This window comes from Pelodiscus sinensis, chromosome 6 (genome assembly GCF_052426305.1).
Source record: "Pelodiscus sinensis isolate ZL-2025 chromosome 6, ASM5242630v1, whole genome shotgun sequence".
NCBI lineage: Eukaryota > Metazoa > Chordata > Testudines > Trionychidae > Pelodiscus > Pelodiscus sinensis.
In genome coordinates, this window is record NC_143057.1 from 81967381 (window position 1) to 83107876 (window position 1140496).

The window sequence follows — 1140496 nt, forward strand, 5'->3', positions numbered from 1 at the left end:
CTTCTGGGGCACCTGGTACTGGCCACTGTTAGAAGACAGGATACTGGTCTAGATGGACCTTTGGTCTGACCCAGTACGGCCGTTCTTATGTTCTTATATTTTTAGAAAAATTACTTTAGTCTCAAGATGTGAAAATTGAATTTTTTTATTCAGAGATCTGAGCCTTTCCATCTGCTTTGTTTCACACACAAACAAAAACTGAGAAAAGACAACAAGACTTTCACATTAGTACCAATAACAAAATGGATTAAACTACTCATTACTGAAACCTAATAGGATGATTGTGTATACCATGTCCTCATATGAATAAGGACTCATTTATGGCATAGAAAAAGATTTACTAACGTAGAAATCTGTAAAGCAAAGGAATAAAGTACCTGACATGTTTTCAATTAAGTATTAATTTTTCCAATCCAACTGAACAGAAGCTATTTGAATCCTATTGTATGATGAATCCTATTGTGTGCAGAGCCCTTTGAATAATATTTCCAATATTTTAAAAAACATAAGAGCAGCCATACTGAGTCAGACCAAAGTTCCATCTAGCCCAGTATCCAGTCTTCCAACTGTGGTCAATGCCAGGTGTGAAGGAATGGAGGAAATGAACAAAACTGGTAATTACAGTATGATCCAGCCTCTCTTGCCCATTCCCAGATTCTGGCAATTAGCAGTTAGGGACATCATCGCTGTCCATCCTGGCTGATAGCCACCGGTGGACCTATCCTCCATGAATTTATCTAGCTCTTCTTTTAACTCTCTTATAATCTGTGGCCTTCACAACATTCTCTGGCAAAGAATTCCATAGATTGTGCATTGCACAAAGAAATACTTCCTTCTGGTTTAAACCTCCTACCTATTCATTTCACCTGGTGACTCCTAGTTCTTGTGTTACAGGAAGGAGTAAATAACACTTCCTTATCTATATAAACAATGAGAAGTCCTGTGGCACCTTATCGACTAACAGATTTATTGGAGCATAAGCTTTCGTGGGCAAAGACCCACTTCGTCAAATACAAAGTGGGTCTTTGCCCACGAAAGCTTATGCTCTAATAAATCTGTTAGTCTATAAGGTGCCACAGGACTTCTTGTTTATGCAGATTCAGACGAACGTGGCTACTCCTCTGATACTTCCTTATCTACTTTTTCCACATGAGTAATGATTTTATAGACCTCTGTCATATCCCCCCTTTGTCATCCCTTTTTCAAGTTGAAAAGTTTCAATCTTATTAATCTCTCCTCATACAAAAGCTGTTCCATACACCTAATCATTTTTGTTGCCCATTTCACGATCTTTTTCAATTCCAATATATATTGGACCACATCTGCATGCAGTTTCACAATGTGGACGTAACATGGATTTGTATAGAAGCAGTATCTTGTTTTTTCATCCCTGACATCATGTAGCTGCTTTGCACATTCTTGAGACAGTATCTGGTCATTTGATTTCCGCATACCAACCAATCTGGATTTTCTTCCCAAATTACTTTGACTGGGGAAGTGTTGGAGTTCTTTTCCTTCACACTTTTAGGCTTGGGCAAAACACATCTAGGATTAAAACTAAGGAAAGAGATTTCAATGAGAGTGTCTCAGCATAAAGATTCCATGAATTGTACTGGGACCTCCTGCTATATACACACAGCAGCAGGGGGAAAATACTGGAATCTAGATTGGTAGAGCTAATCTGAAGAAACAATTGGAATTGCTATTTCTTTATCATAATATCCATGAGTCATAATTAATTACTATAACTTCAATTCTCTTTATCCCTTTATAGTCCTTACTGTTTGGTTAGAAGATGTTAAGAGACACAGAATAGGACAGAACTGAAACTGAGGAAGTCTGACCTAATTGAAATGCAGATTTTATTGTTCTCTCTAAACTTTTTTCAATGTTCTAAGAAGGCTTTTCAGTCTTGGAGAAGAATGTATGTCCATTTGGCTGCTAGTTTGAAGCCATGGTACACTGTAGCTATTGTACATATAGGTGGAGAAAAAAAGAGAGAAGTTCTAATTAAATAAATCTTAATGTGAAGGAGGCAGCATAAGCTAAACCACATTTTTATACCTGACTCCTGACCTACATGCAGTGAGGGTCTCTGAAATAAACCCAGAGTTGTGTGGTTAGGGCCCCCACCACCATTAAGGGTACGTCTAGACTACAAGCTTCTGTCGACAAAGAGCGTCTAGACTACATTCAGTTCTGTCGACAAAGCAAGCTGCTTTGTCGACAAAACCCTGTAGTCTAGACACAACCCTACAGGCAATAACACCTTCTGTCGACAGAACTCTGTCGACAGAAGGCGTTATGCCTCGTAAAATGAGGTTTACCAGCGGCGACAAAACTGCTGAGTTCTGTCGACGTTATGTCAACAGAACTCAGCGGTAGTGTAGACGCAGGTATAGTTTTGTCGACAAAAGTCCACTTTTGTCGACAAAACTCTGTAGTCTAGACACACCCTAAGTGTCAATCAATACACAAACCATTCTGACATTGAAAAGATCAGATATGGGATAAAGATTTCCCTTAAATGATAAGAGAATACTTCACAGGATATTCTGTGTAACCAAGTGTCAGCCTGAAGTGTTTACCTGATAACACCTACCAACACACATACACACTGGAGCTATATTTAGATAAGAATATTTTTGCCTTTCATCTGAGGTTCTAAAAGCAATTTATCAACATTAACATACTAAGCCTTGTAACACCACTGTGAGGTAGGAAAGAAGCATCTCCATTTATTGCTCAGCCTGGACCATTCCACACAAGAGGTCCATTTCCTGGACACCACAGTACAAATCAACAATGGAAAATTAGACACCACCCTCTACAGAAAACCCACTGACTCATACAGTTACCTACATGCTGCCAGCTCCCATCCAGCACACACCATATGATCCATCATCTATAGCCAAGCCCTTCGATACAACCGCATCTGCTCTAATCCCACTGACAGAGACCAGAAACTTCAGGATCTCTACCAAGCATTTATAAACCTCATCTACCCACCCGGGGAAATAAAAAAGCAAATTGAAAGAGCCAAACGAATACCTAGAAACCATCTACTACAAGACAGACCCAAGAAAACCAACAATAGAACACCACTTGTCATCACCTACAGCCCCCAACTTAAACCTGTCCAACACATTATCAATAAATTACAGCCTATACTGGAACAGGATACTAAACTCCAAGAAGCTCTGGGAGACAGACCCATAGTCTCCTATAGACAACCACCTAACCTCAGGATGATTCTTACCCACCACCACAGGACATACCACACTAATACCAAACCTGGTACTTTCCCTTGCAACAAACCCTGTTGCCAGCTTTGTCCACATATTCACTCTGCTAATACCATTATTGGGCCTAACCAAGTGAGTTATAAGATCAGGAATACATATTCCTGCGCATCCAGAAATATAATTTATGCTATCATGTGCCGAAAGTGTCCGTCTGCTATGTACATTGGACAAACGTCTCAGACACTTCGCCAAAGGATCAATGCTCACAAAACAGATATCAGACAGGATCACAAAGAAAAAAAACAGTTTCTTGCCATTTCAACCAGAAAGGACACTGTCTCAACGACCTAATCACCTGCATCCTGCTCCAGAAGACTTTCAAATCTGCACTTGAAAGGGAATCCTCTGAACTGTCATTCATGCTAAAATTCGACACTCACCGCGGGGGGCTCAACAAAGACACCAATTACCTCACTCATTACAAAGATAGCTTCCCCAATTATCACCTCTAATACCATTAACTCTCAGACATTTACCTTCCCCCCCCCCCGCCCACATCCCTCTTCTGTTCTGAAATGTGATTTGTCCTTTTCATATGTGTTCATTTTTTTAATTGTATCCTTTGGTATATATGGTTGTGACTATTTTCTTCCACTATTTGATCTGAGGAAGTGGGTCTGACCCACGAAAGCTCATCATCTAATAAACCATCTTGTTAGTCTTTAAAGTGCTACATAGTCCTGTATTTTGTTTCAGCTACACCAGACTAACACGGCTACATTTCTATCACTATTCTCCATTTATTGATGAGGAAACTAAGGCACAGTGAGGCCAAAGATGACAACATATCAAGGAAAGTGCTGAGGAAAGAGTCCTGATTTCTGACAGTAACAGCTAGATTCTAACAAGAAGGTAATATTTGTTCAAACATTAATAGTATGTGGCTGAAAGAGTTATGCTGACAAGTTTGCACAAACATAAAATTGGGGCCACTGCCATCCAAAAACTATCAAATGATTGGCAGAGATTGTTACCTGGCTATTATAGATGTGTAAGGTGAAGGATTCTGCCAGCTGTTAACTTTTATAAAGCTGCAGAGTATATAAACAACACCCTCAGATCAAGATGCATTGGTTTTATAATTCTGTGAAGGTTACATTAAAGTGCCCTTATAAAAGCTTTCTTTGTGAACATAGCAACAGATTGCTGGCCATTCAGAATAGAAGATTCATGAAGTATATTTCATTTATAGTGAGGTAAAGATTTCTGGTGAATGGGAAAAACAGCATCCTTGGCAACAATCAAAATAGACTGCCAACCTTTCGATGAGTATTATTGTTAATCTTGTTCAAGATGCAGCAAGGACCTTGGGCTTGTAAAACCAAGGAATGAATAGTGTCCGTGATGGTGCTTAACACAGACAGCCTTGTTCAAAAATAGTGTGTACCACACACATACACACACACACTCTTTCAGAGTTTACAACCTGTGGCCCACAGGCCCCGAGGGTCTGTAGACTATAGCTAAGACTTCCAAAAGGGTCATCACCTCAGCTTAAAATGTTTAGGGATCCGCAAACGTAAAAAAGTTGAAAACTACAGGTTTAAACAGATAGCAATAAAGTTAACAAAGAGAAACTGCTGAGCTACAGTTCATCTGCAAATTTGACACCATCAGTTTAGGATTAAACAAAGACTGTGAATGGCTAGCCAACTACAAAAGCAGTTTCTCCTCTCTTGGTGTTCACACCTCCATATCAGCTGCTAGAAGTGGGCCTCACCCTCCCTGACTGAATTAACCTCATTATCTGTAGCCTTATTCTAGCCTGCATATTTATACCTGCCTCTGGAAATGTCCTCTAAATGCATCTGATGAAATGGGTCTTTGCCCACGAAAGCTTATGCTCCAAAAAATCTGTTAGTCTATAAGGTGCCACAGGACTTCTTGTCACTTTGAATAAAAATGTATGATTGTTAAATCTTTCCAACGTCTGGTTGACATGACATGTTACAACACTGGAACAAAGCTTAAGAGTCTTCTGGAATGAAAATATCCTTTTAAGTTGTGACAAATCCAACAATACAACCTAATGCCATTTATCACCTTGCAATACAAATATCCCCAGACATTTTGAAAGACGCATGAGAACTTCTAAAAGGAGGGTTAGAAAGGAGAGTCAATGTTAGGGTGCATCTACAAATTGAGCTAATTCAATTGCATAGTTTATTTCAAAATAGATTATTTTGAAATTGGGAGCGTCTACACAGCACGTATTTCAAAATAGAGCACTCTTCCTCTGACTTCCCTTACTCCTCGTACAATGAGGGTTACAGGAGTCAGACTAAGAAGCCCTCCAGCTTGACAGTATTTCAATGTTATTTCGATATAACTGCCTACTGTGTTGATGCGGACTAAGTTATTTAGAAATAATGCTAGTTATTTTGAAATAATGTTGCTGTGTAGACTTACCCTTAGAGACATTTTGTAAGGGCTTCATTGCATTTAATCGGTTGTATTCTGGAAGTATTAGTTTGCCAATGTCCTATTTCAATAGTATAAAAGAAAGCCTAAGGGAACAAAAACAAAAAATTAAAAATGAGTAGTCCTGAGGCATCTTAGAAACTATATATATATATATATATATATATATATATATATATATATATAGAGAGAGAGAGAGAGAGAGAGAGAGAGAGAGAGAGAGAGAGAGAGAGAGAGAGAGAGACAGACAGACAGACAGACAGACAGACAGGAGTGTTTGTGGGCAAAACCCACTTCTTCAGATAAATCTTGATTCTAGATTAGAAGACCTAAAATCTACTGGAAACTTAAGGAAAAAGTTGATCTGATAAGGTGATGCAAGACCATAAAGAATCAGATAGAAAAGGGTCAAAAGTGACTTAAGTAGGAACTTAGTTTTCAAAATCTTTAAAAACCACCAAACATGCCATCTTCAGAAGAATCAGCACATTTACGGAAGACATTTCCCAGGAAAAATGGGTTCTTTAAGTCAATAACCTACAGTAACTCGCCTATGGTTAAAGAATAAATGAATGTCACAATATTGACCTGAATAGGAGAATGCCATAGCTTGGCATGAGTTAGGAAGTGATTGAAAGATCATCAAGATTTTCAGTTTAAAAGAAAAGATTATCAGTTTAAAAGAAATGTTGGTGTCTATTATGCACCCACTATTAAAAGACAAAGGGCCTGATTCTAATTGCAGTTTCACAAGCTTTAAACCAACATTATTCCATATATTTCAGCTGAATCACTATTGATTTGCAGAGGTGTAAGATCACAATTAGTTAAAAATCTTTATTTATATGCCAGCTTCTTTATGAGGGCAAAATGAAGGTCAGAGTAATTAAGAATCAGTTATAGTTTAGCTAATCAAAAAGCACCTAACAAAACACACAGTCCTTAATTTTTCAAACTAACATGCAGGTAGCTTCCAAAATCCTCCAAACTGTGGCCAGGGAACAATTATGGGGAGGACTGTTTCACTGTATCCAAAGAATAAAATAAATGGAAATAGTAATAAATATAAATCACAACTTCTTGCAGTGAATCTTTCAAGAGTTTAGGGAAATCAACTCTGAGCTACTGATGTAGGATCTCATCTGTAATAAAGTCACCAAACACAACTATACATTTAATTTTAGTTGATCAACAATTATGTTTCTAATACATAATTAAGCTGATTCAGAAGAGCTAGTCAAAGTTTAATTTATTCATTTTTTGAAATTTGTGGCATTTCTAATAGAAAAATGGAAGGAGGCTCCTGTACAATTTGGGGAAGCCTCTATATGAGGAAAGGAATAAGTATTTCAGTATTTTGTCCAGTTCAAATACTGCCAATACAATTACCATCAGCACTCTGAACCAGTGTGCCCTCTAATTTTTTCATCCATGCCAGAATAAATTTTATTACATTTACCACAACACGTGTGTCCCACCAGAAGAACCATTTGGGGTTCTGTTAGTCAGCTGAGTAGCATTTGAATCTCTCCAGGGTAGTTGCCTAAGCGATTAGCTAAGAGGGAATACTGCTTGAGTTTTTAAAAAAATCTCCCATCCAAATGCTGGCCAATTCTAACTACAGCTGCACATCTATAAACTGGAATTCTCTGGTCCAGAACATCTGTAGTCTGAAAGGACCACAGATGTTCCAGGATCAGAGTGTCCCAGTGCACTGGTGGAGGAGGGACAGAAGTCCAGCGTGATGCAGAGAGAGGGTGATGTGTAGCCCTGCTGGGCTGAAAGGGCTGGAGGGCAAGAGCGGGAGCTGAGCTGTGGGGGGAGGGGAAGTGGGAGCTATCACATGACTTAACTGAGCTGTGCAGGGGTGGGGAGAAGCAAGAGCTGGTGGGCTGCAGGGGAGCCAGGAGCCAATGTGCAGCTCATCTGGGCTGCAGGGGGAGCCAGCAGCACGGGGGCCAAAAATGACCTCCCCTGGTCTAGCAAAATCCCTTATCTGGGACCAGTCACATCCCAAAGGTGCTGGAACAGGGAGGTCCAACCTCTATATACTGCGCATATGATACAGAGCCTAAGCTGTTATGGCTGCAGATACAACACCAATCCTTGAATTTGATTCAGAGAATTTGTCTGATATCTCTGTGTACTATTATAGAATCTCAGTATAACCTCTCTATCAGATTCAAATTAACAAACATCACAAACTCAAGCTCCCACCCAGGAACTTTGCGGAAAAATTAATTACCTTCCCAGGGTGCCCTTAGCAGACAATACTTTCCTGTTCATACTCACTGACTCTGAATATATAACAAGAAAGATTTCATTAAGTGACATTGCTGTTTTCCCCAGTTAGTGCTATTATTTTATATATAATTAGAAGATTTACCTGGCATTGCTTGGGTCCTTAACTCAATTTTTGTTTTTCTTCATTTGAATCATTGCTCTGGGATGGGGCTGAGGATGAGGAGTTCAGTATTCAGTCTTACCTGTGGAGAGGGCACTACCACAGTCCTCTCTTATTGCAGCAGCTTGGAACCAGATGAGAAGCACCTCTCCATAGCTGCTGCAGCTCCAGGGGGCACAGCAAGGGAAGGGGTGCATGTCCTCTGGCCGGGGCGGGTCCAGGTTCATCTACCCCCTGTGCTCCTCAGCAACACACTCGGGAATTAAGCAAACTGTGCATTTTTCCCTCACTCCCTGATGAAAGCGAACAGCTAGTAATGTTCCTGTATGAAATCAGTGGAATAGTCAATTAGCAAACGTCCTTTTAAAACACCATTCTGCCCTTTCCCCGTCAATACACCCTACTTAGCTTGGTGTCAGTGGTTAATGTAGTCCAAGAAAGAGAACCTGGGAAGGCCTGTCTCTGAAAATGAAAAAGGAGGACTTAGAACAGTTGATTGTTAACAGAGACTCATGAAGCAGGTTAGGAGGAAGTAAACAGCATTCTGTACCATTTTACCATCAACAGCAATCCTGCTTTAATAGTTAACAAAACTCAAACTGAGAGACCAATAGGAGTGAGGCAAAAACAGAGATTCATATTAAAAAGAAAGTTGCTCTAAGTGGGAGTTAGGAACTAAGTAAAATAGGATATGAAATATTTCTGACACTCTGGTACCATGGTGATGAGCCTGATATAAATGACTACGGTAGAAAGACTGAACTAGAGGAAAAAAAGAAAAGTGAGGAGCTACTTGAAGTGTGAGTTGAAAACAAAACAACACTAGATTAGTTCTCAGTGAAGGGTTGGGAAAGTAAACAGCCAATCAATAGGACAAAAAAAAACCCCACAATTATTTCTGAAGGCAATGGAAATCTTTCTCCTGGCTTTACTGGTAGCCAGAACAGATCTTTAGAAACCAGGTGGTATTAGGAAATATGCACATAGACAGAAGCCTGTACTTGTGAGGAAGACAGTTAGGTCCAGTCCATCTTTACTGCGTTTGCCAAGCTGTAGCAGAGAGTTTCAAACACTAACACAGTTGGTTTCAAATACTAACACAGATCAGTGTTGGATCTTATTCTGAGACAAGTAGAATTTAGTCATGGCACATACGGATACAAACAACATAAGGAATTGCCGAATACAGGATAGATCCTGAACCGCACATTTAGAGCAGCGTTGGGTATATGGAACCTAGAGCAGCTGTTCTCAACTGTGGGTTGGGACCTCGAAACAGCTCACAACCCTGTTTTAACAGAGTAACTGAGGCTGGTTTAGAATTGCTGGGGCCAGGAGTCAAAGCCTGAGCCCCACCTCAGAGCCAAAGCCAAAGCTTTGGGGCTTCCACCCTTGGTGATAGGGCTCAGGTTGTAGGCTACCTGCCTAGGACTTGGGCTTTGTCCCATCCCACCACCCAAGCAGTGGAGCTCAGGCTTCAATCCCCCTTCCTAGGGCCACGTGTAACCCTTCTACTGGGTAGGTCCAGCAGCAGCCAGGGCCAGGTTCAATGTCTAGGGGTCCATCTCACACACAGAACAGGCTCGAGCCCCCACCCAGTAGCCTGGGAAATTCACACATCCCTGGGCACCTCTGAGAGGCAATGCTTCCCCACTCGCAAGCACAGAGTCTGAGTGTGGAAAATAAACTTCTAATGAAAGAAAGAGAGAAGTCACATGGCATTATCTTGGGAAAATACCGCAGAGTTCATAACCCCCCATGAGTAACCATCTGAGCTCAAAGGGATTGAGCAATGTCCTTTGCCCCTCAGGCTCACCAGTCCAACAAAGTAAGGGTTCCATTCACTTAAACTTCCTCTGTACCCCACTTCAAATGTCCCACTTACAGCTCTTGTCCAGTCAGTGTGGACCCTGACATATCACCCTGATGACTCCACTCATTGAGCCTGAGGCCATGCCAACTTTGAGCTGCTCCTGTGCTCCACTTGCTCCGCCAGCCACTGTGCCTACCAGCCGCTCGCCGGTCATTCCCGCCAGTTGCTCTGCTGGCTGCCTGCCGCTGCTCCTACCGGCCGCCCGCCGGTTGTTCCCACCAGCCGCTCCGCTGGCTGCAATGGGTCTGGCTCCAGGCCAAACCAGTGACTTCAGCTCTTAGTGATTTCAACTCTTTAGCCACCATCTAGGCTGGCAAGAGATTCCAGCTTCCACTGGACTAGCAAAAAGACTCCTGATGCAGTCTGCTTTAGGTCTATCCTCAGACCAAGGGGGGAAAAAGCAGGTTGAACCAGTCTTACAGCTCACACCTGGAAGGCATGATGCCAGCTGGGTCAAGCCCTTTCCCTCCAACCCCTTTCACTCAACTCTAGAATGGGGAGGCTTGTTCATCTGAGACCTCTTACACTGATGGTGTCTCTCCTGCAAGCACTAGTGTCATATTTTACAGTTCCCGCATTTAAGGGCAGCATGATTTGTGACCTCCACAACAGCCCAAATTAGTTATAATACATCACATTCCATTCTAACAACTGATCCTCCATCAGCCCTGGCTGAATTGGATTTACATAACCACACCTCGGATTCCTTCCCGATCTTGGCACGAGCTGTATTTACATATCTTACGGAGCTAACCCATTTGAGTGAGCATTCCCACCTCCAGGGCAGCTCTCTCCTTTTAGCTGGCTGATAGCAAGCAGTAGTTTGGCCTCTGCTTACACACGTAGTAATTTTTGTGGTTTGAAGGGTGTTGCAGTTCAATGAAGTTTGAGAACCCCTGAACTAGAGCCCGTCCAGCAACTTTTTCTGAAAAAAGTTTTTCAATTCCATAGATTAATTTACCCCTAGCTAATCTAAGTGTCTCAAGCTGTGGATGCAAAGCTGTCATACAGAAGTCAAGTTTAAACTGATGAGGCTTTAGGGAATCTTTACCGAAAGGGAACCAAACTGCTGGCAATCACAGAGAGGATTTTAGGGAATGCAAGATGAGGACCTGGCAGATCACTGAGGGCAAATAATGAATTTGGCTAGAGCCATCACAGCAAGTTAAATTATGTACACAGGAGTAGAAAATAACACAATTAGAGGCTATAACTAAGGCAAAATGTAGGTTGGCAGAGATTCTAGAAAGAATTAAATATTCCTAAAAATAAGAGGAGGCTTTGTGGTTACACTTGGCAGGATAAAATAGTGAGAGCCATCATGCCTCATGGTCCATGCACAAACTGATCACCGGCTCGGAATTAGGTTGTGATCTCTTCCAATAATACTGCAAAATTAAATATATTACAGCATTTTTAGGCTTGTTGTCATCAGGCACTTTTACTGACAAAATACAGTATAATACCAAATGGACTATTGGACTGGGTTGGTCTATTCAGGCCTACAAGTTGTTTTTCAAAAATGTGTGAAAGACTTATGCTGTCTTAAAACAGCAAATTTAATGATAAAAAGAATTGAATTTTGGTTCCTACTTAAAAGCTTTCAAGAATTGGAATTTGTATATGGAAATATGTGCACAGTGAGTGACATATGGTGAAATTAGATTAATATAAATCCAGGATATGTACAATTGTACATCTGGTGACAAAACAGACACTACAAATATGAACTGGGGGTAGAAATGTCAAAGCAACAAATCTGAGGAAAAAATGTTGTTTAAACCTTTTTCAGTATGATAGCCTGTGAAAAAAGCCTGAGATACTCTCTGATGTACAAGGGAGTCATATATAAAACTGGGGAGGTTTCAAGCACCCCTGGAGGCCGGTCTTACATGACTGCACGTAGAAAACATTACAGTTCCATACTTAAAGCCCTTTCCCTAAGGAACAACAATTTTATATTATTTATTTGTTTATCAGATGTTGGTGCTGATGATGTACTTGTTGGATAAGCTGACAAAAGTCCTATGCATCCCGCCCCCCCCAGCTCGAGAGGACAGCTGTCTAACCTCCTCACGTGTCCTCTCCCATGCTAACCCCACTGGCCTATCCACTTCAAATTCATTTTCCAGTTATTAGCACAGAGATTTTATACTTTCAGGGCTCATCAGTTCCCTATGTTATATCTAGAGAGCTGGTGGAAGCTGTTCTTTAAATCATGGTGAGTAGATGGATGAAATCTTCCACCACTGTGATGGGATAAGTGTTCTGGTAGCATCAACTTGAATTTTGGGTTTATTTCTATGGTTTTTCACATGGAAAGAAGTCTGATCCAGTCACATATCTTGCAAGTCTAGTTATTGTTGGGGAAGAAAGAGTTACTCACCTTATGCAGTAATGGTGGTTCTTCGAGATGTGTCCCCATGGGCGCTCCACTCTGGGTGCTTGTGCGTCCTTGCGCCGGCGACCAGATACTTTTCTAGCAGTTTCCACCACACCGCACACGCCCCATAGCGCCTCCTTGTGTTGTTGGAATCTGTTAGGCGTGTGCACGGCGCAGCTCCTCCGTTCCTTCTCTACCCATTGGAGCATAAGGCTCCAAATCAGGGGAAGGAGGGAGGGTAGTGGAGCACCCACGGGGACACATCTTGAAGAACCACTGTTACTGCACAAGGTGAGTAACTCTTTCTTCTCCTTCGAGTGGTCCCCGTGGGTGCTCCACTCTGGGTGACTACAGAGCAGTTGTTGGCTCGTAGAGGTGGGTTTGGAGCTGTGTGGTAGTCACTCTGGATAGTACTGCTTGTCCCACCACCCCATTCGAGATGCAGTTGAAGAGAAGAGAGCGTAATGTTGCATGAATGTGTGGTCAGATGACCAGGTGGCAGCGTTGCAGATGTCTTGAAGAGGAACGTTGCTAAGGAAGGCAGTTGTGGAAGACATCGCTCTGGTGGAATGAGCTGTGATAGTTTCAGGTAAGTCTTTGTCATATAATGTATAACATGTTCGAATACAGGAGATGATCCATTTCAAAATCCTCCGAGATGAAACTGCTTGTCCTTTGGATCATTCAGTGTAGGACAAGAACAGCCTAGGGGAGACTCGCCAGGGTATGGTTCGGTCCACATAAAACGCCAGTGCTCTACGGACATCGAGAGTGTGCCATGCGTCCTGAACTGGATCGGCATGTGGTTTAGGAAAAAAGGCAGGTAAGTGTATGAGTTCGTTGACGTGGAAGGGAGAAGGGACTTTGGGGAGGAACTTCAGGTGGGGTCGGAGTATCACTGTGTCCTTCATGAACACTGTGTATGGGGGTTTAGCCATCAAGGCAGCGAGTTTGCTCACCCTCCTACTGGAGGTTATCACGACCAGGAAGGACACCTTCATGGAAAGATGAGACCAACAACAGGTGGCTAGAGGCTCAAATGGTGGCTTTGTCAGTCTTTTTAGAATGTGGTTCAGATCCCAGACAGGGACCGGAGGGCGGATGGGTGGGAAAGTGTTTTGCAGGCCCTTCAGGAACCGTTTTGTTATCGGATTAGCAAGAAAGGAAACCAGATCAGAGGGATGATGAAAAGCTGCTATGGCAGCAGCATGGACCTTGATGGTGCTAAGAGTGAGGCCTGACTGTTTCAGGGATAATAAGTAATCCAACAAAATAGGGAGGGGAGTGGACTCTGGACGTGTTATGTGCAAATGATTAAACCAGTGAGAAAATCTATTCCATTTATATAGGTATGTTTTCCTGGTGGATTGTCTTCTACTGTTGATCAGTATCTCTTTCGCCGGCTCTGAACAGGTATTTTCAGCATCCTGGAGTCAGGCATGGAGATGAAGCTTGTAGAGTTCTGGATGGAGAGTCCTCCCATAATTCTGTGACAGGAGGTCATGATGGAGTGGCAAGGGATACAGGTCTATCATTGCCATCTTGTGAAGGTAAGGATACCATGTCTGTCTGGGCCACGCCGGAGCCACTAATATGACCCGAGCTTGGTCTGTCCTGATCTTGTTGAGGACTCTGTGTAGGAGGGGAAAGGAAGGGAAGGCATAGAGGAGAGGAGCGTCCCACCTGATGGAAAAGGCATCTCTGAGGGAGTGTTTCCCTAAGGCTGCTCTGGAGCAGTAGAGGTGGCACTTCCTGTTGTTTTTTGTGGCTAAAAGGTCTATGTCTGGTTGGCTCCACTGAGAGAACAGTGGAGCAAGAGCATGCCTGTCTATCTCCCATTTGTGTTGATCGTAGAATGTACAGCTAATGGCATCCGCTGTGACGTTGAGTACCCCAGGAAGGTAAGAAGCTATTGGGGTGACTTGATGTGCCAGACACCAATTCCATAATTTGATGTCTTCCATGCAAAGGGATGGGGACCGTGCCCCCCCCCCCCATGCTGGTTGATGTAGTACATGCAGGTGGTGTTGTCTGTCATGATGGTAATGGACTTGTGAGCTATATACGGTTCAAAGTGTTGGCATGCATATCTGATGGCTCGTAATTCGAGGAGGTTGATATGAAAGGTTTGTTCCATGAAGAACCATTTGCCTTGGGCTGTGATGTTCCCTAAATGGGCTCTCCAACCCATAAGTGAGGCATCTGTCATCACTGTGAGCATGGGGGGAGGACGCTGGAATGGTACACTGTCTAGCATGTTTTGAAGAATTGTCCACCAATGAAGGGAATTGAGGATGCATGGTGGAATAGACACTATTTTGGAGAGTTGGTCCCTGGAAGGCTTGTAGGTTGTGACCAACCATGACTGCAGCCCCTCATGAGGAGTCTGGCCAACTTGATGACATATGTTGTAGAGGCCATGTGTCCAAGGATTTTGAGGCATTCGCGTACCGTCAGGGTAGGAGCTGATTGCGCACTCATGATAAGGTCACGAATACTGTTGAATCTGTGTTCGGGCAGAGTAGCTTTTGCTGCTACCGTGTCAATGAGGGCCCCTATAAACTCCAATTGGGTTGGAAGTAACATAGATTTTGCGAGGTTTATAGAAAAGCCCAGGTTGACCAGAAGGTACATAGTGGTGTCGGTCATGGCTTTAGTTTCCTGAAGGGACAAATCTTTTATGAGACAGTCGTCCAAATATGGGAATATCATGACCCCTTGACGCTGAAGTGAGGCCATTACGACTGCCAGAGTTTTGGAAAACACCCTGGGGGTAGTTGAGAGGCCAAAGGGGGAGCACTCAGTACTGGTAATGTTGGGTGCCCACCGTAAACTGTAAAAAACATCTGTGAGCAGGATTAATCGTGATGTGGAAGTAGGCATCCTGGAGGTTGAGAGCCGAAATCCAGTCCCCTTGATCCAATGCGGGGATGATTGTTGCTAAGGTCACCATCTTGAAACAGTGGTAGGCAATGTACTTGTTGAGTCTCCTCAAATCCAATATAGGTCACCATCTTCCACTTTTTTTCTGGATTAGGAAGTAAGTTGAATAGAAGCCTCCACCTTGGAATTCTGGTGGCACTTGTTCTATGACACCCAGTTGTAGAAGGTGCGAAACTCTTGTTGGAGAAGGGTTTCGTGAGATGGGACCTTGAAGAGGGATGGGGTGGGAGGGTGGGTAGGAGGCAAGGAAGTGAAAGGGATGGCATAACCATATTGGATCAGTTCCAGGACCCATTTGTCTGATGTGATTTGGGTCCATTGATGGAAAAAGGCCCGGAGAGGGTGGTTGAATTGAGAAAGACTGGGTGCAAGTGTTGGAGGAGTGGCTTTCTGGATCTCGACATTTTTCAAATCTGTTGTTTGGTTGCAGGTGGGTGGGTTGCGGAGGACTGTTGTTGGTGTTGTCGTCGGGGTCTGCGACATTGGAGTCTTTGTTTCTGATGGAAGTCATATCTGGTCTGTTGTCCGAAGGGCTCTCTGGGCCTCTGGTAAGTTGAGTACCTTGTTCTTTTAAAGGGGGGAGTGTACATTCCCAGGGTCCTGGGGGTGGTACGGGAGTCTTCATAACATGTAACACTTGTCCGTCTTGGCTGTGAAGAGGTTGGTCTTGTCGAAGGGTAAGTCTTTGACTTCCTGCTGGAAGTCTCTCGGGACTCCTGATGCCTGAAGCCACGAGATCCTTCGGAGTACAACTGCGGATGCTGTAATACGAGCCGCAGTGTCTGCTATATCCATCGTGGACTGAAGGGCAGTACAGGAGATGGTGTGACCCTCCTACATGATATTGAATAAAGTTGGTCTCTTGTGTTCTGGAAGGTGTTGAACCAGATCTTGCAGTTTGGAGTAGTTGGCATGGTTATAGTCCGCTAACATCACCATGTAATTTGCCGCTCTAAGGAGCAAGGTGGTGGAAGAGTAGACCTTGTGGCCCATGATGTCGACTTTTTCATGGTCTCTGTCCTGTGGAGTGGTCCTGAGGTTAGGCTGTCTTCCCTTATGTCGAACAGAGTCCACAACTCATGAGTTTGGAGGGGGATGAGTGAAAAGAAAGACCATGTCCTTAGGGGCTATAAAGTATTTGTGGTCAGCCCTTTTGTTTGTTGGGGTAATGGATGCAGGAGTTTGCCAGATGTTATCCGCAGGGTCCATAATAGCCATGGGGTCCATGGGGACTGCTATTCGGAAGTAGTGAGAGGTTGTAGTGTGCGTAAAAGTTGATATTGCTTTACTTGCACCTCTTGAAGGTCTCGCTCCTGCGCCAAGGCTACTCTTTTGAAAAGGTCTTGGAATTTTCTCGTGTGGTCGCTGAATGGAGGAGCTTAGGTTGTGACTGCCTCATCAGGAGATGATAAGGAATTGTGTAAGGGGGATCTATCCTCCACTTCTGGAAGAGAGTCCTATATTTTGGAATGAGCTGGAGAATTTGGCTCAGTCACCGAAGTAGTGATAGGAGGCGAGGCCAGTGGTGGTCTATAGATGGTAGAAGGGGCAAGATGGTGGCTCTTCTTGGGATGTGGTTCCCATGGCTGCTACTGAGTGGTGTATGGTGGTGGTGGGTAAGCATACTGTTGTGCATACCACAGTGATGGAGGAGGAGGGTCTGCATATTGTACCAGGTTGCCAAGAGGGAAGTCTGTGGGCAGTGTTGGGAAGAAAACCTACTCCTTGATTCCGTGCCCCCTTGCTGGGAGACCGAGAAACATTTGATGACCTACAGGACCGCACCGACTGTATGGAAGAACCTGGTGAAATCGGTGCCGTTGACGTGTGGCTTCGCACTGGGGATCGGTAACGCTCTTGTCTTTCCATTGGTGCCGAGGCGTGTGGCTTAGTCAGTGCCGGAGGCGGCACTGGTGCCAAGCGATCTGATGGAGGCATGTCAGTGTGGGGCTTTTTTGGCACGGATACCAGTGCCGTTTTGGTATGGTGCTTCGGTGTCAAGCGGTCCTTATGTTGGCCTGCCAGTCCGTCCGGTGCGGCTGGTGCCGTAGGTGTATCTGGTGCCGTAGTTGTGGGCGGTGCCGATGGTCTCTGTTTCAGCTCCGAGTGGGCTTTCTTGTGCGGTGCTGACATTTTGGATGGTGCCGTACCAGATGTGCTAGGCCTATCCTCAGTGCTGACCCATGCGGCAGTCAGTGCCGAGGGTAGCGAACTGGCTGGGGAAAGACCAGTTTTCGATGTCGTGAGGTCAGAGTGGGTAGAGGGATAAGCCTTATCCATACCCTTACTTTGGAAGGCCAGTTTTGGAGCCGCGGCCAAGTCCTCTGACGATGGTCGAAGGGACTTCTCGTAGAGGAGTGTCTTAAGCCTATTAGCGCAATCACGGTGTGTTCTTGCCGTGAGTTTAGAATAGTGGGGGCACTTGTGTGTCTAATGTGACTCCCCCAGACACTTTATGCACTTGGAGTGCCCGTCAGAAACAGGCATAGCATCACGGCACATCTTGCACCTCTTAAAGCCAGGGGAACAGGCCATGAGGCATGCTGTAACAAAAAACTTTTTTTTTCTTCAAACTTCTGACTAGGATGAAGAATGGGATTGAAAGAACTTGGATGATGAGTTAACTGTAGGGATTAACATGGCTTTTTATCTATTATTTTCACAGAAGTCAAAGAGAAAAGAGAGGCTCCATCTGCTGCCGAGGACGGTAGAGAAGGAACTGAGGAGCCGTGCCATGCACGCACCTAACGGATTCCAATGACACAAGGGGGTGCTGCGGAGTGTGCGCGGCACAGAAGAAACTGCTAGAAAAGTCTCTGGTCACCAACACAAGGACACACCAGCACCCAGAATGGTGCACCCACGGGGACCACTCAAAGGAGAAAGGATTTTCTCCTGCAAAGATCTCATGTGCCATTCCTCAAAAGCAGTTATGTCTGGGTCTCTCCAGTGCTCAAGTTCCCAGGTTTTTAATGTTTATCTGGCATGTCTTGAAGTTGGCCCTCCAGGTATCTTTATACGTGAAAGATGGTCAACCTCAAAAGGGGATTTCCATGTTCACTTGGCAGTTGACCACCATTTTCAATATACAGGACCACATGTTCAACCCTATGAGCATGCTCTCAGTGCCAAGAATTTGGCATCTCTCCAGAACATCAGTGTTGGGGAGCCTGTCCTGCTACTTGATGTTGCAGATAGATCTTAGGCAGTAAAGATGCAAGTTCTTCATATAGGAGCAAGGTGAATATAGCAGTGTGATAGATTTTTATCTTGGTTCTGAGGCAGACCACACATCTTTCAGAGCCTGTGAGTGTGCCTGCTGAATGCTAAGCTGGCCTCTGCCAGGCAATAAAGCATTACAAGTATGCACATCATCCATTCTTTGAAAGGTGCCACTCCTGTTCTGGAATCATGTTTGTGGCTAATGTCTCCAGACTCTGCAGTTACATAGTCCAGCAGGTGCCCCTGCTTTGACCTGGGATGCATGCATGTTTTCTTCTGTGCGCTGGGCTGTTGGAAGACTGTATTGTACTGTATAATGTAGGTTGTTAAGCTTTAGCTCATTTTAAACCATTATAAACGAGGTGAACAAATTCACTCTCACTTCAAGGACTGACCTGTATTCCTTACTGTGACTTGCCTCATTCAGTGGATCAATTCAAGCTAACTAGAGAATAGGTCTCTCTTTTTCTTATAATCTCCACCCAAATGACTCACCAGGCACATCTGGCCTTTTGAAGGAGTCCCTCTTTCTCTCTCTCTGTCTGGCAGGATCCTGCAACATTGCTATGCCTTTTGTCTAGAAAATGGGAGTGATTTTCTCTTTAAGAAAGGCACAGATCTCTACCACCACTATCAACACTAGTTACTTGTGCCATGCTGTGGAAGAAGAGGTTACTCACCTTCGGTGCAGTAACGATGGTTCTTCGAGGTGTGTCCCCGTGGGTGCTCCACGTCTGGTGTCGGGCTGGTCCCGGCGCCGCGAATCGGAGCTTGCCATAGCTGTAGCCGACCGGGTCGCGCATGCGCGAGTAGCGTTCGCGCCTTTGAACAGCCGCGCGCGACCCGGTCTCCGCCAGTTCCTCTCACCGCCATCTGAAAAAGATAATAAAGAAGATTCCGTAGCGGGGAGGAGGGCGGGTCGTGGAGCACCCACGGGGACACACCTCGAAGAACCATCGTTACTGCACCGAAGGTGAGTAACCTCTTCTTCTTCTTCGGGTAGTCCCCGTGGGTGCTCCACGTCTGGTGACTCCGGAGCAGTAATCCACTAAACGTGGGCTACGGAATCACTAGCATCGTGGCTTGGCAACACTGCTGAGGCTAGGGCCGAATCGGAAGCCAAGCGCTGTACTATTGCATAATGTCTTGCGAACGTCATGTTGGAAGACCATGTAGCAGCACGACATATGTCGCGTAAAGGTACCCCTCTGACGAAGGCTGTTGATGTAGCCATCGCCCGTGTCGAATGGGCTCTAGGGTGTGATAGAAGCGGTTTCTTAACCATGCTGTAGCAGGTAGTGATACACGACACGATAATCTTCGAGATACGTTGGGCAGATAGGGCTTGACCTTTAGAGTGCCCCATGGTGGAGACCATCAGACGGTCCGTTTTTCTAAAAGCACGAGTTCTATCTATATAGAAGGCTAGAGCCCTGCGGACGTCCAGAGTGTGCAAGAGGGCGTCCCGTCTCGACGTGTGAGGTTTTGGATAGAAGCATGTCAGAACGATCGGTTCATTGATGTGGAACTCAGTACAGACCTTCGGTAGGAAGGCTGGGTGTGATCTCAATGTTACCGCCTCCTTAGAAAAAACCGTATATGGGGGCGATGCCATCAGTGCTGCGAGCTCACTCACCCTTCGTGCCGACGTTATAGCAAGGAGAAAAAGTACTTTCATTGTAAGGTGGTGCAGCAGAGCGGTTGCTAGAGGCTCAAACGGGGTTTTTGTTAGAACATCGAGGACCAAGTCCAGACTCCACTCAGGAGGCGGGGGCCTAACCGGTGGATTGAGGTTAACTAGGCCTTTAAAGAATCTCGCCACCATAGGATGGGAAAAAACTGACTTCCCCTCGATGGGCATGTGGAAGGCCGCAATCGCCGCTGCATGAACTCGAAGTGATGATATAGATAAACCATCCATCTGCAGCTGGAGAATATAGTCCAATATGATATTCAGTGGTGAAAGAAAGGGGTCGAGATCTTTAGGAGCGCACCAATGAGTGAATCTCGACCATTTTGAAAGATAGGTCTTTCTAGTCGATTCTTTCCTGCTATACAGCAAGATGCGCTTTACTTGGTCTGAACAACGCATCTCCGATGAGCTGAACCATCTATCATCCTTGCTGTTAGGTGAAGGGTGTCCAGCCTCGGATGGAGAAGGGAGCCGTTCTGTTGCGACAGCAGGTCCGGTAGATGAGGGAATCGGTAAGGTATCCGAGTCGAGAGCTGCAGGAGGGTCGAATACCATGGTTGTCTGGGCCAAGCCGGGGCTATGAGCAGCACTCGTGCGCTGTCCATTATGGCCTTCTCTAGCACCCTGGGAATGAGCACAACAGGAGGGAATGCATATAACCGTGACGTTCCCCAGTGAAGGAGAAACGCATCTCCCAGAGAGTGTATGCCCACTCCCGCTCTGGAGCAGTAAGCTCTGCATTTCGCGTTGGTCCTTGTGGCAAAGAGGTCTATGTCCGGTTGACCCCAGCTGTGGAAAAGGGGCCTGAGGACATCCATACGAATTTCCCACTTGTGGTCCTGATAAAAATGTCTGCTTAGTGCATCTGCGATAGTGTTTTGTGCACCAGGTAAGTATGCAGCGACGAGAGAAATGTTGTTCCGAATGCACCATTTCCACAGTCGAACTGCCTCTGCACAAAGGGATCTGGAGCGAGCACCGCCTTGTCTGTTCACATAGTACATCGCTACGATGTTGTCTGTGAGAATCCTTGTGGTTGTGCCTTTTATGTGCCGTTTGAACCGCCTGCATGCATGAAATATTGCCCGCAGCTCGAGGAGGTTGATGTGCAACAACATCTCAGCTGGGGACCAGAGGCCTTGCGCCTTTTGGGTACCCATGTGGGCGCCCCAACCCAGGAGAGACGCGTCCGTGGTTATCTCTCTTGCTGGTTGCGTAGCGTGAAACGGAACCCCTACTAGCATGTTGCTGGGGTCGGTCCACCAGTGGAGTGACTGCTTGACCTGCACGGGTATCACCACCGTTTTGTGAACGCTGTGCCTGGCAGGATTGTACACAGTGGCCAGCCAGTGTTGCAGGCACCTCAAATTTAGTCTTGCGTGCCGCACGATGATTGTGGTAGCCGCCATATGACCGAGGAGCTGCAGGTATACACGGACTGGTAGCATAGGAGACTGCAAAACCGTTGTCACTAGGTCCTTTATGACCTGGAAGCGCTCTACCGGCAAATGTACTCTTTCCTCGAGAGAGTTTAGCCGCGCTCCTATGAAAGTAAGGGTCTGCGCCGGCTGCAGTCGGGATTTTTCTATGTTTACCACAAGGCCGAGGGATTTGAACAGAGCTAGCGTGACCCTCACCATGTGGGAGGTCTCTGCGTGGGTGCGCCCCTTGATCAGACAATCGTCCAGGTAAGGAAAAATTGCGACTCCTATTCTGCGTAGATGGGCCGCTACCACCGCTAGTGTCTTGGAGAACACCCTCGGTGCTGATATAAGGCCAAACGGGAGTACTTTGAACTGGAAGTGATCGTTTCCTACCACAAAGCGGAGAAATCGCCTGTGTGCCACATGGATCGAAATGTGGAAATAAGCGTCCTGTAGATCTAGGACTGCGAACCAGTCTCCTTTGTTTAGTGCTGGCATGATCTTGACCAGCGTGGTCATTTTGAAGCGCTGTTTGCGGATGAAGCGATTTAGACCTCTTAGGTCGAGGATTGGCCTCCACCCCCCTGATTTCTTGGTGACCAGGAAGTACCTGGAGTAAAACCCTTTCCCGCAAAACTCCTTTGGGACCCGCTCTATGGCACCTATGTTTAAAAGGTGGAGGATTTCTTCCCGAAGAATGGTCTCGTGGGACGGGTTCCGAATCAGAGCTAAGGTGGGGGGGGTGGGGGGGGAAGTGAACTGAATGGGATGGAGAGGCCCTTTGTTATTACTTCTATGACCCATCGGTCCGATGTAATGCTGGCCCATTGATGTATGTAGGGCTTCAGCCGGTGGTTGAATGTGATGGAAACACGCTTCTGTATACTGACCACTGGAGGCATGTTCGCGTCCTCTGCATGCGAGTCAAACCTGCTGCCAGGAGCAGGTCTGGTTGATGGACGATTTTGTTGTTGTTGTCGTTTGCGCTGCGGGCGCTGTCGAAATTTGGGTTGCTCAGGTACACGCTGCTGTTGCCTATACGAGGGATACCTTCTTTGGAATGAATAATATCTCCTCTGTCTGAAAGGTGGCGTGTACATCCCCAGAGTTCTGAGGGTAGTACGTGAGTCCTTCCCCGAGTGTAAAATTTCGTCGGTTGAGGAGGCAAATAGCTTTTGCTTATCGAAGGGCATGTCCTCAACCTTGGTCTGCAACTCCCTAGGAGCTCCCGCTGACAGTAGCCATGAGGCCCTACGCATAGCAATGCCTGAAGCCATGGCCCGGGCCGCGGTGTCCGCTACATCAACAGCGATTTGTAGGGATGTTCTGCACGCCGCGAATCCCTCTTGAACTACAGCTTTCAGAAGATGTTTCTTACTGTCCGGAAGATGTTGCATAAGTTCAGGAAGCTTGGAATAGTTATCAAAATTATGATTTGAGAGGAGCGCAGCATAGTTAGCGATGCGAAGAAGTAGGGTTGAGGAAGAATCCAGTTTCTTAGAGTCATTATCCGGAAGTGAATTTTTAAAATGCGAAGTCTTTGCCTTATGGCGGACAGCATCTACGATCAACGAATTAGGCTGTGGGTGGTTGAAAAGAAAGTCCAATCCTTTTGATGGTACGAAATACTTTTTGTCCACTCTTTTATTAGTAGGTGGCACTGAGGTTGGCGTTTGCCAGATATCCTCGGCCACCTCCATAATGGCTTCATCTATTGGTAGGGCGATCCTTCTCTGTTGTTTCGGATGCAAATTCTTGAACAACTTATGCTGTTTCCCTTCGGTCTCAGTAATCTGTACCTCTTGCGATTGTGCTACCCGGCGAAACAGATCCTGGAACACTTTTAGATCATCAGGGAGTGACGATTCGTTCGGAGTTATGGCTTTAACAGCCGAAGATATTGAAGAATTAGCATTAGGAGACTTGTCTGGTTCTGACTCAGAAAGTTGCCCCTCCTCCAGGTCTGATAGTTGCGACCTAGGGGTCGGAGATCGTGGGGGCCTCACAGATCTCCGGGAAGGCTGTCCCTGGCGTCTAGAATGTGTGGAACCTGGACTTATTGAGCGACAGGAGCATGGTGACCTACATCGAGATCGTGACTGACTACAGCGTGAAAATTCGTCACAGTAGCGGCTATGATAATGTGAGCCATGCCGAGCAGAGTGCGCAGGTGACGAGTGTTTAGAAGATCTAGCGCTGCCATGCCTGTCATAGTACGAATGCTGTGATGAGTACGTGGAGTGTCTGGAAGGGGACCGAGACCTAGAGCGCCTGTGATGCGAACAACTACGGTCCCTATGGTGATGGTGAGAAGACACACTACGACTGTAATGCTTCCTATTACCCAGAGCATGATCAACCTGAGAAGGAAGGTGAGGAGATGCTTCCGGAGAGGGTGAGAGCGAGACCACCTGAGCACCTGGCTTGGATGGTGCCATAGAGATCTGAGGTGGGAGCTGCTCCTGAGAGGAGGGCTGCAGGGTCACAGGCTCAGTAGAACGTGAGGCAGGCATTTCCATAGGCTGCACCGCCGGTGCGCACGGTGCTGAGGACAGCTCCCTGCGAGGAGAGCTGCGTGAGGAGGCTGGAGTGGTCGGCACCGGGAGCGTGGGTGCCGACGGAGCTGGCCCTTTAAGGGACTCCTGCGGTGCCGGCTGCGGCCGCAGCTTTGATGTGCCGGGCGGCTTTTTTCCTGCCGGTGCACGGGCTGCCCTGGAACCAGAGGCACCCGGCTTTCCTCCTGCGCTGCCCCGCGGTTGTGGGGCTATTGGCAGGGACTTTGCGGGAGAGGCTCTCTTCCTACTCGGGGAAGGTGAATTCGGGGAAGGAGCCCTCCGCTTCTCCAGAGTGGGGTCTGAGGCAGAGGATCCTGCCGTAGCAGAAGGCATCAATGCCTTATCAAATAAAATTTCCTTCAGGCGCCTTTCGCACTCCTTACGAGCTCTGGAAGTGAGCTTGGCACAGTGCCCACACTTTTGGGGAATATGTGCCTCCCCGAGACAGCGAACACAGGCAGAGTGGCCGTCCGAGAGTGGCATAGAGTCCCTGCACACCGAGCATTTCTTGAAACCGGGGGAGCCCGGCATTTTGAACGGCTGAGAGGGCTTGCCTGGCGCTCCTCTCCCTGACAGAATTTCTGTTCCCGTTTCCTTATTTGTATATTTTGTGTACCCCTACGTATCCATTACTATTTGTTTATCTATATCTCTTTCTTTTTCTTTTTCTTTTTTTTTTTTTTTTCAAATAAGCCGGTAGGGCTAGAGCCGCGGAGAAAGTGACCGGAGCCGCGGCTTGAGCCGCCGGTTTTAAAGTTAATTACGCCGTTGTTAATTAGTTCTCTTCTATTGTTAAATGTTATTTTACAGTATTTCTTTAATTTTCCCTGAGGTAGGGAGAAGACAAGTTGGAGCCCCGTCCGCGACCAGGGGCGGATGAGAGGAACTGGCGGAGACCGGGTCGCGCGCGGCTGTTCAAAGGCGCGAACGCTACTCGCGCATGCGCGACCCGGTCGGCTACAGCTATGGCAAGCTCCGATTTGCGGCGCTGGGACCAGCCCGACACCAGACGTGGAGCACCCACGGGGACTACCCGAAGAAGAACTAGACACTGTTTTTGGCATTCAGACCCCGATTTCCTGCATTGCATTGTAAATACAACTACTGGTCCATCATGCTGACAAGTGTTACAGTGAAAGGAAGTTCTAAATGATAAATTTAGTATCTCTTACCTCTAGTGATTTTCATCATGGTACAGTATAATTTTTCCCATATGGGAAGAGTTATTAATAGGCACTCGAAGTATATGAACTATTCGGTATTCTCCAAGATGATCATTGTTTTCTAATGCTTCATGTATAGAGGAGTCAATCTACTTCAATATGTAGGCAGAAAGAAGGGGCTGAGTACTTCTTTGAAACTTTGTTACATAAGACTAGCAGATATTTATATCTAGTTATCTCCTTGATATTGAAGATGCTATCAGATGTAAGTATGTAGATTATTATAAGGAAAAACAAGAAGGGTTATTGCTTCCTTGTTAACAACTATGCGTCTGTGCAGCCAGAACTTGATAGGTATTTTTCTGGATTTTTCATTTCCAGAGGGGTTGCGCTCTTCTTGTAGAATCTTACACATACCCTTAATATATTGGTTGTTTAAAAATAAGTGTTTGGCCTTTATAAAAAAAGATGATCTTCAGTTACAGTTCTATTACAGTACAATCATATCACTGACCATGAAAAAAAATGTTTCTGGATTTTAATAGCTTTCACTTATTTTAATATGCTTAGTGGAAACCAAACTTCTAGAAAGAGAGGTCAGAATATTAGTACAGTTCACCAACAGACTTCCTGAGAGCTCATCAAAGCAACACAAGGCTATGCATGTGACTGTTTAGAAGCAATTATTCTTATTTGGAGCTGGTCTATATAATCTGTGGTTAACAATATTAGCTAACTTCTAAGATCTACATTTATGAGCTAGTCTTGATTTCTACTACATTTATATGGGGGGAGGGAGGTGCAGAAGTGATGGCTCACCAAATCTTTTCTCCTTAGTGATCACATAAGGCAAGATACCTCTGTAGCTCATAAGGATGAACTGGGAATTATGGTCAAGTAACTTGCCATCCTGCATATATATTCCTCAGCAAATGTGGTGTGTAAGTTAGGAGGCCATCCATTTGGTTCTTACGTTTGCTAGCAAGTACCAATAGATGGAAGATGCGAACAGTGGCTCCAATTCATAGTGTGTTGCACAGTTCACTTTCCAAAAGATTGCCTTGCACTGATAGGATTCCTGCTGCACAGAATGCACCAGCTAACATCCATGCTTTCCTTCTTTACACCAGTCAAGCACTTGTGGATCACATTTCTTAATATTTATCACTCAGATAAATATTCTGACTGATAAAAATTCAGGCGTGATGCCCAAAAACACTACATAATCTTACGCTACGTCTACACTATAAGCCTCTTCCACAAGAGAAAATGCAAATGGAGTGCTCATTTGCATATGTTGTGCTCTCATTTGCATTTCCTCCTCTGATCCCTTTTCCACAAGAGGTTTTTGCGCAAAAAAGTGCTGTGTAGACGGCTCCTTTTTGCGCAAAAAACCCTTTTGTGCAAGAGCCGTTATTCCTCAAAAAATGAAGAGGAATGGCTCTTGTGCAAACGGGGGGGGGGGGGGGTTGCACAAAAAGCAGCCATCTACACAGCACTTTTTTTGCACAAAATCCTCTTGCGCAAAAGGAATCAGAGGAGGAAATGTAAATTAGCGCGCGACATATGCAAATGAGCGCTCAGTTTGCATTTCCTCCTGCGGAAGAGGCTCGTAGTGTAGATATAGCCTTAGCTTTGACCAGTCATCTGAAGAAATGGGCTGTGTCCATGAAACCTCATGATGCAATCTACATATTTTGTTAGTCTTTAAAGTGCTACCAGACCATTTGTTGTTTTTTAAGTTTTTCCTGCTACAGACTAACTGGGCTACCCCTCTGAAACTTATTTCCGTGTATGTCTTCCATCTGCACAGAAACATAAAAAGTTATGCAGATTCTAAATTAGTTATTGTTTCACTTCCTTGTGTTTCGCTTCTCATTTGTGTGTAGGCAGGACATAGAGCACCAACCATAATTAAGATTGCCCAAAATTTCCTGTTAGAAAACCCGGATTTCAGTTGCTTACAGATTTATTTAAATTGGACCGACATCTTTCATGCTCCCACTGGCTTAGCATGATTACATTAGAGATCTGACAGTGGCGTAGCTGCACCTCTGCTACTGTAAACTCTATAATGTAGCCATAGCCTAAGAGGAATGGCGGCATTGAAGTTTCTGCACTAACTCAATACTAACCAAGGATTTCTTTATGGTTATGGATCCTAAGAGGGCTGCTTAAGACAGAGTTATGGCTATTTTGTGTAACAGAGAGCATCAAAAGACAGAACTATGTATCACTTTAAAGACTAACTTTTTGTGGATCACTTTTTTTTTTTATTGTATCATCTTTGGTATATATGGTTGTGCCAATTTTCTTTCACATATTGATCTGAGGAAGTGGGTCTGGCCCACGAAAGCTCATCACCTAATAAACTATCTAGTTAGTCTTTAAAGTGATACATAGTTCTGTCTTTTGTTTCAGCTACACCAGACTAACATGGCTGCATCTCTATCACTAGAGAGCACCAAAAGCAGGCTCGAGGGTCAGAACCAGAAATACTGTCTTAATGCAACAAATAAGCAACAACTCTAGTACAACCTGCGAAACCAAGTGGTTCATCAGAGAGCAGCATCTTTGAGTTGCAAATACTTAGAGAATTGATTGCAAATGTACATTGAAAGAAAGAAAATCATTGTGAGTCAACCAATTTCCAGTTATCCATCCTCAGGCAATGATTCAGAAAAAGCAGCTGGCCCCCAGTTTTCTTTGTTAAACAAACACCTTCATTTCCTCTGGGTTCCAGAAAACAAACACTGATGGGTGAAATTCACCTTCAGCTTTACTCTGTGTAACACAATACTATCCATTTTCAGCTCTCATAGTAGTTTCTATCAGTAAAAAGCCTTGGAAGGTGAAAATGATCTGGGCATCTCTCAGCTTTAGAGATCAGTACCTTTTGCAACAGTTAAAATTTTGTTTCTGACAGCTAGTAATTCACATAATATGACTATGGTTCAGAACGAATAAAATTTCCCCCATTAATGTCCTATCTGAAATAAATCTAATTAGTGCCAGTGATGGGGTATAGAAATCCCACACTGGGCTAAAAGGCACTGCCCATCCAACCCTGCAGAACATGCTCCAGCTGAAGAAAGGGTTAAAAAGGAAGAAACCCAGCTCAGCAGGGACAGGCTGGGGGAGGGCCAAACCTACCAGGGAGGCTCCTGCCAATCATAGAATACTAGGAATCATAGAATACTGGAAGGGACCTCGAGAGGTCATCAAGTCCAGTCCCCTGCCCTCCTGGTCAATGGTCCTGCAGAAGCCTCCCTGAGGGAAGTGAGACTATATTTTCAGCTGCTTGCAGATGACAGTCTGGTTACCTTTCTGTAAAACTAGTCATTAAAGAAGTGGCAAGTATTCTCTTGGGGGCATTCTTTTTTATGCATGCTCTGCACTGGCATGGACACTCTCCAGGACATCATACATATATTCATGTAGAGCTGAAGAGTAGGAAAGTTTATTCAAAGTTACACAGCTTGGAAGATAACACATTTTTACTCCTGGTAGACTGTTGATAACTTGCATAATCAATTGCTTCTGAGTAAATTTCATAAAGAAATAATGAACCAGGGACCAAATAACCAATGTCAGTTAGCTTTATTAATATGGTACAGCACGAGGCAAACCTACAGCCAAACCAGGTTTGGTTCCTCGGCTGCCCCTCCAATACAGTTGCAATGAGGCAATCCTCAGGCATGTGGAGACACCTCAGCTACGCTGACATACTCTTCCCACAGATCCTGCAGTGACTCAGCCTTCAGGCATATCGCAGTAGTCTATAATGGAGCAGAGCCTGGGTCAGATGACCTCCAGGTTCAAGTATTTCTCCAACCACACCAGATCTGGAGAGTTATGAACAGCCTCCCTTTCCTTGGTGATAGCAATTGTGAGATTCTATTGTAATTAGGTTTTTAAACAATCATAGAATACTACAACTGGAAGGGATCTCAAGAGGTCATCAAGTCCAATCCCCTGCCACCACAGCAGGACCAAACGCCATTTGGATCATCACTCTCAAATGTCTGTATAACTTGCTCTTAACTATCTCCAGTAATGGAGATTCCACAAACTCCCTAGGTAATTTATTCCAGTGCTTAACCACCCTGACAGGTAGGAAGCTTTTCCCAATCTCCAATCTAAACGTCCCTTGCTGTAGTTTAAGCCCATTGCTTCTTTTCATAACGGAGGTTAAAGTGAACAATTTTTCTCCTCCTGTGACGGGCCGGCAGCGGCCTGCACTAACACAGACAGGTGGGCAGCGCCTGCCCCGGCAAACGGCCCGGGGAGGGCAGCGTCAGGGGCAGCCAGCTTGGAAGGGCAGTCCCGCCCGTCCCGGGAGAACAGGAGCCAGGCTGCCAGGGCCGACGGAGACGGCCCGGGTGAGCACGCCGCTTGTCGGGACCGCGGGGGCGGGGCCTCCACCCGAGCGCCCCACTGGCAGGATGCCGAGCGGGGGGGCGGGGCCAAGGACGCAGCCTCCCTGAGGAGGCTCAAAAGCAGCCTCCAAGGGATCCAGGAAGTGGGGAAGCAGCCGAGGCGGTTCCTCCCTCCGCAGTGGCAACGGACGACCCCCCCCACCAGGGGAGAGACTGGGAGAACACCGGCAGAACCTCCAGGAGAAGGTAAGGGGCAGCACCCCGGATGAGGAGGGGGCAAACGAGAGGGTGGCTAGGAAGCAGCCCGGGGCGGGGCCATTTTGGAGGCTGTGGGCTGACGCATTACGGGGTGGGACCCCGTCATCCGGGTAAGGGTGTTCACCTGAACCCTTAGGGCCCCGGGCTGGGACCCGGTGGAGAGGGCAGACCCAGGTCCCCCTAGCCCTCAGGCCGCCCTGGAAAGGCCTCTGGCAAGTAATAGGCAGGGGAAGTAAAGGAAACACGAACAACAAGCTGACAGAGGGGCGAAGGTAAACTGAGGCTCCCGGGACTAGCAGCCAGGAATTGGGGGCTCGCTGAGCACCTTCCACCCTAAGGTTGGGTCCGGACGGTTGCTCGCGCCCAGTCTTAGAGTCCGTACAGTCGATACAGGGGGCTTGCTGGGCCAGGGTCCTGCTCGGTGGAGAGGTCCCGGGCTCGTGCCTGGACAAAACCTGTCAGACCTTCCTTCTCGTAACACACTTTTAGGTCCTTAAAAGCTGCTATCATGTTCCCTCTCAGTTTTCTCTTTTCCAAACTAAACAAACCCAGTTTTTTCGGTCTTCCCTCATAGCTCATGTCTTCTTGATATTTAATCATTTTTATTGCTCTTCTCTGGACCCTCTCCAATTTCTCCATATGTTTCCCGAAAAGTGATACCCAGAACTGGACACAGTACTCCAGTTGATGCCTAATCAGTGCAAAGTAGAGGGTAAGAAATACTTCTCATGTCTTGCTCACAACACTCCTGTTAATGCATCCTAGAATGATTGTTTTTGTTTTTTTTTTTTTGCAATAGTGCCAAACACTATTGACTTATGTTTAACTTGTAGTCCACAATGACCCCTAAATCTCTTTCAGCAGTACTCCTTCCTAGACAATCACTTCCTGTTCTGTATGTGCAAAACTGATTGTTCCTTCCTAAGTGGAGTACTTTGCATTTGTCCTTAGTGAACTTCATCCTATTTACTTGAGACCATTTCTCCAGATCATTCTGAATTATGACACTATCCTCCAAAGCACTTGCAATCCCTCCCAGTTTGGTATCATCTGCAGACTTTATAAGCATACTCTCTATACCACCATCTAAAACATTGGAAAATATGGAACAGAACTGGTCCTAAAACTGATCTCTGCAGAACCCCACTTTTTATATCCTTCCAGCATGACTATGAACCCCACTTCTGGGTGGCAGTCTCTCCCCTAGGCTGCTCCCGGATACCGCATCTGCTGGACCCCCGCCTGAGCAGGGGAACCTGATTGTGGGTGCAGCAATTAGGACTGCTACTGTGAACTGTTTGCATATTTGCTGCCCCACCCTCAACCAGGGCCAGGCCTAAGAACTGTTTATTGTTGCCCTGCCCTGAACCAGGACTGGGGCTGAGAACTGTTGGTTACTGACTGCTATCTGTGCCTGTGAACTAACATATAGTTAAAGCCAAGCACAGCTAATTCCCCAAAGAACTGAGCAAGTGGGTAGTGAGCCAGCGTGGGAGGACCCCCTAGCAGAGCCCTGGTGGGCAGTGCCTACTGGGCAGTGCCTACTGGGCTACCATGTCCCTTTGAAAAACTGCCAACTCTCCAATTGTTTTTCCTCTTAATCTTGCTTCTAATGGGACCTTGCCTACCAGCTCCCTGAGTTTACTATAGTTGTGTTCTTGAAATCTGTTGTCTTTATTTTGCTGTTATAAGAACGTAAGAATGACCATACTTGATCAGACCAAAAGGTCCATCAAGCTCAGTATCCTGTTTTCTGACAATGGCCAGTACCAGATTGGGAGGGAGTGAACAGAACAGGTAATCATCAAGTGATCCCTCTCCTGTCATCCATTTCCAGCCTCTGGCAGACCGAGGCTAAGGACATCATTCCTACCCATCCTGGCTAATAAGTATCGATGGACCTAACCTCCATGAATTTATCTAGTTCTTTTTTAACTCTGTTAATGTTCTGGTCTTTACAACGTCCTCTGGTAAGGAGTTCCACAGGTTGACTGTGCTGACCACTAGTTCTTATATTATGGGAACACGTAAATAACTTTTCCTTATTCACTTTCTCCATACCTGCCATGATTTTATAGAACTCTATCATATCCCACTTTTGTCTCCTCTTTTCTAAGACATAAAGTTTGAGTCTTTTTAATCTCTCTTCACATGGCACCAATCCCAAACCCCTCATAATTTTTCTTGCTCTTTTCTGAACCATTTCCAATGCCAATATATCTTTTTTGGGATGAGGTGACCACATCTGTACGCAGTATTCAAGATGTGGGCATACCATGGATTTATACACAGGCAGTAAGATATTCTCTGTCTTATTCTCTGTTCCTTTTAAAATTATTCCTAACATTGTTTGCTTTTTTGACTGCTGCTGCACACTGAGTGGATATTTTCAGAGAACTGTTCACAATGACTCCAAGATCTCTCATGTGATAATAGCTTAATTAGTTTCTCTCTACCATTCCTTAGAGATCTATCATTTCATGATCATTTTCACCCAAGCTGCCTTCCACTTTCAAATTCTCAACCTGTTCCTCCCTATTTGTTAAAATCAAATCTAGAAGTTGCCCTCTAGTAGCTTTCTCAACCTTCCGAAATAAAAATGATCTTCAATACATTCCAAGAACTTGTTGAATAATCTGTGCCCTGCTGTGTTATTTTTCCAACAGATATCTGGATAGTTGAAGTCCCCCATCACCACCAAGTCCCATGCTTTGGATTTTGTTAGTTGTTTCAAAAAAGCCTCATCCATATCTTCTTCCTGTTTAGGTGGCCTGTAATAGACCCCACATCATGACATCACCCTTGTTTTTACCCCTTTTAACATTACTCAGAGATTCTCAAAAAGTCTGTCTCCTATGTCCATCTCAAACTCAGTCCAAGTATATACATTTTTAATATATAAGGCAATACCTCCTCCTTTTTTCCCTACCTTTCCCGAGCAAGCCATACCCTTCTATACCAATATTCCAATGTGTATTTTACCATCAAGTCTGTCATAGTTTATTTACTAGCTTTTCAAGTATTCTCCACACTTCTTTCATTTTATACAGACAACGAAGATACTGATTTGATTTTGTACTCCCCCTGCCCCATTCTGACGTGTCTACCTTTTATCTCTGCTATTAGAGATCATGCTTCCTGCCCCCCACAATTTCTGCCCCCTTCCCAGGTCTCCATGTTTTTCACTTACCTGTGGGCTTGGGTCATCTGCTCCCGTCAAACCTAGTTTAAAGCACTTCTCACTAGGTTAGCCACTCTGTATCCAAATACTCTCTTCCTCTTCTTTGATAGGTTGTGGATCCCTTCTCTGCTTAGCAGTCCTTCTTCCTTTACCAAGATAGTAACAAATATAAACTGCTCAGACACTACAGGCTTAACATGGAGTTCCAAACAGGCTCCTTGTGCATTCCAATCTATTTTGCCACCCAGACTCTCTGATATTTAGTCACTTTAGACAACAGATTACAGTACAAAATATTCAGAATACTCCCAGTCCCCCCCAAAAATCAGTCACTTACTGCAGGTCAATTTTCACCTTAGATTTCACTCCAAAGACATGTTATCAGCTGATCCTGAAGCAATCTAAGGCAAAGCTTAACAACTAGGAAAAGAATTAGGAAAGTTACTTACAAAAGCAGGTAAGCATACACACACAAATAAAAATCATTCTTAACTTTGAAATGTAATAAAAGCTTCTATAAGTAAGCTTTTATGTCTTTTGGGGTTAACATGCCACACTTGGCTATTTCTTGCTTATATTAAGATATATTTGCCCTTTAGCATCCAAACAACATAAAATGCCCTAATTCCTTCTGGTCAGGGATTTTTATCACCACTTCCCCTAGAATTCAAGCAGATGGGATCAGAACTTCTGCATGTCACCTTTCCACGGGTGGCTGGACAGAACAAAGTCTTTGTTCCATAATGGCCCATTTGGATTCAATAATCCTTCCAAATAGCCAGGTGCCACTGCCTTCTATAGAAATCCAGCATTTTGCAGTATGTGTAATTGTTTCCTTTGTTTGGTGAGTTACAGAGTTTCAGAGCAAACATTTTAGTTATACAGCTGACACTTAAGTATTATCTCAAGGCATGGGATACAGAGATAAGTAGGATTAATACATGCAGCATCCTACAAGAATTTCATAAAGCTTAAACATTGAAGACATTCTTATTGCACTAATTTCTATTTTAAACACACTAACCCTCAGGTAAGGCAGACTGGATTTTCAACTATATATTGTCAGTATTCAATAAGACTTGGACCTTGGCATGAGCGGACACTTGGTTTGCCAATGTCACAGACAGTGACTGGGTAACTTTAACAACTTTGGCCCACTTATTCCATCTAAATTAATACAATAGTGTACACATACATATTTCCAAAACAGTGCACATGGTTTCCTGGGGAGAGGATGAAAGGAGAAACATATGAGAAATGTGTCCGGTTGCTTAACGCACTACTGGAAAGCATTCAGATATTATGGGAATGAGTGCAGTATAAGCAACTAAAACAGAATACATATTCAACTCATTCCTCCCCTGCACTAAGCTTCAAATCAAGAACTCAAATTTCAGAGTCTATATAAAGATCTTTGGGACTTAACTTCCTCTTGCAGCCCCAGAGGAAGAGGTAAGGGCAGCTTTTCACTTTTTTGACTTAAACAGTTTTATTGAAAATTTATTTTTAATCCATTTAAAATGAAGATGGGTGAAGTATACAGAGACTCGATTAATTGAAAACACATGTCCTTTGCATATCCTTAAAGGAGATTACCCAGCCTTTCCTCATTCAGTCATTTGTAAAGGATCTTGTCATGAGAACCACATTAGCCAAGTATGTACATCACCCGGACACTTTATCAAAGGAAAGGAAAAACTCACTCATGCTGAATTAACACTTTCTTCTTTGTCTCCCAGTGTATCTGGTGTTTGGTTTTTTTGGAAGGTGCAGGAGGGGGTTGTCTGTATTTTAGATTGTAAGCTCTCAAAGGTCAGGGACAGGATAACTCCTTACCCAATAATTGCCTGTCTGCTAGCAATGTCTCCCACATTTCTGCTATATATAGGCTATTCCCCACTGCCTGTAGTTTCTAGAGGCACTTCAAAGCTGTTACACAGCTGCACTAACCGCACCCTTCTTCCACCTACTGACAGATGATTCATTTCCAAGCTGTGTAAAATTTTGTAGAAAATAATTAGTAACCAATTGCAATCAAGTATCCATACACAGTAAACCTTGCTATTACAGTAACTATCAAAATAAAAAAAAAACCCTTGGCTGGAGAACTACCCATGCAGTGTAGAAATGTAGGAGACACACTGCTGGCAGAAAGAAAATTATTGGATCAGAAATATTCTATAACCCGGCATCTCCCATAATTCTGCTATGTATAGGAAAGAGTGAGCAGCAGACAAGAGTAGGGAAGGATAACAGAACCAAGGAAAAGAAAATGAACCACTGGACCAACAACTGCAGCACTGTCCTGCTGAAGACAGCCTCTCTGGAAGGTAGAAAGTCCATTCCATGGTGTCTCAAAAAAATCTCTCATAGAATCATAGCACTGGAAGGGACCTTGAGAGGTTATCGAGTCCAGTCCTCTGCCCTCACAACAGGACCAAGCACTGTCTAGATGATCCCTGACAGGTGTGTATCCAACTTGCTCTTAAATATCTCCAATAATGGAGATTTCACAACCTCCCTTGGCAATTTAACCACCCTGACAGTTAGGAACTTTTTTCTAATGTCCAACCTAAACCTCCCTTGCTAAGCCCAGTGCTTCTTGTCCTATTATCAAAGGCCAAGAAGAACAATTTTTCTCCCTCTCTCAGCAACACCCTTTTAAATATTTGAAAACTGCTATCATGTCGCCTCTCAGTCTCCTTTTTTCTAAATTAAACCAGCCCAATTCTTTCAGTCTTCCCTCATAGCTCATGTTTTCTAGATCTTAAACCATTTTTGTTGTTCTTCTCTGGACCTTTTCCCATTTCTCCACATCTTTCTTGAAATGTGGTGCCCAGATCTGGACAGAATACTCCAACTTAGGCCTAATCAGCACAGAGTAGAGCGGAAGAATGACTTCTCATGTCTTGCTCACAACACTCCTGTTAATGCATCCCAGAATTATGTTTGTGTTTTTGCAACAATGTCACAATGTTTAACTCATGTTTAACTTGTGGTCCACTCTGACCCCTAAATCCCTTTCAGCAGTACTCCTTCCTAGATAACTACTTCCCATTCTGTGTGTCAAACTATTATTAAACTTAATCCTATTTACTTAAGTCAATTTCTCTAGTTTGTCCAGATCATTTTGAATTTTGACCCTATCCTGCAAAGCACATGCAACCCCTACCAGCTTGGTATCATCTGCAAACTTAATAATCATATTCTCTATGCCATCATGCAAATCGTTAATGAAGATACTGAACAGAACTGATCCAAAAACAGACCCCAGTGGAACCCCACTTGTTATGCCCTTTCATTGTGAACCGCTAATAACTACTCTCAGAGAACGATTATCCAGCCAGTTATGCACCCATCTTAGCCCCATCTAGGTTGTATTTTCCTAGTTTTATTGATAAGAAAGTCATACGAGACTATGTCAAATGCCTTACTAAAGTCTAGGTATGCCACATCTACTGCTTCTCCTTTATCTACAAGGCTTGATATCCTATCAAAGGAAGCTACCAGATTGGTTTGACATGATTTGTTCTTTACAAATCCATGCTGGCGGTTACCTATCACCTTATCTTCCAGATGTTTGCAGAGGAATTCCTTAATTACTTGCTCCATTGTCTTCCCTGGCACAGAAGTTAAACTGACTGGTCTGTAGTTTCCAGGGTTGTTCTTATTTCCCTTTTTATAGATGGGCATGGTATTTTCCCTTTTCCAGTCTTCTGAAATCTCTCTCGACTTCCATGATTTTTCAAAGATGATTGCTAAAGGCTCAGATACCTCCTCTATCAGCTCCTTGAGAATTCTAGGATGCATTTCATCAGGCCCTGGTGACTTGCAGGCATCTAACTTTTCTAAGAAATTTTAACTTGTTTTTTTAATTTAACTTCTAAATCTCCCCCATTTTCACTATGTTAGGCATCCTGTCATCATCCACCTTCTTGCTGAAAACTGAAACATACAACTCATTAAGCGCCTCTGCCATTGCCATGTTTCCTGTTATTGTTTCTCCCTCTTCACGGAATCTATGTTGCTTATCTAAAGATCTCTGCAGCAGAAGCACATTCTGATTCCCCCTATGAGATACCAAGGATCTTTGTGAAATATGCCTTGATTCCTTCTAGTACAAGTGTGCCAGATGCCTTCTCTGCCATCTGGCCAGGGATACTAGCTTGGATAATTTAAGGCCTGATACCTTGGGTGAAAGGAAGTAAACAGAGCGCCCTCTCTCTTTGTGGATTCTGTATGCTTGATAAAAGTCTTTAGTGCTCTTCTGGCATCCATTTATCCCTTGTTGCAGAGACTCTCCAGTTTTGCCAATATACATGACAGAGGGGCATTGCTGGCACTTGATGACATGTATTAATGGATGTGCAGTTGTACAAGCCACTGATGTTGTGGCTTATGTGGTTAGGTCCTGTGATGTTGTTACTTTATATAGATATTTGGACAGAGTTGGCAATGGGAGTTATTGCAGGGTAGATTCCTAGGTGAGTGACACATGGACACAAATCAGACATCAGTAATAGTAACACATAAACCTGTGGGGAACATTTTAATCTCCCAGGGCATTCAACAGTGGATTTAAAAGTAAACAATCTTCTACAAAGGAATTTTATCACCTAATTACAAAGGGAGACAGCTGAACTGGAGTTCATTTACAAGTTCGACACTATCGAACATGGCCTTGAATAAAGATATTAACTGGTTAATGAACTACAAAAGCAATTTCCCCCACCTTTGAGATTAGCATTTGTACATCAAATAGTATGGATGGGACACATCCAGACTGATTGTTAGCATCATTAACACTTGTCCTGCAATTGACAAATAACTGCTTTTGCTGTATGACAACGTTCCTATGAAAACTCTGTGGGTCCAGCACTTCCTGGTGGATTTGCTTGCCTGAGAGGCTCATAACAGCCCACAATTTTAGGCATGACATCCAGGGCTTTAATTTACTGTTTGTTGACTACTTTTCATCATTGGCTAGCGTATGGTAAGACAGAGAATAAACTCCATAGACCATAGTTGTAAACTCCATAGACCTTTTCCCCAAATTGAAATGGGGAGGTAGGTGTTGGGGGCAACTTGGGCCCACCCTCTATTCCATGTTGCAGCCCAGGACCCTCTGATAGTAGCTGCTTATGTGAATCCCAAACACCTGATATAAGACAGCTCCAAGGCCCCTGGATTACTTCCTGACACCTTCCCCAACACCTTCCTTCTCTCTAGTTTGTCCTCCTAGTTGCGATCTTCTTTCTTCCTACTCCCAGCGGTGGTTTCTGCCTTCCTCCCCTACAACTGCCAGCAAGCTTCTTTTATAGCCAGTCTGAACTGGTTTTCTTAATTACCTCCAGGTGTCACTCTGCAGGCCTGATCAGTTAGCCCCAGGTGTTCCACTGCCTGATTGCCTATGCTGGTTCTAAACCAGCCCCTCCCTGTTACTCTGGGAGCAGGGATCTCTTCAGTCTGAGGTCTATGTATCTCCTCTCCTCTACTTCTTTATAACCTTCTGTTCTGACCCTGTCACAGTTGTTATATATACCCTGGATTCTGTACTTTCCACTCCAACTCATTTGATGAAGTGGTTTTACCCATGAAAGCTCATGACCTAATATATTTGTTAGTCTTTAAGGTGTCAAAATGACTGCTCATTATTTTTAGTTACAGTTTAACATGGCTACCTTGGTAAGATCTGTTGTTTGTTTCATCAGGTCATTGAAGATCTCTTGGTTAAGCTAGCATAGCCTCTTACATACTTTCAAAGTGTAGGGAAAATAGGTATAATTTGCTCTTCTACCCTTAAATGTGATTCTTTAAAAGAACTGCCAAATCTCCTGAGCTCTTTTTGGTCTTGGTTCCACAAGATCTTACCTACCAGTTCTTCGAGTTTGCTAGAGTTTGACTTCTTAACGTCCACTCTTTTATTGTTATTTTCCCTTCTTCCATTCTTTAGAATCACAAACTATAGTTTCATGACCACTTTCACCCACACTGCCTTCCATCTTCAGATCCTCCTTGTTTGTCAGAGCCAAATCCAGAAGTGTCTGTACTCTAAATTGCTTTGTCCATCTTCTTTAATAAATTGTATCCAATACATTCAAAGAACTTGCCTTGCTGTACTGTTTATACAACAGATAATCTGGATGGTTGACGGCTTCCATCATCACTGAGTCCTGCGTTTTGGATGCTTTTGTTGGGCTTTTTTCTTGGTTAGGTGGTCTATAGTGGATTCCTGCTATAACATCCCACTAACCACTAGAAAAAACTATGATGGAAAGTGTGCGTTAGTTTTCTGATATCTACTAATAAGACCTGGAAGACATGCTTTGAACAAAACAAGTTAGTGGGCTCAACATGTAGGTAACTGAGTAAAATGTAATGGCCTATGACATCCAGGAGGTTAGACTAGATACCTAATGGTAACTTCTGGTTCTAAACTCTATGGCTACATCTACACTGGTCCCTTCTTCAGAAGGGGCATGCTAATTTTGAACTTGGGAATAGGGAAATCTGCGGGAGATTTAAATATCCCCCGTGAGATTTAAATAAACATGGCCGCCGCTTTTTTTCTGGCTTGGGGAAAAGCCGGAAAAAAGCATCTAGACTGGCGCGATCCTCCGGAATAAAGCCCTTTTCCAGAGGATCTCTTATTCCTACTTCAAAGTAGGAAATGCTGAGGGAGATTAGAGAGGCTACCAAAATAAAGAACTCTATAATAATGGGGGATTTTAATTACCCCCATATTGACTGGATACATGTCACCTCAGGAAGAGAAGCGGAGATAAAATTTCTCAATGGCTTAAATGACTGCTTCTTGGAGCAGCTGGTGCAGGAACCCACAAGGGGAGAGGCAATTCTCGATTTAGTCCTCAGTGGAGTGCAGGATCAGGTCCAGGATATAACCGTTACAGGACCACTTGGGAATAGTAACCATAATATAACAACATTCAACATTCCTGTGGTGGGAAGAACACCTCAGCAGTCCAGCACCCTGGCATTTAATTTCAAAAAGGGGAATTACAGAAAAATGAGGAGGTTAATTAAACAGAAATTAAAAGGCACAGAGACTAGAGCCAAATCCCTGAAAGCTGCATGGAAACTTTTTAAAGACACCATAATAGAGGCCCAACTTAAATGTATACCCCAAATTAAAAAACATAGCAAGAGACCTAAAGAAGAGGCACCGTGGCTTAACCACCATGTAAAAGAAGCAGTGAGGGACAAAAAGGTATCTTTTAAGAAGTGGAAGTCCAATCCTAGTGAGATAAATAGAAAGGAGCATAAACACTGTCAAATCAAGTGTAAACATGTACTGAGAAAAGCAAAAAAAGATTTTGAGGAACAGCTAGCCAAAAACTCAAAAAGAAATAAAATGTTTTTTAAGTACATTAGAAGCAGGAAGCCTGCTAAAAAACCTGTGGGTCCCCTAGATGATCGAGCTATAAAAGGAGCAATCAAGGACGATAAAGCCATTGCAGAGAAACTAAATGATTTCTTTGCTTCAGTCTTCACGGCTGAGGACGTTTGGGAGATTCCTGAATCTGCACCATCCTTTGTGGGTGATGAATCTTAGGAACTGTCCCGGATTGAAGTGTCATTAGAGGAGGTTTTGGAACAAATAGAAAAACTTAATGTTAACAAATCTCCGGGACCGGATGGCATTCATCCAAGGGTTCTAAAAGAACTTAAATGGGAAATTGCTGAGCTATTATCTGTGGTTTGTAACCTATCCTTTAAATCGGCTTCCGTACCTAATGACTGGAAGGTAGCCAACGTGACACCAATATTTAAAAAGGGCTCTAGAGGCGATCCTGGCAATTACAGACCAGTAAGTCTAACTTCAGTACTGGACAAATTAGTCGAAACAATAGTAAAGAATAAAATTGGGAAGCATGTAGAAGAACATAATTTGTTGGACAAAAGTCAACATGGTTTCTGTAAAGGGAAATCCTGTCTTACTAATGTTAGAGTTCTTTGAAGGGGTTAACAAACATGCGGACAAGGGGGATCCAGTAGATATAGTATACTTGGATTTTCAGAAAGCCTTTGACAAGGTCCCTCACCAAAGGCTCTTGTGTAAATTACATGGCCATGGGATAAGAGGGAAGGTCCTTTCTTGGATTGAGAACTGGTTAAAAGACAGGAAACAAAGGGTAGGAATAAATGGTAAATTTTCAGATTGGAGAGGGGTAACTAGTGGAGTACCCCAAAGGTCAGTCCTGGGACCAATCCTTTTCAACTTATTCATAAATGATCTGGAGAAAGGGGTAAGCAGTGACGTAGTAAAGTTTGCAGATGATACCAAACTGTTTAGGATAGTCAAGACAGAAGCAGACTGTGAGGGACTCCAAGAAGATCTCACCAAACTGAGTGATTGGGCAACAAAATGGCAAATGAAATTTTATGTGGATAAGTGTAAAGTAATGCACATCGGGAAAAATAACCCCAACTATATGTACAGTATGATGGGGGCTAATTTGGCTATGACAAATCAGGAAAGAGATCTTGGAGTTATCGTGGACAGTTCTCTGAAAGCTTCCACACAGAGTGCAGCGACGGTCAAAAAGGCAAATAGGATGCTAGGAATTATTGGGAAAGGGATAGAAAATAAGACCCAGAATATCTTACTGCCCCTGTATAAAACTATGGTACGCCCACATCTTGAATACTGTGTACAGATGTGGTCTCCTCACCTCAAAAAAGATATTTTGGCCTTGGAAAGAGTTCAGAAAAGGGCAACTAAAATCATTAGGGGGTTTGGAACGGGTCCCATATGAAGAGAGGTTAAAGCGACTGGGACTTTTCAGTTTAGAAAAGAGGAGACCGAGGGGGGATATGATAGAGGTATATAAAATCATGAGTAGTGTGGAGAGGGCTGATAAAGCAAAGTTATTTATTAGTTCCCATAATATAAGAACTAGAGGACACCAAAAGAAATTAATCGGTAGCAGGTTTAAAACTAATAAAAGAAAGTTCTTCCTCACACAGCGTGTAGTCAACCTGTGGAACTCCTTGCCAGAGGAGGCTGTGAAGGCTAGGACTATAATAGAGTTTAAAGAGAAGCTAGATAATTTCATGGAGGTTAGGTCCATAAAAGGCTATTAGCCAGGGGATAGAAATGGTGTCCTTGGCCTCTGTTTGTCAGAGGCTGGAGAAGGATGGCAGGAGACAAATTGCTTGATCATTGTCTTCGGCCCACCCTCTCTGGGGCACCTGGTGCTGGCCACTGTCGGTAGTCAGGATACTGGGCTAGATGGATCTTTGGTCTGACCCAGTACGGCCGGTCTTATGTTCTTATGTTCCGGCTTTTCCCCAAGATTTAAATCCCCCGCAGATTTCCCTATTCCCAAATTCAAAATTAGCATGCCCCTTCCGAAGAAGGGGCCAGTGTAGACGTAGCCATCGAACAAGCTATCTTCCTGTAACAGAGAGAGTCTGCAGACTGGTAACAATTAAGAACGGCCATACTGGGTCAGACCTAAGGTCCATCTCACCCAGTATACTACGAGTATACTGTCTTCCAACAGTGGCCAATGCCAGGGACCTCAAAGGGAAAGAACAGAACAGTAATCATCAACTCATCCTTCCTCTTTGCCCATTCCTAATTTCTGGCAAGCAGAGGCTAGAGACACCATCCCTGACTAACCTGGCTAATAGCCATTGATGGACTTAACCTCCACGAATTTATCTTTTTTTTTAAACCCTGTTATAGTCCTGACCTTCACATCATCATCTGGCAAGTAATCCACAAGTTGACTGTCCATTATGTGAAAAAATATTACTTTTGTTTATTTAAAACCTGCTACCTATTAATTTAATGTGGTGAGCCTTAGGCCTTGTGTTATGGGAAAGAATAACTAAGTCTTCTTTATTCGCTTTTGCCACATCAGAGCTTCCATAGTATGATTCCTGAGATAGTTGCAGTGCTTTCCGAGTAGGCAGAGTTCCTTTTGGCTTTGTCTACCACAGTGGGGACCAATGGAGAGGATACTGGCAGGTGGTGCTATTTGTGGATTAAAATTTCAGTCTTCTAAATAAGAGTGGAAATAAAATTGTTTTGCTCCCTAATGCACCTAAGTCATCTCTGTTAGCACGATATTCCAGAGTCTTGGGCCTGCATTCTGACAGTTGTTTTTCTGGCTTCTGATGATTTTACCTATTATTAGTCAACATGTGCCAGCTGATTGTAACTGTCATGATGGGTCCTAGATGGAGAAATGAACTTTGACATAGTTTGAGTCAATTCATAAATGGCTTTATTGATCAAGACCAGAACACTGAAGTAGATCAAGAAGCCAAAGGGAAACCATGTTCAGATTATGGAACTCTGGCACAAATATACTTTCTTTAGCACATCCTGTTTCCAAGACAAGCTATTGTACATTCTGTTATGCAACATATGTAAGCTTACTTATGAACATCTTTATCCAGACCTAGGTAAACAGTCCAGTTGAGATGTGATAAGGACATGGGCTACTGTAGCAATTGTTTGTGAGGAAGGGATGGGATCCCCTTGTTTAGCCACAGATGAGGGGTACCCTTATGTTGACTATTGCTATTTCAGTATTCAAACTCAGCAATGCTTCTGTAATACCTTTGGGGGATGCTTTGTAAGCTGCAGAACGATTCAACACTAAAAAAAAAAAAAAATCTTTCATGAGTTATGTTGACAGTTGCTTTTAAATGTACAAAAATCTATGTGCATCTTGGGATTAAATTAGTTCTTTACAGTGTAAGAACCATAATGTTCACTGACAAGATGGTACAATTTCAGTCATTTTAAGATACATTTAAAATGTATTATTTAAAAAAAAACCATGGATTCTTTTTTATTCTTGCGACTATAATCAGGCAGGTTCTCAGCAGCAGTTTTTACAATTGAGAAAATGCATTTTGTTCTTTTTCTCACAGCAAATGTTCAAAATAATAAGATGTTTAACAAAATTAGTGGAGATTTATAGAAATAAAATAGCTTTATAAGTACAGTAAATATGCATATTTTACTAAATCTTAAATGAACTTTATCTGGATTCATGTACTTTATTTTCACAGTGGCAATAACTTTTTTTTCCAAAACCGACACCAACTCAAATCATATTTCTATCTGTAAACTTATTCTTATATCTGAAACATCTAAGATCATTGTAACTCAAAAAGCTTAAAAGATTTTTTTTTCTTTTTCAGTTTTGCTCTGTCCAATCAACAGGACTTTATGGATTGCTACTTGCACACTTTTGGACTTGGTTGCTCCCTCACTATCTTATGCATTAACATGCTAATACCACTCTCACACAATGCTCTGGGAGAAACTTAGATGTAGTCTTTTCAAAGACTCTGCCAGAAAGAGTCAATAGCAGCAGTAAAACTGAAGTACAGTAAAACTCTGGTGGTCCGGCATCCACTGGTCCGTTACGCCTGATGGTCCGGCACCAACTGCAACCCGGAAGTGCTCCAGCAGCTGCTTCAAGTTGTTAATCAATTACACTAACTGCGGCTGGATCTGCAGGCGACAGGCTTGCAATTTATCTTTGCTCTATCTATTGCCTCTGGGGGGCGGAAGGGGACCGAGGTCGGCGATAGGTGCAGAGGCGGGGGCGCCAAACTCTCCGTCATGTTGCAGGGTGGTGAAGAGGGGGCAAGAGGCAGGCAGCTACTTCAGGAATTTCTAGTCAATTATACTGCCCCGGGCTGGATCCACAGCCGACAGGCTCTCAATCTACCTTTCCTCTCTACTGCCTGGAGGGGAGAAGGGTGGGGTGGGGTGGTGGGGGTGTGCCAAACCCTCCCTCCTCTTGCAGGGAGGCAAAGCCTGCGAGCGGCAGAAGGGGAGAGGCGGCGAGAGGCAGGCAGCCGCATTCAGGAAGTTCTAGTCAGTTACACTTACTCTAGCTGGATCCACAGCCAACAGGCTCTCAATCTACCTTTCTTCTCTATTGCCCGGGGGGGGGGGGGGCAGGAGAGGGTGGGGGTCGGCGGGGGTGTGCTGAACCCTCCCTCCTGTTGCAGGGAGGCAAAGCCTCTGGCTCTGGCAAGCTGCAGAGCCAGAGAGGGGGGCGAGAGGCAGTAGAGAGGAAAGGTAGATTGCGAGCCCGTTGCCAGGGCAGTGTAATTGACTAGAACTTCTTGAAACAGCTGCCTGCCTCTCCCTCCCTCTCTGGTTCTGCCGCTTGCAGGCTTTGCCTCCCTGCAGCAGGAGGGAGGGTTTGGCACCCCCCCGCCCCCTCCCCCGCCAACCCCTACCTTCCCCTGCCCCCCTCCCTCCTCCTTCTCCAGGCAGTGGAGAGGAAAGGTAGATTGAGAGCCTGTCGGCTGTGGATCTAACCTGGGGCAGTGTAATTGACTAGAACTTCCCGAACGTGGCTGTCTGCCTCTTGCCCACTCTCTGGTTCTGCCCCTTGCAGGCTTTGCCTCTCTGCAACAGGAGGGAGGGTTCAGCACCCCCGCCCGCCGACCCCCTCCCCACGCAGTAGAGGGGAAAGGTAGATTGAGAGCCTGTTGATCCAGCAGAGGCAGTGTAATTGACTAGAACTTCTTGAAGCGGCTGCCTGCCTCTCTCCCCTCTCTGCTTCCGTGGCTCGCAGGCTTTGCCTTCTAAAATGGTGGAGGGTTCTGCCCTTGCGGCGCTGTTCCCCTCCGACGAGACCCGCCCCTGCCAGAGTACCTCCTGATAGTCCGGCATAGTCCCAAAGGTGCCGGATTATCGGAAGTCTACTGTAGATACTGAAGAGGCAACAAACCATTGGGAGAATGGAAAAGAAAAAAGTGAGCACATCTGGCACAGTTGTTTTTTGTCTGCTGATAACACTTTTACAAGCACGAGAAGCAGAAAAATTCCCTTATATCCGTACCCAATGCACACTTTTTCTAAAAAATTAATGTTTAAACATTGCTTAAAGGGTGCTTTACCAGAATCATGAGCGGTGAGGAGTCCTGTGGCACCTTATAGACTAACTTCAGTTAGTCTATAAGGTGCCACAGGACTCCTCACCGCTTTTGCAGATTCAGATTAACACGGCTACCCCTCTGATACTTGACTCCAGAATCATGAATAATTTAAAAAATTAGCCAGTATAAAAATAATCCAATTGACAACGACCTTTATACAACTGAATCAAAAGTAAAAGCAAAATAACGTTGTGTGTTAATATGAAGATATGCCTATCACTACAATCAGATACACAGAATGAACATCTGAATTAAAATTTCGCAGAACACACACACACACACACACACACACACACCAATATTTAATTTCTTCAGAAATCAAAGCACAAAAACCTTTAAAGCCATAATTTTATTTGTAATAAAAGAATTTTCTAACAATTACAAACATAATTATTTGTATTTTCCAATCACACTGTAAATTATCAAATGCAAATAGTCAGCACACTTTATTTATTTTTTAAATATAATTAAGGGATAGGGTAGAGAGAATCCATAAAATGATCCTGCCTTTAAAAACTAAATATGGAGTACATTATGATGTTTATCATCAAAGGGTAAACACCATATAGATTTACAGTCCACTTAATGTATATGAAATTGCACGTTGTCCAAATACATTACTCTGTACAGTAGTATTTTGAAGTGCTCATATTTTGTTAATTATTTCAGACCTCAATTACGCAGGATCTGACGCATTAAAATGGTCTATTCAATCATCTCCAGTTTCATGCATACTCCATTTTTGTAGTTCCTGGGAATCACATATAGTCCATATTTTGGCAAAAGATTTTAGTCTTTTTCTGAAAAACAAAAATCAAAATGACACTAACATTTATAAATTTAAATACATTAGCCACTGAAAACACTGAGGAGCAAGCCTTCTGAACTCAAAAGTAAAATAGTCCAATAGGTAAAAATGCTGTGTTAACTATCACCATTTAAATATATGGCCAAAATATTCTACAGTACATATTTAATATTTTTGGTCACTACTATAAGTGCATGAAATGCTACAAATTATTTTCATGAGGCTGCTAAGGTACAGAAAGCAACAAACACATGGAACTAAGGACTGTCTGAACACAATATAAGTTAATGAAGAGAAGAGAAATAAGAATTTGTTTTACATAGCTAAGAATGTTAAAAACAAATACCAACAGTCATTCAGCAGCAGTACTTTCATTGCTGAAATATGCACTTGTTAGAGACTGGAAGAAATTTGAGATTTAGTCTCATAATTTGTAAGAAAACAAATACATCCAATTATTTTTTCTTTAATTTTTTGATGCCCCAGAAAGACAGTAAGAGGAAACCAATTAATAGCAGCAAGATATTTTAAATGAGCGAGAAAGGATTTCTGATATTTCACATGAATATGAAAAGCTAGTGAAGTCCTTAGTGGAAAGTTTGGATAGACAATATCCGATTCATTTTCACACACAGCATACTAGGAGATATAGAAAAAAATGACGAGTCAGCTGACTGTGTAAATCTAGTGGTAGCACAATACAGTGACATATAAGGATCTAATTTTGATCTTCAAGTTCATATCCACATTTCCATATAGGAAGCAGCTGGGAGCATACTAAACTTCACTGGGAAGAAACCACTTCTTGTCAATTGCCCATGACCCTATATGGCAGGTAAGAGTTATATTAACAGAAGAAGATGTATCTAACAACAAATAAAATATGCATATTTGATATTACTCTATTTTAGAAAAATCTATCAAAAATATGAGTGCTTTCTTTTATTTAACGTTTCATTTTAAAATGTAAATATTCACAATATTAAATATTACTATTAGAAACAGAGATGGAGGGGGTTTTTTTGGTCAGAAAATGCTGCTATAACCCACATACCTTCTGGGTGTGCTGTACTATCGCATCTAGTATCACCTAGGCCACTTACAGAGAGAAAGAATGAGTTTCCTCTACAACCTTAGATGAGAGCAAGCTTTTAGCAAGCAAGTGGTAGAGATCAAGCACTAAGCTCCAAAGGTCCCAGGTTTGGTTCCACTTGTTGATGTTATACCGATTCATGAAAAAGTCTCAGTTTTGTTCTGACACGTAATGGAAAAATTTTGAAATCTCAGAAACTATCATAGGAAAGGAAAACCATTTCCTAAGATCTAATTACTATCCATTCATTAATGGTTTTTTTTTTTTTTTTACACAAAGTAATGCTGCAGATCAAATAATAGGGATATTTAATATAGGTTTCTCAACTCAGACCAATAACTGGAACCTGAGTCTCATCCTAGATGTACGCTCTAACCACTAGGACATAGAGTTACTTTCTTTTCTGGCCCAATTAACATTTAACTACAAGAAGGAAAAACAGATCCAACAGGGGACACTGAGAACAGGGAACAGCATGGTAGATCAAGGCACCAGCCGAAGAAATCTCAAAAGTGTTCATAGGACAGGAAACCTATTTCCCATGCCGTACTAATTACTATCAGTCCAATAAAGCTTTTGTACCTGACAAAGAGCGTACACATAATGTTGCAAATTAAAGAAATGGGGATACTATAGTGAATCATCAATTTTCATATAATTCTAAGAATTATATAACAACAAAACTATCACTAAAAATGGTTAGCGTTTCATTTCTCGGTAGGAGCATTTGCAAAATACTATGATACTAGTAGGATTATAAAACTGAAATGAAAGGCATGAATAGATATATCTGGAAGAAAATGTTTTTATCAAAAAGTAAAAACTGGAAGAAAGAATTACATTCTATACTAATGGAAAACTTCTTATGGTATGCAATCAAATGACATTTTGGTAATTTTGGCTGAGATTATACACATTACTTCAGACCCCAAATTTTTGAAGGAATGAAATAAAAGGGAAGTTACCTGCAAAGTATATGCAAGAGAGATACATCAACATGTGTACTCACTCCCTAGAAGTTTGCACAATAAGGTTCTTCGTTGTTTTAAAATAGGTGATGTTGATGAAACATCATAAACATCAAAACAATGACTGAACATTTTACAAAAATTATAATACTATGTACATCTTCCTAAATTAGGAAGAGTCCAAATTATACAGCAGTACAGCATGCGGACTGTATGTAATACAGAATAGCGAAACTTCCATATTGCAGTTTATTAATATTATTAATTATTCTATCATTTGACAAAAACAATGCTATACAATATCAAGAAAAAAATGCTAAAACATATACATAACACTGCAGTATTAAGGTTCAGCTTTCAATTATTACTCTACGTCTCCTAATATATGGCTACTTGATCTCTCAACTTTTTAACACCTCCTTCCAGAGGGAAAGGTCTAAAACAAGGCTTGTGACATTTTTTGAAGAACTCTGATGTCCCAGTGGTTTACAGAAAAACTTTTGACATTTAGCAGAGAAATAATTCTGGAGGCAAAAAGGAGCCTTTTGCTGTCACCATGTAATTCCATACAGATTAGGCAGAGATGCAAATTGTTGAATATCACTATTTTCTATCTGTAGTTCCCATGGTTGAGCTGGTTTTTGGCAGCATACCAAAATCCCACAACATTATGGCAGTGTACATCCAATGCCCTATTGTCTCACTTGAACATTTACCATTAGCACAAAATCCAAACAGACAAATGGATTATCTGGAGGTTGACACTAATTTATATACTCCTTTGATTAGGAGGCTGGGCATTGCATCAGAAAGCATAAGTCTGAGTCCAAGACTCACTACTGGTGCTAATTTTGTACCTTTCACAAGCAAAACCTCATACCTCACTGAAAGGTTTCATAAGTTGGGAGCAGGAACCTGATCTCTAATATGGGAACCCAACTCCCACCTGATTAGACTCATAGACTTTAAGGTCAGAAGGGACCAATATGATCATCTAGTCTGACCCCCTTCACAATGCAGGCCACAGAATCTCACCCACCCACTCCTGGAATAATCCTCTCACCTATATCTCAAATATTGAAGTCCTCAAATGATGGTTTGAAGACCCCAAGATGCAGAGAATCCTCCAGCAAGTTATCTGTGCCCCATGCTACAGAGGAAGGTGAAAAACCTACAGGGCCTCAGCCAATCTACACTGTAGGAAAATTCCTTCCCAACCCCAATTATGGTGATCAGCTGAATCCTGAGCATGTGGGCAAGACTCTCCAGCCAGTCACCCAGGAAAAAGTTCTCTATAGTAACTCCTATTATCCCACCATCGGCCTATTTACCACTGATAGTGAAAGGTCAATTAGTTGCCAAGATCATGTTATCCCATCAAACCATCCCCTTCATAAACCCATCTAGCTTTATCTTGAAGCCAGATAGGTCTTTTGCTCCCACTACTTCCCTTGGAAGGCTGTTCCAGAACTTCACTCCTGTAAGGGTTAGAAACCTTCATCTAATTTCTAGTCTAAACTTCCTGGTAGGCAGTTTATATCCATTTGTTCTTGTGTCCACACTGATACTGAGCTTAAATAATTCCTCTCCTTCCTTGGTATTTATCCCTCTAATATATTTAAAGAGAGCAATCATGTCTCCCCTCAGCCTTCTTTTGGGTAAGATAATCAAGCCAAGCTTGATTAGCCACACTGCCTCACAGAAAGAGTCCACTGTGATTCTCTTTTTGTCTAGGCTGTCTGTAAATGAGGTCACTCGGATATTTCCATTTCTTAGATTGCTGTTGTCTAGGGGCTGCTCAATATCAGATAACAATTTTCCCCTGATGACAGCTAGTATAGTTAGTTCTGGAATTCAGGTGGTAGAATGCTGTGGTGTGCTGGAGTACTGAAGGAGCATGGCTCAACTCTTGGTGGTAATGCATGCTGACGGGTTTAAAACAAATAAACCCTTACTTTTGCTTTTCCTTTTTAAAAAATCCTACATATGCAAAGCTCTCTTAAAATGATGACTATGTAAGCTTAATTATGTGAACTGGGAAAATTCAGATGAGGCAGAATTAACATTACCAACTCCAACTAAGGTTAGGTCAAAACACCTGTGTTGCTACTTTAAACTGTCTTCTCTTTACACAGTAGTCTTTAATCAAATTCACAGCCATGAAAAATGCAATGCAGCTCACAAAATCTTGTTTCCCCCATGACATCTGGCATTTTGTGTAATTTTGCCCTATACTAGACATATTTTGGGGGGAGATCAGCATTTCTCAAAATGCAACTGCTAACCCAAAAGAGGGGTCTCAACGTCTATGTTCTCTCTAACCTGCCTGGTACGGCTACTGCCCAAGAGTGATTCAAGTGCCATGTGCTTGATTAGCAGAGCCACGCACATTGGCACCGTGTGTTCAGGCACCCCTCCCCCATTTTGAACCACATTTCTCAGGAAGCTTCTGGGATCCTCCTCCTGGCTGTGCAGTGTGGGGAGAGGAAAATGCTGATATCACGATGTTCCCCTCCCCTAAACACCGTCGCCACAGAGCAAGGAAGAGCGGAGAGCCTGTCACAGGACTCAGAGCAGGAGTATACTGCTGTGGTCTGAACTAGCCTTTCCTTCCCAGTCAAGGGCTGAAACCCAGTCTCCCTTGTTCCAGTGCAGGTATTATCGTGCCAAGAGTGACCATCCTGAATCTTTGGGAGTGTATGGATATGTTGAGTCATCACAGATCTACGATGGGTCACCATCCTCCATTTTTATTTTGGGTCAGGAAATAGTGGAAGTAGAACCCTTTCCCTATGTCTTGCGGTGGAACTGTTGGAGCAAGGTCAGGACCTCTGTTCAGAACAGGTATTTGTTAGAAGGGTTTCTGAAGAGGGATGGGGAAGGGTGAAGGGAAAGCTTGAGTGAGATTAATGGGATAGAGTACCTAGAATGCACTATCTTGAGTACACAACAATCTTGTGTGATGTTGTGCCATGCTTGGAGGAAGTGTTTCAGGCAAAAACCTGTTGGAGAACACTTGAATCTTCCTGGACACTCATTAATGGATCTCCAAATCATCGTTTTGTTTCAGACCAATTCCACAAGCCAAATACACAGAGACGGATTGGAACTTAACTTCATTCACAAGTTTAATTCTTATGCTAATGGTTTGAACCTGGATAGAGGATAGCTCACACACTATCTTCCACCTTTTAATGACTTAAACCAGTGTTTCTCTACCCCTCAGGGGTACTCGAGAGAAGTCTGGGGAGTATGCCAACACAACTGAAATTTGGGGAAAACTGAACTTTTGTTTTAAGTTTTACAGCGCTTTATTATTTTTGTACTTTTTACACCCAAAAATTTCATCACCCGCCCATGATTAAGTTGTTTAAATAAATGTGTTGCAATGATAAAAAAAAAAATTGTGTGTCTGAAAACTGTAGGTACTGGGGATACTTATTTTTTTTTGAAAAAGGGGTCCTTTATATATATATAAAAAAAAAAAAGGTTGATAAACACTGACAAACAGTGGAGGTGCTAATGGTTCTTAATAGGTCAGATAGTTATATGAGGCTATCTACTCACTGTTTCTCTTTTGCTTCCTCCTCTACCCTCCCCTCCCCTCCCCTTTTTCCTTCTTTATCTCTCCCCCCCTTCTCTTATTTATTCTTGGATCTGGACTTACTATACTCCAGTCATCTGAAGTGGGTTTTGCCCACGAAAGCTCATACCACCATCTACATGTTTTGTTAGTCTATAAGGTTCTACTAGACTATTTGTTGTTTTTTAAGATTTTCTTCTTAAAGGCTCAGTCCTACAGAATGTACTATTTACATATGGGCTGTGTCTACACTGGCATGAATTTCCGGAAATGCTTAAAACGGAATACTATTCCGTTTTCAGTTTTTCCGGAAAAGGAGCGTCTACATTAGCAGGCCGCTTTTCCGGAAAAGCCCTTTTTCCGGAAAAGCGTCTGTGGCCAACGTAGACGCGCTTTTCCAAAAAAGAGCCCCGATCGCCATTTTCGCAATTGGGGCTTTTTTCCGGAAAAGACTACTGGGATGTCTACACTGTTCCAGAATAAGGACTTATGCCCGAGCAGGAGCAGAATAGTTTTTCCGGAATAGCGGCTGATTTTGTACAGTAGAACATCGTTGCTTTTCCGGAAATTCAAGGGCCAGTGTAGACAGCTCGCAGCTTATTCTGGAAAAGTGGCTGATTTTCCGGAATAAGTGGCCCAGTGTAGACACAACCATGGTGTATATAAAGTTTATATTTGAAGTTCAATATTAGCAAAATCATTAAAGTTCCTAAATTTTTGGAAAATGTAAAGTTTTGAGGTTTCTCAAAGCTAATTCAAAGATTTACTTTTAATTAAGTAACAAAGCTCACCAGGGTCCTTCTCTATTTTTATAAACAGCTAGCAAATGTGGTTTACGTGTCAAGTAAACAAATTGAAATTACTTTCTAAATTAAAAATATCTGGATTAAACATTTCAAAACATCAACCAATCATTTTGGTACCTGTTAATAAATAAGAAAGTTATATAAGTAGACATCGCATTACATATTTTTTTTCCTGAAGAAAATGTAAAAATATATGTTTCAGAACAAGTTAGCTTTTTAAAAGTCGCTGTAAAAATTCAAAATTGTTCCTGCTCATACTAGTTCAAATTGTTAAAAAAAAAAAACAAAAAAACCCCAAATATACCGCATATTTTAGTTAGTATAATTTTTTGATAGTGACTGAATACATAACTAATATCAATTATTTAATTTATAAAGCTTTGAATTAAGAGGACAGCATAATTTCATACATTTTTCAAGACTATTTTCATTTTTTAATTATTTTAGTGTGTCTACTGTAGCTTTTAATGCTCTTTTTGATACCCCATTTACTGGGGAAAAACTCCCCTACTCACATCTCAAGGTTTAATACACACAGAAAAATACATCACAATTATTCTGACCTTTTCATATTCACTAATCCCTCAAGCTCTTTTGATTTGTGAGCTGCTTTCTTTAAGATTTCTTCAGGAACATCTGCTAGTTTAGCAACATTTAGTCCATAACTCCTTGCAGCAACTCCTCTAGTTATCTGATAAAGAAAAGTGATAAATTCAGGATTCTCTTCATCTTCAGTTCCTAGAGAATAAATTTAAAAAAATCACTATTGTATCAATAGAATACAAAATCCTTAAGATTAAGTTGACATAACTTATCTCTGCAATTCGTGTTTCTTCCTTAATATCTACTCTACAAGGAACATTAGCCAAAAGATGATGGATTATATCAAGTACCAAATGTCTCTTACCTAGTTAGTATACTTTGCATAGCCCCTTTCCAACAGCTTTATTTTCACTTGGGGCTTGATAAGGGAGAAATTATGTGGGGGGAGAGACTGCAGAATTGGGCTCTATCTCTTTATAAGGCTGGTAAGGATACCAATAATAACTCAGGCTACATTTACACTGAAAACTGTACCTGGCAACATACAGGGTATATGTAGCTACAGATCACAATGAAAAGCAGGCTTCATCTCACAGGGTATGTCTAGACTACAGGGTTTTGTTGACAGAAGTTTTGTCGACAGATATTGTTGACAAAACTTCTGTCGACAAAGAGCGTCTAGACTACATCCAGTTCTGTCGACAAAGCAAGCCGCTTTGTCGACATAACAGTGTGGACGCAAAGGACAGTGTAGATGCAATAATGCCTTCTATCGACAGAACTCTGTCAACAAAAGGCGTTATTCCTCGTAGAATGAGGTTTACATACGTCGACAAAACTGCTGAGTTTTGTCGATGTTATGTCGACATAACTCAAAGGCAGTGTGGACGCAGGTACAGTTTTGTCGACAGAAGTCCACTTTTGTCGACAAAACCCTGTAGGTCCAGACACACCCACAGTGGTGTATCTTCACATACATCAGTAAAATGCTGTGACAGGGGAATGCATTTGCTAAAAACAGCAGTGTAAACAGAGAAGGCAATGCTTGGGCATGCAGAGTTGTGTACAATATGTACTCTAAAGGTTCAGACGTGTCTTTATCCAGCTACTCAGCTACATTTTCATGGGCTAGTGGAATATGCAATGTACTTACTTGACATGCTGCCATAAGTAATAAGCAGCGCAGACATACCCTTAGTGTACAATTTAAATGGATAAAACTAAATAGTTCTCTGAACCATAATATCACATCTCTTCAATATCCCTGAACAGATACTGAAGGAGTGGAGAAAGTGCCAGGATCTGTCCACAAAGGGCTCTCACACCAAAAGGCTCTCTGGACACCAATGGGCTTAATTTGAGGAAGAGCAGAGTGTGGGGATGGTGGAATTAAAATTACAGTTATAACTCTATCTATGTATTTTAGAAATGTGCATCTGTCTATCCATGAGTCTGTTTGTTCAAGAACTCCTCATAAACAGTAATAACTAAGACCACCAAATTTGGTATGTAGCTTCCTCTTATCCTAACTTAAAGCAAAGTCAGGGTTTGGTTATGCCAGGAAAATGGCAAGTGCCAGTAATGGGACTGTTTTCAATAACATTGAAAGGGAAGGGGCATACAATAGTGAGAGTGGCTACTGGGGGCAGGGAGCACAGGGTACACACACTACTGGGGACAGCCACACCACCAAGACAATGGCCAGCTGAGGATAAGTTAAGGATGTTAGATATTGGTTATTTTAGTAATCGTGCAGCCACAACAATTTTTAGTGGTTACAGAGTTACTAAAATTCTCCCTGAGCAGACTGGCTCCTGCCTGCCACCCATACTGCCTGCTGCATTTTATACAGAGGCCACGGGGGAGGGGATGTTCATGTAGTCATTTGGATTAATTGATAAGCCCAGGTTTAGCGGTACATCGTTTAAACTACATCGCTAGGATGAGGCTCATCATCCTTCCTGCCACCAGACTGGGTAAATAGCCCCCCGCCCCAAACCCTTCACCATCACCCTGGCCCTGGCTGCATTGAGGGGGCGAGGAGGCCCTTGCTGGTTAGGATGAGGCTTCCGGAGGGGAGAGAGAAGGCCCCTGCTGGCCAGAGGGAATTGGGAGGAGGAGAGAAGGCCCCTGACAGTCAGGTGAGGGGGAGAAAAGACCCCTGCCACATGGGAGCCCCTGCCCTGAAATCCTCCTCACCCGCTCAAACCTTATTCTCACCCCCCCACAGCCTTAGCCCCATTTACTGAGCTCCTCCTTAACCTCCCAACCCCACTCCTGTAACCCTCATGCCCCAGCCTCCTGCCCTGCCCTAGTATCTTTACTAGTAATCTCAGACACATTTAATACTGTACCTTTTTGCTGTTCACTTTCTTCTTCATTCACCAGGAAGGCCATATGGTAGTTCCCAACCTGTTCTGGGTATATCTTTTCTAGATCACATATTGAGGGGTAGTGAGTAACAAAAAGTGTCAACGGTCCCACCTACAGCAAAAGATACACACGTATGATATTTTACAACATCCATTTACTACGGTTGTCCTCTCTTCCACAGTTCTTCATTTTAAAGCTGAATACATGCACACTGCTCCACAAAGGAAAAAAAATATCCTTCCAGATGTGCATAGCATACCATTCAGTGTTCCCTAGAATACAGATACAAATATATTTAAAAGTGCATGACAGATTAAACACTTACATCTCTAATAAAATGTTCAAGTGTAGCATTAGCAATAGCAATTCCATCATGTGTGCTAGTCCCTCTCCCCAATTCATCCAATATTACTAGTGAACTTGAGGTTGCTTTTCTTATTATCTCTGCTGTATCTGTCAGTTCCTCCATGAAAGTGCTCCGACCCTTGTATATGTTGTCTGAAGCACCCATTCTGCAACAGAAAACAAGGTAGATAGTTTAAATTATTAAATTCAAATGAAAACAATCTGTGCTTTGGAAAACAAGCATAAAAATTCAATACTTTGAAAAATCAAATCAGCTTCCCATAAAACTTTTCTTGCAGTTCCAAGGACAGACATAAGGCTTGAATTATTATTGAACATCTGTAAAAACACAAGAGCCCATCTCTTCCAATTCTAAATCTCTTCTTTTAAAAGTTACAATAATACAAATATCCCAAAACAAAGATATTCTAAAAGAAAGAAAGAATCTGCAGTATAATGATGTAAGTAACAAATGTGCCCTAGAGTGATGGCATGTACTGACCTAATAGGATTTTAGGGAGAACCTTTCCAGGTCACCAGTAATCTGGTTTGTTCGAAGGCAAGTAAACCCATTATCTCTGTATCTGCTTCAGGATTTCTATAAAACCAGCAGGGGTTTAAACAAGTGAGTCTATTTGGCATCTGATCCTTGTTATTTTGACAACAAACCCTGCTGGAAAACCATAACCTGCAGGCCCTGGGAATTCATGAGATCTGCCAGCTCATAGTAAGGACTCTAGTGAAGATAAGCTGTAATGAAAACAATTTCTTCTATGCTCTGGACAGTTTGTTCCTCTTTCTTGTAAGTGTTTTTATTAACGTCAAGCAGAAGCAGCACAGATAGGACCTGAAGAAGAGATCTTTGGTGTTTTTTGGTTACTTCTGTTCTGCTAAGTGAGTCAAATAAATGTCACATTCCAGAAAATGGGTAAGACTTCATCAAACAAAGTGTCTGGATGACTCCTTTATGGCAGGAAAATCTAGGCTTTGTTTCAGAGCTTAATACTCAGAACAGAAGAGGAATAAAGGCATAACAGCCAGTGGAAGTTACTGGCATTCCCAAATGTAGGTGCAGAATCAATACATGGACTTATGGGAAAATCTGTGCACCCAAGCAGTGTTTCACTATGAAGAGCCCTCTGGACAATTATAGTCAGGGCTGGATAAACTCTTCTGGGGGTCTGGGGCTATGAGATTTTGTGAGGCCCTCTAGGCTCTGTAGTAGGGCTCAAAATGACGGGTCCAGAGTGCGGGAGGAGGCTGAGAGTTGATGCAGGGGGACTGGGTGTGGGAGGAATGAATTTCCTATACTTAACCTATGTTTCCAAACATAGGTTTTTTCTTTTCTTTTTCTTTCTATAATATGGATTTTTCTTACTCTTGAATGGACTATCTGTATCTCTCTCAGTTCTACCTACCATTCTCTTAACTACTGTTTACATAGTTTCCATGAAGCCCTCCCATCCATCTAGAAATTTGTTAATCTAATCTGTGTTCACAGAAATAGATTTTCAGGATTTCATGACTAAATGCTCAAGCTACAAATAGAAGTGAAATAGCTGTAAAATACATCTGTTTTTACTATCTTAAACACTGAAGTCTACTTCAATCTAATCCAACAGACAAAATAAAAACCTGATAAAGTTTAAAAATTCCATAAAAACAATTAATGTAATCAACAAACCAGTATGGATCTAATTTTCTGAAATTGTTCAGGAATGTTAAACTTTTGGAATTCTTTCAGCTCATTTTAAACCAATACATTCTCAAGAATGCTTAGAAACGAGTCTCAGAGGGATAGCTTTTTAGTCTGTAACTTTAAAAATGAGTAGCCAGCGGCACCTTACAGACTAACAAAAATATATATACTCACTGGGTTTTGCCAATGAAAGCTCATGATACTATATTTGTTAGAATCTCTAAGGTGCCACAGGTAAAAGAGGTGTAGTAGGTAAAACTGTTTAGTACTGCAAGTAGTTTAATTAAAATCGAGGAGTATTTAAAATCTAGATATTTTTATCTGCATGCCCACAGCATAGAGGGCCACATTTTTATATTTTATAAATAAAATGAATAATAAATATACCAAACTATATTTTATACGTATACTACACCCATTACAATGGTAGAAAACACTAGATAGACAGAAAAATGTAGTGTGACTGGGGGAGTACTAGCGATAAGAGAATGGAGGTATCCAGATAGCCTATGGATTATCTATGGTAGCTTTTACTCAATGCTAGATAAAGACCACCATGCACACAAAGGAAATGCATTAAAGAGCAGAATGTAATATTTCAGATTGCAGTAGGAACTTTACCAGCTCCATATAATGTGCTACTCCTGCCAAAAGCAATCTAATGTTAAACTTCCAATTCTGTAGGATTTGTTATTAAAATATTTACAATATATAAACCCAATAGTATTATATTTTGAAAAATATATTGTGTAAACATGTAGCATGATTATAAGCTCCTCTTAAGTGCTGGTGAGAGATTCGTCAGTGTTGAGAAAATGGAGTTTGGCTAGAAACAAAATAAAGCAATTTTTGTACAATTAAAAGCTCTTTGTATCACTTTAGTCAGTATACAAAGTAATATCTTTTCAGTGAAAAGTTCCAAATGTTAAATATTTTAAGATACAGACTGTATCAGAAGTATAATATTATTTCAAGACTATTTCAGAATATATGAACTGACATGCAATTGTAGGTAGTGCCATGTAAATCAGTAGCAATGAGCGTTTATGTGCTTTTCACTCAGATAACAGATAAATAAAAGCCCACAGCGAGAATGATTTTTTTCCTGCAGCACCTTATAGTCTAACAGATTTATTAGAGCATGAGCTCTGGTGAGGGGGAAGGGAGCAAGGGCAAGAGGCGTATTACAATCTCCCTGTTCAGCAATCACAGACATGGAAATGATAGCTTCTGTTCTAAGAGACATCCTTGGGAGTTGAGTGCAAGGCTGATCTTGACTCCCCCTCACCCCTGGCATCCTAGGGCACCTGGAAGAAGAGGCTATGGGACTTGGTGAGGAAGATAGGTGCTTCAGCACGGGATGCGGTGGGGAGGGGGCATCTCTGTGCTCCAGATGCTTTTTCTGGGCCTCTACCAGGTACACCAGCAGCTCTGTTTGCTGTCTCATGAGCCTCAATCTCATCCTGGGTCTTGTGTTTGTGTTCCCTGCATGCTCTCCACATGGTCTGTTTGTGGCATTTGCAGTATCATTCTCCACCATGCATTTAGTTGCACCCTGTCAGTAAGAACAGATTGCATTTGCTCATTAAACATGGCATACCTAATATTTTTTCAACTTCTGATCTGTAATAGCTCAAGTGCTGGAGGAGCTAGGGGAGTGTGCAACAATCTCACTGTTGCACCTGCTGTAATGAAAAAAGTAAAGGGCAGACTTTAGAGAAGATACATTGTAGAATTCAGAATCTGATCTTTTACTATGAAAGAACGTTTGTCCTACACAATAGGCATCTGTTATGCACAAGGCCAAAGTTATGCTTTTAAACACCCACTAGGCATATACAACACACAGCTCTGAAGGGAGCAGCTGGACTCGGTTTGGTGGCACTCATGGTAAACAACAGGTTGGGGGTCTTGTTTCCGCTTTGAAAGCATGTGCGACACAGTGGCTGCAAATTGTAGCTTTCACGGCTAGATGTGCATCTGCATTTGCAATAGGGGTCCGATGTTGTGAAGGGTTGTGCTGGAGAGTGGGGGATAGGTTTTGCAGGGTCTCGACTGGTCACCTTTCCTGTGTATGCCACCCCATTTGCCAGGAGAATGTAACTTGGCCTTCCCATTGGGGCCTGCTGGGAGGAGATGAGGCCAGGCATGGTGGCATGAGCTCCTATGGTCACTGTGTTTGCCACCCATTATTTTTCGGGAAAGTGCAACTTCCTCTTCCCACAGGTGCCTGCCTAGGGAAGGCAGGGCCTGGCAGAGTGGCAGGAGCTCAGGTGGTCAGCAGGAATGAGCAAACAGAGATTTATTGCCTCAGTGGTATCAACTTAAAGCTTTGCTTGCTTCATCCAGGTTGCAATGCACAGCATCAGTCTTCTGTGAATCACGCAGAGTGTTACGGAGCAGATGCTGACTGAATGTGGCCAGAAATCTGGACCTTAAAGTGCAATGCTTTGTGCTGCAATGATGCCAGATCACTTACTGCTGGCTTGGCAAGGTGTCCTACCATCAAGGGGCGATAAGGCAGGTTTCCCCAGACACTTTGTGAGATGGATGAAAGAGTGTCTTTATGAGAGCTTTGCAGAAATGTGTAGGAAGGATTCCTGCTCTGATTCCAGACACCTTAACCAACTGTTCCGGCGAGCCCCTGCTATGTAGGCAGAGTGGCCACCACAGCAATATGTCCTGGGAAGAGGGGACAGGCTTCAAAATTATAGAAAGGTCCTGGCTGTTAGTGAGATCAGATGCTCCATTTACCTGTTGAGCATTCTCTTCCTCCTCTTCTATAATATCCTCTTTGTTGTTGCCAAAGGCTGCCTGAAGAATCACCTGAGACGTATCCAGACACCTGTGGGACACTGGGTGGGTCCCTCTAGAATCCCATGCAGCTGGTCATAGAAGCGGCATGTTTGTGGCTCTTACCCAGACGGTTTGTTTGCTTCCTTTGTCTTCTGGTACACCTGCCTAAGCTCCTTTATTTTCATGTGGCACTGCTGGTGTATCCTTTTTCACTATGCCCCATGTGATTTTGGCACAGATATCAGCAAGTCTTCTGCTGCTTTGGAGTTCTGCCTACAGAGTTTCCTCTTCCTGAGCAGCAGTCAGATACAAGATGTCCTGCATGTTCCACACTGGAGCTCATTTGTGACCCTGGGCATTCATGGTCAGGGTATGCTGCTGAGGTGTGCTCCCGTGCTCACCATACTGGCCAAACAGGAAATGAAATTCAAATTTTCCCGGGACTTTTCTTGTATATCTGGGAGAGCAGTTGAGCTAAAAGTGCTGGCCAAAATGGTCACACTGGGGCCCGTGGCACACCTCTGAGAGTCCAAGAACATCTACATGCACAGCGCTGCATTTGCATTACCCAAAAGTCCATCACGCAAGGTTGAATTTAGTGTTACTCCTCTTAACAAGCAGAAATATTTTAACAGCCCTTAAAGTTGGCGGAACGGGCTTCCTGGTGTAGACACATTGTTTAGAAAATTGACCTAATGCAGCTAAATTCAACCTAAATTCATAGTGAAGACCAAGCCTCAGATTTTAACTCAGGTTAAGAGCTCAAGTTTAACCCCAGGCTTAAAATAACCAGTTATATTAATCTGGGTTAGCTAAAACAGTTTAAGAATACTTTGATGGTTTGGTGTGAAGACATATCTTCAGGGGACGTTTATATGGCAATGAGGCTAGCCTGTATCAGCCAATTCAGGCTTGTGGTGCTCAGAAGGGAAGCTGAAAGGCCAGACCTATACTAGACCTGGAAGTTCATCTTAAGGTATTCTATTCCAGCAGCGTAAATAACTTAGCTGGAATGGACATACCTTAAGCCAAGCTATGTGCAGTCATCACAGCAGGAGGCTGATGGGAGTAAACGCTCCTTTTGGCTTCCCTTATGCCTTGCAACCATGGGCGCTCTCAACATTCAATTTAGTGGGTCCTTACTATCCCAGCTGAATTGAATGCCAGAAGATCAATCTCCAGCATGGCAAGTGGAGATGTGGCCAAAAACTGCAGAATAGTCACTCAGTTTCAGGTTAGAGTCCAGGCTCTGTGACCTTTCCTCTTGCAGGATCTTAGGGTATGTCTACACTACAGAGTTAGTTCGAACTAACGGACGTTAGTTCGAACTAACTTTCATAGGCGCTACACTAGCGCTCCGCTAGTTCGAACTTAATTCGAACTAGCGGAGCGCTTAGTTCGAACTAAGGGGTGTGTAGCCCCTTAATTCGAACTAGTGGGAGGCTAGCCCTCCCCAGGTTTCCCTGGTGGCCACTCTGGCCAACACCAGGGAAACTCTATGCTCCCCTCCCGGCCCCGGACCACTTAAAGGGGCACGGGCTGGCTACGGTGCCCGTGCCAGGTGCAAGCCTGCCAGCACCCAGCCAGCAGACTCCGCACCTGGCACGGATCGAGCCAGCCACCCGATGCCCCCCAGCCCTCCCCCTCTTCCCGGGACCAAGCTGGTGGCTCCCGGGAGCTTGCCCGAGACCACAAGAGGCGGGCACCCGCCTGGGCTAGTGCGGACATCGTGGACCTCATCCACAATCTCCGCACTAGGCACAGGAAAGTGGCCGTCTAGGGCAGGAGAGCTGCCAGCCTGGCCACCCAGGAGCAGGTGTGCATGAAAATCAAGGGGGTCCACTGAGACCCCCCCGACCCTGAGCCCTGAGCTTACAATGGCCGTCCTGGGTCAGACCAAAGGTCCATCTAGCCCAGAAGCCGGTCTGCCGACAGCGGCCAACCCTAGGGACCCTGGAGGGGATGGACCGAAGACAGTGACCAAGCCATTTGTCTCGTGCCATCCCTCTCCAGCCTTCCACAAACCTTGAGCAGGGACACCACTCCTACCCCCTGGCTAATAGCACTCCATGGACCCAACCTTCATCACTTGATTTCACGTCCCTTTAAACTCTGTTCTAGTTCTAGCCTTCACAGCCTCCTGCAGCAAGGAGTTCCACAGATTGACTCTTTGCTTTGTGAAGAACTTTCTGTTACTAGTTTGAAGCCTGTTACCCATTCCTTTCCTTTGGTGTCCTCTAGTCCTTCTTTATGGGAACTAATGAAGAACTTTTCTGTATGCTCCCTCTCCACCCAACTCCTGCTTTTAGAGACCTCTATCCTGTCCCCCCTCCGTCTCCTCTTTTCTAAGCTGAAAAGTCCCAGTCTCTTTAGCCTCTCTTCATATGGGACCTGTTCCCAACCCCTGATCATTTTAGTTGCCCTCCCCCTCTCTTCCCCTCTCCCACCTCCTTTTCCCAGTCTCTCCCAGTTTTGTTCAATAAAGACAGATTCCATTTTTGAACACAATTGTCCTTTATTTTGTACATCAAGAAAAGGGGCTAGGGAAGGGTAAGTGGAAGGAGGTGAGGGAGGAATGGGGTACACGCCCCCGATGGGGAGGACTGGGCTTTTGGGGTGGAACCTCTCCTGCAGCCCCCCAATTGTCCCCTCTCCCCAGATGGCAGCCTGCGGCAAGTGCAGCCAGTCTGATGGCTGAGTGCTGTGATGTGCCCAGTGTGGGTACTCCGGGCACTCCAAGCCAGGACTGGTTTGCAAGCAGGGCACCCCTGAGAACTGTCTGTCCGGGGTGGGAGTCGGGTCCCTTTAAGCACAGCCCTCGGCTAGCCTGAGACAGCATCTCCACGCTCTAAGTCCTCCTCTGATGCCCTGCCAGCACTGCTTCCGGCCATCCTTAAGCCCGGTTCAGGGTCCACTTAATGTGGACATGCTAGTTCGAATTAGCAAAACGCTAATTCGAACTAGTTTTTAGTTCTAGACGCATTAGTTCGAATTAGCTTAGTTCGAATTAACTAATTCGAACTAAGTTAGTTCGAATTAGCGCTGTAGTATAGACGTACCCTTAGAGCCTGAGGTACAGCCTGAGCCAAAAGATTACACATCAACTTTATAGCCCTGCTGCCCCAGCAAGCTGACACACACCAGCTAGGGGTGCTTACAGACATACCCTTAGAGACAAACAGGGGGATTCCACCGCCACATCATGTTAACATGAATTTTCTCACTGATACCTGAAAACATAAAACTCTGAAAAATTAGATTAGCAAAAACAAAAGCATTTGGAAAATCCTTTTTTCCAGACAGCTCATCATTTGTATATAATGAATGACATGTTCATTTCCAGTTTATACAACATTTAATGCTAATCCAACTGGACAGTTCAATCAAACTTTAACATTTCACACTTTTATGTTGGCAAAATTAAATTTGGTGTTAAAGCCCATATGTCTAAAATAAATATTAGAAAAATGGAAATTGGTTCCTATTGCAGAGGGATGACCTGTCTGCAGATTGTCTTTACAATCTGACTAGATCATCAAACAAGATATTCACGTGTCCTAGAATGCTTCGTATTCCCATGCACCACAGAAGACCCACCGTGACAAGGCACCCTCTTTGCCACGCCAGGATTACCATTTCTGCCTCTGGTGATCCTGATGTAAATCAGTCTCTCTGCAAAGATTTTATTCTTCACTGAATTTTATTTTCTAATATTTACAAGCTGAGCCTCAGAGTAGGCTCAAGCTGTACTCTTCAGCCATGCAAACAAACAGAAGACAAACATGTTACACAAGAGACAAGAGAGTTACTCACCCTGTGCAGTAACGTCTGTTCTTCGAGATGTGTCCCCCCGTGGGTGCTCCACTCGAGGTGCTGGGCTCGTTCCAGCGCCGCAAACCGGAGACATTTTTATTAGCAGTAGCCCCCCTGCCGGACCACGCATGCATGACTGCCTCTTCGCCCCTCTCAGCTGAGCGCAGTCCGGTCCTGTCAGCTTCCTCCCAACCGGAAGCATCTGAAAGATATAAACAGGAGCTCCGAAGCAGGGAGGAGGGTGGAACGTGGAGCACCCATGGGGACACACATCTCGAAGAACAGACGTTACTGCACAGGGTGAGTAATTCTCTTTTCTTCATCGAGTAGTGTCGCCGAGGGTGCTCCACTCGAGGTGAGCACACAGCAGTGGTCCAACATTACATGAGTGCTTCGGACCTATCACCCCCGTGCTGTAGACAAGACAGCCTGGGCCACCCTTGAATCAGAGGTAAGTATGTTCGCGAGGGCATAGTGTCTAGCGAATGTGAGGGCAGACGACCAGGTTGCCGCACAGCATATGTCCTGCAACGGTACTCCGCGAAGATAGGCAATAGATGTTGCTATGCCCCGGGTGGAATGAGCACGAAGTCTACTTGGAAGAGATTTATTGCACAAGGCATAACATCGTGTGATGCAAGCGATGACCAAGCGGGAAATACGCTGTGCAGAGAGTTGGTTGCCCTTGGAGCATTCGGCTGTGGAAAGGAAAAGTCGCTGAGACTTCCTAAAGACCTGAGTTTTGTCAACGTAAAAGGCCAGTGCTTGCCTGACATCCAGAGTGTGCAGACATACATCTTCCAATGATGAGTGAGGCTTTGGGTGGAAAGTCGGCAGGGTTATGGGCTCATTTATGTGAAAAGTGGAGTTGATCTTTGGCAAAAACACTGGTTGGACACACAGTACTGCCGGATGACTGAAGAATTGCATGTACGGCGGATCAGTCGAAAGAGCTGCCAATTCACTTACTCGACGTGCCGACGTAATGGCAAGTAAGAACACTGCCTTCATCGTGAGCATTCGAAGATCACATGTTGCCAGCGGCTCAAACGGCGAGCGAATTAGAGTGTCCAATACCAAAGGCAAGTCGCAAGGCTCCAGCGGGATCCTGTGGGCTGGATATAGATTGCCTAGTCCCTTCAAAAATCTTTTGGTGATAGGATGGGCAAACACCGAATGGCTGTCAACCAGAAAGCCAAAATTGCTGCTAAATGCACTCTTAGGGAAGAAATAGCCATTCCTGTCCCCTTTAGATGCATCACATAATCTAGGATCTGCTGTATAGACAGCGAAAGAGGGTCAAAATCTTTTGCCAAGCACCATGACTGAAAATGACGCCACTTGTGGAGGTAGGATTTGCGCGTCATATGTCGCCTACTGTTAATCAACACATGCCTCACGTCTTGAGAGCAGGAGAGCTCGGATGCTTGGAGCCAGCTAGGAGCCACGCTGTCAGGTGCATGTGGTCGATGGCTGGGTGAAGCATTATGCCGTGTTGCTGAGACAGTAAATTGAACTGTTCCGGTAGTTGTCGTGGTTTGGCAACTGACATTTTTGACAGCTGTGTTAGCCAGACCTGACGGGGTATCAGAATTACTGTTGCGCCGTCCGATGCTATCTTCTCCAAAACTCTTGGGATGAGTGGAAGAGGAGGAAAGGTGTACAGCAATTGGTGATGACTCCAGTCTAGGAGGAAGTCATCCCCCAGAGAGTCTGTGCCAATGCCCGCTCATGAGCAACACTGATGACATTTCCTGTTGTGTTGAGTGGAGAACAAGTCCACATTGGGGAAGCCCCAGAGTTGGAAGAGGTCGCGGAGCACCTTGGTGTGTAACTTCCACTCGTGTTGTGAGAGGAAATGCCTGCTCAGAGTAGCGGTGATCACATTGTCTTTGCCGGGAAGGTATGCTGCTGTTATGGTGATACCTTGCCGAATTGCCCAATTCCACAGGCATACAGCCTCTGCGCAAAGAGAGCGGGAGCGTGCCTTTCCTTGTCTGTTGATGTAATACACCGTGCATATGTTGTCGGTGAGAATCTGTATGGAGTGACTTCGAATGATGGGTAGGAAATGTTTGCAAGTATTGAAGACTGCTCTCAGCTTGAGAAAATTTTTGTTGTAGCGACTCCTGGGGCGTCCAGAGACCTTGCGCCCGGTGCTCCTGTAGGTGAGCGTCCCAGCTGAGCAGGGAGGCATCTGTAGTGATTTGTAGTGATGGTTTGCGGGCATGAAAGGGGACCCCTGTTAGCATATTGTTGGGACTGTCCCACCATGCCAAGGAAACCCAGACCTGGCTGGGCATAGAAACCCTGTTTGTACTGTGCACATGTACACGGTGAACAATCAATGCTGAAGACTGAGCAGATGGAGCCTGGCTTGCGGAATCACATACGTGGTGGCCGCCATGTGTCCCAACAGCTGTAGACAAGTAAGTATTCGGGACTTGGGAGAAAATGATACTGACTGCACCAAGTCCTGTATGAGTTGAAACCTCTTTACAGGCAAGTATGCCCTCGCAGTCAGGGAGTCGAGTCTTGCTCCAATAAACTCCTGGTCGCGAGTAGGTGTCAGGAAGGACTTCTCAAGATTGATTATGAGTCCGAGGACTGTAAACAGAGTGGTAGTTGTGGACACTACCCTCGTGGCCCTGTCGACAGTGGAAGCTTTTAGCAGGCAATCGTCTAGGTACAGAAAAACTGTGATGTCGAGGCGCCGCAGATAGGCCGCCACTATCACAAGGGTCTTAGAAAAAAAACTTGTGGGGCCACCGACAGTCCAAAAGGTAGTATGCGGTACTGATAGTGGTCGGACCCCACTACGAACCGCAGGAACCTTTTGTGAGCCGGGTGTATTGTTATGTGAAAGTAAGCATCCTGACAATTGAGGGACGTGAAACAATCCCCTTTGTCGAGAGCAGGAATGATTGAAAATAATGTGACCATCTTGAATTTTTGCCTTCTCAGAGGACGGTTGAGCAGACATAAGTCCAGGATAGGCCTCCAACCTCCTGACTTTTTCTGGGTGAGGAAGTAGCGAGAATAGAATCTTCTCCCCAAAAAGCGTGTCAGTACCCTCTCCACTGCCACTAATGTGAGTAGGCAAGAGACCTCTTGATGGAGAAGAGTCTCGTGAGAGTGGTCCCTGAAAAGGGATGGGGAAGGGGGGGTAGGGAGAAGGAAGAGAAGTGAAGGGAATGACATATCCTGAAGTGATTACATCATGAACCCACCAGTCGGTGGATATGAAAGCCCAACGATGCTGATAAGGCCTGAGACGATGATGGAATACACCTTCTGTGATGCCTGGAGTCTCTATCAACGGGGTGGTCCAAAGTCCCTCGATCATCACATCAAACCTGCTGCCGGCCCTGCTGCTGGACAGGTGGCTTGTTAGGCTGTTGGCATCGCTTTTGGGGACGTTGCTTTGGTCTCTGTTGATCATATGGCTTGGTCTGAGGCGTCGCATAAGAGAATGGCCTTTGCCTGTTGTAGGGAATGTATCTTCTGCGCTTGTAGGGAGGTGTGTACATCCCCAGTGTCTTCAAGGTTGTATGTGTATCCTTGCCTGAGTGAAAGACCTGATCGGTTGACTGAGCGAAGAGTGACTGACTATCGAAAGGCTCACTAACTCGCCTTGCTGATGTGATGGCCAGTAGAAACACCGTCTTTACTGTTAACAGGAGTAGTGTGCATTTGGAAAGTGTCTTTAAAAAAACAATTCCAAATCCCAGGTGGGTGCTATAGGTCTATGTGGTGGATTGAGATTATGTAGGCCTTTGATAAATCTTTTAGAGGCAGGGTGAGCAAATACAGAGAAACTCAATCTGAGGGTGAAACACTGCAAGCGTAGCTAGGTGCACCCTGAGTGTTGAAACTGACAAACCTTGTTGTTTCAGGAACATAATATAGTCAAGGTAAGTACTGTGAGTGGTGTGACATCTACTGTAAAGTAAGACATTCTTTACTTGTTGCAAACATCTCTGCTCTGTTTCAGAGCCAGAGAGAAACCATGCCATCAAATGTAGTGTTTGTGGCTGCAGGTGGAGAAGAGTGCCCCTGTTTTGTGATAGGAGATCTGGAAGGTTCAAAAGTGGGTAAGGAAGTTGGAATGATATCTGATAGAGATAGGGAAACCAGTTCTGCCTGGCCCACTCTGGGGCTATGAGGATGACTACGGCATTGTCTGACTGTAACTTTTGCAGGACTCTGTAAATGAGCAGGATGGAAGGTAAAGTGTAAAGGAGGTGAGTATTCCATGAGACAAGGAAGGCGTCTCCTCGCGATCTGGGTCCTATGCTCACTCTGGAACAGTACTTTGGACACCTGGGCTGTGTCTACACTGGGCCACTTATTCTGGAAAATCAGCCGCTTTTCCGGAATAAGCTGCGAGCTGTCTACACTGGCCCTTGAATTTCCGGAAAAGCAACGATGCTCTACTGTACAAAATCAGCTGCTATTCCGGAAAAACTATTCTGCTCCCACTCAGGCATAAGTCCTTATTCTGGAACACTGTTCCGGAAAAGGGCCAGTGTAGACAACCCAGTAGTCTTTTCCGGAAAAAAGCCCCGATCGCGAAAATGGCGATCGGGGCTCTTTTCCGGAAAAGCGCATCTACATTGGCCACAGACGCTTTTCCGGAAAAAGGGTTTTTCCGGAAAAGCAGCCTGCCAATGTAGACGCTCCTTTTTCAGAAAAACTGAAAACGGAATAGTATTCCGTTTTAAGCATTTCCGGAAATTCATGCCAGTGTAGACAGAGCCCTGGTGTTTCGGCAAGTTGCAGAGATCTTCCCATTGGTGGAAGATGTTGTGTAGGACCAGGGTTTAGATTTCCCATTCGTGGTCCACTGCAAACTGGAAATGAGAGTATCTACAATAGTATTCTTGACTACAGGTAGGTATGATTTGATGATGTTGATGTTGTGTTTACACAGGTTCCACAGACACATCGCATCTATACAAAGGGATCAAGTTCGGGCGCCTCCCTGCCAGTGGATGTAACATATGTCGCTGAGGATGTGATGGACAAAATGTTTGCAGGCATTGCGGACCTCACGGAGTTTCAAGAGATTGATATGGAGCGCAGACTTGTGGGTGGACCATTTGCCCTGAACATGGTAAGGGCTGACGCCTCTGTGGCAATAAGGATGGCTGGCTGCATCTGATGGAATGGGACACGAGCAAGAAGGTTCTGAGGATTGGTCCACCAACATAACAATGATAGGATCCTCTGAGGAATCAATACTTGACCGTGCACATAGTGTTTGGCCACTGTGTACACCGAGGTAAGCCAGTGCTGAAGACAGTGGAAGTGCAGGCATGCATGTGGGACCACATATGTGGTAGCAGCCATGTGGCCCATGAGACAAAGTCAGGTTAGTATTGAGATTGTTGGACTCAACATCATGCTTGAGATCAAACTTTTTATGCTGTTGAAGAGCTGATTTGGCAGGTATGCTCATGTTGTTGTGGAATCAAGATAAGCTCCTATAAATTCTATGGATTGGACAGGACACAGGGTAGACTTTTGTTTGTTGATAACGAATCCGAGGGATTTGAAAACCACTTTTGTGAAAAGAATTATATCCTTTGTGGCTTGCTCAGATGGGGCACAAATGAGGCAACTGTTCAGGTAAGAAAAAATCATGACACCTTTGCAGCATAGGTATGCTGTGATTACCGCCAGGGTCTTGGAAAAACCTCTTGAGGGCAGATGAAAGACCAAACGGAAGAACTCTGTATTGCAAATGGTCTGATGCTTCTGTAAAGTGGTGGAAGCCGCGTATATGGTTAAATGAAAATAAGCATCTTGGAGGTCAAGGGCTACAAACCAGTCTCCTTCATCCAGTGCCAGGATGATTGTTGCCAGTGTGACCATCTTGAATTGCTGTTTGCGGAAATATTTGTTTAGATGACAAAAGTTGAGGATGGGCCTCCAACCACTCATCTGTTTTTCTATAAGAAAGTAGTTTGAGTAAAATCCCTAAATTATGCAAGGTGGGCTTTCAAGTAGGAATAAGAAATCCTCCGGAAAAGGGCTTATTTTCCGGAGAATCGCGTCTAGACTGGCGCTTTTCTCCGGCTTATCCCCAAGCTGGAAAAAAGCGGCAGCCATGTAAATGCAAATGCCGCAGGGGATATTTAAATCCCCCACGGATTTGCAATTCCGACTGGTCTAATCTGCATCCCTTTTCCGGAAAAGGGGTGCAGTGTAGACACAGCTCAACAGTGGAGCACCCTGGGGATATCACCAAAAGAACAACCTATGATCCTTTGAATGTGTATATTCTGTTTGTGTGCATATATTATTCTTATATGCACAGTAGAAATAGGAAGTGTAAACCTGCTTATTAATCTAGCATGTCTAGTGAAAGCCAGTGTTGGTGTTTAAGGAACTTAATAATCTGTAAATAGTTTCCTTTTCCTGTAAGTCCAAACTGTGGTTGGTCCTCCAAAGACATGTGACCATGCCACCTGGTGCTGGAATCCCTCTTGAATTTAGTATTTTTTCTGTGGGACAGAAAGGATTAATCAAAGGATTCCTGCCTGAGGGCAAATTCTATTTAAGGGATTTTGAAACGGTCTCCCCTGCCCTAAGAGGATACCCATGAAGAGACCTGAAAACAGAGAACTCTAATGACTCAAGAAGCTGTTAGATCCAGGCCAGAGAAAATATCAGCTCTGACTTGAAGGATTTTACCTGAAATTTCTCACCAGTAGTGTGAGAAATATGATCTCTAAAAAATCTCTCAGGGTGCATCTACATAGTTCATTAGTTTGAGCTAGGTAGGGCAATGAGGGCAAGTGGAGTTGCAAATGAAGCCCGAGATTTAAATATCCCAGGCTTCATTTGCATGTTCCTGGGTGCCGCCATTTTTAAATCCCCCTTAGTCCGAACTCAGTGCCCGTGGCTACACGCAGCATGGAGTAGGTAGTTCGAATTAAAGATCCTAATTCGAACTACCGTTACTCCTCATTCCAATTACTTCCAATGAGGAGTAATAGTAGTTCGAATTAGAATCTTTAATTTGAACTACCTACTCCGTGCCACATGTACCCGCTGGCACGGAGTTCGGACTAAGGATGATTTAAATATGGCGGCGCCCAGGAACATGCAAATGAAGCCCGGGATATTTAAATCCCGGGCTTCATTTGCAACTCCGCTTGCCCTCATTACCCTACCTAGCTCGAACTAACAAGCTAGTGTAGACGTACCCTCAGTGTTTTAGGCTTAACTGGCATGTTTTATTTATTTTAGTAACTTACTTTGATTGTCTATTTTCACTTGCAATCATTTAAATCCTACTTTTTATACTTAATATAAACATTTTGTTTTTTATTAAACCTGGTGTAAATAATTGTTACCTCGTATTTGGGGTAGGGTGGGGGGAACAACTACTGAGAATATTGGCTAAACACTGGACTAAATTCCCTTGGTACAATCTCCATTACTGGAGATTTTTAAGAGCAGGTTTATAAGAACATAAGAATGGGCATATTGAGTCAGACCAAAGGTCCATCTAGCCCAGTAGCCTGTCTGCAAACAACAGCCAGTGCCAGGTGCCCCAGACGGGGTGGACCGAAGATATTGTCTCTTGACTTCCTTCTCCAGCCTTTGACAAACAGAGGCTAGGGGCACCATTCCTTACCCCCTGGCTAATAGCCTCTTATGGACCTAACCTCCATGAATTTATCTAGCTCTTTTTAAACTCTATAATAGTCCTAGCCTTCACAGCCTCCTCTAGCAAGGAGTTCCACAGGTTGACTGTGCACTGTGTGAAGAAGAACTTTTTTTTATTAGTTTAAAACCAGCTACCCATTAATTTCATTTGGTGTCCTCTAGTTCTTACATTATGGGAACACGTAAATAACTTTTCTTTATTCACTCTCTCCACACCACTCATGATTTTATATGCCTCTATCATATGCCCCCTCAGTCTCCTCTCTTCTAAACTGAAGAGTCCCAGTCTCTTTAGCCTCTCCTCATATGGGACCCGTTCCAAACCCCTAATAATTTTAGTTGCTCTTTTCTGAACCTTTTCTAATGCCAAAATATCTTCTTTGGGGTGAGGAGACCACATCTGTACGCAGTATTCAACATGTGGAGGTACTATAGTTTTATATAGGGGCAGTAAGATATTCTTTGTCTTATTTTCCATTCCTTTTTTAATAATTCCTAGCATCCTATTTGCTATTTTGACTGCCGCTGCACGCTGTGTGGACTTTTCAGAGAACTATCCACGATGACTCCAAGATCTCTTTCCTGATTAGTTGTAGCTAAATTAGCCCCTATCGTATTGTATGTATAGTTGGAGTTATATTTTCCAATGTGCATTACTTTACACTTATCCACATTAAATTTCATTTGCCATTTTGTTGCCCAATCTCAGTTTGGTGAGATCTTTTTGACATTCTTTACAGTCTGCTTTGGTCTTGACTATCTTAAACTGTTTAGTATCATCCGCAAAATGATTGTTAGACAAACACCTGTGAGGGATGGTCTAGATAGTGCTTGGCCCTGCCATGAGTGCAGGGGACTGGATTCAATGACCTCTTAAGTTTTCTTCCAGAGCTAGTATTCTATGATTCTGTGATAGCAGACAGATGAGCTCTCTCTTTATGACGCTTGTATACAGAATAAGATGGACTTATTTTGGGTTTTGGTCCCTCCTGAGATTTGTCCTAGGTGCTGTCAAGTCCCCATAATCCATGCCCCAGAGCTGAGGTGGTTCATCCTCTGTTACTTTAATGGGGGCTGTTACCCCAACTCTGGGATTTTGCTGGGCGACCAGAGCTTCTGGCCCAGTAAGACATGATGGTGGGACATGCTGGACAGCAGATAAGAGGACTTGTCTTTTGAAGATACTGTGTAAGTCAGATATGGAGTGATTGCTTTTTGAAAATCACTTTGAAAATCATCTTTGAAAATGTCCAAAGATTATAGGGTGTTTTCATCTTTTATCATTTTTCTCTGTGAATTCATTTCAGAATATAGTGATTGTCTGGATTCACCCACAGAGTTTGTTATTAGGACATCTGATGCACTGGATGAGGTATACCACATGTAGGACCTACGGATATCTGAGTTCTCATTATGTTATGTGAGGACTTAGATATGAGGTAGCCTTATAACCTGCCCACTTCACTCCTCCTTACAACAACAAATGGAGAAATTCACTGGTATCCATACATCAAACAATACATTCTCAGACTCCCATTACAGTGAATGTGCCAACTGGAAGGCTGAATTATTAACCTAACTGTGAAGAAAATGAAGCTCACCTTCCAGAAAGAAAATGATCTGACAGTCCAGAGAAATAAAATTGAGAACTGGACACCCTGAACAATCTACTTTCTCTCCTACTGTAGTCAAATATCTGTGCATTATATTTCTTTAATAGGGTTAGTTTTACTGCTTTGTGCACAAAGGAAAGATGAAAGCTAGCATGTATTAGGACATTTACATCTGACTGTCAACATGAATTTTTTAGTTTAAAATTAGGACACTAGGTCTGAGGTTTATAACCTTAGATTATTTTTAATATTTACTGAACTATTATCAAGTTGGCAGATTATTACAAAAGTCATGTCAAGAAATTAATATGTAATACATCTACTACTGAAAATAAAGCAACATTTTTGATGAATGAAAGAGCATCTACAATTTAGCAAGTATTACACTAATTAGTAAATGGCTGAAAAACCTCACTTGCTGATAATTCAGCTACTTTATTATCAATAGGCAATTTCTTTCCTAATTCAAATCAAATTCATGACAAGTAAAATAGTTTACACAGACAAAAATAATGTTTATACTAAATAGCAGAATGCATTACTCTTACTATAGTTTGAATAACACCATATTTATTTTCCTATTATTTATGAAGAATGTCCTACCTATAAACATTTAGAAGTTTACATGGATGATATGCACTCAGAACAGAATTTCAATACAACTAAAGAAAATCCCTTTTTTGAAAAACATACATCATCAGAACTATTTTACACTTAATACACACATTCTAACTGAAGAAATATACACAGCATGGTAATTGCACCTCCATTCATTTAGAGTTATACAGCATGGTAGGAATTTCAATTTTCAATCCTATTTTTATTTTTTATAGTTCAGAATTGTGGAATTATTGATATTCCCAAGGACTGATAGTCTGATGTTACATCTTTTACAACTGGAAATCCTAATCCGCCAGCCAGCCAGATTTTGTATGCAATGTATCCCATGTAATTTTAACACCCACTCTTCCAATCCTACTGTTTAGTACATTTCTCTCATACCACACAGACAAATTGAAGTGGCAAGTGGAAATTACATCTTAAATTTATTACTTTATAGGCATGGTCAAGAGAAAGATATTAAACAAGTGTAATACATCAGGTAACTTGCAAGCAACTTATGTAATGATTACCTTAACCTTCAGGATCTGTACTGCGCTGATTTTTGCAAGCACAAGTTACAGTGTTCAACATCCAGTATTTAAAAACCTCAACCTAAACTAACAGAACTGGATAGGATTGTGTTTAAAATCTATAAAACCATTCAAATCAGTACAGTCTCAGAATAAAAAAGGAGTTGCCAACTTCAAAATATTCCTACGGTGCGTCTAGACTGGCAAGATTTTGCACAAAAGCGGCCGCTTTTGCGCAAAATCTTACCAGCTGTCTAAACTGGCCGTGAGAATTTGCATAAGAACACTGACGATCTAATGTAAGATTGTCAGTGTTCTTGCACAAGAACTCTGACGCTCCCACTCGGGAAAAAGCCCTCTTATGTAAGTGTTCTTGCGCAAGAGGGCCAGTGTAGACAGGGACAGGAATTTTTTGCGTAAGAAAGCCCCGATGGCGAAAATGGCTGCCGGAGCTTTCTTGCGCAAAACCACGTCTATACTGGGCACAGATGCTTTTCCGCAAAAGCATATCTTTTGCGCAAAGGCACTTGTCAATAGAGACACTCTTTTGTGGAAATACTTTTAACGGAAAAACTTTTCCGTTTAAAGTATTTCTGCAAAATCATGCCAGTCTAGACGCAGCCCTAGTGTTTTACATGGCAGCAAAAAAGATTTCCATTCTCCCATCAGCAGTTCAGCCACCACTCAAAAATCATAGAATCCTAAGACTGGGAAGGGATCTCAAGAGTTCATTAGTCCAGTCTCCTGAACTCATGGCAGGGCTAAATATTATCTAGACCAGTGGATCTCAAACTACAGCAAACAGAGAAACATTTTGATGGTTTTTTGGGGTGGGATCCCCTTACCTCTTCACCAAAGCCCAGCTCCCCCATCTGCTCCATGCCCCTCCCTTTGTTGATCACTCTCCCCCACTGCACTCATTTCACCTGCTTAGTGCTGGGGGTGGAATATGGGATGTGCGATTAGGGATGAGGAGTGTGGAGCAAAGGAGGGAGTCCAGGCTGAGAGGGTGTGGACTCCAGAATGGAATTTTGAGTGTGAGAGAATCTGGGCTGAGGGTTGAGGTACAGGCTCTGTGATGGGGCTGGGGTCAAGAGTAATGGTGTCTGGGGGTATGAGTTTGGGGTGGTTAGGTGTAGGAAAGAACTCTGGGAAGGGTAGGAAGGTTGCAGGATACTGGCAACACTTACAATGGCTTCTGGAAGCAGCCAGCAGCTCCCAGCAGGGATCAGACGCCGACCCTGCAGCTCCCATTGCAGTTCCCAGCCAATGGAAGCTGTGGAGCCTGCATGCTGCTTCCAGGCACTACACACAGAAGAAGGGCAGATAGGGAGCCTGCCTTAGGCTTAGAAAGCACTGGGAGGGAGGAGTTGAGGGAGAGAGGGAAATGAAGAAGTTGATTAGGACCTACAGAACTCCTAGATTTCCCACGCAGATCCCAGTTTAGAAACGCTGATCTAGATCATCCCTAACAGCTGTTTCTCTCACATGCTCTTAAAAATCCACAATCTCCCTGAGCCATTTACTCCAGTGCTTAACTAATTAGGAAGTTTCTCTTCACATCCAATCTAAACTGCCCTTGCTGCAATTTAAGCCCATTGCTTCTTGTCCTATCTTCAGAGGAAAAGGACAAAACATTTTCTCCCTCTTCCTTGCAACCAACTTCTTATGTACTTAAAAAGTTATGACCCCTCAGTAGACTCTTCTCTTGATTAAACAAGTCCAATTTTTTCCATCTTCCCTCACAGGTCTTGTTTTTTTAATATTTAAATAATTTTTGTTCTTCTCTGGACCTTCTCTAGTTTTTCCACATCTTTCTTGAAATGTGGCAACCCAGAACTGGATACAATACACCAGCTGAGGCCTAATTACTGTGCAGTAGAGTTGAAGAATTACTTACTGTGTCTTGCTTACAACACTCCAGCTAATACATCCTGGAATGATGTTGGCTTTTTTTGCAACAGAACTAAACTGTTGACTCATATTTAGCTTGCAGTCCACTATGACCCCTGCAGTACTACTTAGGCAGTCATTTCCCATTTTGTATGTGTGAAACTAATTGTTTCTTCCTAAGTGGAGTGCTTTGCATTTGTTCTTATTGAATTTTATCCAATTTACCTCAGACCATTTCTCCAGTTTGTCCAAATCATTTTCAATTTTAATCCTATCCTCCAAAGCACTATCAACCCCTCCAAGCTTGGCATCAACCACAAACTTTATAAGTGCACCATCTATGCTATTATCTAAATCACTGAAGAAGACACTGAACAGATCTGGACCCAGAATTGATCCCTGCAGGATCCTACTCAGTATGACCAGTTTGACTGTGAACCACTAATAAACTACTCTCTCTGAATGGTTTTCCAAGCAGTTATGCACCCCATCTAGCATAGTAGCTCCATCTAGATCAGGGTGGGTAAGAATCTGCCCACGGGCTGCATTCAGCCCGCCAAGCCACTGGATCTGGCCCACGACTGCCTCGCTGGGACCCTTAAGGCACAGTGTAGTGGCAGCCGCTTTAAATGTGGCTGTTCTATTTTGGGAGTGAAGAGAGAGGCTTTGTGCTCTGTCCCATCCCCTCACCGAAATATCTCAGCTCCCACTGGTCAGTTTCTGACTAATAGCAGCTGAAATATTTTGCTGGTGGCAGGGGCAGCCAATGAAGCCTCCTCCCTACCACTCCTTCACCCTGCCTGGAGCAGAGCACATTCCTGCAGGACTGGCAGCTGCCTAGGTAAGCATCTCCTAACCAGAGCCTGTCTCTTGCACCCCCACACTCTTCCCTCCCTCCACAGCCATCTGCACCAGGCCACCACCCAAACTCTCTGTAACCCTTCCCCCCCACATCACAACTTCCTCCCAGACCCTGAACCCTTCCTAGATCCCCTCCCTCAGGCTAGAATCCTCTCCTGCACCCATATCCCCTCCTGGACTCTGCACCCCAAGCCTCTGCCCCAGATCATCACCCCCTCCTTCATCCACACACCCTCTCAGAATCCACACCTCCTCTTGCATCCAATCTCCTACCCCAAGCTCCCTTCTGCATCTAATCTCTGTCCCAGACCCCAAGCCCCCTTGGTAGAAATGTGGCCCTTGACCAATCACCAAAATATTGGAATGACCCCCCATTAAAAATTATTACCCGCCCTGATGTAGGTTTTATTTCCCTATACTTACCTTATGCAAGGAAAGATTAGACATTGAGTTAAAGTTTCCCTACCTCAACAGAGGTAACTCAATAACACAAATATTTGCCAGAATATTCTTTTACATTTGTTTTGTGCAAATAAATTATTTGCCATTAAAACAACTCTGTTGGAGCCTCACTGCTTTCAAAAGCCTGTTCAAAATTATTATTATTTTTTTAGAACTTTACATGGATTTGGTCAATCATACCTACAAGGCCACATCTCTTGCTACTCTCCTCAGAAAACTAGCTGGCCACTAACACCACCATGGGTGCTTGAAACCCATAAGCATAGATAAAACCAAAAGAACAAAAAAAAAGACTAAGTAGTAATAAGAATCTTTGTCACCTTTCCTCTGGAGGAAATGGAAATACAATACTTTTTCCTTTAAAGGACTCAGAGGGGAAAAAAGTTAGCCTATAACTTTAAATACAACAGTATTACTTGTATTTTTCCCCTAAATACTTTAATCATAAACCTCCTTGCCCAAAGCTAGAAATAACTCAGGGCCCCACAGCCAAGACAGAAGGACTGATCTAAGTAAGATAAGCAAAAGATAAGAGATGTGAGTATTTATCTGCTAAAGAGTGTTGACAACTCCTGTGACCCAGTCATGTCATGGAACAACTTCAGTGTGGAACTCCAACACTGAATTTTAGAGTTGCTCAGTAGAAAAGGTGACTTGAATGTGACTCAAAAGACCCTTTCTGTTGACACTTTTTGAACAAAGAATCTAGCAAACACTGTTCATTAGCGATAATCATAGTCATTAATCCAAAAAGTCACTATGCTTAGTGCTATTGTATTTCTGTCAAAATGGACAGCCCATTTCAAAGTTTCCTGGAAGTTAAGGAATGAAAGTGTATGGTTGGCTGTAAGTTCTATGAGGTTTTAAAGTATTTTAAATAGTCATCAAGTTTTCAGAAACTTGACAGGACTAAATGCAATGACTTACTGATACAAAAGCAAAATTATAATAGGCAGTTATAAGAACATTTCTGGGAACACTCTTTTATGCATGGACGCATAAGATATCAAATCTCTTGTATTTTTAAGATTTTCGGTAGTATTTATAACTTGAAAATAATTTGATTAGAACAAGTTAATCTGCATTCCTTTATCCTATTACACCAAAATTGTGGACAACAATTCAAGAATTTGAGATGTATTCAGTTGACTTGGATTCTATAAGCAATTGTGGATTGGACAGTGCTAAAGCAATTTGTATAGATATGCAACTAAAATGTGACTAGAATGCTTTAAAACACTGTTTTGGTTTATATTTTATAATTATTTTCAATTTAATACAAATGAAACATTTAAAAATGTTTAAAATTTGAGCTTTTTCCTCTGTATAATACTGCTGGGCTTAAATAATATTTTCACTCAAGTTCCTTGTTCTGGATGCAAGAGGTATACAAATTGACACAATATGTATAGAAAAGCAAGTATGAGATGCCAGAGATGTTATGAAGTGTATATTAATCTGTAGTTTTGAAAATATGCTATCATCACCCTGATTTTCTATTTAAAAGTTAATAACTAAAGAAGCCATATAATTAGGGTAGACAGTAATGAAAAAACTAGTTAATATATAATTGTCTTCTATTAATATATAATATATAAAAAACAGTTTTAAAATCTGTTTTTGATGCTGAAATTTTAGTGCTGAGGAAATTACAATAGCAAGAAACAATATTGCTTCGCTCCAAAATTAAAGGGTAAGAAGAATAAAATACAGATATTCTGATTCGTATAGCATCAAGGAAGGATGAGGTCATATTTTTGGTATCAGTGAGTATATAATATCCTCATTCTAGAAGAATGCTTAAAATAACGTTAAGCAATGTTTAGTTAAGGGAAAGTTAAACAAAAAGTACAGTTCCTAACTAGATTCACTGAGGAAGATGGTCACTATGGTTTCCACCTGAGAGGAAGGGGGTAGCCATTTAACTGCTATGTAGACATTCACACCTGAAGTGTACTTTAGGACACAGGCAAGCCCAAACATTCATACTGTAATCATCACAGCTCCTCAACTCAAGCCTCATGAGCCTGAGTCAGCAGGCACAGGCAAGGTGTTCATTTTTAATGGCAGCATAGACATACATTCCAGGAAAGCTGACCAGGAGGAAAATGATGGGTCAGGATCCTTAAATACTTGCACACATGCTCAACATTGTTATCATAAGTACTGTAGTCTCACTGAAATGAGTGGGACAACTCGTGGTAAAAAAATGTTAAGTACGTGCTCAAGTGTTTGCGGGATCAGGACCAAAGAAAGGCATGCAATGCAGCAGCAGAATAAGGAAGATAACTGGAGTATTCAGCATGATAGATAAAGCTTTCTATTTGCCGATGGGTAAAGTAGTGGACAGTCAGAAGCCCAGTCCAAATGGTGGTGAGGTTAAATCAAGGCTAGAAAAACTCCATAAAGACCATGGAAGAGAATGAGTTTCACTTTAAAGGACTATTCCAATGTTACTGCAACAAAAACTGTTAGCTCCCCAAGCAAATGTTGCTCTGTCTTAATGATCTTCTCAACTCTTTTCCAGATACAGGCTAACCTATTGTACATAGGGTATTTTGTTACAAATCTCACTGTAACTTCTGGCACCTTTGCATTTTCTGCGTATCATTCCTAACATTAGTAACTAGATTAAAAAAAATTAATGAGTGTTAATCACTGCTGAGCATATATGAATTATTTTTCCTTTGAGATTTTCTACACTAGCCCACATGGTGGTTATGGTTTTTCCATTAGGAGATGAAAGTAGTACACTGACTATTTTTGCTAAAGTCATTTCCTTATTTATAGAGAGCTTGCCATTTTCCTGAACGCAACTGAATTTTTAAAAGCAATTTATATAATGTCTATATGTGACACTATGTCCCCATACTTTATGGAAATGTGTTTTTGAATATGAATATGCATAACTCCAATCGGCTTTATGCAAAATGGACCACGTAACCTATCATTCAAGAGCTTGCAATCCCATTAATGTATACATTCTATTTGTGTGCATGTATCTTTCTTATATATGAAGTTAGAAATATGAAGTTTAAATCTGCTTATGAAGCTAAGTCTTTTAGTGAAAGCCATTAGTGGTTCTTAAGAAACTTAATGGCCCGGTGCTCCAGGCAATGACCTGTGTGTGAATGGTTTTTTTTCTTTTATGAGCCTAACTTGTGGTTGGTCATCAAAAACGTGTAACCATGCCACCTGATGCTGGAAGCCATCTTGATTTTGGTACTTTTCCACTGGGGTAGGGCGAATGGAACAAAGACTCAGACTCATAGACTTTAAGGTCAGAAGGGACCATTATGATCATCTAGTCTGACCCCCTGCACAGTGCAGGCCACAGAATCTCACCCACCCCCTCCTAGAATAATCCTCTCACCTATATCTCAGATATTGAAGCCTTCAAATACTTTGAAGACCCCAAGATGCAGAGAATCCTCCAGCTGTGATCTGTACCCCATGCTACAGAGGAAGGCGAAAAACCTCCAGGATCTCTGCCAATCTATCCTGGAGGAAAATTCCTTCCCGACCCCAAATATGGCGATCAGCTAAACCCTGAGCATGTGGGCATGTGAGCCAGACACCCAGAAAGTATTCTATAGTAACTCCTATCATCCCTCCATTGATGTATTTACCACTGATAATGAATGGTCAATTAGTTACCAAGATCATGTTATCTCATCAAACCATCCCCTTCATAAACCCATCTAGTTTAATCTTGAAGCCAGATAGATCTTTTGCTCCCCACTACTTCCCTTGGAAGGCCGTTCCAGAACCTCACTCCTCTAATGGTTAGAAACCTTCGTCTAATCTCAAGTCTAAACTTCCTATTAGCCAGCTTATATCTATTTGTTCTTGTGTCCACATTGGTATTAAGCTTAAATAATTCCTCTCCCTCCCTGGTATTTATCCCTCTAATATATTTAAAGAGTGCAATCATGTCCCCCCTCAGCCTTCTTTTGGCTGACATCCTGCCCTGAGGAAATTCTATATAAGGAATGGACAGCAAACAACACAAACCAGTCCAGTGTCATCTGAAAGACTAACAATTTTATTGTAAAACAATAAAATTGTTAGTCTTCAAGGTGCCACCGGACTCCTTGTTGCTTTTGCTGAAAAAGACTAACATAGCTATCTCTCTGAAGCAAACAATGATCGTCTTCAGCTGGCTTCACAGGCTGCCCGGCATTGTAAGAGGATACATGGAAAAACCTGGAAACAAAGAACTCCAATGAAAGACGGGGGAGATGCAATGGGGCCCAAGTAAGAAAAAGGTCAGCTTTGGCCTGAAGGCCATTACCTGAAATAAGGATTAGGGTGAGAAACCTTGATGTCTAACAATTTATCTTGGTGTATTAGACTTAGCTGGCATGTTTTGTTTTAGCTTAGTAACTTACTTTCATCTGTCTATCATCACTTTCAAACCACTTAAATCCTACTTTTTATTCTTAATAAAAATCACTTTTATTTATTATCTAACCCATTGTAAATAATTGTTACCTGGAAGGGGGGAGGGGAAAACAGCTGTGCATATCTCGCTTTCATTTATAAAGAGAAACAACTCTATATGCTTTGTGTGTGTAAACCTTTTATACAGAGTAAAATAGATTAATTTGAGGTTTTGGAGGGCTGTGCTCCTGGGTGCTGTCAAGTCCTAGAACTGAGCCACCCCAGAGCTGAGACGCTGTCAGTGCCTGTGTTAATTTGCTGGGAGAATGTTACCCCAACTCTGTGCCTTTGCTGGGACAGTCTAGAGCTTCTGACCCAGCAGGACAGGGTGGTGGGGAAGACTCAATGGTATGAGCAGCACTACAGGTGACATCTCAAAGGGATCTCCATCATCCAACCTATCACACGATGTACTTTAGGGTAGTCACACCAGATCAAACCAGTTGTTCATCTAGACAACTCACTACCCTGTTGCCAAGACCAGTTGATCCAAGGCAGGTACAAGATCATTTCATATACAATCAAATGTAGTGCACATGCACTAAATTTCAAATGTAAAAATATTGTTGAAGGGAGGGAGTGGTTTTTAACCTCTTTGATACCACGGTTACTAGCCCCACTTCTCTAGATGGGACTCCTCTTGCACTTGTCATTAAGGGAAGGGCTGGATGGCCACCTGCCCTCAAGTTTCATTGCTTCACAGTTTAAGGCAGAAGGGTCATTGGATCATTTAGTCTCACCTCTTGAACACCACAAGATATTAATTTCATAAATCACCTCTATGTTGAGCTCAATCATTAAACTAAAATATTTAAAAGCTTCAGAGGGGTAGCCAAGTTAGTCTGTACAGGATAAACTTAAAAAAACAACAAATAGTATGGTAGCACTTTATAGACTAACAAAACATGCAGATGGTATCATGAGCTTTCATGGGCACAGCCCATTTCTTCAGATGACCAGAGTGTTGGATGTCCAGAACCAAAATTAAATAGGGGAGAAGGGGCAGGGGAGGGGGAAAATGGGAGGGAGGAACAAAGAGGCAGTGGGTATATAAATATCAAGGGGAAAACCGAGCTGGTATGTAACAGGCAAAACTGATAGTCTATGAGCACCTAAAGATCGGATAGTTAAAAGAAACAGATAAGGACCATTAATTGGCATTTACAGAGGAAGAGTACTAACACAAGAATCTACACAAAGAACCATCAGCACCTTCATTGTTTGGTTGGTTGATAATGTCCCGGCCATCCTGTATCTCAATTCAAACCACTGACATGAGAATTGAACTTGTGAATGAATTGTAGTTCCAACCCTTCCCTGTATATTTGGCTTATTGAATTGGTATATAACAAAACTGCAACTTGAAGATCTCTTAATGAGTGACCAGGTATTTCAGTTTTAGGAATGCTATATATAGATCCTGTAGGTGTTTGTGTCTGTCTGCGGGATTGGAGCAAATCCGGTTGTATTTCAGGGCTTGATTGTATACAATGGATTGACAAATGTGTCCGGGATGGAAGCTGGAGGCATGAAGGTAAGTGTAGTGGTTAGTAGGTTACCAGTATAGGGTGGTAGAAATTTGTCCAAAATATATTTAAGTCATCCAAAATATATTTAAGACAAAAATATTTAAGTCATCAGGAAACAGCCAGAGAGAGAGAACAGGAGGGACTGAGATGCCACCAATGCCAGAGGCCCCTGCAGTAGCAGTAACTGCTTAGGTGAGATATACCTAGATGATCAGAGCAGGTGAACCATGGCCCATACTACACAAGTGGGTGAAAAATCCTTTAAGTCCCTACTAGTCTGATTTGGGGGAAACTTCCTTCCTGATTCCAAATCAAGCAATCAGTTTAACCCCGAGCTTATGAGCAAGAGATGCTGCCAGGCACCTAAATAATATGACTGTCTATACTGTGTCAAAGCACTGGTCATCTCCCTCCACAGTTCTATATGCAGCTGTGGCCAAACTCTGATGCCTTAGAGCAAGACAAAACAAAATCTCAGGATATTTCTGGACAAGTGTGCAGTGCGAGAAAAATTCTTTGACTCCTGCTGAAGCCCTGAAAATAAAATTTGATTATAGTCACTGTCTTAATGCAGAACTACAAGTGTTATGAGCATACTGAGGATAATGCAGGCAATCCCATTCTCCTCAGGGCCCATGAAAAAAAGGGGATGAATAGGAGGATTCATAGATTCACAAACTCCAAGGCCAGAGAGATCATCACCTTCCAGCTTGAACACACAGGCCACAGCATTTCTCCCAAAAGCTTGATTAACATATATATTTTAGAAAGATCTCTATTCTTTACAGACACCAAGGGATGGTGAGTAAACGGTTCCATTTCTACAAAATTGTGTCTTATTTCAAGGTTGAATTTGTCTAACAGCAAGTTCTAGCTGAACCTTATTATGCTTTTCAAAAAATGTGGAGTAATGTTAGTTCGAACCCAGGGGTTTGATTTGAACCAACGTATCCCGGAGTTCACTTCCTGGTTCGAATCAGCTGGCGAGCAGAATAACGCGCGGGTGAGATTATGCTAATGAAGCATGGGATATTTAAGTCCCCGCTTCATTAGCGATTTCAGTTGCCTACATTTGCATCCCTAGCTTGAGCTAGGGGGCAAGTGTAGACGTACCCTGATAGAATAAATAAATATAGTGTTATGGTTACTGAGAGAATAAATGCCAAGCATCTATAACTGTGCCGGCCACCCTTCTTGGTTAGCAGGGAGGAACGATCTTTTAGGCCATTGGTAAAGATGCATTAAGGCGGACTGCTTGTGTCTGTATCTGAAATTAAGTTTATTCAGCATGATCACTATTGCTTTTAGGAATAATTAGAATATAGGTTGTGTATAAAGAAAATATGAGAAATGATTAAAAGTTTGTACTAACAGAAGCTTTGAATTAGAAATAGATTGGATACCTTACAAAGATGATTATATCCCTTTGTCCATGTGAAACAATTATTTAGTTCTTGGAGGGAATGAATGAGTGAGGAATGTGGGTGTTTGAAGAGAGATAAAAACTTGAAGGCTACCTCAGAGTCCCAATGGCCAAAGAAGAAGCTGGAGATTTGGGGGTGCCAACACACTATCAAATGGGACCTTTATAAAAAGAGACTGGTGCAGGACAGATAGATAGCCTTGAAGATAAAAGTAAGCACCAACCAAGACAGAGAATGCAGTTCAAAATAACACCAAGGAGGAGGCACCAACATACTGATAATAGATGACAATACAAAAAAAACACCTTATAGATAAACAGGTGTTCCAAGAACTGATTGTGACTGATTAAGAGCTAACAGAGCAAAATATATAGACCTAAATGGTCTCAAATCTCTTCCTCTCTTTCTCCTATATTATATTGGTTAAACAGTGGAATAAATTGCCTAGGGAGGTTGTAGAATCTCCATCTCTGGAGATATTTAAGAGTAGGTTATATAAATGTCCATCAGAGATGGTCTAGACAGTACTAGGTCCTGCCCTGAGGGCAGGGGACTGGACTCAATGACCTCTCTAGGTCCCTTCCAGTCCTAGTATTCTATGATACTATATGCATATTGTTACATTATCAATAAATATGTCATTTTCCTTATCCCTCTGAAAAAGATCCCATGTAATGCTTTCAGGTATAACATTTTCTGTCATTGCTTAGATATGATCAGTGCAAACATAAAATATTCTAACTCAGCTGCAAAAACAGATTTTTGGAAAGCTTCACAGAGTTTTCCTACATATAGCACATCCTGTCGGTTGATAGCAAAACAGGAAGTCCTCAGGAAATGGATCTTTCCAACTTATACTAGACAACTCTTGAAATCTGAGCAAAAATAAAAATACATATCTATAGTGTCATTTATATGGTAATGAAAAGGTCTGGTGTCACCTAAACTCTTCTAAAATTGTTCATTAAAATATGTGCAGTCATCTCATGAAGTTATTGGCGGATAGCATCACTGCAGAGGGGAATTTGGCAGCAGCAGATCCCAACATAACTTTACCACCACCCAAGTGAAGGTTGCAATCAATGTTTCTCCAACTATAGGAGGCTTGACAGCTTTTAGTATTTGCAGTAACATCAAGTATTCATTCTCCACATTCATCTTTCACAGTATCTCTGCTGATTCTCACAGTCTCTATGCCTTCTCCCAGCCCCCTGAATTACAAAGAGGCAGCCATTCTGCCTGTGGATGTTGCTTCAATCTCATTGAAAACCATGGGAAGTACCAGGTGACTTTAAAACATCACTTCCACATGAAGATAAATTGTAGGGAAGTGGTGGCAATATTGCTAACTTCAGCCTCATAACTGAACTCTTTGGTAAGAAATGGCAATTACTTGCAACCAAAAGGAAAGGCCTGGTGTCAACTTGCATTTGAGGAAGGATGAATAAGGACAAGCTGCACAAAGGTGATGAAGATGAAGCTGTAGTAAGATAAAGGCCTAAAACATAAGTCAATATAGCAGAGGCCTGTGGCCTACCTAACAATGGACAAAACATGGCTTACATAAAGCAAAGCTAAGCTATGAGCAAGAGACAGCCTCTTGCCCACAGAACTTGGCACAAACAGGTCTGAGAGTGCAAAACACTAACTGGTAATAGTCCCAGGTGCAGAACAATAATTGGTCATAAGTTGAAAATACATGGCATCACCAGCTCATCAAAAAAGACCTTGGTACCTAATCCTCACAGATACAGACCCAGGTTCAGGAAAGGGTCTAAAATGACAGCACAATTAATAGAGATGATCTAATCAAACCACCAGGTACAGGGTGATCGGTGGTATCTAAATAGCATCAGAGGGTGGCAACTTGATACGTCAGCAGTGATGTGTGATTTGTTTGTACCTGTATATAAAGTAGTGTCTTGGGGAGGGACAGTCTTTATATGACCTGAGAGCAGTGGAAATTTCCCACTGACTGAGTCATTCCACTGGGGCAAGTACATATGCATAGTGGTTCAGTAGAATCTACTGACAACTATTACTGTACTTCGCTTAACAATGAACATGGCCTGGCACCTTCGATCCTTATCTGGTTTGTTATCGTTGGGGGCTCTCTGAGAGTCTTCTGTGGTCATTGGGCCAGATCATTGAGCACACAAGCAAGCAGCCTTCTGGTTATCATCATCAATGGAGCCAAAGACCTATGAGGACACCTTAGCAGTAAGTCCTCCTAACTACAAAGTGACTTTGGAGCATTTTTCTGAAAATATCCTGAGAGATTTTTTCCTGACACCATACTCCTAGACAGGAAGGTGACAGGCCATCACTGACCTACAACTCATTACTCAATACAATTTTAGGTAATTATTTGTGATGTTTTAAACCTATTGCTTATGTCTCAGTGTGCTTAAATCTAATAAAGAAGAATAGATAAAAGTGCAGTTACTTGTATCAATCATTCATCAGCCAAAAACACTGCGTCCCCATGGATGTATTTCTGACATGCCATGGAGTGTTTAAAGAAACAGGTAACAGTTCCACTTGACAGTAATGGGAGATAGTGGCCATTTTGAATAAGACAAAAGCCAGCTCCCCATGAGCACCAGCTCCCACCTTCCCCTGCTCCCCGCTGATACAGAGGCAGCAGTGAGGGTAGAGAGGAAGGCCAGGCTCCAGGGGAGAAGGTACGCATGGGGATCTAGCTTAAAAGCAGTCTCCCCGCATGCACCTCGCCCTGGTTGTAAATGTGTAACTGTTGAAATTTTCAGCAGTTATAAGTTCATCTAAATAAATGCATTTTAACATCCCTAATAGACAATTCATCCTTAAGCCCTCTGCCCTCATAAAAAAAAACGACAGCTGTTTATAGCGCCAAGCTGAGAGTCAGTGGAAGGAAACATAAGTTACTATTGACGATAGTGCCTGCGCAGGTCTGCACCAAGAATTTCATTCCCACCCACCGCCTCAGCAGAGCTGTGCAGCTGCGGCATCAGATGCTCCCAGGGGCAGAGCTGTGTGGCAGGTGACTGCCCACCCCATGGGAAGCCACAGTGCGGCCTGTATGGCAGCTGCCAGAGCTGGAGCCTAGACCACGGTAGTAAAAACAATACTGTGGCCTGGCTCCAGTTCCGGCACATGGGGCAGCCACCCGACATGTGGCCCAGCTGGGACTGTGGCTGCGTGGTGACTGCTGGGGCTGGGACCATGATACTAAAAAGAACACCACGGCCCCTGCTCGAGTCCCCATGGTGCAGCTGCTCCTGGGCCAGGGATGAAATACTAAAAATAGCACCACAGTCCTGGCTCCAGCTCCGGCATACAAGGCAGCCAACCACCCTGCTGCCCCACCTAGAAGGTGCAGGTGTCAGGATGGCAGAAGGTAAGGGAAGGGGCAAGGGTGGATAACTAAAGGGAAGATGGGATGAGGAGAGGAAGGGACTGAGTGGAGTGGAGGGGGACAGGGCAGGATAAGAAAGGGGAAGGCACCAAGGGGCAGAGTGGAAGAGACACAAATGACAGGGGGCCAAGAGGAGACAGCAAGGGGAAAGGGCAGAAGGAAAGCGGGTGGAGAGAAATGGGAAGCTGTCAGTGGTAGGGATGTTAAGTTTAGATTAATTGGCTAATTGAATAGTTGATGAAATTTTATCAATTCTTCGAATTGTGGATAAGAATTCTGCCTTTGAAGTGTAGCAACAGCCCCAGGCAAAAGCGCTGTGGAAAGCATGGGGCCAGTGGGGGTTTCAAGGTGGCAGTGCCGCATGGAGCCCGGGATCAGCGGGGGAGCCCCTAACTGACCCTGGACTCCATGAGGTGCTGCCGCTTTGAAGCACTCCCTTCTCTTCCCCCACCATTGCTGCTTCTTTCTGATAGAGGCAGCTAGGGGGAGGGGAGCGACTACTCAACTAGTGTGTCGACTAGTCGTTCACATCCCTAGTCAGTGGGGGTAGGACAGGGGAGGGGACAGGGTGATGCTGGGAGTGGAGAAGAGAGGGTAGGGGAGGGCAGGAGTAGGTGTCGGGAAAAGAGGGGTGGGCATGAATAAGGCGGGGGATGGAGCAAGTCATGTGTGAGGGCACAAAGGGGCATGAGGACAACTGAGCCAGAGGGTGGTGAGGGGGTGGACACCAGAGAGGAAGAGGGCAGGGGGGCAGATGCTGGGAAGGAAGGGGCAATAAGGGAAGGGGGAGGCACCAGGAGGATGCAGGGGGAAGGTAAGGTGCAGGTGGGATTGTGAGCAGATATGAGGAGGGGTGTGGAGGGACAGACACCAGAGGGCAGAGGAGAGAGGCAGGGCAGGTGGGTAGAGGGAGGTGTTAGGAGAGGGGATGACAACGGGAACTAGAGGAGGGGAGGGAGGGCAGGGCAGTTGCAGGGGTCAGAGAGGATGGGGAGGGGGACAAGTCCCAGGAGGGCTGAGGGGAGAGAAAAGGGCAGGAGCCAGGACAGCAGAGGAGGGCAGGAGAAGGAGGATAGCAGCAGGCACCAGGGGAGCAGATGGGTCGAGGGGAGGATGGGAGACACGGCAACAAAAGGAAAAAGAGAGAAGTTTGTAACTTGGGTGCCATAGTGGCACACATCTTAACAAAAGCACATGACCTCAATATTGGTGCACAAGACAAAACAGACTCCGCTCGTGGATGGAAAAATCATAGAGGGAACACTGCTCACAGATACCCATTTTTGTTCCACCATCTCAAAAGCATTGAGTTAGCCATTCTGTAATAGGCAGTCTTCAGATCCACCAGTGGTAAGTTGATTTAAAGTGTCTCTTCATTAATTTTTGTATTTGGGAGTTGCCTTTCCTATGTTGCAATCCACTGTGAGTGGCACTGTACTGAGGATGTTACATTTTGATTAATTGACTAATCAATTGCAAATGGCATTGACTATTCGATTAGTAGATAAGGGCACCTCCACCTTTGAAGTGGGGAAACAGCCCCACCCCCACTGGCCCCGTGCTCCTCATGGCATTTCAAAGCGGCAGTCTCCAGAGTGGGGACTCTCCTGCTGACCCAGGGCTCCATGTAGTGCTGCCGCTTTGAAACACAGCAGGGAGCTCAGCATCAGGCTCCACATGGTGTTTCAAAGTGGCAGCACTGAATGGAGCCTGGGGTCAGCAGGGAGGTCCCCAGCTAAACCTGGGCTCCACGCGGTGCTGCTGCTTTGAAATGCCACGTGCAACCTGGGGATTCCCCAGCTGGCCCCAGCTGCACACGGTGTTTCAAAACAGCAGCACTGCGTGGAGCCAGAGGTCTGGCAAGGGAGTGAGGGGAAATGACTAGTTGACTTGTGTGTTGACTATCCGATAATCATCTGCTTATTGGATAGTCGACTACTCAACTAGTCATTCATATCCCTATATATCCCCACCAGAACACAAAAACCTATTTATTTCAGTGATTAGAAATTCCTATTTACAGTATGTCTATCAATGAAATAAATCCAATGGAATTTATTTGAACATGGAAATAGATAGGTGATTTATTTATTTGTTTAATTTATTTAAATATGTTTGCCCCGCCTTTCTATTTAAAATATTCAAGGTGGCTTAGAGGGGAAAGATTTTTTTATCCCTTTACCAGTCCCCAGAGTCATACATTCCATTTGGATTATTCCTCACGTTGGTAAGAAATACACCGAAAACACATTTTTAATTTAAAATTTCCACTCGAGGGCCTTCAGTAATTGGAACTATTAATTGGATTGTTTACTTGAGCATACTCTTACCTTTAAACCATTACTCTCAAATTTTGTGACTTGAATCTTGATCAGGTTGATAATAATTACAAGACTGTCTGACAGCCATTCAATCATCTGAGACAAATGGATTGGATATCTTACTCGAGGTCCTGGCAGACAGTGTCTACATCACAACCATAATTCTTGACCATGGATACTGATCTAAATTCTAACCCCTATGGGATGATCTTTGACGGTGTTGTGGCACATATGCTGGAGAAGTGTTGGGATCCTTACAACGGATGTTACATTTCAATTAATCAGCCAAATGTATAGCCATAGGCGGTTCTTGCACATTTCAAAGAGAGAAGCACAGCAGTCAGAATCCTGTGCGAGCGGGGGCTGCTTCAGTCCTGGCTGCGCCTCTTCCTTTGAAATATACAAGAGCCCCAGGGAACTCCTTTTAAGCTGGCTCCTCCCAGCACTGGCTCCTGCTCTCTCTACCCCCTTTGTGCCTCTGATACAGAGGCAGCAAGGAAGGGAGATGGGGAAGCGACTAATCGAGCAGTGACTCGACTACCCGATAACCCTAGGCTTATTGTGTAGTTGACTAGTCGCTCACATCCCTAATCCTTACAAAGCTGATTTTACTGTATCTTTCTCTGTAAGTAAATAGAATACTTTAGTTTCTGCTGCTTTGAGTAGGATACCTTTCATATTGACACACGCACACTGTTACTCTTAAAAATATCTTGCAGTTTCAACATCTGAATGACCAGTGCTTAAAAGCATACATTAATCTTAGAAAGACCAATATGAATCAAGGGTTATTTTGAACCAAAAATTAATGAATTTGCTACAAAAAAGACTACAGACTGGGATTTTCAAACACACCTCAGGGATTTAACTACTCGCACTTCTCATTGAAGTCAATGGAAGTTGACTAAATTTCCTAAGAATCCTCTGGAAACCTTATCCTCAATACAACATATTTTGTTTTACACTATGATCACTTGAAAGTATTCCCCTTTGCATTGCACAAGTGAAAAATAAAAAAAAAGCAATCATTAAAATATCCTCAATATTTTTATTTATTCACCTTTCCAATAATAAAGCTGTGTTAACCAATTCAGAAGAAATTAAAGTTACCGAAACTACATTTTAAATGCACGTGCCTTCTCTGGGTCATGCACAAATTGTGTGGACATACAAGTGAAGACTGTTTTACACATGCACCTTAATAAATGTAAGCCATAAAATCCATGTCTTCTACAAATACTTTTTATAGGAAATGATTATTTTTAGTGTCTCACTTCATGCAACAACTGATGCATAACCAGCAAGGTAAGTGCTCTAAAACATGGAGTGCTCACTGTATTTTGCACTTCACGTGGCAAATGCTGCATCCTCCTCTGAGAATGAGGATTACAATATAGTAGTGAAACTGGCACAGTTTTACTGGACAGGATTTGAGGAGTCTACCCAGAGGAATTTTCTCAGGGTATTCCACAGTAGCCACCTAAAATATATTGTGAATGAGATCAAGTAGGGGAATTGAGGACATGCTACTCTAGCTCTCTGTGGATCAGCATTTCTCCTGATGTATTATCTGGAGGAAGTATCAGAGGGGTAGCCGTGTTAGTCTGGAGGAAGGATTCTTTCCCCTCCCTCTTCCAATGAGGAAATTACAAGCACACGTGTGAAATGCTTGGGTTGGGTACCGAGCACACGTTTTGTGTCTATATGCCCAATAATGCATAAGAACTGCTCATATTCCCATTTTATTTATAAGCAAATATTTGCTTTATTGTATAATCCTCCCTCTACAGATCTACAATTCTGAATATAATGCAGTATTTAAAGTCAATTCGGAGAAGCTATAATACATAACCGCTAAATATAACCAAAAGAATAACTGTAGTAACAACCTTTCAATTTCCATGGAAACACTACTTAGAATACAAGACAGGAAATCTAGGTAAGCGTTAATGTAATAAACCTATATAAATTCACACGCCAAAGTGAAATCTACAAGAAGGAATTCTACTAAAAAAGCTCTTATTTTTAAAGATAGCAAGGAGCACCAATGTTGCTCCTCTTCTTATATATTAACCTTCAAACAGTCATCCTAACAAACAACCCCTACCGCAACTTAGCTTTTTTTTAGTAGCACCGCCTATTAAAGACGAATCAACTAAGGCGGTCACAAAAATTATATTGCACTGGATATATGCCTATGGCAATAATTTTTCTCCAAAAGATTAAAAATCTATCTAGTTAGCAAAATAAATTATATTCCCACTTTCCAGCTATATTACTGACTGTAGTTCAGGCTGTGAAATGCAGACGTGGCTTATGGATAGCAGTATTCTCTGAAAAAACAGTCTATAGAGGAACAACAAGATATCTGAGGCCAAACTAAAACAGAAAGCCTAAGAGTGAGGTAGGGGAAAGGAGAAATATAAACAGAAACCTCTGACCCTTTCCATCAACCAATACCTGTGCAGACATATCTTCTTGCATAAGCCCACTTCTAAGAAATCTGCTGTAATGGGCTGTGTCCACAAATGCTTGTACACACAGTTGCAATAGTGTCTAGTGAAAGAATGAAAGGAACACCAAGTGGCAACTTTGCAAAGCATGTCTGCTAATGATTCCTCTCTCTCCACTCCAGCCCAAAAAATGGCAAAGGCTGTGGTGAAACAAGATCTTAGTCTCTTTTCTGCAGGAGGTTCATTTGATTTGGAGTAGTAAGGCTGCTGGAGACATTTCCCTAAATCCTAAGAGAGAAAAATGTGGAACAGTTTCTAATCTGTAAAAGTACACTTTCAGGGCACTCCTGAAATCCAAGATATGTTATGTCTCTGCCTTTCCTAGTTTAGGACAGGGAAATTGGTGAGTTGGTTAGGTAAAAGAGAAGTAGGCGAGGTGGTCAGGGACCACCTTGTGGCTATTGAAGGCCAAATGTGGAGGATTTCAGGAAAGTACTAAGAGCTCTCCTATTCATCTTACAGAGGTGATTGCTAGTTATTACTTTCAGGAACTGCAATTGCTGTATGATTAGCATGACGACTGCAGCACAACTGTGCAGTTATTCACATAACTGGCCATATGTGAACAAATATACCTAATTTCTGCATAAAATTTCAGAAAGACAAGTTGGGTGACAATTTGTATGCACAAACCTTTGAAATCAGGCCTCAAAGACACATATCCAGACACAAAAATTAGACAAATGCAAAATTTCAAACAACTGCTGGGAAACATATTAGTTTCATTACTGAACTACTACTACTATTTCAGGAAATCAGTTGAAGGCAACTTTTCTTTAGCTTAACACTTCCAAAAACTCCAACTGTACAGTACACTAAACTAGCTGGAGTTACCTGGTGTTGCTCAGTCCTGCTCCCCACTGGTCAATTTGCTTCCCCCCGTCCCCCGCCAGCCCTACTTCCTGCTGGCCAGTTCTCCTCCTCCTGATCTCCCCTGGCCAGCCCCCCCCCCCCACTCTGATCTCCCCCGACCAGCTCTGCTTCCAGCCGGCGGCCCCCCAATCATCCCTGGCCAGCCCTGCTGCCCCCTTCTCCTCTCTCCAACCAGCTCTGCTTTCTACTGGCCGCCCCTCCCCTGATCTCCCTCAGCCAGCCCCGCTGCCTTCAGTCCTCCCTCCCACCCCCCCCCCCCCATCAGCTCTGCTTCCCGCCGGCAACCCCTCCCCTGATTTCCCCCGGCTAGCTCCATTGCCCCCGGCCCACCCCCGTCAGCTGTGCTTCCCAGCCCCTCCCCCTTCCTCCCGGGCAGCTCCGCTACTCTGCCAGCCGGTTCTTCCCCCCCACCCCTGATCAAGTTTGTCCGGATTTTTTTTAAGACTACCTGGTAACCATAGCTGTGGGGGGCAGGGTCAGTGTCTGAGCCATTGTGTGCATGGGAGTGGGGCAAGTCCTGGACAGCGCTGGGGGCCGTAGGTGGCAGGCACGCAGCGTGGAGGGCTATTTTTTATTTTTACAGGTTGAGATTGGGCCCGATTGAGTCCAAAAGTACCTTAAAATCTTCTCCTGGAGGAAAGGTTATCCCATGGAAAGTTTGGTTGCAGTAGGTTTTATATTATCCAACTTATTAGAGCACAAACATACAAACATTCTCCTTTATATCTCTCTGGAGATATTTAAGAACAGCTTAGATAGACATCTGTCAGGGATGGTGTAGACAGAATTGGTCCTGCCTTGAGGGCAGGGGGGCTGGACTCGATGACCTCTTGAGGTCCCTTCGAGTCCTATGATTCTATGATATATTAGATAATTAGCCCAATTTCCCAACATATCTGAAGTTGCCTACAGCCTTAGAATACAATTAGGTCCCATCCGCATTACAAATTGTAGTAGTATTTTACAAGATCATTGGATTTTGCCTTTGAAGCTGAAAAACAGGAGAGAAGGAAGAAAAAAAAGGAAGAACTTTCTCTTAGCCAAGAGTTAGCTTGCCAGAAATGTCTGTACATATCACAGATTTGCAGACTTGAGAATCATTTCAGGACACATATGTAAACCCATAACAGAGATCATCCTCAAGTTGAGGGATCACTGATGAATGCATGAATATTTCTAAGTGCAAAAGTGTACATCTAGGAACAAAGAATACTTAGAGGATTGGGTACTTCATCCTGGGAATTACTCTAAAAAGAATTTTGGGACTGGTGTAGATAATCAACTAAACACAAGATCCCAGTCCAATAATGTAGCCAAAAGGACTAGTATGAGCCTTGCTGGCATAAGCAGAGGAATCTTGAGTAGGAGCATAAAGGCTATTTTAGTTCTGTTTTATTGCTGCTGGAATACTGTGCCCCATTCAGGAAAGATGTTGAAAAATTGGAGAATTTTCCAAGAAGAGCCATAAGAATAATTAAAAGATTAGAAAACATATCTTGCAATAAGAGACTCAAGGACCTCAGTCTGTTTATCTTAATAGATGGAAAGTTAAGGGGTGACTTGGCTATAATCTTGAAGTACGTCCATGGAGAACAAATAGTTAATTATGGGCTCTTCAGTCTAGCAAAGAAAGGTAAAACACAAATAGATGAGCTAGAAGTTGAAGGTGGACAAATTAGATTAGATGTATATTTTTGACAGCAATATTTAATACTCAACCAAGGGTCATGGTAGATTCTCTATTCCTGACAATTTTCAATTCAAGACAGGATTTTTTAAGCCATTTGTTCTACCCATTATTTTAGGTATAATATAGGTCAGACTAGATGATCACAAGGGTCCCATAAGGGTTCTTGAGCACTTGGGCGAGGATTAACCATTTTCATTCATGGTCTTCCTCAATTCGAAATGTCTAACTTTCAGTTTTGGATCCGGAGTCTCTATTAAGTGAACTAGCTTTAAAAAAAAAAAAATCCCCACCACTTAAGGTTAATGATCATTTCTCCCAGAAATTATTTTGAATGTTGTTTGTTTACATGTTTTGCTTGATTAATTTTGACTCATTTAGTTAGCTCTTAAGTACGAGCATTAAGGATGTTAAAATTAGGTAATTTTAGAATTTTGATTGACTAGTCAATTACTCAATAGGGGAAGGCAGCCAGCCCCTAAATTTAGTAGGAACCAGGTGGGCAGTTACCTGATCTGGACACCAACAACATCTAGGGTTGCCAGGTATCTGGTATTGAACCAGACAGCCCAGTATTTGTGCCTTCTGTCTGGTAAAAAAATTCAGAAAATACCGGACACATAAAATGGCTTGGGCATCCGACAGAAGGGCGGTTGGGACATGTGGCACAAGTTGGGCTGGCTGGGGCCGGGGAAAGATGGAGTGGGCCAGGAATTAAAGGGGCCGTGACTGTATTTCTGCCCCAGTCAGTCCTTCCGCCCCCCCCCTCGTCCCCACCCTTTTTCTTTTTTTGCTCAACAACTCTTGCTTTTTTTTTTTTGGTTGGTTGTCTTTTTGCTCAACAAGTTTAGCTGGGTTTTTTTGGGGGGGGGGAGAGGACGGGGGTTTTGATATTATTTGTTAAATCATCTGGCAATAACATCTCTAAAAATTCCATAGTTCCCTTTTGTAAGATTAATTACAACAACTGATCAGAATATCAGATGAGTGTCTTCTGTGAAACATAGTATCAGAGTACTTCCCAATACTATGCAATAATGGAGCATTGGTTCAGCATTGACCCAAGAGGGAAAAGAGTCAACTAGTGAATCACTAGTTTTGTTTCCTTTAGCATCTAAGTCTTAGAGACCTTGGAGACCTTTCCTCAAAGGACTGACTTGGTCCAATCCTGTTTAGCTTGAAAAATCTAACTGAAAGCAGCACATGGCATGGTTGACATGATTGCAGGGAAAAATTGTGATAAAGATCTATGCAAAAATATAAATCATGCTAAAGGAAATATTTAGTGTCACAGCAATGAATAATAAAAGAACACCTGCAACTCAGACACACAGAATGTGAGTTCAGACTGTGAAAGAAAGGATGCATAATACACTGACACCCTAATAACCATATAACCAAATGCCATTAATAGAGACACTGATGAGACATAAATTTGTCAAACTCTCTGAAGAAACAAACTTTCACAAGTGGCAGCTGAATATAGTGAAGAAATGGGAGTAAAGAAAGTATCCGAGTAATAGGAGGAAAGTAGAAAGCACACTTTATTGGACCAGTCTTGAGTTATTTTCAAATGATAATCCGTAATCATCCCACACACAGCAAGAAGCATACTATCTACAGTCAGGAACTTACATACCACGGACTTTCTACCTCCAAGTAGAAAGTCCAGCATAGATGCTCAAAACTACCTTCACTAAACAAGGACACTCCACCAGAAGTATATCACATCATGGAATGGGTCATCTAAATATCCCAAGAAAACCTGCTTCAATTCAGAAGAAGAAGTTACTCACCTTTGTGCAGTGTGTCCCCGTGGGTGCTCCACGTCTGGTGTCGGGCTGGTCCCGGCGCCGCAAATCGGAGCTTGCCAGAGCTGTGTTCAGCTGGACCGCGCGTGCGTGACCCAGTTTCGCGCCTTTCACCTTCCACACGCGGTCCGGCGCCCGCCAGTTCCTCCCGCTGCCTATCTGCAAGACAGAAAGAGACGAGATTCCGAAGCGGGGAGGAGGGCGGGTCGTGGAGCACTCACGAGGACACACCTTGAAGAACCGTTGTTACTGCATGAAGGTAAGTAACTACTACTTCTTCTTCGGGTAGTCCCCGTGGGTGCTCCACGTCTGGTGACTCCGAAGCAGTAATCCCAGGCAGACGTGGGCTTCTGAATCATGATTCTAATAACTAGGCAGTACTGCTAAAGCTACCGCTGAATTGGAGGCGAGGTGCTGCACGATTGCATAATGTCTTGAAAAAGTGGTACTAGAAGACCTGGTCGCCACCCAGCAGATGTCACGCAGAGAGACTACTCTCACGAAGGCTACTGACGCAGCAACTGCTCGTGTCGAGTGAGACCTAGGCTGCGATGGGAGTGGCTTCTTACAAATAGCGTAACAAGTTGTGATACAAGAGACAACAAGTTTAGAAATACACTGGGCCGATAGGGGCTCGCCCCTAGAAGGCCCTGATGTCGAAACAATGAGGCAATCCGTCTTTCGAAGAATGCGGGTTCTATCTATATAGAATGCCAAGGCTCGGCAGACATCCAGAGTATGCAGGAGAGCATCACGCTGAGAGGCATGAGGTTTTGGATAGAAACATGGCAAAACGATTGGCTCATTTATATGAAATTCTGTGCAGACTTTAGGTAGAAAGGCTGGATGAGATCTCAATATTACGAATTCATTATTAAAGACTGTATGGGGGATGTTGACATCAATGCAGCTAATTCGCTCACCCTACAGCAAGGAGGAAGAGTACTTTCATTGTAAGCATTGGCATAGGTACCATAGCCAATGGTTCAAATGGTGGCCGAGTTAGGACATCCAGCACCAGGTCAAGACTCCATGTAGGTGGCGGAGGCCTACGTGGTGGGTTAAGGTTAGCCAGGTCTTTGAGAAATCTAGTCATTATGGGATGGGAGAAAACTGACCTCCCATCGATGGGGTAGTGAAAAGCAGCAATTGCTGCCACATGGACTTTAAGTGATGACATGGAGAGTCCAGTCGCCTGTAGGTGGAGGACATAATCCAGTAAAACATGTAGTGGTGAAATAACGGGGTCTAGATGCGTGAATCTAGACCACTTGGACAGGTAGGTTTTCCTGGTGCAGTCCTTTCTGCTGTGTAGCGGGACACGCTTCACCTGGTTTGAGCAAAGATTCTCAGACGTGCTGAACCATCTATCATCCACGCGGTTAGGTGCAGAGTGTCCAGCTTCGGATGAAGAAGGGACCCCTTCTGTTGTGTCAGCAAGTCTGGTAGGAAAGGAAATCGGTACGGTGCTCAGACGGAGAACTGTAGGAGAGCTGAGTACCATGGCTGTCTGGGCCATGCTGGGGCTATGAGTATCAATCGTGCCTTGTCCATCATGAGCTTCTTGAGTACTCTGGGAATGAGCACAACAGGGGGGAATGCATATAAAACTGATGTCCCCCAGTGGAGGAGAAAATGCATCTCCCAGGGAGTGACCGCCCACTCCTGCTCTGGAACAGTAAGCTCTGCATTTCGCATTGGCATATGTGGCAAACAGATCTATCGCCGGATGATCCCACCGATGGAAGAGAGGTAAGAGGACGTCCGTGCGGATCACCCACTCATGGTCCTGATGAAAATGTCCGCTCAGCGCATCCGCAATGGTATTGTTCACACCGGGAAAGTATGACGCGACGATAAAAATGTCATTTCGAATGCACCAGTTCCAAAAGCCGGATCGCTTCTGTACAAAGGGAGCGGGAGCGGGCACCTTCCTGCCTGTTCACATAATACATCGCCACAATGTTGTCGGTGAGAATTCTGGTGACAGTGCCTCTTATGTGCAACTTGAAGTGTTCGCAGGCATGAAACACCATTCGGAGTTTGAGAAGGTTGATATCGAGCATCATTTCCGTCGTGGACCAATGGCCTTGGACTGTTTCTGTGCCCAGATGGGCACCCCAGTCGATAAGAGAAGCATCCATGGTAATCTCCCTTGGCAATATGACCCAAGAGTTGCAGGCATACGCGTACTGGGAGCATTGGAGATTGCAAGACCGTTTTTATCAAGTCTTGTATGAGTTGAAAACGCTCGGCTGGCAGATGAACTCTCTCTGACCGAGAGTTGAGTGGTGCTCCTATGAAGGTTAGGGTTTGCGTCGGTTGCAGACGTGATTTTTGAATGTTTACAATAAGGCCAAGGGAGTCGAATAGATCTCGAGTTGCAACTACCATGTGATGAGTCTCTGACTGAGTGTGGCCCTTGATAAGGCAGTCGTCCAGATAGGGGAAAATTGAGACCCCTTTTCTGCGTAGATGGGCAGCCACTACCGCCAGCGTTTTGGAGAACACTCTTGGGGCTGAGATAAGGCCAAACGGAAGTACCCTGTACTGAAAGTGGTCGTCACCCACTACGAATCGCAGAAATCGTCTGTGAGCTATGTGTATTGTCACATGAAAATATGCGTCTTGTAAATCTAGGACTGCGAACCAGTCTCCTCTGTTTAGTGTTGGTATGATCTTGGCCAGCGTGGTCATTTTGAAGCGCTGCATCCGGATTAAATGATTTAGCCCTCTCAGATCGAGGATAGGTCTCCACCCCCCGGACTTCTTGGGAACTAGGAAATACCTGGAGTAAAAACCTTTCCCCCGGAATTCCGCGGGTACTCGCTCTATGGCTCCGATCTCTAGGAGGTGAAGGACTTCTCCTTGAAGAGCGACCCCGTGAGATGGGTCCCTGAGCAGGGACAGGGTGAGAGGGGTAGTGGGAGGAACTGAGGTAAAAGGGATAGTTAGGCCTGATGATATGACCTCTAGGACCCATCGGTCCGAGGTAATGCTGGCCCATTGATGAAGATATGGCCTCAGCCGGTGATAGAACAGGCCGGTGGCAGGCTTTTGTGTGTTGACCACTGGAGACGTGTTTGAGTCCTTCGCACAGAAGTCAAACCTGCTGTTTCTGAGCAGGCTGAGCTGATGGGCTATTCTGCTGCTCATGTTTGCGTTGAGGATGCTGTCTAAACCTAAATTGGTCAGATCCGCATTGCTGTTGCTGCTTGTAGGATGAGTAATCGTATCTCCTTTGAAAGGAGTAGTATCGCCTGTGTTTGAAAGGCGGCGTGTACATCCCTAGGCTACGTCTACACTGGCCCCTTTTCCGAAAGGGGCATGCTAATTTTCCAGGTCGTAATAGGGAAATCCGCGGGGGATTTAAATCCCCCGCGGCATTTAAATAAAAATGTCCGCCGCTTTTTTCCGGCTTGTAGAAAAGCCGGAAAAGAGCGTCTACACTGGCCCCGATCCTCCGGAAAAAAGCCCTTTTCCGGAGGATCTCTTATTCCTACTTATTCCTACTTCAAGAATAAGTAGGAATAAGAGATCCTCCGGAAAAGGGCTTTTTTCCGGAGGATCGGGGCCAGTGTAGACGCTCTTTTCCGGCTTTTCTACAAGCCGGACAAAAGCGGCGGACATTTTTATTTAAATGCCGCGGGGGATATTTAAATCCCCCGCGGATTTCCCTATTACGACCTGGAAAATTAGCATGCCCCTTTCGGAAAAGGGGCCAGTGTAGACGTAGCCCTAGAGTCCGGAGGGTAGTACGAGAGTCCTTCCCAGAATGGAGAATCTCATCAGTAGTGGAGGCAAACAGCTTTTGACGGTGAAAGGGTAAATCTTCCAGTTTAGACTGCAACTCCTTAGGGGCTCCCACCGACAATAGCCAGGCGGCTCTTCGCATCGCAATACCTGTAGCCATGGCCCGTGCAGCCGTGTCCGCGACGTCAGCGGCGATTTGAAGCTATGTTCTGCATGCCGTGAACCCCTCTTGGACAACTGCTTTAAGAAGAGGTCTCTTGTTGTCGGGAAGGTGTTGCATAAGTTCCGGAAGCTAGGAGTAATTGTCAAAGTTATGGTTTGACAAAAGGGCAGCATAATTGGCAATTCGTAGGAGCAAGGTTGAGGAAGAGTAAATCTTACGCCCGAAAAGGTCTAATTTCTTAGTATCCCTATCCGGTAGGGAGTTTTTGAAGTGGGGCATCTTACTCTTATGGCGAACCACATCCACTATCAGTGAGTTAGGCTGTGGGTGATTGAAAAGAAAGTCCAACCCCTTGGACGGAACGAAATACTTCTTATCCGCTTTTTTGTTGGTAGGCAGTATTGATGTTGGCGTTTGCCAGATTTCCTCTGCTACATCCATGATAGCATCGTCTATCGGGAGGGTGTAAATTCTTGAACAGCTTATGTTGTTTCACCTGGGCCTCAGTAAGTTGTACCTCCTGGGATTGCGTGACGCATTTAAAGAGATCTTGAAATTCCTTGAGGTCGTCAGGAGGTGTCATCTCGACGAGAGTTACTGGTTCATCCCTCAGGGGTATGGACGAGCAGGCATTAGGAGAAATGTCTGGGTCGGTTTCTGAGAGTTGCCCTTCCTCAAGGTCTGACATTTGTGATTGAGGGACCGGAGAACGTGGAGGTAGTGTATCCCGGAGCAGAGACTGCTTCTGAAGCTCTGAATGTACAGAACATGGGCTGATCAACCGACAGGAACATGGTGATCTGTGGTGAGATCGAGAGTGACTGTGATAACATGATTCAGTGTAGTAAGGTCAGAGCCTGCAGATGACGAATGACTAGAAGACCTAGTGCTGCTATGCTTGACCTAGGAAGCGCTCTGTGGCGAACGGATTGGTGAGCGTGAGCGTCTTGATGGAAAACGAAATCTAGAGAATCTGTGGTGTGAGCAGCTGCGCTCCCTATAATAATGGTGGCGAGATGACACGCTTCGCCCATGATATTCCCTCTGAGCCCTTGTATGGTGTGCAGAAGTAGAAGGGTGAGGGGATGATTCCGGAGAGAAAACCGGGGAGGGAGAAAGAGATCTCCTGGACATTTGATTTAGGTGCTGCTTTAGTAGAGGCTGCTGGAAGCTGCTCCGAGCATGCAGAGTCATCAGCTGGCTGCAGTGAAGGAATCACCTGGGCAGCAGCATGCCCCTCGGGTGCCGGTGCTGAGGACAGCTCCTTGTGAGGAGGAGTGACTGCAGGGATCTCAGAGGCCCGTGCGGAGACCCTCGGTGCCGTTGTAACTGGCCCTTTAAGAAGCTCTGCTGTAGGCTGCGGTGCCGAGGGCTGCCGGGACCGGGAAGTGCCGGCCAGCTTTTTTGAAGTAGGTGCACGGGTCATCCTCGAGCCCGAGGTACCCGGCTTATCACCTGTGCTCACCCGCGATTGAGGAGCAACTGGCAGGGAACGAGCAGGAGAGGCTCTCTTCCCTTTAGGAGATGGCACAGCTGGGGAAGGAGCTCTCCGCTTTTCTGGCGTAGGGTCCAAGGCAGAGGAGCCTGTTACATTGGAAGGCATGAGAGCCTTATTAAACAGGATCTCCTTTAGATGTCGCTCCCGCTCCTTGCGAGCTCTCGTCGTCAGCCTGGCACAATGTGTGTACTTTTGGGGAATATGTGCCTCCCCCAGGCAACGGACACAAGCAGAGTGCCCGTCAGAGACCGGCATTGGCTCCCCGCACATAGAACATTTTTTAAACCCGGGGGAGTCCGGCATTTTGGCACCCTGAGAGGAGTGTGAGTTCGCACCTCCTATGTGCCGCCGCTTTTGACTCTGACCGTGGTGTTTTGTTTTGTTTTTTTTTTTAAACAAAGAGCCCACAACCAAGGGCTAAACAAGAAACGGGATATAAAGCTAAAGAAAATATTATCTAAATGTTTCTAAACTTCCACTCAGGTAACCGTCTGAGGAGAAAGGGGGAGCTCTGTGTGCGACCCAAGGCGGATGAGAGGAAACTGGCGGGCGCCGGACCGCGCACAGCAGATGAAAGGTGCGAAACTGGCTCGCGCACGCGCGGTCCGGCCAAACACAGCTCTGGCAAGCTTTGATTTGCGGTGCTGGGACCAGCCCGACACCAGACGTGGAGTACTCACGGGGACTACCCGAAGAAGAAATAAAATAACTTCTGTCTGCACGTGTTGTCATTCTCTCTCCCCCACCCCCCGAATGCATACTGACTGTCATTGAACTGCTATAACCCATATTTAAAATTTTTCTTGAATTCCCCCTTTTCTAACCCTCAATCAACTCTCCTACCTCTCCAAGCTAATAATCAGAAGGCACAATCCCCACAACTCCTCAAAGGAGCACCAGACTCTGCCAAAGCAATCGATACAAAACCTGTAGACACAGTTACAACAATCAACAATCCAACAACACACCTTTCAAGATCAATGGGCCCTACACATGTTTAGCATGTGGTGTGTCTCATGCCATGTACTAAATTCCCCCACTAACAACTCTGAGGGTAAAACCAGACTGTCACTACATTCTCAAATGAATTCACACAAGAAAAGAAGGCAGGGTTTGTCTGGGATTTGAGCCCAGGATCTCTCTCACACAAAACAAGAATCATGTCCCTGGATCAGCAAGCCACATTTTTACAGGACACAAGAAAATTATAAGAGAAAAACAACCACATCACCTGTAGGTGAAAATTTTCCACAGAATGATCCCTCTATATTAATTTTCATCCTCAAAAGAAACCTGCATAACATTTTCAAGAACCTGAGCTTTGGAACTTAAAGTAATAAATGTATTAGACACTAAAAATCATGGACTGAAAAGACATACTGGATTTATGGCTTCTCACAACAATCTATAACCCATTAACAACCCCCTTTACTGGTCCTCCAATCCCCCCCACCCCCGCCACAAACACCTTCCTTTTCCCCTTACTGTAAATAGATCACATGAGATGCTGTTCCTTCTAACTATGAAAACAAAGAGATAAAAATGCAACATTTTTAAGCTATAAAAAATTACTAATGGACAACACAGGCTCCTTGTTTTCGCTAACTCTAAAAAGCATTTGAATACCACAGTACCTGGCACCGTATGAGAATTTATATAGAAGACCTCTACCAGAGGAATATGATCTGCTCAAAATTTAAATTCAAATGGTTTCAGAAATATGACATTTCCGCAGGGCCGGCCCACAATATTTTGGCACCAGAGGTAGGGAGCTCAAATGACACCCCCATGCCTGCTCGCTGCACCAGCAGCGGACACAATTTTCTACACTCTGGGTCCTAGTGGCGTCCCCCAGAGTCTGGCACCTGAGGTGGCCGCCTCAGTTCACCTCATGGTAAGGCCAGCTCTGCATTTCTGCAGTGAGAAAGAGGAGACCAGAAAGAGGAAGGTATGGGATGGGAGAGGGGAGAAATTACAGCAGGACATTTTCTAGAATTCATTATAGCTACAAAATACAAAAAATTGGAGTTTGTTAATACTTATTCTGAACTGTTTTTCTGAACACATCTATGACATTTCATGCAAGTTGAACTGTAATGACTAATTTTTTTAAATGAAGTAAGGGATAATATGCTCAAAGATAAGGCATAAAATATGTGGGCCACACAGACATCAATGTACTTGGTATGATTTTCAGATATGCCTAGCATTTCCTGATACCATTCACTTCTGTGCAAGTAGCAACTGCATCTTTTAAAATTAATCCAGAAAGATTCTGTTTAAAGATTCAAATGCCTAACTTTAGGAATAGAGGTTTAGACATTTTGGCTGGATGTTATATTGAGGGGTGAGAAGCCAGAAAGCGGATAGTTCATTTATAAGCAACATAATTTTGAAAAATATATAATTGTACATGTAGTCCTAAATTAAAAAATGAAACTGCTCTCAGCAATGAAAAAAAATGTGTTACAGTAATTCCATTCCACCCTCCACCACATTAAGAAAAGTTTTGATAGATTACCTGGTAAAAATACCATCTACAACACCAACTGTAGACTCCTCTGCGGGAACATAGGAACCTATCTGTGCCATGATCGTGATCAGTGCAACTTGTTTTATGTAGGAGCTCTTTCCACCCATGTTGGGTCCAGTAATTATCATTACCCTTTCTTTGTCCGCCTGAAAAATGCAAAACAACTGGTAAAAATACAGTACTAAGATAGAGTGCATATTTAATTTACAGTATGTTTTACAATGATTTACATATGAGATATATGTACAAAAGATACGCTCTCCGTATTTAATATGTCGTCTACACCATAAATGTCTTTTCCTGAGAGAAAGAGGAAGCAGCTTCAAAGAATTATTAGCAGAAGTAAATAACTGTCATTTTAAGAAACCATTTAACAGGACCACCCACTTTTGTTGCTCCATGTATAGTGTAACACTAGTGAGAATTCCCTTAATTTCATAAGAATGCTTGGCCAGCTTTTGAAAGGGTTGTATTTTCTAATATGGTCAGAAATGTATCCTTCAACCACATAAAAAAGTGCTACTATAAGGTTGCAACGCCCAATGTTTTACAAATTACTACTGCAGCATTAGAACAGGCATACTGGGTCAGACTAATGTTCTATCTGGCTAAGTGTCCTGTCTTTCGACAGTGGCCAGTACCAGATTCAGCAGAGGAAATGTATAGAACAAGACAATCATCAAGTGGGCCAGTCTTGGTTTCTACCTATCAGAGATTTAGGGACACCCAGTGCATTGGGTTGTATCCCTGACCATACTGGCTGACAACCACTGATTTGCCTATCCTCCACAAATGTACCTAATTCTTTTTTGAACCCAGTTACTTTTGGTCTTCACTACACCCTTTGACAATCAATACCACAGAATGATTGTGCGTAGTGTGAATAAGTGCTTCCTGCTGTTTTAAACCTGCTGCCTGTTAATTTCATTGGGTGATCCAGGGTTCTTTTGTTACATCACTTCCTTATTTCCCTTCTTCCATACCATTCATGATCTCATAGAACTCTATCATATTCCCCCTTTGGCTTCCTTCTATTCAAAATAAACAATCCCAGTGTTTTTAATCCTCCTTACATGGAAGCTGTTCCATATCCCCATTTATTTTTGTTGCCTTTCTCTGTAGGTTTTCCAATTCTAATTTTTTTTTTTAGATGAAATGACCAGAATTGTATCCAGGTGTGGGCATACTATGGATTTATATTTATATTTTCTGTCTTATTATCGATCTCATTCTGTTACTTTTTTGACTGCTACTGGACATTAAGTGGATGCCTTCAGAGAATCCACAATTACTCCAAGATCTCTTTTGTGAATGGTAACTGCCAATTTAGAATGAATAATTTTGTATGGCTAGTTGGGATTATTTTTTTTTCAAATTTTGCACTTATCAATACTGAATTTCATTTGCCATTTTGTTGCCCAGTCACCAAGTTTGTAGAGAAGTTGAAAAGACATCTCACAATCAGTTTTGGATTTAACTATCTTGGGTAATTCTGTATTATCTGAAAACTTTGCCATGTTACTGTTTACCCCCTTTTCCAGATCATTTATAAATATACTGAACAGCACTGGTTTGGGTATGGATCCTTGAGGACCACACTATCTACCTCACTTTACTATGAAAAACTGATGGCTTATTCCTATCTTTTCCCCCCTATTTTTTAACCAATTTGTGATCCATGAGAGGACCTACCCCTTTATCCCACAACTACTTAGTCTGCTTAATAGCCTTTGGTGTGAGACATTTACAAAAGATTTTTGAAAATCCAAGTACACTACATCCCCTGACTAATCCTATTCCACATTCTTACTGATCCCTCAAGACTGTTGACTCCTCCCAAACATACTATGTTCATCTATGTGTCTCAGAATTATCTTTTTTACTGGGATAAATCTGGCCCACCAAGAGGATTGATTTAGCTCATGGAGGCCCTGCCGCTGCCTCAAACCCACACCAATTAGGGTGTGGAGACAGGGGGGAAGCGCATGAAGTTTCCTCTGCACTGGCGGAAGATTTTGTGCACTCCCCCTGATTGACCTAGGGGCGGGGAGCACATGAAGTTTCCTCCTCCCTGCACCCGCCCTGCAATGAGCATGCTGCGCTTTGAAACGCTACATGCTCATGGAAAGGTGGGAGGACACTTTGTACACTCCCCCACTTCCAAGCCTTTATTAGCCTGGGGGCAGAACAGGGAGTGTACAAAGTCTCCTCCCACTGCCAGGAGCATGGGCACCTAGGGGAAACCTCTGGGGAGCGGCAAAGGCACTTCCCCACCCCCAGACCAATCATGGGGGAGGAATAGCTCAGTGGTTTGAGCATTGGCCTGCTAAACCCAGGGTTGTGAGGGGGCCATTAAGGGATCTAGGGCAAATCTGTCAGGGATGGTATTTGGTCCTGCCATGAGGGCAGGGGACTGGACTCTCAAAGACCTCCCAAGGTCCCTTCCAGCTCTATGAGACAGATAGATAGGTATATCTCCATGTATTAGGGTCTGTGGGTGAGGAAGCAGGGAAGTATCCTGGCTCTGCCCTGCCCCTTCTACTTGAGGCCCCACCCCTTACAGTGCAACCCGGGGCCACTTTCCCTGGTACTGATGTTAGGATCAATGGCCTGTTATTGTCAGGATCACCACAAGAACCTTTTTAAGAAAATCTGCAATTTTGTATTTGAGTTTCTTCAGAATCAGAATTCTTGGGTGAATACCATATGGGCCTTATGACTTATTGTTTAATTTATCAATTTGTTTCAAAATCTCCTTTATTGAAACTTCAGTCTAGGATAGTTCCTTAGATCTGTAACCCAAAAGAATGGGTCAGGTGTGCTAATCTCCCCCCGCCTCCCCAATCCTTTGCAGTGAACATGAATGTAAAACATGTATTTATTTCTCTAATGGCCTTGTCTTCCTTGAGAGCACCGTTAGCATCTTGATAATCCAGAGGCCTCACTGACCATTTATAATTTGTATACAAGAATTTATCAAATGTATACATATCTAGTTGTTTACCTTCATGTGATATAATTGAAGGGGATTCTTTTTTGTTTGGCAGTTTCTCTTCAGTTCTGACTTGTATTTCATCAAGTTCTAGCCTCTCCTTTTACTAAGATCTAAAATAGCCCCTTTAATAAAGCCTCCCTAAGGAATGTTTCTGTCCAGGCCATCTACTCCGCTGCATCTGTCAGCTCCCTCGCAGTCCTTATTTGGACTGACTGTTGTGTAACATCAATATTTTTTTCCCTTCAAAAGGGCTATCATGATAACACTTTAAAAGGTGTTGCAAATGTACCAATATTAACTGCCAATATATTTAAAGATTCACAGTTCCATAACTTAGTATTTTTAAAATGGGTCCAAGTGATTAACACTTAGATCTAATTCTCATAATTTCTATTTTTAATTCCAATTAATTAAGTTATATTATTTAAGTTATTTCTGTACACAAAAAAAGAATAAAGGAAATACAGTAATTCCTCATTTAACACTATAAACGTGTTATGCGGGGTCAATTTTCCCATTGAAAATAATGGAAAAGGTGGGGGTTGCGTTTCAAGTGGTGGTGTCTGTTGGGACCGTGACATAAGGTTGGGGGAGAAAGGAGACTGAGTTACAGCAGGGAGGGGAGGTGTTTGGCTCTGGGGAAGGGAAAGGGAGGCGAGGGGAGTGGGATTGGGTTGGAAGAATGCCCCTGTGACGGGTCTGCCAGGACCCGCACTGTGTCCAGCGAGGGGGGGGTCGCCGGGGAATGGCACGGCGAGCAGCTAACCCTCCGCCGCTTTGCAGGGAGGCAGGGGAAGCCCCGTGCAGCCGCTGGCAATGGTGGGGAAATCGTGTTATTCTGCGGACGGTCGTGTAATTCAAAAAACATTCCCTAAAAAAAAAAAATTGTGCTATCGCGAAAACCTGTTCAGCGGGCAAGTGTTAAATGAGGAATTACTGTATAATACTTAGCATGGTACTTATAGGACTCCCACAATCATAATATCTGACCACCACCAAAACATTTGAAAATGGAAATCTATTTCTTATTTCCCAGCATATGGAAGAGATAGCTTAGTTATATAAATATGCTTTGAAATAATAAAACCAATTGTTAGGTTTAAAGTCTCATCATAAACTTGATATAAACGAAGAATAATTTCTGAATACAGGCAGTCCCCGGGTTACGTACAAGATAGGGCCGCTGCTGAAACTGACCGCCAGTTCTGACTTACATACAGATTCAACTTAAGAACCCCAAGCTTCCCCAAGTCAGCTGCTGCTGAAACTGATGAGCGCTGATTCCAAGAAGCCTGGGGCAGAGCAACTCTGCCTCGGGCTTCCTGTAGTCAGCGCTGGTCAGTTTCAGCAGCGGCTGACTTGGGGACGCCTGGGGCAGAGCAGCTGGGGTGCTGCTGGGTTGCTCCAGTAGCACCCCTCGGCACTACTGGACCAACCCAGCAGCACCCCAGCTGCTCTGCCCCAGGCGTCCTGATTCAGCCACCGCTGAAACTGACCAGCAGCGGCTGAATCAGGACCTGGGGCAGAGCAGCTGGGGTGCTGCCGGGTTGGTCCAGTAGTGCCCAGAGCGGGTGCTGCAGGACCAATCCGCAGCGCCCCAGCTGCTCTGCTCCAGGGTCCAAAACAAAACCCTGGTCTGCTGGGGGGGGGCACACTATCTGCGCCCTCCCGCCCCCCCAGCAGACCAGGGACACGGGGAGCAGAGCAGCAGCGGCAGCGGGGTGCCGCGCCTCTGAGGCTTTGCTCTGGCAAAGTCTCTGAGGCGCGGGACCCCCCCCGCGGCTGCGGCTTCAGTCCCGGTGCCTGTGGTCTGCTGGTGACGGTCCCCAGCAGACCACAGGCACCGGGTCTCAAGCAGCAGCAGCAGCGGTTCCCGCGCTTCTGAGCCTTTGCTCTGGCAAAGCCTCAGAAGCGCGGGAACCCGCCCGGTGCTCCTGGTCTGCTGGAGCAGCTTACGAATGGGGCTCTCTCGCCCCGGAGCTCGCAGGTACCAATCCGCTACTTCGACCTCTGGGGCGAGAAAGCCGCGTTCGTAAGTGCGGATCCGACGTAAGTCGGATCTGCGTAAGTCGGGGACTGCCTGTACTTTTAAAAGGAGATCAAGGGAGAAGGGGGACATGCTCATGTTATGGCCCTAACAGAAAGACTCTAGCAATTGTTTCAGGCAAATTTAAAAAAAAAAAAAAAAGCACATTGAAAGGCATAGTCCACTGATGATTCAAACTTATATTTGAAATTAGAAGCATTTTGAAGAAAGAGGTTCCTACCTACCATCCACAGAAAAGTAAAGAGCTGAAAACACCACTAGAATTAACACTGACTATACCAACATCACCCAGATTTTATCTATTGCTTCTGTAACAAATGAGTTGCTAAATTACAAAATTAGAACACGGCTAACAGAAAAAACACAGGATAATTATTGAATTAATGTCAGATCTTTTAAAAATACCGTTTGCAATGAGTTTTGAGTTGCAGAAATTTTTAATGTTCATTTTGCACTGAAGTCACATAAAATACTTTTATATCAACATTCTAGAATAGCTTTGAAAAATAATTCACATGTAAATGTATGCAATACAAAGTCGATTATACTTTACCATAGCAACAGCTCCATATCTACACCTATAGTAAACTTAGAAAAATATATTTTTAACCTACTTCTGAACATCAGTTGCCTTTGCACACTATTTTTTTTCCCTGTTTGTACAAACCAGAAGTATAATATTACAAAAAAAAAAAAAAATCAAGCTGAATAGTTAGTAGCAAGGCTTAAAAGATTTTGCAATTCATGAGAGATTTCAAGTTTCTTAGAACAACTTAACACATCTCTCCCCCCCCAAAAATCATATTACATATGTTTGTCAGAAATATGCATATAAAATAAGAATATAGGACAATATTTTACTGCATTAGTTATATGATTATATAAATCTTTTATAGTAATGCATGTGCAGTCTACCGAATCATTCTGTGATATTACCGAGAGAACAGTAATCAGAGCTCCAAGATTATAAGGTGGGTTCAATTAGTGCCATACACATTTTTAAAGTACAAAAATGCTTTTAATCTAGTAAGAAGTAAAGAAAATTTAGAGTACAAATACTACCTAAAAGGACTGAGAAAACTGAAAACTTAATGAGAAAACTGTTATGATGCAATTCATGCAATTTTGTATACAGGCAGTCCCCGAGTTACGCGGATTCGACTTATGTCGGATCCGCAGTTACAAACAGGGCTTTTCTCGCCCTGGAGGATGGGAGCGGCGGGACGCCCAGATGCGCCGCAGTCCGCCGCCCCCATCCTCCGGGGCGAGAAAAGCTGCTCCCCGTCTCCCTGGTCTGCAGGGAGACGGGGAGCAAAGCCTTGGAGCACGCCCACAGCGGGACAGCCCGGGCGCGCTTGAGCTGTCCCCCTGCGGGCGTGCTCCGCGGCTTTGCTCCCCGTCTCCCAGGTCAGTAGACCAGGGAGACGAAGCAAAGCCGTGGAGGACTTGGGCGGTCCCGCCACCCCCGTCTCCCTGGTCTGCTGGGGGGGAGGGTGCAGCTAGGGCTCCCCCCCCCCAGCAGACCAGGCTTTTCTTGCCTACCCCTGGGGTAGAGCAGCTGGGGGCTGCCGGGTTGGTCCCGCAGCGCCGCTCCGGACCAACCCGGCAGCACCCCAGCTGCTCTGCCCCAGGCGTCCCCAAGTCAGCCGCTGCTGAAACTGACCAGCGGCTGACTACAGGAAGCCCGAGGCAGAGTTGCTCTGACCCAGGCTTCCTGGAATCAGCCGCTGATCAGTTTCAGCAGCAGCTGACTTGGGGAAGCTTGGGTTTCTTAAGTTGAATCTGTATGTAAGTCAGAACTGGCGTCCAGATTCAGCTGCGGTTGAAACTGATCAGTTTCAGCAGCGGCTGACACCAGTTCCGACTTACATACAGATTCAACTTAAGAACAAACCTACAGTCCCTATCTTGTACGTAACCCGGGGACTGCCTGTATTGTCCACTTTAAGTTTGTAAATAACAGTAATAAGGGGGAAAAAAAACACATAAAAAGTTTTGAAATGCAGCTACCACCTCTATATAGTCACTGGGTACTAAAGTAAGTACACCTAACTATGGCAATAACATTTAAGATAATTAGCAGATAGCCATCATATCTTCCTTAGAATAAATAACTTACATTCCAGTTTTCCTAACCCTAAACGTACTGAATTTTGATTTCACTTCTTCAATTTGTTTGTGCCACTAGTCAGAATGATATTGTAAAAGTGTGCAACTGGCCTTCTGAAACCTGAAAAAATGCAGACATCAAACAATGTGGCAAAATAGATGTGGACACGGATTCAAGTGATATCCTTCTGAAATGCAATCAAGCTGCCAACTGTATAATTAAATGATTTAATTTCTTGGGTTAGAAGCAAATTCTAGAATCCTTCCCGTGATTGATATTCAATCCCTCATTATACCCCATACTTACTGATAGGTTGGTGCTGTTCGGAACATACTGATCTTGTTCTCCTAGGAGTACATCAATCACAGGATGTCTGCCATTTTTTATAATTATTTTTTTCCCTTTATCTTGTACAACTGGTCTGCACAAAGAAGTAGACATCAATACATTTTTCATTACATTAATGATTTAGATGTATCATGAGGAAATCTTAAGAGGGTATAAGGAAGGAAAGTATTACAGCAAACTGATATCTTTTCAATAAGCCAGAAACAAAATGCAAAAATAATTTGAGCTTTAAGTTTCTCATGTAATACTATACTGAAGAGAATGTGAGATATAAATGTCATTTTCTGTTATAAATTGGTATTTTTTATTCTCTTCTGTATTTTTTCTTGGAATGAGGAAACTCCTTGATCTGTAAATACATTGTCTAGATATGAAAAGGACTTTAAAAACTGATATGGGTCACAAGGAGAAGAGAGATCCCTTTCATTTTCCAATCCACATATAGGCTGTGCAATATTCAAAGGTTTACTGCTTCACATAAAATTATTCCTATTAGCCTTAATTTTCAGAATGATGGATTTGATGAATAGGTCAATCTGCCATCAAGTGAAAGTCTAAGCTGTTAGGAAAAAAGCAAGAATATCATGACGGAGGTGCTCGTATTTATACATATAAACCAGAGACTTCAGTAAAACAGTTATGCTCCTAATGTAAAAATTAACAATGGATACGTCTGAAAGCTGTTCCCAAACAGGTTTAATATTCCTTACAACAAATAATCTACATATACAGGAAACGATGGTGATTATTTAAAAGATCACTGTCAAAGATGGGAAATGAAAATAGAAATGAAAATATATTAAAAATTTTAAAATATAATCCGAACTCCCCAATCTGTTTATATTCTTTTTACCCATAGAAGGCCATTTAAAAAAAACAAAACAAAAACAGAAAATATATTTTATTGTACAAACTTTTTTTGATGAAAAACACAGGTTTTGGAGCTTAAACAGAACTCTTCTTCAGGTCTAGGAAAGGTACTCAAGGCCAAGCTTACAGAGTTAGGTTGACATAATGCAGCTGACATCAATCTAAGGGTATGTCTAGACTACATGCCTCTGTCGCCAGAGGCATGTAGATTAGGCTACCCGGCATAGGAAAATGAAGTGGCGATTTAAATAATCGCCACTTCATTTACATTTAAATGGCTGCCGTGTGGAGCCTATCAGCTGTTTGTCGGTTCAGCGTGGTAGTCTGGACGCTCTGCGGTCGACATCAAAGGAATTTGTCGACCTCCCTGGTATTGAATGGCCATTTAAATCGCCGCTTCATTTTGCTATGTCTAGTAAACTCATCTACATGGCTCCATCGATGAAGCCATGTAGTCTAGACACACCCCAAGAGACATAGCACTTAAATCAATGTAGTTAGGTCGACAAAGTGTCTATGTAGACATTGGCTTGCTTACATTGCCTGTTACTGCCTGGTGCTGAAAGCTGGAACCCCGCACCCCCAGGGCTGACTGCTAGTGAAGCAAACCTCCAGCTGTCAGCCCTGGGATGATGTGGTTCCAGCTATCAGTGGCCTACATTTAAGTCAGTGTAAGCGTTCCTTGTGAGGACTCAGCCCACAAATAGAAGGATCAAAGTGTGGACATGAAGAGCCTATTTTATTATACCCCGCATCCTCAGCCCCCTCACTCACCACCCACTGAGACCTCGAACACCCCAGGCCCCTCACTTACCCCTTCCACTGAGATCTCACACTCCCAGACTGCTCCTGCTCCCTCCCCTGCTCTTGCACCCTCCCCCCCATGGCCAGACACCTACCCCAGAAAGAGGGGGGTTGGCCAGCCCCCTGGGGTATTCTAAACATAAAAAAAAAATCTTATATGAATAAGCAAAAAAAATTCTCTCTTCATATTTATCCCACTTTATACCAATATTGATAGTTTAAGAAGAGATTTTATATGGTACATCAGCTGAGAACTACCAAATTGAAACAAACTTAAAACTCATCAACACTGCAGACATTTCAGGACCTGTTCACTAGGAGCATAAAGTTTTGGCCCCAAACCTATACAGATTTCCACAAATTTAATATGAAACAGTGTGAGCAGCCCCTATGCATGTATGAGTAAACTGTTGATTACAAAATGCATGACTGTCTAAAAACTTAGTTTTGTCTTTGAATTATATAATTCCAGTTATAAGCTCACCAGGGCTAAGACCATGCCTTACTTTACATTTGTAAAACACTGTTAAAGCTTACAATACAGTCAACATATTTAACATTACATTTTCCTGTACGAAGTCAAATAAAAGCTTATTTTAATATTCTGTGCCTTTTAAATCAATAAGCAACAGTTTAAAACTGATTACCTGCAATAGTCCCCTTGTTTAGGAACCTTGGCCAATGAGAAAATGCAGTCAATAGTTGCTAGGTGACCAACCGCTTTCAACACAGAGTGATAATGTTCACTAAAATTACTATACATGTATAGAAGAGGGAAAATAATGGATGAATAAATAACTAAATGCATAAATAAAGCAAACTTCATATGAATCCACATATACTGTCAAAATGTAGCCTTTGCTTGGCTCGGACATGGCTCTTGTGATATTCAAATTACGCTAAAATAAAATTGCCCAGCAGTTTGTTAAATTTATAAAGTCAGAACTCAGCCTTATTCATGATGTACTTTGTATTCACAGTGTAACCCTGGATTTTTTCTGTACATTAGAAAGACCATAAAACTAAATTACTCAGCTAGTATACAAAAGGTCTGCAGCTGATCCTTGCAGCCTAATGGACTCTACAAAAATGCTCCAGTTTATCACAGTGGCCAACAGGATGCTTTTGCTCACTCAAATTGTAAGTAAGTTACCATAAGGAAAAATTCAAAAAAGTGTCCTGCCACAGGAGCTCTCCAGGATCTCTTAGAAAACAATCATAATTCCATTTCCTTGAGTATGCATGTATGAAGTTAACAGAAGTAAAAAAGTTTTCAGTAAACTCATGCCCTTAATCTTAATACACACATGCCCTTAATCCTCCCTTTCCTGTTAATTTACAGTAGAAACATTTAAAGGTATCTTTTGTTTCACTTGAAAAATTGGAAGCACAAAGGATATACAGAACGTGCTGAGGAAACAAGAAGTTCAAAATATGTAAGATGGTTTTCTACAAAGTAACCCTCCTTCCCCCATCTCTATACTGCTCTTAAAACAAAATCAGGGAAATTCACTCAAGTGGAAGGCAGTTTGAAGGGGAAGAACTCAAAACATTAAAAATGGATCATAAAAGAAAATACCTGAAGACCAAAGATGAGAACCAAAGTTTAGAGGCTTTAGGCAAAAAGAATGTGAGTCTAATCAGTATCTGAAGAGGTGTAAGCCAAGAAGTTGGAAGAATAACTTTTAAACTCCTATGAAATTCAAAACTCACTTCTGATTAACTAAGAACAATTTGAGTAAACTCTACTTAGATGCAGACTTCCAGCATACGTAAATAGGGAGGGGCAATTTATTAAATTATTTTTCAAATGAAAGCACAATTATAGATGATAAGATGGCTAAAATCCAAGATGTATATCTGCAGAGACTCTGAACAGTTATATGAAACATTAACTCTGGATATTCTTCGCATCCTCAACAACAACAACAAAAAAACAACCCTTATCAGTATTATTATATTAGAAGATTTACCCAGCATTGTTCGGGTTCTTAGCTCAATTAAGTTTTGTTTTTCTTCATTTAAATCATTGCTCTTGGTTGGGGTTAGGACTAAGGGGCTCAGGATGCAGGCTACCCTGAGCAGAGAGGACACTCCAGCCCCCCTCTCACTTCAGCTGCTTGGGCCCAGGTGAGAGGCGCCTGTCCATGGCTACTGCAGCTGCTGTTTTTCAGTTATTTTGAACTTGAACAATAAAATCACTGACATCAGTTTCACTTTCCTTTATAAGCAGTTTTACCTTTCAGGTTCTTAAGGCTGCAATATTTAGGTTTAAACATAACTCACCATTATTTGTTTGTTAAAAACTGATTTCACTGGCATTTTAAAATACCAAGAAACATTCCTGTCTTAGGTTTGATAAACCTTATTTAAGAGCTTTAAATTTAGGACCATATTTTATAGTTTTTCATATGGCAGTCTACAAGAAATCTGATGAGCAATTTCTTCTTTTCATTTTGATAAACGTTTTCTTGTCTTCCTTTCAAAACTAGCAAAAAAAAAAAACAAAAACAAAAAAAAACAAAAAAAACCCACCACCCCAAAACAAAAAGCCATCAAATTCTAGTTTTCATTGTAAACTCACTCTAAAAAATTTAGCCATTCAGCATTGCAGTCAAGGACTAGCTGCTCCCGGAGCTGATTCAGATGTCTGTAATTTTCTACAATAAAAGGAGAGTGGAAACGGCTGACAGCTTTTGTGCTAGAAGAGAGAAAAAAAGCCAAATAGGAAATCAAGGTTACTAAGCAATCAGTTATGCCATCAACGTGGAAAATTAGACTGTGAGCCTTGAAAACAAACAGATGTAAAAAAAAATGAATGTTCTATTATTGTAGTATTGAACTCTGCTGATTTAAAATATTTTTTATTGTAAATATAGTACATGGTTACTATGGTGCAGTCAGTGTAGAAAGCTTTTGAAATACATTTAAGAATGTAATATTAATAGCTAAAGAGAATGGTATACAATATTCTGCTTAACAGAGGTTTATCAGCTTTTAAAAAGCACAAATGGGTGACTTTTTTGGATTATACATATAACGAACATCAAACAATTTCACAATTATAACTTCACTGAGAAAGACTTATTGGTAGCCATAGCAAAGTTAGTAAAAACAGACCGGCTTGCATGAATGCTAGTTTGATCTTGGACACTTATTTAAAACTGAAAATATCTTTTTTTCACATTAGCACACATTTTGCAAGTTATAGAGTAAATATAATTTATTGTGCAAACCTTAGTTATAGGCTGCTGTATATACTATTGTGGCTCTTCTATAAACCAAAGTACACATACCTAGTGCATGCTTTATGATGCCCATTACTGTACTAAATATTAAATATTATCCCTCTCTTAATAACATTGACCATTCAAGTGCTCAGTGACCTTGTTAGTCATCTTTGCAGGAAAAAAAACAATTAGATCATCCAGTCCAACCTCGTCACATCTAGCAGAATTCTTCTTTCCACAAAAATATCTAAAGCAATTCTTATGTAACCTAATCAACAAAGCAAGGACAGTTTGCATGCATGAGTATAAAATGACATTTAATAACAATGAATTCATTCAGATATACAAATGTCACATCTTTAGATGGCTAAGGTTATAGCCTGTGAATATATATAAAATCATCATAATTAAGTTAACACACATACACCTACACACCCCAAAGTTCCTTCTAAAGTGTGCGCCTGCACCGTCGTTCACAAAAAATTTGAGTCCTACTCAACTCCTCAGCAGAGCCATAGTGGCTGCTCAGCTGCTCCTGAGTGGGGCTGTGTGGTGGTCTGATGCCCTGCACCAGGAGCAGCTGAGCAGCCACCACGCGGCCCTGGTCCCAGCTTCAGCTCTTCTTATTTGAAGAAGCCCAGATGGGAAAGAATCTGGGAGAGGACTATAAAACAGAGGAAGTTGACTAATACGGAAACATTTTCAATATTACTTTTCTTTTTATTTAACTTCATATTGAACAAACATTTAAAGTCATGCACCTTGTTAATTATTCCTTGTTTTACTATTCTTTCTTCCGTACCATTTTTAAATATATTTTTTAAGATATTTGTTAATAACCACGGTGGCACACAACCGAACAAGCACACATGACTTCAACACTGGTGCACAATACAAATCTCACTCCACTCATGGATGGAAAATCTTACAGGGAACAATGACACATACCTATATATATTATGGAATACAGATTATTTTTCTGTTAAATATTTTTTCCAGGAATTCAACTTGCCAGTACTTTACAGAATTTACTATAACAGTTTAAATTAGAGGCTTTTAAAATTGCTTTCAAAAACTCTTTAAAGGTAGGGCAAACAAAGATACACACGACCTATTTTTTAATCATAAAATAATTATATTATAGTTCTGTCTATGTGCTGGACTAAAACAAAAAAATTAAGACACTTTTACATACCTGCCAACCTTAATCCAATCAGAGGGTATAGAAGATATAAGTGAATTCTTGACTTCTATCATAAACTGAAATAAATAAAAAAGTTACACATTAAAGATGTGATTATTAGACAGACTATTTAATAAAGTTTTTCATACACAAAAACATCTGTGTGCAAGAAACATTATTTGACTCTTGATACAGGTTGGACCTCCCTGGTGAGACCCAGATGAGGGATTTTGCCAGACAGGGGAGGTTATTTCTTGCTCCTCTGCTATCAGCTCCCTCTAACCCTGGACCAGCCATCAGCTTCCTTCCCATTTCCCCCATGGCACCAGCCTCGCTGGCCTGTTGGTTCCCCCACGTCCTTCCCTGCTATGCTAGGCAGCCTAGCTCCCTGAGTTCCTGGCCCCGCGGGGCAGCCATACTGCGGAGGACTGACCTCCTGGCACTGAGGGGGAGCCCTGTTGGGTTGTGCCTGGCTGCCCCGTTGTGATGCACCGGGCAGCCCAGCAGCGGGGAGCCCAGCCCTCCACCGTGACTCTCTGGTTCTGGAACACCCGTGGTCCTGCCGGACAACAGATGTTCAACCTGTAGTGTTCACAATATGTTGAACTGAGTCTACATGTTTAGGAAAAAAACAACCCAGCCCTGAACACATTCAAACTGGGGAGATTTTGAAGAAAACATCCTTTGAGCCTGTGAGAGCTCTGCACCAAAAATTGATCTTTTTAGTAGTGATATATACTGAATATATATATTAAGACATGTAGTTGGAGTAGATTAAATAATGCCCCATGCATAAAACCTTTTAGGTTTTGTGATGGATAGGAGTCATGCTGGCTAGGACACAGTGACGAAAGAGTTAAAACTCAGGTAGCTAGGGAGTATTGCAAGGGAGCCAGAAGAACCAATGGGATACAGTTCTGAAATTTGAATTGTAAGGATATGCCTGCCTGCCTATTCTCTTTTGTGTGAGTTTCTTAAGCCAGGAGATGGGAGAAACAGGATGTTTTAAATCAAGGCAGGATTACCATGCCTCCAAGGAATATTGGGCATAGAAATGGACTGGACTTTGAAGTGGATCATGAGTAATAGGGAAAAATGCATATTTAGTCACAATCAGGTTGTTTCCTTTGTTATGTTGTTGGTTAATTTCTCTGTGCTAATCCATGTGCACCCATTCCCCTTTTCATTGTATCTAAGATGAAACCCAGAGAGACTATGTTTCTCTGTGTTTTAATTTGTTTTTCTTAGTTGCTCTGTATCATTTAGCAACCAAGTATGCGCTTCATCAGTCTGTTTTGTTGAGTTAATAAAATCACCTTTTTTAAGGCATTGATGATTCAATTCTTGTGTCCTGGAAGGTAACATTAGGTCTGTGGGTATGTTTGCCTAGACTGAGAGATCAGCTATCAGAGATTGCAGGGATGTTTGGATTTTTGTTCGTTTTGTCGTCTTTTTCCAGCTTTCTTGTGGTAAAAGAGCTTGGGATGCTCCCTAGAGGTGTTTAAGTCTCGGCTTGACAAAGCCCTGGCCGGGTTGATTTAGTTGGAATTGGTCCTGCCTAGAGCAGGGGGCTGGACTTGATGAACTTCTGAGGTCTCTTCCAGTTCTATGATTCTATGATTTTATGATTCTATGCTCCTCTGGAAGAAATTCAAGTGATTCTTTCTGGATTACAGAAGAAGTTTTTACACTTGATGATGGCAGCCTATGTCCCAGGGCCATGGAATCTGTGACCTTGGGGAACCTTTTTTAAGCAGAAGCCTATTGAAGCAAAGTATTTTAAGGCCTCTTGCAGGCCCCCACCTCCTGCACTCAGACCGCCAGAGTGGGGAACTGCCCTGACAGGTTTCTTCCCAGTAACAGAGTTAATCCTTGCCACCATGGATGTAGAAGCTCTGTACACCAACACTCCACACGAAGATGGATTATTAGCTGTCAAGAAATACTATCCCTGATACTATCCCAAGAAATACTATCCACTACACGTCTGGTTACAGAGCTCTGCAACCACGATAAGGTGGGTGCATAATTGGCTGGATAACCGTAGTCAGAGAGTTGTTGTTAACGGTGCTAAATCCTGCTGGAAAGGGATAACAAGTGGAGTTCCGCAAGGGTCTGTTTTGGGACCCGTACTGTTCAATATCTTCATCAATCATGTAGATATTGGGATAGAGAGTACGCTTATTAAGTTTGCAGATGATACCAAACTGGGTGGGGTTGCAACTTCTTTGGAGGATAGGGACGTAATTCAAAATGACCTTAGCAAGTTAGAGAAATGGTCAGAGGTAAACAGGATGAAGTTTAATAAAGAGAAATGCAAAGTGCTCCACTTAGGAAGGAACAATCAGTTCCATACATACAAGATGGGAAGCGACTGTCTAGGAAGGAGCATGGCGGAAAGGGATCTAGGGGTCATAGTGGACCACAAGTTGAATATGAGTCAACAGTGTGATGCTGTTGCAAAAAAAGCAAATATGATTCTAGGTTGTATCAACAGGTGTGTTGTAAGCAAAACTCGTGAAGTCATTCTGCCGCTCTACTCTGCACTAGTTAGGCCTCAGCTGGAGTACTGTGTCCAGTTCTGGGCGCCACATTTCAAGAAAGATGTGGAGAAATTGGAAAGGGTACAGAGAAGAGCGACAAGAATGATTAAAGTTCTAGAGAACATGACCTATGAAGCCAGGCTTCATGAACTGGGCTTGTTTAGTTTGGAAAAAAGAAGATTAAGGGGGGACATGATAGCGGTTTTCAAATATCTAAAAGGGTGTCACAAGGAGGAAGGAGAAAATTTGTTCCTCTTGGTTTCTGAGGACAGGACAAGGAGTAATGGGCTTAAAGTGCAGCAAGGGAGGTTTAGATTGGACATTAGGAAAAAATTCCTAACTGTCAGGGTGGTCAAATATTGGAATAAATTGCCAAGGGAGGTGGTGGAATCTCCCTCTCTGGAGATATTTAAGAACAGGTTAGATAGACATCTGTCAGGGATGGTGTAGACGGAGCTTGGTCCTGCCTTGAGGGTGGGGGGGCTGGACTTGATGACCTCTCGAGGTCCCTTCCAGTCCTATGATTCTATGATTCTATGAACTTTGTTCTCATCAACAACTATTTCCAATTTGGAGACAATTTAGATCTTCAAATCAGTGGCACAGCTATGTGCACATGCATGGCCTCACAATATGCCAACATCTTTATGGCTGACCTTGAACAATGTTTCCTCAGCTCTTGCTCTCTATTACCCTTACTTTACTTACGGCACATTGACAATATTTTCATTAAATGGACCCACAGGAAGGAAACCATTGAAGAATTTCACAGGGATTTCAACACCTTCCGCCCCACCACCAACCTGAGCCTGGACCAGACCATTCAAGAGATCTACTTCCTTGACACTTCAGCACAATTACACGACAGACACATTTCCATCACCTTATACCAGAAACCTACTGACCGTTACACTTACCTACATGCTCCAGCTTCCATTCAAGACACATTTCCCAATTAATTGTTTACAGACAGACCCTAAGACAACCAGATTTGCTTCAATCCCTCAGAGACAAATAGCTACAGGTTTTATGTAAAGCATTCTTAAAACTGAAATACCCACTCAGAGAAGTGAAAAAACCAGAGTGACAGAGCCAGATGAACACCCTGTCATTAGGTACTTCAAGATAGGCCCTACAAAGTAAACAACAGGACATCATTTGTCATCACCTACAGCCCCCAACTTAAACCCCAATGCATTATCAACAGTCTACAACCTATTCTGGAAAATGACCCCTCACTCTCACAAGCCTTGGGGAAAGAGAAGTTATTCACTCTGTGTAGTAACAATGGTTCTTCGAGATGTGTGTCCTCACGGGAGTTAATGACACTGTTGGTGTCGGGCACCACGTATAGGAGACTTTTACAGCAATGTCCAGTCGGGCTACACACGCACGAAAGGTGTGTGGTGTTCCCTCCTTTGAAGTTAGCGCATGAAGCCCAACTCCTGTCTGTTTCTTCTTTGACCCCCTTCTGGAAAGTTGTTAGTACCCAAAGAAGTCAGGGGCAGTGGAGTACCACGGGGACACACTTCTCAAAGAACCATCATTACTGCACAGAGTGAGTAACTTCTCTTTCTTCTTCGAGTGATGTCCCCGTGGGTGCTCCACTGTCGGTAGCTGTGTAGCAGTGCCCAGTTAGATGGTAGTTGGGCTTTGTCTAATTGTTGCAGGCTGTGGAGAGGACTGTGGGAGCTACTGCGGTGTCTGTTGTCGAGCATAATGGAATCACATAGTGCTTCATAAATGTGTGGTTAGACGACCATGTGGCTGATCGACATATTTCATGGAGCAACATTCCCCGGAGGAAGGCCACTGACGTTGCCATAGTTCTGGAGGAATGAGCTTTGGGAGTCACTGGTAATACAGGATGTTATCAATTTTGACATGCGCTGGGAAGAAAGTGGTTTTCCCTTGGACCTTTCAGCTATAGATATCAGTAGTCTCTCTGATAGTCGAAAAGACTGCATCCTATCTAAGTAGAAGGCAATAGCCATTCTCATATGTAGCATGTGCAATATGGCTTCATCCCTGGAGCAATTCAATTTTGGGTAGGAAGTGGGAAGGAGTGTGGGTTCATTGATTTGAAATTTGGAACAAACTTTGGGTAAGACGTAGGAGTCGGATTGCAGAATAACTTTGTGTGTGAAAGGTCATATATCGAGAAGACGACGTGAGAGGCACGAGTTCACTAATTCTCCTTGCAGACGTGACTGCCAAGAAGATCATCATTTTCATGTCTTAGCTAAGTCTTTAAGGTGCTACTAGACTCTCTGTTGTTTTTTTAAGTTTTTACCATTTTCATGGTGAGAAAGGTAAGTGATGAAGTTGCCCTTGGTTCGAAGGCTAGTTTTGTGAGTGAGTGGAAAACCAATTCTAATTCCCACGTGATAGGTACGGGTGTCTATAGTGGGTGAAAGTTCTCTAGGCCCTTCCAAAACCTCTTAGAGATGGGGTGGGCAAATATGGGGAATCCATCTATAGGGTGGTGAAAGGCCATAATCACAGCCAGGTGAACTCGTAGTGATTAAAGAGATAAATTTTGTTGTTTTAGGTGTATGTATTCCAGGATGAAATGGAGCAGAGCTGTAGATGGTTGGACTCCTTTCTGGGTGCACTGTGAAAATCGTTGCCATTTATACAGGTAAGTATTACATGTAGTTTGTCTTCTGCTATGTCGTAGTACAGTTCTTAGTTTTTCTGAGCACTGTTGCTCAGCTTCTGAGAACCAGATAGGTACCATGGTGAAAGGTGCAGTGTTTGTGGCTGGGGATGAAGCATCACACCCTTGTTCCAAGAAAAGAGGTCAGGGCAGGTCGGAAGCAGGCAGGGAGGTCATAAAGACAGATGATAAACACGTGGTACCATGTCTGCCGAGGCCAAGCTGTCGTTACTGGAATTAAACGGGCCCCATCCATCTGTATCTTCCAGAGAACTCTGGGGACCAGATGGATAGGAGAAAAGGCATGTAACAGGTGAGTATTCCATGGGTACAGCATTGCGCCTCTTAAGGAGTTGTGTCTTAGGCCTGCACTCAAACAGTATTGGTGGCATTTGGAGTTTTGGCTGCTTGCAAAGAGGTCTATCTTCAGTCACCCGCAAGATTGGAATAGATTTTGGGTGACCTCAAAGTGCATTCCCCATTTGTGCTTTGAGACAAAGTGGCAGCTGAGAGTATCAGCCATCGTATCCTTGTCCCCAGGTAGGTATGCCACCATGATGGTTATACTGTGAAAGATACACCAATTTCAGAGTCAAATCGCCTTCGCACATAGAGAAGGAGATCTGGCGCCCTCTTGGCGGTTGATGTAGAACATCATGGTCATATTGTCAGCGAGGATATGCATTGAGGATCCCTGAATGTGTGCAAGGAAGTGTTTGCAGGTGTTGTGAACTGCTCAAAGCTTGAGCAGGTTGATGTGGAGCCTGGACTCATCGTTGGACCACTTTCCTTGGGCCTATTGTTGCCATAAGTGTGCACCTCAACCTAGAAGTGATTCATCTGTCGTGATTTGTTTGAATGGCTGATCATGGTGAAAGGGTAACCTGCTGCAGTGGTTCTGTGCCTGGTTCCATCACTGTAAAGAGGTAAAGACTTTCTGAGGAGGCAAAACGTGCCTGTGGACGAGGTGTCTGGTTGGTGTATAAACTGAGGCAATCCAGTGTTGGAAACATCGAAATCATAGTCTGGCAGGAGGGACAACATATGTGGTAGCTGCCATGTACCCCCATGAGTTTGAGACAGATAGGAATGGGAATAGTTGGGCTGGTGGTCATGATTGTGACAAGGTTTTTTATAGTTTCAAAATGTTGATAGGCACATACTGTCACAGAAACTATTGGAGCCCCTATAAACTCTAAGGACTGTGTGGGGCATAGAGTGCATTTTTTTTTTGATGGTTGATGATAAATCCTAGAGACTGAAGGAAGGCCTTTGTGAATCTGATCATGCCCCTTGTGGTCTGTTGGAAGGGACCTCGAACAAGGCAATCATCCAAATAAGGAAAGACTCACGCCTTTTCATCAGAGATGTGCTGCTGCAACTGACAGGGTCTTGGAGAACACTCTGGAGGAAGAGCAGAGTCTGAACAGAAGGATTCTGTATTGAAAATGGTCTGACACTACTGAAAGTGCAGGAAACATCTGTGCGCAGGATATATCATGATATGGAAATAAGCATCTTGGAGGTAGAGGGCTGCAAACCAATCCCCTCTGTCCAGTGCAGGAATAATCATGGCAAGTATAACCATTCTGAAGTGCTGCTCATGCACGTATCTGTTCAACTGACGGAGGTCTAAGATAGGCCTCCCAACCCCCATTCTCTTTTTGGTGAGAAAGTAGTTTGAGTAAAAACCTCTCCCTTGGTATTGTTTGGGGACTGATTCTATAGGTTCTATGTTGAGACGGTGTTGGACTTCTTGGCAGAGCAAGGTTTTGTGAGAAGGGTCCCTGAAAAGGGAGGGAGAAGGTGGGGAGGCTGGGGGGGATAGATATGAAAGGAATAGAGTGCTTGCAACTGATGACTTCTAAAACCCACAGATCTATGGTGATTGCTGCCTACTGGTTGTAAAAAGGGTGCAAGCAGTGATGGAAGATGTTGGACCTGGCACTGGTATGGAGGGGAGGTCGGGCAGACCTTCAGCCAAATTCTCACACCTGTTGCTTAGAGACCTGACTCGTGGAAGAGTGTGTATTTGGCTCTCTTCTCTGATGGTTTCATGGTTGGAATCATCTGTGGTCAAATGGTTGATGCTGCTGCTGTCTGCCAAAGGTTGTGTCCCTATGTCTTTGGTAGGAATGATAGCGCTTCCTTCAGTATACATCCCCAATGTGCACAAGATAGTGTATGAGTCTTTGCTAGAATGCAAAGCTTCATCAGTCTTTGCAGCAAACAAATAATCCTTATTGAATGATAAGTCTTCTACCATAGCCTAGAGGTCCTTAGGAACTCCAGCTGCTTGAAGCCAAGACGAGTGTCTCATTACTATGGATATTGCTGTAGCTCTTGCTGCAGTCTTGAGGGCCACCTGCAGAGCTATACAAGATATAGTATACCCCTCTTTAATAATGGCTTTGAGGATAGGTCTCATCATCTGGGAGACGCTGCATGAACTCTGTTAGTTTTGCATAATTGTCAAAGTTGTGATTAGTGAGTAGGGCTCTGTAGTTAGCAGTACGAAGTTGGAGGGTTGAGGAGGAATACATTTTCCTCCCAAACAAGTCCAGGAGTTGTGGTCTTTGTCTTATATATTTGTTTTGTATTGAGGATTTTTAGACCTTTGATTTCCAGCATCAACCACTAAGGAATTGGGGTAAGAGTGTAAGAATAAAAAAATCCATGCCTGTGGATGGAACCAAGTATTTTCTATCTGCTTTTGTTGGTAGGCGAGAGGGGCTGCAACTGGTGTTTGCCATACTTTCTCTGCTGCTTCAAGTACAGGCATTCCCCGAGTTATGTGGATCCGACTTATGTCGGATCCGCAGTTATGAACGGGGTTTTTCTTGCCCCGGAGGACGGGAGCGGCGGGATGCCCAGATGCGCCGCGGTCCCGCAGTCTGCGTCCTCCAGGGCGAGAAAAGCTTCTCCGCGTCTCCCTGGTCTGCTGGGAGGGAAGCCCCCCCCCAGCAGACCAGGGAGAAGCAGAGCACAGCCGCGGAGCACAGCCGTGGAGCACGCGGGCAGCGGGACAGCCCAGACGTGCCACGGCTGTCCCACTGCCTGCATGCTCCGCGGCTTTGCTCCCCGTCTCCCTGGTCTGCTGGTCTCCCAGCAGACCAGGGAGACGGGGAGCAAAGCCGCGGAGCACTCGGGCAGCGGGACAGCTGCGGCGCGTCTGGGCTGTCCCGCTGCCCCCGTGCTCCGCGTCTCCCTGGTCTGCTGGAGACCAGAAGACCAGGGAGACGGGGAGCAAAGCCGCGGAGGACCCGAGCGGCGGGACCGCGGTGCGTCTCCATCTGCCGCCCGCGTCTCCCTGGTCTGCTGGGGGGAGGGGATGCAGCTAGTGCGCCCCCCCCCCCCCAGCAGAACAGGCTTTTCTCGTGGACGCCTGTGGTAGAGCAGCTGGGGCGCTGCCGGTTGGTCCCGTAGTGCTGCTCTGGGCGCTACTGTATCAACCCGGCAGTATCCCAGCTGCTCTGCCCCAGGCGTCCTGATTCAGCCGCTGCTGGTCAGTTTCAGCAGCAGCTGAATCAGGACGCCTGGGGCAGAGCAGCTGGGGTACTGCTGGGTTGGTCCAGTAGCACCGAGGAGCGGCGCTACTGGAGCAACCCAGCAGCACCCCAGCTGCTCTGCCCCAGGTGTCCCCAAGTCAGCCGCTGCTGAAACTGACCAGCGCTGACTACAGGAAGCCCGAGGCAGAGTTGCTCTGCCCCGGGCTTCCTGGAATCAGCCGCTGATCAGTTTCAGCAGCGGCTGACTTGGGGACGCCTGGGGTTCTTAAGTTGAATCTGTATGTAAGAACTGGCATCCAGATTCAGCCTGTTAAAACTGATCAGCGGCTGATTCCAGGAAGCCAGGGGCAGAGCAACTCTGCCTCGGGCTTCCTGTAGTCAGCCGCTGGTCAGTTTCAGCAGCTGCTGAATCTGGATGCCAGTTCCGACTTACATACAGATTCAACTTAAGAACAAACCTACAGTCCCTATCTTGTATGTAACCCGGGGACTGCCTGTATTGCCTTGTCTAGAGGCAGCATAATTTTGGATTTTGTAAAGGGTTGGAGGTTCTATAGAAGCTTATGCTGCTTTTCCTGCACATCAGATATCACAACCTCCTGACTGACAGCCACCCTTTTGAATAAATCTTGAAATTGTTTTAGATCATCACTAGGTGAGGAATCATCTGGGATAACTGCTTCATCAGGTGCAGAAGATGTGTTATCATTTGGTGGCATGTCTCCTTGCTGGATGGTCAGATCAGCCTCAGTCTGCTCTTCTTCGTGGTCAATGCCCTCTGCAGAGAGCGTGGTGGGTTAAAGTGTGTAGATGACAGTGTGGTGTGACAGGTGTTGGTTCTCGGTTCGGTAAAATGGCGGGAGTCCCAGAGGCTTAAGGCCAAATACCCAGTGAAAATACAGAATGATGTCTAGACAATAAGTTTTAACAAAGAAGGAATGATGTATTAAACTGAACAACTTAAAATGAGCAATTACCCAGTATTTGCCACAAAACAATTGAACCACAACAATTTTTAAAACTCTACCTAAGTTACAGCTAAGTCAAATATCTACACATTTCAAAAACTGTTTCTTTAAACACACTGACAATAGCAAAGGTAAAAGTTACAACTGAGCAATATATTTTCTAACCTGTCTCTTTTAAACCTCTTAAACAGTGATGGTAAATTAGTTACCTACGAACTCAGCAACAACAACAACAGCACAAAGACATACAAGGAATCGGAGCATGCTCGAGATTCATACACCCCTTTTTAAATTCGGTGGGTGGGGGGCAGCCTTTGGGTGATCAGTCCTAAGCCAGACTCAGATTCTGTCTTTCAGGAGTAGTCCCCGAGCTTAGGGCTCAGGGGGTTTTATGTTATTGCCTATTACCATATTTGGTATTTTTTGTCTTCTGGGAGTGGCATGGGCGTGGTCTGGGTGCAGTGTGATGCCCATATATGGTGTTGAGTGCTGGACTCTGACAAGCTCCATTTTATTGGTAGATATGCCTTGTTGCTATCCATGTGACGTGCTGAGGTAGATCTCGGCTATGCGCGCGAGACCTGGCCAAGAGAACCCATACTTGACTGCCGGGACAATGGAGCTGTGTCTTTGTGCACAATAATGATAGGGGGACCAGCGGCTATGATGCTCAGGGTAGTATTTCCAGTCGGGGTGCCATGGGAGGTATTGATACTGTTGTAGCCTGTGTGCCTCATATGATGCACGTGCTCTCTCTTGGGATGAGTATTGTAAGGAGAGACTTATTTATGAGTAAAAGTTCCCCTCCCCCTTTTTTTTTTTTTGTAGTTTGCTGCAGCTTGGACTGCACTAAACTGTCTAACTATATAGAAACTGAAATAAGAGAACTGTTTTGTTTTGTTTTTTAAACTATCAACTCGTTAACCAGTGAAAAATTAAGAGGAACGGGTAAGGCTACACTATCTAGCCAATTTTCTTTTTTTCCTTCACAAAATTGACACAAGAAGTAGAGAGGTTGGAGCTCTGTCCATAGGCGAGGATGGTGAAGGAGGCACTGAAAGGAGTTGGGCTGTGTGTGCTAACTTAAAAAGTAGGAACACCATGCGCCTCTTCTGCATGCATAGCCCAAGTGGACATCTCTGTAAAAGTCTCAGATCCATGGCACTGGGACGAGCCCAACACCAACAGTGGAGCACCCATGGGGACATCAGTCCAAGAACAGACCAATCCGCACCTACAGACAACCCTCTAACCTCAAACAAATCCTTTCCAAAATTACGCAGCACACCTCCATCATACTCATCCAGGAACCCACCCTTGCAATCAACCCCAATGCCAACTCTGTCCAAACATCTATACAGGCAATATGACAGGACCTAAGCATGTAAACCACCACATTACAGGCTCGTACAACTGCATATCCACTGTTATCTATGCCATCAAGTGCCAGCAATGCCCTAATGCCATGTATATTGGCCAAACTAGACAGTGTCTACAAGAATTAGTGGACACAAATCGGATTTCCGAAAAAGAAACACACAGACCCCATTGGGGAATATTTTAACTTGCCTGGGCACTCACTCAATCTCAAAGTCACTGTATTATTTCAAACCAATTCCAAAAATCAACTCGACAGGGAAACTGTAGAACTTAATTTCATTTACAAATTTGATTTGTACAACAGAAGTCTAAATAAAGACATCGTCTGGACAGCCTTCTACATTCCACTCCTAATGACATAAAAAAACAAACAAACAAAGGGTGCTTAAAGTGGGTACGAAGTATTCTTATCAGCTTCATTTAGCGTGGACACTGACAATTTCTTTCCCCTTTTTTTTCTTTTTCTTCCTCTCTCCCCACATACTCTCTCTGGGCTATGTATTTGAAAACTGCATCCATCCCTTAAACTCCATTCATCTGAAGAACTGAGTTGTGCCCACAAAAGGTCATGATACTATCTATATTTTTAGTTAGTCTCCAAGATGCTGCAAGACGATTTATTGTTTTATAAGTTAATGTGAATTGTTATATAGACAGCTAGGAATTGTCTTAACCACAATGCCAGCTCTTTTTTCAAATAGCCATATAGAGAAAAAAAATCCCTTTTCTCTGGATAGCTGATTGCCATTAACTAGCCAGAGGCTAACATCCTGCATAATCCATGAACAAACTATTTTCTGTGACTAGCTACTCTGCAAGTGCCTCTTGACTGGATACTGAAATTCTCAGTGATAGGTCTACAACTAACAGGGATGAATGACCATATTCCCATCCACTCTAACCTAAAGTATCAAATACAATCCAATTTGAAGAGAGATTACTTTCTAAGTAAGAGTCTTCCACCAGGGTAAATGAGGAACTGGAGAAACAATGCATTCAGATGACTCAAGTATGGGTAACAAGGTAAGGAGAGTCAAAGATGAACAGCTATATTTGCTGTGGGCATAGTGACTAAGAATTGGAGGCAGTGACCAATTAGCGTGCAGAAATTCATAGAAATCAAGTAGAACATGTGGTAAAAGGAGGAAGAGAACATTTAAGTAACAGCTGGAGCTGATAGGACATTTTAAAAGGAATGTTTTTCCATTGGAAAACAATTAGTTGAAACCAAACTATTGCTAATTTGGGAAGGAGTGATGTGGCCAGTGTCCCTGCTGTGTCCCTCCCTAGCCACCACCACTGACTATAACTGCTATGATTTAGACTTAGTCTACACTTCAAACTTTAAAGTTCAGCTACAACTGGCTTTAATGTGGCAGTGTGGTCATGGCACCAGAGCTACGAGAAAGCTCTCCCAGCATTCTAGGTAAACCACTTTCATGGGGGAGTAACTAACAGAACTGGGTTCCTGTTTATACTGGCACTTTACAGCACTGTAACTTGCTGCACTCAGAGATGTGGTTTTTTTACACTCCCGAGCAAGAAAGTAACAGTGCAATAAAGTGTCAATGCAGACAAATCCCTAGGTAAACAGCCTTCCTCCCTCACAAACTCAACCTAGTCAACACCCTAAACATAGTCTTTTGTAATAAGGGAAAGAAGAACAGCAAGAACAAAAGATTCCATAAAGTCCACTATGGACACTATGCAGCTGTTGATCTGGGAAGCATTTAGATGTCACAATGCCCGGCCTTATAAAATTCCTAAAACTGATAAATTACATAATGAGATAGATGCAGGTTGGAGCAAAGCCACACAGGGGCTTTAAAGCGAGGAGAGTAAACGGTTTCTAACAATAATAGGATTGCTGGTAGATTTATTTTTACAGCTTACCTCCTGATTAACTTATGATAGGATGGAGCACTGCAACCCATACATACTCTATATTTATTATCTAATGAATTTGAACCAAATTAGTCAGTTTGTTCTGCTAACACCTGTAGCAAAAAGTGAATGTAGAGATTTCAACATCACCTAGAAAATACTGAATGGTAATGCTTTTTCATCCTTTAATTCTTAGTACTATCAGATAAGCACTTGTTATATTTTTATTAAATGGTGACTGAAGCACGGCTTATGCCATAAAGGAAGCAAACCATTGCCAGATGCATCAGGAATTTTCCAATCCTTGCACAGAACAAATAGTGCTGCTATCACTAACTAGACAAACCTCTCTTCTGTTTAATATCTAAAATGAACGGCATTAGAGGTCCGGAAACAAAAGATTAGACAGACATGGGTGTAGCTTCATATGTTGTAGAACAATCCATCTGCCAAAATGGAGTGGAATTATCTGAATTCCAAGAGGAAATTAACACAAAATTTAAGTCAATATGAGTTGTAGGTGTTACCCGTCTGAAAATTATGCCCCATGCTTAGATTCTTAAGTTTGGCTTTAACAGTCACTCTTTAGGCAACTGGTTTATAAAATTTTGGCCCATGGTTCTTTGCATGATTACATGTTTTCTACCCAGAGTTTCCTGACTGGAAAGGTGAACTGCTCAAGTCTTTCCTACAGATTTCCAGATTATACCCCTATTCCTCAACCAACTCCAGTGAAGAAATATTAAACTAAAGGTGAACAGTCAAGAAAAACAGAAAATAATTTAAGCAAAGATTTCTAGGGTGCATCCATTACAGACAGAAACAGTACTTATTAGTAATTTACTGTCAGAGTACTTCCTCTTCTCCCATCCTGTGATAATTCCAAACAGCAAGTTACATAGCACCCTTTACTAGCATGAGGGGAAGGCAAATGATGAAAAACGTAGTAAAGTTATAAGAATACACTCCATTTCCCACCTACAGTAAATTTTTAAGGCATCAATTCCCAGCCAAAAAGAGTCCCCCACAGCACAAGGTGAGGATGAAGGAATTCAGGGTGGAAGACAAGTAGGGATTATGACAATAAATTACTAGTAAGTAATTTGTCTTTGCCACTTATTCCCTTCTTCTCCCATCTTTCCAATAAATGTAGGCCCAACCAATAGGTATAGAAAGCAGACTCAAAAGAGATGGGCTTCCATGAAAGATGACTTGAATAATCTTTCAGCGTTAACTCTGCCCCGTCACCTATATTCTCCTAAGAAAGTATCATGACATTTGAGGATCACTCAGAATTTCTGCCTCACAGTTTTCCAGTTTCTGGACCTCAGCCTTCTTAGCCAAGAACGTAGAAATGCATCTTTTCTAACAAAAGGTGGAGTCCTGAGTAACTGTCTACAAGTCAGGTTCACAAGTCATGAACATAAGAACAGCTGTACTGGGTCAGACCAAAGGTCCATCTAGCCCAGTATCCTGTCTGCCGACAGTGGCCAGCATCAAGTGCCCCAGAGAGGGTGGACCGAAAACAATGATCAAGCGATTTGTCTCCTGCCATCCCTCTCCAGCCTATGACAGACAGAGGCCAAGAACACCATTTTATCCCCTGGCTAATAGCCTTTTATGGACCTAACCGCCATGAAACTATCTAGCTTCTCTTTAAACTCTATTATAGTCCTAGCCTTCACAGCCTCCTCTGGCAAAGAGTTCCACAGGCTGACTACGCGCTGTGTGAAGAAGAACTTTCTTTTAATAGTTTTAAACCTGCTCCCCATTAATTTCATTTGGTGTCCTCTAGTTCTTCTATTTAGGGAACTAATAAATAACTTTTCTTTATCGGCCCTCTCCACACCACTCATGATTTTATAGACCTCTATCATATCCCCCCCTCAGTCTCCTCTTTTCTAAACTGAAAAGTCCCAGTCTCCTTAACCTCTCCTCATATGGGACCCGTTCCAAACCCCTAATCATTTTAGTTGCCCTTTTCTAAACCCTTTCCAAGGCGAAAATATCTTTTTTGAGGTGAGGAGACCACATCTGTACACAGTATTCAAGATGTGGGCGTACCATAGTTTTATACAGGGGCAGTAAGATATTCTGGGTCTTATTTTCTATCCCTTTCTTAATAATTCCTAGCATCCTATTTGCCTTTTTGACCGCCGCTGCACACTGTGTGGAAGTTTTCAGAGAACTGTCCACGATAATTCCAAGATCTCTTTCCTGATTTGTCGTAGCCAAATTTGCCCCCATCATACTGTACGTATAGTTGGGGTTATTTTTCCCCGATGTGCATTACTTTATACTTATCCACATTAAATTTCATTTGCCATTTTGTTGCCCGATCACTCAGTTTGATGAGATCTTCTTGGAGTCCCTCACAGTCTGCTTCTGTCTTGACTATCCTAAACAGTTTGGTATCATCTGCAAACTTTACCACCTCACTGCTTACCCATTTCTCCAGATCATTTATGAATAAGTTGAAAAGGATTGGTCCCAGGCCTGACCCTTGGGAGACACCATTAGTTACCCCTCTCCATTATGAAAATGTACCATTTATTCCTACCCTTTGTTTACTGTCTTTTAACCAGTTCTCAATCCAAGAAAGGACCTTCCCTCTTAGCCCATGGCCATGTAATTTATACAAGAGCCTTTGGTGAGGGACCTTGTCAAAGGCTTTCTGAAAATCTAAGTATACGATATCTACTGGAACCCCCTTGTCCACATGTTTGTTAACCCCTTCAAAGAACTCTAATAGATTAGTAAAACAGGATTTCCCTTTATAGAAACCATGTTGACTTTAGTCCAACAAATTATGTTCTTCTTCATGCTTCACAATTTTATTCTTTACTATTGTTTCGACTAATTTGCCCGGTACTGAAGTTAGACTTACCAGTCTGCAATTGCCAGGATTGCCTCTAGAGCCCTTTTTAAATATTGGTGTCGCATTGGCTGCCTTCCAGTTAGTAGGCACGGAAGCCGATTTAAAGGATAGGTTACAAACCACAGATAATAGCTCAGCAATTTCGCATTTGAGTTCTTTTAGAACCCTTGGGTGAATGCCACCCGGTCCCGGAGATTTGTTAACATTAAGTTTTTCTATTTGTTCCAAAACCTCCTCTAATGACACTTCAATCCGGGACAGTTCCTCAGATTCATCACCCACAAGGGACGGTGCAGATTTGGGAATCTCCCCAACGTCCTCAGCCATGAAGACTGAAGCAAAGAAATCATTTAGTTTCTCCGCAATGGCTTTATCGTCCTTGATTGCTCCTTTTATAGCTCGATCATCTAGGGGACCCACAGGTTTTTTTAGCAGGCTTCCTGCTTCTAATGTACTTAAAAAAAAATTTGTTATTTCTTTTTGAGTTTTTGGCTAGCTGTTTCTCAAAATCTTTTTTTGCTTTTCTCAGTACATTTTTACACTTGGTTTGACAGTGTTTATGTTCCTTTCTATTTATCTCACTAGGATTGGACTTCCACTTCTTAAAAGATACCTTTTTGTCCCTTACTGTTTCTTTTAAACAGTGGTTAAGCCACGGTGACTCTTTTTTAGGTCTCTTGCTATGTTTTTTAATTTGGGCTATACATTTAAGTTGGGCCTCTATTACGGTGTCTTTAAAAAGTTTCCATGCAGCTTTCAGGGATTTGGCTCTAGTCTCTGTGCCTTTTAATTTCTGTTTAACTAACCTCCTCATTTTTGTGTAATTCCCCTTTTTGAAATTAAATGCCAGGGTGCTGGACTGCTGAGGTGTTCTTCCCACCACAGGAGTGTTGAATGTTATTATATTATGGTCACTATTCCCAAGCGGTCCTGTAACAGTTATTTCCTGGACCTGATCCTGTGCTCCACTCAGGAGTGAATTGAGAATTGCCTCTGTCCCTGTGGGTTCCTGCACCAGCTGCTCCAAGAAGCAGTCATTTAAACCACTGAGAAATTTTATCTCTGCTTCTCTTCCTGAGGTGACATGTATCCAGTCAATATGGGGGTAATTAAAATCCCCCATTATTATAGAGTTCTCTATTTTGGTAGCCTCTCTAATCTCCCTCAACATTTCAATGTCAGTATCGCTGTCCTGGTCAGGTGGTCGGTAATATATCCCTACTGCTAATTTCTTATTATTGGAGCATGGAGTTACTATCCATAGCGATTCTGAACAAACAAGAAGGGTGCTTGTGACTCATCATCACCCTTTTACCCATAAGATTGTTTTATTCTTTAAGGCTACAGCTACACTGCACGCTTTTTGCGCAAGAATGGCTGTTCTTGAGCAGAAACTTGTGGAGCATCTACACTGAACGCGCGTTCTTGCACAAGTAAATTTACAGTAAAGCATCAAAAGAGAGGGCTTCTTACCCAAGAGATATTCCTCTCCCCATGAGGAAGAAGCCCTCTTGCACAAGAGCTCTTGTGCAAGAAGGCAGTGTGGACAGGCAACAAGGGTTTCTTGCACAAGAAACTGCTATGGCTAAAATGGCCATCAGAGCTTTCTTGTGCAAGAGAGAGTCCACACTGCTGTGGATGCTCTTGCGCAAAAGCACATGGCAGTGTGGACGTGCTCTTGCGCAAGACATTTCATGCAACAACTCTTGCACAAAACAGTTCTTGCACAAAAAGCCTGCAGTGTAGAGGTAGCCCTAGGAGTGTAATAATGCTTTTAGTATTATGGAAGAACTTGTAATATTTACTTTAATCTTACAATATTTTGTACTAGATCTGTTTTTATAAAAGCAACTATGTAATTTTTGTTTGTGTGAATGTTATTAGTCTGAAAACCAGCCCAGCATACAGATGATCAGAAGAGGGGTCGGAGACTTGGGAGTGCAAAGGAACTATTAAATGATTCCACAGTATGCTGTGACATATGAGGGGCAGACTGGCAACTCTGATCTTAGAAGCCAGCACTCCCAACAAATCCCATCAAAGCCAGGGTGGGGCAACATCCAGAAAAATCAGCAGCAGACTGATATTAAACAACAATGAAAACTATCTCCAGATAAATAAATACATGGTGCAAACTGACTGATTACAACATAGATTTGCATGAGAAGAGATTCCCATAAAAGATGTGGTGTCCTTGCTTGGTTCTTCAGGTTCCGTCCTGCCAATATTCTGGTGCATTGGTCTACTGACAGAGCCTGGCTCCTCCCTTGCACTCAGGCTAACCAGCCACTAGGTTGATGCAAGCAACAGACTGGGAACTATAACAAAGTTAGTAGGACTGGGATGTGTGTGTATACACATGCACATCTGAGGACGGATGCATATGCTTTATTTTGTATTCTCAATGAACACAGCATATTGCCTTTTCCTTTAAAAAGATGTGTGCTTCTTATAAGCATAGCATGCACCCTTATGAAACACACCATGAGCACTGGGGTTGGAATGTAAGCCAGTTCATAGCAGGTGTGGGTGCAGGGGGTAATCCTGGTTCTTGATGCACACCCTTTCAACTCTCACTACAGTATTACCCAGCATGCTAGAGATAATACAGTTTTCAGAAGAGCAGTGCTCCAGTCTGTGATTCTATAACTGTGACTCCACCTCTGGGGTAAGGCTTTGCAATCACCTAAGTAGAATCAATATAAGCAAGCACTCAAAAAAAACCAGTTACTCAAAATCTTGTGGTTATTCTTTAAAAAGGTGTTGCTAATATCTATGAGCAGATGTAGATGAGATCCTTTGCAATGAGACCAGAAGACCTTTCATTCAGTCTGCCATCACCATAAACAGTTCAAGTTTCATACGTTTTGTGCACTCAAAGTAAAAGACGAGCGCCCATCAAGCGTCCAGTAAATGGCATATTTGTTCCCAGCTGCTCATACGAGGTTTAGGGTCAACAGAGAGGACAATATTCTGTTTGGAGTGAAATTCCAACACAACCTTTGGAAGGAACTCCAGGTGAGGTCTAAGCTGTACTTTGTCCTTAAAGAAAACCCATATAGCAGGGTTCCCAAATGCTTGGCCCATGATTGCACAAAAAGGCTGGCTGGGGGGAGGACATTTCTGTTACTTCCCCCAAGCTCCATCCCTTCGCGTTCCACCCTCTTCCCCCCATGGCACCCTATCTCTTCAGGACATGGCTTCAGGGATCACCGGGAGGGCCTCGCATGGCACAGCACCAGCAGTCAGGACTCCCTCTCCTTCCCTGCCCACACTCTCCATGCAGCAAGGGCTGAAGGGAAGCAGAGCACAGTGGGGCATGGGCCAGGAGTGTGAGATCCTCATCATAAAGGGAGGGTTGGAATTGAGGGCCTTAAGTTCCGAGACCCTCCTCACTAAAGGAATGGTAACTTGAAAGGTAACCTTCCATGATGGATAGAGAAGTGACCAAGTAGTAGTACGGCTCTGCTCAGTGGTGGTTAGACCTCAGCTGAAGTACTATGCCTAATTTTGATCAGCACTGTATAGAAAAGACAGAAAGAAACTGGAAAGGATCCAGAGGCAAGCAACAAAGATGATCAAAGGGATGAAATACAAGCCATATGAACAAAGGCCAAAGGAATTGGCACATTTAGTTTGGAAAAGAAACTTAATAGTGATCTTCAAATACTTGAAATGCTGCTGCTAAGAAGAAGAAAAGTTGTTCTCTTTTGCCACAGGATAAGAGGCAATGACGTCAAGCTACAGGGCAACAGATTTAAATTAAATCTCCGGAAAAATTTTGTAACTGTACAAACAGTAGGATAATGGAACAAACTGCCTAGGGAGTTTGTGGAAGCTCTTTCACAGGAGATTTTCAAAAAGAGGCTGGATAGACATCTGTCTTGGAGGATTTAGACACAACAAATCCTGCATCTTAAAAGGGGATTAGACTAGATGTTCTTTCTAACCCAGGCCTGGGCAAAATATGGCCCGTGGGCCAGATCCAGCCTGCCAAGCCACCAGATCCAGATCCAGATCCAGCCCATGGAGCCAACAAGGGAGCCCCAGGCAGGCTCTCTAGCTTGCCCTGCAGCCCTGCTCACCGTGAAGAAAAGTGGCTGCAGGGTTCTGTTTCTGTTTTGATACAAACTGGAGAGAAAAAGTTTCAGGATCCCCCCCCAGCACATTTCCATTGGCCAGTTTCTCACAGAAACCGGCTAATGGGAGCCGTTTGTTAGAATAACAGGCAGCTAAGAAGAATCACACCCTCTCTCCTGAGCTCAGTTATTCATGAAACAAATAGCCAGGCAGGCTGGCTGGCAAACATTTTAAGCTCTGCAGGCAGCTGACAAGATTCTTGGCCCCAACCTGTTTCTGGCACCGCAGTCCTTTCCTGACTCAACTCTTGCCCCCCCAATCTATCTTCTAGAACTGGAAGGAACCTTGAAAGATCATCGAGTCCAGACCCTTGCCCTCACGGCAGGACCAAGTACCATCCCCGACAGATTTACCCCAGATCCCTAACTATCGCCCTCATGGATTGAACTCACAACCTTGGGTTTAGCAGGCCAATGCTCAAACCGCTGAGCTATCCCTCCCCCCTTACACCTGCTGTCTCCCTGTTACAACCATACCCCCTCCCAGATCTGGCACCCAATCTCCTGCCCCAGATCATAAACTCCTCCCATCGTAGGTCACATCCCAAAGCCCTGCACTCCAGTCCCCTACCCTAGGTCACAACCTCCGGCTGCATCCCAACTCCCTCCCAGACTCCGGTCTCCCTTCTGCACCCCAGTCCCTTACCCCAAGCTCCCTTCTGCACCCAACCTCCATTCCAGACCCCACATCTCTATTAATATCATGTAAGAGTGCGGTCCTTGACCACTTTCCAAAATTAATGCCCACCCCTGTTCTAACTCTATGACTCTACTCCTTCACTGGTCTCTGTATAACCATCTGTTTTATACTTTGATTGCAAGCGCTTTGGGACAGAGATCATATTTTTGTTTTGTGTTCGTATAGAATCTATCACAAGGAGTCCTGGTCAGGGTAGGACTCCTGAATACTATAGAAATAGAAATAAATTTAAAAATGAGAGAAGAGAAAGACAAATTAAAATAATTGTACAGAAAAGAAAAATATTTTAAAAAACTGGTTAAAATTTCTAACTGTACTTCCTGGTTCAATAAAGATCTCAGAATATTATATCAGAAATATTTTACCGACAGTCTCAATTCAACCACATTAACAGTCTTTGGAAGCAAATTACCAATGGAAGCAAAATATTGATGAACCTAACTGAACCACACTAAAATGAATTCCAGTCTCTCAAAAACCCTAAAGTAACTGCCAAGATAGAATACCCATGGTGAAGTAAATAAAAAAGCAGTAAGAATAATATAACTGAAAATAACAAGACAGTACAACAATGTATCCTAACAGGCCTCTTCTCACAGACAGAATTGCTTTTATTTAGAGACATAATTTAAATAATCTTTCAGGTAAACCTAAGCTATTTGATTGTGCAAATCCAGGTAGGTGCATACACAAAATGACCTGTGAGATATTTATATTACCTCTTGTCCTGATACCGTAACATACTCGGCATATGGGTTCTTTATCAGTTGTCGTATTTCTTGCAGATGAAATTGGATCTGAGAAATCACCGTCTGAATGTCATCCTTCCGCCTTCTGATAGTAGGGAAGTCTGTAAGATCCTTGAACAATTGGGTTTTATCTCCAGTTCTATTTACAGGAAACAGAAAAAGTGGTGAATTCCATAATTTGACTGTTCCAGCACAATTGTTTATTTCCATCATAAACACAAATTATCTGGTGCCCACAAAGTTTTGAGTGCACCATATTATGCATTTGCCTCTTGCTCGCTCGCTCAAAATGCACAAAACATGTAACTTCACAAGGAGAAAAACATACATTCTGCAGATATGATCTCACTTATTTTGGGCCCCCATGTACATATGAACTTTGATTACATGATCACACAATATTTTTCTACCTTAACAGTAAGGCACTACCATCCCCACCTATAATAGAAATATTTTTATTTTAGAATAAATACAAAAATGTAATCTTTCTGCTGCCACATTGTAATCTATTAAGTGATAAAAAAGTGGACACCAATAGGATAGCTTCTTGGTTTTCATAATTCTAGGAAAGACATAATAAACTGGACAAAGATGCTCTCATCAATTTGTCAAGATTGTTCTCAATTCTAATCCTGTTCACCAAAGTGTTTGCAAATCTGCCCAGCTTTGTGTCATCTGTAAATTTTATAAGCATATTTTCCATTCCGTTATCGAAGTCATTAACAAAGTGGACAAGCAACTGAACATAAGCTCCCAGCCAGTGTTCGCTCTACGCTGCACAGCAGCATAGCTTCATGGGTGATCAATCAGCCCTACCCAGTCAGAGGCTCAGGGCTAAGTGGACAGATCTGACTGACTGGTTGGGGCTGACTGTGAAGCTGTGCTGCACAGTTTAGAGGGAACACTGCTCCCGGTGTACAGTCCCCCGCTGGCCCCGCTCCCAGTGGCACTTGCTCCTGAAATGTACAAAAGCTCTCCCAGACCTATAATTAACAGGTACTTCTTTTACTGTTATACCTATCTATCTATCTTGATTTCTGTTATTTCCACTCCAACTCATCTGATCAGGTGGGTTTTACCCACGATAGCTCATGATTTTATATATTTTTTATTAGTCTCCAAGGTGTCACAGGACTACTCATTTTTAAAGTTACAGACTACCATAGCTACCCCTTTGAGGCTTATTATGAACAAGAAGCAGGTAGCATTATCTCCTGAAAATGTAAACAAATGTATTTGTCTGAGTGACTGTCTGAACAAAAAAACAGGGCTGTGGGCATTTGTAGGCTGTACAGTTTTACATTCTTTGAATTCTAAATTAAATATAGCCGCATTCAATTTTACATTTGGAAGTTTAACTTTCATAATAAAGAAATTGCCCTATAGTATTTGTATTAGCTGCATTGAAAACTACTGTTTCTTTTATTTTTTACAGTGCAAACCAATAAAAATAAAGTGAGCACGGTATACTTTTTTTCTGTGTTGTAATTGATAAATAGAATACAATTTAAATATTTGTGGGTGTTTTCTACATTTTCAAATGTATTTATTTCAATCTGTTGAATTGCATTATTAATTTTTAACCATGATTAATTTTTATCACTGACAGTTCTAGTTGAAGTTAGACTAGAGATTTAATGGCTCCTTTTGGCCTGAAAAACTCATAATCTATGGAACACTTACTGAACTTGTTGAACATACAGCTTTATAAGTTTTCTGTACCTAGAAGTTTGTTGCAGCAGTATGTTGTGTCAGGATTACAGACAACAAAAACCTCCTTATGGAGAGGCAGACAGCACCAAATCATCAGTAATTCTATGCAGAAATTTATGAAGAAACTTTTTTTTTTGCACAAAAGAGGGTCTTAATACATAAATCTTTAGGAATACTTAAATAAGGTATTACTGCTGATCACTGATTACAAGAGCAACAATTGCTCAATTAAAATATTTGATAAAAAATAGTAATTTATTTTATAATTTTATGGTCAAAGTGAACACATGTAATATATTACATCAATTAATTACATGTCATTTCATTAATGGGGAAGTATACATTTTTCTCTTTAGGTATGTCTACACAGAAGTGTTATTTCGGAATAACGTTATTCCGAAATAACAATGTCAAAATAACTAATTGCTTGTAGTGTAGACACGAACTATGTCAAAATAATGTCGAGCTGGAGGACTTCTTACTCTGACTCCTATAACCCTCATTTTACCAGGTGTAAGGGAAGTTGGAGGAAGATGCTCTACCTCACCGCCAAAATCCAAAATAAGGTACTTAAACTACGCAATTGATGTAGCTCAAGTTGGGGACTTATTTCAGCTTTAGCCCTGCTGTGTAGACATGTCCATACTTTCAATAAAATATGAACAAAAAGATTAAAAGATGTGACCCTGAGCTATTTCCATCAGAAGTTTCTGTTCACAGTAAGTTGAAGAAAAGAAGATGCATTTTGATGGATGCATCTCAGAATAGCGAACTTCCTCTTTTCAAATACTGTTCAATTTCCATTCAAGTGAAACTTCCATTTCCTTGAAATCTTTCATTCTGCCCTCCCTGTAAGCTCTTTTCCAGGTGATTTAAAACAATGTTTGAATGTTTGGGTCAATGGAAATCACTGAAAACATTTGCATAAACAGTAAAATGTAATTCAAGCAAAGGTGTAGTCATTTCAGCTACAAATTTGTTGAGATAACATACAATACCAGGAAATATTCAGGAATAAAATACAACACTGGAACCATTTTGTATGTTTCTACTAACTCAGACAAACTGAGGGCTGGAATTTCTGTGATGGAATTTGTGAATTAATTGCATGATTAATTGTGGTTAAATTTTCATAACATTAATTTTATCATCTGACAGCCCTAGTTAATAATGGGCTCAATATAGGAGCAACTAAACAAAATTCTATGGTAATATATAGAAACTCTGACTGGATGATCTAATGGTTGCCCGTGGCTTGAAAATCTCTGAATATATCAAACACTGAGGTGGAGATATTTCAGCCACAAACAAACAGTTCTACAAATTCCATTGAAGTATACAACACTACATTGCTGCTCTGTGAATCTCATAGTAACACAAATGATCTAAATGGTTTACCTAAGTGGCTCTCAAAACTTTTCAGACTATTGTACACTCTTCAGGAGTCTGATTTGTCTTGACTACCACCAAGTTTTGCCTCACTTAGCCCTGGTCTACACTTGGTCCATAGTCTGAAATAACCCCCCAACTTTGCATTAATAAATTGTGTGTCCACACCACCAAGCCCATTATTTCAGAATAATGGGCCACAGAATTCAAACTCTGTACTCCTGCTTTTCATCAGGAATAACGCTAATTCCAAATTGTAAGTTTGAAATAACGTTAGCATGGACACTCCGGTGCCACTAATTTCAACTAATTTGCTTTCAGGGGCCTCCTGCAGCTGTCAGCTCTGACTGCTATGGCCACACCTGGTGTCTCCACTGCTCTCCTCCTCCTGCAGAGCTGTAAAAGTCCGAGGAACAGGAGAAGAGCTGGTCTCACATGGCCAGCTTCATGAGCCCTGGGTGAGAAAGCACCATGGTGAGACATGAGTGCCCCCAATTCCCCCTAGGACTCTCCGACAGCTGCTAGCACGTCTGTTGATCCTACAGCTCCACTCCCCAGTGATGCAAAAGAGCTCTGGCCTGGACTGGATGTGGAGATCCTGAACCTCACTGAGATGTGGGGGGAGGAGTCCAACCTCCAGGATCGCCACACCAAGAAAAAGAACATAGACATCTACAATAGGATCGCCACCAGCCAGGCAGAGAAAGGCCACAGCAGGAGCCTGGAGCAGGGCAGGCTCAAAATAAAAAAGCTGTGCCAGGCCTACCATAAGGCCATGGAGCAGAGAGAACACCCTGGAGCAGCACTTCAGATTGCTGCTATTATGAGCAGTTGAATGCCATCCTGGGGGTGGGGGAGGAGGCTGGTTCTCTCTCCCACTGTGGTCATTGAGTCTGGCCAAGACATGCCTGGCATCAGCCTGCAGAAGGGCAGGTTGGCAAAGGATGACGACGACACGGAGGTAGCGGCAGCCAGCCAGGCAACAATGTCCAAGAGCCAGGAGCTGCTCCTGATCTTGGAGTTGGTCTCCTCTCCCCCCCCATACCAGGGCATCTTTCAGGCTTCCTATTACTCTGGGAAGGGCACTGCTGGTGAGTTCTCTAGCTTTCCCTAGCTACAAGCAGGGTCAGGTGACTGGCTGCAAGCTCCTCTCAGCGTACTCAGTGTGGGGGTTGCACAACAGCTTCTTCACGTATGTACATGGAGCACCAGTCCGGAGCACTCAGCTTCATGACGCTCTCACACAAGAACTACTTGATCCTTCTCACCAGGTTCCTGGAGAGGCCTGCCTTATTCCAGCCTCCTTGGTGGGACACCTTCCCACAGCAAGCCACCACTAAGGTGGCAGCCAGAGCATACAGGCCACCCAGAGGCAGGCACCAGTCTCAGTCCCTCCCTGAGCCCTCTCCGCCATTCCAGATTCTTTTCCCATTCCCTCCCGTTGTATGTCCCTCAAATAAAGATTCCTGTTTTTAAAGAACAACGTATTTATTGTTTGCTCTGGAGGGAAGGGGGAGATGGGAGAAGGTGGGACAGGGGAAGGGAGAGAGGAGAAGGGAGGGGTGGGGGTTGAAAGGCACACACAGGGAATACAGGGGCCCTTTGTGGACAGCCATGAGGGAGAGTATCAGAACTGGCCTTGCATAAAACTGTCCTTCAAGGCTTCTCTGATGAGCACAGCCCCTTGTTATGCTCTCCTGATGCCATTGGTGTTCTGATAAGGTGTTCTGCCTCAGCCATCCACCCTGGCAGAAAAGTCTCCCCTTTGTTTTCACACAGGTTGCAGAAACATCACAAAGGAGACGTTGCACTCGCTGAGGTCCAGGTGAGTGAGGAGACTCCTGAACCTCTCCTTTACATGCCCGAATGCACATTCTGCCACCATTCTACACCTGCTCATCCTGGTGTTGCAGTCTTTCTTACTGGGGTCCAGGCTTCCCATGTAGGGCATCACAAGCCAAGGGTAGGCTGCGTCACCTAGGATCATGATGGGAAGGTCTATCTCTCTAACTCTGATGTTGTCATCTGGGAAAAAAGTGTCTGTGTGCATCTTTCAAAAGAGGCAGGAGTTCCAAAAGATGAGAGTATCGTACACCTTTCCTGACCATCCAACACTGATGTTGATGCAGCATCTCTTGTGGTATGTAAGTGCCTGCAGCATCATGGAGAAGTATCCCTTTTGGTTGATGAACTCCAAGACACAGTTGGGGGCCAGGATGAGGATGTGTGTGCTGTCTATTCCCACCTCTTCCCTCTCACCCCCACAGCTGGAGGAGCCCACGGTGGCAAAGATGCTATTCACGTTGCCCAGAGTGACGACCCTCAGTAGCAGCACATGATTGATGGCCTTGGCTACTTCTATGAGCACACAAGCAATATGGATTTCCCCATCCCTAACTGGTTCCTGACTAAACAGTAGCAGTCCGACATATTGAGCTTCCAGAGGATGATGGTGTGAAAGCAGAACTAAGGGAGAGGAGATTTGGGTGGCCACTTCAGGTTTTGTCAGCAGCAGAGCAAGAGTCTGGTTCACTCTGACTCCTGCTAACGCGAGAGCTAGAAGAGACGCTGCGTTCGCCTCTCTGTCTCGCTCTCCAAGATAAGAGTGGAATGCTGACCTCAGTGAGAACCTTGGAGATAAGACAGTGTCCGATGGGAACTGAGTGGGCAGGGAAGTAATTGTTTAATGTTATATGTAACTGAAAGGTATATATATATTGGTTTTTAATTGTTTTGTATTTGAAGATCCGCTTATGCTGTCTTCCCTTGCAATACTGCTCGAATAAACTGCCTCTGGCAACTTGTTGCTTAAACACAACACAGAGTGAAGGCTCGGTATCTTCCACAATGGCCATGCACTTCTGCATGGGGATGGTGGGTCTCATGCAGGTGTCCTGTTGCCGGAGGGGCAAGCCACCTCGTAACTCCAAGAAGGTGGCCTTGTGCATGCGACAGTTGTTCATCCACTGCTGATCATCCAATCCCTGCATGATGGAACAGACTGAGCTCAACTCCCAACACCAGAAGCAGCATTCAACTGCGTCTAGGGGATTGAGGGGCATGCGCAGCAGAAGCACTGGGACTTGGTTGAGAAGGGACTGCAGGCCACACCAGGGTTCATGCTCCTCCTCCTCCTCCTCCTCCTGCTGGAACAACATGCTGGGGGGTCCGGAGTCCAGTGGGGAGCCCTGAGGGATCTGCTGTTGGACATCTTGAGGCGCAGCACAGGAGCCATGAGCATGGCACTGCTTTAAAGCTGCTTTGTCCAGCTCCATGGTGGCAGTGCTATGGTGTCCGCATGGGCAACTGCAGCACGAGAAGGGGCGTGCTCACCATGCCCTTTTCTGTCTCACAACTGGGGAGGTGTGCCTGGCAAGATGCAAGCATAGAGAGGAGCTTGTGTAAGCAGTTGGTGCAATTTGTTGGACTGAGCAGACACAGGAAGTATCCCTCCTGGCACACTCCCCATAGTGCTTCTGGGGGCTCTAAGTCCAAGGCAGGCTCCATTAAATGTGGATGCGCTATTTTGGGCTAATTTTGAGGCTTCCTCATAATGAGGACATGCAAGTTCGAATTTATTAAATCAGGTGCCCAAAAGTAAAAATTAGTTATTTCTAAATAGTTTTCTAGTGTAGACATGGCCTTAAAAATTATTTGCTTACAAAATCAGACAAAAATATGAAAGTGGCACAAAATGCTGTTACTAAAAAATGCTTACTGTTCTCATTTTACCATATCATTTATAAATCAACTGGAGTCTAAATCTTGTACTTATTTCAGTACATAGTATATAGAGCAGTATAAACAAATCACTGTCTTTATGAAATTTTAGTTTGCATTGACTTTGCCAGTGCTTTTAATATGTAGTCTGTTGAGAAGCTAGGCAAGTATATAGATATGTTAATGTACCTCCTCAGAGAACTCTATGTATTCCCAGGGGTAATGCAACCCTGGTTGAGAATCACAGATTTAACTAATTGTATTATACAGAAATAGTGTAGTCATTTAAGTAGTTTGTGAGCATTGTAGTGGTTCTCAATGTTTTCTGTTCTAGAAGTCATCAGAACCCATTCAAAGGAACAGTATGCATTAGGCTAGCCCTTGTATCTAATATATATTTTAGAAACTATGTGTGTCTATCCATCCAAGTTTCTGTTTGTTCATGAACTCCTCCTAAAAGGTAATAGCTAGGGCCACCAAATTTGCTATGCAGCTACCTCTTATGCTAACTTATAGCAAGGTAAAGATTTGATTGTGCCAGGATAATGGGATGTACCTGGAATTCAACTGTTTTTCATACAATGGAAAAGGAGGGGTCTGGGAGGAGGGACAGTTATACTGTAGAAGGACCATAGAAAGGCAACAAGACAGTAGAGATGGGAACCAGGACAGCTATAACCCCAATGAGTCAGCAGGAGGCAGGGATGGAGACAGGGACAGCTATCTGCTATATATTTAAGAGTTTGTCTGCGTGTGTCTGACCCCAAGCCAGGGAAAAATGCATCCCTCCACAAGGTGTGCCCCCTGCAGCTGCAGTGGCCATGGAAAGGCACTTCTCACCTGGCCCCAAGCTGCTGCACTTAGAGAGGACTGGGGTTCTCCTCTCTCCCTGGATCAGCCTGCATACTGAAGCCCACGTGTCCAGCCCCACTCACAACAATTATTTCAATGAAGAAAAACTAAACTTATTTGAGTTAAGGACCCAAGCAACACAGGGTAATTCTTCTGGTATTTACATATAGTAAATTAACAGGATTATCTGAGAGTCACCTGTACCAAATTAGTGTATTTTTGTTGCATAGGAAGAAAAAGACCATAATAGAGGTTTTATATCTGCAACAGAAAAGGCAACTCTTAATAAATTTAGTCTTTTTTTCCTGTTCTTAGTTCATGTAGCAGTCCTATAGACTTTTTTATTTGTAACTATTACACCATTTCCGATAAAACATTGCAGCTAGATTAGCAACAAATTGGCTGAATATTGATTTTTGTTGATTTTACATGCATATTTACTAAAAAGACCATGATGCATAATAAGAAAGTGGGGTGGAAGTGTGGTATTTGGCAGCATACTACACATCTGGTCACCCCAGGGACAGCAAGTGGCATATCCTGGCTCCTGAAAAACAGTTGGACAGTGATAGGAGTGACATTTGGGGTGACACCAGACTTATTTTGTAATGTAGTATCAGCCAAATCCCACCTCCTTACTCAATCACCATGTACAAAAAAGGGCAGTGTAGGGACGGGTATGACATTTGGCAATTTATTGCATAGGAACGAAGCTTCAGGTCAATGAATGGAACATCTCCACACCTTCAGGACAGTCTGTCAGTGGAGCATGTCATTTAACGTTACTGAAATGTATTTTGTCATATACATCCCAAATCTCTATAAGATTATTTAATAAATAAGTGTAAGCTAAATTTTCAAGCATATTACTGTGATATTTCTAAAAATTTTGACTTCTGAATGAGGAACTACAAACCATCAACAACAACCTGGTACCAAAAGCAAGAATTGGGAATAAGGAACAACTTCAGCCTCATGGCCAGCCTTTGGAACAATCCTGTTTTTCATATTCATGGACTCCATCAACAGGAATAATTCAAATGGAAAAGCTAAGACATTTGTACATGCAGATGACACAGCAATGTAGGCGACCCCAAAAGACAACGCTAAAGGAAATAACAAACCAGTGATATGGCCACCTAGACAGGCATGGGATGAAAACAAGCATTACTAAGATACAGGTCATGTGGCTCATTAGAGGTGCCACATAAATCAGACATAATAGTACTTACATAAAGAGATACATTTTGAAATGCAAGTTTTAGAACAAACGTCAAAGTCCCTGATACAGCTGATAAAATACAAGAAGCATTACTTTGCTGATTTGGATACATAGAGGGGATGAATGGAGGGGACCTTTTGAAGACAGCAAGGTAGAAGTAGTTACTAGGAAAGAGTGTTAGGAAAGCCAAAAAAGTGATGGATGGACTGCCTCAAAAAATACAGAAAGCAGATGGACCTTAGTAACATGGTGAACAAACGAAGATGCCTGATGTTTGCATGCAACCAGACTCTAGTCAACAGGATAAGGAGAAGAAGATTATTATGTATTAGCTGTGATATCTGATACCTGAAGAGGAAAAAAATCCAAGCCTGTTAAAAATAAGGTAGGAAAAAAACCTTACTAATTGTACCCGATCCAACCTCACTTTTCACAAAGCTAAAACTTGAACTACAGTTAGTAGTCAAGAGCATAACACTGATATAAGCTCTCACTCAGAGAACTTAATATAGATATTATACAAGAGAAATTAAAGCCAGCATTTTATAAAAGTGTATTTTTCAGAAATAATTTAACTGCCGATTAGTCTCATTTCCAGGGGAACTGTAGGAGAGAGACAGCTGCTAGCCAGCAGTTGATTATTAAAACTCTGTCATTGTCTCATGCTAGCTGTCTACTGAAAACAAAAATGGCAAATTTCAAAAAATGGCAACTTCAGATATTTAGACATTTTAGAGTTTTAAAGTCAGTAGTCCTTTTCAAAATATAATACAATATAAAATACAATGACAAAATATAATACAATATAAAATACAATGACAAAACCAACATCACTTATAGAATATCTATAGATATACAAAATACATGATGAAATGGGATAAAATACATATTTTTACTGACACAAGTATGAAACTCCTGCACTAGTTAAAATGTATAACAAAGCCAAGAGTGAGTTCTCCTGGTAAACACAAACAAATTCAAATAAACAATTTGCATTATGGTGATGATATTTTCTATTTATACTCTTTTAAACAAATGAAAAAATAGGCTAGCATTTTCCTTAGAACTATTTTTGTATTACTCTATCTACAACAGTGGTCTCCAATCTTTTTAAGCACAAGATCATTTTTTGAATAAGTTAGCCCAGGATCTCTCTCAAACCACAATAACTCTGCCCTGCACCTTCTCTAAGACCCTGTCCCTGTACCACCCCTTCACCGAGGCTATGCCCTTCTCACTCTGTGAAGATGGGGACTCGGCGCCTTCCTGCCTCTGTCTCACCCACCCTTCACAACAAGCAGGAGGCTCCAAAGGGGTAGCTCTGAGGCTCTGGGCAGGAGCAACAGGGAAGTGTGGGGAAAGGGCAGCTGAAGTGCTGGTACTTGATAGTCTCCCAGCCAAACTAGTCAGGATCACCTGTCAGAGGCTTCAAGATTACCAGTAGATCCTGATCTACTGGTTGGTGACCACTAATCTACAATATCAAGCTCTCTTAGATACCATGTGCAGTACATAGTGACTAATATTTTTAAAACTTTTAAGATGTAGCTATAGTAGAGCTTTTCCAAAGATCAGGTATTATAATGATGAGGTCTTCTATCTCACACCCTGCCAAAGCTTTAACTGAATGCTGTATATCAACAGGAAACCTATAATCCCCTCTATCCAATAGCACACAGCAAGTGTTTCTAACCTTTTAATTCTCTAATAACCCTTAAATCTGTCACTAGTCCAAGAGCAAATATTGGCAGTTCTAGATGCTGGCTCAGTTAACTTTTCAATCCCTGCTGTGGAGACAGATGAAAACATTTTTCTGTCAATTATTTTAAAATAAACATGTATTTTAAAAGTGCTCAGAGATTTAGAATATGAAATGTAATCCTGTTAAAGACAGATTAGAAGGCAAAGCATGAGGAGAAGGTCAAGAGACAGAAGGTGGAAAATAAATAAAATTAATTTCAGGGCAGCTTATTTTGTTTGAACCAAAGGATTTACTGTATTACTATGCAGCCCAAATATGGTGTAAATATTTATATAGTACCTTTCATCAAAGGATCTCAAAGCACTTGACAAACTAAACCTCTAACACCCCTATGAGGTTAGTCTTTTGCAGATATGGAACCATTGCAGAAAAGTTCAGTGAAATTTGCCCAAGGATATACAGGAAGTTGTGGAAGAACTAGACACAACGCTTGGAGGAGACACAGTTCTGGGCTCGTAATGTCTGTTCTATAAATATTACACACAAAAATCTACACTGAAAGAATATAAAGGCTTCAAAGTCAAGCTCTCAAAACTACTGAGGAGAGCAAAGGGAGAGCATTGGGAACACAAAAGAGACTGTCTTCCTTCTCTCAGTTCCTGTGCCTGACATAACAGTGCTTCTGGAAACCAAGAGGAGTAATTGCAGGGAAGGTCCTGCTGAGCCCCTGCAGTCCTAAGCAGGAGTGCGTTCTATTGTTTGTGGGGCTGATGCTTAAACATTCAGTCAACACTGGAGCTGTGAGGGGAAAGAGCATGATTAACACAGGCAGTATTTTCAGAAATGTTAATGCTGCCATGCTCAAAAAAGTTGCTATTAAACACTTGTGAACTAAGAAAAGGCTCATAACCTGATATTATTTGGATGAATTTTCACATGGACGGGAAACAGCTACTTCTTGACTCCACAGCAACCCCTCACCACATCTCCTGTCAAATATAATGTCCCTTTCCCAATATATGAAACTTCTCTGCAAAATGGCTTTAAGAATTTTTTTCTTACATGGGCAAACAATGCACTCTTCTTCCATCCTCATTCTCAGAAACAGCTGAACAATTCTCGGTGAAACTTTCAAAAAATAATGAGACTGAAATATTCATCCAACATGGAAAATTTCAGCCTGAAAGGCAGAAGAGATGATAGCATCTGTTGGTGAGACACACAAGCTTTTGAGCTCACCAACAGATCTGGAAAATACACTAGGCATGTCACAGCTCAATACAAGATGGAACAGATTGTTTAGCGTAAGTGGCTCACATCTATGTCAATCAGTTCCGTCTTACACCCTGAGTGTCACAACTCAGTGTGACTACACTGCACCATAGTTTGAAATAAGATTCACAATTTGAGCTACGTAAATTGTGTATCTTATTTCAATCTTATTTCAAAATAGCTTATTTTGTATTTTGGTGCTGTCTACACAGCGCCAAATTTCAAAATAACCTCTGCTATTCCTAAATGTTCCTTACTCCTCATGGAATGAGGTTTACAGGGACATCGGAATAGCGAGCCCATTATATTTTGAAACAACAGGCTTGCTGTGAAGACATGGGATCGCTATTTCGGGTTACTCCGGTATCCCAAAATAGCACTGCAGTATAGCTGTAGCTTCAGTGACAGTCGGCCCACTGAAAGAGATTACCTCACCCTTCTTGTATCTAATATCCTGAGAGCTACACAGTTACAACATTGCATACGTAGCCTGAATGGTTTAAGTTTGGCAAAATTATAAGCAACCAAAATCGTGGACTTTCAATGGCAAGTGTCAGGCAACCTTAAATATAAATAAGCCTATCTATGTCATCTATAATATACATTTTGTATTTATGTATTACATAAATGACGTAGATTAACCAATGTATAAAATTAATTCATCAAGTAAATTTATTAAAGACTTACAAGGCATGCAAACAGTTTTTATTACTTACTTGGCTGCTTCTTCATTAAGTATCTTTAAGTAATGTTTCACTGGGCAGAGGAGCTCAGGAATTTCCAAGAGGGCAATCTGTAGTAAAGGAGCTTTCACTTGGGAACGTATAGCTGGGACCAAAATTTGGAGTTCTGTCTCCAAGCGAGAGAGCGTGCTGACTATCAAGAAGAACTCTTGAGTTGAACACTGAAAGTGTAATACGTTTTAGTTTAAATTGTTACAACATTATATGTTCCACGATTCCCATATTACAACCTATTTAAATTAGACAAACTACATAGTTAATTTTTAAGTATTAAAATACTATTTGATAATCTGATATTCAAAAGATAAACCGGATGATTAACGTATTTATTAGTAACTTATTACAGTAGTGCCAAGGAACTGACTTAAAATGGGCGCTGGCAGTGAGGCCTGGCAGTGGAGATGATGGGGCTGGGAAGTACTGGCAGGGGAAGTAGGGCAGGGAGTCCCAAGAAGAGGAGTCAGCAGCCAGCAGGGGAGTATTGATGTCCCCTGGTCCAGCAAAACTCCCTGGTCTGTCCTGTTCAGGTCCCAGGGATTCTGGACCACGGAGGTCCAACTTGCAGAACATGATTCAACATCTGGAAATTAAAGCTAGACAAATTCAGGCTGCAAATGTGCAAGTTACTGATCATGAGGCTGGAACAACTTATCAGTGATCATGGTGGATTCTCTGGCACTGAATTTTTAAATTCAAATTGGAGATTTTTTCCCTAAAAGTTCTGCTCTAGGAATTATTCTGGGGAAGTTTTAAGGGCTCTGCTACATAGGGGGACAGACTAAATGGTCATAGTGATCCCTTCTGGCTTCGAATCTATGAATCTAGATTCCTGCCTGGTCACACACTGTCCCGCATGTGACTCCGTTATGATTAGTATCTTTGAAGAATTGAACTTTTAGGGGCTATTTTATTGCTAGAAACCTCATAAAGGGAATAGGTGAACAGTTTCTGAGAGATAATGAAAATGCCCTTTATTTACTTACTCACATCATGGCATACTCAGGTTTTATTTTAGCAAGCGCTGAAAACCGACAGTTAAATTTGACACCTTTGAAAAACTGGATCATTTAGATTACAAATTGGAACGGAAATGTAAATGTAACACTGAAGAGAAATTAAATCTCACCAGATTTTTTTTAAAATCAAAGGTAACACTCATCTTTATTATAAATGAGAAGCTTTGAGAAAAGTACGAAAAAAATCATAATTCACATGAAGTAAGTATGGCAGAGATAAAAATCTCTTAAAGATCCTCTCAGCTTTAACCAGTAATATTTTAAAACTAACTTTGAACCACCTCGAGTATTAACTAGAAATCCTTTCAACATGAGAACAATAACTCATAGCTGGCAATTGCTGATGAGCAGAAAGTATGCAAGACACCATATTGATGTGCAATGTTTAGTGCTGTTTCTTGAATAGCATTAAAGAAGTACACTACCAGCCAAACTGTTTTCAGCAAACCCTGAAAGAGGGTCACGAAGATTTGCTGTTCACAGCCACCGTCAACAGTAGATTGAGGAAGGGGCTTGTGCTGAGGGGAGACTAGGGGGCTAGGGCAGGAGAAGAAAGGGGCAGGCTCCAAGCAGCAGGGTAGAGGAGAGATAAATGCCAGGGGATCAAGAGGAAACAATGAGGAAAAGGCGGGGGAGAGGGGAGAAGGTGTCAGTGGGCGGTGCGAGAAGGGAAGGGACAGGGAGATGCTGGAAGAGGAAAGGGGAGGACCAATGAGGGCAAGAGGGGGGAAGCGAAAGGGGAGGAGTGGGTGCCGGGAAAAGAGGGGTTGAAAGGAGGGATGGATATGAGGAAGGCAAGGGATGGAGCAAGTCATGTGTGAGGGCATATGGGGAACTGGGACAGAGAGTGCTAAGGGGGTGGGCACTAGGGAGAAAGAGGGCAAGGAGGGCAGGGATAGTGAGGGAAAGGGGAGGCACCAGAAGGATGCAGGGGTAAGGGAAGGTGCAGGTGCCAGGAGTATTGTGGAGGTTAAGCAAAAAGGCAGACACATGGAGTGGGGGGACAGCCACCAGAGGACAGAGGCAGGGCAGGTGAGTAGAAAGAGGTGTTAGGAGAGGTGATGAGGAGGGATAGCTACAGATGATCAGAGTGGGGCTAGAGGAAGAGGAGGCACGGGGGAAGAGAAGGGTGGGTGCAAGGGTCAAACAGAATGGGGAGGGGGGGCAGGTCCCCAAAGGGCTGAGGGGAGTGAGAAGGACAGGAGCCAGGACAGCAGAGGAGGGTGAGGGATGGGGGGGGCAGGACCAGCAGCAAACACCATCTACTGAAATGATAGTTTTGCTATCCCTCTGCACACCTATTTTTATCCAAAATGAATTACCAACGTATTAAATATAACAGGAAATAAAAGAACATAAGGTACAGCATACATGATATTAGCACATTAATCTGCTTCAACTAAGAATCAGCAGTGTCTCATTAAAAGTAATTTTTATTAAAATGTTCAAATAAGTTTATAAATTACAGAATTTATGCACATTAACATTAAACTGCAAACAGTAACAGTTAACTACAGCAAAGTTATTTTCACTTGGGCTATGTCTAGACTATGCAGAAGATTCGAAAGAGGATATGCAAATTCTGCGGGATATTCAGCAGAGCTTTCGAAAGTGAAAGTAGTCGGGACGCAGCTTTTTTGGCAACCCCAACCCTTTTTTTGAAAAGCCTCTCTTCCTCAAAAAATTAGGTTTACACAGTTTTTTGAAAAAGGGAGGGGTGCCGAAAAAGCCACATCCCAACTACTTTCACTTTCGAAAGCTAGGCTTCCAACTTTTGAAGCAATGCTTTCGAAAGTGATATCGGAAGGAGATATACAAATTCCTGCAGAATCTTTTGAATCTTCTGCATAGTCTAGATGAGCTCTTTTTGAAGATATTTTTAGATAAAAATACACAATTTAAATGTGCTGCTTTAGGGAACAACTGAATGCATACCAATCTATAGGATTCCTCATCTGCTAAGAGACCCAATAGATATTATGTGACTACAGAGATCTATATATTTTGCATCAGTTATAAGAACAAAATTTTGAATTGTCATCTAATACTGCTATGGCTTTTTTTTTCTCAAACTTAAAACAATATATTATTGGCCCTATTGGTGTTAAACTTGGACTCTACTGCAAGAAAAAAAATGTTTGTGATTTCATCTTCTACCCTCTTATTAAGTAAAATTTAACTTTAACTAAAGTTAAGAAAAAGTAAATTGAAATAAATATGTTTAAGTATTTCCTATAAAAAGTATGAAAGCACATTTAAGCATGCTGACACACAGTGCCAACTCTTTGTTTCCTAGACAGATTTGTTAGATAACTATTTACCTTTTTGTGATAAATACTACAGAGTCCTCTCTCTATGTCTGGCATCTTACACAGGTGATTTTGAATTTCACCAAACACACTGGATTCCGACAGGAGAATTTCAGACACAGCATCAAGTCGGGCATTTATGTCACTGGAAAACAACAACAAATCATGAGATCTGTAACTAAAATTTCAACTTCTTTAAAGAAGGGAACATGGCTGTCCAACATTTTGGACTATGGTTAAACCCATGCTATCATATATAAAGTAATATTAAATGTTAAGACATTGTTTATATTTGAGCATGATTAAAATTATCAAAAACCTCAAACGCATTCTTGAAATAATTTTCTCAGAGCTCCAGGGGGTAAAGTTGCCACCGTTGTAGGGCCTTTACTGTTTTGACTACACTGAAGAAACAAAGAGCAGAATGTACAGTGGTCCCGACTGGATTCTTTGTGTTCTAATTTGAAGTGCACCAGCTAGCACACTTACAACCATGCCAAGTTCCATAGACTATGGTGGTAGGGTTTATAACTTTACCAAAACCTAAAATATGCACCTGCATACCACCTAGATTTTATCAGTTTATCTTATTAGTTCAATGAAGGCTCAAATATGGTACTACTCAAACTGGATAATAGCTTGTAATCCTCCCCGACTACTGAAGAACCACATTTGAGACTTTCCATAAAAGTTCTACGTTCCTCCAACACAACCTTCAAAAGTTGTGCTCTCTGAAGTAGTAATGAAGAGATACACGTCTCAGAAGTTACAGACAAACTATTCATTTTCTTGAGTTTTAAGGGATTGAAAATGGTGTGCACAAACAATAAGGACATTCTCAGGAAAAATAAATTTAATGAACACTAATTATTGAGATTATAATTCCCTTTAAAATGTTTCTAGATGCTTAGTTAAAAAAAAAAGAAACTCTGGAAAGTAAGGAAAGTTTCAGTTTCCAGCTCTTTTCCCATATCCCCAACTATTCTCCACATGTGTGTTATATATCTTATTAGCTAACCTTATCCACCAACCTTATCCACATTTCCAAATGAGTGACCCACAATACACATATCTGTATCAGTGGCACATATCTGTATCAGTGGCACATGGCAGGCACACTGACAACTTGCCAGGATTCTGAACATTTCACCTAATTTGCATGCAAGTCTGTATGGAGCAAGATACAGGTCTTCAAAAACAAAACAAAACAAAACATGCTAGCTAACATGTTTTAGTTTATTGGTGTTTAACACTTAGTAGCATCTCATCTTTAGGGGTGACCTCAACCAGTCTTCCACAATTACAACTAACAGAATAAATCTGAGGGTTTTTTTTTTAAAGTATGGATGTAAACCAATATGTTTCATGGTATGAGCCTAACTAATGGGGCTGTAGTTTCTTGTACCTTTCTCCATATCACCTAGATCAGAGAGACTACTGGTGTAATCCAACGCCTAGGTTCCAATTAATATTAATATTTTTGAACTATGGGGCTATCCGCCACAGCTGGATCATAGCCTCTCCTCCTACCTGTGCCATAGCAGGAGGGGGACCATCACTAGCCCTTTCTGTGGACCTGGATCAGGATCAGGACTGGGGACAAGATGCTGCAGCCAGGTATGGGTTGAGCTCCAATTGGGGGCTTGTAGGACAGGCTTCATTTTTAATGTAAGTAAAATATTAAGTTAAAAAAAAGATTTCAACATTGTATTTATTAATAGCAAAGGTGGGAACCCTTTTTTGGGTTGGGAGCCTACAGAAAAGTCAGTTGGGGACTACACAAGAAAGAAGGGGAAAAAAGCCCCTTCAAAACCTCCCAACCCTCAATGATGTGGCCAGCCAACTGAAACTTCCCTGGTGCTCCATCCCCAGGGTAAGGTGGGGAAAGGACTGAGGTTCAAGGCCTCAGGCCAGATTAATTCCAGTGTTAGTGGATTTTGTGGGCCCTCTAGGCTATGTGGGGGAACCAAAAATGAGGGGTTCAGTGTGTAGGTCAGGGCTGCCAGTAAGTGAGATAGGAACTGGCCAGGAGGTGGGGTGTAGGAGAGGCTAAGGGTGCAAGGTCTGGGTGGAAGCTAGGGGGCAAGAGTGATCTGGGAGCAGGGCGTCTGACCGGAGAGAGGGGGCAGGAGCTGTCTGGGGGGAAGAGTGTCTGGCCGGGTGGAGGGGGGCAGGAGTAGGTTGGGGCAGGGTCTTAGTAGGGGATTGAGTGAAGGACTGGGGGTGCAGGGTCTGGGCATGAGGGGGTGGGGGCACTTGTCTTCAGGCCCCACATGGATCCCAGGCTTGGTCTTCCACTGCTCCCATTAGGTGGGATCTGGCCAATGAGAGCACAGGAAAAGGCTTCAGACAGCACGCTGCTGTTTCCCCAGCCTAGTAGGGGGAGTGCTCCCCCCAACACAGCAAGAGTGGGGGCTTTCTCTCCCTCCTGCCTTGCTGTGTGGGGAGAGAAGGGCAGACTCGGGGCTTTCTCTTCCTCCTGCTTCCCCTGCTGCAAAGCTCAGGGCTTCATCCCCCAAACCCAGTGAGGTTCAGGGATTTCTCTCCTCCACCCCACAGTGGGAAGCCAGTGCCAGTGCTCCAGTCATCCAAAGAAGGAGGAAGGGCGAGGGGCTGCAGCACCAAGCAAAGGGGGCCCAGACCACTCAGGTCAGTGCTGCCAGGTGCCTCCTCACCTGCCTTGCACATGTGCCACTCGCTGCTGCAGTCCCGCGCATGGCTGGGAGGAATGGAGGCAGTCTGGGGGCTGGGCTTGGGTCTCAACGGAGCGGCTCAGCATTGGGGTGAGGACGCAGCCACTCAGTGTGCGGTGGAGAATGGAGCGCTGGGACACTGGGAACCTCTCCCTGCACCTGGCACTTCCCTTGAGCCTGCTGGCCCAGCAGCGCCAAAAACAACAGTGGCCCAAGCAAGCAGCCCTGGAGCAAGTCCCTAAACAGTGTCCAGGGAACGGAGCCTGTGAGACGCCAGAGTGATGTGCTAATATTACTCTGTTGTTCCACAGGAAAAGTTGTTTTGTTTTCCAGATAGCTAGTGAGAGAGAGCAAGCAAGAGCAAGAGAGCGAGAGAATAGCCCACAACAAATGTGAAGGCTAAAGGGAGAAATACACCAAAAGAGAAGACTGGCATTATTTCTGTGAATCCAGTTTCTTCATATCTGTCTTTATCGCTGTAGTATATGTAAGCATGACAGTCAAGTTCATGACAGACAACATATCCTCATGACCATACATTCTCCCAAAGAGTCATGCATAAGTAAACAGTGGCTATTACAAAAATCAGTGTACAGGTCATTTGGAAAGCACTTAAAATTCAGAAAGATTCTTTCATGAAACCTGGATAATACGATAATATGCCAATCAGTTCTACAATCTTCAATTTACTGTCATTTTCCAGCTAAAACCACATTGATTTCTTCCCAAAAAACAAACCTTTATTGTCCCTTCTCTTTGCTGAGCCATGAAAACTCAGAGCACAAGAAGATATATAGTGATGAAAACTTAATCATAAAATGTAAAGAAGTGTGCGATTGTAATGAAAGCAGGAATAAACAGGACTAGATCTTCCATAGATAAGCTTTACTGGTGATAGGATGCAGCAGCACTAAAGTATTTTTTTCTTTACAATCATCCAGAACAGAGGAAAAGGAATTTCTACACATACTGTTATATGCAGTATTGCTGTTACTGAATTGGTCCCAGGATATTAGAAAGAAAAGGTAGGTGAGGTAATATTTTGTATTGCACCTGTATTACACTCTGTATAAGCTCAAAACTTGTCTCTTACCAACAGAATTTGGTCCAGCAAAAGATAATACTTCACCCACCTTGTCCACTGAGAATGTAACTTTTTGGGAAAGGGACCTACCTTTTTTCTTTGTAAAGCACATCAACAACCCGCACATACATCACTGAAATAATTATCATCCCTTGTTGGTAGATAATTATGAGAGTTCAATTTGTAGACCTTGCAGCTGACTGTCTGATTTGCATCCACCATACAAATGTAAAAAAGGCTCCTCAGGTGAAGGGGAGAAAACCCAAATGCACAAATACAGAATGGGGGATAACTAGCTTGGCAGCACTGCTAAAAAGGATCTGGAAAGGAACTGGAATGGATCCGGAAGTTAGCAACAAAGACAATAAAAATGAATGGAATTCAAGCCATAGGCTGAAGGAACTATGTTTAGTTTGGAATATGTTTAGTTTGGAAGAGGAAATTAAGGTTGGATGTGATACCAATTTTTAGACACTTGAAAGGCTGCCATAAAAAGATGGAGAAAAGTTGTCCTCTCTTGCCATAGAACCAGGGGCACTGGCATTCAACTACAGCATAGCAAATTCAGATTGTATCTCTGGAAAAACTCTAACTGTACGAACAGTAGGACAATGGAAGAAAAACAGCCCAGGAAAGTTGTGGAATCTCCTTCACAGGAGGTTTTCAAAAAGTCTGGATAGCCATCTGTCTTGGATGTTGAAACACAACAAATCCTACAACTTAGCAGTGGGTTAGACACGAGACCACCTTTGGGAGGAATGATGGTGTGAGCGTAACTAGATTTTGTCCCCGAAGAATACTATATACGGAGGCTACGATGTGATGGTCTAGATCTCTGGCACTCATCTGGCTGAAATGATGGCCAGAAAAGAGGGTAATTTTTCAAGAAAGGTGCAGCAATGAGCATGTTGCTAGTGACTCAGATGGGGTTCAGTATATTTTGAAAGGACACAGTATAGATCCCAGAGCAGAATTGGACTTATCTGGGGATAATACCTCTCCAGGCCTTTGAGAAAACCGATCACATCTTGTGTGAAAAAACCAAAACTGATTGTTGACCTGGGGATAAAAGGCCAAGATGGACCTTAACTGAAGAGAGCTTGTTTCAGCTGCAGAGAGGACTACAAAGGTGCAATTTCCCATTGTGAATACCAGATGGAGAACCACTTCCATTCTGCAAACTAGGTGTTCCTGGGGGAGGGCTTTCAATTGATCAGTAAGACCTTGAAGATCTGCTCTGAATAAGCTTGATCCTCCGGATTCATCCATGGAGCTTCTATACTATCATATGAAGAAAGCTGAAATTCAGGTGGACCAGCTGACCATGGACTCAGAAGAGCTTTAGACGCTATAGTAGTGGCTCTACCAACAAGTGTAAGAGGATAGTTAAAGACAGCCTGGTCCATGCCAGGGCTATGAGAATGATCTGGATTTGATCCTGGTTGATCTTCATGAGAACTGTACGAATCAGCAGGATAGAAGGAAAAAGCATAATACAAGTGCTTTGTCTATGGCAACAGGAACACATCAGCAAGGGACATTGCAGAGTGCAGAACTGATAACTTTTCCTGTTATTAAGGGTGATCAACAGGTCTATAGAAGGAGACACTCACCATTGAAAGATGTCCCTCATGATGTCCAGTTGGAGAGAACTCTCATGATGAGAAGACAAATACCTGCAGAAGTGATCTGCTAGTTGGTTCTATGTTCCCCAAAGGTAAGATGCCTTTAGACCAGGGTTTCCCAACCTATGGGTTGCCATTACATTTCAAAAGGGTCGCCAAGTGTCTCCCCAGGTAGCTCTGCCCCCATCATCCCCCCATTTTTGAATTGCCTTGGGTCACCAAGTTTTCCTGAATTGTCAAAATGGGTCCCCATCTAGAAGAAGTTGGGAACCGCTCCTCTAGACCAGGGGTCTCAACACTACGGCCCGCGGGCCGGATGCGGCCCGCGAGGCCCTCTCATCCGGCCCGTGGAGACCGTCCCTGGGGCGCCGCCGAATGGGCCCTTCTTGCCGCGGGGGGGGGGGGCCCTGTCAGGGGTGTGCGGCGTGTACTCACGCCGCGCCGGGGCAGGAGAAGCGGGCCGCTCCGCTGACAAGCGGCCGCGCGGCGGCAAACGGCGCAGGGGGCGGGGGTTAGCACGGGCGGCGTTCCCCCGCCCAGACTGACAGGGCAGCCGGCCAATCAGGGGGCAGGATGGGCGGTGGTGGTAACGCCCGCCCGGCGACGTGCGGGGGGAACGTGAACCCCGGCGGGAACTTTAAAAAGGTGACCCCTTCCGCCCGGGGGGGGGGAAGGAGTGAGCGGTGGCAAGCAGGAGGGGAGGACAGCGTGCAGAGGAAGGGGAGAGCAGGGGGAAAAGCCCCCCCCCCTTCCGGGAGAAACGGATTCGCAGGCGAATATTCTGAAGAGGAAACATTAAAAGCAACAATCTCTCTACCATAAGTGGATATATTTGCACACTATATTCAGGTAAGTTTAACTTAAGAAATCATAAGAATTTTTAAAAATTGTTTCGGGTCATTTGCAGCTATTATTGCGACAAAATTAGTTCGCATAATCAGGTTTTTTGAGCGATATTGTGTGCAAGATACTTTCAGTTTCATTATTTATTCATGTTGAATTCACTTTATTTTAGTGCCCAGCGATGGCCGAGAAGAGGAAAAGAAAAATAGACGATGAGTGTCGGCAATTTCAAGAAGAATGGAGTTTGAAATACTTCTTCATCAAATCCGGCGAGAAAGCATTGTGTGTGATTTGCAACGAAACCGTGGCTGTGATGAAAGAATACAACCTGCGCCGTCATCATCAAAGCAAACATCAGGAGAAATATGTACAGTTGAAGGGTAAAGTCCGTGCCGAAAAATTTTCTAAATTACAAAATCAACTCACATCTCAGAGGACATTGTTCAGTAAATCCTCAAATGAAAATGAATCCTTAACTAAGGCCAGTTATAAAGTTGCCTACGTCCTGGCTAAAAGTGGCAAACCCTTTACAGATGGTGAAGTAGTGAAGGAATGTTTGTTGGAAGTGGCTGAGGAACTTTGCCCAGAAAAGTCAAAACAATTTGAAAATGTAGCTTTGGGTGCGAATACCATTGCCCGCCGTGTTGCAGACATGGGTGAAAACATTGTGACTCAAATAGCGAAAAATGCAAGCAAGTTTCGCCATTTTTCAATTGCAATGGATGAATCGCTGGACAGCTGCTCCACCTCTCAACTGCTTGTGTTCATTAGAGGTGTGGATGAAGACATGAACATAACACAAGAGCTGGCTTCCCTACATAGCATGTATGGCACTGTTACCGGAGAGGATATATTCAATGAGTTGAAAAAAACATTTGCTGATTATAACTTGGACTGGACTAACCTCAGTTGCCTGACTGTTGATGGAGGAAAGAACATGAGTGGCATAAAGAAAGGCTTGGTTGGACAAGTGAAGCAGATGTGTAATGAGAAAAACATTATACAACCAATGTTCCTGCACTGTATTATTCACCAGCAAGCTTTGTGTGCTAAATATGTGGACATTAGCAGTGTACTGAATCCTGTGGTGAAGATGGTGAATTTAATAAGGTCACATGGGCTCAACCATAGACAGTTCAGAGACATGTTGAAAGATACAGACACAGAATCGCAAGATTTGCCATATTACAAAGCAGTAAGATGGCTAAGTTGTGAGAAAGTTCTGAGCAGAGTATTTAAGTTAAGAAAGGAAATAGGTGACTTCCTGGAAAGTAAAGGCAAGCCACAGCCATTACTGTCTGATGAAGAGTGGGTATGGAAATTGGCTTTTGCTGCAGACATAACTAGTCATTTAAATTTTCTGAACCTAAAACTACAAGGAGAGCAAAATCTAGTTTCTGATCTATACACCCACCTAAAGGCCTTCAGATCCAAACTTGTCTTGTTTTTGGAACAAGTACAAGCCAACAACTTGACGCACTTTCAGCAGTGCAAGGTCTTCATGGCTGAAGCAACAGCTGAGTTCCCCACGTCATTTGCATGCGAGATCATCAAAGACCTCCAGCTGCAGTTTCAGCAGCGGTTTTCTGACTTGGATTCAAAGGCAGAAGAAGTGAGATTGTTTCAAAACCCATTTGAAGCAGATGTGGCCAGTTGCCCAGATGAACTGCAGCTGGAAGTCATTGAGTTGCAAGCAAATGACCTCCTTAGGGACAAGTTCAAAATAGGACTGGTGGGTTTTTACCAGTTTTTGCCCAAGGAAGACTTTCCTAATGTCAAAACTTTTGCATCAAGGTACCTTTCAATCTTTGGAACAACATACCTGTGTGAACAAACATTTTCAAGAATGAAATATGTGAAGAACAATTTGAGAACAAACTTGTCCGATGATAATCTCAGGTCACTGTTGATGTTAGGGACATCAAATCTAAAGCCAGAAATGTCTGCTATTTTGGCATCCAGGAAACAATTTCACCATTCACACTAATACAGGTGTTCATGTGTAGTGTATCAATGTGTTATTAAATAATAACTGAATAAAATAATATTAAATAAATAATTAAAAACAACATCCATGTTTTGATTGTTTTTTTATTTGGACCTCAAGTGTGTAGTCGGCCCCCGAACTGCTGTTTGATAGTTAATGCGGCCCTCGGGCTGAAAAGTTTGGAGACCCCTGCTCTAGACTAATGGAATAAGGAATGCTGAACTTTCACACTTGAACTGTTTCCTGTCACGGGGGGGAAAAAACACACACTCCTGTCTCATTATGCAGAACACGGCTGTCACATGTCCTGAGGGGCACCTGTTAGCATTTTTCCACCAATTTAGATGAGTGCTGGATGGTGGCTGCGGTTCACCAGAGCCTTTTGTTCCACTCTTATATGCCCTCATTTTAAGAACAAGCAATCTTGACTGGGGTTGAAGCAGTCAAGCGGTCAAAGAAATTTTGCCATGTCTTTTCTTTGATCATTGTTTCAATACTCAAGGTGTTCATAATGCAAGCTAGAAGATCCTGAAATGTCTTTAAAAGATCATTGACCACTGGGGTAAGGGCTGGTGTGACCTACAAGGTGACAATGGTGACTCCTTCAGCAGAAACTAGGTATGCAGTTATTTCTCCATTGCTCCCAGCCTCTTCCATGCCATCTGCTCTAGAGTCAGTGGCCTGGGAAGAAATGACATGAGGGAGTATGATCTCCTCCCCTTCCTAGACCTAGAGGATGGGAACCTGCCATAGGACACTTGAAATAATTATTCTCAACAGAGTCACCATGGCCTGGTGTTATGTGTGGTGGCCTTGTTGCAGCTAGGGGGTCCAATGCCACTTGTCTCATTTGTGGTGGTGCCCTGTGAGAAAGATCTCACATACTGGCTCTAGGTTCATAAAAATATAAATAGCCAGCTTTGTGATAGTAAAGAGAACCCCACAGTGAATTGCCTGCTGGGTGCCCAGGTTATTAATCTCTCGAGGCATATAAGACTTCTAAGGAAGCATTCTCCAAAACACTTTCAGTTTCAGGTGCAGAACTACAGAGTCTCGGTGCATGGATAAGACAATAGGATAGAGAGGAAGGTTCACTAAGAACTGGAGAACACTTTGAGAAAGGAGGAATCTTTTCAGGAAACAGGTTGCTGGCATGTAAAAGGTCATAAAGGAGCTTTGGAAGGACTTGGGGAAAAGGTCATCAGACAGACAAAGACTTGATGACCTCTCAAGATTCCTTCCAGTTCTAGTATTCTATAAAAGATATTCCACAAGAAAAGGCCTGTTAAAGGGTATTCTCGATATCTGTGGTGTCCAAACAGTTCTGAAGCAGTAGCCACCATAGTAGTTCACTAAGTGAACAAGCCACACTCAACTGGCCAAATAGCCACATTATTCAAGCCAACTAGCAACATTCAGACCAAATAGCCACATTTGGCTAGCAGCTAGCATGTTGGACACCCTGGCTCTAGGATCCTAGTGAAAAGGAAAGAACAGAAGTTGATCAAGTCGTCAGGGATTAGAGCTAAGGCTCAGTACCAGGTTATCTGGAGTGCGGCAAGATAAGGGCACAAAGGGGGAAATAAAGAAGGAGCAAGGTTTGAAATAAACAAGAGCAGAGCAAGGCTTAAAATAAACAAGAGCAGAGGCTACTGCAGTCATAGGCAAATGTTCTGAGCAGCTTCTTGGCTGCTGCTTCTGGGCATACGGGCCAGTCTGCTGACTCTTCCAACCAATCAGGCAGTCTACTATAGGCCAGCTGTGTTTATTAAGTTGCCTAGAGACTGGCTGTGCAGCATGTGTGATTTCTGACACATCCTGTACAAACAAAGCTGGACAATAATTACTCTATGCATTCTGCCGAGAAGTGAGATCGCATCACCCATATACAGTCAAGAAAAAGATCTTATCCCATACAAAAAACACAACAGCAGCAGATCCCAAAGTATTCCATAATCCTAAGAGGGAGCTTTATTTCTTCCCTCTCTCTCCTTAGAGGAATAAAGAGAGAAAGTTTGTGGCCATATTTGATGCAGCATCAGAATGTCAGTTTCAAACTATTCACCCTCCACTTGTGTCAGCTCTGTTACCATATCATGAGAGGCTTTCCCCCTAATATATCAGATGTTGGCCATTCTGGTAGATTCAAATAAATTCACATCAGATTTACTTGAACAGCTTTGAAACAAACCAATCTGAATGGAGTTATAACTTGATACGTAACATTTTAAACATTGCAAGCCTTCCTTATTATCACTGCTAGAATTATAGGTATAAGAAAATTCAATCACATTTTGCTCATGAATTAACAGATTAAAAAAGGCTTGTCTATAAGAGAATTTTTGAACAAGGTATGTACCTGGTTACATTTACATTTACATTTAAAGAAAAGAAACAACTGGGCCAACTTTCAAAATCAAAAAGTAAAGTAAAAATCAAATGTAATAGAGTGGCATCCACTTCTCACAAGTGCTCTTTCTAGTTGGGCACAGCTGTAGTGTTAAACAGTCCCAGCCCTGGTACAGGGCCATAACCCCAAAGTTTCTTCTTTGGGGATGATGGTTTTGCCCTCTTGGTCTGTTCTGGCTCTGGTTCCAGCTCTCCAACTGGTCATCTTGGCAGTTTAGTTCCCCTTTGAGGGTATAATCACAGTTCAACTGTAGGCCACTTACCCAGCTGTCTACAGAAAGGATCTGGATCTGCCCACTATTCTGGATCCCAGTCTAGGAACACGAAGAACAGCCGCCATGTGCCATCATATCCCTTCAACAAAACTGCCTTCAATCTCCTGGGGCCACATCCCCAGCCTTCAACAATGCTGCACCCTTACCTCAGAAATCTTTTATAGTCAGACTTAGCAGCCAGCCAGAAGCTCTTTGGAATTCCCCTGGGCCCTGCTAGCACTGAGCTGTCCATGGTGCTGCAGTTCCCTTTGGCCAACCAGGAGCAGCCCTGAGCTCCTGATTCCAGCAAGGAAGCAACTATCTCTGGCTCTGCAGCTCTATTTTTTTTTTAAATACAGCCCTCCTAAGCCCTGATTGGCTGCTCCTTCTAGCCTCTGTGACTGGTTGCTTCCTCTACAGCCATTGTAGACTGCTTGGAAGACTCCTCTGTTGCTCCCTTCCAAGTAAAGGTGTGGCAGAACACTGATGTCTCTATCAGGTGGGCCTATTGGCCTTATTCACTCTGTCACAAGTTATATCTTTTTGTGCAGCAACAGTTTCAAACAGTTTATCACCTAAATTACAAAGGGAAGTGGTGGATTCTCCCGCACCTAACATCAAATAAAAGTGACTGCTTCTACAGAAGATGTACTTCAGCCAAACAAGTTTTTGAGCTTAATATAGGGATAAGTGGGTGAAATGTAATGGCTTCTGATGCACAGGAGGTCACACTAGATGATCTAATTGTCTCCTCTGGCCTTAAATTCTATGAACTTATGTGCCTCCTCTTCCTTCTCACCATCCAGTGTCAACTCTGCATGTAATACTAGCAGAACACAGCTATCATCAACAGTGCAGTATCTGCTCACAAATGTAGGGACCATTTTCAACAAATGAAATCTCAAGGATGTATCTGACATGTAACAAAAGCATGTACCTAGTGTAGAGTGGATGGGTTGATAAAGGTTATGCAGCAACAAAAACCAAAGAGAACATAGAATTAAATTTAGATTAATTGGCTAATCAAATCAATGCAATTTGCATTAACTATTTGATTAGTCAAGAAGGACACCTCTGCCTTTGAGTGTAGCAACAGCCCCAGAGCTAGTGTGTCAACTATCCGATAAGCATTTGCTTATCAAATAGTCAACTAGTCATTCACACCCCTAGTTAGAATCCACACAGAAGACTCAAGAGAACAAGCTTAACATTTACAGAGCAACTGGTGAGAATTTCTAAACAACTAACAGATGAGGAAGGACATTAGATTTTGTTCATGACAGTGATGAAATAATTGAATATTTTAGTTTTACAGGTCTGAAGCCTTATTTACAAGTCTAAAAACTTTAATGGACAGTAATATCAACCGAAATTCCATTTTAATGAAGAATAAATGAAAGTATAACATAACATGCGACTCCTTTCTGAATTAAAGTTGTATTGCAAAAATACACTACTTTAAAACAAAAATAAAGTTTTATTAAATCAATGTATTTTAGAGGGATATGTAAGCAAAAAGAACTGCATTTTGAAACATACTGTCTATTAATAATATAAGCTCTTCTGGTAATTGTATGGTTTCAATGTGTAAATTAGATGCAGATATTTAAAAACAACCCATTTTTCAAAGGTTAATCTGGACTTTCATCATCCTCACATATAGGTACGTTACTGTTGTACCGGTAAACTATCACAAAATAAGCATCCATACAGTTTGCTTGGTGTTATCCTTCAAATAAAAAAGGACCAGGACAACATCATCAAACAACTTAGCATCTTTACCTGTAAATAAAACATGTGTTGCTAGATTTCTATTTCAAGAATCAAAGAAAAATAGGACTGGCACTAGTCTAGCCCTTTACACACAAGGCAGAACTAATTAGTATATAGATTATCCCTGACAAGTGTTTAGCCTGCTCTTAAAAACTCCTAATGACAGAGATTCCAAAATCTCTCTTGGCAATTTGTTTCAATGCATAACTAACCTAACAGGAAATTTTTCCTAATGTCCAACATATACTGTCTTTGCTACAATCTAAGCCCATTGCTTCTTGTCCTCTCCTCAGAGGTTAACAAGAACAATTTTTCTTGCTCCTCTTTGTAACATTTTATGTACTTGAAAAAACTGTTAATACCTTCCACCCTCAGTCTTCCCCAGACCAAACAAACCTACTTTTTCCCCAATTTTTCCATGTTTTCTAGACCTTTTTTTCCCCTCTTCTCTGGACTGCAATGTGGCACCCAGAACTGAATACACTACTTCAGTTGAAGCCTTATCAGTGCTGAAAACAGTAGAAAAAATTACTTCTTGCATCTTACTTAAAATTCTCCTGCTAATACATTCTAGAGTGGTTTTTGCTTTTTTTATAACAATGTTACACTGTTGACTCATAATTAGTTTGTGATCTGCTATGACCCCCAGATCCCACAGTGCTGCTTTTTATGCAGTTATTTCCCATTTTGTATGTGTGTAACTGATTGTTCCTTCCTAAGTGGAGTGCTTTACATTTGAACTTGAATCATCTACTATATATTTTAGTTTGTCTCTGTTTGAGTGTTTGTTCAAGAACTCCTCCTAAATGGTAAGAGCTAGGACCACCAAATTCAGTATACAGCTTCCTCTTATCAGACCTTAAAGAAATGTAAGGGTTTGGTTGTGCTGGGGGAAAGCTGCTGGAATCCCCTTCATTACTGTCAAAACGTGGAGGTGAAGGTCCAGTGTGCTGAATTCCTCATTCTGGCTCAGGAGAACAGAGGGCAGGTAAATTGTGCAGTTTGCTCTTGCTCCCTGACATGGATAGGAAGGGGAACAGCAGATTCGAACCCCTCTTCCCCACATTCCTCCCCTACACACACCACCAACAACACCCTGTATTGAGCCACACATCCAGACCCCTGCCTTGACTACTGTTCCCCTCCACATTCCCACCCATGCACAATAGTTTGTGGGGTTAAAGATAGTGGGATGCTACTCCATTTCAGAAAGAAATAAGGATCAAAATGTTTCCAAGAAATGCTTCTTCATTTTTCTTAGTGGAAGAAAACTACAGGTTGGACCTCCCTTGTCCGGCATCCTCAGGACCTAATGAGTCCCAAATGAGGGAATTTGCTGGACCAGGGGAGGTCCCTCTTCTGATGGCCCATGCCGCCCTGGTACCCCCAGACTAGAGCAGCCTGGCCCCGCTGCTGCCCCAGCCTGGGGCTTTCTAGCTGCTGCCAGCCCCACTGCTGCTATGGCTGGAGGGGCATGGCTGCAGCTCCACAGCTAGGGCTGGCACTCTGCAGCCACTTGGCTCCGTGGATGTGACTCTGCAGCCCTAGCAGGGGCTGAGGCAAGAAATCCACAGCTGTTGCTGGGGTTGCAGCTCTCTGCCCATGGCCAGAGCTCCACAGTTGACACTGGGGTCACAGATCCCTGGCTGAGGCTGGAACTCCACAGCTGCCACTGAGTCATAGTTCCTGCTCCGACTGCCGCTCAAATTACAGCTCCCTGGCCATGGCTGGAGCTCCCTACTGCTGAGGCTACAACTCCCCGCCATGCCACGTCCCCAAGTCCCAACACTGGGCTCCCGGCTGATTTCCCAGTCCCCTCTACCACGCTCCTACCCTACCATGCGACCTCCCTGTTGTCAGACCAGAGGTTCCCAGTTAAGGGAGGTACAACTTGTAGTTCAAATTGTCCTGTGGTTTATTCTGTTTGCTGTTTGAACAAAATAGGTTTGCTTACATATTTTCTTATTCTTGTGTGAAATTCACAAAAAAGAGTTTTCTATTAATTTAAGACCACTAGAAGTTAGACATCTAAAGCTCATTTTCATAATATGTGCATAGCAAATAATAGCTTTATAATTCAATGATTCATTACACCCAAATGTTTCCCAAATGGTGTTCCACGGAACCCTGGGGTTCTGCGAAGTGAAAATTAGGGTTCCACGAGAAAACTCCATTACAATAACATTTTTGTTTTTAAATATGCGCAATTAAACTAAATGTTGATCTCATGTCCTTGTTAAGCATTTATTTATTATCATCCTTACTTATTTGTCATCTACTTTTTCAGCTCCATATATTAGACTGTTATTAGAGGTTCCACAAAATTCTTTCGAATTTAAAAGGGTTCCATGGCCAAATAAAATTGGGAAACACTGTATTATACTATAGGTACATAGCAATTCCTGTGTAATTACAATGTGGTTATGAAGTTTGATACTTGCAATTATCACTAATTCAAACAACTAGGTATTTAATTATGTGAGCGAATTACTATAACCACCACTCTAGTTTGATATTTAATACAAGTGTCTTTGAACCCAGGTATATGAACTGCATTGCATTTTATGCTGTAATTACTTTAAATTACTAGTGAACATTTACATTATATGCAATACTGAAAATGTCAGGTATCAAGAAGTATAATGAAAGTGGGATTGCACTATAATTACTATGCATCTTCAGTGTAAATAATTATACTGTCATCTAATAATAAATTAATCCCTTCCTTTCAGGTTCTGTTCCCCTGTTCTTCTTACACAGAAAGACAAACTAATACATCTCTCAATCTAACAATTATTCTTTTTTTTTTAAATGCACTTTTACCCTAAATAACTGAAACATGAAGCCTATGGAAACAGTGTTCTTGAATGGATCTAAAATGATTACTAGTAGTACGCAAGTTTTATGAATTTCTATTGCCACATCTGTTAAAAGAATGTGCAAAATATCCAAATGATAATCAAGCTTTTTTGTTTATATTCAAAAATAAAATGCATTTCTGCCATTTGTGCCGATCAAGGGACTTGTTAGCTATGTTAGTATGAATGAATGAATGAATGCTGCATTTGCATGGGGATAAAAAGTGTATACAATGGTACCAAAAACACAGCTAGCAAACTGAATAATTCGTGTAAGCATGATGCAATCCTTTACTTTACTAACAAACTTTAAGATCTAAGAAATATGTTATAAACCTTCACTTATGCAGTTAATACTGATAGTGACGCCATAGAATCTTTCATTTTAGGAGGAAAAATTAGTTCATTATAGCCTATCGTAAGATTGAAGTATTAAGCCAAAATCATTCCTAGAAATGAACTCTATGATTGAAATGGGTTTTCAGTGAGCTTTGGATTAAGGTGAATCCTCAAATTCACTCAGATAACTTGTTCTGCTTGGCTATCTTACTGTGGAGGCCTGGGAGCAATAATGTAGTTAAGTTTAAAAAAAATGTCCATGATAATTTTAAATTTGGACTCCCACTTTCCTCCTTCTTCTCTACTCACTCACTACATTTAATTTGAAACACCTGTTTTGGTATCTTGGCCACACTGTAATTTTAGATGGGAAGAATCTGAATTTGCTTTTATTTGAAGAGACTTTAATATAAATATATTATAATATATGGATATATACCTATTTCATAGAACTGGAAGGGACCTTCAGGGGGTCAATCAAGTCTAGTCCCCTGCCCTCAGGGCAGGACCAACTACCATCCCTGACAGATTTGCCCCAAATCCCTAAATGGCCCCCTTGAGGATTGAACTCACAACCCTGGGTTTAGCAGACCAATGCTCAAACCACTGAGCTATCCCTCCAGTTACTATGGAACTGTAACAACAGTTTTCTACAGAAGAATAACCTTACAGTTTTTCTAAAGTGCCCTAGCTCAAAAACTAAGCAATCTTACTTTACTAACTTCAAATGTCTTCTATGCATCAGTGTTTGGTGAAGGCTTGTGTATATTTCTGATTTTGCTATTTCAAAACTCAGGGCATTAGTATTATCTATCACAATATTAGTCATTTCTCTCTCCAGTCTGCTCACTAGTATCAACGCTATTCAAGTACAGTTTTGATTCATTCCAAAGTATCTAGGCAGTATTTCCAACTGAGACAAACATAGGCAAGGGAACTAGGGGTGCGCTCCGGGGCTCCTGGCCTAACATCCATGGTCCTGATTATGCCCCAGCAGCTGCTCCACATGCCCAGGCTCTGCTCCTAGCCACAGATGGTGGGCAGGGGCAGCACAGGGTAAAGGGGGGGGGGGAGATGTCAGCACCACACTCTTAAAAATGTTCCTGTGTCACTGAACTCTAATGACAAAATCATTGTGAATGCCACATTTATGAAATTCAGATATCACAAATTTATACTTTACAATTTTCATCCACTTATACCAACATGTCCTACAAAACTTGTAAAGCTCACAACTAACCCCAGTTGAAAAAATAGAGGGATCACTAAAGATTTTAAAAAACAGTTGGGGCCACTGTGAAAACTCCATCTGTGCTTGGTTCCTGTTCTAGCTCTCAGTCCACTTCTGCTTCCAGTTTAGGCCTTGATTCTGATATTAAATCTTGCAACGTTAAAGACTGCAAATGGATGAGGATAATGCAAATCACAAAATCTAGAACACAAAAACATTTCAGAACACACAGCACATTCTCAATCAATCAGATCCAGCCATGGAACAAATTTTCAAAAGATATTAGACTAATGCAGAGAGTCTGTAAGGTCATGTTACAAAATCATTCTCTTTGATGGTGCTTTCCTACCATAACCAGAATGGTATTTACAACAAACACCAGCACTCTCTCAGAAAATCCTACCCTACCATCCTATAACTTAGGCACAAAGAAAAGCCAAAGACTCCACAAAGCCCACTTTGGACCCAACTATGCCAATCTATTAACCTGGTAGGCACTCAGTGCCATGGCAAGGGACACTAAAATAAAACCCTTAGATAAATAAAGTAAATATATTTTAGTTATGTTTCTAAAATGTATCATGCCTATAGTTTGTCCACTCTTCATCTGCTCACCACTATGACCTATTCATTCATCCATTATTCTTTTCCACATTTGCCTACGAATACACTCTCATTTATGGCATAGGCTTGAACAAGCATCTTTCAATTCATCCTCCATTTACATACCAAAGATGTTATCTTTCCTGTGCCCAGATTCCTGGACCACGTTATCTTGTACATACTCGTGAAATCTAGAATCCCTTCAATTCTTCCAGAATCAAACAAAACAACCACTTTAATGCAATGCTCCAGATTCTATAAGTATCCCAATAAAACTCAGGTCATCTGAAGAAGTGGGCTGTGCCCACAGAAGTTCATGATACCATCTACATGTTTTGTTAGTGCTACAAGATCATTTGTTGTTTTTTAAGTTTACCCAATAAAATAGGCATATTAAGTGACAAATTTCTTAATATTGTATATTAATCTTAATTTCTAGTTTAAGCACCTACTCACAGTTCTAAGTGTTATATACACTTAAATTATACAACAAAAATAATATATTCGTTGTACAATAGATTTTTGCACAAGTTATGCCAGACGCATTTCTAGACCTAATATGATCTTATATTTGACTTCCCTCTAGAACTGTTGAGAGGATGACAATTCCATTTTGGGGTAACTTTTAAGATTTTGAAATTTATTTTTGTTCCTTTGAATTACAACATATAGTAAAAAAACAAGAGAGTTCCAGATATATTTTCTCTGCATATACCTGAGTGCATGTTAAAAATAGTGCAGAATCGAATGGAATTAATACAGACAGACAGAAATGGAGAAACTAAGGAAAAATTAATTACTTTTGTGGCTTCACTTGAAAAGAGAAATGTGAACAACTGGTTTGAGCAGAGGACGACTTCTTACACTGAGAGGAAAGTCCTGGGAGGGAAAAGACTCTCAGTGCTAGTTCTCTTCCTGTCTCAAATCAAAGACCACCTGGGAGAAGTGCAGAGACTAGGATTGCAGTCTACTAAATTTGGTTTTGCTGGAGTGTAGGAGAGAACGTGGTTGGCTTCAGAATGTTAAGCTGGTCTTTAAACTTCTAAACAGCTGCACACCCCAACTTGTCCTACTAGTTCCATCACTATCAAGCTATTGTGAATATATGACAGATGTGTCTTTCTTTCCCCTCTTCAATGCTTAGGACTGCAGTGGGGCCAGCGCCTTAGCCCTGGCACCTTTTGCTGAAAACAACCCAAGCAGTTTCAAACAGGCTGTATGGTTCCAGAAGTGTCACAAAAGAAATTAAGTAAATGTTTTAAAATTATTTTAATAAAATATGATATGACTGATATATAAAGATGGTCATACACCAGGATTCATTTTTACACCAAATGAGTTCCAGAAGTTGCATCAACCTTTTATAATCAGAAAAGGTCAGGCATATAATATTTAGCTCATTAAAATCATATGATAGATTGAAAGATGGGAGCATATCAAATGTTAAGTTTAATTTAAAAAAAAAAGCATTCAGGGTGACCTTAGGAATTACCGACAAACGAGAGCCTTACTTTAGTATCAGAAAAACTGATTCAACTAAAAAAAGTTATATAAATACTCATAAGGAATATGATATTATACAGACTCATTAGCATGGCTCTATAAAAGAAAACAGTAACTCATCAGTATATTGCTTCAGTAACTCATCAGTATATTATGTTTTCTGAGTACGCAAACAAAACAGTGGAGAACCAGAAGATGCAATTTAGTTGGATTTTTAAAGAGTCCCTGACAAAACCATATGAATTTGGATCTACAGACTAGGAAACTAAGCACTTATGAATTAGGAGGTGAATAGCTTTAATGGATTAGAAACTGACTGAGATAAAAAACAAAGAATACAGTAGGAATAATGATTAATGAGGAAAAAAGCAGAAAGATAACAGTGGGATACCCCAAGATTCCATTCTAAATGGGTAAAAGATGGCAAATGGATGGAAATTTTTAAGGTAAAATAATATTTCAGATAGCCTTGTCAAAACAGATCAGTGAAGGCAACTGTTCAATTTTCAGCTGTAGTCAAAAAAGCACGCAGAATGTTAGACTGTACAAATAATGGGATAGAAAATAGCAACGTTATATTTGATGGTAGGTCCGCCTCTGGACTACCAGGTTCAATTCCCATATCCTCGTCTCACTAGATAAAAGAAATAGGGAAGTTCACAGAAAGGAACTAAAAATAGTTAAAGGAATGGGAAGACTTCATTATTACTACTAATTATTTGTATTGTAGGACTGCTATAGAAGCCCCACACAGGATTTATGAAGGCAAATTAGAAAGATGAACACCGTTCAGTTCAAAGAGGAGAGGAACAACAAGGAACATAATCGAGGTAGTGCCAAAAAATGCATTTTCAAAGAAATTAAATCAAGTGTTCCTATTTACTCTGCCATATAATTACAAGAACAAGGAAACATTCAATGAAATTCAAGGCAACAAATTTAAAACTGATAAAAGGAAATATTTTTCCTATATGACACATGATTTACAGAGATAATAAAAATAAAGTAAAATAAAATAAAATAAAGTAAAATAAAATAGGGATCAGCAATGTTAATGGTAAACCGGGTGAGGCTTACTGTGTGAGGCTTATCAGTTACGGTTAACTGGTGTGGGCTGGAGCAGCCCCTAGGTCTGACATAGGCAGAGGGCTGTTCCACTCCTGTGGGGCCCACCACAGGTGGGGGGCCACTTCAGCCCAGTCAGAAGCAGGAGCCTCCCCAGCCCAGCTCACTCCTGTTTAGTCAGTTAACAAGTTAACTGATTAACTAATGAAAAAGGATTTTACATCCCTATTATGGATATTAAGCCCTTACATTTCAAGGAATAGGCCAAGCTATAAATGGCAGAGAAAAAAAAACTTCCCCTACGAGCTGTTTATTCTTTAAAGTTTCCGATATTGGTCTCTGTCAAATAAAAAGATTCTGGTCCACATGAACCACTGCTCTGATTCTGTAAGATAATTTCTGAATTCCTATGAGACCACTGTTACCAAAACTTAGTAATGTGTACTATGGCAAAAGAGAAATTGACAGATTTCTCATGTTTACAATATAACAAAACATGAAGATTACACTTTTACCAGTTAATTATGTATCTTAATTTTGCTTTGGATCTCAGATCTTATGAAAAAATAAAGTGTTTCTTAGCAAACACTATGATTCAGAAAGCACAGACTAATTCTAAGATAAAGAGTTACTTTACCTGGATTTCATGAGAGGTTGTGTCACCCATTTCTTTAGCTTCCGACGTCCAAAAGAAGTTTTAGTATGATCCAAGACCCACAATAGGCTGCCTTTTGTTTTCATATCTGTCTAAGGTAAAAATAGCAACTGTTCTTTATTAATTTAATTGAATAATCGCACATATATCTAAAATAATTCTACCAATCCAAGTATTAAATAAAAAACATTAAGTTTAGTTTTTCCATAAAATAAACAAGTCCCTCTATTTTCACTTGTATGCAAAAGTGTTATATAAAGAGCATCAGAAGATATTTAAGATTTTTTTCCCTCTTTTTTAAAGCATGTTTTCTCACAATATGGCCTCACAAATTAATTGCAATGAATTCTACAAACTAAATTATATTTGTAAGCATGATCAGTGACACAGAGTTTAGGTAAAACAACCTCCACAGTAAAATAATCTAAATCAAGTTCCTCAAGAGCTTCCAGACATAAGGGCCGATTTTCAAAAGCACTTGTGGCAGTGGCAGCCTTAACTCCCATTCAAAGTCAATGAACGTTGAGGCCTAACTGCCATTTGTGGCTCTGAAAATTCTCTCCCTTTATAATGTTCCATTTAAAAGCATTTAAAGTTACCGGGTGAAATTTCTGAATGGCCATAGGGGAATTTAGATGCATGGTTTCTATTAACTTCAATAGAATTAGTGTATCTTAATTCTATGGGCAGCTTTGAAAATAATTCAGCCTTTATCAATAAATAATTATATTTTTACCTGATTCTGTAAGATTTCCAGATTTTTCAGTGTTGTCCCATTAATTGTCATGTATTCAGCTTCACTTGATAATTGTTTAAAATTACTGTGAAAAATATTTCATAGGTCAAATTGCAAGTGCAGAAAGAGACATCAGTGAAACACAAATATCTTGCATCAAACATCAGCTGTATGGTGGAAAAAAATCAAGTAAAGATGGAAAGCAAATAAAAAAAACTACAGGTTGATCCTCTCTAGTCCAGAACACTCTGCCCCAGAAACATCCGCCCTCTGGAATGATTTTAGGTAGCGCCAGACATCCACTTTTCACGGGTGTGGCTAAGTTTTCCACAGTCCTATAATGTTTGTTTACAGCCACCAGTCCTAGATCTCTGTGTTCTGTGCTGTTATTTAGCTCTTCTTTACCCCTAAATGTCCTCTAACAGCCCACTAAGCAATGGATGTGTTGGTAATGCTGCTAGACAATACTCCCGTGGTCAAGAAAATTCTCTGGGTCAGAACCAATAAGTTCCCAAGGGTGCCAAACTATAGAGGTTCAACCTGTACCAATAAAATATCTATCAAATAAGGATCTTCATCATGTGACTGATAGGGAAAATAAGGAACAGAATATCTGAGCAACTAATCCAAGGTTGCATAATGATTTAATAAGGGAGCTCAAATAAAACCAATTCTCACATTTCTAGTCCAGCACACCAATTCCTAAGCACCCTCCCATCTGCAGGCCAGCAGGAAAATGAATGACTGGCATTTCACTGGGGTCCAGAAAGATTTTATGATGTTTCAACGGGAGAAGAGATTTACTTCTCTCCATCTAAACAACACGTGTAATACAAATAATACAGATATGCGGAATTCTAAGGATAGATTTTATCATAGTCTGCTATCACAATTATTAGGGAGGAAACAACTATCAGAATGTGTTTAATGATTCCATCCAATATTTAATATGATGTTATCATGGATCAAAGTAATATCGCCTTGACTTCTTGACACAAAAATCCTGCACCTCCATTGTTATTGGTACCAAGAAGGTCCCTTGCTGCTGCTGCGTCATAGGGGCAGTGGCTGCAGACTGCCTCAATAGCAGCCTGAGTGCTGGAGTTGACAACTCTATATTAGGTGCAATCAGCTCTGGGGAACACCTCTTCTCCGGTGACCCTTTATCCCACATGCTTGCTAGTTGACAGTGCCAAAGAACATGACCATTTGGATGAGTCCTTGGAATCCCTTTGTCGGTTTCTTTTTTGGCACCAGAGAAGCAGATCAACACCATGACATGTCAATGTCTGCAGAAGCACTCCTACTCAGAGTTGATGGACTTAATACCCACTCCAAGCGGGAAGGCTTGGAAGGCAGACACAGAGAAACCTCCATGAGAAAATGACACAGTCTCACCTCTCTATCCTTTGTTCTGGACTTAAAGTTCCTGCAGATGTGATAACTGTCAGAGACATAACCCTTTCTAAAGCACTAAAATAAGAATGAGGGTGAGTCACCATCTGGATTTTCTGCAATTACTACAAGGCTTAAAGCTTATAGACAAAGCATTCCCTAGCACTGGACATCAGTACCCAGAACCAGTAACTGACTGAACTTCCAATCATATTAACTAAATAATGTAAAATTAGATAAATACAAAAAACCTCATTAGGGCTGTCATGCATAGGATTTGTATTGGTCCTCCGCACAAAGGGGTGAATTTCAACTTTGAGAGTAAAATTATTGAGAATAACCCAACAAATTTTCTCCCTTAAAACTCTTCTTTTTTAGTTTATGAAGGTAAAACTATTTTCAGATGATATCCAAAAGGCATACATATGATTTATTTCTGACTGCAGATCCTAAAAGGAGAAGTTGCATCACCTACTAACCAACAGCCCCCACTGTACTCTCTAAATTACTCAAATTGGATATTTCTTCAGAGGTTGATGAATTCCCTCAAAGTAGCTGACATTAGACTCGAGAAAATGGTGCTATAAGAACTAAATCAATATGAAGACTACAACCAGCATACCCTTTAACTGTTGAAAGTACTAAAGATAAAGGGGGGAGAATTTAAAATGTGCTAATGGGAACTAGGCACCCAACTCCCACAGTTTTTCAATTAAAATTCAGTATCTAACTGCCCTTTATGCCTCTGACAATCTCCCACTAGATGTTACTCATCCTTTTTGTAAAAATCTCACAGAAATAAACGATCATCTAATCTTACAATATTATAATAAGAAAATATTCGTAATATAGAAGCATATTCTTATTCGCAGTTGAATTTAAAAGCCTCTCCTGAAGAGTAATAACAAAATCTGGAGTACTTACTCAGACTTTAAGGTCACAAGGGACCATTATGATCATCTAGTCTGACCCCCTGCACAGTGCAGGCCACAGAATCTCACCCACTCCCTCCTAGAATAATCCTCTTACCTATATCTCAGATATTGAAGCCTTCAAATACTTTGAAGACCCCAAGATGCAGGTAGAATCCTCCAGCTGTGATCTGTACTCCATGCTACAGAGGAAGGCGAAAAACCTCCAGGACCTCTGCCAATCTACCCTGGAGGAAAATTCCTTCCCAACCCCAAATATGGCGATCAGCTAAACCCTGAGCATGTGGGCAAGACTCACGAGCCAGACACCCAGAAAGTTCTCTATAGTAACTCCTATCATCCCTCCATTGATGTATTTACCACTGATAATGAATGGTCAATTAGTTACCAAGATCATGTTATCTCATCAAACCATCCCCTTCATAAACCCATCTAGTTTAATCTTGAAACCAGATGGATCTTTTGCCCCCACTACTTACCTTGGAAGGCCGTTCCAGAACCTCACTCCTCTAATGGTTAGAAACCTTCGTCTAATCTCAAGTCTAAACTTCCTACTAGCCAGCTTATATCTGTTTGTTCTTGTGTCCACATTGGTATTAAGCTTAAATAATTCCTCTCCCTCTCTGGTATTTATCCCTCGAATATATTTACAGAGTGCAATCATGTCCCCCCTCAGCCTTCTTTTGGTTAAGGTAAACAAGCCAAGCTCCTTGAGTCTCCTTTCATAAGACAGGTTTTCCATTCCTCGGATCATCCTAGTGGCCCTTCTTTGTACCTGTTCCAGTTTGAATTCATCCTTCTTAAACATGGGAGACCAGAACTGCACACAGTATTCCAAATGGGGTCTCACCAGTGCCTTGTATAATGGCACTAACACCTTCTTATCCCTACTGGAAATACCTCGCCTAATACATCCCAAGACTGCATTAGCCTTTTTCACAGTGGTGGCTCACAGTCATCCTATAATCAACCTGGACTCCGAGGTCCTTCTCCTCCTCCGTTACTTCCAACTGATGTGTCCCTAGCTTATAACTAAAATTCTTGTTGTTAATCCCTAAATGCATAACCTTACACTTCTCACTATTAAATTTCATCCTATTGCTATCACTCCAATTTACAAGATCATCCAGATCTTCCTGTATGATATCCCGATCCTTTTCTGAATTGGCAATAGCTCCCAACTTTGTATCATCCGCAAATTTTATTAGGACACTTCCACTTTTGGTGCCAAGATCAGCAATAAAAAGATTAAATAAAATTGGCCCCAAAACTGATCCCTGAGGAACTCCGCTAGTAACCTTCCTCCAACCTGACAGTTCGCCTTTCAATATGACCCGCTGTAGTCTCCCCTTTAACCAGTTGCTTATCCACCTCTCAACTTTCATATTAATCCCTATCTTTTCCAATGTAACCAATAATTCCCCATGTGGTACTGAATCAAATGCCTTACTAAAGTCGAGGTAGATTAGATCCACTGCATTTCCTTTATCTAAAAAACCTGTTACTTTCTCAAAAAAGAAGATTGGGTTGGTTTGGCACGATCTACCTTTTGTAAAACCATGTTGTAATTTGTCCCAATTGCCATTAGCCTCAATGTCTCTAACTACTTTCTCCTTCAAAAATGTTTCCAAGATCTTGCATACTACAGATGTCAAACTAACAGGCCAATAGTTACCCGGGTCGCGTTTTTTCCCTTTCTTAAAAATAGGAACTATATTAGCAATTCTCCAGTCAAATGGTACAACCCCTGAGTATAGAGATTTATTAAAAAATGTTGCTAATCGACTTGCAAGTTCATGTGCCAGTTCCTTTAATATTCTTGGATGAAGATTATCTGGGGCCCCCGATTTACTCCCATTAAGCTGTCCAAGTTTAGCTTTTACCTCGGATATGGTAATATCTACCTCCATATCCTTAGTCCCATTTGTTATGTTGCCATTATCCCTAAGCTCTTCATTAGCCTCATTAAAGACTGAAGCAAAGTATTTGTTTAGATATTGGGCCATTCCTAGATTATCCTTAACCTCCACTCCATCCTTAGTAATTAGCGGTCCTACTTCTTTTTTTGTTTTTTTCCTATTTCTATGGCTACAAAACCTTTTACTATTGGTTTTAATTCCCTTTGCAAGGTCCAACTCTACCTGACTTTTAGCCTCTCTCACTTTGTCCCTACATGCTCTAACCTCAATAAGGTAGCTTTCTTTACTGATCCCTCCCATTTTCCACTCCTTACATGCTTTCTCCTTTTTCTTAATCACCTCTCTGAGATGCTTGCTCATCCAGCTTGGTCTAACACACCTGCCTATAAATTTTTTCCCCTTTTCTTGGGATACAGGCTTCTGACAGCTTCTGCAACTTTAACTTAAAATAATTCCAGGCCTCCTCCACCTCAAGAGCACTTCATGCAAGAGCATTATCTCTTTAATTATGTGGGGAAAAGTTATCTTGACAACTAGTTCCACTATTCTCTAAGCAGTCTGAACTGATGTTTAACAGTTTGCAGGCACTCTTTATAATTCAAATGAATGTCTTTTTGTCCACACCTGCTTCCATTAGATCTATAAACTTCTTAGACCAGAAGTTGTTTCTCACAGCACATGGTATGTTCATTAACTCATCAATACATGCTCATTGACCTGAATTCTTTCTGCATTTTTAAGCTGTCTGTCAGTGTGGAAGAATCATTTATCTGCTTTATGTAGAATTGTCATTTTCTGCTATCTGATACTAACCACATAAAATGGATTTCTTTTCCAGAAATTAACCTTGTGTAATATTGTACTGATATCTTTAATGTTTATTTTTAATATGATGGAAGTTGTAAGTTGGCCCAATACTTTTTTTTATATAACAGGTTACTAATAATGAGCAGAGTTCCAGGAAACAAGTAGCTACACATGTCCTTCCAAATCTAAAGAGAAAGTACATACAATGTGTTTGTGAAAAACAAAACAACATCAGAAAGGCTCATTGTCATGTAAAAATGTATAAAAAGCAGAAGCAGATTTTTGTCCACAAAACAAATGAGAAGTTGAGAATGAGATGTCTAGGATTTATTAACAAACTTTTTCATTTCCCCTGACAGTAGCCATTTCCGCAGCTTGTTTGTTAATTACTTTTGGCTGTAGTACAAGCCAATTTAAATAGAGCTGGTACTGACTACAAGTGAATTCTTTCCTATTTCTAAAGATTTTTATTGAATATCACTTGGTGTTTTGTTGGTGTTAATTAGGAACTCAACTGTAGAACATCATGTATACAAAGACCAGGTTTATCACAGAAGCAGGTGGATTAAATTTGAAGAAAGGGAAGTTGCCAGCTAGCATTTACAAAATGGCAGATGGCTAAGGCCCTACTTCATTCACAATACTGAGGAAATTACAGAACCCATAATATTAGGCTTCAAACCACAATTCTGATTCTAGTTAGATTACTTTGTACATTTCACAATTTTGCATATATTTTGAGTATGCAATTAGCAGTGCACTAACATTCAATACCCTGTAAAATATCTAAGGCTTAAGTGACTGGACTTGCTTTCTACAGTAATTGTGTTAAGACTTTTAGTCTTTTGAATGTTAAATTATAGGTGTTTTAAAAATTAATAATATTATAGCTGCAGCAAAATGTCTGATTACCCAAAAAAAATTAGCAAGCATAATATATTATTTAAGTATTTGTATCATTCCAGACAATTTTACTTAAACAAATACGTCTACTCTGGCTTTTCTAAATTACCACTATTAAAGGCTCATTATTACTTTTCCACAATTTTCCATGTCTTGTTCGCAATTCAGACACATTTATTTGAAGACCATCCTGCAATTCAAATAGAAGTTTATTATCTATAAGGCCCTATCATTATTTTGATTTTCTGTGAATTATATAAAACCACTTACCTAGGGTTGTATAGTATCTTTTCCAAATTAAATTCTTTGAGGTACATGATTACTGCTGCCAAAGAGCAAATCACAGGCTTATCCAAGTTAAGGATTACAGATAGTTTCTGAGAACCTGCAAAAATATTATTTCCTTTATTAAATAAGTGTTTGCCACTAAAACATTAGACAAGATAATCTATTTTCCAATTAAGTGAAGCAGAAATCGAAGATTAATTGTGAAAGTGTTAAAAACATTGCTGGTAAAACAACAAAAAAACCTTTTAAATTAACATTTACAAACTAGGACAACAGTTTACGTACTTCTATGTTGTTCCAATGCAAGTGGAGATATAAAATACTGCCATCTTGATATAGCCAATTGCAGGATTGAAGCCTTAATCTGTAAATCCATAAACCATACGGATTGATAATCAGCAATTTCTAGGGGATGGCACTGGCTTTGTGGGGTGCACATGTTTGCCCATGTAAATCAGATCCTATTCTGTAAAGTTGCTTTATGAAAGTGGAATTTTGCTCTTTCACTATTACGCTCTACTATAGCCTCTACCCCAATACCAATACTGTAAAATGTTGTAACAAAAGGAACATTTTACCAGACTTTGAAAGTGTAACAAGAATAACTGAGCTTTTTATAAAATGTTTTCTTATTAGAGTGTTAATGAAGAAACATTTACATAGGTTTTTGACAAATTTTCTTCATTGTTTTTACACAAAATTTAGAATTTAAGTTTTCAAAATAAGCATCTTCAGATGGGAAAAAATATTAAGAATTCTTTACTACTAGCTCACTTCTCCAGATCACATCAGCACTCGGAGTTTTACAAATTTTAAGATCTGCTCTCATTCCACTCCAAATTTAGTCATAGATGTAGATGTTTTTGAGATGTTACCTCTTTTACAATACTACACAGCTTTACATTTCTGCCTTTCTCCAGCTACTGGTACTTGCTTTGCAACTACGTACCAGTCCAGATTATAGTTATTATTAAATATTACTAATAATTCTAAATCCAGGTCCAAGTTCCATTGTACTAACAACCAGGTCCATATTTGTCTATACAGAAGCTAATCAGCACCTGTGTTCCCTGTAAGCTGAGTGAGTGGCCTGATGGTTCACATTTGCACATACCTTGGTGCATGTAACCAATGTTATTCCACACATGTACAGAAAAAATTAAAGGGAACATTGATCAGCATTACAAATGTCAAAGACTTTCTCAATGAAGTACCTGTAGTATCAAGCATTCCTCTTGCATAAAAATCAGTAATTAACTGGAAAGCATGGCTGTATTCAAAATAAACACTTTCCATTCTTTCTATTCGAATTCTGTCATCTTGTAAACTGCAAAGAAAATAATGAAAATGTTAACGGGTTTTCAATTCCTAATCTCCTTTTATGAACAAGAGTAAAGGCGGCTCAAATATCAACTCTCGGGGGGGGGGGCTCCCCCTTCTTTCCTCTCTTTACATTGCTAAGAAGCCAGGGGATAGTAAATGAAGACATCCATTACTGCATCTAATTTAATAAAGATTCTAAAACAATTTTAACTTTTTAATTAAAAACTCATCTTCTCTCTGACACACTGCATGATTAAAATGTTACTTTCAAAAGCGACCATGTAAAAACAGCACCTTTCTACTCACCAGATTAGTTTCCTGAGTGTTTTCAGAACTATATCTGCTTTTACTGATAAAACCAATTTTATACTGCTTTTTACACCTCTCAAAGTCAACATAGCTAAGAAAGAAGGAGATGATTTCTTGACTATGGATTTATCTGGAGCTCCCACTACTAATTGAGCTGGTCCACTGTCATGAACATACATGCATACCTATAACCATTAAGCCTGGACATTCACACCATGCTTTGTCAGAAATAAACCTGACCACCAAGTTCCTTTGCTAAAAATCAAGTCTGTGAATTGAATGGAGAGTTCAATCATAGTCTACTGTCTCCACTATCTGTGCAGAGCTGGGGCAGCATACAAAGAGAACACAAACCCTATCAATAATCGCATGTGTATTTATTGTTATATAAATTAGGACAAACATCACTGGCTCTCCAACATTATTTGGAACCTATAGCACACATGCATAACATTTAGTATCTTTTCACAAAAAAATTTTTTTAGGTGAGACTACTGAAGTAAAACATGTAAAATTAAACACATAGCTACAAAATACAACCATCTTTCTGGAAAAGGTCACTATTTAAGGTGGGTAAACACCTCTACAATCCAAAAGTTAAAGCATATATTGATTAATACTATAGCCCTATCATAGATGGACAAAGCATTCATATTTCACCCTTGAAAAGAGAAGAAGAGTTCAGCTCACTGAGATGCTCAAATGTCAGCTAGACAAGCTGTGCATGCCTTCCAAGGTAAACTACTGAGAGTGTCACCTTCAATGTAAGCCCAACTAGTGAGTCATGGCTACTTTAGCGGCCATCTCTGAAGTACTGGAGAGAAAGCATTCCTGATGTGGCAGGGAAGGTGGGAAAGCAGCCATTCCCCCTCAACAGTTTTATGCATTATTTTAATGAGTTAAAACAGGGAAGGGATTGGGAGTAGACAAGAAAGGAGGAAGAGAAGTACTAATGAATGTTGGAGCCACAAAAGTTACACACAACTTCAGTTATGTAACACTCCCAACTACTGAAACAGCACATTCTGTCTTCCTAACTGTTGGTATTATGTAATAACGAGGCCTCAGTGCTAGTTAACAGCTTAATCTGTCTCCATCCTACACAGAGAAAGGACATACCCACAAGTATTGACTGACCAGAATGCCTTGAACTGAGAATTTATAGTTTACAGCAAACTACTTGAGGAGAATCTGGCATAGGCTGTTTTCCATGTGTTGGGGAAAAAAAGTTACCTAACATTTGTTTTGCCATATTTTTAACAGAAATATCTGGACTGAAAACGGGACAGCTGGTGACTCAATTACTGTTCTAATTTGCATTCCCTTTGATAAGCTGCTACAGATTTAAAAATCCATTAAGTGTGATGAAAATGGACTTGTTGATTTTCTAACTAATTATTTTAGGCTTCTCTTGAAGATTTACAAAAATGCTAAAATACATCCACTTTCCTAAAGTATGTATTAAAACTTCATAATAAAATGTTTCAGTAACTATCCATATTTATATTGTTCCTTTTAAAAAATCCCATGATTAAAAACATTTTAAATCAAAGAGCAAAAGGAACATATCCTAACAATAGGCTGCCCAGCTTGATTTCAGATTCTAAGAATAACCAACACTGGAAAAGAAACACAAATGTCATCAGTACAAAACATTAATCAAGGTCTCTTCTTTGTCATATTTGCCTTTATTATGTGACTAAGCAAGGAGCATCCAATTCTAATGCACAGAAAGCATTTTGCTAATCTGCATTTCCCCACCAAGATCTGAATGTTCATCAAAGTTCAAGAAACTTAAATGGGTGATGTTGCCTAGAAAGCTCCTCAGAAGATTATACAACACCAATTGTTTCAAAAACTATTTCCAGCGTGGAAAATTCTGACATTTTCTCTCTCAAAAATCCCTGCAAAAAATTAACAGTCAATGCTGCAGGCTCAAATACACTTTCATGTAATTCTTTCCACCTTCACATCCAAAAAAAAGCTAACTATACTTGTTTAAAAAGAGGGACACTCCAAATCATCTACAAATGACTGGTACCAAAATACCTGGTTCCTAAAAGCAATTGGGATTCAGCTTCATTTATTATAGCATTTTATATGTCTTTGCCAAAGAAAACTAATTTGAAGAATAACCCTGTTACCCATGAATTTGGAAATCCAGGAGCCCACAGCGTACTCTATGATTTTACACGTGTCAGAAAAGAAACCAAGGATTTATCCTTTCCTTTCATTCAGTTCCTATGCTTTTAAAATATGCTATGACTCAGCAATTTATAAACTCTCAGAGAGGTAGCTATATAAGTCGGTAACTAAAAATGAGTAGTCCTGTGGCACCTTAGAAACTAACCAATATAATATATGATGAACTATGTGGATAAAATCAACTTAATCAGATGACGTGGAATGGAAGTTACAGAATCCAGAGTATAACATAACAGCAAAAGCAGTTGCCCATCAATTGTAGGACCGGTATTAAACTAATCGAGTCGGGCTGAATGTGTCCCATTCATAGCTTTTGATGTGTAAATGTGAATTTCAAAGGCAGGGGAAATTGCCTTTGTAGTGAGTTAACCAGTTAGTATCTTTATTCAAGCCCAAAATTCATAGTGTCAAACTTGTATATGAATTTTAGTTACAACTACAGTTACAATTCATTTACTGTCCTTTGAAATTGGATTAACCCACCAGTAACAATCACATTATAGTTTTCTACCACTATGAAGCTCGACTGGATTTGAACTGGCAACTTGCAATATCTACTGTATAATTAGCATGTGATAAAGTTAAGATTGGTTAATTAAAATTATATTTTAGTTGTTTAATACACTGTAGAATAGATTCTCATTACTACAGTAACTATAAATCCATTGCTATATTCAAGTCAAAATTATGGAGAGAAACATTTCTCCTCATTTTAATCCTCCTGAAGGTCCGTTTCTGCCTGGGCATACAAAAAGAGTAATCAAAACAAAAATCAAACTTCTGTAAACCCTGTAGGTTTTATTTATATTTTGAAAAGTCCTCTAACTAGTGTACCCATAATTCACTATTTAGCCACATAATTCTTTAATTATAATTTCCTCTCTGGTTCCCGCATGTATTATGTCTAAATTAAACTGTTAAACCTTCAGGAAAGGTACTGTATCTTTTTATTCATACTATGATATGTCTAGCACACCTCTGAGTATTGCAATACAATATTAGTGTACAATATTATTATAAAATATAATAATGATGAGCTAATCAAAATGTGTTACGCCCTTTCCAAAGAAGAAGTGACTATATCAAATACCATGACCACCACATTTGATATCCTTATTGTAATCTCATCAAAGGATTGAATTGGCAGGGAGATTTAATTAACCTTCCAAGTAACAGTTGAGAAAACTGTATCACTTATCTTTTCACATCTGTTTAGTACAGGACTTCAGCCTTCAACAACTCCCTCCCATTCTTTTGATGGGTATTAAATTTACATTTTCTTAAAGTTACAGTGCTGTATTCTGCATTCCAGTTACAAACAAGTTTCCCACCAAATAATCCAAGATACCACTGAAACCAAGCCCAGTTCAATGGGAATAAAGCTAGCATCTGCTGACTGTAAGGAATTCAACATTGTACCGATAATGTGATCCTATTGTAAGTGCATGTTCAAAGTATAGCCAAGAAAAGTAAGTGAAGCACATTTATTTTTTCACCTACATAATAACAGCTATAGTGGGTCAGACCAAAGGTCCATCTAGTCCACTGTCCTGTCTTCTGACAGTGACCAATGCCAGATGCCCCAGAGGAAGGGAACAAAACAGGCAATCATGAAGTGATCCCTCTCCTGTTATCCATTTCCAGCCTCTGACAAACAGAGAAATCCTGGAAACCTAGATTGGCTCAAAACAATAATTCTGATGTTCTCAGCCAACATATTCTATTCTGCCTGGCTCAAACCAGGTCTATTTGTCACTTACTAACATAAGTAGTAAATTAAATTTGAGAGTGAATTTCAACACAGAGAGAAACCAAATAATATTTTAACATCATTAAATCATAATTGCATTTTAATACAGTAATTACAAATTATTTCTGTAGGTAGGCAAGCTCAAAGCACCAGCATCCACACACTGACATCAGCTACAGCCTCAGGACTGATCCTGACTGTGTATGAAATCTGTTGGGCCACATTTAATTCCATAAACTGATTAAACAGCTTGAAATTTAAAATACAGGGTGTGCATGCTATTTTTTCAGTCATTTATAGCTCAGGCCTCAAGTCTCATTGTCCATATGTTAATTCTAGAACTTTGTGCCAGTAACACAATACCAAAATGTTACCAAGGTGTTCCCTCAGACCTGTAAGCAATACAAGATCTTATACTGCTAGTCAGTGGGAAAATGTGTCCCTTATAGCTCTTGAGATGTACAGGTCTCCACTAACTGGTGACAGTGCTCTAGGCTGGTATGAGGGGACCAGTAAGTGAGCAAGACTTTTTAAGTTGGAGGGAAGAAGAGAGTGTTGATAGCAGAACAGAACTCCATATCCCCTCTAAGTACCAACCCGTCAAACTAAATCCATAGTGTCCAACATGCTAGCTACTAGCCACATGTGGCTAGTTGGTTTGAACGATGTGGCTATTTGGCTGGCTGAGTGAGGCTAGTTCACTAGAACAGTAGACACTGCTTCAGAACTGGTTGGACACCACAGAATTAAATGGTAGGCCTGGGGCAGATAGTCAAAAGGGGAAGGTGACAGCAGGACACCCCATCTGGCACATGAACAGAAGGTCTCTAGCCTTTCAGGCGGCACAGCCATTTCTGTTGCCCATTCCAAACACAACTGTGTTTATACTGCAGAGCCTGCAGCATGTGTAACAATGTAACCACTAAGTTTTTTTAGCAGTTACATGACTACCTTATCGTAAAACCTTTATATCCTCATTAGAAACTTACAAAAAATTCCCTGAAGTCCATCAATATATTTCTTGCAATGCACCACAAAGTTTAAAAAACTGTTATATTAATCCTGTATAGACCCATGTAGCAAAAATGTATCATTTTAGTATAGGTATATAAATGTATAATGATTTCCTTATGAGATCTGTATGCTTCTATTTCACCTTGTTTCTCATGAGTAGACAACAATGTCTGCATTGTAAACTAAGTTGTGTCTTCTAGTAACTATGTAATCCTTATCTGGAATGCTCTGTAAATTGTTTGGTATGAATGGAGACTGTGTCAAAGTCATCACAGAAGCCCAATTGGTCAAGAAGTGGAAACCTTGAAAATAAGCAGGAAAAACCCACTGTAACAAAGGCTGAATTAAACTAGCAGAATTGACAAACCCCTGGAGACAGGCAGACACCCCCAAGAGTGAGACACAATTGACAGGGATGGAAAAACTGACAATAGCCATCAAAGGATAACTGTGGAAAACTGAGATTAACACCTTTTAAGGATGAATGATTGCAGCATGACACAGCAATACCTACAGACTCCAATGGGAACTTACATGTGCAAGAACCCAGAATTATAAGAAGCTGTGCTCAGGCCTCAGAGGAGCCTCGAATAGCAATCAAAAGACCCCGATTCTTCACTCAGTTAGTCTTGCCTGGCCAGACAGACTGACTTGAGCCACAAAAGACTGGTAACTATACACCATCTGCAGGACCTCTGTGAGTATGTGTGTGTGGGGAGGAGGGGCTTTACGAAGCCTATGCTAACTGCTAATTGCTTTGACGTACAGTAATTCCTCATTTAACACTATAGATATGTTTCAGAAAATGATCTTATTAAGTGAAAACATGTTATGCGGGGTCAATTTTCCCATTGCAAATAATGAAAAAGGTGGGGGTTGCGTTTCAAGCAGCGGTGTCCGTTGGGACCGGGACATAAGGTTGAGGGAGAAAGGGGACTGGGTTACAGCAGGGAGGAGAGATGTTTGGCTCTGGGGAAGAGGAGAAGAGAGAAGTGGGATTGGGTTGGGAGTATGCCCCTGTGATGGGTTTGCCGGGACCTGTACTGCGTCCGGCGAGAGGGGGCGGGAGGGGGGGTGTCGCTGGTGAACCCTCCGCAGCTTTGCAGTGAGGTGAGGGAAGCCCCGCGCAGCCACGGGCGATGGGCCAACTGGGGAAATCATGTTATTCCGGGGACAGTCGTATAATTCAAAAAACGTTCCCTAACAAAAAATTGTGCTAATCGCGAAAAATGTGTTAAGCAGGCACGTGTTAAATGAGGAATTACTGTATTCTTAATAAATGTGGCATCTTGCCTTTTCTCCTAAAAAGATCCTGTGTGCTTTTGATAAGACTAACACATAGATGCAAATTCCAATCCTACTCTTATTTAAAAATCAACTATTCTTTCATTAGGGAAATGAAGAAAAATAAGCAAGCTGTATGTAAAACATGTTTTATGTTGTATAAAGTCTCTTAACTTCTTCAGCTTTGTACATAATTCCATTTAGTATCTAGCCAAGCCCTTCCGGCCTTCCCAGAAAATTAGAACAGCTTAACACATAGATTCACACTGCAAATCTGGGTTTTAGGTATTTATTTACATGATTAATTAAATTCTTCTGTTATCCTTAAATTTAAAGCTCCAGTTCTAGCTTCTGCCTCTTATCCCATATCCTTTCCCCCCTCCCTCCTTGTTAGCCACAATTGGAGTTTATTTTAAATAAATAGTTCAGCATACACTAATTTGCTCTTTATAGTGTTTTCTTGCTCTGCTACAAGACTTGGCAGGAGGGAGTTCAGTAGCAAGTCAATCACAAGGCTCAGGAGAAAAAGGATCTGGCATGTGAATCCTGCTACCTGGCAAAAACGGGCTGAGAAGCAAATGACTAATTATGTGCTTTTTACAAAGGCTTATTAATTATTATTATTATTATGTCTAAAGGGAAAGTCTGCACCCAACAGGATTTACTGAAATCATCTTACCAGCACTACAGATAGAGTACAAGCTGTAAACTAGAGACAAACATTACAAGCTATGGATGTTAAATACTGAGTAATTGACTAATCTCATAGTCAATGATGCATTTTGCATCAGCTATTCGATTAGTCGATAGGGAGCCTAAGGCTGTTGCTACACTTCTAAGGTGAAAGCGCCATGTGTAGCCCAGGATCAGCTTGGGGACTCCCTTGCTGATCCCATTCTCCATGCAGCGCTACCACTTTGAAAAACAGCGGGGAGCCCAGCATCAGGCTGCACGCGGCATTTCAAAACAGTAGCGCTGCACAGAGCCCAGGGTCAGTGGGGAAGTCCCCAACTGATCCCGGGCTCCACATGGTGCTGCCACTTTGAAATGCTGTGTGCAGCCTGGGGACACCCCAGCTGGCCCTCGGCTGTATGCGACATTTCAAAGTGGCAGTGCCACATAGAGCCAGTGTCTGACCACTGGCTCCTCGCTGTGCTGCTGCGTTGAAGAACTCTCACCACTTCTCCCCGTTGCTGCCTCTGAGGCTGTGTCTAGACTACATTCCTCTTTCAAAAGAGGAATGTAAATTAGGCAAATCAAGAGTGCAAATGAAGTGCAGGTTTAAATATCCCATGCTTCATTTGTATATTCACGTCCGAACGTTTTTTCGAAAAAGTTTTTCAAAAGTGAAAGCACAGTCTAAACGCAGTTCTTTCAGAAAAAAACCATTTTCGAAAGAACTGGTATTCCTCATTTTTTTCATCACTTCTATCTGCATGCCAAGCAGCTGCAAGTAGCATTGCCTGTTTCATTCACAATATATTTACCAAGATTTTCAAAATTAAACCTAACGCCTAAGTAACCTAAATCCATAGTAAGAGGACTTAAATAATTGACCTGATTTTCACAAGAGCTAGGAACTCACTACCTCCCAGTAAGGTTAATGGTAGGTGTTGGATGAAAAAATTCAGATTTTTAGGTGCCTAATGTGGACATAGAATCCTAATTTCCAGCCTTTTATAAAAAAAAAATATTTTGACCATTAGATATTTTGATCATTGGTCTTAGCCAGTTTTTCTACTGCTTTTCAAAAAGTTTCATACCACTGTATAATAAATCTACTAATGTCCTTCAAGACTCACAAAGTGACACTTTCTCTTTGAACAAATGCCAAATGTGTATCTATATATGTTTATAAATGACAGTATCAATTAGGGATGTTAACAACTAGTCAACTATCCGATACACAAATGCTTATCGGATAGTCAACACACTAGTTGCTTGCCTCCCTCCTCCCCCCTGCTTGCTGCTTCTATCAGAAAAAGGGAGGAAGGTGGGGGGGGAGAAGCGGAGGGCATGCTTCAAAGTGGTAGCGCTGCATGGAGCCCAGGGTCATCTGGGCACTCCCCCGCTGACCCTGGGCTCCCTGCAGCATTTCAAAGCAACAGTGACACAGAGCCTGGGGTCCCCAGCTGACCCCAAGCTCCATGTGGCGCTGCCACTTTGAAACACCATGGGGAGCACGGAGACAGCAGGGGACTGGCCAGACACCCTGCCCCAAGACCCTCCTGTACCCTCCCTCCTGGCCAGACACTCTGCCCCAAGTTTTCTCCTGTACTCTTCCTCCTGGCCAGGACATTGCAGATCATCTTTGTGATTTATACACAAAGATCATGAAGTATTTTCCAACCATAAATGACAACAATAACTGGATTTTAAATCCAGAGAGTATAACAGGAAACAGTCAGTTTTTCTATGCAAGATTATGAAAACCTAATCGAAATCACTTCAGATGGCCAATTAATACAAAAATTTTAAAAAGTTTCTATGATTACATTTTGGGGTGGCTTATGTCAAGAATATTCAGCTTTATCGAGACGTGCAATTCATCAGTTGTTACCCTTCACCAGCACATACTTGTGGTAAACGGGGTTCTCAAATTACGCAGCAACAAAAACAAAATACAGAAATCAACTGACTATAGCACCAGATATGCAAATCCAACTTTTTAGTATTAAACAAAGTATAAAAAGAATTTGCCAAGAAAAGAAAAACCACTCTTCACCACTCTTCGCCAATATAATTCATATTAGTTTTTGAGCTTTATTTTTTTGTACACTTTAAATATGTGCAATTAAACTAAATGTTGATCTCATGACCTTATTTAACATTTGTTCATTATTATCATCCTTACTTATTTGGTCTACTTTTTCAGCTCCAGACTGTCTTCCTTGGGGGAGTCGTGGAGCCCAGATCCAGAGGCTCTTTTTTTTCCCTTCTTCTTTGCTTGATAAATTTTCTCCTGGGTACCCTAGGCCTGGCTATAGGGGTTCCTCGAAATTCTTCCGAGTTTAAAAGGGTTCCATGGCCAAACAAAATTGGGAAACACTGCTCTAGGCCCTTTCCCCAAGAGACATGGCCTCAGGGATTACTAGGAGACCTGGTGCAGGGTTGCAGCAAAGACTCAGAGAGCACATCTTCAGTGGTGGCAGTGGAGCAACACGGCAGCCTCTGCTCTGTGGACATCTCCCAGGCCTGCCCAATTGCTCCACTTCTCTGTGGCAGAACTGGGCTAGATGGACCTTTGGTCTGACCCAGGATGACCATCCGGTTATTCGTATATAGAATCCATCTGTCTCTCTCCCTCCCCCCTTTTATAACCCACTAAACCCCACTCCACTCCTTGAGCTAAGCTAGAATGCAGGAGATCTGATGGGGTGTCTTCCTTAGCAAAGTTAGTAACAAAGCAAGAATGCACATTTACATTTTTAAATCTAACTTTGCTCTTTAAGTGACTTGCCAGAAGATGTCAGAACATATTATTAGAGCTGATTTTTAGATGCCACTTGAGTACAAGTTAAATATCTAAAAAGTGCACCTTGTCACATAGTAGGGGGAAATACCCAGGTTTGGACTGAAAGGAGAACAAATTACAGATCAAGTTGAAAAGCTACCTTTCTAGTAAGAATTGAAGGTATAGAAGAGACTCCAATATATTACAGGCAAGCTTGTCTAGTCTTCTGTTCCTCAGACAAATCATAGCATCTTCTTGACTCCTCAGTAGAAAGATGCAGTTTGTCTCTATCCCTGCAGTTATAGTCCAACAACCCATTGTCTTACTTTGCATATGGATAAGCTTCACTGCTTCCCTTGTCCTGTATAGAACCTCCCCTGAAGATTTTGTGATCACTTGATTAGCATTTTGCTGAGACTGCTGTTAGGTGTTTGTTTTGAACTATACTATACTCAATTTACATGTAGACAAACTAGGGATGTAAACAACCAGTCAACTTCCAATAAGCACAAGCTTATTGGATAGTCAATTGGTGATGCGACTAGTCACTTCCCCCCTGCTTGCTGCCACTATTAGAGAGAGGCAGCACGAGGTGGGGGGAACAGGAGCTGGTGCTTGAGGGAGCCTGCTTAAAAGCCAATTCTCCTCTAATACCATCTTCGCAGGGGGCAGGAGAGGTGGAGGCACAGTGGGAAACAGCACGAGTGAGGACTGAAGCAGTCTCCACTTGCACCAGTTCTGCTGAGAGTCTGCTTCTGAAATGGGACTCTTGTGCATTTCAAAGGCTGAAGCACTTCAGGGAGCGTGGGGCCAGCGGGAAGGCAGAGGCGTCCTTATTGACTAATCTAATAGTCGATGGAAATCCCATTGACTATTCAATTTGTTAATTAATCTCAATTTAACAAATGTGGAAGCTACTCATGAGTCACTTGTTAATGATTCCTCCAGCATGGGGAATTCCAAGAGAACCATAATGCTGCCATTTAAGCTCATTCTTCGCAAATGATGGCATAGGAGGCACATTAAGTGAAGAGACAAAAAGTGGCAGGAGACTCCTGTGTTCTAGTTATTCCCAGATAACAATTTGGAAACTAGCTAGCTGACAGAAGTAACAACAGAATTCCACACAAGGGTGGAAAAAATTTCCAGGAACATTGTCTTTGACCTCCTGATGTGTGGATGGCCCCAAAACACAATTTAACATACTTCAACTCCAGCTACATAATTAACATAGCTGGAGTTGTGTATCTTAAGTCAATTGTCCTCTTTAGTGTAGGCCAGGCCATAGTGAGTCTACTCTTTTCGGCAGCAGAGCAAGTGGCCTGAGAAAAGGCAGCAAGGAATCAACCAAAAATTGCTTCAAGTGTCCCTTGATCATAACAGACATATTATGTAGGTCGCAGAGATGTAGGAGGCCATACTCCTTTCTTCTTACCACCTTCCCATTGTGACAAGACTGATTAAAATATTTCAGCTGAAAAATTATAGCGTGAAGCTCAGAGAGCACATCTTCAGTTAATAATCAAATACAACATTTCTTTTCAACATAGTCACCCTCAAGAGCCGCAGATTAGACAACAATGCTATCATGTTACTGGCATAGTGGAAGTTAGTGCATGAGTTGTCATTCAGCGAGGAGTATTTAGCTTCTCACATTTGGCAATTAACAGCATTTTAGTTCAGTGTACATAGATACATTTAGTCAAGTTACACACCTCTTCCTTTCATAGTTCATTTAACAAAAGACTTGCAGTTCCCATTTTAAGGCAAATAAAATAAAGTGCTGAAAAAAGTTTATGCACAAAACATTTATGTTATTTGAAAAAGCACAAATCCATTTTCTCCTGCCAATTGCTAGTGTAGGCATGGATAGATCACTAAGGAGGAGAAGCGTGCTACCCCAGACCCGCCAATTGAAAGATGAACAAAAAAAAAGCAAAACATGCAACTGTTATGTGATGTCGCCAGATCATTTCTTACATTTCCTTTGCTCATGCCAACTTATGCCAGCTGGTTGAGAGACAGTGTTTGTCATCTACTCCCACAACAGCCCTGGGCACCAGCTATTTACCTCCTCTTCAAGAATAAATTACAATGCATCTTCCACTTCTTAAACATGGTATTTATGCAACCACATATTTAACAGTGCTGATATTCAAACAGTGTTCCTACTCACACAGACTCATGATCTTTGGCATCACGTGTTCTGTATGCTCAAATCTATATATTATTTAGTACCACCTAGAGACTCTAATAAGCACAATCTCATTACACTACAGATGTGCCCGACTGTCTGTCTGTTCAAGAACTCCTCCTAAATGGTAAGAGCTAGGACCACCAAATGCAAGGTAAGGGTTGTGCACCATCCTACCTCTCCTGCCTCAACTGGTACAGGAACATTACTGGCTGCTGCCCTTCCTTTGGGAGCGAGTGGAAAGTGCACAGTTTGCTACATTCTTGAATCTAGCTGGGGAGCACAGGAGGCAGACGAATGTGGACCTGCCCTGCCAAGAGACATGCATCTCCCTCCCCTGGCTGTTCCCAAGGGAGCTACAGCTGTCATGGAGAGGAACTTCTCACGTGACCCCAAGCTACTGTGGTGAGAGGGCTGGTGTAGCTGTCTCTCCCCAGGATAGCCTACATACTGAACCCTTCATTCCCAGTACCACTCCAAAGCAATGATTCAAATGAAGAAAAAAATTGAGTTAAGGACCTGAGCAACACTGGGTAAATCTTTAATCTAATATATATATTTTAGAGAGCTTGTCTCTCTGTTTGATCAAGAACTCCTCCTAAATAGTAAGAGTAAATTTGGTAAACAACTTCCTCTTATTATAACTTAAAACAAGGTAAGGCTTTGGTTGTGCCAGGAAAACAAGATGTGCCCACAATGGGATTGCTTCTCATAAAACCAAACTGAAGAAAAATAGAACCACCCAATCAAGTAGAGTCCTCAACATTGACATAATTGAATGAGTGATGATACAGACTGAATCGAGAAGAGCCACAAAAAATAGAATGGACCTGGAATAGGATTGCTTATCAATAAATGCTACAGAAAAAAGAGATAAAACAGAAAATTTGGAGTAGTGCTGCATAGCATAGGCATAGGCATAACTATATCAATGCCTAAGGTATGAAAACTAGAAAATAATGTTTAGAAACCAAATTGACTATAGCCCTTTTTTTGTTAAAACACAGGAAATAAGAGTTTATAGAGATGATGAAATAAAATACCCTTAATGGAGTTCCCAAATTACGGACCCAAGAAATGCCAGGAAATCTGCTAGAATGATAGAACTACAACCTATGAGTTTACAATTATAGTATGTGATAGACCACAAAAAGGTGGGAGAAACAGATGAAAGGCCATGGTAATAATAAAACAAGCACATTTTTAACCATAAGCAGTACTCACTGACCATCTCTTACCTACCACAGTCACAGCAATTTTAACAGGACAATCTGAAAGAGGGATTTGGGAGAAGATTAGATAATTGCTTTCCTGATTTTTTTTCCATGCTTCACAGACAGCACATGCAGAAACGAAGGTTTTTGGGAGATCACCACTGGTAGATGGAAAATGAGGAGCTAATGTAAGGTTATTTTGGTCAGAACTATGAGCCATAAAGATCGTAGCAGCTGCATTATGAATAGATTTGAGGGGGTCATGGTTATTAGAGTCTAGGGTAAAGATGATAATGATGCAATAGTGACAAGATGACAATATCCTGGATAACAGTTCTGGTCATGTGATCAGAGAAAAGGCCTCACAACCTACTTGGGTAGAGAGAGGACTGAGTCCAAGGTGACTCTCAGATTACAGGCTCAAATAGGTGAGAAAAAGATGGTTGTATCCTATTCCACAATAACGGAACAAGTAAGGAAATTCCAAGGCTTAGAGGCAAAGATCACAAACTTTGCTTTGGCTATGTGGAATTTAAGTTGACATCTGGAATATCCAAAAGGAGATGTCAAAGAAACAGGCCAATATATGGTTTTAAGCAAAATTAATAGTTTAAAATGGAGAGGTAGACTTGTGAGTCATCATTATAAAATGATATATGGCTTTCACAGTACCCTGGGATAACATACAGAAGGAGAAAAATGGACCAAGGAAGGAGCCCTATGGGATCCTTATCAAGAGTTAGCAATACCCCTCTTAATGAAACACTGAAAGTACAATTAAAGAAGAAAGAAGAGAATTAGGAGAGGAGAGTATCACTAAAGTCAAGGAAGGACATGCTTTCAAGAGGAGCCAGCAAGGGGGGGGGGGTGAGAGGGGAGCTGAAGAAGTTGTGTACTGACTCTTTGACTTGGCCCACAATTAGTCACAGACTGTTCAGTACATGAAAACTGTCCATATTTCTGCAAGAAGGCTCTCTGTTACAGAAAATTATTTTCTTGGGTCTAATGAATCAGAGAAATTAGTTACAAATCTCTCCTCTCCATCTGAGACAACGTACTACTTGCCAGCAAGGACCACACTCATCTGTCCAATGGAAGCAGCATGCTTCTGTTAAGACACGTTTTGTTTGTTTCTTTTAAATGTTTACCTGATAGAATATAAAAAAATTGCTGGAAAAAAATGAAACCAATTAATTACATTTTATATGGATTTCAGTGCATTTCCTTCAGAGAGTTTGAGAGAAATACTAAAGGATATAGCTTACCAAGAAGAGACATCAACCAGTACTGAAAAGCTGGGCAGCTAAGTAACATGCTGCACCCAATAATTTAACAGTAAATAGATAACCAGTTTCACTGAATTATGCTAACTCTTCTAAAGGCTCTAGGATGAAAATCCTGGCTTCAATGAAGTCAATGGCAAAACTTCTAGGCTGTGTCTACATTGGCATCCCTTTCCGGAAAAGGGATGCTAATGAGACACTTCGGAACTGCAAATCCGCGGGGGATTTAAATATCCCCTGTGGCATTTGTGTTTACATGGCTGCCGCTTTTTTCCGGCTCGGGGTTTTTGCCGGAGGAAAGCGCCAGTCTAGACGCGATTCTCCGGAAAATAAGCCCTTTTCCAGAGGAACCCTTATTCCTACTTGAAAGGGCTTATTTTCCAGAGAATCACGTCTAGACTGGCGCTTTTCTCCAGCAAAAACCCCGAGCCGGAAAAAGCGGTAGCCATGTAAACGCAAATGCCGCGGGGGATATTTAAATCCCCCACAGATTTGCAATTCCGAAGTGTCTCATTAGCATCCCTTTTCCGGAAAGGGATGCCAATGTAGACACAGCCCTAATGACTTCAATAGGGCCAGCATTTCACCTTCAATATTCAGAAAGTGCAACCTTAACTATTTTCGTGTTGTCACATGCACATATTAAAACAAAAAAGTCAATTAACCACTATGATAAACATATATGCTGAGCAACCAAGTCATTTTATTTTTGTAGAAATCAGCTTTCTTCACCATGTCTATTCACTTACTGTTTGTTACTGTCACTGTCATGCCTAAATTTATACTTTAAGCCCTTTGAGCCTGGGACCACATCTTCCTGTTTATTCTGCAGCATATACAGCACTGCACCACTAGTATGCATCTCCACAAGAATAATTATCAAGCACATTTTATTCAAGATCACCCATAAGACAAATGTAAAGTAACACTGTTGGCTTATTTGCTATTTATTTCAAAGAGTTTGTCTGTCTGTTTATTCAAGAACTCGTCCCTCAATGGTAAGAGCTAGGACAAATCAAATTTGGTATACAGTTTCTTCTGTCATAAATGAAAGCAAGATAAGGGTTTGGTTATGCCAGGAAAATGGGATGTGCCTGGAATAAGACTGCTTCCCAGAAAACCATTCAGAAGAGACATACAATATCCAGGCAGATGTAAGAGGTTGGCCTCCCATCTGGGACAGCCTTGGCCCTAAGCTTCCCACCACCCAGCAAGCACCCTTGGAGGGGGGGGGCAGAAGCTCTGCCCCACCTCCCAATTCTTATGGTAATATTGCTGACTGTTTCCCTTTGTCAGGGAGAGAAGAGGGAAGAGAACAATTTATTTCTCGCTTCGGCTGGGGAGCCCAGGTGACAGGTGAACCTGGATCTGCCCCCATCGGGGGACATGCACCCTTCCCACAGCTGTACCCAGTGGAGCTGCAGCATCCATGGAAAGGTACTTTGCACCTGGCCATCAGCAGCTGCAGTGAGAGGGGGCTACGGCAGTCCTCTCTCCCTGGGGCAGCTTGAATGCTGAACCCAACCCCATCCTAGAGCAAACCCATCCTAGATTTAAATGAAGCATGTATACTGTATTCTCATTTTATTAAAAAAAATGAGTTAGGGGCCTGAGCAACACCAAGTAAATCTAGTATACTGTCTTTTAAAAAAAATAATTTTCCTTACGTGTATTATAAACAGCACAGGTAGCAACTCTATAGTTCAGTTTCACCAACTCTTCCCATTATAAAGACTGTCCAGTTTATAGCTTTAACAAGCATTAACCATTTAAGATAAAAATCTTCCATGCCACATGTATGCCTCAAGCAAAAAAATTTTTATTTAATTTTGGCATAAATTGTAAAGCCATTTTTGAGGGTGGAGAGATGTGCCTTTTCCCCTTGTGTTAATTTTTTTAATTTTTCTTAAGAAGTTCTGCACCTCCATGTTTTGAAGCAGGGACTTAAAATTTAGTACAGGCATTACCCGTAGTGTCTTAGATGTGCCTTTTGCTGTTCCTCTGGAAAAATGTCAAGTTATGAGGCCTCCAAAAAAAATGTCCATTTACACATTATCAGCAGAGGGGTTTGTATAGTTTGCAATCTAAATCTCCAAAGAATTCCTCTGCATTAAGCATGCTGTAACCACCAGAGTCTGACTAAACAGCACTTAATATAAAGGATAAACATAATGGAGCTGCATAAAGGATGCACACACAACCTTCAGTCTGCCATTTCTTAACTTTGTGTTAGATTTGACAGCATGAACATACTTTTAACATAGATTTTGGATTTATTTACCAATTTGCCTTAGATTTAAAACTGAAAGAGGTTTAAAATGTAATATAATCAATTTTTTTTATCTTTTTTACTTTATTCAACTTAGAAAATGAAAACAAACTCATCAGTCTACAGAGAGTTTCATTTTATGATTTAAATGCACTAACATACTGATTTAAATTAATCTGTGGAAATTCTTTCGCTATAACCACAAAGCATCCATCTTTAAGCAGTAGTGCTTCTTGCTGATTGCAGGCCCATCTAGGACTTGAGGAAGGATTTTCTGTGGACTGTTTTGTTTTTTGACAAAGTAATCTTAAAAAAGTACCTCTTTATATAGCTGCTTCATGTCTTTGTTGAGCATTTCATTGTGGAAAATTTAACTGTGATAAAATTTGTGGGTGTAATAGGATGGCTTTTAAGGGCAGGAAGCCTGGAGCTAGCCAGACCCATATAATTAGCCCTGAACTACTAGGAAAGGTACAGAAAATAAGACTGAAAATATCATAATCATATAAATTCATATAGCAAAACCTGAAAAAAAAAATCAGGGTCTAGCGCAGTGAGGGGACACAGCTCTGGCCAGGCATGACTGGTGGAGGGCTGGAGGCAGCGGCAGGCAGCAGGGAGTACAGCCCCATCTGGCAGCCTACAGCCGGGTAGGGAGCCTTAACCTCCCCTCATCCAACAAACCCCATTGTTCAGGATGACTCAGGTCCCAAAGGTGTGGACAAAAGAGGTCTGACCTGAATATTGATTCAGGAGTTCACATTTGTTACTGGCTCAGTGAAACCTAATTATAGGACGTCAGCAGTTTGGGATATCTGCCCTTTCTTTCTGACAGTATATCCCAATACTCACAGTTGTAAGACACGCTAGACAGCGTGACAGGGCCCAGATGAGGGAAATAAAAACAGAACATTACAAAGCAATTATAGCCACGAGCAGGTGTGTGTGTGTGTGAGAGAGTCTGATTTCTCACAGTAAGCAACACCAAAATTAAGTGGGCAGTTAACACTCAGAAGAATGGAACCCAACTGAATAGCCTGGAGATACTACAGACTTTGTAGCAACCGGCAGAAAAGGAAAATGAGGTACTCATCTCCAAAATGAGAAGTCCAACATTCAACAAATTGGAGAAGGGGAGAATAGGGTAAAAATAAAATGGCAGAGCTTATCTAAACAGCTACACCCATAATATTAAAGTGAGTTTATTTTCACATTCCTAATGTTGTCCTATTTACTTTTTCCATATACACAAGTATAAATAAATTAATATTAGTAAGAGTTAAATCAGTTTATGTGCATCTAAATAAGGGGACTGCATCATTTTCACTATGAGTTTATTAATTTACTCCAATAATAAGTGTACTTTTCTAGACAAGTCCTAAATTAAAACAACTCAACTCTTCACTACAGTAAGTTTTAACACCAGAAAGCCACAAGTTCTGACAGAAGTTTCTTTGAATACAAGATAAACGCAGTGCTTGGTCCTGCCATGAGAGCAGAGGACTGGACTTGATGACCTCTCAAAGTCCCTTCCAGTTCTAGGATTCTAAACCAAAAGTCTGTTTCATTCCCAGGGCTCCACTGCAGCAGCTCTCACAAGATTATCATCTCTTGATGGATCCTTGTCATTGTTATATTTGCTGAAACAGTACTTCAAAGAAAAAGGTGTCTCAGATGGTGGTATAAGAAAAAAAGGCACTAGCAGTTCCTAAGGCAAAGGGTAAGTAAAGATGATAGAGAAAAATCTCTGTCTGAGAAAACTGTCACTCTTACAAATTAGCCACTATAAAGTTACCCAAATATGCACTACAGATTCTACCTCTATAAACCGGAACTCTCTGGCCCAGCAACATCCATGGTCTGGCAGAACCACAGATGTTCTAGGATCAGAGAACCCCAGCGCACTGCAGGGGGCTATCAGCACAATCCAGGTGAGTTGGCGGGATACCAGTGCACAGCCCACTGGGCTGCAGCTCATCTGGCCAGGAAGGCAAGAGTCAGGAAGCCTGACCCAGGGCTCTGCTGGTCTGGTGGATGCAGGGAAAGAGGGAAAGGTGAGCACGTGACCCAGCTGGGCTGCTGGGAGAGCTGAGAATCCCAGTGGGTCACCACAGCAAGGGGTTGGGCTGCAGCAGGGGGGCCAAAAATAGCCTCCCTTGGTCTGGAAAAAATCTCTCATCTGGGACTAGTCAGGCCTCAAGTGTGCCAGACCAGGGAGGTCCAACTTGTAATGTAATGCATACACACTCTTGGGAAAAGGCTGCATTGTGACTCTTTCCCACTCCTGACAAGCCCGTGGTGTCCAACATGCTAGCCACTAGCCACATGTGGCTGTGTGATCAGGTGAATGTGGCTAGTTCACTATGATCAGGTGAATGTGGCTAGTTCACCTTCAGAAATGGCTGGACACCACAGTGACAACCCCTAAATGGAGGTGCCTCAATCTACCATTCAATACTTCAAAGTGTTTTGGTACATTTTCCTGCCACATATACGTTCTACAAAATTTCTTATTAGTGCCATCCAGAGTCTCAAAAACAACCCGGACATTATAATCAAACCAGCTGACAAAGGGGGTGCTGTGGTCATTATGAATAAGGCCGACTATAACCAGGAGGCAACCAGACAACTCTCCAAAACCACATTTTACAAACCTTTCTCCTCTCATCTTACCTCGGAATACCAAAAGAAACTACATTGTCTCCTTAAAAGCCTCCCCACAGCTACTTGGGAACGAATCCACACAGAAACACCTTCTGAACCCCGACCAGGATTGTTCTATCTGCTTCCCAAAATCCATAAACCTTGACACCCCGGACATCCCACCATCTCAGGTATTGGCATGCTGACTACTGGTTTATCCAGTTATGTAGACTCTTCTCAAACCCTACACAACCAATACCCTCAGCTATCTCCGAGATACTACTGACTTCCTAAGGAAACTACAAAACATCGATAATCTCCCCGATAACACCATCCTTGCTATCATGGATGTAGAAGCTCTATACACCAACATCCCACATGAAGACGGATTATAAGCAATTAGAAACACTATCCCAGAGGACAGCACTGCCAATCTGATGGCAGACCTATATAACTTTGTTCTCACCCACAATTATTTCCAGTTTGAGAACAACTTATACCTCCAGATCAGCGGCACAGCCATGGATACATGCATGGCCCCACAGTACGCTAACATCTTTATGGCTGACTTAGAACGTTTCCTCAGCTCCCGTCCCCTCTTATCCCTTCTCTACTTACGCTACATCGATGACATCTTTATGATCTGGACACATGGCCAAGAAACATTGGAGACATTCCACAGAGATTTTAACAACCTACACCCCACCATCAATCTCAGCCTGGACCATTCTACACGAGAGATCCATTTCCTGGACACCACCGTACAAATTATCAATGGAAAATTAGACATCACTCTCTCCAGAAAACCCACCGACTCATACAGTTTCCTACATGCCTTCAGCTCCCATCCAGAACACAGCATACGATCCATCGTCTCTAGCCAAACCCTTCGATACAACCATATCTGCTCTAATCCCACTGACAGAGACCAGAAACTTCAGGATCTCTACCAAGCACTTATAAACCTCAACTACCCACCTGGAGAAATAAAAAAAACAAATTGAAAGAGCCAGACGAATACCTAGAAACCATCTACTTCAAGACAGACACAAGAAAACCAACAATAGAATACCACTTGTCGTCACCTACAGCCCCCAACTTAAACCTGTCCAACACATTATCAATAAACTACAATTGGAACAGGATACTAACCTCCAAGAGGCTCTGGGAGACAGACCCATAGTCTCCTATAGACAATCTCCTCATCACAAGATGATTCTTACAACAACCACAGGACATACCACACTAATACCAACCCTGGAACCTTCCCTTGCAACAAACCCCGTTGCCAGCTTTGTCCACATATTCACTCTGCTGATACCATTATTGGACCTAACCAATTGAGTTATAAGATCAAGAACACATATTCCTGCACATCCAGAAATATAATTTATGCTACCATGTGCCGAAAGTGTCCGTCTGCTATGTACATTGGACAAACATATCAGGCACTTCGCCAAAGAATCAGTGCCCACAAAACAGATATTAGACAGGATCACAAAGAAAAAGCAGTTTCTTGCCATTTCAACCAGAAAAGGCATTGTCTCAATGACTTGATTACCTGCATCCTGCTTCAAAGACATTTTAACACCAGACTTGAAAGAGAATCCTCTGAACTGTCATTCATGCTTAAATTTGACAGTTTACACCTAGGTCTTAACAAAGACATTAATTACCTTACCCATTACAAAGATAGCTTCCCCAATTATCACCTCTAATATCATTAGCTCACAGACATTTACCTTCCCCCCCTTACCCCGCCCTTCTGTTCTGAAATTTGATTTGTCCTTTTCATATGTGTTCATTTTTTTTTTTTATTGTATCCTTTGGTATATATGGTCATGCCAATTTTCTTCCACTATTTGATCTGAGGAACTGCATCTAGCCCACGAAAGCTAATAAATCTAATAAATCATCTTGTTAGTCTTTAAAGTGCTACATAGTCCTGTTTCTTATTAGTGGCTTTCACATACTGTGCCCAGACAAACGTATTTGGGGAGGATGATATTACATAGTATGCAAAGGGAAACAGATTGCAGCTTTTTTGGCCTACATGCCAAGCAATGATCTTGTATCCACCCCACCCCAACCCCCCCAAAAAAGGCAACACAAGGTTTCATGAAAGAATCACATCTTACCATGGAATATCAGCAAAGCAGCAGGCACAGAGCACTCCACTGTTAGGTATATATTCCATACATTAAATATTTAAATAAAATGTTGCTTAAAAAGCAATTAAATTATATAAAAAGCTGGAATATGAGAAAGCAAGGTGACAGCATATTGGAAACAATGATCTTATATGAAATACAGCGAGGCCCTCTACTGTTAACATTTTCTTACGCTAAGAATATAAATTGAAGGGAGTTGGTTTTTTGCTTTTCAAAGAGGCTGCTGAAACAAAGTGAAGCTCTGGATTTTATTTCTATCACTCCAAAGCAATTAAGTAAATTTAGTCTGGAGAATTGCCTAGTTAATATACTTTTACCTACTACAAAGTGAAATATCTTACTACCATCTGTTCACAAAATCAGCCAAAGTATTTTAATATAAATAGTAAGCCACTTACTAGCATCAGATGTGTCTATGAAAGAAAAATAAAATGTATTTCATTAAACGGTCCCACAGCTTAATACATTAATTTAAGTCGCTTTTTTGTAAAATGCATTTGTTTTGCTAACAATTACTACTACAAACTCAAAACCAATTTTTAACTGGCTACCGATTTTGACAAATCCTGCTTAAGAATCAAGGGATAATGAAGTAGAATCTTTATCTGAAGTACCCACAGCATACTAGGCACTTTAAAAACAAATAATCAAATAAAGATATGCCCTGGGCCCTGTCTATAAGTTGACACAACACAAATGCTGGTAACAAATAAAAGAGGAAAAAATAAGTCAAAAGGAAGATCATGTGATTTTCTATATACATACATATACAGTCCCAACTTTCAAAACAAGAAAAAAAACACTTTGTAATATCAAAGAATAATTGTATAGAAAACATGAATTTACTTTTCTGGCAAATGGAAATTTCTATGAATTTACAAATCACTACTTCTATTTCTCTTAGTCCTAGCAAACCAGTTTTATATCAAGGAACGTGTTGGTATCAGTTATTGCATATTCAGTCTATTTAAAAAAATAAATCAACATTTTTGATTCCTGATTTCTATACATTCCCTCAAACACACTATTTTAACAGAAAAGTCTAATATGTCATATGATTTCATAATATAGGAAGTATTCATGCTCAAAATATTTAATATGCTGTAACTCTTGATTGTCACCTTCAACTTAAAATCACTAATTGCACTCCTTCATGAAGTCACATTTTAAAAAGATCCCTAAACCATAAAGTAGGGATGTAAACAACTACTCGACGATCAATAAGCAAATGCTTATCGGATAGTTGACACTACTCAACTAGTTATTTCCCCTCCCCCTTGCTGCCTCTATCAGAAAGAGGAAGCAAACGGGGGGGGAGACAAGGTACTGCTTCAAAGACCCTGGGCTCCATGCACTGCTGTCAGTTTGAGACTCCAAGTGCAGCTCCTGGCCAGCTGAGGAGTCCCCAGCTGACCAAGGGCTCCATTAGGCACTGCCACTTTGAAATGCCATGGGAAGCATGGGGCTGGGGAGGACTGCTTGAGTCCCCTGCTGGCCCTGTGCTCCCCACAGCACTTTCACCCTTGAAGTGTAGCAACAGCCCTGGGACTGTTGCTACACTTCAAAGGTGGAGGTACCCTTATTCACTCATTGAATAGTCGATGAAAATTGCATCGACTATTCGATTAGCCAGCTTATCTAAATTTAACATCCCTAACATAAACAGAAGCTTTTATTCTCTGGTCTGAGAATCTTGCCTCTCCCAAGATAGTCTACACTTCAATTCAGCATGCTCAAGCTAAAGTGCTAAAAAGAGCAAAAACAGCAGCGTAGCCATGGTAACACAGGCAGCAGTTAGTTGCCACAGTACAAATCCACCCAGATTCCTCAGCACCCATGCCACGCCGGTTGCACTGTTGTTTTTCCACACACTAACGCAAATAGAACCAGTGTGTGTCTGTCTACTGACATCAGGAAACACTCAAAGTAGGCGTGTAGATATAACCTAAAACAGTTTGCCTTTGAAAACCTGATTTTTTAGTACAACATCTTTGGCGCCATCCATTTCCCCAGATGTGTTATAGGAAATGATTAGGGGGCTGGAGCATATGATTTATGAGGAAAGGCTGAGGGACTTGGGTCTGTTTAGTCTGCAGAAGTGAAGAGTGAGGGGAGATTTGATAGCAGCCTTCAATTTCCTGAAGGGAGGTTCCAAAGAGGATGGAGAGAGGCTGTTCTCAGTAGCGACAGATGGCAGAACAAGGAGCAATGGTCTCAAGTTGTGGTGGGAGAGGTCCAGGTTGGATATTAGGAAAAACTATTTCACTAGGAGGCTGGTAGAGCACTGGAATGGGTTACCTAGCGAAGTAGTGGAGTCTCCATCCCTAGAGGTGTTTAAGTCTCGGCTTGACAAAGCTCTGGCCGGGTTGATTTAGTTGGAATTGGTCCTGCCTAGAGCAGGGGGCTGGACTTGATGACCTTCTGAGGTCTCTTCCAGTTCTATGATTCTATGAAATCAGAATTTTAAACTGTCTTCTGCCCAAGCTAGGTAACTGCCTGTCCTGTCTCTCAGACCTAAGTAATGTTTAGGGATGACAATGGAAGCATAACCCTTTTGGGGTAACAAAGAGACATTCTTCTGGCAAATTCATTTTTTTAAAAGGCAGATGTTTGAAGCTGCTGCATAATTTAGAATATCAGAACAAGCCATAAAGGAGATGGATAAGTAAGTAGCATTCAGGTGAGGCGTCAAAAGTGCTGGATAAATGCAATTTACAAAAAGGATATCACCAAAGCACATATGATAGATTTAAACAACAAGATATCAATTGCATTAGAGAGATACTTCCTTCTTATCTGTTTTTTAAAATGTAGGTTTCAAAAAGATCTTTAGATTTTTCTGATTATGTATGTTTACTGGGTCATGCTAGTCTATTTTTGCTTTCTACGTTTGAACAAATTTCTAAACATAAAACCAAAAAACATGTTTGAATGAAAAATAAAAATGTCAGTCAAGAGCTTTTTGTAAAAGAAATAGCATTCCTCTGCATCATTTGCAACCTAAACACTGTGACCAAATATTGTGCTTTTCCATGAAAATCTTTAAGTGTAACAAAGTACAGATGTATTTAACAAAAATTAAATCAATCGACATGGATAACATTTGATTATTGAAATAAGAGGGGAAGATATTTTAACATGAGCTGTCTTTTATATAAATGCATTATTATTTAAAAAACTGTTTAAATTATTAAAATCTGATGACAGCTCATTGATGCAGCATATTCACTTTATTGAAATTATTTTGATTGATTATAGTAAGTTCATGCCTTAACATAGGTTATCATCATTTCAAATTTAAATGGAGCTTCTTTCTAATTATATACCTAACTAAAAGATTTACCTGGCATTACTTGGCCCTTAACAGAAATATTTTTGTTTTTCTTCATTTAAATAATTGCTCTGGGGTGGGGCTGGAGATGAGGGGGTCAGTAATTCAGGTTGCTTTAGGGAGAGAGGACTACCCCATACCTCTCTCACTGCAGCAGCTTGGGGTCAGGTGGAAAGTGCCACTCCACAGCTGCTGCAGCAAACAGAGCTGAGGGAGGGATGCATGTTCCCTGGCTGGGATAGGTCCAGGTTCCTTTGCTGCATTCCTCATTTTGGCTGTAGAGCGCAGGAGGCAAACTGTGCACTTTACCCTTGCTTCCTGACAAAGGGGAATAACCAGCAATGTTTCCATACCGATCGGGGGAAATAGAGGGGAGCCTCCTCCCTAAAAGGTGCCTGGGGTGTGGGAGGCTTGGGACTAGGGATAGGCCCAGAGGTGTGGGCACCCACAGCTAGCCCCTTTCACCTGTCTGGTGATTCTGTCTCTTTTCTGTATGGTTTTAGTAAAGGACTTATCCCGCGTTGCTCAGGTCCTGAACTGAAATAATTTTTTTTGTCTTCATTCCAATCATTCCTCTCTAGCTAGCTGGGGATGATGGAGTACAGTACGCAAACTGTCCCAGGGAGAGAGGACAAACCAATCATTCCAATCATTCCTCTCTAGCTAGCTGGGGATGATGGAGTACAGTACGCTAACTGTCCCAGGGAGAGAGGACAAACCCAGGCCTCTGAAACCGCAGCAGCTTGCACCAGGTGAGAAGCACCTGTCCATGGCTTACCTTGTTTTAAATTATGTTAAGAGTAACCTATATACAAGGGCTGTCAAGTGATTAAAACATTTAATCACAATTCATCGTGTGCACCTTTCCTTTGAAACGCTGCCATGGTGTTTCAACGGGGCAGCGCTGCACTATGCTCCCTTTCCCCTTCCTGCCAGAGGGAGAGGGTCAGGCCAGCCTCGGCACAGGCCAACCACAGCCTCCCCCCACCACAGGCCATATAGTGTGCCAGGCCAGCTGCAGCCTCTGTCCGGGCCCAACCCCCCACCCCCCACTGGTGGCTGTGTAGCCAAACATGAACCCCATCTTGTTTTCCCCCCACCCCCAGAGAGCAAGAGAAAGGCAGTCAGCCTTTGATGCCCTGGGAACGCAGGTGTGCTGCCTGTCCCTGACTCTACCATAAACAGAAACCAGACAGTAAACGGACTAGCTGACGACTGGGAGGCCTCCCGTCGCCATGATGGCTAGTATCAGTAATTGACACACCTGCACTGTCCCAGGAGAGGAATCTTCGCCCATCACATACCAGAGATGCCCATTGTCTGCATTTTCCCAGGTGTGAATTATGCTTTGTACCCTTCATGGGAAACTTGGCGTTCAAAGCCATTTTTCCTAATTGGCCACTTGAGACCAGGAAGAAGCCTACATGACCCAAGGAGTATAAAGAGGGGTTTAGTAGCCCACCCCATTTGAGCTCCAGTCACCTACACCTGCTGGCAGGTATTGATTGTCTCCCGAGGTCTGTGGGACACCCAACCTCGCCCTACTTCTTCCCGAGAGATTGAGAGAAAGACGCTGGCCACGCCAAGTCTGGAACGAGGGGTGAGAATTGTACCTACAATGTGTTTTCTTTATGTGTACACTTTAATTGTCACTCTGTTGTAAGTTTAGTTACTTTATTATAGTTTCTTAAGTCAAACTGCTTCATTTCTATTGTAAACTGCCTTTGGTAAGGTGATTTAGCTAAAAACTTTGGAAATAAGTGGGTGCCCTCATTCACTTATAAATATATATATATTGAACCAAGTTTCTTTTATTTTATTTTCTTTTTCTTTCTCCTATAAATAAGCCAGTGTGTGTCAAGCTTCTGACTTGAACCCGTGCTGCTATACCCGAACCGAACACAAACAAAAGAACTTCAGCCGGTCAAAAGGGACAGGTATAGGAAGAGCTTGGGTGTTTTGGATCGTGTCACTCCCAGGTGACAGATCCGTTGGGGCATCTCTCAGTCTTTCCTAGACTGACCGCTGCGAAGGGATCCTGTATCCTAGCAGCTAAAATCTGAGGTGTAATAAGCTCTTCCTATAAACTCGGGGCATCTGAGAGCCTGTTGGCTGCCCTCTGCGACAGAACCCTGGTCCTAGCAGTAAAGTCACAGACGTTAAACTATTTTTCGGGGTGCCCTCCAGCCTCCTAGGCTGCCCACTGTGACGAGACCTTGCGTCTCAGCAGTTGAAGACTTGGGTGTAACACACACGCACACACTGCCCTGACAATCGGCTGACAGGCTGGGAGGGAGGCAGGCCAGCCTTGGTCTGGCACAAACCCCTGGTGGCCAGAGAGGGGACAGCTGGGTCAGACTAGGTCCACCTCCACTTCACCGACAGCCTGAAGGGGGAGAGCCGGAAAAGACCAAGGTTGCCACACGTTGGGCTGGCCCTCCCCAGCGGCCTGGGGGAGAGCTGGGACTGCCTATCCCCAGAGAGGGGTGTTAGCAAGTGTAGCAGGTGGGGTACCTCCCCGTAATTTAGCCATAATGAATATTATGTAACCTATCTGCAGAAAGATCACAAGTTGTAAAGGCTCATGTACACTGTGAGATATATGTAAGGTAGTATTTACAGATAACATATTTATACTAAAAGCATGTTTTATAGGCTTAAAATAAAAATTATTACCAAGGCACATCACCCCTGGTGATTAAACTGTCAAAGGAAGAGGGAGTTGTCACTCCACCCTATTCAGCTGGAGAAGTAATGTGAAGTTCTTGTCTTCCTTTTTCACATCCCTGTACGGTCAATGGAAAACCATCGACAACTTCAAACTCAAAGCCATTTGCAAATGAAAAAGAACATGACTGGAATCAGGAGATCACTCTGGCTATGAATAAAGACAAAAGACTGTTTTCAGTTTAACAGAATGTATGGGAATGGATTCTGGATCCATTCATTGAGGAAAACCCCTGGCCATGAAACCAGCCAGCTTTGAAACAGACTGGAATTTCTGCAAGTAACCAGGGTCCTAGGCTAAATCTCACAGGGGGAACAAAGAAACTCAGAATTAACCAACCTACAAGGAGAAATTAGGGCTGGCATAGCCCAGTAGAGTGCTTGAATGGCTGACACACAGCTATCTTTTGCTGGAGGCAAGGGGTTACAAGGTGATTCACAGTCCTGGGTACTCTGACAACCATCACAAATTACTTACCATATCTTCTGCATAGAAAAGCTTTTGCCTTAATTTTCATTTAGCTAGCCTATTTTATGCGAAGTTGAGAAGTCACCCATGAGCGCAAAATGCAAGAAAGTATCTTTTGCTCTAGCTATTTTTGAGTAAAATCAAGATGCAGAGGATGTGACCTACTAATTTTAAAACCTTCCAAGACAAGAGCATGCACATTTCAAACAGTGTAACCAAGAAATGCAAGGCCTGGTTGCCTGAATGAAACATTGTCATAAGAGATGTTCCTTTTCAGGAGGAAGCTGTGTTGATGATGATGAAGAAAAGAACGTGTCTGTATATAGAGGATCTTCAGGTTGGTAAACTTATTTTATTTCACACTTCTTTCTTAAGGACTGCCTATGTTCCTTCTGGACTATTCTTAAATTCTCATGTTTGAGCAAAAAAAATCTAGTTGTTATTTTATGGAACTACCATGTTTTATACAATTGTGATAAAAATCAGTAGTTGAAACAGGCAGCAGGTCTTCCTTTTACAGTTTCACCTTTAAAGTAGTAGCGAGTGTCAGTGAATGCAGTAAGCAATACTAAGTGAGCAGTATGACAATAATAAATAATTCCATTGGCCTTATTTTGTTTAGGAGAATCCATCAACATATAGGATTCTGAAGACTATCCACCTTCAAGATCACCATAATTTTCTATAGTTTCAGAGTCATCTGACAATGATAGGTTTTCAGGTCATACCATGTATGTGACATAGCCACAGTATATCACCTTTAGCAAAAAGAAAAAAAAATCTATCCTCCAGAAACAACTATAGATAAGTTTGTAGTAAGAACCAGATTACAAAAAGAAGTGATGAAAAAATTGCAATAAACTCTCTTTTTTCATATGATAGAAAACCCACACTTCATTAACATGATTCAGTCATTAAGACCAGGATACAGTCTACCCAACAGAGCAAACGTTGCAGGCAAATTGCTGGATAAAGTGTATGAAAGAGAAATTAAGCAGTGTGCAAAAATTCTAGAGGAGAAAGTTGTTAACCTGAGTCTTGATGGATGGAGCAATGTCCAGGATGATCCTGTTCAATGCGCTTGTGTGACAACAGAATAAGGGAATGTCTTCCTTACAAATACAGCTGATAGATCTGGAAATGCTCACACAGCAGAATACTTATAAGAAGGAGCCGTAAAAGCTATAACAAACTGAAAAAAAATCAAATGTCTAGTATGCACAATGTTGCAAATATATCCAAAATAAGAAGAAACTTAGAAGAGAGCCCCAAGCTAATACCATACAGTTGCAGTGTTCATTTGATGCACCTTCTAGCCAAAAACTTCAGTGTTCCAGATATAAAGGCTAATGTTGTTGAAATTGCAAAATGTGTCTGTAACAATCACTTTGCAGCAGCTGCTCAGAAAAAAAAAATGGGAGGAACCAAGTTAATTCTCCCACACAACATGTGATGGAACTTAGTGGTGGACCGCTGAACAATTTTGAGCACTATATCAGGTGGATATAGCTTTGAGCACTATATCAAGAACTGGCCTAATCTGATGATAGGTTGTGAACAAAATCATGAAAAAATAAATGGCACTGTCACAGCCAAGGTTCTCAACACTGGGCTTAAGAGAAATATTCAACACATGCTGAGTACCCTGAAGCCTATTTCTGTAGCTTTGAACAAAATGAGGGGAAATAGCTGTTTTACTGCTTATGCTGTTGAAATTTTGAAAGAACTGAGATCTTTAAACAGAGAAATATGAAATGACAGAGTTGACTATGACATGGGCATCCAGTGATCATCCCTCCATAATGCCAATTATAACAAACTTCAGAACTAAAGGTGAACCATTCAAGAAATACGTGTTTGCTGATGAGGTTTTAAAAGAAAGTCACGCCAGTAAACTAGTGGAAGTCACTTAAGCAGTTGGATTCAGAGACTGTTGAAGTAATAATCCCACTTAACAGCAGTAGCTTCTTCAGCCAATATAGAAAGAATATTTTCTTCCTTTGGACTAATTCATTTCAAATTGAGCAATCATTTGGGACCTGAAAAAATAGGAATGCTTGTTTTTTTTTCTTTTCCAGGTTATGGACAAACAAGAAAATGAAGATGACACAGTTAACTCCAGAAGCCAAAATTTTAAGTTTCTTACGCTGACCTGGCTGATGCAGTCAATTTAATTTTGTTTTGTTTTTTTTAATATTTAACTATTTTAGTTAAAAAACAAAAACAAACCTGATTTAAAAAAAACTTGCATATTTCACTAAATTCAATCAATCATGTTTGTTTTGTTAAAAAATGTTAATATATGTTAACATATATTTATGTTAATGTAGGTTCGCTGTTGAAGAAAAAAATCTAGACTACGTAACAATGTTTTAGTTAAAAAAAACTAATTTAAATAACTGTCTGGTGAGGTTTTCCTCCTAATATAGCATGACAAGAAAATCCTCCAAATATTAATGATTAACTGGTTGAATTGGAGATATTTATGAAGTCATTGAGAGGTGAACTATCTGCTTCAATTAGCTTTGGTAAATGAAATAACCAAACCATCATTCATTTTCTGATATAGCTGTAAAACCCATCTGAAAAGTTTTCAAAATAAATCACTGTTTAAAAATGTATACTGTGTACCTTCTCAAAATGAAACCTACATCTATGAATTGTGAAGAATATGTATTAAGGTTATAACAACCAACAAGAATGCACTTTTATCTAGAAAACTGTGATTAAATCGAGTCTTCCTGACTAGTGATTTAAATAATAATTTAAATCAATTTGATTTAAATCATATCCACCCTGGGTGTGACTAGTTTTGCCTCAGAACGGAGAGATGGACTTGATGATCTGTTAAAGTCCCTATATTTTTATGATTAAAATCACTGATTTAAATCAATCCACCTGGAAACTAAACAGTGTATGTCCATGGTCCAAGAAAATCAAATAATAGATGGCTGAGGCCCTCTTTCTTACTTTCAAAGGCAAAGCTAGAATCTGAGCCAGTTCTACGTACAGTAGTCTTCCAATAATCCAGCACCTTTGGGACCCATGTGGTGCTGGATTATCGGATATGCTGGACTATCGGGAGGCACTCCGGCGGGGGGCTGTGATGGGTCTGCCAGGACCTGCACTGCATCTGGTGGGGGCGGGAGAGCGGAGACTCGGCGGGGAACGGCACAGTGAGGACCAAACCCTCCACCATTTTGCAGGGAGGCAAAGCTTGCAAGCAGTGGCAGCAGAGAGGGGGCGAGAGGCAGGCAACTGCTTCAAGAAGTTGTTAGTCAATTACACTACCGCGGGCTGGATCCGCAGGTGACAGGCTCACAATTTATCTTTCCTCTACTGCCTTTGGCAGGGGTGGGAGGGGTGGAGGCAGCAGCGAACGGCACGGTGGGGGCTGAACCCTCCACCGTTTTGCAGGGAGGCAAAGCCTGCAAGCAGTGGCAGCAGAGAGGGGGCGAGAGGCAGGCAACTGCTTCAACAAGTTGTTAGTCAATTACACCACCACGGAGCCAGCCCCGATGATGTCGGTCTTGGAGCAGAATGCGGCTCATTCGGTGCCGCTTCAGCTCGTGGTGCCACCAGCGCCGGTGCCGCTTCAGCTCGCAGTGCTGCCAACACTAGTGTCGATTCAGGCCATGGTGCCATGCGGGCCGTCAGCACCAGTATGAAAGAAATTGCAGGGCTAAGCGCAGAAGTACTACGGGCTTTAGATGTCTTGCCCGCGGCATGCTTAGGTAGAAATCCTGATGTGCTCAGTGCATCCCCTGCACTAACACCCCTGGCTGGGGGGGGGGGGGTCTTCTCTTCATGGGACTTATACGCCACATTTCCCTGTCCTGTCTGGCACGGGCAGTTAATTTGGAGCAATGAGTGCACTTTTGGGGGATATGGCCTTCCTCCAAGCACCTATTTACACCGGGAATGACTGTCTGACGCTGGCATGGCGTCTCCACATGACGCACACTTCTTAAACCCGGGGGAGCTGGGAATGATGACTAGAGAAAGTCCGTCAAACTCAGTCAGTATGAGTTGGTCAACTGGCCAAATAACTATATACAAAAACAGCATTTTTTTTTAAAGTATAACAAAGTAACTAACTAGAACTATAGGGTAGAGGCTAAATTGGGACAAAAACCAAGCTTTCTATCTTTTAACTGCTATACTATGTTTCTCCTCAGGGCGGAGGTAGGAGCTCGTCCCAACTCCGTCTGCAGCCAGGGACGGATAGGAGGAATTGGTGGGCCAGACCGCGCGACACAGAAAAGGCGCGAATGGCACGAGACAGCTTCTGCGCATGCATGGTCCACCGGGGCTACTGCTACAGAAAATGCTTTGAGCTACAGCGCCAGGACAAGCCCGACACCTTTGGTGGAGCACCTACGGAAACACTACTCAAAGAAGAATCACTTCTTCCAGGGGGCCAGGGCTGCACTACCCAGGCCCCTGGCCAGCCGTTTTTGGGTTGCCTTCAGTCCAACACCACAGGCTAGCTAGCCTGCCCGACACCCCAGTGGCACCCTAGGAGGGACGGGGTGGGACCAGACTGCAGTTCCCAACACTCACCAGCCTCTACTCATGGGAGGGGCCTGGGCTGTGGTTCCCAGCACCCTGGCTTCTACTTGCAGAGAAGGGGGCTGTGGTTCTGGCCCCTGGACGTCTCTTCATGGGAGGGCCATATCACAGTTTCTGGAGGAGTGTCCCCCTGGAGGGACAGGCCATGATAGTCCCAGGGGGGTGGCACGGCCCCAGGGCTGGTGGGAGGCAGGTCTCTCCTCCCCCATCCCGGTCTGATGGCCAGTAAGATCATAGAATCCCAGAACTGGAATGGACCTCAAGAGGTCATCAAGTCCAGTCCCCTGCCCTCACAGCAGGACCAAACACTGTCTAGATCATCCCTGACAGGTGTCGGTCTAACCTGTTCTTAAATATCTCCAGTGATTGAGATTCCACAACCTCCCTAGGCAATTTATTCCAGTGTTTAACCACCCTGATAATTCAGAAGCTTTGCCTAATGTCCAACCTCAATCTCCCTTGCTGCAATTTAACCCCATTGCTTCTTGTCCGATCATCAGAGGCCAAAGAGAACAATTTATCTCCCTCTTCTTTGTAAACATCCTTTTAGATACTTGACAACTGCTATCATGTCCCCTCTCCGTTTTCTCTTTCATAAACTAAACAAGTCCAGTTCTTTCAGTCTTCCCTCACAGATGATGTTTTCTAAATCTTTAATTTTTTGTTACTCTTCTCTAGATCATCTCCCATTTCTCCACATTTCTTGAAATGTAGCTCCCAGAACTAGGCACAATACTCCAATTGAGGCCTAATCAGTGCAGAGTAGAGCGGAATAATGACTTATTGTGTCTTGCTCACAAGACTCCTGTTAATACATCCCAGAATCATGTTTGCTTGTTTTGCAACAGTGTCACACTGCTGACTCATGCTTAACTTGTGGTCCACTATGACCCCTAAATCCCTGTCAGTAGTACTCCTTCCTAGACAGTCACTTCCCATTCATTATGTGTGAAACTGATTGTTCCTTCCTAAGTGGAGTACAGTAAAACTCCATTAGTCCGGCATCCAATGCTCCGGGACTCCTGATGGTCCGGCACCATCAGGAACCCGGAAGTGCTGGGGCAGCCGGACAGGCTTCCCCCATTCAGCTGCTGCTGAAACTGACCAGCAGCTGAATCGGGGAAGCCGGGAGCAGAGCAGCTGGGGTGCTGCCGAGTTGGTCCCGTAGCGCTGCCCCTTGGGGCTGCAGGACCAACCCGGCAGCACCCCAGCTGCTCTTGGGGACGCCTGGGGCAGAGCAGCTGGAGTGCTGCTGGGTTGGTCCCGCAGCGCCAAAGGACGGCGCTGCGGGACCAACCCGGCAGGACCCCAGCTGCTCTGCCCCAGGGGTCCCCAACTCAGCCGCTGCTGAAACAGATCAGCGGCTAATTCCAGGAAGCCAGGGGCAGAGCTGCGCTGCCCAGGGCTTCCTGGAATCAGCCGCTGATCTGTTTCAGCAGCGGCTGACTTGGGGACCCCTGGGGCAGAGCAGCTGGGGTGCTGCCAGGTTGGTCCCGCAGCCCCGAGGGGCAGCGCTACGGGACCAACTGGGCAGTGTCATTGCAGGCATCCCCGATTCAGCTGCTGCTGAAACTCAGCAGCAGAGCCGGACTATCGTAAGGGGGGGCTATGAGGGGTCTGGGGTGGCATCCCCTCCCACCCCACTCCAGACCCCTCATAGCCCCCCTTCCTGATAGTCCGGCATATCTGATAATCCGGCACCCCTTGGGTCCTAAAGGTGCCGGATTATCAGAAGTTTACTGTACTTTGCATTTGTCCTTATTAAGCTTAATTCTATTTACCTCAGAACATTTCTCTTGATTGTTCAGATCTTTTTATTTGTTACCCTATCCTCCAATGCACTTGCAACCCCTGCCAGCTTGATATCATCAGCAAACTTATTAATCGTACTCTCCATATCATCGTCTAAATCACTGATAAAGATATTCAACAGAACCTGTCCCAAAACAGAACCCCTGAGGTATGCCACTTGGTATGCCTTTCCAGAATGATTGTGAACCATTCTTCTGTGAGAATGGTTATCCAGCCAGTTATGCACCTTATAGGAGCAAGATGGTGAGCCCTGGCCCAGCTGGCCATTGTCTTGCTGGAGCGGCCATCCTCCCTGTGCTCACTCTGCAGTACATATGCCCCCTCATACACACACACACTCACTGCCTCGCAGTGGCCACTCTGCAGGATAGCTTGCCCTCCATTCAGCCCCATAGGATGGAAATCAATTGAATTCCAGACACATCCCATTTTCCTGGCACAACCAAACCCTGACCTTCCCTTAAGTTAGGATAAAGAAGAAGGTGCATACAAAATTTGGTGGTCCTTCTTCTTAGCATTTAAGAGGAGTTCTTAAACAAATGGGTCCACAGATGGACATAAAGACAGACACACATTTCTAAAAGATATATATATATGCTGGCTGCCCTAACACATAAGAAGGATGATTATTTTTTCAGATAATGAAGCACCACTTTCTCTTAGACAATTCAGAACTCCTGAAGTCACAAAACTGTTCATTTTAGCTGCACGGTAAGTCATATTGAGGACACCTTTTTTTCAAGATTATAAATACAGGCAACATCCAAATATAACTAATCTGAAATAAAATTATAACAAAATGTAAAACTGAATACTGCAAAACTAATGCTGAAATATTTTGGAAAAAACTCACAAGCAACTATTTGCAAAATGTAGAGTCCTCTTTAATTCTGAGGAATTTTCCAGAGCACCTGACCTCAACAATTTTATCAACACTCAGTCAACTGAGAAATTTGCTATCCAAGGTAAGTAATATAAACTTGAAGTGTTACTAACTGAACTAGCCGCTACATAATTTTAAAGCAAAGGTATCTTCATTTTACTAATTGGAACCCTATACACTGTTAAAAATTGTCATTAAACTCTTCTGAAGAGAGCTCTGTTAAACAGGACATTGTTTTTAATTAATAATTGTTATATATTATACACACACACAAAAACTGGTTTTTCCCCTTCAAAGTATCTGCTAATCTATTTTTCCATTTGGACAAAGAATAAGTGTTGTACCCAGCTACCAACAATTCCAAAGTTCTACAAGTTGGCTAATTTGTTCAAATACTATTATACAACTCTTTCCCATGATTAAGTATCTCTCATATACTGTGTCTTGAACACAACCAATAATGTTTCCATCTAGAAGAGCAGAACTACATTTCAAGTTCATTTATTCCTGTTTTCACAATTCCTGTATAAATACAGGAAAGCTGCCACTATAAACCAATCAGTTGAACAGCATGGCAGTCCTGCAAGATAGAGTTCAGGAACTCACTGGGGCCTGTCAAGTTCCAGCATAATTTTTTAATCCTGCTGTGTAAGGGAAAAATTGTATGGCTTCTTTAAAAACTAAGAAAAACAGTTCCTTCAATATTGACAATTTTTTTAATTGTTTATAAAAAGTGACACTACCTTCTCAGAAAAATAGTGGCAACCATAAAAAGTGTCAGCAGAACTTTGAGAGTTCACAAGCCATATTTAGAAGGATGAAGTGTTCTTGTCCTATTGTCAAATAGCTATGCTACCAAGCTACAGATTTATAATCTATTTTTATCTCAGCTTGAAAGCCACAATAAATTTGCTACTGAAAAGGACCTCCAATTGTCTTTTGAGTTACTTGTCATTAAAAATATAATGCTGAAATATAAATGATGGAACAGACATAATACTTCTGTACCAGCAGTTTTAAGAGACTCTAATAGAATAGGAAGTACCAAAACTTTCCATAGGTACGTATTTCACTCTCCAGCTTTAATTAAGTGCTGTAGAGAAAAAGGCTTCACATCATTCAAAGATATTAAAAGCATAAAACCCAAGTGGCTCAACATGATATTCAGATACCACAGTGATGGACACATTAGAAATACTTACATTCAAAAGATAGACCATGTCAGTTGAGGGGATAGTTATGCAAAGTGAACTGTGAAAATGTTAAAGATGATATTAGCTTAGAAAACTATGTATCACTGCTAGTTTCCTGAGGCAAATTTGCAACATAATATAACAAATACCTTAAAGAGGTTATACTGCTGATAAGCCTCTCAGAACAATCCGACAATACTGATGGAAGCAGTAGTTCAACTGGCTGCAGGCGCAAAACTCGACTCTCTAATTCTAAGCGAGATGCTGAGTCTTGAAAACTGTCAAAAATTACTTCTCCAGTAGTGGGTTGGACCGCCTGTCAAAGACAAAAATATATCAATAGAGTTTTTGCCCTGTCACTGACAATCATATTTTGTTCGGGCAGCAGAAGCCAAAATAAATCAATTATTCTTGCTTCTGAGCGTGTACAACAATTATTGCGTATCTGTGAGCAGACACATAAAAAGCTGAGAATAGCTTTGGTTAGTCAACCACTGTAGGTTTTAACTAATTAGTAAAGAAATTTCACAAACATGTAATGGTGTGTTATGCAAAAAGATGACGCCACCAGTCCCACAATTTCTTGGTGACATTACAAAATTAAAAACTACACATTTCAAATGAGAACAAGGTCCTAGCCTAATTTTAAAAGCCCAAATATCAGTCTACACAAGGTAATGATGTCTTTTAAAATGTTAAGATAGCATTGGTTCATTTATATGACATTGTGAAGAAAATTACTTACCTCGTAACTGTTGTTCTTCGAGATGTGCTGCTCATGTCCATTCGAATGAGGTGTGCGCTTGCCACGTGCACGGATTCCAGAGCTTTCTCCCCCCCGGCGGTACTTATTGGGCCAGCAGGGAGTCCCCTGGAGTGGCGGTACTATATTGTTGCATATATACCACTGCTGGCCCTCCCCACCCTCAGTTTCTTCTTGCTGGAACTCTTCAACCAAGGGGAGGTGGATAGGATTTTGAATGGACATGAGCAACGCATCTCGAAGAACAACAGTTACAGGGCAAGTAACTGTTTCTTCTTTAAGTGCTTATGTCCATTTGAATTAGATGACTCTGTAGCTGAAACATAGGGGGCAGGGGCAGACACTAGTGGTTCCTTTATGCAGAAATTAATTGCAGCACTGCCCTATCAAGAGCAGCAGAATGCCTGGCCGGCTGAGCAATGGCGTAATGTGCTGCAAAAGTGTGCACAGAAGACCACCTAACTGCCCTGCAAATGTCCAGTACGGGCACCTGTGTCAAGAAGGCCAATGACGAGGCGTGCACCCGAGTGGAATGAACCATGATAAGGGTAGGGGTGCTGCCTTACCAGCAAGGCCATAGCACTCCTTAATACAGGAAGTGATTCATGATGATAAGCACAGGGCTGATCCTGGCAGGCCTTTCATCCTCTCCACTATTGAAATAAAGAGCTGTGGTGATTTCCAAAACCCTCTTGTCCTGTCTACATAAAAGGCCAGTGCCCTCCTGGCCTCCAAAGAGTGCAAGGTATGCTCTCTAGGTGACAAGTGGGGTTTGGAAAAAAATACTGGGAGTTAATTATCTTGTGACGTGAAAGGTGGAGATCACCTTAGAGAGAAAGTCAGGGTGGAGGCAAAGCTGGACCTTGAAGAAGACAGTACAAGGGAGTCTGCTGCTAGCACCCTCAGTTCTGACACTCTCCTAGCCAACATAACAGCCATTATCAAGGTGACCTTATATGGTAAGTGCTTTAAGGAGCATGTAGCCAAAGGCTCAAATGGGAGGCTCATGAGCCTGGTGAGTACCGGACTGAGACCCAAAGAGGCACCTGTTGCCATACATAAGGAAACAATCTGTCCACACCCCTGAGGAACTTCTCAACCATTGGGACAACAAACATCCTGGTCCCCTCCCCCAGTGGAAGGCTGCTATGGCCACTAGGTGCACCCTGAAGGAGAACGTGGAAAGGCCTCTATCTCATATCAACAAGATAGTCCAGGATAACCAGGATGGGTGCCTGTAAGGGTTGTAAACCCCTCTGCAAGGTCCACACAGAAAATCGCCTCCACTTAGCAGAGTACATGCCGGCCTGGTTGAGGGATTCCTGCTTTACAGCGGAACCCTCCTCACTACCTCTGAGCACGCCTGCTCCGCCCAGTCAGACATGAACATTCCATGCCACCAGATGAAGAGACAGAAGGTCTGGGTGGCATAGTTGGACCTCCCCCAGGTCCTGACACCAGCGGTTGGACAATGTGTCCCTCTCGTACCAAGTCAAGGAGGGTTGTGAACCAGTGTTGATGAGGCCATTCTGGTGCTATCTGAATGACCACAGCCATTCTGGTGATATCACAATGACCATATCCCTGAACCTCTTTACCCTTATGAAAGCTTTGTCTATCAAGGGGAAGGGCAGGAACACACAGCAGGACTGGGGGCCACCTGGCCTGCACTGCATCCCCTGGGACCCTCGTCCATCACCTAGGTAGGAATAGTATTCCTGGCATGTCTTCTTACTGTGGCAGGCAAAGAGGTCCATTTAGGACAACCTCACCTCCGGAAGATGTCCGCCAGCACATTATTCTTGAGGGACAACTCGTGGACAGCAAAGGACTGGCTTAGCATGTCTGCCAGGACATTCCTGTTCCCCACTAGGAATGCAGCCTTCAGATGGATGTGGTGGGCAATACAGAACTCCCAAAGGAGCAGAGCTTCGCAGCACAGAGAAGAACGAGCTCCCCCTATCTGTTGATATAGAAGATTGCTGCCATGTTGTCTATCTGAACAGAGACCACCTTGCATTTCAGGTCAGACAAAAACACCCCACATTCCAACCGGACTGCCCTTAGCTCACTGACGTTTATATGAAGGCCCCATTCCTCAGGAAACCACATACTTCAAGTCTGGTGATCGAAAAGATGTGCACCCCATCTTGTGTCTGAGGCATCAGTGACCAGCCACACTGAAGTGCTCTAGCTGGTGAATGGGGCCCCAGCACATACCACTGCCTCCTGCAGCCACCATTCAATGGAGTGGAGGATACCCTGAGGGTCTGTGAGAACCACATCCCTGAGGGCATGGACCTGGTTGTGAGTGCGTGCCAGCCAGGCTTGCATAAGTCTAAGCCTCAGATGGGCATGACAGACCGTATAAGCGCAAACTGACATGAGGCCCAGCAGCTTCATGCAATTCCTCGCCATATTGAGAGGCGAGATCCTGAGGTCTTGTATAGTAAGTCTCATCGTTATAAACCTAGCTCTGGGGAGCAAGGCCATGTCTGTGGTTGAATCCAAGTGGATCTCCACAAAGTCTATCACCTGGGTTGGCATAAGAGTGGACTTCTCATTTTTGAGGAGACCAAGTCTGCGGAATGGACTTCTGACTAGATTTGGGTGTTTTAACACCTGGTCCCTTGAGTGGTCCTTGATTAGTCAATTGTCCAGGTAAAGAAATACTTGAACTCTGCGCCTCCTTAGGAAGGCAGCTATGATGGCCATACACTTTGTGAAAACCCTTGGTGCTGTGGATAGACCAAAGAGGAAGACCTAACACTTGAAATAGTCTTGTCCTATCATAAACCTGAGAAACCTCTTCTGGGCCAGTATAATGGAGATATGAAAATACGCATCTTTCAGATCGAGAGCAGCGGACCAGTCTCCTTTCTCTAGTGAAAGGTGTAGCCAGCTAAGATATATTTTCCTTATCCTATTCTTAATATATTTTTAGTAATAGTATGCTAGTAATGCAAGTTGCCTACAGGATTAAATTTACTATATGGCCCAGCTTTAGCAGAAGTATAGTAGTATGGTGATAAGTCTAAGATTTATTTCTTGTTATTGTCCGAGATAAGTAGTGTGTCAAGATTATGAAGGCCTTTGCGGTTAGTTTTATGGATATTTGGAAACCATTACTCAATTTTGACAGGGACAACATGATCAAAATCTACAAAATTCAACCAACTGACTTTACCATTCTAACAGAAACAAAGCACCCAGATTTTCTCCACCTACCCACAATGCTTCCCATTTTCTCCTCTGTTACGGAAGCCGGTCCAAGAAGTCATGTCTTCTCATTAATATATATTAGACACACACACACCCAATATTCTGCCCAATCAGCTGTAGGTACCTACAGAAATCTTAGGGTACCAGGCACAACTTTGGGTAAGGTATTGGACATCCAGGACGTTTTAGCACCGAAAGGGAAACATAGGCCCAGGGATTAAGGAAGTCAGGACTGCTGCAGCCATCGCTGCCAGGGCCCACTCCGGAGTGCAACCTGTCTTCTCTTGAGGTCAGAAACCAAGTTTTCCTCTCTCTTCTACTTTTATATTTCTATCTTGCTTCATTTATTTTAAGTCTTGCTCCTAAGTATCTCATACTCCACCTGCACCAAGACCTCGCAGGTGAAGGGAGGCTGCTCCTTCCACACCTTTGTGGGAAGACTAAGATTCTGTGAGTATGAAATGCTGTTAGGTAGGTAATCAAGATCTGTATACTTAAATAAATCTAGTTTGTGTTAATGCCATTTACAGAAGAAATTAAATTAATCTGTGTGCTCAGTGCCATATTTTTGTAGTTTTTGTGAGTTATTCCCGGGGCAATAAAACTAATTTTTATTTCATTTCCTGATTTGCAGTATGACTGTCAATCGGCGCTTGCAGACCCTTACGAGGGAGAATCTAATGGTTCCACCCACTTGTAACCTGGGATAGGGAGGACAAACTTCAAAACTCTGATCAGATCGCCTAGTCTTACCCAACTAAATTCCACTATAATTCCTTCCCAAGCTACAAGGGATAATGGAGGCCAATGTGATCATCTTGAACCTTGTCTTTGTTATGAAGGTGTTAAGGCCTTTGAGGTCCAACACAGGTCTGAGGCTTCCTTTTGATTTCGGGATAAGGAAGTAATGTGAATAGAAACCCCTCGCCCTGCAATTGTGAGGGACCTCTTCCACAGCTCCCAACGGTAGAAGTGAGGACACTTCTTGATGTAAGAGATGCTGGTGAGAGGGATTCCTGAAGAGGGACGGGGTTGGAAAGTGGAAAGGGATAGTATATCCCATTGCCACTAGGCTCAGCACCCAACGGTTGGTTTTAATCTGAGGCCATGCCTGGTAAAAATGGAAGAGCCTGTCTCCAAAGGACGGAACTGGTATTCTGTCCTCACTCATATCTCAAAATAAAGACTTGGGATACCGAGGAGGGGGTAGCCCATTGTCCCTTTCCGAATCAAAGCATGACCTCCACCTTCTATTGCACCCACAAGTGTTATTATTGGCATTATTCCTGCCCCTACATCTTCCTTGGTCTGACCTATAAGGGTATGTCTACACTAGAAAGTTAGTTCGAACTAACGTCTGTTAGTTCGAACTAACTTTCATAGGCGCTACACTAGCGCTCCGTTAGTTCGAATTAAATTCGAACTAACGGAGCACTTAGTTCGAACTAGGTAATCCTCATTCCACGAGGATTAAGCCTAGTTCGAACTTACTAGTTCGAATTAAGGGGTGTGTAGCCCCTTAATTTGAACTAGTGGGAGGCTAGCCCTCCCCAGGTTTCTCTGGTGGCCACTCTGGCCAACACCAGGGAAACTCTACTGCCCCCCTTCCCGACCCCGGACCCCTTAAAGGGGCACGGGCTGGCTACGGTGCCCATGCCAGGTGCAAGCCTGCCAGCACCCAGCCAGAAGACCCTGCACCTGGCACGGATCGAGCCACCCACCCGATGCCCCCCAGCCCTCCCCCTCTTCCCGGGACCAGGCTGGCGGCTCCCGGGAGCTTGCCCAGGACCGCAAGAGGCGGGCACCCGCCTGGGCTAGTGCGGACATCGTGGACCTCGTCCACGATCTCCGCACTAGGCACAGGAAAGTGGCCAGCTAGGGCAGGAGAGCTGCCAGCCTGGCCACCCAGGAGCAGGTGTGCATGAAAAGCAAGGGGGTCCAGTGAGACCCCCGACCCTGAGCCCAGAGCTTACAATGGCCGTCCTGGGTCTGACCAAAGGTCCATCTAGCCCAGTAGCCTGTCTGCCGACAGCAGCCAACCCTAGGGACCCTGGAGGGGATGGACCGAAGACAGTGACCAAGCAGGGACACCACTCCTACTCCCTGGCTAATACCACTCCATGGACCCAACCTCCATCACTTTATCTCACTTCTCTTTAAACTCTGTTCTAGTTCTAGCCTTAACAGCCTCCTGCAGCAAGGAGTTCCACAGGTTGACTCTTTGCTTTGTGAAGAACAACTTTCTGTTACTAGTTTGAAGCCTGCTACCCATTCCTTTCCTTTGTTGTCCTCTAGTCCTTCTTTATGGGAACTAATGAAGAACTTTTCTGTATGCACCCTCTCCACCCCACTCCTGCTTTTAGAGACCTCTATCTTGTCCCCCCTCCGTCTCCTCTTTTCTAAGCTGAGAAGTCCCAGTTTCTTTAGCCTCTCTTCATATGGGACCTGTTCCCAACCCCTGATCATTGTAGTTGCCCTCCCCTCTCCCAGCCTCTCTCTTCCCCTCTCCCACCTCCTTTTCCCAGTCTCCCCCAGTTTTGTTCAATAAAGACAGATTCCATTTTGGAACACAATTGTCCTTTATTTTGTACATCAAGAAAAGGGGCTAGGGAAGGGTAAGTGGAAGGAGGTGAGGGAGGAATGGGGTACGAGCCCCCGATGGGGAGGACTGGGCTGGCTCTGCGGGCTTCTGGGGATGGAAGCTCTCCTGCAGCCCCCCAATTGCCCGCTCTTCCCAGATGGCAGCCTGCGGCAAGTGCAGCCGGGCTGATGGCCGAGTGGTGTGATGTGCTCAGTGTGGGTAGTCCGGGCACTCCAAGCCAGGACTGCTTTGCAAGCGGGGCACCCCTGAGAACTGTCTGTCCGGGGTGGGGATCGGGACCCTTTAAGCGCAGCCCTCGGCTAGCCTGAGACAGCATCTCCACGCTCTAAGTCCTCCTCTGATGCCCTGCTGGCACTGTTTCCGGCAATCCTTAAGCCCGGTTCAGGGTCCACTTAATGTGGACATGCTAGTTCGAATTAGCTTAGTTCGAATTAACTAATTTGAACTAAATTAGTTCGAATTAGCGCTGTAGTGTAGACGTACCCCAACTTTGGTAGATCAGTCTCACGGAGGGCCTAAGGGTATACGTACCTCTTTGTGGTGCGGGGGTATGGATACCTAGGGATCTCAAGGTGGCCCTAGAGGCCTTCAAACTATGAAGCTTGTTATCTGTCAGTTGTGAAAAGAGGCCTGTCCCCTCAATCAGTAGGTCCAGCAACATGTTCCGGACCTGTGGAGGTATGCCTGACACTTGTAACCAGGCACTATAGCGCATTACAATACCAGTGGCCATAGTACCCGCTGCTGAATCCACCGCGTGTAGCGCAGCCTGTAACGCCATATGGGAGATCACTCTAACCTCCTCCAACAGTGTGGCAAACATTTGACGGGAATCCTGAGGGAGACGCTCCCTGAACGTCTCCATTGTCAACCACTTGTTGTACATGTACCGGCTTAGCATCGCCTGTTGGTTGGTGATGCATAGCTTCAGGCCCTACATACCATATGCCTTCCTATCCAGTCTCTTTGGCTCCCTACTCTTTGGCATTGACCCCGGCTGACCTTACCTTTCCTTCTGCTTGGCTGCCTGCACCACAAGGGAGCCCAGGCGTGGGTGGGAGTATAAACATTTGTTCCTCATCTGGGGGATAAAATAACGTCTCTCCACTTCCTTCTGGTGGGATAGATGCTGTTGTCTGCCACAAATTATTGGCGATCTTTAACACCATCTAGTAGGCGTGTCCACATTAAAATGTCCACCATAAGGTAGTCTTCATTAACCATCTCTACTTGATCACTCCAAGTGGCTGCCAGCTTGCGGAGCAGGTCCTGATATCCATAGACTGCATAAACAGGGCAGAGCCACCAAAGCCTTATCGGGGAGGATGACGACGACTCCCTGAATATGGGTTGGTCCTGAGGTAGTTCCCACTGCCTACGATGCTGGAAGCTGTTTGTCTTTTTTCAGGATTCCCCTATCCTCAGATATGGGGGCCCTCGTTAAGTGGGGGGGGGGGTCACCAACAGTATGCCTCAGTGAAACGTTACCAAGCCCTGGGTTGAAGATACGGGGCCCTGCATCTGATGGCAGGGGCAAGGGGTCCAGAAAGGCCAGTGCAACTGTAGTGCAGGATCAATGTGTGTTCGTTGGCACCATGCCATGAACTGTTCACCCTTTTGCAGGTAAGTCTTTCGAATGGATGGCCTCCTAATATGAAGGACGATGGTTCTCACTTATTCTGAACATCGGGATTCAGTGCCTTGGAACCATAAAGAAGCCAGATGTGAAAGTGTAGCATATGCGGTTGGAGGTGAAGTAGTTTTCCCCCATTTTGAAACAGAAGGTCGCATCGATATGGTAGTGGGAGAGGTGGCTTGACTGACATGCGCTGAAGGTACAGGAACAAAGTTTGTCTGGACCATGATGGGGCTATTAAGATGACTCGAGCCATGTCTGATTTTTTACAGATCCTGGGGATCAGCGGGACTGGGGGAAATGCATAGTGTATAGTGTAAAGATTTGTTCTAGACAATCTGGTATGTATCGCCCATAGATCCCTTGCCCAGTCCTGCTCAAGAACAAAATCAGCAACACTTAGAATTATCCTTGGTTGCGAAAAGGTCTATTACTGGGTAGCCCCACCTGCAAAAGATAGATTCCCTAAGCATTGGGTGCACTTCCCACTCGTGATCTGTGGTAGAACTCAAAGTATCAGCCATGATGTTGACGACTCCGGGTAGGTAAGACCCTTTGAGGACAACCCAGTGCTGTACCAATTCCAGAGGTGAATAGCTTCAGCACAAAGTGATCAAGAACAAGCACCACCCTACCTGTTTATGTAGAACATGGTTGTTGTATTGTCCGTTAGGATCTGGACAGTGTGGTTCATAATGGTGGAACCAAAGCGTCTGCACGTACTTCCTGACCGCTCTGAGTTCAAGAAGATTGATGTGCAACGTAGCTTAGTGTGGTGACCACCTTCCCTGTACTGTGTGGTGTTGCAAGTGTGCTCCCTATCCTATTACTGAGGCGTCTATGGTAATTTGTACTGATGAAGCACGTTGTAGGAAAGGGACTCCCCATATGTAGGTTGTGATGTGAAGTCCACCATCTGAGAGAATCTAGTACACTTGCCGGGACGACGACTCTTTTCCCGACAGAGTGACAGGAAAGTTTGTAGAACGAAGTCAGACAAAGCTGCGCATAGCGTGGAAATGGAGATGCGCATACTGGACAAGGTACATAGTAGCTGCCATATGGCCAAACAATTGAAGGCAGGTATGGACAGTAGTCAATCGGTTCATGGTCAGGGTAGTCGCTAAGTCCCGAAGTGCATTGAATCGTTGGTTTGATAAATATGCCCGGGCTGATATAGAATAGAAGCAAGCTCTGATGATTTAAATGTTTTGAGCTAGCTTGCAAATTGACATCTGTTCGTTTATGAGAAGTCCAAGATAGTGGAATAATCATGTGGTCTTGGAGACTCTCTCAGATGTCTTTGCCTGTGGTCAGCCCTTGATGAGGCAATTGCTGAGATACGGGAAGATAATGACCCCTCGTTGCTGGAGGTAGGCTGCCACCACTGCAAGCACCTTCGAGAAGATGTGGGGGGGCTGCAGAAAGGCCAAAGGGGAGAAACGTCTACAAAAAGTGGTCATCCCCAACCGTGAACCGGAGGTAACATCTGTGAGAGGGATATATTGTGACATGGACGTATACATCTTGCAGGTCGAAGGCTGCGATCAAGTCTCCCTTGTCCAGTGCTGGAATTATTGAAGCAGGTGTGATCTTGAAATGCTGTTTGCATAGGAATTTGTTTAGTTTGCGAAGATCCAAAATGGGCCTCCAACCTCCTGTCCACTTTTGGATGACAAAGTAGGTTGACTAGAACGCTCTCCCTATGTAAGATTTGGATAACCTCTTTATTGTGCCTATTTGGAGGAGGTTGTCAATTTCCTGCCTGAGAAGGGTCTCATGAGAGGGGTCCCTGAAGAGGGACGGGAAAGAGGGGGGGAAAGGTAGGGGGAAGCAACATGAAGAGTATGGAGTATCCCATATGGATGACCTCTAGTACCCATCAGTCTGATGTTATCGACTCACAGTGATGGAAAGAGGGACATGCCTGTTTACCCACAGGTATTTCTGGCTCATTATCACTGGATGGTTGGGGAGGTCAGGCAGACCCTTGACTAAGTTCTCAAATTTGCTGCTTGGTGGCCTGTGATCCGGAGGAGCATGCTTGAGGTGGGTGCTTCCTCTGGGACCGCTGCCAGGATTGGTTGTACTTGTATGGTCTTTGCTGGGGATAGTTACAGTAGCTGTTTCTATTTCTGTTATAAGGAGTGTCTCTCTTTCTCCAATATGGTGGCGTGTACATATCAAGCATGCGGAGCGTGGTGCGGGATTTCTTCCTGCTACGCAGGATCTCATCTGTGCTCACAGCAAACAGCTTTTGTTTGTCGAAAGGGAGATCTTCCATTTTCATTTGGAGATCTTTAGGCACCCCTGCTGCATGTAACCAGGAGGCTCTCCTCATCACCACAGCTGTGGCCGTCGCTCTAGCCACTGAGTCAGCAATGTCTGTGGCTGCTAGTAGAGCAGTACGGGCGATAATGTCCCCCTCGTGGATGGATGACCACCCTGAGAACGGGCCTCTTGGAATCGGGCAGATGTTCCATGAGTTCAGCCAGCTTTGAATAATGGTCGAAATCATGGTTAGCCACTAGTTTGCTATTCTAAGCTGCAATGTGACTGATGAATAGGTCTTCCTGTCAAAGATATCTAGCTTCTTGTACTCTTTTTCACTGTTCACAGACTTGATCTGGGGAGCTTTGGAGTGTTGATTCACTGTATCCAGCATCAGTGAGTTTGGCTGGGGGTGGGGGAAAAAAGTCCAGGTCCTTGATAAGGACAAAGTACTTTCTATCTGTTTTTGCAGGTTGGTTGGGTGGAGGTGGTTATCCGCCAAGCGTCGTCAGATATCTCCATTATTGCCTCATCAATAGGAAGAGTGATCCTTCCTTGAGAGGACAGGCAAATGTTCTTTAAGAGGTGATGTTGTTTCTCTTTCTCTTCCTGGAGTTGAACCTCTTGGCTAGTGGCTACTCTTTTAAAAAGCTTTTGGAATTGTTTGAGCTCGTCTGTAGAGTTTGATACTTCGGGTACAATAGCATCATCGGGGGTGGGAATGAATGATCCCCAATTGTCTGCTGGACTTGTGAAACACTATCCCAGTCAGGAATTTGACCTTCTTCCTCCTCTTCGAGTCTACCAAAGCTGGAAGGGTATGAGATGGAGAGGCTGGTGGGAGCCTCCAGTGTGAGACAGATATGCTCCTGGACTGGCATCTATGGGGCTTCCAACAGTCCCACGAAGTCCACCAGGGAGGAGATAAGTAGGGAGGGGGATATTGCCATTCTGGGTACCAGTTAGAATAGTGAGGTCTTTCATGGTAATAATGAAACTGACAAGATGTAGTTGGAGATGAATGTTGTGAAGAGAAAGTACTCCTCTGATCGTCTTCATCAACTGCAACATTCCCTTGTACCAGTGGAGGTCTGGCACAACATGGGGATGGACCTGGAGAGTCAGTTGACAATAAGAGGACACCCCCCCCAGTGAGGGAAGGAGAAGCTCAACTGAATATTGTATGTTTCAGCTGTTAATGCAGCATTGTTCTCTATTAGCGCTGACTTCTTTTCCTTGCGCTTGTGCTTCAGCCTCCGGTGGAGAGGGTCTTCTTCTGGGTGACGGCTCAGGAAAAGGTGGTGCCGAGGATTTGCAAGGTCATTTGGTCAGTGGTTCCATGCTCCATCGCGGCACCAAATGGTATGGTGCCAATTGCAGTGGTCTGCCAGCACAGCGCCTGCGGTACTGCTAATGAGCGTGCCAACACAGAACTAGAGGGGCTTGCAGCTTCAGCCGTGTGTGGTAAAGATTTTGCCACTGGTCCCACTGATACATGTACTGCGTCTCCCCTAGTCAGTCTGGGGGACAGCTTTGTTGGTAGTGATCTGGCTGGAGAGACTTTGCCCTGCGATGTTTGTGGGATAATGGAGACACAGACCTGTGTTTCAGGTTTCTGTGTTTCACAGCTGGTTCCTGCTCATCTGAAGGTTGCAACGCCCTTTCAAACAAGATCATGCAGAGCTGCATTTCACAGTCCTGCCTGGCCCTACCCATCAGGCTCCTGCAATGATCACATTTTTGGGGGGCATGTGCCTCCCCCCCCAAGCATCTAATGCACAAATCATGCCCATCCAAGGCTGGCATGGGCTCTTTACATTGTAGGCACTCCTTAAACCCTGGGGGGCTGGGCATGGCTGAGTACTGTTTAAGCTCAGGCTGCCTTCTTTTCCTTTGGTGGGTTTTTTTTTGGGGGGGGGAGGAAAAGGTCTTTGAAGTTGTAAGAAGTAATCAATTAAGGGCAATAGCCAAGAAACAAAGAAAAAAAAAGTAACAAGAGTGTGTGAAGAGACAAATGCCTGAGGTGAAAGAGAGATCAGAGCTCCATCCGCAACCAAGGGCAGCTCAAGAGGAACTGAAGGGGAGAGGATCAGGCTGCCACGCGAGGTGCCAAACTATCAGTGGCCTCCTGCACATGCACAGCCCAACTCCTATGAAAAGCTGTGAACAGCGGTTCTGAAGATCGCCCATCACCAACAGTGGAGCAGCCACAGGGACATCACCCAAAGGCGGCGGCCATATTTGCTGCATCTGGTAACCCTGGTGCCAGGACCAGTGCTGCAAACTGGACCAGTGCATAGAGGCTCTCAACCATACCCAATCAGCATCAGACTCTGATGAATAGCCTGACGCTGACCAGGAAGGCATCAATAATGAGGGTGTCAAGCCATTGCCTCCAGCTTGCCTCAATGGATCGGTGCTGGTGGTCCCATCGGTACCAGAGGGGGCCTTTCCACTACATGCTGTACCGGTGCCACCATGGCTCCTGGTGCTATAGGTCGTGCAGTCAGGTCTGCCGGTACCAATAACGCTGGTATAATGGACACAGTTGGTACTGCAAGTGTTACCCACACCATCGATGTTGCTGGTGCCATCGATGCCACCAGTGGGCCCATCTGTGGTGCCACATCTGGCCTGCTGCAGCTTGGAGTCTGGTGAGGCTGTGATCTCTGCAAGCTTTCTGGCAGCGTCGAAAGCATCAAGAGTCAACGGTGGCCTAACATCCTGCGGTACCATGTCCAACACTGGACTCCTTGGACACACCATGCTCAACCGGTGTCTAGATGGATCGGGGGCCTCGAGATGATGAGGGGACAGTTCTTCCAAAGGACCCTTGCTTGGTGCTACCCTCTATGTGCCTGCTTCAAGGGGGACCTCCCTCTATGCGGTCTCCCCTTGGCACTGAAAATTGCAATCAGTGCTTCAGAGCCGAGCTCTTCTGTGGAGCCACGGAGTACCTCAGTGCTGTTGAGGTCTTGTGCACTAATACCGGCGCACTTTGCACCACTGCTGCAGATTCCAGTGCTGACTGCAGTGCAGACTCCATGAGCAGCTGTTTTAAACAGCAATTGTGTTCCCATTTAATGCGCAGCTTGAAGCTTCTGCAGATTTTGCAGGAATCTGTGAGGTAACCTCCCCCAGATACTTCAGACAAGAGTCATGGGGGTCCCCACAGGGCATTAACTTTGGACAAGTCGCACAAGGCTTAAAACCGTGTGGCCCTGTTATCCCCTCCCCAGGAAGGGAGAGATAAACATAGCCTTAACTATTTACGCTACAAGAACAATCAAAACTACAAAGCTAACTATATATATATCCTAGGTAGTTGAGAAAGCACAAAGATGCTCCAGCTATCATCACAGGTGGTAAGAAGAAAATGAGGGTGGGGAGTGCCTGCAAGGATATATATGCACTGTTAAAGCAGTGCCACTCCAGAGGGCTCCATGCTGGCCCAATGGGTACCGCTGGGGGAAAAAAGCTCTGGAATCTGTGCACACACAGACTTCATTTGAATGGACATGAGCAAGCACTCAAAGAAGAAATTGTCACTATTAAAGGGAAAACAAATCCTATGAAACCTGTGGAATTTAGACAGGATTCTCCCTAAAGATGAGATGTCTTTCAAAATGTGCTTTTACACTTGAGAAGGGACAAAGTCATTGAGGTAATATCTTTTATTGTTTGTTGGTGAGAGAGACAAGTTTTCAAGTGAAAGTATCTGTAATATCTTCATACTGACAGGATATGTCACCACGTATAATTGAGACAGATACTCAGTGGGGTAGTCAGACATCACAATGATAAAGTGCAATAAAAAAGCTGGAAAATAAAATGAATGAAACGATCATTAGACTGAGTGTCAGTTCTCATTTTAGTCTCCTCACTGTTTTCGCAGTTACATTGTTCTCATTTCACAATCCCCAAAGAAAATCAGCAATTAAAGTCTAAGAAGACTGTTAATCTTTCATTACTAAACTTATGTGAAGAAAGAGCAATCTACTGAGGAAACTGATCCAGTTAGCAATAAGTGTAAGTGTTTTGAACATATAGAAAGGATAACATTTTAAAAATAAATTTACAAAACATATTTTAACTAATATTGTCTTTTTTGGTCTTTGTTTAAAACAGTACTATGTTTTCAAGCAAACATGTATAAGCAAAAGTGGTAGATCTTGTATATCTGATATACAAATCTGGCTATCCACTCAAGTGGTTCTGAATATTTTTAAACATACAGGCTGTCTCTACACTGGGCCACTTATTCCGGAAAATCAGCCGCTTTTCCGGAATAAGCTGCGAGCTGTCTACACTGGCCCTTGAATTTCCAGAAAAGCAACGATGCTCTACTGTACAAAATCAGCCGCTATTCCGGAAAAACTATTCTGCTCCCGCTCGGGCGTAAGTCCTTATTCCGGAACACTGTTCCGGAAAAGGGCCAGTGTAGACAGCCCAGTAGTCTTTTCTGGAAAAAAGCCCGGATCGCGAAAATGGCGATTGGGGCTCTTTTCCGGAAAAGCGCGTCTACATTGGCCACAGACGCTTTTCCGGAAAAGCAGCCTGCCAATGTAGACGCTCCTTTTCCGGAAAAACTGAAAACGGAATAGTATTCCATTTTAAGCAGTTCCGGAAATTCATGCCAGTGTAGACACAGCCACAATGTAATAAGGCATAATGCAAACACTGTTGCTGTCAGAGAGACAACCACAAAAAATTTTTTAGAAGTGAGAGAAATCACAAAATTAGCCCTAGCCATAAACTCAAATTCCTCAAGGAAGACAACTTACCACTATGCCTATGACAGCATCTCCTTTCTTCTTGTCTCTTAAGCTTTCTTTATTTTCACAGATGCAAAGAAGATAGTTATCAGAGACATCAAGTGTTATTTCTTCAACTTCTACAGAATCATCTAGCTTCAGCAAAGGGTTCACATTTGATAAGTATTAAAAAAAACAATGGTTCACATGGATAAAACCAGTGACAGTTCCTGAAAACAATTTTCTTTCTGGCATAAACATGGCAGCATTCCATATTTCCAACACAAACATCAACTTAACAGAGGACAACCTCCTTCCTACCTAAAATTGACTCATATGGTATGACAATTTCTTATTGCTGACCACACCAAAATCAAAAAGTCAGTGGTGGCTTTAGGACCATGTCCACTAGAGCCTCACAGTGAATACATACATATGATCATTCCAACAACAGAAAAGGTATTTATCGTATGTCTGAAGACTTCCATTCAGCAAGCTGCTGCAGGTACTAAATTGTAGTCTAGTAGACAGCTTATAAACCTTGTGCAATTGATAGTAAAGAGCAAAATTTGCTGATGAGCATCGTAGTCCAACAAGCTAGGACCTGATGTAGTAGCAAAATGTGCAATGAAAACCACTACCATCCTAGCAACAGTAGTGGAGAGCAAATTAATTCCTGCACTTGTTTATTCCATTCAGACTACACAAGGTGCCAGTCATTCAGTGTTGTTCCTCATTCAGCTTGCTTTTACCTAAGCCTTCCAATACATTTCAAGAATAACTAGAGTCACAATGGTGTCTCCAAGAAAAAAAAATATTTTATTATAATGCCCTTGCTCCATTAAGCAACTGTACAGCAAAGTCACTCCCCTGATATATGGGTTTTAACATCTAGTATCCCTTTCGCTAACTGCAGTTTTAGGGTGACTTGAACATGAAATAAATAGAAGATGTGTTTTCTCTTATCTCTTGTCTCCCTCCTGGCACATAGGGCCTCACAAAGAGGGCAAGTGTACCAAACCTGAAGAATGATTTTGGCAGGAAATAGAAAGAATGAGTTTAGACACAAGAGGTGGCAAGTGGATGAGACCACACATCTTACTTGTATATGGCTAGCTCATCCTAAAATAGTGAGCTCATGTTAGGGATACTAAAATGCATTTATTTTGGTATATATGAAATTTTCAGAAGTTACATTTTTAAACGGGCGGAGGCTGCACAAAGAGCCGATGTGTGTAGAGAGCTGGCTTATAAGTCAGCTCCTGCAAACACTGGCTCCTGCCTGCTCCTCCCACCATGCTGCTGCCTCTGATACAGGTACAATACAGTCAGAACCTTTCCAATGATGAGGGGGGCAAGAAAACAAACAGTCAGCACTTCCCACCCACCTCAGTTACTGAACATGCTCTCTTACACTGACAGATTATAGCAAAAAGTCTCAAACACACACAACACACACAGAACATTGAACAACACAGAGCACAAAGAAGGCTGGTATAAAAACAAAATAATTAACACCAAAAAAAGATATCTTCTCCAATAAGTGTAGATTTGGTATAGAGAGAGGTCAATTTTCGAGTAAATAGAGCGCTTTTGTTTTCTCCAGCAGCCTTCAGGGCTGCAGTTTCTGTTTGTTTTATAACGCCTACCTGTAATGTACACAAACAGAAAACGTTAACTGTTGAAAGAAAAAAGGATAACCAAGTTTAAACAGCAAAATTTTAAATTATGATATGCAAATATTAAATCATAATTTTTTGATGAGGGGGGGAAGGGCTAGAACCAAACCTGCTAATTCAGCCTATCAAGTATGACAGAAATTCATCTTACCTGGAACTTCCTTTCTGCACTTGCCCTTACTGTCTCATGTTCTATATTGAAACATAGCTTGAAAGGTTGGCTACCTCTCAGGGAAGAAGTGCTGCAACAATTCTCTTTCACTGTAGACAGTAAAGTTCACCAAAACATCAGGCAATAAGAGGTACAAAAAAAAATTAAAAAAAAAACGAGGATGAGCATAAAGGGGAAGGGAAGGGAAAGAGATTAGCAACAGAGAACAACAAGAGAAAAAAAACCCATGGGAAAAAAGCAGAAAACAGAAAGAGGTGGGGGAAAGAAACTGAGAGTTTTCTGTCCCACTTTCTCACTGACAGGCAGAACTGCTTCCAGAAAAGTCAAAGGGACCCTGAAATTATGTGAGAATAACTAAAAAAAAAATCCTAAAACATTATATACAGAAAGCACTGAATGAAAGTGAGTTAGTCTGTTATGTTTTTCCAGTAAAATATTAAACTGTTTCATATTTTATATTTCAAAAAAGTGACACAACATCCATATAACATCAACTAATTCTTTCCGTAAGAAATGAGACTATTTTGTTTTAAAAAATATATATAATTAAATCCAAAGATGACCTTATATCCTTTTGCTACAAGCCGCCGTACGTGAACAAATAATCTGTGAGTTGGTATACTGGCAGTCATAAAATTGTGATCCTGATGACAGTAAATGTTTAGCTCTTTAGCTGCAATCTGCGAAGTATTAAAAAAAACATTCTTAGCATATTAACTGGAACAGAGGCTCCACTCCCACAGGTTAACTTATCAACGTAGATAAAAATCAATGTTTTTTTTTAAAAAACGAGATTTTGATTTAAAATGGATTTAAACGCCAGGGTGGCATTTCAAAGGGGCAGCACGCGCGATTAATCACTATTACATTTTTTAATCGTGTGATTAATCGCAATTTTTTTTAATTGCTTAGCAGCCCTAAAATGAACCTGTTTAAATGGTTACCAAGCAATGAGAATGAACTTTTCTTTACAGAGGTGAATAAAAAGTACAGAAACAAGCTTAAAATTGTTAATTTAAACCACTGATGTAAATCAATCCCCTTTGCAATTTATCCCATGGTATCTTGAATGAATATAGCCAAAGAATTACCCTTGAAGTCCAGAGCAAGAAGGCATTCTTAAGTCATGTTACCTTGATAAGCTACCTGGCCCTTGAAACTGCACTTATCACAGTAGCATACAAAAGAAGATTACTCACCTTTAGCAGTAACTGATTTTCTTCAAGATGAGCGCCCCTGTTGGTGCTCCACAGCAGGTGTTGGTGCATCCCAACACCATAGACCAGAGCTTTCATAGCAGTGCCTGGGGAAGGGCCATGCATGTATGGCAACTACAGCATGCCATGCGCTGAGACTGCACATGTGCAACTTCCCTCCCCTCAGTTCCTTCTCTACCCAGAAACACGGCCAGTAGAAGATTTCTGAAGTAGAAGGGAAGAAGAGAGGGTAGTGGAGCACTCACAGGGACTCTCATCTTAAAGAATGTCAGTTACTGCTAAAGGCGAGTAACTTCCTCTTTGAGAGAGACATGCCCCTTTGGGTGCTCCACAGCAGGTGACTACAAAGCAATGTGTCCTACAGAGGTAGGGACTTTGGATCAGGCAAGTACTCTGTAGACAACACAGACTTGGCCACTTTGGTTGTTGATAGCAGGCCTTGAGAGAGTGCATAATGTTTGACGAATATCTGAGCAAAGGCCCATGTAGCTGCCGCACATATGTCCACAACAGGAAACTTGTGAAGAAAAGCCACTGATGTGGTCACAGCTCTGGTGGGAGTGAGCACATATTGAAGTAGATGGCATTACTTGGTTATGTTCATAACAGTCTGAGGCAGTGTGAAATCCAATGACAGAGCTTCTAGGATGATATAGCCTTTCCCTTATTATGTTCTGCTAGTAAAACAAACAGCTTTGTGATGATCTGAAGGGCCTTGTTCTGTGTATGTAAATGGATAGTGCCCTGCGGACATCAAGCATGTGCATTTTTACTTCAAATTGATTGGAGTGAAACTCAGGGAAAAAGATATAGTAAGGTGAACTGTCTGATTTATGTGAAAGGAAGAGTCCATTTTGGGCAGGAATTTGGAATGGATGCAAAGGGTTACCTTATCCTTAAAAAAATATGGTGTATAGAAGGTCAGCTACTAGCGCCACTATTTCTCCCACACATCTGGCCAAGGTAATGGCCTCTAAGAAGGCAGTCTTCATCAACAGGTAGAGTAAGGAACATTTGGCTATGGGCTCGAAAGGTCCTCTGGTGAGCACGCTGAATACCAAATGGAAATCCCATGGTTCAGTCATAGGAGCTACGCCGGGGTATAGGAGCTGGAGACCCTTGAGGAACCATTTTGTCAGTGGGTGGGCAAATATGGCAGTATTATCAATTTTTATGTGGAAACTTACAATTGCTGCCAGGTGGACCTTGATAGAGATCATGGAAAGATGAGACTGTTTCAAGTGTAAGAGTCATTCTAGAATAGAAGGTAATTGAACCACCTCAGGTGGAATGTTTTGTGATGTGGCCCATTGGGCAAATTGGGTCCATTTGTGTGCATATGCTTTTTGAGTAGACTCAGCTCTACTATGTAGTAATAGGCTCTGTACTTGTTTGAAGAACTGCAGCTCTAACCCTGAGAGTCATCTAGGTGCCAAGCTTCCAGTGAAGCCTGTATAACTGGGGATGCTGAATTTGGAGCCCTGGCTGGTGTAACGGAGCAAAATAGGAAGCAATTTTTGTTGCTGCTTGTGGCAAAAAGGTCTGTCCCAGGATAGCCACAGTGATGGAAGATTGTTGACAGTACTCTGTAGTTCATCTGCCACTCAGGTTCTTGAGGTAGGGTTGTGGTATTTAGAATGCCCGGGAGGTAGCAGACACTTACAGTAATCCCATGTCTGAGGCACCAGTTCCCAAGGGTAATAAGCTTCCATACACAGAACATGGGAGCATGCATTGCTCTGTCTATTTGTATATAAACATGCATGTGATGTTGTCGGTGTAGACCAGGGGTCTCCAAACTACGGCCCGCGGGCCGGATGCGGCCCGCGAGGCCCTCTCATCCGGCCCGTGGAGACCTTTTTGTCTACGGAAAAAAAATTACGGAAATTTACGTGTATCCTGCCAAGATCAGCCGCCGCTTACGTGGACGTTATGTTTTTACCGAATTAAAATAGAGGCACGCAGTAGTGCGTTATGTTTTCCAACCGATCATTACATTGCAAAAACCTTATTCGCTGCTTACTTTTTCTACTTCCGTTCACAGTCAATGAGATGATATAACGCCATCTAGTGGCGGAGTTTTTAAATGGTTTGCTGCTGGTTCAAGACTTGATTATTTTGATCACAGTTTGCCAGTTGCGGTTGACTGTTGCAATGAGGAGGTGTTGGTGTCAATTAGCGTCTGATTTCGAAACATGTTGCACTCTATTTTATTTAGTGATAATTTCCTTCGCGTAATTACTTATCAGTGTGTTTAAAGTATTGGGAATGTCGTTAGTTTAGTAAGAATTTTTCGAATATTCTGAAGAGGAAACATTAAAAGCAACAATCTCTCTACCATAAGTGGATATATTTGCACACTATATTCAGGTAAGTTTAACTTAAGAAATCATAAGAATCAATGTGTTATTAAATAATAACTGAATAAAATAATATTAAATAAATAATTAAAAACAACATCCATGTTTTGATTGTTTTTTATTTGGACCTCAAGTGTGTAGTCGGCCCCCGAACTGCTGTTTGATAGTTAATGCGGCCCTCGGGCTGAAAAGTTTGGAGACCCCTGGTGTAGACTGATACATCTGCCCAACAATGCTGGGAGAAAATGGTGGCATGTGAGTCTGATGGCTCTGAGCTCCAGAACATTTATGTGCAGGGTCCTCTCTGCTGAGAGCCAAAGACCCTGAGGAGTTGTATTTCCCATGTGCACTCCCCATCCTACGAGGGAAGCATCTGTATGATGAGGACAGAGGATTCTGGAGTTAAGAAAGGAATTCCTGTGCATAGATGTTTAGGTTTTGTCAACCATGGTATTGCACTTTTCACACTTAAGGGGACGGAGAGAGTCTTGGTCAAGGGGTGGCTGTTTGGTTTGTATACTGTCCTGAGCCATCCCTGGAGGCAACACATGAAAAGGTGTATTTGGTACTACAGGATTACCAAGGTTGAGCAGTCTCCTGCCACCACTGCGAGGAAGAAACGTAGGGTAGTGGTGGTTGGAGAGTCTTCTGAGGGGAACGGAGGCGCCCATTTGTCACCCTGACAGTTCATCTCGAGAGGTATGCTGTCTGCCAGGGGCCCATATCCGAGATGTTACGGAAGCATTGTCGAGGATTATCCGGCCCTCTGACTACTACCCCATGCTACTCATCCATGTGGGCACAAATGATACTGCCAGGTGTGACACTGAGCGGATCAAGCGTGACTACAGGGCTTTGGGAGTACAGGTGAGGGAGTTTGGGGCGCAGGTGGTATTCTCTTCGATCCTTCCTGTCAAAGGTAGGGGCCCGGGCAGAGAGACGTGCATCCTGGAGGTGAATGCCTGGCTGCAAGGATGGTGTCGCCAGGAGGGCTTCGGCTTCCTTGACCACAGGGTGCTCTTCCAAGAAGGACTGCTTGGCAGAGATGGAGTTCACCTTTCCAGGAGCGGGAAAGCCTTGTTTGGACACAGACTGGCTAACCTTGTGAGGAGGGCTTTAAACTAGGTTCGACGGGGACAGGTGAGCAAAGCCCACGGGTAAGTGCTGAATGTGCGGGACTGGGAAATGGGTTGGAAATGGGGGGGGAACACTACGGCCTATAATGGCAAGGAGAAAGGAGGGTCAGGGGACATCAGGGAGGCAAGATCAAATCAGTATCTTAGATGCCTATATACAAATGCAAGAAGTATGGGTAATAAGCAGGAAGAACTGGAATTGCTAACAAATAAATACAACTATGATATCATTGGTATTACAGAAACCTGGTGGGATGGGACGCACGATTGGAATGTTGGTATGGAAGGGTACGGCTAGCTCAGGAAGGACAGACAAGGAAAAAAGGGAGGAGGGGTTGCCTTGTATATTAAAAATGTACACACTTGGACTGAAGTGGAGATGAACGTAGGAGATAGCTGTGTAGAGAGTCTCTGGGTTAAGCTAAAAGGGGTAAAAAATGAGGGTGATGTCATGCTAGGAGTCTACTACAGGCCACCTAGCAAGGTGGAAGAGGTGGCTGAAGCCTTTTTTAAACAATTAACAAAGCTATCCAAAGCCCAAGATTTGGTGGTGATGGGGGACTTCAACTATCCAGACATATGTTGGGAAACTAACACAGCGGGGCACAGGCTATCCAATAAGTTTCTGGACTGCACTGGAGACAACTTTCTGTTTCAGAAGGCTGAAAAAGCTACCAGAGGAGAAGCTGTTCTGGATTTGATTTTAACAAATAGGGAGGAACTAGTTGAGAACTTGAAAGTGGAAGACAGTATGGGGGACAATGATCATGAAATAATAGAGTTCATGATCTTAAGGAAAGGTAGAAGGGAGACCAGCACAATTGAGGTAATGGATTTCAGGAAGGCAGATTTTGATAAGCTCAGAGAACTTGTAGGTAAGGTCCCATGGGAAGCAAGACTGAAGGGAAAAACAACTGAGGAGAGTTGGAAGTATTTCAAAGGGACGTTGTTAAGGGCCCAAAAGCAAACAATTCCGCTGTGTAGGAAAGATAGAAAATATGGCAAAAGACCAGCTTGGCTTAATAAGGAGATCTTGCATGATCTCAAAATAAAAAAGGAGTACTATAAAAAATGGAAACTAGGACAAATAAAGGATGAATATAGGCAAGCAACACGGGAATGCAGGGGCAAGATTAGAAAGGCAAAGGCACAAAATGAGATCAAACTAGCTACAGGCATAAAGGGAAACAAGAAGACCTTTTATAAATACATTAGAAGCAAGAGGAAGACCAAGGACAGGGTAGGCCCACTGCTCAGTGAGGAGGGAGAAGCAGTAACAGGAAACTTGGAAATGGCGGAGATGCTCAATGACTTCTTTGTTTCGGTCTTCACCGAGAAGTCTGGAGGCATGCCTAACATAGTGAATACAAGCAGCGAGAGGGTAAGTTTAGAAGATAGGATACACAAAGAACAAGTTAAAAATTACTTAGGAAAGTTAGATGTCAGCAAGTCCCAGGTCCTGATGAAATGCATCCCAGGATACTCAAGGAGCTGATAGAGGAGGTATCTGAGCCTTTAGCTATGATCTTTGAAAAATCATGGCAGACAGGGAAGATTCCAGAAGACTGGAAAAGGGCAAATATTGTGCCCATCTATAAAAAGGGGAATAAGAACAACCCAGGAAACTACAGACCGGTCAGTTTAACGTCTGTCCCAGGGAAGATAATGGAGCAGGTAATTAAGGAAATCATATGCAAACACTTGGAAGGTAATAAAGTGATAGGGAATAGCCAGCATGGGTTTGTGAAGAACAAGTCATGCCAAACTAATCTGATAGCTTTCTTTGATAAGATAACGAGCCTTGTGGATAAGGGAGAAGCGGTGGATGTCATATACCTAGACTTTAGTAAGGCATTTGATACGGTCTCGCATGATATTCTTATTGATAAACTAGGCAAATATAACTTAGATAGGGCCACCATAAGGTGGGTGCATAATTGGCTGGATAACCCTAGTCAGAGAGTTGTTGTTAACGGTGCTAAATCCTGCTGGAAAGGGTTATCAAGTGGAGTTCCTCAAGGGTCTGTTTTGGGACCCGTACTGTTCAATATCTTCATCAATGATGTAGATATTGGGATAGAGAGTACGCTTATTAAGTTTGCAGATGATACCAAACTGGGTGGGGTTGCGACTTCTTTGGAGGATAGGGACATAATTCAAAATGACCTTAGCAAGTTAGAGAAATGGTCAGAGGTAAACAGGATGAGGTTTAATAAAGAGAAATGCAAAGTGCTCCACTTAGGAAGGAACAATCAGTTCCATACATACAAGATGGGAAGCGACTGTCTAGGAAGGGGCATGGCGGAAAGGGATCTAGGGGTCATAGAGGACCACAAGTTGAATATGAGTCAACAGTGTGATGCTGTTGCAAAAAAAGCAAATATGATTCTAGGTTGTATCAACAGGTGTGTTGTAAGCAAAACTCGTGAAGTCATTCTGCTGCTCTACTCTGCACTAGTTAGGCCTCAGCTGGAGTACTGTGTCCAGTTCTGGGCGCCACATTTCAAGAAAGATGTGGAGAAATTGGAAAGGGTACAGAGAAGAGCGACAAGAATGATTAAAGGTCTAGAGAACATGACCTATGAAGCCAGGCTTCATGAACTGGGCTTGTTTAGTTTGGAAAAAAGACGATTAAGGGGGGACATGATAGCGGTTTTCAAATATCTAAAAGGGTGTCACAAGGAGGAAGGAGAAAATTTGTTCCTCTTGGTTTCTGAGGACAGGACAAGGAGTAATGGGCTTAAAGTGCAGCAGGGGAGGTTTAGATTGGACATTAGGAAAAAGTTCCTAACTGTCAGGGTGGTCAAATATTGGAATAAATTGCCAAGGGAGGTGGTGGAATCTCCCTCTCTGGAGATATTTAAGAACAGGTTAGATAGACAGCTGTCAGGAATGGTGTAGACGGAGCTTGGTCCTGCCTTGAGGGCGGGGGGCTGGACTCGATGACCTTTCAAGGTCCCTTCCAGTCCTATGATTCTATGATGCCATGTGTCCCAGCAGTTGTAGGCAACTGTGGGCTGTGACTCAAGGCATGACCCGTCATTTGAAGACTAGGTCCCTGATTCTTTCAAACCTGTCGGCTGGTAGAAAGGCTATGGTCATTTTTGCATTTCGTTGCACTCCTATGAACTGTATTGATTGCTATGGAGTGAGCACTGACTTAGTCTCTTATTAGCAGATCCAGGGAGTTAATGTATGCTATGACCAGGGACGTACTGCAGTGGGAGTCTAGTTCAGATTTTGCCTTGATCAAGCCATCGTCCAGGTAAGGAAAGACTATGTCTGGCTTCCTTAGGTAAGCGACAACTACTGCCTGCATTTTAAAAAAGGCTCTTAGTGCTGTGGAGAGTCCAAATGGCAGGACCATATACCGATAGTGATCAGTACTTAGGACAAAGTGGAGCAGGGTAAATCGTTACATGTAAACAGGCATCCTGGACATCGACACACAAAAAACAATGCCCTTCTTCCAATGCTGGGATGATAGTGGCTAATGTCACCATCTTGAATCTTTGCCTCTTTACATATCTTTTGAGAGCTCTAAGGTCTAGAATTAAGTGCCAACCTCCCTTCTTTTTCTGTGTAAGTAATGTGACTAAAACTTCCCTCATATTCATGGGGGACAGCTTCTGTGGCGCCTATCTGGAGGGGTTCAAACTCCTGCATTAGCGTAAGATCATGAGAGTGGTCCCTGAAGAAGGGTGGGGTGGGTAGATGGATGGGAAGGAGGGAGACAGATGAAGGGATAAAGGTGAAGGGAATGGGGTACCCTGACTGGATCGTTTGGAACAGTGGTTTCCAACTATTGGCCTGCAAACCGGTGCCAGGCCATGAACCTCTGGCTGCTAGACTACGGCACACTACACACTCTGGGACCAGGGGTGGAGTATACTCCTGGGACGTCATTATTTATTAAATGATTTGTAACTGAGTAATGACACTGGAGTGGATGATAGTATTTTCTGTCCCTCAACAAAGGCCTTAAATTTGCTTATTTTGCTGTGGTGGATGATTTGTAGAATGGTTTCATGTAGACATCTACCTTGTCTATTATAAACACACTGTTGTTGTGAGGGTGGTCTTGTCTTTGGTGCTAAGTATATTGTGGGTACCTTGGTCTGGGGTATGTCTGGTATCTATATTGTCTTCTTCGGCTCTGAGCAGGGTCCTTTCTGCTGGAGACCAAAGACTCTGAGTATGTATTCCCAGAGAATGAAGTGTCTCTCTGGAGTCTTTAATGGAATGATCTCATTGGTCTTGGTTGAAAACAGTTTCTCACCCTCAAATGGAAGGTTGTCCACGGTCAATTGTATCTTGCAGAAAAAAGCTGCTGAGTTGAACCACAAGGTTCGTCTCAGGACTACAGTACTTTACTTGCTGTAGATTTTGTAGTCTTGTCTGCAGCATCAAGAGGACTGTTTGAGAAATTGTGTGGCCTTAGCAAAGGCAGCTTTAAACTGTTGTTTCTTTGCTCTGGTATGTCGTCAATATAAATATTAAACTTGGAATAGTTGTTAAAGTTGTATTTGCTGAGTAACTACACTGAACTGTAGAGTGGATGATGTATAAACTTTCCTCACAAACAGATCTAACCTCTTGCTGTCTGTCAGCCAGGGCAGAATGATGTTGCTGCTGTTTATTCCTCTGAGCCGCTTGTACCACCAAGGAGTGGTGGATAGGGGGGTAAAAAGAAATTCAGAGCCCTTGACTTGGTGTCTAGAGATGTATCTGGTCCTGACCGGAGAGAGGTGGTTCCAGCAACTCTCCATCACCACAACGAATGGAAGACTTGTGGTGGCAGGGAGGGAGCAGGATATATGTTGCGCTTCTTCGTATTTTTTTTCCTTAGGATTATAGGACTGTGACGGCGCGTTGGGGGTCCCCCGTCTCCTGCACCCCGAAATGGCACGAACTGACTGCACCAGCCGGTGGAATAGAGGAAGTTTATTGCCTCTCCAGGATACAGCACAGCACAGATGTCATCTGGTCACAGAGCTGGGCTAGGATGCCTCAGGCCCCCTTGAGATGGGGGGAGAGGGAGACTGGGCCCCTAAACTCCAGCCCCTTTCCCTAGGCTGTCTCCTCCATGCTCCCAGACAGCAACTAACTCACACTCTTCCAGCCCTGCCCCCCAGCCAGGGCAGCATTGCCCCTTCCTTTGTTCCTCTCCATGGGGGGGGTATCTGGTTCAACAGGTTTGGCGTCACCTGTGCATAGTAAGGTTTTCCCTGCTGGGTGTGGCCAGACAGCCTGCCTCCATATCATCCATCTTATTTGCCTCTCTGAAGCACAGGGCAGAGAAGGAGCAATAATATCAGCATAGTCTATGCTGGCTCATCTGATCCTGAGAAGCTGAAACACAGATATGTGGATAGAGAAGCAGCTAAGTCAATAAGCTGGCCTCGAGGCTGCGGCTGGCATCTATGTTGATTCGAACACACACAGTCCCAGGAAGAGGAATTTCCCACTGAGAAAACAATGTCCTGTACTTCAAAATTTAATCACCTCAATTCTCTCTTACAAGTGTAAATTAAGTTCACAACTCCCTTGTAAGAACTGGTCTCACAGCAGACAGACCAGCATCAATTGGCAATTAAGATAAGAAAGAGAAATACGTGACCCCATGATTATAAAGATGGGCCCAGCACACACTCACTTTGAGTGTCATTCTACCCTCTACCTGCTGGTCGGGTTAGGTGTTTGACCTCCCGAGGTTCTATGGGGACGCCCACCTCGTATTTTCGTCTTTCCTAGGAATTGAGGGACCGGCCCTGGCCTGACATGCTGGAGTCGAGAGGCACAGAAGGGGGTAAAAATGGTACCTGGATGTGGTCCTCTGTCTTAAGTGTACACATAGAAAGAGTAAGCTGTTACTTGGTACCATTATTTCTATTTTTCTATCTTTATCTTCTTTGTAACCATTTTTAAGACCTATATTCTGCTAATAGTTAAGAAATAGAGCAATAGCCATTGTAACCATATGATTTATAAGCTTCCTCAAATAAACCTGTAACTGTTTAAGCTTTAACCTGCCTCCTTCAGTTGCTGTAACAGAACCAAACACAATTTAAAAGAACTTCAGCCGGTCTAAAGGGACAGTTATAGGAAGAGCTTGGGCGTTTGGATCTGTGTCACTCCCAGGTGACAGGACCCACTGGGGCATCTTTCAGTCTTTCCTCAAGGCTGCCCGCTGCGAAGGAATTATGAAATTCTAGCAGCTGAAATCTAAGATGTAATAAGCTCTTCCTATATAACGGGGCGTCTGTTGGCCTGCTGGCCACCCTCTGCGATGGGACCCCGGTCCTAGCAGTAAAGGCACGGACGTTAAACCTTTTCTCGGAAACATACACACACACACTGCCCTGACCGTCGGCTGACACTGGGTCTTGCTCCAGACAGCAGAGGTCACCACAGCCCAGCAAGTACCCCCACTACGTCACAAGGACCATGGGCTCCAATATTGCCAATGCACCAAATATGGCCTGGGTGGTGGCAGCCACGAGTGTGTCCCTTTTGTGGGATAACACTGCTCAGTGGAGGTCTTAGACTGGGATAAACAGATGGTATGGCGACCTCGGTGCCAGGTGACAGTTGGGGTGACAAAGTTACATCCCCATCATCATCGGATAATTCCATGGGCGACATGAAGTTTTGGAACTGCTGTGGCGGGTGAAGTATCGGTGCTGAGCAAAAAAGAACTGAATGTGGAGGAAACCAGGTAACTCAGTGCTGAGATAGATGGTACCATTGTAGTCTGAACCACAACTGGCACTGATGCCAGCAGCAACGTTGTTGGTGCAGATGTACGCTTTGGTGCTGCGGCGGTCATGGTGCTGGCATTCAGTGCGGATAACTATTGCAGTGCCTTTGCCTCCAGTTCTCTGCACCAAGGTGGCAGCATCCTGATTGCTCAGTACTATGCTGGTTCCTGAGCTTGTTGTCTCAATACGGCTTCTGCGTGCACCATGCTTGATAACATTGTGATCGGTGCCAGAGATGCCTATTGTACCATATGTACTGAGGAGCGGTGCTATTTTGACCCTAGGCGCCAATTTCATACTTCTGTGCCGTTTGGGTGACTGTGCTTTATGAGGCATGGATGAGGCGCATTTCCTGGGGGACTTCTTCCCCTTATCAATTTGTTGGTTTGTTTGTTTTTTACTCATTCAATACTTGGAATTTCTCCAGCATGATCATTTTTACGCAGAGGATGTCTATCTTTGCGGCTTCACGCTTTCAGCTTAGCACAGTCATGGCAGTCCTGCTGGACATCGGATTCCCCGAAACACTGAGCGCATTTGGAGTGCCCATCAGATACAGACATGTAATTGTTGCAACTCAAGCAACTTTTTAAGCCTCATGACCCCAACATAAGTAACCGAAAACTTAGATAGCCCAAACAACAGCAGAAAAAAACTTCAGGAAGGAAAGTTTTCGGGGGTTTTTTTTGTTTGAGAGAGATCTTGGATCAAACGGGGAATTAAAGAGGAAAGAAAACTAGAACTATCTACTTACCTACAGGATTAACAACAGTGAGTGAAGAGCACTGCCGAGCTCCTTCTCAAGTTAGGGATGCAAAGAAGGAACTGAGAGGAAGTGAGCTGTGCATGCAGTCGTGGGACGCATGCACCACAGTTGCTGCGCATGCATGGCCACCTCCCCAGGCACTGCTGTGAAACCGCCCGTCTACAGCACTGGGACGCACCAACACCTGCTATGGAACACCCACAGGGACCTCTCTCCAAGAAGCAGCACCTTTAAAAGTATACAATCACAGCAGCTGCTAGAAACATGACATTACACAATATCTCAAAGACATTTTTCTTTCCAGATGCCAGCCCTGTGTCTGGACAAGCAGATGCGTGTTAACCAACCTGAACAGGCATATTTCAAGTCAGTAAATCTGTTAGCTAACTGGAAGACCAAATGCCCAGTACAAAGACAACTAGAAAAATGAAGCCTCCAGTGGCTAAGCCTCCAGTTGCTCCAAATGAAACATGGAAATAGCTCTGAACAAAGGCTAACTCAGTATTAATGATTTAGTTAAAATGAAGGAAAGATTGTTTATGCTTATTTGAGGTGTGCAAACTATAATCCAACTTCCTTTGAAATTTTTGCCTATTTATTTAGATTATAGTCATGCAGATAAATAGTAGATAGAATTTTACACCTGCTTCTGTCAAGTATCCCCCATTAATTTCTATATAACTACTACCATCATTAATAGAGGGCCATTTACACACAAGAGAATCAGTTAGAACACTTGGACATTGCATTTTTAGAAGTCATCAAGTTAAGCTAAATATTTTTATTCTGCCCATTAGTTCTATGCCATAACACCATTCACCCTTAATTTTTTTCAGTTTAACTTTGGTGACCAAGATAATGCTACTCTAAGTATCTAGTATTTGCTGATGTGTCAATAGTTAAAAATAGGACATATTGAAAATATTGGTGCACCTTTATTGTAGTACTAAGACAATTTGTAACTGATACTTTTACATTTAAAGTGTGTACATCTTTTGTATCTTGATTACAAGGGTTAGAAAAAGATTTTTTATATTGAGGCTATCAATGACAATGGTCTGTCCTTACAATTTAACAGAGTAATATAAGGCGAGAACCATTAAGTGCTCTTGGTAAAAATTACTTACTTCTGCATCTTCTCCAAAGAATCGATATTTATATCCACATTCCACACACAAAATAGCATCTTTATACTGTTCTTTCAATTCTATGAACTGGAGTTCTAGTGGAGTGTAAATGCTTTTGGTTCTTTTATTAAAGAAGCTTGTATTAGAAATATTTTGAGAGCCTTCATAACTCTTGCATGATGCTGAAAACTGAGTAAAACTAAAGCATGATTGTTCCTGTGAATAAAAAATAATATTACAATAATTATGGAAGAATACTTAAATTACACTTGTCATAAAATACAATTCCAGTTTCCAGAATTGGCTGTCAGATTAAAATAATTCTAATGCCGGTAGCGTAATATATATATGCAAGCAAAAGCACAATAAACTGAGAGCACAGTTCATGAAAATAAAATACAAGTCAATAAAGAAAAATTCTGTGACTGATCACAACTGCACACACTCAATCCCACTCCACCCAAGAACACTTCAATTGACCTCTCCTCCTTCCATCAGTTGTCCATGTTAGTGTCACATTTTATCAAATTTGGTATCTTTCCTTCAGCCAAAAATGCAACTTAACTTATCTAAAACGGGCAAAATAAGTATAGAATATAGAAGCGATGAAAATAAACCTCCCCTCTACTGAACAATAACCAGCCAAGAGATCAGAAGCAGCACATCAACCAAGCATTTATGTGCCTCAGTCTCTAAGGCTCCAACGCCACAATTTGATCCAGGTGAAAGTTTATTGTGCCCATATGGAGCTCCATGGAAATCAGTGAAGTACCAGGCGGACAAAGTTCACCTACTTCAGGGTTTCCCAACCTGTGGATTAGGACCCAAATATGGGTAGCCACTACACTTCAAAAGGGTCCCCAGGTGGCTTTTAAGGAGCCATTCACACTTTTTTTGAATTGCCCTGGGTCACCAAGTTTTCCTATATCGTCAATATGGGTCCGCATCTGGAAAAGGTTGAGAACCACTGACCTACTTTATTCAAATTGCAGGATTGGGGCGAAACTAGTTAGCAAGTACTCCTTATATAGCCTGCTTTGAGAGTACAAGGCCACTGTGTTTAACTATTTTTGTTATTGTGCAGATGTCATTCCGATGTTTTTTCAGTGTAAGTCTAACCACATCTTCCCTAGTGCAGAATGCAACCAAGTGCTCCAACAACCTTGAGTTCTGCTGGAATACATTACATTACAGTAATAATTTTGTACTACTTCTAAGGTGAGAAAACTATGAGAATTTTTGCAATCATTATTATAATGCCTGAACTAAATAAGAACTCAGTTGAAAATCAAATTGGAAAGGATGTGAATAACCTCACCCGCATCCTGTAGTTGGGATATTTTACCACCATTTTCTATCTTTTAATCTTTAAGCATTTCTTATTTAAAACAACATTTAATTAGAACTTCAGCTGCACAATTTTTAAGAATGTCACTGAAGAACAGCAAGAGATATTTTGCTTACTGTGTTAAGAGCTCTGTAAAATATTGTAATATGAATGTCAGATTCTTTCATTGGTATGACATTGCATAATTTCATGCTGCATTCTGTCATGTTGAACTTAAAAGAAACCTAACAACAAAGCCTGTATTTTAATCATAAAAAGCAATCCAAACTGCACTAATTCAGTGATCCCTGGAACACAAGCACTGCATACCTTGTGATTGCTCTGAGAGCCTGAATCCTGAGAATCAAGAGCGCTATGCAATTCTGGGGTCCTTCCCACAAAACCATGACATTTTTCCAAATTGACGAGTTGATTCCCTTGAGAAGTATCCACCTGGACTTTGTTACATGGGTGTTTTGAATCACTGCAGAATTCCCTCAGTTTGTTTAATGTTTCCATACATACACGGGGACTGTCACATTTCTTAGGCTCCTCTTCATTAGTAAAAATACACAAGGAAAATTTATTAGCAATTAGGATAACCTTGCAATTAGGATTTCAATTAGACTGGCATCAAAGATGAGAGAAACAAGATAGATAAGGTGATATATTTTATTGGACCAACTTCTTTTGGTGGAAGATACAAGCTTTTGAGGTACAAAGAGCTCTACTTCAAGTGAGAGAAGGATGCATAGTGCCTGGACTACATATAAATTGAGACAGGTGGTTATGCAAAAATAGTAATTCATGTTGGAGACAGTCACTAGAAGTGGAAACTGGGAGTAGATCATTATGAATAAAGTATCTAAAGTGGGCAATTAAGGGTACCAAACAGTGCAATGTGTTACTAAAGAAGGCTACGTCTAGACTATGGGTTTTTTCCGGGATACATCCTCCTGCCACATCCAGGGAGCATGTTTGCTCTTCAGCTTTTCTCCCCTGAAAGAGTAAATGCGTTCTTTCAGGGAACCCTGTATGCCCCTTTCTAGGAGGGATAAGGGCTCTGCCAAAAGAGGCGGATTTTCTAGACAGGGCCAAATGGTGGAATAGCATTTTCTGAAAAAGCGATCAGAAAAAACTATGCAAATTGTGAACCACAATTTGCATAGCTTTTTCCAATAAAGCCCAGTAGTCTAGATCTAGCCAAAGACAGCACTCAGTTTCTTACTCAACCTCATTAGCCCAGGATAAATATGCTTTTAGATTACTACAATTAGTTGTTTATAATTCTAGTTAAGATTACATTCACATTAACATTAAACTATAATCAACTATAGTCGCAGCCTAACACAACTCATGTTTACGTGGATGCATAAAGAAATAGGGTCAACCGTTAAAAAAAAAAATCACACTTCTGACTTTTAATCTATTATTGCTACAATTTACACCTATCTGAGACTGGTCTACGTTGCAAGTTTATACAGGCATAACTACATCTATCAGGGAAGTAAAAAAACTCAACAATCAGGAGAGATGTAGCTATTCTGACCTAACCTCTAGTGTGGAAAGCTCTAGGTCAATTAAAGACGTCTTCCACAATCTAGTTACTTGCCTCTGCGGGAGGCGGATTACAGTGATGGGAGAACCCCTCCCACTGCTGCAGTATCTACACTGAAGCACTACAATGGCACAGCTGCATTATACCACTGTAACATTTTAAGAGCAAACACAGCACATACTACCCATGCCAATGTGATGATTCTTCTATCACCACAGGTAATTCACTACCCCGAGGCGCTGGAGCTAGGTCAATGGAAGAATTTTTTCTACTGACCTAGCACGGTGTACAGCAGGGATTGAGCTGACAACTACACCACTCAGGAATGTTGCTTTTTCACACACTTGAACCATGTCACTAGGGATACGTCTACACTGCAGAGTTTTCCCAGAAAAACAGCTTTTTTTCTGGAAAAACTACACTTATGTCCACACTGCAATTGCGTTCTTTAACAGACAGTCAAAAGAATGCAGGTGTTTTTCCAACAGCAGTAAACCTCTTTCTATGAAGAAGCAGCCTTTTTCCAAAAGAGCTCTTTCGAAAAAGGCGTATTTGGCCATGGAAGAGGTTTGGTTTTTTTTCCCCAAAAGAGGAGGCCTCCAGGAAAAAGCAAAGGTGCCCTAGTAGCCACTCCGTCCACAGTAATCACAACTTAAATGTGAGATAGTGTCCAATCAATGTGGATGCTTTTACTGTGTGGACGCTCTCTTCCGGAAAAACTTCTTTTGAAAGAAGCCTGCAGTCTAGATGTAGCCTGCGTTAATCCAGCCTTTTAGTGTCAATCAGGCTCTACATTATGTCTTTAAAGACAGAGAAAAAAAATCCTATTTATTTTGTGAATGTGAGAGAACTGTATGTATGAACAGCTTCACTATTTCCTCTGTATAATCTGCGAGGTCCAGGTCACAAAGACCAAAAAAAAAAAAAAAAAAATCTGTGGAACAGTGGAATTGCAAAGCCTGAGCTAGGTGCCTACCCTCATTATACAAAGGAAGGTGGGAAGGTGAGAGTCAGGCACCTAAGAAAGGGATCCACAAAAGCCAGCATTCTAAGTGAGGAGCCATCTTAGGGAAATGCCAAAGAAAAGGGAGTATCCAGGCTGCCAGGAGGTAATAATCCTTGAGGGAGGAGACTAGATCTCTTACTTCCCACATGAATACCCTAACCACAAGGATACAGAACCATTCTCAGCCACACTCTCTGGCCTAATGACTAATAATTTATCCAAGGAAGAACAGCTTCAACCTGACAGACTGAAGGATACTCTTGAGTCTTCAGTAACGCAGTGGTTGCCTGAGAGATAGCAAATGCCTGTTTAAATCCTCTCTCCCCCCATCAGACAAAGGGAGATGAGTGCTCTAACCACTGGGATGCACCTCCTCTTCCATCTGGAGGACCAGCTCAGCATGCACACACGAAAAATGTCTGCTGTACCATGTTCCGCAGGAACACCTATCTTCCCCTGGTATGAAGATCACATTGCCTAGAATGAAATAGCAGTGCACAAGCCCAGAATCAGGAATTTAAGCATCTAGGGAACTAGCCAAGTGGGTGTTGATGGATCGCAGAAAAACCTAAATCTAGGATTGAGATGCCTAAATACCCTTTTTGATCTGAGACTTAGTTTCACTTGTTTGTGTGTGTCTCACGCAGAAGGCAAAAAAAAAAAAGCCGCTTTTATTTTTAATAGAGCCAAGTAACAGAGCAGGACAAGAACCTCTCGACTTCTAATCAAGAGAAGAAAGTGGGGATGGCTAGCCCACGCTCTCAGAAAACCATTATCCAACATAGGCCGTCAAGCTTTCACATAGAACCCGCAACAAAAATGCAAAAGGGGAAGACCTTGGACAATGTGGAGAAGATCTACTGAGACTGAAGAACAACAACTGGGGTATTCCTGGAGTCAGCTAGAAGTTGTGTCTCAAGACACAGTGAAGTGGAGGAGACTTGTAGATGACCTGTGCTCCACTGAGAGTACAAGGGTTTAAGAAGAAGAATTGTAAAGCTATAAAATGAGTAGGGCATCTCAGAGTCCAATGTATAGAGCCCTGGACAAATACAACATTTGTATCCACATCTGCAAAAATGAACTGTGGATATCAACATCCACATCTGTGGATGCGGATACCCACAGACATAAAGCAGATATTTGTAGATTTGCAGGGATCACATAAAACTACTTCAGCTATTTTTTAAACCAGAGTGTATTCCAAGTTAGTGTGTCTCAACGTTTTTTCACTCTTATTTCTGATGGTCTTTCAAGCAGTATAAAAGTGTTGTTTTGATATCACTACAGTCCCTTTCTACTATGAAAATTGATTCTTTCCCAAAAATCTGAGTTAATGAACCTTTTTATTTACTGCTTTGTTTTTCTACCAGCATTAATTTATTAATTAAATGCTTGGTGTAAAAACGGATAATGCAGAAACTTTTTCTTGAAATAGTTTCAACATAATTAGCAGTCATAATTGCTCAACAAAAATGGAACTTTAAAATATATATATAGAGAGAGAATTCAAAAGCCAGTGTCTAAAGTATACAACAAAGTTGTCAAAAAAATAAAATTACAATTTACTCAGTGTAGATGCCTGCAAGTTTTTGTTTTACAATGAGCTCACCGAAGTCAAGAATCTTCACTGTATCCTGGTCTTCCTCTCTATTACCTTCAATGGGTTTCGTCCTCTTTTCACTAGGCTCATTGTTTTCAACAGCTCTTCTCTTAGATTTTGAAGTCTAAAACATTAATTTAAAAAATTAGTTTATTTTCTTCCCTTGTCATATGCTGAAAGAATTTTAAAAAAAAAGAGACACCCACAGAACAAACTTTATCCCTGCACAATAAAGCAAACACTAACTCTGCTATTTTAACTTACTACATGAATGTATACAATGGTTTTTATAACTGGCTAGATTTCTTCAAAAGAGAAACAAAAATCAGTTACTCCGAGGGGAATTATGTGCCATTATGCATATGTCTAATCAACGAGCTATGCATATTTTTAATTTGTTGTGCAGAAAAAAAGCTTCTGCCAAAAAATTGATGAAGTTTCACCTTTTTCCCCACCAGAGGGTGCTGTGGCACTAGAAAAAGGCAGCAGCTCCCAACCAGCTAGGGAAAAGAAAGAGCCTGCCTTCTTCACAGCACCTGTAACACCAGGTCAGGAGTACAGGGAGACAGTCAGCATGGAGCTGCAGGGGGCAGACACAGAGATTCATAAGGGTTTGTGGGGGAGGACAGACTGAGACAGGGGCTGAATGGGAGTGGAGGCACAGAAACACAGGAGGAAGGGAGGTGCAAGACCACGAGGAGTAGGTGTGCGGGAGTGGTGGATGGACACATGGTGACAGAGGGTGCAAGGACAGATGGTCGTAAGGGGATACCAGAGGACAGGGGCAGATGTACCTGACTGAATGGGAGAGGCTAAGGGGTCAGCCAGGTTCTGCATGAGGGAAGCTCTGTAATAATCCCTTCCCACCTCCCAAAAAAAATCCCTGATCCATACTCTTCCCAACCACACCCAACAACCCTCAAGTTCACACCAGGCTCCTTCCCAGCAGTTAACTTCATGTTCTTAAGCTCTTCCACTATACATGATTGCCCCCAAGCCACTGCACTGCTTCTGAGGGTACAGGAAATACAGTCCTGTGGTGCAGCTTAAATTAATATTGCAACTTAAATTATTACTCAGAATTCTGTGTTAATATGCGTAGTAAGAAATCTATGCGTCAAAAAACATTTCCTGAATCTTTGCAGAATTTTGCAGAATCCAAGAATACTGTGTGCAGAGCTTTTAAATTTTTGGTACAGAATTCCTCTAGAAGTAACTAGTGTACTCTACCAACAGTAGACACATCAAGGTATAATTACAACATGGCTCCCCTCCAGCTCACAGGCTTGACTAAATCCACAAGTAGGGATGTGTGGGTTCCAGAACAGTAATGACAAATTTATCACGTCCAGGACTGATCCATCACTTCCCAGACTGACCAAAAGGGTCCCAGAGCAATCACCCCAATTCACTGTACCTGAGGATTTTGTCAAATATATAGATGTCCTTATCCCAATAAAGTAATTGGCGAAACTTCCATTGACTTCAATGGAACTAGGATTTAACTCTTTGTAACAAACATTATCATTAGAAAATGTTTAACTTCCCTAACTGAAGTGACTTGGGCCTTCACTCTGCACTCTCAGGCTTTCAGAAAGCTCATTAATTTAGGCCACCAAAGACCTAGTTTGTATAGTGCCATAGGTTAACACTTTACAAGCTGAAAAAAAATGCCTTTGATCCCCTTAAAGCTCACAGTGAACAAACATCCACATTATAAACTTCCCCACAAGTAATCACTCATTCTTTGAGAAAGATGACAAGAATTAATAATGCATGTAAATGGAACAGGATGAAGGTACACCGATGCAAGTAATGTGACATCTGCTATGAGGAGAGAGACTATTTCAGTTACCAGGTCTATCCATCTAGCATCTTCCACCCATAATTAATTCACCTTCAAAATTATCTTTTCTGTATTCATGAAGTTTGTACATTGAAATGTATATTTCATCATACTTTCTATGTTAATTTATCAAAAATTATTTCAACTGTAATTGCTACTCATAACGATTTTTTCCCCCCTTTAAAAAGTATTTTAACCACAAGTTCTTAAATGATGGAATCAGGTAAAATGATTCTTTACCTTTCTATGGTCAGTAAATTAGTCAGAATATTCTAATTTCATCATTAAAATAGTCTGATCAATAAAGATTACATGTGTATACCAACGTCAGTTACTTCTTTATATTTGACTATTTCTTTTAATATACAACATGTGCCAAGTCATTCTACAGTTCCATATACATATAAAATCACATATGGTTTTGTGGCATTTCTAACAGTAGTAGCATTTTACATGAGAGGTGGTTTGTAAATATCACTAGGGAAATTGAAACTTCATCTAACCCTGTACCCAGTTCAAGATCTACTACAAAAAGAGAGTCATTTGCCATGATATTGGTGGTTGAATTTCCAGTATGGGATGTGCCCTTTCCCACCCTGCACAGATGAGCATATATAATTTTCTGAAAAATATTGCCCAATTAGGCTGCACAAACACCATCTTATGAAATGCTCTAAGCCAGGACTGGGCAACGTGTGGCCCAAGGACCATATGTGTTTGCCAGCATTAGCCCCTAGCAGGCTACCGGTGCTTTACTTAACTGCACACCCTCAGGTATGGCTGCTTGCAGCTCCCGTTGGCCGCAGATCACTGTTCCCAGCCAATGGAAGTTGTGGAAGCTCAAACGCCACTTCCCACAACTCACATTGGCCAGGAAGAGCAATCAGCAGCCAACAGGAGCTACAAGCAGACGTACCTGCAGATGCACAGGTAAATAAAGTGCCAACAGCATACCATGGGCTAACACTAGCAAACTACATCTGGCCCACAGGTTGCTTATTGTTTACCCGTTCTAAACAAAGGATATATCATGGCCACAGAACCTCAGTTGCTTCACTTCTTGCTAAATTTCAGACTCCTACAAGAAAGGATAACCAAGGAAAAAAGACAGCGGGCTGATAGCATGAAATATGCAGAAGCAACACTTTCAAAACAACATTGTTTCTTCACTAAATAGAGCTCTTCACAATTCCACTAGCGGGTCTCTCACAAACACCACAACTCTTAAAATGGGTTGAGGAGACATAGTTTAAAAAACTGTAAAATTGCCTTCCCAAAGTAACCATCAGTTCCAGATGTCATGTTCAGAGTAATCACGTAAATGTGTATAGAACATAAGATAGCAGCGCTGCGCTGCACGTTTTTGCGGAGAAAACATCATGAAGGTATAAATGTTGGCTTAGCCCTGACAGTCCCTGCGGCTCACAGACACTGTAGCTAATGCAGAACACGTCTCAATGGACAGCCTAATCCACTTAAACAGAAGCAGAAATAGAATTCCCTTTACACAGACTTCCTAAAACCCTTAGAACAGGGTTTCCCAATAAAAAGCCCTCTTCATCAATGGTAGGGAGATTCTCCAAAGAGAAATTAACTATAAAATTTAATGGTCTGATTCACATGGATCTTGGATAGTATTTCTTATTTAAATTTTGGATGAGAACACAGGACAACTTTGTCTCTATAATACAAAATGAATGAAAACCTGTAACTCATTCTTCTCGTAAATATAACTGATTAAAAATTCTATCTTTAATTATAAAGAATAAAGAACACTTTTCCAAAAAGTAAAAAGGTGATTGTCATCTCAGCGGCAGCAGACTCATGTTTATCGCAGAAGATCTCTGATTGCTACAAAGGTTATAACCACAAAGACTCTTTTGAGATTAGGAGAACTAAACGCAGTAGAAAAGCTATGTTGAGGTAATACTGAAAATGCTGACATAAGAAAGCTCAAAGACTAAAATATAACCATGACTCTAAAATACATTTTATGAGCATGGAACGCCAAAAATGTTTTTCTAGACTATAGCAGAAATCGTATACATTTCAATAGAGCATGCCACATGATATTCCATACTTCAGGGTAAAGTGATTCTAGATTAGAGGACATGACTTGAGAAAGAAAGTTTGATGATATTCAAAGAAAGGCTCCTGAGAAACAGAGGGTCAGATCTGCATAGAAATATTGTCGGAGTGACATGCTTTACTCCTTCAGGAATTCTGTGCCACTGTACCCATGTAGAATTCATGTCCTCTGAAGACTGTTTTTTCTCTGCAGAAAACTTTCTTCTGAAGAGATGCTGTAGTGACACCTTTTACCTACAAGGGGGTAATGTGGTACCAAAATAGAAAGCAACCAGTTCATCAGCTGTAGTAGTCAGTAGGTAATAGGGAGGAGAAGATGCAGCATCCCTCACAGTACCCCATTAGAAAACATGGGATATGAGGGAACACAGAGTGGTTGAGAGGGTCAGGCTGGGTTTCAGAAGTTTAATAATCTAATAGATAGTCAATGGATTTTCCATCAACTAGTTGATAAGTGGGGGAGAGGTAGTAGGGTTAGCTCCCGGCCCCAGGAGCTAATACCACTGGGGCTCAGCCTTTTAAATGTATTAAGAGGATGACTCTTAATACATTTAAAAGGCTGAAGCATAGCAGGAGGACCTGGTGCAAGCTGGGCCAGCTGATGTCCAGCTCATGCCGAGTTCCACCACTGCCCACCAATCTTAAATGTGAAAAGGCTGGAACGCAGCAAGGAGACCTGGTGCAAGGCTGGAATCAGCCGATTCCCAGCTTGCACCGGGTCCCCTCTATTGCACATCTGATTTTTAAATGTATTAAGAGACAGCAGGATCTTAATACATTCAAAAAGAAGAGGCGCAGCATCTAAGACTGGGTACGAACCGGGAATCAGTGGATTCCAGTCTCGCTCTCAGTCCTCACTAGCCTCCTGCCTCCCATGCACTCTGAAGAGATGGTGCTGGGGGGAGCTGGCTTAAAAGCACCAGCTCCTGCTCCCTGCCTCCTGGCTGCCTCTGATACAGGCAGCAAAAAGGGGGCAGAGGGGAGACTGACTAGTAGTTTACATCCCTAGCAGAGCCACCTAGTAATGGCTGTCTGTATTGTAGTTTAAATTAATTATTACTCAAAGTCATCTGTTAATATGTAAAGAACCTGTCAAAACATTTCCTGAATCATTTTTGTTGTCTTTATTGTTACAGACATACCTGTGGACAGGTATTTTTAAATAAGTTACCAAAACAATTGAAACTGGCATGATTATAATGTGGTATTTTGAAAAATACACAGAATTTTGCACAATTTTAAATATTGTATGCAAAATTTTTTTTGTTTGTTTTGGTATAGCATTCCAAAAGCAATGCTTGAGCAACACCAGTTTATACTTTCCAACAATGATAATGGACCTGCTCTGCTGGTTTCTTGAGAGTTTACACTTCCCTTGCCATTAATAAAGTTCTAGTATTACAAATCTCAATTCTCAGGTCTCAATTGTCATTGCCAGCAAGCCACTGACCCCACTATTGCTGTTTCCAGTTACTGAGTCTGAAAGCTCTTCTAATTAAGAAAGGCACTGTACTAGTGCTCTTTGTTGATGTAGGTTTAATAATAGTACAGCAAATAAGCAGCAATCTGAGGAACAGAAAGAGAGAACCAAGAATTCCTGCCTCCAGATACATCAAAAGGCAAAATACTCATGACTTAAATCTGCCTTTCTTATCTGGTTCTTTGGAGGTCTGATCGGTAATAACCAAAAATATCATAGGACAGTGGGTCAAGAATAGAAACATAATTGTGCAGTCAAGCAAACTTCATAACACTTCCTATGTACAATACAATTTATAAATTTAGGGAAATTTAATTTAAAAAAAGACTCTAAAAGCACTCCAGACACAAAGGTCCTTATATGCTCACCTGACTTTGGAAAAGAAAAGCATTAGATACTTGGTGTAACACCATGCTTTTATAATCTCAACTACAAATATCTGATGCTGCAAAGGTAATACTACGATGGGCCCAAAAAAGCATTGCTTTCCAAAAAAGTGTCCAAAGCCTAGGTGAACTGCAGAAAGGGGGTGCCATCCAATGAATGGGAATCTGCAATAGCCACTTCGGAGAATGTTTGAGTTTTACATGGTATAACTCTCAGAACATAAATTTAAAGAAACCTTCCCAAATCCTGAACACTCACTGAGCCAAGGCAAATAATTTTTCTTAATATATTTTTGTAATTATCATTAATCACCAAAACTGACAGATTTGTATAATTTGGCAAAGTTGATTTTAAATTTAGTTCCTTTTAATTGCAGCTTTATAAAAACTAAATATAAGCTAACACACAACACAGACGCTTGAGTTCCAATGGTAGGTGTGTCTGCTGAACTGCATTTCCTGGCTATTTTGAGTTCTCATTCAAACCTAACATTATCTAGATTTGAATTAGGAAGTAAAGAGATTATTACTGCTTCCTGTGCCCTTAATAATATGCAGAAAAGGAACAAAATTTCATATGTTTAGGGTTTACTAAGTAAACATTGTACATAAAAGTCTCATCCATCTGAAGTAGGTTATGCCCATAAAAGCTCATCTTTTTTGTTACTCTTAAAGATGCTGCAAGACTATTTGTTGCTTAAGGTTCTATCAAAGAAGTTTAATCCAGGCTACTGCCCTACAAATTACTTCAGTATAATTTACATAATTCAAGGTTGTGTGTAAACTACACTCCAAGGCAACGTAAATTACACTAAGCACCCATGCAGACAGCACTGTATTGGCAAAACAGTTTGTGTCACTGACATAGCTACCGTTTCTTATTGAGGCAAGGGTTAGTAAACAAACGGGTTCTCTCTTGCACATCACCAAAAGTCTGATACACACTACATCTTACTTTGCAAGGGGCTCAGGCACGTGGAAAAGCTGCTCTCAGGAGCAACATAAATTACACTGACCTAAGCATTAGTGTGGACAGTACTATGTTGGCTAGAAACACTCTCCCACTGACATACCAACTGCCAGGGAATGGAATAACTATGCCAACAGGAAAGCTGTCACCCATCAGCACAAAGCAGTGGTGCCCAACAAGTTCTAAAGCAACAGCCACTACAGTGGCTACTACTATAGCAAACGGCAGCTAAGTGGAGGGGGCATGAGACCGAGGCTTAGCAGCCCGGTGGGACAGGACGGGACGTGGCGCTGACAGGGGTTTGTTTGTTACAGGAGAGCCACGCACACGGCGCGCTAGGAAAAATCCGCCCCAGGAGCCGCGCGGCCCGCCCCGCTCCCTGCACCCGACACGCCGGACCGGCTGCTGCTGCGCCCTTCCCCGCGCACCGTGTGCGGAGCCTGGAGCCCCGCGTCACCGCTCGCCCTGGAGCAGGCTGCTGAGCTGGCTACGCGCAGGGACCCCGCTGGCCGGAAGAATTTACTCAGCACCGACCGTCCGGGGCCGCTGGGCGCCCGCCCGCGCGGCATCGCAAAGGCAGGAACCTGCAGCCCAGACGCCGCAAGCGCCGCCGAACACAACAGTGATGTAATCACGTCACCACGTGCAGCCTCGAGAGGCGAAGCTGGAAGGAAAAGGGATGGGGCCTGGAGAGGGGGAGAGAGGTAATTGGTGCTTTCCCGGTCACGTGAAGGGCAAGTAGGCCAGGCGTCTGTCTCTCTGCGCATGCCCAGTGCTCTAAGGCTGGGACTGTGGCGCGCTAGTTCCAAAGTCCGAACGAAGCGGGAAGCTGGAGAGAGAGCAGGATCCGACCGCACAAAGGAAGCGCCATGGTCCGCTCCTTAAACTCCATAGTGGCCGTGTGCCAGAACATGGGTATCGGGAAGAACGGAGACCTCCCCTGGCCGCCGCTCAGGTAGTGCAACCCGGGTCCTTTCAGCCTCTGGCGGGAGCTGCGCAAACGGCCTACAAATCCCAGGGTGCCACGCTCTCCATGCCTAGGGGTCGGTTGCCTCTGTAGGGGGCGTTGCATGCTGGGGGGCGTAGTCTGCAAGGAGGAGGCTGTCGGCGCTGCGTTGTAGGACGGAGGTTTAGCGGGTCTGGCCGCTGGTCACTTGGCTGCATGTGAGGCCTTTCTCTGTCCGGTGTCCGAAGCCAGGCGGATCAGTAGTAGCGAGCAGCATCTTCTGATCTCCTGTAGGAAACGAGCGTGAGCGGTCCCAGCCCAGGCTCGGTCCCAGCAGCCTGCATTGGGCGCTGGATCACTCTCTTCACATGAACGTAGGAGGGAACGTTGAGATTTCAGGCGGGTTCTCAGCACTGTAGCTTTCGATACTACAGCATCTGTGGCAGAGCTAGATGAATCGAGGACTTCAGGCTCCAGGGCATTCAGCATGACACCTCAGCGGCTATAAACTTGCTTACATTTATTTAAAATGTATTTAAATTATATTTTTCTTTATCATTAAAAAATCCATACACCCAGTACATTGTGATTTTTTTCTTTTTCTTTTGCTAGGAATGAGTTTAAATATTTTCAAAGAATGACTATGATGACCACTGCAGAAGGTAATATTTGGGTTTTAGGCTTCTACTTATTAAAAATGTCTTTCTGTGATGTAACTAAATTGAAAATATTAGTAACTTTTCCCTGATTACATTGATTTTATTGCTGTTTTAGTATAAAATAAGTTTACAAGTGTATCTTTTCACCTTCTAGTTACAAAGTTTTTTTACACTGATAACCTCTCTGCTGCACTGAACTATCTGTGTAGCTCACATGCTCTATTCAATTATGTTTTCATAATGGGTTTATTTTAGAATGTAATTTGACCAGCCGAATGAAAGTCTAATAATTTACAAATTACATAGACCTAATTAAGATGTAGAAATTGTTTTTTATCATGTTTTCACCTGTCAATGTAAGTAGAAATTGAACTATTGAGTTTACTTCAGACAGTAACTCTTTTTATATTCTGAAAAAGGTTTTTTATTTTCTCTAAATCAAAACATAGAACTTTAAACCAAATGTTTAAAAAATCTATATACTAATGGTAGGAATAGTATAACTCTTCAGAATAAATGCAAACTGCACAGATTTTTTATATATATTTTTAGGGCTTAATTTTTTAAAAAATGTTCTACTTGACATTCCTTCTCTCCCCCCCCCCCCATCCCCGCTACTCTGGGGTGTCCTCACTGTCTTGGTTCAGATATGACCTTAAGAAACTTTAGCTCCTTTAGAGTGTGTATGCCAGCAAAATCATATAGACCCATGAGCAATGCCAGCTATCTTATTATTGGGAAACTTTCAACCTTTTTAACTGGATAAACCTCAATATATTGATTTATTAGCATATGTCTTAACTGACCTGCCATAAAATTGTCTAGTGTATTTTATGTATTTTTATATACCCCATTGAAACTGTGTAGAATACCAGCAGCTGCCACACACAGCAGCGCAGAATTAAAGTGGTAGTACCACCACACACACCCCATAATAACCTTGTGAGCCCCACACACACAATTCCTTTTTTGGGTCAGGACCCCTACAATTAAAACACCATGAAACTTCAGATTTAAAAAACTCAAATACATTATTTTTAAAATCCTACTACGGGACCTCACCCCTGCTCGCTACATTCACCAACCCCCCCCTCTTGGATGGGGAGGGCCTGGGGCTGAGGCCACCTGGCCCCAGCTCTCTCCCCACCACAAGTAGGGAGGGTCAGAGGCTGCCCTGGACCCGGCTCTTCCCACTTGGCACTGGGGGAGGGCCCAGCCTCAAGACCTCCCCACACAGCCCTGGCTCTCCTGGGGGCTCCCCCAGCCGCCAGGAGGGGCTGAACCAAGGTTCTTTCCCTTCCCCCACTACCAGGGAGAGTCCGAGGCCACCCTAACCTGGCTCTTCCTTCCTGCCCCCGGTCACCACGGAGGGCCCAGCCACAAGGCCACCCTAGCTCGTGGGAGTTCTTTGACTCTCCCAGCCCCAGATTTTTGCATTCTTCCCCCACCCCCAAGGCTGGGGTAAGGTGATGCCCAGCTCTGCCCCAAGCCACCAGGGAGGGCGGAGTGTGGGCCAAAGCCCTGCTGTGCTCTCCCCCCAGCCACCGGGAGATGCTGGGATGGGCTCTTCCTCGGCCATGGGGAGGGGCAGGCCAGGCTTTCCGCCCTCCCCCAGCCATCAGGAGGGACTGGGTCAAGGTCCTTCCCACCACCACCAGGGAAGATCTGAGGCTGCCCTAGCCCCCTCCCCCTACCCCCGGTCACTGGGAAGGGTCGAGCTCCAAGGTCGCCTCAGTTCTTGCCCCATCCCAAGGCCCCTTGCCCCAGCTCTCTCCTCCTGGATGCTGGGGGCAGGCTAGACTCTACCTTCCCCCCTCCCCCAATCTCACCAAACCTGGCTCTACCCACTTCACATCTCTCCCTGCTCCAGCGGCCAGAGGAATTGGGCAGTGGTGAGCCCGGGTCGCTCCCCCTGGCCCTAAGCACCAGGGAGGCAGGAGGCTGCACGACTACTAGAGCACTAGGGACGAGGCCATACGTCCTGAGAGCCACAAGACTCGCAGCTCCCACACTCCTCCAGCACAGGGGAGAGCAGAGTGGGGAGGCTGCATGGCTGCAGCTCCTGCAAAGCATAGGGGAAAGGGGAGGCCACGTGGCTGATGGCAGAGGGAGGGGCTGTGGGACATGGAGTGATGCATGACTTCACTCTGTCATTCTGCAGGAAACTTTCTTTTATTTTTATACATATACATATACAGAGAGAGAGAGAGAGAGAGACCCATGAAATTGACCAAAATAGAGCATGAATTTGATAGGACCCTATTCATAAAATTGAAGATGTCATGAATCCTGCCTTATGTTTACCTTGCATCCAAGATTTTAATGTAAACCTTTCTGAACTGTGCACTCTTTATTCAGCACTGGTAGGCATTCCATTGATGACCCCTCACAGACATCTTCTTTGCAGTGTCCACACTTCCATTGATGACCCCTCACAGACATCTTCTTTGCAGTGTCCACACACAGGTCTTTATTACAGTAGCGGGCCACAAGATCTTCCTGCACTGATGCTGCTCCCCAAATTGCTGCGAGAGCTGCAGCATTTTGTGATGTTTGTGGAGTAGAATCTCTGTAATATCACAAGAATGCTGAAACACTCAAACCCAGGAGTAAATGGGCAAAATCCGGCTCCATGTGTCAGTTGCTCAAAGGAGAACGGTTTACTCTATGAACTTGACACCAGAGCAGGTGAAGGCACACATGTAAATGGAGAAGTCCGTATAAGTCAACCTCAGAGTGATGTGGAATAGCCATTGGAGGCATGCAAAAGTGATGTGCAGCTGTTTCATGTACACAAACAACAGACCAAACAAAGTCAATTTGCAGCAGACTTGGTCCACTTTGCAAGAGCATTCCAGAATACAGTAAGTACAGCGTCATTGCATGATGCGTTATCACGTGCATGCTCGTGTTTTAGGTGCCCAGTAACTCAACTTAAACCAGTGCACAACCTCCATGTAGTCAAGTCCTAATTTACTCATTTAGAAGCATCCTAATACCTAATGTTAATCTAATTTGAACATGTAGCTACAATTTTATCTGAGGTTTTAATTCTTGCAAATTTGCCCCAACTATGACAGTGTTCTTGAACAACATCCCTTTTAAAGTTATAATGCTTGACCACAACCCTAAATCACTCCTTCCCTTTCACCTCAGTGCAATAGGTGCACATCTTTGGCATGACATTTATATGCATATTGGTATGTAGCTTTCAATTTTGTTGTTATTGCTGCAAAGAGAAATGAATGGCTTATTAAATTAGATCTCAAAATGAAATAATTATTGAATGTGGGAGGAGAGAAGCAGGCTCCAGGCTGAACCTCCCAAATCCAGGACTCTCTGGTCCAGCAACATCCCTATGGCCTTGCCCAAGAGCCGCAGAGGCTGGGAAGGGGAGCCAGCTGGGAGAAAGTGAGGGCTGAGGAATCCCAGCCAGGTCAGCAACAGCTGGACTAAGGAACTGCAGGGCCATGTGGGTCAGAGAGCCCAGGCCATGGCTGGGGAACCTCCCAGTGGCAATGGGGCCAGGCAACCGGAGAATCCACAGCAGCATCAGGTCCAGCCCAACAGGGGAACCCCAGGAAACCCCTGGTGGCTGGGATACCTTGATGGCTGGAGAGTCCTGGCCCTGGCAAGGGACTCCCCAGTGGCAACAAGGCAAGGTGGCAGCTGGAGAACCCCTAGAGGCAGCAGGACCGGCGGTGGCAGAGAGGCCCCACAGGAGAGCTCCAGGGAACCCTGGCACTAGCAGCCAAGTGGTCCCAGCTGGGAATCCTGACAATGACAGGAGCCCCACCTGGGTCAGAGTTGGCAGGGTGGGGAGCCCTAGCCTTTGAGGCCCCAGGGAAAGGAGCCAGAAACAGGACAGCCAGCAGGGGAGCATTAACCACCCCTGGTCTGGCAAACTCCCTGATCTGGGATTGCTCAGGTCCCCAGGGTGCTGGATCAGGGAGGTCCAATCTGCAATTCAAGAGTTTATACAAGGTATCATCACTTAAAAGTTTCTAAATAAGCTTCCAAAAGCTTTATCTTTACCAGCATTATTGTGCTTGTGTGTAGCTTCAGTTTACACCTAATTCTATGCATGATTGTCAGTGCTTTCATTTGTACACTTTGGGTTCACACAGTGCATCATGTAGTGGTAGTGGTCTACTAAACTAGTACACTGAATAGTAGTGTGACTATTCTTATTTTTTTCACTAACATTTTAAAATAGTTAAGTTTGAGACAAAGTACAGCTTTGTAAAACAGTCCCGTTCATTTCATGTAGGTGAGTTTGTTTCCTGGGTTTGCATTAGCTTCCTGGAAATGTTTGCAATGGCAGAATTGTTTTTCTATAAGTTTGTGAGATCTTGGTTGTATATTTTTGTGAAAAAGATATTTGAAATGCTTTTGAGTTTCAATAGCAGATACTGAACATGTTGTAATTTGGTTCTAGTGAAAAGAAACAGGGTTTCAGGAACTTAGGGCCAGATCAAAGCAGCTGTGAAGCTATTTTCTTTTGGATAGTGAAGGTAGTACTGTTAATTATAAAGTATATAGTTATATTAAAACGTATGTTTTTGTTTGACTTGAAGAGTGCCTAGCAAGGCCCAGATCCTAAAAACACTTTATGTATGTTGCTATTTTAGTCATAGAAGTAATCACAGGATCTGGGCCTAAGCTTGATGTTTTATTTGCATTTAGTCTTGCTAAGGTTTTCAATTTGCACTTAAACTTATTAACCCCATTTTTCTTTGAATTTATTTAAACAGTTGAGTCCTCTAGATGTCACTAAACCACCAACTTTGATCGTGTATTAAGTTACAACTCTTTATTTTTTTTATATTACACAGGTAAACAGAATGTGTTGATAATGGGTAGGAGGACTTGGTTCTCGATTCCTGAGAAGAATCGCCCTTTAAAAGATAGAATTAATATAGTGCTTAGTAGAGAGCTCAAGTAAGTACTAATCTTGATGATCTCATAAGTACATGATGATGAAGAAACATTCAAATTTAACTTTGATTATGTAGTGTGTTAACTTTGGAGTAAACACAGCTATGAAATGCCAGTCTTAAATTACCTGGAATCATTTGTAAAATAATATTTTGTGGAGAGGGATTGGGTAAGGAGGTGAAGGACTAGTTGACAGGATAGTCAACTAGTCACTCTCCTCCCTTCCTCCCCCCCCCCCCCCTTTGCTGCCTCTTATCATATAAAGGTAGCAAAGGGTGGGGGAGAAGGAGGAGTACTTCAAAGCTGCAGTGGATCCTGGGGCCAGACCCCAGGCTCCATGCGGTTCTGCCACTTTGAAATGCCACATGGAGCCCAAGCCAGCTGGGGTGTCCCCAGGCTGCACACGGCATTTCAAAGTGGCAGCACTGCATGGAGCCCAGGATCAGCTGGGGAGTCCCCGGCTGACTCCAGGCTCCGAGCGGCGCTGCCGCTTTGAAATGCTGCAGGCAGCCCAGTGTTGGGTTCCTCACGGCATTCAAAGTGGCAGCATTGCAGGGAGCCCAGGGCCAGCAGGGGAGTCCACAGCTGACTTGAGGCTCCACCCAGCGCTTTGGCCTTTGAACTGTAGCAACAGTTGTAGGGCTGTTGCTACACTTCAAAGGCAGAGGTGCCCTATCGACTAATTGAATAGTCAATGCAAAATGCATTGACTATTCAGTCAGTATACCCGATACTTAACATCTTTAGGGTTGGAGATAAACAGAACATGCATCCTGTCTCTTATGTTTCTCCTTAAAAAAAAAAAAATCAACTTCTACTAGATTACCTGCTTTCAATCTTGTTGATTTTGTATAGAAAATCCTTTTTGTGTTTGCCTGTCTATCAATCCTAAAAGTCTGTGCTTCCTGAGTCAGGGAACACCCATTCAAGTGTGTCTGGAAACAGCTCTAGATACAAAATGTGTATCTGCAAAAATGAGTGGATGCAGGTACATGTGGATATTAAGCAGAGATTGTATATTAGTAGGGCTCTGCAAACGTACTGAGGAGAGGGGGGAAATCTCTGGGTATGTCTACACTACCCCGCTAGTTCGAACTAGCGGGGTAATGTAGGCATACCGCACTTGCTAATGAAGCCCGGGATTTGAATTTCCCGGGCTTCATTAGCATAAGCGGGGAGCCGCCATTTTTAAATCCCCGCTGCTTCGAACCCCGTGTAGCGCGGCTACACGGGGCTCGAACTAGGTAGTTCGGACTAGGGTGCCTATTCCGAACTACCGGTACACCTCGTTTCACGAGGTGTACCGGTAGTTCGGAATAGGCACCCTAGTCCGAACTACCTAGTTCGAACCCCGTGTAGCCGCGCTACACGGGGTTCGAAGCAGCGGGGATTTAAAAATGGCGGCTCCCCGCTTATGCTAATGAAGCCCGGGAAATTCAAATCCCGGGCTTCATTAGCAAGTGCGGTATGCCTACATTACCCTCCTAGTTCGAACTAGGAGGGTAGTGTAGACATACCCACAGACACTCATCAGCTAGGCACACACTCACTAGCAGTAGAATGATTGTGTGCAATACCTATCAAAAAATCTCTAGTAATAATTTATTACCCGACATAACCTAGTTATTCAAGAACATGAAATAACAGCCTAATCGTTGTCCATAATATTTCTTTATATAAAGGGGAAAGATTAGGTTATTTCCAGGAAAGAAGGAAACTAATTTTATTCCCAGACATTTATGAATCATCGTAACGGCTACTGGATGGCTTAATGAGATGGAGGTGAAATGCTTGCCTGTGTCAACAGTTCAAATCCAGTCCCAACTGCAAAGAACCCTGTGCTGCAGTGTGTAATATACAAGCAGACTGCTTTGCTCACATGGAGCACTATTGAAATCAATGGGTATCCATATGAGTTTGGCAGTCCTTCCTCATATTATACAGGGATAGTGGGATTGGCATAAAAAAGTGTTATCCTCTGAAATTTATTAATGTCCCATGTAATATAATCCAGTTCTCAGGGAACTGTTATTCCATTCACATACACATTACAATTGGAATTAATTAGCCAACTTGTTAGCCAGGTCTGGGTCTGGAAATTGTTTTACCCTCTTACCTTTGGAGCTGATGCCTCTAGAACATTACTGGGAGACAATCGTGGTTTGTTCTAAACCTGTTCCATGGATGACCCCAAAAATCACATTTCTGCAGTTTCTTGACTGCTTAGTAATTTCATTGCTTATGTTGCTTTGGGGTGAGGAGGGGGTTCTCTTTAGCTCTGTTTTAATTTTGGGTATTAATAGCCTTTAAGGGGAAACATATAATTCCAGTTTCTTAGAGCCTTGCTCCATGCTTTTCTTAAGCTACATACTCCCTAGTCACAAGCAACTCCCCTTTTAAATTATTAAATGTTAACTTGTACACATCCATAACCAGAAGCTAACAAATGTAAATGTCTTGCAAGTTAAATAATTCCTACTTACTCTTTCTCCATTCTCCCCTATTTTGAGATGAGAAATTGACTCCTCCTATCCTGCTCAGTAGAAACAAATACAGTTAAATTGTAATCCATCCAAATTACATACTTCACCTGATTAATTCATAGTAAATTGGAGCCAAAATAAAAGTAGAAAGGAATCTCACTTGAGAAGAGTGAAATGCAGATTAGAGCTTTTCTTAAAGTGGTGAGGGTGTTTGTTTATTTTACATATAGTAGTTGGTGAAGTTAATATTCATAGCTTCTAGAGCAGCGCTTTTCATGCAAAGGTTGTTGGGTTTGGGTGATATAATTGTTTTCATTACTAAGGAGACAAGAAGCGCATTAAACGCGTCAGAAGCCAAAATTGTTAAATGGTTCGAGAGAATGTTTGAGAGAACAGACTGATTACCGGAAATCTGGTGGAGCAGGCACCCAAACAGTAAAGAGGAACAGCAGGGCAGAAGTATGTTTTTATCTAATTATAGCTACATTACATCGTGCGGCCCATAATTGGGTTAAGCAATGTCACACATCTGTTCCTAAATCTACAGCATTTAAAATTTTATGCAGTTATCCAAAATATGAACTTTTGTAAGAGAAAACCCTATTAGGGACACTAGATATTGTTTATTTTAACAATCATATAACTGCAACAATTTTTAGTGGTTACACAGTTACTAAAATGTTCTCCCCACCTCCCCAGGGGACAGGACCAGCAGCCAATACACTCTCAGCTCCTGGCCCCACTCCTGAGGAGCCCCATGCCACCTCACCCTGCTACCTCTGATACAGAGGCAGCATTGTGGGGCAGCAAGAGCCCCTGTCCAGAGGGGACCCAATCTCCCTGTGTCAGAGGCAGCAGTGTGGGGTGGCAGGCAGCTCTCCTGCATGCTCTTCATTTAGAAGTCATACCGACAGTCTGAGACTGAGCCAGCCTGAGTTTAAAATGCCGAGCATGCGGGGATGGGGGGGGATGTTGCAACTAACCGGGACTATTAACTGATAAGCAATTGCTTATCCGTGAAACAGCTGACTAGCCGCTAACATCCTTATAACCCGTTCAGCATTGCATCACCATTACCCAGTGCTATTTTTGTGACAGTACTGCCCAGTATGCAGTACCGGCACCTCCAGTCAGAGCTCAACAACTTTTCCCCTGGAGTACCGGCACTTTTTCTTTTTTTTTAAAACACAAAAAAGCACTGCCATTACCCATTGTATTGGTCTATAAAGGGAAGGCCTAATTCTGCTCCTCTTAAAAAGAAACAAAATACCTGGACATAAACATGCAGCCTTCATGTCATACATAGTACTGTAGAGGGTTTATGGGCATTTGACTAGAACATAAAAAATGGCTGAAAACATTTTATATTGAAATAAATTTTACAAATCTTTTTCTTGAAATAGCCAAAGACCCACACAAACCTAATTTATTGTTAAGAGTTGTGTTCGTTGACAGAAGTTTAGTTCACCTAAAGTGATTTAAATATTGAATTGTTTGAGCATACTTTCTAATCTGACATTCAAATTAGTATAGTCCTCTTCAAGGAGAGGGAAGAATTAAAATAACTTGTTTTTATTTTGGATAGGGAGAGGATTGTTGTGTGTCTAGTTTCATTATGAAAAGTGTGATTTGTAGTAGAGGTCAAGTTGAAACAGAAGTCTAGTTGCTTGATTAGATTTATCAATCTAAGTCTCTTGCGTTAGATAAATAAACAACCCATACAAAATGTAAATCCCATAATTTATAATACAATGTAATTAATTACATTTATTAAAATAAAATGCTGATTTGTAATGCAGAAGATTCTATTCCATTGTATGATGGGAATTTTTAAACTTATTTAAAAAAACCTACCTTCTTCAAGATGGTGCTAAATGTGAAATGTATTTGGATGTGTTTATAAACAAATTTAGACAAAATATAAAATATCTATTTAAATTACACTAATTGTTGTGTTGAACATACACTACAGATATTAAACAATAAAATTTTATTTTTCTAGGGAAACCCCAAAAGGAGCACATTGTCTTGCCAAAAGTCTGGATGATGCTTTAGTTCTTCTCGACTCTCCAGAGTTAAAAAGTAAGATAGACGTAGTTTGGATCATTGGAGGCAGTTCCGTTTATAAGGTACAGTTGGAACTCCAAATTAATACTCTTTAAATGGTATTGTGAAAACATGAAGGCAGGAGCTAGGTGGCCAAGCGGTTATCCCATGCATACAATCACATGCAGTTGTAAGTGTATGGCAGAACTAGCACTGGGTACGCTTGAGCCCATATTGCCAAGTTCCCAGTGGACAGGCAGTTACTAGCAACAGTCTCTCAATATTTTACCTTTTACTACCTTATTTTTCAGAACTATGACTGTGACTGTTATTTCCTGAATCCTTTTCTTTGCTAAAACTGGTTAGAAACAATTTCAATAACTGGGACTTCTAAAATGACTTTTCTCCTATCAGTCACAGTCCAGGTCCAGTATTTGCAATCAAACATACCATCTTTCAAGGCCTTTCCACAACTGCTATACACATGCTTCGCATTTTGTGTAAAGTGCATATATACGATTTTGGCTAAACTAATTTAACCCTTTACATATACTTATTTAAGCTATAACTGGGCTTCAGGAATGGCCCTGCAATTGCAGTTCATGGCTACTAGAAACTGTATGTGTGAGCAAAAGGGAATCTGGGAGGAGCAGGTAAGCCATAAGGTGGCAGCAGTAGCAAGCAGAGAGTCGGAGACAGAAAGTGAGGGGTGTACCTATTGGTTCTAACTTCCATCACCTGCCAGTCAGCCATGCCTCATGAAGGCAGTCCTATCCCAAACCATTCATCTTCCACCACCCACACCACAGAGTCCAGCTACCCCTGACACCATCCCCACAAGTCACTTTAAATTGTCATTGCTTCCTTCTCAGCTATAGAGACACCAAACCCCATTAAAGAGACAAGGTGAGGACCAGCACAGCTACAACTACACTGCACACCACAATCCCTATTCTCAGGAAACTTTGGCGTAGGAAAGAGTACTTCCTTTCCCTTTCAGAAATTAGAAGGGGAGGCACTTGATAATTTTTAGGTGCTCCTTTAACCAGATTATGTGGACGATGACCCCACTCCCTTCAGACCTTTTTACACCCAAGATTACTTCTTAAATGATAGAACAAGCCAAGATCTACCGCCCCCCCCTTCTTGAAGCCCCACCCTCTCTATTCTCCTCTGCTCCATCACTTGCTATCCCCAACCCTTATACTGCTGCTTTTTTCCTCAATTCTTCTGTAGGAAGAGGTTTTTCCAACATTTGGCCTGTCTAGACTGGACCAAATGTCAGAAAAATCTTTTCTTTTGGAAGCTCCCTTATTCCTTGTGTAAAGAGGAATATAGGGGTGACCGAAAGATCATGTTTGCTGTTCCACTAAAAGAAGTGGAAGAACAAACGCATCCCTGGATGCAGAAGAGTTTTTCTGGGATATCTCCGGGATCCTGAAAAACTCCTGCAGTCTAGCCATACCCTCGCTGGGCTGAGACAGTATGTCTGGGGTGGGAATGAGGGATTTGGGTGTGGGAAGGGGTGAGAGGAAGCTCTGGGAGGAAATCTGGATGCAGGAGGAGGTGGATAAGGGGACACTGGCTCAGGGAGGGGGCTCCAGGCCAGGCAGTATTGGGGTCAGATATCGGGTTAGGGTACTAAGCAAGCCACAGACTTGTGGATGTGAGGGTTCAGGAATTTGGTTTGGGGTATGTGAGGGACTCAGAGCAGGGGGTTACAGTGTATGATAGGCTCCAATGTAGGGTCTGGGGGAAAGGGGAGTGCAGGAGTGTTATGATGCTGTGGCCAGATGGGGGCTTGGCCCCAATTGGGGGTTTGTTGGCCAGGCTTCATTTTTAAATAAAATACTATGTCAAACACAAAGTTTCTGCATTGTCTTTATTTCTGAGAAGGGCAGGGAACCTGTTTTGAGTCAAGGGTCACTGACCCACAGAAAAGTCAGTTGGGGCCACACAAGTGAGATGCAAAAAAACCCTCTTCCAGCCCCCCCTACCCCCCAAGCTTCACTAATGTGGCCCCAATTGTGTTGGTGGAAGCAGGGGACATAGTACTGGAGAAGGGTGCTAGTGGGTGCTTTGGCAGGGGATAGGGTGCCAGTGGGGACAGAGTTCTGTGGCTGGGGAGAGGGAACAGGGCGCAGGAGAGAGGGAACAGGGTGCCAGGAGGGCAGGGAACGGGGCCAGTGGGGCAGAGTCCTCTGCACCCGCCTCCTCCCAGGATTCCCCCCCCCCCATGGGAAGCCGGCACGTGCCTCCTATGGGCCCAACTCCTCACTCCCCCGTCGCACGCCTGCTCCACGCCAACACCCTCCCATCCCCCTCCAGCGCAGGGAAGCCCCCGCACACACCTCCTCCCGGGCCAACCCTTCCTCACGTGGCACAGGGAAACCCCCGCGTTCCTCCGGGGCCGACTCACCCCTCCTGCAGCGCAGGAAAGTCGCTGTACTTCTCCTCCGGGGCCGACACCCCCACCACACCACAGACCTGGTGATCACGGGTATAGGGACATCTGCCTCTTAAGAGTCACGACATTCTTCCCTTTCCCAGAAGTTATGATTGATTAAAAGTTGGGCTTCCCGCAAGGTATTTGCCTCAGGATTTCTGGTAGCTCACACACACACATTCAGGGTTTTTTTTTATTTATTCCTAGCTAGTAGATTTGGTAATATTTTTTAGCATGGAAAAATGATCACTGATCATCAATTCTAGATGATCCATCCTCATTGTATACTTTACAAAAAGGTAAGATTTTTGAATCCCTTTGCTAGGACTGATTAAGGTAAATTTATATATTTTCCCTGTAAAGGACAATAAGGTGTCCTTACATTCATTTAATAGTTGTAAGAAACACATTATTTTAAAAATATTTTTATCTTTCATATTACTGTAATACTCCTAATTTGCAATCTTAAAGGAAAATGTAGAAATAGTAGTTACCCTTCATCACCCAACATCTGAACCCTCTGCTTCCATTTTTAAAGGAGATGCCTTTTTTGGTGCTGAACTCTCTTCTGATTTGATATAGTTACACATGAGAATAAGAGTGGTTGACTTGGCTTCTGTCTGAATTTCAGAAGGAGGAGCAACTTAAGCAGATGTAATTTCTTCTTGCACATCCATTGGTTCAAAATGGGCATTTTAATGTTCCCTTCTCTTACAGTGAATTAATTTTACATTGTAGACTTCTTACTTAGTAAACTTTTATCTTACCCTTATTTAGAAAAATTAAAAATTGCAATATGAAGACTTGATCAAAAGTGGCTTCACGGCATCTTAACGGTACTGCTCAACCGAATCTTCTTTTAAATTGAACCCTTTCCATTATTTGAAGTATCTAATCCAGACATCTTGTGAAAGTTTTTAACTTACTGGAAATAATATGACAATTGTGTACAGATTTCTGTATTTAATTAACATTATAATTTTAATTGTAAGGATTTGATTAAATATGTAGGTATATTTTTAGTGCTCACATCAGGTGTGTACTGTAGTTGGATGGTAAGACTATCTGGAACATTAGCTACCAACACAGCACTACATGGTAATCACCTGTGAATACTAAATACTTTTGGATAATTTAAATAATTTTATCCACCGACAGTAGGTATCTGCTTTTTAAAGCTTTGTTTTGATTGTACTGCTGTGTGTGAGCCAGCATTACTTCTTAGATGCAGACCTATGTTGGAGGCAGTAATGAGTCACCACCTCTTCAGTAGGAGATTCAGAAGACAATGGGTCTCAAATACAGTGCTGCCTAGAGATCCTGAGAACAGCCATTGCATCACCCTGTATAATAATGTAGCCTGTGCTCTTCTCAGCTTGTCATCAAGGGGAAAGGGATGCCTGGCCGTATCTCCTTCTGCCTGTTTTGATGTTTGGACACGTAGATGAGCTCATGGACTACAGCTGTTTTTGTTCTCTGAATCAATGTGCAAACAAGAGAATTAGGAGAAGTCTTGTCACTAAGATGGCTTAGAGATGTAACTCTAGAGAAAACATTTTCCAGAGCATTCTGGCGTGTCCTCTCTTTGCTTCAGTAGATCCTTAAAGAAGTAAGATTTTTCACGTTCTTATAGAGCCAGCAGCAGCGTATTAAAAACAACCAGGAAAGAAGCTCTCAGAATCTACTTCTGATCCAAACATCATCTTTGATTTTGTCAGAGAATTGTGCTGCAGGGACAACTATCAGCATAAATTATTTATTTACGTTCAGATTCATCCAGACAAATGGGAACTTCATCCTTCTGCTTTATTGATCCATTTCATTAGACACAATTTCTGGCCTTTGGTTTCAGAAGTATTGTTCAGCAGGTTCAAGAATCTCTGGGATATTAATGGTAAATATCCTGTCTAACCACTGGACTTTAAACCAGGGGTAAGGAGTCATCTATTGATTTACGTCCTTCCCATCTGTAATGTGTGGGGCTATGTCTAAGCAGCATCATTATTTCGGAATAACGGATGTTATTCCAAAATAGCACAGTCTGTGTCTACGCAGCAAGCAGTTATTTAGACATAGTATCGAAATTATGTTGAGGTGGAGGACTTCTTACTCCAACTCCTGTAGCCCTTGTTTCATAAGGAGTTAGGGAAGTCAGAGGAAGAATGCTGTAACTCAGCTTGAGTATAAAGCTTCCTTGATCACAGGATGCTGTTTCAAGAAGGAGGATTGCTAAGCAGGGATGGGGTTCACCTTTCGAGGAAAGGGAAAATTTGGATGCAGACTTACTAACCTAGTGAGAAGGGCTTTAAACTAGGTTTGATGGGGCAGGTGACCAAAGCCCACAGGTAAGTGAAAAATATGGCGCCTGGAAGATGGCTCGAAATGGAAGGGAGTATGGGCTATTATAGCTGAGATAAAGGAGGGATAAAACAGAATTGGGAAGCAAAAATCAAATCAGTATCTTAGATGCCTGTACACAAATGCAAAGAGTATGGTAAATAAACAGGAAAAACCTGAAGTGTTAATAAACAAACACAAGTATGACATACTTGGTATCACAGAGACTAGGTGGGATAGTAAACATTATTGGAATATTGGTACCACATTATTGGAATATTGGTACAGAAGTGTGCAGCTTGCTCAGGAAGGATAGGTGGGGGAAAAAAAGGGAGGAGGTGTTGTCTTATATATTCAAAATGTTTATACTTGGTCTGAGGCGGAGACGGATGTAGGAGATAGACTTGTTGAGAGTCTCTCAGGTAAAAAAGGGGTAAAAAAACAAGGCTGATGATGCTACGGGTCTACTACAGACCACCTACACAGGCAGAAGAGCTGGATGAGGCTTTTTTTAAAACAATTAACAAAATCATCCGTAGTGCAGAATTTGGTGGTGATGGGGAACTTCAACTGTCCAAACATATGTTGGGAAACTAACATAGTAGGGCACAGATTATCCAATAAGTTCTTGGACTTCATGGGAGACAATTTTTTATTTCAGATGGTAGAGAAAGCTAATAGGGAAGAAGCTGTTCTAGATTTAATTTTAACAAATAGGGAGGAACTGGTTGAGAATTTGAAAGTGGAGGGCAGTTTGAGTGAAAGTGATCATGAAATCATAGAGTTCATGATTTTAAGAAATGGTAGAAGAGAGAACAGCAAAATGGAGACAACTGATTTCAGGAAGGCTGATTTTAGTCAACTCAGAGAGCTAGTAGGTAAGGTCCACGGGAAGCAAGATTAAAAGGAAAAACAACTGAAGAGAGTTGGCAGCTTTTGAAAGGGACATTACTAAGGGAACTATTCCACTGCGTACGAAAGATAGGAAGTATGGCAACAGACCGCCATAGCTTAACCAGAAGATCTCGCATGATCTAAAAATAAAAAGGAGTCAAATAAAAAGTGGAAACTAAGTCAAATTACAAAAGACGAATACAAGCAAACAACACAGGTAAGCAGGGTCAAGATTAGAAAGGCAAAGGCACAAAATGAGCTCAATCTAGCAATAGACATAAAGGGTAACAAGACATTCTAATGTATTAGAAGCAAGAGGAAAACCAAGGGCAGGGTAGGCCCATTGCTCAGTGAAAAGGGAGAAACAGTAACAGGAAATTTGGAAGTAGCAGAGATGCTTAATGATCTCTTTCTTTCCATCTTCACCAAGAAGTTTGATGATGAAGGGATGCATAACATAGTGAATGCTAGTGGAAATCATTATTAAGTTTACAGATGATACCAAGCTGGGAGGGGCTGTAACTGCTTGGGAGGACAATGTCATAATTCAAAATGATCTGAACAAATTGGAGAAATGTTCTTAGGTAATTTTGTGAAGCTTAATAAGGACAAATGCAAACTATTCCACTTAGGAAGGAACAATCCATTTCACACATACAAAAAGGAAGTGACTGTCTAAGAAAAAAGTACTGCGGTAATGGTTCTAGGGGTCATAGTGGACCACAAGCTAAATATGAGTCACTGTGATGCTGCTGCAAAAAAAGCAAACATTCTGGGGTACATTAACAGAAGTGTTGGAGCAAGACATGAGAAGTGGATTTTGCCCATAGGTGCAGCAATTCAAAGGGTCTTTGCAACGCGGAGCGGGGGATCAGCTGGAGTCCTCAGCTGATCCCAGGCTCCAAATGTACTGCCCCTTTAAAGCGCCAAAACAGCATTTCAAAGGGGCAGTGCAAGGAGAACCCGGGGTCAGCTGGGGACTCCATCTAATCCGCAGATCCACTGTTGCAAAGTCCCTTTGAATTTTTTAATCACTTGACAGCCCTAAAATTATTCACCCATTAAGAACCTCAATTTCAGTGTATGCTTATTGGCAGGGCTTGACGAACGGCGGTGAAAGCCGCTCACTAGCCCCGTGCTGCGCATGCGCAAGACCCGCATTGCGCATGTGTGTGCCTCAAATGAACGGGGTGCACGGCTGAAAACTACTCGCCACGAGCGAGTAGATTCAATACTTTGTCAAGCCCTGCTTATTAGCAGCAGCTAAAGTCTTAGGCAAAGAAATAAGATTATACCCAACTGCCTTCCTCTTATCTTTGCAGTACCACTAAATCTCTCTCATGCACACACACAGATACTTTATTTTAAATAACAATATTTTTAATGTCAAGCTGACATTGATTGTTCATGGATCAGTTTCCTTTTTCAACCTAATGACTGAATCTGAGGCACACACAGTTCAAATAGCAATGCCATCCTAACTCCACTACAAAAACAGATTTCTAGAAAGCTTCAGGTATTACCCCCCCCAATACATACACACTTTAGCACATCTTGTCAGTAAGCTGAAAAATAGGAAGTATTTACATATGGATCCTTCCCACTCACACTGGGCAAATGATAAAGATGACTGCAGACATCTGTGGTTTCATTCATTTCTTCGGTGAAATGGTGGTATTGCTCATCTGAACTCCTACGAACAGCTGCTATGAACACTGGAAGCCATGTCTTTAATTTTTCAGTTGATTGCATCATTGGAGGGGAAGTGCTTTAACTTGACTAGCATCAGCAGATTCCAACATAATATTAGTTACATTGAGAAACATGTTGCAGTCAGTCTTTTCTTGCTTATGAGGTTTGGCAGCTTTAATTATTCATAAAAATTCTAAGCCTGATAGAGGATTTCATATTTATAAGATATCCACGTATTTAAATAAGTCTTATTTTACAAACCCATAAGCCTTTATTTGAGGAATTAAGTGGATTCCTTTCCTATAGATAGATGTGTGGTCTCCTTATGGCTCAGTGTTCCCTCTTTTCAATGCTGTATGCACACCCACAATCAATTGTTCATTATTATAGTGCACCTTTTCAATTTGTCAGCTAGTGCAATATGCTTTGATTTGTTTCCACTAGAGAAGAAAGTAAATCTGGAAGTGATGTATCTAGAAGAACAGGAAAAGACAGAAAAGGGGGATGGAGGATGTTTGATTCTTTAAGACAATAGTAGCAATTTGACTGTATATCAAAGGCTTCACATGCTAAATTGCAGTGTGAAAGTCTAAATAAATTATTCACCCAATAAGAAACTCAATTTCAGTGTATGATTATTGGCAGTAACAGCTGAAGTCCTAGGCAAAGATATAGTGTACTTAGATCTCCAGAATACCTTTGTCAATGTCCCTCATTAAAGGCTCTTAAGCAAAGTAAGTTGTGAGAGGATAAGAGGGAAGGTCCTCTCATGAATTGATAACTGGCTGAAAAACAGGAAACAAAGGGTAGGAATAAGTCATCAGTTTTCAAAATTAGTTTTCCTCCAACGGTCCATACTGGAACTAGTCCTCTTCAGCATATTTATAAATTATCTGGAGAAAGGGATAAACAGTGAGGTGGCAAAATTTGCAGATGATACTAAACTGCTTAAGATAGTGAAGACCAAACCAGACTGTAAAGGGTTTCAAAAGGATCTCACAAAACTAGGTGATTGGGCAACAAAATGTCAAATGAATTTTAATGTTGACAAATGCAAAGTGATACTTATTGGAAAAACTAATCCCAACTGTACATATAAAATGATGGGGACTAATTTAGCTATTAGGACTCAATAGAGATCTTGTAGTCTTTGTGGCTAGTTCTCTGAAAACATCCCCTCAGAAAAAGCAAACAATGTTGGGAATCATTTAAAAAGGGATAGAGAAAATCTTATTGCTTCTATATAGATCCATGGTACGTCCTCATTTTGAATACTGCATACTGATGTGGTCATTTCATCCCAAAAAAGATATAGTGGCATTGGAAAAGGTTTAAAAAAAAGGGCAATAAAAGGAATTAGGGATTTGGAACATGTGCCATATGAAGACAGATAAAAGATTGGGACTTTTCAGCATAGAAAAGAGGAGACTAAGAGGGGGTATGATACAGATCTATTAAAATCATGACGGGTATGTACAGTAGACTTCCGATAATCCGGCATCCTTGGGACCCAGGTGGTGCCGGATTATCAGAAATGCCGGACTATCGGGAGGTACTCTGGCAGGGGCGGGTCTCGTCGGAGGGGAAGCGGGGGAGGAGGCGGGGGTGTGCCAAACCCTCCCTCCTGCTGCAGGGAGGCAGAGCCTACGAGCGGTGGAAGAGAAGAGGCGGTGACAGGCAGGCAGCCGCATTCAGGACGTTCTGGTCAGTTACAGTCACTCCGGCTGGATCCACAGCCGACACGTAGTTCATGTAACTTTCCTCTCTACTGCCGGGAGGAGGGGGGGGCAAGGGAAGGTAGGGGTCGGTGGGGTGGGGGTGTGCGGATATATACACTGCTGATATATATACAGTCTGTTAATTATTCACTTAAACACTAAAAAATGCAAATTTTAACAAACCCCTGAAACTTAAATCTGTAACTTTATTTTGCCATGCTGCACAATTACTCATCATCAGATGAAACCAGTGCTGCTTCATCCCTGTTATCATCCCCCTCTTCAATATCCTCCTCTGCTTCTATGGAAGTGTCAACAACAGTAGGCTCTGGTGGTGGTGGTGGTGAAGAAAAAGGCTGAACTGTCTTCTGTGCCCTTGCAAACATATCCCTGAGATCAGCTTGCTTAGAGGACTGTGACTTCTTAGCATAAAAGTTATTCAGAATAATATGAAGGTTCATCACTTCAGCTGCATTATATTGGCTGCAAGACTCTGCAAATTCTATAAATTTGGAAATAAATTCAGTTGCCTCTCGCCAGGTATATTTTGCTCTCTCCATCACTTCCTCTTCTTCTTCTTCTTGAGGTTTTTGTGGATTCAAAACACTTTCAATGATCGTAGCATCACTCAAAATTTCTACAACTGGTTCATCTTTGTCCATGGCAAGCCATTGTTCAATGTCATTTTCTGAGAGCTTTGCAACAGCATTCTTCTCAGAGACATTTTCAATTATTTCTTGTATGTTACTAATGTGCTTAGGCCTAACATTAAATCCACAAAATTCCTCTTCATCAGAAGAATCCTCACAAAACATGATGCTAGGCCAAAGTTTCCTCCAACATTTTCGTACAGTAACCTTCTTTACGTCTTTCCAAGCCAATGCAGCAGCATACACAGCGTCCTTAAGGTTGAAATCAGATTGAAATTCAGAAACACTGCAGGCTGAGTTTACCAACTTTTGGACAAAAGTCCCCCTGTAGAAACACTTAAAGTTCTGTATCACACCTTGATCCATCGGTTGGATCAAAGATGTCACATTTGGTGGCAAATATGTAGCGAAGATATTTCCACTTACAAGCTCTGAAGCGGGCGGATGTGTTCAACAGTTATCGAGCAAAAGAACAGCTTTACTATCCTCCGGTAGACCCTCCTTTCTAAAATTCTCCTTAACTGCGAGCACAAAATGGTTAAAAAAAACAGTCCTTAAAGATTTCTGACGTCATCCAAGCATTCCCCTGTGCCTCAAATCACTGGCAAACTCGTAAGAGTTTTAAATGCCCTTGGTTTTTTGTACTTCCCTATGACAAGAAGCTTAAGTTTATGCGTGTCAGATGCATTTGCGCATACCAGAACTGTAATGCGGTCTTTGTTCATTTTGAAGCCATGAGCAGCCTTTTCACCACCGCCAACTAGAGTAGAGTTTGGCAAACAATGCCATAAGAGCCCAGTTTTATCAGCATTGTACATTTGACAAGGTGACAACCTGTGTTCCTCCACCAACTGCTCAAAAATAGCACTATACTCCTCAGCAGCTACATGATTGGCAGACTTTTGCTCACCACTGATATCTAATTTTCGGATCCCATGCCGATCCTTAAAATTACGCAACCAACCTTCTGAAAACACACATGATTTGCTAATATTCATTTGACTGTGAAACTGTTTTGCTTTTTCTATGAGCACTCGCCCAGTAATGGGCTTACCTTCAGAACGCTTTGCACTAAACCACTTAAAGCTACATCCAACTGTGCCATCTTAGGCATTTTCAGGGTTTGCCGTAGCGCAGTACGTTTAGTAGGTGCTTTACTTTCAGCAACAAATGCTCGCAATTTATCCTTCTGTTTCTTTGTCATAGATTGTCGAAGATCCAACATTAAATTTACTCATGATAACATTCCGATTTATGCTTCTTTCTAGCATCTTTATAATTTCTAATTTCTTGTTCAGTGTCAGGGTTATATGCTTCCTTTTTAAAGTTTTCTTACCACTACTACTAGCACCTTCATTCACTTTTGACTTCATCACTATGTACACTCTGATGGGCAAAAATATTCAAAAGTCAAAACAGCACTCTCCAGTGGGTCACAATGCTAATGGCAGACTGACTCAATGCCTTCCGGTTCACTGGGTTCAACTGCTGCCTCTGTTTTTTTGCGCAAGCTCACTCACTTGATCTTTTGATCCTGAACTATCAGTCTACTGGTAAAAGCAGCAGGGACAGGGAGGGGAGATGATCTCTTGTGAGTTTCAGCAGCAGCCTGTCACCTGCGGATCTACCTGTTCCCACCGCCCCCGCTCCCCCCGCAGTAGAGAGGAAAATTACATTAACTGCGTGTCGGCTGTGAATCCAGCCGGAGTGACTGGAACTGACCAGAATGTCCTGAATGCGGCTGCTTTGGCACACCCTCGCCCCCTCCTCCTCTCCCTCCCCCTCTCCCAATGACCCCTACCTTCCCCTGCCCCCCCTCCTCCCAGCAGTAGAGAGGAAAGTTACATTAACTGCGTGTCGGCTGTGGATCCAGCCGCAGTTAATCAATTACTCTAACAACTTGAAGCAGCTGCCGGAGCACTTCCGGGTTGCAGTTGGTGCCGGACCATCAGGCGTACCGGACCACTGGATGCTGGACCACCAGAGTTTTACTGTAGAAAGTGAATAAGGAAAAGTTATTTACTTGTTCCCCTAACATAAGAACTAGGGGTCACCAAATGAAATTAATAGGTAGCAGGTTTAAAACAAACAAAAGGAAGTTTTTCTTCATGCAGCACAAAGCCTGTGAAACTCCTTGCTAGAAGATGTTGTGAAGACCAGGACTTTAACAGGGTTTAAAAAAAAAGCTAGATAAATTAATGACGATTAGGTTCATCAATACTTATTAGCCAAGATGGGTAGGAATGGTGTCCTTAGCCTCTGTTTGTCAGAGGCTGGAAATGGATGACAGGAGAGGGATCACTTGCTGATTACCTATTCTATTCGCTTCCTCCAGGGCATCTGGTATCAGACACTGTTGAAAGACAGGATACTGGGCTACATAGACCTTTGACCTGACCTAGTATGGCCATTCTTATGACTTCTTGAAAATCTTAGCCAAAATGTTCAGCCCTTAGCCCAAACATTAAGTATTCTGGGGGAAATAATCAGTAGTTGGGGTATATATGTGCACTCAGGATGCCATGGTTCAATACCCTGCTTACTAGGATGGCTCTGATCACTCTGCTGCATGGAACACTACAGCAAGTATGCATTATACTCTAATTATCTTCTCCTTAAGGGGAAGTTGCAGACAGTGCCTAGCAGATACCTGGCTGTAGCAAATTCTGAGGGTAAAAAAGGCCATGCCATACTGAGAAAAATACCAGTTTCTATAGCTGTGGAGTTCATAGAGCTTTTAAGCAGAATATAGAAAATAACACCTTAGTTATTGTTTCTAGCTATCCGCTAATCTAAACAGGGACCACTGTCTCACTTAACGCGGTTTTAATTTCTATCATGAAAGAGAAACTTTTTTTTTTTCTGTCTAAAAACCATTTTTAAAATGGAGGAAAAGGTAGGATAGTTGTGATGTTCCTGAAATTTGTTCATGTTCCCTTTGGGGTTTGTCATACATGTGGTAAGAACCACTGGTTAATCAAGTTGTAGTGTTTCTCACAACTTGCTCAGCAGATAATTGATTAATCAGTAGACCTAAAGACTAAATGGAAGGAGCTGGTCAAAGGATGACTGTCTAATAACCATGCAGACCCCGAAAGGTCAGGGGTGGGCAATAATTTTTAATGGTGGGGCCACACCAAGATTTTGGAAAGTGGTCAAGGGCCACATTTCTATGGAGGGGGTGCAAGGTCTGGGTTGGAAGTCGGGTACAGAAGGGAGCTTGGGGTAAGGGACTGGTGTGGGGGGGGGTGGAGGTTTGAGAGGGAGTATGGGTGAAGGAGGGGTTGTAATCTGAGGTAGAGGCTTGAGGTGCAGAGCAGTGTTCTCTCCAAGATGCACTGCAGCACAGTTTCACAGATGATTGATCAGCCCCACCCAGTCAGTCAGCTTTGTGCATGGATCCCTGAACGGGCAGGGCTGATTAATCACCTGTGAAGCTATACTGCTGCACAGTTTAGAGGGAACCCTGGTGCAAGGTCCAGGAGGGGCTATGGGTGCAGGAGAGGATTCTGGCTTGGGGGAGGGGACTAAGAGGAGTGCAGTATCTGGGAGAGAGTTGTGACCTGGGGAAAAGGGGTTCACAGGGTTTGAGTGGTGGCCTGGAGCAGGTAGCTGGGGGGCGAAAAGGGGATGCCAGATGCAGGCTCTGGCTGGGAGGTACTTACCTAGGCAGCTCCCAGCCAGTAGCCGTGCAGGAACCTGAGCTGTAGTCCCAGACTGCTGCTCCTCAACATAGCTCTGCTCTAGGTATGGGAGGGAGGCTTCACAAGCTGCCTTTACTCCTCAGGAAAATTTTTCAGCTCCTATTGGCCAGAAACTGGCCAATGGGAGCTGAGAGATTTTGCTGGGGGTGGGAGCAGCATGTGAAGTCTCCCTCCTCTCTCCCCAGCCATATAGAGCAGAGAGCAGCCAACTGTTTAATGAGCAGGTCTCTACCTAAGGGTTCTGCCTAATGGTAGCCACGTGCTGAATCCAGTGGCTTGGCAGGCCGGATCAAGCCCACTGCCAGCCTCTTGCCCATCCATGCCAAAGATTCTGAAGCAGTGTTACTTATTAAAAGAAATGTGACTCCATGTCTTCATAAATGTTGTTTAACACACATAAGCCAAAAATAAAATCAAGAAAATATCAAAGTAGTTGTTAATAATAAACTAAAAATAAAGTAAGACAGCTACAAATCCAGGTCAAATCAACAAATTAGTCAATACCAGACTGGAATTAAATCATAAAATGAGGTAAGCCATCAATATTCTAGAAATAAACAGCCTTTATGTTGTAAAGGGGCCTCTAAGAAAATGACTATCCATTGAATTATAAACCCCAACTAAATATTTTTATAAACTTCAGTAAAATCTGTGCTTTACAGCTGATTTAAAATCTTAATGCTCAGACCGAATTAGGTTATGTCTAAAGCAAAAACTCAGAGCTGGTAAAGCTTTCTTAGAATTCTGTTCATTTGTGGTGATTAACTTTTTCCTTCAGCCCAAAGAAAGGTGATATAATTGTGATTGTAATAACCAGGGTTGCGAGGCACCACACTACCACCTGCCCTTAGCATGAGAGAGCCTTGTCTGTGTCTGCCAATGGTCAGTTTCTGAACTCAATCAGCCACAGGCAACACAAGTACTCCCCTCTATGTCTAAACAGGTCTTGCTCTCTCACTAGAGTTTAGCGATAGGCACACTCCAAATCTCAAGTCCTTAGATAATCTCCATGAAATGTAACCCCCCGTTCCATGGGAATCTGATAGTATTCATAAATTTGCTGCTCCCAGTGAAGCAGTACACACCAGCTTACCAGTTACATGACAAATCACTACTCTGCTTAACACACAGCGCTTAGATAAGTTTACGGTGAACATTTATTTAACAAACAAAGATTCACGTGACAGCAAGTAGAACTATTGGAAACAAATGGTTACATATAAAATCAAAGCAAGTATTGCCTGGAGTTATTCTCAAATATTGTTTACCAGCATTTTTCAACCAGGGAAGTTGCAATCCCTTTTTTATAAGCCAAGATAAGCAATCAACTTGTCTGTAGCATGAAGGATCTAGACTGTGCTTCTGTACTCCCAGACATGCCTCCACAATCTATTACTAAAAACTGATTTCTTAGGGAGGAAAGATATGGACAAATTAGAGAAAGTCCAGAGGAAGGCAACAAAGGTGATTAAAGATCTAGAAACTATGATCTATGAGGAAAGATTGAAAAAATATGGGTTTATGTAGTCTAGAGAAGAAGACTGAATAGGGACATAATAGTTTAAATGCATAAAAAGTTATAATATGGTAAAAAATTGCTCCCATTTATCTTTGAGGATAGAACAAGAAGCAGTGTGCTTAAATTGAAGTAAGGTTGGTTTAGGTTGGACATTATGAAAAGCTTCCTAAGCGTCCATCTAATTAAGCACTGGAACTAATTGCCTAGAAAAGTTATGGAATCTCCATAATTGGAGGTTTTTAAAAACAGGTTAGATAAATACATGTCTGAAATGATCTAGTTATTTTTTAGTCCTGCCTTGAGTTCAGGGGACAGGACTATATGACCAATTGAAGTCTCTTGTTTTACCTATGATTTTATTGACAGAATTCCCTCCCGCTGTTTCACTCTTCCTGTAAATTTCTTGTTGACATAGCAGTCTTTTGATGGGTGTTAGGCTTCTCCTATGAGACATACAATGCCCAATACACACAAGGTAGAGAGAGAAGTATCTGCAATCTCCTGCTTGAAAGGAACCTGTTTAAGACATGTCACCTCTTGGTTACCTGCCTTAACTCCAAGGCTTTTGAGACCATAATTTCCACTATAGAGATGTAGCTCCTTAAATCATGGGTGGCATGTAATAAGAGACAGGGGAAGGCAATGCCTTCCCACACTGCTTGGCTGGCCCTGTTCACACTTGGCCAAGAGCTTTCCCCCACCTTCAGCGTGGCTTCCCTCCATCTCTTGGAGCTGCCTGGGCTTCAGTCATGTACTGTCAGTCCTCCCTGTGCTCCTGGACTGGACTGGATGTTCCAGAAGGGCTTGGGAAGGCTATGGGCTGGCCGCGGTCTGGGGGAGGGGAAAGCAGATAAGGTCACGGGACTGGCCATGCTCAGAGGGGGAGAATTTATCTCTACAGTCAAGGCGGGACTTGACTACCATGGGCAGAAGGAGCAGCCCTAGGTTCACCAACTGCTCATGCCTTAAATATTATCTCTCACATATTATCCTACTTCCAAACCTTAAGATTAAAAAGGATGTATCAACTTCCAGATAATAAGAAATAAAAATAGACAAAAGAGACAAGATTCAGATTTTCAGACTGTTGTTCTCACTGTCTTCTGGATTCTTAGAGGAGATGGAACTTCTATGAAGGATAAAGCTAATGATGTTCTTTTTGATTCAGTGCGTGCTTCCTTCAGGGATGGATGGCAATTTTTAAATTGTCGTTCGAACAGGAAATCATCCAATGAAGTCCCATGGATTTTTGCTATTTGGGAGGTCAGCTAAGATCACAGTGGTCACTTCTGGTCTTCTGATTATGAAACGGCTGGAGTGGATTGTTTGTCAGTGTTGTAACTTTCTCTCCCAAGGTGGTCAGTCTTAGTCTTTGTCTGCACAAAGCAACTTTTAGTGACACAGTTGCGTCAACACAGTTGTGACACAAAGTTGGATAGTGTAGCCACTATTTCTCCGCTCTTTTGCTGACAAAATACTTCCAACCCCAACAAGCAGCATTCACATTGCCAGTACACTGGTCACTCTGGTACTTGTTATGGTAAAATCTTTGGGTTTCTGGGTGTGGAGGGAGTGTTAGCACCTCTCATTTGCCAGTGTAAACAGAGACTTAGGAAGACTGATATTCCAGAATTTTTTCAGATTGCCTGCTGTGCTGAAAGGCAAGCTTCTCAGCTTTGTTCTTGATTCTCAGAGCTTGCAAACTTTACTGAATCTTGCAACACCACCCTTCACATTCTTTGAAACAAAAATTAGGCATCAGGCTTACTTTGGAGCATGAGATTTGGTACAATCAGAGATCAAATTGTCATCATTAGCTAGAAAAGTCTCTCTTAAACTAACAATTGCAAACATTTGAGGTTTCATATACCATAGAGACTAAAAATCCAACGTAAAACAACTTTTGAAGAAGCAGACAGTCTTGTGGGGGTGAAAGATCTTATGATGGCATTATGTGACCCGTTTATGAAAAGTCCAATACAAATATCTTCACCTTAGAGTGATTGCTCATGTGCATTCCAATTAGGTGTGTGCACGCAGCGTGCGTGTGTCGTCGAAAGTTTTTCCCTCAGCAGTACCCTTAGGGTCAGCAGGGAGCCCCCTGGAGTAGTGCCAGTATATCAGCCCATATATACCCTTGGTGGCCCCCTCACCTACTCAGTTCCTTCTTACCACCATGACAGTTGTTGAAACAACCCTCAGCACTTCTAGCGATAGTTCTCTTCAGTATTGTTTCCGTGTCTTCAGTTAGCTTAAGTACCCGCAGTTAAGTTAAAAACTCTTTTGTTGTTCTTTGTTCTTTTCATTGCTGTTCCTGCCACCGCACGCAAGTTTTAAGTCCTGCAAAAAGTGCCACAAGCCTATGCCCCGAGGTGACCCTCATTCCTCATGTTTAAAGTACTTGGGAGAGATGCACTTCGCTGAAGCTGCAAAATCTGCAAGGTGTTCAAGCCACGAACGAAACATGAGAGAGTGTCACATCTTAAGATCATCCTTATAGAGGCAGCTCTCTGGCCGTTATCAATGCCGGAGTCAGCACCAGGTCCTCAAAGCGCACCATCATCAGTGCGGGATTCCTCCCTGCACTGTGTCTCACCAGCACTGCAGAGACCTTGACACGGGTCTCCGTCTCCAGCACTGCAGAAGAGGAGGAGGCCTAACAGGGGACGGTCCCTTGCTAGGTACACATCCTCCGTGCGCCCTTCAGTGGGGCACGCAGGGCCGGCAAGTCCGGAGCCTGGACTTTCCATGTCAGGCGGACCTTCCTCCCAGCCTACGAAGCCGAGCCCCTTGGAGGACTTTCCCGAACTCTCCACACCGGAGGCCTTAGAAGTAGCAAGGGGGCTCATACACTCTTCCTCCTCGCCACCGCCTACTCCAATGCCTTCCAGGCAGCATGGGACATCCCGGCACCAGAGGCCCACACTCACCGCCCTCCCCTCCTCGCTCCACCGGTGCCACCCGCTGCACCGCCCAGCGGTGCATCCCTACCTGCAGTGCCCCATCAGGATGCGGTACCGAATACATCGTGGTACCATACCCCGGCACCAGCTCCCACTGCCCCAGCACCTACCTCTGCACCATATGCCCACACCACTATGCTGCCGCTGCTGCCTCGGCACCGTGGGAAGCTGGAATCTATGGCCAGGCACGTAGCTGCTCCGCAGGTGTCTGTGTCGGCTCCTCCCTGGTCCGCCTTGGACTACATGTCTGATTCCAAGGCGGAATCCACCTGATTTTCTCGGGGTTCCCGGTCACAGTTGTGTCACCGCTCCCGTTCGCAGCACTGCTCCCAGCACCATAGTCTGCCTCATCCATACCAGCAGCAATGGACACAACCAGTCCCGGTACCAGTGCTCCAACAATCGTGGCCTCCTCGACCTCCGGCCCAGTGGTCTTTTTGGACTTGATGGGCATATCACCAAGCCCAGGGAAACCCCCCTTCCAGGTCGACTTGGGTCGCATCAAGTCCTCAGGCCCCTCCTCCGGTGACCCCACTGGTCAGATCGCCAACCTCTGTTTCCTACTTAATAACGTTCATGTATTATTTTATTACATTTTGGAAAATGAATTATTAATTTGGCAACACAAGAAAATAGAAAGTCATATTTGTTGGGAAGACTGTATTTTTGTGTTTTTAATTAAGCTGTGATAAATTAAAATAAAACTTTAAGTATATAACACCTTTTGCAACAGTCGATATTTTTCTGCAGTGAGCTTTGAACAAGAAAAGTCTACATTTGTGCTTTTTTCTTGTATTTATTTTAAACCATAAAATGAATCCGTTGTGTTTTGTTTTAATTAAAGTGTGTCTTTTGTAATGCTCTTAGACTTGAATTCTGGTCACATTTCGCAAAGATTTGTTATCAAATATATATCCAGGTGTCTAATGTAAATATTTAAATAATAAGTACTAATAATTCAAAATAGCAAATATATTTATGGGTTTGTGGGTCTTTTTCTTCCTCTTAGTCTTATTTTTTAATTAAGAAGCATAAATTTACACTTGCTTGTTGTAAAAAAGTCTCTTGCATATGATTAACTACCCTCTTTAATTGAGTGAGCACTTGTTGACGAGCTATTGTATATGCAGGTTGGCAGTTTCTGAAGCTAAGCTTCAATATGCAATAAAGCCCCCCTTTCCTTTGGGGGAAAAAAAAGCTTAATAACTTGCATCACTACATTTATGGATACTTTAGAGAGTTTTTCCTTATCCTATTAAAATTCTAAGATGAAAATTACCTTTTCTTTCTAGGGTTTTACACCATGTAGCACCATAATATCTGAGCATCTTACACATTTTAAAAAAAGAAATACATGGCCCTTCAATTTTTTTCTCAATTCTCTGTGTGGTCAGAAACTTGCGTAGTTTTGCTGCTTATTGAGGTTGGCAAAACTAGGTTCTAAAAGTGTGATTTGCTTTTTGTTTTTCAACTAGAGAGGTTTGGGGGGGGTTGTTTGTTTGTGTGTCTAATATATCCCAGCAGTGATATCCACAGTTATTGGACAGCTGCAGAGAGAGCACTGTTTCCTATGTCCATTAGCCACACTTCAGTGGTTGAAAATTCTGTTGTTCAAGTAGGATTTTTTTCAGATAACATTATCCAGAGGTTGATATTGTCCAGAGGTTGGGCCATTTACAAAGAGGCTGAGCCATTCACAGAGAGGGCTTCAAAATTCAAGTCTGAAGTCTCAGGCCTTAGACTGCCTCCCCACTAAGTAGTATAAAAAGCAGAGCATTGAGGTCTTGTATCCTCCATAGATTCTGTTGCTAAGCAAATGGACTGGTATAGCTTGAACTCTTTCTAAGACAGCAATTCCATCTTTAGGTATATTGCATTATAGCAGTCAAACCCATAGATCATGAATATATGATTCACAATAGCCAGTCTGCTAAAGCATTTTGTTCTTTTTATCTAGGCATAGATGGAAGAATACCTTTAGCATAGCTATTTGTTTGTCCATTATCAGTGAGGAATGGAAATTTTATGTCCTGTGTAATACAGATCTGTCTGGATGATTATAATAGTTCCTTCTGCCTTTCGTAATCTATAGAAAAACTTGAGATTGTATGCAACTAATCTGAAGCTAGACAAATTTGTTATGGTGGCACTGTTTGTTTGGGTTTCCCCTAGAATTACCTTTGTCTTACCTAAGGTTAGATGCTTCTTATACAGATGCTGATGAATCTAGGTGCTTGAATTTCTGAATAAATATTATTATTTATTTCTTTTTAATTTTATTTCTGGCGTCTGAATTCATGTGGACATAACTTCCCCTTGTGGCTTCAAGTACAATGTATTAGGATGAATGAGATGATGGAGGTGCAAGACCCATTTTCTCCCTTCCTCTTGACCCTCATGTGTTGTGAGAGAAGGGATAGAAACCATTTTAGGTAAATCCCCCTCACATCTCTTCTACATAAAGCAAGATAGCGTCATTCCAAGTAATGGCACTAAATATCACAAAGAGCTCCAATAAGAATTGTGTCTGAACTGGGGTACAGATCCAAAGTAGCTTGTGTATCAGCATAAGTGTTGCTGTGGTCTTGTCTCAGCCACAAACTAGAGTGGGAGAGGAATTACAATATTAACAGTGAGCAGATGGAGTTATTAATTACTGTTTAAAAATCTAATGTTTTCTTTTATAGGCATGTCTGTTTAAATAGTTGAGATTTTTTTCCAGGATTCTTTGGTGGTGGATTTTAGATGAGTAATTGAATCCTTTCACACTCTTTAGAGAAAGAGGGTGAAACCTTGCAGTAAATTTTTTTTGAACGAGACAGAAAAGCAACCTTTTAACATGGGAAAGAATCACAGCTGTATAGGTCTGGAAGAGACCTTGATAGAAATGTAGTGTTATATTCTTGTTAGTCCAAAACAGCATGCCAGTGTTTATTCTTATAAATGAACATACTGATTTGACATTCTCCTGGAAAACATTATGAAGGCAAAGGTTAACATGAGTCAGAAATGCAATTGCAAATCATGTAAATAAAGTTCCTTTTCAAAGGTGCTTGCTGCAACAGTAAGGATACTTCTACACAGCAACATTATTTTGAAATACCTAGCGTTATTTCAAAATAACAGTCTGCATCTACACTGCAGGCAGTTATTTCAAAATAATGTCGAAATACTGTCAAGATGGAGGAACTTCTTGCTCCAATTCCTGTAACCCTCATTGTATGAGGGGTTGAGGGAATTTGGAGGAAGAATGCTCTATTTCGAATTAAGTGCTATGTAGATACTCCCAATTTCAAAATAAGCTACGTAATTGATGTAGCTCAATTTGCGTAGCTTATTTCAAGTTAAGCCCTGATCTGTAAAAACCCCTTTAGGGAGGATATAGAAGACTTTTCTCTGATAAGTAGAGAGGGGAACTTGAATAAGTGTACCAATATTTCTGTTTTGGCAGAATGAGCAGCTTTCTAGCAATGGATAATTGTCCAATTAATTATAGAATTGTTATGTGAGATATAGGGCTTTTGCAAATTCATGGTCCATTTTCATAAATTTCTCAGTCATAGCACTTTAAAAATCTGGAAATTCATGGCTTCACATATTTAAATCTTAAATTTCAGTGGTTTTGTAACAAAACCTGCGTATGTATTTTTAAAATGGGTAAATTTAAGCATGTAAAGTCCTTAAAATTCAGTTTTTCCTCATACTGGGGGTTGCAACTCTTTTGGGTTGAGACTCCAAATTTGAGAAATGCTATGTATTTTTGTATATCTTTGCCCTGTATTGTAGGCTATTCTTTGAGTGTACGATAAAAGTACACAAAACACCAGATTTCACAGTGCATGGGTGGGTGGGCGGGCGGGCAAGAGTAACGTTATTGGATATGCTGGTGTATACTGTCTTTTGTCCCTAGTGAAGCAGAAGCAATACAACTTAGTGCAGAATTACACTTTTCACTTTGGGTATGTCTACACTGCATCCCTCTTTCAAGAGAGGAATGCAAATGCAGCTGAGTGAAATTGCAGAGGAAGCGCAAATTTACAGGCAGGGTTATTTGAAGAAAAAAACACTTCTTTCAAAATGACCCTTAAACCTCATTTTTTAAGGAGTAAGGGTTATTTCAAAAGAAGGGTTTTTTCTCGAAATAACCCCATCTAGACAGCACTTTTTTTTTTTTTCAAAATAGGGTATTTCAAAAAAGCGCCCGGATGACATTATGCAAATGAAGTGCGAGATTTGTAAATTCACCCTGCATTTGCATTCCTCTCTTGAAAGAGCAATGCAGTGTATACATACCCTAAGTTCAGTTACTACAGCTTCATAGGAGGGTTGTACGGTATCAACTCACATTTGTTATCACAAGTATTGTCATTGATGGTTTCTAAAATTTCCAGCTTTTGCACAGACTTACATGAGAATTCAATATTTCATGTATTTTCAGTTATTTTCAAGCTCTTACTGGTTCAGAGAACAGTTTGAAAATGTAACCCAACTATACCTTACAAGCTCAAAAATGAGAAGGCAAATGAAAAGAACCCAATTTTTTATTTTTTAAGATTTAATTATTAGGAAGGTTAACTCAAGAAGAAGCATGTAAGATCGTTACCTATACAAGAACCAGTAAAGAAACCCTCACCATTCACAAATACTAGGAGCCATGGCTCCTGGCCCCCGCAGTGAGCTCCTCACAGCTCCTAAACTCACTGCGGGGGCGGGGGAGGGCAGGTAGCTGCGGGGAACTCATTGCGATGACTGGCAGGGGGAGAGGGGACTGATGTGAATTCCCTGTGGCTCCTGGCCTCTGCCCTCACCCCAGGCCAGAACAAGAAACCCACAAATATGTGGAACCATGAATTGCGATTCCTTGAATCACAAGGGTTGTCTTTATTTTATCTTACACCATTAGCAGAAGTAAGGGAGGTAGATGCTTTCTGGAAGACCTGCTTTACGTATACCTTTCTGAAATCAAGAATTCTAACACTGCTAATGAAAAATGGCCTCTTCTGAAGCAATTTGTATCTAATGCTTCTAAAATACTGTGATGCAGTGAGTCATTTTCTGCAAGTGAAAAAGGCAGATCAAAGTGAATTAAGCCAAAATAAACAAAACATACCAATTAAGCCTAATACACAAAAAAACTTGTTAGATGCAAATTCTTACCCAAATTAGTAATTCTAATAATCTTTTTTACAAGCTAGGCAGCCTCCTTCCCCTTGTTCAGTCTTAGATATTTCCAGCGGGCATCTTGGGTGATAAGTGGGGGTCTCCTGGCATCTGCATATCACCGCTATTGCTGTAATGTTGCTCAAATGGGCTCCCCAGCCCATAAGAGAAGCATCTATTGCAATTGTCAGCACAGGAGGAGGGTTCTGGCAGGGAACTCCTGCTAGCATGTTCTGCAGATCTGTCTACCAGCGGAGGGAATTGAGAATGCGGGGTGGGATAGCCACCACTTTGGAGAGTGGGTCTCTGGAAGGCTTGTAGGATGTTGCCAGCCATGATTGTAGACTCCTCATATAGAGTCTGGCGAGCCTGACTACATATGTCGTAGAGGCCATACGTCCGAGAATTTTGAGGCATTGGTGTACCGTCATGGTAAGAGTTAGACATGCCGTATTAATCAGGTCTCAGATGGTAGCGAACCTGTGCTCGGGTAGGGTAGCCTTTGCTACTACCATGTTAATGTAAGCACCTATGAACTCTAACCTCTGTGTTGAAAGTACAGAGGATTTTGCGTGGTTTATATGAAAACCCAAGTTGACCAGAAGGTGCTTCGTGGTATCAGTCATGGCCTTGGTTTCATGGAAAGAGGAACCTTTTATGAGGCAATCATCCAAGTACGGGTATATCATGACCCCTTGATGACGAAGTGCAGCCATTATCACTGCTATGGTTTTTGAGCGGTTGAAAGGTCAAAGGGGAGCACTCGGTACTGATAGTGCTGGGTACCTATGGTAAAACGCAGAAAACTTCTGAGCAGGATGGATCATGATATGGAAGGAGGCATCCTGGAGGTCGAGAGCCAAAAACCAATCTCCTTGATCAAGTGCAGGGATTATTGTCGCTACAGTTATCATCTTAAAACGTTGGTAGGCGATACACTTGTTGAGTTGCCTCAAATCCAAAATGGGTTGCCATCCTCCACTCTCTTTTTCTAGGTTAGGAAGTAAATTGAGTAGAATCCTCGACCTTGGAACTCTGGTAGAACTGGTTCTATGGTGCCCAGTTGTAGAAGGTGTGAAACCTCTTAATTGAGAAGGGTCCCTAAAAAGGGATAGGATGGGTGGGAGGTAGGGAAGTGAATGGGATAGCATAGCCATATTGAATCAATTCCAGGACCCATTTGTCTGATGTAATGAGGTCCCATGGGTGGTAGAAGACCCGGAGGGGGTGGTGGAATTGAAGAATACCAGTTTTCAGAGTTGGAGGAGTGGCTTTCTAGCCCTCGACTTAATTTTCAAATCTGCTGCGTAACAGGGTGCTGTTGCTGCTGACGTTGAGACCTACGACGCTGTGGCCTTTGTCAGCGGTGGGAGTCATATTTCATATGCTGTCTGAAAGGCTCTCTGGGGCATTGGTAAGGCTGGTACCTGGTCCTCTTAAAGGGGGAAGTGTACATCCCCAGAGTTCTGAGGGTATTCCAAGAGTCTTTCATAGAGTGTAACACTTCATCCGTTTTGGCCGAGAATAGGTTGGTCTTGTCAAATGGTAGATCTTCTTCCTTTTGCTGCAGGTCTCTTGGAACCCCGATGCCTGTAGCCAGGATAATCTTTGCAGGACAATGGCGGAGGCAGTGATATGAGCCGCAGTGTCCGCTACGTCCATAGCGAACTGTAGGGCGGTACGGGAGATATTATGACCCTCCTGCATGATATCCAACAGGACTGGCCGCTTATGTTCAGGGAGGTGTGGAAGAAGGTCCTGCAGCTAGGAATAATTAGTATGGTCGTAATCTGCGAGCATGGCAGTGTAGTTTGATGCTCTAAGGAGCAAAGTAGCAGAGGAATAAACTTTACGACCCATGATGTCAACTTTTTTGTGATCTCTGTCCTGTGGGGTATTTCTGAAATTAGGCTGTTTACCCTTAGGCCGAGCAGAGTCCACCACTAATGAATTCAGAGGGGGATGAGTAAAAAGAAAATCCTTGTCTTTGGGAGCGATGAAATATTTGCAATCAGCTCTTTTATTTGTCAGTGCAATAGAAGCCGAGGTTTGCCAAATGACATTGGACGGGTTCATAATGGCTTCATCCATGGGGTTTGCTATCCTGGAGGCAGTTGGAGGTTGCAACGTGCACAGAAGCAGATAGTGCTTCACCTGGACCTCCTGAAGGTCTCGTTGTTGTGCCACAGCCACTCTCTTGAACAGGTCTTGAAATTTCTTAGCATCATCGCCTGGTGGTGGGGCTTTTGTTGTGACTGCGTCATCTGGAGATGACGACGAATTATGCAAAGGCGACCTATCTCCCCCTCGGAAAGGGAGTCTTGTATGTCAGAATGAGGTGGGGAGGCCGGTTCAATAATGAGAGCGAGGCTGGTGGTAGCCTAGAAACAGTAGAAAGAGTGGTTCTTTTTAGGATGTGGCTTCCAAGGTTGCCATTGGGTGGCATACAGTGGTGGTGGGTAGGCGTACTGTTGTACATACCATAGTGGTAGAGGAGGAGAGTATGCGTACTGCACTGTGGCAGGTTGCCAGGATGGTGGTCTAGGTGTCAGACTGGAATGTTGGGAGGAAAATCTGCTTCTAGATCCAGTGCCTATTTCACTTGGGGAATGAGACACCACAGAGGATCGTCGAGACGATACGGACTGAACAGAAGAGCCCGGTGAAGGCAGTGCCATAGGAGTATGACTCCGCACAGGTGAATGGTACTGACTGCCGCCCTCTCTGTGCTGAATGGTGGTGTCTAGATGGTGCCGAGGATGGCAACGGTGCCGAGGTCATTGTAGACGCCGGGGGCACTGTAGGTACCGAAGGTGACAGCGGCATGGCAATCTGCTCTGGTGCTGAACATTCAGGTGACGGAGCATCGGTGCAGGGTTTCTTCGGTGCAGGCATCGGTGGTGGTTTAGGATGTTGTTTCGGTGCCATTCGATCTGAACCCTGGCCAGTTGGTACGGTCCAAGTCTCATGTGGCCCCGGTGCCGTAGGTTGCAGTGCTGCTGGCCTCTGCTTTGGCTCCGAGTGGACTCTCTTATGAGTCAGCACCGACTTACGTGGCACCGTGCCTGAGGTCCCCGGTCTCTCTACGCTGCTGACCTGTGCAGTCGTTGGTGCTGAGGGTAGCGAGGGAATTGGGGAAAGGCCTGTTTTCGAGGCTGTATGGCTGGAGTGGGTAGAGGGATGATTTTTATCCATAACCTTACTCTGTGCTGCTGGTTTAGGAGCCGCGGGAGAGTCCTCAGAAGAAGGGCGAAGGGACTTCTTGTAAAGTAGCGTCTTGAGCCTATTGGCTCGGTCACGGCGCGCTCTCGTGGTGAGTTTAAGGCAGTGGGAGCACTTTTGTGTCTGGTGTGCCTCTCCTAAGCACTTTATGCACTTAGAGTGCTGTTAGAGACGGGCATAGCATCGCTGCATGCCTCACATCTCTTAAAGCTGGGCGAACCGGGCATGAGGCGCCCGGGGCAAAAGCGGTGGACCGCAACTGAAGAAAAAAAATTATTATTCTTTTCAACAGATTAGGTAAGGAAAAGAGGAAACTAGGGAGTTTGTGTATTTTTAAACAGAAATGAGGAGAACTCAGTGGCGCCGTCTGCTGCCGAGGACTGTAGAGAAGGAACTGAGGAGTTGCACTGTGCAGGTGCTTTAGGATTCCAACAGCACTAGAGGGCACTCTGGCACCTGCGTGGAGTGGCAGAAACTGCTGGAAAAAGTCGCCGGCGTGAGGACGCACCAGCACCCAGAGTGGAGCACCCACAGGGACCACTCAAAGAAGAATCTTTTTTACAAGCTAGGCAGCCTCCTTCCCCTTGTTCAGTTGTAGATATTTCCAGCAGGTATTTTGGGTGATAAATGGGGGTCTCCTGGCATCTGCATACCACCCCTATTGTTTGGCTTCCTACCTTGATTCCCCTTTTTCCCCAAGGTGGGAATTCTGTGCCGTCAGTTCAGACTTTTCTCACCGTGAGTGGAAAAGTACAAGATCCCAAATGAGTTTCAGCATCTGGTGGCCTGATTACATGTCTTTGTAGGATCAATCACAGTTTGGGCTTACAGAAAAAATGTATGTGGAATATTATTAATTTATTAATTACCCTTATTAGTACATCTAAAATTATGAAGAGCTCCACACTTCACATTTCTAATTTTATGTACAGGAATAATATGCACACATATAAAATATCCACATTTGCAGATTTTAACTTTAAAAATGTCACATGATGCACTTTGCCTAAAGCGTCTTCAAGTTATGAAAATTGTCTTATGAACAGGAATATGCATAAAACATGGGGGAAATGACACACTTCCTCTTTCTGCCCAGAGTCCTGCAGCCCGTATTCCCCCCCCCCCCAGAACCCGAGGATCCAGAGAGAAAGAGAGGCAGCCTAATGCTGAATCCTGGGCATGTCAGGAGTTTCCTGCAAGCCAACTCCTTCCTTCAGGATACACCGGGAACTGTAACTATCTGGAACCTTTCAGGTCTCCTCCTTCTTGCCCCCTAGCAGTGTCCTGTATTTGCAAGCTGAAGACCCAGTTTTTGCTGGATCCAGAAGCTCCTACAGGCCAGCATCAACTGCAGCACCAGTTCTGTCGGGGAAAATGAAATTCTGAGCAGACTTACTTACTATTCTGTGGAATTCCCCCAGGAGTAACAGTATGTGCTTGTGTACACTGTTAACTGCTCAATTTTCAGGAAGGTTTAACCCTCAAATGCTATTTTTTCCAAAGAGATTGTAATAAGGTAGTGGTCCTGGAAATGCAAGTAGCCCAGTGCTGTGTTACAAGGCCTCCTGTAGAATATTTAAGGGACACTTTTTTAGTGAACCAGGATAACTGCAGAGAGAGCATGCTGTGTGGAGTGTCTTTCTATAGAGATCGGAAGATTTGGTTGGGCTAATAGAACTGGAATTGGTTCTCTTGTCATCAGAGGAGAAAGACAGTTATTGAAGGCCTGTGTGGTTATGGAGGCAGTTGGGAATGGCGCCCATGGGGCCTATCAGGCCTTTGAAAAAAGCAGCAGAGTCCAGAAGTGAAAACTGTTCTCTGGCCCTTAATGCAAAAAGAAAGAAAACCCCTCTGCTCTGGATTATGACACGCACATTTAAATTCAAAAGAATTCACAGTCCTGATACAAAGATGAAGGATTTTACTGAATAATGTTAATAAGCCTGACCCCTGAAGCAGAGACTTAATTTGTAAAGCCATTTGTGTAACATGCATTTACATCAGTGGTACATAAAGAGCAGGAACACAGCAGTGCTCTTAGATGGAGAGAGTATCTGATTGGGACACACTGATTGCCTAAAACACATAAAGAGGACCATGTGCTCTATCTAAAACCTCATTCCTCTGTTTTGATAGTCTACCAGTCTATTCCTACTGCCCTGATACAGCAATCACTGGCAACAAGGCAGCCAGCCAGTTCCATACTCCCATATCATTCTTCCATCACTCACACTCCTAATATTTGCAAAAAAAAAAAAATGGAAGAGTCAAAATACATTATTAGATTATAACGTTTCATTGTATATTCAAGGCACAATCCATTTCCAGTGAAATATAGCATTAATATATTATAGTATTTCCAAGTAAGTACAAAAAACCCTGTTAGTTGCTATGCAATAGAAGACTCAAGTTCTACTTACATTCATACGATGGTCTTCACCACCATCATTCATAAAATCAAACAATCATCCCAATTCTGTTAATAAAAATAGCCTACTCCACTAATTCATTATGCTGAGAAATTGCTCAGAACTCACATAGCTGACAGTACCCTTTGAAAATGTTGTTATATATTACTAGAGGGCTGTGTCCCCACTCGTTGCACTCCCCAATCCTCATTTTTTTTCAAGAAGACAGCTCCTTTTTGTGCAAAAGTCTCTTCTACAAAAACGCCCCCTAATTAATGATGCAAATGAAGTGCATCAATATGCTAATCTGTGCTTCATTTGCATAGGCTTTTGTGCAAGAGAGGCGCAATGTAGACATAGCGTGAGATTGTCACAATTCAGGGCAACTGCACCTGTATTTCCTCCTCATGGCTCAGCAAAGGCACTCACTAGGGCAGCTTCCAGATTCTCAGCCATGACCTCTTTAGAGCAGAGGCTCACATCTCTCTCTCTCTTTTTCACCCACCTTATTAGTTACATGACAACAAGATCAAAGGCACAAACTGTAACGGAGTGACTCATAGGTGTATTTGTTCTGAGCCAGAGTGGCTATGAATTTGTAACCATAGAAAACTGATTTGAATGGCTACTTTACCAAGACCTTGTTGACGCTGGAGTGATTGCTGGTAATCTTATTAGCATGTTATCACGTTTTACTAGTGAATCAAATTTCTTAATTTTCACTAGTTTACAATTGAAAAAAATGTTGTTCTTCCCTCGTCTTCTCCACTCCATACTCTCCCTTTCTTTTAAGCTATTGGTGTTTACATAATTGCCAGAAGAATTCTAGTTGAGTGCAAGGGCACTGTGATTTATCCTTTTCACATTAAAGCATTGACTAACAATAGAGCAGTTTGAGAAACTCTTTCCTCAGTAGTGCTGTCTGTTAAAAGTAATAGATGAAATTTGCATAAACAAGTTAACAAGCATTTGTCAGAGATGAGGCAGTAGTTAGTAGCATGGTACAACATGAATGACCTTTAGAAAAAGGAGCATTGTCCAGTGAAAAAAGATTAAGGGAAGAGGAAGAAAACTGAAAATATTTGTATTGTGTATATTGTATCTAGACAATGATACGGATTTTAACGGTGTAAATCCAAGAAAGTCAGAAAGATGAAAGTGTTTCTATAGAACCATGGGGACAAATTCATCCTTGGTGTAACTCGAGCTTGCATGAATTTATGTTTGGGATGAATTTGACCCCAAAGATTTTGTAACTTTGGTCATGCTTTAAAAAAAAAAATCAAAGCTTGACTTTTTTTCTGGCACATTGCTCTGTGGTACTATAATGATGTGACAATCAAAAAAGGCATGTCTCATTATGATCAATGGCTTAACAACTTAAACACTGGTTGCAATAAGGAATACAGACTAGAAATGCAAATGCTTAACAATAAGGCTAATTAACCATTGGAGCAACTTACCTAGAAGTGTGGATGATTTTCCATTATTTGAAGTCTTAATATCAAGTCTAGATGTGGTGGAATCTCCCTCTCTGGAGATATTTAAGAACAGGTTAGATAGACATCTGTCAGGGATGGTGTAGACGGAGCTTGGTCCTGCCTTGAGGGCGGGGGGCTGGACTCGATGACCTCTCGAGGTCCCTTCCAGTCCTATTATTCTATGTCTTTCTAAAATACATGCTAGATCTAGACTCAGCCAGAAAGTGTATGCTTAATGCAGAAAACATCTGGTGAAATTCTGTGACATGCAGAAGGTCAAACTAAATAATCACAGAAGTCCCTTCTGGCCTTGATCCATGAATACCTTGCACTTCTTCTATAGTGGCATATCAGATGACATAAAATTCTTAGCAACCCAAGAAGTAGGGATGTAATATCCCATTTAAATGGCTAAATGGTAAAACATATTGTTAAACTGGTTAGCTCATTAAAGAGGAGAGCAAGAGGAGGCACCTGGCCTACCACTGGGCTGGAATGCTTCCCCCCACCAGGAACAGCTCTTACCTACAAGGCACCTGGGCCACAGGCAGGGGCTGCTCCAGCATCCCAATCAGAGCAGCTCCTGCCTATTGGACACCCAGACTTGCCGCAGGCAAGGGCTATGCTGAAGCAGTCTCTGTCCATGGTGGGCCCTCCACAGAGCTGGAGCAGCTCCACCGGTTAACAGCTTAGACCTTCGCATCCCTACTAGGAAGTACATGTGATGGTCCGTTCCCTCTCAGGGTGTCACGTGGAACTGAGGTACCACTGAGTCCTCTGTATTATCAGCGTAGATTCCCCCTCACATTGTGCTGCTGTGACAAGCTGAAAAGCCTTCCAAGCTTGCCCTCACCCCCAAACATCCACAGGAAGGGGCCATTCTTCTCTACGAGCTATATTGCATAACTAACAGAGAAGCTCCTGTCAAAGTACCCCCAGCTCTTCACCATCCTGCCCTTATCAAAAAACTGATCAGTATGAATTTATTACCCAGTTTGTCAGTTCTATAAAGTTCAGTGAACACACCCTAACCCTTGTCCCTTACCTGAGATTTTTTCCCCCTAGCACTTCACCCAAACCACACTGTTTTAGGTTGAAAAAAAAAACCCAGATATATTAACTGTAGAAAGATGGATTTTAAGGGATTATAACTGATAACCAATAGATCAAAGTAGACTGCCAAAGAAAAGCAGTCTAAGCCTAATATACTAAATTGGAATTGAACCAAGCAGTGTCTCTCCCTGTTATATAGTACAAGCAATTTGCTGATGTTTCATACACGACAGGGCTTTCTTCCTTCCTTTTTGGAACCAGCACTCCTCTGCTTCCCAACACTGGTCAGTCTTTTTTTCTTCCAGTATTTTCAGTGTTGTTTTGGGAAAGTAAGATCCCTTCATGATGTCACTTTCCACTTTTATACCTTCTTCCAACTTTCTGGAAATCAATTGTGCTATGACCTGGGTCAGTCTTCAATGAGTAGTGCTATCTCTCAGAGGTTCCTATTGTATTCAGTTTCTGAGATACGCACTCTCACAAGGATTATGTCCTTAATTAGGCCGTCAACATTAACAATGAGGAGTCTTGTGGCACTTCTCAGGATATTCCCATTTCCACACCAAATGCTGTGAATGACCCGCCTCCACAGTGACTTGATTAGCTTCATAAATACAGGCAACTTCTTCCTAATATATATTCCTGCTTCTGTAACTTCCACTCCAGTTCATCTGATCAAATGTGTTTTACCCGTGAAAGCTTATGCCCTAATAAATCTGTTAGTCTCTAAAGTGCAACAGGACTCCTCATTGCTTTTGCAGATACAGATGAATACTGTTATCCCTCTAAGACTTCTTGCCCAGGCTTGCTGCAGACAAAGGCTGCTTTGCAGCAGCAGCCCCTATCTGTGGGCATTCCAAGCTCTCAGTGGACTGGGGTTGTTGCCACGGAGCAGCCTCTGTCCAGGGGGAGCTCAGACTTTTCCTCCTTTTCCCACCATGGACAGGGACTGCTGCCGGGGAGCAGCCTCTGTCTGTGGGGAGCTCAAGCACCACATGGATAGGGGCTGTTGCCACCCCGCACTACTGCCTCTACATCAGAGGTAGCAGCATGTGGTGGCAGGTGGAGCCAGTCTGCCTAGGAAGCTGATTTTTAAATTGGTTCCCCTTGCAGACTGCGCCCCCCCGTTTCCCCACCACCACCACCCCTGCCCCTTCACTCCATGCTGCTACCTCTGATAGAGAGGCTACAGTACCTGGTGATGGGAGGCTCCCCAGGAGTGGGGTCAGGAGCACACTGGCTGCTGGCCCCGCCTTCGTGAACTATCAAATAGTCGTGTAACCGCTGAAATTTTATGCAGTTACACACTAATATCTCTATACCTCACAAAGCATACTTTGTACAAAACATGGTGAATATTGAGTGTAGGTGCTGAGTGTCTCCTTGGGGCATGCACAGAGTGCCATGGTAGATGGTATCACCATTTAAAAGATGAGATTTGGATGAAAAAATTAACTTACCTAAGATCCCACTCTAATTGGATGGAGCCAGAAATAGAATCAGAATCTCCTGACTACCAGTCCCATGCGATAATCAAGGTACATAGAAGACTCTCTAAATTTCAGCTGAATACATAGTGTCAGTCTTTTCACAATAACTGTATAGGGAACCATAAATGTTTCCATCCTAAAACTCTGATCTCTAGGGGCTTTGGGGCATTTCACTAGGGATATTTAGTGCAGATAATGAGGTCAAGAATGGGGGGGAATGGCAAAGAAAAATAGCATTTGAAATGATAAATCTATTGGATGTTTTTTAAAGTTTGACTAAAAATATTTCTGAATCAAAATATACTTTAAAAATCTCCATGACAAAAATAATTCTCCATGTTGACTAGTTTGGTGTTGTAGAAAGAAACTAATCAATTTTAACCCTTTATTTTGATTTTTCAGGCAGCAATGGCAAAACCAGTTCACCAGCGATTGTTTGTGACAAGAATTTTGCATGAGTTTGAAAGTGATACATTTTTTCCAGAAATTGATTTAGAGAAATACAAACTTCTCCCAGAGTAAGTATAAAGATGTATTTATCTGAAATGATGTGCTACAGTTCAGTTTCAAATAGCAGAAAAATGAAAAACTTCAGAATCAACTTTGAATTATTTTTAATACTAGTTAGGGCCATATTCTGCTCTCCTTTACTGGTATGTAAGTTTTCAAGAAAAAAAATCATTTGAATAATATGGATCAGAGCTAATATGCCATCCTTGAAGAAAAATGTAGCTTAATTAAAAACTAATGGAGTCTCTGTCCAATATAATAAAACAAATTAAGGCTCCAATATTATAGCCAAAAATGTAAGCCTAATGAGACTGCTCACATAAGTAAAATTACACACGTATAAATCTGTGCAAAATCAGAATCTTAATTTGTTTCACCCTCCCACCCCCCATTTGACAGAAAACACCCTACATGTGTCTCTAAGGGCTTGTCTTCACTGCAGCCTTAGCTTGAGCAATAACTCAAGTTTTGCCAAGTCTTGTCCACAAGGTCACATCTCACTCAGTATAAGCTGTTCTTTAAACTTGATCTACCTGGATTGTTTGGAGGGAATTTGCTAATGATGGGGCTAGTGTTGCAGCTGAGGTTCCCCATTTCAAAATATATCAGCAGATAAATCCAATCATTCTGGTACTAATGAAATCTATGTAGCATCACAGTGTGATTGCTTTCCCTCAAGGTAGGCTAGCTTGAGTGGGGAAACTGAAGACAATTCCCCTACAGTTCCTACTCCTAACCACCTCAAATTTTCTAGTGCTAGTTTTTCAGATAGGCGATTTCCTCTTCCTCTACAGTCTACACCATTTGCAGCCCCGTCAGCACGCAGCTACAACCCACGAGACATCTTTCGGGCCATATGGGTAGTATATATGTGTGTGGCTGCAGCCCACGTAACACACACAAAGCTGCAGTGGTAAATAGGTTGAAAATCGTTACTCCAATCACAGTCCCACTTACATATCCCAGCTAGTATGGTGCAGCTGGTCTTTAGAGCCCTCAAATCCACATATATCTGCTGATGTGAATAATGATATCCATGGGTGTAAATGCAGCTATCCACAGCTCATTTTTGCAAATATGGATGTGGATATAAATTTTTTTATCCCGAATCCTGCAAATGTGCAGATATCCATTTTATATCCAGGGGTTTCTGCATCCGTGGACATCAACATAGATATCCACAGCTAATTTTTCAGATAGAGACAGTTCAAGCACCTCCCATGGCTGCTTCCCAGGGTGCAGAGGAATTGGTATCTATCTCCTCTTATACATTCTCCCACTGCTCTGTGACTCTTGGAGGCAAATTAGTGATTTAGTTTTCTTTAGTGAAAAATGTCGTATGTAGAGCAGCAAAATATTTGAGAATTAATAAGTACATTTGCCCTGTTCTAACATTTACTGCTTCTATAGGAAGAAATAAAAGTTTTGGTAACATTATCTATGCTCCCTTTTTAAGAAATATATATAGTATGTCACGCGTTAGGTTTTGCTCAATTAAATTGCATAGACTTTAATTAGATTGTCTTCTATGAAGTGATGACAACTGTTATGTGAAAAAAATCTTAAATATTTTAGCACAATGTGCATTTATGGGCTTTTTCCTTTCCAGACTAGGGGTATTTTAGCTGGCTTAATGTCCTAAGCAGACAATTAAAGTACCATATGCAACTGATTTCAGAAACAGATGACGATAAAGCAGTGTTTCTCAGTGTGGGCCACAGGCCCACTTTGGGAAAGCGGCTAGCAGACCACACTGCTTTGTTTACTCATGGGTCTGCAGCCACGGAGCCTCGTGGCTCCCATTGACTTCAGTTTGGCTGTTTCCATCCAAAAAGATCCGTGAAAAGCAGCGGCCTGGGCCAGGTGCTCTCCTTGACTGGAAACAATGAATTGGAGCCAACGGAACCATGAGGCTCCGTAACTACCAACCCTTTGGGTAAACAAAGCAGCTGCGGGCCCACGGCCCACTTTGAGGAACACTGCAATAAATCTTAAAATAATTTACAAAGGTGTCATAAAACTTACAGAAATTCTGTCTTCATATAAAAGTAACCAAAGAGCTGTTTGGCTAAAGTTGCACAACTGTGGGTTTAACTTAGTCTGTGTCTAAACTACGAATTTTCTTGGCAAACAATATGCTAATGAGGGACTCATTTGCATGAGTCGCGATCTCAGTTGCATATATTCTGCCGATCCGTTTTTGCGCTGGGATTTTTGTGCCAAAAACAAGCAGTGTGGATGTTTTCTTTTTGCGCAAAAACCTCTTTTTCCACAAGTTTGGTATACCTCCTTTTTTGGGGCATAAAGATCTTGCGGAAAAAGGGGGTTTTGCGCAAAAAGAAAACGTCCACTCTGCTTGTTTTTGCACAAAAAGAAAATGTCCACTCTGCTTGTTTTTGCACAAAAACCCTAGCGCAAAAACAGATCAGCAGAATATGCAAATGATATAGTGACTCTGCAAATGAGTCCATCATTAGCATATTTTTTGCCAAGAAAACTCATAGTGTAGATGTAGCATTAGAGAAAACAAGTACAGCAATCTTCTGATAATCCAGCCCCTTTAGGACCCAGGGGTGCCGGATTATCAAATATTTTGGACCATCGGAAGGGGGGGCTATGAGGAGTCTGGGGTGGAGTGGGGGGGGGGAATGTGCCCCTCAGCACTATGGGACCAACCTGGCAGCACCCCCAGCTGCTCTGCCCCAGACTTCCCAAGTCAGCCGCTGCTGAAACTGACCAGCGGCTGACTCCGAAGGGCGGCGCTAGGGGACCAACCCAGCAGCACCTCAGCTGCTTTGCCCTGGGCTTCCCAGAGTCAGCTGCTGGTCAGTTTCAGCCCACAGCTGGGGTGGCACTCTTGCTGTGCAGTCGGGGGGGGGCACACTCCAGCCTAGCCCATCCCCATTTAATCAGTTAATGGGTTAATATTAACATTTAACCAGTTAACTAATTAAATGGGATGTTACATCCCTAGTAATAAATACCAGAACCAGATGGCATTCACCCAAGAGTTCTGAAAGAACTCAGATGCGAAATTTCAGAACTACTAACTGTGGTTTGTAACATATCCTTTAAATCAGGTTCTGTACCAAATGACTGGAAGATAGCTAATGTGACATCAGTTTTCAAAAAGGGCTCTAGAGGTCATCCTGGTAAATACAGACCAGTAAGTCTAACTTCAGTACTGGGCATATTGGTTGAAAGAACAGTCAAGAACAGATTTGTCAGACACATCATGGACATAATTTGTTGGGGAAAGTCAACATGGTTTTTGTAAAGAAAAATTATGCCTCGCTCTACTAGAATTCTTTGAGAGGGTCAACAAGCATGTGGACAAGGGGGATCCAGTGGATATAATGTACTTTAATTTCCAGAAAGCCTTTGAGAAGGTGCCTCATCAAAGGCTCTTAAGTAAAGTTAGTTATCATTGGTGGGGAAGGTCCTCTCATGGACTGATAACTAGTTAAAAGATAGGAAACAAAGCATAGGAATAAATAGTAATTTTTCAGAATGGAGAGAGGTAACTAGTGGTGTCCTGCAGGAGTCTTTACTGGGACCAAACCTATTCAACATATTTATAAATGACCTGTCAAGTGGGATAAACAGTGAGTTGATAAAATTTGCACATGGTACTAAACTGCTCAAAATAGTTAAGACCAAAGCAGATGTGAAGAGCTTCAAAAGGATTTCATGAAATTAGGCAACAAATGGAAGATGAATTTTAATGTTCATAAATACAAAGTAATACATATTGGAAAACATAATCCCAACTATATGTATAAAATGATAGCTGTTACCGCTCAAAAGAGAGGTCTTGGGATCATTGTGGATAATTCTCTGAAAACATCAACTCACTATGCAGCAGCAGTCAAAAAAACAAACAGTGTAATTTAAAAAGGGGATAGAGAATAAGACCAAGAATATCTTATTGCCTCTATATAAATCTATGGTACACCTACATCTTGAATACTGTGTGCAGATGTGGTTTCCTCAAGTCAAAAAGATATTTTAGTGTTTGGAAAAAGTTCAGAAAAGGGCAACAAAACTTATTAAGGGTGTCGAAGTGCTGCCATATCAGGAGAAATTAATAAAACTGTGACTTTTCATCTAGAAAAGAAGAGACTCAGACGGGATATGATAGAAGTCTATAAAATCACGACCGGTATGAAGAAAGCAGATAGGGGTAAAATTATTTACTTGCTCCCATAACACAAGAACTAGGGGTCACCAAATAAAATTATTAGGAAGCAGATTTAAAACAAACAGTAGCAAGTATTTCTTCACACAATGCACAGTCAACCCGTGGAACTCCTTGCCAGAGAATGTTGTGAAGACCAAGACTTTAACAGGGTTCAAAAAAGAACTACATGAATTCATGGAGGATAGGTCCATCAATGACTATTAGCTAGGATGGGTAGAAATGGTGCCTATAGCCTCTGTTTGTCAGAAGCTGGAAATAAGTGACAGGGAGGGATCACTTGATGATTACAAGTTCTGTTCATTCCCTCTAGTGCACCTGGCATTGGCCACTGTCAGAAGACCAGATAAACTGGGCTAAATGGACTTTTGATCTGATCCAGTATGGCTATTCTTATGTTCTTATCTCTCTTGCTATGTACAGAACTACCATAAAATTTGTGAAAAATTCAAGATGCCTTTATAGTTGCAGTTTTTTCTGAGCTTCTGAGAAACAAACAATGCAAAGTATCTTATGCTTTAAAAAGTGATTTTTAAACAATTAAAATTTATCAGAATGTATATACAGATTTTGCTTATACTCATTATTTTGGATTGGTTTGATTCCTCTTGTCATATGCTTTCTTGATAATGACTTAAGACTAGGGTTAGCTGCTATTATACATACTTGCTAAAATATTGATATGTAATCCACATTCCCATGTTATGAATGGTGTTTTGGTTTTCAGACCTTTCCAGTTTGTTTGATTTGTTGCAGACACCATTCTATTAAACTATAAGGTTTTCTTCTTTTTCCTCTCCTTCCCAGATACCCAGGAGTCCCTGCTGATATCCAGGAAGAGAATGGCATCCAGTACAAATACGAAGTGTATGAAAAAACTGTTTAGATATAATTAATGTGAGGGTTATTGAACTAATGCATACTGTGGACATATATTAAAGTTTAATTATTTATACTTTTTTTATAGTTACCAGAGAAACCATGATTATTTCGGAGTTTAGAATGTTTTGATCAGCTGTCAAGTTAATGGAAAGACACTCGCTTGACCTCAGGGAGATTTGATCTGGTCCAAAGCATAGGGAAATAACTGTGGTATTTCCCACTTTGTGTGGTAACTAAAAATAAATTTTAATTTTAAGTGTCATCCACAGTGCTATATCACATAATAAATATTCTATATCTGTTTACAAAACCTTCTGGCCTCAAGAGGGGTGCTTTCTGCCATAGCCTTATCTTACTTGAATGCTGCTGCAAGAGGTAGACAATCTAACTCTTTTGGGTCCATGCAAAACTCCACACACAAAGCCACCTCTGAGAATTAGCACTGGTCAGCAGACGAGCAGCTGCCATGTTACAATAGTAGATAATTCCATTGTATACTGTAGATATTGATTTGGCAGAAAACAGTTATGGGTGCTGTTCACCCCTCCTAACTCTGAAGTTAATGAGAGTTTTGTTGGGTAAGAAATATTAACTAAAAGTCTAATCCAAAACCCATTGCAGTCTATGTAAAGACTACCTTTGACTTCAATGGGACTTTGTCTCCGTTCCTATCACTTTTAGAGATAGCATTTATGCTTGTGATTTTAAGTTGCAAGTACCATATATATTCTTTGGTAAACAGGATCTTACCATAAAGGTAGTGAGTTCAAGAATGAAATTTTGAGACTGCTATTCTCTGTGGCAAACCTTTAATGTAGGTGATCAGGAGATATGTAGAACCTAAATATGAAACAAAAATGTACATATCAAAACCAGGATGGGTGACAGTACTAGAAACTAACCTAAAGAAGCCCAACTATACAATATCATTTCACTGGCATGCCTATGTCACATATTAGGAAAGTGTAGGTTTGTTTTAAAATATTGACGCCCTTTCTTACTGACAGAAGTGGCATATATCCTTATCTATTGTAAAGTAGCTAACAGTGTCTTCAGTAATATACTTGAAACTCTCTTTAATCCAGTAGCTCTGGGAAACAGGGAATGCCGGATTAAAGAAATTGCCAGGTGAGGGGTCTGGATGTGAGGGGGATGGGGATTGGGTGATTAGCTGGTGCCCTGCTCCCAGGGGCACACTTGGTTCCACGCCCCCCACTCCTATGGGAGTGGCGGGGAAAAGCCTCAGTGGAAGCACGTCACAGTACCACCATGAGTGTTCCTAGATTAGAGACACCCTGAGTACAGAGGTTCTTGTGTATTACAAACCCTGACAAATTTCAAATATGTGATGACCATACCACTATCAATTAAAAAAATATGCTAATCTCTATTAGATGCTGGGTTAGATATAAACTTTACAAAAGCAACATATACACCATTTTTCCACTCACGATTTATGTAATTACCAAAAATCTCAGTGGAAAAAATATAGTCTTGGTTTTGTGTAATTGGGTATAATTTTTAAAGGCCAAAAGCCTGATGATTCAGTTATTTCTTTTTTCTTTTAGCTGGGGATATTCTGGAGTAAATACATACTAAACAGAATTACATGTGCCAATACAGGAAAACTAATGTTGGTAAGAAAGTGTCAGTAAATCAGTGGTCCCCAACCTTTTGGGGCTGCCAGGCGTCCGGGGGCGGGGCTGGCCATGCCCCCGGGCTGGCACCGCACCTGGGGGCGGGGTCGCCCACGCACCGCGGGCCCAGGACAGGGGCCGCCCATGCACTGTGCACTGGCGGCAGGGCCAGCCCAGATGATAAATGCCCCGGTGGGCGCCATGGCACCATAGGCACCATGTTGGGGACCATTGCAGTAAACTATCAAACCAAAGTTGAATAGTATTTTTCAGGTTTTTTTTTTTCCCCCAGAACTTAAAACATGAGCATGAAAAGTCAAATGATGGTCAAAATAACTTCCATAATTAGATTTGGTCCTGCTTAAGGAAAGAGATTCATCTTGTAAAAGTAATTTAGTATTCAGGTCTGCATATTCAGTACAACTAAGGCTTTGTCTAATTCCCTTGTTCATGTATTTATGCTAGCTTTTATCAAGCTAGTATAAATAAAAATAGGAGTATAACCATGGTGGCAGCAACAGGGATGGTGGAGCAATGCCAAGCACTTACTCATGAGTTTCAGACAAGTCTATACTCAGCACAGCTCAGCCACTCTTCCACTGCTACTATCAGTACTGTTATGACTAGTTTGACATTTATATTCACACTCATTTGATGAGAACTAGCACAAGTATGTTTATATAAGCAGAGGAATCTCACTGAGAATGCCGTATAAACATAGTCTAACCCAACCTAATATCCCTTTTGAGATCGTGGATAAAATTGGTTGTATAAAAACATTTTATATTCTGCTACCCTGGGGACTGAAAGTATAGAATTACCAACTATTTTAAAAGCACAAATTTTCTGTTTTGTACTAATCCATGTACCATTTTAAATAAGTCTTAATAGCGTTGGAACAAATACAAACTATGCCTATGTCTAGACTGCCCAGTCTTGTGGAAGAGAATATGCAAATGAGGCGAAGCGGTGAATATCGCGGCACGTCATTTGCATACTTAATGAGCTGCCATTCTGTGCAAGGGGCTTTTTCGCAAAAAGGAGCCCCCCTCCTCCCGTGCAGAGCCATTCTTCCTAAAAAAAAGTGGCATAAGAGGGGGGTTTTGCGCAAAAGCCCCTTGCACAAAAATGGCAACTTGAGAGTGCAAATGAGGCGCAGTGATATTCACCGCTTCGCCTCATTTGCATTTTTTCTTGTGCAAGAGGGGGCCGTCTAGACATAGCCTAAAAGTGCTTTAAATACTATATCCTGACAATGTATGGTTGCAGTTAATCATCTTCTATTTGTTAACTCCATCTCCCAATGATCATCTGTTGATAAATGTATACTGATGATCACCATGAAAAAGCTAGTTTACTATTGTGGCAATAATGGTACCATGTTTTCACCCGTAAACTCCCTCTATACTCTTTGTTATTTTGCTGATATTTCATGCATGCTGTGTTCTAGGCAGTATTTTCTGCTGTTCTCAAAAACCACTTTAATTATTTTGGTGATTTTTTTTCCTGTTGACCGAAAATTAGTTGCATCAACAGATTAAATCAGAAAAATAGGGGCTGTTTTGATAATATTTCTTGAATTAACTTTGTGGGAGGAAGGCTATTCATGGTTTATGAAAATGTCCCCATCCTATTAACTGAAGTTTAATAATTTTTACATCTGAATTTTTCCGTTCAATTTAGTATGAATACTGCTTTTTTATAATGCATTTAATTGTGAGTATTCAACAGTACCTCAAATAACGGTTTGAACAATGTACCATGGGGAAATTATTATAGTTTTTCATTTATTTTTAAACCAATTTTTAAATTAAACTCTAGGTTATTGGGGCCCTACCTATCCATTCTCTAACATCAGAAACCATAATTACACACTTCATGCAAAGTTATAAAGTTTACTTCAGATATCTTTCACTACTGCAGTCTCCTCCTTTTTGGCACAGAAGACTAATTTGACACACCTTTTAACCTGCTCAAAATGCCAGTGAAAACTAAGCATCTGACTCACTTTTCTGACTACATCTAGCCTTTCTTTCCTTCTCCTCACTAGCTTCACCTTCACTTTGTATCTTATTGACGCTCCTTTTCCTAGCCATCAAGGCCCCACTTAGCCTTGCTTCTCTCTCTCTCACTCTCACACACACCCACCCACCCACCCGTTTACTTAATCAACTGAATCCTTCATGACTTTTCTCACTCATCTCCATGCCTTGTTCCATACAATGTGGAACTTCCTTCCATGACCTGGTCTCCTTTTCTTCCTTTGAGTCAGAGTTTGATATCTTTCTTCCAAATGGCCTATATAAGCCATGTTGCTACACTCAGAATGAAATATGGGCTAATCAATCTGATAAAAGAAAACCAAAATGTTAAGTTAGAATAATATACCCAATCAAGAAACTAACAAGTCTCATCTTATGTATGATGGTCAACTATAGGGCTTTTAAGATACAAGCTTTTAATCTTTTATGATTGGAACACCAGCCTCCTCATCTACCCCAGGTATGCCAAACAATGTGGGAGAGACCCAAAGTGAAGTACACCAAGATAAAAGATGTACAGAAAATATTAAATGGTTTGTAGCTGACATAAGCAAATCTCTATAATTGCACCCCCTTCTCCATTCATGAAAACAATTATGAAAATAATTAAAGGGCAGAATTGATAAGTAATAAAACGGAGTCCAAAGTGAATGCTTATCACAATGAAAGACAGAGTAATCTCCTATATTTTTTCTCTTAACTGTTCAAAGAAGATGGATGTGTAAATGTTGATCTGTTCAGGAACCATGTTCAGAAAACGAGAAAGTTGCTTGGTTCTTTGACAGGTTTTATTTTTTAGACAGTAGGTACTCAGTACTTTCTAAAATCAAGGTTTTTATTACTATGTCTAAAATTAGGCAGCAAAAAAGTGAGGCATAGAAAATTCACTAGTTTCTTTTGAAAATCAATAGCTGGAATTTACATAGGACATTCTTCAAGTTTGTACCTGTAAACTACATTTTACTGCTTTCTCCAAAGAGCAATAGGATACAGTTGTCACATTTGTCAGATACACTTAAGTAGGAGCTTAGTCCCATAAGTCTCTCACTCCCTCACAGTGGAGGAGAGAGGGCTTTTTGGTTGCTTGAAGAAAAAAATAACATCCAAAATACAACTTTACGATATTGTTTACTCATGGATATTATTCCCAGGATTGCTACATGATACTGTAAAAAGCCAAAGATTTTCACCATGTTTCAATACACAGGGAGGGGAAATTTCCCTGAGCTCTATGCAGTTAAATGCAATGAATAGTGTAGCATGGTAAGTGACAGTATAATTACCAGTCACCAAGAAAAGTATATAATTTAATCCCCCTCATTCATGCTTTGCTGAGAACAAAGTGTTCTAAACATGTTAAAAATTAAATATCAAAGAATAATAAGTGCTAGCAAGAGATCTAAAATCAGAGGGTCTGTACAATAGGTGAAAAAAGCAGACCATTGACATTACTGTAACTTTCTTGTTTTTATTAAAAATGCACAATTTAGTTGAGGCCGTTTTTGCATCCAAAATGGGGGGGGGGAGAGAGAGAGAGAGAGAGAGAGTGAGTGTGTGTGTTCTAATATACTTCCACAATCAGAATGGGCCTTTATGAGCAATATCAGGCACATTCTTGCAATAGATCACCATGAAATATCTGTGCAGAATGAGGGAGAGATAAGTATTTTGTATGGCTGTTATATATAATTCAGTTTACCTATTTGAAATTATTCTGTGTGATTCTGTGGAGTTAAATCGAAGGAAGTAGTTAGGGGAGAACAAACTGGAAAGAAAATAATGACAAGTAAGGTTTCTCCATGGAAAATATGAAGGGCCCTTAAGGGATCAATGAGTGAACTTTTAATTGGGATATGCGTGTCTGTCTCTAGTGAGGTTAACAAGCTGTTTTTTCCAGGCCAGAACCTAAAGCCACGTCTCCACTGACCGGAGTATCTACACTCTGGAGATCAATCTTCTGGGGTTGGATTTAGTGGGTCTAGTAAAAACACACTAAATCCAATGCTGAGGGTGCCCCCATTGGCCCACAAGGAGTAAGGGAAGTTGATGGAAGCATTTCTCCTGTTGACTTCCCACTCTGGAGACAGCACCAAGCTCGGCTTAAGATACGCAACTCCAGCTACATATTTAAGCAACTCCAGCTGTGTACCTTAAGCCAACCTTCATCCTGCCATGTAGTCCTGGCCTAAGAGAAAGAGAGCAGTAAGTTGTTAAAAATCCTTTCCCAGAGAAAGGGTGTGAATAGGCAACAGCTGCTGTGTGAGAAACTGAGCTGTCTGTTTCTCCCAACCCAGGGTTATTATAACCTTCTTTGAATTCTGGAGCAGTCCTCTTTCTAAGCTAGGCATCCAGAGTGGAGTATATCAGCTGAAGCAAATGTCTGATTAAGTCAAGCCTGCAATTTAGACAGACTTTCACAGCTGGAACAGACCTTTCTATAGGAAATCCTCCTAGGCTGGACCTGGCCTCTGTCAACCCTAAGGACATGCATACACTACAGTATTAGGTTGAATTTATTAATGTCAATTTTTTTAGTACCCAATTTTGTAAAGCTGAAGGGGCATGTCCTCACTGTGCAAATGAGGTCATCAGAGTGCATCCCCAGTAAGGTGGTACCTTCAACTTTGACAGTGGTACACTGTGGGTCGCTATCCCACCAGTTCCTGCTGCCCCATTGCATTCTGAGTTAAGCTACCAGTGCCTGATGGGACAAAACCATTGTAGCATGTGAGTCTGGGTACTTGTGGTCGGCATCCCATAATGCACTCATCTCTCATCTCCTCTCTTTCTCTCACTTGAAAGCAATGGCAAACAATTTTTTCATACCCTTTTTTTCCCCTGGTTAACCATGCAAATGCTATAATGGACCCCATTCAGCTTCAAACTGCTGTGGCAAGCATTGTAAACACCACGCACATTGTTTCAATGTGTCCAGGGCTGAGCCCAGGAGCCACTAGAGTGAGGAAGACTGTGAAGAGGCCCTGAACACATGTGCATGAAACCATTGATTGGAGCAATTGGAATATACTGGCAGCAGTCAATCCTGTTGATACAGTAGAATGCCGATTCTGATGCTGTGAGACAAGCACAGACTGGTGGGACCACATAGTTATGCAGTTATAGGACAATCGGCAGGGGCTGCAAAACTTTTGCATGTGTAAGGCCACTTTCATGGAAGTTTGCGAATTGCTTTCCCCTCTCCCTAAAGCACAGGAATACCAGAATGAGACCTGCTCTGACAGTTGAGAAGCGAGTGGCAATAGCCCTGTGGAAGCTTGCAATACTAGACAGCTACTACAGTAAAACTCCAATGGTCCGGCATCTGACGGTCCGGCACTCCTGATGGTCCGGCACCATCAGGAACCTGGAAGTGCTCCGGGCAGCCGGACCATTGGAACTGCTCTGCCCCCAGCTTCCCCGATTCAGCTGCTGCTAAAAGTGACCAGCGCTGAATCTGGGAAGCAGGGGGCAGAACAGCTGGAGTGCTGCCGGGTAGGTCCAGTAGCGCTGCCCCTAGGAGCTGCGGGACCAACCCAGCAGCACCCCATCTGTCCCGGATTCAGCCGCTGCTGAAATTGACCAGCAGCTGACTCCAGGAAGCCCGAGACAGAGCTGCTCTGCCCTAGCTTCCTGGAATCAGCCACTGGTCAGTTTCAGCAGCAGCTGACTTGGGGACACCTGGGGCAGAGCAGCTGGGGTGCTGCTGGGTTGGTCCCCGCAGCGCCGAGGTTTGGCGCTACCAGACCAACCCAGCAGCGCCGTCCCAGGCGTCCCAATTCAGCCGCTGCTGAAACTGACCAGGGCTGACTCCAGGAAGCCCGGTGCAGAGCAGCTCTGCCTCTGGCTTTCTGGAGTCAGCCACTGATAAGTTTCAGCAGCAGCTGACTTGGGGACACCTGGGGCAGAGCAGCTGGGGTGCTGCTGGGTTGGTCCAGTAGCGCCGAGGAGCAGCGCTGCGGGACCAACCCGTCAGCACCACAGCTGCTCTGCCCCAGGCGTCCCCAAGAGTAGCTGGGGTGCTGATGGGTTGGTCTCGCGGTGCCAAAGGTCGGCTCTACCGGACCAACCCAGCAGCACCCCAGCTGCTCTGCTGCAGGCGTCCCCGATTCAGCCGCTGCTGAAACTGACCAGCAGCGGCTGAATCGGGGACTCCTGGGGCAGAGCCGGACTATCAGAAGGGAGAGCTATGAGGGGGTCTGGGGTAGCTTCCCCCCACCCCACCCCAGACCTCTCATAGCCCCCCCTTCTGATAGTCCGGCCTATCTGATAATCCGGCACCCCCTGGGTCCTAAAGGTGCCAGATTATCAGAAGTTTACTGTAGTTAGTTGGGAATCAGTTGAGAGAGAGTAAATCTACAATGGGGGCTGCTGTGATCCAGGTAACTCAGACAATCAATACCCTTTTGCTAGGATGGATAGTGACTCTGGAAAACATGCAAGACATAATGGAGGACTTTACTGCAATGGGGTTCCCTAACTATTGTGGGCATTAGAAGGAAAGCACCTATCCCTATCTTGTCACCTGACTACTTTGCCAAAGAGTACATAAACTGCAAGGGGTACTTCTCGATGGTGTTACAGGTACTGGTAGATCACAAGGGCCATTTCACTGACATCAAAGTGAGATATCCAGGAAAGGTGCATGATGTGTACATCTTTAGGATCTCTGGCATTGTCAGAAAGCTTAAGATGGTACTTTTCAGAGGTGGGAAGAAAATTTAAGTGGCGATGTTGAAATGCCAATAGTTATCCTTGGAGGCCCAGCCCACCACTTGCTCCCATGGCTCATAAAGCCATAAACAGGCAGCCTGGACAGCAGTAAGGAGCAATTCAACTACAGGCTGAGCAAGTGCAAAATGGTGGAAGAATGTGCTTTGGATGTTTAAAGGGAAGATTTGCCAATTTATTGACTAGGTTAGACCTCAGAAGCAGCAACATTCCCGTTGTACCCCAGGGGTATGCATACCCTAGGTTGAGAATCACTGGATTAGAGCAAGAAAGTTCCACAGAAAATAACAAAAGGATAAAAATCACTCACTACAGTAGTATATGCATAGATGACCTGGACCTCTCAGGTGGAATTATACTCAGGTGGTGAGCCTGACTGGTCACTCATGCTAAGACTGTCACACTGCTAGTTTTAGACATTAGCTCAAGCAGAGCTAGTGTGTATAAATCTGCCCAAATTGGGAACTACATCTCCCAGTTATTGTGTAGATATACAGTGATTAAAGAATCTTTCCCCTTTTTAAATTCCCATTTTAGTAATTAAAACAATGCCTGAGACTTATGGATATTTAGGGAATTGTTCTGATCAAAGAGAATACAGGGATTTAAGCCCCTCTAGTCAGGAATGTGCTTAACTTTCATTGATTAAACTGAATGCAACCATGGGATGTTCTTGAGTGCATTCCAGAATAAAGATGCTTTCCTGAAATGGGATTAAATACTTTGCTTAACAGAGATTGATTTAAGCACATGCTTAAGTACTGTGCTGAATTAGGGCTGTCTTAAAAAGGCAGCTGGCATGAAAAATCTAAAATATGTAAATTGAGATGGAAGAATTTTAAAAGTGCATAGCTAATTTGACAAAGCTAGTGCAAAGTATTTTCCTTAGCAATTAAACAATGAGCTACTGACACCAAATAGTAATTTTTTAAAAATCAACCAAACCTTTATTTAGAAATTACTCTGCCTATAAGTTAGTTTAGTAATTTTCTGTTTTCTTCTTTAATTTTTATTACCAAAGACATTTGCATGAAAACAGTATTTGATGCTTAGTTCATCTCTTTTTACTAAATATTCTTCCCCTGAAATCACAGAACCTGTTTTGTCCACAGAGATAAATTTTCTGGTGGAGAAAAAGGTATTTAAAAATACAAGTGACATCCTTCCATGGTGTCAGTTACATTGAATTACAGTCAGGACAGCTCTTATTGCAGCCATAGAAGAGAAAGTGCTGCTTAAATGGAAGAACCACAAGATATGGGAGACCCTATCCCATAGATCCTCCACCTTAACAGCTCCTGTGCTGTCCTGTGCTGTGCTGCTATTGATTCCTTAATTGCACCTTACCACTGGTGTTCCCTCTTCAGTGAGTACAGCTGTGATAGGGAATTTAATGCTTGTCTGAGAAGCATTAACATCTGTGACAATGAGTTATGAATTTTCCACTTTTTAGGAACTACCACTGCTTTGTGTGTATGTGTGTGTGTGTGTTAACAATCTTCAGTATTCAGGGATCCCACAGGGTGCTCTGCTCTATTGAAAGTGAAGAGTCATTGTATCTCACTGTGGTGAAGTGCACAGTTAAAAGACTGTAGGGTGGACATATATCTTGTTACCATGTTCAACCATCTAATTACTGCATCAATGTAGATACTGACTTATAACACACAAAAAGGCTGCTTCTCACATTGTCCTATCATAAGGTGACAGAATAGCAGGTAGCCCACTGTAACACTGGTCACACAACCAATTTTTTACAGTGTTATGAGCATTTTCACAGCTACCGATAGCGAACTCAGCAAACAAAAGATTAGTCTGGGACTTCAGATGAAGAAAAAACAGCAAAAGCTGATGATCTCTTAAGAAACAAATACTAGTTCAATGCAAATACTAATGTTTTTTAAAAAGTGAAAAAATACAAAGATTGTGTCTTATATAAGTACAACTGACTCTAAATAGAATGGATCAATTTAATCTGTAGAGTAACTTCATTTAAAAGAAGTGACGTTATATTGGGCTAAATTAAATTCCCAGTATATTTCAAAGCTTTCTGTGAGCAGCAGCAATCCTTTAAAGTGTTGCACAGAAAAGCCAATAAATTATTTTTGTAGGGCCTTCTTGAAAGAAACTCCCAATTTTACGAAGTATATGGATACAATATATAGTGATTTAATCTTTTCCTATCCTTTTTGTCATATTTTGATTTTGAGAAATTCTCAAGTATAGACCAGAATCTCCTTTCAATGGAGAGTTCAGGATGTCAAGAAAATGCTCATCAATTTAAAGATATTCCACTTCAAACAGAACAAACATCAGTGTTTCTAATTTTTGGCTTCTGATTAGATCATTAACTGCACAGAAGGTTATCTTGCAATGGCATGATTGTTTTATTAAAAAATACTTTGGGGCTTCCTGCTATTTCAATCAATTAAACTGACTTCTATGCAATATTGAGACTCAGTGTCTTTCATCAAATAATTGTCTTCAAATTCTTCAAATGTGCTCATATAAAATTGTGATTTTTTACCTCACTAATTCTTTTTTGTCAGCAGGAACATGTCTATTGCACAACTGATTATTTACTTCTCTACTATACATTTTTCAGCTTTCCTTAAAAAGTCTTTGTGTGCTATTTCTGCACAATAATTTCTTCCACTATTTTATTTTTCTTATAAAATAAATCCATATTCTTTCTTTGTTCATTCTGGCATTTGGCAAGATGCTAAGGGGCTGAAAAAATAGCTTTACAGGAAAATCTTGAGCATGTTTCTGTGTATAGATTTTAAATATGAGCCTTTAAATACAGAAAAGAACTGCTGATGTCTTGACTTGATATATACCTGTTTTGTATTACCAAAAAAACCCCAACAGAATCCTTGATCAAAATGTATTATATAGGAAACAGGTATTTTATATAACATGGGCTAAAAGGAGGTCTTTGGTACAGTCTGTTTATGCTGATTGGTCCTGATTATGCCTAGGGCTATAATGTCAAACTGTCTGGACACATATTCTTTCATAATCTTTATTTTTGGTGCCACTGCACAAACCTCAAGAGAAAAAAACCCTCTAGATATTAATACTGGGGCACAGGGGCACTGAAACTATTTTTATGGTTAGGGTTCTCAGCTGTGCCCCCTTAAACACTTGTTCACACCCCTGACTTCACTAGGCTGAGGTCATTCCTAAGGTTGCCATTGCCACAAATGCCATCTGATCCACAAGAGTTGGCTACCTAGCCACAGCTAGAGGCAGCTGTGAAGCCAAAGGCTGGCAGCTGGACCCTGATCAGCAACAGAGACTGCAGAGCTGGTGGCCTTCACCCCAGGGACAACAGGCTGCAGAGCTGGCAGTGATGGTGGGCGGCAGGATCCTAGAGAGTGCTGAAGCTGGCAGGACCCCAGAAGAGCTGCTTGGAGGTGGAAATCCCCAGGGCTGCTGGGTTGGTAGCAGAGCTGGTCCCTGGGCACAAAGAAGCTTGGTATAAAACCTGGCAGTGCTGCAGCACCTTTCACCCCCCCTACTTCCCACATGGTCTACTCAACAAGAAGCAAAACTCTGACAAGAATTAAAAAATGCTACAAGTCAGATACTTAACTAGTGTAAAGCCATGTAGCTCCAGTAACTTAGCTTAGGCTCTTGAAGCCCTATCATTTTGCTTATAGTAAAGGAAATGTAGAGGTAAATTCTCCCAACAGATATGTCAAGGGAACAAGATTTTTTTTCATTTTTGTTGGTGTGACATACTCTATAATATTGTTTGAAAGACCTATGTGCCTGCACTTGTGGCTATTACTCATACAAGTAATCCCACTGTCTTCAATAGGGTAGAGAGACAAGGTGGGTGAACCAGTATCTTTTATCAGACCAACTTTCACTGGTGAAAGAGACAAGCTTTCAAGCTTAAAATAGAGCTCTTCTTTAAGTCTAGGAAGTGTATTCAGAGGATACTAGTTTTTTAAGTATTTTGGGGTTGGGTTATTTTTTATTTAAGCTACTAAAAACATGCACCAAACACCATAGAGAAAATATTAGTCCTGAAAGCATAAACTAAAAATGTTACATATATTTAAAAAACACATGGGCTGTGTCTACATTGGCGCGATCTTGCGCCAAAGCAGCCGCTTTTGTGCAAAAACATGCTGCCTGTCTACACTGGCGGGGAGTTCTTGCACAAGAACACTGACATTCTAATGTGTGAAATCAGTGCTTCTTGCACAAGAACTATGATGCTCTCGCTCAGGAATAAGCCCTCTTGCGCAACTGTTCTTGCACAAGAAGCCAGTGTAGACAGGCAACATTAATTTCTTGCGCAAGAAAGCCCAATGGTTAAAATGGCCATCAGAGCTTTCTTGCGCAAGAGAGCATTTACACTGGCACGGATGCTCTTGCGCAAAAGCACATGCCAGTATAGACGCTCTCTTGCGCAAATACTTTAATGCAAGAACTCCTGCATTAAAGAGTATTTGCACAAGATCATGCCAATGGAGACGTAGCCATGGGGTGAAGTTCATGCCCTATGTCACTCCATTGAAGTAAATAAAAAATACCAGTGTAAATGAAAAGAGAATCAGGCCCAAAAGTTTCACTTGATACACTCAACATTACAGAAATTGTGTAATCAAAGACATAGTATAATTTACATAAATTACATGGCAAATGAAAAACTTGATGTTTATAAACAGAGAGTACCCATATAATTCTACATAAACGTTCTAATGATTTTGTACTCCAAACAGTAGTAGCTTATCATCAGGACTCTATTACCTTTTATTCTGTTTTGGTTCTTTGTGTTCAAGACATGTTTTTCTGTATTGTTACTGCTCTTTTCTCTTTAGCCTTCTCAAATGCTATCTATAGTTCTTCATACATCTTTTCACTTTATTTTTTAAGCAAAGTTAATTCTGTGTAAAAACTGATTCTTGAAAATAGCTGCTTATTGTTAACAGTTTATTAATTCATGACCATTATCAAATGTTCTATTACAGTAAAAATGTATTTATACATAAGTTTGTTCTAAGCAAATAAGCAATTAACAGTTTTGCAATGAAATTTCAGATCTTTTTATTCACCCATAACAAACAAAATAAGGAGCAACATTAAGAATGGTTTTTTTTTTTCAAATAATTTGTATTTATGTGTTTATATGCTGATTTCTAAAGCATGATGAATATGTGGAAAGGATGCAAAATATTTTTGTCTAATTTTAATAGTTGTTTATAAATTCTCTAACTATACAAAAGAAGAATGTTTCTTTGAAGTAGCTTTTGGTACTGGGTGGTTAGTATTAAAAGGAGTTTAAAATGGTAGGGGTGCTATTTATCATCCAAAAAACAAACAAGTGAAATGCAACATGGACTCATAATAAACTTTGACCTCACCTTTAAAATAATATGTATACTTATAGTAACTTAACAAGTACTTGATCAGTGCTGCTATACTGTATTTCCTTCTCTGATGTCACCCTTTCTTGATTTTAAATGTAACAAACAACATACTATAAATTATTATATTTATATTAAAATGTAGCGAAACTGTAACAAAAATATGTAATATGAACTCCTAGCATAAAGCCAACAGTATACCTGAAAGTTTGCTTTTCCAAACGATTGAGATAGTTGGATTTTTTTTTTTTCGTTTGAAAAGACTCTTGAACATCTGCTATCCTAAGCACACTAATTTAATGAGCAAGGCATACAAGGACAGGAGCCAGAACAAGTGGGTGTTTATAAGAGCTGCACTAGCTACAGTGGGGAAAATGCTTCCAGCAGCAGCACTGATGAACCATCCAGAAGTGTACACCACCCCCACATCTTATATAATGCACACAATAACAGGTCTGAGAAGAGCAGTAACCTTTCCAAAGAGTGTGTTCTGTGCTTATGCTTTCTCCAGCATGTTCAATAAAAAACTGATATTAACAATGGAAGGATATGTGGGATGGTAGAAGCAGAAATCATTAAAGAGTCAGCGCTCAACAACAAGCATGTCCTTGGACAGGCTTAAAACTTGGGTTTTCAGCCATCAACATTACAAAGAAACGAAGCTTCCCCCGCCCAACCTTGGGATGGTTGTTAGCACAGGTGCGTTATTCACAACAATTCACCCGGCTCTTAGTCATGATATTGACCTAACATCATGCACGTTAAAAGATAACATAACACGATTCGCCTCCACAGCCCTCCTTAAAACTCACCTCTGAAAACACTGGCGAGGCAGTGGGTGCGCGGTGACTGCTGCTGCGGCTTCTGCCCAGGCTGCTTCACTGTTCTCTGGCTTTCTCGCCTCCTAGTCCCACCTGTGCCTATTCTATGCACCTGCTGGCTTTTGTCATCTGCCAGGGAGGCTGTAAAGGCTTTGAGTCAATGGCTGCCTTTTGCAGGGGAGAAGGGCACAGCCCCTAGGGCCACTGGCCTTGATCCCCGAGGGGGCTCTCCCCGCTCCCCCAGTCCAGAGAGAGCGCGGGAAGAGAAGCTGCCCGCCGTGGGGAGCTGCCCGTTAACCATGCCGCTGTGTGGTTAATAAAGTTCCTGCTTTGTGTTTCTGCACCGGACCACCCCCAGGGAGCTGCGAGGGGGTGCGGCGAGGCGGGAGGTCCCGGGGCAGTCGAGACGGCGGGTGGGCAACGGGGCGCTGGGGTCAGTAGTGAGGGGGCATGGCGGGACAGCTGCCCAGTGGCGACTGAGGAGGAAGCGCTGCCAGGTGGCCGTTTGGACAGGGCGGGTGCGTGCAGCGGGGTAGGTGGAAGGGAAGGTGGGTGGCCCATGGAGGCGGCCTTTCATAATGCCGGCGAGGGAGGGGCAGGTTGCCGACGGCAAGTGGCGGGTTAGAAGGCGGCGGGCAGAGAGGTGAGCTCTGGCCGTTAAAATGCGAGGGGGGAGGGGTGACAGGTGTCGATTGGGGCGCTGGGCTGGAAAGCCCGTAGCAAAAGCCAGGGGGCCGTTCAGTGAGCTTGGGGGGGTGTCACAGCGGTGCTAGGCGCCAGGGGGAGGTAGGTCGGCGCGCGTAGCCGCCGCCGAGAGGTGTCCGCTTAGAGGGCGGGAGCGGGAGCGAGAGCGGGGGCGGTTAGCCCGCTGGAGGAGCTGCAGGGACCGTTAGGAAACGGCGGGAAGCTGGGGAAGGGTTGGGGCGGCGATGCCAGCCCGCTCTTTCCGCGCGTTGCCCGCTCCAGCCCCGGGCCTGCCCGCTGGCGTCTGAGGGGCTAGTGCTGCCCTTGGCGGCCGCCGCCTCAGACACCTGCTCGCAGCCATCCCAGCGCGCACGCATCGCCTGGCTGGGCTCCGGCCACAGGGCGGGGGCGGCCAGAGGAGGAAACGTCGCCGCTGGTCCTCTCGCCAAGGGCTGGGCGCGCTGCGCAGAGCGCGGGGGCGGCAGCCGCGGAGGCAGCGAGGGGCAGGGGCGGCAAGTGGCAAAGCAGCAGCAGCATCGTGAGGCGTCTGCGGCGCCGGGGCTCTAGTGCCGCGCTGAATTCCTGTGCACTGAGGCGCCCGCGGCAACCGGCGACCTGCCTCATCCTCCGCCGGGCTCCAGTGGAGACGCGCCTGTCTCGCAGGTAAGAGCCGCGAGGATGCGCCGGTTCTTCTCCGCGGCCAATCTCTCCTCTCTTACCAAGCCGCCCGCGCCGGGCACTGTTGCTCTGGTTTGCGGACTTGTCTCGCTGCGTTTGTCCAGCTGGGGCCAGTCCCTTTCTCCAGCGCGTTTGCAACTTTCTCCCTTTCTCTTCTGCGTCTGCATTGGCGCCGGGACAAAATGACATAAAGTTAGTGCCTAGCCGCTCGCTGCCCAGCCACGAAAGGGAAAGTGGCTGAGATAAAGCATCGGATTTTAAACAACTTCCCCCACCTCCCGCTGGAAGGCAGTTATTGGAGAAAGTTCCTGGTGACTAACTGGCCCTTGACATAGTCTTTAAGTACATGCTTTTGTCCCGCACCCAAAATGCATAGCCCTAAGGAATTTCCTCATATTGGTACATCTAAATTAATTCTACCCTTCAATCTTAAGGTCACGTATTAAATCCCTCTCTGGGAGCAACTTTCTCTCCGCCACAGACTTTACCACGAACTTTATAGGAGACAGGATAGTTTGTTGCTCTTTAAAAAACAAGATCGGGTTTGCTTCCACGTTAATTACCTTGTGGGATCCAGTGGCGATAAGAAGCTAATGCGGAAGTGGGGAAAAATGAGATGGTTTCCCACGTTTCAGCTGAGTTTTCTGGAAAAAGTCATCTTTATATATTTATTTCAGTAGCAAGATAGAGGTCTATGCTCTGCCAATTTGTGGAATTTATTTAAAGTAATATTTATTTTGCACGTCCATTCTGATGTTTTTGCAGAGTTCTTTTGACTCAAGTGATGATCAATGGAAATGCTATTCAAGAGCACAGACAGCTTCCATTGTAGCCGACAGGCTGTTATCGGAAAAAAGCATGCAACTTTAATCCAAATATCTCTGTCGCTAGAGGAGCTACACGTGCATTACTGTTATTTCTTCCAGCATGAGGTAACAGGGAAAAATCAAGAATTAGAACACTATAGAGTAAAAACTATTCTCACACTCTAAAATAAGAGATGTGCTTAGCTGTTAATATAGCTCATTTTTGGGTTACAATTAGTCTTATTTCCCGTTTCAAAATCTTGTTAGGTATGGTAGATTTAAATGTAAGTGGTGCCACAAACCTGTTCAAGTCAGACTATTGATTTTTGTCTTGCTTGGTTAGCTTGTCTTGCAGCTGCCTGTGTTTAAAGGTTACTGAGGTTAAAGAATCCAGTATGTTTTGGGATATTTGTGTTGAAACAAGATTCTGTTAGGAACCTCAGAGATTAAGAGGAGTCCTGGTCACTGGCCTTTCAGTGGAGAGGCAAGAAATTTGTAATGGAAGGATTTAAAATGTTTGTTCTAGACTTCCTTTATACCTTCCGTCATATTTTCTATGGACTTCTAAAGATCAGCTGAACTCTGGTTAGGTAGGGAGATTGGATGCCATGCTACAAGTGCAAACCACAGCAAGCATAACATGCTGCAGCACCCCACACCACCTTCTCTCTCCAGTGCAGATTTTCTCTCCCATTGTTCCTTTCCATACCTGAGTCAACAGTTCTCAGAAAAAGAGAAAATTAATTTGTTATATAAAACCAATTCTGGAAAACTCAAGTTGTGATTCAAATTATATACAGGTAATAGAATGTGATAGAGGAGACTGTGGTAAATGAAGTGGTTGGAACACAAGCTCTCTCAAACAGACAATAAATCTTTAAGCCTGATGTAAATTAGATCTGTTCAACCTACAGGAGTTCGATTAAACAAAGCAGCTCTCATTGAACCAGTTCTACAGTGGTGCTCCTGTCAATGTAAGTTGCCTACTACATAGACTTTGGTTATGGTTACACTGTACTCTAAGGCTGTGTCTACATTGGCATGATCTTGCACCAACATGTTTTGCATGTTGTGCAAAAACATGCTGCCTGTCTACACTGGTGGGGAGTTCCTGCACAAGAACACTGACGTTCTAATGTGTGAAATCAGTGCTTCTTGTTCAAGAACTATGATGCTCCCGCTCAGGAATAAGCCCTCTTGCGCAACTGTTCTTGTGGAAGAGCCCAGTGTAGATAGGCAACATGAATTTCTTGCGCAAGAAAGCCCGATGGTTAAAATGGCCATCAGAGCTTTCTTGCGCAAGAGAGTGTCTACACTGGCACGGATGCTCTTGCGCAAAAGCACATCTCTTGCGCAAAGGCACATGCCAGTACAGACGCGCTCTTGCGCAAATACTTTAACACAAGAACTCTTGCATTAAAGAGTATTTGCGCAAGATCATGCCAATGTAGACGTAGCCTTTGATGGGAGAGAGCTCTCCTATAGATTTAATTATTCCAACCCCCACAAACTGCTATAGCTATGTCGGTGGGAGAAGCATAGGTCTATGTAATTTACCACTCCAGGGTGGCTTATTCACACCCCTGTGCAAAAAAACTTATATTGATGTGTGTGGTAATGTGTCTTAATAAATCCACATCCATGAGAAACATAATGCTTTAGTCCAGAGATGAGCAATACAATGGCAGCAGTTCACCAGGGTTACTGCCTCTAGATTTACCTGTGCTTCCTCAGGTATGGGCAATCACAGTTCTCATTGGCTGAAAATGGCAATCCATTGCCAACGGGAGCTGTGATCCCCTGTACCTGTGGAGGTTTCGGTAAATATGTCAGTGTGGAGGCCTACCAGAGGCTAACCCTGGTGAACTGGATCCACCCTGCAAGTCAGTATTTGCACACCCCTGCTTTAGTTGATGTCATTAGGGTGATGCAATATCTGTGACGACACTATTATGTTCATTGCCTGTTGGCTGTCAGCATCCCAGGGAGGCTGACAGCTGGAGGTCTTCCACCCTCTTCCCCATTTGTGAGCCTGAGGAACCCAGGTGCAGGTCCTCCAGTTGTGAGCCTGGTGCCCAGCAGATAATTCAGGTTATTATTTCTGGGGTAAGGAGGCTCCAGCTTTGAGCCCTATGCCTGGGTGGGGAGGGCAGGTGTTCCACTTATTAGTTCCACAATGCCCCTCTTCATTTGGTGGAAGTACTCCTAGCAAGGATGCACATTGCTGACAGAAGAATCATTGTGTGCATGGGATGTTAAGAGGTTGATATTTAATTAATGGAATAGTGTTGATAGAATTTTTATCAACTACTTGGTTAGTCAATAGGCAGCTGGGCTCAGTTCCAGCTCATGCCAGGTGCGGGACCAAACCCCACTGCAGCTCTGTAATTTAGAAGGCAGTAGGAGTTGGGCAGCCTGCCCCCTGATTCCTACTTCTTTTTAAATTGCAGCTCCACAAAGGGGTTTGGTCCCACACACAACACAAGCTTGGACTGAGCCAGGCTGCCTGCCCAGCCAGCAGCAGCTCCTGCCTGTGGGGGTAGAATGGGGGATGGGCAGCACTATGGAGATGGTGCTGGGGGAACCAGCTTTTAAGCCACCCAAACTGGCTCCTGCTCCCCCCCCACCCCAACTTGCTGCCTCTGGGTATGTCTACACTACCCCGCTAGTTCGAACTAGCGGGGTAATGTAGGCATACCGCACTTGCAAATGAAGCCTGGGATTTGAATTTCCCGGGCTTCTTTTGCTGGTTCGAACCCCGAACTAGGTGGAATGAGGAGTAACGGTAGTTCGAACTAGGAAGCCTAGTTCGAACTACCTAGTTCGTGCCCCGTGTAGCCGCAATGCACGGGGTTCGAACCAGCGGGGTTTTAAAAATGGCGGCGCCCAGCTTATGCAAATGAAGCCTGGGAAATTCAAATCCCGGGCTTCATTTGCAAGTGCGGTATGCCTACATTACCCTCCTAGTTCGAACTTGGAGGGTAGTGTAGACATACCCTCTGATACAGAGGCAGCAAGGAAGGGGACAGCTGCCTCAACGGCATTGTGAGTGCTATCATGGCATCCATATTATAAAATTCATAGTATATCACTGTAATATTTTCTATTACATTGTGCTTGATTTTGAAATTCCATACTTATTGCTTCTCAGGATCAGGTTTTATTTCCTCCCTCCACCCCCTCAAATGAGAAAATGTAATGTGCTAGTTAGCATAGTCATCAACTGAACAATCCTTCTTTACAACAGGCAGTGCAGGCCAGTATTAGTGCAGAGTCCATATTCATAATTCCACATACAAACATCACACAAGTATATGAGTCCAGTCCTACTTGTTTGACTCACAGGGGTATTCTAAATTATGTGTAATGAGGAAATATGTTTGAGTGGGTAAGTCAGGAGACTTAGTCTTGGTTGACACTGGGAATTTAGGTTGTTTTTTCTAAACAAGTCCACACCAGCAAACCTGTTCCATCGACTTTGAGGGCTGTTACAGTTGATTTCTGTACTCCTGCTTTCATGAGGAATAACTTCTAAATTTGATCTTGAAAGGTCACTTTATAAGTTGATTTTTGGCCTCCGGGAGGTATGATGGACTGGGCTGGATCTGGGCACCGCTGAGGGCGTCCACTCAGGGCGAATTGCTCAAAACCAGGGCTGCTTACAGCCCCAGGCTGGAGACCTTTCCCAAACAGGTCACAAACCAGTCACACAGAGCGCTTCAGCTGCCAGTCCAGCCAGCAGAAAGCCTCATGAGCAAAACCCCTCAGACACACCAGCTCTCCCTGTACCACAATCAGCCCCCAGCTTTACGCACAGGTGAGGGGTTATAGAACCCAATCTCACCTACCCTAAATGGGTCCTCCCAATTCCAAAGAACCAGCCACAGATTCCTGGTCAGTTTACACTTTGCATCTTACCTACAAGATCATGCTGGGCCAATTCTTTAGAATCTAAAATCTAAAGGTTTATTAATGAAAGAAAGAAAAGCTTGAGAGTAAGGTTATTAGGGAGAATATATTACATGTACCAATCACCAAGTTCTTGATGCAGGCTCTCAGCAGAGATGTTATAAACTGCTAGCTTTAAAGTCTCTGATGTACATCCTATGTCAGGATGGGTCAGCAACCCTTCTTGGCTCTCTGTTCCTTGAAAGGCTGCATCTAGGATCAGTAGCAAAATTGAAGACAAAATGGAGTCCGCCTCGTGGCACTTTATATCCTTTCCTGGTACCTTCCAAGGTGGAGCGGGTCACATGGTCAAGTGACCTATCCTTATACCCCATGACAGCAGCCATGATATTGACTGGTTTGCAGGTTTCCAGACACATTCCTCAGGTGTGTATTGGCCACCTTGAGAGCCATTGTCCTTGGGGACTGTGCTAGTTAGCATAGTCATCAACTGAACAATCCTTCTTTACAACAGGCAGTGCAGGCCAGTATTAGTGCAGAGTCCATATTCATAATTCCACATACAAACATCACACAAGTATATGAGTATCATACATAGAATCAATAGAACATAAGCTTTCATTTGACACCCCACATGGCCCCCTTTGTATGGACTTCGGGGCAAACACAGCCCCCATGGGCGCAGCAGTGATCTGGCTGCTCCCCTTAAAATCCAGTAACGTTACAGGAGGTGTCCCACAGTGTTCTGTGTGGTAACCCCTATGACCATGACTTTCAACTCTGCTGCTCTCCAGGTGAACAGGAAAAGCCCTAGGAAAATTGGAATTTCACTTCCTGTGTTACCAATATGGAGAGCAGACCTAAGAACAGACAGCACACATGAGCAGCACACTGACCATGAGATCCATGAGTTGTTCTTCGAGTGATTGCTCATGTGCATTCCAACATAGATGTGCATGCGTAGTGTGCACGTGTCGTCGGAAGATTTTCCCTCAGCAGTACCCTTAGAGCCAGAAGGGAGCCCCCTACAGTGGCACCCTGCTGGCTTCCTCCCCACTCCAGTTCCTTCTTACTGACGGTCGGTCTTTGGATCAAGCTCAGCTCTCCTCGAGTTGTGCTTTCACTTGCTAATTCTCCATTACTTATCTCAGTACTTCAGTTAATTACCTTAAAGATTCTCTTTGTTGTCCTCTCCACCCAGCCGCGGCACTTGAGGTGGACGATGCCAAGCCATAAGGGCTTCAAACCCTGTAAGAAGTGTGGTAAGCCCATGCTCTGCAGAGACCCACACTCTTCCTGTCTGAAGTGCTTGGGAGAATCGCGCACAACATCAGCGTGCAAAATCTGCAAAGCCTCCCAGCCCAGCACTAAGCGAGAGCGTGAGTCTTGCCTCCGGGCACTCCTAATGGAGTCAGCTCTACGGCCGGCACCAGCACCGGCCACAGCACCAGACACTGGAAGTGCACCGGCCTCGGTGTGGGACACGTCGTCCTTCCTCAGCACCGCGGAGGGCCTGGCACCGATCCCACTCGCCGGTGCCGCCTAGGAAGAGGCGAATGAACAGGGGCCAGTCTCCGATTGGGCACGCGCCCTTCGTACGCTCCTCGGTGGGGCACGTGGCGCCTGACAGCCCACATCCTAGCTTTCAAGGTCGGACGCTTATTTGTCCCGGTGGTGGGCCGAAAGACACGAGGGCCATGCTTAAATCGCTGGGCCTGCACACCCTGGCCACGCAAAGGCATTCCTTCGTGGGTAGGAGTGCCACTAGGGTGCCTTAGTATGTAAGGACCTCACAGCTATGTGGGGAGAGTAATGTGTTCTTGCAGAACTATGACCCAGCAAAAGAAGCACAGAGATCTATGCCAAGATTGCAAAGGGCATGAAGGGGAAAGGATATGCCAGGGACACCGAGCAGTGCAGAGTGAAAATAAAGGAGCGGAGGCAGTCGTACCAAAAGACAAAGGAGATGAACAGATGGTCCGGAGCATTGCTGCAAACATGCCACTTCAATGAGCAGCTGCATGCAATCCTTGGGGAAGACCCAACCAGCTTGCCTAGCAGGTCCATGGATTCCTCCCAAAACACTCAGGCAGCAGCATGGGGAAAAAAGGGCATAAAAGACTGCTTGCTGTTGCTCTGAAACAGGAGGGTAGAAAGGAAATCAGTGCATTATGGGATGCTGAGGATATGTACCAGAGCCACCTGCTGCACAGTTTTCGTCTCAGCATGCACTAGGAACATAACCTAGAAATCAAAGGGGCATAGGCACTGTGAGATTGATGCACTGTGGGTAGCTGTCTCAAACTTGAGGATAGCCAGCCTACTGGGGCTGTGCTATTTTAAACTACATTGAATTTTTGCACACTGTGGGGACATGAACCCGCAACTTTACAAAACTGGGTGCTAAAAAGTCAACCTTAATAAATTCAACTTTATCTCATAGTGAAGACATGGCCTTAGGTGCTGTTCCTGGCTCGGGCAGCTGACCTGTTCATGAGAGTGCTTTCCCTTTTTGTGCTTCAATTTGGTGCTTTTAGCAGAGTGCTTTGATATCTACTATGGCTGTCAAACAATTAAATACATCATTAATTGTGCTGTTAAAAATAATAGTAAACCATTTATTTAAATATTTTCAATGCTTTCTATATTTTCAATTACAATACAGAATACAAAGTGCACAGTGCTCACTTGATATTTTTATTACAGATATTTGCGTGATAAACAAAAGATAGTATTTTAATTCACCTAATACAAGTACTGTAGTGCAATCTCTTTATCATGAACACTAAACTTACAAATGTAGAATTAGGTACAAAATGTAGAATTAGGTACAAAAGTAACTTAATTAAAATATAAAACAATGTAAAATGTTAGTGCCTAGAAAGGGAATCCACTCAGTCCTATGTGTGCAGCCAATCACTCGAACAAATTTGTTTACATTTGCAAGATATAATGCTGTAATCTTATTGTTTACAATCTTATCTGAAAGTGAGAACCAGCTTTCCTATAGACCTTTTTAGTAGACTTGGCAAGATATTTACATGCCAGATTCAATTAAGATTCGTGCTTCTGTTACCCCAGAGTCTCAGTAAAAAGCATAATCTTTTGAATTAATTTAGAATTTAGGATAAGGGATCTGATTGATGATGTTAAATGCTCTGGTTACCAGAAGGGAGGCCCTTGATACCGTATCTGATCACCGGTGATTTCTCCCCCCCCCCAAAAAACCACGCTTGGAGTCCAGATTAGAGTTCACTAATATTGTAGAATTTAATTTGACAAGTGCATGAACAAGAACAAAAAACAACAACTAACAAATCCAACCCCCACTCCAAAACAGAAGAGAATGAAGACAGAAAGACCCCAATACAGGTAAGGTATTTGTACGTTACAACAGTCTCTGTGTTGCCAATCGTGGTACTGGTGCTTGTGATCTGCTACTTTTGGGCTCAGGTTAGCCCTTAGGGAGGAACCGCAAGTGATCCTTCGCAGTTCTGGGATGATTTTCGTTTGGCCTTCACCACAACGGAGTGTTTCACGGATGGTGATGATGTGATGGTCCGAGACAGGTAGAGATCAAACACCTCTGCTTGGTGTATCCCAGATCACCAGTGCTGAGCCTCCACCACAGCATGGTGTGGGAATCCACCGCAGTTGGGAATGATCCCTCTGTGGTGCTGTGCTGCCTTCACAGACACAGACCGGAACACTGCCCACCCACACCTGGGGGCAGGACTTTTTTTTCCTTTTAGAACCTTTGGCAGGTAAACTGTAAACTTGTGTAGGGTGGTGTGCACAATTCCGGGTTGGGTGCAAAGGATCTTGTGTGCCTAGTGCAATTTTGGTACTGAGTGCAGACACTCAAGGGCTACGTCTACATTGGCCCCTTCTCCGGAAGAGGCATGTTAATTTCCAACTTCAGAATAGGGAAATCCGCGGGGGATTTAAATATCCCCCGCGGGATTTAAATAAACATGGCCGCCGCTTTTTTTCCGGCTTGGGGAAAAGCCGGAAAAAAGCGTCTAGACTGGCGCGATCCTCCGGAATAAAGCCCTTTTCCAGAGGATCTCTTATTCCTACTTCAAAGAATAAGAGATCCTCCGGAAAAGGGCTTTTTTCCGGAGGATCGCGCCAGTCTAGACGCTTTTTTCCGGCTTTTCCCCAAGCCGGAAAAAAAGCGGCGGCCATGTTTATTTAAATCCCGCGGGGGATATTTAAATCCCCCGCGGATTTCCCTATTCTGAAGTTGGAAATTAACATGCCTCTTCCGGAGAAGGGGCCAAAGTAGACGTAGCCAAGGTGGGAGAAGTTTAACTGACTTTCCAGAAACTCCATTTTGTTTTCCAAAACTCCATTTTGTTTTTACTTACTGATGGCATCAACCGCTCCTCTAAGTGTGCACGTTACCTACATCCTATTTACAACAATTACATTACATTATAAACATTATAAACAAATCAACATTATAATACCACTCTAACATTTCAACCACCATCCTAGAGGACACGTGTCCATGCTAAAAAAGGGATCTGCTCAATAATCATCCAAAGCTGTTCAGCCCATGTTAAGTTTCATTGTCTGAGGACCCTAGCAAAACCTTATTATTTTTTTCTTTTTGGTAGTTCAGATTCTGTAGTTTCTGCATCACAGAAGTTTATGCAACTTCTTAAGCACTTTTAAAACTTCTGAAAGCATGCTCCACACTTCATTCCTCTTAGATTTTGGAAGGCACTTCAGATTCTTAAACCTTGGGTAGAGTGCTGCAGCTACCTCTAGAAATCTCACATTGGTACCCACTTTGTGTTTTGTCAACTCTGCAGTGAATGTTCTTAAAATGACATGTGCCACATCATCTTCTGAGACTGCTGTAACATGAAACATATGGCAGAATGAACATAAAACAGCAGAAGACATGCAATTCTGCCCCTTAATTTATGCATTTTTAAAGAAGCATTAGCAGCATGGAATCATGTCTTCTGGAATGGTGGCTGAAGCATAAAGAGGTATATGAACGTATACAATATCTTACATGTAAATACCTTGCAATGCCAGCTACAAAAAGGCCATGCAAATGCCTGTTCTTGCTTTTAGGTGACATTGCAGATAAGAAGTGGGCAGCATTATCTCCCATAATGCAAATAAACTCGTTTGTCTTAGCGACTGGCTGAGCAAGTAAGACTGAGTGGACCTGTAGGTGCTAAAAGTTTTACATTGTTTCATTTTTTAATACAGTTATGTAACAAAAATTCTTTTCAGGTAGTCCCCATGAGTGCTCCACATCTGGTGTCGGGCTGGTCGCAGCGCCGCAAATCGGAGCTTGCCAGAGCTGTATTCAGTCAGACCGCACATGCGCGAGCAGCTTTCACGCCTTTCGTCTGCCGCACGCGGTCCGGCACCGGCTAGTTCCTCTCATCCGCCCCTGGTCACAGACGGAGCACCCTTCAACTCTCATGTTACCTGAGTGAAAGTTTAAGAAAGACTTAGAAAATAATTTCTTTAGCCTTGCTGTTAATTACTTGGGTCCTCCATTACTATTAAGTAACAATAATAACCCGTTACTTAATGTTTATAGTTATAAACTTGGGTCTCAGCTACTGTTGCTGCTATAGCCCTTAGTCCAACCAGAAGAGAAACAGTTACTAATTGTATATAGTTATAGTGTCTGTTCCTAGCTACTGTTGCTGTTACAACCCTTAGTTCAGGGCTTCTTCTTAAAAAACAAAAACAAAAAACCCCACACACACCAGAGGAAAAAGAAACATTTCTTCAAGTTAAACATTTTTAGACCCTGTTTTAGTTACTGTTAAGCTCATTAGTTTCCCGGACTTCTTATCTTAAAAAAAAAAAAAAAAAAAAAAGAGACAGAAGGGAAGAAGGAGAAGCAAAGCAAGGACACATAAAGAGGGGCAAAGAGAGGCCCCTCTCAAAAGGTCAAAATGCCAGGCTCCCCTGGCTTTAAGAAATGTTCCATGTGCAGGGAGTCAATGCTGATCTCCGACGACACTCTGCTTGTGTCCGTTGCCTTGAGGAGGCACATATCCCTCAGAAATGCAGTCACTGTGCTAAGCTGACGACCAGAGCCTGCAAGGAGCGGGAGCGACGTTTGAAGGAGATCCTGTTTGATAAGGCTCCTCTGCCTTCTAATAAAACAGGCTCCTCTGCATCGGACCCCACTCCAGAAAAGCGGAGGGCTCCTTCCCTGGCTATGGCTTCCCCAAAAAGGAAGAGAGCCTCTCCTGCTCATTCCCTGCCAGTTGCCCCGCAGTCGCGGGTGAGAGCAGATGATAAGCCTGGCTCCAGGATAGCCTGTGCACCCATTTCAAAAAAGCTGACCGGCACTTCCCGGTCCTGGCCGCCTGCAGCACCACACGCAGCAGAAGGGCTTCTTAAAGGGACAGCTCCATTGGCACCAACGCTCCAGGCGCCAGTTTCTCCGATACCTGCAGTCACTCCTCCTCACAAGGAGCTGTCTTCAGTACCACTGGCACCCGCAGTACCTATTATTGAACAGATGCCTGCATCATCGCAGTCAGCTGAGCCTCCAAGCTCGCAGCCTGCATGCTCTGAGCAGCTAGCAGCAGCTTCTACTAAATCAAATTCCCAGGCAATTTCTCTCTCCTCCTCCCCTGTCTTCTCTCCAGAGCCATCCCCTCACCCTTCTACTTCTGCATACCATACAGAATATCATAGGCAAAGTATATCATCTCGCCACCATTACTACAGGGAACGTAGCTGCTCACATCACAGATACTCTAGATCTCAATCCCCTTCAAGATGCTCGCGCTCACCGATCTGCTCACTATGGAGTACTTACTACATCAGGCACAGCAGCGCTAGGTCCTTACTTGCAGGCTCAGTGCATGTAACGTCGATCAATCATAGACCCTACTACTGTGAGTCATCTCATCATAGCCGCTTGTGATCTCACTGCAGATTACCATGCTCCTGTTGGTCGATCAGCCCACGCTCAGTACATTCTGAACTTCAGAAGCAGTCTCCACTCCGAGCCATGCTACCTCCACATTCTCCAGCCCCTCAGTCACAACAATCAGACCTGGAGGAGGGGCAACTGTCAAATGGAACCAGACCTGTCTCCTAATGCCCGCTCCTCCGTGCCCTCGCCGGGTGAAGCAGTAACTCTGGCCAAGACGTCACTTCCCAACGACCTCAAGGAGTTCCAAGACCTCTTTAAACGTGTTGCGCAATCCCAGGAGGTACAACTTACTGAGACCCAGGTGAAACAGCATAAGCTGTTCAAGAATTTACACCCTAACCATCAGCGAAAGATTGCCCTCTCAATAGATGAGGCTATCATGGAGGTATCTGAGGAAATCTGGCAAACGCCAACATCGATACCATCTACCAACAAAAAAGCAGACAAGAAATATTTTGTTCCATCCAAAGGGTTAGACTTTCTTTTCAATCACCCACAGCCTAACTCCCTGATAGTGGATGTGGTCTGCCATAAGGGTAAGACACCCTGCTTCAAAAACTCCCTCCCTGAAAAGGATTCTAAGAAATTAGACTTATTCGGTCATAAGATCTACTCTTCCTCAACCTTACTCCTCCAAATTGCCAACTACGCTGCCCTCTTATCAAACCATAATTTTGACACCTATTCCAAGCTTCCGGAACTTATGCAACACCTCCCCGACAACAAGAGTCCTTTTCTAAAAGCTGTTATCCAAGAGGGGTACATTGCATGCAGAACATCGCTTCAAATCGCTGTCGATGTGGCAGACACGGCTGCACACGAGCCATGGCAACAGGTCTGGTTCCATGCGGAGAGCCTCCTGGCTATTGTCAGCGGGAACCCCTAGAGAATTGCAGTCTAAGGTTGAGGATCTACCGTTTGACTGACAGAAGCTGTTTGCCTCCACTGCCAATGAGATTCTCCATTCTGAGAAGGACTCTCGTACTACTCTCCGAACTCTGGGTATGTACATGCCGCCTTTCAGGCACAGGCGATACTACCCCTTTCAAAGGAGGTACGATTACTCATCCTATAAGCAACAGCAACACGGACCTGACCAATCTAGATTTAGATAGTGTCCTAAATGCAAACGCCAGCAGCAGAACCGTCCATCAACTCGACCTGCTCCTAAACAGCAGGTTTGACTTCTGTGCCAAGGACTCAAACACGTCTCCTGTGGTCAACACACAAAAGTCTGCCACCAGCCTGTTCCATCATCGGCTAAGGCCATACTTTCATCAGTGGGTCAGCATTACCTGGGACCGATGGCTTCTACAGGTGATAACATCAGGCCTCACAATCCCATTTACCTCAGTTCCCCCCACGTGGAATTTCGGGGGAAAGGCTTTTACTCCAGGTATTTCCTAGTCCTCAAAAAGTCCAGGGGTTGGAGACCTATCCTCAACCTGATAGGCCTAAATAATTTCACTTGAAAGCAGCGCTTCAAGATGACCACGCTGGCCAAGATCATACCAGCATTAAACAAGGGAGACTGGTTTGCAGTCCTAGATTTACAGGACGCATACTTCCAGGTCACAATACACGTCGCTCACAGACGATTCCTACGGTTCGTAGTGGGGGACGAGCACTTTCAATACAAGGTACTTCCGTTCGGCCTTGCCTCGGCACCAAGAGTGTTCTCCAAAACACTGGCAGTAGTGGCTGCTCATCTATGCAGAACAGGGGTCTCAATTTTCCCCTATCTCGACAATTGCCTGATCAAAGGTCACACTCAGTCAGAGACTCACCACATGGTAACTGCAAATTGGGCTCTATTCAACTCCCTCGGCCTCATTGTAAACATGCAAAAGTCGCGGCTAAAACTGACGCAAACCCTAACCTTCATAGGAGCTCGACTTGACTCCCTGTCAGAGAGAGTTCATTTGCCAGCCAAGCATTTTCAAGTCATAAAAGACTTAATAAGAACGGTCCTGCAATCTCCAACACTCCCAATACGTGTATACCTGCAGCTCTTGGGTCATAGGCAGCTACTACAATCATCGTGCATCATGCAAGGTTACATCAGCGGTGCCTGCAGCACTGGCTGAGCACGGTATACAATCCCGTCAGACACAGTACCCGCAAAACCGTGGTGCTGCCCGCACACGTCAAGGAGTCTCGGCATTAGTGGACCAACTCCAACAACACGTTGTCAGGAGTTCTTTTCACGTGGCACAGCCATCAAGGGAGATAACCACAGACGCTTCTCTCATCGGCTGCGGTACCCACATGGGTATGGAAACAGCTCAAGGCCATTGGTCCATGGCGGACATGATGCTGCATATCAACCTCCTCGAGCTGCGAGCGGTGTTCCATGCCTGCAGACAGTTCAGGATGCACATAAAAGGCACGACAACCAGAATTCTCACCGACAACATCATTACGATGTATTATGTGAGCAGTCAAGGAGGTGTCTGGTCCCCGGTCCCTTTGTACAGAGGTGGTCCTCTTGTGGAGGTGGTGCATTCGAAACAACATTTTTATCATGGCATCATACTTACCCAGTGTGAACAATACCATTGCGGATGCACTGAGCAGACACTTTCATCAGGTTCACGAGTGGGTGATCCGCACGGATGTCCTCCTACCTCTCTTCCATCGCTGGGGTTGTCCAGTGATAGATCTGTTTGCCACACGTGCCAATGTGAAATGCAGAGCATACTGCTCCAGAGCAGGAGTGGGCACCCACTCCCTAGGAGACGCATTTCTCCTCCACTGGGGGACATCACTATTATATGCATTCCCCCCAGTTGTGCTCATTCCCAGGGTACTCGAAGATCATCATGGACAAGGCACGATTGCTACTCATAGCCCCAGCCTGGCCCAGGCAGCCATGGTACTCAACTCTCCTGCAGCTGTCCATATGAGCACCGTACCAATTTCTTTATCTACCAGACTTGGTGACTCAACAGAGCGGCTTCCTTCTTCATCTGAAGCTAGACACTCTGCACCCAACGGCGTGAATGATAGATGGTTCAGCACATCTGAGAATCTTTGCTCAGACCAGATGAAGCGCATCTTGCTAAACAGCAGGAAAGACTCTACTAGGAAAACCTATCTGTCCAAATGGTCTAGATTCACGCGCTGGTGCGCTCCTAAGGACCTAGACACTCTTATCTCACCACTGCATGCCTTACTGGACTATATCCTCCAGCTACAGGCGACTGGACTCTCCATATCATCACTTAGAGTCCACGTGGCAATTGCGGCTTTTCACCACCCCGTCTGCTGTGTTCTGAAACTTTACCAGCATTTTCATTGTATAGGTCATACTAAACATTAAATTATGAGTTTTTGAACTTTAATATTGTCTCCTGAAGTTCTCTATGAAAAATAGCATTTCATCTATGAAATAGTACAAATTGCAATGTTACGCATATACAGTTAATAGTCCTTTGTTTGAAGAAACACTGTGCTACAGATGGAACTGAATTCCATTTCTATTAGGACAACACAGTAAAATTATCTTCACTATATATTTTAGAAATGTGCATGTCTGTCCATCTGAGGGTACGTCTAGACTACATGCCTCTGTTGTCAGAGGCATGTAGATTAGGCTACCAGACATAGTAAAATGAAGTGGTGATTTAAATAATCGCCGCTTCATTTAAATTTACATGGCTGCCGCGCTGAGCCGACAAACAGCTGATCAACTGTTTGTCGGCTCAGCGCGATAGTCTGGATGCGCAGGTGTTGACATCAAAGGTATTTGTCGACCACCCAGGTAAACCTCATCCCAGGAGGCATACCTGGGTGGTCGACAAATACCTTTGATGTCGACACCCGCGCATCCAGACTATCGCGCTGAGCCGACAAACAGCTGATTAGCTGTTTGTTGGCCCAGCGCGGCAGCCATGTAAATTTAAATGAAGCGGCGATTATTTAAATCACCGCTTCATTTTACTATGTCTGGTAGCCTAATCTATGTGCCTCTGGCGGCAGAGGCATGTAGTCTAGACTACCCCAAGAGTGAGTTTGTTCAAGAACGCCTCCTAAATGGTAAGAGCTAGGACCACTAAATTAGGTATGCGGCTTCTTCTAATCATAACTTAAAGAAAGGTCAGGGTTTAGTTGTACAAGGGGGATGTGCATGCAATGAAATTTTCATATAAAACAGAAAGGGAGGAGTGTTATAGGAGGGATAATTATAATCACAAATGACTACGGGAGGGAGGGGGCAGCAAGTACTCCAGTGAGCAATCGCAGGCTGGCAGCACAGCTCCCACCAGCCCAGCCTGCACTGGGAAGCAGCTGCTAGCCACCGCACAACCCCCACCACTCTGGGCTGGCCCCAGGGAGTGCCAGCAGGTGGCCTGTGTGGCCCCTGCTGTGCCTAGGCTGCCCCCAGGGAGAAGCCAGTGGGCAGCCTGTGCAGCTCCCCACTGTTCCAGGCCAGTTCCTGGGAGAAGACAGAGGAGAGGTGTGCGCCTCCCCAACCCCCATCCCGCCCTAGACCAAACCTGGACCCAGACAATGCCAGGTAACTCTTTTAGTTAAGAGCATGATTGTAATATTACAAAGTTACTAGTCTTGGTATTCAGCAAAAATAAAGAAAGTTTCTTTCAATATTATTTAGCAATCAGCTTCTTTGTATTACGGTAACTAGTACATTAGTATTTTTCCCTGTGCTTTTACAAGAGGAGAGGAGTCAAAATTATATAAAACTACTAAAAGGTTTCTTTGTATGTTTCCTCCTGACTTCTAATATCTAGGAAAGACTTCCCCAAGAGCTCCATGCAGTTAGAGAAGGAAAGGTAGAGCCGGACATTATCTATGACAGATAATCTGACCAGAAGTAGAGTTGCTTGAGCTAAAGGCCTAGAAATCAGTTGTCTTCAAATGAACTTGAAAAAGAAGCATATGCAGCTAGACCTGTATTACCATTAGGAGCTAGTTTACAGTCCTATTGTAATTTAAAATTACCGTCATATTAAATACATCAGTTAATACCATAATTTGATGCCACTATTAGGTCCCTACTAAATTCATGCTCCATTTTGGTCCATTTCATTATCATAGAATTTTTAAAATGGTAAACTTCATGATTTAAGCTATTTAAATCTGAAATTTCATGTTGTTTGTAGGGATCCTGACCCAAAAAGGAGTTCTGTGCGGCTGCTGGCAGCTGCACTGCCTTCAGAGCAGGAAGGCCAGGAATCCTGGCCTAAAGAAATCCAAAGGTAGGTTCAAATCAGGCTCTGAAGGCAGTGCTATAGACAACAGCAGCACAGAAGTAAGGATAACATGGTACAGTATTGCCACTATTACTGCCTGCAAAGCTGGTCACTCAGTAGTCACCACTCTCTGGCCACCCAGCTCTGAAAGCAGCAGTACAGAAGTAAGGGAGAAATAGACATGGTATTGCCATGCTTACTTCTGCACTGCTGCTGGTAGGTGCTGCCTTCAGAGCCGGATGCCTGGCCAGCATTACAACCGCTGCTCTCCAGTTGCCCAACTATGAAAGCAGCACAGAAATAAGGGTACCACTATCATGATCCTCATAAAATAACTTTGTGATTCTCTTGCAACTCCCTTTTTCAGAAACACTGGTCTCCCCCCGTAAAAACTGTATAGTATAGTATAGTAAAAGCAAACAAAAGGCCAGATTTCAAGGTGTATAATGCATTTTGCATGGCTTTGAATTTGCTTGGGTTCTAATCATTATATAGAAAACAATGTAATCCAAGTTATGTCAGCTGCAACAAATCAAATCCGTTATTGTAAAAATGAAAAAGGACACATTTGAGAATTTTTATTTCTCTTACATTATAAATACACTATTTTAATTGTTTTAAAAATTGTCTGTGTTAAATGTATATTGATTCTTTTTTAATATTTTGAAGTAATTCACATCTTCTGGGTTAAACAAAAAATTACTTTTAGTTGTATCTTAAATCTAAATAAAACATTTTTCACTTACAGGAGACATTGTTTTTATTTAATCTTACATTGAACTTATATCCAACTCATGAAGTAAATCACAAATGTTTTACTTTTGTTCTTATCAGGTTTTTCTTTCTTTTAGAGTTGATGATATATGTTGAAGCACTTGATCCTTCTCAGCCCACTGAGCCCCAAGATGGATAAGACATACTGTATGTCACCCAATTATTGCTATTTCAGCCTAAGAAGTGTATTTTCAAAGCAGCACAAGGAAGGTAATGTACACTCAGAATTACTGTTTTGTATTACATGTGTTTACAAAAGGGTATGTCTACACTACATGGCTCCATCAACGGAGTCATGTAGATGAGCTTTGTAGACATAGCAAAATGAAGTGGCAATTTAAATAATTGCCGCTTCACTTACATAAAAATGGCTGCCGCGCTGTGCCGATCAGCTGTTTGGCAGCACAGTGCGGTGGTCTGGACGCTCCGCAGTTGACATCAAAAGCCTTTGTCGACCACCCCAGTAAACCTCATCCCATGAGGCATAACGGGGCGGTCAACAAAGGCTTTAGATGTCAACCGCAGAGCGTCCAGACCACCGTGCTGTGCCGCCAAACAGCTGATTGGCACAGCGCGGCAGCCATTTTGATGTAAATGAAGTAGCGATTATTTAAATCGCCGCTTCATTTTCCTATGTCTACAAAGCTCATCTACATGGCTCTGTCGATGGTAGTGTAGACATACCCTGATTTTCATAAGTCTTTAATGTCTAGTTCTTAATATAGAAATATTTATTAGTATTTGATTGGTGTTCCATTAATTTTTATATACATTCTTGATTAATTGAAGTTTTTTTGGCATTGTGGTCTTCTTAAAAAGTTTGTGAAATGTGATATTGTATCTAATACTAATATGACAAAATACTGTAGGATTACTTCTGATCTTGTTTCCACTGATATATACTAGGAATAGTTCCCATCTGACTAGAACTGTCAAATGAGTGAAATCAGTGAAAATCTCATGTACTGAGTTTAGAATCACTTTTGTATACTGTATGTACGCTGATCATACATCCTGATTTTTCTGGGACTGTCCTGATTTTAAGTACTCTGTCGCGGTGCCCCATGAAGTAGTGAAATGTCCTGGAAAGCCATCGGACATTTCACTACTTAATGGGGACACGGATTTGCGGGAAGAAGTGACTGAGTCCATTGCTCCTGGCATGGCATGGCATGGCATGGCATGGCATGGCGCAGCGCAGCAGCAGAGTCCTCCCTCCCCCCTGCAGAGCTCAAAGATTGGAGCTTTGCCAACTGCGGTGGGCTTCTGGTGGCATAAAATTCTGCCACTCCACCATCCACTGCCCCACCACCATGCAGCCCCCTCTCTACTCCACAGGACTGCCTCTGTCTCACAGGGCCTCCGGTCCGGCCACACGGCCTCCTTCTCCACATTTGCAGGTAGTGGCTTGTTACAGTGGCCACTGCTGCTGGAGAGAGGTGTGGTCAGGTCCAAGGCAAAAGGTGCTGAGTAGCTGCTCCTGGACCTCAGTGCTTTTGAATTGTTTTTTGAGCGCTGGCAGGGGCTGCGCAGAACCCAGGAGAGGCACTGCCACCCCTTCAGGGCGTGCTTGGGTTTGGTGCCCCCCGGTGTGCTGCCGCTCTCTCTCCCCTGTGCACCTCTCCACCCTGCTGGTATAATGGCAGCAAGCCTGGTCTGGTGGGGAAGATGGGGTTTCTTCACACACCCCTACGCCCTCTCAGGAGGAAGCCTAAACTGGTGCTGCAGGTCCATGGCTTTGCTGGGATCCCCACTGCATGGGGCGAGGGGGACTGTCATTGCCTGCTGGGGGAATGACAGTATGTTGCCTGGAGGCTTTCCTTGCTGCAATGGGGTGCCAAGCCAGGTAAGTGTCCCTCCTCATGCCCAGACCTTGTACCAAAATCCCCTTCGCTCACTCCCCTCCCCCTGCCAAGACCCCACCCTTCCAGCTTGCTCTGATACCCACCCTTGCTCCTGCACTCTCCCGCCTGGCCAGACTCCCTACCCCAAACCTCCTCCTGCATCCTCCCTTCTGTCCAGAGACCCTATCCGCAACCTGTCTCTGCTCCCTACCTCTGACCCAGACCTCACAACCTCATCCTCTTCTGCACACCCCCTGCTGCCCATATCCTGCACTCCATCCCTATCCCACACACTGGCAGCCCTGTCCTGCACACTGAACCCCATTTTTTCTCCCCACATCAGAGACTAAGGGGGGGCATAAAATCCACTAACTCTGGAACGTCAGAAAAGTAAATCTTGCATATGGAAAGCTCTGAACTAGGGATATTAGGAAGTACTCGACTACCCAATAAGCAAAAGCTTATTGAGTAGTCAAGTAGAGTATCAAATACTTGCTCTTCCCCCACCCCCTTGCTGCCTCTGAGAGGCAACAAGGAGGGGGAAATAGCTGGTGCTGGGGGAAGCCAGCTTAAAAGCTGGTTCCACCCGTAACATCTCAGTGGTGCTACCTGCCCCAGCACCTGCTGCAGGGGAGGCTGCTACGAAGCAGCTTCTGTCTGCCGCAGGCTGAGGCTCATCATGGGCAGAGGCTGCTTGGGCAACAGCCCCATCCATGGTGGTTCCAACAGGGAGCTGGGGCTCCCACGGACAGGGGCTGTTGCTGCCAAGCAGCCCCTATTCATGGTGGTCTAGGCTACCTGCTGTGAACAGGGGCCGCTGGTCACTGCGTCTCTGCATTTTAAATATAGTAAGAGTAAGGGTGGCTCCCAGAGCTGGCACAAGCCAGGACTGCTGAGTCCCAGCTCGAGCTGGCTTCTGAAGCTACCCCACTGTGGCATGGCACTACAGAGCGACACTTATCGACTAATCACAATTAGCCCGATAACCGCAATTTAACATCCTTATCTTGAACCTCATTCCTCTCTGTCCCATCCCCTTGCCCTGTAGGGTTAGGATGCAAGAGGAGTGAGGTGTCGTAGTTGGGGGCCAGATAAGTGAGGGTTGGGGTTTTTTGGAGTCTTTTTGCTTCTCACTTGTGTGGTCCCCAGCTGATTTTTCTGCGGGTCAGTGGCCCCCAACCCAAAAAAAGATTCCTCACCCCTGCAATAAATAACACATTGAAGCTTTCTGTGTTGGTCATAAATTCATATTTTACTTTATTTAAAATGAAGTTTGATAAACTAATACAAGAATGTTAAATCACTTAATTTAATAATTTGAATTAAACCATTCTCCCTAGCTAAAGCACTAGCAAAATTACTCAAGCATAATTATATAATTAACAGTGAGTTTCCATTAGCAACTGGCGGTCCACAGAAAGGTTTACATTGAGCCAGGTGGTTCACGGGCCAAAAAGTTTGAGAACTACTGAATAGAGGCATCCCCAGCCTCTCCCCTGAATTAATGCAATGCAAGATTGATTAATGCAACTGCAGTATAGTTGTATGGGAGGATCCTGTGGGGTCCAAACCCCCATCCCTATTAACAGAGGATAGTGGGAGGACTTCTTAGAGGGGGGTCACACAACACCCTTTACTTCCAGTCACATGTCCATCTTAGCCCCAGAGGTACTACCTCCAGGGTTGGGACTTTGTGACTGGTGAGTGGGGCCTAAGGGATGAGGGGTGTGTGGCTAATGAGTCTGGGGGCATGGCTAAAGGGTCCCTATTTTTGGTTCAGAAAATATGATAACAGTAACTATATGGGATGTAATGCAGTCTGCTTAATAAGCATGAACATTAAAAAGAGAACAATTGTTCATTAAAAATGTAAATCAATGATGACTTAATACGGCAATGTTATTTAATGCAAAGCTTTGTACTTGTTTATGAAAATGGAGAAATTATATTTTAATATATTTTTTCACAAAATTACTATTAAATAGGGAAATTATAGGCTGGTTAACTTTTTTCTATCCATTCTCTCTGAAAATTAGGTGTTATTTTCACCAGCTAGGAAAGAACAAGGGCAAGATTGGTACGATGGATGAATCTACAGAGGTATCAATTGATGGGAACTCTCTTATAAAAGCTGTCTATCAAAGCAGACTTCGTCTCACAAGACTGTTATTGGAAGGTGGAGCATACATTAATGAGAGTAATGACCGAGGTGAAACACCTTTAATGATTGCTTGTAAGACACAGCATGTTGACCAACAGAGTGTTAGCAAAGCAAAAATGGTTAAATATCTGCTGGAAAATAAGGCAGATCCAAATATACAGGACAAGTCTGGAAAGACAGCTTTGATGCATGCATGCTTGGAAAAGGCTGGCTCTGAAGTGGTTACTTTGTTGCTGAAAAATGGAGCTGACTTAAGTCTACAAGACCATTCTGGTTACTCTGCACTTGTTTATGCAGTAAATTCTGAAGACAAAGAGACCTTGAAAGTTCTCCTAAATGCTTGTAAAGCAAGAGGAAAAGAAGTAATCATCATTACAACAGACAAATCTCCATCTGGAAGGCAGACAACTAAACAGTACTTAAATGTGCCTCCTACTGACACTGAAGACTGCCATTCTCCAACTGCTTGCACTTCTCCATCAGAAATAGAACTCAAGTCATCTTTATCTCCACTTTCAAATTCATGTGAAACAGAAAATCCTCTTTTTAGCTTTAAAGAACTAGATCAGCCTGGAAGCATTGAAAATATATCTGAACCACTTTCTCCTACTGGAAAACCAAATTTAACACATGTAGGACCCAAGTTGGCACAAGTGCAGCGTCTGCATTCTGAGACTTGGATAAAAAGTTCATCTTTGTTCCATCAGAATAAAATTTCCTCTTTACAAGAACTTCAGGATATAACTCCAGAGGAAGAACTGTCTCTGAAAATCAATGGTCTAGCCTTATCCAAGAGATATATTACTAGACACCAAAGCATTGATGTAAAAGACACTGCACAATTGTTGAAAATATTTGATCAAACTGGCTCAAGAAAGTTGTCATGTGAAGAGATAAATTCTCAATCACTGTATGCTGAGGGAAACCATAGCCAGAGTGAAATTCCTGTGGATCAGGATTTGGATTCAGTCCAAATGAGATTTGTTTCAACCTTGAGAAGTATTTTTCAAAAAAGAAGTTTAGGGGCAAATCACTACAGCTCTGATTCTCAGCTAACAAGTAGTTTAAGTCCTGCTATTACAGAAGATGGTAAATCATTTCTAGGAAAGAAAAAGATTCTCTCTCCTTCTTCATCCTTGTTATCAAGTTCCAGAGAATTACTAGAGAACATGCCTCCTGGTCCTCTGAATAGGAGAAGCCATGCTATTTTAGAGAGACGAGGGTCAGGAGCTCTCTCGTTGGATCATATTGCTCATACCAGGCCAGGTTTCCTTCCACCTTTAAATGTGAATCCTCATCCTCCAATTCCAGATATTAGTTTTAGCAACAGGATTTCTGGAATTGTTTCTTTAGGACAAAAAAACCTAATTCCTACAGCACCCACTTTTCCCAAGGAGTTTAAAAGTAACAAAATGTTGGTAAGGAGACAATCATTACAAACTGAACAGATTAAGCAATTAGTGAATTTTTAACAGGTTACTAACGTGTTAACAGATCTTCAGGGGGTAGCCGAGTTAGTGTGTACAGGTAAACTGAAAAAACCACAAGTAGTCTGGTAGCACTTTATTGACTAACAAAACATGCAGATGGTGTCATGAGCTTTCGTGGGCACGGCCCACATCTTTACAGATGTATTCATTTAGCATAAATATACCCAAAAACACATGACCCATGCATAATGCTTAACATGGGACTCTTAGATGGACTCAGATTAGATTCATCTTAGATTTAGCAGATAAGTGTGCTCAGATAAATTTACACTGATTCTATAGTCTGAAAAATGACAAATATTTATAATAGAAAAAATACTAAGGGCCTGTCTGAGTCCCTGTGACCCAATACTTTGAGTCATTGACACAAGATTTGATAGAATTTCACACCGTTAGTACTCATTTTTCACAAATGTAAATGACTACATAAAGTGCAGAGAAATGGAGAATTAAGTTATATGATAGCTATTCTCTACCTACAGTGATGGAATTATTATCAGGAGTTGATATTAGAAGAAGTTACAAACCCATAAAGAGCAGAATAGTTTTAATGTGGGAAAATTATACAACGTAGCTACAATTCTAAAGTAAAACAGACTACAAAACTGATTCAAAATAATGTACAATTCATGTGTTTATTAAGCAACAGCTTCAGTTTAATTCAATCAATGTAGTGCATTTCTCAATCATCTGAATTATTTTAAACACTGCATATTAGATAATGGAGTAACTTATTGCTAAACAAATAAATGGATAACTGTTTCAGCATGAGCTGGACTAAATTGTCATAATTTAAGATTTCCAAAACGTGTGCTGCTTTTTCACTTAAAGTTCAGATTCTGCCTTTGTTAACATTAATTCTATGGCTACTCTAGGATTTGGCTCTTAGTGTCATTTTTATCACCTTACTTCTAAGAATCTGTACATTATTGTTTTATTTTCACATTTTATACAAATGAATCTTTTATTCTTATGGAACATGGTGATTGTGAATTACACTGAAACTAGATCCTTCTAGAATAATCAGTAGATATTTGTGGTGTTGCAGCTTTAGTCCTAATGCACATAGAATCAATGTTTTCTAAAAATATTTAATGTTAGTTATTTTTGCCATCTGTATTAAGTTTCAAATAGATGATAAACATACATTCCCTATCATCTCCTTTGATGCAAAAACACTTGCTCCCCTGGACAAAGAAATATTAGTCACATGGAAAAGATAGGGGTATAGTTTGCATTCATGCAGAATCTAACAGTCTGTAGCAAATGCTGGCCTCAAACCCCACAGATTTTAGAGCATAGCATCAGCTTTTCTACACTCTGAGCCTGGGCCCTCTAATCCATGGCAGCATGACTGCCTGGGTGGCCAAGTGATATTGTCATGGATTCCTATTCCTTGGCTATATCCTAGCCTTCCTAAGAGCAGCTAGGATGAGAACTGTGATTGGTATAAGTACTGGTGACTGAGGAGAGTATACATTGTAGAAATCTGATCCCTTCTTTCTACCATATCTAACTGTATTCAAGAATGATTGCCACATTTGTCCTTAACTTTGCACAAATGACTTCTGCTCTGAAAAATGTGTGTGTGTTTTAACAGCTTTTTTCAAAGCCAGTGTTTTGATCCAGACCATTCTTCCAATGAAAAGCTCGTCACTTGCAGTTTGGTAAGTCAAGCACTCCACTATTAGGCAACTATAATTCTGAAATTTCCCATGGATTTCATAGCATTGGCTAACACCTGAGGACTCAGAAATCAGAATAAGAAGACTGGAAGGGACCTTGAGTGCAGTCTCCTGCACTCATGACAGGGCCAAGCAACATCTAGACCATTCCTGACAGGTGTTTGTCTAACTTGCTCTTAAAAATCTCCCATGATGGAGATTTCACAACCTCCCTGGGTAACTTATTCCAGTGCTTAACTACCCTAATAAGGATATTTTTCTTAATGTCCAACGTAAACTACCCTTGCTGCAATTTAAGCCCATTGCTTGATTTCTTCTCCATATCTTTCCTGAAATTTTTGCCCAAGTTGGATGCAATACTCTAATTGAGGTCTAATCAGCCCAAAGTGAAGACGACTTACTTGTCATGATCTGTGGAACGGGACTTCTGGGTCCGATTTATTTTGCATGGGCCCATCCTGGGTGGGTGCTCAGCATGATGGAATTGCATGGCCCAAATTATCACTTTTGGCTGCTGTTTGATCTCTAGTCTCCTTGTTGGGGAAGAAATAATAAAGGGTTCTTATCCATGTGAGAATTGAGGTAGCAAAACTGTACTGGGCATACCCGGATGGAGGGATTCACCCTCAACTAAACAGCACTCACTAGGCACAGGACCTGGTTTTCAAAGCCCCAGTAGGTTGAAAAAATTGTGGCGACAGGTGTTTGTACCTGGAGATGTTAGGTTAGGCACTATTTGACCCTTTCTCTCTATATAGTATGATAACCGTTAATTTAGACTCAAAGTATCTTGTTTACATTCGGCAGAGCTGAAATCACTGATGCCTAGGTTGTAGGTATAGTCCAATGTCTTTGATGCAAGAAGACTGCCAAGTGAGGTTCCCCCAACAACAGCTGAGAACACTCAGAGCAGTGCTATAAGTAAGGTGTCCTGAAGACATCTTGGTGAATGGCCAGCTGAGTGGTTGGTGGAGAGGCATGACCAGCAGGGCAGCTGACAGGGAGGTAGGTCTGGCAAGGAGCAGCACAGCCAGCAGCAGGGCAACTGGTGATCCATGATCTGCAAGTCGTCCAGTGGCACTGGAGGCTGCATATGTCATCAGTTGGTTTGTATTTATTGTGGATATTTATTAAAAGATGGGGTCCATCAGTAATCTATACTATGGCGGCATTCTCTATTTAGATCAACAGCCCAAACATAGATTTAGTTCATAATAATTGTTGAAAGGTATTCTCAAGAAATCCGTTGAGAGCCCAAAAGTTTCATTCTCAAGGTTAGAACTGAGATGAGAGTGGCTCTGACTCCCCTTCCAATGGGAGATGATAATGGTTCTAGAAGCAGGGAGAAATATCTAAGTAGGGAACTTAATTGTGTTTTACATGCACGTAAAATAAGTGAAACTTTTTCACATTTTTTCATAGAAACAGTTTAAGCTGAAAACACTTTTTTTCTTCCTAGAGTCAATAATTCTCAAATGTAAACATGGAGGAAGCATTGGATTTGATGCAATACAATACTTCAGATGTGGGCTCACCAGTGCCAAATACAAGGCAATAATCACTTCCCTCAATCCATTGACAATGCTCCTACTAATGTAGCCCAATAAACCATTGGCCTCATCCACCATTATTGCTAAGTCCTTCCCTGCAGAACTGACCCATAGCCAGCCTGTAGCAGTGCATAGGATTCTTCAGTCCAAAGTGCATTTGTGCTTGTTGAACCTCATCAGATTTTTTTGGCTGTCCTCCAATTTGTCTACATCACACTGGACCCTATCCCTACCCTGCAGCATCTCTACCTCTCTCCCCAGTTAAGTGTCCTCTGTGACCTTGCTGAAGGTGCATTCCAACCCATCATCCAGATCATTAATGAAAGTGTTGAAACAAAATTAGCCCCAGGAACAACCCCTAGGGCACTCTACTTGATACCGGCTGCACTATGGACTTTAAGTCAGATGATCTATCCACCTCATAGTCCGTCCATCCATCCAATGCATACTACTTTAACTTGCTGCCAAAAATACTGTGGGACACTATCAAAAGCTTTGCTATAGTCAAGATACATCATGTTCACCACTTTCCCCAATTCACAGAACCAATTAAGTCACAGAAGGCAATCATTTTGCTTAGGCATGACTGGACTGTTCCTAATCACCTTCTTTCTCCTCCAAGTGCTTAAAAATGGTTTCCTTGAGGACATGCTCCATGATTTTTCCATGGACCAAGGTGAGGCTAATTGGTCTGTAGTTCCCCAGTTTCTCCTTCTTCCCTTTTTTAAAGATGGGCACTATTCTTCTCTTTTTCCAATCATCTGGGACCTCTCTCAATCACCAAGGCTGTGTCTAGACTTCATCCCTCTTCTGTAAAAGGGATGCAAATTAGACATCGCAATTGCAAATGAAATGGGGATTTAACCCCCCCCCCCCCCCGCTTCATTAGCATAAAAATGGCTGTTGCTTTTTTCCGGCTCGGAGCTTTTCTGGAAAAAAGTGCCAGACTAGACGCGGATCTTTCAGAAAATAAAGCCTTTTCCGAAAGATCTCTTATCCCTTATTTTAAGAGGAATAAGGGATCTTTCGGAAAAGGCTTTATTTTCCGAAAGATCCGCGTCTAGACTGGCGCTTTCTTCCGGCAAAGCTCCGAGCCGGAAAAAAGTGGGAGCCATTTTTAAGCTAATGAAGCGGGGGGGGGGGGGGATTTAAATCCCTGCTTCATTTGCAATTGCGATATGTCTAATTTGCATCCCTTTTACGGAAAAGGGATGCAGTCTAGACACAGCCCAAGAGTTTTCAAAGATAATGGCCAGTGGCTCTGCAAAAACATTAGCCAACTCCCTCAGCACCCTCCAATACACCCTCATGGATTTGTGCATGTCCAGCTTCCTACGTGGCCCTTTAACCTGTTCTTTAATCATTGAGGGCTGCTCATTTCCTCCCCATACTGTGCTGCTCAGTGCAGGAGTCTAGGAGCTGTCCTTGTTTGTGAAGACCAAGACAAAAAAAGCATTGAGTACTTCTGCTTTTTCCAAATCATCTGTTCGTAGGTTGCCTCCCCACATTCAGTAAGGGTCCTACACTTCCCAACATCACCTCCTTCTTACTGACATACCTTAAAAAACCCTTCTTGTTACCCTTTACATCCCTTGCTAACTGCAATTCCAATTGCATTTTGACTTTTCTGATTTCATACTGCATGCTTGAGCAACATTTTTATACTTCTCCCTTGTCATCTGTCCAAGTTTCAACTTTTTGCAAGCTTCCTTTTTATGTGTAAGGTCTCCAGAGTTTTCTGTTAGGCCAAGCTGGTCACTTACCATAGTTGCTCTTTTTGCACATCAGGATGGTTATGTTCCTACACCCTCAGTAAGGCTTTTTTAAAATACAGCCAGCTCTCCTGGGCTCCTTTCCTCCTTATATTAAATTCCCAGGGGAGCCTGCTCATTAGTTCCATGGTGGAGTCAAAGTCTGCTTTTCTGAAGTCCAAATTCTGGTTCAAATTCTGCTGCTCTCCTTTCTTCCTTTTATCAGGATCCTGAACTCAGCCATCTCATGGCCATTGCTACCCGCTTCTATTTCCCCTACCAACGTACCCTGTTTGTTAAGAGCAGGTCAAGATGATCCAGGAGATTACATGGGTGCTCGTCATGTGGTGGTAACAAGGGTTGCTTCCTCCCCTGTCCCATGCATGCATCAGTAGCAGGAACCAGAACAGTCCAGCAGCCTGTTCCTTTCTGCCTCTGCACTCTTCTGGCCCACTGCACTCAGCTTCACAGAGGTAATAGGAAGGAGAGTGCCCAGGTGGGGCCTGTAGCAGAAGTGTTGCCTCTGGCCCTGCAACATCCTAAGGATGGCCCTTGGTACAGAACGAGGATTCATCACAGAATTTGGTCTACAGGCTGATCATTAGCTAGGCCAGATACTGACAGGCAGCATAAAACATGGGACTGCAAAAAGGGACCTAAAAGATGCTAATCTGGCCTGTTGTTGCAAAAACAATGTTGATATGAAACAGAAAACATGCAACAGGAATTTGAATTACATTTTCCAGTCTCCAAATATAACATAATAAAAATCAAAAGTGAAAGCTTTGTGTGCATGAGCTTGATGAGATAACATCAAACAGGTTTAATGGAAAGTTACGTGCAGAAATAAATCTATTACAACCATAACAAAGGGCCTGTGATCAGAGACAGCTGGGTGATAAAGACAACAAAAAGGGTTATAATTAAGATGGAAGAAAATTACATTTTAAAAATATATAAAATAATTCAGCAGCTATATATTGAAGATGACCAGAGGAAAATACTGTTTTTTAAAATGTGGTGGTAGCATCTGCTTTCATTCAAAAGTAAATTTTAAGCAGTGGCAAGCTCAGAAAGATTGTTTCTGCTTTGCTTTAATTATAATACATACTGCTATGGGCCATTTACTATTTGAATGGTCATAAAATATATAGCATGGCAGCTCTAAACTACAAAGTGTTGTATTATCAGTTGTGAAAATTATATTAAGTACATATAAATATGAATAAAAAACTGCTACACTTGCAATGTAAGCCTTTTAAAATGTATATATTAAAGAGTTTTCATCCAATCTGTTACTTCATATGACTATCCTTGCAAAGTTTTAAATGGAGTTACTAAACACAAAAAAACCATTGATGAAAGCCTAGTTCCACAGAATTCAATGGAAAAACTACCTTTGACTTCAGTGGAGCCAAGATTTTACCCACTGTGTCTAAAGAGCAAGGAAGAAGAAAAGTCCTAAGATTTGACTGAAACTTATAAGCAAACACTGAGCAATACAATACAAGAAAAGGATTATACAAAGAGGAGGCATAGTACACAAAGGCTGTGTCTAGACTGGCAAGTTTTTCCGCAAAGAAAAACTTGCCAGCTGTCTACACTGGCTGCTTGAATTTCTGCAAGAACACTGACAATCTCATATAAGAAATCAGTGCTTCTTGCGGAAATACTATGCTGCTCCCGTTCGGGCAAAAGTCCTTTTGCGCAAAAGGGCCAGTGTAGACAGCTCAGATTTGTTTTGCGCAAAAAAGCCCAGATCGCGAAAATGGCGATCGGGACTTTTTTGCACAAAAGCGCGTCTAGATTGGCACGGACGCTTTTCCGCAAAAAGTGCTTTTGCGGAAAAGCATCCGTGCCAATCTAGATGCTCTTTTCCGCAAATGCTTTTAACAGAAAACTTTTCCGTTAAAAGCATTTGCGGAAAATCATGCCAGTCTAGACGTAGCCAAAGAGTTAAACTCCCAAACAAAGAATTTCTCAACACAGGAAAGACTGGTCAGGAGCAGAACAGAAGTGAGATAGCAGAGAAGTAAACTGTTAGGATTGGTCTACATACAAGTTTCCACCAAAATAACATTCACACCTTTTATTACATCAACGCAAGTCTGTGCACATATCCTGGGGAGTCATCTGAAGGGCAGACCACCTCCTGTTCCCATTAAGATGGATTAAATTGACAGCTGGTTTACAGTTATAGGTAGGCTATTTCTGGTGTGCTTCAGGTCCAAATTTGTGGGTAACAACATGATATCCATAGGTAGGCTCACAGCGCTATTTCTTATTTTGAAGCCTAAGGGAAGGTACAGCACTGCATACCAGGTCAATGGATGACACCAACCAGTACGTTTTTGTTTATCTTAATGAATTGTCTTGCAAACTGATGTCACAAAGTTCACTAAGGATATGGAGTCCAAGGTAAGTAAGAGCCTTTTTGTCATAATTTTTAAAGGGTATTTGCTAGAAATTGCTGTTATACTGATGTTTGAGCTGAAATCTAAACAAAAAACATTTTTTAGGCTGATAATCAGTAGTTTCTGAAGCTGGAGCCAATCACCCCAAGAAGATCAGGGAGTTTAGATTAAGGCTGGTGAAAGGGTCAGTTTAGAAGTCAGTGAGACAAGGGCAAGACGACCCACGAGAAACAGAATTAGGTATGGAAGGCAGAGGCTGGAAGGAGGCAGATTCCAGAGACCAACACTGAAGGTTAAAGAGCCCAGGAGGCAGACATCTGAAACTTTTGAATAAACATCCTTTTTAGAAAATAAGGTGTAATCAAGAATCATAACCTAGATTTCCCCCTAAAGTGTCAATAAAAATTTAGTAGGATAGCAACAAGGAAACAGTAGCACAATATCTCATTAGAAACAACGTTGAGAGGTAACTTAGGATTTGATTCTTGGAAGGAAGGCATGTTCATTGGGCCTGATGCATACCATCAACTGTGTAGCAATGAGAATAATGGGTTCAACCTTAGGAGGGAAAAAGAATGTCTTCAGGAAAACCCAGGAAAAGGAGGAAAAGTAAGCTGCTTTATAAGGGCTACAAAATGTAGCTAGTACCCTGGATTTAGAAATAAACAAACACAAGAAATACAAGAATTTTTAAAAGTGAGACAAAGGATAAATAGTTAACTTAAAGCAGAAATTAATACAGTAGGAGCAACTAGGTTAACTCAGACGTTTCAAATTGAGTCACAAAATGAACTAAATGAAATTTAAAAAAAGCAGGAAATATCGGTACAGGAAATTGAGGAATGGAAACAAAAAGCAAAAGACAGGCAAGTTGCCATGACAGTTGCAGGTAAAAAGAGAAAAGAAAGAAATCATGCATTTTGCAAAAGGCAAATAAATACACGAAAGGAAGAATTAAGAACAAGTAAAGGGCTAATAGTAGTAATAAAAACTGGAAGCGGTGAAGAAACAGTCAACATGAGGAGGATTTATACCATCCTTGTTGTTATTCAAAGAACTTCTCCCAGGACATTATAGTCCCATTGGTATGAATTCCTAGAGTTTATAGAATAAGTCCTCAGTGACTTGTTCTTGGAAAGTCTACCCATTAGAGAAACTATTAATCCAAATCTGACAGTAGAACCATCAACCCAAACAGTAAAACCACTAAGTCATACGGTGGAACAACCATCCTAAGTTATAATATCACTGTGGAAAGGCAGACATGAAAGACAGCTAGTAGACGTAAATAAAGATAAAAATTGACAACTATTGTCAATATATGTAATTCAACACACTTTCTTCTACATACTTCTTCAGAAATACCAGGAATATGGAGGCACAGGGAATAACAAGCAAAATTCCATAGAGTGTTCCACTGATAGTTGGCACAAGAAACAAAAAATAATGTGTATTTTGGAATCATGAAACTAAGCATAAATGGACCTAGAATAGTAGGGACTGATACTCTCCAAGTGATGCAATGCTCAATAGATCCTGTAAAAAGTATTCTATGGACAATACATTAATGAAATACAAGTCCTAAAAAGGCAGGGGGAAAAACGTGAAAGGAAAAAAAACAAAGTAACAAAAAGATCTGAGGACCTCCCAGAATTAAGTGACCAGGAGATACTTAAAAAACAACAAATAGTCTTGCAGCGCCTTAGAAACTAACAAAAAATGTGGATGGTATCATGAGCTTTCGTGGGCACAACCCACTTCTTCATGAGATGTTAGAGATGCCCAAGAAGGACTATTAGAATTAATAGCAGCTGCAGAAGATGAGGATAATGGCATACACAAAGAGCTAGAAGAGGAAGAGATGCCAGCTATAGGGACAATCCACACCTATTTTTGCACTCATGTGGAAGACTTTTGGTCTCAATAGTGTTAATCCAGAGGAGGTGAAAATGCCAATGTTCCTAACTAGCCCAATATCAATTAATATAAAATTCCAACAACTAAATAATGTCTAGCTTGACTTGATGAATGGAGGGCAGGGTCATATGGAATAATCAGGGTGAATATTAGTGTAGAACACCAATTGTTACTGGTCATAGTTGAAAGCACATGGTACACAAGCTCCTTACAAAAAAAGATGGTACCCAACATTCCCCACAGATACAGACTCAGGTTCAGGAAAGGGTCTCAAATGGATAATATGATGTATATAGCTGATTTAATCAAACTATGAGGTACAAGGTGATGGGTGGTATCTAAGTAGTGTCAGAGGGTGGTATCCTGACACGTCATGAGTAATGTGTAACTTGTTTGTACCTGTATATAAAGTGGTGTGTTGGGGGGACTTTGTCCAGCCAGGGGACAGTGGGGGTGCATCTAGACTGGAAAGATTTTGCGCAAAAGCGGCTGCTTTTGTGTAAAAACTTGCCAGCTGTCTACACTGGCTGCTTGAATTTGCGCAAGAACACTGACATTGTAATGTACAAAATCAGCGCTTCTTGCGCTAATACTTTCACGCTCCTGCTCGGGAAAAAGCCCTCTTGCACAAGAATCCTTGTGCAAGAGGGCCAGTGTAGACAGAGAAGAACTGTTTTGCGCCAAAAAGCCCTGATGGCTAAAATGGCAATCGGGGCTTTCTTGCGCAAAATCGCATCTAGACTGGCCATGGATGCTTTTGCGCAAAAGTATCCATGCCAATCTAGATGCGCTTTTGCGGAAATACTTTTAACAGAAAAACTTTTCCGTTAGAAGTATTTCCGCAAAATCATGCCAGTCTAGATGCAGCCTGGGAGTTTCCCCACTGGTTGAGTGGAGTCCATTGTTACAATACCATGTGTGTAGTGACCCTGTGACCCCAAACCCTTTATCCCTAATTCCAGAGCCTGCACCCTAATCCTCAGCACAAGCCCTGAATCCGCTCCAGCACCATGAATGCCTCATCTTTGACCTTCCCCTTACAAGGCAGGTGGGCAGGGCAGGACTTGGACCTATTCTGGGCATCAACAAAAATTATACAAACCTGATGCCCCTGCATGAGAGATCATAGAAATGAATAGAGATTACTTCCTATGAAGAATGACTCAGCAAAATCCCATAGGAATACACTGTAGCCCACAGAGATCAATGGGACTTTCAGACAGGAAAAAGCTAGGGTTCATCTTAAGGACAGATGAAAAGAACATCATAGGAATGCATTGAGCCCCTAGAAGTCTATGGAACAGGGGAGAAGCTCTCAGTACATATGACTAATTAGTAAATGATAAGTGGTAAATAGCATAGGCTAATCCCTGGAAAGTGATTAATTCAGATGGCACGTCACATATGACAAATTAGCACGTGCAAATTCATGGAAGAGGATTGGATGGATTATAATAATAAATGAATAGCTAATAAACTGAAATCATATATAAAGGCATCAGCCAGCAGGCTACAACTCTGTAGGTGACCAGGAAGAGAGTGAAGCTCTGCTGGACACCTGGAAGGAAGAAAACACTTATGGGACAGTGGCAGCAGCTCCAATGGAACCCAGCCAAGGAAGAGTGGGTTGAAAACCAACAACTGAAACAGCAACTCATCCAAAGTCCCAGGTTACCTTAACAATGTCTGCTTCTGGCACTTGGCCATCAGGAGGCCTTTGCACCAGTCCAGCAGCAGCAACCAACAGGCTTCTATCTCTGCTGCCAAAGAGCAGTGCTCATGTCAGCAACAGCTCCTCACTTCAGCAGTAGCCTGCTGTGAACCCACCAGGAAACCTGCTCCCTGAAAATACACCAGGCCATAATTGGGGATTCTCTGCTACAAATTTTGGAGTAATGTGAACTTAGGAATAAGTGTTCTATTTCAATGTTTTTATTCCAAAGTAAGTGTTCCCCTACAGACTTGCACTGAAATAACGAAAGTAACAATATTACAACAGATTTTTGTATTATGGTGTAAATGTTTTGAGGAAGGACAGCTTTGCGCAAAAGGGGGCTTTTGCCCAAAAAGGAGCTGTCTATACAGCTCTTTTTTGCGCAAAAACCTCTTGCACAAAAGGGATCCAAAGAAGAAATACAAATGAGAGTGTGACCTATGCAAATGAGTACTTCATTTGCATTTCCTCTTGTAGAAAAGGCTTGCAGTATAGACGCCGCCACAGTCAACCTGTGGAACTCCTTGTCAGAGGATGTTATGAAGAACTTTAACAGGGTTCAAAAAAGGGGTAGATAAATTCTTGGAGGTTAGATCCATCAATGGTTATTAGCCAGGATGGGTAGGAATTGTGTCCCTAGCCTCTGTTTGTCTGGAAACAGATGACAGGAGAGGGATCACATGATGATTACCCGTAGTTTACTTCCTCTGGCACATCTCTCATTGTCCACTGTCAGCAGACAGGATACAGGGCTAGATGGACCTTTGGTATGACCCACTATGGCCATTCGTATGTTCAGGAGCCAAATTAGCAATCAATATTACCCAAAAGCACCACAGCAGTGTGAATTCATTGTTTCATTTACTGTTTACAGTGTGAGCGTATTTCCTTTGTATTCAGGCTTCTAGTCCTATGGCCTTTCTGAATTCAGATTTTTGTGGTTCCAAAATATCATAGTAAACCCTACTTTTATCAAAGGTGTCTCTGATGTAAAGCAGGTCTTCTATGAAGTACTCATCTTGCCTTCCTGTCCAAACAGTCAGACTGTACCTGTTTTAACAGAGTTATTAAAATTACTTAGAGCACAAAACACACAGAAAAGACTACTAGGACTTGTATCTTAATGTCAGATACAATTACATATAAAACACTGACAGATGGTAAAGTTAGAAATTCAAGCACTGAAGTTAGGAAATAACAGAATTAGGGTTGTTTGGGCACTGTTAATACTTGCGCACTTGTGCCTGTGCAATTTGATGCAGTCTTTAATTACATGATCACATACTATTTTTCCCACCGGACCACAAATACAGATGATGCTCAATGGTAGCTAGTCAATATTTCTTTTTGTGCTAACCATTCTATCCCTGCTAAGTAATTCAAACCAAACATTTAATAAGTGATTAATGATAGTGTTGGGACAGTTTCTGGAAGTTTATCTTGAGATACCTGGAGCTGTATTTGCCATACTCCTGATGCTTACTGGGAAAACTGAATCCAATTGGCGTTATGCATTATTCATATATAGTGCCATAAAATGCTACATACTATGAAAAAAAGATCAGCTCCTTTAAAAACTACTTGCTTGCAAAATCAGAAATAAAAATACAAGAGTGTCAAAGAATACTATTACTGAAAAAATGCCTACTTTCTTATTTTTAGTATGTCATTATAAAATAAATCAACTGGAATAAACACATTTTACTTTCATTTCAGTGTATATCACACAGAGCAGTTTAAACAAATCATTGTATGAAATTTTAGTTTATACTGACTTTTCTAATGCTTTTTCTATAGTCTATTGTAAAACCAGGCAAATGGTTATACGAGCTGATGTACTGATTAGTTAAAGTTTAACAAAGCAATAAATAATTAAAACAAAGTATTATGAAAAAGGTTATGCAATCTTAACTATAGTGGTTTTAATCGCACAAGAACTGCAAAGCTATATGATTAATTGAATTTATTATCCACCTGGACCACCTCACCAATACTTTTGTCTGTCCTGAATTTATTCTAACCTTTAAAAGAAGACACACACACAAAACCATTATATATATAAAAAAAAAAGTGAAATATATTTTTCTTCTACACCAGGGATGGGGAACCTTTTTAGGGTCACGGGGCACTGAAAAATCAGTCAGCGGCTGGAGGGTTGGGGGAAGGTGACAGTGTGTGCTCTTCAATGCTGGGGGAGGCCCTAAGCCTCAGGAGCCAGATTCAGGCAATCCAGAAGCTGCATCTGGGCCCCCAGGCCTTAGATTCCTCACCCCTGTTCTACACCTATAAATGTGTAAATCTTTACCCTCCCACCACTCTCCAAAATTATATTGGCCAAACACCCAAGATGGTCAATATTCTGTCCTGTATCAAATGACAGATTTAAGATTTGTTATCTTGTGACACTGAAGAGCTCTTCAAGGCAGAGCAAAGTTAAATAAAGAATTAGCAAATAAAAACCCACCAGGTGAACTGTTAAAAAGTTATAAGAATTGAAGAAAATGGCATGTGTTGAATCATGGCGACATGCCCAGAACTGTTCCTTTGGAATTGGGTGAGTAAAAGGCAACAAAAACAAAAAGACTAATAACATCAACGTTAATAATAATGAAACTTCACACATTTGCAAGTTGGAGTCTTTCAACAATCCAAAGTCCTGTTTACATATGGTGTGGTATTTGTTGACTTCCTGCACCTTGTAACTGAACTAAACCCCAACTAAACATCGGAACTCCTGACAACAAACTCTGATGTAATGTTATTTGGGATATAAATGTGAAGTAAATAAGGTTCATTTTATAAGCAATAAAATGTACTTAGAGTATTGTACAGTAAAAATCCGATAATCCGGCCCTTTAGGACCCAGGGGGTGCCGGATTATCAGATATGCCGGACTATCAGAAGGGGGGGCTATGAGGGGTCTGGAGTGCGGTGGGAGGGGATGCCACCCCCAGATCCCTCATAGCCCCCCCCTTACGATAGTCAGGCTCTGCCCCAGGAGTCCCTGATTCAGCCGCTGCTGGTCAGTTTCAGCAGCAGCTGAATCGGGGATACCTGCAATAGAGCAGCTGGGGTGCTGCCGGGTTGGTCCCGCAGCGCCGAGGGACGGCGCTACGGCACCAACCCAGCAGCACTCCAGCTGCTCTTGGGGACGCCTGGGACAGAGCAGCTGGGGTACTGCCCTGGTTGGTCCCGTAGTGCTGCCCCTCGGGGCTGCAGGACCAACCCGGCAGCACCCCAGCTGCTCTTGGGGACGCCTGGGGCAGAGCAGCTGGGGTCCTGCCGGGTTGGTCCCAAAGCGCCAAAGGACGGAGATGCGGGACCAACCCAGCAGGACCCCAGCTGCTCTGCCCCAGGCATCCAGATTCAGCCTGCTGGTGAAACTGACGCTGCTGGTCAGTTTCAGCAGCGGCTGAATCCCAACGCCTGGGGCAAGGCAGCACCTGCTGGGTTGGTCCCGTAGCGCCGCCCCTCGGCGCTGTGGGACCAACCCGGCAGCACCCTAGCTGCTCTGCCCCAGGGGTCCCCAAGTCAGCCGCTGCTGAAACAGATCAGCGGCTGATTCCAGGAAGCCCGGGGCAGAGCAGCTCTGCCCCGGGCTTCCTGGAATCAGCCGCTGATCTGTTTCAGCAGCGGCTGACTTGGGGACCCCTGGGGCAGAGCAGCTGGGGTCCTGCCGGGTTGGTCCCGCATCGCCGTCCTTTGGCGCTGCGGGACCAACCCTGCAGCACTCCAGCTGCTCTGCCCAGGCATCCCCAAGAGCAGCTGGGGTGCTGCAGGGTTGGTCCCGCAGCCCCGAGGGGCAGCGCTACCGGACCAACTCGGCAGCACCCCAGCTGCTCTGCTCCCGGCTTCCCCGATTCAGCTGCTGGTCAGTTTCAGCAGGAGCTGAATGGGGGAAGCCTGTCTGGCTGTCCCAGCACTTCCGGGTTCCTGATGGTGCTGGACCATCAGGAGTCCCGGAGCATTGGATGCCGGACTAATGGAGTTTTACTATATATCATTTCTGTGTTTGGTATCTGCCTGTTCCCCCATCCCATAAGAAGGCCCCTGTAGCAAGTCTAACAGTCATTTGTACAGTATTGGTACTGTGCCTAGCATACTGAGGCCCTGATCATGCTTGGAATTTGTAGGAACCACTGTAGTAAACTAAAATAGTAAATGTACACCAGTAGAATATGCATAGGCCTACCAAGGATTAGATAAAAAAGGAAAGTAATTGAAAAAATCGTCATTGTACCGTATTTCTTTTCCTATACTATGAATTTCTAAGAATCAGTTGGAAATTGAAATATGAATCAATGTTTCAAAAACAATAAAAATAATATCTTTCGGGTATCTACACAAAACTCACTGACTTAGAGCAATTGCTTGAACTTCCATTTAAACATCCTCATATTTGAAGTATTTATGTCAAATGATCATGAAATGTATACACAATTTAGTATGAAGTACATACAAAATGTGACAAATTGGTTTGAACTGATTTAAAATCATGAAATTAAACTACTTAGTATACTCACTAAAGTAGAGTTGAGAAGTCTTTGTGATGGAACTTAGTGCAATGTGCCTTAGTTTCAAGCCTTTAAAGATTCAGTTAGTAAGGAATTTGAAAAATAAGTTTTGTAGATTTTTAATACTTTATACACATATAAATTGTGCCTACTTTATTTCAGCAGACAGAATATCTTTAATCCATATATTTTATGGGGAAAATTTCCATGTAAAAATAATTTCATTTTTCTCTTTTATTGATAATGTAGTATCTATCTTGAATGTAAATGACAAAACAAATTTAAAAAGTTAAAAAATATTTTTAAAGCTTAAAATATGGCGCATACACTTATTATGTGCAAAAATGTTAAAGGGCTGACTAGTATCTGTCTTTATCATGCAAATGACTAAATTAGAAATCCTCAGACTCACCTGTTTGACTTCTGTAATAACCAGAGCAACTCAGATTTTGACTGTTGTAACAAAGATGCTCTTACAGGAAATGTTACAGGTTGAGTAAGTGCTCCACATATCTCAGCCATCTCTTTCACCATTGCCCAACTGTATCCTATTGAAAAGATCATTTGATATGGTATTATGAAACTCTCCAAATTCCTGTCAGATTATAAAGTTTTCATGATTCATAAAATAATTAGGTTTAACAATATACCCCACTGTTCCATACTGTCAATATGTGGATTTCGTAACATCAACCATTTAAAAAAAAAAAAACTCTTTGAAAAAAGAAGAAAAAGGTCATTCTAAGACTTTTAGACTAAAAAAAACCCAATAGAAATGTAGACTAAAAAACAACTGATATTAAGTTATACAGATATGAGTTGACAACAATTGTTAGGGCTTGGAGAAAGTATATTTAAAAGAAAGCAATTTAACACTTAAAATTGCTTGTTTTTAACATCTATTTTTGCAAGCTTCAAAGCTAGTAAAATTGTTTTTTTGTTTGTTCATTAAGTTCTATATGCAATAGAAAATCTTCCCTGAAGCTACTAGGGTAATATTTTTCTACGTGGTTAATTAATCACAGCATGATGAATACAATGAATACCAACTGATTTAAAAAAAAAATTAGATAAAGCTGTGTGTGTGTGTGATACACACACGCATGCACGCACACACACACACACCCACCCCTATACCCTGCACAGATACTGAAGTTACAATTGGCCATACCAGCTGCTTTTCTTAGCTCTTGTATATACTACTGGACAATATCGTATATTAAAAACTTCCAGGTGGCTAGAACATCATCTGAATAATTTTTGCATCACAAATTGAAATTAAATAATAACTTGGTAGTAACTATAATGCTTCCTTCTAGCAACATTTCACCCCATCCACAATAAAAGTTTCAGTAAACGTTTTGAACATATCACTGCAAGGTGTGATTATACCACAATGAAACATAGGTATGTGCAGTTATCAGTTCTGATCCTTTTTTTTATTTTGTCTCTACAATTACAGTTGACTTCAACGGGGCTATTTAGGTGCTGCAAGTTAAATACAGATGTTTGTGGAACTGGAGCCTCAGATCAAAATGGATGTGATTTTCATACATGCACAATCTCTGAGGGGCACAAATGAATACAAAATAATCATCATATATTCAGGATTTTGTATGAGAACTTATTAAAGGAGGAGGAATGGTCTTGTGCTTGAAGCAAAGAGCAAGGAATTGGGTATCTTTGTTCTTTTTCCAGGTTAACCACACATCTCCTACACGACCATAAGCACATAACTACATTATAGAAAATTAAAGAATAAAAAACCACAATCCCAGGTGCCCATGTAAAGACAATTTTGCAAATGCAGTCATTCAAAAGTTAAATAAAAGCAAGAATTAATGTTGCGGCTAGAACCTTAATCTGGCTCCTCTGTGACTATGTATTGTAATTATTTCAATCGCTATTTTTTCCATAGAAAAACCTAACTCAGTGCGTAGTATGCAAGATGCTCAACAAACATGTAGCTATTAAATTTCTTTTTATCTTCCAATACGAGAACTCAGACAGCATTTACTGTATATCATCCAAATCCTGCACTGAATACCAAGAATTCACTTTGTTGTGGGCTTTTCTATGGTGTTTTCATTATATCTTAGTTCCTTACAAATACTAGCCAATTTATTTTCACAGCACTCTTGTGATATTAGATGACAATATCCTCATTTTACACATGGAGAATGGATGAACAGAGATTAAACTGTCAGAAGTGTACATTTATTTTAGGTATCCAATTTAAGAAGCCTAGGCCCTGGCTTTTCAGAGTACATAGCATTATATAGCTCTTTTAGAACAGAGACATCCCCTCTCCATCCCCCCAGTTACAGCTCTAGTGTTTAAAGTACCCAGAAAAGGCATACAAAAATACCTATCTGTGACCATTTTTATTTCAGTCAAACATGAACTCTGTAGCATAGGTAGAATCTCCAAGGCAGCATTCAACCATACCTTAACCATGGTATCATCTTTCTTTTCCTGCAATTCCCTGCTTCATTCTCTAATCTGCAACACATGAAAAAGGGACCTACACAAACAATACTGCCATCCATACTGAACAAAATATGAGTGTTTGTGGAAAAAATAGTACATGATAATATGTAACCCTTCTGCCAGGTAGGCCTGGCAGTAACCAGGGCTGGGTTCAATATCTGGGGGTCAATCTCACAAAGAACCGTCTCGAGCCCCCACCCAGTGATCTGGGAAATTCACGCACCCCTGGGCGCCTCTGAGAGGCAATGCTTCCCCACTCGCAAGCACTGAGTCTGAGTGTAGGAAAAGAACATTTAATGAAACAGAAAGAGAATTCATACGGCATTAGCTTGGGGAAAACACCACAGAGTTCATAACCCAAACATGAGCCAAGCCCCCACCCCAGCCAAGAATCGCCCGAAGTCCACAGAGTCCGACTCCCCAAAAGTCTCTGTCCCTGGTCCGTGCCACCCAGAGTCTCAAAGTTCACCCGCAGGGTTTCACCTCCCAACCTGGGTAGAAATGGGGGTGGGGGAGATAGATAGGGGGCACCTTATATGAAACTCCGCCACGCTTCACCAGCTGTCTCGTCCCACACCTCTGGATGCTCCGCTGGGCACCTGTCGCCACTCCTCGTCTGCTGCCGCCACTGGTCGCCGCTTCTCACCTGCTGCCGCTCCACGCCACACTGCCGCTGGTCACTGCTCCTCGCCTGCCGCCGCTCCACGCCATGCCGCTGATGGCCGCTCCTCACCCACCACTGCTCCACGCCACACCGCTGATGGCCGCTCCTCACCCGCCGCTGCTCCACACCACACCGCTGATGGCCGCTCCTCGCCTGCTGCCGCTCCACGCCACAGGACTGGTCCACCACCACTTCACTGGCTGCAATAGGTCTGGCTCTCAGCCAAACCAGTGATTTCAGCTCAGTGATTTCAACTCTCAGCCAAACCAGTGATTTCAACTCTCAGTGATTTCAACTCTTTAGCCACCAGCTGGGCTGCCAAATGAATCCAGCTTTCACTGGACTAGCAAACGAAAAAACTCCTCAGGGAGTCTGCTTTAGGTCTGTCCTTAAAACAAAGGGGGAAAGGTGCAGGCTGGGCCAGTCTGAAGCAGGCTGACTCAAGTCCTTTAACCCTTTCCCCCAGCTCTGTCTACTCAACTCTGGAAGGGGGGAGGCTTGTTCTTCCGAGATCTCTTACCATGATGGTGGTGTCTCTCCTGCAAGCACTGGTGGCATGTTTTACAGTTCCCACATTTACGGGTAGCATGATTAGTTACCCCCACAACAGTCCCAAATTATACACAATTCTCCACATTCCATTCCAACACTGACCCTCCATCAGCCCTGGCTGAATGGGATTTACATAACCACACCTTGGATTCTCTCCTGAGAAGTATTTACATGTCAACAGTTAACAGTTAATTACCTTGCAGAGCTAAACAATTGTAGTGGGCACACCCACCCCTCCGTTTAGCTGGCTGATAGCAAGCAGCAGTTCAGCCCCTGCTTACAAATATGTTGTTGTTGTTGTTCGTCCATCGTATTCGAAGAGGACCTTGACATCTAACAGGTTGTGGACTGTCCACGGTGTGTCCGCAAATGGCTGATAAGGCCAATACGGGCACGGAATGTTCTACCACATGTCGGGCAGACATGTGTGGGCACCACAGTTGCAGCTTTTGCAACTCTGGCTTTACGGAGTGCTCGCTTCTCTTGTGCTATGGCTGTCCTTCTGGCTTCAGATGTTTGACAGCCTTGGTAGATCAGCGTGTGCCATGTTGATCAGTCTTGTGCCAGGGTCTCCCAGGAGGTGGTGTCAATATCCAGGGACTTGAGAGAGGCTTTAAGCGTATCTTTGTATCGCTTCTTCTGTCCCCCGTGCAATCGCTTCCCTTGAAACAGCTCACCATAGAAGAGCTGTTTAGGGATGCGATGATCTGACATCCTTGCAACATGGCCTGCCCAGCGTGTCTGAGCTTTCATCAGCAGGGTGTAAACTGACGGCAGACCTGCTCTAGAAAGGACGTCTGTGTCTGGCACCTTATCCTGCCACCGGATCCTCAGAAGTCAGATGGTGCAACTCTCATTACTGAGAAGACTCTGATTTTACAGCGTTGGGCTGAGCACTTCCAATCCGTACTGAACTGCCCATCTTCCATCAATAACGAGGCAATTGATAGAATGCCCCAGGCGGATATCAACCACAGCATGGATGTCTCACCATCAGAGACTGAAACCTTACAGGCCATCAGCCAGCTGTCCAGTGGCAAGGCCCCAGGATCTGATGCGATCCCAGTGGAAGTCTATAAGGGTGGTGGTGCAGTGCTTGTCGACAAACTCACTCAGCTGTTCCAGTCCTTCTGGAATCAAGGATCTATTCCTCAGGAACTGAAAGACGCGTCCATCGTACACCTCTACAAGAGGAAAGGAAATCGACAAGTTTGCGATAATCATAGAGGAATATCACTGCTTTCCATCGCAGGTAAGATCCTTGCACGAGTGTTGCTGAATCGTCTGATTGACCACCTGGAACAGGGTTTATTACCCGAGACACAGTGCGGTTTCCGCAAAGAGCGTGGCACGGTGGATATGATCTTTGCAGCCTGACAGCTCCAAGAGAAGTGTCAAGAGCAGAATCGTGAACTGTACACCATCTTCGTGGATATCACCAAGGCTTTTGACACTGTCAGTCGCGAAGGTCTGTGGCGCATCATGTCGAAGTTTGGGTGCCCTGACAGATTCATCTTGATGGTACGTCAGTTCCACGAAGGCATGACAGCTCGTGTTCTGGATGATGGAGAAGCTTCAGAGGCCTTTCCCGTCACAAACGGCGTCAAGCAAGGGTGTGTGCTGGCACCGACCTTGTTCAGCATGATGTTTTCAGCCGTGCTGTCAGACGCCTTTCAGAACAGTTCCTTGGGAATTAGACTGAGATACAGGACCGATGGGAAACTGTTTAACCTGCGAAGACTCCAGGCTGTCACCAAGATAAAGGAGACTGTGCTACGAGATCTCCTTTTTGCTGATGACTGCACCCTGAATGCTGGATCAGAGCAGGAAATGCAAGCCAGCATGGACAAATTCGCAGCAGCATGCGACAACTTCAGCCTTCTCATCAACAAAAAGAAAACCGAAGTGATGCACCAGCCAGCTCCGAAAGCTAAACATCAAGTGCCCACCATCACAGTGAAGGGACAAAAGCTGCAAGCAGTGGACCAATTTACATATCTTGGCAGCACCCTCTCCCACTCAGTGACAATTGACATCGAGGTCAACTGCGGAGTCGCCAAGGCAAGCTCTGCATTCGGCAGACTGCTGACCAAAGTGTGGGACCGCCGTGGAATAAGCCTTGCTACAAAGCTTAAAGTCTATCGAGCAGTAGTGTTAACTACCCTGATGTATGCCAGTGAGACTTACAAATATAATCAAAGACTGAATCATAATAAAGTGGATGAAGGGTCCCAAATCACCATAGGGTCGCAGGAAGGGTCTCGGTATGCTGCACATGCCCATAAGCATTCCACCCACACCCACACTTCTCTTAGGAAGCTGAAATCAGGCAAAAGAGGGAAGGAAGTAGCAAGGGCCAGAAAAGTGCAGTCAGCAGACTGTCCTGCACAAAGCTCCATGTTGCCGCTGTCTGGAGCCCAAGGGAAGGGAGAGCACTTGCGGGGGAGGGGAGAAAGGAAGAAGAAGTAAATTGAGAACTTGTGGGCACACACAGGGCAGGGATAGGAAGCTGTTTGCTTGCTTACTCCAGCCACTTCATCTGGGCTACCACTGCCCAGATCCCTGGCTCACTTCTAGTGGACAACAGGATATGGCAGGGCTGGGCAAAATTCAGCCTGGGAACTGGATCTGGCCCCCTTAACATTTTGATCTAGGCCGCAGACTGCATCTGGCCACTTTCTATTTATATCCTGCTAACTGTGCCACCCAATTTTCAGGCCGTGGCTCAGGCAGCAGGATCTTATTTAAATGGCTCATAGATCCTGGTCGTGGCACTACCCCAGCAGGGGCTGGAGTCAAAAGCCTTTTTTCATTGTTGCTATTTAAACAGCTTCCAGCTCCCAGCACCGCTGCTACCATGTTACCTGGGAGCCACCCAAAGTTGCTGCAGCTATTTAAAGGGCTCACCGGTTATGGTGCTACCCCAGCAGGGGATGGAGGTGTGAGCCCTTTAAATAACTGCAGCAACCCTGGGCAGCTGCCAGACAATGTAGTAGCAGCTGGGCCAGGATCTGCAAGCCCTTTGGTCTGTTTTTACTTCAAAGACTCCAACCCCAGACTACTCGGGGGGGCGGGGGAGACTAGTCCCCAGCCCAGCCCCTTCTACCATATGCCCCGCCCCTTCCAGAGGTGGAGCTGACCTCTGCCCACGTACTAAAATATACTAAGTGGCCGCCCTGTGAAAATTCTTGCCTGCCCTTGGGATATGGGCAGCAGTAAGGCTGAGCAAGTGGCCAGGGCCAGCAGATAGACAGCAGCCTGGTAGCTATTACAGCCCTGCCACAGAAAGAGAGGAGCCATCTGGAGCTGCAGAAAGAGGCAAGGCTGAAAGAGCAACAGAAAGGGGGATCTAAGCAGAAGATCTGGGGACGGGGATAGGTTGCATGGGGGGGTGGGAACAGGGAGCTGACGGGCTGAGAAAGGGAACAAGGAGGAGGATTAATGGTGGATCCTTAAAAGATAAAATGCAGTCCGTGGGTCTCATTGAGTAGGTAATTTGTGAACCCCTGTCATAATGTGTATGTCCATTGTGCATATACAATCCTAATTTTGCCATTTCCTAGCTTCTGAGGGCTTGGATTTGCAAAGATAATTCATTTTTAATATAGTTTTTGAGATATAATTTCCAGTGCTTATTTTTCAATTTACGTTTTTATTATCATATGAAACAAGACTGATCTCTCAATATGGCTTAGCAGGAAGGTTGGGACATTTAGATCCACAGCATAGTCCTCTGCCACTGGAGGTGAGTAACTGGTAACAGCAGAAAGCTATGTGGACCTGCCACTTGAGGGAAAAGGAGACACACTTTGCCAGCAGATTGCACAGAAAATGAATATGGAGACTCAAGATAACGGAGTTAATTCTAGGGTCTGTAGGGTCAGTGATTACAGACCCATTTCCCCTCCATCATCCTTCCACACCTTTACTTCTATTCTTATTTGCACTTCCTGCCTCTGTACCCCAGTGCTATCCCCCTGGCTCCTGCCAATCCCCTGTCCCTCCTACTACTCCTATCCTCCCAGGCAGTGTAGATGGCACACACTTAATGCAGATAGAATCTTTGCAGAACTTGAAAGCCAAACTCTAACATATCTCTATTAAACATGTGCAACCAGTGATTTGCAAGTCATCCCTGTCCCAAAGTTCAAGTTTATGTTTCAAAGCACAGAGATACTAGTTGAGCATTACGGTTAAAACTCCTCCCTCAAAAAATAAATCTTCCTGAGGCAGAAACCCAGCACAGAAAAGTTCAGCTTGAATGGCTGAAGTATGTCAAAATTATAGATCAGGTGAAAACGTTATAATGGAAAGCGTAAAGTAACCTTAACTACAGGCATTGTTATTTGTACCACCTATAACATCACAATGGTAAAAACACTAGAGGCCAGCAGCATCTTGTTTACATCAGTGGTTTCACTGTTGCTGTCACTGGTGAAGATGCATCAGTGTTTGTAAACATTTTGGGGAAAGTGTGATGTAATATGTAGGTAATAACCACTTCAAATATCTAGTTGCAGTATATCCATACAATCACATTTTGCACAAACAGCCATGCATCATCCACTGTGTTTGTGTCTTCACAACTATCACACTGCTCTTTTGTTTGAACAAGGTACTCTGAGGCTACGTCTACACTGCAGTCTTTATCAGTAGAGACAATGCAAATGAAGTGCTCATTAGCATTTCTCGCACTCTCATTTGCATAGTCTCATCTGATACATTTTGTGGAAAATGCAGTGTAGACAGCGCAGAAAAATCCTTTTGTGCAAGATCCTCTATACTTGCTTTTTTGAGGAATAAGGGTTCTTGTGCAAAAGGTTTTTTTTGTGCAGAATGGCCCCATCTACACTACTTTTTTGCGCAAAAACCTCTTCCACAAAACAGATCGGAAGAGACTATGCAAATGAGATTGAGAGAAATGCTAATTACTGCTTCATTTGCATTGTCTCTGCCAACAAAAGCTGCAGTGTACACGTAGCCTGAGGGAAAAAATCTGGGTTGATATCCCATAGTGCCCAAGGAAGGAATTAAATGTCCAGGTAAAGTACCAACATCACCTCTTGGGGCAATGCACTCTGGGATGCTGTGCTGCAGAGAGTGGGAGAGAGAAGTATCAAACAGTCTTGTTACTCAAGCATAAATAGCTGCTCCTGCCTAAACATCACAACAGGATGTGATGTTTACTGGATTACAGGAAGATAAAAACCAACCTAGGCTACTGGCAAGGGCAATACATAGTTAACTGTCACCTTATCTCACTGTAACATTCCTCTTTCTAACATATTATGCCACTTCTGAAAAGGAAGTTACACGATAATCATATATCTCCACAAAAGCAGAAACAATCCGTTAGAATCTGTGTCCAGTACTAGTTATGTTTTACCTATCCCGTACACCTGTGTTAAATTGGCCGAATTAAATGTTATCTTTGGTGTCTTAGGCTGCTCAGTATTGGTTTTGCTGGTTTTTATAAGTGCACACATCATAAGCCTTCAGTTTCCATTTGTCAGCTTATAAAAAAGGCTTCCTACTATCTTTGAAGGAAAGGTCATTTGGTGTGAAAATAAACAGATGCATACATAGAAGATCAACTATTTTTTTATATTCATTACAAAGTGAGGTAAGAGTGAAACAAAATCTCCTGTCTTAGTAGTATCAGTATGCATAAAATGAACTGTAATTAAATACTTAAACTTGTCTTACACTTCCTTAGATAGTCAGATTTGTTTTCACTTTTTTAAATTTCATGGATAATTGGAATGCTGGAGTGAACATGACCTGATTTACAAAACCCTTGCAAAGTATTTAGATTCACAAAATTAAAACAATTAGAAAGCAGGTCATATACTAGGACCTTGTTTGAACTATGTTTAGCACCATCTCATTATTCCAAAATATTGCAGAAGTCTAAACCAGGATTAATTTCTTGGAACATTCATAACTAAGGGCTTGATCTTGCAGTAATTCAGTGGGAGTTTTGTCCAAACTGAGACTGAATATTGACAGCTGAAAGGATTGACCTCAGCACTATAAAAACCCTGAAGGTCAAATAAATAAATAGTGAACTTCAGCAATAGAAATACAGTGGATCTATACACATTCATAAACCATATTTTCCACCTCTATACAAAATAAATTGCAAAATGACATACATTTAGTAAAATTGTCTGTTAGTCTATTTATATGAATTACGGTTTTTAAAAACTAACACTGAAGACAAAACAATTTGCATGTTATTGAGGCAAATGAGAAAACTAAGCCTTGTAGCGTGTACATCTTCCATATTTACCTTTATTGCATTGATGAGGGTGCCATCCAGTTGTCCAGCCCAAAGATAAGGTCACATCTGGGAAGAATGAAGTTACAGTGTCTAGAAATGTTTTTGCATCCACAACAGCATTACTTCCGTTAGGTCCGGGTAGTATGTCTGCATTAATCCAGACAGGTCGCTTCAGATGCAACTTTATGCCTTCAAGAAGCCTCATAGATGGCTGAACTGCTGCTAAACTATAAAGATAAATGCACAGATTTCTAGTGATATGACAAAAAAAATACGATACATACATACTCTATTGAAACTTGGGTTAGTTTAGGCAATGCTGTTAATCAGCTGCCAGGGACCTCATTTATAAAGCCTCATCCCATTCATATCTAAATTACAAACCTCATGTGGGTAAATCTTATACTGAACTGTTGCATGATATGGATTATTAAATACTTCATTCTCACTGAGAGTTCTAGGGAAGGGCTACTCAACTCTGAAAGGCCCAGGGACCACAATTATACTCACAGTATATGGCGAGGGCTGCACCTTAAGGCTGTGTCTAGACTCAGGGGTTTTTTCGAAAAAAGTAGCCTTTTTTCGAAAAAACTTCACCTGCGTCTAGACTGCAGCCGCATTCTTTCAAAATTAAATCGAAAGAATGCGGCTTTTCTTTCGACGGTGGTAAACCTAATTCCACGAGGAAGAACGCCTTCTTTCGAAAGTGCTCTTTCGAAAGAAGGCGTTCTTGAAAGCAAACAGGCTTTTTAGAAAGAGAGCATCCAGACTCACTGGGTGCTTTCTTTCGAAAAAGCGGCTTGCTTTTTCGAAATTCCGCGTGCAGTCTAGACGCTCTCTTTCGAAAGAGGCTCTTTCGAAAGTATCTTTCGAAAGAGCCTCTTTCGAAAGAGGCTTGCAGTCTAGACATAGCCTAAGTGTGGTTGCATATACATGCAAATATATATGCGAATAGCTTTTCACACTGACGGGCATGAATATAAAAATTAAGGCAAGACTACACAAGACGCAGGTGCCATTTAAGTCAGTTCTGCCGATATTAATAAAATGCAGTATTTACCCAATTTCTACCCATATGACAGCACTTTAAATGAGCAAAGACAATCCAGGGATTTAACTACTAAAACACGTATCAACAGAACTACTTTTTTGTTTTGGCTTCTCAATTTTAACAAATCAAACAAAAAATTGCCAATACAGTATTGGAATTTACTGGAGTATAAGTACAATCAATGGCTACGTCTAGACTACATCCCTTTTTCGTAAAAGGGATGTAAATTAGACGTATCGCAATTGCTAATGAAGCGGGGATTTAAATCTCCCCCGCTTCATTAGCATAAAAATGGTTGCCGCTTTTTTTTCACACGGAGCTTTGTCGGCAAAGGAGGGTTTTAAGGAGGTATTTTCAGAAGGAGTTGATTTTTGTGGATGCTTACCAGGACCATCTCCCAAATAGGAGGGGCAGCAAGGGAAAAAGCATGAATGTTCTTGTGCGAAAATTTTACAAGTGGAAGATGGAGATAAGCATTATGTGAAGAACTCTTCTGTAAGCCTAGCTACTATCTCTTGGTGAGGTGGATTAATTACAACTACAGAAAAAAAAATCCTTCAGTTGATCTAGAAAGCATCGACATTACAGCAAGTGCAGCACTGTAGCAGCTGTACTATAGACAGCTCAATGTATAAGAAACTTATCTAAGCAAAAGGAAAGTATCCTATTGATTCCTAATGAAAGCACGTTATATGCAAGCAGAAAAAAAGCTAAAATATTAACCAAGAAAGAAAACTATATCCATTAAAGATCTAAAACAACTCCTCTTAAGTGAACTGAGTATATATAACAGCATGTTTTTATTACTTAAATAGTAGGTATATTTTAAAAAACACCCAAACCCTTCCTGAACAGAGTGGGAATCTGCCTCAATTATGCCCAGTGTCCAAAGCCAGCATATAAAAAGTGGAACTACATGATCAATCACACTGCTGGCAAAGATTACAGAAATAACCAACAGGAGAAATATACAAAAGGTTCCAGTATATCTCTCCAATATTTGAACAACTGTATCCAAAGAACTACTGTCCAAAAGAGCAGCATCTCTCAGGTTACTCTCCCAGCAGGACATAGAGCCAGCAGCAACGGATTACAGCCAGCCCCCCAAGAGTGGGGCAGACTGGAAGCCTGTGTGTAACCAGGATTATCGGTTAACCGTATATACGGTTATCCTATTACATCCATAGTATGTAGCTAGCAATCAGAAGCAAAGCCACAGTGTGATGGGTTGGATCACACAGGTCCTCTTGGAACTGTCAGCCGGTGTACTGATTATGCCGATACCTATCTTCCTGCCCTCTGGGTACAGTGACCATATTTTCTGAACCAAAATTAGGGACACCTTGGCCACACCCCCTGAAACCATTGGCCACCCCCCTTGCCCCTTACACCTCACCGATCTGGCACAGGAAGTCCTACCCCTAGGAAAGTATTTCCGGAGTCAAGATGAACACATGACCAGAAGTTAAGGGTGCCATGTGACCCCCCCCCCCAAGAACTCCTCCCACCATCCTCTGCCTATAGGGATGGATTTGGACCCCACAGAAGCCCCCCATGCAACTACACTGCAATTGCATTAACCCAGGGTCCAGACCTAGGGTCCCATGACAGTGCAATGCTATCGGTCAAACCTCGATTCAAGATGAGATCCAAGATCTAAGACCTATTACTCTGCAGTGTAGATGCAGCCCCATTTGACTCAAGAGTCTGGGAATCATCCAGAACTATCCCACAATTTCATGGGACAACTTCCATAGTCCTCTTAATGGATGTTGCCTACTGGTTCCAATTAACTGGTAATCAGAGGGGGCTGGAGCAAATCCCCACCTACTTCAGGAAGGGGGCTGCTCCAGGGTCACAGAGGGCCTGCTGCCAACAGGGGTTGTGCTCATCCAGATCAGCCCCTGTCTCTGGGGAACTCAGGGGCCCCACAGGCACGAACTGCGCCAGTATCCAGAGCAGCCTCTCTCCCTGGGAACTCCAGCTTGCTATGGACAAGGGCAGCTCCGGAAGGGGCTGGGAGCCAGTGGCAGCCCCAGTGTGACCTAACATTAACCAGTTAACTGATTAATGGGATTTTACATCCCCAATGAGATGTATTGCAACTGCATTTTTTGAAGTTACTGCAAAATTATCAAATGTCCTCAATTTCCACAAGTCAGAATGACAATACTGAACCATGACAATTACAGCGTGGAGAAGACCAGGTCACTAACCCTCACTACCACTGGTTGAAAGGTATATTGCCCATGGAGATCAATGGGGCTGGGTTATTTTATATATAAAGCTACTGAGAAATGTATATGTCAATACCATGATGGCAATGCCTATATTATGTAAATAACAGCTAATAATAATTGCCAAATGAGACCACTTCCCGACCTGCTTCCAAAGCGCCTTATCCTATTTAATTTTAAGCTAGGATTGGGTACAAAGCAATCTGTTGATATTACCCAAGAAGATCCAGGCAATATTTAGTCATCCTTCAAAAATATAAGGGACCAATCAGTCAAAGCCCCAGTGCCTGGCAGAGATGATCTTTCAAGATATTTGGAGAAACTTTGAATTTACTTCTGACAACAGTGTTTTCTCTCACTGAATGTGGAGTCTTCAGCACAAATTTCACTTTGTGTCAGAATAACTCAGAAATGTGTTGTCCCAGCTAAGTCCACTCAAGTCTAGGCAATGTGCAGCCCAAAGACAGAACAAATTCCTCTGAAGTTGGAAGTCAAAACATCTCACCTCTTCACATAGCTCACAAAGGGCTTTTTCACCATGACACAACCCTCTCTGGAGAGAGACAATACATCCTGCATCTCTATGGATGCACCAAGTGTCTTCATCTGGCATCTTAACACATTTAAAAAATCATAAACTGCTTAGATGAGGAAGACTCACAAAAAGTCTGCCCATCATCCACACCTAAGTGACAGTGATTTCACCACTATGGTAACAGACCCGATCTCTCTGTGGGCTCTTTTGGAGGAACAGAGAGCATGGGGAGGTCATCTCTGGGGGAGAGACTAAGGGTACCTCTATTTCAGTGATTCTCAACCTTATTGAGCCAGGGGGTCCACAGGCCAATGCAAACTTCTCCATGGACCACCAGTTGCTAATTATAACTCACCATTAATTACATTTCACCTGAGCCATTTTTCTAGTGTTGCAGCTAGAGAGAATGGTTTAATTTAAATTATTAAATAAAGCATTTTGACTCTAACTCAAACTTCATTTTAAGTAAAATAAAATATTAATTTATGTCCAGCACAAAAAGGTTTCAATGTTTTCTTCATTTATCAGCTTCAGAGGGGTAGCTGAGTTAATCTGTTCAGGATAAACTTTAAAAACAAGTAGGCTATGTCTAGACTGACATGATTTTCCGCAAATGCTTTTAACGGAAATGTTTTTCCGTTAAAAGCATTTGTAGAAAAGAGCATCTAGATTTGCACGGACGCTTTTCCGCAAAAGCAATCTAGACGCGGTTTTGCGCAAGAAAGCCCCGATCACCATTTTCGCGATCGGGGCTTTTTTGTGCAAAACAATACTGCGCAAAACAATACTGCCAGGGTCTACACTGGCCCTCTTGCGCAAAAGCATTTGCGCAAGAGGGCTTTTGCCCGAACGGGAGCAGCATAGTATTTCCACAAGAACACTGACAATCTTACATGAGATCGTCAGTGTTCTTGCGGAAATTCAAGCGGCCAGTGTAGTCAGCTAGCAAGTTTTTCCGCAGATTTTAAAGTTAAAAATGATATGTTATAATGATTTAACACCTGTTCTGCATAAAGCATCTTTGAGTTATGCATATTCATGAGCCAGTTTTCATAAAACATGGGGGGGCATGATACATAGTTCAAGCTGGAAGTCAGGAATGGGATAACAGGCAAGAAGGGGTCCAAGGCAGCAGCAGAACAGAGGAAAGACAGGGGAGCAGAAACACAGTAAGGGTGTGTCTAGACTACAGGGTTTGGTCGACAAAAGTGGACTTTTGTCGACAAAACTATACCTGTGTCTACGCTACCGCATAACGTCAACAGAACTCAGTAGTTTTGTCGACGCGGGTAAACCTCATTTTACGAGGCATAACGCCTTTGTCGACAGAGTTCTGTGGACAAAAAGGGCAGTCTGGACGCGGGGGTCTTTTATCAACAGAAAAATACCTCCAAGGAAACCCCCTGCTGGACAGCCCTTCTTCAGGAAAAACCTCTTCTTGTTCCTGTCTGTAGCCATGTTTTAAAGGCACAGACATCCCTGGCAGGCATTGTGACAGGAAGCTGGCCACAGAGGAAGCCTGTCAGCACACAGCTCTCCCAGCTTCACTTGCATGTGGCCATGTGTGCAGCTCCAGAGCCACGAGGCCCCCCAAGGACCTTCGAGGGAGCCAGCCCTTGTGCCCACAGCCGAGAAAAGAGAGCCCCAGCCTCATCAGGGCCAGAGGTCCTGACACTGCTCGAACTGTGGGGGGAGGAGGAAGCGGTCCAGGCCCTGCACACCCGGCGCAGGAACACCAACATCTACAACCACATGGCTCAGGGGCTGGCTGATAAAGAGCACCACCCAAGGACACTGCAACAAGTTCGGGCGAAAGTCAAAGAGCTTCGGCAGGGATACACGAAGGCCCGAGAACAGAGGTCAGCATCAGGTGCAGCCCCGGTGCACTGAGCCTATTATAATGAACTGGACCGCATCCCGGGAGGCCAGGAACCTACGTCTGCACCGGTGCTCGTGGAGACAGGGTTGCACACACGGGTGCAGCAGAGCCGGCAGGAGGTTCCCAGGGAAGATGTGGAGGAGGAGCAGACAGAGGACACCCTGACCCTGACTCTGCAGCCTGTCCCAGAGACCCAGCAAGCCTCGCAAGCATCCTCTGACGCTGGTGAAGGAACATCAGAGGAGTGCAGTCAGGGTCACAGACACAGAACAGGGGAGGTGGGAGCAGAAAGGATGCAGAGCAATGTTCACATCTTGGTCCTCCTGGACAGCTTGCATCTCTCTGTGCATGTGCAAGCAGGCGGACAGGTGTTGGGTATGTGGGTGGAGGCCATGGGAGATCCAAGGTGCTGCAGGCCCCTGTCCTGCACACTGATCTGTCCTGGACAGCCACGGTGGAGGGGGGGATGTAGGGAGTGGAGGTGGACATTGTCCTAGCCACAACGGGGGCCCTGTGCAGCCGAGGTGGCTGGCAGGGCCAGATGTGGCCTACCAGTAACAACATTCACATCCCTTGTTGTAAGGACTTGTGTGTGAATTGCTAACACTGATCGGTTCTCCCTCTTCTCCTCCACAGCCGGACCTGCTGCTGCTGACCGCCGAGCGACACCTGTGCCACCACTCACCCGGTTCCACAGCACCTGCAGGCATTGGAGGGCCTATAATGACCTCTTGCGGAGGCATGTGGAGGTGATGGAGAACATTGAGGGGACTATGGCCAAAATGCAGGAGACCATGGCTGAAAGACCCAGGGAGGAGGCTCACTGGCATACTCGCCTGCTTGAGGACTTCCTCCAGCAGTGGAGCGCAATGTGTGCCACCGTCCGGGAGGCCCTGGGTGTGCCAGGTCCTCTCCCCCTGGGGACTCCTCCTGCCCATCCAGCTCCAGCCCCCTCTGACCCCCCTTCCTCCTCCCCGGCTAGAGCAGAGTCATTTTCAGCCCCAACTCGAGCCCGAGGACGGCAGGGTCCACGGACAAGAGGTGGCAAAGTCTTGCAGCCCAGGCGATACCGCCATTACCCTTAAGTTGTCTGCCCTTCCTCCCTCCCTCCAGGTTGAAATCCCCCCTCCTACCACAGGTTAATAGTTCCAAAAAAAGTTTATTTTTTAACAGTTGTTGAACAATACTATGTTTTATAACAGTTCCGAATTCTAACTTTACTTGTTAATAAACATTATATTTTTCATATTTAACATGATGTGTGTGTCTTAACTGCTTGGAGGCTGATGCAGGGATGGATTATGGGAGGAAAGGTTTTGGGACAGGGGGGCCCAGGGCCACAGACCCCATTGGGGATACCCTGGGGAGTCACTGGGCTCCAGCTGAGAAGCGTTCACGCAGAGCCTCCCGGATGCGAACCCACACCTGATGGGCTTGGCAAACGGCAGCTGTCTGAGGCTGAGCAAACCGCCTCTCCTTCACTTCAGCCATTGGCCCCCAACCTGGGAGGAAGGCCTCCCCTTTGCTCTCCATCAGGTTGTGGAGGATGCAACATGCTGCCACCACCTCTGGGATATTGTGTTCCCCCATGTCAAGGCAAGTTAGCAGACACCTAAACCTTCCCTTCAGCCGGCCAAATGTGCATTCCACCTGTAAAAGTGCGTGTCAGGTGCGCGTTAAACACTTCCCTGCTAGGGGTCAGATGCCCTGTGTATGGCTTCATAAGCCAGGGCATGAGGGTACGCTGCATAGGCCACAATGCAGACCGGCATCTCTCCATCCCGAATAGCAAAGGTTCGCTGTGGGAAGAAGGTTCCTGTCTGCAGCCTTTCGTACAGGTGCGAATTGCGGAAGATCCAAGCATCATGTGCCCGGCTTGACCACCCCACACAAAGGTCCATAAATAGTCCATGGTGGTCAACCAGGGCCTGCAGCACAATAGAAAAGTACCCTTTTCTGTTGATATACCGGGCGGCTCGATGGAGTGGTGCACAGATGGGAATGTGTGTTCCATCAAGCGCTCCTCCGCAGTTTGGGAATCCTAGCCCTGCAAAACCGGCCATGATGGTGTCTAGGTCTCCAAGGTGGACAATCCGATTCAGCAGCTGAGAGTTGATGGCCCTCACCACCTGCAGAAATAAACACATACAAACACACACAGAATATGAAGTAAGAGGGGTTGCCCAAGTCCTTGGGAGACCGTCCCCCCCCCAAAGCCCCAGTATCCCTCCCCCTCCAGTGATTGCTCCCAATAGTATGATGGTGTAAGGCACAGGAGCCCTCCACCACCTCCCCTCCATTGCCCCCCACCCACCCTTTTTCTGTTACAGTCCCCTTACGGACTGCACCCCCTTCGACCCAAGGGACTTACCTCCATCAATAAAGCACCAACAGTAGATCTCCCCACACCAAACTGGTGTCCCACTGACCGGTAGCTATCAGGAGCGGCCAGCTTCCAGAGGGTAATAGCTACCCTCTTGTCCAGCGGGATGGCAGGGCGCAGGTGGGTATCCTGTCATTTCAGGGTGGGGGCAAGCCAGTTGCAGAGCTCCAGGAAGGTGGACTTCTGCATCTTGACGTTTCGGAGCCAAGCCTGATCATCCCACTGCTCCATTACGAGCCAGTCCCACCAGTCCATACTTGTTTCCATCCTCCAAAATTGCCTCTCCAGGAAAAAGTTCGGAGGCAGGAACAGTGCTGCTGCATTCTGAAGGAGCGGCTCCAGTCTGGGTTCAGCATCCGGACCAGGCATTAACAGCATGAAAGTCTCATGCAGTTGCAGCAGCATTTGAAGCACCGTGGAGCGGGGCCAGCGCCTGCCCAGGGGAAGCTCTCGCTCCATGGCAAACAAAGGTTTGGAAAAACCTCCCCCCCCCCCCAAAAAAAAAACCCCCACTGCTGTGCTGTGCCAGGAAGCAGGGCACTCCAAGCAAGCATTACAGAAACTTTGCTGTCCCTCTAGGAGATAAGCAAGGCAGCTGCAGCAGCAGAGCAACGGCTAGTCGGGGGGGAGGGGGAGTTCCTTTTAGCACGTTTCTCTGCAAAGGGCAGGCAGCAGCACCAGGAAGTACATGCTGCCCCTGTGACCTGGAAGAAGCAGTTCCGGGTACTTTCTTCTGTCGACAGAGTGTCCTGCAGTCTGGACACTCTCTGTCGACAAAGCAAATAGTTTTGTCTATCTGCTTGATGTAGTCTAGTCAAAACTTCTGTCGACAAAAGCCTGTAGTCTATACGTACCCTAACACAGGAACAGGTACATATACATGAGCACTAAATAGCAGCAAACTGCTGGTGGTGGTGGTGAGTCTGCTGGCCCTTGCAGCCAGGCACTGTGGCTAATCAGGCTACCTGCTGCAGACCAGCTGTACTAATCAGGTTACCCAGAGATGAGCTCTGCTGCAGGTCACGATTCCTGACAAAATGTTCCAGAGTGAATCACAATAGAAACCGTCAAATGCAGTTAAATGGTAGAATGATTAATGGTTTTTGCCATTCGGTGCCCTCTTCAATTAATCTAGGGTGAAAATCTGGACTACACATGATCTTCTCAGTCAAAATTCAATCTGCTCTTCCCTTAGCTTTACATTAGCTGTTTCTTTTAGTATTTTTGGGAGAATTCTGTGCCACTATGCACATACAGAATTCATTCCTGTGAAGAATTTTTTTTTCTCTGAAGAAAATGCATAACTGCAGCAGAATTTCTTTGGACCACCAGAGGCTGCTGTGCTGCCAGAACAGAGAGCATCAGAGCAGCCCCAGCTACAGACAGGAAAGAAAAGAGGTTGTGTTCTTCGTAGTGTCCTGCTCTTGGTGCCAGGTCAGGAGGCCTGGGACATGGGAGGATGGACAGCATGGGACACATGGGTCTGCTGGATGATCTCACAGACTAATGTTCAGAAGGGCTAGTTGGGGAGAGAGATTGGGGTGAGGGCTGAATGGGAATAGTGGTGCAAGGATACATGGGGATGAGGGAGGCGGTTGCACAGGGATACATGGGAACAGCAGCAAATGTGCCCGACTGAATGAGAGAAGCTAGGCATTACACAGGATCTGCATAGAAGAGGCTCTGTAACAAACCTCCCCCCCCAAAAAAAATTCCATATTTCTCCCACCCACACCCAACAACCCTCCAGGCTCTCATCCAGACTCCTTCCCAGCAATTACTTGCCTGTCCATATGCGCCTCTCTTACTTCTGGACTCCCCTCAACCTTTTGTACTATTTCTGAGTGGTATGAGAAATATATATTCCCGTATTGTAGTTTAAATGAATTATTACTCAAAATACTATATTAATATGCCGAATATGAAATCTATTAGTCAAAAAATACTTCTTGAATTTTTTTTATTTTCTGTATTATTACAGACATACTTGCTGACAGATTTTTTGAAATACATTACCAAAATAAATTAAACTGGTCTGATTATGTGTTATTTTTACAACTAAAATATGCAAAACTTTAAAATACTGAGAGTAGACTATTTAAATTTTGGACACTGAATTCTTCCAGAAATACTGTAGTCTGCTTTAAAGATACTGCAAAAGACTTTACCTGTCACTGAAAGGAGTATAACATCTCACCAGTTATAGCAATCATTTTAGGTCACTTTTTTTTTTTTTTTTTTTTGTATTTTGACTACAATGCCTTTTTCCTCGTTGTTCTGCAACCTCGTTGTTGGTCTCAAATTTTACTGAAAAGTTTGTTGATTTTATGATCTGTCTTATCACAAATTTTCTGTATTTTCCCAGTGACTTGGTGCTCACCTGCATCTTTTCCCGTTTTTAATGTTTGTATGGCATCTTTCACTTCCTTTTGTTTTATACGAGATGTTACAATGACTCACGCCAGTTATTTAATGTTTTGTCAAAGTAAAACAATTCTGATGGCATTGGTCTGATTTTTTTAGAGCACTAAACTTTCTGATAACATATTAAATATTCAAAGCACATCTACAAAAGACTTCACTTGCAGCTAGGAGAATTCAAGGTAACAGTCCCTGGGTAGGCTCCCTGTCAAAGACCCTTTTCCAGCCCCCCAAGTACATACACCTTTTAAGGGGCAAGCCTCCATCTCCTGCCCCTCCCTGTGCCTGGTCCCTGCAGTGCCCCCCTCTTGCTGCTTCCTGCCAGCCCCATCCTGTGCCTGCCTGGTCTCTGCTACATTCCCCACCCCATGCACCGCGCCAGCCCCTTCCCTTACCCACCTCCGGCAGCACCCCTCGTCCTCTGTCCGCCTAACCCCTTCCCAGCTACTGCAGCATCCTTCCTGGCCAAAGTAGGGTGGGGGTGTCTTTGCACAGCTACCCTGCACCCAACATCCCCTTTTCCCGTAGCATCCCGCTCAGTGAGCATAGGGCGTAGCCCCCTAATAAAGTTAATAAATGTTCTGTAAACAGAAGTTTGCCCTACTATTAATAAATAACAATAATGCAGAGTCCTTGTGAATCTTTTTACATACCTCTTAAAATCCAGCTTAATGCCTTTTTTAGTGTTTACAATCTCATTTAGCCACTCCTGTAATGTGTTGTCACTGTTTGTTTCAGGAGGATGAGCCATGATTGGTTCACCATTTCCTTCTTCCTCACCACAAAGAAGAATATCTGCTTCTACCATATGAGCAGCACCTGTTTATTTAAAACATTAATATGATGACATGTCCAGGTCTAACTTTGCAGATTTTGTGTTTGTACATTACATATTACTCACAAAAAACTACATTAAAAGAACATTATAAGGTTACAAAGTCAAGCACTCCAAAGTTAGGAAATGCCAGTATTAAGATTGCCTATGCAATCTTAATTCAACCTCTTTCTACGTATGCATTATGATAGTGTTTAATTATATGATTACGTATTATTTTTTCCATATTCAGTGCACAGGACTGATGGTGCTCACTTGGGCTGTGTCTAGATTGCACCTCTTTTCCGTAAAAGGGATGCAAATTAGACACAGCACAATTGCAAATGAAGCAGGGATTTAAATCTTCCCCGCTTTGTTTGCATAAACATGGCTGCCGCTTTTTTCCGGCTCGGGGCTTCGTCGGCAAAAAGCGCCAGTCTAGACGGGGATCTTTCGGAAAATAAAGCCTTTTCCGAAAGATCCCTTATTCCTCTTAAAATCAGGAATAAGAGATCTTTTGGAAAAGGCTTTATTTTCCGAAAGATCCCCGTCTAGACTGGCGCTTTTTGCCGGCGAAGCCCCGAGCCGGAAAAAAGCGGCAGCCATGTTTATGCAAATGAAGCGGGGAAGATTTAAATCCCCGCTTCATTTGCAATTGCGCTGTGTCTAATTTGCATCCCTTTTACAGAAAAGAGGTGCAATCTAGACACAGCCTTGATGAACAGCTATTCAATATTTAGCTATATCCCCATTGTGCTACATGTGACCCTAGTCTTTATTTACTTCACACTATCCAACTGTACTCTGAATATGGGCTTTTCTACAGGACTCATCACTACAAAATCCAAATGCTTCACAAACATTAACTGATTTATCTTAACACTCCTGTCAAGTGACAGAGGTGGATTACACACACTTTAAAGTGCAGAGCTGAGGTAGAGATAAATTAAGTCAAAAGTGTCCACCAATGCTGGGTGTCCAATTTGAGATGCCTAAGATCTGATTTTTCATAGTAGCAAGGATTTATATGTTCAAAGCACAGCATTCATGTACTTCAGTTACAGTTGTGAATGTGCAACACTTCCACAAGTCAAACCATAGGGTTTCAAGTTAGCCACCCAGAAGTAAGGAGCACACAATTAATGGCCACCTGTGAATGGTAAGATTTAAACAATTTGGAGGAGCACTTTAACTGGAACACTTTACTTAAGAAAAAGGAAAACCTATAGCTGAATACACACTTTGGTATATAAAAAGGATAAAAGGTGTGGTAAGCACTAATCAACCCAAATGGTTGGAATGGAGTGCATGGTATAGAAGTCACAGCAGGTGTGTTTAGTTTATTTTGGTTTAGTAACTTACTTTGATCTGTCTGTTTTCACTTGTAATCACTTAAATGTTACTTTTTATTCTACATAAAAATACTTTTGTTTGTTATCAAGCTCAGTGAAAATAATTGTTACCTGAAGGAGAGCAACCACTGGGCCTATCTCTCTTCCACTGATAAAGAGGGTGAATTTATAAATTTTCTCTGTGTAAAATTTTCATTCGGCATAAGATTATTTATTTGGGGTTTTGGTCCTTGTCAAAAATACACAAAGAGTACTTACTTTGAATTGCTTCTTTCATTTGTGACTTATTGTTTGCTGCATGGTACCAGATGATTTCTGCTCCATCTTTGGTTTTAATCTGGTTAGTATTCAGAAAATAATCCAATATATTTTCACTCCAAGCTCCTATGTCAATAATAATATATAAAGTAAGTACTCCATACACGAAGAAAAGTTTTAAGTAATTTCTTACCATTGCAACGGAAAAAAGAAAGATATCGGGCAAGAGTAACCAGATGCCTTTCCAAACCTGCTCTAAAAACGTAATCTACACAATACATGAAGTCCAAATTAGGGATGTAAAAACCCATTTACAGTGTTAACCTATTAAACTATTAAACCAGTGAGCTGGCATGCCATGTTGCATGTGGGAGGATGGGGGGGGCAACTGGAGCAGCCCTGCAGGGCAGTGGGCCCAGCTGGGCTGGAGCAGCCCCCTGTCTGCAGCTGCTGCCCCTCGCTACAGGCTCCAGCCCAACCAGGCACCAGTTAATTGGTTACCCCAGTAAGCATGCCGGTAAGGTAATGCTTATTGGGTAACCCTTTACATCCTTAGTCCAAATTCAAATTCTTCCTGGGGATTTAGTTTACTAGTTAAAAAAAAAAAAGATAAAAATCTCCTAGTCTTGGCTGTTCTTAAGGTTATCCCCAAAAGACTACTGAAGAGGAATGGTGAGGAGGGATAGAGAGGAATTGGAGGATATATCCCTGAAAGATAGTACTCAACCTCTAAACATATGGGCTACGTCTACACTGGCATGATTTTCCGAAAATGTTTTTAACGGAAAAGTTTTCCGTTAAAAGCATTTTCGGAAAAGCACGTCTAGATTGGCAGGATGCTTTTCCGCAAAAGCACTTTTTGCGGAAAAGCATCCGTGGCCAATCTAGACGCGGTTTTCCGCAAAAAAGCCCCGATCGCCATTTTCGTGATCGGGGCTTTTTTGCGGAAAACACTACTGTGCTGTTTACACTGGCCAAAAGTCTTTCGGAAAAAGACTTTTGCCCAAACGGGAGCAGCATAGTATTTCCAGAAAAGCACTGACGATCTTACATGAGATCATCAGTGCTTTTCCGGAAATTCAAGCGGCCAGTGTAGACAGCTAGCAAGTTTTTCTGCAAAATCAGATGATTTTGCGGAAAAACTTGCCAGTCTAGACACAGCCATGCCATCATACTTTAGTCATTTCTTTTCCAAGATGAAAAGGCCAGTCTTTAATTTCTCCTCACTTCGAAGCTGTTCATTACTCCTAATTATTTGTTGCCCTATTCTTTTTCCAAATTAGGGATGTAAAAGGTTAACCATTAACCAGTTACCTGGTAAGCATTAGGCTTACTGGAATGCTTCCCAGTTTCATTTTGTGGGACAGGCGGGCTCTAACCCCTGCTGGATCAGAGGCAGCAAGGGTAGGGGGAGACAGGAGCCAGTGCCATGAGGAGCCAGCTTTTAAGCCAGCTCCCCACAAACACTGTATCAGCGGCAGCAACATGGAGGGTGAGGGGGGACAGGTGGAAGCCAAAACGTGTGGGGAGCTGGCTTCCAAGACAGCTCTCCGCACGTGCCGGCTGTGCAGAGCTGCCTGGCCCCATCTTGCTGCTTAAGGCCAGGGAAGCTGCCCTGGAGCAGCTTCTGTCTGCAGGGAGCTTGCACCTTGTAGCCTTGTAATTGTGTAGGTAATAATTGTGTAGGTTATAATGAATGTATGTTATAGCATAAGGTTTGGATTAAACTTAAACACAAGATGTAGGCCTCAGACACGCCAGGCAGCTTTGTTAACTTATCTCCAGCTCTGTTTGATGTTAGCATGTTCTGATATTAAAGTGAAGGGATAAAATAATGTAATGCATAGTGATGTCAGTATTAGAGAAAGCCTTGTAATAGAAAGAAGTTTAATATTGAAAGACTTTGTAACTTTGTTAAAGTGACCAGAAGTACCCTTTTGTCCCATGCTAAAATTGTGTAAATGTATTATTTGTGTGAATGAGAGAGAGAATGTTTTAGGAGAGATAAGTGTGAAAGCCACTGCACACCCAAATGGTCAGAGGAGGGGCTGGAGACTCAGAAACACCAAATAATTATCAACTAAGCTAAAGCACACTGAAGACGCAAACTGGATCTAGGCAGATTGATGAGCCCTGAAGTTAGTGGCAAGCACCCCTTGATAGGGAGCCAATAACAAATTTTGCCAGAAGACAACACCCAGGAGGGGTCATCAGCATACTGATATCAGATGACTGTCAAAACAACCTCCAGATAAAACATATGTCGCAGAAAAACTGATTTGTGATGCTCAACAACTGACTAAGGCCTGACAAAGCAAAATGCATAGACTCGCATGGAAGAAAAATCCTATAAAGAATGAGGTGTCTTGTATGGTTCTTCAGATTCTGTCCTGCTAAGTCTATGGAGCATCAGTCCAGACTGACAAGAACCTGGCTCCTTCCTTGCACCCAACCTCTCTGGCCAATAGGTTGAGCCGAGCAACAGACTGGTAACTATTCCATCAGCAAGGCATGCGTGTATGTGTGTGTATGAATGCATATGCTATTTTGTTATATTATCAATAAATGCGGTGTGTTGCCTTATACCCTTGAAAAAAATCCCGTGTACTTCTTTTAAGCGTAACAACCCCCCTGTGAACAGGGTTGGTGCCATGGAGTGGCTTCTGTTTGCGGTGGACCCTGGCTCACTGAGGACAGAGACTCCTCTGTGGGATGCTGGTGCAGCCTCTGTCCCCAGGAAGCTTAGCCCACTGTGGGCAGGAGCTGCTGCTGCCCCACACTACTGCCTCTGTATCACTGGCTGCCAGCCTTGCCCCTAGGGACTATCAAATAGTTATGTAACTGCTAAAATGTAATGTGGTTATACAATTATTCAATTACACAGCATCTAACATCCCTATCCACCCAAGTTGTGTCAGAGAGGCAGAGGCTAAGCACACGGCTAACTGTTCAAATGACTAATATTTTAGTCATTTAACCAGCTGACTATTTAAACTCTTTTGTACATCCCTGTTCCAAATCATCAATATATTTAATTAATTGGGACGACCAGATCTGCATGCAGTATTCAAGATGTGGGCATACCATGACTTTACATCAAGACAATATTATATTTTCTGCTTTATCATCTATTTCTTTCCTAACAATTCCAAATATTCTATTAGATTTTTTATTGCTACTGAAGACTGAGCAGATGTTTTCAGGGAACTATCAATAATGATTCCAAGATCTCTTTCTTGAGTGGTAACAGCTATTTTACACTCCATCATTTTTGTATGTATAATTGGGATTATATTTTTCCACTTGCTTTACTCTGCATACATCAACAATAAATTCCATCTACCCTTGTGTTGCCCAACAACTCAGTTCAGTGAGACTCCTTTGTAAATCTCTGCAGTCAGCTTTGGACTTAATATTTTGAGTAATTTTGTATAATTTGCAAATTTTGCCATTTCACTGTTTACCACTTTTCCAGGATCTTTTAGGAGTAAATTGAATAGGTTCAAATGCAGATCCATGGATTATACCACTATTCATTCATGTACATCTAAGGATCCTTCAATTACTTGAATGACAAGCCTTTTGTTATCTTAATCACTCTGCTTCCCTCTGTTTATAAACAAACTCCCTGCCCAAAAGGTAAAGCTGGGAGCAGGGCAAGCTCTGATGCAGTTAAGAGCTGTCTCTGGAGCTAGGGCAAGTGCTTTAAGCCAGTGGTTCCCAGCCTTTTTTATACCAGGGACAAGCAAACCCATTTACAAACTTTTGGTGGACTGGTAACATTTTATTTGCATATTCATATTTTGTTATCAGTCCACCAAAAGCTTTGGCCCCCAGAGCCATCTGTAACCCCTAGAGCCCCCATCCCTCCACTACCCCCCAGCACCAGCCACTGACCCCAGCCCCACCTCATCCAACCCCCCCAGTGCCAGCCCCCAATATTAAACCTGTTCCCAAGAGCCCCTTAGCGCCAGCCCCCCACCCCAGATGCCCCAGCCCTAACCCCGCCCCCTCAACTAGTCCTGCGCTGCCTCGGGGTGGTGGCTGCCCCGCCGCGCTCACAGGGAACCGTTCTTCTGTGTCCGCGAGGAGCCCCCAACCCCGCCCGGCGCTGGTTGGCAGAGAGGCGGGGTAGGACACGCCTCTCCCACCGGCCATTGCGGAAGCGCCGTACCCCAACCGCCGCGGCCTAGCAGTTGGGAACCGCTGCTTTAAGCGGACCTCAAGTGTGAAACCCAACGGTTCAAACGTGAGGGAGACGACAGACGCCTGAGTGCGCCCCTAAACGGTGCCCTGGCGAGCTCTCTCGAGCAGCCCTGACTCGCGATGTGCTGAGACCCTTTGCCCCTCCTCCCCCTCTATGGTTGGGGACACGTGACCCTCGTGCACATTCCCACCCTCCACTGCGCAAAGCAACCGGCTTTGTAGGTGGGTCTGAGTGAGACTCGAAGCCGAGAGCAACCGACCTAGGAACGAAGGGCGGCGCACGGCTGGAGAGAGAACACGGCCAGGCCCGGGAGAAGGAGGGAGGGTTAATTGTGCCCCGCGGGTGACGAGACGCAAACGCGCTCGTGCATGACGTCACATCAGTAGCAGCGATGACGTAACGAAGTGGCCATTCGAAGCTCCTCCTCCCACATCTAGGCCTGTTTTCCGGCCGGCTGCGCTGCTCTCGTGTGCCACAGACCCCGCCCCCGAACCGCTAGGCAGCGCCTCCCGCCCGCCACACCTCATGGAAACAGCGTGACGGGAGTGGCAGGGCTGGGCGCAGACTTTGCCTCCGCTCCCTCACCCCTCTCCTATCCCGGCCTCGTCGCCCTCGGGCTGAGCCGGACCCCAGAACTTCCCCCGCGCCCGGTTCTTACCGCGCTCCGCCCGCTCCATGGCCGCGCCCAGGCGCCTGGGGCTCTGCTGGCTTAGCTCCGCCTGCAGGCCGCAGCCCAGCCCTCGAGGAGCCGAGATTTCGGGCTCTTTCTAGGAAGGCAGCGGAGCGTCTCATGGCCGCCCGGCCCTTTCCTGGGCGGGGCCCCCCGGAGCTGCGCCGGGGGGACGGACCCATCTCCCCGCACGAGAGGAGCAGCGCTTGCCCAAGAATCACAGCCGGGGAGGGGGAGGTTGGGCCGGGTCCGGCCCGTAGCAGCTAGAGGGGGGATGGTGGCGGGATCATCCCCCCCCGTCCATGGCCGCGCGGGGGAAGACGAAAGCGGTTCAGCCTGACGAATCCAGCACGTGCTGCCGCTGCTGCCCTTACGTCATCGCAGTGAACTGTGACGCCATCACCGCCCAGGCTTCAGTGTCTTGCCCAGTCCCCTTCTGGCCGGGCAGCAGCTCTGGGGGCACGAGCTCTGTGATGAGTGTGGGGTGAAGCTGGTTAACGCTCAACGCTAAGACATTTTTTTCCATCTAAGTATTTTGATGTTTTTAAACAAGCAACATGGGGCCTGATGTAATGCCCAAGCACTGCAGCATTAAAAATAAACGAGAAACCAGTTTCCACGCTGATCATTGGCAAAGTGGAATGCAATGACTGTCAGGTGTACCAAGTATCACAGGCTTTTTATTTTAAGGAGTTTTAATACCTGTACAAAACATGTAAATAGAAATAAAACAATTACAGCAAAAGAAACGAAGTAATATCAAATCTCTGTGGAAGGTGCTAGCCTAAATATTGTAGAGACTAGACCAGTGGTTCCCTATCTTTTTGAGCATATGGACCCCTTTTCAATCTGTTAAAATGTTATAGACTCTCCCCCTCCCCCCGCAAGGGGAGCTAGAAGCCAACATGTCCCTTGGCCCGTGCTGCTTCTTCGGCTCCCACTCCCTCCATCCACTGAGGATATGGCAAGGAGGCTCTTGTGGCCAAAGGTAGCTCCTGCCCCTGCATTCCAACCTTGGCTGGGCCCAGTGCCCTGGGGGAGGAAAAAAAAAGGAAAGTAAGGATCAGGCCCACTCTGGGACTGGGAGGAGGGAGAGGACTGGAGTGTAAATGGAAGTTCAGCTAGCGGTGGAAGGATAGATGGTGCCTCCGGGGGTATCAAGATCCCATCCCCAGGACAGGAGATAACTTGTGTGCAGCTGGTTGCAAACAGCAAGTCCAGGGCAAGAGTCACCTGATAGAAAGTTCCAGTCCCACGATGGGCCAGATCCTTACTTTCTCTTTTCTTTCCTCAACTTTCTGTAGACCCCCCCCCCCCCCCAGTACAATTCTGGACACCTAGAGGTCTGTGGACTCCGCATCGGGAAACACTGGACTAGCACTTCTGATGTCCAGGTAAAATTGAGAAATTATAAAACATTAATATTTAAAATTGGACCTATGTAAATATGTTCTGTGATTATGGAATAAATTCTAACTAAATCTATTGGTGGTGGTGGTTTTGCTGGATGATGCATTAATTTTTCCATAACTTCCTAATTTTGTTGTAATCGCCATTGTCAGGTTTGAACAATTTTTCATTTGTTAGTAAGAGGCCGTCAGTAGTACAGCTAATAGTAGATAAAAAATAATTAATTTAAATGTCCATTTCCATGAGGAAGTCCTGGCAAATACAGTAATATCCAGTCATTTGTAAAATTTGTTTATGAATAGCAGCCCAGTATTCAGCATAGGTATGATCATCATATCTGCCTAAAACCTCTTAAACTTTATCCAGTATTCATCCCCATTCACTATTTTTAACATGACGGGTATGAACTATATGTTAAATAAATATTATTTTTATCATATACAACATGATTATTGCTGGTCCTCTTTTCCAAATAAAAACTCATTCTTCATCTATCCAAATCATATTTTGACCATGTGGATATGATAGGAAAGTTGTCTGCAAAGACAAATTAGTTATGTTTCTACCAGAAGCCATCAATTCTATTAAAGTTAGTTTTCTTGATAAAACAGCTACTTAGAAAAGTTGGGAAACAATACATCCGGAAACTCTGAACAGTAAATGGAATGCTTGGAGATGAGCACGCAGACAGGATATCACATGAGGTGTACGTGAATCTTCAAATCATGATTTTTCAGCAGCAGGTCTCAGTTGGTCTGCATAGCTGCTTTAGCAATTCTTATGACCCATAGAAAGGGATCATATGATTTCAAAGTCCCATGGAGATGAGATTCTGAAGCAAAGGGAAAGGAGGGTAGGTAGTAAGGGATGTTAGAATGTGTTTAATCAACTAAATGTGTAACTGCTAAAAATTTCAGCTGTTACAGGGGGGGTGGGTAAAGGGGAAGAGGGGCAGGTGGCTTCCCAGAAGCTGGTGTTTAAACTGGCTTCTTGTGCATACCAGGAGCCTGCATGTAACACTGAAGGTTAACGAATGAGCCCAGGTACATCAGTTAATTATGTACAGTTACACTTTCAAAACCCTAGTAGGTAGTGGAACACACACAGAAACATCTCAAAAGTACAAGGTAAATACCTTCTCTTCATTTGAGTAGTGGCCCTGGGGGTGCTCTGCTGGAGATGATGCTCATGTAGAACCCTCTGAATGAGGCTGGAACTTCAGAAACTGGTCTAGAAACTTTACAGAATGAAAGGTAGAATCCAGTGGGGGCAGGAACTCCATGTGGAGTGGAGGGGAGATACCTAGACTTAGCTAGGGTGGTAGACCCAGTTTTATTCTGGGAAAGAGACTCTGGGGAATTCTTGTTTCAGCTCTTCCAAGTCTTACTTAAGAGCCTGAGCAGCATGGAGGTCATTCTAATTCCATCTCTGTGGCTAGATCCCAGTCACTCCAGCTCTCACTTTCTATTGCAGAGGCACTTTTACTAGAGGTATGCACAAAGGAATAGTGCCTTGAGGAGATGTGAACCAAGGCCCATATAGCAGCTTTGCAAATTTCCACAAGAGGAATATTAGGACAGAAGTTTCCACCCTCTGGAGTATGTCCCCTTATGGGGGTGCCAAAAAACATTTGAGAGGCTTTGATCGTGCCTGTGAGGCAGTTCCAAGCCCCACCCCTTACAGTGTTGCCTCAGAGTAGGAGAGGGGCACGAGCTCTTCTAACTGCTTCTATTTAAAAGGCTCACATCTTTCCTACGTCTTGCCTAGCAGTCACAAGGAAGGCACAAGCACTTGAGACAGCAAGCCCTTTTTTCTCTCTAGCAATGTCCTAGAGGCATGGGGAGCTGTGAGCCCTTTTAAGTGCTTCTATTTAAAGGGCTCGTGCCCTCCCTGTGCCTGTCAGGCAGCATTGCCTAGCACCCATAGGGCACAGGAGAGCACTTTAAATATAAACAGTTGAAAGGGATTGTGCATCTCTGGCCATAGGCTAGAGGCTCAGAGAGCTGCATGTCTTTTCAGCTGTTTCTGTTTAAAGGGCTCTCATTATCCTCAAGGCTGCTAAGTAACACATTGCGTGAAAGGCACAAGGAAAGTCCAATCCCTTTAAATAGAAGCACTTAAAAGGGCTCTCAGCTCCCCTCATCACTAGTGTGTTCCTAGGGAGCCCGGGACATGAGCCTTTTCAACTGCTTCTATTCAAAGGGCTTGTGGATGCTGGGCAGCTGTCAGACAACAGGTTAGCAATGGGGGCCAGGAGCTGAGAGTCTGTTGCATGAAATCAAAATATCCATCCCAGACAACTCTGGGAGGAGGCTAACCCCCAGCACCCTCCCCTCTGCTCCAGGTCCCTTCCATTGGCCAGAAGTCAGGGGCCCCAGGCCCAGGAAAGCTCCTGATAGGGTAGCTCTCAACCCCGCCCCTTCCAGATTGGCCCACAGCCACTTCTGAAATGTATGAAGTAGCCTCCCCACATTCAAAAATTATTGCTCACCGTTGGTCTATCAGAAGTGAAATAGGTTGAAGGGTTACCATTTTGAATTTTTGTACTTTCACAAATATATTTAGCATCCTAAGATATAGATTGCTATACATTTCTCCCTGCCCTTTTTTGGAATAACAAAGTATCTGGAATGGTACAGAGGAAGAAGATTTTTAAGTGGGAGCTGATTCCATGGCTCCTGTGCAGAGGAGGAAGAAAAATTGTCTGTCTTGAGGTGTGTGACTGCCTTCAAAAGGGATGGAGGGGGAGTGATGGAGTAGAAATGGATATAGAAGCCCAATGTTATCACCTCCAATAGATGGTTTTTGGAGTTTATGTGCTTCTATGAGATGTGGAAATGAGAGAAATCACCACCAAAAAGACTGGAGGATGAAAAGGGCAGAATGATACAACAGCAGACTCAGATTGTGGGACGGCAATGATCATGGGCCTCAGCTGCCATGTGAAAATGAACACTGTACATGATGGCTGCTGTTTCGATCCAAAAGCAGTAGCAATAACTTTCCTCTCTGCATTCCGTGGGGCAGAGAGGTTCAGGTGGCTCAGATGCTCTATGGTATATGGTGGGGGGAGGGCGGAAAACAGTTGCTTACCTGTACACCAGGCAAGATGAGTAGTGCACAATGTGTCATCTTCAGTGGGAGACTTTTGCCAGAAATATTGATAGGCAATATGTATGCCTCTATTTTCTGCATGATTCAGGGAGGGGCATAGGGAGGAGTTCAGTCGGTCATGGAACGTACATGAACAAAATCTCTCTCAAAGGACAAACAGTTATGATGTGGGTTAGTAACCATTTCCCCTCTTTTCAGTGATTGTGCATGTACACCTTCCACTGTAGGTGACTCATCAGCAGTTCCCTTATAGGTGGAGGGGCTATGGCTCATTAAGCAGCAATTGTAACACTCATTTGCTAAAGCCAGATGATCATGAGTTGAAAAGATATGGATAGGACTGTGTCATTGCCTTGCATATATCAGTAATTGAAACACTGCTCAGAAAAAGTGATTGAGCAAGCCCTTATTCTCACTGGAGGAGAGATTTAAGCAACATTGTCAAAGAGCTTAATGCAGTCGGAAATCCAGTGTGAGAGTCAAGATTGACCTTTAATTGTCTCAATATAGGCTACAAGAAGTCTGAAGGAAGTCCTGAATTACTTAATGTAATCCAAATAAAATGCCTAGGCTACACAAATATCCAAAGTATGAAATGTTCTCATTCATCTCCAGGTGAGAGGTTTCAGGAAAAAAACCACACAAATATAAATTGTTTGGTTTAGATGGAATACTGACATTACCTACAGCATAAACTTAGGGTGTGGCCTCAGGGAAGCCATATCCTTATGGAATACCATAAAGAGAGTCAATAAGACAGCCCTAAGTTCTAAAACCATTCTTATGGAAGTGACAGCATTTCTGGAGGCTATCTGCATAAACGATGAAGACAATTAAATTGTAGCCATAAGTTCAAAAGGGGATCTCTGAGTCTGGAAGGGACTAGAGAGATGTAAATCCCATACAGGTAAAGTAGCAGACACAGGAAGGTAAATGGGGATGAGGCTTTTCAGAAATTTAGAAATGAGAATGAAAAAAATGGAAAAATCAATCTATTAGTAGATACAGTGCAGAAACAGAAGCCCAGAGAACTTCCACAGAATTTATTGGAAGGTCTGTTGACTTTAGATATAAAGATAACATAGCATGTGTGTAATCTCTATGTGATAAGGAAATAAATGCTGAGATAATTAATCCAAACCAAAATCTCTTCTTCACTCTATACGTGGCTCCAATGGTCTCTCTTCTTCTACTCACTATGATGGTCTGGACCATTCAGGAGCACAAATTCTCAAGTATTCAAACAGCAATCTTCCATGTTGTAAAATGGTGAGTTGAAGCTGAGATGTGGATACTTATTCTCATTCTGAGACAAGATTAGAAGTAAAATTATCAGCGGCTGGATGGAACACTGATATAGGTCCATAAACTAGTATTGTCTCACAGCAGCTTCTTGAGTACCCTCAGAATGAGAAATTAGAGGAAACATATAGGACAAGATTAGACCATAGAAGATAAGCACTTGTGATGGAACCTGGGCTGTGGCCTGCCCTGGAACAGTGTTTCATGTAGTAGTTCAGATTGGCAGTGAATTGCTTTTATTGAACTGCTTGTATTGGTTTAAAAAACATCCTGAGGGAATACGCGCTTGTGTTTCTGATTCAAGAAGATGAAAGGGGACTGGAGAGCTGTTTTCCTATAAGCTATGCATTTGTGTGGTCACGCAGGAGAGATTCTAAAGGCACTTAGCTGATTAGCACAGAACTCACAGCTTGGTTTGTGTTTCCTCTGGTGGTGCATATTTGCATGTCTTTTGGGGTGCACATATAAATTTATTCCACATATGGACAGAAAACATTAGAGGGAACATTGCTGATGAGCACTTAGATTTATAAAGTCTTGAACCAGTAATGGAGGACTTACTAGGAGATTTTTTGGGAGAAGAAATTTCAGAAAGTTTGAGTGCTTCAAAACTGGCAAAGACGAAGCATGATGTAGGGCACCGGACGTGTGCTTTGAATGAAAAACAGCTGGAGAGGTCCGTCAGGTAGATTCCCATGTCTCCTGTGTTGTGATCGAGCTCAGCTTCACTGTGGGTTGCATCACCTTTTTTATATGAAGCAAATCTGTTAGTCTATTTTTTAAGTCATGATGGAGAGTGGGGGGTACAAAAATAGCATTTATCCTCATCAGTCCCTCACCAAGACAGATCAGACCACTCATGCCAGTCTTGCATGGAAAAGAACCCAGCATACGGCACATTGTTTAAAACAGCTTTTTTTCATAATAAAATTCTCCAGGAAATTACTGAGATATAATTAACTGAACTACTGAATACTTACTATAACTGGATGTACTAAAGCTATAAAAAATAGCTAAATTAAGCAATTTCTGTGGGGAGAAAGTAAACTATCCTCACAGGCAGTGAGAAGAAAGAGGTGACAGACATCTATGTTATGCTTTTGTCAGAAACCAGGTGCACATATGCTGGCTAGTGATACTGCAGGCAAAAGTCCAATTGATTGCTCTGGATGCACATATACCTACTGTGGAATGTACTCATGCATAATCACTCCAACTAGAACTGAACTGGGTTCTAGTGCTATCTGAGGCATATTTACACTTTAAAGCCATTTTTCCCCCAGTCATGAATTGTCTAAGATAATTGTAGGGAAATGCATTTGTTTAACAATATACATTTAGCATGTAAAGCTATTTTCTGAACGTTTTATTATTCTAAAGTTCATTTCTTAGCCTCTTTGTAAAAAGCTACACACCCACTACAAAAAGTAAAGGAGATACGGGACAATACTGCCTGTCTCTCCTGTGTAATTCAAACAGCAGATTTAACCCCAGTTGAGGCTCTCAGCTGCTTTTTGCCTGGTATAATTGGTGCTATGGCTTGGTCACAGAAATCACGAGCTCTGTAGTATCCTCCTGAAGGGTTGTAGCAGACATGGTCTGCTCAGCAGTTGGGGTTGTAGTCATGGTTACCTTGGTGATGATCTGGACAGACTGATCCTGTGATGTCAATGATTCCAATCCCTTAGAGGCTGGATGATATTTAACTGGCTGAGCATTCGAGTTTGAGACCACCAACCTGAAGCCCCGGGAAAACTAGTTTTGGTCCTCATGATAACCCCGCGGGGGGCGGGGGGAGGAGAAGAGAGCCATTGCGCTGCCAGGACAGAGGCCATGTTACCAGTGCCTCACTTCTGTACTATGAGAATAGCATTAACTATGGTGGGAATAAAAGGAGTCCAATGACCGTGATCTGGACCAAGACTATCATTGTGGTGCTGACAACCAGTATTGGGGATTAGTGCCAGAAACCTAGACTCTTGTCTAGACAGTGCCAGTTGGATGCCAGTGCCTTGGTGATAGCATGTGATCAGTGCTGAACTGGCCAAGGAGATCACCACATCATAGACAGTTTTCTTCTAGATGGGACTGAGCTCAGAGGCACCAGAGGCTTGTCCTGACAGCCAAAAGTTGGGGTGCTGTCACTTCTATTAACTTCTTGTCAGCTTTAAAAGTGTCCAGAGTGCAAGCTAAACTCAACTCCACCACCTTCCACTATTTGAGCAATTGCTGGGCACCAGACTGAATGGTCCCCTCCAGGGAACTAACATCAATAGTGCTGACTCCTGCTTCTTAGGTGTCAAGTGCTCCTTCTTGGGATGCACTGCTATTGAGCCTGGCAGCTGGACAGCCTTCAGCCCTGGGTAATCACGACATCAGTATTCTTTACTTGTATGGTACTGGTGAATGGGACTGTGCTGGGATGCCTCATCTTCTTCCAGTGCCAGGGACCAGTAGTGTCAACAGTTTGAATCCTTCCTCAGTGCCATGTTGTACACTGAGGCCAGAGCGCTCTGCACAAATATGCACAGCACTGGGGCCCGGTGTGCCGAGGTGGGCTGAGGATAGAGCAGACTTCATCAAAAGATGAAAGTCCCACTCCTTCATCCTTGAGTGGAAAGACCTGCAGATTTTTCACTAATCTGTCTGGTGCTCTTCTCTCAGACACTTCAGGCAGGGACTTGCTGCATGCCCAAGAGCTATGGGGAGGTAAGGGATAGGGCAAAGCCCTACTCCCTAACCTTAACATAACACTAAAACTAAATTCACTATGAACTGAAACATATATAAAAGCAGAAACTAGAGAACAAGCTTACGGAAGCACTTGCGAGGCAAGTGAACATTGTTCAAATGACCATTACAAGCAGTAGGAAGGAACTGAAAGTGGGGGTTGAGTCAGCAAAGTCATATATTAAGAAGGTGCCAGTTCACAGAGCCTCAGAGCCAACCCCAGGGGTGCTGCCAAGGGAAAAACTTTCCAACCACTGTGCATGTAGCGCACACGTACTGGATTGAAATTGACAGGAACAAGCATTAAGAAGATATAAAGCAGATCAGTGGTTCTCAAACTGTGGATCAAGATTGCACGGGCTGGCTTACAACTTGCTGGGGGCCAGGGTCAAGCCCCAGACCTACCACCTGGGGCTGAAGCCCGAGCCTGAAGGCTGCCCCCCCCCAAGCAGTGGGGCTCAGCTTACAGGCCCTCTTCCTACAGTTGAAACCTTAGGGTGTCTGCTTTGACCCATCTCCACCCAAGGCAGTAGCACTCAGGTAGGCTCAGGCTTTGGTTTCCGTCTCAAAGAGTCAAGTATAGGTGGCCCCCGACTTGCGACGCCATCAGTTTCTGGAGAAGCATCGCAAGTCAGGGGCATCTTAACTCAAACCCTCATTTACAATAGGTGTCATGCGCCGTTGTAAATGTGGGCCAAGGATGTAAGTTAGGGGTTTCTGGCCCCTTCCACACTTACAAAAATGGTTGGGGGGAAGGGGGCCATAACTCCGACGGTTGCATCTCGGGGGTTTCCTGTAGTAATTTTTGTTGTGAGAAAGAGGTTGTGGTGTAATGAAGTTTGAGAACCCCTGGCATAGATTGATATTGGAGAGCAGGTGGCCCCTTCTGTGCCATCCATGTGCAATCCATTTATGTTCATCACTAACTGTACTACTGCACCTTTTTTAAGATTTTTAGATTTTGGCCAAAGCCAGATCTTCAGAACCAGAAAAGTATCTGAAACATTTCATGCTGGTCCATTTATTTGTCAGTATTATTTACAGCCTATTGCCGAAAGCTGTATTTGGAAATAAACAACAATTTCTGTGGTAAGAATAGTCTATAACTCCAAGTACAACAGCAGAATTAAGCAAAAAAACAAACTTTAAAGACAGAAAAAATATGGGAAACTTGTGTCCAAGAAGTACTTTTTGCTTTAATAGAACAATGTTATTTTACCTCATCTGTTAAGCATTTAAATCAGTTTTATTTGTTAGTGATAATTATTAAATGAAATTGAAACATTAAATGGTAAGAGTTTAAAGACATGAATCTGATTTCCCAAATTACCAATATGGCAACACCAAAAAAGAGAAAATAATTAGTTTGCAAATTGTTTTCATCTGGTGTAACTGAACTTAACATTGAGAAACATGACAATGGTCATTTGTCTATTGTTCATGTTTCTAATACTGCTTGCCCCTGCTGTCTTCTTGTTAGCCACTTTCAGAAGACTACACATCCATTTTGTTCATGCTACCTAACTTAATGTCTCTGGCTGGTCCACAGAACTGCAATTTTTCTCTGAACAAAAAATTGTCTGCATTACTACAATGAAATACCTAGTTTCTTTAACCTAAGACCTTAAATCCTGTACATTTCCATTATTATGGGTCTTCAAGGTGTGGGTAATAGGACTGGTGACTTTTTTTAAGTTACAAGCTATGTTTTTGATACAAAAAATATATATAAATATCTCCTATGAGAATGAAGAAGGCATCTAGATATTTAGGTTTTTAATGATCTGTCAGTCTAAAACTCAACATTTTATTCAATTTTGGTTTTAGATATAGCGTGTTAAGATGCTCTTCAAAATGAACAGGTTAATTACACAATAGTTATACCTGATCAGTGTTATCTAAATCTCTGCACTCAGGCACAAATTACAAACCTCCTCTTAGTTTTTAATTGCTAATACCCCAGTATCAAAAATACGTACTATACAAAGAACCTCAAAAATGCAATCTAATCATGAAAATTCACACTTAATACATTTTCTTCCTGAAAAATAAATAGGGCTACGAAGAGGTTTCAGAAGTTAGAGATAGAAGCAGAAAAGGTATTACAGGTTTCATGCCCGGCTTATTGCTACATGACAACTACTCAGGGTCACCTGGGCTGTTCTTTATCACTCTTGGAAGTCCCAAATTACAAAGGTATATTTTAAGCACAGGAAAACAAAAATCAGTGTAATACAAAAATAATACCCAACAAAGTTAGATAAGTCATTATAAATACATAAGGAAACCAGCTACTCTATAAAGAGACTCAGCTTAAAAGCACAAGTTCCAAAAGCACCACCAAACATACTAATTCTCTTGATTTTTAAGCCAGAACAAGGCCAATTAAGAAATCTTAAAAAACCCAGATATCCACAACATATTGGACAAAGTTCTGTTCTCTATTCTTCCCACACAATAAATATCCCATTGTGTAGGCAGATTCTACATATTACAAGTACATAAGTATCCACTGTTTGGGGTCAACCCTTAGATTTTATACTGGATCTCAATAGCAACAAACAGTTCTGTACCAATTAAATATACAAGATTTAAAAAAAATTTAAATACAACTCATTTGCACATCCACATGGAGTGTCCCAGATTTATGCTACATCTAATTATAAGGACTGTTACTAAATCATTTGCTTGGGTTTAAGAGGTATATGGCTTACCCTTACAACAAGTATAGTAGATGCTACAGATTGCTTAGAGGTAAGAAGTCTTTGCCTTTTTTTCCAGTGACTATATTAAGTGTAAAGTTTCACAACCATAGGAAAGCTTAAACTCTAAAATAAAAAGTTATTTTTTATACTAGGGTTAGAGGACTTGGTTCATTTTTAGAAACTAAACCCAGTATAAAAATCTATTACTCAATTATATTTTTGAAATAAACCTTAACTTCTTTAGTGTTGATAGGATTACAGCTTTGGTGCTGGGTTAATTCTAGCAAATCAGAACATTATACATAGTATAATATATATTGTCATTTATATTAAAAGAGGTATTCTGTAATAAAAAATATTAATTCAACTTCTAATGGTACACTTGTGGTGTCTGATGTCCCACCATGGATCACAGGAATCAGAGCACTGTCAAGGTCCTTTAGATAATGCTGTGGAAGAAGCTGGCCTCCAGATCCTAACTGATACTCAACCTAAAATAAAAATAGTTATTTTAAGTTGGTATATCACATGAGATGTTAATACAAGCCCAAATTAGAAGAGCAATAGATACAGTGTGCAATCATCAATATAAAACAAATTTCAGGTAAAGTCTTCTATTCTAACAAGTAGCATTGACCAGGGATTGGAGACTGGAAGAGACTCTGGGAAAGTTAACACATTAACTGGCCAGAAGACCGTGTATTCAGAATTGAGACACACTGCCTTCTCCTCAGAGTGATGAATTCAGGATGCAAGCAACCAGATCTTTTGTATATTCGTTACTTAATGACAGACCTTTGAAAACTATTTAACTTGAAAACAAAATTTGAAGTTTAAATTGTGGTGAGTGTAAATAAACTCCTGCATCTCTCTCAGCTAATGATCTTAAAACATGACCTACACAGTTTCTCTAGGAACAATAAGGATTGAGTCTAATTCTCAGACTCGTGTTCTGAATTTTTTCCAGTAACATCCATTGCTGGCAACTGACTTTGCATTTGGCCATGTGCAAAGGTTTAAAAGGGCTACAGACATTATATCTAAATATCATTATTTTAAGATGGTAATATTACATATTGTGTGTGTGCAGTAAACAAAAATTACCATATCAGTATCAATGGAGACTCTGAGGCCTATCTTATTCATTCCATTATTTTTCAGTGTTTTGAGATGCGGGCAAAGAGCAGCACTGCTGGCTACAGCAATCTCTTTAGCAAACTGGTAAGGCATTGCACTGGATATCTCATGGTCCTTTAGGATATAGAATACCTGAAAGTATAGTAAGGACAAAACATGATAAGTGGCTTTTTAAATAAGAATTTCAAAGTTGTCAAAATGGCTCAACGTACAGTATGACTGATTAAGATTGAGTAAAAATATCTACCTACACTTCCTTACTGCCAAAAGACATTCAACTTTGGAACTGGGTAATTTATCAGTAGCAAAGCAGTTCTGATACAAGTTGTCCATTTTTATCATATTTATTATCGGGGTCGACAAATTATGGAAAACCCTACTAGTCAGACAAAAAAGGGATTCGCCATCCTCCCCCCGCAAAGTGTTTTTTAATGGCATAAATTCCTAATAAGAATAAGAACAATAATTACTAATAAGTCATTAATAAATATCACCCAGGTTATTAATAAATATCTTATAAACCTCTACCTTTTCTCTCTGCTGCCATGTCGCCTCCCGTTCTGCCATCAGCTCCCCTGGTTGCCTGCTGCCCCCCAACCCCTCATCCTCTGCTGTCCTGACTCTTGCCCTTCTCACTGCCCTCAGCCTTCCTGAGACCTACCCCCTCCACCAGCCCTTCTCTCCGCCCTGTGCCCACTCCTCCAGTAACCCCACTCTGATCATCTGAGCTACCCCTCCTCATCCCCTCTCCTAAAACCTCCCTCTACACACCTGCCCTGCCTCTCTCCTCTAGTGCTGGTCCCTCCCCTGCAGGTGTCTGCCCTTCTGCTTCACCCCCAGAATCTCCTGGCACCTGCACCCTCCTGATGCCTCCCCCTTCTCTCACTGGCCCTGCCCCCTTTGCTCTCTTTTTCCCAGATACCCACCCCCTCACTACCCTCTGCCCCTGTTCCCCCACAGATGCCTTGCTCCATCCCCGCCTTCCTCATGCCCACCCCCACTTCTTTCAAGCCTTCTCCCAGCACCTCCCCCTCTAGCCCCCAGTGCCCTTACCCTCTCCTCTCCCAGCATCACCCTGTCCCTCCTCCCACTGACACCTACCCTCCTGCCCTTTTCCTCATTGTCTGCACTTGGCCCCCTGGCATTTGTCTCTCCTGCACCCCTGTCCCTTGGTGCCTTCCCCTTTCTTCTTCTTCTCCTGACCACCTCCCCTCAGCACAAGCCCCTTCCCCATATTTTTCCCCTCCCTTCCCCACAGTCCAGCCCAGCCCAGCCCAGCCCAGCCCCACCACTTCCCCTCCCCAGAGGCCAGCTCTAGGTTTTTGCTGCCCCAAGCAAAACATTTCCCCCCCCCGCCCCTTTGTTGTTGTCTTTTACACATCTCTGCATTTTGCAATGGTTTTTTTTGGTTTTCTCTTTTGTCCCGGCATTTTAGCTCTATAAATAACGAATAGCATTTTCATTCTTTTTTTTCCATAAAGGCAAAGGCGCTTCAATTGAACTCCCCCTTTCACTCGCTGCTGGGTCACAGCAGCCTTTTCCCTGCCCTGTCCAGCCCCTCCCTATGGGCAAGCACCCTTTGTTCCCGACCCACAGGGGGATCAGGATGCAGAGACAGCACAGAGCCAGAGGGGTGCAGGGATCGGGAGTAGCAGGGTGCGGTGGAGGCACGGGAAATGGGACACAGGGAACGGGAGGGGCAGAGGGATCGGGGTCTAGAGCAGTGCAGGGAATGGGCAGCACAGAGCTGGGGGGGCAAGGATCAGGGGGAGCAGGGTGCGGTGGAGGCACGGAGAATAGGAGGGGCAGAGGGATCAGGGTCTGGGGCAGTGCAGGGAAGGGGCAGTACAGAGCTGGGGGGGCAGGGATCGGGGGGTGCAGGGTGTAAGGGCTGCGCAGAGCCAAAGGGTCACAGGGAAGAGGGAGAGCAGGGGATCCAGGGTGCAGGGGAGGTGTGGCGAACAGGCGGCGCGGAGACAAAGGTGGGCTGGGGACGTGGCAGGACTGGAGCCGGCGGGGCGGGCCCTGGCTGTGCTACGCGCCGCAGCCAGCTCCCAGGGAGGGACACACAGCCAGAGCAGAGCTGCCGTGGCTCTTTAAAATCAGCGGGGCCAGGTCATGCCAGCGTCCCGGCGTCCCACCCCGCCTCCTCACGCCGGAACTGCACACAAGCAGCCGGGTGGGAAGAATTGCAGCACTTCCCCCTTCCCAGTGGCGTTGTGCTTTTCCGCCGGCGGATCGGATGGGGCCTACCGGGCCAGTCCGCCCCTGCACTCGCCAGCTGGAAAAATGTACTCACCATGGGCGAGTGCATTTGTTAAGCCCCGTTTATTATGATTATAGCACATTTGGGCACTAGTGATAGAAATGTAGCCGTGTTAGTCTGGTGTAGCTGAAACAAAATACAGGACTATGTAGCACTTTAAAGACTAACAAGATGGTTTATTAGATGATGAGCTTTCATGGGCCAGACCCACTTCCTCAGATCAAATAGTGGAAGAAAATAGTCACAGCCATATATACCAAAGGATACGATTAAAAAAAAAAAAAAAAAAAGGTGAACACATATGAAAAGGACAAATCACATTTCAGAACAGAAGGGGGATGCGGCGGGGGGGGGGGGGAGGAGGAAGGTAAATGTCTGAGCGCTAATGGTATTAGAGGTGATAATTAGGGAAGCTCTCTTCATAATGGGTAAGATAGTTAGTGTCTTTGTTGAGACCGACATGTAGAGTGTCGAATTTTAGCATGAATGACAGTTCAAAGGATTCCCTTTCGAGTGCAGATTTAAAAGGCTTCTGGAGCAGGATGCAGGTAATTAAGTCGTTGAGGCAGTGTCCTTTCTGGTTGAAATGGCAAGAAACTGTTTTTTCTTTGTGATCCTGTCTAATATCTGTTTTGTGGGCATTGATCCTTTGGCGAAGTGTCTTGAGACGTTTGTCCAATGTACATAGCAGACGGACACTTTTGGCACATGATAGCATAAATTATATTTCTGGATGCGCAGGAATATGTATTCTTGATCTTATAACTCACTTGGTTAGGCTCAATAATGGTATCAGCAGAGTGACTATGTGGACAAAGCTGGCAATGGGGTTTGTTGCAAGGGAAGGTACCAGGGTTGGTATTAGTGTGGTATGTCCTGGGCTTGTTGGTAAGAATCATCTTGAGGTTAGGTGGTTGTCTATACGAGACTATGGGTCTGTCTCCCAGAGCTTCTTGGAGTTTAGTATCCTGTTCTGAAATGTGATTTGTCCTTTTTTTAAAATTGTATCCTTTGGTATATATGGTTGTGACTATTTTCTTCCACTATTTGATCTGAGCAAATGGGCTAGGTATTTTCCAAAAGTAGGAAAAAATAACAGGTCCCCAACAGTAAATACTGTGTTAGTACTGTTGGAAAATATCCTTACAATTAAAACTTGTAGTGAATTAACAAGTACCAGGAGAATAAATGGATTCGAAGTTTCATAATTAAGGCTACAATTTAATCCCAGATATTTTAAATACAAATTATCAACAGGACATGGGCAATAAAAAAATTTTTTACGGCCTTTGACCTGCCTTTTAATCAGAGGTATTCTTAGTATATTGGGGGATAAAGGGGTGGCTGAGACCAATAGCACCAGTTGCTATGGTGGCAGCTGGTCTGGCCAACTAGGAACCACTGCCCAGAGGTGCCAAACCAATAGCTGATGTAGCTGTCCCCAGGGCTGCTCCAGCAGTGGCTGATGTGAGAATGTCCTGAGGGCCAGCTGCTTGGTCAGCCACACAGGTGGATGAAGAAATCACCCAAGCCATGGAAAAAGGTGACAGAATCCACTACTTCCATGACAGAGAGCCCTCGTTCATAATTACATCAAAAGTTTCTAAAAGGAAAATGTAACACCTCTACTTTAAAAAAAAATAAAAATATCACTCCTATCCACATATTTGATATGAAAATCAAAGAGAACTGCAGTAATGTAGCCGGCATGTTCCTATAGCTACATGCCAAAAAGGTGGCTATTTCTGTGGTAGTGCCTTCCCTTATCAATGCTATTTAGAATAGCAACTGGTATCAATATGATATTTTAATAAACTATTTACTAGTATTCATTTACTTACTTCAGTACACTTCATAAGCTTTTCCTCAGTTTCAAAATCTTCTCCCTGTAGTATTCTTTCACTTTGAATCCCTTCCATTGACTTTCCATCTACTGGGCTTATAACTCTATAAAATAAGTGTATAGTACATTACAACTGCATCAGAGCATTCTTCCATCTAAAAATAAACTGTTCAGCGGAAAACACATTGCTTTAAATTAAATCAAATGTCAGAGAGTGTTAAATTTTGGCTCATCTTTAATGATCTCTCTATATAAACAAAATGTGTAGTATCAAAATACATATAAGAAGGGAGTCTATGGTATGTGTATATTTTACACTAAACATTTGCTATTTTCATTCTATATAAAATTTAACCCTTACCATATTCTAGGTAAACACATACACTTTACAGAACAGTACCTAACAGACTAACCAGGGGTATGTCTACACTACCACCCTAGTTGGAACTAGGGTGGTAATGTAGGCAACCGGAGTTGCAAATGAAGCCCGGGATTTGAATTCCCCGGGCTTCATTTGCATCTCGCCGGGCGCCGCCATTTTTAAATGTCCGCTAGTGTGGACTCCGTGCCGCACTGCTACACGCGGCACGTACTAGGTAGTTTGGACTAGGCTTCCGAGTAACTACCGTTACTCCTCGTGAAGCCTAGTCCGAACTGCCTAGTCCATGCCGTGTATAGCCGCGCGGCACGGAGTCCGCACTAGCGGACATTTAAAAATGGTGGCGCCCGGAGAGATGCAAATGAAGCCCGGAAAATTCAAATCCCGGGCTTCATTTGCAACTCCGGTTGCCTACATTACCACCCTAGTTCGAACAAGGGTGGTAGTGTAGACCTACCACAGATTAGTAGAGCGCCATCTTTTCCTTATTTAAGAGAAGCTCTTCTACTCTAGGGATGTGAATGACTAGTTGATAGGCTAGTCAACTAGTCCCTTCCCCTCTCTTGCTGCCTCTATCAGAAAGAGGCAGCTGGGGTTGGGGGAAAAAGGAGGGGGCACTTCAAAGCAGCAGTGCTGCGTGGAGCCTGGGGCCAGATCTAGAGCTCCACGCAGCGCTGCTGCTTTGCAATGCCATGTGCAGCCCAGGGCCAGCTGGGTATCCCCAAGCTGCACTTCAAAGGCAGAAGCACCCTATCGACTATTGGATTAGTCAATTATGTGATATTTAGCATCACAATTATATACTACTTTCCTGTGTATGCACTTGTTGATTCTGTGAGCCATTAGAAGGAGGATTAAGTCAAGCCCATAATTTGAGAACCACTTGTTTTGGGGTATTTAATTACAATACAAGAGACTAATTTTGAACATTAATCATGATCAGGGCTCGACAATCTATGTAATCTACTCACCTGTGGCGAGCAGATTACAACCCGGAAGAGCCGGGTTCGGGCGATCTAAGCATGCGCAGATCGCCGAACAGCGCAGCTGGTGAGCAGGGCTTGCCATGGCTGAGCAAGCCCTGATCATGATATTCAAGCACACACTAACAAAAATGTTTCTGTATGCTACCTAAAATGAAACTTAAACCAATGGTTTTAAACTTGCAGTCTGTAGACCCATGGGTCTAGGATTTTCCAAGTTGCCCACATCTCCATTTGAAATGTTGAAGTCCACAGATGAAAAAAGTCTGAAAGCTACTGTGTTAATATTAATTCATACGTTATACAGGTTGAACCTCTCTAGTCTGGCATCCCTGGGACCTGACCATTGCCAAACCAGAGAATTTGCCAAACCATGGGAGATCAATATTGTCTCATAGTATTACCAATACTTCTACTGCGACACTTGGGGGTAAAATGGAGCTAAATAACTTCACAGAACAGAGCCAGGACTGGTGGCCATAAACAAACTTTATGGGACTACAGGAACCTTAGCCAGACATCCACTTATCATGGGCATGGTCATCTAAAATCATGCTGGGCCACAGACATTGTCAGACTACAGAGTACTAAAACAGAGTACTAAACCAGAGAGATTCATCCTGTAGTACTGATTGTGCCTGGACAGTCACAGGCATGGGGGCGGGAAAGAATCTTGTAGCACTCACTGCACAACCCCTCTATCTTATTAATGACACTGTTGAACTCTGAAGGGAGCCAATCTCTCTCTCAGATTTACTGTGGCTAAAAACAAGTGTCCCCATAAAGAAGACCCTCTTTTCCACCATTCCCAAATCATGCACTTGCTTAAAAATCTCACAAGACCATTGTAGTCTTAAGTGGTTCTCACTATGTATCTCTAGAGATGCACAGGTAGTTTTCTCTCCTATTCACTCAGCAACTTTAATAGCAAGACATTAGTTTTAATTACAAATACTTCACTTTCCATTCTTTAAATATTTACCCTTCATTTCATGAGAGACAGGAAGAAAAGAGAAAAGCCCAACAACACACCGCTTTAGAAAACAAATATTCATACCCCTGGTTTACTTTGTCTTCACTGTCTACCCAGAAAATATCTACATATTCTCTTTGTTCTGCTGCATCCATTTTGCCACATGTAATTTTAAAGTCCTTTTTGTCCCTTAAAGCTTGACGTAAACCTTCCATCGTCTCTGGAGTTATCTGTACCATTAGTCCATCTGAAAGAAAAACAATACAATTTTCCACTTTCCTTTAGAGAATAAAAAAGGAAGAATATTTTAATAGAACCTTGGCTAGTCAATTCATCTTCAGTTGTTTAGGAAATGGAATTTCACAAGCCTGTGCACTGAATATTAACTTCTTTCCTCATCATAAATGAAATGCTATATGAAAAATTGCTAATTGAATTTTCATTTTTTTTGGTGAACAATAAGGTAAACTAAGGGACCCAATGTTCTATCTGGTCAAAAAGTTTATTCCATGAAGCTTGAACAACATAGTGAGCCACAAAATATCATACAAGAAGTATAGGTAAACACTTAAGCATACAGGAAACAATTAGAGTTAAATTCTCTTATAAGCCTCTCATTTTGAAATTCTTTACAAAGTGACAGGTGTTAAGTGAAGAGGTCCAAAAAAAGCCACATAGTACAAGTATGCTTAAAAAAAAAAATCTATATCCTAAACTGGGAATTTACATATCATGATTTATTACAAGTTTTTTTTAAGTCACAAACCTTAAGAAAAAGCTTAGTTTACAATGGGACAGACTTAATCACATCAATATTACACAGAATAGTGTTTCAACACCAATTCTTTTCCTCTTAATAAGGGACCATTTGATGCAATTCATACCTTCAACTATACTTGATTTAGCAAGAAATCCAGAAGATGTTTTTAGGGCTCCATTGAATACTACAAAACTTGCACCTGTAACTGAACACAAAAGTAAACACATGAAGTACTTCATATTCCACCTTTAAACTTAGTGAGTTGTTAATCCTCACTTTGAAAATGTAAAAGCACTCCAGATCAAATGCTAAATATTATCTTACATTCAAAGTGCACATAAATTTCCTCATTTAGAGGAAGATAATGCTGATGTGGCTCTTGCTACAGTCAAGAGAATTCACTCCTTGAAACAAGGATAGAGAAAGGCATTGATTTTGCTACTTTTTGTAGTTTTAAGAAAACATTCAGCATCCCAACGGGGTGCTGGCAGTCATACAGGCACAACAGCAGTCAAAGGAAAAAACAGAAAGAATAAAAAATATGTAGGACCTAAAACTTATTTCTTCCTTATACATGAACTTCTCTCTAAAATTAGGTTTTAATATCTGGAACATTCTATTAAGAAAAATAATAAATCAATCTGTAAATGGCACTAAACCCTGTGAAAACCCATTTACTTCACCATTAATACCCTCCTTTGAAAACAATTAGTACTGAGTACTTTTACAGAATGAGTCTGTAGTGACAAAGGACTATACAAACAGTTTGATACTGCTAATTTCTCTTAGTCTCTAGTCTAGGTCGTAAGTAGACAAATGTAAAAGATGTGTATCGGTTTAGAATCTGAAAGATATTCCACAATTTACGGCAATTTTAAGAGTGTCAAAGTAATGGAGCAGAAGCTATTCCACAGTACCCTTTTAAAAATATAAACTGAATTAATCTAAGAACTGTAACAAACATAAAGCTTTGGAAAAGGGACAAGTAACAGGTCAAAAGTTAGTGAAAGTTGAATAATTCAGTATAAATGAAGCAAAATACAGGACTATGTAGCACTTTAAAGACTAACAAGATGGTTTATTAGATGATGAGCTTTCATGGGCCAGACCCACTTCCTCAGATCAAATAGTGGAAGAAAATAGTCACAACCATGTATACCAAAGGATACAATTTAAAAAAATGAACACATATGAAAAGGACAAATCACATTTCAGAACAGGAGGGGGATGCAGAGGGGGGAGGGGGAGGAAGGAAGGTAAGTGTCTGTGAATTAATTATATTAGAGGTGGGGAGAGTTAGATGTCTGTGAGCTAATGGTATTAGAGGTGATAATTGGGGAAGCTAGTTTGAGCCTTTGTTCATTCCAGCCATAAAGATGTTAGCATACTGTGGGGCCATGCGTGTACCCATGGCTGTGCTGCTGATCTGGAGGTATAAGTTGTTCTCAAACTGGAAATAATTGTGGGTGAGAACAAAGTTACATAGGTCTGCTATCAGATTGGCAGTGGTGTCCTCTGGGATAGTGTTTCTAATTGCTTGTAATCCGTCTTCATGTGGGATGTTGGGGTGGCAAGGATGGTGTTATTGGGGAGGTTACTGATGTTTTGTAGTTTCCTTAGGAAGTCAGTAGTGTCTCTGAGATAGCTGGGGGTGTTGGTTGCGTAGGGTTTGAGGAGAGAGTCTACATAGCTGGATAGACCAGTAGTGAGCGTGCCAATACCAGAGATGATGGGACGTCCGGGGTGCCCAGGTTTATGGATCTTGGGAAACAGATAGAACAATCCTGGTCAGGGGTCAGAAGGTGTTTCTGTGTGGATTTGTTCCCGAGTAGCTGTGGGGAGGCTTTTAAGGAGACAGTGTAGTTTCTTTTGGTATTCCAAGGTGGGATCGGAGGGGAGAAGTTTGTAAAATGTGGTATTCGAGACTTAATGACAACCACCTGCATTCTGCTACAAAGACCTTTTACATCTGCACTTGAAAGGGAATCCTCTGAACTGTCATTCATGTTAAAATTCGACACTCTCCAAAAAGGAATGAACAAAGGCTCAAACTATCTTACCCATTACCAAGATAGCTTCCCCAATTATCACCTCTAATACCATTAGCTCACAGACATCTAACTCTCCCCACCTCTAATGTAATTAATTCACAGACACTTACCTTCCACCCCCCCCCGCAACCCGCTCCTGTTCTGAAATGTGATTTGTCCTTTTCATATGTGTTCATTTTTTTAAATTGTATCCTTTGGTATATATGGTTGTGACTATTTTCTTCCACTATTTGATCTGAGGAAGTGGGTCTGGCCCACGAAAGCTCATCATCTAATAAACCATCTTGTTAGTCTTTAAAGTGCTACATAGTCCTGTATTTTGCTTCAGCTACACCAGACTAACATGGCTACATTTCTATTACTATTCAGTATAAATGGAATATTAAGAGAAGGCTGTCAAACACTGCTTTATGAAGTATTTTTGCTAGCTACTGAATATCATACATATATGTAATATACACTGCTTAATTGTTCCACTCCTTTGTACTGTGGTCCAGGCACTTGGAATTATATAGGATCTGCCCACACAAAACTACAAGAATATGCACCTTGTAGCTACCTAAATCATTACAGCAGGGGTCTCCAGCCTTTTAAGCACAAAATCACTTTTTGAATTTAAGTGCAATCCAGAATCTACCTCAACCCAATACCCTTACCCCACCTCCTTTGTGCCCCTTCTCTGAGGCCCCACCCCTGCTCACTCTGTACTCCCTCCCTCCCTCCTTCCAACCAGCCAGGGGGTTGGGATGCAGGAGAGGGTTCAGAGTACAAGCTCTGTAAGGGAGTTTGGGTCCAGGGGGCTCAGGGCTAGGGCAGGGGCTTGGGGTACAGGAGGGGGTTCATGACTGAGACAGGGGTTTGGAGCTGGCTCCAGCTAGCAACTGCTTACCTTAGGTGCTTCCTGGGTGGTGGTGCAGTGGAGCTAAGGCAGACTCACCCCTGCCCTGTCCCTGCACCACTCTCAAAACCAGCCAGCAAACCCCCTCCATCTCAAGTCCTATTGTACCCCCCTCCATTCTGTGGAGACAGAATACAGGATGGGAGAGGGGGAATGCTGACATCAGCACCCCCTCCTCTGCCTTCCCTGCTCTGCACAGCAAGCAGGAGGCTGTTGGGTGGGGAAGCTGTAAGGCAAAGGGCAGGAGATGTGCGGCAGTGGGGGGAAGGGCAGTTGACACACTGGCACTTGATAGCCTCTTGGCCAAACTTGTCAGGATCACCTATCAGGGGCTTCAAAGATCTAACAGTAGTTCCCGAGCTACTGGTTGGTGCACATACAAACTTCAGAGATTTGATGGAACATTAAAAATATAATAAACCTCTTACCTCTCCTAGGATGGCCAGTAGCACTATTTGCTTGTGTCTGATAAACTCCATCACTCTGTACACAAACTAAGTGAGAATCTGCTTCAGTGCTAAAACTGGCTCCAATGCTAACAACATGCTCATTGGAAGAATTTATCACTTTCATGATCTGCAAATATGAAATGTTGATTTAGACACTGACATTTCTGCATCAAAACTTTGCTCTTTTGTTGAGGCCTCTGTGGACTCTAGTGGTGTAACAGCAAAATAGCATTGTTTCAGATGAAATGCTACATGGGTTGAACTCTCAACCTCTGGTTCAGACCTGAGCAGTGTGGAACCAGAGAATTTGCCAAACCATGGGAGATCAATATTGTCTTGCAGCATTACTAGCACTTCCACTGCTTACTTGGCTCTTAGAAGACATTTAGGGGGTAAATTAGAGCTAAATTTCAGCACAGAACACAGAGCCAGGATTCGCAGCCGTAAACAAACGTTATGGGACTGCGAGGAAACTTGGCCACACTCTTAAGTGGATATCTGGCTAACTAAAATCATGCCAGATCAGAATGTGCCGGAGTTGAAAATTTCAGCCTGGATTAGGAAAATAACTGCTTCTCTAGTGTAAGCACAGGGATGTCCCGGGCAGGAGGGCTGGGGGCCACAGGCCATGCCCTGCCTCCACCTCTTCCCCCAAGCCCCATCCCTTCGCCCTTCCTCTGAGCAATGGGAGAGCCAGGGGATTTACCAGAGGCTGGGCATGGGACAGAAAGCAGGGTTTGCCCCCCCCCATCCCCTGCACTCATGGTGACAGGAGTCAGAGCAACCTAGCAGCCTGCTTTACTCCTCCCTGCCTTCATCTCCCGTCCGGCTGTGCTCCACTTTTCCACAGTGAAGGGAAGCCTAGGATGCTCTACTTCCTGCTGCCATGGAGAAGTGGGGCACAGCTAGATGGCAAAGGCTGGTGGGGAGGGAGGAGCAGAGCAGGCTGTTGGGACACTCTGGCTCTCACCATCACGTGAGTGCATTGGACCAGTGGGGGTGAACCCTGCTGCCTCCCCGCACCAGCCTCCTTCCGCCCTCAAGTAATTCCTTGGGTCCCACCCAAAGGATGGTTGAAGTAGTCGCTAGGGGGACTCCCTAAATCATGGGGCTTGAGGCAACCACCCTAAATCATCCTATGGATAAGATAGTTCTGTGTAAGCATTAGCTTTTTCTATATAAAGCTGAAGTATCATTTACATTTTTACATCTTGTTTTTTAGAATTAACAACTTATCAGGATACATTTTTATGAACTTATGACCATAACTTCAATGTTTGACTGATTGGGAAGAGTTGATGTAAGTTAATCCTCTCACAAAGTATACTACCAAACATTAAGGACCTCCAAAGACACCTTTTTATCACAAATAGTTTCTAAAGTGCAACAGGACTAACAAAAATATATATGGTATCATGAGCTTTCGTGGGCAAAACCCACTGAAGAGCTCATGATACTATATTATTTATATGTATTTTGTTAGTCTTTAAGGTGCCACAGGACTATTCATTTTTAAAGTTACACGTTACATTTTTTTTTATGTATAGGTCAACCCAGTTTGCAAAATTTGCAAAGCCCAATAGGGTCCCCTAAAACCAGAAAACAGTTACCTGTTCCACAACTAGTGCTCTTCAAGTCTATTCCTCATTAGGAGTGTGTGCTTCCAACATACACCAGTGCCAGAAGCTTTTCCCTCAGCAGTATCTGTAGGGGAACAGCTCTGGTGACCTCTGGAGCGATGCCGCCATGGCACAGTATAAGGGACAATGTGCTCTGTGCCTCCCACTACCACACTCAGTTCCTTCTTGCCAGAAACTATGACAGTGGGAAAGGACGATTGGTCATGAAACAAACACGAGCAACACATCTCAAAGAACACCAGTTACAGAAGCTTTGAGTGCTTGCCCACGTCTGTTCCACATTAGGTGACCCCAGGCACTACGTGTGGAGGCATGTAGGAGTTTACAGCTGTGTAGATCAGGCCTGGGCAAAATACAGCCCATCAAGCCACCAGATCCAGCCTGCAGATGCTGTGGAGAGGCAGTTTCACTTTAAAAACTGAGCCTGGAGGGGAGGAAGGAAAGTTTTAGGAGCTGCTCCTGTCCCTAGCACAATCCCACTGGCTGGCTTCTGGCCAGAAACTGGCCACTGGGAGCTGCCTGTTTCAACAACAGGCAGCCATGAAGCACAAGAGGCTCATAGTTATACACAAAGCACATGGCTGCAGCCTATAGGGAGGCTGATACAGGAATGGGCTGCTGGCTGTTAAGTCTCCTGGCTAGACCCTGCCTCTGGTACTCCAGCTCCTCCCTTCCCCAGCCCTCTGCCCCCCCATTCCACATAGCTAAATCCTCTGCCCCCATATCCCCTTCCAGATCTGGCATGCCCCAGATCACAGTACCCTCCTGCCCTAGTTCACAACCCAAACCCCTGCACGCGCACGCACACACCCCTTACCCTAATTCGCTGTCCTAGGTCACAATCCAACCCCCTGCATCCTAGTCTAGTGCCCCAGGTCATAACTGCCTCCTTCACCTAAATTACCTCCCTTCCTCAAGCTCCCTTCTGCACCTAACCTCCGTCCCAGTCTCTGCAACTCCTCCATTAATATCATGAAGAGCGCAGCCTTCGACCACTTTCCAAATTCTCCGAGTGGCCCCCCTGTCAAAAATTATTGCCCACCTCTGCTCTTGACTGCTCCACAGCAAAAGGAAGATATCCAAGAAAGTGCCCTTGTCCAGCCCCCGGCAGGAGCAAAAGTGATGGCATTTCCTGTTCTACCTGGTAGCGAACAGATCAAGTTGGGGAATGCCCCACCTCTGAAAGAGCAAGGAGGCCACCTCCGGGTGGAGGAAGCACTCATGGGTAAGAGAAGAAATCCCTCGAGATGATCCATCAAGATATTTCTGGTACCAGATGGATGTCATGGCTGATGTAGAAGTCCTCCCTAACTGTTAAATGTAGAACTAGAGATGTTAGATATTGTGTAATTGAACAGTCGTGTAACCACTTGAAATATTAGCAGTTTCACGACTATTCAATAGTCCCTGGGGAAGGGGCCCACAGCCAGTACACGCCTGAGGAGGCCCCTTCCACCTTGTACTGCTGCCTCTACATCAGTCAGAGCCATTCCATGAGGGGAGTCACTTAAAAACCAGTTCTCATCATGGAATGGCTGCCTGGCACCCTGCGCTGCTGCCTTTGCTACAGAGGCAGCAGTGCAGGGAAGCAGGGCCTGCGGTGGGCCCAAGCTCACGGCGGGCTTCTGGAGCAGGAATTGCTGCTACTAAACAGCCTCTGTTGGTGGTGGGTCTGTGCTCCCTGTGGACAGAGGCTGCTTTGCAGCACCCTCCCCTGCACATCCCCATGCTGATGCCTTTCAGAGGCATCACTGTGTGGGAGGGGGCAGGTGTTACAGTGGAATTGGTGCTGGGGGGAACTGGCTTTTAAGCCCACTCCCCCAGCACTGGCTCCTTCCTGATTCCGCCCCCCAGCTACCTCTGTAGCAGATCTGGTGCTTGTGGGAAGCTGGCTTTTTATCATCACGGGCACTGGTTCCCGCTCCCTGCCACCTTGCTGCCTCTGATAGAGGTAGCAAAGTGTGTGTTTGGGAGGGTATGCATGCAGTTGACAAGATTACCCAATAAGCCTAGGCTTATCAGTTAATTGTGTAGTTATCCACACAATGACATCCCTAGTAGAATACTGAGGATATGTTATCCATCACGACCCTCACCAGTTTGCCCAACAGACGGAGCAGGAATACTCATCAGGCCCACTGGATTGCCCTTAGCTTTTTGATGTTTATGTGCAACAAGATCTCATCCAGGGACAGTCTCCCATAGTCTTCAGACCTACCAGTTGTGCTCACCTACTGAGGTTCAAGGCATCTGACACCAGTTCAGTAGGGTGAGTGAGACCACTGAACAGGACTCCATCCAGGACATTTTTGGCTCCAGTCCACTACTGAAGTGAGGCAAGGACTGCTGGAGAGATGAGGATAACTGTTTCCAGGTGGTCCCTAGACTAGGAGTAGGTCAAAGCTAGACAGCGCTGGGGCAGTTGCATGTGGTGTCTAGCATGGTGCACTACATACTGCATTCTGTCATGTGGCTCAACAGGCATACACAGACCCTGGCTGTCATCAGGGGAAATGTGGACACCTCGGTGATGAGGCTCAATAGAACTTGAAATGTGTACAATGGCAGGAAAGCTCTTGCCTGGGCAGAGTCCAATACTACTTTCATAAATTCTATCTTCTGTACAGAGATAATTATGGACTTCCTGGTGTTCACAAAGACGCTGAGAGTCCTGCAAATGATCAGTAGCTCCTGAGCACCCCATCAAACCTTGGATGAGGAGCAGGCCTTGACAAGCCAGTTGAGATACGGGAATAGATGCAGCTTTCGGTATCTTAGGTTAGTAGGACCAGCCATACACTTGGTGAACGCCCTCAGTGTGGTCACCAGGCCAAAGGGAGGACTGAACTGGTAGTGTCCAGGTCTCATTGAGAACCAGAGGAATCACCTGTGTCCTGGGAATATCGCTATATAAAAATACAAATCCTTTAAGTTGAGGGCAATGAAAAAGAGTAGAAACAAAATGCACGGTGTATACTCCTGCCATCGTCTGAGGGACCCACTTGAGCAAAGTGGTATGTGTCCAGGCATGGAGGAGCTGGGAAAGACAGTTGGATCCCAGAAACAGTCTGGTAAGGTCATCCTTGGGCATACCCTCAAAATAGATGCTTGGTTCCCTGTCTGGTTCCCATCCTAAGGCAAAGTCCTGTTTGAGCCCAACTACTAACACTAGCTATACTAAAACTATTAAAGGATAACAAATAGCTAACAACTATAACTTTTTACAGGAAAAAAGGTTGAGCGTAACACTAACAGTAGCTGCACAAGGCAGCAAAAGGTTCCAGCACCATCACTGGCAGCAAGAAGGAATGGAGGGTAAGGGAGCAAGCAAACCATGCCAAGGAGGTGCCACTTTACAGGTTAACTCAACTGCTCACCTATGGATACTGCTAAAGGAAAAGCTTCTGGCATCGATACATGTGGGTAGCACACACCCTTAAGGTAGAATGGACACAAGCAAACACTTGAAGAACAAGTGCTTATTATTGGTTTCTGTCATAGTTCCAAGCAGATTTACTGTGAATGTGCAAAAACAGTATGAATTTTAAGGCTGAAATTGGCAAAAAATTATTTAAAATAACTTCCGGGGAAAAAAACTCATGCGCTGCTTGATTATACATACAATTCTATGTTTCTGTCAAGCCACCTTTTAAACAAGAACAAACTTCACAGTTCAAGAAACTGAATGTATAAACATTCTTGAAAGAAATTTCAGTGAAATCTTCCTCCACATTTCTATTATCAAATAGCACCTATACTCATCACCCATCTTCCTGCTTAACTTTACCATCCTAGAGTGATCTTGTCAATCTTGCTAAACTATTAGCACTGAAGCAGGTAGTCAATCCAATGAAAATATATTGTTTGGGGGAAGGGAGGAGTACTTGACACTTAAGTTTAAAAACTAAAAAATTAGTCCACTGAACAGTTAATAAAACAATCATAGGCCACTCAATTTGGACAAGACAGTAACCTCTAATGAGGTCTTTTGAATTTTGCAGCTTCTAGTTAAATTGGTTCACAGTATTTTTGTCAATTTCTCATCTTCAAGATTTCAGAGATATTATAGGAGGAAAATGGAAGAGTTAGATTTCCTGAATATATTAGTATGATCTACGCATTTTTACTCACTTCATTATATCTCTTCAGAGGGATTTTAATGCAGCTTTTACCCATTTCCATATGAATAAATAAGTTATCTATGGTATGCAAGGTATATTGGTAATTTCTGAGATCCTGTAACAAACAAATACTTTATTAACTAACTGTTTAAGTGTCAAAGTTTTAACCTGACATACCATCATTTTAAAAAAAATAAAAAAGCACTACATCACTTAACATTTACCCATAGGACATCTTCACATAACTCTTCAGAAGTTTACTTGAGCTAAAGGAATCTCAATTAGCTGCAGCAGTATTGTTACTGGTGAGCGTGCCCATACAAGGGAAAAAAACTTTTTGAACGTGTTTACACATGGTCACTCGCATGATAAATTCCTGTTGTGGTCAAGGCAGTTACAGTTTCATGTGGCATTTACAAGAGTTTACCTTAACTGGTTAACATGTTAAAATTACACCTGCTTTGTCTACAGTAGGATTTTACCATGTATTAGCTAACTCATGGTAAAAACCCTTTTTTTTGGGTAGATCAGTTATTACAAGGCAACAATCAAAATTAGCCATGTAATAGATCATAAGCTTCAGTTGTACTGTATCATTTCAGCAATACTACAGATGTGCATGGCAAATGATTTCTTCAAACAGAAATCTAGTGATCACCTTAAAGGACACTGCCATCTCTGTATCATGTTGAGTTTTATAACAAAATTGTTTAAAATATAATACTTTGTAATTCTAATCACTCCACCACTCCCCTGGCACTCTTACAGAACAAATACTTTTATTTCCATTTTACAGAAAAGGAAACATGCTAAATGACTTGCTAATAAGTACCATGGTGTAATGCAGTGTTTCTCAACCTTTTTTTTTATAAAGTACCCCTTTAAAAAAAATTATAAATACCCCCAGTATCTATAGTTTCCAGACACAAATTTTTTCCCCCATCATTGCAACACATTTGTTTAAACTACTTAATCGTAGCCAGGCAGGCAATGAAATGTTTGGGTAGAAAAAGTACAAAAATAAGACGACGCTGTAAAATTTAAAACAAAAATTCAGTTTCCTCCAAATTTCAGTTGTGTTGATGTACCCCCCAGACTTCTCTCAAGTACCCTAAGGGTACTCGTACCACTGGTTGATAAACACTGGTCTAATGAATTGAACAGTGTAACAAAGTAAGTAACCTAATCATCTCATCATCCTAGTCAGAGGCTCCAGATTTTGTCAAAACCAACAACTAAAACAAAGCAAGTATTTATAAACAAGCCAAAAAAAGGGGTAGGAATGGTTTTTAAAAAGGGAACTTTGCCCAAAACACTTGTTCTAATTTCAACTAACCAGAAAAATTCAACCCTGGGCCAAGAAACTGTAATTTAACATACTTCATATACAGGCAGTCCCCGAGTTACGCGGATCCGACTTATGTCGGATCTGCAGTTACGAACGGGGCTTTTCTTGCCCCAGAGGACGGGAGCGGCGGGACGCCCAGATGAGCCGCGGTCCCGCCACTCGCGTCCTCCGGGGCGAGAAAAGCTGCTCCCCGTCTCCCTGGTCTGCTGGTCAGACCAGGGAGACGGGGAGCAAAGCCGTGGAGGGCGCCCGCAGCGGGACAGCCCAGGCGCGCTGCGGCTGTCCCGCTGCGGGCGTCCTCCGAGGCTTTGCTCCCCGTCTCCCTGGTCTGACCAGCAGACCAGGGAAACGGGGAGCAAAGCCGCGGAGGCCACCCGCAGCGGGACAGCCCAGGCGTGCCGCGGCTGTCCCACTGTGGGCAGCCTCCGCAGCTTTGCTCCGCGTCTCCTGGTCTGCTGGGGGGGGGGCGCAGCTAGTGCCCCCTCCTCCCCAGCAGACCAGGCTTTTCTGCCCACGAAGCCTGGGGTAGAGAAGCTGGGGCGCTGCTGGGTTGGTCCCGCAGCGCCGCTCCTCGGCGCTACTGGACCAACCCGGCAGCACCCCAGCTGCTCTGCCCCAGGCATCCTGATTCAGCCGCTGCTGGTCAGTTTCAGCAGCGGCTGAATCAGGACGCCTAGGGCAGAGCAGCTGGGGTGCTGCTGGGTTGCTCCAGTAGCGCCGAGGAGCAGCACTACTGGTGCAACCCAGCAGCACCCCAGCTGCTCTGCCCCAGGTGTCCCCAAGTCAGCCGCTACTGAAACTGACCAGCGGCTGACTACAGGAAGCCCGAGGCAGAGTTGCTCTGCCCCCGGCTTCCTGGAATCAGCCGCTGACCAGTTTCAGCAGCAGCTGACTTGGGGACGCCTGGGGTTCTTAAGTTGAATCTGTATGTAAGTCAGAACTGGCATCCAGATTCAGCCGCTGTTGAAAATGATCAGTTTCAGCAGCGGCTGAATCTGGACGCCAGTTCCAACTTACATACAGATTCAACGTAAGAACAAACCTACAGTCCCTATCTTGTACGTAACCCGGGGACTGCCTGTAGAACCAATTTGGTTACGTTAAAGAGTATCAAGCCAGCATCAACCTGTCTACTTAAACATCTTTCCAGCAATAGCTATCACCAATTCACCTGAAAAAGTTGGTGTCCCTTCTGGGCATGCACACCAAGTAGTTTTAACCCTGTAAGATCTAGTTTGGATTAACTAGGTACAAATCATAACGGATAAAAGTCCGATGTTATGGAGAACAAAAGATCTAATTGCCTAAAGCTGTGTTACCGAAAGCGCTAATTAATATTGACTACTTATAACTTTGATTTATTCCTTTAAAATATTAGTATATTTCAATATCAGTAACTAACTTTAAGTACTTAACACTATTTTAATAGACCATTTCATTGTGTAAACAGACTCAAGTCTAATATGTCCTTCACACCCAAGTAAATTAAAACACATTAGAACAGTTTTTGCAAGATGACAAATAGTTTAACTTCAAGGAGCCATACCAAAACTGAGAGAGGTTAGCTTCACATTCATCTGAAGTATAATTAGGAGGGTAACAAAAATTTTTACTCACAACAAGTAAATTCATGATTGTGTGTCCTATCTCCCCAAAGAGAGGCTTTCGGTGTCTGATACTTATTACAGGAGTTGGGTACACTTTTAAAGGAAGAAAGAACATTGTGACAAAGACCATTGCAAAATAATCTAAACCAATTAAAATGTGAAGCCAGCTGCAGCCTTTCTTTCTTTACCGCATGCAAAATGATACACTTCATTACTTATTGCAGGGAAATGACATCAGGAAACTGATAAAGTCTGTGCTTATTCTGGTTCAGCAGCACAAAATGTCTGTATAGCAAAATGTAAAAGAACAGCACTCTGTACAAGTAGGAAGACTGCCACCGAAAAGTTGCATTGCAGTGGCACAGCCAGCCTATCAACTGGGGTGAAGTTCATGCCCACCTGGACTATGAAAAAGGCGTCACTTTTATTCTAATGCCATGTTTCCACTTAGCAGAGGAATGACACTTTGGCGATCAGTCTTCTGGGTTCAGTTTAGAGAGAGTCAAGTAAAAACTGGCTAAATTGAATGCTGAGGGCACTCCCGTCGACTGCAGTACTCCTCACTGTCACCAGGAGTAAGGGAAGTCAGCAGGGGAGAGTTTCTTCTGTTGACTTCCCACTGTGGGGCCACCACCGAAAATCAATATAAGGTACACAGACTCCAGCTATGCAATTCACATACTGGAGTTGCACAACTTCCATGATTTTCTCCGCCAGTTTAGACCTGGCCTAAGTTTCCACACATTTCAGATAAATTAAACACACAACTAATTATCAATGAGATTTGTGTATTTTGCTCCTTTTACTCCATTTTGAACAGCCACAACCCTTATTTTCAATGGAATAAATGACAATTAACAGTGTCAATTTTATGGGGAAATCTGCTTATTAATGACCTATATGGAGTTAAAGAATTTAGTCCATAAAGTATTAGACACTAGCATTAAGTTTACATTAATAAGATCAAAGCTCTGTTTTCAGTACACTTCACAAGTATTACATCTGATAATTCAGAAAAGTTTCAATATACTATGGTACATACACAATCAAAAATCCGTCAGCACGCTCAGATTTCATATCACAGGTTGGGTTAGCAAACATTTATCTTTGTTTCTCATGAAACAAAATTGGAAGAATCAATATTTTATGGTCAAAACTGATATTTTAAGTACATCTACCCTGACTAAATTGATACCGTTTTAAGAGGTGTTCAAGCAGCATGAAATCTGAACCACATTTACAAAACTTTAAAACAAAACAAAAACAAACAAAAGCAGGTTTGATGTAAAAAATACAAATTTAAGGCCCAAGCCTTTGGAGAATCACACTCATGTTTAATTTTTGAAAGGAATAGCATTCACAGTGCACAAAGTTACATGTGCGTATGTCTTTGCAGGATTGGGCCTTAACATACACACTTAATGTTAAAACTTACCCCCATATTCTGCTCCCAATCTCAACATTAAACGAATTGGAAAAACCTTTGCCCATGGTATTTCCAGTTTCTGAATGAGAATGCCACAAAGAAAAGGATTATTTGGTAACAGGAGACTGTCAAGTTTCTGCAAAGTTGGTGCAACAAATAGGAATCCTCCATGATCCTTGCTACCAAGAAAGCTTTCAGTGAAGGTAACATTTTCCAAGTTTCCTATGTACTTTCCTAGTAAAAGAAAAGTGTAGTTAAAGTCTTAACATTTAAGGGTTTTTTCCATGGTGAAGTATGCATTCTTACACATGTTGGTATCTGGAAGAAATCCACCCGTTACTATGTCAACTAAGGATGTTAAGGACTAGTAGGCTATCCGATAAGCAACTGCCTTGCTTATCGAATAGTCTGTCGACTAACCTATCCCCCCCACCCTTGCTGTCTCTATAAGATAGAGCAGCAAAGGGGAAGATGTGGGGGACAAAAGGGGTACTTCAAAGCGACGGGGCCACACAGCAGAGCCAGGGATCAGCTGTGCAGCGGCTGCTCCTTTGAAATACTACCTCCGTGTTTCAAAGGGGCAGCTGTGGAGCCCGGGAGCATTTCCACAGGATGCCACGTGGAACCCGGCTCTATGGCTTTGAAATGCACAAGACACCCTACTGGGGACTGTTGTACATTTCAAAGCAGGCACCCATGTGCAGCCCAGAGTCAGCAGGGTAAGAGCTCTTAGGCACTTCCGCATTCCTCCTTTGAAATGCACATCGACTAGTCAATAGAAATTCCATCGACTACTCAACTAGTCAGTTCTCCACATTTTAACATCCCTAATGTGATCATCATCTCGCTTGTGCATTTTTACAACAACAGGGTGCATATTGCAGCTTTTCAGGACAACAGGATACAGACCTTCTTCACCCTTTCCTCTTATTTAAGTCCTTTATAGTTTTGTACATTAAAAATTGGCTGTTTTTAGAAGCCAAATGCACTAAAAATATTGTGTTTGAGCTTTGGTACTATCAACATGGTATTGCATTTTGTTTTTATCACTTTTATCAGTTTCACAACATTTTTTTCCAACTCAGATCTTTTTAATAAAACATTCACAAAACTATTCATATTTCACAAAAATTCTGTTCAGCAAGTCTATGTACATAATATTAGTTAAGTTTTTCCAATCAAGCTCTAATTCAAGAAACCATTTAAGCATGTACTTAACTATTTAAAGTTAGGGATGTAAAACCCTGTTTAATCAGTTAGCTAGTTAAACATTATGTTTAACCAGTTAATCACAAAGAGTACAGGTAGGGGGCCCACTCCAGCTTGGTCGCTGGTTAACCACATCCAGAAAAGCATTCACATCCCTATTCAGGACAGCTCTTGTCTTGCTGGACCAGGGCTCAAAGCATTTACATCTACAACCCATCATACCAAAGTTTGTTTTTTTTTAAAACGGATGAGACAAAAATGCAGTGTGGTAGCTTATAGTATAGTGAAAAAAAATGAAACATTCCTAAATTAAATCGCCTGTATAACTTTGACAGAAGCTGAGAAAATAGTTATGAGTGCTGAGAACTTTCAAACAAAATTGGTAGGAACCTTCTTAGAATATGTCAGCAATAAGATATCTTAAGCTACAAATTAAAACTCCATACCTTTCACTGCATCCTTATATATGTTAACAAACAACGTGAATATTTCTTTAGGAATAACATCTTCATTTGGCAAACACAACAACATAATGATAATTTCTGCCTGACCCAAGCCATGTAATCCGTTTGTTGCGAAGTACCAGCATTCTTCTGAAGAATCTTAGTGATAAGAAAAAAAAAGTTTTTTTTGTTTTTTTTTTTAAAAGATTCACCTATTTGGTATTCGATTTTAGAATCCAAATTACAAGTTGGAATAAATAACCTGTGGACCTCTATCCCTTTAATCCTTTCAGTGCAATATTGCTCTCTACAACTTTAAAAACAATTACCTGAAATTTCAGAAAGCACTGGATAACCCACTGCACAGGAAAGAGTAGCTCTCATACGGACACTTTTCTCACGCCGTATCATCTAGAGCAGCAGTTCTCAAACTTTTTGGGCTCCAGAGCCCTTTACATGCATAAAAATTTATGCAGAGCCCCAGCGGTCCACTCATAGTATGTGTTGTACCTATCGATGTTTCCAGTTTGTCAACCTCGCGGAGCCCCTGGAGATGTCTTGCAGAGCCCTTGGGCTCCGCGGAGCACAGTTTGAGAAAAACTGATCTAAAGACTCAGGGGAAACATCACAAATCAGAAACACTGAACAAGATAGTTGACTAATGGGCATCAACAAAACTGACAGGATACAGATTCTGAAGAAATGGTACACACTTGCTTCCTCACTGAATCAAAGTGCAAATTAAAGTTTTAATTGCAAAGGCAAATTTCACTGTGGAAGCCTAGGCATAGGCTTGTATATTTGAATGAAACAAGTAGTACATATTAGGGATGTTAAAAATGTGTTAATTGACGTAAACGTGTAACCACTAACAAATTCAAACCATGCTGCTTCCTTTGGGGGGCGGGGAGAAGGAGGAGAAGAGATGGCTCTGCGGAATCAGTATGCGTGGGGACCTAGCTTAAAAAGCTAGCTCCCCATACATACTGGCTCCCACCTGATGCCCCCTCCTGGCGCTGTTGCCTCTCTAGCAGAGGCAATAGAGCTGGAGAGGGGCCTTGCATGTAAACGTGTACACATTTCCTCTTCCACATCATTGATAGGTCTTCATTTATCATAACTTCTTGGATAAATAAGTATGCTACACATAGGTGCTACATTTCTGTTTAAGTTACTAATGAACAGGACATCAAAAACTCATTTTAATAATAAAGGTCAGATAGGACCACTGTGATTATCTAGTCTGACATCCTCTGTAATACAGGCCATAGGACTTTGCCAAATTAATTCCTAGAGCATCTCTCAGAAAAAAAAAAATCCAATCTTCATTTAAAAATGGTCAGTCATAGAGAATCTGCCAGTACCTTGATAAGTTGTTCTAATGGGTTTTTTTAGCCTTACTATCAAAAATTTACCTTATTTCCAGCCTGAATTTGTCTAGCTTCAACTTCTAGCCACTACATCATGTTATACCTTCTTCTGCTAGACTAGAAAGTCCATATTATTAAAAATTTGTTCCCTATATGGGTAGTTACCAACTGTATTTTATGTCACCCTTGAACCTTCTCATTTTTGAACTAAATAATTGAGCACCCTAATACAGTCTGCCTATAAAGGCATGTTTTCTAGTCCCTTAATCATTCTTGTGGATCTTCTCTGATCCCTCTCCATTTATCAACATCATTCTTAAATTGTGAATGCTGGAACTGAGCAGTGTTCCAGCCACAGTCACACCAGTTCCAAATACAAAGGTAAAATAACTTCTCCACTTCTACTCAACATGCCCCGATTTATACATCCCACAAATTTACATTGGCTCTTTTGTCCACAACATCTTATAGAGTCATAATCATAGAGCTGGAAGAAACCTCAGAAGGTCATCAAGCCCAGCCCTCTGCCAAAGGCAGGACCAATCTAACATATAAAGGAAAATGTTTGTATGTTTGTGCTCTAATATCTTGGACACTATAAGAGCTACCGCAATCAAATTTTGCAGGGGATAACCTTTCCTCCAGGAGAAGGTTTTAAGGTACTTTTGGACCTCATCGGGCCCGATCTCAACCTGTAAAAATATAAAATAACCCGCTGCACTGCGCTGCCCAACCTAGGTCACGAGCTTGCCACCTGCGGCCCCCAGCTCTGTCCGGGACTAACTCCAACCCGACACGCACAACAGCTTGGGCAGCTGTCCTGCCCCCCACAGCTACAGTTACCAGGCAGTCTTTAAATAAAAAAATAAAAATAAAATAAAAAAAACCACACGGACACACTTGACAAGGGCGGGGGGAAGGGGAGAGGAATCGACCGAGAAGTGAGCAGGACTGACCAGGAGGAAGGGGGGGGAGACCGGGAAGCAGAGTTGGCGGGGAGGAGGGGGGCCAGGGGAGATTGGGAGAAGGGCGGCCAGCGGGAAGCAGAGCTGGTTGGGGGGGAGAAAGGGTGGCCGGCGGGAAGCAGAGCTGGTCGGGAGAGATTGAGGTGGGGGTGGGGGGCGGCTGACGGGAGTGGGGCTGGCCGGGGGAGATTGGGAGGAGGAGAACCAGCCAGCAGGAGGCAGGACTGGCAGGGGAGGGGGGGAAGCAAACTGGCTTGTGGGGAGTAGGACCGAGCAACGCCAGGTAACTCCAGCTAGTCCCAACCAAATCAACCCAGCCAGTGCTTTGTCAAGCCGAGACTTAAAAACCTCTAGGGATGGAGATTCCAGCACCTCCCTAGGAAACCCATTCCAGTACTTCTCCAGCCTCCTAGTGAAATAGTTTTTCCTAATATCCAACCTAGACCTCTCCCACTGTAACTTGAGACCACTACTCCTTGTTCTGCCATCCATCACGACAGTGAACAGCCTTTCTCCATCCTCTTTGGAACCTCCGTTCAGGAAGTTGAAGGCTGCTATCAAATCCCCCCTGACTCTTCTCTTTTGCAAACTAAACAAATCCAAATCCCTCAGTCTTTCCTCATCTGTCATGCGCTCCAGCCCCCTAATCATTTTGGTCAACCTCCGCTGGACCCTCTCCAATGCGTCGTCATTCTTTCTATAGTGCAGGGCCCAGAACTGGACACAATATTGTAGATGTGGCCTCACCAAAGCTGAATAAAGGGGAATAATCACTTCTCTGGATCTGCTGGCAATGCTCCTCCTAATGTACCCTAATATGCCATTAGCCTTCTTGGCTACAAGCGCAGACTGTTGACTCATATTCAGCTTCTCATCCACTGTAATCCCCAGGTCCTTTTCTGCAGAACTGCTACTTAACCAGTTGGTCCCCAGCTTGTAACTATGCTTGGGATTCTTCCGTCCCAAGTGCAGGACTCTACACTTGTCCTTGTTGAACCTCATCAGATTTCTTTTGTCCCAATCCTCTAATCTGTCCAGGTCACTCTGGACCCTCTCCCTGCCCTCCAGCATATCTATCTCTCCCCCTAGCTTAGTGTCATCTGCGAACTTGCTGAGGGTGCAATCTATCCTCTCATCCAGGTCATTAATAAAGATGTTGAACAAAACCGGTCCAAGGAAAGATCCTTGGGGCACTCCACTAGAAACCGACCGCCAACCTGAGATTGAGCCATTGATCACTACCTGTTAGGCCCGACAGTCTAGCCAGCGTTCTATCCATTTTACAGTTCATTTATCCAATCCATATTCCCTTAACTTGCTGGCAAGAATATTGTGGGAGATTGTATTAAAAGCTTTGCTAAAGTCAAGGTATATCACATCCACTGACTTTCCCATATCACAGAGCCAGTTACCTCATCACAGAAGCTAATCAGATTGGTCAGGCACGACTTGCCCTTCGTGAATCCATGTTGACTATTCCTGATCAGTTTCCCCTCTTCCAAGTGCTTCAAAATGGACTCCTTGAGGATCCCCCCCATCATTTTTCTGGGGACTTAGGTAAGGCTGACTGGTCTGTAGTTCCCTGGATCCATCCTTCTTCCCTTTTTTAAAGATGGGCACTACCATTTGGTGTTTTTCCAATCATCCGGGATCTCTCTCGATCTCGACGAGTTTTTGAAGATAATGACCAAAGTCTCTGCAATGACATTTGCCAACTCCCTCAGTATCCTTGGATGCATTAAATCCGGGCTCATGGATTTGTGTATGTTTAGCTTTACTAAATAGTTCCTAACGTGTTCTTTCCCCACCAAAAGCTGTCCACCTCTTTTCCCATACTGCGTTGCCTAGAGCATTTGTCTGGGAGCTGACCTTGTCTGTGAAGACAGAGGCAAAGAAAACATCGAGTACTTGAACTTTTCCTACATCATCTGTCACTAGATTACCTCCCTCATCCAGTAAGGGCCCCAAACCCTCTCTCATCACCCTCTTATTGCTAACATGCCTGTGGAAACCTGTCTTGTTACCCTTCACATCCCTTGCTAGCTGCAATTCCAATTGTGCTTTCACCTTCCTGTTTACTCCCCTGCATTCTCGAGCAATATATTTATACTCCTCCCTAGACATCTGTCCCATTTTCCTCTTCTTATAAGCTTCCTTTTTGTGTTTAAGCTCACCAAGAATTTCCCTGATAAGCCAATCAGGTCACCTACCATATTTGCTTTTCTTGCTGCATATCAGTATCATTTGTTCCTGTGCCTTTAATAAGGCTTCTTTAAAATACTGCCAGCTCTCCTGGCCTCCTTTCCCCTTCATGTTAGCATCCCAGGGAATCTTGCCCATCAGTTCTCTGAGGGAGTCAAAGTCTGCTTTTCTGAAGTCCAAGGTGTGTATTTTACTACCCTCCTTTCTTCCTTTGGTCAGGATCCTGAAATCTAGCATCTCATGATCACTGCTTCCCAGGCTGTCACCCACCTCTACTTCCCCTATTAGTTCCTCCCTATTTGTGAGCAGCAGGTCAAGCTGCGCACGGCCCCTGGTTGGTTTCTTCAGCACTTGTAGCAAGAAGTTATCATCCCCCACATTCTCCAAAATCTTCCTGGATTGTCTGTGTACTGCTGTACTGGTGTCTCAATGGATGTCAGGGTGATTAAAGGACCCCATGAAAACCAGGGCCTGTGATCTGGAAGCTTCTCTCAGTTGTCCGAAGAAAGCCTCGTCTACTTCATCCACCTGATCTGGTGGTCTATAGCAGACACCAACTACAACATCACCCCTGTTGCTTCCACCTCTAGACTTAACCCATACACTCTAGACTTAACCCAAGTCTTTTCTCCCTCTATATACTGGAGCTCTGAGCAATCATACTGCTCTCTTATGTACAACGCAACTCCTCCTCCTTGTCTCCTTCGCCTGTTCTTCCTGAACAGTTTATATCCTTCCATGACAGTGCTCCAGTCTTGCGAGTCATCCCACCAAGTCTCTGTTATTCCAATCACAGTTCTTTGACAGGACTTCTAATTCTTCCTGTTTCCCAAGCTTCTGGCATTTGTGTACAAACACCTTAGATAACCAGTTGATGGCCCTACCATCTCCATCCGAATCGAGGTCCTCCCTTGTTGCTCATTCCTTCTCATGTTTCTTCCCGGTATCCAACTTCCCCACTTACTTCAGGGTTTTGGTCACCATCCCCCAACAAATCTAGTTTAAGCCCTCCTCACTAGGTTTGCAAGCCTGTCCGCGAAAATGCTCTTTCCTCTCTTGGTTAGGTGGATCCCATCTCTTCCTAACAATCGTTGTGCCCGGAACAGAGTCCCATGGTTGAAGAAACCAAAGTCCTCTCTCTGACATCACCTGCGCATCCACGCATTTACTTCCTCAATTTGACGATCCATACCCAGACCTTTTCCTTCAACAGGGAGGACAGACGAGAACGCTACTTGCGCTTCAAATGCTTTGATCCTTCTTCCCAGCACTACATAATCTGCTGTGACCTGCTCAAGGTTATTCTTGGCCGTATAGTTAGTTCTGACATGGAGAAGCAGGAAGAAGTAGCGATCCGAAGGTTTGATCAGTTTGGGAACTTTTGGTCACATCCTAAATGCGAGCTCCTGGTAGGCAGCACACTTCTTGAGATTCCAGGTCTGGACAGCAGATGGATGACTCCGTGCGTCTTAGGAGGGAGTCCCCAACCACTACCACCCATCATCTTCCTTTTGGGGGTGGTGGTCATGGAACCCCCATCGCTAGGACTATGCATCCCGTGCCTTCTGCTAGATGGTGTTATCTTCGGATTTCTTCCCTGAGAGATCCCTACCAAAGCCTTCTCTACCGCAGTGCCTATTGAGAGAGCTTGAAAGCGGTTACTTACCTCTACAGCAATGGGGGATACCTGAGTTGGCCGCCTCCTTCTTCTAAAGATTACATGCTGCCAGTTTTCTTCCTTGTCCTTCACTGCCCTCACTGGCTCTTCAGTCTGCTGTGCCTGCAGGATTAAACACTGCCTGCTATTGAGCAAGTCTTCATCCTCTCTGATGGAACGTAGGATCAATACTTGGACCTCAAGTCCTCTAATTTTTTCTTCCAAAATGGTGACCAGCTTGCATTTACTACGAAATCCCTTCTTTCTTCCAGGAGGAAGACAAACATGGCACATGCTTTGCATGTCTGCTGTTGTTACCTATCACTATTAATATCTGCATTCCTTCTGAGAGATTCCTCAGATGTTATTAAATGCCTCCTTGCAGGGCAGGAGTGTAGTGAAAAGATTTTCAAGAACAGTGAGTGTACCTCGTCCCCTTCTCAACTCTCTCTCAAAACTCCCTGTTTGCAGTCCCTGTTCGCAAGCTCCCTGGTCTCTGACTCACTCCTTTATAACGCCCTGGACTTCCTGATAATCAGGGGGAGGGGCTAAGGCTCAACCAAGGAGCAGAGGCTTCTAGATTTCAAACCCTGATTAGAAGCTCACAGCTTCCACCTGTCAGCCACAGTACACGATCTGTGGGGGTGGGATGTGTGGGGGGAAGTAAAAGGGGAAAAAAAAACCAAACAGCCAAACACAAGCTCAGCACACAGCAAGAAACCCCCAAACACATACACTATAGACAGTCCTAATAAAAGCTAACGTTCATTTGAGTATCAATCACAACCCTCAAATCTGAAATTGCTGTAATAGGAACAGAAGTATCCTTTCATTAATTTACACAGCAAGGTCTCCTGAGCTTTATTAAAACCTAGAGATAAAAGAATCCCAGTTAGACAGCACCTTACATAAATAAGTATTCAAGCTGTGTACAAAGTGCATACAAAATACAGAACACATTTATCGGGAAAGCATTCATATAGAAAAGAATTTTTATTCCTTTCCTATGAAAGATATTGTTATGGTGAATATAGCCCAGGGTTTATTCTACAAAGGATATGACAACCAAGTAGGCACATGAATTACAAAAGGGGTTTAAAGATTCTTGGAAGCACATTGGATAAGTTACTTTAAAAACCTTAAAATTTACAGAGGGGATAAAATAAGGAAGCACATCTCTCAACTGTGAGAATGTATGAACATCTGCTCATCACCCAGATAAGTAAATTCAGTGTTTTCACATTTCAAACAATGAACCACAGAACATACATAAATAAAGGGAAAGAATGTATACTGCCTACTTACAAGATACTAACTTGACATTCACAAGGAGGTTTGCATTTAGGATGAATGTTAATGGATTAGGTCCATCTTCTCCAAGAAGCAAGATGACCTGCTGATGAGATGGGTGTTCTTCCACCAGAGGATCTAAATAAGATAAGGCCTGGATTAATTCAACATACCAGCCAATATCCATTTCTTCTCCATCTATAAAAGACATTACAGACTACAGGCAATCCCCGGGTTACGTACAAGATAGGAACTGTAGGTTTGTTCTTAAGTTGAATCTGTATGTAAGTCGGAACTGGCGTCCAGATTCAGCCGCTGTTGAAACAGACCAACAGTTCTGACTTACATACAGAATCAACTTAAGAACCCCAGGCGTCCCCAAGTCAGCTGCTGCTGAAACTGATCAGCAGCTGATTCCAGGAAGCCCGGGGCAGAGCAACTCTGCCTCGGGCTTCCTGTAGTCAGCGCTGGTCAATTTCAGCAGAAGCTGACTTGGGGACGCCTGGGGCAGAGCAGCTGGGGTGCTGCTGGGTTGCTCCAGTAGCGCCGCTCCTCGGTGCTACTGGACCAACCCGGCAGCACCCCATCTGCTCTGCCCCAGGCGTCCTGATTCAGCCGCTGCTGAAACTGACCAGCAGCGGCTGAATCAGGACCTGGGGCAGAGCACCTGGGGTACTGCCAGGTTGGTCCAGTAGTGCCCAGAGCGGCGCTGCAGGACCAATCGGCAGCGCCCCAGCTGCTCTGCCCCAGGGTCGAAAACAAAAGCCTGGTCTGCTGGGGGGGGGGGGCACACTAGCTGCGCCCCTCCCCCCCCAGCAGACCAGGGACACGGGGAGCAGAGCCGCAGCGGCAGCGGGGTGCCGCGCCTCTGAGGCTTTGCTCTGGCAAAGTCTCAGAGGCGCGGGACCCCGCCGTGGCTGCTGCTTCAGTCCCGGTGCCTGTGGTCTGCTGGGGATGGTCCCCAGCAGACCACAGGCACCGGGACTGAAGCCGCAGAAGCGCGGGAACCCGCCCGGTGCCCCATGTCTGCTGGAGACGGTCTCCAGCAGACCAGGGGCACCGGAGCAGCTTACTAACGGGCCTTTCTCGCCCCGGAGCTCGCAGGTAGCAATCCGCCACCTCGACCTCCGGGGCGAGAAAGCCCCGTTCGTAAGTGCGGATCCGACGTAAGTCGGATCCGCGTAAGTCGGGGACTGCCTGTATAATATATGAAATATGGTACTTGAAACATCAATCTTTTTACTTACAGTAACTGCTAAAACACATTTTCTTAAGCCCGAGGCATATATATAGCAACCAATGAACAGTGATATCGCATTTGTTTAGAAGATGACTGGACCATATTACATTCATAAAGTCAGAAAGTAGTATGTTCTGAAGTCATAACGAACATACTGGGATCTTGCCAGCAGCTTCAGAGTCACAATTAGTTTGCTAAACATAAGCCTAGCTTGACATGAATAACTGAACATGGATTAGGCCTTGGATTGCCAGATGGCTGAAAAAAAAAAAAATACCCAACACCCTCCTCCCCCAAAAAAAACCCCACCAGGAAAAAATTTTGTTGAAGGGGAAAAAAAAGGGGGGGGGGGGGGAGAGACCAAAGTTGTTGAGGGAGGGGGAGGGGGGAAAACACACATCCGAACATGTTTCATTGGGGGGGAGGGGCGCATCCAGGAAGGGAGCGGTGCTGGCCGGGAAGGGGGGGGCTGGAAACAGCTAATGGGGGGCAGCAACAGGGCTGGCCGGAGGAGATGGGGGGGCAACAGGAAGCAGGGCTAGTCGGGTGGAACGGGGCTGGCCGCAGGATATCGGGGGAGTAGGAGACCGGCCGGAAGGGGGCGGGGCTGGCCTGGAGTAAGGGGGGGGTGCGGGAAGCACAGCTGAGGATGGGGGAGCCGCGAGGAAGGGGGAGCAGGAAGCTAAGCTGGCAGGGGGCGGGGGATCAGGAAGCACAGCTGGTGGGGAAAGAAAGCACAGCTGGCCTTTAAGAGGAATAAGGGATCTTTCGGAAAAGGCTTTATTTTCTGAAAGATCCCCGTCTAGACTGGCGCTTTTTTCTGGCAAAGCTCCAAGCCAGAAAAAAGCGGCAGCCATTTTTACGCAAATGAAGAGGGGGGGATTTAAATCCCCGCTTCATTTGCAATTGCAATGTATCTATTTTGCATCCCTTTTACGTAAAAGGGATGCAGTCTAGACACAGCCATCTAGTATTTTCTAATTTTTTTTTTTTTTTTTAAACCAGAGCACACAAATACCGGACTGTCTGGTACAATACCGGAAACCTGGCAACCTTAATTAGGCCTCATTACTTGGAAAACAGGATTAGGGAGGCAAATCAATCAGTGGACTGGAAATAAAGAGTCTATACAGGAGACTCTTGCAATTCATTAAAAAAAATTGCTACTCAAAGTTCCTCGTATTCCCAGGTCTCCTGTCCCAGAAGGGAGGAAGAAGGGGATTGGAGTTTGGGATTACCTGTGCAGTTCTATGCGAAGGATGTTAAATTGTGCTCATCTGGGTAATCATTTAGTAGATACAATTTGTATGAACTACATGATTAGTCGGTAAGGGTAGCACTGCAGAGTTGCAGCAGGGGTAGCTCCAGGAGCCATGACTAAGTAGTCCCAGCTCATGCCAGCTCCAGGAGCCACCCGCACCATAATTCTGAATTTGTAGTAAGAGCTGCCAGGGTCTTACTACATTTAAAATGCAGAGGTGCAACATATTGCACCAGAGTGAGCAGACTGCTTCAGTAGCAGCCTCCCCGTTCTCTCCCCCACTGCCTCTGATAGAAGCAGCAGGCGGGGGAAAGGGGAGAGCAGGCAGTACTAAAGAGATTGTTTTGGCAGGAATCAGCTTTTGAGCTGGCTCCTCCAGCACCAGCTCCTGTTTCCCCCACCTTGCTGTGACAAGGTGGCAAATTATTAAAGTGCTTATACACAAATGCTAGAAATCTAAATAGTAAAATGGGTAACCGGAATGACTAGTTTTAAAGGAAGATACTGATATACTAGGCATCATGAAAACTTGGTGGAATGAGGACAATGGATGGGACACAGTCATACCAGAGTACAAAATATATTGGAAGGACAGAGCAGGTCATGCTGGTGGGCAAGTGGCACTATATGTAAAAGACCATGAAGTAAAAATCTTAAATAAGTCAAAATGTTCCATAGAATCTTTATGGATAGTAATTCCATGCTCCAAGATTAAGAATATAGCTGTAGGGCTATATTATCAACCTCCTGATCACGACAGTGATAGTGACTATGAAATGCTAAGGGAGATTAGAGAGGCTATCAAACTAAAACACTCAATAGTGGGGCATTTCAACTATCCCCATATTGACTGGGTACACATCACCTCAGGACACAATGCAGAGATAAAATTTCTTGATACATTAAATGACTGCTTCTTGGAGCAGCTGGTTCTGGAATCCACAAGGAGAGAGGCTATTCTTGATTTAGCCCTAAGTGGAGTGCAGGATCTGGTACAAGAGGTCAATCTAACTGGACTGCTTGGAAATAGTGACCATAATGTAATAAAATTTAACATCCCTGTGATGGGAAAAAACACCTCAGCAGCCCAGCACTGTGGCATTTAATTTCAGAAAGGGGAACTACACAAAAATGAGGAAGTTAAACAGAAATTAAAAGGAACAGAGACAAAAGTAAAATCTCTGCAACTTGCATGGAAACTTTTCAAAGACACTATACTAAAGGCCCAACTTAAATGTATATCCCAAATTTAAAAAAAATAAAACAGTAAACCAACCAAACAAATGCCACTGTGGCTTAACAACCAGGTAAAAGAAGCAGTGGCAGATAAAAAGACCTCTTTTAAAAAGTGGAAGTCAAATCTTAGGGTACGTCTAGACTACATGCCTCTGTCGCCAGAGGCATGTAGATTAGGCTACCAGACATAGTAAAATGAAGCGGCGATTTAAATAATCGCCGCTTCATTTAAATTTACATGGCTGCCGCGCTGAGCCGACAAACAGCTAGTCAGCTGTTTGTCGGCTCAGCGCGATAGTCTGGACGCGCAGGTGTCGACATCAAAGGTATTTGTCGACCACCCAGGTAAATCTCATCCCAGGAGGCATACCTGGGTGGTCGACAAATACCTTTGATGTCGACACCCGCGCGTCCAGACTATCGCGCTGAGCCGACAAACAGCTGATTTAAATCGCCGCTTCGTTTTACTATGTCTGGTAGCCTAATCTACATGCCTCTGGCGACAGAGGCATGTAGTCTAGACGTACCCTTAGTGAGGAAAATAGAAAGGAGCATAAACTGTGTCAAGGCAAGTGTAAAAATATCATAAGAAAAGCCAACAAAAAAGAGTTTGAAGAACAGCTAGCCAAAAAACTCAGAAAGTAATAGTAAAATGTTTAAGTACATCAGAAGCAGAAAGACTGCTAAACAACCAGTGGGGCTCTTAGACAATCGAGATGCTAAAGGAGCCCTCAAATATGATGAAGTCATAGCGGAGAAGCCAAATGAATTCTTTACTTCAGTCTTTACAGCTGAGGATATTGGGGAGATTCCCAAACCTGAGCCCTTCTTTTTATTTGACAAATCTGAGGAATTGTCCCAGATTGAGGTGTCATTAGAAGAGGTTTTGGAACAAATTGATAAACTTAACTGTAACAAGTCACCAGGACTAGATGGCACTCACCCAAGAGTTCTAAAAACTCAAATGGGAAGTTGTAAAACTATTAACTGTGCTTTGTAACCTATCCTTTAAATCAGCTTCTGTACCTAATGATTGGAAGATAGCAAACTGACACCAACATTTAAAAAGGGCTCTAGAGATGATCCTGGCAATTACAGGCCAATAAGTCTAATGTCAGTACCGGGCAAATTAGCTGAAATTATAGTAAAGAATAAAATTGTCAGATAAATGGATGAATATAATTTGTTGGGGGGGAAGTCAACATGGTTTCTGTAATGGGAAATCATGCCTTACTAATCTGCTAGAGTTCTTTGAGGGGGTCAACATACATATGGACAAGGGGGATGCAGTGGATGTAGTATACTTATTTTCCAGAAAGCCTTTGACAAAGTCCCTCACCAAAAGCTTTTAAGTAAAGTAAGCTGTCATGGGATAAGAGGGAAGGTCCTTTCGTTGATTGATAACTGGTTAAAAGATAGGAAACAAAGGACAGGAACAAATGGTAAGTTTTTCGAGTGGAGAGAGGTAACTAGTGGGGTCCCCCAAGGGTCTGTCCTGGGACCCATCCTATTATAAATGATCTAGAGAAAGGGGTAAATAGTAAGGTGGCAAAATTTGCAGATGATACCAAACTGCTCAAGATAGTTAAGACCAAAGCAGACGGTAAAGAGCTTCAAAAAGACTTCACCAAGTGATTGGGCAACAAAATGGCAAATGAAATTTAATGTTGATAAATATGAAGTAAAGCACATTTGAAAACATAATCTTAACTATATATACACAATATGAGAACTAATTTGGCTACAAGTACTCAATCATAGAATCATAGAATAATAGGACTGGAAGGGACCTCGAGAGGTCATCGAGTCCAGCCCCCCGCCCTCAAGGCAGGACCAAGCTCCACCTACACCATCCCTGACAGATGTCTATCTAACCTGTTCTTAAATATCTCCAGAGAGGGAGATTCCACCACCTCCCTTGAAAATTTATTCCAATATTTGACCACCCTGACAGTTAGGATTTTTTTCCTTATGTCCAATCTAAACCTCCCCTGCTGCACTTTAAGCCCATTACTCCTTGTCCTGTCCTCAGAAACCTAGAGGAACACATTTTCTCCTTCCTCCTTGTGACACCCTTTTAGATATTTGAAAACCGCTATCATGTCCCCCCTTAATCTTCTTTTTTCCAAACTAAACAAGCCCAGTTCATGAAGCATGGCTTCATAGGTCATGTTCTCTAGACCTTTAATCATTCTTGTCACTCTTCTCTGTACCCTTTCCAATTTCTCCACATCTTTCTTGAAATGTGGCGCCCAGAACTGGACACAGTACTCCAGCTGAGGCCTAACTAGTGCAGAGTAGAGGGCCGGAATGACTTCACGAGTTTTGCTTACAACACACCTGTTGATACAACCTAGAATCATATTTGCTTTTTTTGCAACAGCATCACACTGTTGACTCATATTCAACTTGTGGTCCACTATGACCCCTAGATCCCTTTCTGCCATGCTCCTTCCTAGACAGTCGCTTCCCATCTTGTACGTATGGAACTGATTGTTCCTTCCTAAGTGGAGCACTTTGCATTTCTCTTTATTAAACCTCATCCTGTTTACCTCTGACCATTTCTCTAACTTGCTACGGTCATTTTGAATTATGTCCCTATCCTCCAAAGAAGTCGCAACCCCACCCAGTTTGGTATCATCTGCAAACTTAATAAGCGTACTCTGTATCCCAATATCTACATCATTGATGAAGATATTGAACAGTACGGGTCCCAAAACAGACCCTTGCGGAACTCCATTTGTTATCCCTTTCCAGCAGGATTTAGCACGGTTAACAACTCCTCTCTGACTACAGTTATCCAGCCAATTATGCACCCACCTTATCGTGGCCCTATCTAAGTTATATTTGCCTAGTTTATCAATAAGAATATCATGCGAGACCGTATCAAATGCCTTACTAAAGTCTAGGTATATGACATCCACCGCTTCTCCCTTATCCACAAGGCTCGTTATCCTATCAAAGAAAGCTATCAGATTAGTTTGGCATGACTTGTTCTTCACAAACCCATGCTGGCTATTCCCTATCACTTTATTACCTTCCAAGTGTTTGCATATGATTTCCTTAATTATCTTCCCTGGGACAGACGTTAAACTGACCGGTCTGTAGTTTCCTGGGTTGTTCTTATTCGCCTTTTTATAGATGGGCACAATATTTGCCCTTTTCCAGTCTTCTGGAATCAACCCTGTCTGCCATGATTTTTCAAAGATCATAGCTAAAGGCTCAGATACCTCCTCTATCAGCTCCTTGAGTATCCTGGGATGCATTTCATCAGGACCTGGTGACTTGCTGACATCTAACTTTCCTAAGTGATTTTTAACTTGTTCTTTGTGTATCCTATCTTCTAAACTTACCCTCTCTCTGCTTGTATTCACTACGTTAGGCACGCCTCCAGACTTCTCGGTGAAGACCGAAACAAAGAAGTCATTGAGCATCTCCGCCATTTCCAAGTTTCCTGTTACTGCTTCTCCCTTCTCACTAAGCAGTGGGCCTACCCTGTCCTTGGTCTTCCTCTTCCTTTTAATGTATTTATAAAAGGTCTTCTTGTTTCCCTTTATGCCTGTAGCTAGTTTGATCTCATTTTGTGCCTTTGCCTTTCTAATCTTGCCCCTGCATTCCCGTGTTGCTTGCCTATATTCATCCTTTCTTATTTGTCCTAGTTTCCATTTTTTATAGGACTCCTTTTTTATTTTGAGATCATGCAAGATCTCCTTGTTAAGCCAAGCTGGTCTTTTGCCATATTTGCTATCTTTCCTACACAGCGGAATTGTTTGCTTTTGGGCCCTTAACAAAGTCCCTTTGAAATACTTCCAACTCTCCTCAGTTGTTTTTCCCTTCAGTCTTGCTTCCCATGGGACCTTACCTACAAGTTCTCTGAGCTTATCAAAATCTGCCTTCCTGAAATCCATTACCTCAATTGTGCTGGTCTCCCTTCTACCTTTCCTTAAGATCATGAACTCTATTATTTCATGATCACTGTCCCCTATACTGTTACTTGCTAACAACCCTACTCTGTGCTAGGGCAAGCAGGGAAGGGCTCCCTCCCACTGCCTCTGGCAGCATCAGGGCTTCTGGAGCACACTCTCACCCATACAGCCCTTAGTGCTTGCATGGGGCATAATGAGAAACTGTGCAGCCCCACACCTGTAGGGGAAACTTAGCTGCCAACCCGATCCCCCTTCAGTTCCTTCTTCCTGCCCGTGATTCTCTGTTTGTCCCTAGAGTTGTTTCTCCATAGCTGTACTTAGTGTTAAACATCCTTAGTTAGTTGCAGTTTGTTAGCAGTGGGGATGAGGGATTTCTTCTCTTCCCATCAGGACTTAGGGAAGGGGTGGCTAACCCGTTCCAGACAAAGAGCCAAGATCCAGCTAGATCCAGCGCAAAGAGCCGGGGCAAAACAATGGCAGAGAAAAAAAAAACTGGACCTTTAAGAAACATTTTGGATCCAACAGCTTTTTTGCCTCAGTCGACTCTGTGGCTGCCATTTTTGATCCACCATTTTGGATACGGACAGCTCCCCTGCCCCGGCGAGCACAGGGGAGCCGGGAGGCAGGGGCAGCTTTGCAAGCCACAGTGATTGGGGGGGAAGAGGGCGGAAGAGTCACATGCAGCTCACAAGCTACAGGTTGGCCATGCCTGACTTAGGGCATGCCCAAGTCTCAAGGATTCAAGCCCTGCAGTTCCTGCACAAAGCCTATGCCCACGTGCTCAAAGGTGTTCTTGAATAGCAGATGCTGATCCTGCTCAAGGTCGTCAGATCCCGATCTACGACTCCTGTCTTTGGTGTCTGGGGTAGCGATTAAACAGAGTAGCTGATTAACCGATTACAGACTACACGCATTTCTCTTCCCCTCCCAACCAGTAAATTTTTTTGCAGGCTGACCAGCAGCCTGGCTAGCAGCCTGGCTCAGTTCTGGCTCATTTCGGGTCCAGAACGTACCCTTGCTGTGGCTCTGCATTTAAAGTGTATTAGGAGCTAGGCAGGCAGGCAACCTGTCAGTTCTGGTTCATGCTAGGTCTGGGAGCTCAGACCCACCATCCCATCCCCACGACAGGGGCTGCTGCTGCCCCGCACTACTGCCTCTTTGGTCGTCCTGTGCTGCTACCTCTGATAATCAGCTAGTCTGCAAGAGGAACTGGTTTTTAAACTGACTCCCCTCATGGACTAGCTCTCGCCTGACACCCCACGCTGCTAACGGCCCCACCCCCAGGGACTACAGAATAGTCAACTAACCTATAAGAATTCATGAGGTTACTCAACTATTCAGTTAACCAATATTTAACATTCCTAATCTGGGGGAGGGTCCTAAATTTAAGAAGTGCAGGATCTGCAAGAGTTTTAAGCCTCTGACAAAAAAGGAGCAGGACTTTTGCTTAAAGCAGCTCTTTAAGGAGTCAGCACTCCATCTCCAGCAGAGGCAGGACCTGACACCAGGGTGCCTGGGTGTGGAGCACTCCTCTGGCAGTTTCCAATATGGTGCCAAAATAAAATTTGGTATGGCAACCTAGGCACTATCACACGCCAGCACCCAAGCTACCAGGTTTCTTGTACTGCTCCCATTCCCATGCCTGTCATAGTAAGCATGCAAACTATCAGCAATGGTTGCTCCTGCACCCACGTCTCCTGGCAGGCACAGTGCAGGTGAAGGTACCTCGGGTCACGTATTATCAACCATGTGAGTTCCCAACCCTCTAGTAGGCCCCATCCTCCTGGACTCCTGCAACTGCAGGTGAAGGTGGCGGCCAAGCTCTTCACCCTTGACACTTTTGAGGCTGCCAGGGGCCTCATCAAAATGACAATGAAGAAGTCTCTTCCTGTTCGAGGCAAGCCACCACTTGCTCATTGCCAGACACCATCCACAGGCAAACCAGACATGCTGGGTCTGTTGGCACCCCGACCTGCATCGCAGTGCAGCTCTGAGTTCCATCACCACTCCCATGTGTACCTCTGAATAGCAGCACTGGTCCCACTGTCTTGACCGTGAGGGCCAGTCACACACAAACTATGTGCAAGGACAGCAGATGCTGGCCCTGATTCCTGACCTCATGGCACTGTTCAGAGTCTCCACAGTGCTTTCTGCGACTGCTCACCATAGGCCTGCTGTCCAGGCTCATGGCATCACCCTTTGATTGACATTTTTCAGACTTCCAGTACTAGTTTGTCTCCTTGCACTATTCCACTCAAGACCACGGGCACTATCCCACTCAAGACCACAAGACTTTGTGGCACCAATCTCAATCACAGCTCTCCCCACATCTATACAGTACTGTCAGGCCAACACACTCCACTCCAACTTGGCCATCCCATTCCAGGTCATCCTCTGCAGTCTGAAGGGCCTCTGACAGGTCTTGAGCCAGGAAGACAAGATCTGGACAGCATACTGCAGCATCCCAACAGCCACCCCATTGGCAATTCTGGGCCGTAGGGCTTTCCACCTGGCCCAGGATGGCAACTCCTTGGCCTCAATCCTTTAATTTAAGGAACTTTTGCTACCTCAGTCCTGTGCTGAGTTTGAACAGCTCTTCAGGCTTTCCTCAGTGCAGCAGACTCTGCTGCACATGTACTGTCCTCTGGGATAGCTATATGCTGCAATGCTTGACTTCTGTCTTCCAGCCTGCCTCCAAAGGTCAAAATGATCCAGGACCTTCCATTCAATGGAACTGGGCTGTTGGTGGAGCAGATGGATTCTAGGCTCCACAGCCTGAAGGACCCCTACAAATCCTTGGGTGTGCATACTCTAGCTACTCAGCAGAAGCCTTTTAAGCTGCAGGACCCTCGGCAGCAGCCATATCCTTCCAAGCCCAGACAGAATTTATTGCAGAAATGTAATAGATAAGACAGACATCCCATCTTCTATCTGGGCAAGGTGAAGGACAGACTAAGCTTTTGTTGGGGTCTAAAACATTTAGAAGGTGCACCTGAGGATGGATTACTAGTCAATTCACCAGAACCCCTCAGTGCCCTTCTGAACTACCCCATTTCTACTGGGCATGGCCGCAGATCAACTCAGACCGCTGGGTGCTTCACACAGTAATGGTGAGCTATTTTATTCAGTTGTGCTCCTTCCCACCCCGTTGCCTGTCCCTCTTCAGGAATCCTTCTCAGGAGCAACTCTTACCGGAGATGCAGGTGCTTGTAGCCTTAGGAAAAGTAGAGGTGGTTCTTTAGGAGCTGAGTAGCAAGGGATTCTACTCCAGATACTTGCTCATCCCCAAAGCAAAGAGGGTCTCAGAGCCATCCTAGATCTGTGTGCATACTTCCCCATCACCATCAAATCTTCCCTCAAACACTACTTTCACTTTATTGTGAACAATGCACACTACCAGTACATAGATCTTCCATTAACTGTCTATGGTACTCCATGTTAGCAACTTTTCCTTGCCATCATCAGTTACAGGTTTATCCTTACCTAGGTGACTGGTTTCTCAGAGGCCACTCTCACCAAAAAATAGAGGCACAGGTCCTCATGATCAGGTCCACATTTGCCCTGTTGGACCTCATGCTCAATACCAGCTAATCTATCCTCATTTCATATCAGACAAGAGTTCATTGGAACAGTCCTGGACATGACTCAAGCAAGAGTTGACAACTACATTTCATGGCAATATCACAAATAATTCTAGGCTTTATCAAATTTCCCACCACCACAGCAAGGCAGTGCCTGAAGTTCCCCAGGCACATGGCAGCCTGCCTGTATATGGTCCCGCATGTCAGACTGACTCAGACCCATGTAAGTGTGGCTCAGGTCAGCATATCACCCAAGCTTTGACAACCTTGACACAGTGACCAGGCCTCATCAGATCTTCAAGTTGCTTTGGTGGTGGTTAAATCCATAAATAGTGCGTGCAGAAGTCCCATTCCACTCACCACAACCTGTTCTGGCTCTGGCCAGACGTGTCCCCTTTGGGATGGGAGGCACATGTCAGTGATCTGACAACTCAGGATCTATGGAAAGTGGGAGAGATATCCTTCCACATCAAAGTCAGGCAACTCAGAGCAGTTCGATCTGTATGCCAATCATTCCTATCTCACCTTCAAGGACATTGTTTAGCAGTAATGCCAGACAATAAACCACCATGTTTTATATAAAACAAACAAGGCAGTGCCTGGTCACACCCCCTTTGTGAGAAAGCCCTCCAGCTGTAGGAGGTCTGTGTGGCCCGCTTCACTCACCTGGAGGCTAACTTCTATGGAATCAGAATGAACTGACTAATTAGCTGAGTACACTTTTCTTCAGACACAAATGGTTGATCCACCCTGATATTTTATACATGATCTTCAAAAAGTGGATCTCATTGAGCTTACATTCATCTATTTTTTCATAATATATAAGTTCATATCAGTGCCGGTTCAGTTACCAGCTTGATCCAAAATACAGCAAAATAATGTGAATATTAAAACAATTTGGCATCTGGAATGCCATAATGTATACAAGAAGGTTGATAAAGATCAGGTATGCAGGGGCAAGATTAAAAAGGCAAAGGCACAAAATCTAGCTAGAGACAAAGGGTAACAAAAAGACATTCTATAAATATATTACTAGCAAAAGGAAGACCAAGGACAGGGTAAGGCCCATTGCTCATTGAAGAGGGAGGAACAGTAACAAGGAACTTGGAAATGGCAGAGATGCTTAATGACTTCATTTCAGTCTTCACCAAGAAGTTTGATAATGAAGGAATGCCTAACATAGTGAATGCTAGTGGAAATGGGGTAGGTTTAGAAGATACAATAAGAAAACAATAAGTTAAAAATTACTTGGAAAGGTTAGATGTCTGCAAGTCACCAGGGCCTGATGAAATGCATCCTAGAATACTCAAGGAGCTGAGAGAGAAGGTATCTGAGCCTTTAGCTATCTTTGAAAAATAATACAAGTCGGGAGAGATTGCAGAAGACTGGTTAAGGGCAAATATAGTGCCTATCTATAAAAAGGGAAATAAAAACAACTCAGGAAACTACAGACCAGTCAGTTTAACTTCTGTGCCAGGGAAGATAATGGAATAAGAAATTCATCTGCAAATATCTGGAAGAAGAAAAAATTTACTCATCTTACGCAGTAACCATGGTTCTTCGAGACGGGTGTCCCTGTGGGTGCTCCACTTGGGTCTCGGTGCGTCCTTGTGCCACTGAGCCGAGATTTTTGCATAGCAGTGCTTCCCACACCACGCATTTGCAGTTGCCATCTCACGCTGTTTATGTCTGTTAAGTATGCACACAATGCAAGCCTCCCTCTGTTCCTTTTCTACTGGAAATCCGATAAAAGGACTCCAAGTAGAGGAGAGGAAGAGAGGATAGTGGAGCACCCACAGGAATACACATCTTGAAGAACCATTGTTACTGCACAGGGTGAGTAACTTCTCCCTCGAGTGGTGTCCCTCTGGGTGCTCCACTCAGGTGACTTAGCCTCACTGCCGTACACGGTGATAAGCATTGGAGTCATTTGTGTGTAGAAGAATGGACAGCATCTGCTGGAGTGGTAGTAGGTGTGGGTCCTTTCTGTAGAGCATAATGTTGTGTGAAAGTATGATAGGAAGACCATGTGGCTGCTCTACAAATTCCCGCTAGTGGCACATGATGTAGGAAAGCAGTTTATGTGGCTATCGCACGTGTGGAGTGTGCTCTAAAGATCTGTAGTGGTTCTTTTCCATGAAGCTGATAGGACATGTATATGCAACTCGCAATACACTTGGAAATCCATTGTGCAAAGACAGCTGTTCCCTTGTGGGGACCAGACCAAAAGATGAAGAATCTGTCTGATTTCTTGGACTCATGGACTTCCTGGTCCTCTCTAAATACAAGGCTATGGCTCACCTGGCATCTAGTGTGTGCAAAATTGATTCTCTCAGAAAGGCATGAGGTTTAGGAAAGCACATGGGTAAATACATGGGTTTATTCAGATGGAAGTCCGATATAACTTTAGGGAGAAACCTGTGATGATGTCCGAGCATGACCCTATCCTTAGTAAAGGTAATGTATGGTAGCCATGAGGGCTGCAATTTCACCCACTTGTTTACAGATGTTATTGCCACTACAAAAGCCACTTTCAAGGATAGGTATTGTGGTGGGATAGTGGCTAATGGTTCAAAGAGTGGCCCTAGTGAGTGTGTCAAGTACGAGGTTTAGTTCTCAAGGTCTCTTCCAGTTCTAGTATTCTTTGATTCTATGATATATTTTTAGAAAGCTTGCATACAACAAATACCAATATCCCAAGCCCAAATTTTACCTTTTCCTTTTTCTCCAGTTGCAAGTAAGAGAGGTGGCAGTCCATCACCATCAGGAATAAGGCTGAATTCTTTGCTAACACAGTTTTCAATACCACACAACATTCTGTAGTCTGAAGGACTAACAGGAGAATCATGAATAGCTTGGTCCACTATGCCAAGGCTAGGAGATTTCTCAACTTTTGTAAACTGTTTTGCAGCAGCAGTTGGATTTGCAGCAGCAGTTGGAATTGCAGAGTCAGGACTATGCAACATCTCAGTTTGCCCTGTAGTGGGCAACTGGTCATCATCCAGAGCAACATATAAGGAACAGTGGAATTTCTCAGTTCCTGCAGTAACTGAAGTTTCATCCTTTGTTTTTAAATCAGTCACACAAATGTCATCTACAGGACCTGCAACCTATGAGAAACAAAATAGATTGATAATTAGATTTGTTATTTACTGTCCCCCAGGCAACACTAGTAGTCTCCTGTTTTAGTGTTTCAAATGCAAAAGCAGCCAAAGGGGCTACACAGTAGGGATGTTAAAACATGTTTAATCAAGAAAACATGTAACTACTGAAAATATCAGCTGTACATAGTTACACACAGAAACAGTATCAGAGGCAGCAGCATCAGGGGAGGGGAAAAGGGGGCAAGGGAGACAGCTCCCTGGGAGCTGGTGTGTGCCAGGAGCCTGCATGTAACTGTGTACATGGTTACATTTTCATATCCCTATTATACATCCCTACTATGGAGAATCTCAGGGAATATTTCCCTAAAATAGAAAGTAAGACATCTCTGAAAATCACAGTACTTTTGCATCTTTAACACATATTAGTCTCTATTATGGAACAGACAAATATCTGAGTGTAAAATAATTGGCATATTTAGTCTGCCATTTTCTTGTATTATAGTAATTCATATTAAAAATGGAGCAGCCACCATTTTAGAGTATGACACAGGTCACTGTGCAGCATTGTGAGTAAAACTAGATCTTGCAAAGCTCCTGAGTACTGGAATGTGCCATAATTTGGACCTGGAGTTCCAAAACTTCAGGCAGTTTTTATGTTTATACAATTTACTAATAGCAGCTTACTTCAGCAATTAATAGTATTGCTCACTTCTGCTTTAGGGTTATATATATGTTGACACCCCTCCCCCCCCAAGTCAATTATGTAAACCAGTCAACGTGGGGAGATACAGGTTGAATCTCCCAAATCCGGGACTCTCTGGTTGGCAAAATCCATGCTCTGGCAGGGCTAGGGATGTTGCTGGACCAAAGAGCCCTGTGCAACGCAGGGGTTGGGAATCCCTGGCTAAGCCAGATGGCACTTGGGGAGTCCCTGGCCTGGCCTGGAACCCCCAGCAATAACAGGCCTGGAATCCCCAGCAATAACAGAGCTAGGCGGTGGCCTGGGAGCTCCCACCCAGCCCGGGGAACCCCTGACTGCAGCTGGGCAGCCCTGGCCAGGAACCCCGGGAAACCCCTGTGGCAGCTGAGCTGGGATGACCGGGTAGCCTCCATCAGGAAACCCCCAGCAGTAGTGGGGCTGGCGGAGGCGGGTGGTTAGAAATCCCCAGCAGTGCAGTGGCTGGGCAACCCCAGCTGAGGAACCCCTGGAGGCAGCAGGGCCAGCAGCAGGAACCCCAGAGAACACCCTGTGGCAGCATGACCAGCAGCAGCCAAGCACTGGGAACCCTGAGGCAACGGACAGGCAGCAAGGTGGGAAACCGTGGAGAGCCAGCTTTAGTGGGGCAAGCAGCAGGGCAGGGAGCCCCAGCAAGAGGAGCCCAAAAGCGGGGCAGCCAACAGGGGAGCACTGACCTCCCCTGGTCTGGCAAACTCCCTGGTCCAAGACAGCTCAAGTCCTAAGGGTGCTGGACCAGGGAGGTCCAACTTGTATGAAGCATTACAAAAAGGATATCAGTTTTTTTCAAATGACTGAAGTAAAGCTAAAATCCCATGACATCACCATGACATCAGCCCAGATCCATTTCCCTTCTCCCTTCTTTTTTCCATTTTATCAGTGCAGCTCTCCTGCAATTGGCAGTTTCCTTATATGCACTATATACATCCTCTTAAAGTTTCAAAGGAGACACAGTATACTGCATACTCTTATTCACGTGGTTTCTGTTGAAAGGTGGTCTCATCTACTACTTCAACCTAAAAACTGATTAGCTACCCAAAACCCTCATCAGAAAGCAGGATAAATAAAAAAGACCCTTTTTAAATAAATTAGATATTTATTTTAACCTGCATTTTTATTATTTCTTGTTAAAAATAAACCTGTTTAAAATTAGAGTGGAATAAAAATGTGTTTAAACTTCAACTTATCATAATCTCAAACAAGAAATAAATATGTTGAATTCATGAGCCTCTACCAATAACTTTGAGTTCAAGGCTGCTTTTCTATATACAGAAAGCAGAGGAAAATTAACTTTTGAGGCCAAACTTTATAAAGATGGCACAGTAAGTCATATATACCTTAAGAGCTTGATCTTTTGGGGATCCAGGGCTGTGCTAATGGATACAAGAGACGAACAAAGACATCACAAATGCTGGAATCCAATTTCTGGCTCCAGGAATTATCATCATGTATCTCATCAGGATCACCACTGAACCTACCTGTCTAGTCTCATACTCTATTTTATCATTTCACTACCTGAGTTCTGACTGGTTCAGGTTTTCAAATTCTGAATATTTATAATTCCACCCAGACTCAAGCTCAGAGGTGGGCAATAATTTCAGAAATTTTTCAAGTGGTCCTGGGCCGCCCCGGAAGGGACGGGGCCTCGGGTGAAAGGGGCAAGGCCAGGACACTTAAGTGCTTCCCCACCTACAGACCCTAATTGATCTGGGGATAGGGCGCATGCAAAGTCTTTGCCCCATCTCAGAGAACTGCCAGCTGTTACGAACAGCTGGCAGTTCCCTCTCAGTACCCTTACCCCTGCCAGTGTGAGGAGACTTCACATGCTCTCCCCTTGCTGCCCCCAGGCTCCACAGCAGCTGGCGGTTTGACTTAAAGTGCTGAGCCCCTTGCAAGGCAAGAGCAGATTTCACAGGCTTCCCCCACCCCCAAGCCCTGACTGGCCTGGGGGCAGGGGAGCGCGTGCAAAGTCTTCTCCCACCCTGCCCCTGTCCTGCAAGGAATGTGCAGCACTTAGAAGCACCATGCCCCTTGCAAGGCGGAAGAAGACTACGTGCTCCCTCTCCACCCCCAAGTCAATCAGGAACTCTTCCCACCCTGCCATGAGCATGCAGTCCTTGCAAGGAAGGGGCAGGGCGGGAGGAGACTTTACACACTCCCCCCGTTCCCAGGCCCTGGTAAATGGAGGAAAAACAGTCATAGCTGAAGAGAAATTTAGATCTCTCTGGATAATAAGAAACATCTGTCAAATGTAAACAGTGCAACAAAGATGCAAGGCTTGGTTTTCAGAAAGAAACACTATGAATTTGAAGAGGACAACACGTACATGTCTGAATGGCATCTTTGGAACTGGTTAGTCAACTTTTTCTGTACCATTCTGACGGACTCCCTGCAATGTCTTAATATGCTAGTAAATGGAAATTTTAATTATGGGTGGATTACTTAATTTCAAAGCATGTTCATAATACAGTTGTCTTCGTTTGTTATGGGAGTATTTTTTTATTTAATTTTTACTATTACTACTGGACTACTGAATTACTTTTATTGCTCAATATAATCAAACATTCTAGGTGAAGACTTCCTGTTAAAAAGTAACATTTGTATATAAAGATGGATATAGATGACATATTTAAACATCCATCATCTGTAAAATCTGCTGGTGTCACCAGTAGGGCTGCAACTAAGTGTATGTCAGGCAGTAAACTACCTCTTAATAAAAGATTCTTTATCAACAACCGTGGATGAGGTCATTATCAGAACCAGCAAATTCCAGCAAGGATCCATAGATTAAAAAGCTATTTGGTTCATTTATGCAACACATTCCCTTTTCATCTTGTTCAAAAGAAGAACGTCATTGACACAGTTCAGTCATTACAGCCAGACTACACTCCACCCAACAGAGCACACATTGCTGGGATGTGGTATATGAGAAGGAAATCGAACAATGTGGCAAAAACTGATGGAAAATTCATTAATCTGAGTCTTGATAAATAGAACAATATACACAATGATCCAGTAATATCTTACAGAAAGAATTGATTTATCAGAAAATCCCTATATAGCAGACTACTTAAAAGTAGCAGTAAAAGCCATAAACTAGCTACAAATATAAGTGTGAAGAGTGTAGCTTTGTCAGACAATGCTTCAAATATAGCAGAGATGAGAGGAAATCTAGAAGATAATAAAGGAAAACTGAAACATATATGGGAGTTAAGCTAGCTAACACATCTTTTAGACAGATTTAAGTACAACTTCAGGAATAAATAAAAGTGTTCACATTGCAAAAGCCTTCTGTAAACAATCCACTCTGCTTAAACAGTACTGAGTAGAGCTGAAGAATCCAGACTATTTCTCCCAACATGTTAATGGAATTTAGTGGTTGACTATTTTCAGCTATTAATCAAGAACTAGATGTTTCTGATAAAAATCGTGAAGGAATTTGTGACAAAAACAGATGGAACAAAAGCAATTAACTACTAACTAAAGCAAAATGTAGACAATATGCTGAATATGCTAAACCCACATCCATAGCCTTGGACAATTGGCAGAAAGATTGCTACTGTATTACTGATGCTGCTAACATTTTCAAAGACTTCAAAGAGACATTGCAGAAAAAAATACCGAATGACAAAGTTAAATTTCTGCAAGTAAAGAAATGGATGATCAAACATTTACTCCGTCTCATTTTCTTGCCAATATTTTCAACACAAACTCCTACAGTAGATGCCTAACTCCCAAGAAAAGGAGACACTGCTATGGCATGGACATCAAATAATCATCCACCAATTATGATAACCATGAGAAGTTTCAGGGCTGGAGGAGAATCAGGTTTGCTGACATGACATGTTGCTGGGTTTTTTTTTTTTTTAAACTCACACCATTGAACTGACAGAAGTCATCGAGCACTTGGAAACAGTTTGCTTAAATGCTAAATAAACTTTTTTGTTTTGACATCAGAAGACAAATATATTTTTATTTGGACTAATTCGAAATTGAGAAATCTACTGGGAATGGAAGAAGCAGGAAAACTCATCTCAATTATGAAGAAAAATTAAGAAAAAGGGGATGAGAGTTACTAGTTTTAAAAGTCTGAAAAACAACTACTGTATAAAGCAGGAGACTGCTGTCTCATTTTTAAGAGACTTCGGTGAATGGGAATTTAAGCTTCAGTGAGTCACTTTCACTTACTGATATATATAACGTTTTTCGAAAGCTAACCTGAAATAACCTGTTTAATCCACTGACTACAATTAATCACTATTCCTTTATTAAATCATTTAATTTTAAATATGAAACCTGTTTTGACATAAGTTTATTAAACAAAACAACCTTAATGTTTTGGATATATAAGTTTTATACGTTGTTTTGTTTTGAATTTAATTCCATTTACCATCCTAATTACAGCTTGACACAAATAATGAGCAAAAAGTTATTTATATAGGCAATATATGATTAAACATATTTTAACACACTAAACATGTATAATTAAAAATAACTGAAAACATTAAACTAGATAATTACTTAAATAAATGTATATAGTTACAGCATACCCACTAAGGCAGCAAAAAAGAGGTATCAAATCTAGTGCAACTAAATAAAATATACTGAATTTATAACAATTCTAATGGCTCTATCAGCCAGTGACTGTGCACCTTTCTTTACAGAACTCAAGTACAAGGAAAACATTTATTAAATTTGATTATTTAAATCAATTCAACCACCCAGAAAGAAGTCAAAGCCACATAACACTGCAGTTATGAGGGTGTCATTTTAAATAGGCAAACAAAGTTGTTTGAAGACAATCAACTTTTTATTGGTGAAAAATCATGCATCAGTGTATACTTTTGAGAACATAACATATGCACCTCTGGTAAGTCAGGGCTTTCTGGACTCAAATCTAGTGAAGACCTCTTGACTCCAGATGATAGTTTTGTTGTGTCTGCAACTTCACCATTAGGCAAAATACCATCTGCAAACCAGACTCTCCTCTGTTCTCTGGGGCACAGCCCTAAAAAAATGGGTTAAAAAAATAACACTAATTTGGTATTTACCACAGTTTTCCAGCAGCAAAAAGGGACATATAAGGTTTCTGGCTTTTTCCCCCCCCCCAAATTAAGTTATTACATTAAGCATGTTGGATTTAGCATGAACCACAATGATAGTTCAGAGATTTTTTTTTTTTTTTGAGGGCAAATGATGCTTTTTTCTGCATATATTTCTCCACATCATAGGATTGTTCTAATTTAGAAGTAGAAAACATTATTGGTCCTTAACAGCCACCGTACACACAAAACTGTTGTTCTCGCCAATCAGAGCATCGAGACAACAGGCCCTCGTGCTATACCTTGGGCACAGTAAGAGACAGTCCCTATAGTGAAAAGCTTACTATCAAATAGACAAGATAAAGGCAGTATTACTCCCTTGCTATTTTACAAATGAAGAATGAAGACAAGGAGATGGTACGACTCTCCCAAACTCACACAAGGATCCTGAGTCCATGGCAGAGCTCAGAAATGAATGTAAGTTCCCCTGAATCCTAGTCCAGTATCTTAATCATTATAGTATCTTTGTTCTCAACCCACAGTGTTCTTTGATCAACTGATTAAAGAAACCAAACTATTCTGCAAAATCATCTATGTATGTGCTGAAAGAGTACAAGCTAAATAGCTTAGAAACAGATAATAGATAGCAACCCATAAAATTACTTAACTTACCATCAACACCTGGTTGTTTCAGGACAGAGATAGGTAACAAAACAGAAGATGGAGAATTAGGGGTGCCAAGTGTCTGCGCTTCCTGCAAAGGTGGAACAGTAGAACAACATTCAAAGGAGATACTGGAATTAGGGATAGGACCAGTTGGACTCATCATCCTTTCAAATGCCTGTGCTAAAAGGAAAAAAATGCACTTAAGTTTTGAAGATCCTGCCATTTATTAAATATTTACAGCTGCCTCAAATTGTACATTAAATATTCCTGTCTGCTATTCGTCTTCAAAATGTAGACATGGACACTCATTGTACAGCCTGTTGTTTCAGCAATTACCATACAAACCATGCAATTCCTGTAACCACAACTGACTCACAACAGTAATCAAACGGAAAAGGATATTCACAGAGATAGTGAGGAAAAAAAAAGTTACTTTAAGTATGATTTAAAGAGTAATGATTTCCCAAACGAACGACATGCAGTAGTTTTTCAACTTAGACTCCACACTAGCCAACCAAATAGCAGCTCTCTAGCCTCATCAGAACTCCCATGCCTTTCCATCACGTGTACTCATAATTACTATGGCGGAGGATGAAGGAGGAAGATTGAAGTCACTGAGATGTATTAGCTAGGCAAAATTTAAATCAACATTCCAGTCATTGTCTTAGAAAGGAAAAGCTTCCTCCTGAGTGCACAGATTCATTCTTCTGTCCTAAAATAACAATTCTGATTAATTCCCCCCCCCAATTGATGGAAGTAGTAACTAAAAGTATATAAAACCACAATCACAACTTTTTACCTTTATTAATAGATGTGTAACAGTCAATACAGACTCTTGCTTCCTTTTCAGCATACTGCAGCTTGCACTTCCGATTGCAACAGACACCACAGAACACCTGAGTCAGAACAAAATTGATTTTAAACAGTTATGTGGAGATGACAGTGCCACCTATAGTTAACGCTGCCTGACACTTTTCATCATCAGACTGTTTTTAGTTACTTATATCATTACCATGCTAACATTTTTCATGCTAGGTATCTGCTTCATGCTGAAAATTTTACATTTCAGGAAAAAAAATGGTGCAGACCAGTGTTCGCTGAGCACTTGGGCAGACACCCAGGAGAGATTTAAATGTTTCCAGCTGTTTAGCAGAGCACCCACAGCCAGTAGTACGTGTTTCTACTGATGGTGCACATTTGCACCTCCCTCTGTGCACATAAAATGTATTTCACACATGGACAGAAAGAACTAGAAGGAATATTGGTATAAAGAGCTCAAAATGTGGTTGGGGGTATTTTGCCCTTTTCCCTAAATACATACTTACAACCACTTCTCAATGAGAAACCATACTTAGTCATGCTTTGAAACAGGAAATTTGAAATTCTTTTTTTTGGGGGGGGGGCATTGCCTTTATGCCCAGGATGCACTTTTTACTGTTCCTATGAAACACCACCTAAACATTTGGCCAAGTTATAAATCTTTGAGAAAAATATTTTAGGTCTCATTAATATGGTCATTTCTTAAATGGAAAAAAATGTTTTTACTAAAAATGCATAAGAAACCAAAAAGTATAGAATGAGAAAAGATGTGTTTGACTTCAATATAACTTCTGAGCAGACAAGGCTGATATATAGAACTTTAGAGAAGTTAATGGTAAGCCCCAAGACTTTAAGACAGCAGGGTTTCCAGCCTTCCACTGAATAAAACTTTTATTCAGTGGCCTAGATAGTAAACTCACCTGCATTTCTTTTTTCTTTATTGGGGGGGGGGGGAAGAAAAGGGGTGTCATACTTTAGACTGGAGGCCTCTTGGATTGGAATAAGGATGGTGTGAACCTTCAGAGAACAACTCCATTGTCCAGAAAATTATGCTCCATACCCGCCAAAGGTTAAGTCCTACTTCCACCCTAGGTTGTGTGGCAGAATCCTTCCCCTTAATCATGGGACAAGCAGTAAGTAAGGATATTCCCTGACTACCAGTAGAAGACCTGTATACTGGTACTGTCAAGGTTCAATGTTGGCTCTGTTGAGCCTCATCTTTAAGATTCTGGGCATCAAGAGAATGGAACTGAAAGTATATTGATGATAGCTCTAATCCACAAGAAATACATCTGAGAGCTTTTGCCTGTGTGCTCTTGTCTGGTGCTCTGTCCCAACTCTAAGGTCTCTGAGTGATCCCATTTACAAAATATTGCAATGTCCTCCACTCATTTCAAGGGTCATTTGTGTTGATGCTTAATCCTGAAACCTCTTAGTGAGCTAATAGGCTTTCACATTTTCTTACTGGGCGAGTCAAACAACTTTGGGCAGATTTGGTTCTGAATATACTAAACCTAAAGTTTTCTTGTATCTGAAGATAGGAGATGGAAAATGTGCTCCTCCCTGCTTGCTGATTTAATGCATGACCATGCTGCTGTCAAGCACCTGTACTATACATAGCTGTAGGAATGAGCAAAAGACTTTCACAGCTCATTACACTGCCTTGAGCGCCAGCACAATGATACGATGTCTGGACTCCAGCTGTTCCTTAGATCATATATTTGATACACAACCCAGCCAACACTGGATGCATCTAAGGCAATGATGCTAGCAGGTGAAGGGAAAACAAAAGGTCCCCCACCCTGAAAATTGTGTCTGTTTTCCTCATAATTCAACTCTTGGAGCACAGGAGAAGGGATGGTCAATTTCATCTATACATTTACTGTGTCATTATCTACCACCCAGGGTCAGATAACCAAAGATCATGGTATAGGTTGATGAGGAAACAGGCCCACTAATCAATGGAACTGCTTGGTTTGTACCAGTTTTTGCCTGGGACTGTCAAGGATGAAATTGTTGCTCACCTTGTGCAGTAACATCCGTTCTTCGAGATATGTGTCCCCGTGGGTGCTCCACTACAGGTGTCGGGCTCGTCCCGGCGCCGCAAACTGGAAAGTTTTTGCTAGCAGTAGCCCCCTCCGGAAGACCGCGCATGTGCAGAGCGTCCCGCGGTGTTCGCGCCTTTTCTGTGTCGCGCGGTCCGACCCACCAGTTCCTCCTAGCCGGAACATCTGAAAGATACAAAACAGAGCTCCGAAGCAGGGAGGAGGGCGGGTCGTGGAGCACCCACGGGGACACACATTTCGAAGAACGGATGTTACTGCACAAGGTGAGTAACAATTTCTTCTTCTTCGAGTGACGTCCCCGTGGGTGCTCCACTACAGGTGAGTATGAAGCAGTCATCTAACCGCTAGTCGTGCTTCGGAAGTACTTGTGCACAGAAGAAAGAACTGCTTGAGCGACGGCTATGTCTGCTGCTTTGAGACGGTCAAGGGCATAATGTCGAGCAAACGTGGATGAAGACGACCATGTAGCTGCACGGCATATGTCCCGTAGCGGTACGTTCTTCATGAAAGCCGTGGAGGCGGCCATACTCCTAGTTGAATGTGCTGTTGGTGGACAGGGTAGAGACCTGCCCCTGAGGGTGTAGCAACGAGTGATACAGTTAACGATGTGCCGAAATACATTGTGACGACAGTTGATGACCTTTAGAACGATTCGCCAGTGACAACAGTAATCGTGGGGACTTCCGGAAGGGACGCGTTCTGTCTAAATAGAATGCCAACGCCCTTCTGAAGTCTAATGTGTGCCAGCGGGCTTCCTCAGGTGTAGCATGTGGCTTGGGGTAGAAAGTAGGAAAGACTATAGGCTCATTGACGTGAAATGACGAATTAACCTTTGACAGGAAAGCTGGATGACATCTCAGTGAGACTCCCTGCTGAGTGAATACTGTGTAGGGAGGATCGGCAGAGAGTGCCGCGAGCTCGGAGACTCGTCGAGCCGAGGCGATCGCAAGGAGAAAGGTAACTTTAATTGTGAGGGTCTGTAAATCACAAGTTGCAAGTGGTTCAAATGGTGGGTAGGTAAGAGTGTCCAGGACGAGGGTAAGGTCCCATGGTTGTGAGATAGGTCTATGCGGTGGGTAGAGATTCGAAATACCCTTGAGGAACTTCTTCGTGAGTGGATGAGAGAAGACGGAAAAACCCTCTATTGGAGCGTGAAAGGCCGAAATTGCTGCCAAGTGTACTCTTAGGGAAGCAGCAGCCAAGCCTTGCGAATGTAAATGAAGTACATAGTCTAGGATGCACTGAATATGTGCTTTGAGAGGATCGATGGTCTGTGATTGGCACCACGCGAAGAAGCGACGCCACTTGTAGAGGTAAGATCATTGAGTGCTGTGGCGTCTGCTCTGTACTAGTACGTCCCTGACTGCTTGGGAGCAAGTTAGCTCTAGGCCTTGGAGCCAGTTAGGAGCCAAGCCGTCAGGTGCAAACGGTCGATGTCCAGATGGAGAAGATGGCCGTTTTTCTGCGAGATCAAGTTGCTGATCCGTGGAAGTCGTCGAGGTCTGGACACCGACATCTGCATGAGTTGCGTGATCCATGTCTGGCGAGGCCAGAAGGGGGCCACCAGGATTACTGTCGCTGAGTCGGATAGTATCTTCTCTGTTACTCGGGGTATCAGTGGAATTGGGGGAAAGGCGTATAAGAGATGGTATGTTCCCCACCTGAGCAGGAAGGCATCCCCCATCGATTGGGTGCCTATGCCCGCTCTTGAGCAGTAAGCGCGACATTTCTTGTTGTCGCGAGTAGCAAAGAGGTCGATCTCTGGGTAGCCCCATAGCTGGAACAGATTGCGAGCTACGGAGTGAAGGAGTTCCCATTCGTGTTGGGAATGGAAGGATCTGCTGAGTGCATCCGCAATTGTATTGGTTTTGCCGGGGAGATAGGAGGCTGTGAGTGTGACATTGTGATGAATTGCCCAGTTCCAAAGGCGCACTGATTCCGCACACAGGGTCCTGGACCTGGCTCCGCCCTGTCGATTGATGTAGTATACAGTGCATATGTTGTCCATAAGGACCTGTAGAGTGGTTCCCTGTATTTGGTGGACGAAGTGGCGACAAGCGTTGAAAACTGCCCTGAGTTCCAGGAAGTTTATGTGAAGTAGGGATTCTTGGTGGGACCATAATCCTTGGACTCAATATGCAGCATATGTGCCCCCCAGCCTACGAGGGACGCATCCGTGGTAAGTTGAATTGACGGGGATTGGATCCGGAAGGGAACACCCGCCAGAGTATTGGCCGGTTGGAGCCACCATGCGAGCGATTCCTTGACACGGCAGGGACAGGTGTGAGACTGTTGATATTGGTAATGCCCGGTTTGTAGGCTACAAGGAACCAATGTTGTAGACAATCGCATGCAGAGGCGAGCGTAGGTTATGACATACATGGTGGAGGCCATGTGGCCTAACAGCTTCAGGCAGGTAAAGTATGAGACTGTCGGGGCCGTAAGCAAGATGCTTGATAGGTCCCGTATGGAGTCGGCTCTGTCTGTAGGTAGGTACGCCATAGCGGTGGTAGAGTCTAGTTTGGCTCCAATAAAAACGATGGACTGGGCAGGAATCAGAGTAGATTTTGGAAGATTGATAATTAGTCCAAGAGTCTCGAAGATACCATTTGTAGTGGTAACTGCAGTCTCGGCCTCTTGTCTCGAAGGGGCCGTGAGGAGGTAGTCGTCGAGATAAGGAAAGATGGTGATGCGGCTCGACGGAGGTACGCAGCTACGACTGCCATGGTCTTTGAAAACACTCTTGGGGCTGCGGATAGGCCAAAGGGGAGCACCGTGTATTGGTAATGATCGTCTCCCACGGTAAAGCGTAGAAATCTCCTGTGAGCTGGATGGATGGCAATATGGAAGTATGCGTCCTGTAAATCGAGGGACACGAACCAATCCCCTCTGTGTAGTGTTGGGATGATGGAACCCAGAGTAACCATCTTGAATCTGTGTCTTCGCAGGTGGCGGTTGAGGCCGCGAAGATTTAGGATCGGTCTCCATCCCCCCGACTTCTTCTCGGTGAGAAAGTACCGGGAATAGAACCCTCTGCCTCGGAACTCGGGAGGAACTATTTCCACCGCACCCATGGTAAGCAGGTGCATGACCTCCTGACGTAACAGGGATTCGTCAGAGGGGTCCCTGAAAAGGGACAGGGATGGGGGGTTGGTGGGAGGTAAAGTGGAGAACGGAATGGTGAGCCCAGAGGTTACGATCTCCCTGACCCAACGGTCCGTGGTGATGGCGAACCAACGAAGGGAGTAAGGGTTCAGACGGCGGTGGAAGAGCTTGGTTACTCGTGTTGGGGATTCCAGTAAGGGGATGGTACGCAGACCCTCGACAAGTCCGTCAAACCTGCTGCCGAGGTTGCTGCTGGTTGTGATTTTTGTTAGGCTGCTGGCGGCGGCGTTGGGGGCGCTGCCTTTGTTTATGTTGGTCGTAAGGTCTAAAGCTTTGGTTGGAATAAAAAGAAGAAGTAGAAGGGGGAGGCCTTTGTCTGTTATACGGCCACGCTCTCCTGCGCCTGAAAGGCGGAGTGTACATCCCGAGAATTCTTAACGTGGTTCGGGAGTCTTTTCCGGAGTGAAACAGTTGATCCGTGTTTTGGGCAAACAGGGACGCTCGGTCGAACGGAAGGTCTTCCACCTTAGGCTGTAGATCTTTTGGCACAGAAGCCAGGTGGAGCCAAGAGTCACGTCGCATGACAATCGATGTCGCCGTAGTGCGAGAAGCTGAGTCGGCAATATCCAGAGATATCTGGAGTGCATTACAGGCCACTGTGTAACCCTCCTGCACGATGGATTTCAGTACGTCCCTTTTGGAATGAGGAAGATGTTGTATCAACGGCACCAACTTCGAGTAGTTATCGAAGTCATGGTTAGCAAGATGGGCGGAGTAGTTTGCCATCCTTAATGTGGCTGTTGCCGACGAATATACCTTCCTGCCAAGCAAGTCCAGACGCTTGGCTTCTTTGTCCGCGGTGGAATTTCTCGCTTGTGCGGACCTTGCCTTTTGTTGCGCTGCGTCGACAACGATGGAATTTGGTACGGGGTGAGTAAAAAGAAATTCTACGTCTTTGGCATCAATAAAGTATTTTCTGTCTGTGCGTTTATTGGTAGGGGGCATAGATGCCGGGGTTTGCCAGATGTCATTAGCTACTTCCAGGATAGCGGCATCGAAAGGGAGAGCTAGTTTAAATTTGCTGGACTGCTGTAAGTTTCTAAGGAGGGCATGGTGTTTTGGTGGTGCCCCAGAGGTGCCTAAGTTTTGTGAATGCGCTACCCATTTGAAAAGTTCATGAAATTGCTTGTAGTCATCCGCAAGAGGAGGTTCGTCGTTAAAAACCGCGTTGTCCGGGGAAGAAGAAGCGGCATCTGTCGGAGAGGCCACGGGCTGGTGCTCTGCCACCGGCGACTGAGTGGTATCGTCATGCGGGGCAGAGGTTGTTGACGCATCCCCGGTAGGTGTTGGTGGGCGTTGAGCCGGCGGAAGAGAGTCCTGGGTAGTCGGCCGTGGCGAATATAATTGTTGCCGGTCTTGGGACAAGGTTGAGCGCCTTGTGACTGAACGTGAATGATCAGAATGAGGCGAGGTGTGCATACGATGGCGAGAACCACGGTGTGAATACTGCGGAGAGTAAGAAGCGGCGCTCCTGTGGCGATAGTAACGGGAGCGAGGAGGAGATCGCGGGGATCGTGAGCAGTATGAGTAACGATACGGAGATCTCGAGTAGTATGTGCGGTGATAGTGAGGCGGTGTAATGGATCGCCTTGGGGATCTGTAATAGCGATGTGTAGGGGAATAATCATAATAGTGGTCCCGCCGTCTTTGAAGTGGTGAAAGCGATGGTCCAGGAGAGAAGGTCACCCTATCTGAACCTGGAGAAGGTGTGCGAGGATGGTGGGTCTTCCTTCGCGCCTTAGTCGGCACCGCCGTGGATGGTAGAGCCTGGGGGACTGGGCTACCCGGAATGGAGGCAACTGAGGCAACTTCAGAGACTTCTCCCAGAAGGTGTGGTGACCGAGGCACCGAAGATGGAGATGGTGGGGCCGTGTCACTCCCAGAGACATGGGGTTGTAGGGCCTTAAGGGCCAGTGCTGAGACCACACACGGAGCCGGCTCAGCCGCGCACAATGGTTGGTCGGTGCGGGTTGGTGCAGACGTGCCCCGAGTGTGTGGGATAGCTGCATCACTAGGTCTTGAGTGGGATGACCTAGGTGCCGAGTGTTTCCTCGGTGCCGTATCCGGTGCCTTAGGTGGTTGCGGCTTGGTCTTCGGTGCCTGCTTAGGCTTCGGTGCCGGGTCGACTCCCGGTGCCGGCTTGGCCTGGGAGCGATCATGAGGCAACAGTGCCGAGTGCCTCGGTGCCGAGGACCGCACCGTATCTGGCTGCGGTGCCGCTCGGAGACTCGGTGCTGCCGATGATGGTGCCGATTCCGGGCGGCCTGGCGGGACCGATATCACTGAGAGCGCGGGACTCGGCGCTGATGTGCTGCGGGCTTTCGATAATTTGTCGGCTCCCTGTGTGGGAGGGTGGCCCGACGAGCCTCGTGCGTCTGTTGCACTTAGGCTCTTGGACGGAGCGGAGCCTCTTCCGTCCTTAGACTTATGCGCACCCGGATCCTCTCGTTCTGTTGCTGACGGAGGCTGGAGAGCCTTATTGAAAAGCAGCATTTTCAGGCGCATTTCTCTGTCGCGCCTTGTGCGTGTGGTTAACTTGGCACAGTGACCACATTTCTGGGGGATGTGGCCTTCTCCTAGGCAGCGAATGCAACGGGAGTGGCCATCAGAGACAGGCATGGCTTCTCCACACGAAGCACATTTCTTAAATCCCGGAGAGCCGGGCATGTCTGCTGAGGAGGTCTCCGGGAACAGACCAACTTGAGGGCTCGCCGGAGCGTCCCTCAGGGTTTATAACGGGAGAGGAAAATTTTTTTTTTTTAAACTATCAACTACTAACTAACTAATCTAAAAGAATAACTGACTAACACTAAGTAGGAAGGGGCTAACTGGGAAAGAATATAGAAATACAAGAATAACAATTTCTCCTCAGGAGAGGAGCGTGTTCCAAATCCGTCTGCGGCCGTGGACGGTTAGGAGGAACTGGCGGGTCGGACCGCGTGACGCAGAAAAGGCGCGAACGCCGCGGGACGCTCTGAACATGCGCGGTCCTCCGGAGGGGGCTACTGCTAGCAAAATCTTTCCGGTTTGCGGCGCCGGGACGAGCCCGACACCTGTAGTGGAGCACCCACGGGGACATCACTCGAAGAAGAACTTGAATGTTCTATGTTCTTTTATTCGTCTGTGATACATCTGGTCTTCTCTTAGGGTACGTCTAGACTACATGTCTCTGTCGCCAGAGGCATGTAGATTAGGCTACCAGACACAGTAAAATGAAGCAGCGATTTAAATAATCGCCACTTCATTTAAATTTACATGGCTGCCGCGCTGAGCCGACAAACAGCTGATCAGCTGTTTGTCGGCTCAGCGTGATAGTCTGGACGCGCGGGTGGCGACATAAGAGGTATTTGTCGACCATCGTGCTGAGCCATGTAAATTTAAATGAAGAGGCGATTATTTAAATCGCCGCTTCATTTTACTGTGTCTGGTAGCCTAATCTACATGCCTCTGGCGAAAGAGGCACGTAGTCTAGACGTACCCTTAGAGACAGGGGATTAAAAGGAATAAGCCAGATATCCTTGGCTGGACTGAAAATCAGAGCAAGCTTCTCCCTGGTCTTCATCTGCAACATGTCCAATAAGGTATCAGATGTCTCTGATGAAACTGTGCAATTTGAGTGTATTTGCCTACCTCCAAGAGTTTCTGAAATGATCAGTTTATCAGGAGGGGAAAACAGATGATGCACCAATCTGTATGTTCCACTAAAGGAGTCTCATCCCATTCATCAGATATAGGCAGCTACCCCTGCAGTTGTGAGGAGTCCAGAGTCAGCAAGAAAGAGTGAATCAGGGCCAGGTGAATAGGCAGCTTAGAGATGAGCAGTGCCAAAGGAGGAATGGTATAGGTGTCAGCGCACAGGTCAGTGCCAGATGTGGTCTTGTTGACTCCAAAGTCCTATACTTCAGGCCACATGAGGAACTCAAGAGGGCCCTGAATGAAATGTTTCCACGATGTCTGAAGCAAGAGCAGATATGCAGAATATCAAGGTCAAAGCAGGGTACCCTAAAGGTTCATTTCCAGAAAGATTCAAAGTCTCTGAGATGGTTCCAGATCAAGACCAGAGAATTTGGTACAAGAACAGAATCAGTCAGCAGAAAAGCATGCGGTAGGTGTAAGAAGGTCTAGTAGTCTCAGTGGTGTTCCCTCACTCAGGCCCAAAGAGATTAAAGGGGTTTTCAGAATCCAAATCAATGAGGGCGTCCAAGCTGGTTGAGGACCATATGCTGGCTCCAGAGGAACTCACGAGATGACAGCTGTGCCATTTGAGACTTCAAGGCTTGTGTGTTCCAGGAAATACAAAGAATAGCACTTGTACTCTCCTGTGTTTACCCTGTTGTCCTGGTCTCCTCCTTTTAATCCTAATGGGAATCTACATACACTCACTATGCCAAGACAGAAGTGTCAGTACTGGAGGAAAGGTGTGGTAACGGGGCCAAGGGAAATCATGTCAGAAGTGAGCACCAAGATGGCTGCTTCCAACAGCATCACATCAATATACATTTTGTAGCACTTATAAGGCTCCAAGCCCAATATAGAACCAATAAAGGCCCTGAAGATTCCTGGAACAAGTCAGACTATGTACAGATTTCCTCCACACCTCTTAATTACAACAAATAGGTAAGTTAGACTGAAGGAAAACCTAGCCTGACTATATGGGAGCAGATTCCATTCATTTTCTGCAATAACAGTGAAGCAACTGCATTTACACCCTTATAAAAAGGGCTATGACATCTCCCCAGATTTCCTTTTTTAAAAAAAGCTCCACAAATTACACACAAAAAGAGGGGGGGGGGGGAGAGAAATAAGTTTGTGAAGTCTAGTACTCAAAAGTTTGGCAATATCAGAATTAATGTTACCTATAAACTCATATATTCACCCTGCAAGTATGCATTATGATACAAATCTCCATTACATACTATTTTTTTCTATAGACTCCTACTGTAGCCAGGCACAGAGTAGATCAGCTCTGAGGATGAAACAGGATGGCATAACAAAGGACATGTGTGTAAGGCTTCTGTCTCATTTAATGAGGAAGTTAGAAGGTATGTGATGAATATGGCTGGGGACAGCAGGAAAAGAAAAGATGGTCCCATGGTAACAGCAGTTCAATGTGCCTCTGAAGAACCAAGTTCTCTCTCTGCCTGACACTGAGCCTCCATATGATTCTGGACTACTTGCTTAAATCCCACAGGTAGTCATTAACAATATGTTTCTCATTTTCTGGAGGTTTGATCATTTTCTGAAGCACCTGTTGTGGTATATGCAGAAGTGCTGAGCATTCAGCTCTAACTAAAATCAGTGCAGATGTGCTTTGGCCATGTGAAATGATAAAAATAAATTTACTTCAAGTACTTTGAAGAAAATCAGGTATTAGGCATCTCGAATTGAGCACCCAAAATTAGTTTACACTCTTGACCTTAATGCCTGGGCCACAGCTTCCTGTGTGTAAAATGGGAATAATACTATCACTTCACAGGAGTAATATAACAGTAAAATGTATTCCTATTTATGAAGCACTCACCCTCTATAGTGATGGAGTGGCACAGAAAAGCCTATGGAGAAATTAATTATGTATTCAGACCAGGCTTTAAATGATGTGCAATAAATAAAGTATAGGGCCACCCACTGAACCAAGATAAAATAAAATATTCAATAGCAGCTTGCTGCTTAGTAAGTGAATGCTATTCATTTTTTATACTGAATGAGGCAGGGGATCCCTGATATAAAATATGTAATCATATAATTAAAAATGATTTTAAAGTATATGCACTAAGGCTCCAATTAATGTGACACAGGCTTAGACTAAGCTCTTTGTGGCACGGATCTTTTGTTCTATGTTGGTCCATCACCTAGCACAGTGAGATACTCATTCAAGATGAGGGGTACCAGGTGTTAGGATAATATCCTGAATTCTAGCATCTCAACTTTGGAGTGCTTGACTCTGCAATCTTAATAATCTTTTAACTCAATGATTTTGCATAATATATTAGCTCCAAAGCACATTACTCACATACAGTGGAAAATAGCAGCTGAAAATAGCAAACCTTATTCCTTACGCCAACCACTTCACAGATTACCACGATTAAGAGTAATTCTGAGTTGTCTCCACATAGCCCTGAGTTTCATATATTTCATTAAGATGTAATAGTTTTGAAAAATCTTTAACATCATTTAGAAGGTAAAGAAAAAGTTGGTATACCAAAAGAAAAAAAATCTTAATAATCAGCTTAAGTTGACAAATAATAGGTCACAGGCAAGGTCCCCTTTAATATGAGCAGTTTGGCATCTGCCCAGGAGAAATACAAATGCCACCCATCAGATTAGCAGAGGGCCTACAGCCTCCCCCTAGGAATGTTAAATTTAGTTGATTAAACTTATTGACTAGTCAATGGATTTTCCATCGCCTTGTCGGTAAGCGAGGAGCCACAGTGGGGTTAGCTCCCAGCCTTGAGCTAACCGTGTTGTGGCTCTGTCTTTTGGATGTATTAAGAGCTGACAGACTCTTTATCCATTTAAAAAACTAAAGCACAGGAGGAGGGATCCAGCACGAGCCGGGACAGCTGATTCCCAGTTCTTGCAAGGTCCCCCCGCTGCATACCAGCCTTTTAAATGGATTAAGAGCCTGTCCCCTTTTAAAATACATTTTAAAAGGTTAATGCGCATCAGGGTGGACCCTGCACAAGTCTGTCGGCTCTTCATACCTTTAAAAAGCAGAGGCGCATCTGGGATGAGGCACGAGCTGGGAATCAGCCAGTCTCCACTAACCCCCCTGCGTCCTCTGCCCCTAAGGAGACAGTGCTGGGGGGAACTGGCTTTTAAGCAGACTCCCCCCAGCACCAGCTCCTGCTCCCCCCATTGCTGCCTCTGACAGAAGTAAGGATGTTAAATAGCGATTAATTTACTAGTCGAGTAGCCAATGGAATATCCATTGACTAGTCGATAGGCACTTCTGCATTGCTCCTTTGAAATGTACAAAAGGCCCAGTGGGGGGGTCTTGTGCATTTCAAAGTTGGAACTCTGCATGCAGCCTGGGAGCAGAAGGAAGTCCTGATGACTCTGGGTTCCACATGGGTGCTGCCACTTTGAAATGCACAAGATGAAGTGCACTACCGCTTTGAAATGCTGCACCTATGAGGCTCCCCAGCTGATCCAGGTTCTGTGGAAATAATGAGTGGAGACCATGGTCAGCTGAGGAGTCCCCAGCTGACTTCAGGTTCTGCGGAAATGCCGCGCAGAGCCCAGGGTCAGCTATGTGGTGCTACCCCTTTGAAACGCCGCCATGGCACTACACTGAGCCTGTACTCTGGGTAGTGCTGCTGCTTTGAAGGCCCCTATCTCTGCCTTCCCCGCATTTGCTGCCTCTAGCAGAGGGGAGGGAGGGGCAAGTGACTAGTCAAGGAACAAGTCAACTATCAAATGAGCTTTTGCTCATTTCTATTAGTGGTGCACATCTGCACATGCCTCAGTGCACATAACATTTATTCCACCCTTAGATGGAAAAATTAGATGGAACACTGGTCATAGGGTAAGATTTTTACCCCTCAGTTCTATTTTCACAGTAAAATCTTATATCTCTGCTTAATACTTCATATTTTACAATCTGTAACTCGTTATAAAATATAGTATTAAATTTAATTTAAAAAAGTTTACTAATGACAGGTTGATATAGCCTAAAAAACAAATAGCACTAATTATAAGGCAAAGTCAAAATATTAAAAGAAGGAAACTAAGTCAGAATGGTCTTATGATTCCATACAGTGGTTTTCATCTTTTTTTCCATTTGCAGATCCCTAAATAATTCTGAATGGAGATACAGACCTCTTTGGAAATCTTAAGACAGTCAGACCCAGGGGTCCACAGACACAGGCTAAATACCCCTGCTGTAACAATACATGGTAAAAAATTGAATAATACAAAGCATTTTTTCATAACTTACTTTCCCACATGCACGACAGTGGTGTCTTCTTTTTGTAAATGTGAACTTGACTTGGCAGTTCATGCAGTTGGGTGCCTTTGAATCGGGAACCCAGGCTGGTTGTTTTTGTCCCAGAACTAGAGGAACTTTAACAGGTTCTACATTTGCATGCACACAACTTCCTCCTGCTTCCAAACTGTTTTCTGTATCAGACTGATTACAATTGGAGCTTATGTCAGTACTAATTTTGGTTTCACACAAAGGGGCCTTTATGGGTGTGGTATTCACTTCCTGGAATTCAGTGCTAGGCATATTTGTCTTGCTGATCTCTCTCTCAGGTATATTTCTTTGAGGAAGATTAAGCAATTGTTTAGGTCTAGCACCTCCAATATGTACATTCTGATGACTAAGAGCAGACACAGGTATTTCAATACTAGTCTCAGTTATATGGCTAGAGACCTCTTGCTGAATAGGATATGTACTTTTTTCTGGTGGCGTCTCTAATTTATAGTCAATATCAGCTACCCTGCAAGTACTATTAATCTCGTCTCTCCGATCTCTGATCTCCAGTTTTGCTTTTGTTTGTGATTCATTGACCTTTTTGAAATCCAGCTTATTTACATTTACTAAGTTCACTTGATTTGTATCAGTCTGCGGCAATTCATCCATTTCTTCTCCAAATGGCTTTGAATTATTGGGCTGAAGACACTGTCCAGATAAGAAAGCATCAAGCTCTGCATCACTAATTAGACTTTTAGTGAAGTCTTCCTCAAAAGTTAAGTCAGCTAAAGCTGGACAAGTAATACTTTCATCATGAATGTCAACTGGCTGAAAACCATCACTGCACAGTTCAATTTTAGATTCTGGAACAGGGCCATCAGCACCTGTGTGTATTTGGGGAGAATCATCTTTATTAATTTCATCAGATTCCCCCTTCTCTCCCTCTAAAGTTATAATTTCTTCCACAAAGCACTGATTGATTTGTTTTAGGTATTCTTCCGGTTCAGAAGCTTTCATCTTTCCAAAGGATTCCATACTAGGGAATCCATGCTTAGATTTTCCTGCATGCATAGTCACAGTATCACTGATGACATCTGCTATTTCGTTGTGAGGTATATGACCAATTTTGTCTTCTGTTACAACTACTGGACCACATATGGATACAGGAAGTGGAAGACACGACAATGAGGTTTGAACATCTTCAGCAGTTACATATGAAGTTGAAACATTGTGCAATATTTCATTGGTATGAAGGGCTGGATTGCACAAGTTTTGTTCTGTATTTTTTATATTATCTAATACTATCCTATCCTCTATTTGAGATGTAAAGTCTGGTGAAATGCATTTTCCAGATAATTTTAAACTGATTTTGTTTAACTCAGAACTCTTTGGCAGATCAGAAAGCAAGGATTCCCCATTACCTTCATCTTTTGAATCTACATTTTCAACAACACTCTCTTCAGGTGCCTCTTGACTTATCATACCACAAGGACTTTCATCTTTCAATGATTCACAAGGCAGCTTTTCAAATGTTAGGTCATCTTTGGAAATAACTGTATTTGAAGTCTGTGATTTTACAAAGGCAGATGTAGCATTAAGGCCTGTAATTTGTTCCACCTGATCAAATACTCTATTATCCTTTAAAGTTTCTGTCTTATTTTGACCATCACATGAATCGGAGAGCTTTGTTTTACTCCAATTATGTGTTTTAAAATCTAATTGGCTTAACTCTTTTGTTGGCAGATGTCCTGCATCTTGTAGTGCTGAGTCCCCACCATTCTGTTGCTCTGTGTTTGAAACACTGTTGAAACCCATTGAAGAACTACAAACTGTACCTGGTACTAAAGATAAATCAAAGCCAACCAAAGAGTTCTCATTGCACTGGAAGTCATCTGGCTGCAGCTTCTGAATATCTTCATGACTACTTGTTGCAAGGATCGAATTACCTGTGTCACTGATGAGATCACATATGGGTATACTACACCTCCCCAGGCTCAAAGGTTGAATTTCATTTGAGACCCCACCATCCACAGTAGACAGAAGATCGAGTCCAGTAACATTTTTCTCATTTTGTGCTGCGGAACTCAGTTCAAAGTTTGCTATATTTGTTGTAGCTTGACTGTCTAGAGAGAGTTCTTGTAACGTATTACAACTGCTAACATATTCTTGCACTTTGGAAACTAGGGATACAGGTTGTAAATGATCCAATTCTGAAGAGAATGAATGCTGTATTGACTCGCACTGGTCTGCAGCTGTTCTGTAGCAGTCAAGTTCATCTATTTGAAAACAGAAGGAGATCAAAAACAAAACTTATAAAACAGGTTCCTCCTACTGCCCTCCCACCTAGCAAAAGTTTTATTTAAAACAAAAGCCAGCACCACTTATAAACAACAGACCAAAGTATTTTCACTTCCTCTTGTTCTTAATGATTTACATTTTTTTTAAATGAGGAAAACAAAACACACACACAACCAAAAAAAAAAAAAAGTGTACCACGAAGATCTAACTAACCTGTATTTTGCTCAAATTCATCAAGTAGTTTGTCCAGGTCACAGACTGCTGCTTTAAAATAATTATCCATTCTAGTTATGGCTCTAGTGAAACGTTAGCCCTCTTGGACCTATAAAGAAGAATGTGCTGTTTTATTTAATTGAAGGACCAGGTGGCAAACTGTTTACACAATTACCATATAATAATCTTTTGAGAATTAAAATGGTTTATATTTTACAATGAAATATTTCCTTGAAAATTTTAGAATAACTTCTTCTCTTGTCCCCACATACAGAGTCCAAGATTATAAATACTGCATTGTAAAATCCCTGATGTTCAATATGCTCGCAAGAATCTTCACAAAGATAGAAAAAACAAAGGGATTTAAATGGTCTTCCCAAACAATCATTTGAGTATCAGAGGGGTAGCCGTGTTAGTCTGAATCTGCAAAAGCGGCAAGGAGTCCTGTGGCACCTCAACCTCCTTGATTGGATCCACCTCGTCATCTCCAGCCTGATTCCGGCCTGCACATTTATACCTGCCTCCGGAAATTTCCACTACATGCATCTGACGAAGTGGGTCTTTGCCCACGAAAGCTTATGCTCCAACTCTTCAGTTAGTCTATAAGGTGCCACAGGACTCCTCGCCGCTTTTGAATCATTTGAAGGCATTTACTGTAATGTAAAAGTTAAATAGTTTCAAAAAGATTAAGGCAGGAATGAACAATTAAGAACAGACACCACTTGATCATTTAATCCAGTGGTCTCCAACCTTTCTAACCACAAGATCACTTTTTCAATTTAAGTGCAATGTAAGATCTATCCTTGTCCCACTTCCTTCCCACCCCTTCTGATGCCCTGCCACTGCTCCACCCCTTCTCCGAAGCCTCACCCTGTTCACTCCATCCTCTTTCCTCCCCCAGCCTCATTCACTTTCACCAGGCTGGGGTAGGGGTTTGGAGTGCAGGCTCTGGTCTTGGACCAAAGGGTTCAGAGTGTGGGTGGGGCTCCAGGTGAAGGATTGGGTTCTAGGAGGGGTTTCAGGGTGCAAGCTCTGGGTAGGAGTTTGGGTATGGGGGGGGACTCACGTCTGAGGCAGGAGGTTGAGTGTAGGACGAGGTTCAGGGCTGGGACAGGGGTTGAGGAAGCATAGACTGCTTCTGCATGGTGAAGCAGTGGAGTTAAGTCAGGCTTACTCCTGCCCTGGCCCTGTACTACTCCTGAAAGCAGCTGGCATGTATAGGAATGGCTCCATGGCACCATGTACTGCCCCTCATCTATTGGCACTGAGCCCACAGCTCCTACTGGCCATGGTTCCCCATTATTGATCAATAGGAGCTGCAGGAGTGGTGTCTGCAAGCAAGGACAATATGTGAAGAGATCCTTTGCTTCGCCTTTCTCAGGGACCACAAGTATATTCCAGCCACTTCCAGGAGCAGCAATTACCACAAGGATAATTACTACAGCCACAACAGGCTAGGCAATTTAGAACTCACTACTCAAAGAATTAAATTTAAGTGTAAGAGAGAAATGAAAATTATGAAACGCACAGACCAGTCAAAAATAAACACACTTTGCAAGCAGTAAAAGTAGTAACAACAACCCCCCACATACGTGTTGGGTCAGGAGATGAGCATACAGGACAGTGTGTGTTTGTGAGAATAAGAGAGACATACAGTGTAAGAGTGACAGATTTGCATTGTCAAGCTCCCTCCATCCCCTTCTCGGTGTGAAAATAGGGTACAGAAGTGGGCGGGAGGGACACCCTGACATTAGCAGGCCCCCCTCTTTTCCCTCCCGCATCCTGCGTAGCAAGCAGGAGGCTTCCAGGGGAGCAGCTCCAAGGCAGAGGGCAGGAGCAGCACGACAGTGGGTGAAGGGGCAACTGAAGTGTCAGCGCCTGATAGCTTCCCAGTCAAATTAGTCAGGATCATCTGTCAGAAGCTCCAAGATCTACTGTTAGATCCCGATCTACTGGTTGGTGACCACTGATCTAATCTGACCTCCTATGTATCACGGGACATTGAATTTCACCAAATAACCCTTATATTGTACCCAAACACTTCAGCCCTCTGGAAGCTAAACTGAAGTGTGCCATGGGCAGAAGACAGAAGAATGTGGAGGTACCACCAGGGTTTTTGCTGGATATTTGCAGGGATCAGGAGAGGCAGAACACAATTGGCCAATTGTGTACTGGATGGAAAATTTCCCCCCTGATCCCTGCAAGTAATCAGCCAAAACACTGAAGCATGATATCTGATTACAGTTGTTATCTTAGTGTAAGCTGCAAGTGTTATGAGTATGCACAGCACAACGCAGAGCTTCTTGGTGTTCTCCATCACGTGAAGGGAAAGAATTAACAGGGAGAATCACAGATTATAAAACCTAACTCCTGACCATCTAGAGTACATAGAATTCCTCCAACAAATGGATTAAAGTATATTTTTGAAAGATTTCTAATCAATTTTAATGTTTCCAAGTGAAATTGAATCCACAACCTCCCCTGGTAGTGTTCCAATGCTTAATTATCTCCACAGCTAGGAAGCTGCATCTTATATCAAGGATGAAGTTATCCAACTTCAACATCGAGCAATTGGATTTTGTTTTGTCTTAGTCTGCAAGACTGAAAATCCCCATACAATCAAATGTCTTTTCCATGTTTATATATACACACCTATGCACACTGATCAAGTCACCCTTTCAACCATCTTTTCAGTAAGTTGAAAACTGAGTAAACAGTATATATTGAGCTCATTCAAACTTTGTCTTACAAGACTTGCTTGTCAGCCCTGGATTATTTTTGTAGCCCTTCTGTGTACAGAGGGAGGTGATTTGATAGTGCAATGCTATAGTCAAAAAAGCCTCAGTGTGATATCTGGATGTATAAAAGGAAACTGAGTGCTCATGCGGATATGGTAATCTACAATTTAATGTAAAGTAATGCACACTGGAAAAAATAATCCCAACTAGATATACAATATGATTGGGACTAATTTAGCTGTAACTACTCAAGAGAGAGATCTTGGAGTCATTGTGGATAGGTGCTGAAAGCACCCACTTCATGTGCAGCGGCAGTGAAAAAAGCAAACAATGTTCGGAATCATTAAAAAGGGACAGAGAAGAAGAGAGAGAACATCTTACTGCCTCTATATAAAACCATGGTACGCCCATATCTTGACTGCTGTGTACACATGTGGTCGCCTCATCTCAAACAGATATATTGGCATTGGAAAAGGTTCAGAGAAGGGCAACAGAAATGATTAGGGGTTTGGAATGGGTGCCATATGAAGAGAGATTAAAAACACTGGGACTTTTCCATTTGGAAAAGAGAAGACTAAAGGGGGATATGTTAGAAGTCTATACAGTCGTGACTGGTGTGGAAAAAGTGAATAAGGAAACTTATTTACTTGTTCCCATAACTTAAGAACCAGGGGTCACCAAATGAAAGTAATAGGTAGCAGGTTTAAAATAAACAAAAGGATTTATTTCCTTCACACGACACACCCTCAGCCTGTGGAACTTCTTGCAGAGGAGGTTGTGAAGACCAGAACTGTAATAGGGTTCAAGATAACTAGATACATTCATGGAGGTTAGCTGCTGACAGACCTGTTAGCCAGGACATATAGGAATGGTGTCCCTAGACTTTGTCAGAGGCTGGTAATGGGTGATGGGAGAGGGATTGCTTGATAATTCCCTGTTATGTTCACTACCTCTGGGGCATCTGGCATTGGCCACTGTTGGAAGACATGATAATGGGCTAGCTGGACCTTTGGTCTGACCCAGTATGGACATTCTTATCTTCCCATCTATAGTCCTTCTATAAATCACAGCTTTCCAAGACTGAGGTCAGCCAGCAGTCTACATTCCCAGATGCATTACTTGCATTTACCTGTATTAAAGACATTTTGTTGGATGTGATTATTTACCCAGGCTATTCGTATCACTGTAGAAATCTGCTATCCTTACTATTTAGTATTTTACCAATCTTAGTGTTATCTACCAATTTTGACAACAAAGATTTTATAATTAAATGGAAGTTAAATGGAAGCATGAGGAAAATGAAATATAACTGCTGTATGCATTTCACTGCACTCTGCAAATATATACAAGAGGCGGCAAGACTCACCAACTTAATTATGCTTGAATACAACAGCTACGAAACTTTTTGAATACATAATGTCTCCTTTGGGTTACTATGCTCCCAGATTTATATTAGTTACTTCAACTGATATGCAGTCTTTAGTGAGCTGTATGACTTGTCAACAAAATCCTTGATTTGCCTATAAAAAAGAGGTATAACAGAGAAGTGGTTCTCAAATTGTGGGTTAAGACCCTCGAATGGATCCCACTTTAATGTAGTTGCCAGGACTGATTTGATGGGAGCCCACAGCTGAAGCCAAAGCCCAAGGGTTTCAACACTAGGCAGTAGGGAATCAGCTTATAGGTTTCCAATGCTTTTACTCCTATCCTGGGGCAGCAGAGCTCTGGGGGGCTCAACTTCAGTCCCCCCTCCTGGGGTCCTGTAGTAATTTGTGTCAGAAGATCATGTTGCAATGAAGTTGGAGAATCCCTGAAACAGACAGAGCAGTGTAAACATCCTAAACTGTTTTAACCTCATTCTTCTCCTGTCTTGCCTTTCACATGTATTCAATCATCTATACCTAATGCTGCAAAAAATTACAACCATAAGAACAAAATAACCACTACATTTAATAGGTGGTTTCCTTGCAAGTGAGAATTTGACTGAGACCACAAACTCATTTTGTATAGGCAATAAAGAGCCTTCATATGGCAGCAACTTTCAGTTATTACCCATTTGATATAATTTGGGCTAATGTTTTACTGCATAAAGATTATTTATATTAATATCTTGAGAAATAAGTCCAAAAAATTACTTTCAATATATTTTATGCATAAAGTTACAAGTATTGAGTGGAAATGATGCTACCAATACTAGAGACGTAAGCAACTACTTGACACTGCTCACTTTCCCCCACCCCGCTGCCTCTGTATCAGAGGCACTAAAGAAGGATGGGAGGAACCAGGAACCGTGCTGGGGGGAATCAATTTAGAAGCCGGTTCCCCCCAGCACCATCTCCATGTTGCTTGGAGGGAAGGCAGAGGAGGCAGAGCTACAGTGGGGGACCTAGCGTGAGCCGGGACTGCTGAGTCCCAGCTCAAACCAGTCCTGGACCTACCCCCACTGTGGCTACGTCTAGACTGCAAGTCTCTTTCAAAAGAGTCTTTTTTAAAAGATACTTTCGAAAAAGCTTCTTTCAAAAAAAGAGCATCTAGACTACAATCAGTACTTGCGAAAAAGCAAGCTGCTTTTTTGAAAGAGAACACCCAGGCAGTCTGGATGCTCTCTTTCGAAAAAGCAGTTTGCATTACATAGAGCCTTTTTTTGAAAGAGCACTTTCGAAAAAAGGTGTTGTTCCTCATGAAATGAAGAGTACCGCCGTCGAAAGAAAAGCTGCGTTTTCGATTTAATTTTGAAAGAACGCAGCTGTAGTCTAGAAGCAGGTGGAGTTTTTTTGAAAAAAAGTAGCCTTTTTTCGAAAAAACCCTACACTCTAGACACAGTCTGTGGCTCTGCAGTTTAAATGTACAGTAAACTTCCGATAATCCGGCACCTTCTGATAATCCGGCACCAGGGGGTGCCGGATTATCAGATATGCCAGACTATCGGAAGGGGGAGCTATGAGGGGTCTGGGGGGGTGCCACCCCAGACCCCTCATAGCCCCCCCCTTCCGATAGTCCGGCTCTGCCCCAAGCGTCCCTGATTCAGCCGCTGCTGAAACTGACCAGCAGCGGCTGAATTGGAGACGCCTGGGGCAGAGCAGCTGGAGTGCTGCCGGGTTGGTCGGGGTAACGCCGACCCTTGGCGCGCGAGACCAACCAGGCAGCACCCCAGCTGCTCTTGGGGACTCCTGGGGCAGAGCAGCTGGGGTGCTGCTGGGTTGGTCCCGCAGCGCCGCTCCTTGACGCTACTGGATCAACCCGGCAGCACCCCAGCTGCTCTGCCTCAGGCGTCCCCAAGTCAGACGTTGCTGATACCGATCAGCAGCTGACTCCAGGAAGCCCGAAGCAGAGCTGCTCTGCCCCGGGCTTCCTGGAGTCAGCTCTTGGTCAATTTCAGCAGCAGCTGACTTGGGGACGCCTGGGGCAGAGCAGCTGGGGTGCTGCCGGGTTGATCCAGTAGCGCCGAGGAGCGGCGGTGAGGGACCAACCCAGCAGCACCCCAGCTGCTCTGCCCCAAGCGTCCCCGATTCAGCCGCTGCTGAAATTGACCAAGAGCTGACTCCAGGAAGCCTGAGGCAGAGCAGCTCTGCCCCGGGCTTCCCGGAATCAGCCGCTGGTCAATTTCAGCAGCAGCTGAATTGGGGATGCCTGGGGTGCTGCCAGGTTGGTCCCGCAGCCCCCAGGGGCAGCGCTAGGGAACCTACCCTGCAGCACCCCAGCTGCTCTGCCTCCGGCTTCCCCGATTCAGCCGCTGGTCAGTTTTAGCAGCGGCTGAATAGGGGAAGCTGGAGGCAGAGCAGCTCCAATGGTCCGGCTGCGGAGCACTTCCGGGTTCCTGATGGTGCTGGACCATCAGGAGTGCCGGACCGTCAGATACCGGACCAATTGAGTTTTACTGTAGTAGGTTGCCTGTACACCCAGCTCCTACTACATTTAAACTGCAGAGCTGCATTTTATTGACTAACCCTGTACTCAATACAATTTGAGTACAGGATTAGTCAATTACCCACTTAACATCCTTAAGCAATACTAGACTAGGGATGTACATACAGATCAAAAGAGTTCACCAGTTAATTAACATTCGATCGTTTAACCAGTTCAACCATTGGTGGGCCAACACAAGGCAACCAGGGAGGCCCAACTTGGACTTGCGGCTCGGAGATCTACCACAGGATGTTCTTGATCTCTTCGGTGCCAGGGAGTGAGAACGGTGCCGAGCCCTCAATACCGAGGCCCGCTCCCGAGATGGAGTGTCACGTGAGGATGCCGGTGCACTGCACACCACAGAGTGTCCAGCCAGTGCCAGCTGGAAAGCTGCCTCCATGAGGAGAAGTTTTAAACGGGAGTCCCACTCCCTCTTAGTGCGCGGCTTAAACGACCTGCAGATCTTACAGGCATCTGTTAGGTGGCTCTCACCCAGACACTTCAGACAACTATCATGAGGGTCTCCTTTGGGCATAAACTTCACGCACACAGCACACGCCCTAAAGCCTTGCGGCCCTGGCATTCCTCACCCCTGAAGGGGGAGAAGAAAAAACAAAGAGCTACTAACTATCTAACTAATTTGAACTTTTTAGAACTATTTACAATGCTAAGAGAAAACATGAACCATTAACTGCTCTAACAGAGAGACATGCTCCAACGACCATCACGGGCGGTAAGAAGGAACTAAGATGGGGTCGCGCCAGCAGGGGTACTTATGCCCTGCCATGGCAGCGCCACTCCAGGGGGTGCCCTGCTGGCGCTATGGGTACTGCTAGGAAAACGCTCCAGAACACACGGTGCGCACACCTGATTCGAATGGACATGAGCAACCACTCGAAGAAGAACTATTGTAATCAGCTGTACAAATTTGGCCTAACTTTGAACATAGTGAGCAGTGTAGGGATGTGAATGATTAACCGGTTTACCCATTACTGTTAGTTAATCCAAATTGTTGTGTGAATAATTAAATCTAACCCTTGGATAAATTGTCAAAAGGTTGGGCTATTCCACCCATCACTCCCCTTTTGGCTGAATCCCAGTCACCATCTAGGATGCAAGACTGTGTAAAACTCCCCACTCCTTTGTGTTTTCTTCTCCTTCCCAGATGATTTCTCTTTCATAACCTTCACCTTTTTCCTTCTTTTTAAAGTCTGTATTTTGCAACCTTGCTGTGACCAGAACAAGGCATGTAAAAGCACTGTCCTAAATTCATACCAATATCGTGCTATTTACAAGTCCCAGAGTGGCTGTACCATTTTTTTTTCTCCCAGCAGCGGGGTTGCAAGTGAGTCCACATCAGAGACAGAACATGAATTTTCTACCTCTGCTGGTCTTTACTCCTCTCTTGTATGTGCGTTTGTTGTGTTTTGACTCAAAGGAAATGGGATCAGACTTAGTAACAACAACAGTGCCAGTTATTTCAACTAACTTCTCTTTTCTTTAGAGAGACAGTTACCACCATATATACTACCATCTAACAGACAGTCAAACAAGGGGTTCTGCACTTCTGAAAACTCTTCAGTTAAAGGGAAAGGCAAGAAGAGATGTTGTTAGAAGCTAGTCTTCATAAAAGAGATATAAAATCCCATAAAATTGGTTAACTGGCTAAACATTAAGGCAGAGGCTGGGCTGAAGGAGCCTTCCCTGCCTGCAGAGTGCCCAGAGTCCAGAGCAATCCTTGTCTGTAGTGGGTGCTCTGAAGAGCTGGAGCAGCCCCCTGCCCATGGCAGGCAAGGAGCTGCCCCAGCCCCCCCCCCCCCCCCATCAGCTGAACAGTCAACCAATTCTGGTTTGCATCACCCAACTGTTCACATCCCTACTTCATATTTTACATTTCAAATGCTATAACTGCTTTCCTTCTTATCTATATTTTTAACAAAGGATTGCAAGGATTTTTAATTTGTTTGAATCATAGTAATAAACAGGTCTCTTGTTACTAACCCTGAACCTTGTTTAAAACTATTGATTTATGCTGGTCAGTAATTTATGCTATCACCTCTCATTCCTTGGGCCTATTTATTCCATCTAAATTAACGTAACAGCACTTATATGGTACATATGGTAGATAAAGGTGTTTGCTAATGTATTACAGAAAAGAGTACTAAAAGTGTATTTGACTTGAGGTAAAATTTGGTCTACTTGGAAATAAATCCACCATAAAACCTTGAACTCGCGTTCTTGTTTTAACTTACCCAAATATTTTAGAATGAGCTTTCAATTTACCATCTTACTCAAATTTATGTAGTAGAAATTCATCATACAAAAACAACTGCAAAATCAGCAAGTACGTGATATATAGTGTAATTACCATGTACTTGTAATACACCTATATAGTGTAAACCAAGAGTCAGTACATGTAGAATCTACTACATATTTGAGAGAGTTAGTGTATGTGTGTCTGTCCCTCTATCAGAGTGATTTTTGTTGAAGAACTCCTCCTAAACAGGAAGAGCTAGGACACCAAATTTGGTATGCAGCTTCCTCTTGTAATTTAAAGCCAAGTAAGGATTTTGCTGTGCTAGGAAAATGCCTGGAATGCAACTTTCTCTCATAAAATGGAAAGGGAGGAGATCTGTTGGCAGAGACAGTTAAACTATATACTGACCTCAGCAATGAGAGATGGTGACCCAGACAGCTATAACCCCACTGGGGCAGCAAGGGGTAGGGGGTGGAGAAAGGACAACTATGCACTATCAGAGTTTGTTCATGTCTGTCTGGCTCCCAGCCTGGGAACCTGCACTCCTCCCTCAGCTGTGCCCAGTGCATGGGACAGGCTCTTCTCATCTGGCCCCAACCTGCTAGCGTCAGAGAGGTCTGGGTTGTCCTCTCTCTCTAGGACAGCCTGCATACTGAATCCCTCATCCCCAAGCCCACCCCAGAGCAATGATTTAAATTAAGAAAAACAAAAATTATTTCAGTTAAGGACTCTAACAATGCCAGCTAAATCCTCTAGTACTCTATACTCTTCATCTTTAAGGAAGGCCTTAGAAAAAAGTAAACCTTTAATAACATCTTAGAATATACTAATATGCTGATCACCCTTTTTTCCAACCAAAATGAATATTAAAGAAAGCTTTATCCAAACAATACCAGCAGTGTGAATTTCAGCCATATCACATGACAAAGCCATATCTTAGATTCCTGCTACAGCACTTAATATTCCACAGATAAAAAGATTAAAGAAATATTAAGCAAGTGTTTTACCCAGTTCAACCTGACATGTAAAGAACTCACACTGTACACAGCGTTATGTTCATCTAAAATATAAAGAGCATGATAACTGGGGTCCTATGAATTTCACACCCCTGAAAAACATATCAGGGACCATCTGATTGCTCAGAAATCAGACTAGGGAGGGATAGGACGTCTCCTTCCTCTACAGCAGGGGTGGGCAAGATACAATTGGAGGGCCAGATGCAGCCCACCAAGCCATCTGACCCAGCCCACGGCTGCCCTGCCACTTCCCTGCCTACAGACAGCTTGAGAACTGAGGACAGGGAAGCACACAAAGTCTCCTCCCGCCACTAAAGGCATGAGACACCTAGAGAGGGGGGCCATCAGTTGTTCAAAACAGCTGGTGGTTCTCTCTAGGTGCCATGTGCCCTTTAAAGGGCAGGGGGCGAGAGACTTCACGTGGTCCCCCACCCCTCAGGCCAATCAGGGTCTGGGGTAGGGATGTTAAATTGCAGGTAACTGACTAATTGAATAGTTAATGTATTTTGCATTGACTAGCCCATAGGGTGTGTCTGCCTCTGAACTGTAGAAGCAGACCTAGGCCTGTTGCTACACTTTAATGCCAAAAGCACCACTTGGAGCCTGGGATTAGCTGGAGACTCCCTGCTGACCCTGGGCTCCAAATGGTGCTGCTGCTTTGAAACATTGCCACAGGAGCCCAGCTTCAGGTTCCTCCCAGCATTTTAAAGCCACAGCACCGTTTGGAGCCCAGGATCAGCTGGGGACTCCCCAGCTGATTCCCAGTTCCACATGGCACTTTTGCCTTTAAAGTGTAGCAACAACCCTAGGACCATTTCTACACTTCAAAGGCGGAGACACCCTAGCAACTAGTCTCCTCAGCTCTCAGGACACCCCAGCTGATCCCGGGCTCCACAAAGGTCTGCTGCTTTGAAATGCCAGGAGGAGCCTTTAAAATGCCACTGCAGGAGCCCAGTGTAAGAGGCAGTGCTGCTTAGAGCCCAGAGTCTGGCTCCAGGCTCCATGCAGCGCTGCCACTTTGAAATACCCCTTCCTTCACTTCCCCCGCTGCCTCTTTCTGATAGAGGCATCAACTGGGGGGGAGGGTGGGAAAGACAACTAGTCAACAAGCTTGTCCACTATTTGATAAGCATTTGCTTATTAGATAGTCGACTAGTCCTTCACAACCCTAGTCTGGGGACAGGGGAGCACCCAATTTCCTCCCCCTGCCAAGAGTAGGCCACACCTAGAGGGATATGCCGATTTCTGCCCGAAGCCCTGCCCCTTCAAGGGGCAGCCCACAATCACTTCCAAAATTCATGAAGTGGCCCCCCTTCAAAAATTATAGCCTGTGGGGCAGAGGTGAGCTATTATGGGCAGAAATCAGACCCCCCTCCACAAGAAGCTCAGGTTGTTGCCCCTATCAAGATGGTGATTAGTCCTACTGCAAGTGCAGAGGACTGGACTTGATGACCTCTTGATAACCTCTTCTAGCATTCTGATTGTATGAAATCATGAAATTGACCAATTTTAAGTTAGTGAAACTGACCCAAATGAACCGTGAATTTGGTAGGGCCCCCACTAGCAACACTTGAAAAATAGCTGTAAACAGCTTATTTAAATTCTAATTATTGATGTTATATTTTAGTAGAAGACTTAACCAGCATTGCGTGGGTCCTTCAGGGGGGCTGGCAGTGTGGGGGGAGGAGGAGTGCAGGAATCAGGGCAGGGCCTTGGGGATGTGGAAGAATGATAAAGGACAGAGTAGGAGGGTCCCATCCAGCAGGGATTTCTTCCCCCCTTAACACCTCCCCAGCACCCAGGGGCTTCCTCCCTCCCGAAGCTGTAGCCAAGGGCTGGGGGAAGAGGGGATTAGAGTGGGGGGGCTACTTACCTGGTCTAGTGGCAGGCAAGATGGCATGCCCCAGTCCTGCTGGCCATTCTCTTGATGATGCAGCTGCCCTCAGTGGACTCTATATAGTATAGCTTTCCCCTGCATGCTTACTGCCCTCAGTATTGCAGCCCCCTCTCTGTGCCGCTCCCTTTCTAAATATGGAACAGTCCCATTCCCAGCACTTCCCATTTTTTGGCACTACCAAACCCTGACCCTGTTTCAACTTACAGTAGGAGAAAGCTGCATAGCAAGCTCAGTGGTCCTAGTTCTTACCATTTAGGAGTTCTTGAACAGACGAAGACAGATGCACAAATCTCTTAGACACAGATATTTTTAGTTTTCAGGAAGTAGCCTCTTATGATCTTGCTAGTCCACCCCTTAACAACAACAACAACAGGAATGTCTTCACTTTGAGTTTTGTAAACTTACAGACTTAACCATAGGTCAAAATTACTAAGTATCTATCCACTTAATCTAGAGATCAAAATAATGTTTTAGGGTTTAATAGTAACTAATGGTACTTGCTTCCACTGCAAAGTTCATAGCTCAGGGTATGTCTACATTGCATTCCTCCTTCGAGAAAGGAAGGCAAATGCAGACAAACCAAATTGCAAATGAAGCGCAGATTTGAATTTCCCGTGCTTCATTTGCATCATGACCAGAGGCTTTTCCAAAATACCATATATTGAGAAAAATGGGGTTATTTCGGAAAGAAACCCTTCCTTCGAAATAACCCTTAAACCTCATTTTTAAGGAGTATTTTGAAGAAGGGTTTCTTTTCAAAATAACCCCGTGTGGACCACTTTTTTGTCCCCCCTCAAATATGGTATTTCAGAAAAGCAGCTGGACGCAATTATGCACATGAAGCGCAGGACATTCAAATCCGCGCTTCATTTGCAATTTTGTTTGTCTGCATTTACATTCTTCTCTTAAAGGAGGAATGCAATCTAGACATACCCTCAGTCAGGGAGTTAAGCCAGTGATTCCCAACCTTTTTCCCCATGAAGGAACCCCTAAAATAGTTTTTCATATCCCGAGGAACCCCTACCTATGAAAATGTTTGCTTGGCCAGAAAAAGTTGACAGCGGGGAGCGCAAATCAATTACTGCTAAATTATTGTCAAGAAAATTTATTTGTAAAGAGCTGTTATATTTATACGTCAGCTTTATTTATTCCATGGTTTCTCACAGAACCCCTGACAATGGTCTGCGGAACCCCAGGGTTTTGCAGGACCCAGGTTGGGAAACACTGAGTTAAGCTATGGAAATGCTTTCAAACATACAACACACATGAGCACTTAACTGTAGGAATATGGCCTTGCTTGGATGAAGTATTGCTCCATATTTAAGAACATACAAATGCCACTGACAGAGATTCAACTCAAATTAGGGATGTAAAATCCCATTCAAGTTTTTAACTGGTTCATCAATTTAAGAGGGTTGGCAGGTTGCTGCAAAAACTGGCCAATGGGAGCCACCTGGGCCATGCTTGAGGGTGCATGCAACACATGACTCCCTGCTCCATCCTCACGGTGTATGTGGGGCCGACACGCACATGCTGGCTCCAGCATCCAGCCTCTTTGAGTGATATGTGGGAGCACAGCAAGCACTGAACCTGCCCAAGGGTCCCACTCTGCTACTAGCCGGGAGACACCTATGGTAAATGCTTACCAACCATAGCATACACTTTGCACCCCACCTCCTCTGGCACCCCACCCTTGTCACAACTCCTCCTGCACCCAAACCCCTTGCACCCATCCAGAACCTCCGCCCCACATCAGAATCCAACCCTGCACACCCTCTTCTGCACTCCCACCCTGATCACAAATCCCTCCCTCAAGTCAAATCCACTCCTGAACCCAAATAATCTCCCAGACTCTGTACCCCAATCCACTGCCCCAAATCACAATCTCCCTCCTTCACAACTCCCTCCCAGACCCCACAGCCCTTCCTGCATCCCCATCCCCTACCCCAAGCTCCTTTCTGCACCCACTCCTGAGGATAATAAATTACGGTTGTGTGACTAATCGTGCAGTTGATAAAATTTACATCAACCACATGATTAGTTGATAAGGTCCTCTCTGAAGAGCTACAGTGGTGGTAGCTCCAAGAACCAGCTCAAGCCGGGACTGAGCAGCCCTGGCTCATGCCAGCTCTGGGAGCCACTCAAACTGCAGCTCTGCATTTTAAATGTAGTAAGAGCCACTGGGCCCGAATCACAGAAGCACAGCAAGAGGGGTAGAAGGGTGGGACAAGTAGTCGATAATCCTCTAGACTACCCAATAAGCTTATGCTTATCAGGTAGTTGTTTTGTCAAGTTCTCACTAACTTTCCCCATCTCAGACCCCGTATCTCCTCCATTAATATAATAGAAAAATGAGGCCCTTGATCACTTACCAAATTCTTAGAGTGGCCCCCCATCAAAAATTATTGCCCACCCCATTCTAACACTGTAATATTATATTAAGAATCAGCTTAGTGTTAACCTTGAAGTTTTAGAAATGAAGAAACATGTATTTTAAGACAGCATGATTTTTAAGACTTAAAAAAAATGTGCCACTGGTACACAAAGGCTATTTGACATATATGTTGTTGAATTTTACTCAATTTTACCTGTAGGTACAACTGACCAACAATTGAATGATTTAATTAACATCGTCAGTTCAAGAGAGTAACCACCATGACACACAGCTTGTGAAGTGCAAACTGCTTCAATCCAAGATGACTCAAGAACATAACTATGCTCCACAATAACAATTTGCAAAGTACTAGTTTCCAATATTTTAAGGTGTGTTGGGTTTATCAACCCAAAGTGTAATTGTGTACCTCATGGTTAACCAATGAGCTAACCAATGGACTCATTAGTTCTTGGTTACACGTAAGTACTGAAAAGCAGGCTCCCTGTGCACACTGGCTCCTGGGGAGCAGATGGCCACCCTGTGTGTAACCATGTAACTTGCTGTGCTGAAATTTTCAGCAGTTACACAGGTAAACACATTTTCACATCCCTAGGTAGTAATTTGTATCATATCTGCCTAGATTAGATAGTATAATCCTTATGGCAAAAAGTTTCTACATGTCTAAAAATTTCTCTTTCCAATATATAAATACCTTGTACATCTAGTAAGAGGCGCAGACAATCATTTGCATACCACTCATACGTCTTTGTTACTTAGTTATAAGAAATGATGAGGATGGGCACAGGCTAGAAAAAACTGTTCACGTTCTGCACAAGATGTTCCATTTAAAATGAGAAGTCACAAAGAAGTTTAATATGTTCACAGATCATTCATTTTACAGCCCCCCCCCCAGACAGAAAGTTAGTTTCTAAGCGTGTCTAGACCAGTATTTCCCAATTGGTGCTCCGCGGAACCCTGGGGTTCCGCAAAGCAAAAGTAGGGGTTCCGCGAGGAGCCGGCACTTCCCCGCCCCCTCTGAAAGAGAGAGCGCTGGTGTGACATGACAGACCCATCCTGGGGGGAGGACTCACTGATCTCTGCGCTTTACGGGGCGCGCAAGGGGTGGACGCCTGTCTGTGCCACCTGTTCTTGCGCAGCAGCACAGCATGGCTGTTCTGCCATCAGCGGAACGCTGAGCTGGGAGACCTCAGCTGCCTGCCGGTCCATGCATCCAGGGAGGGAGGGGGCAAGAGGGAGCATGCGTCAGGGGAAGGGATTAGCATGGGGGAGCCAGAGCGGGGAATTCAAAATGTTTGCGGCCGCAAGAGACAGGGCGGAGAAGGCAGCGAGGGAGATAGGAGAATGGGAGCAGAATTGGAGCGAGGGAGGAAACACCAGCATTATCCCAACACCTGGAGTTAAGGCACGAAGGTGGTGAGTTTTGGAGCTAGGGGAGCACAAGGGGCTGAAGTTGGAGGTCCCTGGATGTAGGAAGACGCCAAGGACGGGGCTTGCCTACAGATGGCCTGTGGGCTGGTGCATTGAGGCAGGAGCCCCACCAGTCAGACAGGTCCTTACCTGTACCTGTCTTTGGAGTCCTGGGCTGGGACCCGTTCCCCTACCCCCATCTGCCAGCAGCGGGGCAGAACTGTTGGAGATGCTTGTGGTATCGGACCACAAAACAGACTGCCATGGAGAGAGAAACAATTGTAAACTGGTTAACAAAAGGACAGCAGGGCGGCCGTTAAAGCCAGAGTAAACTGACAGAAAAGGGGAAGCGGACTGCTACCCCTTTACAGCCAACTAGCCAGCAGAGGCATATGGAGGCAGGGGCAGAGGGAACAGTTGCTCCCAGCCAGCACACCAGGGGAGTGCCAGACAGGAGTGACCGCATGTGACCCACAGCGGGGAAGGAAGCACTTCCCTTCTCCGAAGGAGCCAGCGTGCCCTACCTGAATAGCTGGGGCTGTGGCACCCAGCAACTTAGTTCCGGGGCCTTTCTGCATGGTGTGGGGGAAGGGAGGAAGTTCAGGAGACCGGGGACTGCGTATCTCAAACTATGAAGGCAGCACCCTCTGCCCTGGGACTCCCCATGCCCCACACCCTGCTCCCCCCTACCCAGCCTGCAGGACGGTATCACGGAAGTAAGTTGCTGGGGTTCAACAGCCTCTGCTGCTCAGGCAGCGCGCACACCAGCTGTTTGGGGAGGGGGAGTGCAGTAACACACTTCCCGGAACCCGAGGTGCTGCAGGATTACCAGGTACTGGTCCCAGCTGCCCCTGCCCAGTCCCCCGCCTGAGTACCCAGTCCCCACCAGCACTGTCCCCAGCACCCAGCAGCACCCTGCCACCCACCCCAGGACCCAGCACCACCCTGGCCCTGGCCCCAGCCCCAGCACCCTGCCATCCCCCCTAGAACCCAGCAGCACCCTGTTCCTTATCCCAGCACCCTGCCAGCCACCTCAGTGCCCAGCAGGACCATGTCCCTGACCCCAGCACCCCGCCACCTGAGCCAGCATCCTGACACCCAGCAGCACCCTCTCCCCAGCCCCAGCACCCACTAGCACAGTTGGGACCACATTAGTAAGGCTTAGAGGCTTTCGGGACTGACTTTCCTGGTTCCTCACCCCTCTCGTAAATAAAGACAATGCTAAAAACTTTTGAGATTAACACAATATTTTATTTAGAAATGAAGCCTGACCAACAAGCCCCCAATTGGGGCCAAACCCCCATCTCACTGCAGTACCGTAACACTCCTGCACCACTTGACCCCAAATCTGAGCCTATCATAACACTGGAACCCCCCTGTCCTGAGACTCTTACATCTCCAAATTCCTGCACCCCCACATCCTCGGTCTTCTGCCACAACACTCCTGCACCATTCACACATCACAAATCTGTGTCCTGAGCTCATCATACTCACAGCCTCCTGCCCTGAGCCCCTCACATATCCAGCCCAAACTCCTGCACCCTCACATCCACAAGCCCATGGCTTGCTCAGCACCCCAACTTTCCACCTGAGCCCAACACTCCCCAGGCCAACATCCCCTTCTCCTGCATCCAAATTCCCTCCCACAGCTTAGAATTCTCACCCCTTCCCACACCCAAATCTCTCATTCCCACCCCAGAGCCTGCACTTCCTGTCTCAACCTAGTGAGAGTATATAAGGGCTGGGGACAGCAAGTGATGGAGAGGAGGGGAACAGAGAGAATGAGGCCTCAAGGAAGGGGTGCGGGGTCTTGGGGAAGGAATGTGATTTTTATGAATCGCCTCCCCCCTTTTTTTTTCTTAACAAACCTAGGGGTTCCTTGAAATTCTGAAAAGGGTTCCATGGCCAAATAAAATTGGGAAACACTGGTCTAGACTACAGGGTTTTCGTGAAAAAAAAAATCACCTGTGTCTAGACTGCAGCTGCATTCTTTCAAAAGTAAATTGAAAGAACGCGGCAGTTTTTTCAATCGTGGTAAACCTCATTCTATGAGGAAAAAGGCACTATTGAATGCAAACTGTGCTTTTTCGAAAGAAAGCGTCTAGACTTTCGAAAGAGAGGGTGTAAACTACACACAGATTTTTTGAAAGAGGCTTATAGTCTATCATGGGTTCCCAAACTGGTGGCGTGCCCCCTTGGGGGGACGTGTAAAGAAATTTCAGTGAGGGTGCGAGGCAACCCAGCCCTTCCACCCCATCAAGTTTCGCTGCCCTGGTCAGTTCTTTTCTTTTTTTTTGGCTTAAGTTTTCCTGCTGTCTTGGGGGGAGGAGGCCTCAGGATTTCTCAAAAAGGGGGCATGATGCCAAAAAGTTTAGGAACCACTGTAGCCTAAGTGCTGTAAGAAAGAGAAGCCAGCTGAAACTGGGGCCACAAAGAAAAAGAACAGGAAACATTATCCTGTGATCCCGCAGCAGTCAGGGGTCTCCCTGCACTGGGGACATTCAAAAGCCTGCACGAAGGTGGAAGGGAGAGCCCAGGCCTGGGGCAAGCTAGGGAGGCGAGGCGGCACAGAGAGACCCCCCCTCCCACACGGACACAATGCCAGGGGCGCGCACCCACTGGGGCAGCTTTCCCGGGGCTGTTGGCCAGTCCAACGAGCGAAGCACAGCAAGTTGCGAAGAGTCTCGTCCCCTGACTCTCCCCCACCAGGTCCCCACCACCCCCGTCCCGCCGGGACGCGCCCTACCTGCCCCACAGGCCCCTCAGGGCGGGCGGAACTCCCGTCTCCCCACTATAATAGGGGGGAGGGGAGGGGAGAGGCCCGGCCCCGCCCCAAAGACGCGGCGCGACCCGGGTCAGGGAAGCTTCTTCGCTGCCCCTCAACACAAAGGGCCGATCCCCCCCCTCCCGGGTCCCCCGCCAGGAGCCTGGGCCCTGCGCCGCCTCACTCACCGCATAGATAGGCAGGCGCCCCTCCCCCGCTGGCTCCAGGACGGCGGCCCTGCAGAAAGCGACAGCCACCGCCGCTTGTTTGCGTTTTCACGGGACTCGCTCGGGTTTCTCCGCGCATGCGCAGAGCCCGGCTCTCCTTGGCCAGGCGGAGGCTACGACCGTTCCTTGGAACGTCATTTCTGCGCTTGCGCAGAATCCTCCTCTTCCCTTTTATGGGGGGGGGAGGGGGGAGACGGGGACGGTTTTGGCTCCCGTGAGTCGAGTTCCTCGAGAGTCTCCTGCTGCGCCCACAGAGCCACGCCCGGGCACACGAGGCGCTGCAGAGCTGAGCGACTGGGCTCCCTGAGCAAAATCAGCCCTCAGTTCCAGATGTACTGCTGCTGCGGGGCAGCTGACTCCAGACGGGTCAGCGCTCTGTTCTCACACCCGGTTAGTTAAAATGTCATTAATGGGCTTAGTGGCACACACAGGGAAACTGATCTCCGAGGGCCCTCACAGCACTGGGCATGGCTTCGCTACAGCAGCTGTCAAAATGTCAGTGCAAGATTAGTAGGAGGAGAAGCCCTCAGTTCCTGTAACTCGGAGTAAACAGTTTCAGTATAAATTATGCACCAAAGTCTATGTTAAAAGACTAGTCGGAACGGGTTTCAAACTCAAAGCACATTAGAAATTGCCGCAATTAGGATTGTCTGTACGCCCTTATTTTGTTCCCTATGTGTGAATGTTTAGTGATGCAGACTGTAATTGCATGATAACTATTTTTTCAAGGGTCCCTGCCCCTGGGCAAGGAAACGGGGAGGAGAAGAGGGGAGATTAGGAAAGACTGGCTGAAGGGACTAGAATAGAGCCTTAGCCAGAGTTTAGGAGCCGGGAGGGGGGGGGGACAAAACAGGGAGAAGGGTTGGCTGAGAGGCAAAAAATCTGTGAACATTAGAGCACACTGGTATACTGAATCTGGTGTGGAAACCAAAACCCCGAATTCTCACTGTTCTTCTCTATTTACAGCTACAGGAGAAGTCAATAGGAGTTGTGCTCTACTATATGAAAAATGAGACACTAGGGCTATGTCTACACTGGCGGCTTCTTGCGCGAGTAATATGCAAATGAGGCTAAGCGTGGAATATCGCCAAGCCTCATTTGCATACCTAATGAGCCACCACTTTCAGAAGAGACTCTTGCGCAAGAAGGAGCGTCTCCACTGCCCCTTCTTGCACAAGAAAAACTCTCTTGCAGAATGCCATTACGCCTGTTTCCTGAAAAGTAACAGGCATAACGGCATTGCGCAAGAGGTTTTTTTTGCGCAAGAAGGAGCAGTGTAGACACTCCTTCTTGAGCAAGAGCTTCTTCTGAAAGTGGTGACTCATTAGGTATGCAAATGAGGCTTGGCGATATTCCACGCTTAGCCTCATTTGCATATTACTCACACAAGAAGCCGCGAGTGTAGACATAGCCTAGGTGATTCAAATTGGCCATCAGCAGTGAAAATAACTTCACATTTCTTACAGGTACCGTCCTATCAGGGGCAGATGACTGTTTTGCGGGGCCCCAGGCAGCGTAACTCCACGGGGTCCCCCTTTTGCCACGGCGCATGCGCGGGGCTTTTTTAAGCGCGGGGCCCTGGGCGGCCGCCCCGTTCGCCCTGCCCTATATCCGCCCCTGTGTCCTATTGCAACCTTGGTCTCTGCCAGCTTTTTAAATAGCTTCCTGCTGGCTTTTGCTGCACCTCAGCTAGCTCTTGCCAGAGCTATGCACACCCACTTACTTTCACCTCTGTTAGACATAAAAAATAAGTGCACACTTTGGATCTTAATCTCTCCTTGCCTCAGTTCCTCATTTCTAAAATTAGGATAATAACCTTTTACCTCAAAGGAGTGTTATTGAGAAAAAATAAGTAATGTTTGTGAATCACTCAGATACTACAGATGAATGTCACAGTTTCAGAATAACTACACCTAGCTTTCTCCCACCATAGTCTCTGGAGGACATGGTATTAAGGTTTGTAGCTGCACTTCTAGGTGGAGACCCACATCTCACTACATCCTGACCAAGGGTTTTAAAGCTGCACAGTTACCTGGCTTTTAATACAAGATCCACAGCAAGCTGTGCTTCCTCTCCAAAGGCTGCGATCAGTGTATTGCCTGCACTTATAAACTACTACACAGCTCCTGCTAAGTAAGCATGTTTGTTCTAATGGTAAAAGCATTACAGGGAAAACATATCTAAAAAATATTATTTTAATACTTGCTAAAGAACTGCAAGAGGTCACCCTCAGCTCCAAACTAAGGTTCTGGTAGGTTTTAATCATTCAAAACCTCCAACTGGGTTTTATCTGTGCTACAAATACAGCCCTGTCTTAAATCCAGAGCAGAACAGAGGCATAATTTGTTTCTTTAAGTAGCTTGGACATTTGATCCTGGTGTTGTGTAAGAGGTAATCAGCAGAAAAAGACCCTCTCTTCATGGAGTAGCTTCAGAGCTTGCATAAATGAAGCTGGATAATTTGCATTCACTTCTCCCTAGGGATTCCCCAGGAGATCCACTTCACACTTATTGTCCCACAAATTCATATTTGTCTGTCATATTTTCAGTACAGTCTTTTGAACTCCTAGGTCTCACATCAAAGCTCTCCCCTAGAGAGGTTATGTACAATCCCATACTACAAAAATACCTACAATTAGTGCAATGAGATCTTCCAAAGACATTTTAGGAAACTGCCATTATCTGTTACAATGAGCACCAGAGGAAAGCCCATGAGGGCACAGGTACCAACTCCATGACTGCTCCAGGACTGGGGCAGAGCACCATTATCTAACACTCCCCTCCCCCTGTGCTTCTCCCTGGCTGCCTTTACCAACTCCTCTCCTCCTCTCCCAATGCCTCCCAATCACTGTGAACAGCTAACTCACAGCATTCAAGCTCTGGGAAAAAGGACGAAGAGAAAGGAAGGGGCAAGGCATGGCTGGATCAGGAGCAGAGGGGCGGTTTGAGCACCATCAGGCAAGATGAGAAGTCAGTGCCTACACATGAGGAAATGTATAATTCTAAGAGCCGGGTAGGGATGTCATCTGGTTAAAAGGTAAGCATGAGGCTTACCAGTATGCTTACTGATTAACCAGCCCTTGCCTGTGAATTCTGCCAGCAGCCTGCAGCCCTGGATGCAGAAGGGCTAGCGGGGTAGGTAGCAGGACCCCAAAGTTGCAGTGGAAGCTCATGGTCGCAACAGACTTGGCAGTGGGACCCCACAGCTGTGGCAGGCTGGGCAGCAGGCCTAATGTTAAACAATGAACTCTTTTAACATCTTCATAGCAGGGTTTGTATAATATTCAGTAAATAAGGCATAAATAAATGAGGCCATCCATTTAGTAACAAAGAAAACAAAATATGGAATAACTGCTCATTAAGTGAGTATTATCCATTCTGTGCACTGAATAAGACCAGAGTCCTATAAAAAAATAAGATGTGATCATGGAATTAAAGACTATTACAATGTATACACACAAGGAGGATAAACTAAGGTTACACAGGTAACCTTAAATCCAAAGCTTCCTTCTACCACTGTGTCTTAATCCTATTTTGAACCAAATTACTCATGAAATAAAAATATATTTCTTAGGGGAAAGGCTTAATTTAAATTGATAGTTGGTAAGAGTGTCAATTATGATGCTTCTAGAAAGCAGTAATTTGGTCAATGGGAAGGAACTTAATCAGAGACTAGTGGCACCACCCACCCACCCACTCTCTAGTCAATCAATCACCTTAGCACTTTCCTGTTCTGCACTTGAGATTGTGACTTCGAGTTGTAAGACTACATATAAATGCTACCATCTCCTCTCCCTCACCAATAATTCTCATTTATATTTTAACTGTCATGACCAAACCTTACCAAAAGTAAGAATGTTAAAATGCGGTTAATTGCCTAGTCGATGACATTTCCATCAACTAGTTGATAGGCACTTCCACATTCCTCCTTTGAAACGTACAAGAGGCCCAGCAGGGGCTCTTGTACATTTCAAAGGAGGAACGTGGAACACCGCATACAGCCCGAGGACAGTGGGAAGTCCCACTGATTCCGGGCTGCACGCGGGTGCCTGCTTTGAAATGCACAAGAGTCCCCAGCAGGGGCTCTTGTGCATTTCAAAGTCATGGAGCTTGGGGTTTCAAAGTGGCAGTGCCATTGTGTGGCGCTGCCACTTTGAAGTACCTCTTCCCTTCCCCCTTTGCTGCCTCTATCTCATAGAGGCAGCAAATGCTTATCGGATAGTCAACTAGACTTTTATATCCCTAACCAAAAGAATATTCTACAACCATCAGACTGAATCTTGTTTAAGTATCTGAACATATTTTATTATTTTAAAGCCTGCTTGCAGCCTATGCTCTTGTGGAACTAAGATCTGTGCATTTAGTATTTGTTGCAAGATCTACTTTACAATGCTTCAAGGCCACAGATATTTCTGTACTGCTTACAAACAATGCTATTATAATTCATATAGTACTTTCAATCTGCATGGAACTTTACAAATCGACAGTTTCTCAAAGCTGAAAATCACTATGAGCCAGATCAGTCAAAAGAAAGAATTTAATCCGAAAAATGTGAAGGATAATTGGGAATGAATTAAGAACACCTTCCTTGTTGTTCATAAAACCACAATCCCACACTCAAGAAGACTATTCTTGTTAAAAACTTGACCTGATATAGAGGGGAAGTGAAGGAAGCTATAAAAATAATACATATCAAATGGAAGAAGGGCAAAGTTAATATTAATAAATATAAATCAGAAGTTAGGAAATATAGAAGATTGATAAGGGAAGGAGAGGAACATAATAAACCCCACAAAAGAAGAATATTTATCTAAGTACTCTGGTCTCATAGGAAATCACTGCTAGACCCAAGAGGAAAGAGAAGAGGGAGATGGTCTACAAGGACAAAATCTGCCACAAAGGTGTGCGTACAGGGATGGAGCCTATCATTGACCATTATATTAGAAGCTGCATAAACACTTAAATGAAACTGTCCCTACAAGAGCTGGTCAAATAACTGATTTTTTTCAGGCAGGTCCAAAAAATCAGAATTTTAGAACATAAGAACATAAGATCGGCCATACTGGGTCAGACCAAAGGTCCTTCTAGCCCACTATCCTGTCTGCCAACAGTGGCCAGCACCAGGTGCCCCAGATCAAGCGATTTGTCTCCTGCCATCTCTCTCCAGCCTCTGACAAACAGAGGCCAAGGACACCATTTTATCCCCTGGCTAACAGCCTTTTATGGACCTAACCTCCATGAAATTATCTAGCTTCTCTTTAAACTCTATTATAGTCCTAGCCTTCACAGCCTCCTCTGGCAAGGAGTTCCACAGGTTGACTACACGCTGTGTGAAGAAGAACTTTCTTTTATTAGTTTTAAACCTGCTCCCCATTAATTTCATTTGGTGTCCTCTAGTTCTTCTATTTAGGGAACTAATAAATAACTTTTCTTTATCGGCCCTCTCCACATCACTCATGATTTTATAGACCTCTATCATATCCCCCCTCAGTCTCCTCTTTTCTAAACTAAAAAGTCCCAGTCGCATTAACCTCTCCTCATATGGGACCCGTTCCAAACCCCTAATCATTTTAGTTGCACTTTTCTGAACCCTTTCCAAGGCCAAAATATATATTTTTGAGGTGAGGAGACCACATCTGTACACAGTATTCAAGATGTGGGCGTACCATAGTTTTATACAGGGGCAGTAAGATATTCTGGGTCTTATTTTCTATCCCTTTCCTAATAATTCCTAGCATCCTATTTGCCTTTTTGACCGCTGCTGCACACTGCGTGGAAGTTTTCAGAGAACTGTCCACGATAACTCCAAGATCTCTTTCCTGATTTGTTGTAGCCAAATTAGCCCCCATCATACTGTACGTATAGTTGGGGTTATTTTTCCCGATGTGCATTACTTTACACTTATCCACATTAAACTTCATTTGCCATTTTGTTGCCCAATCACTGTTTGGTGAGATCTTCTTGGAGTCCCTCAGGCTGGGTTTAGACTACATGCCTCTGTCGTCAGAGGCATGTAGATTAGACACATAGGCAAAGTCAAATGAAGCCGCGATTTAAATGATCGCGGCTTCATTTAAATTTACATGGCTGCCGCGCTGAGCCGACAAACAGCTGATCAGCTGTTTGTCCGCTCAGCGCACGGGTCTGGACGCTCCCCTGCCGACATCAAAGCCCTGTCGGCAGCCCCGTTATGCCTCGTGGGATGAGGTTTACCGGGGCTGCCAGCAAAGGGTTTTGATGTCGGCAGGGGAGCGTCCAGACCAGCGCACTGAGCGGACAAACAGCTGATCAGCTGTTTGTCGGCTCAGTGCGGCAGCCATGTAAATTTAAATGAAGCCGCGATCATTTAAATCGCGGCTTCATTTGACTTTTCCAAACAAAGAAATCTACATGGCTCCATCGACCAGTCCATGTAGTTTAGACGTACCCTCACAGTCCACTTCTGTCTTGACTATCCTAAACAGTTTTGTATCATCTGCAAACTTTACTACCTCACTGCTTACCCCTTTCTCCAGATCATTTATGAATCAGTTGAAAAGGATTGGTCCCAGGACTGACCCTTGGGGGACACCACTAGTTACCCCTCTCCAATCTGAAAATTGACCATTTATTCCTACCCTTTGTTTCCTGTCTTTTAACCAGTTCTCAATCCAAGAAAGGACCTTCCCTCTTATCCCATGGCCATGTAATTTACACAAGAGCCTTTGGTGAAGGACCTTGTCAAAGGCTTTCTGAAAATCCAAGTATACTATATCTACTGGATCCCCCTTATCCACATGTTTGTTAACCCCTTCAAAGAACTCTAATAGATTAGTAAGACAGGATTTCCCTTTACAGAAACCATGTTGACTTTTGTCCAACAAATTATGTTCTTCTACATGCTTCACAATTTTATTCTTTACTATTGTTTCAACTAATTTGCCCGGTACTGAAGTTAGACTTACCGGTCTGTAATTTCCAGGATCGCCTCTAGAGCCCTTTTTAAATATTGGTGTCACGTTGGCTACCTTCCAGTCATTAGGTACGGAAGCCGATTTAAAGGATAGGTTACAAACCACAGATAATAGCTCAGCAATTTCCCATTTGAGTTCTTTTAGAACCCTTGGATGAATGCCATCCGGTCCCGGAGATTTGTTAACATTAAGTTTTTCTATTTGTTCCAAAACCTCCTCTAATGACACTTCAATCCGGGACAGTTCCTCAGATTCATCACCCACAAAGGACGGTGCAGATTCGGGAATCTCCCTAACGTCCTCAGCCGTGAAGACTGAAGCAAAGAAATCATTTAGTTTCTCCGCAATGGCTTTATCGGTTTTGGTTTGGTTTGGATGGAAACAGCAGTATTTTGTGATTAGGCCTCTCAACCAGAAGGGTGGAGAGCTGGCTTCTAGTCCACATTCCAGAGCAGAAATGCAAAACTGCATCTTCCAATGTTAGGTTGACTACCCTAACCACAAGGCTACAGCATATATTTGAATAGTAATTAATCTGGAGAGGGAGTGGAACTTTTACTCATTATCTAGAACACTCACCTAAAAGGGATAGGACACCCAGATTCTAGTCCCTCCTACACGGAATATTTTTACATGCACAAAGTGGAACAGGTTGAGGAGAAATTCAGACCCACCAACTAGCCTATAAATTAGTGGGTCAGGTATTTACCAAACAAAGGGGAAAACGGGGTTCAAGTCCCTGTGTTGCTCAAATCTCAGATGAATGCCTGACTTGAACATTGTAAGAAGGGACAGTATCATCACCAGCAGTCTTGGGGTCTAAGTCTCCTTATGAACCCAGCCTGAAAAATCAAAACAAGATGTTTCAGAAGTGTCAAGACTGTTCATTTAGAAAATTTGATTCTTATGTATTTTACAACTTGGAATGAAACACTTTGCTGAAATAGACACACATTTTCAAAATGTTTTGGTTGACCCAAATCTGCCTTGTTTAAAAGAGTTTCAGACAAAAAAATTTACAGAGATTTAGACCCTACCACAGAGAGTTTAGACACTGAGATTATGAAAAGATGCAAAAGTTGAAGAAACAGACAAAAGAAGGGTGCAAATAGTACAGAAGATCATCATCAATCATCATGTACAGCCAACAGCAGTTCACAAGACCTATTGAGATTGCTATACCAACCACAGCATTCAGAAATGAAAAAAAACTATTAAAAACTTTTTTGAAGTGCTTTCCTCCCACTTTAGTGGTAGAGCTGGAAGCCAAAAGTGAACTGAGCTACTCTTGTAGGAATCTGGCATTTTTCTATTGTCCTGTTATACTGTCAGCAGATAATATCTGAAAGGGAAAGATTAGCATCGTTAGCCCTTCATTCCATCCAGGGCAAGACTTATGACACCACAGTGTGCAATAGCTTCTGCTTCTTATCATTCTGTAATCTTAGGTGATCACATTCAGATGTTTTGTTTATTTTACAGTTTTCCCTTTTCTTTTTCCCAGATAAGTGGCAGAACTCCATGTATTCTGATTCATTGACCACATAATGAGTGGCTGCTGATGGCATTCCTTGCTTCAGAATTGAGATGCTGCACCTAGACAGCTCTTCAAAAAATACCTAGGCTCAGTGCTTACATAATTATAAGTATTTCCCAGACTTCCCTCCTCATTCCCTCCATGCTTTAAAAATTCCAGTAGGTTTGAAACTATTTAGCAGATCCTTCGGATAACTCCGGCTGAATTTAAGCCTTACTTAAGCTTTATTATGAGGATAACTTTTCCAAATGTGAATTAAGTGTAAACCGCTGTGGTACTGTTTCAACAGCCAGCCTGAAACAAATGAATGTCCCTCACTTACCTTAAGGGACCATAAATTTAAAACCTTTTAATTTGTTATTGGACGCAATAAGCTGGGTGTGGTAGCAATTCAAGTCACCTCCACCTTTGAACACTAGTCCCTGGGAAGGTGGGAGGGAAGGGGGGGAAGCAAACAAATTATCTTAGACAAGACATTGTAGAATGTATTTCTAGTGTAATCTCATTAGAGGATGATATTATGGAGTGATCTTTTTGTTTTTATGTTTAAAAAACCATGCACCTGGAAACAATCTTTTTAGGGATATTTTTATAAACCTGGAAAATACATCATGAACTTAATATGTCAAACTTAGTTACTACAGAAAGAGTAAATAGGGGCAAAATATAAACATATTATTTTAAAAAATTTGCTATAAGAAAATGGCTTTTTTAGAAGTGCTCAGCAATCCATCTTATTAAAAGAAGCACCTTTGCAAAGTTAGTCACTACTATATGAAGACAATCTAATGTGCACCTGTATGTATTGCCTGCATGACTACACTGCTGACTGAAATAATATAGAATTTCATACTTGAATTAAAAACAATATGTTTCTTTTTGTAAATGTTACAGTTATCATATAATACGTGAAATATTTGTGCCAGGATTTAAAGCAATTTTAGTGAGGAGAAAAATGATGGGTAAAGAACAACTACAACATTATTTAAAGATATTGCATTTCACATTTGGACTAATACAAGTTTTTTAATTCACATGCAGTTGGAGTGTAGCAGCAATAAAGTCATCATTTATCTATCCAGAAAGCAGCAATTGTAGGTTGATTCAGCAAGTAAACTTTTCTTAAAGCTTTCCTAAGACAGTGCTCCTGTAGAACTAAAGATGCAAGCCCCGAAGGTATATTTTTCTTACATTCATAGACTCCATTGACAATCAAGTTATTGGAGTTTATTATCAAATAAAATAAAAATACAGCAATGTCTTTGCTTCATATAGGCATAGATATAGACTTATATTCCTAAAGAAAAACTGAATTACAAGCAGTCCAGTAGCAGTAAAACATAACAAATATTTTAGTTTACATTTTATTTATATAAAATCTCAATATACTCTGGGGTTTCAGAAATATTCTCTCTGGTTAAATTACATCATGTATTATTCATATTATGTTAGCACCTAGAATTGCTAGTTAGGGATCAGAGCTATATTGTAGTAGTTGAAATCCCCACCAACTTCCAGAGAAATAGCACTGGACTGAGAATCTTTTCCCACTATATAAAGAAGTTTTTCCTGCTGGACAACAGAATGTTCCTGCTGGGTGACCGAATGATGTCATCAAGTCATCAGTGTCAACAGGCTCTCTAGCCACTTTTGCAGCCAGACTGGGGGGGATATTGTAGTAAACGATTGTAGCGAGGAGGGCACAGTCCCCTAGGAAAATTAAGTGCTCAAAAAAACAGTGACTAGCAACCTTATCATTATCCAGGAATGTGTGGGCAGGTGATTTGAAAGGTTCCACAGTTCTGCTAATGTATCTTAGGTATGGAAGCACTATGAAATTGGCTGTGTGGAAACATGTTTGGAAACCACCATGTTACGACTCTGATTTGGTCTTGGCCTTTGTGGACAGGACCACTGTTATAATTAAGCTAAAATACAAAGCTAACCTGTTTTGGACTTAGTCTTTATCAAGTTGTTCCCCAGTGTTATTAAATCATCATGCTTTAAAATAGTCACTTTCAAAGTGTAGATGGGAGCAGGATTTGGGCCTGTGACTTAACAGTGAAATTCACATTCCCTTCAATGACTGAATTTGAATGACTGAATTCAAAGTCTGGCTGGTGAGTCTTGCCCACATGCTCAGGGTTTAGCTGATCGCCATATTTGGGGTCGGGAAGGAATTTTCCTCCTGGGTAGATTGGCAGAGACCCTGGAGGTTTTTCGCCTTCCTCTGTAGCATGGGCCACAGATCACAGCTGGAGGATTCTCTGCATCTTGGGGTCTTCAAACTATTTGAAGGCTTCAATATCTGAGATACAGGTAAGACGATTATTCTAGGAGGGGGTGGGTGAGATTCTGTGGCCTGTACTGTTCAGGGGGTCAGACAAGATGATCATAATGGTCCCTTCTGACCTTAAAGTCTATGAGATACGGCTTTCATCCATAGTCCCTTAATAGGCTACCCGGTGAGAGGTACTAGCTGTGGTGTGTGTGTATACCTGACTGTTTGAATTTTAAAGTTTGAAGTGTGAATTGAGAGTCTGATTCCAGATGAGTGCTAGCAGTTTCAGTTTCAGCTTCTGTGGCAGTTGGGACTGAGAGGGGACTGCAAACAGGGGAGTTGAAGAGGGAGTTGAGCAGAGGGAGTGCCTGATGGTGATGAAGACCCAAAGCGCTTGTGCCAGTACTTCTCCTGTCTCCTCCACCTGTGCCTGTATCCAGACAGAGAACCTGAGCATGGATGCCTCTACCCAGGTCCTGGTGCGGTGTTGCAGTATTTGTGGCTTGCAATTCCCACTGAGTGATCTCCAGGCTGGGGGAGACAACCATTGTGAAAGGTGCCTGCTGGTGGAATCTCTCAGGCAGCAGGTGGGAGAGCTACAGGAGGAGGTGGCCAGGCTGAGGAGCATTCGAGGTCATAAGGAATTCCTGGACAGTATTCCTATGGAGTCCACTGAGGTCACTGTCCTAGGATGTGGGACTGTTGACCCGCCACTTATGGAGGAGGAGGTGGTGTAGGGTGAGCACTGGCAGCTGGTTACTTCTGGCAGCAGGCAGTATTCCACACCTGCTCCTAACCCTCCCACTGTTTTGTTACATAACCGTTACACTTTACTTTCTGCAGGAGACAAGGAGTCACCCCCCACAGTGGAGGAGACCAAGCCTTGCACCACCAAGGTTGAGCAGTCTCCTGCCACCACTGCGAGGAAGAAACGTAGGGTAGTGGTGGTTGGAGACTCTCTTCTGAGGGGAACGGAGGCGCCCATCTGTCGCCCTGACAATTCATCTCGAGAGATATGCTGTCTGCCAGGGGCCCGTATCCGAGATGTTACGAAGGCATTGTCGAGGATTATCTGGCCCTCTGACTACTACCCCATGTTACTCATCCATGTGGGTACAAATGATACTGCCAGCTGTGACACTGAGCAGATCAAGCATGACTACAGGGCTTTGGGAGTACAGGTGAGGGAGTTTGGGGCGCAGGTGGTATTCTCTTCGATCCTTCCTGTCAAAGGTAGGGGCCCGGGCAGAGAGAGGTGCATCCTGGAGGTGAATGCCTGGCTGCGAAGATGGTGTCGCCAGGAGGGCTTCGGCTTCCTTGACCACGGGGTGCTCTTCCGGGAAGGACTGCTTGGCAGAGATGGAGTTCACCTATCCAGGAGCAGGAAGGCCTTGTTTGGACACAGACTGGTTAACCTTGTGAGGAGGGCTTTAAACTAGGTTCGACGGGGACAGGTGAGCAAAGCCCACAGGTAAGTGCTGAAAGTGCGGGACTGGGAGATGGGTTGGCAATGGGAGGGACTACGGCCTATAATGGCAAGGAGAAAGGAGGGTCAGGGCACAACAGGGAGGCAAGATCAAATCAGTATCTTAGATGCCTATATACAAATGCGAGAAGTATGGGTAATAAGCAGGAAGAACTGGAATTGCTAACAAATAAATACAATTATGATATCATTGGTATTACAGAAACCTGGTGGGATGGGACACATGATTGGAATGTTGGTATGGAAGGGTACGGCTTGCTCAGGAAGGACAGACAGGGAAAAAAGGGAGGAGGGGTTGCCTTGTATATTAAAAATGTACACACTTGGACTGAAGTGGAGATGAACGTAGGAGATAGCTGTGTAGAGAGTCTCTGGGTTAAGCTAAAAGGGGTAAAAAATGAGGGTGATGTCATGCTAGGAGTCTACTACAGGCCACCTAGCCAGGTGAAAGAGGTGGATGAGGCCTTTTTTAAACAATTAACAAAACTATCCAAAGCCCAAGATTTGGTGGTGATGGGGGACTTCAACTATCCAGACATATGTTGGGAAACTAACACAGCAGGGCACAGGCTATCCAATAAGTTTCTGGACTGCATTGGAGACAACTTTCTGTTTCAGAAGGTTGAAAAAGCTACCAGAGGAGAAGCTGTTCAGGATTTGATTTTAACAAATAGGGAGGAACTAGTTAAGAACTTGAAAGTGGAAGACAGTATGGGGGACAGTGATCATGAAATAATAGAGTTCATGATCTTAAGGAAAGGTAGAAGGGAGACCAGCACAACTGAGGTAATGGATTTCAGGAAGGCAGATTTTGATAAGCTCAAAGAACTTGTAGGTAAGGTCCCATGGGAAGCAAGACTGAAGGGAAAAACAACTGAGGAGAGTTGGAAGTATTTCAAAGGGACGTGTTAAGGGCCAAAAAGCAAACAATTCCGCTGTGTAGGAAAGATAGAAAATATGTCAAAAGACCAGCTTGGCTTAACAAGGAGATCTTGCATGATCTCAAAATAAAAAAGGAGTCATATAAAAAATGGAAACTAGGACAAATAAGAAAGGATGAATATAGGCAAGCAACACGGGAATGCAGGGGCAAGATTAGAAAGGCAAAGGCACAAAATGAGATCAAACTAGCTACAGGCATAAAGGGAAACAAGAAGACCTTTAATAAATACATTAAAAGGAAGAGGAAGACCAAGGACAGGGTAGGCCCACTGCTTAGTGAGGAGGGAGAAGCAGTAACAGGAAACTTGGAAATGGCGGAGATGCTCAATGACTTCTTTGTTTCGGTCTTCACCGAGAAGTCTGGAGGTGTGCCTAACGTAGTGAATACAAGCAGAGAGAGGGTAAGTTTAGAAGATAGGATACACAAAGAACAAGTTAAAAATCACTTAGGAAAGTTAGATGTCAGCAAGTCACCAGGTCCTGATGAAATGCATCCCAGAATACTCAAGGAGCTGATAGAGGAGGTATCTGAGCCTTTAGCTATGATCTTTGAAAAATCATGGCATACACGGGAGATTCCAGAAGACTGGAAAAGGGCAAATATTGTGCCCATCTATAAAAAGGGGAATAAGAACAACCCAGGAAACTACAGACCGGTCAGTTTAACGTCTGTCCCAGGGAAGATAATGGAGCAGGTAATTAAGGAAATCATATGCAAACACTTGGAAGGTAATAAAGGGTTAGGGAATAGCCAGCATGGGTCTGTGAAGAACAAGTCATGCCAAACTAATCTGATAGCTTTCTTTGATAGGATAACGAGCCTTGTGGATAAGGGAGAAGCGGTGGATGTCATATACCTAGACTTTAGTAAGGCATTTGATACGGTCTCGCATGATATTCTTATTGATAAACTAGGCAAATAGGGCCACGATAAGGTGGGTGCATAATTGGCTGGATAACCGTAGTCAGAGAGGAGTTGTTAACGGTGCTAAATCCTGCTGGAAAGGGATAACAAGTGGAGTTCCGCAAGGGTCTGTTTTGGGACCCGTACTGTTCAATATCTTAATCAATGATGTAGATATTGGGATACAGAGTACGCTTATTAAGTTTGCAGATGATACCAAACTGGGTGGGGTTGCAACTTCTTTGGAGGATAGGGACATAATTCAAAATGACCTTAGCAAGTTAGAGAAATGGTCAGAGGTAAACAGGATGAGGTTTAATAAAGAGAAATGCAAAGTGCTCCACTTAGGAAGGAACAATCAGTTCCATACATACAAGATGGGAAGCGACTGTCTAGGAAGGAGCATGGCGGAAAGGGATCTAGGGGTCATAGTGGACCACAAGTTGAATATGAGTCAACAGTGTGATGCTGTTGCAAAAAAAGCAAATATGATTCTAGGTTGTATCAACAGGTGTGTTGTAAGCAAAACTCGTGAAGTCATTCTGCCGCTCTACTCTGCACTAGTTAGGCCTCAGCTAGAATACTGTGTCCAGTTCTGGGCGCCACATTTCAAGAAAGATGTGGAGAAATTGGAAAGGGTACAGAGAAGAGCGACAAGAATGATTAAAGGTCTAGAGAACATGACCTATGAAGCCAGGCTTCATGAACTGGGCTTGTTTAGTTTGGAAAAAAGAAGATTAAGGGGGGACATGATAGCAGTTTTCAAATATCTAAAAGGGTGTCACAAGGAGGAAGGAGAAAATTTGTTCCTCTTGGTTTCTGAGGACAGGACAAGGAGTAATGGGCTTAAAGTGCAGCAAGGGAGGTTTAGATTGGACATTAGGAAAAAATTCCTAACTGTCAGGGTGGTCAAATATTGGAATAAATTGCCAAGGGAGGTGGTGGAATCTCCCTCTCTGGAGATATTTACGAACAGGTTAGATAGACATCTGTCAGGGATGGTGTAGACAGAGCTTGGTCCTGCCTTGAGGGCGGGGGGCTGGACTTGATGACCTCTCGAGGTCCCTTCCAGTCCTATAATTCTATGAATCGTTTCTCTTGAGCAGAAATTACTGATCATTCCTAATTGCCTGAATTGTTAACCGAGCTCAAATCTTCAAAAGTATATTGTTCCTTTTACTAGTTCCCTGTTTGAATACATGCATCCTCAATTACATCAGAATTGGCCCGAGTACACATATAGCACATAGTTAAAAACTGTTCGTTGAACAAAACTGTCACTATAGAATAGATCAACTTTTACAAAGTGTCTAAACAGCTAATCAAAATTCTGTTTAACTGTAGTTTCAGGAACTTAGTATAAGTAGGGTCCAACCAAATTATCTGCCATGAAAAAATGTCACAACTGTGAAACCTAGTCTTTTGTGTGCTTTTATTCTATAATATGCAGATTTCACAGAAAAGAAGCAGTGTTTCTCAAATTGGGGGTCCTGATACAAAAGAGAGTTGCAGGGGGATCAATTGCAAGGGGATTAGAAGGTTATTTAGGGGGCGTTTGCAGTATTGCCACCCTTACTTCTGGTGCTGCCTTCAGAGCTGAATGGCTGGAGAATGGTTGTGGTCGTTCAGGTACCCAGTTCCGAAGATGTTGTTGGCAGCAGCACAGAAGTAAAGTTGGTGATTCCATCCCACCTCATTCTTATTTCTGTGCTGCCAGCAATGGCTTTGCCTTCAGAGTTTGGATCCTAGCCAGCAGCCACCGCTCTACAGCTGTCCAGCTCTGAAAGCAATGTTTCTGCCAGCAGCTACACAGAGGTAAGGGTAGATGTTCCACAACTCTCCCACCCTACAATAACCTTGCAACACATCCACAACTCCTTATGGTCAAAATCCCTACATGTGCCACACACTGAAATTTCAGATTAAAATAGCTGAACACATGATATTTATTATGTTTAAAATCCTACAACTGTGAAATTGACCAAAATGGACCATGAATTTGGTAGGGCCCTAATCATAAGGTATGTCAAAACACTGGCATGATAACTTACATAATAATAAAACAAAACCAGTGAAACCATGAACCTATTTGTTGGAACTTCAGTCTGGAATGGACTTTGCTACAGTGGTTACATCTAGACTGCAGGCTTCTTGCGCAAGAAGCTTTTATCAGAAGAAATATTCCACAAAAACTTCTTGCACAAGAGCACATCCACACTGCAAAAGCGCATTGAAAAAGCAATGGACTTTTGCGAAAGAGAGCGTTCAGACTGCATGAATGCTCTCTCAAAAGTAAGCACTGACTGGTATGCATAGAATGGCCACCAGGGTACTTGTGCATTTTCCTCTTTTTGCGCAAAAAGAACTCTTTTGCAAAAAAGCTTCTTCCTCATAGAAAGAGGAATACCAATTGTGCAAAAACCCCTCCATTCTTTCAATTTTTTTGCCCAAAAATGCGCTTGAGCTGTGGATGCTCCACAAGTTTTTTTTGAAAAACGGCCATTTTTCCGAAAAAAATCTCTGTAGTATAGACAAAGCCTGTGTGGTATATACAGAATTGTAGCAATGCTTGATGTATTTCAACATGAATTAATGTTCTACAGATATAGCACAGCATTGGTTTTCCAAAGATACATTTCTTGTATCTTCCTTTTAAGTACATGGCAGAGTTGGCAGAGAATCAAGTGACTTTTTAAATCTTTATTTTAGTTATCAGACGTAAGAGGGAAAGAACAGGTGAAAGACAAAACCATCCCCACAGCGAAAACAAGCCTCCTTCATTAATTCAAAAACTTTTGGCTTATTTTTTTTTCTTAGTTGCAAGCACACTGAAAACCCACAGATAGCCTACAAAGTCTAACAGGACAGGAGTGGGGAACGTAAGGCCCTGGGACTGGATACAGCCCCTGGCTTGCCTGGATTTGGCTTTACCCCCCACCATCAGAGATCCTGAACTAGTGCTCCAGTCCTGCACCTTCCCCTCCCCCTGCATGGGGCTGGAGCACCAGCAAGGACTCCCTACCGCAGGGGTGGGGGGAAAAGGGTAGCCCTGAGCTTCACAGGACCGGAGTCAGGCAAGCCATGGCTGGACCCAACCCAAAGGCTCTGACTGGTGGGGGGGAAGAAGTGGCTCCATGCACTGCCACTCCCCATCTCGCCGGCTGGGGAAATAGCAGGGCAGCAAAGTGCTGCCTGGCGGCTTTTCCCATGCCACTTTGTTTGGTCATAATTGCGACCAATAGGAACAGCAGGGGGCAGTGTTTGGGAGCAGCAGGGGACATGGAGCCATGTGTGTCCTTAGGGAGCTGCGCCAGGTAAGTGCCTCCACATTGTCTAGACTCTGCACCACTCCTCCCGCCCAGACCCCCCCATTCCCAGGCCGCTACTGCACCCTATTTCCCACCCATCCCTTCCTCACTCCCCGACTCCACACCCAAGCCCATCAGTGAGGGGTTTTGTTTTGGGGGGTTTTTTTGCTCCTCACTTTTGTGTGGCCGCCAACTGATTTTCTGTGGGTCAGTGGCTTCTGACCCAAAAAAGATTCCCCACACCTATGCTAACAAGATACTAACTTACTACTTTTTAACCTAAGTATTAAAATATGTTTCTTAGAAAAGTAGTTCATAGAACATATTTCCTGGAATTTTATTCCAGAATTAAAGTTTAAATTTAGTGCCGTCTCTGACATCCTCTGCAAGGCTTCCTTGTACTTTGGCACTATCACAAAGTTTTTTTTCTTCTAAGTGCTCTTGATATGCACAGTTCATATCTGTGGTTTCATCTACCCTTTGCATATAATTTTCTTCATAATTCCTGGATGGCCAGGAATGTGACTTTTGAAGTGCTCTTGTAGAATTTTGATGTATTTTTGTGTTGAGAATTGAGCAAGTGTTGTTCTGAGAACACAAATATGCAAGATCATTTGATTTGTGAGATTCTGAAGCCGTATCCAGATGGTTCTTCAGAGTAATGCCCTCTCCTGAAAAACTGTTTTCTTTACTGTGCATTGATGCATCTTCTTTTTCTTCCAATGCACGAGCTAGCATATAACTAACCTTTCTTTGATGAGCCAAAGCCTCTTCTTTATCATTCAGCTGTATTCACATTAAAAAGAAAAAAGAAAACTAGTTTATAAATTATTCCTTAGAACTACATCATATGAGAGTCAACAGTATTTGTTTGATCAGAGGGAACTAAGGTAACTTAAATCAATATGCCTTTGCAAGATTTTAAGATACTAACCAAATCTATTAGCATCCTAAGGATTTCATGAGGATTATCCAAGTCTTCCATTTTCCTACAGTCAGTATCAGAAATAAGCATACCCGTCAACTTTTGACCCAGATTTTTCTTGTTCCCTTGCACCATACCAAGTCCTGAAAAAAGGAACAGACTTCATTTGAAATACACAAGGACATAAAAAACTAGTATTCTTTAAGCAAACAAGATGCTAACTTTGGGATAAAATGTACATTTACAAAATAAGATATGGAAGGAACTACCACCTTATAAAGCAGTAATCCAAATTATAGTTGACTTTCATTGGACACAATATGGCAAATGGTTTTGCAAGCAATGCTGCCCAAGCCCACACCAATGATAAAATAATCTTTGGCTGCAAATATGGGTCAACAAAATGGAAACTTCTGGAACTGCATGAGAAGTTCATTTTGGCTCTTGTTTAAAGCCTATGAAATTCTTGACATCCACCGATGAAAAAAAAAACACACATAAGAGGCTAGGTATTATTATAACAAACAATTCCTATTTGTTTTGGGTTTTGTTTTTATAAAAAAGGGACACTGTGTATGCTAGATTAAAGAAGATTTTGTGAAAGAAATGTAAGTAGTTTATAAGTCTTAAACTACTATATATATATATATATTATATATATTAATTTAAATGAAGATAAAAATAAAGGGTATGGACATTTTAAATTCTTTTTATGATCAGGACACATAATTAGTGAACAAAGACATCAGAGTAATCATTAATTTCCTGCAAATTTCCTGCAGGATCCATACAACCTACCCATGCCCTCTACACAACCTCATGGCACACATCAGCGGTATATAGAGCTGCACAAACTTGTGGTGCAATGGAATCAGATGTATGGCAAATTGTTGCCAATATGCTGTGCAAATGTTTCAGTGTAGCCACTGTGGAGGCTGCTACAGGAGAGGGGTGATACCCCAGACTGATCCCACCATCCCTGATATGGATAAGAATTCTTGTCAAAGTATGAGTTCCTGTCATGATGCAGGGGGAAATTCTGCATCGAAAAGTAGGAGACCATCTGGTTTATCTTGCTCAATGTTCTTTAATGGGGCAGAGGGACCCAACAGAAAAGGATGGAGAATCCCACAAGGTAATATTGAGAGTCAGCATTCTTGAAACAGCAGAATTCCTGTGGTACCAAGTAAATTGGTACTAATGCAGCAGTTGAAATGAAGAGTAATGTTCATCTGGAGCATTTAGATGCTGGGGCTGACGGTATCTGGTGCTTTGATTTTGCTGGTACTGATGAACCAGAAATACAGGACACCATTGCTAAGTCTGATGTAGGTGATGCCGTTCTGCAGGAGTGGATGTCCTCGGCCACTCTGACCTTCACAGATGGTATCAAGGAGCTGTGCTTCTCTAAAGTGCTCCAAGATCTCCCAGCCACACAGATACCAAACAAATAGTCCTTCACCTATGTGATACTGAGTCAAGGAGGCAAGGCATCTGACAATGTGGACTTAGCAGGAGATTGGCGCCTTTGGGGAGCTAATTCTTGTGGTGGGAGACCAAGAGTCCTCTTCCTTAGTATCTTCCCTGAGTCCTTCACTCTCTTCTCCCCCTTAGAGGAGACATTAGCCAGGATTGAAGGGGCACTGGAGACAGATGTATAGGAGCCAGTCCCTTGGCCTAATTCAGAAGAGGCTGCAGGGAACAGTCCATCATCCAAAGCATCAGTTTGGTCGTCTGATTTTTCTATGCTCTAGATTTTAGAACCAAGAAAAAGCCACTTTTGTAATACATAGAATTCCTCCAAGCAATAGCAGCACTTAGACTGGCTATCAATGAAACTAGACACACTACACCAAGGGTCTGTAACCTATGGCTCTAGAGCTAAATATGGCTCAGTATGGAATCAAATATGGCTCTTCTCTCATTCCCAAAATACAGTTCATGACAGAGCTATGAAAATGGACCATCAAATTGACAAGGAACAAATGCAAAACTGGAGTACAGCTACTTATTTTTTGCTTCCTTTGGACAAGACAACTGACATGTGTGATGCTAATCATTGTGTATTCTTGGACGATATATTTGTGGAAATGCTGTGCATGAAGAAATGACTGAGATATTGCCAATGAAAAATCAAGCAAGGGTTGAAGACATCCTTAAAACTGTAGTGAACTTTGTAAACAAGAAAGAAATACAGTTGGATAATCTTCTGTTAGTGTGTACAGACTAGGTGTACCTTACATGGTCAGCAAATACAGGGGATTTCTTACTCTTTTGTCAGAACAGCTGAACTGCCCACTTTTGAACTTTCATTGCATTGTGAATCAGGAGGCACTTTGTGCGCAATCTTGTGGAACCGAACTCAGAAATGTAATGGGACTGGTTGTTCACATTGTCAATTGGATTCTTGCACAAGCCTTTAATAACCATTAATTTCTATCACTGCTCAAGAAAGTAGATTCTGAATACCCCAATCTAATAATGCAGAGCAATGTTCGGCTGGTTATCTCATGGCCAAGTTTTGTCTCGTTTTGCCGCCTGCATTAATAAGATTAAGTAATTGTATATGAAGGGTATCAAAAGCCCTGAGCTTTCAGACTGAGACTGATTGCTCAAGTTTTACTATCTCGTCTACATTACTGGTCATTTGAATGAGTTGAACCTTAAGCTACGAGGGCAAGGAAATACAGTCCTAACTCTGCAACAGGCAGTGTTTAGATATGAGTCAAAATAGACTGTCTTCATCAAAGATAATGAGATGGACAGACTGGCACATTCTAAAAGATTACAAATGTTTTGTGATTTGTGTCAGAGAGAGAATCCAAACAACAGCCTTGATTTGCAGCAGCTTGCCAGGTTTGTTTCTGAGCTCCTGATGGTATTCAAGTCTTGTATTGTTCACTTTTACAAACACAATGCTCTGTTTAAGTTTATGATTCGTCCACATAAAGCATCCATTGAAGAACTAGATCTGACAGTCATTCCAGGTACTGGAGGCCCTCGACTTGCAACGCAATTGGTTCTGGGGGAAGTGTCACAAGTTGTGGGAGTCATAACTTGAATCTCCATTAACGATAGGTGCCGTGCACCGTCATAAATGCGGGCCAAGAATGGAAGTCAGGGGTTTTCGGCCCCTTCCACACTTACAAAAATGGTTGTAAGTGCGGGAGGTCGGATCTCAGGCAGTTGCAAGCTGGGGGCCTCCTGTATCTGAGTCAGCAATTTGGAAATGGAAATAGCAGATTTCAAGGAGTCGGATATCTGGATGGAAAAATTCATCAAGCTGCATTCTGATTAAGAATGCCTTGCTCGGCAACGTACAGAATTGGCAAATTTGCACAAATGAGCTGATGTGAAGGAGCATGATGATAATCTGATTCTGCAAAGCTGGGAAGAACTTCCTGTCATACACCATGCAGAATGTCAGGTAGGCCTTACTTTCAATGCTTTGGTCCACCTATGTGTGTGAGCAGGCTCTCTCTCATTTGAATCACATCAAAGGTAATTTGCGCTCAAGACTGACACAAGACAGCCTGAATGAGTGCATGAAGCTGAATTTGACCAGTATGATGTAAACTTCAAAAAAATGTGCAAAAAGATGCAGCAGCAGAAGACCCATTAAATAAAGTCCTCGAGTACAATGTTTCATTTATGCTATTCTTAATCATCATGTCAATTATCAATAATATTAAGTTGTATATTTTCAGTCATGCAAATGGGCAATCTTATATTGGCTCTCTGTTCACCACTTGTTCTGAATTTTGACGTAGTTTGGCTCTTTGGTTTGAAAAGGTTGTGGACCCGTGCACTAAACTAACCAGAGAACAACAGCAAAAGATGACAGATGTGACAGAGCAGGTTAAAGGGCTCGATAGAAGGGGAGAAAGGCAACTCTAGAAAAAATAGCAACAGCCCTCATTAATTAGGAGCAGCTGAGGCAGGGCGGCTATAAATCAATTAAAGGCCAGGTGAGCTGACTTCAGAGTGCCACAGGACCTCTTTAAAAAGCTTCCCAGTGGGGGAGGAGGAGAGGGAGTGGAGAAGGAGTTTGGAGAGTGGAGATGGAGAGGAGCTAACAATTGATAAGGAGAATCAGAGAAGCTGAGCAGAACAACATCAGCACTGCCAAAGGCTGTGAGGGGCTCCGACAGGGACTGTTTGGATACTCCCTTCCCCCCATGTGGCCAGAAACTTTGGCAGGTGTCTGAGAAGAACTGTTTACTCAGCCCCAACTGGCCAGGGGCATCGGCCCCAACACCAATTTGTTTTGCCAAGGGGCAGAAGGAAAACACTGAGAAAAGGCAAGTGGGATTTGTACCATGGCCCCTAAACTGCAGGACAGTGGGTGGAACAAGGGTCTGGGACCCAGGAGTGGGACTGCCACTGCCACATGGGGCATGCACAATCTGAACATGCTAGAGCTCCATCTTAGGCTCAGGTTGTAAAAAGGAACTGAGGGTGATTTGCCTGTTATATAACCATGATGTGTAACATGAGGTTGTATAGAAAGCATGTGTGATCTGAACAGATACTGCCTATGCAAAATCTCCAATCAAGGGTTCAAGAGGCACATGTGTACCTGAAGTAACTGAAGTGGAACATTACTCAAAAAAGAACAAACATTTCCTCTGCAATATTTATAATATTTACACTATGCTACAATAGAATAACCTAAAAGTGAGATTGATAAAAAGACCAGTCTATTTTCATGGTTCAAGCTGAGTGCACAAGATAAAACAAATATAATAAATGGTGTAAAATAGGAGAGATTCGCTAATCCCTGCAATTTTAATATCCAATGTTATAAGTGCCATAGTTAAAGATTTTTTTCAGTGATACTATTCAGATGGTATCCTTTGAAGACAAGATTAAAAAAAACTGAATTGAAAAACCTAGACTGGTATATCCTATATGCTTTTACAGTTATTGCTGGGGATTACAATCAAGTGTGATTAATATACAGAAGACCTAAAATAAAAGTTGTGAAACCTCCAGCAGAAAAATCTCTAACTAGATGATACTATATTGTGATGTATTTGCAGTTTTTACATGACATTTCCCATTTTCTTGATTCTCAGAATTCCTACATCAGCAATTGGATCCCAGTTGTAATGAAACAGAATGCTGTAACTCTTCAGTAAATCTATCCTCTTTCCTACAGATACTTATTAATTTTTCTTAAATTCCAACAATAAAAAATTATAAAACATGACATTTACCGTTCTCTCTGAGGCGTTTCCAGTTTATAAGTTTTGTTTCTTTTTTACAGATCTTATTCACTTGCGTGAGCCGCAAAGCCTGGTCCTTTCTCTGCATTAACTGCTGCTCAAATGCAATTCTGAAGGCATCTGCCATTATATATGCTTCTTCTTTACTCTTCTTCAGAGCATCACACTATTTTTAGTTAAGGGAAAATTAGAATGCATTACACAAATCAGGAAGCCAAAATAGTCTCAAAAAATCAGACTGTCTGTTAATACAGTATAGCAGAACATCTTATGCTATCATTGAAAGAGCATTGCCAACTCAGCCATGCACGTACGAGGCCTCCCTGGGTGAATTGAAGTACAGGAGGAGCTCACCAGATACGATTAAGGAAGTGAAGACATTAGTCCTGCCTTTAAAACAATCGTGGTTTTTTTGTTGTTTTTTTTTAAGAAAAACTAAAGATTAGCTTTCTAAAAGAATAATTGTTAGGTGGGGATTGAAATCCTTACAGAGAGGCTGTGTCTACATTGGCGCGATCTTGCGCCAAAGCAGCCGCTTTTACACAAAAACATGCTGCCTGTCTACACTGCTGGGGAGCTTTTGCGCAAGAACACTGACATTCTAATGTGTGAAATCAGTGCTTCTTGCACAAGAACTATGATGCTCCCGCTCAGGAATAAGCCCTCTTGCGCAACTGTTCTTGCGCAAGAGGCCAGTGTAGACAGGCAACATGAATTTCTTGTGCAAGAAAGCCCAATGGCTAAAATGGCCATCGGAGCTTTCTTGCGCAAGAGAACGTCTACACTGGCACAGATGCTCTTGCGTAAAAGCACATCTCTTGCGCAAAGGCACATGCCAGTATAGACGCTCTCTTGCACAAATACTGTAACGCAAGAACTCTTGCGTTAAAGAGTATTTGTGCAAGATCATGCCAATGTAGACGTAGCAAGAGAGAGTAAGAGAGCATACGTAACACTTTATATGGTAGAGTTTGCAATGAAACCTTCGGCATGGGTCCCAGAAAGGAGGATTCACTGTAGCAATGAAGCCACCTCCCAGGAGCTGGCTGAGTTTAACACCATTAACCAATAAGCATCAACTTACTGGGTAAACAGCCGGTTAAACTTTTAACAGCCCTAGTACGCACCACAAACACACACACATATGCATACATACACACACGTTATCTGCACTAATTGGCTCTCTTACACAACTGTTTTACTACGTCCCTCCAGGACAGCTGAAAGAGAAGCAGGAGAGTCGCATGCCAGTTGTGTTTAGCACAGCTGTCACAAGTAGGTTGTGAACATATGCAAGAAAGTTCTATGTTCTATTTTAAAGTCAAATTCCAAGAACGTCCTTGTTAAAGAGCAGCACTGCTCCACTGTCAATTAAATATAATACACAATATATACTCTATTGGACTAGAGTACCCATAAGGCACTTATAAGGATTACAAGGGATGCAGCAACTGAATCGAAGATTAATACAATCAAATCTAGCAAATCTAGTCTTGTTTTACAAAACCTTTCGTGGATAAAGCAAGCTTTTTTTATATCATATAAAACATTAACTTATATTAACCGATTACATTTGGGCTCCAATACAGCCAAGAATATTTGCTGCTATTTTCAACTTCTCTTTGAATCCTAGGAATGATCATAATGTTCTATTCAGATATGGTGAATTTGCACCAGAAAAATGAAAAAAAGCTATGAAGCTGTGTATGTATTTCATGTTTTTCCCCTTTACTGATCAATAATTTTAAACTATCCATTTGCTTTAAAACCACCACAACTTTTAAAGAGCTGATAATTAAAATTTGGAGAAAATGTGGACACAGGTTTAAAGGCTGCTGCATCTTGCACACACTCAATTGTAATTTGTGGCAAAGGTTATAAGAAAAATAAGGGAGTTGTCCCTCTGAATTCCACAGAAGGAGGGGAGCTTAAAAATACCAGCAACTTGGTTTTAAGAAAAAATTATGCCTGGACTATAAGATTGCATGAATCGTAAAAGTGCTATTTTTGATCTCTAGGGTGCTATCTTCCTCCATGTAAAATTGCCACACTGAATACCTGAAATTAGTGCTGAAAAACTGATTTGGAAGCAAAAGGATTTCTCTGCCTCTCATGAAGCTCCTCCCTCTCTCTGGGAACTGCTAAATTCTCCCTACCAGTGGGGACCTAAATCTAGTAAAATGACTAGCCAGTTTCCTAATAAAGCTATACTGGCCAACCTTCTACTATAGATACAGCTTACACAAGCAAGAGTGCTTTTGCTGGTATAGCTTATACTGGTTTCTCAAACAAAACATGCTGTATAGATTAGACTTCCCTGGTCTGGCACCCTCAGGACCTGAGATATCCTGAACCAGCGAATTTTTCTGGATCGGGGAGGTCAGTGTTCCCCTGCTGGCTGCCCCCGCAGTTCCTGTCCTGGGAATTCCCTGCCCCATTTCTGGCCCTGCTAATGCTGGACCGGTAGGTAGGGCTCCCTGTTCCTGCTGCCCGTCTGCTGCCCCAGGATCTCCTGGGGTTCCCCAAGGGAATTGCCTGGCTGCTGCCAGCCCTGCAACCACAGGCTGTTCCCCGGAGTTCCTGGCTGGGGCTGCCCAGCCACCCATCCCCGCTGCTAGGGTTGTCCTGCTGCTGCTGGAGATTCCATGGCTTCCCCGGATGCCCACCTCTGCCAGCTCCGCTTCAGCCAGGAGTTCCCCGGTGGAGGCTCTCTTCTCACCCCAACCCCCCACTACTACTGGGGGTTTCCTGGGGTTCCTGGCTGGGAGCTGCCTGGTCGCCAACAGCCCCACTGCAGCCAGGGATTCCCTGGCTGGGGCCGGAGCTCCCCAACCACTGCCTGGCCACCACCTAGCCCCACTGATGCCAGGACTCCCCGGCCACTCTTGGCCCTGTTGATGCCAGGGCAGGGACTCTTCAGGTGTTGCCTGGCCTAGCCAGGGCTCCCCAGTCCCTGCATTGTCTCAGCTGGATCGGGAGCTCTTTGGTCTAGCAACATCCGCAGCTCTGCCAGACCACGGATGTTGCCGGACCACAGAATCCTGCATTTGGGAGGTTCGACCTGTACTGATAAAAGTGCTTCTTTGCCAATATTTCCATTTATACAGTAATTCCTCATTTAACACGTTTTCGTGATAGTGCGATTTTTGGGGGAGAACGTTTGTTGAATTACATGACCGTCCCCAGACTAACACGATTTCCCCAGCCATCCCGTTGCCACCGGCAGCGCAGGGCTTCCCTCACCTCCCTGCAAAGTGGCAGAGGGTTCGCCGCTCGCTGCACCATTCCCTGCTGACTCCCCCTCGCCAGACACCTTGCCCTCTCTCCTCCGCCCCCGCTTACAGGCAGGGGCAGTCCGAGGCTGGCTGTGGCAGCTGGCACCCCAGACGGAATGTGCGATCGGCGCCCCCGCCTGCATGGCCGTCAATGGCTGTGACGTCATCATCAGGTGTCCGGGCGCCTCGTGACGTCATCATCAGGGCATGCCAGGCCGGTGACGCCCTAGGTGTCCGCCGAGTCTACCTATGCTCATGGGCTACCCCTGCTTGCAGGCCAGCGGCTGGGTTTCCCCAGCCGGCCTGTCACCGGCAGCTGTGCGGGGCTTCCCCCGCCTCCCTGCAAAGCGGCAGAGGGTTCGCCACTCACTGCACCGTTCCCTGCCCAACCCCCCTCACCGGACGCAGTGCGGGTCCCGGCAGACCCCGTCACCTGGGGCATATTCCTAACCCAATCCCCCTCTCCTCTCCTCCCCTTCGCTTTCCCCAGGCCAAACACCTCCCCTCCCTGCTGTAACCCAGTCCCCTTTCTCCCCCCAACCTTATGTCCCAGTCCCAACAGACACCTCCACTTGAAACGCAATCCCCATCTTTTCCATTATGTTCAATGGGAAAATTGACCCCGCATAACACTTTCACTTAACACAATCATTTTCTGAAACATATCTATAGTGTTAAATGAGGAATTACTGTAATAGGGCTTTTGCCAGTACATAAATGTTGTAAAACAAAAAATTACACAAGCAAAAGTTTCTAGTGTGTTACTACTACTGCTTATTTGTATTACCACAGCATTCACTAAAGCTTCCAGAGACATTTAAAAAGCACTGTTTTATTTTTATTTTATTTTTTTGAAATGTACTAGACTGCCCAAGCAGCAAATATTCTCTGAAGTTTTTCATGAAAAAGGTATCTATGTTGCTCCACATTCAAGTTAAGCTATATTACCTCTTGTCTGAGCTGAAGAAGCTGCTTTCGTGTTGCAGCTGACATTTTAGCACAGGAACAAGGCTCTCCTCCAGGAGCATTACAGGTGCAGGCTCCAAGAACTGCCAGCTTAAAATCCAATAGCATTACACACCAGTTACTCAAACAATTCGATGTTCACACAATGTAATTTAAAGAATCTAGATTTTTTTACCAATAAACAATACCTTGAAATATTAGTGGAATAGTGGATAGGGAAACCTAAATTACTTACACACACGTCATTTACCTTTGACTAAACTAAACAAGTGATAAGAACTATTCAACCTCATAACATGCATCTCATGGAAGTTCTTGAGCTCCTTTTCGACTGTTCCTCCTGCTCTTTAAAGTATTTCTATGTTACTAATCATGTCAGTATGGTATTTGATATTTGCAGTACCTTGGGGAGGAGAGGAGAAGGGAAGTAAACCCTGATGGTGGGCACCTCCATAGGAGTTTAATGTGTTTTAACTTCACACTGTTAAGTTAACTCTTGAGTGTCCCCCATGTAGACAAGCCCTGAACAGAAATATGTCCAAAGTCAGGGACAGAGACGATTTGCTATATTATACTCTAATTTTGGGACATGTGCATGGATAACCTCCCCTCCGCCTTTTGAGCATTCACCTGTTTAGACACATAAAACCTGGAAAGATGTATTCTGCATAAATTAAGGCTATGATTATATTACAGAGGTCACAGAAGTCACAGAATCCGTGACCTCCAGAGAACCTTGTGACATTGGGGTACTGAAGCAGCCTAGCCACTGCTGGCAGCAGGGAACCTTTCTGCAGTACCCTTGTCACTATGGACTGCAGACGGACCCCTGCAACAGACCAGCTGCTGCAACCAGCAAGATTGCTCAAGCTACCAGTGCCACCAGTGGGGGAACCTGGAGCTTTCCAGCCACAGTGGGACATCCATCCCACAACAGCTCCTAGCCTGTGTGGATGGCAGAGAATCTCCTCCCCCCCAGCTCCCAATCCAACGAGTAAGGGGGGGAACGCACAGCTCTGCAGCCATCACCATAGGTGAAGAGATCCTGGAGTTCCACAGCAACCACGGGTGGTGGAGGGATCCCAACAGCTGCTCAGCCACCACGGCTGGTGGGGCCTAATGCAGTCATCACAAGCAGGTGAGCGCCCCCTTTCCCTGCCCCCCCGTGATCCTAGCTCCGCATAGTGTGTGCGTGGAATTTCCCACAGCTCCCGGCTCCTGCCCCCTATTGGCATCAGGGGATTTCATAGTTCCCAATCTCCGTGGGCAATGAGGGGAACTCCCCCAGCTCCGCAGGATAAAGGGGATCACCCCAGTTCTGAAGCTGACCTCTCCCAGGAGCAGGAGGCTGCAGCTCCCGCTGCTGCATGCAGCAGGGCAGGGTTCTGGACCCGCCTCCATCCTCATTCTGCTGTGCTATTTTTGACTTCCGTGAATTTTAGTTTATTGGTCTTGACCTGTTGAAACTGGGTGGACTAGACCCAGAGGCCCTCTGCTGGAGGCCACCGTGTCCTAGTATACTTGTCCTAGGTAAGGAGCAGTGGAGAAATCCTGCAAGCAAGCTAGAGTGGCTACAAGGGAAGCAGCCAATCAGTGCCCAGGAGGACCCTATAAAAAGGAGCTGCAGAGCCAAAGACAGGGCAGTTCCTCTCTAGAACTGGAGGATCATGGATGGTGTGGCTGGCTGAGGGAACTGCAGCACAACAGATAGCCTAGTGCTAGTAGCAAAGAAGACAGGTGAAATAGGGCTGCTACCCATTCTCATGAGCACAGAGGAACAAGGCAAAACTACTAGCTGGCTACTGGAACAGAGTTGAGAAGAGCCTTTATTTAAGGGCAAAGCAGTGACAAAGTCTAGGGCCCAGAGTATTAGGCAGGCAGGCCTGAGTCGTTCCCCCCCGCCACCACACACACACACACACACACACAGGCTAACAGGGAAGGATCTACAGTAAGACATCAGTAAACTCCCAGAAAGGGACTGAACTGTCAGGAGATCCAGCTGAAGACTCATAGACTTCAAGGTCAGAAGGGACCATTATGATCATCTAGTCTGACCCCCTGCACAGTGCAGGCCACAGAATCTCACCCACCCCCTCCTAGAATAATCCTCTCACCTATATCTCAGATATTGAAGCCTTCAAATACTTTGAAGACCCCAAGATGCAGAGAATCCTCCAGCTGTGATCTGTACTCCATGCTACAGAGGAAGGCGAAAAACCTCCAGGGCCTCTGCCAATCTACCCTGGAGGAAAATTCCTTCCCGACCCCAAATATGGCGATCAGCTAAACCCTGAGCATGTGGGCAAGACTCAAGAGCCAGACACCCAGAAAGTTCTCTATAGTAACTCCTATCATCCCTCCATTGACCTATTTACCTCTGATAATGAATGGTCAATTAGTTACCAAGATCATGTTATCTCATCAAACCATCCCCTTCATAAACCCATCTAGTTTAATCTTGAAACCAGATAGATCTTTTGCCCCCACTACTTCCCTTGGAAGGCCATTCCAGAACCTCACTCCTCTACTTGTTAGAAACCTTCATCTAATCTCAAGTCTAAACTTCCTACTAGCCAGCTTATATCCATTTGTTCTTGTGTCCACATTGGTATTAAGCTTAAATAATTCCTCTCCCTCCCTGGTATTTATCCCTCTAATATATTTACAGAGTGCAATCATGTCCCCCTCAGCCTTCTTTTGGTTAAAGTAAACAAGCCAAGCTCCTTGAGTCTCCTTTTATAGGACAGGTTTTCCATTCCTCGGATCATCCTAGTGGCCCTTCTTTGTACCTGTTCCAGTTTGAATTCATCCTTCTTAAACATGGGAGACCAGAACTGCACCCAGTATTCCAAATGGGGTCTCACCAATGCCTTGTATAATGGCACTAACACCTCCTTATCCCTACTGGAAATACCTCGCCTAATACATCCCAAGACCGTATTAGCCTTTTTCACGGCCATGTCACAATGGCGGCTCATAGTCATTCTATAATCAACCAGGACTCCGAGGTCCTCCTCCTCCTCCGTTACTTCCAACTGATGTGTCCCCAGCTTATAACTAAAATTCTTGTTATTAATCCCTAAATGCATAACCTTACACTTCTCGCTATTAAATTTCATTCTATTGCTATCACTCCAATTTACAAGATCATCCAGATCTTCCTGTATGATATCCCGATCCTTTTCTGAATTGGCAATAGCTCCCAACTTTGTATCATCCGCAGATTTTAATCAGGACACCTCCACTTTTGGTGCTAAGGTCAGCGATAAAAAGATTAAATAAAATTGGCCCCAAAACTGATCCCTGAGGAACTCCGCTAGTAACCTTCCTCCAACCTGATAGTTCACCTTTCAATATGACCCGCTGTAGTCTCCCTTTTAACCAGTTGCTTATCTACCTCTCAACTTTCATATTAATCCCTATCTTTTCCAATGTAACCAATAATTCCCCATGTGGTACTGTATCAAATGCCTTACTAAAGCCTAGGTAGATTAGATCCACTGCATTTCCTTTATCTAAAAAATCTGTTATTTTCTCAAAAACGGAGATCAGGTTGGTTTGGCACGATCTACCTTTTGTAAAACCATGTTGTAATTTGTCCAAAACAGACTAAGAGGACAAAACCATTGCTTCCAAAAGCAGGGCTGGGACTGGTTTAAAGACTGTGGACATACCCAACCCGAAAGGAGGCTCACAAGAAAGGGTGGCAACCCTATTACACCTGTCCGTGATTTTTACTAAAAATATCTCTGACAAAATTGTAGCCTTGTACATAATGCATTAACCCTTTTCTTTTTAAAATAAATAAAAATGCCAAGCTATTCCCTGGATAAATGTGTAAGCAAGGTATTACTGCAGATAGTTAACACATGAGGACATATCTACACGTGATCTTAGCTTTTAATAGGCCAAGAAATGATACTATTATATATATTGAGTTTATTAAAAGGCTTAGGTGCAGATTTTCAAATGTCTTAAGTGATTTAGGAGCACAAATCCCAATGCCTTTCAAAAGGGAGTTGTGTTTCTAAATCCCTGAAAAACTTTTAAAAACATTCTCCCTAACTGTAATTGAATGCCAAAGTAATCAAGAGACCATTACAGTGTAATCTTGCTAGAATGAACACTTGCAGAAATGTGGTTACAATCTCTCATGTAATACTATTTGTTTCTCTCAATCGCATTTTCCTCCTGGTAAATTAAGGAAGCTTTGGATATATTCCAGATGGCTTTCTGGAAATCTGTCAGACCTTAGATCACATAAATTGGATTCTCAGCTGTTCATCATCATTTTTGCCTCACTGACAGAATGACACAGAGGATAATGGAATGCTTTCAACTGACCAGGAGCCTGCTAGAAGCATGGCTTTCACCATACAGCATAAGGACAGTCAGAAGAATTGTCAACATGTGTATGCTGTGCCTGGAAGATCTCAAGAGATTACCTCTTGTAAGAGAAAAGTGCCATGCTTGAGAAGATCATGCTAAACTTAACGTAAGTAGGATATCCTGATGCTTCTTCAGTCTGTTCTTCCTTTCCATGACAGTAGCAAAGCAGAGTGCCCGAAAGAGTCACAGACCATTACTGCATGCAGTCAGTAACAGGAGGCATTTCTCTTTTGTTATAAAAGTCACACTACAACTTGTACCACCAAAATCCGGCACTCTCTGGTGTAACAGGACTGTGGATGCTCCTGGTCCAGAGACCCCGGGAGCCTAGGGGCAGGAGGGCACAGCTGGTTTGGGTGTCAGAGTCAGCAGCCCAGGTGGGAACAGCCTGGGACCGGAGCCAGGCATCAGCCTCCAGCAACCCTTGGGAGTGCAGGACTGAGGCTGGAACCCCATGGCAGTGCAGGGCCAGGACTGCACGGGGCCGGAGTTGGAGCCCCACAGCTTCCCATGGCTTCCCCCAGCTGCATAGGGCTGGGGCTGCGTAAGACCAGGGTCAGAGCCCAGTGGCTTCTCCTGGCTGCACAGGGCCAGGGCCAGAGTTCCAGCCCACAGCTGTCCCAAGCTGCGCAGAACTAGAGCCCCATGACAGGAGCTGGAACTTATGTCACCCAGGGAGCCAGCAGTAGCTAGGCAGGCAGCCCAGCCAAGTTGGGCAGGAGGGCAAGGCAAGGTTGCCTGCTGGTGCAGCCTGCCAGCAGTAGCTGATGGACTTGGGGGTCGGTGGCAGGAGATCTCCCTTGGTCTGGCAAATTCTCTTGTTCTGGACCAGTCAGGTCCCGAGGATGCCGGACCAGAGAGGTTCAACCTATACATTCTGATGCAGTATGAAAATGAATATTTGGAAAGAAATATTTTGTGAAATTTCATTAATTGATCAATAAACAAAACGTTTAAAAACATCTTCCAATCAACCACATTAACTGAAATGAAAAAAAAAAAACACCACATTTTCATACTTACTTCAAGACCTGTGATTTCTGTAAAGCCACTTTTATTAATGGACATATTTTCCTGAATAATCTTCTGTTGTTTTACATCAAGCATTGCAAGAAACTCCAAGCGCTGTTGATTCAAAACTATGAAATTCAACATTGAAAATTATTAGCTTTTCATGCTTCTAATCTCTCTACCTGACTTTACTAACCAAGACATTACAATAGAGTGACAGATCTCCTACAGTTAAGTTAAAATCAGCTTTCTGTTCAAAACTTGAATCCTCAGAGAGTGCTCTAAAATCTACATCATCTAATATATAAAGGAGAATGTTTGTAAGTTTGTGCGCTAATAACTTGGACACTAAGAGCTACTGCAACCAAACTTTGCATGGAATAACCTTTCCTCTAGGAGAAGGTTTTAAGGTACTTTGGGACCCGACTGAGGTCCCGCCCTGCCCCCCGCGGTACTGGGCACGAACTTGGGCACCCCTCCTGCATGTAGCCTCCTCCCACCTGCGAGGTTACATAACCAACCCTCTTTCCCCACCCCCATGCGCACAATGGCTCGGGCACCCGCCCTGTCCCCCCCAGCATCTGCAGCCCCGGGTGCGAGCTGGGGCGCCCATTCCGCATGTAACCTCCCCTCCACCCGGGGTCGCTCCCTACCTGCCGCCCCCACCCTCCGGAAATCAAAACCAAAGCCGGCCAGCCTTTCTGCTCAGCTCACTGGGCTTATCCGAGCAGAAGGAATCTGTGTGCCTGCTGCAGCACAGGGTGAAGGGGCCGGGTTAAACCCTCCATGTGTTACACTGCTGTGAAGCCAGTCAGCTGCTGTTCGTACTGTGAGTGGGGCTCTTCTGTATCTGGTTCCAACCATCGGGGTTAGATGTAAGCTCTGAGCTTTTGCTTGCCAAGGCAGGGCGGGTAGATCCCTGAGCCAACCTTGCAAAGAGAAGTCCCCTTTATACTGGCCGCATGACTGTGTACTGTTCTCCTGGGAGCTGGCTGCTTGGTCCTGAGGGGAGGAGGGTCTTGCTGCTCTCTGAGGGTCAGGTGTGGGCCAGGAGCCATCAGCCCCCAGGGTCTGTGGCTCTGGGGGTCCCCTGGCTCAGGGTCTCCTCCTTTCCTAAATTTTCTAAATTTTGTTCCTCTGGTTTCCCGAGCAACACCAGGTAAATCCAGCTAGTTAGTCATATTGCATTGTAATTTGTTGTGCTGGTCACAGGGTTCCATTAATGATCCAAATTTGGGGCCATCTGATCAAAGCATTACTAAAATAAATTCCTGAAAAAAACCCTCAGCTTCTCATAAAGTTGAGAATTTCTGGCAACCTTTCCCCCTCCCCCCCCTCAGATCATTGCATCAGTCTCCAACATTCAAGTATTTCCCACCAGCCCTTTGGAAGAAATCAAATTAAAACCGTTGAAAAAGATTTTGCTTCTCCACTTGAACTCATTGCAAACTTCATGTGCTTATTTTCATGTTCAATAGATTATACTAAGAATGCATGGACAGAGGATGTAATAGGATTGTCAGCTTCACATAGCTCAAGGGGATAAGCAATAGTCGGTTGAATCTGACATCCTACCAGAGTACATTCAAGTCCCTTTGCGGGTAAAACCTAGAAAAGGATGAATGGCATATTCCTAAAATTTGTATCTGTCAGTGTGCTTACTTTGGGGGTGTGTATTTTTTTATTAAAAAGACCTGATATGAATGTTTGCTGAGAGGAGAGGTGAAAGGGGTTTGCTGCCACATCAAGGAACAGGGGATAAGTGGGGATGGATGGTAGTGAAGGCGAGGGGGATTGGGGGTTCAGGTAAAGGTCACTGGAGAACAGGAGGAAGGTGGAGAGACTGCAGGTAGATGTAAACATATACAAGAAATTACTACGGGAGGAAAGCATGAAAACTAGGTGGGGCAAGAGATAGGAGAGGCACGCTCATCTTTCACATACTTGAAGTTACTGTAAAAAAAGAGTCAAAATTTTGGGACATAGACCATAAGATTTTTCTCATTGGCTCTGTTAAAAGCTACACATGACAAACATTTCAAAGTATAACCTCCTATTCCCATCCCGCTGCAACAAAATGTACAAGAGGTGGAAGGAGCACTGAGGAATCACATAGTAAGTACGCAGTGGCAAGACTATTGGAGAAGGACTATTCCTAGTCCTGTCACCTGCAGGATGATCTTAGGCCAGTCACTTCACTTCTCTGTAACTCAGTTTCCCATATGAAAAATGGGGATGACACAAATTTATCTGAAGCCTACTGATGAAAATCGTTATATAAAAGTTCAGCCTTTTGGTTATTACCTGCTCAGAGTAGTATATCAATTGCAAACCTAGGTAAAAACTAAAACTTCCTAAATGACTATTAACCCCTACCAAGAGACAGATCTCTTTCTATTTAAAACCTAGGACAGGGGTGTCCAAACTTTTTTCAAAGAGGGCCAGATTTGATGAAGTGAACATGCGTGAGGGCCGACCATTTTGCCTGACATTCTTTGAACCATTAAAATTAAATGCAAGTTAACTATTTTATGCAAAGTTTATTGCAAAGAGCATACTTTTCGTTTCGTCACATGGATGACAAATCTAAACAGGTGTTAAATCACTCTGCCTTTCATATCTGAAGGCCAGATGAAAAAAAAAATCCAGGAAGCTGAAATATGTGTCAGGAACATTGTAAAGTACATTACATATTATTGGTAATAAAGGTTGTCTGTCAACTTTTAAGTTCAAAAAATATGAACAAGAACATAACACCAAGTATACATGTTGTGTCCAAATATATTTATAACTGATTTAGACCAACTGACATTAACTGAGATTTTGCAATGTATTCATCTCAATACATATGGATTCAATGGGGGCCATAAAAGATAGATATTGCCAAATTACCCGGGGGGCCGTATTAAACCGGAACATGGGCCACAATTGGCCCGCGGGCCGGACTTTGGACATGCCTGACCTAGGATATTAAATGACAAAAAAAACTTTATTAAAACAGAGTTAAGGTTGCCTGCCAATAGCTCATGCCCTTCCAGAACATTAAGTTCAATAAAACTCAAAGTTCTGAAAAGTAGGAAATATAGGATAGGTACTACCTACATTTCTCCTATGCTGAAACACTGAGGGTATATCTACACAGCAGGACTTTACTCAAAATAAGCTATGCAAATTGAGCTACGTCAATTGCGTAGCTTATTTTGAAATAGCTTATTTCAAAATTGGGAGTGTCTAGACAGCACTTATTTTGAAATAGAGCACTCTTCTTCCAACTTCTCTTACTCCTCGTACAATGAGGGTTACAGGAGTTGGAGTAAGAAGTTGCCCTGCTTGACAGTATTTTGACATTACTTTGAAATAATTGCCTGCTGTGTAGACGCATACTAAGTTATTTCAAAATAACACTAATTATTTAGAAATAATGTTGCTGTGTACACATACCCTGAGCCTACTCTCCTGAAAAAAATACCACACCTGTAAAATTAAAACAATTACTTCTTATGTGCACACAAGATACCATCCAAACCTGTACATTCTCCTATCCATCATTAAATCCACAGACTTCTTTCATATCCCATCTCCCTACTGACAACATCCCTGGCACAAACATCCCAGTGTTCTGCTACTGACACAACCTACACCATTGTGTATTAAAATTATACAGATTGGAACTTCAAGGTATATATGCATCTTTTTCCTTTCCTTACACATGCAGGGACTCATTTCCTCATATCATAATTACAGCTTTATGATGCTCCTCAAATTAATCCCCAGATCTCCTCACATCACAATTAGAGTTCTTTCAAGCTGTTCCTACTTGTTGCTCCACCATTCTCAGTATAGCCATCTATAAGTGCATCTACACAGTACCCTAAACACGAAATAGCTTATTTTGAAATTTGGTGCATCTACACAATGCCAAATTTTGAAATAACACACTAGTGTAAACATACCCTAAGTCACTGAATGCAGCTGGAGTATACAAACATCCACCCATCACTTCCTTTTTAGGTCTTTAATAGGGCTGTCAATTGACCTGCATGAACACCTGCGATTAACGTGGGACAGGATTAACGTGTTAACTTTTTTAATGAGTTAATCACAGGCATTAATGCTGCTCTGCCCCTTTGAAGTGCTGCTCTGGAGCTTCAAAGGGGCAACACAAGCAGAGTGGCACTTCAAAGGGACTTTGCAACAGGGGAGCTGAGGATCAGCTGGAGTCTCCAGCTGATCCCAGGCTCCTAATGCGCTGCCCCTTAGAAACACCACCACAACACTTCCAAGGGGCAGCGCTGCATGAAGCCCAGGGTCAGCTGGGGACTTCAGCTGATCCCAGGCTCCATGCAGTGCTGCCCCGTTGAAATGCCGCCACAGCATTTCAAAGGGGAGGTGCACGCGATTAATCACAATTAATTTTTTAAATCACTTGACAGCCCTAGTCTTTAATCAAAGAGACTTGTGTGGAGGGAAGAAGAACAGACGGAGGGAAGAACAACACAAGCCATCTTAACTAATATGGCTGCCACACACCCATTATCCTGATCCTGAGGGATGCCCTGATCAGACTAGGGATGTTACGTAGCGATTAATGTGCTCTTCGTGTAGCTGATGGCATTTCCATTGACTGCTCAACTACTCATTAGGGAAAGACAGTTACAGCACTCACTTCTAGGTCTCAGCATAACCCCTCCCCCAGCTCTGCACTCTTAATGGAACAGAGAGGAGCTGGCTCGCAAAGACCCTGGCTCAATCTCTGATCCTCTGCCGGGTCTCAGGACAACACCCTGTTGCACCTCTGCATTCTGAAAGGGACAGAGCAGTGGCAGCCAGCTCTGCAGGTCTCTCTCAGCACAAGCCCTCCACCCCCAGTTGCCCCTCTGCATTTTTTAAGGGAAAGAGCAGCGGCAGCTGCTTAAGCTGGAGCAGCTCCCCTCCTCCCCTTTCCCTTTAAAAATGCAGTGTGGCAACTGAGGGGTAAGGGAGCTTGTGCTAAGACCCACGGGACCGGCTGCTGCTGCTCTGTCCCTTGAAAAATGCAGAGGGGCAGGGGGCGGGGGGAGAGCTTGTACTGAGAGAGACCCGCAGAACTGGCTGCCGCTGCTCAGTCCCTTTCAGAATGCAGAGTGGCGGCAGGGGATGGGGGGCGGTGTTTTCTCCTGAGATCAGGCGAGGGACCAGAGATTGAGCCAGCGTCTCTGTGCACTGGCTCTTCTCTGTCTCTTTAAGAGCGAAGAGCAGCGGTGGGGCGAGGGTGACCGAGTAGTCAATAGTACTAGCTGATAAGCTCCTGCTTATTGGGTAGTGGACTACTTGACCACTCGTTCACATCTCTAGATTTGACCAGGTCAAAGACAGGTACCTGTATAACATCACCAATTCTATGAATTCAAGTTGAATCCCAAACACCATCTGGTAGGAAATGGGATAAGACTTACAATAGTTCAAGCCCACTTTAAATAACTCTTTTCCTGCAGAAAAGCAGTCATTAGCATATTTGAGACCATCTAAGAGTCTGTCAAATAAGGTGACTTTCCTTCTAAAAGGATGTTTAATAATATATTTGCTAGGGATGTAAAATCTCATTTAATTGGTTAACCAGTTAAACATGAAGTTTAACTGATTAACCAATTAAGGAGGGGGTCCTCCAGCCCAGCCTCCGCACCGACCCTGCTGCTGCACCCAGAACAGCCCCTCCCTCCAATGCACTTGGGCCACCACGGACGGGGCAGTTCCGGACAGCCCCTGCCTACGACACAGCAGACCCCAATGGCCTAGAGTAGCTCTCTGCCCACAGCAGGAAGGGAGCTGCTCCAGCCCCCACTGATTAACTGCAACCAGTAAACATCACCCTAAACAACTAATACTTACTTGTTTATCCCTCACATTCCTAGTGTTTGCCATGGTACTAAGCAGGCTCTGGTATCTATATAACAAACCCCAAATCTTGTTTAACATTGTTTAATGTTGGATAATGACTATGTTAACACCTTTGGCCCAGATATTCCATCTCAATTAATTCAAAAAAACTCTTATGCTTAACAATCTATCCCAACTTGTATTCAGACACTCGATACATTCCCCAAACCTGAAGAAGAGCTCTATGGACCTGTCCATTCCATCATCAGAAGTTGGTCCAATAAAATATATTGCCTCACCCATCTTGTGTCTCTCATGAAAAATAGTACTTGTAAAAAGGAAAAAGTATTGAGGATGTAGAGTTTGCTCACTTGCATTTTCAGATTTAAGAGTTCTGACCTCATCTGTCCTGAGTTTCAATGTTTCCTTAAGGGCTGCATTTTCACAATATATCCTGCAGAAGTTGGAAACAAACAGACTGTATTAAATTTGAAATAGTTATTTAAAAACTAACTCTCAAGTTAAAATCACTTGTATGTTAAAATGTTTCCCTCAACTTTTTTATAAGTGTCATTAGAATTACGGACAGATAAAAGAAAAATCCCCCCGCCCTATTTTTTTTGTTTTTCTTCTTCTTCTTTGGCACTGAAAAGACTACTAAGGTAATAAGTTTGCATGTGAAGATTTTCCACAGCAATGGAAAGAAAAAAAAAATGTACAAAAAATACAAGATACTAAATCATAAAATTTCAAAAACTGTCAGAGGGCTGGAATGAATAGAAAACAGAGAACCTCAAACTACTTTTAACTTGTAAAAAAATATAGCTATTCAACTGATAATGACTCTTCAACATCAATGATTCTTCCTGGGAGACTCTGCCAATAATATTTAATGTATTGCCCACTATAGGACAAAGAGAAAAAGTATTTTAAAATATGCACAAGTGCATATTTAAAGCCTTTGCAAATGAGAAACATTTTAAAAATCACAAGTAAAATGGAACATAAGATGCCTGAAAAAAAACACCTGAACTTGAGGAAAATTAGAAGATAACGTATTGTCAGTGGGAACAGTCATTAAAAAGATATATAAAAATACATAATAGTAGTACTTTGAAATATTTTTAGACAATCCATAACATCCATTAAAGGTTGAAGTCCAGTGAGTTTATTGGGCACATTTGTCTGTTGCACTAAGGGTTTGTCCTTAGCATACAATGCAAACTTCCTGTTTCCTTAAATGCAATTCTAAAACACTCCTGTACTTTTAAACCTTGAGTACATCAAAAGGTAATGCACCTCACCATGTATTTGGCTATTTCCTTTTCCTGGAAGTAAAGGGACACAAGCCTTATTTTGATGGTGAATTAATAAAGACTTTTCCTGACATATTTCTGGAGTTTTTATTAAAATACATTTAATTACATCTCATGATTTTTTTAAAACAGTGTGGCAAAGCCCTGACTGTGCCCCAGGGTCCAATGCTTCTGACCCAGAGGCTCTCTGTGACCCTCCACATAGCGCCTTACCCTTTACTAGAGGCAAGGATCACAACCTACTGAGCCCTTCTTATTACAGGCAAATCCACACTGTGGAGTAAAAACCCCTTCATAGTCCTAGACTCCCTTCTCAGAGGCACTCTCTGTAGTGGCATGAGAGAGGTTTGGGGAGAACCCGGGCCTGCCCACTACTCTGGGTCCCAGCCCCGGAACCCTAAGGCAGCCACAACAGACAGGATTTCTTTTACTTCCAGTCTGGCAGCTTCTTCCCTGGGCCAATTCCCCGAACAATCACTCTCAGTATCTTTCCTCTGATACCTGACCAAGTCAGTCCTGCTCCTCCATGGCACTCTGCCTTGCCCGTAGTCTTCAGCTCACACTCACAGTTCACCTTCTCACTCTCAGATCTTGCGTTACTGCTCTCCCTGGTGTTGTGAAGGCCAGGACTTCAACAGGGTTCAAAAAAGAGCTAGATAAATTCACTGTTGATAGGTCTATCAATACTTATTAGCCAGGATGGGTAGGAATGGTGTCCCTATCCTCTGTCAGAGGCTGGGAATGGGTGACAGGGGAGGGATCATGGGGAGGGAACACTTGATGATAACCTGTTCTGTTCATTCCCTCTAGGGATATCTAGCATTGGCCACTGCTGGAAGACAGGATACTGGGCTAGGTGGACCTTTGGTCTGACCCAGTATGGCCATTCTTACGTTCTTATAAACAAGCCCCAGCAGGTCTTAATGGGTTCTAGGTGATTTGACTAGCCTGCTGCTTCCAGCAAGCTCTTAAATGGTCCCATGTGCCTGCCTGACTATGCTGCACTAGGCTCAGGCCTGTTTACTCAAGGAAAGACGCAACTGTTCACCCAGGCTACAGCTACACGGCCATTTTTTTTTGCGGAAAAGGATATGCAAATTGTGCTCTCATTTGCATATCTTCTTCCAATTCTTTTTGTGGAAGAGGTTTTGCCGATAAAAAGCCCTGTGTAGATGGGGCCATTTGTCAGAAAAAAACCCTTTTCACAAAATCCTGTAAACCTTGATTATTGAGGAATAAAGGATCTTGTGAAAAAGGGTTTTTTTCCGACAAATAACCCCATCTGCATGGGGCTTTTTATCGGCAAAACCTCTTCCGCAAAAAGAATCGGAAGAAGATATGAAAATGAGAGTGCGATTTGCATATCCTCTTCTGCAAAAAAAGTAGCCGTAGTCTCAGAGTCCCGGATACTTTTCCTCCATTAGTGTGCAGCAGTCATATGATCTGGGTCTGTCACAACAGTCTACAGGTATATGAAATCTCTTCCTTTAAATATATATCTCAAAGGCAAAAGATCCACACTTCTTATCTTGTTATCTCAGGTATCAGAAAACCTTTTGCAAAACCTATTGAGCTCTTGAATTATTGCAGCTTTCCAAAACCATTTATCAATTTCTGTTTCCAATCAAATTTTAATCAGGCCTACTCAGCAACACTTACTACATAGCACACAAGTTCCTATCGTGCAATTCTAAACATTCAGAGTATCAATTTACCATTTTTCCTGGCCCTCTTTTCATGTGATTCCACAGCATGTGAGGTCAGCTGAAGTGCTCATGTTAAAGCACCCATGATTATATGGTCAGACAGCAAGCCCTTATCTGAGAAGCCCTTAAGTCTGGAAGTTCCTTTCTCATTAAGCTGGACAAAGGCAGATTATAACCTTCAGCACATACCAAAAGGCCTGTTATATCCAAACTTTTGAGAAGAGAGTATGTATTAGGAGATTAATTTAAAGAATATTTGTTGATAATCCTGACAGGTTACATGAGTAAGAAAGAGCTGATATTTTATAAAACATAACCAAGGAGTATATAATAATTAACTAATTTACATGCAATTATCCCTTGTTTCTAGGTGTATCTTTTAAAAAATCTAAAATAATCTTCACTGAAATTATTGAAATTCTGCTGTTTGGACTTCAGAGAAGTTACTCATGTCTTAAATGATCAAAAGAAAAAGTGTGTTGGGAGCCTGCTTGTTAGTGCTCTCCATGTCTGTTATTGTGTTACTAATTTAGGGATTTGGGTTTGTCCTACAATTATTTAATTGGGGGTAGATGGTAATATCATATTCCACTTGAGCACACTCTTACTGATGGCTACAGTGTATAAATTAAAAATATAATTAATTATTGTGTTACTTTACTGTATGCATGAATGCATGAGACACCAGCATTATTTTCTACACCTCATTAAATAAAAATACTAACTTATGAATTTTCCTTTGCCAGCTGCTTAGTATAAGAAAAAAAAAATGGATTGAACTGAAAGCTCAAACCAGCAAAGCCACTTGACATATATTCTTCAGGGTAAAAGATTGTGAGTTGTCAATTTTATTGCTCAATACTTAAAAACTGACATAACTAGCATATTGATGAATGTTAAATTCTTTCTGAGATTATTATAAAAACAACATAAAGAACCAGAAAATCTGGCACTTTGGGACATTCAAATGATATTAGAAAAATTTAACGCAAAAATCAACATGATATTTCAAAATAAAAGACGACTCCATCATTTGATGCAAATACCTGTCACATTTTTCTGCCCATGTCTCTTCTTTGTTTTTAAATCTTTCCTGATCAAATTCAATTTCCCATTGCAAAGTATTTATTTCCTAAGAAGAAAAGATAGCAACAGTTAATTACAGGAATGAGTCTAAAAGCACCATAATAGTTAAGTTTTTTTTTTTTTTAAAGCATCCAAGTTCCAGACTTGTTACCCAAGCTAGTTCTTGGTTTTGCTTTCCCTAATGTCAGAATTCAGTTAATGAGCCAACAATAGTTCTCTTTAAATGTAAGCTGTCTTCAAAAATATGTATGTGGTAATTTTATATGACATAAAATAACTACACAGGAAACTTCAAAAAATAAGCACACCTAGACAAATACAGTGGAAAGTATCTGTAGATAGCCTCTAGATCTCGTCACAGAGTGCTGAAATTTTTCTCAGGATTTACAACATAGTTTTAGCTAGTCCTTTTCTCTGAACATTAGTCAAAGGGCAATGTGACAGACTTCAGGACTGTCTGTACTCAGAGTTGCAACAGTTTAAAGTACAATTTTAAATGTATTTAGTTAAACTGATGCAAGTCTAGTTTGAACCAGGCTTATTTAGGTTTAGTTTAAAATTATTAGAAACAGATTTAAGCTAACCTGAAATAAGACACTCGTAAACTGGAATAAGAGTGTTCAAACTAGGGATGTTAAAAGGTGTTTATTTAGGTAAATTTGTAGCCAATGAAAAACTCCAGCCTGCCCCCCACTCCTAGCGCTGCGGCTCATTTCACATCCCTAACTCAGACTAGTGAACAGTTCAATTGAACTCTGCAAATTTGTCTAACGATAGGTGCTCACAGAAAGGGACATCTTAGCTCCAGTGAAGTTACTGGGAGTTTTGCCACTGACTTCAAACCAGGATTTCACTGGAAGAGTTTAACAGATTATAATCTGCTGGGGTTTCTAAAGCCTATGTGACACAAATCCCAATTACCTTTCTATATTAAGGCCTTCTATATGGTTATTTTCTTTGGGTGATGCCCACTAATTGGGCAATTGGGGACAAAAACACAAAAAACAATAGATTCATTTTCAGACATAAGGATAAACTAACTAATAGTTTGGTCTGTTAAAAAGAACACATGGATATTATGCCCTGGTCTCTTTAAGTACCTCTTTCTCTCCCTAATATGTGTTCTTTTCAGTACTCGTATACCTAAGAAGGGCCTTTTTGATATGAGACAACTATGGGAGTTTCCTTTACTAACAGTAAGCTGCTATGAGTATAAAAAATATCAAGTTAAAATTATTTATATAAAGAATATCACAGTGTATAGAAATCAGACCTAAATCTGGAGGTAGCAGTTTAAATTAATACTTGATAGTAGATACTGTGTAACTGAATAACCGTGTAATCGCATCAAAAGTTAGCGGTTACACAATTATTTGATAGTTCCCAGGGGTGGAGCTGGCAACCAGTGTGCTCCCGGCCCCACTCCCAGGGAGTGCCCCCCACCAGACTGTGCTGTCTCTGTAACAGAACAACCCTTGTCGGGGGGGAAAAGGAGGTAGGACTCAGCGTCCCATGGAGCACATGGAGCAGCTGGGGCCCGCCGTGGACAGAGGCTGGTCTGCAGCAGCTTCCCCTGCCCCCCACACAGAGGTAGCAGCGTGGGGGCGGAGTCAGGCGGCTGTCTTTTAAGCCAACTCCCCTAAGCACCGGCTCCTGCCTGCCACTCCTTGCTGCCTCTGGCGGAAGCAGTTAGACGGGGCAGGCAGGTCCACAGAGCCAACATGCATGGGAAGCTTGCTTGAAAGTCAGATCCCCGTGCGTATTGGCTCCTGCCTGCCCCCCTCACACTCTGCGCTGCTGCCTCTGTATCCAGGCAGCAGTGTGGGATGGGCGGAAGGCGGATTCAGTGCTCATAGGAAGCTGACTTAAAGCCAGTTCTTCGTGGGCACTGGCTCCTGCTCCCCCCATTGCTGTCCCTAATACAGAGGTTGGGGGGCAGGGAGAGTGCATGTAATTGATTGTATTAACCATTATGCCTAGGCTTATCGGCTTATCATTTACTTGACTATACTCTAACATCCCTATTCTCAATATAGTAATATTAAGAATTATTTGTAAATAAATGTGATAAGTTAACATTGTCTCCTTAGCTAAGTGGGATGAGACTACTACCAACAAAACCTAAGAGTGAAATAAAGTCTGATATCTATTATATTCCAAAATAGGGGGGCCATCTTTGTCATTTCAGAATAAATCCAACATTATTGGTTTAGCCTTACAAATCAAAAGGAATAAAGATACTATGATTCAGCATGATTTTGCAAAGACAAGGAGTCAGTACCATTACCTTTTCTAAAGCTCTCTTTTGTTCCTCAGTTTTTTGAAGCATTGCTTTTGTATGACTAGTGGCTTTATTAAACACTGTCTGTGAAAAAGATGAACAACGAGATGATATAGACAAGTCTGACAGGATTATATAACTAAATCAATATATCAATTTACATCATATGGAAACTGCAGTTCTAGATTTACAGGTAGTAACAGTCATTGAAAGAATGAAGGGCAAGAGAAGCAAGGTAGAAATTACAATATTATTTTAAGGTAAAGGTTGGAACTTGCCAATTATATGCTTTCAGAAAGCTAGGGTCTCTAGCCCTGTTTTTGAAAGACTAAACTTTGCACTTGCTGTTAGGGTTAAGGTTAGCTGCCTCACTGTTCTATTTGGCACTAGTTAAAGATAGAATGTAGAAAGTGCAGAAGGTGGTTTTCAATTTCCAGAACTATTTGTGGAGAATTCATCAGAAACTAGGTATTTAACTCCCAAAGTTATCCTGCTCACTGATGACAAATGTCAGCACCTGTGAATCAAACAGAGCTCTTCTTGGTCCTAGGTTTTAGAGATTCCAAACCCACATTTTGCTTTCATAACACACAGCAGACATTTCTTAAAAACTTAAGTAGATTGATTCAGCATTATCTATTAAAAAATTGTGTGTCAGTTATGAGGGCAATTCCACTTCCTCATATCAAGACTCATAAGGAAGATAAAGAAAACTCTTTAAATTAAATTTACATTTAAACTCATTACAAAAATCCTAGTGATTTTAATATTCAAGATGTTAAGCTTTCAATAGTTGGGCTGCAAATGACAGCTGTGTTTCTACTCCTGCTAGTCTTTTTAGGATTTAGCAGCATTTCAAGAACATAAGAACAGCCATAATGAGGCAGATCAATGGTCCTTCTAAGTCAGAGGTGGGCAAAATATGTCCTCCAGGCTAAATCCAGACCACCAAATATTTGGATCCAGCCTGCCATGACCCTCTGAGCCACTAATATCTCATGGATCAGTGGAGTGCAGTGACTCCATATGCTGCTCAAAGTGGCCAGCTGCTGTGGCAAGTGTGTATGTGCACATCTGCCCATTCGGGGGGATGAAGGCAGCGAGTCTCCACGTGTTGCCCCCACCTCCAGCACCATCCTCACAGCTCATATTGGCTGGAAACTGAAACACCTGCTCAACTAGTCAACTGCTTTGAGCAGTGTGTAGGGCTATGGCAGAGTGCCCTGCTGTGTCACTGGCCAGGAGCTGCCCATGGTAAGTGCCTCCAGGCCAGAGACTGCATCTGGCACCCCATCCCACATCCCAACCCCCTTCTGCACCCCACTCTGTCCCAGACCCCACACCGCCTCCATTAATATAGTGGAAAAGTGTGACCTGTGACCAGTTATCAAATTCTTGGAGTGGTCCCCTGCAAATATTATTGTCCACCCTGACCTAAGCATAGTATCTTGTCTTCTAATAGAAGCCAATGTCAAATGCTTCACAAGGAACTGAACAGAAAAGAGTGTTTTCCAATGATCCATCTCCTGTCATGCAAGCCTAGCTTTTGGTATTTGACAGTTTAGGGACACCTGGAGCATGGAGTTCTATCCCTGACCATTTTGGCTAAAATTGACAGACTCTGTCTTCCATGATCTTAACTAATTCTTTTTTTAAACCAGTTATACTTTTGGAGGCAATGAGCTCCATAGGTTGAGTGTGCATTGCAGGAATGATGCATTGTGTGTGGGGGAAGAGCTCAATGGGGTACCTCCCCAAACACTGTGGACAGGAGGAGTAAGGGGCCAGCAGTCAGTGGGGCCAGAGCCTCTGGGTGGCTAGTGGTGGAAATGGAACAATGCAGCCAGGAGAACAGAGTGAACTAGGGTAGCATTGCTTCACTACCCCCTGCCGTTGCTGGAGAATGCAAGAAGGACTGACTCGTGCTGCTGGTACCTGATCCCCCACATCCTGCTAATCCGCTGGGGACACGGTGCTCAGGGGAAGGACAATGGGGAAAAAGGCAAGGCGGTGTTGAAGCAGAAGTGGGAAAAAGGCAAGGAGGCTGCAGGGCAGGGAAGAGGAGGGGTAGGAAGAGGTGGGGCAGGAGCAGGGCATGGAAAGGAAAGGGGTTGTCCCAGTCCTCCCCTGAACTAGAGGTGCATGGAGCAGTCACATAGTCAGTGTCAACCCTGTGTCCCTTGTGGGTTGTCATCCTTGTGCACTGTGTGAAAAAATATTTCCTTATGTCTGTTTTAAACCTGCTACATATTAATTTCATTGTGATCCTAGTTCCTGTGTTTTGTCCATGGGTAAAGACCTCTCTATTATATAATTCCTCAGTTGTATTTTTTTTTTTTTAAGATGAACAGTCCCAGACTTCTTCATCTCTCCTTTTATGGAAGCTATTCAATAGCACTTATAATTTTTGTTGCCCTTCTTTGTAACTTTTCCAGTTCTAATATCTTTTTTGAGATGGGGTAACCAGAACCAAATGCAATATTTAAGGTATAAGCTTATCATGGATTTATGTAGTGGTATTATGATATTTTCTGTTTTGTTATTTCTCTCAGTGGTTCCCTACATTTCATTAACATTTTTAACTGCTGCTGCACATTGAAAGGATATTTTCAGAGAACTATACGTGAGGACTTCAAGATCTGTTTCTTGAGTGGTAACAGTTAATTTAGAATAACTTTATTTTAAAATTCTATCTAATTATAATTAGATTATATTTCTCATAATTGAATCCCCCCCATTACTATAACCTGGCTCTTCCTAGTAACTAGAATTCCTACTCAGGGAAAGTTACTCTCAGTGTGAGGATACCATGACATCATCTGGAAGAAGGATCCCAACTATGGAATTGTCACACACTGTTCCAACTTGAAAAAAAAATCAAAAAAATTATGTTTCTTTTAGAGCCTATGTTACAAAAGTAATTTTAAAGGACCCAGGGTACCCAGGATGACCCTTGACCCAGGTACAATGTTGATATAATATTAAGGGAGTGGAACCTAGCAGTATTATAAACATGTTAAGTAACAACAGTACAAACCTTGGAAGCTGATTGTGGTGTCCTTGATTTTAACAGTAAACACAAACATCACAACACATAAAAAAAGGATATCCTAATAGTTAATGGGAATTGTTTTTCATTGTGAGAGAGCTGAACATTAATTGAAGGTAATCTCTTATTTGTGATTAAAGGCACAGCCGAGGAAGCAACATTAGTTAAACGAGTCAAAAGAAAATAGCATACACTGAAGAAAGTGGATAGATCCTATAAGGTCAAACTACTAGTGTGCTATTATAGCATAACCTCTTTCAATAATACAGGCAGTCCGCGAGTTACGCGGATCCGACTTACGTCGGATCTGCAGTTACGAACGGGGCTTTTCTCGCCCCGGAGGACGGGAGCGGTGGGATGCCCAGATGCGCCGCGGTCCCACCGCCGGCGTCCTCTGGGGCGAGAAAAGCTGCTCCGCGTCTCCCTGGTCTGCTGGGGGGTAGCCCCCCCAGCAGACTAGGGAGACGCGGAGCAAAGACGCGGAGCAAAAACGCGGAGCACGCAGGCAGCGGGACAGCCCAGACACACCGCGGGGGGGCTCCCCCCAGCAGACCAGGGAGATGGGGAGCAAAGCCGCCGAGGACGCCGGCAGCGGAACAGCCGCAGCGCGTCTGGGCTGTCCCACGTGCTCCGCGGCTTTGCTCCCCGTCTCCCTGGTCTGCTGAGGAGAAAAGCCACGGAGGACCCGGGCGGCGGGACCGCGGCGCATCTCGGTCCCGCCGCCCGCGTCTCCCTGGTCTGCTGGAGAGCGGGATGGGGGGGCGCAGCTAGTGCACCCCCCCCCCCAGCAGACCAGGCTTTTCTCCGGACGCCTGTGGTAGAGCAGCTGGGGCGCTGCCGGTTGGTCCTGCAGCGCTGCTCTGGGCGCTACTGGACCAACCCGGCAGCACCCCAGCTGCTCTGCCCCCGGCGTCCTGATTCAGCCGCTGCTGAAACTGACCAGCGGCTGACTACAGGAAGCCCGAGGCAGAGTTGCTCTGCTTCGGGCTTCCTGTAGTCAGCCGCTGGTCAGTTTCAGCAGCGGCTGAATCTGGACGCCAGTTCCGACTTACATACAGATTCAACTTAAGAACAAACCTACAGTCCCTATCTTGTACGTAACCCGGGGACTGCCTGTATTGCAATAATATTTGTGAGTCCATATGAAAAAGCAGTAAAAAATATAATAATTGCTAGCTGTTTAATAACCGGGTATAGTTAATGCTTTATATTAAAATTATATTAAATAAGCTGTTGATTTATATGCACTTCTTACCATGTTTTGCAGAATTTTGAGTGCTTCTTCTTTTCCTTCAAGTTGTCTCTGTGATGCTTCAAGCTCTACTTTTAAAATCTCTACCTTCTAGGGTGCCAAAAAACAAAATAATAAAAAGCTGAAGTTAAAAACAGAAGTCTTGCTATGTCTCAACAATTTATGTTACTGAATGAACATCCTTCACAAGATAATTTCCCTACTAATATGATTTCCAGCTTGTTTCCAACATGAAATAATACTAATGAGAATGCGTATTTAAACAAAACATACTATCAAGCATACATTCAGCAACTATTTCTTCCCATTCTCTGCAAATGTATTTTAACAACATATGATTGGATTCTGCAGCTCTTTTGTTTGTGTTTATTCTGGCACAGGCTTTTGAACATTGTACCCTGTTATGCTCTCTTATTTTAATTTTGCTACAACTAGTATATGGATATTTTATATACGGATATTATGCTAGAATTATTTTGTATATTGAGAATTAAGTTGATGTCCAGAGGGGGAAAGGCCCAATGTATTCTTGTCTGGATGCCTGGTTGGAAGCCCTTCCCAGCTGAAATTCACGTAGCAGAGTTTTAGGTGGTCAAAATCTGACTGGCTGCTATAATTAGATTCCAAAGTCAGTGCTGCTATTCAGCATGGGTTACATTTCCACCAAGTCAGGAACTGAGACTGAAATGTGCCTGTATTTGGAGGATTGGGCTGGATGTACAGATTGAGCCATTCAGTAGATATCCTTAAAAAAGGGGGGGGGAGGGGACAAAAACAAACTTTGAATGAACAGCTAATGGCAATTGAGTAATTTGCTTTAGAACATGATTGTAAGTGCCTTTTACAAAATCGAGAGGTCAAGTATTTTTGAGTTTCAAAGTAGACCTTTTCCTAGAAAACAACAATTTTCTTACCCAGTGATTTTAGCCTTCAGTCTAGACTACATAGGCATGTATGCTTTAGATTTAGTTTCCACCTTACATTCTGTTTATAGAAGCAGCATATGCTAAATCTTTGGCAAATCATGACTTTGAAACTTCAGGGGGTAGCTGAGTTAGTCGGCACAGGATAAACTTAAACAACAAATGGTCTGGTAGCACTTTGAAGTATCTCACGTTTAAACTGCAGGACTAAGTAGAGATAGGGATGTTAAATATTGATTAATCAGCTAATTGAGTAGTTGAATGAAATTTACATTGACTATTCTATTAGTCAATAAGGGGGGCACTCGCTATCCCACTGCACCTCTCCCTCTGAAATGTACGAGAGAAGTGGCAACTCATGCACATTTCAAAGGGAAAGGGGCAGCAGTGAGACCGGACAGCCGGACTGTTTCAAACCCCACTTGCGCCATTTCCCTGCTGCTCCCACTGGAGACAGTGGTGGGGGGGACAGGGACCAGCTTTTAAACTGACTCACCAGCAACAGCTCATACTCCCTCCACTGCTGTATCTCTCTAATAAAGGCTGCAAGGGTGGGGGATAAGCAACATGTCACATTCCTACTCGACTACCGGATAAGCATTTGCTTACTGGGTAGTTAACTAATGTATGGAGATATACCTATCTCACAGAGCTGGAAGGGACCTCATTGTGTCCAGTCCCTTGCCCTCACAGCAGGACCAAGTACCAGCCCTGACAGATTTGCCCCACATCCCTAAATGGCCCCCTGAAAAACTGAACTCACAACCCTGGGTTTAGCAAGCCAATGCTCAAACCACTGAACTATCCCTCCCTGCTAGTTAACTCGTTGATTACATCCCTAAGTAGAGAATTTCAATACAATATGGACTCTCTTCTCTCTTACAGATTATTGGGTGCATGATGCAGAGTGATCCTCCTGTCTTTTGCGAGCTGCTGAACACCTACAACTCCCACTGAAAGGTTGAGAGCACTCAGCAAATCCCAGGTATTGAGCATCTTGAGGTACTTGGCCCACGTTTTATGCTGTTTGATGATTAATAGAATGTTTTCTGCCGTGCGTATTTTCTCTAAGCCAAAACTTTAAGCTCTTATCTATATACCCTCTTGAAATGGTTCTTATTTTTCCTCTGCTGGAATGAATGCTACTATCCCATGGCTTTAAATGGAGGCTCCTCTTCTGTTCTCTTTACATTTCTGTGGTTTATTTCATTACTAAGACAATGCTAATGTGTAAAAGAGGGGTTTTTGTTTTACTTGGACAGTAATAAGATTTGTATTTCTATGTTTGTTCTCAGTTAATAGAAGTTGCACCACAACATGTCCAAATGACAATTTTTCTTTGCACAGTATATAGCATCACAATTTACTAACATTTGATTCATATCGTAGGGGTGTTACTTGAGATGTCACTGTGCTGTGCATTCCAAGGGCCCTTCAACACTGCTGGCTTAAAATAGGCCTGCCAGCTTCCGTGTTGGTGCTTTAGATTTCCAAAACCAAGAATGTAATGAAGAGAATGCTGCTAAATAAAGTATTGTCCCTTTAAGGCCCTCCACACTTTGGAAATCTACAACAAAATCTTCCTCTTCATTTCACTCCAGAATCGGAAAATCCAGTAACCTTCAGGCTTATAGATCCTGGGCCACAGAAGTTTAAGTCTCCCAATTAGCTCTTTAATTGACTATGCCCATGTTTACCCAAAAGTTTTGGCTGTTCTAAGATCTTCCAGTGAAATAACACCATCTATATTTTTTTATATTATAATAAAGTATTTTAAAAGGATTAGTACCAACCATTCAGGACTAGTACCAACCTCTATAGCCTCTTGAAGTTGCTGCCTTAATTCTTCATTTGACACTTCAGAATTAGACTCTATAAAATTAATGAGATACCAACACAATCACAACATTCCCATTTTTTTTATTTTTCTTTACATTTAAGAGAGCTCATTTAGACACTCATCCTCTTTGAAATTTTTATGAGGCTGAATACCACAGAATTATAAAATATATTAAAACAGTATTTATTAGCTGGTTTGCAATATTTCACATGTAAAGAAGCCAAAGTTAGAAAAATGAGAAGTTCAGCTACACTGAGAATAAATTAATTTCAACAATTTCCTTTTTTCAAAAAGCACTTTTCCCTCCAAAATGCATTTTCATTTTTTCTGTATGTATTTATGAAAAAAATGTGTTAAGTTTTCACTGATAAAATTCCAACACAAAAACTAGCCACCAGGTGTTTTGGAAAGGTACATAAGGTGTTGCAAGAGTGCATGGAGGGAAGCACTACACTGGATACACTCATTCAACTCATGTAACTCTCAGATGGTTATTATGGGCAAATGCTTTTTCTCACCTGTCCTGAACTACCAATGACCTCCATTCCACATGGGTAGACCCCTATTCAGAGACCCAACAAATTCAATATGGCCCCATGTGAGCCTCAAGCTCTGCTTGCATGGAGCTCATTGCATAGACTCTTATAACTTAGGCTGCAAGCAGTACAGTACTATTGTGAAATTGACTGGGGTTGCACAAGTGTCATAAATTTCACATGGAACCTGCTGATTTCAGCCAAAGAGCAATTATGTTAGAGGGGGCGGGAGTGAGCCCGTGTCTAGAACACCAATGAGGGAACCATTCAGTTGGTGATAATAAGAGTAACTAAAAAGACATTTGAAGGAGAGAAGAAAAAAAAAAAAAAAGCACTAACTGTAGTTGATTATATTCACAGCATTGCCACCTTTATATAACACTGAAACACTAATAATGTGAAAACAAAGAGCTTTAAATGTTGTAGAGTAACTTTTTAAATGATGAGATTGTTCCTAAATGACAATTTCAATGAAATGTTAAGCACAGATATTTGAATTTTAGCTGGAAACTAAATTTTAGATATAATTTCAGAGATGATACACGTAAGCAGCTTATAGCTACTAGAACAGCGGTGAGCAACCTGCGGCGCACTGGGGCTCCACCTGCAGCTTACAGACCCAATGATTGCCCCCTCCCACACTCGCCTCTCACGCACTAGGGCACTGGAGCCTGCACTTCCTATGCCTCCCCACTCTCTCCCAGCAGTTTCAGAGGAGCCACGGTCCGCCTGATTCACACTCTTGTCTCCTCTTCTCCCCTACTCTCCCAGACTTGGAACACTGCAAATGATTTTGCTGCATTCAAGCTTTGGGAGGGAGGGGGACTGAGTGGAGATGGAGAGTAAATCAGATGATTTGTGCACTCTGAAAGTGCTGGGATGGGGAGGCATAAGAAGTGTGGGGCTCTGGTGCCCCAGTGCATGAGAGGCACATGTCGGAGGGGGACAGCCAGGGTCCGCAGGGCCACGGTTGGAACTCCAATGGGCCATGGGCTGCTGCAGCCCACTCAGATGAAAGAGGGCCATTTTTGCAGCCCACCCACTATTTATGGTTGCCCATCTGTTTATCAGAAAACAGAACAGGATTGTGTCATTCAAATTTCTTCATAAACAAAGACAATTAGTTTGCTTCTCTACCCACCCCCCACCTTATTTCCTTATCTTTTGGTCAAACCTCATTTTCAAAAACCCCATGAAAGAGGGGTCACAGAACCAGTGGCTGGAAAGGAAAAAGCCAATATAGCCTCAACCCCTAGCATTTGAAGAACTAAGATCATCCCCAACAAACGAAACTGAAATTATAGTCCAATGGGTATTTTATCCGACAATTTACAGTCTACATAATCATCATTCTGATTGTCATAAAAAATTTCAGCACTGCAGAGCAGTATCCAAAAATCTAAGCAGAATAACTAAAATTCTTAAGCATGTATAGACTCCTATGGATGATTAACTTTACTGCGACACGACATTAGCTCAAAAGACTGCAAAACACTAACTTTTAAGATTGCCAGTTACCAATGTACTGTGCAAACATTAGAGGCACTTCTTAAAATATTTCATTAGAGAATCTCAAAATGTTTCTGAAACATTTTGAATAAAACTTCACAACACTCTCATAAGGTTGATTATTTTCTCAATTTCACACACACAGCAAAACATTAGAGGGAAATAATTAACTAGAAGTTAGTCTTACCAGAACTATTTTGTCGGCTGCATCTAGTAACACCACTTATTCCAAGCTTTTTGGATGATACATCATAGAAACCACTGCAGTTTGAACAGTGAAAAATTGCAGCATCATTTTCTTCCCCTTTCTTTTGCAAAAGCATATTGAAGATCTTATCAGATCCTTTCCTAGATCTATGTGTGTGCACATTTAAACCTTCCATTTCATAGACACCACCAGGTCTTTTACCAAGTCCATTTCCCAAGTCTCCACAAGTCATGTCATCCTCTTCCTCTTCTGAGTCTTTCTCCTCCTGCTTGCTTTGTAATGTGAACATCTCACTCATTGGCAAGGTGAACAGTGTCTCCTTCAGAATTCTATTGTACCTATTTTGAAAGGGAAAAGATCCTCAAAGTAACTGTACAGAAGGGAATGCAGTATTTGGAGATGAAGTGAAAAATCTTGTGTTTTTAAAGTCCCAGTGTTTTCCAACAACACCTTCAGGATCCCAGAAAATGTTTATTCTGCACTGAAACAAAACACACTAAAACAACAAAGAGCAGAGTGGCACCTTAAAGACTAACAAATTTAAAGACTAACACATTTATTAAGGCAAAAACTTACAGGATTCCTTATTGTTTTTGCTGAAACAAACAAACAGACTAACATGGCTACCTCTCTAAAACACACTAAGACAATCTGAGTCATTTCTCCATAAAACTACCTGTTAGGTATGCAAACGCGATTCCAGTGACTTGAAGTTAAGATTAAACAAACAGATGAATTTAACTGATACAAAACCTGCAGATATTTTCAGTTTGTTTGAACAATGTTTCTATTAACATAAAAGCATATTGCCATTCTGGTAAATGCCAACAAGGCACAAAAGAATACGCCTAACCACCTACTCACAGGTTTCTTTAAATAAAAAATAAGGCAGTAAAGATGAAGTATATGAGCTGGGAGTCAGGAGCCTCGCACAGGGCCATAAGTGGCAGCTGGGGTGAGTTGTGATACATTTCTTACAGGTACTGTCCTAAGTTACTTTCGCCTCTGCTAACATAACACAAGAAGCTCACCCAATGAAATGTATAGGCAGTAGATTAAAAAAAAAAAACCAAAATCTTCATGGTCAGACAGTGGAACTCTTTGTCCAGGGATGGAGGAAAGACCCAAACCATAACAGAGTTAGGGTGCGAAAATTGGGATTCCTACTGCCGGCACCGTCTCTCTGGCCTCACTAGTCCCCTAAACCACCTCGGCTGGAGGGAGAGGCAGGGTAGGAATAGAGCAAAGGAGAGAAGGGCTTAGGACAGAGGGAGGCTATTCTGGGAGGAAGGGGAATACATGGCCTGTGCCTGATCTTCGTTTCCTCCCTTCCCCAGTTGCCTCTGGACAAGACCCGCTCATACAGTAAGCCCACTTTTAAGTCTGGGCCTACCTAAACTCTGTCTACACCACTGCTTCCTGTGCTGCGTCTGATTGAAACCACAGGTATAAAAATAATTCAGTTACAAACAAGAAAAGAGAAAGTTCCAGTCTAAACAGATCCCGAATTTCTAATGTAATAATACAGACAACTATTAATCTTTTCAAGACTTCTTTATCCACATCCTAACACCAAACAAAGAATTACAAGACCATTTTTGTCCTTCTGCAGGTCACATTTAAAGAGCAGTGAGATATGGAAGGTCAGGGCCAAGTGGCATTCTGGTCAACATGCAGGAGTGAAAAAATAGGTGGCTCTCATGAAGCAGCAAACTCCAGCAAGTGCGCGATACTATTGACGAACACTCAAGGCATCAAACCCGCGGCGCTCCCCGCCCTGTGCACACGTGTGATTTCTCCTAGCGAGCGAGGAAAGAAATCCGCCTGTGTCCGGGCTCAGCCGCACCCCCGGGCCCAGGCTACCCAACAGCCTTGACCCCAGAGCGCCTGGTAACAGAGGAACCGGTAGCCCCCCTCCCACAGCACCACTGGCTCCTGCTGCCTCACAGTGTGTAAACTTTGTGTTATCGCCCCTCCCCCGGCCCCTCGGCCTTTCGCCTCCTGTGCCCGGGCCCCAGCCTGCCTGGAGCGCCCAATTCCGCCCCCGGCCGGCTGCCGGGTGCTGAACTCCCTGCCCAGCCCGGGCAACCGCCCAGGCGGCGCGGCTGCGGCCCCATCCAGCCGGGGTGCTGGAACACTGCGGAGCTCCCCCGGCACGGCAGCAGGCTCCAGGGGGCTGAGACCAACCGCGGCCCACCAACCTGAGTCTCTGTGTTCCGCAGCCGCCCGCACTTCCTCGTCCCGTCCTGCCCAGCCAGTACCTGCGGCGCGGCGCCTCCCTCGGGGGCAGGGCCTCAGCCGCTGCCTGGGGCGGGCTGAGCCAGGGCCGCCCCCGGACAGGCGCTGTGCCGCTAGTAGATGTTCGTGTGGAGACAGGGCGGGAGAGACTAAGCACGAGCGGGGCAGGTCGTGCTCCTGCCTCACAGCCGCGTGAGCCCCTGCTAGCGGAAAGCAGCCACGAGAGTGCGGGCGGCAGTGAGGGCAGGGACAGAGCTGAGCGTGTCACCCAAATGCCCTCTTAGCTACCTACTGTGCCCGGGGGCAGAGAATGAGCTTTAAACACGCACATGAGGTACATGCAATTGCTTCAGCTCACAGCCATAAAGCGGTAGACGGGCCCCTGGAGAATCGATTCTCATGCACCTGCTGCTGCTGGCAGCTTTCAGACACTGGATTCTACACTTGATGAGTCACTGCCCAGCTGTCCTATGACAATTCTGGGACAGGAGACACTGATAGAGCACCCGAGTTCAAAATATTCACATAGCTACTGCATAATTATAGTGACATTCAGTACAGCAAAAGCTAAATTAGATGTAAAGGTATACATAATACCCTATCCATACCAATCCCATCTCTTTCTGGAGAATATGGTTCTAGATGTTACATTCCACAACTCTAATACAAGAAAAGTAGACCCATTAACACTAATTTTAATGTACTTTAATTTTCATGTTTTCAAAAATACAAGACAGCCCAAATTTGCAGTGAGAAAAAGTACTAAAATAGAGCGTCAAGTTAACTCCACAGAACTATATATTTATAATACAATTTTTACATAGACTATCCCAATAACTGAAGCCATTTATAAAACAAGTGTTTGTAAAGTCATTCTTATATTAAATTCTTTGCTTAAAAAGGCACTCATGCTTTGCCATCACTGAGAATAACTCATTGAGAAAGGTATTAAAGATTGATACTGACAAAGTGACTGAAAGATTTAGCCCTCCATTCTATAAAATCCAGGCTGATGATGTCCAACCAGTTCTGATGCAGTAGCCACTACAGTGGCTACTATAGCAAACTAGCCACACACACAACTTGCCAAATAGCCACATGTGACTAGTGGCTAGCATGTTGGATACCATGGCTATATATGAAACTTCATGTGGGCAGACAATGGTTGCTTTCATTGGTTAGAAGCACCTGTTAGAACTCTTTCTCTCCCTCCTTACATCTCAGAGACTGAAAAGCAAAAGAGGTAACACAAAAAAAGCAGCTCTCATTTAAAACATTGAGGCATTAAGAAACATGTTTTCAAAGCAAGACACAGGAACTTCCCTACTGTATTCCCAGACAGGAGAGAAAGTGCTATGGAACTCTATGAACCCAACCTCCTTTAAATAAAGTGTTATAAAGCCAGCCTGATGGTTGATGTTTTACCACCCTATGAAATTCACCTATGCCCCAAGAAGCAAAATACTCTAAACAGTAGAGGCTGGAAAGTGGGAATACCTTCTGCATCTCATTCCTGTGCCTCCTCTCTGACAGTAGTCTTCCCTCTGAACAAATAAGGAGTAGCATTAATAATATTAAAAAAAAAGTCCTCTCTCATTTTCAGCAACAATACTAGTAGCCCTGAAGTAGAATATATAATCCCAAGGAAGCTGCCAAGAATGAGTCTTTCCCAGAATTTGGTAATACTCTTCTGTAACAGGAATATTTGATGCGACAGTTATTTTTTAAAATTGTATTTGAAAACACAAGGCCCTTAAGTATTTAACAATATTTTCACACGTAACTATGATTTCATTACTCAAACACATATACTTAAAAAGATTAGTAGTGAATAACATCATAAAACTTTATACTTCTATTGAATCTGTCATAATGCCTGCACGAATTTTACATATGGGGAAAATGAAGTGTAGCAAAGTATTCAGACTTGTCCAAAGTTATACAGAAACCCTGCAGCAGAGATGAAAACAGAATCCAGAAACTGAAAAAAGTCCACATTCCCATCTTTGAGCTTTTACTCTATCTATAAATCTCTTTATGAAGCGCATACATAACTTCTTTGCATCATAGCCCTTTAAAGCAATTTCAACAACCAGTTAAGACATTTTCCTCTTCCAGTTGAGGCTAAATTTAAGCAACTCTGTGGCAGTTTCTTGTAAGATTTTGTGGTCCTTATTCACGCAACACTACCAATTGTGTTCAGTTGGAATGTAACTTGCAAGACTTGGAGGGCTCAGAGCCTACCACAAACAAAGAAGATACACCCACCCAAATTAAATGCTATCCTTTCACACAGATCCTCATTGACAGAGTGCACACAGATTATTTCCATGTACAAAACAGTTACAGAGAAACCTATAAATAATGGCAAGCAAAAGGCCTGCTAGTATTCTGGCTGTAATAACAGCTGAGTGCATAATGCAGTAGGGATTTGAAACCAGTAAGCATCACCCTTAATGTATAATGCTTACTGGTTCCAGTTAATCGGCGGGGTATGGAGCACCTTCCTGCTGCTGCTGGAAGGGGGCTATTTCAGCCCTTCAGGGCCCACCCCAGACAGGCTGTTCCAGGTGTCTGGCACATCACAGGCAGGGGCTGCTCCGGCCAGACTGGAGCAACATCTCCATATGGTAGGGGGCCACTCCAGCCTGGCCATGATGGGGGCAGGAGGGCTGCTTCAGCCTAGCTAGATTGGAGCATCTGCCTTGCCTATACGCTAACTGATTAACCAGTTAAACATCACATTTAACCAGTTAACCAATTAAATGGGATCTTGCCTCCCTATAATGCGGTACAATTAATAAAGAGGAATTCTTGCAAGGATTGACATCTAACTAGCCATTATGTCAGGTGACCATAGGCAGTCAGCTCAGGTATTACTGTAGTCACATAGGGTGCTTCTACACTGCATCCTAAATTCAAAATAAGATATGCAAATTGTGCTGCGCAAATTACATATTTTATCTTGATTTTATTTAAAAATAGTGTATTTTGAAATTTGGTGCATCTACACAGCGCCAAATTTCTAAATAAAATGCTGTTTCGAGCCATCCCTTATTCCTCATGCAACGAGCTTTACCAGGATGGTGAAAGAGCGTGCCTGTTATTTCAAAAAATATTTCCAAGTAATGAGCAGCTTGTGTAAACCTCTGGTATTCCGAAATAACCTTGCAGTGTAGACAAACCCTTAGACCTGTCCCCAAACAATAAATCACATTCCCTTTTCCACAAAATGATGTACTGCTGCTTTTCAACTTTCTGTTCACAAAAACTTTAAAATAAACAGCTGATTATTTTATTTTTATTATCTTATGAGAAAATATTTGAGGATATGCACCTTTATACTACAAAGAGGCTTATGCTGTTTTAAAATATTTAAGTATTTAACAGCAGCTCATGAAAGTCATGCATTTCACATACCTACCATGAACATAAGCCTTCAAATATATAGGTTCACTCCATTGTAGTCTACTGCTTTCTCAAATGTAAGAATACTGTGTGTGCACCTGACTTCCTCTATAACCATTTTATGAATAAAGATTCAAGTTTCTCTCAGTACGAAATCCATTCTTCAATGGCTAGCATTACACTTTAAATACATAAGATTATCCATTATTATCAATCATTATTAGAATTCCTCAGTTTCTCAGATGAAAAAATTCTTATTGTTCGATTGCATTTTAGTGACTAAAAAAGGTTAGTTTACCATGCCACAAATACAAATTTCATTTATTGAACAGCCAGAATATCCTGGAAAAAAGAGTCCAATATGTTCCTTTTCCTTCTCCTTCATATTTCAGTTGTTGTCTTTCATCCACTGCTCAATCCACTGTATAATCTGATCTAAATTCCGCTCCAGGTCCTCTGGTGTGTTACTAGGCAACTGGTGTACAATTTCTTCCTTATAAGATGACATTGCCTCTTCATAAATAGTCTGAAAAATCTCACATTGGATGTTGTCCTGTAGTTTTTTCCCTTTGTACCCTCTAAAAACAAAGCCAAAAACCACATAGGTAAGCAAATATAAAAAAGAGGACTATGTTTCATTATTTTAATACAAATCCTGAGTTTATACTCTTGAAAGTCTCTTATGAAACTGCATGATAATTCACCTTCATTTACTCCCTGATTTACCTGCTTTCAAGTCTATCATACAGAAATGAGTTTTCGGTGCGAAGTACAAATACTATATGAAACCAGCGTTCTGGGAAGAAGTCACAGCCATGATAATCAACAATAACTCCACCTTCATTCATTTTGTCTTCTAATTCATCAATTACCTACAGAAAAATCAGACAAAGGCACAAGAAAACTCAATGCAGCTTCTTTGTAATTAATCCCCCCTCCACTTCTAATATGCTAAATTTTGAAGTTACACTCACTCGGTCTTCATCCAAAATTGGGCATTCATATTCCTCATCAAAGCCTTCATATAATTCCCCTACAGAAAAGATAATATGTTGTTTTGTGAGATGATAGCATTTGACAATACATTTATGTTCATCAATCAGTCAATAAAAATTGTTTGCTTTTCAAATTCTTTAAAAATCTATTCTACAGGATTTTTTTCAATTAAAAAAATGATACAGATAAAAGAATTAGATAGAACATTAAAGCCAGATGGATTGACATCAGCAAACAGGAAACCTTGATTTAAATGACTGATTTTAAATATGTTTCGCATTTGAACATTTTAATTATTTTCCTTAAGAAAAGAATTGATTCTTCTTGGCTGGTAACAATTAGCATACCGATTTGGAAACAAATATGGAGTTGACACTAAATTTGGTGCCTTTTTTTGATTTGCTAACCAAGAGGACACTACATCTATACACATGTATTGAAGCAAATGTATCGCTTAATTTACATTAATCCAATTTTTTTATTTGTGATTTCTGTCAGGCTTTCTTTTGATTAATAGTCAATTAAAATGTAAAAAAAAGCATTTTTATTAAATAAAACATCTTAATAAGCTACATAAGAAAAAGGTTTATCAAAACATATTTTGTACTAATTTCAGAGAGTAATTCCTTTAACACATTAGTTAGTGAACTGAACTGATTATTTCTCATATTCAAGATTTTAGAACAAGTAGATATCATCCTCTTGCAGACAGTGATTTGATTCATAGATTAGAAGAGGAAAACAAGTGCTTGTTCTTTTTCAACTTCCAATTGGTTTCCTAACTTTAAATGAACTTGTTGAATAAACTGAAATGAAGAAAATATTCTCTCTGCACCTCAGAAGAGGCTACTGTTATCAAAAGATGATTTAGCACTTATGCAAATTCTGATCTAGTACATAGCCATTGACTTCCACCAGTTCAGTGGTCTGGAGTTTCTTTCGTCAGCAAATATGTACTACTTAATTTTATTTCTGGTATTTAATTTAAATGATTTTAATGAATTACAATAAATTAGACCTTAACATAAGCTGTGAATTTCACATTTAAATAGTTTATTTTAAAAAAATTCTGTTTAAATAAAATAGTGGATTCGTTTAAAAAAATATCAATTTTTATCCACCCTTCATTAAAATGTCTATCATGCTACAAATCTTTTAGCACTGAATTATGCCTCTACATGGCAGAGCTGCTCAGATAACCGGTGTAATTGTTTAAGGTTGGGCAGTATAGTGACCAGTCAGTCTTGCTACACCTTCAAAAAGATGCAGTTAACACTTTCCCAAGTGTTTATCTTTCTGTTGTCTTGGGGCTTAATGCTGCCACTCTTGCTCTGGTAAGTAGTCAAGAATAAGAACAAGAATAATAGCCATACTGAGTCAGACCAAAGGTCCATCTAGCCCAGTATCCTGTCTGCCAACAGTGGCCAATGCCAGATGCCCTAGAGAGGCAACACAACATGTAATCATCATGCAATCCCTCTCCTGTCATCCAAGTCCAGATAAACAGAGGCTAGGAACACCATTCCTACCCATCCTGGCAAACAGCCATTGATGGAACTAACCTCCAGGAATCTATCTAGCTCTTTTTTGAACCCTGTTAAAGTCCTAGCCTTCACCACATCCTCTGGCAAGGAGTTCCAGAGGTTTACTGTGCGCTGAGTGAAGAAAAACTTCCTTTTGTTTGTTTTAAGCCTGCTGCCTATTGATTTCATTTGGTGACCTCTAGTTCTTATATTATGGGAATTAGTAAATAACTGTTCCTTATTCACTTCTTCCATACCAGTAATGATTTTATAGACCTATATCATATCCCCCTTAGTCTCCTCTTTTCTAAGATGAGAAGTTCCAGTCTTTTTAATCTCTCTTCATATGCCACCCATTCCAAAGCCCTAATCATGTTTGTTGCCCTTTTCTGAAGCTTTTCCAATGCCCATATATCTTTTTTGAGATGAGGCAACTACATCTGTATGCAGTATTTAAGATGTGGGCATACCATGGTTTCATATAGAGACAATAAGATATTTTTGTCTTGTTCTCTATCCCTTTTTTAATGATTCCTAACATCCTATTTGCTTTTTTGACTGCCATTGTACACTGAGTGGATGACGCCAAGATCTCTCTCTTGAATAGCTGTATTCTCTCTTGAATAGCTGTATTCTCTCTTGAATAGCTGAATTAATCCCCATCATATTGTATGTATAGTTGGGATTATTCTTTCCAATGTGTATAACTTTACATTTATCAACATTAAATTTCATTTGCCATTTTATTTCCCAATCACTTAGTTTGGTGAGATCTAACACCGTTGATCGATGTAGTTCCCACCCCTGTTTTAGCATCTCCTGATCTGAGTGCCCTTAATGTGCAACCTTAATTTTCTCATAATGTAGTTGTTTAAATGGAACAAGTAAATGCAAGTACTATACACTAAATCATACTCTTGCTTTTATATTCATGAGAAAGATAAATAAAAAAGAAGGGAACAGGAGAAGGCTGCCAAAATATTATTTGTTAATATCCCTATGATCCTATCCTGGCTTGTATGTACTATGAAGAACTTAGCACTAAAATACCATCACATCACATTTTTGGCGACTGAGGAAAGGAAGAAACAGGGCAAAGTGTAAGAAAAAACTGTATAATAGACACTGGCATGAATCACATTTTGTAAATACACTCAGTGTGATGGACAGATACACAGTTAAGATGGTAGCATCATTTTAGACTATTTGTTTAACAATGAATACCTTTTATTCTAAAAGAGTTTATATGAATATAAGTCTTGTATTTATCTCAAAAGAAGGGATTACAAGCTCTTTTAAGTGCATCACCCTCATCAACCCATCCAAAAATGTACTATTTTGATTAAGCAGCAATAATGAACATTTAATATGTACTTATCTACTGCTTGCATGTCTGTCTTATTCAAAGCAATATTCCAAATGCTCCAACAGAGTATTATGTTATACAACCTACCTTCTTTCGCTAAATCACCCACATTAATATATGTTGCCCCTACTCTTGTTGCAAGCTCTTTACCCAGGGTTGTCTTTCCTACACCAGGAGTACCTATAAAACAAATTACATATAGTGATAAATTATTTAAATGAACATTATTAATGTAATGTAATTTTATCATACCTAACATAAGTATTTTAGCAAATAAATACACCATAGTACATCACAACCCTAAGCTCATTGATAAACAGAACCACAATTATGATAAAATGTCTTAAAAGAAAAAAATAAATGTTAGATTTAAAGAAACTGAGTCAGCTGTGCATATCATAAAGGCTACAAATGTCTGTTTAAATAAATCTGCCAAATAAGTGCACATACATATAAAAACCCACAACAAAATAACTACTACCAAACATCTAACCCCACAATATAGCAGAGGAGGAGAAGGAGAAGAAAGCTGGGAAAGAAAATACAAATATGAATGCATGAACACATAAAAATTAAATCTGACTCACAATATGCAATTTCAGACGAACCCCAAACTAAATCTGGTATCCTCATATAGCCATGGTAAATGTCTTGCAACAGTCTGCAAAACCCTCACTATGAAAGCCAGTTGTCAGAGTACGTATGCGAATGCATCACTGCCATTCTCGGCAAAGAACTAATGTATGTATGTATGTATCGGGGGGGGGAGATAGGGGGCGTGGACTGCTCGGCCTGACGTATCAAAACCTGATAATGGATCTAACAAAATTAATAAAGCACGTAATAGGCTCACTCGACTTTGCAGTCGTTAAGCCACGTAACCCAAAACAGATCCCTAGTTTCATGACTAGTCCCAGATTCCCACTGGTAGGGACAGAAGAGAAAAGTAACTTTTGCAGACGCGGCTGCTGCTTCGCTGAGGATCCCGGGCTGATCGCTCCGGAGAGCAGCGAACCCCGCTCAGGGAGCAAGTGCAACGTGGCGGCGCGCGGCTCAGTCAGCTTGCGGTGAGGGGCCCCTGGAGCCCATGTGGCTGCTTCAGCAACACACAGCTCCGGCTCCCCCGCGGTCCCTTACCCGTGAGCAGGATATTGGGCCGCCGCATGTTTGGCATCTCCGGCTCCGAAGACCAAAGCAGACTAGTCACCTAGGCGACACGTGGCCGCTTCCCGGGGCCTTCTCTAGCCTTCTAGCTCGGCGCACACTAAAGACGTCAGCAGGTGCCCCTCCTCCGCTTGGTTTGTTTGTCGGGGTTTTCTCTGGCGGGGATGCGGGTCAGGCGCTGTGCGGGCAGCTAAGTGCCGAGACTTGTGGGAAGTCCCTGCCTAACGGCGGTAGCAGAGAAACGCTGGGTCGGTTTTTCCGGCGCTACTCCGCTGCGCTAAGGGGAGGGGTCTCGGGGGCTGCGCGCTCCAGGCCCGGCCGGTGCCTCTCCTCGCCTGGCGCGGGTGACTCAGGGGTTGGGTCCCGCTGTCCCCAGGCGTTTGTGCTGTTGGGACCCGCGGTCGCTGGCGCCTGGCAGCTCGAGCCCCGCAGGGCTGCAGGAGGAGCGAGCGCCCCTGCCAGGTCGCCCGCACCAGCACCCCATGGGACCGTGACCCGCTCGAGGTGATCACAGCAGCGGGGATGGGGCTCTGAGATCACTGGGACTGGACCCCTCTTCTGGTGCAGGTGGGGGCCCTGATTGCCTGAGCGATAAGTGAGTCGGGAGAGCTAGGCTGTGCCCGGACCCGGCTACAGTCAGTGCTAGCAGGGAAACTTTAAGATGTCTCTGTAACCGGGTCACTGCCTGTGGGCGGTGCAGGGCATAACTCAGTTGCAGGGAGCCCCCTGCTCTGGAGCTGGCTTGTACCCGACCCCCCAGCTTCTTTCTAGGACAGATAGGTTGTATTTTTTCATTTTGTGTATCACTTAAAATTCACATAGGTTTCAGTTAGAAGACTAGTTAACAGTTTAATGTCTATAAGTGCTTTAGAGTCTCATCCTCAAGAAGGAAATATGCTTTAAGTCTGTTGCCCTGCCCCTTTTCTGTTTCAGGTCACTTTCTTTAATGTGCTACTAGTCATACACTGCGGATGGGAATGATAAAGGTTAATGATGTCAAAAAATTATTCTAGAAGAAAGATAGTGCCAACCAAAGTAGGTAATTGCTAAATAAAACTATTTTAAATAATAAGTTTTTTTTGGATTGGGTGTTTAAGATGGAGCTTTACTCTTGCTATAGCAGAAGTACATCTTGAATACAAGTGTGTAATTTACGTATAATATTAGAAACAAACCATTTCTACCCTTATATCTCATTCAGAGACTTAAGTGAAGGCAAGAAAGGAGAAAAAGGCAAAGGATTATTTGTAATATATTCTGTGGGTTTATCCTGAGTTTATTTCAGTGTTCTCTTTGATGACAGGTGAGGGAATCACTTGATGATTGCCTGTTCTGTTCATGCTCTTTGGGACATCTGGCATTGGCACTGTCAGAGGACAGGATACTGGGCTAGATGGACCTTTACTCTTACCCAGTATAGCCATTCTTATGTTCTCTTGGAATGGCTTAATTTCATATTATGTGATAGTTTGTGTTAAATCTGAGATTGGGTCAAGTACCAGTAGATTTGCATCGTCTTTATATACCTGGCTCTGGCTTTAAGTGAACCATTTAAAAAGGAAGACAATTTGAAAGGTAATGTTAAAAAATGTAAACAAGTTCCAAGTAATGCAGGTGCTCCTTAATCTCTGTGACAATGTTTGATTTTCAGTCACATATAAAAAAATGTTTTCCCATACTGATGCAGTGAAAAATCCATATAAATCAAAGGTAACACTGACTTTTAATTAAGGACAGTGGCCAATGCTAGATGTCCCAGAGGGAGTGAACAGAACAGGGAATCATCAAGCAATCCCTCTCCTGCACCCATTCTCAGCTTCTGACAGAAGCCAGGGACACCATTCCTATCCATCCTGGCTAATAGCCATTGATGGACCTAACCTCCATCAATGTATCTAGTTCTTTCTTGAACCCTGTTAAAGTCTTGGTCTTCACAACCTCCTCTGCAAGGAGTTCCACAGGCTGACCAAACGCTGCGTGAAGAAACTTCCTGTTGTTTGTTTTAAACCTACTACCTATTAATTTCATTTGGTGATCCCTAGTTCTAATATTCACACAATTGTTCTTTAGAATCTAATGTTTTAAAAAAAATGTTCTAGCCCTGTGGTTGATCAGTGGCAGGCAATAAAAAAAATAGCTGTAAGATGTGTATACTTCCCCACCTGGGTCAGTCAGATTTATTAGCTTTTTCATTACTAATCACTATAGGAGAAACTTGTGGTAATTATGCTTGACCTACGATTCCAAATTAATTGCCATATCTCTCCATTTAACAAAGCTCAACTATTTTTTACTTAGCTGCCAAACTTCTGTTTTCCCTGCCCTCATCACCCACCCACAAATAAACAAATGTGCAGCATCTCAAAAGTTCAAAATATAGAGGCAACATAAATTGAATAATATAAAATATTAAAGAGGCTGTCACATTCTTTGTTTTCATATTTATCTTATTCTAAACCCAGACTTTTTAATCAATAAAAAAATTGCTCCAGAATTTCCCATGCTCTGTATCAGAGTGTTCTGATAAAATGTCCTTGCCACGGAATTTAGGTCCAGTGTCCTGTGGTGCATAGGGGGCTTTCATTGTAGAACATAAGTAAGAATGAGCAAGCCAAAAGAGCTTCCTCTCAAATATTAAAGCGACAAAGCAAATGAGATAATATCATTTGGACCACATTCTGTTGGTTGCAAGAGACAAGCATTCAAACTTACTCTTCAATTATTTTTCAGTTATGGCATTTCATTATATTATTTTCATAAATGAAAATGATTGGTTGTTATTGAAAATCTTAAGAGATGTAAATTTATATACTTGAAAGATAATGCTAAGTTATTCAGAGTCAATGACAGCTGAATGTAGAGTAAAAAAAAATAAAGTTCTGTCCGAGATTAACCTTCACAAATATATGTTTTGTTAGGTAACAGATTGGGTGGCACCTTCATTTGATGATTTCTTTGGGAACACAAATATTTTATCTAGTACCATTCCTGTGAAATCACATGGGGACGATAATCAGCATCAGAAGAGAAAAGATCATTCCTCTCTTCCAGAAAATAGCAAGAACAAAGTTCTGGGCAGAATCAAGGGAAAGTCCTCTTCAATAGATCACATTTGTGATTGCTCAAAACAAAATCAAAACCAGTCTCAAAATGAACCATGGGTGGATAAATACAAACCAGGAACACAGGTATGAGAAGTATTCCAAGTGTTAAATGTGGTAAGGAATAAGTCATTTTTGTGCAATTTACTAGTTGTTCTGTTTCTCAAACTCGTCCTACCCAGAGTACAGTTTCTCAAGGTTTGATTGTCTTGCACCAGTGCAAAATCAGATTTATTAGTTGACTGTGCCAACTATCAGCAAGATAAACTTAGGTTTTAACAGCTATTTATTTACAGAATTTGCATTTTTATTCGTGTATTTCAAACATGTTAGTGTGTGTATTAACTTTCAGTCTCAGAATGGACAATCTTGCGATATAAGCGCGTACTGCAGTAAGTTGTATCTGTTGGAATATTTTATCTGTGGAGTGTAATTGAATTAGAAGGTGAATAATCTGAGTAACTGCAAATTTGCAGAAAAGTGTGGCAAAATCTGTGGAGTATTAAATTAACATTCTTATGCTTTTAAAATAATTTTCTTCTGAAATATATAAATAACAAACCTATGTCTACTTAACGGATCACTTCAGGGAACATCTTTGTTCCTTGATATTTTGAAAATTGGTAGGAATTGGAGTTGTTAGAGAAAGCAATTTGCAGTGGATTGCTAAGCACAGCAATTTGAAGTATGTATTTAAATCATGTTAAGGATAGCCACTTCTTTCTCATATAAGCACCTTGTTTGGTGTTTTTTACAAACATAAATACTAGGGATGTTAGTTGCTAGTTGGTAAACCATTTAACTGATAAGCATCGCTTATTGGTTAACAGTCCTGGTTAACTGCACCTCCACCACTCCCATGTGCTCTGCATTTGAAACTTGGACCAGCGGGCTGGCTCAGTTACAGGCCACCGGTCCGAGTTTTAAATGAAGAGCGTGCAGGGAGCCACCTGGTACCTCACACTGCTGCCTTTGATACAGGGAACCAGGCCCAGGGTTGCTGTGGACAGAGGCTGTTCCATGGGATACTGGAGCACCCTCTGTCCATGGGGAGCTCAGGGACCCCCCCCACAGACAGGGGCTGCTGCCTCTGTATAAGAGGCTGCAGTGCAGGAAGCAGGTGGAAACTATTATTCACAGGGAGCTGACTTTAAATAGGTTCACCTCGCAGACTGGCTCCTGCCTGCCACCTTGTGCTGTTGTCTTTGATACAGAGGCAGCAGCGTGGGATAGCAGAACACACTGGCTGCTGGCCCTGCCCCCAGGGGGAGCATTTTAGCAACTGTGTAGCCACTAAGAATTGTTGTGTAGCCACTAACAATTTCTAATATCCCTAGTATTCTTAACCTGTATTAATAAAAGCTCATGAATTAGAGCTTATATGCATTTCTTCTGTTCTTTCTCATCATTCTAGAACGAGCTTGCTGTACATAAGAAGAAGATTGAAGAAGTTGAAACATGGTTAAAAGTTCATATATTTCAAAGGCAACCAAAGCAGGTAGTCCATAAATTTTCTTTTTTTAAATTTCTGATTTAATTAATGAGTTGTAAGAAGCTGAATTTGTAGTAATCATATAAATGATGTAAGAGCTCTTTTAGAGTTCAGATAAAGTAATCTCCACATCACTGAAACAGAATTAATTATGCTGGTTCATGGGATTCAAGATAAACAAGATATTTCTTGATGTGTATCTGAAAACAAATTGGCTTGATGGGGTTTGACGTAAGTGAGGGCCTCTGTTCTTTGTTTGGGAAATACCATGTTCATAGAGGAAATCCCAACTTACGAATGGGTTGTGTTCCAAAAGTTCATTTTTAAGTTGGTTGTTTGAAACTCAGAACACAGGGCCTCAACGCCTGATTCCAGCTCTGGTGGCCACTACACGGCCCACCTGGCAGGGCTGTGCAGAGGGCAGCTGTGGAGCTCAGCTGCCCCGGTGAGCCTGTTTTCCTCCCTTCCCACTTGATGTGAGCCTTTCCCAACAACTATTTATGCCAGCTGAGGATCTGCCCAGAGATTTTTATGGAGAGTTTTTTAATGGCACAAAATGGAGTCAGGCCAACAATCTCCTTGAAATTTTAGCTGGCATGTTAGTGTCTGCTCAGCAGGGTACCTTTGTACTTCACGATATTACTATACTCCAAGTACCCTAGCATAGACACAATTATACCAGCATAAAAGTAATTTTGCCAGTATAGCTGATTTTGGTTGGGGATCTTGTATAAGATCTACCAGAAATAGCATTTTTTGTCAGTAGAAGCTGCATCTTCAGTAGGTGGGTTTGCTGGTACAGCTGTATTGGCAAACCTTGGGTGTAGATCTGTCCTTTGGTACCCAGTTCTTATTGATTTCCAATGGCAATCAACTGCCTTTGCCTTTATCAGCTAGTGTGGGGACCCCCTGGCACTACCCAGGTGACTGAGATGGGGTGACAAAGCCAGGTCTGTTCTGGGGGGCTGGTCTGCATGATTTTGATCTTCCACACTGTTTTTTGCCTTTATACTTCACATTATTTGGGGAAGGGATACTTTACTATTAGTATGGCACAGCTTTCCTACTGTATAACTCTGCATTCACTGATAAAACTATAGGAAAAATAAAATCTAAGCCAAGGGTTGGCAACATATGGCACGTGTGCCATAACTTACACACAAGATGATTTTTGGTGGCACACAATGCACTTCAATGAAAACCCAGTGGGGGAGGGAAACTGCAAGGCTCCATCTGGCTTGCAGGGAAGCGCACTGTGCTCCTCCCCTCCCTACAGCAACGTGCATGCTGCCTTATCCACCCTACCTTCCCCAGTGCTCCAGGGAGGCCCAGAGCAGGAGACCGACTGGGGCATGCGGTGGAGAGCCCCTCTCCCCCCTCCTAGGAGAGCAGCATGGTCCAGGGCAGGAGTGTATGCTGGGGCAGAGGCAGATATAGGGCAGGGCGAGTGGGGCGGCCGCCCCGGGCCCCACGCTTCAAGAAGCCCCGCCCATGCGCTGTCTCAAAGGGGCGGCCCTGCGAAATTGTGCTGCCCTGGGCCCCACAAAATTCTCATCTGCTCCTGCGCTGGGGCACGCCACTTCTGAATGGTTGCTGACACCTGATCTAAGCTATTGTTTATTAAAAACTAAACTGCATTAATAAGTGCATAGGAATCATAAGGCCAATGAATGACACTTATTTTACATTGCATCTGTAACCATACAATAACACGTGACTGTTTAAAACCAATTACCATAATGAATATGTAAATAAATTAATTACTATAATGAATATGCAAATGTCTCTATGCCAGTGGTCCACCAGATGTTTTTGAATGAGTGTCGGTCTATGGTCTAAAAAAGGTTGGGAACCACTAGTCTAGAGACCCTGAAAAAAGACCCTATCCTGCTTTCCTTGTACATTCAACATTCCCACTGAAGCCAAAAGGGGGGGTTGATAGAACATGGAATGGAGAATTCAGCCCCTACTGGGTTATTTTCAGTCTCAGATTTTTAAGATTTTTCTCTGAAAGTCCATTTTAAAGCAGAACTGATGTGCAGCATCCTATGTGGGGGAGTTGAATCTGTTATTAGCAAAATAGTGTTTCAAACAATTATCTATCTACACTGTCTTTGTGGATCTAACTAAAGCATTTGACTCTGTCAGTCGTGAGGGCCTTTGGAAGATTATGGCCAAATTTGGATGCCCAGATACCTTCATTGAAATGGTGAAGCAGTTCCATGACGGCATGCTTGCCAGAGTCCAAGATCGTGGCAATTATTCAGAGCCATTCGCAGTCACAAACGGTGTGAAACAGGGATGCGTCCTGGCCCCCAGTCTCTTCAGCCTTATGTTCTCTGCTGTGCTGATAGATGCCTTTAGAGAAAATAATGTCAGGATCGACTTGCGCTACCGTTTTGATGGAAGGCTATTTAACTTGAGGAGGCTTCAGACCAGAACCAAGGTTCAGGTCGAGACCATTCGTGGCTTTCTATTTGTGGATGATTGTGCCCTCAACTCAGGTACGCAAGCAGGCATGCAACACTACATGAATCTATTTTCCGCAGCATGCATGAGCTTCGGCCTCACGATCTCCACCAAAAAAACCAAGGTTCTGCATCAGCCCACTCCTGGCTGTGACTACACTGAGCCATCCATCACTGTCAATGGCCAGAAGCTCGATAATGTGGACAGGTTTACATATCTTGGCAGCACTCTATCGAAGGCAGCCACCATCGACGAGGAGGTGAATACTAGAATCGCCAGAGCCAGTGCAGCTTTTGGAAGGCTTCAACTTAATGTTTGGAATAGAAGAGGCATTAAGACTGAGACCAAGCTAAAAGTCTACTCAGCGGTTGTCTTGCCCACCCTCCTCTATGCTTGTGAGACCTGGACTGTATATAGTCGTCATGCGAAAAAGCTGAATCACTTCCACCTGAACTGTCTACGGAAACTGCTGAAGATAAGATGGCAGTATAAAGTTCCAGATACTGATGTTTTTTGACAAGCATTCACACCATGCTTTGCGAGGCACAACTCAGATGGGCTGGCCATGTTGTGTGCATGTCCGATGATCAGTTGCCCAAGAAGATGCTCTATGGTGAATTACAACATGGTAAGCGATCTCTTGGAGGTCAAAAGAAGGGATTCAAAGACACCCTTAAGGCCTCCCTTAAGAACTGTAACATAGATCCTGGAAATTGGGAGAGTATTGCTGATGATCGTTCCGCCTGGCTCAGACGAATACATGATGGTGCAATAGCCCACGAAGAAAAGAGACTGGTTATGCTGCAGAGAAACGTCTTCTTCGCAAGTCCAGGGCTGGTATCTTCTCTTCCTCTGGTCGGCAGTCCGATCTTTCATGTCCCCACTATAACCGTCAATTTCGGGCTCGGATTGGACTAATGAGTCATCTCTTAGCCCACCCCCAACTAAACTGATGACACTGGGTGGTCCTCATCGACTTCGATGGACGAACAGCATCTATAATGTAGATAATCTTGAAAAATAAAATTATTTCACATCTTATCTATGGCAAAACGCTACTAGGCACGTGAATGTTCAGATTCCCTAACTGTGGGCCATTTTGCTTAGTGTTTTAAAATGACAAGTCCACACCTCCTTTCTTAACCTCATACTCAAAATCCAGAGAAAATATATAGAAAATATTTATGTTGAGCTGTCTTCTCTCTCCTGTCCACTAATTATGTAGTGTTGTGACTAGACAAAGTGAATTGGATCACTGAGAGATAAGACACATGCATACAGATGCTTATTAAAGTTAACTTTGCAAGTATCAGCAATGAACCCTTTAAGAGTTTGTCTTATGTGTCTCAACAAATGAGTGATGTCCTTGTCAATTACTGACTTCAGCTAAAAAATAATTGAAGACATTTCACCCTTATTTCCAGTTTTAATTCGGGTAAGATTTACAGCCTCCTTTTTTCCCCAAGGTTTTTTTTCTGCCCTCTTTTTTTCCATTGCACCAGGGATCACATGAGTTTTAACATTTGTGTTTGGAGTGGGTAAGGGCTGTGTTGGCTCATTTTAAGATAGATTCTTTTTCTGTGATTTAAAATGATCTGCAGTCATCTTTGCAGTCAGTGGCCTTCTTTTTAGAAACTTCCCCTTACCTCATTAGTTATTTGTTGGACCAGACACCCTCCCTATTTCATTCCTTCTGCCCGTCACTTTTTATTTTCATGGTCTTCCTTCTCCTTGCTAATCAAACCCTTTCTTTACAACACATTTATTTCCTTACCCAGATGTAAGTTACCTTTAATTATTTTATTTTTATACTTATCCTACATAAGTAAAACAATTTAAATTTTGTGATGGGTTAGGGATGGGGTTTGTTATTCATGCTAGAATCTTTACTGATGTGGCCAGACCTACTTAGGCTATGCATGAGGAGTCCTTTTGACATTGATATTGGTTGTAGAATTGAGGTTTAAATATTCCATGTGCTGTGTATAAAATTAACACACTTTCTGATTTTAAAGATCAGGTTTTTAATTTAAAAAAAAGTTATACAAAACAACAGAAACCTTAACTTAACATTTCTTCTCTGCCTCATCTGAGATCTGAGTTTTGGTTTATAGTGTTCTTTTTTTATTAACAGGGTGGCTCTATTTTAGTACTAACTGGACCCCCAGGCTGTGGAAAGTCTGCAACTATACAAATATTGGCTAAAGAGCTTCATGTTCTGGTGCAAGAATGGACCAACCCAATATCTCTAGACTTTAGAAAAGAAGATTTCAAGGATGCTTTTAACTATGGTAATTTTCCATCAGCTATTTTTATAGTAACTTAACTGTAAAGATTTTTTAACACCTGACAATTATTAAATAAGGAGTAACTTTAAATTCCTTTTTGAGAGATCTGATGACAGAAAATATACTTGGCAAAAAGATTGTTTTATGAATTTGTTTGATATGCAATGTCAAATTAAGGCCAAAATACAGCATTCTATTTTTTAGGTTTGGTTTGAAAGGTATTTTGTTTTTCTAAAAGGACTGTTCACTGGTGGCGGAAATTCACTGTTATATAGAGGGCCTGAATAATGTCGTAAGCATGACTAAATCCACTAAGTAAGAATTAAATGCGTCAGAGGGCTTTAGGCAGATCTGTTGCATTGGAAAAGAGATTTGAAATATACTTGACAGTGAACTGTTAAATAGTCATTGATATTTTCTGTTAATGGAAGATGATGGCTCTTGTATGTCTTCATAATATTTGAAATAATATGGGATTTTTTTTAAACGAATTGTACTTTTCAGAATCCAGTTTTCAGATGCTTCCCAGTCAGGCCCAGACTGTATTCTTTCAAGACTTTCTGTTAAGAGCAAATAAGTATAACAAACTTCAGATGTTAGGGGACTCCCCAGAGGCTGATAATAAACTTATTCTCATTGAGGTAAGTAAAAATCTTGAAATTGTTATATTCTTATATTACCATAAAGACCCTCATCATGTACCAGTATCTCCTTGTGCTAGATACTGTAGTACAAACTAAGGACAAAAAACGACAATCCCTTACCCCGGAGAGCTTATGTTATAAGTATAGGACCAGATAAAAAAGATGATTTAGTACAGTCAATACAATGAAACAGTATTGGTCAAGGTGAAAGGTTATGGTCCCAGCACATTGTGAGTCTGTCTATTGTCGTGTTATTTGTAAAAACAACAAGGAGTCCTGTGGCTCTTTAAAGACTGTAGGATTTATTTGGGCATACATTTTCATGGGCAAAAGTCCACTTAGTCAGATGCATTTGACATCTTTGTCCATGAAAGCTTATGCCCAAGTAAGTCTGATAGTCTTTAAAGTGCCACAGGACTCCTCGTCTTATGCAATGAGATTATGAAGATAAAAGATATACAGGGAAGAGTCAAGGACCAAGAACAGATCTTTATGGAACCCCCACAGAAATCTAGAGGGGTATGAAGGAGATATTAGAGGAGTAGAAGAACAACCAGGAAAGGAAACTATGGCTACGTCTAGACTGCAAGTCTCTTTCAAAAAAGAGTGTCTAGACTACAACCAGTGCTTTCGAAAAAGCAAGCCACTTTTTTGAAAGAGAGCACCCAGGTAGTCTGGATGCTCTTTTTCAAAACAGCACAGTTTGCATTACATAGCGCCTTTATTTGAAAGAGCACTTTCGAAAAAATACGTTATTCCTCGTAAAACGAAGTTTTCTGCGGTCGAAAAAACTGCTGCGTTCTTTCGATTTACTTTTAAAAGAATGCAGCAGCAGTCTATACGCTGGGGAAGCGTTTTGAAAAAAGCCCCCCCCCCCACCCCCCCGAAAAAAACCCTGTAGTCTAGACATACCCTAAGAGGGGGAAAGATTTTCAGAAGAGTATAGCTGACTGTGTCAAAAGTGGTTGACAGGTCTAGAAGGATCAAGATTGCAGTGAAAAATATGGAAATTGGGTTGGTGAGGATCTAAGATGGAATTGAAGAGGAACTCCATACAGTGAATTTAGCGAATTTAGCCCCATCCCCACTACATGAATTTTGTTATGTGCGCCAATACGAAGATGTCACATCACCTCCATATTGGTGCACATAACAAAATTTTGTTCTGCTTAGGGGTGGGAAAAATTAGAGGAAACACTGATTTTGAAACATGCTTGTATTGTGAAGGAACGAGCCAGAGTAGAAGGAGAGGTTAAGGAGAAAAATAAGGGAAAGTATGCATGGAGTGAGTGGATGCATGGGAGATAAGCAGATCAATTTTTTCCATTCAAGGGTCAGAGCAGACAAACTTCTAGTCATAGGAGGGGAAGCAAGAAAGTTACTTCATAATAGTTTTCTTTTGGAAGAAATTGAGATCCCGTGCAGGGAGAAGTGGAGGCAGGAAGAGATGTGGTTTTGAGGAGTGAGTCAAAGGTGGCAAAAGGGTGCTATTCAAATCTGTGATAGTTTAACATTTAACAAATGATCATCAATGTTAAATGGATATTATGTTTCTCAAAGGTCACTGTACCACAGTTTAAAGGTCTGCTGTCTTCTTTGAACCTGTTTTACTGTCTTTAGTTATACCCATGTGAATTGATTGGAAAGCAGAAGTTGCTTTAATCTCTGGCCATAGAAAGTAAGTGAGTATGCTACCAAAGAGTGGCTGAAAACCACACTGAAGAGCAGCTCTCCCACTAAGTTTCAGTATATAGCTTTAAATGTAGCTTGAAAAGTGAAATTATTTGTGGTTGTATCCTCTTCTTTTGCTGTTTTGTTGTGGAATTTCCTTGCAGGGCATGTGAGTTTGGATCTTTCACTGCCCTCACTGCAGGGTGGGAGGAGGAAAATAATCTTTTAATCTTTTCTTCCAATTATTTGTTCAGGCATTTTTGTTTAACACATTTCAATACAGTTTGAATGAAAATTACTTCTTTCGTCAGTCATGTTTCTTTGACATGATCTTTCTGAGTTCATAAGTGACCTACTTCTCTAGTCCTCCATAATCTCCATGAAAAGCAAAGTAGATAAGATCTAAATTCCTAATTTCAAAACCTCCCACAAAGTAACATATTTGTGGAAAGCAGGAAAATTCTCAGCCCTCTTAATCCATAATAAAGGAGGAAAAAGGTACAGAACCATTATTTTCTTCTACTGTTTTGTTCCTATCTTAAGTTTATTTTAAAAACTATTTAACTACACATTTATGTAGTTTATCCAACCACATGTTGAATTTTGGTTGAATCCAGTGTGGACAGGAGAAAAACTCTCTCTTCATAGAAGGCTTTAACTTTTAGTCCACTAACAGAGAACAAATAGATTTGAATTACAGTACTTCATTTTGTTTTCAATAGGATATGCCTAACCAGTTTTATCGTGATCCTGATAGTTTACATGAAATTCTGAGGTGAGTTGTCAGTAACCTGCTTGTGGGCTGAAATCCTTAACTGCCAATAAATTAGAATTTGTGACCCTTGTTATGCTTATTTTGTGTTTTAGGAGGTTTGTGCGGACAAGTAGATGTCCCCTTGTGTTTATAATCTCAGACAGTCTCAGTGGAGGTAGCAACCAAAGGTTATTATTTCCAAAGGAAATTCAGGAAGAATTTTGTATATCTAGTATAAGGTAAGAAATTATTCAGTACATAAAATTGACCAGAAGGTTAAGTATGGAGCCAATTGTTTAATGAAAACTTTTTCTTATTGAATTTGCTAGTTTTAACCCTGTGGCTCCAACAATGATGGTGAAAGTTCTTAATCGAATAGCTACAGCAGAAGCAAGTATGGTAAGCCATCAAATGCTGCTTAACTTCCACATGGTACTAGGGTGACAGCAAAATATTTTAGGATTATGTTGTGGTTTCACCCGTTTTCTATTAATGCAAAAATAAATTTTTCAGAAGTGTTTTGTTTGCCATAAGTAGTGATCCATTGACAAGAGTCTGTCTTAATTCCTGAGGTGACTTTTGAAAATTCTTCTGTATGTAGGCCTCAATTGAAATATTGTGTCCCAGTTCTGGACACCATATTTCAAGAAAGATGTGGAAAAATTGGCAAAGGTCCAGCGAGGAGCAACAAAAATGATTAAAGGTCTAGAAAACATGAGCTATGAGGAAAGACTGAAAGAACTGGGCATGTTTGGTTTAGGAAAGAGAAGACTGAGAGCGGGCTTGAGAGCGGTTTTCAAGTATCTAAAAGGATGTTATAAGGAGGAGGGAGAAAAATTGTTCTCCTTGGCCTCTGAGGACAGGACAAGAAGTAATGGGCTTAAACCGCAACAAAGAGGTTTAGGTTGGACATCAGGAAAAACTTCCTGTCTGTCAGGGTGGTTAAATACTGGAATAAATTGCCTAGGAGGATTGTGGAATCTCCATCACTAGAGATACTTAACATCAGGTTAGACAAACACCTGTCAGGGATGATCATTCTATCTAGATAATGCTTGGTCCTGCCACGAGGGCAGGGGATTGGACTTGATTACCTCTAGAGGTCCCTTCCATTTCTAGTGTTCTGTGGTTCTAAAAGCAGCTGCTAAAGCGCATAAAGCAAATTATTTTTACGATGGTGATATCACAGATGGACTCCATACTCACAGCAATGGGCCTTGGGTATGCAGGAAATATTTGAAAGTTATTTTTACTTCAGATATTGCAATAATTTTTGCTTTGTCTTGTAGAATGGAGAAAAATTTGCTGTCCCTGATAAAAGCTCTTTAGAGTTGATTTGTAAAGGCTGTTCAGGTGACATTAGAAGTGCAATAAACAGTCTTCAGTTTTCATCTTTGAAAGGTAAATATATAGAACTTTTTCAGCTCAAGCATATGGGTAGTATTTAAACCAGTGTTTCCCAAATGGTGTTCCGTGGAACTCTGGGGTTCCAGGAATGAAAATAAGGGTTCCATGAGAAAATTCCATTACAGTAACATTTTATGATTTAAAAAATAATAATTAATATTTAAGTATGTATTTTATTTGAAACCATTTTTGTTTGTTTGCCACAATAAGTGTCCCTGTTTAATGCCGGCTTAGCCAGAGAGTGGGGACGATGATGTCCCTACTCAGAGCTGTGCGTGCAGTCAGTCAGTGGTGCAATCACCTGTTATATATCACTGTAAATCCTTGTACTCACTCTTAGGGAGTGTAGAACATGTGGGTGACTGAATACGCATATATTAGCACTGCATCAGACAAAGTCGAAGCTTCAGCTGTCAAACCAGTTGCTTGTATGGGAGTGCACAGGCAGTGCTCTTGCTAATACTTTACTTCAATACAGTCACATACTTTCTTGACTGTTTATCTCATGACCTTGTTTAGCATTTGTTTATTATTATCCTTATTTATTTGTGATCTATTTTTTCAGCTCCATATATGACTGTTTATTGGGGGTTCCACAAAATTCTTTCGAGTTTAAAAGGATTCCGTGGCCTAATAAAATTGGGAAACGCTGATTTAAACAATTCTGTGGCAGACACACTTTTTTATATTTTTTAACCCAATTATGTCAACTTCCGAGAAAACCCTTTCTACACTGTCAATGGAATAGTAGGGAGGACTTCTTTGAACACTGTTGCTATGTGTCTGTCTTAGACATCTTAACTTACTATTAGCTTACAACAAGGACTTTTCTTAATATTGGCCAACTATTGAGGCTAATACATAGCTTTGGAGAAGAGAGGTGTAAGTAAAGATTTTTAAATGACTGAAAGAAGAGCCAAATATATATTTCCATATTTCAGTGGAAACTCTGAAACAAGATACCATCTACATTCAAGAAATATGACGTGGGCTTTGTAAAAGTGAAAATTTAGGAGTTGAAATTCACATTAGAACCCATAGATGATGCCAGCATAATTCTTCAAATTAAAAATATAGGCACTGGCTTGGAAGTCAAAATGTGATTTATCTGAGTGTAACAAATAGGATGGTTGGCCAAACCTGAAGAAGATATTTGCATAAGCTTGAGTTTTTCATGAACAGCAGTTGGTCCAATGAAAGATATTACTTTTTCCACCTTGTTTCTAGAGAAAGGGATTTGTTATCATCTGCTCGATTATTTCCTACCATCTCAAATTTAATTTGTTTGTTGCTTCATGTGTGTGCAGTGGCTATGATAGGGTAGCCAGAGCTGCCACAAATTGGGATTTTCAAGAGCTTTCTGCATTAGAGGCAAGCATTGCATGCTTTAGAAATGTCCTCCCATGCATAACAAACAAAGTAATGAGATAGTTGAGGGTTTGCTGCACATTAATTTACTTTTGTTAATATACATTTGCATAACCTCTTAAATGTATGATTTTGTAAGTTATGTCTCTAGATTGATAATTCAGAGTTTAAATTTTATTTTCCTTCCTAGTTACTGATTTTCAGATTAAAAATTCATGTTTTTCCCTCTAAAATATTCAGAGACAGTTTATTGTGCTTTTTTTTAAAAAAGTGTATACATTTTTGTAAGGGAAAAAAACTACTTTCAGCCAACAGTCAGGGCAGTGTGTGTGTGTGTGTGTGTTAGTGTTACACCCAAGTCTTCAACTGCTGAGACGCAAGGTACCGTTGCAGCGGGCAGCCTAGGAAGGGCGCCCCGTAATTTATAGGAAGAACTTATTACATCTCAGATTTCAGCTGCTAGGATACAGGATCCCTTCGCAGCGGGCAGTCTGGGGAAGACTGAGAGATGCCCCAATGGATCTGTCACCTGGGAGTGACATGATTCAAAACACCCAAGCTCTTCCTATACCTGTCCCTTATGACCAGCTGAAGTTCTTTTAAATTGTGCTTGGTTCTGTTTACAGCAACTGAAGGAGTCAGGTTAAAGCTTAAACAGTTACAGGTTTATTAGAGAAGCTTATAAATCATATGGTTACAATGGCTATTGCTCTATTTCTTAGATGCTAGCAAATATAGATCTTAAAAATGGTTACAAAGAAGATAAAGATAGAAAAATAGAAATAATGGTACCAAGTAACAGCTTAATCTTTTAAAGAGCTCTAAGTCTATGTGTACACTTAAGACAAAGGACCACAACCAGGTACAGTTTTTACCCCCTTCTGTGCCTCTCGACTCCCGCGGGTCAAGCCAACCAGCAGGTAGATGGTAGATTGACACTCAAAGTGAGTGTGCTGCTGGACCCATCTTTATACCCATAGGGTCACGTATTTCTCTTTCTTATCTGTGATGCCAAATGGTGGTGGTCTGTCTTTTGTGACACCAGTTCTTACAAGGGAGTTGTGAACTTAATTTACACTTGTAAGAGAGAGAACTAAATTGGAAGTACTGGGCATTCTTTTCTCAGTGGGAGATTCCTCTCCCAGGGACGACTGTGTGAGATCGTATCAACATAGGTGCCAACAAGGGCAGTTCTCGCAGCCTTGAGGTCAGCATATTGCCTTAATCGCTCTTTTCTCATATCTATGTTTTCAGCTTTTCAGGATCAGATGAGCCAGCATAGACTATGCTGATTTTATTGTTCCTTCTCTGTCCTGTATGCTTCAGGAACCTCAGAGAGGCAAATAAGATGGATGTGACGGGGGGGAGGCGTCTGTTTGGCTACAACTACCCACTAAATATATAAGTTTGAGTGTTTAGTTTTTAGGGGACATTCAGATTGACACTGAAATAAGCATTTTGTCATTTTAGTATTAGCCTAACTTACAAATACGAAACTGGCTTAAGTGCTTATGTATCAGAATAAATGAGCTTGAGACTTGTGTTCATTATTTATTAATAATTAAGAAATACTAAAATCCGTGAAACAGAAGTTTTATTTGTTTCAAGATGAAAATCAATCATTTAATTAGAAAATTTACCCAGCATTGTTCGGATCCTTAAGTCAAATAAGTTTTGTTTTTCTTCATTGTTCTGGGGTGGGCCTGGAGACAAGGTGTTCAATATGCAGGCTGTCTTGGGGAGAGAGGACAACCCCAGTCCTCTCTTACCACAGCAGAATGGGGCTAGGTGAGAAGTGCTAGTCCTGTGCAGTTACAGCTGGGGGAGGTGTGCGTGTACCCAAACTCGAGGACTGACAGACAAACTTTCTGACATATTCAGGGGGTAGCTGAGTTAATCTGTACAGTATAAACTTAAAACAACAAATGGTCTGTAGCACTTTATAGACTAACAAAACATGTAGATGGTTTCATGAGCTTTTGTCGGCGCAGCCCACTTCTTCAGATGACTCATGCTACCGTCTACACGTTTTGTTAGTCTATAAAATGACACCAGACCATTTGTTGTTTTCTGAAATATATATAGTAGATAGCTATCTCTTTCTCTTTCCCTGCCCTCTCCTGGCCCGATGGGGTTATAGCTGTCCTGTTCTCTGTCTCTGGTCCCTTGCTTTCCCTCTCTGCTCATTCCAGAGTATAATTCCTTCCTGCCAGACCACTCCATTTCCATTTTATGAGAAACAGTCTAATTCCATGCACATCCCATTATCCTGGTGCAACCAAACCCTGACTTTGCTTTAAGTTGTGATAAGAGGAAGCTGCCTACCAAATTTGGTGGTCCTAGCTCTTACTGTTTAGGAGGAGTTCTTGAACAAATGGACTCAGCCACAGACACACATTCCTAAAATATATAATAAGAAGGGAGTTAATACAGTTCTGAAAATGGACTATTCAGGAGCTCTCCCTTTTTATTTCACAGATGTTAGTATACCCCCTTTATTCTAGTTGGGTTTTTTTTTGCTTTGATTGACAGAGTACTCATCAGAGAACAACTTGTGGTCAAGGAAGAAAGGGAACTCTACATTAAAATGTAATACAGAAGCATCCAGAACCAGGAAGAAAAAGAAAGCTGATAAGATTTCAGAAAACCAGGAGATACAAGCTATTGGTGGAAAAGATGCCTCCATCTTTCTTTTCCATGCTTTGGGGAAAATACTGTACTGCAAAAGTAAAAGGACATTATTTACCTATTATTCATTGTTTAAATGTGAAACAATTAATGATCTGTTGATAGTCAATGTATTTGCAAAATTATTTCTTAGACTTTACCTGTAATTCAACTATTCGTTTAATCATTAGCAAGAGCATGAAGAGATTAGCAGTTGTGAACAACAGTTTGTTTCTTGTACCTTGGATTTTCATTGACTGTTCACCTTTTACATACCGTTTTTTAAAAGTTACAATTTAGTTATTTATTTAACACTTTTACACTGGAGTACCTCTAGAAATCTATTTGGTCAGAGCCCAATTGTGCTAGATGCTGGACAGACATAGAAAACCAACTCCAGCCCAAAGGGATTATGAGAAAATGGTGAGGTCCAAGAAAATATTTTTTGCAAATGGTTGATGATACCACAAATAACCTGTAACTAGGGCTGTCCAGTGATTAAAAATTAATGGACAGTAATCATGTGATTAAACAATAATAAATATTATTTAAATATGTTGATATTGTCTATATTTTCAAATATTGTATTCCAATTACTACACAATAGGGTGTACAGTGCTCACTTTTTCATTACAAATATTTGCACTGTAAAAACAAAAGAAATAGTATTTTTCAAAATGCATAATAAAAGTACTGTAGTGCAATCTCTTTATCATTAAAATTGAACTTTCAAATGTAAAATTGCGGGGGGAGGGGAAACCCCAAACTCTACATTCAGAAATAAAACCTCAAACTTTAGAGCCTACAAGTCCGCTCATTCCTACTTCCTCTTCAACGGATCACTAAGAAAAACATTTGCATGAGATAATGCTGCCCACTTCTTGTTTACAGTGTGACCTGAAAGAGAACAGGTGTTCACATAGCTCTTGTAGTCTGCGTTGCAAGATGTTTACGTGCCAGACCCACTAAAGATTCACAAGCCCCTTCATGGTTTATTCCCCATTCGGGAGGACATGCATTCATGCTGATGATGGGTTTACTTGATAAAAGTCCAAAGCAGTGTTGACCAGCACATGCTCATTTTAATTATATGAGTCAAATGCCACCAGCAGAAGGTTCATTTTCTTTTCTGGTAGTTCAAGTTCTGTATTTTTTGCATCACAGTGTTTCCCGTTTAAGACTTCCAAAAGCATGCTCCACACTTTATCCTTCTCAGATCTTGGAAAGACTTCAGATTCTTAAACCTTGGCTTGATTACTGTAATTATTTTAATAAACTTGACCTTGGTACCTCTTTTGCATTTTGTCATATCTGCAGTGAAAATGTTCTTAAATTGAAAAACTTGCTAGGTCATCATCCAAGGCTGCTATAACATGAAATATATGGCAGAATGTGACTAAAACAGAGCAGAAGACATACAATTCTCCCCCAGGGAGTTCTACACAAATTTAATGAAAGCATTATGTTTTTAACATGCGTCAGCATGGAAGTATATCCTCAGAAATGGTGGCTGAAGCATGAAGAGGCATAGGAAAGTTTAATATCTGGTATGTAAATACCTTGTAGTGTCAACTACAAAATTGCTATGCGAATGCCTATTCTCATTTTCCGATGGTATTGTAATTAAGAAGCAGGCAGCATTATCTCCTGTAAATGTCAACAAACTTGTTTGTCTTAGTAGTTGGCTGAACAAGAAGTAGGAATGAGTGGACTTGTAGGTTTGATTTATTTTTTAATCCACGGGTTTTTTTTACACAATTTTATATTTGTAAGTTCCCCTTTCATGATGAAGAGATTGCACTACAGTATTCATGAGCGTTGGATTGAAAAATACTATATCACATTTACAGTGTTAATATTGGTAATTGTAAATAATACCAAGTAAGCACTGTACAGTTTGTATTCTGTATTGTAAATGAACATATTTGAAAATGTAGAAAAACACCCAAAAATGTGTAATAAATGTAAATTGATATTCTATTGTTTAACCATGTGATTTAAACTGCAATTTATCGTGATTTTTTTAAAGTTAATTGTGTGAATTAACTGATTAATCGACAGCCCTACCTATAATATAACGAATTCCTTATTGCTGACTGTCTAGTATAAGTTCATTAAGCAGTAATGCTTAGATTAAGCATTTCATGGTAGTTAAAACCAAGTATGCTTAATCTAAGCAGTTACTCGCTGCCAAGAAGTGCCTGATAAAGGAGAGGCCATTGTTTATAAATCTTGTTTAGGTGCTAAAGTTAACAGTCGTACAGCCTGTTCTCATGGATATGATAAATCAACATAACATGGGGTCTAATTCACTAAAAACTGAGGTGCATTCCTCTGCTTTTGCAAGCAGTGGCTTTGGCTCTAGGCTTTTCCTAGCAATTAAAAACCAACACAGTAACCAATAGGAAAAAAAGACTTAATTCTCAGCATTCTATAAACTGATAATGCCATTTTACGTTATACATTTCTATCCTTACCCCATCCCCTCTTTCACACCATAAATTTAAATATAAAGTAAGATATCGGATTTTATTATTGGTTTATGGTTAAGGTTCACTACAAACAGCATTGTTTTATATTTAATATTAAAGACTGGAATTATTTAATTGACTTACAGGAGAGCCATTATCTGATTCAGAATTTCCTCGGTTACCCTCTCACCTATCTGAATATGAAAGAGACACCTTGCTTTTTCAACCTGAGGTAAAGGCTTTTATGCTGTTTGATGGATGCAACAGTTTTTGTCACTTACTGTGTGTATAATTATAAATAAAATAAATATATTAATAATGAACATTACATGACACTTCTCTTTTCCCATTGTGCAGAACATAGACTTACTTCTGTATTTTTTTAATTAAATAGGATATTGTAGAAAAGTCACACATGCCTGGAGACCTATTTAATTTATATCTTCACCAAAACTATGTAGATTTTTTCACCGATATAGATGATCTTGTGAGAGCCAGTGAATATTTGAGTACTGCTGACTTCCTCTGTAGTAACTGGAATGTAAGTTTGATTCATTTTCCTTCTTAATTTTCCGATGCAGCAGCCACATATCAGTGGATGCTTCCTGATTTATAATAAAAGAAAATAACCTAGGTTTTTACCTTTTATCAATGTTTTAATTGATTTACAACTATGTAAGAATAACTGTCCTGAGGGTGTAGTCAAAATTGTTTCTGCATAATAAACTGTTTAATGTGTACATATTAAGCAGCTGTACACATTTTTGTTAAGTTTTATATTAATATTTCCCACAACATACAATAGTGTGAACAAAATACTTGCCTCGAGTGCTGTTCTTGTAGGATTGGGATGAATATATTTTAAAAATTGGTTTGGAGAGTATGCCTTTCACTTGAAATAACTAAGCCAGTTCATGCTTTTATCCTTTCTGAGTGTTCCAAACATGGATGAATAGCTGCAAATATACAGCAGTGTTTGCTTACCTTTGTAGTCTTGCACATTGATTCAGCAAACTTCACAAATTGCATAATGTCATCTTTTATTTTAGTCACGACCTACACTCAGGGAATACAGTGCATCTGTGGCTACAAGAGGTGTCATACATTCAAATACTGCTAGAGCCCTTGCTCATTGTCAAGGAGGAATGGGTTTTCGGCCTTTTCATAAACCCCAGTGGTTCCTAATCAACAAAAAGGTAAATACTTCACATTCAAGATATATTTTCACATTTGAATATAAGTAACTGCTGTGATTTATAATGTTGTGTATGGGATTATTCGTATTAAAAGCAGTATACTAAAAATTCAGTAACTGTTGTCAGACACAGACTTAGATCATAGAGCTTGAAGAGACCTCAGAAGGTCATCATGTCCAGCCCCCTGCCCAATGCAGGACCAATCCCAAGTAAATCAACCCAGCCAGGGCTTTGTCAAGCCGAGACGTAAAAACCTCTAGGGATGGAGATTCCACCACCTCCCTAGGTAACCCATTCCAGTACTTCACACCCTCCTAGTGAAATAGTTTTTTCCTAATATCCAACCTAGACCTCTCCCACTGTAATTTGAGACCATTGCTCCTTGTTCTGCCATCCGTCACTACTGTGAACAGCCTCTCTCCATCCTCTTTTGTACCTCCATTCAGGAAGTTGAAGGCTGCTATCAAATTCCCCGCCCGCCCCCCCCCCCCCCCCCACTCTTCTCTTCTACAGACTAAACAAACCCAAATCCATCAGTCTTTGCTCATAGGTCATGCCCTCCAGCCCCCTAATCATTTTGGTTGCCCTCCGCTAGACCCTCTCCAATGCGTCCTCATTCTTTCTATAGTGGGGGGCCCAGAACTGGACACAATATTCCAGATGTAGCCTCACCAGAGCCAAATAAAGGGGAATAATCACTTCTCTGGAGCTGCTGGCAATGCTCCTCCTAATGCACCCTAATATGCCATTAGCCTTCTTGGCTACAAGCACAGCCTGTTCACTCATATTCAGCTTCTCATCCACTGTAATCCCCAGGTCCTTTTCTGCAGAACTGCCACTTAGCCATTCAGGCCGCAGCCTGCAGCAATGCTTGGAATTCTTCCATCCCAAGTTCAGGACTCTACACTTGTCCTTGTTGAACCTCATCAGATTTCTTTTGGACCAATCCTCTAATCTGTCCAGGTCACTCTGGACCCTCTCCCTGCCCTCCAGCGTATCTACCTCTCCCCCTAGCTTAGTGTCATCTGCGAACTTGCTGAGGGTGCAATCCATCCCCTCATCCAGGTCATTAATAAAGATGTTGAACAAAACCGATCCAAGAACAGATCCTTGGGGCACTCCACTAGAAACTGACCGCCAACCTGACATCAAGCCGTTGATTACTACCCGTTGACCCGACAGTCTAGCCAGCTTTCTGTCCATCTTACAGTTCATTTATCCAATCCATATTCCCTGAACTTGCTGGCAAGAATATTGTGGGAGACCATATCAAAAGCTTTGCTAAAGTCAAGGTATGTCACATCCTCTGACTTTCCCATATCCATAGAGCCAGTTACCTCCTCATAGAAGCTAATCAGATTGGTCAGGCACAACTTGCCCTTCGTGAATCCATGTTGACTATTCCTGATCAGTTTCCCCTCTTCCAAGTGCTTCAAAATGGATTCCTTGAAGATCCCCTCCATGATTTTTCCAGGGACTGAGGCAAGGCTGACTGGTCTGTAGTTCCCTGGATCATCCTTCTTCCGTTTTTTAAAGATGGGCACTACATTTGCCTTTTTCCAGTCATCCGGGATCTCTCCCAATCTCCACGAGTTTTCAAAGATAATAGCCAATGTCTCTGCAATGACGTTTTCCATCTCCCTCAGTACCCTCGGATGCATTAAATCCGGGGCCATGGATTTGTGTATGTTTAGCTTTTCTAAATAGTTCCTAACTTGTTCTTTCCCCACCAAGGGCTGTCCACCTCCTTCCCATACTGCATTGCCTGGTGCATTTGTCTGGAAGCTGACCCTGTCCGTGAATACAGAGGCAAAAAAAGCATTGAGTACTTCAGCTTTTCCCACGTCATCTGTCACTAGGTTACCTCCCTCATCCAGTAAGGCCTCCACACCTTTTCTGATTACCCTTTTATTGCTAACATGCCTGTAGAAACCTTTCTTGTTATCCTTCAAATCCCTTGTTAGCTGCAATTCCAATTGCGCTTTTGCCTTCCTGATAACTCCCCTGCGTTCTCGAGCAATATATTTATACTCCTCCCTAGTCATCTGTCTAAGCTTCCCCTTCTTGTAAGCTTCCTTTTTGTGTTTAAGCTCGCCAAGGATGTCCCCGGTAAGCCAATCTGGTCGCCTACCATATTTGCTTTTCTTGCTGCGCATTGGGATGCTTTCTTCCTGTGCCTTTAATAAGGCTTCTTTAAAATATTGCCAGCTCTCCTGGATTCCTTTCCCTTTCTCCTTTTCCTCATTTTTTGAGGAGTACAGGATCTGTTGAAAAATCACCTCGCTGTCGGCAGAACCGTGGCTAAGCCGTGGTTTCAGTTTCGAAATGGCTCCCAAACGTGATTATGCAAATGAAGTGTTGCACTTCTTATGTATCTAATTTACATCTGTGTGCTGACAGGGGTGTAGTTTAGACATGGCCTTATTTTCTACTAATTAGAAAATAACGAGGGATCCCAGCCTGTTTTCCACCCAAAATCAGTGTTCGAAACCTTGAAATGCAAGTTAATAAGATAGAAAGTTAGTGCAAAAGAAGTATAGTGAAATGTGTTGTAAATGAAGGCAGACTCATGCCCCTTAAGCTGTCTGAATCTGATTTGTAAGGTGAATAATTGTTTCCCTTACTATTATTGTGCTTTACATGTCTGTGATAAACTGTTCAACTATACAGTTACAAGGCCCTTGAAAAAATGTGTACTTCATTTAAAAATGCCTTGTCCTGGCACACAGATTGTTAACCTTAATGAGGCATTCTGTAATTCACTTAGAGGAGTCTTCAGAAACACAAGAGAAACACAAGACAGATTTGAAGGAAATAAACTTAATGTACGGATGTTAAGTATCTGGTAATTGACTAATCAAATAGCTGAAGCAATTTTGCATCAACCATTCGATTAGTCGATAGGGCGCCTTTGCCTTTAAAGTATAGCAACAGTCCTAGAGCTGTTGCCGCACTTCAGAGGCAAAAGCGCCGAAGCCTGGGGTCAGCTGGGGACTCCCTCATTAACGCTGTGCTACATGCAGCGCTGCAGCTTTGAAATGCTGTAGTGCCGTGCAAAGCCCAAGATCAGCAGGGGACATTTCAAAGTGGCAGTGCTATGAGGATCCTGGGGTCAGCAGGGGACTCCCCAGCTGATCCCGGGCTCTGTGTGGCGCTGCTTTGAAATGCCGTGAGGAGCCTGACACAGGGCTGCCTGTGGCATTCAAAGTGGTAGCACTGCACGGAGCAGCTAGCCCCGGGCTCCATGCAGTGCTGCCGCTTTGAAGTACTCCCTTTTTCTCCTCCTGCCCTTGCTGCCTCTATCTAATAGAGACAGCAAGGGACAGGAGGGTAGCGACTAGTTGACTATCCTGTCAGCTACCCAGTAAGCATTTGCTTACTGGATAGTCGACTAGTCCTTCACATCCCTATCTTAATGATGTTGTTTGTTAAACCTGGTTGCTTATCTCTTGTTTCAACTCTCACCCCTTATTAGCTGTCTGAAGAACAATTCAATAGGCGAGGGTGTAACTTATTGTGTTTTGGATGTTGCAGATTGTTTGCGTGAACATTCATTACGGTTTATAACATATAGCAAACTACATAATTATACACACAAAAGTACAAAAGCGGAAATGTGGGGTTTTTTTTATTTTTTTAATCTTAATTAAACGTGCAGGTAGTATGGGTTTTTTTTCAGTTTTTTTTTTTTTTTTTAAATCTTGTAGTATCAAGAAAACTGCCTTGCTGCAAAATCTCTATTCTCAAGTTTCTGTTTGACACCGTTATGTCTTCAGACCCAACTGTTGCCTTTTCTTGCTCTGCTGACAAATCCAATGAGAAACCAAGGTAAGCGTCAACATAACCTTTTTTGTAATTAAAAATAAGATTAAATTCCTGTCCACCAGCCACTACAGGGATTGGTAACATACAGCATGCATGACATAAGTGGCATGCAAGATGATTTTCAGTGGCATGCGCAATGAATGGGCTCCCTCTCACCTGCAATGGGGAGCCCATGCTGGTAATCCAGCATCGTGCCACCTGCAAGATTGGAGCCAATGTTGGCTTCCTGTGGGTCTGAAGCCCTGAGGCTCCACGCTGGATCTGGTTTATGGGGGAGCGCGTGCACGCTGCTTCTCCCCTCCCCACAACAATGCATATGCTGTCTTATCCACCCTACCTTCCCCCGTGCTCTGGGGAGGCGGAAAACGGGAACTGAATGACCTTCTCCTGCCTGGGAGCCCAGGGCAGGAGACTGAGCAGGGCACGTGATGGAGAGAGTCCCTCCTTCTCCCAGGAGAGTGGCGTGGCCCAGGGCAGGAGGATGTGCTGGAGCATGCCATTTCTGAAAGGTTGCCGATCCCTGTTCTACTGTATATTTGAGAGAGTTTGCCTGGCTGTGTGTTGTTTGTTTGTTCAACTCCTCCTCCTAAACATAAAAGCTAGGACCACCAAATTGGGTATGCAACTTCTTTTTACAACTTAAACCAAGGTAAGGGTTTGGTTGTGCCAAGAAAGCGGAATATGGCTGGAATGGGTTTGCTTCTCATAAAACCATGGAAAAAAGAGACAGAATGACCAGTCAAGTGAGAGGGGCTGGGGCATCTGCCCATTCCCCTATGTGTGCCCCACTCCCCTCGGATTCATACGGGAACATTGCTGTCTCTTTCCCTTCATCACTGAATGAGGGGAAATGAACAATTTGCTGCATTCCTTACTCTGGCTGGGGGGCATAGAGGCAGACGAACCTGGATCTGCCCGGGCTGGGGATGTGCACCCCACCCCTAGCTATGCCCACTGGAGCTGCAGCAGCCATGGAGAAGCATTTCAACCTGGCACCAAGCTACTGCAGTGAGAGAGGCCTGGGGTAGTCCTCACTCCTCGGGGCAGCCTGTGTGCTGAACCCCTTATTCTCAGCTGCTTCCCAGAGCAATGATTTAAAACAAACAAAAATTGAGTTAAGGAATTGAGCAACATCCGGTGAGTCTTTTAGTAATAGTTATAGAAGGTCCTTGTGAGACAAAATCATAAAACAATTTGCAGTATTAAAACAGCACATTGTGAAATAAATATATACGTGTAAGACTTTGAGAGAGTTTTTTTAGCTGTTTCAAGCCCATAATGCTTTATTGGAATGCTGTTACTTAAAAACTATTTTTTAAATATTATTTTACTCTAAAAATTAAAATACATGTCCATGTACATATGTGAGACTGTTTGTTTATAATGCGCCTTAAAATCACAAGGTGCTTTACATACACATAAGACAATAATAGTATACCCTCTGATTTCAAGCATTAGATTGTAATGTTTTGCAAGATAAGGCCCTGTATGTCCCAGACTGTTTCACAATTTAGGTCCCACTATGAATACATAGTAATAATTTGGATAGTAAGCCATTTGGGAGGCGGATTTTGTACTGTTCATGCAATGCGTGGCACATTGGAATCCTGGTGCATGACTGGGGGTCCTAGGTGCTACAGGTATTTATATATAATAGTCAATTAATACTAAAACTATTGTAGTGCTGCACAGAACTTGCCAATATTATACATTTTCCGGGGTATGTCAATTAAGCATAGCCAGAGTAACAGAAGCTTTTGAATTCTCTGTAGGAGAGGCCAATAAATACATTTAACTAGGTTAAATCCTACTGTCCCTTTTACTTCAGATATTTGTAATGCGCATTCCAGAAACAAGGTGATGCATTTGAACAGGAATTTTTTACCTTTGTATGGCATGTCCAGATTTTGTATTGCTATTTACATTTTGTACTATAACCTAGTCTTTAGTCCAGTTCACTTCATATGGCAAATACTGTTACATCTAATTAGGAAAAAGTATCTGTATCAATTGTTTTCATTTTCCCTCTGCATTCTGTGACAATATTTCTATTTATTAGCGGGTAAGCCAAAAAGCTGAAGGCAGAGTATCTTACTGAAATGCAGAAATATGATTATAGCATAATAGGAAATCAGAGAGGGTCACGGTATTGCTGTTAGGGTAGAACTTTAGCTGGTTAATTTATTTGAGGTTTACACAAAATAAGTTGGGGAAAAAATGGAATTGTTGAAGATACATTTTCTGCCAAGCTTAGGAATATAGAGAGTATGAGAAATATGAGCCACTTGGTTCAGGAAGTTGATGGCAATTTAATTGACATATTATCACAAAGCTAATTGTTTGGAAAACAGGGTCCACTTATTAGATATTCATTCACTGCTATTACCTAGTTTGATATAGAATTGTGTGATCTAATTAGGCTCCTACCAAAATTATGATCCATTTTGCTCATTTTCACAGACAGGATTTTAAAAATAATAAATATCATGATTGCAGGTATTTAAATCTGATATGTCACTGTGTTGTAGTTGTGTGGGTCCTGACTAGGGATGTAATAGTGTAGTCGATTAACCAGTTAACCAATAAGCAAAAGCTTATAGATTAATGCTATAGACTACATGCATCCCCTGCCCTTTGCCAGTAAATTTTTTAGCAGGCTGGCAAGCAATAGGTCTGGGATGTACCCCCACTACGGCTCTGCATTTAAAGTGTATTAAGAGTCAGGCAGGCAGGCAGCCTGGCTAAATTCTGGCTTGTGCCATGTCTGGAAGCTCAGACCCACCCCAAACGGGCTGTTGCCACCCCACGCTGGTACCTCTTTATTAGAGGCAGCAGCACAGGGCGACAGACAGCCGGTTTGCAAGGGGAGCTGGTTTTTAAATGGACTCCCCTCATGGACCAGCTCCCCTGATACCGAGGCAGCAGTGCAGAGGGACAGGGGGTCCTTGGGAGTGAAGCTGGAGCGTACTGGCTGCCAGCCCCACCCTCGGGGACTATAGAATAGTTGACTAACCGATACAAATTCATGAAGTTACTTGACTATTCAGTTAACCGATATTTAACATCCCTAGTCCTGACCCAGAAAGGAGTTGTGGAGGAGGTGGTTGCAAGTTGGAGTTGTGGGGGGTGGGAAGGGAAGTTTGCAGTCATGCCCACTGACTGGGTTGGGAGCAGCAGTGACAGTGACTTAAAATTCTTACAGGCACTGTCCTACTGCAACACGGGTCCCTGCCAGCACATAAAATAGTTGCCTGCTGGCTTTTGCTGCAGCTCAGCCAGCTTTTGCCAGAGCTGTGCACCAGGGCACACCCACTTCCTTTCACCTCTGGTGGAAAGACAAGAGGGGCAACTGCCCTAGGGCCTGGTGATTTCAAAACAGCCTGGGGCTCCCGGCAATGGCTGGGGTCCTGGGCACGTGAAATTGCTGCTGGAGCCCTGCACTGTGTGATCCAGGCAGCACTCAGAGCTGCTTGGGGGAGGCTAGACCCAGCATTTGGAGGCTTTCAGGGGCGTGGAGTCACACACACTGCACCTTGCCCAGAGACCCATTGAGTTTGTCAGCCCCATTGATTGCAGTACTGTTAACCTTATTTCTGTGCTGCTCCCTTTAGACCTGGATGATCAGAAAGTGGCGACTGCTGATTAAGGGCCTAGCTCTGCAGACAGCAGCAGAGAAGTAAGGGTGATAATACCACAGTCCCCCGAAAACAACCTTGTGATTACTATGCAACTCCCTTTTGGGTCAAGACCTTCAATTTGAAAAACACTGATCGCCCTTTGAGATCTGCATGGTTGGGGGACAAAAGGGGGTAAAAATGCACTTAAAACCATATTTCACAGTCCATGATATATTTTTCATGGCCATAAATTTGGTAGAGACCTAGGCATAATACATTGTGAAAATTCATGGTAGGAAAATCTTTGACATTTACAAGATTAGTGAATTGCATTTAATTTTTCTTGTGTGCTTTATGTGTATTATGACCAGTCCAAGGTGACAGTGATTCTGTCTTTGTTCTCAGTTCAGATTGCTTTTATTCAGGATGTTGGAAGGCTTCCCTTGAAGAGACACTTTGGAAGGTAAACTTAAGTCTGTCTTGTATTAGAAAAACACATTTCTGTTTATATATTGAAAATCAATTATATTCTACAGTGCTTCATCTTTCCTGCTTAGGGTCTCCAAAATGAGATCTTTTCTTTCTGTTCACACTGCCCAAACTCTCAACCTTTCATCTCACAGCTCAGCTACTGCAAACTCCTCTTCCTCTTTGGCCTCAATGTGTGCAACCTGTCACCACTCAAATCCATTCCACATGCTGCTGTTAAAATCATCTTGCTGGTTTGTCAATCTGTCTACATTTTCCTTCCCTCCATTAACTCCCTTTCTTCCACTGCATTAAATGCAGCCTTTTTATCCTGTCACTTAATATATGCTTGTTCAGTGCGTACTCTGGGGGCACCTGATCTGTTTGAGGCTTGTGTTAAATGTTAAATGAGTGCAAATTAACTTAGGAGAACTGAAGAAAAAAGTAAAAATTATTCTGTCCTTTACCTCATCAGATACAATGAAATCACCCTGGCATTTTGACAGGTGCAATATTAGATGAGCAAGAAAAATTATATTAAGCAGAAACTATTCTTACCTCTTTTGAAACAGTTGTTATAGAAGTATAAAACTATGATCTATTGCGAAACTGACTTTTAAAGTATTCCTCTTACTCTGAAGTTAAAAACATGATTTTTTTTTTTCCTGATGGAATTTTAGACTACTGCTTTGTGCTTATTTGGGGCCTGTTTTTATTTACTAGAAAGTGGACAAGTTAAATTAATAGCAGGTTTCTAGTTTGTAATATATGTGCATTTATTATGTGTTTCCACTGTTTTCTAAAATCCTTACAGAGCGAGAGCCAAAGTCCTCTATTGTACTTATTCACAGCACATGTAGAGCTCAGACAGTGACACTGCACCCTATCCCATATTTAGATACCATTGGGCCTCAACTAAATGACACATTTTGAAAGAGAGGATGACATAAGTTTTCATAACCTCCCAGTCCTTGATCTTTGAGAAACCAGCAGAAGTTTTAGTTGTGATGTGTTGGTGGTTGGTTGGTTTTTGGTGACATGGAAGCTTGATCACAAGAAACTGGAAAGAGATTATCAAGTCACTTCACCTAGCAAAATCATTAGTCACTGAGCAGATCAGGTGATTATGACTTTACGCCTCTATTTTAACTGAATTTAAAATAGTCACATTGATTTATGTTGCCCAAGAAATGCAATTTTAGAAATAAAAAACATTTAAATGATATAGATTTAAACTAGGCACCATTTCCTTACCCACTGACTGATAAAAATTGAGAAATCTACTATTCTCATGTTATTTTAAGACTTCTATTTGGAATGTTTCTTTTTAAAACAGACTTTAAATCATGATAATCCATTGATATCTGCATTTTATTGATTGTTGTGGTAGCAGAGGTTGGACCTCCCTGGTCCGTCACCCTCTGGACCTTACTGGTCCTGAATGAGGGATTTTTGCCAAACCAGGGGAGGCCTTTTCTTTCCCCCACATGCCACTGCACTCCCCCACCCCAGCCATGACCTGGCTGCCAGCCTCCTAGATGGCTCTCACCTGTTGCCAGCCCCTCTGTGCACAGGGCTCCCGGCCACACTGTGGCAGCCCTGCTGCTGGGCTTCCAGACCTGTGGGCAGCTACTGCTTTGATCCAGCTGTGCCACTGGGTAGCAGTCTCGCTGCTGGGGTCTAGGCCTGTGACGCAGCCCTGTTGCCTCCTGGCCTCACTGGGCAGCTCTGTCAGGTGGCAGCAGGATTGCTGGGCTGTTTGCTGTGCTGCTGGCCACCAGCCCCTCTCCTGGGCTCCTGGCCCTACCACCAGGTAGCTGCACAGTCAGGGTCCTAGCCCCGCGGGGCAGCCCCACTGCCTTCTTGTCTCATTAGGTAGCTGTGCCACTGGATTGGCTGCAGGGCTGCCGGGCTCCTGGCTTTCACTGCTGGACGGCAGTCCCACTCCCAGGCTCCCAACCACTGCTGCCAGGTGGTCCTGCTGCCTCCCAGTCCTTCTGGGCATTTTCAGCGCTGGGTGGCAGCCCTGCTGCCTGGCTCCTGGTTTCACCACCACAGGGCAGCACAGCTACTGGGCTCCCAAACTGCTGCAGGGCTCCCAGCCACCACCTGGACTCTCTGGTCCTGGATCGTCCACCATCTTGCTGGAGCGCAGATGTTGACAGACCAAAGAGTCCTGGTTTAGAGAGGTTTAACCTGTATTTTGATAAGGATTTCATTTGCAGGACCACTTTACTTGAGAAAAAGCTGCAGATCATAGCTCATTAATATTTTTGGAGATGGGACTAGAGAAAAACATTGGTTTACCATTGTAATGCCCTTTAAAGTGTGTGTGTGTGTGTATATATGTATAAAGTATTAGAAATATTGTAGCTTTGTTGGTCGCAAGATATATGAGAGCTACAAAGTGAGTGAGAACTTTCATTGGTAGGAGAAAAGCTTTTGTGTCTTTCACCCACAGAAATTGGCTCAATAAAAGATATTACCTCACCCACCTTGTGTGTCTCCTTAAATATATTGCCACTGGTGAAACATTTGATGCTGTCATAAAATCCTAAAATAAGAATAGCCATATTGAGTCAGACTAAAGGTCCATCTAGCCCCGTATCTCTCTTATGACAGCGGCCAATATCAGGTGCTTCAGTGGCAGTGAACAAAACCGATAATAAAATAACCCATCCTTTTCACCCATTCCCAGCTTCTGGGAAACAGAGCCTAAGGACACCATCCCTGCCCATTCTAGCTAATAGCCACTGATGGTGTATTTTGTGTGACTGTGTTGTGTGAAGAAAATGCTTCCTTTTGTTTGTTTTACACATACTGTCTAATTTCATTTGGTGAGCCATAGTTCTTGTGCTATGAGGAGTAAATAAGACTTTCTCCAAACCCATCATAATTTTATAGATCTCCATCATATCCTCTCCCTTAGTTGTGTCTTTTCCAAACTGAAAAGCTTCAGTCTTGAATCTCTTTTCATATGGAAGCTGTTCCACATCCCTAATAATTTTTATTTTCTTTTCTGAACCTTTTCCAATTCCAGTATCTTTTTTGAGATGGGGCAACCACATCTGCACCCAGTATTCAAGATATGAGTGTACCATCGATTTTTATACAGAGGCAATATGATATTTCCTGAACCTAAAAAGAAAACTAATTCCTGTTGTCTAGGCTAGAAGAACTGTAAACAGGGAGTGATATACATACATGCGTGTGTGTGTGTGTGTGTGTATGTGTGTGCACGCATGCATGCACACACGGAAGTGTCTAGTATGTTGCTGCGGGATCTGCTTTACATTTACACTTTTAATTATCTGGAAGAGGCAGCAAGGTGGGGGGGGGGAGCAGAGAGGGTATTTCCAAGTGGCAGCCCTGTGTGGAGCCCGGGGTCAGTTGAGGACTCCCCCGCTGACTGCAGGTTCCATGAAGCACTGCCACTTTGAAATGCCACAGAGAGCATGCTTTTCGCCTTTGAAGTGTAGCCTTGGGGTTCTGGCTACACTTCCAAGACAGAGGTGCCCTTATCAACTAATTGAATAGTTGATGCAAATTGCATCAACTATTCGATTAGCTGATAAATTTAGATTAATCATCCCTAGTTGTAATAAAATAATGTAAATATTTTGAAAGCTGTCCCATAGCAAAGAAGGAAAGGGATTATTTAGCGTGATACATGAGTGACTTATTCCATTTCTACTTCCATGATCTTGTAAAAGAGTGCTTCATTTTGTTTTTGTTACTAATGGTTATGATGATTTTTTTGCAGGTTAAAGCTTGAAACTCTTACAGATAAAGATCCTGGTATGCCAGGCTTTGAAAATATTGATGATGGGGACTTCACAGCTATGCGACCTCTGAAGGTGCTCTTTGAGTTGGAAAAAAACAAAATAAATTACCATGAGCCAGATGAATTTTCTCTTAATTGTAGCCAGGCTAGTGGAAGTGAACTATCAGGTAGTCAGCCTCAGCCTGTTACTGCACAAGCAATCATGGAGGAAGATGAATTAAAAATAGATGATTATGATAGTGACTGAGGACAAGAAAAGTCAACAGCAATGGTCTAACATGGTTTAAAATATTTTCATTCTGTGCTAAAAGAGTCTTCCTTGAATAGATAATAACAAACGTATCAGTGGTGTATTAGAGTAGGCTTATTATATAGTAATTCTACCTTAATATACCTGTAATTATTTACATAAGAGCATGCAGTGGGGTAGTATCAAGGTGCTAAGTTTTCTTAATTTCCTTGATATTGCAGTAGTAAGCCCCAAGTGTGTGTACTTAATCAAAGGTGTTGCCTGTCCTGAGCCATCAAAGTAACCCATATTTAAACAAAAATAAAATTGTAAATGAGCTGAAATATTTGAAAGAAAACTAATAGTGAATAGTAAATGACACTTTTATTTTTTACACTTTTTAATTTAATCTTGGAATTTCTGGGTATATCTTGTATATTTTTGTCAGCACTTGGAGGTTTACATATTTTCAAAGACATTTACTACTGTTTGGAAACATTTTGAGGGAAGAAAAAATACAATGTATATTGTAAAAAGTTAGCTCAGTATTGATGTAAATAATAAATTTCTTACTGTTACTTATACAAGTTTGTACTTTTGTCCTTATAAATATTATTTGTTTATAAACAGAAGCATGTATTGTATAGTAGATTATTTTAGATGATTTTTTTTTAATATTTGCATAATTTATCATGGAATACACCATTAAATTTCAAGTGCTTTGTACCTGTTAGGAAATTGGTATTTTTATCTGGAACCCATTTTTTTCTGCAGAATATATCTGAATTTAGAAGGTGTCTGTTCAAATGAATAAAACCATGTGATATTGATAAATGAGATAAAAATGGAAATATTCTTCATGAATAGACTATAAAATGGTAAAGATGAAATTTTTACAGATCTTTAGTATGGCAGTTAAGACTACAGGTGCTTGACCTGTTCTTAACTTTGAATTTAATCTGATCATTGCAGTAATCTTAATAGCAGCCCAATCCTGCTGTGGAAGTTCTGCCTGAATCAGGACTACAGGATTGCACTCACTCATAGCAGGATAAACTCTGTTATACCAAGAAACATAGAGTACATCCAGCATCTGGGCTGTTAAAAGGGGTAGAGTTGTCTTTCCTTGTCAAATCATTGAAAACTTTGATTTTTTTTTTAAATCACCCAATAGAAATGACACACTATAATCTTTTATAAATATTTTGGCTTTTTTTACATAGTGGAAAATAGTGGTTATTTTTATTTTAAGATTAGGAAAACAAGACTGAATACATTGACAAGTCAGTTTTCTAAATGTCTCTTCATAATAGAAACATCTAGCTCTTCAGAAGCTGAAGCTGATTGATTGGTTCTTTAATACAACTAATCAAAAACCCTAAGGCTGGTGCCACTATAAAGATTACCACTTTTATTATGGCATAAGATTTTGTGACTTGCAGCTCTCGGAATCTTATGCCATAATAAAAGTGTAAGTCGTTAAGTTGTAACTGGATTCGTTGCTTTGGCTGAAACAGTCATGCACTGTATTTGTAAAAATGGGAATCACGCCGTGATTGCATCTCTGCGGTAGTACCCTAACTAACACATGACCGTAATAGTTTATTACATCATTAATACTCTAGTGTTAGCCGGTAGGGTTGTATGGGCAGCCGGGGTAGGAAACAGAAGCATCTAGTGCTCAATTTTTGCTGTGTGGTAGCCTGAAGGCTACTGCTGCAGTTCGAGGCAGTAGCGGTTCTCAGTACATTGAGGCTTCGCTCCTATCGTGAAGGCAGCCGAGGCAAGTTGCAGCGCCGGGTCCCTGGCAAGCGCTGTCCTAAGCTGGATCGGGGCGGGCGGGCCGTAGGGTCTGGCCGCCGGGAGCAGCAAGCGGCCGTTCAGGGGAAGTCGGGCGGCTGGGACAGTGCGGGCTCGGCCCGTACCCGCCCACAGGGCAAGTGGCGCAGGGACGGGCCAGGCCGCACGGGGCGCAGGTGCTCCGAGGCCGGGACTGGAGGCGGGGCCGGCAGGTGAGTTCCCGGGGCGGGGCTGGGGCCCGAGCCGGAGGGGACGTGCGGCGGCCTGACTAGGGCGGGGTGAGAGTCCCGGGCGGGCGTTGTCTGCCGGTGCCGTGCGGGGAGCTGAGGCGGTGTTGGCGGGAAGCGGAGGCCAGTGGTGAGCGGAGCGGCCCGTGGCCGGCGGGGGGAGGGGACGGATACTGGCCATTCGGGGGTGGGCGGAGACGCGGGGGGCGGCCCCGCAAATCCATTGCAGGATCGGGGCCCAAGAGCTTGTTGTTCCCTTTCCCGTGGCTCTTGGGGAAGCGGCTCTGCCCGTCGCTGGGTCGGGACGGGCTCGTTAGTTACTGGCAATTAAAAACATCCCGCCCACTTGGCTCTTTGAGCGTGTTTTGCCTCGGGAAATGGCTGCGGTCATTGTTCGTCGCATGTATGGAGCGTGAGGGATTACAGCTGGACTGGGCTTATTTTTATAGTGTCTCCTTTCCCTTTGGAGAAGGGAGCAGTTTTTGTGCGTTTTTAATTTCATCCAGGAATGGTTTTCATACTTGGCTTGATCGTTAGTGAGCACGTTGTTGGTATTTAACAATTTGTTTTCTGATGTTGGTAGGAAATGGAAATAATGCGGGAAGCCGATAATTTATAAATATTCATATAATTATTTTTGTTCCTAGAACAGGAGAACAAATCACAAATGTCTTCCAGGAGTGTATTATCAGCCCACAGATCAAAGCAGCCTGGATCTACCCAATATGATGAAGTACATGTAGATTCCTCTCTCTTGGAAGATACAGCAAGTCTGCCTCAAAATTCACAAAATGCTGAACTGCTACTGGATGTGGATCCCACGCGGCCACCGCCACCTCTTCCACTGCAACCACCTTTTGGCCCAGAATTTTACCCAAGTGATAGCGAGGAGCTGTCTAATCTCAAACCGGTGAGGCGATTCATTCCAGACTCCTGGAAGAACTTTTTCAAAGGCGAAAAAAGATCTCCAAAATTGGATAAGCCAGCATCAGATACAAATTACACGTCTGATGGAATTGAGTGTTCTCCACCAGGATCTCCACTACTGCCAGACCTCAAGTCAGCTGCTAGTTCTTATAAAGACCCATATGGAGGATCAGGTGGAAGCTACAATTCACGCAAACAAGCTGAACCCATGCTTCCCCAAGATCCTTATTCCTCCTTAGACCGACATACTCAAATGGCTCTAAATTACAGTGAGAAGGTGGAAGACTATAATCTGAGATACTCCTACATGAAATCGTGGGCAGGTTTACTCAGAATTCTGTGTGTTGTAGAGCTGCTTTTAGGTGCAGCAGTCTTTGCTTGTGTCACAGCCTATATACACAAGGATAATGAATGGTACAACATGTTTGGATACTCTCAGCCATATGGTTTTACAGCAAACAGTATGTATGGTGGCTATTATTATAGTGGCCCCAAAACCCCTTTTATACTTGTAGTAGCTGGCTTGGCTTGGGTAGTGACTATAGCTCTTCTAGTACTTGGCATGTCAATGTATTATCGAACTATTCTTCTGGACTCAAATTGGTGGCCTTTAACTGAATTTGGAGTTAACATTGCATTATTCATTCTGTATATGGCTGCTGCAATCGTCTATGTGAATGATGCTAACCGAGGTGGACTCTGCTATTACCAGTTATTTCAAACACCAATTAATGCATCATTTTGTCGCATAGAAGGAGGACAGACTGCAGCAATGATCTTTCTGTTTGTCACAGTGATTATCTATCTTATTAGTGCAATAGTTTGCCTGAAGCTATGGAGACATGAAGGCGCAAGGAGGCATAGAGAACTAATGGAACAAGAGGTAAGTCCAAAAACTATCCAATCAAACTGCATCAGCTTTCCTGTGTGCATTAGTGTGTACTTTACAAGATGAGATGAAGTAGTCAGCTTTGAGTTCTGGTTATCATTGTGCCTTGGGGTAACTCACCTTGGTACTAACTTTCCCAACTATCCAACAGAAATATTTACCCACTTCTGTAATATTCTGAGTTCAAAGAGGAAAGTGTCACATTGCGGGGAGCATTCCAGACAGAGAAGGGTTATGCCACTGCCTGTCCTCAGTGCTTAGTTAATAATGAAAGAGGTTCTAGGGCTCAAACACTTTTTGCTTTCATAAAAGTGCAGCAAGCCCAGAGTGGGTATGAATTGTCAGGCATAGAGGTGCAAGGGCTCAGCCCTAACACAAATGAACACTGCCTGCCTGTTCTGTAATCTTGGGTACCTCACAAAGCTTTGCTGCTATAGTCCGAGGCAAGGAAGCTCTCCAACAGCATGCATGTTGTACCTTGGGGGTGTCATTGTGGCTGCCACTCTGGTCCATCAGCTCTAACAAAGCAGCAATATCCAATCACACACTGGTTTACACAAGCCTTGGTTACGAGTGTAAAGGTGACCCATCACATTTCCGGTCCTGAATTTTCGGATATAAAATGTCCATTGCCCCAGTCAATGATCAACATTCTAGTTTGCTACTGATTTAAAGTAAGTTAAAACAAAATTTATTTTGTTACAAAGAGATTTTAAATGGGCACAAGTAAGTCAGAAACAATTACAGGAGAAATCAAGATAAAATGCTTTCTAGTAGCTAAAACTTAGCAAACTAGACATGGTTCCAAGTGGAAATCCTTACTACATGTTTCCAGCAACATGGCTGACCAAAAGGTCCTCTTCAAAAGGCTGGTTTCTTTCACCTCTTAGGTGAGGCAGAGAAGGGGAGTGCAATGTTTCTGTCTTTCACTTTTATAGTTCAGTAATCCTTTGAAATGTATTTTCATGAGGAGTCCTGTGGCACTTTATAGACGAACAGATTAACACAGGAGACTAACACAGCTACCCCCGATACTTATTTTCATGAGGATTACCCTTAGATCAAGCTCAGTTAAGCAGTGAAAAAGGAGTCATGAAGTGTAAGAAGTTCTCTGCTGTCTGCCAGAATGCAAGTCCTTGCCTGACCCTTTTCTTTGCCAGATAATAGGCACTTCATAGATCAATGTTTCCCAATTGGTGCTCCGCGGAACCCTGGGGTTCCGCGGAGCACAACGAGGGGTTCCGTGAGGAGCCGGCGCTCCCCCGCCCCCTCTGAAAAAGAGAGAGAGAGCCCGTCCCTGCCGTGCGCGACCTTCCCTGAGTTGCCCCTAGCTGGCTGCTACTGCCCTGCGCAGTGTGCTCAAACCAGTAGGTGGAGAGATGCCCGGATGTGACATAACATCACAGCCCAGGATTTTAAACGTGCTGGGCGCTGTGATGAGCGCATGGCTGAGTTGCGGGTTCGGAGTCCAGGGACAGAGCACAGACTCCGGCCCCACAAAGTGTAAGGCAGAAGGTACGGGAGAGGGAAAGGGATTGTGCAGAGGGAAAGGGGAAGGCACCCCGGGAGCGCCGTAGATTGGCCGCCCGCAGAGCACGCGGTGCACGGCGCTTGGGGGGGGTGACGGCCCCGGGCGTGCGGCGCTTGGGGGGGGCCCTGCCCCCGGGCGTGCAAGTGTCCCCGCCCTCTGGCGCCCGGTGGGCAAAAGGGACAGGGGTGGAGGAGAGACAAATGGCAGGGGGCCAAGTGCAGACAATGAGGAAAAGGGCAGGAGGAGAGGTATTACTGGGAGGGGGACAGGGTGATGCTGGGAGGGGAGAGGGTAAGGGCATTGGGGGCTAGAGGGATGAGGGGAAGTGCTGGGAGAAGGCTTGAAAGAAGGGGTGGGCATGAGCAAGGCTGGGATGGAGCAAGTAATGTGTGAGGGCACAGGGGCATGAGGGGAATAGGGGCAGAGGGTGGTGAGGGGTGGGCATCAGGGAAAAATGGAGCAAAGGGGGCGGGGGAAATGAGGGAAGGGGGAGGCACCAGGAGGGTACAGGGGTAAGAGAAGGTGCAGGTGCCAGGGGATTCTGGAGGGACCACCATCAGAGGAGAGAAGCAGGGCAGGTTTGTAGAGGGAGGTGTTAGAAGAGGGGATGAGAAGGGGTAGCTCACATGATCAGAGTGGGGCTACTGGAGAAGTGGGCACAGGGAGGAGAGAAGGGCTGGTGGAGGGGGGCAGGTTGCAGGAGGGCTGAGGACAGTGAGAAGAGCAGGAGTCAGGACAGCAGAGGAGGGTGAGGAGTCAGGGGCAGCAGGCACCAGGGGAGCTGACATGGCAGCAGAGGGAAAAGGTAGAGGTTTAAAAATATTTATTAATAACTTGGGTGGCACATCCAAACAATCCACTCAATACTGGTGCACAACACAAAATTCATTTTGCTCATGTAAGGAAACTCTTAGGCTATGTCTACACTGGTTGTTTCTTGTGCAAGAACATCTTGCTCAAGTGTTCTTGTGCAAGAACACATCCACTCTTCCATGTGCAAACTGTGCTTTTGCACAAGAGCATCTATGGCCGTGTGGACACTCTCTTGTCCAAGAAAGTGCCGATGGCCATTTTAGCCATAGGGCTTTCTTGCTCAAGAAATTCATGTTGCCTATCTACACTGGCCTCTTCCGCAAGAATAGTTGCTCAAAAGGGCTTTTTCCTGAGTGGGAGCATCGTAGTTCTTGCGCAAGAAGTCCTGATTTCATACATGAGAACGTTAGTGTACTTGCACAAGAACACACGGCCAGTGTAGACAGGCAGCAAATTTTTGCACAAGAGCGGCCGCTTTGGCGCAAGATCGTGCCAGTGTAGACACAGCCAGAGGGAGGGAGGAAGGCAGGCAAGGGCGGGGAATCAGCACTGGCTCAGCATGTCTACATGGTTTGGGGGAAGGTGCAGGGAAATTGAGCTCAGCTGGGTTGCAGAGTGGGGAGGTCTGGGGAGCTCTCACATATAAAGACAATGCTAAAACCTTTTGAGTTTGACATAATATTGTATTTAAAAATGAAGCCAGGCCAACAAGCCCCCAATTGGGACCAAACCCCCATTTCACTGTAACATCATAACACTCCTGTACCACCTGACCCCAAATCTGAGCCTATCATATACTGGAACCCCCGTCCTGAGCCTCTTACATCCCCACATTCCTGCATCCCCACATCCTCAGTCTTCTGCCACAACATTCCTCCACCATCCACACATCCCAAATCTGTGTCCTGAGCGCATCATACTCACAAACTTCTTGCCCTGAGTCCGTCACATATCCAGCCCAAACTCCTGCACCCTCACATCCACAAGCCCTGGCTTGCTCAGCACCCCAACCTTCCACCTGAACCCAACACTCCCCAGCCTAGAGCCCCCTCCCTGAGTCAACAGCCCTTTCTCCTGCATCCAAATTCCCTCCCAGAGCTTGTACTTCTCACCCCTTCCCACACCCAAATCCCTCATTCCCACCCCACACCTCACTCTCGCTAGGTTGAGACAAGTATAAGGGCTGGGGATAGCAAGTGATGGAGAGGAGGGGAACAGAGCGGATGAGGCCTCACAGAAAGGAGATGGGGGGGAGGGTGTCTTGGGGAAGGAATGTGAATTTCATGAATTGGTGGGTCCCTCTCTCCTCCCCCACCCCACCCCACCCCTTTTTTTTTTTGGCTTGACAATCCTAGGGGTTCCTTGAAATTTTGAAAAGCTGAAAAGGGTTCCTCAGCCAAATAAAATTGGGAAACACTGTCATAGATGATGACAATCAACTTGGTTGCAGGTGTCACCTTGTCCTTTATTTTTGAGAAACAAAGTTGCCCTACAGCAGTGGTTTTCTAAATTTTTGTATTGGTGACTCCTTTTAAACAGCAGGCCTCTGAGTGTGATCCCTGCTTATAGATTTTAAAATGGGGAGAGGGGATAATTTAATGGGGTCAGGGACAGTGTTCCCTCTTAAGATTTTCCATCCATGAGCAGAGTGAGTTTTGTCTTGCGCACCAATATTGAGTTTATGTGCGATTGTTTGGATGTGTGCCACAATAGCACCCAAGTTATTAGCAAATATCTTTAAAAATATTATGGAAGAAAGAAAACTAAAACAGGGGATAAATAAAAATAGCCCACCCTCCAAAATATGCTAGCATTCGTCATTTGTCAAAATGAGCTAATTTTGGCATTTCTTTTTCTGCCTCCCCTTTTATTAAAGAGCACTGTAAACTTTCTTGTGGTTTTGTGTTTTGCTCATGTTCACAATTTAGCGGAGCTTGGGTTATTTATTTATTTATTTATAATTGGACTATAAAGAGTCAGCAAAATCAGTCTCCAGAATCTAAGATTGAAAAATGTTTTGACTCTGTTACTGAATAACATTCTCCAGAGAGCTTCAGAGGGGTAGCCGAGTTAGTCTGTAACAGGAAAAACTTAAACAACCAGTAGTCTAGTAGCATCTCAAAGACTAAATAGTTACAAGAGGCTGATAAGTACCATTAGTTTGCACTTGGAAAGGAAGATGACCAACACCAGATTCTACACAGACATCAAGAACCATTAGCACCTTCGTTGGTTGGTTGGTTGATAATGTGCGAGCCCTTGCATATCATGATTCAAACCATTAATATAAGAGTTAAACTTGTGAATGAAGTTAAGTGCCAATCTTTTTCTGTGTATTTGGCTTCTAGAATTGGGCTGATACCATCTATCGGTTTTCTTAATCTTTCAAGTGCTACTAGACTATCTGTTGTTTTTTAAGATTCCCCAGAGAGTTGCATTGAGAGAGATGCTAGACAGAAAGAACGTGGCATCGTTAAAAGTTACCTGAGTGCCAATACGTTAATTGATCCACCTTATCTCCAAGTGAAAAGTGTGTTAATGGGTTAACTGAACTCATGGGAACAGACTTGGGAGGCCCATAGGCAAGGTGGAGGGGTAGGGCTGTGGGCAGAAGGGACGAGGCAATCAGCCTTCAGCACTGCCCAGATGTCACACCGTGGCACTCTAGCAGTGATTTACAGAGCCTGGTGTTCCAGCCACCACTACTGCCACAGTAGTAGTTGCAGTGGCTGGGAACCCTGGCCCTTCTGAATTGCTGGGCACTAGGACATTTGTCTCTTTGCCCCCCACCCCTGGTAGCAGGAGAACTTGTACATTAATAGGAATATTTTGAAAAGCACTTGAGATTTAGAAAAATTAATTCCATGGCAAGTCTATATGATTTATGCCCCCACATGTCTGTGCTTTTAAAAGTTTCCATCCATGGAATGTTCTGTCCATGTGTGGACTCTGGAGCAAACCAGATGAGTTTCACAGAGAAGGGTCAAATCAATGAATGATAAAAGTGATGCCATGTCAGTGTCTGACTAAACTCATTTTATCATAATAATCCTTTTCTATTGTTAATGGACTTTCTTCTTATTTCTAATTCAATTTTACGGAGTTTTGAAGTAAAAGACCAATCAAACCAGAGCCTGGAATAAAGAAAATGTTCAAAATAAATAATATAAGTAACGACTACGTAAAATGGCAAGCATGTGATACACTATAATAGCATTCTGACTCAACACCGAACAGGAAGAAAGAATTTGAAAACAAAAATCTTAAAGGAAAATAATCTGTAGGAAGTTGCACACCAACAACTAATGTCACTGATACTTATTAGCGACATGACTACGGAAATAGCCATTAAAAATGTTTTCATGACTGTAGATTATACTTTCAAACATTGCTAGGTCAACTGGCTGCATGTAACCATTTAGGAGAGAAGAAATCATGGAAGATTACCACTTCAGCAGAATTATTAGAACCAGTGAGTCAAATTCTGCCCTTGCTTGCATCCAGAAAACGTTGATTTCATATACAGGACAGATTTCAGAGTAGTTACACCTGCATAGTTCCAGAGGGCCTGAATTAGTCCTGGGATGAACACATTAGTTGGCCCATCTGGGCACAAAAATAATTCCTTTCTAGAAGACCATCTCTCACCATCACCATTCATATACTCCCCTCTCCCTTGTGTCTATACCCAAATATTCCATTTTATAGATACATAGTGAAATCTCCAGATTACATATCAAGTTCTAATGACAGTTCCCCCACCCTGAGATAAAACTAAAGTATTTGGAGTGACACATACACCTACAAATCCAAAGTATAACATACTTACCACAGCAGGAACAGCCCTCTGCTGTCCGCCAGTCAACTCCTTTGGACCCAGCTGCCCGTGACACAGCCCTGGTTCTGGCCCCAGACACCAAAATAGCGTCCTCGACACAATGCTGGGGCTGCCGGAGCAGCTGCCAGCCACCATGTGGCCGGCAGCTCTAGCCCTGGGGAAGGGCTGATGCTAGAGCCATGGCCAAGTGGTGACTGCTCTGCTCCTCCTGGGGTGGAACAGCTGCCTGGCACGTGACCCTGCCCCGGAGCAGCTTAGAGGCCACTGCTCAGCTCTGCTGAGGAGGTGGGTGGGCCTCAAATTTTTGGTGCGTGCCCCAAAGAGCTGATAGTTGTCATTTCAGTTTATGTTCAAAATTCTTCATATGCATTTCATACATACTTTACATACAAATATTGATAATTCTGTTAAACTTTTAAACAATACCCATATTTTACACAATTATTATAGTAGTGTGTAGGATGCGAATACAGGGGTGATCACAGAAAGGCACTAGCTAAGTACAGATGAAGTGTCCATTGAAGTCAGTAGTAGTCTTTCCATTGGCTTAATCAGGCTGAGAATCCATGTAGTTGCATGGAAAATATCTAAATACTCTGGATGCTTTCACTTCTCTGAGCCTGTTGATGCGGATGACATGATGATGTCATTCTGCCACCCTGAAGGAAATTTTATTTATTTATTTTATATATATATATATAGAGAGAGAGAGAGAGAGCTATGTGATTGCCTCAAAATATTCTAGTTAAAGATTAATGTTATATAAACATCTGAAAAAATGAATTTTATTAATATAATCAAATTATTCCCACCTGTCCTTCAATATTCCGTTACTGTTTACTTGAAAAATATTCCCAAATAGATTATAGGGGTTGGTTTGGATGAACAGAATGTAATGGGGAAATTGTTGATGGCTAAGTTAATTCCCACAACACATAATAAAAGAATGATTTCTGCCCCTAAAGAGCTCGTGGGTTAATATTGGACAACATATAAGAGAGTAACAAAAGTGGTAGTGAAGAAATTGAATTATCTAAAAGCATAACTGAAAATGTGTGCTGTAGCACGGGTGTAATTCTTAAAGTTGGGTGGGGTTAAATAAAAGTTGGGTGGTGGTTAAATAAAAGCCAAAAATGGCTTAGAACCCACTGACAGTAACAAACTGGGAATTCCATTGATGGATCAACCTAGTGATATTATGAACAAAAAAACAAAAATTACAACCATGGTTGCACCTGTTTCTATTTTCTTTCTTACAGACTTAGCAGTCAACTTGGGCTGCAGAGTGACAATTTTGGACTGTAATTAAGATACTCCAAATAAACTGGTCTAAATGGTTACAGTTTCTTTTGAATTACTGTCTTCTCTCTAGAAAACTGACACTATATTGCCATATATATAGCTTTCCTTAAAATAATATATGTATTTCATATTTAAACATTAATTACCCTCAAAACTGTGTATTACGACTTCTATAGCGTTTAGGATTTTAAAGGTTTGCAGAATATATTAATACTTGAAACATTTATGTTAAAGAATAACTTTTTTTTTTTTTTTTAGATGAAAACACAATCTTTTGCACCAAAAAGGATGGTAAGAACCAAATTTGTTCTCTCCTAATTTTCTGACTGATATTATCATAGGATGAAAAGAGGTAAAGTTTTCCAAAGTGCTGGTCAGAAAAGGTTAACTCTTTAATACTGTTAGATTCTCACATTGTTAGCTACTTAATACGAGATTGTTTGAACTTTTGTATTTCTCAACTTTTTTGGTTTTTGAAGGAAGTAGTGATCAGGAAGAACTCAACTCATACCCCCTTTGGACTATATCAGTACTGTCTTCTGAATGTCATACTTAACATCCTTGATCATGGTAAACAAAGGAATTCACAGGAACTGTCAGCACCTATTGTTCCAGCTCTCCTCCAGAGCCTATTATTCATGCTCTTCAGGTGGTCTTTCTTGGTTTCAGCTTTGTTTTCCAGCTGGATCTGGTTCAGAGCTCTAACTTCGACTTCTTTGGCTGAAGTGCTTTGTTGCATTTGTGGTACCCTTTTGTGAGTGTGTGTCAGCTTGTCTGCTTCTTGAGTTTTCAGCAGACTTATGACCATTTGGTGTATCGATGCTTGGTCTATTACTCTTTTGAACTGAGAATGTGAAAGGTTAACAGGTAGGCATTGCCCTTAATGGGTGATGCTTACCAGTTCCAGTTATCGGTTAACTGGTGGCGGGCAGGGGGCTGCACCAGTCCCTCTGGAGCCCCATTGTGGACAGGGGCTGCTCTGGTCATGCCCCCTTTAATCAGTTAAACATAATGTTTAACTGGTTAACCAATTAAACAGGATTTTACATTTTTTGAATATGCTTGGGCTCAGTATTTCTTGGTACACATCTCTCTTGTTGTTCTGCTGCTTCCGTTGACAGGTCAGGACTTGACCCCTTCACCTCCCTTTTGGTTTTTTAGTAAGTAGGACAATGAAGAAGACAGTCCAGTGCCTTCACCTTGCAGGATGATACCCGATACCTAGGATTAATGACCATATTTGTGCCATTGGAATCAACCACAATGTGTAGGATATATTTGCACATGTCATCTGAGGAGCAAAAAAGGGTGGGCAGTGCCTCCAAACCCTTATTGAGGCACCCTAGAGGGAAAAGGGAAACGTAGAGCACTTTGAAGGGTAAATCCTTCAAGGTGAAGCCTAAGTTAACCAAGGCCACTATGCACGGGGATTCAAGTGCCTTCACTGCACAAACTGCTATCCAGTTTGGTAAGAACAGAGCAGCTGAACCACAGAGTGCCTTGTGTAGTCATCAGCAAAGCGTTGCCAAGTTTTGCAATCTGGGAATTTAAGGAGACGATGAGAGAAACTATGCTACTCTCCTGTATGTTGGAATTGAAGCCTTCTACAGGTTGGACCTCACCCGTCTGGCATAGGGATGTGAACAGATAACCAGTTACCTGGTACTATGGAGCAGTCCCCCTCAGGCGGCCCACCACAGGTGGAGGGCTGCGGCAGCCCCACACAGGGTCAGAATCTGAGCTGGCCCTCTGTGGGGTTGCTGCCTCTGCGAGACCCATGTGGGACCAGCAAAGCCTGCCCGCCTGCACTCCCCTTGAGCTAGAGTACCCCCCTCAGGAAGGTACTGCTCCAGCCCCCTTTAATTGGTTAACCGGCTAAACATAGCATTTAACACTGCATTTAACCAGTTAACCAATTAAACAGGATTTTACAGCCCTTGTCTGGCTTCTTGGGACTTGACCAGTCCCAAACAAAGCTGTTGGAGTCCGGCCCTGGCCAAGACTCTGGCCCCAGCCCCATTGCTGCCAGCCCAATCCCCACCAGAGCTCCAGCCCTCCTGCTACTGGGCTCCTGGCCATGGAGTTATCTGGTCCAGGAACATCTGGGGTCGTACCAATCACAGATGTTGCAGATCAGAGAGTCTTGGTTTAGGGAGATACAACCTGTACTTCAGATTTCTGGATTTTCCCCTGTTGTGTGCCCAAAGCAGAGACACCAGTGATTCTGGGTAACTGTATGTGCTTAGTGATATAATCAAGGACTCCTGAATCATTCTGAAAAAGCTGAATGGCCAGTGAATCTCTGGCTTAGACATTGGTGCCAATAACACTTCTTGTTCAGGGTCTCCAATGGTACTGATATTCCCAAGAGTACTTAAAGCAATACTTTCCACATAACCTTAATTTTGCCCTCATAAAAACTGGGAACTTCACAGTGCCTTTCTCCTGAATAGCAGAAATTACCAATTTCTCTATGCCCACCACAAGACCAAATCAGGATTCATATTCTTACAATCCAGGAGGACCCTCAGGGAAAGGGAAAAATTGTTGTTGATTGACAGAGATTGAACTGGACCCACCAACCTACCTTTTTCCTAGTTTCCTTGTTGTGCAATCACAATTAGTCTAGTACAGGTTGAAACTCTCTAGTCCAACAACATCTGTAGTCCGGCATGATTTTAGGTAGCCAGATGTCCACTTATCATGGGTTTGGCCAAGTTTCCTTCAGTCCCATAACATTTGTTTACAGCCACCAGTCCTGATAGTCAGTGTTCTGTGCTGTTATTTCACTCTAATTTAATCCTAAATGTAGTCTAAGAGCCCAATAAGCAGTGGAAGTGTTGGTAATATATGGAGATATAACTATCTCATAGTGCTGGAAGGGACCTTCAGAGGTCATCAAGGCCAGTCCCCTGCCCTCACATCAGGACCAAGTACCATCCCTGACAGATTTGCCCCAGATCCCTAGGTGGCCCTCTCCAGGATTGAGCTCACAACCCTGGGTTTAGCAGGCCAGTGCTCAAACCACTGAGCTATCCCTACCCCCACAAGATAGTATTCACTTCCCATGGTTTGGCACGTTCTCTGGTTCAGCACCAGTCAGGTCCCAGGAGCTCCGGACTAGAGAGATTCCATCTGTAATTCCTTAGAGATCTTCTTTAAACTTTTCTGTAGTTAAGCAAGTGAATGGGCCACATAAGTGGCCCTTCTTCCTCTCAATGGACCCAGATGATCATTGGTGGACAACCCTCGTCCCACTGGGATTACCCCCACAGCCCAGGCACCCCCTCTCTGTTCCTCCTCCCCCATGCCCCTCTTGTGTGCTCATGTACTGGCACCCTTGACTTGCAGTGTTCAAGCTCTGGGAGGGAGGAGGAGGAGTGGGGACAGAGCATAAAGCAGCAGATTCATGGCTCTCTGAAAGTGGTTGGAGGGAGGCAGAGGAGTGTAGTTAAGTGCGGGGCTCCAATGTCCCAGTGCGGGCCACATGTTGCCCACGACTACTATACTTCATTCAAGTCACACAAGACTAAATTTCCAAACCCCAGAAAGAATAATATGTTCAGGAGCTGTTAAAAATGGTTATTCTGTATGAGAAATCTCACTTTATATTTCTGTATGCAATGATAGTGTAGTCACATTGGTCATTGTATATAAAAGAAGCAAGGTGGGTTGGTCTGATAGTACATGTTAGTTTATCCACTTTACATTTACTTATTTCCTAGTTCATGCTTTATTTTTTACTCTAATATTACAGTTGCATTCAGGAAGGCACAGGAAACTGTTTAATACCTGCAACTTTAATTCCACGCTAACAATTATATTGTTTTGTCTTTATCGTTTTACTTTTAAAATTAGAATGAAAGTGAGGACAGACCAAGAGAGGCAGTCAATTACAGGCAACTGAAATCAGTGGACATGAAACCTGAACTACTAAATGGCCACATACCTTCAGGCCACATTCCTAAGCCTATAGTGATGCCAGACTACTTAGCGTAAGTGCTTTTGTAACTTTCCATTAAGCTCATTTCACCAAAGAAAGGAATTTTTTCTATTCTCCTATTTTAGTATCTAACAACTTTTTCAGATTCTACTGGTCTCCCAATTTCGTAATTAAATGAATTGTAAATAAGAATGATGAAAATCATGGTTTGTAGACTTAGCATGTAAATATTTAATATAAATGCATAATTAAAAATCTAGTTTTTGTAATAGATTAATTATGGGAATGAGGGTTAGTGATACAAAAATAATTAAAAGAATAAATACATATTTCAACTTTTTTAGAACCTCCAATACTTACTCTTCTTCAACAGTCTGACAATCAGAAATCAAACTTTAGCAAAGGAAATTTAGGCACAAGTAAAATTCAAAAAGTAAATAGTCTTTGCAAATAATAGAGCTCAGTTGTTCCATAAAGATATGTTTCAAATAATGTTAACTGAGTAATACTTAATTCAGATTTCAAAGTCTTATGTATAACCTACTGAAGTTTGAATGGCTGAATGTGCTCAAAAAGCCACTTTTACAGCTTTTTTGAGAAGTCTTGATTTATAGCACTTATTATAGTTGTTTCTTACAGAAAATATCCAGCAATTCGGACTGATGATGAGCGAGATCGCTATAAAGCTGTATTTAATGATCAGTTTGCTGAATATAAAGAGCTCTCTGCTGAAGTTCAGGTGGTCTTAAAAAAATTTGATGAACTGGATGCATTGATGAGCAAGCTTTCTCTTCACCCCGGAAACACACTGGTAAGTAGCTAACTAGGCATGTGTGTTCTTTTAAAAAGAATGAAAAAACAAACTGATTTCTGTGTTTTCAAAAACTGAGTCCAAAAATCTTAAATTGGTAGACTGCCTATAAGAAGGAGAGACCTTCTAATGCTAAAGATGAAAAAATGAGATGGATTTTGATCGCCCAAAAAATCTATTATCTTAATAAACTTAAAAAACAACAAATAGAATGGTAGCACTTTAAAGACTAACTCTGCAACCCCTCTGAAGTTTTTATTATTTTCATGTTTTACTAGTTCTTAAGACTTCGTCGTAACTAGTTTCCTCCCATTTTTTCATCTCTTTATTTTAATTCTTTTCAGTTAATTTCCATTTTAACTGAAAGTTTTGACTAACTTCGGTTGTTAGCATTGACAAATTCAAATTAATATTTTCAAAGAAAAACTAAAATGTATCTCGGTGCTTTTGACAGAAGTGTGGGTAGAACTTATGGGAGAACACTAACAACAAACATGAAATTTTTAGAATGTTTCACCCTTTTCTTTTAATAGGAACATGAAAGAATTTCAAAGGTTCTTCAAGAGTACAGAAAGAAGAAGAATGTGAGTATTTTCAGCTTTGCCTCATAATACTAATTTGCAGTAGTAATCCAGTATCTTTAATAGTAGGCATAATCCATTGATTAAGAGTATGCCCACCTTTTGTGTGCATTGAAAAGCTTTAAAAATATTCTGTATATGAGTTACTAAAAATGCTGGGCACTTGAGGAAGTAGGTAAAATTTAGTGCCCAACTCTGTACAATTTCTGCTGGTTGCATCTTGTGATAGCACTAAATATATAAACTACATTTCAAAAGAAACAGCTTATGCTCTTAAGTTCAAGTATTTTTTCTGTTTGATAGTAGGTCCAATCTATTAATAACTTGTCCTGAGAAGGCTTGCTAACAGTGTTCAGTTTTTTTAGAATCAATCAGTTTTCCATCTGCATTGGTTTTCAAGATGCAACAAAGCCAACCTTCATTGTCAATGATAAAACATTGTGCATTTGCTCAATCTTTAAAGGAAGTCTCATTTTCTTTTTAATCAAAATATTTTTAGGGATGTAATACATGTTGGTTTCAGAAGAACTGTCACTGGAACCCAGAAGAAGTTTTACTTCATTTCTGTTAATGTAGGTTAGTTTTGTGTGTGTAATTACAGGTTGAGCCTCTCTAGTGCAACATTCTCTGGTTCGGCAACATCCATGGTCCAGCATGATTTTAGGTGGCCAGATGTCCACTTTTCATGGGTAGGGCCAAGTTTCTCACAGTCCCTCAAGCTTGTTTACAGCAGCCAATTCTGGTTCTGTGCTGTTATTTAGCTCTAATTTACATTTTCGAAGAGACCAGCAAGCAGTGGAAGTGTTGGTAATGCTACTTAAACATAAGAATGTTTTTTATGCTTTATCTTTTTATTTCCTTGTGCCAATGAAGTGAAATTGTATCAACAGTAACAATTTATTATAACTGGTAAGCCTGAGGTAAATGTAGACTTGTGTAGAGTGTATGAATACAGTCATGTATGATTATTAAGGAGAGTTGCAAGCCGTGTTCCATTTATTCACCTTAATGAAATAAAAATAAAAAGACCTGCTTGCTACAATATTAACCTGTCATGGTTTTGCAAATTCTCTGGTTCAGCACTGATTAGGTCCTGATGTTGCCACAGTTGAGAAGCTCAACTGGTTCTTACATTCCATTATGATCCTAGATATGTAACAATGTAATATCTTGATGTGTACTTGGTTTTTTTTATTCAGTGTAAATCGAGGGTACATATCAGTCTTTTTTTATCTGATTATCTTTAACCAAAAATGTACAAAAAATAATAAAATATTTAAAACAATCAGAACACAAATATATAACTGAAACAGGGCAGCACAACATACATACTTTAAAAACAAATTGAATTGCATTACTTTACTAAATGACTAAAATGTATCAAAATCACAGCCCCTTTCCACCCACCCAGAAAACAAAAGAGAGCAGGTAGAAGAAATTATGTTCAAGGAAAAATAGCATGTGCTTGGAGATCATGAATCCATGCAGATATACTGTCCTCAGCCAACTGCATTATTGATTGATCTTGGAGGAAATTGAAAGATGCATTATGTTATTATGAGTTGTTGATTTGTTTGTATGTTTCTGGCAGGATCCTACGTTTCTGGAGAAAAAAGAACGTTGTGAATACCTAAAGAACAAACTTTCTCACATAAAACAAAGAATTCACGACTACGATAAAGTTATGAATTGGAACGTACAGACATAATATCACTCTAACTTTAAGTGATACTTTGTATTTTTGAATGGAAATTATTATTTTTAAATATTTATCTTCAAAGCTATTGCTTCCTCCAATCAATGCCTATATATAGTCTGTGTAAATTTTGTGCATTTCTGGTAGTGTTTTGTACACAATTATATTTTAAATGCAATGTAACAATATAAGTTAAGATATTTTCTGGCATTTACATTGATTGAATGCTTTATACATGTCCCTTTTTATGCAGTCATGGATATGATATAATTGCTCACCTTTTTCCCTTGCTTCTGTCTCTCTTTAAATGTGTGTATCCTCTGTGCCAGGTCTGGTTCTTCTAGATCAAGTCAAGAACCTGTGCAGTAGTGCTCTAACAAAAGTGTGTGTTCTTGTCCTTACATGTTCCTCAGAATCAGAGCCCCTGAAACTTGGCTCTTTGCCTACTTTTTTCCTCATTCTGAGAGTGATTGTTTATTATGGCGTGAACCCACAGATCTCAAAAAACACTGAGTGGAATCTACCTGACAGGAATGAGAGAGATCTAGTACCAGCCTCTTTACTGTTTGGTCTTGAACATTTATTCATTTCTTATATCTTTTAGTCTTCTCTTATGGAAAAGTTCTAAAGAAATCAGTTGGAGTTTTGCCTGACACAGGACTGCAGGATAGGTCCTTTATTAGCAACTATAGCATAGTTTGATTCTGCCCTATGCCTTGCACAGGTTAGGTAACTAAACTTACATTCCTCAACTATATTAATATGATAATGAAGAGATTATTGAACTCATGCATAGGCTCAAGCTTATGCTGCCACTTAACTCATATACAGGCTCAAGCTCATGTATAGGCTCAAGCTCATACTGCCATGGAATTATCATTGTCTTTTAACCCCCTTGGGTGAAGTAAGTTGAACTGCATGTGTTAAATTGAGGAAGATGTAACTTTCATGTTTGAGAGAACAGGAGAGAGTAGCTGATGCAGGTGATTGTAAACACTTGGTCAAATTAATGTACGAAGTAAATTTAAAGTTAAGAATCGGTCTAACTTTGCCCACCTCAGAAAAAGTATTATGGTATATAAACCTTACACATTTTTAAATCAAAGTAAAATATTGTTCCCTGGTGAGAGACAAACCTCTTGGGATTTAGTTTGCTTTTATACTAAACCTTGCAATGTGTTTTAAGTTTGTAAATATATCACGCATCACATTTGTAAATACTTGCAAACTTATATAAGAAAATGACATTGTTTTCATTAATTTTATTGTTGTATTAACTTTTTTATGAATTAAAATACACTGAAATTGTTAGTAATTTTCTTATTGGTAGTAATCTCTTCACTGAATATCTTTCTATAACCAATACTCACTTGACATTTGGTTCTGAAATATGTTATTTAAATGTCCAAAATAATATATAAACACGCTATGGCTATGTCTATACTACGAGTTTTCTTGGCAAAAAATGTGTAATCCCCTTTTTTCTCCAAGGGTTACTCAGGAGCAGGTCACACTCACAGGTTTTAACATAAAAGGAGATCCCGAGTACCACAGTGGTGGTGATGTTTAGTTTGGGAAACCCTAGTCACCCTCTTACTGCTGTCCCTTGCTCATAAAGAACATATAATGGCGGTGCCTCCACCTGGCTGGCCCTGTAACACACTTACTGGTGTGCCTTGAGAACCTCCAGGAATAAACTTATTCCAACAACAAATTGGATCTAACTCCAGAACAACAATTACAAATCATAAATAATGTACATCTAATAGATTGCATTAGAATGAACAACCTTTACTTAACTTACAGAAACAGGATTTAATAAATTAACAGTGAATAACATCAATTAACAAAGTACACAGAAGTAAAAGGAACTTATCTAGCTGCTATATACAATGCCAATATTTATTCCACCCCAGAGTGTGCACGCTCCTGGACTCAAGTCCTAGACTCTTGCTTGCGTGGCCACGCTTGAAGAACTGCAGTTGTAATGGAGATTCTCTTAGGTAGTGTGTATGTGGGTCCAAGCTATGCAGCAGCTCTGGTTCACTGGGTTGGCCTCTCTGCCTCTGTGAACCCAGAGTTAGTTTGTATCTCTGAGGTCTGTCCCAGGCAGCATTTTCCCAAAGATGCCCAGTTACTCACAGTCTCCTGTGTGCTGGATGCAGAGTAGCTTCTAGCCACAAGTACAGCCAAAGGGTATCCCCTCTAGAGAAATCAGAAGCAGCCTGCTAGATCCCAGTTCCAAAGGCTCGCTGTCCCAGTCTGTAACTGCAACATAACAGCTCCTGAACTGAATCAAACTCCTCCACAGCAGCCTGGCTCCCTTTCTGCTCCAAAAACAGAGGGAAGAGTCCACAGACTGCTGAGTCTTCCTCCATGTGACTTTACAGTTCTGAAGCACTGTAAGGGCACGTCTAAACTAGGGAGGTTTTTTCGAAGAGGATATGCAAATTCCACAGGAATTCTGATCTCACTTTCAAAAGTGAAAGTGGTCTGGATGCGGTTTTTTCGGGGGGGGGGTTCCAGAAAAATTCATAAACCTCCTTTTTTAAGGAAAAGCGTTTTTCTGAAAGAAAAAAAACAAACAAACCCTGCATCCAGACTACTTTCACTTTCAAAAGAGCCTCTTTCAAAAGTGAGAGGGGAAGAATGTATGCAAATTCTTGGGGAATGTGCATATCCTCTTTCGAAAATTCTACCTAGTCTAGACATAGCCTAAGGCTACGTCTAGACTGGCATGATTTTCTGCAAATGCTTTTAATGGAAAAGTTTTCTGTTAAAAGCATTTGCGGAATAGAGCGTCTACAAAAGAAGATTAAGGGGGGACATGATAGCGGTTTTCAAATATCTAAAAGGGTGTCACAAGGAGGAAGGAGAAAATTTGTTCCTCTTGGTTTCTGAGGACAGGACAAGGAGTAATGGGCTTAAAGTGCAGCAGGGGAGGTTTAGATTGGACATTAGGAAAAAATTCCTAACTGTCAGGGTGGTCAAATATTGGAATAAATTGCCAAGGGAGGTGGTGGAATCTCCCTCTCTGGAGATATTTAAGAACAGGTTAGATAGACATCTGTCAGGGATGGTGTAGACGGAGCTTGATCCTGCCTTGAGGGTGGGGGGCTGGACTCGATGACCTCTTGAGGTCCCTTCCAGTCCTATTATTCTATGATTCTATGATTGGCACGGATGCTTTTCCGCAAAAGCACTTTTTGCGGAAAAGCATCCGTGCCAATCTAGACGCACTTTCCCGCAAAAAAGCCCCGATCGCCATTTTCGCGATAGGGGCTTTTTTGTGCAAAACAAATCTGAGCTGTCTACACTGGCCCTTTTGCGCAAAAGCTTTGCGCAAAAGGGACTTTTGCCCGAACGGGAGCAGCATAGTATTTCCACAAGAAGCACTGATTTCAGACTGTAGGAAGTCAGTGTTCTTGCGGAAATTCAAGTGGCCAGTGTAGACAGCTGGCAAGTTTTTCCGCAAAAGCAGCTGATTTTGCGGAAAAACTTGTCAGTCTAGACACAGCCTAAGTGTCTGTAATTCAAGGCCACTACTACCTTCCCCCGGTCCTTTTAAAAGAAAAGGGGGCAATTAAAATGAAAAGAATTATGCCACTGTAATACCATGGTGATGGGTTTCAATACTCAAGATATGAAAGAAGGATAATTGACTTCCCAGTATGTTGTTAATTTGGTCGCATTGTTGATCCCATATAGTTGAGAGCTGTATTATGCTACAGCTGTAAAAGATAACCAGGAATACAAATGTTCATGCCATATGACCAAATAAATGTTAGTTCAAGAACCTAGACTCAGGTTCTGACAGCTGAGAATTTAAACTGTACGCCTAAGTGGACAAAATGTGTATGTGCATTTTAAGTATATTATAGGTATTCTTTTGTTTTAAGAGTTGGTCTTAAAATGTGTGTCTGAACAAATAACTAATAAATCTATAAGGTACTTATCAGAAGGTTCATATGAATTAGATTTAACATTTTAGTGGTATTATGAATTGAGCCCTGTGATTTTTTTTAAAACACATTTTTATTTAATTTTGTTTTGGAATGTTGCAGTGTTTTGTTTTATCCTATGGAGAACAGGGTGCCAGGGGCTATTCCCAGGAGGTGGGAGGCCCTGGAGGAGGATTGCAGAGTGAACTAGGGATGTTAACTATCATTTGTATAAAAGTGTAACCATGTTATGCTTATAAGAAGCACATAGGATCTTTTTCAGGGGAGAAGGCAATACACTGTGTTTGTTGAGAATACAGCAGAGAAGCAGTTAGCATATGCTTTAAAAACAAACTCCCCCCCCCCCACACACACACGGTGCATAGTTACCAGTCCATGATGGCTAAATCTGTCTTACTGGCCAGGCAAGGCTGACTGAGCTAGGAGTCAGGGTTCCTCTGAGACTCCTCCAATGCTTGGCTTGCAGGACTGAACCCGTGACCACACCCCTGACCCCGTTAGCCACACCTCTGGAGGCAACACTCTCGGGACAAGATAGACACATGACCAAAAGTGAAAGGTGTCATGTGACACCCCCCCCCCCCCCAAGGACTTTTTCCACCATCCTCCTACCAATAGGGATTAGATTGGCCCCCACCAGACCCCTCTCATACAACTAACCTGCAATTGCATTAACCCAATGGCTGCGTCTAGATTGGCATGATTTTCCGGAAATGCTTTTACCGGAAAAGTTTTCCATAAAAAGCATTTTTGGAACAGAGCATCTAGATTGTAACGGATGCAAAAATGGCGATCGGGGCTTTTTTGCGGAAAACAAATCTGAGCTGTCTACACTGGCCCTTTTGCGCAAAAGGGACTTTTGCTTGAATGGGAGCAGAATAGTATTTCCGCAAGAAGCACTGATTTCTTACAGTAGGAAGTCAGTGCTTTTGCGGAAATTCAAGCGGCCAGTGTAGACAGCTGGCAAGTTTTTCTGGAAAAGCGGCTGATTTTGCGGAAGAGTTCTTGTGCAAAAACTCTTCCAGAAGAGTGTGTCTACACTGGCATGTGCCTTTGTGCAAGAGATGTGCTTTTGCGCAAGAGCATCCATGCCAGTGTAGATGCTCTCTTGCACAAGAAAGCTCTGATGGCCATTTTAACCATAGGGCTTTCTTGCGCAAGAAATTCATGTTGCCTTTCTACACTGGCCTCTTGTGCAAGAACAGTTGCGCAAGAGGGCTTCTTCCTGAGTGGGAGCATCATAGTTCTTGCACAAGAAGCACTAATTTCATACATTAGAACGTCAGTGTACTTGCACAAGAACTTCTGGCCAGTGTAGACACAGCCTTACTGATTCCCTCTACCTTCCTGATTTTCTATACCCTCTGCTCCCTGTCTCCCACCCCCTCCTTCTTTTTCCTTCCTCACGCCCTCCTATTTATTTTGGGTGTGCACATCCTAAACTCAAAACTCTGGTCATCTGAAGAAGTGGGCTGTGACCACGAAAGCTCATGATACCATCTGCATGTTTTGTTAGTCTATAAAATACTACCAGACCAAGAGTAGGAGGATTAGGCATGCTGTGGTAAGCAAGTTCCTACTTTAGCAATTACATTCTGGTCTATCTAAATTACAGTTACCAGGTCCAGGTTGAAAAAAGACCTGGTCAGCTCTGGTCAGCAGTGAAGATTGGGCCATTAAAAATCTGGTCAGCCTTGCAGCAGGTTCCTTGCCTGCATGGCTCCACGCAGCTCCAAAAAGCAGCAGCAAAGTCATCCATCTGGCTCCTACACGTAGGGGTAGTCAGGGGGTTTCACACACCAACCCTGTCCAGAGTGCTGGCTCTACAGCTTCCATTGGCTGGGAACTGCAGCCAATGAGAACTGCAGGGGCAGCACCTGCCAACAGCAATGTGTGGAGTTGCCTGGCCATGCCTCCACATAGGAGTAGGAGGCAGGCCATACCTCTACTCCCAGGAGCTGCTTGAGGTAAATGGTGCCCAGAGTTTGCATGTCTGACCCCATCTTGATCATCTTTCCATGTACCAAACACTTTGAACTGAGCCCAGACCACCTTCCTGTACCCTAAAACCATTCATCTTCAGTCCAACCCCACAGCCTGTACCCCCAACCAAAACGATCACATCCCCTGTACTGTAATTCCCTGCTCCAACCCTGATCTCCCTCCCATGCTCTGAACACTTCAATCTCAGCTCAGAGCACACTCCTGCACCCCAAATTCCCTCATCTCTAGCTGCACCCCAGAGCTCACTTTATTTCACAAAGAATAATTATAAGAAAAGCAGTACATCAAGTCCACAAAATTGCTCATGCAGCACATGAATCTGTAATTTTAAAATAAAATAATTGCCCAATGACAAAACCCTTGTAAATAGTGCATTTAGAAGTATACTCGAATATATGGTCCAGAAAGTTCTAAGACTCATTTATGAAATGCAGCTTTTTCATCTGCATATTAACCCAGTGCAAATAGAACTTTACCATATATATAAGTAGCACACATTCTCTTTTAGAAGAGAAGAAGTTACGCAGCAGTTGTGGATTACTTTTACATTAGCATTGAAAGGCAACAACACTTAAAATACTCTGTTGAAGGAGAGTGGTAGGGTCTGCACCTAAGGGTGTGTCTGAGAAACATAAAGCTAGAATATTGAACAGCCACTACCTGAACTCAGGGCTAACCCTCCACAAGAAAGAACAGACTCAGATTTTGAGAGGTGAAGCTTTTCACATAATATAAACATGTAAAAAATCAAATGTGTGTGTAAATTCCAGAGTGATGCTTTACAGTTAAAGCCTCATTTTTAACAGCACACCACCACAAAATAAAAAGAAAAAAAAACAAAATGAAATTAAATAAAAAACTCACCCAGTGGCTTCTCTCATGTAGGGCTAAATATGAGAGAGTAGTTCACAATGCCACTCACTCGAACTTGGCCCAGCCATTCTTCTGGCATCACAATGCCAAATCACAGCACTCACAGCAGAGGACCAGGCCTAGACCCGTGGGACAGAAGCTACCAATACAGGATGAGTGTGGGATGATTCACTCTAGGGATATAAGCATATAGTTGATTACACAATTAACCAGTAAGTCTGGGCTTATTGGTTAATCATGACTACACACAGCCTCCTCTCCTCTCCTCTCCTCCCTGCTGCCCCTCCCCTCCTCCCCCCCCCCCCCCCCCCCCCCCCCCCCCCGCTGCCTCTGTATCAGAGGTGGAGGGGGGGGGAAGGAAGGAAGGTGGGAGCTGGTGCCCATGGAGAGCTAGTGGAGCCACCTCTCCCCCATACTGCCTTTGATAGAGAGGCAACAGAGGGAGGGGGAGGGACAGGAGGGAGCAGACGCGGGGAGCTGGCTTTTAAGCCAGCTCTCTGTGGATGCTGACTCCACAGAGCCATCTATCCCCCTTTGCTGCCTCCTACAGAGGTAACAGCATGGGGAGGGCTCTTGCCTGCCCCTGTGCACTGCTGCCTCTATGGAAGAAGCTGGCCAGGGGAGAGACAGGTAGCTCCGCACAAGCTGCCCTCCTGTGCACATCAGCTTGCCCCACCACTTGGTGCTACTGTCTCTGTGGGAGGCGGCAGCAGCAGCTTGTGGGGAGGGGCATGCGGCTTGGCAGAGGAAACAGCATAGGGGGGCAGGAAGGAGCCAGTGCTCAGTGGAAATCCAGCTTAAAAAAGCTGGCTTCCCATGATCACTGGCTCCTGCGGAGGAGTCAAAGGGGCAGATGGGAGCGGGTAAATTGGGGAAGTTTTCAAGCCAGCTCCCTGTGTGTATTCAGGGCCGTCCTTAGGCATACACGGAGTACGCAGTCGCGTAGGCATTTGGAAGAAGCTGGCCAGGGGAGAGACAAGTAGCTCTGCACAAGCTGCCCTGCTGTGCATGTCAAATGCCCCTGGCATTTGATGGCATAGATCAAATTACTGGATGTGCAGTCAAATGACCTTTTGATTTGGTAGCTTATGTTGTTGGCTCCAGTGATGAATTCGCTAGTATAGACATGTGGGCAGAGTTGGTATCGTGTTTAGTTGCAGGGCTGGGTTCCTGGATGTTTATGATGTGGTTGTGTGGTATGGTTACTGGAAAGAATTCGTTTCAGGTTAGGGGGTTGTCTGTAAGCGAGAATAGGCTTTTCTCCCAAGGCTTCTGAGAGTGAAGGATCATTTTCCAAGATGGGTTGTAGATTGTGTATAATGTACTGGAGGGGTCTGAGTTGTGGACTATAGGTAACTAGCTGGACTTACCCGGCGTTGCTCGGGAAACCGGAGGAATAAAATTTAGAAAATTTAGGAAAGGAGGGGACCCTGAGCCACAGACCCTGGGGGCTCCTGGCCCACACCTGACCCTCTGAGAGCAGAAGGACCCGCCTCCCCCCACGACCAAGCAGCCAGCCCCTACGAGAACAGTACCCAGTCATGTAGCCAGTAGCAAGGGGACTTCTCTTTGCAAGGATGGCTCAGGGATCCACCTGCCCTGCCTTGGCAAGCAAAAGCTCAGAGCTCACATCTAACCCCGATGGCTGGAACCAGACACAGAAGAGTCCCACTCACAGTATGAACAGCAGCTGGCTGGCTTCACAGCAATGTAACACATCAAGGCTGTGTCTACATTGGCATCCCTTTCCGGAAAAGGGATGGTAACGAGACACTTCGGAATTGCAAATCCGCGGGGGATTTAAATATCCCCCGCGGCATTTGCATTACATGGCTGCCACTTTTTTCTGGCTCAGGGTTTTTGCCGGAGAAAAGCGCCAGTCTAGATGCGATTCTCCAGAAAATAAGCCCTTTTCTGGAAGATCCCTTATTCCTACTTCCCTTTCCTCCATCTCTCTCCCTTCCCCTTGTGTCTGGCCTGGTGCCAGTGTCAGCGCCGTTTTCCACGCCAGCATCCCTGCCCCCCCCCCCCGGTCCACCTGCCTGCTGGTTTGCATGCCAGCTGAGGTGCACCTGCGCTATGAGGGCGGTCCTCAACCCGCCGCCCTGCGCAAGCGCCACAGGCCCAGAACAGTGGTGGCCTGGGAGCGCATTGCCACTGGCAAACCTAATGCGGGTGGGGGAGGAGAGAGTGGGGCCCCCGTCATACCCTCCCACAGTACCTTAAAACCTTCTTCTGGAGGAAAGGTTATACCATGCAAAATTTGGTTGCAGTAGCTCTTATAGGCTACGTCTACACTGGCCCCTTTTCCGGAAGGGGCATGTAAATTTCACTAGTCGTCGTAGGGAAATCCGCGGGGGATTTAAATATCCCCCGCGGCATTTAAATGAAAATGTCCGCCGCTTTTTTCCAGCTTTTAAAAAAGCCGGAAAAGAGCGTCTAGACTGGCCCCGATCCTCCGGAAAAAGTGCCCTTTTCCGGAGGCTCTTATTCTTACTTCAAAGAAAAGGGCACTTTTTCCGGAGGATCGGGGCCAGTCTAGACGCTCTTTTCCGGCTTTTTTAAAAGCCGGAAAAAAGCGGCGGACATTTTTATTTAAATGCCGCGGGGGATATTTAAATCCCCCGCGGATTTCCCTACGACGACTAGTGAAATTTACATGCCCCTTCCGGAAAAGGGGCCAGTGTAGACGTAGCCATAGTGTCTGGACTTACTTTGAGTCCTAAACTCAAAACTCCGGTCATCTGAGAAGTGGGCTCTGCCCACGAAAGCTCATGATACCATCTACATGTTTTGTTAGTCTATAAAGTGCTATCAGACCATTTGTTGTTGTTTTTTCTGTACAGACTAACTTGGCTACTGCTTGAAACTCCTACTCTTGTTTTAAAAGTTTAATTAAATAGTCTCTTGGGATGTTCAATATTAGTTGTGTCAGTGTAATGGTTTTGACTAACTTTTGTAAAACATCTCTAGCACCACAATGCTTCCCTAGCAATATTGTTGGTTCACTGTTGACTGAGTATGTCATTTGTCATCAATACCATTTTCTCTAACACCTTAATTACATGGCTATAAATATAATTGGAAATGGCCCAAATTTGGCTGATGGAAGTCAGACTTTGAGTTAGCTACTTCTCTAGGTCCCCTGACAAAAAAGGTAGAAGATGGTAGAAGAATTTCTCTCTCCTTGTTGCTGCCAGGGGAGAGTAATTAGCGCAGCTGTGACTTGTGAAGTCTGCATAAAATCCCAGAGAATTTGCATGCTCTTTAGCCCAGCCCTGAGGTAATCTTTTGTAAAGCTGAGATGGATTGTTTGCCCATCTTGAGCTAGTTCTCATGAATGAGCCCCTTGAATATTGTGCACTATAGCTTATTTGCTAAGCTCATTCTCCACTGTGTTCCTAAACCTAAATGCACTATTAAAGACCTGATCCTGCAAAGACTCAAACTTGACTTTCCATAAGTGAATAGTCTCACTGAAGTCAATGGAACTATTCATGCAGAAAGTTAATCACGTATGTGAGTCTTTGCAGAGTTATAATCCTTTTAGTATTCAGAATAGACCTGAAAAGTATTACAATATACCACTTACTAATTAAAAGTTGTAAAGTTGTCAGAGCTCTCTGAACTACTTTAGATATACATAAATGTGAAGAATTAAAGTCTGAATGACTACATTAATATAATTGAAAGAATGGTTTTATTTTTACACTACTTATATGTCTATGGTCTAGCAGATTTTATACTTTGAGCTAGTGCGTAAATACTGGCATAGGCTGATACTTAAGAAAACCCATAATAGAAGTGGGAGAGGTCGCTTTTATGCTTTGTGCAGTACTGTATAATCTGCTCCGCAAAGCTCTATTTTGAGTCATATGAGAGTAGGTTCTGAATTTTAAACAGGAAATATGTGTTCATAATGTTAGACAAAAGAACATTCATTTTGAGGAAACTAATTTATAAAGTAGGGTCTGATAGTTGAATATTTTTCTGTGATCATAACTATTTCTTATCTATGAATAAAATTAGGCCTGATTATTTAGTTTTTGGCTGAACAACTAGAAGGTACACTACTGAAAAGAGAGGTGAGAAATCAAGTTACATCAAGGAAATCAAACATGCTGCTCTTGCAACTCTTTGTAAAAATGTATACTTAAGCCTTGATCCTGCAAGTAAAAGTATGTGGATGTACTCTTCTGCCACCCACAGCAGCAAATAGGGCTCTGCCTACTCCTTGTCATTTGTAGGATCATCCCTCTGATTGTATCAGAGGGCCAAGATTTTCAAAAACAGGAATTAAATCTAAGCTGCTAAATCCATATTTTTGGCCTGATTTTTCAAAAGGGCAGTGTGCTCACCAACTACAATGTTAAGGTTTACTTGCAGTGAGAGGAGAGGCCACTTTTAGTTCCTGTCTTTGTTGTTTAATTCACTTTAGAGTGTGTCCTTGTTAAATAACGCTTAGTTTTATAGTCCGTAGATCAGGGAATATAAAAATTTTTGGTAGGGGCCACGCCAAGATTTTGGTTAATGGTCAAGGTCTGCACTTTTCTGTGGAGGGTCTAGGGTGAAGGTTGGGTGCAGAAGGGTGCACAGGGTAAGGGACTGGGGTTCAGGAGACGGTGTGAGGGCTCAGCGGGTGTTTGGGTGAAAGAGGGGGTTGTAACCTGGGTCAAGGGATTGGGGTGTAGGGTCAAGGAGGGGGTGTGGGTGCAGGATTGGATTCTGGCCTGGGGGAGAGGTGTAGGAGGAGGTACAGGATCTGGGAGGGAGTTGTCACCTGGAACAGAGAGAGCAGAGGGTTTGGATGGTGATCTGGGGGAGGAAGTTGGGGTGCAGGATGGGTTGGGGGTGCCAGAAGTAGGCACTAGCTGAGAGGAGTTTACCTAAGTGCCTCTTGGCCTACACCCCAATCTGTTTGAAAATACAGGCTGCTCCCTCCACCTGGTTCTCATATCGGGCTGCCCCAGTCTCTCAGGCCAATCTCTCAGCTCCGATTGACTGGCTGTTTCCAGCCAATCGGAGCTGAGAGATTAGCTGAGGTCAGTTCTTATTGGCTGGTTCTTTCTGGCCAATAGGACCTGAGGATTGGGCTGGGAGTGGGGTGATCTCACAGAAGCCTCCACCTCCCTGCAGAGCAGAGAAATGCAGGGACTGTGTTTAACTCGGCAGCTGTGTCTGCCTGAGGGTCCAGTCAGGGCCGTCTATGGGCTGCAGCCTGTGGCTTGGCAGGCCAGATCCGGCTCCCTGGGCCGTATTTTGCCCAGCCCTGTGATAGGGACATTATGCCATAGCAGATACTGTTCTTAAGACAAAACATAAAATTATTTTGATCACTGATAAATTTGTGATGATTTTCTAAGAAATCATAGCAGTTTGGATACTTACATTCTGATAGGTTATCTAAGTAACTATTCTGCCCACCTACATTCCACTTGCAATTTCAGCTGTATAGGGTATAATTAAAATCCTAGAGACAAAAGGCTCGACTTCTAGATACTGTTTATTTGTAATCCACTCCTAATGTTAGAAGTGCTATCTATATAGGAACAAAAATTCCATTCAGAGATATCTGTCCTCTAATCACCAAGTGTACTATTTTGTTTTCTGTTTTGTCTACTTTGAATATAAGTTCACTGAAAACACTTGTCTAATCTTTCTTCTCTATGATGCTGATTATGCAATATTAATTACCAGGATATGCCTTGATCAAGTTGCTGTTGCTATATCAACATACAAACATGTGGAATAAATAATAAAGATGGGTGACTTTACAGAGCAAAGAAATCAACCCCTGACTAATTCAAGCAATTAGATTTGTCTAATCTCCAAACATTCTATTCACTTCATAAGACTAGGCTTCAAAATTAATGTCATTACTAATGTGCATTGAGTGGACATAGAAACGGATTATTTTCTAGTTCCAAGAGGCAATTTTTGTAGGTATGTGAATACAAGTAAGGCATATTGCCCATATCCTGTGTGGAAACTTATTCCTCCTTTGGTTATGCTCTTATGATAGAAAAACTGACAAATCAGATTTAGAATAGATTTTTATCACCCCTAGTATCATTATTTCATGGATACTAGTCCTCCACCTCGCTCCCCTTCTGTTCTAAATCTGATTTGTCAGTTTTATAATGTGTTCACTTTTTTTTTCATTGTATTCCTTTGGTATATATGGTCGTGCCAATTCTCTTCCAGAATTTGATCTGAGGAAGTGGGTCTGGCCCATGAAAGCTCATCACCTAATAAATCATCTTGTTAGTCTTTAAAATGCTGCATAGTCCTTTCTTTTGTTTCATTCCCTTTTTATATGAATTTTTGTAACAGTAGCAAGGGGCCTTTCTCATTTAGTTGCCTCTGGGATCAGTTAGTTCTGGGGCAGTGGTCACCAACCAGTAGATCAGGATCTACTGGTAGATCTTGGAGCCTTTGACAGGTGATCCTGACAGGTGTGGCGAGGAGGCTATCAAATGCTGTCACTTCATCTGCCCCTCTCAGCACTACCGTGCTGCTCCTGCCCTCTGCTTTGGAGCTGTGCCCCACCCCTGGGAGTTTCTTGCTTGCTGTGCAGGGAACAAGAAGAGGACGGGGTGCTGAAGTTAGGGTGTCCTTTCCCCCACTCTGTACCCCATCTCCACATAGTTGGGGGAGAGGGGAGGGCAGGGATGAAGAGAGTTTGCTGGCTGCTTTTGGGAGCAGGGGTAAGCCTGCCTTAGTCCCCTGCATCACCACCAAGAAGCCATCTGTTGTAAGCGGTGCCCAGCTGGAGCCCACATCCAAACGCCAGCCCCAGTTCTGAACCTCTCCTGCACCCCAAATCTCTACCCTAGCTCATAGTCCCCTTGCCTCCCAGAGCCTGAACCCCCCTGCTGCTCAACTACCTCAGCTCAGAATCCCTCCCACACTCCAGATCTTTTAGCTCAAGGTCAGAGTCTGTATTCCTCTATCCCGCACCCCAGCCTTCTGCCCCCAGTCTGATAAAAGTGAGTGGGGATGGGGGAGAGTGAAAGGATGGAGTGAGCAGGGGTGGGGCCATGGAAAAGGGGTGGGAAGGAGGCAGGGCAAGCATGTTTTGGTTTGGGGTAGATCCTGGATTGCACTTAAATTAAAAAAGTGATCTCATGCTTACAAAGGTTGGAGACCACTGTTCTAGGGATATCAATGTGACACTTAAATGTCCATCTCCACAGTTGATTAATCTTCAAGTACAGGACTCTCCCTGCAGGAAGTAAGTACAGCATCCAAGGAAGATGAAGCACTGTCTCCATTTAATTTTATTTTGCTTGCAATTAAAATGTATTTTAGTTTGAGCCTTGGTTACAGGGGAAAGTTATGTATATGGACACTCTTAAGTCATGTTTACAGTGTGGGTGCTAAGATGGTATAGCAAAACTGCTATGCAGTTTAACCAATACCCAAAGTGGTCTTTCTGTTGCTCTAAGGATAGTGATATTCAGACCTCAGTGGTTCAGGAGCCAAATTATAAACCTTCATTACCCAAAAGAGCCACAGTAGTGTGAATTCATTTTTGTATTTACTATAGTACTATATATAGTATAAATAAACAACAGATTAGTTAACTCAGAGCAAATTTATATTTGGTTAAAAGCATAGTAAATGTTTCCTGGTTTTTAAATTAAAATTATTAACCATAGTGTTTTAATATCTTGTGCTGCAGAGTTACAAGAAGTGAAATAAAGAGCCACTTGTGGTTTGGGAGCCTCAGTCTGAGTATCACTGGTCTAGGAACTTCACATGCCCAAATAGTCAGTGGCAGCATTCTTTCCTCAACCTCGCTGCCTTCGGAGTGGGGGTGTGACCCTCATAGCTACAGGATAGTGCTGAGGAAAGTGAACCTTTTACACCTTTGACCACAGTCAAAGTTTATGTAGCTATTTTTTTAGCTTTCTTACTCAGCGTTTAGCAATTACGCTAAAAAAGTGTACTATCTATACTAGTGGCTCCATGAATAGACGTTGTACCTGTCTAACCCTTCTGCTTTAAATTCAATCTTTAGCTATATCTATAAAATGCCTGTTAATATATTGTGACACTATTCTTTCTATTTCCTTTAGGTGCATGCAATGGGAGAGGTGCATAGAAACAGCCCCGAGCCACTTCCAGTACTACTGCTTTAAAAGGGTGGCATTGGCTTTGCTCTCCCCGAATTTGAACCAGCCTACTTCTATCCATCATTTTAAAAGGTGCCTTTTTTCCGGGCGCTAACCCCTCTTCCCCATTCGTGCGTTATGTCTACAGTCCAAGAGACACTTTGCAAACAATTCCAAAGGGGATTGCTGGGCTGAGGAGCTGCGACCCCCCTCCCTCCAGATCTGGGGAGCGGTGCCGGGCAGCAGAGGGGGAGAGTGAGTTGAGTGTGTGCTGGCACCACTGAAGGGCGGGGAGCGACTCGCCCGCGGCTGGGAGGTTCTCGGGCACGCCCCCAGCCCGCCCTTTGTTTGCACTAGACTCTCAGAGCTGAGTCCATCCTCACTCGAAACTGGTTCTCGGCCCCCTCCGCGCGCTCGCTGCAGGATCAACCTGTTCGCTGCCTGGTGCTGGGGCTGCCGAGTTTCAGTTGAAGGGGTCACGCGCCACTGGCAGAGGGGAGGGGAGCAGCCAATCAGTGCGGCCGAAGCGGGCGGCTCCCACCCCGCATTCCAGGCGGGAGCTGCTGGGCGGGGGGGGTGAGTGCGCCTGTCCTCGAGCCCTAGGTGTGCGGGCAGGGCGCATGCACCGCGGCGGGGTGCGGCTGGTACCGGGGGGGAGGAGAGGGCTTACAGCAGCGGCTGCTTCCAGAGAGATTAAAGAGCAGGGAAGCTGGGAATCAGGCGAGCGTAAGCGGGTGCGTGCGCTGCTGGCGTTAAGGTAAATGAACTCTTGGACCGAAGTGGTTTACAAATCTCGGAACGGGACATCCAGGTGCGATGGGGGCAAGAGTAGAGTGTGTCTGGTGACTGGTGTGTTTGCTTTGTGTAGGGTCGGGGGGAGGAGTCGTCCCTTTCTCCCAACCGCATCCATGCCCAAGTGTAAGGGCTTCTGGCTTATTCTTAAAAGTTTTCCCAAATGTTTATACTTACGGCTTGTGATTGGAAATATCGAAATAAGAAAAAAAAAGCTTATACTTCTCGTCTCTAGGGTACAACTGTGCATTGCTCATTATTATAGCCAGATCATACGTAGATCTTATTTCTTTAAACGCTCAGTTGCATATTTAAACTCAGTTCTGTATTAGTTGGGCGTTGTCCCTGTGACACCAGGGATGATTCTTCAGTTACATCTTTTGTACCTTAGCCTGCCTCTTGGTTCTAGGGCTGTGCACTGTAATAAGGGTTTCGTCTCAGTTATTGTTCTCTGATGTGCAAGTTCCTCCAAAAAGAGTAAGGTAAGGAGGCAGAAATCTATTATACGATTTTAATATGTAGTTTCCACAAAATTTGTAAATGCCAGATGGTTTCAAAGAAGTCAGTAAGTCCTTCTTGAATGGTCGGTTCAAAGATGAACCTTTTTTAACAAGTTGCTTCCTTAAGATATATTTTCTTTTTCCTCAAGAATGTCAAATCTACCAGGGCATTCAGTCTGTTATGAAAGCTTTCTTCTCAGTAGAGAGATTTTTGGTATGCACAGGAACAGGTACATTAAATTCTTCTTTGCCTCTCAAAGAAACTCTGCATTATTTTGCAGCTAATGTCTTGTGCTCTTTCCTTTTTCTCACTGTAGTATCACCTCAAGGCTGCTCTGAAACAAATTACATTTTGGTTGAAATATCTGTTTTCACCATAACTACGTTTATGAAATGTTTTGCTGATGTTTAACTGAAAGGCTCTTCTTACTCCAGCAATTAATGGAGATACCCACTTCAGGGACTGAAACCATTGTTTCAAACTATAGTTTTAAAAGGATAACTTAAAATAGAGCTCTTGGAACAATCCACAGATTGATTGACTCTAAAACCAAGAACCTCTACCTTCAAAAACATTGTACTTGCTGTCCTTTCGGGTGGAGGAGAGATAAAATTGCCACTCTCTTAAATGCATCAATAACAAGTTGCTAGTTGCTCTTTTCTTTTGCTGGACTTAATCAGTCATAGAACTGGAAGGAACCTCTAGAGGTAATCAAATCCAGAGCATTGATCTAGCATCATCTTCTAGAGCAATGGTCATCTGAAATCTTGTGCTATTTTAGGTCAATATTTTAACAAATTGGGTAAGGGCAAAACTAATGCCCCCTTCAAAAAAGAAGAAAATGGTAGGTGATCATGAAGAATTCTTGATTGGTGTTCCTACTTGAGATCTAGCTTAAGATGTTACATATTTCAAGATATTTTGGGGAAAAATCATAGTTAAGATCAACTACTGTGTTAAAGCACTGTATGATGAAGGGGAGTCTTTGTATATTTTAGGAACTGTTTGTGTACCTTGGAGTGGAAAGCTCTATTTATTGGAAGTCCTTGAAATAATTTTTTTTTTGTGGATTTGACTTTCTGTTTTTAGTAATTGAACAGCCATCTGTATAGTATAAGGCGATCATACTAACTATAATGTCAATAAGCTGTTTAGATTGTTTTGTAATTGTCACTTTTTTTTCCTAGGTACCAAAAATAAGTCTCAGTTTAGAGAACCAGTACTTCAACTATGTCATCCAGACCTTTTGAAAGTCCTCCACCTTATCGACCAGATGAATTGTAAATATTCTCTTTTCTTCTTTGGTTACTACTTTAAATAACTCCAGATAAGCAAGTGTACATAGTTGAAATTCATATCTTTAACAGCTTATTTATACAATTGTTAACAGTAACTGTGTCAACTGTCTTCAAGTTGCTGCTGTTAGCCTATATCTGGCTACGTATTTAACAAAAAAGGAAATGTCTGTCCAGCACATATAGTGTGTTCTAATAGCTTGTTTACCACTTTACAGGATGCTTTTTGTCTCTTCCATGTGTAAACTAATCAGACAACAGTTAATTAGTGATAGAAATGTAGCCGTGTTATTCTGGGGTAGCTGAAGCAAAATGCAGAACAATGTAGCACTTTAAAGACTAACAAGATGGTTTATTAGATGAGCTTTCGTGGGCCAGACCCACAATTAATTAGTGATTGCTGCACTCAGTGTTGCAATACCTGTCTATCAACGGGGTTGAAACTCCTTAGTGCCTACATTCCTTTTAAAAATGAGATTTAGGCTCCTAAATCAGATAGGCATTATAAAGTTGAGTGCCCTTCCTTCTAAATAGCTTTGCAAATGGCCCTACTGTTTGGTATGATAAATGCTGCAAATTATCACTCTTAAACATTCTCTGAGTTCTCCAGAGCACACATTCCAGTAATCTTTAAATGCCAGTGGTCAGAGTGGATTAATTTCAACCCTCTAATATTATTTGTGAACAACTATCATAAAAGCGCATGAGAAAATAAAATGTCTTTTTGGAGGAATATATGCATTCCATTGAAAAATATAGGACTCTTTAAAAACTGTCTAAATCTGACCACTTCCTGAATTAATCTAACTTCATGTGTTGTGCACTACAGTTTTTTTAACAGTTTTTCACAACTGATGAAAACTTAAGTTGATAATTTTTTCTTTTTATTGCAGCAAACCTTCTCACTATGTACCAAGCAACATTACGTATGTTGAGGACATGCGTTCTCAGCCCATGTACTCTCAACCAGCATACTCCTACTATCCAGAAGATGAAGTGCAACACTTCTACAAATGGACTTCCCCTCCAGGAATAATAAAGATCATGTCAGTTCTCATTATAGTGATGTGTGTGGGCATTTTTGCTTGTGTGGCTTCCACATTGCCTTGGGATTTAGAATTCTATGGAGGTTCATCAATGGGATCTGGTGTTGGATATCCTTCATATGGAGGTTTTGGAGGCAGTAACAGTTATGGCTACGGTTATGGATATGGTGGAGCCTATGGTATTGGAGGAAATTACATTGAGCCCCGAGCTGCTAAAGGCTTCATACTTGCAATGACAGCTTTTTGCTTCATTGCTGGAATGGCAATTTTTGTAACAAGTGTCACCAACTCAAGCACATCCAGAACAAGAAGATATTATCTAATTGTCATAATAATAAGTGCTATCCTTGGTTTCTTGGTATTCATTGCATCCATTGTATATGTACTGGCAGTAAACCCAACTGCACAAGCTTCAGGATCAGTGTTCTACAATCAACTTGTTGCTCTGTGCAGTCAGTATTATACAACTACAAATACAGGAATCTTTATGAATCAATACTTGTATCACTACTGTGTGGTAGAGCCTCAAGAGGTATGTATACATTAATGCCTATTTTCTTCCTTTAAATCGTACACCTAACATGTCTGCGTATAAAACAGTTGGTGTACAAAATCCATAGCTCATCTAGCTAAACTTTTTCTGCTCATTAAACAAATGAATTCTTTAACTACTGCTCTCCCACAAATTAAGAGCCTGAAGAACTTTTATAAGCTTCCAGGAATATAGTAAATTACCATGAGCATGGGTGCAATTAAAATTAATATAAGCTGCAATATAGGAGACCAAAATTAAATCCTTTTTAACTAGAGATGATTTGTTAGCATGCCATCTTTTTTTTTTTCCATTGCCCCATGTCATCCTTGCTCTATCACAGTAAAAGGAGCGAATTACTCTGAATATATTTACATGTGAAAGTAAATCTCATTTCTTTGTCCATGTATTTTAACCTAGTCTCTTGTATCAAATTTATATGCACTGATAGCACCTGTGCAAGAAAAAAGTCACTATAATAAGCCATAACCACTTCTAGGTGACCAATATGACTTTGTGGTGATAAAATTTAAAAAATTATTAAATGTATTATAGTTATTGCAGTTCTAATATGTTGGGCTATTGGAACGTCATAAAATATTAAATTTCAAAACCTTCATTTGATGGTTAAAAGAGACTTTTTATTATCTAAGATAAATACAAGCGCTGCATTTGTGCACTACAGACCTCTTTGTAGAATGCTTCCGTTAACTATATTGTTTCAAACGGTAAGTTTAGTAGACTTCTGGTCTCATTTCCTAAATAGCCAACACAATTTTCCTTAGTCTTTAGCCGAGTGTTCTCTGGTTAAGGCCCCAGAATGTGCTGAAATGAAAACTGCATGTGGCATCTGGGAGGGGTTATGAGATGGTGCTCCCTTTCAAAGTGACCTGCATTTGGGCAGAATTGGGGACTCTCCTTTCATACTGTGCAGAGGCCTTAACATGTGTGGGAGGTATTCTGTTTTGTTTAAAATTTTCTCAAAGTTGACTTCTGTCAGTTTGAAATTATCTGAGGTTGGGAGAACTCTATTGGAGGGATGTGAACAATAAGCCTAAGCTTATAGTTTAATCTAGTTGACTACTCACATTTCTTCTCTTCTCCTGCCTCTGTATGAGAGGCACAAAGGGAGGTGGAGAAGCAGTAGCTGGTGCTGTTTAAAAGCTGGTTCCCTCAGCACCAGCTCTGCTTGGATGAAACATGAAATCAGTACAGGTGTAAAAGTGTGTGTAGAGGGTGGGAGGTTCCCAGCAAAATATACTCTTCCACTAGTCTTAAATAGCTTCAATTTTGTCTTCTTGGTATGCTGCAAAGCCCATGTATTGTTCTGGAAATGGGGGGTGTTCATATGATGAGAAGATGTTGGGATTTTAATTTGAATTAGAATGCTGATTGTTATGTGGAGGGGAGGAGAAAGCAATGGTTTGAGGTTTTTTTTTTTTCTTGGGGGTTGGCGTGCAGCTTCAGAAGGCGGCATTCTTGATTTTTTTTTTTTTTTTTTTTTTTTTTGGCACCTTGAATAAATGGTCTTGTATTCAAATAATATCTGCTGCATATTTTTCCTTTTTAGGCTATTGCCATTGTATTGGGATTCTTGGTTATTGTTGCTTTTGCCATAATCATATATTTTTCTGTGAAGACCCGAAATCAGATGAATTATTATGGTAAAATGAACATTCTCTGGGATAAAATAAAGGTTTATGAAGAAAATCCCCCCAATGTAGAAGAATGGGTAAGTTTAATATTGGATGCTTATTCTAAACAGACACAAACCCTCAAATTCAAGGTTTCTGTGCCATAAATTTGATTCAGCTTTATTATAAGTGACATCTTTGTTTAAAACTCCTGTTTAAAAAATCTAATACAATCTTTAAAAATCTGAAAACAAAAAATTCCAGCAGCGTATTTCTAAGAGCAGCTTTACAATAACAAGTCAGTTTGTGCATGAAATAAAGCAAAAGCACTTCAGAAAGCCATTGTTAAACTAGATGTGGTTTTCAGTTTATATAGATGGTTGTTGCCAGTGGTAAAATGGATGTTCTGAGGTGATCAGATTAATCTCTTCAATGATATAAGGATCATAGAAGAGGAAGCATGTAAAATTGCAACAGTACTTCAGTGTAGTCTCCCAGTTATTCTTTCTGGAAACCCTGGAAGTAGATTGTTATATCTGTTACCCAGTTTAGGGAATATCCTTATTAGCTTTTACTTGAGCTCTCTTCCAAAAAGCCAGATAAGTATTAAGCAATCTAAAATAACTCAAAGAAAATGTCAGGGGTATTTGAGTTCTTGATGGTTGAAACTGTGTTCACAGTATTCGTGTGTACCTCATAAGTATGTTATGACTCATGTGAGTCTACCTCTGCTCATTGGACAAAGGTTATGAGCCAGAACTATTTTAGGAACTGCTATAAGGGATAGTTTGAAGTAAGTGTTGTGGAGAGACAGTTTCTGGGTGTGTCTTTTCTTTACTTAACTTATTTACTCATGTTTCATGACAGCAGAAAAGGGAATATATAGGAAACTACCAGTGAAACTGAAAATCCTGATTGACTATCTGGTGTGTTTTGTTTTTTCTCAGTGTAGGGAGGTAGTAGCCTCTCTTTAGTTAAGGTTTCAGTTAGGGATGTGAATGGTTAACCAGTAAGGATGAGGCATAGTGGTTCTGGCTAACCAGTGGGGGCTGGAGCAATTTTAGCTGAAAAAATGAGGTTAAAAGCTTGTTGTTTTGGGGCAGTCCTGCTTTAAGTGATAGTGGAAGTTGCTTTTCACTAAAGTTGAAGAATTGGATTCTACGCATGTGAACATGTTGTCCTCTAATGTCTGGTTGTGTCTTAGAAATAATTAGAGTGGTGTCTAGTTTGATCCTCCCCAACCCCCCAATATGTGGTGGTGATCTTCTTTTAGCTTAAGAAGTAGATGTTTGGTTTTGGATAACAGGCCGTGGTTCCAGTACTGGCTTCATACTTGCCACAATAATTCATGATCATTTTGAAAATGACTTGTTTGTTTTAATCTTAACTCCACACAAGCACATCTGAGAGATTCCTTTGGAGCTTGCTAATACACAGCCTATTGCGTTCTGTTGTATTGAAAGAACCAAATCTTATGTCTCATCCTATCACAGCACACTATTATGATATTAAGTGACTACAAAGGAAAGAGGGGTTTTTTTTTTTTAGGGTTCCCCTTTTTGTTTTTTGCCTGTTTTATAAAGATGAGAGAAGTCTCAGTAAAACAACAAAACAAGTAGAAATATCAATCAAGTACAGGTTAAGTCTATTTTCCTGGTTCACTGGAAAACTTTTCTCATGGGACTAGAGCTCCAGAGCTAGGGCTGGTTGGGAAGTATCTGAAAAAAACAGGTTTTAGTCAGAATATGCTGATTAGTTAGAAACAAAATGTTTCATGGAAACAGCAGTTTCAGTGAACTTCTGACAAAAGCAGGCATGGTTCCTTCAGTGGATGGCCAGAGGTGTCCAAACTTTTTTCAAAGAGGGCCAGATTTGATGAAGTGAACATGCGTGAGGGCCGACCATTTTGCCTAACATTCTTTGAACCATTAAAATTAAATGCAAATTAACTATTTTATGCAAAGTTTATTGCAAACGGCATACTTTTCATTTCGTCACATGGATGACAAATCTAAACAGGTGTTAAATCACTCTGCCTTTCATATCTGAAGGCCAGATGAAAAAAAAATCCAGGAAGCTGAAATATATGTCAGGAACATTGTAAAGTACATTACATATTATTGGTAATAAAGGTTGTCTGTCAACTTTTAAGTTTAAAAAATATATGAACAGGAACATAACACCAAGTATACATGTTGTGTCCAAATATATTTATAACTGATTTAGACCAACTGACATTAACTGAGATTTTACAATGTATTCATCTCAATACATATGGATTCGTTGGGGGCCATAAAAGATAGATATTGCCAAATTACCTGTGGGGCCGTATTAAACCAGAACACGGGCCGCAATTGGCCCGCGGGCCGGACTTTGGACATGCCTGGTGGATGGCTTTCAGGGTCCATAGCTCTGTGGTAGCCTGGCTATGCTTTGCAGCAGGGAGCACATGTGCCCTGAGACCGGGGTGGGCAATAATTTCTTCCGGGGGCCACTTCATGACATTTGGTACACTGTCACAGGTGGGCTCCATCCCTGGAAGGGGCATGGTCTGGGGCAGAAGGTGTGGGGCTGGAGAGTAACCTGCCCCCAGACTTTACTGAGGCCAGAGGCTTTGAATTAAAAACATAGCAAAGGGCTTGCGGCTCCTGGCCTCACCGCTACTGCATTGCCTTCCAGTTGCCTGGGGTTGCTACAGCTATTTAAAAGGTTTGTGGCTCCAGCCCCTGCTGGAGTAGCTCCACGACTGGGAGCTGTTTAAATAGGATCCTGCTGCCTGAGCCACCTCCTGGAAATCTGGTGGCATGGGCAGCAAGATATAAATAGAAAGCGGACAGATGTAGTACGTGGGCCAGATCAAAGTGTTAAGCAGGCTGGATCCGACTCCCAGGATGCATCTTGCCAACCTTGCCCTGAGAGCATTGGGTAAGCCATCTTCATCAGTTTTCTTAAATGGGACAATTTTTCCTTTGGTGATAAATCTTGTTGAGTGTCTGTCATAACTTTATGCTTTAATTTTCAGTTGTTCATGTCCATTTTGAGAGGAAAACTCATAGCTTGCATATACAGGCAGTCCCCGGGTTACGTACAAGATAGGGACTGTAGGTTTGTTCTTAAGTTGAATCTGTATGTAAGTCGGAACTGGCATCCAGGTTCAGCCGCTGCTGAAACTGACCAGCGGCTGACTACAGGAAGCCCGAGGCAGAGTTGCTCTGCCCCGGGCTTCCTGGAATCAACTGCTGATCAGTTTCAACAGGCTGAATCTGGACGCCAGTTCTTACATACAGATTCAACTTAAGAACCCCAGGCGTCCCCAAGTCAGCTGCTGCTGAAACTGATCAGCTGCTGATTCCAGGAAGCCCGGGGCAGAGCAACTCTGCCTTGGGCTTACTGTAGTCAGTGCTGGTCAGTTCCAGCAGCTGCTGACTTGGGAACGCCTGGGGCAGAGCAGCTTGGGTGCTGCGGGGTTGCTCCAGTAGTGCCGCTCCTCGGCGCTACTGGACCAACCCAGCAGCACCCAAGCTGCTCTGCCCCAACCGCCCTGATTCAGCCGCTGCTGAAACTGACCAGCAGTGGCTGAATCAGGACACCTGGGGCAGAGCAGCTGGGGTGCTGCTGGGTTGGTACAGTAGCACCCAGAGTGGCGCTACGGGACCAACCGGCAGCGCCCAGCTGCTGTACCACAGGCGTCCGGAGCAAAGCCGCGGAGCACGGGGGCAGTGGGACAGCCCAGACGCGCCGCGGCTGTCCTGCTGCCTGCGTGCTCCGCGGCTTTGCTCCCTGTCTCCCTAGTCTACTGGAGACCAGCAGACCAGGGAGATGGGGAGCAAAGCCTCTGAGGACGCCGGCAGTGGGACAGCCGCAGCGTGTCTGGGCTGTCCGCTGCCCGCATGCTCCCCGGCTTTGCTCCCCGTCTCCCTGGTCTGGGGAGACATGGAGCAAAGCCGCGGAGCACGTGGGCAGCGGACAGCCCAGACGCGCCGTGGCTGCCCCGCTGCCGGTGTCCTCAGAGGCTTTGCTTCCCGTCTCCCTGGTCTGCTGGTCTCCAGCAGACCAGGGAGATGGGCAGCAAACCCCATTCGTAACTGCGGATCCGACATAAGTCGGATCCGTGTAATTCGGGGACTGCCTGTAAATAAATCATCAGTGTTTGTGTCCTATCCTATAAAGTTTGTTGTCCAGGAATAAGTTACATTGTCTACACTACAAAGTTTTGACATCAAAACCTGCCTTTTGGTGACAAAAGAGTAAGAGCATATGTATTGTAATGGCATTTTTGTCTGGAAAAACACTCAGTTTTGGCCACAAAAAACTTCCATGCCAACAAGAGACTTTTTTCTTTTCCGGTTCCTTTGTTGTGTACAAAGAGCCAGTGTGGACTCTGCTGGTGGTTTTGTCGATAGAACTGGCTTTTGCCAGTATCCCACAATACCTGCTCTAATAACTCTGTTCAGCTTTGATTTCTGCTGTCCTGCAGGCATGCGCCCCTCCCTTTCAAAGTTCCAGGACTATCTGACAGCCTGCAACAGGCCTGAGCTCCTGGGTGGGGCTGATTAAGTAAGCTGGTGGAGAGGGGAGGGGACGGTATGTTGCCACGGTATGTTGCCACAATATTCAGAGGAAACTTATGCTGACAGTTAAGTAGCTAAGTGAGTTGCTCTTCTTGGAGGACAAAGAGCAAATCATTGGAGTGCTGTCCTGCACTATGAACACAGTGATAGGCAGACTGCTGCTACAGAGAGCGGGGGACAGGTTGCTGTGCTGCTTTGAGGTTCCTTGAAATGGAGAGCTCACAGAACTACTCATAATGCTGCTCTTGGCAACTGAAGAGGCTGAGAGACAACTGAGGGGAAACCCCAAGATGCACAAGGATCAGCTCTGTCTTTCCACAACATGGCACAGTGCATTGCTCATAGTTGATGATGGTGCCCCCAGTGTGGATATGATTATCCCACAGAGGGAGCAAGTGCGAACACACTCTGGTGATTTATTTTGTCAACTTTTGGGCATTGACATAAGTCGGTAGTATAGACATACCCTTTGTTCGTAAGGTCTCCTGTGATACAATGCTGTTGACGTTGGTGCTTCTGTCAGTGAAGCTTGCCTCAATCAGAGATGTGATGGCTTTTCTTTTTCTCACTTTAGTTTTACTGGCAAAAGTGCTAGAGTAGATATAGACTTAGACTGAAGATCAGTTGCTGAAGAGTGTATATCCAAATGTTAGTTTCCTTATGTTTTTCCCTTCTGTTCTAAAGTCTGCTCTAATTACAGAGTCGCTCTGGCATAATGCAAGGGGTATGACTTTTAAACCAATTTAGTTGATCTGACTTCATTTGGATGCTCTCACATTGATTTAAATCTGGCTTATGTTGGTTTGCCTCTGTAAATTTAAATTACCATTCAAATGTGTCTATGTAGGTTTTCACTAGTTAAACTAAAATGTCATTAAGTTGGAAAAAGGTTGTGAAGCCATACCTTTATTCTTAAAAGTGTTTTTGTTGCAAAAGAATTGAGGGCTTTTATTTGAGGCAATATATATTTACTAACTTGGAGTTTTGTTTTGTTGTTGTGTTACTTTTCTTGCTCTGCCGAGGTTTTGTTTTCCTCCTTTTCTGTAAGCAGTGTAGTGTAATATACAGGTATCTTTTTCTAAGGCAAAAAGTGCAGGGTTTGTGTGCACTTGAGCTTCTGTTAGCTAACAGAGCAGACTCCACAGCTAGGAAGGAAGAGGGAGATAAGAATATTTTTTTTCAAGCTTCTTACATTGAGCCAATGCATAAACTTTGTATGTGGTTTATAAGTAATACTCATTCTTTTCTAAAAAAAAAAATCCTATATTTTAGTAGTTGATGCTGCTTTTTCTCCTTGTCTGTAGTGTATGTGGGATAGTATAAGAGGATTGAGATCTTACCAGCACAGTTGTCTGAAAGGCTTTGTTTGTCTCTCTACTGCCATCCTAAATTAAGTAGCTTCTTTCACATGGCTAGCAAACTTTGTAGCAACCGTTGACTACTGATGAGAATAAGGGTAAAAGCTTTGATGAAATCAGGGCTTCGGCATCTTTGCCATTATATCATAACAGATGATTTGGTGGTTTCATCAAGCTATGCTACAACTTCCATCAGTGATGGTGAATTATACATATATGGCTGTATCTACATTGGTGCGATCTTGCGCAAAACTTGCTGCCTGTCTACACTGGCTGCGAGCTCTTGTGCAAGTAAACGGACGTTCTAATGTATAAAATCAATACTTCTTGTGCAAGAACTCTGATGCTCCTGCTCAGGAATAAGCCCTCTTGCACAACTGTTCTTGTGCAAGAGGCCATTGTAGACAGGCAACATGAATTTCTTGCGCAAGAAAGCCCTATGGTTAAAATGGCCATCAGAGCTTTCTTGCGCAAGAGAGCGTCTACGTTGGCATGGATGCTCTTGCGCAAAGGCACATGCTAGTGTAGATGCTCTCTTCTGGAAGAGTTTTTGCACAAGAGTTCTTGCGCAAGATCATGCCAGTGTAGACGTAGCCATACATTTTATTAGTGTAGATGCACTTAGGTCTCTTCTTTGTTCTTTATTGTGTTCTCTCCCTCTAACCTCCCACACCTTTACTATTGAGTGTTGGTGTAATATGTCTTCCTACCCCTGGTAGTGCTGGTGCTGCCTCTGCATCACCAGCTGGAGAAGCACAATTAGGCTGAACCTCTTCTGGTATGATAAGCATTTTTCTAAGGGCATAGCAGTTACAGAATGGCCCTGATTAGACCATCACTTCTGCTCATAGGGTGGCTATCTCTACTGTGACAAGTGGGAATAAGAAAATTGACATAATAGTTACATGGTTGAACTTGCAAAAATTGGTGTGGAAGGGGAGATGCAGGATATTGGCATCTTACACTAAGCGTAAATCCTTCTCTATTCATGGAGACCACTAGTTATTGAAAAAGAAGGGAAAATCAAATAAGTGCTATTTTGGTCTTTATTCCATGTGGCATAAGAAGTGTTTTTTTTTTTTTTTTTTTTTTTTTTTTTTTTAAGTACAGATTATATTGAGAGGTTTGGAGATACTTCCTTGAAAAACATATGTGGTTGTAAAACACCTGTAGAACTGGAAAAACTAGTTGAGCCACTCCTTTGTTTAAAGAAACCCCAAGGGTGAAAATATGCAAGCATGATGTTCAACATTAACATCTATATATCTAGATATTAGGTATAGTTTGAGAATAAAGCCCTCTTCTGTCTGAATTATATACGGTAGGGCATTTTGGAAATCATCAACAGTGTTGTGTGCACAATACCCAAATATACATTAAAGACTCTATACTGGTTAATGCTGGAAAATGCTACAGAGAGGTACATTATTAACATACCTGTCCTATTCAAATCCATTGAGTGCAATCTAGTTCATTAGGGGCCCAGTTTGGAAAGTTTCCTTGAAGGATATGTCTAACTTCAAGCATGTAAACTATTCCCTTGAGTTTGTTGGATCTACTCATTTTTTAATAACTTTTCTGAATTGGGGCTACAAATAAAGTTGGTCTACTTTCCCCGACCCCCAGTTGTCTAGAAGTCATATTGCTTCTCGGCCAACTACATTAATCTTCTTCTACTCTAGTCGTTGCTCTTCGAAAGCCTACCCCGTTCAATTCTCAGGTCACTTTTACTGGCATCTTTTTAAGAAATGTAAATAAATGTTAAACTTCAAATAAAACAATCTTCTCCTTTTGCCTCTTTCCATCCCCTTTCTATACTGCTTCAACTTCAAATTCCAAAACTGCTACATCATCTTTAAATTGACCTCTAAATGAAAGTAGTAATGGGTAGCATGGGCAATATGAATGTAGCCAACTCTCCATCTATCAGTCAGACACTGATATGAAGCAGCCTCTCAGGCTAACCAGAATGCCAGAAAACACTGGAAGTGTTAGATATTTTTCATGTATTTGTAAGCTGTCTTATAGCTATACCCAGGTCACAAATATCTCATGTAATTTTGGGCAGCAGAATCCTATTTCTTGAAAAATAATAAACACAGGACTCATGCTTTGGGCCTAGAGCCTCCTGTGCCCAATAGTGCCAGAGCAGTTCCACCTTAAATATTTTTTGTGGGGAGGGACGGGGAAGTCCTCTATGGTCCTCAGTGATGTTTAGGATGTGAGCGGTCTTTGACTACCATTCCCCATGTGAACATGAGCTCAGTACTCAGAAGCATTCAGTCACTTCATTTAAATCTCAGAAACTTCTTTTTAGTCAATGCTGTGCCCGTATTAAAATAGTGCTCATTATTTCATTGTGGTGGTATGAGTGTCTGTCTTCTCCTGTAAATATAAAAATATTTTTGAGTAATTTGTATAATTTTAGTTCTGAAAATACTTAAATGAAAAAACCAATAGAAACTGAATGTGAACTACTGGAGTTGTGTGTTTAAAAAAATTGCTTTCAGCCACAAAACTGAAATGTTGTGTATCTTAATGTATTTTTTTTTTGTGGGGGGATTATTTAACTAGGTAAAAAATGTTAATGCTGAACCAGCAGAAGTACCAGTAGTGGACTACCCAGATGGAGTTGCTAGTTCCATGGCTTACTCTGTTTGGGAGAACGTTAATGAAAATCGAGTATGTACAGACACAGCTTACAGAGCTATGCCGTAAGTAAACTGTTCCTGCTTCTTTGATAGATACACAATACAAGATGTGTAATAGAAATTAAAGATGTAATAGTATAGTCGATTAACTGATAAGTGGAAACCTTACAGGTTAATGCTATATACTACATGCATTTCCGCCCCCCCCCCCCCCCCACCCCACCAGTACATTTTAGCAGGCTGGCCAGCAGCCCAGCTCAGTCCTGACTTGTGATGGGTTTGGGACCCATCCCTACTGCAGCTCTGTACTTAAAGTATATTAGGAATGAGGTGGCCAGGCAGCCTGGCTCAGTAGCAGCTCGCATCAGGTCCAGGAGCTCAGACCCAACCCCCCCAGATGGGCTGCTGCCACTCTGCACTGCTGCTTCTTATATAGAGGCAACAGTGTGGGATGGCAGGGGGCTTCTCAGGAGTGAGGCCAGAGAGCACTGGCTGTTGGCTCCGCCCCTTGGGGCTATAGAATAGTCGACTAATTGATAATTCATGAGGTTACTTGACTATGCAATTAACCGATATTTAACATCCTTATTAGAAATGTGTTTAGACTCTTATGATCCTCTTTTTAGTATATCTTTCAGTCCTTACTCAGGATTTCCTTGTGGAAAAAATCGGTGGGGTTATTGTAGATGTTATCCTGTCTGTGCCGTGTTGATTAGCCTGTTTATGTTGGAATTACTGTTTTTTTGTGTCAGCTTACTATTACAGTTTTATAAGGTTCTGGAAGATTCATCTAAAACTTGTACACATGGCCAGGTCTACATTCCGTGGGAAGGTAAAATTGAGAAACACAATCCCAGTTATGTTAATTATGTAGTTGGAATCAATGTACTTTAATTCGAACTTTCACATGGTCTCCACAGTGGGAGGTCGATGGGGGCATCCTCTGAGTTCAATTTAGCAGGTCTTTACTAGACCCGCTAAATTGAACTCCAGAAAATCAACCACAGCAGCGTACATCTGCGTAATGAAGACGTGGCCTGAGATTGTAAAAATCAAGGAACCTTCCTCACAAGCCTCAGCTCTAACTGCAGTTGAAAAGGGTTTTCTCCAGATTATGCTCTTCTTACGAATGCATAATATGTTTTTTTAATATAAAATGGCTACTAATGAATTAATGTGCAGAAAATCTAGGAAATGACTTTTGTAGTATTTATCCATATTAATATCTTTCTGGTGTAATTATATTTAGTTACTGTCTGTCATTTGCATGATACCGTCTGTCTTTGTTTTGGCTTGTGATCTGGTCCATAGATGTTACTTAAGTTATTCAAACTAGTACAGCTTGAGCCTTTCTGGTCCAACAGAGAGACCACAGAGAGCGCCTTTCTGGTCCAACAGAGGGACCACCCAGACCACAGATGTTGTTGGGCCTATGGGGGCTGGCTGGGAGTCCAGATGGGGAGGCCCGGAGCCTGGTTAGGAAGCCAGGAGCAGAGTTGGTCCTATGGCTGGGGAGCTGGTGGCCTGGAGCCCGTCCTGCAGCCTGGGAGAAGAGGTGGCCCAGAACCTGGTTTGGGGGGGAGGCTTAGCAGATCTGGTCCTGTGGCCAGAGGGAGGGGGCTGAGTCAGGCCAAGAACCTGGCTGAGGGGGGCTGTAATAGTCAGTCCCATGTCCAGGAGGGACTGGAGAGGAGGAAGGGCGGCTGGAGTGGGACCCAGACCCTGGCCAGGGAGTGGTCTGGAGCGAAGCTGGTTCTACGGCAGGGGGGACAATGGCCCGGAGCCCAGCTGGGCAGGCTGGGAGTGGAGCCAGTCCTGCCGGGGGGAGGGTTTGGTGGCCTGGAGCCTAGTTGTGGGGGGAGAAAGCTGGAAGTAGAGCCAGAGTCTGGTATGGGATGTTAGATACTGATTAATTTAATAATCGTGTAACCACATCAAATCTTAGCGGTTACATGATTATTCAGTAGTCCCCAGGGGCGGGGCCAGCAGCCAGTGCCTCCCAGGAAGCCCCCTGCCATCCTGTGCTGCTGCTTTTGATACAGAGGCTGTGCTGGCATCCTGTGGCGCAGCCTGTGTTGGCAGCGTGCCCAGGCATGCCCCTAGGGTTGCCTGGTGTCTGGCTTTGTACCGGACAGTCCAGTATTTGAGCTTCCTGATCGGGAAACAAATTGAGAAAATAGAAATGTCCGTTATTTTCTAAATAAGATGTAATGTAGATTGTGATGTAATGTCAAGTGTGTCTGGTGTTTTTGATTAAACCATCTGGCAACACTACATGCACCCCACATGCTGCTGCCTTTGTGGGAGGCATTAAAGGTGGGAGAGTGCATGTAGTCGATAGGATTAATGATAAACTCAGCCCCCCATCAGGGCTATTCAGATGCAGAAGATGAGGGCCCACAAGAGAGCTTAAAAACCTTGCCTCTACAGGCACTGGTTACAAAAACCTTCTCCTCCAGAATCTCAATACACAAATTTTGGGGGATGGTGGCCAGCATCAAGTGATTTTTATCTCTAAAAAACCAGGGGTGAACACTTGAACCCATCCCCAAGGGTACCCCAAGCTCTTTTGTCCTAAAATAGCTTGAAAAAAGAAAAGAAGAAAACAAGCTGCAGTCTCTAGTAGCTGACCTTTCAGTCTGAGGCATGCAGATACAGACAGACAGACCTTGCGGGACACCTTCCAGGACACAAGAATCAAATCATCACCTTTTTAAAGTGATTTTTTTTTTAATTACAAAACAAAAGATATACTTGATAAAGCATACTTGGTTGCTAGATGTTACAAAGCAACTAAGGAAAACAAATTAAAACACAGAGGAAAATGGTGCTGATCCACATCAGCTGCTAGAAGTGGGCCTCATCCTCCCTGACTGAATTGACCTCATTATCTCCAGCCTTACTCTTGATTGGAACTCTTTCCTTATGCCTGTATATTTATACCTGCCTCTGGAATTTCCACTACATGCATCTGACAAAGTGGGTCTTTGCCCACAAAAGCTTATGCTCCAATAAATCTGTTAGTCTGTAAGGTGCCACAGGACTTCTCGCCGTTCTTGCAGATTTAGACTAACACGGCTATCCCTCTGATACGTCTCTTCACAAAGGCACTTGAGCTGGGAGGGAAAGGCATCTCTCCCAGTTAGTCATTGCAGCTTCAGGATAGGTGCCCATTCCCCAGTCTGCGGCAGACGGGTCCATGACTTGGCCACAGCTTGACTAGGTGGTGGGGAGCAGCCCTCCTTCTTTCCTTAAGCGTCTGCATGGCCCTGACTAGGCAGCTCTGCAGCCACACAGCTTACATGGAGCTTAGCTTATCATCAACAGTAATCGGCAGGGCTTGACAAATTGCAATATCTCCTTGCTCGTGGCGAGTAGATTTCATTCAGTCGCCCCGTTCACCAGCGCTGCGCTGGCGAGTAGATCTCGCCGCAGTTCGTTGAGCCCTGGTAATAGGGATGGGGGAATTAAACAGGGCATGCTGATGAAGGAAAAATTACACCTGTGTGTTTGAAGAAAAATACAGTAAACTTCAATAATATGGCACCTTTAGGACCCAGGGGGTGCCGGATTATCAGATCTTCCGGACTATCGGAAGGGGGGGCTATGAGGGCAACCCCTCCCCACCCCAGGCCCCTCATAGCCCCCCCTTCCAATAGTTGGGCTCTGCCCCAGGCGTTCCCGATTCAGCTGCTGCTGGTCAGTTTCAGCAGCGTCTGAATCGGGGATGCCTGGGGCAGAGTAGCTGGGGTGCTGCCTGGTTGGTCCCGTAGCACTGCCCCTCGGCACTGCAGGACCAACCCAGCAGCACTCCCAGCTGCTCTTCTCCAGGCGTTCCCAAGAGCAGCGGGGGTGCTGCCGGGTTGGTCCCGCAGCCCTGAGGGGCGGTGCTGCGGGACCAACCGGCAGCACCCCAGCTGCTCTGCCCCCGGCTGTCCGGATTCAGCTGCTGGTCAGTTTCAGCAGTGGCTGAATCGGGGAAACCGGGCATTGAGCAGCTCCAATTGTCCGGCAGCCGGAGCACTTCTGGGTTCCTGATGTGCTGGACCATCATGAGTGCCGGAGCATTGGATGCCTGACCAATGGAGTTTATTGTAGAAGGGAACTGTCAGATTCCAGAGTGGTGGTGGTACTGGCAAGTTAAATGATGAAATTCAAAGAATGGCACCTGAAGAGAAATAAATTCACTTCCTACCAAGGAAAATAGTTATCCATTAAGTCAACCAACAATAGTAATCTTAACCAGATTCCTTCAAAAAAGAAAGTACTAAAATCGACTCAGTCTAATCAACACCATAGCTCGTTATTTTTGGTCAAATTAATTTCTGTTAGTCTCTCATCAGATTTTTCATTCAGAAGTCTTCTTGGGCAACTATTGATCTCTGAACTCTTCTTTCCCACCTTGTGGGAGCTAAGGCATTCTACAAAAACTGTTGACTTTATATCTGAACTTGAAGGTGTGTTCCCCAGCTTTGAATTGCCTGCCCATATCTCTCTTCATCTCATCTGTGGTACTTGATGACTGCTCTCCAGACTGGATATCCTGTAGCCAATCACAATGCTGGACTGCTGCTAAAACACATGTGCATTCCTTTTCTATAATGTTGCAGGCACAGGAATTTCACTTTTAAGTAGCACTCCTGTACGACTCAGTCTCTGCTTGCTCATGACAATGGAAGACACAAGTGTGCCAAAAGTGAGGTTTATAGCTACTTCATGTGTGCACCTGAAAAACAAAACCCTGGCTGGGTCTAAGTTGAGGTCTACAACCTATCTGTTTAAATACAATTGTATTTCTTTCTGAATGCTTTAAATCAGAACATGTCTCAAAAGACTTTGGATATTCTTCATTGTTTGGTACTGTGACATCATGTGAAAAGAAAATTAGTTACAATCTGAAGATCTGCAGCAATTGTTTATAACTTAATTATTGACGCACATTCAAACACAGTAGACGTAACCGTCCCTCTTCCCTGCACGTCACTTGCCATACAGGCATTGATTTTTCTCTAAACTGTTAATAGTGAAAATAACTTGTGACTCAGGCCCTATACTTATGAAACATAAAATTCTCAATTTCTATCTTTGAAAACTAATTCGAAGCAACTAATCCTTGACTCTAGAATGAAATGCTCGCTGTGCAGTATCTTAACTTTTGCCATTCATAATAATTAGAAGGGGATTTGGGAGGAATTATACTCTCCTCTGACTAGACATCTCTTCTGTTATTTTAGTTCTGCCTGTTTCAGGACTAGAAGAAAAGATCATTAGTCCCCAACCATTTCAGGCTTGTGCTCTCCCTCACCCCCTTGTTACTCCTGTCTGTGCTCCATGGGGGGCAGGGAGGTTGAGGTTAGGGTCACAGTTGGAGGCTGAGGCTGGGAACAGGATTGGTGGGGCTGCAGTAGGGGGCAGAGGGTAGCAGAACAACTGGGGGCAAAGGGATGCTCCTTTCCCCTCACCTATGAAGGCTGGCCCAGGCCTGTTCTACCCCACAGTTTGAAGACACTTCTTCTTGATAGTCTTTAACTCTATGGGGATAGGAGACCTGTTCAAATTCAGTAGAAATTTTAAAATAAAATTTATAATAGGATCAAGTCTTATGGCAGGTGTTAATTGAGACTGCGATTTCAGTGTTCATTATTGACAGGTGCGTGACTAGTGCTGGAACCTCTTTGACGCAGTTTAGGAAGGCAGTCCCTGGCAGTGTTCCCTGTAAGTTTAATGCTTGGGCAGCCACCCAGGAGAGATTCAGATGCCGCCCAGTTGATTAGCAGAATGCCCACAGCCAGCAGCATGTGTTTCTGTTGGTGGTACACATTTGCACATGCCTCTGTACACACAACAAAATGTATTCTGCACATGGATGGAAAAAATTAGAGGGAATATTGGTCCCTGGGATCAAAAAGTTGAGAAATACAGCACTATATCATATTTTTTACCCTTTTTTACTTCCCTCCTCTAACAGCTGTGAACTGGGGTGATCTTTTCCTCTGACAGTTCTCTTCAGAGGAATATATTGCTAATTCTAGGTGATGGCACTGAGCTTCAGAAGCCCCTCTTTATATTCAGTCAGCCTGTGTATAACTAGAAGACACTACATTTGTTTTTTAAGGGTCTGCGTTGCAGCTCTGTAAAGCTGCTCTTTGAGTTTTTGCTCATATCCCATTTCTGCTAGTAGTATGTGCACTGTGTGCAGAATTGCAGGTTTTTCCTTCAATGGTATCCTTAGGGGACCAGCTCTAGCATTAAGGATGTTAAATATCAATTAATTGACTGATCAAATAGTTGATGCATTTTGCATTGACTATTCGATTAGTCGATAGAGTGCCTCTGCCTTCAAAGGCGAAAGTATCATGTGGAGCCCGGGATCAGCCTTTTCAAAGCAGCAGCACTGTATGGAGCCTGCGGTCAGTGAGGGAGTCCCCAGATGATCTTGGGCTCCATGCGGCGCTGCCACTTTGAAATGCGACGTGCAGTATGGAGCTGCCCCAGGCTGCACACGACACTTCAAAGCGACAGTGCTGCATGGAGCCCATACTTTGAAGTACCCTGTCCTCTTCTCCTCCTCCTCCACCCCCCACTGCCTCTTTCTGATAGAGGCAGCAAGCAGGGGGAAGCGACTAGTTGACTAGCCTGTCAACTATCTGATAAGCATTTGCTTATTGGATAGTCAACTAGTTGTTCACATCCCTATCTGGTGCCCCCTGGAGTTGTGTGCATATGTGCTGATATAAGGGACAATCCTCTCAACTCCTTCTGCCCATCGTGGGATCTTGGTACTAGGGTCAGTACTGGAATCGGGCCAGTGCTAGGTTGAATGAAACAACTGCTGAGACACCACTGAGTAAGAGCAGTGGGAACGTGTCAGCCAGTGGTCAGGGCTGTGTTTGTGTGTGTTATACACCCAAGTCTTCAACTGCTAGAACTGGGGTCCCTTCGCAGCGGGCAGCCAAAAAGCTGACAGGCGCCCCAAAGTTTTACGCCCGAGTCTTTAGCTGCAAGGACCGGGGTCCCTTCGCAGCGGGCAGCCTAGGGAAAGCCGATGAGCGCCCCAATAGTTTGCCCCGTGGAAGCTGCACAACCCAATGCTCAGCTCTTACTGCGTTTACCCCTGACTGGCTGTGATCCTTCTAATTGTGTCTGGTTCTGTTACAGCAACAGGAGTCGTCAGCTTAAAGCTTAAACAGTTACTATTTTATTGTTACAAGGCAAACTTAGCTGTTAAATGCTACTGCTGTGTTACAGATAACACAGCCACTACAAAAGGGCAAGACAGAAATTACACTAAAAGTCACTTACAGGTACCATGAAACCCTTTTGGTTCTCTGAGCTCTTATTAAATGCATGTACAATAGACACCTAGCAGGTATATTCTCACCCCTGTGATCCTTACTCCAGCAAAGCCAGGTTCCTCTCAATCCCAATTGGAAGCAGTCGGTACGAGACTAAGGCGTCCCTAAAGTCTCGGGGGTCCAAGACCACCTGACCAGCAGGTATATGGGTGGATCTCCAATTAGAGTGGTGCACAGGGTCCTACTTTATACCCCTGTGGTCACGTAGACGCTTCTTAATGCCAATTAAGTTGGAATGTCTTTGTGACGCCCATTCCCACGGGATCCGAAGCTTAATTTGCACGTGTGAGGTGGAGGTAATGAAATCATTAGGGCCGGACATTCTTTTCTGATGGGGTGGCAGATTCCTCTTCTGGGACGGTGTGTAGGCGTATCAATTACTGGTACCAGACAAAGGCAACCCAAGGCCCCAGTCATGTGCTGGCCCAATTGCTGCTATCGTCTGGTTTCTGTCTAGCATCCAGGATCATAGTTATTCCAGCACCTCTGGAGGCCCTGGAGCCTTTGAAGACAGAGTTTCGTTCTCAAGGATTCTCTTTCTCAAGGATGTCAGGGGGAGGAGGGTTCTGTCTGGCGACAGAAGGGGGGGCCCAGTATGGGTGGAAAAACTCCACTGGTACCAATACTGCCAGTAGGCATGTCCTCATCCCTGGGCTTCGAGCGGTATGCCTCTTGCAGCAGGTCCATGCCTGTGAATCACCCAAACTCTAGCAGTCTCACATGCTTTGGAAAAACTCACGTTAAAATGAGAAAGATAGAGGCTTTTGTCTGAAGGCCTTCCTGTTGGGGCAGCCTTCTGAATTTGCACTGAGTACTTTGGCTTCTGTGTCAAGCATTCCACCAGCACTGGTCTCCTCCCAGGATTGTTTTCTGTCCCTGGTGCTGAGGAAGAAGCATAAGAAACAGTGCACTGAGAGAGGGTGCTCTCTGGTGCCAAAGAGGGACAAGCAGGCAATGGCTGACATAGTGAGATCAGTGCCAGGCCACTTGTCTGTCCCCAGAGCCACTGTTGGCTCCAGCAACTATGCCTATAGCTCTGAGTCCTGTGAGGAACCCACCTCTGACTCGTGAGATCTCACTCCTGCTGGTTTCTTCAACTCTGGTGGCTTTTCAAGTGTGACAGGACCTGATGGCCTTCCCAATCCTGTTCACCCACAAAGGTCTCATGCCAGCCAAGGCTACCTGGAATGGAAGGCATCAAGGGGCAGTGAGAGCCATCCCAGCACCAGCCACAGAAAAAGCCGCCATGGTCCCATTGCAGCAGTCTCTGATTTGTTGTTAGTCACTGGTTCCCTGGTGCCATGTGAAGGTGGAAGTGGTTACTGTGTTGCTGTGGTGTCTTGAGGGATCCAAAGAGGGAATCCTTTGCTCTGCTGACGAAATTCCAGTGTCTGACTTGTGCACCAGGCTTCGGTTCTGACTTGTGGTGATAGATATTGTGTAATTGAATAGTTGTGTAACTGCATGAAATCTTAGAAGGCACACAACTATTCAATAGTCCCCAGAGGAGGGGCTGGCAGCCAGTGTGGGCCAGGCCCAACTCCCAGGGAGCCCCCTGATACCCTACACTGCTGCTTCTGTATCAGAGGCAGCAGCATGGGGTGGCAGGTAGGAACTTGTCTGTGAGGGGAGCCGGTTGATAAAACAGCTCCCCATGCAGACCAGATGCCTGCTGCCCTGCACTGCTGCCTCTAATACAGAGGCAGCAGCACAGGGTGGTAGTAGCCCCTCTCTATAGGGGGTCTGAACTCCCCACGCACAGAGGCTGTTCCACATCCCCATGGGATGATAGAGGCAGCAATGCGCAGCAGTGCATGGTGGAGAAGGGGAGGTGGCACCAGGGACCTGGTGCTGGGGTGAAAGAGCTTTTAAACAGGCTTCCCTCCACCCAGCACCAACTCCTGCCTTCTCCTCCCTTGCTGCCTCTGTAAGGAGGCAGCAAGGTGGTGGGGCAGACAGGTCCAAGGGAGCCCGTACATGAAAGCCGGCTCCTGGCATGTATTGGCTCTAGTTGCCCCCTTCACCCTCTGCACTGCTGCCTCGCTATGAGGAGTAGGGTGGGGCAAGCAGATCCAGTGCTTACAGGGAGCTGGAAGCCAGCTCCTCATGGGCACCCGGCTTTCCCCCCCCCCTCCATTGCTGCCTCTGATTCAGAGGTAGCAAGGGATTAACCTATAAATTGTCTACATACTGACAGCTGTAGTTCTAGCTCTTGGCCACTGGGTTACTGTCCAATATATTGGCAGTATTGGCACCAGTGGGAGTTTCTCATGGTACTGAGACCCCCTTCCACTGTTGGTACTTGGTGTCCAAGAGAGACACTGTTTCATCCTGCTCGGCATTGGGCCCTGATAGTGGCACTGACCCCAATACTGAGGTTGCAGAAGTGGCTCCATTGGAAATGGTGCAGGTAGGGGAAGCAGAGGCATTCTCTGGTGCTGGTGTCTTCCTTGTCGTTCTCCTGCAATGGCGATCACCGGCCCCAGCAACCTGCTCCTCCTGGATGATTTCAGGGCCCATGAAAATCTTCTAAAAAGGGTTACCACAAACTGGGGGCTAGAAGCTGAGGATTGACAGTCTGTGCACAGCTTAATTAGTGTCATGGCTGCATTGTCTCCCTCTAGAGTGACTCTGCCAATTAATGAGGCAGCGCTGAGGCTTGTCAGGGTGCCATGGCAGATCCCTTTGTCTCTGCCCCCATCTCAATAAGCACACAGAAGAAGTGCTGTGTATTGGGCACTGGGTTTGAGTACCTGTACTTGCATCACTCCCACTTCCTCCTGGGATAGTTCCAGATAGTGTTGACTGCAAACAAGTGGGACAGAGAGAGTAGTTGAGCATTACTCCCAAAAATCTGGAGGCTGACTGGTATGCCACTCTCAATTTGAAGGACTCTTATTTCCACATTTCCATCTTCCATGAACACAAAATATTGCCCAAGTTTGTGGTGGGTCAATGCCACTCTTAATTCATCATGCTTCCCTTCAGCTTATTGGCAGCCCTAAGCATGGTAGTGGTTGTTGCTCTTCTTGGACATCAGGATGTTCACAGGCTCAAATCCAGCACAGCATTGGCATAGTTTTAATCATACTTTTTAATCTGATCCCAGCTCAGAAAATAGAGTTAATCAGGGCAGTACCTACCCTGGCCTAAACTTATTTACTGGAGACCAAAATCTGAATTATGTCAGGTCTCCTCTATCAGATCTCAACCCACCCTCTTAAAACTGCCTGGGTTTGCCTCAGATTGGTGGCATATACTTATGTGGTGCAGTACTTATGCCTTAGATTCCTATGTGTGTGGCTGGTGTTAATCACAGTTTTGTCCCGCATCCTAACTTCTCTGGGCTGATGAAGAGACCTGCATTCTGTAAGGAAAGGCGTATCTTTTGCCACCCTGTATCCATTAGTAACCTTGGTTTTGGATGCACCACACTCCTGTTGTAGGACTCTGGCCTCTAGTCCCAGGAAGAATTCTCTCTGCATATAGATGTCAGGGAACTCAGGACAGTACACTTGGCTGCCAGATGTTCCTTCCACAGATCCAAGGCATGGTGGTTCAGGTCTTGACAATATGGCCTCAATGTTTTACATCAACAAGCAGGGAGGAGCTGTTTCTTAGCCAGAGGGCTGTTGGCACAGGGACTGTGGGTTTTCTTTGTGAAGCACATCATTCACCTTGAGGCGTCACATCTCTGAGAAGCCTGGAATGGGCACTGGTGGATTGTGTCAGCAGGTTCTTTTCCTTTCATCACCTCTGGTTTATTCATGTGAACCTGTTTGCCACCAGCCAGGTCAGGAAATGCCATCAGTTCAGTTCTGTGCATGAGCTTGGCAGGGGCTCCATCTGTGATGCCTTCTTGGTCTTGTAGGCAGACCATTTACTATATCTTCCCACCAATTCCCTTGGTTCACAAGATTCTCCTAAAGACCAAGTGGGACAAGGCAAAGGTTATTCTGATAGGTCCGGCATGACCATAGTAGCATTGATTCAGAGTGCTTCTGGACCTCTCAATGGCAGCTCCACTTGTGTTCCTATTCTTTCTGGGCTTGATTTCACAAGACTGTGGCAAGGTTGCTGTGTGGCTGAACTGTGAAGAACAGATCTGCTCAAAACAGGTTCGACAGGTCTTGCTAGGTGACAGCCTTCCACTGGGGCTTCCTACTTTGCTAGACTACGTGTTCCACCTTAAACATCAAGGTCTCTTTTTCTCATCTATGAAAGTTCACATGGCAGTCTTCTCAGCTTTCCACCCCACACAGTGTAAGACATTTCGTCTTTTCCCACGAGATGATGGTCTGGTTCCTCCAGGGCCTAGAAAGACTCCATACTTGGGTTCATGATCTCATTTTCCCCATGGGACTGAAACAGTCCTGTCAAAGCTCACAGGACCTCCCTTCATGTTGGTCTAATCACTCAAACTATTTCCTACTCTCTGTAGTTATGGCTTCTCTACTTAGGGTTGTTTGGCGCTTCAGCATTAAATAATTGAAAAGGTGGTAGTTAAGACCCATGTTAGCAATGCCCTGATCAACAGCAAGGAAATATTTTTTGTTTGGTTTAGCAAGAATAGATAAGCTGGCACAAGACAAAATGGAACAAGTGGGGGGTATGATATTATTACATGTAAATATGTCTTGCTCAAGAAAATCCAGGTGGAGACCTATATATAAAAGATTGTGTAAACAAGAAATTTATTCTTGATGCTGCTTTATGCAAAATGATTATTTGCAGACATAATCACAATACTATAAAATTAATTGTTAGTGCAAATGCCAGATTTTCCTAACCTTTGCTCACCAAAATTGGTATCCTTCCTTAAATGTGATGTTTAGGATTGTGTCTAATACAATAGGTATTGTGTCTCAGTTCTTGCTATAAGCAAAATGTAGCTGTTTTTAAAACCTTAGGGACATCTGTATAGTAAAAAAGCTAATCTAAGAAATTTCATACTCCATGGTTAGGTAATTAATAGATTCTGTATGTTCTAAGGACAATGGAAAACTTATCTATGACAGACATCTGGGCTACTGTCTTTCTATCAGGTATTATTGCTATCTTAAACTGAGAGTCATTCTGTAATAGACACTTTTAAAAATTCACAAGTAGCTTTCCTTGTATAGGATATCTTATTATTATACTTGGCTTAAAGCGTGTTTCTCAAATTTGCCCAGTTTTAGCTGAAATGGGAGAGTAAAAATCTGGGAAACTTGTTCCATTTGAGTCTGGAACAAGTACATTTATATTTTGTATTCTAAACAATTTGTTAGCCAAAGTTAGTGAATTAAAATGAGTGACATTCCAAATACATGTTGAGTTTTTCTTTTCTTCATAAATTGATCCTGCTAATACTTACCCTGTGTGATTAATGTTGATAATTCAGCCTGTAAATGGCAACTAATGAGCTCTTCACTGCTTTTGGTAGGGAGTCTGACATTGTTCCCTCAGCGAAGAACCTCACACAGTCAAATTCTACTGCGAACCGTAGTCATGACAGATCAGCTAAGGAACCATCACAAAAGAGAAGAACAGGAAGACGGAAGAGAACCAACTCTGATAACTATGATGCAGATTACACCACTGGAGGGGAGTCTTGTGATGAGCTGGAGGAGGACTGGGACAGGTACTGACAATAACTTCACCTGTTGTTGAAATAATACAAACTCCACTGCCTGTGATGCTTTAGATGGGTTAACCTAGTTAACAAGTGTAGTGTGTCTGTTGAATGTGGTAGTGTTTGGAACTTGTTATGGATATAGCTGCCTTACCACTTCCGATCTGTAGATGGTGGCAGCATAAGGACTGTTAATGGAGGACCTAGAAAGGTGGTAGGGAAAGAGTTGCCTTTTTTATATTTGGAAACGTTGCCTTTGAAAGGAGTATTTGCAGCAGTAGCATTATCTACTGTTCCTTGTGTCTGAAGTAGCCTCTTCCACTGATTCCACTACTAAATGATTTTGTAATGTGATCATTTAAACAAGTTTTGGATGTCTTGAGACATCTGCGTTCACCAGAATGCCCCAGGTATATTTCAGGCATCCCATTTATATTTTATTCTAGAGACTGAAGCAGTTAAAACAATAACAGATGTTTCAAAAATTGGTTTAGTGAGACCTAACACTACTTACCAGAGTAAGTTGAGTGCATATATTCTTCGCGCTCTTTGACAAAAGCTAACTCTTCCTCCTTTGCAACACTCCTGTTGCTTCAATACTGAAATGCATTGTCTTCTCCCTGAGGTTACAGAGCAATCTAGTAAATCAACTTACTTAGTCTTTAATGTCCTCACACAGTAAATGCAGTTTAATGGAGTGTAGGTCTTGTCCTTTGATAAGATTACAAGTTTGATTAATAACAGTAACACTGGTAAGTAACTGCATGCTATTCCAATTTTTAAAAATCGGTTCTATAATATCAAGAGAACACATCAGGTGGCTTAAGAACTGGTTAATTGCCAGATCTGAAAGTAGAATCATTATAGTGGCGTTCTGAAGGGATCTATTCAACATTTTTTGTCTATGATCTGGAAGCAAGTATGAAATCGTGAATAAAATTTGCAGATGAAATACAGTTTGTTAGAATGGTAAATAATAATGATGGGGAATCATGCAGAATGATCTGGTTTGCTTTGTGATTGGGGCTTTTCAAGAAGAATGCATAACTTCGTGTTTGATCTTAATCTAAAACAATGTAGGAACAAGTAATGCTAGCAATACTTATAAAATGGGAGAATATATCCAGGAAAGCAGTCACTCAAAAATGGTTTAGGAGTTACAATGAAAAAGTAACTTCACGAGATCCTATTGTGGTGCTGTGACAGAAAAGGTAAGGTAATACACAGGGAATATTCAGTAGAAGTAAAATAACCTTCCTTCTATCTATGGCAGTGATCCCCAATGCGGTGCCCGCGGGCGCCATGGCGCCCGCCGGGGCATTTGTGCGTGCCCGCCGACAACCTGGGCCGGCGCGGCGCATGGGAGGTGCCAGCCCCAGGTGCGTGACATGCACCGGCGCCGGGTGCGTGGCGCTCGGGCGGCCCCAGCCCCAGGGCACATGCGGGCGCGCGGCGCTCGACTGGCGCCAGTGCCGGCCCCAGGCACAAGGTGCTCGGACGACCCCAGCCCCGGCCCTGGGGCACATGCTGGCGCAGGGTGCAAGGGCATCCCCGTCCCCTGGCGTGTCCCCGGACGCGTGGCCCCGCCCCCGGGCGCCCGGCGTGTGAGTGGCCCCGCCCCCAGGCGCCCGGGAGCCTCTAAAGGTTGGGAACCACTGATCTGTGGTATTGATGAGACTGATACTTGATTGCTGTCAACTGTTCTAGAATGCACATTTTAAGGAGGATATTGAAACATTAGGGAAAGTACAGAAGAGTGTCACAAAAATGCTTTAAGGGCTGGAGAAAAGTCTCACAGTGAGAGATGTGAAGTGATCAGTCTGTTCAGTTTATCAAAAAGGAAATTGAGAGGTGACTAGATTACAGCATACCTTCACTGAAAGAAAATAGCAAGTACTAAAGGGCTCTTATCTTAAAGGAGAGAATCATAGCAAGAACTAAGTAGCTTGCAAAGGGGGACCCTACCCCTCACAGTGCTACTAACATCTCTGTCATGAGCAGTAACAAAAGTTTTAGAGGAGTAGCCATGTTAGTCTGTAACTAGAAAAACTTAAAACAACAAATAGTCTTGGCAGCACCTTAGAGAGTAACAAAAATGTAGTTGGTATGATGAACTTACATGGGCACAACCCACTTGTTCAGATGAAAGAAGGGGGTTGTGCCCACAAAAGCTCATGCTATCATCTACATTTTTGTTAGTCTTTTAGCACCTTAGAGACTATTTGTTGTTTTATGAGCAGTAACAGTCATCCAAAGCTTAACATGCACTCCCACCCTGCATCAAATGGTTAAACAAATGCTTTCATTTGTACAGCTAAAGATAGTCCATACCATATGTAACAAGTGATTCTCTCTCATCCTTTCCCGCTATTTCCCTAGGGAATATCCACCAATAACATCAGATCCTCAAAGGCAAGCATATAAGCGAGACTTTGACTCTGGATTACAAGAATACAAGAGTTTGCAAGCTGAACTTGATGAAGTTAGTAAAGCACTCACTCGACTGGATAAGGAGTTGGATGACTACAGTGAAGACAGTGAGGAATATAAGGTATTTCCATGGATAACTTGAAAGTTTATGCAAAATATCTGGAAAGGGCAGCACTTATTTTTTGCAAAATAGGTTCTATATAGTAATGTTCCTTTGTCATACAAATTACTATGTAGCAAGTAAAAACTTAGCGTTGGTGAACTGATCAAGCAAAATTTAATGGATTTGAATTTGAAAAAGGATCTCTTCAGATTTTAGAGATTTTATTAAAATTTTGATGGGATACTGAACCTTTGTCATCATTCATTGGAAAACTCTTACAAATAGAGTGAAAAATTTTCCTGATATTTTGATGGTAAGGCCATCATAAATCTTAAACTATACTTCAGAGTTCTACATATTTGCCTGGGATTAAAAAAATCCGTGTACTAAAAAAAATACTGATAGCAATAATCTCTTCTATCAATACCAGGATTTTTGTTCAGCCTAGAATATTATTCCCCACCTCCTTTAGATTTTTTCTTAATTAAATGACCCTTTCTCCTATTAAGAGAGAATGGCATGCCATATATCCTAACACAACTAGATTTCTAGCTGTAAAACTCCCAGGCTGTCTACCAGGTTGTTATCCAAAGGCTATTTTTATTTACTCTGTAATTTAACTTCCTTTCTTTGTAACTTCAGATTTTCCCCCCCAAATGTATGGTTAACTCAAAACTGTGTACAGGTTAAACTACTTTAGTCCAGTGTTCTCTGATCAGCAACATATGTGGTCCAGCATTATTTTAGTTAGCTGGATGTCCACTTATGATGGGTGTGGTGAAGTTTCACACTGTCCCATTGAGACTTAGTGATAGAAATGTAGCCGTGTTAGTCTGGTGTAGCTGAAACAAAATACAGGACTATGTAGCACTTTAAAGACTAACAAGATGGTTTATTAGATGATGAGCTTTCGTGGGCCAGACCCACTTCCTCAGATCAAATAGTGGAAGAAAATAGTCACAGCCATATATACCAAAGGATACAATTTAAAAAAATGAACACATATGAAAAGGACAAATCACATTTCAGAAAAGAAGGGGGATGCGGGGGGGGGGGGGGAAGGAAGGTGAATGCCAGTGAGTTAATGTCCATTGAGACCTGTAACCCAGGGTTCCCCCACGCTGTGATGTGTGATTCCCACTGACTCACCCACATGTGTATTAGCCCAGACACCTAGTCCCATCCTGAGCAGATAACAAGTCTCTTCCCAGGGAGAGAGACAAAGGAAGGGAGGCAGAGATGGCCACCTGGTTGGAGGGCAGGGCTTGGGAGCTGGGCAGTTTTTTGGCTGGAAAACCATGAAGAGAACAGACTAAGCAGAGTGGACCCCTGCCCCAAGGGGTCTAGAGCTGCCAGCCCCGACTTCTTATGTCCACATCACATCTATGCTGTGCTGTATCCTGGAGAACCAATAAACTCTCTCTATTCTACTGGCTGGTGGAGTCTCATCTTGCTGGAGACAGGGTGCAGGATTGGGGGGGGGAGGGGGGATGTGCCGCCACACCCATAAAGCTTGTTTAGCCACCAGTCCTGGCTTTCAGTGTTCTGTGCTGTTATTTAGCTCTAATTTACCCCTAAATGTTTTCTAAGAGCCCAGTAAGCAGTGGAAATGTTGGTAAAGCTGCTAGACAGTATTGATCTCTCCCGGCAAATTCTCTGGTTCGGAACCAGTCAGGTCCCAAAGGTGCCAGACTAGAGATGTTCAACCTATAATATAGTATTAAACCTGTCAAGTATCAGAGGGGTAGCCGTGTTAGTCTGAATCTGCAAAAGCAACGAGGAGTCCTGTGGCACCTTATAGACTAACTGAAGTGTAGGAGCATAAGCTTTCGTGGGCAAAGACCCACTTCGTCAGATGCATGTCGTGGAAATTTCCAGAGGCAGGAATAAATATGCAGGCCAGGATCAGGCTGGAGATGACGAGGTGGATCCAATCAAGGAGGATGAGGCCCTGTGATATTAAACCTGTGTTGTTTATATCACTGCCGTGAACTGTCCTTATTTAAATTTCTCTCTAATTATAGGTTGCTGCTGATCAGTACAATATGATGAAGGATATAAAAGCAGTAAGTATCATAAGGTTCTTCTTTTTCTGTTTGTTATTTCTAAGGACTTTTTAAAAAAAATTCTTCCTCCTTTTTTCCCTGTCCAATTCACATGCAGAGTGACAACTAATGGAAGCAGTGTCACAATACTTTTCTTATAGCAGATCTCTGAGCCTTCCGCAATAAATTCAAATCAGACTTGGTAATGTAGTCAATAGTGTAGTCAGTCTAGTTGTTGTGCTTAAAAGAAGCACCCAGGATCTTTTTCAGGGGGATAAGGCAACATGCCACATTTATTGAACATACATAGATCAGTCAATACTTTATCATATGCATATGACACATTACACTCATGCATTTATACACACGAGCACACTCCATCTTGTTACCAATAGTTGCTCCCCCTAAATACACTGGCCAGGTGAGCTAGATGGGGGAGGGGTGGAGCTGAGCTTCTGCTGATCTGGATCAATGCTCAGATGTTGACAAGACAAAAACCCAGGGTCCCTCTGCAAGATGCCTGGTATTTATTTCTCTCATGCTGCCAGTTAGTCATCACCTCGCCTTTTTTAATGCTGCTTCAAAGAGAGTCCTTTCAAGGGAAGGCACTTGCTGCTTGACTCCCAAGGCTTCTGTATGTCCAATCTTCTTTCCAGTGAGCTCACTTCATAGGTATTGTCTTGCATCTGGCTCCCAGCCCCTCTTCACCCTTGCAGCTGCTGCTAGAGGTGCTCACCTTTCAGTCTCCATTCACACCTCATTAATTTCAACAGGGCCATCAAGGAAAGGGGAGAGATCTACTCTTCTCTGAACAGAAGAATATTTTCTTTACCTTAACTATTCCTAAGACCTATAACATAAAGAGCTTGATAAAAAGTTTCTATGGAAAAGACTGGATACAAGGTTTCTCTTAATACAAGGGATTCTATAAGAAGGCTTAACATAAAGATATCTAAAAGGACTTACAAAGTTTCTCTTAATACAAAGTTATATGAGAATGATACATGGTTATATGGAAATGTTATGGAGATTTATCCACATAGTTTTGACTGCTTATACCAGGGCTGAAATTGACCTAACCTACCTCACACCTGTTGAGAGGCTTCTTAGTATGACTGTAGTATAATGGGTGTTAGTGATGAGATGACTCCAGCTAGCACAGTATTGAACACAGGTGAAAGTAAGGTAGTACACACTGGTGCAGCACTCTGTCAAGAAACAACTGGCTGGCTGGGGCTCTTGACTGCATCTGCTCCCAGACAGGCATCTGGGGTCTCCTGCAGGCTGCCTTGCTGAAAGCAGGTACCCAGGCAGGTGAAAGGGGCTGGGTGGGGTGTGCCTGCCCCTACCCCCTCGTACCTCCTGGTCCAGGGCTGTCACAGCCCCCCTGCACTCTTTAGGGAGACTGGGGTAGGCCTGCAGCCTCATATACACAGAACTCTGTGGGTCTTCTTCCCCTGACTATAGGGAGTGAGGGGAAAATGTGCAGTTTGTGTCTTCCTCTCACTGCTAGCTGCCCAGAGGAGAGGCAGAGAAGGAATGCAGAAGGCAGTGCACTTTACTCTTACCTCCTGTTCAGTAGGGAAGGAGAAGAGCAGTAGTGACTCTACTATGTATGGCTGGAGCCACCACCCCCCTGAAATGGTGCCCCCCCACATTAACCCCTAGATACCCCAGCCCTGACTCCCACACCTCCCCAACTCCTGCCCTGAGGCCACCCCCATTCCACCCTTTACTTAAATTTCTTACAGGCACTCTCTTAGTCCCCTGCCCTGAGGGCTCCCCCCCAAAGGGGCTATGATATGATAGTACCTGTAAGAAACTTAAGTTACTTTCTCCCTTGGAGAATGAATGGCAACTGAATTTAAAGACTTCAAGTATTGGGCTTCTCTTGATTTAGTCTGTCAAATTGTATGTGTTGGTAGGCAAACTTTTTAGTAAGGGACTAAGATTGCATTGGCAGGGAGATAGGAAAGGTCTATCCATTCAGTATCTTATACAAAAATAAAACCAGCAAATAAAGGTTCATCTCTTACCTAATCTAAATCTGAAACCTCCTCATACATGAGAGAATAGTATCATCTGACTGCCAGTTTCAAAAGCTTTGAAACAATAGATGAAATGTTGCCAACTCTTTCAACTTTATAGCCCGTCTCATGATTCTTTGTGTCAGTCTTAACACCCCAGGTGATAGAACTAGGTTATTGGCTTCTTCACTGACATTTTTAGAACTCTGAGATTTATATTTATTTAAAATGTGTATATTCAAGTGTAGCCCCTAGACTAGAGCATTTTTATCTGAAAAATATTTACTTTTACATACTTACCAACCAAAATTCTCTAATTCCACAATTGATTTGTGTTCTTTATTTTTAGTCGGCAGACTATAAGAACAAAAAGGCACGGTGCAGGACACTGAAGAGTAAACTGTCGCATGTAAAAAAGATGGTCAGTGATTATGACAATCGGAAATCCTAGAAGAGAAAAGAAGGAAAAAAATTAGAATCACTAAATTATGTACAGTTTTGTAACAATGGGATATAAAGTGACTTTGGTTTCAGCTGAGAAACAAAGTCCCCTTTGTCTTGTTGGCTAAAAAACAAAACAACCCACCATCAACTGCCTGAATTTAGTTACTGAAGTGTAACAACTAATGTTGATACCTTGTTTACTATTGAGTATGGCCTCTAGCAAACCAAACAGAGGTCTGTTCTGTTTGAAGCCTGGCATTTTTACTTGGGAACAGATCAGGTCCCAGGTTTGTTATCTAAAAGTTTGACTGATTTAGTACTAAGTTGCAGACTTCCCTCCTTTTGTCAACTGTGGTTGAGGACTTTTAAATATTGTTTCCCCTGTCTGCATATTGATTAATTCCCAGCTTTGTTCTCCACTCCATATAGTATACCTAATTTTGAAAAGCAGTTCCAGATAATGCTACATTTCTTCTGGCTCCTAATTGCAGCACATTTGGATCTGTGTTGCTTGCATAAACAGTAAGCGCAATGGCCTTCAAAAATTCACTCCTCCAGTATGCATTATATCCCATTGTAACCATTCCATTCATAGGGTCATGATTAACTTTTTGTTTAGAAATGAGTTAAGTTGTATTAATGGGGCCAATGCTGCTTACCTAATAGGGTGTAATTAATGGAAACGTGAAATTAAATGTGAATATTTGTTTCTTTTTTTTAAATCTTCATTTGTATCTTACCTTTTTTATTGTACAGGCGTGTATTTAGAATAATCAGTTGATTTTTATGACTTAGTTATGATTTGTAAGTGCGTGACTATGTACAGAATCTGGTTGTTCCTGTGAGTTGTCTTCTGTTAAATACAATTTATTATTTGACAATTAAGTGATGCATTTAACTTTGACCATTTTTGATCAGCCAAAATGTTTTGACCATTATAATGACTATAACCAAAGTAATTTTTATAAAGTTCTGAATCTTCTTTTTTTAGACTTAAATTTCCATGATGATTAACAATTTAAAATGTAGTCTCTTAAGAGGAAAAGGAAGTGAGTTCATGGAAATTTGAGAACACTTTATACCTAATGAAGCAACTTTTTGTGTAAAGCTGCACCATTAAATTTGTGATGTAATACTTAAATTTTCTGCAGCATATAGTTTAAGTAAATAATTGCTCACATTAACTGTTCTCAAAAGGACAAAGGTAAGCAAGTTGGTGCTTTTTAAAACACGTTTGCCTATGTTACTGATTACCTTAAATAAAACCATTTTACAAAAAAATCTGATTTTATCATTTTTTTTCTTCTGCAATTTACACTGGATGATGTAAATTAATTAGTCCTTCTATTTAATATGATTCTGATTCATGTGTGCTGGATGAATGTTTAAGTATTTGGGTTGCAAATAGTACAGGGAAATAATGTGAATTTCTTTTAATCTGTTTACATTGGAATTTTTTTTTAAATGAAATATTTTCTATGGGTGTGTGGTTTTATACAACCTACATGTGGGGCCAAATCTTATGTGACATAATTAATAGAATGCAGCACATAAAGCAGCTGCTTTTCAGTTGGATATTTAGTCAACATGATTAATGCCAATTCTATGTACATACAAAGACTACTGAATATATCTAATGTTGCCACTTGTTTCTGAAGCTGTGTAATTAAACCAAATTGTATATCAATTTCTTGGTGTTACTTACATAAAGCTGAAATGAGAACTAAAGAGAAGCAAGTAGTCATTCCATCCACCTTTGTGTTCCTACAGAACAAGTGTTCGGAAATAGTCTTTTCTTAGTGTCTAAATTTTAGCTGCTCATTGCAGACAACAACCATCTGAATTATTGCTAGCTTTTAAGAAGGTGAGATTTCTGACAATGAGTGTACATGATTGACTATTGATCTAGCAATATATTGTTTTGGAAGGTTTGACTTCCAAAAACGTAACTCAAGAACTGTGGGTGATTTGATTTTTTTTCTTTTTAATTTGTAGCTGAAAAAATATGTTGTTCTGTACACTTTAATAGATTTGAACATAATATGAAGCTTTTCACATCATTGAAGTTGTTAAAGTTGAATACATATTTATCTGGATACCCACTGAAACTTAAAGTATGTGTTAGCTGATGCATTTACTCTTCAGTGGTGCTGCTGACTGATGATCTATACCCATGTTTTCAGAAGCATTACAATCCATTTTAAATAGGTTCCTCAGTGAATACATCTGTGTGCTTTGCACCACATTTATATATACAATACTCAATTCTAGGCACCCACCACCAGTTTGACAAGCAATGATAGTGCAACTTAAACTCTTACTAGACATTACATGGGACTATATTTAGTATTTCCCCCCATTTACTTATTGTAATCCCTACAAGGAGTTAGCTGAGTGTGTTGAGCCCATCCTCTCTTGGCAAGGCATGAGACAAGTCTTTCTTCTGGGTGGCCTAAGTACATGTCTACATTGTGTGTTCCAAAGCACAGCTAAGTGGCCAATTTATTTTACTAGTCAGTGGCCAAACCAAAAGCTGTAGGTTTTTTGGTGGTGGTGGTATGTGTGCGCTTTTTTGCTTTATGTTGAACTAAAACTGAATTGTTCCTTGACAAAACAAAAAAACTGGAAACATTATTTTCAGGTCAAATAATTTGTACCCTTTTAATTTGAATAAATCCAGCTAAATTTGAAACAAAACATATTTTAAAGAAAAGTCAAAATGTTTTGTTTTGAAACATGTTTCTATATTTTTATAGGTAAGTAAGTAGTCTAAAAGTAGTGGGATCCAATTAGAAAAAGAACATGTAAGCATCCATCAGTTCTTCAACCGAGATTTTCAAATTGACGACAGAAATAACACTACAGGTTGTACCTCTCGGGTCTGGCACCTTTGAGACCTGACCCATCCCAACCAGGAAATCTGCAGAACCAAGGGAGGTCAATGCCATCCCCTCTGCTGCCACTGGCTGCGGGGCTCTGCTCTGGAGGCAGCAGTGGGGCCAGCATTAACCAAGCAGGGACTTGGGGGTGGAACTCAGGGTTAGAGGCAGGGTACCTGAAGAGCCCAGGAGTGCAGCCCTGTGGGAGCACAGCAAGTCCCACAGCTTCTGGACTGCACTCTCAGACATCAGGTGCAGGGCTCCACCGCCAACCTGCCTCTTCCCTTGTTGTTTGCAGTGCTTTGGAAGCTCTGGCAGGGCATGGGGGAGGAGTTGCTAAGCACAGGGCCTGGCTTTTTCCCATGAGTGCTCCAGCCTGGGAGCACCCATGGGGATGCCAAACCACAGATGATGCCAGACTATGGAAATCCAGACCATAGAGCTGTAGTCAGTCAGGATTTACTGCCGAGGCGTCCTCACAGGTCTCTGGCTCCATGGATGATGATAACCAGAAGGCTGTGTGCCATGTCGACTCATGCACATCTCCACAGCAGACCCCAAGAGATCAGAAAAGGTTTGAAGGTGCCTGGCCAGGTTTTTTGCTAAGCAAAGTATAGTAATAGTTGTCAGTAGATTCTACTGAATCACTACACATATGCAATTTGTAACAACGGAATGACTCAGTCAGTGGGAAATTCCAGTGCCCCCTAGGTCATCCAAAGACTGTCCTTTTCCCCCCTCCTCCCCCAAACACCACTTTATATCCAGGTACAAACAAGTTACCCATCACTGTCAGGTTGCCACCCTCTGATGCTACTTAGATACCATCCATCACCCTGAACGTCATAGTTCGATTAGATCATCTGTATCCATCATGCTTTCATTTTAGATCTTTTCTGAACCTGGCTCTGTATCTGTGGGGAGTGTGGGTACCAAGGTTTCTTCTAATGAGCTGGTACTGGTACCATGTGCTTTCAATTCATGACCAGTACCAATTACTGTTCTACACCTGGGCATATTACCAATAAGTTTTTTGCATGCTCAGCCCTGTTCGTGCCATGTTCTGTGAGCAGGGGCCTGCTCTTGCTCATAGCCTAATTTTGCTTTACATTAGCCATGTTTTGTCTGTTAGGCCTCAGGCCAGCCCTGTGCTACATGGGCTTATGTTTTAGGCCCTCATCTTACTTCAAGAGGTTGACCCTGTAGTATGACATCAAGCACAGGGGTGAACAAGGTATTTGATCTGGAGGAAATGTCTTCTTTCAGGAAATTCTTGTGATGACTGTTGTACATGACTATGGGCAGATCTACACTAGACCTGGAAGGTCAGTTTAAGGTACGCAACTCCAGCTACATAGAATACATAGATGGCGTTCGCTTACTGTAAGCCAAGCTTGGCACTTTCCCTACTACAGGAGGCTGACAGGAGCAAACACTCCCATCTGTTTCCCTTATTCCTTGTGACTGCAAGGAGTACAGATGCTGGCTGAAGCTGCCCTCTGAGTTTGATACAAGGGTCTATACTAGACATGCAAAATTGAACGCCAGAACATCTGTCTTCAGTGCAGCAAGGGAAAACATGCCCTAAATTTCTATTCTGAATTTGCATTAACACAGGGCTACACAAACACGATGTGAAAATACCCTCAAGACTGTAAATGCTGGAAGATTTTGTGTGTGAGACTCCGTTGAAGTACTCCTGCATTAAACTAGACATGAACTAAATTAAATTATATTCTAGTAGGTTGAGAATGCTATATTTAAAATATTGCTAGAGTTTAAGAATGGTCCTGATACATTATTCTCTTGGAACAATGTTATATTTTTGTTAACATTTACTAAGACTTAGCCATTTTATGAAGATGGATACTTAATTTAAAAAATGCTGTTTATCTTCTGCATAGCAATTACCACACCCACTCATAATATTGTTCCATGTAATAAATGTTGGGAGATTGCATATACAAGTCCAGTAACTGTCCTTAGGTTTGTAATGATGTTTTATAACAAAGTAAATGATCCCAATTAAACAGGTTCCTGGTCCCAGGGAAAGGGTTCTGAGGTCAGTCTGATATTCTATTTTAATTTGTAAAAACGGATTAACTTTTTGTTTGTTCAAATTGTTTCTATTAAGGTAGTTGATTAGTCACAGATCCATATATAATATAATACACTGTTGTGTAGCAGTATAACAATTCCATGTTTGGGGGGCATTGATCTGGATGCAGTGGTTCTTGAACTTGAGCAACCTGAGGACCTTCATTTTCACTTAAAAAAAAAAAAAAAAAAAAAGGCACATCATCCCTTCTCAGAGGCTCTGTCCCTTACCTCCTGCTTGCTCTATCATCCTTCTATCACTTGCTGTCCCCTACCCTCACATTCACTAGGCTGGGGCAGGAGGTTCGTATGTGGGAGGGAGGGAGGGTTCCAACTATGGTGCAGGCCCTGGGATGGGTTCAGGTCTAAGGGGTGTGGGGTGCAGGAGGAGGGTCTGGGCTGGGGCAGGGGTTGGTGTGGGTATAAACTTTAGGAGGGAGGTTGCCTGTGGGAAGGGACAGAGAGGCTGGCTTGCTGGATGGGATTTGGAGTGCTGTTGATGCTTACCACAGCTCCCAGAACTGTCCACCCGGTCTCTGCAGCCTCTTGGCATGCAGGCTGCCAGAGAGGCTCTGTGTGCTGCCCTCATGCCTGGGGAAGGGCTGGAGCTGTGGCCAGGGCTGTGTAGAGACTGCCTGACTGTTCCCTGGGGTGGGGTTGCATAGCAGCTGTTCTATGCGCCAGAGTGAGGCTGGAGTGAGGAGGAATTGGTATTAATTACCAACTGGTGACATAATTACAAGATCTGAAATATATTTTTTCAGGAATATGATGGGTGTGAGTGTGAGAGAATGTTGCACCCTGCTATTTTCCGCTGTTAGATTTAGTAGCGCAAACACAAAATGGTGAATTGTCTGCAGTTCTAGACTAAAACAGTTTTCACGTAGTATCAGGAGGGAAAGATAGAGAGCTTGATTTTGGCCATGATGAGTTTAACAGGTGTCTGTCTGCCTGGAGATGTTAAAAGTCTGAGCTAAAACGTAGTTTGTTTGGCGGGAGACAGACCCAAAGGAGAGAAATAAGGAGGGCTGAGAGAATCTGCATTAGCAGATCTTAATGCAGGATCTGACTTCATTTGTTTTGATGTTTTTCTATTGTAAAGCATGTAGGCTGCTTTTGTAGATAAGGATTCAGGCTTTAGTGAATGAATACTGAAGCAAAAGGTTTAGCACAGGGGTTCCCAACCTTTTTCAGTCCCCAGACCCCCTTGGCTTTTAGTAAACCTTCCTGTACCCCCTATTCAATATGAAAGGAAATACATTCTAGACTCTAGAATCCACAACTTTTTTCACTAACACTATTACTTTTGGAATATTTCAATTAGGATAATCTAGTTATTTACAAAATATTCCCTGTACTCCCTTGACAAGCTTCTTGTACCCTCTGGGGGTACGTGTACCCCAGGTTGGGAACCCCTGGTTTAGCACATGACATTTGCATGATTACATTTCAAAGAAAATTGACATAGGTGTTAATGGCTTAAGATAAAATAAAAGGATTTGAACAGAAAAGTGATGCAGATATCTAGTGCACTTTTTTATGCTTTTACTTAATGGCCATGTTTTTTATTTATGTATGTAGCTGTTTTCAGTATGCCCCATTTTGATGTATTTACTAGCTTAAATTGTTAGAATGATAATACATGTACTCCAAGAGTAGTGTTAATTTTCTTTTTATTGGATTTTTAAATAAATATCTTAAAACAAGGGATAGTTAACAAGAAGCAATGCTTAATGTTTTCTTCTTCCATAACTATAAACTGTTTAAAATATTTTAATCTAGGCTTTTTGTTTGTAATGGTGGTGCACATCCACACACAACCTTAATATTGGTGTTGCACACAAATTTCAAACTGCCCAAAAGAAAACTCAGCCCGCCCAAGGATGGAAAATGTTAGAGGGAACGCTGCTGGCCATCCATGCACCAAGAGGCTACGGGGAGCTGGCAGCTGCTTCTGGAAGCTGGACAGAGCCAGGACACAGATGAATACAATGTTGTATTCATTGAAAAGATTGAACAGCTGCCCTGGGAGCTGCACTTTGGGGTGACCCCTGGGCAGCCTGGGGGACTAGCAGGAGTCCAAACAGTGGCAGCAAGGGTTAGGCCTGCCCCCACACTCACTCACAGTGGCTGGAAATGGAGATATCCAGCCCCAGACTGATCTGCTTCTCTCCGCAATCTTGCAGCTGCATTGCTGTGCTTCACATCAGCAGGAAGCAGAGTGACCTAGCCCCAGTGCACTCCATTCCATCATTTCCCAACTGTGTCACACTGCTTCACCATAGCCAGAGTTGTCTGGCCATAGGACAGTTTAAGGTAGCCATCCCAGGCCCATGCTTTGGGTGGCCATGGGGCAGCTGCTTCAATTGTCCTATAAACAGGACTCGTGGTGCCAAGGGCAGCACAGGCACAGTTTCTGGGGGGCCTGGCCTGGGGAAACAGCAATGGTTGGCCCCCATGCCCTCACTGCAGCATCAGGAGCAGGAACAACTCAGCAGCTTCCTTCCCGCTGCTGCCCAGCTCCTAGCATGTATGCTCTGCTTCAGCATGGTGGTGGGAAGTAGAGTAACTCGGTTCCAGTCCACTCAACTGCCCATAGGGATGTGGCTAGGAGCCAGGAGAGTGGAGCAGGCTCAGGCCAGATCACTCCACAGTCTGATGCTGCATTGAGTACAGGGTAGGCCCAACCCCTGGTACTGGCACCAGACCCCTCACTATTCCCTTGGCTCCTAGCATGCGTGGAAGGTGTGGCAGGTGGGGGGGGGGGGCAGAGCATAGGGGAAGAAGTGGATTGGGGTAGGGCAGATCCGGGATAGGAAGAGCAGGTCAGGGTCGGGGTGGTGATGGTAGAGGGGGGCATGTCTAAACACACAGGCCCCTAGGGAGGGCCCTGCCAGGACGGTTAGGGAGTAAGGATGTTAAATAGCAAGTAATTTACTAGTTGAATAGTCGATGGAATTTCTATCGACTACTTGATTAGTCCAGTGTTTCTCAACCTTTTTTTATGAAGTACATCTTTACAAAAAAATGGAAATTCCCCCCCTAAAAAAAAAAGTACCCCCAATACCTACAGTTTTCAGACCCATATTTTTTTCTACCATTGCAACACATTTGTTTAAACAACTTAATTGTAGCCAGGCAGGCGATGAAATTTTTAGGTGTAAAAAGTACAAAAATAATAAAGCGCTGTAAAACTTAAAACAAAAATCCAGTTTTCTCCAAAGTTGTGTTGACATACCCTCCCCAGACTTCTTTCGCGTACTCTTACTCATACCCCGGGTTGAGAAACACTGGACTAGTGGATAGGAGGAATGCAGAAGTGCCTTTGAAATGTACAAGAGCCCCAGCAGAAGTGCTGTCCTGGAGCCTGCCCTGGGCTCCATTCAGTGCTACTTGCTTTGAAATGTCACATGGAGCCTGGAGTCCGTTAGCTCCGGGTTCCGCATGGCATTTCCCTGGAACTCAGGGGCAGGAGCCTGGGATCAGCTGGGGAGTCACCAGCTGAACCCAAGCTCCATGCAGCATTGCTGCTTTGAAACTCCATGGCAGCATTTCAAAGGGGCAGTACAACATGGAGCCTGGGTACAGGATCGGAGTGGTGCTGCTGCTTTGCAGTACCCCCCTCTTTCCTGTTTCTATCAGAGGCAGCAATTGACTAGTTGACTGGACTATCTGATAAGCTTTTGCTTATCAAATAGTCAACTTCCTTAACATCCTTAGTAGGGAGCCTGCCTTGGCCCTGGGCCCGCTGCACCATTAAGTGGACTTTGAACAGTGCTGTCATCAGTGCCTGTGGGAGCAGCCAGCTCCATTTCCCAGTAGGCCTGCTGGTGGAAATCACTCCCCCCCCCCTCCCCCCAGCACCTGGAGCTAGGTTGAGAGCCCTGCCCCCCACCGCACTCAGCGGGGCGCGGTGCAGACAGCGGTGCCGGTGTAATGTAGAAGGGGCAGCACATTCCTATAACGTAGCAGCTTTCTACATTACACTGGCCCCAGCGGGGAGCAGCCAGGAGCGTCCTGGGCGGGTCTCGTGTAAATCGGGCAGCGCGTGGGGCGGGCGAGGCTGCGGAGGGAGGCGCTGGCACAAAGCAGCCTGGGCTGCGGCGGGCCGGACCCGTGTTACGCGCGTGGATTTGCCCTCCCCTCCGAGCCGGGCACTGTTCCTGGAGCCGGAACGTTTCTCCTGCGGCCCGGCGCGCCGGTCGGACGGGTTAGCAACGCACCGCTCGGGGGCGGGTCCGGGTGCTTGTTGCGGGAGCTCGAGCTCGGTCCTCCCAGGTCAGCCGAGCGCCCCCGGGCGGCCTGGGCAGAGCGGGGCGGGGGGAGCGACAGCGCCAGGCACAGGCGGCCAAGCCGCGCAGAGTGGCCCCGCCTCGCCCCCGTTAACCCCGCGCGTTACAGCCCCAGTTCTGCCCCTCCCCGTTCCCAGCGCGCCGCTGTGCGGGGTGGGAGCGAGCGTCGCTGGCTGGAAGCGGCCCGCGCAGGAGAAGGGCGCAGCGTGATCCAGCCTTGCCGCGCTCGGCAGGCGCGTTTGCGAAAGCCAGCGCACAGCGCTAGTGAGGGGCCCAATCCGGCCTCTGCACTCACACGTGGGGTGCCGACGCTGATCTGCTGCATTCGTGATCCGCTCCAGCGCGCGGTGACACCTAAATTCAGACACAATTTATCTAAGTGCCTTGGCTTACAAAGAAGTAATCGTTGTACTTAACAGTGTCGTACGCAAGCCGCTTTGGACAGGCAGGCATGGATGACGAACCTGACCGAACCAAACGTTGGGAAGGGGGTTATGAAAGAACATGGTAAGCTTTGTTTTATATATTATTTTATTTTAAGAAAGAAAATTTAACCCAGCTGTTATGTAATAAAATATTTCTTTTAGGGAGGTTCTGAAAGAAGATGAATCGGGGTCACTGAAAGCAACTATAGAGGACATTCTTTTTAAGGCTAAGAGAAAAAGGTAAGCAGTCAGTTCAGAAGCACAGGAAATGCATTGGGAAAAGCTCATCTCTGGTGTAACTACATTTAAGGAAAAGGAATTGCATTGAGATTAAAATTGTCCCCACTAGATAGATTAAACATACTGCAATACTTTATAAATAAACATGCTTGGTTTTTTTCCCTCATGCCATGTCTTAGATTTAACTTCCCCTTCCATAGTTCTATCTACTTCTTAATTGTGCCAGGAACAATAATTTGAGATTTCTCATCAACTTACACTTCTCTAAGACCTTTGATACTGGGTAATTTATCTCTCTTCTACCAAATTAATTAGGTCCTAACCTCACATTCTGTATGTGACAGTACAGAGGGTTGCAACTAGATTACTGAATGTAAATAGCAGAATCTATCTTTGTATGCTAGTATGCTGTCTAAAAATATTGACATACAGACTATTTTAATTTGTTCATTATTGGACAAGCTGTTATTTACCCAGTGCTGTGTTGTTTGCACCAAATGATTAATTGTTTTTCTTTAAAATTCTCTGTCTAAAAATGTGTGAGGCAAAGGCTGGTTTTCATTCACAGATTCATGTAAAGTTATAAACCTTCAAACTTTTAAATACATTATGATTATGTAAATACTTCAGAGTAGCAAAGATGTTCAAAGCAAACAACTCCATTAAAATTTGTTAAGAAACACTATGATTTTTTTTATCATAGAATCATAGGGTTGGAAGAAACCTCAGGAGGTCATTGAGTCCAACCTCCTGCTAAAAGCAGGACCAACTCTATCCCAGCCAAGGCTTTGTCAAGCTGGGACTTAAAACCCTCTAGGAATGGAGATTTCACCACCCATTCCAGTACTTCACCAGTGAAATAGTTTTTCCTAATATCCAACCTAGACCTCCCCCACTGCAGCTTTCTCCATTCTCTTTGGAACCCCCCTTCAGGTAGTTGGAGGCTGATACTAAATTCCCCCTCACTTTTTTCCAAATAAGCCCAAATCCCTAAGCCTCTCATAAGTCAATGTGCTCCAGCTCCCTAATCATTTTTGTTACCCTCGGGTGAACTCTCTCCAATGTGTTCATATTGTTTCTGTAACAGGGGGCCCAAATTAGAAGCAGTACTCCAGATGTGGCCTCACCTGTGCCAAATAAAGGGGAATAATCACTTCCCTAGATCTGCTGGCAATACTCTTACTAATGTAGCTCAGTGTGCCGTTAGCCTTCTTGACTACAAGGGCACACTGCTGACTCATATCCAGCTTCTCATCCACTGTAATCCTCAAGTCCTTTTCCACAGAACTGCTGCTTGGCCAGTCAGTCCTTGGGATTCTTCTGTCTCAAGTGCAGGACTCTGCAATTGTCCTTGTTGAATCTCATCCGATTTCTTTTTGGCCTCATCCTCCAATTTGTCTAGGTCACTCTGAACCCTATCCCTATCCTCCAGCATATTTACTTGTCCCCCTAGCACAGTGTCATCTGCAAACTTGCTGAGTGTGCAATCCATCCTCTCATCCAGGTCATTATCAGCCCTAGAAATGACCCTTGGACACAGCATGATACTGACTGCCAACCAGACATTGAGCCATGGATCACTATCTGTTGAGCCCAATGATCTAGCCCAGTGGACCTTTTTGAGGATATGGTCCACTTTTCAATCTATTAAAATTTTACAGACCCTCTCCAAACAATATAGCGGTGCCTGTAACCTGCACGTACCTCAGCCCATGCTGCTTCCCAGGCAGTGTCTCTGAGCCTGCTGGGGAAGCAGCATGAGCTGAGGGATTTGTTGGCTGCTGGCATTGAGTCAGCTCCGCTGAGACGCTCTGTGCCGGCAGCTAGCATGTCCTTCAACCCGAGTTGCGGGAAGCTGAGCTGAGAGGTTCTGTGCTAGTAGCCAGCAAGTCTCTCAGCCCGCGCTGCTTCCCAAGCCGCAGGAAGCATTGCGGGTTGAAGGAAATGCTGGCTGCTGTGCAGATCCCCTATGTTACCACTGTGGGGTCCACGGATCTTAGGTTGGGAACCACTGATCTAGTCAGCTTTCTATCCACTTTACAATTAATTTATCCAATCCATACTGCTTTAACTTGCTGGTAAGAATACTGAGACAGAATCGAAAGTTTTACTAAAATCAAGGTACATCACGTCCACCACCTTCCCCAATCCGCAGAGCCAGTTAATTTATACTGAGCCTCCTTCCTCCATAATTTTTCACAACCCTAGTTATATTCTAATTTAGAACATGAATGTATTTAAAAAAGGATATTTGTTAGTGGTAATTTTGCATTGATGTAACTCTAGGATTGTTTTTAATTATCGATGCTGTTCTAGAATCCAATGTTATAGTCTTAGCTTAAACTCTTGTATTTTTAACAGAATCTTTGAACACCATGGACAAGTTAGACTTGGAATGGTATGTTTATGTATTCCCCATGACCATTGGAGCTAGTTTTGCTGTGTCTGTGATTATTTATGCTGAAGTGGTTTGCTTTCTTCAGATAACATAGTGGCATCAAATCTAAGACATATTTGTAATGACTTGATGTGTGGGAATTTGACAGTTTTTTTTTCTTTTTCTGTGCAACAGAATTTTTTTTCCTTTCTTGAGTTGGTGTGTGGTATGCTAAATAGAGAATGTTTGATATTCAAGAGACTTCAGTTCTTTTCCCTCGGTGGGATATATTTTATGATACAATTCAATCACATAACCTCTTAGTGTCTCAGTTTCCCAGTGTATAAAATGGGCATAATAATATTAGCTTAATTTAAACCAGTTGTGAGAACTGATTAATTTTTAAAACTCTTCAGTAGAAATTATTTTATTTATATGTATATAAAGCATCAAATCTAAGCGGTTACACAATTATTGGATAGTCCCCGGGGGCAGGGATGGTAGCCACTGAGCTCCTAGCCCCACTCCCTGCGAGCCCCTTGACACCCTGCACTGCTGCCTTTGATACAGGGGCTGTTGCCATCATGTGGCATGATACAGAGGCAGCAGCGCAGGGTGTTAGCAGCTCCTATCCATGCGGAACTGAGCTGAGCTGAGCTCCCTGTGGACATAGGCATCGCTCCCTCCAACACAGAGGCAGTATGGGTTTGGTGAGTGTGTGTAGTCAATAGGATTAACTGATAAACCCAGGGTTAATCATGTAGGGGACTATATGTTGACATCCCTAATATATATACAAAATATTATTCCATGTTTCATCTTTTGAGAGAGGATAAAGGTAAGAACAGTGGTCATTTATCAAGAAAACATTTCTGCTCACATTTTTATTCTCCCTCCCCCCTTTACATTTAACCTCTTTTAATCTGCAGCAGCTAAAGAATCCTTAAAGGCCATTTATGCTGTTCTGTGCTTTAAATATTATCAATGTGACAGAGGAGGCTATACATATTTTCTGTTTTAATTTACTTGAAATAAACAACAGTTCGTTAAATTATGGATTTATAAATGTGCTTAATGTGAGTTCTAAAAGTTTCTTTATTTCAAACCAAGAATGTGTGGAATGAATATCTTTTATTATTATGGTTCAGATGCGTCACCTTTATGTGGTGGTTGATGGATCAAGAACTATGGAGGACCAAGATTTAAAACCTAACAGGCTTACTTGTACCTTAAAGGTATTTATTTGATCAAAAGTATATAAACACCAAGTGTTGTAGGGGGATTAGAGGGTGGAGAATGAGGGCATTTAAAGGTTCTAAATGGTTGTATAAGTGCACTATAATGGATATGAAATGACTGCCATGTTTAATTATCTTAATACTCAGAACTTGTTTTTATAGCTTTTGGAATATTTTGTTGAAGAATACTTTGACCAGAATCCTATTAGTCAGGTATGTACACCTGTGTTGGACACTAGACTCACTGATTAAGCATTTGTCTCAAAACAAAGTTGGAAGAACTATTTTACATTTTTCATTTACCGGTAATTTCAATTAAACATTTCATTGGTTTATTTTGAATTAGTAATAGTCTTTTCCTTTATCTCCACCAATTGTGTAATTTTTATTTTCCTATTAAATTATGAGGCTGGTGATTCAGTTGAATATTGATTTATAGTTTTTTGAAGTACAAATGCTAACACAGTTAGGATTTAAAATTGCATTATTAATGCCAGAAAGAGAATGCGGAGAGACATTTTAATCCTTAGGAGCTAGAGGTACCAATGGATTGAAGAATATTTTCATCTTAATACAAAGGGAGTTGTGCTACAGGTTGGCCCTCTGTGGCCCAGTACACTCGAGACCTAACCAATCCTGCATAAGGGAATTTGCTGGACCAGGGAAGGTCTCTTGCAACTGGCCCTCCCCAGCCTGTTGCTGGCTCAGTTTCCGGCCCTGGCCGGTCGCCCTGCCGCTAGCTCAGGCTTGGCTGGCTGCTGGGCTGCCACAGCCCTGTCCCCCCTGTTGGGCTGCCAGGTTGCCATGGTCCCAGTCTCTAGCCAGGATGCCACTGCCCTGGTCCTGGCTCCCTTGCCAGGCTTTTGGGCTGCTCTGGCCTCAACCCCCCTGTTGAGTTGTTGAGCTGCAGTGGCCCCGGCTCCCCTAGGGGTGCTGGGCTACCACTGTCCTCAGCTGTCCTGCCAGGCTGCCACGGGGCTCCCAGCTGCCAGACCTCTTGCTGTCCAACTCCAGACCACCAGGGCTCTCTGATCGAGGAATATCTGTGGTCCTACCAGAGAGTCACAGTTTAGGAAGGTGTAACCTGTAGAAATTTCCTGTATTTCAAGCTGAGAGTTGGTTTTCAAATTACTGTGCTTGCAAAGAAAGCTAGCCGAGAACTATGTGGATATTGTATGCCTGTAGATTAGTGCTTACTAAGAATGTATATCAAATTGATAATTCACTAATAAAACTGTTTCTTGCAGATTGGCATAATTGTAACTAAGAGTAAAAGAGCTGAAAAGCTGACAGAACTTTCAGGTAGGAAAGAAGAATCCTTTTGTATTAGAGAAGCATTATTGTCACTCTGAGGGCTTGTGTCTTCACTAGAGATGTTTACCGGTTAAGTATGAAGCTTACTGGAATACTTAACGGTTAACTGACCCTTGCCAGTGAACTCTAGTGGCAGCCAGCTGTGCTGTGCCATGGCACTCCAGCCACAGAGGGACTGGCAGGCCAGGCAGTAGGACCTCCCAGTGACAGCTGGATTCCACAGCTATGGTGGGCCAGGTAGCAGGCCCTCTGTTAGATGGTTAACTGGTTATTCATTTTAACATGCTTTGTCTTCACTACGTGGTGGATCAATACTGCAGTGATGAATCCAACAGTGGTCGATATATTGTGTCTGCTTGCGCATGGTAAATTAATCTCTGAGCACTCTACCGTCGACTCCGGTACTCCACCAGGACAAGAAGAGTAGCCGGTGTCGATGGGAGAGAAGTCACGGCTGACCTTACCGCACAGAAGACCCCATGGTAAATATGTCAATTTCAGCTATGCAATTTCCATAGCTGAGATTGACAGGGGTTTTTTGTATAGACAAGACATAACTGTTACATTCTACAGCCCTGATCTTGAAACTTGTTCCATACAGGCAGACCTAATTAAGTCAGTAGAGTACCAGAATGGTGTAGCGTATCTAATTGCAGGATTGTAGCTTGTTTTGAGATAGGTTTCTGATTGCTCAGGAAGACTGCTTATGCCTAGGAGTATAAATCTACCATATATATTTGAGAGTCTGTCCATCTGTCTGTTCTGTTTAAGAACTCCTAAATGGTAAGAGCTAGGACCACCAAATTTCACATACAGCTTCCTCTTATCAGACCTTAAAGCAGGGTTGGTTGGGGTGGATGGGATGTTACTAGAATGGGATTGCTTTACAGAAAACCATACAGAAAAGAGACGGAATCACCAGACAGATGAAAGGGGCTGACTGGGGCATTGCCTGCCCCCAGGACTGCCCTAACCACGAACCTCTCACTCCCCAAGTGCCTTTCATAGAGGACGGGGGGCTGAAGCTCTCAATCCCCCAAATTTATAGTGACTTTGCTGGCTGTTCCCTTCCATCAGGGAGCGAGGGGAAAGTGCACAGTTTGCTGCATTCCTTGCTCTAGCTGGGGAACACTGGGCAGATAAACCTGAGCCTGCCCTAGCTTGCGGACATGAACCCCTCCCCAGGCTGTGCCTTCTGGACCTGCAGTGGCCATGGAGAAGTGCTTCTCACCTGACCCCAAGCTGCTATGGTGAGAGAGGTCGGGGGTTGTCCTGTCTTTCCAGGGCAACCTGCATCCTGAACCTCTCATCCCCGCCTCCACCCCACAGCAGTGATTTAAATGGGAAAAAAAGAGTTCAGGACCCAAGCAACACTGGGTAAATCTTCTAGTGTGTGTATATGTATATGTATGTGCGTGTGTTTAAGAGCAGAAATAGAATTTCAGTATTGATTATCTCTTAGTAATATGCATGTGATGTGTATTGAGTGTCAACACAAGGATTTCTCTTGCCTCCCCTTTCTTTTCTCATTTTTTCCCTTGCACCAGCTTTCTTTTTTATATACATTTTCATAACATAGTGTGAGAGCTATCTTCATAGGAGCCTTTTCTGTTTGGAACAGCCTTCTCATATTTCTGCTTCATTAGTCTTTCAAATATATGAAAAACATACCTTTTCTCTGATACTAGTTACTTTCTTTTTCTTCCTGTTATCTGTTTTCTTCCTGTTATCTGTTTAAACTTTGTAATTGTAGTTAATAGAGGCCTTATGCACAAGTGGATTAGAGGTGAGACTGAGAAAACAGGAACTCTTGATTTTTTTTTTAAATGTTACTTTTACGGCTAACAAGCTGTGTGGCTTCAGGCAAGTAATTTAACCTCTCCTTGTCTATTTAGCCATCTGTAAAATTGGAATCATTACCATCTCATTTTGGTGCTTTGAGAGTTATTTAATGTTTATACAATGTTTTGAGGCTTATAAAAGACTAAATAGTGTTGTTACTAAAACAATCTGTGATACAGAAGGATATTTTTGGTTTATGTATTTCATCCTGTATTGGCTTACATCTTTTAAAAATATCTTACAATTGTGCATCTTTCTGTTACCCTAGCATTTCAGGTGACTTTTGTTTCTATTTTTGTTTTATAGGGAACCCAAGAAAGCATGTAACTGCTCTGAAGAAAGCTGTAGATCAGACCTGCCATGGAGAACCATCTCTCTATAATTCTTTAAATTTGGCCATGCAGACTTTAAAGTTAGTATATGTATGTTGTAATAGGTTTTATTCTTTTTGGAATAATAGAAACAGATAAAATACTGATAACGCTTTTTGTGGCAGGGAGTGAATTTGTGTTGGGCGTAATGACTTGCACAATGCTGCACTGATCCTTCCAAGATACCTTAAGGTATTACTGTGATATACATAAATAACTTCTGCTTTGTACATAGCACAGTTAACATAATGATCAATTCAAAATAAAAATAAAGCATTTAATATTCCCAGCCAAAAACTTTTTTGTGATGGTGTTCAGGTGGGAGCCTGTACTCCCTGTATTTGTCCTTATTACTAGGACAAATTTATCCTTAATACCTGGGGTCGACAAATTATGGAAAACCCTACTCGCCAGACAAAAAAGGGACTCGCCACCCTCCCCCCACAAAAAGTGTTTTTTAATGGCATAAATTCCTAATAAGAATAAGAACAATAATTACTAATAAGTCATTAATAAATATCACCCAGGTTATTAATAAATATCTTATAAACCTCTACCTTTTCTCTCTGCTGCCATGTCTCCTCCCCTTGCTCCCTCAGCTCCCCTGGTGCCTGCTGCCCCCCAACCCCTCACTCTCTGCTGTCCTGACTCCTGCCCTTCTTACTGCCCTCAGCTTTCCTGAGTCCTACCCCCCTCTGCCAGCCCTTCTCTCCGCCCTGTGCCCACTCCTCCAGTAGCCCCACTCTGATTGTGAGCTACCTCTCCTCATCCCCTCTCCTAACACCTCCCTCTACACACCTGCCCTGCCTCTCTCCTCTGGAGCTGGTTCCTCCCCTGCAGGTGTCTGCCCTTCTGCTTCACCCCCAGAATCCCTTGGCACCTGCACCCTCCTGGTGCCTCCCCCTTCCCTCACTGGCTCTGCCCCCTTTGCTCTCATGCCCCTGTGCCCTCAGATGCCTTGCTTCATCCCCGCCTTCCTCATGCCCACCCCTTCTTTCAAGCCTTCTCCCAGCACCTCCCCCTCCCCCTCTAGCCCCCAGTGCCCTTACCCTCTCCTCTCCCATCATCACCCTGTCCCCCCCCTTTCACTGACACCTCCCTTCCTGCCCTTTTCCTCATTGTCTGCACTTGGCCACCTGGCATTTGTCTGTCCTGCACCCCTGTCCCTTGGTGCCTTCCCCTTTCTTCTTCTTCTCCTGACCTCCTTCCCTCAGCACAAGTGCCTTCCCCGTATTTTTCCCCTATCCTTCCCACAGCCCAGCCCCTTCCCCATCCCCGGGTGCCAGCTCTAGGTTCCGCCCCCCCCCCAATTGCTGTCTTTTACACGTGTGCATTTTGCAATGGGTTTTTTTTGTTTGTTTTCTTTTTTGTCCCTGCATTTTAGCCCTATAAATAACAAATAGCATTTTCATTTGTTTTTTTCCATAAAGGCAAAGGCGCTTCAAGTGAACTCCCCCTTTCACTCGCTGCTGGGTCACAGCAGCCTTTTCCCTGCCCTGTCCAGCCCCTCCCTATGGGCAAGCACCCTTCACTCCCAACCCACAGGGGGATCAGGGTGCAGGGACAGCACAGAGCCAGAGGGGTGCAGGGAACAGTGGAGGGGAGTACAGGGGTGGTGTAGGGAACGAGAGGCACAGAGCCAGAGGGATGCAGGGATCGGGAGGTAGCAGGGTGCAGTGGAGGCATAGGGAATGGGATGCGGAGAACAGGAGGGGCAGAGGGATCAGGGTTTGGGGGCAGTGCAGGGAATTGGGCAGCACAGAACTGGGGGCGGGCAGGGATTGAGGGGTGCAAGGGTGGTGCAGAGCCAGAGGGTTGCAGGGAAGAAGGAGAGCAGGGGGCCCAGGGTTCAGGGGAGCAGGAGCAGCATGGGGAACGGGCGGCGCGGAGACAAAGGGAGGCTGAGGCCGTGGCAGGACTGGAGGCCTGCAGGGCAGGCCCTGGCTGTGCCGCACGACGCAGCCAGCTCTCAGGGACACGCGGCCAGAGCTGAGCTGCTGTGGCTCTTTAAAATCAGCGGGGCCACGTCACGCCAGTGTCCTGCCCCGCCTCCTCGCGCAGGCAGTCCGGTGGGAAGAATCGCCGCACTTCCCCCTTCCCACCGGTGCTGTGCTCCTCCGCCGACCAACGGGTCGGATGGGGCCGCACCGCCCATAGTGCGGCCTTTGGCCAGCCCGTCACAATGGCCCACCGGGCCAGTCTGCCCCTGCACTCGCCAGCTGGAAAAATCTACTCGCTGCAGGCGAGTGCATTTGTCGATCCCTGCTTGTTACTAGGACAAATTGGAAGCTTTATATGATATTAGTAAGAAGTGAGAAATGTCTTTTTTTTCCCTGTTTCTATAAGAGCTCAAAGTACCAAAACACATAGGACACAACTGTTAGAGAAGTACATCAGAAATATCAAATGTCATCTTGTCTCTTGATTCACTCTTCAGTTTCAATACTTGGGGGAAACAGATACTGCCAGTATTAACACTTTGAATATTTGTGTTTGGGATTTGATGCTTTAGTTTGAAGAGGTATGCAGGGTCACAGCTGTTGCGTGCAAAGAGCTGAAATGTGCAGATTTTGAACTTTTAATCAGAGGTGAAAGTAAGGCTTTGTGCCCTAGTGCACCACTCTGGTAAGAGCTATCTGGTGCACTACACTACAGGAGGAGGCATGGTGAGCACCCACTGGGCTCCTGGGGCTTTCCTGAAGAAAAGCAGCTTTCCTTGAATTAAGCAGCAGGCATCCTGGAGCTGCTTGTTGCTTGCTGTTTTCCTTCCATCATTGTTGGGGGGCAAGGGGAAAGCTCAGTGTGTCCCTGCGTTCCTCTCCCTCCTGTCTGTTGAGGGCAGAGAATAGGGGAGTCAGTGACCCATGCTGTCTGTTGTTCCTCTTACGTCCTGATAGTGATGAAAGGGGGACTGCAAGCAGTATCCTGGTAGTTTAAGCACGGGGCTTCAGTCCTCCCATCCTGCCTAAAGGGTGCCCTTGACCTCCCCCCCCTTGCATTCTCTCCCACACCCTACATCCCTGTCCTGAGGCCGCCCATGTTGTGATTCCTGCACCCCTCCGTGTACACACCAACCCTCTGCCCTGAATTGCACCTCACATCCCCAACCTGTGGCCTGAGTCTCCCTCGTGCATGTCCACCCCTGCCCTGAGCCCTCCTTCTCAAACTTAAATTTATGACAACCGTCTACTCTGAGCCCACCTCCTGGAGGAGGGCAATACAGCAGTAACTTCAAGAAATTTAAGTTACTTACACCTCTGCTTTTAACTACATAGTCATTAAAGCAAAGAACATTAAAATTTATTTTCTGTATAGTACATGGCTCAGCTCCTCAGCTATAAACAGATTTTTCATGGTGCACTCTAAAGCTGTCACGTGAAATGGAAAAGCAGTGTAGGTAATGGTCTGTAGGAATTGCTTTAATGAACTCAGCTATGAGGCTGGGACTTCTCAAATCCGGTTTACTGTAATAAAAGGAGCAGTTGAGGAATTATTTTTCTGTTACGATAGTATCTGTTATATTACAGTAGCGTCACTCAGGATGCAAGCCCCATTTTGCTGGGTATATTTACAAACACAGCTGAAGACAATATAGTCCCTGTCCCAGGAAGTTTAAAATCTAAATGATGATAAAAAAAGATGAAGGTTTGGAAATGGGGATGTAACACAGATAAATGAACAGGATGATGAAATGCCTTCCATTTTGTTAATTTCCTATTTTGATTGGAACTATTATTATTCGTGCAACTATTTATTTCTTTTTAATTTGGCTGTAGAGATAGGGTCTGAGAGAATGGCAGGTGTGGTGGGTTAGTTAAATTAAACTCAATTTAAATTAAATTAAACTAGATAAATTCATGGAGGTTAGGTCCAATACTTATTAACCAGAATGGGTAGAAATGGTGTCCCTAGCCACTGTTTGTCAGGGGCTGGAAGTGGATGGCAGGTGAGGGATCACTTGATTACCTGTTTCTGTTCATTCCCTCTGGGACATCTGGCATTGGCCACTGTCAGAAGACCGGCTACTGGGCTACATGGATCTTTGGTCTGATCCAGTATGGCTGTTCTTACGTTAGTTAAAGATATGAGAGAGGTAGGATTGGGAAGAGGAACAGTCTATGACCTGCTTTAGCCAAGATCATCTGGCCAGGTTTTGAATGTATCCCATGAAAGGTGAATTTTAAAATTGTAGCTTTTTAGATTTTTGCTGGGAGGGAACTTGCATGGTAAAGAAGTGAGAGAAAGAGCCGATGTCTGAGGGACAGTCTGACCAGTGAGCAGGAAAGGCCAGGAACAATGGCCAGAGTAAAGGTGGTGGTGGTAGAGGTTACAGTAAGTTACTAGAACAGCTAGTTAGAGTAAGTCTAAATTGTTAAAGAATCTCAAAAGGAAAAGAAAAGACGCTTATTTCTGAATTAATGGTGTTTTTTCCTGTAGGAAGTGGAAAAGATTTTCTTAAAGCATTTGCTATATTCTGCTATATGACAGTGAGAGAGATGAAAAGACAGTAGAAACTTTGAAGACCTGCTGTCCGTGAAAGATGTCATAGATTTGCATGTCTGAATTGATCATAGAATAAAGTTAATAAGAAAAATGCTGGGAGATGATTTGTTGTGGTGGTATTAGACTGATGGTAATTTTTCCCTGCAGGACTGTAATAGTGTAAGTTCAAGAACTATAATAAGCCATCAACTGACAGGGACATTTTGAGTGGCTTAGATATTGGATAATTATGACCTTATGGGAGCAGTTCTGTGAGGGATTTACAGCATCCTTTGGGATTTGTGGGCATTAGCCATGTCTTTTTCTGAATTTTATACAAGAGAATCCTAGAAAACGTTACTCTTGGGGGATTTTTATAAAGCTACAGCATAAAACTTTAGCATACATGCATGTAATTGTTACATGCTTAGTTTAGAGCTAATTTAAATATATATCTTTTTACCTTCTATAGGCACATGCCAGGACATACAAGCAGAGAGGTTTTGATTATCTTCAGCAGCCTGACAACATGTGATCCATCTAATATATATGATCTAATTAAGGTATAGAAGTGAATTAGTACTGCTTAAAAAAAGTTACAGAATCGTTGTCATTAATTCTTAATTGAAAATGTATGTACCTTTTACAGTTTTCTATTCTGCTGATGTATTTGGGTGTTTTTTGTTTTCCCATGTGAAGTGTTTAAAGGCAGTTAAGATCAGAGTATCTGTCATCGGCCTTTCTGCTGAAGTTCGAGTTTGTACTGTACTTGCCCGAGAAACGGGTGGTAAGTTAATAGATTTTGAACATATGTCAGTAATAGTCATTTATGTCAAAGTAAAGTTAACTGATTTGATTTTTTTTTGTATAAATTCTGTTTGAAGAGGATGCATCTCTTTGAACCTGGTGTTTTGGACTATTTCATAATTGCTCCCTCCATTTAAAGAAGTCATACAAATACAGTAAATATGATAATGTATCTATAGTTGCTGGTTTGAAAGGGAGATGATTAAAGAAACAAGAATACAAGACTGTAGATAATATCTTATCAAAGTTAATAAACTTTTAGCATTAGGGATGTAAATGTGTACCTTAATACACGGTTAACCAATGAACGTGGGCTCATCGGTTAACCCTCTCAGTTACATGCAGCCATGCCCCCTGCTGCTGCCTCTGATACAGAGGCAGCAGCACAAAGGGGCAGGCAGTTTTGTGGGAGTCAGTGTTTTCAGGGAGCCTGCTTAAAAATTGGCTCCCACTTGCTCCTCTTCCTCCCCCACTGCCTCTTATACAGAGGCCACAGGGGTGAGGGAGCCTTGTGTGTAACTGTGAGGCTCATCGGTTAACCATTTAAACAGATACACTAACACATGCTTAGTGGTTTGCACAGTATCTCTTTTAGGGATGCTAAAATGAATTATTAGTGTAACTATAGTTGTTGGTTAGAGGCAGCAGCATGGGGGACAGGCAGGGGCCGGTACACATGATGAGCTGGCTTCCGCAGAGCTACCTGTCCGTGTCCTCCCACGCTGCTGCCTCCCACAGAGGCAGCAGCATCGGAATGGAGGAGTAGATGTGAGCCAGTACCCACAGGGAGCCAGCTTTCAAGCCAGCTCCCTGTACGTTCTGACTGTAGCAGAGGCAGCAGCACAAGGGCGCAGGCAGGAGCTGGTACATGAGGGGATTCAGCTTTTCAGCCTGCTCCCCACACATGACAGCTCTCCTGCAGAGCTGTCTGCAATGAGGGGGGAAACGGGAGCTGATGCTGTAAGGAGCCAGCTTAAACTGGCTCCTGCTCCCTCCCTCTCGGGTGTGTAAACATGTAACCACTGAAAAATTCAGCAGTTATGCATGTACTTGTGTAAATGTATTTTAACATCCTTAATTACCAGTAGTGACTACAAAAGTTACTTGGAAAAAAAACTGCGTTGTGTAAGTTAGTATGGAGAGGGAAAGGTAGGCTCTCACTACAGGCAGTCCCCGGGTTACGTACAAGATAGGGACTGTAGGTTTGTTCTTAAGTTGAATCTGTATGTAAGTCAGAACTGGCGTCCAGATTCAGCCGCTGCTGAAACTGACCGCCAATTCTGACTTGGGGTTCTTAAGTTGAATCTGTATGTAAGTCAGAACTGGCGGTCAGTTTCAACAGTGGCTGAATCTGGACGCCAGTTCCGACTTACATACAGATTCAACTTAAGAACCCCAAGCTTCCCCAAGTCAGCTGCTGCTGAAACTGATGAGCGCTGATTCCAGGAAGCCTGGGGCAGAGCAACTCTGCCTCGGGCTTCCTGTAGTCAGCGCTGGTCAGTTTCAGCAGCGGCTGACTTGGGGACGCCTGGGGCAGAGCAGCTGGGGTGCTGCTGGGTTGCTCCAGTAGCACCCCTCGGTGCTACTGGACCAACCCAGCAGCACCCCAGCTGCTCTGCCCCAGGCGTCCTGATTCAGCCACTGCTGAAACTGACCAGCAGCGGCTGAATCAGGACCTGGGGCAGAGCAGCTGGGGTGCTGCCGGGTTGGTCCAGTAGTGCCCAGAGCGGGTGCTGCAGGACCAATCCGCAGCGCCCCAGCTGCTCTGCTCCAGGGTCCAAAACAAAAGCCTGGTCTGCTGGGGGGGGCACACTATCCACGCCCCCCCCCCCCCCAGCAGACCAGGGACACGGGGAGCAGAGCAGCAGCGGCAGCGGGGTGCCGCGCCTCTGAGGCTTTGCTCTGGCAAAGTCTCAGAGGCGCGGGACCCCCCTCCCCCCCCGCGGCTGCGGCTTCAGTCCCGGTGCCTGTGGTCTGCTGGGGACCGTCCCCAGCAGACCACAGGCACCGGGACTCAAGCGGCAGCAGCGGGCGGGTTCCCACGCTTCTGAGGCTTTGCTCTGGCAAAGCCTCAGAAGCGCGGGAACCCGCCCGGTGCCCCTGGTCTGCTGGAGACGGTCTCCAGCAGACCAGGGGCACCGGAGCAGCTTACGAACGGGGCTTTCTCGCCCCGGAGCTCGCAGGTAGCAATCCACTACCTCGACCTCCGGGGCGAGAGAGCCCCGTTCTTAAGTGCGGATCCGACATAAGTCAGATCCGCGTAAGTCGGGGACTGCCTGTATTTAACTTTTTAGAGGTACACAATCATTCCAGTATATTAATTCTAAAAAATTATGTAGTATCTGTAGGGAACATCCCATAGACTTTTCCACTATTGTCATTCTACATTTTTGTTTAAACTGTTTTAAAGTTTTGCCTAAATTTTATTATCCAGTTTTTTCTTAGTAATTCTGTTCTCAGTGAAAGTGTCCATACATTATTTGAACAGGTGGTATGACTGTGATATTTACTTATTCTTAAATAAATTAGTTAGCAGAGAGTCATGCATTTTCTTTCTCCTTTGTAGGAACATACCATGTAATTTTAGATGAAAGCCACTATAAGGAACTGCTGATGCATCATGTTAGCCCTCCACCTGCCAGTTCAAGTTCTGAATGCTCCCTTATTCGAATGGGTAGGATCTTGTTTTTTATTACAGTTTAAGTGCAAGATTTAAGAATCTTTAGTGTAAACATCCTCTTCTGTGTATTCTGTATTAAAATTATATGAACAAAGAAGCTACTTGAAATCTGAAAAAACAGATTGATGCATAATTGTTTTTATTTTAATGTTTCAGTTTTAGCAAACTGGATTTTAACTTATTTTAAAATATACCTAAAAATCATTCAGTTATTGAAATTAAAAATTGAGAATTAAGAAAGACCAAAACTCAATTTTCAGTGGGTTACAACAAATTTATGCTTTTCCTTTTGTGTGGTACTGGGGAAAGTGTGATATGTAAAATATAAAGTAGATAAATTTAAAAAGTGTGCGTCTCCATTTGTATTTCTATTTATGATCGCCTTCCATATCTAGGCCAAAATCCATTAGCCTTTTAAATTCATGTCTGTATTGCTATGTGATTAACCGATTAGACATACATACACCAGGAGAAATCTTGTCAGCTTATTCCTTTGTAACAAGTGGAATGAGCTCCTTTGCTTCCTCCTGATGGAAAAAGAAATCTGAAAGAGCATGAGCCTGCAACTAAACCTATGTAGCACCACAGTGTTCAGCTGTTGTGCTAACTTGTTCCCCATTTTAAAACAACTTTTTATTCATCAGTGAATACATTAAAAATAGATATTTGTGTGTAATCATCCTTATAATTAAATGATTTTGGCGTTTTTTCCCTGTGTAATCAGGGGAGCAGTAATAAGAAAAACTACTACATCAATTGAGATGAGCTATAAAAACAATTACCAGAGGAGGACTAGGAGCTACCTAGGACATCCAGAAAACATTGTATTAACTATCACACAGCACTTAGAGCAGGGAGGGGCAATAATTTTGGGCCAGGAGCCACTTCAAAATGTTTTCAGTGGTCCCATGCTGCCCGGAAGAGGTGGGCCTAAACCGGAAGGGGCAGAGACAGGATGCTTCTGGGCTACCCCACCCCCAGACCATGATTGGTCCTGGGGGTGGGGGAGCCTCTTTGCCTCCCCCCCTTTCCCACTAGGCACTCATGCCCTTGGCAGCGTGAGAAGAGGCTTCTCTCACTTACCCACCCGCAGGCCAATCGGGGAGGGGGAGCGTGGGAAGCCACCTCCCGCCTTGCGAGGAGCATGTGGTACTTTGAAGTGCCACATGCCCCTTGCAGGGCAGGGACAAGGCGGAGGAAACTTTGCGCAGCTCCCCTGCCCCCAGACCAATCAGGGCTTGAGGGCAGGGGAGCGTGTGACGTCTCCTCTGGCCCTGCGAGGAGTGCGTAGCACTTTGAAGTGCTGTATGCTCCTCGCAGGGCGGGAGGAAGTTTTGTGTGCTTCCCTGCCCCCAGACCCTAATTAGCCTGGGGGCGGGGGAGCGGTAGGGCCCCCACAGGCCGGATCAACCCAGTTGGTGGGCTGGATCTGGTCCGCGGAGGCCCTTTTGCCCACCCCTTCCCACTAGGCACTCGTGCACCTGGCAGGGTGGGAAGAGGCTTCTCACGTTCCCCACCCCCAGGCCAATCAGGGACTTAGAGTGAACATGTCTCTGAAGTCTGAGCATTAAATTATTTTCCTTAATTTGTGACTTGAACCATCATTCCTTTTAATATACTGCTCTTTTCTCCTTCCCTATTATCTAACCTAATTTTCCTCTGTAATTGTTTGTGAAAAATTGGGGTCTGTCAGTTTCGTTGTATTAAGTGGAGGGGGGAAAAAAAGTAAGATATAGTGCTGGATTTGGAGATATAAGTGGGAAGAGAACACAAACGATGGATTTGGAAATGGTGTGTTGACTTCTGTAATAACATGAAATATTCTAAACATTAACTCCTAGCCTTTTAACTTCTCTACTCAAATGGGAAATTATTGGTTGTATGTTGCCAATACATATAGTGATGGAATATTTTTCTTGGCTCCTAAGGTTTTCCTCAGCATACGATTGCCTCTCTCTCTGATCAGGATGCTAAACCATCATTTAGCATGGCGTAAGTAAAATGTGGTTACTTTTGAGGCATCGATAATCTTAATCTGTTTTTGCACTGAAAGGTACAAAACATCATGAATATGGATAGGCAGATGATGTGCTGTGACTACTGCTGACACTGTTCTTAATGAGAGACCGGGGGGGGGGGAGAGGGTAAAGTAGTATATTTTATTGGACCAGCTTCTTTTGGTGAGAGAGAAAAGCTTTTGAGCTTATACAGAAGTCTTCTTCAGTCACTGTGTATAACTGTTCATAATAATTTCATTTTTATCTAGTACTGCCAACATCTGTTTGTATCCAGCTGTTGTCTCTTATCTTATACTTAGATTTTTAGATCTTATGGGCAGTGATCATCTTTGGTTGTACAGGCAGTCCCCGGGTTACGTACAAGATAGGGACTGTAGGTTTGTTCTTAAGTTGAATCTGTATGTAAGTCGGAACTGGCGTCCAGATTCAGCCGCTGCTGAAACTGACCGCCAGTTCTGACTTACATACAGATTCAACTTAAGAACCCCAAGCGTCCCCAAGTCAGCTGCTGCTGAAACTGATCAGCGGCTGATTCCAGGAAGCTGGGGGCAGAGCAACTCTGCCTCGGGCTTCCTGTAGTCAGCGCTGGTCAGTTTCAGCAGTGGCTGACTTGGGGACGCCTGGGGCAGAGCAGCTGGGGTGCTGCTGGGTTGCTCCAGTAGCGCCGCTCCTCGGCGCTACTGGACCAACCCAGCAGCACCCCAGCTGCTCTGCCCCAGGGTCCACAACAAAAGCCTGGTCTGCTGGGGCGTGGGGGCTTACTAGCTGCGCCCCTCTCCCAGCAGACCAGGGACACGGGGAGCAAAGCCGCAGCGGCAGCGGGGTGCCGCGCCTCTGAGGCTTTGCTCTGGCAAAGCCTCAGAGGCGCGGGAACCCGCCACGGCTGCGGCTTTGCTCCTGGTGCCCCATGTCTGCTGGGGACCGTTTCCAGCTGACCAGGGACACCGGGAGCCAAGCCGCAGCCGTGGCGGGTTCCCGCGCCTTTGCGGCTTTGCTCCCGGTGCCCCATGTCTGCTGGAGACGGTCCCCAGCAGACCAGGGGCACCGGGAGCAGCTTTTCTTGCCCCGGAGGTCGAGGTGGCGGGACCGCTGCCTGCGAGCTCCGGGGCGAGAGAGCCCCGTTCGTAAGTGCGGATCCGACGTAAGTTGGGGACTGCCTGTATTTGTACAGTGCCTAGCACAACGGATGCCCTTAAAGCCACTGTAGCACACGTGCGTGCGCGCGCACACACATATTTTACTGTACTATAGCAGATAAAATTAATCAGCATCCTTAAAGATGGTGATGATAAAGAATACTTGGAAATAAGTCATCCATTCATTGAATTGTTAATGTGTAGTGAAATTGAAAGTGTAACTAGCAAGAGAGTGCCCTTCTTTGTGAGAACAGACTGCATTCAAGGACAGTAGAATTTTAGAAGGGAACAGTAGACTCTGAGAGAATAAAACCTAAAGGTATGCATCTTAATGCCATAAAAGTGTTCCTCTGTGTGAGGAAACATTATGACTGTAAGATTGTGGATACCTTTTCATAGAATCATAGGACTGGAAGGGACCTCGAGAGGTCATCGAGTCCAGCCCCCCGCCCTCAAGGCAGGACCAAGCTCCGTCTACACCATCCCTGACAGATGTCTATCTAACCTGTTCTTAAATATCTCCAGAGAGGGAGATTCCACCACCTCCCTTGGCAATTTATTCCAATATTTGACCACCCTGACAGTTAGGAATTTTTTCCTAATGTCCAATCTAAACCTCCCTTGCTGCACTTTAAGCCCATTACTCCTTGTCCTGTCCTCAGAAACCAAGAGGAACAAATTTTCTCCTTCCTCCTTGTGACACCCTTTTAGATTTTTGAAAACTGCTATCATGTCCCCCCTTAATCTTCTTTTTTCCAAACTAAACAAGCCCAGTTCATGAAGCCTGGCTTCATAGGTCATGTTCTCTAGACCTTTAATCATTCTTGTCGCTCTTCTCTGTACCCTTTCCAATTTCTCCACATCTTTCTTGAAATGTGGCGCCCAGAACTGGACACAGTACTCCAGCTGAGGCCTAACTAGTGCAGAGTAGAGCGGCAGAATGACTTCACGAGTTTTGCTTACAACACACCTGTTGATACAACCTAGAATCATATTTGCTTTTTTTGCAACAGCATCACATTGTTGACGCATATTCAACTTGTGGTTCACTATGACCCCTAGATCCCTTTCCACCATGCTCCTTCCTAGACAGTCGCTTCCCATCTTGTATGTATGGAACTGATTGTTCCTTCCTAAGTGGAGCACTTTGCATTTCTCTTTATTAAACCTCATCCTGTTTACCTCTGACCATTTCTCTAACTTGCTAAGGTCATTTTGAATTATGTCCCTATCCTCCAAAGAAGTTGCAACCCCACCCAGTTTGGTATCATCTGCAAACTTAATAAGCGTACTCTCTATCCCAATATCTACGTCATTGATGAAGATATTGAACAGTACGGGTCCCAAAACAGACCCTTGCGGAGCTCCACTTGTTATCCCTTTCTAGCAGGATTTAGCACCGTTAACAACAACTCTCTGATTACGGTTATCCAGCCAATTATGCACCCACCTTATCGTGGCCCTATCTAAGTTATATTTGCCGAGTTTATCAATAAGAATATCATGCGAGATCGTATCAAATGCCTTACTAAAGTCTAGGTATATGACATCCACCGCTTCTCCCTTATCCACAAGGCTCGTTATTTATAAAATCACTTTCGAATGTAAAGGAAATTTGTTATGTGAGGGAAAATCAAAGCAAGCCTAAACTTCTCTTGTAAAAAGATTCATGTACACCATTAGATCCTGGGTTACATTCCAAAAAGCTTATCAAACTTCTCATGACATTTCCCTATTCTTGGGTGTTATTGAGATGCAGGGTTAATTTACTCCATTTAATTACTAAGTAACAATACATTTCTGAATATTTTGCTACCTACTGGAAGATTAATCTCAGGATTTAATTAAAGACCCTGATAAAGTGTCGGTGTTTTGTTGTAACACTTCATTGAGTAGTCATGTCATTTAAGAAAATGTGTATTTAATAGTAAATTTCCTAGTTAATTTGCAGCATCACATCACATGAAACTCTGTGACAAACTCCATGCTCATTTTCCAGTTCTGTGCAACTGTTTCAGATTTGTCCAAGAGATTTTAACCATATTGATTTCTTCTTTTCCTGCCCCCATCTCCAGGCACTTGGAAAATAACAGTGATCCAGGTCTTACACTGGGTGGATATTTCTGTCCCCAGTGTAGAGCCAAATACTGTGAACTCCCTGTGGAATGCAAAATCTGTGGTAAGTTACCCCCCACTATATATAGAATGAGTGAAAAGGGAGGGGAAACAGATGATGTCATGGGAGAGGATTTATTATTGATCAGCAAATGGCAAGGAGGATGTGGATGAAGCATTTCTACAACAAATTATAGACCTACACAAAACCATAAGAACGGGTAGGAATGGGAGACTTTAACTATCATGGCATCTCTTGGAAAAGCATTATTGCAAAAACAAAATGTCAAAAAAGTTCTTGTAATTTATCAGTGAAACAGGTAAAAACTGAAAATGTGAACCACTACATCTGCTCAGTTTTTTCAAAATGTTTCTCATATCTAATTCTGAGAAAAGAAGAGTAAGAGGTGGGAATCTGATAATCTTCAGAACCATTAAGGGCTGTTATAAACAGGATGGTGATCAGTTGTTCTCTATCCCCACTGTATGACAAGACATAACAGGCTTAATTGCAGCAAGGAAAATTTAAATTAGATATTGAAAGAACTATCCTTATAGCTAGACAAGTACTGGAGTAAGCATCTCAGGAAGTTTGTGGAATCTTTGTAGAAAGTTTTAAAGAACTAGTTAGGTAAAACAAATGTTACGTATAATTTTAGATATACATGAAATCCTTGCCATTCATGGTGGATGCGTTCCTGACACCACCATGAATGGCGAAATTTGCAAAAACTGGGAGCCATGGCTACTAGCACCTGCAGTGAGTGCCTTGCAATGTCAAAACTCATCTTTGGGTGAGATCCATGGGGAACTCACTGTGGCTGCCAGCCCCCTCTGTTCCTCTCCTCCAGGCCCAGACAGGAGACCCCTGCACATCGCGAGGGTATCCTGTATTTGATCATGCTTCTGTGTAGGGGGTAGGATCAGATGACCTCTTAAAATTCTTCTAGCCCTACCTTTCTATGATTCTTTACATATAATGGTAAGCAGCGACAACAACAAACCAACACTTAACTATTTGGGTAGTGGAAAAACTCAGTTGTGCCTGTTGCAGAACGTGTCCTTATTTTATACTGAGAGGCTGTGTCTAGACTGGCCAGTTTTTCCAGAAAATCAGCCACTTTTCTGAAAAAACTTGCCAGCTGTCTACACTGGCTGCTTGAATTTCTGCAAAAGCACTGATGATCTCATGTAAGATTGTCAGTGTTCTTGCGGAAATACTATGCTGCTCCTGTTTGGGCAAAAGTCCTTTTGCACAAAACTTTTGCGCAAAAGGGCCAGTGTAGACAGCTCAGATTTGTTTTCCGCAAAAAAGCCCTGATCGCGAAAATGGCGATCGGGGCTTTTTTGCGGAAAAGCGTGTCTAGATTGGCACGGACGCTTTTTCGCAAAAAGTGCTTTTGCGGAATAGCGTCCGTGTCAATCTAGACGCTCTGTTCCGAAAATGCTTTAAACGGAAAACTTTTCTGTTAAAAGCATTTCTGGAAAATCATGCCAGTCTAGATGTAGCCAGAGGCTATAGAATTATGTTTAAGATGCTAGAGTGTGCAGAAAGGAATACTTTAACACAGATTGTTGTATATTATAAACTGGACGCTAAATTTCTTGTGCTCTTGAAACTTTTATTTAAGTCAATGGGAGTTTTGGCTGAACCAAAATATGATGAGGCTCCATTTCTTTTGTATTCCAGCATTTATTTATTTTATATGTATGTGTATCTTGCCTTTATTGAAGGGTTTGGGCATAGTCTTTTTTTTTTTATAAAATTAAAATTAACCAACCCCCAAAGAAAATCGTAAGTATACTTTTGTAAGCCCCTGTAATCATTAACCTAGATGGAACAGAATGGAATTATCGACTGAAAAAATCTTAAGAATTAGTCCACATACAGTTTCTAAGGCAGAAGTTCAGATTAGGAACACTGATACATGCATAAAATACCTTTTGTTGTTGGTGGTGAAAGGGTTAGTAAACACATGCTTTCTTGTATTACTTTCCTCTTGTATTCATTACATCAAAATTTTTGGTTTATCGTGACATACTTCTTTTTGATGTTGCAGGCCTTACATTGGTCTCTGCACCCCACCTGGCTCGCTCTTACCATCACCTGTTTCCTTTGGATGCTTTTCAAGAAGTTCCATTGGAAGAATATAAAGGAGAACGGTATGTAAATCATGCCTGCTATAAAGAATCCACTTAGAGCCCTTACAGATTTCACCTTTGAAAAGTAATCTAAATTGGCAGTGGCTTCTTCAGTACTGGTTGAACTAGCGCATGTTCAGTTAAATGACTGTGATTTGATATCTAAATTATAGGAAATAATAATTGTATAAGAAGTGGCTGTAAAATGGTGTTTCTTAAAAACTTTACTCTGCTTTCAATAAAAATACTGAATTCTGTTTCTTAGCTATTGTCAAGGCTGCCAAGGGGAGATTAAAGATCAACATGTAAGTGATTATTAAAACGTACTTTAATTTGCATACTTCCTCTTACTGTTGTTCATTTTTGGGAAGGTCAGTCATCTTGATGACAAAAATACACAACCATACTGTACTGAAGCCATTATGTTGGCTAGATTAAATTCTCAGTCCTGGGATCTCACTTTAGACTGCAAAAGCAGCACAACTAAGGTAATGGAGTTAAACTGTCAGGTGTGCTGCTGCCTTCACTCAAAAAGTTGATGACGGTCAAGAATGAATCCTGTTTCCACTTTGGGACATAGGTATGGTGGGGGTTTACCAGAATAGAGAAATTAGAGAAAAATGAGTATTGTCAGACAAGATGCTTGTAGAGCTCTTTAATGTAATTTACACTAGTACATTTTTAAAATGTTAGCTACAGTATAATCTACTTAAGGACACTTAATTTTTAAGATTCCTAAGTTATCACATTGATGGGGCTTCTAAAGGTGAGGATTTGGACATCTCTAAATTTACTAAGAAACAATTTATAGTTTATTTTGATTGACTCTAAAAGCTAGATTTAGTCTGAAAGACACTGTCTTTTCATATTGGAAAGTTTAATTGGGCAGGACTCTTATGTACATATGCAAAATAGTTTTATCTACATTATGTTGCATTACTGTAATTCTACAGTGATATTTGTATTTTTTTAATCTTTTCACTCAGGTTTACATTTGTAAAGTCTGCCAGAATGTATTTTGTGTGGATTGCGACTTATTTGTTCATGATTCTCTGCACTGCTGTCCTGGCTGCATTCACAAGCATCCTGCTCCTCCATGTGTATAATACCAGGTGTCTATAGAGATTGTCCGGTTTCATTTTTACACACACAGTCAAATTAGACTATTGAACAATAGACTTCAGTGAGGCAACTCAAAAGCAAGAAGAAATACCTAGATGAAACAGTGAAGATTGGCTAATACATGGGGTGGGGAACCTATGGCTCAGGGGCCATATCTGATCCCCCAGCTTGCCTGGATCTGGCTCCGAAGGCTCTGCTTCCCCCACAGTATCAACAAGCTCTCACTGCCACTCTTTCTTCCCCTCCTCCTACCTGGCTGGGCATACAGCAGGGCAGCAAAATGCTACCTGAAGACTTTCCCCCAGCTGCTCCAATTAGCTGTGATTATGGCCAATAGGAGTAATAGGGCTGTTCCTGGGAGCAGCAGTGGGGACAGAGCCATGTGCATCCCTGAAGAGTTGTGCCAGGTAAGCACTTCCCCCAACCTGTTCCTGTATCCTACCACCCTCCCAGACCCACTCCCCCTCATCCGTTCCTGCTCCTACCACCTGCCCAAGAATCCCAACCACACCCTATTCCTGCATCCCTTTGCCCATCCAGCCCTCCCACCACCACCATGCTCTTGTATCCTACCATCAACGCACTCCAGCCAGACCCCACATATCAAGCCTGCTTTCCGGCAGACCCCTCCCACACACTGAACCCCTCATTTTTTGGCCCCATCCCAGAGCTCTGGTGTGTGAGGGGCATATAGGGAATGTTTTTCTGCTTCCCATTTGGCCACATCCATGAGCTAGGGGAACACACAATTTTTAATGTGTAGAATTAGAATATTTTAATTCTCAAGGATTATTAAGATATCCATCATTTGGTTTCCCTCGCATTTGGATTTTTAGGTGTTTTAAAGCCTTTGATTTATTAAGGAGTCATGCTACATAAATGTGTAAATCTGTAACATTGTAGAAAAGTGATAAAAATGCATTTGTATGCTAAAACTGATTCTTGTTTCATAAGTTGTAAAAATTAATGTCTTAAATATATTTGTGCACGTTTCTAACTTTGGTATGGAATATTTTTTAAATACTGGTTGAGTAATATTTCATTATAACACTGGAAGATTTACCTGGTGTTACTCAGGTCAACAATCTCCCTGTATGACTGGGGGGGAGGAAGGGGAATATGTTCAGTGCCCCCCCACCTTCCCCTAAGGGATGATTGAAGATGCAGGCTGCCCAAGGTCGAGAGAACAACCCCACTCCTCTCACCACACGTTTGCAGCCAGGTGAGAAGCACTTCATGGCTGCTGCAGCTCTAATAGACACAGCTGGGGGAGGTCCAGGTTTATCTGCCTCCTGTTCTTGTGCAAAAACTTGCAGAGTGTCTATGCTGCATGCATGTTCTTGTGCAAGTAATTTACGGTGTAGCTTCAGAAAAGAGGGCTTCTTGAGGAAGAGTCATTCCTCTCCCCACAAGGAATAAGCCTTTTTGCCCAAGAACTCTTGCGCAAGAAGGCAGTGGACGGGCAATGTGGATTTCTTGTGCAAAAGCACCACTCTTGTGTAAAAGCACATGGCAGTACAGATGCACTCTTGCACAAAATAGTTCTTGGGCAAGAAGCCTGCAGCGTAGCTATAGCCCTACTGCTTTCAACCTTTTCTCATAAATCATGTTTTCTACACTTGAGTTATTTATTTTCTGGATTCTCTCATTTATTCATATCTTTAACTGTAGTGCCTAAAATTGAGTGAGACATTCTAGCTGTGGCCTTTCTAGTGTCATGCAGAAGGGTAAATGTCTCACTCATTTTACATTTGACACTATCAATACATTGCAGAATGAGGCTGACTCTTTGCTGCAGTGTACACCAATTTTTAGTGCTATTCATTTGTGTGCACACTGCAACTTTATAATTTGAGAGGATCTTATTTTTCTTCCTGGCAGCATGAGAATAAGTTTCAGTGAATTCTCTTTGCAAATCAAAGGTCCATTTGCCCAAATCAAAGTTGGAGCAGAGGTTGCTACTCACCATTACTAATGACACCTCAAACATTTCTGTAATTTTAGTAGGTCTTCAACACCATGTAAATAAAGGCATGTATATGCTTTCCTTGTGAATTCTGCAATCTACCACTGTTCCCTCTAATTTTTCCCATCTGGGTGTAGAATAAATGTTATGTGCACCAAGGCATATTCAAATGTGTACCACCTGTAGAAACAAAAGACCCTAGCTGGGGGGCACTCTACTAATCAGCTGGGTGGTATCTGTATCTTTACTGTGTGGCCACAAGTGTGCAAGCAGAATCCTTGTATTCTGCTGCAGTTACATTTCTCATCCACAGGTGCTACTATGGCACCAGAAGAGAGTGCACCAAGCCAGTAGAGAGATGAAGGTGCACTCTTAAAGGAGAAGGAACAAGGAAGCGCTAGCAGAATGGAGTAGGGCACAGTGGGCTACTATGATTTAATACTTTGGCTAGGCTGTGTGCATAAAACTTATGTAATGGTCATTTAAAAATACAAATTCAAAGTTTGAGTAATTTTATTTACAAACATGCAAAATAAACATAACCTACAAATGAGCCTTCCCTCTCTCATCTGCTTTATGTTCAAGGTTCTTATCCTACTCATAAGATAGGATATTGAATGTGTAACATTTTCTACATGTCATTACCCCCCCCCAAGTCAACTACATACGTCACTGCCAATTCGTATCTTGGTTAGGTTTTTTGTACTTCAGTTCTGTACTATAATTTACATTGAGAATTTTAAAATGCAAGATACATTCAACAATGCAGAAAGATCAGCAAGTCTCACTTATTTCTAAAGGTACAGTACTTTTAAAATCCCTTAAACATTAGCTTTAAACAATTTAAGTGGGGCAGGTGGCACTTTATTGCTGCAGTGCTTTTAAAATATATATCTTGCTGGTTGAAGTCTGGTGTTAACACTAATTCAGTCAGGGAAGTCCCTATTAAAATGTAAGGAGTCTTAGATATCAGGCTCAGGTAATCTTCGTGATTTTTTTAAAAATCAGATCTTCATTATCAACCAGTGCACAGTGACATCTCTCCCAGAGAGGGATATTTGTACCTAGCTTTGAAAGAAAAATAATTGTTGTATAGATATGCACAATTTTTTTAAACAAGACTATCAACCTGCAAGTCACTAAAATTGTACTTACAGACAAGTTGTCAGAGAAACAAATAAATAGGAATATATGGCAGAATAAGTTTTTGTAGTGTACTTAAGTGAATAATAGTTCAGAGATCCCTATGCAGAAGTTATTTGAAACCAAAGTGAAAACACTCACTAAGGCTATGTCTAGACTCGCGGCTTCTTGAGCAAGCACAGCCATTCTTGCGCAAGAATCTGCAGAGTGTCCACTCTGCCCACTGGCTCTTGCACAAGACGACTTACAAAACAGCGTGGTAAGAGAGGGCTTCTTGCGCAAGGGCTACACTCTTTTCTAACAGGTGTAAAGCCTTTTGTACAGGCTAAAATGGCCATCAGAGCTTTCTTGTGCAAGAGAGTGTCCACACTGACATAGATGCTCTTGCGCAAAAGCACATCTTGCACATGGCAGTGTGGACATTTTCTTGCGCAGGACTTCTTGCACAAGAACCCTTGTGCAAGGTGTTCTTGCGCAAGAAGCTGCCACTGTAGACATAGCCTAAGAGAAGAGAATAAAAAACCCTCAACAGTACAGAAAATCTAAAGAACTGAGCTAGATGTTAGTCCTGTTTTGAAATCCAAACTCAAGAATGCTCTCTACTACTCTACATGTATAAGCAAGCAGCTGTTTCTAAAAATGCATGAAGTGAAACAAGTCAGTTTTGATCACAAACTTCATTAATAGGTCTTGTTTCCAGGACTGATTAAGTTAGCTATCTAGTTCACATTAAGACAGCACATATAACATAGTGGAAGTCAACAACATAGCATACATTTCTCATAAAAGCAAATTAATTTTTAGTTAGACCAGTCACATTGATTTATCACAAATCCTTACTGGAAAATACAGTAAAAGCCTATTTCAGCTCTCAAACACTCTGCCTGGTGGCAAGTCACTTGCTATGTTTCAACAGTGGCAGCGATTTTCTTCATTGATGGTGAAGATGATGAGAAGTCTTGGCATCTAAAATTGCCCTTTTTGTTTAAAAGGGACTCTCCCCAGGAACCTAGGATATACGCTGCAATTCCACACTAGGTTTCTCAGTTTGGGCACTGACTATCTACTGACTGCATAATTAAACATTTTAGATAAATATAATACTTACAATTGCTCAAGGTAGTAAATGATATTTATTTAGGGTGGGGACATCTCTCCAAGGCAGCTTCCATTCGGCTCTGTTTTAAACCCTATGGGACACGGATAGAGCAAGAGTTTGTTGTTCAAGTTTAAAGCTTCATTTATTTTATTTTGTCTTTGCTCAGTATGGTAAAATATTTTGGACCAAATATTCTCGTCTCTAAGTAGATTTTATATGGATAACAGACTGAAGACAAACAGCCAACATATTATACTGCAATTAGGAACTAAAACTTAATTACAGGGCATCCCTGCTATAAGTTGCCCCAGTACACATTCGTTCCACATTACAGTTGTTGATGCTTGTAGGAACTGATGTGTTATAAGTCTTCCTATTCCTCACTCTTAAGTTGCGCAGTAACAAAAAAAACCACACCACCACCTCCACACCACACAAAAAACACCCTGCACACAAATGGAAGTCCCAGGAAATTTTTTCCTCGTTTAAACTGTTTCACTAAGTCCAAGTTTTTTTGAACGTATTTTAGACTTCTAGCAAGGATGGCCTGTATTTGCTTTTGTCTTGATATGTATCCCTACAGAACAGCTTGAGAAATTTTTGCTATTTAACTGAAGGTAAATTCTGTTTAATTTTCAGTCCACATTTAAATGTTATATCAAAAAACAAATGTGATTATCAAGGTCTGAAAAGTTAACTTTTCCAAATTCTTTTCTTCCTTTACAGTTATGCAAAAATACAGGTTCTCTCATCAGTGTGGAGCTTCTGCATGAGTTATCCATGTACCACAATGCCCAACTTTCCACCAGTCAGCAATGAAGTATGTTGATGGGGGAAGGCAGGTTAAGAACAGAGTTGCTCTACCTTACTCCTCACCAATATCAAGCAGTTCTTCTTCTTTTCTAATCTTTATCAAACCAAAGAATATTTAACAAGTCCAAATTTACTTGAACCATACAATCTGTTCTTCAGTTATGACAAACTGCATACGGGAATATTCCACTAAACTGGAAAGTTGAAACTGTTTCTCAAATTATTTTTCAGTATATTTAAATGTACAAATATAAACATAGCGTATACATTATTCAAGTGGACTGATTTGCTTCTGTTTGCAGAAAAACTGGTACACTTCAGCCTTTAAAGCTAGGTTCTTGTAAAGTAAAAGCTCGGGGGGGGGGGAGGGGGGGAAAATCACTGACTTAAGCAACACCACAACTCAAAACTATATTACATATGCAACATTTCAACAAGTCACTTGTCACCTACCAGATAGTAGCCAGTGTGATAGCCACTCATATACCAAGCTATTAACATACTTCCCAAAGCATCCTCATCTTCAGGAGAGTCTGGACCCATGGGTGGTGGTGGAGGAGGAATCAGCTAGGAGATTGAAAAAAAAAAACCCACACTCTGAACTGGCTTTATTTAATTTATGTTATTTATCTGACAGGTGCAGAAATCAACGACAACAACCAACTCTGAAGTTATTAACAAATGAAACACATTCTTGCACACACTTCACAATAAGGTAACTAAAAATAAGGTTTAAACACCTTATTTACAAAGGCACATGTACCACTGCTCTGTATTCAGCTCCTATGATCAGTATATCCTTTCAAAATTTGACACAGATAGGGCTTTCCTATATACAAAACTCTGACTATATTGATGATATGAAAGCACTACAAATCCACTAATGTAAATGCAGTTATATTAGTTATTGTTCCAATAAGGGAAGGGAAATAAGAGGTCAGTATAAAGGGAACTTAATATCTGTTGAAAATAATAATATTTGGAATAATAATGGGAAAACACTAAACAAACCATAAATTCCTTTATTAAATACATGGGCCAAATATATTTAATGGAGCTGTTCTAAAATGGAGCTGTTCTCCCCAGCAATTTTACATTACAGCAGGACAAATGTTACCTAAAAAGCCTAACTAATAAGCAATTTGGTTGATTTTATTACATAAGAACAACCAAACGTTTTAAGTATTAGATCAAGATACCTCCAAATGGATTAACTCCAAGGAGTGCTCAGAACCTTATTTGTTGGTCATTTACAAGGTCAGGCAGGTTTTAGCAATGAATTCTTAAATGAGTTTACTTATTTTTATACCCTTTTAACAAACAAGTGATGTCACTGCCAATTCCAAACATCAGATAAAGATCAATTTGAGATTAATTTACCCTTATTTCTGGTCTTAATTCAAATAAGATTTATCATCTTTCCTTCCAAAAGGTTTTTGGCCTCTTCTCCTTGCTGTCTAACAGACTTCCCACTTCATCAGGGTTCACATGGGCTTAAACATTGGTGTACGGATTGAGAAGGCCTATGTTGGCACATTTTAAGACAGATTCTCTTTGTTTGATTTAAAACTATCGGCAGTCATCCCTCTGCAGTCAGGGGCCTTCTTTTTAGAAACTTCATTAGTTATTCATTGAACCAGACAGACTCATACTGGGAGTGTTAGCAGCAACTTTGTGAACAGGATTTGGTAATGGAGCATGGATGACATCTAACTGTAACTGAGCTTCCATACCATCTGGGAGAAATAGTTTTAGTGTGGAGACCATACAGTCCATGGATAACTTTGTGTGTTCTCTGTCACATCTACACCAGACTGGATAATGTCACCAGACAGAATTTCACATGGTGGGCTTTCCTCAGATCATTTACTCAATCTCTGACTGTTTATGCAGGTACCATTACTCTTAGCGTCTTGAAGATAGAACTTAACTGTCTTGTGGGTAGGCCAGACAAGGGCATGGTTCCTGGACAGCACCTAACAGTTAAAGGTGCTTGGTATTATTTTGAGCTGGCTAGCAGCGAGCCATGGAATGGCCAATTTTGACATGTAGACATGCTCCTGAAACTGATGAAAGTTTGGGCAGCATCTGAAGATGGCCAAGGCTGAAGTCATTAAGGAAAGATTGGGGATGCCAGGTCAAGCAGCAATGAACAGAAACTCTCCCTAATCCAGACTGCCTTCCACAATTTTTAACCCAAATTTCCCCAGCAATTTTACCTTACAGCAGGACAAATGTTACCTGTACATGAGAGGCCTAACAACTCGTTGCACTGTGTAAACTGACCCTGGCAATAATCCAAGGAAAAAAATCCATAACATCCTTTAACAGGATCAGCAGCACCTCAGAAAAAAAAAAACCTAGAAGGTGCAACTTTCAATCCACGCTCATCAGGGAAAACAGGAACAAACACCTGATTTTACAGACAGAGAAGCAAGACTCTCTGAACATGGATTTAAAGACATCCCAAAGTAGATGAGTCACACACAAATACTTATATTTGGGATTCAGACTGCCTTCTTTTTTTCCTTCTTCCATAAAAACCACTTACCAAAATTTTGACCAATGAAGCATAAAAGCAAAAGATTAGGGGGCTGGAGCCCAGGAAAAAAGAAGGCTTGGTGTCCAGTTTCACAGCCCAGATGAAGAGTTGGAGTTGTATCAAGTCTTCGCTCCGCAAAAGACAGTAAGATCCATTTGACAGTCCACATTCATCATCTTCACACATCAAGATAATGAAGAGTGGGTGGACCCTGACTAGGGGTAGGAAAGCTAAACACTGTTCTCTTCCCCTAATGGGTAAAAGTGACCTGAGGTTAAGAGTTTCAAGCAGCCACTCAAATAAGGAATTTGAAAAAGGGTGCAGATAGGGTGCTGCAAACTCTTCTCCACTCAGGCAGAAATTAACAGGAAGAGTTTTCCAGGGACAAACTGAAGGCCTCTTCAACTCGGAGAGAAGATGACAGAGTAAGGGTTTGCTGGAGCTCATGGAGGGGTCACCCTTCGGAAGACTGGGGAGTGGATGTCCCAGTCAGACCAGCTGTCTTTGGAGGGCAGAGGGGGTGTCGCTCACAGGGTATGGCTACTGGAAGTCTGAGTGAGCAATCTCCCAGGGGTCTCCAGCCGCCTGGCCAATGGTGGGGGGGAAGGATCTGTTCTGCTCAGGGTCTTTGCAGACTGCTATGCATCGGGATGCTGTCTGTCACGCTCTCCTGAGGAGCAGAGGCTCCATTGGCCCAGCAGAGTCAGCTTGGCTCCAGGAGAAGTCTGTTGGTTGGGCCTGATGCCTCCTGCTTCGTATCGTTCGTAGGCAGCCACCAACAACGAAAACTTTCTTCTGACATTCCCTGCAGCAGCCACCATAGTGATTGGAAATCTACCCAGTGTACCAAGGGCAGCACTCCGGGGGAGGGGAATACTATATTTCTGGCCTTACCACTTATTTTCAAATGCCTTCCTTTTACTTGCTAATCAGGGCTGCTCTGTACACACATTTTCTAAATCAAACTTATGCTAATTTTATATTTATTCTACAACATCAGTATAAGGATTTCAGTTAAAAAAAAAAAAAAAAAAGTCAGACACCTAACTGAAATAGTTACACCAGTACAAAAACTCCATATAAAAACAGATTTTTACTCCATAGATCCTTGTTAATAGATCCATAATAGAAATTTACTTCTTGTGAGCCTGAATACATTCACCAAAAGCTGCAAAGGAATTTATAATTGGAACATTAACTGGAACAGGGCACATACATAGTAGTCAATAGGTATTCATTTCAATTTATAAGCAGGTACATGTGCTTTAAAAAAAGTGAACACAAATATTTGCTCTTAAGTCTATTTTTCACACACCACTTACCGGTGGCCCTGTTGGAAATGGTGGGGGGCAGCTTGATAAGAAGGGTGGTGGTCCACTGAATTTTGATCCGGACTACAGTGAAATAATTGAATATGAAACAAAATTTTGAAATTTCTGCCTTAAATTATGTTGCAACAGATCACAAAATTACTTAAGCAAAGGATAGAAAGTCCCAATGACTTAATTCATCAACAGTATAGGAATATGGTTAACTATAAATGATTTTTGCCAGTATTCTCTGATGTGTGAGCATCAGCAAGCCTAGCAAAAAACAGTGACTGTGTTTATTAAATTACTTTATTCTGATAACTGTGTACCTGCTGAAATTTTCAATGGACACATTAACATGCTGGGGAGGGAGAGAGTGGCTCCATGGGAATCTGTGCATGAGGGGAGCTGGCTTTTAAGCTGCCTTCCTGCCCAGGCTCATCGGTTAACTATTTATTTGTTTACACTGTGACATCCCTAGTTGTAACGACTTGTCTGTTAGAGTTAATGAAACTTGAAAATTTTTAAAAAGTGTTTAAGGACCGCCATCAGCCAGCAACTCAGGAGACTGCTGCAAATCGCAAATGTGAAATATTTAAGTAACATTTATTTTATTAAACTAAATCATAAGTGCTATTAAGTGTGTGTGTGTGATTTAATTCTTACCCTTCCTAATATACTACTGCTGAATCTGCAGGTTGACACAGGTACTAAATATTATGTACTTATTTCCTAAACTAATAAAAAAATCAAGTTATCAAAAAATACACAAAGTATACCCCTCTTAGAAGTTGTAAAATGCTGTACTTGGTTGTAAATTAACATGTTTTAGTAATCAAATTTGCACAATTGATTCAGAAATGTGAAGTGGTATCAGTGGGAAATTTGATTTAAAACAAGTATTTTTTTATGACTCTGAATATTGTGATTTAAACCAATGATTTAGATAAATGTACCCTACTGTGTCTATGCTCATATTTAAAGACAAAATTACAGGCTCTGCTCTTAGTTTATACTGGTTTGCCACTTATGGGATTCTCTTGTAATGGTCCGAAAATAAAGTCAATTATTTTTGTTTCAATTGCTGCATCATATCCCATCTATTTGGGATTGTAAATACATAGGGTGACAACTTAGCCCCAAAGAAGTCAATGAAAAAAAAATCCAACTATCAGTATGTCTGGATTTCATGCCTATGGTTTACTACAGGGATATACATTAAGGTTCAAGGTTTGTCTTGAAAGTTAGGAGATTATATAATCAACTTTTTTTTATATATCTGATAGTATTTTGACTAGTCGATATCCTCCCCCCCTTTGCTGCTTCTGAGATAGAGGCAGCAAAGGGGGAGGGGGAAGAGAGAAATACTTCGAAGGGGCAGCTGCAGATCAGCTGTGCGGCAGCTGCCCCTTTAAAATGTGGCCTGTGCACCTTTCAAAGGGGCAGCCGTTGAGCCTGGGATCAGCTGGAGACTCCCCTAGCAGCATGCACTGTAGCTTGGAGCCTGGGGTCAGAGGAGAACTTAGTGTCCCCTGCTGACCCTGGGTTCCATGGGTTTGAAATGCACAAGAGCCTCCGCTGGGGACTTTTGTGCATTTCAAAGCAGGCACAATGTGTACAGCCTGGAGTCAGCCCAACTTCCCGCTGGCCCCAGCAGAGGCTCTTGTACATTTCAAAGGAGGTATGTGGAAGTGCCTACTGACTAGTCAATGGAAATTCCATCTATTAGTCAATTAACTGCATTTTAACATCCTTACTTGAAAGTTTAACATCATACAAGTGTTGGAATTTAACGTCTACAAGAAGAGTGGGAAATAAGTTATTTTCTCAGGAGTTGGGAAATAAGTCATCTCTGAAGATCCTGCTCTGCTTCAGATCAGTATCACAATTAATGACAGTGTGCTTACCCTTTGCAGACCTGGTGGTGGAGGTGGCAGAAAATGAGCATTCCAATTAGAGGATTTTAAGTTTGTAGAGTTGTATTTGTTTCCAGGTGACTGGGAGGACTTTTCACTTTCATCTGTTGAATAAGGAGTCTCATTTTCATTCTAGAAGGAAAATTTTATTTTTAATTTAAACTCTGGCAGACTTGTTCCCAAGTAATATCTCCCATCTGTTTACTGCAAATGCAATGTGAAATCTTTCACTAGGAATGGCTTATCCACATCCTCATCTTCCATCTTGATTTCTGCATCCTCCTCCACTCTGATTTCTTAACTCTGCCCCTTGCTAATTCAAAATATACCTCCTTGTCTTTCACTTTGAGCCTGTAATCCCTTCTCTTTAAACCTTCACTGTCTCTTCCCTTTCTATCACATAAAGTTCAATCTTCTTGACCTCACATCCAAGGCACTTATAGTTCTGCTCCTCCCCTTATTTGCTCATTCTTTTTTGCACTGCTCCCTTATTACTAGCACTGCCACTAGTTGTCAGCCTTGACAACCCAGTCCTCCAGTTCTCCCACTCTACCCTCTTTTTCTAGTCTTCTATACATATCAGGAACATGGATTTTGATTATCTATACTTTTGAAAGTGACTTTAAACATTTTAATGCCAGGGCTATTTCTTAGCACATACGCACACACAAAATGTGTCTAATCTCACATGAAATCCACACTGAATACTAAGCATCAGCAAAAACAGTAGATTATCTATGTTTTTCTGTAAGAAAGGGTCAAAAGTTTGCAGTATACAGGGGAAAAGACAACTATTTTCAGACCTGCCATGTCTATTACACCATTAGCAAAGTTTCCTGATGTCCAGCAGTGCTGACTGGAAATTGAAACAGATTGGTATGTGCCTGAGAAAGACAGCATCTCCTTTCATTAAAAAATTATTACGTGAATCAGGAGAAGCAGCGTTTTGCAATAATGCTGCATGTGAGAGTTAGAATTGTGTGAAAGTCACAAGACCATATGCCAAGGGTGAGGAACCTTTTTTGGGTCGGAGGGGGAGGGGCCACTGACCCACAGAAAAGTCAGTTAGGGGCCACACACAAGTGAGAAGCAAACACACACACACAAAAAACAAAAAATGCCCCCACACCACAAAGTGGCCCCTGACTGAGAAGGAGAAAGATGCTTCCCACATTCCCCTTGCACACCAGAGCCTTCGGGGGTAAGGGGGAAGCAGACTAGTAGATTTTGTGTGCTCCAGCCCTGCCGTGGGGCAGCAGGGGGGCTTGAGCACCAGCACAGGCTTCCCAATACCTGTGGGATGGGGAAAGCACTGAGCCTCTGGGGCCGTATCCAAGCAAGCCAGGGGCCACATACAGCCCCAGGTTTCCCACCTCTGCCATATATAGTCCTGGTATGGTAATAGTAATAATAGTACCACTTACCTCCTCTAAAATACTTTTCATCAAAAGCTCTCTCAGTACTTTACTTTATCATCCCCATTTTACAGATGGGAAAACTAAGTCCAGGAAAGGAAGTCACTAGACCAAGGTCATCCAGCAAAGCAGTGGCAGAGCTGGGAAATGATGTTATGTTTCCAGAGTCTCAATCTAGCACCCTATCCACGGAGCCACACAACCAAACAAGCAGTGCTTTCCACAGACTCATGACTACTTATATCAAGGATGACTTTTGGTTCACATATGCTATTGTTCCTACAGTTCTACGAAAGGAATATAACAAAAGTTACTAGTTTTTGCTTATTTTCCATAGAATATTGTTTATATTTGCCCTCTCACCTCCCCAGCATTCTGCTCCTCATTTTCTTTTTCAATGGTGTTTGGAAGAAGCAGATCACATAGATTGTGCTCCTCCCTATTTCCATACCCAGTGTAAACAACAACGCAGGTCCCCCTCTTCTGATTGACTGAGGCAATAGTTGCTAGGTATACATTGCCATCCTCAGACCAAACTGCATTACAGGCATCACCAACTCTCCACTGCAACAGAAGTAAGAAATGTTAAGTGGACAGCTGTATCTGACCTCTAAAATGTACTTTCCACCAATGCAACGTCTCATCCTCAAGTGTTTAAAACATCTATATGCTAACATATCCATATATTATGTGTACTAACTTTTGAACTACATACCACAGGATGTGCCTTTTCATCCTACAGATTTTTCTTAGTATCCAATTAATCTGTTTCTCAGCTTGGACCCAGCAAAGCAAGAATTTGTATCTTATTTACAGTCCCATTGAGGTCAATAACTAAAATCTTCCCTTGATGAGCAAATAAACCGTATGCTTTAAAACTATGAATACGTGCAATGCAAAAACATTAGCACTTTTGCAGTTTTTATTGTCACCTGTTTCAAGGGTGCTGCGTTGCTTTTCTTCCTGCTTCTGTTCTTTTTACTATTTTTTCTCTTTGTCCCTGAGCATTGGTCTTTGTCAGAAGGCTCTGAACACTCACCATTCTTTAGAGCATTCTACAAAAGAAGACAAAGATTCAATGAATTGTACCCCAACATTTCAAACTTCTATCCACCTATATCACAATAGCAATCAGAGAGAGCTAACCGGGGGCTGGACATACCAAATTTCTCTTGTCCTCATATTTATTTTGTCTACATTTCATATTACTGCAAAAAGGTTAACTCAATTTAGATAAGTGAAAAGCCAGAATATGATATTTGCACTTGCATGATATTTGCACTTGCATGTCTATGATACTTTTGACACAATATGCTGACCCAGATGGACTTCTCTGCACAATGGGTGCTTCAGCAGCACAGCTATGCTGGTGTATCTGTGGCACTGCCGTTCTGTCCTGAAGACCACTTCCTACAACAAATGGGAAAGTTTTTCCCATTGCTGTGGATTATCAACTTCCTCAAGTGGAGGTAGTTTATCAACAGAGATATTCTTCCCATAGTGCCAGAAATTAGGCTGGTATAGGTATAGTGCCAAAAATGTTTGTTTTTTATAATCTGAGCAATGTAATTATGCTGATCTAAATTTTAAGCATAGTTCAGGCCTGTAACAAAGGGATGGGAAGAAATCTTCCCCCCATTAAAAAAGAAAAAAGCTGCAGGAACAATAATTCCCAGTTTGAAGAGTATCAGCGCCCACCTTCGGAGGCCGTCAAGGATAGTTGTGCCCCTCTCAGTCCAGCAATTCAAAGCTTCGTTGGAACTGCAGAGGCACCTTTGGTCCCGATCCCGCACGAAGCTCCCCGCCCGCGCTGGATCTGGGCCATGCAGAGCAAAGAGAAGCAGCTTTGGGTGGGAGAGGAGGGGTGCGGGAGAGCCCAGTACCTTAAACGAGGCCACCGCTCTGTCGTACGCCTTTATCAGGGCGGTGTCATCCCAGATGTCCGAATCGTCGCTCTGTGGCGCGAGAGGAGACAGGGAGTTTAACCACCACGTGCAACCCGCCCGGCTCAGCCTCCCCCCCCCCACGCCCCGGGGTCACGCGCGCTCGGGCGGGGAGACTGGACGGGGTGAAAACCCGCCCAGGCCGCTAACGGTCCCCGGGCAGCGCTCGCCGCACGGAGCGGGGCCCGGGTGCGGGAGCTGCCAGGCACCAGGCCCGGCCCAGCCACGCGGCCCCTGGCCCTAGCCGCAGGCTGCGGAGGGAACGCCCTGCCCCGAGCACCGCCCCGGGAGAAAAAACTCCTGCCCGCGAGAAGGGCACCTGCCCGCCCCCCTTACCTGCCCGGCGCCGCGTGTAAACAGCACCGCCTCGGCCCCGCCAGGGCCTGCCATAGCGAAACCTGGGCCGGCTGGGGACCGCCACTTGCGTCAGTCAGCGCGCATGCGCGGCCCAGCACCCTGAAGGGCGGAGCTTGATTGGTTCCGGCAGCTGCCTCGGTCCCTTTGTCATTGAACCGCCCCCTTACTAGGGCGGGAGCGGGCTGCCTGCTGCCCCCCTCCCACCGCTTACAGCTGCAGCCGCTCCTCCTACTCCGGTGCCTTCTCCCATAGCAGTGCTGGAGTGGCTAGAGGAGCTGCCATTGCTTTAGCTGACTCCTCCAATGTAAGGCTCGTCTCTCGCTTTCCTCCTCCTCCACTCTGTCTCTAACCCCACATGCCACACGACCGGGGGTTATCTGTCAATTTCCCACTTAAACGTGATTTCTGCATAAGAAACAGGAGCACACACTGACGCAGCAGGCAAGTGCCCTTGCATAGGTTGTTTTTTCTTCTGGCAGAAAAGACTAAATGGATGACAAGGCTTAAAGTGCACGATTTTAAGTAGGGAAAAGAGAGGTAATTCAAGGGAAAATACTGATTGTCCCATAAGCGTCTAAAGAGCAAAACAGACATCTTAGTGCAGGGCTACTCAACTTTGGAAGGCCTGGGAGTCACAATGATGCTCATAGCACATACCGAGGGCCGCAACTTAAGTGTGGTTGCGTATACATGAAACACTGTCTTTCCCACAGAGGGCCATGAATACAAAGAATAAGGCAAGACTATTCAACACACAAGCCCCATTTAAGTCAGTTCTGCTGATATTTTTAACTACTAAAGCATGCATCAACAGAAGACCCTTATATTGACTACATTTTTGTTTTAGCTCCCAGCCGCAGGCCCACAAGTTAAGCCCTGAATAAACACAAACTGCACCATGGGCTACAAACGGAACGCAGGTCCCATGTTGAGTAGCTCTATCTTAGTGCAAGAATCCAAAACCAAAGCTCAAGAGGCTAGGGCTGTTAAGTGTGTAATTTGTTAATTGTGTAGTTGACAAAATTTGTCAACTACATGATGGGTCAATAAGGGGTAGCATTACTTCCACTCTATCCCAGTTCTTGCTGGGTCCCATGTCCACCCCTGCTGCGGCTCTGCACTACAAGCATTTGTAATACAGAGCTGAAGCAAGGGTTGATGCTGGGTCCCAGCCTGAGCCAGTGTTCCTGGCTGCGAGCCAGTGTTCCTGGCTGCACGCCAGTTCTTAACTGCTCACACCAGCAGGGGATGATACCAGGTTCCAGACCAAGGCATTACTGAACCACACAATTTACTTGGGGAGGGGATAAGAAAGTGTTGCATGTAGTTGATAACATTAACTGCAAGCATCCTTACAAGAAACCAAGGCCCAGTTCAGTTCAGAAAATATTTGTTGTGTAAGAAAATCTTGTGTTATATTTACAAGGCAATGAGTGTACCTCAACCCAGGGAAAAATTCAACTGGTATGCCTGTGGTAGGTATTGTCGTACTTTGGTGGTCCGTAGTAGCAGCAGTTCAATGTTGTCTGGTCAGGGTTATCAGGGTCATCCCTGCATGCTCCTGCCAGGACCTCTACTCCCTTGGTGACAATAATCTTTCGGCTGCATGCGTAACACTCAGTGCTCCCTTTATTGAGAGTGTTAGACCCCGTGCACTTCGGTCAACACAGGAGATCTGAGAGCCCCCGGAAACGACAGATGCAAGTAAGGTTTGAAATCAATCAAGCAGGTTTATTGTCAAATGCCAAGGTCTAACAGTTGGTAGCAGAGATCCTACAATGCTACACCACTGCACCTTTGGCCTGCAGTTACAAGGTACCAACCCCAAGCAGGCCTATTGGCAGATAACAAATATTAACAGTGGTTAGTCAGAGTTAAGCCACTGTGCATTCTGTAAGTCTTAGGCAATGACACTTGCCGTTCAGGTGGCTAGCGTGCCCCCTCCCCAGCTCAGCCAGTGTGCTTCATTTGTGGTCTTTTTATAGGCATGTACAAACAACTTATATCATTTATTTACATACCAGGTTACCACCCTCTGTTGCCTAGTTACCACCCCTCACCTTACATAAGGGGGGCTTATTTACTAGCCTGCATGCTGTCAATCTTGACCTGGTCCTGAACCTAGGTCAGTATGTGCATTAGTTTTTGGGGAGTCTTTGTATGAAGACAGTTCTTAAGATGTTCTGCTACTGCCATTTGGCTTTGTGAAAGGGTTGTGTTGAGGCCTACCCAGAATATGTCAAATGAGCACCAGTTTAATTGTAAGTGGAAAGGAAAGGCAGCACTCAGATACAGGAGAAAAACAAAATTTGATTGGTTGACCAACAATAACCCTGCTTTTAGGGAAGTAACTCACTCAGACAGCAGTATGCAACAAAGTGCAGATTACCCCAAATGGAGCAGACGAAAGTTTTTTGTAGGGGCAGAATGAGACAAAAATCTAATGTCAGCAATTGTCAGGCAAGTGGAGGAGTACCAAAATACTGAAACAGGGTATATAAGGTGGGCTGAAACAGACCAAGAGCAGACGGGTTGTGAATCCAAAAAGCCAGGTCTGATCAACCAGGGCTCCCTCCCCGGCGCTGAATCTCACTGCTGCACATAAGCGCCGAAAGGGGAACGAATACCGGTCGTAACTTGCAACGAAAAATCCAAAGAAAGGAAAAACAAAGAAAAGAATGCCTCCTGAATCTAAGCAATGCTTTTATCTTTCTTAACGTGAGTATTATATAATTGTTAACTCCATAAATTGTTTAAAGGTAAATCAGGAGGGTATATCTGTAGGAGAACTTGTTTTTTTACTGTACTGTTTTTCTACTTTCTTTGTATATTATATTGTCTTAAAAGAATCAAAAATAGCGAATTGATTTAAATGGAAAATTATAAAGTAAATAGAAAAAATAAAAAACTTTGACCCTAAAAAGAAGTATTCCTCTATCTGTGGTTTCAAATCCTTTAAAGAACCAAACCCAGTTACCAAAAAGCTTAGTCTGTACTTGGTGCCTCTGTGTCCTTCCCTGCTCTACCTACCTTACACAATTATCAATAGGGCCTCTTTCTTGGCTCCTGTGTTACTGAACCAAAGTCTTGCTCACTAGATTCCAGGCCTGTTGCTGTTTCCATGTTTATGCCTCTATTTAGGCCTGCTGCCTGTTACTCACCTTCAATTCACTGGTTATCATATACACCATGAAAGTGTAGCTCATTTCTACACTATGAAAGTGCATTATGCAGTTGTAAAGTGCTGTAACTTAATGCCTGTTTTACTTTTGCAAACATTTTCCAGTACTGAATTTTGCACCTCATGATTGTCCTAACAGGTACTAGACCTACTTAACCCCTATTATGAATATTAATTCTGATCACACTTGCCTTATTAGTACTGCTGTGGGAACTTCCACCCTGCCCAGCAGTTCTGAGCTAGCAAGTTTCATTACACCATTTTTATATCTCAGGAAAAAAACATAGGGAACACTACGTCTCCATATGCATAGCAGCATGTTTATAGCTTTGTTGACACTATAGTTTTTCTTGTATTGCACCCCAGAATCAATATAACAATGGCAGAACAGCTGCAAGTTATCCTATTAACCAGCTGGGAGCATGCAACTCCCACAAAGTATGGGACTTGCAACCTTTGTGCCAGTTGAATATATTTCCACAACTATTACTTTAGTCCTTCCCTCATACAGTATATATACACTGTATATAAAGTGTTCTTAACCCTTTTTATTGTACATACTGTAATGTTTTAGTTTGAAGCATTTTTTACCCTTTTTGCTCAGTTCAGCTGCTGCTGCCACCTTAGAACTCATTTTTTGCCGAAGCTCACTCACTAGACTCTTGCCATTGATGCCGGACTATCAGGAGTGCCGGACTATTGGAGTTTTACTGTACTTACCTTTCTCATTTGCAAAGTACTTGTTCCATCAAAGCAAGAATTAAGCTTAATTCCTCACACCAGTATGATACACATTTCCAGTCCTATGACACATAAGCATAGTAAGGTATGAAGCTCACTGCACTGTATGTTTTACTTCAGCTTCTTCTGCACATGAGACATTTTAATTCAGATCAAGCTCTTTTAAATTAAGCTTAAGCCTGTCTGAATTAATAGCCTTGTGGAAGGCAGACTGAAGAGCAAGCTCGCGTGTAGTTGGTAGCTTTGACTATACACTTAGGAATCAAAAGGAAACTAGAGTTTGTATCATCTAGATCAGGGACATGTACAATGCAGAGGAAACAGTGAAAGTAGCCTGATGATTTTACCTGCCCATTGCATGTATTGGAAAAAATAGCTTTAAGTTCCTCAAAGCACACCTTGCCTAACACACCCTCTCCCAGCTACTCTGCCAGAGTTCATTTGGCACTCAGTTCACTGCCCCAAGTAGTTAACCTCACTGTAAATACATACAAAAATGCCAAATGAGGAGAAAGGATCAATAGTTCAAAGCATGTTTAAAGAGTCTTTTCCCTTCAATTACTTTTCCAAATTAGTCTAAATAATGAAATGTAACAGTTTCATATTAATGAAAGGGCTAGCTGACAGATCTGAGCATCCTCAGCTGAAAGGCAATGATCCATGGAGTTAAGACCATACATCTGTGGTTATGAGGTTGTTGCCCTTCCCACCCAGACAATTTTTAACTAAGTGAGGCTGAAGTAAAAAAGCTTGCAAGTAGATGTACTGTGGGAAAAGTTACAAGATTCATTAAATGAGCTACATCAGCTTAAGAGTCTTTTGAAAGTTAGTTGTTTGAGAAAGCTGCACTTTAAGTTAGTTTTTTAATTCAAGCCTAGCAAGAGGGATAAAGTAGGTACCATTTCAAGTTTACACTTCATGCAACATTTTATTGTAAAAATAATTTAAGATGAGATTTACAGTTTAGACCTTTACAAGTCTGAATGCATTGTACAAAGGTACTGGACTTTTAAATTAGTGTACCACTTTGAATGTCTGTTAACCATATTCATAACTTTCAAGTCTATCTGGTAAAACTATAGGTTTAATTGTTTAGTCACACAAGCCATTCAGTGAAGCCAACATTGTTAGTAAAATATGCAATTAAGCTACTACTAAAACTGGGGTGGGCAAAAGGCCATCAGCCTGCATCTGGCCTATCTAGCTCTTTCATCCAGCCCATGTAGAAGTTCCCAGTCCCGCCCCTTAACATGCTGCCTGAGAGCCCAGGATGTGGTGAACCCTTTCAACTGCTTCTATTTAGAGGGCTCACACTTTCTCCAGGTAACAGCAGCTGCAAGGAAGGTGAGAGCCCTTTAAATAGAAGCAGCTGAAAAGGCTTGTGCATCCCTGGCTCCCAGGCAATGTGCTAGCAGCAAGCCCTTTAAATAGGAGTTGAAAGGGCTCGCAGCTCTCCTACTAACATGATGTCTGGGAGCACAGGGAAGGCACAAGCTCTTTCAACTCCTGCTATTTAAAGGCCCCACCCCTTCCGCCTGAGGCCCTTTGACCACTTGAAAAAAAAAATCTTCAAGTGCTTTCCTCCCTCCCCCCCAAAAAAAATTGCCCATCCCCGACTAAACTATGTTAGTTACCATACTGAAGAACACTTGCAATTTAAAAACAGGTATTTCAGGTAACTTAAGTCATGATTTAGCTTGATAGCCAAAGTTCTAAATAAGTGCAAATTGAACAAGTCTGCATGTACAAGATAAACATTAACCATTTAATGGTAGGCTACTTTTACAAATAAGTCTGATCTTTTACGCCCTATAACTGTGTGTACTGGAACATTGTCATTTATGTAGCCAGTTTATTTTGCTTCTGCCTGCAGAGACTTCTTCTCGTTAGCTGCTTTCTGCTTTTGCTGCATGATTTCAGAGTCTCTGTAAAAAAAAAAAAAAAAAAAAAAAAAAAAAAAAGACAGATGGAGTTAGAATACTGCAAGCTATAGAAAGTATTCCTTCACCATTATTAGGCTTCATCTTACTGTCTACTGGTTATTGTATTGCTTAAAACAAAAATGGAACAAAAATTAAATGGATCGGCATACAGTTCTAACAATATGGCTTTTCTGTAGCCACGTTTGAAGGCCTTTGCTAGGCCTGAACCAAAGCCACCTTCTTCAGTCAGAGCAGCAGCCATTAAATGGAAGGCCTGGAATCACTCACATTCCATCTATTTTGTATTAAAAAGTTTCACACCAGGCTGTAAGGAGGGGATTTTGCCCTGATAGCTCCCTGTTACCAAATGGGGGAAACAGATCTCAAGATGGGTAAAGAAAACTTAAGTAACCCCATTCTGCCTGGCAAGAAACTGCTTAGCAATAGACAATGTTGTGGAATCCTCATTCTATGATCATTGTCATTACAATTTCCTATTGTTTGTCTGTGTGATCTGTCTGGTTTGTAACTGTTGTATAATTAATTTTGCTAGGTGTAAATCAATTAAGGTGGTGGGGTATGATTGGTTAGATAATTATTGGTCAGTAAAGTTTTACTAAAATGATTGGTTAAGTTACAGCTATGCAAGACTCAGGTTTCAGTATATGAACTGGGGTCCAAGAAGGAGATAAGATCCCAAGTAACAGAAGCAGAAATAAGGAAGCAAAAGGCTGGAAGACGACCAAAGGGAGACAAGGAACTCCCAAGAAGAACTCACCTCCAAGACCCAGCCTAAGGTAAGAGCAGCCAGGACTCTCCTGCACAACCCAGACGTGCAGCAGCTAAGATCCAGAGAGACTGACCCTGCTTGGCCAACAGGGGGGAAGTCTTCCTATCTATCAGGAAGAGTGATAATGACACACTGGCTACGTCTACACTGGCCCCTTTTCCGTAAGGGGCATGTAAATTTCACCTATCGTCGTAGGGAAATCCGCGGGGGATTTAAATATCCCCCGCGGCATTTAAATAAACATGGCCGCCGCTTTTTTCCGGCTTTTAAAAAAGCCGGAAAAGAGCGTCTAGACTGGCCCCGATCCTCCGGAAAAAGCGCCCTTTTCCGGAGGGTCTTATTCTTACTTTGAAGTAAGAATAAGACCCTCCGGAAAAGGGCGCTTTTTCCGGAGGATCGGGGCCAGTCTAGACGCTCTTTTCCGGCTTTTTTAAAAGCCGGAAAAAAGCGGCGGCCATGTTTATTTAAATGCCGTGGGGGATATTTAAATCCCCCGCGGATTTCCCTACGACGACTGCTGAAATTTACATGCCCCTTACGGAAGAGGGGCCAGTGTAGACGTAGCCTGTGTGCTTAGCACGTGTATTCTGCTTGTTTGGGAATTGTCAATAAATAGAGGATAAGGAGATCACTGAGGCTCTTTCAGCGGCTGCAAAACCCACAGGAAGTTGTGCCCTGAGCCCTAGGAATTGGATAAGGGTGGGTGTGTAAATTAACAGGGTTCCACCTTGAGCCCTAGGAACTGAGTAAAGGTGTGTCCCTACAGTGTGGAAGGGTTAGAGAAATTTGTGTGGGTCACACAGTGGACCAATATCTAAGCTTAAATACTCATCAGGACAATAGACTGATGGCTCTGCAGAGCATTAGCCCACATACCAAGTCTATTTGCCTGCGTTTTATACACCTCTCTCTATGGAGAGATTTCCAGAGTAACACTGAAGTTCTAGTACGATACTGCTACAGCAGAAGGTACATACTATACATGAAATCAAGGACCAACATTTAAACCCTACCTGAAGTACTTATAATTTTGAGTTTGCCAATAATTGGCAGAAAACTGATCATCAAGACCAGGCACTGTCAATAGTTTTTCCATAGAGGTCACTCCCAAGATTCTGGAGAGTGGTTGCAGGCTGTACTCTTCCAGGATATTAATGGAGGGGGATATTAGTGGGGTCTGGAATGGAGGTTGGGTGCAAAAGGAAGGTTGGGTAAACAACTGGTATGCAGGAGGGAGACTGGGGTGTGGAAGGGAGTTTGGCAAAGGAGGCAGTTGTGATCTAGGGCAGGGGACTGGAATGCAGGATTTTGGTATGTGACCTAGCTAGGAGGGCCTTTTGGGGCAGGAGATGGGGGGATAGAAGGTTTGGTTATGGGGGGGAGGAGAGCAGAGAGTTGGGGAAGGGAGAGGCTGGGGTGCCAGAGGCAGGCTATGGCTGAAGGTGGCTTGCTGCTCCACTCCAGGAATGAGGGGGAGAAGGTTTCCCACACTACCCTGCTCCCAGCAAAAGTTCTTGGTTCCTATTGTCGGGAAACAGATTGGCCAATGGCGCTAAGATTTTGCTGGGGGAGGGGAGGGGCCAGAAATAGCATGAGAAGTCTCCTTCCCTTCTCAGCCATGCAGAGCTGAGAACAGCTGGCTTTCTAAAACATGAACTGATCTAAGCGTTCTAGCAAAGGGATATGGTGGCTTGGCAGGCCACATCTGGCCCACTGGCAGCCTATTGCCCACCCTGATCAAGACCATTTAGTATGGATCTCAAAACACAATCCACATTTTATAGTCAGTTCATGTAATTGATTAAATAATCAAGCCCCAACAAATGATTTAAGGTCATAAACCCTGAATCTTGTTCTCAGTAAAATCAAGAACAAATGCTTATCTGGTTGTAACAAAAGGAAAGCATTTCTCATCTTGTTACCCTTTAAATCAAGAGGCTGTGCCTCTAATTGGACAGGATGAGCCTAATTTTACTCTGAAGATAGCGATTTGCTGGACCAGTTTCAATTTGAAGCAGCTGGTATTTAATATTGCCTGGATCTTACTTTAGTACCAATTGTATTTACTGTGATGGTTCCCAAGAGATACTCAGGGGTGGGAGGCACCTCATCACTATCCACTGTTAGCATAAAGTAATCTTGTCTTTGCCTGACATGGATCACCTCCTGAAGTCAACAGCCTCTGGCAGCAACAGGCACACACAAATGCCTGAATACCTGGGAGTGTTTCCTGTAGCATCCATCCTCTGAATGTTACAAGATTACTAGTCTCCAAGTAACACTGCACACCAGCTCATAAGATTTGATTTAGAATCACCACTTTGCTTAACACTAAGACTAACTTTGTTTCCAATACAGGCAGTCCCTGAGTTACACGGATCTGACTTGTTGGATCCGCAGTTACAAACGGGGCTTCTCTCGCCCCGGAGGACTGGAGTAGCAGGACACCTAGATGCGCCGTTATCCCGCCGCCCGTGTCCTACGGGGTGAGAAAAGCTGCTCCGCATCTTCCTGGTCTTCTTGGGGGGGGGGGGGGGGGCGCCCAGCAGACCAGGGAGAGGCGGAGGACCGGGGCGGCGGGACCGTGGCACGTCTCGGTCCCGCTGCCTGCGACTCCCTGGTCTGCTGGGGGGGGGGGGTGGCGCAGCTAGTGTCCCCCCCCCCCCCCCAGCAGACCAGGCTTTTCTCGGGACCCCTGTGGTAGAGCAGCTGGGGCGCTGCCAGTTGGTCCCACAGCGCTGCTTTTGGTGCTACTGGACCAACCCGGCAGCACCCCAGTTGCTCTGCCCCAGGCGTCCTGATTCAGCCACTGCTGAAACTGTCCAGCGGCTGACTACAGGAAACCCGGGGCAGAGCAACTCTGCCTCGGGCTTCCTGTAGTCAGCCGCTGGTGAGTTTCAGCAGCGGTTGAATCTGGACACCAGTTCCGACTTCCATACAGATTCAACTTATGAACAAATCTACAGTCCCTATCTTGTACGTAACCCGGGGACTGCCTGTACTCAGTCACTTTACTATAGTATCAGATATAGCTAGAGAAATTAATGAACAAAACTACATGCTTTCCAAAGAGTAAGGAAGTTAGTAGCCTTTAAAGGCTACTTTTTTCAACCAAACCCACTGGATACCCCTTTTAAATGAAGTGAAGGCTCTCTTTCTCAATGAAGGGTCCCTACTTGAGTATCCCTTCTGTCCCCTCAAATATACTCAAGCAAACCTTTGATATGCACCTCAAAGAGGTTGTCTTCCCTGTTATGCATTTCTCTTCCTGTTTCTTCCCCCCTTACAATCCTTCACTTGTTTTCAGTTCAGAGGAATGCTAGGGGACTCAATTCATACATGAACACATCTCATTCACAGTATCTCATGTCCACTAGATAAAACTGCTCTTCAGGCTGATATGGCTAATTGCTTGGTTAGCAGGAACAGCTGTTTGCAAACATTTTGGTGGTGCCCAGACTGAATGGGAGAGAAGTGAGGCCTCTGGACCAACTCCCCAAATCCCACCCCATGACTCACCTGAAGGCTTTGAAAGGGAGTTTGGGTGGGGTAGTGGTGTGGACTCTGGTGGGTTGATACAACAAGAGTGCAGGCTCTGGCAGAGAATGGGTGCACCACATTTAATGGGACACCCCTTCTGGCAGTTCAGGGGTGGGGGAGAGCCTTCTCACACACATGCAGGCAGCAGTCCTGATGGAACCTAGCACCAAGCCACGAACATCCCTGGTGCTGGAGAACCACACGGCCCATATAACTCGCCATCTGTTTTTAGGCAAGTACTCAAAGTCTGGTCTCATCATGTGTGCCAATTTATTTTCCAGGAATTACACTCAGTCTCAAATCAAAAAAGGAAGAAAGAATATTCAGACTGTGCAACTGAACTTCCATTTTGGCACCTCAAGTGAGTGGCTGGGGAGTTATTGCCACTTTCCATTTTAGGAAGGAGTCAAAACCAAGGATTGCAGTAGAATCCAGAAGCATTTGAGGCCTGCTCATCAACCCACGATGGATTTAAACTCTAAATACTGGAGGGGAAACCAAGTCTGAGCAAATTAAAAATATTTGCAGAAGTTCAAAATAGGCAATTTACATATTGCTTATTTTTGTAACAAAAGCTTAAAGAATCACTCATCCTTCTGATCGGTTCCCTGTGTACTAGAGCTTACCTCTGTTTTCTCTGAGAAGCAGACAAACTATCCTCTTTCCTTTTCCCCTTGAGGGTCTCCTGGTTTTTCTTCAAATTTTTCTGGCGGGCAAGTTCACGCTGATTCCCACCTACACAATATCCAAGTTTATATATGTGTTGCAATTGCCATTCCTTACCTCCACTCTAAGATTGTATACTGACAGAGTAACATAGTACTTCAAGACAAAACTCAGTAAAAATCATTATTAAAACCACTCTTCGAGGTTTCTCTCTCCAAGTTTAGATTCACAAGACAAATTCTGCAAAGCAAAACAGCAACACTTCTATGAAGCAAGGAAGTGCTAGAGCTTCCCAAATTTAACAAAGAGAATTTATATTTTCCCCTGTAGAAACACCCAAGGCTATGTCTAGACTGCCATGGTTTTCCAGAAATGCTTTTAACGGAAAAGTTTTCCATTAAAAGCATTTTTGGAAAAGAGCGTCTAGATTGGCATGGACGCTTTTCTGCAAAAAGTGCTTTTTGTGGAAAAGCATCCATGCCAATCTAGACGCTTTTCCGCAAAAAAACCCCGATCGCCATTTTCGCAATTGGGGCTTTTTTGCGGAAAACAAATGAGCTGTCTACACTGGCCCTTTCGTGCAAAAGTTTTGCGCAAAAGGACTTTTGCCTGAACAGGAGCAGCATAGTATTCCGCAAGAAGCACTGATTTTCCAGTAGGAAGTCAGTGCTTTTGCAGAAATTCAAGCTGCCAGTGTAGACAGCTGGCAAGTTTTTCTGGAAAAGTGGCTGATTTTCCGGAAAAACTGGCCAGTCTAGACACAGCCCTAAATGTTTTGTAAAAGTGTTCTTAGGCACTTCAGCTTCAGGCAGACTTGTGGCATGGAAGAGTTCTGCAATATATAAAGCAGTTCACGCTAAGTTAGAAGTAAGTTTGGAAAGTTTAGATTTTTCTCTCTCAATAAGTGTTGATTTCACTATGAAGGGACAAAAGTATGAAAATAATCCAAGTTTAGTTTAGTCCAATTATTAAAGTTTTACACATACCAGGCCAAACCTGTAAGTTCGTTACACACTGAACATTAGGGGTATATCTACATAGTAGTGTTATTTCAGAACTGATGTTATGCCACAAGACCAGTCCTCACCCACACTACAAGCAGTTGTTTCGACATAATATTGAGCTGGAGGAATTCTTACTCTGACTCCTGTAGCCTTCATTTTACAAGGAGCAAGAGAAGTTGGAGAAAGACTGCTCTCAGACTTCCTGCTATGTAGACAGCACCAAAAGCTGAAAGCTACTTCAACTTTAGTAGCTCAAGTGGTTTAGCTTATTTTGGCTTCAGTCCTGCTGTACAGATTTGCCCTATGATTGCTCAGTATAGCAGAAAAGTCTCCAGGACCACTGTGCCTTTTCAATGGCTATTTTAGGACAGTCAACAAGCAGTATACTCATGCCCATCTACATTTATAAGTACTTTTGAATTGGAGGAGATGGTACAGTACACATCCTCCATGCCTGTTTCTGGCTTCAAATTGTGCCCACTACACCACATCTCTTCATAAAGAGATTGAGAGCACCATTTAACTGGCCATAAGCCTACACAGCTTCCTTTTAAGGCTGGAGGGCATTTGTGAGAAAGTTTGCTCTTAACCCAGTTCTCTCAGAAGCTTGAATTACTACAGTGAATCCAAGCTACAGGTTTAGAAAGGGAGCTGAATATAACATCTCCCAAATTGAAATTCAAAACAGACAACTTCAAGGACAAGGACATTGTCTCAGTGACCTGATTACCTACATCCTACTTCAAAGGCCTTTTAAGACTACACTTGAAAGAATCCTCTGAACTGTCATTCATGCTTAAATTTGACACTTTACACCTAAGTTTGAATAAAGATGCTAATTACCTTACCCATTACAAAGATAGCTTCCCCAATTATCACCTCTAATATCATTAGCTCACAGACACTTACCTCCCCCTCCCTCATCCCCCTTCTGTTCTGAAATTTGATTTGTCCTTTTCATATGTGTTCTTTTGTAATTGTATCCTTTGGTATATATGGTTGACAATTTTCTTCCACTATTTGATCTGAGGAAGAGGGTCTGGCCCACGAAAGCTCATCACCTAATAAACCATCTTGTTTAAAGTGCTACATAGTCCTGTGTTTTGTTTCAGCTACACCAGACTAACACAAGCTACATTTCTATCAACTTAAATGAAGTCACTGATAATTACTACTATAATGTGTACTCCAGTTTTCCATTAATACAGTCAAATGGCACTCCAACACCTAATTCTGAGCAATATGGCTTCCGGCAACACCTTCTAGTTGTGGCACAATTTATGTTTTCGTTTGCTTTTTCGCCAATTATTTTGCTTAATTAATGAAGACACCATCTGACAGGGATCAATTAAGCAGGGTTGCTACTAGATAGTTAGTAGCCATTTAAGGACATTCCTAGCCTGACAGCCAGCAATTAAACTTGAGTTACTAGCTTGACTGACCAGTGGCTCACACACAGCCCTGCAAAGTCCACCCAGGAGAAAACACTGCTTTGCTCCAAACTGCCCACGCCTGTCAGACTGACTTCAGGGACAGCATGTGAGTGTGGGGACCCCTGTTTTCTGTAAGCTGTGCGCTTCAGAAATGTAAATGCTACCAGGCTGATTGGAGCTAGGCTTGGTTGCTAGTGGCAGTGCACGGTCACATACTTCAGGGCACATAGAAGTTGTTTTGCACATGAAGGAATAAGAATCCACAGGTGGGTGGACGAGATTTGCGGGCCCAGGCTGGGGACCCCCGTCGGGCCAGGCCCCACCTTCACAGCCACTGAGGTCTCCCTCCAGGAACACTCATCTCACAGAAAGGAACAAGCGGAGTCACCAGGGAGCCAGGTCACAGTGCGACAGCCAGCGGGCCCAAGTCCGGCCCGCCGCGTTCACCCGCGCCGGTACCGTGGAGATCAAAGGGAGGCCGCCACCCCGCGGGCCCGGCCGCTCCTGCCGCTGGAGGGTGGACGGGCCCGCTATGGCGCCGAAGAAGCCTGCAGGGCTTAGCGGGGAGAAGAGGCGCCTCGTGACGGGCCCGCCCCAGAGCCGGTGGGCCCCGCTCTCGCCATCCGCGGGGCCGGCAGGCCGATACTTACGGGCCATCTCGAGGCAAGATCCCGGCCACGGCGCACGGAAAAGAACCTCAACCACTTCACCCAGGCACTGCGACTGCCAGAACCTTCTTCCGTCGCCCCCTCAGCACCTTATATAGGGAAACGTCTCTAGGCGTCACAAATATGCAGACGTCACCATACCGCCTCCTCATCCCCAAGCTTTAGCTAGGAGCCACCGAGCGGTGGGAGAGTCGCCAACAATGCGCATGCGCAACCAGCTGCGTGTACAGGCTGCTGCTGCTTTGAGAGGCTAGGCTGGGCTTCAGTGAGTCTGTTGTGCTGCGGTTGTGGACATGCGCATTCAAACGATAATCAGGGTGTGTCGGAGTCTCCTTCTTGTGGTTTCGAACGTTTTCCTCCGAATTCCGGAAGATTTTTTAAATGGTTTTTAAATCTCGGCTTGACAAAGCCCTGGCAGGGATGATTTAGTTGGGATTGGTCCTGCTTTGGACACAGAATTAGACTCATGCATACCTCCCCAGCAACACAGAAACATCCCAGTCCCTGTTCAGATAACAAGGGCAAATGTATTATGAGAACATACAAACTTATCTGTTTACATCATAGTATCATATTGACTTCTTTTTCATTATTGCTATTTTTCAGTCTATTTTAAAATCTGAACAATTTTTCAAAACATTTTTAAACTAACTTGGGCAGTTTTCCTCTGTTCCATTTTTTTCTTTTCTTTTTACAGAGTTTAGAACATAACCATACTGGGTCAGACCAAAGGTCCATCTAGCCCAGGATCCTGTCTGCTTCTGCTGACAGTGGCCAATACCAGATGCCCCAGAGAAACAGAGGCTAGGGATACCATTCCTACCCATCCTGGCTAATAGCCATTTATGGACCTAACCTTCATGAATCTATCTAGCTCTTTTTTGAACCTCATTAAAGGTCTAGCCTTCACGGCATCCTCTGGCAAGGAGTTCCACAGGCTGACTGTGCGCTAAGTGAACAAAAACTTCTTTTTGTTTGTTTTAAACCTGCTGCCTATTAATTTCATTTGGTGACCCCTAGTTCTTTTATTGTGGGAATAAGTAACTTTTTCTTATTAACTTTTTCCATATCAGTCATGATTTTATAGATCTCTATCACATCCCCACTTAGGGTATGTCTACACTGCCACCCTAGTTTGAACTAGGGTGGCTAATGTAGGCATTCAAACTTGCAAATGAAGCCTGGGATTTAAATATCCCGGGCTTTATTTGCAAGTTCCCGGGTGCCGCCATTTTTAAATGCCCCGTAGTTCGAACTCCCTGCCCGCGGCTACACGCGGCACGGACTAGGTAGTTTGAATTAAAGCTCCTAATTGTAACTACCGTTACTTCTGCAATAAGGAGTATAATGAGAATAATTTCCTATTAACGCATGGCTCAAACAACATCCTAGGGTTTTATTTACAAAAAGCAGCAAGGAAAGAATTAGTGAGGAAATGCTTGCTTAAACTACTATTTACTTGTATAGAAGTAGTTATACCACAGGACACAAGGCCTGCATCTACACTTGGTTGTTGAAATGGACAGGCTCAAGTTAGAAACTTGGTGCTGGAATTCTCTACAAATATCTTCATGAGCTAGAGGATGAGATTTCCCAGTGAGCCAACTCACAGTTTACCTCATAGAACCAAACTCTAAACAAGCCACTGTTATTGTAGTTCTCTCTGTTAGAATTTATTATTTTAATTACGCAGCTCAGCTTTCCTTGCCATATTTCACTTCATAAGAAGGCACCATTTGGTTGCCGTTAAGGGTGGCTCACAAGAAACAGGAGCAGAAAAAAATTCTGATAAGTTATTTTACTAAGAATAAGAATTGGTTAATAAATCTGTGACATTCTCAAATATATTTACTTACAAGCTGCTTTATACCAGAACCCCCCCCCCCCCCCCCCCCCCCCCCCCCCGCAAGCACATTGTTTTGAGTGCCCAGAGCAGCCAGTAAGGAGTAAATGATGGGGGGGGGGATGGCTCGGCTGGTCACTCCTACTGGGCTTAGGGTTAGTTCCATTTGGACTGGTAGGGGGGACAGACGGGAGACTCTCGTCCCCTGTAAAGAGCAGCTGGAGCAGGATCACCTCCAGAAATGTCCCTTGGCTGAAGGAAGCTGTGCGCCGTCTCCTTCCTGGCCCCATAGCTCCTCAGCCATGGAACGAGCTTCTCCCTCATCTACCGAACCCCTGTGCATCTGCCTCCCCCGCATACCTACTGGGATGCGAACAGGTAACCCGTTAACCTGTGCTTTATAACTCGCGATACGCAGCGCTAGCTTGTCCCTTTCGGCGCTCCGTCCTACTAGCTGTGTTCGCCACCTCCGCTGGTTACGGAAGGGGGGGGAGGACGTTGTACTTGCTCGGGCTTTTGACGCGTCACGTGGCCGCGTGGTTGCCCCTTTGCCGGTCGCAGGATGATGACATTTGGATGCGCCAGGCTCTGTGCAGGGCGGGGTGCGGGAGGCTCTGCCCGGTGTGCGGCAGGGGAGATGAAGCGGCGGCGCCGGCGGAGCGAGACGCTCGGCTCTAGCGCTTTCCTGGCCGCGCGGGAGTGACCCTCGGGCTGTCACGGGCCGCGCCGAGCGCTCCTCTCCCCCCTCCCCGAGCGAGGGAACGGGGGCAGCCGGCACCATGTTCCGCCGAGCCCGGCTCAGCGTGAAGCCGAATGTGAGGCCGGGGGGCAGGGGCGGCGGCGGCCCGAGCGCCCCGTCGGCCCCGGAGCCGCAGCGCGGCCAGGATTCCGCGTCCCCGCCGGCGAGGACAGAGCCGCCGTCTAGCGCGACAGCCTCTCCCGAAGCCGCTGCCGCTCCTCGGCCGGACCCCCCGCCCCAGCCGGAGGGGGAGCAGCCCGCGGGCAGGTAAGTCCCGCAGCTCGCGCAGTCGCGCTGTGTAAGGGGGAGCCGGGAGGGCGCTGCTTGGAAATCTCACTCACTCCTATCGGCTCCCCGTGCCTGGAAAGCTCTGGGAGCTGCCTCTTTACCATCATGGGCAAGAGCCTACGTGCCCCAGCTCTCCACATCGTGCTTCACACCGCAGCTCCAGTGCTTGGAAGCTGTCAAGTGCCCAACACTTCTTCCGCGTTTGTCTCCCTTTATTGCAGGAGACCTTTTTCTTGTCTGAAGGTGGTTCCCTCATTGGCTTGGGTTTGTTGTGTTTGAAGTTGAGAAATGTATATTACTGCAGGATGAGAGGGCACTATTGGCTATGTCTAAGATTATGAAGAATGCAACGAATACCAGCTCTTGGTTTAGAAATAAATGTCTATAGCAGTGGTTCCCAATCTTTTTGATATTGGAGACCAGTAAACCCATTCACAAGCTTTTGGAGGACCAGTAACATTTATTTGCATATTTATTAAGCAAATGATGAATATGCAAATAAATTGTGTTGCTGGCCCTACTTGTCTGGAGGGTTGTTCCGCCTCTCCCCCCCGCCTCCTGGCCCCAATCCTGGCTGCTTTATCAGCCGGTGCTGGCTCCCCCAGCTGCGTCCAGTGCCGGGCATTCTGCATCACTGTACACAGCACCCGGCGGGTTGTTCCACACCCCCCTCGACCCAAATCCCGGCCGCTTTATTGGCCAGCGCTGTCTGGTGCTGGGCGTTCTGCATTGGTGTGCACAGCACCCAGCCTTTTCTCTGTGCCCTAGTGCCCGCCAGATCTAGCCCCACCACTCGGGAGCATGCCTGGCAGAGACGCCGCAGTGGCAGGCTCTCTCCCAAGAGGGCCACGCTGCTGCGCTCAGCTGCGCGGAGTGCTGTTACCCCATCACACAAATTAATAGGATCGTGCGCGATAATTTTTCTAAGGACTGGTATTCGTTTTTTAATAGGACCAGTATTCCTTTTCTAACAGTAGGACCAGTACTGGGCCGCAGACCACACTTTGGGAAATGTTAGTCTATAGGTATCTTTTGTACATATATATTATTACTTTATATCATAGTCTCCAATCTTGCAATGATAAACATCGTGTAGAAGAGCCTGAAGTAAACTGATACCTGCCTAGGTTCAGGGGTTCTCTTAGGTGGAAAACAATGCTGGATTGGGCCGCAACTTTAATATTTATGGTTGAAATTAGTACTTTGGAGTTTAGTGTTGATTTCCCAAGGGCTGAATAATTTTCTTTTTTATAAGTACAAACCTATTTCTATTAGTATATCAGTAGCCCCTAGGAAGTTATCATATCTGCTTTTCTATCACACCTTACAAACATAGAGCACTAGAAACTGTAACGATGATTAAATCTGTGACTAGATATTGCTTTTGATTTGCATGGTTCCCATTGAAATCAATGGTGGAGGTCATCAGCATACAGTGTAAGAAAAGTATACTGCTTCTAGTCGTGTAACACTGAAATTTGAGGTAGGGAGGTTAAATTTAAATTAATGGGCTAATCGAATAGTTGATGCAATTTGTGTCAGGCTCCATGCAGTGTTTCAAAGCAGTAGTGCTGACCTTGGGCTCCATGCAGCACTGCTGCTTTGAAATGCCAAATGCAGCCCGGGGCCAGCTGAAGACCTGGGCTACACACAGTCTTTCAAAGTGGCAGGCTCTGGGCTCCATGTGGCATTGCTGCTTTGAAGCACCCTTTTTCTGATAGAGGCAGCAAGGAGGGGTGGGGGAAAGAAACTAGTCGACTACTTGTTCATATCCCTAATTTGAGGAGGGGCATTAATAAACAGCAGAAAACAGTTTTATGTACCACAATTTTGGTGGCTGTTTATGAATTAGGATGAACAACGCTTTCTTGGATTTACACCTAGAGTTAAAGAAACAGTCTCGATTAAAATCACTTAGTACTTTGTCCATTTTAAAGTGTCTAAATGACTTTAGCTCAGAGTTTGAAAAATATACCTGACATTTTATGGAATTGTTTTTTATTCAGACTTGACATTCCTGATACTTTGAAAGTTAAAAATACAACCAGGGACAAACCTTCCAGGCCTCCTTTATTGATCATTCAGAAACACAAAAAGTGCACAAGTCTTAATAAAAAAAAAAATCTTTTCATTCACCACTGTTGTATAGGGATGTCAATGTGTAGATGACTACACAATTAACCAATAAGCCTGGGCTTATCAATTAATCCCGTTGACTACATGCATTTCGCCTCCCCGCATATCAGAGGCAGCAAGGTTGGGGGAGGCAGGAGCTGGTGCCTGTGAGGAGTCAGCTTTTAAGATGGCTCCCCACGAGTACCAGATTCTGTTGAGCTGCCTGCCACCCCCCATCCCTGCACTGCTGCCTCTGATAAAGGCTGCTGCTGCCCCATGCTGCTGTCTCTGGTACGGAAGCACAGGGTGGCAGGCAGGAACTTGTCTGTGCAGGGGATCATTTTTTAAACCATATCCTCTCGAAAGAAGCTCCTGCCTGCCAACCTGTGCTGCTTGCAGTGACAGGGGACTTTGTGGGTGTGGAGTCGGAGTACACTGACTCCAGCCCTGTCCCCAGGGACTATCGAATAGTCATGTAGCTATTTAATGTGATTACAGCACTATTCAATTACACACTATCTAATGTCCCTGCTGCTGTATCTTGACCAAGCAATGATCAGCAGTTGAGGCACTGGACTGGTCTGCAGAGTTAGGAAGATAACAGTGCTTTGGTTTGCACTTTGGTTTGTGTTGGGAATACTGTCTTTGCAACTTGAAGTGTTGAAAAATATAGTTTCATTTTAAATAAAAGTTTAAAATCGTACTCACCTAGGAAAGGCTGCTGACTATACTTGGTATAGATAGACAGTGAAACTTGAGTGATTTCTTGTCAGTTTCACTCAGGGTTTTAAGCATTTACATAGTGATATATTTGGGTTGCAAATACTGCAGAGGAATTTGATTAAATTAAGACTTTTTCCTGACATCTAAAATTGTAAAAACAGTTGTTACATCTGATTTTATTAAACACTTTTATACAATTTCAATTTTGGGCATTAACTATTCTCCAGTATTTTATTACACTTATAGATCACCAGGTATGGTGAGACTGAAGGTAAAGAGCATTTCATAAAAAAACGAGTCTGACTACTTAAATGTTAATCACAACTGCTATGAACTTAATACTGTTTTGAGGACTCTTATTTTTGGAAGATTGAATATTTTCTTAATGTACAAGGCAGCATTCAATGTGTTTTGGTTTGGTTAAATATGGGTTCTTGGGTAAGGTTCTCAAATAGTAATATTTTTTCTTTAGTACTGTATTTAGGCTTTAGATGTACTCCACTCAATGCCATCTTAAAAGTAGCAAAACTATGATTGTAAGGATTAGAGTAAAATATGTTTTAATTTTCTACAGAGATGAAAAGACTGGTGGTGCAAATGATGACGAAGTTAAAAAACCTGCAGATACACCCTTACAGAGAAGAAAACGAATATCCACTATGCCTAATCTGGCAAAACCCAGAGTTACACTTCCATCTGCACAACGTTCAGTATCAAAGTCTTCTCAAAAACAAATACCTCAGTCTTCTGTTAATGGTAACTCTTCACTTCAGAAGGAATCAGAAAAGACCAATGCAGAATGCTCTCCAAAGTCTCCCATGTTGCCTGAAAAGAAAACACCTGTCCCACAAGTGCCACAATTTTCTCCACTTAAAAAATCAGTGAGCCGAGAGCCAAATGTGAGTGTAAGTGCTCTAAAAAATGATGAAGTTCTCCAGAAGAACTCACTGTGCCCTCTCAAGGAGAGACCCTCCCAAGGGAGACCCACACAGGGGGAAATGCCACATACAAAACCACCTCTAACAAAAAATAAACAAAAGTGCTCAGACCGTGAAAGAATCCTCAAAGCTCAGAAGTTAAGAGAGATGCTCAAAGAAGAGCTGAAGAAAGAGAAGATGGTAAGGTCCTGCTTTTGGCACTTGGGGCAGATCAGAAACGGAAAAGGGGATCAACATTTGCCAGGTCCCTGTGGGTCAATTCCAGTATGTTCTGCTATTTTAAAGCGACTGTGATGTCAGCAGCATTGTACTGGCAACCTGTGCAGGGTGTAGTAGCTCTTATACTATCACAAGGAGTGAGTGTTCTTTGGTATAAAATTGATAATTTTTTTTAAGATGGTGATGGGGCGGTTCTATTAGTGGACCTTCATCTGAAGACCCCAGCTAACATGTCAGTCAGAATGCTGATTTGTTTTTACTATATACTTTTATAATTAGTAATCACAGCAGATGGGATGAGGACTTGGCTTTTTTGTTATGTAGTCAACTTCGTTGACTCAGTTCTGTTACCTTGGACAGCTCACTTCACTTCTATTGTTCTATTAGCTCAACTGTAAAATGGTGAATGTTGGTTATTTTTTGAGGATGTTAACATTTAATAACTATTCAACCTCATGAGAGTCTAATGAAAACAGAGTAGAGCAGCACAATGTAAGATTTGTATGTTTCAATAAAGAAGACAAATATAAGAAGGGGACAAAAGGCAGCAGTTTTCCTTTAGGTGGCTAAATCAACTTGAAAATTAATTTTTAAAAAAATGGTTTCATATACTATAACAAGTCCTTATTCTCACTGCCAACAACAATAATTGAAAAAAGCCACACACAATAGCAGGTCAGGAGCATTCATAGTTATCTAAAAGTGCTTTTAACTATTTTTTAATTAACAGTTCATTTTTAGAAGTTGAATCTATCATTTATATGAGAACTCAGCAGCTGCAATCCTGTGGAAATACAGGCAGTCCCCGGGTTACGTACAAGATAGAGACCGTAGGTTTGTTCTTAAGTTGAATTTGTATGTAAGTCGGAACTGGCGTCCAGATTCAGCCACTGTTGAAACTGACCAGCAGCAGCTGAATCGGACACGCCTGGGGCAGAGCAGCTGGGGTGCTGCTGGGTTGGTCCTGCAGCGCCACTCCTCGGCGCTACTGGACCAACCCAGCAGCACCCCAGCTGCTCTGCCCCAGGTGCTCCCAAGTCAGCCACTGCTGGTCAGTTTCAACAGCAGCTGACTTAGGGACGCCTGGGGCAGAGCAGCTGGGGTGCTGCTGGGTTGGTCCAGTAGTGCCACAGCTCGGCGCTGTGGGACCAACCCGGCAGCCCCCCAGCTGCTCTACCCCAGGCGTCGGCGAGAAAAGCCTGGTCTGCTGGGGGGGGGGGGGCGCACTAGCTGCGCCCTCCCCAGCAGACCAGGGAGACGCGGAGCGACTTTTCTCACCGCGGAGGATGCGGGCGGCGGGATTGCGGCGCATCTCGGCGGTCCCGCCGCCCGCGTACTCTGCGGTGAGAAAAGTCACTCCGCATCTCCCTGGTCTACTGGGGGGGCGCTAGCTCTGCGTCTCCCTGGTCTGCTGGGGGGAAGCGCTCCCCGCGCCGCCAGAGGCGGCGACAGTGGGGGAGGCACCCCGCACTAGCTGTGCCCCCCCCGTTCGTAATTAGGAGTCCGACTTAAGTCGAACTGACGTAACCCGGGGACTGCCTGTATGTGTTTTATTTTGAATTAGGCAAAGGTAAAACACTATCTGAAGAGCCTTAGGCTTCTTGATTTAGCACAACTCAGTTGTTCTAGTCTCTGACACTAGTGTCTTGGATTCTGGATCTACACATTGAAACCCACTCAGAGCATAACATCTCTTGAGAAACCAAGTCAAGTGAGGTTGATGGTGTCTTTGAGAAAGGGATGCTGTAAATAAGTTACACAATTTGTTTTCTCTAACATGATTGTAAGTAAAGAAAAATCTAAATAAATGTGTATTTGGTATGCAGAAAAGATGGCAAAATAGACCTACAATAATTGAAGGAAAAACTCCACCAGATCCTTCCAAAATGACAATGAGAGACTTAATATACTACCTGCCAGAAAACAATCCTATGAAGTAAGTACAGTTCTTTTAAAGGTAAATTATTTTTGTCTGTGTGTACTCATTTAATCCTATGTGAAAAGTACTATACAGCTAGTCTTGAATACTGAAGTCATGTTTATCTGTAGAACAGATAAAAGCCTGAGTAGTGGCAGGATAAGCTTGTGAATACTGTATCGCTATTACTTTGTATTTGTATTGTAGTCGGGAGTAGGGTCTTGAGTTAAGTTCTGTACAAACAAATGGAGACATGGTTCATGGTCCATACCCTGAAGTATTTCAATGTAAACAGTCATGTAATAAGTGAAGAATGGGATGATAAAAATGAAATATACATGAACTTATGTTTGAATTTTCCTTAATTTTAGGATGAAAGTTTCCTTTCAATGTAGCCATCATAAATTGGCTGATTTTAATAGGCATCATGGCAGAGATAGTGAGATTGAGAGGGGAGTGATAATATGTATCAGTTTGGACTATTGGTGTTCCATGCATGTATTGTAAGACTTTTGTCACAGTGATTTTTAGTAAAAGTCATGCACAGGTCACAGGCAATAAACAATATTTCACAGGAGTCCAGACCTAGGAATTTTACTAAAAATAACAGAGGGAAGCAAGCTGGAGGAGGAGGAAAGGAATGACACCTGGATCCCCATGAGCTAACTAACCACCATGGGGGAGGGAATACCTCTCGCTACAGACCCTGGTGAAACCATGGGATTGGGGGACACAAGGGTGGCTCTGGCTTCTGTTAAAGCCATGGCGCTGAGCGCATGGAATGGTGGGGGGGCGCACAGCTCCAGCTCTGGCCACAGGGTTTGTAGGGTGGTACATGGCCTCTGCTTAACTCCCACCAATGACAACTGAAACAGAAAACATTGAGGTCCAGTAACATCACAATCTGTGAGCTTCATGACTAAATTGTATCCTTAACCATGTGTAGTGTGGAACAAGGCACAGAAATAATGTCACAGCTCTGAGAATATAATCCCTCCCTGGAAGGACCATTCCTAGGAGTAATAGGGTAGTACAATTTGCATATCCATTGGAAGTTTGGCATTTCTACAAGCTTTGCTAACATTGTTGCCAATTGTGCTGGTAGTAGTGGCACTGTTAGTAACTGGTCTGAGATCAAAGGACTTGTGGTATGTCTTCATGGAGCAGCAGTGTGTATTACATGGATGGGATGCACACTAACAAGTTACACATCTGTTGGTCTATATAGAACTTGCTGGCACAAATTAAGAATACTCTATTGCATTTTGGCGTAGTTCTACAATGTTATGTGATGGATTCAGTAAAATGACAGTAGGTTCTTCTACTAATTTTCCTGAACTATATATCTCTAGTTGCTCAAGTCACTTAGTGATATTTACAGATTATGGCATTAGATGATGCACTAGCATGGCATAAAGAGAGTGCCCTAGTAAAGATGTTTTGCCTTCCAATTGGACACAGCACAGATTTCAGGGGTGTCTTATTTCTGTTAGTCATTGATGCATTAATTTATTCTATTGTTGTATGTCTGATATTTGTTAATAGGTCTTCATTAGCAGAAGAAAGGAAAACCGAGAAGACTTCTACACAGGTCCAAATGAAAGAGTAAGCCTTTGTTTCTATGGTGCTTAAAGTCATAATCCTTTCTGTTGGGAAAGTAGTAAATTTTTTATATATAATATAGAAAGGACTGTCTGATTCCTAATTTGCTTTGTGGTAAACTTTTCCCCTTGTTTTAAATGAATTATTTTAGATGGTAGGAAGATGGAGGAAAAAATGGTGGTCACTAGATAAATTGTTCAGAAGCAGAATCTAGAAAGCAATCTATTTACACAGACTTTCTGGGACAGCTTAGTTGTGATGAGTATCTTGTTGTTCATGGCAATACGTTTGATATTATTTCCATAATTTTTTAAAAATAATAATTATTGGGTACATATAATCCCAAGAAAGTTATTCTTGCAGCCAGTTAGTTAAAATTTGTTTGATGTTAATTTTATATGTATCCAGTGAACTGACATGTTATTTATAAAGCATTTTTAAAAAAAATCTTCAGATTAACATGGGGATGAATAATGCGTGGGGTATTCTAGCAGATCCATAGTGATGAGAAGAAAATGCTACTTGTGTGTATGTGCTAAAGTGTTAATCTTCCAAAATTGTAGACCAGAAGAGAGAAGTGCTCCTGATCATGAAGATGAGGAGGCTGAAGCTGAGCCAGAGGAAGAGGAGGAGAATGATGGTCCTCTTCTGGTTCCTCGAGTGAAAGTAGCAGAAGATGGTTCAATTATTCTGGATGAAGAAAGGTATTCTGCAACTGAGTCCCATGCTATGTTTGATTAATTGTCTGGCTTCCAGATTGGTTAACAGTGTAGCTTCTGCTCACTGAGTTAACTATCTGGTTTCATAATTTTACATGAAACCTTGTAATTTAGTTCCAGGTTGGATAGCAAAGTAGGGCTATCCACAGTGCATCATTATAAGGTTAGTATTTGGGTTACACGAGCTTAGGGAAGTCCTGGTATAAGAATTTGGAACTGTCAAAAGGAAACGAAGAATTGCTTCTGTGTTACCTTGCAAAACACTTTTCTTAGAAAGTTCAAGATTAATTGGACAAACATATCGGAGACATTGGGGCATACTACATGTTAATGTAGGTATGTTCTGTATTTCTAACATGAACTTCATTACACAGTGACTCTCCCTTCTGACAACAAAAATTAGTACACAATCCCAGGAGAGGAGACCAAACACCAAGCCCAATTGAGCTCTCCTGCCCCAGGTAGGAGAGCCCAAGCTGAAGCCCAACAACTTGTGCTCTGATCAAGGGGCATGTGAGCTTAGGCCTTGGCAGTGGGGTTTAGGGTTGTGCTTTTGAGCCCAGGCCAAACACCATGCTTGGTGACCCATTAAAATGGGATAACAGCCCACTGTAGGGTTCTGACCCACAGTTTGAGGGCCCCTGTGTTAAAGTGAACAGTTGCAATAGAGCCTCAGCTATGAATGCCTTTGGAATGGTGGTGGTTTGTAATTCTGAAATATTCGTAACTCAGAACAAAACATTACAGTTGTTCTTTCAGAAGTTTAAAACTGAACATTGATTCAATATATCTTTGAAACTTCACTGCAGAAGAAAGATGCTACTTTTAACCATCTGAATTTAAATTAAACAAGCACATATAGTTTTCTTGCCTTGTCAAGTCTTTTTTTAAATGATCCCTGTATTAGTAGTTGACATTTAATTCAGTATTGTACTGCATTGCCTCATTGTATACTTCTGGTTCCAAATGAGGGGTATGGTTGACTAAATGGAATATTGCAGGAAGAGTTTTAATCTATGCAGGTCTCAACAGATAGTGTGTTTCTTCAGTTTTTATTGCTCCAGTGACACTATTTATGTCTGATGTTCTTGGGTTGCTTTCTTTCCAGTTTAACTGTAGAAGTTTTAAGGACAAAAGGGTCATGTGTTGTAGAAGAAAATGATCCTATCTTTGAACGTGGTTCCACAACTACCTATTCCAGCTTTAGGAAAAGTTTTTATACCAAACCATGGTCAAATAAAGGTAGGTATATTTTAGTTTCAAGATTTAAGCTTATAGACGACTAAAGTCTTGATCCTGCGAATGCTAAACTTTATATATGAGTAGTTCCATTGACCTTGATTCATCTATTTGTATGGAGAGTTAATCACTTATTTACATAAGTTGTAGGATGAGGGCTTTAATGAATCAAGCTCTAGCTTATACGAGTTTAGGCCTACTTAGGAAACCCTACACCCAGTGAAATAATGGGCCAGTGAGATAATGGGCTTGTTGCCATTCCAGAAGAGGAAATACCACTCAAATCTGCCTCTGACAGGATGGTCATTATGGGATTGGGGACTGGGTTGTATAAACCACATATTAAATCATGTATACTTCCTAATCTGGCAACAGTTACACTCATAGTCCTTCTAGCATGGTATAGGAATAAATGGTGTGAGAGATCTGTGTACTGTACTGCCTTTGCAGAGAATCAGAGAATATTAGAACTGGAAGGAACCTCAAGAAGTCATAACATCCACTCCCCTGCACTCACAGAAAGACTTAACACCACACTCTGACAGATGTTTGTTTAACCTGCTCTTAAATCTCCAGTTCTGGAGTTTACAAGTGTTTAACCACCCTGACAGGAAGTTTTTCCTAATGTCCAACCTAAACTTCCCTTCCTGCAATTTGAGTCCATTGCTTCTTGTCCTACTATATGTAAACCTAAGTTTTGTGGATGCAGTACACTATGCTTGTGTCTACCATAATTTAGCCATTATTATTTGCTGGCAGCAAAATGTGATAGCACTGTGTATGAGATAGGGATGTGAAAAGGGTAATGCTTAACCTAACAGGTGATGCTCACCGTTTCTTATAAACTGGTAGGGTTGGAGCAGCTCCCCTATTCCTGTGGGGCCTCCGGCAAGAGTACATCAGAGGTAGGGGCTGCTCTAGCAATGCCTCCTGTGCAGCCCTTGTCTGTGGTTACCCAGGATTTTACATCCCTGGTATGACAACACTTTCTCAAATTCTTGCATTGAAGATTGTGGTGTTCCATTTCTGATTTTTCTCTCTCACTCTTTGGAGCACCATTACATTGTGCAAATAAAGAGCAATTAAAAAAACAACAAGGTATTGTTCCATTTTGTGGTTGTATTTGAAATGAACAAGATAATTAAAATTCCTGAATTAATGTTGATCTAGTACTCTGTACCGAACCAGTGAGATCAGTGTGTGCTTATTTTAAAAATCTGGATTCTTTGACTATTGATATAATAGTAATAATAAAGGTATTTAAAAAAGTAACACACAGTAATTTAAGCCGAAAATGTCATAGTTATTAGCATTCTTTTAATCTGAGAACTCAAAAATAACACATTTCCAAGATACATAAACAAAAATTAGCTTATTCATTAAAGATGAAGGAACTTTTTGAATGTGAAATGCAAGAGAAAATGATTAGTGGCAAAGCTTTATTTTTAATTAAACATAGCATCAATCCTGCTTTTGGATGAGTACAAAACATTACTATAAAATTACAATAGCTCTAAAGTAATTACATATAAAATAAAACCTCAGCAATATTTTCAACATTTTCTAGTGAGTAGTTATTCATAGACCAAAATTATATGAATTGTGGAAGCTAAATTATTTGATTAGAACATGCATTATTTAACTTCGAAGTATACTGTTCACCAAGGCATAGTATAGAGGAAATTGGTTTTCTAGGTCAGGCCTGTGGGCTGGATCCGGGCTGCCAAGCCACTGGATCTGGCCTGTGGAGTCAGCAGGGAGCCCTAGGCAGGCTACCCTGCTTGCCCCACAGCCATGCATGCCACTCAAACACGGTTGCTGGGCCCCGTTTCTGTTTCAAAACTGGAGTGAAGGGGGGAAAGCTTCAGGAGCTGCCCCCGCACCCAGCACAATCCCATTGGTCGGTTTCTGGCCAGGAACTGGCCAATGGGAACTGCTTGTTAGACTAATAGGCTGCCAAAAAGAACCACACCCCCTCTACTCAACTCAGTTATTCACTAAAGCACATGGCTGGACAAGCAGGCTGGCTGACTGGGAAATGTTTTAAGCTCTGCAAGCCTTTAGCACTGCAAACAGGAAGGCTCCTGGCTGGTAATTCTCCCAGCCAGAGCCGGTCTCTGGCACCCCAGCCCCTCACTTCCTCTGCTCCCCAATCAACATACGCAAACCCTCTGCCCCCCTCTTGCACCCTTACCCTTTCCCAGATCTGGCACCCTAATCTCCTGCCCCAGATCACAATCCCTTCCTACCCTATGTCACATCCCAAATCCCTGCACTCCAGTCCCTTGCCCTATGTCACAACGGTCTCTTTCACCCAGACTCCATTCTCCCGCATGCACCCCAATCCGTGACCCCAAGCTTCCTTCTGTACCCAACCTCTGTCCCAGACCCTGCATCTCCTTCATGGAAAAGTGTGACCCTTGACCACTTTCTGAAATCTTGGAATTATTGCCCACCCTTGTGCTAGGTGGTTAAAAACTGATTTTAATTTGAAGCATTTGATAACCACAGAAGCAACTTATTTCGAGTAAACTCTTAGAACATGATCATAAATCCTGATGCAGGTTGATGTTCTGTGTTTTATCTTCCTGATTTAATAGCTTGCTCATTAACAAAATTACATTACGTTTTACAGAAAAAATTGTCACTATACTGGTCTTTATTGGCGTGTGTAGTGTTGATGGTACCTGAATCACTTCTCCCCTCTTAAGTCATGAGACGAGGAGAATATTTTTCAGGAGGCATGCTGATATTTAGTGTATTGGAGTATGAAGGGTAGGGAAAAATCAATGAATAGTTTCAAGTTTATATATATAAAATAAAATTATAATAATTAGCTTGATATGTTTTTCATCTTGTTAGGTGCTTAGAAGCTACACAAATGCTGTAAGTACCTAGATGAACATTTGATATAGCATTCCTCAATAAAATCAGGAAGCTTTAGAATTGGAGCAAACTCAAGCAACAATAACTTTGAATACAGGGGTAGCTGGGTGAAATGTAATGGCCTGTGGTTTGCAGAAGTACAGAGGAGATGGTTTTACTTTGGAATTTAGCTCTGTGTTTGAATATATGGGCTATACATATTTTTTTCTCACTTAAATGTAAAGATTTTGGTTATATAGTAAATAGGATGATAGCATTAAATACTTATGTGTGTTCATATTTTTGTTACAGAAACTGACATGTTCTTCTTAGCTATCAGCATGGTGGGAACAGACTTTTCTCTAATAGGTCAACTGTTTCCTCATAGAGCAAGAACGGAGATTAAGGTAAATAAAGCAGAGACTATTACCCGTGCAACTGTCAGCATTGCTTTTGTTCTCAACCTCTTGCATGCTATTTTATACAGTATTTTAATAACTTTCTATTAGAAATGTAAAAGGTTAACTGGTTACCTGGTAAGCATTGCCTTACCAGCATGCTTACCAGGGTAACTGGTGCCTAGGCTGGAGTAGCTCCCTCTCCGTGGCCTGCCACTCCGGCCTGGCCAAGCCCACTGCACTGTGGGCGGGGTAGCTGCTCCAGGGGACCCCTCAATGTAACATGATGTGCCAGGCCGGTTAAACGTATAGTTTAATCAGTTAACATTTTAAACATCCCTACTTCAATGCTATTTGGTTCTGGGGTAAAATTTGCAGTAACATTCCATTTCCAGAATGTAGTTACTATCCAAAATAAAATGCCTGAAATGTATAAAATGTTTCTTGAGCTGATGCAAATTAGTTAAACTTTTTAATTTGAAGCCCATATAATTGTAAATTAAATGAGTGATAGTGTAGTGGGTTTGTGGTGACCTCTCTCCCTTTGTGTGTGTGGGAGGCCTCTCTGCATCACTACATCATGGGCAATGTTCACAATTGGGGAATTAGTTGAGTGACGCTTGGCTTGCAGCTCAGGTCAGTGAGTGAGGCATAGTGATAGCCTGTTTGGGTCTCGGACCTGTACTCTGGGCCGAGCAGCAAAGAGTGACCAGAGCCCATAGTTGGGACGGGACTATCCAGAATCTGGGTTCTTGGGCCTATACTCAGAGCCAAGTGACAAACAAATAGTTCAGGGCTCAGACCCTTAAGGCAGGTCAACAAGTTCTCCAGGCTCAGGGCAGGGTACAGCACCCGATCTCAGATGAGGTGAGCTCAGGCAGGGTTTTAGAGAACATCAAACACAGTCTAGGGGAGCTCAGGCAGGGTTAGAGCATAGTGTCCTCACTCAGTGTAGGGAGATGCAGGCCGCCTGGCATATGGAAGGGAAATACTGCTGTCACCTCAAATGTGGGGTGGCAGATGCGGGGACTTGGGCCCCAACAGTGGTAGAGGCCAGCTCTCAACGAGATGGTTGTCTAGTTGCTGGGGCTACTTTCTGTCTTCCCCCATGAGGCATACCTGGGTCTGTAGGGATTTTTCTGGTTCATCTGGGTAGAAGGCCAAGGGCAACTCCTCTGGAGCTTGTTTTGTGGGTGACTCTGGCAGTATCAGCCAGTCCTCAGCATAACAGGGTCCTGTGGCAGCCTTCCAGGTCAGGAGCAGGTAGGAGGCATCTAGCTCCTTCAGCGGCTGCAGCCCATCTGAGCTCCCAGACTGCCTCTTAAACTTCCTGTCTCCTCCACTGACTTCCAGTGGTAGGGGCTGAGCACGGCCTGGCTCTGGAGTGGTCCCTCCCCTTTTGGGTCTGTGGGAGGCCACTCAGCCTCACTACAGTTAATTACAACTTTTTCCTAGTTTGAAACATTTCCATTATTTATGAGCAGGGCTCGACAAACAATAGAATCTACTCGCCCATGGTGAGTAGATTGCAGCTGCGCGCCCCATTTACCGGCGGCGCACGCATGTGCAATGCGGCTCTTGCGCATGCGCATTGCAAGGCTGGCAAGCGGCTTTCACCGCCATTTGTCAAGCCCTGTTTGAGTATTTTTTTTGTCCTAATTTGCAACCTTTTATATCTGTAGTACTGTATCATTTGCTTAATTGAGAAGGATTAATATATTTTAAATGTATACTTTTTCAGAACAAGTTTAAACGTGAGGAAAAAGCAAATGGATGGAGGATAGATAAAGCTTTCAGTAAGTTTTTACTTACCACGCAATCAGAAGAATTTATTTATGAATATGCAATTTTTGTGTGCTTTAGTTTGAGCCAATAAATTAACTCTACAATAGGTTAAAAACCAGTGAGTAGTCCTGCTGCACCTTAGAGACTAACACAAAAATGTAGATGGTGTCATGAGCTTTTATGGGCAAAGCCCACTTCTAGGATGTTGGTTCCAAAGACTTGAAATTTAGAAGTTAATGTAGTACTTAAAGTACAATTTCTAGATTTCAGTTCCAGCTGTGTTATTGATTTTTGTGTCTGATTTGGGTTAAGCATAAAATCTATGTATCTCAGAGTGACTCAGTTAATTATTATTCCCCATTTGAAACGATGTCACATGATGAATATCCATTTAGTTAATAATTGTAGAGCACTCTAAGAATCTTGAATGACAAGAACTTTATAGCTAGTACGAAGTATCAGAGGGGTAGCCGTGTTAGTCTGGATCTGCAAAAGCAATGCATCTGACGAAGTGGGTCTTTGCCTACAAAAGCTTTTGCTCCAATACATCTGGTAGTTTATAAGGTGCCACAGGACTCCTTGTCGCTTTTATATATAGCACTGTTACTTTCATGAAAATGAGTGTCTACTTCATTTAGCAATGTTTCATAATTTGATGTTGATACAGCTTGAATATTTGTCATAAGTCAGAACTTTTCAAGTGATTATGTGAAACTTTCTCTTAGACTCTCAAGGGTTTTTCATTTACTTTTTTTTTAAAACTGAGCTTCTGTATGCCTAATACTTGTTACCTCTGGTCTCTGCAAGCTTTTCAGTGCAACTTGTGTAAAAGATACTGACTGGTCATGAAATGCAGCATAGAATGTGGTGGTTTGCTATGGAAATCACACCTGAGCTATTTGTTCAAAAAAAGCAGAAGCTTAAAGAATAACTTGATTAATTGTGAAACCATTTATATTTCACTTTTTTTTTTAAATTGGACAGAGGAAAAGCGACCGTTTGACTTCGAATTCTTTGCCCAGTTGCTTGAAGAGGTACTGGCAGATGAAAAAAAGAGGAAGCAAAGAGCTCCTAAAAAACGAAGTTCAAGAGAGAAGAAACCACCCAAATCTCGGAAAAAGCAAAAAGGTACCCAATTGAAAATTTTATGTTCAAGATAGTAATACAGAATACGGGCAGTCCCCGGGTTACGTACAAGATAGGGACTGTAGGTTTGTTCTTAAATTGAATCTGTATGTAAGTCGGAACTGGCATCCAGATTCAGCCGCTGCTGAAACTGATCAGTTTCAACAGCGGCTAAATCTGGACGCCAGTTCTGACATACATACAGATTCAACTTAAGAACCCCAGGCATCCCCAACTCAGCTGCCGCTGAAACTGATCAGCGGCTGATTCCAGGAAGCCCGGGGCAGGGGCTTCCTGTAGTCAGCCACTGGTCAGTTTCAGCAGCGGCTGACTTGGGGACGCCGGGGCAGAGCAGCTGGGGTGCTGCTGGGGTGGTCCAGTAGCGCCGCCGCTCCTCGGCGCTATTGGACCACCCCAGCAGCACCCCAGCTGCTCTGCCCCAGGCGTCCTGATTCAGCTGCTGCTGAAACTGATCAGGAGCGGCTGAATCGGGACTCCTGGGGCAGAGCAGCTGGGGTGCTGCCGGGTCGGTCCAGTAGCGCCAAGGAGCGGTGCTGCGGGACCAACCGGCAGCGCCCCACCTGCTCTACCACAGGCCCGGGGCTTTGCTCCACGTCTCCCTGGTCTGCTCGGGGGGGGGGGTTGGGCCACTAGCTGCGCCTCCCCCCCCAGCAGACCAGGGACACGGGGAGCAAAGCCGCAGCGGCGGCGGGGTGCCACGCCTCTGAGGCTTTGCTCTGGCAAAGCCTCAGAGGCGCGGGACCCCTCCGCCTCCCGGCTTTGCTCCAGGTGTCCCTGGTCTGCTGGAGACGGTCCCCAGCAGACCAGAGGCACCGGGAGCAAAGCGGCAGTGGCGGCGGAGTCCCGCGCCTCCCTGGCTTTGCCACAGCAAAGCCTCAGAGGCGTGGGACCCCTCCGCCTCCCTGGCTTTGCTCCAGGTGTCCCTGGTCTGCTGGAGATGGTCCCCAGCAGACCAGGGGCACCTGGAACAGCTTTTCTCGCCCCAGAGGTGGAGGTTGCAGGACCGCTGCGCTCTGGGCGGTCCCGCTGCCTGCGAGCTCCGGGGCGAGAGAGCCCGGTTGGTAAGTGTGGATCCGACATAAGTCGGATCCGCGTAACTCGGGGACTGCCTGTATTACTATTATAGTTCTTCACTATTGGATCATTTAACAAAAAAAAAAAAAGTCCTGTAAGAAATATCTTATTGCACTGCTCGGAACAGTTTCCTTTTAGAAATGGAAGACTAGTGTGATGCCACTGGATTTTTAAGAAGAACTTTTCAGTTCTTAATTTGCTCATTTAGAAGCTAGTATTAGCCAATTTTTAGAGAGGTATTTTATATGATATAAAATTCTAATAAACTATACAGGTTATGGTTGGTCTTGAATTGTGTGGTCTTGATCTGTTAATAAATATTTTCATAGGGTGCTTACAATTTCACTTAAGGCTTTGATACAGGCATTGGAAGTTCTTCATATTGGTATTCTCTTAATGTAGGTGATTTCTCTAGATCCAGTTTCTCACATTGCTATATGCTATAGTTTTTACTAGAAAATTTATATATAGTGGGCGAAGGTACATTTTAATTTTCTTCAATGAGATTCATATAGCTGACTCACTTTCTTAGTTTAAAACCAAGTGTAATATATATATATATTTTCTAGTATCAGAGGGGTAGCCGTGTTAGTCTGACTCTGCATAAACAACGAGAGGTCCTGTGGCACCTTATAGACTAACAGATTAATAGGAGTATAAGTTTTTGTGGGCAAAGATGACATCTCCCTGGACACACAGTAGCAGATTTAAAAGTAGCCATCCTGCAACAAAAAAACTTAAAAAACATACTACAGAGAAACTGCAGAACTATAATGTATTTGCAAATTTGACACTATCAATTTAGGATTAAACAAAGACTGAATGGCTAGCCAACTACAAAAGGAATTTCTCCTCTCTTGGGGTACGTCTAAACTACATGGCTCCGTCAACAGAGCCATGTAGATTTGTTTGTTTGGCAAAGGGAAATGAAGCTGCGACTTAAATAATCGCGGCTTCATTTAAATTTACATGGCTGCTGCGCTGAGCCGACAAACAGCTGATCAGCTGTTTGTCAGCTCAGCACGCTAGTCTGGACGCTCCCCTGCCGACATGAAAGCCTTTTATCGACCTCCTCGGTAAACCTCATCCTACGAGGCATAACGGGGAGGTCGATAATGGGTCGACGCGGGAGCGTCCAGACTAGCACGCTGAGCCGACAAACAGCTGATTAGCTGTTTGTCGGCTCAGCGCGGCAGCCATGTAAATTTAAATGAAGCCGCGATTATTTAAATCGCGGCTTTATTTCCCTTTGCCGATCAGCCTAATCTACATGGCTCCATTAATGGAGCCATGTAGTTTAGACACAGCCTTGATGTTCACACTTCCACATCAGCTGCTAGAAGTGGGCCTCATCCTTCCTGACTGAATTGGTCTTGTTGTCTCTAGCCTTACTCTTGATTGGTACTCTTTTCATATGCCTATATATTTATACCTGCCTCTGGAATTTCCACTGCATGCAGCTGACAAAGTGGGTCTTTGGCCACGAAAGCTTATGCTCCAATAAATCTGTTAGTCTATAAGGTGCCACAGGACTTCTTGTTTGTATATTTTCTAGTTACTCTTAATCTTTAAGTGTTTGATATAGTATGTCAGTGCTTGTGAAAATTATTTCATTGATTTGTATATGTTTTTGATTTAGCAGTACAGGCAGTCCCCGGGTTACGCGGATCTGACTTATGTCGGATCCGTACTTACGAACGGGGCTTTTCTCGCCCCAGAGGACGCGGGCGGCAGGACTGCCCAGACGCGCCGCGGTTCCGCCGCCCGTGTCCTCCGGGGTGAGATAAGCTGCTCCGCGTCTCCCTGATCTGCTGCGGGGGGAGGGCGGCCAGCAGACCAGGGAGACGCGGAGCAAAGCTGCGGAGGACCCGGGCGGCGGGACCAACCAGACGCGCCGCGGTCCCGCCACCCGGGTCCTCCGCGGCTTTCCTCCGCGTCTCCCTGGTCTGCTGGGGAGGGCCCCCAGCAGACCAGGGAGACGCGGAGCAAAGCCGTGGAGGACGTGGGCGGCGGGATCACGGCGTGTCTCGGTCCTGCCACCCGCATCTCCCTGATCTGCTGGGGGGGAAGACGCAGCTAGTGCGCCCTCCATCCCCCCCCCCCCCAGCAGACCAGGCTTTTCTTGCAGACGCCTGGGGCAGAGCAGCTGGGACGCTGCTGGTTGGTCCCACAGAGCCGCTCCTCTGCGCTACTGGACCAACCCAGCAGCACCCCAGCTGCTCTGCCCCAAGCGTCCTGATTCAGTCGCTGCTGGTCAGTTTCAGCAGCAGCTGAATCAGGACGCCTGGGGCAGAGCAGCTGGGGTGCTGCTGGGTTGGTCCAGTAGCGCTGAGGAGCGGAGCTACTGGACCAACCCAGCAGCACCCGAGCTGCTCTGCCCCAGGCGTCCCCAATTCAGCCGCTGCTGAAACTGACCAACGGCTGATTCCAGGAAGCCCGAGGCAGAGTTTCTCTGCCCCGGGCTTCCTGGAATCAGCCGCTGATCAGTTTCAGCAGCAGCTGACTTGGGGACACCTGGGGTAGAGCAGCTGGGGCGCTGCCAGGTTGGTCCCCGCAGCGCCGAGGTGCGGCGCTGCGGGGACCTACCCGGCAGCGCCCCAGCTGCCCTGTCCCAGGCTTCCAGATTCAGCTGCTGTTGAAACTGATCAGCGGCTGATTCCAGGAAGCCCGGGGCAGAGAAACTCTGCCTCGGGCTTCCTGGAATCAGCCGTTGGTCAGTTTCAGCAGCGGCTGAATTGGGGACGCCAGTTCTGACTTACGTACAAATTCAACTTAAGAACAAACCTACAGTCCCTATCTTGTACGTAACCTGGGGACTGCGTGTAGTATAAGATGATTTCACACACACACACACACACACACACACACACACACACACACACACACACGAAATAAAGTTTTTCCTGCAGGATGACAGAGTGATGTAATCACATCACTCTGCATCCTGCTGCCCCACCTCCTCCTTCCTCCCTGCTGCTAACCCATCAGGGATCTGCAACCTTTGGCTCCTGAGCATCAGCAGCACTGAAGGTAAACTGCTGCTGCTGTGCTTATGGGGGGGAGGAGGAAAATTGTGGGGCTGCAGTGGGTAGATGAGTGGAGAGGTCTGCTGTGGGGGTTCCAGACTGGGGGACAGCCCAGCTCCTGATCCAGGGCTGGCTGTACCTCCAGAAGCCACCACGTGGTGGGCAGCGGTTGGAGTTTTATTTGCACTGCTCCAGTGGCATGGGGGGAGGGCCGCCAGAACTGGGGGACACTCTCCTCCCCACTGTGCGTCTCTTCCTTCCCTCCCTCCCCCCCAAGATGCCATAGCACCTCACTTTAAAACTCCAGCAGTCAGAGTTTTAAATTGCAGTCCTCCAGCCTGGGCCTCACCCCTTCCTTCCCAGCAGCTGGCATGTGGGAGAGTGTGGGGCCCTGGGTGAGCATGAAGCCCGGAGAGGGATCTGGGTCCTGCTCCCCCTCCCTCCCAGGAGACAGGGGTGAGGGTGAGAGCTCTGGGCGAATGCACTGGGCAGGAGATTGCGAGTCTTGGTGAGGCTGGGGAGAGGGCGTGGAGGTACAGCTGGGGCTGAAGTGGTACAGAAGGGAGGTTGTGAGACCTCCTCCCACTTGCGGGAGGGCGGAGGGCTGGAGCCATTTGGTCTCCCCCTCACAGGAAGGGACCTGTGAGCCACTCAGTCTTCACCTACTGCCCTGGATGCTGGGAGGGAGGGGGACCGGGGACCAGGGCCCAGGCCCTTCCCCAAGCCACACACTCTCCTTCCCCGCCCTACCCCCAGTGTTGGTAGGGAGGGAGCAAGGGTAGGGCGGTAAGTAACATAGACGGACCGCAGGGAGGTCAGGACAGTGGCTCTCCCCCATGCGGCTCCTTTTTCCACCTCAGCTGGCTGCAGTGCCCTGGAGTGTCACATGCACACAACATCACCTGTGCCTTACTGCACCCCATGCGGGGCAGGTAGACACTCCTGGGGTTAGAGCTGGGCCTGGCATGCACTTCAGCTGGGGGGGGGAGTGGTTAGGGTTGGCGAGGAAGAGAGTAGGGGCCTGGTCTGGCGGTGGGGGGAGGCTGATGGGACCTTGGTTTGCAGCGGGGGGAGGAGGGAGAATGGGACCTGGGCTGGCATGCCGGGGAGAGGAGTGAGGGAGAAGGGGGCTGGGCTGTTGGATCAGAATATGGATGTTGCCAGACCAGAGTCCGGTGGAGAGCTGGTGACTGGGAGCCCTGCAAGCCAGCAAGGCAGTGGGCTGTTGACAATGATGCTGCCTGGCATGTGGCAGTTATGCCAGCCAGTAGAGCTGGCAGAGTAGTGGGGACAGGGCTGAGGCAGCCAGTTTCAGGGGGCCAGAAATGACTTCCCCGTTCCGGCAGAATCTCTCGTCTGGGACTGTTGATGTCCTAAGGGTGCCAGACCAGGATGGTCCAACTTGTATTTACCAGTACCAGAAAATAATCTGTCTATAGTGTTTAGGTTTTTAATACTTCCGAGTCCTGTAGTACATAGTAAAAGTAAAAAATTATTTAACTAAAATCCCATACCGTAGTGTACCACATGCAGATACAAATTAGGCTCGACCCATGTTAGAATTTTTTTCCTCCCAGAAGACAGGTACTTAATTTTCATGTGTAGTAAAGTCAGTGTAATTACTCAACCTAAAATCCCCAAGGGCAATATTGTGTATTGCATTGAGTATAGAACGACATTAACTGTCTCAAAGACAAGGTATGTTTCCCCAGATTTATACAGCATCAGTTAACCGTTGCTGAGACTTGACTTTTTTTGGTTGTTTGCAAAAACATTTCTTTAGGACTCTGCTGCTATATCTGACAGCATATGGACATGGATAAATGAATGTACCAGACATGTATAGTAGAAAGACCTTTGATTCCTAGATTATAATACTAGTATATTTACCTTGAACTGTGTTGTCTTTGATAGCTAAAGTTGTCAGCGGAGAAGCAGATAATGACCAGGACGATCCTCAGGTTGTCAGAATTTCTGATGCAGAAACAGATGCAGACACTGGCACAGCTGAAAAAGAGAATGAAGAATCCTTGAGTGTGTCTGAACAGACAGAAGAACAGACTGTATTGGAGGCAGGGGCAACCAAAAAGAAGAGGAAAAAGAAGAAAAAAGATGAATCTGAACTAGAAGTGGAGAATCCTGCTGAAGAGAGAGCTGCCCCCTCAAAACTAGCTAAAGGGGAGAAACCCAGCAAGAAAAGTAAGATTAAAATGCTCAATTCTAGTCCTTCCTTTGCTGTTGGCATTGTTACAGTTTGTTGTGCTTTAGCTACCTCACCAAATTATAAATCTTAAATTTTAGCCTATGAAAGTACCTGCTGTGTTCTCTTTGGACCTTTTGTATGCTATAAAAATTATAACATACAGGTACTGTTTGGTTTGGAGAAGATGGGACTTGTTATCGTTCAACTTGGGTCTAATAATTACTCTCCTTTTAATTTACCTGTACCCTCTTTACCCTCGTACCCCCCGTTGCCCTTTCTCAGAAGAATACACAGGTTTGCAGTGTGCTCTGTAGATCAACAGACTATTGGGAAAGAAATGAGTTTGAGTTGAGGGTCTCTCTCAAAAAATGTCTGGCAGCCAGTCCTCTTCTGTTTATAAATACAACAAACACACACAACACAACAACAGGAGTGCAATTAGCTTCAGTACCTTGGTTGATACCAAGGCCATTTAGTGCATGTGGGGAGAATTGATCTCTTCAGTACCCAGGACGCCAAACCATATAAGGTTTTTAAGTGAAAACTGGTTGAATGATGTCTGGAAACAAATTGGATATTTCATTGCAGACCTTGGAGCACAGACATAGTTTATCAAGTACCTCCAAGTAAGAGGACTGCCACTTTCTGGACTACATGATGTTTCAGGGTGGTTTTTTGCTATAACTCATGATAGAGCATTACAGCAATCCAATCTATTATGGAATATTTTTTGGTTAAACAACTGTGGTCTCACAGGTGAGATCACAGCTGGGTTAATATATAGTATAGATCATATCTGCAAATTCACAAGCCTTTTGATGTTTCCTTTTAAAGGGCACTATTGCGTAGTTTTGGCCACAAATCTACATTTTCTTTAAACACATCTCCCAACACCCACCATTAAAATTTAACATCTGGAAAAATATTTTAATTTAAAAAAACCCTTCGTTTTTGTTGAGATGTAGTAATTTTCCTCAGAAGTATTTGTAACTTTGCAGCATTGTTCCATGAAAAAGTGGATGGTGAAACTGCCTGGAACCTCCAAGTTGAATGGAGAGCAAACCAGTAAATGAAGTAACCTAGATTTTTAAACCTCTTTGAATGTTGATTAATGTAGATACAGAAAAGGTTTGAAATCTTAACTTGAATTCCTGTTCAGTTTTATATAAATTATAATGTCTGTAATTCCACAAGCCTACAATTTGTAGTGGCTTTTGGTTGCGTCATTTTCAGTAATAGTAACTGACAGTTGACATCTGTTCTGTGACATAACCATGATTTTAAAAACAAAATCTCCAAGTGCAATTTTTCTTTTCTTTTGTAGAGTCCAACTTTTACTCCACTTGGAAGAAAGTGGTGATCTTTTTCCTGACAATAGCAACAAATCTTAATTAAGCCCAAAGAGTCACACTTCAGCTACTATGCTCATAAGCCCAAACATTCAATAGTGAAGAATTTTTTTTGGTTTCCTTTATTTTTGAGATGCTCATTTGGAAACACTGTAAATGCCATTTTTTTTTCTTCTGAAATTCAGGTCCTTCTCGGGTGTTTCAGTTTGGTCCCCAAAGTAACGTCCATTGAAACCCTATTTTTTTGTTAAGCTTTGAATTTCTCCTGTGACTGTTTAGGAATCTGTACCTAGCACTGCCAGGCATTTTCAGGAAATGCATATTAAATACCTAACAATTTGTTAACAGAAAAAAATGAGGTGTCTGGTACAAACAGTGATAATCATACTGAATGTGGGAAGGATCTGGATGTTCTTAATGAAGAAAATATGGATGAGATTCCTGTCCTAGTAGAGCCAGAATCAAATTCCTGTTTACATCTGAATGATAAAACTGAAGAAAGTGATCTCAATTCCAGGTAACTTTTTTTGCAAACTATGACTCAAACACAGCAAGAAATGGCATGATTTTTAAAATTAGTTTAGTTTTGTTTTTTCATTCTTACCATCATATTCATTGGTGAAAAGAAGGGCAAAGTCTTTGGTTTCAAGGTATTGTCAAGCTTTGCCTCAAGAGTGGTTGACTGATATAATTTAGTTTTATACCTGCAACATGTTCCGTTCTTTGAAAGCCCTCCCCTTAATATAAATGAATGCTAAAACTCCATGTAGTAATTCTTATAATTCAAACTTTCTCTCTTATATGTGAAATGAATATAAAGACCATTGACTTACTCCAAATGTTGCCCGAACATTTTAAGGATAATGTGGTGATATGAGTAACAATATTGGTAGCCTTTGGCTTGTGAAAGGGGGGGCGTTCTGTAAATATTTTACCATAAAATTTATCTTCTGTAACACTTGCAGGAAAACAGCATTATACTTAGTTTCATACTGAGCTAACACTTAACCAGGTTTTCTGACAAAATGCAATTGTTTTTGGTCATGAAATTCTAGACATTTTTTTCAGTACATGGCACTTAGTGTCATTAATTTCCATCTTTACTAAGAGGATTTTCTTATCACCATTATACAGTGGTATACAAGTATTCATTGAGCTCATGTAAATTATGAGAGTGCTGGAAGAACTATAAACATTTTAATACAGGTTGAACCTGTGTAATTCGGACTTCCCTGCGTTTAACAATTCCCCCGCCCTCCCAGAGCTTCTGGAGCACCACAAATAGCTGATTTGTGGTGTTCAAGTTCAGGGAGGAAGGGGAAGGAATGGGGATGGGGGGCGATCACAGGAAATGGCTCTGGGATGTGGTGGTGCTTCCCCTCCCCTTCTCCTTCCCCCCCCCCCCCAACTTCTTCTGCATTTTAAATTTCAAAGCTACGGGGTATTTGGTCCCAGATCCAGCACGAGCTGGGACTGAGCTGGGCTTTCTGCCTGCCCGGCTCTTACTACATTTTAAATGCAGAACTGCAGCGAGGTTTGGTCCGCACCCAATGTGATCTGGGACTGAACTGAGCCATCAACTAGTGGAGTAGTTGATAGAATTTTTATCAAGTATTCAATTAGTTAGATACCCGCCTGTTAACATCCTTAGGATGGGGTTTGGCCCCTGGTCACAGGGCTCCACAGCTGTCCCGCTCAATCAGTGCTGACCCCTGTGCTGCTATTGGAGAAACTCAGCTGTCAGAATTAGAGGAGTCAGCATTGATCTCCCTATGTCGGGCAAATTCCTTGGCTTGGGGTTGGTCAGGTGTTGGACCAGGAAGGTTCAACCTGTAATATTCTTTGCATTGAAGTAAGTACAGCTTCATTGTATTAGATTTCCTACATAAAATGAGAGTTCCTGCGGCCAATTCGGGATATTCAAAAGGTTTTTTGCTTTTAAAATCATTCTTCATCTGCATTGCTTAAAAGGCATTTTATTAAGATAAACCAAAGCTTTTTGAGAGCTTCTGTATTGGTTGTGAGAGCTGTTATTCAGACTAAGGGCATGAAGTTGGAAGTCATAAGATTTGTCAGGTTCACTAGAATGCTTACAATGTCTTCAGATTGTCCATTTGGGCAAATGAACAGTAGAGCAATTTGATCCTGTAACCCTGATTCATTTGTGTGTGAAAAAGTACCGATGATACATTTTCTCTCAATTCCTTATTTTCAGATTTCAGGATATTAGTGTTGAATTAATAGAAACAGACTCATCTGAAGCAGAAGCCTCAAATATCCTCTCTGGGTCACAGGATTGGCAGCCTTCAAAATCTCAAGCTTCAGGTACAAGAAATAAAAAAGGAAATTGTAAAGAAACCAGTGAAGCAAAGGTATCTTATGTTTTTTATGGATTATTTTTTAATCTCCAATAAATTACTACTAGGAACATTCACATAAAATAAAGATTTATTTGAAAAATATCTCATAATCTGCTCATATACAGCTCAGCACACAAAGCCTGGAAATATCTCCAGAAGTTAAATAAGTTGACAGTGTGATAAATTACTTATATTGGTTTTCATTTACTAGGCTAAACTGATTAAGGAATATAATAATTTGATTGGGTTTATTTTGTAGTAGAAAAATTAAAGGTGCTGTTGAAACTCTTCATTAGTTTTCCAAAACAAAGACTATGATGGAGAAAGAGAAAAGGCCACTAGTGAAAGACTGAATTTTATTGTCTTGGAGCCCAGTGTTGCAGGAGCTGGGTACTACGTGCTTATTAGCATAACTAGATATGAAGGTTTCTTTTACTTTTTTTAATCTTTCTAAGACAAAGTGTATGGCTTTCTGGCTTGAGATGGGTTAGGAGATCCCTGCCATGTTCTTCCTATACCACTTTGGGCAAGTTGCCTAAACTTTTGACCCTCAATTTCACCATGACTGTGTCTAGACTGCATCCCTTTTCCGTAAAAGGGATGCAAATTAGACACATCGCAATTGCAAATGAAGCGGGGATTTAAATCCCCCCCGCTTCATTTGCATAAACATGGCTGCCGCTTTTTTCCTGCTCGGAGCTTTTCCCAGAAAAAAACGCCAGTCTAGACGCGGATCTTTCAGAAAATAAAGCCTTTTCCGAAAGATCCCTTATTCCTCTTAAAATAAGGAATAAGGGATCTTTCGGAAAAGGCTTTATTTTCCGAAAGATCCGCGTCTAGACTGGCGCTTTTTCCGGGCAAAGCTCCGAGCCAGAAAAAAGCGGCAGCCATATTAATGCAAATGAAGCGGGGGGGATTTAAATCCCCGCTTCATTTGCAATTGCGATGTGTCTAATTTGCATCCCTTTTACAGAAAAGGGATGCAGTCTAGATACAGCCCATTAGTTTATATTTAAAATATAAGCAAAGTTCTCCATTTTTACTGAGTATCAGAGGGGTAGCCGTGTTAGTCTGAATCTGCAAAAGCGACGAGGAGTCCTGTGGCACCTTATAGACTAACTGAAGTGTAGGAGCATAAGCTTTCGTGGGCAAAGACCCACTTCGTCAGATGCATGTCATTTTTACTGAATTCCTTAAGTGGGAAGTGTTATAAAAACACAACACGCAGCTGCCTCAGAAGAATTAGAGCAGGGGTAGGGAACCTTTTTTGGGTTGGAGGCCACTGACCCACAGAAAAGTCAGTCATGGGCCACACACAAGTGAGAAGCAAAGGGGGGGGGAAAAAAAAAACCCCAACAAAAACCTTGCAGATGTGGCCCCTGACTAAGAAGGAGAAAGTCACTGCCCATGTTTCCTTGCGCACCAGCGTAGGGGGCCCTAGTAGATTTTGTGTGCCCCAGCCTCATGGTGGGGCAGCAGGGGATGGGAGTGCCAGTGTGGGCTCCCCAGTGCTGAGGGGGCCCTGAGCCTCAGGGTCTGTATCCAGGCAAGCCAGAGGCTGCATCTGACCCCAAGGTTCCTCACCCTTGAATTAGAGGAAAGAATAGCCTGGACCCTTGTAATGTATCTCAGTACCGCCTACAAACAAGAACTAAGTACAGTAAACTTCTGATAATCCAGCAGCTTTAGGACCCAGGGGGTGCTGGATTATCAGATTTGCTGGACTAGCGGAAGGGGGAGGGGGCTATGAAGGGTCTGGGGTGGGGGGGGATGCCACCCCAGATCCCTCATAGCCCCCCCTTCCGATAGTCCGGCTCTGCCCCAGCGGTCCCTGATTCAGCCACTGCTGGTCAGTTTCAGCAGCGGCTGAATCGGGATGCCTGCAGCAGAGCAGCTGGAGTGCTGTGGGGTTGGTCTGGTAGCGCCGACCCTTGGTACGGCGAGACCAACCTGGCAGCACCCCAGCTACTCTTGGGGATGCCTGGGGAAGAGCAGCTGGGGGGCTGCTGGGTTGGTCCCACAGCGCCAAGGAGCGGCACTACTGGACCAACCCGGCAGCACTCCAGCTGCTCTACCCCAGGAGTCCCCAAGTCAGCCGCTGCTGAAATTGATCAGCGGCTGACTCCAGGAAGCCTGGGGCAGAGCAGATCTGCCCCAGGCTTCCTGGAGTCAGCCGCTGGTCAGTTTCAACAGCGGCTGAATCCAGATGCCTGGGACAGAGCAGCTGGGGCGCTGCCGGGTTGGTCTGGTAGCGCCAACCCTTGGCACTGGGAGACCAACCCAGCAGCCCCCCAACTGCTCTGTCCCAAGTGTCCCCAAGTCAGCTGCTGCTGAAAGTGATCAGGGGCTGATTCCAGGAAGCCCGGGGCAGAGCAGCTCTGCCTCGGGCTTCCTGGAGTCAGCCGCTGATCAGTTTCAGCAGCGGCTGAATCGGGGACAGCTGGGGTGCTGCCGGGTTAGTCCTGCAGCCCGGAGGGGCAGCGCTACGGGACCAACCCGGCAGCGCCTCAGCTGCTCTGCCCCTGGCTTCCCCGATTCAGCCGCTGGTCAGTTTTAGCAGCGGCTGAATCGGGGAAGTTGGGGGCAGAGCAGCTCTAATGGACCGACTGCTCGGAGCACTGCCGGGTTCCTGATGGTTCCGGACCATCAGGAGTGCCAGACCATCAGATGCCGGACCACCGGAGTTTTACTGTTTGTGTTTTCAGGTCATCTTGGTATAACCGCATAGTCAAATTTTAACAGAAAGGACAATCTTAATAAAAGTCCAGAGTCTCAAGTAATCCCTATCGGAATGCTTATGTTACTATCAGAAGTGTTCTTATATTGTAGATTAGGTGTTCTGTAGTTAAATAAATTGAATTTGATGCCCTCAGTTTCCTTTGCGATTTGAAAATATCATACTAGCTAGTATAGGAGATATATCCTTTGGATGATATTTATGTGATTAAACATCTCTGTAGATAAAAGGAGGAAAAATAATTTTATGAAGCAGAAATGCTTTTGTTCTCGTATAACAGGTAGATTTTATATTATGCTATATCTGATCAAGAACAATACAGGAAATTACTCTTGCTTTTTGTAATTATTCTTGCTTAATATATATATATATTAAGAATGCCTACTAGTCTCTAATGGAAAGATTATTTAAGAAGTACAGCCAACAATAGTTAAAATTTAGTACTAGAATATATCACTCAATTTAACTGAAAGGTGAAAGAGAAGCCTTGTTTTCACTTCAATTTGGCACCAAGAATTTCTTGTGTTTTGCAGGAATCAGGAGTTCTAAATATTATTTTGTTTCCACATAGAACAGTGAAGTATGTGATTTATATAGACCAGATGAAAAAACGAGTACAGCAGGAAAAAGCCATGATTCTCAGTCTGAAATAATGTGAGTAGAATTATTCTGTTTAGCAATAGTAGTCCAGTAAGCGTTAAACCTATATTTCTCTATTTTGGGGGTGAGAGTAAGTATGGGTATGTCTACACTACCACCCATACTAGTTTGAACTAGGGTGGTAATGTAGGCAACCGGAGTTGCAAATGAAGCCCGGGATTTGAATTTCCCGGGCTTCATTTGCATATTGCCGGGCGCCACCATTTTTAAATGTCCGCTAGTGTGGACTTCGTGCCACGCGGCTACACGCGGCACGGACTAGGTAGTTCGGATTAGGCTTCCTATTCCGAACTACCGTTACTCCACAAATAGGAAGCCTAATCCGAACTACCTAGTCCGTGCCGCGTGTAGCCGCGTGGCACGGAGTCCGCACTAGCGGACATTTAAAAATGGCGGCGCCCGGCAATATGCAAATGAAGCCCGGGAAATTCAAATCCCGGGCTTCATTTGCAACTCCGGTTGCCTACAATACCACCGTAGTTCGAACTAGGGTGGTAGTGTAGACATACCCTATGTGTGTTGTAAAAGCTGTTCACGTGGCACGTCAGGTGGACTTTTGTTCCTCCTAGTTCTATTTAAAGTATTTTTAAAATCAAGTTTCTGTTGCCAAAGAATGATATAGTTAACTTCAAAATATTGCATAGGGATAAGCAGGTTATTTTGGTTTTAGTGCAAATTACAGCCTGTGCAACTTAGTGTATCAAGATCTTGAAGGTTCATTGTCAGGATACTTTCCTTAGTGAAAGGGGAAAAAATGTTGTTGATTGACAGAGATTGAGTTAGACCCACCAACCTGCCTTTTTTCTAGTTGCCTTGTTGCAAAATCACAATTAGTCTAGTACAGGTTGAACCTCTCTAGTCTGGCACTTTCTGGTCCAGCACCATCCGTGGTCTGGCATGATTTTAGTTAGCCAGATCTCTACTTTATTATGGGCATGGCTAAGTTTCCCATGGTCTCATAAAGTTTTACAGCCACCAGTCTTGGCTCCCAGTGATCTGTGTTATTTAGCTCTAATTTACCCTAAATTATGGTATCTTTATTAAGCTTGAGCTCAAAAGATACATGCTTTCCTCCTGATTGTGTTATAGGCAGCTTTCCTATATAAAAAACAGTTTTGGGTCATTTTTAAAATTGTTTTAAGAGATTATCGATTTAGGACTAAGTTATTTTGTGTTAAATTTAAATTCATTTTAAATAGGTTTATGTTTAAAAAGAAAAGCCAATACAATTCAAATAATGATAACATAATTTTAAAAAATTTCAAAAAAATCTTTAAGCCACCCAGCAATATATATTCTAACATTCTCATGGAAGTTGTGATCTCATACTGTGCCAAAACCCACTATATGATCACTGTTCTTACTTTAAAAACATTCTGTATTTTCAAGAAATAAAGCATATCCACAAGCGGTGTAGAACAAAGTAATGATTTCTTTTTGTTATATTTGTAATGGACTATGTGGATAATGTGTTTTTGGAGGATACAGTTGGTTATATAAAGTACTGGATTTCTTTGCAGTGATTATAGGCTGTTGTTGTATCTTAAGGGAAACTGAAAAAGCTGCTGCTGCAAAGCCATCAGTGAGAGGACGCCTGCAGAGACCTAAACCCAACTTAGCAAGGAGAACTGGAAAGATGGAAGCAGCAGTTCAAGAGGAATCTGAGGTCAAGATATCTCCTCCAGAGCCTACAGAAGAGGCTGAAAAAATGGTGGGGAGAAACAATGTTAATTGGAAATATTAATAATTTTGTATCATACCCACATGTAAAAGATGAACTCCTAAACCTCAGTAACCTATTCTGTGACTCATCTGACCTCTCACCAAGAAGACGGCATCCAGTTGCTTCCCTCTATACCACACAAAGGTCAAACATCCCAATAGCATACAGCAGTTATACGTACATAGATGATCCAGTCAAGCAGTGTATCTAATGCTTCCACAGCTGAAGCAGTTGAGCTTTATCTAAAGAAGGCATGGAATGTCAAAACCAGAGGACTGGACTAGTGGATCTCTCACAAGATAGGAATTGGTTATATGTGAAGCTTGTTCTTGGCATTAAGGATGTTAAACTGTGGTTAATTGACTAGTCGAGTAGTCGACGGAATTTCCATCGACTGTTTGACTAGTCAGTAGGCACGTCTGGATTCCTGCTTTGAAATGTACAGGAGTTCTCTCTGGGGCTTTTGAATGCTTCAAAGAAGGAATATGGAATACTGCATGCAGCCTTGGGCCAGAGGGAAGTCCTGAGGCAGTGTTTCAAAGGGGCAGCACCATGAAGCCCAGGATCAGCTGGGGACTCCCCAGCTGACCCTGGGTGCTGGGGAAATGCCATATGAAACCCGGGGCTGGGTGGGGAGTCCCAAGCTGACCCTGGGCTCCACAATGCTGCCCCTTTGAATGCTGCTTCAGAGTTTCAAAGGGGCAGCGCCACACAGCTGAGCCGGGGATCAGCTGTGCTGTGGCTGCCCCTTTGAAATGCTGTCTTGGGGTTTCAAAGCGGCAGCGCCACACAGCTGATCTCTGGCTCAGTTGAGTGGTGCTGCTACTGTGTAGTACCCCTTCTTCCCCCCTCCCTTTGCTGCCTCTATCTGATAGAGGCAGCAAGTGGGGGAAGAGGGAATCGACTATTCAACTGACTATCGGATAAGCATTTGCTTATCGGATAGTCGATTAATCCTTAACCTCCTTATTTGGCACATGGAGGTGAAATTGAGGTTCCTTACGGGAATTGTCCCAAAGTGGTGTCTTAAACTGAGATGGTGGCTTGGTAGATTAAATGCATCTTTAAATAGGGGTAGATGTGAGATGCTTTGCACTTTAAGGAGAAGATTCTGCAAGGTGACTTGTCACCTGATGTCAGAGTGATGTTGGACACAATTGGCAACCAAGCCAGGTTAGCTGATTAATGGTACAGTACTATTATATGTATGTTTTTATGTAGCTGAGTGTCTGCTAGTGCTGTATGAAAAGGGCTTAGTTGTGCTGGAGAGCAATATTTTGTCACAGAAGAGCACAAGGCAAGCTTATAGTTTCAGGCTACATCTGCACTGCAGTGGGGATCGATGCTCTCACATCTCACAAGACCTGCCAAATATACCTCAGATCACTCTTCTGTTGACCCCATTACTTTCTGCTGCACGAGAAGAATAAGGGAAGTAGACTGGAGAATATCTCCCATCGATTCTTCACAGTGTAGATCCCATAGGAAGCTGGCCTAAGGTTAGTTGATTCCAGCTACATTATTCATGTAGCTGGAGCTGCATATCTTACGTTGACTTTCTGCGGTAGTGTAGATAGAGGCTCAATATTTCTACGTTAGCTTCCAAAGTAGACCCCAGCTATTTACTGATCTGTTTGTGAGGCTGTATTTATTTTCAGCAACATCTTATGAAGGATTTCCTTGAAAATCAAGGTGTGGTCTAATTTGACACCTAGATGCACTAGCTTTTGTCCATTCAGAAAGACATTGGGCTGTTTGACCTTTGTGTGGTATAGAGGGAAACAACTGGATGCTGTCTCTTTGGTGATAGGTTTGTCTCCCATTTCTTTCATGTTTAGTGTTCAGGGCTTCTTTTTTGTAACTGAAATCCTGGTCCTTTGCAGCCAGACAGATTTCTGCATATTAAAAAAACAGTGATTGGGGAAGTTATTTCTGAAACATTTGAAGAATGTCTGTGCTACACTTGAGAACTGAGAGAGACCATTGTTTCAAGACTTCCAGGAGCTTGTCTCTTATCAAAGTAGAACTTGAAACTGACCCTCTCTCAATAGCAGTTCCATAGCCAGGACAACCCACTTCAGTAGGACCAGACACAGACAGTTTGTAGGCTAAGCCTGTCTGCTAAATTGTGTCATCTGCAGCATTTAGATCGAAGACTACTATGCTTGTCTTCTGTCTGGTCTAGAAGCCATTATTGTTGTAGGCAGCTGGGCCAACAGCCTCTGTGGGGCCTCAGACAGATGGACAAGAGGCCAAGGGCAGTCAGCCTTTAGCACCACCTGGATTGCAGCGAGTGCTCCCCCAGCCATTGGAGCAGTGACGTGGCACTCTTAATGGCAATTCAAAAGGGCCCAGGGCTACAAGGCCCTTTGAATCAGCCCCTTTCTTTCTCCTGCTTCCCCCCATCAGTGGGCCTGGTTGTAGGCAATAAGTAACAGTACTGAATCATGGGTATTGTGGTTTAGTCTGAAATGTGTTTGAGCTAAACCTGGGATATCCTTAAGAGTAGGGACAATTCTTTGAAGGATAAGCTTTTCAAGTAATTTGTGCATACTTTACTAATTTGTAATGGAGCAGTAGTATGATAATTGTTGCAAGTCAGTGGTCTCTCGCTGGTTTTGGCTGGGCTATTACTTTTGCTGTCTGCTAGATCTTGGGCATTTTTTTCTTGTGGATGACTCTAGTTAGAAACATGGCTAGCCATAGTCTGCTAGTTCTCCCTTGTTCTTCAAGAATTTGATGGAGATGTCAATCCCACAGGCTTCACGTATTTTCAGTGTTTTGATTGCCCATTCTATGCACTTTCCATCTTGGCAGGGAATATAGGTCTTACAACTCAGGCTCTACTTCATTTACACTATTGCTGAAATCGTGGATCCTGCAGTAAAGGCCTCCACCACAGTTTTGATTTTTAATTAGCTTCTTTTACAGTCCATAATTTTGCATACATTTTGAATAAGTAATTAGAACTGCATTAGCATTCAGTGTCTGTAAAAAGCTGAAGTGACTGGACTTGATTTCTACAGCAGTTTGGTTAAGGCTTCTAGTCTTCGGAATATTATATTGTACTAATTACTTTTTTAATGGGTATAGTCTAGTTTCAGGAGAATGTTTGGTTATCAAAAAAAAAATGATCAGGTATAACATAATATTTGAGTGTTTAAAAAAATTGCTGGACCAATATAAACAAGTAGGTCTACTCTTGCTTTTTTTCCCCCCAAATTACTGCTCTTAACTAAGGTCCATTATTATTTTTTCTTCTGTAATTTTTTTCATGCAGCTCAACTGTAATTATTTGAAGATCATCCTTCAATTCAAGTAGGGCCTTACTTATAGCAACTTCCTGGTACTGACTTGGTAGCAGCTTTGTAAATGGTTATTTGTGAACTGCATGTAAGCTTCTTCGCTACAGGTGTAGTATGGGATACAGGCTTTGTGGATTGCATGAACCTGGACCATTTTGTTTTCTTGTAGTTTCAGCAGCAAGGTTTATTATTCATGCTTGTGATAGGTCTGGTTACTCCAGCTTTGGTAAAAGACTTATGTTGGCTAAGTGGGAAGTTTTCATTACGCTACTTATAGCTTGAAGTGGATGATGGCTTGTGCTGGTGATCCAGGTGAGGTCAGGAGAATAGTTTTGATTCTACCTTTGAGAATGAAAAGTGCCCTATTTGGATCATGGTTGAGGGTGGAGATCATAGAGTGAAACCCCAGTCCAAAAGGACTACTCTTTTTTTTTTTTTTTTTTTTTTATCTGACTCTCTGTATTTCCAGAGCGTGTGGCTTTTAAAACCTGGCAAAGAGTGGGAGCTTGGGAATAATATTTAGGGGAGAGTAGGGTTGGTTAGGGCACAGACACCCTTGTGCTGTTCTGAAATAATGCTCATAAGATCAGAGGTTTGAATGAGATAGAAGGGGTTCCATGCCAGCAATATCTTTGTAACATAGGTAGCATGGCCACATATACGAAGCAGAGAGTAATTCACATGGTCATAACTTGTGGTGTCAAGGGAGTTGGGAGACAGTGTTTCCTGAAGGCAGATCACATCCATTTACATTTAGAGGCTAGAGCCTGGAGAATAGAACATTAATCAGATGAGATACTTTCAACATTTTAGCTCAGGGTTGGCCAACCAGTTAGGCTACGTCTAGACTGCAAGCCTCTTTCGATAGAGGCTTTTATGAAAGAATCTTTTGAAAAAGCCTCTTTCGAAAGAGAGCATCTAGACTGCAACCACTTCTTTCGAAAAAGTGAACTGCTTTTTCGAAAGAGAGCACCCAGGCAGTCTGGATGCTCTCTTTCAAAAAAGCCCTGTTTGCATTCAATAACGCCCTTTTTCGAAAGAGCACTTTCAAAAAAAGGCGTTATTCCTCATTAAATGAGGTTTACCACAGTCGAAAAAACTGCAGCGTTCTTTCGATTCAGTCTAGGTGCAGGGGAAGTTTTTTCAAAAAAAGGCCACTTTTTTCTAAAAAACCCTGTAGTCTAAACACACCCTTAGAGACTAAGAGTCAAAATAGCTGTGGATAGTAGTGCAAAGAGCCACGCATTATATATTTACTTTTATATATCTAAGGCACGTATTACATATTTATTTTTATATATCTAAAACCCTAAAGCACCCTGAGCCTCTCTGCTCTAACCCAATGCCCACCCCTCCCCCAGAGCCAGGCAGCCCCAGTCGTTTTTCACCCCCCCCCCCCGCTCTAACACAGTGCACCTCCACCTCCCCCAGAGCCAGGCAGTCCCAGATTCTTTTAACAACACCCTGGGTCTTACTGGAGCTGCCGCAGCCATGCGCTTTTTTCTCCAGGTGCTGAGGCATGTGCACAGAGCAGCCGTGAACTGTCCAGGCACGTGGCTCCGAAAGACCATCAAACCTTCCCTTGAAGGCAGGTGCCACTGTCTCCTCCCTGAATCCTGGACATTTTTTGTGTTTTTTAAAAAAGGTGTCTGGTCGGCAATTTAACATGGGAAAACAAGGACATGTTTGGGGAAAAAATGCAAGTATGGTAACCCTAAAGAGTCACATTTCAGTGAGCAGAGAGCTGCGGGTTGGCCACTCCGATTTAGCTGAAGGATTTTCAGGGATGAGAGAATGACCAAAGTTTCTTGATCATCATTAAGATCACTCGAAAGTCCATGCTGGCCAGTATCTGACCTATTCAGTTGTTGCTTTGGTTTTTGTTACTGAAGCTGGATACTTAGGGGATATATAATGGGAATGTAGCTGCATTGCACCCCATCTGACTGCTGACTTTGCAAATCAAATTTGACTCCAGCGCTCTGTATCTCACCTCTCTGTTGTTTATATAAAAAATTAAATATTTTATTTCAGGATACCACGGAAGCTTGTGAAATTAACACACCTGAAACCACCACAGATAAAACCAAAGGGAGAGAGATCAAAGATTTGGAGACTGAATTCCAGTGAGTATGCAGAAATCAGTTTATTATATTTTCTTTGCTTTAACTCTTAACTTTTTACTGCAATATCTTATAGTTTATTGCATACAGTGATCTGTTACAATCCTTCCATCTGCCTCAACTGTGGTGAAAATGCATATTGAGGAGACAAGTGTATACGGAGTCTTTACATTGGCTTCTAGATTTCCCAAGATAATATGGAATGGCAATATCAAGAAAGTGTTGCATTCTTCCCCTAGAATGTTGAAGAGTCAAATATCAATCCATTCTTTTTAGTTCATAAGTTTTATTAATGACTTGAACAATACTAGAGAGGGAACAAATCATGTCCAGGCAGGAGAAGTTGAAACTACAAGGAATAAAATTAGGCTTTCATAAAGGTATATGCTAAGGACTTTGATTCTTCCCCACATTCCACAACCTGATGTCTAGTTTCTGCAGATTGGAGCAGGACCTATAGAGTGCAAGTCATATGATTCTCTTGAGCTTGGAAGACCGAAGCTATTGGAAGGGGCTTGGACCACTGACTATAAATATTTAAACAAGTGTCTCATAGGATTTTCTGTAGTGTTTCAGATCAAAGCCGCTTCTGCATATCAAAGAAATGTACAAACATATGCAAAAAAAAAAAAAATCCCAAAGGTAACATTGCATTTAAGGTCCTTTTTAATAAAGACAGTTGTACAGGTCATTGAAGATCATTTTTCTTGTGTCCCAGATGACATTAATAGGCTTGAATGGCACAAATGCCAATTTTGAATGCATTACTACTTTTCTTATGTAGAGACACTGAAAAAGCTGTTACCGAAAAAGCAGCAACGACGGGGCGTCGGCAGCGATTTAAACCTAATGTATTAGGAGCATCTGGGAAGAGAGAAGCACCAGTTCAAGGTGAAAGAAAGGACAAAACTCCCCAGGAGTCTGAGGGGACAGTTGAACAGGTATTTAGAAGAACAAAACTAACTGGAAATAAAACATTTGTATTTTGTGAAGAGACTAGGAAAATAGGGCTCTAATTATGTTGTTGTTTCTACTTTTGTTGCTGAATATAACTGGAAGTTTGAGTCATCTATGGGTACGTCTAGACTATAAGCCTCTTTCAAAAGAGGCTTTTGAAAAAGCTTCTTTAGAAAGAGCTCATCTAGACAGCAACCATTTTTTTTGAAAAAGAGCTGCTTTTTCTAAAGAAAGCACCCAGGCAATCTGGATGCTCTTTTTTGAAGAAGCACTATTTGCGTTCAAGAATGCCTTTTTTTGAAAGAGCACTTTTGAAAAAAGGCGTTTTTCCTCCTAAAATGAGGTTTACCACAGTAAAAAAAAAAATAAAAAAAGCCGCGTTCTTTTGATTTAATTTCGAAAGAACATGGCGGAAGTCTAAACGCAAGTAAAGTGTGTGGGTTTTTTTTTTTTGTTTTTTTTTTTAAAGGCTACTTTTTTTTTTTCAAAAAACCCCTGTATTCTAGACATAGCCTATCAGTGTAATGCATTTTTGTTCTACATTTATTACTTACATTATGGTAGAACCCAGAAGCCATAGTCCAGTTAGGAGCTTGATTGTGCCAGGAATTATACAAGCTTACAGTAAGTGACAGTTTCTGCTGCAAAAAGCATACCATGTAAAATGCTGTTGGCCTGTTGGACATAGTTCCTGTTGGATTTCACAGTGCAGTGGCCTCAAGATGTCTTCTGTGACTGATATGAAGACATCTCTATGCTCTGTAGGACATATCCACATCCTAACTGACAAACCTGGTATCTTTTATGGTGAGCTATTGGTTCTAACAAGACTGTTGGCTTTTTATTATATCTTTTATATAGCTATGAAAAAGTTAATTTTTTTCATTTTTAATTTTCTGCTCTTTAGCAGAGTGCTGACCAAAGTAACACACCTGATATTATCAATGGGGAAAACACAGAAAAAGATTGGAGAGTCTCAGAAACGGAATCTCAGTGAGTATATACAGAGCAGGGAAAAGTATCCTGCTGTTTTCAGCTCTTTCCCTGCCTTCTCCTTTCTGATACTGTTGCATAGAATGGTGAATTTAAAAGCTTTTGCTCTTACGTTACATTTTGGCAGTCTTTTCCAACTTGCATTTTAAGAAGTAGAGCAGATAGTGTCAGTAATATTCAGACAAAATATCTTGGACTGTTTACAATGTGTAAGTGAGATATGCCAAACAGTTAAAGGAAAAGCTAGTCTTTTCAAACAAAACCATTTGAATTTCTAGGTATAAAGCAAGCTACCATCACGGATTTCTTATTTTATATGAGAGAAAACAAGATTTAATATTAATAGGGTAAGAAAATTCACACTAAAGGAACATATTATCTGAGATAATAGCCTCTGCCTTGAAACATGAGGTAACTGCAAACTGTCTAAGGCTGGGAATACATTTCCCAGTGTGGGGAAATTTTTTTACTTTTCTTCCTCAGCCAGAATCATAATGGGTATAACGTGTCCTGTGTGGTAGCATATGTTGTAGGAAAGGTGTAAAGCAGTGGGGAAAAATGAGAGGAATCTTTAAGACTCAATAAGGGATATGGAGACTTGAAGAGGAGGGAAGGAGAATAAATAACTTTTACTAGCAAGAAATATTCAAACTTTTGGTTAGAGAAGTAAATATCTGTGTAGAGTATATATTGATTATAATTGTACACTTCAGTTGCTTTTTAAAACTTGATGCTTTCTATAAAATTATGCATCAACCTTGTTACACTAATGTAATTCTGTGTTTTGGAGTAAGGATCTAAGAAGGCTTCTTGGTGGCAAAAATATGTAACGGTCTCAAAATGTCCAGGCAGAGGATGGATTTTTACCAATGCATTCTAGACAAATGTTTGCAACTGTACATTTCAAACTTAAATTTTAGTAGGTTCAAGTGTTGTTTTAGACTATATAGTTCTTAAAATTAGCACTAAATAATATGGTTTTGTGCCCATAATTAAGAAGTTGAAGAGCAATTTGCTATTAAATTTGAAGACTACTTTAGCTTTCAGAAATTTGGGACACTGTTATTCTGAATTTGTGCCTTTCCAGGTCTAAGGAAACATCTTGTTCACAAGAAGGTAGCAAACAGAGTGTTCTCAAACCAGCCCCACTTACGAAGAGTCGAATGCAGAGGCCAAAACCAAATGTAGAAAGAGCAGCTGAAAGGCAAGAAGTACCACCAACAAAAAAAGATGTGGAAAATGAAAAAACTGAAGTTGGAGAAACAGTGAAGAGTTTGACATGTTGTGAAAGTGTAAGTGGTGCACTCCTAACTACAGATGTTAGTTTTATGGGTACATTATATTATTATCGTGGGCCCAGGTAGCTGTCTTATTGTAGCGATGGTCAAAGTGCAAGCCATAGAATTCCTCTGTAGCTTGTAGCCATCTTGCATTTTAAAGGTGACCTGAAACTTGTTAGGATCTGAATTCAAGCTCTTGGAGGTTCTGTATTCCTATTGGAGCAGTAAGTTACATCCCAAGAATCTAAAATGCTGCAAGTTGCATTCCTTACATTTTCTGTAATAACAGCTATAAAATGGGAAATATAGAATCCAAACACCTGTCTTTCAGAGACATGAGACTGTAAGTTTAAATCTAAGTAAATATTAAACAGTTGGGATCTTAAATGGGTGCATTTTCCAAATACAAAGAAGAGCTTTTTCAAATCTTTTTATCAAATAAAAATTTCTTTTAGGATGCAACAGGCAATGAAGACATCCTGCTGCATTCTGAGATATCAGAAAAAGAAGCTACTACAGGGCCTGAGCAGGTGGTCTCAATGTATGTAAATCAGTGTTCCCAAAATAAACCCTTGGGATCTGAGAGATGTGAACAAGAAAAGGAATTGTCCTCCGTGGATGATTTGGAAGATGTTTCAAATTTTGATACAGGGTAAGTATAAATGGAGGAAAGGGAGGAAAGGGAAAATGCAAAAGCATTGAGTGTCTCTACATAGTTAACACATTAATTTTCAAATTCAACACTTACATTTAGCATAATAAAAAATGATTAAGGGTTTGGAACGAGTTCCATATAAAGAGAGAGTAAAAAGACTTGGACTTTTCAGCTTAGAAGAGAGGAGACTAATAGGGGATATGATAGAGGGCTATAAAACCATGCCTGGTATGGAAATAGTGAATAAGGAAAAGTTACTTATTCCCACAATTTAAGAACTAGGGCATCACCAAATGAAATCAATAGGCACCAGGTTTAAAACAAACAAAAGTAAGTTTTTCTTCACTCAGCGCACAGTCAACCTGTGGAACTCCTTGCCAGAAGATGCGGTGAAGGCTAGAACTTTAACAATGTTCAAAAAAGAGCTAGATAGATTCATGGAGGTTAGTTCCATCAGTGGCTATTAGCCAGGATGGGTAGGAATGGTGTCTCTAGCCTCTGTTTCTCTGGAAGTGGGAGACAAGGGAGGGATCACATGAGGATTACCTGTTGTGATCCCTCCCTCTGGGGCATCTGGTAATGACCATTGTCGCAGACAGGATACTGAGCTAGATGGACCTTTGGTCTGACCCAGTATGGCTGTTATGTTCTTATCAAACTAAAAATTAAACTGACTTGTAACTGAGCACATCTAACCTAATGTTAGGTTTGTTTTTTTTTTAAAGTAAACCTTTAGCAGTAAGATTTTCAGACAAGATGGTAATAATTAGGTCTCCTTTTTTATGTTGTTTCTTTTTAAAGCCCCAAATAATTCATTGAATAGGTCTATTTAAAGTGTAAATGCTATCAAATGATCTTTTTAATTGAGTCCAATTTTCAAACTGAAAATATTTTTGTAGAATATTTGCAGTTGTGCACTTCACAATAGTTCTTACATATGATATTTAAGTACAGGCAGTCCCCGGGTTACGTACAAGATAGGGACTGTAGGTTTGTTCTTAAGTTGAATTTGTATGTAAGTCGGAACTGGTACATATTGTAGGGGAAACTCTAGCCAAACATTTCTCCAGAGCTCAGTTTTATTCTCCCACACCTCACTTCCCTCAGTCCTTTATTCTCAAGCTGAGGTGTCTGCTGAGAAAAGCCACTCCGCGTCTCCCTGGTCTGCTGGGGGGGGGGGGGGGCACTAGCTTCGCGTCTCCCTGGTCTGTTGCCTCACCCCGTTTGTAAGTAGGGATCCGATGTAAGTCGGATCCATGTAACCTGGGGACTGCCTGTACTCACTTGAATTTATAAATATGGAATTTTGACTTATTGAAAAAAGAAAGTGCCATGTGTTAAAAATGTTAGTGAATGACACATTCCTCATGAAATACGACTCTGGGCTGTAGTTATCCAGAAGCTGCTGCTTTTACGAAGACATCTCTTTGCTTGTCTACCCATTATTTTATAGATTTGTGGCATCTTGCTTTCTTATATTCCTATTAATCTTTTTTCAACAGCCTAAGTAACTGGAAGCTATGGATTTCATGCTTGGCTACCATATTGAAGAATAGCTGTTTTATAGAGGGTCATGTGTTAGTTTCAGTTGCACTGTTGAGTGCTGTACCATGTGTAGGGGCTAGCTTGCATGGTGGTCAGCTGTATTGCTGCTTTACATATGGTCTTTGTTTTAACAGAGACTCCAGCTCTCAACAAGATGAAAATGTTGTTATTCAGACAGCACCTCGATTGAGGAATCAGTTCCAGAGGCCAAAGACAAATTTAGGAAAGGAACTTGGAGGAAGGGAAGTGCCTGAAGTGGATAAAGATGTATCCAAGTACAACACTGAAAAAGATAATAGCTTGATACTGTGTGACAATAAATGCAGCATGCTTGCTGACCTAGATGTAAGGGGTTTTTTTTTGTGTTTTTTTTGTTTTGTTTTGTTTAATTAGAGCTGAGCTTTTGGGGCTGTTTTTGAAAAGCTACAGTTATATACATTATTATAGATGCAACTGAGGAAAAATATTGGCAGAAATTTTACTTATGACTTTATCCTTGTTGAACCAGGAAATCTGTAAAAGCTTAAAAATCCAATTTAATGTTGTATAAAAATGTACTGTAAAGTACAAGCCTACACTGATAGAATAATTCTCATAGTCTCTTATTTCCCGTCATTACTAGTCCAGGTGTCTGTCTTCATTCTCAGCCTGCTCAGATTGTCCACTCAGCTCAGAAACAAAAGTGATGTCATAAAATACCAAAAATATAATCCACAGTAATCTCCAGTTTGGTTTTAAAAGAGACATTGTTTTTCCCCTGAAATGCAGGACACTAATAATAAACTGTTGAGTTGGGCCCAGGCCATTTCTTGCTGACGGACATTTACATTTTTGTATGTCTCAACACTGGGCAAAAATTGGGGCTTTTCATTTGAAAATACTCGACAGCCATGGAAAAATTTAGAGAATGTTTAATAGTAATCAAAAAAACTACATCCTTTCTTAAATTATATTTTTCATTTGTGCTGCATAATACATTTGATACATTAGTTCAGGTGTTTATTCTCTTAACACGTCTTCTAGAAACCAGCAAAATGTGAAGTCCTGCCATCCTTGCAGCCACTAGAAAATGAAGACCCTGCAGGCTCTCAGGAAATACTTGCAACACCAACAAGCCTTCAGTCCCCTAAGAAGTTTTCAGAATCTGAGAGTGGTGAACAGAATGAGTGTCTCTTACCTTCAGATAACCAGGAAAAGACTTCAGCTGTTGCTGCTAGGTAAAGGCTCTGTTCCTTGTTTTATTTCCTGAAAATTATGAGGGAGTTAGAAAATGAAATCACTCTCTAGGTTTTCAACTGGCCAAGAAAAGTAGCTAGAAGTACCTCTTTGCATCTGCTTTATTTTTTTAAACGTAGTAAATGCAGATCTGTCTACTAATTGAATTATGTCACCCTAAATTTAAATTGAGCATATAATAACTTCAGGGTGGTAAATGTGATATTTTCAGTGGAAAGACTTGCCTCAATTTTCATAAAAATTAGATGTTATAAAAACTAGATCAGAGTTATGAACTTACCTGTCAACCACATACTTCATTTGGATCTGGAAATATATGATCATGCAGCAGACAAAAAAAAGAAAATACTGTACCGTACTGTGTTTAAATATAAACTACTAAAAATAAAGGGGAATTTTTTAAAAAGAAAAAACTTTGGCAAAGTAAGAAAATAGTTTCTTTGCTTGTTTAATTTTAAATTGGTTAAAAGCAGCATTTTTATTCTGCATAGTAAAATTTCAAAGCTGCATTAATTTAATGTTCAGTTGAAAACTTTTGAAAGACCATCTGTAATGTTTTGTTCAGAGTTAGGAACATTTCAGACTTACAAATTCCCTCCGTTCCTGAGGTGTACTCTGAGATTCTACTCTATTTCAACTACAAACTCACTAATTTGCTTTTATATCTGGGACACCTCTTGGAAATTACTGCAAACATAATAGTGCCTCAGTTAACTTACTTCTGTAATGGATGCGGTGAGGTAATGAGGCCTCTCTAATGCTCTTCTACAAAATGTCTATAGAGGTGAGGAAAAATTGCAGTTTTTTTGTTCAAATTACCATCAGCTATGGCATTTGTGTAAAAGTTAACAGCTGTATTGGGGAAAAACAGAACAAAGACTTATTTACATAAGTGTAACTGGTCTAAGGATATTAGTATTTTTACGTCTCTGCATTACAGAAGATTTCAGATGCCATGTTGCCTTTTTTCAGGCTCCCTAGCAAACACATTTCTCAAGGAGAAAGTAAACCAACCTCTCTTCAGCCATCCCAACTAGTGAGGAGCCGATTCCAGAGGCCCAAGCCAAATATAGGAAGGGCCATTGGAAGGAAGGAAACACAGCCAACAAAAGAGGATGAAACTGAAAAAAAGACTGACGTTGATTGCTCAGTTCTGCAAAAAGCTGAATCTGCTGGCATCCCCACCACTGGAGTGAGTTGTAGAAATAAATATGAAAGAAAATGTCTTGAAGTTTTATAACTTCTCAAAGAAGTTTAGCAAACATATTGACTCTTAGAGAGTATAATATGGTAAAACCTTACCATGTGGAGCTATTGCAGACATTACAATAATGAAGTCTTTAAAATCTATGCTGAGTAAATACAAGCCTTATTGTGAAAAATGAAGACTATGGTTTTGGTTGAATTGCAATAGAAGGGAAAATTATGCATAATCAAGCAACTCCTGGTTGAGCTCATAACAGATACTTAAAAATAAGGGGTTTGCATCATCCATCCTGATTAAAAGAAGTCCATGTTGGGGAAACTAAGTGAGGGGGTCACAGAGGCAAGGAAGGAGCAACAGAAAACTTATCAGTTCTTATGTACAAAGCTACATTCCATTTTTAAAGCTCTTTGTGGTACAACATTACTTGCATAGAAGTGAGGCTAGGCATGCCAACTTTGCCAGTAGTGTGGGTGACTTTAGACAAGTCACTTAGCACCTTACTACCTTCATTTAAACATCTGTAAAGTAGAGTACATCTAGCTGCCTTTTGTTTACTAATCCTTATGTTTTGTAACTTGCAATGAAATCCTCTGAATGGCACTAAGTGCAAAAAATATGGCCAAAACTTTCACCCATGGGTGTCTATAGTTAAGCTCCCAATTCCCTGAAGGAGCCTAAATGTGTGTTGATGTCTATCTATGGGCATTCTGATTTCAAAATTTTTCCTGTGATTGTTATTTTTCTGCCTGCCCATTAATGGAATTGTGTTCTAATAGTTTTCATTTTTATATTTACAGAGAGCCTTAATTTCTGTGATATTTTTTTAATAAAATGCAATCCTATTTTAAAACATGGGGTATTTTAATACTTGATAGCAGTACAATGACCACCATTGATGGTAGTTATATTTTCAGTTAAAGGTTGAAAATGAAGCTGTATTCTCAGAAGCTTCCGGAGACAAGTTGTTGGGTTGTGAGAAACAGATACCAGATGTAGAATCTTCAGTGCCCAATATTTACCAAAATGTGTCAGTTGAACAAAGCAGGTAAGCTGAGTTTTAGGAAACAAGTTGGAAAACTTTTCATGCAAACATGTACTTACTATATAAATGTGATACTTGTGCATGTAACAGTACCTTTCTTCCCCTTGTTTTCCATCTCTGTATCTTTATTTCAGTGCTAGCTGCTAACATTTTCACTCTGTGGCTTTCTTCAGCTGTGCCCAGGTGTTTGATATTGTTTCTCTGTACGGCTGTCTTTGAATATGTTTAAGTTTAAAGTTCTTTTCGTTCCAAATTTTGTCTTCCTAGGGATATTTTTTTCCAGATGCATATATAAATGTCTAATTAATACCTGCATTTTTTTCAGTTAAGATTTCAGTATTGTTAATGGCAACATCTTTATTTGTTTCCTTTGATCAAATTTGTTCTTATGTTACCAGTCTAGATAAATGCGAGTGCTAAGTATGTATTTGGTTACAGGTTTCCCTTCTGGTATTAGTGTTGCTAGCAGTAGAAAATCTTAAATTCCTAATGACATAAATAACTAAAATAGTTAGATCTCTAAGAATTTTATGCCTCTTACAGAAAAACAGTACCTTCAAAAATAATTTTTTTCAAAATCTAGGAAATTCTACAAACTTTAACATTGCCAACACTAGTTGTTTAAAACAACTTCTTAGCCTCTGCCTCATTCACGGGGCCAGCACATTCTAATCTTAGAACCAGGAATCAGTGCATGTTGCTGTTCCTTTTGGGAATTCCAGAGAAAGTCACATTTTTCCAGCACCTACAGGCAAGAGGAAATTGTTGTCTTGACACATGCATCTTGATTTTGAGGAAGAATTGAAGGAAAGGGAGAAAAAGTAGTGATGGTGGAATTCCAGAGACCCACCATCTTCCAAAAATCTTTCTCTTTCCCTTAATTTGTATTCCATTTTTACCTCTTCTAGGATTTTTTAAAATAAATTTTAAATTGAAAACCTAATCTGAGTACCTCTGAAATCAGTATAGCTCACTTTCCCTTATTGTTGATGCACCTGTATGTTAAAAATGAAGTAATATGGTGCCAATTAATATGAGGTGTTAGGGATTCTTAGATCCTGCCAAATTACAAGCAAAAGGGCTGGACTAACAAAATTTTGGAGTGCTTAGTTGTGGTGCTAATTGAATTTTTATTGGCAGTATTGCAACCTTTTCCATTGAAGGGGCATTATGAATTAACATGAAGTATTGTTAACTCTACGCTTCAACGTCAAGTTACAATGCCTTCCTACCCATAACCCTTAGAATCAAAAAAGGGTTTGCATATAAATGAGATACTCAGAAGTGCTGTGTCACAGGTTTTGTCAGGATTTAAATATTAAAATTCTGGAAATAAGGGATCTAGAAAGCCAGAATTTGTTGAGCCCCTTCACACTGCTGCTTTCTGCCTTGTGCTGTTTCCTAATTGTATGAATAAAGCTAGCAGTGATGTATATAACACGTGGCAGAAAAATAATAGTAAGAAAAATCTTGACACAGGGCTTTGTCTATGTGTTACTTGTTCAGCATTACTCCTTAAATGCTGAAAACTAGGAACTATAAATACTAAGAACACGTTTTCCTGTACCAAAAGGTACAGCATGAGAAAATTGTAACCCTTTTTGTATGTATTAATTTTTAAGGATGTGTTAGGTATATCTCCATATTATATTATCTCATAGAACTGGAAGGGACCTTGAGAGGTCATCGAGTTCAGTCACCTGCCCTCATGGCAGGACCAAGTACCATCCCTGACAGATTTGCCCCAGATCCCTAAATGGCCCCCTCAAGGATTGAATTCACAATCCTCGGTTTAGCAGGCCAATGCTCACTCCCCAAGCTATCCCTCCCCATTGTTAAGAGTGCACTAACATGTGCTGTAACATGTTTCATTAACTGTGGCTGTGTGACATTTTCTGTTTTTTAAAGAATCGGTGCTGAAAAATCCAGTTCCCAAGAAGCTAAGACATGTGTTATCAAACCAGCACAGCTAGTGAGGAGCCGGTTCCAGAGAGCTAGACCAAACCTGGGAAGGGCATATGGCAAGAAAGATAACCCAGTAGCAGAAAAACTTACTCCAGTTGAGAGAGAGACAGGCAACACAGAGAAGAATTCTTTGCCACATAGAGATTCTGATATACCTCTCTCTCCAAATGTGAGAATTTTATTGATATCTTTTTGTTTGTTCTTGTTTGTTGTTTGATGCATATCTTTGTATTTGTAGCTTTTATAAAGAAAGTTCTTAAGTAGGCTAATAAACCTACATACCAGGACCAAATCATTTTTGCATCCTTACATGTATGTGATGCTTAAAATGTAATATGTCCCCCCCAGGGACACAGTACAAATGCATAGATGTTTATGGAAATGGGTAAGATTTATCCTGTTTCTTTATCTATAAAACTGAAGCTGTTTTGAATTGTCAGATATTTTTGTGAACTCAATGCTATTTGTTTTAGACTATTTGTTTTTGCCTTTAAAAAAAATCAGAGACCTGTAATAACTGATCATAAAGGAGAGTTCTGAATTTTTTTTATCTTCCTTGACATTACTTTGTTTTTATTGAAGGAATAGCTGCAGTGACTAGTTAGCATAAGATACTTAAAGCCATTAGAAAAACATTCTGATTCAGATTAATTTAACAGTGTTAGAATGCTTTTTTGTTCTTGAAAAATATCATGTTAATATTTGTGCTGTTCTAAAATCAATTAAAGGCTGAAGCAAAAGCACTCACATCCTTTGGGGATTTGCTACAAAAAGATAGTTCAGTTTCCAGTGGGGTCACCACACCAAAAAGAAGTGTTCAATCAGAAAAACTTTGCTCCCCTGAGAAATCCAAAGATTTGAGCTGTAACAATCAGAAAGATCAAATAAAGAGTTGTATGTCTACAGTTGTTGAGACCAGGCATCCGAATTACTCTGAAAGGTAATGTTTGCATTTAATAAATGAATGGTATTTAAAACACTTACTGTACTAATTCATTCACTTTCATATTCTTTGCTTTTAAAAATAGCATGTATTATAAAGCTGTCTCAGTAATATATAATTTTGGTTATGGTAGAGGTCACTAGGTGGCATCATTGCATAGTCTTAAAGTTTGTTTTCTTGTTGTGGGAGCATATTTTTAATCTTGGAAGTAAATGCCATGATAATATTGCTTTATTTTGGTTTTGTTTGCTTTTTTTCCCATGTATATGTCCCTTTGAGGAAGCTGTGGCAAGCAGCAAAGGAATTTATTCTCTGCCTCAGTATCACTAACTTACTTACTTTTTGAGGCAGAATTGCTCTGTGGGAACCAGGCATGGATATTTAGGCTTAGACCTTTAAAAGTTGAGACTGCCTGCCAGCCATTTGTGCTCACCTCTGATCAAGGACTGTTCATGTATTAAATGAACAAATTGCATTCATGATATATCCAGATTTACTTTATTTTTTCCTCCTGTGGGAAGTTGATGTGCAAACCCTGATATCTGCTGCCATTGCTGCTGTTTTAATTTTGCCAACCTCCTTAATTAGTTCAATTTATTCCTTCTGTATGAAGAGTCTATTTGTAGTCTTTATAATTCTTAATATAGCCAGACTGAAGGACCCCTTCTTGGCCATAGTAAAGACAACAAAATCAGAGATAGGGATGAATGTCAGCTCTTGATTTTATCCAGTTAATCAGATTTCTTAAGAGACCTGATTTGATTACATTCTGAATTTCTGCAGTGTTTTCCTGGTTTTGTTTTGCAATAAAATATTATTCCATTGGCCAGAATTGTTTGTCATTAGACAGTACATCATGCCAAGATGAGAACTTTTTTTTTTTTTTTTTTTTGTGCTTTAGGTCAGTAACACATAGCTCCATGTTCTCAGCAGACTTCAAACTATTTCTTTTTTCCCCCACTGCAGAAACATCTAATCTGTTTATGGAAAATATTCAAACTTTTGGTTTCCAATACCCTGGTATCCAAGAAGACTACCTTTCTTCTGTCCCAAGAGAAACAAAAAAATAATTGTGACTTGTGCTCCATTTAGCTTTGTGCACCATGAGCCCACAGTGGCTTGTCTTCTCTTGCATCACTCCCCAAAATATTCTACATATACTCAAAAGAGCCAGCACAGCTACAAAGCAAACTGAAATGTCCACAATGATATGAAGGCAATTTCCCTTCTTATACCTTCTTTTTCCTCTGAACGGACTTCTTAAAATACTGTGTAGGGTGAACTTTCATTGGGGTGGACTTTTTCCCTCCTGATTCACATGGAGTAGATGTGACATACAATTAGGTCAATACGGTAGATTTGGAAAAGCTCTTTTAATGGTCTCTGGCTGCTAATATGTACAATCATATTTTCCTAGGTTTAGTTCTGGAGAAGAAAGTAAATCAAGTGCTATAAAACCTGCACAGTTCGCAAGGGGCCATCTACGGAGACCAAAGCCAAACCTAGTGAGAGCAACACAAAAGAGAGAAATTTGTGAAGAGAGAGAAAACACAAGTGAGGAAACGACTGAAGCTAGACCTACAGAAGAAGGTCTGATATCAATTGATATAAAATCAGAAAATCTAACCTCATTACTGGTAAGTACTGACTTAATAGGTCAGCCTATTAAGTCAGTGAATTATTTTCTTTTGCTTTCTTCTTATGACCTATGGATTTTGCAGAGTGTGAGGGGTTAAATTGATTTTTTTGAATATCATTGCCAGTGATGAATTAATGTAAAAATGAGCACAAAAGCTATGTAGTTTAGAAGTATTTTAGGGGGAAAAAAAAGTTTCTTTATATTTTACTGCATTACGTTTTGATTTGCCATCTATGATTTCATGCACTTACTTTTATTAACCTGCAAATGTTAAATAAATGTCCTTTATACAGGGCTTGTCTATACTGTGTCCTTACCACAGAATAAGCTGCACAATTTGCGATTGTGAAATGTCCTTTAATCCTTGTGGAGTACTGTGCCAGTTATTTTAAAAATCTATTTAGAAATAATGGGCTGTTTTAAAGACACGGAATAGCAGTATCCCGAAATAGCTCTGCAGTGTAGACATAGCCACACTGAACAATACAAATAAAGGCAGCTGTTCATAGCACAACTGCTTAAAATCTCTATGTATGCACACAAGGTCTGTTGTGGCTTATATTACATATTGGACATGTAACTACACAATTCTGGCAATCTTTTCAGACTTTTGTTTTAATTTGTACGACAGCACTGCTCTGACATAAGATGCTTTACTCTATTTCTTTTGTCTGTAATATACAACTTTTTATTCCCTCCTAAGGATATGATTTTGTCACAGCATGGCTTGTTCTTGTAAATTAAATGGGTCCTGTGCCTTTGTGCCAGAACAGGTGCTCCCAGTTAGGCAAGTTAAGGGGGGCAGGGCTGCATCTGGGGCTATAAAAGGGTCAGTGAGAGTTCTGGGGGAGGCAGTGAGGGTGTATCAAACTGGCTGAGAAAGCTAGGAAGCAGGAGTAGTATTGCTAGAGTTCCCTGTGATGGGAGGCAGTGAGAGCCGGAGCTATAGAGGGTGAGCTGAGTGAAGAACTTTTATTTGTTTATATATGGACAATAAACTCTATGAAAAAGATTGTGGGTAAGACAGTGAGTTCTTTGCAAGCTGAGGCGAAGCCCTGATTTCAGATAGGTTCACTAACTATTTTGGGCCTGTAAATTATTCTATGCAGAGGCCCATAGCTGATGTATTGGTAATTGTACTTCATGTGTAAAAGGGTGAGATGTTCTTATTGAACTGAACCAATTGATGACCTTTGAGATTGTGTCTTATTGGATCAAGTCAAGATTATTCTTTCACCCTCAAATAGTTTTCTGGATTTTATGCTGAAGGCTTTTCAGCAAATTTAGATGACTAGCAGGTGGTGGCAAAACCCACGGAAGAACAAGTTCAGGGGTTCTGTGTCAGCAGAGCTCCTGAAGGAAACTGCATGAACAACAAAATACACGAGTGCTCCACCCACTTTGTGTAGGAAACTTGCTGCTCTGGGCAAGCTTTACAGTATGACTGAACGAGGAAAGGTTAAAAAACCCAGATCATGTTTAGTCATGAGAAAAGAAGACTGAGGAGGGAACCTAATAAGACTTCAAATTTGTTAAATGCTGTAAAAAAGAGGATTGGGATAATTTGTTCTCCATGTCACTGAACATAGGACCAAAATAATGGACTTTATTTGAAGCAAGGGAGATTTAGGTTAGATTTTAGGAGAAACTTTCTAACTATAAGGGTGTTCCAAAGATTAACTAGGCTTCCAAGCAAATACTGTCTTTGGAGAATTTTAAGGACAGTTTGCACTAATACCTGTCAAGGATGGTCCAGGTTTACTTGGTCCTGCCCCTTTTATAGAGGACTGATCTTGATGACTTCATGAAATTCCTTCCATCTCTTCATTTCTATAATTCTGTCATTCTGTTTAATCCACTTCCTCTAAATTGCTGTAGCGTTCTCTTCAATTCATACAACGGCAGAGAAGAAACCATCCTCTTTTTCTCCTAATCTCCCAGCCTTTGTTTTGTGAAAAAATACAAGCAGTTTCTAGATCAGCCTAGGAAGAAGGAAAATGTAAGTCCTGAGTGTCAGTCTTCCTGATGATTGCTGTAGTTAGGCATGGGCCACCACAAGCGTGGCAATTAGCAGCAATATGAACTCTGGTACTAAGGGTTATACAGCTGTACAGAAAAAAATACAACTGGGCACAGTAGTCACTACTTATTTCAAGTGCTGTTCTGGTTCATAGACTAAGCAGTCAGATAAGCTTAGAAAAAGGTTGCATAAGAAAGAAGCAGAGGTTACAAGTTTAGGATTGTGTTGAAGAATTTGACTAATTTTTTGTAAAGGCTCTATGTAGAGATAACAGAAAGCTCTTAGTACTATCAGTATAGCATTATCCATTCTCAAATATAAACTAACTTTGGTAGTCATTGTCTTCATGTCTATTCAGCGCACATCTGGTAACTTAGTGGAAGCTGTATCCTCCTCAGAGGAGTCACGGAAAAAAGAGTCTGCAGACAGTATTGAGGCAGTGCCTCCTAAAAGGAGCAGGCAGTCCTGTAGATTCCAGTCTTCAGAGAGGTTGTCGGAGAGTGAAAGTCAAATAGAACCAGAGGAAGAGTCTCAGCCTCTTCATGCTCAAGAGAAGACGTCAGTCAAACTGATAAGGTGAACTAACTAAGGATTTAATAACGAGATTAGTCCAACTAAGGTCCCTTAGTTAAGTTTCTCATTTTTTTTCTGTTTGTCCCCTCTTCCAATGTGGAGTACAAAGCTGTCTCATCCGTAGGATGAATTGCAGTGGCTGCCTCAGGCCCCAAGCTTTTGGGGGCCCCATAGTGGCCTCCCCAACCGTTCTATGAATGGGAGGGACCTGGGGAATTATGGTGGGCAGGCATGGGGTTACAGCAGGGGTCAATCCACACACTCACTCACCACACAGGTGCTGTGAGCCAGAGTGGCCCGGCAGCCTGCTCTCCCGCCGTGCCACCTTCTCCTTGCCAGCTGTGCCCCACTTTTCTGTGGTGGTGGGAAGCAGAGTGTCCTGGTGTTGGCGGCAGGAAACAGAGCACCCCTTGGAGAAGCCACATGTGGCAGGTTGGGAGAGGGCAGCATGTCAGAGCGGAGCAGGCAGCTGGACCACTCTGGCTCCTGCTGCCCATCTGGTGAGGGGCAGAGGGCGGGTCTCTGTTGTTGCCATGCTAGGCCCCATAATTCCTTGGGCAGCCATTCCCTCCTCATTATCATAAATGACCAGATCCTCTACATATCAGAGTACAGCACAGCTTTCCAGAATTTCTGCCAGAAGTTAAAAGATAAGCAAGTTAATTATATCCACAAATATAGTATCAGTGCTTAGAACATTCACAAAGGAATGGGGAATACCGGTCAAAAGAGGTACTGATTTTGTTTTTCCCAACATATGTTGATAATTATCATGTCAAGACTGAACATAATCCCAATTACCATGTGAGTTCACTGTGACTAACATTAATTCCTTTTTATGTTTAATATTGCTGCTTGACTAAAAAGTGGATTTATTTTTCTATATAAATTTAGAAGGCAGTCTAGAAGGTCATCTGAACAGGCAGGCCTGCCAAAACGTGTGTCTGAGCTAAGAGTAGCTACTTCTTCTGCCTCTGAATGTGAGGTTGATCGCTGTGAAAAGGGAAAACCACGTCGAAAGATTAAACCAAATATTGCCAAAGGTAAAGGCTTGAAAACTGCCCATGGCAAGAGATCTGGGAAGGAACATGGGAGTTCAAAGATAACTTTAGTGACCCTCAGAGCTTCTCAAGAGGAGGATGAAGATGATGCAGATGACTTGGAACTGGATGATGAAGATGAATGTTTTTCACCAGAAGAAGTAAACAAAGCTCCAGTGTTTGTTCCTGTAGGTCTTCGATCTCCAAAACCTGTTCCTGTCCAGATTGAGGAAACAATGGAAGAGGTGTGGTATGCTTTGTTGTTTTGGACATAGTCTTTCCTTTTGCCACTTGCTTTTCTTGCACTTGCTTTCCTTTGGGTTATAGAAACAAGCAATTTACGGCTATAGACAGGCTCTCAGTATTCATGGATAACTGGCTTAAAACCTGGCTTCCCACACATCCTGGCTCCTATGGAGCCACCTCTGCTCCCTTCCCCATGCTGCTGCCTCTGTATTAGAGGCAGCAGCAGGGAGGGAGAAAGCAGAAGTTGGTATGCACAGGGAGCTGACTGCCCCCCTCCGCTGTGTTTTAACCTCTGAAATTTTCAGTGGTAACACATTTTAACATTCCTACTCAAAATTAATGAACAGTCCTGTGGCACTAACAAATTAATTAGGTTATGAGCTTTTGGGGGTAAAACCCACTTCATCAGATGAGTTGGAATGGAAATTACAGTATTCGGGTTATATGTAACAGAAAATTACCTGTCAATTGTAGGACCAGTTTTAATTAAGCTAATTAAGTCAGGCTGGATGTGTCTCATTCACAGTATTTGGTGTGAAGATGGAAATATTAAAAGTAGGGAAATTGTCTTTGTAGTGTGTTAACCAGTTAAGATCTTAACTGACAGCAAAGGAGTGTTGAGACTCATGAATCTCTAATTCCATTTTGGATTCTGAAGGGAAGTGTGCTCCAGCGGTCATGGACCTTTCTGCGCCAGTTCCTTCATTGATCCCTTCTCATTTGTCCTTTCTGTTATGTCCTTATCTCAGTCCTGTGTCTCCCTCTCCCCTGGCTCATCATCCTAATCTGTGCTCAGTTTCCAGTCTTACTCCTTTGCTCAGTCACTCCTGGTTTTTCCCTAGCTTCTTTTCCCAGTCAGTATCTTTCCATTGCAGCTCCCAATAGTCTTTCCTTGCAAGGCCAATCTTCTTTCCTCTTCTCTCCCTCCTCTCACTTCCATGGTTTCTTGCACCCTGGTATCCTTTCCAAAAAATGCAAGTAGACCCACAAAAATAAGCCACCACTCTGACTCTTGTTCCCTCTGGCTGTGTCCAGACTCAGGGGTTTTTTCGAAAAAAGTAGCTTTTTTTCGAAAAAACTTCACCTGCGTCTAGACTACAGCTGCGTTCTTTCGAAATTAAATCGAAAGAACGCGGCTTTTCTTTCGATGGCGGTAAACCTCATTTCATGAGGAAGAACGCCTTTTTTTGAAAGTGCTCTTTCGAAAAAAGGCGTTCTTGAATGCCGACAGGGCTTTTTAGAAAGAGAGCATCCAGACTCACTCGCTGCTTTCTTTCAAAAAAGCGGCTTGCTTTTTCGAAATTTCCGCTTGCAGTCTAGATGCTCTTTTTCGAAAGAGGCTTTTTCGAAAGTTTCTTTCGAAAAAGCCTCTTTCGAAAGAGGCTTGCAGTCTAGACATAGCCTCTGTGTTCAAGTCAGGCCATTTCCTCCACCAAGTTGCCTGGGAGCAGGAGTAGTAGAAGCATAGGAGACACTGTTCTCTGTTTTGTGGCCTGGAGAAGGAATTGCAGAGGAAAGCTCCGCTCAGTCCCTGCAATCCTGATATGGAGCATTCCCAACTGTTTTGTGGAGGTGGTGAATGCATGGTCCCAGTTGGTGCACAGGAGCTATGAGGGGTTAGAGGATGCTCAGAACATTGAGAAATTAGCTGTCAGATTATAGCAAGTGTCATCTGAGCCTGTGCAAAAGGAAATTTTTCAAAGGTTTATAGCTTGGCCAAATTAAACAGGTTTTCAGTGGAACAACAAAAAACCTTTCCCTGACTCAAAAGCAATCCTTGCCAAATTTAAAATCCCTGCTCCTAGTATCTCCACACTTTGAGCCTCTCAACAAAATGCCTTTTTATTTTTTTACATAGTAAAACAGTGTATTTTCACCAAATCTCATTCTGCAAAAATGAATTATTTTTGCTGAAACTTGTAAAATATAAATATATTGCAGGCTGGGACATGCATCTAGCATGGAAATTTTCAGCTGGAACAGTTAAGCAGCATTATAAGCTACTGGATATGGGGTCTTTAGTGGGAAATTTTGGACAACCTTAATAAGAAGTGGTCCTAATAGTTCCACCAATAATTTATAGTACTGTTGCCCCTTATCCACTCCAGTAACTAGTTGGGAGTAGGCTTTGTCTACACTGTTGCTTTTGTTGGCAAAACTTTTGTCAGTGAGGGATTTTAAAAAACACACTACTGACTGACGGAGGTTACACCAACAAAAGCACCAGCGTGGAAAGTGCTTTGTTAGTAGGAGATGCTGTCCTGCTGACTATTGCCTTTTGTTGGGGGTGGCTTAGTTATGCCAGCAGAAGAGATCTCTCTTGCTGTCATAGAGTAGCTAGGCAGGAAACCTTACAGTGGTACAGCTATCTGCTGTAAGGTCCGTAGCATAGACATAACCTTAGCTAACAGCCCCGAGCATCTTTAATCAAAATCAGACTAGGGATGTAAAAGGGTAATGAGTTACCTGGTAAGCATCACCCTTAACCAGTGATGCTTAACAGGTAACGGTTAACAGGTACCTGGGAGCAACCTCCCACCCATGACCAGCCATGGACGCAAGGCTGCTCCAGCACCATCAGACCCTTGTGTGAGGCCTGGAGCTTGCTCCCAGCCTGCATGCCTCCTGGCTGGATTAGGCCCTGCCTGTAGTGGGGGGCAGCCCACTCTCCCACTCTCCCTGTAATCAGTTAATTGGTTAAAACTATGTTAAACTGTTAACTAATTAAATGGGATTTTACATCTCTACACCAGCGCGCTGTCTAGTGTTTTGTAGTCTCTCTGTGCTTACTGGCTGCTGTCTATCTGCCTTACCTCTTTTCTTGCCTGTTCTCAGTTTTCTGTGTGTTCTGTTTTCCACCACTCTATCTTATCCCTGATACTCACCAGGGATGTGACTGTGTACCTGTGTACATGGTTATGCTGGGCTCATCTGTTAACCTTCACAGTTACATGCAACCCCCGCTCACCCAACACTGCTGCTTCTGTATCACATGCAGCAGTGCAGGGGGGAGTCAGTATGTGTGGGGAGTCAGCTCCCACGGAGCTGTCTGTGGGCTTCTGCTCCCTGCCCATGCTGCTGCTTCTCCTACAGAGTAGCAGCACAGATGAGGGTAGGCGGGAGCCAGTGCTCACGGGAAGCCAGTTTAAAAGCCGGCTCCCTGTGAGCACCTTTACACACACGTTTACACGCTGAGTGGTGTAACAGCTAGAATTTTCTATTGGGTCATCTTTTAACTGGAATTCTACAGTTGTAAGTTGTAAACATGGCACAAGTTGTAAGCTTGTTTCTTACAAATGCAGACTTGACACTGGAGTGACTGGTTCACCACAAAAAATAATTTTCACTCTTCATTGTTCAAAAGTTTGAGGAGTAGATGTGTTACTCTGTAACTAAAAAAACTTAAACAACGAATAGTCCTGCAGCATCTTAGAGAGTAACAAAAAATATCAATGGTATCATGAGCTTTTGTGGGCACAACCCACTTGTTAGATGAAAGAAGTGGGTTGTGCCCATGAAAGCTCATGATACCATTGACATTTTTTTTTGTTAGTCTCAGAGATGCTGCAGGACTTTTAGTTGTCTTTTAAGTTTTTTCACTCTTGGTATTCTCACCTTCTTCTTAACTGGCTGGGAATGGGCCATATCCACCCTGACTGAATTAACTTTGTTAGCACTAGTGCTCTGAATAGTAATATGACACACCCATCTTTGCATGTGTTTATATTTATCTGCCAAATAGATGTTTCCATTTCATGAATCTGACAGAAGTGGGTTCCATCCACGAAAGTTTATACCCAAATAAGGCTACGTCTACACTTCAAAGAAAAGTCGGAAAAAGATATGCAAATTGCGAATCAATTTTCTTCTGCTTTTCTTCTGAAAGGGGCTTTTCCGACATTTGGCCTGTCTACATGGGGCCAAATGTCGGGAAAAACCCCTCTTTTGCGACATTCCTTCTTCCTCGTAAAATGGTATTTACAGAGATGCCGAAAAAACATGCCTGCTTTTCTGATTTTTTTTTTTTTTTTTTTTTCCGGAAAAACAGTTGCATTCCTTGGACACGGCAGAGCTTTTCCAGGATACTTTTGGGGTCCCGGAAAAGCGGTGTAGTCTAGACATACCCTAAATATGCTAATCTTCAAGGTGCCACAGGACGATACATTGTTTTGACAGGAAGGTTTTTCAAATGCAGGATTGAGAGCAAGACCTCCTAAATAGTCTGACTGAGAGCAGGGACTGGAAACTGCATGTTCCACATCCATATTATGTTGTTGAGTTGAAGGCCATGAATTGATTCAGATCAGCGATTTGAACCTGGTATTCACCTGGGATGTGGCTGCCCTCTAACTAGTAGGCTGGTTAGTTATTCTGGGGTGGGTCACGTTTTTGATGATGTGTAAAAACAAAAAATCATTTTAATTGCGGTGTGGAATGAAAAACCTCAACACTTCTCACAAAACAGTGTGCTTGTATTCCAGAAAGCCCTTTTGGTAAATAGAAATAGGGCATAACTTATTTGATGAATAGTTGGCCAACCATACATATTTCATGTTGTTTTCTATCTTTAATACTCTCTAGTTTATGATCTGGGTTAAGATCTGGATAACTTGTGAAAGGTAGCTCTATTCCAAATCCGTACAGAAGCCTTTGATAAAGGATATGTATAATTTTCGAAAGGCATGGGTTTTGATTTTGTTTTTAAGCTCATTGTAGCCCATAGATGTTTACACTCCCACAGTTTTCTTGTTCAGCAAAGACCCAGTGTTTTGCTGTCTGAGAGTGCCCTCGATCCATTTCTGCTTTGAGCTGGTTGATTTGTTTCTACCATAGAATATTTGGAACATCTAGTTCATCCTGGTCATTGAGTCTGTATAAAGCAGGCATGGGCAGTAATTTTTGATGGGAGGAAGGGCCTCTCCAAGAATTTGGTAAGTCAAGGGCCAAACTCTTCCACGAGGAGGTATGGAGTCTGGTATGGAGACAGTTTGATGCAGCCGTGGGTGTGGGGTTTGGGGTCTGGGAGAGGGTAGGGTGTGGGAGTTCAAGGGGTTTGGATTGTGACCTGGTGCAGGGTCTGGGTAGCGGTCTGGGTGCAGGAGCAGGTGTGCAGAGGGTTGGGGAGAGGAAGGGGCAGTGGGAGGCTTTGGCCAGGAGGCGCTTGTCTAGGCAGCTTCCGGTCAGCAGCCCAGATGGATCCCCAGGCAGGATTCCTGCCTTTCATGCTCCCCACATGCCGCTCAGATCAGCCAGCTGTAGGGGCCATGTGTTGTCTGCATGCTGGGAGGAGAAGGATGATTCTTTGCATGTTGCCTGTACCACAAGCACAACACAGGCAGCTCCCATTGGCTGGTTTCCAGCCAATGGTAGCTGCAAGATTTGTGCTGGGGTTAGGGCAGTGTGTAGAACATTCCCTCTTCCCCTTGCAGCATGGCATATAGAGAGCACATGGCCCCTGCAGCTGGGCCATGTTGGGTGGCACGCAAGGTGCAGAAAGCAAGGGAGCCTACCCGAGGTTCCTGCTGAGCCACGGGCCAGATCTGCTATATTTTGCCCATCTCTGATATAAAGTATGTGCCCTCACCAGTGTTCTCCATAAGCTATGTGCTTGTGTAACTCCTCAGTAGAGATTCAAATGCTGCCCTGCTGATTATCAGAGTGCCCACAGCTAGTTTTTTTTTTTTTTGTTTCTACTTGTGGTGCACATTCGCAGATGCCTTGGTGCACATAAAAATGTATTCTGCACATGGGTGGAGAAGATTAGATGGAACATTCGCTCTCACTCTTGTTCTTTTCTTATTCCATATAAATTCAGGAATCCTTTGTATTCCTGCAAGGGTTTTATCTGACAATCACAGAAAACATTTGAAACAAGAAAGAAGTTTATTTTGTTTGTTTTGACTGTAGCTGGTTGTTCCAATTAAGAAATTGCATACTTCCCCGGCATCTCAGATATTTTTTTCATTTTGCTGAAGTAGGATTTGACATTAAAATAATTGAATTCAAATCTCAAATAATGTAAAAGAGCTCTAAGGTATCTTATAATTTGTTGCCCATTTGTAATCACATGTTTCCTGGAGAAATGACTTTTCAGAGTCTGGAAAATTTGTAGCTAGCATTTCAGATTTGGCATGAAAAGTGTCAAAGGTGGTAGCAGTGTTAGTCTGTAGTTTTAAAAATGAGTTGTCCTGTGGCACCTTAGGGTATGTCTACACTACCCCGCTAGTGCGAACTAGCGGGGTAATGTATGCATATCGAACGTGCAAATGAAGCCCGGGATTTGAATTTCCCGGGCTTTATTTGCATAAGCCGGCCGGCGCCATTTTTAAATGCCGGCTTGTTCGAACCCCGTGCCGCGCGGCTACACGCGGCACGGGCTAGATAGTTCGGACTAGCAAGCCATTCCGAACTGTCTGTACACCTCGTGGAACGAGGTGTACAGACAGTTCGGAATGGCTTGCTAGTCCGAACTATCTAGCCCGTGCCGCGTGTAGCCGCGCGGCACGGGGTTCGAACAAGCCGGCATTTAAAAATGGCGCCGGCCGGCTTATGCAAATAAAGCCCGGGAAATTCAAATCCCGGGCTTCATTTGCACGTTCGATATGCATACATTACCCCGCTAGTTCGCACTAGCAGGGTAGTGTAGACATACCCTTAGAGACTAACAAAAAAATATATATAGTATCAAAGCTTTCATGGGTAAAAAGCTCATCTGATGAAGTGGGTTTTACCCGTGAAAGCGCATGATTTTATATAGATTTTTGCATAGTTTACTTGAAATTAAATTTACACTCTTTCCAAAAATCATAGATTATTTTAGATACTAATTTTAGGGAAATATTTGGTTTAGATAAAAATAGTTCTATGTGTGCATAAAAACCATTTTCTGTTGTGTTCCTGAAAGTTTTAGACAGCTTTCTTTTTTGAATAAATCGGAATCTTTTCATTTTTACAGCTTGAAATATCTGTGAATGTTCCAGATGTGCCCTGTATTACTACTGCTGAATATCTGTCTCATGATTTAAATGTGGTTGTCCAGCCTGTGATGCAGGGAGATGAAAATCTGAATGCCTCACAAATTGTAAGCATCTCTTTTTTTAGTAACATACTTATGGTTATAGCATGTAATTGTTTAATTGTTATAGTGTTAAACATCAGAGTACATGTAAGATAGTAATAGTATGGCATGGTGTATTAGTAGTAGACGGGCATGGCATGCACAGGAAATATGTTCAGATGGCTGTCAGTCCACTGTTGATGCTGTTCAATCCCATTCGATCACAGTGGATTGCTCATGCTGAACTTTGAAGTAGAAGAATTGGCCATTAGGGACTAAATTGAAATCGAAGATTCATTTTACTTGGGATTTTGACTGTATTTATCTTGACCTTTTGTATCTTTTCTTCAAGGAAGTGGCTACTCATGAAAATCCAGAGACTGACTCGGGTAAATACATGATGCACTTATTTATGGGTGTCCTTCTGTTTTGACATCTCTACGGTAGTTTTCTCAGCAAGAATTCTGAGTCTTAAGAAATTTCATGTCTCCCATAGATTGAAGCTAGCCAAGCCTGAATTGATGAGTGTTACACTTGTCAGTGAGCATAGCTCCTCCAAAATCTACTGCTTCAGTGTGATCCATTAGACAGACCAAGGGTTAAAAGGCTATTGGCTCAAGCCCAGACTCGGACTGTCCTGTGCTCCCTCACTCCCATCTACTGGTTATCCATACTGCAGATAGTTGTGCTAGGGAAAGAGCAGCCTTTTCAGGGAGTGGAAGTAAAAGCTGAAAGGTGCAGGAATGGGCAAATCCATGTCTTTGCTGTCAACTACCATCCCCATCTCATGTTATGGGGGAAACAGGGACACATAATGACTAAGTTGGAAACTGCTTTCTGGTCTGCTCCTGGGGCAGTACAATAATATTTTTCCAGTACATAAGGCTGATTGCAAAAAGCTCCAATTGAGCCTTTGTTTTTTTTATAATTGCATTTGGAAACTTTGCTAAAAGGTGGCTTTGTTTAAAGGTAAATAACATTGTCATTGCAGAGGCAAAAACTTATTGGGAGTTGATAGGCTTATTTCAGTGTGATGGCTTTGGACCACAGAAATGTTGTATTTGGTGCTACCAAAGTAGTCAAAGATGAAAGGACAAGGAATGACCAGTAGATAGGGCATAGGACTAAGTCACAAGACATGGATCTAGACCAGAAGGGGCAAACTACAACCTCTGTAACCCTCAAACTCTTGCTGGGGAACAGGGTCTGGGGCTTGCCCTTTCTCTGTACAGTGCCTGGAAGCAGTGACATGTCCCCCTTCCTGCCATCTGCTATGTGTAGGGGCAGCCAGAGGACTCTGTGCTGTCGCCACCCCAAGCACTTCCCCTGCAGATCCTATTGGCTGGGAACCACCACCTGTAGGGTCTGCAGGAACAGCACCTGTGGCTGGGGAAGGGAGGACAATGCAGTGCACCGAGCCACCTGGCCGTGCCTCCTTGTATGGTCTGGCCAGAAGGGGAGCATGCCTAGAGCCCTGCATGGATACAAAAATGTGGATCCACATCTGCTAAGCTTAACGCCTCATACAATCTATGATCTGGATTTTACTTGCATCTGCAAGCAAACCATCTGGAAGGGAGATGGGAGAGAGCACAAATGAGTGAAGATGGGACAGGGTGGTTCGGGGAAGAGGCAGGCAGCTTAAAAGCAGAGACTGGGGGAAAGAGTCCATAGGGGGCCAGGGCTCAGCAGGTCATTGCTCACCATGTGAGGGGCAGGGGAGCAGGGCAGGACCGGCACTTGGCCTTTCCTGAAGGCAGATTTATGACAGAGCTTGTTGTGTCCTTTTCCCTGCTAGCAGTGCAGGAGCATGCCCTGTTGTTTCTCCTCACCCTAGAGGCCAGGCAGAGGATGCGGGGAGAGCCCTGCATGGGTATCCACTCCACTATCCATGGATATGTAGGGCACTAGACATGCTGCTGCTTTCATGAGCTGCTTGAGGGAGTAAGTGCAACCTGGAGCCTGCACCTTTGAGTCCCTCCTGTGCCCCACCCTCTGCCCTAGTCCTGATGCCAGTCCTATCCTCCAAACCATTTTTTCTCAGATTGGAGTACTGTCCTTCTCTCAAACTCCCAGCCCCGCAGCGGAGCCCCCCACCCCATCAGAGCCTTTATCCCCCTCCCCTACACTCCATCCCCTGTCCTAGTCCAGAGCCTCGACTTGTCCTCCAAAACCTTTGGTCCCAATCCAGTGCCATGTCCTGCACCCCTAGCCAGAGCCTTCACCCACCCTCCTTGCACTCCAGCTCCCTGCCCCAGCCCAGAGCACCCTGAACTTCTCATGTCTGCCCCCTCCCCAAGATCTTGCACCCCAATCCCAAATTTGTGTGTGTTCATGGCTCTCCATACAATTTCCCTACCTTTTATGTGGCTCTTGGGCCAAAAAATGTGCCCACCTTTGCAAATGTCAATGACTTGGAACAAACTGTTTCCTTGGTCTGTATCTGTTTTCCTCTATAAAATGAGAATACTGCTGCTTACTCAGTGTTTCTACAACACTGTTAGTTTAATGGATGACCATTGCTACGTATGTTAAGTACTGGAAAAAAAACCCATGTTTTGTTTCAGTTTAACATCTGCGTTTTGATCATGTTTGAGTTAAACTTCCAAGGAAACCTCTGTGCTTGTGATTTAATATGCATATGAACAACTTTGCAGGGATTAATGACGGAAGCACTGAAGCTGCCATGACATTACTTGCAATGGGAGATCCAATGTTTCAGTTAAAAATAAGCACTCAAGGTATGATCCCTATCTGCCAAATCTTTCTGTGTGTATCTTGATTCACTTGTGGATTGGGGTTTGGGTAACTGACCCTTCCTTCATATCCTTTCACTGTAGCAATTGTCGAAGCAAAAGCCTCACTCAGTTTACATGGCTAAACAGACAGTTTTATTGGCCAATAAAAGCAAAGTGAGCCAAACGTGGTCCCAGCAGAGCTGGGCCCAGTGAGGCTGGCTAATACAATTAATCCTAGTATTTTATACCCTTAACCAAACAAGTCTGACGTCAGGGCAAGAAATCAAAGCGAACTTCAAAGAGGAATTATTATCAGCAGAGAAAGAAACAGGTTTAGAGGGAGTTCGAGCTTCAGCTCAAAATAGTTCATCAACACATTCCAACAGTGCATCCTTCTGGCCTCTCCCCACCTCTGTGAAGGCCAGTTCACTCCCTCTAGTATACGTGCAGACACGAGAAACTGAAATGGCTTTTGTTATACAGAATGGCTTCTAGCTAAATATGAAATGGTTTCTACACAATGTAGGTCTGGATTCTTCCTTTATGCTCAATATGAAAGAGAGGAGGATGGGCTGAGCCATGATTTACTCTGCAGTGCAATGAAGTAGCTCAGCCCTTAGCCAAAATACGGCCATTTGCATAACATGCTTGCCAGAGGTGCATGGAGCTCTTTTTCAGAGGACCACTGATAAGTACTTCACCCCATGGAAAAACATGTCCTGCCCAAGGCATCTCTTACTGGCAGTATGACTTCTGTAGATAATTGACATTCAGCATCTTTGTTCTCTGCTGTCCTCTCTTTGGACTGCTAAGAAGGGTTTTGCAGGTGTGTATGTGGCTATGTTGACTAGTATTTTCTGCCATTCCTTGAGACTCAGGCTAATAAAGCACTCATGCTACCACACACAGAGATGAATCATTTTATTAAAAATTTAAGTCTAGGTCATTTTATTGTCTGTCTTAAGTATAGTCAGAACTTGTCCTCAGGTTTGGTCTCTTGCTTTGAGTTAGCAGTGGTTGGCACTATTGCAGAGCAGAATTAAAAAAACTTTTGTAAAAGAAGAAGCCAGTACAGATGGTAAGACTTCTGCTGACCATATTCAAAGAGCTGTTGCAGCACTATGTAACTGACACATGTAGCATAGGGGGCGAGGAAGTAAATGAATTTTTACTTCAGCTTTTCATAAGGGCCCAATTGACTAATGAAGCTTTAGAAAAAGTGTTGCTGACTTCCTAACTGATTTTTTTCAGTGGATAAAATGCATTATTTCTTTCTTTGATAGGACACTCATGTTCACTTGATTCTTTTGTTAATTTTTAAAACAAAATTGTACGAAAAGCAAATGATGATTCAGAGGTTGAAGGTTTGGTAGCCTCATCTGATGTCTCTTGGGAGATGAAACTTGATCTATTAAAAGCATTTTAATGACAATTTAAGTATGAAACTAGTACAAAGATTATTTTCATTATTCCTGAATCTCCAAAAGTGGTTATGCTCAGTAGTGTGATTGGTGCTGTTGAGATATAATCAAGTCATTCATCACCCTCCAGAGCTAATACTATAGAAAATAAACATTGGAAAGACAAAACATGGTGGAGGAGATCTAGAAAAAGTGTTAGATTTTTCTATTATGAATCTTTTTTGTGTTTTGTGCTGGTACTAATGTCTCATGAGTTAGACCAGTGGAGAGAAGCCAGGCTTAGGTGGTTCATACTTGTTCATCTGTCTTTGCCTTTTTTCTCTAACCAGAAAATTGTTTTCCTTTTCTGTTTAGCCATACTGCTAAATAATTGTTTATTAACTGGCATTAGGTTGACTTTTAATATATATTGAGGTAATTCCTGCACTCTAACTAATGAAATATCTAGACATCAAGATGTACTTTTACCCAGGATTTGAATTTGTATCTTTGTAGAATGCCATTGTGGTGAGTGAGGCCTATAGTTGTATGTGGAAACAACAAAACTTGCATCTTTTTAATTGTGCCTTTATTTTTAAACAAGGACAGAGACAGATGTTCCCTGATCAAGATGAGATGCACATGGCTAATAGTTTTATAAACCAACCTAATGTAGAGCAAAATGTGGTCCCAAGTAATCCGTCACTTTCTTCACCTGCTAATAATGAACTGGTTCCCTCAAAAGATGGAAACAATGTAATTCTATGGAACCAAAGATCTGAAAAAGAAGAAAATGTAGAAAAATGCTTTAAGGAAGATGCTTCACCCAGCAGGTTAATTTCACCAATTTTCTTTAATCTTTTCTCCCAGTGATCTGTTCTCTGACAGGGCTCTCTTTAAGGCTTCTGCCACCATACTTTGAAGTTGTCTTGTGTTAGCTTTCATGGCTCATACATTATGTAGTTCCACTCCACCTGGATGCCTGCCTTTGTCTCTTGTATTTTAACCTAAACACAAAGACCCTATATAAAAAGGGAAGTGATGGAAATGTACTACTTCCACTTCCTGAATCCCCATTTTAAAATAATTCATTTTTTCAAGCATATCCTTTTAAACTTTTCTCATGTATGCTGGCTGCTGTTTTATCTGGCCTTTTTTTCTGAAGATCTTGGTTCACTGGTCAGGCAAATGCCAGGGGTTGACTTTTCATTGCTTCCTGTCACTTGTCGTGCAATTGACAGGCTCAGCCTCTGTACATCTCTAACTGTCAGAGCTTTTACCACAGCTAGAGCATGTTGTTCTCCCCTGCTTTCTATTGTTTAAAGATGCACTTCAAGTTTAATGAAGTAACTTAATGGAACTTCTTTTCAAGATGTGATTGATCTTGTTACCTTGTTTAGAAAGTTGGTTTCTTTTATCTGTTTCCAAAAATTATCAAATGTACCTTCTCTGAAAGTGTTTAAGATCTTTACATTGCAGAAAAACCTGACAGTGCAAAAGTATGACTCCATCTGCTTGTTTTTAACTCAAAGTGACCCCCTCCCTCCATTAATCCCCAACCCTTAAATTAGATGACCTACTTTATCTTAATGTTAAATTTAATCAAAATATTACTTTTTTAAAAAAAAGATTTCAGTTGCCAGGTTAAAATTCTAGCTTACCAAGCTGCTGAGAGTCTCTCTATTCTGGTCCTTGTTGGTCACAATTGTGCACTCCAGCTCCAGTCACTCAGAATTCTCCCAGTTCAATTGGTCTTTTTGCTTTGCTGCTTCTTCCTGCCAGCCTGCCCACTTTTTTCTGCAGACTCCACTATTCTTGTTCTTTGGCCCATCTTCGACTCCCCTGCTGTGCCCTGACCCCCTTTCCACTATGTCCCTCATTGCTGGTATTTATCTTCTTTTGACACTGAATTCAAACACATTAAATAATGGGAGGATTAAATTATTTTTATGGCATGTTTCTGTTTCTTTGTAGTGATCACTCTGTGCCCAAATTGAATAGTACATCAAGGCTTGCAAGATGCAGACTTCCTAAGCCTAAGCCAAATCTGAGCAGGGTTTTAGGAACAAACAGGAATGTTACTCAGAAATCTCTTCTTCAAAGTGCAGTTGTGGAGCAGTTCAACCAAATTCAAAGTGGTAAGCTTCTCCCTCATTTTCAAGCTTTAGAAAATAGGAGCCTGAAGGTAGGGTTAGGATAAACTGGCAGCTCTGAAAAATTGTGGGAAAATCAAATAAAAAATTGTAGTGAATAAAAAATAATTTGGGTCCTAATGAAACAATGTATTTACAGACATTTTTAAAAGGTGAGGCAGCAAGCAGTAGCCTTAATTTTTAGCCCAGTGGTTAGGGCATTCACCTGAGGGAGAAGAGACCTGGATTAAAAGCCACTTTCAGAGCTGAGATTTGAACCTGAGTCTCTCCCATCCCAAGAGATGTTCCTTAAACACACAGCTATAGGGTATTCTGCATTTTCTTTGTCCCCATCTCTTCTTCTGAAGCTGTTCCATGTTGTAAATAGCTAAATAGCCACTGAGAATAGGTGAAAATAATTCTGTTGGAGATACACGTTTGAATCCATGATCTGGATCAGGGACTTGAACTCAGGTCTCCCTACACCCAGGTAAGTGCCATAACCATTGGGCTAAAAGTTAGGTGGCCTTCTCCCCTCTGTCATTTTGTGATGCTGGGACATATTTTTATTTCTGGATTAAAAATATTTGGCACATTCATGGCAAATTTGTAAATTGCTTCAGAGCAACTGAAACTGCATTTTTGACAAATTTAGTTTTAAACGTTTTGTCCAGCTCTACTTAAGAACTTGCCTTTTTAGCCTTTTTTTTTTCTTTCTGAAAATCTTGGCCTTAAAACTAAAACAAATTGAAAACTCAGCTTCCTGTTCATAACTACAGCCATGCATTAACATTTCAACAGCGGAGTTTTCAGCTATTAAATTACATACTTGCCTCCTGTTCTTGTACCTCTTTTCAAGTATAACCATATTTGTCTTTGTAATATATTTTAAAATAGTCCCATCAGCTAATGCATATGCGGTAATGTAAGACATTCAAACTAAGTCATCTTGCTGTGGTAGAAAAATATTTCACACAATAATGAACATGATTTACCTTAATTTTTAAAATCATAGAGGGGAAAGCTCTAATAGAGACCGTAGAAGAGCCAGAAGAGGAACTAGAATGGAAAATCAGACCAGCTGAGAACAGTTCTGTAGATCTGAAGAATTTTGGATCTGGAAGCAGAAACCTTGCTAAGTAAGTAGATGATATTAACAGATAAGAAAAAAAAATCGTATGTTAATTAGTGTGTGAAATGTTTTGGACTAAATTTTCAAAAATGTACATTTTGAATGCATGCATAAAACAGGGATATGTACAGATATGTGCAATGGTGTATCTTTAGTTGTTTTGGTGCATGACTTAGTTCCACAGTGTGATTGGTGGGGTGAATAGCCTTAACGTAAGACTAATGGAATAAAACTTTTATTTGTATGTTTGGCAAAGTAGCCATTATTGAGTCCCAGGAACTGAAAAAGCAACTAGCTCCATTTTTGATAGATACTCTGGATGACATTTATAGAGGTCATGATTCACCTGTGGGCTGTTTGACTGACTGTGCTTGCAGCTGCAGCTATAAATGTCTCACTTTGGATAACTTGTGAGTCTGAGTTAGCAGAGGTTTGTCAACTAAGGTATTTCTCCAAAATATTTTACCCTTAGGAGATTTGTGGGGGATTTTTAATATTTTTCCTTATTAGAGGAATCTAGTTATGATCTAAGGAGTTTATCTTCAGTATGATTTGTTTTACTGATTGCATAAAGAAAATACATCAGCACATAGTAACCATAACAGCTTTGCAGAATGCCCGATTTACCCCATGTTACAGTATGTTACATATTGTTAAATTGGTATCAAATAAACTGTATACATCTTTCAGAACAGAAAACAAGACACAAGACACCTTGGAAGCCTCAGTGGAGTTAAAACTTCCAACGGTATCTTCAGAAGCAGAAATTTCCATACCTGGGCTAGAGAATGAGTCTAATCAAAGTTCTACTGGTGTCCTTCCTGAAAATAAGCCTTGTACTGTTGTACAGAACTTGCATGAAGTTCACTTGATACAGGTAAAAAAAAGTACTTGTATTTTTTTTAAAACATTTGATGTATTAGAAATGCCTGTTTTTTGTAAGAGGTTGTAAGAAGAGAAGTTATTTGGAGAAACTATAAAGAAGGCAATGACAATAGATGCTGCCTCCATGAGTCCTCTGATGCTGGAGCACCCACAGAAGAAATTAGTAGGTCTAAGCACTCCCCTGGCAGCCAGCCTATTTTTTTCCCACCCCTCTCCTGCAAGAACCTCCCATCTGCAGATGGCCTCTGCCTATTAACTGCTTTCCTCCCTCCCAGCACTTCCTGCCTAATGCAAATCAGCTATTTCTCTGGTGTAGGAGGCTGTAGGAGAGAGGAGGAGGAGTGGGAATGAGGTGCATTTATGGCAGAGAGTGGAAAGAGGCAGAAAAGAGGTGGGGTACAGACAGGGGTAGGGGATGAGGCCTGGGGCAGAGTGAGGGGTTGAACACCCCCTGCAGTTCTGGAGGAAGCTGGCACCTATACCAATTACATTTTTTAAAAGTTTTCATTCATTCTGGATAACTAGTTGAAACTTTAATGGCTTGTGGTATACACGACTTTAGTTTAGATGAACTAATGGACTCCTCTGGCCTCAAAAATCTCAATCCTAAATTACTTGTTCCTGATGAGATAATTTAGCCCTGAACCACTGTAATATGTACATACACAGCAGAAAGAAGCAGTCTTGGGATCTGCATGGACCCACATATATGTCCACAAAAGTATTCCAAATGATGCTCCCCCTTTGAGGTGTGCATGCTTCAGTTATGATCATTTGACTTTTTTCTCCTTAGATTGTAGCTTTAATTTTGCCAGAATGTTATGATCAGATTTGCGTTTCTATACCAACCCTGTCTCACTTGATTTAAAATTATTATTGGCCTCTTTGTGGCAAACTTTAGAGTGACAAGGTAGGTGAGGTAATATCTTTTATTAGATACTTCTGTTGGTGAAAGAGACAAACTTTCAAGCTTCTACAGAGCTTTTCAGATCAGCATGTCTATCTCACCAACAGAAGTTGGTCCAATAACAGAAATTCTTCTTCGAGTGTCCCCATGGGTGCTCCACTCTAGGTGTCGGGTCCCGCCGCGGCACTGGGACGGGAACTGACACCTAGAGTGGAGCACCCATGGGTCACATCTCGAAGAACAATTGTTACTTCACAGGGTGAGTAACTTCTTATCTCCCCCATATTATATCTTTAATGCCCCAGGACTAACATGGCTATAACACTGCACTTAAGATATTAGCTTGAAGTTTGTTGATGATGTTAATTGGCTAAAGTTTAATTAAGCAACAACCTCCTCAAAAAACAAACCTGAAAAAAACAAACTCTCCTAGTTACTCTGAGTTTCTTAAACCTTTAGGTTTTGGTTAATGAATATACTTCAGTCTACAGAGAGCATTTTACAGATCCAATAAATTGCCAAGCACTTGACTTCCTTCTTGATGCTAACAGGGACTAAATTATCATAGCTCTTTTGCTTTGCCCTTTAGCATTGGTTTAGAGCTCAACTGACTCTACCCAAGTGGAACTGAGTGGCCTCACAATACTCCACCCGTAGCAAGAGTACTTATAAAATACTATTTTTTAGCAACTTAATTTGCCTCAAAATGGAAGGGGAAGAAAGAGTGACTAAGCTCTGTGTTTTTCTCCAAGCACCACAGTGTTTCCGTAATAGGTAGGGGAATTGATGCTCTTTGCACTTCTGAGCAATCCATTAAATGAGTCAGCTTTGCAGGGTTGTTCTGTAGAAAAAGTAACTTGATTTTTTTTTAACAAACCATTGCTAGAGAGAACGAAGATAAAGTGCATAAAAGCAGAACACAATAATTCTTATAGTTAGATTTCCCAAGTGTTTCTAGTCCCTATTATTTTCACATTCTTCTATCCTAAATCCTCAGCACAGTTTGAAAAAAATCCAGAAAACTAGATAGGGTGTGGTTAAATTATTCTGCTTTGTTAATGTTTATCAAGTGTTACAAATAAGACTTCATAAAATTTTCTGTTTTCTAGAGTTGTTTGCTAGGCTTGTTAATATTTCTTATGGAATACTTTTTTCTAGACCGAAGCAGTTACACAGCAGTTTCAACATCAACATATAACCAGCACAGAAGAAACTTGTGCATACAGTTCAGGTACAATACATTTATGGCCTAAAACAGCAAAGCAATACTTGCTAGCCCAATTAGGTGTAGTATTAAGTCAGGATGTCTGGGAATTATTTTTCATAATATTTTTTCATTTTAATATGTATGGAAAAATAAAATGAAAACAAAATTAGTATGGTAGAAATACTCCTGCAAGGATGGACTAACAAATTAAGAACTTTCTATAATATTGATGTTGCTGACTTTTTATTATTTGATATTGAAGTAGTTTGAGTTAATCTGCAGATAATTGATTTTTTTTGCTATTGTGTATTTTAAATTCATGCTGTAAGTCACAGGAGAGACTTAAGTTTTGAACCATTTTTATGTTGTCAGTAAGCTTACACATTTGAATGCAGCAGAAGATATTAAGTGGATACAGACCTTTTTAGACCAAACTAAGATGAATAATAACATTCAGAACTGCTACAGTCTGAATAAGGAAAAAAAAAATCTCTGAATTAAAAATCAGATACACATACTGAAAAGGAATTATTAGTCTTGTTGCTAGATTGTAATTTACAATTTCAAAATGAGGGTATATGTGACTCCAGGCTGCTCTTTCCTCTCTATTCCTTTGTGCCTTGTTATTGCAGAAGTCTTGCAATAGGGAATCTGCTTTCAAAATATGAACTGATATAAAGAAAGTAGATTAAGAATGGAGTAGTACTTATTAAAATCAACAAAATGGAGGGATTTCTGCTTTATGTTGCAGTTGTACCTTTGTGTATATTTTAGATTGAGCTTTAATTTTCAATCTGTTCTTTCTAAGCCATTCTCCTTCACAAACTTTTTTTAGGATACTCTAAATTTAATGATAGAATGCTGCATGTAGTCTATGTGATGTGGTAGCTTGTTACATTGTAGCTCAACCTGAAGAAGTAATTAAATAACACTGATGTTTGCTAGACTTGGAAACTGATTCCTTGTCTTTAACTGTCTTGTTAAATTTACCCTTACTGGTGGCAGTTGTCTGCTATCTATCTGTTAATGTTTGACTCTTGGGGAAAAAAAAATCATAGAATCACAGAACTGGAAGGGACCTTGAGAAGTCATCAAGTCGAGTCCCCTGCCCTGATGGCAGGACCAAGCACCGTCTAGATCATCCCTGATAGGTGTCTGTCCAGCCTGCTCTAAGATACCTCCAGTGATGGAGATTTCACAACCTTCCTAGGCAATTTATTCCAGTGTTTAACCACCCTGACCATTAGGAAGATTTTCTGAATGTCCAACCTCCTTTGCTGCAATTAAAGGCCATTGTTTCTTGTCCTATCATCAGAGCCCAATGAGAACAATTTTTCTCCCTCCTCTTTGTAACATCCTTTTAGATACTTGGAAACTGCTATCGTGTCCCCTCTGTCTTCTCTTTTCTAAACTGAACAAGCCCAATTCTTTCAGTCTTCTCTCATAGGTCATGTTTTCTAGACCTTTAATCATTTATGTTGCTCTTCTCTGGACCCTCTCCAATTTCTCCACATCTTTCTTGAAATGTGATGCCCAGAAGTGGGCACAGTACTCCAACTGAGGCCTAATCACCACAGAGTAGAGGAGTAGAGCAGAAGAATGACTTCTTGTGTTTTGCTCACAACACTCCTGTAAATGCATCCCAGACTCGTGTGTGTGTGTGTGTGGTTTGTTTTGTTTGTTTGTTTGTTTGTTTTTGCAAGTGTTGTACTGTTGACTCAAATTTAGCTTGTGGTCCACTACGATCCCTTTCAGCAGTACTCCTTCCTAGACAGTCACTTCCTATTCTGTATGTGTGAAACCGATGGTCATATGGACTTCCAGAATGTTAGTATTGATGACCAATCCTACTGTAGAAGTACATCATCATAGGTTGTCTGTGGGGACTAGAACCTGGGACTTCTGCCAAAATAACAGGAATCTGCTGCTTTTACTAAAGGAGTAACTATTAGCTACTGGTGGTAGTGGTATTAGGTTCTAATCTTTATGGATAATGGATGATTTGATGGATTTAATTAGCATAGGGTACATCTACTTACTCTTGTTCTTATCTTTCTGAATGAAGCATAATGGTTGGGGTTCTCCTCAGATATATAACACAGCTCTTAATCAGCAGAAAGTTTTATTGTGAAGTAATGCTAGTTCCTCTCTTTTCTCTCTCTGAAGAGGCCAAACAGGTTTCCACAATACAGTAATTCCTCATTTAACACAGTAGATACGTTTCAGAAAATGATCGTGCTAAGCGAAAATGTGTTATGCAGGGTCAATTTTCCCATTGAAAACAATGAAAAAGGTGGGGGTTGCGTTTCAGGCGGTGGTGTCGAAGTCAATTTTCTGTTGGTGCTGAGTCGTCTCTAGCCTACACTTGTTAGCAGGTGGCCGCTGAACACAGGCAGCTGCCTTAGGACCGGGACATAAGGTTGGGGGAGAAAGGAGACTGGGTTACAGCAGGGAGGGGAGGTGTTTTGCTCTGGGGAAGGGAAGGAGAGGAGAGGGTAGGGGGATTGGGTTGGGAGTATGCCCATGTCCCTGGATGCCTCACCCCCTCTCCTCTGCCCCTGCTTGCAGGCTGGTGGCCGTTCCCCGCCGACACCCCCTCCCCTTCGCCTGATGCAATGCGGGTTCTGGCAGACCTGTCACAGGGGCATACTCCCAACCCAATCCTCCTCCCTTTCCCTTCCCCAGAGCCAAACACCTCCCCTCCCGGCTGTAACCCAGTCCCCTTTCTCCCCCAACATTGTGTCCCAGTCCCAAGGCGGCTGGCTGCTAGCAAGTGCAGGCTGGAGCTGCAAGAGCACATGCGGCTCACAGCAGCCCGGCCGAGAGAGCGGCTGACCGGAGCACTTCTGTGTTATTTCAGGGATGGTCGTGTTATTCAAAAAATGTTCCCTAACAAAAAAAAAATTGTGCTATTGCGAAAATGTGTTAAGTGGGCTCTTTTTAAACGAGTAATTACTGTACTCCCATCCTTTTCTGTCTTAAGAAACAAACTGTGAAAATCTAAGTTTAGTTGTCGAGGAGGGCATGATACAACAACAACCTTTAGAGTAATTTTCACAAAGAAAATAGTAGAGTTTAATTATCTACCTTTTGTCTCCAATACCATTTTAGTAGTGAGAGGAGATGGCAATGAATGTCCAGAGGAATCAGAGGAACAGACGTTTATTTTAACACTGGTGGAAATTCCAGCAGACTCAAGAGAGTACCAGGATGCATCTATGTCACTAGAACAAGCTTTGGAGCCATTGCTGCCAGCCCCGATACTTCTCACTCCAGTGAATACAAGCTTAGCTAATATGATGGGGGAAGAGAGGTAAATGATTACTCTACTACAAGATAAATTTGCATTTATTTCAGAGCCTCTCAAGCTAACTTATTGGAGCCTGTAAAATTAACTACAGCTGGTCCCTGAGTTACGAATGCGTTATGGACCAAACGCTTGGCTGTAACTCGGAATGGTCGTAACTTGGAACCCATTGAGTTACATTGCGACTGTGCTGTTCGTAAGCCCGGGTCGCGTTTGTAACTCAGAGCCTGCATTTACTACCGCTTTGGTCATAAGTGCGCATGGTTGTAAGTTGAGGAGGCTGTAAGTTAGGGACGGGCTGTACATTGGAACTCACTAAAGGAAAAATGCAGGAGGAACTATTACCTGGCTCACAAGACTTACTAAAATAAGTGATAGGTGATTGTTCTCAGTTCTGTCAGCAATAAATCAATTATGTAAATCTATTTTAATTAAATATTTTGGTCATGTGCCAGCAGCACCATACTTAGTTTCATTAGAATTTTTCTAGTAAAGTCAAATTCTATATTGACTTGAACATTTATGGTGAAAAATAATGCAAATTATAAATCTGAGCTCATTTATATTTTCTAAAATACTATGAATTCCATAGTTAAATCACTTTTTCCAGATTCTTAAGGATTCACCTTTGTGAGAACACTTGTAAAAATAACATAAGAAATCTTTTGTTTAATTTTTTTAATTCTGTTGATTGATAATATTTTCCTTGAATAAAGACAAACAGAAGCATATAACTGGTGTCAAACTAAGCTTACAGCAGTACATGAAAACAACAAAGAGTTTAGGAGTATGCCTGTAAAAATGATCTAATATGACTGTGAATATTTTCACATCACAGTTGTTGAAATAGGTCTCATTGCCATTAAATATTGCAACAAGATCTACACATAGTAAGTTACAGCAATATACTTGTAAGTTAAGAGGGAAATCTTCCTAAGAATAACATAGTAATACACTTTGGCAGCTTTTGACATGCTTCCTTCATGTATAGTTCTCTTCCCGTGTCACAGCATGTATGAAACAGAGCTCTTAGGCACTCAGTTGGTATTGTAAGCTCAGCTGTTAAGACTGCTCCTCATTCTGATGAAGATCTTCCCTTTGATGTAGGAGCTCCACAGCTGAGGCTCCTTCTTGAGAGAGTTTTTGCCTGTTGGCCCCTTGGTGATGACAGGCAAAATTACTGAGGGCAGTAATGGAATATGTGTCTCAAGTGTCTCTCCCCACCCCCCACTCTCCTTCTGTGGCAGGCCAGTTTTGTCCTGGTTGTTCCACAGGACTATCGTCCTTCCCTAATGGTGGCAGTGGAAATCTAGTAGAGATTAGGCTGCAAGTATAAATACCCTGAGCATCTAGAAAACTATAGTAATTGCAGTAAGATGCAGCTAATATTAATGCACAATTGATTTATATTCTCATGGAAGTAGAGTTAAATTATATTTGACAATTGCAAACATGATTATCGTAGATAAAAGATATAGCTATAATTGACAGGAAGAATGCCATTCTCCTTGGTGGTCACAGATATTACAGCAAAATGCAGATCTCAAAATATTTTTTTTGTTAGAAACTTAATTGCCCTGTTCTGCAACTCACTGTAGCAAAAACATCTAGTATGTGATATCCCACACAAAAGTCACATACTAATTCATACATGTGTTCATATATTAAGGAGAGTATGCTATTGGACTGAGATGAAAATGTACAGTTCAAGCAGAAACAAAATGTTAAAAATAAAAACAAGACCTTTAAAAAGACTGATAGAAGGTGTCATGAGAGTGCCTAATTTCTGGTGGTTTAAAAGAAACCCAAAGCTTCTATGGCTAATCATCTAAATGATAAAAGGGGTTTGAAATGATACTACTTATAGATAAGAATATAAGCAAAGATTTGTGTCTTAATCAGCTTGTAACTTTGCTGTATAAACTGCACATTTTTTTTTTATTTTGTTAAGATATTAGTAACTTTTCACAATGGTAACTTTGACATGTATTATAAATACAGCATTGGATCATTAACAGCTACAGATGATAAAGCTGCTACATCTTTAGACAACTATACAGGAACAGAAGGATTGCAGAGAGCATCAATAGAGTCATTTGCTAATTTGGGTCAGACATCCTTGAAAAGGCATGCTGTTGATCTTGAAGAAAGTGACACTCCTCCTGCTAAGCAGACTCCATCTACCTCAACAGAGGATAATCTGGCCAATACTTACAAGGTCAGATACTAATTCATAGTACGCATAAAAAGGTATTTCCTGAGAGGTATGCATTTGTACTGCTTGTCTTCAAAATAATGAATATATTAACTAGGTAAATTACCTACTTGAAATTTTGCCAAGAAGCAAAATGAAAGCTGTAAGTTGCTTTTTGTTTCAAACAGTAGGAATGATAAATACTCTAGGCTCTAGTTTTTGTATTCATTTGGGGCATGTCTTCACTACGGAGAAGATCGACCCTCTGGAGGTTGATCTTCTAGCATTCTGTTTAGCAGGTCTAGTGGCAGCCCCCATTGGCGTTCTATACTCCTCATTGTGTGAGGTGTAAGGGAAGCTGACGGGAGTGATGCTCCCATAGGCCTCTCTCAGTGTAGATGCTTCAGCAGCTCAGCTTAAGGTCAGATGAATCCAGCTATTCATTTTGCATAGCTAGATGGCGTATCTTAAGCCGACCTGCCTGGTCTAGTGTAGACTAAGCCTTTGAATATACTCATGGGCTCTGTTTTCCATAGTACTTTCTATGTGACGTACTTTGTGTTCCTACTAATTGTTTCTGTGGGTTTACCCACTTTCAGGTTTTGTTTTTCTTATTTTGGTGGTGTGCTTGCAGCAGGAGAAGTTTCAGGTATATACTGGTCATTTAGCTGCTTTGTTTCAGGGAAAGGAGCTTCATGATTCTTGGGAAAAAATCATTACAGGAAAAAGCTATGTGGCTAAGAATGTCCCCAGCCGTCTTTACTAGGGGAGCTGGACAAATTTCCTATCCTGTGCGGTAACCAAATTATTGGGAGTAACTTACATGTATTTTTGCTGTTAAGTACAGTATTTTTGGAGGTGTGGAAAACTCTACACTAAGATTTCAATGGCTCTAGTGGGAACTTTGAAAATTCCCCCTGCACCTTCCTTGCTCTTATATTTTCTGAACTGGAGGCCCTTGTCATGACTACTCTGATAATTCCCCAAAAGCCTGCTTTTCAATAACACTAGAGTTCACAAGTGACATGAGGTCCCATCATGTTCTTGAGAGTTAAAGATGTTTTTCTTCCTATTGTTTGTCCTCAGCTGTAAATGTACAATATTTTTATTTCTTACTAGCTTTCATAGTGCACCTTCTTTGAAAAGAGAAATTGACTTTTAAATGTTTTTAATACAGGACTCTTCACTTAAATCAACAAATGCTCCAAGGAAAATTGCTGGTAGGTGAATCATTGAGATCTAATGCATATGAAGTATCTTGTAAATGGTAGTTAAAATTGACATTTTGCAAGCTAATTCTACCTGTGGCCATTTACTCATTAAGGGGAAAATATCTACCATTCACTCAAGTTTCAAATACCTGCATTGGGATTAGGCGTCTGGCAAAATTTTATATATTCATGTTGTTATTCCACTGGTTACAAAAATAGTACTATAGTTGGAGCTTTAAATAAAGGTAGCTCTTAAAGTTTATCTTAATTTGCTCATTAATGATATTGGGTTTTAAAAAAGCCTAAAAATTAACCAGCAAAAATGCCTCAGACATATATAGAAGAAAATTCTATATTCAGTATACTCGTTAGGAACTTGTATATACAGTAGGGGTGGGGAACCCAAGGCCCAAGATCCAGATTTAGTCCCCGGCTTGCCTGGATCTGGCCCTCCTCCCCATAGCAATGGAGAGCCCATGCTGGCACTCCAGTCCCTGCTGCCTCCTGCCTGCCTGATTTTTCTGTGGGTCAGCAGTCCCCAATCCATAAAAGGTTCTGCACACCAATATAAAGGCCAACAGAAAGCTCTCAAATACAGAGCAAAGGAGAATGATTTAATTAGCTGACAAGGTTAGGAATTTCATTTAGTACTTGTCAAAAGAACATACCTCTTAACAAGACAGCACCAACAGACATATACATACTAAATTACTGTCAACTGGAGGAAGAGTTGTTATATCATTACTTAAATACTGGAACAAAACTGTTCAGTTAACTTAAACAAGAGAGATCAGAAAACTAAGCTCTTAAATTGGCAAATATTTTTTTGCTACACTTTGGACCTCTCTGGTCCCGCACCTCGGTACCTGACTGGTCCTGAAGGAGGCAGTTAGCCAGACCAGGGGAGGTCGGCCCCTCTGCTGATGGACTCCGGGCTCTTCTGGGACCTGTCTGCAGGTCATCAGGCTCCCCTGCCCCTGGGCCACTAGGGTCCCGTGGCTCAGCAGTCCAGAAATATCCATGGCCCAGTTGGAGCAGAGAGTCTAGGACCAGAGATGGTCAACCTGTGCTAAATTTGCTGTTTTCTGTTTGGCAAATGTTTCCTCATGTTTGGAATGGAACAATGAACTGTAGTATGCCAAACTGTCTTTGTGCATTTGTAATTCTAACCAGATCAGGATAGGCCCTGTCTTAGCTGTTATGATATCCCAGCAGATAGAACACAATGTTTTTATGTGGGACCTCATAAATATAGTGGAGATGCCCTATTTTTAGTATCGCTGTAACCAAATAAAGAATCAGAATCATACCGGGCTTGATCTAACATTTGGATCTAAAAATATTTAAAAATCAATGGGAAGACTTTCAATGGCTTCAGTGGTTCTGAATTGGGTCTATAGTTTGCATGCACAAAAGGCATTCTGTCAGAAATTATAGTCCTTCTCTACACAACTTAACAACTGTGATTTTATTTTTCGTTACTGGTTTGGTTACAGTAACCTCATTACTGGAAATATGTGAATATATTAGAGGGGTTTCCAAGAAGAACAACTGAAAAAAAGAACAGGAGACTAGAGGGACTGATGTCTGAGGAAGATTTTTAAAGCCTTTTCTTAGTTAAAAGGCTTAACTGAAAGAAGGATTAGCCTACAAATATTTGAAAGATGGAAACAATAAAGACATAACATTTGAGCTAATGCGAAGAGAAGGGATGTAATTGTAAAAACAGTGGGATGAAATTAAGGGGAAATGGTAGATTGAATTGTAGATTGTGAGATTTGTTTAGCACTTTAAACTTGTATAGGGGATTTCAGAGTACTACTTTAAAGTTTTGCAGTAATCTCCCAAAAGAAATTTTGAAAGCCTATATCTTGGAAAAATTCAAGATGACTGAGGCAAGCCCTAGAAAGTATAATAGGGAGCATTCTGCCCTGGCTGATACAGATTGCATGACCTAATTTATCTTTTCCAATTCTAATTATCTGTGTGAAGGTAAGGTTTTCAGGCCCAAAATATGATCTATTTCTAAAAGAAAATTTGAATGTGACGGGATCCCCCTGGGATGCATTCAGGGGGATCTGTGTCCCCTTAAATCTCTCCAGCCTGGGTTGTGTGTCTCATACATTTCCCATTTATGCGTAATATTAATTTTTTCACTTAAAGGGAAAACTTCTGGAAAACTGAAAACTTCAAAGAAGAAAAAAAGACCTACCTCTACAGTTGTGTCTAAAACTTCAGAAAGAGGGCAATCTGAATCCTTTCAGAATTTAGGAACTGTACTGCTTGAAGAGTCAGCATGCAAGTGTTCTGATGAGTTGGTGTCAGGAAAGGAACAGGAGGGAAAAGAAAAAGAAACTGAGCAAGAAAGCTCTCTGGATATTTGTGCATCTGGACATTTGGGACACGTTGAAAGCCCAGCTGCCTCTTCAGGAACCCAGATGCCAAGGTACTTCTGAAGCACTTGTTCTCATCTTTTCATACTGCAGACCCCCTTCTTATCAGGACTTGCATATGGTAGTCCTTCTACTTAACATCGTGGGAAGGGCAAGGTAGTTGTGATTCCAGGTTTAAAAACCCTTATACTAGAACATTGTCCGTACTTTTCCTCAGCAAAAAACTAGAAAGGCTAGATGGATCACTTGTAAGTATTCTTAGGGTGATTAGAGGTCTCATTTTGAAGCCCTCTTGGAGGTGTCCTGACTTCTTAAAAATAAGCAAATTGTCCTACATTTTCTATCCCTCTCTCCATGCCCCCCATCAGTAGAGACAGGTCCAGCTGTTAGCTGGATCCTGGCTTGCCAGCTGCCTGCTCACCAGCAGTGAGTGAGGGAGGTTCAGTGGCCAGTAATGAAGGTGGGTGTACAAGGCTGGTGGTGGGGTAAAGTTGCAGTGTGCAGAGCTGGCTGCTCCTGTCATGATTATGAGGGTTAGCCAGCAGCCTGGGGATTAAGGGGTTAACTACACCTAGCCAGGTGGAGTGACCAGTAGGAATGTAGGTGGGACTTTCAAACTGGGACAAAGGAATTTGGGTTTTTTCCTTTATTTTGGCCTGTGCTTCTACTTCCATTCACCTTGTCTCCGCTTTTATTGCTGCTAGCTTCTCCAGATGTTCTGGTTGGGCATGCTTCTCCTCGGCCTCTTGTGCTAGCCTTGCCTGGTGTTCTTGTTCCTCACACTCAGTTTGTGCTCACCTCTTCTCTATCCGTAGGATAAGCTCAACCTCTTTCTGAGTTAGAGATCTGCCAACTGCCTTACAGGCAGCTTCCCATAGAGAAGGCAGAGGTGAGGGAGGAGCAGCGCGGCTATACATTGCTCCTGCCCTCTCCTTGGGGTATGAGTCTGTCCTAGAGCTGGACATCCTGTCTTAACTATCCTAGCTATCCAGTTGTCCCGAAAACTAGAAAAAAAACCCAAAACTGGTTGGGATGGTCTGTGTTTGGCTTAAGCTTCTGTCTGCCTCTCCTCGAGGCCCCACAGAAACAAAAGAAAGAGGGAAAAAAAGAAGAAAAACTGCAAAGCTTGCAACTCAAAGAAAAACCTGTGTCCTTTTAAAAATCCTGGGTTCTCAAAATAATCCCACTGCTATGCCACCATGTCATGGCTCCTTCCCCACTCTGGCATGATAAATGCAGAAGTGGAGACCAGTAAGTGTACCCCAAAGCCTTATCTACCAGGCTTTGGTATAAAACTTCCCCAAAAATCTTAAAAAACCTAGATTTTGGGATTAAAACTTCTGCTGCCACCACCCAAATATTGATAAAGAAATCAGGGGAAAGATCATTTGGGAAATCTCACCCCTATTATAAAAATCAGGACACACAAGTAACCAATACCAGGTTAATAAAAAGAAAAGAGAAGACTTTTATTATTACAACAATATTCCTGTTGCAGGCATAATGACTAGATGGGAAGGTAACAAAATATACTCATGGAGAAACTCTATGGGCCTAGAACTTAGTTACAAAGAAAAGCCAAAACATCTTTTAAGCAGTGCCAGACATCAGATCCCATACTCAACCCTTAAAACATTAAAGCCTAACGAAACTACCTAAACTTTACCCTATTTACAGAAAATGAAGAATGGTGTCTTGGAGAGAGAGAGACATGCTTGTCCCTCTCTGTAGCTGTAGAGAACACACCCAGAGAGACAAAAGGGAGAAAGGAAAAAACCCAAATTCCTTTGTCCCAGTTTGAAAGTCCCACCTACATTGCTACTGGTCACTCCACCTGGCTAGGTGTAGTTAACCCCTTAATCCCCAGGCTGCTGGCTAACCCTCATAATCATGACAGCTCCTCTTACTGGTCTGGCAGCATCACTCCCTCTGTGTGCTTACTTTGACAGTGGGGCCCCACCTCCTACTTCCCATCCCATTTGTGACCAGCACTGGCCATGCAATCCGAGCTGTAATGGCTGCTGAGAGTGGGCAGGTGCCAGGAGGCAGCCAGTTACATGTTGCCTCTGTTGCCCTTTATATGCTCCTCCTTTCACTGTCCCCTTTGCTTTGCCCCTTCGCATACATGCACACAGACACACCCCAGCCCTGCCAGTTCTCCATGTTACCCCTAGCAGAGTGTGTCCCACTCCATGCTGTGCAGAAAACCAGCTCCTGGTTAGAGTGCTTTGCTTACCAACAGCCTGGATAGCAGGCTTCTTCCTTTCTTCCCCACTGCCTCTGGCTGGCTAGTACCCCACCAAGAAAAGCTCAAAACCCAGGGCACTGGCCAGAAGGAGCCAAGCCTTGCATGTGCTAAAGCCCTGCATAACACTGACACAAGGATACTCCTTCACCCCTCAACTAAGCTCAGAATGGTGCGAGAATCGATTTCCAGTCTCTTTGCATCCTGACAGTGCCACAGCAGCCCCCTTAGCACCATCTTCTCCTGCTCCAAGGCAATGCAGAGTTGCCCCATACTTTAGGCACCCTTCCCTAGCTGCCCAGGTTCAATTAAGCCCTTGCAGTCAGGTTCCTCTGGTTCTGGTACACAACATAATGAATCCTTAGAGCTTAATGCTTGCCTGCCTGTGCTGTAGCTGGCAGACAGGAAGTAGGTGGGTTATGTCACTGCCCAGCAGCAGCCTGGAGCTATTAGCTGCCTTTTGGCACTGTGCAGGCAGGAAAGGACAAGCTGCCTCCAACCATGGGAACAGAGGGCAGGGGGAGAGAGGGAGAAGAGATGAACTCTGCAAAGACATGAGCCAGGTCATCCCTTCCTTCTCTTCCCTTCCTCCCATGGCTGGAAGAAGCTCCAGTACCTTTCCTCTTGCACAATGATGAAAGGCTGCTGCTGGCCACATTCTGGTGTGAACCCTAGCAGAAATCTAGAGAGGGAGCATATGACCCTGTAAACACCCCCCCTCCCTACTGTTGCCTTGGGGAGAAACAGTAATAGGTAACAGGAGAAGCGGGCCCATCCCGGGAGCCAGGCATGGAACGCAGAGAGCACCAGGCAAGGAGGGTCAACTTAGCTGGTCACCCTCCCTGTATAAGAGAGGGATATGAGTGTGTGAGTGTGTCACCCCTTCCACATGTGAATCCTAAAGCCTTACAGATAAGGTAAATGAAATACTGTGTAGTTGGATTTTTTTTTTAATGGGTGCAGTCAACCTGATGTTAATTTGAGGAGTTTTACTGCATAGCTTTGACTGATTAGTGCTGAACTCACTTGAATGGGAGTAATTTTACCACGTCCTGTATTTAGTATAGGGAAATATAGTCCCTCTACACTATTACCACTCAATGACTAGAATATGTAATCAGTGATGATCCATTCTGTTTCATGCTTTTTCTGGTAGTATGCCTCAGTGAACAGATATTTGAATCCCTTGTCTACTAAGTATTTGGCTTCTTACACAGTGGCTTTTTTTGTGATGTAGACTCCCCAAGTCTCCAAATGCTAGTGAACAACTAGATTAGTAACTTTTTTTATAAACATTTATTTTAAATACCCCCTTCCTGTGTTGTTATATACAGTATAAATGTACCTGCTTTGTTAATTTTTTTTTCAGTTAAGTGTTCGTGTACTCAGTCTTTAGAGCTATGTTAAGACATAACACTGCCCTATAGAGTTTACAGTCTAGACAACAAACAGAAGATGCAGCATTACTTTTTTTTATTGCTTCATATGTTCCTTTTTATATCTTTTGATTTACCTTTCCCCTTATGTTTAGTTCTGTTCCTCTAACTATCACTTATTTACTCAGCATTTTATTCTACCTACAGTCATCTGTTTTTGTAATCCTCTGTTTTTTCTTGTCCTAGTACCTTTTACTGTTACCTATTGACCCATGATTTCGCCTCTCATATCATCATTGTTGTGAGCAGAGTTTAGTTGTTGCTTATTTGTATTCTAGTGTCAGTCACAGATGTAAGTGATATTCATGCATAATCTTCAGAGATTAGTCTACAAAATGTTTCTGGGCTTTTGCCCCAGATTTTTTTGTTTCCGAATTAACATGAACAGTTCACTGTGACTGGTTATCCTGATGTTGATAGAGTGAAGATCTGGTGCAGGTCCTGTTGCAAGGAGTGCCTTCCTTCTGAATTCTGGGACTCTTTCTAGGTGCCCTTGGGAGAGGAGGATTCCACCCTCACGTGATGCATTAGTGGAGGCCTGTGAAAAGGAGTTTCCTGTTCTTGTGGCAAGAAGCTGTCCGATCTCCTTTGCAGCTGTTTCTTTTGCCAGGGGATCTGAGAGCTTACATTGCCATTCTTGAATATGAGAGACGGGCTCCAGCTTTCATGTTGTGCTGGCATGGAGGCTGTTGAAGACTTTTAGGGTATGTCTACACTACCACCACAGTTCGAAGTAGGGTGGTTAATGTAGGCAACCGAAATTGCAAATGAAGCCCGGGATTTGAATTTCCCGGGCTTCATTTGCATCTTGCCAGACGCCGCCATTTTTAAAGCCCCGCTAGTTTGGACTCCGTGCCCGCGGCTACACGCGGCATGTAGTAGGTAGTTAGGATTAGGCTTCTGTGCTATTTAAGTCATCTGGTAAATTTGTGGTATTTTCCAATTCAGAAAATAAAAAAACAAAACAAAAAAAAAAGATGCAAACAAAACAGTTCCTGATTTGATTAACTTGTTCCAAATGCTTTATTTTAGAATGTTTATTCATACTCCTATAATTCAGAAATGTTTGCTATTAGATTGTAAGTCATACTCTCATTAAATAGAAACAGGAGTTCTACTCCTATTTCATTAAGCAAGCTGCTAGTATTATATAAATCTTGAAGCTCTGTTAATTTTTGTTTTGAATAGGGCTGGCCGAAGACCTCTGGGGTTTTTATCTTTAATTTGTAAATCAAGTAATGCTGAACCTGGAGAGGATGCTAAAGGGAATAGACAGAGACTCCGAAAACCTCTCATAGCTGCCTCAAGTCGAAGTCTGAAAAAAACAACTCCATCTACTGAGAACACTACAGACACTCAGGAGTCCTGTTCCTTTCCCTCTACGAGCTTGCCATCCTCTGCTGAATGTGAGAATATAGGCAGTGCTGCAGTTCAGGTACATATGGTTACCTATGAACATCGTGTCTGTATGAAATATAAAGCACTAATAGGGGACAACCATTTGTGTGTGTGAAGTGTTCACTGTGACTTTTCTTGTAGAATTGTGGACTTCCTTTGCTTATCTGTACGTCAAAAAATTGAACAAAATTACTATGGTGAATGATAGGATCAAACAAACCACAATTATATGCCATTTTTTTATATGTTGGAATCTACTAGAGCAGTGATTCTCAAGCTAGGGACATCCAGATGGTCTGCAAGTTATGTCTGGGACTGATCAATTCTCCTTCCCTCCTACTGCTTCCTGAGTGCTGCAGAACAGCCGTTCAGTGGCATGGAGGAAGCACTGGGAGTGAGAAGGGAGGAGCAGGAGTGAGAAGAGATGGAGTGGAAGTGGTGCCTTGGAAGAGGGAGTGGAGTGGGAACAGGTCCTGGGACTGAACAGGGGTTGAGCACCCCGAAGGAAAATTAGGAGCTGGCTAGGGGGTCCACGAAAACATTTAAATCAAAATGGGGATCCCTAGGTTGCTAAAGTTTGTGAACTGCTGTCTTAGAGCAAAGTTCCGATAACAAAAGTCATCTTAAATTTTGACATTTTTCTCCCAGTTTTAGCCTTCACTTCTATCTTAAATCAGGAATTCGAGGTCACTGTTTTGAGCACATAAGGTGGAGAGCAGACCCAGGGAACTGATCACATCTGTCTCTGAAAATTCCCCATTTGCTCTTTACCTAAAGGAGACAGGTGTTTGGTTTCATGTTTCCTGGAAAGTGTAGTGGGAACCATAACTGAACAGTTAAAAATGCAGTTGCTTGATTTCATCCCATCTCATTTGTACTGTTTTTCCTCTCCTTAAGGAGGAAATTATGTTAGTTAATATTAAATCTCCCCAGTTCTCTTGTTCTGATCTCTGAAGGTCATTTTACATTTTCCTCATTAAGCAAACCTGAAACAGGACACTTATCCCAACATAATATTACCTTTTTTTTTTTTTCCATACCTGTGTGAAATGAGTTTTGTTATATGCACCAAATTATTGAGGTAATATGCTGATCTGTACCACCAATAGAAACAAAAAGATATGTATATGTATTTTTTGTAAGTTACCATATGGATAATTTGTTCAGCAAGGACAGGCTAGACATTTTGGAAATAACTAGAATTAAGTTAAGCTTGAGAGAGAAATGAAAATTATTAAATGAACAGACTAGTCAAAAACTCAAATAATAGCACTTTGAAAGAATAATTGCAGGAAGTAACAATAATACAAGTATATGCTGGGAGGAAGTAAATGTGACTCTGTGTGTGACTGTGATTGAGACATGCATTGCCCCTTCAAGTAAATTGATAGCCTGCCTGGCAGGACCTCCCCAGTGCAGCTGCAGTGCATGGGGAAGAAGTGTATGTGTATATACAGCATCATCTTGAGTTCTGGGAGAAGTGGAGCAGCTTCCTCCTGTTCTGAGTTTAGTCAGAGGACTAAAACTCAAAGTATCTGAAGTGTAGAGTCCTGGCTGACAGATCTGATGTGAAGCTGTGCGCTGATGGAGAAGTCAGGCCATTGCCCCAGTCCCAGACAACGTGGACCCACGGTGGGAGAACACGTCTCCCAGACTGCATTCCTTACTGAAAGGGGCCCCCCCTTTTTTTTCTTTTACAAAATACCCAGCCCTCACTCTCCACCAAAAGAGGATTTGTAGAGTTTTACGAAGCTGCAGATATCCACTTTATATCCACAGGTATCTGCAACAATGGATGCAAAATTTTGTATCTGTGTGGGGCTCTACAGCTCTATGGAGGTTACTGTCTTGCTATTGTTTACACGTCAGTTAAAGCACAGAATTTCAGATGATGGCAAAATGAAGCCCAATTGGTGGAGCCTCACTAAAATCCTGAGCGCTACTTTTTCTTTGCAGCCCTATGATTTGCTGCTATGTTGCCCTTTTGAGTAGATCAGTACATAGTTTCAGCAGTTTCCCTCTGTTCCCTGTCACACCTCTGACATCACTTGGCAAAGATGGGGTACATGGGCAGAGAGAGGGGCCTGACATCAGCATGCCCCCTTCCTCCCCTCCTTTGCAAAGCAATTAGGAGGCTCTGGGAACAGCTCCAAGTCTGAAGGCAGGAGCAGCACAGCAATAGGTGGAGGGACAGTTAACTTGTGCAGCACTTGATATCTTACTGGGCAGCTGCCCAGCCACACAATTTAGAGGGAACTTAAGGATAATTGTTTGAAACCCCTATTTAATCCCTAATAAATTGTCCCCGAAAGGTTTTGGAGGGTCACCTTAATCAATTGTCTTGCCAACATTTCCCACTAACTTGAATGTCGTTTCTGACAAAACTGAGAGTAAAAAGGTCTCTAGGCTTTTATTTGAAAATGCTAAAGCCCTCAAAGTCCACACAGTTTTTATTACTTGACAATATGTTGAGCTTGTTACCAAGTGAACCATATCTGATTACATCTTGCTGCAGCAGCCTGACAACTATGTTTTGAAGGTTATACCATCTCACGTTTTGTATTTCAGAACATGTACTACTACTTGTCTGCCTCTGGCTTGTGTATGTCAATGAAATTTGCAAATCAGCCACATGGTCTTCTCCTGTACAAATGTTGCTTATGTTACAAATGTTAACCCCTGTTGCTTATGTATTATAATATTGCAGATCTCATTTCTGTTATTACCTTACCAGAAATAGCATGTGTGTCTAGGAGCTGTGAAAATTTGTACATCTGTCTCAGAAGTAGGAATGTTAAATATTGGTTAATTGAATAGTCGATTAACTTCAAGGATTTTTATCAGTTACTCGACTATTATATAGTCCCTGGGGGTAGGACTGGCAGCCAGTGTGCTCTGGCTCAATTCCCAAGGAGCTCCCTGCCACTCCATGCTGTTGCCTCTGAGCAGCAGCAGCACACAGTTCCAGGTGGGAGCTGGTCTGCAAGGTGAACCAGTTTTAAAAACCAGCTCCCCTCTTGGACCAAGCTGCCTGTCATCCTGCGCTGCTGCCTCACATACAGAGTCAGCCACACAGGGTAACAGCAGCCCGTGTCGGGGGGGAGGGATGATCTGAGCTCCCAGACCCAGCATGAGCTGGAACTGAGCTGGGCTGTCTGCCCACCTGGCTTCTAATAGACTTTTAAACAAAGAGCCATTGTGGGGGTAGGTCCTGGATCTGGCACAAGTTGGGACTGAGCCAGGCTGCTGGCGAGTTGGCTAAAATTTAATAGCGGTGGAGGGGAGGAGGAAATGCACGTAGTCTATAGCATTAACCGATAAGCGTTTGCTTATTGGTTAATCAGTTAATTAACTACACTATTACATCCCTACTCCAGGAGCATGGATTCAAGAGTAGAATTCCATTACGTTGTAGATTTTTAAAGAATAAATATTACAGATAATAGCTTAATCAGATAAAATCAATCCATCCAACTGCATAAATGAATTGGAGATTTTGAGGATGATTGTACTACAGTTTTGCTTGGTTAATGTCAGATTATTTGCCAAAACAATTTTGATTGCGGAAATAATTATATTAACAGTTTGTACATAAGATGAGGCACAGATTCATGAGAGAGACAGCAAATCTCAGTACATGTTAAAACTTGTAAGTGCAGCTTTTTTTTTTTCCTTAGATTTCTTCTGAGTCTTCTGAGAAACAAGCTTCTTGTGCTAAAGGACAGGAGAAAGAAGAGGAGCCAACCAGAATCTCGGAATATTTTTTCAGTGATATCTTTATGGAGGTAGATGATTCAGAATAAAGCTCTAGATTCTAAGAATTCAGTGCAACAATGGAACTGTGTATAGATGGGTTGCTGTGAATTCTCCTTTTTCTTCCTTGGTCTTAATTTATTTCCAGACTCACTAATGGAGAATAACAAGCACTGTTGGAGAAGAAAATCATTTCCCCCCTCATTCTGGGTAATCTGAGCATTTTCAAACATGTCAGAACTAGATTGGCATGATGAGACTGAACAGCAGCTGTTGGTTTACATAACTTTTCTACAACCAGCTTAGGGACATGACTACCTTCAAGAAGTGCAATGAATAAATGACTATCCACATGCCAATATCCCTTCAAATCATAATGCTGAAGCTTTTGGGGCTCATTATTACAACTTATTTGCTATACTTCTTTTTGTGAAGTTCCACTGCAGGAAGGAGAATTAATCTTCATATTTATCTCTGTAGATAGATAATCAATTCGAAAAGATTAGTGTTGTAAATACATAGAGAAGTTTTCTATTGTTGGTTATTTTATAGACTTCTCCAAAGTATGTATATTTGTAATGACAAATTCACAGATACATAAGCTTAAGGTCATCATTGGAAAGCAGAATGTTTAATCCCTTTTAAATGTACAGAGATAAACATGAAAGACTATTTATTTAATTTTAATGTATTAAAAGATGCTATCCCATGTTAGTCCTTCATCTATCTGATTTGGGGGTAAGGAAAAGATGGACAGATGTCCAATTGTAAATGCGGATTTCTTTCTAAATTAAATATTTAATACAATAGACTGGATTCTGCTCATGCACTGTCTTTATATATTCATATAACTCCATTGATGTAATTTATACTAAGGAAATTCCAATTAAGAGTAAAGGTGAGCAGATTCGAACCTAGAACTATTGAATGAGGTAGTTTTGAGGATTTGCCACTTTTGAAACCTTTAACTCATAAAGGTTTTCCTCCTATTTCGTGTTTGTTTTTTGTCCCCCCAGTGCTGAAATTTAGTTTTAGGATGGTATTTGATTTGTCACATGAAGACTAACTTTCACTTATGTAATGAGAAAAAATTGCCATGAGGGGTTAACAGAGTCACATGGTCTCAATTCTTCAAAAATCAGGAATTATTCTAAAAGACAAATACATTTTCATTCTTAAATTCTTGACTTTTTGAAATAGTAAGTAGGTATTGAAAATTAGACTTAGGTAAAAATCTGCATTTTTTTCTTTGATTAAACATTCACCACTGGAAATCAAGGATGAAAAATAGACTTTCAGAAAATGGGATTTACACAATGTCCCATATGTCAAGATGAGTATGTCACAAATTTAGTTCCATATTAATTCTGAACAACCTCTTCAATGCAGTTATTTAACTCGAGCTTTATTTGCCACAGCTCAGTCAGTAATGCTTAGTGTATGTTTGTTTATAGGTAGAAGCACAACCTTAAGATAATTTGTATTTTAGTGCATGGATCTGGCTTCAACTAAAATGATTCTTAATGAGTTAAAACATTTTCTAAATTGAATATTCAAACTATTTTAAAGATTATTTTGCCACCCTCTGCAAAAACAAACAAACAAAAAAAAATCTGTAGAGGTGGTGGTGATTTACTAGCAAATCCATAATTATTTCCTAACTATAATTATCAGATTCCCCTTGAGTCACTAGCTGAGACTTGAATTTTTATCCTTTCAGAAGTTATTTTTTTGACTTAGTTTCTAAAAGAGCCCTCAAGACTTGAATAATAAGCAAAAATAGCCCAGCTGTTAGGAATCATTAAACTAGAAGCTCAGATAGCTTGTTTTGTAGCATCCAAATGTGAGAAGCAGTTAGTTTTAATGCTACAGTGGAAAGGGAAAACTGTCAAACAGAATATTTTCCTCTGTTTTTCAAGTAAATGACAATTGGAATTCAAAAAATGACTGTACAAATTGATCCAATCTCATGTCCAGTTTGAGATGAATGTCTCACGGTTTGACAATTTATTTTAATTTGAAATACCCATATTTGTGTTTTTTCTCCTTCTATGGTAAACATTGCAGTAATATAATAACACTGAATACATGTAGCTAAGGCTAATGTGCATATTGTAGAGTCTGGTTCTTGTATGCAAATATTTTGTTGTTACATTGGGCTTGTTGCATTTTAGAATTAGATAAAGCAGCTATATCACCCCCACTGATACATTCTCAAAATGATTTGTGGAGGAGGATGCTATAAAATAATGTATTCTAAGTACCTGCTAAAGCAGTACAGACTCATTCATAGTATGTCAGATGCAATTCAAATGACAAGTTAAAAATAATTTGTATGTCATAAATGATAATCAGAGACAGCAAAATGTATTGTGCCTTATTTATCCCTGTGAAATAGAAGGGACAACGGACTTTTTTTTTTTTAAACAGCAAACCATGTGTGTTTTGTTACAAGTATCTTTTGAAGTGAATCACATTTCTGTAATGTGTGTTTTCCGTGCTGGAATGAAAGTTGTATAAGTCATAGCGATGGAAGGATACAGAACAGCACCCTATGTTAAGTTGCACTGATCAATGGCTTATCATTTCTATTAAGATGTGGCAAAGGACTGCTTTCCTTGACGTGTTCTTTCACTGACACTGTAGGAATATTGTTCACGTGTAAGCTTTTGGATTCAAAGAAACAGTCTGTTCTATATGTAAATTATGTGAATAAATACTTTTATATCACTTGTGTATCTGATCTCACTTGATCTAACTCAGCTTTTAAAAATAAACAAGTTTATAAAGAGCCAAAAAAAGACATTTTTAAAGGTAATGAGTTGAATGGCTCAGGTTCTCAAAATAGTAAAAATGCTATGTTTTGCTCTCTGTTCTTTATTGCAACATTTTACTTACATTATTATTATGGTTGGTGAATAGATTTTGCAACCTTCTTTTAATTGCCTTTTTTTTTATTTTGAAAACTTAAGCTGTGAATGGAAAAACTAAATTTAGAGCCTGTGATTAGCATGAAAAATGTTCTAATATTTTTCTTCATGTAAATACTCTAGACTGCCAGAACATCAAAAAATTAAAATTTGCTTTGTGAACCTCTGCTTCCAAAAAGGTATGCTTTTTGGTGGAGAAGGATTGAAAGTTTTTGAAAACCCTGGGCTGCATACTTATCTGCATGCTCTTTACTAACTTTTCATAAATTCCAAGTACATAAGGTCTCCCGGCCCTTCTAAAGTAGTTGTGGTTTTTTTTTTGTTTTTTGTTTGGTCTGGGGAAGTCCATGCTATACATTTATAAACTGATTCTGTGTAATTCTACCTGAAAAAATTAATCATGCAAAAATATATTTTAGCACTGGACTATACTCCAGTAGTTCTGTAACAATGTTGCCTGGAGCATAATGATATTCAGTATAGGGAAAGGTAGATACTTTTGATCTTCTACAGATAAAATTATTTTAAAACAAGTCCTGCATGTGCGTGTAGCGGTATGTATATAAAATAGTTTTAAAAATACTTAAAACACACAAAGCCACTGAAAGGTTTCACCACTTCTTACCATATTCAATTACCAGAGCTACAGCATTTATATTTAATGGATTGTCCTCTCAAAACTTATTATCTTATTTACCCCTGCAACCAGGTTTATAATGCTGCATTTTTAGAAGTTTTTTCTGCAGGAATAAACAATATCAAGGTATTTTCTCTCTTCAGGATGAAACTGGAAAAAACCTTATTTGAACACATCTTCATTAGTTAAAAGAAACACCAGAAAATACTGGTTGCCATTAGGGATTTTAGAAATCGTTAATTTTAGTAATTGTGTAGCTGCAACAATTCTTAGAGGTTGTATGGTTATTAAAATAAATCCTCCCTCCACCCCCAAACTCTGGAGCATCCAGTGCACTCCTGGGGAGCCTTGTGCCATCCTGTGCTGCTGCCTCTTATACAGTGTGGGGAAGCAGGCGGGACTCTGTCCGCAAGGGGAACTGGTTTAAAAATCAAGAGTTAGCAGCACAGCTCCCCTGCATGCTATTGCTTTAAAACTCAGACTGGTGGGGTGGTACTGAGCCAGCCTGCCGGTCTGAGTTTTAAATGCAGAGCACATATGGGGCTTGTGGGGAGAGGGAGTGTTGCAGTTAACTGGGACTGTTAATCGATAATTGATTTTATCAGTTAAACAGCCAACTAGCTGCTAACATCCCTAGTGGCCATATACATGTCCTTTACTGCAATGTGAAACTACCACTACAGGCACTACAGCACCAGAGTGGAAGACTATCTTAAAACAAGCAGATAAGACACTAGAGATCGAACTCTCCCCTCTCAAACTTCTCCACTTGGCTATTAAAGCATCTCTCCACTACTTGGTGGCTTTTGAGAGCTGTGGTATAAGGGACTTCTCCTTCCCTATTCCTTTATAGGGAACCTTGACACCAAACAAGTTTTGTAAATTGCAATATGTTTGTCATTTTTTTTGCCTAACTTTCTGGGGGTGAATGTGACAATGTCTACGTAGATCTATGAATGAAGCATTAAAACAATCTCTATAAGTAAAAGGGAAAGCCTACAACACTGAGCAGGAGCAACTGACCATTATCGCACCAATAAGGAACATAAGAATGGCCATACTGGGTCAGATGAAAGGTCCATCTAGCCCAGTATCCTGTCTGCCAACAGTGGCCAATACCAAATGCCCCAGAGGGAGGGATCACAACAGGCAATCCTCATGTGATCCCTCCCCTGTCTCCCACTTCTAGAGAAGCAGAGGCTAGGGACACCATTCTTACTCATCCTGGCTACTAGCCATTGATGGACCTAATCTCCATGAGTCTACATAGCTCTTTTTTGAACCCTATTAAAGTTCTAGTCTTTACCACATCCTCTGGCAAGGAGTTCCACAGGTTGACTTTGTGCTGAGTGAAGAAAAGCTTCCTGTTTTTTGTTTTGTTTTTAAACCTGCTGCCTATTAATTTTATTTGGTGACCCCCTAGTTCTTTTATTGTGAGAATAACTAACTTTTCCTTATTCACTTTTTCCATACCAGTCATGATTTTATAGATCTCTAGCACATCCCCACTTAGAAAAGAGGAGACTAAGCTGAAAAGTCCAAGTCTTTTTAATCCAAGTTCTTCTTGAAGGAAAGAAACATTGCTTTAAGCAGTGAAAGCTTTAAATCCCGATCAGTTTGCAGTATTCTGTAGCTTAACACTTTGGTTACAAAAATAGACAAGCACTTGCTCATATTTGTCGAGGGGTTTATATCAGGTCTAAATTTTTCATTAAGGCTGGAAGCAATGGGCCAACGTCCCATAATGCAACATTCTCCATTCCAAAATAACTTCTCACACCTAATTTTCACCACTTCTTTTGGCCTCAAGAAATGTGCACTACTTGTAGTGAGACTGCATCATAATGCAAGATTGGAATGATCAGCAGCAGGTTCCCCAAACTTTAGGAGCAGTAGACAATGCACATTTTGCCCCAGAGTACATCAAGACAAAGGTATACTTTTATGCAGTGCTTTTTTTGTTTTAAAAAAAAAAAGTGATGGTACTTCAGGGGAAAAGTTGTTGAGCTCTGACTGAAGGTGCTGGTACTGTGTACCAGGCAGTACTGTCTCAAAAAAAGCACCGCGTTTACGTGATTAAGCAGCCAATGATGGATCACCATGGATTTTAACTGCTGTCAACACTGGCAAATCAGAGAAGATTCATAATGGTCTCCTCAAGAACACAGAACTGTTCAGAAAACTTCAAGCAGGGTCATGCTGAAATGCCAGTAGCAATTGCAGGGGCCTCGGTCTACTCCTTAGTCCCCTGGCTCATGAAGCTATTCACCAGCCACCTTAAGGAAAGAATCGTTTACAGGCTTAACAGGTCCAGAATGATTGCTGAATGAGTTTGTGGTACACTGAAAGGGCAGTGTGTCATTTCCTCACCAGACCGGCTCACTGAAAAATATGCCAATGGTTATAGCTGACTGCTGTGTCCTGCATAACTGTGAAGCACAGGAGAAAAAATTCCTACATGGGTGCAGGGCAGAAGCTGAGCTGTGCCGGTAGTGGTAGGCTTGCGTCTAATCAGACAAATCGAGCAGATAGAAAGACGTCATTAATAACTGGCAGACACTGGATTTAGACTAGGCCAATAGACAGCGCACCTCTGCCCGGCCTGCAAGCGGCGCCGGTTGCAGCTCCATGGCCGCAGTTGGACTCGCCAAGCTGTCCAGCCTTCGGCCCCTTCCTTCCCCAGCGCTGTGAGGGGCAGAGCTGCACCCAGGCTACTGGCTCCCGCTCGTGGGGGGAGGCCGGGCTCTGACCTCAGCAGCGGGGGAAAACCTCTGCCGCCTCCCGAGGCCGCAGCTCGGCCCCGCGCTTTCCATTGGCTGCAGCGCGGGGGAGTGGCGGGGCAGCCGGCTGCAGACTGGGGAAGGTGCCGCCTGCGCTGCCGATCCCGCAGCTTCCGCGCCGCGATGCTGGCGGGCCTGAAGTGGCGGCTGGGGCAGCGCCTCTGCCGCCGGGCCACGGCGCTAGCCCGCGCGTACCACGGGGACAGGGTGGCCGCGGTGGGCTCGCAGCCTGACGCCGGTTCCCCGCTCTACCAGGTAGGCCGGGCTCGGCGGCTTGTCTGGGCCCCGCTCCGGCCCGCTGAAAGCGTCTGGCTCCTGCTCGCTCGGTACCCGAGTCCCGGGCCCCGCCGTCTGACGCTTTTCCCGGCCTGTGAGTGCCGCAGGGCCACACACGCTGTCAATCATCGCCCCACGCAGCCAGAGGGGAACCCAGAACACAGGGGCACCCTGAGGAGAGGACACGTGGAGGGGCGTCTCCCCTCCCCACAGCCTTAGACTTCAGGTTCTAGCTCGGGGCCAGCTGCGGCAGGTTTGCAGAAATGGTGGTGGTGCCCAGTGTGCCCTGACCCAGAGTCTACACCTTTCCCCCTCAGACACTCTTCCCCCACCCGCCTAAGGCTCTCGGAGGGCGACGGTGAGCTCTGGGAGGGAGTTCTAGGGGCGTTGGTGCAGGGTTTGGGACGGAGTTGGGGGCTTGGGATGCAGGCTCTGGGAGAGAGTTTGTCTGCAGGAGGGGTGAGGGAGTGCAGGCTCTGGGAAGGAATGTGAGTGTAGGAGAGGGTGAGGGGTGCAGATGATGGGATGGAGCCGGAGTGCTGGCTCTGAGCTGGGGCAGGGAGTGGGAGTCCTAGCTGCAGGCTCGGGGGGAGGGGGAGTTTAAGGGGCAGGATGAAAGTGTGGGGGGAAAGAGTGCGGACTCTGGAAGGACTGGGGTGCACAAAAGTGTATGAGGGTGCTATACTTGTCTGTGTTTCCCCCCTCTGCCAGTTGCTCCTGGGGAGGTTTCTAGCCACTGTGCAGCCCACATGCTCCTCACCTCCCTCATACATCCCACAGCTGCCCCCTGCTGCTCCTGGGTGACCAGCAGCACAGTGGGGCTAGCGTGGTTTCCGTCAGGGGCGGCCCGTGAGTATAGGCCGACTTGGCGGTCGCCTAGGGCACCACCTTCAGTGGGGCGCCCGATGATGACATCACGGGGCGTCCAATGATTACGTCACGCTATTGACAGCTGTGCAGGTGGGGGCGCCGATCACGTGTTCCGCCTGGGGCACCAGCTGGTGCATGCGGCCTCGGGCCGCTCTGGCTCGTGGTGCCTGTTATGTTTCTGGATTTTGAGGGGAGCAGCTAGATCACTGCTGCACCCAAGTGGCACAAAGGGGGTCCATGTGAGGTGTCAAATAGAAACCTACTTTCTTCTGATTCCATATATGCTATTCATGTGATTGTATAATGTCGGTATGTGAAGTTATAACCATGTATTTTGTGTGGATACCAAATATTTCTTTGTATGTGGTTGAACTGTGGGCAAAGCAGCTCAGCCTATAAACATGCTAACAAGCAAAACTCTGGAACAATAGCCCTCTATAGGCCAAGGACACACCTCAAGAGTGATGACCCATACCTAGGGGCTACCAGCAGGGAACACGGGGATAGGCCATGGGCCAAGTGACCTGCTGTAGCCGAGAAGAGAACAGGAAGGAGGGATAAATAGGCCATGTGGCTGACTCCATCTAGGTACTCAGCTCAGCACTTCATCCCAGAGGCAGCAGTGCAGGGATTGAAGAGCCGGAAAGAACTGTGGACTCATCCTAACCTAGGATGTGCAACTAAGGACTTCCAAGCCAGCAGCTATAACATCCCTGCTAGAGCCTGCATCGAGAACTGGGAGATTCGATGCATGTAAAGTATTATCCTTTAACAACCTTACTCTCATGCTTTTCTTTCTGGTAGCAATAAACCTTTAGATGTTAGATGCTAAAGGTTTGGCTCAGCGTGATTTGTGGGTAAAATCCAGAGGGTAAATTGACTTGGGATCTGTGGCTGGTTTCTTGGAACCGGACAGAACTTGTTCGGGGTAGGTGGGATTGGGTTCTAAGACCCCCCACCTGTGTATGAGGCCCGGGGCCATCTGGGGCACGGATATTGCTGGGGCATTGGAGGGGTTTTGCTCGTGAGGCTTCAGGCAGGCAGCTGAAGCGCTCTGTGGGACTGGTCTGTGGCCTGTTTGGAAAGGTCACCAGTCTGGTGGCTGTAAGGAGCCCCTAGTTTGAGCAATTCGCCCTGAGTGGACACCCTCAGCTGTGCCCAGACCAGCCCGGTCCATCACAGTGCCCGTGTTCCAGTAATATTCAGAGCCGGGGGGTCCTGCTCCACCAATATTTGGAGCTGTGTCTCTCCCCCGGCCCTGCCTGGGTTGGGCACCGGCCCCCACCTGGCGGCCCCCTTGCGCGTCCTCCTACCCTGGCCCCAGAGCATCCCCTCCCTGGACCCGAACCGTCCCTGCTGTACGCAGCTTTCAGTCTGGACGTGATGTGATGTCATGGCCCGGGACTTTAAAACTGCTCGGCGCGGTATTGCGCCGCATGGCCTAGGTTCAGAGTCCGGGGACTTCTGGGGCCCGAGCGCAGACTCCAGCCCTGCAAAGTGGAAGGCAGAAGGGAAGGGGAAGGAGTGGGAGGGGAAGGGGCTTGTGCAGAGGGCGTGGGGGCAAATAGGGGAAGAGGTGGGAGAGGAAGGGACTTGTGTGGAGGGGGAGGGGGAATATAGGGAAAGGGGTGAGAGAAGAAGGGACTTGTGCGGAGGGGGAGGGGGAAGAAAGGGGAAGGCACCAAGGGACAGGGGTGCAGGAGAGACAAATGCCTGGGGGCCAAGTGCAGACAATGAGGAAAAGGGCAGGAGGGAAGGTGTCAGTGGGAGGGGGGACAGGGTGATGCTGGGAGAGGAGGGAGTAAGGGCATTGGGGGCTGGAGGGGGAGGGAGAGATGCCGGGAGAAGGCTTGAAGGAAGGGGTGGGCATGAGAAAGGTGGGGGTGGAGCAAGTCATGTGTGGGCACAGAGTGGCATGAGGGGAATAGGAGCAGAGAGTGGTGAGGGGATGGGCATCAGGGAAAAAGGGGGCAGGGGCAGTAAGGGAAGGGGGAGGCACCAGGAGGTTACAGGGCTAAGGGAAGGTGCAGGTGCTAAGGGATTCTGAGGGTGAAGCAGAAGGGCAGACACCTGCAGGGAAGGGACCAGCACCAGAGGAGAGAGGCAGGGCAGGTGTGTAGAGGGAGGTGTTAGGAGAGGGGATGAGGAGGGGTTGCTCACATAATCAGAGTGGGGCTACTGGAGGAGTGGGCACAGGGGACAGAGAGGGGCTGGTGGAGGGGGGCAGGTCTCAGGAAGGCTGAGGGCAGTGAGAAGGGCAGGAGTCAGAACAGCAGAGGAGGGTGAGGAGTTGGGGGGCAGCAGGCACCAGGGGAGCTGATGGTGTAAGGGGAGGAGACATGGCAGCAGAGAGAAGAGGTTAAGTTTTATAAAATATTTATTAATAACGTGGGTGCCACAGTGGCACATCCAAACAAGCCACATGAACTCAGTATTGGTGCACAACACAAAATCCATTCTGCTCATGGGAGGAAACTCTTAGGCTATATCTACACTGGTGGCTTCTTGCAGAAGAACATCTTGCACAAGGGTTCTTGTTCAAGAAGTCTTGCGCAAGAACACGTCCACACTGCCATGTGTGAGCTGTGCTTTTGCGCAAGAGCATCCATGGCAGTGTGGATGCTCTCTTGCGCAAGAAAGCTCCGATGGCCATTTTAGCCATAGGGGTTTCTTGTGCAAGAAATCCCTGCCAAGCATCTACACTGCTGAGGGAGGGGAGCAGTGAGCAACAGGCAGTGAGCTTTGGTTTAACCTGGCTTTGGGCCAGGATTATTCTTGGTGCCAAGACACCAGCGGCCCAAACAGCTTGCCATCTATGTTTGGGAACAGCACCAATTGCATGCCAGTGGCTCCTAAGACTTCCAGGAGCAGGTGGCCACTGCTCCAAGCAGCTTCCAGTCTAAGGGCACACATTAAACATCCTTCCTCCTATAGCTCCCGCTTTTCTGCAAAGAGGTCTGTTTGGACAGATAGCCAGGTTCTGACATCTGGGTTTTGTGCAGGAAGGGATCCCACCGTAATGCTTTTGATCAATAGCTTTACTAATGAAAGAGAGAAGTGGAGTTGGTCATATAACATGGAAGGTATTGAGTGATATATTGAAACCTGAAATCAACGCTGTGATTGGAAATTAAATGTAAATTGAGAGAGAGGCCAATATTTTTACTATGCCAGTCAATATCTGTTGAAAAAAGGAGAAAATCTAAAAATATATTTTGGAAGAGATGGAAAGTATGGGTTGATGCAACTTGGCTAATTTGTGCATCATTTTAAAAGGGCATTGTTGACTTCATAACACTGCAGACAAAGCTGTGTGCTAGTAAACTTGGATTAATTAAAACTCTACAAATTAGGATCCAGTTTAATTTTCACTAATTAAATGATTTGTGTATGTTCGTTTTTCCCCAGCTTGAACAGTGAATAAATCAGTTTCACTTTTTGATTCATAGTGCTGCAGTATGTGGGTTGCAAATCCTGCAGGGGAATATGCATTTATTTTAAAATGTTTCCATTGGAATAAAAAACCAAAATAAAAAACTGAACCAGCCAGCCAAACAAAAACAATTTATGGAAACATTTCCATTAATTTTAGGTTTTGTTTTGCAAAAGGTAAACTTGGGGACAAAACAATGATTGTGACACGTTAGTATGTATGATAAACAAAAGGAGTCAGAAATACAGTTAAGTGTTCAAAAGTTACTTTTTCCTTTAGTAATCTTAACGGGCATTAGATATCTGTGTGTGTGCATGCGCTCTACGAGTTCAAACTAAAAATAAAACTGGACTTGGGTTTTTTTTAAAACAAACTTTTCACTCCTTTTCCAAAGTTTGTGTATTATGGCAGCTGTTTCTGGTGGGACGTCAAGATAGGCCAAGTAGGTCCAGTTATCCTGGACAAGCCCATTTACTTGGATACATCTAGTACGTCATTCAAGCAGGAAGGTGGCAAACAGTGTTAACTTTTTGTAGAAGTAATTATTACTTATAAAACGCTATAAGTGTATATGATGTTTTACAAACATAGAAAAGCCAAGGTCCCTGCTATGGGGCACTTATAGTCTGAAACAAATGTATTACATGGAATAACAGTGCAAACACAAAGTAGGCATAAGGTGCCTGATGAAGGCCACACTTCCCTTAGCTCATATTTGCCTTTATGGCTGTAAATCCAGCAAGACAAGTTGGCCTTCTAAATGTAAGCTATCTTAAAACCAGAGGGGTAATCAAAAAATAAGTTTAAATTCTGGAAAATAAAGGAAAATCTGTGTCAAGAAGCAAAGGATCAGGTACTATAGCCATTTTGCAAGTGTGGCTTCTAAAGAGGTTAAAAAAATTCCTTTGTAATTTCTGCCACCTGAGATTTGCATTGCTGTGTCTAGAAATTATCATATTTATAATGATATCTCTAGTACTCATAGAAAGTAAAGATAGTTTTCTTTTAGAGAAGAATGCATGACAAATTACTTGTTTTAGCATTATATAATGTAAGTTCAGAAATGTACAAGTAAGGCATACTGCCAAGAGCAACCTTTTCTTTTTTAAATTTTTATTTTTCTCAAAGTATACGATAATATAAGCATAAGATACTGCAAGATGGGTGAATAACTGGCTGGATAACCGTTGTTAGAGAATATTTATTAACAGTTCACAATTATGCTGGAAGGGCATAACAAGTGGGGTTCTTCAGGGGTCTGTTTTGGGATCAGTTCTTTTCAGTAGCTTCAAGATTTGAACGACTAGTTGACTATCTGATAAGCAAATGCTTGTTGGATAATCAACAGGCTAGCTGACTAGTCGTCCCCCCCCCCCCCTCTTGCTACCTCTATGAGAAAGAGGCAGCGGGGAGGTGGGGCGCGGAAGGGGAGAAGAGGGGATAGGCTGGGTACTTCAAAGGGGAAGTGCCATATGGAGCCTGGGGTCAGACCCTGGGCTCCATGCGGTGCTGCTGCTTTGAAAAGGTGCATGCAGCCCGGGGTCAGCGGGGGAGTCCCCAGCTGACTCCAGGCTCCGCGTGGTGCTGCCTCTTTGAAACGCCGCATGCAGCCTGACGCTGGGCTCCTGTTACCCCTGGGGCCTAGATAACACTCAATTGTGGCCTGCTGGTGAAAGCCCCAGTCAAAAGAAAACAGATCTGCCCCCTCCCTCAGGGTCTATCACCTGTGAATTAGGCCTGTAAGGAAGACAAAGGGAAAAGGAAAACAGACTCTGATTAAAGGTGAAAACAAGAAGAAACTGTATTAGGGATTGTATACAAAAACAGGGAAGAGTGGGGGACGAAGCCTGGCACAAACTAATAACCATCAATAAAACAGTGAAAGTGAACAGTAAAAACCCTCTGTATAACCACAGACAGCATGAACGTAAAGGTAAGTTGTACCCCAATTACAGATGGCTACTTGCTCTTCTCGAACTGGAGTGACCGGATCTGGAGAGTGTTGCTCAGGACCTACAATCCTTGAGCTGGTTGAGAGCCCTCAGGGAGGTACACTGGGAAGTCCCTCGCTGATGGTAAAGGAACCCCAGAGAGGATGGCAGGCAGGTGGTATTTGCAGGATGGAAGGTGATAGATGGGATTCCTCTTCCGCTCTCTGGACTGGTCCGCAGCTGGATCAAGTCTTTCAATACCCGTGCAAACACTGTATCAGCCGATGCTCAGGGCAGTGAGTGGTGTGTGTGTGTTATACACCCGAGACTTCAACTGCTGAGACCGGGGTCCCTTCGCAGCGGGCAACCTGGAGAAGGTTGATGGGTGCCCCAAGAAGTTTACAGGGAGAGCTTATTACACCTCAGATTTCAGCTGCTAAGATACAGGATCCCTTCGCAGCGGGCAGTCTAGGGAAGACTGAGAGATGCCCCAACGGATCTGTCACCTGGGAGTGACATGATCCAAAACGCCCAAGCTCTTCCTATACCTGTCCCTTATGACCGGCTGAAGTTCTTTTAAATTGTGCTTGGTTCTGTTACAGCAACTGATGGAGTCAGGTTAAAGCTTAAACAGTTACTATTTTATTGTTACAGGGTAAACTTAGCTGTTAAATGCTACTACTGTGTTACAGATAACACAGCCACTACAAAGGACAGGACAGAAATTACACTAATATGTCACTTACAGGTACCATGAAACCCTTTTGGTTCTCTGAGCTCTTATTAAATGCATGCAAAATAGACACCTAGCAGGTATATATTCTCACCCCTGCGTTCCAGACTTGGCGTGGCCAGCGTCTTTCTCTCAATCCCTCGGGAAGAAGTAGGGCGAGGTTGGGTGTCCCACAGACCTTGGGAGACAATCAATATCTGCTAACAGGTGTAGATGATTGGAGCTCAAATGGGGTGGGCTACTAAACCCCTCTTTATACCCCTTGGGTCATGTAGGCTTCTTCCTGGTCTCAAGTGGCCAATTAGGAAAAATGGCTTTGAACGCCAAGTTTCCCACGAAGGGTGCAAAGCATAATTCACACCTGGGAAAATGCAGACAATGGGCATCTCTGGAATGTGATGGGCGAAGATTCCTCTTCTGGGACAGTGCAGGCGTGTCAATTACTGGTACTAGCCATCAGGGCTGCAGGAGGCCCTGGGTCGTCAGCTAGCCCATTTACTGTCTGGTTTCTGTTTATGGTAGTCAGGAACAGGCAGCACACCTGCGTTCCCAGAGCATCAAAGGCTGACTGCCTTTCTCTTGCTCTTTGGGGGGGGGGGGAACAAGATGGGGTTCATGTCTGGTTACACACTGTCACTCAGGTGGACAGCACTCCTCCTCGGCTGCGTCCGAGCTTATACAAACTTTTGGGCGGGAAACCCTCTGAGGTGGTTTGACCTCAAGCCACAAAAAGGTAGGATAATCCAGTTTGTACTGGTTCTTGTTTACTACTCCATAAGAAGGACCCCTCCCTTTCCCAAAGTCACATGTCTTGCAAACTCCATTTTGTCCGTTTCAACTCCATTTTGATATTTACCCAAACAGCCCAAAATACCATTAAACATCATCAACCTATTAACCTATTTTACATAATAACTATTTATCATGATAGAGGGTCAGCCTGCACTCCCCATGGCATTTCAAAGTGGCAGCACTGCATGGAGTCAGGGGGGGAGTCACCAGCTGACCCTGGGCTCCATGTGACACCTTTGCCTTTGAAGTGTAGCAACAGCAACATTTCAAAGGCGGATGCGCCCTATTGACTAATCAAATAGTCGATGCAAAATGCATTGACTGTTTGATTAGTCAGTTACTCAATATTTAACATCTCTAATTTAGATGATGCCATAGAGAGTACAGTTATTAAGTTTGCAGATGATACCAAGCTGGGAGGGATTTCAAGTGCTTTGGAGGATAAGGTCAAAATTCAAAATGATCTGGACAAACTGGAGAAATATTCTGAGGTAAATAGGATGAAATTTAGTAAGGGCAAATCCAAAGTATTCCACTTAGAAAGGAATAATCAGTTTCATACATACAAAATGGTAGGTGGTTGTCTAGGAAGGAGTATTGCTGAAAGGGAATTAGGTGTCATAATGGACCACAAGCTAAATATGAGTCAACAGTGTGACACTGTTACAAAAAAGCATACATGATTCTGAGATGTATTAAGTCATTCTTCTGCTCTACTTTGTGCTGATTAGGCCTCAATTGGAGTATTGTGTCCAATTCTGGACACTACATTTCAAGAAAGATGTGGAGAATTGGAGAAGGTCCAGAGAAGAGCCGCAAAAATGATTAAAGGTCTACAAAACATGACCTGTGAGAGAAGACTGAAAGAATTCGGTTTGTTTAGCTTAGAAAATAGAAGAATGAGGGGACATGATAGTGGTTTTCCAGTATGAAGAAGAGTGCTACAAGGAGGAGCAAGAAAAATTGTTCTCATTGGCCTCTTGTGGTAGGACAAGAAGCAATGGGTTGAAATTGCAGCAAGGGAGGTTTAGGTTGGATGTTAGGAAAAACTTCCTAATAGTCAGGGTAGTTAAACACTGGAATAAATTGCCTACAGAGGTTGTGGAATCTCCATTACTGGAGATATTTAAGAACATGTTGAATAGACATCTCTCGGGGATGGACAGTGCTTGGTCCTGCCATGAGGCAGGGGACTGGATTCGATGACCTCTCGAAGTCTCTTCCAGTTCTAGGATACTTTGTGTTCTAGTATTCTATGATTCTATGGGTTCTATAATAAGATAGTGATCTTTTGCTACAGACTATGATGTAGTATGAAATTAAAATAACTAAAATGAACATTGTCTTCGTATTTTTATTTGTATGCGTGTACTTCATCTCTGTTTTCCCCTCTTTCTCTCCACTATCCTTGTGCCCTTTCTGTGACTGAAGGAGTGAGTCAGGTTATTGTGTAGACTTGAGACGGCCTTATTGTTGTGAGACTCATTAGATATCTGGGAAATCTTAGCCTTGATTGGCAATTCTACATTTTCAGAATTAATTGGAGGGGTTTTGCTGATACTAAATCAAAGTTCTTTATTTTCTAACTGGATAACAATAAGATAACTCAATATGAATGAGTGCTTAATGGTTTCTGTTGTCGTCTTTTTTTTCTTTGTCTACTATACCCTGTAATTATATATATTTTAAAAAGAATGACTCTTATCTGGCTTTTTTAAAGGCTCTAATTAGAGTATGGTTGGATAGTATTTTTAATTACTGAGGTATACCAGGGTACAAACTTCTATACTAATAATTTTGTGTGGTGACGCTGTAGGCAAACAAACAAGGTAACAATTATGAGCTCATTAATGGATTACTCACATCCAAAACCATTAAAGTCTGTTTTATTAAAAGAAGGGATGTTGTCCAGGACACCAGGATATTTTTATTCTTTCTTTGATAAGCATTTTGGTGTCTTTAGCTTAAACCTAAACAACCAGCTGGACTAAATATAGACAGTCTGAGTTTTAACTTCTTAGCCTGGAACTTGAACCGATGATTGTTTGGCACAAAGTAGGAATACTAGTGTTTGAAATGAATCCTTTGATGTGTGTTATAATGGTTAACAACAAAACTTAAAATTTAGGGGGTAATGTCCCCCACCCCAACTATTTTCTCCCTCCTTCGCAATAGCCTCCTGATTGAAACATAAATCAAGTCTGCAAATCTGACTCCGCTACAGTTCTTGTTAAACTTGTTTGCGAAGCACTTTGAGATGCTTGGATAAAAATAAGTGGAAATACTGTTATTAGTATAAAGAAAATCTGATTTTTTTTAAAGAGGAACAAACAATTTGATATCACCAGTAACTAACACATTTTTATGTGAACCAATTCTCTATTAAAATATAGTGCTAGTAGTGTTGGTTAAAGTTGATATGCTGATATTTTCCCCTCCCACTTAGGAAAACTATGAACGAATGAAAGCCCTAGTAACTGAACTCCAGGAGCTTGCAGAAAAGATCAGATTAGGTAAGTTCTCTGTGTGATTTTTAGAACATTGTTTAAAGTAGACCTGGATTTGTTTTTTATAGAGTTTTTCTTAACTAATTTTAGTTTTGAATACAGTGCTGAAGAAGTTTAAGTTTATTGTATGATGGGGTTTTTTGTGTTAGCAGGGAGCAGTGGTCACTTATTTCTAAGTTATTAGGAACAGCTAAGCATGTTGTTTTTAATAAACTTAGTAACAGTATTCCTTTAAACAAACAGCAAAAAATAAACTTTTACTGACATGTTTTCCCTTCTTCATTCCAGTCTGTCGCCATGGTTTTTGCCTTTATAATCAGTCAGCTGGACAAATACATGTCTTTTCAATTTGTCTATTAGAGTATCAGGCCTGTTCGCACCTAAAAATTACCAGAGGGATAGCTGTTTTAGTCTGTATCTGCAAAAAAAAAACAAAAAACCCAAGGAGTTCTGTGGCAGCTTAGAGACTAACCCATTTATCTTATGCCATAGTAAATCTGTTAGTCTTTAAGGAAACATCTTACACAGCAGCATTATTTGAGAATAACTGATGGTATTCCAAAATAACATAGTGAGTGTCTACACTACAAGCCTTTATTTCAAAATAATGTTGAGCTGGAGGACTTCTTACTCCAACTCATGGTAACTCTCATTTCACGAGGAGTAAGGGAAGTCGAAGGAAGAGTGTTCTTCCTTTGACTTCCTGCTTTGTAGTAAGTGCCAAAAGCCAGATTAAGCAATTTTGACTTCATCTGCACAATTGATGTAGCTGAAGTTGCATAGCTCAATTTGACGTTAGCCCTGCTGTGTAGACGTGCCCCATGGTGCTACTGAACTTCTCATTGTATTTACCTAAAAAATAGATTGTCCTAGCTACATTGCTCAGGGCTTTGAAAAAATGTTTGTCCAGTGAGATGTAGTTATGTTGACCTAACACCCAGGGTAGAAGCAGGTAGGTACATGGAAGAACTTTTCTGTTGATTTAACTACTGCCTCATGGAGGATTGGGCTTGTTACTTAGCTGGAAAAAACACTTCTGTCAATGTAAGAAGCCTCTGCAGTACAGCTCTACAGCCGTGGCTGTGCCATTGTAGTGTTGCTATCTCCTCAGTTTGCAGAGATTACCTTTGAGAAACTTAGCCATGCCTTGTACTATAGAAAAACTAGAAACACAGGGCTTAGTCTTCATGATTGTAAAATCTAAATTAACTAATTCCAACTAAGTGAAGCATATACATTTTAAACCACTACACAGAAGCTGCACAACAAGACTGCACCTCCAACTTTCACTCTGTTCCTTTGCATAATGAGAATGTATTTGTTAAATTGCTGTTTTTCAAATCTTACAATACAGTTTCTTCCACAACTTTGGAAGGGAGCAGAGTTAAGGTTGCATGTTTATTTTTGTCATTATTATTTACTTGCAGAATTGGGCTCAAAAGTTTCTTCTGGGAGGTGCTGAATATCCTTGTTTCCTATTCACTTCAGTGGATGTGAAGGGTGCTCAGTACTGCCTAGTAGTGCTCAGGGCTAATTGGAGATAAGACTATTTGTTTCTGTGAATCTTCCTGTGCTTTTCCATCAGATGGGAACAGGAGAAAAGCCAAGTATTGCACAATCACTCTGCTTTGTCCTGCTCACTTAAATTCTTCCTGAGCAATAGTTTTCCTTCCGACTGTGGAAGTCACTGAAGCTGTAATGTCTGTAATGTAATGAAAAGGCATATACGAATGATTAGGTGGCTGTCTGGCAAAGTTCTAAAGAATAAATGTCCCTCTTTCATTGAGAGCCATTCCTACTGGTAGGATGAATTAGCCTTGACTGACATCAGTGGTGTTAGTTTCTGAGGAAGTATAAAATGGTACATGACACTGCTACTAAGAAGGTGAAAGATGATCAGCTGGCAACAAGTGTTGGAATGGTGTCAAACACCACAGAATGAGAGGTATAATTTAGGGTAGCCCAAAGTGAAATAACTGAAAGTATTAAATGACAGGGTGCAAAAGAAAATGTAAGTTGACTGTTAAATGCTGTTCACTATGAGCTCTTCTACACTATAGAATAATCTTGCGAGGAAATGTGAGGAGCCCCATTGCTTGAGCAATTTAATGCTGAATTCAGCAAAGCAGTGTAAGATGTACTATAGGGAAATGAATGTGACCCAATAGGTTCCTGTCTATTTCTGATTGCAGCAGGCCTGCCAAAAGGGGCAAAATGGGCAGTTGCCCCAGGGCCCAGTGATTCAAAAGGGCCCGGGACTCCTATCTGCCACCACTGTTACTACAGCAGCAATGGCAGCTGGAACCCCAAGTCCTTTAAATTGACAGTGGAGCCCCACGCAGCACAGTCCACGTGGCGCTGAGTGCTGACTGCTTCCAATCCTGCCTTTTCCGTCCAAGGCTCCGGCCTTCTGGGAGCATGGAGCTCAGCCTCTCACTTTGTCCATGTGCCTAGCAATTCTGTCATCCCTGAAAAGTAAGTTTTTGAGTGCAGACTGTTCTGTTAGTTCGTAGTCCAAATAGACAGCAGCAAATAGACTCTTTTAGCTGAGAGTTGATTTGCTTTCAAACTTCATTAGTAAAGAATGAAGAAAAATAATTCTTACAAACAGGATTATCTGCATCATCATCTTAAATCAGGTTATGTAAATTCTGTCAAATATATTGTCTCTTTAAATCTGTATTTTTACATCTGAGCATTTAGATCTGCTTTCACTATAAATTAAATGTTAACGGTGATGTAGTCAGTTGTGTGTACAGTGGATTTAATGAATGACCTTGTGTCATAGGGGGTGGAGAAAAGGCACGAACGCTTCATACATCAAGAGGAAAGCTGTTACCCAGAGAGAGAATTGACAGACTCATAGATCCAGGGTGTGTAATTTCTTTTTGGCTATAAAACATCAAGTACTCTGTTGTGTGAGCTGACAGAATTGTCTATTTTTTGAAGTTTCCTAAAATATGTGCAAGTAGTGTTGATTTGAAATCTTAACATATTTGTTATTTGGAAGATACATTTCAAGAACACATTTTAAAACCATGAGCTTTATAAGTGGGAATCAAAAGAAAAGAATGTTTAATGTCAAGTTCATCATCATCATCATCATCATCCACAACCATGTGCTCAACGCCCATTGGTGTCTGATGCCTCTCTCACTATTTTCTTCCATCTTTCCCTGTCCAGTGTGGAGTGGCTTAGTTTCTGTAGACTAGCTCTGCATCAATCTATTATATCATCTACCATTTTCTGTGGGGTCTGCCTCTCCTATGCGGACCATCCATTATGCCAAATACCAGGGTCTTAACTTTTCACTCATTGTTCATTCTGTAGATATGCCCGAATAGCTGTAACTTCCGTTGTATAACCTTCTGCAGTAGGTTCTCTTTCAGTTGTATTTTCCTATATAATTCCTTGTTAGTGACCACCTGCATCCATCCTATTCTCAGGATCTTTCTATAACAACTCCTCTCGAACGCCAATATTCTTCTCTTCGAATCTTACATTATCACCTATAACAAAAAATAGGATTATATAGCACTTTAAAGACTAACAAGATGGTTTATTAGGTGATGAGCTTTCGTGGGCCAGACCCACTTCCTCAGATCAAATAGTGAAAGAAAATTGTCACAACCATATTTACCAAAGGATACAATTAAAAAAAATGAACACATATGAAAAGGACAAATCAAATTTCAGAACAGAAGAGGGATGGGGGGGGAGGTAAATGTCTGTGAGCTAATGATATTAGAGGTGATAATTAATTCTAATATCATTAGCTCACAGACATTTACCTCCCCCCATCCCTCTTCTGTTCTGAAATTTGATTTGTCCTTTTCATATGTGTTCATTTTTTTAAATTGTATCCTTTGGTAAATATGGTTGTGACAATTTTCTTTCACTATTTGATCTGAGGAAGTGGGTCTGGCCCACTAAAGCTCATCACCTAATAAACCATCTTGTTAGTCTTTGAAGTGCTACATAGTCCTGTTTTTTGTTTCAGCTACACCACGCTAACACGGCTACATTTCTATCATTATCATCTATGTCTCACATCCATACAACATGCTGCTAAATACACACATTTTCAAGACGCTCAGCTTCATTCCTAAGCTAATCACTTTACTTTTCCAGATCTTATCAACCGCCTTCAAACTCACTCTTGCTTTCACTATTCTACAAAGACAAGGGTATTTGGAGATAATGAAATAGGAAGGAAGACCAGTGTAGATGGGATTGAACTAGAAAATGTAGAGAAGTTCACGTATTTGGGGAGCAACATGATGTATGATCTAGACTGTAATGTCAAGTTGCTTCCTGTTAATAATCCTATAAAAATGTTTGTCCTTTTTTTAGGTCTCCATTCTTGGAGTTCTCCCAGTTTGCAGGTTACCAGTTGTATGGTAATGAAGAGGTACCGGCAGGAGGCATTATCACAGGCATCGGACGGGTGTCAGGGTAAGAAATTCTCATTGATCTAGATATTAGGTATGTGATGAAAGAGATAGAGAAGATGTTTTTATTGGCTCCTAGTTCCAGCTCTGGGAGCCAGCTGGCACTTTGTTTCCAATATTAAGTCTAAGCTTTCCGGTGTTCAATTTTCATGATCCAGAAGATTTACTAAAATGAAAATTCTTCCTATTTAGTTTTGTCTTCAGGGAAAGGAAGGGGTACTGCTTTATATTTTGACACTGGACTATCACTACAAGTCACTTGCTTAAGAATATGAATGCTGTCAATGTAGAGCATAGATCTAGGGTTTTTCAAAAAAGGGAATGCATGTTTGGAGAGAGTAAGAAAAAATTTCACCAATTTTTTCCTTTTCTGTTAAATTTCTGCATAGCTGTGGTCAGTAAAATAAGTGATGCTTTCTTTAAAATGACAGATTTAATATGCTTCTTTATTAAGAGCATGTTTTCTAAAAACTTGAAGGAAATATGACTTGAAATCACTTCTATCAGAGGGGTAGCCGTGTTAGTCTGAATCTGCATAAATAACGAGAAGTCCTGTGGCACCTTAAAGACTAATAGATTTACTGGAGCATAAGCTTTCGTGGGCGGACCACCTTCATGCATCTGACGAAGTGGGTCTTTACCCACAAAAGCTTATGCTCCAATAAATCTGTTAGTTTATAAGGTGCCACCGGATTTCTAATTTTTTATGAAGTCACTTGCAGCCTTGATAGGGATATATCTAACAATGGAACAGTGTTACGGTGATAAACACTTAATGGGTATGTATTGAATTGTGCCGAGGGAAGTTGTTGCAGATATGGTTACAGTGGTAATGTAGGTCCATAGGGAAGTATGTCTGGTTATCATAAAGTTTCTGCTTTTCAGAGTGGAGTGTTTAATTGTTGCTAATGATGCAACTGTCAAGGGTGGTACCTACTATCCAATCACAGTGAAGAAACATTTACGAGCTCAAGAAATTGCAATGCAAAATCATCTCCCTTGTTTATATTTAGGTAAGTCCCATTACAAAAATACTAAATGACTATTGTTAAACAAAGGTCAGGGTTCTAGCTAGAAGACTACGTTTTTTTAAATGGATGCCATCAACACTGTATCTCGTCTTTAGTAAGGCTTTGATACTATCTCAAATTACCTTCTCATAAACAAACTAGAGACCTATAGCCTAGATGAACATATCATATGGTGGGTACACAACTGGTTAGAAAACTGTAATCAGAGGATAGTAACAGTGGTTCACAATCAAGCTGGAAGGGCATATCAAGTGGGGTTTTGCAGGGATTGATCCTGGGTCCAGTTCTGTTCATTATCTTCATAAATGATTTGGATAATGGTATAGAGAGTACACTTAAAAATATGCACAGTACCAATCTGGGAGAGGTCACAAGCCCTTTGGGGGACAGGTTTAGAATACAAATAGTATGAAATTCAGTAAGAACAAATGCAAAGTACTGCACTTTGGAAGTTGCACAAATACAAAACGGGAGTACTGAAGGAAAGGATCTGGGGTAATAAACTTAAATATATCAACAATATAATCCCATTGCAAAAAGTGCACATAATTCAGGGCTGTAAAATAGAACATCAGAGTTACAAACACATTGAGTATGGAGGTTGTTTGTAACTCTGAACAAAACTTTATGGTCGATCTTTCAAAAATTTGCAACTGAACATTCAAATATTCTGTGCAGCAGAAATGTGCTGATTTTCCTTTTTTTTAGTAATTTTCATTTAACACAATACTGTACTGTATTTGCTTTTTTTGGAGGGGAGGGGACTGCTGTTGCCTGTGATTGACTGGTCAGTCTGTAACTATCAAGCTCAAAACTGTGAGGTCCTACTGTATTAGCAGGAGTGTTGTGAGCAAGAGAAGAGAAGTAATTCTTCTGCACTGATAAGGCCTCAACTGGATTACTATGTCCAGTTCTGGGCATCACATATTGGGAGAGATGTAGACAAATTGAAGAAATACAGAGAAGAGGAACAGCAATGATTAAAAATCTAGAAAACATGAAACACAAGTAAAGATTGAAGCAAGTGGACTCGTGTAGTCTTTTAGATGGGAGTATTTCAATGCTGAATTCTTTTATATTAAAATAATACTACTTCACAGCAAGCACATTTAGCACACATATTTGCTTACTGAATAAAATAGTGTATAAGCATGCTAACTTTAAGATGAGACAAGATTAAAAGATAGTTTACTCAACCGTTGATTTTTTTTGACTGATTAAGAAAACACGGAGTAAAACACATTGATATTTTTTGTATGGTATATTCCATTTGAAATTGTAGAAAGCAATGAAGAGACGACTGATGGGGAACATTAAACAAGTCTTCACATACATAAAAGGTTGTTATAAAAGAGATGGCAATAAATTGTTCTTCTTAATCCATTGAGGCCAGAACAAGAAGTAATGGACTTAAATAGCTGCAAGGGGTATTTAGGTAAGACATTAGGAAAAACTTCTAACTGTCAGGGTTGGTAAGCACTTGAACAGATTACCTAGCAGTGTTGTGGAATGTCTGTGATTGTAGGTGTGATGCTATATGGAATATTTGGGACACTTCATAATATTGTTGATACCATTATTAAAAATTGCAAGAAATATCAGATATGTAACGTGGGGTCTCTGTGAAAATGTTGTCATTTGCCAAGTATGATAATCTATTGTTTATGTGTTTGTATCATCTTGGTATTACGAGCTAGAGATATATAGGCTATATCTGTAGTTCCAAACGTGCTATGTTTCTGGATGAGATCACTAACTGTTTGGTGGTCCATTAAGGGACTTCAACTGCACAGTGCATCCCTTGCAAGAAATGAGGGAAAACACCGTTATAGTTTTAGTTACTAAAGGATTCTGTGGCAGCATGGTATTTTGGGTAAGATCTTTACTTCTTTTGACCTGGTAATGTGGCTGACTCTTTGGGCTCAGAAGAACATTTTGTATATCCGAGCAGAGTTTTAAAATAACTTCTTACTATATTGCACCTAGGTGCTTATAGGGAGCCAGAAAACCGGAATGCAATAAAGGGGGCTGTATGACTTCTTTATTTAGCTTGTTGAGGACAGAAACACAATCTGTACTGTTTGGGGAGTTTAACTTCTGTGTCGCCTACCGGTCTTGTGAGTATCTACACTCCTTTTTGCAGCCTGCCCTGACTTTGGCATTTCCAATGAGGACTTCTTAGGGTATGTCTAGACTACATGCCTTTGTCGTCAGAGGCATGTAGATTAGGCTACCAGACATAATAAAATAAAGCGGCGATTTAAATAATCGCCGCTTCATTTAAATTTACATGGCTGCCGTGTTGAGCCGACAAACAGCTGATCAGCTGTTTGTCGGCTCAGTGCAATAGTCTGGACGAGCGGGTGTCGACATCAAAGGTATTTGTCTACCACCCAGGTATGCCTCCTGGGATGAGGTTTACCTGGGTGGTCGACAAATACCTTTGATGTCGCCACCCGCGCATCCAGACTATCTCGCTGAGCCGACAAACAGCTGATCAGCTGTTTTTCGGCTCAGCACGGCAGCCATGTAAATTTAAATGAAGCGGCGATTATTTAAATCACCGCTTTATTTTACTATGTCTGGTAGCCTAATCTACATGCCTCTGGCGACAGAGGCATGTAGTCTAGACGTACCCTGAGGGACATTGGCTCACAGGGGCTATGTCTACACCGTGAGTTTTGTTGGCAAAAAATATGATAATGAGGGACTCATTTGCATGAGTTATGATCTCATTTGCATATTTTCTGCCGATCTGTGTTTGCACTGGGGTTTTTGCGCAAAAACAAGCAGTGTGGATGTTTTCTTTTCCCACAAGATCCTTATGCCCCAGTAAAGGAGGTATACTGATCTTACAGAAAAAGGTTTTTTTTGCACAAAAAGAAAACATCCATACTGCTTGTTTTTATGCAAAAACCTCGGCGCAAAAATGGATCTGCAGAAAATATGCAAATGAGATCACGACTCATGCAAATGAGTTCCTCATTAGCATATTTTTTGCTGACAAAACTCGTAGCGTAGCCGTAGCCAGGAGGATTTTAAGAACAGGTTGGACAACCACCTATCAAGGATGGTGTAGATAACTTAGACTTGGATGGACTTAGATCTGCCACTGTGTAGGGACTGGACTAAATGATTTATTGAGATTCTTTTCACTTTTACATTTCTAAGACTGAAATACCAACCAGCTGTTTGGGATTTCAGACACATGCATACCTATGATGCTTTTTGATTATATGCTTTATCTGTTCATTCATTTTATAAAGGTAGTAAAGTGAACTGATGACCCAGAGGAACAGGTTCTTTCATTTTACTACCTGTGTAATGGAAAAAAGCAAAATAGCCCAGGGGAAAAGTTGTGTGCTCACATCAACAGTAATTCACTGAAGTAATTGTGTTATTTTAGTTTATGTGATCTCTTATAAAGTTGCTTATATCTATCGATTTATGTAAAAAAGAACAAAAACTCCATATATCGTGTCTGTTAATATCTTCCTATAGTTTGACATTTTTCTTTTAGTATATTCCATCTCAGTGTATTTTACTTCATTTGTTTAGTCATAGTCAGTGGTTGAGTAAATTAATTTTAGAATGTTTAGACATTTTATTAAATGAGAAAATGTATATGCAAATATGCTTGCTTTTATTATAGAGATAGTATATTTTAATATAAATTATTCAGTTTAACTTCTTAATAAACAATATTTGGCTTGTGAACTTTTACTGTCAGAATGAATGGGTAGCCAGTGTGCAATTCTCTGTAATCCTGTTCTTTGTAACCAAAGAGATGCTTTTCTGTGAGCTATCAAGTTACTAGCAGAGCATTAGGCTTTTGCAACCACTCATGAAGAAAGGGGTTAAGCAGTGTCTTCCTTAGAATGTCTTTCCTTATGTATTGATTTAATTAAGTGTAGTTTTAATTTCTGCAGCTACAGTGAAAGGTATTAGATCGTATATATTTAGAAAGGAAATAAGTTTGTCCTGGAACACAGAACATTTAATTTCCTGTATTAAGGTTTGTAAGTGAGTGTCTTTAAAACAAAAAACTGTTTGTCAGATGAGTTTCAAAAGGTGTGTACAGCCAAGTATAATTACATCTTTAAATGACGCTACCGTTGGTTTACTTAAAAATGTTTGGGATACGTAACAACTGTTCATGTGTGGTCATCAGTTTTCATTTTCCAAGTGAAATAACCTGGCCTATTTTTAATTACTAGAAGATGTACCCATTTAGCGCATTGCTTTGGGGTGGGGATGGGGATGGCGGTGTGGGATTTATTATGCAGACTGCTTGGGGAGAGAGGACAACCCTATCCCTTTCTCACCAGTCAGCTTGGGGCCAGGTGAGAAGTGCATCTCCATGGCTGCTGCAGCTCCAGCTGGCCTAGCTGGGGACCTTCTGGGGCAGGTCTGGGAGGGAGGGAGAGCTCAGTGGTTTGAACTTTGGCCTGCTAAACCCAGGGTTGTGAGTTTAATCCTTGAGGAGGCCATTAAAAATAGGGGGGAGGGATAACTCAGTGGTTTGAGCATTGGCCTGCTAAACCCAGGGTTGTGAGTTCAATCCTTGTCCATGCCATTTAGGGATTTGGGGCAAAAATTTGTCAGGGATGGTAGTTGGTCCTGCTGTGAAGGCAGGGGACTGGACTCAATGACCTTTCAAGGTCCCTTCCAGTTCTAGGAAATGGGCAATCTCCATTATTATTAAAGGTCCAGATTCATCTGCTCTCTGCACTCTCCAGCCAGAGTGAGAAATGCAGCAGCAAACTGTGCACTTTCCCCTTACACTCCAATGATGGGGTACAACCAGCAACATCACTGTACCCATTGGGGGACCATCTCCCCCTTCCCTAAAGTGTGCATGGGATGTGGGAGGCTCAGAGCTGGGAAAATCCTGGAGGGAGTAGGGAATGCCACAGCCAGCCCCTTTCACCTGCATGATGATTCTCTCTCTTTTTTTTCTATTTGATTTTATGTGGAGCAATCCCATTCCAGGCACATCACATGTTCCTGGCACAACTAAACTTATCTTGCTCCTCCTGAGTGTCCCCCCCCCCCCCCCCCCGTGATCATTATACTGTATAACTGTCCCTGCTTCCAGTCCCATATTCCCTGCTACTCCCTTGTGGTCATTATATAGCAGAGTCCTCCCTTACCATTTTATGAGAAGCTGATCCATTCCATGCACATCCCATTGTCTTGGCATAACCAAACCCTTACCTTGCTTTAAGTTATGATAAGACAAAACTTGTATACCCAGTTTGGTGATCCTGGTTCTTCAAGTGTAGAAAGTATTCTTGAAAAAACAGATGGACAGACACATTTTTAAATAATAAGAAATAATATCTTTGTTTAAAATTGTGCAAAGAGGTAGATTTACATAAAACTTATTTTTCATTCCACTTGATTTAGTTGACTCAGGAGGAGCAAACTTACCCCGCCAAGCTGAAGTATTTCCAGATCGAGATCACTTTGGTCGCATTTTTTATAATCAAGCATGCATGTCCTCACAAAGAATTCCACAGGTAACGTCCTTAAAGCAAATATTGCTAGCTGCACTGCACTGCACTGCACATCTGCTTCTTTCTGGATTTAAGACTCAGAACTTCAAGTTTTTGGCAACTTAAAAGTTTTGCTAACCTGGCTGAGAAGTTGGAGACATAAACAGATGACTGTTGACAGAATGGTACTGCAGTTTATGAACAGGCTGTCCTTCTTAGCCTCAAGGTTAATGATATGATTTAGCTACTCCTGGAATAGGAGAAAAGAGAAATTGTCAGCATGGGATGAAGGGCTGAAAGAGAGCTTTAGGATATCATTTGCATCAGTTGATTATTCTGAATCATTGCTTGAAAGGAATGCTGTGCGTGGTGGTGAGTAGAGACATGTACTTAGCTGAGGAGGAGGGCGGTGTGTATTTATATATACAATTTTTGCACTTCTGTTGACAGAGGTCATTTTCTGATACATTAATGATTCATAGATTTACTGTTAGTCATGATGTCTTGATTTACAATAGTTTTTGTTGGTCTTCATGTTTTAGATTGGGGTGGGCAATAAGTGATTTGTGGGCTGGATGCAGTTTGGCAGGGTTAGCCCCTGGTAGGTCACCGGATGCTTCATTTACCTGCACAGCCACTGGTATGGGTGTTAACAGCTCCAATTGGCCGCAGTTTGCTGTTCCTGGACAATGGGAACTGCTGTGTGCTGGCCCACTGCTTCCTACAACTCCCACTGGCCAGGAATGGTGAACTGTGGCCAACGGAAGCTGTCAGCCGCTGTACTATGGTCACTCAAGTAAATAAAGGCTCTAACCCTGGTGAGCCACATCGGTTGGCCACTTACTGACCACACCTGTTTTAGATACTATTATAACTGGTAATTTGAACACTTAATTCTCTGTATTCATTCTCTGTATTCAATAGCCAAATAAATAAAAAAAACCTAGCAAAACCCGAACTCCTCTAATATGTGCAAGATTCTATTGCCATTTCAATGTGTATACAGTTTTTCTAATCAGATGGGTTGTTCTGCCAACTCTGCTAATCCTCCTTCCCTCCTACAAATAGTTTGACCATTATATGGAGTCAGTAGAGGAAACATATTGGGTTTTATATAAGCAAAAAACTGACTTAAAAAAATTGAGTCTGGGCTCACTGGTTAACCTTCACAGTTACACACAAGTCCCCCCCCTACTCCCCCACTGTTCTGCTCCCTCTGTGTGGGAGTGGGCGTGTGTGTGAAGGGAGCAAGTGTGAGCTGGTGCTTGCAGAGCTGCATGCGCTCTCTCTCTACCCCCTCCCCTGGTGCTTGTGTTTGATGGCAGCAGTTTGATGGAGGTGGGGGGGAGGCAGGCGGCACCATGGGAGCTGGTATGCATAGGAAGCTGGGTTAAAGGCCAGCTCAAGTGCACACAAGCTCCCTCAGAGCCACCCCCTCCACGTGTAAAAGTATAACCACTGAAATTTTCAGTGGTTACACCTTCACTACTCTCCCCTTCTTGCACATTTTAATATCCCTAGACAAAACATATCTATCCTTATGTTTAATATGACAACGATGATAGGTCTCTGAAAATATTTACAGTGGGAAAGTATTTTTACTGCAGCTCTTTTTACTTAAGGGTTATTTTAGATTTTATATCAAGATCTCTTTACTTTTCCTGGAAGTTTGGTTTTTATCCTTTCTTATTTCAATGGGCATCTGTTTGTGTTTTGAAAATCTGTTAATGCGCAGCAGTGATTTGGATTATCTTCCTTATCTGAAAAGATATTTTCTTAGACTTGTACTGACAAAAATATTTTGCTAGATTATATTTTCTAACCGTGTTAATTACTTTGACATGGGAGCTCATTGTTCTTGGCTTAATGTCCATTGTTGGTAATGTCAATAATGAAAAAATTGTGTTCTGAAGAAAATCAGACTGTTGCTGCCACTGGAGTTGAATCTAATTTTGGTGACACTAGTACAGAATCTTATTCTACTTGACTATTTTTATTTCTCTTTGATTGGAATGAATCCAGAGTGGGTGCCAAGTGATTTATCTTATTTCTTTTTCAGTAGTCATGTTTTTTTCTTTTCATTTAGACAAAAAAGCAGCTATGAAATGACATACTTTAAAATTTGTTAACAAAGCACTGTGACCAACTAAATTTCTCTCTCTCTCTCTCTCTCTCTCTCTCTCTCTCAGCTTACTGTGGTTAGACAGACAAAACTGTTTCTTACGGGCAACAAAGATAACTTTTTAACTCGCATATTACCTTCACTTCCTTATAGCAAAGGTGCTCTCCTTGACACTGATGCCACAGTATAACAGAAACTCTTCTTTCTAGGTTCATTGATTTTTAACGGTAGAATGTTCTACTGTAATCAGGGGCACGCATAGACCAAATGATGTCCCAACTCAGGAGGGTCTTTGGCACCTCCTCTCACTTGAAACTTTTGACTACTTTATTTCTTATTGTATTTGTAGCTAATTTCATTACTTTGATGCCCACATGCAGAAGGGCCTGCTGGTGGAAGCAGGAGTCAGCCATGGTGGTAGGAGCTTACACAATTACCTTGTATTTGCCACAATCTCCCCCTCCCGTTTGCTGGGAGTGTGCAACTTTCCCTTCCCACAGTGGTGGGTCGGGCATGGTAGCAGGGGCTCACATGGTCAGCAAACCACGCGTTCTTGGGGATGAGCAAACGGCGGTGTACTATCTCAGTGGTATCAATTACATAGCTGCTTGAGCCCAGCTGTGATGGCGCCCTTCTCTCCCCCACTAATCCACCTCTCACCCCTGTTTAAATTTAATGTTTAACAAGTTAACTAATTAAACAAGTTGGTCAGAAGCACTAGTACAGACCTGGGCTTGAACCTCATAATCTGCTGGCCTCCACCATGTCCCTGCCAACACCTTCATCATTCAATCCAGACATGTATTGCTTTCTAGCATTCCCAATAGCTGAGCAGCTACCCATAGCTGAGCTGCGGTAAAATCAGAAATCTCTAATATTTTGCTTTATTTCTCTTTATTTTTGTGCATCATTTGGGTCATGTTGTGTTCTTGTTATCACCCTTGCTTTTAATTTCAAATCCTGATGCCCCCTTTTTGCCAGGGGCTTTAGGAGCCCTCAGTAAGTGGAGATTATGACCATCCAGGATCTTTCTTTTCAGGACCCAGACAACTGTCTTTACAGATTCCATGCCCACACTCACACCTCCCCTTACTTCTGCTGTGCCCCACTGGGTTTCCAACTGGGTTTTCAGTTTCTTTATTTGCTGCTTACACACTGTTGGGTCAGTGTTATCTGGGACCCAGTCTTTATTTTCTTGTAACACCATTCTGACAGCTTCCTGAATATCTTTAGCTTCGTTTGAAATGTAGGCGCCTCCCCATTCAACTTTGTACTTTCATTTTCAGATGCTCACACTCTCCTGTTTTCACCTGTAAAGTTATTGTATTCTGTAATGCAGAAGCTGCACTGGCACACTCAGATGCCTTAAATTCAGCCAAATTATTCTTAGATAAGTCCAAACTGAATTTGTAACCCTCTAGTTGTCTTTCCTGGAGTGCTCCAGGCTGGACAGATTAGTGACAGCTTTCCCTGTTGCCCATGCTGCTGCTGCTTCGAGAGCCTTTTTCTTTAGTTTTGGTTTTGGTTTCATGTGCTTACAGAATGTTTCAGCCTCCCCACAAGCAGTCTTCAGGGCATTCCTCCACTGGAAATAACCTTGTCCCCATAGGCATGGACCTCATTCCGTTAACCTTTTAGCAAGGAGGATGAGCTCTTCATCTAACCACCACTCTTCTTGGTCCTTTATCTTTTGTTTACTTTCTCTCCTATTGCTTGAGGGTGACCATTGTGCCAAGCATGTAGTGGCCAGTGTTCCCTCTAACATTTTCTGGCTACGTCTACACTGGCCACAATTTCCGGAAAAGGGATGCAAATCAGGTAAGTCAGGATAGGGAAATCCACGGGGGATTTAAATATCCCCCGCGGATTTAAATAAACATGTCCGCCGCTTTTTTTCCGGCTTGGGGAAAAGCCGGAAAAAAAGCGTCTAGACTGGCGCGATCCTCCGGAATAAAGCCCTTTTCTGGAGGATCTCTTTTTCCTTCAAAGTAGGAATAAGAGATCCTCCGGAAAAGGGCTTTATTCCGGAGGATCGCGCCAGTCTAGACGCTTTTATTCCGGCTTTTCCCCAAGCCGGAAAAAAAGCGGCGGACATGTTTATTTAAATCCGCGGGGGATATTTAAATCCCCCGTGGATTTCCCTATCCTGACTTACCTGATTTGCATCCCTTTTCCGGAAATTGTGGCCAGTGTAGTTGTAGCCTTTCTGTCTGTAGGCGGATTGAATTTTCTTTTGGGTGAGTTGAAATTTCTTATGCGTAACAGCAATATTGAGCCAGTGTGTGGATATATGCACCACCAATACATTATTATATTATATTATATTATATTATATTATATTATATTATATTATATTATATTATATTATATTATATTATATTATATTATATTATATTATATTATATTATATTATATTATATTATATTATATTATATTATATTATATTATATTATATAATAAATAAAACACACACACACACACACACAAATAAAACATCTATATAACAGTCCATATGTGTGGAAGAAAATTAAAACAAGGGATAGTTAATTATATTTAATTACGATATTTAATTTGAAATCAAATAAAAAAAATACCACCACCCTTGGAGTAAATGTATCATCAGGGCTCGACAATCTATTGAATCTACTCGCCCTTGGCGAGTAGATTTCAGCCCGGCGCCTGTTTACCAGCGCCGCATGCATGCGCATTGTGCCTCTTGCACGTGCGCAGTGCAGGGCTGGTGAGCGGCTTTCGCTGTGGTTCATCAGGCCCTGTGTATCATCATCCTTTCTAGCAACTCAAGTTAGTAAACAAAGCAAAATTCATATTATCCACACACATCTCAGTTTTTAAGATGCCAAACAAATCTATGAGTCAACTAAAAATAGCATTTGCAAGGAGAGCATGACTAATACAGTATTTACTGACACTGGAAAGGAGAGTAAAAGGAATTCACTACGGCTTATTAGTTTCTCTGGGGAATGTTTAGGATCCACGCTGTAAAAACAGATAAAAGTTCTCCTGGTTTGAAACTTTTACCTTGTGTGTGTCACCACCTCAAAGAGTAGAAGCCCCAGAACAAATTAACACATGGCTTCTGGATTTGTAGACAGATGCATGTTTCAAAGAGTTTGTAAATAAGGTTTCATCCTGTAAAACTAGCATCATACCTACTACTTGCTATTTCTGACTTAGAAGAGCCAAAACTGTACCACATATAAAAAATCTGGCTTTAATGCAATGCAGTTTACTATATATTACTTGTAACACAGGATGTTGAAAAAATCATTAAGTTCAGAGTTTTAGATATCTGCAACATTCCAAAAAATATCTGTTAAAAGAATATTTTTCTTTCTTCTCTTAAGCCATTAACACCCATGTAAACTTTGTTTGAAATGTAATCATGCAACTCTCCTGCTGGCACCCTCCCTCCCCCATGCAGCCTGCTTTTACCCATCCCCTCTAACCTAGACAGTCAGAGAGGATTGCAGCAAATGAGTCAGGATACCCTAAACAAACTGCCCCCCTGCCTCCACCTCACTGCACAAATGCCTCACCCTTCCCAGCGCAGGAAGATTCAAGAGACTGCAGGATTTCTACTTCTCTCTCTCTTTCTCTCTGTCCGTTTCCTCGGGCAGATAGGACTCTCCAAACTCTCTGCCCCTCTGACTTTCTCTCAAGCCAATTAATTACTCACTCACTCCCCCCAGCTACTTCTTCCCCCTCCTTATCTTGCCTGCTTATCTGTTCTTGGAGCTCTTCAGTTAAAGAAGTGGCAGCTCTGTTTAGCTTCTGCTTAGCTAGACACCCTGCCCCCTGATGGTCAGCTGAGCTCTCTGCCTGTGCAGGAGCGTTCAACCTCTGAGCAGGGCTTAGAAAATAGCTATGCAGTCACACGGCTGTGCAACTTAGAGGGAACTTAGGTAGTGACCTGTTTTGAAAAATATCAGTATTTTGCTCCTATTGCTGTGTTAGGCTAGATCAGTTGGGTCCAAATGACATTAGACTGCCTGCTTTCTCTATACCAATGTTACCACTTTATTCTGTAACCTGCCTTGAAAGGCCTTGCTTGTGAATCCTTCTTAAAACTGGATCTGAGACTTCATTCTGGTATCACTGGCTGCTACATTATTTTTCTTATACATTTGTTTTTGGATTTTTAAGAATCCCACCCATCACTGTAGATCTGGGCAGAAGTCAGTTCTTTTAAAACACCACTAAATTATCTTTGTGTGGTGTAATAATAATTACACCTCACTATTAGAAATAAACATGACATCAATACCATATCAGGCAAAAGCCAGAGAAAAGAAGTGTGCTTACGGTTTGCTCTTAAGGTCAACCAGCATGGGCTCTGTTGCTAGACCTATCATTTCCCAGTGAAATTAAGGCACCTCCTCTTAAAATGTCCTGCCATCAGTCCTCAGACACTTATACCTAGGGACTTCGTACTTGTATATATCAGCAATTCACTTCAGTGGAGCTATGCTGATTTTCACCAACTGAGAATCTGGCACTGGTAAGCATTTGGATGCTAAGATTATATGGGTCATAAACTTAGCTAGAGAGATGCCATGTAGTTATCAAAGAAATACTTAAAAAAACCCAACCTAACCAAAACTTATAGCTGCTCTGCATGGACATTAATAATCACATGTCACTTTTTGTGAACCTTTGCCAAAACCTGTACAAGAGATTAGTAACCGTGTGCCTTTGAATTTCAAAGAGCTTTGACTAATTTGTCAATAAATATATTGCTGTTTTTCCTTCAGATAGCAGTGGTAATGGGATCTTGTACAGCGGGAGGAGCATATGTACCTGCAATGGCTGATGAAAGTATTATAGTTGGCAAACAGGGAACAATTTTCTTGGGTGGCCCTCCATTGGTAAGTAGACACATCTTTTTAGCAACATAATTTAAAACAATTTTTGTATTTGCATGTCTGAAAACAGTACAACTGTATAAATAGTTCAGCCTTTCTCTATGACCTCTTTTGCTCCAAATAAATTAGTGACTTAATTAAGGTTAGTTTTGAGTTTTTAAAATCTTAAATCTCATAATTGTCTTCAGTAGCGGTATAACACTAGTACTGATTGGACTTCCCTCGTCCGGCACCCTTGGGACCTCACTGGTTCTGAACTAGGGAATTTGCTGCACCAGGGGAGGTCATTGTTGCCCAGCTCTCCCCACCCCGACTCCCACCCCCCTTGTTCCTGGCTGGGCCCTGCCTGCTGCCTGTGGCCTGGCTCCTGCCATTGAGCTCTGCTCCCAGACTCTGGCCCACTGTCCCAGGGCTCTGCTCCCAGCTGCCAGCCTGGCTCTGTGGTCCGGCTATATCCCTGGTCCTTCTGCACCAGGTATTCCCTGTGGCACTCCAGTGTTGGGGTCCCCAGTGATGCCGGATCATGGATGTTGCTGGACCAGAGAGTCCTGGACTAGAGACATTCAACTTGTAGTGTATAAATGAGATCATGTTAGTTTATTTCTCTTTTATGAAAAACTTATCCTGGCAAAAGCACTTCTTTGCTAATATATTCTAAGGCAGTGATGGGCAGCCCTCCTTCATCTCACTGGGCCTCAAGATTGTCATAACCAAGATGGTCTTCTGAGATAGGGTAGTTTTGCTAACTGTGTTTATGTAGCTAGAATTTGTGGAGTCTGCTGATTGAACTACAGCAGTGCTCTGATTGGATGCAGAGGGCTCTCACTGGCAGTGTTGTGTTCAATCAGCACACACCTCATTTCCTGTGCCCTTGCTTTATGTGCATGTTGTTTTAGTAATGTCAGTAGGAAAAAAACAATGTGAATGGAAACCAGTGGACTCTGGCAACCCTGCTCATGGACAATAGTAAACAAAATGTCTCGTGGGCCTCCCATAGAGCCCTGATGGGCTGCATGCGATGGGCAAACAATAAGCTGCCCACCACTGCTCTAGGGCTTATACTGGTGTAACTATGTTGATTCGTATCAGAGGGGTAGCCGTGTTAGTCTGAACCTGCAAAAGTGACCAGGAGTCCTATGTATCTGATGAAGTGGGTCTTTGCCCACAAAAGCTTATGCTCCAATAAATCTGTTAATCTATAAGGTGCCACAGGACTCCCGGTCACTTATGTTGATTAAGTAAAATAATAAAAAAATCACACTGAGACACTTTTGCTAATATAAATTTTAATTATAGGCCAGGCCTCACATAGATCATTTTACTTTAAATTAACTATAGGATGCAATTTAGAAAAGAGGTTAAGATGTGCTATTTGCTCAATGTTAATGGTCAAATAGGATTAAATTTTACTTAAATCATGAATAATGTAGATTCTTTACATTACAAGAGGGACTGATATGAATGGAGATTGCCTATCTCCTAGAACTGGAAGGGACCTTGAAAGGTCATTGAGTTGAGTCCAGTCCCCTGCCTTCACAGCAGGACCAGATACCATCCCTGATAAATTTTTGCCCTAAACCTCTAAATGGCCTCCTCAAAGATTGAACTCACAACTGTGGGTTTACCAGGCCAATGCTCAAACCACTGAGCTATCCCTCCCCCCACTGGAAATAGATGACATGTTAAAAACAATAGATGAAATCTTGACCCATTGAAGATAGTAGGCATTTTGCCATTAATTTCAGTGGAGCCGGGAATTCACCCAATGTGTAGGACTTGTAGAACTAAGGGCTTGCCTGTGGGGTAAATTGAAGAAAATGGGGAAGTTGAGCAGAATAGCTATTCTGGAATAGCTCCTCCTTTGGATGTTGTATTACAGAACAAAGGTCACTTCATTTTGTAATAATTTGCACACTCACAAAGCCCACTTATGATTCTGCAGTAGTTTATTCCACAATCTACTATATATTTGAGAGAGTTGTGTATACCAGGGGTTCCCAAACTTTTTGACATGGGGACCAGTAAATCCATTCACCAGCTTTTGGAGGACCGGTAACATTCATTTGCATATTTGCATATTCATTAAACAAATGATGAATATTCAAATAAATTGTTTCTGGTCCTCCCAAAGCCCCCAGTGCCAACGTCAGCAAAGTTTTTGATACAGCCACCCACAATATTCTTGCCAGCAAGTTAAGGGAATATGGATTGGATAAATGGACTGTAAGATGGATAGAAAGCTGACTAGACCAGGGTTTCCCAAACTTTTTACTTTAGTTGGAACCTGTTTTTTTCAGTACTGTTTTTTTGCATCCCAAAAATATAAAGGCATATATAAAAAAAGAATTAAAAATGAATAAATTTTCAGTGTTTCACCCGGCTGCATCCTCCGCCCAGCCTGGGCCAGGGCTTGGGGGACCCAGTGCTGCACGGGCACTCTAGGAGGCGGGAGCAGGAGCAGATTGGGGGTAGGATATCTGGCTAGGAGTGAGGGTGCAAGGAGGGGTAGGATTGCCAGGTGTCTGGTTTTGTACTGGATAGTCTGGTATTTGAGGGTTCTGTCCAGGAAACAAATTGAGAAAATACCGGACACATAAAATGTCCGATATTTTCTAATTAGGTACATTTTATTATTATTAGATGTATCAGTCCGTAGCTGCGAACTTCCTGGCTGGTAGATGCGCTAACACTGTGTGAGTGTGTCTACCAGCCAGGCAGTTTGCAACTACTCGAGGGAGGATATGGGGGTGGGGGGGCAAAATGGAATCATTGGGGCCAGACTCACTCTTGTGCCCAGGTCTGCATGTGCCCGGGTCAGTCCCGCTTCCCGCTGGCCGATTCGCTTCCCCCCCCATGACCCACCGATCTCACCCAGCCAGCCCCACTCCCCCCGACGACCCCACCGACCAGCCCCACTCTTCCCACCCCCTCTCAGCCGGCCGATTCTCCCCCGTTTCTCCTCCCGATCTTCTCTGGCCAGCCCCGCTGCCCCTGTCCAGCCCTGCTTCCGGAGGCTGGTTCTCCTGTCCTTCTCCTCCCGATCTCCCTCAGCCAGCCTCCCCCACCCATCCAGCCCTGCTTCCGCTGGCCGCCCCAGCCTCCTCCTCTCCTCTCCCCTCCCCTCCTCCCCGATCTCTGCCGGACAGCCCCGCAGCCCCCAACCCTGCTTCCCGGCGGCCGGTTTCCCCCACAGAAACACCTCCTCCCAGCCAACCCTGCTCCCCTCCCGGCAGCCACACTGAGGCCCGGTATTTTTTTTCCCATCGCCCGGTACCAGGCCACAGCCCGTAGTTTGGGAAATGCTGGTGTATATTGAAATCCTCATCCCCAGCCCCACCTGAGAGCAATTATTTAAAAAAAAAAAAAAAAAATTAGTTCAGTTAAGGATCCAAGCAATGCTAAGTAAATATTCTAGTAAACTATATTGTTAAACAAAGTGATGTGATGCAGCACTTTACTACTAGATGATTTGGAGAACTACTGAAGGGGCTACAGTTCCCTAAAATTAGTAGAAACCACATATCTCTCATAAGTGCTTGCACTTGTGTATGTATAAATAGGAAAATCAGCTGTTAAGTCTTTTGCTGATTACATCACATTTCCCAATTCCTAGGGTGACAGAGATGGGGGACTCTGCTGAGAGAATTTATACATATTCATGTGCAGTTAGATTAGGTCACAGGGAACATACAGCAATGTCATTTATAAGTATAGCTAGATGGACATACAAGATTATTAAAAAAAAAAAAGTCACCAGTCCATTGTGCATGATTCCATAACTTTGCTTCTCCCAGCTCAAAATTACTGCTGCTGGCTATTTTTTCACATTTTATGGCATTCTGTTTTTACCTGAATGGCATTTTTCTTATTCCCATGGTCCAGGCTGGCATCTGAATCCACTCCCTTCTCTTTAGTTTTATTTAATCCTATTAATCAGCATTTGGTAAATTTACTTGATTCTGTATATGGGGAAGTTGTATAACTCTGGTGGAGTTCAAAAATAAGCATATATAGTTATTGAAACACATTTTTTGCTTGTACCTGGTAATTGCTCAATGCTAACTGTGCTTTCCAAAGCTCTCAGAGCAAAAACGTAATTGAAATGTGTGGGTGGGAGGGAAACGAAGCACAAAATCATGTTATTGTTTAGGCTGGGAAAGAATTTTCAATGTTTTTCTTTCAATGGAGATTTTCTAGTTTGAAGAAAAGAACAAAGTGATCAGCATAAACAAATGTAATAATCAATAGCAAGTACTGAATGACGAAACTGCCATTTAGTGCTAATTAATTTGTTGTTCGTTTCCTTTTAGAATTTTTCAGTCACCAATTATGTAATTTTAAATGCATTAACTCAGTCTTCTTTCTTTTATGTGTCTTGTATTAATCCTGTTCACCAGATTGGAAGCTAATTAATTATATATAAACTCAGAACTTTCCTCAAAACTAAGGATTTTTATGTACACTTATTTTCTCTCTTTTAATTAGAGTGATGATTGGGATTTTCTTGTGGACAATAGCATAAATGTAAATAGACACATAACTTGAAAACACAAATGTCAGTAAGACCAGATGATCCCAGATACTACATATAATCTTTTATTGAGGCAAAGCACTTAGTTGGGAAAAAAAAGAATTAGATATGTAGTAGAGATAACATCCATAATTTATACTGGGAAAGAAAAATAGGAAGTGGGTAAACCCAAATTACTTTAGGACATAAGCTACCATTGTCCAATTAAGGTGATCAAAAAGCTTGTCTTTTTCATAGTTATTCCATAACTATCTATTGTGAGGTTTCTTGCATCTTCATTTGATGGATTTGGTGCTGGCCATTGCCAGAGATAACATTTTGGAGATAGCATGAGCTATGTTTGTATTGGATTAACAATTATATAAGATTCACTTCCAAATTATTTTCTTTTTTCACACACTAACTTTCCATAATAACTTAAACACTTTCTTAAAACATTAAGTATTGGATTATTCAGCCCCTTCTACATCAGATGTTCTTTACAGTATGCTGTTCTCCAACTGCATGGCAACTGGGGCAAATCAAATCTTTGTCCTGAGCCTGGACTTGGGACTATCCCTTCAGAAACAATTTCCCGGAATTCTTTGCCTCTAAACAGCATATATGGCAGACTTTGTAGGTCTTTCTTTGAAGTGAATCCTTCACAAGATTTGTAAAATATATTTAACTAATTATCTCTGTTTCTTCCTTGGCTGTGAGTGTCTTCTCCTCAGAACTGCTAAACTAAAAATTGTATATCTTTTGGCTTTCTGGGGAGGTTTTGTAGGACAGTACCTTTTTGCTCCTTCTCTCAGAAAGAACAAACAGGATGCAAGAAAACTTGCTCCTAGTTGGCTGGTGCAAGGTCAATCTAAGGACCACAGAGGTACCAGCCCCCAGACACTGGATGGGCAAGACATGACAGACAGGCAGGCTACTGGAAACCAGGCTCCCAGCCAGAGAATGAGCAAGATCCATGGCAAGAATTAAGCAGGCTATAAGGAAAATCCTTTCACTGATACCAGGCTAGAATCAATGGTATGTAAACAGGTGTGTTTTGGGGGTAGGTAAGGCTCCCCCACAACAACCATCAGTGAGAGATTCCAGAAGACTGGAATAGGCCAAATTTAGTGTCCATTTATTTAAAACAAAAGAAATGAGGACAAGCCAGGAAATTACAGATCAGTCAGCTTAACTTCTGTACCAGGAAAGATACTGGAGCAAATAATGAAACATTCATTTGCAAACATCTAGAAGATAAGGTGATAAGTAATAGTCAGCATGGTCAAATAAATAGTCAAACAAATCATGTCAAACTAACCTGATAGCTTTCTTTGACAGGATAACAAGCCTTGTAGATGTGGGTGGGGAAAGTGGAAGATGTGTTATAGCTATACTTTGCTAAGACTTTTGATACAGTCTCGCATGACCTTCTCATTAACAATGTAAGGAAATACAACCTAGATGGAACTATTAGCAAGTGGGTGCATAATTGGTTGTATAACCATTCCCAAAGAGTAGTAAGTCATGCTAGAACAGCATAAAAGAGTGTGGTTCCGCAGGGATTAGTTCTGGGTCCAGTTCTGTTCACTATCTTCATTAATGATTTAGATAATGGCATAGATAGTATGCTTATACAGTTTGCAGATGATACTAAGATGGGAGGGGTTGCAAGTGTTTTAGAGGATAGGATTATAATTAAAATTATCTGAACAAATTGGCAAAATGGTCTGAGATAAATAGGATGAAATTCAATGAGGACAAATGCAAAGAAAGTACTTCACATAAAAAGAAACAATTATTTGCACACATACAAAATGGAAAATGTCTGGCCAGGAATGAGTAATGCGGAAAGGAATCGGGGAACCATAATAGACCACAAGCTAAATATGAGTCAACAGTGTGAAACTGTTGCAGAAAAAAAACCCAAACATCATTCTGGGATGTATAAGCAGGAATGTTGTAAGCAAGAGAAAAGAAGTAATTCTTCTGCTCTACTGCATGCTGATTAATCCTCAGATGGGAAATCGTGTCCAGTTGTGGACAGCACATTTCAGGAAAGATGTGGACAAATTGGAAAAAGTCCAGAGAAGAGCAACAAGGTGCTTAAAGTTCTAGAAAACATGACCTATGAGGGAAGATTGAAAGAATTGGGTTTGTTTAGTTTGGAAAAAAGAAGACTGAGAAGGCACGTAACAGTTTTAAAGTACCTAAAAGTTTGTTGCAAGGAGGAGAGAGAAAAATAATTATCTTTAACTTCTGATAGGAGAAGAAGCAATGGGCTTAAATTGCAGCAAGGGAGGTTTAGGTTGGACATCATGAAAAACTTCCTGTCAGAGGAGTTAAGCACTGGAATAAGTTGCCTAGAGAAGTTGTTTTATCTCTATCTGTCACCAGCATGAGGGGGAGTTACTGGACCATGCAGTCCCCTCTGCAGTCTGATGTGATTCTCAGCCAACAGGTAGGTAGAACAAAAGATTTATTAGTTGACAGGGACACAGCATAGAACAGACTTGTCAGCACAATAACCAGAAGCAATCAGTATTATCTATCTTTGGGATAGGTGGGCCCAGGGGCAGGACCCTACCCCTCCACCTGTTTCCCCAACCAGCCAAGACTGACTCACCCCCAGCTTCTGGACCTAGCCCCCCCAGCCAGGGTCCTCCTCCAGCCTTTGTCCTTCTTCCCGGGTAGAAGGTATCAACTGTTCGCACGCCCTCCTGAGCTCAGATTATGAAGGTTAGTAGCCATTATATACATGTCGGAGGCTATCACACTGAAATTCCTATGACCATCTAGGTATTAGTACAGTGCCCAGGGAAACTGAGCCACACACACACACAGGGTTACTATAGGACAGTAAAGTTTGCATGAAACTTAATGAGGCAAATAAAATTCCTACTTTGATGCACCATCTTTGGAGGTTTCGAAGAGGCTAGACAGACATCTACCCGAGGTAGTCCAGATAGTGCTTGCTCCTGCCATGAGTGTGTGGGACTGGACCTAATGACCAGTCCTGTGATTCTATGAATCTTTTAGTGCAGGGGTGTCCAAACTTTTTTCAAAGAGGGCCAGATTTGATGAAGTGAACATGCGTGAGGGCCGACCATTTTGCCTGACATTCTTTGAACCATTAAAATTAAATGCAAATTAACTATTTTATGCAAAGTTTATTGCAAACGGCATACTTTTCATTTCGTCACATGGATGACAAATCTAAACAGGTGTTAAATCACTCTGCCTTTCATATCTGAAGGCCAGATGAAAAAAAATCCAGGAAGCTGAAATATATGTCAGGAACATTGTAAAGTACATTACATATTATTGGTAATAAAGGTTGTCTGTCAACTTTTAAGTTAAAAAAATATGAACAGGAACATAACACCAAGTATACATGTTGTGTCCAAATATATTTATAACTGATTTAGACCAACTGACATTAACTGAGATTTTACAATGTATTCATCTCAATACATATGGATTCGTTGGGGGCCATAAAAGATAGATATTGCCAAATTACCTGTGGGGCCGTATTAAACCGGAACACGGGCCGCAATTGGCCCATGGGCCGGACTTTGGACATGCCTGTTTTAGTGCATCTGGCATATAAATATCTTGCAACATCAGCTATAAGTTCTCACTTTTAGGTGACATTATAAACAAGAAGCAGGAAGCATTATTTCTGCAAATTGCAATCAAATTTACTTGCCTGAGTGATTGTCTGAACAGAAGTAGGACTGAGTAGACTTTTAGCTCTATAGTTGTATATTGTTTTATTTTTGAAAGCTTTTTGTAAACATAAATCTACATTTTAAGTTTAACATTCATGATAAAGAGCTTGCACTATAAAGTACTTGTATGAGGTGATTTAAAATATGTATTTGTAGTAAAAATAAAGTGAGCACGGTACACTTCATATTCTGTGTTATAATTGAAATCAACATATTTGAAAATATAGAAAATATCCAAAATGTTTAAAATAAATGGCATTCCATTATTATTTAACAGGACAATTAATTATGAAAATGTTTAAGCACTTAGCAGCCCTATATTTGATAGAACTCAGTCATGTTCCCAGGGACATGTTTATCTTTTCCTCAAAGTGAATTGAAATAAACAAACCCTATCAAGACCTTTGTAACATCAGAAGATGAAGGGTGCAATGATCAGTTTCTTTCACATTGGAACAATAGAACACATTCAGTGGAGAGACTGGTACAAGTTGAACTTCTCTAGTTTGGTACCCTTGGGACCTGACCAGTGCCGAACCAGAGAATTTGCTAAATCATGGGAGGTCAGTATTGTCTAGCAACATTACCAACACTTATACTGCTTACTGGGCTCTTAGAAGACATTTAGGGCTACATTAGAGCTAAATTACAGCACAGAACAGTAAGAGCCAGGACTGATGGCTGCAAATAAACTGTATGGGACTGCAGGAAACTTTGCCACACCCGTGATAAGTGAACATATACCTAAATAAAATCATGTCGTACCACAGATGCTGCCAGACCAGAGTGTGCTGGACTAGAGAGGTTCAACCTGTATTTTGGTAACAGCCCAACATTTTTTCGGGTACAGAGAAAAACAATGTCTTGCAGCCCATTTTAGACCTCGATCCCTCAAGTTGTTCATAAGGTGATCAATATTTTAGGTAAAAATATTGAAATGCAGCATTATCTTTCCAAACCTTCAGAAAATGAAAATAAGCCCCCGGAAAATCTACTGAAAATAAGATTGATGAGAGTCACCCAGAAATACCTTAGTTTTTGCTACAGTTAGAAATACTTTCAATTTGGACTCCTTACTTCTATGTGGTTTATTCACAAATGCCATATGACCCTTCTTTTCAAATGCTTTGCTTCCAGACAGCAATTATAGCAAATTAATATATAAAGATCATGGTCTAGATCCAGTACTAGAAGCTCTTGGTGAAATCATTCTTAGTATTTAACATGACCTGATATTAGGTCCAGAGAAACCTGTTCATTAGCACGGATACTAGATCCAATGTAGGGGAACATTTTATGACTCCTGTATGTTTAGGGGTGTGTGTAATAAAAGGAAACAGAGTATAATATGTCTCAAGATGTGACCCTCAAATTAATTATTCAGTTTCTAGTAAATAACTTTCTAGAATTGTGGTGTGTGTAAGTGCAGGAAGTCAGAAAAAAATTGTTATTGCTTACAGTGCTAGCTTTGTTCATGTTCTAAGCAGAAGCTTTTGGTATATCACTCAGGAGTCTGTGTAAAGAAGAAAAGTCAGGCTGGCTCACAAAGACACTTAGAACTGAGAGAATGCAATTGAGACCATTTAGCCTTTGTGGATCACAGCCAAGGTTGGAAGCTCTTGGGTACACACGAAGCATGGTGAAATGGAGTCTGACCAAATGTGCCCTATATTGGTATCCTCTATTCACATCCTGTACACTGTTCTAATAATCTTTGTACCAAATATGCCTTGTGAGGTATCATTTTAATTACTCATTCCTCAGTAGCAACATGGTGAAATGTATGTAGCAACACATGTATAGTTATGAACATAAGGTGATATTATCACTAAAATGTGATTACGAGATTAGGTAAGCCTCAAAGAGAGAGAACAAGCTCATGGCTTTAGCCATGTGTCATCAAAGTTGATGGGCTGTCACCTGTCAGTTGACTATTCTTTGACAGAAGGACAGTAACAGATTGATCTATGTTTTAGGAAACACAAGTATGGAACCTTTCACATGACATGAGACTCTGTGACTCCAATCTCACAGTGGGAATCAACATTATCTAGAGGTAAATATCAGGATTTGCATTTCAAGGATGACTGGCCATAAAGTCAAGGGCAAAACTGCCTAAAGTTCTCTCTCCTGATCTATCTTCCTTTTTCACCTAAGATGACAAAGGAAACAGCCAATTTGACTTTGGAAGAGATCCTGACCTGAAATTTGGTCAGCCTTGTTGTGAGCATGGGGTAAGGATTTGATCTTGAACCAAGTCTAGTTTGAGATTTAGCACTAGAAAACATTTTATCTTGTAACCATTTCAGACTTTACTACATTGTATTGTAGTTACTTAAAATCATTTCTTTGTAGTTAATTGAACTTTTTTATTCTTTAATCAGACTCATTCAATGTTGTGTTCAAACTGAATTGTTTGGGTCACTCTCTTTAAAGTAGCAGACTGTTGGACTTTGTTCCCTTATTGGGCAACGGACCTAAAATACTGGTACTCTTCAGATAAGCTGGACAGTGCAGAACAAACATTTTGGGATTGTGTTGGGTCACCCTATAGGTAGTAACCAAGGCTGTCCAGGTCAGTGTTGTTGACAGGCTGCAGCTGTATGCAAACACTCAAGGTGTGACCCTCATAGTGCATGGCTGTTTGTGAGGAGCCCAAGTTGGGAACCACAGCAGTGAAGCATGGTGAGGAACTCCAGGTTGCAGGGCGGGTGCTAACACCAACTCCTTAGTGGTCTGGATTATACTCTGAATGTGATACAGGGACTTTTCCTGAACCAAAATCCAGTGCTATCTAACTTGTCAGTTGGGAGGCTAAGAGGAAGGAACTACAGACACACATCTTAAGAAGATAACACCATCTTAGACATCATAGAATCCTAGAATAGTAGGACTGGAAGGGACCTCGAGAGGTCACTGAGTCCAGTCTCCTGCCCACATGGCAGGACCAAATACTGTCTAGACCATCCCTGATAGACATTTATCTAACCTACTCTTAAATATCTCCAGAGATGGGGATTCCACAACCTCCCTGGGCAATTTATTCCAGTGTTTAACTACCCTACAGTAGTTACGAATCATTGTGAATTTCTTCTGAGATGTTACATATCAGTTGAGGTTTAGCTGGGTCTTACAAGGAAGGAACACACATCAAGGCAAAGTCAACTGAAGCAAAGGACATTCTAGTGTTTTTTACAAGATAGTCTAAGGCCAACACTTTCTGGAAAGACAAGTCAGCAATTGCAGGCATATTCCACCAGTCGGTCCTCTGACAATATGCAGATTCTTGTCATGATCTCAATCTGTGTACCCATAAAAACACTTTTCAGCTTCATAGCTTGTAGGTATTTTCCTGTTTTCACTGAAAGTATCTTCCCTGCTCTCTGCCTCCTGGTTCAGTGATGTACCAGAGCTTGGTGTGTTGTCAATGAAACTTCCATTACATATTCTATAAAACATTTTATGAACTTGAGAGGTGTCTATCCTCAAGGTCACTGTGACAGGTTGGATCACAGAAACCCAATTGAGACTTTTACCTGATATGCTGCTCATACCACTGAGCCTGTCTAGCTGCCCGCTGGGGTGCCCCACCACCTGCTCTGCAGGGCCAGATGCTCTGCTCTCCCCTAACAAAGGCACAGCAATGGGATAACAGCCCCCTACCAGAGTACTACAGACACTTATGATAGCTTTTGGAGGGCAGAGCTACAGGGACTTGTCATCACTAAGGAGCACAACCCTAAACAGCACCAACACCCCAGATAAATCCATTGGACTCACTATAAAAGTTTTACATAGAGAAACTCAACATACATAAGAACGGCCGTACTGGGTCAGACCAAAGGTCCATCTAGCCCAGAATCCTGTCTGCCGACAGTGGCCAGCACCAGGTGCCCCAGAGAGGGTGGACTGAAGACAATGATCAAGCGATTTGTCTCCTGCCATCCCTCTCCAGCCTCTGACAAACAGAGGCCAAGGACACCATTTTATCCCCTGGCTAATAGCCTTTTATGGACCTAACCTCCATGAAATTATCTAGCTTCTCTTTAAACTCTATTAATTATCTAGCTTCTCTTTAAACTCTCTCATAGATTTTACGCTCTTTATCAGTGGAAGAGAGAGATGCACAGCTGTTGATTTCCCTCCCCCCGGTAGCAATTATTAAAATTGGTATTGAAAATAAATAAATGGTTTTTATTAAGTATAAAGTAGTAGGATTTAATTGATTGCAAGTGAAAACGAAGCAAATTACTAAGCAAAAATAAAACAAAACACATCAGCTAAGCCTATTACATTAAGAGAAGCTGTTACAAATCATATTTCTCAACCTAGTTCTTCTTTCATGTGTAGAAATAAGCTTCTTCACAAGCTAGAGCTGCTCTTTTTCTCTGACCTTTGCCCAGCAGTGCTTCTCCACCCCTCTTGTTACAGTTATCTTTTTTTTCCAGGTGTTCTTGTGCATCCTCTTATGGTGGGGATACAGTTTAAAAAGCCAGCTAAAAACACCCATTCTTAGCTTGCCATCCCTTAAATAGAATTTTCCCAGAGTGTTAAAATTTTATTCAATTCTCTACGTTCTCTGGAAAAATACCAAATTCAAGATGTTTTCCACCACCAGGTGGCATGGTCACATGTCTTTGTAGGACCAAACATAATTTAGGCTTGCAGGAAAAACAAGAGTATTTATAGATCATTCTCTTGAGCACTGGACCATTAAGTTCCATAAGTACCATTAATAGCTTTCACTAGAAGACCTAGATTAATAAACCGGGTTTCTACTTAATATTTCTAACTTCATGTGCAAGAATGATACATTCACATAAATAGAATATACACATTCAGGAGATCACAGGCTCTTGAATGGTAGGTTACTTGCCCTATTTTGCATAAAGCAGATTTGAGTTATGCATATCCATATTCAAAAACATATTTCCATAAAATATAGGGGCATATCATCACAATCTTCCTCATGTAATAGGAAGTGGCAGTATTATCCTTCTCGATGAATCCAAACATTCAGGAAGAGCCTAAAGTATTCTTCATTTAGACACGAAAAAAGCCTTAAGGAGAATGAAGATACATACAGTAGCCAAAACCTCCGGTCTAACTATTCACATTACTATGCACTTGTGAAAAGATAGTGATTTTGTGGGAGAGAGGTCTCACATCTTATGAAGAGAGCTGTCAGGCTGGTAAAGAGCCTTCTATCTAGATTTGTTCAAATACTGTAAATTCAGCATCCTCATCGATGCACTAAAAGACGAGAATGTTAAGGGTACCACAGTAATCCTTAAGGATACTTCTGTCTTGCATAGGTAAATTGAATCCGTCCTCTTCCTCTAGGAATGATCTATTTGTTTCAGTATCCTCTCATGAAGACTGTTTGACAAACAGGAGACTGAAGAGAAAATTCTGTCTTATCCCAATGAATTTTCATTTGAGAAGCCTCCGTGTCAGACAGTAGACTCTTCCTTGAATAATTTTATTAGGTTGAGGATTTTCTTCTGGTTATTACTCACTTACTTAGTAGTTTGAAAAGAAACCGTGTATTTATCTAGGAAAGCCCTACATTTTATCGTAACACATTGTTGCAAATGGTTGCAGTTGAATGGCACTTTTTAAAAGTGTTTTTTAGCTCTGCAAGGTATTGTTTTAGAGGGCTCTTTCTGAGAAATGGTCCTCAACCAATGCTCAGAGTAAAGATCTTATGAGCCCTCAGTTGATATGTAACAGATAAGTTTTATGAAAAGTACTGTTGTAATATTAAACTAGCTTTCCCATATTTTTTTGTTTTATGTGATATGTTACAAGATCCTAATATCAAGAATTTGAAAAATGGGTCTCCAAGATAGCCTATTAAATCTTTATGTACCCATCTAAAAACGTGGCCTTTTAAAACATAGGAGCATCCAGCAGCTCCCATTGAATTTAGCTGAATCTGTTAGCCTTTGGGTCTGGAATACACATATAGACATAATTAGGTACCCAGTAAATGCTTTATGTGTTTCTTTTTTTGGATGGGGGGGGGGCTTAATTATAGGTGCACAGTGAAATTAGAGGCTTGTCTTGTTTTTTTACATTAGTGGTCCCACATTGTTTGGCAGCCTGTGTTTTGGGTGTTTTTAAAAGATTTTTATTGGCCTTAATTTTATCATAATTATTGTGAAAGTTCATAGAGATTTTGATGAGTGCTTCTGTCTGCTTAGAAATCAAACTAAATATACTAGAGTAGGAGCTGAAATAGCAATAAAAACAGCATAAAAATGAGTGTGTGTGTGTGTGTGTCTGTAGACAGTGAACTTTTAGGCTACATCTACACTGCCAGTTTTGCTGGCAGTGAGTATGCAAATGAGGCACACATTCGCATATCACATGCCTCATTTGCATAATTTATGCACACTGTTTTTGTGCAAAGGGTTTTTGCAGAGGGAAAAAAAAGTAGTGTGGACTTTTTTGAGGGCTCAAAACCCCCCATTTTCCATAAGATCCTTATGCCACTCCCGGATCTTGCGCAAAATGGGGTTTTTGCGCCAAAAAAAAAGTCCACACTACTTTTTTTTCCACAAAAACGCTTTGCACAAAAATGGTTTGCATAAATTATGCAAACGAGGCACAACAATATGCCAACCAGTGCCTCATTTGCATACTCACTGCTGGCAAACCGGGCTTGATTTGCATAATTTATGGAAGCCAGCAAAACTGGCAGCGTAGACATAGCCTAAGTATAAAATGGATTGCAACCATCGTTGTTTTATGGTGTATAAAGAACTTGAGGATTTTGAATTTTTTTCAAAGTTTTTGAATTTTTTTAAAGGCTTGTGTCTTGTTTTATCATGGATATACCAGGAAGTCAAGTCTCATCTTCCCTCTGTTTGCTGGAGGATTTCTTTGATGATTGAGAGATGTGATTGGGGAGCTTTGTTGGCCCATAAAAGTTGGGATGGAACTGTTGAATATTTAACAAGAAAGCTTTTCCCCTAGCTACTATTTTCTCAGTTCTTTATAAACATAACATAACTTCCCATTCCACACAATCAGGGATCATTTGCATATTTTTACTGATGTTATAAATCTCCTGCTTCTCCAATCATCCATACCATCTTTTAAGAAAAGCGTGGTAGAAATGAACTAATATCCCTTCTCCAAATTTGTCAGTCTACTGTCAACATAAAGACGTGCAAAATCACAAACTTATTTTGTTGTTTTGTAGATGACATTTAAAAGTTGGTGAAATACATGTTTGTAATCACGACAGTAAACTGTCAGTCTTCAGAAGCAATAGTGAAAATGCACACAGGCTCCTGGTACACATCCCAAAAATGAAATTCCTGCAAGCTGCATGGAAACTTTTTAAAGACAGTATAACAGAGGCTCAACTTAAGTATATATCCAAATTTTTTAAACAATAGTAAGAGAACTAAAAATGTGCCACAGTGGCTGAACAACAAAGTTTAAAAAAAAAAAAAAAAAAAAAGCAGTGAGAAACAAAAAGCCATTGTTTAAAAAAGTGAAAGTTAAATGCTAGTGAGGAAAATAGAAAGATGCATAAATTCTGGCAAATGAAGTGTGAAAATATAATTAGGAAGGCCAAGAAAGAATTTGAAGAACAGCTGGCCAAAAACTCAAAAATTAATAGCAAAAAAAAATATTAAAGTACATCAGAAGCAGAAAGCCTGCTAAATAACCAGTGGGGCCGCGGGATGATCAAGATGCTAAAGGAACACTCAAGGACTATAAGTCTGTAGCTGAGAAACTAAATTAATTCTTTGCATCGATTTTTCTGGCAGGCAGAGGACATGAAGGAGATTCTCAAATGTGAGCCATTCTTTTTGGGTGATAAATCAGAAGAACTGTCCCAGATTGAGGTGTCTTTAGAGTAGGCTTTAGAACAAAACGATAGACTAAACAGTAGTAAGTCATCAGGACTAGATGACATTCACTCAAGAGTTCTGAAGGAACTCAAATGTGAAATTGCAGCATTACTAACTGTGGCTTTTTAACCTGTCCTTTAAATCAGCTTCTGTACCAAATGACTGCAAAATAGCTAATATGACACATGACACCAATTTTTAAAAAGGACTCCAGAGTAGGGATATAAGCAACGACTTGACTAGTCAACTACTCGATACGCATAAGCTTATTGGATAGTTGAGTAGTCACTCAGCTAGTCACTTCCCTCCCCCCTTGCTGCCTCTATTAGAAAGAGGCAGCAAAGTGCGGGGAGCAGGAGCTGATGTTGGGGGAGTCAGCTTAAAAGCTGGTTCCTCTCAGCACCATCTCTGTGGGCGGCAGAGGTGGCAGAGGTGCATCCCTCTTGCTGCGCCTTTCTCTTTGAAATGTACAAGAGCTGCTCGCGGTCGGCTCTTGTATATTTCAAAGGGAGAAGTGCAGCAGGATAGTGAGTGCCCACCCCCATTGACTAATTGGGTATTTGATGGAAATTCCATCAACTACTCGATTAGTTGATAAATTGAAATTTTACATCCATACTCCAGCAGTAATCCTGGCAATTATAAGCCATAAGTATAACTTTAGTACCAGACAAATTAGTTGAAACTATAGTAAAGAACAGAATTGTCAGACACATAGATGAACAAAATTTTCTGGGAAGCATCAACATGGCTTTTGTAAAGAGAAATCATGCTTCACCAATCTACTGGAATTCTCTGAGTGGTCAGCAAGCATGAAAACAAAGGGAACATAGTGGCTATAGTATATCTAGATTTCCAGAAAGCTTTTGACAAGGTCCCTTACCAAAGGCTCTTACGTAAAGTAAGTTGTCATGGGATAAGAGGGAGGGTCCTCTCATGGATTCATTACTGATTAAAGATAGGAAACAAAGGGTAGGAATAAATAGTTTTCAGAATGGAGAGGTAACTATTGCTGTCCTGTGCGTCTGTACTGGGCCCAGTCCTGTTCAACATATTCAAATTGTCTGGAAAAAGGGGTCGTTAGTGAGGTAGCAAAATTTGCAGGAAAATTAGCAAAAATTGCTGAAGATAGTTCCATCCACAACAGACTGCAAAGAGCTTCAAAAGGATCTCACAAAATGTGGTGGTCAGCAAAATGACAGAAGAAATGTAATGGTGATAAATGCAAAATAATGTATGCTGGAAAACATAATTCCAGCAGCACACATAAAATGATGGAGTCAAAATTAGCTGTTACCACGTAAGAGAGAAATCTTGGAATCATTGTGGATAGTTCTCTGAAAACATCCATTCAATGTGCTGCAGCAGTAAAAAAGCAAACAATGTGGGGAATCATTAGAAAAAGGATATATAACAAGATAGGAAATATCAAATTGTGTCTATATAAATCCATGGTATGCCCACATTTTGAATACTGTATGCACATGTGGTAACTTCATATCAAAAAGATACATTCGAATTGAAAAAGATTCAGAAAAGAGCAATACAAAGTAGGGGATTTGGATTGGCTGCCATATTAAGAGAGATTAATGAGACTGGGGCTTTACAACTTGGAAAGAGACTGCGAGGTGGAGACATGATAGAGATCCAAAAAATCAAGACTGGTATGGAGGAAGTATATAAGGAAATGTTATTTACTCATTCCCATGACACAAGAACAAGGAATCACCAAATGAAATTAAAAGGTAACAAGTTTAAAACAAAGAAAAAAGTATTTCTTCACACAATGCACAGTTTGTCTGTGAAACTCACTGGCTGAGGATGTTGTGAATGCCAGGACTTGAATAGGGTTCAAAAAGAGCTAAATAAATTCATGGAGGATAAGTCTATCAATGACTATTTGCCAGGATGAGCAGAGTTGGGTGTCCTAGCCTCTGTTTGTCAGGGGTGAGAATGGGTGACAGATGATGTATCATGTGATGATTACCTAGTCTTCATTCCCTCTGGGGCACCAGGCATTGGCTACTGTTAGAAGACAGAATACAGAGCTAGATGGACCTTTGTTCTGACCAAGTATGGCTGTTTTTGTGACATTAATTTATTAGCTTTGTGAAAGAGAGCAGAATATTCTATCTAGATTCAAAATAGTTTATACTAATAATCCTATTGCTGAGGCATGTGGGAGGTATATAACTTTTCCATATTCACTTTTTCCATACCAGGTCTATGAAATCATGACTGGTATGGAAAGAGTGAATAAGGAAAAGTTATTTACTTATTCCCACAATATATGAACTGGGGATCACCAAATGAAATTAATAGGCAGCAGGTTTAAAACAAACAAAAGAAAGTTTTTCTTCACTCAGCACACAGTCAACCTGTGGAACTCCTTGCCAGAGGATGCGGTAAGACTAGAACTTTAATGGGGTCAAAAAAGAGCTAGGTCGATTCATGGAGATTAGGTCCATCAATGGCTAGTAGCCAGGATGAGTAGGATTGGTATCCCTAGCCTCTACTTCTCTGGAAATGGGAGATGGGAGGGATCACATGAGGATTTCCTGTTGTGATCCCTCCCTTTGGGGCATCTGGTATTGGCCACTGTCGGCAGACAGGATACTGGGCTAGATGGACCTTTGGTCTGACTCTGTATGGCCGTTCTTATGTTCCTATGCAAGGTCTTAGTCTAAAAAATAATGGTCAGATAACACATATACATTAGTATAGGAAACAGCTTTTTGGATAGAGAACTTAAGTATAAATGCTGAATAGTGAAGGTATGAATTCCATGAAATCTGAATAATTTTAAAAAGATCATCTTAAATACTACTACAAGGGGGAAGTATTACAGAAACATGACTGAGTCTAATGAGTGAAGAAACATTTTGAGAGAAATTTGTTTTATTTTAGACTTCCCTAACCATTTATATGAGGTAAATGTGCAAACTCTTATCCTGATTCTGTTATTTCTATACTGTAGGTTAAAGCAGCAACTGGTGAGACAGTATCAGCAGAGGATCTTGGAGGGGCTGATCTTCACTGCCGGTAAATAAAAGAAACCTACTACAATTTAAAACAATGAATAGTCCTGTGACACTGTAGTGACTATCCAAAATATATAAAATCATGAATTTTCATGGGCAAAACCCATTTCATCAGATGAATTGGAGTGGAAATAACGGAAACCTATATATATATATATATATATATATATATATATATATATATATATATATATATATAAAACAGCATAAGAAGTACCTGTCTATGTAGGGCCATGTTAATGAGACTAATTAAGTGGGCTGGATGTGTTCCATACATAGCTTTTGATGTGGAAATGCAGATGTTAACAGCAAGAGAAATTGGCTTTATAATGCACCAACCAGTTAATGCCTTTGTTCAAGTCAAGGGTAACGATATCACATCTGTAGATGAATTCCAGTTCTGCAGATTCTCTCTAATTGGGTATCAAAATTCCTTTGTAGAAGAATGGCTACTTTAAAATCCATGATTGAGTGACCCAGCAGGTTAAAATGTTTCCCTGCCTATAGGTTCATCACTTGTGATGCCTGATTTGGGTCCATTTATCCTTTGTCATGGAAATTGTCAATTTTAGCCAGTATACATGGCAGAGACACATTCCTGGCATCTAATGGCATATATCACATTTGAGGATGTGCAGTTATATGAGCGCCTGATGTTGTGGCTTATATGGTTAGGTCCTGTGATGGTGTTTGTTTAGAAATGTGGACAGAGTTGGCAACAGGATTTGTTGTGGGAGTAGGTTTCTGTATTGTGTGTGAGAGTGATGGGGCAGAAAGACAGTTGCCAATATAGGACAGACTCTTCTGCCATGCTAAGTGTCTGGTTGGACAGATTAACAATGTTGTTAGATGCATTGAGGGTACTAGAGTTGTAGTACCTTATGGCATGTAGGATTTTAGATAGTATATTGTTCTTTTTCTTTTGTAAGGAAGTGATGTGAGCATTGTAAGTGGCTTGTCTAGTTTTTGTAAAGTCTAGCCACATTTTCTAGTCGTTTACCCTTTTGCTTTTAATAGAGCTAAAAATGAGCTGGTCAAAAGATTTTCTGTAGCAGATTAATCTATCTACATAAGTAAAAGTTCTGTTATCTGGCATGTTGAGAAAATAGGGGTCGGGGATTGCAGGTTAATCAAATAATATGATTAACTGAGAGTTATACTTCACCAATGGAATACCAGTTTTCAAAGAACTAGAATACAATACAATTTAAAAAAATAAAAAATAAATACTGGTACCCACCAATCCAGTAGTAGTACTGCACTGCAAAGTGTTTGGTTTCTTGGTGTACACAGGTAAAGTTTTCTATATAGTAGGTTGTCTTATGCAATGACATGTTACTTTGGACCAGTGCATGACGTAGACCCAGATCACTAAAAATGCACTTAACACTAAAACTATACTGAACATCATTTAATCTTTCTTTCTTAATTCAGAAGTCACTTCAGAATTTTGACATGCCTTAGGGTCATAATTATCAACATCAATTATCTCTGTAGAATAGATGAAGAAGGTGTAAGGAGATGGGCCTGAATCTCTAATGACTGTATGACACACCCTCGAAGCTGCTCTTTTGAATAAATCCATGATTTCAGCTTTCTTGTTTTCTGCCTCTTCTGCATAAAAGTGGAGTGAAGAATATGCAGTTGCATAATGTGCTGGGGCATATAATGCCCATAGCCCCCGTTCACTGACAGTAGTAGAAATAGTATTGAAAGTGGTGTCCCTTTGCAAGAACTAAGAAAACTCTAGATACCATGTTTGGCCTCAGATTCCCAGTCTATGTAGTTTTCTGTTTTACTCGTAATACTTTACCATTGTCTAGTCAAGATTTTGTTGTTGTTTAAGACTTGTTATTTTTTATTTTGGCGTTTTTGAGATATTGAATTGCTAGTATTATAAGAACTTATAGGACAGACTCATTCTATTATTGTAAGTATGACAATATAGGTATCATGTGGGAATCAAGTTTTGTTTTTCATTATATAAAAATTTTAAAAAAAACTTGATAAAAATAAACATCAAATGTAATAACATGCATATTGCATATTATAGGTACATTTCTATCATGCATGCTGTGTGTCATGTTAGATTATTGAATCATGAAAAAGGTCATACATCTTTGTATCTTCTAGGATTGTTCCTTTTATGGTTAACTGTAGTTTATGTATACTAAATCAAAATGACCAGTAATAAAAGGAACATTTTCAGAGAGACTGCTGTCAAAATTGAAATAACTATATACTTTCATCTTCTCAGAGTGGGAAAAGAAATGCAAAATTTAAGCATTCCTATATTACAGTGTTTCTCAAAGTGGTCTGCAGACCCACACTCAGAGATCTGCTACTGGGCCACTCGTGTTTGTTTACTGACTGGCTCTGCAGCCAATGGGAGCCGGGTAGGTAAGTAAACAAACTGGAGTGGCTTAGCACCAGTTTTCTCTGGGTGGGTCCATGGACCACTTTCAGAAACACTGCTCTATTATACAGTGAATAAATAGCTCCTTTTGAACTTCCATTTACTGGTGATTGAAGTACTATTGTTAAAACTGTTAATGATATTTTAAAATTCCTTTCATATTTCCCCCCATGATTTACATTATTTTCATTCACTCTTTCAACTTATACTTTAAAAGTTTAGTACTGAAAATTGTTTTCTTATATATTTCATTCTTCAACACATATTTGCTTTTATTGTTCACTTACTCATAAGTTAGACTGCTCAAAATAGATTTTATTTTAAATACTGAAACACTTTTTATTTTAAACCCATGTGAGAAACTACTGGATAGTGTAAAAATTTACAAGAAAAGAGTGATGCAAATAGGACATTTACGGACTTTGTGGTCTCTTTACAGAAGTTAAAAAAATGGAAACTCTGTGCATGAAATATAGCAATGTGAGCTTATTTAAGGCATCTGATTTTTAAAATCTTGGCCAAGTGTTGGCCAAATCTTGAGAAACTGGTTGAGAATCGGAAAATGGAAGGCAGCTTTGGTGAAAGTGATCATGAAATAGAGTTAATGATTCTAAGGAATGGTAAAAGGGAGAACAGCAAAATAGAGACAATGATTTCAGGAAGGCAGATTTTGGTAAGCTCAGAGAGCTGGTAGGTAAGGTCCCATGGGAAGCAAGACTAAGGGGAAAAACAACTGAAGAGAGTTGCCAATTTTTCAAAGGCACATTATTAAGGGCCCAAAAGCAAGCTATTCCGCTGCGTAGGACAGATAGGAAGTATGGCAAAAGACTGCCTTGGCTTAACCGGGAGATCTTGCATGATCTAAAAATCAAAAAGGAGTCATATAAAAAGTGGAAACTAGGTCAAATTACAAAGGATGAATATAAGCAAACAATGCAGGTATCCAGGGGCAAGATTAGAAAGGCAAAGGCACAAAACAAGTTCAAACTAGCTACAGACATAAAGGTAAACAAGAAAAGTTTCTATACATATATTGGAAGCAAGAGGAAGACCAAGGACAGGGCAGGCCCATTGCTCAGTGAAATGGCAGAGATGCTTAATGACTTCTTTGTTTCGGTCTTCACCAAGAAGTCTGATGATGAAGGAATGCCTAACATCGTGAATACTAGTGGGAATGGGGTAGGTTTAAAAGATAAAATAAAAGAACAAGTTAAAAATCACTTAGGAAAGCGAGATGTCTGCAAGCCTGATGAAATGCATCCTAGAATACTCGAAGAGCTGATAGAGCAGGTATCTGAGACTTTAGCTATCATTTTTGAAAAATCATGGAAGACAAGAGAGATTTCAGAAGACTGGAAAAGAGCAAATATAGTGCCCATCTATAAAAAGAGAAATAAGAACAACCCAGGAAACTACAGACCAGTCAGTTTAACTTCTGGTTAATGATAATGGAGCAAGTAATTAAGGAATTCATCTGCAAACACCTGGAAGATAAGTAACAGCCAACATGGATTTGTAAAGAACAAATCATGTCAAACCAATCTGATAGCTTTCTTTGATAGGATAACGAGTCTTGTGGATAAGGGAGAAGCAGTGGATGTGGTATAGCTAGACTTTAGTAAGATATTTGATACAGTCTCGCATGACATTCTTATCAATAAACTACGCAAATACCATTTAGATGGGGCTACTATAAGGTGGGTACATAACTGGCTGGATAACTATTCGCAGAGAGTAGGTATTAATGGTTCACAATCCTGCTGGAAGGGCTTTAGAAGTGGGCTTCCGCAGGGGTTTGTTTTGCAACTGGTTCTGTTCAATATCTTCATCAATGATTTAGATATTGGCATGGAAAGTACTCTTATTAAGTTTGTAGATGATACCAAGCTGGGACGGGTTGCAAGTGCTTTGGAGGATAGGGTCAGAATTCAAAATGATCTGGACAAATGGTCTGAGGTAAATAGAATGAAGTTTAATAAGGACAAATGCAAAGTACTCTACTTAGGAAGGAACAATCCATTTCACACATACAGAATGGGGAGTGACTGTCTAGTAAGGAGTACTGCAGAAAGAGATCTAGGGGTCATAGTGGACCACAAGCTAAATATGAGCCAACAGTGTGACACTGCTGCAAAAAAACCAAACACGATTCTGGGATGCATTAATGGGAGTGTTGTGAGCAAGGCACGAGAAGTCATTCTTCTGCTCTACTCTGTACTGATTAGGCCTCAACTGGAGTATTGTGTTCACTTCTGGGCACCACGTTTCATGAAAAATATGAAGATATTGGAGAAGGTCCAGAGAAGAGCAACAAGAATGATTAAAGATCTAGAGAACATGACCTATGAAGGAAGACTGAAAGAATTGGGCTTGTTTAGTTTGGAAAGGAGAAGGCCGAGAGGGGACATAATAGTGGTTTTCAGGTATCTAAAAAGGTATCACAAGGAGAAGGGAGAAAAATTGTTCTCTTTGGCCCCTGAGGATAGGACAAGAAGCAATGGGCTTAAACTGCAGAAAGGGAGTTGGACATTAGAAAAAACTTCCTAACTGTCAGCGTGGTTGAACACTGGACTAAGTTGCCTAGGGAGGTTGTGGAATCTCCATCACTGGAATAAGTTGCCTAGGGAAATTGTGGAATCTCCATCTCTGGAGATATTTAAGAGCAGGTTAGATAGACATCTATCAGGGATGGTCTAGATCAGTGGTCTCCAACCTTTTTAACGGCTTCTGGGTGGTGAAGCAGTGGGGTTAAGTCAGGCTTACTCCTGCCCATGCCCTGCACCACTCCTGAAAGCAGCTGGCATGTACAGCAATGGCTCCATGGTGATATGTGCTGCCCCTTGTTTACATGGCACTGAGCCCACAGTTTCTACTGGCCAGCAGTCTCTCCTCAGTGTTCCTAGATGTAGCTGTGCTGCCCCAGCCGGGATACATTCTGGCAATGTTGGTGGAACCTGCTACCTGAGTTTGCATCTTCTTTGCTAGCCTATCACAGTAAAATCCCCATTCTGATGCTGGGCTTCCCTGCTGCAAAATCTAGATACTGATTAATAGGAGCTGCAGAAGTGGTGTCTGCAGGCAAGGACAGCATGTGGAGACCCCCTTCTCTGCCTCTCTCAGGATCTGCAGGGACGTGCCATCCACGTCCAGGAGCAGCAATTACCACAGTGATAATTACTCCAGCCACGACAGGTTAGGCATTTTAGAACTCACTACCCAAAGAATTAAATTTAAGCATAAGAGAGAAATGAAAATTATGAAATGCATAGACCAGTCAAAAACCAAAAATCGACACTTTGCAAGTAATAAAAGAAGTAACAACAATTCACCACATATATGTTGGGTCAGGAGATGAGTGAAGGGCAGTGTGTGTTTGTGAGAATGACAGGGACACACACAGTGTGTGAGAGTGACAGAGATTTGCATTGCCAAGCCCCCTCGATCCCCCTTTTCCCTGTGTGGTGATAGGATACAGAAATGGGGGGGGAGGGACACCCTGACATCAGCATCTCCCATCTTCTTCCTCCCGTACCCTGCTCAGCAAGCAGGAGGCTCCCAGGGGGGCAGCTGTAAAGCCAGAGGGCAGAAGCACCATTACAATGAGTGGAGAGGCAACTGAAGTGCCAGCGCTTGATAGCTTCCTGGCCAAACCAGTCAGGATCACCTGTCAGAGGCTCCAAGATCTACCAGTAGACACCCGATCTACTGGTTGGTGATCACTGGTCTAGATGGTACTGGATCCTGCTGTGAGGGCAGAGGACTGGACTCGATGATCTCTCGAGGCCCCTTCCAGTTCTAGTGTTCTGTGCTTCTATGAAAAGCTCTCATTTTATCAGTTTTTGTGTGTATGTGTGGTGTGTATACCTATATACTTTTTTTACATCTATGCAGAAAGTCTGGTGTAACTGATCACTATGCTTTGGATGACAATCATGCACTTCATCTAGCTAGGAAAGTTGTGCGGAGTTTAAATTACCAAAAGAAATTAGATGTAAGTATATGATTTTTCTTAATATAATGTATTTTCTAAGTTAAAATGTATAAGGTTTTTTGTTTTTGCTCTGTTGTAGCCATGTTGGTCCCACATTATTAGAGAGACATGGTGGGTGAGTTAATATCTTTTATTAGACCAACTTCTGTTGCTGAGAGAAGTTTTGAGGAACACGGAGCTGCAGAAGAGCTGTGTTAACTCTAAATAAAAGATCTCACCCATCTTGTTTATTTGGTTTTTCCTTATTATTTATGTAGTGCATTGATGTGTCTGACATTAAATACATTTTGGACATTGAAAAATACATGATTTTATCAAAAGGTGTAATCTTGTAAGTATATGTGCTCCTGCATGTAGTCCCAGTGAAACTGATGGGACTATATGCAGGAGTAAATCGGTATTTGGAGGTCCATGTTTCAGATCTATAGTCTAAGATAGGCCCAATTCTTCAACATACTTAATTTTAAGCATATGAGGAGTCAGTCCCGTTGATTTCAGTGGGACTGCTTATGCTTACTGTCAGGCACATGCTGAAGTATCTCCTTGAATCTGGGTTATTTAACTCTAATTTACCCCATAAATGTCCTCCAACAGCCCAGTAAGCAGTGGAAGTGTTGGTAATACTGCTAGACAATATTGACTTCCTGTGGTCCGGAAAATTGACTATGGATGTAAGCAACTAGTCGTGTATCCGATAAGCATAAGTATAAGCTTATCGGATAGTCGACTGATCCCTTTACTAGTCACTTCTCAACCCCTTTGCTGCCTCTATCAGAGGCAGCGGGGGGTGAGGGGCGGGGTGGGGAGCAAGAACCAGTGTTGGGGGGAGCCAGCTTAAAAGCCGGTTCTCCCCAATACTGTCTCTGTGGGGGGCAGAGGAGGGAAAGGGGTAGCAGGGACCAGGGGCAAGTCTCAGACACTGTGCCTCTATTTTTAAAATATATTAAGAAGTTACTGGCTCTTAATACATTTAAAAAGCAGAAGCGCAGCAGGGGGGACCTGGCATAATCCGGAACAGCTAATTCCTAGCTCGCGCTGGGTCCCTCCCGCTGAGCTTTACAGGCTCTTAATATATTTAAAAGGCAGAGCTGCAGTGCAGTTAGTTCCCAGGGCTAGGCGCTAACCCCACTGCAGCTCCCCCGCTTATTGACTAATCGACTAGTTGATGAAAATTCCATCGACTAGTCAATTAGTTGATTAAACATAATTAATATGCCTAGTTTGGACCCAGTCAGGTCCCGAGGGTGCTGGACTAGAGAGGTTCAACTTGTAGTAAGGAATTGGCTTAAATTGATTTTTGGAGAATCAGATTGAAGAGAGAGTACACTGGCTGAAGGTGGAGAGGATATGTAAACATAAATAATGATTTGGAAAAAATATCTGTTTATGATGTGTCAACTGCTCTGGCATCTAGATTGACAGGGTGCAGATATGCAAACGAGAGAAAGCTGTAAAAGTTTTTGGAAAAGTGGGGGGAATTGTCAATGGGCAGAGGTGAGATGTGCAGATGTAGGATCTAAGTACAGAGAGAAGGTGAGGAGTAATTCTGTTCAGACGCTTCAGTATAAGGAGCTGATACAAATTGAGGCAGGAAGCAAATAGAATAATTTGAGCATGAGTGGTGAAAAGTTAGGTATGTGGATAGTGTGTGTGGTTGGGAAATTCATTAAGCTGTTTTGGTTATTTCTGATGTGAGATAATTTATCATTTTAATAACTTTATTCAATTGCTACAGGTGACTGTAGAACCTCCAGAGGAGCCTATTTATCCTGCTGATGAATTATATGGAATTGTTGGGGATCAGCTTAAAAGAAACTTTGATGTCAAAGAGGTAGGAATAAAAATGAAGTTGCAAAATACACAAAGTACTTTTGGCACTCGGTTTTCTTGTAGGGAGTAGGCTTCATTTACTTCTCACCATTTGTTTTCAAAATACAGCTATTAGGCTTGATGAATCTTTTAGTATTATAGAATCTTCTAATGTTTTAGATGTTCTTGTTTGCTAAGCCTAGTAAAATGTCAATACATTGTTAAAAATGTAACTTTTTTATTTCTTAAGAAAAAGCATTAACAAAGGTTAGGTTTACTAATATTTTAAAGGTTGCAAAGACTACAGTTAACTGATATGTTTGCAGATCCTCTACACTACCTGGCTGCTGCTTGGATACAGTATTTTAGCTTTCTTTTTCTGATAATTTTGTGGCACTAAATATAAGAAATTCTTTCCTGATTTAAGGATTATGGAAGCGTCAAACATAACAGAAATAGTTCAGTTCTGTCAGCCACACAAAGGGCTCTCACGTTGCATTTACACAAGTACCCTCTTTCTTTTGTTGTACATACACACACGCACATGCGCACCTCTGTAAACTCTACTCCAATTCATCTGATTAAGTGGGTATTACCCACAAAAACTTATGCCCTAATAAATCTGTTAGTCTCTAAGGTGCCATCAGGCTGTTTTTTCATTACAGGAACACTGAAGTAATTTAATACAGGCAGTCCCCGGGTTACGTACACAATAGGGACTGTAGGTTTGTTCTTAAGTTGAATTTGTATGTAAGTCGGAACTGGTACATATTGTAGGGGAAACTCTAGCCAAACATTTCTCCAGAGCTCAGTTTTATTCTCCCACACCTCACTTCCCTCAGTCCTTTATTCTCAAGCTGAGGTGTCTGCTGAGAAAAGCCGCTCCGCGTCTCCCTGGTCTGCTGGGGTGGGGGAAGGAGCGCTAGCTTCACGTCTCCCTGGTCTGCTGGGGGGAAGCAGCGAGTGCGGGGTTGCCTCACCCCGTTTGTAAGTAGGGATCCGATGTAAGTCAGATCCATGTAACCCGGGAACTGCCTGTACTCCAGTTTCCTATTATTTAAAGTTAAAATTTCTTTTGCTCTGTATCTTGCTGATGACACTCAAAAGCATATCACAAAGCTGAATTTTAGTAATTTAAAAACCTATCATCCATTGTTGTAAGACGTGAAACACAAGCAAAGCTTTATATGCATGTACCTATACAAATAATGGCAAATGCATGTGTAGCTTTTCAGTCTTTGAAATGTATAGTGAGTGTGTCCATATGTAGTTAATATGCTTGGAAAAAACACATTTTCTATTGGACATGGGAGAAAAGAGACGAACTTGCTTAAAAAGATTCAGTTTTGAAGATAGATAAAATTTGGGACTTAATAATCTCAATATTTAAATATCCTTTAAAATATACCCTCGTTTCATGAAAATAGAGATAAAGTGTAACTTAAAGGGAAATGAGTTATTTTCCCACCAGACTAACTTTTGCTTGCCATCAAAATAAATACATAAATGAGAATGCGCCTCACGTGCTAAATGAAATGAGTTTAAAAAAAATTGGATAACAAGTTAAATGTCAGAATGCACTCTGTCTTTTTAAACAAATTTTAGTGCAAACTATAATGAGGGAAACCTAATTTTTTTCTCTCCTTTAAGGTCATTGCTAGAATTGTAGATGGAAGTAAATTTGATGAATTCAAAGCCTTATATGGAGATACGTTAATCACAGGTATTTAAAATGTTTTTTTTTTTAATTATTCTGTAAATATTTCTCCCAGTTTTACATTTTGTTTGGGTCACCCATTGTGCTGAGCTTTAAAGTTATTTAATAATAAAGGTTTTACTTTCCTAAAGAAAATCATTATATCAAGAAAACACTATTAGCTGTGCATTTTTATAGTGAAATAGATATAGATAAAAATTCTTAACTTTTTGTTATTTTTCTTTATTTCCCTGTTCAGGATTTGCTAGAATATTTGGTTACCCGGTAGGAATTATTGGAAACAACGGAGTCTTATTCTCTGAGTCAGCAAAGAAGGCAAGTTTAATTGCTGTTGAGCATCTTTTTAAATTTGAATTGAATAATGTTGCTGAGAACACAACTATTGAACCAGAATTTCCATGAGGAAAAAATGGTCTTTTATAGTGATAACTGAAGGACTTGTCTATCTGGATAGCTGATGTGAACATGAATGACCAAAATTCTGTGATAGAATTTGAAAGTAATTGACTTTATTTTATAAAAGACGGTGTTTCCGTAACTGTTTCAGGACATTTCAAGAGGAAAGTATAGTTAGAAGAAGAAAAATCAAAGCTATATGGATATGACACAGCTAGGGTTGCCAGGTGTCCAGTATTGACCTGGACAGTACGGTATTTTTACCTCCTGTCCGGTTATAAACATTTCAGAAAATACTGGACACCTGAGATGTCCGGTATTTTCTCATTTTTTTTCCTGGCCAGGAGGCAAAAATACCAAACACCTGGCAACCCTAGCACCTGGGCCCAGCTCCTGGCCTCGCACCCCCTCCCTCCCCTGGGGCCCTGACACCCCAGTGCCCGCCCCGTCCCTGGCCTCCATGCTTACCTGGTTCTGCAGGGAAGCTAAGTTCTGGCTTGAACAAGAACACAAAATGGCCACCGGCAAAAAGCCTACAGACCAAGGGGAAGCCATGCCTTCACTGAGTCTTAGTGCTCAACTGCTCCCCTGTTCCTATCCCTATTCTAACTCTGCACTCACTCTGAAAGGGGCCATGCTGTTTTATTATTTAATTTTTTTTTTCTCAATAATTTTGGTCCTTCCCTCCCCATTTTTTTTCCTTAACAAAATTTTTTCCCTGGTGTTGTTTTTTTTGGCGGGTGGGTGGCGGCGGCGGCGGCATGTTTGGTATTTTTGGTTCAACCGTCTGGCAACCCTAGACACAGCTGAAGTAATACATTCTAAAACCTTCAGCTGTTACAGGAAAGTCAATACAAATGCTTTAAAACATTTTTTTAGATTAAATCTTTAAAATGAAGTGGTACAGTAAATCATAATTTTTCTAGTGACTGGTTAAAACGCATTCCCAGTCCAGATTTCTATTGTACCTTATTTCTCCTTACTGGGATATCCAATTTATTGGTTTACAATAGGTTTGCTTTTCATACTTCTTTTTGGTAACTCCTGAAATAATCTAACTAATAAAATAAATATATAATATAAATCCTTAAATCTTCTTTACAACTTCAGTGCAATGTATTTTTGCTCCTTTAAAAAAAAACAAAAATATTACTCCAGCACAATGTTCTGGATATTAAATTGCTTTTACACAAGGCTCAGGGAACAGAGAAGCTCTTTAGATGAGAAGATTAGTTATTGGCCAAGTTCTATCTAACTTAAATATGGGATTCTGGATTCATTAAAGAAACCAGTAGCAAGGCCAAACTAAATTTCTATTTTGGGGGGAAGGTGAGCAATAGTAATCATGCAACATGCTTAGGGATGTTAAAATTAGATGAATCAACTAATCAAATATTAAATGGAATTTCCATTGACTATTCGATTAGTTGATGCCTAATAGAGGCAGCAAAGTATGGGGAGGAGCAACTAGTTGACTAGTATCTGATAAGCTTTTGCTTATCAGATAGTCAACTAGTCGATTAGTTGCTTACATCCCTAAACTTTGTCTGTTTTGGTGAAACCCTCATAGAACTGGTGAGAAAGTTAGTTCAGAAAAACTTGGGGAATAAGAGTCTTTGGGAGAGAGTTGCAAAAAAGTAAAAGATTTTGCTTGGCTCATAGGTGGAATGAAGCAAGGCACAAAGTTGAGCTGCAGTTAATGAAGAATATTTTGAACATCAAGGATTGCAATAAATAAGACCATTTTCTGGTGACATTTGTATTCTACAGCTTGTAAAGATCTCATTACCCTTTTATACCTTTAGTATTCTCTGGTGATTAGTATTGCAAAAGCTTTCCTATCAGCAAGAGAGCAAGGGAGTACTTTTTCTCCTTTTCCCTATACATCAGGCACTATGAACAGTTTATCAGTCTTTTGGCACTAAATAGGATACTTGTTCAAAACAATAGAAGACAGTGTTCAGAATTATCTATAAATCTTGATGGTAACTGATAGCCACTTCAGTCATCAGACCTGTCCATCTCATATTCTCCTGTTAAATGGCAGAATACTTATTTAACACAGAATTATGGTTGCCCATTACTGATGACTTTCCAGAACATCAAGTTCAGCATAACTCAGACTTTTGAAAACTAGGGAAATAAATAGTTAAGGGAAATGCCCATGCAGCCTCTACTCTGTACCCATGCAACTATTTTGGAATTAGCCCAACTGCTGATGAAAAGCTGGAGTACAGATTTCTAATACCACAGCCCATTATTTCTTAATAACAAACTTGGTAGTGTGGACACTCCACTTATAAATTCAACCTTTGGGGGCTATTTCAAAATAAAGTCCTAGTGTAGACGAGGGCTGTGTGTGATGCCAGAGCATGTCAGCTTTAAGAAAAGCTGTTTTTTTTCACACCATAGGGGAGAAATGGCTCCAAATTTGTTCAAATGGCTCCAAATTTGGATTACTGTCTGCTTCCCCATAAGGCACACTGTATTTCAAGATGATCTGATTAACTATAGGTATTAGAGCATTTCTGACAGTCCAGCTGCAAATAGAAAGCTGGTTTTAGACATAACTATTAGTAGAGCTGTTGCGCTGCTCTTTTTTTTTTTATATAAATGAGACCCTTATCTTATTTTTATCTTAGGGTATAGAACATGTTTTATCTTTTGAAAGGCCATAACCTGAGAGTGTGCGCTTTCTTCATGTTGTCATTTTTAACAGTTCAAAAACTATACAGACCTATTTAAAATGGCTTTTCCCCATAGTGATCACTCTTTAGAGTGCTTCTGTGTGTATTATCACTATTTTGTCTTCTTTCTTAACAACTAGGGGTTAGTTGAGTATTATAAAAAGGTCAGGATTTTTTTCAGTTGCCATGTTGCACCTCTTAGGGGTTTATAGTCTGAAAAAATGGTCATTAATTTCAACTCTATCAGCAGATGTTAAATAAGGTTTGAAAATGAAGGAATAATAAGTAATGTTGACTGAAAAGCCAGTAATTTATAATATTGACCAAAAAGCCAAGTATTTCTTTTCATTTCAAGTCATGTTTGCATTTTTCAGTATCACTATGAACATCTTTATGTCCTTTCTGGGTAATTTTTACTATCATCACAGTACATAATATGTGTTACAGAATAAAGGGCTTTCCCCCTCCCTCAAATATAGCAAAGTCATTTCAGCTTGTTGGTTATTTTTTTATGGTTTACCTAAGAATGTAAAAAATGCCATTTTTATCTTCACATGTGATGAAACTAACCATACATAATAGGTGGAAATTTTTTGGCAATGACTCACAGGCATACACATTTTTGTACCTGAATCCATCATCACCCACCTAACAATAATCCAGTCTTTGGAAGTGCTAGAGTGGGACAGGTGGAGATGGACAGCCAGGGCTGGCTCTACAGAGCGCGGTGCCCGATTCTGGGGGCGGGGCCGCACATACGCAGGGCCCCGGGCGGCACGGGGCATGCGTTGCGCCCTGGAGGCACGATGCATGCCCCGTGCGTTCCGGACATCACGATGCATGCGCTGTGCGTCCACACATGCGCAGTGCTCTGGAAGTACAGCGCATGTGTGGCCCCTGGGTGTACGGTGTATGCGCCGTGCACACCATGCGCCTGGGGACCTTGCGCAAGCGTTGTGCTCCTGGAGCACTGCGCATGCGCCGTGTTCCCGGCGCAGTGTGCATGTGTCGCTTCCCAGGGCGTGGGGCCCCCTCAGGCGTGGGGCCCCACACCGGTGAATCGGCCTAAGGCTGGCCCTGTGGACAGCTTCCCAAAGGCTACATGACTGTGGGTATGTTTGCCAAAGATGGTTTAGGCACAGCTGATTTAATGTGCAAAAGAAAACATGATGAATGGACAAAGCCAGTAAAACAAAGAAAAAAGATTTGTAGTTTCCCAAATTCTTGAGTACTGCCCCAAACTGCCTTTGCTGCTAAGGTTATCCTGGGGTCTTTCCTCGGGCAGTCCTGCCTCTTTGGAACTGCAAGCAACAGTGACCTCAGTGTGTTAATCGCTTTCTATACAGCAGTTGCATCACTGCAAAGTCTCCCCTATAGCTGCTCTATGCCAGCGGAAAGCATCTGCCAGCGATATTGCATGGTCCGTAACAGCACATGTGTAGGTCAGGATGGGTTTTTTCCCCACGTCTCTGTATAACAAAAGTTTTATTGACAAAAGTGCTAGTGCAGACATATAACCCATTCACTAAGGCAATAATTAGAAGAGTGTAATTGATTGAAGAGGAATCTGCTACCATTTCTTCATTAGGTAAAATAGTCATCCCTTAGGAAATGAGTCGGCGAGAATGAGAGAGAGAATTAGAAGACAGAATTTATTTTCTCCTCCATGGAAATGATGGAGAAATTGAATATTACAGTAGTTTGGAAGAATAAGAAAGGTAAGGCACTTAGGATTGGGGTAGATTTCACTGTAAGGAGAGTAAAAATGAGGTTTCATTTATAACTCTGGCTTTTATCTGTTCATTTTTTATTATAAAGTCTTATTGAATTCCACTGTCAGATTTTTATCAGCATATTGACCCAATCAAGATGGTTGAGATTCCCTAATGCTGTTCATGTTGCTATTTATATATTAGTTATGTCACTTTATCTCTGAACCTACACATCATTCACTGCTTCCTGTTTCTCTTGAAGCCAGTGGAAGTTTTGCTATTGACTGCAGTGGGAAGAGAAGTAGATCCTGCCCCCTGTGAATCCACTGTGGTAAAGGGGCTAAAGCAGGGCTTATCCTTGTTCCCATTTAAAGCCTATGGCAATATAGTATCATGAGGTTTTTGTGGGCACAACCTCTTTCTTCAGAAGCTCATGATATTACATGTATATAGGTATTTTTGCAGGTCTCTAAGGTGCTACAGGACCACTCATTTTTTCTTTGGAAGTAGAGTGACAGTAACATCAGTGACTAAATATTGCTTCACTCATTCATGTTTTAATAGTTTGCTTTTACTCTGTTCACAGGGAACTCATTTTATTCAATTATGTTGCCAAAGAAATATTCCCATTGTATTTTTGCAAAACATAACTGGTGAGTAAACCTGACTAATAGATTCTTGTTTCTGGCCATTCAGGTTCAGACACTGAGGTAGCATCTTTTTGTATGTTCTTTGTATCTCTCAGTTGCTCAGTAACTTGCCTGTTTGAACGTTTAAGCATTTTCCCTTCAAACGTTAATAATAATTTCGTTTTGGTTAAGTGAGGTTTATATAGTCAGTATTTAGTAACAGAAAAATCTTGTTTGTCTTAACATGTATTAGGTTTCATGGTTGGTAGAGATTATGAAGCTGGAGGAATAGCAAAGGATGGAGCCAAGATGGTAACTGCTGTAGCCTGTGCCAGTGTACCTAAAATAACAGTAATTATTGGAGGATCATATGGTGCTGGAAACTATGGCATGTGTGGAAGGGCATATAGGTAAGTATCACTCCTATTTGTAATAGGAAATAAAGATTTTATATGACTGTCAAATCCCATTATCCAAAAATTAGTTTTAATTCTGACAGAAATTGTGCCTTTTCTGTTTTGAAAGCATCTTGCGTACACAGTAGGTGTGACCAGATGTAAATCATAGTTGTAGGATCTCGTGGAGATTGTTAGGCTCATAACTTAATTATTCTTAAAGTTTGGTAGTGGAGGAAATTCTCACAAAGATAAATATCTAGCTTTTAAAAAACAAAATTATTGTTCCATTGCTTGAAATGATTCCCATAGTAAACATAGTGGTTTAGAATTTGTAACTCTTATTCATAAAAGTAGTGCTTATTTGTGTTAAAGTCCCATGAGATGCAGGGGTCTGTTAGTATGAGTTATGTTTTTAGGATCCATCCAAATGTTTTGTTAATTCTTTAGTCTGTATTTACATTATTCAAATAGTACTTTTAAAATAAACCCTATTAATAAGTGTAACAGGACTGTTCACTTCAACAGTATATTTTTAATTCTTTGGTAAAAAGCTGGTTTTGTTTTAAGTGTAATGTTGTATTTTTCAGTCCAAGGTTTCTTTATATGTGGCCAAATGCTCGTATCTCAGTGATGGGAGGAGAACAAGCTGCAACTGTCCTGGCCACAGTAGCTAAGGACCAGAAAGCAAGGGAGGGGAAACAGGTACTATTCACTCTCTTCTGCTCACCCCTGATTGAATCTAAGCAATTACCAAATGAAAGTACAGACTTTTAGTCTACCCCTTGTATTATGGGTACCATCATTCTCATCTAATCTTGCATTGTAGCTAGTTCACATACTGAGCTGGTACAGTACTGTCTATAACCATATTTTTACAGGATGGAGGATCCTACACTGGAAGATTGAGAGTAAAAAAAATTGGAGGGTGACTAGTGAGCTAAACACAAACTCTCAGTGCAATGCAATGATGGGCTAAAGCGAACCTGGAATGCATAAACAGGGGATTCTTGAGTAGAGATGGAAAAGTTATTTTACCTTTGTAGATAGTGCTGGTGCAACCATTGTTTGAATGTGTGTCCAGTTCTGGTGTCCACAATTCAAGAAGTTAGAGGGACCAGAGATGAGTCACAAGAATGTTTAAAGGATTATAAAACATGTTTATGGTGGTAGACTGACTTCTTTACATCTATGTAGCTTTATGAAGAGAACATTAAAGACTAACTTGATCAGTTTATAAGTACCTCCAAAGGGAACAGCTATTTAAAAGCGGGCTTTTCAGTGTTGAGAGAGGTATAATATGATCTAATGGCTGGAAATTGAAGCAAGATGAATTCAGACTGAAAATAAGGTGCACATTTTAAATAGTGAAGATAATTAACCGTTGAAACAATTTACCAAGGGATGTGGTGGGTTCTTCGTCAATGATAATTTTAAAATAAAGATTGGATGTTTTTCTAAAAGATATACTTGAGGGATTATTTTAGAAAAGTTCTATGGAGTTATACAGGGAGTCAGACTTTCACAATGGTCAGACTTTCACAAGATTATCACAATGGTTCTGTCTGGCTTTGTAATCTACTAATCTGACACTTATTCCCGGTGGAATTCCGGGCTAAACAATTAAAAATTCTGCAAGAAAAATTAAAAATCCTGTGCACAGTATTTTAAAAGTCTACACAATTCTGTCCATTTTATTTGTCAAAATAAAACAATATAATCACACCAGTTTCAACTACTTTGGTCATTTATTTCAAATTACCTGTCAGCAAGATAACAAAAAAGATTCAGATTTTTTTTTTTTTTTACAAAAAGGTTCTTTACTAGACATATTAATGCATAGTTCTGAGTAATAATTCATTTAAACTACCCTATAGAACGGTATTTCTCAGACCTCTGAGAGGCAGTGCAAAGGCTTGGGGGAGTCAGGAGCAGTGGAGGATCTGAGGGAGGCCAAAGTAAATTGCTGAGAAGCCTGGCTGTCAATTTAGGGTGTTGGGTATGAGTGGGAAAAGTATGGAACAGGGATTTTTGTGGGAAAAACAACAGGGAGGGATTGTTAAGGAGCTTTCTCCATGTAGACTTTGTCAGACCTGTAGCCTGTTCCATTCAGTCAGGCACATATGCCCCTGTACATAAGTGTGCCTGTTCCCTACCCAGCCAAATGCCTTGTCCCTATGTAGCTCTCTACTCAAATCCTAATCCCATGTGTGTCTGCACCTCCTTTTCTCCCTCCATAGCCCTGTGCCTCCATTCCCATTCAGACCCAGCTCCCATCTGTCCTCCCCAGAGTTGCCAACCCGCAGAAATTTCATTTACAGACAAAATGGGAAAAATTTACAGACAGACAAATTTTTTTACAGACATAATTTTTATACTATATTAAGACAACATAAATGGCCAAAAGTGAAAAGTAATCGTTGTCATTCATACATCACAAGAACAAAATGCTGTTTAACTCACTTTCATTTAGTTAGTCATGGTCCTGGAAGTTTTCCATTTTGTGATCGTACATCCGAACATGTGATTCATGTTACGTCACCTCAACTGTTGAACTAAATAAATAACTAAAACATCCACTTTCCGCTGCTGTGCAGTAAAATGGCTGAAGCAGCAGAGAATAAATTTAATTACTATAGAATAATTGCTTTTTTAAAAATTGTATTGTACTTTTATGAAATTTATGGACACTTACATTTTTGTATGGACTTTACGGACATGCCCAATTTCAGCTAATTTTTTATGGACTGTCCATAAATTTACTGACGGTTGGCAACCCTGGTCCTCCCCCACTAGCCCTTATGAGTCCCTGTATCATTCTGACCCTGCCTCCAACACCCCACATACCCCTGTCTCCTGACCTGGCCACAGGCACTGTGTAGAAGATACACTTTCTCTTCCTTAGCTGGCTGTGAGTTGCACCTTTGTTCAGTTGACACAGTTCCCCCTGGTGTGCAAAAGGAAGGACTGCAACAGCATTTTGACAAGCTTTGTTCTGTGTGGAAAAGTAGAAATCTGTGAGGCTCATTAAATGTGCACACGCACAGTAGCGCAGCACTCCTCTAGGAGTAACCAGCTTTTCTTAATGCTGCTCGGTGGCTTCACTAGCAGGTGGTGTTCATGAAATGCTAGTGCTTTCATCTTCCATAAAGCAAGTGCAGTAGTGACTTCCCATGTTTCCTCTGGCTTAGGAGACAGTAACTTTAAGAAGAAAATATTGTTCAGGTTTTCTATCTTCTTGGGCCATAGGGCTGGATTTTCAGCTTATTATTTGGAGATTCACCCAGTGTGAGAGATTGAAGAGGAATATTGAGAGCACAAAATGTCTCTTTCCAATTACGTTTGCAGTGCGAAGTTTTATGGGGAGCTAAACTTCATCCTTCTGAAACCTCTAATAGGAAAAGTGAAGTGTTCAGAGGTTTGAGGGGGACCTGACTGATTTCACCATTTTAATTTGAAATTTGTGGTATTTAAATAAGTCTGCAATTGTTTTGATTTAATACATGGGGAAAGGAATTGGAAAACACCACTCCTGACTGTTTTTATTTCTTATGGATATATCAGGACATCTTGATCACTAATATAAAATAGGAGATTATCTGTAGTTGCCATGGAAACTGAATACATTACATGTGAAATGATCTGTTTTAGTGTATTACAAAACAGCTTGGAGTCAAATGTAGAAATGGGATATTAATAATGAAGCTGATAATGAACATTGTCATCGGCTATGAACATTTTTCTTATCTATTAAACTGATATTTTGCATAAATGTAATTTTCTTGTAATATATCATACTCAGGAGGGTTTTTTTATTGTGAACAATGATCAAGATAATGAGACATGTGGATTTCATCTCCCCACCTGCTTAGCATTCCGATTACATATAGCCTGAATACTTGGCTGCTGTATGGCTAGAGTGAAATTCACCCTTCCTCTCTCTTTGCCTTAATTTCCCCAATCTATGGAACAGAAATAATACAACAAAGAGATGTTGTAATACTGAATTAAAGTTAATTTGTAAAATGTGGTGAGACATGATATAGGTATCATTTTATGTTTTATGGTTATAGTCAAGAAAAACCAGAACTTTGTATTTATTAGCATTTATTTGGTGGTAAATACTGTAGTTGCCTCACAGGGCTTAAATTAAGAATGTCAGGATGAGAGAAAAAGAGAAAAGCCATTCTCCCTTGTATTTCCAGTTGGCTAAAAAAACAGGGCAGGCAACAATGTTCCCTCTAAGATGCTCAGCAGCACAGCTTTGCAGGTGATTAATCAGCCCCACCCAATCAAGTCTCAGGGCTCCTTGCATGGAGCTGACTGATTGGGTGGGGCTGATTAATCACCTGCAAAGCTGTGCTGCTGAGCATCTTAGAGGGAACACAGGCAGGCACCCTAGTTCAGCAAAGCACTCGAGCATGTGCTTGAGTTCCACTGGGTTAAATGATCACATACTTAAAGTTAACCAGCACATAAGAGCTTTATTGGCTCAGGATCCGAGTCATCTCAGAACACCGTGCCAAAGAAGTGCATTTTGCTAAAAGTGGCTAGGTTCATCCTTACCCGTAATTTTACAGCCAACGAGCTCCAGCAGTGTTGGGCTTTAGGGTATGTCTACATTGCATTCCTCTTTCGAGAGAGGAATACAAATGCAGACGAACGAAATTGCAGATGCAGCGCGGATTTGAATTTCCTGCGCTTCATTTGCTGCGCTTCATTTCATACTCTATTTCAAAAAAGGAAATGCTGTCTAGACGTGGTTATTTCAAAAGAAAACCCTTCTTTTGAAATAATCCTTACTCCTAAAAAAATGAAGTTTAATGGTTATTTTGAAAGAAGGGTTTTCTTTTGAAATAATTGCATCTAGACAGCGTTTCTTTTTTCGAAATAGGGTATTTCAAAAAAGCGGATGGATGCGATTATGCAAGTGAAGCACGGGAAATTCACATCATTTGCAATGTTGTTCATCTGCATTTTCATTCCTCTCTCGAAAGAGGAATGCAGTGTAGACATACCCTTAGAGAGTTGTGTATTGACAGTAGCAAATACATATATGAAAATGTTCAAAATATTAACATAAGCGTGATGTGTTTTGATTACCTTTCAAAGTAATGGCATGTAAAATTTATTGCTATTTAAAAAAAACAACGTTTGTTCTAGATTCTCAAGTTATCCAACAAAGAATTTAAACAGCTGCTTAACTTTAAATGTAGGAATCGTTCCAATAACTGAAGTTGAGGGAGCAACACCAATTTGTTACAACTAAGAATTTAGCTGGATATTTACATTTAATGAAAACTTACAACGGGTGTTTTAATGCCTTTATACCATGTGACTAGTTTGCAGTGACAGACTGGGGCTCTAAAGACCTGATTGGCTGAGGGAGGATTTCTCCACTACAGGCATGGCAGATGACAGCTGTAAGGCTGCTTGCCAAGCATCCCCTTGCAAACTCTAGTGTAGGCAACATATTGAGATAGTAGGGGTGTATTGGGGCTGCAGTATTGGAGGCTGTCATAATATAGGCTCCCATGGCTGTTTAAATTACACTGTATCTAGAATAACCCAAGGTTAGAAGGGTGTAAACGTGGCTTAAAGCAGACTCTCAGCTGAAACAGTAGTCCAAAACCTAGTTTATGTTACTATTTTTGTCATTTAAAAATAGCCTCAATATTAAAACAGCTAATATCAAATTACAACACTAAACTATTCAATACATGACCATAAGCACTGAAAATGGGAGAATTTATTAGAAATGTTCTATCCTTCTATACCCCAAAATTGTAAAAATGTCTGTTGTAATTTTAATGCACGTCACTAGAAAGTCATAATTGAGACTGGTGGGTAAAGTAGAGTGGAAAAAGCTTGGAGATGGTTGATGCCATGTAGTTCTACCTGTGTTGGTCCTAGGCTATTAGAGAGACAAAATGGATGAGGTAGTATTTCTATTGAACCAACTTTTGCTTGTGAGACGCCACACACAACTCTTCTTCAGGTCTGGGAAAAGGATGAGTGTCACAGCGACATATAAGGTGTAGCAGATTCATTAGCATAAATAGCACATATTGTAAGGGACCATTCAAGGTCTACTGTCACAGGACACATCTGAGGAAAAAATCCAGGACTATTATTTGGAAATTATGCAAAAAAATCCAGACTAATTATAATCACACACTTTCCCAACCCAGTAACAGCCATCCAAAACAGAAATAAATAGTGAAATCAACTGCAACTACTCCACAAAACACAGAATGCTACACCTCCAGGAGAAACCATGGTGCCAGTACCCAAAACATGGTCAGTACATAAGACCCAAATTTTATCACTTTGTCAAGACTACCATTCACTGGAACTGAATTATCTTTACTCTTTAAGCTATTGAACTTCTGCCTCAGCACAGAACCTGATATTATACAAACATGGAGAATTGTAAGAATTTTTTTATTGTCTCTGCCTCAAAGAATTCTCTTAGAACAATGATAACACCGCTCATAATTACCTCGTCCCCTCCAATAGTCAGAAGAAAAAAGAATCATCTGATTGGACCCTACAGAGAAGATGAAACCAAACTTTTGATCATTGCATCAATTTCATTAGTGGAAAAAATTGACTGTGAAATCCTTAACAAATATCATAATCTTTCCACTGTCAAGAGGATAACCATACAGTCCCTAAAATCTAATTATCAAATAGTAATCAGACCAGCAGATAAAGGTAATGCCATTGTACTTCTCTTCAACTTTGATGCTGCATTAAAGAGGCCAACCGACAGTTTGCTGACATCGCCTGCTATAAAGAACTTAGAGAAAAACCAACACCAGTTTCCTCAAGAAGTTGAGGATATCATCAAATCCTTCTCCAGAGAAACTTCAGGAGAAACTCTATTAATTCATCATCCACGAACCTGCCCCAGGGACCTTCTACATGCTTTCCAAGATACACAAACTAGGAAATGCAGGAAGACTCATCATATCTGGCCACCACACACTTTCTAAAGGAATATTGGAAATCATATAAACCATCCTCAAACCAGTCACCATGCAAAGGGACAGTTTCTTCCAGGACACAACTGACTTCTTCTACCAACTCCAAAACATTAACAACCTACTTTAGAACATCATCCTTTCAACCACAGATGTCACTTCCCTATACACCAATATCCCTCACAATGATGGCATAGTTGCCTGCCTCAAATATTTGCAAGACAATGGATAGTCCTCAGATATCCACCCCCAAACACACATCCAAACTCATTCATTTCATCCTCATCAATAACAATTTTATGTTCAACAAGAAACACTTTATCCAAATCATGGGAACCGCCATGGGTACTAGGATGGCTTTCCAACCTCTTCACGAACCATTTTGTAGAAGAATTTCTGGATAGAATCATAGAATTGGAAGAGACCTCAGAAGGTCATCGAGTCCAACCCCCTGCCCAAAGCAGGACCAACCCCAACTAAATCAACCCAGCTAGGGCTTTGTCAAGCCAGGACTTAAAAACCTCTAGGGATGGAGATTCCACCAACTCCCTTGGTAACACATTCCAGTGCTTCACCACCCTCCTAGTAAAATAGTTTTGCCTAATATACAATCTAAATTGCCCGTGCAGCAATTTGAGACCATTGCTCCTCATTCTGTCATTTGTCATTACAGAGAACAGCCTTTCTCCATCCTCTTTGGAAGTTCCCTTCAGGTAGCTGAAGGTTGCTATCAGATCCCCCCTCATTCTCTTCTTCTGTAGACTAAATAAGCCCAAATACTTCAGCCTCTCAAGTCAAGTACTCCAGCCCCCTAATCATTCTGGTTGCCCTCCCCTGTAGGAATGTAATAGTATAGTTGATGAACTGATTAATCGATAAGCAAAAGCTTATAGGTTAATGCTATGGACTACATTCATTCCCCCTTCCCCCACTTCCTCCATAGTTAATTTTTTAGCAGGCTGGCCAGCAGCCTGGTTCATTCCCAGCTTGTGCCGGGTTCGGGGCCTACCCTGCTTTGGCTCTGCATTTCAAATGTATTAGGAGCCAGGCTAGCAGGCAGCACAGCTCAGTTCCAGCTCATGCCGGGTCCGGAAGCTCAAACTCCACTCCACCCCTCCGGACAGGGGCTGCTGCCACCCTGCACTGCTGCCTCTTTATTAGAGGCAGCAGCATAGGGGTCAGGCAGCCAGTCTGCGAGGACAGCTGGTTTTTAAACTGACTCCTCTTGCGGACCAGCTCCTGCCTAACAGCAGCGTAGGTTAGCAGAGGGCTCCCCAGAAGTGGGGCTAAAGCACACTGGCTGCCAGGCCCACCCCCATAGACTATAGATTAGTCGACTAACCAATAAGAATTCATGAAGTTAATCGACTATTCAGTTAACCAATATTTAACATCCTTACTCTGCTGGACTTTCTCCAATGCCTCCACATCCTTTCTGTAATGGAGGAACCCAGAACTGGATGCCGTACTCCGGATGTGGCCTCACCAGTGTGGAATAAAGGGGAATAATCATTTCTCTAGATCTGCTGGCAGTGCTCCTCCCAGTGCACCCTAATATGCTGTTAGCCTTCTTGGCAACAAAGGCACGTTGACTCATATCTAGCTTCTCATCCACTGTAATCCCCAGGTCTTTTTCTGCCGAACTGCTATTTTAGCCAATTGGTCCCCAGCCTATAACAGTGCTTGAGATTCTTCTGTCCCAAGTGGAGGACTCTGTGTTGAACCTCATCAGATTTCTTTTGGCCCAATTCTTCAATTTGTCTACGTCACTCTTGACCCTGTCCCTGTCCTCCAATGAATCTACTTCTCCCCATAGTTTAGTGTCATCTGTGAACTTGCTAAGGGTACAATCCATCCCCTGATTTAAATCTTTAATAAAGATGTTGGACAAAATCGACCCCAGTACCAACCCTTGGGGTACTCTGCTTCATACCAACTGCCAGCCAGACATTGAGCTGTTGATCACTACCCATTGAGTCTGACAATCTAGCCAGCTTTCTATCCATCTTACGGTCCATTTAGTCAATCCATCCTTCCTTAACTTGCTGGAAAGAATACTGTGAGAGACCGTATCAAAAGCCTTGCTAAAGTCAAGGTATATGACATCCACTGCCTTCCCCATGTCCACAGAGCCAGTTACCTCCTCATAGAAGGCAATCCGGTTCATCAGGCATGACTTGCCCTTGGTGAATCCATGTTGACTATTCCTGATCACTTTCCTCTCTTCCAAGTACTTCAAAATGGATTCCTTGAGGATCCCCTCCATGATTTTTCTGGGGACTGAGGGAAGGCTGACCAGTCTGTAGTTCCCCAGATTGCCCTTCTTCCCTTGTTAAAAGATGGGGACTACATTTGCCTTTTTCCAATTGTTCGGGACCTCCCCTGATTGCCACAAGTTTTCAAAGATAATGGCCAGTCACTCTGCAATCACATCGGTCAACTCCCTCCTCACCCTTAGATTCATTAGATCTGGTCCCATGGATTTGTGTATGTCCTACTTTTCTAAATAGTTCTTAACCTGTTCTTTCTCTTCGATGGGCTGCCCACTTCTTTTCCATACTGTGTTGCCAAGTGCAGTAGTCTGGGAGCTGACCTTGTCTGTGAAAACAGAGGCAAAAGATGCACCATGTGATACATAGATGCACCATGAGACCAATGATATACCAGAGACACAGCAGTGATACTCTCTCATAGAGTTCCTCCACAGCTTCATCAATCTCTACCCATCCCGTTTCTGGGATTCTGCCACACTAGTATTAACTTTCTGAACACCACAAACAACTACAGTAGTGGAACCCTACAGAAAACCATAAACAAGAAACCAACTAGTCACCCCACCTACTTTCATAGATCCAGTAATCAGCCCAAACACAAGAAGAAATCTTAATATACTCTAGTGCATGTATACCTGTCCTCACCAAACAACAGCACTCTACCAGAGAAGTAGATCACATTGTGGAATGGACCACCCAAATACCCAGAGAAAACCTGTATTAATGCTGAAATAAAACTCCTTCCAACCTCATACCCATAGTTGTCAATTCCCACCTCAAACTGGAACTCATATTTGATGGGGAGCATATCCCAAAAGAAATCTTTCATGAACCCCCACTTTTGGCCTTCAAACAACCCCTGAAATTCTCCATGCTCGTCATTAGATGAAAGCTACCCATAGACTGGGACACACTAACTCGAAGTAGCACCAGACCCTGTCAGAAAAACAGACACAAAACCTGTAGGTGGGGGTTTTCAGACTTCATTGCAGGGTGATCCCTTACTGACAACAAAAGTTAATATACAACCCCAGGAAAGGGGACTGAAATCTGAGCCCATCCAAGTCGTGCCACCCTGGGTGGAGGAGTCAAAGCTAAAGGCTGACTTCACCACCCTGGGCAGGGGGCTCAGAGCTGAAGCCCAAAAGATTCAGCCCCGGGTAGGGGACCTTATCCTGACCCATGCCACCCAGAGATGAAGCCTTTGGGTTTTGTCTGTGGGTGGGGGGCTTGGGCTTTGGTCCCAGCCTCCACAAATCTAAGCCAGCCCTTTTGACTCCATTAAAACAGGGTTGTGTCCCACTTTGGGGTCCTGATCCACAGTTTGAGAACTGCTGCTGTAGACATATCTCCACTGCTGCAGTGATCAGTAGAGCTCTGCAAATCTGCCGGTGTTTGCACCCCCGTGTATCTGCATCCACGGATGGGGATGCGAATATCCGCATCTCATTTTTGAAGATATAGATGTGGATGTAGATACAAATTTTATAACTAGAACCTTGTAGATCTGCAGCTATCTGCTTCATATCCACAGATATCTGCATCCGTGGATATGGATGTGGCTATCTGCAGGTCATTTTTGATGATATGGATGAGGATACAAAATTTTATATCCGCCCAGGGCTCTAGTGATCAGAGCCCTTCCAAACGTATCCTTAAGAGCCATGGATCCTAAATGTCTATTATAACCTGTGGTATATATACCCAGATTCCCCAATAAACGAGTCAATCATTATGATCTCTAATGACCTCGTATAGGAAAATGATAAAAGACAAAAACATCCTATCATCTGTGGGTGAACATTTTTCACAAAGCACTCATTCTATATCTGACCTATCCATCCTCAGAAGAAACCCGCACAACATCATCAAAAGACAAGCCTGGGAGCTTAAATTCATAATTCTGCTAGACACTAGATTTATGGTTTATTACAACAATCTGTAACCCACTAGCCCCCTATCTGTATATGTGCCAATTAATTATGCTAAACATTCTGTTTCATCTTGCATTTACCTGTGATGCTCAGAGTACTTTTCCCAAACATCAAGAAGATCTATGTGCAGCTCAAAAGCTTGTCTCTCTCACCAACAGAAGTTGGTCCAGTAAAAGATATTACTTCACATACCTTGTCTCTGGAGATAGTATTTTAGTAAGTTACTTATTGACTGTTATGTGAAGTCAGGATTTGAAGAATTTTTATATAGACTGTGTCCAAATATTTGCTTTATTCCTTACAGTTATCTGAGGCAGATGAAGCAGCTTTGAAGGAGCCAATCATTAGGAGGTTTGAAGAGGAGGGAAACCCTTATTATTCTAGTGCAAGGTAACATATAAATGACTATTCTCAGAACTTCATGATGTAACCAAAATGTGTTCATAACTTTTAGATCTTAATACTGAACAACAGGCCCATTACACACAGTGCAAAACAGTCTAGAGCAAGGTTTTTGTCCGGTGTCCACACGTACTGTGCAGTCTGTTAAATGCAAATCAAACCATGCTTCCCTCTATCTTGTCTCTGACAGCGGCCAGTACCTGATGCTTTAAATGAATGCGCACATCTCTAGAATGAAGCAAGTTAGTTGTGTGCCACTATGTATGTGGGGATGAGGAGGAGTGGGAGATGCTTTACAGATTCCTGCAGGTGGTCATAGTACACCATGAAGTTTGACATTTGATTTCCCATATTACTATTATAGCTTGCAGAGCTATAAACATCAAGGTTAATTTGATATTTGTGCTTATCTGACGTTCCATTGGTTGCTCATGCGTCTAGACTGGCGCTTTTCTCCGGCTTATCCCCAAGCCGGAAAAAAGCGGCAGCCATGTAAATGCAAATGCCGCGGGGGATATTTAAATCCCCCGCAGATTTGCAATTCCGCCTCGTCTCATTAGCATCCCTTTTCCGGAAAGGGATGCCAATGTAGACGTAGCCCCCGGGTAATGTACTCAGCTTATATAAAGGATTACACCACGGTTAACAAGTGTTTTTCCAAGATCTAATTGTCTATGCTTTAAGTCTTACAAGTTCTGTTTAACTAGTTAGCTGTAGCAGCACTAATGTTCATGACTCCTGGCATCTTCCTTCAAATTTCTCATTAAAACTCAAGTATCAGAGGGGTAGCCATGTTAATCTGGATCTTCAAGGAGATAGCGACAAGGAGTCCTGTGGCACCTTATAGACTAACAGATTTATTGGATCATAAGCTTTCGTGGACAAAGACCCACTTCGGCAGATGCATGTAGTGGAAATTTCCAGAAGCAGGTATAAATATGCAGGCCAGAATAACGCTAGAGATAATGAGGTTAATTCAGTCAGGGAGAGTGAGGCCCACTTCTAGCAGCTGATCTGGAGGTGTAAACACCAAGAGAGGAGAAACTGCTTTTGTAGTTGGCTAGCCATTCACAGTCTTTAAAGGGGGGGGGGGAGTTGGGCCTGGAGGAAGCATGTGCAGGGGACTCTCTGCCCCCACTGTCACGCTGCCCCCTGCCACAGAACCCTGTCCCCTGCCCTCCCGGCACCCTGTTCCCTCTCCCCTGTCCCCAGCTGCAGAACCCTGCCCCCACTGGCACCTTGTCTCCTGCCCCAGCACCCACTAGCACACTTCCCCAGTACCATATCCCCTGCTCCCACCAGCACAGTTGGGGCCACATTACTCAGGCTTTGGCAGGGGGGTTTGGCAACTTACTTTTCTGTTGGTCAGTGACCCCTGACTCAAAACAGGTTCCCTGCCCTTCTCATAAATAAAGACAATGCAGAAACTTTTTGTGTTTGACATAGTATTTTATTTAAAAATGAAGCCTGGCCAACAAACCCCCAACTGGGACCAATCCCCCATCTGGACGTAGCATCATAATACTCCTGCACTCTCCCTTCCCCCAGACTCTAGATCTGAGCCTATCATACACTGGAACCCCCTGCCCGGAGCCCCTCACATGCCCCAAACCAAATTCTTGAACCCTCACACCCACAAGCCTGTGGCTTGCTTAGTACCCCAACCCTCCATCTGACCCCAATGCTGCCTGGCCAGGAGCCCCCTCCCCGAGCCAGCATCCCCCTTCTCCACCTTCTCCTGCATCCAGATTTCCTCCCAGAGCTTCCTCTCACCCCTTCCCACACCCAAATCCCTCATTCCTACCCTAGAGCCTACACATCCTGTCTCAAACCAGTGAGGGTACAGCTAGACTGCAGGAGTTTTTCAGGATTCTGGAGATATCCCAGAAAAACTCTTCTGCATCCAGTGATGCGTTTGTTGTTTTGCTTTTTTTAGTGGAAGAGCAAACGTGCTCTTTTGATCACCCTTCTATTCCTCTTTCCACGAGGAATAAGGGAGGTTCCAAAAGAAGGGGTTTTTCTGACATTTGGTCCAGTCTAGACAGGCCAATAGTTGGAAAAACCTCTTCCTACAGAAGAATTGGGAAAAAAAAGAAAAAAAAGCAGCAGTATACAGGTTGAGGATAGCAAGTGATGGAGAGGAGGAGAATAGAGTGGCGGAGCTTCAAGGAAGGAGCAGTGCGGTAGATCTTGGCTTGTTCTGTTATTTAAAAAGTGATCTTGGGTGTATAAAGGTTGGAGACCACTGCTCCAATACATCTGTTAGTCTATAAGGTGCCACAGAACTTCAAGTAATTTGCTCATAACCTTTTCTGAACAGCAACTCCTACACCCTATCTGAAATGAACGGTTGTTTTTAATGTGAACAAATCTAAACATTGTTTTTATTTTCATCTTTTTATGGTTCAGGTTCAACCTCTCGGGTCCAGCAGTATCTGTAATCTGGCATGATTTTAATTAGCCAGGTGTCTGCCTATTGTGGGTGTGGCTAAGTTTCCCGCAGTCCCATAAAGGTTGTTTACAGCTACCAGTCATGTCTCTCATTATTCTGTACTGTTATTTAGCTCTATTTTACCCACAAATGTCTTCTCAGAGCCCAGTAAGCAGTGGAAGTTGGTAATGCTTCTGCACAATATTAACCTCCCATCATTCGGCAAATTCTCTGGTTTGGCAGCTGGCAGGGGGTCCCAAAGGTGCCAGATTAGAGAGGTTCAACCTGTAGTAAATAAATGAATTAATTTGAGTAAAGATATAGACTACACTAAAAGTCGGCAAGTTTTTCTTTTGGTAAATCCCAAGATTATGCTCAGAATTCTTCAATTCCAGATACACTCTGTCAGCAGGGTTAAATTTGCATTGACGCAATTGTAAATGTGATCTGTTTAACCACATTAATACAAGTATGTTAAAAGGTATTTGCTTAAATATTTGAGTTGATTCCTTATAGTCTCTGTCGATATGTCAACTCCTACTAATAATGTAGACACAAAGCAATCTGTTCGGTGGTTTTTTTTACTCTCAGTTTAGTTTATTATTTATGAAGTTATAAAGTAGTTACTAACTTGTATTGATTAGTGGCATGATGCTTGCACACTTTATGTTCTTTTTTAGCCAATTGAAGCCTTTATAAGATTTGCCCTGAGCATAAATGGAGACTGTGGATCAGATCCTGAGCTGGTATAAATCAATGTGGCTCCATTAAGGTCAATATAGCTAATTTGGTTTGTACCAATTGAGGATCTGGCCTTATATCACTCCTACAAAGCCATATATTTGTCCCTCAGGCAGAAATAAAAATTACTGTAAAGGTTTTCATGTTTTATAATTGGATTGTAAGCAAAAGAATTTTTCACTCTACTAATTACATTAAACATTACAGTCAAGGTGTCTGTATTTAGAGCAAATTCTTAATCTGGAGGGAGAAATACACTCTTTGATTTTGTTTATTTGTTCTTTTTTGGATACATCTGCTACAATCTCATTCATAATTGCTTTGTATTGAGGACTGAAAAAATATTGGATTTATTAGGTGTGCAGTATGTATACAGCTGTGATGTAAAATACAAGCCCATTTCCTCAAAACAGCCAACAGCTCATTTTTAATATTTAGAGCAATAGTTATGTGTAAGGAGAGAGATTTAAATATAGGCCTAGAGCCTACATTTTTAAAAAATGGGGTTTGTGGTCTCAAAAGTATCAAGTATTTTTAGGTGCCTAGTTTACGACATCTGAAAGGGTGCTCATCACTCCCTGAAAATCAGGCTCCTGCAACTTGGGTACCCAAAATAACTTGACATTCTTCAGTCAAAGAAGGGTGGATTGTTTGTTTCTTTGTTTGTTAATTAAATACTGTTGCAAAATGAGCTAGGAGCTTCACAGTCATAAAGTAAGACAAAAAGAAGCTCTCCCATCAGTATAGCATCTTCACTTAAGGCAGTGGTTCCTAAACTTTTCGGCATCACGCCCCCTTTTTGATTTTTGAGAAACCCTCATGCCCCCCCATCCCAAAAAAAAGCAGCAAAACTTGGGATGGGATTGACGGGGGGGGGTGTGGCTGGGTTGCCTCGCGCTCCCCCTGGAATTTCTTCGTGCCTTCCCCAGGGGGGCACGCCCCCCAGTTTGGGAACCCATGACTTAAGGGCTGCAGCAGCATGCTGCACTGATCAGTGCAGCATGCTGCTGCAACCCTTAAGTGAAGATGCTACACTGGTGGGAGAGCTTCTTTTTTCAGTGGCGTTAATCTGTTCTCTGAGAGACGGTAGCTATATTGAGGGGTGAAGCCCTTCCTCTGATGTAGAACTCAGGAATGTGGATTTTTCACAGCCCTGAGAATTATATAGTTCCACCATTGGAAGTCTGTAGTTTAGATCAGTGTTTCTCAACCAGTGATACAAGTACCCATAGTGGTTCTCGAGAGACATCTGTGGGGTACATCAACACAACTGAAATTTGGAGAAAACTGAATTTTTGTTTTAAGTTTACAGTGAGTTATTATTTTTGTACTTTTTACACCCAAAAATTTCATCGTCTACCCGGCTATGATTAAGTTGTTTAAACAAATGTGTTGCAATGGTAGAAAAAAATGTTGTGTGTCTGAAAACTGTAAGTACTGGGAGTACTTATAATTTTTTTTTAAAAGGGGGGGTGTGTATATATATATATATATATATATATATTTAAAGGGGTACTTTATAAAAAAAGGTTGAGAAACACTGGTGTAGATTTGGTCTATGATGCTCAGTATAAATGATCTGGGAGCCCTTAATTTGCACCTGTTCTTTTTTTTCCTTTGGGAAGAATTGGGCATCTCAATAGGTTATCTTCTACCTGTGCCCAGTATTCATACATGTTCTCACCAATCATATCATTAAATGTTTACTCTCTCTTTACTCTTCATTTCCCCCAGATTTCAGAGTTTGGAATACTGGACAAAGACACTAGGCTTCACTCTATTACTTTTTCAGTTTGGTGGCCTAGTCCAGTCATTAATGACATTAAGTATTGTTATAAGTATTACAGAAATTGACATATCTCCTTCATGAAGTAGGGCAGCCTGCCTGCATCCCAAACTCCTCATCCCTGGCAGAACACCAGAGCCTGAATCCCCATCCAGGTTCCTCACCCTCCCATTCCTCAACCCTCAGCCCCAGCCTGAGCCCCCTCCATAGCCCAAATTCCCCAGCCCCACCCCAGAGTCCTCATTCCCCTCACACTTCAACCATCTGCCTACCCTGAACCTCCTCCCACACTCTGAATCCCTCCACCCCACTCCATTAATTTTGTTATATGCACCAATATGGAGGTGATTTGTCCACATTACCTCCGTACTGGTGCACTTAATGAGATTCATCCCACACGAGTGAGAACAATTCGAGAGAACACGGTGCCACCTGTGTAGTCACGTGAGACTCAACCCAGCCAAGATCTGGGCATCAGGTCATGAAATCAAAACTGGATTCTGCCAAATCAGGCTTTGTCTTGTGCTAATCAGACCAGTAAGATGCCTGTAATAAGGGGAACAGAGGGTTGTAGGTGGTGATAATATCTGAATTTATTTTGATCACTCCATAAGACAGGCAGTGTTTGAATCCCCCTGATGCTGTCCTGCTGGTAAATGTGTGTGAAGTTATACAGTCTCTGACCGTGCTCTTGTGGCCTGATTCAAAGCCTGTTGAAGTCAGTGGGCCGCATTCAGTTGAATTCAGTGAGCTTTAAGGCTCTTACGCAATAAATTTGAAAGTAAAGAAAAAATTGCTTTTATGATCTTAAAATGGAAGTATATTTCCCTATTTGCTTTGTGTACGCAATTTTGCTTATAAATTATAATTTGTTATCTTCAGGATGTCAATATACTTCCCCTTAGTTGTGTTTTCTAATCAAATTTTTAATCAATTGTCTGAATAGAACCTTTCACTCTGAACAGTCTTAATTAACGAGAGTCGTTAGCCAGCTCCCTTTTTAATGAGCTATATTAATCTGCTTACAGGTTTCCAAATGGAATTTAATCAGTTTACGTTGTAACAAATTACATGGGCAATTTTCTTTTCTGGTCTGTTTGTTTCTTTTACTCAGAGCTCCTGTTCTGAATATTTTATAAACATAGATGATGTGATTCATGTTCTAGCACTGTGTTTTAATAGGATGTTTAAGGTTATATCCCAATACAGACAAGAGTTTTCTTTAAAAAAAGAAAAGCAGAAGGTAGTCATGACCTTGGAAGCAATCTTTACCTTATACAGTGTAAAATCTTTGGGGCTGTCAATAAAAGCTGGTTTGCCATTACAAAAAGCAAGTATTCTATTAAAAAATGTGTAAAGTTTTGAAAGGTCTTTATTACAACAGTAGCCTTTAATAAGGCTGGACTTGTGAGGTTAATTGCTTTGGTCCAGCAACACTTTCTTAATATAACTTATCTCCCAAAAATAGTTATATTAAACCTCTTTAAAGTTGAATGAAATATTTCAAATTCATTAAAGTTTTTACTTAAAGAGCTTGAAAAATCATAATACCAAATAGTGAGGTACATCTTAATACTCGGAGGGATGAAAAAAAACATTCAACTATAAGAAAAACATGCAACTGTCAGAAAATTGAAGTGGAAGCACACTTAGAACAAAGAGAAATCACTATATATAGTTACATTTTATTATCCTTTTAAGATTATGAGGAGCAGGGTGACTGAGGATTTGATTTCATGAATCTAGTTCACTGAGATAGCCCAATGATTATCCCACTGTGCCAAGAAATTAAGCTGATCAAAATTTAATCAGGTTCTGATGGAAAATGCAATACAAATAATGCATTTTTATGTTCAATTTGTAGTGAAAACTGCTGCAGTGCTCTTGGTAACATGTATTGTGTGATGTTACAGAATGTTGGCCATGTATATCTTAATTATCATCCCACTGACATTTTCTTATACTAATCTTTTATGCATAGATTTGAGAAATACTCATTATTCTTGAAGAGTTTAAAGCTTGATCTAACCTCCATTCAAGTCAATGGAAGCTCTCCTGTTGACTTCAGTGTGAGTTAGAGTGGTCCTCTAGCTTTTCTGGTCTCAAGAGATTTCTAATAATACTTTTTTGTTTTCTGTTTCATTGATGTGACATAAGGCACCTGATCTGAGCACTGAATTTTTCAATATACTGTAGTAATATTGTAAAATACACCAAAAGGTTATGATTAACAAATTATTATGATTAAAAGCTCCAGTTTAGAAAAGCACTTTATCACATGATTCACTCAAACCATGTACTTATCCTGTTATCAAATTTAGTAGAACATAAATGCATGTTTAAAGTTAAGTGTGCTTTCCTGAATAGGAATGCTTTCCTGAACCACATCCTCCCCTGGTGCACTGCCACTATATTTATCTGGATGACCATAGGTACTGGCAATTGCATCTCCTATTTCCCACGGATTGTCATTCCTGGCCAATGGGAGCAGCAGGAAGCAGGAAGCGGTGCGGACTGGGATACTGCTTCCCGCAACTCTCTTTGGCGAGGAACAGTGATCTTCAGCCATCGGGAGCTGCAATCACTGGTACCTATCAGGGTTAGCTCCTGGCGGGCCCCCTCCACTGTATTCACTTGCATGGCTGCAGGTGTAATCCACACACCTAGTGTGGTTTACTGTCCCATGTAGTGAGCTTTGCAGCCTAAACTGAGAGCCAGCTGGCTTTACAGCTCAATTTGTAGAGGCTTCTACACTAAGCTCCAGAGATCCCAGGTTCAGGTCCACCTGCTGATGGTTACAAGTGGTGGAGCTGCTGGGAAGCCTCTACAGCTTGAGCTATAAAGCCAGTTTGCTCTCAGTTTAGGTTGCAGAGCTCACTTGTTCTTATCTCTTGCTGTAAGTGGTCTAAATGCCACCACATGGGATATTGAACCACACTAGGTGTGTGGGTTACACCTGCAGCCATGCAGGTGAATACAGTGGTGGGGGCCTGCCAGGAGCTAACCCTGATGGACCAGATCTGGCTTGTGGGCTGGTATTTGCCCAACCCTGTCCTACGTGCTGACAGCATAGGCTGTTCTGTCCAGGACATAAGCGCAGACAGTGTGTCCCTGTCCTGCAGTGGGTTCTGCTAGTGTGACTCCATGTTGGCATAAGGGTGCCTTCTAGCAGCTCTCATTGGGGGATAGGAGCAAGAGTCCCTCTAAGCTGCATGGCAGCATGGCCCTACAGCTGCTTAAGCAGCTCAATGCACGGAGCTCTGAGCCCCTGGATGGCTGGGGCTGATTAAGCAGCTGCAGGTCAGTGCTGCTTCGCAGCTTAGAGGGAACCTTGAATAGGAGCCAGAGGGTTCATCTACATGGCAAAAAATAACCAAACAGAAAAGCAGGTGAAGCTAGTCTCAGAGCCCAGGTCAACTGACTTAGGCTTCTGGAGCAGGGCTAAAAGGAGCAATGTAAATATTACTGTTCCATCGGGGCCTGGCTTAGAGGCCCTGCCTCCCTCTCTCAGGTTTCAGACCCTGGACTCTACACTGCTATTTTTAGTCCCTTAGCAGGAGCCTTGTAAGCATACCAGGTAGATGTACCATAGAGACAAACAGAGAGAAGATGGAATGCATACTGAAAAATCCACAGAAGGAAAACTGTATAGGTAATAGGTTTGTTGAGTTTTTATATTTGTTGGTGGTTTTATAGTTGGTTTCTTGGGAGCATCCTGGAAGAAGTGAATTTTTGATATCCTGTTTAGTGTAGAGTTGTAAAAGAGAAAATGTAGTTAGATATTGTAAAAATTACTTGCTGTGACTTCCTAGCAAATGCTAGAATAAAACAGATTTACAACATTGTTGCAAACGTCTATTGGTGACTAATGCTCATGAGTATTTTACATAGAGTTTGCAGTCCTCTTTATTCTATTCTTTAATACTGAGATAAGTGTACTAAATGTTTTCTTTCCTGTGTAATTTGATTATAAAAAAACTAATCCTCAAACAGTATCAAAATGACAACTTGAAACTTTAGCCACAAGGGAAGATTATTGCTCTTGATAAGAATTCAGCATTTGCTACCAACTGATAATCTTTTCATATTATTTTAAACACTTTAAAAAACAAATTTACCAAAAGCAGAACAGCAATTTAAAGACCCAGAATACAATTATCAGACATGACACTACTGTAATAATCTCAGAAAAGAATACAAAATTAGTTGCTCTCTTAGGACATGTGGAAGGGAATCCCCTTTTTAAAAGCTTTAGAGGGGTAGCTGATTTAGTCTGTAACTAGAAAAACTTAAAAAACAAACAAATAGTCTAGTAGCACCTTAAAGACTAACACAACATGTAGATGGTATCATGAGCTTTTGTGGGCATAACCCACTTCTTCAGATGACTGGAGTATTAAAAGTCTTGGATCTGGACTTTTAATACTCCAGTCATCTGAAGAAGTGGGTTATGCCCACAAAAGCTCATGATACCTTTCTTTAAAAAGATAATTCATGATGCAGACCCCAGTCTGGTTAAAATTCACTTTGATTTAAATGAGACTTGAGCTGCAATGGGATTTCAGGTTCTAGTTCTAAACAAAGTGCCCAGCTGTTCAACACATACAGTTTATAGGGCTTTAGAGATTTTTGCTATAGCGTTTGTTGGGAGCAGGATGGAATTCTTTAGACACTGATCCTGCAGACAGTCCTAGGTGTGCTTAAGTTCAGTTGGGCAGCTGGCATGCTGAATAGTAATCCGTTGCAGAAGTGCCTGTCAATTTGAGGAGGAGGGAATTAGTTGTTTGGAATTTGGGAGGGAAGGGGGGGCTTACTGTGGTATAGCTTTATGAGTTCATCTCACTCTGGCATGGATTAATTTACAACTGTTTAGAAATAGACTTCAGTAAAGAAGATTAGTGAAATTATTGTTGACAGTCCATATAAAAAAATGCTCCAGCACTTTTTAAATCCTTGTGCTTTCATAACTAAACATCTTGAATAGACAGCTAAGCTAAGAAAAAGAAAATTTTAATGGTCTTAGTTTACTTTTTTTTAACATAGTTACCACCAGGAAGGGGAGCCATTTTCATGACACTGAGTCTTTTCCATGTATTTATCTTGAATTTTTTTTCTCTTTAATTTAGGATGCCATTTTCATGCTGAAAAAAACAGTATGAATAATCCCCATTAAAGTAGGTAGAGATTGTTCTAGTTATTTGGAATTGTATACTTAAATCCAGAAGACAGATTATATAAATGAGTAAGCATGAAATTCTGCTTTTTTGCATCAACATAAATATGAATTAGTTTAACTATCTTAAATCAGAATTTGGCCCTTTTTTAATTCACTCCCTCCAGTAGAAGTATTTATTTACTTCTGTGTGGCTGAAATTTTACCTCTTGTAAAACTATGTATATAATTTTTCTGTTATTGTTTGATCTAATTTCAGGTTATGGGATGATGGAATTATTGACCCAGCTAATACAAGACTTGTTTTAGGCCTGAGTCTCAGTGCAGCACTAAATGCACCCACCAAGAGGACAGAATTTGGAGTTTTCAGGATGTGATCTAAATGGCTTTTCAGAACATCCTGGTACATTTTTAATCAGATAAAGATCAAATATACACAATTTATTCTGAAAAGTTTATAACAATTTTCACACCATGCTTGAGTATTTTTAGTATAATCTGGGATTGTGCATACATTATGTCTGTAATACTGAATCTTGCATTTGGATGAATAAATTGTAACCAACAGCATTAAATTAGATCTGTTTGTTAGAGAAGCACTGCCATAATATCTTTTAACTATTAAAATTATGTCCATGAAATGAGCTCTGTTCCTGTCTGTGTTTTCTCCTTTAAAGTCCACATTTTACCTCCAAAATGTAGAAGTTATTCATACAGTGAGAGAAACCACACCCTTCTGATGCTACTCTTCTGCAAAGAGAATTAGTGAAGACACTCATTGAGCACAAGACTGCATGAAATTGTATACTGTGTACTTATTAATCATCAGCATTCTGGCTTTGGGTTTTTTTTCTCCAACATACATTACTTTTCTTTATTATCACCTGAAATCAAAACATGTATCAATTAATCTGATGGATGCTAGCCAAAATGCATTAACCTTGTTGGGAGAGGTACAAATAGCACATTGGTGACAGAGTTGTTGAGTTCTCAGCACTTTTGAAAATTGAACCATCATCTCAGGTGCCTTAGACCCCTTCCTGGCAGTGTGATCCTCCTGGGGAATTTGTGGTTCCATATGTGCTCAGCAGTCTGCCCACCTCGCTCACTATGCCAAACTTTAAATAAATGCTTAAATCTCATTGACTTTAATGGGTTTAAGCATATGCTTAAATGCTTTGTTGAATCAGAGCTTAACATTTCAGTGTAATGTGATGCTTTGTTAGAGTTCTAAGGCTAACATATTTTTATGTATCTTTAATCAAATGTAGCTTGCAGAGCTTGAATGTCAAGCATGGCAATTGCTCTTTCCAGAGTTAGGGATTGAAGATTTTGCCATGTGTCACTGAAAAAGTAATTTTTCCTTAGCTTGGTACTCAGAATGTCCAAACTCAGATAGCTGAATGCCAAATAAGGTAACAAGTGCTGCTACTTATGATTGGAGACCAAATACCTGCATAACTCAGCTACTCAGATGCTGATTCTCTCTAGTCCTTCCTTTGGCCTAGAAAGATTGCCATCTAGAAAAAAATACCAGGAGAGTGTGTCAGTGCTGTCTTTCTCTTGATTATAAAGGAGACAAGTTCCCCTGGTTCCAGTAGAATGAAGGAAAGAAATTCACCTGGCTATCCCTCATCTAGACTCTGTGGGGAATGAAACAGGAAGGTTATCTGGAGAAGTGGACGGTCATTGAAATGGACCTGAATATTGAATACAGGCAGTCCCCGGGTTACATGGATCCGACTTACATCAGATCCCTACTTACAAATGGGGTGAGGCAACCCCGCACTAGCTGCTTCCCCCCAGCAGACCAGGGAGACGCGAAGCTAGCTCCCCCCCCCCCCAGCAGACCAGGGAGACGTGGAGTGGCTTTTCTCAGCAGACACCTCAGCTTGAGAATAAAGGACTGAGGGAAGTGAGGTGTGGAAGAATAAAACTGAGCTCTGGAGAAATGTTTGGCTAGAGTTTCCACCAAAATATGTACCAGTTCCGACTTACATACAAATTCAACTTAAGAACAAACCTACAGTCCCTATCTTGTACGTAACCCGAGGACTGCCTGTACATGTAAGCCAGCAACAGGCCAAATATTAGGTCCCATGCATAGCCCCGCTTTGCACAAAAGTCTCCCATTTTTACCTGTGTCTGTGAAGCTGTCTACACAGCAGCATTATTTTGGAATAACTGACATTATTCCAAAATAACAAAGAGCATGTCTATGCTGGAAGTCATTATTTTGAAATAGTGGTGAGCTGGAAGACTTCTTACTCTGACTCCTATAATCCTCATTTCACGAGAAGTAAGAGAAGTCAAAGGAATAGTGTTCTTCCTTTGACTTCCTGCTGTGTAGACAGTGCCAAAAGCTGAATTAAGCTATTTCGACTTCAGCTATGCAATTGACGTAGTTCAAGTTGCGTAGCTTAGTTTGACTTTTGTCCTGCTTTGTAGACATGCCCTAAGTGATCAGATATCAATTCCTTCTGTTCTGTAAGAAGTTTTTCATTCTGCTTCATTAAAAGGTTTTTTCCACAGCAGTGGATATGTCCTCTCAATGCCATACCAATGTGGACATTCCTCATACTGTGTTTCGACTCTCACGTGTAGAGTTATAAGAGGTATATTTTAGTAGTTAAAACTTCACTAGGGCAAAGAGCTGTATTTTGTTATTTATTCTTGTACTCGATATTGCATAGCAAAGTTTTATAACTGGGGTTGGAAGTACTCTGCCCCAGGCAGCTTGCTTCTGAATATATGGAGGGGCTCTCCTGAAACCCGTATGAAAGTAGCAGAAAGACAGTATATAAAATAAAACCAACCAGCCGTTCCTGAAAATGAAAGCGAAGGAGAATATATATCACCAATGATTGTTCAAATAACTACATTACTTGAGGCTTTCAAGTTCTTGCCTCCTTTTTACTATTTCAGTCAGATGATCTGTCATTTAGCCACCTGATCTGGTAGACCAGTGATTTAAACAGCAAGGAATTACTTTGGCATAATATACTATGCACAGAAGTATTCTCACAGAGAGAATAGTAATGAAATAATTCTGAGTAATCAATAATCTTGAGATATAGCTAATGAAAGTGGATACGTTTATATGGATTCATGCCTCAGAGAATGTTCCCTTCCTGTTGCTTGTTATAATGTGAAGGAATAGTTATTTACTTTCACTGCGGTATCTTCAGGCTAATATATGTGTAACCTCAAGTCAAAACATGTCTCTGGATAAATGGGACTGTTTGATTCTAATAAAACATATCTCTTGAAATAAGCCCGCCATAGAATTCATCAGCACAAGCTTTGGCAAGCCCCACCAACATCTGTCTGTTGAGAGGAAGACATGAACTTTCCCTGAACACTAATTAAATAATTATCATTTCCCCACAATGTGTAAAACTGCTTCTTAGATAATCTTTTCATATTAGCATCATGTAGTTTGTACATGGACATTTATTTCACACTGGATAGAAAATGAAATAACTGACAGATGAGCCACCACAGAGTGCAGTCAGAGACCACTGGCTATGAAACTTGAGGTGTTATAACATCTGATGTTGTTATGGAACATGTTTACACTGATCCTGATCCTCTGTTATTTAAATACTTAAATATTTTAATTATTTAAATTTGCATGGAAATTAATGTAGCTGGGGTGCAAAGAACATGAGCTCATGAAATTAAGCAGTAAAGAAATAAGGAGTTTTGTACAAGAGATGGCTGACAAATATGACAGCCATTGTTTGCCTTTCAGTCATCCCTTGGGAGAGTTCTGTTAGTGGATGACAGCTTTAAAATGTAAGTATATAAACACAGGAGTCCCACTAGCAGAGGGCACTAGGTAGAGTCGATTGGAAACTTTTCAGTCAAACATATTTTTTTGTACACAAAAATACTATTGTCAAAATCAAAATTTAGAAAATACATGTTGATTTTGATGAAATTTCAGTTGGGAAAAAATGACATTTCAATTTTTTTTCAAAATGAAATGCTTTGTAAAATATTAAGAGCAACATTTAGAAGAAAATCACAGCTGGAATGTATCGTTTCCATTTTATCAAAACAAAATGTTTTGATTGACCCAAAACAAAAGTTGGAATGCTATTTCATGAGAAATTTTGAATTTTTGGGGTTTAGTTCCATTTTGGATCCCCCTTCCTCTGAAATTGTGGAATTTCCCAGAAATTTCCACATTCTCTAGTACCAGGTTCTTATAGGAAACTGAAAAGTATTCACTTACCCAATAGACTTAGTGATAGAAATGTAGCCGTGTTAGTCTGGTGTAGCGGAAACAAAAAACAGGACTATGTAGCACTTTAAAGACTAACAAGATGGTTTATTAGGCGATGAGCTTTTGTGGGCCAGACCCACTTCCACAGATCAAATAGTGGAAGAAAATTGTCACAACCATATATATCTTAGGATATATATGTGTGTGTGTATATATATATATATATATATACACACACACACCAAAGGGTATATTGTATCCTTTGGTATATATGGTTGTGACTATTTTCTTCCACTATTTGAGCTGAGGAAGTGGGTCTGGCCCACGAAAGCTCATCACCTAATAAACCATCTTGTTAGTCTTTAAAGTGCTACATAGTCCTGTTTTTTGTTCCAAAAGACTTATTCCCCACATATTTGTAACTGATTGGGGAGGGATTTAATCCTGCCCTAAGAGCCTGAGTGGTTGTTTGGAAGATTAAAGCAGGACTTAAAAAATGGAGATACCTATCTCCTATAACCAGAAGGGACCTTGAAAGGTCATTGAGTCCAGTCTCCTGCCTTCAAAGCAGGACCAAGTACCATCCCTGACAGATTTTGCTCCAGATCCCTAAATGGCCTTCTCAAGGATTGAGCTCACAATCCTGGGTTTAGTAGGCCAATGCACAAACCACTGAGCTATCCTTCTACCTCCTTAGTTGACTTAATTGGTGCATAGACTATCTGGTGGCTTTGTGCACAGGAGTTAATAGCAAATTTGTGTAAGTCAGCCCGGAAAAGTTGCTGGTTTCCTGGTTTTCTCTCTGGATTTTTCTGATATAATGTTTGTAACTTGAATGTTCTTGATAGTTTCTATGTGGCTAGAGTCCCATGAGAAGTGATCTCTTCTCCTAAGAGGATATCAGATCTTTCTTGCTTGCCTCTGTTCCCAATTATTTATTCAATCACAACAACCCTTAATTTAAAATAAATTTCCTTTGCTTTTGTAGATTTCAGTGATTTAATACATGTTACTGTGCTGATTCAGGAAGCCAATAGAATAACAGTTTAGTTTAAAGGTTTTTTTTAAAATGGTGGTGTCTTGATTAATTTTGAAAACACTTAAACAAGCCCATTTGTGTTCAGCAAAACATTGAAGCATGTGCTTAAAGCTACATGTCTACTTTCAAGGCTCTGATTTAGCAAAACACTTGATCATATGCTTAACTTTTATCTTTAAGACTCATTCTTAAAAACAAGTCCAGCTGTGTATGTACTTCAAGCAAAAGAGTAGAATAATATGCTTGCATCCAAACTACTGAATAAATATTGTTACTTTGATTTCTGCTTTAAAATATTAGGATTGTACAGCAGAAATCTGCATTATTTTCTAATTGAAGAGGTTTAGGAGAAGCTTACAATATGGGTAACTAGGAAATGAACTTGGTATCTAAAAAGCTGATAGTCATTACATGTATTTCCTATTCAGATTTTATCTGCAATGAGTGTAGAACATGAAGATGTTTGAGTGACTGATATTTCTGAAGATTAGTATTTGATAATGAAAGGCATGTAGTCCTGCCTCTCCTTATTGATTTAATGCTAAGTACCTGGCGATAAGGAGGTCTGTGATGCTATAACACTCAACTGCATTTTTAGCGATAGGACTCATTAGGTCTTGATACAATGCCAGAAACTGCTTACCATATTTGTGGAAGAATGACATTTACATTATTTTTGCACTGGGGTTTCTGTGGCTTATGCCATTTTTATGCTTGTTGATTATTTTATTTGGTATTTTCTATATATGCATTCTCTTGAACTTTGCACTCTTGAATTTTTATTGTGGTAGATGTGCAAGATGTACAAAAATAGCTGAGTATGAATCTAGACACAGCAGTAGGTTATATTGTAATTATAGATTTGGAGCAAGTAATAATCTTGAATGTGGAGAAATATGAATAACAATTTCAATTTTTAAAATAAAGTGCAAGTCCCTAACCTGAATATATTGCAGAGCTTTTAAAATTCTTTTAAGAAAAAAAAAGCTGAGGTTTTGGGATTTTGGCCACCTCCCTCTTTTGTATTAATCACATCAAATGTTTGTTTTCAGTACAGGTCAAGATTTACTCTTAGGCTGCATCTATCTAGACTGGCATAATTTTACGCAAATGATTTGCTTTAGTGCAAAAGCATCCATGCCAATGCAGACGCTCTCTTGTGCAAGAAAGCTCCGATGGCCATTTTAGCCATCGAGCTTTCTTGCGCAAGAAATTAACGTTGCTGTCTACACTGGCCCTCTTGCACAAGAATACTTGTGCAAGAGGGCTTATCCCTGAGCGGGAGCGTCAGAGTATTTGCACAAGAACCACTGATTTTGTACATTACAAAGTCAGTGTTCTTGTGCAAATACTCACGGCCAGTGTAGACAGGCAGCAAGATTTTGCACAAAAACAGCTGCTTTTGCACAAAATCATGCCAGTCTAGATGCAGACGATTTGGGTATGTCTGCACAATAGAGGAAGATCGAAGCTGTCACTGTCAATCTTCCAGGATTCAGATTAAGGATCTAGTTAAGACAGCTAATTCAAAGTGAGGGGGGCACTCTGGTCAATGCCAGTAACCCTGCTTTCACAAGGAGTAAGGGAAGTTGAAGGAAGAGTGTTATTCCTTCAACTTCCTGCAGTATAGACAGCGACAAAAGTTGAGTTAAGCTACTTTGACTTCAGCTACGCAATTAAGATAGCTCTGTCCTGTAGTGTAGACATACCCCTAGATTGGTAGCTAAAGGACAGCTTAAGTTTTAATATTTTTACAGGGGTAAGAAAACAAAGAATCAAAATCACAGCCTATCTGTACATGATGGTCTGAGGCTTTGTTTTTGAGCTCAGGCTTTTAGCTAAGCAACAGGACAGCCATAAGCTGAGAAACCAGTCTTGGCCCATTCCAAGACAGTCATATTGAAAGAACTTAAAAAACTTTAATACTCCAGTCATCTGAAGAAGAGGGTTGTGCCCACGAAAGCTCATGATACCATCTATGGCTACGTCTACACTGGCATGATTTTCCAAAAAAGTTTTCCATTAAAAGCATTTCCAGAAAAGCACGTCTAGATTGGCAGGATGCTTTTCCGCAAAAGCACTTTTTGCGGAAAAGTGTCCGTGGCCAATCGAGACGCACTTTTCTGCAAAAAAGTCTCGATCACCATTTTTGTGATCGGGGCTTTTTTGCAGAAAACAAATCTCTGCTGTCTACACTGGCCCTTTTGCGCAAAAGTTTTTTGGAAAATGACTTTTGCCCGAACGGGAGCAGCATAGTATTTCTGCAAAAGCACTGACAATCTTACATGAGATCGTCCGTGCTTTTGCGGAAATTCAAGCAGCCAGTGTAGACAGCTGGCAAGTTTTTCCGCAAAAGCAGATGATTTTGCGGAAAAACTTGCCAGTCTAGACACAGCCTCTATGTTTTGTTAATCTTTTAAGGTTCTGCAAGACTATTTGTTGTTTTTTAAGTTTTTCCAGTTACAGACTAACTCAGCTAACTCTCTGAAGATATTGAAATAAGGCAATTTTGGAGTTGTTAGAAAGGCCATCTAATCTGTCACCTCCAGATAAAGGGAAAAGCCTAACATATTTAAAGGAAACTTAGGATGATAGCTTTCTGTCTGGCAAGGACTTACTTATCAATAGCTGGGGTTGTGAAATCCTCATTGTTTTGTCATTATGCTCCCCATCTCTATTTATCTGTCTGGTTTTTTGATTGTTTCTGTCTCCTGTATAATTAATTTTGTTGGGTGTAAACCAGTTAAGGTGGTGGGATATAATTGTTTACATAATTACGTTCCGGTATCAGAAGGATAGCCACGTTAGTCTGTAACTTTAAAATAACCAGTAGTCCTGTGGTACCTTAGAGACTAGCAAAAATACATAGTATCATGAACTAATTAAGGGGGCTGGATGTGTCCCATTCAAAGCTTTTGACATGAAAATGTGGATTTTAAAGGCAAGAGAAATTGGCTTTGTAATGCATGAACCAGTTAATGTATTTATTCAAGCCCAAGGTAATAATTCATCAAATTATCCTTTTCCACCAGCAGTGATGATTTTAGCTGATATTCTTACTCCTGAGGGTGACAGAGATGGAAAGAGAACAATTGTTGTTGTTGTCAGAGTGTGTCCTGGGACCATATGCTGTTAGAATGTATACTTCTGTAGTGCTGGCTGGAGTAATCTCTTGGTGGCATTGCAATGTTCTGCCATAGTAGAAGAAATAAGGCAGATCTCCCTAGAAACCTTTGGCAGAGGATTGCAGACTACCTCCATGACAGTTTCAGTGAGCTCTCTATGGAGAATTCATGGGACATCCTGGTGCACATACATTGCTGAAAAGCAGATAACAATGGTACTGTTTGGTTGTTCCACTACCTCTTTTAGCACAAGTAAAAACTGTAATCAACAGATGTGACTGCTACTCTGAAGGTTCTAGCCCTATAATTTAAAAACAAACTACATCCTTCCCCAGCATTAGGCTCACCCATGCTTGACTGGTGGGACTGCAGTGAGGTCAGAAACATGTTCTGGTTCACTGCACAGCTAGATCCACTAAGTTGCTTGTCCCCCATACTCCTCTTCCTTGCTGTTCATTGTGCAGGGTCTGGGGCAAACCCCTTTGCAGTATCCATGGTGAGGTCTCTGCAGCTTTGCAAAAGATTGATTGTTGGTCTCCTTTTTCTGCTGGCACACCTGCTGCAGTTCCTTAGCTTTTAAGCAGCACTGCTGCTGGTCCCTCTTATAGCCTTTCTCTGAAATGTTGACATTTTTATGGCTCGATCAGACCTGTGCCTGCACAGCCTCCTCTCTCCACAAACCAAGAAGATCCAGCACCTATTTACTACAGGCAAGAGCATTCTGCAGCATGGTCAGCTGGGCAGTTGCTAGGTGTGCTCCCCACACGGGGAAATCAGGAAAAGGAACTTCAAGGCTAGTAAGGGTGCAACTCATCAGCACCCTAACCTCGAAATAAGATACACAATTTGTGTAATGCAAATTGTGTAGCTTATTTTGAGTCTATTTTGAAATAACACACTATTTCGAGCCATTCCTTAACCCTTGTTCAAAGAGATTTACAGGGATGGTGAAATAATGCACCTGTTATTTTGAAAAATATTTCAAAACGACAGGTGCATTTCTAAGACGCGGGGTAGCTATTTTGAGATACCTTGGTATCCTGAAATATATCCGCTGTGTAGATGTACCCTAACAGTTCATTTAAGTATCTCTGACTAACTACTTCAACCTTAACTTTACACCATTTGGGGAGATGCTGTTATTAAGTTGGTGTAGCAGGACAGTTACATCTGCAGGAGTGAAATTTTAAGTCTAGACACATCCAGTTAGGTTGACATAAGTGATCTTGTGTGGACTTAACCACGCAGTGTAGACCAGACCTTAACTTTTCCATTCCAACCAAAACCCAATATCCTAACCCCCCAAACCTTTTTAGAGGCAAAAACTGCTTATGTGCTAGTGCAGGGAATGCCCTCCCAGAAGTGAGAGAGCAAGATGCTAGCCATATTTTTGAGCCCCCATGTCTGCTGCAAGGCCTGCAAGAAGTCAGTAAATGAATAAAGACTGTATTGAGAGGCAGTCAGGGATAGAGAAAATTATATATTTAAAACAAACAGAAAAAGACAAATATCCTTTAAAATTATAGCCTTCTTCCCTGTCACAGATGAATTAAGACTCTCAATGTGAATCTTTATGGCAGAGCATATATATAGCTTTCCTCAAGACCCCTGTCTCATTCAGTGCACTGATAGATCACGCTGTAAAACAGGGTTGAGTAGGGATGGAAGCATTTGGCTACAGGATCCCTGCCTTATTGTTGCACAAGCTGGAAGGTGTGTAGTGAATGATGCAGAGGCTACAAGAAGAGAAAAAACGGTCTTATGAGTAAGGCAGTTGAAGGCTGGCCTGGAGAATTGCATTATCTCTCTGCCTCTGCCAGATAGTTCCTATGTGGTGTTGGATAGTTCAGTCACTTAAACTAAACTTTTCACACCTGGGTATTAACTGCATGTTCTTCATTTTATGGCTGTCCAATGTAAAACTTTGGGAAAGTCACCAGCCAGCAAACCTGGGCAATAGTGTGTTTGAATAAAAGCTGCACCGACACAAAATCACAGTGCAGAGAGTCTGTATCCCTTATTAGTGAGAGCTTTCTAGTCACTTCATGGGTACCTCGCGGCAGGAGCCCCGAGCAGAAACCTGCTGCTTTAGACACCCACGGACTTCGACAAATATTTTGAAAAATCTGATGTTTCCTTTAGATTTTCCTCCAATTCCCTTGGCCCCCCAACTCGCTTTCCCTCTGGGTTCCAGGGGTCAGGCGGGAACTCGCATAGCTCTGGGTGGCCAGGGGGGACCCAGACAAGCCACTCAGGACAGGCTTGTGGCTTGCCCCTGAGCTCCCTACCCGGCTGGAGGCTGAGGTCATTGCCTGCAGCCAGGAGCGTTCTCCAGCAGGGCTCGCTGCCAGCGCCGGAGCCCGGGAGGGGGCCATTGACGTAGCGCGGTGCAAGGGCTCTGGTAACAGGTGACCTCCCCCCCGCCCCGCGCGCTCTATAAAGGGGCCTGGCGGCTCCACTGCGCTTCAGCACCATGGAGAGCGCCCGGCTTCTCGCTCTCCTGGGCGCCAGCCTCCTGCTGCTGCTCGGGGCCCGCGGCCAGGAGGAGCCGGAGCTGCAGCCTCGCGCCCTGGACCTCTACTCCACCATGGAGGACACGTCCCACGAGAAAGAGCTGGTAGGTGCCCGCGCCCGGGGGAGCGCAGCCGAGCCGAGTGCCCAACTACTGGGGAGGCAGGGCTAGGTCCTTCCGGGAGCTCCGTGGCTCGGTCCCCAGGGGCAGCAGGCAGCCCCCGGCGCTCTCACCCTTTGTGTGTCCGCAGATCGAGGCGCTGCAGGAGGTGTTGGAGAAGCTGAAGAGCAAGCGGATCCCCATTTACGAGAAGAAGTTCGGCCAAGTCCCCATGGTGAGTGAGTGCGGATCCGAGCCACGCCTCGGGCGCCAGAACATGTTTCCGGGACCCAGCATGGGCCCACCCCGCTACAGCGACTGGGACAGCAGCATAAGCTCGCTGGCGCTTTTGTCTGAAACCCCGGGCTCCCGTTAGAGACCGGATTGGGCCAGGACACTGCTATAGATACTTGACGATAAGAGTGGGGGAGACGCGGATCTCAAATACACTGGCGAAGGGTGTAAATCTGGAGTAAGTCCAGTCCCTTCCATGGAGTCACTCCGGCTTTACACCCGTATTCCGGAGATCAGAATCCGGGCTCGCTTCTCAAGCTGTGCTTCTCTGCGGGGGGGAGGGGGAAGATACACCCCTTTGTGGTGGGTTGAGCTGTCGGCTTTTGGTAACTCTTCTATTTCCGCTCTGCAGTTTCTTGCTTTGGCTCCCACTGCCAATTCGGTCTGTCACATTCTGGCTGTGTAAATGTCACCCCACCCTCTCCCATCTCAGAACAGCTGAGACGGGAACTGAAGCAAATTCTAAGCCAACGTGGCCAGAAGAGGGGACCTGGAGAGAAATGTGCTAGTAGCTAAAAGTAACTAACGTATGTAGCGCCTCCGGCGCTCCGGGTGCTGTGCAGATAGCCAGGAATTGAGCCTTTTCCATGTCGGATGCTTTGCTCTGCCCTGTGCCTGAGAGTGTGTTGCTCTTCACAGTGCGATGCTGGCGAGCAGTGTGCAGTGAGGAAAGGAGCTCGAATCGGGAAACTCTGCGACTGTCCCAGAGGCACTTCTTGTAACTCTTTTCTTTTGAAGTGCTTGTAAAGTACCCCCGCCCTCCCACCTACACCTCGGGGGAACAAACGGACCCAGTGACCTTGCCGGAAAGTCCTACTTGTGCTCACCCGAAGACAGCGAGCAAAACGTCTTGTGGTTTGATATTCAGAGAAAGGCAGTTAGAAATTCTAACGTTCAGCATTTGTACTCTCTTCCTCTGTTTAATTGTGTCGGTCAAAACCTGCGTCTCGCTGTGTAAAGGGGTTGATCTTATATTTGGAAATTGTATTTTTGTATGTGGAATGTCCTCATGAAAACCAGAGCTAGCCAGAGCTTGTACCTGACAGGCCTTTCCAGAAATGAACTGAGGGGGGAACTAAGACAAAATAATATAGCATGTACAAATTATACATAGTGATGTTTTTAGTCTGTTGTCTTTTTGCATTACAACCTATTACATCTGCTTCATGTTAGGGAAATTGTATGGCTACATCACCATTATACCCTAGCAGAACAGTATTGAGACACCTTTCTGTTGAGCAGCCCATTTGGCTGCTATTGCTATCACTGGGAGCCATCGGAGCCCAGGTCTGGGGGGGGGGGGGGTCTCAGTTGAAAGACTGGAAGTTCTTTGGATGGAGCATGCTCATTGCTAGGGAGTGGGAAGTGCCTCCTTGCTAAATAGCAGCTCACCTGGAGCAATAAGCAGTACATTCCAGAGGGTTCTCCAGTCCTGCTTGGAGACTGGGAACTAGGAACACAAAGGTGTATATGACTGTGAGGGACAAAACCTGAGTAGTCATTAGCAATGCAGAGGAACTTCTAGGTGAAAAGCACTCTGGCCCCATATATTCATTCAGTTAACTTAAGTACACACTACACTTTAAGCACCAGCATGGCCAGAGAGTGGTCATGACTCTCAGGATAGAAGTTAACCTACCCTGAAAATGTAAGGATGATAAACTTACAGTATAATCAAACACTTCAGAAAGTATTGCATGAAATAGATGGGACTCACTGATCTAGTAACATCTTCCTATCTGAGTAATCAATTGCTTTCCCAGGGCTATTGCAGAGAGAAACTGTCTAGTGTCATTACCAAATGACACTTGTTTTAATTATTGAAGGGAACAAAACAAATTACTCACGTATTTCTGTAACAAACTATTGTAAAGCTTCTATTATATGGTTCATGGGTGTCCAATATGTTTCAAAAAGTCATAATGTGTTTTCAACCTTTATTTAGTCTCTGTTAATAAAATAATTGTGACAAGGACAGTGTTTGGAAAAAGCTTTAATTTGTGTTAACAAGCACTGCAAGGGATTTCTTTTGTAAACTGTAAAATATTTTAGCTGTGTTTTGGTAATAGCTACATTATTAATACATTTTGGACCACATTGCGAGAGCTCCTAATTGCAAAAATGCTGGTTAATTACCATGATTGTGCACACAAATGGCATAGAGTTCTTCTACCTCAATATGCAACATAATACTTATTCACACTGGCCCTTGACACTATAGAATCAGCAAGTTCCAGAGGCTGGCATACACTCATATATTTATACCAGCTCCTCAGAAAGACTTTACAGACTTTTACCCTTGAACTGGTTGAGTAATGGTATCTTTTAAAAAGTGGAAGTCAAATCCTAGTGAGGAAAATAGAAAGGACCATAAACTTTGTCCAATTAAGTGTAGAAATTATAACAAGAAAAGCCAAAAAGGAGTTTGAAGAGCAGCTAGCCAAAAACTCAAAAAATATAGTAAAATGTTTTTTAAGTACATCAGAAGCAGGAAGCCTGTTAAACAACCAGTGGGGCCCGTGGATGATCATAATGCTAAAGGAGCACTCAAAGATGAAAAAGTCATAGAGGAGAAGCTAAATGAATTCTTTGCTTCATTCTTCACAGCTGAGCATACTGGGGAGATTCCCAAACCTGAGCCCTTCTTTTTAGGTGACAAATCTGAGGAATTGTCCCAGATTGAGGTGTCATCAGAGGCGCTTCTGGAACAAATTGATAAACTTAACAGTAACAAGTCACTGGGACCAGATGGCATTCACTCAAGAGTTCTGAAAGAACTCAAATGAGATATTGCAGAACTATTAACTGTGGTTTGTAACCTATCCTTTAAATTGGCTTCCATACCTAATGACTGGAAAATACCTAATGTGATGCCAATATTTAAAAAGGGCTCTAGAGGTGATCCTGGAAATTACACACAGGTAAGTTTAACGTCAGTACCGGGCAAATTAGTTGAAACTAAAGTAAAGAATAAAATTGTCAGACACATGGATGCAAATAATTTGTTGGGAGAAAGTCAACGTGGTTTCTGTAAAGGGAAATCATGCCTTACTAATCTGCTCGAGTTCTTTGAGGGGGTCAGCAAAAATGTGGACAAGGGGGATCCACTGGATATAGTATATCTAGATTTCCAGAAAGCCTTTGACAAGGTTCCTCACCAAAAGTTCTTAAGTAAAGCGAGTTCTCATGGGATAAGAGAGAAGGTCCTTTCGTGGATTGATAACTGGTTAAAAGACAGGAAACAAAGGGTAGGAATAAATGGTAAGTTTTCCGAGTGGAAAGAGGTAACTAGTGAGGTCCCCCATGGGTCTGTCCTGGGACCCATCCTATTCAACTTTATTTATAAGTGATCTAGAGAAAGGGGAAACTGTGAGACAGAAAAATTTGCAGACGATACGAAACTTCTTAAGACAGTTAATACCAAAGCAGACTGTGAAGAGCTTCAAAAAGATCTCACCAAACTAAGTGATTGGGCAACAAAATGGCAAATGCAATTTAACGTTGATAAATGTAAAGTAATGCACATTGGAAAAAATAATCCCAACTATATATACAATCGCTTCAGAGGATAACTGAGTTATTCTGTACAGGATAAACTTAAAAAACAACAAAAGGTCTGGTAGCACTTTATAGACTAGCAAAACATGTAGATGGTATCATGAGAGGTACAACTCTGGTCATCTGAAAAAGTGGGCTGTGCCCACGATAGCTCATGATACCATCTACATGTTTTGTTAGTCTATAAAGTGCTACCAGACCTTTTGTTGTTTTTTAAGTTTATATATACAATATGATGGGGACTAATTTGGCTACAAGTACTCAAGAGAGAGATCTTGGAGTCATTGTGGATAGTTCTTTGAAAACATCCAATCAGTGTGCAGCTGAGTTCAAAAAAGCAAATAGAATGTTAGGAGTCATTAAAAAGGGGATAGAGAATAATACAGAAAATATCTTATTGCCTCTATATAAAACCATGGTACGCCCACATCTTGAATACTGCGTACAGATGTGGTCACCTCATCTCAAAAAAGATATATTGGCATTGTAAAAGGTTCAGAAAAGGGCAACAAAAATGATTAGGGGTTTGGAAGGGTCCCATATGAAGAGAAATTAAAAAAACTTGGACTTTTCAGCTTAGAAAAGAGGAGACCTAGGGTATGGCTAGACTGCAGGGGTTTTTCAGGTTACCTCCGGTATCCCATAATACCTTTGCCGCATCCAGGGAATGCATTTGCTCTTCCACTTTTTTTTCTGGAAGAGCAAATGTGCTCTTTTGGAAGCCCATGTATTCCTTGTTCTGTGAGGAAGAAGGGGGCTTTCGAAAGAGGGTTTTTTCCCAACATTTGGCTCAGTCTAGCTGGGCCAAATGTTGGAAAAGCCTCTTCCAAAAAGTATTGAAAAAAACTATGCAAAATGTCAAGTATCAGAGGGGTAGCCGTGTTAGTCTGAATCTGCAAAAGCGACGAGGAGTCCTGTGGCACCTTATAGACTAACTGAAGTGTAGGAGCATAAGCTTTCGTGGGCAAAGACCCACTTCGTCAAATGCAGCATAAGCTTTCGTGGGCAAAGACCCACTTCGTCAGATGCAATAGCAATAGCATCTGACGAAGTGGGTCTTTGCCCACGAAAGCTTATGCTCCTACACTTCAGTTAGTCTATAAGGTGCCACAGGACTCCTCGTCGCTTATGCAAAATGTGTAGCTTTTTCAGACAAATGGTATGATAGAGGTCTATAAAATCATGACTGGTATGGAAAAAGTGAATAAGGAAAAGTTATTTACCTATTCCCACAATAAAAGAATTAGGGGTCGCCAAATGAAATTAATAGGCAGCAGGTTTAAAACAAACAAAAGTAAGTTTTTCTTCACTCAGCGCACAGTCAACCTGTGGAACTCCTTGCCAGAGGATGCGGTGAAGGCTAGAATTTTAACAGGGTTAAAAAAAAGAGATAGATAGATTCATGGAAGTTAGGTCCATCAATGGCTATTAGCCAAGATGGGTAGGAATGGTGTCCCTAGCCTCTGTTTCTCTGGAGGTGGGTGACGGGAGGGATCACGTGAGAATTACCTGTTGTGATCCCTCCCTCTGGGGCATCTGGTATTGGCCACTGTTGGCAGACAGGATACTGGGTTAGATGGTCTGACCCAGTGTGGCCATTTTTGTTTTCTTATGTATGAGTCATATTGGAGCATTGCTGAAACAGGGCAGAGTTAAGGTTGCATTGCACCCTTAATGCCACATTGCCGGGAGTTTTGCTCAACTCAGCATTTTGTTAGGCAGGGGAGGAGTGTCCAACATATCACCAAGCAACCTTGACTCTGTTCTGCCATAGCTTTTTGCCATTGAATGTCCTTGTTCTTCCAAACAGGAAACTATATATTTCTTTTGAGAGTTAGTATCCATGATATAGGCCAGGGGCACGCAAAATATAGTCTGCAGGCTGGAATCAGCCTGCCAAACCTTAGATCCAGCCTGCCATGATCTTCTGGGCCACCAATATCCAGCTACCCAGCAGGACCTTTGGGCAGGCTCCCTGCATGCCACGCTCCCACACACCACTCAAAGTGGCCAGCTGCTGGGGACAGCGTGAGCATCTCTGTGTGAGCAGAAAGTCCCTGGGAGAGAGGGGAGGGGAGTCCATGCACCGCCCACACAATTCTTGCAGCATCCATTGGCTGGAAACCAGCCAACAGAAGCTGTCTGGCCTGTGTTTGTGGGCACAGACATCTTGCCTTGTCCTCTTCCTGCAAAGGGTACATGGCACAGAGATGCACATGCTGGCCCCAGCATCTGGCCACTTTGAGCAGTGTGTGGGGGTATGTCAGGCAGGAAGCCCGCTCATAGATCCTGCTGAGCTGCTGTCTGGGAGCTGCCTAGGGTAAGCACCTCCCAGCGAGAGCCTGCACCTCACACCCCACTTGCTCTTGCACCTCAACCCCATGCCCCGTGTCACAATCCCCTCCTTCACTCAAACTCCCTCCCAGACCTCATATCTGCTTCAGCATCCCAATCCCCTATCCCAAGCACCTTACTGCATCCAAGCTCCATCCCAGAACCTGCATCTCTTACATTAATATCATGGAAGAGTACAGCCCTTGACTACCTACTCAATTCTTGGAGTAGGCCCTCATAAAAAATTGTTGCACACCCCAATATACTCTCTGGCTATGTCTAGACTGGCAAGGAAAAACTTGCCAGCTGTCTACACTGGCCGCTTGAATTTCCGCAAGAACACTGATGATCTCATGTAAGAAATCAGTGCTTCTTGCGGAAATGCTATGCTGCTCCCGTTCGGGCAAAAGTCCTTTTGCGCAAAAGGGCCAGTGTAGACAACTCAGATTTGTTTTGCGCAAAAAAGCCCTGATTGCGAAAATGGCGATCGGGACTTTTTTGTGCAAAAGCGTGTCTAGATTGGCATGGACGGTTTTCCGCAAAAGTGCTTTTGCGGAAAAGCGTCCGTGCCAATTTAGACGCTCTTTTCCGCAAATGCTTTTAACGGAAAACTTTTCCGTTAAAAGCATTTGCGGAAAATTATGCCAGTCTAGATGTAGCCTTTCTATATATTATGTCCTGCAATTACCACAATAAGCCAGTCATTCTGCCCCTCCGCCTGCCCAACATGCATCAGCTGGTGCCCCACCAACCTGCTTTGGCACACATCTCCAGTCATGCCCCTGACCTGGTCCCTTCTCCTGCCACGAGCAGGGAACATACCTTCACTCTATTGCTGGTCTACAAATGGAAGATGGGGGAGCAGAGTTTGGGATGTGCTGGCAGAGCTGAGGGTGTAGGGGAAGTTGAGGCCCACTGGCAGAGCCATGGCCACAGGAAGGTTGGGGTGCATAGGTATACCTGGGAGCTATAGGGTGGTTGGGGTACTGGAAGGTTGAGCTATACTGACAGAGTTTTGGTCATAGTGGGCTGGGATGCAGTGGCAGAACTGGGTGGTACCATGGCTTCCTCACCTGAGCTCCTAACTTCTCTTGCTTGCCCTACTATCCACCACTGTTTATTCTCCCTCCCCAAAACCCAATTCCCCTCACAGCAACCCTCAAGCCCTTTCTTCCTAGTTCCCCACTGCCCCACAAGGTCTCTGCCCACGGCTAATATTCCCATAGCTAGTTTTTCTCCCCAGAGACTTTCATTACATTCCCCCCACATGAAATTGGCACCCATGACTCTCAAGCTCAAGCAACCTCCAGTCACTCAGGGTATGTCTACACTACCCCGCTAGTGCGAACTAGCGGGGTAATGTATGCATACCGAACGTGCAAATGAACGTGCTACACGCGGCACGGGGTTTGAACAAGCCGGCATTTAAAAATGGCGCCGGCCGGCTTATGCAAATAAAGCCCGGGAAATTCAAATCCCAGGCTTCATTTGCACGTTCGGTATGCATACATTACCCCACTAGTTCGCACTAGCGGGGTAGTGTAGACATACCCTCAGGGCTGACCTACACTTTTAATATGTGATGCAGCTGTGCTGCTTTGGAGCTTCCATGAAGATGCTACTATGCTGATAGGAGAGCTTCTCCTGTCAGTGTTGGTAATCCATCTTTGTCAGAGGTGGTAGTGATGTCAAAGGGAGAAGCTCTCCTGCAGGGGTGCGTCTACACTGCAGGGCTTAACTCGAAATAAGCTATACAAATTGAGCTATGCAAATTGTGTAGCTTATTTCGAAATAGGGAGTGTCTACAGAGCACTTATTTTGAAATGGAGTACTCTTCCTCAGACTTCCCTTATTTCTCATACAAGGAAAGTTACCAGAGTCGTAGTAAGACATCCTCCATCTTGACAATATTTTGACACTATGTCAAAATAACTGCCAGCTGTGTAGATGAGGACTAATTTATTTTGGAATAGCGCTAGTTATTTTGAAATAGTGTTGCAGTGTAGATGTACCGTTGGTGACCTGGGTTTCCCTCCCAACAACCACCCTGCAGTACACAGGCCTTTGTCCTGACCACTAGATGACACTACTTGACCAACCATACCCTGAGTGTGGCCTTACACCATGTTTAACAAATTCTTCTAGTAATGTGGCAAATTCATGATTGACTTAGCTTAGTGATTTAAATGTAAGTCAAACAGCACTGTGCTGATGACATCCACATAGTGTGGGTTTTATTACTATTAGGCTGTGTCTACATTGGCATTATCTTGCACCAAAGCGGCCGCTTTTGCGCAAAAACATGCTGCCTGTCTACATTGGTGGGGCGTTCTTATGCAAGAACACTGACATTCTAATGTGTGAAATCAGTGCTTCTTGCGCTCCCACTCAGGAATAAGCCCTCTTGCGCAACTGCTCTTGCGCAAGAGGCCAGTGTAGACAGGCAACATGAATTTCTTGCACAAGATAGCGTCTACACTGGCATGGATGCTCTTGCGCAAAAGTACATCTCTTGCGCAAAGGCACATGCCAGTGTAGACGCTCTCTTGTGCAAATACTTTAACGCAAGAACTCTTGCGTTAAAGAGTATTTGCGTAAGATCATGCCAATGTAGACACAGCCTTAAAGTTGCATATATCAGTGGTAAATATAACTTCTTCAGGATCACTATCTTTTATGGATGTTTATAAAATAGCTTGCTAAGCCATGAACTTCTGGTGCATTTATGAAAGAGAAATGTCCCTTTTTTGTGATATGGGGTACACAATAGAATTGAATTTGTGATTATCTAAAGAGCTAAAATATTTATGTTTTATTTGATAATGGAACTCACTGATTCTGTAATCTGAATCCTTTTTTATAGGAAATCAAACTGATATAAAGGAAGGTACCGACTAGGTTTCAGAAAATATACAGAGTTGAATTTGACCCAAAATATTCAGACCACACTCCTGGGGAGACAAGTTGCCATAAAAGGAAATTCTGTTGCTAAGAGACAACCACTAAGTATCCTAAAATGTGTGTTCATTTTAAATAATTTGAATCAACAAGAGGACAGAGATAGTTTGAGTGGTTAAGGATGGGCAGACTAGAAAATGTGTTACTCTAGTTCAGCAGAGCAGTCCTTTATAGTCACTAAAAGGAGAGCTGAAAATAAACAGCCTAGAGATTTTTCAGATAACTAATGACTTGTGATGTCACATGAAACTAATAGTTTATAAGACAAAAGTAGGAAACATCAATTAATAGATTATAATACATAAGGTAGTTTACCATTATTTCAGCATTAACATAATATAAAAGCTTATATTGAATGAGCATTACACTTTACCTATTGTTATCCCTACTTACGAATTTCAAAAGAAATTAGCAGTAACTTTGATCAGTAAGTGTATCTGTGGTATTCATGTGTGATATTTGTGTATCTATACAAGACAGGACAGAAATTGAGTTAGTGTCAGGGAAGGCAATGTTGATTATAATTGACAGGAACTTATTAACTGTTTAAGAGCCAGACAGTCAGTTGGACATATTAGCACAACATCTTCAATGGAGCTGTGTCAGTTTATCCCTGTTGGTGGTCTGGCTCAAAGGAAGGCAGAGTTTAAGTTGTTATACGTGCCATGTGTTTTCATGACCCACTTTGGTGCTGTCACACAATGTGCTAAGACCCCACCCTGAGCTTGTTTTCCCTGACAGCTTAGGCCCCAGTACTTTATCTTGTTGAGTCAGAAATGGTTTCCTGCTACAACACAGACACAAGGTCTGGGTCACACCCCCAAAACTGCAGACCTTAGCTGAAAACAATACAGTGAGATACCTGTCTCCAGCACTCAGATACACACCTCCTCTGGGAGCTGAACCCCTGAAAAATTTGTCTTATGCTGTACAGAAATTTGTACAGTATACGTTTATGAAATTCACCCTCTTTCTCAATGTAAAGAGAGCTATGCACCGAATCTATTCTTCCCCCGGTGACAATTATTTACACTGGGTTTATTAATAAATGAAAGTGATTTATTCAGTGAAATTGGGTAGGATTTATGTGATCATCAGAGAGCACACAAAACAAGGTAGGTTACTAAATAAAATCAAACAGAACATGCAAACTAAGCTTAATACACTAAGAAACTGGTTACATGTAATATCTCACCTTCAAAGTTGTTCTAATAAGCTTCTTTCACACACTGGAACGCTTTCCAGTCTGGACCCATTTCTTCCCCCACTTCAGTCTGAGATCTTGGGTGAGGTAGCTAGGGAGACCTGACAACCAAGGTTACTTCTTTCCCCACTCCTCCTTCCCAAAATAGGTTTTGCATAAGGCAGGAGTCATTAGTGTTCAGTATAAACTTCCCCTCTGCACTTGTGGAACAATATAGTATCCAAGATAGGTCCCAGCATCAGGTGACAGCCACATGTCTTCATAGCCCCTCCTCCGAGGCTTACAGGAAAAACAAGTCCATTCACTTATCATTATCATAATTGGGCCATTAAGTTCCTTGAGCATTACTAATGGCCATCACTTATCATGATTATATTAATAATCTGGGATAACTATATTCAGTAGATTACAATCTTTTCAATGATATCTCATATGGAGTTTTTTGCATAGAGCATGTTCTAGTTATGTCTTGCATTTCCATAAAAATTGTGGAAAGCTCCATCATAATATGATGTGTACTATAGCTCTGTATTTCCAGGTTTCAGAGGTTTTTATGAGACATGGCAGTTTTCAAGACAACTCAAGTCAGCATGTGGATTTTAGAGTATGTAGACTATTGATTGTTGTACTTTATGCTGGTCTTTGCTTTGTAGTGGTGTGATATCCCACTACAATAAGGCTTAATTCTGTACTTAAATAAAAGCTTAAATAACACACAATCCAATGAATTAATGAGTTAATGGTTTGGGTATGTCTTATACCACATCTTCAGCTATGTCTCAACTGCAGCACTTTTCTGGGATACTGGAGGTATCCTGGAAAAGTAATATCGTGTCCAAAGAATACTTTTTTGGAAAAATTTCTGAAAAAGCAGATGCATTATTTTGCCATCCCTGTAAACCTCATTTTACGAGGAAGAAGGGAAGGCTCAAAATAGCAGGTTTTTTCCATGTAGATGCACCAAATTTTGGAAAAACCTCTTTTGAAAGAAAAGCAGAAAAAGATACACAAATTGAGGTTCTCAATTTGCGTCTCTTTTTCTGACTTTTCTTTATAATCTAGACATAGCCTCTCATAATATTTTTATAACATCTTACTAGCATAGAGGTTCCCAACATGGACAGGGGCACCAGAACAGGGGGAGGCCTCATCACTTTCAAAAGCGAGAGGATGACGTTGTTGAAGACTGGTGGGAGACTGCTATGAAATGTGGTACAAAGGAAAGAATCCAAGGAGTGAGCAAGAGGTAGCTGCTGAGTTCTGAGGGAGAAGACTGGGGCTGGGCAGGCAACCCATGCAAGATCAATGGAGAAAGACAAGGACTGGGTCTGGGGAGGGAACCAGTAGGAAGAAGGAACCAGGAAATGAGGAGAACATGGCTGGGCGGGGATCTGAGGAACTGAATGGGCAGGAGATTGTGCAGTGAGGATTGCGTGCAGGGGGACTATAGAGTGCAGAAGGCTGGGGCATAGAGATTATCTGATTTAATTTTTCTAAGACAGTGACTGTTTTTAGCCAGTTCTTTGTGCCACATTCTTTTTAACAAATAGTGTTCCAAGGACATATACTCTTTTATAATATAGCTTTTTACTGAAATCATTAACATAAAAAAAGAGTAATACATATAGCCAAGACAGTCAGCTTGTTCTCATTTTTCTTGTCTTAAGACCCCAACTCCAAAAAGAGTAAAAGAAAAACTCAAAATAGCATATAACAGAACTCTAAAGGGCATGTCTACACTAGGAAATTATTTCAAAATAAGTTATTTTGAAATAATAACTCCTGAAATAGCTATTTCAAAATAGCACGTCCACACTAGAGGGAAGCCTATTAGTCTGAGGCAGGCTCCTTTAACGTGGACACACTACCTCGACTTAGAGCTCCAGGAAGCACTAGGAAGTAATTACTTTGAATGATTCTGGGGTGTAGTTATTTTGAAATAGCAGCAGTGTAGTGTCCACATTCCCACTATTTCGAAATAAGCATTATTCCTCCTGGAAAGCAAAACTTATTATTTTGAAATAACCAGACCCTTATTTCAAAGTAACAGGCTTGATAGTGTGGATGCACTGCTTATTGTTTTGAAATAAGGGGAATTATATTGTAATAAATAACTTCCTAGTGTAGACCAGGGCTAAGATTTTAAATAATAAAGTAACAAACATATCTCATATTATAATAGCCAATACCTGCCCTGTCCATATGGAAAACTTCATACTACTGAGGAAGAAGTCATCTTTCTACTGACACTTGACCTTCATGTGTTGACCTAATATTGGTCTAATTTCAGTTGAAATTGGCCACCCATCAGTGCTTTCTTTGTAAGGACAGTGACGTCATGGCTCAAGCAACTAGATGTCAGGGGTCTGTAATTTTTTTACCTTCCTAACTGACATGGTAAGTCCAGAGTGACTGAAACTGTGAGCTGCCAAGCTTACAGGTGCTAGGGCTCAGTGGTGACAAGCCCTGGCACAAATTAAGCACTGCCATCCAGCCACTTCTTGATCTTTTTTTCCACAGAGCTTGAGGATGTGTCATTTTAGGCTGTGGCTACACTGCAGCAGCTACAGCATTGCACTGTAGTGTCAGAATGTATATGCTTCCTACAACGACAAAGGAATCTTTCCCATGATGTAGGTTAGCCACCTCTTTGGGGGCAGTAGCTAAGGTTAGGCAGGGTTTAGATTGATCTAACTACAGTGCTCAGCTCAGGGTATGACTTTTTTCACAGCCCTGAGTGACATTGACCTATGTTGGTGTAGATCATGTCTTAGGAAGGGGTTTGTGCAGCCAGGGCCGGCTCAAGCCATTCCTGCGCCCCGGGCAGCGGGCGCATGACACATGCGTGGCTCTGCCCCCGGGCACACAGCGCATACACGGCCCTGCCCTGTGCACACTGTGCACCTTAAAGCTGCAATCGGGCACACGACGCCTGATGGCAGTCTAAGGGGCACCGTGCGGCCCCCGGCCCCGGGTGTGTGGCGCCTGATTGCAGCTCTAAGGGGCGCCACGTGGCCGGGCATGCGGTACTCCTTACAGCTGCCATCAGGCGCCCCCCATAGGTTGGTGCCCCGGGCAGCGGCCCGGCTTGCGCCCCCCCTTAATCCGGCCCTGCATGTAGCTTCAAAGTTCTCTTTCAAATGAAGTGGAGAATAGGCCTAATGCTTCCTTTCTGCCACAATCTATACATTGCATAATCAATCAGTTTGATTGCAGTAGGACTGATAGCAGTGAAGAAAGAAAATGGAACTGGGTGCTAGTACGTGATATAGCTCAATGGCTTTCATACTTTCCAGACTATTGTACCTATTCAAGAGTCTAACATATATATCTCAAATTTCACCTTCCTTAAACTACTTGCTTACAAAATAAGATATAAGTATATAAAAAATCCACAATACACTGAAAAATTGCTTTCTTCTCATTTCTATCATATAATTATAGAATAAATGACTTGGAATATAAATATTTTACTTACTTTTCAATGTACAGTATACGTAAGTTGTATGAAATTTTAATTTGTACTGGTCTTGCTAGTCCTTCTTATGTGGCCTGTTGTAAAACTCAGCAAATATCTAGGGGGGTAGTGTAGACATACCCAAAAGGACAAGTATTGTGTATTTTGATTTTAACCCAATAAAAATGCAGAAAAGCAGTATTCTTTCCTATTAGTTATGAACATAACATTTATATTAATTCAGCAACCTACCTGGTTAGTAGCCACAAGTGTTTTTAAGCATGGATGAAAATATTTCATTTTTCCTTGGCTGGTTTCAAAGATGGTGTGTGTTTTGCTCAATAGTGTCTTCACAGATCCACTTCTATAGTTCATGGTATAATCACACAGTGACAGGGACAACAGCTAAAATGATACATTACAATGTAAAATAACAGTGCTACTGTGGTTCCACTCTGTCCTTATCTTTGCCTTCAGGTTTCTGCTAATTTTTTGACGTCACAACCAATGTCTCTTCAATTGCTCTATCCAAGTGGCAAATCATTTGAAAACCCATGATAATCATGAGTAATGAGCAGATAAATAAAGGCCAATCTGAAAAGCATGATACAAATAAGGCATATTTAAAATTAGTCATTTGTAATCCAAAAAGAGTCTCCAGACAAAAAGCAAATAATACATGAAGGGTCTGTGTGCAAATCCTAGACAGTGGGGTTGTGCATGTAGAGTTTGCACCTCTACAGATTGAGCTTTCATTTTCAGTAAGAAGAATATGCTGCTACTGAACAAAATTACAGCGATCACGGTGTAATATCACCAAACGACTTTAATCATTAATAATGAAATCTAGTATGTGCAGTTGCCTTCTATTAATCAATATCATAACATCCCTAGAATCATCAGTAGGATAACGTAGCCTGATGGAAAAAATATACAAATTGTTTAAATATGTTGAGGGTAACAATGCACAGAAGACAATATAGTGTATGTGTAGGTCTCTATTTACAGGCAAATCCATGAACACTGAACTCTAGCTACTTAGTGTGACTCAGTTTCATAGCCTATGAAAGGGTGAGTCTGGGTAATACAACTGATGAAAACTGAGCAATTCAGTTTGAATATTAAGAAGCTTCCTGGAATAAAGATAAAGCAAGACATAAGGCTTGCAGCTGGAAAATCAGTCAAGTCTTTTTAGCGATCTGTGGACATTGTATATCAATCAATGTCTACATGCCATGCGCATATGCATGTTACCTAATAACCATGGAAACAGCATTTGTTTGAATAGGGCCAGTTCATTGCAACATTCATCATAATGATCTTGAAGAGAGACTTCCTTCTCTAGCTAGAGGAACAGTAGTGCCATAGGAGCCATTCCAAGAGTTATAGAAACCATGCTGGAATGAAACATTTTTATTCTCAGGAATTCAGAAAGTGATTTAATATGCAATAGGTTCCCCTTCACTTGTACATTTCAAGAAAAAAATGTTTCCATACATTTCAGGTGAATCCATAGTTTTGTTACAAAAAAGTTAGAGTAAGTAATGGGAAGATGTGTGTACAGCAGTGGAGGCTGTTTGAATTGTCTAAATCAGATATTGTGTGAATTGTTTTTATGACAACAGATAGGCTTGAAGTTGGCTTGAAGTGAAATAGAAATCAGTTTGCTCTAATTTTGGTTCTCTTAATCACAATTTAGAATGGATCGCTACGATTATTCAGTAATACTCTAATTAGTGTACTTCTTCGAGACATCCTCAAGGACTTTGTTCATCTCTGAACAGTGTCTAAACAATTTCTTTCTTCTAATCTACCTCAGCAAAACACTCATTTCCTTTAAATGCCATGCTCACTGGGAATTGAATAGCATTTTCCTCCTAGGGTCTCTGGAAGTTGCACCTGATGTTTGACGTATCAGTGTTCTTCAGAAAAGAGTTTGTACATAGTGAACTGTTTTATTGGTATCTCTCTAGTCTGTGTTACTATTGTTCTTTACTGTTCCCACATCACTTTAACAGTTTCCTACTTTAGTCATCCTGAAGGATTTTCCATACTTCACCATGAAGAGTACCCTTCATCTTTCTTGAAGGCTTTCCCCAAACCCCACTTTGGATAAAAGTGGATGGCCTCTTTTGAATAAATTGCCTGTTTTCTGCATTTTATGCTGTACTTACTCTTTGTAATTTTTTTTAAAGTTTGCATCTTTTCAATGTGCATTTTAAATGTGGAGAGAGTTAGAGGAACAAGAGGAACACCTAGCTCAAGTCCAAAATTTTTTACCATAAATAAAGACAGATACAGATAGTCCTACAAAAGGAGGACATGCATTTAATATAGCCCTCTTTTGTTGGTTCCTCCACAGCATTTGTCATTGCAATGGTCATAGTATGAGTGCCCCAAAAAGAGATCATATGGAAGCTGTGTCAGAGGAAAGAAATGCTATATATAACTTCTCCAAGCTAATCATCAGCTTTGTTCACTGTCTTGTTTAGTTCTGGAGAAACAACATTTTTTCATACCATAAAATGGCCCTGCCAATCATGGTCACAGTTCTCATTTCCAAATCTGCAGAAGGAGAAAAATACATTGAGGTCCTTAGTATTGTTGCTTATAGCTTTCTGAGAACCTGTTTCATGTTCCAAACTGTGTCTGCATCCCAAACCCTTTCTCACGTGGTAGGGGGTGATGTTACCTCTCACTGCCAAGTAGAATTAAGAGAAACCTTCTTCCTGTGGGACTTAGTGTTTTCTATTATTTTTGTAAAGAAAGGGGGGAATTCAAGGAGTTAATATAAAAACTATCATTGCTCTAGCAACATGTTAAACACACATGGTGAAATCCTCCACTGAAATCAATGGAAAAATTCCATTTACTTCAATAAGGCCAGGATTTCATCTGTGGAATTCACAGTGTGTATGTGTGCGGACCCGCCAACTGGGAGGGAGGGGAGATCAGTTGCTCTGGGGCAGGCAGCTAGAGCCCTGGGACTTTCAAATCGCCACTGGATGGGGGGCATACCATGGTCCAGGTGGTGTAGAGGCCCTTCTGCCCATAGCCTTCTGGGAGGTGCAGAACCATCACATCACATCTTGCCCAGGGGCAGCTGTTGACTCCAATGTGTGTGTGTGTGTGTGTGTGTGTACAAATACACACAAACTGAAGAATCATAAAATTAAGCCAGTTAAATGCTACCATATACTTCCAGGAAACAGGACCAACCCTCCTGTCATTGATTAATAACCTTTCCAAAATGCACCATGTCTTGGAGGCCTGCTTACTTCCAAAGATCTAAGGAACACTCTGTTTTATACATAAATTCACCCTCTCTGAATGCATTTCAATTCAGATCACCCAGAAAATGTATAGATAATGATTGCGCTGGAGAGTCTGAAATAATATTTGTTCAAGAGAACTCTAGAAGCAATACAAAGGAAGACTGAATCTTTTTACTTTTAGACAGAAGGTGTATGTTCTGCTCCAGCAGTTGCTCTTTCCCATATGTCCTTTCTTGTCCTGTTCTCTTAATTAATTTTATCTGCTTCTAGCTAAGTGACTGCACTAGGAGCTAGCTCTGTGGGGTTTGGCAAGGAAATTTAAAATGAAGGACACTATATTTGTAGACTAAGCCCCTACTCAACTAGGCTGTGTCTAGACTGGCAAGTTTTTCCGCAAAATCATCTGCTTTTGCGGAAAAACTTGCCAGCTGTCTACACTGGCCACTTGAATTTCCGGAAAAGCACTGACGATCTCATGTAAAATCATCAGTGCTTTTCCGGAAAAACTATGCTGCTCCCGTTCGGGCAAAAGTCATTTTCCGAAAGACTTTTGAGCAAAAGGGCCAGTGTAGACAGCATAGTACTGTTTTCCACAAAAAAGCCCCGATTGTGAAAAAAGCGATCAGGGCTTTTTTGCGGAAAACCGTGTCTAGATTGGCCATGGATGCTTTTCCGCAAAAAGTGCTTTTGCAGAAAAGCATCCTGCCAATCTAGACGCGCTTTTCCGAAAATGCTTTTAATGGAAAACTTTTCTGTTAAAAGCAGTGTAGACGTAGCCCTAGGGTTTATGCCAGGGATGGAGAACCTTTTTTGTGTTGGGGGCCACTGACTCACATAAAAATCAGTACGGGGCTGCACACAAGTGAGAAACAAAACCAACCAACCAAACAAGCTCCCACTGATGTGGCCCCCAACTCCCACATTCCCCTTGCATACCAGAGCCTAGGGGGGCCCAGCCTAGTAGCTTTTGTGTGCTCCAGCCCCAGGGCAACAGCAGGGGGACTGGAGCACCAGCATGGGCTCCCCTGAGCATTGGAAGTCAGATCCAGACAAGTTGGCGGCCTGCATCCGGCCCCCAGGACTGTGGTTTCCTAGCCCTGGTTTATGCCTTAATGGGGAGGTAAACCTGGATCATGATATACTGTCGATACAGTAATGTCAGAAGATGGATGTGGTGACCTACTTAGCAATAGTGATAGAGATGTCCTTTCTGGGTTCTCCCAGATGGTATTTCCTGGGATATGGAAATGTTCAATTATTTTCCATGAGAATTTTGATAGGTCTGGTATACATTTTAGATCTATTCCACATGGGAGTCATCTTCTATAGAACTTTGAGATTTGTGGTAAAAATGCATGCAGAGCTCTTGGCCACAATAAGCACCGATTAAGACAATTTCTATTCAATAAATGCAAAAGTACATAGAAACAGAAAAGTAGGACTGAAAGGGACCTTGAGAGAGATTCTCATACTGCCCCTGCACTGACACAAGATCAAATATACTTAGACCATCCTTGACATGTTTATCTATCCTGTTTTTAAATACACCCAATAGCTGGGATCCTACAATCTCCCTTGGAAGCTTATTCCAATGCTTAATAATATTGCAAAGTTTTTCTTCCCATTTAACCTAAATTTCCCCTAAGTAAATTAAGCCCATTATTTTTTGTCCTATCTTTAGTGTACAAGGAGGACAATAGATCACTGTTCTCTTTATAACAGCCCTTAACATATTTGAAGACTGTTATCGGATCCCCCAACAGTCTTCTTTTCTCAAGATTAAACATGCTGGCTGCATCTAGATTGGCATGATTTTCTGGAAATGCTTTTAACGGAGAAGTTTTCCATTAAAAGCATTTTCGGAACAGAGCATCTAGATCGGCATGGACGCTTTTCCACAAAAGCACTTTTTGTCAATCTAGACGTGCTTTTCTGCAAAAAAGCCCCGATCGCCATTTTCACAATCGGGTTTTTTTTTGCAGAAAACAAATCTGAGCTGTCTACACTGGCCCTTTTGCGCAAAAGCTTTGAACGGGAGCAGAATAGTATTTCCGCAAGAAGCACTGATTTCTTACAGTAGGAAGTCAGTGCTTTTGCGGAAATTCAAGCAGCCAGTGTAGACAGCTGGCAAGTTTTTCCGGAAAAGCGGTTGATTTTCCAGAAAAACTGGCCAGTCTAGACATAGCCGCCCAGTTTTTTTTAAACCTTTCTTCATAGATCAGGTTTTCCAAACTTCTTATCATGTGTACTGCTTTCCTCTGGGTACTTACCAATTTGTGCATATCTTTCTGTTGCCTCTTCAATTAGACCCTATTTTGTAGCTGTGCGTTTGGGGTTTGTTTGTTCGCATCCTAAATGTAATCCACTGCACTTGTCTCTGTTAAATTTCATCTGGTTGATTTCAGGCCAGCCCTCCAGTTTATTATGGTCACTGTGAATTCTATTTCTATCCTCTTGCAATCCCTTGGTGTCATTGGCTCATTTTGATTAGTGTGCTCTCCACTCCATTATTAAAATCACTAAAGAAAATGGTGAATGGTTGAACTTGCTTAAATATGCTTAAATCTAAAGCTCAACCCATGATGAAGTGTTGCTAAATAGATCCAGACATCTGAATCCTGGGCTTCTATGGCTCCAGAATTCCCTCCTAACAAGCCTGGCTTTTTAAAGGCATATTTCTTACAGATACTTAAGTAGGTTGGCATACCTGTACATTTTGTGTAGCTGAACTCTGATTCATCGCTAATTCCATGAACATTTGTTTTCCATTAAAGTACTGAGGAAGCTACTTGCCATGTCTGTTCTATAACCTAGGCTATAAACAACTGATAATCATCTGGAGATGACATCCCTTTCGATTTCCAACCACTGAAAAGACTATCAAGCAAGAGGAAACATTAGGTGAAAGGACATTTCTCAGTCAAGTTGTCCATCACAGCATGCCAAATGATCGATTGCTATGAAGAGCTGCACGTCATAGACATACAGATACTCCGATGCTGAGTGCCATACTATTACCCAGCCTGAAATGGAGAACCAGGAAGTGTTCCCACTCCACTGTGTGATTCACCACTCACTGGAAAGATCAGTTTAATATAGTATTTAAGCAAAGCTTGAAGGGAAAGAGAAAGAACTGTATTTTACCTTTATTTTTGGTATGAGACACAGACTCACTTACTCTCCCAAAAATAGTCAATTGCTGTGTTAATGAGGACTGCCTCAGACTATGAAGGGATTTCCTATTTTCTGGCTTTAGTGATTCAAATTGGAAATTTAGTTCTGTGCTTTATACCACTGTGCTCCTGTACATTCTAAGGAGGTGTTTTTAAGGAGCTGATAAGAGATTGAGTTAAAACTTTTTGAGTTTTCTTCCCAGTTTTGCACATAGGGACAAAGTCTGTTCTAACTGAAGTCAAAGGCAGAATTTCCTTTCCGTTAAAAGGGAGCAGGATCAGTCCCTTTCCTCTCCACATTTTCAAACATTTTGAGAACCTCAGTTCATCTCAACTTGAGGCAGCTGAGGCCTGATTTTCAGAGATACTGGTTCACACAGAGCTTCTACTACGATTACTATGACGGAGTTACAGGCCAGATGGGTTTATACAGCTCTGGTTGTGATACTTGAAGAAGTTATTTGAAATCATAGGAAAAATCTGGTATTTAAGCTGCTATATTTATATTTATACACTGTGTACCACAACTAAAATCTACAGAACTGAGATATAGCTGTACCACAGATTATATTCTGTCTTGTTAAGAATTATTTTGCTTTGGTTGGATATTTGTTATGCTGGTTATAGAATCTTCTTATAATGAAAATCTCCATGCAGATTTTCAATGTACATCGTATGTGTTGCAATAATTAATATGGTGCCTTTATAGAATGAATCTCATTCAGATCCTGAGTGAAAGCCTGTCTCTACTGAAATCAGTGGCAAAATTCCTGTTGATTTCAGTGAGGATATAATTTCACTCAGTTTTGTGAATGGAGCAAGGATCATTATCCCCATCATACAGAATAGGAAACTGAGACACAGGTTGGTTGTGATTTGCTCAAGATTACACAGCAAATCAAAGCCAGTCTCATGCTTTGACCACTAGACATATTGCCTTTCCTGTTTTTTTAATAATTATTTGTCTTCAGTATAATAGCTATCTAAGCCCAAACGAAGAGTTCTGTAAAAATTATTAGGGAGTTGGTTTTACTGAGCTCAGTTTTGCCCTAGAGAGCACCACACTGTCATACTGCCAAAACTGACACACTACAATTCATTTCAAAAATTTATTTACTGATACATCAACATTATTAAAATAGCCCATGTTTTTCTTTAAAATGCTCCAGAGCAAAATTAATCAGTGACAGCAACTATATAAATAATCCTCACTGATTAATCCATTTTGTTCAGCTGAGATTAAGAAATAGGAAAGGCTTGAAGCTTGACAATCAATATTCAGAACAGTTATAGGAGAGCCAGGAAAATGGATCTTATAGCAGCAAATGAGCAGCATGCAACAAAATAAATGTAAGGATTAGGTGAGAAAGTGGTGGGGAGCATTCGGTCAAGGGAAACAGAAGTGACTATGCTTAATAAAGACTCAACATAAAGGGACTTTTAAGAACTATGTCTTGTATCTTCCCAAACACTGTGGGGAAATTCCAGGCATTATTGCACCTCTCAGAATAGCTTGGCTTGCTTCTCTGCCAGGACAGCTGTACTGGTGTGGAATGGAGGGTTATCCAGGACATTAAAGGAAGCAGTCCTTGTGTCAAGGGGCAGAGAGGTCAAGGAAAGAAGGCAGCTCCTCTTTGTGCCTTTGTGTGTACCTTGTTGCCAAGTCAGGCAGGGCCTGATCTGGTCCTTAATCTGTCAAAATTGGGCCTGAAACTTATGAATCCCCCTCCTGGCAACAAGGATCTCATAGGGGGAAAAGAAAAAGAAAAGGTGGATGTAAAAAAAATCTATTCAGGCAGTATAGACATGTGTAACTGAGAAATTACTGTGTGAAGAACTTAGTTTCCTTTAAAAGCCAATAACCTAACAAAATGTGTTCTTCATCCAGATAAAATAATAACTCAAGTAGCTAGAGCCTGATGTGAAAACTGGAGCATTTGATTTATGCTGTTATTTACCTCAAAGAGGCAGCAGTTCATTCTGAAAACAGTCAGTCATCATTTATTGTTACCCAATTGAGTATGCACAGAATGCTTTGCTTTGCTCACCAACAGTGATTTCTTAACTGAGCTGTTAGAGAGAATACAGATATTAGTGATGACCTTGCATGGGAACGCAGTCCACTGTGTACTGCAGATGTATAAAAGAGAAGGGGCATGGTCATGACCAGAGAACTGGTGGAGATCATGGACATATATAGCCTCAGAGCCAGATTTAGACACAGGTGACACAGGCAGCCACCTGGGTTGCTAGGCTGGAGGGGGCCTGGGCTTGAGGTGCTGTTTTTGTTGTTAGCAACAAAAGAAAAAATAGACTGTTAGAAGGAAAACAATTCAGATATTCCATATGTGGATTCATTTTTCACTAACTTCCTAGAATGTTCTGGACCTCTGTAGAATCATATGGAACCTTCCAGACTTTCTGAGAACTACATTCTCCTTGAATTTCCTAGAATGTTGTCAGACATGCCCTTGTGGATATATAAGGAGAATATCTAAGATCCTGCTTTATGATCAGACATCCTAAACTCTGCCTATCTTGATTGTACAATTTTGAACAGGCTGGGCAAAATTGAGGTTTCCAGTAAATGAGCAGAAGTCTCAAAAACATGTCTCAAAAACACACTGTGAAAGAGTGCTCAAAACTGGTGAGAAACTGAATTGATGTTGGCTAATTTACTTAAATTCAATGGACAAAGTTCTCTGTTTTTGTTATAAAATATTTAATAAGAATACCAAACTGTTGCTTGTGCTTTCTGGGTACAATTACTGGCATAATCTAGCTGATGCTCTGAAGTAATATGAAAAGTCATCTTGCCATTTTATTGCCTGCTTCAAATGGATGGAGGTAAAGTTCAGGCTTAATCAGAATAAATTCATAGATGCAGAAAACCAAAGTGTTGTTATTTTAGAAGTCCAGCATTGGAGGAATGTACTTGAGCATCTGAGCTTAATTACTCACTTCCTTGCAAAGCATACTTTGGCTTTCCAGGTCTCATCACATAAGATGTTCACTAAACATAATGGTAATTTCCTCAGTGAGTTAGAGTTCCTTGGGAAATATGAGGTTGAACCTCTCTAGTCTGGTACTCTCTGGTCTGGTAAAATCCATGATTCAGCATGATTTTAGTTAGTCAAATGTCCACTTATCACGGGTGTGACCAAGTTTCCCATAGTCCCCTAAAGTTTGTTTACAGCCACCAGTCCTGGCTCTCAGTGTTCTATTATTTAGCTCTAATTTACCCCTAAATGTTGTCTAAGAGCCCAGTAAGCAGTGGAAGAGTTGATAATACTTCTAGTATATTGACCTCCCATGGTTCGGCAAATTCTCTGGTTCATCACCAGTCAGGTCCTGAGCAGGGGCAGATGACCACTTTGTGGGGCCCCCCTTTGCCACGGCACATGCGCGGTGGTGCCACGGCGCATGCGCGGGGCTTCTTGAAGTGCGTGGCCCGGGGTGGCCGCCCCGCTCGCCCTGCCCTATATCCGCCCCTGGTTCTGAAGGTATTGGACTGGAGAGGTTCAATCTGTCATTTTTCAAGAAGTTACGGACCATTATTGCAGCAAAATAATTCAAAACAAATTGACTGATCTTATGACAAGGAAGGTGCTTGATAACATATTGATGCAGCTCTGCAAAGTGAAGTACTGCACTGTAATAATGAACCACACTCCTGACATTAGTCAGAGTGGAAAGATGGCATTGACAGTAAGATTTATTGATGGCAAGGATGGCTGTATCCAAGTAAAGGAACACTTTATCCGTTTCCAGTCTGTAGATAGCTCTTCTGGAAAAAGCCTAACAGAAGTGTTGGAATAAAATCAAACTTCAGGACTGCCACAACCAAGGCTATGACAATGACGTGCTTATGAATAGAAGAAACAGTGGCATCTAGGCAAGGATCCTTGTGCTGAATCCAGAAACTTGCTTTGTGATTTGAAACTATCATTCCCTCAACCTGGGATGTGTCAGATATATCATCATCTTCTTTAGATTCCATGCCTCTGTTCAGAGTAATGCAAAAGGCATACACCCTATTTTCAGCATCAGCTATCAGATGGAAGATCCTCATAGACAATATTCATGGACCTAACCATGAAGCCACTAAATGGCACCTGCTGGAAGAGCCACAGTGACAGCGTTAGGTCAGTGAGGTACCAAGTGACTGAGGTTTGCCCTAATGGAACTGGTGAAGTTGTGTAAAGCTGCGATCTACATCGGACATGAGGCACAATGCCTGACAAAGCAGCTCACTAATTTCAAATTTCTGGTCTCAGGTGTGGTTTGGTATTATATCCTGTTCCAGGGACACATTGTAGGCAGGGGCATTGCAAACTCACTTGATGGATTTTGTGACCACTACTGCTTTGAGAAACTGCCTGGACGTTGTTGTGGCCTACGAGACAATAGATTTGAGGATGCCATTGCTGCTGCCAAAGAAATGGTGGAAAACTTAGTTGCTGAGCCTGCATTTAAGGAAACTTGTATTCATCAGAAGGCGGCACAGTTTGGTTGCAAGGCAGAGATGAGGTGATGGGAAGCTCAGAAGAAAAAATCAAAAGGGAGTCTTTTTGCTCACTTGATAACTGAAAGCTGGATTACTTACGCTGTGGGAAAACTTCTCCTGTCCATGACAGCACAGGTAGTGTCTACACTGAAGTGCTACAGCAGTGCAGCTGGACCGTTGCAACCTTTCCAGTAACAGCAAGCACTAAGTAGTGTAGAGCTTGGTTGGATTTGAGTGGGAAACACTCAAAGAAGGCTTGAAAGCTACAGAAAATGGCTGTGGTAATTCTGTAATTGAGATTTTCCCTTTTGAATTGTCACTGGATCAGCACCCCAGCATGGTATCCAAAGTGATTGTGCTAATGGAGGCAGACACTCAGTTTGTGTAAATTAGAGGTTGTGGATCCATTGTGGCCATTTGAAGAACTTCTGATCCACTTGGTACAGAGGGATATTAACTCACATTGCAATGTGATCAGCACATTCCAGGCATCTCATTCGCTCCTCCTAAATTTTCTCTTTCATTTTGGAGGTGTGATATTTAGCTCCTTTGAGCCAGTGTGACAGGATGGCTGCCATGCACTGGCCCTTTAACGGTTAAAACCCAGCCCAGGGAAAGGGCTGAAGCTGAGGAGCCAGCAGCTGTCACAGATATTAGCCAATTAGGGCCCAGCTGAGGGCAGTATAAATAAAGGCTCCTGCTAGGGAGGAAAGACACTGACTCACTCTTGCTCCAGCTAGGCGGGACCTAGCTGCCAGGGAAGCCAGAGGCTTTCTGACTTGGAGCAGAGCTGGGGAGAAGCAGGCAGAGTGAGGGAAGCTCTGGCCAGGCAAGCTCCCAGGCTGCAGGGCCTGAAGCAATTACTAGGAGCTGCAGGGGGGCAACCAGGGTAGGCAAAGGCAGCAGGTCCACACCTCCTTGCCAATGATGAGTGGCCATTTCTGACTGCAGGCTAGATGATGACTGGCAGTGGGTCACTGAGGCAAGGTAGGCAAAGGGGGTTGAGGATTCTCTGAGAAGGACCCCAGAGTGTGTGGGTCATGTGGCAAGGCAGTACCCAGAGGGAAAGGTGCCACAGTCTAGGAGGGATGCAGGTCCTAATACACACAGGTGGGGAAAAAAAGGTAACAGCAGGTGTGATACCGGCCGAAAGGGGGCGCTCCAGAGCTGAAGAGCTAATTCCTAGGGTGACCAGTAGGAGGTGCTGTGGCGGTGAGTCCCAGCATGTTACAGGCAGCTTTGTGCAGGCGTAGTAGGGCAAAGCTACCCTAAAGCCAGTAGCACCACCTGGCAGAGGATTCCTCTGTGGATTAGGAAATGTGATGGTGTTACAGAACAGCTGTAGTGACTTCTAGCCACATCAGCTCCTGGCACTGAGATTATGGCAAGTGGGCACAAGGAGATGCTGTGGTATCTCTGTTTCATTATCCCCTGCCAATGGAATGGCACCTAGGGACTGTACATGTACATTATAACTTAGAACGGCCTTACAACTGTTCTGATCGATCTTAGGGACCAAGTTGGCACAGAACTGTCCAACTTTTTCCAGCCTCAATAGCTCCACCCTATTCAGATTCTGGCCTGGCATTCTTGACTCCCTATGCTGGTTCAACCGCTGGGTGATGTGGGTCCCATACCTGTGCATGGTTAGTTAACAATCTTATTTAAACCATTATGGACAAAACCACAACATAAAATGTAAAATACTGTGTGCTGCTGTTTCCATAACGTACTTTATTAGCCATCTGTTTATAATATATGATCTTGTCCTCATTAACCATATGAATGTCAGCTTGCTGGGAGTGTTTTCCCCATACAGTGACAAGATTTCTGGGAACTTGAAGCAGGATTTTTAACAGTGTATGTTTACAAAATTAGTCACACCATTGTGTGGCGGCCAACTAGAGCTTTTAATCTTCCCATTGTTCCTTTGCTTTTCTTGGCAGATCATTCGTTCCAGTCTGTTAGTACTTGTGATGGCTTAGGTCCATCTGCTTCAGATTCTTGAAGACAAGACAGTTTTTCCTTTCCATCTGCATTCATCCCAGAAAGCTTAGTTGAGGCTGATGATTTTCTTTCATTTCTTGCCTTCTCAAATAGAAGTGACGTCTGAAATTAACTCTTTGGATTGGGTGGAACTGGACAATGAGGGTGGGTCAGATTCACCCCGCTTCCTGATATATCACTATGAATATAGTTTGTGCTATTTGGTCTGGAGCATAGGAGACCACATCTGTTATGCCTACTACAGCAGTACTCTGAAGCCTTGTCTCTTGTTAACTTGAAAAATAACTTGAGTGCTCCAAGTCAACTTTAGTACACATAACTCAAGCTAGAGATTTTTTTTTTATAAGTAGGGTTTTAAGTGTGAGGTAACTAGCCTGCTGAGAGTTTGAATGCTGTTGAGCTAATAATGCAAAGGAAACTATGTAAAAGGCCACTTAAGAGCTAGAAGTCTCCCAAGGGCATTCCTCAGATCTCTGCTTAGGCCTATTAGGACATGTCTAACCTAGGAAATTATTGCGAAATAACTAAATTCGAGAGAACTCCCAACGTAACAAAATCAAAATAGCATGTCCACACTATGGGGGGTGTCTGCTCTGCACTCATAACTCAAAATAAGCCATGCAACTTGAGCTACGCAAAGTGCATAGCTTATTTCAAGTCAATTTTGAAATAGCTTATTTTGTAATTTGGCGCTGTCTACACATCCCAAAATACGCTGCAGTGTAGACGTAGCCTTGGGGGAGCCTTGAAATTAGTTTAATGCAGGCTCCGTTATTGTGGATGCACTCCCTTGACTTAGAACCCCAGGAAGCACTGGGGAGTAGTTATTTCAAAATAGCAGCAATAGAGCGTCCACACTAACCCTATTTTAAAATACGCATTATTCTCTGAGGAAAGCAGGAGTTATTATTTTGAAATAACCAGCCCGTATGGTATTTTGAAATAACAGGTTTGGTAGTGTGGACACTCTGCTTATTATTTTGAAATAAGGGGAGGTTATTTCGAAATAACTCCCTAGTGTAGACCTGGGCTTTGTGTTTATCCAGGAAGTTAAGTCCTCTCAGTATAAAGGATATCGTGATGGTCAGATCCCACTTACACATGGTACTCCACACCTGTAATACTTATTCTTGCTCTGCTATTATACTTTGTTAGTCAGATATGGCTCCCTGGCCTGAGGCTGACACCAAACTGTCTCTTCAGTTGTGGTGTGATGCCAGCAGGATTTAGAATTTTTGGGTCCAAGACCAGAAATCAGCAAGTAACCAAGAAAAGCTCAAACTGTTTCATGAAGGAATCAGTGGAACTGGTCACCAGATCTGGGAGAAGATCAAATACCATCAGGCAGAAGATTATACTTCCATGTGTGGTTAAGCCCTGACGAGTACACTGTACTATGAGCAGTTCAACCAGGGGCTCTGCGGTGTCCCAAGTATAGAGCCCATCCTCCTTCTTGAAGGCTTAAGTGCTCATGGAGAAATTCACGTGTGATTGACCCTGGAAGATCCTGAGGAGGACTCAAAGCTATCACTGATAGCTACCTCCAGTGAGGTAGTGTTGACATTCTTCACTGGGGACTACAACTACTCTGGCCACATCCAGGACTCAAGTGAAGAGATGGAGGAAGTAACGGAGGAATCTTTATCACCTCACCAAGGGAAGGCTCGGTTTCCCTTTCCTGTGTGGTTGGGAAGGGTGAAGTGACACGGTGGCCTATCATTGCAGTTGTAGAACCAATCTGAACTGGAGGATGTTGTGTGATAGAGGGAAGGCAGGTACTGCTTGTAGCTTCCTTCCTTTCTGGGCATGGGAACCTGCCAGCCCCTCCTATCCAGAGGGCAGGATCCAGATACATAATGGAACTGCCATTACCCCCACACAGTCCAGCATCCAGAAGCCTGGTTTCAGGAAAGCTGCAAAAAACATTCCCTGCGAAGCCATCACTCCTCTCTCACAGCATATGCTAATGGTGCCTTTGCGTTCTTTACTGGGCACCACAACCTCAATTTCCCCACCACTGGCCAACACTCCCAGCTCCAAGATGGATTCTAAGCAATTGGACTTTTTTTTTTTAGACATTCTGATTGTTTGCAGTGTTGGTCCCTGGATATTACACAGTTAAGGTGGATGAGGTAATGACTCTTTATTGAAACAACTTCTCTTGGTGAAAGAAACAAGCCTGCATGCTTGTCTTTCACCAACAAAAGTTGATCTTATATAAGGTGTACTTCACCCACCTTGTAATTCTGATTCATTTATTCTGCAGCACATTGTTGCATGTGAGCCAATCTGGCACTGTAATTGTCCGTGAATGCAGAAGTGGGTACAATAACTGTGGGGTGCATATAGAGCAGTATGCTTTTTCTCTCACTAGCAGTTGAATTTTGGCACCTAGAGATGCAGTTCAAACTCTGTTACCCCTGCTGCAGGAAGTCAGTAGTCAGGCCACACTTTGGTATACAGTTAACAGCACAGGACTGGTTTCTGAGGGCTGCAGGGGTATGGGGTAGGGTGGAAAGGAACAGTTGTGTTTTATGGATGCTCCTGCATCCAGTTCAGCAGCCTGGCTGCTGGCCTGAATTTTACCCCGTGCTTATGGTATTGGGTCACAAACTCTGTCAAGCAGATTTTTCAGATGGTTCTTCTTATGCTCTTATGTTCTTCAGATATTTAGGCCACTCCAATTTCCCTCTGAAGCTGACCATTCCTCACCAGGCATTTATGGTCCTGAATGGAGATGACAAAAGAAGGCCAGTGTATAAACTGAGGGTTTTCTTGCAGAAGTCTGCCATCTGCTGTTCTGCAAAGAAAGCAGTGGATCCACTGAGGGATCTGAAGCAGGTTAACCTTTTCCAGTGCTCCCACATCCTGCAATAATATTAAGAGCATCCCCATTAACATCCTGATGTCTCAGCTCTGCTCCTCATTATGTACTCAAGCTCTCTCAAATGGTTTAAAGCTTATTTTTACTTATAAAGGTCTTACCATTGTTAATATGCTCAGGATCCCTGGAATTCATTAGCTGCAAAATAGCTTTGCTTGCGAAGGGAAATAAAGTCATTTAAAACTTGCTTTTAAAGTTAAAGGGACGATGTCTCTCTCTGTTCTAACCCTTGACAGAAAAATGATGTACTATTTTTTTCAAGGCAGATTTGGATAAGTATGGCCTAGCAGTCTCTCTCAGAAGATCCAAACTTTGCCAATGTCCAGAATCAGAGAAGCAGGAGGAAGTCACAGGAAGGTATTTTGATGGAGATGCATAGAAACTTTGGCAAAATGTTGTACAAAACTTTAAGCTTCAGCGGATGATACCAGAATTGGAACAACTAAGGCCAGGTCTACACTATAGCCAAAGGTCAGCTTAAGATATGCAATTCCAGCTATGTAAATAATGTAGCTGGAGTCAACTTACCTCAATCTGAGCCTTGATGCCATCCTCACAGCAGGAGGTCGACAGGAGAAATGCTCCCAATGACTTCCCTTACTCATTCCAGTGTCAATGTTCAGTTTAGTGGATCTTTACTAGACCTGCTAAATTGAATGCCAGAGCATCGATCTTCTCAGGAGTCCATATGTGGCTTTGGAGGATGGTAGAATACAGCCCTGACTAGTCCTGGAGCTATTGTGGATTGCATGGGCCAGTTCACCACAAACACCCTACAAAGATGAGAGCTTTGCATTCAGAGGGCATGTGGTTACAGAGGTTCCACTCCAGAAAGAGATACAAAAATGTGTTTTCTGTAAGACCATTTAAAAGATTGGCAGCTCTGGCTGTTCTCTGTGCAGGTAAGGTATATTACACATTTAGTGACTGAATGAATATCACAGCTAGCATTCCATTATAGGAGTAGCACTTGCATGCCGGGTGGTTCATGCCAGAACAAGACTGCCAGCAGTTATGTAAGAGGGACCATTGGGGAATGGCCACGTATGAATAGTGTGAGGGAACTGTGGTATCAGGAGCCAGAGAAACAGAGCCCATGCACCAACCTTGATTTAGCAGTGGCCTTATCCTACAACCATAAACTCTCATCTGGATTGTGGGCAGGGGTTAGCCAGTGCCTGGAATAAAGTACATATGATCATGTTCATCCGCCTCACTGCACCCCCAGGCAGAGATGGCAGAATGATGAGGTACTCAGAGCCTGTGCAATATTCCTACACTGTACCACTGTAGTACACCACATGAGCATAAAATAAGGGGCTGCTACTATGGGTCACTGTTTCAATATCAACTGTTACAGCAGGATTGCGGGTTTTCTCTGTTGGCTGTGAAGTGCTGGACTCTGCTGTGCTGATGGGGGCATTCACTGCTGCCTTGTTAAACGGGCTCTGCTCATGGCATTGTTCCCTGTTGCAATGTTAAACGGTGAAAGCAGCGGGATTGCTAATGTCAATAAGCTCTTTCTTTGTTCAACCCCATGTCTGTGTGAGGCCTTTAACTGAACTAGAGAGGGAAGGGCAATTAATACAATCTTATTTCAGCATGACCACTGCAATAAATACTTGTTCAGAGAAGCCCTGATATACCAGCTGCCTCTGCTAATCAGAACCAGAGAGGGGGACTTGGAGGAAAAAAATCAAGCCCCAACAGGAAGGGACAGGGTCGGATATAGGGCAGGGCGAGCGGGGCGGCCGCCCCGGGTCCCGCACTTCAAGAAGCCCCGTGCATGCGAGGTGGCAAAGGGGGGCCCCACGAAATTGGGCTGCCCTGGGCCCCACAGAATGGTCATCTGCCCCTGGGTAGAGACTCTGTTTTTGGAGACAGCCACCTCTCTCTGCAGGCTAAATGGGGGAACAGGATGGAAGACATTCCAGCTGCGTCTAGATTGGCATGATTTTCCGGAAATGTTTTTAACGGAAAAGTTTTCCGTCAAAAGCATTTTTGGAACAGAGCGTCTAGATTGGCACGGACGCTTTTCCGCAAAAGCACTTTTTGCGGAAAAGCGTCCGTGCCAATCTAGACTCGCTTTTCCGCAAAAAAGCTCCAATTGCCATTTTCACGATCGGGGCTTTTTTGCAGAAAACAAATCTGAGCTGTCTACACTGGCCCTTTTGCACAAAAGCTTTGCGCAAAAGGGACTTTTGCCTGAACAGAAGCAGAATAGTATTTCCGCAAGAAGCACGGATTTCTTACAGTAGGAGTCAGTACTTTTGAGGAAATTCAAGTGGCCAGTGTAGACAGCTGGCAAGTTTTTCCGGAAAAGCGGCTGATTTTCTGGAAAAACTGGCCAGTCTAGACACAGCCTCCATGTTTTGGCTAGTTCCATTTTGAAGCTAAGCTTTTTGCCTGTCTGCTTGCTTCTTTTCTCTCCACTGTTCCAGGAAGGCAGCCAGAGTTTAAGAGGAACAGCAGATGGCAGCATTTGCCTCTCATACTGACTAGAAGCTTAAGGTAGCACACTGGGAGAGAGGGTTTAGATAGAGACTTGGGGGAACTGGAGGCAGCGAGTCTCCTACAGGGACTTGGGAGTGAGAAGGCAGCACCAGACCAGCGACTTGGGGAGATGTCAGGAGATAAAGCCCTCAGTGCTGGCAGGAGGTATAAATAAACTCAGACTTTAAGCCCATCATGGTCATTTAGTCTGATCTCCTGCAACACTGCAAATAACAGAACCTTTACCCAGCCTTGTAATAGTCCTATAATTTCTGGCAGAGTTACTTAGGTCCTCAAATCTTCAAGGAGAGAGCAACTGGCTAAAGCTAACCCAAGGTAAAATGGAGGTGATGTCAATGGGAAGAAAGAAACAATTTGCCACACTAGCATTCTTTGTTTTGTAGATGTCAGACTGTGAACCACGGGGCCACTGAGGGGCCCACTCCCCCTGTTCAGATGGGATGGCCCTCAAACTGGCATTTCAACCTGGCACGTGGTGTTGCAGCACCCCCTGGCTTTGGCCAGGAGACCTTTACCCTTAGTGGCATGAAGCTTCAGGGGCTGGCCGAGTTAGTCTGTATGGAAAAAAACAACAAATGGTCTGGTAGCACTTCATAGACTAACAAAACATGTAGATGGGATCATGAGCTTTCGTGGGCACAGGCCGCTGCTTCAGATGATCGGAGTTTTTAGTGGCATGGTGATCCTACATGCCAAGTTGCACTGCCTGGAGCAGGGAGCTGGCTCTAGTTCTGCAGGACAGGAGTTGAGCAGATGTTAGAGTGAATGAGATGTGGGGTCACTCTCCAATATCCCCCTCCCCAGCTTCCCTTCAGTAGCAGTTTTTGGGGACAGGTTGGGTGAGGGCTTAATTTCAGATTTTGCCCTGGGACAAAAACAGCTTTTATGCGGCCCTGATAAAGCAGGATCTTCATGGTTTTTGTCTTCAAAATTGCTCCATGAACATGAAGAGATTTCAGGCTGTAGATTGTTTTGTTTTCTGGGCTCTTCCCTTAATATTTCTTAGTGTATTCAATGTTTAAGAAATGTAATTGGTGTCTAAGTCACGTGATATTGTGTCTGTTCTTTTGCTGGATGACCCAAACTTTCTAAACCACTTCATTGGCTGAAGTAGGTATAAAGACCCCTTTGTTCTTTATACAGGTAAAGTCCATGGACCCAGGTCTTCAGCACATGGGATTGAATCTGGGAGCTTAGGGGCTAAAGACATGTGTTACGGCATGAGCTAAAAGTCAACTGGCCCTTCGTTAAGGCTGTAGAGCAGATTTCACTCCCCCTTTTTCACTGCTCTCGGTGCCTCTGGGTTGCATACTCTTGGGGTATGTCTATACTCTTGGGGCATGCCATTTTCCCAACAACTAGAGGAACATCCACACCGGAATTGTGTTCTTCCACAAGAAAATCGAAAGAACAGAGGATTTTTTTCAGCATTGGTAATCCTCATTCTACGAGGAAGAAGCCTTTTTGCGAAAGAGCTCTTTCGCAAAAGGTGTGTTGGATGGGGAAGAGGGAGTTCTTTCAGAAGAAGAGGAAAGAGGAAAAAGCCCAGGTGCCCTGGTGGCCATTCCGTCCATAGCAATCACAGTTCACATGCGAGAGCATCCATTCAGTCTGGACCCTCGCTTTTGAAAAAGCAGATCACTTTTTCGATGCACTTTTGCAATGTGGATATTCTCTTTCGATAGAAGTTTTTTCAGAAGATCTCTTTCGAAAAACGCTTCTTCCAAAAGAAGCCTGTAGTCTAGATGTAGCCTTGGAGGTGGATGTTTTGAAGCCTTGTTCAAAGCTAATACCTGGAAGGAAAGCCCATCCTTGGGAACTACAGACCCATCAGCCTTATCTTAGTCCCCAGAAAAATCATGGAGGGGATCCTCAAGGAATCCATTTTGAAGCCGTTTGAAGAGGGGAAGTGATCAGGAATAGTCAACATGCATTCACCAAGGGCAAGTCATGCCTAACCAATCTGATTAGCTTCTATGATGAGGTAAATGGCTTTGTCGACATGGGGAAGGCAGTGGATGTGATGTATCTTGACTTTAGCAAAGCTTTTGATACTGTCTCTCACAATATTCTTGCCAGCAAGTTAAGGAAGTATGGATTGGAAAAATGGACTGTAAGGTGGATAGAAAGCTGGCTAGATTGTTGGGCCCAACAGGTAGTGATAAATGGTTTGCTGTCTGGCTGGTGGTCAGTTTCAAGTGGAGTGCCCCAAGGATCGGTTCTAGGGCTGGTTTTGTTCAACATCTTTATTAATGACCTGGATGAGAGGATGAATTGCATGCACCCCCAGCAAGTTTGTGGATGGCACTAAGCTAGGAGGAGAGGTAGATACTCCGGAGGGCAGGGATAGGGTCCAGAGTGATCTAGACAGATTAGAAGATTGGGCCAAAAGAAATCTGATGAGGTTGAACAAGGACAAGTGCCAGAGTCCTGCACTTGGGACGGAAGAATCCCAAGCATTGTTACAGGCTAGAAACAGACCGGCTAAGTAGCAGTTTGGCAGAAAAGGACATGGGAATTGCAGTGGATGAGAAGCTGGATATGAGTCAATGGTGTGCCCTTGTAGCCAAGAAGGTGAATGGAATATTAGGTTTCATTAGGAGGAACATTGCCAGCAGATCTAGAGAAGTGATTATTCCCCTTTATTCAGCTCTGGTAAGGCCACATCTGGAGTATTGTGTCCAGTTCTGGGCCCCGCACTATAGAAAGAATGAGGACGCATTGGAGAGGGTCTAGTCTGCTCCTGTTCAGGCAAAAGTCCCACACAGGCTCCATTATTGTGGATGTACTACCTCGACTTAGAGCCCCAGGAAGCACTAGGGAGAAATTATACTAATTACTCTGGGCATTAGTTAGTTTGAAATAGCAGCTGTAGAACGTCCATACTAATGCTATTTTGAAATAACTATTTAAAAATTAGTGTTATTCCCAGAGGAAAGCAGGCATACAGATTTCAAAACAACCAGCCCATTATTTCAAAATAATGGGATTTGTAGTATGGACACGCCGCTTATTATTTCAAAATAAGGGGGATTATTTTGAAATAACTCCCTAGTGTAGACCAGGGCTCAGAGTTCACGTTAAGGCCTTTTTTGTCCAGAGAGCTGGTGGGGGAGGCCTTTATGTTCTGGGTCTGTATTTTCTTGCAATTAATCTTTTAAAGACTGTAACCAAAGGAGCAGGCCTTTTGTGGTGGGTCTTCACTTGGATTTTTTTCCCCATTATATTAAGAGCCTGAAATACAGCCTCCTCCCCTAAGCTGTAGGGCAAAATCTTTCTTATTTACATGAGGGTTTGGGTCTTGTGCACTGTGCAGTGTGGGGTGAAGCTACTTTGGCTCCTCTCCCCCCACCCATGATTTTATTTTGGCACTAATCCAATTTCATTAAATAATTAAACTAACATCTGCTGTGAGCCTGTGATTTGCTTGTACTGGCAGAAATTTGCTTGCATGATGCTCAAGAAAAGTGTATGGAGTAGAGCGTGAGCTCTGGTGAAATAGTTTTATTTAGAAGTTGTTTAAAATGTTTGTGAATAAGTTCTTCTCCTATTTACCCAGCTCTGTTCAGATCCCATTCATTGCAGATATCCTGCTATGCTCATTTAACAGCAGCAACAAAACCAGGGAGCCCATTGCAGCTCTAAGCCTGTTTCTCTGCACAAATGCACAGCTTGCATTTTTTGCTTTGTCCCATGGACTCCTTTGTGTTGAAGCTGGTACACTGCTGCCTCCATTTGCCAGGGGCTTTTTCTTGTTTCAGAGCATGCCTGTGGGCGCTACTTTTGTATCCCAGATGCTTGCTTCCCCACTCTGTTCCTCCTAGGTTTCCCAGAGACTTGTTTTGATACAGTCTGTCTATCTGGCACCATCAAATGTCTTCAGCTCCTCTGTCATTTCAAACTTCACTGTTCTGGAATATGATTTTGATGCCTTAATTGCAGCAATTGTGATCAAGTGGAAAAATGCCAGGGGTGCTGCCATCAAGGAGAATGATAATAAATGAATGGATATGCTAAGGGTAGCTTTGTGTTGCCTTTGATTGGCCCGAACTCTAGTAGAATTGTCATACTGAACACCGACAGGCAGTATGAAACCTGGGTCCTCTGGAGCTTAGTGCATGAGTCTCTGCTGCATGAAAAGCTCACTGTGGCTCAGCAGTCCCTGGGCAAGGGGTGTGTGTGTGTGGGGGGGGGTGGCTCCACGCTCCCCGAAGGGGCAGTGCTTTGGAGGAAGGGGCAGGGCTTGGGCAGTCAGCCCTCAGTGCCGCCTGGATCACTGTGTGTGCCCCGAGCCCTCAGAACTGCACAGAGTGCACAGCATGGTGCTCCAGTAGTGATTTAAAAGGCTTGGAGCTCCAGTCACTGTCACAGTAGCAGCAACAGCAACCAGGAGCCCCAGGCTCCTTTTAATCACTTGGCCCCAGGGCAACTGTTCCTTGGGTCCCCCCCCCCCCCCCCCCCGTCAGTGGCCCTGTATATCACGAAGACCTTCTCTGCCGCTCACCATATCTCATATCACTGAAATTTATCCAATTTATTCCTAACCCTAATGTGTCCACAACAAGTAACATATTCACAGGCTCGTTATCATTAGGGTGGGGAAATGGGAGTTGGAAGCAGAACTGGTCCAACAAAAGTGTCTTCTGGGGCCATGGCAGGGAATGGAGAGAAGCATATGGCTAAAGCACTAGTAGGTAGACAACTGTTTAGAATGCTTCTTGCTTGAGAAGTAACACTCAGCATCCCTCTATATTACAGTGTAGGGCATTCCTGTCCCTGTGTTTTTCCATTGGCTGGAATCAGAACTTCTCAGCTGTGCCCAGCTAGACCAACTAGTCTCCTTGGGTATGTCTACACTACAAAGTTAATTCGAACTAACGGATGTTAGTTTGAATTAACTTTGATAGGCGCTACACTAGCGCTCCGCTAGTTCGAACTTAATTCGAACTAGCGGAGCGCTTAGTTCAAACTAGGTAAACCTCATTCTACGAGGACTAAGCCTAGTTGGAACTTACTATTTCGAATTAAGGGGTGTGTAGCCCCTTAATTCGAACTAGTGGGAGGCTAGCCCTCCCCAGCTTTCCCTGGTGGCCACTCTGGCCAACACCAGGGAAACTCTATTGCCCCCCACCCGGCCCCGGACCCCTTAAAGGGGCACGGGCTGGCTATGGTGCCCGTGCCAGGTGCAAGCCTGCCAGCACCCAGCTAGCAGACCCTGCACCTGGCACAGCTCGAGCCAGCCACCCGATGCCCCCCAGCCCTCCCCCTCTTCCCGGGACCAGGCTGGCGGCTCCTGGGAGCTTGCCCGGGACCGCAAGAGGCAGGCACCCGCCTGGTCTAGTGAGGACATCGTGGACCTCGTCCACGACCTCCGCACTAGGCACAGGAAAGTGGCCGTCTAGGGCAGGAGAGCTGCCAGCCTGGCCACCCAGGAGCAGGTGTGCATGAAAATCAAGGTGGTCCACTGAGACCCCCGACCCTGAGCCCTGAGCTTACAATGGCCATACTGGGTCAGACCAAAGGTCCATCTAGCCCAGTAGCCTGTCTGCCGACAGCGGCCAACCCTAGAGACCCTGGAGGGGATGGACCGATGACAGTGACCAAGCCATTTGTCCCGTGCCATCCCTCTCCAGCCTTCCACAAACTTTGGGCAGGGACACCACTCCTACCCCCTGGCTAATACCACTCCATGGACCCAACCTCCATGACTTTATCTCACTTCTCTTTAAACTCTGTTCTAGTTGTAGCCTTCACAGCCTCCTGCAGCAAGGAGTTCCACAGGTTGACTCTTTGCTTTGTGAAGAACAACTTTCTGTTACTAGTTTGAAGCCTGCTACCCATTCCTTTCCTTTGGTGTCCTCTAGTTCTTCTATTATGGGAACTAATGAAGAACTTTTCTTGATGCACCCTCTCCACCCCACTCATGCTTTTATAGACCTCTGTCCTATCCCTCCTCAGTCTCCTCTTTTCTAAACTGAAAAGTCCCAGTCTCTTTAGCCTCTCTTCATATGGGACCTGTTCCAAACCTCTGATCATTTTAGTTGCCCTCCCCTCTCCCAGCCTCTCTCTTCCCCTCTCCCACCTCCTTTTCCCAGTCTCCCGAGTTTTGTTCAATAAAGAGAGATTCTATTTTTGACCACATGTTTTCTTTATTTTGTACATCAGGAAGGGGGGCTAGGGAAGGGTAAGTGGAAGGAGGTGAGGGAGGAATGGGGTACGAGCCCCCGATGGGGAGGACTGGGCTGGCTCTGCGGGCTTCTGGGGGTGGAACCTCTCCTGCAGCCCCCCAATTGCCCTCTCTCCCCAGATGGCAGCCTGTGGCAAGTGCAGCCGGTCTGATGGCCGAGTGCTGTGATGTGCCCAGTGTGGGCACTCAGGGCACTCCAAGCCAGGACTGCTTTGCAAGCACCCCTGGGAACTGTCTGACCGTGGTGGGGGTCGGGTCCCTTTAAGCACAGCCCTCGGCTAGCCTGAGGCAGCAGTTCCACGCTCTAAGTCCTCATCAGCTGCCCTGCTGGCACTGCTTCCAGCCATCCTTAACCCCGGTTCAGGGTCCACTTAATGTGGACATGCTAGTTCGAATTAGCAATACGCTAATTCGAACTAGTTTTTAGTTCTAGATGCGTTAGTTTGAATTAGCGCTGTAGTGTAGACATACCCCTTTTTAGTTGAAGGAGTAGGCACCTATGCTTCCAGAGAAGTAGGACCTTATTTCTACACCATGGCTTCTGTCAGGTGGTGGTGTGCAGAACAGGGACTGCTGACATAATTTGTAGTAGCAGATCAGTAGTGCTTTGCAGGCACCACAGACTTAGGACTACACTGCCCCCAAATGTGGGAGAGTTTCAGGATTCATATGTTTCTTGAGAGGAAAACAAATTGTGGGACTGGCCTTGAAGACTATTTTTTCTTCTCTTATGAAGGCCCCTAGATTGCTACTTCCAGAATCGTGTGAGAGCATTTGGGGCAGATTGGCCTGAATGCTGCACTTAAAGCAGCTGTCGGGCACTGCTGAATCAGTTGATTTGTGTCCTACTCTTTTTTTAAAAGCAATGCATCCTGGGTCATCTGTATCTGGCCACAACAAGCAATGCTGTTCAAGTGCCATGGGTAGTTCAGGGACAGAGCAGCAGCAATATGCATTCCTGGCAGCACATTCAGTACAGCACTAAAAACCTGTTGTTATGAAATACCTAGAGAGGGCCAAGGCTTTGAATTTTGTTTCATGCATATGTTGTTTGTTAAGATTGGCCTTTCTAGATATATTTTTGGGGAAAATGTTCATGCTTCCTTTTCTTTATTCATCAACACCTGATCTGGTAAAAATCAGGAAAGAAAAGTCACTCTTTCAAGTGAAACACTGAAATCTGAACACATCCTTAGCAGCTGTAATGAATATAATGGCTATTTTGCTAATGATGAGGCTATACCAGTGCAGTGGCCTATCGTAAAGTCATCAGTAGTCAGGCAGCTTAGTGGCTAGACTGTTGGTTAGGGCAGGGCTGGCAGCCTGCAGAATTTCCAGCACCTCAGGTAGGCTCCTTGCCTGCCCTGCCCTCCCCCCCCCACCTCAGCTGCGAGCCTGGGGGGAGGCCAAGAGAGACTTTACATGATGCCCCGACCCCCAGCACAATCTCATTGCCTGGTTTCTGGCCAAAGGGAGCCAGAACGTGATGTACCTCCCTCTCCCTCTCCCTGCCCCATGCTTGTAGATATTCACACATCTACATGGCCCCTGTTGCCTATGCAGAGGCATGGCAGGCCTGAGAAACCTGCTGGGTTGCTGGCTTGGAGTTGCCCTGGTAAGCATCTCCTGCCAAGATCCCGCATCTGGTATCTGAGCTCCTCCCTCCCCCAAACCTTCTGCCCCCCCATCCTCCCTCCCAGGCCCTGCACCCCAGTTCTCTTCCCCAAGTCACAACCCCTTCCTGCCCTAGGTCACAACCCAAACCTCTGCACCCCAATCCCATGCCCAGGTCACAATCCCCTCCTGCCTAAGATCACAGCTCAAACCCTGGCACCCTCTCCTGCACTCCAGCCCCCTGTCCCAGGTCACAATCACCTACTTCGTAAAACCTCCATCCCAGACTCCACACCTCCCCCCCATTAGTATCATGGAAGAGTGTGGCCCTTGAACACTTTCCAAATTCTTTGAGTGCCCCTTCTCCACTGCCATCAAAAATTATTGCCCACTGCTGGGTTAGGGGCTGGCAGAGACAGACTTCCCTCCTTTTCCCTCAGGTTCTGGCTCAGAGGCCTGGGTCACTCAGGCCTTAGACAAGGGAGATGGATCTTGTTCCCTGCTATGAGAGGGGTCAGAATCTGTTGTCTGAGTTGTTCCCTAAGTCTTCTAGTTTGGGGGCATGGTGGCTTTGATAGTCCAGCCTCTTCACACTTGGGACTTGTCTGCAGGCTCCCCTTGACAGGGAAAGATTTACTGGTTTCCAGTGGCTGCGCTGGCAGGCAGGTGGTGGCTACTCCTCCAAGCAGACACACAAGGCTCCTGCCTCTTCACCAATTGGCTCTTGACTGAGCCAGGCTCCCTTCTTTCTCCCCCTTTTCCAGGCTTGGCATTAGCTGCAGGTATAACAGAGCAAGGCTCTCTGACCCCTGTTACAGGATTTTCTTTAATGCCTGTTGTACCTGGCAGTTGTTTCCCTGCTCCTTCACAGGGCCCAAACTCTGAATTTGTAATTCTAGACTCTCTTTCATCCCTGTATTAAGCACCAGGCTTGTATCCACTCCCACAATAAAGCAGCAAGTGAGTTTTTCTCAGATCCCCCAAACTAATGGAATCCACAGGATCAGTCATGTGGTGGCCCTTTGGTCCTACAGTGTCCCCCCCCCCCAAGTTATCTGTTAGACATCTTTTCCCCCAAGGAGCCTCCACAGCACAGAGGAAAAGTGGGCAAGGTGCTGTTGACAGGTTAGCATTAAGTGACAGGGCAAAGTCCAGAAGGCATGGGGGAATGTCGTGGTTACTGTCCAGGGCACCTTCATGGTTTCATTCTTGGCTTGCCTGCTCCCAGGGAACACAAACTTCACAATGGAAGGGCTTCTGACAGGCTCAGGGGAAGAGGAAAACCAATGTGCTCTCCTCTTCTGCAGCCTGTATCAATAGAGATCTTGTTTTCTTTTTTATATCCTCTGTGGCTGCAGAGTGATAGGCATCCTCGTATTCATTAACGTAGAATTCTGCTGTGGTGCCAACAGATGCAGATATTCAAGTAATAATGTCCCCAGATTTGGAGTATAGCAAAATAGCAATCTTATACAGAGTTCTGTAAGTTCTCCAGTTCTGTAAGCCCATAAGCAGCGGCACTACTCAGTTCATTAAGGACTTTTCTAGCAACTGCTTGTGTATAGGGTAGGAAAAGAGGGGCACTGACATCAGTGGTGATCCAGGCCAGTACAGGAGCCTATTGTACTCTTGCACTAAATGATGAGAGCCTAAGCCAGGGGTTTTCAAACTTTGGGTTGCAGCTTGTAAGCCTCAAGATGGCTGTGAGATGCTTTATTTACCTGAGCATCCACAGACATGGCCGCTCGCAGCTCCCAGTGGCCCAGCCTGCAGCACTTCCCACAGCTCCACTGGCCAGGAAGGGCAGAGATGCAGGCTGCGAGCGGCCATGCCTGGGGATGCTCAGGTAAACAAAGCTTCTTGCAGTCAGCTAGCAGCTTACCCTTAGGAACTGTGACCTTAGGAAATCCCTTGGCGTAAGCTGTTTCATACTGTATGTCCTATGCCCACTCAGAATGAAATCTTCTGGGGGTATGGATTATCTAATAGCCTATTTAAATATTTTTAAAAAATACACTTTACTTTAATTTCATTGCAAGACAATGGGTCACTTATGATGGCTCTCTAAAAGATTATTTTTTGGAAAATGTTCTCCATACTACAGTTTTCTAGTGGATTTTGTAATGAAGACAGATGGTTTCTTAAAACTGAACTAAACCCATGTTTTACCTTATAAATGTTTACAATGAATTTGGCATGATGAAGACTTTATTTCATTAGCAAAACACTTTCTTACTGCAAACAAAAACAGCTGGTACAAGTGCTACAAAAGTATCTCCCACTGAATGGCAGCAGTAGGCTACTCAAATAATTAAAACCTGTAGTATACCGTATATCAAGCAATGCTGAAGTGAGTAAATAAAATAAATGAATAGCTGAACATAAGTGGCTTGTTTAGACTAGGTTGAAATAATGCAGAAAGAAATCTTGATTGGATATTTTTCTTAAACTTTTTTTCCAAATTAGTCTGTAATATACTGTGTTTTACTAAATCTAGGAGCATAATTACCCTCGGTGCTGAACATCTCTTAAAAACAAAGAAGCAATAAGAGTAAATAATATCCCTTTTCTCCTTAACTCGGGTTTCATCTGGGGACTCTCAATCTTTGGGGGCAAGATGTCAGTTTAACTTGATGGTCTAAAGATGGCCTTTCTCTCATATTACTGGTTTCATGCATCCCATCTCTTCATATACATGTTGTTCTAACATGTCTCTTTACATGTTAAAGAGTTTTTGATCAGATAGGCCTGTTTAGAAAAATAGGATTATCAAAAATCATAATGATGGAAATCTTGACTATAAATGTTGATGAGGTGCAGCCTAAACAGCATATGAATAATAGCAAATTGATTACAATGATTATAAAATTAAAACAAAAGGCATTCCCTCGTGCATACTAATTTCTGTCTGCATACAAAACGTAATGAAAGCTTAACTTGTTATTCTGTGCCATTGTAGACTCAGAATAATTGATACTGGAATTGGAGAAAAGCTTCGGCTGTATCCTTCAGAATGATTATTTATGGGTGTAGATCCATTGATTTCAGTGGAACTACTCAAAGGCCAGATTTTGCTACTCTTGTTCACGCTGAGCAGGTTCACACTGAGCAGTACCTTATTGCATGAGTAGGCCCATTAAAATCAGCAGGACTTTTCTGGGGGCTCAGACCTCTAAACACTGTGGTAGCTTATGTAGATTTGGCAGGGAGCCCAGACCTCCCAGTGAATGGGCACGTGGAGTGCTGATGGGAACCTGCTCTGCAGCTGCCTGTCCTCCACATAGCAGAACTGCCAATGCTGGAGGCTTGAAGTGGGCCCCTTTGTCCTGAGTGACTGTCAGGCAGGGGGAGTAAGTACATCATAGGCTCTGTGCTGGGGCTATGTTGTCTCTTGAATTAGTTTCTGCGTGTGCCAAACCACAGCTCTTAATTCACAGAAATGTGGCAATCAGTGATAGCTGTCTTGGGTATATCCACCAGTGAGGTGACCATATTTCCTTATGCTGAACATGGGAGACCTAGTAAAATTACTTCAGAACTCTGCAGCACCAATGTTCAAATTAACATCAAGTTGACTGAGCCCCTGTAGAAAAGACTCCAGTTGCACTGTATTTTTTGTATTTACCTTCTCATCTTTAAGGATTGCATGGGGAGAAGCAACACGCCCTGTTACACCTCTCTCACACAGGGATGGGGATGATTGATCAAGCTGACCCAACCTTCCTTGCCCAGCGCTCTCCACCCTCCATGCCAGTCTGGGCCCCTGAGATGGACCTGCCTCTGCTGGTACCTGGTGCCACATCTTCTCTACGCAACGTGTGGGAGGTACACAGGGTTAGATTTCTGTCGGGGTTCACACCAGAACGTGCCAAGCAGCAGCCTTTCAGCACTGTGTGGAAGGAAAGAGATGGGATGTGCTTCCAGTGGAATGAAGGTGGGGATGGAGATAGGGATGACCTAGCCCATGTTTTTCCAAAGGTCATCCCTTCTCTCCCATCCCATGCTCCTCTATGTTTAGAAGCAGCTTGTCCCTTTCTGACCATACTGTGTAGAAAGGCAGCTCACATCTCCAAGCTGCTGCTGGCCACCGACATATCTCAGCTGCCTCATGTTACCTGGCTAAAGCTTGGGCAGGAAGGGGTTAAGCCCTAAGGCTGCATTGAGCAGATCAGGGAACATGACTGCAGGGGCTTCAGCCAACCCAGCCATAGAGGTGGCTCAGCTTGGGAGGGTGCATAGAGGACAGAGCAGCCCCACACTCCCTGGGGGCAGGACCTAGGGCCTATTTCACAGTGAGGATGATTCACCATTGGAACAAGCTACCATTTCTTGATGTCCTCTAATGAAGACTAGAGGCCTTTCTGTACTAGAGGCTTTTAGTAGCTAAATTTTGATCCAAGCACATACCAGGAGTGCTGGGATATGCAGGGGTCAGATTCAATTCCCTTCTGGCCTTAAAATAGTCTAATTAATGGAACACTGAGCATGGCATAGGGAGCAGCCTCTGAGGTTTCAGTGTACAGCCTGTTTGAGCCCCAGAATCAGCCATCATTAAGTGAGATGATCCTGATTCTCTCTAATGTGCCAGGTCTTCTCAGATACTTGCTGAATAAAGACTATGGCAGCGTCTAGACTGGCATGATTTTGCGCAAATTCTTTTAACGGAAAAGAAGAGGCTGGAATTGCTTTGAGACTGATCCCCTCTGGTGATGATCTGGGCCATCCTCTGGGACATTAGCTGAGACCTCTCAGCCTCCCACTTCTTAGAGTCTTAATGCTGATTGGCTGAGCAGGGAGCTATTGACTGAGAGGAATTTTCCTGATTTCCCAACTGTGACCCATGGCTGTCCCTTCCTTTTCAGGCTCTGCACAGGGGCTTGTCTGACCTCAGGCATGCCATGCAGGAGAACCTGCTGGCAAAGTCCCCAGACACAGACAGACTTCAATACATCTTGGAGGTAATCATGGTCAGGAGGGGCAGGGGCAGTTTTACCTTAGCGCTGAGGAGAACCGGAAAGGGGAGACTGGAAATTCATTTTTCAGTCCGTCCTTCTACTCTGCACCCTAGTGGGCCATCCTTAGTCAGGCAGTGCTATACTGGGCTCTTCCTCCTTCAGGGACAGGGGAAAGAGATGCAATTTCAAATCAGGGCCCTGCCTGGCTTTGGGAGTGAGAATCTCAAATCTCCTGCCCTCTGCCTAACCTCCCCTGTTCCTGCCATGAGGTCCAGGAGATGGTGCTCACAGAAGTATCACAAGTTTCTGAGGGGTAGCAGTTAGTCCGTAACTCATGATATCACCCATATGTTTTATTAGTCTTTGAAGTGCTACTAGAAGTATCACAGACTCCTTCCGAGAGAACCAGGTGGACCCAAAGGAAATCAGCTCCTTTCCTATCAGCTCTGAGATTGGGGAGGGGCGGGGCGGATTGTCCTCACAGTCACTCTCTTCCTCTGACCAAGGGGTTTTGAGCCCGCGATGGGCAAGGGACCTGTCTCCATCCTGATGAGCTGTTAATGAATCAGGAGTTCAGCTGAGACACTGAACATTGTCCCAGTCTAGAGAGACAAAGACAAATGATGACAATCTCCTTCTCAAGCACCATGATCAATGAATCAGCTGTTCCACCCTGAGCACAATGTCTCAGCCCCTGGGATGGGGGAGAGCTGGTCTGTTGATCCTGATCTGCCACCTCCTCCTACAGTGTGTCAACTTTTGCATCTGGTCCAGAGTGTCCCAGGAGACAGCTAAGGTTGTAAGGAGCAGCAGAGCCCTCTTCTGATTCACCTCACTGAATTTGGCGTAAGTGACCTCTGCTCCCTGAAACCAGGCGTAGGCAGGCTGGCTTCTATAAGCTGTGGGACCTGCAGCTGGAGGGCTGTGGGTTGGGAGTGTTCCCCTTAGGAAGGCAGAGTTAGAGCAGAAACAGAGATAGGAGAAGATGAACTTGACTCTAGTCTGTTTCAGTGGAGATCCTGGGACTCCCGCTCCAGCCAGGTTCATGCCTGGCCATGGATCTCTTCTTGTCCTCCTAGAGCATCTGGGGTGCAAGTCCTTTTGAAGGGCCCTGCCCATATCCCTGTGCTCCAGGATCCCTTGGGGAAGAAGGTGCTGATGGTCTAGCTCTAGCTCTTCTCCCCTAGGGTCTCCAGCAGATGGACTGGGGATGGGGGGGAGAATGGGAGCTGACATTAGAATGATGATGGTCCTGCTCCTTCTCTTCCATCAGTACTCATCACAATTCCCCAGACTAAGGAACTAGGTGGCTTAGCTGCAACTGTCCATCAGTGACTCAGCTAACAACATTGGTCGGCTGGCCAGGGAGGGGATATACCAGCTCTACAAACTGCTGCTATGACAGGGATAAGGGAACTAGGAGAGTGAGGGAGGATTTGATAGCAGCTTTCAACTTCCCGAAGGGAGGTTCCAAAGAGGATGGAGAGAGGCTGTTCTCAGTAGTGACAAGGAACAATGGTCTCAAGTTACAGTAGTGGAGGTCTAGGTTGGATATTAGGAAAAACTATTTCACTAGGAGGGTGGTGAAGCACTGGAATGGGTTACCTCGGGAGGTGGTGGAATCTCCATCCCTAGAGGTTTTTAAATCTCAGCTTGACAAAGCCCTGGCTGGGATGATTGAGTTGGGATTGGCCCTGCTTTGGGCAGGGGGCTGGACTTGATGACCTCCTGAGGTCTCTTCCAGCCCTAAGATTCCATGAAACTCAGCTAGGAAATGGGTCCCAATAGAAAAGTGAGGCTGATGGAAGCCAGGCAAAGGGACCCATGAAGAAATGATCCACTTCCCATCTGAGATTGTCCCTCAAGGGGTAATGGGAGTCCTGTTGAAACTTGCCAGATCCTCTGAGATTGACCCCAGCTGGAGGATGAGTCTATCTCTCTCCTTCTCCCCCTATTCCATTTAGGATCAACCTCCCTCCCCAGGCACAAGGATACTCTACCCACCATAGGAAGCCCTGCTATTCTGTGGGGCCAGATATGCAACCCGATGGGAAGGGAAGAATACAGCCACCAAAACCAGACAGAAAAATCTGACAGAGAGAAACTACTGAGAAAACAGCTGTCATGGGGAGATGTAGGGAATGGAGGCAGGAGCTCCTACAGTGGGCTCTGGCACTGGAGATCACTAGAGAGGAAGATGAGTTCATCCCAGGCAGTGGGACTGACAGGCCTTTGGGTGAGGTGGAAGGGGGCCTGCTCTGGGCTCCCAGAAAGGACAGGGTCTTGGGTGGAAAGGAGGAGGCTGGCAGCACTCAGCTCTCAGCACCCCCGTAGCATGCCTGACAGTCATTTAAAGGCCCAGGGTTCTGGTTGCTGCAGGAGTGGTTTTTTGTTTTGCTGGGCCCCAGGGAAACCTCTTTGTCTCCCCATTAGCAGGCCTGAGCCCAGAGTGCCAGTTGCCATTAATCCTCTCTGATTCCTGGGGGCATCCATGTCTCTGACACGTTCATGACATGTTCTCTTGAGACAGGAGAACATCACAGTCACAGTGATGCACCAGCTTCTCCATCTGATCCTGTCATCAGATGCCTGAGGCTCTGCAGGGACTGCACCTTTTAGGGGCCGCTGATGGAATGCAGAACCCCACACTGGGACAGAAGGGTCAAAAGCAGGCCTGGGCCGCTCGGATCCTGCCCCATCACCTGTGCAGAACCTGCTTCAGCTGGAGGAAGAGTTTCAAAGGGAGCCTGTCTTGGGGTGATGTGCCTGCAGGCTAGCTCAAAAACCAAAGGCAGGCTAACGGCAGGTGGGAGGATCAAAGGGCTGGGAAGCAGACCTGGGGCTGCTAAAGAGACGTGAGCAGGCAGGAGAAAGGAACTCCTCTCAGCAGACTGCTAGAGAGCTATCCAGGGAGATCCCCACAACAGTGGATGAAGAGGCCAATAGACCAAACCCCTGACAGCTCTGAGTACAGAGTAGATTTCCAGATTTTTGTGCATAAGGAGAGAAGTGACAACCCCACTGAGCTGTCTAAGCCGGAGCCACAGCTTCCTTTGTGGTGCCAGGGGGATGTACTTTTGCACTGATGCACTGCCTCACTGAGCCAGACAGCTCCAAAAGGGGAGACCAGAGAATGAGACACTGACCTGGGGAGATGTTGAAGAAGAGTGCACCAGGAGTCCTGGCTGCAGGAGAGATTGTGCTAGCAGCAGTTGCCCCAAGCCTGATAGCAGGGGCCAGCCTTTGCCTAAGACTACAGACCCCTTTGCTCTAATATCTGGAGGATCCTGGGTGAGGCATGTGGCCATATGCCCAGAGCAGAGGAAAGGTCCTTACTCCCACACTACATTCCCATTTCATGGAGGGGACTTAGACCCCTTTTCCCTCCACTGGGGAGTCCCATTGGAGCTGCTAGATGGGAGGCAGCCCCACAGGATCCTAGATCTCCACCTCGAGGCATGGGAGGAGCCAGGTCCAGGAACAACCAACGTGGTACAATGTGTGTTCTGTCAGACAGAATCCTTGGAATCCTTGCAGGCTTTGTTGTGGGAGAAAGTGTTGAAATCTCAGAATCAGGAACAGGCTGACAACAATGGGCCAGAATGTGAAAATTTAATGCTAGAGAGAGGGTTGTTTGTTGTTGCAAACCTTGAAGTGAAAACTGCTGGCCAAGTAGCAAGGATCATTCTCGGTTATAAACAGAGTAAGGGCAGCTGATGATTAAATCCACTGTCCAGGGAAAAGAAATGAGACACAGGCTATACCACATGGAATCACTGATGACTTGAAAATACCAAAAGGGACTTCTCCTCGTGCCTTTTTCACTAGAACCTGAGCTCAGGTTGCCAGCACCTTTAATCTGTGATGGTGGAAAGAAAAGAAACAGCAAATACAATGAATTGGAGATTTCCCCTTGGTGTTTGTAGCATCTCCAGAAGATTCCGACAGTCTACCATCACGGGCAGATGCCTGTCCAGTGCTCTCCAACCTCCATGCCTGCCTGGGCCCCTGGACAGACCCACCTCTCCTAATACCAGGTGCTGTGTCTTTTCGAGGCAACATGGGGGCCACACAGGATTACAGGCCCTCTCACAGATTTGTCACGTTTCACACCACAGCATGGCCAGCAGCAGCCGTTCAGAAATGTGCAGAGGGAAGGGAAGGGAAGGGAAGGGAGTTTTCAGCCCCAGGATGTAGGGATGACCTGGTCTGTGCATTTGAGAGGTCATTTCTTCCCTCCCACCCCTCCATCCTGCTCCCCTGTGGCTAGAAACAGCTTGTCCCTTCCTGCCTGCACAATGTAGAAAGGCAGCAAATGTCTCCAAACTGCTGCTGGCCACAGACATAACCCAATCACCTCCTATTCCCTGGCTAAAGCATGGGTGGGAACGGATTAAGTCCTAAGGATGCATGGAGCACCAGGGCCCATAAAATCTGTCTGCAGGAGCTTCAGCAAATCAAGCCAGAGAAGTGGCTCAGCAAGGGGACAGAGCAGCTCCACATGTCCTGGTAGGGTGGGGTCAGTGTGTGAAGAGGTTACTATGCCCTTGCCTGAGGAGCTGCCGTGGAGCCTGCAGGGTCCAGGCACAAACAGGCTGGAAAAGGCATCCTCCCTGCCACTGCAGAGCTTAGCTGAGGAGTGGACAAGCTTCCCATGCCAGTATTGTGTGGGGCTTTAGCACATGCAGGTCTTGGCTCCTGCTAGGCAGTGCTCTGGGCCATAGGGCTCTTGAGCCTTCCCTGGGTGCCAGCCTAGCCAGAGGCAGTGGGGGAAGAAAGGCACCTGCCAGCCAGGGTATTGGTGAGCAGACTGATCTGCCCAGGAGTTAGTTGTCTGCACAGTGCAATCTATTGACTCTAACAACTTAATCATACGTTATAAAGAGTTAATAGATGTTTTAAACTATTTCAAAAGCAGCTTTAAGGTAAAGTGTGACCAATATGTCCTGTGAAATAGCAATCACCCACACAAATACTTGCATATATCGGTGAAAATGTCATACATGTACAATTGAGCGGTACTATGGATTCCTCTGAGAAAAAAATGGGATGCTGGTAATACTTATACTTGCTGTTCACACATAAGTAACTGGAAAATACCAACTTTTGGAACTTGTTTGCAATGTTTGGAATGCTCATCTTTATTTTTAGAAGAGTTTGAGCCTTTAAACATTGAACTAAAAAGGTTTTTGGTAACATTTACAATCATTGCAATACTGGTCCTAGCCCTGCTAAAACCAATTCCTTTAGCATGCAAGGGAAATTTGCTATTGTAAATAAAGCAAGCTAATTTTTCCTCCTTGCCAGGACTTGACTAATGCTTGAAGAAAAACCAAACAAACCAACTATAATAAGCCTCAATTACTTTGACAGTATTTTGGGTGTTAGTGAAATACTATGCATGTTTTATGCAGCTGGGGTATAATTAGTGTTCTGACTTGAGCATCATTGTGGACAATTCAATAGAAACAGCTGCTCCAGCAAAGGAGTGGTAAAAAAAGGCAGAGGAGATGATAGAGGCCATTTTTTTTAAAGGAGGCCAATCCAATGTTAATGAAATCATGTAAATAGATGGAACACCTTCACCCTGACTACTGTGTTCAATCCTAGACACTCCATGCTGAACAGAGAAGAAGTGGAAAATGTCTAGACAAGGGCAGAGGGACAGGGCCGGAGCTCTGTGGTCCTGGCCTGGGCTTCCTGGATGGCGCCGGGGCTGGAGTTCCCTAGCTGCTGGAGAAAGAATGCGGCCAGAGTTCCATGGCTAGGGATGGGGCCAGAACTCCCTGGCAGCTGCTGGGGTCGGAGCTCCCTGGCCGGGGCCTGAGGTCCATGGCAACAGCCAGGCTAGAGCTCCCTGGCTGCTGGGGCCAGGGAGCTCTGCTGGGGTCAGAACTCCCTACCATGCCATCTGTCCTCCCTGCCTCCACCCCACACACTCTGGGCTCCTGGATGAGTTGCCAGTACCCCTTATGGCACTTCTGCCCTGCTGCCAGACCTCCCTCTTCCTGAGCTCTGTGGTCCAGGAACATCCATGATCCATGCTAGACCATAGATGTTGCCAGACTATGGAGTCCCAGTTAAGGGAGGTACAAACTGTAGGTTTTATTTTAACCCTGTTAAAGTCCTGGTCTTCACAACCTCCTCTGGCAAGGAGTTCCACAGGTCGACTGTGCATTTTGTGAAGAAAAATTTATTTTTGTTGTTTTAAACCTGCTACCTATTGATTTCATTTGGTGTCTCCTAGTTCTTATGTTATGGGAACAAGTAAATAACTTTTCCTTATTCAGTTCCTCCATGCCTGTCATGATTTTATAGACCTCTATCATAACCTCCCCCCCCCCCGGTCTCCTCTTTTCTAAGCTGAAATGTCCAAGTTGTTTTCAGTTTTTCAGTCCCAGAGTTTTCAGACACAATTGTAGAGTTTTGTGGCACTGACAGCAGCAGGGCTGAGGCATAAGTAACAGCTTTTCCATGGGCAATGGAAATGAAATCTGTGGGGGAAGCATCAGACAATTCTGATGCTAAATTTATCCTGGCTACTATTTGCTAACAAGCTAGTTCATGCTGACTCTCTGTAATTAAAGCATTGAGTTGTTATAATCTAAAGAAGGGGTTTCTCTTCATCAAGATTTTAAAAACAACCCTGGCTCTGAAAGAGTTTCAGAAATTTTAGAAATAAGTTCTGACTTCCTTAGTAATATTCTCACTGACTTATCTGGGGCTATTGCCTAATATTGCTGCTCTCTATTGTATTGCAGACTTTTTAAAAGAATTTGCCTAGGGGTTGAGCCAAGTTCTTCCCAGACATTAAGTGTCTCTGTATATTGCATTATGATGATGAGTACCATTCAGACACAACAGCCACTGCCACCGTGGCAGACTGAGAGGTCATGGAAATATGAGTGTAGTATGATTCTGTGGGCAGAATGTTGGGCAACGTCTATTCCCAAGGGGAGAACACATGAAGAGAGGCTTGGAAAATTGTCAGAAAAAGTTCTAACATTGCCAAGACAGTGTGATAACCCTCCAGGGAAACTAGTTCTGAAAAATTAGTTCTAATGGGGGTCGGAGGAGAACCACAAGACTCAGCTTCAGGAGGGGTTTGGGTTAGAGAAAGGCCAAAGGGGCAAAGCCGCAATTTGGATCTAAAATTTTGAAAAGATTGTGAGTTTTCCGAAAAGGGATTTAAGTTTGGTCCTATTTCTAGTTTAGATATGCCACTACATCAATATGTTTCTTTGAAGAAGAGAAATACCAGCCCCTAATTGATTCAACACATATGTTTGAATGACTGTGTTTTTGGACCGATACTTACAATCCACATTTTTAGTGGATATCAACTGCAATTAATGATATAGCTCTTTAAATTCGGCCTATCATAACATTGGTGCCACATTGCTTTTTGCTGGCTACATTTAGGGCTTATGCTGAGTCTGAGGCATGTTGCAGGGGAGATGGAAAGTGGAATGGGAAAAATGTTCTTGTGATGGTTGCAGTACTTTCCATAACTATAGTCATCTTGGAGATTTTATATATATATATAAAACTGCTGTGATGAGGCTCCTTTCCCTATGGCTAGGTGGTGTTTTATTATCCAATCCTTCAGCAGTACTGCCTCTCTCTCTCTCTGTCTACAGCTACACTGTAGCCTTTTTCTGGAAAAGCTTATGCAAATGAAGTGCGGCATGGAATATCACTGTGCTTCATTTGCATAATTAATTAACAGCTGGTTTGCGCAAAAGCTTATTGCGCAAAAACGGCTGCTAATTAATTATGCAAATTAAGTGTGGTGATATTCCACACTGCACTTCATTTGCATAAGCTTTTCTGGAAGAAGGCTACAGTGCAGCCGTAGCCTCTGAGACAGACTTGAGAGAGCTTTTAAACAGTATGGCTGGGGCCTTCTTCAGAGCCAGGTGTTCACACTACCCCAAGAGTCCCAAATGACTCTCTGCAGGTTAACTGGAGTCAGGTGATCACATTAGTCTGGTGTAATCTTTGTTCTGGATTATTCCGGGATCAGAAAAATGCTTATCCAGTGGCCCGTGTATTTTGCCTTTGACTATTGTGCTGGTCTTGGTCTGTCACGCTGCCCAAGTGTTGTTGCCTTTTCAAGAGACAATTCATCAAAATAGTGATAGAAATGTAGCCGTGTTAGTCTGGTGTAGCTGAAACAAAATACAGGACTATGTAGCACTTTAAAGACTAACAAGATGGTTTATTAGATGATGGTTTATTCATCAAAATACTGAGGGCAGCGTGAGTGAGGGCAATACCTTTTACAACCGTAAAGATGGTGTAGTTAGTGCTTTTTTCCAATATAACCATGTTAGGCTAAGTCTACACAGCAGCATTATTTCAGAATTACTGACATTATTCCAAAATAACATAGTGGATGTCTACACTACAAGCAGTTATTTCAACATAATATCAAAATAATGTCAAGCTGGAGGACTTCTTATTCTGACTCCTGTAACCCTCATTTTACGAGGAGTAAGGGAAGTCTGAGGAAGAGTGCTCTTCCTTGGACTTCCTGCTGTGTAGACAGTGCAAAAAGCTGACATAAGCTATTTCGACTTAAACTACGCAATTGGGCTACGTCTACATTGGCCCCTTTTCCGGAAGGGGCGTGTAAATTTCACCAGTCGTCGTAGGGAAATCCGCGGGGGATTTAAATATCCCCCGCGGCATTTAAATAAAAATGTCCGCCGCTTTTTTCCGGCTTTTAAAAAAGCCGGAAAAGAGCGTCTACACTGGCCCCGATCCTCCGGAAAAAGCGCCCTTTTCCGGAGGGTCTTATTCCTACTTTGAAGGGCACTTTGAAGTAGGAATAAGACCCTCCGGAAAAGGGCACTTTTTCCGGAGGATCGGGGCCAGTGTAGACGCTCTTTTCCGGCTTTTTTAAAAGCCGGAAAAAAGCGGCGGACATTTTTATTTAAATGCCGCGGGGGATATTTAAATCCCCCGCGGATTTCCCTACGACGACTGGTGAAATTTACACGCCCCTTCCGGAAAAGGGGCCAGTGTAGACGTAGCCCCCATGTTTCGGCTTGAGCCTTGCTATGTAGACATGCCCCTAGAGTGCAGAGAGGCTCGAGTTGCATGCACCCTCACCCTTACCAAAAATGCCTGCTCTGTCTACTGTTGTCATTGCCAGTAGTGCTAGGTGCCTTTGTCATACTTCCAGAATAGAAGCCAGATTGGTCCCTGAGCAAATGCGTAAGGTAAAGGGGAGATGGGATAAGCTTCCTGCACTCATCCACTATCAAGTGTGCCTGTACTATGGGAGATTTAATCTAGCACATTATTTGCAACCTGCCAAGTAACAGTTTAAATATATTTTTTTCCTCATCACAATAATCCACATGCTGTCTTCCTATGATCTACAAAAGGAAGTTGTGTTGGTCCCATGCTGCAGCATTTAATGACCAGGAATAGTTTCCCACAGTCATATTGTTATGAGTCACCATCTTGGACAACATTTTGTGAATTTTCAGTCTTTTATTGCTCTCCACCACAAGGAAAAGCTTCAAAACAATGACACTGAGCCTTGTTATTTCTACAGTGAAGGGACACACTTGGCTCATTGTGTGGTCAGTGAGGGATACATATAATTAAAAAGGCACTGCAAGGTCAAGTTTATTCCAGAAGTTGTTTGGGAAGCATGAACTGTTTCAAAACCTAAAGCAACCAGAAATGTTTCCATGGATCTACTCCAAAGCAAAACCCATAAAAGGAACATTTTGAAAAACCCCAAACAAGCTGCCTTCTGCAGCATATCCAAACCAAACACTACAGCAGAAGGTCAATGCATGTGTAACCCTGACTAAAAATTGGAAATGACTAGACTGGTTCTCTTACCCACGCTGAAAAGAATTCAGAAGACAAACAAGCAGTGTAATAGTGGAATGGAAATCAGATTTTTTAACAGTTCTAATAGTTAATATCCCAGTTCTGTTGCCACTGTAGTTAATGGAGTTTTGCTGTTGATTTCAACCAATAGCAGGATTGGGTTCCTAAAGACATTATTTGTTAAACTGCATTTTTAACATACGAACAGCATTTAATCTAATTGTGTCTCCATTAATTTTATTTAAGAGCTGACAGTAAGTTCATTGCTATATAAGACATACAAGAAAGACAGAAGTCTGGTAAGTTACATCACTGATCCTGCAAAGTGTCCTTCATTGAAATGCACAATGTTTTCCTGGATTGGGCTTTACAACAGAGATGCAGAGAAGATAAGTTGTGCTGAAAAATCTCAGGCTGTGTCTACATTGGCAAGATTTTGTGCAAAAGCAACTGCTTTTGCACAAAATCTTGCCACCTGTCTACACTGGCTGCGAGTACTTGCACAAGAACACTGACGTTCTAATGTATAAAATCAGTGCTTCTTGTGCAAATACTCTGACGCTCCCGCTCAGGGATAAGCCCTCTTGCGCAACTGTTCTTGCGCAAGAGGCCAGTGTAGACAGGCAACGTTAATTTCTTGCGCAAGAAAGCCCGATGGCTAAAATAGCCATTGGAGCTTTCTTGCGCAAGAGAGCGTCTACACTGGCACAGATGCTTTTGCGCAAAAGCACATCTCTTGCGCAAAAGCACCTGCCAGTGTAGATGCTCTCTTGTGCAAATTCTTTAACGCAAAAACTCTTGCGTTAAAAGTATTTGTGCAAAATCTTGCCAATGTAGACTTAGCCTCAGAGTTTAAACTTTAGAATAGTTCTTTTAAAAAAATTCCACACCTTTTTGGTCTAGCAGGCTCATGAAATGGGCCTTCTCCAGAAGGCTTTCAGTGTTTCCTGGGTCCAGCCAGGTTGAAAGTAGTATGAAATACATTCTAATTTGGGTAGCTAATTAAAGAGACAGTGTGTGTGAGTGAGAATGACCCTTAGCCTTCTTGTTAGGACACATACCTGAGGGTGGAAGACTGAGGCTACAGCCCCCTGGCTCCTTCTCTGGCCATTGTGTGTGGAATGAGGTGGTAACTCATTCTCACAAGAGGTGGGTTAGGTGCTTAAGCTACCTGACTCCAGGATGGGAATCATAGGAGAGACTGAAGGAGGCCCATAAGAGAGTATGCCATAGCTCAGTTGTTCGAGCACTCAGAGATAATTGAGCCTTCTTCAAATCCTCATGCCTACCTCAGGCACAGGGGGGAATTGAACATGGGGTTGCCTACATCCCAGGTGAGTGCACTAACCCCTGGGCTAAAAATAACAGCGTGAGAATCACCAAAACCATCTCTAGCCAGATTTTTACTGAGAGCTGATTTGGTAGGTGTGCTGTTATCATACCTATTGAATCAGGTCCCAAAGTGAAGACAGGAGCTTCTCTTTTTATCTTCCCCCTAGCTCACACTGGCTGTCTCTACATTGGCGTGATCTTGCTCCAAAGTGGCCGCTTTTGCACAAAAACATGCTGCCTGTCTGCACTGGCGGGGAGTTCTTGTGCAAGAACACTGACGTTCTAATGTGTGAAATCAGTGCTTCTTGAGCAAGAACTATGATGCTCCCACCCAGGAATAAGCCCTCTTGCACAACTGTTCTTGCACAAGAGGCCAGTGTAGACAGGCAACATGAATTTCTTGCGCAAGAAAGCCCGATGGCTAAAATGGTCATCGGAGCTTTCTTGCGCAAGAGAGCGTCTACACTGGCACGGAAGCTTTTGCGCAAAAGCACATCTCTTGTACAATGGCACATGCCAGTGTAGATGCTCTCTTGCGCAAATACTGTAACGCAAGAACTCTTTAAAGAGTATTTGCACAAGATCATGCCAATGTAGACGTAGCCACTGGGGCTTAGATGTCTGGATGCCTTGAAGAAGACAGCCATGTTTGTGCTCAAAGAGAGGAATACAGGAATGTAGGAAAACTTTATAGCAAAAGACCTAGGCTTTGTGGATCTGATTGCTGCTCCAGTGATTTTCTAGGTGCCTAATGCTGGTCCTTGCAATACTCAGCATTGCAACACCTAAGTCTCTCTGTGGATGCAGGCCAAAGTTCCTAAGTTTGAATCATATTCAGTCATCCTGAAGTTATATTTGTATTTATGTAGGCAGCTGTTATTACATTAGATTATCAGATGAAGATAGTACCTGTAATAAGTTTTCTACAGAGCTTCTCAGATTCAAATTCTCATTCAAGATCTGTGTCCTCAGCACAGACTACTTTCAGTCAAACCTCTCAAAGAAAAAATCAGATCCAAGCAAGAGACAAAGATTTCAAATCACTGCTTGCAATTGAAACCAGGTGCGGAGGAGACAATAAAAGTGCACCTGTAAGCTAGAGAGCAAAATGGGCTGGCAGCTACAGTGAGAGTGCACGTGCACTATAACTTGGAAGCAGAAACAAAGAGAAATGATGCCATGAGCAGATAGATTGAAGGGATCTGAGATATCTAGAAAGAAAGAGGTCAGGCCCTGAAAGTAATAAAAGGACTTCAGGAGAGGTGAAAATGGTGTACTGACATATACCTCTTTGATAGGCACAGTGTAAGAATCTGAAGAGCATAGACTAGATGGAAGAAATCTATGGCAAAAGAGTATTCCTGACCAGATAGCCTAATAATGCTTCTCTGACATATGGAAAATCAGTCTTATCTCCTGGTGAGAGGTAGAAGTGCTGGGCAAGTAACATACTCCTTTTGAGAGCCTTGCATGAAACACTCACTGTCAGTGAAAAGTAACAAGGTTTTTTTTGGGGGGGGTGTCACTGTATAGCAAGTCTCATTTAATAAGAAAATATGGCTTAATTGCTTCTTTGTGTAACTTCTTTAGGGGAAAATATGATTTAGAAATGTGATCTGGAAATGTCAGAGGGTCCAAACCAAGACATCTTGTGAAGTTTTACTATTAACAGTTTTTGATGCCTTGAGGCCCCATTGCACATTTACTTAGGGATTCTGCAGGCTAGTCACTGCTGCACGTGTCATCTGGTGTTAAAAATGTTTGTGGTAGAACAGATTGACCCCTTCTTGACTGGAGTGTATGGAGGACAAAAAAAAATTCTGTTGTCACAATCAGCCTCAGCCTAGTTGGAATTGGTCCTGCTTTGGGCAGGGGGCTGGATTGGTGACCTACTGAGGTCTTTTCCAGCTCTATGATTCTACCACACCTGCGTGGCTTGTCAGGCCTGGCTGTGGCCCATTAAAAGGAGTAATTCAGCTTATTTGAGGTGGTATCTGAAACAAGAAGACTTAGACTCATGTAGTGAGTTATTTGCTGAGGACTACTTAAGAGCCCTGCCTGCCCTGCTCCTCTGGGAAAAGAAGATGGGCTGGTTTGCTTGCTGGCTGTTGTCCTTAGGGAAAGCTCTTAGTTTTTAGCCACAGGGGAGTGAGTGGGAGCTAAGACTTTCTGCAGACTATGAAAGGCTGCTTCTCCTCCTGTGTGTGTGAGGAAGGGGGGCCTAGCTCCTTGGAATTACTTTCCTTTAGATTTGAATGGTTTTATTACAACTCTTATACACACACCTTGCCTTGAAGAAGGGATCCTTGTTAAGAGTTACAGATGGATATACCATATTCAAGGGCTGCTTTTCCTGGGAAAAGATGCACAAGGTAAGTGAGGTGTCTGTCTGTGCCCTAAGAAGGTGACTTTGAGACTTGACTTCTGACTATGCTGAACAGTATTGAATATCTTACTTATGTTTCCTGAGTCTTTTATCCTTTCAACAGCTGAACAGCTAACTTGGATCTGGAGATAAGGTGGAGACTAATTTAGCTACAACTACTTGAGAGAGATCTTGGAGTCCTTGTGGATAGTTCTCTGAAAACATCCACTCAATGTGTAGCGGCAGTCAAAAAAGTGAACAGAATGTTAGGAATCCTTAAAAAGGGTTAGAGACTAAGACAAGAATATCTTATTGCCTCTATAAAACCATGGTACACCCAGATCTTAAATACTGTGTATAGATCTGGTTGCCTCATCACAAAACAGATTTATTAGCATTGAAAAAGGTTCAGAGAAGGACAACAAAAATGATTAGGGGTTTTTGAACCTCTTCCATATGAAGAGAGATTAAAAAGACTGGTACTTTTCATCTTACAAAAGAGGAGACTAAGGGGGGAATATGATAGAGATCTATAAAATCATGACTGGTGTGGAAAAAGGAAAAGTGATTTACTAGTTCACATAACATAAGAAGTAGGGGTCACTGAATGAAATAAATAGGTAGCAGGTTTAAAACAAACCAAATGAAGTCTTCCTTCACACAGCACATGGTTGACCTATGGAATTCCTTGCCAGAGAATGTGGTGATGACTAGGACTTTAACAGGGTTCAAAAGAGCTAGATAGATTCCTGGAGGTTAGGTTCATCAATGGCTATTAGCCAGGATGTAGGAATGATGTCTCTAGCCTCTGTCAGAGGCTGGGAATGGATGATGGAAGAAGGATTGTTTGATTTACTCCCAATAATTGCCAATGCCAGATGCCCCAGAGGAAGACAGGATACTGGGTTAGATGGACTTTGGTCTGACCCAGTATGGTCATTAGTATGTTCTTATGCTTGCTTGGAGACAACTAAATAATGTGCAGTGTAACGAACTCCTATTTTCTGAGCAGAACAGTATCCTAAAATTCTATTGATCAGTTCCCAGTTAGTCTTTTATTTGGAGGAAGTTTTCCAGTAAGGCCAGCTATGAAAACTCCCTAATTCCTTCAGGTGACTCTCTAATATGGATAATGAATCTCTAATATGGATAATGAAATAAACCTTTGCTAATATGTGGATTATTAAAATACCTGTTGTCAAAAGCAGAGCAATAGATTCATAACATCCTACTGCAAATGTTCATTTATTAGTTTTCTTTGTCAGATTTAAGTGGCTCCATTATAAGTTAGTTCTGGGGTTCTCTGTGGCTTCTGTGCCAGCTGTTTATTTGTTTTGTTGCCTTATTCAGTGAGCTGTGTCTGCACACAGGAAATACCTAGTGACACACTAACATACATGCAATACTTTTGGCAGGCCTCCTTTCTGAATGTCAGCATTGTTTTATTTGGGTTATTGGTGTTTCAAAGTCAAATGGAATTAACACCTGTTCCCTGGTGCTTACAGGACATAGAATCTCAATCGCTAATGGTAAGTGAATATTTAAACTTATGTCCACAAAAGTTGACATTTGCAGCCTGGCCTTATCCAGGCTTCCATTTTTCTGTGTACCAGTTTAAGTGTAGGCATAGCCTGAAACTGGTTCTGACTAATAGGAAGGTGATTATTATCAACAGTGGTAGAGAGGGTTGTGGGAGGAGGGGTTTCAAAGGACAGCTGTTGATTTCTGCCTTGATTGTGTCAAGGTGATGCCAGAGTGATATTGAAACCAAATGAGGCTTGATGGAAGGAGAGGGACCATAATTAATGTGAATTAGACTTGTCAGAATAGAAATAACAGGTGATCTCACTCAACTCCAGGGGTTCTATGGGGAGATTACATAAGGAAATATGCATGTGAATAAACATGAGTAATCACCAACCCTGTTTGTAAAGGTAAACTAACTAAAACTTGAATAAAACAACAAATGGTCTGGTAGTACTTTATAGACTAACAAAACAAATGCTACCAGACCATTTGTCTTTTTCTGTACAGACTAACTCGGCTACTCCTGGAAGCTTCTAAAACTTGAATCTAATTCTTTAAATATGACACCCTTAGTCAGGGGCCTTAGTGATAGAGCACTTAATGTGTTTGATTATGAAGAACATTTTTTATAACTTACATTATTTAATTAATTTCACAGGTAGCACAGGATTTATCTACCAAGTCAATGTTTGTGACTTTTGGTGTTCTAACGGTAGTACACTCTCTGTATTTGTTCCCTCACTGATTTCCATGGATTGCTACACACCTTTTGGATATCAGTTCTGTGCTGCTTTCATATGTAAAATTGAAGCATTGAAAGCTCCAGATATTGGGAGCATCCTAGAAACTCTTTCTGAGTTTGTTGGTTTCCAAGAAATATTTCCCAGTAGGTGCTTTTATGGTAACCTTGACAGATGTTTATTACTAAGACATCCTTTGAAAACCTTATAGATGAAAAGATGTCTTGACTAGTGCTTCTTTGTTTACACAGACCATTTCTCAAAAGACCAGATTCCTACCCAGTATAAATTAATCTATCTCCATTGATTTAAATGGAGCTATGATGTCAGAGCCTTGCTATGCATAATTCCCTAAGATTTTTAAATAAAAAAGCATCTGCTGTTTTTCCCCCCACCCCTCCCCTATGTTCCCAGGCACTTTGGCACTCTCTATTCCCATCCCTGTGCTGGGGATTTATGCACATATTAGCATTAATGGGGGTTATATGTGCTAATCTCCTACAAATTGGTAGGACAAGAGGCCCCTTGGTTTTTAAACCCGTTGCTGCAGTCTGACCCCAAAAACCCTTTTAAACTGCCTATCTAAAGCACACATGCTCTTTTTTTTTCATTATGATGGACTTGTCTCTGTGCCTGATAAGTGTTGACAAAACATTGCTTTTGTAAACTTCACTTCAGCCCCTGTGACTTTAGTTTTAGACTGATCCTTCTTCTTGATACTAGTCAGGGTGCACGGCTGGCAAGTCTAATCCCGTGGTTACCATTCCCTAGATCTCACCATCTGTTTAAGTTCTGTGGCCTAGGGCACCGGAGTTCTCTATTTCTATAGTGCTTTTTTAATTCCTGTCTCTAATCAAGAAGGCTGCTAGTCAGATCTGTGTCTGAAGCTCACTAACTTTGCAACGTGCTGCTTGAGGGCCACTTGAAGAACTAATTTTCTGCAGATCACAAGCTTGACTGGCAAAAGTAGCGTCCTTTAGAACTGAGGACTCCAGATCAAAACTTTTCCAAGCATTTGGGAAGTTCTCATCCCAACTCAGACACTGATTTGTAGGACCATCCTCAGGATTTATGGGGCCCTATGTAGTACTACTAAACTGGTGCCCCTAGGCACTACAGCAGCAAAGAGGGGAGTTTTTAGAGAGACGATTATTTAAAAAAGAGAAAATTACCAACACTAATGAAATATATTAAAACTAAGGGCCTGTTAACTAACACAGCAAATTCAGAAACGGCTCCTGTATATCTGGGTTGGCAAATGCCTGCTGAATGGCTTCATTACCACTTGAATGGCTCTTTCACAGGTTGACTGTTCAGTTAAGAAGTCTGGCAGGCTTTTTTACTTAACTACATCCTCTCCGGATGAAACAGCAACAGAACGGATAGGAAGAGGCGGGTGGGTGGCCATTAAGACCCTGTTATGCCCCAAATTTGTGGGTGTCCTATACAACTGTGTAGTGTGTGTGTGTGTGGGGGGGGGGTAAGGACGGCCCTGCTGATTTGGGCTCCTCTGCTGTCACAAGGAGAGTCAGAGAGCAATACCACCATATGTGGAGGACCAGAGGGAGCATGCAAAGGAAGCTGGGGCAGTGGGGGGAGGGAGAGCAGAGAACTCATTTGGAGTAAGCCAAGGGGTATGGAGAAGGTGAGGCAAATAATCCAAGGGCACTGAAACCTCCATTGTCCCTAAGGGAGGACTGTGTCAGAGGAAAGCAGACTCTAAGACATGGTACAGGAATAAACTGAGAACGTTCTGTTGAGTCACCCTAGACTGAGGTGCTAGAACCCAGCATTGGGCTTCAGATGGATAACTGCTGAGTCATTTGCCTGTCTTCATACAGCTGTAATTCAAAATAGCTGGGCATGGAAGCGGTGTACAGGGAGAAGGGGATGGATCTCAAAGATGAATACAGCTGTGTAGATCTGAGAAGAGACTCGGATGCTAAAAATATAAAAGCAAAACTTATATTTCTTGTGTTTCTATTTTGCTTTACTGCCTGAAAATATGCTGCTGCTGGCTCCTGTCATGAGTGTAGATCTGTTCATTATGCAAAGCTATAAACAATGAGTTAATACTTCGAGTTCATAAGGGTTAAACAGCCCTGAGCACTACAAATCAAACTAGGTGGTGGGGGAGGGGAGGGAAGGAGCCCACTAATTGTATTGCAATCTTTAAGGCAGGTTCTTCAGGGCAGAGATGGATAAAATGAGTTTCCATTTTTCTCACGTTGGGTAGGACACATACCCCTTTACAGCTAAAGAGTTCACTTTCAAGGATATTGCTCTGGTTTGGACCAATGCACTCATGGCGGGTATAGAGACTGATCATCTTGAGTCCTTGAAGATGAACCTTCTGGGGTTATATAGGCAGAAAGTCCCTCCCGTTTGCTTCCTTCTCTGCAAGTTTGCTAGGCTTGACAAAAGAAGGGGAATACTACTTTGAGGGTGTAGGGTTGTTAGCCTTCCTGTTACATTGGTGGCTGTCTTTCTCACTGGCAGGCCATCTTTTCTTGTTTCTGTCTTTCCTTTTGTAAGGTGCCTGACTGGGGAAAATCTGTTCCTAGGTACAGGAGATCTTACTGTAACCCTTCTGCCAGGTAGCGCCAGCAGCAGCCAGGGCTGGGTTCCTCTCCATCCATCCAATGCAGAACTGGCTCGAGCTCCCACTCAGTAACTGAGGAAATTCACACAACTCCCCTGGGTACCTCAGAGAGGCAATGCTTCCCCACTCGAAAGCATGAAGTCTGAGTGTATATAAAGAAACTTTTTAATAAAGGGGGAGGGAAGTAACATGGCATAATTTGGGAAAACACAGAGTTCATAACCAAAGTCATGAGTAACAGTCCCACCCAAATAGATTGAGCAATGTCCTTTTCCTCTTAGGTTCTTAAGTCTAGCAATGTAAATGTCCCCATCACATGCCCAACCCTTCTCCTGCACTCCATCCACATTTGCTGCCCTTGGCCAGGGTAGATGCAGAGTTCAGAGGTGCATCTGCAGAGTTCGCCTCCCATCTTGATTGGGAGCTGGGAGCGATAGAGGCATCTCACCCATTGTCCTGCTGGCTACTTGTCAGCTGCTGCTCTGCTGGCTGTTCATTACGCCTCTCTGTCGCTGCTCTGCTGGTTACTCGTCATGCCACTGCTCTGCTGGCTGCTCACCACATCTCTCTGCTGCTGAGCTCTGTCACCATCCGCTCGCTGCTTCTGCTGACTCATAATGGATTTGGCTCTGGGCTAAACTTGGTGATTTCAGCTCTTGGCCCAAGCACAGTCCAGCCACAAGAAATTCTAGCAGCCACAAGAAATTCTAGCATCCACTAGAATAAATTTAAATAAGAGGCTCCATAAGGAGCCTATCTTTAGCTCTATCACTGAAACAGTGGGGAGAAACAGGTTGAGCTAGTCTTACAGCTCACACCTGAAGGGCATGGAGCTTGCTGACTCAGTCCTCCCTCCCCAATTTAATCTCACTGGACTCTGGAAGTGGAGTTGCTGTCCATCAAGTTTATTTACACTGACAGTCCAGTTATGCCAGGTTTCTCCTTTGTGCTAGGTTAAGCACAGACTCTTTTGTATTCCCACAGTAATTAGAGACATTGCAATTAGTGTTAACACAATTTGTGACCCAACACCAGCCAAGTTGATTACAATGAGCAAAACACCATTGTAACATCTGAATATCTAACACATCTAAGCAAAGCAGGGGCAAACTGTATTTATATAGATACTCAGGCTATGTGTACAGTGCCTGGGTTTTGTGCAAAAAATATGCAAATGAGGTGAACCATGGAATATTGCTGTGCCTAATTTGCATAATTAATGAGGCTCCATCTTTTTGCGAAAAAAGGAGACATCTACACGGCTCCTCTTTGTGCAAAACCCCTCTTGTGCAAGAGCCATTCTTCTGCCTTTTTTTTCAGGAATAACAGCTCTTGAGCAAAAGCCTCTTATGCAAAAATGGAGCCTCAGAGTCATTAATTATGCAAATGAGGCATGGTGATATCCCGTGCTTTGCCTCACTTGCATATTTTTTTGTGCAAAATGGGGGCAGTGTAGACATAGTCCCAGGGTTTGTCTCCCATTCCACCTGCCTGGAATGGAAGCATTGATTTAGACCTCGCTTCCATCACTATGGCTATGTCTAGAGTGCATTCCTCTCTCGGAAGAGGAATGCAAATGAAGCCGATCGAAAATTCAAATGAAGTGCGGATTTGTAAACCTCATGCTTCTTTTGCATAATTGCGTGTGAGCGGTTTTTCCAAAAAAAAAGTCTAGATGGGGTTCTTTTAGGGTGGGAACCCCCCCTTTTTTTTTTAAAGAACCCATACTCCTGAAAAAATGAGTATGGGTTCTTTCAAAAAAGAATGGTATGTGAGGGTGGTATTTGTTTTTTTTTTTTTTTTTTTTTTTCCCCTCTCAAAAGAACTCTGTCTAGACTGTGGGTTCTTTTTTGAAAAAGCACGCTCACGTGATTATGCAAATGAAGCATGAGATTTGCAAATCTGTGCTTCATTTGAATTTTCAATCTGCTTAATTTGCATTCCTCTTTCGAGAGAGGCATGCAGTCTAGACAAGCCCTATGTGGAAAAAGCCAGGGTCCAAGATAAGGAATTTTTAATGGGGTATCTCATACATCAAGTGTGCTAACCAACGTGAGGCTTACAGACTAAATGAGAGTGGGATCTTGAACTGGAGTTTTAGAAGTCATATGTTTAGGAAGTGAACAGCTACTATAGTTATTAACTATTGTAAGTAAGTGCACGTAAGAGAGAACAAGATCAGAGATGTGAAGGTTTCGTTAAAAAAGCAGACACTACAATTACAATAGCATCCAGTTATAAATAATGGTGATTACAGTGTCAGGAAAGTGGTGCCTTCTGGTTAGGTATATTATTGTCTGAGGCTGTTTATATTAGAGGCTTGTTTCCAAGATTAAATTTTTTGCCTTTTAGTAAGCACGTTGCTGAGTCACAGTCTGTTCTCCCTTCTTCCTTTCCCCAGCCACTTGATTGGCTTTCACATGCTGGCTGCTGTTTGGCTGGAGATGTTTTACTGCAGTGCTGAGTTAAGAGGGTAAGAGCACATTTGAAAAAGCAACGCAGGAGGGCAGTAGCAACAGAAGAAATGTTAACTTTGATTGTTAGTGTCTCATTGTATTGTTTCAATCTCTTCCCTGTGAACTGAGGTTTGTTTTCTAAATTCTGAAACCAGTACAGCAGATGCAACAGCAACCAAAAAGATAGAACCTTATTTGTCCAAGGATCTCAAAGCCTTTGCTCTTTCCTCTTCTGGGCTAGAATCTGTGCAGGCAGACATCTAGGGTTGGCTGGAAAACGTCACTCAATTATGTGAACATTTTTCAAAATGTTTTTGTCCTGCAACAAACTGAAATCTCATGTTTTTGTTGGTGCAGGGAGGCAGTGAGAGGAAGAGATACCAACTAATACTTTACCTCAGAATAGCAAGAGATTGGTGTCTTTTTTTTTTCCTGGTTGAAGAACCTGAGAAGCCTTTCTTGGCTGTTTTTGGTGAAACCTTCACATTTCCATGTCTTTGGACAAATTGGCATTTTGGAGGTGCATGGGTTTGTGTTTAAAAAAAATAAATGTATATCTCCCCATTAGCTCTAGTAATGACATTGATGTAGAGGTGTATTGCCCATGGCAGTACAGTGGTAGAGAATACTTTTCTGTAGTATTTATGACCTTTTCTTATTGATAGCTCTTGTGCAAGATGTATATCACTATTTTCTGGAGAAGAATGCTGAGTTTACATAGGCCAAGAAGGGACCTTGAAGGATCATCTAGTCCAGCCCTTTGTACTCTTGGCAGGACCAAGTACCATCTAGAACAGAGGTTGGGAAGCTAAGGCCCAGGGGCTGGATGTGGCCCCTGAGCACAGAACCTGTGCTCTTGCTCCAGCCCCTATGCCGCCCTACTATGGGGATGAAGCACACACAATCTATTAGCCTGGGCACCCCAAGGCTCTGGCGTGCGAGGAGAATGTGGGGAGAGACTTTCTCCTTCTCTGTTAGGGGACACATCAATGAGGGTTTGGGTGGGTTTTTTTGTGTGCAGCTCCCGACTGATTTTTTTTTTCTGTGGGTCAACAGCCCCCAACCCAAATAAGGTTCCCCACCCCGATCTAGAATGACCACTGCTGGCCCTAAATTAGACTCATAGACTTTAAGGTCAGAAGGGACCATTATGATCATCTAGTCTGACCCCCTGCACAGTGCAGGCCACAGAATCTCACCCACCCCTCCTAGAATAATCCTCTCACCTATATCTCAGATATTGAAGCCTTCAAATACTTTGAAGACCCCAAGATGCAGAGAATCCTCCAGCTGTGATCTGTACCCCATGCTACAGAGGAAGGCGAAAAACCTCCAGGGCCTCTGCCAATCTACCTTGGAGGAAAATTCCTTCCTGACTCCAAATATGGCGATCAGCTAAACCCTGAGCATGTGGGCAAGACTCACCAGCCAGACACCCAGAAAGTTCTCTATAGTAACTCCTATCCTCCCTCCATTGACCTATTCCCACTGATAATGAATGGTCAATTAGTTACCAAGATCATGTTATCTCATCAAACCATCCCCTTCATAAACCCATCTAGTTTAATCTTGAAGCCAGATAGATCTTTTGCCCCCACTACTTCCCTTGGAAGGCCGTTCCAGAACCTCACTCCTCTAATGGTTAGAAACCTTAGTCTAATCTCAAGTTTAAACTTCCTACTAGCCAGCTTATATCCATTTGTTCTTGTGTCCACATTGGTATTAAGCTTAAATAAATACCAGGGAGGGAGAAGAATTATCCCTCTAATATATTTAAAGAGTGCAATCATGTCCCCCCTCAGCCTTCTTTTGGTTAAGGTAAACAAGCCAAGCTCCTTGAGTCTCCTTTCATAAGACAGGTTTTCCATTCCTCGGATCATCCTAGTGGCCCTTCTTTATACCTGTTCCAGTTTGAATTCATCCTTCTTAAACATGGGAGACCAGAACTGCACACAGTATTCCAAATGGGGTCTCACCAATGCCTTGTATAATGGCACTAACACCTCCTTATCCCTACTGGAAATACCTCACCTAATACATCCCAAGACCGTATTAGCCTTTTTCATGGCCATGTCACAATGGCGGCTCATAGTCATTCTATAATCAACACTCTCCCTTTCTCGCCTGTGAGTCTCTTTCCTATTGCACTTGTTTGACATGTAGGGCAGACTTATTTTTTATGCATTCTATTTTTAGGGTGATGAATAGTACCAGGAGGGTGGTAGTGTGGGTTATAAACATTAATTTTAGTCCATCCTATTTGTGTCTTGTTTCATGACAGCTGAAGAACCCACGGTCCTAACTTGCTCCTACTGAAGTCAATGGCAAATCTGTGGTCCTGATTCTTCTTGTCAGTTCCATGGCCAGAATCCTGGTTCTGGTTGTGGTGCTTTGAACTGCAGATTCCCTGCTCTCCAACTGAGAGAAATTCAACTCCCCTTCTGTACCAATTCATTATGGGGAAAAAATGACTGTTAGTGAGGGTTTGCACTGGTAATGCCAGGTCTGCCAAAATAAGTGGAAATTCAGCTTCTTTCAGGATGCGTTGGCTCCTGTTTGCATGTTGACCAGGATCCTTTTTGCATTCAGGACTTCTATAGTGGCTTGTGGCTTTTTGTTTTTAATTGGCTTCTGCAGTCTGCCCACCCTGGTTCCAGGCAATCTGAATGAAGGCTTGACTCAGATGAACTTGGCTGAAGTCATTGATGGTGCATCTTTCTCCCCTTACCTCTCCTGTTGCATGCCTGTACACACTAGCAGCATGCATGTGACTCGTAAGGGACTAAAAGCAGGGATGTTAAATACTGGTTAACTGAATAGTCAATCTCATGAATTCTTATTGGTTACTTAACTATTCTATAATCCCCGGGGGTGGAGCTGGCCCCACTCCTGAGGAGCCCCCTGCCACTCAGTGCTGCTCCCTCTGAATCAGAAGCAGCAGCATGGGGTGCTAGGCAGGAGCTGGTCTGCGAAGCTCCCCTCGCGGACCAGCTGCCTGTCGACCTGCTGCTTCCTCTGGTACAAAGGGAGCAGTATGGGGTGGCAGCAGCACCTGTCCGTGGTGGGGGTCTATAGTATTAACCAATAAGCTTTTGCTTATCAGTTAATCAACTATGCTGTTATATCCCTAATTAAAAGTTCCAGTTATTTCACTCAGCTCCTGAGCCTGGGACTCTGCTCTCCCTCCCCAGCCAGGACAGTATAGGGAGAGGGTGACCTGGGGAGGAAGGGGTCCTGTACTTGTTTAAAATTCTGGAGGGTGAGAAGAAAAGCCCTGAGCCTGGCTGGTACGTGGGGGAAGGGAGAGAAGCCCCTCTAAGCCACTCCTGCATGTTATCCAGCAGACCTGTGCATGTGGACTCAAGCTCCAGTCCAGACTAATTCCTGCCTGAGCCTCTGCATGTGTCACAACAGAGTGGCTGCAGGGTGCCCTGCTGAACAGCCGGGGCATGATGATGCATTGTAGGAGTAAGGGCAAGGGGTGGCACAAGGATTAAAGGGAGGGGGAAGTACTAAGGGCCAGGAGGCTGGTATGGGGAACAAGGGGAGGCCCAAATAGGGTGAGGGGAGGTGGAAGGGGCACAAGGGCATGGAAAGGCACATGAGGTAAAGAGCAAGGGGGGGGGCACAAGGCAGCAGGACAGACTTCAGGGGATGCAGTGGGCCCACAAAATGCACCCTGAGGGATTCAGTCACACAGACTGGGGGCCCTTTTTAGGGATTTGCTTGTTTTCAGCCTTGCTTTGAAGCAGGATTAGCTTGCATTTCAACATGTATTAAAAGTCAGGGTTGCTTATTTACAATGTGAAAGCTGGCAATCCTAGCACTGTTATTCCTGAAGGTTATGTAAGGCCAGTTTGGAACATGTGCCAAAAGAATCCAATCAAGAGAGAAATGATAAATAGAAGACCATTTTTTCTGCCCTAACTGTAAATACTTCATGCCAAGAACACTATGAACTGAGAGATTTAGAACATAGCACTTGTGTCTAAAAAATGTTTTACCTTGGCTTCTTTCAAATGAGCTCTACTGAATGCACAGTAAAATCAGTGCATAATAATTTTTCCACCTATCCCTGTGAATAGAACTCTTCTAACCTTTTCCAAGGGTAAAAATGTCTTAATAGTTACATTTTGGACAGCCTTGTCTAATGCGTGCATTATACTGTTACAATATTATTATGTTCAATGCCTACATTAATCAATGTTCATTACTAAAAGCACTATATTGTTAGTAAAAAAGGATAGCATTTCATGGATGTGGTTAAATTCTCCATTGTCACCACAAGTTACACTTTTGTTAGAAATTTGAAAAATATTCATGGAACTAGAGACATGGTAGTGCTAACAGCACTTTCCGGTATTTCCCTTCGTTACATCAGCAAAAGCAAACACTATTCTGCTATATCAGTATTAGTATAACTAAATTGACAATACAACTAATGATCATATATGGCTAGCTTACAAAGCAAGAGGAGCTATGCTCCAATTCAAGCTGACATGTGTATCAATGTTGACTGATTGCATACAGTATTTAATGTGATTTAATGTTACTGTTAGGTAGTAACCATATTCTGGACTATGCAAAATCCAAGGACAAAGGAAGAATGTATTGGCTCAGGATATAGCTACCAAACAGAACTGGATTTTAATACCTTAAAGATTCCATAAACATTTGTTTAAATACCCAACTTCCTCTGAATAGAAGCATATGAATTTGTGTATTCGATTGGTCCAGTATTTCATCTCAGATAGCGGTCATTATCAACTGCACAGGAGGAAGAAGCATGAAAAGTAGCAGCCTGCCAGTATCTTTCTACTTATGTATCTTCCTGATACCTAAGTGGGTTCTGCCCATGAAAACTTTTGGGACTTTCTCTCTCTATATATATTTGTTAGTCTCTAAGGTACTAAAGGACTACTCGTCTTTTTAAAGTTACAGACTACCACTACTAACCCTCTGAGACTTCCTAATATCTGTTCATTAGAAATCTGCTTATGTCTGAAGAACGAAGGTTTATATCCCTTCCAAAACTCATGTTTTTAATTAAAGTTGTTATAACTCTGTTTTTTTTTTCTTTTTTAACCTTTAGCAATGTAGTTAAGTCAACTTCATTTTCTAGTGTAGACCAAGACTTGCTGAATTTGTGTTAGCTCTTGCAGAAGGTGTTGGGCATTAAAATAAGCTTCAATTGTCCTGTTCTTGACCTCTGTAGGTTGTTAAAATTACAAACTCAATGTAGGTCACCTCTAAAATAGCTACTATGTCAGTTGATGGTCAGTTTTATACACACTTCTTATACCAATTTAAATCCATACCTGAAGGAAGAATTTTGAATTGGTGTGAGTGTTCACTCCAGAAGCCTGATTCGAGGACTCAGTTACATTGTCAGAGAATTGAAACAGCTTGTGATTTTAATATTCAATCTAAACTAATGAATGGCAATTTTGAATATCAAATATTAGCTGCAAACTGCTTGTGAATGCAGACTAAAAATTATTTGAATGTCTGAATATCAAACTAGAAAAAATCCTAAACTTTTTGAAAAGCAAATAAAAACTAAGTTTGTCAAGTTATTAGCACTATTAAACTTGCTGGTCTTGTTGTTTAGATGTACATATGCTTTCCTCCTCTCACTTGTGAGGTATGAGAGTTGTGAAGACAGAAGCTAAGCTAATCTATCTTATACATCCACAACCAACATGGTTCCTGCTTCTGCCAGCCCTCAATGTTTTCACCCTAGCTTTTCAAAATCTTCTCTACCCTGTGGGGAAGGCTAAGTCTGTCTCATCACTCTATTGCAATTAATCATTAAAAAAACTACTATGTAATATGTGGGGTTAGGTGGTGGTGTTGGATGGAGGTGCAGAAGTTAACATAGCACTTTTGGGCTTGTGGACACTGATTCAACAAAGCAACTTATGCTTAACTTTAAACACATGTACATTGCTGACCACAGTTGGATAGCTGAGAGCCATAGCACTGCCAAGTATGTATAAGTATATTCATAATATGCTTAATGACAACTGCATGGTTTCTCAATAAGAGAATCAGAACCCTACAGCCAATCTGAGGAGGAACTGTACTGCACTTTGAAGCCCCTGGCATCAGTCACTGTCAGACATGGTACAAGACTAGAGAGACCTTTGGTGTGACCCAGAATGGCTGTTCTCATCTGAATCCAATTCACTATATTATGGCTCACTGTTCACTATCCCCATGCTCTGGTGGTGTTGGAATTATCTACATGTTCCATCCTTCTATTCAAGTAGCAGGGTAGGATCTTTCCCTGGACCTCCTTATGAGAGTGCTATTGGAGAAAGCTGGCTGCTATGACAGGTAAGATGCCCCAAAATGGGTACTACAGTTAGGCTTCTGAATCCATATTTAAACCTCTTAGTTGGCCTGATTCTCTTCTCCATCCCTCCCTTCCCCCTCCAGGATGAACTTCCATTGGCTTAAATGGGCACTGATACTTCTTAGGGGTGTGGCAGACCCTCCCTCCATGCTTTATGAATTTATGTAACTCAAAGGTGCTTTGAACAAATTATTTCATGTAACCATCAATCTTCATGTCGTGATCCACTGGTTCTGTTTCTTTCTTCGATGTGTCTAATTTTACACACACAAATTAAACATACATGAATGGGGGAATACTTTCTGGGTTTCAAATGTGTGAACAAGAGACACCGAGGATGTTACCGTCAAAGTCTTGATGAGCAACTGTGAAACAATCTCTTTTGTCCTTCGTCTGAGCAGTGGTTGGTAGGGAGTGGACTCAATTCCTTTACAGAAAGAATAGGAAAGGAGAGGCCTTGGTCTTTTGGCTGGGCGGCACCTGAAGGAAAGGAGCTGAAGGCCCCCAGGGTGGGGAGACAGTCCTGGTTTGGAGGGGCAGCTGGAAAAGAGATTTAAAGGTGAGTTTGAGTAAGTTTGTACTGAGGTTTCAGTGTAGAATTAGGGAAGCGTTTTTGTTTCTTTTGATTTGTAACCTACTTTGCTCTGCCTGTTCTCACTTATCACTTAAATCCTACTGCTTCAACTTAATAAAATCACTCTTATTTCCTATCAAACCTGGTGAAAATCATTATTACCTGGGGGGGGGGGGCACATTCCCTCTTTCATTGTTAAAGGTGGCTTACCCTTATCTAATTCTTTGGGGTAAGCCACCTTCTTCCTTATTCTAATTCTCAGGAAGCTGGGCCCTAAACTGCATTCTCCTTGGACCTGAAGAGGTTCAGTGTCTGTACTGCTTCTTGGTGGAGGCAGGGACCTCAGCTCGGGGCCTTGGCTGGGGGAAACCAGTGGAGCTGGCCTAGCAGGACCAGGTGGTGAAGAGCCCCAGAGAGTGGGAAGGAGAATGGCAGTGGCCATGTCGGCACCCCGGGAAGCACCTCGAGGTGTCATCTGTGACCACACCCCATCACAATGGGTATTTTCAATCAACTTGTCCTTGTGTTCCCAGAATGTCTGCCTCCGTCATGTCTAGTCCCCCAACTGGCTGGCGCACACATTATATCCTACACATATTCTATCCTCCTATGGATACATGCACTGGCTAGCATACATATGCTGTCTGGGAAAGCATGCTGTTCCTGTTACGAACGCCTGAAAGGGATACCTGACTCTGTATTCCCAGATTCACCCTGAGGACTTTCCAATGAAGAAATGGATATATCTGCCATCAGTGCTGCTTCCTCTTGTTGGATCAGTGTAGGATTTGCCTTTAGGTTAATTAAATCAAATAATATGGAGAGTTTTGGTTAACAATGTGTTTTACATTGTTATGCTGATGGCATCGGTGTTAAATTTATGCATCAGTTGGATCATGGGGTAGTGTAGAAAGGTCAGAAAAGCTGAGCTGCTTGAGGAAATGTTGCTATGCTAGATGCAGAAGAAAAATGATTTCACATGAGGACTCCTCCTATGGATATATCTACTAATCTAATCTAAAGTCTTAAACACAGTCCTGGTCAAATGTCTCCTCTTGACAAAGGAAAAACTAGAGTGTGTTCTAAAGCCCCTCAGTACCAGCTTCATGGTGGTGATTTTTAATTTAGAATTAGGAAGAGAACATCTTTCTGCTGTGTTGAACCAAACCTACCATTAAACAAGTATTGCCATAAAAGTCCTATTGAGAGGACGAAGACTAAAAGCCTTCATATCTCCTAAACCAGTGGTTCCTGCTCTTTTCAAGCGTATGGACCCCTTTTCAATCTGTTAAAATGTTATGGACCCGCCCCCCGCCAAGGGGAGGGCCGGGAAGTAGTAGCCAACATCTCCCTTGGCCTGTGCTGCTTCCTCAGTTCCCACCCCTGCCCATCCATGGAAGATACAGTAAGAGAGCTCTTGTGGTCAAAGGCAGCTCCTGTCCCTGCACTCCAACTTTGGCTGGGCCCAGAGCCCTGGCAGGGAGGTGGGGGAAAGTAAAGTAAGGATCGGGCCCACTGCGGGACTGGGAGAGGACTGTAGTGTAAACAGTAGCGCAGTGGGAGGATGGATGGTGCCTCTTGGGGTAACAAAATCCCATCCCTAGGACGGGAGATAGCGTGAGTGCAGCTGGTTGCAAATATTGAGCCCTGGGCGAGAGTCACCCGATGGCAAGTCCCAGTCCTACGGTGGGCTGGATCCTGGCTTTTCCTTTCCTTTCCTCTTCTCAGCTTTCCATGGATGCCCTACAGTACCATCATGGACCCCTATAGCTCCATGTACCCCAGGTTGGGAACCACTGTGACCTAGACCAGTGTTTGTCAACCTCACAGAGCCCCTGGAAATGTCTTATGGGGCACTGGGGCTCCGCGGAGCACAGTTTGAGAAACTGGAAACATCGATAGGTACAACACATACAATCAGTGGACCACTGGGGCTCTGCATAAATTTTTACGCATGTAAAGGGCTCTGGAGCCCCATAAGTTTGAGAACCACTGACCTAGAACATTGAAAAGTTTCTCCAATCTGTCTAGTGACCCAGAGTGCATGGCATTCCATCTAAGCTTCAGGGGGTAGCTGAGTTAGTCTGTAACAGGAAAAACTTAAACAACAAATAGTCTGGTAGCACTTTAAAGACTAACAAAACATGTAGATGAGATCATGAGCTTTTGTCGGCACAGCCCACTTCTTCAGATGTCCCATCTAAGAATGCCCTTTGGAAGAGGAGGATATCGGGAGTCTTCCTATTTCTGATCAAATTGCTCCAGCTTCAATTGAAGATGTCATTTAGGAAATGATGATTTTAAAAAAGGCAAAATTATTTGCTTCTATGAATACCTAAATCAGAGCAAATTATGCTGTTTGGGAAGCTAAATCCAGAGCACTAAAACTACCTGTTAACTCGTTTTTCATTTCCCAGCCAAATGTGCTCAACAATGTAATTAATTCTGCCTTATTCCTTTATTGCCTTCTTCAGTGCAAATACCTTTCAATTAACTGGGGCAAATGGTCTAGTAAACTATGCCTGTTTCCTCACATGTGATTACTCTCTGCCTGTTCCCCTCCCCCACATCTGTCTGTGAAAGCCTCTATTCTGATGCATTGCTGTCAATTATGGAGATTCTTCTTTCTGAGACCCAGCCATATTTTAAATGACACTTCAAGTGTGTGCACTGAAGCATGGCCACAAAGCCAAGGCAAATCATTGCAGCTCCATGGCATTGCATAATGTGGAAGCTTATTAAGAGGTGCTAGTAAAGCCTGAAGCAAGCAATTATTTGCAATTATATTCATTGGTATTGGTAACAGAAACTACTTCTCATGAGACATATAAGAGAACTTCTGAATAGGACAGATTCCAGGAAACAGTCCTCTTCCCTTAATTTGTTATCTACACCTAAGAAAAGAAATCTTAATCACAGATTTGACGGCAGGAAAGGGGAGATGCAACAATATAAGAAAGTTCTAATCATATGGCTATTGACCAGCTAGCATCTCTCACTATAAATCTTTTTGAAGGCGAAGTGTTTGGCATGAAATAACAAGATGAGTGATTTGCTTACAGAAGGTTAATGTGGGTCACTACGTTTGACAGTTAAAATACAGGAACTCTGTATAAATGAAAAGCATTTCATTTGCAGGAAAGCATAAATGAAAACAAAACTGAATAGAGCAGGCTTGTCACTTAAAATCCAGTGTTCAAATGTTCTGCATGGTGATAAACTCTCTATACATAGCTGTTTTCATTTGCGTAGGAAAATAGATTCATTGCTGTCCTGGCTGAGGAAGTAATGTTCTTGAGCATTGATACACAGTAAAGAATTTTTTTTTATTCATGTAGCTACATTGAAGGAAAGATTTCCTATAATCACTTTAAATTGTCTTCCCTGCTAACTGTGTGCATATCTCATAGGCACATGTCCTTTCCCCTCATAATTTTCACTTTCCCTAATCCACTAAACCCTACACCAGGGATCAGCAACCTTTCAGAGGTGGAGTGCAGCAATTTGAAGACTTCACCTCTATGTACAAGTCTGAGTGCCGGTAATGCTTTCTGAAGTCAATGACAGTCCTCCTACAACCATTTCATTAATAAAGAAAAATGCAGATCTTACCTTTTAGGGCAGCGGTCACCAACCTTTCAGAAGTGCCATACCAAGATTTAACTTCACGGATCTCTGCGCCTAGAGAAGGGGGGAAGAATTGGGAGGGGAAGCAAAGGTAGGCTGGGTATGGTGACCATATTTTCTGAACCAGTTGCAGCTAGGGAGAACAGTTTAATTTAAATTATGAAACTGATTAAGCGTTTTAAATTTCTCATGTTATATTTAAAATGAAGTTTGATAAACTTTGTCCACCACACAAGATTTCCATGTTTTCTTTCTTTATGGCAGTAATGGGGAACCTTTTTTGGGTCGGGAGTCACTGACACACAGACAAATCAGTTGGGGACCATGTAAGTGAGAAACAAAACAAAAAAAACACAACTCTTCCTCCAACCCTCACTGATGTGGCCCCGAACTGAGACACCCTCACTTTTCTGGTGCCCCAGCTTCCCCTTCTGGTGAGGGGAAGAAGGGGGGTGGGGACTGAGGTTCAGGGTTTCCCACAAACCTGATTTACTTTTCTGGAGGTAGTAGATTTTATGACCCTCATTAAACTCTGGGGTAGGGACAAAAAGGAGGGGAACAGTGTGTGTGAGACAGGGCTGCAGGATCTGAGAGGGAGGTGAGGTGGAAAAGCAGGCTGGGCATAGAGTCTGGCTAGGTGGAGAGAACAGGAGCAAGTGAGGGTGCAGTGTGTGGCCAGGAAAGAGGGTGTAGAAGCAACGGTGGATGCAGGAGCAAGGTGAAGTATCTGACCAGTGGCGCGAGAATCACAGGTCTGATGATGCATACCCAAGGGGGGAAGGACAGAACCAGGTGGACCGTTTTAGCAAATAAAAGATATTTATTTATAACTGTGATGAATTTATAGTATTTATTCTAAGATTTTTAAAATACCATGTTAATAATGAATTTACAGCCCCCTTGCAGCAATGGCCCTGGCCACTGATAGGGCCCACATGGTCTGGGGCCAGCCCCAGAGGCCCCTGCTACCATGCAATTCTGGGTTGTCCCCAGATCATGGCAGAAGCACCTCTGGTCCTGGCAGAGATGCCACTGAGGAGCCTCAGCCACAGCGTTGCTTCCTCCCACTGCAGCTTAACCTAATGCAGGGAGGAGGGAGCACTCCGTTGGGCCGGAGAAGAGGGGAGGGACTGAGCTCCCACTTGTGTGCCCCTGAAAGTCAGCTCACGAGCCATTAAGTGGCATGCGTGCCGTAGGTTGCTGACCCCTGCCCTACACTTCTGGTTTGGTGTTCAGACTCTGGGACCATGCTAGTCAGAGGGTATGTCTACACTACAGGATGAAGTTGACGTAAAATATGCAACTTCAGGTAAGTTAATTGTGTAGCTGAAGGTGAAGTACCTTAACTCTTCTACTGGTGCTGTCCACACTGCAGAAAGTTGAAGGGAGAACATTTTTCCTTGATCCTCATGAAAGCAGGATGACCAGAGCACCCCTCTCAATTTGAATTAGCTGTCTTAAATAGGCCACTAATTCAAACCCTGGAAGATTGTCAATAGCAGCGGCAGCTTCAATCTTCCTCTGTAGTGTAGAGGTATCCTGAGAAGCAGGCAGGCAGGTCTGTCTCTGGCTTCTTGGGAAGTGCTGCGTGGTCCTATCCTTATGCTCCACTCCCTAATTCAGGTATAGTGCTCTCAGAATTGTTTAGCGGCTGCATAGGAGGGGCCTCAACATTCACCCCGTTATGCTCCTGTCCTCTCTGGTTTTTATAAAAAACCTTTCTCTGCAGTTATCCAGGGTTGTCCCTAGTGGGGTGCAACCTCTTCTCTCCTTCCCAAACCCTGCCCCTGTTCTGCCCCCACTGCTCCCTTTCTCTCAAATCCTCTCCGCCGAGTGACATTACTGGGGGCATGGCAGTAGGGCTTGGGGGGGGGGGGGCTCCCCATTCACACATTAACCATGGTGGCAAGAAGCGGAACAACCCAACCCCATCGTTGCTTATTTAAGAGCAGGTTAGACATCTATCGGGGTGATCTAGAAGGTGCTTGGTCCTGCCATGAGGGCAGGGGACAGGACTTGATGATCTCTCGAGGACCCTTCCAGTTCTTGTATTCTGTGATCCCACTCCATTCCCCCACGCTGGCTGCCAGCTGCATTGATTGGGGGAGCAAGGTGGGCTGGGGCCAAGTCATTCTGCTTCCCGCTGCCACAGTGAAGTGAAGTAATCTGGCTGGGAGACGGTGGAACATAGCATGCTGGGGCTGGTTCGTTCCACCTCCTGCCATTGCTGGTGAGTGTGGGGGTAAGCCTGATTCTTCCCCGCCCCAGTAATCCTGCAAACCTCTTTGGTCCCTGCAGCCCCTGGCCCCCTAAAGCCCAGGGCCCCAGGCAGCTGTCCTGAATCATTGTTGGGATGGCTCCATAAAGGACCAGTCAGTCTTGGGTAACCAGTAGCGTATAGGATCTGTGATTTGCATGTAGCAACACTTTGCAGCAGGAAAACGTTCCACTGGGTGAACTTCTGACCAGTTTTAATTTTAACTCTCCTTACATAGCTTAAATGCAGCTTCCCTGTCACTACTACTTCCATCCTCCTAGGGGACGATTACTTAATTTCTCCATCAAATATTCCTCATGAATGGCATGTTCCTTTTCAACTATAGACTGGGGTAAGACTACACTTGTGTTCAGTCCTGGGCCCTCTTTCACTAGCATTGTATACTGGTACCAAAAGATAATTGTTCTTAGTGGCTCTCTTCAGCATTGCACAGGAGTTGTATCAATGGTGCACTCATTGCATCTGATGCGGGAAACATTTACCCACTATCCCATGCTAGCTGAAAGCCCATCAGTATTTGAGGGTTTTGCTCTGCTTCTCTTTTCAATTTCATACTGATACTCGGTAAGGAACAAATGCTAGCTTTGCAAACAGGCACATTGGCCTTCCAGGGAGTAGTTTTTCTGGGACTGAATATAAATGTCAGGCTTTCAGGTAACAGATTGTCTATACAAATAGCAATGAAATATATTAACCTCTCAATAAGGCGAGGACATCTTTCTCTATTTGCACATAGTTCCTTTGGCTAGTATTAACAAATGGGATGCCAAGACAACTTTCACAGCTGTCAGTGAACAGGAGACACTGCTCTCTTGCCATGGGGTGAGCGATCACAAGCCAATCTAATGGGAGGTGCTGAATCATAATGCATGAGAAATGCTGAGTCATAGTGCCCAAGCACTTCATCTGAAATTGTAGACACCTTGGCTGGCTTGTTTCAGGCTTTTGTCCACGTCTCAGGAGCAGCTGATGTAGAGAGGCTGTAGCAAGATCTAGAGGGAAAAAAGATTGTAACTGTTTAAAAATTAAAGACTGTAGGATGAAATATGTTACAGGATCTTATTCCTGACAGCACCATCCAAATTTGCCTTGGTGGCTTAATTTAAGACTTTTTCTTGTTTCTCTGTGTGTGTGCGCGCGCATGGTGGTTTGAGATCAAAACTAACCCAAATTGCTCCTATGGGGAGAAGCTACAGTACGACACACAACCAACAAAAGCCAGTCTTCAGCAAATTTAATATAAGAATATAAAGGAAGAGCAGTACACAAGAATGTACTGCAACTTTCCATTTCAATTGAAAAGGTATTTTTATGTTTGTACTCTTAATTTTGCATATTGTTAAATGTGTAGCTTGCATAAAACACTTTGGAAGTAATGTAAACCCATGGTACACAAAGGTCATTTCTATAAGAGACTTTGTTCCCCTCAGTGTGTTTGTATTGGTAGAACAGAATGTTTTTATGAATACAGACGGAAGGTATGAACTGTTTGCATAACTTGGAATAATCTAGAAAAGTGAAAGTTCAAGTTTACAAGTTCTATGTAAATTGTATTGGATTGTGTCAAGCCATGTTGGAAATGGCTCAATTAAATAGGAGATATGTCTTCATAAGCTGTGATTTAACTTGTTATACTTGAAATATGGGGGAAGAAACTCAAGGTGAAATTAAGATTGGGTGAGCTACTAGTGAAGGATTACACAGCTATGGGGAAATGGATGGATTCTTTAAATGTTTGTATGCAGTTTTCTATAGATTTGGCTTTGAGGCATTGTTTTTTTGGGGCATTAATGGGATCTGATTAGGGTAACCACATTTCCCATGTTGAATATAGAGCACCCGGTAAAATTGCACGTACATATGTTCAAGCTAACATCAAGTTGACTGAGCCCCTGTTAAAAGAAACATGCATAGCTGTAGTCTTTTCATGTGACTTGTCTTTAAGGTTTGCAAGTGGGGAAGTGACTCTGTGTGTGTTTCTTAAATGGGGATGGGGGTGACTGACCGACCCGACCCAGCTTTTCCTGCCTTGTGCTCTTCACCTTCTATGCCTGGGTGGGCCCTTGGGACAGATCAGCCTCTCCTTGTACCTGGTGTCATCTTCTTGAAGTAATGTGCGGGCACACAGGGTCACAGACCTCCTCCACAGACTTCTGTCAAGTTTTGCACCAGAGCTTGGTCAGCAGTAGCCTTTCAGTGCACTGCAGGAGGGGAGGCAGCTGCTTCCAGCCCCAGAGAGGTATGGGAAGGGACAGGACCGGCTTGAGCCATTCCTGAGCCCCGGGCAGCAGATGCGCAATGCATGTGCGGCTCCGCCCCCGGGCGCACGGCACATGCGCAGCCCCGCCCCCGCCCCCTGGCGCGCTGCACCCCTTAGAGCTGCTATTGGGCATGCAGCACCTGATGTCAGCTCTAAGGGCTCCAGGCGCGTGGTGCCTGATGGCAACTGTAAGGGGTGCATAGGTTGGCACCCCCGGCAGCTGCCCGACTAGCCCCTCCCCCCTTAATCCAGCCCTGGGTAGGGATGATTTGGCCTATAGTTGAGAGAGCATCTCTTCCTGCTCCCCTGTGTCTGGAAACAGCTTGTCCCTGCCTGCACTGTGCAGAAAGGCGGCTTGCATCTCCAAGCTTCTACTGGCCACAGACACAACGCAGCCACCTCCTGTTCCCTAAAGCGCGGGCAGGAAGATGTTAAGCCCCAAGGATTGATGGAGCACCAGTACCCGGGCAACCTGATTGCAGGGGCTTCAGAAAACCTGGACAGAGAGGTGGTTCGGCAGTGGAGGGTGTGCATGGGACAGAGCAACCCCACGCATTCTGGGGATAGCACCTACAGTTGGGACAGTGTGTGAAGAGGGTACTAAGCCTTTGCCAAGGAGGCTGCTGTGGAGTCTGCAGGGTCAGGGCACAAACAAGCTAGCAATAGCTTCCTCATTGCCACTGCAGAGCTTAGCAGATCAGCTCCAAACTCATGCCAGCACATGTGGGGCTTCAGTCCTCCTAGGCAGTGCCCCGGGCTGTAGGCTCTTCAGCTTTCCTTGTGTGCCAGCCTAGCAAGAGGTGGTGGGGGAAGGAAGGCACCTGCCAGGCAGACTGTTAGTGAGCTGAATGATCTTACCAGGGTGGGTGGCTTGCACAGTGCCAGCAGTGGGGTACACCCCACCAAAGGGAATAGGAAGGAGCTGCAGTGTTTGTGGGGTGTGTGAAGGGGCACAGGAGGGAAGAGTACAGTAAGGCTATGTCTACACTATGGGGTTTTTCTGGGATACCTCTGCCGCGTCCAGGGAGTATGTCTGCTCTTCTGCCTCCCCCCCCCCCCCCGGGAGAGCAGGCACGCGCTTTCAGAAGCCCTGTCTTACTCCTCCCATAAGGAAGAAGGGAGGAGCCCTTTCTTTCAGAGGAGCCCTTTCTGATTCGGAAAAGCCTCTTTCAAAAAAACTATCAGAAAAAGGTATGCAAATTGTGGCATGCCTAAGAGAAGAAGCATGTAGATAAAGGTCCAATGGGTGAGTGGCAGAAATGATGTGTAACCAGCCTCCATCTGCCTGCTCTAGTCAACCAGTTGCCAGTACCGTCTGGAAATACGATAGATAGCTTAGTGGGCTTGCTGGCCAAGAGGAGGCAGGCAGAAGAGATTGCATTGATGGACTAGCAGAAGGAGCATCAGATGCCACATGCTGCCACTATGCCCAGCTACCACAACCTTGCACACTCACCCCCCTCATTGGCCACTGGTGCCCCACCGACACTCACTGCTGGTGAGTGGGCAGCTGGCAAGCAAGGATATGGCTAGTAGTAGATCCCAGCAGTATTGATGGGAGGAGAGGGACAGAAAATACGGGACTATTTGCTCATTTAAAAAAAAATAGGGACACCTGCGGGAGGGCTTAAATACGGGACTGTCCCTTTTAAAATGGGATATTTTCTCACTCTAAATCTGATACAACAGACTTTCAACTTTTAGCCCATTATAATGATGTTTGTATCTGAATTTACCTGCTCTTTTTTAATCATCCCATCACAAGGTTGAAATATGTGGGCATGTAAATTCTGCAGGAGGGAAGCCCTATGTTGCCATATTTTGAGGCCCTATCAATCCAGGACTTTGCTCCCAAATTCAGCAAAGTACTTAAAACACCTTATTCTTGGGGGAATTCTGCATCACAGCATGAGTGCAGAATTCCTGGTCTCTGCAGATTTCTTTGCTTCCCTGCAGAAAAATGACTTCCGATGGGGAAGTGAAGAGAATCGAGAAGAGCAGTCATGAGTCCTTCGCATCTCCAGTGCAGGTGGTTGGTTTGAGCATCTAGTAGAGACACAAAATCACTGCTGGGGTAGGGAAACATGGGCAGTCATGCATGTGACACACACACACACACACACACACACACACACACACAGAGTATTTGTGGCATATTTTAATATGGAGGGGCAAGGCTCGAGGGTGTTTCAGTAAAGGTAGGTATTCGACAGGTCCTGGTTAAGGAAGAGCAGCATGGAGCAGCCTGCCTTCTTACAGTATGTCTACGCTACAGAGACGATCGAAGCTGCTGCTGTTCTTCCAGAGTTCGAATTAGCAGGTCTAGTGAAGAAAGCTAATTCGAACTGATCCTGTCAATGCCGGTAGTCTTACTTCCATGCGGAGTAAGGGAAGTCGAACGGAGAATGTTCTCCGTTCAGCTTCCGGCAGTGTGGATTGTGCCAAAAGTCAAGTTAAGGTACTTTGACTTCTGCTACACAATTAACATATCTGGACTTGTTATCTTAATTCAACCTTATCCCATAGTGTAGCCATACCCTTAAGGTACGTCTAGACTGGCAAGATTTTGTGCAAAAGCTGTCTACACTGGCCACTTGAATTTGCGCAGGAGCACTGACTTTGTACTGTACAAAATCAGTGCTTCTTGTACAAATACTATGATGCTCCCACTCAGGGATAAGCCCTCTTGCACAAGAATACTTGCGCAAGAGGGCCAGTGTAGACAGGGAAGGAATTTTTTTCTTAAAGCCCCGATGCACAAAATGACGATCGAGGCTTTCTTGCGCAAAATCGCATCTAGACTGGCCACAGATGCTTTTGTGCAAAAGCACTTTTTGCGCAAAGGCACCCGTGCCAATCTAGACGCTCTTTTGCAGAAATACTTTAACAGAAAAACTTTTCCGTTAAAAGCATTTCTGCAAAATCATGCCAGTCTAGATGTAGCCTTGGTGAATTCCCCCAGGAGTATAAAATGGGTAAAAATGTAAAGGCTCCTTTACACTGCAGGGTGGTGTAAAGGAAAGTATGGCCTTATAAATGCTTATAGTACTCTAGTGATTAGAACTGGTCTAAATTTTTTGGACTGAAAAAATGTCCTATCCAAATGTGATCCATGAACAGTTTGTTACTGGCCTTTCTGAAGATGGCCAGAAGTCAATGTAAATTGTGAGTTTGATTTCCCCAGTCCTCACTTGCTCTTCAATTGCCTGGAATGCTCAGCATATGGCTGCATAAAGAATAACTAAAAGTAAAGGGTCAATACTAGCTACATTACTGTTGGAAAGGAGGGGACATGGATTTTCTCCAATACTGCCCAATCTCCACTCATTGTACTGCAGTATAAATACCATTACTATATTGTATTTCTTGGGTGTGATTATATTAAGAACTACCATGTGCAGAATTTTTAACTTTGGCGCAGAACTACCCCAGGAGTAACATGTGTTGGAGGTGAGTGACTCATCCAAGTTAACACAAGAAGCTCGGTGCTGAGGTAAGTCCCAGGCCTTAATCACAAGATCATCCTTCCTCATTTGAAGCTGGCTAAATGTTTAATGAGTAAGCATGAGGCTTGCTGATATGTTCACTGGTCCTTGCGGGATAACTCTGGTGGTGGCCAGCCAGGCTCAGCTGGACCAGTCCCAGCTGCAGATAGGGGGGAGCAGGGCCTCATGGCTGTGGTGAGACCCTAATGCTGTGGCAGACCCTAACTTTACAATGGTTAACTAATTAAGCACTGCTGGTTAACCGTTTTAATATGCCTGCTACTAACTCTTCTGATAAAGCCTTCACTGAGGATGTGGCCTGTGAAATATCCAGGGGAATCTGTTTTTAGGGGAATGTGTGGTTGTAATTAGAAAACAAAGCCAGCAGTGGTAAAGCTAGCTTCAATGCTGTTTAGTGGCTACCCCTGCTCTGTTATCCCTGTGTACTTTCCCCATTGATTTGTAATGGTCTGGAGCTCATTATATGGATAATATATGCACACGCAGTCTGTCCCTTACAACAAAGAAGGTGGTGAAACTAATTTTATCTGCACTTGTAAAAATCTCAAGGTCATTGTAGCTTATATAAGCAGCTGCTGGAGGTGTGTATGCACAGTGCATCTGATTATTTCTGATAGTCATTCTTCCTACAGCAAAGAGCTCTCTTTCTTTTAGAAAATAATATGGAACTTTCTGATAGTTCCTTACATTGCCATGTTTGATAAATTAAGTTTATTGTGCTGCCAGGTTCTACTTTCAAATACCTAAAATAATAAATATTTGTTTTAGTGAATATTAATCAATCTGCACAATTTTTATTTTAAAAGATCTGTCTCTTCTTCACCATGAACCTTTTACTTTTTAAAAATAGCCCGGTTGTTTCTGAGCCCCCTTCCTCCCTTTTCCCCCCTCCGTAAATCAATGCATTGGGCTAAATTCATGTCTGGATTTAGCCCAATGATCTATTGAATCAAATGAATTTACGTTAGGAGATGTAAAATGTAAATTCATTTCCATTGGTGCACTTTCCTTCAAAGACTAGTGAATATTAAATAGGAATGTCCATCACTTATTGATTTACACAGCACTGCAGCAGTTAAATGCATATATACAAAAGCTACCCACAAAAGGTGGCATTGCAGAACTGCTGCTGCGGTCTGTAGAATTGTTGGCAGACTCTGACATAAAAGAAATGTAAAAATAAAAACAAAACACAATGTGAAGGAATGTAACTTGCCTCATGATGTGAAGTGCACGTGGGCTCTTCTCTACATGTGTGGGCGAATCTTGGGCAAGAGAACGATAGCAGTGGTTACAACAGTATTGGGGGTGGTGGTGGAGAGAATTCTCTCCACCTTCTCCTACTTCGTCTCCCTGACCCATTCTTTTTTGACTGAAATATACAGAGGGAAAAGAGATGTCTGTCCTTGCTCACAGTATTTCCAAAACTCTACATGCACAGAGTTTGGAAACAGGCTGTGATCTCTCTGGGTCTGGGCCTTCTCTGAGCATATGTCCATACTGCGTTTGCCATAATGGGGTCCTAATCCCTATTTGATTTTATGGGTGTTTGACACTCTGCTGGGGACACCACACCTGTGAGTCACTGTTACAGCTCAGCGAATGAGTTTGCCTGAAGATCAGCGTGACAGAGCTGACAGTCCAGTCTATGTTCGTGAGCAAACTCCAAGCCTCTGCCAGCCCAAACTTTGTGTGACAGGTAACAATCTAAACACCAGCCCTGAAGCACTCAGATGTACATTGCACAGAAAAACAGCCCCTGCCACTGTGAATACACATTAGATACTGAGTTCACTGCTTTAGTCAGTACATCACCGCTTATTAATTTAACGGAGGTACATATAGCCTCTTCAAACACTGCTCTGATGGGTTAATAGTGAAAGTTAAAACACACTTGCTAACAAAAGAAAATGGATTCAGTGATGCAAATAAAAGAGAAAGATGAGATGGTTACAATCAAATAGATGCTTTCACTTAATATGATAGAAGCCATCTTGAACAGAAACTCTTACCCATGGTCGTCTTGCCAGCTTCTTCCTAGTTGGCCTGGCCAGAACCCATTACAGAGATCAAATCGCTTGGCTGCTCTCTCTCCTGAGCTGAAGGAGGAAAATGGAGTGGGTCTCAGTTCCTTGTAGCCCAAAGGGGGCTTTGTCTTGCAGGTCAGGGGGACCTCCTGGGGATTCAGTTGCTGGGATGTAAGTGTCAAGAACTATGCTGATTGACCTATTGTGTGTTTTTCAGAGACCGGATAAACCCTGATGGTTTAGCTCAACGTTTTTTGTTTACTGCTACTATATGCATTGAGAGAAACCCTGGTCAGCGCTGTCCCCGTGAGGGCATGGAGCCTGGGATTGCTCTGCTCTTTCCTCTGAGTGGTGAGACATGGGGCATTATCTGGGAGCCTGATGCCTAGAGTTGGGGTCTCTGCCTTTGTCTGTCTCCCTGAACTCACCATGGTAGCAGGAAGCAAGCAACGCAGCCTGCTTCGGTCCCCCAAGCCTGGTACCCAGCTATGTTGCTCGGGGGAGCTGAAGGGACTGGGTTGCATAGCTTCTGCCATTGCTGGTAAGGGCAGGGGGGTGGCCTGATCCCTGCTGCTGGTTCCAGGTCCCCGGATAATCCCAGGGCCCTGCAGAGCCCCCTCCCTCAAGCATGGGGCCTGGGTCAGGGGCTGCCTTCAGCTGAATATAGAAGGGACGGTTCTGACCTTAGTTCTATTTTCTAGGACAGACCTGTTTATCACCTTTGGCTAGGCTAGGCCTCTTGTCTTGAACATGTTTAGGAACAATATATGGTGGGGATTCTAACTTCATACATCAAGTTATAAACACATTCATTTCACAATGTATTAATAGCCACCATGGTGCTAGCTTTCATATGCTATGCCAAGGTGCAGTTTGTACATTTATATTGCAGCAATGTGTGTTTAGATTGTGAATACAAGTGGCCTACAAAGTGCAACTGCAAATTAAAGAGATCTTTCTATTTTCTGCAAATATTTGTGAAGAAGTGAAATTGCAAAAACCTGAAGAGGGGAGGGTGGTAATTCTTGGAGTAAAACATTGAAATACTACTTCTGAGTTCTAATAAAGATTCTCTCCAAATCTGATGCTGTGAGGGCTCACAGGGAGAAGTAGTTAGAGAGGTACATACCTAATACTTCACATAACCTTTCATGACAACACTGTCAGACCTCAGTCATAATGTGCCAGCTCTAGAGAGGCCTTGGGCTTCTTTTATTACCCTTTTCAATGCTAAGGTCTCTACTCTTGACTGCTCGAGCTCTGCCTGCTGGGGATGGTGTTTGAACTCTTGTCCCTCACCCATGGATCTGATATTGGAAAGAGGGTGTTGTCTTGGTCAGGTGCCTGCATTGGCCCCTCCACCCTTTTGCTTGAGCGAGGACTCGGACTATGAAGCTTGCCCTCCTCCCCCAAACTGGGTGCTGAAACTAAAAAGACTAGCACTAATTTGACCTCTTTTCAATCTAAATAATAGACTAAAGGCTAAGCATTCTCTCCATGACTTCCTTGAGATGTTTAGTATTTCATCCAGACGGGATTTTTGGCTGTCTTTATGTTTTTAGAGATTAGATCCAGCATCCAGCAGATAATCTCTATTTATTTAAAACCCTTTTTCTTTAGTGCTCATCCGTGTAGCGTTTGAGTGCATCGCACACATTAATGTGAGAATCTGATCCATTGCCAACTAAAGTCAAGGGCAAGATTTATTTTGATGGCATTCATGGATGTTAGTTTGAGCTCATAATCCTCATGACAAGAGAAGACCCACATGTATTTATCTGCTTTGCAAGCCTTGCCAAATTGTAAGTTAAACAGTCACAATATAATTTTTCACTTTGGTATTTTTCTTAACTAGATTTCCAAAATATCAAATTCTTTTACAATAGCCTTGTTCTGCAGGCTCTATCCTGTCCCAGCCACCAAGAAATGGCCTAGGACTTTTAAGTCCATGATTTAAACCCCAGGATTCTTCCATCTATAGACCCATTATTCAGCCTTTAAACTGTGAGTTTAGGGAATCTCTCTGTGTAAAATGGATTCACGCTGCTTACTGGCTTTGCTAGATGAGAATCTCAGTCAAAAGAGGCTTTCTGTGCTTGCATGCTTGGCTCCCAGGATTCCATCCAGTCAGTATCACATTCCATTGTCACAGCTTGTGTTCCAGTGGAAAAGAACTGTTCCACATATGACACTGTAGAAACCACAGTATGATAATCAAAAGGGCCATTCCCTTACAGACCTGACAACATGTATCTTACTACAAAGAGACTTTAACACTAGATTACAGAGGGAAACTTCAGAACTCTTATTTATGCTAAAATTCAACATGTTGCGAATGGGCCTTAATATAGATAATTACCGTACACATTACAAAGACAGCCTCCCCACCTTTTGATATTCGTAGTAACTCCAGATTAGCCACTTAATTGACTCTTACAATAAGGAATTTCCTCCTTCTTTGTCTCTTCCTTGTCCCCTCACCCCTCACCTTCTGTTCTATGTAGTAGGGAAGGGTACGTCTACACTACAGCGCTAGTTCGAACTAACTTAGTTCGAATTAGTTAATTCGAACTAAGCTAGTTCGAACTAACGCATCTAGAACTAAAAACTAGTTCGAATTAGCGTTTTGCTAGTTCGAACTAGCAAGTCCACATTGAGTGGACTCTGAACAGGGCTTAAGGATGGCCGGAAGCAGTGCCGGCAGGGCATCAGAGGAGGACTTAGAGTGTGGAGATGCTGTCTCAGGCTAGCCGAGGGCTGCGCTTAAAGGGTCCCGACCCCCACCCCGGACACACAGTTCTAAGGGGTGCCCCGCTTGCAAAGAAGTTCTGGCTTGGAGTGCCCTGAGTGCCCACACTGGGCACATCACACCACTCGGCCATCAGCCCAGCTGCACTTGCCGCAGGCTGCCATCTGGGGAGAGGGAGTAATTGGGGGGCTGCAGGAGAGCTTCCAGCCCCAGAAGCCCGCAGAGCCAGCCCAGTCCTCCCCATCGGGGGCTCGTACCCCATTCCTCCCTCACCTCCTTCCACTTACCCTTCCTTAGCCCCCCTTCTTATTGATGTACAAAATAAAGATAACGTTTCTTCCAACATTGACTCTGTCTTTATTGAAAAAAAACTGGGGGAGACTGGGAAAAGGAGGTGGGAGAGGGGAAGAGAAAGGCTGGGAGAGGGGAGGGCAACTAACATGATCAGGGGTTGGGAACAGGTCCCAGATGAAGAGAGGCTACAGAGACTGGGACTGTTCAACTTAGAAAAGAGGAGACGGAGGGGGACAGGATAGAGGTCTCTAAAAGCAGGGGTTGGGTGGAGAGGGTGCATTCAGAAAAGTTCTTCCTGAGTTCCCATAAAGAAGGACTAGAGGACACCAAAGGAAAGGAATGGGTAGCAGGCTTGAAACTAGTAAGAGAAAGTTGTTCTTCTTCACAAAGCAAATAGTTAACCTGTGGAACTCCTTGCTGCAGGAGGCTGTGAAGGCTAGAACTAGAACAGAGTTTAAAGGGAAGTGAGATAAAGTGATGGAGGTTGGGTCCATGGAGTGCTATTAGCCAGAGGGTAGGAGTGGTGTCCCTGCCCAAAGTTTGTGGAAGGCTGGAGAGGGATGGCACGAGACAAATGGCTTGGTCATTGTCTTCGGTCCATCCCCTCCAGGGTCCCTAGGGTTGGCCGCTGTTGGCAGACAGGCTACTGGGCTAGATGGACCTTTGGTCTGACCCAGGACGGCCATTGTAAGCTCAGGGCTCAGTGTCGGGGGTCTCAGTGGACCCCCCTGATTTTCATGCACACCTGGTCCTGGGTGGCCAGGCTGGCAGCTCTCCTGCCCTAGACGGCCACTTTCCTGTGCCTAGTGCGGAGATCGTGGACGAGGTCCACGATGTCCGCACTAGCCCAGGAAGGTGCCCGCCTCTTGCGGTCCAGGGCAAACTCCCGGGAGCCGCCAGCCTGGTCCCGGCAAGAGGGGGTGGGCTGGGGGGCATCGGGTGGGTGGCTCTGTGCCGTGCCAGGTGCAGGGTCTGCTAGCTGGGTGCTGGCAGGCTTGCACCTGGCACGGGCACCGTAGCCAGCCCGTGCCCCTTTAAGGGGTCCGGGGCCGGGAGGGGGGCATAGAGTTTCCCTGGTGTTGGCCAGAGTGGCCACCAGGGAAACCTGGGGAGGGCTAGCCTCCCACTAGTTCGAACTAAAGGGCTACACAGCCCTTAGTTCGAACTAGCTAGTTCGAACTAGGCGTTAGTCCTCGTAAAATGAGGTTTTCCTAGTTCGAACTAAGCGCTCCGCTAGTTCGATTCAAATTCGAACTAGCGGAGCGCTAGTGTAGCACCTATTAAAGTTAGTTCGAACTAACGTCCGTTAGTTCGAACTAACTTTGTAGTGTAGACATACCCGAATAGCTTCTACGTAGTAGGGAATAGAACCTTCTGTTCTATGTAGCTGATTCCTTAGTTTGTAATTTGTTTACTTTTTTCATTGTATCCCTCTGTTATATAATGGTCATGCCAATTCACTTTCAGAATATGATCTGAAGTGGGTCTGCCCCACGAAAGCTTATCACATAACAGACTATCTTGTTAGTCTTTAAAGTGCTACATGACTGCTTTTTTTGTTTGATTGTTTTTACCAAGATCAGACTAACAGGGCTGCCTCTCTGTTACAGCTGACAGGAAGTATTTCAAGATTCGGCTGTGGCTGGCTGATCAAGTCAGTTCTGTGGTATACTGGAGGTGGTTGAGTCCATTAACTCTTTGGCTGGAGATGTTTTTAAACAAAAATACTGTGGATTTTTTTTAGATGAGTCTGTAGTGAAATTTTGCTAGCTAATTCTATACAAGATATTTTGCCTCACATATTTTGACAATAGTGCACTCATTCCTTCAAATCTGGAAGGAGGTAAATCAGATTTGCATGTGCTCATAAGTTGTGTATGACTTGCTCTGAGCACCCATATGCATGCACTCTGCCTTGTGTGCTCTAGTGCTTATGCACAAATGTAGGTATACATCATGTATGTGATCTTAACTGAAAACCCGTTTCATGCAGACTATTAGTATTATCCCAAAAGAAGAAGAAACATCTGATTCAACCTTCATTCATGTCAGTGAAGAGATGCCTATTGACTTCATTGGGCTTTGAATCAGGTCTTGTATACACTGAAGATCCAAGTTGCAGCTAAGCAATTTGTCTGTGTTTCTACCTCTCAGCTTTAGAAATTAAGGGTATGGGATTTCATTCTTTGAAAGTTTATTTGAGCTTTGCCTTTGTAATTCAGAATGTACTGTTGCTATAAATACTATGGGGGCATAAGTACAGGGATAAAATTGTTATATTTCAAAAAGAGTGCACACAAGTAAATCTTTTTTTTAAAAAAAATAAACCTGTGAATTTTAAAGGTTTTTTTTTTTTTTTTTTTTTTTTTTTTAAAGCTTGGATTAAGTTTGTTTGTAGGAAGGTAACTGCTTTGTTCTCCTCTAATGGCTTTCAAGAGAGTCAAATCACTTTACAAGCAATTACAACTCTCAGCACCCTATTGTACCACGCTGAGCATATTGAAAACAATGAGCAGTCCTGAGGCACCTTAGTGACTAACAAATTAGTTAGTTTGGTGACATCCAAAGTCACTATCAGTTTAGTGGCCTGACTGGAATCAGAGGTACTATTCATAGACTCCTAGAAAACCACTTACACCACCATTTCTCAAATGCCGCTCCCAGGGCTTTTCTTGTGGCCACAGTCCGTGGAGCCAACAGCCACGCCGGGCCCCTGGGCAAGGTTGGTGTGGCAGGAGGTGGAGGGGCTGCTCTGCATTCCTGGAATGAGCAGGACCAGGGACAACCAGCCCTCAGTGCTGCCTGGAGCGTCCTCCTAGTCCTTAGAGCCACCTGGACTGTGCTGCATTAGGTGGAAGTGCCAGGAGCCCTGGGCCCTTTAGAATTGCTGGGTACTGTGGCAGTTGCCCCCTTTACCTCCCTCCTCTGCCACTCCCATCTGTGGGCCTAGCCACAGCCTCTTGAGCTTTGTGACCCATCCTGCAAACAGCAAGGTCCCCTCCTTGGAGGCTGCCAGTAATGCTTGGGCCCTGCCCTGCAGCCAGTGGAGACAAGCTGGAGGAGCAGGCAGGCAGAGAGTTCCCAGGAGGTAGTAGGGTCAGGCTTCCCCCCTGTTGTGGATGGCAGGTTCCAGCCATAGACTTTAGGCTCTATTCCCTGGCCACACAGTGGCAGGACTCTGTGGCTCTGAGCTCACCCCTCCCATTACCGCTAGGACCCCACTGCCTCCATATCCACCTTGCCATCCAGAGCTTTTTGTCAGCAGGATTGAGTTAGCCTGCTCTGAAAAGTGGTATTAACAGATATCACTTTTCACAGCAGGCTTAGTAGCTAGCAAGTGGTGTTTTTTTGGGGGGGGGGAAAGAAATGACAAGTCTGTATTTGTTTCTATTCCCTTTATGTCCAGTAAAGAATAGACAAATGTACATTTATTTTTAGTAACTCTGCCAAAAAATGCTACATAAATTACAATGATTTGGACACACATGTGGATATGTAATTGTTTTTTCCTAAAGTTGATTAAGTATTTTAGGGAAAAATTATCACTGTGGCCACTAGTAAGAGTTGGTGATGCATTCTGAAGCCAAAAAATTTCTTGAGAACCTCTCCAGTAGACCATTGTATGCGGTCTACTAGCTACTTCTATTTTTAAAAGTTTCAAAAGAGGAATTTTTGAAAAGGAAGGTTTGCCCACTGGGGAGGGCACCAATCTGCGATTTGGAAGGACCAGATTCAAGTCCTTATTTCACTACTGACTTTGTGTCACCTTGGACAAGTCCGTTGGGGTAAATGTTTTTTATAATGTCTGTTTCCCTTTCAAAATCAACTCAAATGCCTAAGTCTGTGTTTCAGTGCTGAGTGGAGCAATGCTTAGAAGTAGGCTTTTGGCACTTGAGAGAAATTTACCTGTAAGTTCCATTGGCCTCAGTTTGTGAAAGGGGATGATAGTACTTCCTTCCTCTCAGGTATGTTAGGATAAATAGATTACTAAATTATGAAGTGATCAGATATGATCAGGGTGTGACAGAATTCATACCCTACACCAGCGATGGGCAACCTAGGCCTAGTGACTGGGCTGCATGAGTGGATCTCAGTGGGCTACAAGATTGTCATAACCAGTGTCCCAGGTAATTTTGCTAACTGTGCTTGTGTACCTAGAATTTGCAGGGTGTGCCGACTGCATCCAATCCAAGTGCTGCTTTGATTCAGAGGAATCAGCTCTCAGACAATGCTGTGTGCAATCAGACACACCCCACTTCATGAGCCTTTGCTTTAGGTGCATGTTGCTTTAATACCAGTAAGAAAAAACGACACGGACAGAAACCAGCAGAATCTGGCTACCCTGTATGTTGTAAAATGTCTCATGGACCACACACAGAACCCCAATCAGGTTGCCCACTATCGCCCTACACAGTATTGTAATCCTAGAAGTACATTAGAACATAGAATATGCTCCAGTTGTTAAACAAAGAACTGAATCAGTTGTTTGTCTAATAGTCCCTTGCTCTTCATTTAGGGGAGATTTCCTTCACAATTATTTGACTAATAGAGTAGTGATTTATTTAAGGCTCACATTAATAGTTTGCCCCTGTACTAGTGTGGTTACTGAGCAATGCAAGTGCTACCTAGACCACAGCAACAGTTAAGACCAAGAGACCTCTACAGCAGGGGCTAGGTAGCAGCTGGCTTTTAGCTCAGAGGCTAGAGGCTCCTATACTCTGAATCAGAGATCCCAGGTTCAAATCTGCCTGGTGGAGGTTACACTAGCACCATCCTTTCAAATGAGCATTCTTACAGCACTAATTTAATTCTTAACACTGCTAACAAAAATCAAATCACCCAGCAGTAGATATCTTGAGGTACCTCTACACCACAGAGGAAAATGAAAGCTGCTGCTGTTAATCTTCCAGGGTTCGAATTAGCGGTCTAGTTAAGACACCTAATTTCAAGTGAGAGGGGCATTTTGGTTGATGCTGGTAACCCTCCTTCCATGAGGAGTAAGGGAAGTTGAAGGAAGAGTGTTTGTTCTTTGACTTCTGGCAGTGTGGACAACACTAAAAGTCAAGTTAAGCTTCTTTGACTTCAGCTGTGCAATGAACATAGCTGAAATTGCATATCTTAATTCAACTTTGTCCAGTAGCGTAGACATACTCTTTAAGAGAAATGTCTGGTGTATCGTCACTTCTGCTACACAAAATACAACTAGAATTTAAATACTGTTACATGAGTCGTTTTGCCTCTTCCTCAACGATATTAAAATGATCATTTCTGTTCTTTTCTGCTGAGAGTTTCCTCATGTTCTCTGAATCAATTACTGCTCTAGCCCATCTGTCACAGTGACAGCAGCAGGGAGAGCAAATTATTAATTTCCAGGTTATGCCATTTCATACACAGAACCACCATCAGCACAAACCTAGTCTAATTCTCCATTACTGCCTTTATCACTGCAAATATAAGCTGTGAAGAAACCGTCTCAATCATTAACATGTAATGTAAAGGGGTGGTGTTTTTTTTTTTTAAGTGCTTAAGTCTTTGCGGGATGTGCCCCTGGGCTCTGACCAATTAGCCCAATTGCTTAGCTAGCTACCAACTCCTGTGAGATCATCCTTCCTTAAATAAATCCTCTCAATAAGAATAAGCAGGTCTGTGTTCCCTTCCCAGCTTTCTCTCAGATTTGTATGTGGGATCTCAGGCAAATCACTTAGGCTGCTGTTCTCCTCCTTCCTCCCCCCCCCCCCCCCAAAGACAACTCAGATGCATAAAGTTAGAGACCAAGAGACAGTTAATTTCACATTTTTTCCTAACTGCTGTCTGCATGCACGTGAAGGACTGATAATCTAAGAAGGCTTCCTCCATTTTTCTCTGTGGCATTAAATTAATATAAAGAAGCAAATGTCAGCTGAATCTATCTCATGGGGGGAGTGTTGCAAAATGCAGGACTTCTCCATTTTCACAGCCAAAGGATTAATAACAAAATGTTCACAGCAGATCCTATAGCGGTTTGATTTCTGAGTTTCCAACTGTGCATTTGGCAACTTTCCCATAGAACAGCTAAAATAAAATTTACATTTTGTGAAGGTTAGCCTTTTAAAAAAGCCTCATGTTCCTTACTGGCAATGGAACTATATAGACTGTCTAGGTTCTAGTGTACCAAGGAAATGTCAGTGATCAGCTGCTTTGGCAGAAAGCCGTGTTTGGGCTCTTGATCATGGCTTTTACATCAGTTTTCTAATATTAGTCAAACTCAAGTTACAAATTTGACAGTCTTCGTGAACTAAGCTTTTAACAAGGAAGTAGTGAGCTCTGCATTGTCTCACTGTAAATAATTCACAATGTCACAGTTGTCAGGGAATGGAAACCTTTTGAATGCAGCTGGGATCATCAGTCATGTATTCCAGGGCAGGAATGAATATGGGAGCAACCTGAGATGTATTAAATATACAGACTTCATAAACTGTTCAGTCTCAAGAATAAAATTTAAAAGCCCTCCACCTACAAATGCTCTAGAAGAATTTCCTGCTTTTGTATCACACATTAGCTGTAAGACAGTTGAGCTATACAAAAAAATCTGATAGTACAGAAAAATATCAAAGGCAGCGAGCACACAAACAGGCTGTTCATACCTTACTCCATCTCTTTAGAATAATGCTCTTCCAAATAATTTCTCATTTGCACCTAACAACAATTGGTAAAATTCTATTGAAACCACTCCAAGGTTACTACTCTCTTGGACGCTGTATAGGTGAGCTTCCAAATGCCCAAGCAAAACTCAAATTTAAAGTAATAAGAGGGAGAATAGCGAACATGTATTATGATGTGATGTTCTCACAGTGGGGATCAGCTACTAAGAAACATGGATAGATTCCATTTCCAGTAGGGTCAGAATAAATTATCATTCAGTCTCCTATCACAATCCTCCCTGCTTTATCCTCCCAATGTCTATTTCTAAACTCCTAAAACCACGGTGTATTTTTCCTAAGTGCTTCTTGATCCCCATATATTGCTGGAACCTATCAGATTTCCAAATGGCTGATGTCCTAGCCATGGAACTTTACAGACTCTGCAGTAGGCCCAGTGCTTGCCTTTTAATGAAACTAGAATGAGTTTTAAAAAACATTCTTTAATGTATTCTCATCCCCTCCCGCCCCCTTCCTCCACCACCACCTGGAGAGAGCAGCAGACACAAACCAAATGACAATTTAAAAGAATGCAAAAATAAATCCTTTTTCAATGGAATCTCTCTGATTCTAACATATGAATGATTGTATTAGGTCTCTAGTTTGTGTCCACCAGCTGTTTTGATGATACTCTCTCTATTATTTATGCCTCTAAATTCTGGACATTTTTTAAAAGATTTTTTTTTTCTTGAATAGGAACAAAGTGCTCACATAGGCCAAAAATACAGCAGTCCCTCTACTTTCCTTGACTGTGTGCCTCAGAGGTGAAGGAACTGATGACTCATAGCTACTTGGAGGCTTTGACAAGAGAATAAAGGGGTCATATAGCTGAGTAGAGTTTAAAAATTCTGAATTTTTCACTATTATTAGGCACATTATTTGGAAGAATACAAGGTAAAAGCACTTCCACTTTCTTAAAAACCAATACTTTTTATAAAAGCACTACTGCGTGTCTGTAGAAAAGAACACAGAACAAGGTCGTGGAAACTTTTGTATCCTTGAAGTTCTAAAAAGCAAAGGCGAATGGTGTAGCTTGTACTACCTGCAAGCACTCTGTATTAATCATTATGCAATTGTTACATTTAACTGGCATTATCACACTTGTTGCTCAAATAATGATTGCACAATAAACTGTTAACCAGCTTACATGAAGGTGACTAGTAGTAATACTGCCAAGTTCATGTTTCAGTTCCTTCCCCCTTCAAAATATATACCTTCCTTATAACTGCGCAAATATACAATAAAGAGTCCATCCTTCAGCCATCTGCTCAGTACAAAAGCAGGCCCATACGCATGAATGAGTGTGGGTGTGGGTGTAGGGGGAGAGGGTGTGAGCTGCGGGAGGGGCTGTTGGTGGCCCCACCTGCTGCCCCACCTCCACTCCCACTCCCATGGTCTCTCTCCTTGGGGAGGATGAGAGGAATGAGCCCCAGGATCCCCCTGGCCAGCCAAAGCATGGGGGAAGGAGGCTGGCAGAGTGCCACATGCTTTTCCCCAGCTGGCTGGAGCATGGGGGAAGGAGGCTGGGGCAGAGCACTGCCTCTGCCTTTCCCAGACCAGCTGGAATCAGGCCCATGGTGGACCATGAAAGACCACGGGGGAGGGGTGTTTGCACACTTTGCACCCCACCCCCGTGTATAGGCCTGGAAAGGGATGGGGGAGAACCACCTTTGACCAAACCCAGCTGAGAAATGGTGGAATGCAGCTATGCTTTGCCCTTGACTTCCCTAATAATGGTGTGTGATGAGCAGAATAGCTGGTACAGACTCAGGAGCCAGGTTTATCTTTCTTACCCATTATCATAAGATTCCAGGTGCTTTGTGTCAAGTAAGTACGAGAAGTAAGCTAGCTTGGGGTGGGGACGAGAAGACTGTCCTGTTAACTTTTGCCTGATGGACCTCACAAAATCCATGTGGTTGCTTTCACAATGACATCTACATTACATGTTGAGAATAGGACCCGGTTCCATTTGTCTAAATCAGAAAAAATAAAGTGTTTCTGAAGACAGGACTCCTTTCTTATTGGTGTGCTCATACTCAAAGCCAAGTCAATTGGAAAGGTACAATTGACCTTTAACTTGCATAAGGATTAGAGCTGGCTTGCAATGGCCCAGAGCAGTGTTTCCCAAGTTTATTTGGCCACAGAACTCTTTTAAACTCAAAATAATTGTGCGGAACCCCTAATAACATTCTAGTATATGGAGCTGAAAAAACAGACCACAAATAAATAAGGATAATAATAAACAAATGCTAAACAAGGTCATGAAATCAACATTTAGTTTAACTGCACATATGTACAAACAAAAATCATATATTAATTATTAATTTTTTAAAAATCGTACAATGTTATTGTAATGGGATTTTCTTGCAGAACCCTTATTTTCACTTCGCAGAACCCCGGGGTTCCGCGGAACACCATTTGGGAAACACTGCCCAGAGAATCGAGAACCTCAGTCCCCATGGTCCAAATACAGATCTCTTTGAAGGAGAGAATGTGGCTCTATTTGCTTGCCAATGAGCTATGTAGTAATAAGGCAGTTGTATATTTCAAGGTAGGAGAATTATAGGTGAAGGAGAAAGGAACAGAAATGTTAGTTTGTCCCTATCCTACTTTCAGAACAAAATCTACCACATGCTGTTGTTGTTTTAGCTAATCTGAACTGGATTTTGTTATTTTTGGGGAAATGTTGATAGGCTGGTGCTCTCCAAAGAAATACATTCATCAGAGTGAGGGGAACAATGAAAGGTAGAAATAAGAAGCCTGAGTAGAGGGCAAGAAGAAAAATTAGCTGTCTTCCTCAAGAACAGGACCACCGAAGGGCCAACGGGATTCCTGGTGTAGTCAGGAGTCAACCTAGCAAGGGTTGTATGAGGAAGTGTTCTTCAATAGATACCTGTGTACATGTAGATGGTGATGATATGCCAGCAGATGGCACTGAAGATTTTGCAGCATTATTTATAGATTCTGTAGGGCCAATTAAAGTTGTTGTTACTGTGCTCTGCAAATGGCTTCCTAAGGGCAGCTCTTTGAATGGGGCTCTTAACAAAGGGCATCAATATCCCATATGCCTTCAATAGAGAGCTTTGATTTTCCTGAAGCACGTGTATATACACAAATGCCAGAAATTGGTGGTAATTTAGATAGAATTTTGGAGGGCTAAATTTATCAGATTTGAAGATGATTGCAAGTAAATGTCATGTGATAGTCTTTATGTTAGATTACATCTTCACTACAAAAGCCTTCTATATTCAAAATTCAGAAGGAATAAAAAATTGATTCTTAGCTGCTGATTGTTTTTTTTCTTAATTTTCTTTGTTTAAAAATATTAATATGTCTATTAAGACTATTGAAAAATTATACTTTTTGTTTGCAGTGCTCAGACCAGTGCTAGAAACCCAGGGCAGTGCACATATGCACAGTGATAGCCACAGTTTCTCACTTTGTAATGACTTCTAATTAGCTATTTGCATGTACCACCAGAGTAAATGTGCACAGAAGACATGCAGTTGCAGGTACTCTTTTTGCAAGTAACTGTTTGGACTCCTTGAAAAATGCGCATTATGTTGAAACAACCGGAGTTTAGATTTTTGGATGATGGGTTTAATAGAACAAAACACATAATCAATACTTCATACAGAAACACAGGGAGACATTTCTTTGTTTTGAAAGCACATCTAATGAATTTGCTCAAAGTACTGAATTTAACGTTGCTATTTTTCTTATTCCAGTGAAAGCAGAATTGTCTTCCATTTAAAGAGCTGTGGTAGTGCTGAGCAGAATTTAGATTGTGTATTATAGATTTTATCATTTGAGAGACCAAAATCTTGATTTTTTTTTTGGTCATTTATTGCTAAAGATATTTGAAATTGGGCAGTAGTTGCCATTTTAGCAATAAGGAGATGAAGGTTGGTATTTATTGGGATTTCTGCACCTCTGTAGACCTGGTATGACCTTACTATACTACTATTCTGGATGAGTATATGGTCCAGCTTCTTACTTGTCTGATCATCATTGGATATCCAAGTTTCCTGATATCCAACTGCTTGAACCAACTAGCACAACTGGGTCCTGAGCAAGTCTCTAGCTGCTATCACTATCTAAATATTAAACCACATAAGATGGGGTGGGCAGTTATTTTTGAAGGGGGGCACTCAATAATTTGGTAAGTGGTCAAGGGATGCACTCTTCCATGATATTAATGGAGGAGGAGCGGGATCTGTGATGGAGGTTGGGTGAAAAGGGGAGCTTGGGATAAAGGATTGGGGTGCAGTATGGAGTGTGGGATCTGGGAGGGGTTTGGGTGAGGTAGGGGATTGTGACCTGGGGCAGGGAATTGGGATGCAGTGTCTGGGAGAGGGTATAGGCGCAGGAGCAGGGGTGGAGAATTTGGGTTTTGTAGAGTTGAGGTGCAGGAAGGAGGGCAGAGGAGTGGGGGAGGAAGGGGCAGGAAGGAGGGCAGAGGAGTGGGGGAGGAAGGGACTGGGATGCCAGAGACAGACTCTGGCCAGGAGATGCTTATCAGGGTGACTTCTGGCCAGCACCCCACCAAGTCCCTCAACCTTACTCCCTACTTTCAATGCCCCTGCAGACCATTCAGCTGGCTCCAGGAACCATGTGTGCTTCTCTGAAGGCTGCGAGCCTAAGGCAGGGGAGTGCTACTTTACGCGCTGCCTATTTGAAGAATAGGCAGCTTCCTTTGGCCGGTTTCCGTCCAATAGAAGCTTTGACGTTGTGCTGGGGTTGGGGGCAGCACATGAAGCCCCCTCTCTCCCTCGGGTTGCAACATTCAGAGAGGCACATGGCCCTGTAGCTGGCTTTTCTGAGTGATGGGTAGGGAGCCTGGCTGAAGCTCCCGCCAGGCTGTGGTCCTGATATGGTGGCTTGATGAGCCGAATCAGACCTGTGGATCATATTTTGCCCACCCTTGATATAAGGAGTCAAAATACCAACCTGCACGTAGTCACTTGAAGCCTTTCCTTGAAATAGCAGCACTTAATAAATTATGCCAGTCTATCAACTTCCATAACATCCTGATACTCCAATAGCCTATTGATACTCTGTTGAAATTTGTTCCTTAGTCAGGCAGGGCTCCATAAAGTTCTCATGTGACTGACTAATCTTTTAGTATCTGTTCTTTTGATCAAATGCAGAATACTAAGGTCTCCCTGGACTCTAATACATAGCCTTGCATGATATACACAATACAAGACATCATATGAATATATATATATAAATCTTTTCAAAACTTGGAGTAAATTCTGCTGACACATAGAGCTGGTCAGATTTATATAGATACTATCATTATGATAAAATACTCAGACTTCTTAATGAAAAGTTTGTGGTGAAACTGGAATCTTTCTTCACCATATATAAAAAATCTACGCAAAATGTATTGGGGATCACAGCCATTGGTGCAGAATGACTTGAGAGATGGTAGGGGACTTCAGTAGTCTTAAGCTTTGTCTGCATTTGCTACTTCTGCTGTAGCACTGGTATAAAATTCTCACATTAGTTTTCAATTTTGAAAAAAAAAAAAAGTTAGTCCTGCAATTCTGCATAGGTAACTGAAAGGAAAGAAAATTGAACTAGATAGGTTGTGTCATGTTATTTCCTTCAACAGCTGTTGACTAATTTAATAGCACAGAATCTAGGTCCAAGTTTTTAGACTTGCATACATGTAAATGTGCATGCACAAATACCCATTTATGGCATGGCTACATAAAAGGGCCGTGTGTGCTCCACGGGTTTGATGTTTTTCTTAGTGTGCAATACAAACAGTAACTTTAACTAAATAGACTTTGCAGGCATGAACTAAAGTTTGCTTTAAGGTAGTACTGTTTGAAACTTGGGAACTTTTAGTTCATGCCAGCAGAGTCTACATGGACCATTTAGTACACAACATATTCATGAACTGTAGAAATCACATTCCCATGGTAGTCTGCATTGCCGCTTTTTGTAGTTATGCTATTATGTGCCTACTTTGTGTGGGAATTGCATGGGCAAATGACCAGCTAGAAGTGCTGAAAATATGAGTTTCTTTTTAAATAGTGATCTAGGTACTTGAAGACATGCCTAACTTTAAGCATCTGATCTGAGTAATCCAATTGAAATAAATGGGACTACTCATATATTCAAATTAGAAATGTACTTAAATACTTTATTGAATTACTTGTGCCTTAGTATTTTTCATAAATAGCATATTTTAGTAATAAACTTTCATATAAAATAAGAACTTTTTCTACACCTTGTGAATTGAATTTATAGCTAGAGGGTCACAAAATACTATATTGCTAAATATTGATTTCCTCAAAATTCTGCATTGCCTACTTTTAGAGAGCAGATATTCTGAAATGCATTAAGGAATAAGTATATTTCTAAGATCTTCAAAAATAGAGCACGCTGGAAGATTTCTGAGACCAAATACTCTTCCGTTTAAGATTTTCAGACCAAAAACCCATGCACACCAAACACACATCCTATGTGGCTACTACCAAAAGCCACCAACCTGGGAACAAAGGGGGAGGCAGCAGATCATCTGCCTGCTACCCAAAGCAGAGAGAGGCAGACCCCGGGGCAACACAATGGCAGGGCGGGGGGGAGGGCGTGGGGAGAAAGGGGAGTCCCACATAGCCAGGTCTTTGAGTGTCCCAGTGGGAAGAAGCAGAAATTCCACCCCAGTCAGTTTTGGCTGAGAGCCCATGGAAGGCGCCTAAACACAACTACAAAGCACCTGTGGGCTTCTCTCCTGGACTACGGCACCACAACGCGCTTGAACAGTGCTCAGGAGCAGGGACAGGGCCCCTCCTTCCCAAGGTGTCACTCCTCCTCAGGCGCAATCAGCTGAGGGCTCCCAGCCCCAATTGCGCCCCGCCCCGCCCGACTTCTGCATGCGACCAGAGGGCTCCCAGTGCCAATCACGGCCCTGCCTCCCAGCCTGGTACTCCCTCTGGTTGTGTGCAGAAGCCTGGCAGGGGCGAGGAGAGTGGTAAGTGTCAGTGTTCTTGCGCGAGAACTCTGCTATTCCCACTCGGGAAAAAGCCCTCTTACGCAAGTGTTCTTGCACAAGAGGGCCAGTGGAGACAGGGACAGGAATTTTTTGTGTAAGAAAGCCCCGATGTTGAAAATGGCCACCGGAGCTTTCTTGCACAAAACCATGTCTATACTGGGCACAGATGCTTTTGCGCAAAAGCAAATCTTTTGCGCAAAGGCACTTGCCAATATAGACGCTCTTTTGCGGAAATACTTTTAATGGAAAAACTTTTCCATTAAAAGTATTTATGCAAAATCATGCCAGTCTAGACGCAGCCGTAAAGTTCTGTTGGTCCCTGATGAAATGCTGTAACTGTAGTGCTTTCTACCTGACACTTCAGCTGAGTAATCAACAGTGCCTTCGCAGACACACTGACAGTGCCAAAGATCAGGTGCTAGAAGGATGCAACAGAGGCAAATTTACAGACCTTCAAAAAGTAGTCAAAGAATGACGTAAATCTCAGTCTAGTTTCTTCAGTGTCAGAGGTGCCAAGTTCTAGTGTCATGCACAGCAGTTTTCAGAACCAAAGAAACATGTCAGTTTCCTCACAGATTCTACATTCGAAACATCTACCAATCATTTCCTCTTCATGATGATAGAAATTTAGATCTTTCAAAATCCCACCAAGAATTTCTTGTCACCCAATTTTCATTTCCCCTATTTCATGCTTCAGATATTTTTTTTGTCATCTACCAGTCCATTTTTAATATGCACTCCACTGGGTTTTTTTGTATCATTCTAATGATACAATATCAATACACAATGTCGCAGAAATGTTTTATTCTTAAATTACTGGTACGTACTTAACTCAAAGTGATGTAGGTTAAGGTTATATTTGTATCCCCGAATAAGAGGGGGAGGAGAGAAAGAAAGGATATAATTATCTCAGAGTAATGAGAAGGAAGCAGTCTATCTGAGGTGGTAAAATGTTTTCCTGAGCTCATTGGTCATATAGAGGCTGCACATCTATTACTGCAAAGTGGGCAGGCCATTTTTGGCAATAGTATTATTGCAACTCTGATACCATTTAATCTTTATTGTTCTAGACAATAGATTTTTTTTGTCACATTTTATCTGGTTTACAGGTTGAAATGACTCTCTAGTCTGACACCCATAGGACCTGACTGATGCCAAACCAGATAATTTGTCAAAACACAGGAAGTCAATATTATCTGGCAGTGTTACCAACACTTCCACTGCTTACTGGGCTCTTCAGACAGGTAGGGATAAATTAGAACTAAATAAACAGCCCAGAACACTGAAAACCAGAACTGGTGGCTGCAAACAAATTTTGTGGGACCATGGAAAATTTGGCCACACCCCGATATGTGGACATCCAGCTAACTAAAATCATGCTGGACCATAGATATTGCCTGAGAAGAGAGTGCTGAGCTAGAGATGTTCAAGCTGTACAATATTATGGTCTCTTTTAAAGCACCAAACTGAAGCACTTACTGTAAATGGCAATTTGATGCTTTTCATATGCTAGGTTTTCTTTCTGCCCAGTAAGCCAGCTAGAGAGCAGGGATGGAGCTTGCCCTGCTCTGCCTCAGTGCTTGGGCAAGGTAGGGCTTGCTCTGGCTGGGGAGTGGGGCCAGGACTTGTTCCCCCATCTTTCCTGTTCCCTCCCCCTATTTTTGCCCATCCACCTGAAGTCAGGGCCAACCCAAGTGGGTCCTTCTGGCTATGCCACTGGCCCACCACCTACAGTGGTGCTTTGGTTTGTGGCAGGGGCTGTCATTTTAGATGAGAAGTACAACTGAAACACTGAGTCAGTGTGAAACTTCTTATGATCCCCACTGTCTTTCACAGGAACTCTGGTATGCTAGCAAAATTTCATTCTGGGTGATTGAAGCTACAGGGGAAATTTACAATGAAATTTAATATTATTCTTCCCTTACCATCCTAATCTGCAGCATTGGCAGGAGAACTGGTAGGTGAGATCACATAGGAAGCAAGTCTAAGTATGTGTGTGGGAGGTGAGTTCTGGAGACTTGGCAGTTTTTAAGGACATTATTAAGGACACAAGAGCAAGCTATCTGAATGTGTAGCTAGAAGTGATGCATGGGTGATACATGGGGCCGCACATCCTCCCCCTATTGCTGCAACCACCATGCTTTGCCAAGCTAACTCTGCTTGGCCTTCCAGTGAGGAGGGGATGGTAGTGTCTCTATCCTCCTCCCTCCTGGCATGTTCCCAGCTCACTTGGTCCCTCCACCTAGCAGCAGAGTCCTGGGTGAGGAGTAGAGGCAGGATGGAACCATTTCTCATGCTGGCTGAGGGTGGCCACCTAAGGGGCATGTCTTCGCTACCCATTGGATCTACAGACAATGGTCAATCCAGTGGGGGTCAATTTATTGTGTCTAGTATAGACATGATAAATTGACTGCTGAATACGCTTCTGTCAAGTCCTCTGATCTGCCAGAACAAGAAGAGTAAGTGGAGTAACTGGGAGAGTGTCAGCTGTCGACTTACTGTGCTGAAGATACAGCATAAAAGAGACCTAAGAACATCAACTTCACTTACATTATTCATGTAGCTGAAGTTGCATAACTTAGATTGCTGGCCTGCAGTAGCATATACAGGGCCTCAGGATCCCGGCCTTGTTGCAGTGTGGCAGCTGCCTAAGCTGTGGAGCACAGGAGGTTCTGGGAGTGCTGCCACACCCCCTAGCTTGAAGTGTTTTCCATTATATGTGGGGTTTACAGTTTGGTTCAAGGGCTACCAGCACCCCACTATACAAATTGTTTCAGCATCTTTGCTGAGGATGCAATGGCAGGCCGCCCTCTCTCCTGGGGCTCAGCTGCTGGGAAGTGGAGCCAAGCATGCTAGAGGGGAGAGGCACAGAAGGAGGAAGATAAGCCCTCCTCTACCCTCCCTACCTGACCTCCATGCAAGTTATTCTTCTGGGGAGAGTGTGACAGCAGCTCCAGGCTGGATGCAAGGTTTGTGCGGGTCACTAGGGAAGGTGTTGGTTCACTGTGCACAGCTCACATTAGGGCAATGCCCATGCCTCTTTTCCCAGCTGAGGTATCCACAAGGGTGTAGGAGCGCCAGGAAGAGACTGGTGCTTTGAGTCTCCCCAGGCTGCAGCTGGCCCCAGCCCCAGCCTGGCCCAGAGGCAGGTACTCCAAGGGGCTGGTGAGAATGGCTGTCCTGGTCCTGGGACACAGGGCTGAAAGGTTCCTCCCTACAGCATCTGAGGTGGTCATGTTCCCCCCAACTTTATATTGTGCCCCGCCCCCATTATCAGCAGGCACTGTTAAATGTGGTCTTCCTGTGTGCTGCCCCAGCTCTAGACAGGCAGACAGCACAGCAGATCTTGAACAAATTGCCCAATGACCACAAAATCTATTAAGGTCCAAAGGCATTTGTGATGTAGGGGAGAGAGTGGCCATCAGGGCTTAACCAGGAGATCTTCAATGATCTGAAATTCAAGTGTCATACAAAAGGTGGAAACAAGGTTAAATTATCAAGGATGAATATAAAAAAAATGCAAAAAGCACATAGACACAGAATTAGAAAGGCAAAGGCAAAAAAATGAGATTAAACTAGTTGGTGATGAAGTGTAACAGGAAAACATTTTATAAATATATGAGAAGCAAGAGGAAGACCAGCAACAAGACTGGCCCATTATTTAATGAGGATGGAAAGACAATAAGGGTATGTCTAGACTACACGCCTTTTTTGAAAGAGGCTTTTTCAAAAGATAATTTTGAAAAAGCCTCTTTTGAAAAAGAGTGTCTAGATTGCACTAAGCGATCCCCACCATGGCCATACAGCCCAGGGAAGTGTGCAGCCACAGTGGGTCACAAGACGTAGGACAGGGGCCTGGAGCAGCTTGGGTCTCCCAGGACCCCCACCCACACAACCACCACCTGCCCGTGGCAGCACTGTCTGCGGGACTGATTGTTGTGTTGCTTGTGCATACATGCCCAAGTGCTAGGTATGACACTTGCAGTGGTCTATGTGGTGTTGTGTGTGGGCCCTTGTGACCGGCCTGCTTCCTGCAGTTCCTGGCAGGGGGAGAACAGCCCTCCCTGGGGTCAGACATGTGTGGTGCCCTCCTCGAGCTGTGAGCAGCTGCCCATGTGTGCCCTGGGACTGAACATGCTTGCACATGCACAGAGAGGTGCAAGCTGTCCAGGAAGAGCATGACATGTGCAGATTGCCCCGCATCCCCCGTGCTCCCGCCTCCCCCCTTCTATGTGTGTGACCCTGACTGCACTCACCTGATGTTCCTTCACCAGCAACAGAGGATGCCTGTGAGGCCTCCTGGGTCTCTGGAACTGGATCCAGGGTCAGGGTAACCACACTGCGGTTGGGGTCCTCCTCCTCCTCCTCCTTCATCCTGCAGCTGCTCCTCGGGGTTGTCCTCAGCCCCCCTCCTGGCAACACTGCACTGGTGTCTGCAACCCGGTCTGGACCAGAACCGGGGCAGAGAGGGGCTCCCCACCACCCAGGATTCTGTCCAGCTCCTGGAAGTATGCGCAGTTGTGTTGCGCTTCCCCCAAGGGGGAGCTGTGCTCACGGGCCCTGGCATAGCCCTGCCTGAGTTCTTTAACCTTGGCCCACACCTGGTCCAAGGTTCTGTGGTGGTGTCCTTTTCTGGCCAGCCCCTCGGCCATGTGGCCGGAAATGTCTGCATTCCAGTGATGGGAATGTAGAGCCTCAGACATTCCTCCTCTCCCCATAGTTCTAAAAGGGTCAGGACCTCTGGCCCTGACCAGGCTGGAGCTCGCCTCTTGCCCCTGGAAAGCTGTTGGGATGGCTCCCTGGAAGGTCCTTTGGGGGCCTCAGTGGTCTTGTGCTTGTGCCCTGATGAATTCTCAGAGAGGCAGGGAGAGCTGTGCCGTCAGAGGCTTCGAGATGGCAGGGCTTGATGAAGTACATCTTAGAATACAGGCAGTCCCCGGGTTACGCAGATCCTACTTACGTTGGATCCGTAGTTACGAACGGGGCTTTTCTCGCCCTGGAGCACGCGGGCGGCGGGACCACCCAGACGCACCATGGTCCCGCTGCCCGCGTCCTCCAGGGCGAGAAAAGCTGCTCCGTGTCTCCCTGGTCTGCTGGGGGGGAGGGGGAGGGCCCAGAAGACCAGGGAGATGCGGAGCAAACCGCGGAGGACCCGGGCGGCGGGACCGCGGCGCGTCTGGGTGGTCCTGCCGCCCTTGTCCTCTGCGGCTTTGCTCCGCATCTCCCTGGTCTGCTGGGGGCGCCAGCAGACCAGGGAGATGCGGAGCAAAGCCGCGGAGGACCCGGGCGGCGGGACCGCAGCGCGTCTGGGCGGTCCCACCACCCGGGGCCCCAGCAGACCAGGGAGACGCGAAGGACCTGGGCGGCAGGACCGTGGCGCGTCTCGGTCCCGCCGCCCGCGTCTTCCTGGTCTGCTAGGGGGGGCGCAGATAGTGTGCCCCCCGCAGCAGACCAGGCTTTTCTCGGGACGCCTGTGGTAGAGCAGCTGGGGCGCTGCCGGTTGGTCCCGCAGTGTTGCTCTCGGCGCTACTGGACCAACCCGGCAGCACCCGAGCTGCTCTGCCCCAGGCGTCCACAAGTCAGCTGCTGCTGAAACTGACCAGCGGCTGACTACAGGAAGCCCGAAGCAGAGCAGCTGGTGGTGTTGTTGTTGGTGACGCCTGGGGTTCTTAAGTTGAATCTGTATGTAAGTCAGAACTGGCGTCCAGATTCAGCCGCTGTTGAAACTGATCAGCGGCTGATTCCAGGAAGCCCGGGGCAGAGCAACTCTTCCTCGGGTTTCCTGTAGTCAGCAGCTGGTCAGTTTCAGCAGTGGCTGAATCTGGACGCCAGTTCCGACTTACATACAGCTTCAGCTTAAGAACAAGCCTACAGTCCCTGTCTTGTACGTAACCCGGGGACTGCCTGTACTTAAGGAACTGGCGGAAGAGATCTCTGAACCATTAGTGATTAACTTTGATAACTTGTGGTGGATGTGAGAGATCCCAGGGGACTAGAAATGAGCCAATACAGTACCTATCTATGAAAAGGGGAATAAATCAGGAGGACCCTGAGAATTAGACCAGTCAGCTTAACTTTGGTACCCAGACAGATACTGGAGCAAATAATTAATCAATTTGTAAGCACCTAGAAGAAAATAAGGTGATTGAACAGTCAACAGGGATTTGTGAAGAATAAATCATGTCAAACCAACTTTTTGAAGGAATAATCAATTGAACACATACAAAATAGGAAAGGACTACCTAGGAAAGAGTAGAACAGAAAAGGAAATGTGTGTTATAGTAGCTTGCAAACTAAATATGAATCTACAATATAATACTGCCGTCTCCTCTCCCTCCACCCCCCCCCCAAAACCAACATCATTCATTTAGCAGTGTTGTAAGCAAGAACAAGAAGTCATTGGCCCGCTCCGCTCAGCACTGATAAGGCCTCAATTGGAGTACTGTGCTTAGTTCTGAATGCAGTTGGGGATCTCTTGGGATGAAAGGAATTACATATATGATTTTAAGTAGTATAGTAGCATATCTCCTCCCTAGCCTACCCCACCACAAACTGGAATTCCACTGAGCCCTCCACACTGTGATCATTAATGGAATAGCAGATTTGAAATACAATCACTTACCTCACACTCTACTAGGAGTTTGGGCTCACCATTGCTGCCAAGAATCACTATGTACTTTTTTTAAAATGAGAGGAGGGAAATTTAGCTTGTTGGTGATTCTACATGCTTCATAGATACTTATCCTTCTCTCAAATATATTTTACCTGAGAGAAAAATTAGTAATGCAAAAGTGAAACTCAGTGTGGTGGCACTATAGTACAATAAAGTTATATGCAGTACAGTAAAACCTGTGTTATCAGGCACACTCGGGGATTAGGGCATTCTGGTTATCTAAAAATTCTGGTTATCTGAGAGTCCAATCAACCTAGGAAAAACCAATGTCCTATTGGAAAAACCAATGGACAATAATAGTAAAACTCAAGTTTTTAATATTGGTAGTTTTGTAGTGTGAGGCAGTTGGTCTCTCATTTCTATTTTGAATTAAAGATGATTAGTACTCCATAAATAAAAAAAATGTTAAGCCAATCATGGTAAACCAAGCCTGGACTGTGCACCTGAAGATGTGACAGTATTGTGGTTGGGGCAATACCGGGTAACAAAGTTTTCTGGTTAACAGAGTTCTGGATAACAAAGGTTTCACTGTATAATAACCAGGGGCAGATGACGATTTTACGGGGCCCAGGGCAGCACAATTTCGCGGGGCCCCCCCTTTGACACAGTGCATGCGCGGTGGTGCCACAGCGCATGCGTGGGGCTTCTTGAAGTGTGGGGTCCGGGGCGGCCGCCCCGCTCACCCTGCCCTATATCCGCCCCTGATAATAACCAATGGGCAAAACCCATGCAAGGGATCTTGTTGACTTCAGAATTTGTGAGGTTTTCACCACAATCCATGACGGATTTCCTTGTTTTACACCGATTCAGGTTTAAAAGTGACAAATCTATGGCTAGCACGTTTCTATTGGAAACATCTGCGTGTATTCTATATTTCAAAAAAACCCTATAGTAGTACCAATGGCTTTCTGATTTAGAAGTGCCGTTGTGTGTATTTGTCTTCAGTAACATCATCAAACATTTTCAGAATATTTTTAATGCCTAACTTGGAAATTGAATGGGTTTGACATAATTCATAGTAATGGTATCATCTTTGCCATATTTACCTTCCAGATGTAAGCTATGGTGCACGATCCCAGAACATTGAGCTAGTGAGGATTCTGAAAAGAAGTATACCCTCTCTCTTGAAAAGCAATTAAATTAAACAGAAAGCACGGTCTTTGTTATTGCAGTATTCTGAAGTATGGCGAGTATTGAAATACTCTTCACTGATTCATCTGATCTCTGAAGCGGATGCTCCCTGCTTATATATAGACTTGCTGGTTGTCTTTAGATTTCTTGGAGATTTGATCCTAGTCCTTGTGCCTCTGCCATATGAACTACTAACTGAGTAAAACATTTTTCTGTATATAGAGAATATAAATGGGATCCTGAAAGTAGTTTTCATGCTCAAAGTAGGTCATGTGTGAAGTACATGTGATTTTAATAAGTTTGCTGGAATGTCATCCAGAAGCAACTGGCCTCTCCATAGCTGGCATACAGCTAGCCTGATGGGGATAAAGCTGCTGCTTATGTTGCTTTATACATTGTAAGGGAATGGGTATAATATAAATCTTGCTGTCGCAGAACAGTGGTCCTTCAAATGAGACAAGTAATGAAATAGTGAGAGTTGGTTACATTATTTGTTGTGCATAATATTCACTGTGATTTGACTTTTTTTTTTCTGCTCAGAAGTCACTTATGAATCTATACGGACTTCTGCTATTGAAATATTTGCAGGGGAGCTTGTTAACCAAGTTTAACCTAGGAGCTGTTTACAGGCCTGGATCAGCAACTGCCAACATACTGCCAACATCAATGCCAACATACTGTTTGCTACTTTATGCCCCAGTTCCACATGGTGTGCAGTACAAACTGCTTCATGCTTGCTGAGAGCTCTATGGGAAATAATAGCCTGAGTCTTTGGAGAAACAGGATGTCTTATCCTTCATTTTTGTCTTTGGTTAGGATACATTGCAGGATCCTCCTCTTCTTTTTTAACAGGAATTCTCTGTCTTGCAAAAATACAAGTTGTTTCAGTTCTGGGAGTGTTCTCTTGCTCCTGAAATGTTGATCCCCTGCAATTTGAGGCAGAAGTATGTGGGACAAGAGGAAGAAGAAAGCTACAGATTGAATTTTGGGCTTTGCAGATTAGGTCTCCAATCAAATGCCTTGGCGGGTGGCCAGATTTGTTAAAGCCTGTGAACCGTTAACATTTGACCATTTGCACTTTGTGGAGGGTGATTACCCAAGTCTCTCATAGTATTGTTTCTCCTCCCTGCCTTAATGACAACCTTTTGAAACAGGTGATGAACAAATAATGACTGTGCAGTTATGAATACAATGTCTTTTTGCATGAATATGCAGATGAATAATCATTTGTGCTTTAACCAGTGAAATGTCTATGATCCATAAACACTCTTATGAATGCCCCGCATCCTTCTCAAACCATGAATATTCTAACACTACAAATAACAGTGAACCCAGTCTACCACTCAGCTGTGAATCTGTGAGTCACTTTTTCCTAGTTACAGCTCTGCACTGATGCTGTTAAACTAATGAAACACATTAAATAAAGTTTTCCTCTTTGTAACTATCTTGTGTTAACTCAAGCCCTGATCTATACTGAACATCCTGAAATCATGAAGGGGGAAACAATTGGCAACTGACAACTCTTAAAAATGAGTTTGTGGCCGTCTAAATGCTACAGAAGTGAGTAATTCATTCACACATGAACTCAGATGGAAACTTTCTGGACTGTGAGAGAGACAAGTTACAATGGGTATGGGTCCATGCCAGCTGCCACAGAGCAGTAGTGAGTTCAAAGCTACCTTTGCATCCAGCTCTGTGTGCCCTAGTTTTGGGATTAACCCTGCATTGGGACAGTCCCTAATGCAGTGGTCTCCAACTTTTTTACACCCAAGATCACTTTTTAAATGACAGAACAAGCCAAGATCTACTGCCCCTCCCCTTCCTTGAAGCCCTACCCCTTCCTCTCTATTCTCCTCCTCTCCATCACTTGCTATCCTCAACCCTTATACTGCTGCTTTTCCCCCCAATTCTTCTGTAGGAAGAGGTTTTTCCAACATTTGGCCTGTGTAGACTGGACCAAATGTCAGAAAAATTCCTTCTTTTGGAAGCCCCCTTTTTCCTTGTGGAAAGAGGAATATAGGGGTTGCTGAAAGAAGCAGAAGAACAAATGCATCCCTGGATGCAGAAGAGTTTTTCTGGGATATCTCCAGAATCCTGAAAAACTCCTGCAGTCTAGCCATACCCTCACTTGGTTGAAGCAGGATGTGTAGGTTCTGGGATGGCATGGGAATGAGGGATTTGGGTGTGGGAAGGGGTGAGAGGTGCAAGCTCTGGGAGGAAATCTGGATGTAGGAGGAGGTGGAGAATAGGATGCTGGATCAGGGAGGGGGCTTTAGGCCAGGCAGAGTTGGGGTCAGATGTACAGTTGGGGTACTAAGCAAGCCATAGGCTTGTGGATATGAGGGTACAGGAATGTGGGTTGGTGTATATGAGGGGCTCAGGGCAGAGGGTTCCATTGTATGATAGGTTCAGATCTAGGGTCGGGGGAAAGGGGAGTGCAGGAGTGTTAAGATGCTGTGGGCAGAAGGGGGCTTGGCCCCAACTGGGGGTTTGTTGGCCAGGCTTCATTTTTAAATAAAATACTGTGTTAAACACAAAAAGTTTCTGCATTGTCTTTATTTCTGAGAAGGGCAGAGAACCTGTTCTGAGTCAGTGGTCACTGACCCACAGAAAAGTCAGTTGGGGGCCAAACAAGTGAGATGCAAAATAAAAACTCCTCCAAAACCCCCACAAGCCTCACTAATGTGTCCCCAACTGTGCTGGTGGGAGCAGGGGACATGGTATTGGGGAAGGGTGCCAGGGGGGTACCGGGACAGGGGACAGGGTGCAGGGTAGGGTGGCAATAGGTGCTGGGGCAAGGGACAGGGGGCCAGTGGGTGGTGGGGCAGGGTACTTGTGGGGGTCTGGGCAGGGGGAGGGGACAGGGACCAGTACCTGGGGATCCTGCAGCTGCAGGCCAAGGCCCAGGAAGTGCATGGGCTACTCCCCCGAGCCCTAAACAGTAGCACGGTACCTGAAATCCTGGTTTGTCGTGTGCCTGATGCCTTCCTGTGCAGGCTGGGAACGGGGGGAGGAGGGTCCCGGACCGCTCCAGCTGGCTTGCTGGAGACTTTATTCCCCTCTGCCTTGGGCGGGGGAGGGGAGAGTTCCAGACTGCGCCAGCCCCAACCTAAAATGCCGGTCCATCATGAACTTTATTCCCCTGCTGCCTTCCTGCGCGCGGGGAAGGGGTTGGGTGTCCGGGACTGCGCCGGCTCTGGCTGCTCAGGCAGCACGTGCTGCTGCGGGGAGGGGAGGAGTAAGGCACAAGCTTCCTGAGCGGTTGGGGTTGGCATGGTCTGGGACTCCCCCCTCCCCCGCAGGCAGGCACCAGGGGAATAAAGTCCTCAGCACACTGGCTCCAGCTGCTCAGGCAGTGGGAACAGGGAATCCCAGACCACGCCAGCCCCAACCACTTGGGCAGCAATTGCTGCCTGAGCAGCCAGAGCCAGCGCAGTTCAGGACACCCAACCCCTTCCCTGTGCACAGGAAGGCAGCAGGGGAACAAAGTCCCCAGCGTGCAACGGGCCGGCATTTTAGGTACCGTGCCAGCTGTTTGGGGGGAGGAAGAGCAGCCCGCGAACTTCCAGTACCAGACATGTGGCTGCAGAACTCTCCCCACCCCGCTGGAAGCCCGCGCTACCTCCTTTGTTCCCGGAGGTAGCATCAGTGCAGCATTCATCTTGGGGGTGGGGGCAGTGAGGTGGGGCCCCCCAAAAGCCTCGCAATTGTCTGGTTGGGCCCCCAAGATTGACCAGTAGATCGCGATCGATGGGTTGGTGACCATGGCCCTAGTGTAATATAGAGCAGCTGCTGTAATCTGTGCCGGCTGCATCAACTGCAAAAGAATTCTGGCCTGTCCCCCAATAGTTTTTGACTGTTCACCCTATAGCGGGGAGGAGAGTGATGTGGAGATACCTCCGTAAAATATTTAATTTCCCACACATTTACAGCAACTAAATGTGGAAGTAATTCCAGGTTTGGGTGGGACTCCTATCAACTTGAGTCCCAAAGAAAGTCTACTTTGTAATACAAGATGGTTGTAGGGGAGGCTCACTGAATATTTCTGTTTGTTAGAATGTGTTCTGATGATCCTGAGGACATGTTTCTATCTTATAGAGTCCAATGAAAAGTTTCTGTAATGCCTGGAAAAATGCCTTAAGATTTTTTTATTTATTACGCAGCTCAACGAGGGCAACTCCTACAAATGCCTCATTCCTCAGCTGTTTTTTCAGGCCTTTCATGAAATTGTTGTCAGTATATTTGAAAGCAACTAAATGGAACTGCAATTATGTGTGTACATACACACCCAATCAGATTTAAACTACTCAAAATAGCTCAGCTCTCCGGGGCCAAATTTTCAAACTGAATTTTATATATGAATTTTATGTACAATGCCCAATCTCACTTTCACAAAGAGGGATAGGATGTACACAAGTACCTGCTTATTTGCACTCAATTTGTGTTCACAGGTTTTACTCCAATACATTCTCTCATTTGGGTATGCAAATGATAATGAGCAAGCAGTGCACATACAAGGGATTGTGCACATGCAAGAGACTGTGCACATGCAAAATCGTATTTAAAAAAAAAAAGCTTCCTTGAAAATTAACCCTTAGACTATAATGCTGCGCACAGCAGTGCTTATTTTTTAAGACCTAGGGATTCTGATGCTAGAAATAATTGATTAATAATAAAGCATCAGCTTCTGAGCTAAAACTACAATACATAATCACAGATTCTCCCTGGCCCTTATACAGATGCACATTCCTGTACCCTAGGGGGTGTATGATGCTACAAAGATGGCAGGGAGGTAATCATGGATCCACTCCTCATTTCATTTAGTCGGAGGGGCTAACTTCAGGCAAAATGTACGTTAAGGGTATGTCTAGAATACATGCCTCTGCTGACAGAGGCATGTAAAATAGGCTACCCGTCTTAGTCAATGAAGCTGGGATTTAAATATCCCCGGCTTCATTAAAATAAAAATGGCTGCCGCACTGTGCCATCTCAGCTGATCGTTGGCACAGCGCGCGAGTCAGGATGCGGATTGGTCAACAAGGGCTTACAGGAAACAAGGTTTACAGGAGCGGTCGACAAAGGCTTCCCTTGTCGACCAATCCGTGTCTTGACTCACGTGCTGTGCTGATGATCAGCTGAGCCGGCACAGCGTGGCAGCCATTTTTATTTTAATGAAGCCGGGGATATTTAAATCCCTGCTTCATTGACTATATCAGGTAGCCTATTTTACATGCCTCTGTCGGCAGAGGCATGTAGTCTAGACATACCCTGAGTTACTACTACTTCTTCCCCATTCAATAAAAACAACAAGGAGGGCATAAACTTTTGTGATTACAACTCACTTTCTCTCCAAATCATCTGATGAAATTACAGAAGAAGAGTATATATAAGGAAGAAGTTGCTGGTGTTAATGAAGCTAATCAAGTCAGGATGAAGGTGGGTCATTCATATTATTTGGTGTGAAGATTCAGAAAGGGGAAACTGCCTTTGTAGTGCGTTATCCAGTTGAGATCCTTATTCAGTCCTAAATCAATAGTGAAGAATTTGCAAATTAATTCCAGTTCAGATGTCTCTCTTTGCAACTGGCTTTTGAAATTTTTTTGTAGAAGGTTGGCTACTTTCAATTTCATTACTGAATGTCCAGGGAGGTTAGAGTGTTCCCCTACAGGTTTGTGTGTGTTGTCATTCCTGATGTTTGATTTGTGTCCATTTATCCTTTGTCACAGAGACTGTCTGTTTGGCCAATATACATAGCAAAGGGGCATTGCTGGCACTTGATGACATATATAACAGTAGTACAAGGGATACCATCATAGGAACCACGTAAGACACGCCATCAGGGGCTCATCCACCTGCACATCCATATCAAGTGCCAGCAATGCCCCTCTGCCATGTATATTGGCAAAACTGCACAGTCTCAACATCAAAGGATAAATGGACACAAATCAGACATCAGGAATGGTAATACACTTTTTATTTATTTATTGTTTGCGGTAGGTGATCCAGCGCTGGAGTGCCCATGGAGTTGGTGCCTATGCAACAGTGCTTTCCTTAATTTCATCTAGGTTTTAAGAAAAGCATCCTTGAAGGATACTGCCTTGATGTGTATTGTAATGGGATTATAAGGCTTTCACATTGTGCAGTGATTTAATATGTTGGTATCTGATCGGCTTCCATTTTAATTAAGCAATTGCAGTAGACTGAACCTTGTAGGGAACAGAACAACACAGACATGCTGAGAACACTTGCCAAGTAAGCAAGAGAACTGAGGCTTTTTGCAGCAGAATCATATTGAATAAGGCACTTCTCTGGTTTATAAATATTTTAGCTTGGATTTTTGTACTTGCTGTGCCAGAGGAGAAGATAAAGTCAAACAATATAGATAGTGGTTTCAGTGCTTCCTTTTATGGGAAGGACAATGATCGTGCTTCTGCCAGAGGGCTAGGATAATAGTCTGTAAGACAGTGTCACTCTTCTGGATGGATGTAGAGATGTGTTCTTTTCAGGAACTTTTTCCAATTTCTGTTTTATTTGTAACCTATAGGAGCTACCTGAACTTGAGAATAAGCAAACACAACAAGTACATGATAGAGACAGGCCGGTATACAGACACTTCCCTGACTTTATTTCTGTTAAACCTGTCTCTAGTTCATCTCAGGCCATACCTGGTATGGGAACTATGGTGGGCTAGCTAGACCACCAAGCTATGCCACCATAATCCCACAGTGTAGACACTGTCTACAGCAGGGGAGGGCAATAAAACAGTGGCAGTTTGCCAGGGATAGGCCGTGGTGGGCCACCGCTATATGTACCTGTGCCACCTCAGATACGCATGCTTGCAGCTCCTGTTGGCTGTGGCTCACTGTTCCCGGCCAATGGGAGCTGTGGGAATTGGTGAAAACTGCTTTCTGCAGCTCCCATTAGTCAGGAATGGTAATCCACAACCAACAGAAGTGCCTGTACCTGTGGTGTCAGCTCGCCAGGGCTAAACCTGGCAAATCGGATCTAGGACAGTATTTGCCCACTGGCGGCCTACAGCAACAGAATGGCTTTTTCCATGGGTGTAGAAACACCACACACTTGAGTGACAGTAGGTAAATTGATTAAACAGTCTTCGATTGACCTACCTGTGTCTGTGCAGGGGGTGAGATCATTAAAGCTATGACATTCAGGGTGCGGATTTTTGAAGATGACTTGACTTTTAAGCATAAACCAGGCTTTAATGCATTGTTGCTTAGCTAATTGAATAATACATGTGGAGACATGAGTGTTCCAATTACATTCCTTTAGAAAGACCATGTGTCTAAAGCAGCGGTTCCCAACAGCCGGTTTGCGGACCAATGCTGGGCTGCGAACCACTGGCTGCCAGGCTATGGTGGCTGTTGGAACTGAAACCAGCTGTTCACAGCAGCATTGGAGGCAGGGCTGAGGTATACCCCCGGTCTCTGAGCCACTGCACAGCAGCTGACTTCATCTCTGGCAGCTGCCACATGATGGATGGCTGCCACAGCTGAAGCTGGCTGTTCGCAGTGGCCCCTTGGCAGAGCAGTAACATTTTATTTGCATATTTACCAGTATAAAATGCAAATAAAATGCCTCCGGTCTGCCAAAAGTTTGTGAATGTGTTTGCTGGTCCATGGTATCAAAAAGTTTGGGAACCACTGGCCTAAAGGATAGAAAATGAGACAAAGCAAAAATCTCATACTCTGTTTCCCCTGAGGATGAATTCCATAAAGTAATGTTCAAAATGCCATTTCTAACAAACAGAAAACTCATTTAATTGTTCCTTATCAATTAGCTCCATAGCAGTTCATAGTGGTTCCTTCTTCCCTTCTGATTCACCAAAGGTTCTAATCTATACTTCTTCAACTTGCAGAACACTGTGGCAGACTGCATCAAAAGCTTTGTTAAAATCAAGGAACATCATGTCCATCGCTGTCTCTAGTCCACAGAGTCAATTATCATAGAAGGAAATCAGGTTGGTCAGGTATGTCTTGTCAATGTGGATTCACCAAGAACTGTTCCTGATCACCTTTCTCTTCTCCATATGTTTCAAAATGGTTTTCTTGAGGACCTGCCCCACGATTTTTCCAGGGACTGAGATGAGGCTGACTAATCTGTAGTTCCCTGAATTCTCTTCCTTTCCTTTTTAAAAAGATGGGCACTACATTTACCTCTTTCCAATTGTCCAGGACCTCTCCCAATTGCTATGAGTTTTCAGAGATAATAACCAATGGCTCTGCAATCACATTAGCTAACTCTCTCAGCACCTTCAATTGAATTAGATCCAGCCCTATGGACTTGTGCATGTCCAGCTTTTCTAAATTGTCCTTAAACTGTTTTTTCACCTTGTCTGTGATGATGGAGGCAAAAAAAGCATTGAGTATCCCAGCTTTTTCCTCACCATCTGTCATTTAAGGCTTCCACACTTCCCTTGATCATCATCGCATTGCAAACATGCCTGTCAAAGCCCTTCTTGTTATCCTTCTCATCCCTTGCTAGCTGCAACTCCAGTTGTGCTTTGGCCTTCGTGATCAGGGCCGGACCGAGCAATTCCAGCACTCCGGACAGACAGTTTAATTGTGCCCCGGGTTGGGGGAGGGTGCATGCACGACGCAGCCCTGCCCCCGCGTGTGGGGGAGGGCGCGCGGAGCTGGCGGCGGCAGGATGCACGTGCCCGGCCCGGGTACCACTGCTGGCACGCAGCCCGAGGCGGGCCAAGCCTGGCCGTGCAGGGCTCCATGGCCATGGGGAGAAGGGCACTGCTGGCTGGCGCTGTGGGGGTTAACACGGCCCCCACCGGGAGCTGCTGCAGCCCACATTCCGGAATCCGGGCGTGCGGCGCCTGATGGCAGCTGTAAGCGGTGCTGCACACCCCTTACAGCTGCCATCAGGCGCCCCCCATAGGTTGGCTCCCCGGGCAGCTGCCTGGCTAGCCCATGCCTTAATCCGGCCCTGTTCGTGATTATACCACTGCATGCTTGAGCAATATTTTTATACTCCTCCCTAGTCATCTTTTCAAGTTTCCACTTCTTTTAAGCTTCCTTTTTGTGTTTAAGCTCATCAGAGATTTCTCTCTTAAGCCAAGCTGGTCACCTACTATATTTGTTGTCCTTTTGCACACTGAGATGGTTTATTCCTGTGCCCTCAATACAGTTTTTTTTAAATACAACCAGTTCTCTTGGACTTCTTTCCCACTCATATTAACCTCCCAGGGGAATGTACCCATCAATTTCTCGAGGAAGTCTGCTTTTCTGAAGTCCAGGGTCTGTATTCTGCTTTCCTTTCTTTCTTTTGTCAGGATCCTGAACTCAACCATCTCATGGTTATGGCTGCTCAGGTTGCCATCTACTTCTACTTCCCCTACCAATTCTTTCCTGTTTGTGAGCAGAAGTTCAAGAGGAGCATGACCCCTACTTGGTTCCTCTAGCCCTTATACCAGGAAGTTCCCCCAACACTCTCCAAAAACTTTCTAGATTATCTGCACTGCTGTATGGCTCTCCCAGAAGATGTCAGGATGACTAAAGTCCCCCATGAGAACCAGGACCTGTGATCTGGAAACTTCTGTTAGTAGTTCAAAGAAAGCCTTGCCTACCCCCTCTTCCTGCTCTGGTGGTCTATAGTAACACACACCATGACATCTAAACTGTTTCTCTCATCTCTAATTTTAACCCAATTTCATGCTGGAGTTCTGAGAAATCATATTTCTCTCTTACATACAGTGTAATTCCTCCACCTTTTCTCCCGTTCATGACAGTGCTCCAGTGATGTGAATTACCCCCACTAAACTGTAATTCCAGTCGCATCATAGTTCCTTGACTGTGCCAGGGCTTCCAATTCTTCCTGTTGTTCACTGGCTTTTTGTGTTGTAAGCCTCTCAGCAATGTGTGTGTGTGTGTGTGTGTGTGTGTGCGTGTGTGTGTGTGTGTTGTTCACTGGCTTTTTGTGTTGTAAGCCTCTCAGCAATGTGTGTGTGTGTGTGTGTGTGTGTACACAGCTTCCTTCCCTCAGGACATGGGAGACTTGAGGGAACAAGATGTACAATGAGTTTCTGCACTAGGTTTGGATTTTTTAATTTCAGTATCTCAGAAGGGGAAGAGCTGCCAGTCTAGCAGCAGAGCTAAACTACCAGTAAGGTAAATTAAGGGTATCTCTATACTTCAAAATGGGGAGTAATTCCCAGCTCCAGGAGACATCGCTGCGTTGGCTCTGATCCAGCTAGTGTGCTAAGAATAGAGAGGTCATCATAGTGAAAAATTAGTGTCCAAAGAATGTATCTAGCATCTTGGATGGGTATGTACTTGTGACACAGTCCGTCTTGTTGCTTGCACTGCTGTGGCTACACTTTATTTTTAGCACACAGGGATGGCCCGTCCATATAGGCAAGCTAGGTGGTCGCCTAGGGTGCCAAGCTAAATAGGACGCCAAATGGTGGTGCAATATCATTGAGGGGTTTGTAGGTGGGGGCACTGATTGCATGGTTCGCCTCGGGAACCAGTTGCTGGCAGCTAGTCTAGGGCCGCCCCTGTTAGCACACTAGCTCAATCAGAATTAGTGCAGGGTGTTGTCTGGGGCTGGGAATCATTGCCCTCAGCTCAAAAATGTAGCTATAGCCTGAGATACCACAGCTGCCTTTGTGCAATGAAAGGCAAAAGAATATTAACAGCAGTCATTAATTTCAATGGAAACTCCCAGGCCTCTGCACATCTGAAAATCTAGCAGTGTAATAGTTTGAGCATTCACTGGAGCAGCGCCTCCTACTGGTCACAGTAGGAATTAGCTCTAACCATTGAGTGCCTTTGTATCAAGTCCCTTAGTCTGGGGAGTATCAGGCAGGAGCTTCTCTCAGGCCCCCTTAAGCCTGCCCAGAACTGTTCTACCCTATTGCTTCACCTGAAAAATTAATCCTGGATCTTTCACTGGTCAGGAGCTGACTGCCCTCTGCTCTACTGAGCAGCTCTTATGTCTGGGCTGCCCCAGGAAGCCACACTTTAATTGGCTCCCTATAGGCCTCTCTCTGATTGGAGGGGTTTGAGCAGGCTCTCTCAGGCCTGGCTTCAACTTCTCCCTTGACACAGTGGGGCTGTTTCTCTCACTGTTTGGATTTAAAATATTTCCAATCCTTTGAAGTAGGAATAAGATCCTCCGGAAAAGGGTGCTTTTTCCGGAGGATCGGGGCCAGTGTAGATGCTCTTTTCCGGCTTTTCTAAAAGCCGGAAAAAAAGCGGCGGACATTTTTATTTAAATGCCGCGGGGGATATTTAAATCCCCCGCGGATTTCCCTATTATGATCTCTGAAATTACCATGCCCCTTTCGGAAAAGGGGTCAGTGTAGACGTAGCCATTATGTCTCTGGTATACCAGACTCACTAACTGTGGTTAATATGGAGTTAGAGCAGTAAAGGTGTTGGGAAAGTCACATTTTGTTTTACATAGAGCTCTTTCGCTGTCTTTGTCTTGACAAGTCACTATGGCACGGAATAGCCATTCTAAGTTGAATACAAGAACAAGTGTAATAATTGCTCTTTGAAGTAAGGCAAGTCTGGTGCTACAGGATTCTTGCCAGGCTGCCACTGAAATGGACAGACCTAATGTCAGGGGCGGCCCGTGACTATAGGCCAACTCGGCCGTTGCCTAGGGCGCCGCCTTCAATGGCACCCGATGATGACGTCACGAGGTGCTTGGGGCGCCCGATGATGATGTCACCCCATTGCAGGTGGGGGCGCCGATTGCGTATTCTGGCTGGGGTGCCAGCTGCCGCAGCCCGCCTCGGGCCACGCCTGACTAATGTATATAAACTATTATTGGGCATTGGAAAAGTCAAATCACTGTCTTCCTCCTGTTTAAGAAATAAGATGCTTCTCCCTGCTCTGAGTTTCTACATTCATCTGTTCATATATAATTAAATGGTATAAGGCTTCAGGTGTAATGAGAGATTCAAAATAATGATTTGGTTTTACTACATGTAGCATGATTCAGTATGATATAACTAAAATATTTTATTCTGTAAAAAATTCACATTCTGCTACTTGCTTTCTTTGTATTACAACCAAGATCAGGTTCCCATTGTGCTAGGTGTTGACCCCTAGTAAGAGAGAGTCTGTGCCCTGTAGAGCTCACAGGCTAAACAAAGAAGATAAGTAAAGGATCCAGAGTCAATTCTAATTTCTCAGATGAGAGACCGAGGCAGAGAGATTGTGACTTGCCCAAGGTCACACCAGAAATCTGTGGTAGATTGGTTTAGTTAAGAATTATAAATTGTATGAAAGGGCTCTTTGGGGTGCCAGATGGAGCTGCCTGCTAGACAGAAATGTCTTCTTGGTTAATTGTTAATGTTGTTGGCAATTAATATTCTTCATGTGGACCTATGTATAATTGTTGTTCCTGTATTTCTGCGTTCATTTAACCCAGAGATCTTTTTTACCTTAGGGGTGTCGTAATAGTAGTACCCTGAAGGTGCTAGGAATTTTCAAGAAGGGGTGGTCCCTGCCCAGAGAACTTCATACCCTGAGGACAGACAAGTAGACAGAAGTTAGGGGATGAATAACAATGTAATTAAGGGCTCTTATTAGATGTGAACTAGACTCACTGTAAGCAGCATGGCAGGAGAACTTTTTCAGAGGGACTTAAATGCTGACAGAATGAGGGTTTTGTGGATGAGTTGCTCCTTCACATTTTTTTATAATTGACAACAAAGACATCCAGAATTAGTAAAAGAGTTGCCAAAAGAAAATCATTCAGAAACCGTGTTATTACCCAAGAAGTAACAGAATGAAACATTTGGAGTGGCTGACAAGTGAAGCCATCCAGACAAGATGCAAAACGAGGATCAGAGAAGAAAGGAAATGTAAAAGAAACAAATAGCATGGTGGAGTTAAGTCTAAAACAAATAAAATAAACCTTACTGGGACAGCTTTTGCTCCCACTCAAGTAGATGGCAAAATGCTTACTGATTTAAATAGGAGCATGATTTAGTTTTAGTAAACCAAATAAATCAGAAGTAATTAGACTAGAGAGTATGGTGAGTGAAGGAAATGCAGCACGTAGGAGCTGCACAACACATTTTTAAGCTAGAAAGGAATTTCTAACCAGAGAAAATTCTTTTGCATAACATGTAGGATGATTATGATGAATAATGAATAAGATGTTAATATTTAAAAGATGTTGAAAGCAAAATGATTTTCAATAGACCATGGAATACAAGAAGTTAATGCGACAAGGTCAAATCTGTCCATCTGAGGATGTTAACTGTGTCAGATGTCACCTGACCGTGAGGGCTTTGATAGAAAAGATTTTATTAAAGCAAATGTTTCACAAAGTTTACATGATACAAGTTAAAAAAAAAAAGGAAGGCATTGTATATCTGGAGTCAAGCATGGATTATGGGGAAACACAAGTATTGGTTTTTATAATGTTAACAAGATTCTTTGCATGCACAGCCTGCATTGTCCCAGATGAAGGTGGGTTGGTTTTTGACTCATCAGTGAATAAGTATCCTTTGGGATGCCATGCATAAAGGGTATATTCTACAACATGTAGGAGAACCAGATGACTTATCCAGAGGCAATGAATACACAATCCAATAAACAAGGGGAAGGAACTGCAGAATCTGAACCCTGAACTAAATAACAATGACGAAGCACTGATTGCTGAAAATCTATTGGCTGCTAATACAAATAATGGCAGTTGCAGGTAGTAGACATGGACGGATTCCAAAAGAGAATGACAGCTGAGTAAAACACACACCCCTTAGCACAGATAAAAGCATCCTATAGGTAGGGCATATACATAATAGCCAATGATCTGAAATGGCTAATAAGCAAAACTTGAGCGGTTTAAGGTATGGAGCAAGATATTCTAAAGGTCCCTATGAATGATTTATTGAAGATGTGTATAGGAAGGCCCAATAAAATCAAAAGCTTTCAATTATTTACACTCTGGGGTACTGAATCTATAAGTGGTGTGTCATGTCCTATTTCACATCAGGACTCTGCACAGAGATTAATCAGCACATCACCACCACCAATAATTTGAGTCTCATCAGAGCCATTCATGTATAGATCCAAGATCTACTTCCTCATTCACAGGTGGGGATATCCTAAGGCTCCTTACTGGAAAAAAAATTGCTTGCTGTGCAAATAGCTTCTTCCTCTCTTTAGCCACGGCTCTTGTGTATTGTCTTGGCCTAGCTGTACGAGGCTGCTGATGAGCTATTTTCAGAAGCCACTTTGGCTCTGCAAAGACAGTTTCATTATCTTAAACATTTTCCTTTTTTATACTGCTGTGTAACCATACCATATGTGCTTGTTCTGTGACAGTGGAGCTAAAATTTGTTGACATCTGACAAAAATATCATATTTCATTTTAAACAGTAATGGTCTTCCCTTTCTTGAAGGTAAATCATATAGAATAGCACTACAGCTGGGATGCCCAACTTTGCATAAAGAAGCATGCTGTCAATGGGCGGGTCACACCTAATTTATATTGAGTGGCTTCAGGCTGCCTTATTTTAGTACAGCAGTGTCCAGGGCCGGATTAAGGGGGGGAAGGGCTAGCCGGGCAGCTGCCCGGGACACCAACTACAGGGAGTGCCTGATTGAAGTGTTAAGGGGCACTGCATGCCCGGGGGTAGGACCACACATGTGCCGTACGCCCGCTGCCCAGGGTGCAAATATGGCTCGGTCCGGCACTGGCAGTGTCCCCCTAAGCTTATGTGGCAGTATTTAGACCAAAATAAAAGGGACTATATGGTTCAATGTAAAAAAAACTATAAATAGGAGGTGGGGCAAGTGGTCATATAAGTAGGAAATACTGAAATACAAGATGGAATTTCCTGCAGTTAAGAGGATTTAATGATCTTTTAGGACATTAAAAGTATTTCTTAAAACTGAAATACACACCCGGAGAAGTGAAAAAACTAATCGACAGAGCCAGAAGAGTACCCAGACATCCATTACTTCAAGATGGGCCCAGAAAAGAAAACAGAACACCACTTGTCATCATCTACAGCCCTCAGTTTAAACCCCTCCAACGCATTATCAACAATCTACAACCTATCCTGGAAAATGACCCCTCACTCTGAGGCCTTTGAGGGACAGGCCAATCCTTGCCTACAGACAACCTCTGAACCTTAAACAAATTATTTCCAGTAACCACACACAGCACACCTCTATCATAATCAACGAGAACCCACCCCTGCACTCAGCCCCAGTGCCAACTCTGTCCACATATCTATACCAGTGATATCATCACAGGACTTAAGCACATAAACCACCACACCAGAGGCTCATTTAATTGCACATCCACTAATGTCATCTATGCTGTCGAATGCCAGTAATACTCCTCTGCCATGTATATTGGCCAGAATGGACAGTTTATATGAGAGAGAATTAATGGACACATCATATATCCGAAAAGGCAACACACACAAATCTGGTGGGGAACATTTTAACTTGCCCTGGCACTCATTAATGGATCTCAAAGTCACCATATTGTTTCAGGCCAAATACACAGGAAAGCCAAATACACAGGAAAGCCTTAGAACTTCATTTACAAGTTTGATTCCTATAACAGAGGTATGAATAAAGACATTGGCTGGATGGCCCGCTACATTCCACATCCTAATGACATAAAAAACCAAACAATGGGTACTTAAGAACAATTATTACCTTTTCTTTCTGCTTCATGTAGCCTAGATGCTCTAATTGGCTATTTTTTCCCTTTTTTTCTATTTTTTCCATTCTTTTTCCTTCTTTCCCCCATCCCCTATTTATTTAGGAACTGGACCTTTAATAACGCCATTCATCTGAAGCAGTGGGTTGTGCCCCTGAAAACTCATGATATCATCTACATGTTTTGTTAGTCTCTAAGGTGCTGCACGACTATTTGTTGTTTTTTAAGTTTTTCTGGTTAGAGACTAATTAGGCAACCCCTCTGAAGTTTTAGGACAAAGTTTATGCAAAACTTTAAATATTTAGCTGGTATTTATCTAGAATCTGGTTTAGAAAAAATTGCTAGTGGATAGTTAGATTTTTCTTTCTCTCTCTCTTAAAATCACACCCAAACCACCAAACTTAAAGTGGACACAGCTACTCTGATAACAAACTACACATAAAACTAAGCAGCTCTCCTCCATCACTACATGGTCCATATTTAAAACACTTTATTCTGTAGCAAATCTGCCCCCACTGAGGAAACACTTCCTCAGGTTTCCAAAGCTTCCAAACCTCCTTTATACAATCGTATAAACAATTGTAACTGTATGTGTATTCATTTCTCTAATATGTCAGTATTCTAATTTCTCCCTTGCTGCATTCAGTCTGCTTTCTCCACTTCACCAATGGTATCCCTTCATACTTTTTTGTTTCTCCATAGGCTAATTGTTCTGTCACATGAACTCATGACAAAATATTCAGCTGATGATTTTAATAACACCATTCTTGTTTCATCCCACTATAATCTTTGATTACATGGTTTTCATTATTTTCCTCTCATTTTCACTTAATTTTTCCCACCTTTTTTGATACATTGAACCTTCTATTTCCACACCATAGAACCCCCACAGGGAGAAATTAGCAAATGCTTAGCACCCACAGCTCCTTATCCCCCTTCCCTCAGTGTCTCTTGCCTGCAGACCTGACCAGCTCCTCCTCCTCCCTCCCAGCATCTGCGACCTGCTGTGAAATAGCTCTTTTCCTGGCCTTGGGGATAGAGGAGGAGAGGGGATTTGTTAAGCTTGGGGAAAGAAGCAGGGGAGGGAGGGTAAAATACTCCCTGGGCTAGAGGGGAGAGTCTGATCCATTTCTATGGTCAAACCTCCTACAAATCTTTCCTATTTGTTCCTTTCTCTTCCGTGCACCTTCCCCCCCCCCCCCCACCACCACTTGTTTGTCTTGTTAACTCTCCCAGCGAACTCCCTTTGGTCTTTTTTTCATTCCTCTACCACTCCCTCTTTCTTTCCGGGTTTCAGCTATTTTGCCTTGCTCTCTGCTTGGAGTATTGTATGCTGGGCCCTTTTCCAGTTCTGCAGTGAGATAAGAGAAGCACAGATTTAAGCCACATTTCAGAACTCGATGGACTGTAATTTGGCCAAAGGTTGCCAGTTGGCTGCTTCTTCAGGGCTTGTCTAGACTATGCAGAAGATTCAAAAGAGGATATGCAAATTCAGCAGAAATTTGCATATCTTCTTCTGATCTCACTTTCGAAAGTGGAGCTTTTGAAAGTAGTCAGGATGCAGCTTTTTCGGCAACCCCCCACTTTTTCAAAAAGCCGCTTTTCCTCAAAAAATGAGGTTTACATGGCTTTTCAAAAAAGGGGGAGTGCTGAAAAAGCCAGGTCCTGACTACTTTCACTTTCAAAAGCTCCACTTTTGAAAGTGAGATCAGAAGAAGATATGCAAATTCCCACAGAATTTGCATATCCTCTTTCGAATCTTCTGCATAGTCTAGACATAGCCTCAGCGTGATATAAAATACTAGTGGTGTAGCAAGGAGTGGAAATTTGGGTGGGCCCTGACTTTCAGGTGGATGGGCAGTGACAGACTGTGCCAGCTCAGCTTCTCCCCTGATGCTAAGCCCTGTTCCTAGCCCTGGTGCTGCCAGACACAAGGCTTCACCTGCCAAGCTGGGCATGTGCATGTGGTGGTCCAGAAGATGGCAAGGCAGAGCTGCTGGATTGCAGCTTTCTCAAGAATGGGTGCATAGCCCTGTCCTAGATTTCAAGTGCATGACAAGACAGATGTTGCAACACTACACCCCTACTCTGGTTTGTTTGGGCCTGGATGCTAAGTCTATCCATGCCCATCCCTGGCTGTTCCCCTGCAAAATACACTGTCTGAAATTCTGGTCCTAGTTGAAATCAATGGAAGTTTTGCCACTGATATCAATGGGGGCCAGGATTCCAGCAATACACATGTCAATTCCAATATCTTGTTTTCCCAAGGCATCCAGTGAATTTCAGAAATGTATTACAACTTTTTGTTGAGAGACACTGAAGTACTACTCACTTTGGGTATGTCTACACTACAAAGTTAGTTCGAACTAACGGACGTTAGTTCGAACTAACTTTAATAGGTGCTACACTAGCGCTCCGCTAGTTCGAATTTGAATCGAACTAGCGGAGCGCTTAGTTCGAACTAGGTAAACCTCATTTTACGAGGACTAACGCCTAGTTCGAACTAGCTAGTTCGAACTAAGGGCTGTGTAGCCCTTTAGTTCGAACTAGTGGGAGGCTAGCCCTCCCCAGGTTTCCCTGGTGGCCACTCTGGCCAACACCAGGGAAACTCTATGCCCCCCTCCCGGCCCCGGACCCCTTAAAGGGGCACGGGCTTGCTACGGTGCCCGTGCCAGGTGCAAGCCTGCCAGCACCCAGCTAGCAGACCCTGCACCTGGCACGGCACAGAGCCACCCACCCGATGCCCCCCAGCCCACCCCCTCTTGCCGGGACCAGGCTGGCGGCTCCCGGGAGCTTGCCCTGGACCGCAAGAGGCGGGCACCTTCCTGGGCTAGTGCGGACATCGTGGACCTCGTCCACGATCTCCGCACTAGGCACAGGAAAGTGGCCGTCTAGGGCAGGAGAGCTGCCAGCCTGGCCACCCAGGAGCAGGTGTGCAAGAGAATCAAGGGGGTCCACTGAGACCCCCGACCCTGAGCCCTGAGCTTACAATGGTCGTCCGGGGTCAGACCAAAGGTCCATCTAGCCCAGTAGCCTGTCTGCCAACAGCGGCTTATCTGCCAACAGCGGCCAACCCTAGGGACCCTGGAGGGGATGGACCGAAGACAATGACCAAGCCATTTGTCTCGTGCCATCCCTCTCCAGCCTTCCACAAACTTTGGGCAGGGACACCACTCCTACCCTCTGGCTAATAGGACTCCATGGACCCAACCTCCATGACTTGATCTCACTTCCCTTTAAACTCTGTTCTAGTTGTAGCCTTCACAGCCTCCTGCTGCAAGGAGTTCCACAGGTTAACTATTTGCTTTGTGAAGAAGAACAACTTTCTCTTACTAGTTTCAAGCCTGCTACCCATTCCTTTCCTTTGGTGTCCTCTAGTCCTTCTATTATGGGAACTCAGGAAGAACTTTTCTGAATGCACCCTCTCCACCCAACCCCTGCTTTTAGAGACCTCTATCCTGTCCCCCCTCCGTCTCCTCTTTTCTAAGCTGAACAGTCCCAGTCTCTGTAGCCTTTCTTCATCTGGGACCTGTTCCCAACCCCTGATCATGTTAGTTGCCCTCCCCTCTCCCAGCCTTTCTCTTCCCCTCTCCCACCTCCTTTTCCCAGTCTCCCCCAGTTTTTTTTCAATAAAGACAGAGTCAATGTTGGAAGAAACGTTATCTTTATTTTGTACATCAATAAGAAGGGGGGCTAAGGAAGGGTAAGTGGAAGGAGGTGAGGGAGGAATGGGGTACGAGCCCCCGATGGGGAGGACTGGGCTGGCTCTGCGGGCTTCTGGGGGTGGAAGCTCTCCTGCAGCCCCCCAATTACTCCCTCTCCCCAGATGGCACCCTGCGGCCAGTGCAGCCGGGCTGATGGCCGAGTGGTGTGATGTGCCCAGTGTGGGCACTCAGGGCACTCCAAGCCAGAACTTCTTTGCAAGCGGGGCACCCCTTAGAACTGTGTGTCCGGGGTGGGGGTCGGGACCCTTTAAGCGCAGCCCTCAGCTAGCCTGAGACAGCATCTCCATGCTCTAAGTCCTCCTTTTATGCCCTGCCGGCACTGCTTCCGGCCATCCTTAAGCCCTGTTCAGAGTCCACTCAATGTGGACTTGCTAGTTCGAACTAGCAAAACGCTAGTTCGAACTAGTTTTTAGTTCTAGATGTGTTAGTTCGAACTAGCTTAGTTCGAATTAACTAAATCGAACTAAGTTAGTTCGAACTAGCGCTGTAGTGTAGACGTACCCTTATAGAGGAATCATTAGCTTTGATTAAACAAGGTTATTTTTTAAATATAAAGTAACAATCTTAATTTAGCTAAGTGCATTTGAAAAACAAAGTTAGGAAAGCCCTCTAACTGGTGCAAATGCTTTATTTAGGTTTCTGTGAAATCTTACCAACACTACTCTACTTCATGTGTAGAGGGAATAAACCATTGGGCCGAGAATAAAAGTATGTTTTCCTTTTATATGCTGTGTGCATCTGAAAAGTTACAGACACGTGAAAATAGAGGCTTATAATGGAAATACCTAATTGCACCAGAAATACTATGTTGGAAAAAGTAACAGAAGCAAAACGAAATAATTACCCAAAGGCATTCCTCATCAGACAGGTAATAGCAGCTTGAGAATATAAGAAGCATGACCTGCTTGTACTTAGCAGCTAGATCAATTGTTTGATAGTTTATATCACACACACCACAAGAATGTGGAATGAATAAAGTGAATCTACAAATTGCTTTATGATGATTAGCTGACTTTTAATCAATAGCACCTCGGATGGGGCAAAATGAGCAATGAAGTAAAATGCCGTATCAACTTATTATTGGTGCTGACTTTCTACAAGTAAAAAAATATTGTGATTGTGTCTGTACAACATCCCTACAGTATCATTGTTGCTAATAGGCAAATACAATGGTCTATTAAAAATGCACAGTAACTGCACAATTACAATATAAATTTTCATGAGCTCTGGTTGGTGATGAGAGAACATAGTTTTACCCCATTAAATACATTGTTAGCTAGAGAGATGTTGTGATTCTGTGGTGAATCAGGCAAGATCATTGTGTGATATATACTGAAAAGAGAAATACTTGCAGTCATGCTCTCTGAGTGGCTCACAAGCCAGAATACCACACTCAAGGCAGACGGTTAAGAAACAAAGCACAGAAACCACTCAGGGTGCGAGTTCTGTACTTAGATTTAATTAACTAAGTAACATGTATATACTTCTCAGCCAATACATAGCCTTAACATGGAATCTGAGAGTCCTTTCGGGCATTCAATCTACATTGCCACCTAGGCAAGTTTAACTCTGTGATTGATGGTCATTTTACACCAGGGGTGGGGAACCTTTTTTGGGTAGGGGGTTTCTGACCCACAAAAAAATCAGTCACGGGCTGAGGGGAGGCAGCGGGGGGCTGGCAAGCCAGTGCAGGCTCCCCAATGCTAGGGGAGGCCCTAAGCTTCGGGGGGCAAGACCCAGGCAACCCAGGGGCCACATCCAGCCCTCAGGCCTTAAGTTCCTCACTCCTGCTTTACACCAAAGATCACAACACTATTCAGCAAAATGCAGGACAATGTAGCACTTTAAAGACTAACAAGATGGTTTATTAGATGATGAGCTTTCGTGGGCCAGACCCACTTCCTCAGATCAAAAACCCGAAAGCTCATCATCTAATAAACCATCTTGTTAGTCTTTAAAGTGCTACATTGTCCTGCATTTTGCTTCAACTACCCCAGACTAACACGGCTACATTTCTATCACAACACTATTCAGGTTACTCCTAATCCCAAAAGACTAATCACTTATCCCAAGTAAAGTTGCACCTTATATTTCAAACAAATGACAATGCTTGTAGCCAATCCTAGAATAAGATAACTCAGGATCCATTAACAAATAAAAAGGAGAGAAGTTTATTTACAAGATTAAAACAGGTAGATAGAGACGTACAAATCTGATGCAGTTGATAGATCAGAATAGAGCTGCTGAAATATGGCAACTGTATAGGACTAGCCAAGATTAATCCTAGGGATCTCTTGCTTATGTTAGGGCATCTTTGCCCCTTAGTCAAAACAGCATTAAAAGACCCTAGCAATTCCATGTGGTCAGGGATTTTTTTCCTCATCTCCCTCAATGCCAAGCTGATGGGATGAGTTCTTCTGCATGCCCTGCTTCTTCAGGGGCATGCCAGGAGCAATCAGCACAGTCCTTGTTATTTGATGGCTTATAATGGCCCATTTTGATTCAGTAGGCCTTCCTGATGGCCCAGCAATAACCCCTCCTTGTATAGAAACCACTGTTTCACACTTGATCTTTCTTTCCTGACTAAATTTATAGTTTCAGCGAAAACATTTTTGCAGTTACATAACACTCTAGAATTAGTAAAGTAGCAATATAGACAAGCCCTTAGGCATTTCAAATAGCATTTTCCAAGCCTCATATTCTCTTCTAAAACCTTTCCCTTTGGAGGTGTTCAGAGCTACCAATTAGGGATCATTAGATCTGACACCAGAGATGATAAATACTTGAATATATTCTTTTACTACACTCAAAGGTTTGCAAGCAGCTGCAGGCACTTGCTTTTCTACCAGGCAGTAGGATTTCACTGCTCTTGCAAAGTGGGCTCTCCCCGCCCCCTCCCCTCAGGGAACTGCAAGTGTGACACACTTCTTAAAAGTCACAGCAATCCATACTCTACAGGGATTTAAAAAGACAAGAAAAAATCCTGGAAAAGCTTTAACTGGTAACCTATGTCATTATTTATTGTGCCTCTTCAAAGCTTCTTCTGTTGCCTCACAGATATTAAATAGAATAGAGGACTATGTAGCACTTTAAAGACTAACAAGATGGTTTATTAGATGATGAGCTTTCGTGGGCCAGACCCACTTCCTCAGATCAAATAGTGGAAGAAAATAGTCACAACCATATATACCAAAGGATACAATTTAAAAAAATGAACACATATGAAAAGGACAAATCACATTGCAGAACAGACCTAATTCGGGGGGGGGGGGGGGGGAGGGGAAGGAAGGTAAATGCCTGTGAGTTAATGATATTAGAGGTGGGGAAAGGGAGATGTCTGTGAGTTAATGATATTAGAGGTGATAATTGGGGAAGCTATCTTTGTAATGGGTAAGGTAGTTGGGGTCTTTGTTCAGCCCCCTGTGGAGAGTGTCGAATATTAGCATGAATGCCAGTTCAGAGGATTCCCTTTCAAGTGCAGATTTGAATGTCTTCTGAAGTAGGATGCATGTGAGTAGGTCATTGAGACAGTGTCCTTTCTGGTTGAAATGGCAAGAAACTGTTTTTTCTTTGTGATCCTTTCTAATGTCTGTTTTGTTGCAAGGGAAAGTACCAGGGTTGGTATTAGTGTGGTATGTCCTGTGGTTGTTGGTAAGAATCATCTTGAGGTTAGGTGGTTGTCTATAGGAGACTATGGGTCTGTCTCCCAGAGCGTCTTGGAGTTTAGTATCCTGTTCCAGTATAGGCTGTAATTTATTGATAATGCGTTGGACAGGTTTAAGTTGGGAGCTGTAGGTGATGACAAGTGGTGTTCTATTGTGGGTTTTTTTGGGTCTGTCTTGTAGTAGATGGTTTCTAGGTATTCGTTTGGCTCTTTCAATTTGCTTTTTTATTTCTCCGGGTGGGTAGTTGAGGTTTATAAATGCTTGGTAGAGATCCTGAAGCTTCTGGTCTCTGTCAGTGGGATTAGAGCAGATGCCGTTGTATCAAAGGGCTTGGCTATAGACGATGGATCGTATGGTGTGTGCTGGATGGGAGCTGGAAGCATGTAGGTAACTGTAGGAGTCAGTGGGTTTTCTATAGAGGGTGGTGTCTAATTTTCCAATGTTGATTTGTACTGTGGTGTCCAGGAAATGGATCTCTCATGTGGAATGGTCCAGGCTGAGGTTAATGGTGGGGTGTAGGTTGTTGAAATCTCTGTGGAATGTCTCCATAAACCTGGACACCCCGGACGCCCCATCATCTCTGGTATTGGCACACTCACTACTGGTCTATCCAGCTATGTAGACTCTCTCCTCAAACCCTACGCAACCAACACCCCCAGCTATCTCCGAGACACTACTGACTTCCTAAGGAAACTACAAAACATCGATAACCTCCCCAATAACACCATCCTTGCCACCATGGATGTAGAAACTCTATACACCAACATCCCACATGAAGACGGATTACAAGCTATTAGAAACACTATCCCAGAGGACACCACTGCCAACCTGATAGCAGACCTATGTAACTTTGTTCTCACCCACAATTATTTCCAGTTTGAGAACAACTTATACCTCCAGATCAGCGACACAGCCATGGGTACACGCATGGCCCCACAGTATGCTAATATCTTTATGGCTGACCTAGAACAACGTTTCCTCAACTCCCGTCCCCTTTTACCTCTTCTCTACTTACGCTACATCGAGGACATCTTTATGATCTGGACGCATGGCCAAGAAACACTGGAGACATTCCACACTAATACCAACTCTGGTACTTTCCCTTACAACAAACCCCGTTTCCAGCTTTGTCCACATATTCACTCTGCTGACACCATTATTGGGCCTAACCAAGTGAGTTATAAGATCAAGAATACATATTCCTGCGCATCCAGAAATATAATCTATGCTATCATGTGCCGAAAGTGTCCATCTGCTATGTACATTGGACAAACGTCTCAGACACTTCGCCGAAAAATCAATGCCCACAAAAAACAGACATTAGACAGGATCACAAAGAAAAAACAGTTTCTTGCCATTTCAACCAGAAAGGACACTGTCTCAATGACCTAATCACATGCATCCTACTTCAGAAGACATTCAAATCTGCACTTGAAAGGGAATCCTCTGAACTGGCATTCATGCTAAAATTCGACACTCTCCACAGGGGGCTGAACAAAGACCCCAACTACCTTACCCATTACAAAGATAGCTTCCCCAATTATCACCTCTAATACCATTAACTCACAGACATCTCCCCTTCCCCACCTCTAATATCATTAACTCACAGGCATTTACCTTCCTTTCCCCCCCCCCCTGCATCCCCCTTCTGTTCTGAAATGTGATTTGTCCTTTTCATATGTGTTCATTTTTTTTAATTGTATCCTTTGGTATATATGGTTGTGACTATTTTCTTTCACTATTTGATCTGAAGAAGTGGGTCTGGCCCATGAAAACTCATCACCTAATAAACCATCTTGTTAGTCTTTAAAGTGCTACATAGTCCTGTATTTTGTTTCAGCTACACCAGACTAACACGGCTACATTTCTATCAGATATTAAATAGCTGTCAAATGTCTAGCTCTGATGCTGTAGACATGGAGACCAGAACCTCAGCTGGTGTAAGTTGCCATAGTTCCATTGAAGTTAGTGGAGCTAGGACAATCTGCACAAGCTGAGGATCTGACCTCTGTTCATCTCAGTCAGAAAATGTAAATCAATCAATACATTCTGGTTGAAACTGCCATTGTGACTATCCCCGCTCCCGCCCCCCCTCCCCCACACACACTCTAACATACATCAATTCTTAAAAAACAAGGTAGATGATTTTTAAAAATGAATGAACACCTCTCTCAATTTTGGAGCAATTTTAAAAGTATGAATCAAGCCCAGCTTCTTTTAAAAGCTATTTTAGACTATCTCAGCTGTACAAAATGATTCCTAAAATGACAGTCCCCGTTTCTGACCATCTCAACTGTACAAAATGATATTTGCAAATTAAACTAGATTATTTTTCTTATTAGGGTCTTTTTATGCTCCATCTCTAGGTGCTGTGGTTAATTGACAGAACACATCCCGCAGAAGAGTGTCTGTCACGTGGTGGAGTGAGGCTTTTTAGGCAAAAGCCTTACAAGAAAACCAAACTAACCATCTCTGAATTTTCTTCGCTCATCATGTGTTTGGTTTTTAGTTTTTAGTTATTGTTTGTTTTTTAAACTATAATGGTTTTGAAGACAAACCACTGATATGTGCCTGCAACCTCAACCAAAACTGTGGTACAGTTTTGGTGTGGGCACAATGGTATAACTGCATTGCCTTCATAGAGGCTATTCCACAGTCAAAAAACAAAACAAACTTGAATTCAAGTCTAAGCATTCATGTTCCTTTTGATACAAGGGTTACAGGCTTTGGTTTGCATGCTGGATAGGATTTGTGATGCATAATAATGAAGAGGATTTCCCAAAGAGAATGAGCTGACTGTGAAGAAATAACATGGCATTTTATTTTGTTTTTAGGAAATGTTTTTATTCAAGATTTCAGAGATACAAAATGCATATTCTAGTCAACAGTGCATGGGAAGAAACTGAGCAAAGATTATGTTGAATCCACAAACCCCAAAGTATGTGCTCCAACCCATTTAAAAAGATACAGTTTTTAATTGAGCAGACGTTTGTAGTGCTAAAGAAGTAATTTTATTTAATACTTTGGCATTGGTACCTGTATTCTGATTGCCAAAAGCATTCTGCCTCTGCAACTGAGGAGATTTTACAACTACCTGTGATGACATTGCAGTTAAAAACAATAAGTCATGGCACAAATATCTGCACACCAACCTGCCAATCCAGGAATTCACTCACTTGCTTTCATAATTTTTATGGCTCTTTTTGTCATGTGTCCCCTGTGAAGACATGCTAGCTAATTTTTCAGTGAGAGAGGAAAAGCCAAAGTAATCCCCAATGAGCAATATTTCAGTTCCTGCTGTAAAAAGGATGAATTCAATTAATTATTTGGAATCCAAGAGCTAGGGTCAGGGCAAGTGAGGAGAACAAAGTGGTTGGACTTCCATTAGCATAGCACTAGTGATCCACTTTAAAAGATGCCGGGTAATGACTATATAGGCTTTTGGGTATCTGGCTCAGGCAGAGAAAAAGGCCATTTGTGTTGTCATGGCTGCATACTTTCTGGCTGATCTACCTTTTTGTTTTTCACAATAGTATTTAACCACTTCTTTCTCCTACTTTGGCAGACTTTTCTTTGCATGCTCCTTCCAGTAACTTACTGAATAGATGCATGTGTATGTTATCCTTTGCATGACATGTTTCCATTGATGTGTCTTAGCTGGAGCTCACTTTCTTATAGCTGGATTGTTTTGTTTTTTTTGTTTTTGTTTTATTTGTTTTTTCATTTTTCAGCCACCAGAATAATTTATCATAATCATTTTTATCAATAGTCTTAATAACTTTGAAAAATTTAAATTAAGTCACCCAAAGTAATTTAGTGATCTTCCTGCTCTCTAATAAGAATAAATCCAAATGACTGTAACTTTTCCTTAGGACTCAAACTTAAAATATGGTAGCATCTTGGTTACTCTGTACTACAAAGAGAAATATAATAAGAGGACCAAAACACTGCCATCATGGCTAAATGGAAAGTAATGGAGTAATGGAGGCTATTGGAGGTGAAAAGATATAAATACCTAATGGCTACGTTTAGACTGGCATGATGTTCCGCAAATGCTTTTAACAGAAAAGTTTTTCTGTTAAAAGCATTTGTGCAAAACCACGTCCAGATTGGCACGGACGCTTTTCCGCAAAAAGTGCTTTTGTGGAAAAACGTCCATGCCAATCTGGACGTGGTTTTGCGCAAGAAAGCCCCAATCACCATTTTCGCCATCGGGGCTTTTTTGCGCAAAAGTTTTTAGCTGTCTACACTGGCCCTCTTGTGCAAAAACATTTCCGGAAAAGGGCTTTTGCCCAAACGGGAACGTCAAAGCATTTGCGCAAGAAGCACTGATTTCGGACAGTAGAATGTCAGTGCTTTTGCGCAAAATCAAGCGGCCAGTGTAGACAGCTGGCAAGTTTTTGCGCAAAAGCAACCGCTTCTGCGGAAAAACTTGCCAGTCTAGACGCAGCCGATAAGTATAATAGGAAGAGACAAACCCTGGCAGATTAAGTGTAAAAGTATGACAAGGAAGTCCAAGAAAGAATTTGAATAGCTACTTTCTAAAGATACAAAAATCTAATAAGAATTCTATGTACATCAGAAGCAGGAAGCCTGCTAAACAGTTAGTGGGGCTACTAGAAGGCAAAGGTGCTAAAGAAGCTCTAAAGGAAGACAAGACTGTTACAGAGAAGCTAAATTAATCCCTTTGTATCAGTCATCTTTGCAGAGGATGTGGGGGAGATACTGCCATCAGAGCTATTCTTTATTTGATGACTCATCTATTGTACAGACCTACATTGGTGTGTCAATAGAGGAGGTTTTAGAAAAATTGATAAATTAAACAGTAATAAGTCACCAGGTATTCACCCAGCAGTTCTGAAGGAACTGAAATATGGAATTGCAGAACTACTGACTCTAGTATGTAACCTATCGCTGAAACAAGACTTTGTATCAGATGACTGGAAATTAGCTAATGTGATGCCAATATTTTAAAAAAGGGGAGTACACAAATGGATACAAACTATAATAAAGAAGAGAATTATCAGACACATAAATGATACGTGAATATGTTGGAAGTGTCAACACTGCTTTTGTAAAGGGCAGTCATACCTCATCAATCCATCAGAATTCTTTGAAGGTGCAGATAAGGGTGATTTTTGCATTTTCAGAAAGCTTTTGTCAAAGTGCATCACCAAAAGCTCTTAAGGAAACTAAGTAGTCACAGGATAATAGACTAGGTTCTCTTATGGATCAGTAACTGGTTAAAAGATAGGAAACAAAGGATAAGAATAAATGGTTGTTTTTCACAATGGACACAAATAAATAGTGGTGTCCCCCACCGCTGGAATGGAATGTTCTGGAAAAGAGAGTAAACAATGATGTGCCATAGTTTGAAGATGAGACAAAATTATTCAAGATAGTTAAGTCCAAAGCTGACTGCAAGAATTACAGGGAGAGCTCACAAAACTGGGTAAATGGGCAACAATGTTGATAAATACGAAGTAATGAATGTTGGAAAAATAATTCTAACTACACATATATAACGCTGGAATCTAAATTAGCGTTGTGAAACAAGGAATATCTTGGAGTCGTGGATAGTTCTCTGAAAATGTGAGCTAAATGCTTAGCAGCAGTGTAAAAGGCTGACAATGTTAGGAACTATTGAGAGGGAAAGAGAAAATATCATAATGGCTGTTGTGCTGTCTGGATTGGTTCACATGCTTGTGAGTGCCTACCTCAGGTTAATAGACTGTCAGAACACCGGGCAAGAACCCCAAATTAGTGGTATGTATTAGATTTCACCAAACCAGTAACAAATGTGAACACCTCCTAGATCATATCAGTCTTACCAGGGAGTCACAGATGATCTCCTTAGCCTCTCCAGTCTGCCTTGCCACCCAGACAGACTGGCCTTTGTAATAAAAGATAATATACATTAAAAATCATATTACATTTAGGTTGATCCAGTCCCAAGAGATGAATCAATTACCTCTGATCAATTGGTACCCTAGATCTTACACCAGAGACAAGGTTGATAGCCAGTTCTATAGCAAAAATAAAGATTTATTAGCTAGGAAAAAATGAGTTATGGAGAGGTTAAAGCAAGTAAATTATATGTACATAAGTCACTATCTATAATTCCAAATGGTAGCAGAGATGTAGTAATCTGCCTGGTTCCCCAAAGTCTTTCAGGGCTACCTGTAATTCTGGGGATCTCTAACTTCTCATGCAGTTATTTCACTCAGCTAGAATCTAAACAGTCTAGATGTACAGAATCTTTCCTTGAATCCATACTCACAGAAAACAAGCAGAGAGGGTCCATACCCACATGGGCTTTTCCTTTGACACAGAGTGAGTCACACTTTCTGAGTCTTTGACTTCTGATCATCACACCCAATGATCACCTGTTTTGAAATCAGCACTTTTCTGTTAAAGCTCTTCATTTCCAGTCTGTGAGACTGCTTTCTCATTTTGATAGGTCATTTTGTTACAGGGCTACATACAATGTAAATATTCCCACTGCATTATAACAGGATACAGATACATGAAAACAATGCAAGTAACATCCTGTTCGTTTTCATGAAGTTTAAACAACAAATACACTCTTATACATTTACCAACCACTTTGATCTACAGCAGGGGTCAGTATGCCATAAGTGGTACACAAGATGATTTTTTGTGACACACGCAGCATGGTGTAGGGCAGTGGTCCCCAACCTTTCGGGGCTGCCAGGCACCATGGGGCAGGGCTGCTCACATGCCGGGCGTCCAGGGGTGGGGCCACACATGCGCTACATGCCCGGGGGGGGGGGGGGAGAGGCTGCCCACGTGCCCTGAGCCCAGGGCCGGCATCATGCATGTGCTGCATGCTGGGGCGGGGGGCCAGCCCAGATGTTTCAGCGAGCGCACATAAATGCCCCGGTGGGCGCCATGGCACCCGCAAGCACCGCATTGGGGACCACTGGTATAGGGCCTGGTCACTGTCAGCAACAGGATTTGAGCTAGTTGGGCCATTTGTCTGACCCAGTATGTTCTTATGTAGCTTATTCTGCAAGGCAGCAATATTCTATTGTGACTAAGAGCCAGATTTACACAGGTATTTTGGCACCTACCTCACTTAGTGGGATTTACAAAAAGCACTTAAGTGTCTATGTGCATCTTTAAACACCTGAATACTCCTATGAATCTGGCCCAAGATCTCTAACCAGTTTTCCAAGTGGAATATAATACAAATTACTTCTACCTGTGGAAATATCACCCTTTCCCCTCCATACTATACATCTACTAATGCAAGCAGATATTTGTCATGCCTTTCTTACTGCAACTATTCACTAATATGATTATTTCAATCTTTTTTTCTATAATAATCCCAAATGCCTTTCATGAGCAATGTGCTAGATGGCTATTGTATTGAGGAAACAGTACAGAAGAGAAATCCTTAACTCATTACCTTTCTCCAAAGGTAATTATATTTGTATGTTTTTGACTGCTTTTGGTATTTGCCAGTGCATGCACCTAAATGGAACAAATTCCTCAGAGGATGGTTGCATTATTTTGCAAGGGTTCTTACTTATATAAGTAATCCTCACTTTAGTGAATTGTCCTATTGACTTAAATAAGATTACTCAAGTAGTTTCTCTTATTTATAAATTAACAGCTCAGTTTTGGGATCCCTATGGGGTACCTCAGTCTTACGCATTTAACCTTCTTATATTTTCTAGTCCATGACTCCCTATTTTACTCACTAGTTTTGTTGGGGAATTTTATCAAATACTCTTGAAAAATGTAAATATATAAAACCAAGGGATTTTTTCCATCAACATAAATCCCCATAACAACACTGGAAGCGTCAATAACACCAGTATTTGAAAGCAGAATTCTGTCTATAACATCAACTGATATTCTCTTGGACACTATGGCAATAAACTCTTCAAAGTACTTCAAGTGAGGGTCCACACCAGAGCAAATTATAGTCTGTATTAGCATGTTGCATGCTAACTGGCCCATGTAAACCCTGCTGTCTTTCACTAAAAAGTTCCTAGTGTTGACTGGCAGAATAGTTTTTGAAATAGGACTATATTCGGAGAGTAGGGAACTTTTAGTGTGCACTAGCAAGGTCCCCATGGGCCTATGAAGTGTGCAATACACTAGCACAGGCTAAAATTTACACCCTTCTGGTGTGGACTAAAGCAATGTGTAGACAAGTTCTCAGTTAATTATGATCTCCTCTCTTTGGAGTTGGCAAGTTAATTTGCTGAATGAAAGTTTCAGGGAAATTAGGCCATGATCCTGCAAAGAGATATGTTGAGTGTGCACTTGCACCTGTCTGGAGCCCATCGACTTTGGTGGTGCCCCATAAAGTTCATCAATAGAGGACTAGACTGAAGCATTACAGGTGAAAGTTACACAGGCTAGAGACTGGATTCAGAAACTAAGTCAAAAATATTAGAGGTGTAATACTAGGTGCTAAAAACTTCCCTGCTTTACTTTGGTTATTGGGGGTATGACATTCCCCCAATACCTTCTGAAATTTGGCTTAGGAAAATGAATATGATATTTTTCAATGGGTAGGGCATATGCCTAACAAAAGATTCCTGCCATGGAGGAAAAGTCCATTTAAGCAATGGGAAACTATCAGCCCTTTGTCTTAAGCTGGCCTTTGAAACTGCCTGACCTGCCTTAAAAGGATACTAGAAAAGGGGTTTTTGCTCTGAAGGTCTGGTAACCCAAGTCAGAATTAAAAAAACAAAACAAAAAAACAATCCCCCAAAAAACCCCTCTGATTTGAAGCTTATACCTGAAATAAGAACAGCTGTTTAGGGAAAGAATTTGCATGTAACAAGTTTTTTAGCAGATTAGATCTATCTATGCTGTTTCTAGTTATTTTAATTTAGTAACTTTGATCTGTCTATTTTTACTTGCAACCACTTAAATCCTAGTTTTTGTACTTCATAAAAACATTTTTGTTTATTATCGGGCCCAGTGTAAATAAATATTATCGACAAAGCTTCTGTTGACAAAGAGCGTCTCGACTACATCCAGTTCTGTCGACAAAGCAAGCCGCTTTGTCAACATGACAGTGTAGATGCAAAGGACAGTGTAGATGCTATAATGCCTTCTGTCGATAGAACTCTGTCGACAAAAGGCGTTATTCCTCATATAATGAGGTTTACAGCCATCTTCAAAACTGTTGTCGACAAAACCCTGTAGTCTAGACACACCTGTGAGGAACAATTCAAAGGAGATTTCTGTGACTGCACTCTGTTACAGGTGGTATTCACCACATTATTCTACTGCTAACATATTTGTGTATGTTTGTTTTTCAGGGCAGTCTCCAAGATTCTCTGAAGAATGGGTGTTAAATTCTGATATCTAGTTTTCAGATTTCAAAAAGCTTTGACAAAAACAGTGACTTTTTAATGAATAACTTTCCTACTGTCAGTCAGTTCTATATCTGACCTTTCTTATGTCTGGAAAACAGCAACCATAAGTGTCTCTCTCAACCTGACAACTTAAAAAAAATATCAATTAGAGGTTGATAGGCCTTCATATTTTTAACATTCATATATACATATTACCAGATATGAATGCATGTCTACTTTAAGAAAAATCTAATATTTTCAGAATCAATCCTGTTATCTGAGGGTCATTGCTTAAAAAAATATTGATTTCCTCAGCTTTTGTAGATCACCATATTTCTGATATATTACTCTTATTCATTTAGGTTGTGATATGCACTTTCCAAACACTGGAAACACAGTCCCTATCCTAAGAAGCAAACAATACCTCTGTCATTGCTTTACTCCAGATTTATGTTCTCTGGAATAATTTGGAAAGAAACCAGTGGATTCTTTTATCCTTTGGCTTTTCTGTACATATTTATAAAACACATCATGCTAACTGATCTCTTCTCCAATTTCCAGTTCCTTGTTTATTATATTTGAATGATTGTTCTTCTCTTGTTTTGCTTGTTTCTTTTTAGAACTTTCCAAATCTTCTGCCATTGCAGCTTAGGTTTGAAAAATGCTATTGTGTTTTCTATTGGCACAGTGATTTACAAATGTGAATGAATCCTTCAAAGTTCCCTGCTGTGAGGCTCATGAGTTGTGTTATCCCCAAAGAAAAGTAGAATCTCACTACATAATAAACTCTTATCAGCCTGAAAGCAGCATGAGCATTTTCCTATCTCAAGTAGTTTTTACCCTCAAAAAGAGAAATGCCAGAAATGTCCAGAAACACAGGGGACTTTGCTATTGCTATGTGGAAGGTGGTTGAATCTTTGGCATCTTGGGTGGTTGCTGACTGTATAGAACGCTAATATCAATGGAGAATTTGGGTATGTCTACACTACCCTCCTAGTTCGAACTAGGAGGGTAATGTAGGCATACCGCACTTGCAAATGAAGCCCAGGATTTGAATTTCCCGGGCTTCATTTGCATAAGCCGGGCGCCGCCATTTTTAAATCCCGGCTCGTTCGAACCCCGTGCTGCGTGGCTACACACGGCACGGACTAGGTAGTTCGGACTAGGCTTCCTAGTCCGAACTACCGTTACTCCTCGTGGAATGAGGAGTAACGGTAGTTCGGACTAGAAAGCCTAGTCTGAACTACCTAGTCCGTGCCGCGTGTAGCCGCGCGGCACGGGGTTCGAACGAGCCGGGATTTAAAAATGGCGGCGCCCGGCTTATGCAAATGAAGCCCGGGAAATTCAAATCCCGGGCTTCATTTGCAAGTGCGGTATGCCTACATTACCCTCCTAGTTCGAACTAGGAGGGTAGTGTAGACATACCCTTTGTGACTTTCTCAAATCCATACAAGGAATCAATTTCAAAGCTGGTCTTAGAACTCAGGAATTCCTGGCTCCGTTTCCTATTATCAAACCTCTCAATCACAATTTTCTATTTATTTATAAGAATAATTTTTAAAATCCTCTGTATTTCTTGTTACTCTTCATTTATGTATATTGATTTCTGTTGACCTATTGAGTTGTAGTTACTGTCACCTCTGCTGATAAGTTATTGTCTTTTAAAGATGATACATAATTACTCTTTATGGCCTGTGGTTCCAGGCCAAGGACAGCTTGCCTAAATAGCACCCATATATTTTGTGTGTGTGTTTTTAATTTTTTTTTTTAATATTTCCCTTTAACCAAGCATGTTTGTTGTTTCTTGACCAATACAATTCAGTGATAGAAAATGGATGCCTACAAATATTTTTAATTAAAGGTAAATCAAATATCAAGTTTTTGGCATTCTCTTATACGGCTTTTACAATATACTGACCAACATGCTTGATCAATCATGCTGTGGGCTAATTGGTGCCTTGAAGACAGAGCCTGCAGTAGGGGGCTGTTGGCCCATATACAGGAATTTCTGTGGTTGGGGGGCGGGGAGAGGCGGATGTGTGTGCTTTTTTTGTAAACATGGACTGCTATATTTTTAAATGTAAAGGAGTTCAAAATAGTCATGCCATGAGTGTGCATAAGAGAAGTTAATGAAAAATTTGAGTGGAAACAGTGACGGGTAAAATGATTTTGTTATAACATACTAAAAATGTATACACTAAGAAAGGTTTTATAGAAGTTACCTTCTGGGATCTTGCTGTAATACCGTAAGTGAAAAACAATATTCCGAAAAGCCTCGGCTGCCCAGGAGGGCTGGGGCAGAATCAACCCCTGTTTGGCTGGGCCATAGCTGTGGCAGCAGGCAGTGTTCCTGCTTTCCTGCCATGATGTCCCAGCCCCACCCCGGGCCTTGGTCCTGGCGGGGGTGAGGGAGGAATCAGCCCTAGGCTTCCCCCTGGCTGGAGCATGAGGTAGGGAGGCTTGAGCAATGTGCAGCCCCAGCCTTCTCCAGCCTGGCCAGAATCAGCCCCATGGGAAATCATGGGGAAGGGGGGTTGCACCCCTCTCGCCCCCCCCCCCCACATATGGGCCAGGCTGGGTGTGAGTAAAAAAAGTGCAGGGCCATAGTAGGAAGTCCAGGAAGCATTGTGCCTTAGGCAGGCTGCTGTATGCCTCCTGGAGCACAAGAGACGTGAGGTTTTATGCCACTGTTTGACAGCAGGCAGTGTTCCTTAGCAAAATACCAACGCTGTTACACAATTTTTATGGAGTTGGGCTTTCCCCTTCTTCTAACTCACTGTAGAATGCTAGTGCTGCTATGGGCCTTTCCCTTACTACCAAATCTGCATAGTTACTTGTTGCTCTTGAAGGATGCAAAAGGGTGAGGCTCCTTACACCGCTGGGTGACTTTGTGCACCCATGCATGTCTGGGCTGGGCTGTACACAGTCCAGCCCTGTGTGATTAGAGCTGGCCAATAGGCTGGCATGAGTAGAACAGAGTGAGGTTGTAGTCTGTACTTTCTCCAAACGCTTTTGAGAAACAGGTGGCGCCTGAGCTATTTTCATAAGCAATATAAGGAAAAGTTGCTTTGTACCTGACTTGAATTATTGTCTTGATAGGAAAGCGAAGAGAACAGTGTCTTAAGTATAACCCAGCCTCGCTCAAGTGCATATTTGCATTTACACACCTGTGGAATGGATTGGGATATGTGGTGTGCAACCCCTAAAATATTGTGTGTGCTACTGTAATAGAACCATGACACTTAGACTATGGCTACACTGTAACCTTCTTGCAGAAAAGCTTATGCAAATGAAACGTGGCATGGAATATTGCTGCACTTCATTTGCATAATTAGCAGCCGCTTTTGCTCAAGAGGCTTTTGCGCAAAAAGGAGCTGTGTAGATGGCTCCTTTTTGCGCAAAAACCCCCTTCTTGTGCAAGAGCTGTTCTTCCTCATTTTTTCAGGAAGAACAGCTCTTGCGCAAGAGGGGGGTTTTGCGCAAAAAGGAGCCAACTACACAGCTCCTTTTTGTGCAAAAGCCTCTTGCACAAAAGCGGCTTCTAATTAATTATGCAAATGAAGTGCAGCAATATTTCACAACATGCTTCATTTGCATAAGCTTTTCCACGAAAAGGCTACAGTGTAGCCGTAGCTAAAAGGTGGAATGACCATGTAGGGTACTGTGTCACCTCATGATATACAGAGGGAATTCCCAGTGAATATTGGGCATTGAGCATAAAGGGGAAAATATGCTAGATGCCCAAATATGACTTGGAATTTTGTAACCAAGTCACTAACTCTAGACCAGATCTGGCCTTCCCTGGATAACCAAAAGTCCCGTTGAAACCCACGGGAATTCAGCATGCACAAAGAATGCACAAGCGGTATTCTAATGGTGGTTATACTGTGGAAAACAAAGGACACAGACAGAAAACTCAGAGGCACAGGGCTTATAATTCAGGTGTAGGGCATGCTGACAAAAGCTGATAGGCCTGTGGTCATGGAAAGTCCATCTGAGTAATGCTTGCAGTGGCACAGATCACCAATGACCTCTAAGCTGCTAGAGGCAGGTCTCTAGCAAATGCAGCCTCTATATTGAGTATCACTGGTGAAAGAGGGAAAATATGGACAGAACAGCTGAAGAATGCACTTATTCAGCATGTTCCCCAAGAGCTTTCTCCTGTGACTGCTGCTATGGTGAAGCAAAAACCCTGAGGGAGGATGAGGAGTGTAAACACCATATGCCTTTGCCCAGGAGGAGGGGATGACTTTCTGTTTGGAGTGCAGGGGCGCAATTAACCACCTCCATTATCACTGTATATCAAGGATGGGAAACCTAAGGCTTGGGGGCCAGATGTAACCCCTGGCTTGCTTGGATCAGTCCAGAAGAACTGGTAGTATTTTAAAGAAGCCTTATTGAAGGCACAGAAGCAAACCATCCCGATGCACAGTAAGAAAAGCAAATGTGGTAGGTGACCAGCTTGGCTTAGCAGGAAAATCCTTAGCGAGTTTAAACACAAAAAGGAAGCTTACAAGAAATGGAAACTTGGACAGATGACCAGGGAGGAGTATAAATAAATTGCTCAAGAATGCAGGGGAGTAAACAGGAAGGTGAAAGCACAATTGGAATTGCAGCTAGCAAGGGATGTGAAGGGTAACAAGACAAGTTTCTACAGGCATGTTAGCAATAAGAGGGTGATCAGAGAGGGTGTGGGGTCCTTACTGGATGAAGGAGGTAACTTAGTGACAGATGATGTGGGAAAAGCTGAAGTATTCGATGCTTTCTTTGCCTCTGTCTTCACAGACAAGGTCAGCTCCCAAGCTACTGCACTACGCAATACAGCATGGGAAGGAGGTGGGCAGCCCTTGGTGGGGAAAGAACAGGTTAGGAACTATTTAGAAAAGCTAGACATACACAAATCCATGGGTCCGGATTTAATGCGTCCGAAGGTACTGAGGGAGTTGGCAAATGTAATTGCAGAACCTTTGGCCATTATCTTTGAAAACTCTACAGACCCGTCAGCCTTACCTTAGTCCCTGGAAAAATCATGGAGGGGATCCTCAATGAATCCATTTTGAAGCACTTGGAAGAGGGGAAGTGATCAGGAATAGTCAACATGCATTCACCAAGGGCAAGTCATGATCAATTTGATTAGCTTCTTTGATTAGGTAAATGGCTTTGTCAACATGGGGAAGGCAGTAGATGTGATATATCTTGACTTTAGCAAAGCTTTTGATATTGTCTCCCACAATATTCTTGTCAGCAAGTTAAGGAAGTTTGGATTAGATAAATGGACTGTAAAGTGACTAGACAGCTGGCTAGAATGTCAGGCTCAATGGGTAGTGATCAACAGCTTGATGTCTGGCTGGTGGTCGGTTTCAAGCATAGTGCCCCAAGGATTGGTTCTAGGGCTGGTTTTGTTCAACATCTTTATTAATGACCTGGATGAGGAGATGGATTGCACCCTCAGCAAGTTTGCAGATGACATTAAGCTATGGGGAGAGGTAGATACATTGAAGGGTAGGTGTAGGGTCCAGAGTGACCTAGACAAATTGGAGTATTGGGCCAAAAGAAATCTGATGAGGTTCAACAAAGACAAGTGCCAAGTCCTGCACTTGGGATGGAAGAATCCCAAGCACTGTTACAGGCTGGGGACTGACTGGCTAAGTAGCAGTTCAGCAGAAAAGGATCTGGGAATTGCAGTGGATGAGAAGCTGGGTATGAGTCAGCAGTGTGCTCTTGTAGCCAAGAAGGCGAATGGAATATTAGGTTGCATTAGGAGGAGCATTTCCAGAAGATCTAGAGAAATGATTATTCCTCTTTATTCGGCACTAGTGAGGCCACATCTGGAGTATTGCATCTGGGCCACCACTACACAAAGGATGTGGATGCATTGGAGAGGGTCCAGCAGAGGGCGGCCAAAATGGCTAGGGGGCTGGAGCACATGACCTATGAGGAGAGGTTGAGGGATTTGGGCTTATTTAGTCTGCAGAAGAGAAGATTGAGTGGGGATTTGACAGCAGCCTTCAACTTCCCGAAGGGAGGATGGAGAGAAGCTGTTCTCAGTAGTGATGGATGGCAGAACAAGGAGCAATGGTCTCAAGTTACAGTAGGGGTGGTATAGGTTGGATATTAGGAAAAACTATACCACTAGGAGGGTGGTGAAGTACTGGAATGGGTTACCTAGGGAGGTGGTGGAATCTCCATCCCTAGAAGTTTTTAAGTCCTGGCTTGACAAAGCCCTGACTGGGATGATCTATTTAGGATTGGTCCTGCTTTGGGCATGGGGCTGGACTCAACGACCTCCTGAGGTCTCTTCCAGCCCTATGATTCTATGATTCTATCTGGCCCCTGAGGCTTGGGGATCCCCTCAACATTGTGCTGTCTCTCCAGGCCCCCCCAGTACTCTTAGGGACTGGAGCACAGAAAATCTACTAGCCTGCCCCCCCCCCCCATGCTCTGGTGTGTGAGAGGAATGTGGGGAGTGTCTTTTTCATTCTCAGTCAGGGGCATGTCAGTGAGGGTTAAGTTTCCTTTTTTTTTTTTTTTTTTTTTTTGGTTTCTCACTTACGTGAAGCACCTGACTGATTTTTCTGTGCGTCAGTGGCCTCTAACTCGAAAAACATTCCCCACCTCTGCTGTACATTAACAGAAGCCACACTAGAAGCTGTCTCTTGTCATAATTTGTATCGTGTATCCTTTTTTCCCAGATTACTAGGAATAGGTCACTAGACTTCTAATTGCTGAAAGTTGCTCTATGGATTTCAACTACATGGATGCAAATGGCTGATACTGTTATCTTTCACTAACACACAGAGACATTCCAACTGGAGCTCAGCAGAACCCAAATGTTTAATCTCTCTTCTTTAGTGTGGATCACTAGACACTCATACTATAGAAGCTAATTTGTTAGTGTCGTTTACAAATGGGCTGGGGTGTTCAGTGATTATATTGTTCAGGAAAAAATTCTGAGCACAACATCCTGTTTTGAACTTGACCAATATTGAGAAAATCTCTATGGAAGATCTAAACATTCTTCAACAGTTCATGCAAAGTTGTTCCAACAGGAGTTAGGCTGTGGTCTAATTAGAGCGATTCATCCTGAATCTCTCCTGTGCAGATGATACCAAGCTGGGAGGTGTTGCAAGTGCTTTATAGGATAGGGTCATAATTCAAAATGATCTGGACAAATTAGAGAAATGGTCTGAGGAAAATAGGATGACATTTAATAAGAACAAATGCAAAGTACTCCACTTAGGAAGGAACAATCAGTTTCACACATGGGAATGGGAAGTGACTATCTATAAAGGAGTACTGCTGAAAGGAATCTATGGGTCATGGTGGGCCATAAATATATATGAGTCAACAGTGGGACGCTGTTGCAAAAAAGGCAAACATGATTCTGGGATGCATTAACAGGAGTGTTGTGAGCAAGACACGAGAAGTCATTCTTCCACTCTACTTTGCACTGATTAGGCCTCAGTTGGAGTAGTGTGTCCAGTTCTGGGCACCACATTTCAAGAAAGATGGAGAAGGTCTAGAGAAGAGCAACAAAAATAATTAAAGGCCTAGAAAACATGAGCTATGAGGGAAAGAAGACTGAAAGAATTGGTCTTGTTTAGTTTGGAAAGGAAAAGACTGAGGGGACATGATAGCGGTTTTCAATGATCTAAAAGAGTGTTACAAGGAGCAAGGAGAAAAATTGTTCTCCTTGGCCTCTGAGGATAGGACAAAAACTAAGGGGCTTAAATTGCAGCAAGGGAGGTTTAGGTTGGACATTAGGGAAAACTTCCTGCGTGGTAGGGTTGTTAAACACTGGAATGAATTTCCTGGGGGTGGGGTTGTGGAATCTCCATCACTGAAGATATTTAAGAGCAGGTTGGATAGACATCTATCAGGGATAATAGACGGTGTTTGTTACTGCTGTGAGGGCAGGGGTCTGGACTTGATGGTCTCTTGAGGTCCCCCCAGTTCTAATATTCTATGATTCCTATATGAAATCAGAAACCAAATACAAATACATGTCAATTGTAAAAAATATATATATATAGAGAGAGAGCAACCTTTCTAATGCAGGGAGGATTTTCTTTTGATAACACTTCATAAGAATGTATGATGTACATACAAAGTTTTCTAGCCACCTCCCATCATATCTGACAATTACTTTCTCATACATAAACCTTGAAAATGTAATTACTACTCATTTTTGTTTCACTATTAATTATGATGCCAGTAAAATATTGCTGTACAATGCCTAGAATAGTTTACCGTCTAAGGTCCTGCATCCTGCGCACACTTATCATTGTGCTTACCTTTACCAGAGTAAGAACATGAGAACATAAGAACGGCCGTACTGGGTCAGACCAAAGGTCCATCTAGCCCAGTAGCCTGTCTGCCGACAGTGGCCGGTACCAGGTGCCACAGAAAGGGTGGACCAAAGACAATGATCAAGTGATTTGTCTCCTGCTATCCTTCTCCAGCATCTGACAAACAGAGGCCAGGGACACCATTTCTATCCCCTGGCTAATAGCCTTTTATGGACCTAACCTCCATGAAATTATCTAGCTTCTCTTTAAACTCTGTTATAGTCCTAGACTTCACAGCCTCCTCTGGCAAGGAGTTCCACAGGCTGACTACACGCTGTGTGAAGAAGAACTTTCTTTTATTAGTTTTAAACCTGCTACCCATTAATTTCATTTGGTGTCCTCTAGAGTAGCCCTATTTACCTCAGTGGGTCTACTCAACTGCAACAAATTATTCGTGTGTTTAAGTCTTTGCAGGATTGAGCCCTTAGGTTTGTTAAATATCATAATACTGTTTGTGATACTGTCTCTGATACTTGATTCTTTATCATTATTTTTACTTACTTTTATCAAGCTCTGCTTTCTATTTTGGGTTATTTTTAACTCTTGCCAGTTTATTAAACCTTATTTTCTTTCTTGCTTAGCTCTTATTTTGAAACCCAGCCCTGTTTTCCAATTTGTGTAGCCTTTGCCTATTTCTCATTTTGATATACAGCCTGGGCCTGTTGTTTTGACTTTGGCCTAATTTTCACTTTGCTATATAACCAGGGCCAGTTATTTTTACTTTGTCCTATATTCTTCCTTTTTAATGAACTTTAATTTTATTTGTGGTGGTGTTTTTAAGCTTGTGTAGGTCCCACTCATGTGGTGCATGTCTACACATGAGGGCTTAACTCAAAATAAGCTATGCAAATTAAGCTACATCAATTGTATAGCTTATTTCAAAATAGCTTATTTTGAGTTGTGGTGCTGTCTACACAGCACTTCTTTCAAAATACAGCACTCTTCCTCTGACTTCCTTTACTCCTCATAAAAATTAGGGTTACAGGAGTCAGAGTAAGAAGTCCTCCAGCTTGACAGTATTTCAACATTATGTCGAAATAATGGCTGGCTGTGTAGACGCAGACTATGTTATTTTGAAATAATGCTAGTTATTTGAAAATAATGTTGTTGTGTAGACATAGCCATAAGGAGCTCTGTATAGTCACACTCTTGGATGGTGCCTCATTGAAGTCAATGGAATTCTTTTGAAGGCAGAAGAACGTGCTCTTATGAGCTTTTTGCTCCATCAGGGCCTTAATTTGTAAATTCAAGCCAGATCCATGAGGTCTATTCATGTGACGTCACTGGGCCTACTAATGTGAGTAAGTTGTGCTTAAGTACTTCCAGGATGGAGCCCTCAATGAGGGCAGAGGAGACTAGAAGAGTGAAAAGAAATAGTGTGAGGAGATATGATGTGGGAAGAAGGGAAAGCGGAGCTTAGGATCAGGAAAAGGAAAGGTTTGACGAGGAAAGGCAGTGAAAATTTGTGAAAACAATAGATAGATGCAAAAGACAGGTAATATGCAAGATGAGGCAATAAATCAATAGTGATTGGAAGCATTTGCTGATGGTCTGGAAGTGAAGCAAATACAGCCTGTGCAGTGATGAGAGCAGCCACAAGTTGTAATGTGATCCATGATGGTGCTGATCATCATCCTTGTTAAGAGGACAGGTGGTTTGAAGGCTCAGTCCTAAAAAGTCTGGAGAGGAAGAGGAGAAAGAGGAGGACATTGCTGAAGGTTTCATGGGACATCCCGAGTAACAGATCTAGTATCTGGGGCGAGAGGGGAAATGGCAGAGAAAGTGGCAGGCCTCATCCCTAGATTCTTTCATCCCTCATCCCTTTCTTGTTATTGCTGCTGTTGCTTTTCCCTAACTTGCTGCTTTCTGTATGTTTCCTAATAGCATGTTTATTGGTAAGCCTGTATTTCCTCTGCTCAGCTTGGAGAAAAAAGTGGATCACAGAATTTCTTTTCACATTGCAGCAGTGGTTGGTGATACAAATTCAAAGATTTTAAGGCCAGAAAGGACTTGACATAATTTTTTAATCTGAGCATTTGCATAACACAGACTACAGCATTCACTGAGCGGTTCTTTTTAATTTCTGTTTTGAGCTATTACGTGTAGTTTTAAGGAGATATCCAATCTTGATTTAAACACTTCAAATGACAGAATCCACCTAATCATTACCTGTTAAAAATGCATAATCTTTCAAGTTTAAATGTATTTAGCTTCAACTTCTAACCACTGGATGTTGTTATGCCCTTGACTGCTAGATGAAAAAAATCAACTATCAATAATGTTCTTCCCCTGCAGGTATTTGTAAACCTTGATCAAATCACTTCTTTACCTTGTCTTGGATAAACAGAATAGACTGAGTTTCTTTTGTCTCCCAAGTTTTCCAGACTTTAAAATATTCTTGTAGCTCTCTTCTGAATCCTTTTCCATTTGTGCATATCATTTTTAAAGACTGAAGACCACAAATAGTGAAATTATCCCAGTAAAGGTCTCACTAATGCCATGTACCTCTCCCTACTTCTACCTGATATTCCTCTGCTTATATATTTACTTTCTTAGCCACTGCATCACATTGGGAATTCATGTTTAGTTGACTATACAGCAGGATGCCAAAGTCCTTTTCTGAGTCATTGCTTTCCAAAATGCTTCGCTGATTCCCCATTTTGTAAATGTGCCCTTTGTTTTTCACTTTTAGATGTATGAGCTTGCATTCAGATGTATTAAAATGCATGTTGTTCAAGTGAGCTCAGCTAACAATATGATCCATAGTAACTTGTGTCATATGCAAACCTTATGAGCAATGATTTTATATTTTCTTTCAGATAGGTATTGAATAGCACTGGGTCAAGAACAGATCACAGAAAGACCCTGCTGTAAATGTCTCAGTGGAAGAGGTTTCCCCTGTTTACAATTACTTTTTGAGCTCTATCAGTAGACAGCTGAACACAAGGGAAATCTGACACACACATAACTTCTGAGACCATTTATAGCAGTGGGTAAAGATTAATACTGTTTCTGATTCAAAACAGGCTTACAGCTTTGCTGAAGTAATGTTTGGTACCAGTCCAGAGCTCTGTGCAGTTTGTAATTCATTCCAATCTTCACGCTCCTCTTACCAAAGCCAATTCTTCTATGGCTGATTAACATGAAATTGTTTCAGCGGAATGGGACTTAATTAGGGGTATAGTTAGTGTGTATGCACACTGGGGTACAAAGTGTCCAGACAGTATTTGGTGGAGAGAGGGCAGATCATTACTCCTACAGGAAGATATTAATGTGATTCTCTCAATTAGAATATGTTCTGAGGAACCAAGTCACTGACAAATGATCCTGGGCAAAGAAACACTTTAGTGAACCTAGATTTCCAGAAAGCCTTTGAAAAGATCCCTCATCAAAGGCTCTTAAATAAAGTAAGTTGCCATGGGACAAAAAGAAAGGCCCTCTCATGGACTGACAACTGGTTAAAAGACAGGAAACAAAGGGTAGGAATGAACTGTCAGTTTTCAGAATGGAAAGAGGTAACTAGTGGTGTCTTCCAAGGGTCTGTACTGGGACTAATCCTATTTATAAATAATCCGGAGAAAGGGGTAAACAGTGAGATGGCAAAATTTGCAGATGATACAAAACTGCTCAAGGTAGTTAAGAACAAAAGAATCTCACAAAACTAGGGGATTGGGCCACATAATGGTAAATGAATTGTAATGTTGATAAATGCAAAGTAATGCACATTAGAAAAAAAATAAACTCAACTATACATACAAAATGATGGGGACTAATTTAGCTACAACTACTCAAGAGAAAGATCTTGGAATCATTGTGGATAGTTCTCTGAAAACATCCACTTAATGTGCAGCGGCAGTCAAAAAAGCGAACAGAATGATAGGAACCATTAAAAAAGGGATAGAGAATAAGGCAGAGAATATCTCATTGCTCTATATTAATCCATGTGTACAGATGTGGTCGCCTCATCTCGAAAAAGATATATTGGTGTTGGAAAAGGTTTAGAAAAGGGCAACAAAAATTATTAGGGGTTTGGAATGGGTCCAATATGAAGAGAGATTAAAAAGACTGGTGCTTTTCATTTTAGAAAAGAGAGATTAACGGGGGGAGGGGGAAGGGGGAAGGGGAAAGGGAGTATGATAGAGGTCTATAAGCCCTGGTTTACACTAGGGAGTTATTTTGAAATAACCCCCTTATTTAGAAATAAGAAGAGTGTCCACACTACCAAGCCTGTTATTTTGAAATAACAAGCTGGTTATTTTGAAATTTGTACTCCTGATTTCTTCAGGAAATAATACCATTTTGATTTTGTTATTTTGGTAGTTATTATTTCGGATTTAGTTATTTTGAAATAATTTCCTAGCATGGATATTCCCTGAAATCATGACAGGTATGGAGAAAGTGAATAAGGAAAAATGATTTACTTGTTCCCATAACATAAGAATTAGGGGTCACCAAATGAAATTAATAGGTAGTAGGTTTAAAGTAAACAAAAGGAAGTTTTTTTTCACACAGGGCACAGTCAACCTGTTGAACTCCTTGCCAGAGGATGTTTCCAGGACTTTAAAAGGGTTCAAAAAAGAACTACAATAAATTCATGGAGGTTAGGTCCATCAATGGCTATTAGCCAGGATGGGTAGGAATGGTTCCCTAGCCTCTGTCAGAGGCTGGAAATGGATGACAGGAGAGGGATCATGTGATGATTACCTGTTCTGTTCACTCCCTGTGGGTTATCTGGCATTGGCCACTGCTGGAAGACAGGATACTGGGCTAGCTGGACCTTTGGTCTGACCCAGGATGGCCATTCATATGCAGTTATGGCTCCACTCATCTCAGCAATTAATTCTCTATCCTTTGAAGTGAGAACTGCGTATACGTTTGGGAACACTGTTTTTAAAAAGAGATAAAACCATGAGTGGTGGGTGAAGCTAGGACTAGGGGAGGCAAGCCCCCAGGCCTGCCTCTCCCACCCAGGGCCCTGCCCCCCAGTCAAGATAAGCCCCCACATCGCAAGGGCGCATCTCTAGTTCCATCTCTTCCCGCCACCTCCCATGTAAGCCTCCTGCCACCGTAGGAGCAAACCTCCAGCCGCCTGCATGAGCCTCCCCAGACCCAGAACACGGGGAGGGTGGTTGAGACCACGTGCTGCCTCCCTAGCCCTGGAGCACAGGGAAAACAGGCATCTCCAGTCTCCTGACCTAGAGCACTGTCCCTGCATCCCCAGCCTAACCCTAAGCATAACTGAAGCCCGGGGCAGCCCAGGAGCTGCATTGAAGCAGGGGGCAATTTGGGGGCAGAGTTGGGCATGGCCACACCTGGCAGTTTGGGAAGGCATTGCCTTCCCTTGCGTCTTATACCAACTGCCCATGGGTAAAACTGAGTGCTTTGCTATGGACATTTGAACAATGAGGACATTTACTGGCTTTGCTTTTCTCACACTTCTAAGGGTACAATCACTTAGCTGATTTGTGGCCATCTAGGAACAGTGATTTGCTGTGGTAGAAATAATTAATTAAAATAGATTATTATGGTTTACAGGTGAATAGTTAGTGCTGGGATACATTTGCTGTTTATGTGACTTACTGAGATTAAATTACATAAAGCAGAGTATGTTGCTGTTTGTGAGTTTTTAGTCTTTCATGTGGCAAGGTTACCATTCTTAAGATCTATGAAAATATATAATTACTTAACAGACAGTTTTCTCATAAGACTATTTGCCATCTGAGTTGGACCTGCTAGATTATATAGTTAATAAAAAGCATTACGATCCCTTCATTCCTCCCAAATAAATGGCAGATTGAGTGTTTTAAGAGTAAATTTACTGTGTTTTCTTTTCCTTCTTTATACATATCATACCAATCTGAAAGCTTCCACAATGCTTGGAGAATTGATCTTGATGAGAAAATGCATCTCAAACAGGAAGATATGTTTGTACATGCATATCTCTTGCATGCAAAATAAAATAAAATAAAAACCAAAATCAAAGCAACGGTGCGAGTTATATTTTCTCTAGCTCCAATCAATGACTAAGAAGTAAAATTGCTAGCTATGAAGAGTTTGTCTCCTACCGGTTGCAAGACATACGAATGTCTCATTAAACAGGGATTCTGTATCTCTGGGAAAGAAAAAAATACCATGTGATATGGCAGTTTCTATAGTGACATCTCTTTCATTTGAAAGCACAGTAAGCAGTTATGCCAAACCAGAGCAACTGACTGGGATGTTGGGAATTTTTTTAATTGAATATAAAGATTTCCTGCACTTGAATTGGAAGAGCCCCTCCCAGTGAAAGGCTCTTTGTTACAGACAAGAAAAGAAGCAGCAGCAACTCAACAGTGGCATGAAGAGCAGAAAATTAGAAAACTACCTTAACTGGCTTCTGGCTCATGATCTTTCATTTACTGCATTCACTTCATCTGGTTGTCAGTGGTACTGTTGCCGAACAGACACGCTCATCTGTGCTTCTCAAGACATTGAAACTATCTCTGATACCTTTCTTTACTCAGAAGTAAATCACTAAGCAAGATAATGTTCACAAAAGCAGCAGAGGTACACCATTATCTTTGCTTCTTCCTGAAAAATGTGTGGGGTTAGCGCTCTGTGAAGTCACTCAACACATAATTACACAAACCCCAGGAGATGCACACCCATAGTTTGAGACACTGAATCATTCCTTTAAAGCCCTTTGTGCTTCTCTAACATCCTTTTCCTTCTTTTCATAGCAATCTAGTGGCAACGTTTTAGCCTCTTGCTGTAAGAACTCTTACAGTGCAATGAGCAACATTGTATGGACTGAATCATACATCAGGTTTTCAGTAGATTTGATCAAAACATTTTGTTGAATGCTAATTAGAGAACTCTTGACAACGGCTCTCCCCTCCTCCACATTATGGCTGCTCCTAACAGCATGTTGGCACCATAGATCTGAACTGTAAAGAGAGATTCCCACATGGCTAACTGATAAACAGTCTGGGTTCAACTCTTCAACCTGGAACAAGAATAAACTAAGAAAAATAAACGTGAACCATGGGTGTAGACAGCATTATAATGAATTTCATGTGACTTCTAAATTATTATAGTTTAAAATATTTATTGACTAAGGTTGAGCAAATAAGTCAAGGCTGTATAATTTACTTGATTAATTTAGCTTTTTTTCTCCTCACACAATATTCATGAGAAGATCTTAATTTCCTGACATTTATTTGGATTTGCTCAGTTCAAATGTTGTGCACTTTTAAAAAAAAAGTCTGTGGATTGGTTGTGAGCCTTTTCCTATCAGAATGCAGTTTCCACTGTTCAATGCTAAGTGAACTCAGATCATGTTTTCATTCACTGTTTGGATGAATGTAACCCATAATTAGAGAGCTGGGAGAGGCATAGCAGTTAAGAAGAGGCATTTGAGTTCTCAAATATATGAGATTAAACATTACTTTGCACAAGCAGTGTGTACATAAAACCAGATTGCTCAGAGATAATGGGAAAATGAACACAAAAGAGATGAGAGCATATTTCAACAAATATTTGGCAAAATGTTTTTGTACGCCTCTTTTAATTAAACTCTCTTAAAAACACGTGTACATGTTGACCATGAAATGTTCTTGGTGGTAACTACTTTTATGATTACTTTGAGATGTTCTGAAATTAAAATTGCACCTAATTTTGACGATATATTTCAGGATGGGCAGCCTGTTGTATTTATGAATAGTCATTTATGGAAGGAGATAGAAGCACTGAAATGGTTTTTTTAATTATTGAAATTAATGCACACAGTTCAGACATCATACTTCATAATGTCCATTCTAGAGCAGAATAGTTGTGCACTAGATTCTGACCTCAGCTATTTTATCCAGTGTAAATATAGTGACTCCCTTGAAGTTGATGTCATTACTGATAGTTTTATATGTGTGTAAATGAGATCAGAATGTGGCTCTTGTCACTGGAATAGAGAGAAGGTCTTGAAACATCCATATGTTAGCATACCCGAACTACAGGGAAAATGATCACATTTAAGAGTATGTAAAGGAGAAGAAGGACAGTCCAGTGAATTGGACACTGACTTGGGAGATATGGGGTCTAGTTCTTTTTCTGCCCCAGGCTTAGTGTATGCATACTGATCTGATTACACAGGTATCTCACAACACCTCACACTGATGCAGTTATACTAGTATAAAGCTGTCATAAATTGGTATGGTGTATCCCTTTTCAATACAGAAATAGATTATGCTGCTATAAGCACCTGTATGACACTGAGGGTGAAGGTCAGCAGTTGTTGCACCACTCTAAGTATACACAGATATAATTCAAATGTTACAACTGTGTGGTGTAGACGAACACTTAGTCTCTCTATGCTTCAACTCTTCCTCTGTAAAACTCTTCTCTACCTGACAGGGTTTTCATGGTCGATAACTACATTAAAGACTATGAGATGCTCTCATAGTGCAAGCCATATAAAATCAGTGGCAATAGCAAGAGAACTGAGTCTCAGGCCACATGAAATTCCTGTGTGACTTTAGGAAAGCCATTAAACCTCCCTTGGCTTCAACACCTCCCCTCCCCCTTCAAAATGGATGCAATAAAGCTTCGCTATCTCAGAGGACTGTTTAAAAGTCTTAGAGGGGTAGCTGTGTTAGTCTATAACTTTAAAGAAACCACAGGTAGTCCTGTAGCAAGCTTAAACTCAAAATGCATAACATGAATGTGTTTAGCATTTATGGCCAGAGTTTTCAAAGGCATTTTCTGTTGGCCTAACTCTGCTCCCACTGAGTTTGGTGACAACAGAGTCAGGGCAATTTGGAGTGCTTCTGGAATTCCCACCTGAAGATGCTATTTTAACGCAAAGCATTAGTATTAACAGATTGAGCTTTTACTAGCAAGCAGATGTGTAGAATGGCACCGTTGCTATGACTTTTATACTATTAGGCTGTGTCTACATTGGCACCCTTTTCCGTAAAAGGGATGCTAATGAGACACTTCGGAATTGCAAATGCCGCGGGGGATTTAAATATCCCCTGCCGCATTTGCATGAACATGGCTGCCGCTTTTTTCCGGCTCGGGGTTTTGCCGGAGAAAAGCGCCAGTCTAGACGGGATCTTGCGGAAAATAAACCCTTTTCCAGAAGATCCCTTATTCCTACTTTCAAGTAAGGTATCTTCCGGAAAAGGGTTTATTTTCCGCAAGATCCCGTCTAGACTGGCGCTTTTCTCCGGCAAAACCCCGAGCTGTAAAAAAGCGGCAGCCATGCTCATGCAAATGCCGCGGGGGATACTTAAATCCCCCACGGCATTTGCAATTCTGAAGTGTCTCATTAGCATCCCTTTTATGGAAAAGGGTGCCAATGTAGACACAGCCATTGACACAGACTGTGATACCTTAAAGACTAACAGATTTATTTGGACATTAAGCTTTTGTGGGTAAAAACTACTGCATCAGATGCATCTCATGAAGTGGTTTTTACCCACAAAAGCTTATGCTCAAATAATTCTGTTAGTCTTTAAGGTGCCACAAGACTCCTTGTTGGTTTTGCAGATACAGACGAACATGGGTAGCCCTCTGAGACAGAAAGTCTATAAGTAGTTAATTTAATTAAAAATTGCCTGGCTGTACATTTGCCAAGCATGATATATATAGAAATCAAGTTTGTAACAGAAATGCAAGTGTTTTTAAAATAAAAGTAATGCGATTTATTGAAATGTTTACCTAATGAGTTTACATTAGCATTGATGTATTTACTAGTAGGGAGGGGGAAGAATTCAAGTTTAATAAAAAATTGTACATGAAAAATGCTGTGTGGGAAATAGTGTTTTATGTCTTTTGAAAATGATTTGTTGTAAATCCAAAGGGCCTTACAGAACACATACTGTTACAGGCCTTGCTGTTACTACTCATTTGACTGCTCTCACTGCTCCTCAGGAGAAAGCTGCTGTCTCAGCATTTTCTGAAGCTGTAGTGAGTCAGTTTCTGGCTTGTTTCCTCTATGAGCTCAACAAGGGTCCCTCCCTGCACAGCACCCTATCACCGACTGTATTGTTCAGGCAAATTATGGATTTGATTTAATTTTCATTTTGCTATTTGATTGCAGCTACACTAATGACAAATGCAGGCATCCTGAACACAAAGGAAGAAGTAAAGCTTTTATGGTTACTATTTAAAAATCTGTCTGGGTCTATATTCCATCGTGGAGAAACTACCTCGACAACTGCTTTATTGTAATGTCTTGCATCCTTTTTTTTCTATCTGTGCATATGTTATTCTCTCAATGAAGTCTTATTTTCACAGCCCCCAACTGAAGAACTCTGCTTCCTTTGTCTCCACATTTTGTATGATGGAATCCTTAGTCATTAACAAAGCTCAGCCAAACAAAGTGGAAAAGCAAAATTACTTTGTTATATTTATAGTTATTATTTAACATTTGTGTATATATACTGCTCTAGATATATATAGTGCTTTACAAAGAGAATAAACCTCCCTGCCAAAAGGAGATTATAAACTAGACTAAATATCGAAGGACACAGGAAAGATTGTGTTAGGCCAGGGCAAAAGAGGAATGTATCCATGTCTACTACAATGGGTCCCACAGTTAGAGTCTTTGAGTTAGAGGTGCATGTTTACAGTTGTATAATATGGAAGACAGGAGAGATTCCAGAGGAATGGAAAAGAGGCAAATATATTGCTAATCTATAAAAAGGGAAATAAGGACAACCCATGGAATTACAGACTAATCACCTTAACTTCAGTATCTGGAAAGAAAATGGAGCAAATAATTAAGGAATTTGCAAACACCTAAGACAATAATAAGGTGAAAAGTAGCAGACAGCATGGATTTGTCATGTCAAACTAACCTAATAGCTGTCTTTGATTGGGTAACAACCCTTGTGGATAGGGGGAAGCAGTAGATGTGGTATATCTTGACTTTAGTAAGGCTTTTAATACTGTCTCACATGACATTCTCATAAACCAGGGAAATACAATCTAGATGGAGCTACTATAATGTGGTTGAAAAACCATTCGCAGAGAGTAGTTATCAGTGACTCACAGTCAAGCTGGAAAGAGACTCACAGGGATCCATTTTGGGTCCAATTCTATTCAATATTTTCATCAATGATTTAAATAATGGTATAGAGAGTATACTTATAAAATTTGTGGCTATCAAGTGGGGAGGGGTTGCAAGTGCTTTGGAGGATAGGATTATAATTCAAAGTGATCTGCACAAACTGGAGAAATGGTCTGAAGTAAATAAGATGAAATTCAATAAGAACAATTGCAAAGTACTCCACTTAGGAAGGCACAGTCAGTTTCAGACATACACAATGGGAAATGACTGTCTAGGAAATAGTAGTGTGGAAAGAGATCTGGGGGTCATAAAGGACCGACCACAAGCTAAATATTAGTCAATGGGGTGACCCAGTTGCAAATAAAAGCAAACATTGTGGGATGCATTATCAGGAGTGTTATAAGCAAGACACACGAAATAATTCTGCTCTACTCCACACTGATTAGGCCTCAGCTGGAGTATTGTGTCCAGTTGTGGCACCCACATTTCAGGAAAGATGTGGACAAAGTGGAGAAGGTCCAGAGAAGAGCAACAAAAATGATTTAAAGGTCTAGGAAATATGACTTGAGAGAAGACTGAAAAAACTGGATTTGTTTAGTTTGGAGAAAAAGAAAACAGAAGGTAAATAACAGTTTTCAAATACCTAAAAGTTCGTTACAAGGTAACGGAGGAGGGAGAAAAATTGTTCTCCTTAACCTCTGATGATAGGACAAGAAGCAATAGGCTAAAACTGCAGCAAGGGAAGTTTAGGTTGGACATTAGGGAAAACTTCCTAACTGTCAGGGTGGTTAAGCACTGCAATAAATTACCCAGGGAGATTCCACAATCTCCATCATTGAAATAGGTTAGACCAGAGATGGCAAATATGGCCCACAGGCTGGATCCTGTCTGCAAAAGTTAGCCCCTGGAGGGCACCCACACCACCATATTTACTTGCGCCTCCACAGGTCTGGGTAATAACCACTCCCATTGGCCATGAATTGCTCTTCTGGCCAATGGGAGCTGAAATCCCCCGTACCTGTGGAGGCGCAGATAAATATAGCAGCAGTGGCCCATGAGGCGCTAACCCTAGTGAACCACCATTGTTTTATTGCCCACCCTTGGGTTAGACAAACACCTGTCAGGGTGGTCTAGAGAATACTTAGCCCTGCCATGAGTTAAGGGGATGAGACTAGATGACCTCTCAAGGCCCCTTCCAGTCCTGTGATTCTGTGTCTACTTGTTGAGCATTCATTAGAAAAACACTTTTGGGTACAGTGAGCAGCATTGTGTCATTGCCATCTTGAGCTAACAGCTACATTGTGTTGTTCCACTTACCCAAGTGACTCGGTCAAACCATAAAGTGATAAAAGACCTAGAACAGAGGAAGAAGCAATCACAAGGATTAATTGGTGGTGTTACTTATTTTAAGGTTGAAATGAGCCTGAGCCTAAAGCTGAGTTCCAAACATCTGTGAATTCTGGGGCTATACTCTATTTTAGGTTTGCAGGGAAGCAGTTTGCACTGAGGCTGTTTTTGGGGCTGATCAAATTATGCTTGGTATAGGGCCAACTGGACAGAACAAAAATGTTTGTTCTTCTTAGGTTTCCAGGCCCCAAAAACCTTGCACTTACACTGGCCCCCAAAAGTCTTCTGTGGTAGCCCAACCACCGGAGGACAGCACATTCCATTCAGACCCTCATAGTGAAGATTATGGATGGGGTGAGTGGTGGTTCTGTCTTCTGGAATTCCTTTACACCCAAAGAATCCCCCAGTTGGTCATTTAGATATAAGGATGCAATGTTCCTATGATAACAAGTGTGTGGTAGGAAACACAATTGCATGTCCTAGAAGTAGTTTGGTAAACTCAGTTGTGGTTGGTGTAGGCAAACATACTTCCACTTTATACACTTGTGCAGTCATAGTTTGACACCCATCTAATGAATGCATCATGGGAGGCTGTGTGTATGGTGGTGGTGGTGTGTGTTTTTGCAAATCGGCAGCAATTGTCTCTGAGTATGTGCCAGCCGGTCTATTTGGCCTATGTTAGAAAAAGAAACTTTGATGAGAAAAGTCTGCATTTAATATTTACATTGTGCAAACAGTTTCTGAAAATTAGCAGCAATGTTTCATGGCTAATGCTGAATAACTTCTTTATGAGTTTGCCATTTATTTTTTTAATGAGAGAGGAATCTTGAGGTTCATTTTTCTGCTAGTGATTTTGATGGATATGAGTGGTATTGTGTTGATAGGCATATCTGTCCTCTGCTAACTAAAAACCATGAATAGTTCTGATAAATTATAGCAATACAAAAATTAGCTGACTTAAAGGGAAAAATTCAGATTTGAAATATTAGTGGTTAGAGAGAACCGCATGGAACAGTTTCTCTATTGGAAGCAATGAAATGAAGTAAGTTCATACTTTCTCTCTAAAGACACTGACAGAAATTTCTAATGATAAACAAATGTGAATTATAAGCAGAGAGGGACTCACGTTGCAAAACTTGGATCTACTCTTCAGATCTAGGCTCTTGGGCCACTCCTTAATAAAAATTAAAATCTGATGGAGGAGAGAAGAGGAAAGGCCCTCAGAGTAACAGATTCTTTGGCCCTGCCTTTGCTCTCCTCCTGAGCAGCTGTAGGTTCTGCACTGCACATGGGTTTACACCCTGGCGGTCTCCCAAATTCTATCCCTGCCTTGCATAGTAAAATTAGTGGACCCAGCTGTGAGGGAAGGGGATAGACTTTGCCCCTTAGTAAATTATGATGTATAATATAAAGAATTTTTGTTTGTTTGTCTATTTGCCTTGGGGGGAAAGAAAATTGTTTTAAACAATTCTAATAAAAGGCCCAATTCCTACATGAGTTCTTTTGAATCTAGCCAACTCCTTATGGGAGTAATGATTTGCAGAAGCAGGCCTCAATATGGCAGATAATTTTTTTTATTGATCAACGATCAATCTCCTCCCCCACCCCAACTGCTTTACAATAGTCACTGTGATTTATGACACTAAATGTTATCCACAGCTCTGGTAAGAACACAATTAAAACAAACCTACAGGACTTAGTTAAATTTGTACTGGCATGTCCTCCATTCTATGTTCTTAAAAAAAAAAAAAATGTCTGCTATTGTTTCTTCTGGCTGAATGGCAATGGACCCAGTCCTGGGATCTTTAATCTGGCAAAACTCCCTTTGGGGTTCAACAGTGTTTGACTCATTACAGACTGCAGAATGGCTGGATACGGTGTGGGGGAATTATTCTGTCAACTGACATGAGTACTTGTACTGGATGCTCTGCCTATACCAGTGTTTCCCGATTTTATTAGGCCATGGAACCCTTTGGCAAGCAAAAAAAAAAAAGCCCTGCCAGAATTGGTTGAGCAAAAAAACCTACAAAATACTCTGTCTCTTTAAGAGGGGGCGGGGCAATGCCATGTTCTCACGGAACCCTTACTTTCACTTCGTGGAACCCCAGGGTTCCACGGAGCACCAATTGGGAAACACTGGCCTATACTAATATTCAATTAGATTTCATTGACTCTCCAATATGCCAGATCATAGCTTAGGATGATAAGTCCTGCTAAGACTAAAAATGACACTGATCTTCATTCAGCATATTTATTTGGCTTTTTTTTTTTAATTTCTTCAGAGATATGCACTGATCATGTGAACTGTGAAAGAAAGGAGAGTGAGGTTTCTAAGCAATTATATCCCTCATTAAAGAGCAAGGCACATTTGCCAAACCAGGTGTGAAGTAATCAGGACCAAAGTCCTAAATAAAGGGGGAAGGGGAGAATGAAATATCTACACATTTTTGCCATTCTGCTGTGTTATAAATAAATAACTGGCGTTGACAATTTTGATTAAAGCTCTTCCCTGAGAGCAGAAGGTATAGCTCTACAATTGAAACCAGAGATCAACCCTCTGTTACTACTCTCAAATCACCTGGGTAGTACAATTCCTTTCATTGACCTTTCATCTTACTGTAGTCTTCCGTGCTGTCTGCCCACCATGAAATTTTACACAGTAAAATTTTACACAGAATCTTGTTTTATGATAAGCTGCAGAATCATAATGGCAATGCAATGCTATCTGTGCTGGTATCTGCAGGGCCTGGAGTTCAAAATAATAAATCCATGCTTCATTACTAATGCTGCTAGAGAGGAAATGTCTGTGACCAGCTGTCACTGACAAAATATTCTGCAACAAGTTTAATGCAGTTCAAAATGAGAACTTGCCATGACTAGATGTCGGCAGTGGCAAATCTGTAATAGCAGCTACACAGCAAGAGACCAAGGACCAAAATGGAAGTCTGTTCTTAATTTTCTGGGAGCTTGAGGGAAATCCTTTGTTTCTAAATTAGAAAACAGAGAAACACATCATTAAATTTTAACACTATACTCCCATAAAAAGGAAAGAGCTAAAGGAAATTGGACAAGTGATTGATGTAGGTTTGGTACATCTCAATTGTATTAATCCAGCAAGACGGCTGGCGAGCATACCACATTCAGTCAATGCTATTTGAATTAACTTCTCAACATAGTACCTGCAACAATAGTGGGGCATGGATGATGTTGCCAGGGGAGGAAGCAATGCTGATAGATGTCCTGAGCATGCAGACTGTATGGTTTCCTTTCATATTGCAAGATTTTTCTGCCTTCTCTTGGGGGTGTCTCTCTCCAATTCTGAAAGGAAATTGTATTGATTGTTGGAATATCACATTTGAGAGAGCTGCCATTTCCAGTTAATGCAACATAAATCTGAACCTGGGATATTTATGATAGCTTTTTAGATACAGATGTCTGCCCAGAAATGTATGGTCAATGCAATGACCAAAAAAGAGGAAAAAAAATTCAGCTGTAATGGAAAGGCCAAGAAATACATTTTAGAGCTCGAGAATGGTTTCATTATATAGTAAGTTTGGTTATTAAATGCACTGATCAGATATATACAATTTTCTTAGAGAAGTAAATGGCTTTTTGTTTAATTTTAACTTGATCTACAAGGAATCCTGTCTCTTAAAATTGATAAGAGAATGGAAAGATTTATACAATGTACAATTAACCCCTGAAAATTGCTGCCAAAAGATATCATTGCGTTCAATAACTTGTTTGAAATCAATATGATCAAGCACTTAGATATGTAATACATACATTATATTTGGATAAAAATGTATAAGTGATAGAAACAGGGGCAACTGATGAGAAGGAACCTGGGAGGCTAGCAGCCATGGGACTACACTCCAGGCCCTGCCTCTCATCATCCATGCTTTATCCCTCCCTATCATTGTTTCACCCTCACCAGCCTGTACCCTGCCCTTGCTTTGCCCATGCCCCATTTCTTCCCCCAATCAAGGCAGCCCTGGGGAATAGTAGGACCAGGGATTCCTCCCCTCCACACTCACCAGCAATGGCAGGGGAAGTGGAGTAATGTGACCCCAGCTTGCTCTGCTCCTCCAGCTGTGTCACTCTGCTTCCTGGTGAATACAGGCGTGGTCCCAGCCCTTTCCCTGAGTGATGCACTTGGAAAACAGTGAGCTGGGGACATGTGTTGCTCCACTTTCCACACCACTGCCTGTGAGTGTGGGGCAGGCTGGACCTCTGCAGTGGGCACCAGCCCTCCCTGCTAGTCCCTCCACCAGCTGCTGACCAGCCCTTTGCCCCACTCACCCATGGCATTTGGGGGGAGTCATGTGACCCCTTATATTCCCCCCCAAGCATCACCCGTGGATTAAAAACATTTCAGGACACAGAATCATGGAAATGCAGTGCTGAAAGGGACCTTGAGAAGTTGTCAAATCTAGCCCCCTGGCCAGTGATAGGACCAAGGAAACATAGACTGTCTCTGACAGATATTTGTCCAACCTCTTCTCCGATGATGGGGATTCTACACTGTGACACTATGCATCCATATTTGTCATGGAAATATGTTTTTGAATATGCGTAATTTGAATATTCCTTACGCAAAATAGGGCAAGTAACTTATCATTCAAGAGCTTGCAAGCCCCTGAATATGTATATTTTGTTTGTGTGCATGTATCTTTCTTTTATGTGAAGTTAGAAATTTGAAGTGTAAACCTGCTTATTAATCTGAGTCTTCTGGTGAAAGCCATTAGTGGTACTTAAGTAACTTAATAGCCTGGTGCTTAAGGCACTGATATTTAAATGGTTTTGTTTTTCCTGTAAGCCCAAACTATGGTTGTTCCTACAAAGACAGGTTGCTATGCCACCTGGTGCTGGAATCCATCTTGAATTTTTTTCCATTGGGGTGGAGAGGATGGAACAAATAGTTCCTGTCCTGGGGAAATTCTATTTAAAGGATGAGTAGCAAACTATGAGGGTCTTCAGCTGACTTCACAAACCACTTCTCTGCACAAGAAAAAGACCTGGAAACAAAGAACACTAACGAAGGGAGAAGCTGTTAGGCCTGGGTGAGAGAAAAGATCAGCTCTGGCTTGAAACAATGTAACAGAAAAAGGATTAGGTTTTGAAAATATGACTTGTAGCAATTTCTCTTAGTGTATTAGGCTTAGCTGGCAATTTTTGTTTATTTTAGCTTAGTAACTTAATTTGATCAGTCTGTCACCACTTGCAATCACTTAAATCCTAGTTTTTATACTTAATAAAATCACTTTTGCTTATTAGTAAGCCCGGTGTAAATAATTATTACCTGGTGGGAGAGCAACCACTGTGCATATCTCTTTCATTGATAAAGATGGAGAACTTATGAGCATTTATCTGGGGTTTTGGTGCTATTTGGGGCTATGATCCTGAGTGATAACAAGTTCCTGTTGCTGAGCCCTCCTGGAGCTGTTATCAGCATCTGTGTTGCTCTGCTGGAGGGCTGGTACCCTGACCCTGTGCCTTTGCTTGGGGATGTGGTATGATTGGTGACAGTCTCAAGGGGAGCTCTATGATTCAACCCATCACACTACTTACAAAGCCTATTCCTTTAGAGATGGAAAACGTTTTTCCTCCTAATATCTAATGTTAATTTGCCTTCCTGCAGACTAAATGTGTTTATAATTTTCTGGTTCTTTTTGTCCCCCTCTTTTTAAAGATAGGTGCTACATTCTCTAGGACTTCACCTATCTCCATGAGTTATTGAAGATAAATGCTAATGATAATGGTTCTGAGAGTGCTTCAGCTAGTTCCTTAAGTATCCTAGGATGAATCCCATTGAGCCCTGCTGTCTTGCATGCATCTAATTTATCTGAATAGTCTTCAACCTGCTGTCCTTATTTTGACTTGTGTTCCTTTCCCTTGATCATGGGCAGCTGGTGAAGCTTCCACTTGGGGAGGCAGTAGCTTCTCAGCCCAAGCCCTGCCACCTTTCCAGCCCAGGCTCTGCCCCCTTCCTACTGTCTCCCTCCTTTCTTCCCTGTGCATTCTATGCCCTTGCTCACTGTGTGTTTGTTCCTTTCTAGTCAAATCCCTGAACCCAAGCAAAGTACTTTTGAAAAAACCCTCCATTTTCCTGCAATTTATTTCACTATAAAATGGAACATGTTTTGTACCATGTGCAAGATATGCAGAAGGTACCTAATTAGTAACACTAAATTTGGGAATAAGAAATGTCACTCACAGGTTTATTGGATATCCTCATAGCTGGCATGCAAATGCCCCAAACTACTCTCATTGATCATGGGGGACACAGAATGGCAAGCACCTGTTAAAGCTAATTGAGAAATCTCTGTCCTTTCTTCACACACTCAAACAAGGTGTTAGGCTTTGCCCTGAGCTGGCATTTGCCCCCTGAGAGGAAGAAGATGGCTAGAATCAGATTGCAAATGTTGCAACTTCATTTTCACTTCTTCACACAAGCGAGTGAGGGCTTCTTTTGTTGATTATTTCAATAGCAGTAAGCATCTCAGACCATGAATAAGAATTGCCAAAGGACATTCCAGTAAAATACAGGCTGGCTGCTGCTTTTAACCCATTCAGCTCACAGAATCAAAAAAGGTAAAATGTCCCACTGAGGCAGCATGATGGTGCCAGTTTTATGTATCAGAGTAGTAGACTCAATATCCCCAGGGGTGAAGGAACCAAATCCCCAACCCTGTGCTGAGCAGGCAAATATAATCTCACAACCACTGAAAAGAGCTGAGACTGAAAAGAGTTAAGACCTATCCTATCAACTTCTCTCTTCCATACCACCTCATTTCTCCTCCCTGTCCCCCTTTTCTTGCCTGCACAGCCCTCTCTCCCCACACTTCCATTGCTCAAAATCACTGCCCTTCCCAGCCAAGAACTCAATTGCTCTTACCATCACAGAATTTGAACAAGTGTAAAAAAAAACAAACAGAAAAAACAAAACAAAGAAATTGCCCTGGCTAAGGCCACTGCTTACCTGTGGGAAATCTCTGAAGAGCTCCTCTGGCCCAGGTGAAGGGGGATCCATTCTTCCTGGCCATTTGTTGTTCACCTCAAAAAAGATATTTTGGCCTTGGAAAGGGTTCAGAAAAGGGCAACTAAAATGATTAGGGGTTTGGAACGGGTCCCATATGAAGAGAGGTTAAAGCAACTAGGACTTTTCAGTTTAGAATGGAGGAGACTGAGGGGGAATATGATAGAGGTATATAAAATCATGAGTGGTGTGAGAGGGCGAATAAAGAAAAGTTATTTATTAGTTCCCATAATAGAAGAGCTAGAGGACACCAAATGAAATTAATGGGGAGGAGGTTTAAAACTAATAAAAGAAAATTCTTCTTCACACAGCATGTAGTCAACCTGTGGAACTCCTTGCCAGAGAAGGCTGTGAAGGCTAGGACTATAACAGAGTTTAAAGAGAAGCTAGATTATTTCATGGAGGTTAGGTCCATAAAAGGCTATTAGCCAAGGGATAGAAATGGTGCCCCTGGCCTCTGTTTGTCAGAGGCTGGAGAGGGATGGCAGGAGACAAATCACTTGATCATTGTCTTTGGTCCACTCTCTCTGGGGCACCTGGTGCTGGCCACTGTCGGCAAACAGGCTACTGGACGAGATGGACTTTTGGTCTGACCCAGTACGGCCGTTTTTATGTTCTTATGTTCTGCCCAGTTCCTCTTAGCAGGCCAGCACAGGGTATTTGCTGCCACAAATGATCCAGACCTCCCTGCAGCATCCTGAGGGTATGTCTATACTGCAACATCATTTTGAGATACCAAAGTATCCTGAAATAGCTATTCCGCATCTTCACAGCAAGCCTGTTATTTCAGGCTCGCTATTCTAATGTCCCTGTAAACCTCATTCTATGAGGAGTAAGGGACATTTCAGAATAGCGCTTTCACTACCTGCTTTCACAACCTGCCCCAGCCTATTCTGGCAAATTGCTCCCGCATCACACAATGGGAGGAGGAGTCATCCCATAAAGTCCCAAATTGAAATTCTCCTGTAATCCAGAAGCAGTGGCTACTGCATGAATAATACAGAAATATTTTGAAATTGTAAAAAATACTTTGCAAAATTGCACTTCTCACCACTTTCCATCAGATGACATCTAACTAAAACACCTAACTAAAACCAATGAATTTACACAAACTCCTGTGAGGCAGGCAGGCAAGTACTATTATTATCTCTTTTTTTGTATGGAAAAACTGAGGCACAGGACAATAAGGTTCCTTAACGACTTTGTTTGTTTTTTAATCAGGGAAAAACTGTCCTTGAGATCAAGCCTTAAAACTCCCTTGGGTCTAATATCACAATGGAAGTCTGTGACAAGAAGGCCATTGAGAAAACCCCTTATCTTCACATTTCTAGCAGAGGGGAGCACAAGCCACTGGTTGCATTGAGGTGGGGAGATCACCTGAAAGCCCAGCTTCCTCCAGGACAGGAACTCCACTGTGAGACTGTACCTGACCCTAACTTGGTGTAAGGCAGAGGTGGGCAAAAGCCTCTCAGCGGGCCAAATTGGCTTGCCTTGGGATTTGATCCGGCCCATGAGGCTATTCCAGGCACGCCCCCTAAGAGGTGTCTGCTGTGAGGGAAGGAGCTCAGCTCAGCTCTGTTCCTCCTCCCCCCACTGGAGAGGAGGCAGTGCTGCGGCTGAGGTTCCTCAAAAAGACCAGCCCCAGAGGCGCCACTTCTTGATTTTTCAGGTCACCAAAGAGTTCCTTATGCAAAAATATTGGTATTTTACTAGTCATCTTCTCTTTCCTTCACATCAGGATAGTTTGCAGTTGTGCCTTCAATATTCCCTCCCTGAGAGACTGGGAGCTCTCTTGACCTCTTTCTGCAATTTAGATAGACCTAATTTGCATGTACAACTGTGTGAACAAATGCAGACAAGCAGTTACTATACAAGCTCACTTTTAAATATGTAAAAATTTGATTTTTAACCTGTCATTTCAAGGTGCTCTCATGTAGTGCTACAATAACGGAAGAACTACAAAAATCTGAGAATATAATGAAGTCCTTCTTCAGATTACCTCCAATAACCTTTATTTTAATTTAAATTTTAGTTAAATTTTAAAATTTCCTTGGTGATCTAAGAGCAAATTTGTTCTGGCTCGGAGTAGGCTTTCTAATCTCCTACAGTTCTTATTTTCTATCATTTTTTTTTCTTTTAAATGACCTTATACAGGGGATTACAAAGCAACTTTCTACTGATGCCAGCCCCACGTGATTCAACCCTTCCTACTGACAGTCTGCAGACAAAGGCATTCATTCTCAGTAAAGGTCATAAGTTAAAAGGAACCAGGAAGGCTATAAAATACCATGTACAGTATCTGAACCTCTGCGACAGAAGATACAGAACAGATATTGGTAATGTAAATACTGGAAGCAAGCCCAGATGATAAAGCTTAAAAAAGCAGTTTTTCAATTAGCACCTCTGCAGAACCATGAGAAAGACTTTAAGCCTGTCAGTGTCTGTTGTATCATAATGGTTTGAAACCACAATGGCAGAGATTCTTACTTAGAAGGGACATCTTTCATCTGTGCGCCTTCTGGGGACAACAAAAAGCACCACGCTTCCCCATGCTTGCCTCTCCCCTCAGAGAGACTTTAAACAGGGAGACAGCTCAGATGGGCAGCAAAAATATATTTGGCATAACAGGTGATGAGTGGGAGAGTTTTCAAGCTAGTTACTTGGAAAACTGGCTCCAGTCCTGATTATCCGAATTTGCTATGACTGGCATTTTCTTAATTTTAGTCTAGAGCTCATCTGCTTTTTATCAAGAAGGGAATCTTGCATGGTGCTGCAAATATTTGATGAGTTAGGTGTCCCAAATAGAGCTGTTTTTATTTAAAAAAATACTATCTTTCCATTCTGCTCTCCAAAAATAGTAGTTTCTCCAGTGTCTTTCAGTTGGGTTAGCAGTAGTTTGAATTTCCTTCAAAATACTTTAACGTGGAAATGTTAAACTCACTATCTCAATGCTTTAATTATAGCCTGGCTTCAGTGAGGGAGATTCATTTAAAGTGCACATTCTGAAATAAATATGATAGCAGTCTTTGCCTCTCTCTGCGCTTGTACACTTCTACCTAGGAACTGAAATCTGCTATCATCAAAGGTCAAAGCATGAATGAGCTTCAAACTGCTCTTTGATTTCTTATGTTCATATGTTGTGCCTGCATCCACTTGTACATGCAAAACATAGCCTTTATCTATATGCGCATAAAAGAAAAATAGTAGGGCTGTAACATGCCTACCTAAATTGCACACACAAATACCCTTTACATATAGAAACACAGGTTTCACACAGTTTCATGTATGGTTTTGGTGGTCTAGATTTAGGGGCTACCGCTGAAAACATCCTCTAAGCATATAGATTTGTAGAAGCAGCTGACACTACACAGGATTAATGACGTATGCTTGATAAAATTAAATTGAGAGCTTTCAGTGAGAGGCATTAAAACCTCAACACCTGCTACAGGACAATGACTACTGTATTTTGTATACTATTCTATGCATCAATGTTATTGTAGACTTAGGGATAGCAAATATTGAGTTTTTAATGCCACTATGTAGCAATAAAAGATTTTGGTTTCAGGGTTAGAAAATGGTACTTCCTGAGCCAAGTGGGAAGTATCAACAGTAAATGAAGAGAATGAATATTTTGAAAGTCTGGAGCAGAAATCTGAGTGACATATCTGTCACTTTTATGCTAATCTCCCATCCTATTCTCTTCAGTAGAAATTCCCTGTGCAGGATAAGGTTGCCAACTTTCTGAGTACAGAAAACTGAACACCCTGGCAGTTCCCCTACCCTGGGACCTTCCGGGGCCCCACTCCAGCCCTGAGAGGCCCTGCTCCTGCTAACCCCATCCCTCATACATCTTTGTTCTTTCTCACTCTCACTCACTTTTTTTCACTGAGCAGTGGGTTGCATCTCCCCCTACGATGTAGAACAAGATCAAGAGTTGCTGAGTGCTACAAAAAGCAGCAAGAATGCCTCTAATGAATATAGGTGAGAACTGATTCTTAATAAATAAATTAAATATCAATAACAAAAGGGGTTGGATGGGCTAAGGAAACATTCCCTTATTTTTTAAATATGCAGATATGTTTATGGACTGAGCCGTCAATGGATGGATCTCAGACTTTGCCAATCATTGATTGGCAAATCCACTTACAGATGTCACATAAAAATCCACCATCAGTGAGTGCTGTACCCTCTTTTTGGATCCTAGACTGTTCTTTTAATGTCTGGATATGTTGATTGTCAAAGTGCTTATCCTGGCAGTAAACTATTGTACAGGCTCTCATTCTGTCCTGAGCTATGATTTCCAGGTCATCAGGAGATATGATGCATGACTTCATGTTGGCTTTTAAGATATTTTTATCATGATTATACTGACCACCAATATGTTGGAAATACAATGTTGGCAAACCTACACATAGGTGACAAAGCAGAACTTTCTGCAGTGTTTCTGGCAAAGACTCATTTAATGGTAGCAGCAAGTACATAGGGTCCTAATGCATCCAAAGACACTTGATATTAAAGTCTTCTGATTCTTCAGTACCAACATTTTGGAAGACCATAACCAGTTTCAGGCCATGTCCATCGTGCCATCATTTTGCACTAGGGTTGCTAGGCATCCAGGTTTTGACTGGAATGCCCAATCCAGGGACCCTTGCAGCTCCAGACAGCTGACCAAGCCATTAAGAGTCTGTTTGGCATGTCCCTCCAGCTTCTAGGTTCAAGGGCAGCCAAGGGGACTCTATGTACTCCTCCTGCTCATGCTGTAGGTGGCACCCTGAGCACCAGCAGGATGTGGGAGAGAAATTGGGCTCTAGGTGGCACTTATTTCAGGTGATTCCCAAGGAGTGGGAATATTTCCCTCTGGCTCCTATGCACAAGAGTAGTCAGGGGACTCTATGTGTTGTCCCTGCCTGCAAGCACCGTCCTTTCCTTCAGGCACCACCCTGCATCTCCCATTGGCTGTGGTTGTACTTCAGTGCATACAGATATAAGTAACTTTTAATGCAGGGAGAGGAGTCTGAGTATGACTTTAAAAAGACGTTGCAGGAAAAGGGGCTCAGCCTGTCTTTACTGTTTCCAGACAAGTTTTTTAAGGGCTGATTGGTGTGCACTGTACATTCCCTTGAGAAAGAGAACTCTTGTTTACAGAGAGCTGGTGTCACTGCAAATGCCAAGTCAGACTGAGGCTCTTTGCTTCTCATTGGTATGTTTTTCCAATGTGTCCAAAAAAGCTATCTAGCTAATAGCCTGGATTAAAGGCTAGTTTGGTGTTGGTGGGGGAGCTGTTCTCTAAACAGTTTTTTAAACTACAGGTAGTGGTGCTGTAGATTAGAGAGACTTGCATTTCCCCCTGTACCACAGAACTGATTGACTATATTGTGTTTTTTTAATTAGACTATTTTATTAAAAGTTGACTGTAGTAAACAAACTTCAGCTATTAAACCTGAGAATCAAACAGTAATCAAATAGTATATACAGTGTAAAGTAAATGTAACACTTTTTTATTTAAAAAAATCTGTCATTCAGGAGAAAAAACTCATAGATAAAGGGAACAGTAGTACAGAAGGGCAAATTTGTTTTGGCTGACTTTGAACAGTAAAAAATTGTGGGTTCAAAAATCTGTCAGACACAAATGTTGATGGGATGACATCCTGCCTACAGTATGGAAGACTGTAAAAGGTGCAGAGAGGAAAACAATCCAGTGAAGAGAGAGGGTCAAAATTAGAGCAGAAAGGGAAAACAAATGCAGAAAGGCTGTGAAGGGGCAGTGGAGGGAGTGGGGGAAAACTTACAAATGCAAAAATAAAGAGAGTGGGGCAGTTTATTCCTTCATGCAAAAAAAGCCCAAGAGGCTACAGGAATGGAGGGGATCAGAAGCACCAGTGTTGTGCTCATCCCCCATTCCATCCCAGGCCTCACCCCCACTCTATCCCTTTCCCAAGTCCTAATCCCTGCCTCTTTCTGCCCCAGATGATTATGCTTATCGGCTGCATCTAGACTGGCAAGTTTTTCCACAAAAGCAGTTGCTTTTGCAGAAACACTTCCCAGCTGTCTACACTGGCCGCTTGAATTTGTGCAAGAACACTGATGATCTCATGTAAGATTGTCAGTGTTCTTGCGCAAATACTATGCTGCTCCCGCTCGGACAAAAGCCCTCTTGCACAAATGCTTTTGCGCAAGAGGGCCAGTGTAGACAGCTGAAAACTGTTTTGCACAAAAAAGCCCTGATGGCGAAAATAGAGATCGGGGCTTTCTTGCGCAAAACCGCCTCTAGATTGGCATGGACGCTTTTCCGCAAAAAGTGCTTTTGCGCAAAAGTGTCCGTGCCAATCTAGATGCTCTTTTCCGCAAATGCTTTTAACGGAAAAACTTTTCCGTTGAAAGCATTTGCGGAAAATCATGCCGGTCTAGACGTAGCCATACTGTACTAAATTAACAAACAAATGGGCAGCATGGGCTCTGACTTACACCAGAGTGAATCTTGGTGACATCAAAGGGGTGGCGTGAAATGTAAGATCAAGGCAGTATTTGGTGTCAAATATTATCTCTAAATAAAAAACAAAACAAAAAAAGGGTGGGGGGGAGGATCTGATCTTGCAAATAGTGTTCAGACATCCTTGGCTTGGATAATTTTCCTCTAAACCACGAGTTGATGCCAAAGTGATGTCTTATTTCTTATGAAAAATTTTGGGCTGACACTGGAAATGTTTTGTTTCACAAACCTTGAAGTCAACTGAACCCCACCAGATTAAAACTGGTGCATGTGAGAGAAGGCAGTGAGTCGTCTGAAGGAGCAGTAAATGGAGGGGCTTGGATGGAGCAGAGGAATAGGAGGACATGTGAATGGGTTTACACAATAGCTTCAAAGTAATAATGTGATATGTTTGGGAAACCCTGGATTATATATAGGTTTGATGATGTGATTATTTACACAACCATGAGGCCATAATCCTACAAACACTTATGAATGTACTTAAAGTTAAACAAGAGTCCACAGGACTGGGACCCAAAGATGTATCTGACTTGACGTAGAAATCTTCCTAGTGATTCATATTTCAAAGCTGCAAAGATGTTTCTATGTATTTGAATAAGAAGCCTCCTTTCAAAAGATCTGAAGGCAGTATTTGATTGAAAGAGTGGGGGGTAGGGATGGGATGCATTTATAATAGGAAAAGCAATTCCTTCCTGGGCCTCTCCCTGTGTAACAAGGTTTAGATACAATCCTCACAGACAGATCATTCTGAATCCCTGTCAGAAGATTTGAAACAGGAGCCATCCCCATAATTGGGTGGCTTTTAAAAATTAGCCAAATTCTTCTGTTAAGCAATAAGTCTCAAAGGCAATTTTAAGAGGAGCCAGTCAATATATTAGTTTTGCATTTTGATATACAGCTGCATAAGCAACTCATGCATGAAATATATTGAGGCTTGCTAATTTCAATCAGTTCTGGAAAAAAGATATTTCCCCATAGAGAAAATGCCGCTGTAAATAATACTAATAGTTAAGAAGTACTGAATTGAATACAGAATTCTTAAGTAAATTAGTTGATAGTATGACAAACTCTGAATGGAGGCAGGATTTACTAAAGGATCCTTAGGATCTGACAATACTTTATTTCTATAGCACTTTTTATCCTAAAGAATCATAAAATACTTAAAAAAAAAGGATACAGTGTCATTTGACACCACTGAAATTCAGCCATTTTCATGGTGGTGGAGAGAGGGGGCAAAAACCAGCCATCATGCAGGAGTGAGGAATTTTGGCCAATCAAATCAGGAAAATCCTTCCACCTTTGAAAAGTGCAATGCTATATTTAATCTGCATTTAATGAAGAGGCAGGTGGTTAGCTGCTCTATATACACAGCTGATCTATGTAAACACATATTCCTATTACTGCTATCTTGTCCTCCCTCTTGCTCATCTGTTTGTTTCATCCACCTGCTGTATTTTGTCATTTCCAGGATTTAAAGTTTGGTGGGACAGGCACTGTCATCACAAAGGGACTGATTGATGCTGGTGGATGTTAATGTAATGCAAATAATAATAAGGTATCCTATTTGTTTAAGATCCCATCTGCAGACTGAATGGGATCTAAATGATTAAACTCAAAATGAAAAGTAACTTGCAATTAAAAGGTTTTTACTTCTCTAACAGGAACTAGCAATGGCGGAAGGGGAGGGGCAAATGGGCCTGTTACCTGTGAGGCTTTTTCTTATTTTTTACATTAAAAATTTGTGTCTTGTGTATCCTGGCAGAATTTATGTATGACTGAAGAACTAGTAAGTGAGGTTATAAAGTCTGCTTCATTGGGAAGTGAAGCAATTTTTACTCAGAGTATTTCAAACACTTTGGGACAGGCAGTCTCTTGGTTCTGAGCTGGGCGTGGAGAAGACACCGTAGTAGAGTCTTTCCACTGATTTCACTGGGAGTTGGATCAGCACCCTTGTGAGTCAAATCTCAGAATGCTCAAATTCTAATCTGCAGCTTCAGAGCTGCCAGTAGCCTGATCTATACAGCCATGGTCATTACACTCTGCCCCAAACAGGTCTTGACCAACTAACCCTTCTTCTGTGAAAATTCCCATGGTTGAGGATCCTGGTGCAGCTCTACTCTAGAGTGGACAAAGAGCCAGTGGCTACTATTGCTCTATCTTGCTCAATCTTGATGATAGCGTGGTAAAGGTGTCAGCAGTCACTGATGCCTTGCCTCTCTAGTGTTACCTTCATTGGAGTGGTAATTGTGGTAGTGATGGTGAGACATAGTAGGAGAAAACAGCTGTTGTAGATATAGCCCATGAGGCAACTCCTTGGAAGTGTCTGCATGATGCAGATTTCAGCTTTGAGTTATTCCAAGCCTGCATCCTTCTCAGTATCAGAGTTACAGCCAACAATTGGTTCATGGGAATGACATCTTCCCTGTACAGGGAACTGATTCTTCCATCTCTGGGAAATGTCATGGCAAAAAAAAAATGTTATTGGGGGCTGAACTCTATTACTGAGTGGAGTCTGGGAGAATAGGGGGGTTTATTGGGTCACAAATCATGTATCAGCACCACCAACGTCCAAACAACACATAATAGAATGGTAAATGAGCTCCCTATTCTGACTTGGGGATCAGCATCTACAATGAGACCATGGTTACAAGGGTCTCCTATTTCTCTGTCTAGCAATCAGAAGTAGGAGGCCAACACTCTTACTAAGATTAAGGGTAGGAAAACTGCTCTTCTGTGCCACCCTCCCCTAAATGATGCCCCATTACCTGGAAACAATTTTTTTAGTCTTTTATATTTTCCTGACTGAACTGTCTGTGCCTTAAATGGTGCTGTGAAAGGAGGCTTCAGCCCGACGGTTCTGCTCACTTCTGTAGGCTACACAGTTCAATTATGGAGAATGAACAAGATCAAGAACAAATAGATGTGATACATGGCAAGTGTGAGAGATGACTCATATAAGCGCCTCCAACCTTGATTGGCTCTACAGTTCCCAAGCATGGAGACTCGCCTTTTCTTTTTTAGCCTTGCCCACAGGGCAGGCCTTTCCTCTGGACCATTCCAGTGATATGGATGCTGCCCACTGAGTATCTTGCTTTGCAACTGTAACCAGTCGAACATGACCCCCTACCTTCCACTGGCGTCTAGCTGAATGGACATACTCCTCTGCTTTCCCCTTTTCCCTTGAACCTACCTCTCTTAGTTACAATTTATGTTAGCTCTGTATCCTGCCTTTGGTATGTTAACCCATAGGATTTACATTAGGTTAGTTTAATTTGTCAAGTAATTCAATTTATGATGAGTTTCTGGTTACTTACCTAGAAACCATATTGCTTATGAATATGTATGTAATCTATGGAATGTGTGAATGAGAAATACCCAACCAAAAAGGCAGTTTAGGATCTGAGACTTTTTAAGGCAGACAAAGACTCTGCAAGCAGATAAATTCACTGAAAAGTGGCCAGAAAACAGCTCTCTCTCTCGGACAAAATGTAGTATCACAGCAGAAACCTGGGACTGGCCCATTGAAAGTAAACTCTTCTGCAGATCCAAAGGGATCTCCCAAGAAACATCATGGTCGAGTCTCCGGGAAGCTGATGCTTGGCCAGCACTCCAGCCGCCAGCATAATCAAAGTAATCTACACTGCACTTGCAGCCTGCCTCCAAACTGCATGACTGTGATGTGTGTGTGTGGGTGTATCACCTTACTCTTACAGATCTGTACCAATAAACAACCCCAAAAGCAATACTGCTCCAGCTTACCCTTTCTCTGGGTTTGTTCCACAGCAGGCCTAAGGAAGTGCAACAGCAGCCAGAACACCGCATATGACTTTCCTGTATTCTGCAGAATAAAGACCATAGTGTATGCTTTCAGCAAGATAGAGATGAATGATGCTCACTAATGCTCTTTTTGAAATCTTCAGAATAAAATAAGTGCAATAAATTAGATATCAGTACAAGAAGAAAACCATTTGCAGATACACATCCTGTTTGTCACTATCTTTAGAAACCACAATGGGATTATTAGTGCACTACGTGCAAGATCCTGGAAAAGTGAATTGTCCCAACATTTTTTTTTAAATGTACTATAGATTTTGAGGTGATATGTGGGCTGTTGGGTCCCTGTGAACTTTATAGCAGCTCTAACAGTACTTAAATGGTATAGAGGGCACAGGTTCATTTTCATATTAAGCTGTATTGACTGCATCTCTGCATATACAATGAGTTTATCAAGGCTGTTCCCCACTCTGGCACTCTAAGTGCAGAAGGTGGGGGCCTGCAAGAAACTTTTAAAGTATCCTGCCACTAAAGGCTTGTTTAAAAACTCCACAAAGGTCACAAATTTCCTGACCTTGGCTTTGTATAGCTGACAAATCCAAATGCAAAAACCTTTTTGAGAACCCAGGAAGACACATTTGGGAATTTCTTCCTGTGGGATACCCTCAATTTCTTTAACCCTCCATCTGGAGAGAGTTTGAAAAACTATAGGTTTTTGTTAATAGCTGGCTTTGCAATCTTAGGCACATGCCCACATCACCTCCTGCCTTTTAGGACTCAGGAATCTGATTGTGGTCTTAAAAAGGTGATTTTTATTAAGAAAACACTCTTGGAAACATTACTGGGTTGTTGGGTGTTAGAGAGCATCTTGAAAAGAAGAAATATTAAAACACAAATAATTGCTTCCCTGGGATTCAGTTTGGAAAGTTGCAGTGTAAGTGGGGGATTACATGTGTTCAGCACAGAGAAGTCCAACAAACCCCAAAATAAATAAAATAACCAGATTGTTTCTGACTAAACATTCCCTGTTCTACTCACATATCTGTTGTTCCAAGATTTAGTTCTTCCCAAGGCCTAGCTGTCACTGGATTCTCCATGCACTGCTCCCTGGCTCAATTCATGAATCCCAGTTCTTCTCTGGCCACACAAAGACTGAAAGAAGAAGGTCACTGCTTCCAATTAAAAAACCCACACTTGGTTTTCATTGTCTCTCCTGGCTTCCTGCCAACTCACTTCCTGTTTCCGTAGCATTCATGGAGATTCTCTAGGACCCACTGTCTATGAGTTTGACCCTTATAGGCAACTTAGATAACTGAATGGCTGGAATGTCTAGAAAAGGGTACTACCCGCCCATTCATCATGGGGCCAAATGCTGATCTTGTTTATACTAGCATGGCCCCAGAATAATTCCATCAGCTTTACTAGTGTACATGACCAGTATCAGAATCTGGCAACTCCTCGACACACAGGAAGATTTTTGTGTTTTGTCTGGAGGCCATGCATGGGTGAGGAGGAAATTGAATGTTTTGTGGGTAGTTACTTATATCTCACTTTAGCAAAATAAGCCTCCCAAAAATCTGAACAACCAAGGTGCTTATTCTTCCACATTAAAGCAATATTATGGGGTCTGGTCTCCTGTATTTTCTAAGCATAGAGATGTAATGTGTTCCTCACTGTGAAAAATCCACATCCCAGAGAGATGTAGCTATACAAAACTAATCTCTGGTGTAGACAACACTACTGCCTCTCAGGGAGGTAGATTACCTAGGCCAACAGGGAGAACTCCTGTTAGCATAGGTAGTGTCTACTCTGAAGTGCTGCAGCAATGTGGCAGTGCTGGTGTAGCTCTTTAAGTGTAGACGTATTCTGAGTCCTACGGCTTAAAAAAGAGGATATTATTGTGAAAATACCTTTTACCTTAATTTTGTGTCTCTTCTTTGTACCCCTATTGTGTTCTTATGCCCTTAATGGCACTAGTGGGAGCAAGAGACCTGCAACCATTTCATTTTTGGCGAGTACTGAGCTCTCACTGATGTTACTGGCTACAGATAAAGGACAGCAGTAATGTTTTTCTGGAAAGAATGCTCTATAATTTTGTTCTTTATTCTGATCTAAAAGTTAAAAGCAAACCATCTTTTTTTCTGCAAAACTAACTTACTCTAAAGGGACAGTTTAAATAAAAGTATTAGCCAACTTTCCCCCCCCCCCATAATCTTAGATAGAAACTTTGTACCAGTTTATCTCAATATCATGACCACACTAACTGCAGTCCTTTTGGATTAATTTACTGACATGATATAAAACATATGTGCATAAATCTAGTGATAGAGCAAACAGTAAATGTGTTTTGGAGCTAAACTTTACTCTTTTGTATCTTTTTTTTTTTTGAGTGGGTGCAACCAGAAAGTTTTTGAACTCTTTTCTATCTTCACTCATTAAATTAGAGAAATAAATACCATTCTCCTTTACAGGTCAGCAGAATAAATTATCCATCTCTAAACTATCCAATGCAAGGGATAAATGCATACGCTCTTGTGCATACATTCCCAGTGTTTTCAAATCAGACCAAAACATGAGCCATGCTGACATGAAAATGTCTGGGTTTTAGAGAGAGATCAATGTTGCATGAGGTTACCTTCTCTTGAGTGGGGTCATTTGGCTTGAACAAGAAAAGTTAGTATTAATCTGTCTATGTTACTAGGTTATTATTCTGAGGGTACGTCTACACTACAGCATTATTTTGAAATATCTTATTTTGAAATAGTTAATTCAAAATAAGATATTTCGAAATAACGCGTCTACACACAAAATGCATTTCGAAATAGTGTTTTTCTATTTCAAAATAGCGCGTCCACACTGATTGGAACATATCATGTCAGGAGCATGTCATGTGCCTTCATACATACATGCGTGTAAGTAACAGGCCAGGGCCCCGTGTGGCAGCCAGCTGGGGCCACATCCCCAGGGTGGCACGGCACATGCACAGGTTGCTGCGTGCTCTGTGGTCAGCAAGGCCCACACACGTGGTCTCTGGTCTTACTCTCAACCCTCAGCTCTGCATAAGGGGACAGTGATGGCACTCATATGTCGAGGCCTCCCTGGCCTCAGACGACACCAGTGATATGGCTGCTGTGACGCCTCGGGGGTCCTGGGTGAGTGCCATGCTCCCTGCAGGCTCCTGTGACTCCTGGCCATCATCCCCCTGCTCCTCCTCCCCCTCCTCCTCTTCCATGCCCTGGTCAGGGCCATCTGCCCCAGGGTCGATGACCACCTGGGGGGCATGGACCATCTGACCCCCCAGGATGTGGTCCAGGGCATCATAATAGGGGCAGGAGTCTGGGTCAGCCCCTGTTTGGGAGTTGCCCCCTGTGGCCCTGGCATAAGCCTGCTGCAGCTCCTTTATTTTCATGCGCACCTGCTCCTGGGTGCGCATGTGGCCTTTGGTGGCCAGGCTGGCAGCCATCCGCCTGATGACGGCTGCGTTCCTCCATCTAGTGAGGAGATCATGGACATTGGAGGCCTCCCCCCAAACCTGAATGAGGTCTGCACTGGACCAGGAAGGCACCCACCTTTTGCGGCCCCTGGCAGGCTCCTGGGAGCTGCCAGACTGCTCCTGGGGAGTGGTGGAGGTCTAGGTGTCAGTGGGTTGCTGGCTCATGCTAAAAAAAACCTTTAAGGGCTCCGGGACTGTTGGGGAGGAGAGGAGTTTTCCTGATTTGGCCCAAAGTGACCAGCAGGGCACCCTGGGAAGGGCTGGAGGCCCCCTATTTCGAAATAAGCATCTACATAGCGCTTATTTTGAATTAGCTATTTCAAATTTGGTGTTATTCCTCATGGAATGAGGTTTACCAAATTCAAAATAAGTGCTCTGCTATTTTGAATTAATTTCAAAATAGCGATTTGGCTGTGTAGATGCTAGTAAAGTTATTTCAAAATAACGGCTTTTATTTCTAAAGTTTGCTATGTAGACATACCTTGAGAGAAAAAACATGACTCTGGTTCATAAGAAAGGTTTTCTGAGGAAAAAACTACAAATCACAAAACCTATTCTTATGCCATCAGGTTTCAAATTAATAATTGAAAACAACCAGAAAATGAGCCTTCATCAAGTCTGTGAGTTATGTGCTTAGCATAACTGGTACGGGTGAACATTGTAAGGTAGAGATGCATGTTAGACTGTGCTAAAAGTCATACAGAAATACAACTAAAAGAGCAATGCAAAAGATGTATTCTTTTCTTCTCTCTTACAACATATGATGGGGGGAGGGTGATAGGAGGGAAGAGAATAAGGCAGGAGTTTGAATGTGTTCCTTTACATGATGAATCCCTAAATCATATGCATATGCCTGGAGGGTATAAAAAAATCAAAATTCCATGGAATGACATGCCACAATCATAAGAAATCTTGACATCAGCCCTCTGGGATATCATTAAATTGAGAGGGGAAAAGATCAAAATGGTCTGTACAGTCATTTCAAGGATCATGCTTATATCTCCCCCCAAAAGTCACCACCCCTAATTAGGGGCAACCTCTTAAAAAAAAAAACCTATTGCATCTTGACAGTTAATCCATATTAAAGTTCTTACCTCCATGAAACCTGAATTTTTAGTTATGTTATTTTTCTATTAAATTATTACGGTGGTGAACACAAATTAAGGAGTGAAAGCAAGTTGGACCTCATGCATTTGCATTTGCTTCAATAAGGTTGGATAGGTAGATGAGAGGGAAGAGTTGAACTCATTGGAATTAATTTGCTGTAAAATTGGTGTAAGCAAGAGGAAAATTATGCCCACATCATAGGTCTTGTTTGGCATATTTGAAAGTGTAATAGCAGCAGATGATCAAAGGCATTTTTTTGTTTGTTTTGGTATTCATGGTGGTGTTATATTGTCTGACATCTAGTAACAGCATAAGAAGATAAATTATTGAATTATTCTATTGGAGCTGGTGTGTTAGTTTGACCAGTTATCTTTGACTTGGATGTATACAAAAGAGTGTTTAATGTGTGTCGCATTGGAAAAAAAGGAAGTTAATAAATACATTTTAAATGGTTTGATTTTTAATCTCATGAAGACAGGTTTAATTTATGGCCTTATAGATCTAAAGATAAGAGTGCGCGTGTGCTAGTGATCCAGTTCTGGCTTCATTTTCCCCAGTGAAAACATAGTAATCCTTTTGATTATGTTGAACTATCCCGATTCACAGTGGCAGAACCAAGAACCAAACTGTGTCTTTTCTGTACTTTTGTGTGGATCTCAACTTTGCTAATACTGTATTTCAAATACTCAAAACTGGTTTTTGCCTACAGCCAAGGTTCAGTTTGCCAAACTGGATGATATGCATTGATCAGAAAAGAAGAGTTGGTAACTAACTCAATCTAGGATCTGAAGGTCCAAGTTAAAGATGTTGGTAATAAAAGTGACTATAAATTGGGAATAAAAGTGATTATAACAAAAGAAAAGAGAAGCTATATAACTCTCCCCACTATGAACTGGAGAACAAGAAAAATTGGGCAACATTTTGGCCTTGGTTACCCACTAAAATTAAAGGACACAGGGGTGTAATTGAAGTCAGAATGTGTCCTAAAATGCAGGACTCTTGGGTTGAGTAGGTATATATTTTGAGAAAGAGGAAGGGTGATCTGATTTGAATGGAAGTTGAGAACATGCTGCACTTTAAAATATTGGACCCTTTGAATGTAATTCATGCCTTTTGAATACTATATTTTTAATAGTCACTTCTTGTGGAATATAAAGCTATGTAGTTTCAAGGCTGTTGTCTAGGTTCTCTGTTTGAAAGTAGGACCCATGCCCATCTTCAGGAACTTCATGAGAATAATTTCAAGATGGATCATAATAGAGTGACTCGTACACACTGGCTCACTCATGGAGACTTTACATTTATTCTTTCTTTCTTAGATGCTTTATTCTAAAGCAAGACATTTAGACTAAACATTATTTGTTAAGGAAAAATATCACATTCCATTTCTAGTTCTCATGGCCTAACATAATGGTAAGGTATTGGGATTTATTTCCAGTACTGCCTGGAAAAGTTTATGCCAATAAACTGCTTGTAATAACATTTTAAAATAAACCCTGGAAAATATTCTACATGAAGAACAAAGCAGGAACAAACATTAGGTTTTGGAAAATGCTGTTTCGACAAAATCTACATTTGGACTTTGAAGTATCAGACCAGCATCGCTCTTAAGGATCTGTGATTTTGATGTCAGACTTGCTTTGATTTTGCAAGGTACTGAAATAGTTGAACAATACATCTATCTGCTACTTAGTGCCAGGAAGCTGGCTGCTTCTTTTTGAGCATTCTGGAAAAGCCCTATGGCCAAAGTCTCAGTTTTTTCAAAGAAGAAAGAAAAACAGAAAATTCAGATGAATTTTAATCTTTTAACATTCTGCCCTTTTTTGTTCTCTTCAGAAGACTGCATACTTAATTAGGTTTTAAAAGTTCATAATGCCTGTTTTTCCTGCACAGTACCATGAATGTGGTAGTGTCAGTCACAGTTACAGTCAGCCAACATGTGCTGCACTAGCAGTAACATTGCTCAGCCTCTCTACTGGCAACCAGATACTCAGGCTATGTCTAGACTGGCCACTTTTTCCGGAAAAGCAGCTGCTTTTCCGGAAAAACTTGCCAGCTGTTTATACTGGCTGCTTGAATTTCCACAAAAGCACTGACAGTCACATGTAAGATTGTCAGTGCTTTTGCAGAAATACTATGCTGCTCCCGTTCGGGCAAAAGTCTTTTTCCAAAAAACTTATGCGCAAAAGGGCCAGTGTAGACAGCAGAGATTTGTTTTCCACAAAAAAGCCCCGATCGCGAAAGTGCTTTTGCGGAAAAGCGTCCTGCCAATCTAGACGTGCTTTTCCGAAAATGCTTTTTACAAGTCATGATGTGATTTGTTACATTTTATACCAATGCCTAATTTATTAAGCATTTATTATGGCCGAGGAAACACATAAGCCCACATGCAGTGCCACCCAAAGGAGTCGAAGAGCCTGTTCTTTGGGGGTGGGAGCTATTGGGTGACCTCCTTGCTGGGGTGAATTTTACCTCTGAGCAGTATACAGCTGTAGCAATGTGGGTTGAGAGAGTATACATGGGAGGCAGGAGAGAGGCTTCCTAAATGCTATTGACTGCTAATATTTTTAAAGCATAGCAGAACTGAATATCTTCCAGTATATTGCACTCAGGAGAGAGACTGCAACTTGACTCCTAGCCTCAGATATCAGACTAAAAAGGAAAAGTGACATTAATTACTGGACAATGTATGGCTTCTGGGCATGCCTGGTGGTGGTGGTTGTTTTCGATGGCAGGGTTTCTGTGCTTAGGAAAGGAGGAAATTAAGTTGTGCTGCATCATTGTGCCTGCAATATGCACTGGCACAAATATCTGTGGTGTGAGAGCCTTCAGCAGTAGCCTAATGTTGCTATAGCACAAGTGTTATGGCTGAATACTGAGAGCTAAAGGAGGATAAGATTCAAGGACCTGGGTGAAATTATTATAGTATAAACCACTTTTGACTCCTGAAACTACAATTGTGTAATGAGAATAAATAAATAAATAAATATAAGCTACATACAAAATAGCAGATAATTTTACTTTGTCATGCATTTTCTGTGCATCTCTATTCCCAGCCATGCATTTTATCTGTAATAACAAAATTTAAACTCAGAAATATGATCTTTTGTGATGGTGAAAGATTGCATTTTTGAGTTCCATATTTTGCTGGTACAGATAAAATGTATGGCTGATTATAGAGATGCACAGAAAATCTCAAGAAGTGCTGTTCCCTGAGAGAAGAAACCTTTCTTGCTTGCATTTCTGAGATTATTTTTCATATAGTCTAGTTGATTGTAAGCTTTGCTTTATCATCATTGCTGAGCCTCCAGCTGGATGGAATCCTGGAATTAAAAGGCTGAAACTTCCAGAGAGAGAGAGAGTTTTTGGCAGCAGTTGCTAATGGTATAGATCCTTATAGGACAGCTTGCTTCTGGGTAATCTAACTGGAACCTTCTTCAGAGTCTAGGGTTACAGACTGTGTTTATCTCTTCCAAACACCTGCAGGGCTCACATTTTACTTTAGCTATTGTGCATATCATGCCACTAAAGAGAGGGCAGCACAATGGAAAAATCTTTTTGTTTCCTTTTCTTCACCTCCCCAGCTAATTTTTACTGGAAGCGTCAATGAACAGCATTTATTATTATTATTATTAAGGGGTTATCTGAGATGGAATTATAAAGGAGAAGCAAATGTCTATTCAGACACACTTTTCATTTTAATATTTATATAGTAAATGCTCGGATAGCTGTTACGATAAAATCAGAATTAGCTCTGCCTGAATGTTTATTTCACAAGTTTGATTTAAATGACAGTTTACTATATTATGTATATGTTTGCAGTTCTTTCTGTACAATACTGTTTTTACTGTAGCCCAGATACTGATCACTGATATAGTCCTTTTTTGCTTACATGCTATAGGTATTTTAATAATGGTTATGGCAGTATGTGCTTGATCCAAAAATACAATAAAAGCAAACTTTTAGTTCAGATGTTCATAGGTTAGAAATCCGAAGACTTCTTCCACCCTAAATTTGCCTGTGAAGCTATACTCCCTCTCACAAAATCATGTGAGAAAATCTCTTACATTAGCATTCAGCAAACTCCTGAACACAGTGGCTGCGTCTAGACTGGCAAGTTTTTCCGCAAAAGCAGCTTGCCAGCTGTCTACACTGGCCGCTTGAATTTGTGCAAGAACACTGATGATCTCATGTAAGATTGTCGATGTTCTTGCGGAAATACTATGCTGCTCCCGTTCGGGCAAAAGCCCTCTTGCGCAAATGCTTTTGCGCAAGAGGGCCAGTGTAGACAACGTGGTATTGTTTTGCGCAAAAAAGCCCCGATCGCGAAAATGTCAATTGGGGCTTTCTTGCGCAAAACTGCGTCTAGATTGGCACGGACGCTTTTCCGCAAAAAGTGCTTTTGCAGAAAAGCGTCTGTGCCAATCTAGACGCTCTTTTCCGCAAATGCTTTTAACGGAAAAACTTTTCCGTTAAGAGCATTTGCAGAAAATCATGCCAGTCTAGATGTAGCCAGTGAGTTTCCTCACGAACCCAACCTATCAAAAATACTGTTCCATGTTGGGCATTTTCTTTTGTTTTACAGTGTCTTACTAATTCTCAGGAAAAAAAATTCTTTTTTGTTTTCTGCTTCAATAATTATTTTTACAGATACTATCCCTCTAATTATGTAAAAAGGATACCCAATGGATTGACATGGCAACATTATTTCTGAGTCACTAATGCCTTTGTTCCTTTGCCACTTGTGAGGTTTTAATCAATAACACACAAAAATAATGTATCCATAATCAATTCTTGAGATAGTTTGCTCATGCAAAAAATCATTAAAATGCATTTAACCTTTAATATGCTGTTATTTTGTATATATAATTAGCTGAGTGCTTAAAACAAAATGTGCATCTTGGGTTCAGTCAACCTTTATATGCTTATTAGTCAAGATTTTATAGAGTACTTTATAGTATATCAACATAAAAGTCTAGCTTCTGGTGTTCAGGGGGCAAAATCTATATTGTTCTCCGCTGCCATCAAGGGGCCCATATCCAGCAGAAGTGTGCAGTTCAACTGTACAAGAGGGAGGTGGAAAGGAGTTGGTGACTCCTGAGGGTCCCATGCAAAAGTTCCATGCTCCTTGCATGCCACAGATGTTCCACACATACGCTCTGCATTCCAATATGGTAGGAGAGCCGTTTGAGCAGAAGTGGAGTGGCAGAGAGACCACAAGTACATGGATCCAGTAGGCAGTCTCTCAAACAGCATGCAAGTGGTTCAATCAGCTAAGGCCTGGTTTACAGTGGGAGTTTAGGTCAAATTTAGCTACATCAGGTTGAATTTCTAAACAATGAGTTCACACCACCAAGACTGTTCCATTGACTTTAAGGGCTGTTAAAATAGATTTTGGAATGACTGCTTTTCTTGGGGAATAATGCTAAATTTTACTTTGCATGGTTGACTTTACAGTAGTGCAGATGCAGCACTGTGAAAGTCAATGTTCTTGGTCTCCCACAGATGTCCCACAGTACCTGCAGTGACCACTTTGGCCAGGGCTTATCATCTATATTAGGTGAGAAGCTTTTATCACTTGCTGCACTAAATATTGTCAGTGTTTTTGTGGCTGGTAACAGCTATAGAACTGCTCTTTTAACCATTTGGGGCCAGGTTCTCTTGTCTTACTTAGGTGAGTAGAGCCATTGACCTTACAGAGACTAATCCCAGAAGATGAGTTGGCTTTGGTCCATGGTGCACTGTATTTAAAGTAACTAGTTACCCCATTAGTTTCAGTCAATCTGGTTGCTCCACACACAGTGTTGTTAGTTAGTGCATTTTCTCCAGCAATTCTGTACTGAATGAGTGGGAACAAAAGCAGATCAATAAATTGTATAAATAACAGTGTTGCTAGAGTATTTATGGTTACCAAGTATTATAAATGGATGTGATTAGAAATCTAAAGGCTAAACAGTTTGTTTCTTAAGATGGAAACTGCATTTTACTTGCTTTCAGGGTGCTTGTAACTGTCATGTTTTAAAAATCTACCAGGATGTTAGACCTCACTCACCATAGTATTATCTAAACACAAAAAAGGACTAAATAAGGCATGTCTTACTTATATATTTTTGACCATCTGAATTAAAAAAAACAAACAGATAAAAGCAGACCAGGCACATGTTTAGCATTAGAGAAAGGAACTGCCTTTTACACATTCATGTATAAAAAGGATTTTTTTTCAATACTGCTTCAGCTGGATTTTGGCATCTTTTTTAACTTTAAGAATTAAATGAATGTGTGTAAATTAGATTTTAAACATTAAATTAAGTTATATGATCACAAGGGCATTATCGGCAGTCAGTATCTAGGATGCTGTTTGCTATGTATAAGTTTAAAATTATAAAATTTCAATTTTATAAAGTTTTAAATTAATAACATGTTGAAGACAGAGCCAAATTTTCAAAACTGTGCAGCTGGAGGCCTGTGTACATAAAAAATGCACAAAATCAAAATTGTACACCTTTTCCTCAACTATGCAGCCATATGCTCTGTGCTTCAGTGCCTTGTGATTATCTCCATTAGTTTCACTGGGACTATTCAAAATATACACATGTGTAAATCTTTGAAAAAATAGGAGCCTAAATCAGCAAATTACTATTCAGGTACCTTCAGTAGTTGGATTAAGTAGATATCAGTTTGCATGTACTTTTACCCAATTTGCAAGCTCATTAAATTTGTGCACAACTGCAGGTGTATGTTTGTAAGGTCCCTGTTTGAACATCTTACCCAAATAGTGTAGGAATGAATTAAACAAACAGAAATCCAAACTTGGTTTGTATCATAGCCAGATTGTTGATTGTAGGCCAGGGGCGAGCAAAAGCCTCTCAGCAGGCCAGATCCGGCCCACTTTGGGCTTTGATATGGCATGCAGTGGTGTAGTGGGGGGGGGGGGCGGGCAGTTGCCCCGGGGTGTTATGCTATGGGGGCACCAATTTAGTCCTCCTTCGCTCCCTCTGCCATCCCTTGGCTCGCCTGCTCCACTTCCGCCTGCCACCACTAGCTGGACTCTCCTCCATTTCCACCGATGAGTTAGTATGTGCGGGGGCCCAGCCCCTAACTGGAGGGGGTGGGGGGAATACATGGTACAAGCTTTGCCCCCCCAGGGTCGACTCAGCTGTTAGCCAGGTTCAGGGCCCCCAGTGCGGTGGTGGTGGGGGGGGCAAATGTTGTCTTTGCCCCCAGTCGCATAACACCCTCACTACACCTTTGCTGGCCTGCGAGGCAATTACAGGCACTACTCCTTAACGGCATGTGCTGAGGGGGAAGGAGCTCAGCCCCACCCTTCCATCCCCCACGCAGCAACTGGAGAGGAGGCACCGCTGGGCTGCGGCTCCTCAACAGGGCCAACCCCAGAGGCGCCACTACTGCAGCCACTTGGCCTGGGGCTGGCCCCAGAGGCACTGCCTCCACAGCCATGCGGTGTGTGGCTGGAGCCAGAGGCTGGAAGTTCCGCTGCCACGGCACCTCCAGGGCTAGTCCCAGGCCTCATGGCCGTAGTAGTGGTGCCTTCAGGGCCAACCCCGGACTTTGTGACCATGGTATCTCCTGCCTCTGGGACCGCATGGCCGTGGCAGCGGGGCCTCCCTCTGGGGTGACCGGAACAGCATGGCTGCAGCCATTGCTGTAAGGAAGCACGAAGCCAGGTAAGTTCCCCCTCATGCCCAGTCCCCACCCTCACCCCAATTCCATCTCTTCCCTCCCCCCCGAAACCCAGCACCCCCAGTTTGCTCTGACACCCTCCCTTCTTCTTGTACCCTCTCCCTTGGCCACAAATTGCACCCTCCCTTGTTCCTGCTCCTTCCACCTGGCCAGACACCCTACTCCCAGCCAGCTTCTGCACCCCAGCTCCCTCCCAGTTCCTGTACCCCATCCCTATTCTACTTGCTGGCAGCCCTGTCTTGTGCATTGTACCCCTCATTTTTGTTCCTACCTCAGAGCCTAAGGAGGTCCATAAAATCCACTAACTCCAGAACCCCAGAAAAGTAAATCTGGTCTATGGGAAGCCCTGAACCTCAGTCACCCCCTTCCCTTCCCATCAGCCCGTGAGGCTGGGGCACCAGAGGAGAGAGGTGTTTCAAGGACCACATCAGTGAGTGATTTTTTTGTGGGTCAGTGACACCAGCCCCCAAAAGGGTTCCCCACCTCTCCCATAAATAAAGAAAACATTGAAACCTTTTGTGTTGGACATAATACTTTACTTTATGTAAAATGAAATTTGATAAGTTAACACGAGAAAGTTAAAATGCTTAATCTGTTTCATAATTTAAATTAAACTGTTCTTACTAGCGCAGCTGGTTCAGAAAATAAGGTCACCGTACCCATCAGCGTAGTTCTCAACCCCGTCTCTTCTGCCTGAGGTCCTGCCCTTCCGCCTGAGGCCCTCCCCCTTCCACTCAAGGCCCTGCCCTTTTTGGGTGAGCCCACAGCCACTTCTGCAATTTATGAAGTGGCTCCCTTTCCAAAGTATTGCCCACCCCTGTTCTGGGCCCAAGATCTGCACAAGATACTACTACTAAAATTAATGTCAGTTTTCTGTTCAGAACAACTGAAGAATCAGTCCCTGTGTTAGTGATTATATAGAGGATACACTGAATCTGGGAATTATACTGATTCACAATACTCATTAGATGCTAAACCTGTATCTATAGAATATATGTTGTCACTACTCAAAACTGTGCGCTTAGACATATATAACCAATTTGTATAACTCAGCAGGGCATAAAGCACTAGACAATATACCACAGAAATGCACTTTTGTAGTCGCAGATATACAATAGCTAACATGGTTCTTTCAGTTTTAAGCTTCTATAACAGAAATATGTGTTTGAACATTTTTTATCAAGATTTTTCTAAAATGGGTGCCTAAAGTTAGGTTCCTATGCCTGTTTTCTAGCAGTGGGAAAACTGTGTGTGAAAATCAGATCATGTTTTAGGTGCCTAAATACAGATTTAGGAGTGTGAAGAGATGTGGTCACAGAAGACCCCTTAGGGAGTGCTGGCAAAGCCATTGATGCTTACCTCTTCACTCTCTGGGGCTTCTTACCACCCTGTCCTGGTGGGCTAGATCTACCAGTCTCTCCTAGCCAAAGCACAGAACTGAGATCACCACCTCCCTGAAGAGCAATATAGACACTGAACCTCTTCAGGTCTGAGGAGAATGCAGTTTTGGGCACAGCTTGCAGGAAGCCTGCTCCCCAAATGAGATTAGAACCCCAAATAGATCATTCAAGTAAGCCCCCTTTATCAGTGAATGGAGGATGTACACACTGATTGCTCCTTCAGGTAACAATTATTTACACTGGGCTTGATAGTAAATAAAAGTGATTTTATAAAGTACAAGCAGTAAAATTTAAGAGGTTGTAAGTGAAAACAGACAGAGCAAAGTAGATTACAAATTTAAAATAACAGAAAATGCATAGCTAGTTCTAACATTAAAAGCTCAGTGCAAACTTACACTAAAACTGTTCTTATTTTGGCTAAATCTCCAAGCCAGAGAAGATTTTTTCCCCCCTTGGGGTCTCTAGTTCATTCTCTTGGGTGTGACATGCCAGCCAAAGACCAAGGGCTTGAAAACTATTTCCTAAATAGCCTTCCTTTTGGGTGGGAATTCTTTGTCTCTACATTCCACCCTTCCATGGAAAATTACCTGGTCAGGCCCTACCAGTTAATGTGATCACGTGTTCCTAACACCTCACTGCTAAGACTTAAAGGACAAAGGAGGCTGTTCACAGGGGATCACCCAGGCTAGGTCTAGACTACCGGGCTTTATCAGAAAAAACTACTTTTAACTTTACATATAAAAATGATACATATACCACAATAAGATATACAGCTCCAACAGATTGTGACTTTAAAATTGTTAGGTTACATGAAGTATTTTATCCAAAGCATCTTCAAGCTATGCATATTTGTGCCTAATAAATCAATTTAATAAACCGTGGGGTGGGGGTCCACTACAAGGAGATTAAGTGCTTATTTTTGAAAAGCTTAGTTGGTTTATTTGCAAAGTTTGACCCAGATTTCATTTATACCAGTCTACAGTGAAGTAACTCTTTTGACTTCAGCACATTTTTTCCTGCTTTATACTTATGAGATCAAAATCAGGCTAATATATGTGGCATATACATATTATGAAGATGTAGAGCTGATCATTGGGATGTTCACTATAAGACTGTATTGGAGAAACATACAGGAAGACAGACCAATGACTTGGGATAAGACATGCCTAAACTAACACTTGCATGATCTTTACAATACAAAGGAAGAACAATTGGCTTGGAAGGGGCTGGTTCAATGGACCATGGAGTTAATCAAATTGGTTTTGGGCACTATGCCAGTGCCTCCATGTGTCACAACTGAGAATACTAAATCCAGGAGAAAATGTTGAGAAATAGGACAGACTCACTCCAAAACTGGTGACTGTTCTCCCATAAGATATAACAAATCATCAACAAAAATAAACTTCTGCTTCACCAGACAGGCTGACAAGAATAAAAGCAGTCTCCTTAGGCATTTCAGTCCTGGTATCACACCGCAAACACAAGACTTAATGATGAGTGTTTATTTAAAACCAATGTCATCAAACAAAAGAGTTCCTCAGATGCCAAGGGACCAGCCACATACCCAGGTCAATATATAACTCAGATATTGCTCAATAATCACACTGTTGCCAAGTCTTTAGTATCTAAAATCTAAAGGTTTATTTATAAAAAGAAAGGTGAGAGCTATAATTGATTAAAGGCATCAAAGACATATAATAGTTGCAAAGTACTTAGATCAAGCTTATATCAATGATGGAATAAACTGCTGGCTTGAATAATTCCTCCTGACCATGGCAACTTCAGGGCTTGGGGAGAGGTATCTCTCCACACTGCAGTCCTGAGCCCCTGTCCAGGGCTTAATGGGAAGCCACACTGCTGAGGTAACTGAAGTGCACAGGTTATTGCAGCCTAGGAGCCAGCCTAAGAATAGGAGTATCTGCTGTGGCACCACTCAGAGACACTAGAGAGGAGTCAGGGCTCAGCTAGCTTTGAAACTGTCATATATACCTAAACAATATCCGCTCCAATTTTTAGTCTGAAATGCTTCCTATGAAAATACTTACATGCACAAAAACTAAACATTTTAATGAGTTTATTAGATGGATATGTAGGTGATATGTAAAATACTGTGTTTTGCTCTTTGTGTTAGCTGACTTTCAATTTTAAAATGTTGAAATACAGAGCACCGAACTTAGGTTCCAGAGACCTCAAAAGAACTGCTTAAAGGCCTCACCTTATTTTGGAACAGAACATCAATTTTCTTAAAAAACTTTGGCAGTATTTTGTTGGGCGATACTCTGGTGGGTGGAGAGACCTGTCTCAGGCCTGTTCTGCTCTATAAAATTAGGATGACATAAGCTGCCTTGTGTCAACCTAGCTGTGTGGGTATCAACATTTAAATTTGTTTCCCACCAATGTATGCATCTCATTTGCCAGCATAGTAACACCACAGCCCCAAGCTCTGGTCAATGTACTACAGTTGACTCAGTGTGAATACAGACACACCACACCAATGTCAATTCTAACAGTCCTCCAGCAGCTGTTCTATAATGTCTGGCAGTAATAGCCCTGGTCATAATTGTGAACTTCACTGCTTGTGGAGCCACAAGTCACCCCACATGTTAAAACCTTGCAAATTGTTGACATGCCTTTTCTGATTATCCACCTTGGTGGGCACATTTGCAACTCTCCATTTTTGTGTGCAGCTACCCAGCTGGCAATGTTGACAACACACTCAGTCCTGGAATAGATAAGAGACATTGGATCTCCTGGGCCTGAGGAGAAAGAAACAGACTTAGGGTGACATGTTTAGCAAGATCCTGCAACCAAGTACTGTATCAGAGCAGAGAGCAGAGAGGACAATAGAGCAGACTCTGTAGAAAGGCCTAGGAGCAGCAGTGGGAGGTGCACCAGGACATAATGGGGCTTCTTTGGCAGCAAAGACAAATGCTGCAGACTATTATGGACCTCCAAATTCAATAGTTTTAGGCTCACCTCCCTTCTCAGTCTATGAAGAAACTCAGGGTAGCACCTTCCTAGACCCTCCCTCAACACTCCATGTGGTATCAGGGGCTTCATCCCTGCCTCTAACACATCCCACCAGAGGAATATTAAGAACTAACACCGTTACACACAAACACACACACACATACACACACACACACACACACACACACGAGAGCCATGGTTGGTGCATGTGTAGCTAAAATGGACATAAATGTTTCTTCCTCTTTTTTGAGCTCTGTTCCATACATTGAGTAAGGTTTAATCTATTAGCTTTTAACTTGCACATTTACACATGTTCTTGGTATTCAATAAAACTCTGTTGTTTGGAAAACAGTTAATCTTTATTAGTTCCCAACTAAAATATGTTGCAGAATGCATGGCAGTAGTTGTTATTGTGTACTGTGACACACCTCAGAGGATCCGGGACAAACTCAGTGTTATAATCATAAACATGCACCAATCCCCAAACAATTCCTAACAGACCTCCAAACTGCTGAGTATGGAACACAATGCATTGTTGTGGCTCACAATAAAGTGCTCTTTCGAAGCTTCCCTGAGACATACAGCTGGGCACTGAATTCTTCACTGCTCCACCTCCACCTCAGCAGTAATTTTCCCCCTTTGCTTCACTGATATGCAGGACACAGCAGACAGCTACAACCCTCAAGATATTTTTCTCACTGGAATACAATCTGGAGAGGAAACTACACCAGTGTCCCAAAACTCATTTAACAGTTACTCTGGGCCTGCTGAGCCTGTAACTGAATCTGTCCTTGGTGCTGTTGCACTGATATATAGCTTCATGAGCTAGGAGATTTAGGGGCAGTCTGGGTTCTCAGGGATCACTAATGGGATTTCCACATTCTGAATAGTAGTCTACCAGTCAGGAAAGAGGGTCCCTGTTTCTAGCTTTCTAAACAATCCTGTGTTCTTAAAGATGACCAGCCAATGTTGATGCTGGTGAAGCATGCCCAGTTATCCATCAACACTTGTGTAACCATCAAAAAGAGCCCATTCTGTTGATATAATCTATGAGATGAGCATGCTGTCTTTTGCTCCACTGCTACTCAGGAACCACATTGCTGTAAATCCATCGATTATGTCCTGCACATTGCTGAGAGTCCACATCCTGCAGAGCAGGAGATGACTGATGGCTTAGCACACTTCCATCAGAGTGGTTCCCACAGTGCATTTTCCAACTTGTGTTAGCATATCTGGCACATAAGCACCTTGCAATGCTCGCTTCAAAAGTCACATACAAATGGCTGTTCTTACTTTCTGGTGACATTGTAAATAAGAAGTGGGATGCATTTTCTCCCATAAATGTAAACAAACTTTTTCGTGTTAGCAATCAGCTGAGTAAGAAATAGGACTGAGTGGACTTGTAGGCTTTAAAATTTTGCATTATTTTGTTACAGTTCAAATATTTGTAATAAAAACAATAATATAAAATGAACATTGTGCACTTTTTCTGTGTTGTGACTGAGATCACTATATTTGAAAACCCAGAAAAACTCCACAAATATTTAATAAATTTCAAATGGTATTCTATTGTTCAACAGTGTGATTAAAACTGAGTTGCTACACAATTAATTTTTTTTGAGTTAAGCATCTGAGCTAACTGCGATGAATCAACAGCCCTACTTTTAAATGATCAGATAATCGTTGTTATAGAATGCAGGGTGTGTGCATCATAAGCAATTACACACAGGGCTAGATTGGTGAGTCCATTAAGGCTGCATTGCATCTTTCTACATGCCAAGAATTGTAATTATTGTGTCTTGGACTAAAGAGATGTGTTTTATGCAGGAAATTTCATAAATTAGTCTTCTACAGAGTGCTAAGCCTGTAGAGCAATTGAAGCTCAATTTTACCCCACACTGAAGCAAATGGGATTTTTCTGTTGATTTCAATAGGATTAGGACTGGGCCCTGTCAAAGAACTAAGGTTTGAAATGTTTCATTTAGCCATGTAAATGTGTGTACAGTTGAAAGTTAACTAACAGTAAATGAAATGACTTATTTTATAGACTGTATCTCCCTATTTTGAACATTCAGCTTTTTGGAAATGGAACCTTTAATATATAACTCAATTGAATAAAAGTGAATGCAACTATCTCAAACATTTCTGATAGCCACCTTTTGAAAATACTCCAGTCTGCTTCAGTGTGATCATTACTAGAATGGATTGATGTGATTGGATTCAAACCGGCTCTTGCATTGGACATTAATTCCCTAGAAATGGCTTGTATGTACCATTTGATGCTGCATCACCCAGGATCACTCTTCAAAAGCCTGGGTGCCTTTGGTTTGTTTTTCATCTTTCGTGTTAACAATACTAACTTCAGTACAGAACATTACCTGGGGATTGATGACCAGACAGGGGTAATGGCTTTTGGCTCTGCCTTCGGCCATCAACTACTCCCAGTCAGTTATTAATCCAAAATGAATGCCCCAGACCTAAGTCATTACTACTGAAATCAATACCAATCTGGTCACAGAGCTTATGAGTTCTAGGCAAGGTGGTTAGAATGTGATAATGTCATAGCTATGGACAAATCAGATCATTCCATTTCCCAAACCATTTTGTTTAAAAAGGATCCTTCCAGGTGGCTAAAAGCAATTGGCTTTGTGCCTAACAACTCACCTCGGTGTTCTGGCATTGCATAATAAAGCACTGGTTGTCATATCTTGTTGCTTAATTATTGTTATCGGCTTTCAGAATTGCAGGGAATTTGACATACTGCATAATGAGATTAGTATTACTAGAGACATTATAGCATGTGTATATAGTACAGTATTGCTTTAAAAATATATTATTTCACCTGGCTTTTACATTTTTCCTGGAAAAGTCTTTTTATAATCAGGTTTTATTAATTTTGGATTTCAATTTTAAGATATGATAAACTTCTCTTATGGGGGGGCAGTGTAGTCTAGTGGGTAAAGCACTGGACTGGCACTCAAGAGACTTGAGCGGTTTATTTTGCTCCACACACTGGCCTGCTGGGTAAGTTTGGATAATTCACTTCACCTCCTTATACCTCTGTTTCCCCATCCATAAAAAGAGGACAATTCTATTTGTTGACTCTGTAAAGCACTCTGCAATTTACTGGTGCCTAGGAGCTACATGGTACTATTAACGTTTAGTTCAGCATGTCCAAGAGCTGACTAGAACAGTGGTTCTCAGCTTTAGCAACTGTAGGACCCTCATTTTTTATTTACAATTTTTTGCGGATTCCAGAGCGGGGGCCGAAATGCTGGGCCCCTTGGAAAGGAGGGGATGGAGTGTGGCCTCAGGCAGAAGAGGTGGGCTGAGGGCTAGCCTACCACGTGCCAGCCCTTCTTCACAACTGCCTGGATCATGCAGCCAGGGGCTCTGGCAGTGATTTAAAGGGCCTTGAGCTCTGGTTGATGCTGCAGCTGCAATAGCAATGGCTGGGAGCGCCGGGGCCCAGAGTGGCTGACAGAATGTATGGGTCCCTGGGCAAGGTAGGGCGGTCTGGCTCTGCACCCCCAAAAGGGGGGACCTTGGGCAGAAGGGGCAGGGCTGGAGGCTAGCTTCCCCCTTAGCCAGCTCATCAGCACCGTCCAGGCTCCAGTTGCAATTTAAAGGCCCCAAGGCTGCTGCTAACCTTTTAAATTGATGGGCCCCAGGATAGCTGCCCAATTTGTCCTCTCTCTGTCAGGAGGCCTGGCAGACCCCTAAAGGACTCTACTAAGCATCAGACTCTGCCTCCATTCCACCTCTTCCCTGAAAGTCCTCACCCTGCCCCTGCTCTCCTCTGTTTCTCCTTTTTCCTGTCTGTTTCCACCCTTTCAGCCAAATGTGTCCGGTCCCTGCTTCTCCTCCTTCCTAGTGCCTCCTATGCATCACTAAACAGTTGTTCCACAGCATGCAGGAGGCACTAGGAGGGAAGGAGAGGAGTTGCTCAGTGAGGTCAGCAACCTCCCCTCCCCCAGAGCACCTTGTTCGCAGAACCCTGATGCCAGTTTGAGAAACACCGTTCTAGCAAATAGACTAAGAGATTTTCTAGGGGTCTAGGAACAAGGCAATTCCACAATCGATGTGTAAATAGGAGCCTAAAAGGAAATTTATCGTCCTTTTTTTCTCATTTATGTTAGGAGAACACATCTTTCAGATATTTACTTTCTGACATTATTTCCCCCCTTTCTAAAATTAAGCCACATTAGGACAATTATGCGGATGTTAAGGTAAGAAACTGAACTGAGTGAGATTAGGAGACAACTGCTTAAGAGGAAAACATACACATAGGAAACAGAGGTGAAGAAGAAAGTAAACGTTGAATACATGTACCTCTGAATTGATTCTTTGAGAGGCATATCCCTATGGTGCTCTGTTGTGTCTGTGTCCCGACGCTGCACATCAGAGAACTTTGGTAGCCTATACATGCACTCCCCTTTCTCCTGTGCTCTTCCATGATACTAATCAAGGCTGCATGGGTGAACCTACCTCATTTTTGCATAGTGTATGATGAGAACCCTGAAGGGGAGGAGGATGGTTTGTGGAGCACTGATAGGGACACACATCTCAAAAAACCATCATTACACAGTGGCTGTGTCTAGACTGGCAAGTTTTTCCGCAAAAGCAACTGCTTTTGTGGAAAAACTTGCAAGCTGTCTACACTGTCCACTTGAATTTCCACAAGAACACTGACGATCTCATGTAAGAAATCAGTGCTTCTTGCAGAAATACTATGCTGCTCCCGTTCGGGCAAAAGTCCTTTTGTGCAAAAGCTTTTGCGCAAAAGGGCCAGTATAGACAGCTCAGATTTGTTTTACGCAAAAAAGACCCGATCACGAAAATGGCAATTGGGGCTTTTTTGCGCAAAAGCGCGTCTAGATTGGCATGGACGCTTTTCTGCAAAAAGTGCTTTTTCAGAAAAGCATCTGTGCCAATCTAGACGCTCTTTTCCACAAATGCTTTTAACGGAAAACTTTTCCATTAAAAGCATTTGCGGAAAATCATGCCAGTCTAGACGTAGCCAAGGTGAATAACTCCTTCTTCAAGTAGTGTGTCATTGGGCAGTCCACTACACATGACTCCTGAGCAATTATGCCCTCTGGATGCTGGGGCTTTGAAGTTGTCTGTTATTGATGATAGCACAGTAGCACCAAATCTAGCATCTACAGCACAATACCCCAGGATAGTATAGTGTTTGGAAAAGGTATTTACATATGCCCCAGTAGCGGCTCTATAGATTACTCATCTAGGGATACCCTTGAAGGTGCTGGATAAGGGAAATGATCTTGTAGCATGTGCTCAGATTGTAGATAGCGGTACTTGTGACGGCATGTTCGGGGTCCCCCGCCTCCTGCACCCCCGAAATGGCACGAACAGACTCCGCCAGCCAGTAGAATAGAGGTGGTTTATTGCTTCTCCAGTATACAGCACAGCACAGATGTCATCAGGTTACAGGGAAGGCGTAGGATGCCTCAGCCCCCCTTGATATGGGGGAGGGGGTCTCGGCTTCTAAACCCCCCAGCCTGTTGCTGAGGCTGCTTCCTCCATGCTCCCAGACAGAAACGAAACTAACTCTCCTCCAGCCCTGCCCCCCCAGCCAGGGGCGGCATTCCACCTACCTTTGTTTCTCCCCATGGGGGGTTGCTGGTCAGGCAGGTTTGGAGCCCCCTTTGCATAATGACCAGACAGCAGAGGTCACCACAGCCCTAGCAAGGCACCCCCACTACGTCACAGTACTAAATTGCCAATCAGAAAATAAAGTCTGATGCAGTTCAAGACACATGTGAAGCTGAAATTGCTGTGCCTCTAAACTTGTCCATAATGGAGAGGAAGTATTTCAGAGATTTTCTAAATGCTCTTATCCTGTCCAAATAAAAGGCCAGTGCTCTCCTTACATAGAGCGTATGGAAGATGGCTCCCCTATTATCCTGGTAAAGCTTGGGATAAAAAGTTGGAAGGTCAATGAGCTGGTTTACATGAAATGTAGAACTCATTTTAGGGGTGAACTTTGGATGTGATCCAAGCATAACTTTGTCAAGAAAGAATGCTATGAGATGGGGGAGGGATGCACCATCAGGACTACTATCTCCTTAGTCATTCTCACTGAGGTAACAGCAGTCTGAATCCTGTCTTCATGGCAAGATGAGTTAGAGAACAAGTGGTCATGGGTTCAAAGGGTGGTCTACTCAGTCCTTTTAATACTCCCATTGAGGGATAGAAAGACTGGATTGCAGAAAGAGGTTTGCTATGCCTTTGAGAAACATCTTTGTAGTCAGATAGGAAAAAACCGAGTATCCTTTTATCTGCTTGTGGAAGGTTGCTATTGTGCTTAGTCTATTTTTAGCAAGCTAATAGACAGACCTCATATTTTGATATTCTGCAAGAAGTCTAGGAATACAGGTTGAGCAGCTGTATCTGAGGTGACTCTTTTGGACTGACACCAGATCTGGAATATGCTTCACTTTTGTAGATAAATATGATGGGTAGCCACTTTCTTGCTTTATAATAATATTTTGTGTTCCTCTTCCAAGCATAATGTTTCTGTTTGCTGGAACCTTGAAGAAACTCAGCTTTGAGCTGTAGTATCTGCAGGTTGGGATGGAGAGTACGTCTCTCACTGTGCGAGAGGAGGTAAGGAAGGATAGAAAGAGTCATTGATGGACAGTGCAGCTGTGACAGGGAATGGTACCATGTCTGTCTGGGCCAAGTGAGAGTGATCAGTATAACGGTTGCTTTCTTTCTATCTTCAACAGGACTTTCATCAGTAGAGGCAATGGGGAAAAGGTATAAAGAATGCCCTTGTCCTATAAGAGCAGAAGGGTGTCCCACTATGGAGTGCTGATGCCCACTCTGGAATAGTACTGTGGTAATTTCTTGTTCTCGTAAGCAGCAAGTAAGTTTATTACTGGTGTCACCCATCGTTGGAATACATATCACTGAGCCATTTGTGATTGTGTGGGAATTTGAGTTTGAGACTGTTCACTGTCATATTGTATACTCCCAGCAAGGAGACCACTGATATTATAACATTGTGGCAAATGCACCAATTTCATAGCTTTAGTGCTTCCATAAAAGGAAGGGCAATTGGCACCTCCTTGATGGTTTGTTTAATACTTGCATGCTGCATCGTAACCTTCATGACCACTCCTGATCAATGAAAGCAAGTAAAAATTCATGTTCCTGAGTAGACTGATGTGAAAGCATGACTCAGATGGAGACAACTTGCCCTGTACTGTTAGATCATTGAGATATGTACCCATCCTATGAAAAATGTATCAGCAGTGAGGAGGCTGAGCCAATGGGATTTCTGTGCAGGCATTTGTTAGCTCTTTCCATCAATTCAAGGATTATTTGATATTGGTGTCCATTGACTGTTTGTGTAGGTTGTTCTTGTTTGGTCTGTAAACCAAACTGAACCATGTCTGGAGGCAATTCATGCAAAGTCTGGCATGAGTTATCAATGATATGCCCACAGCCATGTGCCCCAGAAGCTCAAGGCATTGTCTGGCCAATATTGGAGGGCTATGTTGAACTGCGTCTATAAGCCCAGAGAGATGGTGAATCTGTGTTGAGGGAGGATTGTTCTTGTTTGGATGGAGTTGAGGTTGTCTTGTATGAATTTTAGTCTCTGTGCCAGGATTAATGTAGATTTTTGTGCATTGATTTGTAGGTAAAGATTCTTGAATAGATCAAGAGAGGTATAGGTAGCTCATTGGGAATGTACCATGAGGATACATTCATCTAGATGAGGGTAGATCCTAATGCCCTGATCATGTAGGTGGGCTGTCACCACAGACAGTATCTTGGAGGCTGGGGAGAGGCCAAAAGGGTATACTCTGTACTGGTAGTAGTCCTGGCCTAGGATGAATCTGATGTATTGTCTCTGACACAGTATGATTGAAATGCGGAAGTAAGCATATTGCAGGTTCAGGGCCATGAACTGGTTTGCCTTTTCTAACAATGGAATAATCATTGCCCAAGTGACCATCTTGAACTTCTGAGCCTTGACAAATTAGTAGTGAGAGTAAAAGCCTTTGCCTCTTAGCTATAGGGGCACTGTTTCAATGGTTCCTATGCTGAAGGAGGAGATGGGTCTATCTCTTATCATAACAGGCTCTTGTGCAAAGGGTCCCTGAAAAGGCACAAGGGAGGGATGGAAGTTAAATGGATGGAGTACTCATCTCAAAAAATCTCCATTACCGATTTGCTAAAGGTTATCCATTCCCAGGTGCTGTGGAATGGGGTGAGATGGCATCCATAGGGTGGTATTGAAGAGAACACCTTGACCTATTAATCAAAACTGTTGTTTTGAGGTGGATGGCTGCAAGGAAATAGGATGAGGATCCAAAGGTTTTGTTTAAAGAACTTGACTGTTGAGGCCTAATCAATGCAAAGTAGAATGGAAGAATTACTTATGTCTTGCTTGCAACACTCCTATAATATATCCCAGAATTATGTTTGCCTATTTTACAACAGTGTCACATTGTTGACTTGTATATAGCTTGTGATCCACTATGACCCCTATATACCTTTCTGCAGTACTCCTTCCTAGAATGTCATTTCTCATTTTGTATGTGTGAAACTGATTGTTCCTTCCTAAGTGGAGTACTTTGCATTTGTCCTTATTAATTTCATTCTGTTTACCTCAGACCATTTCTCCAATTTGTCCAGACCATTTTGAATTATGATCTTATCCTCCAAAACACTTGCAACCCCTCCCAGCTTGGGATCATCTACAAACTTTAAAAACACACTTTGTACCATTATCTAAATCATTGATGAAGTCATTGAACAGAACCGGTACCAAAACGGATTCCTGTGAAACCCCTTTCTTTATGCCCTTCCAGTGTGTGAACCATTGATAGCTACTCTCTAGGAACATTTATCCAACCAGTTATACATCTAATGTATAGTAGCCCCATTTAAGTTGTGTTTCCCTAGATGTGTGACTGGCTCATGGTTGTCTTTATAGGCTCACCTCTTGTAGACATAGAGCAGGAGTGCCAACCTGTGGCTCCAGAGCCACATGTGACTCTTCAGAAGTTAATATGAGGTTCCTTGCATAGGTACCAAATCCAGGGCTGGAGCTGCATGTGCCAACTTTCTACTGGGCCGGAGGGTGCTCACTGTTCAACCTCCAGCTCCAGTGGCTTAGTGAGCGGGGAGGGCAGGAAGGGGAAGTTGCCCCCAGGAGCCATGCTAGGGGGGCACCAATTAGTCCCCCTCTGCTCTCCCTGTCATCCCTCAGCTCACCTGCTTCTCCTCTGCCTCCTGCCGCCAGCTGGAGCTTCCTCCCCGCCTCTCCGTCCCCAGCCCAGGTTAGTGCATGCAGGGGCTGGCCCCAAACTGAAGGGGACAGGGGAAGATGCAGTACAGCTACCCCCTCCTCCCAGGGTTGGTCTCAGTCGTGCTGGAGGTTCGAGGCCCCACTGTGTGGTGGTGGTGGGGAGAGCGGGGGGCACAAATTTTGCCTTTGCCCCTGGACGCATAACACCCTCATTATGCCTCTGCCCAGCTCTGCCCTAGGCCCTTTCCCCCTACAATCCTGCCACTTCCCACCCTTTCCACTGAGCCTGTCACACCCATTCTTCCCCCTCCAGTGTCTTCCACCAAGAAAGAGCCGATCCCAGTGGGCAGGAGAAAAAGGAGAAGGAGGCACTGACCTGTGAGGCTGCCAGTGGGTGGGATGTGCTGAGAGATGAGCAGGGCTGGTGACATAGAACTGTTGCTCTTTGGCAACGTGCACAGGTAAATTCTGACTCCTTCTTAGGTTTAGGTTGGCCACCCCCGATATAGAGTGTTGCAGTAGGGACACCTGTGGTCTGGAGTCTTGGTACAGCTCTGAGGGTGGCTGAAGTGCTACTTTCATTAGAAGGTTAAGTTTTAGTTCTCTATTCTTTTTGGATCTGGGTTTCAATTGTTGGCATAAACCAGGGGTGGGGCTGGTTGTGGCGCCTGGTTTACCTGGATCTGGCCCCCAAGGCTAAGGGCTCCCCCCAGCATTGGGGAGCCTATGCTGGCACTCCAGCCACCCCCCTGTCATTCCCTCAAGGGGCTGCAGTACACAAAATCTACTAGGCTGGGACCTCGTTGGCTTCTCACTTGTGTGTGACACCCAACTGATTTTTCTGTGAGTCAGTGGCCCCCGACCCTAAAAAAGTTCTCCACCCCTGGTATAAACCACACTTCTAGCGGATGTGGTTCTCTCTGAAGCAGCAGATGCACTGTGACTGTCAGTCACTGGGATAGACTATTTGCAACTGAGACTCTTCTTGAAACCCAGTGAACTGTCTAAGCAAGGTCCCCAGATGGAGCAGAAGGTAGAAGAAAAATGCCATTTAAAGTAAAGCTTTTTTTTGTTTAAATAAATAAATAACAGATAAAGGAGTGAAGAAGAAAAAAGGCATTCTAAAAAGGTAGCTAAAGTAGAGAAACAATTAGCAATTCTATAGAAGGCAGTAATCTGCTAAGGGGCTGCAAAGGCTCCATCTGTAGCCGGGATGCTGGAGGAGGAACTGAGAAGGCTTTACCCCTGCAATGCTGTTTAGCCTCATGGGGCACATCTACACCACAGGGCTAAATTCAAAATAAGCCATGCAACTTGAGCTACGCTAATTGCGTACCTTAAGTTGAAATAGCTTATTTTGACTTTTGGTACTGTCTACAGAGCAGTTATTTCGAAATAGAGCACTCTTCCCCGACTTCCCTTTCTCCTCAGGAAATGAGGTTTACAGAAGTCAGAGTAAGCAGCCCATTATTTCAAATTTTCAAACAGGCTTGCTATGTGGACGTGCACTATGTTATTTTGGAATAACTGACGTTATTCTGAAATAACGCTGCTGTGTAGAGATAGCCATGAAGAGCACAGAGAGCTCAGGCTGAACGGACACTGCTACCAAAGTTCTCTGATCAGCAGCACCTAATAACCTATGTAAAATGGAACCTTTTTATGTAACAAACCTGCTCTGTATGTATTCAGAATGACTCCTGTTTACTGATTGAAATAAATTTTTACTACTCCTTATTCCTATTAGCAGTGCAGAACAAATACAGCCCGTGGAAAATAAGCTGGTCTGGCTTATGCATCATCAACAGAGGTGTTAATTAAATTCTGAGCACAAAATATTTATAGTTCTTGATGCATGAAACAGCTTTATTAGATTCTAGGGTGAGTTTTTGTGGATCTGGGGCTTAGAAAAGAATATATAGTTTTAAACTGAGGCAATGTGGTGTGGAAGCCATTGAGAGTCAAGTTTTACAGAGTAAAACTCTACTTTAAGTAACTTACTCAATGTTACATGGTGAATCAATCAGAGTCAGGAATAGATCTGAACTCTAGTTATTTTCAGACTAGTGTCCTTTACACTATGCCAGATGCACACAACAATGAATCACTTGTAATATACTGGACTGTCTCTTGAGAGACCTGCGTTTGTGAGTGGCCTGGAGAAACTGCTTCCCAAAGGAGTGGAACTCAGTTAGATAACTGTGCACCAAGTAGTAAAGTCCTTGCTCATTATAATAATCCGACTGGTTTTCAAGTGTGGAGCCTGGGTGACATGTTAGGACATTGAAGAGAGGAAGTTCAAGAGCAGCAGGCTTTATAGCAATCTTAGGAGATGATGATGCAGTCTTCGCTCACAAAAATAGTTCCATTGATTACAGTGATTAACAGCTGATTGATAAATCCGTAGTAAAGGCAGCTGGCTAATGGTGGCAGACCAACTTTTCTAACTGTCTGAAGGAGATGGTGCAAGCTCTTATGATACTGACAACAGGGCCAATGATGAAATGTTGGGGTGGATTATAACTATGCCTTGATGTCTAGGGCAGAAGTCTACCAGTAAAGACAGATAAATTTCATTTTAAGCACATTATATTAATCCGAGAAGATGGAATATTAGGCCAAATCCTGTCTTGATTTACATTTATGTCAATTGGCTATATATTGTGTGGCAGAAGGTAGCTTGTTATGTTTCAACTGATGAATATATGCCTTTGCCCAGACTGTATCTGGAACCCCACCTCCTATTGCTTCCCAAGCTACCCTCTCTTCTCAATAAGTGAGGGAACTTTTGATACCCCTTCTTTCTCCCACTCTCTTAAGCAGATCCCCTTTTCACAATATGCATGGAATTATATTCCACACGTGGTTCACAAAGCTTCCCCCTTTCTTTATTCATATCCTTCCCAATCTGTTACAACTGGTGGGTATGATGGAAAAAGTGAGTCCATAACAACCATCACAACCAACTAAAAAAGGGACTCAGCAGTGCCATTTTAGCAAGGCCTTATATAGAGAACAGAACCAGTCAAGTTGGAAAAACATAGGAGTCTGGTGAGGGCTGTGAATACTCTGAAGTATTCACTCCACCATTGCAACAATAATCCGGCAATGTGTTTGACTACCACCAGTCTGGTAGTTTTGTGCAAGTATAGCATTCTCCCCTGAAGGTGATAGTCAAGAGTATTCCATAAAATCCATTTAATGCTAAAGTTCTAAGCAATCTATCACCCTCAGAAGAGAACCCGCAATGCCACTAGATCATATACAATACATAATCATGTCCCCAAATTTGAGGGAAAAATCTGCCTGTTAGGCATAATCTTTCTGCATATAAAACCACCTAAACAAATACCTCTTCTAAACTGAGTATATGGAGGCACTTCCAAACTCCAGGTTTCCACAATAGCCAGCTGTGATGGGGCATTTGCCCCGCACTGGCCCTTAAAGCGTTAAAACCCAGCCCTAGTTGAAGGCAAAGAGAGTGGAGCCTGCAGCTGAGGCAGAAACAGCCAATTAGGGTCCAGCTGGGGCTGTATAAATAGGGTCTCCTTGATGGAGGAGAACAAGAATGGAGGTAGTGGCGGCTTCCTGCTGGGTGGACGGAAGTCCTGAGCTGCGCGTCACTTCCGGGGGCTCTGGAAATGCGCTGGCTGCTTCCTTGCCCCAGGTCTGTAGTGTGCTGGGAGCTTACTGGGGGAGTTCCCAGGGGCGCGTGCTGGGACTTCCCTTCTCTGCGGGCATGCGCAGGGGCTTCTGTGCTCTGCAGGAGGCTCACGCCGGCCCCGGAGGAGACGTGCGATGGGGTTTCCTTCCTCTGTGGGGGTTAACAGGTTTCTCAAAGTGGTTTTGCAGACCTCTTTGGGAAACACTGCTCTAGCGCTCGGGAGCAGGAGGGACCTGGCTGCTCGGGAAACTAGAGGCTTCCTGAGATAGAGCAGAGTTGGGGAAAGGGAGGCAAAGCTGGGGAGCTCTGGCCTGACCTCGCTCCCAGGCTGCAGGGCTTGAGGCAAGGCCTAAGTGTACTAGAGTTGTAGGGAAACAGACATGTTAGGAAAAGGCAGCGGGTCCACACCCCCTTGCCAATGATGAGTGGCCATTCAGACTGCAGTTGGCCCCTGAAATAAGGGATGATGACTAGCAGTGGGTCACTGAGGCAAGGTGGGTCTAAGTGAATTGGGGGTCCTCTGGGAGGGGAGGACCACAGAGTGCAGAGGCACTGACATAGGACAGTACGAGGGGGAAAAGGCAGTGTGGGCAGGAAGAGACACTGAGCTGAACCTTCAGAAGATCTGCAGCCGAGGCTGGGACCAGTGGAGGGTAATGTTACCATATTTGAACTTTCAAAAAAGAGGATAATCCTGAGCGGGAGTGTGTCGGTATCAGTATCTACCTACTCACATTGTATTAATGTGTTATATACTACACCAGTGGTCCCCAACCTTTTTGTGGCCAATAGCACATTCATGTTTTTAGAAGAGTGTGGCGGGTGCCAACAATTTTTCAAGTCTTATTTTGTGTTTGTACATTAAATAATACGAAAAACATCATATTTAATATATGAATCCATAAGATAAAAAAGGTAATTTTACATTTAAAAGGTATTAATTAAATTATTCGGCAATTACTCTTTCACCTTATCATGTGAATTTGCTATTTTCATATTAAATGTGAATTGGGTAAATTTGATAGAAACTTAATTTAGTTGGATAATTTTTATGTTAATTATATTGTAATTCATTTTTAAACAAAATTATGCATTAATAAAAAGGGGGGATGTCCAAATGTTGTAGAGCAAAAAAAGCACCCCCCCCCCAAAATCATGGCACCTTTAAATCTCACACTCCCCATCCCCAGCATGTCTCCTCCCCTTGCTCCATCAGCTCCCCTGGTGCCTGCTGCCCCCAAACCTCTCACCCTCCTCTGCTGTCATGACTCCTGCCCTTCTCACTGCCCTCAGCCCTCCTGAGACCTACCCCCCTCCGCCAGCCCTTCTCTCCCCCGTGCCCACTCCTCCAGTACCCCACTCTGATCATGTGAGCTACCCCTTCTCCTAACACCTCCCTCTACACACCTGCTCTGCCTCTCTCCTCTGGTGCTGGTCCCTCCCCTGCAGGTGTCTGCCCTTCTGCGTCACCCCCAAAATCCCCTGGCACCTGCACGTTCCCTTACCCCTGCACCCTCCTGGTGCCTCCCCCTTCCCTCACTGCCTCTGCCCCCTTTGCCCTTTTTCCCTGATGCCTACCCCTCACCACCCTCTGCCCCCATTCTCCTCATGCCCCTGTGCCCTCACACATGACTTGCTCCATCCTTGCCTTCCTCATGCCCACCCCGTCTTTCAAGCCTTCTCCCAGCACCTCCCCACTCTAGCCCCAACGCCCTTACCCTCTCCTCTCCCAGCATCACCCTGTCCCCCCTCCCACTGACACCTCCCCTCCTGCCCTTTTCCTCATTGTCTCCACTTGTCCCCCACCCCCGGCATTTGTATCTCCTCCACCCTGTCCCTTGGTGCCTTCCCCTTTCTTCTCCTGACCTGCCCCACTCCCATCAGCACAAGCTCCTTCCCTTCCCACCCTTTCCCCCTATTCTTCCCCTCCTCTCCCTTCTGCATTCCAGTTTTCAGGGCTGGAGTCTGCTGCGATTGGGCCCCAGAAGTTCCTGCAGCCCAGGCTCCAGACCATGTGCTGGACCTGGAGCTGGGCCGCTCGGCATTCACGGCCCCACCAGGAGTGCTCACAACTGTCCCGCCTCTAGTCAGGCTCTGCTCCCCAACACCCCACTCGGCACATCTCCTTCCTCCTCCTTCCCCGATCCACAGCTAGCCATTTTAAAAAATGGCGCCGCAACACCTCACCGATGTGGCACCACTCCCTCCGGTGTGCCACACGTGACTTCACCCCCGGTGCAGCTCTGGCTCCACCCAGGTTGACGGCGCACGCTCGCGCCTCTCGCAGCCACGCCCGCTTTTCCTTCCCCCAGCCCGGTACCTTCCCTGGCCGGGGTCAGCTTGCTGGTCTCCTCGTCGGAGTCCCTTGGCCCGGTGGGGGTCTTCTGGCAGAGCCGTAAGTGTCTGCAGCACCCCTACCAGCTCTGGTGCAGGAGTGCGGAGTCCGGTGGCTCTGTCCCGCCGACCAGTGCTCCCCTGTATTAGGGTATGCCTAATGCAGACTCAGTGGGTGAACATAAATGCCCCGGCGGGCACCATGGCACCTGCGGGCACCACATTGGGGACCACGGTACTATACTGTACTATACAACACATTAATACAATGTGAGTTGGTAGATACTGATTCAGATATGCTCCCTCTCAGGAGTGTCCTCTTTTTTAAAATTTCAAATATGGTAACCCTAGTGGAGGGCATTCTGAAGCAGGAGAGCCAGAGTGACCAGCGGCAGTAGCCAAGAGGATGAGTGTTCACCCTGTGACACCAGCAAAAAGTTTCAAAAAATGACAGTTAGAAACGTCAGGACCTTATTTGCTGACTCCTTTCATATTTTGCGGGATATCGGCCTTTGCAAAGGAGGGAAGATTTTCCTTAAAGGGGTTGACAACCTAGTCAAGACATTCTGCTCAGACTTTGACTATCATGTTCATGACATTGGAGATAACATGCAAGGTTTTAAGCTCCCATTCTTCATCCAGATGTGGTGTGGTAATGAAGGCTCCAGTAGTAAGAGAGACAGAAACCAATTTAGGACAACTAGAAGAAGTCCCAGGAGACAGAATGCCGGATCAAACAGGATAATCTGGGAATACGTAGTGTGAAAGTACAGTCCGTGTGGGACAGTCAGTGCAGGGGAGCTGACAGCCACACTGGGCCCCAGGGCAAAGTGGGGAGGGCAGCTACACGCTCCTGGAAGGGGCAGGGCCAGGGCAGCAAGCGCACCACACCAGCCACCTCTCAGTGCTGCCTGGAGCACAGCGCTTTCCCAGCTCTTAGAGCCACTCAGAGAGTGCTGCACGGCACTCCAGTGGCAATTTAAAGGGCCCACAGCTCCGGGTGCTGCTGCTGTCACAGTAACAGCAGCAGTAGCTGGGAGCCCCAGGATCTTTAGACTCGCAAGGCTCCGAGTTAGTTGCCCAATTTGTCCTCCCCACTCCTATCAGCAGGCCTGAGTCAGTGTATGTCTATGCTGCAATCAGGAGGTGTGATTGCAGCTTATGTAGACAAGTAATCTACATCACAGCTAGCTCCAGTAATGACAGCAGTGAAGCCTTAGCAGCATGCACAGCAGTTACTCAAATACATACTTAAGGACCTGAGTGAGGTTGTACTCAGTCACATGTCCCATGCTAGATCAAAAGCTAGTATGAGTATGTCTACACACAATCACACCAGTGAACAGCTGCATAGACATACCTTTAGGGATAGTATCCTGGAACCCAATACAGGCAGTCCCCGAGTTACGCGGATCCGACTTATGTCGGATCCGCAGTTACGAACGGGGCACTTCCTCTCCCTGGTCTCGAGCAGACCAGGGAGAGGAAGCAAAGCGGCGGCGGAACGCGCGGCCAGCTGACAGCCCAGACGCGTCTGGGCTGTCAGCTGGCCGCGCGCTCCGCTCTGCTCCCCCCCCCCCCCCCGTCTGCAGACCAGGGGGAGCAGAGCGGAGCAGAGCAGAGCGGCGGAACGCGCAGCCAGCTGACAGCCCAGACGTGTCTGGGCTGTCAGCTGGCCGTGCATTCTGCCGCTCTGCTCTGCTCTGCTCTGCTCTGCTCTGCTCCCCCTCCCCCTGGTCTGCAGACCAGGGGGAGGGGGAGCAGAGCGGAGCACGCGGCCAGCTGACAGCCCAGACGCGTCTGGGCTGTCAGCTGGCCGCGCGTTCCGCCGCTCTGCTGTGCTCCGCTCTGCTCCCCCTCCCCCTGATCTGCAGTGGGGGGGGGGAGCAGAGCGGAGCACGCGGCCAGCTGACAGCCCAGATGCGTCTGGGCTTTCAGCTGGCCGCGCGTTCTGCCGCTCTGCTCTGCTCCACTCCGCTCTGCTCTGCTCCCCCTCCCCCTGGTCTGCAGACCAGGGGGAGGGGGAGCAGAGCGGAGCACGCGGCCAGCTGACAGCCCAGATGCGTCTGGGCTTTCAGCTGGCCGCGCGTTCTGCCGCTCTGCTCTGCTCCGCTCTGCTTCCCCTCCCCCTGGTCTGCAAACCATGGGGGGGGGGAAGCAGAGCGGAGCACGCGGCCAGCTGACAGCCCAGACGCGTCTGGGCTGTCAGCTGGCCGCGCGTTCCGCCGCTCTGCTCTACTCTGCTCCCCCTCCCCCTGGTCTGCAGACCTGGGGGACGGGGAACAGAGCAGAGCAAAGCCGCGGAGCCCGAGGGCAGCAGGATAGCCATGGCGTGTCTGGGCTGTCCCGCTGCCCCCGTGCTCCACGGCTTTGCTCCGGACGCCTGTGGTACAGCAGCTGGGGCGCTGCCGGTTGGTCCCGTAGCGCCGCTCTGGGTGCCACTGGACCAACCCAGCAGCACCCCAGCTGCTTTGCCCCAGGTGTCCCCTAGTCAGCAGCTGCTGAAAATGACCAGTGGCTGACTACAGGAAGCCCCTGCCCCAGGCTTCCTGGAATCAGCCGCTGATCAGTTTCAGCAGCAGCTGACTTGGGGATGCCTGGGGTTCTTAAGTTGAATCTGTATGTAAGTCAGAACTGGCGTCCAGATTCAGCCACTGTTGAAACTGATCAGTTTCAGCAGCGGCTGAATCTGGACGCCAGTTCCGACTTACATACAGATTCAACTTAAGAACAAACCTACAGTCCCTATCTTGTACGTAACCCGGGGACTGCCTGTATATATCTCACTATCAGAAATTTTTCCTCATATTCACCCTAAATGTATCCCTTTCTTAATTTCATTTTATTGCTCCTAGTTATAATCTCATATACTTCACTATCCTCAATCTTTACCCTTTTCCAATTCTGGCTAAAGATGGACGAAGAACATTGTGTATGTAAATCACAAACCACCCCCAGAAAGATCTGCACATTGGAAACATGTTTTGATTAATAGAAGAAAAACCTGATACAAATTTAGTAGCTGTGACCATGCTTCAGCATTACACAAGGATCTCCAAGGCAGAAAAGTGGTACAGTTTCAATTTTTTCTATAATGCCATCTGCTTCCTTAGTATTTTATCTAACTTTCTATTCAAGATGCCTTTCAATAGCTTGCAGAGTGGTTTTGGTTTTTACTAACAATCTCATTCTTCTATCTATCTCTAGCGATCTAACCACTTTTTCAAATACTATCATCTTAAATTAGTTTTGCATATTACATAAAAATAGGCATGGCTATTTAATATTCCCCAGGTTTCTTACCACAAAAATGTGATTGATACTATTTGAATTGAAGGAGAAGGCTGAACTTAAACTAGTAGAAGGTGCCTTGAATAGTGGAAATGGAAGCTATGGAAAATGAAAAAGTAAATAGAAATCTACCAAAAGGAAAAAGTAGTGTTCTGCTGTGAATTAAATATTTACATTGATTTCTATATTATTAAAATTTAATATATGATTATAAAAAATAATATTTTATGGCTTGTGGGTCATAAGGAGACATTTCTGGGCTTTGGTTCATATTGCTGATAAAAGTTAAACAAGATTGGGCTTCGACATACTTTAAGAGGAAATCTCTAAGGAAAACCCAGGGCACTTATGACACTGAGGTTATGTCTAGACTGCAGGCTTCTTTCAGAAGAAGCTTTTCTGGAAGAGATCTTCCAAAAAAACTTATGAAAGAGAACATCTACACAGCAAAAGTGCATCGATAAAGCGATCTGCTTTTTCGAAAGATAGCGTCCACACTGAATGGATGCTATCTCACATTTAAGCTGTGATTACTATGAATGGAGTGGCTACCAGGGCACCTGTGCTTTTTCCTCTTTCCTCTTCTTTCAAAAGATCTCCCTCTTACCCATCCAAACACACCTTTTTCTGAAAGAGCTCTTTCGAAAAAAGACTTCTCCCTTGTAGAAAGAGGTTTACCGATGCCAGAAAAACCTCTCTGTTCTTTCCATTTTTTTCCGAAAGAACGCAATTGCAGTGTGGATGTAAATCAAGTTTTTTTCGGAAAAATGGCCGTTTTCCTGAAAAAACGCTGTAGTGTAGACATAGCCTGACAATCCAACTAGAGAGTGCTTTTTTTTCTTATTTAGTAGTAAACAAATGCACCATAATAGTTAAAAGGCTTTTGCCCTTTGGGGGTGACTTTTTTGGATGAGATGTGAACACAAGATCCTCTACCATTTGTCATTAAAAATTCCATAGGACTTTGTATAAGAGTAGAGGTGTCCTGGCCAAATTCTGATTTGGTAATTTAATTCTGCTTATTTAAATTCATTCTGTAAATTTTACTTGGCTATATTATATTAATAGAAAAATAGAATCATATAACACTAGAACTGGAAGAGACCTTGAGAGATCATCAAATCCAGTCCCTGCCCTCACAGCAGGATACAGCACTGTCTATATTATCCCTGACAGGTGTCCGTCTAACCTGCTCTTATAAATCTCCAGTGATGGAGATTCCACAACGCCCCCTATGGCAAATTATTCCAGTGTTTAACCACCCTGACAGTTAGGAAGTTTTTCCTGATGTCCAACCTAAACCTCCCTTGCTGCAAATTAAGCCCATTGCTTCTTGTCCTGTCCTCAGAGGCCAAGGAGCACAATTTTTCTCCCTCCTCCTTATAACACCCTTTTAGATATTTGAAAACTGCTATCATGTCCCCTTTCAGTCTTCTCTTTTCTAAACTAAACAAGCACAATTCTTTCAGTCTTCCCTTATCGGTCATGTTTTCTAGACCTTTCATCATTTTTGTCACTCTTCTCTGGACCTTTTCCAGTTTCTCCACATCTTTCTTGAAATGTAATGTCTAGAACTGGACACAATACTCCAACTGACGTGTAATCAGCTCAGAGTAGAGCGGAAGAATGACTTCTCATGTCTTGCTCTCAACTCTCCTGTTAATGCATCCCAGAATCATGTTTGCTTGTTTTGCAACAGTGTCACACTGTTGACTCATGTTTAACTTGTGGTCCACTATGACCCCTAAATCCCTTTCAGCAGTACTCCTTCCTAGACAATCACTTCCCATTCTGTATGTGTGAAACTGATTGTTCCTTCCAAAGTGGAGCACTTTGCATTTGTCCTTATCAAACTTCATCCTGTTTACCTCAGACCATTTCTCTAGTTTGTCCAGATCATTCTGAATTTTAACCTTATCCTCCAAACCACTTGTAACCCTTCCCAGCTTGGTATCATTTGAAAACTTAGTAATTGTACTCTCTATGCCATCATCTAAATCATCGATAAAGATATTGAACAGAACCAGTCCTAAAACAGACCCTTGTGGAAACCCACTTGTTATGAACCATTAATAAATATGATTGTGAACCGTTAATAAGTATTCTCTGAGAACGGTTATCCAGCCAGTTATGCACCTAGTCCCATCTGAGTTGTATTTCCCTAGTTTATTGATAAGAAGGTCATGCAAGGCATACCATATCCACCGCTCTGCTTCTCCCTTATCCACAAGACTCGTTATCCTATCAAAGAAAGCTATCAGATTGGTTTGACATGATTTGTTCTTTACAAATCCCTGCTGGCTGTTACCTATCACCTTATTATCTTCTGGATGTTTGCAGACGAATTACTTGCTCCATTATCTTCCTGGCACAGAAGTTAAGCCGACTAGTCTGTAGTTTCCTGGGTTGTTATTTCCCTTTTTATAGATGGGCACTATATTTGCCCTTTTCCGGTCTTCTGGAATCTCTCCCAATTTCCATGATTTTTCAGTGATGATAGCTAAAGGCTGAGATACCTCCTCTATCAGCTCCTTGAGTATTCTAGGAAGTATTTCATCAGGTCCTGGTGGCTTGCAGACATCTAACATTTCTAAGTAATTTTTAACTTGTTCTTTTAATTTAACTTCTAAACCTACCGCATTTCCACTAGCATTCACCATGTTAAGCATTCTGTCATCATCCATCTTCTTGAAGAAAACTGAAACAAAGAAGTTATTAAACACATCTGCCATTTCCAAGTTTCCTGTTATTTCTCCCTCTTCACTGAGCAATGGGCCTATCCTGTCCTTGGTCTTCCTCTTGCTCCTAATATACTTGTAGAACATCTTCGTGTTACCCTTTATGCCTCTAGCTAGATTTAGATCTTTTTGTGCCTTTGCCTTTCTAATCTTGCCCCTGCATACCTGTGGTGTTTACTTATATTCATCCTTTGTAATTTGACCTAGTTTCCACTTTTTATACAACTCCTTTTCGATTTTTAAATCGTGTAAGTTAATCCAAGGTGGTCTCCTGCCATATTTTTTTATCTCTTTTACGCAGTGGAATAGTTTGCTTTTGGGCCCTTAATAATGTCCCTTTAAAAAACTTCCAACTCTCTTCAGTTATTTTTCCTCCTAGTGTTGCTTCCCATGGGACCTTTCCTACCAGCTCTGAGTTTACTAAAATCTGCCTTCCTGAAATCCACTGTTTCTATTTTGCTGATCTCCCTTCTACCATTCTTTAGAATCATGAACTCTATGATTTCATGGTCACTTTCTCCCAAGCTGCCTTCCACTTTCAAATTATTACTTCTTAATATCCATAATCCTTTCCGAAACTGTTGTACAAAATTGCACTGTGCTATGTCCAATGGCATTTCAATAGATAGTTATTCCTATAGAGTTACTAGAGAAAAGTGATTTGGGATTCTTCAGGAGGAAAAATGCCATACAATTGTGAGATATTATTGAAATACTCTTATACCATACAATTTTAAACATGGTCTCCTTTTACTATTTTTAAATATGTGTATTTCATAATGGCAATAAAATACTTCAGATTCAGTTCACCCAGAGTTTCAGTTCCTCAGATTTTAAAAACTCAACTTTGAGCTTTTAACATTGAAATGAAAAGGTAAAATTGTTTTGATAGCCATGGAACAGTTTCTAAATAGCCTTTGGGCTAACTTTAAAAGCAGATACATAAGTTGAAATTGAAGAAATTCAAGCCTGCTTGAGGAAAATGAATTAAATATTTACTAAAGAACATAAATTTTAATACTTATTTTCTAATTTTTAAAATTTCCCTCAGTCAGCTATAATTTTTTATAATCAAAATAATACTTTTTCAAATTTCTTTGTAAAGCATTGCTGCTATATTTTATTTATTATAAGAAGAAAACAAAAGGCCATGTTCCATATTTCAGAAATATGGTTAGAGTCGCATAGCATTTCTTCCAGCAATATCATTTAACATTTCAAATGTCTTACCTAAGTCAATGAAACATTTAGGGACAGATTACGCCTGACACTCATGATGGGGCACAGCTCCGCAGGAAACAAAGCCCTGTACCCAAATTAACCCAACTTAATGCAAAGTATTAATTACAAGATCACTTAAAATATCAGGCAGAAACCCAAAAAAGACAAACCCAATCCAGGATGACACTACAAATTTTATAATGTCCTTATTTCCACTAATACCAGTACAAAGATATCTACAATATCCAGGAGGCTGCAAGAGGAACAGATGGATAATCACTGGGGCAATTAGAACTGACATTTTCATCCTAGAAACACATGAAATGGAGTTCAACACTCTTCATATTTATCTTATCAGCAAGGAGTCATTTTGTCTCTGGAAAAATAAAACAGATTTTATACAAATGTTTTTGTTTAAGCAATGAAAGAACTTGATTATAGAGCTCTGCAATGAAACACTATAATGTACTTTAGGGCAATGACAATATGATACTTGGAGTATTTATTCTCCTATGTTACAACTTTTTGGTTTTGAAGGTGAACTTTGGTCATTCGCACAAAGTCTGAGTAAAAGGCTTTAACCACCTAGTATGATGTGTAGTTGTAGATATGTGGGTTGCAGAATATTAGAGAGACAAGGTAGGTGAGGTAATATATT

At 42.9% G+C, this 1140496-nt stretch overlaps 16 protein-coding genes and 2 long non-coding RNA genes across 51 annotated transcripts; 10 read left to right on the forward strand and 8 right to left on the reverse strand.

The window, feature by feature from the left end:
* Window positions 1-46483: 46483 nt before the first annotated feature.
* Window positions 46484-266996, reverse strand: MSH3 (mutS homolog 3). Of its 5 annotated transcripts, none has more exons than XM_089779326.1 (25): window positions 266658-266996; window positions 259469-259583; window positions 258214-258333; window positions 255623-255846; window positions 253966-254181; window positions 241162-241278; window positions 240277-240396; window positions 238778-238921; window positions 223649-223815; window positions 186614-186726; window positions 185382-185496; window positions 179156-179240; window positions 178402-178511; window positions 157510-157642; window positions 154146-154333; window positions 141530-141698; window positions 120163-120227; window positions 118322-118438; window positions 116385-116492; window positions 114022-114136; window positions 106552-106709; window positions 56649-56835; window positions 56305-56434; window positions 53971-54145; window positions 46484-46949 (listed from the first exon to the last, which is right to left on the reverse strand). In XM_089779326.1, exons 1-25 carry the CDS (start codon window positions 266994-266996, stop codon window positions 46859-46861), a joined length of 3621 nt encoding a protein of 1206 aa, XP_089635452.1. In that variant the 3' UTR covers window positions 46484-46858. The 5 variants fall into 5 exon arrangements, with proteins under 5 accessions (XP_089635452.1, XP_089635455.1, XP_089635454.1 ...); XM_089779329.1 differs by having other exon boundaries at window positions 266764-266895; XM_089779328.1 differs by having other exon boundaries at window positions 266629-266843.
* A 53-nt stretch (window positions 266997-267049) lies between these two features.
* DHFR (dihydrofolate reductase) lies at window positions 267050-315939 on the forward strand. 3 transcript variants are annotated; one of them, XM_075932227.2, is made up of 7 exons: window positions 267050-267184; window positions 267788-267837; window positions 272670-272775; window positions 277258-277384; window positions 310441-310556; window positions 315554-315613; window positions 315714-315939. In XM_075932227.2, the coding sequence occupies exons 1-7, from the start codon at window positions 267099-267101 to the stop codon at window positions 315745-315747; spliced, it is 579 nt and encodes a 192-aa protein (XP_075788342.1). In that variant the 5' UTR covers window positions 267050-267098; the 3' UTR covers window positions 315748-315939. The 3 variants fall into 3 exon arrangements, with proteins under 3 accessions (XP_075788342.1, XP_006124393.1, XP_089635456.1); XM_006124331.5 differs by adding an exon at window positions 314660-314731 and having other exon boundaries at window positions 315554-315716; XM_089779330.1 differs by having other exon boundaries at window positions 315554-315716.
* An 11280-nt stretch (window positions 315940-327219) lies between these two features.
* Window positions 327220-331410, reverse strand: LOC142829918 (uncharacterized). The gene is made up of 3 exons (XR_012904833.2): window positions 331272-331410; window positions 330232-330381; window positions 327220-327497 (listed from the first exon to the last, which is right to left on the reverse strand). It is a non-coding gene; the product is annotated as an uncharacterized LOC142829918 (long non-coding RNA).
* Window positions 331411-331458: 48 nt separating this feature from the next.
* On the forward strand, window positions 331459-355452 carry ANKRD34B (ankyrin repeat domain 34B). Of its 2 annotated transcripts, XM_006124325.5 has the most exons (3): window positions 331459-331587; window positions 349316-349448; window positions 353119-355452. In XM_006124325.5, exon 3 carries the CDS (start codon window positions 353165-353167, stop codon window positions 354713-354715), a length of 1551 nt encoding a protein of 516 aa, XP_006124387.1. In that variant the 5' UTR covers window positions 331459-331587; window positions 349316-349448; window positions 353119-353164; the 3' UTR covers window positions 354716-355452. The 2 variants fall into 2 exon arrangements, with proteins under 2 accessions (XP_006124387.1, XP_075788337.1); XM_075932222.2 differs by lacking the exon at window positions 331459-331587 and having other exon boundaries at window positions 349020-349448.
* FAM151B (family with sequence similarity 151 member B) lies at window positions 340455-407703 on the reverse strand. 5 transcript variants are annotated; one of them, XM_075932223.2, is made up of 7 exons: window positions 397664-397983; window positions 393198-393323; window positions 391427-391592; window positions 380277-380494; window positions 370691-370826; window positions 366732-366814; window positions 340455-341774 (listed from the first exon to the last, which is right to left on the reverse strand). In XM_075932223.2, exons 2-7 carry the CDS (start codon window positions 393214-393216, stop codon window positions 341680-341682), a joined length of 717 nt encoding a protein of 238 aa, XP_075788338.2. In that variant the 5' UTR covers window positions 393217-393323; window positions 397664-397983; the 3' UTR covers window positions 340455-341679. The 5 variants fall into 5 exon arrangements, with proteins under 5 accessions (XP_075788338.2, XP_075788339.2, XP_075788340.2 ...); XM_075932224.2 differs by lacking the exon at window positions 397664-397983 and adding an exon at window positions 397419-397564; XM_075932225.2 differs by lacking the exon at window positions 397664-397983 and adding an exon at window positions 397260-397326.
* A 694-nt stretch (window positions 407704-408397) lies between these two features.
* ZFYVE16 (zinc finger FYVE-type containing 16) lies at window positions 408398-496345 on the reverse strand. Of its 4 annotated transcripts, none has more exons than XM_075932214.2 (19): window positions 496189-496337; window positions 493387-493494; window positions 477621-477729; window positions 475131-477385; window positions 461944-462040; window positions 461151-461324; window positions 460302-460444; window positions 454310-454706; window positions 440368-440490; window positions 432872-433027; window positions 431226-431450; window positions 429801-429883; window positions 426846-426950; window positions 421054-421201; window positions 417801-417881; window positions 417001-417163; window positions 414580-414685; window positions 410440-410604; window positions 408398-409826 (listed from the first exon to the last, which is right to left on the reverse strand). In XM_075932214.2, the coding sequence occupies exons 3-19, from the start codon at window positions 477688-477690 to the stop codon at window positions 409665-409667; spliced, it is 4653 nt and encodes a 1550-aa protein (XP_075788329.2). In that variant the 5' UTR covers window positions 477691-477729; window positions 493387-493494; window positions 496189-496337; the 3' UTR covers window positions 408398-409664. The 4 variants fall into 4 exon arrangements, with proteins under 4 accessions (XP_075788329.2, XP_025041067.3, XP_075788331.2 ...); XM_025185282.3 differs by lacking the exon at window positions 493387-493494 and adding an exon at window positions 481725-481878 and having other exon boundaries at window positions 496189-496333; XM_075932216.2 differs by lacking the exon at window positions 493387-493494 and adding an exon at window positions 489684-489787 and having other exon boundaries at window positions 496189-496333.
* A 15399-nt stretch (window positions 496346-511744) lies between these two features.
* CCDC125 (coiled-coil domain containing 125) lies at window positions 511745-553689 on the reverse strand. Of its 2 annotated transcripts, none has more exons than XM_006124319.5 (12): window positions 553564-553689; window positions 550976-551334; window positions 548717-548775; window positions 545984-546070; window positions 541686-541763; window positions 539359-539444; window positions 535662-535744; window positions 529447-529562; window positions 524014-524121; window positions 519782-519956; window positions 514572-514705; window positions 511745-514423 (listed from the first exon to the last, which is right to left on the reverse strand). In XM_006124319.5, the coding sequence occupies exons 1-12, from the start codon at window positions 553572-553574 to the stop codon at window positions 513986-513988; spliced, it is 1734 nt and encodes a 577-aa protein (XP_006124381.4). In that variant the 5' UTR covers window positions 553575-553689; the 3' UTR covers window positions 511745-513985. The 2 variants fall into 2 exon arrangements, with proteins under 2 accessions (XP_006124381.4, XP_075788345.2); XM_075932230.2 differs by lacking the exon at window positions 553564-553689 and adding an exon at window positions 553198-553329.
* A 234-nt stretch (window positions 553690-553923) lies between these two features.
* Window positions 553924-561818, reverse strand: AK6 (adenylate kinase 6). Of its 2 annotated transcripts, none has more exons than XM_006124318.4 (5): window positions 561665-561818; window positions 560615-560707; window positions 557617-557675; window positions 557369-557514; window positions 553924-557220 (listed from the first exon to the last, which is right to left on the reverse strand). In XM_006124318.4, exons 1-5 carry the CDS (start codon window positions 561699-561701, stop codon window positions 557031-557033), a joined length of 525 nt encoding a protein of 174 aa, XP_006124380.1. In that variant the 5' UTR covers window positions 561702-561818; the 3' UTR covers window positions 553924-557030. The 2 variants fall into 2 exon arrangements, with proteins under 2 accessions (XP_006124380.1, XP_014429665.1); XM_014574179.4 differs by lacking the exon at window positions 561665-561818 and adding an exon at window positions 561115-561265.
* RAD17 (RAD17 checkpoint clamp loader component) lies at window positions 561803-595868 on the forward strand. Of its 6 annotated transcripts, none has more exons than XR_001368355.4 (18): window positions 561864-562258; window positions 562625-562726; window positions 564610-564879; window positions 566207-566290; window positions 570888-571044; window positions 571546-571682; window positions 574079-574131; window positions 574224-574349; window positions 574440-574509; window positions 575400-575511; window positions 579418-579612; window positions 582170-582255; window positions 582418-582564; window positions 583073-583219; window positions 586927-587047; window positions 591067-591124; window positions 591944-592249; window positions 594893-595029. XR_001368355.4 is itself a non-coding variant. In XM_006124314.5 (17 exons), exons 2-17 carry the CDS (start codon window positions 562682-562684, stop codon window positions 595158-595160), a joined length of 2076 nt encoding a protein of 691 aa, XP_006124376.3. In that variant the 5' UTR covers window positions 561803-561939; window positions 562625-562681; the 3' UTR covers window positions 595161-595868. The 6 variants fall into 6 exon arrangements, 4 of the variants coding, with proteins under 4 accessions (XP_006124376.3, XP_006124374.3, XP_006124375.3 ...); XR_003089605.3 differs by having other exon boundaries at window positions 591072-591124; XM_006124314.5 differs by lacking the exon at window positions 591944-592249 and having other exon boundaries at window positions 561803-561939; window positions 594893-595868.
* Window positions 595869-596776: 908 nt separating this feature from the next.
* On the forward strand, window positions 596777-614811 carry MARVELD2 (MARVEL domain containing 2). 4 transcript variants are annotated; one of them, XM_014574177.4, is made up of 7 exons: window positions 596777-597154; window positions 597817-598979; window positions 606728-606760; window positions 610328-610464; window positions 611052-611223; window positions 611757-611807; window positions 613396-614811. In XM_014574177.4, exons 2-7 carry the CDS (start codon window positions 597837-597839, stop codon window positions 613510-613512), a joined length of 1653 nt encoding a protein of 550 aa, XP_014429663.1. In that variant the 5' UTR covers window positions 596777-597154; window positions 597817-597836; the 3' UTR covers window positions 613513-614811. The 4 variants fall into 4 exon arrangements, with proteins under 4 accessions (XP_014429663.1, XP_006124373.1, XP_006124372.1 ...); XM_006124311.4 differs by lacking the exon at window positions 596777-597154 and adding an exon at window positions 597155-597220; XM_006124310.5 differs by lacking the exon at window positions 596777-597154 and adding an exon at window positions 597162-597299.
* Window positions 614812-628844: 14033 nt separating this feature from the next.
* On the forward strand, window positions 628845-664171 carry OCLN (occludin). 3 transcript variants are annotated; one of them, XM_006124306.5, is made up of 9 exons: window positions 628845-629267; window positions 630937-631029; window positions 631938-632622; window positions 634193-634354; window positions 642760-642899; window positions 655617-655814; window positions 658185-658356; window positions 660363-660404; window positions 662760-664171. In XM_006124306.5, the coding sequence occupies exons 2-9, from the start codon at window positions 630980-630982 to the stop codon at window positions 662859-662861; spliced, it is 1551 nt and encodes a 516-aa protein (XP_006124368.1). In that variant the 5' UTR covers window positions 628845-629267; window positions 630937-630979; the 3' UTR covers window positions 662862-664171. The 3 variants fall into 3 exon arrangements, with proteins under 3 accessions (XP_006124368.1, XP_006124366.1, XP_006124367.1); XM_006124304.5 differs by having other exon boundaries at window positions 628846-629213; window positions 662760-664166; XM_006124305.5 differs by lacking the exon at window positions 628845-629267 and adding an exon at window positions 629381-629730.
* LOC102458766 (survival motor neuron protein-like) lies at window positions 660646-711073 on the reverse strand. 5 transcript variants are annotated; one of them, XR_012904834.2, is made up of 10 exons: window positions 710915-711073; window positions 710519-710590; window positions 709568-709690; window positions 708999-709199; window positions 707212-707352; window positions 705317-705388; window positions 701906-702019; window positions 700649-700730; window positions 662711-662857; window positions 660646-661233 (listed from the first exon to the last, which is right to left on the reverse strand). XR_012904834.2 is itself a non-coding variant. In XM_075932236.2 (9 exons), the coding sequence occupies exons 1-8, from the start codon at window positions 710966-710968 to the stop codon at window positions 700674-700676; spliced, it is 834 nt and encodes a 277-aa protein (XP_075788351.2). In that variant the 5' UTR covers window positions 710969-711073; the 3' UTR covers window positions 660646-662857; window positions 700649-700673. The 5 variants fall into 5 exon arrangements, 4 of the variants coding, with proteins under 4 accessions (XP_075788351.2, XP_075788350.2, XP_075788348.2 ...); XM_075932236.2 differs by having other exon boundaries at window positions 660646-662857; XM_075932235.2 differs by lacking the exons at window positions 660646-661233; window positions 662711-662857 and adding an exon at window positions 698893-699461.
* Window positions 671883-697428, forward strand: GTF2H2 (general transcription factor IIH subunit 2). 2 transcript variants are annotated; one of them, XM_075932232.2, is made up of 16 exons: window positions 671883-672040; window positions 672542-672629; window positions 672710-672787; window positions 675149-675185; window positions 676313-676399; window positions 676565-676615; window positions 677650-677704; window positions 679865-679970; window positions 684884-684974; window positions 685111-685198; window positions 687785-687892; window positions 689827-689890; window positions 693128-693231; window positions 695228-695330; window positions 695575-695614; window positions 696296-697428. In XM_075932232.2, the coding sequence occupies exons 2-16, from the start codon at window positions 672574-672576 to the stop codon at window positions 696413-696415; spliced, it is 1188 nt and encodes a 395-aa protein (XP_075788347.2). In that variant the 5' UTR covers window positions 671883-672040; window positions 672542-672573; the 3' UTR covers window positions 696416-697428. The 2 variants fall into 2 exon arrangements, with proteins under 2 accessions (XP_075788347.2, XP_089635459.1); XM_089779333.1 differs by having other exon boundaries at window positions 671953-672108.
* A 2214-nt stretch (window positions 711074-713287) lies between the features above and the next one.
* Window positions 713288-721739, forward strand: LOC149524176 (uncharacterized). Its single transcript, XR_016349920.1, has 3 exons — window positions 713288-713653; window positions 717414-717576; window positions 721391-721739. It is a non-coding gene; the product is annotated as an uncharacterized LOC149524176 (long non-coding RNA).
* On the reverse strand, window positions 716602-725018 carry SERF1B (small EDRK-rich factor 1B). Its single transcript, XM_006124303.5, has 3 exons — window positions 724863-725018; window positions 721736-721844; window positions 716602-716782 (listed from the first exon to the last, which is right to left on the reverse strand). Exons 1-3 carry the CDS (start codon window positions 724867-724869, stop codon window positions 716710-716712), a joined length of 189 nt encoding a protein of 62 aa, XP_006124365.1. The 5' UTR covers window positions 724870-725018; the 3' UTR covers window positions 716602-716709.
* A 2253-nt stretch (window positions 725019-727271) lies between these two features.
* BDP1 (BDP1 general transcription factor IIIB subunit) lies at window positions 727272-819443 on the forward strand. Of its 3 annotated transcripts, none has more exons than XM_075932237.2 (42): window positions 727272-727729; window positions 731163-731706; window positions 733572-733681; window positions 735209-735268; window positions 735829-735969; window positions 737093-737226; window positions 740401-740495; window positions 742228-742282; window positions 743256-743399; window positions 749432-749716; window positions 751418-751586; window positions 753285-753441; window positions 756738-756820; window positions 758375-758537; window positions 763889-763980; window positions 764762-764918; window positions 765842-765927; window positions 767015-767219; window positions 767663-767859; window positions 769542-769752; window positions 770431-770624; window positions 771616-771835; window positions 772765-772895; window positions 774801-775026; window positions 775586-775797; window positions 777218-777437; window positions 779818-780035; window positions 780927-781317; window positions 788274-788399; window positions 788728-788764; window positions 791033-791116; window positions 793118-793346; window positions 794488-794651; window positions 795661-795784; window positions 796468-796654; window positions 798728-798800; window positions 801888-802089; window positions 804085-804301; window positions 805455-805497; window positions 807652-807934; window positions 812751-812997; window positions 816638-819443. In XM_075932237.2, exons 1-42 carry the CDS (start codon window positions 727503-727505, stop codon window positions 816761-816763), a joined length of 7269 nt encoding a protein of 2422 aa, XP_075788352.2. In that variant the 5' UTR covers window positions 727272-727502; the 3' UTR covers window positions 816764-819443. The 3 variants fall into 3 exon arrangements, with proteins under 3 accessions (XP_075788352.2, XP_075788354.2, XP_075788353.2); XM_075932239.2 differs by having other exon boundaries at window positions 769542-769674; XM_075932238.2 differs by having other exon boundaries at window positions 765845-765927.
* A 3641-nt stretch (window positions 819444-823084) lies between these two features.
* Window positions 823085-908862, forward strand: MCCC2 (methylcrotonyl-CoA carboxylase subunit 2). The gene is made up of 17 exons (XM_075932240.2): window positions 823085-823315; window positions 833542-833608; window positions 836391-836475; window positions 837956-838057; window positions 838939-839066; window positions 844494-844606; window positions 851477-851590; window positions 870677-870741; window positions 877048-877147; window positions 878883-878978; window positions 880607-880679; window positions 880912-880988; window positions 886055-886121; window positions 886351-886507; window positions 887083-887197; window positions 897990-898075; window positions 908478-908862. Exons 1-17 carry the CDS (start codon window positions 823184-823186, stop codon window positions 908593-908595), a joined length of 1695 nt encoding a protein of 564 aa, XP_075788355.2. The 5' UTR covers window positions 823085-823183; the 3' UTR covers window positions 908596-908862.
* Window positions 908863-918856: 9994 nt separating this feature from the next.
* On the forward strand, window positions 918857-921487 carry CARTPT (CART prepropeptide). The gene is made up of 3 exons (XM_075932241.2): window positions 918857-919230; window positions 919376-919459; window positions 920158-921487. Exons 1-3 carry the CDS (start codon window positions 919087-919089, stop codon window positions 920263-920265), a joined length of 336 nt encoding a protein of 111 aa, XP_075788356.1. The 5' UTR covers window positions 918857-919086; the 3' UTR covers window positions 920266-921487.
* Window positions 921488-1140496: the final 219009 nt, after the last annotated feature.

Coding starts and splice junctions, on each gene's coding strand:
- MSH3 (XM_089779326.1), bottom strand. CDS start 266,996: ATGCGCAGAGAGACAGACGCCTGGCCTACTTGCCCTTCACGTGACCGG. Junction 254,182..255,622: donor GCTCTCAGAGCAATCACAAG/GTATGCAGTGCT, acceptor TTTTATTCACAG/GAACAATCATGCTTTAGTTT. Junction 116,493..118,321: donor GAATGGCTAAATTTTTTAGA/GTGAGTTTACAA, acceptor ATACATGTATAG/TAATTTTAGTGAACATTATC.
- DHFR (XM_075932227.2), top strand. CDS start 267,099: ATGGTCCGCTCCTTAAACTCCATAGTGGCCGTGTGCCAGAACATGGGT. Junction 277,385..310,440: donor GAGGCAGTTCCGTTTATAAG/GTACAGTTGGAA, acceptor TTGATTTTTCAG/GCAGCAATGGCAAAACCAGT. Junction 310,557..315,553: donor AAATACAAACTTCTCCCAGA/GTAAGTATAAAG, acceptor TCTCCTTCCCAG/ATACCCAGGAGTCCCTGCTG.
- ANKRD34B (XM_006124325.5), top strand. CDS start 353,165: ATGGATGAATCTACAGAGGTATCAATTGATGGGAACTCTCTTATAAAA.
- FAM151B (XM_006124327.5), bottom strand. Junction 380,495..391,426: donor ATTAAGCTGGATTTTAAGAG/GTATGTAAAAAG, acceptor TTATCTTTATAG/TTTAGCAGCAGTTCAGCCAT. Junction 370,827..380,276: donor CCCTCATCAATGCAATAAAG/GTAAATATGGAA, acceptor TCTTTTCAATAG/GATACAGTTGGGCAATGGTG.
- ZFYVE16 (XM_006124320.5), bottom strand. CDS start 477,690: ATGGATAATTATTTTAAAGCAGCAGTCTGTGACCTGGACAAACTACTT. Junction 414,686..417,000: donor GAAGACAAAGTAAACCAGGG/GTATGAATATTT, acceptor CTTATTTTATAG/AGTTATAAGCCCAGTAGATG. Junction 410,605..414,579: donor AGCTTATGAAGTGTACTGAA/GTAAGTAAATGA, acceptor CTATACTTTCAG/GTATTCTATATCCTAAAGGA.
- CCDC125 (XM_006124319.5), bottom strand. Junction 548,776..550,975: donor CAGCCGACAAAATAGTTCTG/GTAAGACTAACT, acceptor TTAATTTTATAG/AGTCTAATTCTGAAGTGTCA. Junction 546,071..548,716: donor AACTTCAAGAGGCTATAGAG/GTTGGTACTAGT, acceptor TTGGCACCCTAG/AAGGTAGAGATTTTAAAAGT.
- AK6 (XM_014574179.4), bottom strand. CDS start 561,160: ATGAGGATACCAGATTTAGTTTGGGGTTCGTCTGAAATTGCATATT. Junction 560,708..561,114: donor TTCGTCTGAAATTGCATATT/GTGAGTCAGATT, acceptor TTTGTTTTATAG/GTACTCCTGGTGTAGGAAAG. Junction 557,221..557,368: donor TATGATAGACTTGAAAGCAG/GTAAATCAGGGA, acceptor CTTTGTTTTTAG/AGGGTACAAAGGGAAAAAAC.
- RAD17 (XM_006124314.5), top strand. CDS start 562,682: ATGATGTCAAAAAATTATTCTAGAAGAAAGATAGTGCCAACCAAA. Junction 574,350..574,439: donor TTTTGTATATCTAGTATAAG/GTAAGAAATTAT, acceptor TGAATTTGCTAG/TTTTAACCCTGTGGCTCCAA. Junction 582,565..583,072: donor TCCTCTGTAGTAACTGGAAT/GTAAGTTTGATT, acceptor CTTTTATTTTAG/TCACGACCTACACTCAGGGA.
- MARVELD2 (XM_006124309.5), top strand. CDS start 597,678: ATGGTTTTCATACTTGGCTTGATCGTTAGTGAGCACGTTGTTG. Junction 611,224..611,756: donor TTCACCCCGGAAACACACTG/GTAAGTAGCTAA, acceptor TTCTTTTAATAG/GAACATGAAAGAATTTCAAA. Junction 611,808..613,395: donor AGTACAGAAAGAAGAAGAAT/GTGAGTATTTTC, acceptor TGTTTCTGGCAG/GATCCTACGTTTCTGGAGAA.
- OCLN (XM_006124306.5), top strand. CDS start 630,980: ATGTCATCCAGACCTTTTGAAAGTCCTCCACCTTATCGACCAGATGAA. Junction 642,900..655,616: donor ACAGCTTACAGAGCTATGCC/GTAAGTAAACTG, acceptor TGCTTTTGGTAG/GGAGTCTGACATTGTTCCCT. Junction 658,357..660,362: donor AAGACAGTGAGGAATATAAG/GTATTTCCATGG, acceptor CTCTAATTATAG/GTTGCTGCTGATCAGTACAA.
- GTF2H2 (XM_075932232.2), top strand. CDS start 672,574: ATGGATGACGAACCTGACCGAACCAAACGTTGGGAAGGGGGTTATGAA. Junction 679,971..684,883: donor TTGGCCATGCAGACTTTAAA/GTTAGTATATGT, acceptor TACCTTCTATAG/GCACATGCCAGGACATACAA. Junction 684,975..685,110: donor ATATATATGATCTAATTAAG/GTATAGAAGTGA, acceptor TCCCATGTGAAG/TGTTTAAAGGCAGTTAAGAT.
- LOC102458766 (XM_075932236.2), bottom strand. CDS start 710,968: ATGGCAGGCCCTGGCGGGGCCGAGGCGGTGCTGTTTACACGCGGCGCC. Junction 707,353..708,998: donor AGGAGCAGAATGCTGGGGAG/GTGAGAGGGCAA, acceptor TTTTCCTTCTAG/AATGAAAATGAGACTCCTTA. Junction 702,020..705,316: donor CATTTCCAACAGGGCCACCG/GTAAGTGGTGTG, acceptor TCAATCTCCTAG/CTGATTCCTCCTCCACCACC.
- SERF1B (XM_006124303.5), bottom strand. Junction 716,783..721,735: donor GCTTCTCAGAGAAAACAGAG/GTAAGCTCTAGT, acceptor TTTTTTTTACAG/AGACTCTGAAATCATGCAGC.
- BDP1 (XM_075932237.2), top strand. CDS start 727,503: ATGTTCCGCCGAGCCCGGCTCAGCGTGAAGCCGAATGTGAGGCCGGGG. Junction 758,538..763,888: donor CAGAAGAGGCTGAAAAAATG/GTGGGGAGAAAC, acceptor ATTTTATTTCAG/GATACCACGGAAGCTTGTGA. Junction 812,998..816,637: donor TAGGCAGTGCTGCAGTTCAG/GTACATATGGTT, acceptor TTTTTTCCTTAG/ATTTCTTCTGAGTCTTCTGA.
- MCCC2 (XM_075932240.2), top strand. CDS start 823,184: ATGCTGGCGGGCCTGAAGTGGCGGCTGGGGCAGCGCCTCTGCCGCCGG. Junction 870,742..877,047: donor GGGGCTGATCTTCACTGCCG/GTAAATAAAAGA, acceptor ACATCTATGCAG/AAAGTCTGGTGTAACTGATC. Junction 898,076..908,477: donor CCTTATTATTCTAGTGCAAG/GTAACATATAAA, acceptor ATCTAATTTCAG/GTTATGGGATGATGGAATTA.
- CARTPT (XM_075932241.2), top strand. CDS start 919,087: ATGGAGAGCGCCCGGCTTCTCGCTCTCCTGGGCGCCAGCCTCCTGCTG. Junction 919,231..919,375: donor CGTCCCACGAGAAAGAGCTG/GTAGGTGCCCGC, acceptor GTGTGTCCGCAG/ATCGAGGCGCTGCAGGAGGT. Junction 919,460..920,157: donor AGTTCGGCCAAGTCCCCATG/GTGAGTGAGTGC, acceptor TGCTCTTCACAG/TGCGATGCTGGCGAGCAGTG.